General features: G+C 45.3%; 23 protein-coding genes, 4 long non-coding RNA genes, 4 other non-coding genes and 3 pseudogenes across 111 annotated transcripts; 14 read left to right on the top strand and 20 right to left on the bottom strand.

Moving 5' to 3' along the window:
• Positions 1 to 3247: 3247 nt before the first annotated feature.
• On the top strand, positions 3248 to 8443 carry PROCR (protein C receptor). Its single transcript, XM_019458703.2, has 4 exons — positions 3248 to 3537; positions 5685 to 5936; positions 6375 to 6653; positions 6903 to 8443. Exons 1-4 carry the CDS (start codon positions 3459 to 3461, stop codon positions 7016 to 7018), a joined length of 726 nt encoding a protein of 241 aa, XP_019314248.2. The 5' UTR covers positions 3248 to 3458; the 3' UTR covers positions 7019 to 8443.
• Positions 8444 to 36564: 28121 nt separating this feature from the next.
• MMP24 (matrix metallopeptidase 24) lies at positions 36565 to 81727 on the top strand. Of its 2 annotated transcripts, none has more exons than XM_053890319.1 (9): positions 36565 to 36893; positions 55178 to 55326; positions 59351 to 59467; positions 60984 to 61288; positions 70205 to 70366; positions 72150 to 72364; positions 74849 to 74987; positions 76451 to 76717; positions 79068 to 81727. In XM_053890319.1, the coding sequence occupies exons 1-9, from the start codon at positions 36693 to 36695 to the stop codon at positions 79403 to 79405; spliced, it is 1893 nt and encodes a 630-aa protein (XP_053746294.1). In that variant the 5' UTR covers positions 36565 to 36692; the 3' UTR covers positions 79406 to 81727. The 2 variants fall into 2 exon arrangements, with proteins under 2 accessions (XP_053746294.1, XP_019314246.1); XM_019458701.2 differs by lacking the exon at positions 36565 to 36893 and adding an exon at positions 48554 to 49695.
• On the bottom strand, positions 54917 to 77026 carry LOC109272522 (uncharacterized). The gene is made up of 3 exons (XR_002082503.2): positions 76882 to 77026; positions 66640 to 66752; positions 54917 to 56164 (listed from the first exon to the last, which is right to left on the bottom strand). It is a non-coding gene; the product is annotated as an uncharacterized LOC109272522 (long non-coding RNA).
• MMP24OS (MMP24 opposite strand) lies at positions 81676 to 83159 on the bottom strand. Of its 2 annotated transcripts, none has more exons than XM_053890321.1 (2): positions 82726 to 83159; positions 81676 to 82633 (listed from the first exon to the last, which is right to left on the bottom strand). In XM_053890321.1, exon 2 carries the CDS (start codon positions 82630 to 82632, stop codon positions 82465 to 82467), a length of 168 nt encoding a protein of 55 aa, XP_053746296.1. In that variant the 5' UTR covers position 82633; positions 82726 to 83159; the 3' UTR covers positions 81676 to 82464. The 2 variants fall into 2 exon arrangements, with proteins under 2 accessions (XP_053746296.1, XP_053746297.1); XM_053890322.1 differs by having other exon boundaries at positions 81676 to 82635; positions 82720 to 82788.
• Positions 83160 to 83666: 507 nt separating this feature from the next.
• Positions 83667 to 90097, bottom strand: EIF6 (eukaryotic translation initiation factor 6). Its single transcript, XM_019458697.2, has 7 exons — positions 89972 to 90097; positions 89624 to 89742; positions 89421 to 89506; positions 87690 to 87865; positions 86962 to 87138; positions 86582 to 86763; positions 83667 to 83938 (listed from the first exon to the last, which is right to left on the bottom strand). Exons 2-7 carry the CDS (start codon positions 89728 to 89730, stop codon positions 83929 to 83931), a joined length of 738 nt encoding a protein of 245 aa, XP_019314242.1. The 5' UTR covers positions 89731 to 89742; positions 89972 to 90097; the 3' UTR covers positions 83667 to 83928.
• An 856-nt stretch (positions 90098 to 90953) lies between these two features.
• Positions 90954 to 97599, bottom strand: FAM83C (family with sequence similarity 83 member C). The gene is made up of 4 exons (XM_019458695.2): positions 96900 to 97599; positions 94563 to 94730; positions 94228 to 94352; positions 90954 to 93717 (listed from the first exon to the last, which is right to left on the bottom strand). The coding sequence occupies exons 1-4, from the start codon at positions 97410 to 97412 to the stop codon at positions 92277 to 92279; spliced, it is 2247 nt and encodes a 748-aa protein (XP_019314240.2). The 5' UTR covers positions 97413 to 97599; the 3' UTR covers positions 90954 to 92276.
• An 11369-nt stretch (positions 97600 to 108968) lies between these two features.
• Positions 108969 to 210519, bottom strand: LOC109272515 (ubiquinol-cytochrome-c reductase complex assembly factor 1). 6 transcript variants are annotated; one of them, XM_019458687.2, is made up of 11 exons: positions 210454 to 210519; positions 195975 to 196073; positions 186582 to 186677; positions 184996 to 185103; positions 182277 to 182417; positions 177181 to 177253; positions 169068 to 169125; positions 153945 to 154053; positions 119931 to 120008; positions 113327 to 113440; positions 108969 to 110470 (listed from the first exon to the last, which is right to left on the bottom strand). In XM_019458687.2, the coding sequence occupies exons 1-11, from the start codon at positions 210502 to 210504 to the stop codon at positions 110336 to 110338; spliced, it is 1062 nt and encodes a 353-aa protein (XP_019314232.1). In that variant the 5' UTR covers positions 210505 to 210519; the 3' UTR covers positions 108969 to 110335. The 6 variants fall into 6 exon arrangements, with proteins under 6 accessions (XP_019314232.1, XP_019314234.1, XP_019314235.1 ...); XM_019458689.2 differs by lacking the exon at positions 210454 to 210519 and adding an exon at positions 210222 to 210348; XM_019458690.2 differs by lacking the exon at positions 182277 to 182417.
• LOC128773600 (U4 spliceosomal RNA) lies at positions 147428 to 147496 on the top strand (annotated as a pseudogene).
• Positions 210520 to 223204: 12685 nt separating the features above from the next.
• GDF5 (growth differentiation factor 5) lies at positions 223205 to 229325 on the bottom strand. 2 transcript variants are annotated; one of them, XM_053890316.1, is made up of 2 exons: positions 228490 to 229325; positions 223205 to 225673 (listed from the first exon to the last, which is right to left on the bottom strand). In XM_053890316.1, the coding sequence occupies exons 1-2, from the start codon at positions 228872 to 228874 to the stop codon at positions 224799 to 224801; spliced, it is 1260 nt and encodes a 419-aa protein (XP_053746291.1). In that variant the 5' UTR covers positions 228875 to 229325; the 3' UTR covers positions 223205 to 224798. The 2 variants fall into 2 exon arrangements, with proteins under 2 accessions (XP_053746291.1, XP_019314231.1); XM_019458686.2 differs by having other exon boundaries at positions 223210 to 225673; positions 228250 to 229322.
• A 12851-nt stretch (positions 229326 to 242176) lies between these two features.
• CEP250 (centrosomal protein 250) lies at positions 242177 to 293851 on the top strand. 9 transcript variants are annotated; one of them, XM_053890309.1, is made up of 33 exons: positions 242178 to 242310; positions 250501 to 250790; positions 251723 to 251779; positions 252741 to 252823; positions 253055 to 253220; positions 254011 to 254117; positions 254355 to 254606; positions 256233 to 256329; positions 258220 to 258327; positions 258844 to 259005; positions 259778 to 259956; positions 260450 to 260632; positions 262380 to 262524; positions 263352 to 263498; positions 264210 to 264440; positions 265726 to 265919; positions 266142 to 266269; positions 266500 to 266669; positions 273130 to 273297; positions 273696 to 273830; positions 275442 to 275585; positions 276470 to 276603; positions 278395 to 278533; positions 279509 to 279848; positions 281103 to 281224; positions 282169 to 282289; positions 283331 to 283452; positions 283938 to 286547; positions 289046 to 289138; positions 289345 to 289504; positions 290337 to 290419; positions 291389 to 291451; positions 293327 to 293851. In XM_053890309.1, exons 2-33 carry the CDS (start codon positions 250605 to 250607, stop codon positions 293582 to 293584), a joined length of 7287 nt encoding a protein of 2428 aa, XP_053746284.1. In that variant the 5' UTR covers positions 242178 to 242310; positions 250501 to 250604; the 3' UTR covers positions 293585 to 293851. The 9 variants fall into 9 exon arrangements, with proteins under 9 accessions (XP_019314223.2, XP_053746284.1, XP_053746286.1 ...); XM_053890311.1 differs by having other exon boundaries at positions 242178 to 242315; positions 252758 to 252823; positions 253050 to 253220; XM_053890310.1 differs by having other exon boundaries at positions 242178 to 242315; positions 258220 to 258321.
• A 1621-nt stretch (positions 293852 to 295472) lies between these two features.
• On the bottom strand, positions 295473 to 325800 carry CUNH20orf173 (chromosome unknown C20orf173 homolog). 7 transcript variants are annotated; one of them, XR_002082497.2, is made up of 8 exons: positions 325681 to 325800; positions 320684 to 320862; positions 320424 to 320604; positions 319332 to 319539; positions 306729 to 306953; positions 302124 to 302318; positions 301704 to 301823; positions 295473 to 296140 (listed from the first exon to the last, which is right to left on the bottom strand). XR_002082497.2 is itself a non-coding variant. In XM_019458685.2 (8 exons), exons 1-4 carry the CDS (start codon positions 321639 to 321641, stop codon positions 319483 to 319485), a joined length of 729 nt encoding a protein of 242 aa, XP_019314230.2. In that variant the 5' UTR covers positions 321642 to 321763; the 3' UTR covers positions 295473 to 296140; positions 301704 to 301823; positions 302124 to 302318; positions 306729 to 306953; positions 319332 to 319482. The 7 variants fall into 7 exon arrangements, 1 of the variants encoding a protein (XP_019314230.2); XR_002082495.2 differs by lacking the exon at positions 325681 to 325800 and adding an exon at positions 322082 to 322377; XM_019458685.2 differs by lacking the exon at positions 325681 to 325800 and adding an exon at positions 321330 to 321763.
• Positions 309792 to 310334, bottom strand: LOC128773475 (alpha-ketoglutarate dehydrogenase component 4-like). Its single transcript, XM_053890317.1, has one exon. It carries the CDS (start codon positions 310332 to 310334, stop codon positions 310023 to 310025), a length of 312 nt encoding a protein of 103 aa, XP_053746292.1. The 3' UTR covers positions 309792 to 310022.
• Positions 325801 to 325870: 70 nt separating the features above from the next.
• ERGIC3 (ERGIC and golgi 3) lies at positions 325871 to 340175 on the top strand. 3 transcript variants are annotated; one of them, XM_019458680.2, is made up of 14 exons: positions 325871 to 326022; positions 326161 to 326231; positions 326343 to 326430; positions 326641 to 326760; positions 331709 to 331802; positions 332627 to 332792; positions 332914 to 332971; positions 337062 to 337076; positions 337701 to 337732; positions 338542 to 338638; positions 338716 to 338780; positions 339382 to 339518; positions 339599 to 339654; positions 339856 to 340088. In XM_019458680.2, exons 1-14 carry the CDS (start codon positions 325935 to 325937, stop codon positions 339933 to 339935), a joined length of 1167 nt encoding a protein of 388 aa, XP_019314225.1. In that variant the 5' UTR covers positions 325871 to 325934; the 3' UTR covers positions 339936 to 340088. The 3 variants fall into 3 exon arrangements, with proteins under 3 accessions (XP_019314225.1, XP_019314227.1, XP_019314226.1); XM_019458682.2 differs by lacking the exon at positions 326161 to 326231 and having other exon boundaries at positions 339856 to 340175; XM_019458681.2 differs by lacking the exon at positions 337062 to 337076 and having other exon boundaries at positions 325873 to 326022; positions 339856 to 340079.
• Positions 340176 to 341671: 1496 nt separating this feature from the next.
• On the bottom strand, positions 341672 to 375562 carry LOC109272512 (fer-1-like protein 4). The gene is made up of 45 exons (XM_019458684.2): positions 375045 to 375562; positions 374725 to 374780; positions 374267 to 374355; positions 374067 to 374166; positions 372833 to 372924; positions 372596 to 372637; positions 372135 to 372299; positions 371570 to 371630; positions 371312 to 371443; positions 370988 to 371050; positions 370823 to 370907; positions 370452 to 370611; positions 370142 to 370325; positions 369878 to 370064; positions 368913 to 369271; positions 368491 to 368599; positions 368125 to 368299; positions 367866 to 367986; positions 367340 to 367440; positions 362672 to 362759; positions 362482 to 362598; positions 361966 to 362118; positions 360934 to 361087; positions 360684 to 360808; positions 360134 to 360268; positions 359834 to 360007; positions 359266 to 359382; positions 358995 to 359156; positions 352696 to 352894; positions 352495 to 352553; positions 352287 to 352418; positions 351646 to 351688; positions 351446 to 351552; positions 351232 to 351369; positions 351020 to 351136; positions 347077 to 347204; positions 346707 to 346877; positions 346132 to 346286; positions 345395 to 345555; positions 344750 to 344835; positions 343486 to 343584; positions 343003 to 343244; positions 342283 to 342560; positions 342086 to 342186; positions 341672 to 341989 (listed from the first exon to the last, which is right to left on the bottom strand). The coding sequence occupies exons 1-45, from the start codon at positions 375121 to 375123 to the stop codon at positions 341785 to 341787; spliced, it is 6006 nt and encodes a 2001-aa protein (XP_019314229.2). The 5' UTR covers positions 375124 to 375562; the 3' UTR covers positions 341672 to 341784.
• Positions 369612 to 382735, top strand: SPAG4 (sperm associated antigen 4). Of its 5 annotated transcripts, XM_019458669.2 has the most exons (13): positions 369612 to 369735; positions 378399 to 378624; positions 379149 to 379253; positions 379541 to 379607; positions 379825 to 379886; positions 380100 to 380143; positions 380462 to 380487; positions 380610 to 380718; positions 380975 to 381050; positions 381222 to 381337; positions 381675 to 381842; positions 382367 to 382456; positions 382569 to 382735. In XM_019458669.2, the coding sequence occupies exons 2-13, from the start codon at positions 378552 to 378554 to the stop codon at positions 382716 to 382718; spliced, it is 1086 nt and encodes a 361-aa protein (XP_019314214.1). In that variant the 5' UTR covers positions 369612 to 369735; positions 378399 to 378551; the 3' UTR covers positions 382719 to 382735. The 5 variants fall into 5 exon arrangements, with proteins under 5 accessions (XP_019314214.1, XP_019314213.1, XP_019314210.1 ...); XM_019458668.2 differs by having other exon boundaries at positions 369613 to 369735; positions 379825 to 380143; XM_019458667.2 differs by lacking the exon at positions 369612 to 369735 and having other exon boundaries at positions 378038 to 378643.
• Positions 382736 to 384520: 1785 nt separating this feature from the next.
• LOC109272508 (RNA-binding protein 12) lies at positions 384521 to 419552 on the bottom strand. 14 transcript variants are annotated; one of them, XM_019458663.2, is made up of 18 exons: positions 419327 to 419479; positions 413564 to 413648; positions 407744 to 410585; positions 389551 to 389679; positions 389272 to 389451; positions 389041 to 389115; positions 388888 to 388959; positions 388673 to 388753; positions 388414 to 388503; positions 388220 to 388306; positions 387997 to 388083; positions 387844 to 387903; positions 387631 to 387764; positions 387472 to 387526; positions 387174 to 387225; positions 385440 to 385573; positions 385051 to 385287; positions 384521 to 384852 (listed from the first exon to the last, which is right to left on the bottom strand). In XM_019458663.2, the coding sequence occupies exons 3-18, from the start codon at positions 410561 to 410563 to the stop codon at positions 384712 to 384714; spliced, it is 4434 nt and encodes a 1477-aa protein (XP_019314208.2). In that variant the 5' UTR covers positions 410564 to 410585; positions 413564 to 413648; positions 419327 to 419479; the 3' UTR covers positions 384521 to 384711. The 14 variants fall into 14 exon arrangements, with proteins under 14 accessions (XP_019314208.2, XP_019314201.1, XP_019314203.1 ...); XM_019458656.2 differs by lacking the exon at positions 407744 to 410585 and having other exon boundaries at positions 419327 to 419475; XM_019458658.2 differs by lacking the exon at positions 407744 to 410585 and having other exon boundaries at positions 413564 to 413616; positions 419327 to 419475.
• Positions 419553 to 422090: 2538 nt separating this feature from the next.
• On the bottom strand, positions 422091 to 444282 carry NFS1 (NFS1 cysteine desulfurase). 3 transcript variants are annotated; one of them, XM_019458645.2, is made up of 13 exons: positions 444174 to 444282; positions 443443 to 443552; positions 442601 to 442717; positions 441453 to 441536; positions 436112 to 436264; positions 432413 to 432506; positions 431604 to 431738; positions 427434 to 427591; positions 426903 to 427008; positions 426742 to 426823; positions 426030 to 426113; positions 425410 to 425499; positions 422091 to 422756 (listed from the first exon to the last, which is right to left on the bottom strand). In XM_019458645.2, the coding sequence occupies exons 1-13, from the start codon at positions 444268 to 444270 to the stop codon at positions 422693 to 422695; spliced, it is 1374 nt and encodes a 457-aa protein (XP_019314190.1). In that variant the 5' UTR covers positions 444271 to 444282; the 3' UTR covers positions 422091 to 422692. The 3 variants fall into 3 exon arrangements, with proteins under 3 accessions (XP_019314190.1, XP_053746279.1, XP_019314191.1); XM_053890304.1 differs by having other exon boundaries at positions 443443 to 443546; XM_019458646.2 differs by lacking the exon at positions 436112 to 436264.
• Positions 444283 to 444312: 30 nt separating this feature from the next.
• ROMO1 (reactive oxygen species modulator 1) lies at positions 444313 to 445929 on the top strand. The gene is made up of 3 exons (XM_019458647.2): positions 444313 to 444433; positions 444621 to 444751; positions 445737 to 445929. Exons 2-3 carry the CDS (start codon positions 444621 to 444623, stop codon positions 445843 to 445845), a joined length of 240 nt encoding a protein of 79 aa, XP_019314192.1. The 5' UTR covers positions 444313 to 444433; the 3' UTR covers positions 445846 to 445929.
• A 2027-nt stretch (positions 445930 to 447956) lies between these two features.
• On the bottom strand, positions 447957 to 478311 carry RBM39 (RNA binding motif protein 39). 7 transcript variants are annotated; one of them, XM_053890302.1, is made up of 18 exons: positions 477999 to 478310; positions 477320 to 477383; positions 477022 to 477094; positions 475493 to 475546; positions 470761 to 470952; positions 468355 to 468420; positions 468205 to 468258; positions 466326 to 466443; positions 465073 to 465225; positions 462703 to 462840; positions 461531 to 461596; positions 458839 to 459043; positions 457734 to 457811; positions 454011 to 454061; positions 451617 to 451698; positions 449624 to 449729; positions 449037 to 449115; positions 447957 to 448944 (listed from the first exon to the last, which is right to left on the bottom strand). In XM_053890302.1, the coding sequence occupies exons 4-18, from the start codon at positions 475513 to 475515 to the stop codon at positions 448844 to 448846; spliced, it is 1512 nt and encodes a 503-aa protein (XP_053746277.1). In that variant the 5' UTR covers positions 475516 to 475546; positions 477022 to 477094; positions 477320 to 477383; positions 477999 to 478310; the 3' UTR covers positions 447957 to 448843. The 7 variants fall into 7 exon arrangements, with proteins under 7 accessions (XP_053746277.1, XP_053746276.1, XP_019314185.1 ...); XM_053890301.1 differs by lacking the exon at positions 477022 to 477094; XM_019458640.2 differs by lacking the exon at positions 477022 to 477094 and having other exon boundaries at positions 470761 to 470955; positions 475497 to 475546.
• A 135-nt stretch (positions 478312 to 478446) lies between these two features.
• PHF20 (PHD finger protein 20) lies at positions 478447 to 648402 on the top strand. Of its 6 annotated transcripts, none has more exons than XM_019458627.2 (18): positions 478447 to 478561; positions 524720 to 524834; positions 555534 to 555705; positions 557677 to 557761; positions 567038 to 567117; positions 570983 to 571370; positions 575866 to 575979; positions 577114 to 577302; positions 577830 to 578009; positions 601285 to 601563; positions 618357 to 618455; positions 620043 to 620207; positions 621174 to 621352; positions 628950 to 629049; positions 631958 to 632153; positions 638069 to 638474; positions 640488 to 640668; positions 645838 to 648402. In XM_019458627.2, exons 2-18 carry the CDS (start codon positions 524752 to 524754, stop codon positions 645978 to 645980), a joined length of 3039 nt encoding a protein of 1012 aa, XP_019314172.1. In that variant the 5' UTR covers positions 478447 to 478561; positions 524720 to 524751; the 3' UTR covers positions 645981 to 648402. The 6 variants fall into 6 exon arrangements, with proteins under 6 accessions (XP_019314172.1, XP_019314174.1, XP_019314171.1 ...); XM_019458629.2 differs by having other exon boundaries at positions 478470 to 478557; XM_019458626.2 differs by lacking the exon at positions 478447 to 478561 and adding an exon at positions 502625 to 502738.
• On the bottom strand, positions 501117 to 501229 carry LOC128773557 (U6 spliceosomal RNA; annotated as a pseudogene).
• LOC128773608 (U6 spliceosomal RNA) lies at positions 509217 to 509320 on the bottom strand. Its single transcript, XR_008417961.1, has one exon. It is a non-coding gene; the product is annotated as a U6 spliceosomal RNA (small nuclear RNA).
• LOC128773584 (small Cajal body-specific RNA 20) lies at positions 531981 to 532111 on the bottom strand. Its single transcript, XR_008417947.1, has one exon. It is a non-coding gene; the product is annotated as a small Cajal body-specific RNA 20 (non-coding RNA).
• LOC109272201 (transmembrane protein 256-like) lies at positions 568947 to 570146 on the bottom strand (annotated as a pseudogene).
• LOC128773616 (U6 spliceosomal RNA) lies at positions 629416 to 629522 on the bottom strand. The gene has a single exon (XR_008417968.1). It is a non-coding gene; the product is annotated as a U6 spliceosomal RNA (small nuclear RNA).
• Positions 636926 to 637032, top strand: LOC128773549 (U6 spliceosomal RNA). Its single transcript, XR_008417917.1, has one exon. It is a non-coding gene; the product is annotated as a U6 spliceosomal RNA (small nuclear RNA).
• A 1216-nt stretch (positions 648403 to 649618) lies between the features above and the next one.
• SCAND1 (SCAN domain containing 1) lies at positions 649619 to 650465 on the bottom strand. The gene has a single exon (XM_019458644.2). It carries the CDS (start codon positions 650411 to 650413, stop codon positions 649874 to 649876), a length of 540 nt encoding a protein of 179 aa, XP_019314189.1. The 5' UTR covers positions 650414 to 650465; the 3' UTR covers positions 649619 to 649873.
• A 166-nt stretch (positions 650466 to 650631) lies between these two features.
• On the top strand, positions 650632 to 715763 carry CNBD2 (cyclic nucleotide binding domain containing 2). Of its 8 annotated transcripts, none has more exons than XM_053890296.1 (13): positions 650632 to 650890; positions 653196 to 653249; positions 669334 to 669375; positions 671913 to 671966; positions 676373 to 676536; positions 681906 to 682062; positions 682585 to 682736; positions 685312 to 685450; positions 694140 to 694254; positions 700225 to 700402; positions 702628 to 702748; positions 708791 to 708954; positions 715416 to 715763. In XM_053890296.1, exons 1-13 carry the CDS (start codon positions 650633 to 650635, stop codon positions 715732 to 715734), a joined length of 1917 nt encoding a protein of 638 aa, XP_053746271.1. In that variant the 5' UTR covers position 650632; the 3' UTR covers positions 715735 to 715763. The 8 variants fall into 8 exon arrangements, with proteins under 8 accessions (XP_053746271.1, XP_053746270.1, XP_053746269.1 ...); XM_053890295.1 differs by having other exon boundaries at positions 669334 to 669471; positions 676466 to 676536; XM_053890294.1 differs by having other exon boundaries at positions 669334 to 669471.
• Positions 715764 to 828296: 112533 nt separating this feature from the next.
• On the top strand, positions 828297 to 883883 carry EPB41L1 (erythrocyte membrane protein band 4.1 like 1). 15 transcript variants are annotated; one of them, XM_053890283.1, is made up of 23 exons: positions 828297 to 828487; positions 829740 to 829904; positions 831853 to 831957; positions 832554 to 832596; positions 836129 to 836204; positions 839020 to 839238; positions 841594 to 841681; positions 842166 to 842318; positions 843694 to 843791; positions 844012 to 844187; positions 846878 to 847026; positions 847929 to 847964; positions 850383 to 850565; positions 859318 to 859377; positions 859913 to 860020; positions 861080 to 861490; positions 863325 to 863429; positions 865401 to 865484; positions 871419 to 871505; positions 872309 to 872392; positions 874401 to 874481; positions 874809 to 874925; positions 880423 to 883883. In XM_053890283.1, the coding sequence occupies exons 1-23, from the start codon at positions 828311 to 828313 to the stop codon at positions 880429 to 880431; spliced, it is 2814 nt and encodes a 937-aa protein (XP_053746258.1). In that variant the 5' UTR covers positions 828297 to 828310; the 3' UTR covers positions 880432 to 883883. The 15 variants fall into 15 exon arrangements, with proteins under 15 accessions (XP_053746258.1, XP_053746257.1, XP_053746255.1 ...); XM_053890282.1 differs by having other exon boundaries at positions 859318 to 859401; positions 865404 to 865484; positions 871422 to 871505; XM_053890280.1 differs by having other exon boundaries at positions 859318 to 859401; positions 865404 to 865484.
• Positions 883884 to 886456: 2573 nt separating this feature from the next.
• On the top strand, positions 886457 to 910613 carry AAR2 (AAR2 splicing factor). 5 transcript variants are annotated; one of them, XM_019458598.2, is made up of 4 exons: positions 886457 to 886506; positions 889262 to 890067; positions 893410 to 893639; positions 902735 to 904083. In XM_019458598.2, the coding sequence occupies exons 2-4, from the start codon at positions 889311 to 889313 to the stop codon at positions 902900 to 902902; spliced, it is 1155 nt and encodes a 384-aa protein (XP_019314143.2). In that variant the 5' UTR covers positions 886457 to 886506; positions 889262 to 889310; the 3' UTR covers positions 902903 to 904083. The 5 variants fall into 5 exon arrangements, with proteins under 5 accessions (XP_019314143.2, XP_019314147.2, XP_053746253.1 ...); XM_019458602.2 differs by lacking the exon at positions 886457 to 886506 and adding an exon at positions 886526 to 886736; XM_053890278.1 differs by lacking the exons at positions 886457 to 886506; positions 902735 to 904083 and adding exons at positions 886768 to 886829; positions 910569 to 910613.
• A 13646-nt stretch (positions 910614 to 924259) lies between these two features.
• Positions 924260 to 943521, top strand: LOC109272495 (uncharacterized). The gene is made up of 3 exons (XR_002082492.2): positions 924260 to 927022; positions 927577 to 927750; positions 942359 to 943521. It is a non-coding gene; the product is annotated as an uncharacterized LOC109272495 (long non-coding RNA).
• Positions 943522 to 948074: 4553 nt separating this feature from the next.
• Positions 948075 to 1146185, top strand: DLGAP4 (DLG associated protein 4). The gene is given in 14 exon segments (XM_019458589.2): positions 948075 to 948257; positions 1006103 to 1006320; positions 1061122 to 1062193; positions 1064882 to 1065123; positions 1067433 to 1067547; positions 1070214 to 1070264; positions 1073009 to 1073249; positions 1112557 to 1112918; positions 1115420 to 1115508; positions 1116033 to 1116264; positions 1116266 to 1116446; positions 1142441 to 1142532; positions 1143432 to 1143587; positions 1144367 to 1146185. Coding segments are annotated over 12 exon segments (2979 nt in total). The 5' UTR covers positions 948075 to 948257; positions 1006103 to 1006320; positions 1061122 to 1061194; the 3' UTR covers positions 1144586 to 1146185.
• Positions 1075679 to 1077597, bottom strand: LOC109272492 (uncharacterized). Its single transcript, XR_002082489.2, has 3 exons — positions 1077463 to 1077597; positions 1076623 to 1076750; positions 1075679 to 1075821 (listed from the first exon to the last, which is right to left on the bottom strand). It is a non-coding gene; the product is annotated as an uncharacterized LOC109272492 (long non-coding RNA).
• On the bottom strand, positions 1142786 to 1143432 carry LOC109272493 (uncharacterized). Of its 2 annotated transcripts, none has more exons than XR_008417734.1 (2): positions 1143073 to 1143432; positions 1142786 to 1142987 (listed from the first exon to the last, which is right to left on the bottom strand). It is a non-coding gene; the product is annotated as an uncharacterized LOC109272493 (long non-coding RNA). The 2 variants fall into 2 exon arrangements; XR_002082490.2 differs by having other exon boundaries at positions 1143077 to 1143432.
• Positions 1146186 to 1147661: the final 1476 nt, after the last annotated feature.

Raw genomic sequence — 1147661 nt, 5'->3', positions numbered from 1 at the left:
CCAGCACTTTGTAACAGCAGAAAACTGGAAAAGAAAAAAAAAAAGCTTGAACAGGAGAATGGATAAATTGTGGTATATTCATAAGATGGCATATTATAAAGCAGGGGAAATTAATGGACCTACACATAACAAGGTGAATGAATCTTATCAGTGTGTTAGGGGAAAAAAGTAAGTTGCAGAGGAAGAGATGCACTTCCATACTCTTTATAGAAAGCTTGGAGCACCTGGGTGGCTCAGCAGGTTGAGTTTCCAACTCTTGATTTCAGCTCAGGTCATGATCTCACAGTTGAGCCTTGAGTGGGATTCCATGCTGGGCGTAGAGCTCGCTTAAGATTCTCTCTCTCCCTCTCCCTCTGCCCCTCCCCGCCTCTCAAAAAAATACTACCTATACATAGCTCAAAATATGCAAACCGCCAATACATATCCCTTAGGGATAAGTGCATATGTAGTTATATCTTCAGAAATGAGGAAATGAAAAATAGCAAATTCTGATTAGTGGTTACTTTGGTGATGGGGCAGGGGGAGAAAGACACAATCAGGGAGGAGAAAGGCACAAACAGGGTCTTCAATTATATTGGTAATATTTTATTTCTTACATTGGGTAGTGAGGACAAGTATGTTTGTAATGAAATTCTTCAGGCATGAAAAAATTCTTCAAATGTGGAATACTTCATAATAAGTTTTTATAAAGCCAAGACAGTACAACTGGCAGTGATTTAAGACCTTCCACTCTTCCTAAGTCCCAGTCCAGGAAAACAAGGCTCCCATTCTCCTTCTGACTAGACCATCTTGATGAGCTGGAAAACTGCTGGGTTATTTCTAAGCTAATCTACAACAATTGAGAGGTGAGCATATATTCAGTTCAGAGAATGCGAGCCTGGTAGATGTCTGGGGTTTGCCCTGATTCCACTAGGACATCAACTTTCCCTCCAAGGAATAGTATATAAAATAAAGAAGCTAACACTGCCACTTTAGCCCTTTATCTGATCCCATTTCCCAGAGGTAACCTCTATTGACAGCCGCCTTCTGGCATTCTTCCTATGTATATACAAATATACATATACACACATAATTTTTTTAAATATGAAAATGGAATTATATGTATTACTTGGATAGAAGTAAAAATTTTAACTAAAATTCAATGGAATTATACTGTATGTATTGTTCCACATTTCCCTCTCTCACTTATTAATATCTCATGTCAGTACATCCACTCATATGATCTGCCACCCTCTTCTACCATAATCTATTACTTAAACTTTAAAAAAAAATTTTTTTTTGTTTTATTTTAGAGAGAGAGAGAGCATGAGCAGGGGAGAGGGGCAGAGGGAGAGACAGAAAGAGAGAGAGAGAATCTCAAGCAGGCTCCATGCTCAACACAGAGCCCAATGTGGGGCTGGATTCCACGACCCTGAGATCATGACCTGAGCAGAAATCAAGAGGCAGACACTCAACCAACTGAGCCACCCAGGTGCCCTTTAAACTTTTATTTTTAATTCAACAGAAGATATATGATCACATTTTAGGTGCAAAATTTCCAAACATTACAGATTGATAAAACCCATCACAAAATAGACTGAAAAGGCCTTTCACAAGATTGCCAGCCATTACACACACACACAAACACACACACACCACATACACATGCATACACACATACATTCATATACACACACACGTGCATACACACACACATACACACACACACAAACACACCCCTACACAAAAACACACATATGCTTTTAACCTTAGGCTCCTCCCTGATAATTAAACAATGGAGATGAGTCACTGTTATATTTGATATACATCCTTCTGGATTCATTTATTCCCATAAAAAAAAAATAGGCTGCTTAGATGTCATCTGTGTGGCTGACACAGAAATGGTTCTAAACTGTCCCTAATATTCTGCAACTTACTCTTGGAGATTTGTGCATATCGTAACTATCTTATTCAGTTATCTGTTAGCTAACATTTATTATTTATTATATTATTTATTATGTGCACCATTCCAGGCACAGTAGCAAACAAGATGGACAGCCTCTTGGGGGACATTCAGACAATAAACATGTAAATGAATAAGTAATATAATTTCAGGTAGTGCTAAGTAATATGAAAACAGGGGATTAGGCAGGGGAGGTTTTTTTTTAACTACCACATAGTATTCCACAGTTTGGATTACCATAGTTTGGGGGAGTGACTTCCAAATTTTTCTACTTGCTTCTTACAGTAAGAAATACATTTTATTTATTTTTTTATTAAAAAAATTGTTAATGTTTTTAAAATTTATTTTTGAGAGAGAGAGAGAGAGAGAGAGAGAGAGAGAGAGTATGAGCAGGGGAGGGGCAGAGAGAGCTGGAGACACAGAATCTGAAGCAGGCTCCAGGCTCTGAGCTGTCAGCACAGAGCCCAAGTCGGGGCTCGAACTCACAGACTGCGAGATCATGACGTGAGCTAAAATCGGACACTTACCTGGCTGAGCCACACAGGTGCCCCAAGAAATACATTTTAAACTGCTATTCAAAACCCATCACAGAAACATACTACACAAAACTGAAAGATACACATATACAACTAAACAAATATTTCATAAAATAATGTCTACCCTGACCCAGGAGGATGCACTGAAAATTTTTATTTTGTTCTATTTCATAAAAATAATAACAAAAACAACAAGAAAAAAAAAAAAACTCTGCTAATCATGACTGCTAAATTGTTTTCATTATCCACTAGTAAACTATGACCTCAGTTTGAAAAATATTACTTTAAATGACCAATCCTTTAATGAGATTAGATTGTTCATAAATCTCTCTGGTTAGGAACAGCTGCAGTGAGCTGTTTTATACTCATTTTGTAACCATGTGTTTCTGAGAGCAAGATTCCTGATTGTGTAATTACTATTTACTTAAAATTCTGATAAAATGTAGCCAGTGCATTGGAAAATCAAATTCAAACCCCCAATCTGTTACCCTGATATACAAACTTCTGTTGGGCAAGTCCCTGTACCTCTGTGGGCCTCAATTTCCCCACCAGTAACCTGCTGATCTCTACACCCCAGAGTCTGCTCTAAATTGAAAGCAGAGCCCCACCCCCTGACTCAGCGAGGGCAGAACTTCTCTCTGATCCCAACTCCCCTGTTTCCGCTCCCTGTTTGGAAGAGGCCCAGGGAAAAGGGAAAAGGCAGGTCTGGGCCAGAGGGCCCAATGCAGGGCGGGGCAGGGGAAGGGCAAGAGGGAGGCCAGCCCCCTAGTAGGAAATGAGACAGGGTAGGAATAACACTTAATAAGCCTGAGGCTCTCATCCTCCTCCTATCCCCTGGCCACCTTCCAGCCTCCTCTGTGCAGTCTCCTCTCCTTCCAGACAGTCCTTACTTCTTTTCCCCCTAGGCTGCAGCCAGCTTGAGCCCTCTGCCTGCCAGAGCCAGGAAGGAGCCCAGGTGGGGTAAGAACCTCAGCCCCAGGATGTTGACAACATTGCTGCCACTGCTGTGTCTACTGCTCCTGCCCGGCTGGGCCTTTTGTAGCCATGAAGCCTCAGATGGTGAGTCAGGGGCACATTTGCCCCAGGATGGTTCTGGAGACTCTCAGCCTATCTGGGTACATGGGAGAAACCAGAGGAGACCTTATCCCACAGCGTCTGTGCCTGCAGCGAGCCAGATCTCTCTGTAGGGTAGGCAGGGTGCTGGGGACTGATTTGTGTCCCAAAGCCAAGGTGAGGAAGTACAGTCTGTCCCCAGGGAAGGGGGAGATGGAGGAGGCAGGGGGTGGAGAGTGAGGGATGGGAGGGGGGAGGGGGTGTGAAACACAACTGGAAAAATGGAAAGGGATGGGTAGAAAGGGTAAGGGAATTAGCCCCCGGGAGAGGGGGTGAATCTGGAGGGGGAGAGCTGAGGGTGATCGTGGTTGGGGGTAAGACCAAGGAAGACAGGAAGACGTGAGAGATGGAAGGAATGGGAAGCCACTGGAGAGACTGGGACTGAGATAAGTGAGGCAGAAGAGGAGACTGGAGAAGGTGTAAGATGGATGGAAGCTTGGGGGAAAGTCGGGGGAAGAAGCAGCTGTGGTCATTGGGAAAACTCAGGGGGTCAGGCTGCCTGAAGTGGCTGTTTAAGCAGAGAAGGGTGTTATTGCCCTGCATGGTGACCACACAGGTGCCTCTTCTCCCCTTTCCCACAGTCTCTGTAGCCTCGGTCTCTCTCTGAGGGAGCAAATCACCAGTATTCAAGGAGCACTCACTATGGTTAATACGTGCACTGACACATCTGACTCCCGTAATATCTCTACAAGGCAGGCAATATGATTATCTCTCTTTTACAAGGGAGGAGACTGGGCACAGGGCAGTTAGGAACCTTATCTAGGGCTATCCACACAGATATACCTATTCACACCTACAGACACAGAGCACAGCTTTTCAAATGCAAAGGTGGACAAGACACATCCATGCACAGGAATTTACAACCCCAGACTCATTCCCCCCTCACACATTCTCTGGGCATCAACCCTGTGCCAGGGCCTTAATAGGTGTAGGAGACAGAGATAACCAGACATGATTCTATAGCCTAAGGGAGCCCAGTAGAGTCTGTGTGTTTGGAGACAGTTACGTGGAATCTGGATCATTGAAACAGACCTGCTGTGTCCAGGAGGGTAAAGAGGAGAGGCATCAGGAAAACTTCTCCAAGAGAGCAACAGAGCTGAGTCTTGAAGCATGAATAGAAGTTTGCCTAGAGGCAGAGACACCCCAACATGCTATTCATGTCAGCCAAAAGGCAGCATGAGAAACTCCAAGTAGTTTACTATATATAAGTACTAGAAGAGGTTAAATAAGGCAGTTGGGGCCTGGTCTTTGGCAGCCTTGAATGCCAAGCTAAAGACTTTGGACTTCATTCTGTGGACAGATATCCTATGGGGAGGCAGTATGGCTGGATGGTTAAAAGTGCTGGAATCACACTGCCTGCACTCAAATCTTAGTTCTGCTACGCCATTTTAGGCTGTGTCTCTTATGGACTGAGATTAATCACAGTAGCTACTGCATTTAGCTAATGGGAGGAAGGCGCAAATAAGATAATAATATGTGTAAGGTACAGTGCTTGGGTCATAGTAACAATAATAGCCATTATTATTATTATTATTATTATTATTAATGATTTTGATAGGGGAGTGTGTCACTGGAGGATTTTAAGCAGGAGAGAATAATCTTATTTCTGGGTCAGAGAGAGGTCAGATTAGAAGGAGTGAAACTGAAAAATGAGGGGACGGGGAAGAGGAATGACATTACCACCCGAGTCCAGATGAGAACCGATGAGGCCTAAAGTAGGGCAGTGGCAGGGAACAGGAGATGGAATAGGATTTTACTGGAAGCCAGGATTTGTTGACCAACTGGAAGTGGGGGTAGTTACAGGGTGAGAGGCAGAAAGATGGGAGTGGCTCTTCCACTGACTGGATTACCCTGAGGCAAGTGGCTTCTGCTCTTTCCAGCCTCAGTTTCCTTATCTGTAAAACGAAGTTAATAATCCCTCTCCTGCCCTCCTGACAGGGTTATGGGAGGGAGAGTGGGAGAACACTTTGTAGTTTATGAACGGCCGAGAAGGTGGGCGGCCGGCCTTTAGGTAGGGGGTTATTACCTCCAGCTACACGCCAAGCCCTGCCACGCCGCCGGCCAAGGCCTGACGCGCTGACACTGCCCGGCAGGCCTTCGGAACCTCCACATGCTCCAGATCTCCTACTTTCGCGACCCCTATCAAGTGTGGCACCGGGGCAACGCGTCGCTGGGGGGGCTAACGACGCACGTGCTGGAAGGCCTAGGCAGCAACGTCACGATCCGCCAGTTGCAGCCCTTGCAGGAGCCTGAGAGCTGGATGCACACAGAAGACAGCCTGAAGACCTATCTGCACCAGTTCAACAGCTTGGTACTGCTGGTACACCATGAGCGGCGCTTGACCTGTGCGTGGTGCGCGCGCCCCTACGCGCGGCGGCGGCGGTGGCGCGTCCAGGCGGGAGGCGCGGCCTGTGGGCGGGATTTGATGGGGTGGGCCTGTGGGGGGAACGGGGCGGAGCCGCATGGAGGGACGGCGTTCTTGGAGGGGTCTTGTGGGTGGCTTGGTCTTGTGTGAGCCGGCTGCTCTGAGCAGCCCAGTGGTACCAGGGCACCTGCCTTTGCTGATTGCTGGTTGGGAGCTTGAGCCTGAAGAGGACTGGGTGTCCTAGTTGCGGGCCCTCCGTCAGGCCCTCTTTTTGCTGGCATGACCTCGGGGCTGACCCTGTTGGGATGCCCTGTCCTTGATCCACCCGAAACCCCGAAAGTTCATGTTCCCCCCGGTGGACATTCTCCCACAGCTGGCATCCTCTCCATACAGCCCTCTCACCCTCCCTCATCCACAGTTCCTCTGATCATTCGCTGCTTCCTGGGCTGTGAGCTGCCTCCTGAGGGCTCTACAGCACGTGTCTTCTTCGAAGTGTCTGTGAATGGGAGCTCCTTTGTGCATTTCCAGCCAGAGACAGCTTTATGGGTGGCAGGGCCGCAGGCACCCTCCAGGGTGGTCACCTACACCCTGCAGCAGCTCAACGCCTACAATCGTACTCGGTACGAACTGCGAGAATTCCTGCAGGACACCTGTGTGCAGTATGTGAAAGAACACATCACTGTGAACAACTCGAAAGGTATGATGGGATCGGGGATGGGCCTGTGTGCTGTTGGGTGGGTTCCAGGCAAATGGGGAGACCTGAAGGATGCATACCTTGAGCAACGGAAGGCTCAGGGCTGGGGGGTTGGGACAGACTATATACACAGCTTATGTCACTTGGTGAAGTAGCCCCCTTCCTTTGGGGTAGAAATCCCTTAGTGTTTGATTTAAACCATGGACTTCTTGGAGGTATGTTCTTCAGGCTAATTCTGTGCATGTTCTGCAGGGAGCCAAACAGGCCGCTCCTACACCTCGCTGGTCCTGGGTGTCCTGGTGGGCAGTTTCATCATTGCTGGTGTGGCTGTAGGCATCTTCCTGTACACAGGTGGACGGCGGTGTTGATTGCTCTCCAGACCCCTCTGAAAAAGGGCTGGACTGATGGGGGCTGATGAGGGAAGATCTCAGCTCACTGCAAAACCACACAGATTCCCCATCTGGGACATTATATCCCAGAAGGTTTGGAGTGGCAGCTCCTTTCTTCTCCCTGATCTGCCCACCAAGAGTTTGGGGGAGGGAAAGGGAAGGAGGAAGCTAAGTAGACAGAGTTCTTGGTTTGCTAAGCACCTAAGAACTTGCATGCTTTCCTAAATTGGTCTGAGAAGTGAATGCTTATCTATCTTTGTGGAAAACAGATGATGGAGTTGGGTGGGGGTAGAGGGTGTCTATGGCATGTCCTCCAAGGACAGAATCACCCAAGGCATTCAAAACACCTAACAAATACAAGAAATCCATCAACCAGAATAAACACCACTCGATGCTCCCAAGCACATCAGATTTGGGAAAGGATGCTGATATAGTAGAGGTAGAAAGAAATAATCAGAGAAATGGTGGGAGTATAAACTAAAATATGGGAGCAAAGAGCTATTAGTTAATTAATAATATTATTAATAAATTCCTTACTTATGTAGATGGCATTATTTTTTCCTCTACAAAACTTCTGGAAAAGTAGACTATATCTTTTGTCTTTATTTTATTTTGAGAGAGAGAGACAGAGTGTGAGCAGGGGAGGGGACAGAGAGAGAGGGAGACACAGAATCTGAAGCAGGCTCCAGGCTCTGAGCTGTCAGCACAGATCCCGATGTGGGGCTTGAACCCACGGACTGTGAGATCATGACCCGAACTGAAGTCGGACGCTTAACCGACTGAGCCACCCAGGGATCCCGTAGACTATACCTTTTGCTTCTACTCCCTCCTTTCCCACTCCTAAATCACTGCAGTCTGACTTCCCTATAAACTGCTCTAAGACCATCAATGACCTCTAATTGTGAAATCTCCATTCCACATGATATCTGCAACATTTTCCTTTGTGGACTAGAATTCTCTTTTTACCATAACCCCTGAGATTCCATACTTCTAATTTTTAGAAACTGTTCTGGCCACTCAGTCAATCCCTTTGCCTTTGTCATCTTACTCAACTCACCTTGAAATCATGGCTTTTTTAGACTTCCATGTTTTGGTTTTTTGGTCCCATTTAAACTGTACCCTTTGTGGATGTATTCATATGTCATCTATCTGTGTGGTCTTTTCCATGGGGAAACAATATAATCTTGTCTTTGGAAGCAGGTGTTTTGCCATCAAACAGATTTGAGTTTTACTTCTTTAAGCCAGGCATTTAACTCCTTGAAGTCTCAGTTTCTTCATAAAGAAAGGTATAATAAAATGTACAAAAAGGGTATAATAAAAATAACACCTACCTCATAGAGGCATTATGAGTATTATATAAATATATATATATATGTACACCCAATAAATATAGCACTTACTGCTTACCTCCAGACCCCACATTTGCATTGATTTTTGAAAATCATCTCCACCTTAATATTTTGCAGACACTTCTGAGTCAACATGTTCTAAGTCAAATTCCTTATCTTTCTCCCCAAACCTGTTCTCTCTCCTTTGTTGTTTGCTATCAGTTAAACAGAATTACTATCAAACCACATCAGTGTAGAAACCTAAGTGCTGACCTTATTTACTCCTTCTTCATCCCCCACCTACAAAATATAGTATCTGTAGAATCAAATCCTTCTTTTCCACTCTCTTGCTTTTTTTGTAAGATATGGTAATTCAGCTCTTTCTCTGCGGTAGGTACGAGGTGTGCCGCCCAGTTCTACTGGGTGTTTAGCTACAGGGCGCTTAGGCAGCAGATAGCCACGAGCTGCTTCAGTTCCTTCAGTGTCTGCCTTACCTGTAGAGAACAGTCCTGCATGAGGTCATGTTCCTCTTGGAGCTGTCCTCATCTGGTGACTGAGCAAAGCAGGGGTATAAAGGCTCAGCCAGTCCCCCCTACTGCAGGGCAATTCTGATAAACAGTATTCACTCCAGAGCTCCTTGCCAGGTTGGCTGGGTATCTGTCAGATCTACACTGAAGTTTGACTTCTCCTTCTATTCAATCCCCCTTCCTTTCCCTAGTTAATATCTTCTACCTCAAACTATCTCAGCATCTGCTTCCAGTAAATCCAAACTGTGACTGACAATCTTCCTTTCTTTTCTTCTTCTTTCTTTTTTTTTCTCTCTCCAGATTGAGAAATTTTCTCAATCTTATATCTGGACCATAGCAGTAGCCTCCTCCTAACTATTCTCCTGGTTTCTAATTTCTCTGAGTTCTAATTCATCTACATGGAAATAAAAAATAATAATAATTTAAAAAAGCAAACATAGATCTGATCATGTCATCATTGTTCCACTTTGTAAATTCCCAATACTTACTGAGCTAACTTCAGAATCCTCAAAATGGCATTCAAGGCCTTGTATAATCTGGTCTTATCCTAATTTTCAAATTGTATATCCCACCACTTCTCTTCATCCAACTGTGCTTTAGATTATCAATTTTAAAAACATATATATATTTTAAATGTTTTTATTTATTTTTGAGAGAGAGAGAGAGCGCGCGGGGGTGGGCGGCAGAGAGAGAGACAGAGAGACAGAGACAGAGGATCCAAAGTGGGCTATGTACTGAAAGCAGAGAGCCCCATGTGGGGCTCGAACTCAAGAACCATGAGATCAAGACCCAAGCTGAAGTTGGATGCTCAACCAACTGAGCCACCCAGGCACCCCTAAAAGCATATATTTTAAAAAATGTTTATTTATGTATTTTGAGAGAGAGAGAGAGAGAGAGAGAGAGAGAACAAGCAGGGGAGGGGCAGAAAGAAAGGTTGAGAGAGAATCCCAAGCAAGCTCCACATTGTCAGTATAGAGTGCAACATGTGGCTGGATCTCACAACCATAAGACCATGACCCGAGAGGAAACCAAGAGTCAGATGCTTAACCGACTGAGCCACCCAGGCTCCCCTTAAATGACAGAAGTAATACAACAATACTAGCAACACAGAGATTTACAAAGAAAGTTTGACAAAGAGAAAACTGAAAGACCTCTGTTTTCTCCTTCTCCCCAACCCTTACCTAAATGGTATGCCAAGATTCTTAGTTTCAAGCAACAGAAACCAACTCTCCCAACTTAAGGAGGAAATAAATATATTGGAAGGTCGTCAAGTAATCCTCAGTTTGATAGGAAGGCCAGCTAATTAAGCTCAGAAAATAGAACCAGGAATCTCAACCAAAGTCACAACAGAGGAATGGTCTAGTTAAGTATACCACAGCTGGAACCACTACATCACCATTGCATGCTGCCATCTTAAGTGAATTCTACTCTGTCCCTGTTTGTTTTTGTTTTATTTTGTTTTTACACTATTTGTTCAAGACTCAACGTCCTGGTGGGAATGTCCAAATGATCAAGACTTTGCCTTAGCTGCAAGAGGGGAAAAGGGAAACTTTATGACATGTAGCAACATTAGGGGGACTAGCTGTAAGTGCCTATATTAAAAAGAAGAAATATCTCAAATCAATAACCTATCCTTCCACCTAAAGAAGGTAGAAAAAGAGGAATGATCTAAACCTAAATCAAGAAGGGAAATAATAAGTATTAGAGCAAATAAATAAACTAGAGTCCAGAAAAACAATAAAGAAAATCAACAAAACCTCTTTTGTTGAAAGATCAATAAAATTGGCAAAACTTTAGCTAGACTTACCAATAAAAAAGTGAGAAGATCAAATTACAAAAATATTACAGAAATTACATTAGAGAATAAAAATGATTATAAGGAATACTACAAAAAATTATATGGCAACAAATTAGATAACTTAGATGAAATGGACAAGTTCCTAGAAAGACACAGATGCAGAAGAAATAGAAAATCTAAGTAGATGTGCAACAAATAAAGACACTGAATTAGTAATTTTAGAACTTCTGCAAAGAAAAACCCAGGCCCAAGTTACCTCACTGGTGAATTCCATCACATTTCAAGAAGAATTAACATCAATCTTTGATAAAGTCTTTCAAAAAATAAAAAAAGGAGGGAACACTTTCCAGGACATTCTATGAGGCCAGTATTACCTTGACACCAAACCCTATAGAGACATCAGAAGACAGCCACAAATATCTCATGAACATAGACACAAAAATCCTTAACAAAATGCTAGCAAGTTGAATCCAGCAATAAATAAAAGGTATTAAACACTGTAATCATGTGAGATTTATCCCAGGGAGGCCAAGTTGTTTCAACATATGAAAGTCAATGAATAGAACACACCCTATCAATAAAATAAAGGACAAAACCCATATGATCATCTTAATAGATGCAGAAAAAACATTTGATAAAATTCAATACCCTATCATGATGATAATACTCAACAAACTAGGGATACAGAGGAACTTGTTCAACCTGATAAAGGTTATCTAAAACCCCACAACTAACATCATATTGAAACATTCCCCCTAGAATCAGAAACAAGACAAGGATTTCTGCTCTTTCTACTTGATTTCGACATGTACTATATTAGAGATTGTAGCCTGAGCACTCAGGCAAGAAAAAGAAATAAAAGCCATCTGAATTGGAAAGAAAAATAGTAAAGGTATACCCATTCAGAAATGACATGATTTTGTATATAGAAAATCCTAAAGAATCTACAGAAACAAAAACAAACCAAAAACTGTTAGATCTAATAAAAAAGTTTAGTAAGGTTGCAGGATACAATATCAATACATAAAAATCAATTGTATTTCTATTCATTAGCACTGAACAATCCAATAATGAAATGTAAAAGAATTCCATTTACAATAACATGAAAATATTATAAACTTGAGAATAAATTTAATAAAAGAAGTGTAAGATGTGTACACTGAATACAAATACTTATTGAAAGAAATTAAAGATAAATAAATGGAAAAATATCCTGTATTTATTGACCATAGGCTTAATATGTTAAGACAGCAATTCTTCCCAAACTAATCTACAGATTCATTGCAATTTCTATTAAAATCCCAGCTGCCTTTTTTTGCAGAAATCGATAAGCTGATCCTGAAGTTCATATGGAAGTGCAAGGGATCCAGAATAGATCCCAAAGAAGTCTTGAAGAAAACAAACAAACAAACAAAAAATCTGAGGACTCATACTTATTGATTCTAAAATTTACTACATAGTTACAGTGATCAACACAGTGTTCTACTGGCATAAAGACAAACATATAGATCAATGGAATAGGACTAAGACTCCAGAAATAAACCCTTACATTTGTGGTCAACTGATTTTTCTACAAGATGCTAAGACAATTTGATGGAGAAGGAATCATCTAGGTGTTGCTGGAGCAACTAGTTACCACCATGCAAAAGATGGAAGTTAGAATCCCAATTCAAAATGGATCAAAGACCTAAATATATGATCTAAAGCCATAAAACTCTTGGGACACCTGGCTAGCTCAGCCAGTGGAGCATGCAACTCTTGATCTCGGGGTTGTGAGTTTGAGCTCCATGCTGAGTGTAGAGATTACTTAAAAATAAAATATTTTGGGGGGCACCTGGGTGGCTCAGTCGGTTAAGCATCCGACTTCAGATCAGGTCATGAACTTGTGCTTGGTGAATTCGAGCCCTGCTTCGGATTCTGTGTCTCCCTCTCTGTTCCTCCCCCACTCGCACTCTGTCTCTGTCTCTGCCTTCCTCTCTCTCTCTCTCTCTCTCTCTGTGCATGTCTCTCAAAAAAAAAAATTTAAACATTTTTTAAAAGAAATTTAAAAAATAAAATCTTTTTGAAGAAGAAGGCATAAACTCTTAAAGAAAAACATAGTTGTAAACATTTGTCTTAGATTAAGCAATGGTTTCTTAGCTCTGATACAAATAGCACAAACAACAAAAGAAAAAAATAGATAAATTGGAGTTCACCAAAATAAAAGTACTTTTGTGGTTCACAGAATATACAGAAAAGATATCCCACAGAATAGAAGAAGATATTTGTAAATCATATATCTGATAAAGATCTAATACCCAGAATATATAAAGAACTCTTACAACACAACAATAAAAAGACAAATAACCCAATTTAAAAATAGGCAAAGGATTTGAATTGGCACTTCTCAAGATATACCAGTGACCAATAAGCACATGAAAAGATGCTCAACATCATTACATGCAAATCAAAACTATAATGAGGTACTAATTCACACCATCAAGAATGGCTATAATAAAAAAGATAGACAATAATAAGTGTTGGCAAAAATGTGCAGAAAGTGACCCTCATACATTGCTGGTGGGAATGTAAAATGGTATAGCCATTTTGTTATACATTTGACAGTTCCTAAAAAATTCAACATAGAGCTAGTATAAGACTCAGCAATTCCACTCTTGTTACATACTCAGGAGAATGGAAAACATATGTCTACACAAATACTTGTACGTGAATGTTCATAACAGCATTATTCATAACAGCCAAAATATGGAAACACTGCAAATGTCTATCAGTTGATGAATAGATAAACAAAATGTGGTACATTCATACAGTGGAATATTATGTAGCCCCACAATGAATGAAGTACTGATATATGCTACAACATGGACGAGCCTTGAAAACATTGTAAGTGAAAGAAGAAGCCAGTCACAACAAACTACATCTTGTAAGATTCCACTTACATGAAATGTCCAGAATAGGCAATCCATAGATGTAGAAAGCAGATTAGCGATGCCTCATGCTGGAGGTATGGAGTGATGACAGACACTGTCTGCTAAAGGGCACAGGGTTCCCTTTTGGGGTGATGAAAATATTCTAAACATATTATGATGGATACATGGTTCTGAGTATAGTTTTTAAAATGCTGAATTGCATATTTTAAATGGACAAATTTTACAGTATGTGAATTATATCTCAAAGATGTTACAAGGTGATAACAGTAAAACAATCTTGAATATGAAGAAAGTAAGCAAAGCTGCTGAAATCAGTAGCCATCAAAAAATGTTAATAATTATTAAAAAAAAAAAAAACAGTCTCTGGAGTTAGGTTGGGGTCGGTTAATTCCCTCTTTGTGCTTTCTCAGTCCACAGTCCAATTAATCTTCCACTGTGTCCACAGGGAGAATAAGGAGGTAAACTTATAAGATATTAGACCTGAACACTCTTATACTGATGGTGAAACTGAAGCTGGGAAAGGCTAAGCAGCTTGTCCAAGGTTCCACAGTTAGCTGGTATAAGAACTGGAACTAGAGGGGCACCTGGGTGGCTCAGTCAGTTAAGTGTCCAACTTCGGCTCAGGTCACGATCTCACAGTTCTTGAGTTTGAGCCCCGCAATGAGCTCTGTGCTGACAGCTCAGAGCCTGGAGCCTACCCCAGATTCTGTGCTTCCCTCGCTCTCTGCCCCTCCCGCACTCGCTCTCTCTCTCTCTCTCTCTCTCTCTCTCTTAAAAATAAATAAACATTAAAAAAAAATAACAACTGGAACTGGAGCTTGAGGCTTCTGACTTTTGTTCCTGAGCTATTGCTGCAACACCACACTCTGGGAGGGGGCGAGAGTCATAGGTTGTAGGGGTAACAGGATTACTTGCCAGGATTCTCTGAAAAGTTCATGTCCACATCCAAAAGCAGGAGAGGTAAAGAGTCAGGAAAACGGTGGGATGAGTAACTCCTGACCTTTTAGGGCAAGAGGTGTGATCCTCATTTCCAGGACATTGTACAACCAAATAGAGAGTGAATAGAAAGTTCATCTGCCCGTGCTTATACATATAAATATTGGTTCATAGCTGTGTGACCTTGGATGATAAGTCAGTGCCCCTCTCTGAAATGGAATTTGTAATTTTTTTTAGATTTATTTATTTATTTGGGGGGAGGGGGCAGAGAGAGAGAGGGAGAGAGAGAATCCCGGGCAGGCTCATACTGTCAGCACGGAGCCCAATGTGGGGCTCAATCTCATGGAACTGAGAGATCAGGACCTGAGTCAAAATCAAGACTTGGAAGCTTAACCAACTGAACCTCCCAGGTGCCCCAGGAATTTGTAATTTCTACAATACCTTCCAGCTCTGATAACTAGGATTCTAAGTTCCTAAGTCCAGACAGCTGGCATTTGGGCAACTGTAAGTGTCCTAGAAGTGCCCTTCTTCTTCCTGGAATGACCTCAGAATATTTGGCTTAAGCCTGTCCCCTGACAGACAGACTACTGGAGGTCATGTTGGAGTTTACACAAGAAATAAACAAATCTGGAATAAATCTAAACAAGTGGCTCCCCAGTGTAGTCTCAAAATCTCCTTCTGGGTGGCTTGGCTTACTGTACTCCGCCACCTTTGAATTTAGTTCAATGTGTATCTCTTGATTTTGTACTTCTTGCCAGGTGTCCTGAGGTTTAGGTTTTTGTACCCAATTCGGCCAACTGTTGCTGAGGCCTATGTGATGGATGCAAGACATTGTGCTAACTGCTCTCAGGGATGCAGAAAGGGGTAAAACATGATCCCCGCCCAGGAGCTCATAGTCCAGAGGAAGAGGCATTACAAACCATGTCATTTTAACACAGAAGGAATGAGAAAAGTACAAAGTAGCTATAAGCTATGTACTGAGGAAAAGGGATCAGGGAAAGCTATACAGAGGCCATATATTTCATCTGAGCCTTGAAGAAAGAAAATTTTACTAGGTGAAAAGGGGAAAGATGTTTCTCCCCTCTTAGGCTAAGATCTTTGAGGGAAGAATAATATATATCAACATGTTCCTGACATTGAACATAATACCTAACATAAGGAAAGAGCCCAGTACATATTTGTTCAACAAGTGAATAATGAGTGGATTCTGGACTGATATAACAGCACAAAGGCAAAGGGGTGAAAGTGCACCATATGTTTGGGGATGATAAATGGTCTGATATGGCTGCTCTAAGTTAAGTTTATATAAGGAAATGTGGGAGATAAAATGAGACATTTGGGTACCAGATTAAGAATGGCATGCTAAGAAGTTATACTTAATTCTATAGGCTAACTATATAGGTTAACTATTTCCTGTAGGGAAACACTGCCCTTGTTTATCTTCCTATCCTTAATATCTAGAACGGTGACAGGGATTTAGAAGATAGACAATAAATGCCTGGAAGAATGACTGAACTCAAGATTTTTGGGAAAGGATGCTATTTCACCCAATATCAGTTTACTACTACTATTACTAATCCTTCACTTTATATACAATTTTATAGTTACAGACACACTTTTATTCTATTATCTCATTAAAAAATGTATTGATCCACCCAACACGTTTATTAGGAAAGAAGGCAGATATTATTCTCATTTCCTGGTCCATCTTGTGAAACTGAATGAAACCTCATTTAAAATGGAGCCAGGAAAGCTGTAATCATCAAGGCAGTATGGTATTGGCACAAAAACAGACACATAGACCAATGGGATAGAATAGAGACTCCAGAATTGGACCCACAAATGTATGGCCAACTAATTTTGACAAAGCAGGAAAGAATATCCAATGGAAAAAAGACAGTCTCTTTAACAAATGGTGATGGGACAACTGGACAGCAACATGCGGAAGAACGAAACTAGACCACTTTCTTACACCATTGACAAAAATAAACTCAAAATGGATAAAGGACCTGAATGTGAGACAGGAAACCATCGAAACCCTAGAGGAGAAAACAGAAAAAAAACCTCTCTGATCTCAGCCGCAGAAATTTCTTACTCAACACATCTCCAAAGGCAAGGGAATTAAAAGTGAAAATGAACTATTGGGACCTCATCAAAATAAAAAGCTTCTGCACTGCAAAGGAAACAATCAACAAAACTAAAAGGCAACTGATGGAATGGGAAAAGATATTTGCACATGGCATATCAGATAAAGGGCTAGTATCCAAAATCGATAAAGAACTCACCAAACTCCACACCTGAAAAACAAATAATCCAGTGAAGAAATGGGCAGAAAACATGAATAGACACTTTTCTAAAGAAGACATCCAGATGGCCAACAGACACGTGAAAAGATGCTCAATGCCGCTCCTCATCAGGGAAATACAAATCAAAACCACACTGAGATTCCACCTCACACCAGTCAGAGTGGCTCAAATGAACAAATCAGGAGACTATAGATGCTGGAGAGGATGTGGAGAAACGGGAACCCTCTTGCACTGTTGGTGGGAATGCAAACTGGTACAGCCGCTCTGGAAAACAGTGTGGAGGTTCCTCAAAAAATTAAAAATAGATCTACCATATGACCTAAGGGATATACACTGCTAGGAATTTACCCAAGGGATACAGGAGTGCTGATGCATAGGGGCACTTGTACCCCAATGTTTATAGCAGCACTTTCAACAATAGCCAAATTATGGAAAGAGCCTAAATGTCCATCAACTGATGAATGGATAAAGAAGATGTGGTTTATATATATACAATGGAATACTACTTGGCAATGAGAAAGAATGAAATCTGACCATTTGTAGCAACGTGGATGGAACTGGAGAGTATTATGCTAAGTGAAATAAGTCAGGCAGAGAAAGACAGATACCATATGTTTTCACTCATATGTGGATCCTGAGAAACTTAACAGAAGACTATGGGGAGAAGGGGGAAAAAACAGTTACAGAGAAGGATGGAGGCAAACCATAAGAGACTCTTAAATACTGAGAACAAACTGATGGTTGATGGGGTGTGGGAGAGAAGGGAAAGTGGGTGATGGGCATTGAGGAGGGCACCTGTTTGGATGAGCACTGGGTGTTGTATGGAAACCAATTTGACAATAAATTATATTTAAAAAAATAATGAAATAAAATTTAAAAATAAATAAATAAGGAGCCAGGAGACCAGCAGGGGGAGCTCTCACCCCTTACCAACTCATTGTCAATTGCAGACCTCAACATGAAGAGACATACCATGCATTCCCAGCAGGAGGAAGCCTGCTTTACTACTCCAGCAAGAGGAAGGAAGATTTTCTCCTGGCCCAGCAATAGTTCAGCCAGTGAGAAAGTGCCGCAACTCAGCCAATGAGAAACCATCACCACCCTGAACTCTCATTTTCCTCAAATGGACTTTACTTCAAAGCAATCTCTCACAACTTCATCCTTTTTCTGTATAAAGTAACATTCCCTCCTTTGTTCTCCTGACTTGCCTGTGGTTTTACCCTAGTTTGCTGGCCCCAAATCTGCAACATTCAAAAATCAACGAATGTAATTCACCATATTGACAGACGAAAAGAAGAAAAAAAACTTGATAATTTCAATTGATGAAGAAAATGCATTAACAGAATTCAACGTCTATTCATGATAAAATCTCTCCACAATTAGGAACAGAAGGAAACTTCTCTCACCTCAGGGGCAGAAAAGGGCATTTACAAAAAAGGCATCATACCTAATGGTAAAAGCCTGAATGTTTTCTCCCAAAATTGGGAACACAAAAGGATGTTCACTCTTGCCACTCCTATTCAATATTATCAGAAAGTTCTGACTAATGCAACAAGGCCAGGCAGGGAATGAAAAAGACATATGAATTGGAAAGGAAGAAACAAAATTATCTCCATTAGTAGCCAAAGGAAAAAATAAAATTATTTCTATTAGTAGCCAAAAATGATTGTCTATGTAGAAAATTCTATTTAATCTGCAAAAAAAAAAAAAACAAACAAAAAAAAAAGAAAAAACTCCTAGAGAGGTGCTTGGGTGGCTGTCAGTTGAGCGCCCAGCTCTTGATTTGGTTCAGGTCATGATCTCACGGTTTGTGGGTTTAAGCCCTGAGTTGAGCTCTGCACTGACAGCTTGGGATTCTCTCTGTCCCTCTCTCTCTCTCAAAATAAATAAATAAACTAAAAAAAAAAAAAAAAAAAAAAACCCTCCTAGAACTAGTTAATGAGTTTGGCAAAGTCACAGGATACAAAGTCATAATATAAAAGTCAATTGTGTTTCTGTATCTCGGCAACAAGCAATGGTAAAACAAAATTAAATAAACAATATAGGGGTGCCTGGGTTCAGTTGGTTAAACATCCCACTCTTGATTTCTGCTGGGGTCACCATCTCATGGTTCTTGAATTCGAGCCCCACATCAGGCTCCACGCTGGCAGTGAGGAGCCTGCTTGGAATTCTTTCTCTCTGCTTCTCCCCTGCTCATGCTCGCACTCTCTCTCTATCTTTCTCTCTCAAAAATAAATAAGTAAACATTTGAAAAAAAACACCTAAAATAAACAAACAATATAATTTATGATTGCACCAAAGTAATGAAATATGTAGGGATAAGTAGAACAAAATATATGACAGATCTTTATGCTGCAAACTATAAAATACCAATGAAGGAAATCAAAGAAGACCTAAATAAATGGAGCAACAGATCATGTTCACTGATTAGAAGGCTCAGTTCTGTTAGGGTGTCAATTTTCCCCAAACTGAAACACAGATTCAACATAATCCCAATCAAAATCCCAGCAGGGATTTTTTTTTAATGTTTATTTTTGAGAGAGAGAGACCGACAGACAGACGGAGTGCAAGCGAGGCAGGGGGCAGAGAGAGAGGGAGACACAGAATCTGGAACAGCCTGGCTCCAGGCTCCAAGCTGTCAGCACAGAGCCTGATGCAGGGCTTGAACTCATGAACCATGAGATCATGACCTGAGCCGAAGTCGGACGCTTAACTGACTGAGCCACCCAGGTGCCCCAGCCCGGATTTTTATAGATATCAATAAGTTGATTCTAATATTTATATGGAAAGCCAAAAGGACTGGAGAGCTAAAACAATTTTGGAAAAGTAGAACAATGTTGGAGAACTCACACTATTTGATTTCAAGACTTATTACCATTATATACTAATAAAAGCAGTGTGGTGTTGGCAAAAGGATAGACACATGGATGGATGGAACAGAATAGAGAGTCCAGAAAGAGATTGACACAAATATGCCCAATTGAATTTTTTTACCAACGTGCAATGGGGAAAGATCTTTTCAACTAGAGTAATTGTACAGTTGCAAAAATGTAAACCTCGGCCTATACCTTACACTTCTTATTTTAAAAATTCAGTTGAAATGGATCATAGACCTAAATGGAAACCTATGGAACTTTTAGAAGAAAGCAAAGGAGAAAAATCATTGTCACCTTAGGTTAGAGAGAATTCTTAAACGCAACATTAAAGTGAAATTCATAAAAGGAATACTTGATAAATTTGGTTGTAGGGACAGAGAACACATCAGTGTTGCAGGACTTACCTAAGTGGGGGAGAAGATTTTGACCAGAAAGGGGTACCACATGGACATTTTTAGGGAAGGACAAACTATTCCGTATTTTGATTGTGGTGTTTATATGACTGTGTACTTCTCAAAACTCACCGAACTCTACACTAGAAAGTGAATTTTACTAATGTAAATTACAATTAAGTTACATAAATATCTATCTATCTATATATGAATTTAAAAAAAAAAGTTTTTCATTTTTCTCCTCAAATTAGTATCAAGTCACATCTAACAGATTCTGTATTTGTACAATTATTTTTCTTGGATCCCAAGATTAGGACTGCCATAATCCATGTTAACTTTTCATTTCCTCTTATTCCATAGAACCTGAAATTTCATCATTGTCAATTTATTCTTTTTGACTAGGTTTCTGTCTCAAGAAGGTCCAGCTCCTATTATTGGGAGTGGAAAAATAACACACTACCTGCCATTGGCACTTTAGCAGGGATCCATTCATTGGGCTAACTAGCTGTCATTGTGGATGGCAGTGAGCAGGCCTCTGAGGGGCCAGGACACGGGACAGATGTGTTCTCATAGGAGGAAAGGGAAAGAAAGGTCTGCAGCATAGCACAGCCACAGGGCACTAAAGGCTGCAGCTGGGGGCGGGAGGGTAGCGATCAGGGAGAAGAGATGAGAGCATGCCAGGGACACACTGTGCTGACTTCACAGTTTTGCCTCCGGCTGGCTCTGGACTTAATCCAGTGTCTTCCCTGAGCTTTCATTTTTTCTCTTCTGATCCTGTCAAGTCTCTGCTCACATCTGTCCCATAGTGTAAACAAGATCCTCTTCCTTTGCCTCTTATTCAACAGACAATTATCATAACTGAGTCTGACAACACTCCCTCCTATTTGGCACTAAAGCCCTTTTATAACCACTTATCTCTTTTGATCCAAGAAAAGGGGAATTAGCTCTGATTTCCGAGAAGGAAATAAAGCCTCAGAAAGGTTAAGTGATTTTTACCCAGTTAGTTTTTTCCTACAGAGGCCTGGACTCTCTCCATTATCTATACTCTGCTGCCCCCTACCGTGCACACAGCATTAGATGCTTAAATTGCAAGGACACACAACACACAGTTGTCACAATCTGAGAGTTTACATTTGTTAACTTAACAAATATTTATTGAGATCTTACCATGTGCCAGAAAAAAAGACAGACATGGTTCTTGTGCATGTGGAGCTTATGATATAGACAGGGAGATGGAATTACACAAATAATTACGTAATTACAATTTGGATGAGTACTATGAAGTACAAGGTGCCGTAGCAGCGTATAGCAGTGTGTAGCCTAGTGGGAGGATCAGGGAAATCTTGCATGAAGTGTAATCCGTAGGAGTAGATTATTCATTGGCTACGGAGGAGGTATTGCAGGTGCCTCTCAGGTCTCTGGCACGAGCTGGGCAGATGGCACAAGATGGGCAGTTACTAAGTCGGGGAAGCCTAGAGAAAGGTGGGATTTTGCATGGAAAGGACGTGAACTTGGCTTTGGCCTTTTGCAGTTTGGAAACCCTGTGAGACATTCAGGTATAGATGTGGAATAAGCAAATGGTATTTGAAATTGTGGTAATGGGTGAAAACTCTTGGTAAGAAAAGAACAGAAAGATAAAAGGGCTTATGACTACCGTGACAGACTCGTAGATTTAAAAGTCCTGTTGCTAGGGGAAACTGGGTGGCTCAGTCAGTTAAGCATCTGACTCTTGACCTCAGCTCAGATCTTGATCTCAGGGTCTTGAGTTCAAGCACCTATGGGGCTCCATGCTGGGCGTGAGGCTTACTTAAAAAAATAAAAAATAAAAAAAAAACTACAATAAATATATTGGAGTACCTGGGTGGCTCGGTTGGTTGAGCATCTGACTATTGATTTCGGCTTAGGCTTGTTGGATCGAGCCCTGCATCAGGCTGCACGCTGAGTGTGGAACCTGCTTGGGATTCTCTCTCCCTCTTCCCCATCTCCCCATTCACATACATATGCTCACTCTCTCTCTCTCTCTCTCTCTCTCTCTCTCTCTCTCTCTCAAATTTAAAAAAAAAAATGTTTTTAAGTCCAGTTGGAGGAGATGGAACAAGACCAGGAAACTTGGGATAAAGAGCCAGAGAGGCAGGAAGGAAAAGAAAATCAGGAGAGCGTGATAGTGCCAAAGCAAGGGGAGCGTGTGTTTCAAGAGGGAGACTGTCCACTGTGGTAGAGGTTGTGAAAAAATCAAGCAGAAGTTATTTACCTGTCTGGCCTGGTGAAACTGAGGCCCGGTTTCAGAGGCCTGGGGTCTGAGAGAACCAGGCCAGGTTCTCCTAGAAAATCCTCCAGAGGCCACCGTAGTGTGTTGCTTTAGAGCGGTGGTCCTCATACTCTTTTTTGCACATACCACCCAAAATAATTTTGATAAATGATGTCACCCTGTAATTGAAAGATGTTTTCCCTGAAACTGATATTTTTAATTGTCCCTTTGTCGCCTCCAAGATTCTTTTTATTACCCCAGGCAACGTACATTAGTAAGATTCAGGGTGGGCCAGAGATACAGCTTTCTTATGAAAACTAGCAGAACTACAATTAAGGAGGAAAAGCTGGCTCCGAGCCTCATCCTCAGGAACTTTCTCAGGTAGAGTACATAAGGAAGTTGAGGGTATAGAAATTAATTCCCTTAAAACTATCAACCCAACCTCATTTGTAATTAAAGACAGGCAAATTAGAACAATGAGCTCTTGCTTTCTCACTGACAAGGCTGCATGACTATCTCTTGGGAAATCTTTGTGTATCATAGGGGTATTGCATACCTCCATTTGAAAGCCAGATTTGCAAAGGATTAGGGACAATCTAAAACTACTATCAGGTACTTGGAATCTGGAACTGACTGTTGGAGCCGGCTGGCCCTGATGAAATCAGAACCCTATTTTATTTTATTTTATTTTATTTTATTTCATTTCATTTCATTTCATTTTTTATTTTGCTTATATTTTTGTTTACAGAACCCTATTTTATTTTTAATTTTTTTTAATGTTTATTTATTTTTGAGAGAGACACACACAGAGTACGGGCAGAGGAGGGGCAGAGAGAAAGAAAGAGACACAGAATCTGAAACAGGCTCCAGGCTCTGAGCTGTCAGCACAGAGCTCGAGGTGGGGCTCAAACCCACAAATGGTGAGATCATGACCTGAGCCAAAGTCGGACACTTAACCTACTGTGCCACCCACGTGCCCCTACAGACCTCCATTTTAAATGCCTAAAGTTTATAAGGCATTTATGCTTCAGAGATACATGTGGGCAGTTTGGGGGGAATCCTTCAAGTGCTTTCAGGCTCAGGCATCCACCACTCCAAGGGATCATCTGAAGCTATATCATGGCTCCTAGAAGCAAGAGCCAGCCATCAGGGCCTTCTGGCCTCTGTGCGTTGAGTCCAGCCAGATTTAGCAACACAAAGATAAGGTGTGACCGTGAAGCAATATGACTAATTAGCACACCCACCCAAACTTATCCACTCCAACTCATTCATTCTCTCAAATCACATGTGCTAGGCAATGAGTGAGGCGCTAGTGTTACCAAAAAAAAATCATAAACCACAGGTCAAGCCCTGGAGAAGCTCAGGGAGAGATGCATTATTATTATTATTATTATTATTATTATTATTATTATTTTAAGATTTTAGTTTTTAGGAGCACCTGGGTGGCTCAGTTGGTTAGGTGTGTAACTCTTGATTTGGGCTCAGGTCATGATCTCACACTCTGTGCTGGGCATGGAGTCTGCTTGGGGTCCTCTCTCTCCCTCTCTCTCTGTCCCTCCTCCCTGAAAATAAATCAACATTTTTTAAAAAGATTTTTTTTAATTTTATTTGTTTATTTTGAGAGAGAGAGAGAGAGAGAGAAGAGAGAGAGAGAGAGAGAACAACCAGAGGAGAGGCAGAGAGAGAGAGAGAGAGAATCCCAAGCTGTCAGTACAGAGCCCGATGTGGGGCTCTAACTCACGAACCACAAGACCATGACCTGAGCTAAAACCAAGAGTCAAATGCTTACCCATCTGAGCCACCTAGCCGCCCCCCAAAAAGAGATTTTATTTTTAAATAATCTCTACACCCTATGTGGTGCTCCAACCCACAACCTCACGATCAAGAGTCACTCGCTCCATCTACTGAGCCAGCCAGGCTCCCCTCAGGGTGAGAGACTTGTAAACAAATAGTTGTAATACACTGTAAGGAAGAGTGAATAAGGCTCTGTGCAAGAGCTGGGGGAGCACTGAAGAAAGAATGTCTTGAGTGAGAGCGTTCAAGGAAAATTTCCCAAAGCAGATCACATTTGAGTTATTTCTTGATAGGCATGTAGTGCATCAAGATAGAAAAAGAGGGGCGCCTGGGTGGCTCCATCAGTTGAGCATTTGACTTTGGCTCAGGTCATGATCTCACGGTTTGTGAGTTCGAGCCCCGCGTCAGGCTCTGTGCTGACAGCTCAGAGCCTGGAGCCTGCTTCGGGTTCTGTGTCTCCCTCTCTCTCTGCCCCTCCCTCACTCTCACTATGTCTCACTCTGTCTCTCAAAAATAAATAAATGTAATAAAAAGTTTTTTAAAAAGGAAAGAAAAAGAGATGATGGTGGAAAGGTGGTTCATGTGGAAGGAGCAACATGCCATTCTCAGAGCCAGTGTGAAGGAAGCACTCGACCTCAGCAGTCACCCAGGGACTCGCTCTTAGAAAGGCTCCCACCCATGTTCCAATGCTCTGCTGTCACTATCTTGGGATTCTTAATATTTTTTTAACCAAAGGCCCTGCATTTTCATTTTGCACTGGGTCCCACCAATTATGGGTCCTGCAAGGGGACAAGACGAAAGCAGGGAGACCTGTCGAGAAGCTATTCCTGTCGTCCAAGTAAGAGATAATGAGGGGCTAAATTAAGATCTTGTCACAACAGCAATACAGATCCATGTTGTTCTTTTCAACACCTACCTAGTGTTCCTCTGTTTAGATGTAGCAGTATCTCTGATTAGAAAATATTTAGGTTGATTTTGATCTTTTGTAATTACAAAGACTGCTGGAATGAATAATTTTGTACATCTGTCTTTGTTCGTGTATAAAGATTATCTATCTAGGATAAATTCTCAAAATTAGAATTGATGAGCCAAAGGTATGCTCATTTTCAAGCTTGACAGGCATTGCCAATTTGCGCTCCACAGAAAAGATACCAGTTTATATCCCTTCCAACAGTACTTTTATTATACCTTCATTAACACTCTGTAACATCCAACTTTTTTTTTAAGCATTTTAAGAATTTTATTTTATTTTAATTTTTTTTCAATATATGAAATTTATTGTCAAAATGGTTTCCATACAACACCCAGCGCTCATCCCAAAAGGTGCCCTCCTCAATACCCATCACCCACCCTCCCCTCCCTCCCACCCCCCATCAACCCTCAGTTTGTTCTCAGTTTTTAAGAGTCTCTTATGCTTTGGCTCTCTCCCACTCTAACCTCTTCTTTTTTTTTCTTTTTCCCCTTCCCCTCCCCCATGGGTTTCTGTTAAGTTTCTCAGGATCCACATAAGAGTGAAACCATATGGTATCTGTCTTTCTCTGTATGGCTTATTTCACTTAGCATCACACTCTCCAGTTCCATCCACGTTACTACAAAGGGCCATATTTCGTTCTTTCTCATTGCCCTGTAGTATTCCATTGTGTATATAAACCACAATTTCTTTATCCATTCATCAGTTGATGGACATTTAGGCTCTTTCCATAATTTGGCTATTGTTGAGAGTGCTGCTATAAACATTGGGGTACAAGTGCCCCTATGCATCAGTACTCCTGTATCCCTTGAGTGAATTCCTAGCAGTGCTATTGCTGGGTCATAGGGTAGGTCTATTTTTAATTTTCTGAGGAACCTCCACACTGTTTTCCAGAGTGGCTGCACCAATTTGCATTCCCACCAACAGTGCAAGAGGGTTCCCGTTTCTCCACATCCTCTCCAGCATCTATAGTCTCCTGATTTGTTCATTTTGGCCACTCTGACTGGCGTGAGGTGATATCTGAGTGTGGTTTTGATATGTATTTCCCTGATAAGGAGCGACGTTGAGCATCTTTTCATGTGCCTGTTGGTCATCTGGATGTCTTCTTTAGAGAAGTGTCTATTCATGTTTTCTGCCCATTTCTTCACTGGGTTATTTGTTTTTCGGGTGTGGAGTTTGGTGAGCTCTTTATAGATTTTGGATACTAGCCCTTTGTCCGATATGTCATTTGCAAATATCTTTTCCCATTCCGTTGGTTGCCTTTTAGTTTTGTTGGTTGTTTCCTTTGCTGTGAAGAAGCTTTTTATCTTCATAAGGTCCCAGTAATTCATTTTCGCTTTTAATTCCCTTGCCTTTGGGGATGTGTCGAGTAAGAGATTGCTACGGCTGAAGTCAGAGAGGTCTTTTCCTGCTTTCTCCTCTAGGGTTTTGATGGTTTCCTGTCTCACATTCAGGTCCTTTTTCCATTTTGAGTTTATTTTTGCGAATGGTGTGAAAAGGTGGTCTAGTTTCAACCTTCTGCATGTTGCTGTCCAGCACCATTTGTTAAAGAGACTGTCTTTTTTCCATTGGATGTTCTTTCCTGCTTTGTCAAAGATTAGTTGGCCATACGTTTGTGGGTCTAGTTCTGGGGTTTCTATTCTATTCCATTGGTCTATGTGTCTGTTTTTGTGCCAATACCATGCTGTCTTGATGATGACAGCTTTGTAGTAGAGGCTAAAGTCTGGGATTGTTGTAACATCCAACTTTTTGATATTTGCAGTCTTGTCAGTGAGAAAGCAAGAGCTCATTGTTCTAATTTGCCTTTCTTTAATTACAAATGAGGTTGAGTTGATTATGGGTGCCTGGGTGGCTCAGTCATTAAGCATCTGACTTTGGCTCAGGTCATGATCTCACAGTTCCTGAGCTCCAGTCCCACATCGGGTGAGCTCGAGCCACCTTTCGGGGGAGCTCAAGCCCTGTTTCTGTTGAATGGGTGAATGTGAACCCTGCTTCCGGTAAAACACGAGCCCTGGGTGAGCCCCACTTCTCTCACTCTCTCTCTGCCCCTTGCTCACTTGTGCCCTCTCTCTCTCTCTCAAAGAAAAAATGAGGTTGGTTATTTTTTATACAGTAGATTATAACTCCATTTACATTTCTGTTAACATGAAGCACATTTTGTCCTTTGCCAATTTTGAACTGGGTTATAGGTCCTTTTCTTATTGGTTTCCTTTTTTTTTTTTTAATGTTTATTTATTTTGAGAGAGAGTGTGTGCACATGAGTGGGGGAAGGGCAGAGAAAGAGAGAGAGAGTGAGAGAGAGAGAGAGAGAGAGAGAGAGAGAATCCCAAGCAGATTCTGTGCTCTCAGCACAGAGCCTAACATGGGGCTCAAACTCAGGAACCAAACCTTGAAATCATGACCTGAGCTGAAATTAAGAGTCAGATGTTCAACCAACTGAGCCACCCAGGCACCCCTTCTTATTGGTTTCTAAAAGATGTCTTATGTTAAGAAAATTAACAGTAAATATATTACCTAGTTTATTGTTTATTTATATACTTTATTACTATGTATAGTAATTATATATATAGTTATATTTTTATATATAGTAATACATTATAGTAATTACCATATAGTAACTTTATATATATATATATATATATATATGTATATATATATATATATATATATACATATATATATATATATATATATATAAATTTTTTGCCATACAGATTAAGGCCTGAAGTTTTGAAACTGCCCACCTAAATGAACTGCTTTTCCTTTCTACTATATTACAATATATGCCCTCTTTTCAGGGAAAGGCCTTTGGAGACTATTACACTTAATTTTTAAAAGTTCAACTTGTATTTGCTTATTTTTTAAATAGATAACACATCCACATAGTTAAAAAGTTAAAGGACACTAAAATGTAGGCAGTGGAAAATTTCCCTGTCATCCTGTTCCCCAGCCACATAGTTCCCTTCCTGGAAGACAATTACTGTTATCAGCGTCCTGGGTATCCTTCCATATTTTATGTGTAAACAAGCAAGTGCACATGCACACATACACACACACACACACACACACACACACACACACACATACATTTGTTCCCCACTCTCACACAAATAGTAGCATACTCTAGCCTGTATTCTGAACCTTGCTTTTTTTTTAATTTAACATTGCATTTTGGAAATAATTTCCTATTAGTTCATAAAGTAATTCATTTTTGGGGGTGCCTGGTTGGCTCAGTCAGTTAAGCGTCCAACTTTGGCTCAGATCATGATCTCACAGTTCATGGGTTCAAGCCCCATGTCGGGCTCTGTGCTGGAACCCAGCTCAGAGTTCCAGCTCAGAGCCTGGAACCTACTTCAGATTCTCCCTCTCTCTGCCCATCTCCCGCTAATTCTTTCTCTCTCAAAAATAAATAAAACATTTTTTAAAAACTAAAAAAATAATAATTCACTTTTTAAATAGCCTCATAGGGTTTCATTGGCTGTCATCACTCTGAATACATTCATAAGTGGAAAATACCCCTAAGTCATTTGTTTTGAGGCTGGATGTGAGACAAAGGCGGGGAGTTGAACTGGGCCTCTCCTACATCCTGAACAATCAGAACTTTTCCTTCCTCCATGCTTTCACCTTCCCATCTCTGCCAGTTAAAACTTCACAGTCTTTATTGCTTATGCGTGGTAATGTGCAGCATATATTGCAGATAAAACAATTAGTTTAAAAGACACAATCTGTTTACAGAAGTTCATCTCAAATGCCACTTCCTTTTTGAAGCCTTCCTTGAGCTCTGCAATTTTCCCCAGCCAGAGTGACCTCGCCCCCTTCTGAAATCCTATAGGATGTTGTAAAGTGTCATGGTTATTTGTCACCATCTTTGTGGTTATATGTGCTCAAGTCTCAGCTCTTTTACCTGAACATTATCTCATTCACCACAGTACCTTCCAGAATGGCTGCTTAGTAATGTTTATAGAATTCTTGAGGTAATTAATGAATGGGCAAAGGTATAAGGAGTTAAGGACATAAGCGTTAGTGTCAGACACTTGGGTTTTTGTTTTTTGTTTTTTGGTTTTTTTTTTTTTTGGTTTTGCTCTTTTCTAGTGTGTTATTGGGTAAATCACTCTTCTTCTCACCCTTTCCTTAGAATCTACCTCATAGGATGGTTGTGAGGATTAAGTGAGGTAATGTAGATAAATTGTGTTGCACATATAAGCCCTCATTACGTGTCAGATGCCACAGTGGGAATTCAGAGGAAGGAGAGGGGTCAAGGCGATTTCCTGATCTGGATGGTGCTCTCCAGCCTCCTGTCTCTATTTCCTTTCAGATCCCAAATGAGGACATCACTTTTCTCTATTCCTATATTTTCTTTTTGGCTTTATCTTTTGAGTAAATTTGTCTGGCTTCAGGCGTAGGGCACTCCAGCACCAAGGGCTGTCCAGTGCTGCAGACTTGTGACCACTCAACTGTTACCTGCCTCTAGGAGAAGCAAGTGTCTCTACCCTAGAGATAGAGAGTTGAGCTAGCAGGTCAGTTTCCTCCTAACCTACATTAAGGAAGAAAATATTCAATGATACTTGTTCAATCATGGTAGGGAAGACTTTATTTGTGGAAAGGGGGGTATCACCATAGGTATAGGTTCCACTGCAATGGAATTTTGCAGTGGAGGAGAGAAATTAGACTCTACTCTGAATACAGCATGGGCAAAAGGGGGATATATAGTCAAGGAGCAGGATGAGGGTCAAGTGATGGAAAATTACTAAGAAGAAACATCAGGGGTAAGGGAGATTCTGGTTAAACAGACCTAACAGGATTTTTGCTGAACACAGGCCAGGGTGACCAGACATTATCTGGGAGACAGTGGAGGATGAAAGACCTGATCACATATCAAGGTGATCAGATATCAAAGGGGGAGGAGTTCTGGTTAAATTGACTTAGCAGGGTTCTTGCTAAAACTAGATTTTTACAAGGAAGTGCATAGATGGGCCCAGGAGAAGGTTTAGAACCCTGACTAAAGTCTAGTCAAGCGAAGAATCTTTGTCATTGAACGGAAGGCATTCTGATATTGGTAACAAGAAGCCAATGTGATCTAGAAACAGACAAAGTTCCACAGTGTCTTGGAGCTTCAGGAGTTTTGGTTCCGTTCTTGACTTATGTTGCCTTGTTGCAACAGCCTTATCATTCACCTCCCTCGTACATGAGGACTGTTGTGAGGAAAGCATCCTCCACAAGCTGGACAAAAAGTAAGTAACCAATAATTGCAAATTCCCCTCTAATCTCTTCTCTGCACTGGTACCAACTTTACACTGCTAAAGGCTCGCTTCTTCCCTCTTACCGTGGATGAATTCTCCTAACACATAGTCAACCTCTCCACTTGTGCGCCTGCGTACTCATGGACATCGCTTCTGCCATGTTCTCCTCTCCCCTGCAGCATCAATTTCCCCCTCTCAGGGGATCATTCTCGGTCAGTGTTTCAACATGATTTCTCCCATGATGAAAACAAACAAAAACAACCCTCTTTCAACTCTACTTTCTCCTCCAGCTGCCACATATTCTTCCCTTTGTAGCAAAATTCCTTGGAAAGGGTACATGTACTCAACATTTTCAATTCCTCTACTGCACCACTCTCTTGAATTTACTCCCAATCAGATTTTTGACCCCTACAAGCCACCAAAACTGCTCTTCTCAAGATCACCAACAGCTCCACATTGGTCAATCCAATTACCACTTCTTAATCTTCATATGATTTGATCTGTAAGCAGCATTTAGCACAGTTGGTTACTCCCTTTTCCTTAAAACACTTTCTTCATGGGGCGCCTGGGTGGCTCAGTCGGTTAGGCGTCCGACTTCAGCTCAGGTCACGATCTCGCGGTCCGTGAGTTCGAGCCCCATGTCGGGCTCTGTGCCGACCGCTCAGAGCCTGGAGCCTGTTTTGGATTCTGTGTCTCCCTCTCTCTCTGACCCTCCCCCGTTCATGCTCTGTCTCTCTGTCTCAAAAATAAATAAACGTTAAAAAATAAAAAAAAAAAACCACCACTTTCTTCATTTGGTCTCCAGGATTTCTCACAATCCTGGTTTTCTTCTTCTGCCTGTTCCTTCTCAGTGTCTTTTTGATTCTTCTTCATTTTCCCAACCTTTAAATATTAGATTTCCCCCAGGATTGAGTCATCACAACTCTTCTCTAGCTACACTCATTTCCTGAGTAATTGCTTCTGATCCCTCAGCTTTTAAATATTATCTTTATTCTGAGAAACCCCAAATTCATAATTCCAGTCTAGACCTCCTTTCTGAAGTCAGACCCGCATATGAAACCATCTACTTGCCACATCCGCTTGGGTGTTTAATAGACATCTTCCACTTAATATGTCCAAAACCAAGCTCTCAATAGTTCTCTTCAAACCTGTCCTTCCTGCAGGCTTCTTTGTGTCAGATAGTAACAATCCCATTCTTCTAGTTACTCAAATGTTTGGTGTCACCTGATTCTTCTTTTTTTTCTCATACCTCATATTCATCCATTGTCACATTCTGTCAACTCTACTTTCAAAATCTATCAAGAATCCAACTATATCTCCCATCCCCACTTGGACTCTGGTCCAAGCCACCATCGTCCTGCATCAGGATTATTGCAATGGCCGCCGAGCTAACCTTTCTGCTTTTAGCCTTTCAACCTGCTCTCAGTGCAGCAACCAATGTGGTTCTGTTAAAGGTAAGCCAGAAGATGTCTCTTCTATTCTCAAAATCTTCCATTGGCCTTTTTATCTCAGGTATTGTGCTCCCCTTCCATAACCTTCATCTCCTAATACTCTCACTTTTCTTCCACTCCAACCACACTGGTCTCCATTTTGTTCCTCCAACTTGCCAGGCAGGCTCTTGCTTCAGAACTTTTCCCTTTGCTGTTCCCTCTGCCTGAATTCATTTCTCCCAGAAACCTGCATGGTCCACTCCCTTGTTCCTTCAGGTCTTTACTGAAAACCCACTTTCTTACTGAGATCTTCCCTGTCCACCCTATCCAAAATTACACAATTATACACACATGCACATGCACACACATACCTTTCAGCTTTCATATCCTAGTTCCCTGCTCTTCTCAACAGCTATTCCTATCTAAAATACTATATATATTAATTATTTGTGTTTATTGCCTGTCACATCAGTATAATGTAAGTTCTGTGAAAACAGGGAGTTTGATTTGGTTTGTTCACTGCTCTATCCCAGCACCTCGAATCATGCCAGGCACATCGAGATGTTTAATAAATTAATTGTTGAACAATTTGTTGAAATGTTATCATGTCTCTCCTTGATTCAAAACCCTTCAGTGAGGATCTGCTGTCTATAACAGGGTTCTCAAAGCTTTTAATCTCAGGATCCCCTTTATACTCTTAAAAACTATTGAGGACTCCAAAGAGCTTTTGTTTATGTGGATTATATCTATTGATCATCACCACACCAGAAATCAAAGCTGAGAAATTTTAAAAGATTTACATATTAATTCACTTATAATAACAAACCTGTCAACTTAAGTAATGCTTTTATGAAAAATAGCTATGATTTCCAAAACAAAAAAAAGTTAGTGAGAAGAGTGGGATTGCTTTACATTTTTGAAAACCTGTTTAATGTCTGACTTAATGGAAGATAGTTGTATTCTCACATCTACTTCTGCAATCTGTTATGAAAGCCTCTGAAAGATCACACAGTCCACTCATGAGGAACGAGAGTTAAAAAAGACAAACAATGCTTAGTATTGTTATGAAAATAGGTTTGATATCACAGACCCCCTGAAAGGGTCTCAATCACACTCTGAGAATTGCTGGCCCAGAGCATAAAGTCCAAACTCCTTAGCATGGCATTCGTATATATCTGTGCCTTTGGATATACAGTTCCTTTCGCACTCTATACAGCAAATTCCTGCTGGTCATTCAAGGCCCCTCTCACCTCCTGCCATCTCTGACAGTTAGCTATTCCTTTCTCTCTACTTTCATAATATTTTTCTCTTCTCTTATAGCACATATTATGCTAACTTCTTGCTATGTTTATGTCTATCTCCCCAGATGACTATCTTTCTAAAGGAGGCAACTGGAAGCTAATCTTTGTATCCTCAGACCAGCTAGCACCCAAAAGATAATTAATAAGTATTTGTTGAATAAAGAAATAAGAGAGGAGGTGAAGGGAGAAAGGAATCTAGTTTCCCTATGGTGAGCTCTGGTACAGATACTTCCTGATAAGATTAGCAATATCTAAGTTTCTCCTAATATCTGCTCAGTTGACTATATAGTTTACAAAGTGAATCCGAACCCTTCATGTGGTCTCTCTTCATGAAGCAGAGAGGGCAGGGTCATTAGTTTTACTTTACAAATAAGGAAATGGAGGCTCAAAGAGATGAAATGACTTGCCCAAAGGCGCACTACAAATTAGGGACAGCCAATATTGAACCGTCGTATTTAACTCTAAGTCCTGTGTCTTTTCCATGAAAAAAGGGAAAAGAGAAGTCGGTGCCCTGGTGATTCCATCTGATGGTATTACTCTGAAACCTCCAAACCTCTTCTTGGGCTGGCTTCAGAATGGTCTCCAGACCTTCTCTACTAGGGACCTACTTTAGGGTTATATTTTATAAGCATCCATTCGTTTATACCAATCTCTTCCCTTTTTATCATAAACTACCTACTGTCACCTATGTCTACCATCCCTGGTGTCTGGCTTGAATGTACTATTTCTTCCTTCTGGAATGCACCTTCTCCCAAAGCTTCCAACGTTGAGTAATTTGTTGCTCTTTCCTCAATGTTTCCATAACACTCTGTTCCCTATCTCTGTCATAATTTAGCATGAAACCACATGACTTGTTATGTCTCTATCTTCCTGCAAGACTGTGAGCAGGAAATTCAATGGTGTGCATGCAGTCTTCAATCTCTGTGATCTCCCTGATTCTGCCAACTCCTCCTCCTCTCCTTGAAATGCTCCTCCCTTTTCCCATATACTCCACAACCGTGAGTGCTTAATCTTTTGAGTACTCTTTAGACTGAATATGTATGTCTCAACACAGGGTCCACAGCTTTTTGGTTTTTCTACTCCAATCTTTCAGTTTCTACTATCATACTGACCTTGGGGTTTCTAAAATATCCATTCCCCACTGTCGTCCAAACTCATTCCTATACCCTCTCAGGGATCTGGTGGCTGCCTCAGTCTCTGCATGCCTAAAACCCTTTGGCATCTTTCTCCTTATGACACCTCTATTTCTGTGAAGACACTACCATTCATCTCCCTGGACTTGTCATTACTCCAAACCCCTTTCCTTCGTTTTTGGCCCAATGTCTCTTAACTCTTCCCCCAACCCTATCCTAGGGGAAAAAAAAAGTGTTCTGAGGTCAGACTGCTTCCCCTCTGCCACTTACGATCATACAAAATTGGCAAACTCAAGAAAATAAAATAAAATTGGCAAACTTATTCAGAGCTTCCACTTCCTCATTCTAAGTTGGGGGTAATAATAATAGTGAATAATAAAAATAATGAATAGTGTCTATTTCATAGAATTTATTTATGAGGATTAAATGAGATATAATCTAGTAAAGGGCTTAGCCCAATGTTTAATACATACTAGGCATTTAATAAATGTTAATTATTATTTTCATCATTATTTCTTTATGCCTAGACTAGTGCAGTTGTCCCCAACTAATTTCTCTGCTTCCTCTGGTCATTATTCTGTACACTGGAAGCGGAACTAATATGGACCATTTATTAAGTACCAAGCACATCATCTTCAGAGCAACCTTGTGCAGTAATATCAACATTATTTTATAAAAATGGAAGGGCTGAGATTTGAACATAGGTCTGATTCTAAAGCTTGTTCCCTTTCCACACCTCCAAATTACCACGTAACCATAAAACGCCATTTTCCACACACCATCCTGTTTAAAAAAGCCTTCAATCACCGCCCCCGCCCCCCCATTTCACTTCCCAAATTCATTGTCCTGGGAGTCAGTCTTCTACTTCCCTCACCTCCCTGGCACTTTCCTATAGGAACCCTGTGCTCCAGAGAAAGCATCTACCTCTACCACCCCAACCACATCCTAAACACTTTGATCTTCCTACCTGACATGCCCTCCTCTCCATTCCCCTCCCTTTATTTAAATCCAGCCTTTCCTTCAAGGCTTGGAGTCCCACCCTTCCATAACACCTTTCCTGACTTCTCCTGTCCCCCATCAAGTCTCTCCTGACCCTTGGAGCACCTGCCTGTATCCTTTTTAACACTTGGTGTTTGCTGCCTTTTCTTTGCACTTAGGTTTTCTCACCAGACTGTAAACCTCTACACTTCAGGGAGTCAACCTCTCCTCTCTCTCTCTCTTTAAGTCCCAAGTAGTCCAAAGCCATATATATATACACACACATATATATGTGTATATATATATACACACACACATATATATGTGTGTATATATATACACACACATATACACACATATATATGTGTATGTATATATATACACACACATATATACATATACGTATATACACATATATACACACATACATATATACATACGTACATGTGTACATACATATACATATCACATATATGTATACATATATACATACGTACATGTGTACATACGTACATATATATACATATACCTATATATACATATATATACACACACATATATGTGTGTGTGTATATATACATATACATATGTGTGTGTGTGTATATATATATATATATATGGTGTTCAATACATATAGGTTATTTTGGATGAAAGATGATCTTCTCAACTGGTTGATCTCTCTCCAACTTGGGGCTAGGGCGGATGGGGTGGGGGGAAACGTTGGCAGTGAGGAAATGAACTTCACCTTAATTTCATCTAATGTCTCCCAGGGCTGCTCCCCAAAACACTCCTCAAATCTATTCCTCGGTTTCTCACCCTCCCACCCCTCCCTTCTCCTGGGCCACCCTCTCAGACCTTCTCCTCCAGGGCCACCCCCGCCGTCACCCCAGGCCATCTCCTCAGTCCCCTCCCCCATGGCTGTCTCCCAGACTCCCCTTCTCCAGTGCCACCCCCTCAAACTCTGTCCCTCAGGGTTAGTCTTTTGGCTTCGGACCCCCAACCCAGTTTATCTTCCCCAGAACCATCGCTATCGCGTGGTTCTATCTTTGGGACTATTTATTTAGCCTCTCCCCGCTCCCTCAGAGCTGCCCCTAGACCCCCGCCTTCAGTTCCATCCCTTTGGACCCTCCCTCCAGAGCTGTTCTTCTGGCCGCTGAGACCCCTCCCTGGCGCCGCTCCCCGGCCAGTGCCCCAGGGGTGGCCCGGAGCCGCCGCCCCCGCGGTCCAGCCCGGGTGCTGCCCTGGTGCCCCTGGCCGCCCCCCGCCGGGGCGGGGCGCGCGGAGGCGGGGGCGCGCTGGCGACCGAGGCGGCGGCGGCGGCGGCGGCGAAGACAGGCGGGCCGGGCGCGTGTCCGCGGCGCCGTGACTCGGCGGCTCCGCAGCGGCTGCAGCGGGAGGACCCGGCCGGAGCCGCCGCCGCCGCCGCCGCCGCCATCGCAGCCGGGCGGCCGGGCCCCGCCGCGGGGATGCCGAGGAGCCGGGGCGGCCGCGCCGTGCCGGGGCCGCCGCCGCCGCCGGGCCGGGCCCCGCGCTGGAGCCGCTGGCGGGTCCCCGGGCGGCTGCTGCTGCTGCTGCCCGCGCTCTGCTGCCTCCCCGGCGCCGCGCGGGCGGCGGCGGCGGCGGCGGCGGCGCGGGCGGCCGAGGCGGAGGCGCCCTTCGCCGGGCAGGTGGGGCTGGCGCGCCGGGCCGGGTCGCGGGCTCGGGGCCTCCGGGCAGGGCGGGGGGCGGCGCCGGGGCCGGGCCAGGGTCGGGCGACTCTTGTCGCTGGGGGCGCGGAGGTGGCGCGCGGGGGTCCGCGCCCGAGGCTGGGCCGGGAGTGGGGTAGGGGGGACCCAGTGCAGGGGCCGGGAAGGGCCGCGGGGCCGGGAGGCGCTTCAGCACCGCGGACAGGGGCAGCGGGCGGGGGCGGAGCGGGAGGGTCGGGATTGTTGTGGTGGCGGTGGGGTGTGTGGCCTGCATGACTATGTGTGAGGGAAACCGTACAACGCCTCGGAGTAAATAGTAAGCGCAGCCAGTATGTTGTGGGCTGGGAGAAGAAACCAAGGATGTTCAAGCTGGAGAAGAGAGGATGGGGGGGTGGGGGACGGGAGGGCGGGGGAAAGACTAGATCACTGTCTTCGTATCTGAAGGGCTGTCACGTGGAGGAAGGATAGACTTGCTCTGCGTGGCCCCACAGGGCAGAATTAGGGTCAACAGGGGTGGGGGTAGGGGCTGCAAGAAGACAAATTTCAGCTCAATATTAGAAGAAGTTTGTAACAATCAGAGCTGCTCAACCAGCTTAGGAGGCGGCGAGCCGCTCATCACTGACATGTGCAAGCAAAAGCTCCATGAGGAGATTGGATGGATACATGCATAATAATAATAATGCCAACTAGCATTTACTGAGCACTCACTAGGGGCCAGGCCTGGAGCTATGATTTTTATCCTCATAACTACTCTATAAGATAGTTATAATTATTACACCCCCCCCCCCCCCCGCCGTTTTACAGATGAGGATACTAACTCAGGGAGCTTCAGTAACTTGCCCAAGGTCACACAGCTATCTAGTGATGGTGTTGGAATTCTAACCTAGGCAGGCTGACTCTAGTCCCTACATATTTAACCATGACACTATTCTATATCACAGAGGAGGTGGGGAGCAGTTGGATTAGGTAAATTCTCTGGTATCTTCCAACCTGGAGGTCTGCAGTTCTAATAAGTGATAAGTAATAATTTAAGACAGTAGTTCTTTGCTGAGGAAAATTAGAGTGATTGCCTCATTTAGCCTGAGATATGGAGTGTGTTTGTTGAAGCAAGAAGTCTGTTCAGAAGAATGTGCTGGAACAGGGATTCTTAATTAGGCATAGGACTCAGGGGGCCTGAAATTTTGTGCAATATTGTGTTTGTGCATGCAAATGTATTGTTCTGGGAGAGAATCCCTAGATTTCTTCATACTGTCAAAGGGGTACATGATTCCAAAAAATTAGGGTGTGTAAAAAGTCTCTTTTGCCACAGTTGGTAGTTGTGTTTCAAAGATCTTGTCATTGCTGGTTGACTTTTAGTGGAAACTTTCCCTAGCCTGTTTGTGTTTTCAGCTTTATTACATCTCAAAGTAATGCATTTCATAAATTTGTTTATGCCCTCTAAAAAAGTAGGATTCCCTTAGTCTTCCTGAATCCAAAGGGTGAGGTGGGAAGACCCTGGCCTGGGATTTAGGAGGCCTGTGCTTTAATCTAACCTTGGCCCCTGGTAGCTTCTTACCTTGGGCCATTTCCTTGCCCTCTCTAGGCTTGAATTTTGCCATCTCTAATATAAAGAGATAGGGCTAGATGATCTCAACTCTGAAACTCTTTTATTCCTGTGATATTTCAAGCATTAAGAGGAGACTATTTTCTTAAATATGTCAGGATTTGGAGGAAAGGTTATGTGTACTCACACCTTATCCTTATCAGCTTTATAGGCTTTTATTATTCCACCTCTCTTAGCCTTTGTCTTTTCATGCTTAAGCTTCCCCCTTATGACCAGCCATCCATAGAACAGCCACATTCATCCTCTGGGTCATTGTAGTTGCCTTTTTTTAGATATCCTTGGGCCCTAGTTTTCAATAGATGTGAACCTGACCACTGTCCCAAATGTGGGACTCTTTAGTCTTGCACAAAGGAAGGATGATTTCTTCTTTGGTTTTCAGGTCCATTCCTGCTTCTGCCTATCCATTTGCCAGCCTTCCTGACCTGGACACGTTAGGACAATGCCTTTAGGAAACAATCTGCAGTAGTTCCCTGATCCCTTTCCTGGGTCAGAAGTGATAGCCTGGAACCCAACACCCTGTACGTGGATTATTTTTATCAGAGTGCATTACCTTACATTTCCTCACATTGACGTTTATCTGCCATTTTGCATCCCACTCGGTACCTTCCTTCAGCTCTCTCTCCTTTGGCAGAGCATTTCCCTGCCTGAAAGGGTTTAAGATGATCTGCAGTCTTAAAATTTTCACTTTGCTCTACTTCTGGATCACTTATAAAAAATTTAAAACAGACAAGTCCCAGCATGGTCTCCTGGGGCCCCCTGAACTCTTAATTTCCTTTCATTCCAAGAAGTGACCCTTTATTTCTATCTATTGTTTCCTATCTTTAAGTGACTTCTCAGGCCCTGATTAAAAACAAACAAACACCCACTACCCTTAATTCCATGATGATTCCATTTTCAATGTCTAATATATTGTCCAGAAGTTTCTAAAAGATAGAGGAATTACATCCACTGCTTCTCTCAACAATTTGTACCTAATTATTCCTTCATTGAACACTAGTAGATCACATGATTGAAACCTTACAGAAATACAGTTGCTTTTCACCCAGCATATAATGTTTAACTCCTCTTTCTGTTTTTTAAAGCCTCTGGAGTCTGACCCCACACTACCTCCTCACTAGAAAGCTGCCTTTCCCACTGCTCATCAGTATACATTCTTACTCCAGACAAGCTTGTCTCTCTTTTATCCTAAGACAGACTACCTATGTTTCTCTGCACATCTGCACAAGCTGTTTGCATCTGTATCTCCACTCATCCGTGACCTCTCCTTAAAGTTTCACCCCCCCCCGAAAAAAAACAAAACAAAACAAAACAAAATGCCTGAGTGGCTCAGTTGGTTAAGTACCCAACTTTGGCTCAGGTCATGATCTCGTGGTTCATGAGTTCAAGCCCTGCATCAGGCTCTGTGCTGACAGCTAAGAGCCTGGAGCCCGCTTCAGATTCTGTCTCCACCTCTCTGCCCCTCCCCTACTTGCACGCACTCTCTCAAAAATAAATAAATAAATAATAAATAAATAAATAAATAAATAAAGTTTCAGCAAGCCCTGCTTCTTCAGGAAACTCTCTGACTTCTCTAGTTATTTAGTTCTCTCTTTTCAGGGCAACACCCATTTAAAATTTTTAAAAATATTTAAACATTACTTGGGAGGAAAAGTTGCAGTTCTTAGGCAGGGCCTAAAAATGCTTTATGTTTTTAGATTTAATACACCGCCCAATGGTCATCATTAATTACTCAATTACTCATTCAGTGATTCTACTCTATCCCTTGTGCCAAAAGAGTTACATGGATCTGAAATAGATGCTTATGGACAGGTAGGTCTCAAGGTCCCTTCTAAAATGCTTCTTAGGGACAGGACTCATTGCCCACCTGTCCTTCCTTCATTGGAAATAGAGGTTATTCCTTTTGGCAGGTGGTCCCACAATTTCACCCTTGGGTTCTTTCATAACCTGCTCAGTAGGCTGTCATCTAATGGTAGTGACATACAATAGAGAGGCATGGAAAGGTGGCTGTGACCTTAGACATCACCAAATAAGCACACACTAGTACTTCATGGACACTTATTGAATTGCTCTGAGTTGCCCAAGGACAGACTCTGATAGTAGATGATTCAGAACTCAGAATTTGACCTGGTCTCCTGACTTCTTAGTTGAAAGCATTTTCACTACCTTTGACTTTTGATTTCATATCTCTGATCTTTCATTACCAAAAGACAAAATGAAAAAAAAAAACCCACCTCATTCAGTCTGTTTCCTCCTTTGCATTCTTGAGTTTTTCTTTTGTATTTTGCACATCAGGGGATCCCTCTGATTCTCTAATTGCCTTCCTGTGTTTGGTTTATTTAAAGCATCTCTTTCTTTTATTATTAGCTGAGTAGAATACCCTACAAATAATGTTTTGGCCCTCCTACTTTCCAGTTTGATTCTGAGGAAGGTCAGTGCAGACAGAAAGAGACAAGCTGATCAGCATGGTCCACACAAGTAACAAAGTGTGATGCCTGGATCTAAGGCATAATGGACTTCTGCCCTCTAGACCAGTTTTGAGGGATCCACTCTGGGTGGATGGAAAGCATTCTTTGGTTTACACATATAGTCAATGAATGTCAGAGCCCTGGATGAGGCTAGTGGTGGGGAAGGCCTATTAAGAAGTACTAACACATTCCCAAACCAAAAATTTCTTCCAATATGATCACAGCCTCCCAGTTTATCTTCATTTTTATCTGTAAAAAAAGAATTCTCACTGTTAGGAAGTTCTTCCTTTTACTTAATCTGAATCTAGTCTGCCGAATTTTTTATTCATTTTCTTATTATTACTGTGGCTTTTCCTATTACTTTAACAGTCTCTTATCTGAAAGGTGCTTTGCACTTTCCAGATGCTGTCATGTGTGTGGTCCCACTTGATCCTGGCAACAACACCATGGATGAGTTAGGGAAAATCTTGTCCTCATTTTATAGATGAGCAGAGGGAAACTAAGAGAAATGGTGTGACCTGTACACATCTTGTCGAGGGACCCACATGTAGCTAATAAACAGTAAGGCTAGGACTAGAATTCTGATTTTCTGTCCTTGGTCTGAGTTCTTGTTCTAGATTACCACAATAGCCTTTAAGCCAATCTTTTCCACTTTCAGGCTTGTCCCACTCCAATCCTTGAAAGAGGTTTTGTAGCAAAGGAAAGTAAGTTGATTGATCTTAGGACATGCCTAGCCTTATAATATGGTATAGTTTGACTCAAAATGAGAGGAACCTGATCTTAATAGATTGCAGCCAGTGTCTAGAATAATTCTTGGCACATTCTAAGTATTTTTAAATTGATATTATTGTCTGTGCCCCCCCCCCCCCACCAGCTTCTCAATAATGCTTGGTACACAAAAGTCAGTACCTTTTTTTGAAGAATAAATGAATACATGCCAGAGGAATAAATAAGGGCTGGGGACCACAAAATGGGAAGGAGATGAGGCTCGCAGAGAGAATGTTTTAGAAAGAGGTTGGTATTAAAGATGAACCTTTGAGGGAGGAGAAGGACAGACAACAGTGAGGGGGCAGTCCAGACAGAAGGAAAACCAGGAACTAAGGCTCCACAAAAGCACTTGGCATGTTTGGGAAACAGCAGATAACTAGATGTGCCTGAGGCATCGAGTTACTCGCTATTTCCAGTAAGAGTGTATGAGAAGAGGCTGGACAGAGGGAGGCTGAAAGCAGATTGTGAAACTGGCTTTTGTCCAAAGGCTGAGGGGAGTCATTAAAGGTCTGTGAGCAGAGAAGTGACCTGCTCAGAGCCGGGTTGAGAGGTGGAGGGACTGGGGCCTGTTCCTGAGCCAGCTGGGAGCTGGCTCTAGCCCAGATGCCTTTAGCTTTTTCCTAACATAACTCAGATCTGTGTACCCGTTTTAGGGAATCGTGTGTGGATAAAAGTTGCGAATCCCAGCTCCAGCCCTCCCTGGCTAAGGGATTTTGGAACAAAAGCTTTGGTTTCTCTGGACCTTGAGATTGATTCCATTCACATCCTTTGCTAGTTTTCCTTCATCATTATCTCATGCATTTGTTTTGAAAGGCAACTTTGAACTAGGCTTTAATGACATATAGGAGAATGGCAAAGCCATATATATAAAAGGCAACATTTTCTCTCAAAGATCATACATGTTGTTATAACCAAGTAGGTAGAGAAAAACAAGGTCGATTAACAACTTTTGTTAGCCATAATAATTTTAAAACTCAATTCTATACCACACACACTCATGGGCACACTGTTCTCTGTGCCCCAAAAGTGCTGGGCCACAAAGATGGGGGTCATCTGTCAACTCTTTCTTGCCTCACCTGCCTCAACAGAATCAATCCCCAAGCCCCAGTGATTCCTCCTCCCAAGTAGATCCTCTGTGTGTCCACTGCTCCCCACCTCCACTGCCTCCTTCATGTCTGAACTTCTGTTATACCTCGTCTGGACTTCAGAAATTTCCCACCTGCTCAGCCTCTCTTGCCTGCCTCTAATCCTTCTTCAAATGGCAGCCAGAATGACCTTTTAAAAATAAATCTACACAGGGGTCAGTTCTATCCGAAGCAAATATGGCCAAAGCTAAGATTTAACAAAGCTGGGTGGCGATTATCCATGGTTTGTTTTTATAATTTTATCCCTCTCTGAGTGCTGGAAATATTCAATAATAAAAAAATTTTTAAACAAAAAATCTGATCATGCTCCTCCCACACTCACCTTGCTTCAAATGGCTTTTAGGGTGAAGGGTTTTAAAGTACTATTAGTACTCTACTATCCCTTTTTCCTTTTGATTCTTATTATGGAAAATCTCAAATACATATGAAAGTAGAATGAACAGTATTATGAACCCCCTTGTATCCAGCACCCACCAGGGCTGCTTCATAAGGCCTCTGAGGACCTGCATGACTGAGTCCTTCCCACCTCTCTAGCTTCCTTCTATCTAGACCATCTTCTTACTAAACTCTGGCCACCCTGGCCTTCTTTCTCTTTCTCTAATGTGCAGGCTCCTTCCCATCGCAGGAATTCAGTAAAATATTCTTTCTCTGGGGATGCTCATTCTTCCACCTGCACCCAGTCTTCTTCTACCCAAACACAGATCTCCACAGAGATGCCAGATACTCAGGGAAGAGCCATCCCTGACATCACAGTCTGTATCTCCTGTCAAACACAGCGCCTTCTCCCTTTCCTTCATTCCAGTCAGTGAAACATCTAGTCTTCCTTGTCTGACTCCCCCACCAGGGTGTAAGCTGCAGAGTTCTGGGGTGAATGGGGGGGGGTGACAGGAACATAAAACAGTATTTATAATGTAATGTGAAAGATGCTGTGAGTGAGTGGTACATAGAATGCCATTGGGAGAGCCAGAAGAAGTCCACTCACCCTTGGATAGCCCTCCCCGGTGAAGTGGCATTCAAGTTGCAGTTTGGTGGATATTTAATAGCTCATCATGGACAGGCCATGTGGGAAAGGCATTCTACAGAGGGCAGAGGGAAGGCACAGAGAGAGGAAACTGCAGGATGTATGCAGTCCACACAAGTAGGTCAGTAGCTACAGTAGGTATCCTTGGGGTGGGCAGTAAAAGGGTAGGACATGCCTGACAGAAGAAAAGGGTAGAAAGGTGCATTGGGTCAGATTGTGAAGCATACTGGGTGCCATGCTAAGGAGCTTGGATTTAAAACTGGCAGCAAGGAGCCAGAAGACAGGCTCCCCACTCAATCCAGTCAAGCTAAAATTATTATGTATTTCATACTTTATATAATGACTTAGCGGCAATCTACTTCAGTCATCTACCTGTTACAGCTGAAAAACTGAGGCCTGACCACGCTCTTTATCTTCCCTCTTCCATTTTCTTAACTCATCAGTACGTCAAACCCCAGGGGACAGAAAACTGTGGCAGGCTGGCAGGAAGGCTCTGGAAAAGGTGAGGATGATGAAGCCTCCTCCCTTCTCAGAGAGTGAATAAGAGTGTGGTCCCTGTCCTGGCCTCGGGAGGAGGCCTCTCCAGAATTGGAAAACTTGGATATCCCAGTGCTGACCCAAAACCCCAAATGTGTCATCTCCCTGGGTATGGTGATTGTCTGGCTTGTGGTGGCCTCCTGGGAATGGGCCAAGGACACGGAGCGGAGCGCCAGGGAGTTCCCGCTACTGCACTTACCACCCACTCAAGAGCTGGTGGCAGCCAAGAGGCAACGCACGCCATTAAGGTGTTTGTCAAGAAGCTAAGCTGGGCATTGTGGGCGATCCTGATGGCCCCTTTTAGACTGGCTGTAAGTGAAAAAAAAAAAAAAAAAAAAAAAAGACAGTGCTTGGAAGCAAACCAGAGTTAGTGTGGAGGGTGTAGCATGACAGAGAGAACCTTCCCTAGGAGGCAGGGACTCTAGGCTCCATTTCCTCTATCAACTTGCTCTGTGATTTTGAAGTCATTTCTCCCTTCAGATTTTATTTTTCTCTTCTGCAAAACAAGCATATTAAATCAGATGGTTTCAGAGTATGTTGACCAGTGCATTTTCTAGATACCTGAATGGTTAAACCTTCAATTTTGAAAATTTAAAAAATTAGTCACAACTGAGGTGGGCTCCGCAGCAGGGCTGGGAGCTCAGCAGTGTGGGTGAAGGAGGAAGCAGGGCTCTGGTGAGACAGGAGCTGGGGGGAACTGACGCGATGGTAGGGCTCATCTCTGAGGCATCACCACCCCATGATTTGGGCTGTCAGCAGTGACCAAAGATGGTAGCCAATCTCTTGCAAGAGAGTGTGGGAGCAAGAACACAGACAACACCATTGTGAGGATGCTTACTATCTGCCAGAATCTGCTAAATGCTTCGCAGGCACGTATTAGTTTCCTGTTGCGGCGGGAACAAATTACCACCAAACTTAGTGGTTGACAACAAAGACTTCTCATCTTAGAGTTCTGGAGGTCACAAGTCTGAAACAGGACTTACCAGGACTAAAAGCAAGGTTTCTGTAGGGCTGGCTTCCTTCTGGAGGCTCTAGGGAGAATTCCTACCTGGCCTTTTCCAGCCTCTAGAGACTGCTCACGTTCCTTGGCTTGCAGCCACTTCCAGCATGGCACCACTCTGACACCTGCTTCTGTTGTCACCTCTCCTTCTCTGACTCTGACCCTCCTGCCTCCCTCTTACAAGGAACCCTGTGATTACATTGAGCCCACTTAAATAACCTAGGAGAATCTCCCCACCTGAAGATCCTTAACTTCATTACATCTGTAAAGACTTCTTTGCCATGCCATGTGAGGTCACATAGTCATGAGGTCCAGGGATTAGGATGTAGCCATCTTTGCAGGGCCATTATTTTACCTGCCAGTGTATCATCTCACTGAATCCTCCTCACACACACCCCTTCTTTTATTATCCTCTGTTTAACAAATGAAGAAAATCAACCTTAAGGAAGTTAGGTCATTTGCCCAAGGACAGAGAGAGAGAGAGGATATGTGCGGGAGGGGCAGAGAGAGAGGGAGACAGAGGATCCTAAGCCGGTTCTGTGCTGAGAGAAGAGAGCCCAATGCAGGGCCCAAATCCACAAACCATGAGATTGATCATGACCTGAGCCAAAGTCAGACGCTTAACTGACTGAGCCACCCAGGCACCCTGATCTTAGACCACTCTTGATGCCAATCTACAACAACACAATGGAATCTCAATGCTGAGGTGCTGGTGAACCCTGAAGTTAAGGTTAGCCAACGAGATGGGCAGGTGAAGGACCCAGAGATGATGGCAGCACTGAGGCACAGAGAGCAGCAGCTGGCTATTGAGCTAATTTTAATAGAAGGCTTTTCTAAATGGGTGACATACTTCCTGCCTTATTACACTAGAGGTGATAGTGCACACAGCATACCCATTCTTTCATGGCACAGGCTCATCACTCCTGACAGTGATGGGTCCTTACTGCAGTGGTTCTAAACTTTAGCAGGCAACCGAACCACCCTAAGTGCTCATTTTTCAAAAATTCAGATTCCCAGTTTCCAGCCACACATAGTCTGATTTAGTAGGGTCTAGGTTCAGGTTTGGGAATATGCACTTTTTAAAAATGTTTTTATTTGTTTTTGAGAGACAGAGAGAAAGAATGAGTGGGGGAGGGGCATAGAGAGGGAGACACAGAATCCGAAGCAGGCTCCAGGCTCTGAGCTGTCAGCACAGAGCCCGATGCAGGGCTCGAACTCACAAAGCAGTGAGATCATGACCTGAGCTGAAGTTGGCCACTTAACCAACTGAGCCACCCAGGTGCCCCTATGGGAATCTTTATAATAGTGGTTCTCAATCTGGGGCAATTTTGCCCCCCTCAGGGAGACTTTCAGAAATGTCTGGAGACGTCTTTTGTTTGTCACAGCCAAGGAGGTGGTGCTACTAGTATTCTAGTTGAAGGAACTGGGGATTCTGCTAATCATCCTACAGAGCACAGGACGCCCCCCCCCCCCAACAAAAAAGAATTGTCTGGCCCAAATTATCAACAGTGCTGAGTCTGAGAAATCCTGTTCTACAGCAAGTTCTGACCAGATGACTTTCCCTCTCCCCGAACACTTCCACTCATTTTCATTCAATAAAGATGTCTCCAAACCAGGCCTTGTGCTAGGTGTCAGGGAACAGCAGTGGAGAAGACCGACTATGGGCCCTGCCCTCAGGCACTACATAATCAAGAAAAGGAGACAAGTCACAACATGTGGTTACAACACTGTGTGATAAGAAATGTGATAAGTTCAGAGGTCATGGAAGGCCTCCCCAGAGAGAGGAGCATGATTCAGATAGAAGAAACAACATTTCCAGAGAAGGATCCTTCCAGAGAAGGATCGGAACACACTGGAACACAGAGTGCTAGGTGGGGAATGGTAAAAGAGGTTGCAGAGGTAGTCAGGGGCCAAGTCATGAAAGCTCTTTGTTTTTTAAAACTGCTTTACTGAGGTATAATCGACACCCCAAAGCCGTACGTATTTAATATACGCAGCTTATGAGCTTGGAGATAAATACATACCTGTGAAACCATCACCACAACCTATGCCATAAACAAACCCATCCCCTCCAGAGATTTCCTCCTGCCCTCATTATTTATTATTATTATTTTGTGCTAAGAACACTTAAGATCTGCCCTCTTAGCAAATGTTTAAAGTATACAGTACAGTATTGTTAACTATAGGCACTATACTGTACAGATCTCTAGGATTTATTAATCTTGCGTCTCTGAAACTTTGTCCCCTTTGACAAAGATCTCTGGTTTCCCTGCCCTTGAAAGCTCTTGATGGAAAGTCCTTGAAGCCTTGCGGGGAATGGCACTTTCCATGCCCTCTTCCTGGAACTCCCTCACCTCCTTCAGGTCTCCCGCTCAAATGTCACTTCTACAGGGCCACCTTCCCTTCATCCTTTATAAAACAGTTGTCCCATCCCTCTTAGCTCCTCCACCTGCTTTATTTTTCATAGCACTATTGCCAGATGGTTCTTCCACTAGACTGTAACTAGAAAGGAACAAGAGTGTTTTTGTTTGCTGTCACATCCCAGAGCCTAGTACACAGTGCCTGGTACATAGTAAAATAGGTCCTCAAATACTGAGTGAATGAATGAATGAATGAATGAATGAACAAACAAACAGAAATACTTCTGATGTTTAGGAAGTAGAACCAGTAGTTCTTTGGTAGAAGATGGACGTGGGCTGTGAAGGAGAGGGTGGAGTCATGGGTCATATGAGGCTTCTGTTGGATAACTGGGTACACGGTGGTGTACCCCACGGCATAGGGGTCACGGCAGAAGGGTATGGAGTTCACTACGATGTGAGATAGGGCATCACTTTTTAGGAGTGTGGTGTAGGCCATCCTGGGAGGGGAAAGAAATGCCTCTCTGGTTGTCTGACAATACGGAATGCTCGGTTTCAAACATATCTGCGTCTGAATACTGCCACTTATTAGCTCTGTGATTCTGAACGATTACTTAACTTCTCTGAACCTGTTTCCTCCTCTGCAAATTGGAGGTAGGGGTGGGGAGAGGGGGGCTTCCTCTCTCATGGGGTCACTGCATTCTAGAATGCCTAGCGCAATGCCAGGTACATAGTTGGTGTTCTTATGACAGCATTACTGTTGTTGCTATAATCAGAACATCTCTGTTTAAAAGTTCTTTCCTATAATGAGTCAAGTTCTACATCCTATAATCTCTTGTGCTGGTCTTAGTTTTGCCCTCTGTGTTAGCCAGAATAATTCTCTTTCCATAGCTGTTGGCTTTAGGAAGACTGGCATGTCCCCTGCAGCTCCCCATTCTCCAACCTAAATATCCTCATCTTCCCAAACAGGACATGGTTCATATGAGTGCTTCCTTCATTCTCCCAGCCCTCTCCCTTAGTCGTGTTCCTGTTTGTCACTGTCCCTCTGCAAATACAATGTCCAGAACTGGACTTGGACCTTCTGTAAGTGTGGAGGTCATGCCTTGTTCCTGTTACATCATCACCCTAAATTATGACCTCAGCCGCCCAAACTCTTTGATCAGAGTCTTTTATTCTTTCTTCCTCATTCTAGCCCATGCTTCCAAAGCTGACACCTCTTTCCTGGTCCTTCTTTGTGGACTTCCCCTCTGGCCTTTTTCATAATACCTTCTAGCCCACTGCAGTCCTGATCCGACATCTGATTCTAATCATTCTCCCATTCCTTCTCCAGACCTGGAGACTGGTCGGGGTTGGCCTCACACCCGAACAGGTGCGATGCTCCTGAATCCCCCCAGAAGGCCATGCTGCTTAACAGATCCATCTCTCTCTCCTCCCCCACTGCTATCTGTTTTCCAAGAGTGAACAGCAGCACTGCCAGCTGATCTGCTGCTTGCTGCCTCCAATGCCTCTTCTAATGTCACCACCGCCTCTGCTGTCTGCCGCTCTCTTCCCTCTTCGGGCCACATTTTTTCTCCTTGTTATTTTCTGCTCTCTCCTTTGCCTGCCACTACTGAATATCTCAACTTTGGCTTCTCAGGAACCCAAATCCCGCCTTCTGGCCAGCAAACCAATCACACATATTGTCTGCCATCTCTACATCTTTGGTTCAGCTCAGCTATTTTGGTCCCTGCTCGCACTCTGAGATTTTTCTCACTTTCCTCTGGGTTTACACCTCTTTCAGCACTTAAAGGGTGATAGACATCTTAGAGTTGGTTAACTGAGCTATAAAGGTCAGACTTCTGACACAGCTGGTGATTGGCTAATGGATCTAGGTGTCAAAAGATGGAAGGTAGGTCATTGTATTTAAAACAGAATGGGGCTTTTTTCCTTTTGTGGATTTTATCTTTCTTTTTTTTCAGATAGGACAATGGAGCCCTATTGCCTCATCAAGCAAAGAAGTCAAACCACAATAGACTGAATTTCAGCAAATGTTTTTCTCAGCCTCTAACAGACACCAAGAATTGTGCTTGGTGTTTTCATGTGTATTACTCATTAAGCCTTCCCAGGATGAAATCCCTTCCTTGGTACCCAGGCAATGCCTCCTGGACCCACTGTTTGTTCGTTTGTTGGTTCATTCATTCATCCAGTGATGATCTGTTGTGCCAGGCACTGTTCTAAGTACTGTAGCAAATACAGGAATAAACATGACAGTCTCTGCTCCTCAGGAACTCAGTCTAGTGGGGAAAACATATCAACCAACAGGTAGGTGCACTGTGGTAGCTGCATTTAGAGTGGCAGAGAAGTGAAACAGTGCAGGAGTAAGGATGGTGCCCACTAGTTCTGCAAAGAGCTAAGGAAGGTTTACCAATGGAAGTAACATTTCAGCTAGACTTTGAAGGATGGGTTTGCTAATGTGCATAAAGAGAATGGGTTTTGTAGGCAGCAGGAACAGCTTGCAAGTAGGCAAGGGCAGGGAATGTTTTGGAACTGGTATGACTGGAGTATAGAAGACTTGCATCAACATCAGGGGCTTCTGCCCAGAGAAGCCAGAGGACTTCCTGGGTCACAGAGCAAGTGAGTTCATTGCAAAGACTGGGTTCAGTGGCAGAAGTTCGAATTGTCTGGTCCCTGGCCTCTTAGCCTCTCTCCCATGTACATGCAGGTCCAGTCTCAATGCTCTGTTCCCTGGCTTAGAGCTGTCAATGACCAGCCCCTCCCTCTCCCATTTCCCTTCTTAGTGGTCTGCCCCTGAGCTCTGAGGATTGTTCCCAGTGAACCTGGGAGGGAAGCAGAACTTAGAGAAGGCTGATCCATTCTAGTGTTTGGTCCCGACCCGGACATTTGCCTGGGACCAGAGTCCTTAGATCCCATCTCCTGATGCTGCAGAGCTAAACTCTGTGACCTTCATAGCGCATCCTGTTTGGCTCTGAGCCACTCCTTGCTTGTGTATCCCAGAAAAGGAGCTGGGTAAACCAGGTTGCCCTTTACTGAAGAGAAGCTACTTTCAATTCCCCGAAGTGTTCAAAGGCTTAAGAGTAGGTTTATGCCAAAAGTTTCCTGTTCCTTATCTCTGGCCATAAACAGTAATGAGAGCAGGAGGGGAGAAGATTCTTAATTCCTGTGCTAGTTCAGAGGTGGGTGCTCAAAAAAATCCTCAGTTGGCTGCTTGGTTTCTCAGCAGTATCTGTCCAAAAATTCCCACGCATTTCCCAAATGCCATAATTCATTTTAGTTGGATTTCTAGAGAATAGACTCCACAGATAAGAAGGAATTTGATTTATTTTAGATTTGTACCACACCTCTTTCTGAAAGGGTTTGAGACAGCGTACAGGTTGAAACAAGGTTTTTAAGTAAGACTTTTAAGGACGAAATAAAACTTGTGGTGAAAAAGATTAAGAAAGTAAGTTACTTCCAAGCATAGCCATGTTCCATATTTAAGCCATACTTTTGGTTGAAAGATTCTTTGGGGAAAAGGCCAAGAGGGGAAACCACTGGGTGACGCAGTGTCCACTTTCTGAAACCAGAAAGCATACAGAATCTCCATAGGGAAGGGGCTCCCGGGTGGCTCAGTCGGTTAAGCGTCTGACTTCAGCCTAGGTCATGATCTTGCCATTCCTGAGTTCAAGCCCTGCGTTGGGCTCTGTTTGACAGCTGAGAGCCCGGAGCCTGTTTCAGATTCTGTGTCTCCCTCTCTCTCTGCCCCTCCCCTACTCATACTCTCTCTCTCTCAAAAATAAACATTAAAAAAATTAAAAAAAAAAAAAAGAATCTCCATAGGGAAAACATTTTCCTAAAGCTAAAGCTTGACAGGAAGAGCTGTGTTTGCGCCTAAGAAAGCCAAGTGAGGGTGAAGAGTACACAGTTCATGTCAGCTGTCAGTCCTTTGCCTGCGGTACTCGCGGTGCTCCCGGTGCTGTGTGAGAGATGGTCATATCCATAGGCCACCTAACAGCAAGCAGACTGGACCATGACAGACACACTGCCCTCCATAGGACCATCAGGACTGGCTCTCGGCCCAGGGAGAATGTGGGAGGGTGTAGTGACTAGATTTCAAAAGGCAAAGGAGTCAAAGACCAAGTTTTCTACCTCGATTTTACAAAAGATAATAGAGACACCATCCCCAGCAATAGCAAACAACTTTGCATGATTATGTGTCAAGTGCATTTGTTCATTTTACCTTAATAATAATCCTGTGGAGGAGGAATTATTGTTTACATTTTACAAACAAGGAAATTGATGTTCAATTTACCTGTTCGATCTCAGAACTAGGTGCCTCTTTCCCACTATGTGCCCTATTTATTCAACCCAATAATTCATGTCTTTTTAAGTTTATTTATTTTGGGAGAGAGAGAGAGAGAGAGAGAGAGAGAGAGAATCCCAAGCAGGCTCTGTGCAGCCATGGCAGAACCTGACTTGGGGCTCGATCTCAGGAACCAACCACGAGATCATGACCTGAGCCAAGAGAGTTGGATGCTTAGCCCAATAATACTTAATTGGGGTTTCCATAAAGACGGGGAACATAACATGACATTCTGGCCGGGAGGATGTGGTGCAGGAATGTAATGCTTTGATGACATAATTTAATCTGGGAGTAGAAGCTGAGACCTGGATGATCAATGGGTAACTTAGCTGCCCTGTCATGTCCATTTCTAGATGATTTATTTGAGCTTTTTGGCTGATCCTAGGCCACAGTCAACTCACAAGTGATTCTCTGTAATTTGCCCACTTTATAAACAGATCATTGCATACCGCCTCCCTCCATGTCTCTACTTTCCAGCCCTCTCATCACCACGCTCCCCTCCCCCCAATTCCCGTCATTTGAAACACAAATCAGGATGTGCCGTGCTCCTGACACCTCCTGCCATTGCACATGCTTTATCCCTCAACACTTCTCAGATCCCTCTCCACCCGGAAGCCTTCCCTGAGTTCCCCTCTCTCCCTATCCCCACCCCCTGTGGAGAAGGCACCTCCCCTTTGTTCTCCCATAAAGCCCTGTACATACCTGACTTTTAGAGCTACGTTTTCATGGTGGATTTACTTGCTGGTCTGTGAGCAACTAATGCATCTTTATATCCCCAGAGCCTTGCAAGGTGCGTAGGGTGTAGGAAGTGCCCAACAGTGTTTATTGAACAGACATAATGAGCAGCTACTGTGTGTCACACACTTCTGGGCACTGGATATAGAGAGATGGGTAGAACACAGACCCTTCCCTTGAGGCACTCAGAGTCTGGCACGTGAAGTCATGATTAGAGCCCAACATTGTAAGATCTATACTATCTATAATAGGGGACTTAGGGAGCACAAAAGAGGAAGAAAATAGCTTAGTTTGGAGAGTGATGGAAGTCTTCTAGAAGTGGTCACTTAGGAGCTGAACCTTAAAACAATGAAAAGATTTTTGCCTGAGGAGTATCCCAGGGACAGGGGGAAAACGCACAAAAGCATAAAAGAGATTCAGGGTTTGGAAAAGTGCAAGAAGTACTGATATCCTTTGCCATAATTTGGAGCAAAAAACATGTTCTGGATTTCAATATGAAAGACATTAAGTTGTCGCGCTGTTGTAGATGTTAAGGCTTTAGTGTTGTGTTTTATTTTTAATCAGTCAAATGCATTTCATCACAAGGCAGTAAAGATGTTAGTCACCTTAGATGAAATAAATAATAACTTATTTATAGTTTCTGGTCTACTTCCTTCCCAAAATGGTTTGCTTTGACTTGTAATAACAGACACATCCACAATAAGACTTGTTCATATAGAAACAAGCAAAAATTACAAAGGGAATAATATCGCTTCCTAAGTTCTTTCTCCTTCATTAAATCACTTGGTGTTCGGGATAATCCTCTGAGGATGGGCCACAGCTTCTATGTGGCTCAGAGACCAGCACGTAGGAGTGTTTCTGTAAATGCTTGTGGGTTCAGTAGACCCATGGAGGTTTTCTTCATTTTCCAATTGATGCCACATATATTTCCTCATGCTCTGGTTTCTTCAGGCTTCCCTCATGCTTGTCAGTGGGAATAATCATCTCTACTTTGCTGTCCTTCGGAGCCATTGTCTGTGTGAGCTTTTTCATCCAAACTACTTTCAGATGCTCTTGCCCTTTGAAAATGTTCCTCCCTTTTTTAAATGACTCCATGCGTAAAACTTAGAAAACAGAAATTCTCCCCCATGATACTATAACAGAGGCTATTCATGGTTAATTATTTTTTTATTAAAAAAATATTTTGACGTCACTTCAGACTTTCAGAAAAGTTTTCAAGAATGGGACAAAGAATTCCTGAACACTCCTCACCTGTATTCCCCAATTCCTAACATTTTACTACATTTGTTTCTTCTCTCTCACCTCTCTTCTCTCCCTCTCCATCTCTCTCTCTTTTCTGAATATGTTTAAGAAAAAGTTGCAGGCATTGTGCACCATTACATAGGCCAAAACACCTCAGTGTATATTTTCTAAAAACAAGAAATTCTTTTACATAACCATACTATTATTTTTTTTTAATTTTTATGTGTGCCCTTCTATGCTTTTTTCTATGCATACATTTATGTACTTATATTTATTTTTTTTTTTTCAACGTTTTTTGTTGTTTTTTTTTTATTTTTTATTTTTGGGACAGAGAGAGACAGAGCATGAACGGGGGAGGGGCAGAGAGAGAGGGAGACACAGAATCGGAAACAGGCTCCAGGCTCCGAGCCATCAGCCCAGAGCCTGACGCGGGGCTCGAACTCACAGACCGCGAGATCGTGACCTGGCTGAAGTCGGACGCTTAACCGACCGCCACCCAGGCGCCCCTATGTACTTATATTTAAATTAAGTAATGCATTGTTTATATATACTTATAATGGCTTGCTCTTTTGGAGGAGTTAGCAATAGACTGTATATAATCTCATGCCAGTAAATATTCTACAGCATGATTCCTCAGCAGACTCTGACTTTAGACCCGATGGTTTCTGGGTGGCCCATTTTACCAGGTCACTCTGCTTCAGAGAAGGAACCATTCTTGTGTTCTTGCATGTCTAGTCAAATATCAGTGGAAGCCACTGTATAAATGAGTAAAGAGGCAGGGTCCTGGAAAGCCTTGAATGCAAATTTGATCTTTATTCTGTAGCCAGTAGAGATCCAATGACAGCTTTATAGCAAGGGAGAAAGCCACCAAGAGCTGGGTTTTCTGGAGATTATTTGCCAGTGTGTGCAGGAAGGAATGAAGGGGGAAGCAATCGGAGCATGAGTCCATAGGTCCCTTCGGTAAAATGATCCCAGTTTCAAGGGCAAATCTCCACCTAGGTGGAACAGAGCCTTCTCCAGCATAATGCATCCTTCTCTTTCATGTGTCTTTCAGAACTGGTTAAAGTCATATGGCTATCTGCTTCCCTATGACTCACGGGCACCCGCGCTGCACTCAGGGAAGGTCTTACAGTCAGCAGTCTCCACTATGCAGCAGTTTTATGGGATCCCAGTCACCGGTGTGTTGGATCAGACAACAATCGAGTAAGATTCGCGTAGGGCATTATGCCTTCGAACTTTCCAGACATACATTTGAGTTCACATTTGTCATGGCCCCACGTATGTACCATGCCCATCCTACCTTCCTATCTTTCACTCCTGCAGGATCATCCTGGGAGGGAATACCCCAAGGTGCCCCTTCCTATGTGAGCTGGGGAGGTACTCTGCCCGAAATTTGCTGTGTGATCTTGAACAAGTGTCTTATCCCTGCTGGACCTCAGTTTCCTTTTGAGCACAATAAGAGGTTTGGTTGGAGATGGTCTTAAACCTCCTCTGACTTAATAACTTTTGGCTTTATGAATCACCCCTCTGGCATTCCCTGAGATGTACACATCTCACCTGATACAAAGAGCTCTTGAATGATCATGAGCTGGTGGCTCTTGTTCCACTTTTTCCATTTATCAAATATTTGCTAAATGCCTACGTGTGCCAGGCACTGGACAGGATCCTACGATCTCTCCCCTCCAGAGGCTCACCGCATCGTGAAAAGTACAATCATCTAGCTGCACCAGTCTGGAACTCAGCAGGAAACACTTGTTTTCAGGGAGATACTTAGGAAGTAATAACAAAATGAGCCAGACCATGGGGACGGTCACATTTACTCAGGGGGGAGCACGAAGAAGAGGAAGGGATGGGTGCCGAGAATGGAATCCTCAAGATGCAAGCTGAAGAGGAGCGGCCAGAGCAGTGGAGGAAGCCAGGGGCTATGTGTCAGGGTAGAGAAGCGGGGATGGTGAGCGGGCCGGCTGCTGCAGAGTGATCACTTAGGAGATCCAAAAGTGTCAGCCGAATTTAGCAGCCAGGAAGCCCTTGCAGGGTCAGACTGCAAGGGGCGGAAGGGGAGATGATGAGTAGAGATGGCAAGTGTAGGCAAGACTTTCTAGAAGCCTATCAGTGAAGGACAAATAGAAGGTAGCTGGAGGTGGGTGAATTTTTGTTTGTTTGAAGATCAGAGAGAGTTAAGTATCCTCACATTTGTTTAGGAAATAGCCATAAAAGTCATTAAAGCAGCTGAAGGAAAGCCATTGCCCATTGCTACAGTGAGGGCATGGCAGAGAGCCCGGGGGAGCTTCCCAAGGAGGCGGTGAGCGGTGGGGTCCCGAGCAGAGGTGGAAGCAGGGAGCAGGGCCCCATGAGGGGGTGTGGGGAGGTGGTGGGTGGGGAACAGAGAATCCAGCTGATTGTGGATCCAGGATCAATCCTCCCCCCGCCCCCGGAGGGTGAGTCACTCACTCCTTGAGAGATTCATCTCTCTAGGTCCCAGCTTGTTCAGTTACAAAGGGGGGTGTTGGATTACGACTCTCAGATTCTAGATCCCATTATTCTAAGCTGTTAACATTTGGTGAGTCTGGGGTTTTACGATCCTATAATTCTGTAGGAACATTTTCTATTCCTCGGATTCTCTGACTGCAAGATTGTGAACTTCTGAGACAATATGTTTGACCGCTGCTATGGTATCATGAGGACAGTGGAAGCCTTGGCCCTGTGGCCTCGTGTGGCCTCGTGAGTGAGTTGGTTGAAGACAGCCCGGCCGCCTTTCAAAGTGGAGGTTATTTTGAGGGCTTTGTGCAGGCTTCATGGCAGTGCGTCCTGGGGCAGGAGCACTGATGTCTCTGCTGAGGCACCACCTGGCCTTGGGTTTTACTCTGTTCCAGAAAGCCCCAGGCCTGTTGGACAGGGTTCAGAGAGTGGCAGGTGGACGGAATGATCTGAGGGAGGAGGATGGCATTTCCCACTTGCATTTCTGCCCCCACTTTTTTGTAGGAAGACGGGGGGAATGCTGTTTGGGAGGCACGAGAAGGGAGAAGGCGATCATGCTTAATCCCAGACTTGAGTGGGGAGGCTGTTTGGGGGTAGAGTTTAGAGACCTTAGCTTCCCTTCCAGCTCTGTGACCTTGGGCAGTCACTGCCTTTCTCTGGGCCTCTTTCCTCCCTGGGGGCCCTTTCAGGTCTAGCTCAGCCTTGCTGTAGCAGAGGTAGCTCCCCATTCTTCCCAAGGACTGTCAGTGAAAGAAAGCGAGATTAGCGTTTTAAAGTACTAATTTTTGAGTGCCTACCTTGGGAAATGTTACACATTGTTCACCACTCATTCATTCCTTCATTCAACATATCCTCTAACCCAAACCTGTGCTAAGCACAGGCTTTTGTTTGTTTGCTTTTGTTTGTTAAATTGCATTCATTACTAGTTCATTTATTCATTCAACTAAGTTCCAGTCCTGCCTCAAAGCTATATTTTGCAAGTTACTTGATTTATCTGTGTCTTTTCCCTCATCTGCAAAATTGAGGATAAATAGTTTCTGGCTACCTCACAGAGTTGTTTCAAGAATCAAAACATTTCTTTAAAAGAACACAGACACTGTAACAATTAGAAATGTTTATACAAATACATGATATTGTTATTATTATGTCTTTTATTATTCATTTCTGAGTACAGGCACTCTAGGCAATATGAAGCATGCAAAGATGAGTAAGACCTGGTTAAGTCCCTCAGGGGGCTTTTAAAAAACATTTGGTTAAAATAGTCTCTATATTGCCAATGACAACTGCTTTCAACAACCGTACATGAGGTAGACTGTTTTCCCCTCCAGCAATTTCAAGCTAGAGTTGATCATTGGGCCAGCACAGGGAAATAAAATGCAAGGATGACCTGGGCTCCAATCAGCCATGATCTTTTAAAATATCCTACCCTGGCCTTTTTTTTTTTTTTAACGATGTCCCAGACTTACTATTCCTGAAATGTAACTTAACCTGACAACAAACAGTTATCAGGATTTACTTAGTTCCAGGCACTGGACTAGCTTCTGGGGACACAATGATGAATATAATAACATTCCAGTCCTCAGAGAATTTGCCATTTATTAAAGGTAATGGACTAATAGATTTAAAATCACAATACAACACACTAAATGCTGCAGAGAATTCTAAGTCTTACAGTCCTACAATCCTACACATTTTGAACATCTATAGCAAAAAGGAATTTGCTGTCTTACAAGCTATGCCATGCTACTTTTGGGTAGTTCTGATTCATTCATTCATTCATTCATTCATTCATTCAACAAATCATTATCAAACATCTTCTGTGTCAGCCACTGTACAGGCAAGGTTCCTATCCTCATGGAACTTAGAATCTGCTAAGAGAGACAAAGACTAAACAAAAAAAGTGAATATATTATATCATTTCAGGCAGTGACTAATGCTATGAAGAAAAATGAAGCAGGATAAGCAGATAGCGGCAGGATGGGAGGAGGAAGCTATTTCAGATAGGGTGGGCAGGGAAGTCCTCTCTAAAGGGGAACGTTTGAGCAGAGACCTTAATGAAAAGCAAATCATGTGAAGAAGAAGAAGAGCATTGCAAAGCAGAGGGAACAAAGGCCCTGAAGTGGGAATAATCTTAGCATGTGCAAGACACAGCAAGAAGGCCATTGTGGCTGGAGCAGAGTCTATGAGGGGGAAGGAGGGTGAAGATGTCGTCTGACGTGTAGACAGGAGCTTGATTGTGTGCGTCCCTGTGGACCAATGTGAGGAGTTTGGATCTTATTCTAGGTGTTTGGGGGAAATCATTGAAGGGTTTTAAACCAGGGAGTGATGTGATCTAATTCCATTTACAGAGTATTTCCACATATACCCCCTCCTTTGAGGCTTTCTATAACCTAAGAACAGTGAGAGCTGTGATTCTCGTGTGGCAGAGGAGGAAACTGAAGTTCACAATGATCGTTTGCTTGGGCTCCTACAATTAGTGGTGGAGCTAGAACCATCAAGCCTGTGTCTCTGACTCCCAGGCTCTAATTCAGCCCTGTGTCAGCATAATCAATTGTAAATGAATGAATGAAGTAATCAGTCTATTGTGTTCCTGTGGGGGAACCCCTCAGAGCCAGGGCCCCAGAGTCTAGCATCAGGATGCACACTGCTATTTAGACTGCAATGCCTTCCTAGAGTGTCCAGTGACCACAACACATGTGTGTGTGTGTGTGTGTGTGTGTGTGTGTGTGTGTGTCCTCTCTCTGCCCAGGTGGATGAAGAAACCCCGCTGTGGTGTCCCTGATCACCCCCACTTAAGCCGTAGGCGGAGGAACAAGCGCTATGCCCTGACTGGACAGAAGTGGAGACAAAAACACATCACCTACAGGTGCTTTGACTACCTCTCCTCTTCCGTGGCTTTGGCTCCACCCACACTCAGTTTTGTCCTGGCCTGAATTTCAGAGGCTCACGCTGTAGGTGGGTCTGTGATCGGAGTGAGAGCCAAGTATGCGGGCATCAGGACCAGGTGCTGAAAGCCTATCACTTTGTCCCCCTTGTGGCTTCCAGAGGACGCCGTATCTCAAACTTCAGGTTTATTTGGTCCTTTGGGGGCTCATTAGCTGTGTCCTGTTTAGAGTCCTACAGCTTTGAGAAAGTGGGATAGGGATTGTTCAGCAACTCTCAGCTGTGATAAAGAGCCATGGCTGAACTCACTCTCCCTATCACTGCTTGCCAAACCCCACTTCCTTTTATCTGGATCCCTTCTCCACTTAGCCTGACAGACTTCACCCAAACTTCCCAGCAGAGCTCCAGTTGTTAGCAGACTCACTCCTGAAGTGTCTGGGGAAACCAAGGGCTGAAGAGGATCAGCCTCCAAGTCAGACCGGTGACCAAGGACAGGGATGGCGGAGCCCATCACAGCAGACTCAGACAGCAGAATTCAGAGTAGGGCTGCAGGAAAGGCCAGGCATAGGGCAGGCTCAGCTGGGCTCTGGCTGGCACCTCTCAAGGCTCTGATTCCATCTCAGTGGATGCCTTGGGTTCAGGGGTAGGATCTAAGACAGAGATCCTGAAAGCTGAAGAATGAAGGGCTCTCCTGCTGATGAGCTATAGAAACCAGAACAGGCTTTTTCTAGAATTCTGACAAAAGAAGGAAACCCAAGAAGAATCTGGGTTAGAAACTGGATAGATCTTAAGGTCTCCTGAAGTGGTAAAATGAATCAAGAGAAAAAACTGGCTTCTAACCTTAACTTCTATTACTCAACCTCTCTGGCCTCAGTTTTCTTACCTATAGAATGGGTGAATAATCCTTGCCCAGGTGTTCAGGAGGCAGAGCACCCAGGAGTAATGACATTCTGCTATGGAGAACCATTCAATATGGCTGCTGTAACCTTCAATAGCTAAATCTATAACTGATGAAATCAGATACCACTCTATACCAATTTCCTAGGTAGACAAGCAGTAGACAAGTAGTTGGTGCCAAACATTTTTAAAAGGGATGTTTCACTTAAACCCTCCACTGCTTCAGTATTTCTATAACTTTTTAAATGTTCTATACATACGCTTTGTGTATTGGGAGAAAAACTTAAAACTTAGAAAATGCTATCCACGAGCTTAATTTTTTTTTTTCTGCACGCTCAAGTGGAATTCTGTTTTCAACACAAACTTTGTGAGAGTGCAGATACAAAACATTGATCACAGCAAAGCTGCTCTGACTGAGGCAGGGGTGGGGACCCAGAGCCTTGCCCACCTAGCCTCTTCTTCAACCTCTGGGATACCTCAGTAGAATTCTAGGGTTCAAAATGTGAAGATTACTGGTCCCTGTGGTCCCTGCTGTCCCTTTTAGCTCTGCAAGCCTCTGACTCTGACTGTTCCTCCCTAATGATCCTTTCTTCTCTTACCAGCATTCACAACTATACCCCAAAGGTGGGGGAGCTAGACACACGGAAAGCAATTCGCCAGGCTTTTGATGTGTGGCAGAAGGTGACCCCGCTGACCTTTGAAGAGGTGCCATATCATGAGATCAAAAGTGACCGGAAGGAGGCAGACATCATGATCTTCTTTGCTTCTGGTTTCCATGGCGACAGCTCCCCATTTGATGGAGAAGGGGGATTCCTGGCCCATGCCTACTTTCCTGGCCCAGGGATTGGAGGAGACACTCACTTTGATTCAGATGAGCCGTGGACACTAGGAAATGCCAACCATGATGGTAAGGCCATGAGGGGGACAGGGGGTCAGTCGTGGATTTTCAGGGAAAGAAGTCCTGAGGAAGAACTTGGGATGCCATAGATAAGCTTCCTGCCCTGTAACTTCATGTCCAAGAGCTAAGAACCTAGGAGGGTGGGAACTGAGGTCTCTGGTCCCTCAGGACCAGGGCCCCAGAGTTGAGTCAGATCACTTAGTAAATGGTCTAAGGGGGCTGAGTCAAGAGGGAGGGGTTAGGCCATGAATAAGAAGATAAAGTAATGGATCAGAGGCTTGAGAAAAAGGTAAAAAAGTCATTAAAGCCGAAAGTGGGGTGTGAAAGTGGTAGGCTCTGGCCTGATAGTGGCTTCGAAGGCCATCTTAAGAGATACCATTACTCTCTTTCCCTTATATCAACTTCATGGGTGAATAACAGGCCCCATAATTACTCTAACATCCTTGGTTAACTTGCTCCTCACCACTGTGACTCAATGAGTATTATATGGAACCAGAGTCAGTATTGTACAGGAATAGTAACAATACTCTTCAGGTTGCAAAAGCATTCTCCATCAGTGTTTACTCCTAAAGCACTTGCTTAGTAAGCAGGCAAGTATACATCATTATGCCCATTTTTACATTAAAAAAAATTTTTTTAATGTTTATTTATTTTTGAGAGAGAGAGTACAAGTGGGGGAGGGACAGGGAGAGGGGGACAGAGAATCTGAAGCAGGGTCAGTACTGACAGCAGAGAGCCCAATGTAGGGCTTGAACCCACAAACCGTGAGATCATGACCTGAGCCAAAGTCAGACGCTTAACCAACTGAGCCACCCAGATGCCCCTCATTATGTCCATTTTTAAGATGAAAGGCTTCGGGCTGGAATGGCAAAGCTGGAAGTGGGTAGTTAGGGCTCAAACCACTGCTCAACAACCTGGCTGTGTGACTCCGGGCAAATGATTCACCCTCAATCTCCTCATATAAAAAATGAGGGACTGCGGGCGCCTGGGTGGCTCAGTCGGTTAAGCGTCCAACTCTTGATTTTGGCTCAGGTCATGATCTCGCAGTTCGTGGGTTCAAGCCCCACACCAGGCTCTGCACTCACTGAGCCGAACCTGCTTGGGATTCTCTGTCTCCCTCTCTCTCTGCCCCTTCCTCCACTAGCTCTCTATTTCTCTCCCCCTAAAAATTAATAAACATTAAAAAAAATAACATCTCTCTTTAAAAATAGATAGATAGATAGATAGATAGATAGATAGATAGATAGATAGATAAAAATGAGGGACTGGACTAGATCTCTAAGCTCCCTTCCAACATGATACACAGCCTGGTGGCCTGGGGGTGGGGTGGGGGGGGTGGCTCCAAACATTTTAAAAAAGACATGCTCTCTGCCCTCTAGTAGTCCACAGTTAAGTGGGGGGGGGGGGGGGGGGGGACAGTGTGTATATAAGTAACCCTGTCACAAAGCAGACTGTACTGAAGCTTGTAGCAAAAATACCAAGAAAATGCAGAGATGAGTGTGGAGGAGAAAGGGATAGAGGATTCTGGCTTTTAGATGAGAACAGATAATGATTAGCATGTTGATATTCTAAGATCCATGTCAAGTGCTTTCCACATACTATGTAGTATGTATTTATTATTATGACCTCCATTTTATAGATAGGTAAACTGAAGTATGTAGAAACATTAAGTAGTCTCTCTACAGTCCCATAGTTGGTGAAAGTAAGGCTTTGAACCTGGGTATTATGACTCCGGAACACATACTCTTTTTTTTTTTTTTTGAGTAACCTATGCACCTAACGTGGGGCTCGAACTCCCAATCCTGAGATCAAGAGTTGCATGCTCTACTGACTGAACTAGCCAGACACCCCTGAAGCACATACTCTCAGCTACCAAGCTAAACTTTCATGGTTCTCAAATTGCAGGGCACACCAGAATCACCCAGAAATCTTTTTAGGGGCTCCTGGGTGGCTCAGTTGGTTAAGTGTCCGAATTCTGCTCAGGTCATGATCTCAAGTTTTGTGAGTTCAAGCTCCACATCAGGCTCTGTGCTGAGAGCTCAGAGCCCGGAGCCTGCTTCAGATTCTGTGTCCCTCTCTCTCTCTGCTCCTCCCCTGCTTGCTCTCTCTCTCTCTCTCTCTCTCAAAAATGAATAAACATTTTTAAAAATTAAAAAAAATATATGTTTAAAAAAGCACATTCCAGGTTAGGGGCCAGGTTCTAGGCCCTTAACCTCTTGCTATTCTGATTCTCTGATTCTGGGGTCAGGCCTGGGAATCTGCACTTGGTGTGATAAATTCTCCAGGCACTTCTGATATACGTGTTCCATCCCCCTTGAGAAACACTGTCTTCATCCTCAGAGTTTCCTTAACTTGCCTGATCATAAGAATCACCCGGGTTTCTTGTCATATATATAGATTCCCCAGCCCTACCCCTGGACATTCTGATTCTTAAGCGTAGGCAAGTTTGGGAAACACAGGGCATTCTTTTACTTAGGCTATGCTTCAGGCTGAGAGCACACTCGTATAGGCCTGTCTCCTCAGAGGCTGAGTCTGGTGTCTTTGGATGAGGGCAGCCTCCTTGAGAACATTTCATATCATTGCATGCATGAATCAAGGATCGGCAATCCTTGGCTCATCTGTGAAAGGATGGTTCAGGAAGTGTTTTGGCCAAGGCTCAGCCTCTGCAAAGATATGAAACTGTCACATTTCTCTTTGTCCCTTGCCCTCTTCAAATGTCGGTCCCCTTTCCTATCCAGCTCCATTTCCTCTGCCCTGGTATCCCTTTCCTTATGTCCTGAATGTGTTTCCTGGCTTTCTGAACACCTCTTCTTTCTCCCATGCTTATTCTTGAATCGGTGTCAACGAATGGCTGGCTTTGCTGATAAAGTGCGAGGAAAAGAAACTAACATTTTTGAGCCCTGTTACGTGCCAGGGACTGTTAGCTGGCAAGATTTTAGTTATAGCCCTGATAGAGACAAATGAATTCTTAAAGGAATCTTGGCCAGAGGAGGCACTGGGAAGATACTCTTAACAACACGGCCCTCCCCTTCCCAGCTCTGAGGTTTGTACTGCCTGAAAGCACTCCTTGCTGTTGGAGACCTTGGGCCCAGTCTCAAAGTCCCAAGAACTTCTGGGAGTGCATGTGGGAAGGAGCTGGGACCTGTGGATATGCACAATCCCAGCATCCTCCCAGTCCTATCCCATCCCAATGAACATCTGCCAATTCTGATAGAGAGTCCAAGACGGCCAATGTCTTCTTTGGACAAGAGTTGGGACTTTTCTATGCTCTGGAAAACTAAGCATGAACTGTTCAGATGTAGTTCCTAACTATGGCAATAGACCCCTGATGCAGCAGGTTGCCCTAGGACGGTTTCTGGAAGGAGATGAAAGGAACCAAGATTTATGGAGCACCTGTATATTATCTCGTTTAATTTCCACATAAATTCACTGAGGGAGTGGATGGAGCCTCCTGGGAACTTTGTGTTTATTGGCTCTCTTCTCTCTTCTAAATTTCCATTATGGAAAACTTCAAACTCACAAAAGAAGAGAAAATGATAATATGAACCCCCAGGCACCCATCCCCTTGCTTCAGCAATTACCAACATGATGTCACTGCTATTTCATTTACTCTCCCCCTGCCACTTGTATTTTTTGGCTGATGTATTTTAAAGAAAATCCTTGGCACAATATCATTTCATCTGTAAATACTTTAGGACATAGCCCTAACAGATTATTTTTTTTCTTCCAAATTTTTATCTAAATTCTAGTTAGTTAACATACAGTGTAATATTGGTTTCAGAAGTAGAATTTAGTGATTCATCACTTACACACAACACCCAGTACTCATCACAAGTGCCCTCCATAATGCCCATCACCTATCTAGCCCATCTCCCTCCATCAACCCTTAGTTTGTTCTCTATCATTAAGAGTCTCTTATGGTTTGCTTCTCTCTCTCTCTTTTCCCCTTCCCATATGTTCATCTGTTTTGTTTCCTAAATTATACCTATGAGTGAAAACATGGTATTTGTCTTTCTCTTACTGACTTATTTCGCTTAGCATAATATACTCTAGCTCCATCCACATTGTTGCAAATGGCAAGATTTCATTCTCTTTGATGGCTGAGTAATATTCCACTGCGTGTGTGTGTGTGTGTGTGTATACACACATATATACATACACACATATATACATATATATACACATATATATACATATATATACATACACACATATATACATGTATATACATACATATATACACATACATACATATATGTACACACACACACACATATGTACACACTACATCTTCTTTATCCATTCTTCAGTGGGTGGATACTTAGGCTCTTTCCATAGTTTGGCTATTATTGATAGTGCTGCTATAAACATCAGGGTGCATGTACTCCTTCAAATCTTCTCATAGATTATTTTCTTTCAAAAAATTATTTTTATATATTTTAGAGAGACAGAGAGCACAAGCAGGGGAGAAGGGTAGAAAGAGAGAGAGAGAGAGAGAGAGAGAGAGAGAGAGAGAATCTTAAGCAGGCTCCATGCTCAGCGAGGAGCCTGACACAGGGCTTGATCCCACAACCCTGGGATCATGACCTAAGCCAAAATCAAGAGTTAGACGCTCAGCCAACTGAGTCACCCAGGCACCCCAAATAGATTATTTTTAACACAACCACAAAACCATTATCAAACCCAACAAAATTAACAATAATTTCTTAAAATCCAATTCCTGTTTGTATTCATTTCCCAAAATCGCCTCAAAAATGTCCCTTCCAGCTGTTTGCTTGCATCAGGATCCAGACAATATCCACACATCATGCATGGTTGACATGTTTCTTACGCTGTTTTCACTTACAATAGTCAGCTCGCTTCCCCACCCCCAACCCTGCCAATATTTGTTGAAAAAAACTGTCACTTGTCCACAGTACACTCATTTGGCTTGATGAAATTCAGATTCACTTTTAACACGTCTCCCTTCCTCATATATCCTGAATATTGGTAATTAGTCCTATAGACCTGACTAATTCACATTTTGGCAAGAGCTTCTGGAGCGGTTGGGTCCTCCCTTCTGCATCACGTTAGAAAGCACGTATGATACAGGCTGTCCCACTGTTAGTGATGCTGAGGGTGAGCGCTTGGCTCAGGTGTGTCAGCCTGAGCCAATCACTATAAAATTCACTTGAGGGAACTTAATTTAAAAAACACAAAATGTTGCCTAAGTCCTAACCCAAAACTCCTGAATCAGAAGCTCCTCCACCTATGTGTTTAAAAGGCTCTCCTAGAGAACCACTGCATTATAAGGATGTAAGGGTGATCCTGATTCTCCACGTCATTGGAGTCTGTGTGAAGGGCAGTCTGGCCCACCATACCTTCCAGCTGGTTTCAGGGGCTGCTTCCAGGCACCTTCTGTCCTCATCTCTTTTCAAGGAGTCCAACAGTGATGTCTGAGTTCACTAAGCTCTGATGAGAAGGAAGCCCAGTCCTGAGAAAGGTGACAAGACAGGAAGCGTCATTGAGACCAGCCCTTCACAGAGTAGAGTTCTGCAATCACTTCTGTGACTCTCCCCCGACCCTGGGAGCTAGACCAGGCAGGGATCATAATATCCCTTTAGCAGATGAGGAATGTAAAGTTCCATGTGGTTATAAAAACTCACATAGTAAGTGGCAGAGCCAGGTATGTACCCAGGACTCTGAATTTTTAGTAATCGCCCCAGGTGGTTATGCTGCAGGTGGTCCAAGAACCACACCTGGAAAAATACTGAATGTTTGGCACTGTTCCATCCTGGCTGCACAAAGCTTGCCCTCGAGGAGCTCACACCCCTGGAGCGGAAGAGAGAGTGTGCTGGTGGCTGTAACGTATGGTGGAAAGTGATCAGTGCCATAAAGATGGTTCAGATAAACTGCTGGGAGGGTAGAGGAGGAATCACTCACTGCCAGTGGGGGAAATCAAGGAAGTCTTTCTGGAAAATGTGGCACTGAGCTGAACTCTGAAGGAGTAAGGCTATTCTGGGTAGAGGGGACAGCACTGGCAAAAGAATGGAGGCAAAAGGAAATGTTATAGCCTTTTGGGGGGCTGGAGGGCTTGATGAGATAGGACTGATCAAGTATGGAGGTTCCACGGGAAGGAAATGAAGCAGAGATAGTTGAGTAAGAGTTTTGGGTACCTGCTAGGAGGCCCCTGCTGGGACTTGAGCTCCCAGCCCACAGGAACACTCCCTATTGGGGATGCTGGTCCCCTCACATACCTCAATGTGACCCTGCTAATTAATAGTGATCTGTAGTTCTGTGCCAGGAGGCGGATGTGAGCACTTTGCCTACCTTGCCCCATTAATTTCACCCCCATTCTTAGAATGCAGGTACCGTTATTCCCTGCATTTTACAGAAGAAGAGATTTAAAACGTCCCACTGCTGCAACATGGCAGAGCTGGGATTCATGTCCTTCTGGCTCCCTCAGACCGCACTTCTGACTACTCTGCTTCCTTGTTTCTCACCCTCTTGGAGAGTGAAGACCCTAACAGCCACCCGCCTATTAAGCACTGGGATCTTCTCCATCCTTCTGCCTTCCTAGCATTCTGCCCTCTCTAGCTCCAGGGAGTTCTTCTGCCCTTCCCTGTCCTTCCATCTCCCCAGAGCAGCCCCCACTTAGCAGGTCTCTTGGGCTTCTGTGCAACAGGATGCCAGTTCCCCCAGTTCTTTTCTGCTTTTTGGTCCCTGGAATAAACCCACAGTCCCTTTTCCTTCAAGGGCTTACTCCTATTCTCTGCAGGGACCCAGGCACAGAGGCTACAGAGTAACAGACACAGGCTGAGGACAAAGGTTTAGAGTCTTGCCAAGTACTCAGAGCGCTGCTCCCTGGTTCCCAGTGGAGATCCCTGTGGATGCCCCCTGAGGAAGAGCCTGGTCAGCAGACGAGAGGCCCGAACAGCTTGTGAAGGTGGAAGAATAGGCCAGGAGGCAGAGCTAGGCAGGACCAGCCCCCAGGAAGCGGAGCTGCCTTCCGCTGGCTCTAGCAGCCGCCTTTGTTTGGGATAGAGCTGAGAGATGAGCTCACCCTTCCCCTGTGCCAGAGGAACCAGGACCCGAGGAAGGAACTGGGGGCGGCCTGGCCTCCTCCTGCCAGCTTGCCCTTCCCCAGCAGAAGGCCAGCCCCAGGCTCTTGGCCAACCTTGCACTGATCTTGCCCATCCCCATTTTGCTGAAGACACGGGTGGTGTCAGCAGAGCGGCAGGCATGCTTGCGTCGGGGTCTGCCCCATAAGGCTCTTCTCTCTTCTGAGACCGTAGCCAAAATGGCCAGAGACGATCCTCAGTCCCATCTGACTCTCATGGGTCCCTCCGTTGGGCTGGGCTGGGCAACTTTGCCAGTGACACCAGAGCCAAAGTAGGCACTAGGACTCCTGACCACCTCCTGGGTCCCTGGTAGCCTCCCCTGCGCTCAGAACCGACAGGAATGAGCTGTAACATGCCTTAGGGCAGGGCAATGAGAGGCAGAGCTCAAATGACAAAGGTCAAGGCAAGCAAGAGTTTTCAAATGGACAGACAGGTCAGGACTATCAGTATGACAGCCTGCCCAACTCCCTGTCTCTTGTGTTTCTTTCCCAAAGCTGGGGTTACTTAATCCCCCCAAAGTCAGGCCTTGCTCTGTCCCAGGCCCAATCCAGAGGTTCAGAGGAGTTGGCTTAAGAAAATCTGGTAGCTGGAACCCCACTGGCCTTATGCTTCCTTTCTGGTCGATGGACTTGTTCCAGGCACCAAGCTTCCATCTGATGTCTGGTAACAACAGCTCCTGTGCAGTGCCACACCCTTCACACATATTACCTCATCCAATCCTCACATAACCCTATGAAGGGGGTACGATCTCCCCGTTTTACAAATGAAGATATTGAAGATTAGAAGGTAGACCTTCTGGCCAAGTTCACAAAGCTGGAAACGAAGGAGGTCTATCTGGCTCAGGGGCCCACGCTCATGACCACTGTGCCATGTTGCTGCCTCAGCTTCGCGCTCGGGATCCCGTGTCCCACTTTCGGCACCTGGACTTTGTTGTTTTCACTCGCATTTGAGTCCCTGCCTTGATCTTGGCCGAGGTTCAGTTCTTTCAGAACTAAGGTCTTGCTGGACTGAGAGCCGCCCTCACGATCAGGGCCCTGCCTGCCCCTGGACCTCCTGACACTGACTGCCAGCCTGCCACCCCCAGACCTCCCCTCTGCTCGTCGTACTCCCTGCCCTGGCTTTGCCCTTTTCATCTCTCACCCAGACCCTTCTACCTTCTTCCCAAAAGCGCACGGAAGCCCTGCTTCTGGTCTCCTTCCCCTCTCAGCCCTCCTCAGCGCGGAGCAGCCAGAGTGACTCATCATGTCACCACCCCCACTCCTGCCCTAAACCCCCCACTGGCCAAGAAGCCAATCCAAATTCCTTTGCGTGGCATCACAGAACCCCACTTGCCAGCCTGGCTGACCTCATCTCTCTCTGCCCTCCCCTCCTGCTTTGTTCCAGAGCCAAGTGGAATGAGCCTGCTTGTCCCTGGATCTTGTTTTTAGCGTTCCCTCTGTCAGGAATGCCACCCCCACCCCTCCCTCTCCTACCTTCTGAATCCATTCTCCTGACTAACTTCTTATCTTTCAAGACTTGAGGTAAACTTCACCATTATGAAGCTTTCCCTGCACATCTTCCTTCAAGTTTAAATCACTCCTCCCTTCTCAGAATCCTCACTCCACCCTTACAGACTTCTATTAAAGCACCTGGAACATTAATCTCACTTATTTTGTTTCTCTCTCCAAATCCCCCCACTATACCGAGAGTTCTGAAAGGCAGGACTGTGTATGATTTCTCCAGCACAGGGTCTGGCACAAAGCCTATGCTCAGTGTTGGCTGAAGCAATGGGTCGACTGATACCTAAGTGGGTGCTCTGGGCACCTCCCCACTCCCCTCTCCACAGGGAATGACCTCTTCCTGGTGGCTGTGCACGAGCTGGGCCATGCGCTAGGACTGGAGCACTCCAACGACCCCAGCGCCATCATGGCGCCCTTCTACCAGTACATGGAGACACACAACTTCAAACTGCCTCAGGATGATCTCCAGGGCATCCAGAAGATCTACGGTGTGTGGCAGGGGAGAGGGGGCTGCTGCTCCTTCTTAAGGGCTGGGCTGTGACTAGCTGCCTGAGTGGGTTGTTTTCTTAAGCAAGAAAAAAGGAGAGGCTATGCTGATATTTTGATAAGATATAAAAGGCCTGCTACCATGCCTCCCTCCCAGTTCTCTGTTCACACTGGTAATGCAAAGGTCTTGTTTTGGTCAAGTCAGTTGAGATGGGAAGACCAGTGTGCTTGAGCAAATGTATGTCAGCATAGCCCAGGCCGCCTCAGCCCCTGGGCTATGACGCACAGGAGGAGGGCCCCTTCTGGAGGCCTTGATGACCTCAGAGAGCAGATGGCCCCAACCAGAACCCCGGAGGATGGGCGGGATCTCCATAAGTGAGGCAGTGGAGGACTGGACAGGGGAGGTAGGGACCAAGGTGTTTTGAAAGTAGAATGGACAGGATTTGCTGATAGATCCAACATGGGGGTGAGGGTCAAGGACAACACCAAGATTTCTGGCTTTTCTAATTGTGGGGCAATAGGATTTACCAGTCTGTTGCTCAGAGAGCTGGGCTGGGATATTGATTTGGAATCTTAGGTGTCCAATCTATAGCCACTGGCCACATGTGACTATTGAAATTTGAATTTATATTAATTAGAATTAAATAAAATTAAAATTTCAGTTCCTCTGTCACACTAACAACTAGTCACGCATTTCAAGTGCTCAACAGCCACAAATGGCTGGAGGCTACTGTATTGGACAGTGCTAATATAGAACATTTCTGTCATCACAGAACATCCTACTGGACAGCTCCAACATAGAGGGTCTTTAAAGCCATGAACCTGGGCACCTCCCCACTCCCCTCTCTACAGGGAATCAAGATCACTTAAGGTAGTGATCTGTGACTAGGGGACTCATTGGAATTACCTTGGAATTTCCATTTTAAAAATGCTCTCATTGTCAGAGATTGGCTTCTCTTTGGTCTGGGCTGTCTTCTGAGCATCATGAGTTTTAAAAGCTCTCCCAGTGACCCTAATATGCAACCCAAGGGAGAAAACTGACATAGGGACAAAAATAGAGAGAACACCCAGGAGCACTCCAACCTTTAGGGTAGGGTGGGTGAGGAAAGGCTGCCAGCAAAGGAAGTGGAGAAGGAACAGCCCATAAAGTAGAAGGAAAACCAAGACAGAACAGGGGCCTGGAAAAGTGCTCCTATGATCTTGCTACTCAAAGTGTGGGCCTCAGACCAGGAACACTGGCATCACCTAACAGCCTGAAGAAATGCAGAATCGCAAGCCACCCCCCCACCCCCCGCCCAGACCCTCTGAGTCATAATCCCCATTTTATTAAGATCCCTGGATCTTGATATGCACATCAAAGTTTGAGTCGGTAACCCTGGGGTTTGGCAACATGAAGGTCATTGGAGATCTTGACAGAGCAGCTTCAGTAGGTGACAGGGCAGAGGCTGTCCTGGAGTGGGATAAGGAATGAAGGGGAGAAAGTGAGGCTGGCATGTGTAGAGGGAGCAGAGAATGATGGTATGGGACACTGAGCCCAAGAAAGGACATGTTCTCTCTTATAACAGGAGAGAAGAAGAGAAGATATCAGATTCGGGGGTGGAAAGATGAGAGTTCCCATTTAATGACTATTTTCATCTGTTTTCTCAAAGATTGGGAAGTAAAAAGTGGGAGAGGGAACAGGAGGCTGGAGGGTGACAGACCTCAGCTGCCAGGGTGATGATGAAGCAATGACAGCGGGAGGCAGGGAATGGCTGACCCTGTCTAAGATACAGCCCCTCTCTGCAGGACCCCCAGCTGAGCCCCTGGAGCCCACCAGACCCCTCCCCACGCTCCCCGTCCGCAGGATCCACTCACCAAGTGAGAGGAAACATGAGCGCCAGCCCAGGCCACCTCGGCCGCCCCTCGGGGACCGGCCGTCCACACCGGGCGCCAAACCCAACATCTGTGATGGCAACTTCAACACAGTGGCACTCTTCCGAGGCGAGATGTTTGTGTTTAAGGTAGGGCCAGTCAACTGGTGACACCCAGATGGTCCTCTCCCACTTGCTCCCCCTCTGTGGAGCAGGAGAAGGCTGCTGCTCTGGGATTAGGCCCGCTTTGGGCCTGGACAGGAGTTGGCCCAGTGGCCAGGACTTGGGGTCCCTTTCTGGTGCTGCCGGGTGAATTGACTTGTTTCTAAGAGGAGGTGGGTAGACTGGTGATCTTATACCTTCCCAGGGGTTAATGCTGGGGGAAAGTGCTGGAGACCTGCTGGTCAGCGACTTTGAGCAAGTCATCTCCCTTCTCTGGACCTCAGTTTCTCCATCTGAAAGCGGGGTCATTCCCTTAATGAAGGGTGTATGAAGACTAAATGAGTGCATGGCCATGAAGATAGCAGCTTGGAGTAGGGGCTGACATGGCGATGGCAGAGTCTGTCGCCAGATCCTGCCAGGGCTGAGAAGCTGGGACTGAGGGATGCCTGATAGAAAGCTGGCCAGGCTACATCTTGTCACTTGTCCTGGTCCTATCACATTAGCCACGGGCTGACTGGGTGGCAGCACGTTTGGTTGGTATGCTACAGGTTGGGTTACCAGGGAAGTGGACTCTGAGACAGTGTTGAGAATGCAGGATTTTGATTAAAAAGTACCTTTGGGACCAACATCTGTGGGTAGGAGGGAAGGAAGTAAGACTGGGCAGAAGGAGAATATAAGCAGCAACTAGGACCATTGCAGAGTCGCCTACCCCTACAGGGAGTTCTATAGCTAGCATGGCCCATCAGAGTCATCCCACATGGGGCCCCAAATAGCTAGCACTTTGTACCTCCTGCTTCATTCAGTCATTGGATGAGAAGGGGCATGACCTTGGGGGAGCTTGCTGAAGCCGAGGCCATCCCCAGAGAGGCCTGCAGTTGAAAACAGCCTGCTGACCACATTGCGGGCCGCCAGGGCAACAAGCCCTCCATGGAAAGGGGTCTGGTCAGGGTGTCTCCATCACACTGGGTGGCTGTGCGGGGCTGCTCCATTCCCCTCAGGGAGCTCTCCCAGCAAGCTTTGAGGACTGAGCAAGAATCAGGTGACACGGGTCAGCACTGATCCTGCCTCTCAGAGTGGCTCTAGGAAAGTCACTGGCCTTACTTAAGATTCTGTATATCTTGGGACGCCTGGGTGGCTCAGTTGGTTAAGCATCCAACTTTGGCTCAGGTCATGGTCTTGTGGCTCGTGGGTTCGAGTCCGGCATCAGGCTTATAGCACAGAGCCTGGAGCCTGCTTCGGATTCTGTGTATCCCTCTCTCTCTGTCCCTCCCCTGTTCGTGGTCTGTCTCTGTCTCTCACTTTCAAAAAAAAAAAAAAGACTCTGTATATATCAAATCTACTTCATAGACTTGTGCAAGTCAAACTAAAGTTTTAAAAACAACATGAAAGTGCTTTGTAAAACACCTTGAAAAAAACGTTTCTAGTTTTTGTACCATCTTTTACAAATCACATTCATTCTGATCCCCCCACTCAACGGTTCCTAGGCAAGTCTGGGTTTTATCATCTCCATTTATTTTATTTTAGTTTTTTAATTTGAGAGAGAGAGAGAGAGAGAGAGAGCACATGAGCAGGGGAAAGGGGCAGAGGGAGAGTGAGAACCCCAAGCAGGCTCTACGCTCAGCATGGAGCCCCATGTGGGACTCGGTTCCATGACCCTGGGATCATGACCTAAGTCAAATCAAGAGTCAGATGCTCAAACGACTGAGCCATCCAGGTGCCCCTTTTATCATCCCCATTCACACTGAGGGTCCTGGTAGGTTACAGGCCTTGCAGATTGCCCACCAGCCAAGGGCTGTACTGCCACAAGACACTAGTTTGAAGAAGAGGGCTTTCATCAGATTCTTGACCTACTGAGCTGCCATTTATTTAACATCAACCATGTGCCCTGTGCTGTTCTAGGTACTTTACCTATTACCTCTCCTCTGATCCCCAACATTACCCCCATTTGTAGGTGAGGTGCTTGCAGTACTGTGCCCACGGTCATGCAGTGCTAAGTGAAGGAAATTCACACCCAGGTCTTGAGGGATTCCCACAGCTTGCTTCCCAGGGTCCTCGCCCTGCTGGATGGAGCCAGAGGGTGAGGAGGGCACTCTGCCCAGGCTCAGTGGCCAGCCTTGTGAGTGGCCCACTGATGTCAGTGACTCTCTGCTGCCCTCATGTGGCCACTACAGGCCCCTGGCACCATCCCTTCCAGCTCCTCCCCACCTCATCCCTGCACCAGGCCAGTCTGCTGTCTGTCTCATAGCCCCTTGGACAGCAAGAACCTTCAGGAGGCTTATATGAAGAGAGTTAATGGGCATCCTGTCTTCCTCACAGGGCATTGGAAGCTAGATGTGATAGACAGACATCACGGAGGGTTGCAAGGCTGGGCCCAGGGGAAGCTTTTGGGTTATTTGGGCTTGAGCCCCAAGGCTGAGATCCTAAGTTAAGGCAGGGCCTGCCATGCTTCTCTCTCCTCCCCTTACCCCACAGGATCGCTGGTTCTGGCGCCTGCGCAATAACCGGGTACAAGAGGGCTACCCCATGCAGATTGAGCAGTTCTGGAAGGGCCTGCCTGCCCGCATAGATGCAGCCTATGAAAGGGCTGATGGAAGATTTGTCTTCTTCAAAGGTAATATAGCCTGCGCTAAGAGAACTGTGACAGTTCCCTGCCCTTTCTGGGACCCCCTTTCCCCATCTGTACACTGGAAGAGGCGGGGTGAGAAGCAGATGCCCTCCAAGAGCCCCTCTAGCCCTAACAGAGACACTGACTTCTGACAGGACTAATCCCTGCAGGCAGGCCAAGCACAGTCCAGGGGAATCAAGTCATGAAGTAATTGTTGAGGGTCTGTATGTTCCCAGGTTGGTGGGACAACAAGGCTCACCCGCGTCCAGGCACAGTGCTCCATGGAAGGCCATCCCATCAGTTCTCTAAGAGTTGGTTGGGAGGAGGTCACACTGGCTGGAGAGGTCAGGGAAGGAGCCAGGGGGAGCTAGCATGTATGGCATGCCCACCCAGGGCTGGGTTGCTTCGCTTCAATTATCTTGAGATGGGCCCAGCCTCAGAAGGGTAAGATACAGGTAATTAGTGAGAAGTGAGGAAGGCAGTCCAAGAGGAAGGGACAGCATGGGTAATAGAGTAGTGTGGGGATATGCATGTACATTGGAAAAGCTTAGAAGACCCACTGGACAGCCATGGAGGCCCACCTTGGAGAGCGGTGAGCAGTGGCCTAGAAAGGAGAGTGAGGGAGAGTCCTAAGGAGCCTTGGTTGCCAGGCCAGAATGCAGTCTTGACCCATTAGAGAAACACTGGTGTCCACTGGGTGTTTGTGAGCAGCAGAGAGCCAGAGGGCAGGCAGCAATCCAATAGAGCAGAGGTGGGGAGGCCATTTCTGAGTCGGTCGCTGGAGGGGAGGGAGCAAGTCAACAAGGCCCACACCAGGGAGGACCAGTGAGGCCAGAGATGGACAGCTAAAAGATGCAAAAGGCTTCCTGAGAGGCTGAACATGGAGGGGAGAAGGAAAGAGAGGGTCAAAAGTGATGCCAGGTTTCTTGCTGGGGAACCGGGGGGCAGAAAGGTGAGGAGGGAGGGAGCACACTGTGGAGGTAGTGACGAATTCCAGAAAGCAGACCTGGAAATGCCCAGAGGCTGGTGTACACTGGGTCAGGGCTCCTGGGTCTGGGGCTCAGGTCCAGTGGGAGTGTCTGTGAGCCCTCAGAGTTGGGTGTCACTGGTGGAAGGTGGGGAGTACTAAGGCATGCAAAGCCACAGGAGTGGCTGAGGACGCCTGAGAGAGAGTTGAGGAGCAATTCACATGAACGAACAGAGGGTGCGGCACGGAGGCTGGGCAGCATGGGGCCGGTTGCCCAAGATCTGCAGTGACTGGCTTCTGGCTTCTTGCCCCCATGCTCTGCCAGGGCCAGGGAGCCTCAGTCTCCCTGAGAGGCTGTCAAGCAGGCCTTGCACTGTTTCCCCCGACACTGTGGCTCTGTGAATGACTTCAGTCCTAGCAAAAGATGGACAAGTGGCACCAGCCACAACCTCTGGCATTGAGTGACTGGGAAAGGCTGATCCTGGGTTTCTCTTGGCTACAGGTGACAAGTACTGGGTATTTAAGGAGGTGACGGTGGAGCCTGGGTACCCCCACAGCCTGGGGGAGCTGGGGAGCTGTCTGCCCCGAGAAGGCATTGACACAGCTCTGCGCTGGGAACCTGTGGGCAAGACCTACTTTTTCAAAGGCGAACGGTACTGGCGCTACAGCGAGGAGCGGCGGGCCACGGACCCTGGCTACCCCAAGCCCATCACTGTGTGGAAGGGCATCCCACAGGCTCCCCAGGGGGCCTTCATCAGCAAGGAAGGATGTACGTAAGGGCCTGGCTGGGTGGGGAGTAGCCCAATTTTATGTAGGTCCCAACAGGGCCCATGGGCATACTCTCAGGGTATCCAAGTTTGAGAAACGGTGTCTAATGGTAAGGACAACTGCCTCACATCTACCCATGTTCACACAGTAAATTAATTCTCTTACCAACTACCGAGCCAGGCTCTCATCTGCAGAGATGACTCACATTTGAGAGATGTTTTCATAGACTGACTTCACTCTTTCAGACAGCATTTCTCAAATAGTGGACCTCAGATGTACTCTAGGGCTTCCTCGAGTTATCAAATCTGAAAAGCAATGATGGATACAGGTGCTTTCAAAGGTGCCTTTTTTTTTTTTTTTTTTTTTTTTTTTAAACAAGGCTTGAGGGCAGGAAGATGGAAAGAGAAGCCTTTTTTATTTATGAGACATTTTCTAAGCTCCTCCTGGAGGCCAGGCTGGGAGCTTCCCAGCAGACTAGAAGCTTCTCAAGAAGAGGGGCTGGGTGTTGCCAGGTGCAGGAATCCATGAATGTTTGTTAAATACATTTCCCGTGATCTGGTCAAAAATACAGACTCTGGAGGCTGGCTGACTTCACATCCCGCCTCCACCACTTACTATGAGTTTGAGCAAACCATTTAAGTTTTCTATGTCTTCATCTATCAGATGGGGATAATAATGGTACCTACCTCATTGGGATTTGTAAGAATAAGGTCAATTAAGTACAGCACTTAGACCAATGCCTAGCACATGATCCATGCCATGTGAGACTTAGCTGCTATCATCATCATCATCATCATCATCATCATCATCATCTTGTTGGTGTGTTTTAGTTTATGTAGAATGACAGGTGTCATCCATTCTCTCCACAATAATTACTGAGAGCCAAGTTTTGTGGGAGAGCTGGGGAAGGAGCAGAGAATAAGACTTGCATTGCATCCCTGGCTCCCATTCTAGAGGCAGAAAACAACTAAGGTGGCAGCAAATGCTCTAAGGGAAAGAAATGCAGCCGAAGAGCTATGGTGGGGGTGGGGGTGGGGGTGGGGGGTGCTGGGGAGGGCCTGTTAGAGAGGGTTCGTCAGGAAGGGCTCTCTAAGGAGATGTCACTGGTAAGAAAGCCAAAAGTCTCGGGGGAAGAGCTGCTACTGATGGCTCTCCTGTGTACCTGATGCTTTACACACATGGTCTTGCTTTCTGGGAGCCTCAGAGACAAGTGACATCAAGGACTTTGGCCAATGAAAGTCCCAGAGTGGGGAGCCAACCAATAGGAGAGTCTGAGTTGCTTTGCTGTCTGTACACTGTCTGGGCCATGAAGGCTGTTGCTGGGAGCCTGGTGTGGCTGCCCAGCCCCTCCACCTCCTTTCTCCTTCTCCTTCTCCTCCTCCTCCCCCCCTCCTCCTCCTCCTTCTTTTCCTTCTTCTTCTTCTCCTCCTTCTCCCCCTCCTTCTCCTTCTCTTTCTCCTTCTCCTCCTCCTCCTCCTCCTCCTCCTCCTCCTTCTTCTTCTTCAAGTTTATTTATTTTGAGAGATATAGAGACAGTGTGAGTAGGGGAGGGGCAAAGAGAGAGGGAGAGAGAGAGAATCCCAAGCAGGCTCCAGGCTATCAGCACAGAACCCGATGAGGGGCTCAAACTCATGAATTGTGAGATGATGACCTGAGCCGAAACCAAGAGTCAGATGCTTCACTGACTGAGCCACCCAGGTGCCCCAGTCTCCACCTCCTTTCTTTCTAGCCTCTTCCCCAGCAGTGTCCCCAGCATCACTTCCCCAGCATCTGTGTTGTGATTCAAGCCAAAGAAAAGCCACAACTGTGACAAGGTGGTGTCCGCTGTCAACCAAAGGAGAAACCTGGCTCCCTGCCTCCCTTGCCTCAAGCAGAAGCTAGACTGAGGCTCTAGAGCTATGAAGGCAGTGCTGTCCAAGCCATAGTTGGGAACTTGATCTCACCAATATGGGCAGGGTGGAGGAGAGGGTTATAAGGTAGGGAGGCACAAATTGAACTTATCAATTCTACTTAAAGCCCCTCAGTGGCTTCCTGGCACCTGTGAGATGACAGGCCAGGCTGCTCCAGGTCCCGGGCACACCTCTTTGCAACCGTGCAGGTCACACTCCGAGACCCTGTCACACTGTCGGCAGAGTGTGCTACACACTGCCCTCCCCCCACCTGCAAGCGATCCAACACGCTGCTCCCACCACTTCATATACCCACCCCTCCTTCAAAGCTCCTCTGGGACGCCAGGGTGGGAGAGGCGTCCTTCTTCCACACTGCCACAGCACCCTATGCCCTCTCACTCTGGCCCAGAGCAGGTGCAGGGCAGTACCTGGGAGTAGTGATGCTGGACCATGTTTCTGCAGATTACACCTACTTCTACAAGGGCCGGGACTACTGGAAGTTTGACAACCAGAAACTGAGTGTGGAGCCAGGTTATCCACGCAACATCCTACGTGACTGGATGGGCTGCAACCAGAAGGAGGTGGAACGGCGGAAGGAGCGGCGGCTGCCCCAGGACGATGTGGACATCATGGTGACCATCAATGACGTACCAGGCTCTGTGAATGCCGTGGCTGTGGTCATCCCCTGCATCTTGTCCCTCTGCATCCTGGTGCTGGTCTACACCATCTTCCAGTTCAAGAACAAGGCAGGCCCTCAGCCTGTCACCTACTATAAGCGGCCAGTCCAGGAGTGGGTGTGAGCAGCCCAGAGCCCTCTCTGTCCACTCGGTCTGGCCAGCCAGGCCCTTCCTCATCAGGGTCTCAGGGGCAGCTCTGGCCACTGCCCACCGGGGCCAGAAGGGCCCTAGGCCAGGGGTCGTGCAGCTGAAGTGGTAGGTACATTGGCCTAGGCTGAGCATGAGGCAGGGAGTGATGGTGGCTGTGCCCCAGGGTGGGTGTCTGGCAGCCAGTTGCCAGCCTTCTGTCCTGGGTGAACTGCTCCCTACGCAAGGGAATAGGCCAGGCCCCATCAGGAGGCAGGGACCATGCCAGGAGGAGGCCCTGTGGTCACTGCATCCTGTGGTTATCAATGAGGCACCACAGCTCTGTTCCTGGCTGGACCCAGCACCTTCTGTGGAAGCCAGCACTAGCACTCTCAGCCCCCTCTGGGAGATGCCACCAATCCTGGTCCCCCTTTGCCAACACCTGCTGGTCAGATGTCCCCCTGCCCCCACCCCACTGTCCTCCAAGGCTACAAGACCCCTGCTGCCAACATGGCGGGCAACAAGCCCGGGTTTCCGCTGCTGGCATACAGCAGATCCCTCAGGAAACCTGCTCCACATCAGGGTCTCCTTTGAGATCTAGGATTTAGGGTCACATGTTGCAGGCAGTGCTGTGGCCCAGCGGGGTCTGACAAGGACCCAGCTGTCACGTCGTGAATATTTAAATGTCCTGTTACTACTGTTTTAAAAGTCCCATTCTGCAAAGGCTGTTTGAGGCATTAGGTGAATTAGAGGTGACTGTCTTGGCGATGAGGCCAGCGTGGCCGGCCCTTCCCCAGGAGACAAGGACCAAGGTGCTGCTAAGGCCACTCTAGCGCCTAGACACCCCAGGAGCTGGACCTGCTCATGAGGCTAAAGGTCTGGGGCAGGAGCTGATCCCACCTCTGGAGGCTGATCTGAGTTCTGACTATCCTCCACTTCTCTGTCCCTCTCCCCATTCTCCCAGTCCCCAGCTCTGTTGCTTATGGCCTGGGGCTCAGCCTGACTAGCTAGGTGAGGCAGAAATGGCTCCAGGCCAACATTCTCATGGCTTTGGGGGTAATGGGCCCAGGGCAGCCTTCTCAAGTGTTCAGAGCCCACACCCCCAGTTACCCTGAGGCCAACTCAATCTCTCAGCTTGGAAGCAGTGTTTATACAAGCTTGGCCCTTGCTAACCCTGCTCACTGGGCCCATCTGCCTGCATTGCAGTCCCAATCCTAGGGGCCCATCCTTCACAGTCTCTGGAATTCCTAGGGCTCAGCTTGCCTCACTCCAACCCAGTGGAGGCAGCCCTGTTTGTCACTGAAGAGCCCTAGGCAAGACTGATGGGTTCAGTGATGCCCACTGGCTCTCTGCCAAAGCCAAAAGGTGGTACATCTTCAGGGTGCTGGCAGAGTCTCCGGTGCCACTCTGGCCCTCTGGGCCTGCATGGGCCTCGCCCCTACCCTGTGTCCTCTGGGCTTTGGGTTGGCTTAACCTGTAGCAGACAGGGACTACTATTGCCCTGGGAGCTGTCTTGAGCAAAATCTCTCTTGTCCCAGAGGCACCTATGTGGGTCCACTATGTTCCCAGGCATCATCCTTCTGTCTTTTCTCTTTTTGACCAAGGGCGGGCTCCCTGGGGTGGGTGGGGAACAACTGCAGAGATATTAGTGATTCATAGGTTTGTATAGTGTTTTATACTTTGCAAAGCACTTTATTAGCTCATACCTGTCCACTCACATGAAACTCGTGTAGGCCCTGGGAAGCCTAGGGTAACTCTCACCGTGCCCTCAAATGAAGCACAGAGAGATTGTTTCTTGCCCAGGCCATCGGGTGGGCTGGCTGGGCCTTGGGTCCCCACCTATGGACCCCTCTAGGGTCCAAGATGAGATCAGAAGTGTCTCTTTTATCCATCTTTTCCTGGCCTCCCTTCTCCCCTTCCCGGTCCCTCTCCACTCCTCAGGTTGGTGCTCTCTCTTTTTGAAAGCTCTAGGCTCCCCAGGCTCCCCATTGGCTCCTGGTACTACCAAGGCCAGCTGAGAAAGAGCAGGAGATGGAGGCAGGCAGCTCAGGCTGCAGATGTGAGGGATGCAGGGCCAGGCCCAGAGAGGGCTCAGCCTGGAGGCTTCCAATCTCGGATTCTCCTGTCTTGTGGTCATCTGTTTGCCCATCACCCCAGGACAGGGCAGACAGACAAAGGGGCACTGCACTGGGGACCCCAGAGCCCAGCTTCCCCTCGGCCCGGGGAATATCACAGCATTTCAGTGTCGGTCACATTTTAAACTGATCAGCCTTTGTATAATGTTTTTTAAATCATTTCTAAATAAAACAAAAATACAGAGTGTGTTGTTTTCTTGGGATATAGGAACAAGGATCAGGTTCTGGGAGTGGCCTTAAGAAACTTCTGGGAGGGGGGAACAGGGTGCTTTGGGGTATCTGGGAACTGTCCCATGCATCTCATCTACCAGCCCAGCAATCAAATGTCCCCTCTCTCAAAAAGGCTGGCCCCAGAGGCCTAGTGTTACTGGGGTTCCTGGCACACAACCTGATAATGCCTCACTGGGATCCAGGATTGGCAGAGCAAGCCCCCCTAGGAGAAGTACAGGGAGGGTCACTGTGGCAAGGTCTTCTCCGAAGCCAAGGCACATGGTGCCATAACCAGGGACAAAAGCAACAGCCCGGTTCTTAGCAATAAGGAACAGACGAGAGGAGGTGAGGTCAGCAGTCTTGGGGTCTTACCAGGAGTCCTGGCCTGGTTCTGGAAGCCAGGGCCAGGGAGGGCTGCCCCAGAACCCAGACGGCTGGAGAAGCTGTAGGGTGGGGGTGAGCACGAAGGTTTAAGCTGGTTTGGGTGCAGGCTAAGAAGCGAACAAATTCGGAAGGAACTAGAGGCGAGCCGGTGCCCCATGGCGAGGCTGCCGAAGAGGCCCTGCCGAGACCTCCTTCCAGTCCTCCGTGATCTATCTCCTCGACTCTCCGAGCCTGTCCTGGGCGCCGGGGTTGGAAAAGGACGACAAGAGAGGAACATAACAGCACAACGACAGTTGGCAGCTGGCAGTAACTGCGGAGGGTGTCGAGTCAGTACCAGGAGGTGCAGGTGATGAGGAAGCGCACATCGTCCAGTGGCCCCCAGGGACTGGGTTCAGGCTGGGGCCGCTCAGGGGCCTCGGGCGCCTCGGGTTGGGGCTGGGGCTGGGCCTGCACGGGCTCTGGGGCGCCCTGGCCGCCGCTCAGCCGAGCACCCATCGTCTGCAAAGAGAAGCCGTTAGATGCGGGTCAGCTGCACGCGACCCGGCCGTCCCGCCACGCCCCGGCCCGACCCTCATCTCTCACCGCGAGAGCCAGAGAGCCACGGGTCTCCAAGGTCCCAGAGCCGGCGACTGCACTCCGCTGGCCTGCGTACTTGCGCTGGGAGGAGCCGGCGTCGTGACCTCACCGCACGCAGGCCCCGCCCCCTAGCCGCTGCTGCGGGGTTGCGGACCCGACCCCACCCACCAGTAACTGGCCAATGCTGCTCCAACATCCCGGGGCCCCGCCCCGCACACAGCAGGAGACTGAAGGAGCCGCCCCGGCAAGCCACAAAGGACTCATCCAGACGCTTCCTGGCTCCACAGGCACTGTAGCTAAGGGAGGGCGCCTGCCAGTTTTCTGAGAATCTCCATGGCACCTGGCAGCCAGGCCAGCAATCTCCATCCACCTTGGTCAAAGAAGACACGACTGCCCTGAAGCCAGGTGCTCCAGACCCCTTACAGGTCCTCATTCGGGCCTAGAGGAGAGCTGGAACAGATTCTCATCTCTTAAACCCCAGAAGTAGGAGGCTGAAGTCGCATGGAAAAGGCTAGAACTACAGTAGAGAGTGCTTCCTCCTCTTGCCCTGGGACAATCATCAACCCCCATCCTGATGATCCCAGGACGAGGGTGGAAAATTGTGAGACTGGTGTGTGTGTGTGTGTGTGTGTGTGTGTGTGTGTGTCCTACCCACTTTCCCCCAGAACAATGCTAGGGGAGGGTCAACCCCCATCCTGATGATCCTGGGACGAGGGTGGGAAATTGTGAGACTGGTGGGTGTGTGTGTGTGTGTGTATCCTACCCACTTTCCCCCAGAACAATGCTAGGGAAGGAGGGTCAACCCCCATCCTGATGATCCCGGGACGAGGGTGGGAAATTGTGAGACTGGTGTGTGTGCGTGTGTGTGTGTGTGTGTGTGTGTATCCTACCCACTTTCCCCCAGAACAATGCTAGGGAAGGAGGGTTGCAGGTGGAGGCCCCCAAACAACACATTCAAGAATAGCCAGGCTGCCTTTTAATGGGGGTGGTACAGGAAAGAGAGTGGTCAGTCAGGAGCCATTAAGGCCTGACAGACAGCACAACATGGCAGATTTTTGAAGTAACTGTAGATTCAGGAGATGGGCACAGGTGAAGAGCTGGGCATCCAGCCACTCACTCCCAGTCAGTTCTCTGCCAACTGGCTGCCTGGCTGGGTGGGGCAGAGGGAGCCAAAGTCCAGAGGCAGGAACCCGCAGAACAGCAATGGAAGGTAACTCAGGTGAGGCTAGAGAGAGAAGGAACACTGTCAGTAGGTGCTTCTCAGAGCATACCCCACCCTTTATTCTTAAGATGCTTGCCTCCACCCTCACCCCTTTGTTCCAGCTCAGCCCTGAAGAGCCACATTCAGAGCCCTTTCCAGATTACACTGCTTCCTTGAGTCACAATCCAGTCAGAACTCTCAATGCTTAAAAACTAACAGTAACTCCTTCCCCACTCAACTCAATTTATTCATTGTTGTCAATCACAAACCAGAGCCTCAGAACTCAAGTCCAGCAAACATCAGAGAAGGGAGTAAGGGGATTCACAAGAGAAGGGATGTGCCCAGACCACAAATCCCTCAGTGGCAGGGATGAGGCCAGAACATTCTTCCTGGAGGTAATAAGTACGTATACAGGGGCGCCTCGGTGGCTCAGTCAGTTAAGTGTCGGACTTCAGCTCAGGTCATGTCTCATGGTTTGTGAGTTCATGCCCCGCATAGGGCTCTGGGCTGACAGCTCAGAGCCTGGAGACTGCTTCGGAATCTGTGTGTCCCCCTCTCTCTGCCCCTCCCCTGCTCATGTTCTGTCTCTCACTCTCTCTCAAAAATAAACATTTAACAAAAGAAAAATTACAGGAGAAATAAAATACATGTACAATTATAAAATTAAAGTGCATACTTTAAAAAAAAATTTTTTTTTAACATTTATTTATTTTTGAGACAGAGCATGAATAGGGGAGGGACAGATAGACAGGGAGACACAGAATCGGAAGCAGGCTCCAGGCTCTGAGCCATCAGCCCAGAGCCCGATGTGGGGCTCAAACTCACAGACCGCGAGATTGTGACCTGAATTGAAATCGGACGCTTAACCAACTGAGCCACCCAGGCGCCCCTAAAGTACATACTTCTAATCAACTACCTGACACCTTCATTATCAGCTCTCATGGGCACCTCAAACTCAACAGGTTCAAAACCAAAGGAGGATAATGAGTTTTGGCTCTTCCTTTCCAGTATCCATTTCTGTTCCTTACCTAACTGCATAAGCAAGAACCACCAAAATACTGACCAGTACTGGCCACTGTGGGCAATTCTGCCTGACTTTAAGAGCAGTTTCTGAAGTTTTACCATTAAATACAATATTTGCTGTAGTTTTCTTGGTAGGTACCAATTATCAGATTGCAAAAATTTCTTTCTGTTCTTAGGCTAAAAGGTGTTGTTGTTGTTGTTGTTTTGTCCTTTAATTAAATGATTGTGTATGTACTGCCTTCTTTGTAAGATTCTATGTTCCACAAGGGCAGGGTGGGTATATCTTATTCACCAAATCACGATTTTCTGGCATGTTCAAAAAAAAGTTACTGAACAAATGACAGAACTACTGTACCACTTTCCTGTTGAGACCCTTTCAACTACTCTCTCAATTCTGATTCCCCATCAGAATTACCCAGAGAAACTTATTAAAATAAACCAAACATGGTTGGGTCTCACTCCAGAGTGAATTGGTAATGGGGGGGTGATGCCAGGAATCTACATTAACAAGCATCCCAACATAGACTAAAGATCAAAATCACAGGCCTACAGTCAAAACTTCTTGACATGGGAATTGAGGGTCTTTGACACTCTGACAATATTACCTTGCCCTTTCACACTCTCCATACTTTCCCACCTCTGGGTCTGTCTGAAGTGCTTTCCTACTCCATCTCTGCATATTCAAATATCTACTCATTCCCCTGGGCCCAGACTAAATGATTTGCCCCCGACAAAACCTTCCGGGATACCAGAGTGTTTCACTGGAGCTTCCTGAGCCACCTAAGGCACCTTTTATCTCTTCTTTGAAGGCAGTGAAGAGTTATGTGTGGCCTCTACAACTTCTCGGCGACACTGTGAGCTCCTAGAGGCAGGACACAGGGCTAAGTTGCCTGCCTATCCTACATGGAGCCCTATCGACAGGGCTCAGTGAACATCAGATGAACAAATGAATGAAGAAGGGAGAATGAGGGTAATTTTGCCTGTTGTAAGTAGGGGGTCTGTCACTGGGTACTTGCTCTACTATGGGCATATGAGGTTTCTATCCTCATAAAGATTGCTGGGATACTGGGGTGTGGCATGCCTTGAGAAGAATCCTCAATGGGAAAAGGTGAATATCAGCACCTGCTGCTCCTCCAAAGGAAAAAGAGATTCCAGAGCCTCATACCCCAGAACCTCCAGGGTTAGGCCCAAGATCCCACTTTTTTCTTAAACCCCCAAAAATCCAGACGATTGTGATTTTGATGCAATCCCCACCCCCAACAAGTCCTTTAGGGTCTCCTTAGTTTCTAAGAGCAACTTCCCCTCCTTCCCTCTGCAAACAGCTCTTTTTGGTCTCAGGCTCTGGGCTGCTGGCTGGGGACACCGACACATAAGCACACACAAACTACAAAACAATGTGGTCAGTGAGAAAATAAGACAGACCAGAGGGAAGCTTTGCCCAGAGAGGTGACACTGAGCTGAGTCTTCAAAGATGGGGATGAGCAGATACTCAGGCAATGCTCACTGGCTGTACCTTGTGACTGCTCAGCAATGCACAGGTGTGCCCTCACACACGAGGACCTACCGGTATGAATGCAGTGTGGACCCATCCTAGGTGGCATCTCCCTCCTCTACCCTCCAAAGGCAGAAGAGAGACCCAGATACCTGTCAATGAGGGAATCCCGCATGCTGGTCGCAATGGTGCTAGGCTGGGCTTCGTTCAGCTTGAAGACACTCTCCACCACTGACAGCTCTGTGCTGGTTGTGTCCAGGCCACAGAAGGCACACCAGTCATTCACCACCATCCCAGCGGCAATTACCTCGCTGCCTCGGTTCACAGTGCCTGCCTGCCAAGGGAGAGCTCAGTGTGGATCATGGCACCAAAAGCCACAGTCCTGCCACTCCCTGGCGAGGACTATCCCCAAACCCCGCTCCTTGACCTGCATCCCCAATCGCAAACTGTGACAGATAATAACTCAGATCCTTAACGCTAGGCAAAGGATCTGCCTCAGGAGGAGACAGAGATCAGAGAAAGGAATGCTTACCACAAGGGGGACCTGAAGAAGAGAAGACAGCTCATCTTGGTCTTCAATTGAAGTCTTGGGATGTACCAGTCCTCCCTGATTGCTGAAGACACAGTAGCTTCCTACTAGCACCTGGTCAGCCACTGTCTGTCTGAAGACTTCCACCTTGAGCACATCAGCCAAGATTTCTTCTGTTTCCTGTTAGCCAAAGGCACTGTACTCAGGGCCCAGAACTTCCAGGTCAAGGAACCAGGGGCTCTCCACACCCAAAACCACCCAGGGCTTGGCTCCCTAAGCCCCTCATCCCTCTGCTACCTAGCTGCATATGGAAGCTTCATGCAGAAAAAGCATGAAATACAGGTTGGAGCAGAGTCTAGACCAGCTATGGAGTCCCTAATAGCTGTGCATGCCCTGAGGAGACAGGGGCTGGTCTCCACATCACCCTCTTCCCTCTAACCCACACTCAAGAGCTCAATTGTCAATCATCTCTCCTGGTCCTGGTTACAGGATAGGACGGAGCAGTCTCCCTGATTTTGGAGGATTAATACCCTCCTCAGCTTCTTTCTGGCACTGGTCACACCTCTATTATCACTATTATCACTATTCCAATGAGTGCCTGAAATCTGAGAGCCCAAGTATAAAGAGAAACCACAAGAGACACCCCTAAGTCCTGCCTGACAGGCAAGAACAATGACTAACCACTGACTAGGCGGGTCCTGTGACTCTTGGGCGAAATTGGGCTACCTTACCCTGTCCAGGTCTGGGTGGACCAAGGCCACGTAGTCATTGCAAGTGGTGACGTTGCCCAGGGCTGAGAGCCGCTCCTCCACCCGCCGGATCTGCACTGAGTCTGGGAGGCAGTTGCGAATGTGCTGCAGCTCTTGGTCAGTGGTGTTGTTGGGCACCAGGAGACCATGTCTGTTCCCTAGAGATCCAAATTAGGGGATGGGGCAAGAATGGACCACAAATACACAAGTAGCCTGCTAAGCTCTGGGGGTTTTAGATACAATTCAGCCCAGTCAGTTTCCCCAGGAAAGCTTTAGGCCCAGACCCCAGCCCGCTAACCCATTGATCCATACAACACCCAGGGGACCAGGAGTCCCATTGGGCAGGCCAAAGATAGCCCAGGAATTTGTTCCAACACACCCTGCCCATTTTGCCATCATCCACCAGGAGGGACCAGGACTAACAAGAGGAGCTCTTGGCGTTAGCTGTATATTTTGCTACTTGAAAACTGAGGTAACGCTACACACCTATCAGAATGGCTAAAATTTTTAAAAGAATGCCAATACCAAATGCTGGAAAAGATACATGGAACAACCAATAGGAGTGTAAATTGGTCAACCACTTCAGATTATTATCTGGCATCACCTACTATATAGAATATCCGCATACCCTGTGCCCAACCTGTCCTCTCCTAGGTATTACACATCCAACAGAAACATGTACATGTGTTCACTAAAAGACATAGCAACCCTATTCATGTTAGAACTGAAAACTACCCTAATGCCCACTGTCAACAAAATGGATGAATATAATGTGGTATATTTACACAAAACACAATAAGAATGAACAAACTACAATTATATTGTGACAACAATAACTAAACCTCTGCCTACCTCCACAAGAACACAACTCTTGAACTTCTAAACTCTGAGTTACACCCATTATATATTTAAAACAAAACAAAAAAAAAAAAAAAAACACCAAGCGACAAGTCCAAAGGTCATAGTTAGGGCCAAAGAGTGTTTGGCCTGAATAAGAAAATACTCAGAGGCTAAGGTCATCAGGCTTATGATTTAAAAAAAAAAACAAAAACTCCCATATGACCCCAACGAACAGAACTAGAAATAAGGGGTGACAGTAAAGGGAGACAGATCCAGCTCCAACAAAGGACCAATGGCCAGACTCAACAGTGCTGAGAAGTAGGGGAGTGGGATAGGGATGCCACTCAGAGACATGGTAAAGCCAATTTAAGACTTAAATGGATAATGAACAAGATGACCCAGAATCTTAGCTTGTCATTTTGTAGAGGCAGAACTGGATCCTCAGAAAGAGGAAGCAACTTGCCCAGAGTCAGTGGCAAGGGAGAGAGGACATTTCCATCTTCCCTCCCAGGTGTGGAGGGAAGGTGTGGTACTTGGTGAGTCACTTGGATCCTTGAATCTTGACTTCATCATTAGTCAGATTAGGCCAATAAGGCCTGCCTGCCAGGGTCTTCGTGAAGAAGGATTGAAATCAAGTTTAAGAGTGAAAGCACTTAATGTTATTTGTTTTCCTATGATCCAGAAGCTTTTGCCAGTGATAGTCCCTGATCTGAAAGCACTTAAAAACAGGGTCCGGCACAGGCCAGAGAGATTCTCTTGTTTCTGGAGATAATGGATGAAAGCCGGAAAATCCAAGGGTCACTAGAAGTCCCCTCCAAGGCTACAATTAAAGGCTCTGGGAGGATCCACTCCCTCGTTCAGCGTCTGGCTTACCCACACACATGCGCCCGATGATGCGGCAGCCAGCGATGGACGCGTGCACCACGGGGATGGTATCGGCGAGCTCGCCCTCGAACACACTGTAGGGATGTGGATTCAGTGGTTAAGGAGCTGAGGGGTCTGAGTCCCCGACTCCCAGCACCCTCTCAGCCATCCAGCCACCACACTGCCAGCAGACACCGGAGCTCCCGCCGCACCTGTAGAAGTTCTCCGACCCTCCGATGGCCACCAGGCAGTAGGTGTTGGTGAGTTTGGCAAAGCAGCCGATCTCACAGTTGTTCTCGAAAGACGCTCGGACCGCCATGAGGCCTAAGGGCTGCGGGACCGGGAGTTCAGGGCCAACGAATCCTCTCCCGGCCGTGGGTCCGGGTCTCCCGGCCTCAGCCCTTCACGGCCCGCCGCGACCGCGCCCCTCTTGGCCCCTCAAATCTCAGGTCCCGCCCACTGGACCCCTCTAGACTGTCTAGCCCGGAATCCTCCGACTACCACTCAAGACGCGGGGAGCCCAGAACTGTCCCTTCCGGCGTCCCTCCACACCCGCTCACCAAAAGACAGCAACCCCCGCACGCTTCAACAGCTTCCACTCGGCCCTAGGTAGGTTTCCGTTTCCGCCTCGGCCCAGGGAGACTTCCGGGAGAGCTGAGTGCCCCCGCTTACGCAGGCCGTCACCGTAGCTCCACCCTCTGGGAGGAGTCTATGGTTGCAAGTGTTCCGGTCTGGACCCCACGTGGCCCCGCCCCACGCATGCTCTCATCCAATCATTCCTTCATTCATTTATTCAGGCGCTTTTTAGGAGGTACCATTGACCGAGACCTGTGGCTGGTTGGATGCGAGGCATAAGAGAGGAGGAGCCAGCGATGTCTCGAGTTGATGATGGAAGTATTTACTGAAGTAAAGCCTAAGGAGAAAGAATAGGTGTGGGGAAAGTGACATGCCGAGCGTTAGGTTTGGGACAGACGTCCAGGCCAAATCTGGAGCCCAGGGAAGAGTGAAGGGCTGAGATTTGGGGCTGAAGCCTGGGGTGGATGAGTCACCCACGGAGGCGTCCAGTAGGGAGAAATGAGACCAGGACAAAGGTCGGAGAAGGAGACGTGGCCAAGAAGTAGAAGAAACCAGTCTGAAGAAGGTATTGGAGAGAGGGAAGGATGGATGAAACCGGGTCTTAGGGAGGGTCCAGTTGGGCAGTGGTGTGGATGCTGACTGGCTTCCACTATGCATGTCCTTGGTCACTCACTCAGGAACCACTATGTCCTCGAGATAGATGGTAGCACTCAAGGGACCTGCTCTCATGGATGAGATGAACTTGATCTACATTTTGTAGAGTCTACACAAGCCCCAAGGCCTCTCAGAATGTCACAATGAGGGTAGAGGGGGCTTGGAGCCCTGTCCTCCCCTCAGCCCTTCTGCAAACATCCGTCTCCCTCAGGGAGCCCTCCACAATTGGCCTGAATGGTCAATTGGCTCTTCCCCAGCCCTCAACGTGAAGTTCCACAACTCCACCTTTCTCAGGACACACCAGGCTGCTGCTGGGTCATAGCATGTCTGCCTTTATTGATTTGTATTGTGTAAACTGTCCCAGGCAGGTGGTGAGCTCAGGAAAAGACGAAAAACCTATCAGAGCCTATGCTTCTGTGTGTGTGTGTGTGTGTGTGTGTGTGTGTGTGTGTGTGTGTCAGAGTCTGAGTATCCACACCCTCTCTATCCTCCCCAGTTCATCTCAGACCCACTCATCCTGTCCTGTCCTTGGCCTCTCTTCACCTGCTTCCCTCTACCAGGAATTCCTTTTCTCCTCCATCTGTCCAATCCTCCCCATCCTTCAAGGGCTGACGCAAAGTCTGCCTCCTTTGAAACTTTCCTCACCACTCCACTGTCACCACCCCCTGCCACTGATTCCTTGAGTTACATACAGCTCTGTCTTGCCTGCCATTGGTTTATGTATTTATCCTTATCTCCCAGGGCCTGAGTCTGATTCACTTGTCAGCCCTGTGGTAGGTACACAGCTTAGGCCAAAGAAGATACTGGTTGCTGTGTGCATACCTATGTGTGTGTATATGGTGTGTGTATGTGGTTATGTGCATATTTATTGTCTGTGGATTCTGAGGGGTCTACAGTGTGCACTGAATGCATATATTTTGTTTCGCTACTCATTTAGCCATATTACATTTATTGAGTACCTGTAACTAGAATTCTGAGTGTTTGGGTTTATCACATGGACCTTTGTTTACTTACTGAGTGTCTATGGGTATTCAGTTTGTGGGTATGAACCCTGTCAGGGTGTTGTGTGTGTTATACAGGCATTTGGGGAATCTCTGTGATGTGTGTGTTTTGTGTGCATGGGGACATGTGAACTGTTGATAATGGTGTGTCATGTCTGTGCAAAAACACAATCTTAAGCATTAGGGACACGGGTTTGGGCCCCAGCTCTGCCACTGGTTCCACTTGGACCTGATTCCAAGCAAGTCATCAAACTCTCTGGGCCTCAGCTTCCACATTTATAAAATAGGGAAGATAGTACCTATGATCCTAGAAACGTATACCTGCTAGAGGTCTATCTTGTAGAATGTTGTGAGGATGAAGGATGAGAATTAACCTGTGTAAGGCACCCAGCACAGTGGCAAATGGCAGGTACTGTGGTTTCTGTTTTCGTGTGTGTGTGTGTGTGTGTGTGTGTGTGTGTGTGTGTGTGTGTGTGTGTAAACAAGAATTCTGAACTCAGTGAGTGTCTAACTTGAGCTTCTAGACACCCTCTGCTCCCCATGCAGCCCTGCTGGAGAACCCCAGGGTCTGGAACCTGAGTAAATCTAGAATCCAAGTAGATGGAGGAAGGACATGTCCTTGGTGGGAGCAGGACTAGGACTCAAAGCGGCTTCGGAGAAGTTTGAACTTGGACTTGTTGTACTTAGTGATGAGGTCCAGTTTGCTGTGGCCCAAGGTCAGCCGCTTCTCATCCCCTGACAGGCCATTGCTACTGCCACTGTGATGGCCACCTGTGGGGCCTCCAGGGAGGCCAGGGTCAGGTCCTTGCCTGGTGCCCTGCAATTGATGATACTTGGTAATGAGGTCCAGCTTGCTATGGCCCAGGGTCAGCCTATTCTCATCCCCAGAGCCCACTCCAGCCTTTCGAGCAGGGCTTGGTCTGGGGAGACCACTGGGCCCAGGCCCCTCACCCCGGAATGGGCCAAACTTTGTGATGAGGTCCAGCTGGCTGTGGCCCAGGGTCTGTCGTCGCTCATCAAGACTTTGCTTGTCAGCCCTGGCTGAGGAGTTGGCTTCAGGGGGCACTCTGGAGCCCCCAGCCTTGGGGTACTGTACCAGGAGGTCCAATTGGCTGTGGCTGTGGTTTGAGGACAGCCTCTTGTCCTCTGGAATTTGATTGCCAGGTCTGGGGGAACCTGACTCAGGGGTACCCCCAGCACCCTGGGTCTGAGGCAGGAGATCCAGCTGGTTATATCTCTGGTTTGGGGACAACCGCCTGTCCTCTGGAGCCTGCTCTCCAGGCCAGAAGGAGCCCAAGCTGGGGTCAACCCCAGAATCAGGGCCTCCAGCTTCTCTGGCTCTGGGGAAGGGGACAAGGAGATCCAACTGGCCATGGCTCTGATTCAGAGACACCTTCTTCTCCTCCACTGTCTCCAGGGCTGTGCTAGGTACCCAGCGACTTCGTTGGGGACTAGACTCCTGGCTTCTCAGGAGCCCATTCTCTGGGAGCCGGGATAGGGCTGAAACACCCTGGGGGAAGGGGAGGAGGGGGCGTTGGCGGGCAAGCATAGGTGACCCCACTGCCAGGGTCAAGGGGCTGGCACCATTGTGGTTGAGGGCAGGGGAGGACTGGGACCATGGGGATACCCCCAACTTGCCTAGATTGGACCTGTAGGGCCCTGGCAGGGAGCCATGGTTAGGGTCAGACAGCTGGCGCTTCAGAGAGGGCTGGCCACTGGCCCCGCGGCAGGCAGGGCCCAGGGATGAGGACCCCATACCCGTGTCACTGCAGCCACCGCCTCCTGGTGGACTGAGGTAAGAGGAGTGGTCCATTAGAGGTGAGCGTTTGATGCTGCTAAGGCTGGTGCTGGAGGGTGAGGAGGATGCAGGGCTCAACACACTGGGCCGGAAGCCCAGGGCCACTGTGGGAGGACACAGTGCCCTGGGAGATACGGGACCCTCACCACCGCAGAAGCCCTCCACAGGCCGAGACTCGGCATACAGACAGCGGAACTCCCGGTCAAAGTCTTCCACGATGCGGCCCCTCAGCTGCAGCACCATGCTAGTGTGGGCCTGGCTGCAAAGCCAGGTGAAGCTGGGAACAGAGGGTCAAGGTCAGAAGGCAAAGTGCAGGAGCCTGGGGCTGGGGCGGGGGGAGTCATAACCAGGTGAACATACCAAGACAACTCCACCACCATTAGGACCTACGTGAGGCGACAGAGCTCTGACTTCAGAGTCTGTGCTAGTTCTAACTCAGCTTAGAGGACTTGGGCACATGGTTTCCCATCTCAGGGTCTCAACTCCCCCATCTGTAAAATGGACTGGGGACGAGAGTCCCTGGAGTCCCTCCAGTTCTGAGGTGCAATATGCCAAAGGCATTAAAGTAATCCTTCCACAGAGTGAGCTCCTCCAGGGCCCAGTGGGGGGCTGTCTTTCCCCCCCACTATGCCCTGAGGCCTGCACAGTGCCTGGCACTTGGTAGCTGTCAAGTCCATGTTGCCAGGGTTGGGTGGATGAAGGTAAATTCAAGCTGCCAGATCCCAGGTGCCTCACCAGCCGGTGGCACAGCCCCCCCGCCCCTCTCTCCCCTGTTCCCTGTGCTCACCTGTAGCTGCCTGCCACCACCTGCTCACAGTCGATGATAACAAACTTCTCCAGGGCCTGCCCCGTGAAGCGGCGGCCGGCCTTGCTGCAGTATGTGTCCCCACATGTGCTCCGCACACGCATGTTCTGGGCCAAGGAGGGAGGTAGGTTGGGTGATGACCTTGAGAGAATGGGGCTCAAGCCACATCTAAATCCCTTGCAGTCTCTAACCTTAAGCAGCTAAGGAAAGTCAGGTCGCCCACTCCCATTGACCACCCCCCCACATGCTTACTGACCCTTCTGCCCTCCCTGACTCCCCACCCCACCCCCTGGTTACCGCCCCTGTCCCTCACTGACCGGCAGGTGCCCCCCGTTGAGGTCCATCTTGTAGCACATCTCCAGGAAGTGCCTTAGGTGCTCCTGAGCCAAAAGCAGGTAGACAGGGACACCACGCCGGCTCGAGGCCTCCATGAGGTCACACAGAAGCTCCATGTCCGTGAATATATCCATCACGACAGCTACCACCTGGAGGACGTAGGGAGAATTTCAGCCCTGCCTGGGATATTGCCCAGCCCAGGAAAAGAGAACTGGGCTTAAAAGCAGGAGGCCAGAGCCTTTGAGAACATCTGGACTGGAAGGGCTTTTAGCAACAACCTAGCTCAGAGGTTCTTAACTTAGACTCAGCGGGGGTTCCACTGTCTTGAATGCCCAAAATACGTTTGCAAGCTTCGGTGTGCATATTTCTGGGGACATAGGGTTTATCTGTCATGGGCTTCTCAAAGATGTCTGTGAGGAGACCTAGGCCAAGAGTAGGGAAGGAGTCAGGAGCAGATACTAGACCCCAATTCCCAGTGCAGGCTCTCATGCTCTCCCACTAGCTCCAGCCCTAGCGCTGTCAAAGTTTCCCTCCTCAAGAATTAGAGCTGCAGGCCAGTTATTGGGGGCTTTGAGCCATTGGCCAGACCTGCCTCAGTTTCCCTACAAAGCAACAGAGGTCTAGTGTGGTATCTTATACCCACAGACTCCCTCACTTCCACCCACACCAAGTGAGACCAAGTTTTCTGCTCAGTTGAGGGACTGGGGCTTGTGGTCTCCTCATCTAATGGACTGCCTCACAGAAGCCCTGAAAACCCCCTCACACCATCAAGCCCCCAACTGCCCCTTCTTCCCTTTGCATATATCTGCTGTGAGAACCACCTTTGTCGTCCAGGCTGAGGCAAGAGGTGCAAAGCACTGCAGCTCTGGAGCCGGACAGAACCGGGTTCAAATCTGCACTCTGCTACTTCCTAGTGATACAGCCTTGGGCAAGTTTCTTCACCTCTGTGAGCCTCAATTTCCTCATCTGTTAAATGAAGATAATGATAGCTACATCTCATAGTTATGAGGAATTCAATGTGAAAATACTCAACACACAACAGAAGCTCAATAAATGTTCCTTTCCTGCTGCCTGCTTAACGAACAAGGACATTGGCCCACAGGAAAAGGAAGCCCTTCCCAAGGTCACTCTGAGAGTCAGTGACAGCCCAGAGTGGAAGCCTGGCTCCTGGCCCAGAGGTGGAGGGTCTAGGTGAGGGTGAGGAGGCAAGTGCTGGAGGGTGCCCTAGTCCACGGCACAGGCCTGGCTGAGGGTGGGGGAAACAAGGTCAGGTAAGAAAGATCAAAGGGCCAGGGGTGACAACAGCAGCCACCTCACTAATAACCCCATTCCCAGTGCTAATCAGGCCCGGCCCTCCCCTGCCTCGGGCACAGGCAGGTTTGCCAAGGAGGCTCTGGAGGCACCTGGGAGATTCCAGCTTGCTGGCTCCTGATCTCTGCAGCAGGCTGCTCCCCCAGACAAAGACACTGAGTCTAACCCACCTCAAATCCTTCGTGGGGTCATCTGATCCATTCCCCTGCCTCCTGAGTCGGAGGTCAGGGCTCAGGAATGAAGCTATGTTAGTCTGTGGCTGGAGCCTTCCCAGATACTGACCATGGGACCTGCTCTCCTCCCCCTCTTCTTTCTCCTGAGCCCCAGCTCCCCACCTCTGAGCCCAGAAGCCCCCACCCCTCTTCCCTTTTGGTGCAGAACTATCATCCTGGCCCTCAAATGCCATGCTGAGGCCCGGGCACCAGTGCCTTCTTCCCCGTTTCAGGCCCAGCTGGAGATGCAGTATACGAGGGGTGAGGTGCAGCTGGGGATGTGCACCAGGAGGCAGGGCCAAGCCTGGGTCCAGGGCCTGAGTCAGGGCCCCTTTCTCTCCCCCTGAGCTCTATTTCACCAACTGACTGGACCTTCCTGAGCAAGTGCCAGCCCCTCTCTGGCCTCAGTTTCCTCCTCAATAAGTCAAGGGGGTGACTCAAATGTTCATCAAGGTTGGACTTCTTAGTTTGGGAGCATAAACTCTCCAAGACTCTGATGAAGGCCATGGACTCTCTCCCAAGAAAGATGCAGAAAGGATCCCTCCTAGCAATATGCCCAATTTGCCTGCATTTTTAGGGTGTTTGGTGAGTAATGCTCTTGAGTGTCAAGGGATTACCAAGGTAAATAAAACACATGCCCACCCTCTAGGAGCTGGTGATCTGATAGAGGCCAGAGGTTCTAGTCCCAGTACTGCCCCTAAGCTGCTTTATATGGCCTTGGGTTGGTCCCTTTCCCTCCCTGGGTCTCAGTTTACACATCTGTGGAATGAATGTCTGAAGATATAAGGCCCTTACCGTGCGGGCCTGGCTGATGAGAAAACGCAGAAGGTCCTTGATGTTCTTGGCCTTGTCCCGCTGGAAGTGGACCACAGCCTGGGTGGGGCTGAAGCCTGTGGCCTGCGGAACCTCAGGCCAGCCCAAGTCCAGGTCCGGGGGGTCTATGTCAGAGGCCATGGGGAAGTAAGTGCCTGAGGTGATTTCAGAGAGCAAGCTGAGGCGGTCAGGCCCCGAGGCCTCCAGTCCCTGGGCCTCGCTGAGCTCAGGGCCCCCATGCACATGGCTGGTCATGTAGTCCACGTCCAGAGCACTCAGGAAGGGCAGCTCCCGCTCCTCGGAGATGACCCGCAGGTAGGCGGCCTCGCCCCGCTCCAGGAGGGCGTCGGCTGCCAGCCGGGCAGCCTCACTGTGCTGGAGCACCAGTGGTGAGGCCTCCCGCCACCACGGCCGCTTCAGCTCCTCCACCCGGCCCCGCAGGGGTCCCGCCATGCCCTGGGCCCCCAAGTCCCCAGGCCCTAGGCCTCCGAACATTCCTGCCCACCTGGCTGCCCTCACCCTCCAGCAGGCTCCATGGCCTACACCCTGGGCCGGCTGCAGCAGGAAGAAGATACCAATAGAACCACCTCCTGCCTGCCCGCCCCGTATGTGCCAGGGCCCCCAACACGTTGCCACCCTAAATCAGAGCCATGCTCCGCCCCATTGCCCCTGGCCTCTGGAACCTGTCGGGTCAGCCTCACCTGTCTGCCTGCTGTTGAGACTCGCCCGCTCAGGGAAATGGCAGTGCCAGGCCCTTAGCACGCACTCCTGCCCACCCCCACCCTGGCACCACCCCACCTTCACCTGCCCCAGCCCCACCAGGCTCCCAGCAAGTTTCCTCCAAACCCTGACCTTCCAGAGCCCCCATAGAGGTTGGATTATGGTCCAGAGGGGCCCAGTCCTGTTCAGACACACACATGCACAACACACACACATACACTCGCGCGCACACACACACACCAGGGTGGATAAATGACTCAAGATACCGAGATAAAGACATGAACACACAAGTAGATAGGCTGTCATGTCATATGCAGACCATACGTTTCGATCAAACCCATGTGAACTGACCCAAATGTTAATTCAGAGACAAGCCATAACCCTAAACATACCACGGTGGATATCACAAGCCTTGGCACACCTTGCATACAGGCCCTAAATAACTGAACAGGGTGTCACACAGAGCTGTCAAGGACATCAGCACCTATCTGTCCCCCGTCTGGGCCCATCTGCTCCCATGATGGCTCTGCCGCTCTCTACCTCCCTAAGTGTGACACTCACAGTCCGCTGCCCACCCCCCACCCTGGCTCTGAGTCCATCCTCCAAGGATCTCCAGCAGGGCTTTTACCCTAGTCCCCAGGAACAGCTGGGGAGTGTTAAAATGCAGATCCCCAGGATTCACCCATCTGAGATTCAAATCCAGAAAATCTGAGTAAACCTCTGAAGCCTGCTTTTTTACAAGTACCCCGGTGCACCTGGGACAGTGGACCCAGGCCCATCCCTGAGAAATGCTGTTCCACATGGCTTGGCCTGGCATGGGCCACACCACATTCTTCCTCCCCACCTCAGGGGCTGCGTATTAAATGGCTCAGAAGAAAGGTTGTTTTAGAGGAATGGCGGCACACTGCAAGGTCAGGAGGCAAACAGAGCAGGCAAGTTTCTGTTCTCTGCCCCTAACAAGGGCCACAGTCTCAGAGTCCTCAGTAGCATGAGTAAGAGGCTTTGCTCTGGAGAAGAGGGGTCGGTAGATGGCAGTTAGTTAGGGAGGCAGGCCAGGCAGAAGTGGTCACAGCAGTGCACAGTGCCAACTCACGGTGCTACCCTTCTAAGGTGGGATGAGGTCCAATGAGGATGGCCTGGACAACAGGAGACCTAACATCACGTCTCACAACCCAGTATAATACTGATTTCACTTGCTTTATCTGGTCTGTGATCATGTTCAGACCAGACACGGGTCCTTCTATGTCCACGAGGCTTCACACAGGGCCTAACACATTCATGGCAGGGAGCAGAGGGATCTAGGGGTTCCCATGTCGACCTGGGCCCTGGGACCCAAGATGAATGGGACTGGGGCTTTGTCTTTGAGGATCCTAGAAGTGAGGGGCCCAGGGGTCAGGGTAAGGCCAAGAGGTGAGATGCTGGGCCATTCCATCCCATTCCAGAGGCAGGGGCAGACACTGGAACACCAGATGCGCTAAGGAGGTCCTTCACCCGGGGTGGGGGTGGGGGATTACATGAACAGTAAGAGATTGGGTAAACAGAGCCAGACCGTGGGAGGGTAATGAGCTGTAGGGGTATCCAGGAGGCAGGGCCCTCATTAGGGCCTTATCTCCAGATTTGTTTGCGGGTAGAAGTGGGCCCTTATCTGGGCTGGAGAACTGTTCCTGAGAGGGGAGACAGGGTGTTTCTGTGTTGCTGGGTTCCTGTGTTTATCCCTCAATGTTTACACATCTATCTGATGATACATATTGTTGGCTATTTTTATAAAAACTATTTTTAATTGTGGAAAAAGACTTATAAAGTTTACCATCTTAACCATTTTTAAGTATACAGTTCAGTGGCATTAAGTACATTCATGCTGTTGTGCAACAATCACCACCATCCATCTCCAGAACTTTTTCATCTTCCCCAGTTGAAACTCTGTACCCTTAATTAAACACCAACTCCCCATTCCCTCCTCTCCTCCAGCCTCTGGTAACCACCACTATTTCTTTTCTTTTCCCTTTTTTAATGTTATTTTTGAGAGAGAAAGAGAGAGAGTGAGCAGGGGAGGAGCAGAGAGAGGGGGACTAAAGGATCCCAAGCAGACTCTGTGCTGACAGCAGAGAGCCCAATGTGGGATTCAAACCCACGAACTGTGAAATCATGACCTGAGCCGAAGTTGGACACTTAACTGAGTCACCCAGGTGCCCCACCACCAACCTACTTTCTGACTCAATGAATATGACTACTCTAAGCATCTCATCTCAGTGGAATCAAACAGTATTTGTCCTTTTGTGACTGGCATATTTCACTTAGCATAAAGTCCTCAAGGTTCATCCATGTTGTAGCACATGTCAGAATTTCCTTCCTTTTTAAGGCTAAATAATAGTCCACTGTGTGTATAAACCACGTTGTTTATCCATTCAACCACTGATGGATACTTGGGTTGTTTCCACCTTTTGGCTATTGTGAATAATGCTCTTTAAACACGGGTGTACAAATTTGGCTCTAGAGTTTTGTATATTTCCCTCCATGCTGATGTTTGTGTTAGATTCTTTTTTTTTTTTTAAACCCAGCCCCACTCATCTTGGGTCCCAGGGCCCAGATCAACATGGGAACCCCTAAATCCCTCTGCCCCCTGCCACGAATGTGTTAGGCCCTGTGTGAAGCTTTGTGGACATAGAAGGACCTGTGTCTGGCCTGAACATGATCACAGACCAGATAAAATGAGTGAAATCAGTATGCTCAACATGGGGCTTGATCTCACAACCCTGAGATCAGAAGTAATGTGCTTTATAGACTGAGCCAACAAGGCACGATTCTATTTTTGTAAGTAAAAAACAAAACAAAACAAAAAAAACCCAACAGTGAACATCAGTAATTTCATATGGTTCAACTCAATATATATACACATGCTCATGCATAGCTGTACCTGTGCATGTAATGTACATGTATATGCTATCTGTTAACGTTTGTATGTCTGCTTGGCTGTCTTTAAATATCTAGCCATATGTCAGTGTGCATTTACCTGTGTCTGCATGTGTGTATGTATATTTGTGTGATGTTTGGGTGAAGATCTGTTTGTGTGCATGAGTGACTGTGCAGCGGGGGAGGTCTTTGACCCTAACTCTGCAGTGTGGTACTGGGTGCGTGCACAGGGAGGTCAAGTGAGCGGGGCAGAGACAGGAAGACAATGAATTGAAGTGAAAAGGGCTCCAAGGTATCCCTGACACGCTGATAATGAAAGCGTGTAAGTCAAATCAAATCCCCTAGGTGGCAAGACTAGCCCCTCCCATTGGATTGAATGGGTAGAGGGCAACCAGAGGGTAGACAGGTATATCCTGGCCTCAGGGCTGGGCCTGGGCTGGAGACCCAGAGTGGTAGGAGCCGTATGGATAGCAAAGCCTGGACCCTGGCGGCAGTGTGTTGGCACAGGCCCCTTAATAACCGTTATTAAAGGGAAGAAAAATATTTTCCTGTCCCGGGGACATGTCAGGCGCCTGCCTGGCATCATTCTGCCATCCTGGGGGCCACCTCACCTTGTCTGTGGTCTTTTATAAGCCAGGTGGCGCCTGGGCAGATGACTGTCGTGTGGGGATGGTTGGAGCCCATCAGATGCAGGCTGCTCGGATGCCAGCACTGCCGCGTACCTTTTATGTGGCACTTCTGGGTGGGAGGTGACAGTATTCCTGGGAGGAGCAGAAAGTAGGAGAGCCAGGCTGTGCCCAAATCCCTTGCATCAAGGCAAAGTGACCTAAGAGCTAGAGACACAGGAACAAGCGGTGAAGATATAAAAGGGTGAGAAAGACTCCAAGATGTGCAGAATGACATTCCGGGCTGGAGGGCTAGAGGGGCGCAGGCATGGCTACTGAAGGAAGATGGGAGGCTGTGGTGCAGGGAAAGGGCTGCCAGAAAGGTCTCTGGAGCCACACTCTGAAGAGGGCCTTGCTGAATTGCTGGCTCTCATTGTCCAGACGATGGCGAAAGGTTGGCAAGATTTCTAGAGTGGTATTTTAGGATGACTTACGAAACAGCCCCCCAGGGGAAGAGTGGCCCAAAGCACCAGACTGGCAGAACAACCCACATGGGTGTGGTTCACTGTTCTTGAGCACCACAGGGGCCTTCAGGAGGTCCCACTCGCTCTGGCACTTAATGAGCAAATGGAACAATCACAACTCTGAGCTACAGTGGTTTAATCTGTAAAATGGGACCAACATCACCTCCTTCACCAGGTTTTTGTGAGGAATAAGTGGGCTATTCTTTTATTCTTTTTTTAAGTTTATTTCTTTTAAGAGACAGTGCAAGTGGGGGAGGGGCAGAGAGAGAGGGAGAGAGAGAGAATTCCAAGCAGGTTCCGCACTGCCAGCGCAGAGCCCAATGTGGCGCTCAAACCCATGAAGCTGTGAGATCATGACCTGAGCAAAAACCAAGAGTCAGATGCTTAACCAACTGAGCTACCCAGGCCCCCCATAAATGGGCTATTTTATGGCAAGTGCCTGACCAAGAGGAGGAATAGTTTAGTACATGCTGGATTCTAGAGCTTTCTCAGGCCATGAAAGGGGCAGGGGCTCAAGTAGAGGCCTGAAGACAAAAGAGGCCTGAAGCAGCCACCGGAGGAGCTACTTTGGTCCGTCTCAGACCCGTTCTAGACCAAAGGCTGGTTCTGAATGTGAACATGGCCCTCTGGCCACATCAGTGGAGTGTGGCTCTGAGATTTGGCCTCTTATTCCAGCTCACAGGGGACAAGGTCCTCTCTTCACCCTCCATACACAGATAAGCATTCTGGCAGGCAGATCACAAGAACGAGAATTTGGGCATTCTATTTTGTAAAGGTGGCCGAGTCTGGGGTCTAGACTACAGACACTGTGATGATGGTGTCTCCATTCCCTCAACTTCCCACAACCCACTCATCCACCTTATCCCATCCAGTTGTAGACTTGTTCTGTTTCTGTAAGGGGAGGGAATTCCTACTCTACTTTCCAGGAGGAGAAGTAGGAGAGGACTGCCCCCTCTTTTCTCTTCACTCGCTCTTCCTCTCCAAGGAAGGAATGGCTAGTCTGATTGGTGGCTTAGAAGGAGCTGGACTCCAATCTTTTGCCCTGCCCGCACCCTCCCTCTCTCCCTCCCTCTCTCTCTCTCTCTCTCTTTGGTTCTGCTGTAGGCAAAGGTAGTATATTCTTCATTCACCTGCATAGCAAACTTCCAGAGGAGGTTCTGCCCCTGTAATGGGGAGGAAGAGGTCTGCTCTTTCTGGGGGTAGAGGTGAGTAAGTTTAGTTTTAGGATATTAACAAGCCCATTTGGCCAGAGAGTGAAAGCTACATTCTCCAATCAGCTTTGTCAGAAATACTGGTATAACCACTGTTTTCATATCTCTTAGGTCTTTTCTTTTTTTTTAATTTTATATGTTTGTTTATTTTTGAGAGAGAGAGAGAGAGATAGGGAGCATGAGCAGGTGAGGGGACAGAGGATCTGATGCGGGCTCTGATTGACAACACCGAGTTCGATATGGAGACTGAATTCACAAACCGTGAGATCATGACCTGAGCCAAAGTCGGACGTTTAACCGACTGAGCCACCCAGGTGCCCCTGTCTCTTAGGTCTTATTTCTCAATTCGTTTTGAACTTGGGAGAGGAAGAAAGAGATATTATCTAATGACCTCTTAAGCCCCCAGCATTGTTGGTCTCACCACCTCACCCTCCCTGTCATATCCCATCATCTCCTCTCCTCTGTCCATCCAGTTCACCCAACATGTATTTAATGCATCCTTTAAGCCAGCACTGTGGGCTCAAAGATGAGTAAGACTTGGTCTCTGCCTTGGAGGAATTCATAGTTTAGTGGGGAAGGCAGACTCATAAATAATTATAAGCCACAGGTTAAACCAAGGTATAAATGAAATGCTTTGGGGGTTTACAGCTCATGACCCATTCTGGAACCTTAGAGGAACCGTGTCTCCACCCCCCATCCCCAACTAGGGTACAGCCCTGTGGCAGGCTTTTTCTCACATGGTGACTGGGAGGTTAAGGAGCCATTTCTGGACAGGGGGAGATAAAATTAGGGAAGAAACAAGCCAGCAGAGGCCTATGGTTCTGGTTCCCAATGGCAAAAACTTGAGTTTCTCAGGACCTCAGCCTCCCATGTGTGAAGTAAGAAGGTGGGGTTGGAAGTCTCCAACTCTCTTCTAGCACTTACATATTCCATCACTCCACCCCCCCCCCCCCCCCATCACTGTTTGACATTACAGGTCAGTACTTGAAGACTCCCTTTCTAGAAATTCTCCATTCAGGATCTCTAGGACCTTTTCTCCCCTCAATAGATGGATGGTAGATTTGTGTGTGTGTGTGTGTGTGTGTGTGTGTGTGTGTGTGTGTGTGAGAGGCCCTTGACCTGGGAAGGGTGTAGGTCCTAGGCTCACCAGCATAGCTCAAGGGAAGTCTCCTGGAAGCCACAGATGATTTGTGATGGCTGGTTAACACTGGGACAGGAGTGAGTGGGTAGACGATCATGGTCAGGGCCCCAGGGTCTGGCTTACCCCTGCCTAAGGCCAAACCAGTGGTGCGGTGGACAAGCCATAGTGGGATTCTGTGGGAAGCCTAGAAATAGGCAGAACCAGGGCAACAACTACAGGAGGGCTGCTCCCAAAGGAAGAGTTCAAACACTTCGGACTCTCCAAAAACCCACTAGCTCCCTTTCCTTTCCCCTTCACCCCAATGACCGGTAAACTCCAGGTTCCCTGGAGACCAGCATGAGCTTGCCCTTTCCCTCTCAGCCTCCTCACCTCAGAAATCCCTTGTGCCCCATTTGTACTCCAATCTCTGGCCACAGGAAAAGTTCCCTCCTCCCCTCCAAAGCCAGGCCCTTGTTCTCAAGACCAGGCTTCCACTTTCAGAAGGATCTCATAATTCCTAACACTTATGGGAAGTTTCCTACTCCATCGGGTGCTTTACATTTACTCAGGCTCCTCCTCACCCGCCCATGCACATCTTCATTTTTCTGTGCTTTAAATACCTTAGTTCTTACCGTGCTCTCCTAACTCCTGCCCAATTTTCCTCCGTTTCTTTTCAGCTAGGCACTTATCAAGATACCCTGCCTTCTTAATCCTTTGCAATGTCTGTATTCTTTCAAAAATCTTGTTCCTGGAATAGTCTAAAACCCTTAAGCCTCATTCACTTACTCCCTGGCCCCTACTCTGCAGCATGCACCATTAAAAACCTCCTCCTTCTGGCAGTTCTCTCCCCTGGCTTCTACCCCAGCCTCTACTTCCTATGCTGGTTCTTGCTCTTCCTACCCAACCCCCGCCTTCCCCCCAATGCTTTCTCCCACACTGACCCCACTTCCTGGTCAACCCTCTACATTTTACCTCTGGGAGCTCATCCATTTTCATGATTTCAAGTGTCCTTCTATACCCAAGACAAGTCCAAAGTCCTTAGTCCCTCTATCCTAATCATCTCCCAAGGTTCAGCCCCTCTCTATGCCCTTGCTCTCCCTGGGGCACCTTCCACCAGACCTGCCCCCATACAGACATAACCAACATACACCAAAAGCAATGGGGTAGGGCTCAAAAGACAGGAGACTGTTCAGCTTTGCTACAGAGTCACTTTGCACCAATTAGTGGCTTCTTCTCAGTGAACCTGTTCCCCTACTATACGATGTGGGCAATAATCCCTGCTCTATCCCATAGGATAATGTAATTAGCACTTGGAAAAAACACAATACAGAAGATTCTTCTTTTTTGAGTTTCCCTCTTCTGCCCAACATTGCCATCTCTTGGCTCCCAGGAGAGCTCCAGGCTGCTTTCTTCAGGCTCCAAGAGCAGGGAGGCATCAAGTCCCGATGATTTCTTCAAAAATGTTTCTGGAGTTTGAATTTTCAAGTTTATTAATTTATTTTGAGAGAGAATGAGTGTGAGCAGGAGAGGGCAGAGAGAGAATCCCAAGCAGGCTCTATGCTGTCAGCATGGAGCCGGATATGGGGCTCGATGCCATGAACCGTGAGATCACGACCTGAGCCGAAACCAGGAGTCGGACACTCAACCGACTGAACCACCCAGGAGCCCCTGAACTTCCCTTTGAATTCCTACAATCACCCTCCAGGCCCTCAAACCTAGTTGGCTAGTTCCTGACTGAGCCAATCCACCTTGCACATCACCGAACATCTCCACTCCCATCAGGTCACAGCCCTTACTGAGAATGCCTGCCAGATGCTGTATTACCCAGGCTACCCCCATTTGTGGCCCCACCTGGCTCTCTGCAACCTTTTCTTCCCTTAGCAAACCACTCAGCTGGACCACGTGAGTCTGAAGGGCTTCCTGTTCTGGGCCTTCTCCTGGGCAGCTCATTTCCTGTTCACTTTCCACCTACCTAAACTTTGCCCATCCTTATGTCCCAACTCCCTTCAAGGCTTTTCTGATGTCTAACCCCCTTGTTCTGACATTTCCTGTTAGTATGTGTATGTGTCTACATAAACCCACATGGCTGGATATCGCATGTTTCTTTTTACTTTTTTAAATTGTAGCAATAACTGCTCCTTTCCCCATCTGGTATTCCTTTTCTAAAACCAAACGCATTGGACTCGGGTCACAGAACCACCTGAGTCTGCATGCAGAGTAAATCTGGGTCCCCCTGAGCTTCATGCAGTTTCCCTCAATGGTAACAGGAGTTTAGTAACACTTACCTCACAGATTTGTCACTGAGGATTAAAAGTCGTAACAAGTGAAAATACCAAGCAGTGTCTGAGACAAAAACAGAAATGGAAAAGATACTGGCTGAATTGTGGCCTTGGCTTTAATCTCAGCTTGTTGTAAGAAACAGCAATTATTTATGGTTCTCAAACTTTTAGGCAAAACTGAAATCTTAAGAGGTACTATTCACAACGTTGTTCAGTGTTTCTCATTTATAACCCATACAGTATGTATGTTCTTCTCTGAAAAGAAACAATTTATTTCTTCTGATGAAGAAGTGTACTTCCTTTTATGTGACAATGGGACCTATATAACCTTGACTCCCATTTCTGCTTTTGGCTGCCAGGAATCTCAGAGCACGGTTTTATATTGTTGCAGATTTCTTCGCTAACCTGTGGGAGGCAGTGTGGGATGGAGAAAGAACAAGGACCCAAGGGTTGGAAGATGTGGACCAGGGCACCCTGGGTCCCTTCTTCCTCTGTCTGGATGAGCCTCCAGGTCTCTGTGACCCTTGGTCCCTTCACCTGTGCAAAGGGGATAAGAACGATGAGGATACCTATTTTACAGGACTGCTGTGAGAAAATGCATTAAAACCACTTCATAAATTACCCCAAAAATCCTATGAAAGTTGGTTATTAGCAGCACAGGTTCTTTCTTTTTTATTTAATATTTTTGAGGGGGACGGGCAGAGACAGGGAGACACAGAATCTGAAGCAGGTTCCAGGCTCTGCGCTGTCAGCACAGAGCCTGACACGGGGCTCAAACTCACAGACCGCCAGATCATGACCTGAGCCGAAGTTGGATGTCTAACCGAGTAAGCCACCCAGCCACCCCATTCTTTTTCTTTTTTTTTTTTTAACTTTTAAAATTTATTTTTTATTATTTTTATTTTTTAGATGTTTCTTTTGGAGACAGAGCATAAGCGAGGGAGAGGCAGAGAGGGAGACACAGAATCTGAAGCAGGCACCAGGCCCCAAGCTGTCAGCACAGAGCCCGATGCAGGGCTCGAACTCATGAACCACAAGATCATGACCTAAGTCAAAGTCGAACACTTAACCAACTGAGCCCCCCAGGCGCCCCATTAATTTTTATTTTAGAGAGAGAGTCAGCGTTGAGTGAGGGGAGAGAGGCAGAGAGGGAGAGAGAATCTTAAACTGGCTCCACATTCAGGGTGGAGCCAGACTCAGGGGTCAATCCCCCAGCCCCAGGATCAAGGCCTGAGCCAAAATCAAGAGACTGATGCTCAACCGACTGAGCCACCCAGGTGCCCTTAGCAGCACAGGTTTTCTAACATGATTATTTCCCTTCCCCGCCTCCCAATATTTGCACCTTATCTTTTAAACTTTGTTCTAATCATTTTGCAGTTTTGTTGAACCGTGTCTCTGTGATCCTTTCAGGAAGTATACAGAGTACAAATAAATGACAAAATTATTTCTAGAGAGTATTCTCCCTGAGGGCAAGAAACATCCTTCATTTGTTTTGTATAATAACAATTTACAGTAGAAAAACATGTAGCTAGGGGTGCCTGGCTGGCCCAGTCCATAGAGTGTTGACTCTTGGTCTTGGGGGGTCATGAATTCGAGCCCCACATTGTAGAGATCACTTAAAAAAGAAAGAAAGAAAGAAAAACATGTAGCTACAGAAAGAACATTTAGCTCTCATTCCTATGCAAAAGCCAACGGAGGTACTTTGTACTGAATTGTTAAAATAAGCTGAACTGTGGGTCAGAGAATGATCCAGAAAGGGACTTTTTTTTTGTTGGGCTTGTACTAATAATGACTGATGATCTAGTCATTCATTCCTTCTGTCATTTAGCAAAGCTTATTCTGATGCCTACCATGAGTCAGGCACTCCTGGGACACTAGAAAATCAAAGGTGACTGACTTCACAGTGCCCATTCTGAGGGAGCTAATGGTGCAGGATGAAGGGTGTGTATGTAAAAACTAGTTTCCACCTGGGACAGACCAGGTAGGATGGGGGGTGGGTATTTGAGGACACACAGGATTTCTCTAGTCTGAAGAGGAAACAAGGATTCCAGGTAGAGGAAACATACAGGGTGGTCTCTTCAGGTAACCCCAAATGGTCCAGTTTCCTCGGAGAAGAAATGAGTTAGAGACTCAGAAACAAGCACAGGTCAAATTAAGAAGAGCCTTGCAGCCTCGAGGAGCCTCGATTTTATCTTGAAGGGGAGGGGGTCGTGTACTTGGTGAAAGATGCCGGCAGGCAGGAAGTGAGGGCTTTGGGACATCCCCAACATGACAGATTCAATTTGGCTCTTTAAAACGCAGCTCCGTATTACAAGTTGCAGTGTTTGATGATTACTCATCTTATGGAGACAGGACTTGGCTCTGCAGGCAGGACCATCTGCTGCTGGAGACATTCATAAACGGCCTGTATGAACATAGGCCAACTGGGATGCTGAGAAAGGGAGTCAAGTTCTGGACCAGGGTTGGACTAAGAGACCTCTAAAGTTTCTTCTAAATCTGCAATTCCGTGATTCTCATGCAAGCCCAGTAGCTGAACTGGTGCTGTGGGCTGGGATCTGCGGCTGGGGAGCTGCCCTGGGCAGCAAATGGGTTAAGGCTCAAGTAACTTTTATATATGAATTAATGTGTGGAGTTGGGAGCCAAAATCTGTTCCATTAATTTTTCCATCCATTCCAGGAGCAGTTAGGTACACACAGTAAAGTTTATTTTGGTGCATGGTATACTTCACTCCATTAAAAATAAATTAATCAGCAAATTCCTGCCTGGCTCAGCTCTGGTTTATGTAAATAGTGCCCAGCTGTAATGAGTTACAAGGTGTTATTATCTCACACACACAGAGGAGGCTTCACTCTAGAACTCCGCTTGCAACAAAAGCATCTTAAATAAACTCAGAGAAGGCGGTCTGATTTGTAATGTTTTCACAGAAGTGGGATATACCTCACCCATATAGAATTTCTTTATATGACTCATTTTATAGCAAGTTAAATGAAGGAAGTTTGATGGGGGAAGGAGGGGCAATATGGTTCCCCGCCCCCTTCCTTCAATGCAAAGAAAATCCCCCAAGAGATGACCCATACTCAGGGAGGAGGCAACTGACCCTCAAGAGCACAGACCAAGGTGGCTCTGTAGCACACGCTCTAGAAGTTAGGAAGGAGCTAGAAAGCTGGGCATGGGGTTGGGCCCTGGGATAAGCCAGAAAAAAATATTCTCTTTGCCCCAGTATCTCACATAAAGGAGTCAAGAGAGGAAAAGACAGCATGTCCCTCACCCCATTCAATAGGGAAGTGACAAAAAGGCCTATGTTCTTGGGTCTTCTTTCCAAACAACTCAGGATGTGACAAGCCCCTTGGCCATCAGAAGCCTCCTGGGTCCCAGAGGATGGAGCCTGGCAGGCTATGCCTTGGCCACAACAGTGACATCTCCATGAACTGGAGGCAAGAACAGCAGCAGAGATCCTCTTGACCCTCTCCCCATCCTGTCTCTGAGCTGGGTGATGCTCCTCAGCTTATGGCAAATGCCATCTCAGATAAGTTTCTAAAAAACCCTGGAATAAAGAGTCATTGCAGAGATATGTCTCTGTGTCTTTTAATGGCCAACTCAACCCCATGGCTCAAAACCAGAGGACAGAGTGTGGTTACCCGTCTTGACTCAGCAGCATTCCAAACTGCTCCTTTGCCATGGTGGGCCCTTGGTGGAAGTGTACCGTTTCTAACTTACCACCATCCCTCTGCAGCCTTTGGGAAAAGCTGTCAATCACATAGTTACTGGAAGGGATCAGGGGAGTGTGTGCTGGGGAGCTCTTGCTCAGGGCTTCTCTTGGGGGAGAGGATATCTCAGAAGAACTAAGGGTTCTCCCAGCACTGTACCCCACCAGATCAGGCTCCTGGGCATATTAAAAGGAAAATCAACACAAATGGGGCCAGGTATTTGACAGATGCTGTTCAAAGGTCAGTTCAGGCCACTTTCTGCAGGGTTCTGGGCCAAACAAGCACCTCTCTCCTGGCAGTTCTTCAAAGCCAGCTGGCCAGCTGTTCAGAGGGACCAGTCCATCAAAGACCCTCGTCGTTATAAGTTGGGGAATGGGGCTTCAGGACACTCTGAGGATTCTTCTCCACTAGAGGGCGCCAGCTCACCTCCCCTGTCAGAAGCAGATCCTCCCCATTCATGGAGTCCAGGTACTGCATCTGCAACAGGGACAGCAAGAAACAGAGGGCAGGGACAAGGGCAGGACAGACATGAGACGGCAGAAGGAATCAGTCTTCCAATGGAGAGGACGGGGAGGGAGTTCGTGGGGGGTTCTGACCATACCAGCTCCCAGTCAGCAGGTGTCTGATCTTCCAGATTATTTCCTTAGAGAGGGTTGGGAGAAACTAATCACTGGGGAAGCTCACTGGGAAGGCTTTAGAGAATTCCCCATCATACCTCTAATAACCAAAACAGACACACAAACCCTGACTTCCTGGACTGCAAGAACTTTTCAGGGAGGATGTATTGGGGGAGACATGTCCTTGGGATGTGTGCATGTGTGTGTAAGTTTATCTGTCCACTCAGGGTAGTGATGTTACTCAAAGTGAGCCAATTCCCTTCTCTGAGGTTTAAGTCTCCTTGTGTGAAAACGGAATAGTAACATGTACCCCCACAGGACTCATGAAAAGATTAAATGCTTGTAACTGCTAGTCGCTGGAACTTTTTCTGGGGCCTTGACCACACGATTAGTGGGCCGCCATGCTTGCCAGTGGGCCCAGCTTCAGGGAAGGTGAGGTTGGGCACAAGTTCCACAAGAAGCAAGTGATCTAATGAGAGGCCAAGTCTCAGGAGGTAAAAGTGGTCTCTGGGAGAATTCCCTTCGCTGCTGCTAGTAAGGAGAAGAGAGGAATGAGAAATGCTATCAAGGGGACAGGCAAAATTTACAGTGGGAGCTGGATCACATCAGGAGTGAGCATTGTATTCAGAAAGCTGAGGCTCCACTGTGGGGTGAGAAGGCATTTGGGAGAAAAGGAGAAGGGATGGAAGTCCAGAGGCCTCATCTTAGGCTTTGGATCATCCTCCTCTTCCAAGAATTCCTCCATTCCTGTTGTTTCACCATCAGGCTGCTGACCCTGAAACCTAACCTCAGTCTCTCACATATACCTCAGGTCTAGATTTCTATACATCATGCTGTCTTCCGGTGCAAGGAGAGCAACTGACCCATTATCTCCCCTAAAATACTCTCCTCTTTCCAACAACTCCATGTCTATGCCTAATGCAGCCACTCTGCCCATCTTCAGCATTGAAAATCTCAACATAACCTCTGACTGGGTCTTGGGCTACCCACCAGACGAACCAGGATCATGGCACAGGACTAATCTGTTCAGGGCCCCTCCTGGTCTTTCCCGAGCTGCTAACTTATACTGAGTCTTGCCTGTCTTTGGCCTTTCACAGCCTTTGTTTCTACCCTGTATCACATCACAGGCTGATTTATTCCAGGGTTAGCTTGTGCCTGACTGGCTTCCTCACCAAACCATAAGTTGGCTCGCGGGTAGGTCTGGGTCCTGTGAATCTCTGCTTTCTCAGGAGAGTGCCTGGCACAGCAGGTACTCAGAAGTTTTGCTGATACCACCGGGTCCCATGAAAGCTCCCTGCTTCCCTAAGTGCCCTATCACTGTTTTTCTATTGCCTGCCTCTCACTAGACAATATAGGATTTTTTCTAGAGGCACTGGTGTGGTAACTCCTTCTTTTAGGGCCCTCAGAGAGGTCCCAGCTGTGCCCTTGTTGTGGCCTCTGCCACAAGCCCACCATGGCAGATGGAAAAGCTGGGCTGGTCTCTCAAAAAACACAGCATTTGCTTTGCCAGTTGCTACTTCTGTCTGACAGTGAGTCCAGTCAACAGTGAGTCTCAAGAGTTCTGTGTGGGTGGAGCCCTCTGGCCACAGTGCCTTCTTCCAGCTCTAGCAGATTTGAAGAATGGTCAAACAGAAGTCCTGGCTTCTGGGGTTCTCTACCCTCTGGGTCTGAAAAGCCCCACTGTGTGGTTTTTCCAGCCATCAACAAGCTGTTCCTGCTGGCTTCTACCCAAGAGCCAGGGCCTGGCCTTCCCATCCCTGGCTGTTGAAGGCTTAAAGGCTATGGACACAGGTGAATAAGAGAATAACTGTGGGGTGAGGCCCCTTCAGCTCCAGAGGCCAAGCCCATGAAGCAGAGATGTGACTCATGGGACAGCCTGAGCTGATGAGCTGTCTGGAGCAGCCAAGGCTTCTAGTGGCTACATGAATCACCAGCTTGGGGTTCTAGGCCAGCTGTGCAGGCTGACTCACTGGGAGACCCTGGAAAAGCCTCTATGTTCCTCTTCCTTGCCATTCAGCTCACTCGTCTATAAAGTATGGATTTCCCATCAATACAGGATCAAGGAGCAGAGAGATCAAGAGGTGAAGTAGCCATGGTTTCAAGAAAAACTATGTAGTGAAGCAGTCCTCACTCTGGAGTTTTCTCTTAGAAGCTCTGGTGTTAGGGAGCCCTGGGGGACCAGGGGGATGGTAAATGAAGTAGGAGGACGCTGTTTGATTGTGGATAGCATTCAGTGGGCAGAGGCTTGAGGGTTTTTTATGGAATTCTGCCTGGAGCCCAGTCCTGCTAGAAATCAGGAACAGGAAACATGAACCTTGGAGCTTCAATGTGAGCAGAGAGGGCTACTGTGGGCAACTGCACTGTACCCCATTCCCATATCCTACAGGACTATGCACACCCAGGGTCTCCCACTGCACTGGGCATACAACAGACAATCAAATGTGTAGTGAATGAACGCCTAAAAGTGTTTGAAAGCAGGAGATTACTCAGCGCCTCTTCTTCTTCTATCCCATACCCCACCCCCTGCCTAGCTCATGGCTGGATACAGAGAGGCTGTTCTCTATCAGTGCCTGGTGTGGACATGATGTGGTCAGAATTCCCTCAGACTGGCCTCTGGGAACTCAACCTCTCATGATCCTCTGAAAGTCCAGCATCTACAGACCTCAGGAAGGACCTGCTTTCCATGAGCCTCTGGAAGAGGTGTAGGGCTGCTCACCTGTTTCCTCACATACTCCACCAATAATTCAAGCTGTCGAGGATCTTCACATTTCTGGTTGAAGAAGGTTCTCCAGAGCGCAGCAGCTAGCCCATGGTCATCTGAAAGGATTCCCTGGAACACAGAAGACAACTGGTCTCCTGGGGACCATGGCAGAGCCACAATACAAAAGCTGGGACTATTGTAAACATAATGGCAAGCACCGCATTGGCTTGGAAGGACCTTACAGATACCACAAAAAGGCCTTGTGGACCTTATATACACCACAAGAACGAACGGGGCGGCTACACAATAGAACTGGAAGAGGTCTTCAGAGAGCATCTGATCCAACCCTTTCATTTCATACAGAGGAAGGACACGGAATCCAGAGGGGCCAAGTGCCTGGCTAAGATTGATGCAGAGATGGGGTTCATGTCTGGTCGCCTTCCCAGGCTACAGTTCCCTCTACTCTCCTGTACTGTACTCGACCCAGCGATACCTGTGAAGCGAAGAAGAGAAACAGTGGCACATTGCTCCCACCACCGTCCACAAGGAACAGGCACAGAGTATTCTGAGGGGGTATTTCCCCCCAGAAACAGAGGTGGGAATACACTGCACCTTCTCTCCTAGTGTATGGACACATATGCAAGGCAGCCGGCTCTCCGGGGAAGGAAACCAGGCACCATGACCTCACTGTCACCCATCTCTGGGTTGGCCATGGCTTGTCCTGCCTCTCCTCAAGTAGAGGAACAGGCTCACTGTCATGGGCCACAGAGGGCATGCTCAGACACTGTGTGCATGTGTGCCTAACATTGTCCTTCCCAGCAGAGACAGGGGCTCCGTTGGGAAGTCCAAATATCAGAGACTAATCGGCACTTGGGCCATGGACTAGGGCCATTTACTAGTTTGGATCTCTAAGGGAAGGAGAGGGGAGGTTCCTGCTTCCTGGGGTGAGGGTGACTGAAGGAAAAGGCCCCAAGAAGTTGCTCTGTCCAGGTGCCAAGGTAATGTGGAACCAGACAAAGCACTGGCTGAGATTTACAAGTCATAAGGCTGGATCAAGTCCTGGCTCTGCTACTACGAAGCTCAGAGATGGTGGGCAATTCAATACACCTGAGTCTCAACTTGCTCCTCTATTATAAACAGAGATGAAAATGCTTTCCCTACATCTTTGCATTATGAAAGTGAGATCATGTAAAGGTACTCTGTTAAGTGTAGTACAGTCAGATACAAAGACCAGGAGCTTGCTTTGGCAGGCAGCTGTGGATATAGTTGAAACAACAGTGAGATCTAGGGATCAGGCCACCTAGGTTCAAACAGCAGCTCTGTCACTTGATAGTTGTGTGGCCCTTCGAAAGCCAGCCCTTCCTGAGTCTCAGCTTCTCATGAGCTGAACAAACACAGTTAAGACCAAGCCCACAGCATTGTTGTGAGAATTTGGAGATAATGGCCATGAAAGGCTCTGTAAATGGCAAATCACTGCACAAAGACCCCAGATCGTGTATTCAATGTGATGTTGTGGACTGGTCTCTGGGACATGGCAGCATATGAGGTCTGACTTCAGGCCTGCTGCCAGGAAGGGCCAAGTCTAGGATGGGGTGCTGACAGTTTGGTGGAAAAACATTCTGCCTGTTCCAAATGCTCCCTGCTAAACACCCCTACAATTCCACAGCTAAAGAGACTGTGCTGGCACAATGGCTGAGTCAGGAGAACCAGCTTCTTCTGGCAGATGGGGACAGGGCCCAAGGACAAGCTCAGGCACATCACCATTCTCCAAGTTATTTGCTAACCCAACAGCCTGCCTGTGTCCACAGTGCCCTGGGCACATGCCAGAGTGCTGCTGGAAGCGACCTACATGTGCTACATGGGAAGGAACAGGCGTGAGAACAGGTGTCGTGAGGACTTAAGAGTATGAGCACAGAGCACAGGACAGTGAAAGCCCTGGGAGCCATGGCCTGCTGCAAACAGGCACCCTTGGCAATGGGTGAGATGGTTGGGAAGGGGCAAGTCCATAATCAGTCAGAAAGAAAAGGATGACTCAGGACTCAGATTAACAGTGATAACAACCTGACTATTCCACTCTGTCAGAGTACCTTCACATACCTGGCTCCTAATGCCTATGTACATTGAGAGGAACAGATTCTATTATCCCCATTTGAAAGGTAAGTACACAGAGGCTTAGAGGTTATCTAGCTAAATGGTGGTAGACTTAGGACCAGAACACACTTGTGAAGTCAAGGGATGGTGCCTGACTAACTCTGGTTAGGACGCAGTACCTGCACAGAGTGGGAGTGCGATAAAATTGGCTGAATAAATCAATAAACCCAACTTTAGCCTTCTTTCCACCAAACCAGCGTAAGTCAGAGAGAAAACAGGAAAGGAAAAAGGGTACTTGGCAGCCAAATATTAGTTTGCAGAGTAAACTTCCCACAATCTACTAGGGGCCTACTTATTTTGCCTCGCAACACAAAAAAGCAGCATCCTTCAGAGATTAAGAGACCTAGGCCTAGAGTAATTGAGAGGAAGCCTGTGGCTCGAAGGCCCTGGTTATGATTAAGGGTTTGGAATGGCAGTCTCACTCAGAGAAGACTGACTTGTGACACCACTATGTGCTTAGCATGATGCTGAGAACACAGAATCACAGCAAAATGGTCTCAGCCTGCAGGCAGCTTGCAATCTAGTTGAAGGGACAAAGCTAGTGCACATTAAACAGAAGCACAGGATCAAATCCTGGAGAATGAACAACTGCCAATCTGTATAGGGTGACTCCAATGTATACTCTGTACGTGGTTGGCTCCTCATTATTCAGTCTTAGCTTCTAGGACACTCTATTTGAAATTAGATATTTATTTGCTTGTTTACTTGTTTACTACCTGTCTCCCCATTAGAAGGTAAGCTCCAGTGGGAAAGAACCAGACCATGTTTGTTTTATTCACCAATACATTCCCAGTGCATCCCACATGGTAGGCATTTAATATATACCTGTTAATGGATGGATGGATAGATGATATTGAAATTCAGAGTAAACAAATACAGATCTAGAGAGGTCAGGGAAAGCTTTGTGGAGAAGGAGGCCTTAGAGAATAGAGAATATTTGGAGAGCTACAGGATATTCTAAGCAAGAGAGAATATATTAATTCACTGAACATTTACAGAAAGAGTATCTACAAGGCCTGATTCAGGCCTTGAATCAGGTCCTCAGGCCCAAAGCTGACAGACTTGGCTACTGCCCTCCATACCTAGTTGTCCAGGAGAGTCTCAGTCAGGCACAGACAGTCACAGCATGTCTGTGGGGCAGTGGGGCAAATGGCCTCACTTTGGAAAGGTTACACACTAGGAAACAATGGGAGATACCAGTGGACAGGTCACACTAGGGACCACTGACAGAAGGCTTGGAAATTCCATGGAGGAATTTGAACTTAACGGAGTAGCAAACAGGAAAGTTCCAAAAGTGGCCATTGTCAGGGCACAACCCAAGCAACATTCTAGGAAAAGGTTGCTGTAGAACAGCACTGTCCAATGGAACTTTCTGTAATGATGGAAATGTTCTGTCCAGTAGAGCAGCCACCAGCCACATAAAGTTATTGAGCACCTGAAATGTAGCCAGTGGGACTGAATTTTCAATTTTATTTAAGGAATTTAAATCAAAATAGCTGCATGTGACTAGTCTTAGGACAGCTCTCGAACCCATGACTCGCAGTGTGGTCTGCAGATGGCTGCACCATGTCACCTGCGGCTTGTCTGCCACGCAGAATCTCAGGTCTCACTCCAGACTTGCTGAGTCAGAATCTGTGTTTTACCTAGGTGATTTGTATGCACATTAAAATTACCTGGGCAACTTTCACAACAGATGCCCACCTAGAGCAGTTAAATTAGAACTTTTGGGAGATAGGGCCCAAACAATGGTATTTCTAAAAAGTGTCCCAGGTAATGAGTATATTTCCCAAACTTTCCCACTCTAAACAGTCACCTGGGGTGCTTGCTAAAATACCAGGCCTCACTCCTATTGAACTGGAACCTTCAGGGAGGTGCTCAAGAATTTGATTTGAAGAGCTCCCCGGGTGACTCCTGTGATCAGGCATGTCTATAAGATGGCTCTGCCAGGATGGACTGGGATAGGAGGGACAGAAAAGAGACACAATTCAGAACACCTTTATTAATATTGGTGAAAGGAATCAACTGAGCCATATGCAATAAAGAACTCAAAAAAATGCTAACTAGTAGTTATATTTCTTCAATTCTAAGTCTCATTCTTCTATACACTGTAAGCTTTCTGAAGTCAGAATGCAACTAATTTAACAATTAACGTGTAGGGGTGCCTGGATGGCTCAGTCACTTAAGCGTCTTACTTTAGCTCAGGTCATGATCTCATAATTTGTGGGTTTGAGCCCTGTGTTGGGCTCTGTGCTGACAGCTCGGAGCCTGGAACTTGCTTCGGATTCTGTGTCTCCCTCTCTTTCTGCACCTCTCCCACTCACACGCTTTCTCTCTCAAAAAATAAATAAACATTAAAAAAAACAAAAACAAAAACAATGTGTAGATCTAAGCAGTTTTTCTCAACTCCCATCCCACTCCTGCAAGGCTCATGTTCAATCAATGTTATGTGTGGTAGGCTATGGTTCAATGTGTGGTATGCAATCTAAATTGCTCTCTGATAACTGAAGATATCTGGCAGACTGAGAATCAAGATCCTAACCAAATCCCTTAATTTTTTTGTAAGCTTATCTCCTGGCTTTAATTATTACCTTCAGGCTGATGACACTTCCCCCAGCCTGAACTCCAGTTTCCTATTTTCATCCTTTATGCATTTTCTCCCTTCCTCATTCTTCCCCTACCACACGCCAAGTATCATGCTACTAGGCAGTAGAAATGCAAACACAGTAGAGACTGCCACTACCCAGAAGGAGTCCCCACCCAGCCAGGATGACAGTTAACACTAATGTAGCAAGTGGAGTCCAGGGAAGGCGGAAGGAACTGAGCCTAGGACGGTTCCAGGCCTGTTTCCCAGAAGGGGTGATGCTTGCATTCAATCTGGAGGTCACCACAAAATGAGCATAAAAGCACATGTTTTGTTAAATAGATGAGGTATGATGAATACTGGCAGTGCACGTATAGGTGTTCATTACACCATTCTTTCATCTTTTCGATGTGTTTGAAATTTCTGTAGTAACAGCTAGGGGCAAAAGATGAGACACATGCTCTAACATGGATGAAGCTTGACGACATTACACTAAGTGAAGTAAGCCAGGAGCAAAAGAATAAAACCTGTATGATTCCACTAACATGAGGTACTCAAGAGTATTCAAATTCATGGAGACAGAAAGTAGGTGGTGGTGGTTACTAGGGCCTGGGAGGAGGCTGAGGGAAGAGTAAGGGTTTTAAGGGGGACAGAGCTTCAGTTTGGGAAGATGGAAAAGTTCTGGAAACACATGGTGGTGACTGTTGCTCAACAATGTGAATGTACTTAAGGCCACTGACATGTGCACTTAAAAATGGTAAATTTGAAGGGCATCTGGGTGGTTCAGTCAGTTAAGCATCCGACTTCGGCTCAGGTCATGATCTCATAGGTTGTGGGTTCAAGCGCCACATCAGGCTCTATGCTGACAGTTCAGAGCCTAGAGCCTGCTTCGGATTCTGTGTCTCCTTCTCCCTCTCTCTCAAAAATAAATAAACATTAAAAATTTTTTTTAAATGGTAAATTGGATGAGACAGATCTAAATGTTCTGACATGGATGGATGTCAAAGATACATTGTTCACTGAAAAAGGCAAGGTACAGGATAGTGTATGCAGTGTAACTTCCATTTGTGTAAAGAAAATAAATATCTAAGTGCTTGTGCATGCAAAGGTAACGTCTGGCAGGACACCCAGTAAACTGTTAACAAAGTTTTCCTCTGGGGCAGGGAATCGGGCAGGAGAGAAAGGGGCCTTCTATTTTCTACTTCAACCACTTATGTACAGTGTTACGAGTTTCTGATGAGTATATATTGCTTTTATTTCATTTTTAAAATTATTTAAATGTATTATTTACTTTTGAGAGACAGAAAGAACGTGAGTGGGAGTGAAAGAGGGAGTGAAAGAGAGGTAGACATAGAATCCAAAGCAGGTTCCAGGCTCTAAGCTGTCAGCACAGAGCCCAATGCAGGGCTCGAACTCATTAGCCGTGAGATCATGGCCCGAGCCAAAGTCGGTCGCTTTACCGACTGAGCCACCCAGGCACCCCTACAGATTGCTTTTACAATTAAAGTTAAAGGACTGTGTGATTTGTCTGGCAGACCATGCTGTTTACATGTGTATGTCTTCCTGTCTCTGGTGGCACCTGGGGCCAAGAGAATGACTGATTTGCCTTTGTCGCTACATCCAGCACCTGACAAGGACTCAAGAAATGCTTCTAGTTGAATGATTTGACCATATTCTATAGTGCTTTCTTTCCCAAGCACTAGGCAAACTTCTGAGCAGAGTCATTCCTGTTGCCAAGTCAATGAAGATGAGGAAATAAATACCAAGCCATAATAGTGGGTAGTGAGTGATGATGTCTCCTTGAAGGTTTCCTCAGAGTTTCTCATCAAAAAAGTCTTTTGTTGGGGGAAGCCCATGTTCTGCTTAAGGCTTGGCAAATGACCTTACCTCATCATATCCCAAGATGGCTGCATAGAAATTGTTTGTCATAAGGATCATATTCTTCTTCAGGATATAAGAATTAACCTACAGAAACAAAATGACAAAAACAAAACTATGAAAAAAGGGGAAAGAAACAAAAAATATGATTTTTGCCTCTTAACTATCATAGACTCTTAGTAGAACCAAGAGAGAAGGCCCCTAACAGAGCGAACTGCTAGTCCACCCTCATTTCCCTGATCTGTCTGGATTCTCCCCCTCCCCCATTTGACAGTTTCTTTTAGATTTTGATCCTAAATGACACAAATCAGTAAGTCACTTTAGTGAACTGAGCCACAGGTATGTGTCAGGCTTTTTGCTAGACCCTATGAACACAAAGTGTAAGAAATGTTTCTCAGCTGAAGGAGCAAACCGTCTAGTATGGGAAAACAGGTATGTAAAAAACAATTAAACTGCAGTATGTTACCTCAAATTCTATTCCAGAAGTGGTGAGCAATAGAGGAATTTTAGTATAAACGATCTCTGCTCTGGGAGCAGGGAAAGAGTTCTCCCGGAGGTAAGACTTACGTGGACCATGAAGGAGAGAGGATATTCTAGACAGAGGGAACATGGTGTCCCAAGGTGCAGAGGCAGGGAAGAAAATATTTGGGAAGTGCCAGGCAAGGCAAATGGGAAGAAACTGGAAAGGTATGGTGGAACCAGGTTAGGAAATGTCGAAGGGCTACTGAAAGGAGCCTGTGGTGGTGAAAGACAGAAGGAAGTTGTCAGAGGTGCAAAGAGGAGGGAGAGAGGCAGGACCAGGAGACAGGAGGAGAAAGGAGAGCCCCTGAGGCTATGCAGAGGAGAAGAGAACAAGGTGGGCTGAAGCAGTAAGGCTGTTAATCTTGAGAGACTGCTTTCAAATACAATTGCAGTGAGACCACTGACACCATGGAGGAACTCCTCTCAGAGGACGGCCAGGTGGGCCCTCACCAAATGTCTTCAGTAGGGTCAAAACTCTGACCTCCAGACCTCTAGGAATATGCTTGAGCAGGGTCTCTGTTTCATTCCTCGCTGGGGCAGAGGAGAAAGCCTGGTGTAATGTGCAATAAGCACTGAGTATTTAAACTGACAGGTTTTAGAAACAGCCAAAAGTTATATGGAACTTTACATGGAGAGTAAGATTTGTGGTTAACAATCCTGACCATTTACTGAGCAGCTGGTATGGGCCACGTGCTTTATGGACATCATCTCCTCTAACTGACACTGGAACTCAGGTGGTAGATGTGCTATAGTCACATGTTTATGGACAAAGAAAACTGGGCCTAAAGCAGGTAAAGTGACTGGCCCAAGGTGCCACAGCAAATTAATGATAAAGCTGAGATGAGTATCCAGTCAGTTTGAATCCAAAGTCCATGTGCTTATATTTCATCAGGTTCCTGCCTTCAGGAAGATGATTTTATTTTGGATCAAAAATCAAAGACTGATTGATTTAATCCTGTGGTTCATAACTGGTCTCTGAAGAAGAGCAGAAGGAAGTAGTGAAAGGACCTGGATTTAGTCAGAAAACCTGGGTTGAAGTTCTAATTCCGCTATATTCACAGGATGCGATGATCTTGGGCAAATCCAATAACCTTTCTGAGTCTATTTCCTTGCCTTTCGAATGCCCTGCACACATCACTGGTTTAAATAGCAAGTGAATTAGCACGTATTCATTCATTAATTCAACAATGTATGCCGAAAGCCTCAGTAAGCTGTAAAGTTCTCTGCCAATGCAACGAATTATGAGTAATACCTTCTGGTTTGTTTACGAAAACTAAAACCAGTTCCATAGTCAGGGATAATTTTCAAAAGGAAGAGAGAATGGTGACACTCAAGACTGGAAACTGTGAGACTGGATGCAGCTGGTAGTACAATCCATGATCCTTCCCTCCTACATTCAACCCAAGCCAAATCAGACCTCCAGCCTTCATGTTCCCAGAGCTCTGTCCACACTCTTCCTCTGGATGCACAATATGGTTTAGAGTTGCTTATGTACCTGTTTCTCCCACTAGTCTGTGAGCTACTCAAGGGTCATAACAAACTCTGTCTGATTAACCTTGGCACCCTTGACACCTAGTCCAGGGCCTGGCCCAGAGCAGGGTTTAAGACTGGCAGGTGGATGACTGCATCCTTACAAGGGTCTGAGCGCCAAGCATAGCATGTTTTGTCCAATGACACCCTTTTGTTTCCCCTTTTTTGCTGCTTGAGTACCCTGCATGTTTCTGAAATTTCAAAAATATATACTGCCTAACTTCTTACACCATCTTCCAGAATGGGCTGAGGCGAAAGGAAGAGTCCAGAAACAAGCCAGAGCTAGAGTTCGTTCCTACTGAAATATGAGGATGGGACTACAACCCACACCTGCTGATACCCATTTTGGAGCTCTCCCTACTCCCATACAAGTTATTCTCCTAATCGTGCAAGAAAAATCAGAGCCACTGACAGACGTCAGAGATGTCAAACACAAAGGCATCTCTCTGAGGCAAACATTCACTGAACCTGCTCAGCAGAACTGGTTTATGTGTTGCATCTAACTAGTGAGCTGTAGAGCTGGAAGGCCCTTCAGAGATCACCTAGCTCGATTCCTCTGAGGAAATAGTGAACTGGCACCCAAAAAGGGGTAGGCACTTGTCTGAGGTCACACATAAAGTTAATGTCAGAGCCAGGATGAGAACCTGATTTCTAGATGAATGCTTTATCTATTTCACCATCTGTAGGGCATTTCCAGAGATCACCAACACATTAATCTGCAAACCTCAGTTTTCAGCAAGGTCCAGTTACATACATACATACACACTTTCTCCTCTTGGGATGCACCTGCATTCTGGCTGCCTATGACCCAGGAAGAATGGACAGCGGGACAAGAATTCCCTATTAGCAAGGCTCCAGCTACCTCCAGTCCCATATTCTAACTCCAGTGACCTGTATGTATGGGACCTCCAGTCCCATATTCTAACTCCAGTTGCCTCTCCCTCTCCCCTCTAACTGAGATGGCAGGCAGCCACAGCTAGGAATGGCTTTCAGATATCATCACCCAGGCTAGATTAGATCATGAAAAGGGCCCTTCCTGGAAGAGGGTGGAAGCTCGATCAGTGCAGACACATGATCTGCAGGCAACAGGTGAGGGTGAGTGAGAACAGCTTCCTGAACTACTGGACTCATCCCAAAGGGGCCTTTCTAGCCAGTCCAGCAGCTACAGGCAGGGAGCTGGATATTCCCTCCGGTGAACCTCTGTTGGGATTTTATTTCCTCACTGAAGCTTTTGTTTGTTGGTGTGCAGGTTCTGTGTCCCCACTGCCAGATGATTCTGTAGGGAGCGCCCTGCCCATGAATACACAGATGGGACACACCAAATGAGAAACTCCTCCCAGATAGCATTGGGCTGTTCTCCTAGTAAACTCTTATCCTTTTCATAATGCTTTGCTTTTCATAAAAAAACCCATACATACAGTACCACCACAAGGAAAAGGTTCCTTTTATATCAGTTACTCATATTTTCCCATTTATTTAAGCTATTAAAATTCATGCAGATATTTTATAAGCCATCAGGATTTGGTGACTGGTATTACTGAATGTTTAATAATAAACTAAACAGAAGAAATCAGAGGGTTAAATGATGACTGCAATTCCTGTAATGACTTAATTAAATTTTTATTGAGTACATAAACTATGATGTCATTTCTAGCCAACCATGGGTCTGCTTTCCCAGCATGTCACAGGGTGGGAGCACTCAATAGGAGGCGAGGCTAAATGAGCAGCAAGTCTCAGCTGAAATGGGGAGGGGAGCAAGGCTCATGTAACACACTCAATAAATTATCCGTTCATTTTTAAACAAAGTCCATGAGTTATAATATATTTGCCATGCACTTTTTATGACATAATAAAAATGTTACCTTAAGGATTACTTAACACATACTACAAATGTTATAGCAGAGGCAGGCACAAGGGGCAAAGAAAACAAACACGAGCAGGCCAGGGACGGGTCCTGGAGTTTACGTCCCAGGGGGAACAGCATAGTATATTAAAAAGGGAATGCCAAAAAGGGGGTGGGGAGATGCAAGAGTTCAGGGTTACTAATCAGCAGATTAATGAATGAGACAACCAACAGGGAACACAAGCAAAACAATAATGAATCTTGCAAGGCACATGTTTAATTAATATCGTATTTGCAAGGAGGAGTATTAGCTTTAAAGACACGCCAGTTCATTTGAGGCCAATTCGCTGCCCTCTTTCCCCTTTTTGCTGTTGCTGCTCTTAAAGACGTTTATGTGACTGCTTAACAGAGGAACCAGATTATGTGGATGGAGGGAATGACAGAGGAATCAGGTTTAAACTCCTCCATGAGTTCTACAAGGTTCTTTGTGATCTGGTTCTTGGTCATCTTTCCTGCCTCACCTCCTCCCACCTCCCCACTTTCGGCTGACTCTTCAGTCAGAGCAAACTATGTGCTACTTCCACAAATACGCCTTGCTCTCTTAAGTAATTGTTGCTGGCAATCTTTCTGCCTTCGTTATCTACTGGGATGCTAACTCCTTCTTATCCTCTAAGACATAGTTTATAAATTATACCTTCTGCAAAGCCTCCTCTCTCCTCAGTCTATGGTGCCACAAAAATTCCAGAAACAGGTCCCATTGCTCACTGTTTACCATGTGCCAAGAACCATGCAAAAAGCTCTAAGCATGCGAGCTCACTTAATCCTTCCCAATGACTAACTCTGTGAGACAGGTACTGTTACTATCCCCACTTTAGAGAAGAGGAAACTGACATTTGAGAAGCTAGGAAATAGTGGGTCAAAATCAGAACACAGAGCAGTCTGACTCCAATGCTATCTATGGTGAAACAAACACAATAAATAATGTGGCCACCCTTCATGTACCTACAACTTAGGTGATCTGTAGAGGCAGGACTAAGAACAGCTAATAGAGTCTTGGGTAAACACAACTCAGAGATTCCCAATTCCAATGGTGGCTAGAGATGGGTCACCCGATGGGTCATCAGTGGCCGATTACTGATATCCATCAGACATCGCCAGTAAGCTAAGCCTCACTTCTGGGAAAACTGGGCCAGGGGTGGAGGTGTAGGGGAGGGAGCAATGGTGTGACTGTGATGTGAGAGGACAGAATGGAAGAAGGCTGGTATGGACAACACAACTGATGCACATGAAAGGTAAGAAGAAGCTTTGCAGCTACTGGCTTGAGGCAAAGTTGCTAACAGTAATAAGTTAATAAGAATTAGTTGGAATCCGGGCACCTGGCTGGTGGAGCATGGCGGAGCATGTGACTCCTGATCTTGGGGGTTGTGAGTTCGAGATCCACACTGGGTGTAGAGGTTACTTAAAAAACAAAATCTTTGGGGCACCTGGGTGGCTCAGTCGGTTGAGCGGCCGACTTCGGCTCAGGTCACGATCTTGCGGTCTGTGAGTTCGAGCCCCACGTCGGGCTCTGTGCTGACAGCCGGGAGCCTGTTTCGGATTCTGTGTCTCCCTCTCTCTGACCCTCCCCCGTTCATGCTCTGTCTCTCTCTGTCTCAAAAATAAATAAACGTTAAAAAAAAAAATTAAAAAAAAAATCTTTAAAAAACAAAAACAAAAACAGAATTTGTTGAAATGAACGAATGATAAAATGGGGCTAGAGTTGCTGACTAAAGCATAAGGAATATACCAAATTCATCATAAAGCTACAACACAGTACAAAAGATTGCAGGTCAGGTCTTTCTAGCAGTCAGAAATGGCATCAGCAATGCTTTCCAGCGTCAACACCATGGGCCACACTGATTGCATGGCAATAGGCTAATGTGCATTGATCATCAACCAGTCTATTAAATTCAATTTTAGAAATGAGCTCACTGTAGAATATTATGTGAAACACACAGAAACGGGTGAGAGGAGAAAGAAAGAGAGAAAGGGTATATGGAGAGACCAAACACATGGGTGCAGATAACTCACTTACTTGCATTATGACTAAATGATTTACCGAGGCTCTTTTAGCAATGACCACAAAATACAACGAATAAAATTCTGTGTGTCTGCTGTGTGTATGTGTGTGTTAGGCAGATCCAGAGGAAACTGTATTAATACCAAGAAGAAATGGAAAAATAATAAAACATGAAAAGATGGACAGTTTCAATGTCTTCCTCCCTCTTTAGAAAATGATGTGAACATCTGAGTAAAGCATATTTCAGCTGTGATGAAAAGCCAACCTAAAACAGGAGATAATCCTTACATCTCATTTTAATAAATGATTTCCAACTTTTAATGGCACAGAGAAGCTTACTACACTGAAATGCCTTTTTTCAATTATTTATTTATTGGGACACCTGGGTGGCTCAGTTGGCTGAGCAGTCGACTATTGATTTCAGCTCAGGTCATGATCCCAAAGTCATGGGATCAAGCCCCTTATTAGGATCAAGCCCCGTGTTGGGCTCCGTGCTGAGTGTGGAGCCTGCTTAAGATTCTCTCTCCCTCTCTGCCCCTTCCCCGTTCTCACACGCTCTGTCTCCAAATACATATATACATCCATACATTATTTATTTACTTATTTATTTAAAAAATTCCAGCCTTGCAGCTTGGAATCTGCATATTCAAAATTTGTATAGCCTGATCATGTCATAAAAAATGAGGTACGTGGTTTGGCAGGCATACCTGCTGAACCACTGGCTTTAATTTCTGATGGTTATAAAGTACAGGAGCCTTTTCCTCAGGCTTGGAAAACAGCAAAGCAAGAGCCAGCCATCCTTGAAAATTACAGTCATTTACTCACTTGACAAGGCATTCAGTAAGTCTGTAACTATGTTGAAAAGAGCTGATGAGGGACCTTATGGTCCTGGGAAGATCAAACTACCCACACCAATTGAATTTGCTTCTATGTCAGAACATACAGATAAGAGGAGGGTAACAGCTATAATCTACTCTGATTTCTGAAATTTTTGATTGCATCCCACATGACAAGTCTCATGCATACTCCAGTTATAGGGGTTATATTAACATAGACTTCAAAGAGTCACCTTTACCAACAGCACTGACAGCACAGCACCAAATTCTAAAGGAAATAATTCTGGGGTCTCCACTGAAAATGTGTGCTGATAATAATTACGATAGTGGTAGTGGTAACATGAACACATATCACATATCACATTTGATTTGATAATGAGTTCATATATACAATCTTATTTGTGCCTCACAATCATAACCTTGCCCTTCTAGGAGTTCACAGCCTAACTGCTACTGTTGTCCTGATTCTATAAACAAGAAAACAAGGGGTGCCTGGGTGGCACAGTCGGTTAAGCATCCGACTTCAGCCAGGTCACGATCTCGCGGTCCGTGAGTTCGAGCCCCGCGTCGGGCTCTGGGCTGATGGCTCGGAGCCTGGAGCCTGTTTCCGATTCTGTGTCTCCCTCTCTCTCTGCCCCTCCCCCGTTCATGCTTTGTCTCTCTCTGTCCCAAAAATAAATAAATTAAAAAAAAAAAAAAAAGTTGAAAAAAAAAACAAAAACAAGAAAACAAAAGTTCAAAAATGTTAAATGACTTTCCCCAAAGTCACACCCTGTTTTTGACAGTGCTAGGACTTTTATCTCAGACAGCTGGACCCTAAATCTAGTGTCTTCCCTAAAATGTCATACATTTCTGCTTCTGATGAATCATATCAGAAATGGAGAAATCACACAAGCAAAAAAGTTAAAACTGCTAATTTTGGTACTTTGAAAAACAAGAGTAAAATGCAAAGAACTATGAATTATTGAAAAGTTATCCTAGAAACAAGATGAGATTCAACAAGGTCAAATACACAGTGGCATGTCTAGGCCAAAATAATAATAAATAACAGGATGAAGGAAGGGTTTGACTACATATGTAGTTATAATAAAGTCCCAGAGCAGATCTCTGATCATGAACTGACAAATGAGAAATTTTTAAAGTAACATAGACATATGAAAAGAAATTCCATGTACAAAGGTCAAAAACTTTTCTTTCCTCTATCACTGTAATAGTCAAGAGTCTTTGTTTTAGCTACCATACTTAAGAATAAACAAGGAGAAACCTGAGAAATTTCAATGAAGCGTATCAGACAGGTATGGTCACACTGGGTTACCATTGGTCACAAGCCAGGACATTCATGATTCTACAGATGAAAGAAACACCCAGAGGCTGTGCCATGACTTGGCCTGTTTGCTTCCATCATCAGTCTCAATGGATCAGCAGATCTTGGAAGTACTACTCTAATACTGCCTGAGGTGAGTATCACTCACTCTGGGCATCCCTTCCTTAGGGCCCAGATCTACCCCTCCCCAACTTCATAAGAGTCGGCAGGCTGCTGACCCTGGAAACCTGTCCCTTCATCACAGAGATGGGCAGAGGAGTCCCAGCTAACCTAATCTCTTCTTTCTGAGCAGAGATAACCAAAGATAAAAGGCAGCTAAAGTTGGATCATCCCAAAGAGACCGTACTAAGTTCCTGTCAGTTAATACTACAATCCCTGAGCTTCCCGAGGCCTGTTGTTAAACTCTCCTTTCCATTCTGTGAGCACTAGTTAGCCTCCAATAAATGCCTTTGTTTGCTTAAATTAGCTGAAGTCAGTTTCTGTTGCTTGCAATCAATGGATATATTGTCATTCATCAATTCAATATAACCTCTCCATAATAATAACAACATTAGCTAACATTTGTTGAATGCCAACCATGTGCCAGCAACTGTATTAAAAGCTTTTAATCGTAAAAGAGGGTACAATTGTCCTCATTTTACACAAGAGGCATTACCTTATTTTCTGTGAAGCCTTTCAAGTTCCCTAAAGCTTGTTGCTATTTCATTCACGTGGTTTTTAATATTTCCACCAGGAAGGCATATTGTACTATTTTCCTAATCTGTTTATAGTTTGCCCCCCACACTCCCTCACTGCATTAGACTGTGAGCTCCTTGATGGCAAAGATGGTGCACTGTTCAGCACACGTCTGCAGAATGAATCAATATAGTATTTCCTCTTAATTACCTCTTGTATTTCCTCATAATTCCTCCATAATTACACAATATGGTAATTCCTCATAATTACCTCTTGTATTAGTGACGTCCATCCACCTTTACAAATTTCAGGAAAGCTCCCTTGAATACAAAGATTGAGTACAAGGGTTTGGGGAAGGGTTGAGCAGATTTGTGTACTTGCTGCTGCTGTTTTCATGGTTTCCAAACACTACTGTAGCCTGAAGAGGCCCAACTCCCATCCTTTCAGTGTGTTCCTCACATGGCCTCTAAAAACCCACACCTCTCTCAGAGCAGTCTCTTCCACTGGAATATTTCAAGACCACCTCTAGTTCCATGACTCCCATCTGCTAGCATTCTAGACTTGAAGTCAAAATACTTATATAGAAGTTTGAAGTAAGGAGGAGAGCTTCTGATTGAACAGAGAAAGAACTTCATGATCGTCAGGGTAAGAAAACACAAAGTGGGCAATTGAGTTTTTCCTCTCTCGCTGATCATTCTTTTTTTTTTTTTTTAAATGTGTATTTATTTGTGAGAGAGAGAGAGAGAGAGAGAGAGAGCGCGAGCAGGTGAGGGGCAAAGAGAGAGGGGATGAGAGGATCTGAAGCAGGCCCAGTGCTGACAGCAGAGAGCCCAATGCGGGTTCGAACTCACCAACTGTGAGATTATGACCTGAGCTGAAGCCAGACGCTTTACTGACTGAGCTACCCACGTGCCCCTCTCACTGAACATTCTAACGAGATAATAGTGTCTCTCAGGTGAACAGGCTAAACTTTACCAGACCTTTGATCCCTGCCTGCTCTATAACAAGCGCTATGGAAGACTAACTAGGAAACTTTCTAAGAAGTGCCCTTCTGCTATACTTCCAAGTTTAAGAAAGGGCTTATGCTCTGCTAACAAGTGCCAGTGCATGAAAGTTTTGATCAGGCTTTGGTTTCCTGTTGTTAAATACAAGATTTGGGAAGTGAAAACAGTTTAATTTATTAATGGTCATTTATGACCCAAATCAAGGTAGAACCAATCTGTAAGACAATTACCTGAAATATAAGCAAAGGACAATTCCATTCACACCTACTAGTATGGCTATAATTTTAAAAAAAGGAAAATAGCATGTGTTAGGGAGGATGTAGAAAAACTGGAACTCTCATGCATTGCTGGTGAGAATGTAACATAGTACAGTGTTGTGAAAAATAGTTTGATGATTTTTCATAAAGTTAAACACAGAATGACCCTATGACCTAGCAATTCCACTCCTAAGTATATATCCCAAAGAATCGAGGCTGAGACTGAAACAGATATTTGTACACCAATGTTCATAACGGCATAATTTACAATAGCCAAAGGGTGGAAACAACCTACGCATACATCAACAGATGAACAGATACACAAAATGTGGTATCTACATGCAATGGAATACTATTCAGCCCTAAAAAGGAATGGAATGGATATATGCTACAACATAGATGTACCTTGAAAATATTACACTTGAGGGGCGCCTGGGTGGCTCAGTCGGTTAGGCGTCCGACTTCAACTCAGGTCGCGATCTCGCGGCCCATGAGTTCGAGCCCCGCGTCGGGCTCTGGGCTGATGGCTCAGAGCCTGGAGCCTGCTTCCGATTCTGTGTCTCCCTCTCTCTCTGTCCCTCCCCCGTTCATGCTCTGTCTCTCTGTCTCAAAAATAAATAAAAGTTAAAAAAGAATTTTTTAAAAAAAGAAAGAAAGAAAGAAAGAAAGAAAGAAAGAAAGAAAGAAAGAAAGAAAGAAAATATTACACTTGATGAAATAACTCAGACAGAGAAGGACAAATGTATGATTTCCCCTTATATGAAGTACCTAGGATAGGCATAGAGGCTACAAGGCGTTGGCGGAAGTGGAAATGAGGGAATTTTTGTTGGGGATGATAAAAAAAATTGGGATAGACAGGTGATGGCTACATAATATTGTGAATACATTTAATGCCACCAAATTGTACACTTATGAATGGTTAAAATGACAAATACTATGTCATGTATATTTTACTACAATAAGAAAAAAGAAAATTCCAATTACAAATGATTCTTCTCACACAAGAATTTCAATCTGTGACTTAACCATGTACAAACATTAAAGCCTCTCTTACAATACCTATCCCATTCTGAGCAGTAGTTTCATGAAGTAACTTATATTCCTTGCTAGACTGTAAGCTGTCTGGGTGCAGAATTCTACACTGCCTTGTACATGTTCAATAAGGATATACTGAGTGCCTACTATATTCAAGGGATTACGGTATGCAGTAGACATGAAGGATGAATGAAACATAGTACCTATCCTGAGGAAGTCTGTGGTCTCACGTGAAAGAGATTCCACACACAAATGATTATAACACCTAGCACACTGTAAAAAATGGCAATGGTGAGTCTCAGGGCTAAGAGGCTTCAGAGATGAAGCAACATTTATTATATAAAGGGTGAACAGGGATTATTACTTTTCAGACTGAAAGAATGGTATGTGCAAAGCCACAGAGAGGTGAACAAATACTGCATTTTCAGAGAAAAATCTGTAACAGAGATGCCATGATGGGAAGAAGCAGAAGGCAGAACTGGAGAAAGGCAGTCAGTATATGTTTGACTGGAAATTACCCTGAATGCCACATGAAGAGGTCTAAGCACAGGGAAGTTGCATCGACGGATTTGTTCCTGAAAATTAACCGTAGAAGTATAAAGTACAGACCACAAAGTTGGGGGAAAGACCAGAGGCAGGAACATCAGAAGAGATAGGGTGCCTGGGTGATTCAGTTGAGCATATGACTCTTGATTTCGGCTTCAGTCATGATCCCAGGGTTGTGGGATTGAGCCCCATGTCGGGCTCCACACTGAGCATGGAGCCTGCTGAGAGCCTGCTTGAGATTCTCTCTCCTTCTGCCCCTCTCCCCCTGCTCACGTGCACTCTCGTGCACATGCACGTGCTCTCTCTCTCTCTCTCTCTCTCTCTCTCAAAAAAAAGGAATACTAGAGGAGGCTGCAGCAATGGTGTAAGTGAGAGTTGGTAAGGAACTGAATTAGCATAAATGGCAACGGGAATAAAGAGGAAGGAATGCTTTTAAGAGAAATGTCTATAGCAGGATCAGCAGTGGGTGTGGAGGGGAAAAGGTGAGGAGGCCATGACTTGCACATAATCAGACCTCACTAAATGCTAGCTGAAAAAAGAATATAACAGTTATATGTAATCATAAGCTGATGACTTTCTGACCCTGGTAGCACTAAGGGCAGACAACCAGTCTTGTAGGGTTTTAGCAATCACAGTGCCCTCAATGTCTCCTGTGTTGTGGTAATGGAAAATCTTACTTGAACAAGATGTAATATGAGCAAGATGTGTACTTAGCTAGAGCCCGGCAGGCGTCTCCAGCGGAGCAGGAGTACAGAACATCAGGGCCTAGAGCTGATCCCCGTTCCCAGTAATCTGTTCACTACCAGTCAAGGGATATCATCCCTCTGGGGCCTCTGCATTCTACCTGCAGTCATGAGGTCTGATTACTGTCAGCAGGATGCTGACACACCTTAGGTTTCCAGAGACACTTGCGGGCTCCCAAATGCACCATGGACCTCATGACTGCACTTACGAGTGCAGAAAAGCTGCAGGCATGATGTTGCTTTTTAAATGATTTTTTTTTAAAAAGTTTTAATGTTTATTCATTTTTTTTTATTTTTTTTTTAACGTTTATTTATTTTTGAGACAGAGAGAGACAGAGCATGAACGGGGGAGGGGCAGAGAGAGAGGGACACACAGAATCGGAAACAGGCTCCAGGCTCTGAGCCATCAGCCCAGAGCCCGACGCGGGGCTCAAACTCACGGACCGCGAGATCGTGACCTGAGCTGAAGTCGGACGCTTAACCGACTGAGCCACCCAGGCGCCCCTAATGTTTATTCATTTTTGAGACAGAAAGAGAGAGAGAGAGAGAGAGAGAGACAAAGCATGAGTGGGAAGGGGCAAAGTTAGAGGGAGACTCAGAATCTGAAGCAGCTCCAGGCTGAGCTGAGATGCCTGCACAGAGCCCAACGTGGGGCTTGAACCCCGGACCGGACCGCGAGATCATGATCTGAGCCGAAGTCCAGACAGAGCCGCCCAGGCACCCCTAAATGACTTTTTATTAAATTTAGGCAGACTGGGGACTGTAGAACACTACAGGATGCTTGTTCCCCATCAATAACCAGCTATCTCAAAAGCACAGACTTATAAACAAAACAGATGAAAATGGATAATTAACAAATTAGTAAGTTCTTTGCTAATGGAGCCTGGGCACTGTCACTTGTCCTGTGTACTGAAGATCTAAATATCCCAGAAGACCTGGAGGCAACACTGAGCTCACTGACTCCAGCCACAATCCTTTCCCACTCAGCAATTCCAAGACAGACATCATGTTGCCTGGAAAACATTTCCTGAGGATCTATGCCCTTCCCAATCTTGAGATTTCTAGCATTTTTTACAAAACAGTCCTGTCTTCTCCTTCTCTGCAGTAATGGGGAGCAAAAGAGATGGGCCACCCTAATCAACTGAATCACACATGTTAACTAGTGACTCCAGCTGAGGAGAGGAGGTCAGACCAAAGTCTACAGCCCCAAACAGGTCAGACCAAGTCTACATACAGCTCCAAACAGTAAGGTGGACATTTCCATTGTTCTCTACAGGTCATAAAGAATGCTGGTCTTTCACTACTGTTTCCTTACTGTTTATTGCTCAGAACCATACAATTTCCAAAACACTGATCCTGTGGTAACCTGAGAAAGAGGCTGTTCCCTGCTGTAGAAATGTAGAAATGCATATGAGCAGGGGGAGAGAGTAGAGGGAGAGAAATGAGTCAGAAAGGTGACTTACCAATTATCACCCAGCTCATAGATGGTCAAGATGTTCAGAGAAACAATGTCATCTGATTCCTAGTCCAACATTCTTTTTGTCTTAAGGCTCAAACAGAACTGCCATCCACCTGATAGAATCCTGCTGAAGTATCCTGGGAATGGCTAAGCCTGAATTCTAGTAGAGGTACTCTTGCGCAAGTAATGAGGCGGTCAATGGTGAGACAAACAGTAACGTTCAGATTCCCAGGAAATGGAATGGACACTTGTCTCTATAGGCTAATTCTTTTTGGCCTCTTTTTTCAGTAAAAGGTTACTAAAAGGGTAAACATTTTATCCAAAGAAAAAAGAAAGCCTCAGTTGGAATGCTGTATCTGTTAAAAAGTTGCTCTCTCTAGTGATTTGTCTTCAACAAGTCCCACTCAGACCTTAGAAATGCTTTGAAATCTAAGTAAATTCTGGGCTCAGTCAGCTCCATTTTGCCACCTTGTGACTCTCAAAGACAAATCTCTGAAACTCAGTTTTTCCATCTAAATTATGCAAAACTGCCTTTATTTTTTCTTTCTACATTACCATGTGACATGAAAATACTTAACAATAAGTAACAAAATGAGTATCTGCAAACATCTGCCTAGCCCCCAGGCACTGTTCAAAAATTCTCACACGTGATAACTCTCTTAAACCTCCATAAGGTTAAACTCTCTTAAACCTCTAAGGTGAGGTAGGTACTATAGCTATCCCTATTTTACAGAGGAAAAAAAATGGAGGCACAGAGACTAAGGACCTTACCCAAGGTCACACGGCTGGGATGGCATCTGAGCCCAGTCTGGCTTTGGTGCCCGAGGGCTCTCAACCACTGTGATTCTGCCTTAGAAAGCAAGTTACAAACCCAACCCACTCCTCCACTGGAGCCAGGGCTGCCAGTCTCCATCCCTCTCTTCAGCCTCTGGGGGCTGCCTAGTTTCCAGTACCATCCCGCCATCACACTCAGCCCTGGGCTGGGCCAGCTTCTCCAGAAGGCTGCAGCAAAAATACAACAAAACAAGCAAAAAAACAGGTGAACTCAAATCTTACTTGTTTATCTATTTAGTTTAGAACCTAACCCAGGAAAAATTCAACTTCATTTCTCTTTTTGGTATAGGCTAGAGACTGTAAGCCCTGTAAGATCTCTCTGGTGCACTCTCTACCAACAGCATTTGCAGATTAGCACACAGTGAGGATGTTCCCTAAATGTTCCCTATATATGGGGCACCTGGGCGGTTCAGTCAGTTGGGCGTCCGACTTCAGCTCAGGTCGTGATCTCGCGGTTCGTGGATTCGAGCCTCGCATCAGGCTCTGTGCTGACAGCTCAGAGCCTGGAGCCTGCTTCGGATTCTGTGTCTCCCTCTTTCTCTCTGTCCCTCCCCGACTCGCGCTCTGCCTCTCTCCTCAAAAATAAATAAACATTAAAAAAAATTGAAAAAAAATGTTCCCTAAATAAGTGAATAAAAAAATCCTTAATAGAGCCATAAAATTAATAATGATGCTGAGCCTGAAGGGAAAAAGAAATTCAATAGTGCCTTCATCATCAACAAATGTATATTCAGTGTTAACCATCCCCCAAACACTGTTCTAGGAGTTGAAGCTACAGCAATAAATATGAGACAATACAGGGCTGCTCGGCAGGCTCAGTCTGTAGAGCGTGCAACTCTTGATCTCGGGGTTGTGAGTTCAAGCCCCACAATGGGTGTAGAGATTACTTAAAAATAAAATCTTAAGGGGCGCCTAGGTGGCTCTGTCAGCTAAGTGTCCGACTTCGGCTCAGGTCATGATCTCACGGTTTGTGGGTTCAAGCCCTGGATCGGGCTCTGTGCTAACACTGGAGCCTGGAGCCTGGAGCCTGGAGCCTGGAGCCTGGAGCCTGGAGCCTGCTTCGGATCTCGTGTCTCCCTTTCTCTCTGCCCCTCCCCTGCTCGCACTCTGTCTCTGTCTCTCTCTCTCAAAAATAAATAAACATTAAAAAGAAATTTTTTTTAATCTTAAAAAAAAGAGAGAGAGAGAGAGAGAGAGAGAGACAATACTTGAACTCCTGGAGCTTGCATTCTAGGAAGTAGAATGTACTTGCCTATTGTGAAATAGGCAATAGGCAAAATAAAATACATAGAATGTTAAATAATAATTTTAGTGCTATTGCCCTAATCCTGTCATTCAAGGCTCATAATATGAATACTGCCCAGTGCTGTGTATGGTGTCCTGATGTGGGGATAGGATGGGAGCCCACTGATTCTCATTCTGATAATGAGTTAGGAATAGACTCTGTGATTTCACTCACTCAACCACTAACACTTGATAAAGGCCTATTATGTACTAAACACTGTGCTAGACACTAGAACACTGACCTAAAGAGAAAAGGATCAAAAGAGATCTGTATCACAGAAGGTAAATGGAGGGTATGTATGGGAGCTCCAGGGAATGGCAAAGGTAATAATATGATGTAATGAAAAGAATAGAGTTGGGGCTGACTCGGTGGCTCAGTCAGTTAAGTGTCTGACTCTAGATTTTGGCTTAGGTCATAATCTCATGGTCTATAGGTTTGAGCACTGCGTCGGGCTCTGCACTGGCAGTGCAGAGCCTACTTGGGAATCTCTCTCCCTCTCTCTCTGCCCCTCCCTCGCTTGCAGGCTGTTTCTCTCTCTCAAAATAAATAAATAAACTTAAAATAAGAAAAGAAAAGAAAAGAAAAGAAAAGAAAAGAAAAGAAAAGAAAAGAAAAGAAAAGAAAAGAAAAGAAAAGAAAAGAGAAAAGAAAAGAAGAAAAGAAAAGAAAAAAGAAAAGAAAAGAAAAAAGAATCAATCAGCGGTAAGTTTTAATCTCTGCTCTACTACTAATATAGGACTCCAAACAAGCCATTTTTTCTTGCCAGGACTAAGTGTCCTCAATTGAAAAGATTAAATGAGGATCATCTTTGTGCCTATCAAACTTCTAGGAGATTGCCGGCCATTGAAGTGACACAAAATATAAACTGACTGCTTTGCAATTCTGACCAGTGAGGGCTAGCCCTGAATGGGGCTTCCTGTCATCAGCCAGAGCAGTCTGGACTTCCTTTACACAGTTCCTGGCCGTCACCACCAAGCGGAATTCTTCTGCCATCCATGTCTACCCATGGCTTCAGACCACAACTCCAGCATGTTACAAACCCCAAATTGGTCCCCAAATCCACTCAAGTCTCTTCTGGGCCTCTGAGCTGAGGATAATAGGAAAAGGGCCAGTTCTTTCAGGGCTAGAGCAAAAGAAGCTTACAGAATAAGTAGGAAGTCTGGTAAACTGCTGTTCCCCTACTTTGAATACTACCCTGGACTGGAAAACTCTTAACTCAGATTTTTTTCAAGTTGGAAGGGCTCTTAGAAATAATCTGGTCTAGTCTCTTCAACTTGAAGCTGCTGGTTAATGGTGGAACTAAGTTTAATTCCCTACTCTTTTGACTCCAAGACTAGTGAGTGGTTTTTCAACTCTCCCATCCTCTCCTTCCTCCAGAAGGAGGATCCTCTTCGGCAGGCAACTCAGCTTGGGACCCAAAGCACAGCAGATGATAAACACCTTCTGTCTTTGAAAGAGAAGAAGCATAGTCATAAATTATCTGTACTCAAAATACCATAGACACTAGAATTCATTTGAAATCCAAAGAATCTCAGCAAAAGGGCATAGGACAGGGATGAAAGGAGTAGTGTGGGAGACACAGAGAATGCCACGGAGTGCTTAATGGGAACCGTCTCCTACTTCCCCCATAACCAGGCACAAACCACAAGCCTGCTGATTCTTAACCCTAGCAGCTGAACTACCCAAGGCCCACAAAAGGGGCAACACACACAGTTTACACCTTTTATTATTCTGATAGAAATTTCTCTCCTGGGAGCAGAAAGAGGTCAAAAGTCCAAAACCAAAAATATAGATCTTTGTAAGTCAGAGCAAAAGAAGCAGTACAGCAGACAGTTATTTAAAAAAAAAAAAAAAAAAAAAGCAGAGTAGGAGGTGTTAGAAAACTCACTCCAAGTAATTTATTCACTAGGAACCACAAAGGGCTTTCCCAAGAAAAGCAAAAACACCATTAATTTCCCCAGTACCCTCCTTTCAAAGGGCTCCAAACACTTCACACATATCGTTTTAAATTGTCCTCAAAGGCTCCAAAATAAGGAGTTACTATTTCCCCAAGTTCAGATGGAGAAACTAAAATATTCATGCCCACCCTGCTCTGTCCAAGTCATCCTAACAGATTTAGCCAACTTCGACTGAGTGCCTGCAAGGCACATGACCTATGCCAGGCAGAATAAGCAAGACAAAGATGAAAGATATGATCTCTGTCCTCCAGAAAGTCAGAATCCAGTGAGGCATAACAGATGTATACATAAATCTTCAAATAAGGCAGCCTACGCTAGGTGCCATAGAAAGGTTCCAAACAGTGCCTATTTTATCAAGTGACTAAAATGTGCCAAGCACTGTACTAAGTCATTACTAGCATCATATTTTTTAAGTCACATGCTATGTGTGACTTATAGAGAAAGAAATGTAGACAATGAAAGGTAAAGAGAGTTGCCTAGGGTCTCAAGGTTGTGGCACAGCATGGATTAGAACCCAGGTCTGTCTGGCTCCAAAGCCCATGTGATGAGAGGTAAGTGCTTGGGAAGTTACACACATACATATATGATAGCAGAGCATCCTTTTCTCAGAGCCAGATAGAACTCCTATAGGGGAAGGAGCCCCCTGCTAGAGATCCCTGGCTAGAGAAGGGCCTGGCTTGGTGATACCTCTACAGAGCTCACAGAGCTCACCTGGTGGGGGTAACCTCTGCCTCTTTTGCCAAGGCTCCACTTTGGAGGCCAAGGAAGAAAGATCTGGAGGAAGAAGAGCTTATGAGGCCACTGTTCACAGACCAGATAGGTTAGAGAGAGCATGATCACCCTTGGGGAATCCCTGGATCTGAGCAAGGCTAGGTTAATATAAATAGCTCTATTTTAAGACCTCAGGACATGAAACAGATGGGGGAAAAGAGAAGATCCTCCAAATTCTAGGAGCAAAGTTGAGCCTGGAACTATGGATGCCCAATCACCATGCCAGTATTCTTCCCATTTAATAATGGGATCCTTCTGTAATTATTTTCAAATCTTAATTTCAACCTAACAAAACAACATCAACAATAACAACAGCCCTTTGATGGAGCCAGGTACTTCTGTCTATTACTATCTCAATCAACACAACTGACTTTACTCCTATCAATGGATAGGTTAGTCATTAGTTCATTCACTTGTTCTTATATTCTACCTACTTCCAAAAAAGGTTCAAGTTGGCTTATAACAAAAGGTATGTGGTATGGCCAAAAGAGCAAAAGTTTGAAAGTCAGTCAGATCTGGGCTTGTGACTTCTTGTGGTGGCCACAGCCAAGTTCTTCAACTTTTCTGCCCCTCAGTTCTCCTCAGCTACAAAATGGGTACACTCACCTCTCTAACCAGGCAATTTGTGATTGAGATGGTATCTGTAAAATGTCTGCCAGAATCTGGCCCACAGTATACATCTCAACCAAAAGAAGAAAAGAAAAAAAAAAGTAAGAGAAAAGGGTTAAGTAATAAACTGTCTGTGTGAGAGAGAGAGAGGATAATGAAAAATTATATCAAATACCTAAATAAGGGAAGCTCTGTACTTTCTGGCAGCCCTGGCAACAGGAAAACAGGATTGTTCTACTACTCTCATTGTTAAATAAAGGTATGCATATAAGTTCATCAAGACAGAGAAAGTTCTTGTTTCTAAATGCAAAAAGGTTCATGTATACTTGAGTGAACGTGTATGTGCACACACATACACACACACGCACGCTTACACCGTTTTTCTCTCCAACAGGAACAGGGCAAATGGCTCTCCAGAGCCCTGCTGCCCCTCTGACACCACACTACTGCTGCTTGCAATGAAGTACTTCAACAGTTAAAACATTTTTGTGCCAATATTTTAAGAGTGCAGAAGGTTCCAAATTACATGTAAAATAAACAATGCCAGACTGTGAAAACTCTTGGCTGCAACGTTCTCTGATGTTAACAAGAGTTTCTTTATTACTGTAACCTTTCAGAAGTGAATAAAAATTATTTCTCTGCCCTAGTTTTGCCCTCCAGTAAAAGGGAAGAGAACAGTGACCATGGAAAGAGCTGTACAATGACCTCTCATGAAGGCTAGGAGGCTGGGAAGGGGGCAGTTTAAAACACAAAGCCTTCCATATATGTTTCTAGTCAAAGGTTAGAAATTTAGTTTGTGCTGTGCTGATCATATTGTAAAATTTTATGTTCCTAATATTTTTATGTAACTAAAACCCTCAGGGAGACCAGAGGGCATTTGCAAGAGCCCAAACTAAGCTTAAGTTAAGAAAAAACCCAAATCTTGATCAAGGCTCCTTAGCCACTTAGGGAACTTCATTACTCTGAAATTGAGTCTGAAGTGCCCTTAAAAAGAGCGGGGGGGGGGGGGGGGGGGAGAAATTCTATAGGTGGCCAGGACTTAGACAAAATATGTTATTTTGCAGACCTTTGAGTCAAGGAGTCTCTGAATACTGGACACCCAAAATGATCTCAAAATGGAGCTAGTCTGAATAAAGAGAGTCTGATTTCAGCACTGCAGGAAAAGGACAAAAGTCACCATACAAAGGCAAACATGCTTTGTCCTCACACAATCCTGCCTCTACCTACACTATTCCTCTGCCTGGAAGGTTCCTCTCATCTGTCAAACACTTATCTGAAAAGATACAACCCAAATGTCATCTCCTCCAAGCTTCTCTCCTCTGGGCCTTCTCAGCAATTTTTAAATATCACAATCTCTTAATACTGTAATCACCTGCTTATATGTTTGTCTTTTCCTACTAGACCGGGGAGCCAGGGACAGTATCTTCATCATCTGTGTATCTCCAGTGCCTAGCAGAGTACATGGAAGCTAGCAGGCCACAATAAAATGGATGGATAGATGGGTAAAACCTTGTTTGTGTCTGGGAACAGAAATCAGACAGAGAATGATGAACTGCTAAAAAAACAGAACACAAGCTCTGGGATTTAACACAAGGCTAGCTTTTCAGACTCTCACAGAGTTGCGGAATGTTAAGTCTGGAAGAGAATTTAGAAATCATCTAGCTCTCCTCCCCAGAGAGGTGAGGTGATTTGACTTACTTGAGCTCACCCAGAGAGTGGTCATGCTGGCCAGAACTCCCTCCGTTATACCATACCGTCCATTCTCTCTACTGTAAATAGTTACAGGTATAAAAATCTTTTGGCAGTAAGATGAGAAATATGATTAAGACTACATATTATGAGAATGCTATTTGTTACAAACAAGTAACAATAGATGTCACACTGAAATTCAAATAACTTGATACAAAATGCAATACCGGAGTTGCTCAAAAAGTTAAACATAGCATCACTGTATGTCCCAGCAATTCCACCCCTAAGTAATATACCCAAGAGAACTGAAAACCTATGTTCAGACAAAAACCTGTACGTGAATTTCACAGCAGCATTATTCATAAAAGCCAAAAAATGGAAAACTACCCAAATGTCCATCAATTGATAAATGGATAATCAAATGTGGCATATCCATACAATAGACTACCCCATAGAAAGGAATGAAGAACTGGGGCGCCTAGGTGGCTCAGTCAGTTGAGGGTCTGACTCTTGATTTCGGCTCAGGTCATGATCTCAAGGTTCGTGAGACTGAGTCCCAAGGCAGGTTCTGCACTGTCAGCTTGGGATTCTCTCTCTCCCTCTCTCTCTGCCCCTCCCCGGCTTGCCTTGTACACTCATACACTCACTCTCTCTCTCTCTCTCTCTCTCTCAAAATAAATAAACATTAAAAAAAAAAAAAAAAGGAATGGCGTACTGACACACACCACAACATGGATACACCTTGAAAACATTATGCTAGGTGAAAGACAGATAGAAAAGGCCACATATTATATGGTTCCATTTATATGAAATGCCTCATTATAGGTAAATCTATGGAGACAGAAAGTAGAGTAGGGGTTGTCAGGGGCTGAGGGAAGAAAGGAATGGGAAGTGGCTGCTAATGGGCACAGAGTTTCTTTTTGAGATGATGAAAATGTTCTGGAATTAGACAGTGATGGTTGCATAACACTGTGAATTTACTTAAAAAATTAAATTAAAAAAATATATATATACTAAAAATGGTGGATTTTATGGTAGATGAATTATAACTCCATTTTTTTAAATGGAAGAAAAAAAGATACAATCTCTACCCTCTAGGAGCTAACAATTTAACTGAAGGAGTCCAGACCAACATACAGGCATACTTCAGTGTTATGTGACAAGTAATGTTATACAAGATAGAGGAAGAAGGAAACAACACTTGGGTTAAAAATCTCAATGCTTATGTTAGAGCCATAGTTCCTAGTAATGATGACCTTTTCAGGCAGTACAGGGTAGTGATTAAGAGCATGGTCTCTTGAGTCTGGCAGATTTGGGTTCCAATCCAGGCTCATATTTACTATGTAAGACTGGTTAAGTTACCTTACTGGTAGGTGGAATAATGGTCTCCCAAGAGATCTACATTCTAATTCCTGGAACCTGGGAATGTACCTTATATGGGGGAAAAGGACTTTGTTGTTATGATTAGATTAAGGGTCTTCAGATACGGAGGTTACCCTGAATTATTCAGGTGGGCCCTGAATATAATTACATGTACCCATATAAGAGGGAGGCAGAAGTCCCCTAGACCCAGATAGCAGAGGAGAAGGCAACATGACCACAGAGGGAGTGATGTGGCCATAAGCCAAAGAATGCCAGCAGCCACCAGAAGCTGGAGAGGGCAAAGAACAGAGTCTCCCCTAAAGCCTCCAGAAGGAGCACAGCCCTGCTAATACCTTGATTTTGGCCCAGTGAAGCTGATTTCTGGCCTCTAGAACTATGGAGAATAAATTTGTGTTGTTTTAAGCCACCAAGTTTGTGGTAAGTTGTTACAGCAGCTACAGGAAACTAATAACTAACCTCTGATTCTAGTGTCTTCATCTATAAAACAAGGATAGATATATGACCTCAAAGGAAAGATTGTGGTTAATGTAAAACTCATATGGTATTTATAAAGTGCACATCAAAGAGAAAGTTCTAGGTAAACGTTAGCTACTACGTTTCTGTATTATGCTGAAATCCTCTTTCACAGGGCACCTGCCCATGCCCAGACCCTGCTCCCCTCAGCAGGGAGAACAGTAAGAGCTGGCACTCAGGAGACTTGAGTTCCTCTCTTTAGTTGACTTCTAACTTAAATTTATCCAGCTCTCCTTGAGCCAGTTTCTCCATCAGTTAAATGACAGGATGAGACTAGAGCAGTGGCCCTCTAACTGGGGAGTCTGTTAAAACAGACTGCTGGTGGGACCCCTGGGTGGCTCAGTCGTTTAAGTGTCTGACTCTTGATTTCGGCTCAGGTCATGATCTCACAATTTGTGAGATTGAGCCCTGTGTCAGGCTCAACATGACAGCGCAGAGCCTGCTTGGAATTCTCTCTCTCCCTCTTTCTCTGCCCCTCCCCTGTGTGCGTGCTCTCTGTCTCTCTCAAAATAAACGTTTAAAAAAAACCCAAAAAACAGATTGCTGGGCCCTACCACCGGAGTTTCTGATTCAGCAGATCCAGGGTGGAGCCCTAAACTTGCATTTTTAACAAGTTCCTAAATGATGTTGAGACTGCTGGTCTGAGGACCACACTTTGAAACTCTCTGGACTAGCTTATTTCAGGTTCCTTTCCAGTTTCAATAGTCTAAGACATCCAATAGATGTAGCATTCAAACAATAAACACTGCTGTATCAGACTGAAATAGTTTTACAACTAAATTCTTTTCTGATGTTAAGAAAGTGGGGGATGGGAGAGTATGAAGTACATGGTTAAAGACTAGTTTTAACTTTTGAACTAAACAGAATGAAAAATCTTAAGCAACAGTGGGAACAGGAAGAGGCTGTCCCCTTATCCAGCATGCTGGCCCCATTTTAATTTATTTTAATCCCACCTTTCTGCCTTTTCACCAGACCCCTCCCCCTCACGCCCTCCACGAGAAACACATCTAGGTGTCTCCTGAATTCATTTATTGGGTCGGCAGCGCACAGTATAATACCGCCTTTGTTAGTCTCCTAGCCCAGCTTCTCCTAGCACAGTGTTCAGTCTCTGTGTTCCTCTACTCTTAAAAAAACACAACCAAGGAGTCTCTGAAAAATAATTGTAAAATCAACTAAGGCAAATTCAGACTATGTGGAGACGTTCAGACTCTAAATGCTGGAAAAAGAAACAAATTCAGAACATTGTTAGCATTCTCACCTGTCCTTTTTTCCCCTTAATCTCTATTAGTCCTATTGAGTAGGAAACCTCTGCCGTATTGGATTAGAAAGTCTGAATAAAAGGGGCCTCAGCCTGGGGACTGTGCTGAAGAAATGGAATGCCTCGAGATTCGAGAAAAGCTGTCCTCTTGGCCTTTGGAAGTCCTTGGTAAGAAGACCAGGGAGAAGGAAACTGCCATGAAACTGATCCCCCCCCCCCCCCCCCCCCCCCGTGAGGGATCACAGTATAATAAAGTGGATACTGGACTGGGAACCAGCATCCCCTAGTTTGGGTACTCATTCTGCTATTTTCTAGCTGCATGACCTCGGGCAAATCAATTAACTTCTCTGGGACCGCATTTTCTCACCACATAAATTAAAACAGTGGGACCAGATCTATAGTCCTCACCCTGAGATGTACATCAGAAATTTTCTGGGGATATGTTTCAAAATTAACACATCTGAGCCCCTTCAGATTGAGAACCATTGAATGAGAGATATCTGAGGCACTCCATCTAACATCCTAAGGTTCATTTATCCCATAAAGTGAATTAGAAATATAAATGATGAGAGAGCCAAGGAACCCAGGAGGAAGGTCAGGGAGAGAAAAATGAAACTCTTTTCGGGGAGAGGGTGGTCAGAGAAATTGAATCCAGGTGTGATAAGAGACCATTCATTAAGTCAGTATTTGAAAGATAGTGCTGCCCAGTCACTAATAATAGAAGCAAGGACGTGTGTTCACTCAACAGGTATCTGAGGGGTGACTGTGTCAGGCACTCTGTGTAAGACACCAGGAATCCTAGGATCCTCATCCCATCTAATGGGCATGACCTACACAAACCCACAATTACAGTAGAGCATGGTAAGCCCTCTCTCAGAAGTTTGTGCAAAGTGCTACAGCAATAGAGAGAAGGGAGTGGCCAAATATACCAATTATTATGGTGGGGGAGGGAATGCTGGGAAAAGCTGCGTGTAAGAGGTACTATCCAGATGCATACTATAGCATCAGTGACAATCTGGCATGTATGTGTGCGTATAGACGCGCTTGAGCATGAACATTTGTGTATTAGAGGTTTGTTGGCAATCAGACTAAAGAGGTAGGCGGGGTCTAGAATATGAAGATTTCTTCCCCCCCCCCGCCCCATTTTTCACTTTGAAAATCAAACTTAAAAAATGTAAGAGTAGTAAAACAAAAATTTGTATGATTTTTAGATTCACAATTGTTAATATTTTGTAATATTTGCTTCATGTCTCTCTCTGCGCACGCACACACACACACACAATCCTTTTTTCTTTTGCTAAACTATGTGAAAATATCAAAACATTTCAATCCTAAATACTGTATCTTCTAAGAACATTCTCCTATATAACTATGAAGAGTTCTACATACCATTGCTAAGATGTTTGAATTTTGTTCCTCAGATTTCTAGACAGAGGAGGGATCCAATCAGATGTAGAAATTGGAAAAACCTCTGGTGGTTTATGTGGTGACAGGGTTCACTAGAGTAGAGAAAGTCCAGGAACTAGTTAGGAGGCCGTGTGCAATAAAGGAGAGATGATGAGGGTGGATATAAGCAATGGAACAGAAGGGAGGATAAAATCCAAAGATATTTTCGGCAGAAAAGTGACAGGACAATTTGGGTACAGAGGATGAGGCAGGGGTTGAGGAAGACTAAGAATTCCAGCGGGTGGAGGGGGTGCTGGATTGATAGAGATGACAGCAGAAGCAAGACAAGAAACCTAGGAAGAACAGGTTCATGGAGCTATTTATCCCATCTCCTGAGGGAGATGTGTTTATTTATTTTTAATGTTTTGTTTTTCTTTTTGAGAGACAGAGAGAGAAGACCACGAGCAGGGGAGGGGCAGAGTGAGAGGGAGACACAGAATCTGAAGCAGGCTCCAGGCTCCGAGCAGTCAGCACAGAGCCCAATGCTGGGCTTGAACCCATGAACCGTGAGATCATGACCTGAATTAAAGTCAAATGCTTAACCGACTGAGCCACCCAGGAGCTCCCAGAGATTTATTTAGAAGAACCATTAACCCCTGAAAGGGAGATGTGGAAAATGGCGGGGTGCTCAGTACACACAGGTCTAAGCAGTATTAGAATCTATGGTACAAAAGATGTCAAAGGGAACTGGGCACTTAGAGAGACTGGAGGCAATAAATGAATGAATGAATGAATGAATATATATATACACATATATATATATATACATACATATATATATATATCATGTATATATATATCGTGTATATATATATACATAATATATATATATATATTATGTATATATATATATACACGATAGGTTGGAGAGGTAAACAGTTCTGAAATGATGAACTGAATTAGGAGTATGAAGAGTATTTAAGAAGTGTATCTTAGGTGTCTATGCACCAAGGCAGCCAGGGCTTTCAAAATGGTTCAAAATGGTTCACTGAATGGTTTCAAAAAGTTCACTGTCTTTCTCCTACAGAAATTCCATGAGGGAAACTGAAGATAACAAAGGGGATCATATTCACTTACCGATTTACTCAGTCAAGAAACATTTACTTAATGCCTACTGAGTATAAAGCTCCATTTTAGGTACCATAGGAATACAAAGATAAACAAATATGAATCAGACCTCAGTTAATTCACAATCTATAACTGGGATGTAAAAACAGCCATGAGAGAGATAAATGATCGTGTGCATAGATAGAATTAGATTCAATTTAAATTCAATTCAGAAAGGTTTATAACTTCTTTTTCAGGGACAATCCCTGAAATAAAGTGAGTCCAATATGCAACCCAGAAGGACAGGCCAACCAAGCCATCAGACTAGCATTCCGAATGTGTGCTCCCAGGGATCTGATCAGTGACAAAACTGCCTAAAGCATGTACTCCAAGCGCTCTTGCTACTTCTTAAGACCTGAGATTAGGAAACTTGTGTGAAGAATGCATCTACTAAAGATACATCTCAGTTGGACCCTGCTAAAGTTCATGAGCCAATCCCAAAATGAAATTGCTCTGCCTTCTAAGAATTTAGGCTTCTCTCACCTAATAAACAAATATCCACTCCAACAGCTTAGGACATTTAATTTTTTTTTTTTTTTTTTTTTTTTTGAGAGAGAGAGAGTGCGTGCACATGAGTGTCCATGCACATGTGAGCGGGGGGACAGAGGGAGAGAGAGAGAATACCAAGCAGGCTCCACACCCAGCGCAAAGCGTTATGGACTCTGGGATCATGATCTGAGCAGAAATCAAGAATCCAACACCTAAAAGACTAGCCACCCAGGTATCCCCCAGCTTAGGATATTTAAAAACAAAAACAAAAACTTCCCAAAAGAAGGACTGATTTCTGAGAACATGTCTTATTTTAAAAGAGAGGTTAGAAGCTTTTGCGCAGTGGCAGTATCATAGCCAATGAGGTTTATCCGAGGTGCGATTATTGCTAATTAAAAGAGAGGTTAGAGTGGGAGAGAACCAAAGCATAAGAGACTCTTAAAAACTGAGAACAAACTGAGGGCTGATGGAGGGTGGGAGGGAGGGGAGGGTGGGTGATGGGTATTGAAGAGGGCATCTTTTGGGATGAGCACTGGGTGTTGTATGGAAACGATTTTGACAATAAATTTCATATATTTAAATTAATTAATTAAAAATAAAATTTTTTTATTTTTTATTTAAAAAAAAATTTTTTTAACGTTTATTTATTTTTGAGACAGGGAGAGACAGAGCATGAACGGGGGAGGGTCAGAGAGAGGGAGACACAGAATCCGAAACAGGCTCCAGGCTCTGAGCTGTCAGCACAGAGCCCGACGCAGGGCTCGAACTCACGGACCACGAAATCATGACCCGAGCGAAGTCGGCCGCCCAACCGACTGAGCCACCCAGGCGCCCCTACATTTTTTTTTTTTTTTAATGTTCATTTATTTTTGAGAGAGAGAGACAGAGCACAAGCGGCGGAGGGGCAGAGACAGAGAGTGACACAGAATCCGATGCAGGCTCCAGGCTCTGAGTTGTCAGCACAGACGCAGAGCTCGAACTCACAAACTGTGAGATCATGTCCTGAGCCAAAGTCGGACGCTTCAACGACTGAGTCGCCCAGGCGCCCCAAACATGTCTTATTTTAAAGGCCTCAAGCCCAAAGAATTGCTCTGTATTTACACTCCACTATTCATATCATTGGCAGCAAAACTATACCCTTAAAGTGGTCCTTGCCTTTTAAACAATACCTTTGGCAGCGAGTTTTAATTCTGACCTAGAGATGCAAAGGATAGCAAAATTTTTACCTCCTGGTACTAAAACAGAAGTTTGAAGATTTTTGTGGGGAGGTAGGAAGGAGAAGGGAATGGAATTACAGCAGCCTGGAAGAAAATTTCCAGAAAAACTAAAGTATGTGTAATTCTTATTTTTACCATCCTTTATAGATTTAAAATCTTTTAGTTTAAAAACATAAAATGCCTCATGTATAAATTGTTTTTTAAGTCAAATCTATTAGAAGATCAGAAAGCATGGAAAAAGAAAAAAAAAAACTGAGGGTAAAGGAAACAATTTCTCATTTCTTTTTCTTCCAATATTTAAGACTAACAGAGCAAACACATATGTTCAAAATGAAAAAGGATACCTCTCCACCACACTTTTTCCAATACATCCAGTGGGCTTCCAGAATGGTCTTCTGTTATCAGTTATTTACTGGGCAAGCATTCAGCCAAGGGGCAATGACAAGCACTTTGGAGAATACAAAGGATACAACTGATGCAGCCCCCAGGCAATTCACCTGGATGATAGTCAATACACACTAGTAACAATGATACAAAATAGTAAGAGCCAGAAGAAGGGCACATATAAATTACTAAGGTACTTCCAGCTAGGGACAACTGGGATTGTCTTCTAGTATGGGGTGGAGGGATGTAAAGGAATTGGGGCTATGGTGTTTAGGCAACCTAGAGTGGTATCTCACGGGGAAAGACACAAGACAGGAAGATCAAGGCATTCAGCTTGGCTGGGGTGAAGAGTATGTGAAGCAAGGATGGAATGTGATGTTCATTGAGTGCTTCCTATGTGCCAGGCACATGTGCTAGAAGGTTTCACATATTTACAGTTCACAAAGAGCTAGAGGAAATGAGTTTGGAAAGGTAGTCTGGAGTATGATCACAGAGGACCTTGCAAAGCAAAATGCTGGTTCTAAAAAGCAAAGTAGAATTTTACAAAGGAGTCCAGTTCAGCCCACAGCTCCTCCACCTCTTTCTAGGCCCTTTGCACCACCCCATGAAGCAGCTCTGTTACAGAAGAGAACAGAAGACCTTGAGGTGATGAGAGGTTCATCCTTATTCTGGAAAGGTGCTAGCAAGAAATCATCTGAAGTCCAGAGGAGACACCTGGCATGCCAGGGACCACTGATAAGGATAAACTTGGAATTTCTTACCTACTCCTTCCCACCCGTCTTCCAAAGCTTGGAAAGCTTAAACCTGCTCATTGTAAGCCACAAGGTGGAGATGTCTGGCAGGGCAGAACTGAGAGGAAGTCGTTTAGCCAGCCTAAGGTTACCATTAACACTTTGAGCCACTGCCTTGAGCTAATTTTTATGTTTGTTTTTTAAGTTTGGTTGAAATGTCACAAATGGAAAAATTAACTAAAGCGCCCCGGTTAGCCACAAGACTGGACACACCTGGCTGCAAACCCAGCAAAAGAAACTTACTTCATTAGTAGGAGAGGCAGAAAGTGAAATTTACATCTGAAATGTGCCTGCACCAGGAGAAAGTGCTGAGGCCAAAGGCGCTGTCTGTTTTTACAGCTGCGTCAAGTCTTAGTTCTCTACTCTTACCAACACTCAGGAGTGAGGCAAGGGCCCAAGGAAAAATGGTCTCCAACCTCTTCAGCTGCAACTCAGCTCACAAAGGTTTTTAAGAACCAGTTAATGAAATAAAACAAGACCAGATGAGGTGATATAATGAACTTTATTTCCACAGCTAATTTATATGTTTAAATCCCAAATAATTTTTTTTTAGTTAGAACGCTCTAAATTATTGATGTGATTTTTGTAACCTCAAATTTAACACTTATATTTTATACCGACTTCACTAATGATATGAGTCTGCCTTGTTTTTCACAATAGTTGGGCTCCTAAAAGCCGATAAAAAGCAAAAATGTTTTAAATGAAAATGTCCTCACCAAATGAGACTGCAATTCTAAGTTCAAGGGAGTTCTTGATTCAAATTTCTGATTCATCATTAATTGCAAATGGCTCCACTCAAAGTAATAGCCTCTAAGAATTCTTTGGCATGTAAAAAATCACCACTTCGTTGATCAGTCTTATGAATTCTACTTTTTATATGAGTTTTCTTAAAGATGTACACCTGGGATGGCAAATTACACAGAGAAAGATTTACAAATTACCACCTTCAAATCACAGATTTTCAAAGCACCCCAATAATCCACATTTTTTTAAAGGAAATTGAAGCACAGAGGAGGAAAGACTTGGCAGCCAGGGTCAGAACAAAGCCACACTGGCTCCCTACTACTTTCTCCAGCCACATGTCCCTAACTTTCCCACTTCTGTAGGCTGTACGCACACGGAAGTCTGGGACCCCCTCTATACATACAATCACACTCACAACAGAGAAGTAGTTAACAATTTTCTTGCCTGCATAAAGGGTGTCTGCCTGTTTATACCATGAGTTGGGTGGGGGAGGATCAAGTCAATTATAACAGAAAAGCAATAATAGTAATTTCCCAACTCTTCCAAACCTCTGTTATTTTTAAACCACCATTTTTTATTTATAGTCTTTGTAACTAAACTGGGGCTTGGCATTTCTCTTCATGCAGGTGAACTCACAAGTCTGTAACTTGTGAGAGTGTTATGGATCATCGAAAACTTGACTATTCAAAGTGTGGTTGCCCCATTCTCACCCTGCTCCACCTGTGGCACTGGCATCACTTGAAGCTCTCTAGAAATGTAGACTCTCTGTCTCTGGCTCCACCCCAACCTACAGAATCAGAATCTGTATTTTAACAAGATCCCCAGGTGGACTACAGGCACATAAAAAGTGAGACACTGATCTAACACTTCTCTGTAGGGCAACACCATATCTAGAACAATTCAGAAAGAAGAATGGTTGGATAAAATGGGAAGGGGGGTGCGGAGGAAAAACTAATTCCTGCAGGACTGCACTGATGTATATGTGGACTAGAAACAAATCAAGTATCATCTATCTGATAAACTGGCTTTAAAATAGAATTCCAGAGGCTTAAGTTCAATTCATTCATTCAACAAGTATTTATTCATCTGATGTTTACTATGTAAGCAAAAAAGCATTAAGACAGGTCTCCTGCCTTCATTAAGCATGCAGTCAAGTAAAAGTGACATTATAAAGTAACACAGAAGAAGGTTCAAAGTGTTGGAGATTGTGATGGAGATATATATGGAGGTCCAAAGGAAATTCATGGTGGAAGGTTAATAACTAAGAGGTTTCTGTAGTTCAAGAGTCAGTACCTATGGTTCATGAAGCTATTCACGTTGTAGACAGCTGTGGCCCACATGGCTCCAGCAGTCCAATGTCCAGCAGGGTTTAGTCAATAGTGATAAGAAAAACAAGCTAACTAATAGAAGAGCTACTGTGTCACTGCACGTCAGACAGCCAAGGCTTTGGCTGGCCAGGGGTGTCACTGGTTACCATTAAGTGATCTGAAACTAGCAGCACCACCCATGTCCACTGTGTGCTGCCACAGCGTTGGACAGTAAGTACTTGAGGGCATGCAGAACGCCAAGCTGCACATATAGCTTAAAGGCTGACGAGCCATTCTGGGCAGCAAAGACAGCAGAAAGTTTAGTCACATGAACAAGGAACCAAAGAACACAATTACAAAGGCAGTCAATCCACACTATCTCCAAAACAAATGATGATGATGATAGCAGCTAAAACTCTGACATATGCTATCATCTTAGAATGAACATAAATGCCAACATTCTATTGTCCCAGAGAAAGGCATGTAAATGTTATTGAAGACATCTAAAAACAAACCCATGTCCACTGTGCTTCCTATATATGCAGTTCCTCCAAAGACATGAGAATTTGGAAATACGCTCTCAATGGGCAACCATCATTTCCATGATTTAGTCTCAAAGACCACAATTTTACAAAGAGTAAGCACATGATACCATCAGACAATAACATACGAGTGTGTGAAAATAATTACAATAAATAAAACATGGGGGACAACCTCCCTATGCAACATAGGTTAACTCCTATGCAACATAGGTTAACTCCTATGCAACATGGAAAAACCTCCAAGACATATTGTTGAGTGAAAAAACTAAGTACATATTTATTACACATTAGCACATAGAGGATGATATCATGTATAATAAAATATATAAACACAAAACCAATACTACATATTTTCTGTAAGAAGTTACACGGAAAAAAGCCTTAAAAGATATATACTAAAATGGATCAGTAACTACTTCTTGAAAGGAGATAACTGGCCAGGAATGAGATTGAGGAGTATGGAGATTTCAATCTCAGTTAAAATATTTTGAATTTTAAAAATAATTGTAAAGTAAAAACATATCTAATATATATTAAGTTAAAAAGCCAAGATGCAAAACTGTGTGTAGTAGAAGCCCATCTGTGTTGTGTTAAAAGAATATACATTTACACATTTGCATTTGTATAGAAAACAACCAGAAGGGGGCGCCTGGGTGGCTCGGTCGGTTAAGCGTCCGACTTCAGCTCAGGTCATGATCTCGCGGTCCGTGAGTTCGAGCCCCGCATCGGGCTCTGTGCTGACAGCTCAGAGCCTGGAGCCTGTTTCAGATTCTGTGTCTCCCTCTCTCTGACCCTCCCCCGTTCATGCTCTGTCTCTCTCTGTCTCAAAAATAAATAAATGTTAAAAAAAAAAAAAAAAAAAAAAAGAAAAGAAAACAACCAGAAGGATACACATCAACTATTAACAAAGGTTACTCTGGGGGAGCTTGCCTGGGTAAGAGACACTTGTTTCTACATTAAACGCTTGTTACTCTTTGATTTTTATTCTATGAATATGTATGAGTTTTATAATACATACATAAACTTTGTTTACTCCTCAGTCCATAGGGAGAACTTTGTAATGAAAAAAAAAACAAAAACAAAAACAAAAAATAAATTAACCCATTTCATGACCCCTTCTGATGGTTCTGCTTTAGATGGTCCCAACTGGGAGGCAATGAAATGGGAAAAAAACAAGGATTACAATCTATTAAAATATGGTCTAGACACAAAAACACATAATATACAAAGGAAAAGATTACTCTTTGTATAACCAACTGTATTCTAATGTTTTGGTGTCATGTTTCTATTATCATTACCTTCTATGTTATATATATGCTATATATTCTCCTTTCTTAGGTTAATTATTAAATGTACTAATGTACATTTTCAGCAGATATGATGCTGAATTAGTCTAGGTTAAGCGATCAAGGACTTGTTTTTCATTTTCAGTTCCTGAGGACAGTGTAGGCCCAATGCCAGGGTATTTCCATCAAAACTAATTTAGAGGAGAACTGGTTCAAACACTGAATTGGTGTCAAAGGCATAGTGTCCTAAAATTCAATTATTATCTGATTTCCTCCATTCAACAAACCCATCCCTTCCCTCCTACCACCATTATTTGGGCTTAACAATTTCATTTCCATGCACAGGATGTCCTCACATTGACAAAACATAATAATGTGTGCAAACACATAAAGTGTCCACGGCATGTCAGTCTCCACAGAAGCAGAAGCAACTCTAGCTGAATTACCACTTGACATTAGGCAGCATTACACAGAAATCTAAAAGCAAAGCCCTTCTAGCACAGATAAAACTTCAACTCAAGTCAGGCAATCCCTCATTGGAGTTGTCCAGGATCAGAATCTGATAGCATTTACTTACCCCCATGACTCTGCCACGCTGCTCAACATCCTCCCACATGAAATGAACTATGATACGACACATGTATTTCCCACTCCGGCCTTCCTGTTTCATTCGGACTAGACACATCCTGGATGGGAAAAAGACATAAAGAGTAACTGGTTGTTTGCATTTTTTATATCACACGTGTGTAATGGGTAATTTCAGCAAAGAACACACAGAATCAAAAAAACTGGAAATGATCTTATTAAAAAAAACAACAACACTTTTACTGAGGTATAACATAGATACTGTAAAGCACACAAATCTTAAGTATATAGCTTGATGGATGTTTACATGTTATATATAGCCATGTAAGCAACACCCAGATCAACAGAGAGATTATTTACAGTACCTCAGAAGGCACTCTCATACATGAAAAGGACACACATTTAATTGTTAGAAGATAAGCAAGTCAAAATCCGTCATTTTACTGAATGAAAACAGGAGTCCTAAAGATGGAAAGTAATTTGCCCAATACCATAGAGTAGTCTGTAAAGATGGGTATAATGCTGTGCTGTCCAACACAGAAGCTACTAGCTACGTGTGGCTATTAGGCACTTTAAATGTGACCGGTTCCAACTAACATGTGGTATAAGTTTAAGATTTGAAGATCTAGTTCAACAAAAAGACTACAAATATCTCAAATTTTTTTATACTGCTTACATGCTTACATATTATTTCAGATATAAGTGGAGTTAAATATAACTGAGTTAAATAAAACCTTCTATTAAAATTAATTTCAGAATATTTTCTTTTTACTTTTTAAAATGGAGCTACTAGAAGTGTTTAAATTAAATATATGACTTGTGTTGTTTGTCATACACAATACACACAAGGTGTGTGTCTAGGCATGGCACCTACCTAGAACACAGATCACAGAAAGTATGATGATTTTACCTATGTAATTATCAAATCATTTCCCCCATGAGAATATAAGTTCCACTGAAGGCAAAGATGAAGCCTGAATTTTTTTTTATTTTTAACCATTCTATATCCAGGGCTTAAGTATAGTAGGCACTTAGTAATTATTTGCTAAATAAGTAAGTGAATAAAACATCTCAGGGCAAAGTTTAGGGCTTCTCCTATACCACATTGCCTCTAATTAGCCCATAAAGCTTTCTTCTTAAGACCTTCCATAAGAATATAAGAATTATATTTTATTTTATTAATTAGTAAATATAATATTATACTTAATTATATATAAGAATATAAACAGGGTCATCAACTTTCCAAACTAGTCCCTAATCTCAATGAACATCCCTATTTCTATTATCTCTTATTTAAATTAAAAAAAAATTTTTTTAATCTTTATTTTTGAGGGAGAGAGAGAGATAGTGCGAGCAAGGGAAGGGCAGAGAGAGAGGGAGACACAGAATCTGAAGCAGGCTCCAGGCTCTGAGCCATCAGCACAGAGCCCAATGTAGGGCACGAACCCACGAACTGTGAGATCATGACCTGAGCCGAAGTCAGACACTAAACCAACTGAACCACCCGGGCGCCCCATATTATCTCTTATTTAAATTTTTAAGCAGCTACAACTGGGCTACTCACCAAAAGATAATTCCTGCTATAGTTATGGAATAGTCATTCTAAACTGACAATCCTGCCCGTTAAAATCTACTAGCAATCGTATGGTACAATGGAATGATTCCAGCCTGGCCTGTGTCAACATCTCTGTTAACAACTAAAGATGTAGAAAAGAAAACATACTTACCAAATTTGCAGATGACAAGGGGCTGGGCAGGAAGACAAATATGCTGGATGACCCTACCATGAACCAAAAATACTCCAAGAGACCGTTTCAATGGGCTGAATCTAACAGAATGAATTTGAACAGGGATAAACCTAAGGTCCTGCCCTTGGGTCTAAACGAACTGTAGGTACAAGATAGGTGAGTCATGCCCATTTACATGTGAAAAAGCCTTATAGGCTTAAGTTGACAACTGACTTCAAAGGATGTCAAGGTAATGATGAGGTTACCCCCCAAATAAATGTGATTTTAGATACAATAATGGAAATACAGTATCTTCGATGTGCAAAGTGACATTTTTGTTCCATTCAGCACAGGTCAGACTCTGCTTGAAATACTGTCCATAGTTTTGAATATCATCTTATATATACATATCTATTTTTTAATATTTACTTATTTTGGGTGGGAGAGTGTAAGCAGGTAGGGGCAGAGAGAGGGGAACAGAGGATCTGAAGCAGGCTCTGCACTGATAGGCTGACAGCAGTGAGCCTGATGTGGGGCTTGAACCCATGAACTGCGAGATCATGACCTGAGCCAAAGTTGGACGCTCTACTGACTGAGCTACCTAGGTGCCCCTGAATATTATATTTTAAGAGACAAAAGGAAGAGATGAAAGATCAGAAGATCTATAACCTGGAGAAAAACAGGTGAGTTGCCTTAAATATTGTAGGAAAGCAATTAGACTATTTGTCCAAGAGTTAAGAGTCAGAATCAATGGGTAAGCCACAGGGGAAGAAAGAATCACTCAACACTGAACACTGAAAACAATAACTTTCTAGCAGAAGTTTCTGAAGATTTGAATGATGGAATGAATAAGCCCAAGACACAGAATGTGCCTACTTCTGAAGAGTGAACAAATGCTTTGTGAGAACTCAGCTATCTGACAAGTTCACTACATGATCTTTAATATCCCTTCCAACCAGGAGATTGGCTTATGCTGTGATTTTAAATTTGTAACCTCTGAACCCAGTTAGTGCCTAAGAAATAATACTTTATAACAATAAAAACAGGTCATGGAAAAAGACTTGGCTTCTTCACATGATACAGAATGTATTCCAAAGCAGCAACAAACCAGGGAAAGTTCAATAGTCCTTTTCCATAAAATTTTCTTAATCAAATCACTCATGTCAGCCTCTCACCTGAAAAGACACTGTGTGTTTTGATGCTTAAGTGTCGTCAGAGGCTAATTCATCAACAGCAATAGTGAGGTAATGGAATTCTTCATTTATTTGAAAATTCTGTAGTTTGTTAATACACCTGCCTTCTGAGGTTTAAAAGGCACAGATTTTCTCAGACCATAAAGTATACATTATGCTATGTTCACAAGTGTAGCTACCATCTGTCACTATCCAACCCTATTACGATACCATTTTGACTATGTTCTCTATGATGTATCCTTTATCTCCATGACTTATTCATTCCATAAACTGGAAACTCCCTCAGCCATTTTGCCCATCCCCCAACCTCTCTCCCCTCTGGCAACCATCAGTTTGTTCAGTGTACTTATGAAGCTATTTCTGCTTTTTATTTGTTTATTCATTTGTTTTTTTTAGATATTCCATACATAAGTGAAGTCATACGGTGTTTGTATTTTTCTGACTTATTTCACTTAGCATATACCCTCTAGGTCCATCCTTGTTGTGAAAACTGGCAAGATCTCATCCTTTTTATGGCTGAGTAATATTCCATTATATACATATATATATATATATATATATATACACACACACACACACACACACACACACACCACATCTTCTTTATCCATTCATCTACGAATGGACACTTCAGCTGCTTCCATATATTGGCTATTGTAGATAATACTGCAATAAACACAGAGGTGCATATATATTTTCAAATTTGTGTTTTCATTTTTTGGGTAAATACCCAGTAGTGGAATTCCTGGACCATATGGGATTTCTGTTTTCAATTTTTTGAGGAACCTCCATACTGTTTTCCACAGTGGCTATACCAATTTACATTCCTGCCAACAGTACATGAGAGTTCCTTTTTCTCCACAGCCTCGCCAACACTTGTTATTTCTTGTCTTTTTGATGCTAGCCATTCTCACAGCTGTAAAGTGTTATCTCACTGTAGTTTTGATTTGCACTGCCCTGACGATGAGTGAGGCTGAACATCTCTCCATGTGTCTGTTGGCCATCTACATGTCTTTTTTGGCAAAATGTCTATTTGGGTCCTCTGCCCATTTTTAATTGGATTATTTATTTGTGGTGGAATGCTGGGTCATAGAAGTTCTTTATAGACTTTGGACATTAACCTCTTATCATATAGATCATTTATCAATATCTTCTCCTTCCCATTCAGTAGGTTGCCTTTTTATTTTGTTAATGGTTTCCTTCACTATGAAAAGATTTTTCTTTTGGTGTAGTCCAAGGCTGGTCTTCCTACTGTCCCGACTTTTTAAATGAGGAAACTGAGTCTTTGAGAAGTAACTTGTCCAGAGTTACAAACCACTAGATTTATAGGTGAGATCTGAACCCTGATAATCTTGTCCCAGAGTTGTACTGTTTTTCTGCTGCCTCTAATGACTAGTACATATCTTAGAATCCATTTACTCTCTTTTTCTTTCATTTAATCTTCACAAGGGCAGTAATAGTTTCAAAACTAGCATCACATTAGAAATAGCCTATCAGGGGCGCGTGGGTGGCTCAGTCGGTTGGGCGGCCGACTTCGGCTCAGGTCATGATCTCGCGGTCCGTGAGTTCGAGCCCCCCGTGGGGCTCTGTGCTGACAGCTCAGAGCCTGGAGCCTGTTTCGAATTCTGTGTCTCCCTCTTTCTGACCCTCCCCCATTCATGCTCTGTCTCTCTCTCTATCTCAAAAATAAATAAACGTTTAAAAAAAAAAAAAAAGAAATAGCCTATCAGAAGAGGAAGACTGGCTAACTTGAGGCAAGAATACCTACAACAACAAAAAGTAACTATTGGCAGCCTAACAGGAAAGAAAGAAACTAAAAATATATTGAAAACAAACACACACACACACAAACAATAGCACAGCAACTGAGGTTCAACAACGCAGCGCAACTCAAAGACAGTCTGGCAAATTACAGTTAAGCATTACCAGGACCCCCCCAAATCATCCAGAAAAGGTTAAAGTACACTGGCAGGTGAAAAGACAATGAATGAAGCAAATCCAAAATGGTAAACAAACACGAAAAAGACATGATGACCCTGGTGCCCACCACAAAACAAAGCCAGCACCCGTCACAGGCTCTGACTGTACAACAGTTAAGTCTGAGTCACTAAGGAAACTACATTCCACAACAACTGAGAACACTAGGTTTAAGTAACAGAACAGGACAGCTCTATTTCAATTTCCATCGTGGATACATTCCTCATAATAAATGTTTAAATTAAATGTTGAGAAGCCAAATTACATTTTACTACTGATTCAACTTCATAATTTCAGAGCTCTGTTCTAGGGAAAGTGGAGAAGAAAGTGGGGCGGGGGGGGGGGGGGGAAACACCTCCCTGCTAAATAAAACATAATAAAAATTGCTCTTAAGAATGCAAAATAAACTTTAAAAAGAGATAACCTTCTGCTCAAACCTAAAACTCCTCAAAAAAGAAATTATTTTTAGGGGCAGCTGGGTGGCTGAGTTGGTTAAGCATCCAACTTCAGCTCAGGTCATGATCTCATGGCTCGTGGGTTAGAGTCCAGAGCCTCCTTCAGATTCTGTCTCTGTCTCTCTCTGCCCCTCCCCAGCTCACGAGTGCGTGCGTGCATTCTCTCTCTCTCTCTGAAATATAAATAAACATTAAAAAAATTAAAGAATAGATTTTTTTTATTTTTACCTTTTATAAACTTTTTTTTTTTTATGTTTCTGAAAAAGAAAGAGCTCACACACACAGGGGAGGGGGAGAGAGGGCGGGGACAGAGGATCCAAAGCAGGCTCTGCGCTGACAGCAGAGAAACCAATGCGGGGCTCAAACTCATGTACCCATGAGATCATGAGCTGAGCCAAAGTCAGATGCTTAATCAATTCTACCACCCAGGTGACCAAAAATAGATTACTTTTAAAAATCTTTTTACAAAGAGAGACTCTAGTAATAAAAACATTCCTGTTATTAAATAAATAATTTAATCATTTATTTAACAAGTATCTACTAAGTACCTACCCTGAGTGTGGACTTAGTCTGTATATAAACTACTCTCTGTTTAGGAGCAATTCCAGTTACCCCTCCCAAGTTTGATGATGCTCTTAAACCCACAACTTATTATTGAGGTTTTGAGCTTCACAGTACATCCTTGTCGCTCAGTGATCCCAGTGGCTCATAAATAATACTGATATCTTTTACACATAAGGAAAGCAAATAACTCAGCTAGCAAGGTAAAGAAAAAAAGGAGTGGTCAAGCCCTAGTCCTGACTCCCAACTATCACTGAAAGGTAAGCACAGCGACAGGGGAAAAGGGAAAAAGACTCACTCACTAGGAGTTTCAAAAGACAAAGGGCTAAGATAAAAATTTTACCGTAAGGCAAATAATAATAATGATTACTGTCACTGATGGCGCCCTCTAATATCAGACTTGTCACTCAAAAATGCATTTGCATTCACTCTTTAAACCTAGTTTAACTGTTCTCATTTCACAAAAAAGAACACTCATGCTCTGAGGAAAGCAGAGAAGGAAGTAAAAAGGCTTCTTCCTTGGGGTGCCTGGGTGGTTCAGTCAGTTAAGTGTTCGACTTCGGCTCAGGTCATGATCTCATGGTTTGTGGGTTCAAGCCCCACATCGGGGTCTGTGCTGACAGCTCAGAGCCTGGAGCCTGCTCCGGATTGTGTCCCCCTCTCTCTCTACTCCTCTCCTACTCGTTTTCTCTCCCTCTCTCTCTCTAAAGTGAATAAACACCAAAAAACATTTTTTAAATAAAATTTTTTTAAAAAGGCTTCTACCTCTAGACTTATAAAATGTTTCAGTGTTTCCCTATCTTAAAATAAAAAATTTTTAGAAAGTTTCCCTTCCATCCTGTTTCTCCCTTTAGTGATCACCTTTCTTAATCACTTGGAAAGTCTTAAAATGTATTTTATAATTACTTAAGTAACTTAAAAGAGCAGAGCTAGAATGAAGCCTGAACTTCTGCTTTCCCCTAAGCCACAGTGTCTCCCAGGTCAGTGTCCCTATCAGCTATTTCCCCCATTCTGTGACAGCACAGTTCCAAGAGCCTCTCCCTGCTAGATCAGACAAGGAAGAAGACAGCGACACTGCCTGCAGAGTTCCAAGGAACAACAGTCCTAGCCATGCTTTCCTCCTCTCTACCTAAATCTGGGAGGGAAGAATTCTTGTTATTCTTGACGCTGACCTCCTGCCATGTATTGGCAGCTCCGAGTATCCTGTACCACTCGCTCTGTTTGGGCCTTCTGACAATACCAGTTGTGTTTTGGCCTTCTTTCTCCCTCATGGTAGTTTATAAGCTGCTCAGAGTGGATCTGATTTGGAATTCAATGAAGACTGGTGGGCATTCAAGACAGGTCTGTCACTCTGGCTGCTAATGAAGGAATCCCAAAGGGGACTTTCACATAGCTTGTTTCCCTTATTCTGCCATCAGCCGAGGCCAAGGAAGCAGAGCCTACATGCCCACACTCAAGCCTCAGCAGTGTGCTAATGAATGAGTTTATTTATTTGTGAGCTGGCATGCTTACCCTTTCCTGGGGCTGTGTACATGGCTATCTCCACCTGGTTTCCTAAACTCCCTCCCGATGAAGCTTAACCTTTATGTGGGGAGCATGGGGGCCACAGGACCGTCTGTGGGCAAACAGACAAGTGGGGTGAGGCACTTCCTGAAGCCATCTCACCTGACAGTGAGCCTCCTCCAAGAACTACACCCGGCCTATGGCCTGCCTGTCGGACCCAAGAGACCAAGCTCCTGGGTAGCAGGTACCAGTGCTTTTAGTTTATGCGGTGTTGACAAAATGATGCTGCATAGGCCTCTGGTTTGGGCAAAAACTACTTGTGTGTTTGAACAGAATGACTGGCTGGGGGAGGGAGAGAAAGGATGTGCACATGGCCAGGGCTCACCATATATAGCAGATCTGAAGTTGCTGGAATCCAGCATGAGCTTGAAAGCCCTACAGCTGCATCAAAACTGCTGTGGCGATTTTGAAGAGCCCTCTTGCAAAGGCCGGGAGTGTCTGCCAAGGCAGTTCTCTGGCTGGACTGAGACTGGGACCAGTCTGTTTTCCAACCCTTTCCCACCTGCACAATTTATTTCCTTGTCTTCTTTGTCAGAGGCTTCTTCCCCCAGACTTATAAAAATGTTCCAGTATTTCCCCATCTTAAAATTAAAAAATAAAAACAGGGACACCTACGTGGCTCAGTCAGTTGAGTGTCCAACTCTTGATTTCAGCTCAGGTCATGATCTCACAGTTGAGGGATCGAGCCCCAAGTTGGGCTCCTCGCTGGGCATGGAGTCTGCTTAAAATTCTCTCTCTCTTTCTCTCTCTCTCTCTGCTCCACCATTATCCTTCCCCCACTTATGCTCTCTCTCTCTCTCAAACAAAATAAAAGTAAAAAACAAATAACAAAATGTTTCCCTTCTGTCCTGTTTCTGATTATCAATCAGTGATTATCAATCTTAATCACTTGGAGTATCTTAAAAAGTAGCTTACAATTACTTCTTAATCTCCTAATAACTCCTTAAGATCCCATGTCCTCTGGTTCTAGACCCCAGGAGGCCAATGCAACTGCTTGTCTTGACAATCCCCAGGCAGTCCTCCTTCCCCTGTGTTCCCATAAGATCTGTGGGTCTGCTATACACAGAGCTTATCACCCTGAACTGTTCTCAGGTCTACTTTACTTGTGGCCTCTCCCAGGACAAAGACAGGGAGTACCAAGAAACAATTTCATATCATTGGCGATCAGTGCCATGCTGTTCATATTCATGGGAAGAAACCCCCATCTCCATGACCACCAAAGGGGAACACTCAAGCAGGAAGCCAAGTATTGAATGGAGAAGGAGCAGTTAGCTTCAGATTTGGATCTCAGGTCCTCCATTACAGATGAAGAGGCCTGTGAACAAATTCCTTAAAATTGCCAAAATCGTCTCCCCATTGTAATCATGAGAGGGTTGAACTGGATCTGTGGTTTTTAAACTGTGGTCTGAGTTTCCACAGAGCTACATAAGAGTCCCTTACCAGTGCATACATTGTGAAGACCTGAGTGAACAGGTCATTCTCACTTCCTCAACCCAAACAGCAATTCTTTATCTATGCATATATGGTGACTGGGTATAAAATTTCATATTTAAAAAGGGCCCAGCTGGTAAAAGGATTGAACCACTAGATCTCTTCACTTGCAATGCTTTTCATGCACCTTTTGACTTGCTAACTTCTACTCATCAGTTTAGACGTCATTTCTTCAGTGAAGCCCTCCCTGAATGACCCATCCCCCCATCTAAATTATGTACCCCTCTTCTCCCTGCCATTTCCTCTCATCATGCTATTTCAGCTGTATTCTATTAATAATTTAATATCTCTCTCCCACACTCTGGCCCTGTGAGGACAGGTTCAATTGGAGAACAGATGTAATAATTTTATGGATTTAAGATGTTTTTAATGTTTATTTATTTATTTTGAGAGAGAAAGTGCAAGCTTGTGTGACGGAGGAAGGACAGAGAGGGAGAGAGAATCCCAAGCAGGCTCCACATTGTCAGTGCAGAGCCCAATTCAGGACTTGAACTCATGAACCATGGGATCATGACCTGAGATGAAATCTAGAGTTGGACGCTTAACCAACTGAGCCACCCAGGCAGCATCCCCCTCCTCCCTTTATAAAGTATTCTCTACACCCTATGGAGGACTAGAACCCACAACCCTGAGATCAAGAGTTGCATGCTCCAGAGACTGAGCCAGCCAGGTGCCCCTAAAATTTTATGGATTTATGTTTAATAATGAGCTGGTACTGGGGCGCCAGTCAGTTAAGCATCAAACTCTTGATTTCGGCTCAGGTCATGATCTCAAGATTCGTGAATTCAAGACAGTTTGGAGCCTGCTTGGAATTCTCTCTCTCCCTGTCTTTCTGCCCCTGTCCCACTTGCTCACTCTCTCTCTAAATAAACTTTAAAAAAAAGAATAAGCAGGTACTTTAAATAATAAATAGTATTAATAAATATTAAATAGTATTAGTATCAATCAGCAATTCTTTAATTACTTTGGTAGTTTTAATTACCAATGAGGAAAGCAACTTAACACTGTTGAGTTAGCCAGATCCACACTTAGAATTTTCTCTCCACCATGTACTAACTAGTTCTTTGGACAAGTTCTTTGACTTCTCTAAACCTCTGATCCCTCATATATAAAACCTCTGATCCCTCATATAAAACAAGAATAAAGTAGTTGTAACAATGAGTGAGATAATACATGTAAATAAATAAAAGATAACATTTTTGTAAAGGGCTTGGTAATTATATTTATGACACACCTGACTTTAAAATAATTTTTTTAAGATTTTTTTAAAAATGTTTATCTATATATGAGAGAGACAGACAGACAGACAGTGTGTGAGCAGAGGGGCGGGTAGAGAGAGACAGAGACAGAATCTGAAGCAGGCTCCAGGCTCTGAGCTGACAGCACAGAGCCCGATGAGGGGCCCGAACTCACAAGCCGTGAGATCATGACCTGAGCTGAAGTTGGATGCTTAACTGATGAGCTACCCAGTCGCCCCTAAAATAATTTTTAAAAATCCAAACTGCAGGACGCCTGGGTGGCTCAGTCGGTTAATTGTCTGACTTCAGCTCAGGTCATGATCTCATGGTTTGTGAGTTTGAGCCCCACATCGGGCTCTGTGCTGACACCTTGGAGCCTGGAGCCTGCTTTGGACTCTCCCTCTCTCTCTCTGCCCCTCGCCCACTCACACTCTCTCTATTAAAAATAAACATTAAAAATTTTTTTTAATTTAAAAAATAAAAAATTAAAATTAAAATACAAACTGCATTTTACTCCCTCCCCATTCCATCTCCATCATAGGCATACTCTAATTTTATTTATCCCATTCCATCTTCTAAAATTAGCTTCTGCATTTAGAAGGTACTAGCGTTCCATGACAAATTTTGAGAGGAGTCTCTACAAATCTATTAACACTTGTAACGCCAACATAAATTCCAGCTACATACATGTAACAACCCAGAGAAACTTAAGCAGGAGCAGAGCTTCGCCACTCTCACCCAACCAAAAGACAGTGCCAGGACCCTTCCAAATGCCGTGCGAGTCAAGTTAGATCTGAGAACATCAATTACTTGATGAACACTTATTGATACAAATTAAGAGTAATACACAGAACTGTGAGAAGTAATATCTCATTTTCATATCTTTCCAAAAAGATAAAAATAATTCTTGCTTTCAATAAAGTCACCATCCACAAAGAAGACTGATACGATAAAACATAAAAATGTTACGTGATGAGTGCTATGATAGAGGTCCCTAAAATACTAAGTAAACACAGAAGAGGAACTAACTCTTGCTTTCAAAGGAAAGGGAAGGTTTCAAACAGAAATGATACCTGAGTTAGATACTGAATGAAAAAACAGGAGTTTTGTCAGGTAAAGAGGAGAGAGAAGGGCTTTCTGGACAGAAGAAAACTTGGTATTTCTATTATATAATATTGTTTTATCTTGCAGAGGAGGGAGTGGTGGTGATAGCAGTACCTAGAATAGTACCATATGAGAGTAGCAGGGGTGGCATAGTTGGTGGAATCTGAATGCCATGCTAAGAAATATACTTTGTCCTGAGAATAATGGAGAACATTAGGGAGAGTGTGTGTGTGGGCACGTGCATGCATGCTGATTTAATTTGTATTGAGAAGATCAATGGCATGTGAAGATGGAAGTTGGAGGCCAAAGACCAGTTTTCAAGTACTGTTTCTTATAATCCAGTAAAATCAATTTAACAGGTGACATGTTAAATTTTTTCTTTAAAATGAATTCAAAAGGAATAGAAAATATCAGAGATTATCTGACATTTTAAGGACAAGTTTTACGAAACCGTAGTATCAGAGACATGTGTGTTCTGGGTTGCAAAGTAAAATTCATTTGTTACTGTGGGTCATGGGCAAAAAAGTTTGAAGGGGTGACTGGTGACTGACCAGATGAGGGGGGTAAGGGAAGAGTCAGGGAGGTCTCCCCAGTTTCTGGTGTGGACACCTGAATGGATTGCAGTGCCACTGCCCAAGACAGTAAACAGAGGAGGAGGCCTGCTTTTATCAAGTACACATTTGGATGCAGGAAAGCCTAGACAGCAACCTCTCTCAACAATTTTTCAGCAGCCACATTCAATACTAACCTTGTTCAGCAAAGACAAAGGACACACAGTCATTGCAGCTGCTACAAGTTCACGTGAATACACAACTGATAAGGCCCCTCTAGAAACTGGACATACACAGAAAAACTTGGGAACTAGAGAAGGCAGATAGGATAAGGGAATCATCAACACCTCCTCCAGGGGAACTAAAAGGATGTGAGAAATCCTGTCCCTATTCTAAAGGCCAACAGGGAGCCATCACCCTTGGGAACCCAAGCAAGCTTTCTGAAAAGTCCACTGCCAGGGTATTCTGTTTAGTAGGGGTTTTTTTCCCCCCTTTGGGGGATGGGGCAGATTCTTTCTACTTTTATGACTGCTTTCTAAGCCTCCCAACCTCTCCCTCATACTACCACCTTCAGGAGGTATTTCAACCCTATACATCTCTAGGAAGTCCACTGGGCCCTGTAATACTGGACTTGGCTATCCTTCAGTTACCCTCTTGGAGCTTCAGGCTAAGAGAACAGGGCTGGAAGAACATAGCTTCTCCACAGACTTGGGTGGAATGATTATCCCTTAGAAGAGAAAGTCTCCCCAATTCTTCTTGGAGGATAACAGCACAAGTGGGCCCCAAAACAGCACAAGTTTTACAAAACTGTAGTTCAGGCAGGAAGTACAGTTGCCTATAATGGATGACGGTGAAAGAAGTGCCGTGCCCAAGGCACAAGCAGATACTCTGGAAGTACAAGGAAGTATAACTAAATCCAAATTTGGTGGTGGTTGCAGCGTAGGGGGCAGTATTGGATAAAGAGTGCTCTGTGGCAGAGATGACATTGAGATGTACCATGAAAGGTGAGGAGAATTTCTATCAGAGAAAACATGAGCATTTTAGGTTTAGGGAATATCAGGAACAACACCCAGGACATATGAGCAAAGACATGGGAGTATTTGAGGACAGCCAGTTGTCTGAAGTGTCTGGGTCAGGTTTGTAGAGGAATTCAGTGGGAAAGGTTGCCATAAAGTATACTTCCTGCCTGTTATCTGCTAGACAATGCACATCATGTCATACCCATCTCTCCAAAGCCCCACAGTCCTTAACACACAGTAGGTCCCCAATAAAAGTTTGTTGATTCAAACTGGAAAGATACTGATTCATTCCACTGAAGACTGCAGATGGTGAGAACTAAAGAGAAAGGGTGGAGGTAAGACCAAATGTAGATTTGAAGCAGACAGCTTCCCTCCCGCTACTTAACTGGTAATAGTAGTACTCCCCATTCCTCTGAGAAATGAAACCAACCTCAGCAAGGAAGACACAGCAAGCATGTCTGGAAACGGTGGCTATCTTGAGAGAACTGTAAGTAGTTTCAAGGTTCTCCTGGCTACTATTAGGGATTGACCTTGGGATGTGGTCACAGGGATTATATATTTGATTTTGCCATCCACTCCCTCTAACACTCTGATACCTCTAGTTATATAGGCAATAAAGAGCCTTTCATACAAGCTCTGAATATTATCTTTGAGCTCCTCTGGGAATAGCCTCGCCTCTTCTGAACCCTCCCACCTTTCCAGTGAGTAATTCTACAGTGCAACTTCTGCAGTCCTCTCCTCTTGAAAAAGTAGTTTTCCTCTCAGTATACCCAGCTGCCCTCCCTAAGCCTTTTCCTAACCTTCACCATTCAGACAGAAGGTAGTTTGGCTTCACAGCTATGTGACTAAAAGACATGGTACATTTCAAAGAAGAGGCAGAACTAGTAATGGTTTTGATAGTTGCAGGTTCCTCTATGATCCCATGGGCACTACTTACTCAGATTTATTACAGAACTTAGCCATTCTCCGATTTGTCACTGACTATTTTAAATATCTTCTCTCCTGAGGCTCCTGGATGGCTCAGTCAGTTGAACATCTGACTCTTGATTTCAGCTCGGGTCATGATCTCATGGTGCATGGGATTGAGCCCCACGTCAGGCTCTGTGCTCAAAGTGCAAAGCCTGCTTGGAATTCTCTCTCTCCTTCTTTCTCTGCCCCTCCCCGTGCTTGCATGCGTGCGCGCGCTCTCTCTCTCTCTCAAAATAAATAAATAAAATTTTGAAAAAGAAAAAACTTAAATGTCTTATCTCCCTCACTCGACTGTGAGCTTCTTGAGAACCACAGCTAGTTCCCAGCAAACTGCCCGGGACATAGTGTGCACTCAATGAAGTACTCGCTTAGAAAAAAAATAACATAAAATAAATTGCCACCTTATGCCCCTTAGCCAATCTCAGTGACTATGTGAGTTCAGGAGAAATATTTCAGAGGTGATCAAAACCAAAAAGTCTTTATATAGTAGTCACTTCTGTGATGCAAAGCTCAGCTGAAGGCAGTCTCAAACAAGGGTCCTTTTGACAGGGCAACCATTCCCCACGTTCCTCAGATACTCACTATGGTCAAAGTAGTAAACTTAGTTCTCCAGAATTTACTTTCCTGAGATCTGGCAGTTCAATAAATGCATTCCCCAGCCCCCACTTCAACGTCTCTCCTATATCCTTCTGACCTTTAATACTGTGTAACATTAGATGAAAAATTGATTTTTTTGGCTACTTAATTTGCAGCTGAAGAAAAAATATACTGTTTAAGGTGTTAAATATTTTTACACGCAACAAACCTGGCACGAATCTAACCTGTATGCACATTTTAGAGGTACAGGCGTAAATGTCAGTGCTATAATTTGTTATAAGTTTCTGATGACCAGCAATGAAAATGACCACGGATTCTCACAATTCAAACCACTTTTACGTAAATGTGAACTTTCCTAAAACAGCCAAGGGAGAGAACTTTCCATCCAAGCTCATAGAGTCTCTAAGAGATACTGATAGCATTGTTCACTGGGGTAGGTGTTCTTTGAGAAAAGCCTACAAATATTAGGTTCTTTCTGGGACTATGCTTTGACCTTTAGTAAAAATGTGCTTTAAGACATTAGTTATTAAAATGAAAGGAACAGTTTTTAATGCCTGAACAACTGCCATTTCATATATTCAGCCCTGCTGAAGGCTATACCTTACAAGTCAGCAGTGTTTAAAAAAAAAAAAAAAAAAATTTGGTGACTTCACTTAAATTGCTCACTTACCAGACGTGAAGCAGAGTTATAAGAAACCATGAATTGAATGTATCAGGCATCTGACACCCTAGAAAATAATAATAAAGTATAAATATGTGAGGGTTCAGAGGAAAAATATCGCCTATATTTTAAATATTGGTAGGAATCTGCTCAACTAAATATATGGCAGTTATAGTGCTCTCTGATTATACTACCATAGAGAGGGCCAGTAGAACCACAGAATAAGACTACGAGTTGAAAGAGTATTGAATGCAGTCAGACAACCAGCCCTCTAGTTCCAGCCCTGTTACCACTTTGCTGTGTGGCCTTGGGCAAATCACTTTTCTTCTCAGAGGCTGTTTTCTCACTTTGTATAATGTGGCCTAGATGATCTCTATGGTTCCTTCCAACTAACATGTTATTTTCCCTTCCTGGTCTCAAATTCTTCTGGAAAGCTAGGAAGACACTACTTTGCCTACCCGAATTAAGTACAGATTTTTTTTACTTGAGCCCTGCTAAGTCTAAGTTCTAGTTTCTTTTTCCTGTCTTCCTTAAGGTGACCCAGTGTGCTAGGAACATGGGAATGCTGAATGACTCGTCCAAAATAAATGACCAGGAGAAAGAAATGGGGCTGTAGGGAGCTGTAGTTGAATAAAAAAGCAGATTATATCTAATGAAAGGCCATTCATCAACCTGTAGGAATGATAAAACTGGGCTTTAAGTTACCAAAACTCAGGTCAGTGCTTAGCCATCCAAACCTCTCAATTCTCAGATCTCTAGGAAATGCCCCTGGCTAGATGAGGGGTCCTCCACTGAATGCTGAATGTGCCCATCCTGTTACATGACAGGGAGAAAAGCAAAAGCAAGAGGACAAAGAAAATGAGTAACAGTGGGAAATGCAGGCCCTTCGGGTACAATCAGTCCTTTGGAGAAATGACTCAAGATAAAAGGGATATATACTGCCTTGCAGCAAACAATGAAGTATACAACGTACTAAATGATAACACAAAGGGGCCATTCGGAGAGAAAACACAGGGTAGGACCTCTGTGAGGGACACTAACACCGCCAGTAATAATAAAGAGCAGTAATTCCTTATAGGCTTACTACGTGTGACATTATAATTGGTGCTTACAGGCATAAGCTCAATGAATCCTACCAGGCCTATGAGGTGGGTATTAATATTACCCTCATTTGACAGGTGAGAAAATGGACTCCTAGAGAGATCATGACAACTGCCTAAGGTCACACAGCCATGAAATGAAACACCTGGGATCAAACTCAGATCTGCTTGATTCCAGGCATCATGTTCTTAATCACTAACTGCTTCTCTAACACTATAATCAGAACCTAACATTCGCTAAGGGCCCATACTTCCTGCCAGGTCCACTGCTAGTCATGTCAATAATTTTCTCACTTAATCCTCACTTTAACCCTGAAGGGAGGTATTATAACACTCATTTAGAGGCTCAAAAAGGCTAAGTAACTTGAGGGCAGCCACAATATTAACAAGCTCGCGGTTGGGCAGGAGTTTAAGTCCAAGTCCGTCACAAAGTGACACCAAAATACTCTGGTGAGTGTACTGGGAGGTGCCCAGCAGTTGTCAAGTGGACTTCCTCTTGGAACCCAGCAGGAGGGAGGTGAAGGCAGGCCTGGCCAACCATACAGCTATTAAGATACATGCCATCTGAGAGTGGGCCAACCACCCTCCACCTAGAACAAGAATAGCCATGAGAAACTCTCAAGCCCAGATCTGAAGTTGGGTCTTTTTTGGATGCTAGAACAAAACATTAAAAAGAAAAGTTTTCTTGGAAGTCTGTCTTTCAATCTGGAAAATGAAATTTGGCTGCTTCTAAAGGACAATCTGTTCAATTGCTACCTCTACATCAAAGTTTCTCAGCAGCCTCCAGGAGCCTTTCCAATTTTCTCAGAGAGGGAATCAGTTCTTGGGCTGGAAAGCAAAGACAGGCCAGCAGCTGGACTTGGGTCACAATTTTCCATTCTGGGGGTCGGCTCAGGGCTGAGGATGGGAAAAGAGCTGCATATTGACTCCCTGTATCCACTGGGGTCAGAACAGAAACCCAGAGTAAAGCCCTAAAAAACAAGACCACTAAATGTCTGAGCATGAGCAACACAAAAGCACAGCAGATCTTTAGCTCAATGAACTATGTTTAAACACTTCAAAGCTAAAATCTGTTACTGTCTTCTGCCATGATCACACTCTTACAACAATATACACTCAGTGCATTATTTTCTGAGGCTATGTACTTTCTTCCTCACTACCAAGTTGGATAAAATTAAATAATTCATTGCTGTTATGGAGTGGCAGTATTAACACAGTTGTTTGTTTAATGCAGGTTTTAGGGTCAGACCTCCTGATTCAAAACCTTGACTCTACCTCTTACTTGCTATTTGACTCTGGGTAAAGTTATTTAGCCTTCTCTGTGCCTCAGCTGTCTTCTCTGTAAAAATGGGGAGAACAAGAGAACCTACCTTATAGGGATTTGTGAGGACTAAATGAGATAAGGCCTGTAAAACGTTTAGCAAAATGGTTAATAGTTAATACGTACTCAATAAATATTCACTATGGTTGTTTCTCAGTGAATTATTTAAACACTAGGGTTTAAAATATCTTAAATAGGTCACTATTTAAGACTGTGTCAATAAAATGATGAACCTCAATCACTGACTCAGAACTTACTCATTAAGGAGCCTCCTCTCCAAGGTAGTAAGTCTTTTAAGAGCTAAAAACAAAGCAGTTTTCAGGCAGTATGGAATTAAACTTTACTGATCGGCCCCCTCTGCTCCAAAGTGCTCTTCATAACAGTACTGATCTCCAGAAGACCAGTTAGCAAACCACTGTATGCTCACAGAGGGTATGCTCATTTATGTCACAAATGATATACACCATCAGAACATCTTGAAAACAACAGGTGGCTGGCTGTTAAGGTTATCTCACCAGTCAGAATCCCCAATGTGTAGGCCTCTGGATCAAGACCTTTGAACACCTTGGCTCTGAGATGACAGAGAGTCTATAACTTGGGGCCTACCCACTAGGCTATTATAGGCCTATTGTTTATTCACAAGCACACTGTTAGTGAACAACTCATTCTTATTCAATCTTCATGAATTAACACTGGCTTCGCTTTTGTTGGAAGAGTGAGGATGATAGTGTTGAGCTACCTAAGCCTCTCTATCCTTTTAAAAAATTACTGAATGCTCAGGACTCTAAAAAGTCAAGTCCTTGGGGCGCCTGGGTGGCTCAGTCGGTTGAGTGTCCGACTTCAGCTCAGGTCACGATCTCGCGGTCCGTGGGTTCGAGCCCCGCGTCGGGCTCTGGGCTGATGGCTCAGAGCCTGGAGCCTGCTTCCGATTCTGTGTCTCCCTCTCTCTCTGCCCCTTCCCCGTTCATGCTCTGTCTCTCTCTGTCTCAAAAATAAATAAACGTTAAAAAAAAAAAAAAAATTTAAAAAGTCAAGTCCTTAAATACCAAAAGTCCAAGAGAGCAACAGCCATTTTAAAGGTGTAATCTTGGAGGTGGCTGGGTGGCTCAGTCCATTGAGCGTCCGACTTCGGCTCAGGTCGGGATTTCACAGTTCGTGAGTTCGAGCCCTGCATCGGGCTCTGTGCTGACAGCTCAGAGCCTGGAGCCTGTTTCAGATTCTGTGTCTCCCTCTCTGCCCCTTCCCCATTCATGCTCTGTCTCTCTGTGTCTCTCAAAAATAAATAATGTTATAAATAAATAAATAAATAAATAAATAAATAAATAAAAAATAATAATACAGGTGTAATCTTGGAACCAATATATATATTCTCTTCCTTTACCCCAAACCTATCTGGCCTACTCTTTAGAATCTTTCTTTAGAAGATGCAAGGGTGGGAGCACCTGGGTGGCTCAGTCGGTTAAGCGTCCGACTTCGGCTCAGGTCATGATCTCACGGTTTGTGAGTTCGAGCCCCGCTTCAGGCTCTGTGCTGACAGCTCAGAGCCTGGAGCCTGCTTTGGATTCTGTGTCTCCCTCTCTCTCTGCCCCTCCCTGCTCATGTTCTATCTCTCTCTCTCTCTCTCTCAAAACTAAACATTAAAAAAAATTAAAAATAAAAGATGCAAGGGGCACCTGGGCGGCTCAGTCAGTTAAGCATCCGACTTTGGCTCAGGCCATAATCTCATGGTTTGTGAGTTCGAGTCCCACATCAGGCTCTGTGCTGACAGCTTGGAGCCTGGATCCTGCTTCAGATTCTGTGTCTCCGTCTCTCTCTGCCCCTCCCCTGCTGGTGCTCTATCTCTCTCACTCTCTCTCTCAAAAATAAATAAACATTAAAAAAAAATTTTTTTTTTTTAAAAAGAAGATGCAAGAAAGTCAGTCTCATTGTTTCATAGATATTTATCTGCCTCCAAATAGATTGGATCCCTTTTTTATTCACTTGCCACAGTTTGGAACCACTATGGTTTGATTTTAAAATTTAACCTACCCATAAATTACAAAGGTGGACCACAATGGAGCATAATACAAATGAACAAGCTGTAAGTCTAAAAGGCAACTCTCAGGGCACCTGGGTGGCTCAGTCTGTTAAGTGTCTGACTTCAGCTCACATCATGATCTCACAGTTCATAAGTTTGAGCCCCACATCAGGGGTTGTGCTGTGCTGTGCTGTGCTGTGCTGTGCTGTGCTGACAGCTGGGAGCCTGGAACCTGCTTCAGATTCTGGGCCTCCCTCTCTCTCCACCCCTCACTTCCCTCCACCCTCAAAAATACATAAAACATTAAAAATAATAATGAATGGGTGCCTGGGTGGCTCAGTCAGTTTAAGTGTCCGACTTTGGCTCAGGTCATGATCTTGCAGTCCATGAGTTTGAGCTCCACATCGGGCTTTGTTGCTGACAGCTCAGAGCCTGGAGCCTGCTTCAGATTCTGCATCTCCTGCTCCTCCCCCATTCACACTCTGTCTCTGTCTCTCACTCTCAAAAGTAAATAAACATTAAAAAAAATTTTTTTAATAATAATAATGAAAAAAAATAAAAAGCAATTCTCAAACTGAGTCCCAAAAAACCTTAAGCAAGGGGCACCTGGCTGGCTCAGTCAGTAGAACATCTGACTCTTGATCCAGGGTCATGAATTCAAGCCCCACATTGGGCAGGGAGCCTACTTAAAAAAAAAAACAAAAATAAAAAATAAAACAAAAAAACCCAAAAACAAACAAACAAAAAACTTAAGTAAGTGGGGTGTCACTGAAAAAATGTACTGCCTCCCCAGGTAACATTCAAAAGGCAAAGCTAGAACAAAGCTCAATGAAGCGTTTGTCCTCTAATACATATAAACATCAGTTTACAATATTAATAGAATATCTCCTAGAGGAGTTCTCATTTAAAAACAATAAAATACAAAAATATTAAGATGGATTACAGTTTATAATTTACAATTACATTTATTCATAGGCAGTATGTTACAGTGGAAAAATTTCTGGCCTTTAACCTAGACAACACAGGATCGAGCCTTAGCTAGGCAATTTTGGGAAATCATGTAGTCTCTTTAAGTTTCAACTGTTTCTGAAAAGAAAATAAAAATGAAAATAATACAAGTCTTTCCTATCCTACAAGGCTTTGTAACTTCTAAACGAGACAAATGTAAAAGTATATCATGTAAATGTGAATTATTAACATATAAACTTTTATTTTTATAGTTTACAACAGATTATAAATTGAAACATAATATGTTACCTTAAATATCTAATAATAATCTCATTATGCAATCTATAATATTAACTCAAGGATCTTCAATAATGAAGACTGGCTAAGACAGATAGCAAGTAAACATCCCTTCAAAATAATTATAAATAATTTATGAGTTACTTATGAAATCAAATATTAAATAGATATCTGAAGATGAGGTTTTAAAAAGATCTGATGAGGGGTGTTTGGGTGGCTCAGTTGGTTCAGTGTCTGACTCTTGGTTTTGCCTCAGGTCATGTTTCACAGTTCATGGGATGAAGCCCCATGTTGGGCTCTGTGCTAACAGCATCGGGCCTGCTTGGGATTCTCTCCTTCTCTCTCTCTACCCCTCCGTTTGTGCATGCACGTTCTCTCTAAAACTAAACAGTTATAAATAAATAAATAGAAAGAAAGAAAGAAAGAAAGAAAGAAAGAAAGAAAGAAAGAAAGAAAGAAAGAAAGAAAGAAAGAAAGAAAGAAAGAAAAAGATCTGATGAGTGGCGCCTGGGTGGCTGTTGGTTAACCATCCGACTTTGGCTCAGGTCATGTTCTCAGTTTGTGGGTTCTACCTCCACGTCAGGCTCTGTGCCCTGAAGCCTGCTTCAGATTCTGTGTCTCCCTCTCTCTCTGCCCCTTTTCTGCTCAGGCTCTTGTCTCTCTGTCTCTGTCTCTCTCTCTCTCAAAAATAAACAAACATTAAAAAAAAAAAGATCTGGTGAAAAATAATTGGGGACAGGTATTCCAAAAACCACTTAAGAAAAATCCAGGGACACCTGGGTGTCTCAGTTGGTTAAGCATCCAACTCAGTTTTGGCTCAGGTCATGATCTCACAGTTTCGTGAGTTCAAGCCCTGTATCAGGCTCTGTGTTGACAGTGCAGAGCCTACTTGGGATTCTTTCTCTCTCCCCAACTCTCTCTGCCCCTCCCCCACTTGTACTATCTCTTTCAAAATAAATAAACTTTAAAAAAGTATTGAAAAATCCAACTTCTAGTATCAACAGTTTCTTCATCAAGCAGAGAAAATATTTTCTCCTTTCAGACTAAACTCTCCCCAAATGAGAAATTTTTAGAGATTAAAAAGAAGCAGGGAAGTTTTGTCACTATAATAAATAAGAAATAGAAGGTAGACACTAAATCAGGATTACAACTCAGTAGGGTATTTTAAGTTTCTAATATTAACATCAATCTGCTGAAATTGTAAAAATCACCAAAACAACTTGCATTTGGTTTTAAAAATCCAAAATAGTTATTAAATAATCAAAACTGCATCTACCTATCTTCCTTGTTATTAACATAATTATATATGAACAATTGCTGTCTGTGAAAAATATCAAGTAGGTGTTTGTGGCTTGCAGGATAATGGTGGTTATGTACACAGCACATACACATTTCTTTCCAAAATCTGTAGGACTAGAAACAGCTTAAACTTTCCCAATTACTTTATAAGTACCTGCTTTAACTAAACTTAATAACTAAACAGTTTACAGCATCAAAATGAATACTGTATTGATATAATCAACTGCTAATGGTGGTCTAAACCAGTAAAACTCTTTGGGAAAGCAAGTTTTCTTTTTTTTTTTTTTTATTTTAAGACAGAGAGTGCAAGCAGGGGAGAAGGGCAGAGGGAGAGAGAGAGAGAGAGAGAAAGAAAAGCGAAAGAGATCGAGAGAGAGAGAGAGGAGAGAGAATCTCATGCAGGCTCCACACTCAGCATGGAGCCCAACACGGGGCTTGATCCCACAATCCTGGGATCATGACCTGAGCCAAAATCAAGAGTTAGATGCTTAACTGACTGAGCCACCCAGGTGCCCTGGAAAGCAATTTATCAATGGGATATAAATAATAAAATTATATGTACCTTTTGACCTAATCATCCTTCAACAGAAAGAAAAAAAAAATCATTAGGCATATGCCAGGATTAACCAAAACAATTAAAAACTAGAAATAAAAGAGCAATGATTGGCAGAAAGCTCATTTCATGTCAAAATGCTAAGTAAAACATCCAGAACGTAGAACAGGATTTGTTTTACTATGACTACTCATACGTAAAAAGATACATGTGTAGAAAAATGTCAAAGTAGTGGACAAATTTTTAGGTTTCTTTTTTTTTCAAACTTGTTAAAATGTCTAATCTATAGGGTTCTTTTGGCCTTTGTTTATTCTATTAAAAGAGAAAAATAAACAGCTTTTATTATATACTTTATGCAGAAAAAACTGCTTCACCAATGACTCAAAACCTATTCCACGAAGATATTAACAGTCATAAAAATGAAAAGTAGAATCTTTTTTTTTTAAAGATTTTATTTTTAAGTAATCTCTACACCCAATTTGGGGCTCATGACCAAAAGTCACATGCTCTACCAACTGAGCCAGCCAGGCACCCCATGAAAAGTAGATTCATTTTCCTTTTCAGAACTATCAAAAACAGTAACTTACTTAGAAAGAATTCCTCGAAGTCAGTTTTCTCCACACAGCTAGTATACATGCGCAGGGCCGCAATCTTAATCTTCTAGACAAAAAAAAATAAAACCAAACTCAAGATATGACCAAGTGGATATTCTAATGCTATTAGATGTAGGTCACAATATCTTATATTTGTCTAACTAGAATGATGAGTCCAAACCTGTCACTAGGCAGATTTAACAGCTTAACCAACATCAATTATTTCTTTTTCTTAAAGCCAACCATTCACAGACTTCAAACAATTTTTATATTTATGATTTAGCATCAAAATGTCAAAAAGATTTTTCCAATATTTAAATGAAATCTTTCCTTTAATTCAACTCATTTCATCACATTTGAGCCTCTATACCACTGTTCAGCATCATTCACATTAACTCTTTATAATCTGAAACCCTTTACTTTAAAAAATTACCCATTCTTCTGACCAAAACCAAACAAGCCAAACAAATAAACAAACAAAAACAAAAACAAAAACTCTTAATCTTTCAATCTTTCCTCAGAAGCACTACTATCCATTCTGTAAAAGTTTTTTTTTTTTTTTTTATGCCTTGGGGAAGGGGTCATTTTTTTCTATATTTTCCCTAGTTTTATAGTTTGCTGATTAAGAAGACTGTGCTTACAAATAAGGGTTTTTAATGAATGTAAAATAAAATACAGTAAAAGGATCAACTGTTTACTATTCCCCAAAGCACTAAGAACTCTCTTAGTACCCTTAAAAAAAATTTTTTTTAATGTTTATTTATTTTTGAGAGACAAAGAGAGCACAAGCAGCACAAGCAGGAGAGGGGCAGAGAGAGAGAGAGGACAGAGGATCTGAAGCAAGCTCCGAGCTGACAGCAGACAGCCGGATGAAGAGCTTGACCTCACAAACCACGAGATCATGACTTGAGCTGAAATCAAGAGTCATGCTTAACCAACTCAGCTACACAGGTGCCCCAAATTCTCTTAGAATCTTGATCTGAGTGGTGGTTTTAATTTAGTCACTGAATTATATACTTAAGATTTGTATATTTTACTGTATGTACATTATGCCTTCATAAAAATAAATCTAAAAGTGAAAAATAAATTCTTTTATGAGGTGAATTGTAGGCCTGAAGACCAACTCAGTGCTCAAGTAAGGAAGTATTTCTAAGGACTGTGAATTAAATAAATTAGCCCATCCACAAAAGGCTTACAGAAGCTTATTTTTTCTTAAAATGACAGAGAATTACAAACGCAAATATGCAGACTAAAATAATCTACACAAACTGAGAATGAAATAGCAAATGAAGACAAAACAATCTAGAATTTTAGTAAAGCTATGTTTTTAAGGTTCAAAGTCACCAAAAATATACTATACCCAATACTATATAATGGTCATATTTCTCTATACAATCTAGAGTCAAAACAACAATGTCTCTGATGGGCAGAAATACCTCGAAAAAATTAAAGAAGGATTATGTCTCAAATTATAATTAAGATTTTTTTTCTTTGCTAATTTGGTATCTGTCATGTTTTTAAGGCTTTCAGAGTAAAGCTCAAATAGGGGGAAACAGAATAAACATATAACAACTGGAAAACAGACATACCTACATGGGGAATAAATCAGCATTAGAAGCCAATTTAAACAAACCCATGGTAAGAAACTAAAAAAGAAAAGCAAATTAAACCTAAAAGCAAGCAAAAAGAAAGATATAATAAAGATCAGAGACCAATAAAATTGGAAACAGAAAAATAGCACAGAAAATCAAAGAAGCCAAAGCTGGTTCCTTGAAAATATCAATAAAATTGACAAAACATTAGTAGAACCGATCAAGACAAGAAAAAACAGAAAAGATAAAAATTAGCAGTATCAAGAATCAGAAAGGAGGGGCACCTGGGTGGCTCAGTCGGTTAAGCGTCCAACTTCAGCTCAGGTCATGATTTCCAGGTTCCCAAGAGTTCGAGCCCCACAACAGAGCCCAGAGCCTGCTTCAGATTCTGTGTCTCCCTCTCTCTCTCTGCCCTCCCCTGCTTGCACTCTGTCTCTCTCTCCAAATAAATAAACATTAAAAAAAATTTTTTTTTTTTTTTTTTAAGAGGGGTGCCTGGGTGGCTCAGTTGGTTGGGCGTCTGACTTCGGCTCAGGTCATGATCTCACAGTTTGTGAGTTCGAGCGCCATGTCAGGCTCTGTGCTAACAGCTCACAGCCTGGAGTCTGCTTCAGATTCTGTGTCTCCCTCTCTCTCTGCCCCTCCACTGCTCACACTCTGTCTCTCTCTCTCTCTCAAAAATAAACATTAAAAAAAAAAAAAAAACTAAATCTACATAAACTCTTCCAGAAAACAGGAGGGAAGAATACTTTCTAGCTCTTCTATAACGCCAAGATTACCCTGAAATCAAAACCAAAGTCATCAGAAGAAAATAAAATTATAGAACCATAGCCTTCATGAACATAGATGTAAAAATCCTTGGCAAAATATTAACAAATCAAATCCAGCAATATTTTCTTAAGATTTCTTATTTTTAAGTATCTCTACACCCAACATGGGGTTCAAACTCAACCCCAAAATCAAGAGGTGCATGCTCTACCAACTTAGCCAGCCAGGTACCCCAAATCCAGCAATATATTTTTTTGAGAGAAAGAGAGAGAGAGGCAGAGAGAGAGAGAGAGAGAGAGTATGAACAGGGGAGAGGGGCAGAGGAAAAGAGAGAATCTTAAGTAGGCTCCACGTTCAATGCAGAGCCCAATGCAGGGCTCGATCCCACAACCTTGGGATCATGACCTGAGCTGAAATCTAGTATAGGACACTCAACCAGCTGAGCCACCCAGGCACCCTAATCCAGCAATATTGCAAAAGGGCAATAAATCATGACCAGCTGGGATGTATCCCTGGAATGCAAAGCTGATCCAACATTCACAAAGCAATCAATGTAATTCACCATATCAGCAGGCTAAAAAAGAAGCCTATTCACCTTTGCTAACATCTGCAGCTCTTGGGAGTATTTGACACAACACATTTTGGGAAGTACTAGTCTATACCATCATTAAACTAATGATATACTAATATGATCATCCTAATCCTTTGGCTTTGAAGGGCCTATTTCCATTCTCAAGACAGAGCATTTAAGATATCTGTTAGCTCTTCACTTCAGTCAACAAATAATTTATTGAGTACCCAACTCAGTGCCTGACATGGATTTGGATATTGGGAATACAGCACTGAACAAAGAAGTCAAAAACTCCTGCTTTCATGAAACTTATGGCCTACTTCGACTACAGACACATTTATAATTTTTTTTTTTTTTTTTGCCTATAAACATAAGAGAAGACATACAACTTTACTGGTAACCAAAGGAATGCAAATTAAATTAAAATATACCATTTCACACCATCTAATTTGTAAACATTAAACAGCTTGACTGTATCAAGCGATGGAAATGGTATCGAACATTTAAATCCTACTTACAGATATATAAACTGATATAACAACTGATAAGTATAATTTAACAGCTGATAAATATAAGTTAATGGCGCACCTAGCTGGCTAAATTGATGCAGCATGTGAACTCTTGATCTTGGGGTTGTGAGTTGGGTGTACAGATTACTTAAAAATAAAATCTTAAAAAAAAAAATACTGTTAAAAATGTTCATACACTGGTACCCAATAATTCTATTTCTCTTTCTCAAGAAACTCCTGAACAATTTAAATGGTACTATTATTATGAAAAGCCTAAAACAAGTGTCTTTAGTAGAGGAGTAGTTAAGCTGTAATTTCATTATACAGGGTGAAGCTAATCAGCAGTTGAAATGACAAAAATCAGGTCTCCACTCAAAAACATGTTTACTAATAAAAACAGGTTGAAAAGATACCACTTATATAGTTTACATATGAACACAAAATAATAGTATATATGTTGTTTATGGGTAATATATGAGTGGCAAAAGAACAGAATTTTACAAGAGGATGACAAAAACCAACTTTAGAACAGTAGTTATCTCGGTGGAGAAAGAAGGGAAGAAATGGAAGGGAAGAAAGGAGAAATGGGCTGGAGTTTTTTCTGTAAAATTTTATCTTGGAAAAAACAAAACTAAGGCAAATATGGTAAAAATTAATATCTGTCAAATATGGGTACTGGTATATAAATATCAACACATTTACAATTTTAAGTAAAATTCCTAATGGTCTATTTCTTGATTTTTAACTCCGCATTTTCCTTCAGATTCTTACACAGAAAGTCCTCTAAGTTCATAATTAATTATTCTGCCTGAGGAAAGGCAGATTTGCCACCAAGACCCAAGTCATCCCTTGAGAAGATTTTCTCACATGTTCATGAAGAAAGCCTTCATCACAAATAATGAAGACCTCAGCAGATTGGCCAGTGCATTTACACAGCGCTCATAATATGGCAATCAGGAGCATTTTATAGTTCCTCGCTTTTCCTGCAGTGAAGCCAAACCTTTATACTTGGGTGAGCCATTAGCCTGGACAAATGTCTAAAGCAAGTCCCCTAAGAGCATCACAGAGGGACTGGAAATAACTTGGGGAAAGGATTTCTTCAAGATTCACATAGTAATTTAAGTTAAAGAGGTAGGTCAGACTAAATTCCATCCTGTTAATACAGATTGTTCTGGTTCTCAGATGACTTCATGTTTATTTCATTCTAACTTTGGAAGACCTCATCAGTGTATCTGATGAAAACACAAGCACCTAAGACAGCTTTAAGAAATGCAGATCAGCTCTCCCACTGACTGAGGCATCTCATACCATCTTACAAGATGAAAAATGAATGTAGTAAAAAGTTTGCACTAACAGCTGTGTGAGTTGGAGGGGCTTTGAAGTCATTTGAACCTTCTATTTCATACTGGAATTCCTTCTACAACATTCTTGATTCACAGTCAACCATCTGGGCCACTGTTAAAACAAGTCCAATGACCTTGTGAGGTTACCTATCCCCCGAAAGGACAATTCTTGTTGTTAGATTTTTGTTTTGTTGAATGTAAATCTGCTTCATGTAACATTCATGAAACATCCACTGCCCACTGGAATACCTTAGTTAGATTAAGTCTCTCTCTCTAAGTCTCTCTCTCTCTCTCTTTTTACAAATACCTGAGAAGAACCATCATCATGTCTTCTCTTTTCCAGGTTAAGCATTCCTATTTCTTTCAACCACTCTTCATTCAACACACTTTCTGAAGCATTCACAAAACTCACTGCCCACTTCTGAGTACATTCCAGTTTGTCAGTGTCCTTCTGAACAGAAAGAATTTTTTGGTTTTATGTTAATCTGGAAACTGCCTATTCTATGGCATGTGGCTGAACATGATAAACATTGTCCTTGTTTTATCTGATACTGCCACATAAAGATAATGGGAAAGAATGTTTATTTTAGGACAAATAGGTAAGGAAAAGCTACATTTAAATTCCTAAATATGAATCTAGAAGAAAAATGAAACTACACATGAAAATGTTACGGAAAAAAAAAATGGAGGAAAGACAGTTGATATTGCCGTCAAGCAGATATTTTTCTCCCTAATGAAAGACATACGAAAACACAAAACTCAAAGAATCTTTCCAGGGCAATCCAATCCAAGGGTCTAGCCATAGATTTCTGAGTCAACATTTGCTGAAAAGGGCTTGCAATCTCTCAAAATGGAAAGTTATACCTATGTTTTCCCACCTATATTTTACTAGAATGTTATACTTTGATGTTTCTATCACAAACTAAAAAAAATAAAGGTTACAGAAAGTAGACACTACCACATCACAAAAGACTTTAAAATGCAAATATTAAGCACTTTGTTGAGGTCACAAAGGAACCAACAAAAATCAAAGGCTAACTTAAACTACAACAGTGAAGAAATTTTCCTGATGATTTAGTAATCCTTCAAATGGTAGCCAACTTTCCCTCTGGAATCATAAAAAAACAGACTAGACAAAGCAATGGTAGCAACCAAGTGGAACTCAACCATCAAGAAATAAATAAAACAGTAAATTTTTCCCTTTTTTTCTTTCTTTCTGCTCTCATTTCCCTTCTCTTTTAATTAATTTCTAACTTTCAAACAAAATACACTAGTTTTTAAATCCAAATGCCATAATCACAAACATTTTTTAATAAGGGAAAAGATTCTTATTAAAAACATTACCAAATATACCAATGATTATCATTTGCCAAAAAATTAAGATGTAAAAAAGATAACTTTAATGAATATAATATTTCACTGATGATTAAGAAGGCACTTCATAGTCTTAGGGTCTCAAGAACATCATCATTACCTAGGATAGGTGTTATCTTTTTTTCTAATTTTTTTTGATGTTTATTTATTTTTGAGGGAGACAGGGAGAGGCAAGAGCACGAGTAGGAGAGGGCAGAGAGAGGGAGACACAGAATCCGAAGCAGGCTCTGGGCTCTGAGCTGTCTGTACAGAGCCCGGGGGGGGGGGGGGGGGGGGGGGGCTCAAACTCACGAACCACAAGATCATGACCTGAGCCGAGGTTGGACACTTAACCGACTGAGCTACCTAGGTGCCTGATGTGTGTTATCTTCTATACTTTTCAAAGCCCCTTAAAAACAAAATGCTTGAGGCACTGGTTGAGCATCTGACTCTTGGTTTCAGCTCAGGTCATAATCTCGTGGTTTCATGGGTTCGAGACCCACACTGGGCTCTGCACTGGCAATGCACAGCCTGCCTGGGGTTCCCTCTTTCCCTCTCTATCTGCCCTTCCCCACCTGTGCTGTCTCTGCCTCTCTCAAAAATAAATAAATAAACTTAAAAAAAATTTTTTTTTAATATGCTTGTGGAATCACGATTTGCTTTTCAGAATTTATGTAAAAAGGAGATACAGAGAGAAGCCTGTACTTGCTGTAATGAGAACTGTTAGGAAGAGAACCGACATTCCAAGAAGAAACTACAAGTAAAGTCTGTAATAAAATTCAAATTCTAATTTGAATTCACCCTGTTAAAATGGTATAACTGTCATCATTTGATCATTTAGGGCAAAGCTATGTTTTCTAGAAAAGCCCTCCTTACTGCTTTGCATTGATTTGCTTTTGATTAATACAGAACTTATGACTGATTAGGCTTATCCAACATTCTAACAACCTTGAAAAGCATTAAAAGGCATTCTGCTATAAAAATAGAGAGAAATGCCAGCATCAGGAGATAACTGGGCTGAGAAAAACTCAATGATTAATGTTTTATTATTTTAATTAGTTAGAGGCACTGTTATAAAAACCCACGGGCAATATGCACCTGATGCAGAGAAGATATTCACTCATATATAGCAATTACTATAAAACAGATAACGTGCTAGGCCAAGGCTTGACTAGGAATGATACAGCTAGCAAATAACCCTCCATAATAAGAATTACAATAAATTGCAGAATTGACTAGTTAATTTAAAACATGCTTATTAATAAAATTTTAACAAAAATCACTACAATGACCTAGTGAAAAAATGATTTATGAATATGGATTCATCAGAGAGTAATATTTTCTTAAGAATGCTGCCCTTCAGAACATTTGGCCCATCTACTTCCTTAGAACTCATTTGTATGGCATATCATGTAACAAGATCCTGGAAAGCCCAGTCTTAGCTTGCACTGAGATACTTCTAAGGAATCAGGCTAAAGGAATGAGGGAGTAGTTCAGCCCCACATGTTACATAGATTTAGAATGGGAAGGTGGAGGGAGACAACACATTTTCAAGTTCTCAAAATAATATATGAATTTCACAAAAGCAAAACAGAAGCTTTAAAAAATCTTCTATGAGGAGCAGAAAGCACAAAGCCCAAAAAGAAAATGAGAAGAACTTAAAAAGAGTTTACCCATTTACTGTATTTCAAAGGTCCTGTAAATCCCATGGCTTCTATTATTTTTGTGAAGGTACCAACTTTCTCCTCAACAGGCTGTGGGGAATCCTTGGTAGTAAAAAGCTATTTAATCAAAAAGAAGGGGACAAAATTAGTTGCAAAATAATTTTTTAAAAAGAATGCTTTTGTTTCTCATTAGGCCTAAGCGCATTTTTATTGCTTAGATTTTTTTTTTCACCTAGAATTTTTAATTCTCATTTTTCTGGGCATCTTATCACTCAGTACAAACACATCTGGAATTCTATCTGATATGTGTCCTCGAAATTTCAGAGCCATCTCACTGACCATATGCCTATGAACCTATGTCTAGAAAATGATAGATTTGGGCTATCAGAATAAAAATTCTATGGAAAAGAATACTTTTAAAAGGATATCTTGACCCTCATCTCCCAAAGAATTCTGAGAAGAATGTTGTATGTTTTTGATATAACAGGAAAAGGAAAGAGAACTACTGTCTGAAAGCAGTCAAAAGTCATTCAAAATCATAGTCACCCAAAGCAAGCACTGAATAAATGTTTCTAAACTCATATTTTTTTAGCATAACAAATTTTATTAATAACTATAGAAGATATGAGTCTTATAGTTTGCAAATAAACTCCAAGAAAAACTTATTCTAATGCTAAGCCTCTCCAAATGAAAGCAGGCTATATAATCAATAAGAAATTCTCCAGAGGGCACCTGGGTGGTTCGCTCAATTAGTTGAGCATCTGACTCTTTATTTCGGCTCAGGTCATAATCCCAGGGTCACGGGATTGAGCCCCATGTCGGGCTCCACACTGAACATGAAGTCTGCTTGAGATTTTCTTTCTTTCTTTCTTTCTTTCTTCCTTTCTTTCTTCCTTTCTTTCTTTCTTTCTTTCTTTCTTTCTTTCTTTCTCTCTCTTTCTCTCTCTCTCCCTCCCTCCCCCTCTACCTTCTTCTCTGCTTGTGAACATTTGCTCTCTCTAAAAATAAATAAATTAAAATTCTAAAAAAAAAATAAGAAAGAAATTCTGCAAAAGTTAAAGATTATTTTATTTTTAGCATAAAAAATCCACAACAACTTTCTTCTCTAAAGTGTTTTCCAGGGGCACCTGAGAGGCTCAGTCGGTTAAGCATCTGACTTTGGCTCAGGTCATGATCTCATGGTTTTTTGAGTTTAAGCCCCACCGTGGGCTCTGGGCTGACAGCTCAGAGGCTGGAGCCTGCTTTGTATTCTGTGTCTCCCTCTCTCTTTGCGCCTCTCCCACACTCTCTCTCTCTCTCTCTCAAAAATAAGTAAACATTTTTTAAAAATTAAAAAAATAATAGTGTTTTCCAAGCAAGATACTACAGTGGAAGAAATACAGGACACTGGATCAGAAGTCTTAGGTTCAATCAAATATTCAGTTGGTCTGTCACTTATCCTTGTGACCTTGGCAAGTCAGTTCACTTCCTTGAGCCTCACTTTCTGCATTCAATAAAATTCCTTTCCTCATCCAGCTAACAATTTTACTGAGATTCAGACAAGAACACCTGTGTGAAAACAATCTATAAATGTAGAAAGCACTAATAATTCTCACCTTATTTGTGGTATGATACTTCCTATTCCACTGTACATCTATCCCAGGAATCTGTTCTGATCCACCACACGCTAGGGACTGGCTTATCTGAGGCCACTAGGGATTAAAAAAAAAAACAGATGTAAGCAACAGAGAGTATTCACTTAGTTAATCTGAGTAGAGCTACTTCAAAGTAAAGACCATAGAATCTTTCCAACCTTGTTTAACCTAGCTCCTGGTCATGTGATCACCAAACGAATCCAAGATGGGCACTAAAATGGTATCTGATACATGGTAGATATTCAATAAATATCTCCTAGATACATGAATAAATAAAAGGATTCTGTCCTGGAAACCTGGAACTAAATAAATCTGAGTCAATTCTAGGAACCAGAATTGCAATAAATACCTATCTAAACATTAGTAGCAGTGTGGAATATGGGGGCGGGGAAAGACTCTTAACAGTCCATTTTAAGTTTAAAACCTGCTTCTGCCACTTACAAGCTGGGTGGCCATGAGCAACTTACTGAACCTCAGTTGTAGGGAGGATTAAAGAAGATAACACATGTAAAGTACCTTTCACAAAATAATAAATAGTGGAAACTTCCATCATCACCATCATCACCAACATTACTGTTGTTCAGATCAGAATTGCCTCCCTTTTATGTTCACGTTGCATTTGAATGCACTTTGGCAATAAAATAACCATTATTTTCAACTATCATGTGCCAGGTACTATGCTAAGCGCCTTACATGTATTACCTTATTTAATTCTCACCATAACACTATTAGGTTGGTATTAAAATCAAGACTAATAGGGGCGTCTGGGTGGCTCAGTCGGTTGAGTGGCCGACTTCGGCTCAGGTCACAATCTCACGGCTTGTGAGTTCAAGCCCCGCGTCAGGCTCTGTGCTGACAGCTCAGAGCCTGGAGCCTGCTTCATATTCTGGGTCTCCCTCTCTCTCTCTCTGCCCTCTCCTGCTCATGCTGTCTCTCTCTGTCTCTCAAAAATAAATAAAATAAACATTAAAAAAAAATTTTAAAAAAATCAAGACTAATAAACATAGCTTTGAAAATAAATTCCTAAGGGAAAAAATTTTCAAGTAAGAGAGCCTCACTGTAGCATTTTTCACAAAAGTGAAAACTCGGGGGGAAAAAAGTCCAATAAGATTTCCAATAAGATGGTTAATTAAATTACAGTAAAATTATTCAATGGAAAAATCAGGTAGTCCCTGAGATTTTTTAATAGACTTTATTTTTTCAAACAGCTTTAGCTTCACAGCAAAATTGAGGAGGAAATACAGAGAGCTCCCATAAACCCCTTCTCTATACACTTATCTGCCACTATCACCATCTCCCAGCAGTGGTGCATTTGTTACAACAGATGAACCTACCCTGACACATCATTATCACCCAAAGTCCATAGTTTACATTAAAGCTCATTATTTCTGACAACATGGAAACACTTATATGTATAAAATTATAGGTAAAAACAAGAACGTATATGGGCATCTCTAGAAAGAAACATACAGAAATGAAAGAGTTATGTTGTTAAATTAGAATTATGGATGAATTTAGGAATATAGTTTCCAAAATCTCAATACTATTATATTACCTTTACCAAAGAAGGGGTGAGAGGAAGCAGAAGGAGGGTCACCCCTTTAATTCTGGTTTATTCCAAGAAGAGAGGAGACACATGAAATGAAAATGATTTTTTTCTTTAATCCTAATGAGGGAAAGATGGAATTTCTAATCAAGAATTACCATTTACTTTTCTTTCCAAATAAAGATATTAAAAAACTAGTTAGGATTCTTCTGGTCAGTCCCAGGAATACTTATGCTTTAACTCATAGGTACTAAGTAGGCTTTGTAAAACAGACTAAATACAGACTACCTCCCATTACATCACATACATCAACGTAATGGTCCACCTAGAACACAAAGCACTTAAAACAGGTTCAAAGAACACAATTGACAACAATTGCAACTAGCAAGTTCTCTTCTACTAGATTACATGATCCTATACATAGATTATATAGCTCCAGGAGTAACCAATGGATTCCCTATGTGACTGTCTCAACTGCTGTATTTCTGTCTGACCATTATTCATGAGCTAACATTTAACACTATTTGAACTACTGAAGTACCCAGGTACCTAACAGCAAGGACACCACCTAGTTTCCCCATACCTACACATATATATAAATACACACATTTACTTACTTGCCCCTCAAAAAAGACTCCCTTGACCTTTAAAGACATCAATTTTTTCCTTTATTTAAATTGAAAAGATACCAATAAATGACTTTTGTAAAAAAAAAAAAAAAAAAAAAAAAAAAAAAACTACTCTGAAATATTCAAATGTCACTTTTTCAAAGAGGCCTTCTCTGACCATTTTATCTAAAAACAGTTTTGGTAGAAACTAGGTATATTACCAGAATCAAGTATAGCATGTTAGATATGGGAAACACTCAAGCATGTGTTGAATGAACAAACTCAACCACTTACATGGTTATTTCTTATTTCCTTCTTGTCCTTATCTACATACATCCCATGCATACATGCTGCACTCACCCAACCTTTATTAAATGCACACAATATGCCAGTCTTTATGTCCAGTTTTAGAATACAGACAATCCCTATCCTCGAAGAATTCATAGTCTTGTGGAGAAAAGAAAGAAGACTCACTACACAAGAAACAGAACCAAGTATCATATTTTAAAATGGTTAAAGATCATACACAAACACACACACACACACACACACACACACACACACACACACATACACACACACAAAGTGTTAGCAAAGCTGCAGAGCAACCAGAACTCTCACACACTTCTGGTGGAAGTGTAAAATGGTACAATCACTCTGAAAAATTATTTGGCTGTATCCAAAGAAGCTGAATGTATACACATTCTATAAAACTCAGCAATTCAACTTCTAAGTATACAGCCCAACAGAAATGTGTTTACAAAAAAAAACATATACAAGAATGTTCATAGCAGCACTATTAATAATAGCCCAAACTGGAAATAATCCAAGTACCCATCAATGGATAAATGGATAAATGAATCATGGTATATTTATATAATAGTATACTACACAATAATGAGAATGAATAAATTATAACTACACAGAACAATATTGATGAATTTCTAAAACAAAGTTGAATGAAAGCAGACAAACACAAGAGAGTATATACCGTATGTTTAAAAGATAAAATTATTTTATGATATTCAAAGTGAAGACTGGTTAAACTTGGTTATGGGTGGTGACTGGGGGGATCAAGGAGCTTCTTGGGTTCTATTTCTTGATCTGGGTGCTGGTTAGCTCACTTTGTAATGATTAATTCAGCTGTACACTTATGATTTATGCCTTTTTCTGTATTTTTATTATACTTCAATAAAATGTACAAAAATGCTTAAAGGTATATAATGAACAGTGTAAACAACAGAAATTTGGTGGGAGAAAAGAATTACCTAGAGTCATCCAAAAAGACTTCACAAAGAAGCCTTAAGAAGTGGGCAGGATATGGGGGCACCTGGGTGGCTCAGTAGGTTGGGTGTCCGACTTCGACTCAGGTCATGATCTCATGGTTTGTGGGTTTGAGCCCCGCATCGGGCTCTGTGCTGACAGCTCAGAGCCTGGAGCCTGCTTCAGATTTTGTGTCTCCCTCTCTCTCTGCCCCTCCCCCCCTCATGCTCTCTCTCTCTCTCTCTCTCTCTCTCTCTCTCTCTCTCTCTCTGTCTAAAATAAACAAACATTAAAAAGTAATTAAGAAAAAAAAAGAAGTGGGCAGGATAGAGAAGGTGAGTGAGAATACAAAGTTGAGAAAGCACAGTATGGTAGAAGAGAAAACACTGAGTCAGAAGCCCCAGCTCTGCCTATCATAAATTTGTTTTGAGAACCAAATAAAACAATGTGAAAAAGATAAGCAAACTACAATGCATAACATAAATGCAAAGACCTGCTCCAGACAACTCCAATGATACTCTTTTGCAGACAGCCCCTCATTAAAATGAATATAAGATTTCACTTTTATTTTTTGTTTTCAAAAAATTCTAAAAGTAGAGACCTCCCTGATCTGAAAGAGGAAGGGAGGGGGGAAGGGGAAGGGGAAGGGGAGGAGGAGAAGGAGGGCAAGGAGAAGGGAAGGGAAGGGGGAAAAGAAGGGAAAGAGGAAGAGAAGGGAAGGAGGAAGGGGATAGGGTAGAGGAGGGAGGGGAAGGGGAGAGAAGGAGAAAGGAAAGAAAGAAGGGAAGGGGAAAGGGGAGAGAAAGGGAAAGGTAAGAGAAGGAAAGGGGGAAAGGAAGGGGCAAGGGGAGAGAAGGGGAGAGGGAAGGGTAGGAAAGGCGGACAGGAAGGGTAGGAAAGGGGGAAGGGAAGGGGAAAGGAGGAAAGGAAGAGGAAGGGGGAAGGGAAGGGAAGAGGAAGGGGAAAAAAGAAAAAAGGAAGGAAAGGAGGGAAGGACTCAAGCAATTATTGAATATTGTGGATGTATGTATCTGTTCTTTTAAAAAGCTCTACCAAGGCACAGTCTACCTTACACCTCTTTTATTTTCTGTCCCATTGCTCAATATCATTCTGGGCATAGAGTCGGCACTCAATAAAACTTAGGTAGACTTTTTTTTCTTTTTTCTTTTTTTTTTAAACAGAAGGACTATCTGGAGAAGGTCCAGAAAATAACCACAGGAGTGATCAAAGAGATGAATAAAAGGTCCTAGTGGAAAGGTTAAAAGGAATTAAAATGAAAGGCTAAAATGTTTAGCTTGGAGAAAAAGCAACTGAAGAACTAAGGAGTAACTCAGAATAACAACACTTGAGCTGAAAGAAATCTGAGATCTAAGTCCAAACTTTTCGTTTCACAGATGAGGAAACTAAGAACTAGGGAGAGTTTGCAACTTGCTTAAGGTAGTTTTAGGACAATATTTTTGTTTGTTTGTTTCAGTATATACAGTGAGGATGAAATTTACCCAAGTAGCAATGAACATACAAATAGCAACAAAACAGCAGTTACAATTTATTGAAGATCTCCTATATGCCCAGGACGTATATGCTTGATGTTTTACTTGCATCATCTCACAACAATTTTGCAAGGTTGGTAGTATTTTTTCCTATTTTGGAAATGAGGACACTTAAGCCCAAAGAAGTAAAGTTCATTAAGGGATTAAACATATATTCAGAGCTATCTTTTTTCCCCTATATCAAGCTGCTTTCAAAAACCTAAATAGGGGTCAATAACATATGCTCATGCACACCTAGCACAAAGATGTGGATTTCTAAACATTCCAAATATCATTCTCCAATTAAAGGAATCAGGGCTCCTTAGGAGAAACTGTTGAATCTAGGACTAAAGCAAAGAAAATACAAGATAAACCTGAAACATCTTGTGGTGCTAGGAAATAAAGAACGTTCAAAAATATAATGAAAGCATGTAGAAAAGGAACTTGAAGGAGTTCCTAACAGCCAAACCTGGGACAATCTGATCAACAAAATAAATAATAGGCATAATAAATTATAACTCACAGAAGGAAATAAATATCTATGAGCTCATACTCATATAAATAGTTGAATAAATAAATGGAGAAGTGACACCTCTTCCTTACAGTACAATTCCAAGCAATAAATATAGTAGTAATGATGGAAATAGAAAATGATCATTATACAAACACCAGAGTAATGATTACTGCAGTCAAGAACCATCAACAGAATTACCACATGATGCAGCAATCTCACTTCTGGGTATATATCCAAAAGAATTCAAAGCAGGCTCTTGAAGAGATATTTGCACACTATATTAATACAGCATTATGCACAATAGCCCAGATGTGGAAGCAACCCAAATATCCATCAAAATGGACAAAGCAAATGTGGTATATACATATAATGAAATATGTAGCCTTAAAAAGGAAGGAAATCCTGTCACATACTACAACATGGATGAATCTTAAGGACATTATGCTAAGCAACATAAGTCACAAAAAGGACAAATAATATATGATTCCACCCATATGTAATATCTAAAATAGTCAAAATCATAGAAACAGAAAGTAGAATGTGGTTGCCAAGGGTAGGGTGGGGTAGAATTAGTGTGTAACAGGTATAGAATTTCAGTTCAGCAAGATGAAAAAATTCAAGAGATCTATTATATGACAATGTGAATATACTTCACACTACTAAACTATATACTTCAAATGGTTAACATAGTAAATTTAATGTTATGTGGGTTTTTTTAAACTACAACTTTCAAAATAATTAATTAATGTTATGTACCTTAACAACAACAAAAAAAGAACTATTGATGGATGCCTAAAAGTAGTGAGCAAAAGTATGATGAGAAACAAGATATCTGCATAGTCTCTAAGTATCTGCTCACATGGTACTTACTAATTACAAAAGGGAAAATAGTAACTTCATAGTAGGGAAACCTGACAGGCACCAATTTAATAATCAAGTGATTAAAATCAATGTCACCAGTAATAAGACACACTGGCATTATATATCCCCGGATATTATACACTAAGAAGGGAATATCACTTTTGCCAAAAATGTATGACCTAATTATAAGAAACCCAATTGAAGAAACAAAAAAAGGACATTAGTAGAAAAGACTGGTAAAATTGGACTGAGTTGCATAGATTAGTTAATAGCATTATATCAATGTTAATTTCCTGGTTTCAATAACTACACTATAATTATATAAGACACTTAACATTAGAGAAAGCTAGACAAAGGGTATTTGGGAACCCTACTGTTTTTACAACTTTTCTGTAGGTGTAAATTATTTCCAAATAAAAAAATTTTAAGTACACTCACCAAAATATGACAGAAATTTAAAATGTTTTTGTAAGTTTATTTATTTATTTTGAGAGAGAGAGAGAGAGAGAGAGAGAGAGAGAGAGAGAGAGAGAAACAGCAAGGGAGGAGCAGAGAGAGAGGCAGGGGGAGAAAGGATCCAAAGTGGGCTCTGTGCTGACAGCAGCAAGCCCAATTTGGGACCCAAACTCATGAACTCCAAGATCACGACCTGAGCCAAAGTCAGACGCTTAATCAACCAAGCCACTCAGGCGCCCCAAAATATGACACAATGTTAAGTTTATGTAGGAAAGACAGACATGATGGGGTGCCTGGTGGCTCAGCTGGTTAAGTGTTGGGACACTTGATTTCAGCTCAGGTCATAATCTCACGGTTTGTGGGGTCAAGACCTGCATTGGACTCCACACTGACTCCAGCGGGGAGAGCCTGCTTAAGATTCTCTCTCTCTCTGTCCCTCCCTCTCTAAATAAATAAATAAATAAATAAATAAATAAATACTTAAAAAAAAAAAAGAGATGAGAATACAACGTCCCTCGCTTTTTGAAAATGGTTAACAGGATTATAGCATAGGACATTATCTTAGAGATCATGTGATACTATTACTCAACAAATGAAGGTTTCTTTTATGTCATGCCCTTAGTATACACTCTTCGAACTATTGCCTGAATATTTCCAGTAACAGGAAATTTACTATGTAAAAATTTAGCCCACCCATTCCATGACACCACAATTCTAATTAACATAAAGCTCTTCTTAATTCTGAACTAAATACACCTCCTAGTCAGACATGTACCTGAGGAAAATCAGAGTTTTCCAACCAGGGGTCCTCGAAGTGGGAAGATGTGCCAATAAAGCACATGTCTAGTTTATTTACCCTGGCTAAAATTACATCCTGTCAGCATGAGATAAACCACTCTAAGTTATTTACATGGATGTTTTGCTATAATGATGTCTCAGAACCTAATATAGTACCTGATACATATTAGGTAGTCAATAAATGTTTATTGATTCAAAGAATGAGGCACAAGTCAGAGATTGACACAATGAGTTCCGCCTCCACCAACTATATACACACAAAAACAAATGACTTAGAACTCTATGATAATTCTATTAAAATTTTCCATGCACAAAAAGTAACAGAATGTTGCCCACTCTGAAAAGAAATACCTGCATGCCTACACAAAGTAGATGCCTCTTCTGTATAGGCATATTCTTCATTCATTCAACATACATTCAATGCCTACTCCGTGCCAGGGTTAGTGAGCTCAGGAAATACAGGCACAAACAATACATGTCCTCAGAAGGGCAAGGTTTACACACTAATTAGGGGGAATTACACTATATTTTAAATAGTTGTAATATATTTATATGAATAAATTATATAATATATCAAAAATAATTTTAATCACATCACATATGAAAAAGAAGTTAATGGCTACAGAAGGAATTCATATAAATTGGTAAGAGTTTATATGAATAAATTCCCATAGATAAATGTAGAAAAGATATAAGCATATATGATTTTACAAACTGGAATACAACTGGTAAACAGAAAAATGTTTAACCTTGACAGATAAAGAAATACAAAGCAAAACAAGATAACATTTTCTACCCTGTTAAAATTTTTTTTAAACACCGAATTTAGAGGAAGTTAATGAAAAACTAGTTATATATACATTGCTGATGGCAATATAAACTAAAACCACCTTTTGGAGAGAGAAACTGCCCATACTCATTGACCCAGGGTATACCCTCCTAGGAATTCATCTTTAATAAAGTAAAAATTTTTTAAACTATCAAGAAATAGTAACTACACTAAAGCCTACGACAAAAAAAAATTTTTTTGCAAATAATTTTAGTATCAAACAAAGTCTAAGTAAATAGAATAACATGTAGCCATCAAAAAATATAATTATGCAATCTATCTAACATGAATAATGTCTGCTCCAATAAGTGAAAAGGCACCAGAAAATAAAATTCTGTGGATATTTGTTAAGGTATCTACGGAAAAAATTAGTATGCACACACTGGAGTCCTACATAAGGACTGGAAAAAAACCAGCAGATGTTTTCACGTTTGAGGTCATGGGTGACTTTTATTTCCTTTATTACTAAATTATTTGTATAATTAACAAAAATCAGGAGAAAAAACTCTCAAAGAGGGTCCAAAGTAATGAATCATGTGGTCAATGATAAACAAAGGCCTCAAATAATTGTTCCTTGGATTCTGTGTTCATAAAAAGAAAAAAAAAAGAAAGGAAGAAACATTTCTTACCCCAAATAAAAGTGGCACAATGTGGTTACAAAAAGAAACCTGCAGTTAACTCTGAGATGAATATCTGGAAACATTCCCAACAGTAAAAATCATCAGACTGTAGCATGGTATCCTAGGCTAAGTTCCACTGCTGGGGTATTTAGAAGCAACGCCCTAGACACCATACTGTAGGAATCAGTCCTGAGCTGGCACCACAGAGACCCAGAAGTGGTCTCATGAGGTTTTTCCATCACACAATTTGTTTGGCTAATCTATAAATATATGACATTTGAAAATAAACACTAAGGTTTTCATACCAAGCAAAGGAACAACAAACCTTACCTGGAAAGTGCCAGACAGAGCCCTGCCCCACTGTGCCTGTGTAGAGGACACAGGTACCAATAGGCTGCATACTGGAACCCACTGGGAAATCCGGTTTCTCTAGAGAAAGAAAAAAGGCTGTCAAGAATCTATATCCAACTCCATGAGTAGAAGTTTAGAAATTCTGCCAGAACAGGGTACATGAAAAGAGAACTTCCAAACCAGGGCCAGGAACAAGCTTCCTCCTGCTCATCTCTCCAAGGATAAAATGTACCCCTACCTATTCCTGATTCATGGACTAAAACAACTCTAGTAAAGGCTGACTCAAGCAGGGGGACATGGGCTCCCTCTCAGGAGAGTAACAAAATAAGTAGACTTCAGGCATTTTACAATTAGATTATCATTTAAATTGAGAGTCTGCAATGCCTTTTCATAAACACTGATTTATCTGATCTTCATAGAATCCCTTTATAGTAAGCAGTGTCATCCCCAAAAGGATGAAGAAACTAGGGCTGACATTTTTAGGGTAGGAAAACACTAAGCCAATTTGATTTCCAAAACAAAAGAGAGAGATTAAATGGCTGTTAGAGTTAATGACTGAAGTTCAGTTTCCCCCTAGGGTATTAACCAACCTCAAAAGGGTCTTTGGGCCAAAGTGAAAGGCTGGGCTGGGGAAAGGAAGAGCTATCTTGCTACATGAGAAGCCTACTCTATTTTATGAACCTGAAATACATTACACTGTATAAATGGCATTAGTGTACACAGGACTGGAGATGTCTATTCTAGGAACCAACTCTGAGGGATCCAAGGGTCTCTTTCATTTGACCTATATAAAACTTATAGGGCCACAATGAGGGCTGAATATAAAATTATTTAAAAACACTTTGCCAAACATAAACTACAATACTAGGAGTCAAAGATCTGGATTCCAGTTTTAACTCAGCTATTCTAATATGATCTTTACAAGTAATTTAACTTCTACAATGCACAGGTTCCTTATAGCAATTATTAGTAATACTTATGAGCATTTGTTCTGTGACAGGTACTTTCCTAGGTACTTTACATATATAAACTCACTTAAAACTCACAATCATCACCGAATGACCTAGGAATATTGCCATTATCCCACTTATATGGATAAAGAAACTGAGGTATACATAGGATAAGGAATTTCCCAAGGCCACACAGTTAATACAATGGCAGGGTTAAGATCTGAACCCAGACAGCCCAACTTCAGGATCCATGCTCATTTACGGGATGAAAGGGTAAAAGGAATATCTCCAAAGTATCTTCTAACACTCTATGAACTAGTCTTGAAACAACTAAAACACAGTATAGTATTGTGGCAAGAGCCACATACTTGGAATCAGAAAACACTGATTTGACTCTTGGCTCCACTGAAAGCTACAAGCCGTTGTTGTCTCTTCTATAAAATAAAGGAAAAAATCCCTACTTCTCAGGACTTAAGAAAAATCAACAAATGTACCTTGTAACATGTCCAACTCAATAAATATTAAGTTGAATCTGAATCTCCATTTCCTCATGAGTAGGCAACAAGTGATAGGGATAAAGTACATGGAGAAAGGTGCAGGAATTTTAAACGTAGAGAGGCCTTCTAAAGTGTCTCACAGTTTTAAAATTGTGTAAATGTTTTTCATAGGCTACTCACAACACCTTATGTTTCAAATGAAAAGTAAAGTTTCAAAATATTTTATTTCAGCTGAGGTTCGATCTGTTGGGATAATGTTCAAATAAGAGACCATTACTGGCTTTTTGTTTACTAATGCTGAATCATTTGCCAGAATCATTCAATGTTAGATGTTCCTTTCCTAAAAATGTAAATATGGGATAAGATGAAACTTCTGCAGATTCAAGCCAAGGGAGGAGGGGGAAGTAAGAGGAAATTACAAGTGGGAACAATGCAAACTTTTGGAAGATCTTCTGAAGAATTTCATCATATTTTTCCCCACGTCAACAAAATTTTTCTCTGTAATTTTGGTTCTACTTGGTTTTATGCCAATACATTAAATCAGTTCTTATTAGAAGAAAGAAGCAATCAGCTCTGTTCTTTCCTTCTCCAATCCTACAACAACAACTCTTGTTCAAACCCTTAATTGAAACTGAGCAGAAAGTGTATATAGCAGAAAGGGTATTTGAATCCCAAGATTCTTATTGAATAGCTGTGTGACCCTGAACTAGCTACTCAACATTCTGGACCTCCATTTCCCTTATGTAAAGTGGGAATAATAAAAGCTACCTCACAGGAGTGTTCCAAGGATCATATGTAAAAGCACCTTGAGAATACTAAAATATACACAAAAGCATCATTACTGTTATTAACAACTGTTACTGAATTATGTAAATAAGCTTCTCTTTCACCAGCAAACTGTCATAGAAGCAAGAACTATTTTCTTAAAATATTGTTTTTAACCTGGAATTCCCTTTCTCAAAAGCTTGCAGTGCCTCCAAGTGCCTCTTTAATCAAATGTCAACACCTGATCTTTACCAACTAGACCCCTCTAGACTCATCTTTATATTTACATACCCTGCCTTGTATTCTCCATTCAGCAGTTCCAAAACCTGACTCAGATTCTCTGGTTTGGGAATTACTACTCCTCTCCACACAAGCTAATTCCCTTCTAGTCAGTTCCTCTGGGACTCTCTTCTTCCCTCCTACCCAACCCATGAGTTAATTAGCTTCAAAAAGTCTCCTCAGGGGCACGTGGGTGGCTCAGAACGTTAAGCAACCAACTCTTGGTTTCAGTTCAGGTCATGATCTCAGTTTGTGAATTCAAGCCCTGCATTGGGCTCTGCTCTGACAGTGCGGAGTCTGCTTGGGATTCTCTTTCTCCCTCTCTCTCTGCCCCTTCCCACCTTGCACTCTCTCTCTCTCTCAAAATAAATCAATAATCTTTAAAAAAAAAAAAAAAAAAAAAGGTCTCCCCAGACTCCAGGTACTGGTTCTACTGACTCTACTTGGTCCATATTCCTTCCCACTTCTCCCAGTACTTCATTTATAAATATAAATCTGTGGGGGGGGGCTGGGTGGCTCAGTCAGTTAAGCGTCTGACTTAGGCTCACTCAGGTCATGATCTCGTAGTTTGTGGGTTCGGTCCTGTGTCGGGCTCTGTGCTAACAGCTTAAAGCCCGGAGCCTGCTTCGGATTCTGTCTCCCTCTCTCTCTGCCCCTCCCCTGCTTGCTTGCTCTCTCTCTCTCTTTCAACCTCCCTCTCAAAAATAAATTTTAAAAATTTCTAAATAAGAAAGAAAGAAAGAAAGAAAGGAAGGAAGGAAGAAAAGAAAAGGAAAGAAAGAAAAGAAAAAAAAAGAAAACAAAAAAGAAAAGAAAAGAGAAAAGAAAAGAAAAGAAAAGAAAAGAAAAGAAAAGAAAAGAAAAGAAAAGAAATTTTTAAAAATCTGTGGAAGTACTTAGCTCCCTCTTACAGGTACTAACATATCAGGCCTATAACAATTAGCAAACCTCAACTTCCAAGTTCAGGAAAACATTTACAGCCATTTCCAATGGTTAGAATTACTGCCTTAACTTAGGCTAATATACACACCATTATTAAGTGGGAAGAGGTTTTATTGTCTTTTTACCTCACCAACACTTCAAAACCAAAATCTTAAAGACAGGTTTCATGTTTTTACTTTCTGTACATATTGTTAACTGCAGGTGATTTTACATTTGTATTTCAAAATATTCTGACAGACCAGTTTTTCAACTACAGCTTTAATCAGTCCATTGACCAGCCTGTTGCTGCATGTGTTTTTTAAGATACTGTACATAGTATTTTCCTTGGCTTACTCATGAATTGGAAAAGGCTTTACAGGTAGTCCATTCTCCTATTCTCCGTAGTTTTGCTTTATAAAGTGACTATAAACACTGAGTCAGCAAATACTGAACCATTGCTCCTAGAGAAAATACAGGGTTAGGTTCCTGCAAGCCTCTGGTCACAACATTTTCATAAACCAATCAATACATAACCTTGTGTGTTTCTCTTTAAAGACATCTTATTATTTATAAATATACAATTAACTCATTAACATTGAACTCATGGACAATAGCACTGTAACTCACTCCTGAACGAAACTTATCTAACACATAAGTTTTCTCTATAAGGAATATCACAGCCTTCTTGCACTTAGTAACACTAGATAACTACATTTAGGGGCCATATTAAACAGGGAAATCACCAACAAGGCACAAAAATACAGAAACTTTAGCATTAAATAGACTGTGAAAACAATACTTATTTACAGTATAAGAGCTGAAATAAGTCAGCATATCGATCTCAGCAAGGACTTGCATGTTGCAGCTCAAATTTTTCACTCCTCTGCACATACCCGTAAATGACCATTGAAAGTGCCATGAATATTGATTTGGGAATTACAAATAAATCTTGGCAAGTATAATGAATTCAAAAATACAGAATCTTGAATAATGAAGATCAACCATAGTCACCAAATCTACTCTGTAAATGTTCACTGGTTCCTGTAGTCTGAATGCCATGGATACTAATTTAATTCCATAATCCAGAGGATAAACACTATTGTAGCAAACTATCCTGCAAGTTATGAAGTGGCATGCTACAAAAGGATACTTAGACATACCAGAGGAGCAGAGAATGTTCAACAATTCCTTCCATCATTACTGAATCCTCTGCCTCCTCCCACTTTGTTGGGGGTTCCAATCTGAGCTTTAAAAGATTGATTACGGGGTGCCTGGGTGGCTCAGTCAGTTGAGCGTCCGACTTCGGCTCAGGTCATGATCTCACGTGAGTTCCAGTCCCGCGCCGGGCTCTGTGCTGACAGCTCAGAACCTGGAGCCTGCTTTGGATTCTGTGCCTCCCTCTCTCTCTGCCCCAACCCACTCGCATTCCATCTCTGTCTCTCTCAAAAATAAACATTAAAAAAATGTGTATATAAAAAAAAAAAAAAGATTGATTACATCCGGGAAAGATTTGAGCAAATCATTAAATATATTAAGATTGGGCATATCAGTAAATATATGTATTAATTATTATGTACATTAAAATTTCTATTATAGAAAGGCAGAAAGGTACAATAAACCCCAAGGTACTAGTATGAATTTAGAGTTATTGGTATGGGTTATTAATATGTATAGACAAATACAGAAATAGATGTGTGTTTATGTAAATATATACACATACATGTGTTTCCTATTCCTGTCCTGATAGGTCCTGGAAGCAATGACCACATCCAGCATCCAGACTTGGTTTCTAAATAGTACTAGTCACTAAAAAGAACTAGTCGTCTCTGGAAAAAAGTTGACTTCAGAATGGGGTTGATGCTCCTTAAAGCCTTACTTGCAAAGAAATGGCATTATTTGATCTGTTTAGTAGCTCTTTAGAAGACTCCATCCAATGTAAAGCTCATTCAACATGAAAAAACTGAAAAAAACGTTTCTGCAGGAGCACTCGTTGAAAACAATTGTTTAACTTCATGACTGCCTGAGGCAATGGATAATACATGGAGAAAACAATAGGCTAACAAAAGAAGCTTAAAAGGAAAAGCAAGAGAATGAGCTTTGAAAAGGTATGACATATTCCTGGGAATCTGAAGGCCATGCATATGCACAGGGCTGTGCACAAGAACAGGAAAGACCTGAGACCTCTGGTTAACCTTGAGGCTCTGCACAAGCAGGAAGTAAAGTTTAAGGCAGAGATGTTAAATGATTGTAAGACTGTTGATGGTGTACCGCAACATGTGCACAGAGCCCCTCAGCAAAAAACAGAAGACTTACTGGTTCCAGGTATTTAAGAACTCTCCAATCGTTACCTGACCACTAAGCTAACTGAGCTGAGACCATACAACAAAGAATATAGACTTTACAGGGTTAATTCAGAAATATCACTAAACAGAAAAACAATAACAAACTCTGGGAAAGGACAGACCTGACTTCCAGAGTTGCCACATATTATTTAAAATGTCCAGTTTTCAACCAAAAAAAAAAAAGTATGAAACATGTAAAGAAACATAAAAGCATGGTCCATACACAGAAGGGGAAAAAAAATCTACAGAAACTGTCCCTGAAGAAGCTCACGTGTTAGATAAACTAGACAAAGACTGTGAAACTATTTAAAGTTTATTTATTTTGAGTGGAAGCACAAGCAGGAGAGGGACAGAGAATCCCAAGCAGGCTCCACGCTGTCAATGCACAGCTTGACGCAGGGCACAATCCCATGAACCATGAGATCATGACCAGAGTCAAAATCAGGAGTCAGACACTTAACCTACTGAGCCACCCAGGCACCCCTAAATATGTTTAAAATCTAAAGGAAACCATTCTAAAGAACTATAGCAAAGTATAAGAATGCTATCTCACAAAATAGAGAATATCAACAGAGAAATTATTTTTAAAAAAAAACAAATTCTTGTGTTGAAAAGAACAATAAATAAAATGAACATTTCCCTAAAGGGGTTAAACCGCAGATTTGAGCAGAAGAGAAAATCAGTGACCATGAAAATAGATCAACCAAGATTATCCAAACTAAGGAACAGAAAGAAAAAAGAATGAAAAAATTTTAACAGAGCTTCAGAGATCTACGAGATACCATCAAATGTACCAACTTATGTATAAGGGGAGTCTCAGAAGGACAAGAGGAAATAAAGGGAAACAAAAAATATTTGAAGAAATACTGGCAGAAAATATCCCAAATTTGATGAAAAACATCAATCTATAAATCCAAGAAATTCAACTAACTCCAACAGCATAAATGCAGAGAAATCTATAAATAGATATATCTTGGGTGCCTCAGTGGCTCAGTCGGTTAAGCATCCAACTTCAGCTCAGGTCATGATCTCACAGTTCGGTTCGTGAGTTGAAGCCCCACATCAGGCCCTCTGCTATCAGCACAGAGACTGCTTCAGATCCTCTGTCTCCCTCTCTCTGCCCCTCCCCAGCTCACGTGGTACACACACAAGTGTTCTCTCTCAATCTCTCTCTCTCTCTCTCTCTCTCAAAAATAAGATAAAACAGGGGCCCATCAGTGGCTCAGTTGGTTAAACATCCAACTCTTGGTTTCAGCTCAGGTCATAATCTCACAGTTCATGAATTCAAGCCCTGCATCTGCTGTCAGCACAGAGCCTGCTTGAGATTCTGTCTCTCCCACTCTCTCTCTGCCCCTCCCTGCCTCTCCCTGTCTTGCTCTCAAAATAAATAAACTTAAAAAAAATTTTTAAATAAATAATATATTATAATAAAATAAATACAGTGTTAAAAAAAGACATCATAATCAAGCTGTTGAAAAACAAAGACACAGAATCTTGAAAGCAGCAAGAGAAGCTATTCAACATGTACAAGAGATCTTTGATAACATTAATAGCTGATTTCTCCTCAGAAACCATGGAAGACAGAAGGCAATGGGATGAAAAATTAGGACTTTCTAGATAAACAAAAACTGAGAAAACCAACAGCAGACCTGCTCTACAGCAAACACTAAAAGGAGAACTTCAGGCTGAAATGAGACCTCTGACAGTACAGTAACTCAAATCCACATGAAAAAATAAAGTACACTGATAAAAGCAACTACTTGGATAAATTTTAAAAATACAGCATAAGTATATTTTTTGTTTTTAATTATTTTTATTTTTTTAATTTTTTTTAATGTTTTATTTATGAGAGAGAGGCAGAGTGTGAGAGGAGGAGGGGCAGAGAGGGAGGGAGACACAGAATCCGAAGCAGGCTCCAGGCTCTGAGCTGTCAGCACAGAGCCCCACACAGGGCTCAAACCCACAAACAGTGAGATCATGACCTGAGATGAAGTCAGAGCTCAACCAGTTGAGCCACCCAGGCACTCCTCTATTTTTATTTTTAACTTAAAAGGCAACAGCATAAAGCAAAAATTGTAAATCTATGCTGATGGGCACACAATGTTTAAATATATAATTTGAATGACATTAATGGCACAAGGGAGCCAGGAAGGAATGGAGCTAAATGGAATCACAGGTTGTTTTTTTTTTTAATGTTTATTTATTTATTTTTGAAAGAGTGTGCGCGTGTGTGCGCGCGCACATGCGCACACAAGCATGGAGGCAAGAGGAAGGAGGGAGGGGCAGAGATAATCCCAATCAGGCTCCATCTGTGCTGTCAGCGCAGAGCCCAACGTGGGGCTTGAACCACAAGATCATGACCTGAGCTGAAGTTAGACACTTAACCAACTGAGCCACCCAGGACCCCGAAAGTTTTTATATATTACTGAAATTAAGTTGATATTAATTCAAACTGGATTGTTATAAATCAAGATGTTAATTGTAATCACCACAGCAAACACAAGGAAAATAATAAAAAATACAATAAAACCTTATTCCATATACAAAAATTAATTCAAAATGGATCAAAGATCTAAACATAAGACCTAAAACTATGAAACTCCTAGAAGGAAACATAAGGGAAAAGCTTCATGACATCAGATTGGGCGATGATTTCTTGGCTATGACACCAAAGCCCAGACAACAAAAGAAAAAATAGTTAAGTTGGACTTCATCAAAATTAAAAACTTTTGTGCATCAAAGACTATCAACAAAATAAAAAGATAACCCATGGAATGGGACAGAGTATTTGCAAATCATAGATGTGATAAGGCACTGATTCCACAATATAAAAAAAAATTCCTACAGCTCAACAACAAACAACTCAATTAAAAAATGGGCAAAGGACTCAAATAGACATTTGTCCAAAGATATACAAACGGCCAACTTGCATATAAGATATGCTCAACATCATTAATCATTAGAGAAATGCAAATCAAAACTACAATGAGATATCACCTCACACCTATTAAGATGGCCACTATGAAGGAAAAAAAAGAAAGAAAGAATATAATAAGCATTAACAAAGATGTACAGAAACTGGAGCCCTTATGCTTTCCTGGTGGGAATGTAAACTGGTGCAACCACTGTGGAAAATAAAACGGCAAATGCTCAAAAAATTAAATATAGAATTACCATATGATCCATATGATCTACTTCTGAATATATACCCAAACGAAGTAAAAACAGGGACTTGAAAAGATATAAATAGTGGCAGCACTATTTCATAATAGCCAAAAGATGGAAGCAACCCAAGTGTCTATCCTCAAAAGAATGGGTAAACAAAATGTGGTTTATACATACAATGGAATATTATTCAGCCTTAAAAAGGAAGGAAACTCTGACACATGCTACAACATGGAAGAACCTTGAAGACATTATGCTGAGTGAAATACACCAGTCACAAAAGGACAAATACCCTATGATTCCACTTATATGAGTACCTACAGTAGTCAAAATCATAAAGACAGAAAGAATGATAGCTGCTTGGGACTAAGTAGAGGGGGGCATAATGATTTATCATTTAATAGGCAGAATTTCAGTTTTGCAAGATAAAAAGAGTTCTGTGAATGACGGTGTGATGGCAGCATAACAATGTGAATACATTTAATACCATTCTGAACTGTATAGTTAAAAACTATTAAAATGGTACATTTTATATTATCTATATTTTACTACAATTTTTTTTAAAAAGCACAAGAGTGGGGGCACTTGGGTGGCTCAGTCAGTTGACCGACTGCTTCGGCTCAGGTCATGATCTCACGGTTTGTGAGTTCAAGCCCCGCATCAGGCCCTGTGCTGACAGCTCAGAGCCTGGAGCCTGCTTCAGATTGTGTCTCCCTCTCTCTCTGCCTCTCCCCCACTCACACTTCGTCTCTGTCTCTCAAAAATGAATAAACAGTAAAAAAAATTTTTTTTAAATAATAAATAAATAAATAGCTAGCACAAGAGTGGCTTTCTGCGGTTTCTAATACTGTCAAAATAAAGCAAAAATGACCACCAATGCCCAGGACAGCTCATAAACCATAAACAAGTCCCACTGTATTACTCAAATATCCAGTTCCTCTGCTGGAGCTACTTAGCAATAGCAATGTTTTAGCTTCCTCTTCCTTCTTAAACCCATTATTGGAAAAGGGAAAAAAGAGTAAAAAATAAGGGGAAACTAATGAGAATGTTTCAGGAATATTACTTCTCTGTGGTTCAAATTTCTTATCTTAAAATGGGGGAAATAATAGTGCCTACCTTGTCAAAGGGCTAGTGTAAGGATTAAGTAAGTTCACATATATACAGTATACAAGAGTGCTTACCACATGGTAAGTGCCCTATAAATGTTAGCTATCCATATTACTCCCCAGGAAAACTCAACATCTGATTTCAACTACAACCTATATCTCTGCTTGTTTAGTCTCTCCTGAACACCAACTCACCAGCTGCTTAAAAAAAAAAAAAAAAAAAAAAAAAAAAAAAACACACTTAGGGCACCTGGATGGCTCAGTCAGTTAAGCCTCCAACTCTTGATCTGAGTTCAGGTCTTGATCTCAGGGTGGTTACTTAAAGCACCACGCTGGGTGTGAAGCCTACTTAAAAACAAACAATAAAACACCACCATCTCCAACTGGATATTCTCAGTGAAGGACACTGCTATATTAACTCAGTCATCCAAGGCAGACCTAGGACTCACTGTTAGACACCCCTCTCCCTCACCCTCAATATCTAACCTTCCACCAAACCCTGTAGACTCTGTTTCCTCAATACTTGTTGAAATCATCCCTTCCTCTATAACCACACTTTCCCTGCCTCCTCTTAGTACAGGCCTTCTACTTCTTCCAGGATTACGTGAGTAGTTCTGGCTGGACTTTGGGACCCGAACCTCAGCCCACTCTGACTGATCCTTCCACAACTGCTACAGGGATATATTAAAGCAAAAATCTCCTAGTGGATATAAGTGTTTATATGGGTTTTTTTTTTTTTTACTTTTTTTACACTTTCAAAATGAAAATTGTAAATTTCAATTTAAAAATGATAAAAGAAACTAGGGGCAACTGGGTGGCTCAGTTGGTTAAGTGTCCAACTTTGCCTCAGGTCATGATCTCATGGTTCATGAGTTTGAGCCCTGTGTTGGGCTCTGTGCTGAAAGCTCAGAGCCTAGAGCCCATTTCAGATTCTGTGTCTCCCTCTCTCTCTGCACTTCCCCCCTCACACTCTGCCTCTCTCTCGAAAATAAATAAATATTTTAAATTTTTTTTTAATAAAAAAAAAGAAAGAAAGAAACTAAAGTGTTCCCCTCATCAGTGGTGGTGCAGGAGAGAAGAGGAGAAAAGGACTGCAAAAGAGTACAAAGAAATTTTGGAGACTGACAGATATGTTCATTATTTTTATTGTGGTGATAGCTTTTCAAGTGTATACCTATGTTAACAGTTATCAGGGGTTAAGCGTCCGACTTCGGTTCAGGTCATGCTCTGAGTTTGAGCCCTGCATTTGGCTCCGTGCTGACAGTTCAGACCCTGGAGCCTGCTTCGGATTCTGTGTCTCCCTCTCTCTCTGCCCCTCCCCTGCTTGCACTCTGTCTCTCTCTCTCTCTCTCTCTCTCTCTCTCAAAAATAAAATAAAACATTAAAAAAATTTTTTTAAACAGTTATCAAATTATATAATTAAATAAGTGCAACACTGTACATCAATTATTCTTTAACTTTAAAAATTTAAATGAAAAAAGAGTAAATATCAAAAAACCCTTTAAAAACAAAGTCTTTTGCATTAAAAACAGAAGCTTTGACATAGATGCCATCTACAGCATGATAGATGACACCAAGTAATATGTATACATCGCCATCAAGGACTACCTGTCTGTATCCAGCACAAGTACCAAAAGGTCAGGGAGTGCATAACCTTGTCCTAGAACCCAGTCTCCAGGGCCAGGCGCAAACTGGCAACCACAGGAAACCAGCCTAGACACTGAGCTGCTATCAGCTCAAAGCTGATGGCACTATTCAAAGCTCCTCAGTGTGCATTTGTAGTTTACCCATGATGCAACTCCTCAACCCATTTGAAGGACTCAGGGTCTCAGCCTATAGAAGTACCCCAGTGGTTTATACTATAGGCAGGAGAGAAGCTTTAAAATGAAGATTGGGTTGGTTTCAACTTGAAAATTATTTGAAAAATAAAATCCAAAAATGAAAATTATTTGAAAAAAAAAAAAAAAAACTTTAAAAATAAATCTTCCCTTGCTTAAAACATTTCAAAGGGTCCCCTGTGCCTCAGGATAAACCTCTAATCCTAACCATGAGACACAAGGCCCTGAATCCTGCCATTTCACCATAAGTGCCCAAGTCAAGCCAAACAGAGTCACATACAGTTCTTGGTTATCTGGCATTAGTAGCATATGCTCTCTTTCCCCTTCTCTAATGCTCTCATTTAGTTCAGGCATCACTCCCTGATGGATGCTTATCCTCAAGCTGGTTTAGTATGTCTCTACTCTGCTCCTAAAGCACCTGGTACAAACTTCTATCACAGCATTTCAAGTATTGTATTAGGAGTTCTCTTTTCTGTCTCTCCTGTTAGACTATAAACTTCAGACAGAGGTCTATGATTTTCATCCTCAGTTCCTTGGATAGTTCCCAGAATGCAGTACTCTCAAAACAGGTGCTGAACTAAAAGGAAGAGCAGAAAAGCACTTAAATGTCACCTGTATCAACTGATTTTCTGATCAATCCTATCAAACTTACTGTTAAGGAAATCTGAGGCTCAGAGAAGTTAGGGGACTGGCTCCAGGTAACACATAATAAGTAATAGAGCCACACTTTCAACCAAGGCTCTTCAGACTCCTAGAAGGTAGATTCCCGATATTTGTGAATTCCTCAGCACCTAACCCAAATGCCTCTTCAGAATAGGTAATCAATAAATATCTGCTGCTTTCATGTTTACTGTCACTTTCAACTAGTATTAGGGGAGATTCCATTGCTTTGTCACACAGCACATTATATCATATAATAAGAAACTTTTAAAGATTCATAGTATAAAGTAAAAGTGACTCTTCCTTATCTAAACTTGCTTTTTATATAAAAGGATGAGCAGAAAGAAATAAATAGCAAAAAATATGACAAACAGAGGGCAGTTAGGTGGTGTCTATGGATGCTACCACCTAAGAAGAAATAAACCTCCAACGGTCCACACACTCAGGGGCAAGAATAGTTAATATATCAGGCAGGCCCTAACTTCCAAGATAAATCAAGGTGTTCATTTCAGGTATATAGCCCAATAAACTTTTCATCTTTTTCCTGACATATCCATCTTAAAAGTGTAATAATTTAGGACATCCTACTTGCCATTTCTCCTGCAGTTCTCAGATCTGAATCAATTTCTGCCCTGGCATCAACAATTACTTCACTAAGTGAATCTTTCTGTAGGTTATATGAGCTATTCTTCAAACAATTACTGAGCAGGAACAGAGAGTACCGCACTTTGCTAGGCTGACAAGAAATACAAGACATAAAATTGCAGTTCTTATAAACCATATATAAAAAGATTAGAAACATAAGTGTAAATAACTCACACTATAGCCAGAGGCAGGAATGGGCAGTGTCTGCTACGAAAAACAATGTCCTTGACCCAATTTCTGAAAGACTAGCTAAAATGATAAACCCTCCCATCACTCAATGATTAGTAACTAGGTTCTGTATCATCCTAACCTTTTCCTGCCGCCACTTTCTTTCTCCTTGAATTCCCAGATGTCAGAGTATGCTAGAAGGATAGGGGCTGAATCACAAGGGCCGTAGTTTCTCCCAAGAGTGCTAAGAAGTCAAGTAATTCCTTCCTCACTTCGTTAATTCCTTCAACATTTATTGAACACCTACGGTGTGCCATACACTGTGCTCGGCAGAGTATGAGCTCGGTTTGCGTGCAGCTTTCAATCTCATAACCTGAAACAGTATTCCACTTAACTGTACAGTTAAGAATCGTCTTACTGATTGGCCTCGGAAACAAACCCAGAGAATCTCGGAAACCGAAGGAACTGCAGATTAACGTCCTCATTTTTCCCGTCGGGACACTGAGACCCGAAAGTGATTTGCCCAAGGTCACACTGGGAATCAGTGACAGAACAGAAACAGGAACCCAGGCCTCCCGAAAACTCCAATCAGTGCCCCCACGTGCTGCCTCTCCCTGAGGGAGAGCGGTCGCAAGAGGTAAGTGAGGAAAAGCAAACTTCGCCAGATTTAGGTCCGATGTCACTCCCTCCCTCCTCTAAAAACGGGGAAGCCACCATCAAACCGAGGGTAGGGGAAAGTGGGCAGCTGCCTCAGTTTCCCCGCAGAAAGGCGACCGCGCAGCCTCGCTGCCACCCAAGCTCCCCTCCTGCACTCTCCTGCAGCTTCTCCCGCCCTGCCCTTTCCGACTCCAACCCTGGGGGCGACCGCAGAAAATTATTCCCTCACTCACAAGGACTCGCACCAGCAACGCCATGTTCCTCTGCAACCACTTCCGGGTAAAGAGTGGCCTTCCGGAGTCCCCGCTGCCCCCTCCCCTTGTTGTTGTCCTTTCGCCGGCGGTACCTGGCAACGGCGGCGCAGGCGCACAGAGGCGCCTGCGCTCAAGAGCGCGCACTTTCCCCGACCTGGCGCGCGCCTCCCGTTCTCCCGTCTTACCCCTGTGACACGTCACAGAGACTCACGTCTTCCCCGCTGCACCTGTCCTCCTTGACCAATAGCCTTGCGCTTTTCATAGCTCTCTCCTTAACCACTTACGTCTCCTTCACCCAGCCTCACTCCTCAGCGCCCCGTTGTCAGAATTCTTCTTTCCCAGACTCTTCCCCCACGGGAATACCTCCCCTTTTCACTGGGGGGTGAAAAAAAACAGGACTTTGGGGGATCCCAATATTGAAGAGCTCCCAAAAAACGAGTCTGAGAAGTTGTTGTAGAGGAACACAGGAGAGTGTTCAGCTGAGTCCTGAAAGTCAAGAGGGCAGTCACGTGCTGACCCGAGGCCTGAAGAGGAAGGAACTTTTGGGGTTTCTGGCCGGTTGGTTGTTTAATGTGAACATCTTTGAGTTTTGATAGGAAATAATTGTGAAGGTGAAGGCACAGAAGAAGGAATCAAGGATACAAGGAGTTTCTTGAGGAGGTGGGAGAGAATCACCTTGGCTGGTGGACCTCTTCCACTGTATCCCAAGAGCAGTAGATGCTCCTGGGGTTGACTGGGAGCAGATGGGGAGGATGTTAAAAGACTTCCTCTCCATTCAGTCAACAAAGACCCAGTGAATGTTCACTATGTGCTGGTCACAAGACAGGTGTATAATGGCTTTGTGGAGCTCTAGACTGGTGAAGGGGGCACACAAAATCTAGTAAACCAAGGAAAAAATAAAATAATTAAAAATCGTGGGAAGTGCTTTGAAGGAAACAAAGAGCTAAACTTGAGAATAATATGGGAAACTACACTTTAGATAACATGGCCAGGTAAGGCCTGTCTGAGGAGGTGACATGTAAGTTGAGACCCAAAGGATGAGAAGGAGCTAGCCATGGGAAGTGACTTTGAACATGCTATTTTATCAGCAAATGTTGGGTGATGAGAGAGGGAAGAAAGATTCCAGGACAAGAGTCCCAAGATAGGAAAGAATAAGGGTTTATTTCAAGAAGCGAAAGAATTGGGTATTTACCAGAAAGAAAAACACTGTAAATTTCATATATTAAAAAATAAAAAAATAAAAAAAAAAGAAAGAAAAACACTAATGCAAAAAGATATATGCACCCCTATGTTTATTGCAACATTATTTACAATAGTCAAGATATGGAAGCAACCTAAGTGTCTATCCACAAAGGAATAAAGAAGATGTAGGGTATATGCAATGAAATGTTACTCAGCCATAAAAAAGACTGAGATCTTACCATCTTCAACAACATGAATAAAGCTAGGGGGTATTATGTTAAGTGAAATAGTATGACAGAGAAAAACAAATACCATAGGATTTCACTTGTATGTGGAATCTAAAAACAAAACAAGTACGAAAGCAGAAACAGAGTCATAAATACAGAAAACTGGTAGCTGCCAGTGGGGGCGGGGGGATGGGTAAAATAGGTGAAGGGAATTAAGAGGTTAAAAAAATCCCAGTTATGGGCCCAGTTGAGTGTCTGACTTCGGCTCAGAACACGTACAAGCCCAGCATCGGGCTCACTGCTGTCAGGCTTGCTGCTATCAGCATAGAGCCCACTTCAAATCCTCTGTCCTCCTTTCTCTCTGCTCCTCCCTTGCTCATTCTCTCTCTCTCTCTCTCTCTCTCTCTCTCTCTCTTTCAAAAATAAACATTTAAACAAATTCCAGGTATGAAATAAGTCACAGAGATGAAAAGTACAACATATTAATCAATAATATTGTGGGGTGCCTGGTGGCTCAGTCAGTTAAAGCACCCAACTCTTGAATTTGGCTCAGGTCATGATCTCACAGTGAGTTTGAGCCCCATGTCAGGCTCTGCACTGACAGCATGGAACCTGCTTGGGATTCTCTCTCTGCTTCGCACTCTCTCTCTCTCTCTCTCTCTCTCTCAAAATAAATAAACTTAAAAAAAACAATATTGTAACTTTGTATGGTGACAGATGGTGACTGCACTTACCATGGTAAGCATCGAGTAACGTGTACAGTTGTGAAATCACTATGTTGTACATTTATGTACATTATGTTGTACATTATGTACATTATGTACATTTATGTACATTATGTTGAAGTATATGTCAACTATACTTCAATTTTTAAAAACAGGGGTGTCTTGGTGGCTCAGTCCTGAGTGTCTGACTGTTGATTTTGGCTCAGGTCATGATCTCACAGTGAGTTTGAGCCCCATGTCAGGCTCTGCACTGACAGTCAGATCCTGCTTCAGATTCTCTATCCCTCTCCCTCTGCCCTTCTCCCTTGCTCATGCGTGTGCTCTCTCTGTCTCTCTCTCTCTCTCTCTGTCTCTCTCACTCTCTCTCTAATAAAAAATATTAAAAAGTTTTTTAAAAGAATCCAAAGAAGGGGCGCCTGGGTGGTTCTGGCTCAGTCAGTTGAGCATTCCACTCTTGATTTAAGCTCAGATCATGATCCCAGGGTCATGGGATTGAGCCCCATGTTGGGCTCCAAACTAGGTATGGAACCTGCTTAAGATTTTCTCCCTCCATCTCTCTGCCCCTCCCCTGCTCTCTCTCTCTCTCTCTCTCTCTCTCTCAAAATAAATAAACATTTAAAAAAAGAATCCAAAGAAAACCAGTGTGGCATTAAAATTAATCTGAATTAATTTAAAGAGATAAGATAGGCAGAGACTAAATTCTGCAAGGACTTCTAGATGAAGTCTGTATTTTATTCTAAGTATAGTTGGAACCATTGGAGGATAATAAGCAGGGGAGGGCTAACTGGCTCACATTTAAGAAGCTGACGTTGACTACTATATAGAGATGGATCAGAGAGGGGTAAATGTGAAAAGAGAAGATCTATTAGCAGACTAATAGTCTCCAAATACTAATAATTTTTATTTTGTAAATAAATTTAGCTTTGTTTTTATATAAAATGGAAGATTTCCCTCATCAATCTTCCATATGAAGGATTTTATAAGCCAAAATAAAGATGCTTCCTGCATTCAAATCAGTAGCTTATGTGTAGCATTACAATGGTGTAATGCTTCTACACATACATTAGGACAAGTGGCATCATATATTAAAAGGAGATAAGAGAGGGGCACCTGAGTGGCTCAGTGGGTTGAGTGTCTGACTCTTGATTTTGGCTCAGGTCATGATCTCACCATTTGTGAGATCTCTCTCTCTCTCTCTCTCTCGCTCAAAATAAATAAATAAATATTTTAAAAGGAAGAAGAACAAAAGAAAAAGGGGCCAGTGGAACATGGAGGATCTAGTGAAGTTGATAATTCTTCATTTTTTAAATTTTATTAATTAATTTTAAATTAAAAGGTGATGTATGATTACATTCTTTTCTATAAAAATTAGCCTGCTGGGGCGCCTGGGTGGCTCAGTCGGTTGAGCGTCCGACTTTGGCTCAGGTCATGATCTCGCTATCCGTGAGTTCGAGCCCCGCGTCGGGCTCTGTGCTGACAGCTCGGAGCCTGGATCCTGCTTCGGATTCTGTGTCTCCCTCTCTCTCTGACCCTCCCCCATTCATGCTCTGTCTCTCTCTGTCTCAAAAATAAATAAACATTAAAAAAAATTTTTTTTTTAAATTAGCCTGCTAAAGTTCCTTATATGACCATCTTGCATCCCAGTCCTTTCCACCCTCTCTAAAATTTAATTTCCTTCCAGATATTTTTAAAATTTTTTTAACATTTATTTATTTTTGAGAGACAGAGTTGGGGGGGGGGCACAGAGAGGGAGACACAGAATCTGAAGCAGGCTCCAGGCTCCGAGCTGTCAGCACAGAGCCCGACACTGGGCTCAAACCCACAGACCACAAGATCATGACCTGAGCCGAAGTCAGACGCCTAGCCAACTGAGCCACCCAGGTGCTCCTCCAGATATTTTTTTTAAGTTTATTTTTATTTATTCTGAGCAAGCAGGGGAAGGGCAGAGAAAGAGCAGACAGAATCCCAAGCAGGTTCTGTGCTGCCAGAGCAGAGCCCGAGGCGGGCTCTAAATCACAAACCATTAGATCATGATCTGAGCCAAAGTCAAGAGCCGGACACTCAACATACTGAGCTACCTAGGCACCTCACCTTCCAGATATTTTTTAATGCTTTCACATACATATATGTATTTCCTTGGAAAATATGTCATTCTGGCTGGTGTGGATTTTCTTTCTTTTTTTTTTTTAAACTTAACTGACAGCATTCTTATGTTGTTTTTTTTTTTTAATTTTTTTTTAACGTTTATTTATTTTTGAGATAGAGAGAGAGACAGAACATGAATGGGGGAGGAGCAGAGAGAGAGGGAGACACAGAATCGGAAGCAGCCTCCAGGCTCTGAGCCATCAGCCCAGAGCCCTACGCGGGGCTCGAACTTACGGACCGCGAGATCGCGAGATCGTGACCTGAGCTGAAGTCGGATGCTCAACCGACTGAGCCACCCAGGCACCCCAGCATTCTTATGTTTTATTTTGCTGTTTCCTTTTTTTCACTCAACAGTTGTTTTTTTATTCTATATATGTTGCTCTATATATATCCAGTTCATTTCCTTTTATTAGCTGTTCTATCATATGATAGAGTTGACAGGTATTTGTTTCCTTTTTGTTGTTGTTGTTCTTATGAATGTTCTGTGAATATTCTTGTACATTTAAGAGCAAAAATTTTAATAGCACCAACCTACCTCTGTGTGATTTTTCTTCAAAATCATGTGCCAGCCTGGGAATAGCAGAGGAGAGAGCTGATAGTTGGATTCAATAAAGGATTAAGGTTTTTCCAGGTCATGGAATGGATATCATCAGCACAAAGAAAATAATGATATTGTCAAGAAAAACGTTCAGGTGATAGGCCAGGAAATCTGTATAGTGAAGGATTTATAGGGACAAAGAAGCTGTTAGGAAAGAAGAGGAGACAAATGAGTAAAAGAAAAATGTAATGAGAAAACTCAGTGAGAGGTTAAAGGATAAGAAGTTGCAGCAGTGAGATTATTTATTTATTTATTTATTTTTAGAGAAACAGAGAGCACACGTGAGCAGGGTAGGGGACACAGAGAGAGGGAGAGAGAGTCTCAAGCTGGCTCCATGCTTAGCAGGCAGCCCATTGTGGAGCTCAGTCCCACAACTCTGGGGTCATGACCTGAACCAAAATCAAAAATCAGACACTCACTGACTGAGCCACCCAGGCACCTGGAAATTTTTTTAATTTAAAGTTTTAGGGTAAGAATTGTTCTGAGTGATGACCAAATGCAGGGGGTGACTGTGGAAGAAAGTGGCTAAAGTAAAGGAGAGGTTAAAATCCCTGGGGTGGAGGCCTGCAAAGAATCGAGGTCCTACGTTTTAGGCGTCATCCATACAGACATTGAGGTTACCTAGGATGATGCTTGGATTTGGAATGAAGAGGCATATTCTATGTCTGAAGCCAAAGTCTACGATAAACAGAGAGTGTCCATGAGTGTGGAAGTAGTGTGAACATATAGCACGAGCCATGAAGGAGCAGCAGGTAGAGGGGTAATGGATTGAAGGTAGTATTGGAAAGCAAGTGGTTGAAAACTCAACTGTCAGTCTTAACACACACAGGGTATAGAATAATGACAAGCACCCTCCCAGAGAAGGAAAGCTACAGGGGAAATAATATTCAAAGAGGAAGGCCAAGTTTCAGTTAGGACAGAAAGTAGAAGGAACTTTCTGGGAACAGGCTGAGGGTATGGACAAGTTTATCTAACTTGGAACCCATGGAGATTGCAGGGTTCCATAAGGCCCTTCACAGCACTCCACCCCCTGCTCCTTGGTCTCAACTCCCCAGGGCTGCTTAGCTGCTTTCCACTGCCAGCGCTTGCCAGCAACTTGCATCCTAAACCCTCGGGCTGAAGCCTCAGCAATCTCCATTGTTCTGCCAAAGCTCCCTCTCCCTCTCTATGTTTCATCTTCCTCTGTACTGCTTCCACCCCTCAGGATCCCCATGATTGCCCTTAGAGGCTCCACATTGAAGTTCAGACATTTGAGGCACCTCGGTGGCTCAATTGGTTAAGCATCTGACTGTTGATTTCGGCTCAGGTCATAATCTCACAGTTCTGCCGTGACAGCACTGGGCCTGCTTGGGATTCTGTCTCTCCCTCTCTCTCTGTCTCTGCTCCTCCCCCACTGGTGTGTATGTGCTCTCTCACTCACTCTCTCTCTCAAAATAAACATTTAAAAAATAATAAAAGAAAAAAGAAAAGAAAAGAAGAGAAAAGAAAATAGAAATAAAAACATTCATGCCACTCTCACAATTGTATTCCACAAAAAAAAATTTACTCATTGGTTTTATGGACAGTGCAAAGAACTATGGGGCACCCGGGTGACTCAGTCAGTTAAGCAACCAACTTCTGATTTCAGCTCGGGTCATGATCGCATGGTTCATGAGTTCAAGCCCTCAAGCCCCACGTTGTGCTCCATGCTGACAGTGTGGAACCTGCTTGGGATTCTCTCTCTCCCTCTCTCTCTGCCCCTCCCCCACTGACATATGGGCACTGTCACACACACACTCTCTCTCTCTTTCTCTCTCAAAATAAATAGTTTAATTTTAAAAAAAAGAAAATACAAGGAACTAGAACTTGGCCCTTGCCCTCAAGGATATTATAGTTGGGGGAGGGGTGTAATACATATTTGCAATTTAATTTTTTTTTAACATTTTATTTATTTTTGAGACAGAGAGAGACAGAGCATGAACAGGGGAGGGTCAGAGAGAGAGGGAGACACAGAATCCGAAACAGGCTCCAGGCTCTGAGCTGTCAGCACAGAGCCCGACGCGGGGCTCGAACTCACGGACCGCGAGATCACGACCTGAGCTGAAGTCGGATGCTTAACCGACTGAGCCACCCAGGCGCCCCTACATATTTGCAATTTAAAAAAAAACAACGCAAAAGAATGAAGTTGGACTCCTATCCCACACCATATGGAAAGTTAACTCAAAATGGATCATAGACCTAAATGTAAAAGCTAAACTATAAAACTCTTAGAAAATACAACATTAAAGTAAATTTTCGTGATCTTGTGCTCAATAAAACCTTCTCAAATACAGTATCAAAAACATGGATAACAAAAGAAAAATAAATTGGACTGCATAAAAATTTTAAATTTTGTGTTACAAAATACCATCAAGAGGGGCGCCTGGGTGGCTCAGTCAGTTAAGCGTCCGACTTCGGCTCAGGTCATGATCTCATAGCCCGTGAGTTCGAGCCCCGCCTCGGGCTCTGTGCTGACAGCTCAGAGCCTGGAGCCTGTTTCGGATTCTGTGTCTCCCTCTCTCTCTGACCCTCCTCTGTTCATGCTCTGTCTCTGTCTCAAAAATAAATAAATGTTAAAAAAAAAAAAAAAAAAAAAAAAAAAAAATATATATATATATATATATATATATATATATATATATAAAATACCATCAAGAAAGTAAAGGGGCACCTGGGTGGCTCAATCAGTTAAGCCTCTGACTCTTGATTTCAGCTTCGGTCATGATCTCATGATTCGTGAATTAGAGCCCTGCTTAGGCTTCACACTATCAGCATGGAGCCTGCTTGGGATTCTCTCTCTCTGCCCCTCCCCAACAGCCACGCTCGCACACACACACTCTGTCTCTGAAAATAAAAAATAAACTTTAAAAAAAAACGAAGAGGGGCACCTGGGTGGCTCTGTTGGTTAAGCGTTTGGCTCAGGTCATGATCTCCCAGTTTGTGAGTTTGAGCCCCACATTGAGCTTCTCTCAAGCTTGCTTGGGATACTCTCTCTCTCCCTCTCTCTATCTCTCTCTGTCTCTCTCTGTCTCTCTCTTTCTCTGTCTCTGCCTCTCCCCCATTTGTGCTCTCTATCAAAATAACTTTTTTTTAAGTTTATTTATTTGAGAGAGAGAGAGAGAAAGAGAGGGAGAAAAGCAGAAAGAGAGGGAGAGAGAGACTCCTAAGCAGACTCCAAACCATCAGTACAGAGTCTGATGTGGGGCTTGAACTCATGAACCACCATGAGATCATGACCTGAGACAAAACCAAGAGTCAGACGCTTAACCAACTGAGGTGCCCCAATAAATAAACTTTAAAAAAAAAAAAAGAAAAAAGAAAGTAAAAAGATACAGAATGGGAGAAAATATTTGCAAATCAAATATCAGATAAGGGATTTGTACCTAGAATATATAAAGAACTCTACAACTCGATAAAAAATAAATAAACACTCAATTAAAAATGGGCAAAGGATTTGAATGGACATTTCTCCAAAGAAGGTATACAAATGGTCAATAAGCTAATGAAAAGATGATCATCAGCAGTCATTAGGGAAATATAAACAATATACATACACATACACACACACACACACACACACACACACACATGCAATGAGATATCACTTCTCATATCCACTAGATGCCTTATAACCAAGCAGACATATAATACAAATTGCTAGCAAGGATGTGGAAAAACTTGATCCCTCGTACATTACTGATGGAAACGTAAAATGGTACAGCTGTTCTGGAAAAGTCTGGTTGGCTGTTCTTTGGAATGAAAACACAGAATTACCATATAAGCCACTAATTCAATTCCTAGGTCAAAATTAAAACATATGTCCACACAAAAACTTGTACATGAATGTTCATCACTGCATTATTCATAATAGCCAAAAACTGGAAACAACCTAAATATTCATTAACTGATGAATAGATAAATAAAATGTGGCATATTCAGAAAATGGATTGTTATTCAGCAATAAAAAGGAATGAAATACTGATAAGTGCTACAATATGGATGACCCTGGAAAACATGCTAAATGAAAAAGTCAATCACAAGAGGCTACATATTATATGATTATAGTTCCATTTTTATGAAGTGTCCAGCCACCCACTCCCATGGACGATTCCTGGACTTTATCACTGGAATCATTTTAATTCTGAAATTTTTAATTTATGCCATTCTGTGTTCTCACCATCCTATTCTTTCAGTTTTCAGTTATTACTGCCAATAAACTGTCATTTTACCCCAATGAGACCTCCAGGCTTTATCTTCTTTCTTTATAATCTGTCAACCTTCTCCTCTCTATACTTCTATCTAGCTCAGACCCTATGGTCTATCACTTTAATTGTTCTCTTATCAATATCGACTCCCTTGCTCAAACATCCTTCTATCCTGTTCATCTAGAAAGACTCCAACCCTGTAATTGTTCATTTATTCCATGCCTGCATCCAAATTATTGACTACTATTGAAGAAAATCATGCAAAGGGCTTATTAGTACCACCAAATATGGTATCCAACCTCTGTTATGTTCAACTAGGCTTGCTATCTCCAGAACTGCTATTTATAACTATATTAGTTTCCTGGGGCTACCATGGCAACAATAACAACAACAACAACAACAACAACAACAACAACAACAACACAAACCAGGTGGTTTAAAACAATGGAAACGTATTGTTTCACAGTTCTGGAGCCTGGAAATCCAAAATCAAGGTATTGGCAAGACCATGCTCTATCTGAAGGCTCTAGGGGAGGATCTCTCCTTGGTTTTTCCTAGCTTCTGGCAATTGCCTGCAATCCTTGATGTTTCTTAGTTTACAGTTGCATAACTCCAATCTCTTCATCTGTCATCACATGATCTTCTCCCTATCTGTCAGTCTCTGTGTCTCTTCTCTTCTAAGAACTCCAGTCATATTGGGCCCAGCCTAACGACCTCACCTTAACTTGATTACAACTGCAAAGACCCTTTTGCCAAATAAGGTCATAGTCACAAGTATGAGGGTTAGGGCTTTAACATACCTTTTTGAACGATACAATTAAACCCATAATAGGAAACTTTTCTACATTCTACATTCTTCAAACCTTGACTCTGACCTCTCTGAACAGATGGCCTGATCTCTTATTTCACAGAGAAAATAGAAATTAGAAGCCATCAGGGGCACCTGGGTGGCTCAGTCAGTTGAGCGTCTGACTTTGGCTCAGGTCATGATCTCATAGTCTGTGAGTTTGAGCCCCACATCGGACTCTGTGCTGACAGCCCAGAGCCTAGAGCCTGCTTCAGATTCTGTCTCTCTGCCCCTTCCCCGCTTGTGCTCTGTCTCTGTCTCTGTCTCTTTCTTTCTCAAAAATAAATAAACATTTAAAAATTAAAAAAAAAAGAAATTAGAAGCCATCAGAATGAAACTTGACTTCCCACCACACAACCAACAAACCTGCTTTTATCCTGTGCATGTATCCTTTCTTCCTTTTATCATTTCATGAAAGAATTCTGCCTTTCCTATTTAAAGTTAATGTCTTAAGAGTTCTTAAAACCTGACATGTCCAAAACTGACCTCATCATCTTCCTCTCAAAATCTGTTCCTCCTTCTGTGTTCTTTTTTGTTGTTGTTATATGGCACACCTTCTACCCAGTTGCCCAAGCAAAACAACCATAGGATTCATCCTTGACTTTGCTTCTCCCTTACTCTCTCCATCCCGACACTTCCCAAGTCCTGCCTCACAGAGCAGAACCAAAACTTCCTTGGGTTTGTATATTACATGTTTATTAATGAAGCCCACACTTATATTTTCACTGAAGCATCCACATTATATTCAGTTGATTCAACTCCGTTCAGAGCTACCTGTAACACTATCTCTTTCCCATCTGAAGTTGTGAAATCACATTTTTTTTTTTTTACATCCTGTACTTGTATGCTGGGTTTCATGCATTCTGATGGGTAATTTTATATGTTTACATTATATATATTAATAAATACACAAATATTAAATAATTTTAATTCTCATTTTATTTCATCTCCTTTGATTCAGCCTATTATGTTATCACCCTAGCATCCTTCAAGATCTTTATTTTCTCTTTCATTCTTGCATGGAACTTGAGGACATGGTCATGGAAAGATAAGAGAATCCAGATAAAGTGCTAAGCACAGTACCTGGCACATAATAAGCCCTTGATAAACATTTACAGTTGTGGTTGTTATTATTATCCCAACGCTCAGCACAGCATCTGGGTCATAGTAGACCCTCAATAAATATTTACTCATTAAGGAATGAATGAATGGATCAAAGGTTGATGGAATGAATAAATAACCCCTCTCCCAAATCCCAAGCCCATTAAATTTGATATTATTATCCCTCTTTTACAGACAGAGAGATCAAGAGAGGGTCAGCCGGCAAGTGTTAAAACTGGAACTGAAACCCAGATCCACTCGACTCCCAAGCGTATGTGACTAAGACTTTCTTACTCTGTTTCCTTATGTGTGTATACAGATGCAAAGAACTAGTTGTGGAGTCAAAATGAAGTCTGAGAGCCTTCCCAAAGTTGTGTGTTCCAAGCCCTAGAAAAGCAGATTCTCCTGCTTATGGGCCTGGGACATAGAGAGGTGGAAAGGACTAAGAGGTGGCATCAGAGCACTAGGAGCCTCACCTCTTTCCACCCCTATGGGCCTCTCATCTTTCCTGCCCTAACCTATATGCTTAGCTATTTCTCCCCAGAAACTAACATACCGTGTGCCTCCAAGGAGAAGCTTTTAGGAACAGGAAGGTAAGCTCTAGGCAGGTAATTTGACTACTTGCCAGGACTGGAGTCAGTGGAATTGGGGGGTCAGAGAAGTAGCAAGAATGGTACAAAGAATACTGAGACATGCAGGAGGCCTGCAGTCGCCTCTCTGGGTTTCAGCTTCCTCGTCTATAAAAATGGAGAGTAATAGTCCTTGCCCTGCTTGCTTCACAGGACTGTTGGAGGCACAATAATGATAACAGTTAATATTTATCGAGTGCTACCTCTGTGCTGGCCATTGTGTTGAGTGTCCTTCATATCCTCCCCAGTTAGCCTTATGAAATAGGCATATTGTCTACCCCTTCCCCCTCTCCCACCCTCCCCCCCACCCCGACAAATGAGGAAACCAAGGTTCATGGAATTAAGTTACTTGCCCAAGGCCTCTAACTCTAAGTGACAGATCTGAAATTTGAAACTGGGCTGCCTTTTGAGCCCTTCAGAGCCGTGAGCATGTTTGTGAACCTCAGCTGAGAGCCTGTTTGTGAACCCTGAAGAATGATACAAACCTTGTGCCCTTCTGCACAGAAGTGTCCTATACAAGTATGCAACTTGTTCTGACTGGCACTGGAGGTGGATGCCTGGTGAAAATAATTGTCCAAAGAGGGAGCTGATGGGATGGCTAGCATGGAAGGGCTTGTACCCCACACTGATCTGATTGGATCCCCATAGTCTGGGGAGGAAAGGGGGAGGGTACACAGTCTGAGTGGCTCTTTTGTGAAAGCAAGTTCTAGAGCAGGTTGAGGTGGGAAAGGAAGCTCCTAGGTACCAAGCCAGACCACAACAGTCGATTCAGTGCCCGGGCCTTCAGCAGGAAGAACACAGAGGCTGAGATGACAGGAAGCTCTCTGACAGGGCTCAGGCAGGGTGCCACTCCAGTCTGTCAGACTTTCCAAGAAAGTAGGGACACACAGCCCAGAAAATCAGTGCGTGTAGGAGCCAGCCCCACCTGTGACCCCTCCGTCCTCTGCCTCTCTGCCCTTGGTTTTCCAGCCACCCTGCTTCTACACTGCTCTCCCTGTGTCCACAACCTACGGGTTGGCCTCCCCGGCACTGCCTCCAGGCTCACTCTCCTCTTTCACACCAGAACTCTGTCTGCTGTGGCAGCTCCTTTGTTTACTGCCAGAGCTCGAAGGCCTGCCACCAGCCAAACACAACGAAGCCTGGCCAGGGAGGGCTAGGTTCCAGGTTCAAACCGGCCCCTCAGGGACAGGTAATGGCCTCCAAGCCAGGGAGGCAGCTCAAAGGTAGGCTGCCCCCTGCACCGGGCTCTTGTTTCAGGTCCTGACAACACAGGTTTTGGGCCTAGAGGGAAGGGACACAAGATCTGCCCATAGCTGGGCAGGAATCCTTACTGTTGAAACAGCTTTGGCTAGGAGCCCTGGGAATCAAAGACCCAGCTGGAGAGAGATGGGGAAAATGTTGGGGCCCCCTGGGTGGGAAGGGGAGGCCTAGACTCCCTTCTCTTAGTCTTCCCTCTCTTTGGCCAGGCAGAGCCTGGTCCTAAGCCCTTAGAAAGAGGACTTAGGTGCCCAAATTCCCCTACCAGAGGGCTGTGTTCCCCTCCCAAGCATTCATGCCTCATGCCCCCAACTAAGAATTCTAGTGGATACAGAGAAGTGGGCATTTACTCTGGGCCAAGCCCCAAGCAGGAAACGTCAGGATGTGTCTGGCGTTGGTCTGCCTAAAGTTAGTGGGGAGGTTGCTTATCAAATGTATAATTATGTACTTGTATAACATAAAATGTAAAGGGAAGGACTCCAGCTCTGTTTCTGGAGCTGGGGTGATGGGTAGTAAGTGATGGATGAGCGGGGAGGAGTGATAAAGGTGCTAAGCTGGAGGGTAGTGGAGCTACAGAAGATCATTCAAGAAACAGTGGTCAGTGGCAAAAAGAAGATGCCTCAACAGGGGAGGAGATCTCTGGCAGCCCATGTTCCCCACGGAAAGGTAGAGGGCCCTCTAAATGGTGGCCAGTGGATTCTGTGAGTATATGGGGAGGGGGGCAGGTAGTGAATGAGGTGGGGATGATGTTAGAGGAAATGAAACCCCCAATTTCCCTCCCATGTAGGGTTCCATTTAGGAGACAATAAGCTTGATTGAGGAATGTCAAAAAGAAAACCTAAGTCTGTTGCCAGACCCCAGAGAAGCAGATGGAGATCCAGACCAAAAGGCCTTTGGAAGGAACGGGAGTGGGGTTAGAGGTAGCATTGGCCCTACTCAGCTTGTACTGTCTGTCCTGATTTGCTTCAGGCAACCCACCTCCCCTCCGTGGGTCAGTCATGCTTTGAAGAGGTCCCTGGGTCCCCTGGAGTAAACAAGAAATTTGCCACCGTTTTAGTAACAGTTTTGCTTTTTATCTCATCAATGTACATTTTAATCTAACAGTCTAACAGCCTCACACTCCTCACCCCTGCCCGAGCCCTCTCCCCGTCTTGCCCACCCCTGCCCAATCAGCATCTCATCTGCCCCAGGGGCAGAAAGTCACCAGGCACAATGGTGATTCAAGGCGGGGATGGCAGGTGTGGCTTTCCCGAGAGGAGCCCTCCCTGGAGAGTCCAGAAGCCAACAAGGCCCAAGTAAGGAGAAGTTGTGGGCTGGGTCTCAGGGAAAACAAGATCTCCTGGGTCTCAGTCCCATTCAGTCTGTCTCCCTGGGTCTGTCCCGGCAGTCAGAGCAGCAGAAGGGCAGAAATCCTCAGACAAGGGGACTTGTGGCTAGAAAGGAATCTCTAACCCAGTCCCACTCAGAGAGTAAGAGCAAGGCTGTCGGAATCCCCTTTCGTGCAGGCTGTATAGACGTCCCGGCTGTATTTTCCCGACTTCTCTGATTCTGGGAGTGCAGGGAGGGGCTCTTGTGACCAGCATCCTGGATGTGCCAGCCAGGAAGACAGAAGGCTAGTGCTGCTACCTGCAGCCACAAGACTCCACAACCATGTCCTCATACTGCTTATAGACCACGTTGTTGGCAGAGTCAATGAAGAGGATGCTGATGGGACTCAGTCGTGTGGGCACACAGCAGGTCGGTGGCGTGGACTCAGGGTCCATGGAGTTCATCAGGGTCTGGATGACTGCATGGTTCGTGGGCTCCAGATGGGAGCGCAAGGGGAACTCACATAGCCCTTCACAGTGGAAGGCCTCATACTCAAGGGGCGCGATGATCCAGTCATCCCAGCCCATGTCCTTGAAGTTGACATGCAGTGCCTTCCGACTGCAGCGGGCCTTGGGGTTCTTGCTGGGCCGTTTGCCCTGGCCCGTGGCCAGTGGGGCCCGCCTTTTTCGCCGCTGGCTGAACAGGTACTCATACACAGTCTTATCATCCTGGCCGGAGCGGGCCTTAATCTCATTAAAGAACAGGTCCCGTTTCTTGGTGCGGCCAAACACCAGGAACAGGGCCTTCTCGTGGACCTGCCTGGCAGCCCGGTCGAAGCCCAGGCCACGGAGGTCCATGGCCCGGCCCCGTTCCCAGGCCTCCAGCTCCAGGCACAGCTGGGCTGAGTTCTTAAAGTTTCGGAAGAGCTTCCAGATGTCGAACACCTCCCAGCCAGATCCGTCCAGGCCTGGCACGGAGCGCACATCCAGCAAGGCTGCCGGCTGCCGGCCGCTGGGGCAGCTGGACAGCTTCAGCTGGGCAGCCCGCCTGATGCCGGGGGCCACTGGCTTGGCCGCGTCTGAGGGCTTCTTCCGCAAGATCCGCAGCTCGGCCCCTAGCAGCCCATCCTTCTCCAGGGCACTAATGTCAAACACGTACCTCTGCTTTCTGACCACAGGACCTCGGTCATCTAGAGAGAACACCCAGAAGTCATTCCCTGCAACCTCACCAAGGGAGCCAGTCACCTCGAGGCCTCAGGGAAGGGCCACAGCTCTCTCCCCTCTGGAGATAGCTTTCTTTGACCTCTCCCCGACTCTGACAGAGGCCAAGACCCAAACCGCGAGAGGCTTTTTCAAAATAAGGGAGCTTCTGAAACAGCCTACCAAAATAAACAAGGGTTGTTCATCTGTAACTGTGGCTGTGGTGATTTGAAAGATTCTGGGTGTTTGTGTCAAAGACAATGCGTATCAGAGATGCCTCTAGCTGTCCCTCTCCCATCTATTATTTTATATGATATCTCATTGGAGAGATAGGTGGGGTGGGTATTATAATTAGCCCTATTTTCCAGAGAAGGAACCTGAGGCTCAGAGAAATTAGGTGACTTGCCCAAGATCACCCAGCTAGGAAAAAGCAGAGCTGGAACTCTAGAACTTTTTTTTTCTTAATGCTTATTTTTATTTTTGAGAGACAGAGAGACAGAGCATGAGCAGGGGAGGGCAGAGAAAGAGGGAAACACAGAATCTAAAGCAGGCTCCAGGCTCCAGTCTCCGAGCTGTCAGCACAGAGCCTGATGCAGGGCTTGAACTCATGAACTGTGAGATCATGACCTGAGCTGAAGTCGGACGCTTAACCGACTGAGCCACCCGGGTGCCCCTAGTCTAGAACTTTTTATACTGAATCCTGAACTGCTTCCACTATACCTTAAAGAAGATCTTGGTGTTCTCATTTTACAGATGAGGCACAGAGAGGGAAAAGTGACTTGTGTAAATTTGCAGGTAGTTAATGATAAAGTTACAATCCAATTTCCCTTGCTTCCTAGTCCAATGATTTTGGTGTGTACATGTCTTACCACGCTGGGTATATGAGCATGTGTGTAAGTGACAGTTTGTGCATGTGTGTGTGTGTGTGTGTGTGTATGATTGGGTTTATATGTGAATATGAAAGGTAAAGTATACGTGAGTGACATGTGCACGTGATTGTGCTTGCATATATATGTGTATCTGTAAGAAGGTTCCGTGTGTACGTGTAAGAAGGTGTGTGTTCACATGCATACATGTGTGTGTGATTCAGCATATATGTATAAACATACGGCTGTGTACGAGAAACTCTGCCGTGTGTCTGAATCAGCATACTCTCTTTCCTAAATACCAATTTGCCATTGGGAAGCATTCATACATTGCTCTAGAAGGTGACTAATTAGGCCTTTAAACTCCCCATCTCCCCCTCTGCAAGTTCCCTTAGAGCTGGGGGGCACAAGGACTTATTTTATGAGCCCCCAAGGGGTCACAGCTTTCCCCGGCTGGGCAGGCGGCCAGGCCACCTCCCCCACCCCAGCCAGACCTGCTGCCTCCTGCTTCCTCCCACCCTGTCATTCCCCCACTGGCCCGGCCGGCTGGCTCTAATGAGGAGCCTCTCCCAATATCTGACCCCTCCCCCACCCTGCCAGCAAAGTCTTAAGACTCACAGAACCAGAGCATATGAACTGCAAGCAACCATGGCAATAAGTAATCCATCTCTCTTTTCACACTTACAGAGAAACTGAGGCCCTGAGAGGGGAAGGGACTTGCTGAGATCACACAGCAAGTAGAGAGGGAAACGCCAAAACAGTAATGCTAACCAAGCATAAGGAGAAGTGAAGGGAACAGATACCCTCCTGGGCTGATGATAAAAATGATGTGTTTAGGACAGGACACAAAGTGTTCATATTTGAATGGCTCTCAGAAATCACCCAGTCTTGGGGTGCCTGAGTGGCTCAGACGGTTAAGCATCCAACTCTCGGTTTCAGCTCAGAGGGTCATGATCTCACGGTTTGTGAGTTCGAGCCCCGCATCAGGCTCTGCACTAGCCGTGCAGAGCCTGCTTGGGATTCTCTCTCTCACCTTTTCTCTCTGCTCCCCACCCCCTGTAAATAAACTTTAAAAAAAAAAAAAAAGAAAGGAAGAAATCACCCAGTCCAATACCCATATAGTTGTGCAGATGGGGAAACTGAGACACCAAAGAGAAAAGGGACTCCCTCAAGGTCACATTGTGAGTTAAGACCCTAAGTCTGTTGCACCCCCCACATCATACATTTAAATGTCGTTCCATGACTCCCAGATGCCTCATTTGCTGTCTTCACCTATCCTGCCTCCTCTGCCCCCTAGCTTGAAGGCAGATTTGCTGAACCACGGGTTTCTAGAGATTAATCTCTCTCTCTGCCATCTGAGAAAACCTACAAACCTCTGGAGACTGGAAAGTCTGGCTAGCCCACATAGGAACAGAGCATGGCCTGGTAAGAGTCTTAGAGTGTGGTCCCTGACTCTGCCACCAACTGGCAGTTCTTGTCCCCTCTCTGGGCTTCAGTAACCCCCTCTGCACCTTGCAGGGATTGGCTCTGACTTGCCAGCAGCCTCAGACCCGGTACGTGGGGGGTCAGTTCCAGATACTACCCCAGGCCGATGCATGTGCTATCTCCCACCGGTGCAGTGTCAGGGCTCTGAAAGGCCCCTCCACGCATGCAGATGCCCCTCCCTCTCAGCCGTGCCCCTGCCCCCCCCACCCCCTCACCTTGCCCTTTGTCAATAAAGCTGGTGATGGTGTTGGCCAGGCCAGCCTCCAACTTCACGCTGCTGTTGCCTCCCTTTCTGTCAGCATCGGACAGCGTCCTGTACAGCGAGAGCATGTACTCGTGGGGTGTGATGGGGGGCGGGCGGAACGGCTCCTTGGGCTCTTGAGGGGGCCCAGTCTCCCTGGCCTTCTTCAGCAGGAAGGGGCTGGGGACAGATCCTGCCTTTGGGGGTGACTTACCCCCAGGAAGCTGTCCTTTTGGGGTCACAGTCCGCGTTGCAGCCTGCCTTGTCTGGGAAGGGTGTCCTGGCTTGGGTTCAGGGCCACCCGATCTGGGGGGCAGCTTTTTGGGTTCATCCTTCTTGGGCTGTGTCAGGCCTGCTGTCTGCCCGGTGCCTCCCTTTGCCCTGGCATTGGTGGCCCCCCCACCATAGCTGTGACCCCCTGGCCTAAAGATGCTCCGGGCCAGAGGGGGCCTCTCCTTGGCTTCTGCTTTGGCCAATCCTGGCCTGGCCCCCTGGGGTCTCTGGCCCAAGTCAGGGGCACCCAACACAGTGCAGATGAATTCCAGGTCCAGCCAAGCCAGGTGCCAAAGCAAGAAAGTGAGGAGTTTGGGGAGTCTCATCCTCTGGCCAGCCGCTGAATGACACCAAAGAGAACGGCGGCAGGAGCGAAGGTGCCTCTGGTTTGGCAGGAAAAACCATGAAAGGAGTGGACCCTCAAAAGCAGCGGCAGCAGCAGTAGCAGCAGAAGGAAAGGCTTTCTCCTCAGTCTGAGACTCTTTAAGTCTGCCGGGTGTGTGTTTGTATCCAATCCCATAGTGGAAATGCTCTCGTATCCAGACGTGCACCGTCTCCAGTCAGCAGCTGAAAATAACTCGTTCTTGAAAGGAGAAAGCCGACCGCCCCCTTTCTCCTGCACAACTGACTGAGGGCTTGAAGGAGGCTTGTATAAGGCTGAGGGATTTTTCCAAGAAGGAAGAATGGCGTAATGCTGCCTGTGTGCTCCAGTTTTTTTTTTTTTTTTTTTTAAGTTTTGAATCCTTTCCAGTGAAAATACTTCACACACACACACACACACACACACACACACACATACGCCTGCAGGTGCTCAGAAAAATCTTTTACAAACCTGAACTCAGGAATTGGAAACGGAATTCCAACCCAAACCAATTTAATTACTCTCTGATGTCATGCTGTCTAAACTCATTTAAGTGCGATATATTTATGTGAAAAAAATCACCGCTGCCCTTTCGAGGCCATGGCTCACGGGGGCTCTTGGCACAGAGCCCCGCAGCAGGGCTCTAGGCTTAGGGGGCCTCTCAGTCTGTGGAGCAGACTCAGGGGTCTTCACCTCCACCTCACGGGGCAGCCCACCCCACCTTCCTGAGGAGAGATACTGAGGAATGAGCTCAAGATCTTAAGCCCCAGAAGCATGGGGAGTGTGGGTTTTCAGTTAAGTCCTTGGGGTGTTTTAAAGCAGCTTCAACCCCTGCGTCTAGTCTGGGGCCTTATTTGTTGGGGGGGGGGGGCAGCACAGATGGCAGCATTTACCCACAGTTGCTTTTATTTTAATAAACTTGTGGTGACCCAGAGACAGAAAAATATCTGTACCTACTACACCCCTCCCCCCAAGTGCCATTGACAGAGCTCAGATGATTTCTTCAGGCTTCAGGGGGGACTGCTACCCCTGAGCCCACTCCTTCGATGGAAGCAGGTCCAGAGTGTACCTCACTACTACCCCAGCAAAGACAGACTCTGAGTTCTGTTGGAAAGAACTGGGGCAGTCGAGAGGTGGCAGCTTCAGCCTGGGGCAGCAGCGACCCCTGCAGGACACTGGAAAAATTATTTCCCGCATGATGTTTTTTTGGTAGCTCTGGGAGAAGTCTGAATTCCAGCCGGACTCATGGGGGAGAGCTGTTCCCTTCACCTGAAATATCAACTCCCACAACTGAAGGAGGTCCTCCTCAATCTGAAAGCTTCAGCTGAAAATTCACCTCCTCGGGGAAGCCTTCCCTGATCCCCAGACAGAGCCAACTACCCCTTCCTGTATGTTTCTCTATAACACTTTGTCACACTGTAAGAAGCAGTGTAGAAGTAGTAATCAGGAAAGCTTCTTTTTTTTTTTAAATCATTTTGAGAGAGACAGAGAGAGAGAGAGAATCCCAAGCAGGCTCCGTGCTGCCGGTGTGGAACCTGACTCCTGGCTCAATCTCACAAACCGTGAGACCACTACCTGAGTTGAAATCAAGAGTCAGATGCTTAACAGACTGACCCATCCAGAGGCCCCAGGAAATCCTCCTTCTTAATCTGAGATTTTTTGAGCCTGCCTAATGGAGATCTGTTTGACCGTAAGGTCACCCAGATTGGTTTCCCAGCACCACCTGGCACAGAGTAGAAGCACATGGAGTGTTTGATGAAGGAAAGATGAAACTGGGCTGGGTGTGCAGGTGCCCGACCAGCCTTTTCATGGTGATGCTCCCAGGTCCTCTATGATCTTCAGAGCACAGCAGCATGACTTGGCCATTTCAAGCTTCATGAGGTGGTCCTGGGTCAGAACACCCAGCAGAGCTCTACCTCCCCATCTCAGAAGGCCAAGGCACCATCACCCTTTTGCGGGAGCTTTCAGGAAGAGCTGGATTCATTACTATCCCTCTAATTACCCAGATTCACAACACTTCGCTCCCCCTTTGACTTGTCCCCATTTAAGCAGTTATCCTTAACACTCCTCCCTCCTCTCCATCCCCCAATTACCTCACTATCTCTGTTCTCCTCGCCGCCTGTCCTACTATAATTACCTGATAACTGGCTTCTAGGTCTCCAGGATATCTCTGTTCTAACTCTTCCCCTCTAAAACTTACCTGTTGAAAAGTGCCAGCTCATGTGCCCTCTCCTCCATGAAGCCTTCCCTCATCCACCAGAAAATACATGCTCCTGAATTGTCATCACACATTTTCTGTGCTCCTTTCTGCTTTGGTGGCTCAGAGGTTACCCAGTTCTGCCTCTGTCCCCTGTCTCGAACACAACTCATTTCTTCTACTCTATTTATGTACTTTTTGCACATTTCTTAAAGTTTATTTATTTATTTTGAGAGAGATAGAGAGAGCATGAGTGGGGTGAAGGGCAGAGAGAGAGGGAGAATCCCAAGCAGGCTCCCATGGCCAGCACAGAGCCCAACACGGGGCTTGAACTCATAAAACTGTGAGATCATGACTTGAGCCAAAATCAAGAGTCAGACACTTAACTGACTGAGATACCCAGGTGCCCATTTACTTTTTTCCTACTTTTAAAATCACAACTTAATTCCTTACAACTGTAATAACGTATTTAAATTTCTGTCTACCCCATTAGATTATGATTAGATTGTGCCATATTTATCTTTCACTTATTCCCAGTGCTGGGCGTAGTGTTCAGTACATAGCAGATTCTCAGTGTGTGTTATATAGATGAATAAATCTCCACTGGCCCTTATATACAAAAGCCATAATTTTCTACTTCCAGGTGTGGTTACTTGTGGACATATCACACCTTCCCTGCTGGACTCTGAGTTCCTTAGAGGGAGGGATTCTATCTTGCTACTTATTAGGCACTTTGTAAACTTGATTGAGTGAATAAATGAACGGATGAATGAATCAAACCACTAAGATGTCCCTGTACACAGTTTGATAAAGAGTAAGGGCCCTGGAGGCAAACACACCTGGTTTAGAATTCTGGTTCTGCAAAATGGCTTAGTGTGCTGTGCGATTTTTGGAAGCTTCCAAACCTCTCTGAAACTCTAAATGAGGATCATTACAGTACTTACCTCATAGGGTTTTTGTGGGGATACGATTAAATTAATCATAAAAAGTGATTAGCTTAGCACCTGACAAATAATAATAGCTAGTATTAATTGAGCAGGTACTCAAGTAAGCTAGACTCTAGGCTTTTTTTTTTTTTTTTTTTTAAAGTAGACTTCATGCCCAGTGCGGAGCCCAACACGGGGCTTGAACTCATGACCCTGAGATCAAGACCTGACCTGAGATCAAGAGTTGGTTGCTTAAACAACTGAGCCACCCAGGCACCCCTAGACTCTAGCCTTGGTATTTTTACCTTGTTTATCTTCACAATAATCCTGTGATGAAGGTGCTCCTGGTAGCCACATTTTGCAGATGAAGAAATTGAAGTTCAGGAGGGTTAAATTACTTTTTAAGCCTAATTCCTGCTTTGATACATTTTGTACCCAAGAATCCTAACCTGGCCTCTAGAAACACAAGAAATAAAAAGTGTTGGGGGCAATTCTGGTATTCTTGGCTTTCAGTCAAGGTCTCATCCAATGCACTGGGACTTTGGGGACATGGGGGAGTCCCAGAGCAGAGCTGGGACTTTGGGGACACGAAGGAGTCTCAGAGCAGGGGCTATTGTTTGAGGATCAGGGAACTCCAGAAATGGGGTGGGAGCAGGAAAAGGGGACTCTGAGCTTGCTGAGAAGGCTCTCTCCAGGGAGAAACCCAGGGGACCGACCTGGCTCTCACTATAAAGGTGACTAATCACTTCAGTCCCCTCTGGTAATTACAACCAGATGCTGCCGCTGGCAATGCTTCAGTCCCAACATGTTTAATTATTGGGACGCAGAGTCCCTTGGTCCCTCATGTCCCCCTACTTCCCCCACTCCTGTCAGCAATATTAATGTCAAACTCTAGGTAGAGGATGGGAGCCTTGGGAAGCCACTGGCATGGAAATAATCTGTACAGTCCCTTCTACCATGTAAAGCCTTTAACTTTTATATGTTTCCCCATCCATTATCTCATTGGCACTCCACAAAACATCATCTTAAAGTTGGCAGGCCAGAGTATTATCCCCATTTCACAGATGAGTAAGCAGTGAACTGAGTAATAATAATAATAGTAATAATAATCTTTACCTTTTTTTTCAGGCACTTAGCAATTTTCAAAGTGGTTTCACATTCATTATACTATCTGAACCTCCCAGCATCTCTCAGAGCCAGTCTAGCACAGCACAATGGCTAACAGCATAGCCTCCAGGACCAGACAACTCAGTTTGTTGTCCTGCCTTTGCCTCTAACCAATTGTGTGACCTTGGGGGAACCTGGGTGGCTCAGTCAGTTAAGCATCTGACTTCAGCTCAGGTCATGATCTCACAGTTCATGAGTTCGAGCCCTGCATCAGGCTCTGTGCTGACAGCTTGGAGCCTGGAGCCTGCTTCAGATTCTACGTCTCCCTCTCTCTCTGCCTCTTTCCTGTTCGTGCTTTGTCTCTCCCTCTCTCAAAAATAAATAAACATTTTTTAAAAAATTTAAAATTGTGTCACCTTGGATATTCATTCATTTATGTACCTAATTATTCAGCAACTATATATTGGGTGCCTATCGTGTGGTGGGTCCCACACCTGAGCACTGAATATCTAGCAGTGGACAAGACAACCAAGTCTGTGCTTGCATTCTGGTGGAAGAGACAAATAAGCAAACAAACACATAATTTCAGAGAATTCTAAGTGCTGTGAAGAAAGATTAAGCAGGATTAAAGGAATGTTTATTTTAGATAGGAATATCTCTTTGAGGGGGATGAAGTTTGAGTAGAGATCTGGATGTAGTGAGAGAATGAGCCATGCAAGGTCTGGGGGATGATCATTCCAGGCGGAAGGAACAGTGAATGCCAAGGTCCTGAGGCAGGAATGTGCTCCACAAATCTAGGAACCAAGAGAAGTTGGTGCTGCTGAAGCAGAGTGAACAAGGGGGAGAATGATAGGACATGAGGTCAGATCATGCCTGAACCACTTTGAGTATGCCCTTGCAAACCAGAGAAAAGGAAGTTAGATTTTATTTTTAGTGAGGTGAGAAACCCAGTGGAGAGTTTTATGAAGGAAAGATTGACATGTAACATGATTAAGAGCCAGGCTACCTACCTTCAATTTCTGGCTCCTCAATTCACCATCTGTGGAATCTTAGGCTAGTTTAATCTCTCCATCCCTCAGTTTCCTCCCATATAAAATGAGAATAATGTTAATATACCTACCTTATAGAGTTGTTATCAATTGTTGTAACTTCTCAGAACAGTGTCTCATGCTGGGGCGCCTGGGTGGCTCAGCTGGCTGGGCATCTGACTTTGGCTCTGGTCATGATCTCGCAGCTTGCGGGTTTGAGCCCCGTGATGGGCTGTGTGCTGACAGCTCAGAGCCTGGAGCATGCTTCGGATTCTGTGTCTCCCTCTCTCTCTGTTCCTCCCCCATTCATGCTCTGTCTCTGTCTTTCTCAGATATAAAGCTTAAAAAGTTAAAAAAAAAAAAAGAATAGTGTTTCATGCATAGTAAGTAGTACATAAATGTTACCTATCATCTATAGTTGTTTTTTTAAATTTTTTTTAACGTTTATTTATTTTTGAGACAGAGAGAGACAGAGCATGAATGGGGAGGGTCAGAGAGAGGGAGACACAGAATCTGAAACAGGCTCCAGGCTCTGGGCTGTCAGCACAGAGCCCGACGCGGGGCTCAAACTCACAGACCGCGAGATCATGACCTAAGCCGAAGTCGGCCGCTTAACCGACTGAGCCACCCAAGCGCCCCTATCATCTATACTTTTTTAAAAAATCACTTCTCGGGGCACCTGGCTAGCTGAGTCAGCAGAGCATGTGAGTCTTGATCTTGGGGTTGTGAGTTCAAGCCCCATAATGAGGAGAGCAATTACTTAAAAATAATCACTTCTCTGAATCTGTTTCTTTATGTCTAAAATTACGATAAAAATACCTTCTTTTAAGAACTAAATTATATTTACATACATATAAAGCACCTTTCTTTCAGTGACCAGCATACAGAAGTTCCAAAAATTATAGTTTGAAAAAAAGGATTCAGTTATTAATATGCTATCTTTGTTCACAAATGAGGACATTGAGTTTCAGAAAAGTTAAGTGACCAACAGTAGGTCACATAGTTAGAAATGATAGAGGCAGGACTCAACCCATACACATGACTCTGAATCCATAGCGCGTCCCACAATGAGGAAGGATTGATCTTTCCTGGTATCATCACTCTGCATATTAAGGATAGTTGGGAAGAGGGCCCAGAGCCCCTGACCCTCCCCCTGTGTTTCTTCTGATTTGTGGGGCCTACGCTGTTCCCATCTAGGGTGCCCAGAGAGCCCTCCCACTCCCAAGAACACAGCCACCTAATCCTTCCTCTAAATATCATTCTGTTTTTTTTTTTCAACGTTTAGTTATTTTTGAGAGACAGAAGGAGACAGCACTAGCAGGGGAGGGGCAGAGAGAGAGGGGCAGAGAGAGAGGGACACACAGAATCTGAAGCAGGTCCCAGGCTCTGAGCTGTCAGCACAGAGCCCGACGCAGGGCCGAACTTACCAACTGTGAGATCATGACCTGAGCCGAAGTTGGATGCTCAACTGGGTGAGCCACCCAGGTGCTCTCTGTTTGTATTGTTCAGACTTCCCAAGAGCTGCCACTCCTAGGGGCTCTTCTGCAGTGAGCTCTCAATGGCTCCCCCACCTGATCTTCTCGGGAACTGCACCTTTCCATAGGGAGGGCCTAGGTCAATCCGTACCATTCCCTGAGATACTATAATCTGGAAACTGTGTGCAGGTGTATGTGTGTTTCTGTCCGTTCCAGGTGTGGGGCATGAGTAAAGTAACCATACATTTTTCACTTTTATTCTCTAAATTTTTTTTTAATATTTTTATTTTAAAAGTAACTTTGGGGCGCCTGAGTGACTCAGTCAGTTGAGTGCCAGACTTCTACTCAGGTCATGATCTCACAGTTCCAGCCCCTCTGTCAGGCTCTATGCTGACAGCTCAGAGCCTGAACCCTGCTTTGGATTCTGTGTCTCTCTCTGCCCCTCGCCTGCTTGTGCACGTGCTCTCTCTCCCTCAAAAATAAATAAAACTTAAAAAAATAAAAGTAATTTAAAAACCCTTTTAAAATTATACATATTAGCGAAATAATAGAAATTTATGATAAAAAAAATTCAAAGAGTACAAAAGAATACACAGAAAGGCCTAGTTCTTCCAGTCTTTCCCAGAAGCAAATGCTCTTATCAGTCTCCTGGATGACTTTCTATGCAATATTTTTAAAAACTTTTTATTGAAGTATGATATCCATACTGAATATTTTTTTTTATTTTTATTTATTTTTTTTTTTTAATTTTTTTTTTTTAACATTTATTTATTTTTGAGACAGAGAGAGACAGAGCATGAACAGGGGAGGGGCAGAGAGAGAGAGACACAGAATCTGAAATAGGCTCCAGGCTCTGAGCCGTCAGCACAGAGCCCGACGCCGGGCTCGAACCCACGGACAGTGAGATCGTGACCTGAGCTGAAATCGGACGCCTAGCCGACTGAGCCACCCAGGTGCCCCTTTTTTTATTTTTTTTAACGTTTATTTATTTTTGAGACAGAGAGAGACAGGCATGGACGGGGGAGGGTCAGAGAGAGGGAGACACAGAATCTGAAACAGGCTCCAGGCTCTGAGCTGTCAGCACAGAGTCCGACGCGGGGCTCGAACTCACGGACAGCGAGATCATGACCTGAGCCGAAGTCGGCCACTTAACCGACTGAGCCACCCAGGTGCCCCATACTGAATATATTTTAATTACAAAATAAAGTCATGCTCGTTGTAAAAAAAAAAAAAATCAAACAATAGCAAAGCTTTTTAATTAAAAGAGCAAGTCCCCTCCACAGTGCTCCCTAGTGTCTCTCCCTAGAGGTCATCACTGTTAATATTTGGGACCTGAAAACCTTATTGTCATTCTTTTTTTTTTTTCTTCTTATTGTCATTCTCGAACTCAGAAAGTTCAGATTCTTGCTAGACTTCTACTCCTCCCTCCCTTCATCTAATTTTATCTCTCATTTTGCATATAAAATCCTAATGGGTGAGTATTATTACCCTTATTTTGCACTTAGGGATTTGAGGCTCAGAGATGGGAGGTTGATTGCTTAAAGACATAAAGCAGGACCAGTTCAAACCCAGGCGAGTGTGTCTGCCTCCAAGCCTAATGCTCTTTTGACTATGTTCTTCCATCTGATTCCTGTTTGGAATATCTTATTTTATTATTTTATTTTATTTTATTTTATTTTAATTTTATTTTATTTTATTTTATATAGAGAGAGAGCCAGGGAGAAGTCCAGAGGAAGAGAGAGAATCCCAAGCAAGCTCCATGCTCAGCACAGAACCCGATGTGGGGCTCAATCCCGTAACCCTAGGATCCTGACCTGAGCCGAAATCAAGAGTCAGATGCTCAACTGACTGAGCCACTCAGGCGCCCCTCCTGCCTGGAATCTTAGAGCTTAGTTGTTGTGTCACATGAGGCAGCAGATAAAGTCTCGGGTTAAAATATAACTAAGGGCTCATTTTTTGAGGAAGGAGAGGACCTGGTCCTGTGGGAGCTGTCAACAAACATCCTTTGCTGCCCAAGTCCTGAATGGTGGTACAAAGATGCCACCCACTTCAAGAAATGTCAGGCTTGGATGAGTCAGTTACTTAGAGCTTGACTTTGTCAAGCTGAGGCAGGGTGGGGCCAGGGGGGAAAATATCCAGCAGATGAAAGGGACTGTATTATTATCTAATAATCCAGTCCAAGAAAATTCATACAATCCAACCAAGTGGTAGAATCAGCAAGAGGAGTGCCCAGAGAAAATCCCCACATTCCCCAAACATGCTATGCCCTTGCACACCATTCTGCTGTGCACATTGCTTGGAATGCCCTCCCTGCCTTTCTCTGCTCAGCAGATTTACCCTTCACAATCAGGTTGTAGTATCACCACCTCTATGAAGCCAGCAACTCCCTCTTTATAAGAGTTAGTGTGTTTGTGTGTGCAGTATGCATGTATTTTGCCTGCCTCCCATGTGAGTCCGTGAACTGAAGCAGGGTCCACGTGTTTATTGTTCTTTGGGTCTCTTCCAGGGTCTGGCTCAGGATTTGGCACATAGTAGGTACTCAATCAATATTTGTTTAATGAGGAATGAATAGACTCAGATGGACAGGAGCAAGTTGCTCACAATCTACTTCAAGATACTATATTCTTTTTGTGTCTCTAGCTCTGCTTCAGACTGTTAGCTTGTAGTGAGAAAGAGGGGAATGGTCAGGATTTTTCCTCAGTTTTTTCCCCTCCTTGCTTCCGTCACTCAAGGTGTTGATATGGAGTGGGAAAAGTCTTCTTTGAACTAGTAATGTCATTGGCTTTATGCTTTCTGGGTCTGGCAGATGTTTATAGCTGTTCCTTTCCATCATCAAAGCTTCATGGGATACTTTTCCAGGCTCTTTAGGGGTTCCCTGCTGGGCCCCTCTCCTAAATTTCCCTTAGCAAAGGCTTCTCTATTGCCAGTGGTCATTTGTCTTCTGACTTCTGGGGTCTCTTTACCCCTCTAGGAGGCCCTACTGAACAGGACCCAGGACAGGCCTAGGCAGGCTTTCTCTTACTGAGCCCACATCTGGCCTACAGAAAACATTTCTTGACAAATTCTGGGAGAGCATGCCAATCCCAACACAGCAGCACTCTCCTTAGCCTGCTACCAAAGCAGTTATCAGGCTTGTCCCTTGTTGCTAGATTTCCCAGGCAGGAGGTAGATCCAGTCACTATGTTCTCTAACTGCAATGGGGACGGATTTGGTACCTCAAACCCTCTGGAAGTCCCCTCTTCCAGTCACCTGGCTTGAGCCATTAAATCTTCTCCAAGAAGGGTGGAGACTCACAGCCAGAAATAGCTCCACAAAAATTTTCTATCCTCCACTCTCTTGACCCCATAGATAAGGGATTTAAGAACTTTAAAATAGATTTTAGGTCATTAGAAAAAAATACATATGGTGTTTTATCACCTCCCTTTGAAATTTCACATATATAATTTTAAAAAGAAAAAAAAGTCAGTCACTCCAGGCAGCCTCTTGGCATGGGGGGGGGGGGGTGGGAGGGGAGGAAATATCTATAAATAATGAACAAGGCTGGGGTGCAGGATCCATATGATAGCCCTGGGAGAGGGTTAGGATATAAAGCATGTTCCCAGAGATGGAATTTGGAGCATAGAGGAAGAAGCCTGGAGGGGACTCATGTTGGTTTTCTTCCCACCAATCTACTGTCTTTCCCTCCAATCCAGCCTCCTTTGAGAACTTCTTCCCACTCTGGTTCATCAGACAGATTTGAACATGGCCAGACTCTAATTGTGTCTGGATTAAGTCTTTTCTCAGAGGGCACTTGGGCCTCAAGCAATTCAAGTGACGTGTATGATTACTAGTTTGTTTGTCCCAAAAGTTCCTGGCACTTTGAAGAGCACTTGAAGGCTGATGTACTTTCAAAGTCTAGAGAACAGACGCTAGGGGATAATGTTACTCACGTTCACACATCAGTTAACTCTACGTTCTGCTCTGGCCCACACAAAATACCCAGTTGTACTACTTTTTTTTTTTAATGTTTATTTATTTTTGAGAGAGAAGAAGAGACAAAGCGCAAGCAGGGGAGGGGCAGAGAGAGAGGGAGACACAGAATCTGAAGCAGGCTCCAGGCTCCTAGCTGTTAGCACAGAGCCCGACGCTGGGCTCGAACCCACAGACCACGAGATCATGACCTGAGCTGGAGCTGGATGCTTAACCAACTGATTTACCCAAGTGCCCCCCAGTTGTACTACTTTATGTTTTAACACAATTTCCAATGTATTCTGTTAATACATTGTATTAATATCCAATATGAGTACATAATAGATGTTCAGTAAATGTTTGCAGGGTGAATGAATAAACAAACGAGGGAAAGAGTGAACAAATCTCCTTTACAAAGATTGAAGATCTGTTTGGTGTTAATGCCCGTCTACTCTTTACCCTTCGTAGGTAGTCTGAAAGCTATATTTACTTCTCATGGTCTTAAAACATATTGTGTAGTTTTCTGATGGATTCTATGCTATTAACCTTCATAACACTAACGCTGACTTGATTCATTCATTGAATGGATGCTTATTTAGCACCTACAATGTATCAGGCTCTGTGCTAAATGCTGGGAATAAGTCAGATATAGTCTCCTGTCCTCATGAAACTTAAGTTTTAGAGGGGGAGAAAGACAATAAGTAAACAAAAAATGTTAGTAAGTGGAAAATACTATGAAAGAGGGTACTATGATAGAAAATGATAGGATATTATTTTAATTTTTTTTATATTTATTTTTGAGACAGAGAGAAAGCATGAGTCAGGGAAGGGCAGAGGGAGGAGACAGGATTTGAAGCAGGCTCCACGCTGACAGCAGAGAGCCCAATGTGGGTGGGGCTCAAACTCACAAACTGCGAGATCATGACCTGAGTTGAAGTCAGATGCTTAGCCAACTGAGCCACCCAGGAGCCCTGATAGGATATTATTTTAGATAGCATGGTCAGGGAAGACCTACCTGAGGAAGTATCATTTAGCTGAGGACTGAAGGAGGGGAAAGTATCAGTTAAGCCTAGAGCTAGGGGAAAACAGTCTAAGTAGAAGGCCTAGTATATGCAAAGGCCCTGAGGCAAAGAAATTGTTTCTTTTCTCTTTATTCCAAATATGGTTGTATTGAACATTCTTGCACAGTACTTGTTGCAGGAGTATTTCCCTGGGGGTGGATTCCCACACCACTGATTCTTTGCATCTTTTTCTCTGTCCAGTGTCTGTGATGTTTCTTCCTTTCTCCCTAATTTGCCTTTCACTTTGGGGTCCTCTTCTCCCCCATTTACTTTCTCTTTTTCTCAAAGTAACCATTAAGAACTTTTTGTTGTTGTTCTTGTAGGAGAAAAGAAACAATATAGCTCTTATCAAAGTGTTCCCTTCTCAGGTTCCTTTGGCTGCAGATTGTCTGTTTCACTCCAACTGTCCATTCATCGATCCATCTATTCACCCAGTACTTACTGAGGACCTATTTTTGTAGGCCTTGTGATGGGTGCTAGAAATACACAGTCTTATGCAATGCTTCTCAATCACCTAAGGTATTTGCCAAAATGCAGATTCCTGGGCTCCACTCTTGGTTTACTCACTCCCTATGGGTGGAACCTAAGACTTTGCATTTTAAGAATTTCCTTTTTTTGAGAGAGAGAGAGAGAGAGAGAGAGCACAGAGGGAGAGGGAGAGAATTTCAAGCAGGCTCCATGCCCAGCAAAAAACTCTCATCTCACCACCTTGAGATCACGACCTGAGCCGAAATCAAGAGTCTGACGTCCAACAACTGAGCCACTCAGGCGCCCCTGTTTTTGTTTTGCTTTTTAATCCCAACTAAATATTTAGAACCACTGAGTGGAAAAGAGGCAGGTAAATTAAATTTATAACTCTAAGAAAACGTTTTGGTTGATAATGCATTGATAATTTGAGCACAAAATGCTATGGGAATAACACTTGGGCCATAGAGGTAAGAAAGAGTCCTCTAGAGGAAGTCAGGCTTACACAGAAAATTAGACCAACTGAGGTTCTCCGAATGGATATAAGACATTCAGGCAGAGATCACCTTGTGCAAAGACGTGAGTGAACACAGTGCTGCGTGTTCAAACGACACTAAATTGTGTTGCCTGAGTCGGCTTGGAACTACGAGGTCTGAATACGAGAAACCCCGTAACTCTTCACCCTACAGGTTTTATCCAGATCCAGAGGCCGGTTCCCTCTTTACTCGTTAATTGCATTCGGATTTGTGGGTGGAGCAGTGAGCAGACGCACGTAGAACTAAGCCCCATACACATGCGCAATGTGTAACCCCGAAGCCAAAAGGGGGATTTTTGAGGGCAAGATTTTTCTGTTACCAAGACTTCCCTTGCTCGAATCTAGCAACCCTGGCTGTCCTCATTTCTGCCCAGGGAATCTTACACCTCTTAATGTAATCCCCCCTTTCCATCTGGGCCACTCCAGTAAATCGGGTGCCAGTACTCAACATGGCGGCAGGCGCCGAGGTGGCGCAATCCGCTTAGGGGCACGCTACTTGGCGTGGGGGGTGGGGGGAGGGCTCTGCCAGGGCGGGAGTCTGGGGGGCGGGGTCTGGGCCTGGGCCCGGTGCCGGGCCCCCGCCCCCCGCCGGGCCCTAGTGGCTGCATCTCCCGCTCCGGCGCTGAGGATCACGCTGGAAATCGCGGGAGCCGAGCGTGGTGAGGTGGGGCCTCAAGGGCAGGCGGGAGGTGCCTGGGTTAACGGTCTGAGGCCCAGAGACCGGCCAGCCTCGGGCGCCTTAGGGAATCCCGTTGGAGCAGCGGCCTCCCGTTTCGGGAGGAACCCGAGGCCCAGAGGGGGGCTGGGACCGGTCCCAGGGATTCGGGCCCCTTGCCTCCGCATCCGGCTGCAGCCACCACTCGGGGCTCCAATCCGTGCAGAAAAGGATCTTCCCGATCCTCGTGTCCAATAACTGACGAGCCCGCTGCGCTCTGCTGCGCGTCTTGTTCCCAGTTCCCAGAATTTTGCTGCTCCCTCTGCCCTTGGGGATTTGCACGTGATTTGCCCCAAAGCCCAGTCCCACTCCCGCCCTACTCCGGAACTTTGGTTCTCCGCGACCCAACTCAAGTATCACTTCCTTGGAAACCATTCCCAACCGCTTTCTGCAGGCAATGTTAATCTCACTGCTTGGTTTTTGCACTCGTTGCACGGAGTTAGTTTTCCTGCCCTTCTTTCCACACGTGCACTTGGGCGTTTATGCCTTGCCTTTTTCATCCCTATATTCCAGAGTCTAGTGCTTGATGATAGTAATACTAATATTTTGCTAAATAGTCATAAGTGTCAAGTGCTACTAAATGCATTACATGTGAAGGCCCATTTAATCCTCAGCAATTTCATGAAGTGGATTCTGTATCTTCACATTTTATGCATGTGGAAACTGAGGCATTCGTAGATCATTTTGCGTAGTTTCACAGCTAATAAGTGAGTGGGGCTGGGAAATGAATTCTAGGCTGTCTGTCCCTAGAGCATGTGATGATTTCACTAGATTGCCTTTGGGTTTGATAAATGTCTGTTGAATTGGTCTTTACATTAACCCTGTGAGTTGTGGAGGCCATCATTATGATGCACATTTGACTGAGAAGGCTTGGAAAGGAGAATTGATATTCCCAAATGTACAGAGTGAGTTCATGACAAAACCAGGGGTAGAACCTACTGCCAGCACTCTGTTCCTTCACACTCTACCTTTCTTTGCCCCAGAGCTGCAGACCTAGGACTCATCATTTCACACCCTTTAGGAGGTGCCCCTCACAGAACTGTGATTTACTATTTCATTATTTGGGAGGCAGCTTAATGTAATGGAGAGGGCCAAGAGTTTGGAAGCAGATTGGGGTTTCATGCTTGTCTGCTACCGATCAGTTATATCCCTTCCATTTTTTGAGCCTAGTTTTCTCGTCTGCAAAATGAAGACAATATCTTATCTCAAAGGGTTTTTTTTTTTTTAAGTTTATTTATTTTGAGAGAGTGTGAGACAGAGCACGTGAGTGGGGGAGGGGCAGAGAGGAGAGAGAGAATCTCAAGCAGGTCTGTCTGCGCTGTCAGCGCAGAGCCCAATGCGGGGCTCCAACTCACGAACTTCAAGATCACGTCCTGAAACCAAGAGTCGAACACTTAACTGACTGAGCCACCCAGGTGCCCCTTATCTCAAAGGTTTTTTTGTGAAGATTGCAAATAATTGTTTTGAGAGAGTAAAGTGCTATATGATCAGTTTTTTACCTTTTAGAAGGTTACAGAGCTGTCAGCGTTTTGTAAGACCATTGGTAATATGGGTCGTGTTACCTAATGCTCTCATATTCTTTCATTCATTCAGCCAAATAGTTAATGAGTACCTGCTGTATACCAAGCACTGTTTTAGGAGCTGGGTATATAATGGTCAATAAAACTGTTCTTGCACTTGGGAAATTTATATTCTGATAAGTATATTACATGTAATAAGCAGATAAGGACAGATAACACACGATAAGGTAAATAGAAATACCAGTGTGTGTGGAGGAGTGGTGGCATTTTATATAGGGTTAAGGAACAGTTTTAACTGAGACAGTGACACTTGAACAGAGGCCTGAAGGTGGTAAGGGTGAGCAAGCGAATCAAGAAGATACCTGGAGGAAGAGGCCAGGGGTGGGTGGGTGGCTTGGTGTGTTCCAATAAGAGAAGCAAGGAGGGCTGTGTGGCTGGAGAGGAGTAGGAAATGGAATTAAAATGATTAGAGGCTGGGATCAAATAATTAGGAGCCTGGAGGCCATGATGATGATTTTGGTTTTTACTCTGAGTAGCCACTGGAGGGTTCTGAGTTGCATAATCTGTCACTGTTTTGAAAGGATCACTCAGATTACTCTGTTGAGAAGAAACAAATTCTAGAAGCAAGTGTGGAAGCATTGCTACCGTCTAGGAAGCTTTTGCAGTAATCCAGATGTATTAATTCTCTATCTCTGGGCAAGGAATCACTCCCAAATTTAGCAGCTTGAAATAGCTTTTTGGTTTCCGATCTCCCAGGAGACTGCAGTCAGGCTGATGGCTGCACTGCTCCCAGGATGGTTCCTTACTGCTGCTGGGCCTTCTCACAGGGCTGCCTGAGTGTCCTCAGGACATAGGGGAGAGAGTGAAAGAGAGGTCGTAGTGCCTTTTATGACCTTGTCTTGGCAGCCATTTCTACTTTATTCAGCTTCATTAACTTTATTGCGGTTCATACTCAAGGGGAGAGAATTAGGCTCCACCTCCTGAAAGAAGGTGAGTCAAAGAATTGGTGGGCATACCTTATTCCACCCCACTCGGGCTTCGCCCGGGATCGTGGTGGTTAGGGGTTGAAATGTGATAGGATCTAGTAGAGCCAACAGAGTTTGCCGATAGATTGGTTGCAGGGTGTGGGAGAATGGAATAAGTATGACTTTAGGCTTTTGGTTTGAGCATTCAGAATGATGGCATTGCGATGAACTGAAATGGGAAAGATTGGAGGAGCAGAAGTTCACTTTTGGACAAGTTAGCTTTGAGGTGCCTTTTAGACACCGATGTGGAGAGGTTATAAGTGTTTGGACTTAGTCTGAGAGTGTGAAATCCCAGAGGGAAGTGTGGGCTGGAGATGTAACATGGCGAGTCATGCGTGTCTAGGTGCTATTTTACGTTATGAAACTGGATGAGGGTGCCTAGGAAATGAATGTAAATGGAGACGAGGCCTGAAGCCTGATCCCTGGGACCTCCAACCTTCAGATGTTGGGGAGATGAGAAGCCAACAAAGGAGAAAAAAGGAGAGGCCAGAGAGGTGAGGAGGAGAACAGAAAGGGGCCCCACATAGGAGATTTATGTAAGGGGGCCACATGCTAAATTTTTTTGTGTGGAATAAGAAACAGATCATTTCTGCAGACAAATGTATATAGTTTCTTCACTCAGAAAGTAGACTGTTTGTGCTCTTAAGTGGTTTTCCTTTTTTGCTTTAAGTGACAAATTCTATTTAATAAGACCAGTCCCCATCATAGTCCTTGCAGTATGTACACTTCCAAGTCTAGGTGGTAATGCTTCTGTTTGAATCTTTATTTAGGGGCACCTGGTTGGCTCAGTAGGTTAAGCATCCTCCTTTGGCCCAGGTCATGATCTTGCAGTCCATGGGTTCGAACCCCGTTCATGGGTTCGAGCCCCACATGGAGCTGTCTGCTGTCAGCACAGAGCCTGCTTTGGATCCTCTGTCCCCCTCTCTCTCTGCCCCTCCCCTGCTCGCTCTCTCTTTCTCTCTCAAAAAAAAATAAACATTAAAATAAAAAGATTTTTGAAACTTTATTTAAATACTGCTTTTGGAGTATTTCGAATGAGGGGAACTAAATACATAATGTAGATCACTCTTCTGTCACTCTCCACCTTAGGTTCAGAGGTCACTGCCCTTCCATTCTGGTTCCTAGTAAGAGGAGGAAGTCAGCCTTGCTCATGTCTGTATCACTGGGGCAGACTGCTAGGAACTGAGCTGAAATTCATGAGCATTTATGAGATACATTAATGCATGAAAGAAGTGGGTCTTTTTCCTTTTCCTGCAGAAATGACTGTCTATTCAGTGCTTTACAATTTCCAAAGCACACTGACATCCATTATCTTATGTGAATGTAATTCAGTCTGTCACCATTTGCCAACTACTGACCTTTTCCTTTTCTGGGGGACACTGAAACCCACCTTTCTTTTGACACTGCTAGTTTCTTCTCTGACAGATCTTTCCTCTGTTCCCTCCCTCTTTTTATTCTAGTTTTAATGAATTTCAGTTTTATGGGGATTTTTTATTTTTTGGTTTTAATCATAAAACACTTCAAATCATTTTTAAAATAAACTTTTTTAGAACAATTTTAGATTTATAGAAAAATTGCACAATACAGAGAGTTCCCATATACTTTGCATTCCATTTCCCCTATTAGTAATGTCTTACATTCATGTGGTCTATTTGCTACAATTCCAAATCATTTTTTGAGATAAATGGGGCATATAAATAAAATGAACAAAATGAAGTTACTGCCTTTCTGGAGGCCTCAGTTTCCTTATCTGTAAAATGAGAGGAGGGTTGGACTAAATTTTTAAATAGCTCTAAAGATTTTTAATTATCTGCTAAAGTAAAATAATCATATAATTCTGATATAATCCCGCTCCTTTTTAAAATTATTTTTTACAGAGAGAGAGCGAGTAGGGGAGAGGGGCAGGGGGAGAGACATGGAGAATCCCAAGCAGGCTCCACACTCAGCACAGAGCTTGACATGGGGCTCGATCTCAGGATCCTGGGATCATGACCTGAGCTGAAATCAAGTCAGATGCTCCACTGACTGAGCTGCCCAGATGCCCCTAGTTCCACTTCTTTACTGAAGCATCACTATCACCTTCCCAAATAATGTGTATGTGTTAACAGCAGCCTTAGCCTTAGCCTTATCCTAAGAGATGGTTTAGTAGGAGAATTCTGGGGAGTGTAGCAGAGCTGCTTATAGAGATAGTAGGTTGAACTATACGACATTACCATTTTTATAGGTTAAAAAATGGGCACCAAACATTGGGGGGTAGGGGTTCCCAGGAGGGAGGGGAGCCCTTGGGGCCTCTGAGACTCCTACTTCATGCAAAAGCCCAGCCCAGCCCTCACACTATTAGGGGAGAAAAGGCTCATCAGGTCCCGTGGAGCAGTTCAGAGCTACTCTTGCTGGCACTGTTGGCCCCAAGAGTGGTTTCCTGGCAGGTTTTTGCCTCCAACTAGCACAGAGAGACTGAGCCAGCATTTCACAGAGCCACGGTGAGCTGGTTGACACAGCCCTGGTATAAAGGAAAGGCAGAAAGAGAGGATGTTTGGAGTGTGAGGGAAGACTGTATTCACCCGGGTTCTAGGTTAGGAGAGGCAGCCTGGGTATTGGTGCCACTCTATTCTTCCTGCTTTGTGCACTTTCCTTACTGTCTACTACAGGCTTTGCAAACTCTGCTATCTTCTGTTGCCCAGGAGGTGATGTGAATTAGGAAACTGAGTTTTCCGCTGTAACTCTGTTATAAAAAAAACAACAGCACGGGGGCATCTGGGTGGCTCAGTCAGTTAAGCGTCCTACTCTTGGTTTTGGCTCAGGTCATGATCTCACGGTTCGTGAGATCAAGTCCCTGTGCTGACAGGGAGAGATTCTCTCTCTTCCTCTCTCTCTGCCTCTCTCTCTCAAAATAAATAAACATTAAAAAAAAAAAAAGAAAGAAAGAAAAACAACGGCACAAGTGCAAGGATAAATGGCAATTAGAATCTGCTATCAGTGTGAGGAAGAGGATAGGCTGGGGAGCGGGGTGGAGACTGGTGAGCTGGAAAACATATGCCTTGTCTCAGGGAGTAGATATTTATTTATTTATTTATTTATTTATTTATTTATTTATTTATTTATGAGAGACAAGAGCGTGAGTGGGGGAGGGCAGAGAAAGAGGGAGACACAGGATCGGTGAGCTGGAAAACATATGCCTTGTCTCAGGGAGTAGATATTTATTTATTTATTTATTTATTTATTTATTTATTTATTTATTTATTTATGAGAGACAAGAGTGTGAGTGGGGGAGGGCAGAGAAAGAGGGAGACACAGGATCCAAAGCAGGCTCCAGGCTCTGAGCTGTCAGCACAGAGCCCGATGCAGGGCTCGAACTCTTGAACTGTGAGATCATGACCTGAGCTGAAGTCGGATTTTTAACCAACTGAGCCACTCAGGTGCCCCAGACACTCTTCACTGCAGCTGGTTGTTGCCTTATAGGAATGTGAGTCCTGGGTCACTAGATATTCTGATTTTCCAAAGGAGCCAGAGGTAAGAATTTTTAAAAATAACTTAAATTATTATTATTTTTTATTTGAGAGAGAGAGCAGGGGAGGCAACAGGCAAAGGGGAGAGAGAGAGAGAGAAAGAAAATCCTAAGCAGGTTCCATGTCCAGCAAGGAGCCTGATGCAGGTCTTGATCCCACAACCTTGGGATCATGACCTGAGCCAAAATTAAAAGTCAGACACTCAACCGACTGAGCCACCCAGGCACCCCTAGAAATAAGATTTTTTATATGTGTTCTCCCAATGGTAAATGTTGATACCTAATTTTAACTCTTAAAAGCATGATATAGGCCACATAATGGTTGAAAAGAACCAGCAGGCCACATTTGTAACCTCTGCTAAGGGTTTAGATCTGCCTGGAGTGAGGCCCACATGCATTTCTTCAACCTACTAATGACCAAAATGAATTAGACAGCTTCTGCTTTTAAGGAATTCACAGATTAGTAGAGAAGATAGATAATAATGATAAAATGTAATATAGACATTAGACTCTCTCTCTGTATTATATATAGTTATATACAAATGTCTTCTGTATAACAGTGTCATATATGTGCAAGTACATATATACATATATTTATGTATATATAGCTATAAAAGTGATTAACTCTTCCTGTGTACATCTGGCCTGACATGATAAGAGGTGGCATTTGAGCCAGGATGTAGATCAACAGTTTGGTGCATGAAAGGGATTTGGGGCCCCTGAAATTCCCACTGTATATGCAAATGTTAGATTTCCATTTGCTGTATATACTACTTTCTTCAGATGTTTACACTGATGGTCTGCTGGCTAGACCAAGAGGGCAGCTCTAATATTCCGTTTTCTTGATAGGTAATTGGAAAATCAGATATTCCTTAACCCTTCTGGTGGGTGTCTCATGTCTCAGGGTTAATAAAACGAGAACTCTAACCCACCCGCCTCCTCCCATGTTATCATGTGCTTTAGAGGCCTCAGAAACTCAGAGGTCACATAGCTGGGAGCCCTAATTTTTGGATGAGGAGACTGGAAGGAAAGTAGTATGTCCAAGGTCACTGAGCCCATTAGAGGCAGAGCTTAATCCCAAACTCTTCCTGACCACTGTGCCTCTCTCTCTCCTGAATATCTCTCAAGGTCACTGGTTAGGCTGGTCCCCCTCCCTCTCAGCCAGTCTCCCCTCCTCCCCCACAGGTGGCCCATTGCCCTGTTTGGCCCAGCTCCTGGTGGGTGAGGAGGGTTTGCTATCCTACTGAGGCTGATTTTCCCTCCCTCTCTTAATGGATCCCCTGTCTGAAATGCCTGCTACTCCATTTCTTTGTCAGAGAGTCAGGCTGCTTGTATTCAAATCCCTAATCAACCAAATGCCAACTGTATGAACTTGGACAAATTGTTTAAGCTTTCTAATTTTTTAACTGAAGCTTAACCTTGTAAGCCTCAATTTTATCATCCATGTACAAAGAGTTATAACATGATCTACCCTGAAGTGTAATAGAAAGGTTTCGAGATTCTCATGGTGACAAAAATGACATAGTATGTGTAAAGCACTTAACAGTGTGACTGACCTGCAGACATACTTAACATGTATTAACTATGATGATGTTGAGTCCCATAGCTCACAGACCCCCAGAATGGGTTAAATGCCCTTCCACTGTTTTCCCATACTATCCTATAATGTCTCTGTTATTATTACACACACTACGTTGTCTCATGATTGTGTCTTTCTCCCCTACTAGACTAGAAACACCTTCAGTGATTCATTCAACAAATGTTTATTAAGCACTGTGCCAAGCACTAGGGACGCAATGGTAAACCAGGAACTCTTGGTCTAGTGCAGAGTTCCAGAAGACATGCCAGGAAACACTGGTCCTGTGAGCTTGTCTCATGGTCCAATACATTTGGCAAATGATGCTTATCATAGCCTCCCTGCTCCTAATCCTAGAGATTAGGGCCCATGTTAGTATTTTAAAGGCACTGATGGGTCCTATAGTAAAGGAACCCACTTATCCAGCTTTGCCGGATAAGTGAGCATTTGATGAGTAAATTTGAACCACCTAGACATTCCTTTCAACTCTGTGTGTTTTGGTCCCCAGCTCAAGAGGAGGTCCAAGTGGCACAACAATGACCAGAGACCTTACTGGGCGTGAACAGCCTCTGGCTGAATAGGGGCCTGAGGGCTTACCTGTCTGGTGCCCCCATGGAGACAGGAGGCCCTGGGTCGAACAATATGAAGCCCCAGTCACTGCAGCTGGTGCTGGAGAAGCAAGTACTGGCACTACAGCAGCAGATGGCAGAGAACCAAGCCATCTCCTGGCGGAAGCTGAAAAGCTCCCAGGAGGCCCAGCAGAGGCAAGCAGCCCTCGTGAGGAAGCTGCAGGCCAAGGTGAGGCAGCTGCCCTTCCAGGGAGGCGGAGAGAACACCTCTGGGCACTGGGTGCTGAGGTGGAACAAGGGTTACAGGAGACAGGACAGCCTCTCCCATGATGCTCACGACTTCACAAGAGATACATCCTGTCCCTTTATTTTTTTATTTTTTTATTTTTTTATTATTATTATTTTTTTTAACGTTTATTTATTTTTGAGACAGAGAGACACAGAGCATGAACGGGGGAGGGGCAGAGAGAGAGGGAGACACAGAATCGGAAGCAGGCTCCAGGCTCTGAGCCATCAGCCCAGAGCCCGACGCGGGGCTCGAACTCACGGACCACGAGATCGTGACCTGAGCTGAAGTCGGACACCCAACCGACTGAGCCACCCAGGCGCCCCCATCCTGTCCCTTTAAAAAAAAAATTTTTTTTAATGTTTATTTATTTTTGAGAGAGACAGAGACAGAATGTGAGCAGGGGAGGGGCAGAGAGAGAAGGAGACGCAGAATCTGAAGCAGGCTCCAGGCTCTGAGCTGTCAGCACAGAACCCGACTCGGGGCTTGAACTCACAGACTGCAAGATCATGACCTGAGCTGAAGTCGAACGCTTAACCAACTGAGCCACCCAGGCGCCCCTATCCTGCCCCTTTTAAAGATGGTGGCCACAAGGGCTAAATTAGTTGTCTATGTTTGCTCTCCTAGGATAGAGCTAGGACCTGAGCCTGTGTTTTCTGGTTCCAAAGTCCATAATCTTACCTCTCCAATATGAGAGGCATAGAGAAAGTATTATTAACGGACCAGATAGAAGCAACAAGATGTTCTGGCCCTACCTCACTGTTATCACTCGGACCCTGTTCACAGCAGGTTTGCCCAAGATCCTCCAGGGCCTTTGTTTTGGGCTGTTTGTACCAGGCTTGCCCATTGCCCACATCCTGCTCTGTTTGCCTCAGGTGTTACAGTACCGGACCTGGTGCCAAGAGCTGGAGAAGCGGCTGGAAGCCTCTGGGGTGAGTGAGGCTGTTTTGGGTTCCCCCTGAGCCCTCAGTGAGTATGCTTGTAAGGAAGGCCTTGTTTGCTGGCTAAGGGAGGTTGGGGTGTGATAAGGCAGTGTTTGGTGGAAGTCTCTTTCTGTGTTCAGCCCCTGAGAGCTTTATCACACAGATACTTTCATTGGACTAGCTATTCCGGGCCTGTCAGACGCCAACCCTTGGCTCTCTAAGGACAAAATGCAGCTTCGGGAGACTTAATCAGATTGGAAAGGATGTGGAATCAGAAGGAAGAAATGCATTTTTCCTCCAGAAGGTGTCAGTGTTTATCTGTCTTAGCAGTGGGCCTTTGCAGGCCTAAAAAGCATGTTTGTGGCAGAGGGATTTATTTGTGCTGTTGGCTGGGTTGACCTGGCTTTGAAAGACCCATTTGCCTTTGTTCCAGCTCTCTCTCGGCACCTTCTCACATTACTCTCAGGAAAGTTCTCTCAGAGGAGGGAAAGAACCAAAACTTACTGAGCACCATTCTATGTAGGCCAGGCACCATTCAGCATTGTCATGTTATGATGTCACTTAACCTGCAAGGCAGCTTTCTGAGAGGAATGGTAACTCCTTCATTTTGTAGTGAAGACTTTGTGGCTCAGAGAAGTTGAATAACTTCCTGAGGTCCAAAATGTAATGTTATAGAAGTCAAGGCCATTAGTGAAAGATATGTCTTATGCTTCTTAGGTTGAAAACTCTTTTCATTACCAAATGCCACCTTTGAGGAGAGGTTACTGGTTCACTTTTAGAAAAGGGGATGCAATGGATTTACCTTCAGGATGTAGTGATCGAGAAAAGAGACATATTGCTAACAGAGGAGAGAAAGAATCAAAAGAATAAAAAGAAGGAATAAAAAGGTTGTGCAGAAGGGGGCATCAGGGAATTGATCTGAGTGGTCTTCTCTTTGGAGGTAAATAAGACTTGTTTCTATCTGGCTAAGGGACCAATCTCTCCAAGGTGGGAAAGTGTGGAGGAGCCAAGCCTGGAACAGCTGCTGGTCCGATTGGAAGAGGAGCAACAGAGGTGATGAACCCCATGTTCTCTGGCTGGGGGTGATGCTGGTAGCCAGTGGGTTCTGAAGGCTGAGAGGAAACCTCTGCCCTGAGGGCTAACATGGATAAAACCATGCACCTCAGCCTTAGCCCTCCAGTTCCGGGCAGTGGAAAATTCCAATGTTTGTCATCTTACTCCAAGAGGTCCGAGGGTTGGATCAAGCCTTTATTTTGCACTTGTTCCCGCCCCTCCCCAGTGCAGGTGTGAGAGTCTAGCAGAGGTGAACACCCAGCTTCGACTGCACATGGAAAAAGCTGACATGGTGAATAAAGCACTTCGGGAAGATGTGGAAAAACTGACAGTGGACTGGAGCCGAGCCCGGGATGAGCTAATGAGGAAGGAGAGCCAGTGGCAGATGGAGCAGGAGGTAGGAGGAATAAGGGGCTGTAACCACGAGGCTGGGGGGGCTTATGCTTGGGGCACCACCATCCCCGTCAGTGCTGGGAAAGGTTAACTTAGGAACCTGGATGGAAGCTGAACTGTTGCTAAAGTCCCTAAGCCTCCTCCCTACTCGGGCCGGCCGCTTTGCCCTGCTGCGGCTCTTGGCTGACTACTGTCCTTATCTACCTAGTCGAGGTTTTGCTGGCAAGTGAAATGACACTCAGGGCAGCTCTGTCCCTGCATAAGTGGCCAGCTTTGGTTTTAGACAGAGCTGAAATCTCGCTGACTCCCCTCTTCCGGAGGCGTGTATATTTAGATGCTCAAAAGGTAGCTAGTAAACGTGAATGGAGAAGAAAAAACGGATACAGACCTTGAGGAATTTTCAGATCCCAGCTAATGAAACTAATGTCTCCTAAGCCTTTGCTGCATGACAGGTATTTCGTTAGGCGATTTGCATGTGGTATGCCCTTGGATCTTTATTCTAAGTCGGTGGTAATAATGGCAATGGTTCCCGTTTGTTGAGGAACTACTGTTTATCTTTTTATGATCAGCTCAAAGGAAGGTCATATACCGTCTCAGGCCCTTTGACCTCCTGAATACCACTGATAACTTTATTAAACTCTTAAGCGTGACCTGAATATAGGTACCCAGTCGTAAGCTGTCTCCCGTGAGTCCGTCTTTCCCTACCCCGGGGAGCCAGGAGGAGTCCTAGACTCCTGCGCTGGCAAAAGACAGACTTCTGCCCTTTGATATGACCTGGATTTCTGAATATGCAGTTCTTCAAGGGCTACCTGAAAGGGGAGCACGGTCGCCTTCTTGGTCTGTGGCGGGAGGTGGTGACCTTCCGACGCCACTTCCTGGAAATGAAGTCAGCCACTGACAGGTTAGTGTGGGGATAAGAGGGGAGGTTTCCCCTACTGATTCTAGACTTAATGAGAGTGGGCTGCTGTAGAAGTGGGGGACAGGGGAAGGGGGGGTAGAAGAGTGGGTGGGGAGGGATGATATTGTTGGATTCAGATGACTTTCCCCAGAACCTGCTCCTCAGGCTTCCCTGGGCCTGATCTCCATGCTCCCTTCCTCGGTCCCTACTGGAGTCTGCTCTTTCCTTGCTTGTACTCAGAGACCTGACGGAGCTCAAGGCTGAGCATGTGAGGCTTTCAGGGTCCCTGTTGACCTGTTGTCTCCGCTTGACTGTGGGTGCCCGGTCTGGAGAACCTGATGGATCTGGGAGACTGGATGGGAGTGAGCCAACTCAGCTGCTGCTTCTACTAACCAAGACCCAGAAGCTGGAGAAGGAAGTCCATGAAAGGAGCCAGGAGTTAATACAGCTGAAGAGTCAAGGGGATCTGGAGAAGGCTGGGCTGCAGGATCGGTGAGATGGGCTAGGGTCCTAGGAAGGGGTTGTTGAGGGTGTTGACTCCTTTAGAGAGATAGAGATGGGTGGTGGGGGGTGGAAGGTGTGAAGAGCATTCCTCCCACAAGAAGGAAGTTGCGGAGGGAGTTTAGTTTGGAACCCGGTGCCCCAGTTGAGGCCATGTGACTGTCCTCTGCCCTCACACCATCCTGCAGCTCAGTGTCTCTCATGTTGATTTATAGAGCTAGCTACGACTGTCTTCAGTCAACACTAAACTACTCACCATTCCCAGAACAGCCAAGCTCTTCCACACCCCCCTGCCTTTGTACATGCTGACCTTAGCCTGGAAGGCCTCTTTCCCTTCTCCCTCTGCCTCATCCCTTAAGGCAAATGTCACCTCTTCTGTGAAGCTTTCCCTGACCTCAGTAGCCTGTTGAATTACTATGCCTTGGTGTGGTCTTTTGACCTGCTGGTTATAATATTGATCTCACTGTTTCTCACTGATTATTAACCTTTTTTTTGTTGTTAGGTTCTTCTGTTTTTTGGATTTTGATAAAATAGGCTTTTTAAAAATAATGTAAGAAGGGCAGAGACATAAGCAAAGAGCCCCATTTGAATTTCAGTGCAGAGTTGGGTTTATACCCCATGGCTAGGGTTGTGTCACCACCTATTGGTGATGTATGTAAATAGCAGTCTGTTTTGTTCTGGGTTGTGAAGCGCTGGGAGGCGCCAAGGACAGAGACCACGTCTTAGTACGTTTATGTCTCTAGTGCTTTGCACTTCGTCTGCCATACACTAACATTCAATGGATGTTTGTTTAAAGATACAATCATTAAATTAATGGCCATACGGTGAATAGAGGCTCTTAGAGATGATACAGAATATAATTATTAAGACTAAAAAAAAAAAAAAAAAAGAAAGAAAAGAAATTTAACTCCCGGATAGCATTCATTCAAGAAATATTTATTTAGGGGCGCCTGGCCGGCTCAGCTAATAGAGCATACGACTCTTGATCTTGGGGTTGTGAGTTTGAGCCCCATGTTGGGTGTAGAGGTTACTTAAAAAAATAAAATCTTAAAAACGAAAAAAAGAAATGTTTATTTAGCTACCCATATAATACCAGATACTGAACTCCAGGATATAGCATAAAGTGATAAAAATGTATGATGATTTCCCTGAACCTTAAGGTTAATATCACAGAGGTTGACCATAATCTTCCTGAATGGCCCCTCCTCTTTCCTTATCAGAGTCAGACCCTTGGGCTGGAGGGACCTTGGGACTGTCCAATGTGGCAATTCTGATGTTCTTATTGGCTTCAGGGTGCTTGACTTCAAGATCAAGCGGGGCCTGGAAGGGCCCGGGCCAGGGCTTTCCTTCAGCTCTCGGGCCCCCAAACACGTGTTCCAGCCTTGAGATGTGGTAAATCCCTGCATGTGTCTGAGTGGCTTTTGACTACCCCCCCAACCCCCCCAGTTCAAGACTGTAGTATCATATGGTCTTCAGGGAGTGCAGGGGCCAGGGGCACCCAAGTGACTCTGGGGAGGCTGTAGTGGGAATGTCTGGGTTGGGGCTGGGGCGTGCTGCATAGTAACTCTGTCACCACAGTGCACTGCCCAAATGACAGTGCTGTGCTCTTCTCTTCAGGGTGACCGAGCTCTCTGTTCTACTGACCCAGGCTCAGAAGCAAAATGAAGATTATGAGAAGATGTTAAAGGCTCTGAGAGAGGCAATGGAGATCCTGGTACATGATCCTTTGTTCGGGAAAGGAGTTGGGAGTGGGCCTATAGGTTCCTTGTCCTTTATGGATAGATAATGCAAGATACCAGTTAAATGTTCCTTGACAAAATGCTAAAAAATAAATTTTGGCTGAATCTGAATACTTATTCATTTTTGCATTCACCAGTAAATACTGGTATATTCCTGGGGAAACTACAACGATGTATGCATGTGGTGTGTCCTCATCGGAGAGAGTGGGACATACATTAAGAGGCACCTGGCAAAGGATGGGGATGTGTGATTCAAAACCTAGTCATATGGGAAACAACTGAGGAATATAGCAATGGTTAGCTTGGAGCAAAAAGGGCTTGAGGAAGATATGATGGCTGCCATCACAAATCTGAAGGACTGACATTGGGGAAAAGAGTTGACTTGTTTGATGTTTTCCAGGTGGGCACAAGCAATGTTGATGACTAGAAGTCACAGGGTAGTAGAGTTTGTCTAACAGCTAAAGCTGCTCAGTAGGTGAACAGTCTTCCCTGTGGAAGAGTGAGGTTTGTGTCTCTGGCTTCACGTTTGCCAGAGATATTATCAAAGGGACTCTCTAAAGTTGGACGTGAGAACCTCTGGCTTGATTCCACATTTCCTTTCGTTTCTAAGAATTTTGATCTCTTTTATTAGGCGGGTCCTGTATGCCTATCCTCATGCAAACCCCTGGTATTATCTGAGCTGGCATCTACAGGGATTCAGAGTTGTTTATGCCTTTTTGGTTCCTTTTGATCAGGAATTTGCAAATTCAAATGTCCATAGTACCCAGATAATGCCAAAGAGTGAAGTGGGTTCCCTTGTAAGGATTTGGGTTTTCTAGCGCTATCGTAGTTAGTTTTGAGTACTACAGGGGACACTTGATTTCAATATTGAGAAAATGACGAGGCATAGTAGGGACTCCAGACCCTAAAGAATACATGCCTCATCTGGAGGAGACACCCACTGTTCAACTTCAGGAAATTATTGCCATGTAGGAATGGGGGCTGGTCTGGCCCATCTGTTAACTTTTTATTTTTTATTTGTATTTGTATTTCTTTCTTTTTTTTTTTTTTTAAGTAGGCTTCACACCCAGCATGGAGCCCAATTCATTGCCCAAACTCACGACCCTGAGATTAAGACCTGAGCTGAGATCAAGAGTCGGATGCTTAACCAACTGAGCCACCCAGGCATCTGTTAACTTTTTGAGAAAAGCCAGAAAGTCAGAATTTCTCAATTCATAAAATCTCTCAATGTATAAACGATGGTTCAAATTTTGTGTAGGCCAAAGAAAACACAGCTGCAGGTCTGTGTCTTGAGGTCTTCGCTAACAATATGATCAGAAGGAACTGAGGAAATCTTGAGTCTTCAAGTTTACTGCTAGCTCTGAGGCTTAGGGGTTTCTCTTGTCTAGCCTTAGATCTCAAGCATCTGTTTGCTGTACAGAGGCAGCTGCCATTCTCCCTCCAATGATAGCTGATATTCATTGAGCATTTCTTTTGTGCCAGGCACTATGTTGAGTAATTTATATGCATCTTTTTCATTCAAGCCTCAACAAAAATGTGTGAAGTGGTTGCTGTTAATTATTCCTATGTTAAAGAGAATGAAGCTCATAGAAGCAGTTGCCTAAGGTTACCAATCTTAGGAAGGTGATAGAGCAAGAACTCTAATCCAGGCCGTCTAATTTGGACCTCTGACTCACTCAATCTGAACTCTTAATCACCACATCACACTGTCTTCAGAGTCCTGGGACATTAGTAGCACTCACGTGTGGTCAGAGAAAAAGTGGGGTTGACAGAAGAGACAGAATGAGATTCTGGCTGATTTGGAGGGTGGAATGATAGATTCTTCTGAGAGGTTGGCTCACACCTCTATCTTGTTCCCTGTTCAGGAGAAAAATCATGCAGAATTAATGGACCACGAGGCATCACTTAGTAGGAATGCCCAAGAGGAGAAGCTGTCTTTACAGCAGGTGATCAGGGATATAACCCAGGTACTGGTAAGCCTTCTGTTTGTGGTAACTGGGCTATGGCTCACTCTTCCCCAGGCCTCCATGTCCTCTTAGTCATGCTTAGATATTCACTCTCTGAGGTACTTGGGCTTAGGGACTTTGGGTAACGAGTTCTCTGAATGTATTTGAAGACCAGCACCCTAAGGGGTAGCTAAGCATTCGTGTGCTAGCACTGCCTGCTGGAACAGGCCCTCTTAGTGCCGGCTGCAGTTCTCAGGCCGGTGGCTAGATTCTGGTCTTTGTTATGTCGGTATCCCCTTTCTTCATTTCTTCATTTATTATTACCTCAGAAAGTGCTCTTGTTGCTAGTCCTAGGTTTGGGTGACCAAAGGTGAGGAGTTGGAGAAATCAATCCTTTTTGCTCCTAGATACCCTCCTCCCAGCCCTCTGGGAGAGGAGCTGAGAAGGAAAACATCAGGTTGGCCCAGCCTGTAGTATCACGTCTTCTGTGTGGACTCTAGGCCTTGGTCGGCAGGGTGGTGACTGTGCTGTGGTGGGTTTCAGGTCATGGTGGAAGAAGGGGACGGTATGACCCCAGGCTGTGGTCACGAGAGCTCCTTGGAATTGGACCCTAGTGGCGACTCTTCCCAGTTTGATTCCCAGGACCCAGGCAAGGCTCTTACTCTGGTGCGTTCAGTGGTGACTCGAAGACGCCAGGCTGTGCAGGTGAGAGCCCCACCATTCCTCCTCAGCCACGGGACTGGGTGTCTAAATTGATTTGTGCCCCAGGCACCCTCCTGGCCTGGACTGGCCCTTTCACTATGTTGACTAGTCATGAGGTGTTTGGTCAATACCCCCAAAGTGCTCTTTAGAAGCTCTCAGTGTGTGTCCAGTTGTACTTGTGGGTAACGGGCACCATTTTCTGTGCGTTTCACTTTGCACGCAACTTTTGTATAGCATTACACAAAGGTACACAACTGGAGCCCTGGGAGACCGTGGGTAAGTGTTCCCCAGCTCTGATGGTCCCAGCCACACTAAACTATCTCCATGACTGCCCCCACTCCCCCAATTCACATGTGAAGATGATGGACTCTGAGACTCTGGGAACCACAGAAGCCCAGTAATCTTTGATCCTCTGTCTTCTCGACTGGCTAAAACTGGCCACATCTCTTTTTTCTTTTTTTAAATGTGTATTTATTTTTGAGAGTGAGAGCAGGAGCAGAGGGGGGCGGAGAGAGGGAGACAGAAAATCCAAAGCGGACTCTGTACTGACAGCAGCGAGCTTGATGCGGGGCTCGAACTCATGAACCGTGAGATCATGACCTGAGCCAACCGACTGAGCCACCCAGGCACCCCTTGACCAGCCAGATCTCTATTCTTAGCTTACCCCTGTACCACCCTCAGCCCCCTCGCCCAGCCCCACTCTCAGGCCCCTGACGCCCCTCCTTTGCTCTTTCCTCTTGCTCACCATCTCACTTCTGTCACTCTCCCTCCCCAGGACCTGAGGCAGCAGCTTTCTGGCTGTCAGGAAGCTGTGAGCTCCTTGCGGAGGCAGCATGATCAGTGGGAGGAGGAGGTCAAGGCCTTGAGACAGAGGCTGCAGAAACTCACCGGGGAACGTGACACTCTGGCAGGGCAGACCACGGACCTCCAGGGAGAGGTGGAGTCTCTCAGCAAGTAAGCAGGGGGCTGTTCATCCCGCCCCTCCCCCCGAAGTGACTCTGTGGTCACACAGTTCTGGGCTGTCTTGCTTTGTGTTCTGCTTATTCCTGCTCACTCAGTTTTGGATCTTTGTGATGACAAAAACAAACAAACAACAGTTTCCCGCCTAAAAGGAAAGATGAGGGGTTTTTTTTTAATGTTTATTTATTGTTGAGAGAGAGAGAGAGAGAATGTGAGTGAGGGAGGAGCAGAGAGAGAGGGAATCAAAGAATCCGAAGCAGGCTCCGCGCCATTAGTGCAAAGCCTGACGTGCGGCTCGAACCCACGAACCGTGATATCATGACCTGAGCTGAAGTCGGACGCTTAACCGACTGAGCCACCCAGGTGCCCTGGAAGATGAGGTTTTTAAAGGAAACAGACACCTCTGTCCTTTGACCCTGTGACGTCTGCTTCCGGGAAGGATTTGAGGTTCCAAGGTTTCTGCTCATCTCTGGACTCCATGTTCTAGGGAGCGAGAGCTCCTGCAGAAGACCAGGGAGGAGCTGCAGCAGCAGCTGGAGGTACTGGAGCAGGAGGCGTGGCGACTGCGAAGGACCAACATGGAGCTTCAGCTGCAGGGGGACTCTGCTCAGGGCGAGAAGGAGGAACAGCAGGAAGAGCTGCACCTGGCTGTCCGTGAAAGGAAGCGCCTGTGAGTGACCGGTCCCCTCCTTCCTAGGGCTTGATTTTCCCTTCGGTTCCACACCCTCCTCCACCCCACCCCCATCTCTTAGGAAGTGGAGTGAATCACAGCCTGGCGTGCAGTGGGCTCACATTAGCTTCCCGCTCCTTCTTTTGCAGAAAGATGAATACAGAAAGTTCACCCAGGCTTTTCTGAGCACCCATAAGGGCTGCGGGGGATACAGAAGGAAATAAGACACAAGCACTGATCTCAAGCAGTTTGTGGTCTACTGGGGGAAAACAGACAAGTAAATAGCAAACTGTGCATGAGGCCAGATGAAGTATGAATGAGATAGAGCTTCAGGCTGGGTCCTCTGGGAGCATGGGAGTGAGAGTTAACAATTGAAAGTTTCATGGAGGAGATGGTGGCCTTTGAGCTGGGCCTTGACATGTTTTGATTGTGGAGAGTGGGAGAGGGGCGAAAGGGACAGATCAGCAAAGATGTTCAAGGTGGGCTGGGCTGGGTGAGGGGTAGGACTTAATTCTGGGAAGTCATGGGAAATGAGTTGGTCTAGGAAGGGAATTCCAGAGTCAAGAGACCAGCTAATCTGTAAATTCCCCTATATAACGTCATAGAGAAAGCAAGGACTTTCGAGCTGGCAAAAGTGTGGTTTAAATTATGGTCCTGCCACTTGGGCAGATTAGTTTATTTGTAAGATGGAGATGATAGCATTTACCTTGAAGGATCGCAGGGAGATTAGAATGCTGTTTTGCAAAATGCTGGCATAGAGCCTGGCATGTGGTATGTCTTCAGTAACTGGTGCCAGTTACAGGTACAGGTACAGTTACACTTTTGGCATATGTATCCCCCTCCTCTCCTGTGCCCTAGCTCCTTGCAGCCAGTAGGCATGAAAGGACTTCTGTAAGGGTCATGACTCGTGCAAGTAATGGTCTCCCCTGTATCAAGGAGGAGAAAAGACAACCCACAAAGATGATTGTTTTTAAATTTAATTAGTGTGAATCGATAATACGTTTATCAATATTTATAACGATCTGGGGGCGCCTGGGTGGCTCAGTTGGTTAAGCAGCCAACTTCAGCTCAGGTCATGATCTCACAGTCTGTGGGTTCAAGCTCCGTATCAGGCTCTGTGCTGACAGCTCAGAGCCTGGACCCTGCTTTGGATTCTGTGTCTCCCTCTCTCTCTCTGCCCTTCCCCACTCATTCTTCTCTCTCTCTCTTTCAAAAATGAATAAACATTAAAAAATTTTAAAAAAATATTTATAACGATCTGAAAGTCAAAGCTACTTAAAAAGACAAACAGAGATACACCTCTCTGCTTCATCCATCCCATTTCCCTTCCTTCCCATTTAGATTGCTCTCTTGGGGTGCCTGGGTGGCTCAGTTGGTTAAGCATCCTCTTGATTTCACCTTAAGTCATGATCTCACGGTTTGTGGGTTAGAGCCCCACATCAGGCTCTGCGCTGGGCATGGTGTCTGCTTAAGATTCTCTCTCCCTCCCCCTGTGCCCCTTCTCCCTTCAAAAAAAAAAAATAATTAATTGCTTTCTCTTTATCTTTCCAGCTACTTTATGCAAATATATGTATATATTCTTATTTCTCCCAATTTCTTGCCTTTTTCACTGTATATGTCATGGAGGTCATATCAGTTTTTAGAGAGCTTCATTCTTTTGCTTGGCAAAGGTAATTACACTCCTGTTCCCTTCTGGGGTGTGACCACTCCCTGAGATGGCCCCCAGCCTCCTCTCTTTCCATTGTAGTCAGGAGACGCTGGCAGGCCTGGAAGCCAAACAGTCCGAATCACTCAGTGAGCTGATCACACTTCGGGAAGCCTTGGAGTCCAGTCACCTGGAAAGGGAGCTGCTGAGGCAAGAGCAAACAGAAGTGACCGCGGCACTGGCCAGGGTGCGTGGGCCTCCACCCCTCACTTGCTGGGTGGTGTGGGTGGCTTGGAAAGTTATGTTTCTAGGCAAAGGCCATACGGCCTGCCTCATTGTTCACCCTTCAAGCCTCAACCCTTCATATTTCCTGCATCACTTACTAGTCTCTGCTTTTGGGTTCTGTCCCTCCCAGTGTACTCTACACTGGAGTTAGAATGCTTTTCAAAAGTATAAATCTGGTTACATCAGTCTCCTTCCTGTAACCATTCAGTGGCTTCCCAGCTGCTTGGTGCCACATTCAAAGCCCTTTGCCTTCTGGCTTCCTCCTCTGTCTATAACCTGTCCTGACTCCCCATATACCTGGAGTCCTGCCACATCTTCAGTTTCGCCATGCATTTTCATGACTCTGCTGCTTCCCACGTACTCTTCACTTCCCACGGACTGCTTCTTTCCTCTCTCTCTCACCACAAACCGCTTCTCGCCTCTCAATACCCAACTTAATCGCCAGCTCTCCTACCAAGCACTTTTGGCTCCCCCAACCTCAATGAATGCCTTTTTTTTTTTTTGAGTTTCCAGAGCACTTTGTGCTGACATTGTGTATGAAGTCATCACAGCGATAGTTGTTTCTGCATCCTGATGTCTGTGCCTCTGTACTATGAGCTCCTCTCTCACTTCTCAATGAATGAACAAAGGAGTGAATGAATGAAGGGAAAACTTGTTTCAAATGTAAGGGAAGGATTGGAGCGTTAACTGATCTCTGTACAAGGACGGCAGCAATTGTTGGGGATGTGAGCTGTTCACCGTGGTGGGAAAACGTGAACACGGAAACCCTTTAACTCTCTTTGTTTTTAGGCAGAACGGTGTGTTGCGGAGCTGTCTGGTTCTGAGAACAGCCTGAAGGCAGAGGTCGCCGACCTTCGGGCTGCAGCTGCAAAGCTCAGTGCCTTAAATGAGGCTTTGGCCTTAGATAAAGTTGGACTGAACCAGCAGCTTCTCCAGGTGAGCACAGATTTCTCTGATCCACAGAGTAAGGGCTGGGCCCTGACAGAAGGCAAGCCAGTGACTGGTAAAGCTCATGCCCATGACAGGGAAGAGTCCTTAATGGATCAGTGCAAGATGGATCAGTTCCCAAATGTGGTCCTAAAATGAGCAAAAGGAACATTGACGGAACAGAGGGCAGCAAAGACTATAAGGCCTGGGCTTAGCCGTTAAAAATAATCTGCTCCCACACCTACAGCAGAACCACCTTTGGGCTGGAGGGTAAAATCTCCAGGGCTGGGAAGAAGGCCTGTGTCCTCTGGAAGGAAGACTCAGTTTTTAATCCCATTGTGTGAGATAATAGCAATCTCGAGAAAAGGATCTGCTGAAGAGCCTGCATCTCAAAGAGTGTGTTTCTTATAGGTTGCAAAGTTAACATGTCTCTTCACTGCTCCTATTCCCTTGAGCCCTAGAAATGTTCCAGATGCCCTTTATTCTGAATTCTTTAAGAGTAGGGTTTTGCCTTTTTAATCTCCATCCCCAGCATCAACCCATCTAGTACCTGGAAAACAGGCACCAGACCAAATGAATGCATAGTCCCCCTCTCTTACAAGCCCTCCTGTGTTTCTCCTATGAGTCATAGATTCATGTCTTACTTGGACTTCCGTCTTAGCACTTGGTCTATAAACTGTAACCATTTGTCTTTGATGCCTTTCCCCTTTTGACCAGTAGTTGGAACAGGAGAACCAATCTATGTGCAGCAGAATGGAAGCAGCTGAGCAGGCAAGAAGCACTTTGCAGTTGGGCCTGGCAGAAGCCGAGAGGAGTAGGGACGCCCTGCAGGAGAAGAACACTCACCTGGAGGTTCAGCTGCAGAAAGCAGAGGAGACTGGGGCTGAGCTGCGGGCAGATCTCAGGGGCATCCAGGAAGAGAAGGAAGAAATTCAAGAGAAATTAAGCGAGGTGAGAACACAAAACTGATACATCCCATTAAGATACCACACGTACTCAATGTAGAAAATGAAAACTCGACAGAAATGATTCAGGAAGTGAAAAGGTCTTACTTCCTAAAAGTGACCAGTGTTACTGGTTTCAGGTACATCTTCCCTTTTTTTTTTTTTAATCTTTTATTTTTATTACTTTTGAGACAGAGAGAGACAGAGCATGAACAGGGGAGGGTGAGAGAGAGAGAGAGGGAGACACAGAATCTGAAACACACTCCAGGCTCTGAACTGTCAGCACAGAGCCCGATGCGGGGCTCGAACTCACGGACTGCGAGATCATGACCTGAGCCGAAGTCGGACGCTTAACCGACTGAGCCACCCAGGCACCCCATACCTTCCTTTTTTTTAAAACAATTCCCAGGGGTGCCTGGGTGGCTCAGTTGGTTAGGCGACTGACTTCGGCTCAGATAGTGATCGCACAGTTCATGAATTCAAGCCCCGCGTCAGGCTCTGTGCTGACAGCTCAGAGCCTGGAACCTACTTCAGATTCTGTGTCTTCCCTCTCTCTACCCCTCCCCTGCTCACACTCTGTGTCTCTTTGTCTCTCAATAATAAATAAACGTTAAAAAAGATTTTTTTTTAAACAATTCCCATAAGAATCCTTCAGATTCCTTACTACTTCACACTTTCCAGTTTGAATTAGATGCCTTTTCCTGGATGCTCTAACAGTACCTCCTGCATGTTCCAGCCGCCACAGCCTCCTCACTGTATTATAATTATCCGTTTACAGTCTCCAGCATTAGACCAAAAGCTCCTTGAAGGCAAGGCTGTGTCTTAGTTGTTTTTATTCCTCCATCTTTTAGCACAATGTCCAGCACATAGCAGCGGCTCAGTAAATTTTTTCTGAACCAATGACACAGCTCAAAGATCATCTTTTGCCTCTACCAAACTTCTCACTGCCCTAAAATGATACAAATTTTCCTTCCCAGAATCCCTTTCTCAGAGACTGATTGCTTTCTTCCTGATGATATACATGTTTTAATTCTAAAGACTAAAAGCTCCTTAGAGGTAGTTCTCTTGCAGCCCTAACCCCGGGTCTTGCACAAAGGAGAACATGCTTCCTGGGCTGGGAGTTCTACAGGTTGATGAGGGAAGTAGATAAATGCCACTTATATGAGTGGGCAATGCTCAGGACTCACAGAGCTGGGTCCAGAGTCTCTGAAGGGCCAATGCCCCAACCTGGTGATAGCAGCCCCAGGGGATCCTGCCTCTGCCCTGTAATCTCCCGGATTTCTCCCTCTCAGGCTCACCATCAGCAGGAGGCAGCCTTCGCTCAGCTGGAGCAGCTGCATCAGGAGATGAAGCGACAGGACGAAGTGCTTGCTCGGGAAGTGCAGGAGAAGGAGGCCCTAGTACGGGAGAGAGCAGGCCTAGAGGTGCGGCTGCAGGCTGTGGAGCGAGACCGGCAGGACCTCTCTGAACAACTACTAGGGCTCAGGTAGGGCCCACACGCAGTTCAGCCAAGGACAGAGAGAGTTCTGCAAGGCAAGGAGTAGCCAACCTAAGCTCCCTGCCCAAAGTAAACGGGTCCTAAATGAGTTATGAATTTGTAATTGCCGCCTAATTTCTCTGGGTAGTCAGTACTTAGAATCCAACTCCTCTTAAGGAAGGTTAAGGGGCTGGATGGGTAAGAACTCTTCCTTATTCCTGAACCTGACAGCTCAGCCAAGGAGCAACTGGAGAGCAATCTGTTCGAGGCCCAACAACAAAATTCTCTGATAGAGGTCACCAAGGGACAGCTGGAGGTCCAGATTCAAACTGTCACTCGAGCCAAGGAAGTAATTCAAGGTGAGACCCCTCCTCTCCTCCCCCCCACCCTACCCCAGTCCCCGCAGCTGGGATGGGGACTCTTCATTCCATGGAGATCTTGAAAGCCTGGAAGCAAATGGGAAGCTCAGAGGTCCTCCTCCAGCCAGGCTCAGGGCTTCCTGGACGGAAGTTGTTTATGAGATCTGGGGAGAAGGGAGAGGGGAAGAGGGCAGAGGCCCAGTGAGAGATACCTGTCCCTGGTATCTTAGGGGAAGTGAGGTGCCTGAAGCTGGAACTGGACACTGAACGGAGCCGGACAGAGCAGGAGCGGGAGAACGCAGCCAGACAGCTGGCCCAGGCTGAGCAAGAGGGGCACACTGCCCTGCAGCAGCAGAAGTCAGCCCATGAGGAGGAGGTGAACCGGCTCCAGGAGAAATGGGTAGGTCATGGATGTGGCTGGGGACAGGAGAGGCAGATGTGGCCTCCCTTCAGTGAGTGCTCCACCCACTGACTCTTGGGACAGATATTGCTGCTTATAAGAGTGAAATCTGAGCAGGACTAGCCTGGTCCCATGGTGTAAAATCCAGCTTCTAGCTAGTAATTGAGCAATATATGAAAAACACTAAGAACAATTCTTGACATGTATGTAGTAAGCTCTATATTTGTGTTAACTATTATTGTTGTTGTTTGAGTATGTACAGAGAATTAAACATGGATCCTGGGATTTAGGATTGTTATACTGGCCCCAGGATGTAAAGGGAGCAGAGGAATGCCTTGGACCCCTTCTTGTCTAATTCAGAACTGTATTTCTTTTATCTTTTAATTATATAACTTAGTCTATTTGCTTTTATTGTGACTATAGGTATATTTGGATTTATTTCTACTATCTGATGCTATTTTTCCTGCCTTTTATACCTTTTGGGGCAGGGAGGTCACCTTTCTTAACTTCTTTTAGGGAGTTCAATTGGATGATTAAGTTGTATTCTTTTCTGGGTTCTTTTTCTCTCTCTACTACTTTGGGTGGTCTGTTCTCTATTTTTAAAAAAATTTTAGTTGTTTCCTTTAATATTTAAAAATACGTACTTAATAGGGGCGCCTGGGTGGGTCAGTCGGTTAAGCAGCTGACTTTGGCTCAGGTCATAATCTTGTGGTTCACGAATTCGAGCCCCACATCGGGCTCTGTGCTGACAGCTCAGAGCCTGGAGCCTACTTCAGATTCTGTGTTTCTGTCTCTCTCTCTGCCTCTCCCCTGCTCATGCTCTCTCTCTTTGTCAAAAATAAATTAAAAAACAAAAACATTAAAAAATTTTTAAAAAATACATACTTAATAAAATCATAAGTTAATCAGTATGGACTGCATTCACTCCTCCCGACCTATGTACTGTTTTATTCAATGTGTTTTGTTTTAACTAGTTTGTTAACACCACAAATTATTTTGACTTGTTTTCAACCATGAATATTTGTTTAGATACACTGAAAAAATTACAAATGATTTTCACTCATCATCCCTTCTTGCATATCAGACATTCTATTTGGATTTATTTTCCTCCTTGAAATAGAATTTCTTTGGTGAGGGTCTGTTGGTAATTAATTGTCTGAAAATATTTCTATTTTACTTTTATTCTTGAAAGATAGTTTCATTGGGTATAAAATTCTAGGATGATAGTTATTTTCTCTCAGCATATGCATTATTCTATTGTTTGTGTCGAGAAGACCCTGATTAGTTGTTTGTCAGACCTTCTTACTGTATTTTCCATGTATCTTGACTATTACATTTTCTACATTCATTTTTCTTTTTCTATACTGTATTGTAGATGATTTTTCAGATCTGTCTTCTACTCACTAACTCCCTTTCAGCTGTGTCTAATCTGCTATGTAGTCTATTCACCAAGTTTTATATTTCACTTATTAAATTTTTTTATTTCTAGACATTCTATTCAGTTTTTTTTTTTTCAAATCTTCTTGGTCATATTTTAGTTTCTTTCCTTAATTTATATTTTCATCCACTCTTTTATTCTTTAAACACATGAAACATATTTTTATGCTATTTAATAACACCAATAACTAAAGTCATTTCGGGCAGGGGCTCCTGAGTGACTCATTCGGTTAAGCGCCCAACTCCTGATTTCAGCTCGGGTCATGATTTCATGGTTAGTGGGATCAAGCTCCACATCAAGTTCTGCACTGATAGTGTGGAGTCTTCTTGGGATTCTCTCTCTCTCTCTGCTCCTCCCCTGCTCATGCACTTGCTCTCTCTCTCTCAAAATTAAATAAAATAAATTAATTAAAAAAAATTAAAAATAAAATAAAAATAAAATCTTTTCGAGCCTGACTCTGCTACATGTTTTTTCCATTGGTTCTCACTCCTGTGTTTTATGATTCTTGACTCTGAGCTCACATTCTTTAGAAATTTTTCTGTGGGAATCCTTTTGGCCTAAGGCGGAAGAGTTTTTCTTCAGAGAATTTGCTTTTGCTTCTGTTAGGAATTTCCTAGCAGAAGAGGAGGACACTGTTGTTATCCCCATTTTTATAGATGAGGAAACTGAGGCACAGAAATATGATAGAAATTAACTGAGGTCACTTGTACTAATAGTGTTGGATTAAAGGTTCTATCATCCCAGAACCATCTCAAAATAAAATTTTAAAATGAAGTGAAATAAAATTTCGGTTGAAAGTATTTGGGGTCACATTCAAGCCCTATGCCCACATGAAGACCAGGTTGTGGTTGACTTCTCAATGGAGATTTTTTTTTTTTAATCCTGTGTAAAAGTTGAAGCAAATAAATGTTCTTGCTATTTCCTTCTGTGGGATTTTGTTTTGTTTTGTTTTCTCTCCCCCTACTTTCTGTCCCTTTCTCTTCCCCATTTCTCTCTTTCCTTCTTCTCTCTCTCAAGTTTATCCTTCTACTGAGAGTACTATAGCCCAGGGATAGGCAAGGTTTTTTTGTAAAGGGCCACATATTAGGTTTTGTGGACCTTATGGTCTCTGTCATAATTATTCACCTCTGCTATTGTAGTACAAAAGTAGCCAGAGATACCATGTAAACAAATGAGCATGTCTGTGTTCAGATAAAACTTTAAGTGTGGACACTGAAATTTTAATTTCACATAATTTTCACATGTCACAAAAATCTCTCTCTCGGGGCGCCTGGGTGGCTCAGTCGGTTGAGCGGCCGACTTCGGCTCAGGTCACGATCTCGAGGTCCGTGAGTTCGAGCCCCGCGTCGGGCTCTGTGCTGCCAGCTCAGAGCCTGGAGCCTGTTTCAGATTCTGTGTCTCCCTCTCTCTGATCCTCCCCCGTTCATGCTCTGTCTCTGTCTCAAAAATAAATAAATGTTAAAAAAAAATTAAAAAAAAAAAAAAATCTCTCTCTCTCTCTCTCTCTCTTTTTTTTTTTTCTTTCTCCTTTTCAACCATTAAAAGTATTAAAACCACTGTTAGTTCACAGGCCATACAGCAACAGGAGGCTGGCCAGATTTTGCTCACGTGCCATAGTTTATTGACCCCTGATTAGCCCTTTGGAGGTCCAGTTTTATGTGGGAGTCTTCTATTGGACTCCCCACCCCGTCTTCTGTTTTCTTTTTCCCACGTAGCCTTAAAATGTATTTCAGTTATTAGATATAGCAGATACCTCCAGTGGAAAGCCAGTCTGTACTCATTTACCATTTATAAAGCACAAGTCTTGCTTTGATTTTGACTCCTGTGAAATTTTCATTATTTTCCTGCTGGCTCACTTATACATTAAAACATACACTGGGGCATCTGGGTGACTCAGTCAGTTAAGTGTCTGACTCTTGGTTTCAACTCGGGTCATGATGTCATGGTTCCTGAGATCAAGCCCTGCATTGGGCTCTATGCTGATGGCCAAGGCCTGCTTGGGATTCTCTCTCCCTCTCTCTCTGCCCTTTCCCTGTTTGCACTGTCTCTGTCTCTCTCAAAATAAATAAATAAACATTGCAAAAAAACCCACAACATATATTTAATATTTTATCAGTATTTTTTGCCATTTTGCAGCTGGAAGGTTCAGAAATCTTGTTTTTCAGGTCTCTGAAAATAGAAGTTGATTTGTGCTTTGTGTGTATTTGTGATTTGACTGTTATTACAAGGCAGACTTGTTGGTAAAATGGTAGCTAGAAGTTTGCTTGTTTTGAAATTATATGCCTAAAGTAAGTAATTTAATTATTCATTGAACAGTGTCCAGAAGGCACTTTCCCCAGCAAGAATTAGGCATATCACCCCGGGAAAATCCTCCAAGTGAAAGATGCAATAAAGTTCCAAAATAATGAGTAACCACCTGACATAATCTAGGCTTCTCTGGAAGGATTGACCATCTCATGGCCATACCTGAGTCATGGGAGGGCGTGTTCCATTTTTTCCTTTCCTCACATTCAGACAATCCCCCTGAATTCTGATCATCTGACTTTATGATCTCCCTACTGATTGAAAAGGTTGACTACTCTCATAACTCTTGGGGTCTGTTAGTTTGATTGATTGATTGATTGATTGATTGATTGTAAGCTCTACACCTAATGTGGGGGGTTGAACTCACAACCCCGAGATCAAGAGTCACATGCTCTACCAACTCAGCCAGCCAGGCACCCCTGAGAGTCTGTTAGTTTTAACTATGACTGCCTTCTCCTGGAATCCTAACAATTGGAAAAACTCTTAGGGGCTCTAGTCTTCATTCTTTCACCTAGTGCATGTACCCCCTTTAATTGTAGTGATAGTGGACACTCATCAACCACTTCCCCATGCCACATGCCTTGCTAAATGCTATTTACATTATTTCAGATAGCCTACCTACTACTAGCTAGTGAGGAAATTGAGATGTAGAGAAATCACTCAAGGTCACATGGCTAATAAGCAGTAGAACAGGAATTAACCATCTCTTAACCATTTATGCTGTGGTCATTCCTGCAATATCCCTTTCATATGGTCACTTAGCTTCTGTTGTATTCCACCAATGGCTGCCCATTCATTTCTAGGTAGATCTAGTTATTGAAAAATTATTCCTTATGTCAAGCCAAAATCTATTACGTGAAACAAATCACATCTTAGGTTTGCTTGAAATACCTCACCAACATGCTTGCTTTCCTCTAGACATGTTACACGTTACTCATGACCCAATGTGCAGAATATTCTGATCCACAACCTAACTGGCAACCCTAGCCTGTTACTTCCTGGACATCATGGAATTGGCTCTTTTGGTAGCTATAACACACTTCTAATCAAATTGAGTGAATAGGCCAGTTTTTTTTTTTTAAACACTTACTACTATTAAAATTCATCTTTCTCATATTTTCACAGCTGGCTTTTTAAATCAGAGGGAATGATTTGATGTTCGTAGCTGTTTGACAACTGTGGCTTTATGGATTGCTATTCTTAGGCATCTTAACAGTCCAGCAACTGACATGTGATTCATTCGTGCAATGTTGAGTGTTTACTGTGTGGGGGGTGTTGAGGAGACGGTGGAGAGCAAAGTAGACGTGGTTCTCCTTATGGAGCTTAAAACCTCAAAGGAGAAGACAAGTATTAAACAAGTTAATATGTGAGCGTGTAAGTTATTATGGAAGATCCGTGAAGAATAAGAACTGGGTGTTATAAGAGCAACAGCAAGGGGGCAACAGCAAGAGCAACAGCAAGAGCAATAGCAACTTAAAACAGCAAGTTGTAAGAGCAACAGAACTGTTTTGAGTGTGTGGTCTGGGAAGGCCTCTCCAGGGAAGCATTAGTTAAGCTGTGAGGAACAATGGTGTGGGAGGCAGGCAGGGGTGTTCTAAGGAGCAGGAAAGCATGAGGAAAGAAGGGCCTTAAAGGTATGAGAGTGTGTAGTGTGCTCAAGGTCCTGAAAGGAGGTCAGTGTGGCCAATGAGGGGGAAGCTGTACAAGATGATGTTGGAAAGGGGTGAAACCCTAGAGGCATTCCCATTAAATGAATGCATAATTCGAGCAAAAATTTGTAAATATTTTTATTAATTTATTTTTAGTAGGCTACATGCCCAACATGGGGCTTGAACTCACGACCCTGAGGTTGAGAGTTGCATGCTCTACCAATTGAGCCAGCCAGCACCTTGAGAGCTTGTAAATATTTTAAAGGAAAGGTGCAGGGAACTTCTCTCTTAATGCTAATGATAAAAGGTGTTAAGTAAGGTGATAAAAGGTGATAAAAGATGGCTTTCCACCATCTAAAGTGCTGTACATGACTTATCTCAGTCCTTAAAGCAACCCAAATTGTTATGCCCATTTTTATAGATGAGGAAACTGAGTAACAGAGATTAGATTGAAATTAACCCAGGTCACTCACTAGTGGTGTTGGATTAAATAAAGACTGTAACCCAGGCAGCCTGGCTCTAGAGCCCTTCACCAACTATCCTGAGAAGCTAAGAGAGGGTGCCGGGTTAGTCTGGGGGATTGGGGAAGGCTTTGGTCACTGGCTGACCTCCGGCAGGACCAGGATGCTCTGTCCTCATGCCCTTGTATAACAGGAGACATCCTAGCTAGGCTCAGCCTGACTTTTTGGGAGGCTAACTCTACCACCTTGGACAGGGCAGAGTGGGCAGCAGAGAACCAATCTGCCACTCAGTTCATTGTTACAACTGTCAACCATAAGTGGTGTGGTTGCTTGAAAATAACATATCTGTAACCTATGTTAGGGACAATTGCACTTTAGAAAATGCTTTCTTGGGTATTTTATCATTTGATTTTTTACAACTCTTATTTGGTTCTCATAAAATTTGGTGAGACAGATAAGCCAAGAGTTAGCAACCTCACTTTGTCGATTGGGAGACAGGCTGAGAGAGGTACCAAGGACACCCAGCTGAGACCTTCTCTGCTCCAGCCCTCCTTTTGCCTCCTGTCCTTACCCACTGGGTTCTAACCGTGAGTCCTTCACACGACCAGGAGAAAGAGCGCTCCCGGCACCAGCAGGAACTGGGAAAGGCTCTGGAGAGCCTAGAGAGGGAGAAAATGGAGCTGGAAATGAGGCTGACGGAACAGCAGGCAGAAACCGAGGCCATCCGGACACAGAGGGAGGAAGAGAGGGCGGAGGCAGAGAGCGCCCTCTGCCAGGTGGGAAGCTGGGGAGATGGGAGCTGTGATCCCCCTACCTCCGACCACTTCCTTTTCCACTCCCAGGAGTATTGCTGCAGGGGGGCTTCCAGAAGAGACGTACATGCCCACTTTGCTGCTTAGTGAGAAGGGGTGACCGGCGCTATTAGCTGTGGGGCCGACAGTATGCCACACTTCCTGAGGGAGGGCTGATGTTCACCACATCCTGTCAGCTTGCAAACCAGTGACAATCTTTGTACTTCCTGGTTCTTAACCAGTGGGTCCAGATCTTCTTTGGCCCTCAGCCCCCACCCCACATTCTGGAAGAACCCTTGAGCAGCTGGGCTGTGTCTGTGGCCTAGAGGGTGAGCATGGTCACCCCTGATGCAGCAAGCCCTTGCCCTCCTGCCTATCCACAGATGCAGCTTGAAACTGAGAAGGAGAGGGTGTCCCTCCTGGAGACACTGCTGCAGACGCAGAAGGAGCTGGCAGAAGCCAGCCAACAACTGGAACGGCTGAGGCAGGACATGAAGGTTCAGAAGTTAAAGGAGCAGGTATGGAGGGTGGTCCTGGGCAGAGAGGAAAGGCGGTATTGATGTGCTCCTTCAACATTGGCCAGTTCTCTGTTGCCTCTTTGCACCAGGTCCTGGGCTAGGTGCTGTCACATGACAAACATAAAGGTGAAGCACAGCACTGAAATGACAGACACGGTCCCTGCCCTCAACGAGCTCACATTCACTCGCATAGAGTGGATGAAAACAAGCAGACACAGAATAAAGGAGACAATTACAGATTATGATAAGTGCCGTAAAGGAAATGGATAGGGTGAAATCATTGAGAGTGAGTCAAAGGAGGCCACTTTGCACAAGGTAGTCGGGGTGTTCACTGAGAAAGCGACATTCGAGCTGAGACATGAAGGTTAGAAAGAGCCAATGACATGTAACAGTAGGGATGAATCCTGAAAGCATTGTGCTTCATGTAAGAAGCCAGTCATAAGAGGCCACACAGTGTATGATTCCATTTGTAGGAAGTGTCCAGGATAAGCAAGTGTACAGAGTCAGAGAGCAGATGAGTGGTTGGAAGTAGGGATGGGGTTAGGGAGGGTACAGTCTTGCTTTCTGGGATGATAAAAATGTTCTAAAATGGATTGTGGTGATAGTTGTACAACTCTGTGAATATACTGAAAACCATCGAATTGCAGGCTTAAATGGGTGAATTGTACGGTATATGACCTATATCTTAGTAAAGTCCTTTATTTTTTTAAAATTTTTTAACGTTTACTTATTTTTGAGAGAGAGAGAGAGACAGAGCATGAGCAAGCGAGGGTCAGAGAGAGAGGGAGACACAGAATCCGAAGCACGCTCCAGGCTCCGAGTTGTCAGCACAGAGCCCGACGCGGGGCTCGAACTCACAGACTGTGAGATCATGACCTGAGCAAAGTTGGGCGCTTAACCGACTGAGCCACCCAGGTGGTCCTCAGTAAAGCCCTTTAAAAAAAGAGAGAAGCCAGCTATTTGAAGAACTGTTTAAGCAGAGGAAATAGCCACCATAAGGGCTGTGGCACAGACAGAAAAGGGCTCGGGGAAGGGCCAGGGCAGAAAGGAGGCCCTGTGGCTCCAGCTCAACAGACTCAGGGGCCAGTGGAGAGGTAAGCGGGAGCCCTTGGTCAGCCATGGTAGGAGCTTAGAATTTGTTCTAAGGGCAGTGGGAAACTGTTGGATGGTATTTAAAAAGAAGAGTAGGACATGATTTATTATATATATTTTAAGAAATACTTTAGCTGCTGAGTGGAGAAGTGTGTGTGTGTGTGTGTGTGTGTGTGTGTGTGTGTGTGCGTGCGCACACACATGCTCACATGTAGGGGGTGGTGGCCTGAAGTGGAAGTAGGGATATGCGACAGGAGGCCACTGCAATGGTCTGGGTGAGGGACTGCTACCAACTGAGGGTCCCCGACCAAGAAAGCCTGGGTGAGCCAGCAGGCTTTGTGGGGGAGGGGAGGGAACGGGAGGTGAGGGTTGAGGTGACATTGTGGAAACAGCGTGGATTGTGGCATCCTGCCTCAGCTTTTGCCAACCCAGTTGAAAAACCAGTGTTAATGTGACACGGGTTTCAAGACGCAGGCCCCATCGTTTCCCTCTGCTCACCACGGTCTTCTCTTTTTGCAGGAGACCACCGAGCTGCTGCAGACCCAGCTCCGGGATGCTCGGCAGGAACTGGAGCAGGCAGCCCAACGGGACAGGGGTGACCTTGCTGGTCTCCGAGAAGAGTGCAGGGCCCTGCTGCAGGCCAAGACAGACCTGCAGGAGCAGGTGCCCCCTCCTGTCTCCCAGCCCTGCAGCCCTTCCCCAGCGTAGCCAGCCTCTCCTGTGACTCCAGTAGGAAAGGGGAACCCTGGCCTGCTGCCTGAGCTCGGGAAGGAGGGAAAACAGAGGGGGGCTGAGAGCTGCACATGTGTCCTCAGAGCCCCAGGATAGTCCTCTCTCCCTGTGTTAACCACAGAACTTAGATTTTCTCCGGTGCCCATCGTTCTTCCCACCCTCCCCAGAGATCCAGTATTTTTTTTCCAAAACTTTTTAATGTTTATTTATTTTTGAGAGACAGAGAGAGAGAGAGAGAGAGACAGAGCATGAACAGAGGAGGGGCAGAGAGAGAGAGAGGGAGACACAGAATCCAAAGCAGGCTCCAGGCCGAGCTGTCAGCACAGAGCCTGATATTGGACTCAAACTCATGAGAACCCTGAAAGCATGACCTAGGCCAAAGTTGGATGCTTAACTGACTGAGCCACGCAGGCACCCTGAGATACGGTGTTTTTTATACCAGGTTGCTTTTCCTACTCTGATTGCTTTTCCTTCTCAGAATCCTGTATCAGCTGGTGTTCTGACTGTTTATTTTTTAAAAATACAATCACAATACACTTGCCCATCACTTTGCCTTTGGGTAGTTACATTCAGGCAAGATTTTAATTTGCACCTGCCTTTACACAGCAGGTGTGGGGCTAGGGGATGAGGGTGAGGCTGAACGGTACTGGGGGAGGGGCAGTAAGAATAGTGTGTAAGGGTTGGAGAAGCCCCAGAGCAAGGGACATGGGCCAGTAACTAAGGTAAACCTTGAAGGACCCCAGAGCCCCAGGCGGAGTGAGAAGCCTCCTCCTGCTGGCCACCCGCCCTTTGTCCTCATGCCTTTATCATCCCAGGTGGAGGACTTGAAGTCTCAGCTGGCTTCCAAGGATGACTCCCAGAGGCTGGTGGAGCAGGAGATTAAGGAGAAGCTGAGAGAGGCCCAGGAGTATAGCCAAATCCAGAAGGAGCTGGAGAGCGAGAAAGCCAGGTAGGCTTGACGGGCTGTGGAGTGGGCTTTAGCCTGTCTCGCTGCTGTGGTCACGTTGAGGTGGACAGTTCTTTGCTCAGGTAACCTAGCCTCTTGTGTCTCCAGCCCTGGACTATACAGGTAGCCATGTGGAGAGGATGTGGTCCCTGTCTTCAAGCTTACACTTCATTCACTTAGTATATATGCTTGTGTGAATACCAGATGCTGTGCCAGGGGTGGGGGATGCAGGGATAAACAAGACAGCATGGTCCCTGCCCCAGTAGAATTATAGTTTTGTGGGGGAAGACATCAATAAAATAATCCCCCAGATAAATCATTGCAGATTATGTTACCTGGTATGGAGGGAAGAAATAGGATGCTGAAGTAGAAATGGGAGTTGAGGATATATATTTTAGATAAGATTTTAGGGAAGGGAAGGTCTTCCTCAAGGAGATTGCCTTTAATTTTGTTTTTTATGTTTATTTATTTATTTTTGAGAGAGACAGAGACAGTGTGAGGGGGGGAGGGGCAGAGAGAGAGAATCCCAAGCAGGCTTTGCGCCGTCAGCACAGAGCCCGATGCGGGGCTTGAACTCATGAATCTGAGATCATGACCCGAGCCAAAACCAAGAGTTGTTTAACTGACTGATAACCCAGGTGCCCCAGAGGTTGTATTAAAACTGATCACCAAGGGGGCGCCTGGGTGGCTCAGTCAGTTGGGCATCTGACTCTCAATTTCAGCTCAGGTCATGATCTCACAGGTTATGAGATCGAGCCATGTTGGGCTCTGTGTGTTGGGTGTGGAGCCTGGTTGGGATTCTCTCTCTCTCTCTCTCTCTCTCTCTCTCTCTTGCTCTGCCCCTTCCCTGCTTGCACATGTGTGCATGTGCTCTCTCTCTCCCTCAATAAATAAATAAATAAATAAATAAACAAATAAATAAACAAACAAACAAACAAACAAACTGATCGCTGAAGATGAACTGGAACCAGCCATGCAAAGGAGTGGGAGAGCTCTATGGTGGGAGTAGAAATCTCACAATGGCCCGGAGGTGGATCAGAACTCGGGGTATTTGGTTGGGGACTCTGGAAGCACTGTATGACCAGAGCCCAGTGAATGACGAGAGGGTGTGTGACCTGGAAAGTCTGTGTCACTCAAGACTTATGGGCCATGGCCAGAAGTTTGCATTTTATTTTAGGTTTAGTAGTAAACCACTGAAGGGTTTTAAGCAGAGAAATGGACACGATCCAGTTTACGACATATCAGAAGGGGTAGTGATGGCAGAAAACATCAGGAGTGAGATACGGCCATTCAGGCGAAGTGCAGCGTGTCTCAGTGATGCAGAAGTTTGAAAAAGAGCAGATCCTCTTGTTGATGAAACTATAGGCAGCAAGATAGTTTAAGAGGTGGGTATGGTTGTCTGGGTGAGAGATACTAAGGCTGCACCAGGGTAGAGTAGTGGAGAAGAGGAGGGAAGGGGCTCAAGGGACGTTAAGGGAGTTGGACTCCATTATATGTTATCATAGATTGGACATAGGTGGGAGGTGCAGAGGGGATGGACAGAATTGGACACGTTGAATCTGAGGTATTGCATAGGTATTTCCGGAATCTACCAGAGAAGAATAAACTGTGCAGCTGAAGGCAAGTATCATATGCGTGAAGTATGTAGGAGTACTCAGTCGGTGCTCAGTAAATGCTAGCTTTTATTGTTTCACTATAATTATTGTTAGTTTTTCTAATTATGAATGCTGTGTTTAGCACAGTCAGTTCTTCATTCCCTGAGAGAATGACCTTAGACCTCTGACCTCTCTTTAGCCTGATTCAGTCGCTGGTGGAAAAGGAGCAGAGACTCCTTGTTTTACAAGAAGCGGACTCTGTTCGACAACAAGAGCTGAGCTCCCTGCGCCAGGACTTGCAGGAGGCCCAGGGAGGGCAGAAGGAGCTCAGCGCCCAGGTACTTCCCACGCTGGTGATGGGCCCCTTTCCTTGGTGGAAGCCCACTCCTGGAGTAGAGAGGGCGACTGTTTAGGATCCTCTCATAAAGAGGGCCGTTCTCTTTTTCCATATTACAGGGTGTGCTGGGACTTCAGCCACCCTGGCAGGAGAGGCAAGTCAGAACTGGGCAGGGTGGGGGCTTGGGAACCTGGCCCAGAGTTGAGAATGGCCCCTGTGAGGAATCTGACAGCCCAAAACGTGGCGCCCAAAGGAGCAGAGCCACACAGGCCCGGTTCAAGCATGGCCACGTCTAAGTGCGCTTGGTCAGCCTGGCAAGACACAGCAGCGGAATAGGTTATTATGCAGATCAAGTAGGCAGCAGCAAGAAAACTTTGGGACTTGGTCTGCTCACTGCAGGACCCCAGACCTCGGATGCCAAGGAAAGCCAGAACCGGGATGGGAAGGGTGAGCCAGGAAGAGCTAGATGGTAGACTGGGGCAGAGAAGGACCAGGTCTGGTCATTAGTGCTGGATTTGGCTCCCAGCTCTACTGCTTCCAGGTTGTGTGAGCATCAGTTTCTTCATCCATAAAACAAGGATGATAATTCTTAACTATTATAAGAATGTATAAAGTGTCAGGAACACAGTAAGCCCTCTATAAGTGGTAGCCATTATTATTGTGACTGGTCTTATTTAGGCTCAGTGTCAGGGTTTCAGGAAGAGCTCTGATCATAGCAGGGATCTGGCATCACTGCCTGGTGGACCAGGCCACAACCCATTTGCGTTGCCCAGGCCCGTGGGTCAGGAGTCAGTAGGTGGACATGCAGGTCAGATCGAGGGTAACACTCATTCCAGAGCTCTCCTTGCCTGCTGGGGAGCTGAGCCTCCCAGCGCCAATCAAGATGTGCATAGGGATTGAGTGGGGTCAGGCCGGGAGGGTCTGACGAGAGGGTGTCCGCTCCCTGCTCAGAGTGACAACACTTCCTTCCTGGCAGGTGGAATTACTAAAGCAGGAGGTGAAGGAAAAGGAGGCTGACTTTCTGGCCCAGGAAGCACAACTGCTAGAGGAGCTGGAGGCATCTCGAGTAACAGAGCAGCAGCTGCGGGCTTCCTTGTGGGCCCTGGAAACCAAGGCAGCCCAAGTCCAGCTCCGGCTGCGCAGCACAGAGAACCAGCTGGCGGCCCTGACAGCAGAGCAGCAGCCCGGGCAGCAGGCGCAAGCCCAGCTGGCCAGCCTCTGTTCTGTCCTGCAGCAGGCCCTGGGGTCTGCCTGTGAGAACAGGCCTGAGCTGCATGGCGGGGGGGACTCTGCTTCCGTCGGGGGCCCAGAGCCAGGTAAGACCACCCAAGAACTCAGGCCTGGCTCCCTGGATAAGGAAGGGGCATGTGGTTTCTTAGGCAATATTGCAGCAAGGCTAAGGTCACAGACTCCGGAATTAATTCAATCAGAGTTTGAATCACCACTCTGCCGTTTGATAGACATGTGTGCCTGGGCAAGTCGCCTATCCTTTGGGCTTGATTTTCTTTAAACTTTAAAATGAGGATGAGGAAAAATAATTAATAAATAAATAAATAAATACATAAATAAATAAATAAATAAATAAATAAATAAAATGAGGATGAGGTCACAGTGCCTGGGTAGCTCAGTCGGTTAAGTGTCCGACTTCGGCTCAGGTCATGATCTTGCAATTCATGGGTTCAAGCCTCACATCGGGCTCTGTGCTGACAGCTGGGAGCCTGCAGCCTGCTTCGGATTCTGTGTCTCCCTTTCTGCCCCTCCCCCACTCACACTCTGTCTTCCTCTCTCTCAAAAATAAACAAACATTAAAATGAGGATGGGGCATCTGGGTGGCTCAGTTGGTTGAGCACCTGACTGTTGATTTCAGCTCTGGTCATGATCTCATGGTTCGTGAGATTGTGCAGAGCCTGCTTGGGATTCTGTCTCCCTCCCTCTCTCTGCTCCTCCCCCGCTCACACTCTATCTCTCAAAATAAATAAACTTATAAAATAAAATAAAATGAAATAAAATGAGGATGTTCAAAGTACATACCTCTGGGGATTTTTCTAAGGAGTTAATGAGATTATGTAGTAAAATAGGCATTTACTAAATGCTTACTTAACAAATGATAGCTAGCATTATCTAGTGCCTGCCATAGCTCCTGGCACATAGGAATGCAGAAAGTGGATGATGTAAGCACCTGCGTGTCTCAGTCAGTTAAGCATCTGACTCTTGGCTTTGGCTCAGGTCATGGTCTCACGGTTAGTGGGATTGAGCACGGTTAGTGGGATTGAGCACGGCATGGCGCTGTGGGCTGATTTGTAGGAGAAACCTCTCTGTCTCTTCCTCTCTCAGCAGGAATTCTCTCTCCCCGCCTCTCTGCCCCTCCCCCACTTGCACACGTGCGCGTGCTCTCTCTCTCTCTCTCAAAATAAATACACTTAAAAAAAAGTGCATGATAAATGAACTGCTCAGAAGGGGTTCTTTGGGGGAAAGGAGGGATGGGGGAAGGCCAAGGCCGTACCAGGGGAGGTTTGGCTGTTTCCTTTCATAGTGCCGCCAAGTCAGGAGGTGTTTCCTCATTTTTTCAGACCAGAATGGAGCCAGGATTCTCTTTAAGAGAGGGCCCCTCCTGACAGCTCTGTCAGCTGAGGCCGTGGCATCTGCCCTCCACAAGCTTCACCAAGACCTGTGGAAGACCCAGCAGGCTCGGGTACGATTCTCTGCTCTTCTTCCTTGAACTCTTCCCTCCCCAGAGACTCGGTTTGAACTGTTTTATTCCCCAGATCAAGTTGCGATGAGTTCCACTTCCATCACTTACTGCCTGGCAAGCACGAGCACAGAATGTGGTTTCCTGGGCCTGGGCTTCACTAGTTAACTGGGGCAAATCATGTCTGCCCCCCAGGGGTGTGAGGATTAAGTGAGTGAGGGATTTGAGTGGGCTCTGTGAGCTTGAAAAGCCTGCGCAGATGAGGGATATTGTTTGTATCATTTTCCTCTCAGCCATGAATTATTTATTCTTGGTGCCAAGATGTCCAAGGAAAACCCAACAAATTGGGGACTGCTGAAATTTGAGGTTGCCATTTATAGGAACATTGTGGGCCTAAGACTGAACCAAAAGTCCCGTAAATTCCACCCCTTGGTGACCCTATCATTCAATAAAAAGTGAGTATGCCAGCCACTGTGAGCTGATGGTACAGAAAGGAGAACGACCAACTCTCCACCCTCAAGGAGGCCAAGGAAGCAAACTGCATTCTAAGATAGAACTGATAGAATTGATCGGATCAATAACAGATACAAATGATGATAATGGGAGGAAGGGACAGTTCATTCCAGCTTGGAGAGGGACACAGGGAGGGAAGAAGTGACACTTGAACTGATCTTTGAAGTAGGAGTTTGGGGAAAGGAGAGGGGACCCCAGGCTAAGACATCAGCAAGTTGTATTTCAAAAGGCACACAGAGGGTCACAGGGTGATTCTAGGCTCCAGCCAGTTGGAGCAGAGTCTGTCGTCACTCCCAGGAGCTATCAGGGACTAGATCCGCAGTGGCAGACCCCACAAGGGCTGAGAGGAAGGAGGGGGCAGCTTGGGTATGGGGCTGGGATAGCTTTGTGGAAGAAGAGGCACTTGGGGGTCAGCTTCGCCCTTCCTTTCCCAGGATGACCTGAGGGAGCAGGCCCAGAAGCTGGAACAGCGTCTTACTGATACCGAGGCAGAGAAAAGTCAGGTCTGCACAGAATTACAGCATCTGCAGAGAAAGCTCTCCCAGAACCAGGAAGGTGAGAAGCTCAAGGCAGGGAGATTTGGAGGGAAGAGAGAGGAAACACCAGAAGCCCAGAACAGGCAGCCACTCTTCACTGCTCGCTAACAAGTGTGAGAAAAGATACCTAGAGACATCTCCAAAGGAGTGATGACCCTGTGAACTAGTTTTCTGCTTTGTTTGGCCTTTGTGGGCCATCCTAGAAGAAGGGATTCAGGAGGACAGATTGGATGAACTGAGAGGAGTTCCTGGCTAGGCTTCCACTTTCTCTGTCTGTGTTTAAAAACTGGCAACCTAGGGCCAGGGCTATTTGAGAACATTATAAAATTATGTATCTTTTGCCATTTATCCATATTATTTATTTTTATCATCTCCAACTGTGTCCTCAAAATTATTAAACTTTGACAACAGAAGGATTATGGGCTTGTTTGAGAGACAGCGAAGTGGGGCGATCTGGGGAGAACGTACCCCTGCCACAGCCAAGGGCTGGAAAGGGTGGGGACTACTCGGAAAGGAAAGGAAACGGAGGGTCTCGAGGGCCAAGCTCCATTGTAGAAGAGAAGAGGACAACTTAGGGAGGGAGTCTGGGTCTTGAAAGTGTCCGCAAAGGGCTTCCTGAGAGCCACACACATAGAGCTGGGTTCTGGTATCTTTTGCAGAAATGGGGGACAGCCAGCAGAGCGAGCCTAGTTTCTAGCAACCTCTCCAAACCATAGAACTGGAGACCAGCGATGATTTCCAACATCATTGAGCTCCACCCTGTTGGGAGCCCAGGGGTGGAGAGCTGTGTGTGATCAGGATGAGGTGTATTGGGAGGGCAGTCAGGCAAGTGCTCGCACTGGGCAGCAGATCCCGACGTGAGTCCGGAAGCAGCAGGGAGCCTAGACCACCAGGAGCAGCTGGAAGATGGGTGATGTCTCTATGAAACTGGATGTAATTCTCTCCTTCTTGGCCTTCTCCCCCTTTGATTCTGTGCCTCACCTTCCATCTGCCCCTCTATCCCTCTTTTCCTCCACCCTCAATCATGGGCCTCGCTCTACCACCTCCCCTCTTCCCAAAGAGAAATCCAGGTGGGAAGGAAAACAGAACTCCCTTGAATGTGAGCTGACGGAACTGCATGAGACTGTGGCATCATTACAGAGCCGTCTATGGCAAGCAGAGCTGCAGGGAATAGAGGCCCAGGTGAGGCAGCCCTGGTTTGGGGTAGGGGATTTCTTTCGGGCTACTCCTCGGGGGCCAGGTCTGCAGCCCCAGACTCACCTTGGCCGGTGGCCATACCTCATCCATATGTAGTGCCCAACTTCCTTGAGCAAGGCTCTCTGTGTTTCCCTGGCTGTCTCTGTGGCTCTGAGGGCCATTATTAAGGCCCCAGTGAATCCTCCTCCAATGAGTTTTTCCGAATTAAGGTAGAAATTTTTGACCCTTGCCCTGAAGGACCAGAGTCTGAGATGGCTCATTTGCCTCTAGCTTTCCCCTCTGGGCCTAGCAGAGCCCTGGAATGTGGTAGGGATGATCGTTTACAGTATCAGCTTAAGGGGAATGCACAGGTTCTTTTTGTCACTCCTTGACATTGCTGGTGCTGCAGAGGTAAGGCGAGGAAGGGCCTGTGCAGGGGTGACCGCGTCGGGGAAGTGTAGTCTAAGGTGGTTTTGCATCTTGTTTTCTAGAATGAGCGAGAGCTACTTCAGGCAGCCAAGGAGAACCTGATGGCCCAGGTGGAAAGGCTGCAGGCATCTGTGGCAGAAGCCAGGGCTCAGGCCAGTGCCGCCGGGGCCCTGGAGGAGGACTTGAGAAATGCTCGTTCGGCCCTGAAACTCAAGAGTGAGGAAGCGGAGACCGCGCGTGAGCGAGCCCAGGCTCTGCAGGAGCAGGGTGAGCTGAAGGTGGCCCATGACAAGGCTCTGCAGGAGAATTTAGCTATCCTGGCCCAGACCCTATCCGAAAGAGAAGGGGAGGTAGAGACTTTGCGGGGAAATATCCAGGAACTGGAGAAACAACGGGAAATGCAAAAGGCCGCCTTGGAAGTCCTATCTCTGGACCTGAAGAAGAGGAACCAAGAGGTGGATGTGCAACAAGAACAGATCCAGGAGCTGGAGAAGTGCAGGTCTGTTTTAGAGCATCTGCCCATGGCCGTCCAGGAGCGGGAACAGAAGCTGGCTGTGCAGAGGGAGCAGATCAAAGAGCTCGAGAAGGATCGAGAGACACAGAGGAACATCTTGGAGCATCAGCTTCTCGAACTTGAGAAGAAGGCCCAGGTGATCGAGTCCCAGAAGGGACAGATTCAGGATCTGAAGAAGCAGCTGGTTACACTGGAATGCCTGGCCCTGGAACTAGAAGAAAACCACCACAAAATGGAGTGCCAGCAAAAGGCAATCGAGGAGCTGGAGGACCAGAGGGAGGTGCAGAGGCTGGCTCTGACCCACCTTACACTGGACCTGGAGGAAAGGAGCCAGGAGCTGCAGGCACAGAGCAGCCAGATCCACGAGCTGGAGAGCCGCAGCACCCTTCTGGCCAGAGAGCTCCAGGACAAGGACCAGGAGCTGCAGTCCCAGCGAGAACAGATCGAGGAGCTGCAGAGGCAGAAGGAGCACCTGACTCAGGACCTTGAAAGGAGGGACCAGGACATGGTGCTGCAGAGAGAAAGGATTCAGGTCCTAGAGGATCAGAGGACGCTGCAGACCAAGATCCTAGAGGAGGACCTGGGACAGATCAAACTATCCTTGAGAGAGCGGGGCCGGGAGCTGGCCTCCCAGAGGCCACTGATGCAGGAGCGGGCAGAGGAAGGGAAGGGCCAGAGTAAAGCACAGCGCGGGAGCCTGGAGCACATGAAACTGATCCTGCGTGATAAGGAGAAGGAGGTGGAATGCCAGCAGGAACGTATCCAAGAACTGAAGGAGCACAAGGGCCATCTGGAGCAGCAGCTCCAGGGCCTACACAGGAAGGTGGGTGAGACCAGCCTCCTCCTGACCCAACGGGAGCAGGAGATCGTGGTCCTGCAGCGGCACCTGCAGGAAGCCAGGGAACAGGGGCAGCTGAAAGAGCAGTCACTTCAGGGTCACCTGGAAGAGACCCAGAGAGCCCTGGCTCAGAGGGACCAGGAGCTCGAGGCCCTGCAGCAGCAGCAGCAGCAGGCGCAGGGACAGGAGGAGAGCATGAAGGAAAAGGCAAGCACGCTGCAGAGAGCCCTGGAGCAAGCCCACGCAGCACTGAAAGAGCGCCAGGGGGAGCTTGAGGACCACAAGGAGCATGTGCGAAGGCTCCGGGAAGAGCTGGTGGTGGAGGGACAGAGGGTGCAGGCCCTGGAGGAGGTGCTGGGGGACCTCAGGGCTGAGTCTCGGGAACAGGAGGAGGCTCTGCTGACGCTCCGGCAGCAGTGTGCGGAGCGTGCACAGGAGCACGAGGTAGAGATCCGGGGCCTGCAGGACAGCCTACTGCAGGCAGAGGCCATGCTCAAGGAACGGAGCCGGGAGCTGGAGGCCGTGCAAGCAGATGGCCGGTCCTCCCAGCATCGGGAAGAGACGGCCCGGGCCCGGGCTGAGGCTCTGCAGGAGGCCCTCAGCGAGGCTCAGGCTACCCTGCAGGAGAAGGAGCAGCGTCTCCTTGGCCAGGCAGAATTGAGCCGCAACCTGGAGGCCAGCACAGCCACCTTGCAGGCTGCCCTGGACTCCTGCCAGGCACAAGCCCGGCAGCTGGAGGAGGCCCTGAGAAGGCGGGAAGGGGAGATCCGGGACCGGGATCTCCGACATCAGGAGGCTGTGCAGCAGCTCCAGCGGGCGCTTGCCCAGAGGGATGATGAGCTGAGTCATCAGAAGAGACAGGGGCAGCTGCTAGAGCAGTCTCTGGCCCAGAGGGACCGAGAAGATCAAGGGAAGCAAGGTGCAGGGCGGGAGAGAGAAGAGGAAGAGATGAGGGGCCTCCGGGAAAGCCTAAGGGAATTGCAGCTGACTCTAGCCCAAAAGGAAGAGGAGATTCTGGGGCTGAGGGAGGCCCAGCAAAGGAAGAATCTGGAGGACTCACCGCACAGCCACACAGCCTCCCCAGCGCAGGAGCCCTCTACACAATTTGATGCTTTAGGGCCCCGGCTTCAGCAAGAGCTGGAGCGACTCCAGGCAGCCCTGAGGCAGACAGAGGCCAGGGAGATTGAGTGGAGGGAGAAGGCCCAGGATTTGGCACTGTCCCTGGCCCAGAGCAAGGCTAGCGTCAGCAATCTGCAGGAGGTGGCCATGCTCCTACAAGCCTCTGTTCTGGAGCGGGACTCAGAACGCCAGAGGTTGCAGGTGAGTTCCTCCCCAGCAGTAACGGCCGGTCTGACTGAGCCCAGGGGGGCTGTCTGGCACCCTGGGCTTGTGGCACCTCAGGGTGCAAGAGACCTAAGTGGGATCCAGATTATCGTGCTGGTCTGGGGGGATATGGAGAGAATAAGCCACCCAGAGTTCCTGCCCTGAGTCTAGAAGATAAGCAATTAGAATGCAATGTCTAGTTATATTTAGTGCCTCATTAGAGAAGTTTAGTATGCTCTGAGCACAATAGAGGGACACTCAGCCTTTCCCTAGTGGAAAGCTTTCCTGAAAGGCTTCCCAGTAAAAGTGGGGTTTAAGATTAGATCTGAAGGGACCAGTAAGGAATTAGCCAAGCACAGGTTGGGGGAGGAGCTTTTTGGGGAAGAAGAAAGAGGAAGGAGGGTGTGGAGTATCTGTGCAGGGACTTCAGGCTGACTGGGACACAGAGGGACAGTTGGCAACAGAAGACAAGGTGACAGGGGCCCCTCGTTCCATGCTTCTAAGTTATGTTAAGGACCTGGGTGACCAGTGGAACTTGGATGAAGTGTTTGGCGCGGATGAGGTGTGTGTGTGTGTGTGTGTGTGTGTGTGTGTGTGTGTATAGGACACAATCCGATGTACAGTTCAGAGAATCGTTCAGGCTGCCATGTGGAGCAACAAATCTAAGGAGACCAATGAGGAGGCTGTCATCCAAGTCCGGAGACAGATGATGGCCTAAGATAGTAAGGGTGGATGGTGACATGAGGGTGGACCTAGGGGCTCATGGGACTTCTGGCAGTTGACTAAGAGACAGGGGAGTGAAGAATGGGAAGAAGGAAACCAAACCCCCAGATCTCTGCTCAGAGGCAGGTTTCAGGAACGCTATGGAATGGCAGTGGAGTGAGGTGCCTGTGGGACATGCATGGGGTGATGTCCAGTGGGCAGGTCTGTAAAGTGATCTGAGGTTGAAGGATGAGACTGGAGACAGAGACTCAAAGTCCTCCACAGTTAGGGATAAGTGCACTAGTCTAGGTGGAATGTTGAGTGAGAGAAGTGGACCTTAGGGTATAGCATTCAACCTCAAGGTCAGGGGCCATGTCTTTGTCCCCTTCACACCCCCAGCACTGAGCACCAGCCCTGTACAGAGTAAGCAGTCAGGAGAGCAAGGTTGACTTGGCCATAGAGAAGCATTATCTCTTTTGCCAAGAGCAACCCAGCTCATTTTTCCCAGGAAATTGACTCTACATCCTGGTGCCTTGACCAGGGCTGAGCCCCAGAGAACCCCACTCAGACACCCAACACTGCTGGGACTTGCCTTCTGGAAGCAATATGCAGAGAAGGGGATACATTTGTGAATTTTGGAGTCAAGTTCCTGGGTTTGCAATATAGTCCTGCAGTTTATGGGCTGTGTGACCCTAGATAAGTGCCTTCATTTCTCTGACTCATGGTTTTCTCTTCGATAAAATAGGGAATGACAGTAACCAGCCCTGTAGGGCCGTCTTGAGTATGAAGTGAGATAATACATAGAAAGTGCATAGGAAAGAAGCATTCACCATGTAGAATTCCTTTCCTATTTCTAGGCTTATACGTATAGGCACAGAAAAAGTAAAGTGCTTAGCTGGGCAGGACGGTCACTAAGCAGTATTGTAGCTCAGGTCAGGCTCCCCCTGCACCCTCCTCCAAACACTCAAGAACATTTCTTAGATGCTGCCCTTCATTGCAGTGCTACCATTTTTTTTTATTTTAAGCATTTTCCATGCCGGGCACTGTTACTCTCACTTCCTTCCACAACAACTCTGAGAACTAGGAATTGTTAGCTTCAGTTTATAGTTCAGAGAGGCTAAGCAACTTGTCCAAGGTCATATGGCCAGTCAGTGGCAGAACTAGCTCTAAGGAGTCTGACTCTAGAACGCAGCCTGTTTACTGCTAGGCTCTTCCTGTCTCCCAGACACTTTCCACCCGCACACATACATTCATTTCCTCTTACCTGTCTCTCTTCTTGATCGTTACCATTTGTGTGACATATGGCACCTAGAAAATATCTAGCACTGGGGTCACCATTTATCAAGAGGGATTTAATGCCAAAGGCTCAATCTATGCTTCGTGGAGCATATAGTCATTTTACAAGTGAGGAAACTGGGTTTTGGAGACTGCTTGTTTCTTGACCCAAGTCACATAGCCAGTAAGTGGTGACATAATGCCCAGCTCTACTGAGTCCATGCTCTCGTGTCTACAACACCTCAGTGCTCCAAGTTGTTGCTTAGCTTGTGGGAGATCTCAGATGAGCCAGGTTTTAGTCGTAGCCCACCATGTATCCTTGAAGAGACCCCTCTCTGCTTCTTTGCTTTGTCCATCTGTAAAATAAAGATTCTGCACTAGAATAGCTCAGAGTCTCCAGGAACAATAAGACTATAACCTGATGAGAAAATTAACTGGCTTTCATGAGGATGGAAGGTAGGGTGGGTCTGGATATGAGGTTGCCATGGTGTAATTTGCTCCACATCTTGATATCCCAGGATGAGTTGGAGCTCACCAGGCAGGCTCTAGAGAAGGAGCGACTCCTCAGCCCCAGCTCGACCAGCAGAGCAGAACGGGGGCCCAGAGAAGAGGTAGGTGTACAGCTGGAAGAGGTGAGCTGGAGGCCCAGTGGGAAGAAATGGCCAGGAGGAAGCTCCTTTACAGGGGGCTTGTCCCTCCCTCTTTTGGGAATTGGGTCCCTGAAGCTCAGACCTGTCAGATTGGTCCCTTTACCTGCTATCTATTCCCCATCTGTCTATGGGGCTGCCCAGGTGAGAGTCACAGGTCTCTCCTGCAGGTCTCTGGAGTGGAGGCTGAACCGAGTCCTGGGATGGAGGAGAAGCAGCTGTGGGGACAAAGGCTGGAACAACTCCAGCAAGCAGTGGCACAGCTAGAGATTGACCGGAGCAAGCTGCAGCGCCACAATGTCCAGCTGCGGGCCACCTTGGAGCAGGTAGGTCGTTTCTCCTGTCCTCAGCTCCCTCGTCTAGGGTCCGATGGGCAGGCATCTCCACTTCTTGTGTGGCCCCCAGAGCCGAGTGGTAAACCCTAGCCCAAGGGCCACATTCGGCTTGCTGCCCACTGCTGAGAAGAAAGTTTCATGGGAACACCACAGTAGTGGAGTTGAATAGTTGTGACAGAGATCTAAAGGCCCGCAAAGCCAAAATGCTACAGAAAATGTTTGCTAAGCCTACTCTGAAAGCCTGAGAGGCCAGCCCTACCTCCTCTGCCCCATCAGCACATCTCTGCTCTCAGGGCTGCCCTGGCATGTGCTCTCCTCAACCCAGGAGCTTACCTTCTCGTGGTTGCTGTCCCTGTGCTCACACCCACCCCCACACCAGCTTTCTCTCGAAAAAGGCACTTCTGGGGCACCTGGGTGGCTCAGTCGGTTAAATGTCTCGCCCTGTTTTGTTTGTTTGTTTGTTTGTTTGTTTTTTGAGAGAGAGCACAAGTAGGGGAGGGGCAGAGAGAGAAGAGGGCTCTGCGCTGACAGCGGTGAGCCCGATGTGGGGCTCGAACTCACGAACCATGAAATCATGACCTGAGCCGAAGTTGGACACTCAACCCACTGAGCCACCCAAGGGCCCCAGGTATCTGACTCTTGATCTCAGCTCAGGTCATGATCTCAGGGTCGTGAGTTCAAGTCCTGAGTTGGTCTCCACTCTGGCAGGGGACCTTCTTAAAAAAGAGAGAGAGAGAGAGAGAGAGAGAGAGAGAGAGAAAGGCAGTTCTGCTCCAGCCCCATAGCCAAGCCAAGCCCTGACTTCTCACCTGCATCTCGGCAGGTAGAGCGAGAGCGCAGGAGGCTGAAGAGGGACTCCATGCGTGCATTGCGGACGGGCATCCTGGAGGTCAGCGAAGCCACACAGCAGGTTTGCTTCTTTTTATTGACTGCAGCCTCCAGAGGATCAGAAACAGCTGCCTGCAGAGCATATCTCAGGCTACCCTCGCAAGGGGAGACGCCCACGTTAGCTGATCCAAGATAGCCCCTCCTGGCTTGGTTCTGGCCAGCCTAGCACAGCTCAGTGTGTCCCGGACCCAGGAAGGGGTGGGGATGGAGTCATGGATGGCAGCCCTGCATTATCAGAAACTCAGTAAGCCTTCACTGACGTATAACCTTCCTGCTCCCAGACCAGGGTCTCAGGCTTACCCAGGAGTGGGGCTCATCGGGCTTCTGGTCGGAATCCCTGGCATATGTGTGATGGGTGATGCTGGCCAGACCCTGAGGTGCCTTGGAAGCTTGATAGCAACTTTGTGGGCCTCTTGGATCTCCTCTCTTGTAGTACTGAATTTACAAGATTAGGGTCCATGGTACTCCCTTTTTCGGGTAAGGAATTGGGGGAAGACTCCCCAAACCAGCACTCTTTTAGCTGAGTTATGCCCATCAGTCAACAGCGCTGCAGCCTGTCAGGGAGAGACTGCTTCTGGTGGCTGAGCATCCCTCAGGCTCTCTGTCTCTCCCCCTTTATGAAAGCTTCCCAAAGGCAGGTACCCTGTCTTCCTTTCTGCATCCCTAGCTCACAGCCCAGGGCTAGCACAAACCAGATGTGTGGTGTACTTCTATAAATGAAAAGGTGACTCAAGCCAGTGCCATTCAAGCCTTCTGGATGTTCAGCATCAGGTCTCCATGGGTGTCCATTAAGCTGGCTTGGGCCCTCCTGGGCTTCCTTGCCCCAGGGTCATGGTGCCACCTGGAGTCCGGTCTGGGTTCAGACACTTCTGAACTGGGACCATAGCCCTTGCCTTGGTCCCCAGGACTGGGATGAGCTGGCTGAGGTTGCCTAGAGAACCCACAGGGTGGGAAGGCTTGTTCCAACAGGAATGGCATTTATCTTCCATAGGATGCAAGAGGAGGACAGAAGGGCGCCTCAGATGCTAAGCACATGGCTGAATTGCAGAAAGAGGTATGTTCTGGAAGGATCAGCTTTCTAAGTCCCCTTTCCCTCTGCTGCAGACAGGCAACAAGGCGTTAGTGTCTGCTGTGTGCTTGACCCTTTGTGCGCCTCCAGCAGGGGGAGGGGAAATGGTTTCTCCCTCACAGAACTTCAGTCTATGTGGAAGGCAAGAAGGGCCCAGTCCTGACTCAACCTCCCATCTGCTTAGGGCAAGAGTGGGAAAGGAAGCATGTTCCAGACCCCAGACTTCCAGGTTCCTCCTTAGGAAGGGAAAGGAGAAGGAAGAGGGCTGAGGGGCACACAGAAGATTCTAGGAGGAAAGACAAAAGCAAACAGAAGCATCCTGGCCTCCTGTGCCCTCAAATGCACCTTTGCAGGCAGAACTGTTGCCAGCACAGCAGGCAAAGTAGTCTGGGACCAGTGCCAAGATCCATACCTCAGCTCAAGCTGCCATGCTCAGGGAAACCAGTATTGAGTGACTTCTTGCCTCTTTGGCCTCACCTAGAGGTTCACCCTGTCTTTCAAGACCCAGGAGTAATAAGAACTGTGGAATTTTTATTTCTAAGCCTCTTTCAGGAATTAATAGTCACTACTGGCAGAACCTATCTCTACAGCTAGACTTAGCTATCACTCTGAATTCAGACAAAGCAGTCCTGAGATGGAGCCCGGACTAGGGTGAGGCAAGGGAAGCACGTTGGGTGGAGAATTTAAGGAGGTGCTCACTATCAACCTGGAGTCCCTCATTAAATTTTGTACCCCAGGAGCCTCTCTGCCTCACCCTAGTCCTGGACCTGCCCTGAGCTCCCAGTAACCACTTCCTGGTAGTTTCAGTGTACTCAGAGAAATGGAAGGGTTAATTAAGCAGGGATTCTCATCCCTGGCTGCACATTAGAACCACCTGGGGAGCTTTGAAAAAAAATGCTGATGCCCAGGCCTCACTGCAGTCTAATTAAGTGAGAGTATTTTTTTTTTAATTTTTTTTTTAAGGTTTATTTATTTTGAGAGACAGAGAGAGAGAGAGAGAGAGCATGAGCAGGGGAGGGGCAGAGAGAGAGATAGAGTGAGACTCCCAAGCAGGCTCTGCACTGTCAGCTCAGAGCCCTGCATGGGGCTTCAACTCACAAACTTCGAGATCATGACCTGAGCTGAAACCAAGAGTCGGATGCTTAACTGACTGAGCCACCCAGGTGCCCCAAGTCAGAGTATTTCTTAAAAGCTTCCAAAAGGGCACAGAAATACTTTCTGCAGTGATTAAAATATTCTGTATCTTGATCGGGATGGTGGTTATACACGCGTATGTACATTATGAAACTCATCAAAATTTACACTTAAAATCTGGGCATTTTATTACATATAAATGAGCCCTCAATAAAGTTGATGAATAGTTTTGTTGCTGTTGTTTTTAAAGTCCCTATTTGAGCCCCCTGTGCAGCCACGGTTGAGAATCATTGGATTTTTCCATGATTCCCAGGGGCCCTTGCCCTAAACACTAAAGCCTGATCCTGAGATCTGTGTGTGGTAGTTGCTTCAAATGCACTGTCACAGGGGCGCCTGGGTGGCTCAGTCGGTTAAGCGTCCGACTTCAGCTCAGGTCACGATCTTGCAGTCCGTGAGTTCGAGCCCTGCGTCGGGCTCTGGGCTGATGGCTCAGGGCCTGGAGCCTGCTTCTGGTTCTGTGTCTCCCTCTCTCTCTGCCCCTCCCCCGTTCATGCTCTGTCTCTCTCTGTCTCAAAAATAAATAAACGTTAATAAAAAAAAAATGCGCTGTCACAAAAGACACAGGAGCAGAGCGGGAAGGCGTGGGGCAGCCTCGAGGCACTTAATTACTCTTTCCCTCTCGATTTTCCTGCCCCCTCCCCCCCCCCCCCCCCCCCCCCCCCGCAGGTGGCCCTGCTGCGCGCCCAGCTGGCCTTGGAGCGGAAGCAGAGGCAGGACTACATCGCTCGCTCGACGCAGACGAGCCGTGAGCTGGCAGGCCTGCACCACAGCCTGTCCCACTCACTTCTGGCCGTGGCCCAGACCCCTGAGGCCACTGTCCTGGAGGCTGAGACCCGCAAGCTAGATGAGTCCCTGACTCAAAGTCTGACATCCCCAGGGCCAGTCCTGCTATGCCCCAGCCCTACCCAAGCCACCTCCAGGTAGCAGCCACAGCCAGGGCAGGATACGGACCGGCCAGGGAACACACACACAGATGGCTGCTATGGCCCAGGAAGAGGGAAGGAAGTCTGCAAGGCTGGAAACAAGGCAAGTTACACCTGCCTGTAGCCCATGGAGTCACCCTAGAGGAGTGCTTTGCTCTGGCCAAGGGACCTTTACTGCCTCTTGTCTAGAATGTATTATCCCAGCACTTCACCCAATCTTTCTCCTCCCCGTCAACAATAAACCCCAGGTCTCTGTGTTTGTTCTCTGCTGCTGTCTCCACTTGTGTCACTGGGCGGCAACAGCATGTCAGGGTTTCTGTTAAAGAAGAATTTCCTGAAGATTCCGGTCAGATGGCATGAATTTGTTGTCTGCCTGCATTCTGATAGAGAAGACTTATAGCAGATGCAACAAGTCAAAGCCCCTGTCCACAGGGAGCTGGAGTCCAATGGACAAGAACAGATGAGCACTCGTCAATGAGTCACAGACAGTACTGTGTACTGACTAGAAGTACGTAGGGGACTGGGGACTGAGGCAAGAAGGCATGAGCTGGCCCTTGAAGGATGGAGGAGTTGGCATGCTGGTGAGATTGGTCGGCCTGTGGCAGAGTGTGCTGGGGCCAAGGTTGGATGGGAAGGGAGGGAGATTATGGAGGGCCTTGGGATCCAGATTCGAACTCATGGATAATAAGGAACTATCATATGTTCTTGACTTAAAACCACTTCTGGGGCTTCAAAAACACTGAGGTGACCTTTGGCTAAAGTCAGTCTGTAGAGTTCAGACATTCCACGGAGCCTCATTCTCCTGCTCTGGGTGAATGCCCTTGGCATCCCTTCCTGGACACACCAGCTGGAACCAACTCTGGTCCTCTGCAGTCCAACCACGTGTCAAGCCAGTAAAGAGGATAGACTATGGCAGAATTCGTCACTAATAGACTCACCCTGGTGGAGGCACCCTGGACTGAACCCAGTTCACAGACTTAAGAGTTAACTGTTGGCAACTTCCTTGAAGCCTAAGAGAACAGCTTCTCTAAAACAGCAGGGCATGGCCTTTCTCTGGCCCTTCAAATGATTTCCTTATGGAATTCCTTTTCCTAAGCCTGAGGATGGAGCTAAGGCCGGTTAAGAATGCAGGGGTTTGAGGGCAGCACCGCACTCCCCCAACCTGTTTACTCAGGGCTCAGGCCCCATCTGTTTCATCACATCACACAGTAGACAGGGTGCTGTTCACCACTGCTGAAGTTTTGTTCTAAAAATTCATGGCATGGGACTCAGCAACAGATACTTAGTAAAAAGTTACAGCTTAGAGCTCCCCAGAATTGTATCTGGAGCCCCAGAGATGCTGGCCTGGACCCTGCCTCTATTCAGATTCCCTGTGGCTCAGAATCCTCACCTGGCCTTTCCTATGCTAGGAGTTCTCAAGGACAAACACGACCTCTCTTGGTTCCTTACTTTTTGGTCCTTCACCTCTGGTTCTCTAGCTTAGAGAAGAGTGTGGATCTTCTAGGCAGGACCCAACCTTGCCTAAAGGCATCAGGCCAGACCTTCCTTTCCTTCTCCACCCCACATGCCACAGCGCATCTGGTGGTTGGGAAATGTCTCTGACCAGCAAGGTCTCGTGGATGCACTTGAGGATGGTGACATTGGTCACCAGAATCTGGGGGGAAAGGTCAGAGCTGAGGTCAGAGGCCTCCTTTCACAAAACTTTTCTCCTCTGTTCCAGCCTCTCCTTGTCTCCTTTGCTAGAGGCTGGTACAGAACAGAAAGTCTTGAGAGTCGAAGAGGACAAGAGCTGAGTCAGAGTCTGGGCAATGTTCCTAGGGAGTGCCTGGGTCTGCCGGGTGCGGCACCCCATTCTCTCAGCCTCCACAGTTTGCATGTTACAGCAACGATCACCAGAGCACAATTCAATTACCTTGACTCATATGCTTCCCTACACGGGACTAGTAGAAGCGTGAAGGCAGAAAAGCATGAAGTAGAGAAGGAAAAACTGGTTGTAGGTTAGGGAGGTGGGGAGTATACAGTCACACACTGCAGAGTGACGACAAGATCAACATTTACACCAAAAAGCCAGGGCTGTCTGCTCCAGGCCTGGGGCCTCCACCCTCACACCACCTGGTAAAAGATGCCCTTTTCCACCTTGGCTCAAGACCACTACAGTCCACCCTATATCTGGTGGCTGCGACAACACCAGCAGTGTGTGGATATTCTCTCCAGGTCATGGGCATTCTCAGGTGCATTATGTGCAGGTAGATTCTGTTTGTTGCCTTTGTTGTTCTCTGGACCTAAAACTGGGGCCTGGTTCATTCTGCAGAGATAGGAAAGGAAGTCAGGAAGGCTTTGGGGCTCACAGGCTGGCACTGCTCACCACCCTCACCCTCTGAGCACAGGTGGTGCTCCTCAGTGGATACTCCATATTGTGAAGACTTCAGATTCCCCGAGTTCCACGTTGCATAGCACAGGACTGGCATGGGTGGGTCTCAGGGCTTCGCTGTGGGGATCAGCTGAAAAGTTCCTCCTTGGCCAGCTGGAATGGGGTTAGGTCTCCTAGCATCAGTGCCTACAAAGAAGAGCACAGACCAGTTACCACTTCACCCCCATGTTCTAACACAGAGGAGGCTGGGCCCCATCAGAGTAGAGAAAGGAGTCAGGGGAGGGGATACAGCCCAGAGCCCAGGAACTCTGGAAATCGTGGTCTCCGACTCCACAAGGAGCTTCGGGGCTCATCTGGAAGCGCTGGTCAAACTAGGCAGACACTGCTGGTGGAATCAGGCCATCCAGACGAGCAACCTCAGGGCCTCTGCAGCTCTGGGGCCAGTAGTAGAACTTCCAGAAGTACCAGTGGAGGGGGGGATACCTCACCTACAAAAGCAGCAAGGCAATCTGCACCCTAAGACTTGGCATGCAGGCCTCATCTCAGCCCATGGAACAGGTCCCTTTTCAGCCAGATGGTTGGTTAGTTGTCTGGTCTTAGGACAGATGACACCTTCAGCTGCCTGCCCCCCACCCCTGCAATACCTCACCTCCTCCCTCTGGCCCACTAAACACCTATTCACTCCCCAGGGCTGAGGATGGAGCAGCCGAGCTCTGTGCAAACACTAGGCCCTGCAGAGCGGGTGCAGTGGTGTGCGGAGGCAGGGAGCAGAAAGAAGCAGGGGCTGTCGGTGTGCTGCAAGCAGTGATCCCTCAGGCGCAGTGGGGAAGACATGCAGACTCGGCTCTGCTCACCACACTTAGAAAGTAGGCAAGGGAGGAGGAAGTCCAAGAACATGGGGTCTCAACTTGGGGCCCTAGAATTTACTCCCTCTACCCTGCTGAGACCAGGGGTTGTCCAGACCCCGATGGAGGTGAGGATGAGAAGAGAGGCTCCTCCAGAGAAAGTAGGGCTGTGCTCCCACTTCATTTACATCAGTCGCCTGTCACAGTATGCACATTTTGACCTCTTTTCTCTTGGTCCTTTGTTAACCAATGCTACCAGCTCTTTATAGCCTCCATAGGCCCTGAAACCTGACACAGGTGGGATGGCTTGGAGGTAAAAAGGTGAATGGGTCAGTGATCAAAGAGAAATGAGCCTCTCTACTAGGGCTGTGCGATATGCTCCTCAGAGTGGGTGCTCTCTGTTCCCAGCACATGGCCATATGTGTGGATGTAGGGAGGGAGAGAAGAATAAGCATTCAAATCTGGTTCTTTTTAATGTCTACAAGTCCTTGAGGTGAGGGAATCTGGGAAGGCTTATACCAGTGCCTGATAATCCACACATCTCTCCTGGACTTCCTGTCTTAGTTTCCTGTTATGTCTCCTAGATCTGAGGATTCCAGCCCTACCAGTCAGATCCAAGGGTCTAAGGCTTGTTGCTGGCCAAGAATAGCCTCACATTCGAGTTGGCCAATTCCCTTGCCTTCTGCTGTTGCATTGTGGCTCGACATGTCAGGCTGCAGCCTTTAGAAGTAACTGCCTTCCCTGTATAAGGGCCCACTTCTTGTCTGCCCAACTCCAGATGCAGAATCCTTACGGATAAAATGGCTGGTTGCTGCCCCTTGCCCTGAATCCAACTGTCCATTCACTTGGAAATACTCATTAAACCTGTGTGTCATGAAGCACCGTAAAGAGGAGCTCTTCTCCAGGGGGGACAGAGTCTGCACCTAAACAAACACTTGCAGAATGACCTGGATGTCCAGAAGAGACTCACTGGCCACTCAAATGAAGCCAGAGGAAGTGTCACAGAATATCCTGGAGGCAGAGAGGCCTGGAGAGCCCTTTCAGAGTGTTTTTAAGCTGATCGGATAGATAACACTGCGTTTATGGGGTCCAGAGGTGTGCCTGTGGGTCCCAAGAGCGATAACAGGCTCTTGGAGCTATACCAGCTAGCCTGTTCAGTTTAGATCTTTCCTACTAGAGCTGAAGCATCAGCCACAGGTGAACTTGATGTTCAGCCCACAAGCCTAAAACCCACCATTAAGGCCTCATTCTTTTCCCGTGGGGCAATGCATAGGACGAGTGGCTGGCTGACTCAGACACCAAACACTGGGAAAAGTAGGAAGCTATAGTCACAGACTTCAGCACCACATAGCCCTGGTGGCCTCCATCACAGCTCCATAGTCACCTGCTAAGCCCTACAGGGTGCTCCACTAGAGGCTGAGTGGAGGGAGGGGAGAGGCAACATTTAGTGTATCCTGTGGCCTCCTGGAGAAGGGGTTGATGCTCAATGGGGTTCTTCATGCCAGCCCAGTATCAGGACCCCACCACACAAGTCACATTGTGAATTCCTGCATGGAGGCCTTGTGGGTAACCGCCTTCACCTTGGCATTCACCTCAGGGTCCAGCTGGCAAGGGTGGGCTTGGCAATCAAGCATAATGGGGACAGGAATAAAGAGTGAGAATATGTGCCAAGACTAATGTGGTGCATCTCTTAGAGATGGACGCCATCTATTGCCAGTGTGGGGTTGTTAAGCATAAGGCAGAAAAGGTAAAGGAAGAGACTTTGGCCCCTCTTTTTAAAAAAAAATTTTTTTCTAATGTTTATTTTTGAGAGAGAGAACGAGCTGGGGAGAGGCAGAGAGAGAGAAGAAGCCAGGATCTGAAGCAGGCTCTGCACTGTCGGCGCAGAGCCCGATGCAGAGCTCAAACCCACAAACTGTGAGATCATGACCTGAACCCAAGTCGAACACTTGACTGACTGCGCCACCCAGGTGTCCCTTTTTGACCCCTCTTGAGGAAAGAATCTACAGGAAAACTTTTTGATGTGGTTAAAAGTAAATTTCTATCTAACCAAACTTTTTTTTGTTTGCTTCTTTTATTTAAAATGAAACCAATGCATGTACATGGTTATAAAATGAAGTAGAAAAGAAGGTAGCAGTTTCCCATCCAGTTTTTTTCAACCTCTCTCCAGGGGCGACCAATTTTTTAAGACTCTATTTATAGGGTGCCTGGGTGGCTCAGCCAGATGAGCATCTGACTCTTGATTTTGGCTCAGGTCATGGTCCCAGGGTCACAGGATCAAGCCCACATCGGGCTCCACAGTGAGCTTGGAGCCTGCTTGAGATTCTCTCTCTTTCTCCCTCTGCCCCTCTCCCGAACACTCTCTCACTCTCTCTCTAAAATAAAAAAATTTTAAAGACTCTATTTTTACACTTGACCTTATCCAAAAGGCTGAGAAGCGATAAAGACTCTATTTTTAGAGTGGCCAACTTTATTCCTCTAAAGACCTGTAATATGTTTTATGATGTCATAATAGGTCCAGTATCCAGATTTACATGGTAATAGGTAGTAGCACTGCTCACACCTTTGGGGATTCTTGGGCTCTGGCTGCAAACTAGACATCTCATACACCTCAGTGCCCTTGGGGAGGCGGGTACGTGTGCTCTTGGCTGTATGAGGGATATTTGCATTATGTTAGTGTGTGTATGTGCTTTGGGGGCAGCCAAGGAGGTAGAACATAGTGGATATTTGCTTTGTATACCCAGCAACCAAACACCCTCATTAGCGGAGGCTATTTGGTTACCCTGAACTACTGTTTCTATAAAAACAGCAGGATAAATGCTCCCTCTCCCCCGAGTTGATGGTTTCCTCTAACGAATTGTTTTTATTTCTAAGTATCATTATGGACTCAAGGATTCTTTGTATATTCACTGTGATTCCATCATGACAATGGCTGTTTTTAATGTTGAAATCTTCCCAACTATGATGTCTAGATTTTCCTGGTACTTTTCCTCTACAGATCTAGAATCGTTTCATGGGAAAGAAGTATTTAGAAAACAAAATCTGAGTTCCAGGATTGATCATTTCTACAGATATGTTATGGCTTTTAGACCATTCAGATAACAGAGCAGAAAATGTATTTGGAAAATCGTGAGTTTATGGTGATGTGGGTTGCACAGCAATGTGAATGTACTTAGTGCCACTGAACTATACACTTTAGAATGATAAAAATGTAAATCTTACGTATATTTTGCCACAATAAAAAATAATTTAAAAATTGAGTTTATAATATTTCCAGTTTGAATTTAATGTCACAGAGTTTTTACTATACCTGTTTGACTTTGTATTTGGTTCCTAATAATATTAATATAATTACTTATTTACTTTATTCCATGATACCCATTATATAGTTTCAAAAATAATACTAATATTATAATAAATCTGCTAAGTGAAGTGAAAATTTTTTTCAATGCTTACTTATTTTTGAGAGAGAGAGAGAGAGACAGAGCACGAGTGGGGGAGGAGCAGAGAGAGAGGGAGACACAGAATCTGAAGCAGGCTCCAGTCTCTGAGTTGTCAGCACAGAGCCCAACATGGGGCTCGAACTCACCAGCCATGAGATCATGACCTAAGCTGAAGTTGGACACCCAACCGACTGAGCCACCCAGGTGCCCCGCTAAGTGAAGTTTAAATTTTCTTTATAGTTCTTTTTGTCTACAGAATATATCCTGTAAAGGATACATAGTGTATTGAGTTCCAAAGGAACTTGAAATAATTCTTTTCCCTGGTGCTTATATTACCAATCTGATAGGCAGTTAGGTCCATTTGATTTGTTCTCAACTTTAGGGTTTGCTTTCTCCTCTTTTTCATTTGATTATATTTTTTGGTTATACACACACACACACATATACACATATAATGTGACATATGTATATAAATGTCATATGGGGACATGTTTGCTGTATATATATATATATATATATATATACACACACACATACACACACACACACATATACACACATACACACATATAATGTGACATATGCATATAAATGTCATATGGGGACATATTTGCTGTTAGAATGCAGCCTTTAATACCACCAGGAATCCATTGGGAGGAATAAGCTACAGTTTTATTTAGCAGCAGAGTGATTTATATCCAGGGTCAACTGAAACCCTAGTCCCTCTCTGATACTCCATGGTCCCCTTGACTACCTGTCAGCCTCCTGGGGCTTCCAATGGGCTGAACAGGCTGGAAAACATCTCAGTTGTAGACAACAACTTTCCCCTCACACTCCAGCTTAAAGATGACCTTTTGCTCTTCTTTGAAACTGTGCATGTTACTCTTGAGCCAATATTTATCATCCCAGTAATGGGACAACCTCATGAGCTTCTCTGTCCCAAAAACCAAATAAGGATACCTGGGAAATAGGATATGACAGGAGAGGGGCACAGGGTTGCAGCCTGGATCCTGTCCTGCCTCCATGCCCACCAATCATCCTTTAGCGAATATTCATTTAACATCTAGTGTGATAGTCTTCCTTTTGGACCTCAGAGGAGAACAGAGCTCACCTTCTCCAGGGAAGACACACTCTGAACACACAGTATGACCCCGGAGCCCAGTAAAGAGAGTGTCAATGAGTTGTTCCTGATTATATTGGAGGAAAAGAGGATTCCCCAGGGAAACAAGAGAAGGGCATTCCAGGCAGAGGCAGCAGTGTGTGAGAAGGCAGGAGGGATCTAGTGTGTTTGGGGAATGCCAGGAAGCACAGTGTGTGTTTAGGGAGAGAAGGCAGTGGTGGTTAGATCATGAAGGGTCTTAAAAGCCAGGCAAAGAACTTTAGACTCAACCTGAAGTCGCTGGGAAAATGGACATTTTTGGCAGAAGGATGAAGGACAGTGAGTTGAAGAAGTTGTCTTACCTGGTCACATGTGTGCAGGGCATACAACAAACCCACAAACCCCAAGGATGGAAACCAACTGTGTTTCCCCAGCCAACAATGCTGGACATACTGGAGAAAGTTGAGGCTGATCACCAAGACCTAGAGAATATAAGGGAGAGTGCTGACCTGAAGGGCATCCGGTGGCTGCCCACAGCCACATCATCCTGCTCCTCCCCCTTTACCCTCCTGGATCCCTCACCTTGTCTTTGCTCTTGTTACTTCCACCGGGGACCTGGACTATCTGAAATCTAAAAAGGGATTGGGATGTGGGAATTTTAGAGTCATTTGACACAGAAGCCCCCAAGCTTAGGTAAGCCTTGAGGGTGCCCCAAAATTCAGCAAGGGTCCCTCTGGAGCCCCCACTGTCACCCTCTGCAATGGCTCCACTCACTGCCATACCCAGGGTTTACTGGGCTTCTGAAGCTCTGTTCCCGCAGCACTTCCATAAACCACTTTAGACCGGATGAATTCAGAGGAAGCAGCAGCAGTTGGGTGCCAGGATCCTGTGTGCTAGCCATCTCAGGGTACATAATGCGCATGGTGGTTTTGTTCCCCACATTCATCTCAAAGCCTTGGACAGGAGCCTGGTTCATCCTAGAAAGGAGAGCAGAGTGGAGATTTGGGGGAAGAAGGGGATTTGGTCTGACCTTCCTGGTCTCCACCTCCTACTCTGCACCCACCTGAGGACCATGCCATGTTGGTTAATCCTGAATCCATGGCCAGAGCCCCATAGGAACCTTGAGTTTCCAACCACTGCACAGGTCCGGCAGCTGGGCCCTGCATAGCCCTGTGCATGTCTGGGAGACTTTTCTACTGGCTGCTGGTCCTGACCCTCAAACTCTTTCTTTGACTTGACACCCTGAAGTTCAGAAAAGCATAGGAGGGAGGAATAGGGGCTCATCTCAGACTCACTATCTTTGGAAGAAGATTAGAGCTTGGGACCGTGAAGGGAGAGATGGGCAGAGCATGGTGTTGGGAGCAGGGACTGGACAGAGACAAATACTGTGTACTGACCAACCGCAATATCAGAGCATCAGAGGACATGGGCTCTTCTGACTTCTGCACAGGCTCAACGGCCCTTTCGAAGCATTCATCAAACCAGTCAGATCCTCCACGTGTGTGGAGGCAGGCAGGGCACTCGAAGATCTCAGATGAACACATACACTTTCTGAAAGATCTGAAGCATTGGCAGGATTCTGGCCTTGACTGTATTCTGGCCTTTTCATGGAGGTCATTCTGGCTGAATTCCTGGCTCAGGAAGGAGGCTATCAGCCACAATGTAAGCATACAGGCAGCTACCAGACTCCTCTTCAAGTATCGAACCCTCATCTCTGGCATCCACGATGGTGCCCCAGCAGACAGTAGTTTAGCTCTGACACCTGGTACTGGGAAGGAGGAGGGGCTGGGGCCAATAGACCAGTGCCCCCTGTCCTGATGGCTTCCGTTCCTCCCCTAACCCTTCACACCACATCTCAGTCCCAACACCTCACCTCTTGCTTCCTCAGCCACCTGCTAAATGCTAAAAGGAAATCTGCTAAGGCCTGGGGTGGAGGTTGAGAAGAAGGGAGAGGTGACACCTGTGTTCTGTGGTCTCCCAGAGGAGATTGATACCCAGAGAGGTCTTTCATGCCAACCCAGTTATAACAGGGACCTCATCACAGACACCACATTGTGACCTCCACTATGAAGGGTTATTGGCAAGTCCCCCTTCTTCACTTTGGCATTCAGCCCAGAGCCCAGCTGACAAGGGAGGCTTGGAAGTCAAGTGTCAAGGGAACAAGAGGGTGAGGAGGGAATGGATATGTGCGAAGTCTGATGTAGACGAGCAGGAGACAGAGAAGGGAAAGGAAGGGCCATTTGGAACCATCTGGGTCAGAGAAAATTTATCATATTGACGAATTCATGATAGATGAATACTTGGTCTATTTAACCCTTTTTTAAAACTTTTTAATGTTTATTTATTTTTGAGAGAGAGAGAATGAGTTGGGGAAGGGCAGAGGGAGAGAGAGACACAGAATCTAAAGCAGGCTCCAGGCTCTGAGCTGTCAGCACAGAGCCCGACGCAGAGCTCAAATTCACGAACAGTGAGATCATGACCTGAACCTAAGTCAGGTGCTTAACCGACTGAGCCACCCAGGTGCCCCTGGTCTCTTCTACTCTTAAAACCTCTCAAGCATTGAATTCATTTTCTTTTTGACAATTATCACCAAGGTAAATACCCGCAAATTATTTTTTCAAAACAAAACCAAAACAAATCACATTGTCCACAAAGGCTTTTAACATGAAGCAACTGCCCTTATTCCTCTTTACCTGAGGCCTCTCCTCAGAGGCATCCTCTTTTTTTTTTTTAATTTTTTTTAATGTTTTATTTATTTTTGAGACAGAGAGAGACAGAGCGTAAACAGGGGAGGGGCAGAGAGAAAGTGAGACACAGAATCCGAAGCAGGCTCCAGGCTCTGAGCTGTCAGCACAGAGCCAGATGCAGGGCTCGAACTCCAACTCACAGACAGTGAGATCATGACCTGAGCTGAAGTCGGACATTTAACCGACTGAGCCACTCAGGCGCCCCAGAGACATCCTCTTCTAACTGTTCTTCAACATTTGCTTCCGTATCTCTAAATGATTTAAAAAAAAAAAAAATTGAGGGAGGGCACCTGGGTGGTTCAGTCGGTTGAGTGTCTGACTTCGGCTCAGGTCATGATCTCAAGGTTTGTGAGTTCGAGCCCTGCGTCGGGCTCTGTGCTGTCAGCTCAGAGCCTGGAGCCTGCTTGGGATTTTGTGTCACCTCCTCTCTCTGCCCCTCCCCCACTTGTGATCTGTCTGTCTCTCAAAAATAAATGTAAAAAAAAATGATATGCTCATACCACTGTATCATGATACTATGTGTACTCTACCTGCTATATACATCATATCATTATGTTTAGTAGTACCCTCTTGGTTACTTTGTAATTTTATATAATGGACCCTAACATCTATTTCTCATTCTGTAGCTACAAGACAAGATTTCTTGAAGCCCTTCTCTTTGAGAATGTTGTGCCATACACTTCTATTTGTCAATTATCTTCCCTTTACACGTCCCAACATTGGTATTTTGAACTTCTACATCAAGGATAATATTTACATTCTGTTGTGTCATTAAGCTTCATGTGCTTTGTCTCTAGCGGTGCTATCCCAAAGAAATATGTGAACCAATATTTAATGTCTAAATATTGTCATTTCAACATGTATGCAATATAAAAATATTATTGAGATATTTTGCATTCTCCTTGCTTGAAACTTAAGTCTCCTTTTTAAAAAAATATATTTATTTTGGGGAGAGTGCAAGCGGGGCAAGAGGCAGAGAGAGGGGGACAGAGAATCCCAAGCAGGCTCTGCACTGACAGGCTGACAGCAGCGAGCCCAAAGTGAGGCTTGAATTCATGAACTGCAAGATCATGACCTGATCTGAAGTCAGACACTCAACCGACTGAGCCACCCAGGCACTCTGAAACAAAGTCTTCTAAATCCAAATTGTATTTTACACTCACGATAAAGCTAAATTTGAGTACTCAGTTTTCATCAAATACATGATCTATACATTTTATAAAATTTTATAATATAAAAAGTAGATTTACATATCCAAGTTATAACAAGTATACTTAAAGGTATACTTAACTGAATTGTGTTCACTTTTAAATTCAGACTAATGAAAATTTTTATTTCTTACTTGCACTAGCTACATTTCACATGCTCATCCACCATATTGGATGGCAGAGAACTATAGTCCCTAACTATATAGAACTATATAGTCCATAACTATAGATTCTAAAAGTCCAAATTCTATTATCATGTTCACATTATTGTGACTAGACAAATATTGTTTCCTATAGAGTCTAGTAGTGAACTAGGACTACTTTCCTTTTATTTTTTTTTTATTTTTTTTAAATGTTTTTTATTTATTTTTGAGACAGAGAGAGACAGAGCATGAACAGGGGAGGGGCAGAGAGAGAGGGGGAGACAGAATCCGAAGCAGGCTCCAGGCTCTGAGCTGTCAGCACAGAGCCCGACACGGGGCTCAAACTCATGAACCGTGAGATCATGACCTGAGCCGAAGTCGGACGCTTAACCGACTGAGCCACCCAGGTGCCCCAAGGACTACTTTCCTTTTACTGTTCATTATAATTTCCTAAGAAAGGCTATATAGAAGATAAACGTTTTGAATCCTTGCATGTCTAGAAAAGCCATTATTCTGCTTACAGTGGGTAGAATTGTGTCCCTGAAAAAAATATGTTCAGGTCCTGGCCCCTGGTACCTGTAAATGTGACCTTATTTGGAAATAGGGTATTTGCAAATGTAATTGAGCTAGAAAAAAATTCATGCTGGATTAGGATTGGCCTTAATCCAATGACTGGTGTCCTTATAAAATGAGGAAAATTTGGGAACCAAAGACACAGGGGAGAGTTCCATAGAAGAGATTCCCCCTCAGAACCTCCAGAAGGGACCAACCTGAATTTTGGACTTCTAGCTTCCAGAACTATGAGAGAATATAAATTCCTGTTGTTTTAAGCTACCTAGGGGTACCTGGGTGGCTCAGTCGGTTAAGCATCCGACTTCAGCTCAGGTCACGAACTCACTGTGAGTTCAAGTCCCATATAAGGCTCTGCATTGACAACTTGGAGCCTGCTTGGGATTCTTTCTCTTCCCTCTCTCTACCCCTCCCCTGATTAAGCTCACACATGCTCTCTCTCAAAATTAATTAATTAAAATAAAATAAAATAAAATAAAATAAAATAAAGGATAAAAGAGAGGATTTGTGGGGACCTAGGTGGCTCAGTCAATTAGGCATCAAGTCTTGGTTTCGGTTCAGGTCATGATCTTGCTGTTCGTGAGTTCAAGCCCCACACTGGGCTCAGTGCAGAGCCTACTTGGGATTCTCTCTCTCTCTCTCTCTCTCTCTCTCTCTCTCTCTTTCTTTCTTCCCCCCTACCTCTCAAAATAAATAAATGAACTTAAAAACAAAGTTACCTATTTTGTGCTAATTTGTTATGGGAGCCCTGGAGACCACAATGTCCTTAGGCTTGATTGATAGTTTGGCTGGGTGTAAAAGATCCTAGGTTGCAAAAGTAGCTCCAGAGCCTGATGGCATGTTCCATCATTTCTAGACTCCAGTGCTGTTGGCAGAAGTGTGATGTTTGATCCTTGCTATCTGTGTTAGTTGGAATTCTTGGTCTCAGAAACAGAAACAAACTGCTAAAAATTTAAGCAGAAAAACAACTCATTGGTTAAACATCTAACAGTTTACAGAATAGTTATGAAATCTAGAGAATCAGTCTGAGGCAAGACATAGCCAAAGACGACCCCAGGAATGACCAACCTGGAATGTCACAACTATTGCCACCACAACCAGATTCTCGATGTTGTGGGACACTATAGTAGTTTTAACATGGTGACAAATTCTTTTCAGGTCCTTCCATGAGGAAGAGGAGTCCATTTCTCCATTTCTTGAACCTGAGGTCATGTTATGACTTCATCTAACTAATACCATGCTGCAGAAGTGACATTGTGTGACTTCATAGCCTCAGCCTTAACAGGCCTTGCATCTCCTAATCTCAATCTCTGGTAATGCCTCCACCAAGAATTCCAGGATCAAAAATTATGTTGAGAGGGAAGCCCAGCAACCTAGCAATCCCAGCCATCCCGGCTAGGGCACAGACATGCAAGTGAGGCCATCGGAGACCATGCAGCCTCAACTAAGCCACAAGCTATCAGCACCTGCATAAGGGACCACTAGAAAAACTGCCCCATTGATCCATATCATTGCAATAAATAATAATTGTTGTGTTAAGTCACTACATCTTCAGGGAAGTTTCCTATGAAATAATACATAATGGATACAGACATTCTGCCCAGTTCAGACTAGCTATAGAGAATAATCTCTTACCCTGTACTTTCACATCATGACATCAAGTTTCAAAGTTCATGAAAGAACCATATGACTGAACCCACGTAGGTCACATGCCCATGTTCTCACTTCGATGAGGCAGGAAGGGAAACTACAGGACCCATTTTGCATTCATTGGTGGGAGGCAGAACCCTGACTCCACTTATCTTGGGTTAGTCTCCAGTAGAAAGAGGCATTGTTTCTCTCTCTCTCATCATAGTGTGTGTTGGAATAGCTATCCTTCTGCCTCTAATTTTTTCTCCCCTCTTTTTGTTGATAGTATGACAAGAGTACTTTTCTGTCATGGATAGCAAGTTACAAATGGCTAAACAGAAATTTATTTCTTATTCATACAAATTCAAAATAGATAGGAATAGGGTAGTGCCTCTATTTCATGAAGTATCCAGGCACTCAATAAAACAGTAACCAAGTCTCCGTCATCTTCAACACAGTGATTCTGAGATTTTCATGGGCATCCACATACAGCTGGGTGTTAGGAGAAGAGGAAGAAAATGGTAAGTGGGAGGGAGACTATTTAGACCAGGCACAGAAGTAGCACACAAGATATATGTATGCATACACTGAACAGAAATCAATTACATTGCCATACTAAGTACAAGACAACAGGGAAAACATAGTCTTGTGTTTTCTCGGGAATAACAGATGAGTTTGCTTAACATCAAGCCTGTCTCTGCTGCATTACTATCTCTGTTTCCACATTCACCTTACTGTATGTCTACTCTCAGCATCAGTTCTTGTTCAGAATACCAGATCAAACTTGCTACCTGGTGACTTCTGAGTGTTTCTCCAAGATTTGTTTGTTTTTTAACCTCCAGTTGAATTAGTTTCACCAAATTTAAGGTTTTGTTTTGTTTTGTTTTTTTAAGGCCCCAGCACAGGGGCCTGACGTGCGTCCTGACACAGGTCCCGATGCAGGGCCCAAACTCATGACCCTGAGATCAAGACCTGAGCAGAGATCAAGAGTCAGGTGCCTAACTGAATGAACCACCCAGGAGCCCTCAAATTTAAGCATTTGACACATGAGGATATTGTTACATTTTTCTGAAAAATTAACCATTCTAAGGGTTGTTTTTTTCAGTCTCTGCCTGATTTTCCTTCAAAAACATTAGGCTGCTTTTTAAAATCTTAATGCTTATCTGTAAGATTAAAACTACTTTGAGGGTGCCCTGCTGGCTCAGTCAGTGGAGCATGTGACTCGATCTTGGGGGTGTGAGTTCAAGTCCTACATTGTGTGTGGAGATTAGTTAAAAAATTTAAAAATCTATAAAAAGACCCTACTCTGTATATGAAGATATTCTGCTTTTTATCTCAATGAAATTTTTTCTATTTCATCTTTTTCCAGTTTCATTGATATAATTGTCATATAATGTTGTATTAGCTTAAGGTATTCAACAAAATGATTTAATATATGTTTATGTTGTGAAATAGTTGCCACAATAAGTTTAGTTAACATCCATCACCTCACATAGTTAGAATTTTTTTTCTTGGGATGAAGACTTTCAAGATCTACTTTCTTAGATTCAAATATACAATATCATACTGTTAACTATAGTTACCATGAGGTACATTACATCCCCAGAATTTATAACTGGAAGTTTGTGCCTTTTGACCACCTTTACCCATTTCCCCCACCCCCATCACTCACTTCTGAAAACCACCAATCTGCTCTCTATTTCTATGAGTTTGGTGTTTTTAGTCTCATGTATAAGTGAGATCATGTGATATTTATCTTTCTCTGTCTGAATTATTTCACTTAGGATAATGCCCTCAAAGTCTATCCATGTTGTTGCAAATGGCAGGATTTCCTTCTTTTGTGGCTAAATTTTAGATAGATAGTAATAGTTAGATATAGTTAGATAGATATAGTTAGATATAGATATACAGATATACAGATATGTACAGATATACATATATATATTATATATATATACATATATAATATTTTCTTTATTCATCCATTGATGGACTCTTAGGTTGTCTCAATGTCTTAGCAATTGTAAATAATGCTGCAGTAAATGTGGAGGTGCAGATATCTCTTTGAGGTCCTGTTTTTCCTCTGGATATATACCCATAGTGGAATTTCTAGATTATAAGGTAGTTCTATTTTCAACTTTTTTTTTTTTACATTTAAAAATGTATACTTTAATAAGTATATAAACAATTAGGTAAGCTTGTGGAGAAGCTGACCAACATACATATATTAGGAGATACAAGTGTCCATCTAAATTTTCTATTTCATTTTTTTTAACAGAATATTTATTCAAGTTGTTTAATGTAGCTTCTCATGTGCCACTTTGGAAGTCCTTTATTGTAAAGACTATTCCTTTGATGGCAAACAGCAGCCACACGGTCAGTGATTATTCCGGACCTCCACGTTGGATAAATTCCATTTCTTCTTGAGACACAAGCTTCCTTCTGTATTTCTGAGGTAATGTTTTTATTATTTCTGCAGTGTCTGGAGGACCCTGATGCATCAGCAAATCTGGTGATTTACTTCCCTTAGAATGCTGTGAAATTGAAGAAGAGTGAGGTGGTAGTCCTGCTGATCTCAAAACTTCTGATACATTGGGTTTAGGATTGTCTCTTCTGTCAGGGAACCTTATTAATGGAGTATGTGGCTTGACTACCTGAACGACCCTGCTGGCAGACGCCATCTTGCTGCCCATCATCTATTTTCAACTTTTGAGGAAACCCCATACTGTTTTCCACAGCAGCTGCACCAATTTACATTGCTACCAACAGTGTACAAGAGTTCTCTTCTCTCTGTAGCCTCGCCAACACTTGTTATCTTGTCTTTTTTATGATAACCATTCTCTTTAAGTCCTCCTCCCTTTCATTTAATTTTTTTTTTTTTTTTTTTTTTTGACAGAGCGGAAGCAGGAGAGAGGGGCAGAGGGCAGAGAGCGAGGGAGAGAGAACCTCTCCATGCCCAGCATGGAGCCCAACATGAGGCTGGATCCCACGACCCTGGGATCATGACCTGAGCCAAAATCAAGAGTCAGACGCCCAACTGACTGAGCCACCTGGGCGCCCCAAAGAGTTATTCTGACAGGTGTGAGGTGATATCTTGCTGTGTGTGTATTTTTTATTTAAGATTTTATTTATTTAATTTTTAAGTAGGCTCCATGCCCATCATGGAAATCATACTCACAGCCTGAGATCAAGAGTCCCATGCTCTACTGACTGAGTCAGTCAGGCACCCTGTTCACTATAGTTTTGATTTGCATTTCCCTGATGATGAGTGATGCTGAGCATTTTTATGTACCTGTTGGCAATTTGTAGGTCTTCTTTAGAAAACTGTCTATTTAGTTTCTATGCCTATTTTTCAATTGGATCGTTCATTTTTTTTGCTATTGAGTTGTAGGAGTTCTTTATATATTTTGGATATTAACACCTTATCAGATACATGATTTGCAAATATTTTCTCCTATTCTGTAGTTTCCCTTTTCATTTTGTTGATTTCCTTTGCTGTGCAGAAGCTTTTTAGTTTGATGTGGTCCCACTTGTTTCTATTTGCCTGTATTGCCTTTGACAAAAGGCTAATATTATAGCTAGAAAGCTATTAGCCTCGCATGCAACTTTCCTTAGGTGAGTTCATGCATATCTGAACTTGTCAGCAGTTCTTCCACACATCTAAAATTAAATTCTAATTACTGGGGCACCTGGGTGGCTCAGTTGGTTGAGCGCCCGACTTCGGCTCAGGTCATGATCTCACCGCTCGTGAGATCGAGCCCTGCGTTAGGCTTTGTGCTGACAGCTCGGAGCCTGCGGCCTGCTTCAGATTCTGTGCCTTGCTCTCTCTCTGCCCCAACCCACTCACATTCCGTCTCTGTCTCTCTCAAAAATAAACATTAAAAAAAATTCTAATTACTATAATTTTTTTGTTATGGTAAAAACTATATAACATAAAATTTACCATCTAAACCATTTTTAAGTGTGCAGTTCAGTATATTTACATTTTGAAAGAGATCTCCAGAACTTTTTCATCTTGCAAAATTGAACAATAATTTCCCATTCCCACCTCCCCCACCAGCCCCTGGAAACCACCATTATACTTTCTGTTCCTATGAATTTAACTACTCTAGATACTTCATGTAAGAGGAATCATACAGTATTTGTCTTTTTGTGTGTGCTTTATTTCACTTAGTATGTCTTCAAATTGTATTAAAATATTAAATACATATAAAAGAATATAACAAGAAAAAATACCCATGTACATATCTTTTTTTTAATTTTTATATTTTTTAGCGTTTTTCATTTTTGAGAGACAGAGAGAGACAGAGCATCTGGGCAAGGGGCAGAGAGGCAAAGAGGGAGACACAGATATCTAAGCAAGCTCCAGGCCCTGAGGCCTGAAGCAGAGCTTGAACTCATAGACCCCAAGATCATGACCTGAGCTGAAGTCAGACCCTTAACCGACTAAGCTATGCCCCTCCCACGTACCTATCTTAATGAATATAAAATCATAAATATCATTGAAGGCCCTTGGTGTTCCTTCTTCCTTGCCAGATGTTAACACTATGGAGAATTTTGTATTTATCATTCCCTTGGCTTTTTCTTTTTACAATATCTATGTGTATCTAAACATTATTTAATTTTGTATGTTTTTGAACATTGTATATGCAATCACACTATATGCACTTTTGTGCAACTGCTTTTTTTGTTGAGGTGAAAGTCACATAACATACAATGAACATACATAACACAATGAACCATTTAAGAGTACAATTCAGTGGCATTTAGTTATTCACAATGTTACGTAGCCACCAGCTCTCTCTACTTACAAGACTTTTTCAACACTCCATACAAACACTCTGTACCCATTAAATAATCACTTACTAGTCTCTCCTGTCCCCAGCCCCTGGTTACCATTGATTTTTCTGTTTCTATGGATTTTCCTGTTCCAGATATATCATATAAAAGGGATCATACAAAATGTGATCTTTTGCGTATGGCTTCTTTCACTTAGCTCAATGTTTTTGAGGTTCTTCTAAGATGTAGCACGTATTAATACTTTACCGCTTTTTAAGTTTATTTATTTTGAAAGAGAGCGAGTGTGCGCATACACATCAGAGAGAGGCAGAGACAAAGGGAGAGAGAGAATCCCAGACTGACAGCGTGGAGTCCAACGTGGGGCTCAGTCCCATGAACCGTGAGATCATGACCTGAGCTGAAATCAAGAGTCAGACGCTTAACTGACTTAAGCCACCCAGGAGTCCCAGTACTTGGCTCCTTTTGATGGCTGAATAATATCACATTGTATGCACATACATTCGTTTATCCATTCACCCACCAATAGTCATTTGGGTTGTTTCCACCTTTTTTAACTATTTTAAATAATGCTGCTGATAAACATTTGTGTACACGTGTCTGTGTGAACATATGTTTCTGTTTCTCTTGGGTATCCGTGGAAAAGTAGAACTGCTGGTGAATATGGTAATTCTATGTTCAACTTTCTGAGGAACTGCCAAACTGTTTTCCACAGCAGGAAGGCAATGAGCTGCTGCTCAGGAGCTTGCTGGCCTTATCACATACTCACCACGCTCATGGCACTGCAGGACAGCGATGAAGACTTAGTTTGGGCTCCAGTTCTAGCAAAACATAACCTGAAAGCTCTCCTGCTACAGAAATCCAGAACTGCTGGTCAAAATACAGTATTACATTTTTTTAGTTGTATTCATTTTTTAATGTGTAAGATGGGTCTGTGGTATATAGTCCAAAAGGTACAGAAAGTAAGTGAAAGGAAAGACTCCATCCCCACCTTATTCCCCGCTTATTCTCCAGAGATAACTTCTATCCCCAGACACAACCACCATTCCTAATTAGTCTTGTGTATCCTTCCTGAATTCGTTGAAATTTTATGAACATACATATTGTTTTAATAAAAACTTTTTTGTTTTCTAAATTTTTTATGTTTTATTTATTTTGGAGAGAGAGACAGAGACAGTATGAGTTGGAGAGGGGCAGAGAGAGAAGGAGATAGAAACTGAAGCAGGCTCCAAGCTCTGAGCTGTCAGCACAGAGCCAGACGCTGGGCTCAAACTCATGAACCATAAGATCATGACCTGGGCCGAAGTTGGGTGCTTAACTGACTAGGCCACCCAGATGCCCCTAGTAAAAACTATTTTAAATGCAGAGCAGAGGTCAAACAAAAAACATTTGGAAGTCTCCAGATGAAAAAAGAACTGAAAAACAGTACAGAGAGTGCTTGCGCTGCCTGAGGGGCCCAGGAATTTAGGAGGTAAATGCCTGTGTGGGCAGAGGACCTTGAGCCCAGGGGAGGCAGAGAAGGAATGGGGCCCCTACAAAACATTGGGAGCCACATGGAGCTGAACCTTCAGCAAAAAGCTAAGCTAGAAACCACCCCCCCCACCCCAACTTGGGAATGCAAGTTGGTGCAGCCACTGTGGAAAACAGTATGGAGGTTCCTCAAAAAACTAAAAATAGAGCTACCCTACGACCCAGCAATTGTACTACTAGGCATTTATCCACGGGATACAGGTGTGCTGTTTCGAAGGGACACATGCACCCCCATGTTTATAGCAGCACTATCAACAATGGCCAAAGTATGGAAAGAGCCCAAATGTTCATCGATGGATAAATGGGTAAAGAAGATGTGGTATAGAAAGAGGAGGAGCCAAGATGGCGGAACAGCATGGAAATTTTTTGTGTGTCTCACGTCCATGAAATACAGCCAGACCAACACTAAACCATCCTACACACCTAGAAAACTGATTGGAGAATTAACACAACAATCTGCACAACCTGAGCCACAGAATTCAGCAGGTATGCGGCGCGGAATGGTAAATTTGGGGAGCGAGAAGCAGCGGAGGGTAGGGAACCACTTTTGTGGGCGGAGAGACGACGGAGACTGGGGAGCAGGGTGGAGAACACGGGGAAAGCACCCCTCCCCAAAAGCAGCTGGAGACAAAGTGGAAAATTGGAAATAGCCACGGGGACTAAACAAAAAAGGGTTAAAGGAGAAAGGGGAGGGTTTAAATTCCATTAAGACTGTAAACAAGGGGAGCACAAAGGCTGCAACCCCGCAGCTCGATACCTGGCGGTGCTCTGGTGGGAAGGGCGAATCCCCAGGAGCAGAGTGGGGTCCAGGAGGTTCTTGAGCCACACTGGGAAAAGTGGTTCCACTGCTGGAAGGACATTTGATAAAGACTGTTGAAGCCACCTGGTCCCAGCAGACCCCGGAAGGCGGCCACATTTGCTGGTGCTCGGGCAAGGTTGGTAAGGGTGAAGCCAGGTACCAGATGTGTGTTGTGATTTTCCATAATCCCTGAAATGCTGCTGCTACACTGTCTCACGAGCTGCTTCTGGGGCGGGCTGGCACCTGGCCGCAGTCTCCGGGCACCGGCAGCAGCAGGGTCCAGCAAGCGTTCTTGGGTGCAGCCAACATTCCGCCATTGCTCATTCGGCCATTGCTTGGTGAGACCCTCCCACAGAGGGGCGGAACAGGTCAAAGCCGCAGTCCTTCAGAAATAAGGGGCCAGGAAAAACAGCCGCATCTGAGACAAAACTCGTTAGAGAAGTACTGCCTGGGGCCTGGTCACAGTGAAAAAGCAGGGAGTGGACGAGAGCTGAATACAGAGGATGGGTGTCCAGGGCACATGGACCATTCTCCAGAATAGACCATATACTAGGACACAAAGCCCTAAGTAAGTACAAAAAGATCGAGATCATACCGTGCATATTTTCAGACCACAACGCTATGAAACTCGAAATCAGCCACAAGAAAAATTGTGGAAAGGTAACAAATACTTGGAGACTGAAGAACATCCTACTAAAGAACGAATGGGCTAACCAAGCAGTTAAAGAGGAAATTAAAAAGTATATGGAAATCAATGAAAATGATACCACCACCACCCAAAACCTCTGGGACGCAGCAAAGGCAGTCATAAGAGGAAAGTATATAGCAATCCAGGCCTTCCTAAAGAAGGAAGAAAGATCTCAGATATACAACCTAACCTGACACCTTAAGGAGCTGGAAAAAGAACAGCAAATAAAACCCAAAACCAGCAGAAGACAGGAAATAATAAAGATTAGAGCAGAAATTAATGCTATCAAAACCAAAAAAAAAAAAAAAAAAAAAAAACCAAAAAAAAAAAACAGTAGAAGAGATCAATGAAACCAGAAGCTGGTTCTTTGAAAGAATTAACCAAATTGATAAACCACTAGCCAGTTTGATCAAAAAGAAAAAGGAAAGAACCCAAGTAAATAAAATCAAGAATGAAAGAGGAGAGGTCACAACCAACACAACAGAAATAAAAACAATAAGAAGAGAATATTATGAGCAATTATATGCCAATAAAATGGGTAATCTGGAAGAAATGGACAAATTTCTAGAAACATATACACTACCAAACCTGAAACAGAAAGAAATAGAAAATTTGAACAGACCCATAACCAGTAAGGAAATTGAATTAGTAATCAAAAATCTGCCAAAAAACAAGAGTCCAGGGTCAGATGGCTTTCTAGGGGAATTCTACCAAACATTTAAGGAAGAGTTAACACCTATTCTCTTAAAACTGTTCCAAAAAATAGAAACAGAAGGAAAACTTCCAAACTCTTTCTATGAAGCCAGCACTACCTTGATTCCAAAACCAGACAGAGATCCCACTAAAAAGGAGAACTATGGACCAATTTCCCTGATGAACATGGATGCAAAATTCCTCAACAAGATATTAGCCAACCGGATCCAACAATACATTAAAAAAATTATTCACCACGACAAAGTGGGATTTATACCTGGGATGCAGGGCTGGTTCAATATCCACAAAACAATTAATGTGATTCATCACATCAATAAAAGAAAGGACAAAAACTATATGATCCTCTCAATAGATGCAGAGAAAGCATTTGACAAAATACAGCATCCTTTCTTGATAAAAAAAAAAAAAAAACTCAAGAAAGTAGGGATAGAAGGAGCATACCTCGAGAATATAAAAGCCATATATGAACAACCCAATGCTAATATCATCCTCAATGGGGAAAAACTGAGAGCTTTCCTGCTAAGGTCAGGAACAAGACAGGGATGTCCACTCGCCACTGTTACTCAACATAGTATTGGAAGTCTTAGCCTCTGTAATCAGACAACACAAAGAAATAAAAGGCATCCAAATCAGCCAGGAGGAAGTCAAACTTTCACTCTTCGCAGGTGACATGATACTCTACATGGAAAACCCAAAAGATTCCACCAAAAAACTGCTAGAATTGATTCATGAATTCAGCAAAGTTGTAGGATATAAAATCAATGCACAGAAATCGGTTGCATTCCTATACATCAACAATGAAGTGACAGAAAGAGAAATCAAGGAATCGATCCCATTTACAGTTGCACAAAAAACCATAAAATACCTAGGAATAAATCTAACCAAAGAGGTGAAAAATCTATACACTGAAAACTATAGAAAGCTTATGAAAGAAATTGAAGAAAAAGATGGAAAAAGATTCCATGCTTCTGGGTAGGAAGAACAAATATTGTTAAAATTTTGATACTACCCAAAGCAATCTACATATTCAATGCAATCCCTATCAAAGTAACACCAGCATTCTTCACAGAGCTAGAACAAATAATCCTAAAATTTGTATGGAACCAGAAAAGACCCCGAATAGCCAAAGCGATCTTGAAAAAGAAAACCAAAGCAGGAGGCATCACAATCCCAGACTTCAAGCCATACTACAAAGCTGTAATCATCAAGACAGTATGGTACTGGCACAAGAACAGACACTCAGATCAATGGAACAGAATAGAGAACCCAGAAATGGACCCACAAACGTATGACCAACTAATCTTTGACAAAGCAGGAAAGAATATCCAATGAAATAAAGACAGTCTCTTCAGCAAGTGGTGCTGGGAAAACTGGACAGCGACATGCAGAAGAATGAACCTGGACCACTTTCTTATACCATACACAAAAATAAACCCAAAATGAATGAAAGACCTAAATGTAATACAGGAAGCCATCAAAATCCTCGAGGAGAAAGCAGGCAAAAACCTCTTTGATCTTGGCTGCAGCAACTTACTCAACACGTCTCCGGAGGCAAGGGAAACAAAAGCAAAAACGAACTACTGGGACCTCATCAAAATAAAAAGCTTCTGCACGGTGAAGGAAACAATCAGCAAAACTAAAAGGCAACCGACAGAATGGGAGAAGATATTTGCAAATGACATATCAGATAAAGGGTTAGTATCCAAAATCTATAAAGAACTTATCAAACTCAACACCCAAAAAAACCAAATAATCCAGTGAAGAAATGGGCAAAAGACATGAATAGACACTTCTCCAAAGAAGACATCCAGATGGCCAACCGACACATGAAAAAATGCTCAACATCACTCATCATCAGGGAAATACAAATCAAAACCACAATGAGATACCACCTCACACCTGTCAGAATGGCTCACATTAACAACTCAGGCAACAACAGATGTTGGTGAGGATGCGGAGAAAAAGGATCTCTTTTGCATTGTTGGTGAGAATGCACGCTGGTGCAGCCACTCTGGAAAACAGTATGGAGGTTCCTCAAAAAACTAAAAATAGAACTACCCTACAACCCAGCAATTGCACTACTAGGCATTTATCCACGGGATACAGGTGTGCTGTTTCAAAGGGACACATGTACCCCCATGTTTATAGCAGCACTATCAACAATAGTCAAAGTATGGAAAGAGCCCAAATGTCCATCGATGGATGAATGGATAAAGAAGATGTGGTATATATATATATATATATATATATATATATATATATATATACATATATACATATACATATATGTATACATATATATACATGTATATATATATACATATATATATATGTATATATATATACACAAGAGAAGGGTATCCCAGGAAATATATATATATATATCCCAGCCATATATATACATGTATATATATGTATACATATATGTATATGTATATATGTATATATATATATATACACACACAATGGAGTATTACTCGGCAATCAAAAAGAATGAAATCTTGCCATTTGCAACTACGTGGATGGAACTGGAGGGTATTATGCTAAGTGAAATTAGAGAAAGACAAATATCATATGACTTCACTCATATCAGGACTTTAAGAGACAAAACAGATGAACATAAGGGAAGGGAAACAAAAATAATATAAAAACAGGGAGGGGGACAAAACAGAAGAGACTCATAAATATGGTGGGTTACTGGAGGGGTTGTGGGAGGGGGGATGGGCTAAATGGGTAAGGGTCACTAAGGAATCTACTCCTGAAATCATTGTTGCTCTATATGCTAACTAATTTGGATATAAATTTTAAAAAATAAAAAATAAAATTTAAAAAAAAAAAGAAAAAAGAAAAAACCCACCCCCAGCATAGGATGAAACACGAAGCTTTATCTCTTCATCAGGTAGGAAAAGAGCTTCCCCCAAGAACTCAGTCTGGCCTCGCACTTTGTGTGAGCTTCGGTCTAAATGTACACCACCTCGCATGACCTGGGATCAGACAAAAATTAACGAAAATATTGCCCCTGAGATCTGGATATCAAGATATTCTCCCCTGACATTGTCCTTGTAGGCAACAGATACGACCAGAATTTTATTCAGCACCAGACTGGTCTCCATATAATTTCTTTTTGCCTGTTACCCCCGCTGCTGCTGCTGTCATCCCAACAACCTGCTTTGTTGAGGTCCAAAGGACTAGGACTTGCATGAACTCTGCAGGGTGTCACGTGTGGACAGTGAGCTTGCCCAACACACTGTAGCTGACTTCCATTTCTGCTTCCATCCTCTGCATGGACAAAATCTTCTTGTAATCATTGGTCTGATTAACAGTCATTGCACCCCTTTCTTTGATTTTCTGATCCAAATCCAAAGCAGGCATCCTGGTGAATGAGAGAGGAATGTATGTGTCAGTAAGCTGAATCCTGTCTTTGTCCCAGCTCCCCTCATTCAACATCAAGTGTGACAGACTGCCTCCTGGAGCTGGGAGAACAGAGCTCATATTCTCCAGGGAAGACACACTCTGAACACACAGAGGGGTCCCCTGAGCCCAGAAAACAGAGTATCAACTAGCTGCTCTTCATCATATTAGAGGAAGAGAGGATTCCCCAGGGACACAAGAGAAGGGTATCCCAGGAAAAGGCAGCAGTGTGTGAAAAGGCAGAAGGCAGCTGGTATTTGGGGAACACCAAGAAGCCCATTGTGTGAGCCTGGGAGAGAAGAAGGGAGGGGAGGGGTCAGATTATACACAATCTTGAAAGCCAGATAGAAATTTTTAGACTCTATGCTGAAGGTATGGAGGAGAGAAGTCTTGTGTGAGAAATGGACAAGACGCTTTCCTAACCTGGTCACAGATGCGCAAGGCACAGACAGAGCCATGAGCCCCAGGAAGGCATACTAGCCCTGGTCATCCAGCCAGCTGCCTTTGTTATACCTAAGGAAGGTGGGGCTGATCACCAGGAGGTGGGGAAAAAGGGAGAGGGGGCTGATCTGGACCCCTTCCCACAGCACCCCACAGCCACATCTTACTCCCTCCCATACCCTTACTGGGTCTTTGCTGTCTTCCATTCCACTAGGAAACTGGACCACCTTCCAAAATCTAAGAGAATTGGGAAGTGGGGGAAGGTTCAGCAGGCTGAGACCTGGGGAGATTCTGCAGATGTCCCTAATTAGCCAGCAGAGGGTGTCCCTGGAGTTCCTCTGTCCTCCCCTGCAATGACCTCCCCTCATCCCCAAACTAAGAACATCTGGGGTCCCAGACCATGACCTCCTCACTTGGAGCATCTGAAGTGCACGCCAGACCAGAAAGCTTCAGCAGCAGCAGCAGCAGCAGCAGCAGCAGCAGCTGTCTCCAAGAGCCCTGGCTGCTGGCATTCCCAGGATAGATGAAGCATCCTATGGTTTGGTTCCCCACCTTTTCAAGGCTCTGGACAGGGCCCTGGTTCATCCTGGAAAGAGAGCAGGAACTGCCAGAACTCTGAGGGCACCCTTGACCTTCCCATGTCCTGCCCTCTCCCCAGCACACACCCGAAGGCTAGGGTCCACTGGTTGATATTGTTGCCAAGGCCAGAGGCCCACAGGATCTTGGAGTTCCCCACCAAAGTACAAGTCCCACAGTAGAAATGGAAATGGCTCACTGAGAGTCTGAGAATCCCCTTGAACACCTTTTTCCACATTTTGCCAAAACCACTTGCTGAGTTCATGCCCTGGAAACAGCCGAAGGGAAGAGATTGGAGGTTGGGACCTGGGTATCAGCTCTAGTGGAAGGAAAGCAAATCCGGAGGGTGAGATCCCAGACCTGGTGGTCAGGGGTTGAGGTTGTGAAGATGAGAGGTGTGGGGCATCTGGGTGGCTCAGTCGGTTAAGCGTCTGGCTCTTGATTTTGGCTCAGGTCATGATCTCATGGTTTGTAGGTTTGAGCCCCACATCAGACTCTGTACTGTCAGTGCAGAGCTTTCTTGGGATTCTTTCTCTCCTCTCTCTCTACCCCTCACCCACTCAAGCTTGTGCTCTCTCTCAAAATAAATAAATAAACTTAAAAAAAAAAAAAAAAAAAAAAAGATTAGAGGTGCACTAAGCCAGGACTGAGGGCAGGGGTTTGGTGGGAATGTGGGATATAGGCTAGGCTTTGGAAGGACAAGGCAAGGGACCAGGCCCAGGGTTGACCACTAGCCAGCCACCAGAGCACAGCATGAGGAGTCCTGGACTCTGTTGCCCTCTTCAGGTACTCCATCATCTTCCCATAGCATTCAGCATACCAGCCCCATTCTCCAACTCTGTGGTAGCAGAGGGAGGAGTTTAGTGTTTCAGATGGGCAGCCACTCTTCCTGAATTTGAACCAAGGGCAGTTGCAATGTCCCAGTACCAAGACCAGCAGTTTTCCCTGCGGTGCCGATTCAGGTTTTGGATCCAGGCAGGGGGCCATCAGCCACAAGATGAGCACCCAGAAGCCCCACAGGACAAAAATCTGCCACAAGTGCTTCATGTTCAGCCCAGATGACGAGTCTCGTGGCAGGCAGCAGACTGACTTCTCTACCCGGGACTGAGAAGAAGGAGGAACTGAGGCTCCAGCATCTATCTCTCTGTTCCATTGGCCCCCGTGGCTCCTCAACCGTCCACACCACACCTCCTCCCAGTCTTTTTTTTTTTTTAATTTTTTTTTTTAACGTTTATTTATTTTTGAGATAGAGAGAGAGACAGAGCATGAACGGGGGAGGAGCAGAGAGAGAGGGAGACACAGAATCGGAAGCAGGCTCCAGGCTCTGAGCCATCAACCCGGAGCCCCATGCGGGACTCGAACTCACGGACCGCGAGATCGCGAGATCGTGACCTGAGCTGAAGTCGGACGCTCAACCGACTGAGCCACCCAGGCGCCCCAACCTCCTCCCAGTCTATCATCTCCCGCCTCCATATCCATTTGCTCACCTCCAAAGAGGACTCTGGCTGGCCCTAGGATGGCAGGTGCAGGGACAGAGAGATAACTTATGGCGGGTCCCGTATCCTCCCCACAGGAGGAAGGCTTAGCTCTCCGTGGGGTTCTCCATGCCACCAGTTACTCCATAGATGTCATCACGAAGTACACATTGTGACCTCCCTCTTGTCGCCTACCTGGGCAAAGCTGCCACTCTATCCTGTCTGGAATACACCAGCGACCTACACTAAACATAAGATCTGTGAGAATGGGGACTTAGAATCATTTAAAAAATATTTATGGGATACATGAACGGAGTTGAGAGGGAACTAAAATACTGAGCCACCCAGGTGACCCTGCTTTCTTTAACTCTTTCAATCTTAGCCCCTGGGAATTTCCCTTACTTTTTCATGAGTCAGCTATATGTTCAAAGAGATCATTGTTATTTAGCATTTCAAGATGTTTTTCGCCAGGAAGGTTTCCAGGATTAAGTCTACGTATTACTGAAACTAGAACCTTTATTTTTGCATTTTTTGAAAAATGTTTATTGATTTATTTTTAAAGAGACAGAGAACATGGGAGGGGGAGGGACAGAAAAAGAGGGAGAGGGAGGATCCCAAACAGGCTTTGCACTGTCAGTGCAGATCTCACGAACCGTGAGATCATGACCTGAGCTGAAATCAAGAGTTGGACACTTAACCAACTGTGCCAACCAGGTGCTCTGAACTAGAACCTTTATAATTAGCTTTCACACTGGTTATAAAAACACAGAATGCTGAGCCTCATCCCCACAGTCTCTGATTTGGTTTTTCTGGGGTGTGCCTGAGAATTTGCATTTCTAACAAATTCTCAGGTAATGACAATGCTGCTAGTCCAGGGACCACACTTTAAGAACCACTGTCTTAGCTTAATAGATCGATCTAGCCAGAAAAGTATTTTACAGGAAAAAAAAAAAAAAAAAAAAACCCAATTCCTTTATTAAAATGGAAGATCACTTTCTAATTATATTTTTGTTTTCTAAAGAAAAGCTTGTGTTTTCCTGCTACAACCTGCAATAGCATCCTAACTGGTATATCTGCTTCTGTTCTATCCATCCCTCACCCATTCTTCAGCTAGCAACTGACATGATCTTAAATTAATTTCCTGCTTAAATCCTTAAAATGGTATCAGAATAAAATCCATACAGAATAAAAACCAAAATTCTCACTCATCTCACAGTTTTCAGCCATTCTGGCTTTTTCTTGTTTCTAGAACTTTCCAAGTTCTATCTCACCCCAGGACCTTTGCACTTGCAACTCCTCTTCCTGGAACACATTTCTCCCTCCCACTCAGTACTTCACCTGTCTGGTTTCTTCCCTTTCAAGTCTCATTTTAAATGGCATTCATCTTAGGGTTCATTCCCTGACCTCAGTATTATTAAAGTCTATAAGAACCTCTACTAATTGGACTCTGAGACCCACTGACACAGCTATATTATGATTCTTCCTTCTCAGGGTAAGTAGTGGGATTTCTACACTGTGATTATTATTTTCAATCCAGATACACCAAGGTCCCCGTATTTCTCCCAAGAGAAAATTGGTCCATTTGCACTGGGAAAGAAGAACATGTAACATCTGCAAATATATTTATTTCTTTAACAATTAGGGAAAGTTTATCAGTGTGGATATAAGGTAAAAGAAGACTGTGACAGGGCAGAAGGAACTAACGAAAGGGCCTGAAAACTTCCTCTTCTCTGGCTGGGCTTGTAGGCTGTAGCTGCAGGGGACCAGTGCAGCCCCATGTGCAGTGAATGAGTCCAGTATAGGCCCCACTTGCTCCAAAGGTTGAAGGATCCCACTTGACGGAGAAGGTTGAAGCATCAGTATAAAGCCTGACATTATGAAGAGTGAAGTCTCTAGTCAGTGTCTTGGTCTCCTTGGCCACCTAAAAGAATTCCAAAAAGGGAAGGACCATCTAATTCTGGAATTCCTAAAACAGAAGGTTCCCCCACCCCTGTTGTCCCTGTTGTCCCTGTTACAGTGCCCTGTTTATTTGCTTCAGAGTACAAGGCACATTATGCTTTTTAATTATTATTTACTTTTTCCAATTGTTTATGTGGTAAAATACACATAACAAAATTTACCATCTTAATCATTTCTAAGTGGTATGTATACACATTTTTTTGTCTGCCTCTTTCTACCCCATACTGAAAGTTTCTTGAGGGAGACATGAGCCCTATCTTATTTACCATGGTATTCCCATAACCCAGGGGAGATCTGGGAAATAGGAAGAGCTCAATAAATATGTGTTGAAGAAGTGAATGAGGGTCATTAAGCCTGGAGCCCCACTGAGGAGAGAGGGTTAGGAAGTTAAACGTGGAAGAGCACCAAATGGGCACAAGCCAGAGAATAAAGGATAATTCCTGCTAACATCCTTGGTCATTCATCCAAGAATGATGCCACTCGCACTTGGTGGTGGTAACTAATGTGTGGAAAGGACCCAGACTCTGGAGCCAGAAAAAACAGGCCTTGAACCCCAGCTGTCCCGTTAACCTTAGGCAAAGTCAACTCACTTCTTGGCTTCCTCGTCTATAAATGGGGTTTGAAACAGTGCCTACCTCCCAGGGTTGTTCTGAGGGTAAAACAGATTAGAGCGGTTGGCATACTGTCAGTTTCCAGTTCCCATGAGCTAGTTCGTTCTTTTCCCCCCTTCCCTAGAAAACTGCAGCCTGAGGGCAGAAGGCGGACTCTGACATTGCTCTGCTTCTCCTGAGTCAGGCTGCCAAAAAGCAACCAGCTCTGGTGTCCCTTCTCCTCTTCCTGGAAGCCTTCCCTAACCCAGTGCGTCAGTTTCTCCTACAGACTACCACAGTCTCCTGTGCCACCTTTTATCAAAGTTCTGGTCTTACATCACTAAAATGACCTGAGCCAAGCACCTTCATGCGCCATGTTCAGAAGCACGGAGAGGCTGTTTGAGTAAAATCAACCCAATAGGTCCTGGCTCCCAGGGTACTTCGAGGTCCAGAAGAATGGGCTGTGATATAGGGCAAGTTACTCACCTTCTCCAGGGCAGTATCTCTTTCAGAAAATGGATGTAAACATCACACCTTTCTTTTTTTTTCTTTTCTTTCTCTTTTTCTCTCTCCCTCTCTCCCTCCCTCCCTTTTTTTTTCTTCCTTTCTCTCTTTTTTTTTTTGAGAGAGAGAACAGGAGAGGAGCAGAGAGAGAGGAGAGGAGCAGAGAGAGAGGAGAGGGAGAATCCCACGCGAGGCTGAATCTAAACTGTGAGACCATGACCTGAGCCAAAAATCAAGAGGGTCAACCAACTGAGCCACCCAGGCGCCTCCACACCTACTTTCTGTAGCAGTGATTCTCAAACTTAACTGCAGGAAATCACCTGGGAGCCACTCCTAGAGTTTCTGATTCAGCAAGTCTGTGGTGGGGCCCCATAACACGCATTTTTAACCAGTGCCCAGGTGATGAGGTTGCTGGTTGGGGACGCTTTGAAAGTCACTGTTCTAGGAGGTTCCAAGTTGTTCCAAGAATCTCATGTGAGGTTCTTGGCGCAGTTCTTCGGTCAACATAAGCAAATGGGGCTCTTACTGTTTCTGCGGGGCAACCACGCCTCCAGGTACCTGGTCCACGGAAGACCACCCACAGGGTGGGAGTGGCTCCCACCCCCCCAACAACTGCGTTTATACTCCGCAGCCCTCAGCACCCGACCGCTGGAGGGGAGGGTGGGGCCTGAGTGAGAACACCGGCGAGGGGTGGGGCCAGGCGTGCGCGTTGCTGCGCCTGCGTGCGGAGAGGGGGCGTGGCTCAAGCTCCGGGCCGGAAGCAGGAGGCTGTAGGGGCGGGCCGGCTGGCGTCCCCTTTCCGGCTGGTCCCCATGGAGGCGCTAGGGAAGCTCAAGCAGTTCGATGCCTACCCCAAGACTCTGGAGGACTTCCGGGTCAAGACCTGCGGGGGCGCCACAGGTAGGCCGCAGCGGGGCCGGGGTTGCAGGGACAGGGGTGTCGAAGAGCTTGGCCGGGCGCCTGGACCCTGCCTGGCCTATGGGGGAGCTTGAGAGAGTGGAGCAGAGGCCATTCTGACCCTCGCTCCCTTCCCCGCAGTGACCATTGTCAGTGGCCTTCTCATGCTGCTACTGTTTCTGTCCGAGCTTCAGTATTACCTCACCACTGAGGTAAGGGCGGGGGGGGGGGGGGCTACTACGTGGGCGGGGCTCGGTATTCTAGGGATGGGAGTGGGAAGGAGAGGTAGGGGGTCGAATCTTACTGAGGTAGTGCTGCTCCAGGTGCATCCTGAACTCTACGTGGACAAGTCACGGGGAGACAAACTGAAGATCAACATCGACGTATTTTTTCCGCACATGCCTTGTGCCTGTGAGTACCCACCAGGCGTGGGAGTTACAAGTTCTGAGGTGGGCTTACAGATTCACACCTCCAGCCTTAGATTCTGGACGGGACCCCAGGACAACCTTCTTTCCTTAACCGCTGCAGCCCCAAGATAGTCCCAGCATCCCCTTTCCCTCCAAAACCCAGATTCCTTTGCTCCTAGGATCCAAGTACCTTACCCTGACTTCCTGCTTCCAGATCTGAGCATTGATGCCATGGATGTGGCTGGGGAGCAGCAGCTGGATGTGGAACACAACCTGTTCAAGCAACGGCTGGATAAGGATGGCATCCCCGTGAGCTCAGAGGCAGAGCGTCATGGTAACTGTGAGGAGGAGGCCAGATCTCAGATCCCTGAGCTGGACATGCCCAACCCCTTCCTTCTGACAAGTGGGATGTGGTTGGCCAAGTGACAGATGAAGCAACTAAGACCCAGAGAAGTCAAATGGCTTGCTTAGGGTCCCCCAGCTATTAAGGATCAGAGTGGACTGAAATCCAGGCTTCTAGCCTCTGTACATTGAGTAGAGTACTCTACCTGGCTATCACTCTCAGAGGTCTCCAATCTCTGCCTATCACTGTTGAGTGACAGAAGTTTGAGGATGGGTCTTATGTGCTCTCGTCGTGGCAGAACTCCTCTAGATGGATCCAAGCTTCTCTAGGTGTTTTCTTCCCCATCCCGTTAGCTGAATTCAGCCCTTAATGCTCTTCCCCTTTGGAATGCAGGGTGGCTTATGGTTAAGAGTTTACGTTCTTGACTTAGATTGCCTAAATTCAGATGTAACTTTGTCTCTTGCAGTCTGTGACCTCAGCTATAAAGTGGTGATATACAGTAGTACCCACCACATGGAATTATAGGATCAAATGAAGTCATGTGTATGATGCCTGGCACAAAGTAGCTGTTCACCCTAGCTTCCTTTCCTGTCTCTAGGCAGCCTCCCAGTGCCTACATTAACTCAGTTTCCCACCATAACAAAACCCTCCTCAAAGCTGTGATTTCTCACACCTTAGGGATGGCTGTGTTGTGAGTTTTATCAGTTGTTCATTCAACAGATATATGTTGAACACCAGTAAAACCAGAGAATTTGCTGTAGGATTGGATGTAGGGTATAAGACAGCAGAGTCAAGGTTCATTCCAAGGCTTGTGGCCTGAGCAAATGAATGACTTGAAATAGGGATGACCAGGGAGGAGGAGGAGGATTTTGTGTGGGTGTGTGAGAGAGGTGGGGGAATATTCTATATCTGCTATTATGTAACAAATTACCCCCAAAATTAGTGGCTTAGAGCAAAAACATTTGTTTTTATCAGTTGCTATGGGTTAGGAATTCAAGAGTGGTGTGGTTGGCTTACAGTCTCTCAGGAGATTGCAGTCAAGCTGTTGGCTGGGGCTGCAGTCATCTGAAGGCTTGACTGGGGTTGGAGGATCCGCTTCTAAGAGGGCTCACATGTATGGCTGTTGGCAAGATGCCTCAGGGCTTTCACCACATAGGCCTCTCAGTGAATATCCTCATAGCATGGCATCTGGCTTCTCCCTGTGCATGTGATCTGGGAGAACACAAGGTGGAAATCATCACAACTTCTTTTATAACCAAACCTCAGAAGTTACACACCATCATTTCTGCAATATGCAAGTGGTTACCCAGATCAGCCTTATTCACTGGGGGAGGTGGAGGCTACATAAAGATGTGAATACCAGGAGGTGATGATTGTTGGAGACTTCTTGGGGACTGGTCCCCCAGGAAAGGATGAGGATTTGGGGGTAGATTTCAGGTTTGAGTCATGTTAAATTTGGGAAATGCTTTTTTTTTTTTTTTTTTAATTTGAGAGAGAGAGCATGAGTGGGGGAAAGCAGAGGGAGAGAGAAAATCTTAAGCAGGCTCCACACTGAGCACAGAGGCCATGACCTGGGATCTCATGACCTGAGCCAAAATCAAGAGTCTCACGCTCAACTGACTGAGCCACCCAGGCACCACCTGGAATGTCCATTTTATACCCTAGTTTTATGCCAAGTTAGATATACCAGTATAGATGTTAGAGAAGGGATGGAGAAACAAATGTAGTTATCAGCATAGAGATGGCATTCAAAGCTATTGGACTAGAGGAGAAAACCTAGGGAGTAAATATAGGTAGAGGAGAGGTCTAGGGACTGTACCCTGAGCCCCGCCAATATTTAGAAGTCAGAAAATGAGGATCTAGGAAGGAAGATTAAGCCATTAAAGTAGAAGAGAACCAAAGATGTTGCAAAAGCCAAGTGGAAGAAGAGTTTTAAGGAGAGTGAACAACTGTCAAAAGCCCCTGAGAGTCCAGTAAAATGTAAGATCTGACCATTGCAGTTGGCAACATGGAGGCCACTGGAGGCTTTAAAAAGAATAGTTTCGATAGTGTTGAGGATGAAAATCTGACCAAAGGACAAAAAAGGAAATAGAGACATTGACTAAAAACAATACTTTCAGGAGTTTTGTCAGAAGAGAAAGCAGAGAAGTAGGGGAGGCTGGCGGAGAATGCAGGTGACGTGGTGGATTTGGTGGTGAGATTAATCCGCATGGTGGATTCTGTTGCTTCTCTGTTCTTCGTGGAAATCGAAAGCAAGGTCATTAGCTAAGAGTGAAGAAAGGGAAAGGAATTATGGAAGCCAAAGATGAGAGGCAGAAATAAATTTAGTCATCTCAGATAAATGGAAAGTGAGCTGATTAGTGAAATGAGGCAGGATTGCCAGGCAGCCTTTTTTTTTTTTTTTTTTTTTTAATGTTTATTTATTTTTGAGAGAGAGCACAAGCAAGGGAGGGGCAGAGAGAGAGAGAGAGGAAGACACAGAATCCGAAGCAGGCTCCTGGCTCTGAGCTGTCAGAACGAGCCAGACATGGGGTCAAACTCACGAACCGTGAGATCATGACCTGAGCCAAAGTCAGACACTTAACTGACTGAGCCACCCAGGTGCCCCTGTCAGGCAGTCTTAAAGGAGGCACAAGCAAGAAGTAGGCACAGAGAGTTGAATTTAACTAGGGTTTGGGTTTTGCGAGGCTGGTACAACAAAGAGAGAGAGGAACAGATGGGTTCTGGCTATGTGCAAGACAATAGTTATAGCAGTGGACCATGGCATTTATTTCCCACCTTTGTCAAGATATAATTGAAATACATTGTGTAAAATTAGGGTGTACAGTGTGATGATTTGATTACATATATGAGACAATTAACACAATACGGTTAGCTAATTATCCATCACTTCACATAGTTACATTTTGTGTGTGTGTGTGTGTGTGGTGAGAACATTTAAGATCTACTCTCTTAGCAGATTTCAAGTATACAATATAGTATTGTTAACTGTAGTCACCATTCTGTACATGAGATCCCAGAATTTATTCATCTTCTAACTGGAAGTTTGTACCCTTTGACCAACATTTCCCCATTTCTCCCACCCCAGCTTCTGGCAACCACCATTCTACTCTGTTTCTATAGTTAGGCTTTTTTAGATTGCACTGTGAGTTCATGAAGTTGTCTTTCTTTATCTGACTTACTTTACTTAGTGTAATGTCCTCAAGGTTTATCCATGTTGTTGCAAATAATAGAATTCCCTTTTAATGGCTGAATAATACTCCATTAAATATATTTACCACATTTTCTTTATCCATTCCTCTGTTAACAGACACTTAGATTGTTTCCATATCTTAGCTGTTGTAAATAATGCTGCAATGAACATGGGGCTGCAGATAACTCTTCAAGATAAAATTTCTTTTTTCTTTTCTTTCCTTTTTTTTTTTTTTTTGGATATACCCAGAAGTGGGATTGGTAGAACATATGGTAGTTCTCTTTTTAATTTTTCAAGGAACTTCCATACTGTTTTCCATAGTAGTTGTACCAATTTACATTCCCGCCAACAGTGCACAAGTGTTCCCTTTTCTCCACATCTTCTTCAATACTGGTTTTTCCTTGTTTTCATTTATTTTTTATTTTTTGGATTCAAACAGGTGTGAGGTGTATCTTATGGTTTTATTCTGCCTTCCCTGATGATTAATGATGTTGAGCTCTTTTCCACGTATCTATTGGCCATTTGTATGTTTTCTTTTGAAATAATGTCTATTCAGGTTCTTTGCCCATTTTTAATTGTATTGTGTGTTTGTTTTGCTGTTGAGTTGTATGAGTTCCTTATATATTTTGGATATTAACACCTTATCAGATATATCTTTTGTGAATATTTTATTTTACTCCATTCTGTTAATTGTTTCTTCTGTGCAGATTTTTATTTTGATGTAATCCCACGTGTTTATTTTTGCTGTTGTTATCTGTACTTTTGGTATCATAACCAAAAAATTATTGCCAAGACCAGTATCAGGGAGTTCTTTACCTATTTTCTTTGAGGAGTTTTACAGTGTCAAGTCTTACATTTAAGTCTTTATTTCAAGTTGATTTTTGTGAGTTGTGTAAGATAGGGGTCTAGTTTCATTTTTGGCATGTGAATATGCAGTTTTCCCAGCAGCGTTTATTAAAGACACTGTCCATTCCCCATTTGGACCATGGAATTTAGATAAGGAGGGAAGTAAGGGCATGAAGGGGTCATGGTGTTAGTGGTGTCAAAAAATTGGTGGATTCTGGGTACCAGAGATAGTGAACTGGGAAAATAAGGATAAGTAGTTGAAGATTGGGATACTTGAAATTGAATTTGGGAAGGTTTGCAGTAATTGGTCAAAACAAGGTGTAGGTATGTGTGTGGAAATGAAGTGGAATCAGGCTGAGATGAGATGACAAAATAAAAAGATTGTTGGAAGATAGGAGGTCAAGATATTAACTATTGAAATCACCAGTTATGATGAGGCAGGGAGTCAGGTGCAGGGAGAGAGGCCTGAGGAGAAGCACCACGGTGAAGTGGTTAAAGGCTTGGGAACTGGGGCTGAAGTCTACCACTTACTGTGTTGCGTTGGGCAAAGTCACTCCTCGTCTCTGAGCCTCAGCGCCTTTGCAGGTACAATGGGGATAATAACCCCCACCTTCCTGAAGTCCTTGTGGGGGTGACAAGAGACATTCTGTGTATGATGACCTGTACTCAGCTAACATTTAGTATTTGCTGTTATTATTTTTATTACTGTTACTTTTATTTAAAGAAATACGTGTGGAAGTGTTTAGTGCCTGGCACATAGTATGTGCCATATAAATATTAGCTATTAGTATAATTTTTATTATTCCTAAGCCACAGGTCAGAGGGCCTGTGCAGGGGTCAGGGGTGGAGATTTCATGATGTCTGCTCCCAGCTGATGCCCCGCCTCTGCCCTTCCCGTAGAGCTTGGGAAAGTCGAGGTAAAGGTGTTTGACCCTGACTCCCTGGACCCTGATCGCTGTGAGAGCTGCTATGGTGCCGAGACTGAAGACATCAAGTGAGCTGGACCCCGGGGACCCAGGGTTATGGGAGCTCCCACCAGGTGCTGTGTGCCGGCCATCCTCAGCCTGTGTCAGACTCCCACAGGTGGAGGAAGTTGGACCAAGAATTTAGCGGAGATGGAGTGGGTGCCTCAGTCACTCATCCTGGTGCAAGTGACTGAGGCTCTGTGGCCAGGCCCTGCCTGGGCCACAGCTGCGCACGAGGCTGAAGCGGCCCCTGCTCTGGTTCAGAAGTGGTCTCAGAATCCAACTGCCTGGGTTCCACCCTTGCATCCTTGGGCAAAGCCACATAACCTCTCTTGTGAAGGGGGGGGTGATGATAACCTTTCCCATAATAGTCACATGAAGATTAAATGTATACTGTATGTAAAGCACTGAGGTTGAAGGCCCAACCCAGGTAATTAGGCCCTTGATATGTGGCAACTGCTGTTATATTCCTCAGGCCCTGGCCCCTGAGAAGCTGATTCAGAGGGTCTAGGGTAGGGGCTGGGAATATGTATTTAAAATTTTTTGTATTGTAAAATATATGACTTATAAAACTTACCACATTCACGTGTACAATTCATTGGTATTAACTACATTCATAGTGTCGTGCAACCAGCATGACTTTGTTGTAAAACTTTTCATCACCCCAAACAGAATGGGAATATACATTTTTAACAGTCCTGATGCCTCTGAGGAAACATACTTTGAGAACATCAGTGGTCAAAGGATGAGGCTGGCAGAGGCTTTGTTAGTGGACAGAACTGCTTTATTTCCCAAGGTATCAGCTCTGTTTTCGTGCTTCTTTGACACTCACCCTGCACCCCCTCTCCTGCAGGTGCTGTAACACCTGTGAGGATGTTCGGGAGGCTTATCGCCGTCGGGGCTGGGCCTTCAAGAACCCAGACACTATCGAGCAGTGCCGGCGAGAAGGCTTCAGCCAGAAGATGCAGGAGCAGAAGAATGAAGGCTGCCAGGTGTATGGCTTCTTAGAGGTCAACAAGGTACAGGAGGGACTCAGGCGGGAAAGGGCCAGCCGAGCTTCGGGTTGGCCCCACTTGGGCCCTCAGGAGACCAAGAGAAGGGGGAAAATGGCTGGAGAATGAGAGGGAATATCCCCTACAGGTGGCTGGAAACTTCCACTTTGCTCCTGGGAAAAGCTTCCAGCAGTCCCATGTGCACGGTGAGTGACACCACCTCCACTGGGGAGTTTTAGACCCTGGATACCCCTGCACTTGCCTGATGTTCTGTGTCTTTGGCCCAGAAGAGACCCTCATCTCGGGCAGCAGTTTGGCACACAGTTAAGAGCACAGGCTGAGGAGCAAGACTGCCTGGGTTCAGACATCAGTCTCACACTAACAGCTGTGTGGAACTTTGAGGAACTTCCTTAACCTTTTTGAACTTGTTTCCTACTGTATAAAATGGAGACGATAGTACTTATTTCCTAGGGTGTTTGTGCAGGTTAAAGATTGCAGCACATGGGGCTCCTAGGTGGCTCAGTCACTTAAGCATCTGACTTCAGCTCAGGTCATGATCTCTAGTTCGTAGGTTTGGGATTCTCTCTCTCCTCCTCACTCTCTGCCCCTCTCCCTCCCTCCCTCCCTCCCTCCCTCTCTCTCTCTCTCTCTCTCAAAATAAATAAACTTAAAAAAAAAAAAAAAAAGATTGCAGCACAGAGCCCAGCTTGTGGTAGGCACTTGTTCAAAATGTAGACCCCAATATCGGATGACCCATGTGTGAGGCTTTGGGATCAGCAGACCTGGGTTGGAACACTGGTTCTGCCACTCCTGAGTTATATCAGATTTGGGAAATACTGAGCCCTACTCAGTTTTTCCTCCTGTAAAATGGGGCTGAAGATACTGATACCACCCTCACAGGGTTGTTCACAGGGATGAATAAATGGGATTTATTTTCATTCATTTATTCACCCGTACATTCACTAGATACTTAGTAGTCACCTACCGTGTGCCCCATTGTAGTGGGGGTGCTAACAATACAGCAACGAACAAAACAAAGTCCCTGTCCTCAGAACATTATATAGTAAAGAAACACCATGAACAAGTTGTAAAATATATGGACTATCAGATGCTATTAAGTACCATGAAGCAAAGAAAGGCAGGACAAAGATGACAGGCGAGGGGCTCTGGTGAGATGGTGCGTGTGCGCTGCTGTGTATTGGGGGCAGAGAGACTCTAAGGGGGTGGCATTTGAGTAAAGACCTGAAGAAAGTGAAGGAGCTGGCCATAAGGATGTCTGGGCGAAGGATTTGAAGCAGAGAGAAGAGCAAATGCAAATCTCTGAGGAGAGAGTGTGCTTGGCAAGTTCAAGGTGCAGTAAGAAAGCTGGGGGCTGGAGCAGGCTGGTGTGGTTAGTGATAAGGTGAACCAGGTAACAGGGCCATGGCGGGCAGGGCGTGGAAGGACACCACAGGGACAAGGGCTCTTACTCTCCATGAGATACAAGGCCATCCGAGGGATCTGAGGAGATGCTTCATGATGTGACTTGACTTTCAGAAGTAGGCGGCACTCTGCTGTGTGGATAATATGGGGAAGAGGGGCAGGACAGAACCAGAGAGGCCAATGGGAGGCCATTGCGATGGTCCATCCCAGCACAGGATGATGGGGGCCAGGCCAGGCTGGTAGTGGAGGGCCAAGCAGTAATTACTTACGTTTGAGGGTAATGCCAAGAGGAGTGGCTGATGGGTGTGAAGGGTGAGGGAAGGGGAGCAGTCAAGGATGAGTCTGAAGTTTTGTGCCTGAGTAGTGAGGATGAAGCTGCCATTTAGGGGGAGGGGAAGATTCAGAGGAACAAGTTTAGATGGCTGGACGAGTAAAGTGAAATTCAGCTTTGTACGTGTTCAGAGCAGTGGGATTTGGGCATCCTTTTAGACCACCCAGATGCAAGTCAGTCAGTTGGCTGTTCAATGTGGAGGTCAGGGGAGAGGTCTGGCACAGAGATACAGATGTGGGAGTCCTCAGGCATGTAAAACCATGGAAGTGGGTGAGGGCCCCTTGGAGGTGAGGGTAGGTGGAGAGGAGGACTCAAAGGACTGAGCATGGCACCTCCACTATCAGAGTGTGGGCAGGGGGAGAAGGGGGGGGAACGTGGAGAGGTGGGGTATACGGGGTGGGGGGGTGGGGGGTGGGAGCAGGGGAAGACACGGCAAGAAGACCAGTAAGAAACACTTGTGAGGCGCCTGGGTGGCTTGGTCGGTTAATCGTCCGACTTCGGCTCAGGTCATGACCTCACGGTCCGTGAGTTCGAGCCCCGTGTCGGGCTCTGTGCTGACAGCTCAGAGCCTGGAGCCTGTTTCAGATTCTGTGTCTCCCTCTCTCTCTGCTCCTCCCCTGTTCATGCTCTGTCTCTCTCTGTCTCAAAAATAAATAAACGTTAAAAAAATATTAAAAAAAAAAAAGAAACACTTGTGAGAGGAGAATGCCCTCCAGGAGGTGGTATCCTGAAAGCCTGGGGATGGAGGTGTTTCCAAAACCGTATCAGATGCTTCCGGACATCAAGTACAAGTTGCCCATTGGGTGTATGACATGGTGGTAGTCATTGTGACCTTGACAGTAGTTTTTGTGGAGTGATAGGGAGCACCCATTGCGTGGGCTCTGGAGAGAATGGGAGAGGAGTTGAGCCGGTGAGTAAGGACAGCTCTTTTGGAGAGTTTGCTGTAAAGGGAGGAGAGTGTGCTGATGCTGGAGGGAAATGTGGGCTCAACAGCGTGGTTTTGCCAGAGGTGCGACATGTGACGTAGGTTAACATGCTGTGGGAAACAGTCTGCTGAATAGTTAGCAGAAGTCATGCTCCATGGGTGGGAGGGACAGTTGTCAGAGTGAAGTCCTTGAGAAGGAAAAAGACAGAATCTAGTACCTCAGAAGTGTAGAATAAAGCCCAAATTCGGCAACAGGAGGAAAGGCAGACTACGTCTGGACAGGTAGGATGGCAGCCGGGTGATGGGGACACCATCGGGCAGTGTGACAGGGTTGTGAGGAGTGAGTTGTGGCCAGAGGCTAGAACCACTGAGAAGAGGCATGGAAGGGCTGACCTGCTGTTCTGGGTGGATCTGATAGTGATTAAAATAAGTAGGGATAGTTGGGATAGTTTGCCACGAGCTGCAAAGCTAGGAATTTTAGGGCAGCTCGAGGGTCAGTGATCTGGAAGTGGCATTAAGGAGCAAGGAGGGCCTCACTTCATGCCACAAAGGAGGATAAATGTGGGGAAGAAACTGTCGCCACTAAGAGGGCTACAGGGCGCCTTCGAGGGAGAGCCAGGCTGCGGTTGGAGCAAGAAGGTGAGTGGAATGTGTAGAGGTTGAAGATGTAGGGGTTTCGCTGATGAGTGATGGAGCCCCCTGGGAGGGATGGGAGTCGGGGTCATATTGGGGGATGTACAGAGCCACGGTGTGACAGGAGTCCAGGGGATGAGAGATGAGTTGGTGGTCCTGAGATGCCTCATCACTACGGGAAGCAGGAGTAAAGGGCCTGCTGGAGATAGCCCTGCTGGTCTTGAAGGGGGGTGGGGGGGCGGGGGGGCTGAGTGTTGGGGAGGGGCAGGAGGTGGGTCTGGAGCCCCCTCTCTATTCTGGAGGGGGTTGGGGGAAAGGTGGTCTCACTGGGATGGGGGGAAGACCACCAGTGTCGAGCTGTTGGCACAGGGTCTGGAGGCATTCAGTAGGAGGCGGTCTGGCAGGCAGCAGCCTCTCTTCTCCACCTAGGCTGCCTTAGAGTCAGGGAACCCAGGGCAAAGGGTATTCCATATCCTGGGAGGATATTTAAAACACAAAGCTACAATTGCCTGAGGCCAGAGATCTGACCGAATTGAAGGTCAGGAAGCTAGTTTCTGACACCCTTGTTGCTTTGGGTGGGGGAGGGGGGAAGATTATAAAGTTCACTTAGTGCTTTTCCATCTTAGATCCTACCTGGTCCTCAGGACAGCCCTTTGTAAAGATCACTGAGGTCCAGCGAGGGCAAGTGACTTGCCCAAGGTCACACAGCTAGGAAAGTGGCTTATTGGGCTCTAGGTCTTTTGTTCTTCCTAGGCCACCATACTTCTGCCCCAAGACCCCTCGTATTTTTCCCTGGCTGGGGAGGAGTTACCCTGGAGACTAGTGCAGGAGGAGACTTGTTAGCTAGGTCCAGACCCTACTGCCAAGGCAGGAATATTCCAGTCTTCCTTTCTACCACGTTATTTTGCTCCATGGTTCTCATTGTGAAGCTCTCAATCTTTTTTCTCTTCCTCCCTTCTCTCTCCTTCCCTCCCCCATGCTGCAGTACATGCTGTGGAGAGTAAGTGGCCCTGCCCCCCCAGGAAGGCCAAGCCCCCACTTCTGGGGCAGCCTACCCTCCCAGGAAGGGGGGAGGTTTGGATGGGCCTGGTATAGGGGTCTTATTTTTCAGGTAGGGTTTCTTGAAGCAGGAGGGATCAGGGCCAGAGGGCAGGAAGTACTTGTTCTGGAATAGATGGTATGGACTATCCATGGCATTTCCTTTGGGGGCTGTAGGGGGGTAGGGGCAGGGGGGCAGGGAAAGTGCTTGGATGGCATTCTCTGGTCTCGCCTCACCTTGGGGTTCAGCAGTTGTCCATCAGCTCTATTTAGTGGGAGATAGAGTCAGTGGGGTTTGTTTCCTGAGGTGCAAGCAGGGACTTGGTGGGAATGAAAACCTGGTGTGATGCCTGTAAAGGGCTCCCTGTATATGTCAGGGAAGATATGGGGTCTGTTCTTAAGGCCCAGGAGGGTGTGTACTTGCACACAGGCTCCAGCAGAGCCAGGCTGAGGGGAATGAAGGGTCAAAGAGGAGCTGGGCAGTCGCACTCCAGAAGGAGGGGTGAGGAGGCCTGAGCAAGGATGCTGAGGGAGCCAGGAGGCCAGTCCTACTCCACCTGGTGACACCTTCTCCCTTCTCTCCTAGTCCATGACTTGCAGAGCTTTGGCCTGGACAATGTAAGTACCAGAGACCATGCAGGGCGGATGAGGGTGGGAGATGGATGCTGCCTTCATTTCTCCACAGGGATGTCCTGGGATGGGGGAGCAGATAAAAATACACCATATTCGGCCAGGGAATCAGTCTGAGGGTCAAGAACTGAGATCTGTGCAGGCTGGAGATAGGGGATGGGGTTGGACAGGAGCATCCTGGGCAGAGGGAGCCTCCAGCAAAGTCAGGAGGGAGCGGGGCACTTCTCAGCAACTGTAGGGGCTGGTGTGGCTGGAGAGGTTGGCGGGGACCAGACCACATAGGACTCAGGCAGAGCTGCAGTCTGGTCTTCCTCCTGAGAGCCTCCTGGAGGCTGTTGGCCCTTTAACCAGTGTCATGATGTAATCAAGTTTGCACGTTTTTAAAGATCCCTCTAATAGCTGAGGTTGATAAAGACCGAATCAGGACAGGAGTCGGAGCTGGGAAATCTGGGGCCCCTCCAGCCTAGGCTTCCCTGGCTCAAGACTTGCAGGCAAATCTGGCACCTGCCACAACGGGTCCATGCCCGGTCTTTATTTGCCGTATGTTTGGATGCAGCCAGAACCTCAGACTGTGGAGGTCCAGAGGCCATAGACTCTGTTCCCTGGTGGGGCATGGGGGTTCTGCCTGTCTTGATCAGATTCTCCCAGGCAGGACCCTGCCCTCCCTCCTGCCTCACCACACATCCATTCCCCAAGCCAAAGCATCCCTGTCTGCCATTGTACCACGGAACCTTTGATGGGGTGAGGCCTGTTGGGGCCTTGAGCGCTCGAGGCTCAGGTGCTGGTATTGCTTGCAGATCAACATGACCCACTACATCCGGCACCTGTCATTCGGGGAAGACTACCCAGGCATTGTGAACCCCCTAGACCGCACCAACGTCACCGCACCCCAAGGTACCAGCCTGGGAGGTAGCCCCCAGTTAGGAGAGCCCTACCCAGCACCCATGCCCAGTGCTCTCTTCTCCCTGCAGCCTCCATGATGTTCCAGTACTTTGTGAAGGTGGTACCTACAGTGTACATGAAGGTAGACGGGGAGGTAAGTCGGCAGGAGCTCAGGTATCAGGGTCCCTCTTGGTGAGAAGCAGAGGCTCAGAGAGGGTAGGTGATTTACTCTCACAGCGAGAGTGCAGGGCCCACACTGTCGGACTTCAAAGCGCTTGCACTTTCTACTTGTTCAAACTGCCTCCATCCATTCCATGGGTGCTCACTGTCCCCGAGGTCTCCCCTGGGTTGGGGGCTAACCCTTCCTGGGTCCCCTCCTCCCCTTTCTGCTGTCACCAGTGGAGCAACAGCTCGGCAGATAGGAAGTCCGGCCCGGCCTTGCCAGGAGCTCGTGATGCAGCCTTGGAGAGTTCCTTCCCATCCCTAAACCCCCACTGAGAGAATCCACCAGATGTAGTTGGGATTGGTGAACTGTAAAGAGCCAGTGACTGAGGGGCAACTGGGGTGGTGAGGCCAAGGGAGGGTGCCTAGGTGGTCCCCGGGCCTTGCAGTGTTCATAAGTGAGCTGGGGCCTTGTTTTCTCCTCTGCACAGTCAAGGCACTACAGACAAGGGGTGGGAGCAGGGGTAGGGCTGAGGGGGATTGGGAGCCAGGTTATAGAGTCGGCCCTGGCCCAGACTCCCTTCCTGTCCCAGGTGCTGAGGACAAATCAGTTCTCTGTGACCAGACACGAGAAGGTTGCCAATGGGCTGATGGGTGACCAGGGACTTCCCGGAGTCTTTGTGCTCTATGAGCTCTCGCCCATGATGGTGAAGCTGACGGAGAAGCACAGGTGAGGGTGGGGAAAGGGAGGGGCCTGGGCCTGCAGGGAGCAGGGGTACCTGCTGATCCCCTGCCCTGTCCCTCTACCAGGTCCTTCACCCACTTCCTGACTGGTGTGTGCGCTATCATTGGGGGCATGTTCACAGGTTAGAAGCTCGAGGGCGTGTTTGGGGTTGGGGCATGGCAGGGAATGTAAAGCCTGGGCTCCCTGCGGATTTTGGGTTGGGGGGAGGAGGAGCACCTCCATGGTGAAGGGGACTTGCTGGCCTAGCCAGTCAGGTGACACGGCTCTGGGGTTCAGCCAAGGGCCCAACTAGGCCCGTGTCAGCCCTTGTCTCTGTCCCCAGTGGCTGGACTCATCGATTCACTCATCTACCACTCGGCTCGAGCCATCCAGAAGAAAATTGATCTCGGGAAAACAACGTAGCTGTCTCCTTCCCCTCCGTTGTTCCCTTTCTCTTTGGCCTTGTGGTCATTTCCCAGCCTTCTCCCCACCCCTCCGACCCCCTCAGAGCGTCGGTCTCAGCACAGGTTGATAAATCTATTGATTGTGATAGTACTTGCTGGTCTTCATGTGCTTCTTGTGTGGCCAGGGCCTGGAAACAAACCCTTTGCACAGCCATGAACTGAAGGCAATCAGAACTGACGGATCGGGCCAGATGCCCTCTGGGAGCCCCATGTGGACATCCCCTGACTAATTGGGCTTTATTCACACAAAACTGATATCCACCCCAATGCCCCATCCTCAGTCCCTCCTCTGCTGTGGTCTTTGGGCCTTTTGGGTTCAGCTCCAGGGTTGAGATGGACCTTTCCAGTATGAGCTTCCTGGGGCCACCATGGCCCACAGGCTCATGAGTGTCTGACCCCCGTGGTGCTAGGGCCGTGGGTGCAGGCTGGGGCTTGCCACCTCTTCAGTGATGGCTAAAGCTAGGGCTTCTCCCTGCCACCCTGGGTTCAATCACCTGATCCCTCATCCTCACTGACCATGCTCTATGCCAAGCCCCTGCTGACTCCGAGCACTAAGAGGGGTCCAGGCACATCCCGTACAGTCTTCTAGGAGGAGGCAGAACTGAAAAATGGAGGGAAGGTAGCAGTGGCCATTCTGGAGCAAGGCTGGCTTCAGACCCCCAGCTCTGGACCTCATCAGGGCTTCCCAGTATAGCCCTTAGTAAGTGTGGAGGACCAGGCCCAACACCACACCATGCTGCAGCCCAGGGAAGCAGGGACATTTGACAGCTGGTCAGTTCATCCGATTGTTTCTCAGGGAGTGTGCGGGTAAGACAGTAGTAGGGGTTCGAGTAGAAAGGACAGGAAGCCAACTAGGGTGATGATAGCAAAATCTCTAGAGGCAGACCTGAGATCCAGCTCTGATGTGATCACCCACGAGCTGTGTGACCTTGGACATGTCTCATTTATAAGTTGCAGATGATACTGCCGGCTGTAGTGAGCCTTGTTTTTTTTTTTTTTAGGTTAGCCAGAAACCATTCCTGCTTGTTAATAGTATCCTGAATTTCCTCTAGGAACCTCCCTACTTTCTCAGCATATGTGTTTGGGAGAAGGTTTGACCTCCCAGGACTAGGAAAGCTTTCTTCTAGGTGTGAACATGGGGAGATACAAGGCTGGTGCTGCCATCCTGCAGCTCCCAGGGGGAACTCTATGTGCAAATGAGCTGGCCCCAGAGGACAGCAGAGCTGAGTCCAGAGGCAGAAAACCGGTCCTAGTGACATCATTTGAGCCCTGTGACAAGCTGCCAGCTAAACACTGGGAATTGCAGCTATGCAAGACACACACACACACACACACACACACACACACCGCCCCCCGCCAAGCCCTTTTTGTTTAATCCAGTAGGGTTGGGATTTCTGTTACTTGCAACCAAAAATGTTCTGGCTGATATGCCTACTCTTCAGGGCTGAAGAATAAGCTAATGAAGTATGTAAAGTGCTTAGCTGTCACTAAGTGACCCTGCCATTATCAGGAGCAGGAGCAACAGGTGGGCTACTCGGCATGACAGCTTGGCGGCCAGGGTCCTCGGCCTGAGCCCTGAGCTTCCTGCCAGGTCCCATTCTTCCTAGTGGCAGCCACCCATCCCCAGCACCTGTTACCCAAGGGCAGCTCTGTTTTCTGCCCCTTGTATCATCATGCACAGCCTATGTTCAGGTGTCAGAGTGGAGGCACAGTCAAGTTCATTCGAAGAAAGCAGTGAACTCAAACATTCGTGTTGGTGAGAAGGACCCCCAGAGGTTATACGGTTGGTAGGGGAAGAGTGTGCAGGGTCAATTAGGGTCAGGGGGCTGGTGGAGGGGGCGGAAGATGACCTGGCTGATCTGGCCGGGCATGGTGTAGAAGACCAGGAGAAGGAAGATGGTGACCAATGCTAGCAGCAGCAGCAGCACCAGGATGCGCCAGTACCGGCGCCAGATGAAGAAGACAAAGGTCTTCAGCGGGTTCACAAACCAGTTGAAGGAGGTTTTAGGGCGGCTGTGGGGACAGAGGTAGTGTCAGAATGACGAGGAAGCTCCTGGGCCGCCCCCACCTACCTCAGGCTCTGGCCCAGCCTCCTGTGTCGCCCCTCACTTGGGCTTCTCCAAGGGCTCAGGCTCCTTCCGCCCCTTCCCCACTGGCCGCTTCTCTGCTTCCTCCACGGTCAGCAGCTCAAACTCTGCCTCCACCTTCCCCTAGAGAAAGGAGGGAACAGAGGCTGAGCTCTTAGGTGGTCTCAGACCCCACCTCATACCCCCACCCACCCGGGGCCCTGCCCCGGCCACACCCACCGTGAGGATGTAGACGCTGCCTCCAGGGTCTGTGAACGCTAGGTCTTCTGGCCGGCCCTTCCTCCTCTTCTTCTGCCTCTTGCCAGCTCGCACCTCCCGCTGCTCCCGATCCTCATCCTCTGGCTCCCGCAGCTTCACTACTGGCCACCAGCCCCGCAGGCGGCGGCAGCGAAACAGGTTGCACCTCGGCCCTGCCCCATCGCGGGCCAGGCGCACAGAGCAGAGCTCGGGGCCCCGGGCCCCCCGCACCATGTCTGGCAGCTGCAGCTCCAAGGATCCTGCGAGTGCAGAGCTCTCTGGGTTAGGTAGGAGATCAAGGTCTGTCTGGGCCTGGGGTGGTGGGGAGCCACAGCAGGACTGTGCCTCAGGGCATCAGGAACTAAGACGTGGTGCGCCACAGCTGGGGGCCACACAAGCACAGCCACATGTCAGCAGGTTGTCAGACCCTGGTGAAACGACCAAGGATGGGACCAGACTGCCAAAGTGGGGCCATGGTTTCAGAGTCCAAAGTGACCTGAGTTCGGGTCATGTCAGAAGATTGAGTCAGGGACTTTGGGTGGGAACGGAGGTCAGTAATGAGGCCAGAAAGGTTAGTGACCTAGGGTCTGAAACCCAGGACTCAGGGTTGGGTTACAATAGGGAACCAAGGGCCAGGGGGCACTGGCAATGAGGACAGAAAGTAGGGCCAGGGTTTGAGGCAGGAGGGAGGCAAAGCCCTACCAAGGAAGTCGTTGGCAGAGATGCGGTCATAGTCCCAGACCTGCAGGACCAGCACGGCTGGCTGCCGGAACTCGGCCTCCTCCAGGGCGAAGGGTCCAGGCCGGCGCCTGACGCTCACCTCCCGTTCCGTGGGCAGGTAGTCGAAGCGGAACACAAAGCGCCAGTTAAAATTCCCCTCCCCAGTCAGAGAGTTGAAGTGAACGTCTGTCTCCTGCTTGTCATGCTCCAGTCCCTTCACCCAGCTGGAGCCAGGAGAGAGGTACAGGCAGAAGAGTAGGCTTCAGCACTGGGGCCAAACCCAGAACCCAGCTCGCCAACCCCCCCCCAACCCCTGACCACCAGAGGTGGGGGGGGCCCTCCACCAACTTCAGGTGCCAGAGAAGGCCCAGAAGACAGGGCTGTGGCTCAGCCTGAAGCCCATGCCCCTGACTGCAGTCTCACCTTGGTTCTCAGCCATTTGCCCAGCCTAGCCCACAGGCTCACCTTTTCACGTAGATGTCACTTGACATCTCTCCAGTGAGTGGGTTCACATCATCCAGAACCACATCCTCCGTGTTCCAGATGATGACTCTGAGCTCATAGCTGGGGGAAGTATCAGAAGAGAGTTTTCAGACTCTTGGGGTCTTGATAGGGGCTGCAGGAAGCACCTAGGCCATAGCTGTGACATTCATTGAGCACCTCCATGTGCCCAGCTGGGTGATCAGGATGTCTGTGGTACCTACATGGGCAGTCCCAGCTATCACTGACCACCCCCACCACAGCAGATGGCACCAGGAATGGTCTATTGACCAAAGCTGGGCCAAGTTTCCCCCATAAATTTTGAAATCAGGATGCTGAAAGGCTGAGTAACGTCAGATGCCACCACATTTGGAGTTGGAGCCACCACGAGCCAGGGTGATGTGCAAGCTGAAGTCTTAGGGCACAGGGGAGAGAAAGCCAGTTTGCAGTGACAAGTGAGAGGGAGAGCTACAGAGTGGGGATGAGAGCACGCAGCCCCTGAGTGGCAGAAGGAGGGGCGGCAGCTTTCCTGATTCTACCCCAGATAGCCATGGATTTTTCTGGGTATCTGTTGTTTTCTCTTACCCAGCATCAGTTTCCTCTCATTTGCTGACGGCACCATGATTTTGTGTTGGTGAGCACCCACTACCCTCACCCCTATGCTGTCAATCTGTGTGATTCTGGTGGGGAAGACTCACCTCTACCTGGCTCCAGAGGTGGGTACATCACCTAGGACATCACCCAGGGTTAGCCAATGAGCGGATTACAGCCCCCTACCCACAAGGGTTGGTTAAGAGACCAGGATTTGACGCATGCTGATCCAATGAGAGTCAGCCCTGAGACTTCTGCTTTTACTGGCAAACAGGTGTTTGTTTTTCTGCTCAAGTAGTCTAGTTGATGAGATATAAGCCTTGTACCATTAGCAGCCATCTTGCCCCCAGACTGCAGAAGCCTCCCTGAGAGTGACGCCAAGGGAAGCAGAGCCCAGAGGTGGAAAGTGTAGATTGCTGACAATATCTGAAGTACATAGAGCCTACGCAGAACTCCACTCAGACCAGCTCCAGTTGGAAGGGGGCAGACACCCAACTCACAATGGCTTAAGAAAAGAAAGGGAACTTAATAGCTCACCTAGTTGAAAAGGCTGGCTCAGCAGCCTCTGGCTGCTTCACTGGAGGCCCAGGTTTTCAGAGAGCCCTGGTACTGGCAGTCCAAATGTGCCTGCCCCAGGGGAGGCAGGGCCAGAACTCACCTGATGGGCTGCCGAGGCTTGATGTCAACTGGGGGTGGGGCAGGCACATCGCGGGGGAAGATGTCAATCCACATGTGAAGGGATCCCTGGGAACACAGGACCAGGCTGAAGGGGTTTGCTGAGGTCCCCACCTCCTGTGATAGCCTTGTGGCCAGAGGCTGTGCCTTGCCCCAGGTGGAGAGGAGCTGGAGTCAAGAGGGCACAGTCAGGTAGATCCTGGAGGATGAGGTCGAAGGTGGGGTCTGAAGTGGGGGTTCCAGGTCTAAGGTTAGGTTAAGGATAAGGCCCTGGGAGTGGAAGGTTGGGATCAAAAGTAAGATCTGGTGTTCCCAAAGTCCAGAGCCTAGGGACCTGGGGTTGAGGTCAGATCGAGAGTGCCAGGTCTGACCCCTTGGTGGCCAGGGGTGGGGATCCTGCAGGACCAAAGTCAAGGTGGAGGTATGGAGTCCAGGGTGGGGGTCTAAGACTGGAGTGGGGATGCTGGGAACCAGGATCAGGAGCCAGAATCAGAAGTGGGAGTGCAGTGCCCAGTTAAAGGTGTTGGGGAAGGTGCATCCTGAGGGCCCAGGGTCCAGGAGCAGGTGGGAGTCCTGGGATTCTGGGAACCCCGGGGGTTCTGGGGTTGGGTGCTGAGCCCTCCCTCACCTGCAGCAGCCCTGGGCTGCGGGGATGGTAGAGGGGCCGAGTTTCTACGTGCTCGGGCACCAGCTGGATCCCAAGCTCCGGCATCTCTTGCCAGCGCTGCAGCACCAGCAATGCCTGTACCTCCTCGGGGACCTCGCTTGCCACTTTGGGGCCCCCCCTACCTGCGAGAAGAGGTGTATGAGCTTGGGTCCCTCACAGGTCCCGAATCTCCCACTTTCCACTCCCACCCCTCAACAGAAGTGCAAAGCTGAGGCAGCTTTGTTGGACAAAGCCCATGGTCCGGGAGGTCAAGTCCACAAGGCACAGAAAGTGGGGAGATGCTTCTCTAACAACTTTTGCCTGTAAAAATCCAGCAGTGGAAGGACAGTGGGATTGGAGGGGCTATGACTTTGCACAGACTCTGTTTAGAGAAAGACCGCCAGCCACTTATGAGGTGTGAGCTCAATTCTGCAGCTACATTTTGTCATGTGGGACCCCTATGTGGGCCACCCTATGTTCTGGAAACTTGATTAGCTATGGCTCTGAGGGGTCCACTTTGACTCTTTGGGGATCATGCTCACCAACAAAGACCATTTTCTCCCCACCATCCAAGAATCTCATCCTTAGCCAAACTCACCACCTCTGCTTGCAGAAGGAGGCAAGTTCTTTTGGGGGACACACTAGAGTGGGCACCAGGGGGCCCCTGTACCTTAACAATCTTGCTCCCTATGGAGTGTTCGTCAGAGAGGGGCTGGTACCTGGGGGCAGGGTCTCAGGCGATGTCAGAAAGACTTTGCTGCCCACCTTGACAGCCCCGGCTCGGTATTCAGGGCCAGGGAGGCCACAGCGTTGGCACAGCCCCGCCAGGATCTGGGAAGGCTGGAGCGCATCACGCCAGGCATTGTACCCGTCCCTGCGGGCAGAAAGGGAAAATGCTTCAGTTGGAGTCAGCATATGGACACAGGTGGGCACAGGGGCAGGGATGGGGACCCTTGAAGACATAGGATCCAGGTTCATAATTCCAGTACAAGACAGATTAGACCTTGCTTATGGTAACCAAGAAAATCAAAGATGTATTGCCCATGCTCCAATGGCGGAGATAACTGATATTATCTCCATTTTGCAGATGAGGAAACTGAGGCTCAGAGAGATCAAATGACTTATTATAGGATACCAAATCCCAAGCCCAGGTATTGACCACTATGCTATAAGGTCCTGGTCATAGGGAGGTCCCCTTCTATGAAATCAAAGGATCTGGGGACATCAACAAGAATGTGACCTTAAATGTCTTTGGTCAGACTCAGAATGGCTCCTGAGGGTCTGTGGGACTCACGTGTCATATTGGGAGGCCAGCCCACAGTTCGCCCTGTGATGGCTATAGAATCGGTTTTCCAGATCAATGTGGGTCTCCCCAATGAGGTCATCAGAACCCACAAGGTCGTGATCAAACACAGCCACAGTCAGCTCTGGCTCGGCAGGAAGAGAGATGCTGAGCTCCAGCACCCTGGCCAGGAGAGAGAATGGCTGAGGACACCTCCATCCCCTAGGAGATGGTCTTGTTGGGGGACAGGGGTTCCAGGGGGCTCAGCAGCCTTTGTCCATTCCCTCACCATCACCATGCCAGCTGCCTGAATGGGATGCCTTGGGCCACAGGGTCAGATGGTAAAGGTGCTCCCACTCCCAAGCCCAGGGCCCAGCCTCACTCTCCAAAGATGGGGTTCAGCTGCTTGGGGATGTAGCGCTCCTTGGTGTCCTGCCGCTCCCGGCCAGCACTCACCACCACGTAAGGGTCTGCCTTGCCATTGGGGTCCGCAGGAGCCAGGTTGGTAGCCTAGGGGGACAATGTGGGTGGGGCTGAGAGAAGTATCACTGTCATAACCCAAGGTTACCCTTGCTGGACCAAATCTCAGGTTATGTGTAAGCAAGAAGTTACCGAGGAGGTATCTCGCACCACGAGGAATCAACTGAAAGGTTGCACAAGATGACTTTTTTCTTCTTTTAAGTTAATTATGAAATATTTAAGACATGCAAATAGGTATAATGAAAAATATAATGAGGGGAGCCTGGGTGGCTCAGTCGGTTAAGCATCAGACTTAGGCTCAGGTCATGATCTTGCAGTCTGTGGGTTCAGGCCCTGCACCAGGCTCTGTGCTGACAGCTCGGAGCCTGGAGCTTGTTTGAGATTCTGTGTCTCCCTCTCTCTGCCCTTGTCCCACTCATGCTCTGTCTCACTCTGTCTCTCAAAAATAAATGTTAAAAAAATTTTTTTAATATAAAATGAAACAAAATATGTGGAAAGATGTATAGGATTTTGATGTTCAAATCATAACTTTCTATGTTCACTTTTATTTTTTACAATGATAAAGATATTTTAACTAATATAAAAAGAATAATACAATGAACATGTGTATGCCCAGCTTAATAAATAAAACACTACCAACAAATGGAAACTCCCTGAATCCCCTTACCTGATTTAATTTCCTTTTCATCACTGAAGTTGCCAGAACCCTTTACTTGAGGTTTAAGACTCACACAAAAAAAGTAAAAATACTTTTACTACATATGCATGCATCCTGAAGCAATATATAGCACCATTTTGCATGTTTTTTAACTATATGTATTAAACTTTTCTGTTTTGGTAACTACATAATGTAGTAAATATATAACCTATGCATAAATTATTGAAGTATAATTTATATACACGAATATATTTTTAGTGTTTTTTTACCCTCCTGTCTACAGTGAATGAGCATTCCGGTTGCTCCACATCTTTATAAACACTTGGTATTGTCAATCTTTTTTATTTTAGCCATTCTAGCATAGGCAAAACTGTAGCTCATCGTGGTTGTAATTTGCATTTCCCTGATAACTAGGCGTGTTGAGCATCTTTGGATGTGGTTATTCACCTCGTGTATTTTCTTTGGTGAGGTGTCTGTTCATATCTTTTGCTCCACCACTGAGTTTTTAATTTTAAATATTAGACTTTTGGGGCGCCTAGGTGGCTCAGTCAGTTGGGCGTCCGACTTCAGCTCAGGTCATGATCTCACGGTTCATGAGTTCGAGCCCCGCATCCAGCTCTGTGCTGACAGTTCAGAGCCTGGAGCCTGCTTCAGATTCTGACTCCTTCTTTCTCTGCCCCTCCCCTGCTCATTCTTTTTTTCTCTCTCTCTCTCTTTCAAAAATAAATAAAAATTAAAAGAAAAATGTGTCTGGTTTTTTTTAATTAAGAAAAAATTTTTAAGTGTTTATGTTTTGAGGGAGAGAGAGACAGAGCACAAGTGGGGGAGGGGCAGAGAGAGGGAGACACAGAATCTGTGTCCGAAGCAGGCTCCAGACTCTGAGCTGTCAGCACAGAGCCCGATGCGGGGCTTGAACTCATGAACAGATAGATCATGACCTGAGCTGAAGTTGGATGACCAACTGACTGAACCATCCTGGCGCCCCTCCCCGCCCCAAATTTTTTAAATTATACTTTTAATTTCTAAAAATTCTTGGGGCACCTGGGTGGCTCAGGTGGTTAAGCAACCAACTTGGGCTCAGGTCATGATCTCATGGTTTGTGGGTTCGAGCTCCCACATCAGGCTCTATGCTGACAGTTCAGAGCCTGGAGCCTGCTTCGGATTCTGTGTCTCCCTCTCTCTCTGCCCCTCCCCTGCTCATGCTCGCTCTCTCTCAAAAATAAATATTAAAAAATCTAATTTCTAAAAATTCTATCTACTCCTTCAATTGGCTGTTTATTTTTAATTTAATCTCTTGTTCCTTATGTATTTTAATATATTCTTTATTTCTTTAAACATTCTCTATATAGTTATTTATATTTTCTATCTGGTCATTCCAATATCACTGACCCCGGGAGTCTGAATCTGTTGTTATTTTTGCTATTCTTATTCATTGTGGCTTGTTTCTTTGTATATTGGCACTTTTTACCATGACTCATGTTTGGTTTAACTCATCCTGAGGGCCCAAATTGCATGTGCTCTCTGCCAGAGACGGCTTGCTTTTGCTTCTAACAGTTTCCTGGGCAAACTACCAACCTGCAGCCACTTTATTATTTTTTTTTAATGTTTATTTATTTTGAGAGAGAGAGAGAGCACACGTGCACACACAAGTGGGGGAGGGGCAGAGAGAAAGAGAATAAATCCCAAGCAGGCTCCATGCTCAGTGCAGAGCACATGAAGTGCTCGATCTCACAACTGAAGGATCATGACCTGAGCCAAAATCAAGAGTCGGACGCCCAACCGACTGAGTCACCCAGGTGCCCCTAATTTTATTATTTTCAAAACTTCCAGTCACTCTTGAAAGCCTCTTGTTCTCCATTTGGGAAATATATTAGATGGTTGTTTTACATTTTAATATTTGAAAATTCTAACATCCAAAACCCTTAAAAGTTTCATTCTCCTTTGTGTTGTTTTTTTCTAGCATTTTTTTCTCATAGGTTTTTTTTTTTTTTTTTTCTTTTTAAATTTGGGATTGTGAGCCCAAACTTAGCTGTCTAAATCTATGAAACCAGGGGAAACTTGGGACCATTTTAAGCCAATTTCTCAGCTTTGAGTTTTCTGGAGTGAGCAGATAATATAAATTCAAGTCTTAAATCAATGTGAGAGCAAAACTCTAATTATAAATTCTCAGGGAAGACATTGTTTTCTACTTCCCCCAGTTGGAGAAGAGGCTGAAACAGACCATTTACTTAACAAGCTCCTTTTCCAGTGAGTAGAATTCCTCTCGCCCACCTTTCACTAAGAGCAGAGCCCTCACTGGATGCTGCTTCACGTGAGGGTCTTGGCTGTGGCTCCCATCTTAGACAGGCTATTAGAACCTAAGCCTCTGGGTCCAGGTATAGACAAACCTCTCAAGACAACCTGTGTTTCAGGGCTTCCACGTGGGATTCCTTCTGCCTCTTCATCTTAGATCCACTGGGGATTCCCTTTCTTATGAGCTTAGCATTCATTTAAGATTGTTTATCTAGCATTTCTAGATGAATTACATCAGGAAGTTATTTCCAACCATCTAGTCTGTGATACTGCGAGAAGCAGAAGATCAAGATGACTCCTACTATCGAATTATGCACTAGGATGTGCCACAGAACATTTATTTAAATTATGTCTTAGTCATAATCCTTATATTTAAACCAGATAGAAACACAGAATCTATTCCGGTGCTGAGATCGAAGTAGGCAGAGAAACCCACTCATTCCTCTCATTCCCTGAGATGCCTTTTGGGAAACTTCAGGACCCTGCTGAGTGCTGTGTGAAATCCACAGCAAGGCAAGAACCTGTGTGAAGGTTTGTTTTTTATTTTGTTTTGTTTTTTACCCCTCTCCCCTGTGTGAAGGTATTTGATGACAAGCCGTTGTGAAACTTGAGGTTAAGAGCTCTGCTCTCCCTGGAGTTATATTCCACGTTCTATAAACTAAGGGTTTAGAACTATGAATAAGGAGTCCGAAGACTTAAGCTCTAAAGTCTGGTTCTACCATGTGTGAGCTTTGTAACCCTGGGGAATCTTTTAACTTGTGCCTAAGATTTCCCACCTGAAAAATGAAGAAGGTGGACTCTAATCCCTGAGATTCCTTCCAAATCCTCAGTCTGTAGCTTTCATGTACATTACCTTCACTGGAATTGGAGGCATGCTGGGGCGACGGATGCTCACCTTTACCACATATACTCTGACCAGGAGCTTAATGGGCCGGTTCTGCGGGACCCCTCGGGAGATCTGGGGCTCAGAGAACGACACTGCCTCTGATTCAGGGTAAATAAGGAACGAGCCCTGGTTGGGGGAAGACAGAAAAGTCTCTGGGAAGAGAGTCTTCCTCCTGCCTCCCCACCTGTACTCCTTGGCCACCCTTCCTTCCCCAAACATACCTTGAACTTGCCCACAAGGTGTCCAGACCTTTCTTCCTCTGCATCTCCATCCTGGCCCCCTTGCCCTCGGTACAGGGGAAATACATTCAGCCAGTCTTCAAAGTTGTTAAACTCTTCTTCCAGGGTGCTGTTGTAGATCTGAAAGGCAAGGGCCTCAGTGATAGACCAATGTCCGGAATCCTAGCAGAATCCCCTTTCTCTGACCCCCACTCACCTTCAGGGTGGCTATTGCTTTCTTCTGGGACACAGAGCCTTTAACTTCAGCCTCACCCTGACCCTGGTCTTGGACCTCCCCATCCACAGAAATGAGGTTGACCCCATCTGGGAACAGCAGAAATGCCACAATTTGAAATACTGGTGTCATGGGAGGGAGAGAGACACACAGAGTAGGAACAAGAAAGCCAAATCTCCTACCTGACTCCCCAGGATCATCCATCTCATCCTCATCAAAGTTGGTCTGAAATCAAAGGGCAAGTCAGAGATTCCTCCCTACCTTCACCTCCTTAATCTACCCCTTTTCCAGGATAGGGAGTTGGGAAACCTTAGTCCCAGTTCAGCCATGTGAACCACTTGCATTTGGCTAGCAGTTTGGCTAGTCCTGCACTGCCCAAGACAGTAACCCCAGCTCCATGTGTCTAGTGAGCACTTGAAATTGAAAATTGAGATGTGCCGTAAGTGTAAAATACCAAATTTTAAAGACTTAGTATAAAATAAGAATGTCAAATGTTCCATTGTTTTTTATAAAGGTTACTTGTTGGAATATTTTAGATATATTAGGTTAAACAAAATATATTATTAAAGTCCATTTCACCTCTTTCCTTTTACTTTTTTTTTTTAATTTGTCCACTTTAAAAGTTAGAACTACGTATGTGGTTCACATGATATTTCTGACAGCACAGCTGTAATTCTCAGCTTCCAGAACTGTTATGAAGGTGAGAAAAGACATGCAATGAAGAGCTCTGAAAAGCTGTGGAGCTCCACATCTGATGAGATCCTTCTTGCCATTTATACTCCTGGGCCTCCAGCTGCAGTCTGGGACCCACCTCTGCACCCACCTGCCCCTGGAGCTCCTGCAGCGAGGCATAGTACTTGGACCACCAGTCAAGCTCTTCAGGATCTGGGATGTCTTCCTCCAGCTCGGGGCCTTGGTTCAGGAGGCTTCCCAAAGGGAGCTTCTTCAGAGGAGCCTGAGGAAGAGAGAACTGAGCACCCCTAACCCAGCATCACCCAGTCCCTTCTCCACCCATCTCCATACCCCATCACCTTGAGAAGCCGTCTGGGCATCCCCACTTCAGCCAAGAAGGGATCCAGAGACCTCTGTCCTGGGAGAGAGGAAATGACACCAGGAGGAGGTCAGGTGAAATCAGACTCCATGCCCCATGGGAGGGTCCCCCGGAGCCATCTCAACCGGGGAACTGAGGGGCTTCTGTCTGGTGGCCCTTAAGGGGAAGGAGGGCCCCTTACCTTTTGGTCCCTTAGGCACTAGGTCCGCTGTCTCTTCCTCTTCTCCTTCCTCCTTGGGGGGATCCTCATGAGCCCGGAGTATGAATCGCAGCATGTGGGAGACAACATGGGAACCCACAAGCACGGTGCGGCCAAAGGCCCGGCGCTCGATCACCAGGATGCTGAGTGGGGGCTGTAGGTAAGGCTGCTCAGGCAGGTCCTAGGGGTGGGGAGAGAGAAACTGGGTCTCTGAAGACCTGGGGAGGAGGGAGAGGCAGCAGCACAGGCAGACAGAAGAGTGGAGCTAAAGCTGCTTTCCCAGCTCAGCTCTGCCACAGCCTCATTGTGTCATGTCTGGTAAGTCACCGAGCCTGTTTCCCTGGCCAAAAAGGGATACGATCCTGCACTCAAAAGACTGTTGTAAATATCAAAAGACATAATAGATACAAAACTACTTTGGAGCCAACAAAGTGCTATCAGAAACATGTGGTGGTGGTGGTTGTTATTATATAAAGGATCAATGCTCAGTTTGCTAATGTAGATTTAAAGCCTTAACAATATGTATGCCCTTTAATATGGGAATTCTATATCTATCAATGGATCCTAAGGGGGAGGGAAAAATTAAAATACTGTATTGTTGGGTTTATTTTATATGTATGTGACAATTATCACACAAAGGAGGGAAGAAGGAATGGCCCTATAGTAGAGAAAAATTTTACTGTAATTGAATTAGTATTAATCTGAAGTAGATTGTGAAAAATCAGCACACATACTGCGATCCCTAGAGCAACTACTAAGCAAAGATCAACAAAGGAATTAAAGTAGTACGCTAATAAATATCTATTTAATACAAAAGAAAGCGGTAAAGGGGGAACAAAAAATATATGAGACATATAGAAAACAAATACCAGGGGGGCCTAGGTGGCTCAGTCAGTTGAAAGTCTGATTCTTGGTTTAGGCTCAGGTCATGATCTCACAGTTTGTGGGATCAAGCCCCACTGTCAGGCTCTGCGCTGGCTGGCATGGAGTCTACTTGGGATTCTCTCTCTCCCTCTCTCTCTCTGCCCCTCCCCTGCTTGTGGAGTTATTTTTAGAGAGTGTATCGTAAGCCCCGGGAAAGTAAACGGGGTAATTGCTGAAATGTCAGCAATGTTCTGGTCTCAAGGCTGTCGAATGCGATAGCACTACAAGATCCAGAGCCCCACGATCTCCCAGGAGCCAGTTAGGAAACAGACCCACTGCAATTGCCTAGCAGTCCTTGAAACTGCACATCTTCCCTGCATGCTTTCACGTAAACACCAGATGTGTCTTTGGTCTATGTGTGGAGGCTCTTTGTGTTTTCCTCCCATGCTTTGACATTCTTTGATGTTTATATCTGGCGAACATGAAATAAAGACCAAGTGCAGTTTGCTGCTGTTTCACTGGCAGAGGCAGCCCTGCATATCTGCTCTAAGAGTCTGAGAACTTTTTCTTCAGTGTGTGGCTACACCTGCAAGTGCTCTGTATCTCTCTCTCTCTCTCTCTCAATATAAATAAACATTAAAAAAAAGAAAAAAGAAAAAGAAAACAAATAGCAAAATGGCAGATGTAAATCCCAACCATGTCAATAATTACATCAAATGTGACTTTGATTTGTAAAACAAAGACAAAAGAAATGCAGAAAAAAATTAAATTTCTTTTGCCTTGGCAAAGTGCTTAAGACAGGCAGGGTGACCTTTCTTCAGGAACTCAACTGCCTCTATTGCTAGAGGCAAAAGGCAACCTTAGCTTGACATTAGCCTTACCTGTAAAAATCCCTTTGGAAACTTCCTTTATTCTACCCCACCCCCCAAAGATATATGTTAGCAGTCATCCTCCAAGCAAATGGCCCACTGATATCATCTGAGGGGTCTCATGACCAAGGTTTTACCAGACAGTAGTAAATGACAGCAGCTAGCCCCTCAAGGTCCTGGAAACTTGGCTTCCAAATTCCTCAGAGATTTACACTATTCCTAACCCTCTTCCAACCTGAAGGTATATAATCAGTCACTCCTCACAACCCCAGTGCAGCTCTTTCTGCCCACAATTCCTGTCCCTGTGCTTTAATAAAACCACCTGTTTTGCACCAAAGATGTCTCAAGAATTCTTTCTTGACCATTAGCTCCAGGACCCCAACACTTCACATTAACTTTATTAAACACTGTAAGCAAAAGGCAGAGATTGTCAATGGATTTTTTTTTTAATATGCAACTACGTGCTAAAAGATACTCTTTAAAAAAACACATATGGGTTGAAAGGAAAAGGATGGGGAAAGATACATCATGCATCCAGTAGTCATAGAGAGCTGGAATGGCTTTACTATCAGACAAAATGAACTTTAAGACACAAAATTTTACTAGAGGCAAAGACAGACATTTTATGATGATAAACAGATCAACTCATAGGAAGCTATAGCAATTGTAAACATATATGTACCTAACAACAGAACCTCAAAATACAAGTAGACTGTGACAAAATTGAAGGGAAAAAAAACGATTCAACAATAATAGCTGGAGACTTCAATATCATATTCTCAATAACGGATGGAACAACTAGTTAGAAAATCACCAAGAAGGCTTTTTTTTCATTGTTTATTTACTTATTTTGAGAGAGAGAGAGAGAGAGTGAGAGAGGGAGAGGGAATGAAGCCCAAGCAGGTCCCATGCTGTCAGCATGGAGTCCGACTCGCTCAGTCTCACTAACCATGAGATCATGACCTTGAGTCAAAATCAAGATCCAATGCTCAACTGACTGAGCCACTAAGGCACCCCAAGAAGGCTTTTTTTTTTTTTAATTTTTTTTAAATGTTTGTTTATTTTTGAGAGAGAGAGTGTGTGAGCAGGGGAGGGGCAGAGAGAGGGAGCCACAGAATCTGAAGCAGGCTTCAGGCTCTCAGCTGTCAGCACAGAGCCTGATGTGGGGTTCAAACCCACGAACTGTGAGATCATGACCTGAACTGAAGTCAGATGCTCAACTGACTGAGCCACACAGGCGCCCCTAAAGAAGGCTTTTTTTAAGAAGGCTTGCATAACACTACTAACCCAGCCTGACCTAACTGACATCTATAGGTCACTCTACCTGAACAACAGAAGAATACTTAGTCATTCTTTTCAAGTGCACAATGGAGAGAGGTGGAGACAGGGATATGATTTCCTCAATTTGCACTGTGAAATAAGAAATGAAAGGAAACATTCCCTAGAAGTTCAATGAGCAAACTGCTTCCAGCTTCACCATCTTATAGCACAATGAAGTTTCCAAACTGAAAACTCCTGCAGGTGAAACAGAGTCAAGAATGTGTTAGGGTTTTTGTTGTTTTTGTTTTTTGTTTGTTTGTTCTTGTGGGGTTTTACCCCCTTGCAGTCTGGAACCACTATGCTTTGTCCCGGTCTCCCCCTCACATAGGCACAGCACTTTTCAGTTTACAAAGCCCTTTCACCAAGATCCTTTCTCTCACTGGCTCCCTACAGCACTCCTGCAAGAAGCATTTGATGTATTTCCTTCAATCTTCAATATTTCTTCAAATCAGAAATAGGTTTTTCTTTTATACAAACAAATAGGGACGCCTGGGTGGCTCAGTTAAGTGTCTGACTCTGGGTTTCAGTTCAGGTCATGATCTCATGGTTCATGAGTTTGAGCCCTGCATCATCAGGCTCTGCACTGTCAGCACGAAGCCTGCTTGAGCTTCTCTCTCTCTTCCTCCTCTGCCTCTCCCCCACTGTGCTAGCACTCTCTCTCTCTCAAAATAAATAAATAAGCTTTAAAAACATCATTAAACAAACAAAGCACTAAAGCTCAACTAAGACAAGTGATTTGACAAGCTCCTAAGTGGCACTGCCAGAATTTGAATCCAAAGTCCATACTACAGAAATTACAAATTACACAAAGAATGCATTTCTTTGCCCCTGGTGTCTCAGACACTAGATAGATTCTTTGTGACCTATATTGCATGACACTTACCTAAGCCACTCATTCAACAGAGCCAAGAGAGTACCACCAGTTCATGGATTAATACAGAGATCAGCAAACTATAACCTGTAAGCCAAATCTGGCCCACTGCCTGTTTTTATAAATAAAGTTCTATTGGAACACAGTCATACTTATTCATTTACTTGCTGTTTATGTCTGTTTTCATGCTACTATTACAGAGTTGAGTAATTGCAACTGAAACTATTTGGCCCACAAAGCCTAAAATATTTACTATCTGTCTTTTTATGGAAAATTTGCTCCAGACTTCAAGCTGTATTACAAAGCTGTAATCATCAAGACAGTATGGTACTGGCACAAAACCAGACACATAGGGGCACCTGGGTGGCTCAGTCAGTTGAGCGTTCGGCTTCAGCTCAGGTCATGATCTCGTGGTTCTTGGGTTTAAGCTCTACATCGGGCTCTGTGCTGACAGCTTAGAGCCTGCAGCCTGCTTTGGATTCTGTGTCTCCCTCCCTCTCTGCCCCTCCTCTGCTTGTGCTCTGACTCACACTCTCTCTCTCTCTCAAAAAATAAACATTAAAAAAAAATTTTAATTAAAAAAAAAGACACATAGATCAATAGAACAGAATAGAGAACCAGAAATGGACCCATAAATGTACGGCCAACTAATCTTTGACAAACCAGGAAAGAATGCAATGGAAAAAAGACAGTCTCTTCAGCAAATGGTGTTGGGAAACCTGGACAACAACATGCAGAAGAATGAACCTGGACCACTTGCTTACACCATACACAAAAATAAACTCAAAATGGATGAAAGACCTAAATGTAAGACAAGAAGCCATCAAAATCCTAGAGGAGAAAACAGTCAACAACCTCTGTGACCTGGGCTGCAGCAACTTCTTACTTGACATGTCTCCAGAGGCAAGAGAAACAAAAGCAAAAATGAACTACTGGGACCTCATCAAAATAAAAACCTTCTGCACAGCGAAGGAAACAATCAGCAAAACTAAAAGGCAACTGACAGAATGGGAGAAGATATTTGCAAATGACATATCAGATAAAGGGTTATATCTTTATAAAGAACTGATCAAACTCAACACCCAAAAAACAAATAATCCAGTGAAGAAACGGGCAAAAGACATGAATAGATGCTTTTCCAAAGAAGACATCCAGATGGCTAACAGACACATGAAAAAATGCTCAACATCACTCATCATCAGGGAAATATAAATCCAAACCACAATGAGATACCACCTCATACCTGTCAGAATGGCAACATTAACAGCTCAGGCAACAACAGATGTTGACAAGGCTGTAGAGAAAGAGGAACCCTTTTGCACTGCTGGTGGGAATGCAAACTGGTACAGCCACTCTGGAAAATAGTATGGAGGTTCCTCAAAAAGTTAAAAATAGAACTATCCTACGACCCAGCAATTGCACTACTAAGTATTTATCCAAAGGATACAGAAGAGCTGATTCAAAGGGGCACATGCACCCCAATGCTTATAGTAGCACTATCAACAATAGTCAAAGTATGGAAAGAGCCCAGATGTCCATCGAATAATGAATGAATAAAGATGAATGATGCCTGGGTGGCTCAGTCGGTTAAGTGTCTGACTTTGGCTCGGGTCATGATCTCGCAGTTCATGAGTTTGAGCCCTGCATCAGGCTCTGTGCTGACAGCTTGGAGTCCGGAGCCTGCTTCAGATTCTGTGTCTTCCTCTCTCTCTCTGCCCCTCTCCCACTCATGTTCTGTCTCTCTCTCTCTCAAAAATAAGCATTAAAAAAGAAGAAGAAGAAGATGTGGTATATACAATGGAGTATTACTTGGAAATCAAAAAGAATGCAATCTTGCCATTTGCAACAACATGGATGGAACTAGAATGTATTACTCTAGCAATAAGTGAAATAAGTCAGTCAGAGAGAGACAAATATGATTTCAGTCTTATGTGGAATTTAAGATATAAAATAGATGAATGTAAGGGAAGGGAAGCAAAAACAGTGTAAAAACAGGAAGGGAGACAAACCATAAGAGACTTAAATACAGAGGGCGAACTGAGGGTTGCTGGAGGGGTTTGGGGTGGGGGGATGGGCTAAATGGGCAAGGGACATTAAGGAGGACATTTGTTGGGATGAGCACTGGGTGTTATATGTAAGTGATGAATCACTAAATTCTATTCCTGAAGTTATCATTATACTATATGTTAACTAATTTGGATGTAAATTAAAAATAATAATAATTATTAATTTAAAAATAAATTTAAAAATATTTGCTGATCCCTTGATTAACCTAAGATGACTGGCTAGGAATTCACCATCCCACTGCCCTTTCACTTCTTAACCCAGCATTTCTTGCTCCCAGCGCATGTCCTCACCACTGTCAGATGCCTGACAAGCTCAGTGAAATTGGGGTTCTCACGGTAACTGGCCAGGACCTCCGACTCCACACGTCGCCCAGCCACCTCCAGCACAACCTGGGGCTGCTCCACTTCAAACAGATGCACACGGCCGAGACCCCTCAGACCCCAGAACAGCACCTGGGGTCAGGAAGTGAGAAATTCAGGGGCCTGCACTTGACAGAAGGCACCCAGGTGTGTGTGTGTGTGGTGTGTGGTGGGGGTGGGAGGGATGTGTGACTGACGATACCTCAACACGGAACTCCCTGAGTACTGGACGCACGTTAGGTGGCAGGGACAGGCGCCCGGAGAGGGGCTCGGCCAGTGGTGTCAGATCCTGGGGCTCTACATCACTGGGCACTGAGGGCTGCAGGGGGCAAGAGATCAGAGGTCAAGGAGGAATCAGGCCAAAGGAGGGAAATGTGGGCTTGGGGAAGGGATATTGAGAGCTGCCAGTGAAATATAAATCCAGAGGAACTAGAAAGGCTGGATGGGCAGGAGGGGTATATCTCAGGAAGCAGTCACGCACAGGAAGGTGGGTGTCTGAGGCATGAGGATCAAGCTGCAGCCTAGGGTCTGTCTCTAGGGTGGAAGCCCTGGCAAAAGGAACCCACGATATGTGTACTTCTAATGTTCCCTGAAGTTGGGAAGTCCAATGAGGTGACTGCAAGACAGATCTGCAGCCTGCATTTTCTGGGGGTAAAATACTTGGAGGGGTAATCCCAGGACATGCCCATGTTCCATATTCTCTGGAGGCAGACAACCTGACAGAATATAAGAGTCCACAGCCTGTGCCGGCTAGGCCAGGGTACTCTGACCTCAAACCGGCCACTGTAGTCCAGTTCAATGAGTTCAAAGGTGGCAATGAGCTCTCCAGCTGCCCGGGGCCCCTTTCTTAGGGGGAAGAACTGTAGCTCAGGGCGTTGGTAAGGGTCCTCTGTCAGCTTCACCCTCGGGGTGGCCAGTGCCCTTCCCAGGAACACAGGGGGGCCCTGCAGAGAGCAGGGCAGTTAAGACAAAACTAGAAGATGCTCCAGAGCCAGGGGAAGGGAGCATCAAGATGAGGAGTGGGGGGCACTCGGGGGTGGGAACACAGATGGGGCCCAGGCCACACTCACAAACTTATTGTGGTCAAAGACATTGACGACCACTAATGGAGGCTCCTCCTGCAGATGCTCCCTCCTCCCGTCTACAATCAGCTGATCAAACACCAAGAGCTCATCCCACAGGGGACTCAGCGTCTGCTCCAGGACCTTGGGGGCCATGCAGAGAGGGAGTCAAAGGCAGGCATCAAAGGAATCTCCAACATACATCCCACATGAGCACTCTTGCCCTGAAGTGATACTTTAAGCAGCTGTTTATCACAAAAGGAGGGAGAGTGTGGTGAAGATGAAACAGCCCGCCAGAGTGGGGTTGGAGCCTGGTCCCCCTAACTGTAAACTGCCACCCTTGGGGCTAGTCCTACAGTCAACCCCTCAAAACAATTCCTCATCCGGAAGGCCCTCTAGTTCTACACCACCCTCTAAACCAGGGCGGCTCAATCCAGTATCCTGTCCTGAAAATCCAGAGCAGGAAAAGAGACTTAGGGGCTGAGGAAAAGCTCAGCCCTCGCCCCACTCTGTCTCCCAGAGCCCCCTGCTTCCCACAACATCCCAGTGCAGCCCTCACCCGTGTGGTCTGGCACTGGGTAGAGATGAGGACTCGAGCAAATGGGTCCGAAAGCCCACTGTCATCTGCTGCCAACACCCCTCGGGCCTGGTACAAGTGGGCCCGGAGCTGGAAGTAGCTGAAGTCTGCGGTCGGGGCAAGAAAGAGATGTTTGTTCAGGGGACCACCGGAGTCCCTGACCCCAGACCCCTCCAAGCCCCCAGCTGAGCATCTAGCCCCACACGTGAGGCAAGTGTCGAGCTGTACTCACCATCCCGGCACAGGTGGTGGGGCAGCCCCGCAGAGGGCTCAGGCAGCAGGTCCTGGGGGAGCTCTGAGGTGCAGGCCTTGGCTTGTTTGCCAAGCCCTAGCCACAGGAAGAGCTCCAGCTTGGCACAGACTTCGCCTGGAGCTGCCCCAGGTGCCTATTGCAGGGAGGTGGCATGTTAGGGCCCACCTCTTACCACCCCCCTAGACCTGTCCCTGCACCCCCAGGGTGTGCCCATACTCTCTGTATCACTAGACCACTTCCCAGTGCCGAAGCCAAAGAGTACTCCCTGTACCCTATCCCTACACCCCACTCCATGCCGTCTATCCAGTACCCATTACCCTGAACACTCCCATAACCTAGTCCTCTGGCCCCAACACCGTCACTTCCTATATCAAACCCCATTCCCCCAAAATGCACTCTAAGCTCTTCACTGCCACACCCCACGCTTACCCCCTCTGTCCTCTGAGCCCCAACACATTTAGATGCCCTGTTCCCTACCCCAAAAGTCACTGCTTCTTAGCACTAGGGACCTTTGCTGGCATCTATTCCAGGGACACCTTGATTAGAAGCATTTTGCCCCCAAACCAGCTGTACTTATAAGGAACAGACTCATCACTCTCCCATTCTGGTCACCTGACGGTCTATCAGAGCCTGGTCAGCAAAAGGGCCAGTGCAGGCCCAGAGCTGACAAAACTTGGTGTTTTTCTCACATCAAAGTGGACCTAGGTAAAGGTACAATCTCCTTTTGGCTTTTAGGATAATTGAAAAGAGTTCACATATACTTTTAAAAAGAATAATAATCTTTAAGTAAATATTAAATGTAAAAAATTTAAAAATTAAAATAAGACATTTTATAACTTAAAATTTTTTTAATTGAAAAAAAGTTTTAAATAAGAAAATTTTAAGTGTTTTTAAATACAACAAAGAGTTTGGGGACACCCTGATGGGAACCACAGCCTTCCACCTCATGCCCCCTGCCCCCACCCTAGAAGCCTCACCCCACTCCAGTCTCCAGCAACCCACACCCCTCACCGAGAGCAGCAGACTCTGGATCTTCCCGCAGTCCCGGCCTCGCTCCTCCTCAACCACAGAGAACAGCACATCCTGGGCAGGGATCCGGGCCCAGGCCACTCGGCGCCGCCCACTGAGCATCCAGACTAGCACATCTGGGAGGGGTGGCTGGGGCTGCAGGCAGAGAACTGGGTCATGGATGGAGCTGAGACCACCTGTGCTGCAGCTTCCACTGGTCCGATGGACAAAGCATCCATCTTAGCCCTGACACATACCCTTAAACCCCAGATCCATATAGCCACCTGCCTCCTAGACATATCTCTCTTGGATGCCCCACAGGCAACCTCAAAGTCCAACCTGACTTCTTTTTTTTTCCTGTTTTTTTTTAATTGTGGTAAAATACACATTGCATAAAACTTACCTCTGCAACCATTTTTAAGTGTACAGTTCAGTAGTACATTGTTGTGCATCAACCAGTGTTGTGCAACCATCACCACCAGGGTATGCAGGGTAGGGAAATAGGTGGCCAGGTGTTACCTCCTGGGCCAGGAAGCGCAGTTTGGCCAAGAGCTTCTTGGACAAGGCCACCTTCTCTTGCACGTTGCCCTGCCTCAGACCCCGTAGAAGCCGCAGTCCTTGCTTTGCCAACAGGTTCTGGAAGGGCAGGAAGAAACATGAGTGAAGGGCCCCAGCTAGGTGCCCCTGATCCCACTTCCCCAGACCGTACCAGGCTGTGCACGAGCAGTTTCCCTCGGCATCGATCCAGGGCATTGGGCCGGGTCATTGTCCTGCGCTCAGCACCGTGGCAAAACTGTCTGCAGTGAGCAGGAGCGGGCATGGCAGGTGGGAGTCAGAGGAGGGAACGCTGACCCCTAGGGGACCACCTCCCTCAGAGCAGGCCTCCCACCACCTCCCAGACTCCCTCACAGCTCCTGTCAGTCATGTTCTCAAAGACCTCCCTTTCCTAAGCCAAGGATGGCTTCTGTACATGGACCACTCCCAACTTCATAGAGGCCAGCCTCACTTTGGAGCCCCAGAAGGCACTACTATGTAACTATCTACTGCCCTGGCTACTCAAAGCTGGCCCAGGACCAACAGCAGTGGTATCACCTAGTTAGAAATGCAGAATCTCCGCCCTGCCCCAGACCTGCTGCTAGAATCTGCATGCTGGTTCTGGGGGATTCCAATGAACATTAAAGGCTCAGATGGGCTTTATAGTCCCAACATTAACTAATGGTAGCTCAAACATTACATGCCCATACCAAGTGCATAATTTCCAATTACCGCCCCCCACACACACCTCTCCCCTGCCAAAATCTGTTTTACTTTAAAGCTTCAGAGACATCCTTCACTACTCTTTCTTTCATTCCTATTCCACATCAATCCACCAGCATATTGTTCAGGCTCCATCTTCAAAATATGTTCAGCATCTGACCACTTTTCTCCTTTTCCAGGACCATCCTAGTCCAAGCCTAGAACTATTGCAGCAGCTTCCTAGCTGGTCTTACTATGCTCCTTCCCTACTCTCCCCATGAATGTTCTCAATATGGCATCCAGAGAGATATTTTCAATGCTTTTCCAGACCATTTCACTCCTCTCCAGAGGTTTCTCATCTCAAACAACAGAATTTTTAAGAAAGCCCTACATAATCAGGCTCCCTTTATCTCCCCTATCCTCATCAAACATTCCTCTCCCCTCGTGCACAATCCAACCATCAATATCACACTGGCCTTTCTGCTCCTCCGTGAATACACCCAGCCCATCACCACCTCAAGGCCTTTGTATTAGCTGCTCCCTCTGCTAGAATGTTCGGTCCCTAGATCTTCGCATGGCTCGCTTCCCTTCTTCATTCAGGTCTCTACTCAAATGTTACCTCCTCTCAGATCTTCCCTGGTCATCCCTTCTAAACAGCCCCTGCCACTTTCTCCATTCTCATATTCTGCTTTATCTGTGTCTCAAAATAAAAAGTATTAGAAAGTCCCTAAGGCAGGGACTTCATTTTGATTACCACTTGTACCCCCAGGCCCTGGCACCTAATCGATGCTGAAAAAATATTTTCTGGGTAAATTAAAATGATTTTTGAGACATAATATTTTGGGCCCTTTATGACCTATGGTTATTTCTTAAGCTTTTATTATGCAAATTTTCAAAAAGATAGAAAATAAATGACTCCAAGGATTTTTCATCTAATACTGCTTCCAGAGGTTACACTTTTGGCTTAGTAATTGCTCTTTGCCCCAAGGCTTCTATGGGTAGAAATAAGCAACATAAAATAAAAATGAATCAAATCTTCTTGATAAGATTTAGGTCCACAAGATGAGATTTAGGGAAATGGGATCTGGTAGAATAATAGCCAAAAAAGAAAACCATACTGGCCAAAACTATACATAGCAAAATATGACACAGACAAATCTTTCATTGAAATTTCCCTGCCAAAGGATAATTTCAGTAATAAAATCATTTCAGTAAAGTGAAAAGAAAAACAGTTTAATGGCACTATATAGAAAGTCAAACAAGGAATTAAACTGGATTAAGGGTGGTAGCTCTTGTGGAACAAATGTAGAGAATGTAGACAGAGAAAAGAGCTTTAGAATGAAGCGCTGGAACATAATCACATGAACCTTTAGACTATGTAGAGGTCAAGAAGAGACAAGGAGCAGCAAGAGAAAGAACAGCAAGGGAAGCAGAAGGAAAACCAGGGGCATAGAAGTCAACAGCAGAGTCTTTCAAGAAGGAGTGTGGGGTCAAGTGCATCTGCTCACACTGAGAGGCTGAAATATGGGGACAGAAAAGTGACCACTTACAAGCAGTCCCTTGCCTGAGTCCTCCTCTCATCCGACCTCCACATGCTGGAGCTCTCCAGATCCTCGGTTTCTCTCTCTCTTTTTTTTTAATATATATTTTTTTAACGTTTATTTATTTTTGAGAGACAGAGAGGGAAACAGAAAACGAGCAGGGGAGGGGCAGAGAGAGAAGGAGACACAGAATCCGAAACAGGCTCCAGGCTCTGAGCTGTCAGCACAGAGCCTAACACAGGGCTGGAACCCACGAACCATGAAATCATGACCTGAACCAAAGTTGGATGCTTAACCGACTGAGCCACTCAGGCTCCCCTCAGTTTCTCTTTTCTCTGCTTCCTAGACAGTCATATCCAGCTCCATCTATGTATTTACAGCTCCCAGTTTTTCATTTCCAGTCTAGAAGTCTCCCCACACCTCAACTCATACAGCTAACAGCCTAACAGACACATCTGCTTATAAGTCTAATAGAAATCTCAAAGTTAACATACCCCAAAATGAGCTTCTGATATTCCCTTCGCTGCCATCAGACCTCCTCCTTCTCTTGCTTTCCATAGCTCAGTAAATAGCACCATCTACACAGTTGTGCAAGCCAAGATCTTGAGGGTCATTCATGACTCCTTCCTGTACATTTTTCCTCATCCCCTATATCTTCTATTCACAAGTACTGAGGTGTCACCTTCAAAGTCCAAATTGCTCTTGAATCCATTCATGTCATTCTATGTCCACTGCAACCACCCTAAATTAGATTCATCAATATTGGTCACCTGGATTATTACAATGTTCTATTTAGTAATCTCTTTGCTTCCTCTCTTATATCATCCCTTCCCCACTGACCTTTTTAAAGGATAAGTCAGACCATATCCCTTCCCTTCTCCTTTCAAAACCTTCAGTGGCTCTTCAAGTAAATCAGAGAAGAAGCCACGGACAGTCATTACAATGGCGATTGAGGCTTCCACATGCCTCTCCCCACCATTATCTTCCTTTCCCCACACACACTGCAGCCTCATCTACTCTCCTCACTGTGCTAGAGTCACACCGGTTCCCTTCCTCCTCCTCAAACACACCAGGAATATTTCACCACAGTGCCTTTGCACATCCTATACCTTCTGTCTGGAACACCCTTACAGATACAGCTTGCTCCTTCAACTTCTTCATATCAACTTCATAGTGGCCCCTCTTTGCCACCCTTTCTAAAATTGCAACACCTCTCTCTAATATTTCCTAGCTTTATTTTCTCCCTAACACTATCCTTATCATAATTCTTATATTTCTTCTTTATTGTTTATATGTTTATTACTTGTTTCTATCCAACCTCCACACTATCCCCCACCAGAATATAAGTTTCAGGAATTTTTGTGGGCAAGAATGCTTTTTCACTGGGCACCTGGGAGCTCAGTCAATTAAGCATCTGGCTCTTGGTTTCAGATCAGGTCATGATCTCACAGTTTGTTATTTGAGCCCCGCATTGGGCTCTGTGCTGACAGCGTGGAGCCTGCTTGGGATTCTCCCCCACTTTCTCTGCCCCTCCTTTGCTTGCTCTGTCTCTGTCAAAATAAATAAATAAACTTAAAAAAAAAAAAAGAATGCTTTTTCACTGTTATTTCTGCACCTAAAACAGTGTCTGGCATAGTAAGTGCCATAAATATTATTGAATAAATGGATTAATAACTCTTTTGAGAAGAGGATCAGAAAAACACTTATGGGGTGCCTGGGTGACTCGGTTAAGCATCCAACTCTTGGTTTCGGCTCAGGTCATGATCTCACAGTTTGTGGGATCAAGCCCTGCGTGGGGCTCTGTGCTGACAGCATGGAGCCTACTTGGAATTCTCTCTCTCTCCCTTTCTCTCTGTCCCTCCCCAGAGCACTCGCATGATCTCTTGCTCTCTCTCTCTCTCTTTCTCTCTCTCTCAGAATAAATAAACATGAAAGAAAGAAGGAAAGAGAGAAAGAGAGAAAGAGAGAAAGAGAGAAAGAGAGAAAGAGAGAAAGAAAGAAAGAAAGAAAGAAAGAAAGAAAGAAAGAAAGAAAGAAAGAAAGAAAGAAAGAAAGAAAAAGACTTGGAGCAGGGAGCATGTTATGGAATTCAGGGCAGTGAAGGTCAAAGATGGAAGTCATTAGAACAAGTTTACATGGTTACAGTAATGACCTGGTAACTAGGGACCAGTTGATGCTGCAGGAGAGAAAGTGGACAATTGCAGAGCTAGTTCCTCCGTAGATGAGAGATGAAATCAAGATCACAGCCATGACTGTGGAAGCAGGGACCCTTCCTCCACTATAGCAAGAGGGAAGGTGAGCAGATGGGTGCAGAAGCTGGCAAGGTGGTAGACTTGCTGAAGGAAGGTGAAGCTTCTATGTTCTCCATGAAGTAGGGGGGGAGATTAGCTGGAAGGGAGTTTACTGGAGGGGAGTGGCCTAACCCCCAATAGTTTCTATGACGCTCCCTTGATGGGGATCGTCATCTCCTTATTCTCCTGTGAAGAGCGGAGCAAATGCAGCCTCCAGCCACCCTGGCTCCAAACAGCCACCACGAGTTTCCCTCACCCTGGAGTTTGACGCGAAGCCCCGCAGCAGTGAGGCTGAGGCTCCCAGCTCACCTGCTCCCTGCCACCAACTCTTCCAGCGCCTGCTTGAGCCGTGTGCAGGCAACAGGCCCCGGCCTGCGCTGCAGAGTCTCAACCTCCTGCAGCCCCTGGTCCTGCGCGACAGGGCCAGAGGGTCAGAGTCAAAGGGTTGCAGACTCCCTCTTTTAGACCACATCCCCACTCCAGAGCCTCTCCCACTCACTGCCGCACTTCCATGCCCAGGGCTTCTTCACCTCCATCCAGGTCATGGTTCCATTTTTTTCTCTACCAGCTCCACGGCAGTGGGGCTGGGCCCCCAGTAGCTCTACCCATGGCCTTCACCTGGCCCCTTTCTGGGTGTATCAATTCTGAAGCCCTGTCTTCCCACAATTTCTGGTCTCCTCTGTTCCACCGGAGCTCTTTGGCTCTTTAGCCCTGCACCTAGGGCATGCTGGCTCCCAGGTGCTCTACCTATTAGCCTCGCTCCAGAGCTCCTTTCAAAGGCCACAGTCTTCCCGACATCCCAGCCTCTCCCTGTGGGCACCCGCCTCGCTCTCACCAGCCTCTCGGCCACTTTCTGCACACAGTTAGTGCTCTGCAGGCGCCACGTGTGATCTTCCCAGCGGCTCCACACGTGCACACATGGCTTTCGGTGACGCAGGGGCAAGCAGAAATACGGCCTGTACCAGAGGGGTGGGGGTGGGGGGGGGAGGGGAGGAGGGGGGGTGGGGAGGGTAGAAGAGCAGAGGCTGCGAGGGGCAGTCCTGGGCCACTGAAGATCTCCCAACACCCTCCTTCCAGACACCAGGAGTACTCACCCATTGCCATCCATGGGCTCAGGCCGCTGAGCAGGGGTCCCTAGCTCCTCCTCCAACACTAGCCCGGCTCCCATTTCCGTCTCCAGCAGAGGCTGTGCCTCCTCGGCCTTGCCCTCCGCTCCCTCCCCAGCCCTGGCCCTTGGGCCCAATTGCTCCTCCAGGCGGCCTGCACGACCTGCCCAGAGCAGCAAGGGTCAGGGGGAACCCAGCTTAGGGTCTGACCCCTCCTTCAAACTAACTCTGCCTCAATAAAAGCCAGAGCCCACCCCTTACTGAAGGTCAATTTCCCTTCCAGGGGCCTAAGTCTGGAACAAGAATCCCCACCCTTAAACCCATGACCCTCAGGGGTTCAGCTAGGCCACACACCGATAGATATCTCAAAGCTGATGGGCTGGGAGGCCAAGGCAGGGTCAATCATGGTGGCCTCAAAAAGCACACCGAAGAGCAGGAAATCTTGCAAGGGCGCCAGGGCATTCTGAGGAAGGAGGGTCAGACGGCAGTCAGCCCCCACCCACCCAGGTTGCAATCCGAACTTTGCTTGGCCACAATGCTGATAGAAAGACTGCAACCAAGACCTAGAAATACCACTACAAGTATCCTACCTCTCAGTGCTCAGCCCCCACCCCCCCCCCCCACATATGTATATGCACAAGAGCACATGTATACACACATTGCATTCTTTATCCAGGCCCAGAAATTCAGACTCCACCCCTGTGTTTAACGCCAGGGAGCCAGTTACTCCAGAGCTGAGAGTGACCCCCTCCCTTTGCTAAAACCCCAGCTCCCACCTCTGGCAGAGGCAGCAAGTCCTCCACCTCCACCTCCATGGCACCAGGAATCTCAGGACCATCACCACTGGGACTGGCATCCAGGTGCTGTGGGATCCCGGTTGGGGTCTGGCCCCCCCTGGCTTTCTTCTTCTTTCTCATGAGCCTGGACAATCTGGGTCCCCGTGGGGCCTGGGGAGGCTCAGGTTCAGCTCTCCCTTCCGATACTTCCATGGACACAGCAACCAGCAGGCGGCCGCGGAACCAAATGCCTTGGCCAAGTCCTTCATTGAGACTTTGAAGACCATCCCGGAGTCCCCCACTGGGGGGAGAGCCATAGAGAGGCACCCATGCCGGGCCGAAAGTGGGGTTAAACCCCGCTGTGGGGGACAAGAACAGCGTTTTGGAGGAAAGCACGGGGCAGATGGGTACTAGGTCAGTCTATGCAGCATACTCTTATCTCCTGCAAGTCCAAGGGGGCAGGGAGTCGGATTGGGCTTTGGCAGCTCTGAGAGGGAAGTCTGAGAACAGCTGCGGACCGACAGCTACGGACCAAAACCCGAGAGCACATCTAATCTACCCCAGCTCCCAAAGGCCCTTGGGACAAACAACCCGTAGCTCTACTGCGGAAGCCCGAGTTCTGGGGGTGGAGTCACGATTGGGGCGGAGCTATAGGTGATCCCGTGAGGGGCGGGGTGAACGCAAGATGTGAGTGGGTTTATTTTCTCTGCGTGCAAATCTTCAGGGAGAGCACAGCTGGCGCGGCTACTGGATATGCGGCTGTCCTTAGGTTTTTGTCAACAGAGGCAAACCGAGAGTGGGGTTTGTAGTCTGGGGACCACAGGTGAGGCCCCGAAGGGCGGGGACGGCTTGGTGCTGGGTGGAGGGGCGGAGCGGGATAGCAGGGCTGGAGTTTGCGGCCAGGGGAGGGACCCAGGGCGGGCAGGACCAGGCGGAGGCAGCAAACGCTGGCCGCAGGCGCTCACCCGTGCGGCCCGGGTGTGAGATCTGCCTCAGGTCTAGCACGTGCGTGGCGACGGCCATATCGACCAAGGGTGCGTCGTCCCGCAGCTGCAGACGGAGGCCGCGCGTCAGCGGCGGGAAGAGCTCCACGAAGCTCAGCTGCTCGTTCCACTCGGGCGCCGCCGCCTCGCCGCGCACAGACGTCTCGCCCTGGGGGCCGCGGCGGAGTGGGGTCAGCACGGCACCGGGGCCCGCGCCTCGGCCGAGTGGGGACGGGAGGGACTTACCTGCTGCCCCAGGAAAGACACCCGCACGTACGGGTCCATGAGGACGCGCTGGTCCTGCAGGGCGCGGGCCAGACTGCCTAGCAGCCCCGGGCGCAGCGCGGGCAGCCCCTCGGCCCGGTACACGCGCACGCGCAGCCGCGCCCACGGCCTCGCGGCCGGCACCCCGCGTGGCAGGAGCAGGTTCCTAAGGGAGTGGGGCGCTGAGGCCGCGGAACGCCGCGGTGTCGGGCTTCACCACCCCCACCCCCCCTACGGCGTCCCGGAGGCCACGCCCGGTCTTATTCTTACCCCCACCCTCACCCCAGCTCACTTCTCGATGTCGGAACTGTGACCTGGGCCCGGGGCTGGTAGCGGAGGAGGCAGGTCCCCGCGCGCCCGCACGGACAAAGTGACTTTGACGAAGCCTTTGGTCCCAGCACGGGTGTCCCGAGGGTCGTGCAGCGGAGCCCATTTCTGGTAGAAGTGGCCATCTGGGGGCGGAGGGGCAGGCCACGGGTCAGAGGAGACCGGCGGGCTGCACTGACCCGCATTCGTGTCGGACTCGGTAGGGAGGAGAGGCAGTACATGGAAGTCCACCTTCCCAAGAGGCTTCTCTCTCCGAAGTTAGTATCTAGGGATCAGTGTCCGGAGGGTCAGTTCCCCTTGGTGCAGATGAGTCTAAAGCAGGAGAGGGTTCGCTACCTGGCTGGTCGAAGATAATGCCCAGGTCCATCCTGAAGGTGCCTATCTGGGAGGCCATAAAGGGGAGGGCCTGCGAATGGAAAGCCTGGGGGAAAATGGTGTTAGTTTTGGAGCTTCGGTATCCTCCGTTCTCTGGCGGAAACCCCTCATCCCTACCCGCCTTACCGTGATCTCCAGCAGTAAGTCTTGGAGGTGAAGCCGGGTCTCATGAAATTCGAACAAGAAGTACTAGGTTGAAGTGGGGAAACAAGAGAGGCGAAAGAACATTGGTTATATGCGAAGGGTTCACGCCAGCTGGCCCCTGCCTCTTGCAAAAAGAACGCCCTCCTTCCCCTGCTGGCGCCTCTTTGTACCCTCTCCTTCATCAAGCCCCTCTTGACCGCAGGCACTTGCTCAATTCCACCTAGGCCGCGTCCCCTCCGCGGACTGGGTACATGCTGGGTCTTTCCCATTCTCTTGTCAAGCCCATTCTTCCTTGGTCGCACACACCTCGTTGTAGAAGGGGCAATTAGTCCCGCGTTGCGTGGCGGTCACTCGGCGCTGGTCCCCCACACGCACTGCCACATAGGGGTTAATGTTGACTCCAACCAGCTTCTGGGCCTCCAGCACTGTAACCCCTACCTGAAGGGTGCAGAAGGAGGAGAAAAGGAAGCCATCCCTGCCAAGTAAGGAGGAGGGCGGGGGAACCACGTGTGTGGAGAGTGAGTGGTATTCACCAACGGCTAGGGTCTAGAGGAAGAGTGGTACCTGGAAGTCCTGAGCTCTGGACATCTGGAAAGGATCCCCTCGAGCCAGGCCCCGGGTGCGACTGCCAGAAGTACAAGGTAAGCTCTCACTTCACTTCCTCTCCCCTATCACCTACGTACTTTTGCTCAGTGCTAGGGATAAGATCTCCTCTCTTCTGGATTCTGAATCCTTCCAGTCTGTCTTGCATCCATCTCAACCCTACACCCAGAATGTGACTCATTCCTGGAGCCCTGAAACCATTCATTCATTCAACAAAGATTTGTTGGGCACCTACTATGTACCAACAAACACTATTCTAGGTCCTGGGACACTGCAGTGAACAAAAGAGACAAAATTCCCTACCCTCCTCAAGCTTTCATCCCCTACATGGGCTCCAGAAGCTCCTATGTGTGCCAGTGTAACTGTGTGTGTGAATGTGGCAGTGTCTATGCCTTAACTCCAGGACATCCACTCCTCACCCATACCCTGGGGCTGTTTGTGAGTGTGGATGAGCATGGGCCTACACGAATAAGCGCCTGAGGTTGACACACTGGTGGGTATGGGAGCAGGTGTGGGTACAAGTTACCTCCTGAGGTGGCTGAACACAACTCCAGAAAGCTCCACATCAGGCTCATCCTCCAGCTCCAGCTCCAGCTCCAGCTCACCATCTTCATTGTCCTGCTGAGCTAGGCCTCGAACTAGCCTGTGGCCCAATGCCACTGCCTGCCGCTCCAGCCGGGCCTCCCCAGGCCTGATAGGAAAGGCCTTCAAGGGACATGTCTGGAACCTGTCCCTCATCTCTGGGCACCCTTGATTTCCCTGACCCTAGGACTGACCTCTGACCCTTAGGCTGACCCCACTATTTCCAGGACTGACCCCTAATCTGGGATCCCTAATTCCGGAATTGACCCCTGATTCTAGGACTGACTTCTCACCCTGGAATTGATCCAATACTGATCCCAGACGGTGGGACTGACCCCATATCACTGACTCCTAAATCCCAACCAAGACTGACTTGGTAACCCCAGACCATCCCCACATACTTACTCCAGCTCCTGGAAGCCCACGTTGGGGATGATCAGCTCTGAGCTAGAAGGAGGATAAATGAAAGGAGTGAGGGGCCAGCCTTGACTACAGAGCTGCAACCCAGGCAGCACAGGGCCAAGGGTCACCACATCCAGCAGATCCAGAGAGGAATTAGGTACCACTTCTGCCTTCCCAAGGCCTACCTGGGCTGGGACAATCAGGCCTTGCTTAGATTGCAGGGGGCAAGAGGTGGGGTACCTGTCCCGGATGGATGCTCCAAAGTCCTCCTCTGCCCAGGCTCCAGCTGCACCCTCTGGGGGCTGATACTTCAGGTCAAGTTCCACCTGGATCTGAAAACAGACACACAATGTGCCCTAGAGCCCCCCGAACTGTCTCGGGCTAAGAGAAGTCCAAGGACAATGCCTTTTACTCCACCTATAAACAGAGACCCTCCTGGCCTGCATCCGTGGTGACTTTGTGGTTCCTCTCTGGTCATTAATAATATTGACTAACTACAACCTATGAAAAACTTAGCATGAGCAAGTTACCTCTTGAAGAGGCCAAACATGACTCCAAAATTCTCTCGTTGCTTTTGGAAATTCATTACTGTGGCCCTCATAGCTCTGCATGGTCTGACTCCTGCCAACCCTTCCAGTCCTATCTAATATGGGGTCTGCTCCTGCCCTGCACCCCAGTTATGCTCTCTCAGAGCACTGGGATTTTGCATATGCCAGTTCTTCTGCCTGAAACCTTCTCTGCTCCCACTTAGTTAACTCCTGTCATCCTTCCATTCCAAGTTCAACCAGTACTTCCTCAGGGAATTTTTGCTGACCCCCATATAGGTTACATCCCTTGGTTATACCCTTTCCCAGGGTCCTACCAGCTCTTTTGTAACACACATCTGTGACAATTTTGCATTTATTTGTGTGAATATTTGTTTAATATTTGCCTCTCTCTTTAGATACAGAACTCTAAGAGGGCAAATCCTTATCTGGTTTTGCTCACCATTCAATCCTTATTGCCCAACACAACACACACACGGCACAGCTTATAATCAGAGCTCAACAAACAACAGACTGATTGAAAAGTTCAACATTTCCTATGACTCCATATAAGGTAAATGAGGAAACAGTTTGGTGAAGCTAAATAGCTTGTTCAGGTTATCAGTAGGGAAATGGTGGATCTGAGATTTGAACCCAGGTCCATTCCTACCAGGTTAGATGACCCTCCATGAAACACTAGGAAAATTCAGTCAGGTTCATCTCTGCCTCCCACAAGAACGGAGTCTATACCGGGTAGGGAGCAGCACAGAATGGCTCTTGGCCCATGTGGGACTAAGGCAGGGGGCTACAATGAAAGGAGCCCTGGCTGGGAGGCATTGTTACCACTCCTGTCTGGATCTGGGTTTTCCTCTCTGAAAAAATGGAACTCTCTATCTAGAAGGGACACTCAAGCTTGAGGGTGGCAGGCTGAGGACTGGTGAGGACCTCACCGGGGATACCCGCAGATTCTCATCCACTAGGGCCTCCCGTAGCACCAAATGCCCAGTATGCTGTAGCTGCTGCAGGGAGATCACCAGGGTCCCCAGAGACCTGGGGATGTGGCATGGGGGTAAAAGAATGACCTAGGGGAATATCCCCTCTTACTATGTCCAGCCCCACCTGCATCCTTGGCTTCCCCAGGCCTACTCACCTGGGGCTGAACACACGGCTGCAGTTAACCACCTGCACAGACAGACATTCCGCAGCCAGCGGAGCCCCGTAGTGTGGCCAGTGGAACAGCTGGAGATAAGAGGAATCTTGTGACACACAATGCTGGACTTACCCTGACCCCCCAATCCAGAGCCTATCCTAGCCAGGAGATAGGATCCAGCCCTCCAAAGTTGGAGCTTACTTGATGACCAATGTCCCAAACCTGGAACAAACCCCTCCCCCCAACACAGGATTGACTGCAAACTAGGGCTGATCTGAGGGTAACTACCAATCAAGAACTAATCCCCCCAGTCTTGGCTTCTCAAGCCTGAGAGACTAACCCCACTTCCTGAGAGCACAGCCCCCCAAAACCAGGAATATGCCCCCCAACTCATCTGAGGAGGGACTTACATGAGCACAGATCAATGTCTCCCTATCCCAGGAACCAACCCCACTCACCTCACCAATATCTGCTTCTTGACCACAGTGAATTTTCCTTGTTTTCTGGGTGAAGCCTGCTCAGAATCAAAAACTAGTCAGTTATCAGCCCCTTCCCACAAATCACACACATACACACCCAGCACAGGGTCCAGTCCCCCTGGGCTGGGCTTACCCATGGAGAAAGGTAGTAGATGGAGGGGAGAGAGGCAGAGAAATGGGCTAGAGGAGAGAAGAGACAGGCTGGAGAGATGCCTAGGCACTGGATTGGGGGACCTAAGGAGGAGGAATGGGAAACCCTCCAGTTGCAAAAATCCTTAGAGCACCCCTACAAGCCTCACCCCGAAAGCTGAGCCTCACTTGTCGGTCATGGCTGCCTGGCAGCCCCATCAGTCGCCGCACACGCACAATCAGAGCCATTGTCCCAGGGCCACTGGCTCTCCCTCTGCCCGTCTGCCCTCCTGCCAACCTGCCTGTTCACCTGAATCACCTCTGACTCACTGGACTCACCCAGCAAGTTCAGCAATCCCTGCCCTTTAGTCAAAACACACAGGCAGGCTTGGGGGGGTCATGGGTGAAGAGAGAGCTGAAGGACTGAGAGAAGGAGGTAAGGTTGCTGTGGTCTGCTCTGTCCTCCCTGCCTCTTCCAGCTTCAGCCTCCCACCCTGCATCCACCCTTGTGAAGTGGGAGCTGGGATAGGGTGGGGATGGAACCAAGGGGAAAGACAGGACCCTAGTTTGTCCCCACTAGCCAATGAGGCCTCAAGGGCAACGGGTCTCATGGTGCTCCTTTTTCATCTCTCTGTCCTCAATGCCAAGCTCAGGGTCTGGTGCATGGTAGACCCTCAAAAAGCTTTTTAAATAAATGGGCGGATTGATAAATGAATCCCCGAGCCCCCAGCATTAGTACTACAGGCATTCAACACATTTGAAATAATGAGTGGTTGAATGTGTGTCCCTAGCTTGCACATAGCAGGTATTCAAAACACTTCCTAACCAGAAAACAGAGGTCCTTAACTTGGGGTCTTACATAGATAGGCTGCAGGGAGTCTGCAAACTCTTGAACTTGCCTATAAAATATTGAGTAATTGTGCATGCTGCGCATTAAGCTCCTCCCATATCCTTAAACAGATGCGCAATATTTTTACTGAATGAAGGAATGAATGTATCTGATAGTTTGAACCCATGTGTGATTGTAACTATGTGTTGAGTGTGTATCCTGGCCATCTATTTAGTTATTCTATTTAATGACACCTCCTATATGTAGGACTTGTGCTATGCTACCCTGTGGGGGAAGGGGTGCAGCCACAGCAGTGAATTGGACATGTTCTCTGTCTTCCAGTAGCTTCATGGACTCCAACATCAAACAAGGCCTAGAAAGACTGTAATTCCCATCAGAGCAGGAAAGGGTCAGGACTCAGGAGCTCAAGAAGAGGGAGGCCAGGGGTGCTTAAAATGGGCTTTGAGGGGACACCTGTTTGGCTCAGTCAGTACAGCATACGACTCTTGATCCAGGGTGATGAGTTCAAGCCCCATACTGGGCATGGAGCGTACTTTAAAAAAGAGATAATAAAAGAAATAAAATGGACTTTAAGGACAGGAGTTGAGCAGAGAAGGACATCCAGGCAGTGGGAAGGAATGCAGGGTGTGTTTTGGGACCTGTGATTTGTCATTTTGACCTGTGTACGAGAAATGTATTAGGTGGCAGCAGACATAAAATTTAGACCATCAGAGGAGCTAGACCATCTTGTTGTGTGGCCTTAAGCCAGACATGATGCCTCCTTGTGCTTCAGCTTCTTCAACTCAATAGTGGGGTTGGAAAGCCCTGTTCTGTGTCCCAGGTGTTAGCTGCTCAATTGAGTTTTGAGGTCTATAAAACACCAAACAGGCATAGGTTGTTCTGTTTCTAAGCAAGGTCCAGGTTAGACCTCAAGATTCCAGATGTTGGGGGAGGGCTTCCCCTCCTCCGCTGATGTATGGGGGCACTGAGATCCAAAGGGGGACCAGAATTCTTAGTTCACAGTGCCCTGGCCTTTCCCTCCCTTTACCCCTGAACTCTGTGACATCTAATCAAGCAAGGTATTGAAGCCACCCCTTCTGGAAACTAATGCAGGCACCTCCCCTTCTGGGCAGGAACACAACCTGGCAAGTTCTCGCTCCCCCCCCCCCCCCCCAAGAACTGACACTTCACTTCCTAACATTCCAAAGAAGATGGGATGTGGCAGAAAGAGTACTAGGCTCTAGGGCAGGATTTTGGAATTCTAATCTCTATCATGCACTGTGTGGTGTCTGGAAAGTCCTTTCCCCTTTCTGGACCTATTTGCCTAGCTATAAATGTGCATATGCACTGCATTACTTTCCCTCCCTCCTTCCTTCCTTCCTTCCTTCCTTCCTTCCTTCCTTCCTTCCTTCCTTCCTTCCTTCCTTCTTCCTTTCTCTCTCTTTCTTTCTGCATTGCTTTTCAAAGTGTGGTCCTTAATGAGGATCACACATGTGGTTGTTAAAAATGCACATTCCTGCACCCACTCAAGAAATGCTAAAGTAGATTCTTAAATTGTACCTGCAAACCTGAATTTCTGTTCTGTTGCAGGAGTTCTGGGAACTCTGGTCTCCTGTCTGTGACTTTCTGTGATTCCTCATTGCATTTTCAGTATCTCAGATGGTTGGTTTGAGTGTGGGTATGGTGTTTGGTGCATACTGAATGAAGTCTTAGCCCACAGACCTTTGGTGAATATGGGTCTGGGAGAGGGAACCACGGATCCTAAGGTCAGAGTTTCCTAGCCTGATGACAAGGATGAAAAGAGGGGCCTGAAGGGTTTGCAGAGCAAAAGAAACTGAGTATTTTCTTAGATGTGCCCTGGGTGACATTCATTCATTAGGCCTATCTAGGTCCTGGGTATACACTAGTGAACAAAACAAAAATACCTGCCTTCATAAGTTTTTATGTTCTAGTGAGTGTGATAGGCAATGAAGAAATATATAAGTAAAATATATAGCATGTTGGTGATATGAGCTGAGGAGAAAAACAAAGCAGGAAGGGGGATAGAAATTCTTTCACGCCAAGTGCAGAAGATAGAAAGTTCTGGGAAGTGATGTGATGTCATCACTTGCTTTTTTTTTTTTTTTAATTTTCTTTTTTTTAACGTTTATTTATTTTTGAGACAGAGAGAGACAGAGCGTGAACAGGGGAGGGTCAGAGAGAGGGAGACACAGAATCTGAAACAGGCTCCAGGCTCTGAGCTGTCAGCACAGAACCCGATGCGGGGCTTGAACCCACGGACCGCGAGATCATGACCTGAGCCAAAGTCGGACGCTCAACCGACTGAGCCACCCAGGCGCCCCTGTCATCACTTGCTTTAACATGGGAAAGAATGAGACTGCCAGGCTCCCAGGGACGTCACGACTAGCTCTGTGACGCATCGTCAGGGAGTTCCGTAGAGATCACGGCTCCTTTATGACGTCAGCAGCTGGGCCCAGATAACAGAGGAGGTTAGATCCCGCCGGGGGGCCCGCCGGCTGCACGCAGGGTCCGTGAGGTCTCCGCGGCGCACATTAGCTGAAGGAGGGCCGAGAGCCTTGGCAGCTGCGGCGGCGACTTTGGTGTCCGTGACAGGGTGCCCCGGGGTCAGGATGCGGCGGAGCCCCCGCCCGGGCTCGGCGGCGTCCCCGCATAAGCGCACGCCCAACTTCTACAGCGACAACAGCAACAGCTCAGTGAGCGTCACCTCGGGGGACAGCAGCGGGCACCGGTCAGCTGGGCCGGGGCCCGGGGAGCCCGAGGGCAGAAGAGCCCGGGGCTCGAGCTGCGGTGAGCCCGTCTTGAGCGCAGGAGTGCCCGGAGGAACCACATGGGCTGGAAGCCCTCGGCAGAAGCCTGCGCCTCGGAGCTACAAAGGGCCGACCGCCTGTGGCGCGGCAACCGTGAGGGGCGGGGCCTCGGGTGCGGGCGGGGTCGAACCCGGGAGAGCTGAGGGAGGGGGCAGGGCATAAGGGGCGGGGCTTGGCACGGAATGGGGATAAATATCTGGGCACCTCCTAAGGGGCGGGGCCTATGGGGTGAAGAGGGGAGACACCAAATAAAATTCTCTAAGGGGCGGGATCTAGGTGTGATGGACGGTCCTGGGAAGGGGCGGGGAAAGTTTTGATTGGACAACACTGAGAAAGCGCGGCCTTGGTGTTAACATAAGTGGCTACCAGAGAAATGGGGCAGCACCAACACTTGTCTGGGGGCGGGGCCTCCGTTTGGCCGGGGGACTGATGTCTTGACCGAGCATCCCAGAGGGGCGGGCTCAGAGTGCTGAGCACCTGGGATGTGCATGCAGTGGGACCAATGCCGGTTGGGGGGTACTGCCCCGCTTCTGGGCTGGGGAACCTGCGGCCTGGTCCCGCGGAAAGAGTGGACCTGCCTTGCGCAAGGCCCCAATGGCGCCCTTGGGCTCCCGCAGAACCGGCTGGCTCTCCCGTAGTCTCTGAGGAGCAGTTCGACCTTCTCCCGACCCTGGATCTGAGGCAGGAGATGCCTCCACCGCGCGTGTCCAAGAGCTTCTTGAGTACGGGCCAGATCAGCCCGGAAACCCTCTGACCTTCCAGCTCCCCTCTCTGAACTCCGGTTCTCATTTCTGAGACCCTGTTCGTTTTGAGTCCTTGGCCCATGTCAGTCTCCAGCCCCTTCCCTGAGCCCGATCCACCTTCTCTGAGCCTGAACTCATTCTCCGTGCCCCCATCTAATGCTCCTAGCCCACTCCCCTCTTCCTGAGCCTCTTCTGAACCTCGAACCCCACGCTTACCGAGCCCTTCTTCACCTCTTCCCCCTCTGAGGCCCCTCTCCTCTCCCCAGGCCTGCTGCTTCGGGTGCTGAGCGTGTTGTTGTCCCTGGTAGGAGACGTGCTGGTCATTGTGTACAGGTCAGAGGGAGGGAATGGGGAGCTCCAGGGACTGCTTTTTGGAGGGGATAGGGAGCAGAGCCGGGCCAGCAAAGGCTTGACCCTGACTCAGATCTGGCTGTTGAGTCTGACTCAGATCTGGCTGAGTCCTGTCGGCGGGAGCTGGGTCTAGTACCTTGGCGTGAGGGCTGTGGGGTTCACGAGGGTCTGGGTCCTCAGCTTCCCTCCGGTTCTTCAGGGAGGTCTGTTCCATCCGCTTCCTGCTCACGGCCCTGTCACTGCTGAGCCTCTTTCTGGCAGGTGAGGGGGTGGCGAATCCCCTGGGGCCCCCGCCCTGGATGCTTTGGAGCCAAACCCGGCACATTTTCTCCTGTATCCCTCAACACCCTGAGCACCTTCAACTGCTCACGGTCCCCTTCAGAGCCCCCTCAAGGCTTTTCTCTCCTCACTGTCCCTTTATGCCAAGGAAACCCTCTCCCTTGGCTCCCCCTGAGACTACCCCTCTTTCCCCAGCACTCTGGTGGGGGCTGCTGTATCTGGTCCCTCCTTTGGAGAATGTGAGTCAGGGCGTCTGTATCCTAGGGTGGGTGCGTGGCAGGGTGCGTGAACCTGGAGGTTTTGTGGGTCCCCTGGCCTGGTGGGAGGGGGACAAGTGCTGGAGGGTCGAATCCTAAGGAAGGGCTGGATATAGACAGATCCCTGAGGGATTGTGCCCAGAGGCAGCTGGGGGTCTCTGAGGGGTCCTGGCAGGTCGGGGGGTGGGGACAGTCCTCAAAAAGAAGGCCCTTTGAGTCCGGCTGCTCCCAGGCTGAAGTGGGAGAAGGGAGTGGGTGGGACTGAGCTGTGCTGTCTTTTGTGCCTCCCTCCCTCCATAGGAACCTAAGGAGATGCTGACTCTAAGGTGAAAGTGGGCACCTGGGGTGGGGAATTAGGGGGCGCAAAGGTGTTTCTGTGCGGGGCCTTACGGGAAGCGCCCAGGGGGACCGGGAGCCAACCCCACCCGTGCCGACCTCCCGCCTGCAGCGAGTATCACGAGCGCGTGCGCTCCCAGGGGCAGCAGCTGCAGCAGCTCCAGGCCCAGCTGGATAAACTACACAAGGAGGTGTCCAGCGTTCGCGCAGCCAACAGCGAGGTGAGCCCCGCAGCCCGCGGCTGTCCAGCGCACCGCCCCGTGTCTCGGCCCGCCGCTCAGTCCACCTCGGAAGCCCCCTGCGGAGCGCCGCTCCCTGGGTCGCAAGCCGTAAACCCCGCCGCCCCGGAGTCCCTACTTCGGAGTTTCTCCCAGGACCCACAAAGTCTATAGCAGACAACCTAGCCCCAGAACTTTGCCTCCCTGTAAACCTGCCCGCTAGCTCCGTCCCTCCAGGCCCTGTCCTCCCTCTTTTCAGAGAGTGGCCAAGCTCGTATTCCAGAGGTTGAATGAAGACTTTGTGAGGAAACCTGACTATGCGCTGAGCTCTGTGGGTAAGACCCAGAGACACTGCGAGACTGAGACTCAGAGACACCGGAAGAGACGGAGACCTTGACACAGACAGACCTACGCACATGACCGGTCCGAAGAGACCGACCTCAGAGACCCTGCCCCACCTGTCGGTCAGGCCTGGGAGCCTGAATGATTGCTTCTCCCTGCTCCAGGGGCCTCCATCGACCTAGAGAAGACATCACACGACTATGAGGATGCGAACACTGCCTACTTCTGGAATCGCTTCAGCTTCTGGAACTACGCTCGGCCGCCAACAGTTATCCTGGAGGTGGGCCTGGAACTTGGATCCCAGAACGGGGCAAGGGACGGGTTGCTGGGGAAAGGACTCAACAGCTCGCTGGAGGTGGGACCCGGCTGAGCTGGGGGCGTGGCGATGGGCGGGGCCCTGCCTGAGGGAGGATGGGCCCGGCTGGAGGCGGGGCCTGGCGGTGCGAGGGACTGGACACCGGACAGGATCTGGCTGCATATAGACCCGGGTGGAGGACTGGGCGGGGCCGATGGAGGGGTTGAGCTGAGGGCGGGGCCTATCAGAACCAATGGCCAGGCTGGGAAGGGCCGCAGTCGCTCGGTACGTGGGTTCTGAAGGTCTACCTGCTCGCCTGCAGCCAGATGTGTTCCCTGGGAATTGCTGGGCTTTTGAGGGCGACCAGGGTCAGGTGGTAATCCGGCTACCGGGTCGCGTGCAACTGAGTGACATCACCCTGCAGCACCCACCGCCCAGTGTGGCACACACCGGGGGAGCCAACAGCGCCCCCCGCGACTTCGCAGTCTATGTGAGTGAGGCTAGGGCTACGGGAGGTGGGGCGGATTTTGCCTAGTAAGCACCAGTCATGAAAATTGGTGTCACTGAGTCTTCGGTTGCTCATCTACATAATGGAGATACTACCACTCGCCTCTCAGGCCTACAGGTTATAAATAATTATAACCATATCCAAACTTTAGTTATGGCTTTATTGAGCCCTTAGTCTGTACTGAGTACTTTACATGGATCATCTTGCATCCACTCAACAACCTATGAAGTGCCCTCATCTCCCCCATCACTGATGAGAAGAGTAATGATCAGAAAGGCAATCTTATTTGCCAAGGTCACACAGCTAACAATTGGCCAGACTAAACTTTGCAACCTGGTTTCTTGGAGCCCACATTCCACACTACACTATCCTAAAACCAAAAAATAAAGGAGAGAGTGCAGCTATTGCACACCATAGTAGGTCCTCAATAAAGTTGCTTTCTCCCTCTTCCACCTGTGCCTCACTGTCCCCCCCCCCCGCCCCCCCGCTTACTCTTCACCTACCAGGGCCTCCAGGCTGATGATGAGACTGAAGTTTTCTTGGGGAAATTCACCTTCGATGTGGAGAAATCAGAGATTCAGACTTTCCACCTACAGGTGTGTGTCTCTGGGGGTGAGGGTGCTAAAGGAATAGGACAGTGAGGGAAGATTGGGGAGGAAGGCAGCCCTTGGGACAGCAGGCCTTGGCATGATCCATTTGTCTCCCCAGAATGACCCCCCAACTGCCTTTCCCAAGGTGAAGATCCAGATTCTAAGCAACTGGGGCCACCCCCGTTTCACATGCTTGTATCGAGTCCGAGCCCATGGCATGCGAACTTCAGAGGGAGCAGGGGACAGTGCCACGGGGGAACCCCATTAAACATGCTGATTGTTGGAGTAGAGTGCAGGTCTGTGCTGAAAGAAGCTGGAATCATACTGAGGTGTTTCTTGGGGGAAATCTGATTGCCTTTGGCCTATTGGTTGGGGGAGTCTACTTTCCAATGCGCTCTCTTATTGGAGAAGTTCAGATCAATACAGTAGCAGCAGCTCATGTTTATGGAGTACTTACCACATGCAAGAGATGGTGCTCTGGATATTTTACACATCGTCTAACTAATCCTCACAACCGTGGAAGGGGAAACCACTCGGGTCAGGGAATGCTCAAGAACATACAGTTAGTGAGGAACAGTGGCACAGGATTCAAATCTACCTTCCCCCAGAGGCCACCCTCTTTAACTCAGAGCTGCCAGTCAGCCTGAAGCCATGTTTGTACAGCTCAATTCCTACCCCCAACCTCTGGGAAAGTCCCCTCAACTCCTGCTAGGTGCAGGTGGAGAGGTTAACTACTTTTTTTAGGTTAACACTCAAAAACTAAGGAGACCTGAGAACCTCTAGGAAGCATCTGAGAGTAGATGCAGGCCTGGTACCCCTACTCAGGTTGTCTTTACTGCTAGGCACAGGCAGTCTAGTGTTCAATCTGTCCCTGCCCTCAGGGAGCCCGGTAGGGGAGAGTGTTAACCTAAAAAAAGCCTATAAACAGGCTATTCAGAAGAAATATAACCATAAACACATGAATGATATCTAGCCTTCAAAATTAAATAGATCCAAGCTAAAAATGACAAATTTTTTTTTGCCTGTCAGATTAACAGAAAAGGGGTAAAAAAATTAAAAAAACCTGTTATGGAGAGCATTTTACAATATCTATTAAAATTTTAAATATTCTTATCCTTTGATCTAGCATTTCTACTTCCAGGAACCAATCCTTCAGAAATATTGCTGCACAGATAACTGTACAAGGATATTCATTACAGCACTTTGTAGTAGAACAAAATCGGATGGGACCCAAATCTCAATAATGGACTGGCTAAATAAGCTACAATACGCTCATACAAATAATACATAGGCATTAAAAAGAATAAGGTCACCAAAAGTTCTAATGGGCAAGACACCCAATATAACAAAAACAAGGTACAAAGAGTATGTATAATATCCTACTTAGAAAAAAAACGTCAGACTTAGGAAACACATGAACCTTCACCTCTCATTATCTATTTTTATATTTCAAATAATTTTGTAGTAACTAGCATACATTTTAAAGCATGTTAAAATAGTATACACAATATGATCCCATTTTTGTAAAATAAAAAACATGTATACATTATAAATCTGCATTATGGACTAAAAAATCTGTACCAAATACTTTATTGGCACATTGGAGTTTAGATGATAATATTTTTTGTGTATTTTTTCTCTTACAATGAATACACATATTAATTTTCTAGTAAGAAAAAAATAGCTGTTAAAAATTTCAGGCTTGTGGTCTATCTTTAGGATTAGAACCACCACTGCTCTCTCCTGCAGGAAGTCTAGCATGATCCATGCACCATCATAAAACTCCTCCCTCCCCTCGCACTTTCCACCTTGTCTTCGTTCCCAGCTCAGCTCTGTCCTAAGGCAGTGCAGGCTGGGTGTTTGGCTTACACTTGATCCTTGTATTTTTTAAAAACAGAGTCAGTGTCTCTACACATCTAGCGAGGAATATCCAATTTCTTTGATTGGGGCTATGCTGTCAGAGGTATCCTTCATTCAACAACCCCTAAGGTGGACAAACTGAGGCTCAGGAGAAATAAACATGGTTAACAGCAGATTTCCACTTAAAAACACAGAGTGGTGGCAAAGCAGTGATCTTCATTGATTTTTATTGAATAAAGGACTCCAGGGGCAAGCAGGAGAGATCAAAAGCAACAATAGCAGGAACAAATATAAAAATATAAAATGTAAAGTGCAAGCACTGGGGAATGTGTGCAGGGTTGAGTTGTGTCCTTGGGGGACACAAGGCTGAGGACTAGCCACAGCCTACCCCCTAAAGGAATCTAGGTCTGAGCGGCCTGTGCAGGGCCCTTGGCTGGGGGTGGAAGTGGCTTGAATGGGGCCCAACCTTGGGCCTTGAAGTAGGAGACCAGTTGTATAGGTACCTCTGCGAGCACAGTCTGTGCCAGTGCCTCCCGAGGGGCCTGCCAGGAGAAGAAGGGCAAGGTCAGTGGTGGCCCCCTAAAAGCATCCCATAGTTTACATTTCATAGCAAAGAAAGGATACAAATCCCAACACCCAAACTTGCCCAGACTTAGATGAAAGGGTAAGTATCCCCACTCAGACAGAGGTGGAGGGGTAAGCTCCCAGATCTGATCTGCCCCCAAACTTGCCCCACTCACATTCTGGAAGCGACGGTAGGGCACAAACTGCACTATATCACGGGCAGCTGCCTCCCCGGAGCGCGTATGCAGGGGTCCACCATCAGCATCCAGCTGCTCCATGGCCTCAAAGTCAGCACCACCCACACCCACGATGATCACCGACATGGGAAGGTGTGAGGCACGCACCACAGCCTCACGTGTAGCCTCCACATCTGTCACAGCACCGTCGGTCAGCAGCAGCAGCACAAAGTATTGCTGGGGATAAGCCCATTCATAAACTGAGGCAGACCCTCCAAACACCCCAGCTACACATCCCCACATTGACAAGAAGTCCCTTGTTACATAGTCCTAAAGGGAGCCCTTGACCAAGACTGCCCACCACTACCTCTACCTCTCATGATCCTCACCGAGGCAGTCCTCTGATGTGCAGCCTGGGTTGCAAACCTGGCCACATGGTTGATAATGGGTGCAAAGTTGGTGGGGCCATAGAGGCGAACTTGGGGCAGGGCTTGGCGATAGGCATCCACAATGCCCTGGATGCCTAGAAAAGGAGGGCAAAAAAAAAAACCACACTAAAATACTGAGCCTCTTCAGGGTTGAGTCAGTCCTGACATCACCCCATCCTGGCCAAGGAGATTTGAGAACCTGGGTGCATTTCGTTTGGCCACCCCTATAACCCAAGGTACTTAACCTTATCCTACAGATGGAAAAATTAAGACCAAAGAGAAAAAGAGCACTTGCCCTAAATCACAACTTGAGTTAACACTAATTAAGGGGTCTCCTAAACAAATCTAGGACAGTTGAGCATCAGATTACAACCCACTTAATAATGAATTATAATCTAATTACTAAAATAAGAATCTATGTATATTAAATAATTACCGGGAAGGAAGAAGCTCTTAATTTTTTTTTCCAACCTCCCTCCTCCCCCCATAACTCAGTCTAAGAAGCTCTTAATAAATGTAGGAGGAATTACAAAATCATTTGGCAATCTTAGAGATAACTGATTCACGCAAAGATCAATATGAGCTAAACCCAGAGAATCCTAGTTAATGAGTAACTGGATATTTATATAGCCTCAAAGTATCTTCCCAAAAGATATTTATTAATCACAAATAGTGGAGAAACCTGGTAGTAGACTCTACCTTAACCAAGTGATCAAAGTTAACATGATTGGTAGTAGGATAAATCAACATCATGGGCCTTCTGACATGGTGCACTGAGAAGAACACCCACCACAAGTACATAATTTGGATCTATCATAAGGAAATACCAGGTAAACCCAAACTGTGAGACATTCTACAAATTACCTAGCCTATAATCTTAAAAAATTTCAATTATCATGACAGACATGAAGAATTCTGGAAGACAAAACAAGTGAATGCATTACACGATCTGAGATTTTCTTTATGCTGTAAAAGACAACTGGCAAAACATGAATAAATTCTAGACTTGATAATAGTATTGATGTTAACTTGCTGATTTTGGGAGTTGTACTGTAGTTACATAAGAGAATATCTTTGACTTTAGGAAACACACACTTAACTATTTAGGGATAAAGGGAGCAAAGTTGGTGGGGTCTCAGAGGCAAACTTGGGATAGGACTTATTCACTATAATTCTCAAAACATTTCAGGAAAAAAAATATGTGTGTGTTTATATATACAGACCACTTTAGTTTGTTGTCCATGTTGGGGGAGCCACGAGGTTTGGAACCTCTCTAGACAAAAGAGTTTGGGTAAAAGTATCCTAAAAAGAGCTGAACGAAGGCTTCCACTGATGCCCAGATAAGTACCAGTGAGCTTCCAGGCAAAGATGATAATAGAGAGCACTTGGTATTTGCCGAGGCTTACTTCTTCAAACTTGACATATATCGTCTCCTTAAATATTCAATATCTTATAGTATTTATCCTTTTTATGAAGCCAAAGCACACTGGCCCCAAGTCACATGGTTTTAGCAAGACGCAAGATAAAGATTTGAGACCTAGATTTGAGTCTCTTAGAGACCTAGCTCTAAAATCCACTCCTCTGGACAACAGGATCAGATACCTGCCTCTATTACCCCACACTCCCTTGTCTGCACAGGCTTGGCCCTCTAGGTGTGGACAGATCTGCCTTATGTTGGAGGTTGGAGGAACTTACCTGTGCAGTAGGGGTTATTGGGGTTGAAGTTCAAGGCAAATTCATGGGAGACCTGAAGGCAAGAATGAAAATGAGGTTCTTTCTCTATGGTCATATTTGTGTAAAGAAACAGGACATTATGGTATATGCCAAGCATTGTATAGGAACTATTTAGTCCTGAGTACTTGTTGTGCATATGCCTATAGGGATATATCCCTGCATCTCCACATAAAGCTGGGTGCCAGACAGCAAATCTACGTCATCCCCCCAAATCAGGACCCTGACACTGAAAATAGAGGAGTTGGGGAGCAGTGCTCACCTGCCAATCAGGGGGCACCTGGGCCCCAAATCCAAATGCTGGGAAAAGCTTGTCCCTGTGGAAAGACAGTGAGTTGGAGAAGAGGCAGAGAGGGGACTGTGACCCTAGAGGCTGAAACATCTGCAGGGAGGAGGGCGGGCAAGAGAACAAGTTACTCACGAATCATAGTCCTGAATCACGCTGCCCACACTCCACAGTGCTGTCAGGTACTCGTTGACCCCTGTTGGGCTCAGGTAGTGCAGGGAGTCCGGGGAGGAAGGGTCTCCATTGGAGCCTGTGAAGTCTATACCAACCTGGGAGGAAGGGAGGAGGGGAGCTGAAGGCCACTTTGAGCTCCAGATCTGTTCTGTTGCCCCTGATAAAGCAACTTACAGTGAAGTTGATTTGACAGCCTCCCATCACATAGTCCAGGAAGGAATACTGTGTTTCTACCTGTAGATGAAACCAGGGTCACAGCTGAGGTGAGGAAATTGGGGCTATGGAGCACAGGGGTCAGAGCCTGGGTCACACGGGCTAGTGTCTCACCTGGCAAATCTTGACACAGACAGTCCCAGAGTTCTTGTAGCTTTTCTTTTTCTGCTGTTTCTCAGGGTGGATGCATTCAAAATTGGCCTGGTGAGGAAAGAAAAACTAGGGTAGGAAACTCCCAGAGCATCAGCCAGAACTAGAGCTGCTCTGCCCTCCCTCCCTCCCTCCCTGGGGCTGCAGTCCTTTAGGCCCACCTCAACACCCTTGAGCTGGGACTCACCGGGACTGCTTGCAGCTGGGCCAAGCTGGTGTAGAAGGTACCAATGAGATCATGTGAACCATCACTGTCATAGTCTGAGCATCGCACCTGAGGCAGGGGGAGGAGGGGGAGGTGAGTATGTATATATAGTGAGAATAAATCCCTCCCCAGGCTCTCTGCCCCTGGTCGGTCCATTCAGGAGGCAAACTCCTCACCTGGATGGGTGTGCTGGGGTCTCCCCCACAGAAATGCTGAAGGGGAACAGAGAAGCGCTTCCATGTAGGGTTCAAGTTGTTCTTGATTACCTGAAGGTGGAGGGCAAAGCCTCTAGTAAGTTCTGGGCTGGCATATGGGGAGCTGTCATCCTTCCTTATCCATGTACAGTCTTGCTCTCCCTATGTTCCAAACCTTGATAATCACAAGCCCCAGGGATTCTCTCATAACCCACTCAGTCCAACACCAGGGGTCTCACACCTCAGATCTGTATACCAGGTGCCATTTCCCATCACTCTGACGGAAGAACTCCAAGAATGGATCCGATTTTCCCAGGAAGTCCTGTCAATGCCACAGAGACCCCAGTGTAAGACTAAGGGAGAGACAACTATACCAGTCCTCACCCCTGCCCCCCAACATACCATCCCTGTCCCCTTAATTCTTAAATCCCCAAGGCTGCCTCCTTCCAGACACACCTTCTTATCTAGGTTTCTGGCCTCCACCTCCATGGTCACTACACGACTATCCTTCATCTCCTGAGCTGATACCTAGGAAAGGGAGGCAGGAGACTGTATCACCTCATGAATTCCTCTTTGACGTAACCCCCTTCCCCCAGAGTTCTTCCTTACCGTGATGGTCCCCCGTCCAGCAGGTTTTCCAGGCTTCAGCATCAAGGGCAGAGTTATTATCTGGCTGGACACAATCTGGGGCAGAGCAGGGGTGGGTGAGAGAGCAAAATCTCAGACAGGGTTAGGTCTTGCTTGACCCCCACCTCCTCCATGTTCCAGACAGTCTGGGTGGTCTGTTAGGGCTCTTACTGAACATGTGTCTGAAAGATTTTAATCCCTAGCCCTACATACCTGTCCTAGGGAACACTCAGCCCCTCCTAGGAAGTCATCATCCCCCAGCTCAGGTGTCTTGTTGTCTATGTCATAGATGCCAAATCGGAGCTTCTGAACTGTTTCAAAGTGGTACTCAAGCTGCAGAGTCTTGGAGAACTCGGGGCTCGAGCAGTTCCGTACTCGCTCAGTTCGGCCAAGCTGTGGGCAGAGGCCAATTAGCGTAACAGTCATACACTCTTCAACCCCCAAAATAGTTCTAGCCTCCCTCCACAACCTTAAACCCACAGTCCTTCTCACCTCAGCCCAGTTGCCCCCTCCCACATCCTGTAAAAGGACGCAGAGTGGGTCAGACTTAGAGCCGATGTCCTTGTCAATGAGATGGTCACAGGAAATGGACAGCTGAACCAAGGTCACACAGTGGGCCATCTGGGAAGAAAGGACCTAAGTCAAGCACTGAGGGCCCTTTCCACCCTTCCCTGACTACAGGTCCCAGTTTAGGAAGGCCAGCAGGCTTCACCCAGGCAGGGCTGAGCCTGTATCCAGCTCCATGACACCCAAGGAAGAGAAGATCCTAGAGCCTCCATACTCCTCTAATTCCTTAGGTGAACTCCACGGGACAGGACATGGTGGGTACAACCAACCCTGGTATGATGGGAAGATGCAGAAAAAGTATACTGGCCTCCATCAACAACTTTGACCCCAAACTTGTCCTCACCCTAAAATCACTATAATGCTCCTAAGACCCAGAATCCAACCCTGATCTTCTCAGAGACCAATGAATCTCACTCTGACCCTCTTACTGGCCCCAGATCAGATCCTAATCCAAGTTCCAGTCCCAACATTGTCTCAAACATGACCATGATCCAGATACTACTCCCCAAAAAGTTTCTTCCTCCAATGATTTCTCACGAACTGTGGGGCCCTGCATCTTGCGATGGTGTTAGGATCCCCCCCAACTCAATCTCCTAGCCTAAAATCAGCTGCTCATGTCCAACTCCTCACTACTCTCACTGCCGCTACCCAGTCCAAGCCATCATTTGTCACCAGGCTTATCGCATTAGCCTCTTTAACTTGTCTCCCTTATCCTATGCCATCCCCACCTCCACCTCCATCCTCACGTTAACAGACTATTCCCAATACGGCAACCAGGGTGATTCTGTTAAGTCAGGTCATGTCACACCTCTGCCCAAACCCTCTAATGATTTCCTATTATTTAGAAAACATCCAAACTCTACCATGGTCTACAAGGTCTTGAAAGATCTAGATCTCTCTAACCTAATTTCCTAACATCTCTCTTGCTCATTCCATTCTGTTCACACAGGTCTGCTTGCCTGCTATTCCTCAAATAAGCTTGTTTCTTCCCTCATATTATCCACATGACTTGTTTCCTCACTCCCTCTAGGTCTTCATTCAAAATCATCATCTCCATTATGAAGAAAAAGGCTCTCCTTTTCTAGGTACTTAAAATTTTAACCCTACTAATACTGACATTGCATACCCTTTTCCTGCTTTTTCTCTTTAGCATTTATCAGTGTCTAATATACTATATATAATGTTTTCCCAACTAGAATGGAAACTGAGGGAATATAAACATGAGGGAAGGGATATTTGTTTGTTCTGTTCACTGCTGTATCCCAAGCACCTGGATAATAAATATTTGCTGAATGAAATCCAAAAGGCTATCTCCAGCCTCAGCTCCCAGCCCAGCCACCTCCAAACTGACTGGCAATCAAGGACCAAGTTTCTCCAATCCATCCATTTCCTCAGCTGAAACATTATCTTCTTGCATGGATCACCATGACTCCCAAGGAACCCCCTCCTCCTACAGTCCCCATAATAATTACCCTCAGACTTGTTACTACCTCTGTGTCCTTGCTGACCCATACACCTGCAGACCATCTGTACCAGCACTATACCCCAGGATGCCTCCAGCCTTAGCCTCCCCTAAACTGACCCTCAGTCAATTCTTCCCCCAACCTAGTTCACAGATAGTGCTGTTCCCATCTTGGTGCCCTGTGTTCTCCATCTGGAGTGCTATTATCAACTGATGTTGGAACAATTATTACACTTTAGCTTGCGTCACAAAGTGCCTGCCTATTCATAACATCTCAGTCCCTACTTAGAAGCATCCAATGATGGAAAACCCACCACTTTCCTAATCTATTTTTAAAAAATATTTTAGAGAAAGAGGCAGGGGCGGGGGGCGGGGGGAGAAAATCTTAAGTAGGCTCTAAGCTCAGTGCAGAGCCCAGTGTGGGGCTCAATCCCACGACCCTGGTATCATGACCTGAGCTGAACTCAAGACTCATATGCTCAACTGACTGAGCCACCCAGGCGCTCCTCTCTTAATCCATTTAGATAGTTCCATAAAGTCCCACCCAAACCAACTCAAGTCTGCTGAATCCTCATTTCTACATATTTGTCCTGTATCTCCCCAGTCTAAATTTCCACAGGAAAGCCTTATTCCATCTCTCTCTGAGAACCCATCTGACCTGGAAGCAGTGAAACCCCCAGCTAATATCTGGAAAAAGAGCCCCAGTTCTTTTGAATGTTGCCCCTAGAATGTGGCTTGTAGACTCTGAGCAACCTGATCTTCCCTTTGAAAGTTCCCCAAGGAAAAGACACAGAGAACACATTCTCCCAAAGGAGTGGGACCACAACTTCCCCAAATCACAGTCTGACTCCATGCTTCTCACTTTACATGTTCTCTGCAGAGCAGAAACAAATGAAGGATGTTCATTTCACTATTGCTGAGAATAGTAAAACACCTGAGACAGCTTAAAGGTCTATTATGTACTAAGTAAACTATGATACATTAAAACAATGGAATGTTGAGCAGCAGCGGGTAAAATATAAGGCAGAACTATATTATATTGGTATTATATGAAAAAATGGTAAGAAAAGTAGGACTCCATGTTAAACTTCAATTGTATGTGTATATACAATAGATTTGAATATGTTGATAAAATACACACACACACACACACACACACACATACACACACACGGAAAAGTGGACAACACACCAAAGAAATGCAACTTTTAGGTGTACCTCAGAGAAGTGGGATGAAGGTAAGGATTTTACATGATCCTTACACTTCTGTAATACACTTCTGTATTGTTTCCATATTTTAGTTTATTTTGTAATTTTTAAAGGGCTTCATTATTTTTTTTCCCCAAACCACAACTCAAGTCCTCTTCACTATTCAAAGCCCAAAGCCTCTACCTCCGGTTCAACAACTTGTACCTAAATCCAGAGTTCTCTTGCCTCCTCTCTGGCTTCTCCTAAAGCACTGCCTCAGCTAGTCTTCCTTGATGTCAGCTTCCAGAGTCTCCACCTTAATTAGAAGCCTTGCATAGCTGCCCACAGCCCTTAGATTCAGAGCCAAAATTCCTAGCAAGGTCACCTTAAGGCACAACTCCAGAGGGCACATCTACACAGAATGCAGTAGTTGTAACAATATGGTGCCCCTGCATCCCTAAAAATTCAACCTTCAAACCCCTTCCCAGTCTGCTCTACCTCCTACCATTCTACCACCCAACCAAATAGTAATCCAAAGCTATTTCTGGTTCCTCAAACACACGCACAAGCTGATACCTCTGAGTTTCTGCCTAAAAAAATGTATTGTCATCCAAAGTTCTGCTATGACATCATTGCTTTATGAAGCCTCACCCACAATCCCAAAGTAAAATTTATCATCTCTCCTCTGGATGATTACATGGCTTCATCATCTTCCTGCAAGCAAACACACACACACACACACACACACACACACACACACACACACACAGTGTTTTATTAACCAAACAGAAACTAGGTCATACCACTTCTCTGCTCAAAACTCTGGAATGGCATCACAAAACACTCAAAGTCCAAAGTTCTTACAATGGTCTATAAGGCTCTCCCTGCAAGACCTGACCCTTATCTAACTAATCATCTAGCCACATAAGTATGTTCCAATCAGGTTTCACTTCTGACACACATACACATCAATCTCATTCCCTGTATCAAAGCTTTTGCATGGTCTTCATCCATATACAGAAAATAAGAAAGTAAGCTGTATTAGAGTAGGAACCACATCTGGTTTGCCTATTTCCAGTACCTACAACAGGACCTACCCTATGGTGGGTATTCAGTAAATTAAATATTAGTGATTTAACACTGAAACTGCCACCAAAATTTCGATTTTTGTCTGTCTACCCTCATAATCTATGGGCTCCTTGGAACTAGGACTGGGTATTATTTCTGTATCCCTAATATCAGTGGCTTAGTACATGGTACTTATAACCATTTGTTGAATAAATGGTAACATGCTTTTGCTCAACTCAAACTTTCAGGCCTTTTCCATTTGAACTACTGTCCAGCAGTAAATCTTCTCTATTCTTATCTTGTACAACTGAGCTTTAAAATTTAAATGCAGGACCCCTGGAACTCAAAACTAAGTGACAATTTAAAAATGGGCAAAGAATTTGATCAGATATTTCGTAAAAGAAAATATATGGATTGGAAATATACAAAGGAAGAGTGATCGACAGCACTAGTCATCAGGGGAATGCAAATTAAAACCACAATGAGATACTATCACATATCCACCACAACAGTTAAAAGTAGAAAAACTGACAATACCAAATGTTGTCAAGGATGTGGAGATCTCATACATCGCTAGTGAAAGCATTAAATATACCACTTTGGAAACAGTTTGGCAGCTTATTAGAAAACCAAATACACATCTAGTCAAACAGCAATTCCACTCCCAGATTTTTATCCAAAAGAAAACGTTATGTCCACAAAAAGATTTATACAAGAATGTTCATAGCTGCTTTATTTATAATAGCCAAAATTTTGAAACAGCCCAAGTGTCCATCAATATGAGAATGAATAAACCTTAATATTTATACATGTAAGAGAAAACTACGCAATAACAAAAAGAAACTATTAATATCTGTAACATGGATGAATCTGAAGCATAAAATACATAGACTCCACTTACAAAGTTTTAAGGCAAGCGAAACTAATCTATAATGAAAAAATTCAGAATAGTGGTTATTCTTCCCATGTCCCCCAGGGGAGGGGCAGGTATTAACTGAAGAGAGAACTCTAGAGGGAATCGAAAAGTTCCTCATCTTGATAGGAATGTGAACCACAAATGCATTTTTCATTGCCATCTAATGATACACTTAAGATGTATACATCTTACTGTATGTAAATGTTACCACCCCCCCAAAAAAAACCTATAAGAAATGATGAACTCAAGACATGTTGAAATATTTATGGATGAAGTGTGCTGATACTTGCAATTTCTTTTAAATCCACAATAAATAAATAAATAAATAAATAAATAAATAAATAAATAAATAAATGGTATGTTGAATGGATATGTGGTAAAACAAATATAGAAACATTTAAATTGTAGAACTTAAATAGTAGATATATGGATATTTACTGTATAATTTTTTCAACTTTTCTGTATACTCAATGTTTTCACAATAAAATGTTGAGGAAAAGTTTAAGTGGAGGACTTATATTGGAGAACTACGGGTTTATCCCTGATACTTTGTTGAGAACTACAAAGTATTAGCAGTAATTATCTGTGGTGGTGAAGTTACAGGCAACTGGAGCTGCGGCCTTTTCCCTCCCTCCAGGGCTTCTCTAAGATCCCAGAGACAAAGAGGCTTTGGGGAAGACACTTTGGCAGTGGGACAGGCGCTTCTTCTTGTGCTAGGCCTCAATTTCTGGCAGATTAGAGCATTCTTTCCTAGTCTATTACCATTTGCACCCCTTCCCCACAGCTAGTCCTATTCTATCTTTTCTTAAGTTTCTTCTCTGACCAGACTAAAACCCCAATCAGAATTCTGTGGACCTACATGTGCAAATGGGATGGGATTCCATTTCTGAGAGTCAGAGCTTCCTGTGCTACCACAGTTGTTTTTCACAAATCTGCCCCCTTGGCTTCTCGTTGGAATAAGCAAATCCTTATAATGTGCCGTTTTCTATCCTTTGAATCACATTCCCTTTACATTATCTAATGCCTGGGAGTAGTATTCTCTCCCAAATCCTGTTGATCTCCTTTAAAATCTAGCTCCAAGCCTACCTGTTTGGAAATCTTACATAATTAAAACTCCTAGTTCATGTCACTCTTCTATTCCATATCCTTTGAACAGCTACATCCTTAAGCCAGACTCCTTTACTTTTCATCTGGTGCCATTATAATTAATCCCATAGGACTTTCAGCATCCTTTATAGGACTGAAATTTTATAAAACCATATTAAATATCACATTTAAGTGAGTCAATAAAAGCCTCTAAAACTTTCTCATTTATTTTTTAAAAGAGGTCTAATATTTGCCAATATTCTGAACCAGCATATCTTGCCTGGATGTCTATAAGAGTCTGCATTTCTTAACTGGTCTCATTTCCACTCTCAGTTCAACAAAGTCAGAGACCTTCCCTGACTCCAACCCAACAATACCCAGCTTCTCATAAACCTATCAAAATGTGTAACTTGTTTATTTACTTGCTTATTATCTATTACCTCTAGTAGACTATAAATTCAACATGGGAAGAAACCAAATCTGTCTTGTTCCTATTCTAGTGACTCACACATAGCAGGTACTTTGTAAATATCTGTTGAATTAATACTAGGAAAGGAGTGATAATCCAGGGATCCTCAGAAACGACCCAAATCTAGTCCTAGCCTACTGCTTGAAACCATCAAGAAGAAATGAGCTTTCTAGAACACTCAACACAAGACTAGCTTATTTCTATGTGCCCCCAGCACCCCCAAGCCTTCCATTCTGTGCTAGTCAGGAACTGCAAACAGAAACAACTAAGTATATATAGCACCAATCTTTTCTTCCTTTGTCTTCTACCACTTGAAGCCTCCTTCTCTTGTGCTCTCCCCTGTAGGCTGCTTTCTTCTATTGACAGAAATAAAAAAGAACTGAGTGAGCATCTAATCCAAGTCCCTCAATTCAAGGCGGAGAGGTAAAATGTGATTTAGATAAGGCCACACACATCAGGTTCAACAAAATGAGGACCAAACTCAAATATTCTGACTTCTACATCGTCTAGAACTTTGATTTTTTTTTTAACATTTATTTATTTTTGAGACAGAGTGCGAGCGGGGGAGGTGCAGAGAGGGAGACATAGAATCCGAAGCAGGCTCCAGGCTCTGAGCTGTCAGCACAGAGCCGGATGCAGGGCTCAAACCCACAGATCATGAGATCATGACATGAGCCGAAGTCGGATGCTTAACCAACTGAGCCACCCCGGTGCTCCTCTCCTCTAGAACTTTGGACTATAGTCATATCCTTCTCTTCTGAAGAACTTTCCTTCTTGTATCCAACAGCAACATGATGTAGTGGGCAAGAGTATGGGTTCTGCAGTCAAGAGACCAGGCTCCAAATACTGGCCTTACTCCTCTCCCTGGCCACAATGAGGTACTACTAATGCACCCACCAGAACAATGTCCTACCTATGTAATTTGGGCAAAATACTCTCTAAGGCTCAGGTTCTTCGAGAGTAAAGTGGGGGGTATAATCTTTTTCTAAAGCTGTATATAATGTATGCAACGTGCTTATCACATCCTGCAACTATTATTACCAATAACTATTAGCTATTATTTATCCTTCAAGTCTACCTCTTATATGTTCTCTTTTTCACAATATTTCGATCACTCAACAACTTCTCACCCTGGACTACTATACTCAATCTACACCATAACTGTCAATGTTTCCAGCTCCTTGACTGTCCATAAAATAACAAACATCTGTAGAACAAACACTGCTTCAGCATCTCCTATTTCACACAGCACAGACCTAAGCACAGGACAGCAATTCAAAACACCTTGAGGGAGGCTTGTAGCAGTGTGCTGGAGCAGGCCTGTATGGTTTGCAAGAGACGAGTGGTACATATGACATAATTTTGTAAGTGAATTTGGTAAAGGTTTAGGTTTAAGCCACAGAGATGGGGCAAATCTTAAAAATCAGGGCTTCCCTTCCCGCAGCTAGCCAGTTTATTATTGTTGATAGGGAATCCCACTTTGCCAATAGGGAGTAACTTGTCCTTTGTTTTCTATGGCATCCCCTGCCCTGCCTTGGAGATTCTAACTCTGCCCTTCAAAATTCCAAGAACAGATCTGTTCTCCTGGATCCACCTGGATCCATTCAGTGCCAGTTGAGCACTCCTTCATGTTTAGGAACTACACTGCCCTCTTCCCTTCCCAAAGTCCTAACAAAGAAAAAAAAAAAAAAAAACAGATTTCAATCCCATTTTCGGGCTTCGAAGAGGAGAATAGAGCACCAAAATGTATGGGTGGCAGGATCACTCCAACAAACCAAAGCCATGCTCACACTCCTGTTGCCTACCTTGGCATGCTGGAGCAGCTCAGATGCTAGATCAAGTCCTGAAAGCCAATCAGGAAATTCTCCACAGGCTCCCAATGGGCAGAACACCACGGATGGAATACTCCTTTCCCTTCAGATTAAAAAGACAAACTATGCCCACCACCACTGTTCCTTTCCTTCTCTGCCTCATCAAGAGACATGGATACAGTAGACAAGTTTTTCTTTAACCCCTGCTTCTCCTTCTGTATAACACAGAGATTTCCCAAATTTAAATTAGCAGCCCCAAAGACAGCCTCACAGGTCACAAACTGAACAAAATATGTAAATCCTTACTTAAAAATCCTTACTATAAAACTACACAGTCTTTATTAATACATATGACCATAGGCTACTCAAATTGTGTTTAAAACTAAAATGTTAAGCAATAATTTGGTTTAGATCCATATGATACTTAGAAGTCTGGTTGCCACTGTATTTGGCAATACTATAAAGCTTAAAATGTGAATGTCACACAAAAAGTGAAAAGGCGGGAAAATATGGTACAACAAACAGTCACAGGGTTTCTCCTGTGACTATATTCTGTGACAGTCAAAAAAGTTTTAAAGTCAAACTACATCAATATCCCCAAAAGACTTATCAAAAGTTGAACAAATACAACTGGTGTCCAACTATTCAAAAAGAACCTAGCTTGAGGAGTGAATTTGATAGGGGGAAAAGAAGCAAACTGAGGAAGAACACGTAGCCTTCAAGCAAAATAGGACTGTACTGGTGGGAGTTCTGTGCCCTAGGACTCTGATGTGTTTACACAAAGCCTCCAACTGCCTACTTCAAAATAAAGAGTATTGGAGCAAGGTCAGAGTCCCTTCCCCAGCAAGCTCAAGACCCCTGACAGAAGGGTGCTGCCAGTGGCCCTTCACATCTCCCAAAAGTAAGGGACAGGCACTAGTTAAAGGAGGAGCTCTGTCTCTGGAGTCATGCAGACAGCTTATGATTGAATATTATCTGCTTATCCTTACTATTAATGAAACTGAGCAAGTCACTTTGCTTCTTTTCCCCTGGATTTCCCCCAATTGTAAGGTGGGGATAATAACAATAGTGCCAACTTTACAGGGTTATTTTGAGGATTAAATGAGGCCAACGATGGAAAAGTATGCCCTGCCTGACACTAATACAGTAAGTGCCCAATAATGTGTTAACTGATCCTATTCTCAGTACTCATAAATGGATCCTTTTGTGGCATCATCATCAAACTTGTCGGTTCATGGGACAACCAAGAAAAATGTTGCTGGTCCACCTGCCCCAGAGGACCTAACTGGCAGGAATGAAGGCCCTCCCTACTTTTCTCTCCTAATGAAATTCTCAAGCTGCAGTGTGAGACTGCTGTCACACTCAGAAAAAGCAGCAGAGCCATCACCAGACCAAAATTTTGAGTTCCACTGGCCTTTCTTTAGTTTTAAGGTTCAAACTACCTACAAACTTCCAGAAACAGAAAGGCTGGGTACACAGGCTCACAGAAGCTTGAAACTGGGTATAATCAGATTATCTAGCTTAATCTAATTTTCTAAAACACTAAGACCAGAGAAAGGAAATGATTAGCCCTGGGACACACGATAACTAATGAACCACAACCAAACTGCCTAAAAATGTGTTCTTTTCCATCCATTTTAGCAACAGCTCACACCTTGCAATCCAGTCCAATCTGAAATCCACCTGGCCACTCCACATGAGCAGTGAGCCTCATGTGGTCTCTTCCCATGACCTGTACCAACTAGACTTATACACTGATGGAAAATAATTCTGCATCTACCACATGTTCTATTTGTCCGTCAGGGCAGGAATACAGGAACTGCTAGACTCCACGTTTATAGGACTTATCAAAGAAATAAACTTTAAATAACAAGCACAAATTCTGCAAGGTAGAACTCAGGAAAATGTGATTTATACCAAAATTTACATAGAACACCTACTAGGCCGCCAATTCTGCCCACCAGCCTGCCCTGCTGGAATCTACATTCTTTTAATCTACCTTCTTTTAACGAGACTCCTGCCTATTGCCTGCATAGTGTAGAAGACAACAGTACTGGACCACCTTCCTGAGCAACTCCAGGAAAAGGGTATTGGTAAGAGCGAGTGCATTTCCAGTGTGCAATGTGAGGTATGGTATAAAGAAGCCGAGTGAACAGCAGCAGACCAGAGCCTTAGAAAAAGAAACCTACCTACTGTTCATAATGCAAGCACCCCTTACTGGAATAAATCCACTTGGGATACACAGGAGGTCTTAAAATGGGTTATTCTTCAGAATTTGTATGTTAGAGAAGTTGGGAAATAAAAGAGAGGACTTGAACAATAAGGAAACCACATTACAGACACACACTGATCTGCCCACTTGCCACTGTAGATGGGGTGTAGGATGGGGTGGGGTGGGGAGAAGGGAAAAGATTCTACTTCTGCTGCTGGATTCTGATGCAGGATTAATAAGTTTATAATGTAAGACCTAGTTAGTCAGTGAAAAAGGTAACTGTAGCCCATAAAAATGTTAACTGAGGCAAATAAACTGCCTCAAAAAAACATGCCAACATAAGAGGAAGGGGAAAGGTTAGGAGGAACACAACAAAATTCAAATACTCAAAAGTAAACACACAGCTGAAAGAGGCAGCACAGCTAAGAGAAATGACAGGGGATAACTTTTCTTATATTCTAAATCTGTACTGTCCAAAAGGATGGCCTCCTACCCACAAGCGGATATTGAGCACCTGAAATATGCTTAGTTCAAATCACAATATGCTATAAAATACACATTAAAAATTTGGTAAAAAAACTCAATAATTTTTAGAGTATATACTGAAATGGTAACATTTCAGGATATACTGAGTTAAATAAAATGTATTATTAACTTGTTTTTTTTGTTTTGTTTTACCTTTTTCGTGGCTACTAGAAAAATTTAAATAGTGTAAGTGACTCTTATTTCTATTGGACAGTGTTGCCTAACATGGGGAATCTCCAAAGATCAGACATGGAAAAGCAAATTTTCTGTTGTTCTGTGAACGTAGAACTGTGCTGTTTGATACAGTAGCCACTAGCCACATGTGGCTTATTAAATTTAATACTAGCTACTACAGGGGCACCTGGGTGGCTCAGTCAGTTAAGTGGTCCAACTCTTGATTTCAGCTCAGGTCATAATCTCATGGTTGGTGGGATGGAGCCCCATGTCTCGCTCTGCACTGTCAGTGGAGCCTACTTGGAATTCACTCTCCCTCTCTCTCAAAATAAATAAACTTTTTAAAAAAATAGTAGCTACTACAGTGGCTAATAATCAGCATATGAATGCAGATGAGAACACTTCCATTGGACAAAACTCTACTGGACAGTGCTGATCTGGAATAACAAGAACAAAGTAGTGGACATCTCATTCAGAAAAGCTAAAAATATCAAATCAATGTAAAACTAGAAAAGAATGAATTTCAGATAGTCAACTATATACAACTGGTTAAATTGATGGAGGAATTCACTTAATTCTGGACCATTTATGAATGTCTTATTAGGCCATTTGTTTATAAGAAGTGGTATACAGCAGCTAGTCAAAAGGTCATTAAAAAGATAAAAGATTCTATCCCTCTGCTAGGTAAGGACACTCCTAGTACCAACCCTTACCTGCCTGCCTTACTCACCATTCAGCTCAGTCACACCACTCAGGCTACACTGTTATGGAACAATTTTAAGAGCCTCCAGAACAAATACCATTTTAGGTAGTGCCACTGTGTTCCCGCACACAATTAATCATTTCATTTTACTAAATTAATATTACGTCCCCAAGAACCTTGGTTAGAGATCATGCCTTCCCTCAGCTTACACACAAGGCTTCCATTACACTTGTTCTGTCTGACCATTTAGCAACTGGCCAGGAAACCCTTTATCCATTTCCTGTGGGACATGAGTGTACCCTGTACATGCACAAGTACAATGGAGCACTTACTTGTATAATTTAAGACCTTAGGTCTTTAAGAACAGGCATCTTATTTTGTTTCCTTTTCTACCACAGCATGGAAGTACTGGGCGCATAACACTGCTCAAAAAATTTAGTTAGCATGGGTTACTGCTAGGGCTAAGCTGATTATCCATGTGAAACGGTCTTAAAAGCTTAGAGGCAAAAGACATTTCCAATTCCAACCTGTCAATTCAATGATCATCAAAGCAAGGTAACTGGAAGCATCTACTTCAGAAAGAGCTGCATTAGTCTTTCCACTTTAGCCAGATTTATAGCAGAGGGACCCTGATGGTCCCATAGGCCCACACCACAGAAAGCGAGTTCTGTATAAAGGACATGACCATCTCTGTACAGCAACACTGTATGTGGGGGAGTGTAGTGGAGGATGGCATTAACTCACTTCCAAGTGGAACAAAAGGAAAATGAAATCAGCAACAGCACCAGTTAGTATGATTTAAGATCCCTTAATAAAGTAGCTGAATTTCTTTACCCTTAAACCTTCCCCACTCTGCAAGGACTAACAGGTGACTTATGGTAGCACAATGTGGTTGTTACATTTGGTATGTAGCACAAATGCTTAAATGACAAATCTTATTTATGAAGAATGGTGAGTGAGGTCACATCTCCCCCCCCCCCAGCCCCCCACCATTAAGAGTCTAGACTACAGAGATAGCAGTGAGAAACTCATGGCCCTGGTTACCAGCAGATTTAGTATTGTAAGCAGGTAAAAGGCGGGAAACAGGCAGTATCAGAATGTAGAGAGAATCAAACACTAAGGGCAGCCTGTTTGAATATAGCACAACTTACTCCTGGGACTGTTACAATTCTTCAACATCTGACTCTGTCCATATTGAATTATGTTCCACTGCTGGTCATACCTCTATTTTCCCCAAATAGTCACCTCCTCCTTCTCTCAACATGAAACAGCCTTTGGCTGACTGGGAAAAATGACTTGAAATATTAAGTTACTAAAATCAGAATCCAGATGTCTGGTTCAGCTGGGATGCCAATTCCAATGTCTGTTGTGTCATTTAGCCACTTCTCTACAACTTTTCTTAGTATCTATGATTTAACTATCAACATTTTCACTAGGGAAAGGTTCCTGGGCCTCTTAAAAGAATTCAAAGATAACAGCTAATGAGATTTGCCTCAGCACTATTTCCTGCCACCAGATTTCTGCCCCTGGGGCTAGAATGCTTTCATCAAGTGGCTTTATTTTTTTTGCCCCTTCTGTACTCTTCAGTAGTAGAGCAATATGTAGAAAAGCAGTGCCACCTTAGTTGCTCATTGTTAGTTATGCTGATCCAGAAAAGGAGCCATATTCTAAGAAGCTTCTGAGATCATCTGGCATAAAGTAGCTCAAGGCAACAAGAATAAATCCAGGAAGCACAGTAAAGAATTAACATTTACATGAACAGGTACAAACAGAAGGGGTTTTCCAGAAAAGTCACTATAGCATCAAAGAATTGTGCCACCACCAGAGTATACTCTTTCCAGAACATTTTAGATAAGTCAATGCAATCTATCAGATTTTATACTAAAAAGACAAAACTGACACCAAACAATTTTTTAATTAAAAAGCATATTCTTAGATTCGGATTCTCATATCCCATAAAAGCTCTACTTTTGGGGGGTAAGGAGAATGGTGGCGATGCACAAACTGATAAACCACTTCTTGCTGTAAAACACTGGAAAGCAGACAACAATGAGTCAAAGTGAGGGCTCTCTCCTGAACAAGAAAACGAAATGTATTATTAGCATACGGTCTATCCCTTTAAGATGGTAAGGGCCATTCTGGGTATCTGTAGGCAGCTGATTTCACCCTGTGATTTTTCAAATGCTTAGTCAAACCGTCATAATTTTAGAACAGTTCAGCAACCACCTGGAATTAAGTATGTTTAAGTCTAAACCCCTCTAAAACAACTTCAGTATTGAAACTCAAAACAGACTAAAAACTTTCGTGATAAAGGTAAAAGTTATATTATTCAAGAGCTTTGGTTAAAAGAAATAGCCCACTAGTTTATCTGCACCTCCAATCCAGATTTTTTTAAGGCCTCTGGAGTTTATGGAAACTTTTCATTTGCTAATTTTTTTTAGCAGTTGAACAAATGTGGAAGGGACAAAACCAGAGCATCAATGTCAGAAAGCAGCAGTATTTTTGATTCCTCTCCCACACCTCAAAACACCTCACATACTCATACAAGAATAAGTAAACAAAAAAGAAAAAGCTTTAGAAGTATGTGCAACTGACAATGCATTCTGAAGATTTCTTTTTCCATTTCTTAATCAGTTTTTTAAAAAGACAATTCACAGCCCCCTTTAAGACTCCCTCTGTAAAAAGATCTGGTTTCTCATACTTTCTGAGTCCACATAACGAAGTGGCTTGCTAGCAAAGCACACAAGATAAAAGTCTGAAAAGGTGGATACCACAGATTTGACCTAGAATCAAGTTTCCTCCCTGCCGTTCCAGGTATCTTCTTTCCACACTTCAGCATTAGCAGACAAGGATAAGCAACAATGGTTACCTCCAAGATCACCAAATCCATCTTTCCAAAGGCACAAAGTATTTGTAGGAGTTAAAAACAAAACAAAACAAATAAACAAAAAACCCTGATGGTATAGCTCAATAGAGTACTCTTGTGTAAAGCATTAAAAGCATCAGCCTCTTTTATTTTGTGACAAGTTTATTGAACAGTATTCAAGACTTCATCTTTATAAACAAAAACCTCTGCTGAATGATGCCAAGGCAGTATTTGCTGGCAATGTTGTGGCCATACTGGCAATGAATCGTTTTATTGTGTTTGGTTTCTAAAGCTTGGACTACTGTAGAACTGCCGGTAAAACTACTTAAATGTGGTAATTTTGCAAGAGTGGGAAAGTTTTAAAAGTGATCACTGCCAGGAATTCTTACAGAAGATTTAACTAGCAGCAACTTTACAGTTTCTTTACTCATTTTTAAATGTTCTTGAAATTGATGAGTGGATTTATTTTTAAACACTTGACCCACGCCTGTACACAATGACAGAATCCAATAAAAAGGACTTTGAGTTTGATTAAGGCTTTCATGGATCCTTATTTTATCCAAGGTATGTTTGCTTACGTACATACACGGCCCTAGATTTTCATCCAGTGTGTTAAGACTGACCTAATTACACTGAACATTACTCTCTGAAATTGTGAATAAAAAGTTTCCTAATGCAATTTTCACGGTTGATGCTTTGACAACTTGGAGCACAAAGCTAGGAACTACATTTCACTTAACAGTGTTGCGTTAAAAAAAAAAAACAAAAAAAAAAAAACACCACTAATAATTATACATCCAAACTACAGTATTAAACACAGAATACACCTCCAAATTTTGCTTGTGAACTAAACGTTTCACCCGAGTTCAGAAAAAGTTTACAAAATTGCTTATTTATAAAATACATTTTGTAGATTTCTCTAATCCTTTAAACTAAAAAAACCAAAACACCCCAGCAAGGGGGTGGGGAGGGAATTAATCCTAAAGGAAAAGATTCTCTTCCGTTCATGTCACCAAAAACAGACAAAATTTACACAGAAAATTGAAAATATCATGATAGTGTTTACAAATGCACACAACTTTAAGCAAAGCTTTACAAATCCTTCATACCATACAAAGCAAATGAGAAAGAAATTCATTTTTACCCCAAACCTAGTTATAAGAAAATTTGCAGGAAGAGAGGTATGAATAATTTCACAGAGCATATTTTCAAGAATTTTTTAAAACTCAAACTCCAATGCCCAGAACAAGATGAACAGTATGCTTAGCAGTTAGCACTATATTAATAAGTCTCAGATACACAAAAATCAAGTTCCAGAGGGCAAAGCATTTAATTACATTTCACAACGAGAAGCACTGTTGTGACTCAACCAAATATGAAACACAGTTCTCTCCAATTTCTACACAAACCACTATTTTCTTAATTTATTTAATTTGATGAACAATGAAATCAAGTTTTCCTTTTCAGCATTTATCTGAGATGTAGAAATAACAAAGTAGTTGCAATAAAGTATATGAAATATTTAATAAGATTGTACGAACATATAACCAAAATAAACTGTGGAAAAAAGATAAAAGGCTTTCATCTTCAAACAACCCATTTTTCTAAAATGAAAATAGTCAGCTCTCCAATGGGGAAAATAAACTGCAGTTGAAATAAGACTCCCAAGCAGCGCTGAAGTTTTCTGCACTTGGTCTTTGGAATGAGAAATGATTACTTAATAGAAAACTTAAATTGAACAGCATATATAAACATCATATTGCTTTTTTAGTTGAGGAGGCAGTATCTAGTGATCTGTCAAAGCGAATATGCATTCATGAATTGTCAAAAGACCCACAACACAGCCATGTCTTCTTTGAAAGTCTAAATAATCCTCTCCCTAAACAAAAAATCCTGTACTGTCAATCCTCTAAGATTGTAGTGATGAAAAGTCTCTCCAAATCTTATCACACAAATGAAACTGTTACCACTCTTAACTCTAAATTATACGAGACTCTGTATTTCAGTGTTCCACTGACTTGCAACACCAAAAAGGCACTATTTTTTTTTTTTAACAGGAAATACTTCTTTTAAAAGGCTGACCCCTTTGTAAGTACATTGATTTGCAAGAAATGTTGGGAATGTTTCAAACCAAGACAGAGGCCCAAGTAAGACAAAATTTGTTTTTCATGATATCTCACCAATCTCCCATTCCATATGTTTATAATATAATGTGACACATCTTTAGAGCATTTTAACTAAGAAGGAAAGTAACCATAAGTAGAGCCTTTTGTATCAGTGAGCAGGATGTTGTAAGGCAAATGTTTTCATGACAAGGACACTTACCAACCAGAACCCATGTGGTCCTCCTGCCTTAGTGTCCTGAATGCCAAAGAAAAGAGTATGAAAGGGCAAAGAGTCTCAATTCTCTCCCCTCTGGCAGCTGCACTTGTACTCTGCACTTGTACTCCTTATGAAGAATTTTTATAAATAGGCTCCTGATCAAACAACTAGACCAAAAAGCCCCCAAAGTAACAGGATTAAATGCACATCTATGGAACCACTTATGGATCTTTTATTCTATAACACTATTGCTAACAAAGCTAACAATTTCAACTTCAGTTAAAAAAAAAACAAAACTAGATATAATAATGCTCTTTCTTATAAATGGACCCTCTTTGTTTAGTTACAGGCCAAAATTTCACACAAATTTGGGACAGAACAAAATTGCCAGAATATCAGTCCATCATGGAAAGGACTTCAAATCCAGCATCTTAAGCAATGATTATTACAAGTGGTTTCGGGTTTTTGATGCCATCCAAACAACATGAACAATTTTTAAACTGACTAAACTAAAACGTGGCGGTCAAACCAAAAAGGCTCTGGTAGGTAGAGGACTCCATATTTTATTTTTGTGGCAAAAGTACTTATTTCACACAGTTTTAAGTGTGACATTAGAAATCAAAGTTCAAGGTTATAGCACAAACCAAGTGTGGAATTTTATATTAAAACAACAACAACAAGAACAGTTCTGCTCATTTACAAATGAGTCAATTAGGCAAACAAAAAAGCAGCAACTTCAGAAGCAGGACTGTCTATACAGCAAGAACCCTCAAGAAGCAATAAAGGTACATACAGTGAATCTGTATACAGAGATTTTATTCAATTTTAAAAGAAAATGAGGACTTTAGACAAAGCTTTGACCCTATAACAAAGCAAATCTGTCCAGCTTTAAACCAAATTCCAAGAGTAGCCAACTTCTATTTTTCAGCAGCTGGCAAGAGCACCCTTAATGAGCTCTATTGACATTTCTATTTTCTTCATCTCATATGATATAAAACAAAACCAATCTAGAGACTCCTTGATAAGCTTTATATGGTCATTTGTGTTTTACAAATGGTTTCTCTAATGGTATGCCAAAATCATTTTTGTGTTCTCTCCAGATAGCTTTACTGTAACATACAGCAATATTTATACTGGTAGTGAATCTTCTGTAAACAGTCAACCAATGCTCTATGTTATAGAAACCAATCTATATGCAATTGAAACAATCCACAGGTTCTAACCTGGAAATACTAGGAAAACAATCTGGATGCATTAATCACAGCACTATGAAGATCTACCCTATAAAGAATTGATGTGAACAGCTACCCTAAGACAAGTTTTACTTTCCTTGAGCCTATAGGTCTGTCATTTAAGTCAATGACAGCGGCTGTGGCTTCATCCCGAGATTCAAAGGCCACCATGGCTTCGCCTGTGGGCATACCTTTTTCATTGTATTTTAAACACACTGAGCCTGGGATCACTTGATAGCCATAAAAGAAATCTAAAATCTCATCAATAGACACAGTAAAGGGCATATTCTGCACTTTAATTACTGTTGGTCCTGGTTTTCCAGAACTAGATCCAAAGCCAGGGGGTCCACCAATGTGAATTGGGCCAGGCCCAGGCCCAGGGCCAGGCCCAAAGGCTGGCGGCCCACTCAAATGCCCAGGTGCACTTCCAAGACCAGGAGGGCCACTTCCAAAACCTGGGGGGCCACCTAAACTACCAGGGCCATTTCCAAAATTCTGAGGGCCTCCTGCAAATCCTGGCCCACTTAAATTATTTGGTCCACCTCCAAAACCTGGAACATCCAGTCCTAGACCAGGCAAACCACTATTTCCAACTGAAGGCATACCAGGCCTAGCATCACCAAAGGCCCCTCCTAATCCTGGAGGAGGGAGTGGTGGCCCAAAGGCATTCGACCCGCCAAAATTACCAGGAAAGTTAAATGGAGGCCCATTGTTGGCCTCCTTAGATCCTACAGTCAGGAAGGCATGTTCTTCACCTCCTGCACCAGGCATTCCTCCACCGGGCATTCCCGCACCAGGCATTCCGGCACCGGGCATTCCGGCACCAGGCATTCCAGCACCGGGCATTCCTGTACCAGGCATTCCCGCACCGGGCATTCCCGTACTGGGCATTCCTGTACTGGGCATTCCCGCATTGGGCATTCCCGCATTGGGCATTCCCACACTGGGCACTCCTGGAACTGCAGGATTACCTGGCACAGGTATCTTTAACCCTTTTTTTCCTTGGGCAGGGGGATTTTTCTCAATTTCTCTCATATCTTCTAGAGTAACTACATGAACAAAAGCTTCTCTCCCGTTAAGTTTTTTACGGTGTAAGCGTTCAGACTTACGTGCATCATCTTCATTTTTAAACTGAACCAATGCCTGTCCTAGACCTTGCCCATTGTTATCAACAAGAACATGTACAGCATTTTCATCCACTGGGATTCCTTCTAGGAACTGAAGAACATCCATCTTGGTAATGCTGAATGGAATATTTGTTATGTGAGCACAGACTTTGGCAGAGCTGACATCCCCCTCCGGATTTAACATCATTTCCCTCTGGTCATAGCTGAAGTTCTGCAGTCTTTTACGAATCATATCTATCTTTTCTAGCATACCTTTCTTAGTAATTGGATGAACTTGAATAAAGCGATTGCCCATGTATTGTTTATGACGACACAGAGCAGCCTTATAGTCAGCCTCATTTCTGAATTCTACGAAGCCTTCACCAGTTGCTTTCCCATTGGGTCCATAAGCGATATAAATACTATCTTCCACAATATCCAACTTTTTAAAAAAATCAATGACATGTTTGTTTTCTGCTTCAAATGGTAGCCCTTTCAAGTAAACACAAAAACCAGCCTCATGTGGTGATCTTGACCTCGACCTTTTCTGCCCACTGGGCGATTTTGACCTGGGAAGTGTCTGAGGTGGGGGATGGGTTTGTCCAGAAGGTCCTATACTTTGCTTAAAAGTGATATGGCCTCCAGCAGCTACCCACTGTCTCTCTGTGGCAGGACTAACTTCCACATAGCGTTGAATCATCAGCATTCTGTTTCTTTTCAAAGCTTCAAATGTATCTTGAGGGGAGAGAAATTTAACCAATCCGTTCCCATTATTTCGACCTACATGATCTTTCAACAAATGCACTGCATCAACACGGAGCCCATGGAAAAAATCTCTGACATCATTTTCCATTGCAGAAAAGGGCATACCATGTACACTGACATACAGATCATCGGGGTTGATGGGAAGTGGTTTCACACTGCTTTGAGAGTTCATCTGGATAGGGTTAACAGGATTCAATGGACCCAGAAACACAGGGTTCAGGTTATTGTTCAGATTCATAGGTGCTCCAGAGCCATTCATTCCAGCAGGTAGAGGGGCCACAGGTGGCGGGTTCAAGGGTGGCATGCCTGACATGGGTGGCAGTGGGGTCATGGGTGGCACAGAAGGGACTGGGGGTATTGGGGGCACAGGAGGCACAGGAGGCAATGTAGGTACCGGAGGAGGAACTGGTATTGGGGGAATGGACGGCATTGGTGGCAAAGATGGCATCGCTGGGATTGGAGGAATTGGTGGTGGTGGGACTGTGTTCATTGGAGACGCTGTGCTTGGAATGGTTGAGCTAAACGTTGGGCTCCCAAAAGAAGCCCCCATATTTGGAGGAGCCGTTCCTATGCTGGCTGTGGAAAATGTCTGTATGTTTTTGTTGCTTTCATGAACCGATGTAGCGGCAGTAACTACACTGGGTGAAGGATTATTAAAGTTAGGTACTGTTGTAGGCAAGTTTACCCTGCCACCCATTCCTGAGCTAGGTGGCGGTCCTGATCTACTAGCATTTGCTGGTGGTATATCTAAGTTGGCAGTTTCAAAACGCCTACGACTCAGTTCAATCATATTCTGCATTTCCGTTTTACTACTCAACAAAAGTGTTACTTTTGACCCTTTAATTGTACCACCTGTGCGCATCATACCAAGCCTTGCATCTTCATCAGTGGCAAAAACGATGAAAGCCTCACCCAGTTCACCCCCTACAATATGCACGCCCCCATCAGGGATGGTCAATCCAGAGAAGAAGTGGCGAATGTCCATGGTCCCCGCCACAATTGGGAGACCTTGCAAACGGATGACCACAGCCATGCTGCGCTGAAACCACACACACCTGCAGATGAGAAAAGGCAACGGCCAGGTCAGACTCCTGTTCATCACACCAAGTTTTTAGCTACAAGAATGACCAGCTACCTTATTAGGCCCTCAAACTATCTCAAGCAATGTAGGGTTTGTTTTTTTTTTAATTTGAATATTCTAAAAACTGAATATTATGTGCCGTTTACAATGTAAAACCTAGACAATTTCAACTTCCAAAAGACATTAATTCTGTAAACAGTTAGAAGTTCAGTCCTATGACTCAAAAGTTTCAGGAAAAAAAACCACCATAATGAAAGTAAAATCACCAATTATATCACTCAGACCACTAATTATTCAGTAAGATTTAAAAGAAATGCATAAGTCAGATCAGGACACAAAGTTTAACAGTCTGCAGGGGGAAAGCATGCAAAGGATGTATCAAAGTTAATATTTAAAAGTGACTTAGCATTTTCCTTTATAAACTTGACAACTTTGTAGAATTATCAGTGTCATTTTATATGACTCAATCTCAAAATGCAAAAGAGAAACAGAAAACTGGAATACTAATGAATTACAAATAATTAACACTAAAGTAGATTCAAGTCTCAAATGAGAACTGATTCCATATTTCATCCTAAAACTCTTCAATCTGCATTACAGCTCTATTTATTAAAGAAAACTACATATGGAATTAGTTACTACAAACAAGGTTAATACATACTAAGAATCCAAAGAACTACTGAATAAAATAGCCAAAATCTTAGTTATCCATAGTCGTCACTCCAAAAAATAGAACCTAGTTACAGTGCCATTCACCAAAGCTATTTTAATTAAAACTCAGATCCAATGACTCATTCCCAAACCTACCAATACACACACACACACATTCATTTTTCTCACAGAAGGCTGATAATTTAAAAAAAAAAAAAAAAGGGTATTTTTTTGTTTTAAAAAGAACTAGGGTATATAAACTTTATTCAGTGATTGTTATAGTCTCCTACCCAATGTAATTACTGTGGAATTTCTGGGAGCTCACTGATCTCCTTAGATGTCTCATGTTTAACTAGTCGAAAAGAAAAGTTTCTCCCAGATTTAAGTAAAATTTCACTATTTCAGTTCTTACGGCTTTCAAGTGTAAATGCAAGGGCAGCCCTTTGTAAACTGATACAAAACAAATTCTTCGGACTAGAAAAAAATATTAATTTGAAATTTATGTGGTCAATAACATAGGGTATTTTCCAATCCATCTTAAATATCAACTTTTAAATATAAACCTATTAGAGGCACCTGGGTGGCTCTGTCAGTTGGTTAAGGGTCTGACTTTTACTCAGGTCATGATCTCACAGTTTGTAAATTTGAGCCCCATGATCAGTCTTCGCGCTGACAACATGGCGCCTGTTTAGGATTCTCTCTCTCTGGTCCTCCCCGACTCTCTCTCAAAATAAATAACTTTAAAAAACATATACATATATAACTAGCTCTGTGACCTCAGGAAAATTATAAATGACTTGAGTTTGGTTTTTTTTTTTGTTTTTTTAAAGGGAGGGAAGGAGAGGGAAAAACAAAAACTAAAAACAAAACAAAAACAAACCGACTTGAGTTTGGTTTTAACACTTTTCAAACAGGAACATTAAAAGACCAAAGTTTCCTGCTGCAAGCTCTAAGAATCCTGTAAACCTCATGAAAAGAGTTTTTCATGTCAAATATTATGTGAATATCAATTTGATGAAATAAAATCTGTAATTATATTTCAACCATTATGACTGCTGTACACAAAACAGAAATATACTGTTTGGCTTTGACAGTTTTCTCACACACATACACAAAAATAAAAGCTACTTTCAAATTTAATCCAGAAAGATGGACTGGCAAACAGAAAATGCTCTTATGAGACCATTATAAAACACTAGAAATCTGGGTGAGGAGGGAAGCCTTTTGTTTTTTGTTTGCAAGAGTCAGCAAGAAAAATTAATACTAAAAAAATTAATCACACCAACAAACTCTTTTCTCTTATTTACTACTTCGCAATCTATATGAAAGCTCATCAAGACAACTCCAAGTCATTAAATTCTCATTCCTTACTATCTCTAGCATATTAGCTATATGCAAAATTAAGACAGTATTCCCGTTCAACTTTAAAAAAAGCTTTATCATTTAATCACTATATGGGGGAAACATCATGGATAAGTAGTCTAGGCACCCAAAAAGACTTGAGAGAGAGAGATGTTAGTTTACACTGGGACAGTAAAATGGGAATTTGATATGGTCCCAAGAACAGAAAAATTAAACACAGGGCTAAAGTGACACACACAGCAACTCTTCAAAAGCCATCTGCTACTAAGAGAAGGGATGTAGTGAAAGTCTGCGCAAAGTACATACGAAAACATGACACTGAAAATCTGCCCAGATTACCAGCTAGAAAAAGGGTTGAGGATTAAACCAAAGTAGAGCATAAGACTTACTCATAAAGCCATCTAAAGTGAAAAACAGTTTCCAGGTTCCAAAAAAATATGAAGATCTGCTATTCTGCTACTAAGCGCCTGTTTGACAGGTAAGTCATTTCAACTACCTTGAGCCTACCTTTGTTATTTAACAAGAGGGTTAGATTCCAATCACTAAAGTTCCATCTAAAGTCAAAATATGTATTCTAAAACATATGACCCATTATCTATACCTATACCTCAAAGGAATATTAAAAAGCCATACCAATAACAAGCACCTATATTTGTAATTAGTCTAGAATGCTACAATGAGGGAAAAAAACAGCTACTTACTGCCTAATAATCAGGAATTCAGCAGGAGAAATGCATCTAAATAAGACTGACCCCCAAAGAAAGCAACAACTGTTCAAAGCACCCAGTCCACCCCACCCCCATCCCTCAGATAAGACTGTTAAAAAAAAGCAAAAGAAAATCCCCCACAATTCAGCTGCTACACAAATTTTCATGTTACTAAATAAGCTATCTCATTTTAATTTGTATAAAAACAAACCCTCTATTCAAAATCTCTTACCTGATAAAACAAGAGATGTATTTTCTTAACAAGAAGTAGAGGCCAAGTCAATCCTGTGGGCAACCAATTAAAACCAACTTTTAGACTGCAATAGAGAATAAATGGAGGCAAAAATCAATGCAGGAAACACAAAACAACACGCACAGGCCACACTGAACTGTACATTATGAAGGCGAGTCTGAAACCACCAGAGTACTTCATTAGAATGCATATAAAAAAAAAAAAAGAAGAAAGAAAGAAACACATGTACCAAAATCCCACACATGCTTCTTACTTGGTATTGCTTTCAAATTTGAGTATCTCTCAAAACATAATATATTTACATACATTAAGAATGTGCCATAAATTAGTCCAAGAATGAATCAATTAAAAACGAAAACAATCATAAAGCTCAGATTCACAGTTGATAATTACTTTTATTACTTGATGATTAAACCAGTCCAGAAAATTCCATCAACACAAGTCCAACTACGACCTATTTCCTTAGGTCCCACCAAATGTTTGATGAAGAAGCACAAGTTTGCACAATAACAGTTCCAAGACAAATGACAGTCATCAATTCAAGTGTACTTATAGAAATTCTTGGAATTACTTTCAAAATATTTTCCTTTGCACCAAAATAGCATCAAGAACCAAGAAATATAAATGAAGAGAAAGTTCAGGCTCTAAGGACTAATTCCTATTTAAAACCAGTGGGGTTCAAAATCTTAAAAGTGCTTTTTCCTTCTAACACCAAAACTGTTCCAAGAAACTCATAAAAACAAAAAACAAACAAAAAAACTAAACTAAAAATGTCTGGCATATTAAGAATACCTCCCAAAGTAAAAACGAGTCACTCATGTCTTACTGGAATTTCTCCCAAACCATGAAGTTATAAACAATTCACAAGCAACACAGAAGACCAAATGATCAATTACTTTCAAAAGATCATTTTTTAATTTAGAGAAACAGAGAAAAAAATTGTCACTGTTAAGTATTAAGATTACCAATAGAACACTACTTAGAATGATGCACATTTTTAACTATCTTTCAAGATACCACCAGTGCTTAATATTCATCACCAAAAAGTAAAACTTTAAAAACTTTTAGTGTTACTCTAAACTTTTTCTAAAGGACGAGCTAAACATCTTGTAAACAATTACTCAAATTACTTAAGAATGAGATTTTTTTTTTGCCACAAAAGCTATGCAAATGTCATTAACAATGCTTTCAAAAGCCCAGAGCACTGTACCATTCTTTTATATGTTGTACAAATCAGTTCTAATTATGTTTAAAGAGTTTTAAAACTCTTTATTTAAAAGCCACACCTAAAAGTTTATCTAACAGGTCACAAAGGGAAGCATGAAATAGAAAAAAGCCTGCTTTAGGTAAAGGCTGTGCTCAATGAGAAGAGCAAGAATTTCTGCAATATTATTTTCTAAATGTACTAGTTGGACTCTATGACCAACAGAACCAGAGTAATTTTCTAGTTAAGCATTTGTGATTAACAGATGATCTCCTACTGGAGATTCCAATTCAAAATGTCTGGTATGGGGCCAGGACATGTGCCCTGAAGATAATAAGGGAAACAGGTTCCCCAGCTTCTTCCCTTCCAGACCCAACAAGGTTCCATATGTCCATCTGGAGAGGAACAAGATCAGAGTCAGCCAGTTAAGCCCAAAGGAACACACCAGGCCTACATTCAAAAAATTTCTAAAGGGTTGCCAGAAATTACTATAACAAGGAAATGTCTCATTCCACAAGAAAAAGTTGAAAGGCCCAGGTGAATTTGGCAGATGCCTCGTTCAAATTTTACATTGTTCAATTTAAATTCCAAAATCAGGGGGGCGCCTGGGTGGCTCAGCTGATTAAGCATCCAACTCCAGCTCAGGTCACGATCTCATGGCTTGTGGGTTTCAAGGCTTGTGGGTTTGAGCCCCGTTTGGATCCTCTGTACCCCCCTCTCTCTGCCCCTCCCTTGCTTGAGCTCTCTCTCTCAAAATAAATAAACATTTAAAAATAAATAATAAAATAAAATACAAAATCAATCTAGGCATAAATTTGTGAATCTTTTCTATTTAAGCAAAGGGGAAGGCCCATATCCATATCAATCCATACCAAGGAAACGTATGCAGAAAAGTTCAGGCTAGAAGCTAGAAGCTCACAACTCTTGGTGTTCCACCTCTTCCTTCAAATGGACAAAGTAAATCAAAACTGAGAACTGAGTGCTTTTGTTTTCAACACCTCACTTTGTAAAGAGCACAACAATTTAAGAGGCACCACTGTTTTCCAAGAACCTACTCATCCCTGGGTTCTAAATTATCAGCTAGCAATGGAATGAAGGATCCCAACATGAAAAATCCACTCCAACCAGCTTAAGCTTTCATGAATTTTAGAAGGGTAAGACTGAAAACAATTCTATGAAACAAAACATCTAAAGCACATATTTTTTTAACCTATTCATAAAGCATAAAGATAGGAAGGAGAAAATGGGCCCAAAGTGCCATTAAATTCACTTGTATCAGAAGATCTAAAACAAGAAGATTGCTCTAGTATATTTTTCTGCTTTATGTTAGGAATTAATCCTAACATAGTGGCTTTACTTCAGCTTTACAAATACCAGAAACATGAACAAATTACAAATACTTGCTATGAACATTTAGCATATTATGACACGACATATTTTCTTATTTACTAGCCATTTCAACCATTTGAGATTTCAGAATAAAATGACAACAATCCTCTTTATCAGGAAGTCAAGGTACAAACCAGAACTTAACCATTTCCACTCTTCATCTGGTGATAAACATCAAAAAGTGAATTTTAACTTTGTTCAGTAATCAGATCCAGAAGAGCCAAAGTTCTTTAGATTCAAAAAATACAAAAAGCAGCACCCCTCAAATGTCACCTCAGACATGAGCAACAGAGAACCAATCATAATGGGTACAATGCCATAAGCCGAATAATCACAGTATGGTAGGCATTACAGAAAAAAAAAAACAAAAAAAAAAAACAAACCCAACAGCTTCATCCACTTGATTGTGTTCCCAACCCCAAATGGATCACACTTCAGATTCTGGAATCATTCTTAACGAAACAATTCTTCTGACACTGAGGGACATGAATCCTTTAGATAGCTCGTTACTCAACTTTCCCATTAGCCTGCAGTCAGTTATCAAAAGCAGCAAACCAAAAGACATTTCTAAATAAGAGATATATTCCTCCTGCCAAAACGACTATATTATTTTTCAGTCCCCCCCCCATGCCAATAAATATGTCCATCATCTTACTTGATTTAAACTTAAAAGCAACAATATTACTTCTAACCTAGCCAACCATGTAAACCCTCCCTATCGGTCTTAAGACTTGAAAGGTGGCTTGAAATTTAATAAACTCTTTGCAAACCAGAAGGTATATGAGCGATGGTAGTAAAGTGTGTTAAACTATCAATTAGGTGAAGTTATTTTTCTGTTTAGCTGACCTAAAATATTTAACATTCATTTATATCACGAACATTTATTAAGCACTTGTGGCCGGGGCAGAAGATACAGAAATGGACGACAGTCTCTAGATTTTAGGGATAGATATCTAAAAAGCATCTTTTGTGCAACCATTACTGACTCTTAGAAGTTCTTTCTACAACATCTACGGAGGGAAACATTCATTCAAGCTGAAAGATGAAGTGGCTCTCTACAAAATGGAATAAAAACAGTATGAACATGGTCACCAAATTCCAGGAACACACTGGCTGACAAAATCAAGTTTCACATCTAAAAATTGTATCAATAACCCCCAAACTCTCAATATGCAACCACTGAAACATATGGCATGTCACAAGAAAGTGAAAGAAGCCAGAAGTATACTGATATTAGCACATAACAATATGTCCCAAGTAATCACCACAATGGTTTCTCAACCTTCACATTTTTCACCTAACAGATATCATAAGAAAAATACAAATGATGCATTACAATCCATAAAATACTTAATTGAGCATATAAAGATAATATAAATGCATTCCCTGTTACGTTAAAAAAAATTTCCAGTAATAATACTGAGCACATCCCTCAACCTTTATACAAACAGGGCAAACATTTCATTTTCTTAAAAAATTACCATAAAATTATTATTAACCACCTGTAACAGTTCTTTCAACTTTTTATAATCTTGGAAGATGCCTGAACACAATTACTTCCCACAAAGTCCAGAAATCCTCCTTTCGTTCAAAACCACCAAATTTCAAAAACAAGTACAACCCAGTCTTGTATATTTCTGTAATTAAACAAACAAACACGAAACAATAAGCCTGTATGTGCAGACTTGTAGGACACTTTTCAACTGCAAACGCTCTGAAATACATTAACAATAGAAACTAGATTACAAAGTCCAAGGCAATACATGTTACTAACACTGCATTTTACAAAAATCACACCATTTTAAACCATTCAATCAAGAAGCTGTAAGAGAAATACTCCAGTCATAAGTCTCTCCTTCAACAGTCCTTCGGTTGCAATTACTTTTTCTCTCGGGTTATATTGAGCGGAATTACACTATTCTTGAATAATACAGAATGGTTCCGAACAACTACCACAATTTACATTAGGTCACCTCTGGAAATCCAGGGTTTTAGGACGGTTCTAGGGTCCAGAAACCTCTCCTACGGAGCCTGCAACACAGTATACAAAACTCCCAGCATGTTTTGTGCTGAATAACCCAAAGTAACCTTCACCGTAGCCGCTTAGATTTTTCACTATAAAGCACACATTACAGGCACACATAAAGTCCATGCATTTGCAATCTGGCAGCTAAGCCTCCTGCACTGGAATCCAACCCCAACACTAACCTGTAGATCCTCAAAGCCCCTCCCACCTATTTCACGTGGCTGCCAACTAGCACCTCCAGCTTCCGCTAGACAAACTCAACTCACTCATCAAAAGCACCCAACCTCCATTCTATTGCACCTCCTCCTCTTTCAGGGCGGGAGGCTCTCTCCCAGGGGATATGTAAAGGTGGTCCTCACTGCAGCCCCTTCCCTATTTGGGGACCAAAGATCTGGTACCTCACTACAATTCTCAGAGGCCTGGGAGGCGTACTCACCCCCACTTTTCTCGCTACAGAGGCCGGCTTCTCAAATTGCCGACACCCTCGAGGGTAAGCCCCGCCCAGCGCTGAGCCTGGGAAGCATTTCCCTGCAACCCCCTCCACCTTCAGGCCACGAAGGCGACCAGTTTTGACTTCCTTCCTAGACTCAGAGGAGTGTAACGACTACAGCTTCCTCTCCATACATGTGTCCTGACTGTAGTCCCCTTTTCCTGTTAGGCCACCGGGGCCTCCTTTCCACTTCGGAAGAAGGGAGTGTCCTCACTACGTTTATCTCCTCAGTTCGGGACACAGAGATGGAGTTACAATCTCTGTCTCTTTTGGGAGGCGCAGAAAATCTGGCTAATTCGGGATGTAGGTGTGTTTTCACTGCAATCCCCGTTAGTTCGCAGGCCGCTGGGCCACCCAGCTGTGGCCTCCTCCCTCAGACCACGGGGGCGTCCTCACTATGGCCTCGTCCCCACTTCGGTATGCAGGCTTATCCTCTCTTGCGTCCTTCCTGCATCCTCTCAGGCTTCAAAGGCGCACACGGCGCCCCAAGCCCCCCGCAGCCATGCCGCGACCCTTTTGTGTGGGGCGCTCGCTGCGGCGGGCTCGGAGGCCTCCGAAGGCCCCGCCCCGGGCCACCAAGGGGCGGCTCGAGCCCCGCACAGCCCCGCCCGTTCCGGGCTGCGGGAGTCTTACCGGGGAGAGCTGCGCGGCACCCGAACCCAGACCCGAGTTACCCCCCGCGCGAGTGCCTCCGCCCCGCGGCCGACAGCCCCAGCCCGAACGGCTTCCCGGAGCCCACAGCAGCCACCACCTCTCTCGCCGCTTCACAAAATGGCCGACAGCCCGCTCGGCAGCTCCGCGTTCCAGCAGGGGCGGGACGGAGTGGTGACATCACGGGGCGGCGCGGCGCAAGCGCCGGGAGGTTCTTGAGCAATCTCCCGGAAGTTACAGGTATTTGTGGCGAGAGGAGCTTTGAGTCCGTACGTCCGACGTTTGCGCACTAGCCCCGCCTTAGGAGAAAGGCGCTGCTTGGTGAGATAGGGAAGAGTACCTGGGTGGCCCGTTCACTGCGGAACGTTGTGCAAACTGCTTCACTTCTTCGAGCTCTACGAAAGGGAAGAAATAATGCCTTCTTCGCGCAGTGTGTCGAGGATGAAATGGACCACAAAGTAGTGCCCGGTTCTGTTGGCGATGCCCTAACAAAAGAACCAAAACCTAATTTTTTTTTTCCCAGTTAAAAATGTAAATCCAGGGAGCCTTACCCACTAGTGTTCATTAACGGACTGCATCTTAGTATTCAGTATTGTATTTAGTATTTAGTATTACTATATTATAGAAAAAATTATTCTCATGCTGTGCACTCCCCCTGCCTATACTCAATTATCGTGATTGAAACCATTATAGAAATGTAACGATGGATAGAAATTAAGATGGATACATTCATGCTTCAGCAAGGCTTGACTTTGAACAATATTTTCCCTCTCTTCCTCATTCTTAAAGCTTCTGCCTACCCTCTTTTTGTTTTGTTTTTGTTTTTGTTTTTTTGTTTTGGTAGAATCATTTGTTCCAGGAACTCCGCATCAATGTTGACCTCTCGCTTACCTCAATGTATGTCTAGTAATGAGACTCAGATGGCCATTGCCAGCGCTAGTCATGAGACCACGATGAAGACCTAACCAATACGGCTCGAGTGCTACCAGGTTCCTATCCAAACCACCCAGATCCTGTATTTTCCTATAAAACTCCTTAGCCTTTTATCCAGAGCGGGTCTGCAGTTTTGAAGGCATTAAGTCTGCTGCAGCCTCCTTTGCCTGGAAGTAATAAAACTACCTTTCCTCTTTATCCCCAAACTCTGTCTTCCTGTTATATTACAGCTCTGGAGTACAGAGGCTAGTTTTCAACATGATGACTATTACCAAAATTGAACTAATCTTCCAAATCAGCAAGTGAGAAGTCAACTGAGTAAAAAAATCAGGGACTAAATTTCCACAGCTCCAACAAGCTTTTGGGAAGATTTGCGTGGCAAACTTGCCTGGTGCTAGCTCAGTATGCCAAAAACACAAATTAGAAAACCCTGTCTCACTTTTAAACCAAACCTATTCTTCATTATATATCCTCTTTGTAGCTATAATATAGTGCATTAAAAACGAAACCTACTAAATGCAATTTGGTATCCAGGATTGGTTTCTGGAATAGAAATAGGGCATTAGTGGGAAAGTTGGTGAAATCTGAATAAAATCTGAAGTTTAGTTAATACTAATGTACAGATGTTAATAATCCCTTAGTTTTGACAAATATGCCAAGTTTTATACTAGATGTTAAAATTAGAGGATATTGGGTAATGGACATCTAACTGTACTATCTTTGCAAACTTTCTCTAAATCTAAAACTATTCAAAATGGTGTCTCCTGGGTAGCTCAATCACTTAAGCACCAGACTCTTCATTTTGGCCTGGGTCAAGATCTCACAGTTTGTGAGATTGAGCCACGTGTCAGGCTTTGTGCTGACAGTGTGAAGCCTGCTTGGGATTCTCTCTCTCTCTGCCTCTCCTTCGTTTGAGTGCTCTCTCTCAAAATAAATAAACTTTAAAGAAATTATTCATAGTGAAAAATTTATTTAAAATTTTCCTCCTCCTGTCTACCTGTATTTACCATACTTCTAGCTAGTAGCTTTCAAACTTTTTTGACCATCACTCACATAATACATTTGCAACCAGGTATACACATTCAAATATATAATACAAATAAAATACTTAAGGGTTACCAGGCTGGCTCAGTCATGAGCATGAGACTATTGATCTCCAGGTTGTATTTCTAGCCCCACATGGGTGTAGAGATTACTTAAAAATAAATAAACTTTTTTTAAAAAGTAAAAAACAAAAAAATACTTAAAATATGCCAATGTAATCTATTTTTTCTCTTGATTTTTTAGTGCTGGTAACTATCCACCTACAGTGTCAGACCCACAAATGGAAACTGCATTTGCCCTCTACAGGTTTCTCAAACACATCATGCTTTTTCATACCTCAGGCCCTTTGCTCTTCCAGTTGCTTCTAATTTCTCATTCATCTCTAGTTCATGGCTGGAAATCAGGTTTTTGCTTAAGTAACATTCCTTAGAAAAGGTTTCCTAGCATACCTAGCATAGTAGTTTCTCCCTGTTATTTCCTCTTACCATTATATTTCTTCTATAGCACCCATCACAATCAATAATAGCTTTATTTGTTTATTTATTTTTTGTTTCTCTACTAGAATGAAAGCTCAATGAGGGCAGGGTCTTTTGGTCCAATACTCAGAAGAATGTTAGGCTCCTGACAGCCACTCAAATAACTGATGAATGAAGAGCTATACAAGCAGACAGTCATCTATGGAAATCAAGTGGAGTGGTAGTCTGCTCCATGATTCCCAAGCACGGCATGGAATTTTCCCTGAGACTTTCATAAAGTCACAAATTAAATGGAGGAAGGTTATTTTATTTCTCTAATCTGCAAATTAACAATTTTTAAAAAAGAAACATAAATTATTAGAAGAGTAGATGGAGGCATATAGATATTTTTAGCTTCATTAGGTCAAAAGAAATGAAGGACAAGAACAGGAGACAAGCCTTCTAAGAAACTTGCTGTTCAGTCTACAACATGAAGAGGTGGCCTTTGGGACCAAAAAAGAAATTAAATAGTTGATTATGCTTGCTCCTGAAGGAATCAGTCTTGCTGAGCAGTAGTAAGCAACATTCAAAAGTCCACATAGATCACTGAGGCCCCTGAACAAAGAAACTTCTTCTAGTTCCTCGGGCTCTCCCCACCAAGAATATCCATTCACTGTAAGACCAGAGAAGGACTCCTGAAGAGAAATGTTGAGTGTTCTCCAACAAAGGAGCTGAGGCTCAGGAAAGATAGTTTTCTTGTTGTTTCTATCTTGGAGGTGGACAAATGCTGAAGTCAACTGGGCTACACCAATTGTGGTTTGAACATGAAGCGCCCACTGGGTGTAACAAGATACCCAGGTGAGCATGGGTTGGTGAGGCAGAAGCCAGGTCAGCACAGAGTCAGAGGCCTACTCTTCTAGTGTTGTGTCCACTTGATGCTCTTGAGGTCAATGCCATCCTGTACCATCTCCCAGAGAGGGCTGCCAAAGAAAAGAGAAACTGAGTGAGTTAGGGCTTAGATAGGAATAGCCAACATTGGTCTCTGACCCCTGAGCCCTGACTTGTCTCCATCTCTTCTTGTCTCTCCACTTCCTTGCCCTGACAGACCCAAGGTTAGCAAGTGTTTCCCAGCTCTCTCTAAATCCTTGTCAGCTCTAACATCTCCACAGCTGCCAGCAAACAATAACTGGGTACCCTAGGCTCAGCTCCAGTGGGGCCAAGCCAATGGCATCAGGTTGTGGTCACATTCAAGAAGCTCTCATCCCATTCATGAGAGACTATGGACACAGTCTCCCTGTGGAACCAAGACCCTTAGGACCTGTGTAAGCAAGTTTCAGCCTCTCTATTCATCCCCACCACACATGGATCACTTTTCAATACTTCTTTCTGGGTTTTACTCTATTTCTCAGGTGGGGCTAGAGCTTAGCCTTAATTTATCTGGGTATATAGCACTCTTATCCAATTCCTACCAGCCTCATCGTCCCAGAGTTTGACTGTGATTCCAATTCAAAAGTAACTCTTGGATCTTAGACCTGAGCATTCCATCTCATACAAGAACTACTGCTGAGAAATAACTACTAAGCTCTGATTCCCTTCAGCTTGAATGCCTTAGACAATATTCCCAGACCAGATATTACTTCAATGTATTTTGACCATGGAATGTGTGGTTTGTATTTCCCCAGTTACTTTTTTTCTATGCAATTTCATTCTATTCTTGACTTATCCCTCTCCTTTACACCATGCATTCCCAGCATACCTTTCTATGTATGACATTTTTCATGGCTCCTTAAAGTTAGCAACCTCCTTCCTGTCTTTTTTTTTTTTTTAATGTTTATTTATTTTTGAGAGAGAGAGAGAGAGAGAGAGAGAGAGAGAGAGAGAGAGAGAGAGAGAAAGAGCACAAGTGGGGGAAGGGCAGAGAGAGAAGGAGACACAGAATCTGAAGCAGGCTCCAGGCTCTGAGCTGTCAGCACAGAGTCCGATGCGGGGCTTGAACTCATGAACCATGAGATCATGACCTGAGCCAAAGTCCGACGCTTAACCGACTGAGCCACCCAAATGCCCCTGTCTTTTCTTTTTAGAGGTCTCTTATTGTCATAGACTCACAAAATAAAGCTTTAGGGGTGCTTGGGTGTCTCAGCTGGTTAAGTGTCCGACTTGATTTTGGTTCAGGTCATGATCTCACAGTTGTGAGATTGAGCCCTACATAGGCTCCGCACTGAGCACGGAGCTGCTTGAGATTCTCTCCCTCTCTCCCTTTGCCCCTCTCCCCTCCTCGTGCTCTCTATCTCTAAAATAAAATAAATTAAAACAAAATAAAGCTTTAGCTGAGGGCTAATGAAACTAGGTTCAATTCAGTTTGTAAAGGTCACAAGGAATAGGGGGAAGATGCTGAAGCCACACAGATAAGAAGAATAAGGCTTTGCAGCATGGTCTAGTAGAAATGCCCTTTGAGTGTGCCAGAGTACCAAAAAATCAAGCCAAGGAGGAATCTTGAGCCTAAGAAAATTAAGGAAGCAGTAGATATTTAAGCAATACAACTAGACCCTGGGAAGGAAAATTGAGAGCCCAGAAAGGCCTCAGAAAGTTTGTCAAAGGAAGAAGAGTATATATATATGAACTTTTTCACTCTCAATAACTAGACCAAGAGAATCTTGAAAGTTGAATTTAACCAGGACAGAGCTCTGAAAAAATCCAGAGGCCTCAATGTCTCCAGGAAGAAGTGGAGCTCTATGGCTACTAAGGGAAGCCCTAGTGGCAGCTGGCTGACAAAGCATCTCTTGACCTTACTTATAAAGACTTTTACAAAGAACACTCTGAGTAGTAGTTCTTAATCTTTGAGAATTTGATGAAAACTATGGACTTTCTTTCAAAGAAAATGCACAACAAAACAACACTTAGCATACAATTTCAGGGCTATCATATACCTCCTGAAGTCTAGTCGCAGAACCCAAAGTAAGAATCTCTATCTTAAAGGGAGATTTTTCTCTAGTTAGTCTACAAATCCCTAATTTTGTATTGATATTGCTGCAATGACAACTATTAATACTATAATAATGAAAAACATCTGAATTTATGTAGTTGTTTAGTTTTTTTTTAAATGTTTATTCATTTTGATAGAGAAAGTGCACACACAGGAGTAGGGGCAGAAAGAGAGGGAGAGAGAGAATCCCAAGGAGGCTCCACACTAATAGTGCAAAGCCTGATGCAGGGCTCGATTCTCATGAACCACAAGATCATGACCTGAGCCTCAATCAAGATTCGGATGCTTAACCAACTGAGCCATGCAGGCACCCCAGTTCTTTAGTTTTTAAAAGTACTTTGTCATATTCTGAAAACAAGTAGCCAAGGAGATTCACCTTCTTGCTTTGTGGAACTTTTTTTTTTTGTTTTGTTTTGTTTTTAAGTAAGCTCTACACCCAACATGGGGCTTGAACTCATAACCCCAAGATCAAGAGTCACATGTTCTACCAACTGAGCCAGCCAGCAGCCCCAATTTTGTGGAACTTCTAAATCCTAAGATCCATGTGTTCTCAAAGGCTGGTTTCTGTCAGTGTGAACACATAGCCTGAGAGCAAGAGAAGGGTCAGCCCTTCAATTTCTTCCACAGGGTCTCTGGGGCATACTGCATACCTCATTTCTCGAAGACGCTTCACATGGTGAATGCACTTTTCCACTGTATAGTCTACTTCCTCCTCTGTAGTGAAACGGCCAATGCCAAACCTGAAAAAAGGCGTAAGAGAAGAGCTCCACATCTGAACTCTGGCACCAGGGTAAATTCATTCAGCAAATACTCAATGAAAATCTATTCCACAAAAAACATGGGAAAAGAACATGGTCAGAGTTTCTCAGAACATGGGTTTGTGGATCACCTATATTAGAGTCACCGAGAGGTTTCCTATTTCTCTTCCAGTCCTAGTGAGTCAGAATCTCTGAGTGTGAGACTCAGAAATCTTCAACTTTCCTATATGCTAACTAACTTGGATGTAAATTAAAAAAATAAATAAAAGTCAAAAAATAAATAAATAAAAATAAATTATTACAAACTGAAATAAATAAATAAATAAATAAAAGAAATCTTCAACTTGCACAAACTTCCAGAGGATACTCAATAAGGTCTGAGAATTGCTGCTCTAGGAACTTTCAAGAAGAATCAAGAAGGGATAAGAAAAACAAGTATGAGGAGACTATAACAGGAAGTGAAGAATACAAAAGAGGATGCTTTCATAAATGTTGCAGCTCAACCGACTGACCTGATAGAAGAGTGAGCTAAATCCTCATCAGTGCCAATTGCTCGAAGGACATAAGAGGGCTCCAGGGATGCAGACGTGCAGGCACTGAGAAGAAAGACAAGGAGTCTTGCTCAATTCGTCATCAGCATCTGCTTTTAGCCACAAATCTCTCATCTTGCTCCCACCCCAGGTCCCTGAAGTCATTATATGGAGATATAAGAGACATTCTAATCTGGTAGAACTAAAGGGCCCAATGCTGCCTGCATTTTCTGGGATGCGACCCTAGCTCCTCTGACCCTTCAGCAAGGACACTGCCAAAGCATGACAGAGCACGATACCACATAAACTGGGACTGACAACCACAGGCAGCAGAGAACCAGGTGCTCACTCTCCTATTGTTGAACACACCATCAGTACCAGCCTAGATGGCAGCTAAACCCTTGGTGGCCTTTGGAGTATCCTTCAATTCTGGGGTTCTGCAACAGAACTGCTAGTATAACATTAGAGCAGATGCATGCATCTCCTGGGACCACAAAAGGCACAAAGTCCTACCCCAGGAAGCCCTCCTAAGATCACCAACTTCAGCGAGTGCCAAGCCAGCTAAAAAACAGGCACTTACAAGATGACCAGGAGCTCTTGTGCCTGACATCTCCACACTAGGAAGCCTAATAATGTCTTATACCACTTAGAGGCCAGGCTGATGAGCCCTTCCTGTCTATCCAGTCCAACTCACCTCCCCGAGGATAAGGCAACATCCTTGAGTGCCATCAGCAGACTCTCCCCTTCCACGTATGCAAAGGAGAGGTTGATACAGCCTGGAGAGAGAATCACTGTGAGAGGAGTTGCAAAGTCTCAGGCTCTTCCAGAATGGAGATAGAAAGGGCATGTCCATACCTGGGTAATGGTGCTCAGGGTCCCCATTCATCACCACATCGGGAAGGCTATTCATTATTTTCTTTGTCAGTCGCTCTGCTAACTTTGAGATCCACTTATGGTCATACTGAGGAGCAGGCAAGGGAGGACTAAGCATAGTGACCATTAGCAGCTCAGAAATACACAAGACAAGGAGTCCTATTCCAGTGCCCAGAAGTGACTATGCATCAGACCCACCTATCATCCTGTGTTACTCATGGAGACCACTGTATCCCCAGCACTGGGCACAGCACCTGGCATGCAAAGGTGCTCAATAACTGGACACATGGTTCCAATAAGCTACCAATAAGTGAGCCAATAATTTCTGAAAAGGCCTGGATTTTGGAGCCCATAACACCTCCCTCCGAACAAGATGTCAGCAGCACTGGGACAAGGAAGGATTTCTTAAACCTCCTCTTCCGGCAGAAGTCTGACTCAGTTGTGCTGAGAACCCTCTAAGTGGAGACCCAGCACAGGGGAAGAAGTTGAGGAAGGGAACTGCTCTCCCCATACCTCCATCTCTTGCTGTGCCACCTCACATGCGGCCCCCAGCCCCACCACCAAGGGTGTGGGCACTGTCCCAGACCGCATACCCCGCTCCTGCCCCCCTCCACTCTGCAGGGCCTCCACACGTACACGGGGTCGGCGGCGAATGTAGATGGCACCAACCCCTGGGAAACAAAGTTTGTTACAAAAGAGAAAAAAAGAAAAAGGCAGATGAAACAAAATCTCACTTTCAAAAGCGGTCAAAATATTCTTTCAACTTTTCCGTAAGCTTGAAATTTTTCAAAATAAAAAAAGTTAGAGGAAAAGGAGAAATAGAAGTAAAAGCATGATATTTATCAAAATTATTTAACATCATGAGGTAACTACCAGGAGTCATGACCGAATGGTTTAAAGTAGCTTCCTATGCATGTCTGAAATAACATGAAATACAGCATTAGTCATAATAGCAAAATACCAGAAACAACTCACATATTCATCATCAAGGCAATGGGCAAATAAATTATGATACCGTCAACACAATGGATTACAAAGTTGGTATATAAAACAAAAAGGAAGCTCCTTTTGTATTGCCACTTTAAAATCTCCAAGATACACTGTTGGAAAACTGGTGAAATCTGAATAAAATTTGTACTTTACTTAAAAAAAGGCGGGGGTTGGTGCCTGGGTGGCTCAGTTGATTAAGCGTCTGACTCATGATTTTGGCTCAGGTCATGATCTCAGGGTTCATGAGTTCGAGCCCCATGTTGGGCTCCACATTGACAGCACAGAGCCTGCTTGGAATTCTCTCTCTCACTCTCTCTGCCCCTCCCTAGCATGCTTGCTCGTTCGCTCTCTCACTCTCTTTCAAAACAAATAAGTAAATAAACATTTAAAAAATAATTAGGTGGAAAAAAAGGAAGAAATAGAACAATGAGTATAATAAGCTATTTTCTGAGTAAAAACAGAGGAGGAGGAGGGGGAAAAATACATATATATATATATATATATATATATATATATATATATATATATATATATATATATATCTCCTTGTAAATGCATAGAATAATCCTAGAAAAATATTCAAAAAATAGCTTCCCCAGAGGAGAACTACATGAGTGGTAGACAGAAGTGAGAGACTTTCTGGCCTTGTACTTTTTTGTAGCTTTTGAATTTAGAACTTTGTAAATATACTACCTTGTCTAAATAGAATAAAATTGTTAAAAAGCGGGTGGGGGCATGGCTGGCTCAGTCAGTGGAGCATGCGAGTCTCGATCTAGGGGATGTTCAAATTTGAGCCCACGCTGGGTATACAGAGTACTTAAAAATAAAATCTTAAAAAAAAGAAAAAAAACTTTGAGGCAAATACAGGGATAGATCAGAATAGAATTAAAAATTAGTACAATCTCCCAGTGTATCAAAGTTTAAAAATGTATGTAACTTAAGGGGCACCTGGGTAGCTCAGTTGGTTAAACATCCAACTTTGGCTCAAGTCATGATCTCCTGGTTCGTGGGTTTGAGCCCTGCATCAGGCTCTCTGCTGTCAGCATAGAGCCCACTTTGGATCTCCTGTTACCCTCTCTCTCTGCCCCTCCCCTGCGCGTGCATGCTCTCTCTCTCAAAAATAAATAGACATTAAAAAAATGTATATAACTTAATAGCCATCAAACCCACTTACAGGAATTTCATGCCAAATATGAGCATGAATGTGCAAAGATACTCACAAAGTAGTCAAAGGTTTTAAACAGTGTGGCCACTCGGTAAAGTTCATCTTCTTCCACAAAGAACAATTCCTTAGGCAGAGATTGTAGGTACTATCAAAACTAAGGCAGTACTTCCCAAATTTATTACCAAGGACCCCAGTTTTGAAATAATTTATGTAACAAATGATACTTAATCAAGAAATATTTCATTTCCTCATCAAATTCAAATATCCTTACTATGTGAATCTCTGTGGTTCCCAAGTTCAGAGAGCATATGCACAGACCCCTGTCTGCATAGTGAAGGACATAATGTTATCTAAATCAACTGAGTCCCCTTCTTTCTGAAAGCATAAGTTTGGGTAGTGAGAGACCTCTACACATTTAATTGCTGATCAGAGCTTCTGCTCAATTGGTTTTGTCAAAATAGATACATCTACAATAAAAGCCAATAAAGGCAACATTTTAATAAAAGATAGAATGCCTGTTATACTTTTTATTACTTTTTATAATGTTTATTTCTTTTTGAGAGAGAGAGAGAGAGAGAGAGAGTGAGTGTGCACATATGCACAAGCAGGGGAGGGGGAGAGAAAGGGGAAGTGGACACAGGGTCTGAAGCAGGCTCTGCGCTGACAGCAGTGAGCCCCATGCAGGGCTAGAACTCACAAACCGTGAAATCACGGCCTGAGCCAAAGCTGGACGCTCAACGTGCCCCAACCTGTTGTGCTTTTAAAATAATAGCTCATAAGGCGACTGGGTGGCTCAGTCGGTTGAGCGCCCAACTCTTGATTTCCTCACAAGTCATGACCTCATGAGATCATGATCTCAGGAGCCCACTAAGGCTGGGTGCTGACAGAAGGGAGCCTGCTTGGGATTCTCTATCTGCCCCTCTCCCACTCCTGTGCAAGCTCATTCACAAGCTCTCTCTCTCTCTCAAAATAAATAAACTTAAAAAATAAATAAATAATAGCTCACAAGGGATGCCCGGGTGGCTCAGTTGGTTAAGTGTCCGACTTCGGCTTAGGTCATGATCTCAGTTTGTGAGTTTGAGCCCCACGTCGGGCTCTGTGCTGACAACTCAGAGCCTGGAGCCTGCTTCGGATTCTGTGTCTCCCTCTCGCTCTGCCCCTCCCCCGCTCATGCTCTCTCAAAAAATAAATAAACGTTAAAAAAAATTTTTTTTTCAATAATAGCTCACAAAAACATTCTTTATAACCTCTGGGAACCTTGAAAAGAAGGTATCTTACATACTTCCAGGAGCTATCACAGCTTTTTCCTCAGGGTGTGCAGCTCAGGGTGTACACAGAATGTGTACCAGCATTATCAACCCCATAGGCCCTCACCCCAGAGACAGAGGAGTTGTTGTTTGTTTTTATGGCTACCTCCATAAAATAGAAAACAAAAGTCTCTTCCCAAAGACTGGAGTGACAAGACAGAATTCTAGCTAGGAAACATTCCTAGGCCAATAGGACCAAAGGAAACACACTCTTGAGAGGCTAACAGGAATACAGACTATTAAATCTAGGAATAAACACCAAGAGGGGCGCCTGGGTGGCTCAGTCAGCTGAGTGTCCGACTTTGGCTCAGGTCATGATCTTGTGGTTTGTGAGTTTGAGCCCAGTGTCAGGCTCTGTGCTGACAGCTCAGAGCCTGGAGCCTACTTCAGATTTTGTGTCTTCCTCTCTCTCTGCCCCTCCCCGGCTCGCTCTCTCCCGCTCTCTCTTAAAAATAAACAAACATTAAAAAAAATAAAAAATAAAAGAAGTAATAAATACTAAGAGATATAAAAGTGCAATCTTCCTCAGGCTACAGAAACACATAGGGAATAAAGGACTCAAAGAACATTGCTATCACAGTGGGGAAGACAAGACAGCTGGACTTATTTAGCTTAATTTGATATGACAAAACCCTTTGTTCCTCAACCAAATTAAACTACTTGCCTTCTAAGGATTTTCTAAAGAGACCATGCAACAATAGACTGCTATACACAGTTAGCTGCAAGAGTCTACAAATAGGCAAGCATTCTTGGTTATTGTTAAAGGACACTTGCATTAGCAATTCTGCATTCTGCAAAGCACTATGAATGTACAGCTTCCTCTGACAGCAATGGTAATTCCAAATGAGTTCAAGGAACATCTATCTAGGGTTTTTTTTTGTTTGTTTTTTGTTTTTTTTTTTCAACGTTTTATTTTATTTTTGGGACAGAGAGAGACAGAGCATGAACGGGGGAGGGACAGAGAGAGAGGGAGACACAGAATCGGAAACAGGCTCCAGGCTCCGAGCCATCAGCCCAGAGCCCGACGCGGGGCTCGAACTCACGGACCGTGAGATCGTGACCTGGCTGAAGTCGGACGCTTAACCGACTGCGCCACCCAGGCGCCCCTTTTCTTGTTTTTTTTTGTTTTTTTTTTTTTTTTTCAACGTTTTATTTTATTTTTGGGATATCTAGGGTTTTAATAGGAGGTCTGAGAAAAGGAACTCAAGGAGGGGCTGGTACCTTTGGGACCATAGATTTTATGACCACTGATGCTCATGAGATCAATTTTCATGTCATTGACGTCAAGTGGGATTTTTCCAACAGCCTGGGCTGCATCGGTATGGAAATATACCCTTCTGGAACTGCAAATCTGTCCTGAGGAAACAACAAAGGGGAAATCATAGCACAATGCTGGAAAGTCACCTGGCAGTGATCCTACAATGTACCATGAGTTCTAAAGCAAAACTGCATCTGGCATTAGCCTCTAGCCATATAGTAAATAACTTCTCTCTTTCTCTTCCTCTCTCTTTCCCTCTCTCCCTCTCACTCTGTCATTCTCAGCTAGCTTCCTTGATTAAATAAGGGCAAATACAAATCACCAAATCAAAACATGCCTGATATCCTGATGCATAAAACTCTTCCTACCTTGTTAACACTGGTCTTTCAATACATCAAATTGACTTTTACATCCTTTTTAATTTCCAGGAAGCAAAGATTAGCAGATCTTTTCCTAATGTGTCCTAGGAGTTACAGTGAGTCTCTGACTCTAAGTGAGCACAATAACAAGATGTTCTAAAGTAACAAAGGTGAAAGAGGAAGAGAAAAAAACGGTAGTGTTTTGTTTCGGCACCAACTGCAGTTAAATGAAAAGAACATAAAGGATACTAGACCTGGATTCAAATACTGGCTATGCCATATACAATAGGTCTTTAAACAAGGAACTGAAACTCCCTTTCCCTTGATCTCCCTCCCACTCCCAGGAGACCACTCCTGCTCCTCAGATGGATCCCAGAGGTGGGCAAGCATCAAGGTCCACCCAAGATACTCACCTATTTCTGCAATGGGCTGCTTCACTCCAATCTCATTGTTCACAGTCATGACTGAGACCAGGCTGGTATCTGGCTGGATGGCAGCCTCTAGTTCCTAAGAGTATCAGCAGCAAGAAGACTATATAGTACCAACAAAATCCTCCCTAACTCAGAACACGGGCAAGCTCAGTCTTAAAACGGGGCCTTTTACTAAACACCTATCAGAGTGGTTAAAAAAAAAATAGTGACAACACAATGCTGGCAAGGATTCAAAGAAACTACATCATTGAAACACTTGGTTATTACTACTAATACAAACGTAAAATGATACAGCCATACCGGAAAACAGTCTGGCAGTTTTTGCTTCTTATAAAACTAAACATGAGATTACCTATGATGTAGTAATTGCACTGTTGCGCATTTATCTCAGGGAAATGAAAACAGATTCACACAAAAAACCTATACATAAATGTTCATACCAGCTTTCGGCATAACAGCCAAAACCCAGAAACAACCTAGATGTCCTTCAATGGGTGACTGGCTAAACAAACTGGTGCCTCCATACCACGGAATACGACTAACTGATAGAAAGGAACAAACTACTGAGACACGTAACAAACTAAATGGCTTGCCAGACTTACCCTAAGTGAAAAAAGCCAGTCCCGAAAGGTTACATACTTTATGATTCCATTTATGTAACATTATTGAAATGACAAATTAAAGAAATGGAGATCAAATTAGTGGTTTTAACAGAACATGAAGCATCACTGCAGTGAGGAAACTATAATTTGACAGTGATGGTAGTTACACAAACCTACACATGACGAATAAGCACAAGTGAAACTGGGGAAATGAGAACAAGATTGGCAGACTCTATCCAAGTCATTACCCTGTGTGAGAAATAAGGGAGATGATTCATTTTCAGAAATACCAAATAAAAGTTCTGCTATCTAATTAACAATAGGATTACAACACACTGGAAATATATGAAACCCACCCCTCCACAATGGAGTCCCAAACCTTTAGACACTTCACTTTCTGGTTCTTCTTCCCCTCTCTGTTTCGTGGGCTTATTTTTGCGGGCTTTGCAATGAGTATGCACCAAAGAACAAAGGGAGGAGGGACTGAAAGTCTCTGCGTCACCTCAGGGAATGTACATTTGTTGCAACCAGACTACTTTTTGCCTTACGTGTGCATTGGCAATGTCCAGATAAGGCAGTAACCTCTGTAGTATTCAGCCAATGAGGAACCAGGGGAGGGACTTGCATGCTACGAGATAAATTGTCTGCTGTAACTCCCCTAAGTATGACTGTCCATCAGATACCCACTCTTGGAAGAACACTGATAAAAGCCTCACATCACTGTGCTCTGAGTCTCTGCATCCCTCCTTTGATAGAGTCGATGGGCTTATTTTTAACACCTGGTTGGATACTGGATTATACTTTTGCAAGATATTATCATGGGGGAAACTGGGTAAAGGGTACATGAGATCTCATTGTATTATTTCTTAAAACCACATGTGAATCTACAATTATTTAAAAAGTTTAGGGGCAAAACCCGTGTCCTCCCCTACCCCGGGAGTGGAGCCTGCTTAAGATTCTCTCTCTCCCCTTCCTTCTGTCATTACCTTCCACCCCTCTCTCTCTCAAAAAAAAAATAAAATAAAACAAATAAATAAAAACAGCCTGGGTGGCTCAGCCAGCTGAGCATCTGGCTCTGTATTTCAGCTGAGGTCATGATCCCAGAATTGTGGGATCGAGCCCCACATCAGACTCTGTGCTGAGGGTGGAACCTACTTGAGATTCTCTCTCTCCCTTTGCCCCTCTCCCCCATTTGTGCTCTCTCTCTCTAAAATAAAAAAAAAAATAATAATAAAAACTATCTTTATTAAAAATTACAAGTTTAATTAAAAAAGGGACAGCCTTTCCTATGTAAGGTGGTCAGAGTAAGCTGCAAACAACAAAGTAAGTAGCAAAAAACAAGGTTACTGGCAACAGCACTGAGGCAGGGACCTCATCTGACTAAAATGTTATCTTAAAGGAATTATTAATCAGCCTAGCAACATCCTGCTTTCCCTGACACTGGTCTAATAGAGGTTCTCAATGTCATGTTTCTCTCAGTTTCTTGTTTGCTTCCTTCATAGCAGTTATCCCAATTTGTAATTATTTCATTTGTTTCTATGTTAACTGTCCTCTTCACTAGAATGTAAGCTCCCTGAAGGCAGGGACTGAGCTTGTCTTGTTAATCCTTGTGTCCCTAGTGCCAGACTCTAAGGCATAATAAATACTATGAGGTGGAAAAAGACACATGTGAAGTATTATGAGAAATAAAAAGGCAGAAAAAAAGTGCTCCTAGCATTCAAGAGACTTAATCTAGTGGAGAGATAGGCATAAACATACAACAGAGCACAGAAGTAAAAAGCCATTAAGGAATTTAAGGAATTTGGAAAAAAAAAACAACCCAAAAACCAACGTATTTAAAGGGGTTGGAGCATCCAAAAAGACTTCAGCAAAGAAGTGAGCCTGAGCTAACTTTTTTAAAAGAGGGAGAAAATTAAGGTATGTGCAAAGAAAAGGACAACAGATCAAAGGTGAGGGGATATGTGAGACAGGCCCACAGCAGGACTGACCAGGGCATATCAAGGAGTTGTGCAGGCAGTGTGGCTGAAATGGAGGGTTGTATGAAGGGTGCAGTGGTCATCAATACTGAAACAGTAGGTTAGAACCAACATGTCTATTCTGAGAACAGTATTACCCTGATATCAAAACCAGACAAAGATATCACACAACTACAGATCAATATCCCTAATGAATATAGATATACAAAAATCTTTTAACAAAATACTAGGAAACCAAATCCAGCAACCTATCAATGTATACACCATATTAATAGAGAAAAAAAAACATATGACTACCTCAATAAGCACCAAAAAAAATTCATAAAACCAAAATGCTTTCATGATAACAACACCAACAATAACAAAATCAAAAAACTTGGAAGAGAACTTCTTCAGTCTAACAAAGGACATTTATGCAAGAGCAACTATGAAAAATCCAGTTAACATCATATTTATGGGGAAAGCTTTCATCCAAGATCAGGAGCAAAACAGGGTGTCTATTCTCACCACTTCTATTCAACTTTGTACTAGTAGGTTTCGCCAGGGCAACTGGGCAAGAAGAAAAAAAGGCATCCAGGTTGGCAACAAAGAAATGAAACTATCTCTACTTGCATATGACAGGACTCTGTCCACAAACTGTATCTTAGGATTTGACTAGGGATGCTGGTATCCAAAATCTGGTGGACAAGATGCATGAACTCACTACCCAAAATGTACATATAAGGATATGGGCCACAAAGGGAAATATTCTTCACAAAAACTACAGCTCTTCTTTAGAGGGATGAGAAACTAAGTACAGGGAAGGAGGAGGCCAGAGCTTTGCCATGGTGAGTGTTGAGTCCCTGGCATCCTGCACAGACACCCAGTGGTCCTCATATAAACCAGGAAGCACTGACCAAGCTGAGAAATCCTCCAGAGAAAAGGAAGACAATACACACTCAAGGGGAAACATATGCTCAGTTTCTCTCCCAGGCCTATTGTTCTAAGTTCCCCCTCACCATTAGGTCTAGTCCTTCAAGCTCTGACTGAGGCTAAAAACACAAATTTACAGGCTGAAACCAAGCCCCTCCTATGTTGCCCCTTCTGCCAGTAGCCACTCCTACCTTCAGGTCGATGATCCCACTCTTCTTCACCGGGAGGTATGTGACCTGAAAGCCCTCAGCTTCCAGTGAACGGCAGGAGTCCAAGACACATTTGTGCTCTGTCTGAGTGGTGATCAAGTGTTTTTTCCGTGACCTATAGAACCTGGCCACCCCCTAGAGATTGGTGGTGGTGAAAGGAAGGAGAATATGCTCAGAGAGACAGCAAGCACTTCAATCCCACTTGAAAGAAAAAGTAGGCAAGGGTTCTGTGCTCCAACATTAACTCTGTGACACCAAGTATATATCCTACAATTCAACTTAATTCTGACACTAACTACCCTAAGTTAGTGCAAACCCCACAGATGAAGGGACTCACGTCCACAAGACTAACCCCACTTCAGATGTCAGCCACAAGGCCCAGGTGTCACAAGCCACTCCCCAGGACTTTTGCCTAGCTGGCTACAAATTCAGGACTTCCCACAGCCCCCTAAGGTTCAATAATTCAGCAGAATGACTCCCAGAACTCACTGAAAGCACTACACTATTAGAGTTTTATTATAAAGGATATAATTCAGGAACAGACAAGTGGAAGAGATGCATAGGCGAGGTCTGAGGAGGGGAAGGGCACAAAGTTTCCATGCCCTGTCTTTGTAAATCCAGGCATGCCACCTACCCAGCACATCCATGAGTTCACCAACCTGGAAGATCCTCCGAGCCTTATTGTCCAGAGTTTTTATGGGGGTTTTGTTACAGAGACATGACTGATTAAATCACTGGCCACAGGACTGAACTCAATCTCGAGTCCCCCTCTCTTGCCCTGAGGGAAGTAGAGCTGAAAGTTCCAATCCTCTAATCACATGCTTTGTCCTTCTGGAGCGGCAGCCTGTCCTTTGCAACTAAGGGGCCACCATGAGTCACTTCGTTACTATAACGTTAGATTATGGTCCAAAGGGGTTTGTAATAAATAACAAAAGACATTTCTATTATTCAGGAAACTCCAAGGATTTTTGAGGCTCTGTGCCAGGAACAGAAGAAAGACCAAATATATTTTATTATACCACAGGTAGAAAATATCCCACAGGTTGGGGCACCTGGGTGGCTCAGTCAGTTAAGCGTCCAACTTCGGCTCACGTCATGATCTCATGGTCCGTGAGTTCGAGCCCCGTGTTGGGCTCTGTGCTGTCAGTTCAGAGCCTGGAGCTTGCTTGGGATTATGTGTCTCCCTCTCTCTCTGCCCCTCCCCCACTCATGCTCTATCAAAAAATGAATAAACGTCAAAAAAAATTAAAAAAAGAAAATATACCCCTGGTAGATTTCCTCGCATCCCAGGAAAAAGCCCCTCTCTTTATTTCTACTTAAATAGCAAAACATGCAAATATGTTGACACTGATACCCAAAGCTGTCAGTGTAAAAGTGAAACTCATGAACTCAATCCTTGCTAATGGCAGTATTTATGCTACAATCTTTTCAGAAAATCATTTAGAAAGATGTCTTAAAAGCTGTATTCACACTGTTTAACTGTGATTCCTCTTTTGGAAGTTTACCTTAGGGGAATATTTCAAAAGACAGATCAAGCCATAAAGATGAAATATGTTCTCGTATTTACAATCTTTAAAAAAATGGAAAAATTAAACACATCCAACAATAAAGTAGTGAATAGTAAACTATGATAACACAACTCCATGAAAAAGAATGTAGTTATATCAAAAATTATGGAGTTTGAAATGGAAGAACATAGGGTATGTTATCAATAGTTACAAAAGAATAGGGGTGCTTGGGAGGCTCAGTTGGTTGAGTGTCAGACTCCTGACTTTGGTTCAGGTCATGATCTCATGGTTCATTAGATGGAGCCCCACATCGGGCTCTGCACTGAGATTCTCTCTCCCTCTTTCTCTCTCTCTGCCCCTCACCCACTTGCACATGCTCACTCTCTCTCACAAAATAAATATTTTTTAAAAATGGTTACAGAAGAGGGCACCTGGGTGGCTTAGTCGGTTAAGCATCTGATTTTGGCTCAGGTCATGATCTCACAGTCCATAAGTTCACACCCCACATCAGGTTCTATGCTGACAGCTTGGGGCCTGGAGCGTGCTTCAAATTCTGCGTCTCCTTCTCTCTCTGCCCCTCCCCCGCTTGCACTCTGTCTTTCAAAAATAAATAAACATTAAAAAATAAATTTTTAAAAGAGCATAAAAGCTCAATTTGTAAAAAAAAAAAAAAAAAAAAGCTCAATTTGTTTTAAAAAAATGGTTACAGGGGTGCCTGGGTGGCTCAGTTGGTTAAGCGGCCGACTTCGGCTCAGGTCATCATCTCGCGGTCCGTGAGTTCGAGCCCCGAGTCGGGCTCTGTGCTGACAGCTCAGAGCCTGGAGCCTGTTTCAGATTCTGTGTCTCCCTCTCTCTGACCCTCCCCCGTTCATGCTCTGTCTCTCTCTATCGCAAAAATAAATAAACGTTAAAAAAAAATTAAAAAAAAAAATGGTTACAGAAGAATAAATATGGCATGCTACAGTTTGTGAAAATATTAAAGTTACATATGTATGGATAATGATTAAATTATTAAATATTAAAATACAATATATGTATGTATAATTCTTTTTCTTGGAACAATACTAAACAGAATTAGTTTAGAATTAACTTTGCAGAACAGGATTCAGGGCCAGAATAAGAGGGAAAGAAGAGGAAGACTTACACTTTTTTTTAATTATTATTTCTTTTTAAATTATTTTCTAATGTTTATTTATTTTTCAGACACAGAGAGAGAGAATCCTAAGCAGGCTCCGTGCTCAGCACAGAACCCAACAGGCGCTCAATCCCAATCTAAGCTGAAATCAAGAGTTGCAGATGCTTAAGTGACTGAGCCGCCCAGGCTCTAGATACTTTATGTTAAACTTTTCTATAGGGTTAAAAAAATCTCATCACATATACACTGATTATCTTTATTTTTTTATTTTTATTTTTTTAAGATGTATTTATTTACTTATTTTACCTCCACATCCAATGTGGGGCTTGAACTCATGACCCCACAATCAAGAGTTGCATGCTCTAAGGACTGAGCCAGCCAGGAGCATCCCTGCACAGATTACCTTTAAAAGTTAAGGAGAGGCCCCTGGGTGGTTCAGTCAGTTGAGTGTCCATCTGACTTTGGCTCAGGTCATGATTTCACAGGTCATGGATTCGAGCTCTGTGTCAGGCTCTATGCTGACAGTTTGGAGCCTGGAGCCTGGAGCCTGCTTCAGATTCCGGGTCTCCCTCTCCCTCTCTCTGTCCCTCCCCAGCTTGTGCTCTCTCTCAAAAATAAATAAACAAACACTGAAAAAAAAGTGAAAGGAGGGGTGCCTAGTGGCTCAGTCGGTTAAGCGTCCGACTTTGGCTCAGGTCATGATCTCACATTTCATGAGTTCAAATCCCGCATTGGGCTCTGTGCGGACAGCCCAGAGCCGGGAGCCTGCTTTGGATTCTGTGTGTGTGTCTCTCTCTCTTTGCCCCTCCCCTGCTCGCTCTCTCTCTCTCTCTCTCTCTCTCTCTCTCAAAAATAAATTAAAAAAACACTTAAAAATTTTAAAAAAGGAGTTAAAGGAAATAAAATGTGCCACCCCATTACCCCCACAAGCTTATAGAATACTACCTTAAAAGCAGAATATAAAACTAATTAGGCCAAAATTATAACTACATGAAAACTATGTTCTTGAGGATAAGGAACATAAAAAGGAAACATTTAAAAGTTCCCCACCTCCTTCCACTCTCTCCTATCTGTTACCCACAGTGTCAAATCCTCTGTCTAAACAGACAGACAGAATAGTCTCCTATTCAGGAGACTAAGGGGAAAACTCACAACTATTCTTAGCAATCCCTCACCTCTAGGTTTGGGAACAGCAGAGACTTTCAAAGCAAACATTTTCAAAGTTTTAAAAAATATTCCCCATTCCAGAAATCATCCCCATTTTTGGAAGGATCTCCACTTTGGGTCTGGTTTCTGCATTCCAAAGGAAGGACACCTTCCTGCTAACAGAATCAGGCAGAGTACTGATGACTCTGGAGCCTGTCCCAGGCCTCCTACATCCAATCTAAGCTCAGAAAAACCAATACTGGCAGCACAGTTGAGAGATAAAGGTGAGAAGTGAGGGAGACAGTTGAACCTACAGTAGCCCACACTTTCTCAGAGCCTTGGTATTTACACAAGTGGTCCTGGCAACCAAGCCCAGTCCAATATGATTAAGTTATATGAAACACCAGCATGACTATTGAGAGTTGAATTTTACTTTTGTTAGCACCACAAACCCAAGGATAGAGTGACTGATCTCAGAATGGGTGATGAATGAAGAGACCTCTTTTAGACAACAGGCTTGAGCAATAGAAACCTGATCCAGGCAAAAGGACCCACCATGACCACCTGGCTGAATACAGACAGGCCCATTAGGCGACCCACCTCGAAATATCCATAGGCCCTAACTAACAAAAGGGCTACTTCCAACAACGCATAGTTACCAAAAAAGGGAAAACTGCATAAGCGCCCCTAGCTCCTCACCTTCCCCCTTTAAAAACAGCCCCCACCCACTGCCTCCTTCTATCTCCTTTGTTCTGACTTGGGTGAATCCTTTCACTGCCTATGCCACCAGCTTCCATGGATTGGTTCCCCATCACCACATGTTGGGGGACCCATCTGATTGGGAGAGACACCACAATGAAGTGAATGCCTGCAGAGGCATAGTAACCAGTACTTCAAGATGGGAGCATCTAAATAAACAGGAGGGACACCTGGCTGGCTCAGTCAGTGGAGCATGCAATTTTTGATCTCAGGGTTGTAAGTTCGAGCCCCACATTGGGTGTAGAGATTATTTAAAAATAAAATCTAAGAAAGGTAGGAAGGGAGGGAGGGAAGAGAACTGTTGCAAACAGATCTCATTAGAAAAAAAAGGGAAGGCTGAGAGGAAGGCAGCCCTCAAATCACATATGTAAGGGTGTAGCTGGTAACCAGAAGCAGAGAAGCACTCCCAACTGCAAGTGGATGCTGGACTTCTCTGTGACTAAATCAGAAGGATGGGGAAAAAGTCTGAGTCACCATTATCTACTCCCCGAAATAGCTGCCATCCAAAACACCAGTGGTCAATGGCTAAAGAGCCACCTCCTTTCATGCCCAACTATCTCAATGAACTCAGTTCAACAGAAGCAAAGACTTAGATGGAGTAGATCACAAAGGGTTGAAGGAAGCAACAAATCAGAAAGAGCACATGTTTGTCTGTGTCTTTTATTCACAATAAGGTAGGCATGGGTGGCTGGGAAATACATATACGAGTCCAGATGATGGAGGGACACCATCTCCCAAGTCAGGAAAGCCCAGATATGCCCTCTGGTTCTCTTACCTTAACTGCTATGTTGTTAGATTCAGTAGCGCCACTGGTGAAAATGATCTCACGAGGATCAGCCCCAATCAGAGATGCTACTTGCTGCAAACCAAGAAACAGAGATAAATAACACCAGTTTCCCAGGCAAGAATGCAACTGCAGACACAGCTGGGACAGAGCTCTGGATCAAAAAGTATGCCACTACATTCTATCAACTGTCCAAGAAGCTCTGCACCCTCTAGGGTCAGAAAAGGGGTAGATTCGGGGCGCCTGGGTGGCTCAGTCGGTTAAGCGTCCGACTTCAGCTCAGGTCATGATCTGGCGGTCCATGAGTTCGAGCCCCGCGTCGAGCTCTGGGCTGATGGCTCAGAGCCTGGAGCCTGCTTCCGATTCTGTCTCCTCTCTCTCTGCCCTTCCCCCATTCATGCTCTGTCTCCCTCTGTCTCAAAAATAAATAAACGTTAAAAAAAAAAAATTAAAAAAAAAGAAAAGGGGTAGATTCAGTTACATCCCAGATCTGAGGCTCTTTTCACATCTGATAAAAAATGATAATAGGGGTGCCTGGGTGGCTTAGTGGGTTAAGCTTCCAACTCTTGACTTCAGCTCAGATCCTGATCTTGTGGTTGTGGGATCAAGGCCCGAGTCGGGCTCCACACTGAGCAGGGAGCCTGCTTTGGATTCTCTCTCTCTTTCTCTGCCCCTCCTCCACTCATGCACAGGCTCTCTTTCTCTCTCTCAAAGATAAATAAATAAACTTAAAAAAAACACAAAATAATAATAATATTGATTTCTTAAAAATCACTTGTTGAGCTCCTAGTATGTATAAGCCTTGTGGCATTGTGTTAATAAACACATCACCAGCAAGATCTCATTTAACCACACAATAATCCTAACAAGCAGGAACTATTACAATCTCCACTTCGACGTGAGGAAATTGAGGTTTAGAGAAATTAGATAAAATTCCAAAGATCATTTAGTTAGGAAAAATAAAAACTAATAAAATGCTTTCAGGGGGACTCCAAGGACTAAAGGACTAAAGGAGGACTAAATCTCCTCCAGAAAGAGCCCCAAACCACTTCCACCTCCACCCAGAGTTACCAAGGAAATGCCTCCCACAGTCCACTGAACCTCTGACATCAGAATCTCTTAGAGTCTTCTATACCAACCTGGCGAGCACGTTCCATGGCTGCCTCACTCTCCCAGCCATAAGCATGTGTCCGGGAGTGTGGGTTTCCATAGTAGTTGACCAGGTAAGGGAGCATGGCATCCAACACCCGAGGGTCCTGAGCACGACAGAATATATCAGTGTCTTTGAGTCCATAGGTAACTCAAGCCCCACTCCATCCCCTCAGACTTGCCCAACCTACCTCAACACACTCCCAACCCTTCAGACACTGCTTAGACAAAGCCTCATTCTTCTATCCCCTTAGGTACTAAACAAACATCAGCCTAACATACTCCCACTCTCAACCCATCTTAAATCATTCTACCAGATGATTCTTCTACCATCTCCTCAGGTAATCTACAAACATTGCCTTGTCCTGATAGATATTTCTGCATGTTTCCATTCCTGCCAGGCTATGTGATCTACAAGGGCCAGGACATGACAAGAGTCCACATGTTGATGAAACCTTCCATTAATATCGAAGTGCTTATCATGTGCCAGGCTCTGTTTAAAGGGCTGCTTTATGTCTTTTAACCCACGTAATACTTGCCCAAATTCACACAGTTATTAGTAAGTGGCAATCCAGCTAATTCCAGAGCCTATGCATTTAACTACTACCAAAGTGCCTACATTGAAGTGATCTCACCAAGGTCAACAGCTGGTAAGTAGCAGAGCCATTTTTAGTGGATTACAAATTAAGCCTCCTGACTCCTGGCTCATTGCTTTTCCCAACACACACTTCTCAATGTCTCTCTCTTCTGCAGGATCCAGTCATTTATGTGCATTGTCACTTCTGCAACATGTTATAAATAGCCTTGGGGAAAGCTGCCCCTCTATCCTTACCAGAGGAGTTGTAGCTTGGACGTCCATATACAGAGGTCGCAGCACTGACTCCACGTCCGGAGCAGTGGCTGTATCTGAGGGAACAGCGGACTGGGGGGCATTATCTACAACTGACAAAAAAAAAAAAAAAAAAAGGTATGAAGTGGCCAAGCGTGGAAGAACGCAACTATGGCCACAGGGTATCCAAAACAGCAGGTGAACGTTGGATGTAGGTGAGATAAGCTAAAAGGATGCTGGGGTTGAATCTCAATGGAAAAGGAAACAAAACATCAGCGAACTTAAACAAACTGAAAAAGGAGGGAAGGGAGAGAGACCATGTTTTTGGAAGGGGATGCTGGGTCAATATTCGAATTGCCTGGTTGGGAGGGGGGAGGGTTCGAAAAGGGCAAAGCCATTTAGAAGGGGTGTGGAGACGGCGTAGCTAGGATCCCCTTCAAAGATGACTGGCTGGACGACTAGCATCTCCAAAAGTGCAGGAGAGATCTGAAGGCCGACGGAGCCTCCAAGCCTCCGAGGGCCTGTGGGGCAGAATCTGAAGGGTGACGCGGAGAAGTCAACCGTACTGAGGGCCGGCCTGAGAAAGTTTGAGGGGTGCAGCGAGGAAGCAGGGTCAGGGGGTCCGGGCAGCGGACGGAAGACGGAGACTCGGTAATATTCCGGTGCGTCGCCACGCCAAGGGGGAAGGTCCGCGCTAGTAGGGAGGGTGGCGGTGAGTGGGGCCCGGAGCGTACCGCGCAGGCGCAGCCCCCGAGCGGGCGCCTCGGACCTGGGTCCCGGAGCGGCCCGCACAGCCGCGGCCGCCCGCCTCCAAGCGGTTCGCAGCAGCATGGTCCCGCTAGCAGAGCCCCCCGCCCGAAGCAGCGGCACTACTCTGCTACACGCTCCCGGAAGTTCTGCCTCGCGCCCCGGAAGCAATTCCTCAGGCCGCGGGCGTGCTCCGCCTCGCGTTTGGTGTGAGACGTAGAACTGAGCGACCGAAGCCGCGAACGAGGTGAGGTGGGGGCACAGCGGCGCGGGGACCCGAACGCTAAGAGGGTGATGGAGTCGGGTTACGCGCTTATTTTCCTCCCTGGACTTCCCCGAACCCTTGGATCCGCTCCCCACCCCGCCTCCTCCAGCCCCCGCTCGACTCGGGCTGGCGGCTAGGCCCACACTCCCTTAACCCTCGAACCCCGCAGATGCCGGTGGCCGTGGGGCCCTACGGACAGTCCCAGCCGAGCTGCTTCGACCGCGTGAAGATGGGCTTTGTGATGGGCTGCGCAGTGGGCATGGCGGCTGGGGCGCTCTTCGGCACCTTTTCCTGTCTCAGGTGAGGGGCGAGGGCGGTGATCTCTGGGCGGAACTACCGGACCTTTTCGTCCCGCGCCACTTGGCCTGCAGCCTGGATAGAACCTACTTCATTTCAGTTACCTCGCTTTTAATGAGTGAGACTGATTTCCTGTCCACCTTCAGTCTGGATGGAAAGGTTGGAAGCCTTGGCGCTAGAGAATATGAGCTCTCACTCAAACTGAAAGTCTCTTTACTCCTTCTGTAACCTTAAGCAAATTGGAGTCTGGGTACCTAAGTGTAGAATGAGGTCAGTAACATCTACTTCATGGAGTTGTAAGGATCAAATCAGAGCACACTTCGCACAGAATGTAGCACATATTAAGTGCCCAATAAATGGTTGTTACTACTGTTGCTGCCGTTATTTCTAGTTCTGCATAGTGAAACTTATTGAGAGCAATTTTACTGTACTGGAAACAGGATATAGATACGAAGTAGATAAACTCTACACCCTGAATGTCATTTTCACATGTAATAGAGACTATTATTTCCATTTTTCCATATTGTAAATTACCATTTACTGAGCACTGTTCTAAATGTTGAATGTGTTATCAACAATCCTATGAACCTTTTGATCCCCATCTTACAGTTGACATAGCCTGTAAATTGCAGAGCTGGGACATAAACACGTCTGACCCCACATTCATTGCTTTAATGCCAGGAAACCATCAGAGGGTCAAATGTCTTTATATATACCAGAAAAAAACTAGTTTCTCTAGGTACTTTGCCTCAGCTGCCTCCCCCAAACTGAAGTCTGGTCATAATACTATTCCTCAGAAAAGCCCCAGAGACCAAGATGCATGCTTTTTTTGCTAGTCATTACCCATCTCAGGTGGAAAGAGATAACGTCCTGCCAGACTTCAAGAGGGCTTGATTTACTACTCAAGTAATTTGGGAAAGGGCAGTTAATGCCATTTCTTGTATTTTTTGTTCCCGGTTTGCCGCATCTTGGTTTCTTCTTCTCTTAGGATTGGAATGCGGGGCCGGGAGCTGATGGGCGGCATCGGGAAAACCATGATGCAGAGTGGAGGCACCTTTGGCACGTTCATGGCCATTGGGATGGGCATCCGATGTTAATCAGGGCAATGGTTGTCCACTACAGCTACTCCTTCCCATCAGTGCCAGCTCATGTACTATAATAAAAGAAATCTTTGAGTAGTCTGTTTTTTCTGCCTATATTCAGCTTAGAGCTTCTAAGGTGGGCCAATGAGTAGGTTGCATGTTTTTCAAATCCTGTTAATCCAAAATTACAAAAATTTTCCATACATGAACTGTCCATAGATTCTAGTAAACTCTTGTTATTCAGCCTCATAAGGTTGATGTTACTGTCACCATTTTAAAGGTTAAAAACTAAGTCCAGATTTCCTCAAGGTCACACTGCAAAAGGTAGTGTTAACCCAAGTCTCATTTCCAAAGCTATGTTCATTCAAAAATTGTCCTTCAGGGCACCTGGGTGGCTCAGTCTGAGTGTCCCGACTTCAGCTCATGATCTCACAGCTTGTGAGTTCGAGCCCCACGTTGGGCTCTGTGCTGACAGCTCAGAGCCTGGAGCCTGCTTCGGATTCTGTGTCTCCCTCTCTCTCTGCCCCTAACCCAGTTGCATTCTGTCTCGGTCTCTCAAAAATAAACCTTAAAAAAAAAAAAAAATTGCCCTTCAAGGTTTGACTTAAGAAAAGGATAAATCATCCATGGGGAAACAAACTCAAACTATCAGACATTTCTGTAGCTTAACAGCACAAAATTCACATAATTTCCTAACCAGCCATCTGTGAGGATATCAATTGTGTAACACTGACCCCCGCCCCCAACACTGGTAATTGGTTTCATAAAATAGGTTCCTTGTAATAAGGCCAAGTGTCCCTCACCTACTCCTGCCACACAACCCTTGACAAACTGTGCTTTAAAACCGCACTGCCCCTTGGGGCACCTGAGCGGCTCAGTCGGTTAAATGTCTTGATCTCAAGTTCAAATCCTGCATTGGGCTCAACTCTGAACATGGAACCTACTTTAAAAAAGAATCATTACCCCTCAACGAAAACGGTAAGGTTATGACAGACATAAATTATTTTGGGGAGTATTTGGGTGTCATAAGGACACTCCTGCAGCTGCAACCAAGACACTACACTAACCAGAGTAACTACAGCAGCTAGATTTCCCAGAGTGGGATGCTGTCTCAGGAATGGATTACCTGAAGGATCTCACTTGAATTCATTGGACTATTTTCTGTCCCTCACACTATTCCAATTACTTGTACATTTCCCTTAACATCGTTTACAACATCTCATTCTGCAGCAGTGGGCAAATTTTTGCCACCTCTATCACCTATGAGGTTAATTAAATGCCTAAGTTGGCCTAGCTCCCAGAAAGGAATGATAGAACAAACCTGATAGGACATGAATCTAGAATAGAAATTATGAAGATACTAGATTTCAAATGAACATTGACAGAAGTCTGCCCCAAGGAACACTGCTGCCTAGAGTTGAAAAATAATTGAATCTTGAAAATTTCCTTTGGGTTAAGTAACTGAAGCAATCAAGGGAAGAAATTCTAAGTATCCATCAAAAGGACTGGTAGAAAATCATACCTCCAAACTGATTACTTGGATATCCAACTAAACCTATTAAAACTTGGGCCTTAACACTAACGAATCAATATAGTAGAAAGAAATAAGCAGGTGAAGAAATTGGTACTGGAAAGTAATCATTCCATTTGGGGCAACAACTCAAAGGTTCAAGGTAGATAAACTTGAAACAGAGTTCAGAATATAATGGTGATAGCTCATTCCAAGCTCAAATTCCTTTATAAAGTAACAAATTCAGTTAAACTGGGAAATCACTTAAATCTGTTTGAACTTAACACCATTTTGTTCAGTGTTCAAATACAGAAACATTTCTCACAAAGACGCCCAGACACAAGAAAGAATTAAGACTACCCAGGTTTAAGGTGTGGGCAGATGTGGTTTTCTTGATGGAAAATCCCTAAAGTTTTGATGCATTACCCTAAGGAAGTACAGTGCTAAGATGGAGATATGGAGCAATGTAGAGACAACTTGAGGACAACAGTTTCCCCAGACTCTGCACACTAAGTATTTTCCCAAAGAAGCAAGTCTTCATTAACTACCAAAAGTCAAAGAAACTACTATGCTATTTTGAAGTTTCTATGACTTTAAAACATTTCAAAAATGAAGATTTCTTGTGGCCTTTTTAAGAGAATTTTATTTGAGTGGTTCTTACAAAGGTTGTTGCAATATGAAAGTCATTTGTTTGATAGAAATATCAAGCTGTCTTGTCAAACACACTGAAGTAACCCAAAAATATATTTCAGAGCTCACAGAGCTTAAAAAGAGCAAAGATTATATGCAACCAGACAAAACCTATTTCTGCATTTCCTATTTCTTGCTCAGACTGCTTTGCTTACCAGACTGCCACTAAACATTTTGAGGAAATGCAGGGATCATTTTGTTTGGAATCTTAAGACACACCAGAACACATAATATTTACAAAGAAACTTTTACAGATACATTAAATTGAAAAGATACCATCTGGAAATGTAATCTTGAAATCTCCTTTTCTTGCCAATTGATCATGATGCAAGATGAGATGTTAATCATACAGCCCTTTAGCTGTCTTGAATTCCCATACACTAAAAGTGTACTCCAGAAACCTCTGCCAAACCATTAGCCAAATATCAACATTAGTGAAACGTGAAATGTAACTGCTGTGTAAAAAGTTAGGCTTCTGAAACATTAAAAACATAATTACATCCCTGTCTGCCTTTTTACATTAAGCACATTTGTTCCCCCCTAGAGCTATTCCTATAGATCCTTAATGTAATTTTCTACATGTACATTTAAAAGGCAGAACAAGAGAACAGCTTTGTATACAGTGGGATTTGCTAGTTAGGGATAATGAGCACACTGCATTCCTGTTAACATTTTTATTTTTTCAAGGTAACAGGAATTGTATACAAATGACAGTAGACCCTTGCCTCTTTATTTTTATCTAAATAAAAGATAACTCAAGATGAATTCTCAAGAAAGAAAAAAAGCTATGTACATAAGGGACTATATCTTCCTTCATCGTCTACTTGGAACCAGTAGTTGCGTTGCTGTCATAGAATCAGGGAAGAGGTTGTGATAAGTTGGAAGAGGTACATATGCTGCTGTTATCATTTTACCTGTTGAAAGAAACAGATAGGGTTTAAGCATGTTCACTTAAATTACATCCTTCATCATAATAATCAAGCAGAAAAAAACACATCAAACTCACCAGCAAACCACCGGCCATGCAATGCATTGACAGCAGCGATGGCTGCAGCAATTGATGGGCACTTCACATACACATTGCCCTGAAAGACAACAAAAAAGGTTAAGGGCACGTAGGAAATAACATGAATTTGAATAGGTTTACTCAAATTGCCTGTAAAAATAACTGCTCTTCAAATAATTGTTTCATTAGCTAGTATGTACACCTAGAGTTGCGTTGAAATCATTTTAGCCTCCAAAAGACTTGTTCTACACTTTTTCTCTATCATTTCAAAGCAATTAAAGAATGAATCAAGAGGCCAGGATTTCATGGCAAGCTTTCAACACTAACCAGCAACACAGCTATAAAATGGCCTAGTCTACTCTTCAATTATTACAAACACACCCATATTTTGAAGGGTGTATATTTAGTATGTTAAAGTTTCTTTCAGAATTAAACAAAAACTTAAGACTGGGAATATGCCCCGAGTATATGTGAAGGCTAAGTCACAAAATATTAACAACATCTTATATTTATTAAGATCAAAATACCGGAGGCACTTAAAGGGCAGATTAAACTTCTTTCGCTCTAGGGAATAAAGAAAAAAATACCTGAGCTGAATTTTTGTCAACGTAAATATGAATAACTCCTCCATGTTTATTACATTCTTCAATCACATCATCCTTAATCTCTGTATCCCATCCAACTTCTTCTTCTCTGTAAGAAATTATTAAGCTCTATCAGACACCAACCTTGTAAAATGTTACATATGTAGGCTCACCTGTATAAAAATATTTGAAATATGAATTCTTTTATTTAAAAATCATTCATATTTAGCAGTGTAGTACACTGGAGAAAATAAAAACCAAGATATAAAGAACTGTTTGCAACAAAGCTTATGAATTTAACTCTATCTTTTACATTATTTATTGATATATATCAATTTATACTTATACCAAATATATACCAAAAATAGAATATACTTATACCAAATGTCTATAATCATTTCACAGATAAAGCTAAAATAAAGAATTTGATGTTACCAAAAGAACACAAGAATGAAGGGCTCCTTCTATGGTAAACCATGATTATAAACAATGCAAACAGCATGATACAAATTACTACTGTATAAAACAATGCTTCATAAAATAGGGTTATTAAATCAATTGAACAGGATATCCACATTTACCTTGGAGTGTATTATAAATGATTTATAAAACAAACAAGAGTTTGGACTGATAAATGAAATTCTAATCATTACCTAGGCATTAGGAAAGAGAAATTCCCTTTTTCTATTTCCCCGCCCCAAGATCAAGTCACATGCTCTACCAACTGAGCCACCAAGGCACCTCAGGAAAGAGAAATTCCTAATTTCCAGCCTGCACTTATCTTTAGGAAGAAAATTTTTGAAGATCCTCTTCTCCTATGTAAGATTAAAATTTCAAAACCAGTAACTGATAAAAGTAAACTAGCAATAGAAATAAACACAAATACACATATGAACAACCAAAAAAAAGTACAAACAGACCCATAAATACAGAGAACAAACAAGGTGATTGACAGAGGTGAGCAGGGTCCGGGGATGGGTGAAACAGATGAAGGGGAGTGGGAAGTACAGGTTTTCAGTTATGGAATAAGTCAACAGGGACGAAAAGTACAGGATAGGAAATATAGTCAACGGTACTGTAATAGAAGTGTATGTTGACAGATCTACACCTTTGGTGAACATAAGGTACAGAGCTGAAGAACTATCTTATGAGCCTGTAACTAATGTAACACATTATGTATAAACTACAATTAAAAAATAAACACTGATACAAAATATCATATAAAATTACTTAGATGTAATTGGAAAATAAAACCTACATACCTTTCAATTCAATTCCAATCTTACAAACACACCCAAAGGAATTAGTAATATAAAAGTTAGCATTAAAATACCCCAAAAGGATCAAAATCATTTTATTATTTCAACTATGAAACATACTGAAACATCATAAAAGTTAACTTAGGAAAACGGAATATTGGGGTGCCTTGGAGGCTCAGTTGGTTAAACATCTGACTCTTGGTTTTGGCTTAAGTCATGATCTTGGCACTTTATGATTTCGAGCCCCATGTCGGGCTCTGCGCCTACAGCCAGAAGCCTGCTTGGGATTCTCTTTCTCCTCTCTCTGCCCCTCTCCTGTGTACGCACTATTTGGTCTCTCAAAATAAAAACTTTTTTTAAAAGCTGAATACTAAACATTTCACAGTACAGCTGACCACCGAACAACAGTTTGAACTGCATGGGTCCACTTATACATGAATTTTTCTGAGAAAATACAATACAGTACTATAAATGTAGTTTCTCTTCCTTAGGCTTTTCTTTTCTCTAGCTTATTGTAAGAATGCACGATATAAGACTTATACAAAACATGTGTTATCAACTTTGGGTTACTATAAGGCTTTTAGTCAACATTAGGCTGTTAGTAAACTTTTGGCAGATTCAGAAGTTACACCTGGATTTCGACTGTGCGGGCAGTTATCAGTGCCTTCTAATCCTTGCAACTGTTGAGTTGTCAATTGTATATACCATTTTCAATTTGACCAAAGTATATTACTTACGTTTGAGGGTTAAACATGTTAGAGAGTTGAAAACACTGTGTTGCAAGAGGCTGGACAGAGGCAGCTGCAGCTAAAGCTGAAGCTAAAAAAAAAAAAACCAAAAAAACAAAAAAAAAAAAAAAAAAAAAAAAAAGAGAGAGAGAGAAATAAATTAGTTTCTTGGAAAATGCATGAGAATATCCCTAATGAATAAAACAAAACCAGGAAACGCCAACTTTGAAACTAGGATAGTCAGTCACTTCACTAATTTACTTAATAATACTATCAAAGTGTGGAACAGTACCCAATTTGAGTTGCCAGAATCGGGGGCAACCTAACATTTGAAATACCCAATCTTGAGTTGGAAAATTTTTTATTTTTAGAACGGAAACTTTACGTGTAATCAAAATCCGTTCACTTAGACAAATACCAATAGAAACCAATCCAGAAAGGTAAAGGATAATAAAACAGATTGATTCTGTAGAACTGCTGCTGGAGTTTATTCCCCAAGAAGCAGGGGATGATGAAAATGCAGCCTTTAAAATGCCAAATAAATCTATACCCTTTTGTATTCCTTAGGTTTCTGCCCATGATAATAGTTATATATTTTCTTTCAAATAAAACATTATAAAAGGATTGTTTAAAAATAAGATGCACAAAACAATCCAACCATTTAAAATCTAATATCCCAGAAATATAAACCCTATTACGAAATTAAATGAGGGTTTTAGTAGGCTCCATGCCCAATGTGGGGCTTAAACTCACAACCCTTAGCTCAAGGCCAGAGATCAAGAGTCGTACAACTTCACCAACTGAGCCACCCAGTCACCCCTCAAATGAGAATTTTTTAATGATTAGGTGTGTTATAGCACAGTAAACACTAAAAGTAGCATATTACCTATAATATTCACTATTAAAAATGAAAAACTACTGGACACTAATATCCAGGAAGAACATTTAAAACTCACACTGGTTTGAAGTTTCAAGTGAGCACTGTCAAGACAGGTGCCCCACTGCTTTTATGATATTCACAAACATTACCAGTAGCTGTTACAGAACTCACCGTAATCATTATATTTGACCAAATTTCATTCCAATATATAACAACAAACAAAGCTAAGGATAAAACAGCGCATTAGAAATTAGGGTAATTAAAACGAACAATCACCTGAGAAGTATGAGAAATTATTTCACTGAATAGAACTTAGGGCCATGCATGAAATGCATCATTAAAGATTATTATTTTTGATAATTACAAGTGCTCTTTGCTCCTTTATTACTTATTTTTCTTTCAAGAAGCTTCATATTAAAATAAATAAGCTAAAACAGCTTACAAATGTCAAACTCTATTCAGAAAAGTTACAGATGTAACCATGCTTATATGACAATGAAGATAGAAATGAGGCCCACTGTGTACCTGTACCATAAACAAATGGAAGTACTCTTGGAAATAAACACTAGGTCATTTATAAAACTGAAGAGTACTTTGTTTTCCATTTTCTCAAATGAAGTATATTATGAATACTGAAAAATATTTAGAAAATATATGATAGAAACATTCCAGCTCAATCTAGATGAATGCAAACACAATGAATTCAGCATAGAAATCTAATAGAAAAATTCACTAGTTCTACTTTTTAAAATCTGTAAACTCCTGAAACCAATATTGCACTGTATATTAAATAATATTTAAATTTAAAAATAGTAATAGAATCTGTTAAAAAAAAAAGGGTGAGTGCAAATGTCTCACTTGCTGGAAAAGAATTAAAATATACATTTAATTCCTATCAAGGAACATGGTAGACCTTTTTCCATAAAGAATCATTCTCCGAAATAACTCGTAAATACAACCTATTAAAGATGGATACCGATTTTGCTCAGAAGTGAAATGCTCTAACAAATAGCAGAGATTTACTTGGTAATCAAAACAAGAAAAAATACCCTACTTTAGAAATAATTTCAGCTCTTTGAAATATGCATGCAATTTAGTTCTGGGTAATTGTCTCATTGCTTGGCACTATTAATACAAATCATTAACATTAGAGTCCTTGACCTTATGTTAAGTTCAGACTCCTTAAAGATTTGTGTACTGAAACAATAAATTCTGTTTTCCAACTTTTAATTATACAAAACTATTAACAGGAACACAAAGATAAGCATATAAGGCTAAAAATAATTCTAAGCAGACTAAAGCAAAAAATACAGACATTTTCATTTTCTTTATCCATGGAATTGTAATGATTCGGATTAGCCCAACTGAAATACACATTAAACAGATGGGAATTTTATGTCATTCTCTAAAAACTGAATCCAAAATACAAAATGTAACAAATGATATATTAAATATAAACAAACAACTATGTCTGGCTACTACATTAACATCTATTTCAAAGACAAATAAAAAGCTCAACTCACCTTCAGTCTGTTGAGAAAGTCTTGTTTGCAAATCTATAACAAAAGAGAATTCTACAGCTCAGTGCAGGAACAATGAAGAGCCTCAACTAACAGGGTAAATGTCAGGAAAGTATTAATAAAAGAGGACTACAGTAGCAGGGTTTATCAAAATAAACTTATAGTAAAACCTGGCAGCCAAACCTCCTTCCCCATTCCTCATTGACAAGGCTTTGGGGCCTTTTTCTTTCCTCCTATGCTGGGAAACTTACTTATGCCTCTTTCTTCCTACTCCTACACTACTCTACCAAATCTCCAATGAATTCCACTATACTACTCTTCGTATGGGAATAATGGGAAATGGGGAAAGGGAAGCACACCAGTCAGAAAATACATGAAAACCCTGATCTTGAGAATTCAATTCCAAGTACTTGGGATATTTAGCCCAGAAGGTGACAGTTTAATTATGTCTGGTTTTCTGGCTTAGTCTGCAAACTTAATGAAGCAGGAATAAATTCTAACCAAGTTTACTATCATCTATGAAATACAAGACAAATTTAATCATCTAGTCACTATTAAAAATAAACAGAATGGGGATTTTTACCAGTGTATTTTCTCATATAATCATTAAATTCTCCATTGGAAGGCAAGTTATTAGAAAGCTGCTAGACAGTAAATCTAAATAATCTAAATAACAAAGAAAATGGCATTGTGTTGTAAAGCTATCTTGAAGCTTAAAAGTTTTAATACACAACATAAGAACTGTTCAGATACAGCAACCTAATTTTCATTAACATGTGATTCAATTGCAACACTTCATCTGGGTTTCTTGCTGAGTACAGAAAAACTTAAAAATGGACAAAAATGGGTGGGGGGGTTGGGTGGCTCGTTAAGCCCCCAATTAGGCTCTGAACTGGCAGCAGGGAGCCTGCTTGAAGGATTCTCTCTCTATGCCCCTCCCCACTCGCACTCTCTCTCAAAATAGGGGGAAAAATGGGCAAAAATGGGGGGGCCTAGCTGGCTCAATCAGTGGAGTGGGTGACTCTTGAACTCAGGGTTGAGTTTGTGGCCCACACTAGGTATAATGATTACTTGGAAGTAAAAATTTAAAAAGCTGGGGCGGGGGGGGGGTGGGGGGTGGGATGAGAAAGAATCTACAGCCCAAGTTATACTGGGATCTTAAAAATACCTGGGTCCTAGGTGCTCAAAATTGGGACCTCAAGGAGTTTAAGTATCTGGTTTATACTGAAGGAACTTGAAGACAGGACCATAGGAACAGTGTCCAACAAAACACACAATGTCTTTTTCCCCCCTAAAATGGGAAAAAATATGTAATCACAAATCCATGCTATGGGGTGCCTGGCTGCTCTGTCAGAAGACCATGTAACTCTTGATCTCTGGGACGTAAGTTCAAGGCCCACACTGGGTATAGATTACTTAAGTATTTGAAAAAGAGGGGAGCCTGGGTGGCTCAGTTGGTTGAGCATCCGACTTCAGCTCAGGTAATGATCTCCCAGTTCATGAGTCTGACCCTGCACAGGCCTTTGTGCTGACAGCTCAGAGCCTGGAGGCTCCTTAGGATTCTGTCTCTGCCTCTCTCTCAAAAATAAGCAAAGGTTAAAAGATAAATACATACATACACACACATACACAAAGAAGCCCATGCTATTTTAAGTGTATGTAAATCCCTATCAAAATGTCAAAAATCACTTTTAAGATCATTTGTGTTAGTCAGTTAGTAAACAAGGCATGGGTTTCATAAAGTTAAGGATTCCCATCTTAGAAACAACTAATTGTTAAACTTTCAAATAAGATCCTGGATAGAGTGCTGACTCACCCTTGGTTTCAAAGAGCAGTTCTAAAGAGCTTAGGGGAAAGGGCTTTAGACACATTAACACTCAGCAATTTATTTCATTTCAACAAGAAATGTGTAAGGTTTTAATGATGACTATCTGGAGAAAAATATACCAAGTTATGTAAACATTTACCTAAAACTTGAGTGTTAATTACTAATTTGGTAGCAATAGCATTTTATATGTAGTTAAAGACAGAATCAAACTTGATAATCATCTCAATCAACAAAAAGGGGGAGGGTAACAAATACAGCTAAGTGGCTTTTTTAACCAATCCATATGGACATTTATAGTTTTAATTAATCACAATCAGCCCACCTTAAAATAAATCGCACAGTAAGTGTGCTCATACTTCCATGTATCGAGAAATAATGGCAAAGAATAGCAATGATGTCTAACTTTTGAAAATCTTCAATTAGGTTGCAATATTATTTATGAAAAACATAGAATCAACATATTTGATACTGCATCCAGATTATTACATAAGAATGTTTAGAAATGAATCCTATGCATCAAATCCCGGAAGACAACGTATAAACCTTCACTAGCCTCTAATGAAACACTTAGAATATGGTGAACAATCAAGCATTTTCTAAATTAATAAAGAATGACCTGAACAATGAGAAGCAATATAAAAGTAGTTTTCAGATTAAATAGTAATTTTCAAACCATAGACTGGGTTACATTTCTAGAAGGGATGGGTTCTCCTTTAATGTCTCTGATTACACCAAGTGGCATGCTAGGCCTCTTTCATCACTCAAGAAATTTAAAGTCTAATACTTGTTTATAAAGTCTAAACAACTTAGTGATCCCTGAGGGAGTTAACCAGTGACTCAAAATACAGAAATGTGTTAATGGTTGTAATTTTTCTTCACATAAGGACAACGTTGGTAGGGTTTGATCAGAAATTTTATAGAGCACCTATCAGATTTCAAAATAAGTAACAATCTGGCAGGAGATACACAAAAGGCAGACTTTCTAAAGGTAGTTCAACTTGTGAACATCTACTAAACAGGAAAACACTGAAAAATCCCTTCTCTCTTAATACCAAGTATAATAGAAAAGCAAAAATAATCCTCTCCTTTAATTAATGATCTTTTGATTTAAACGGAAATCATGAATCAACTACATGGACTTTTAAGTGTATTTAGATGCAGTACTGTGGTCTTACTCTTACCTCTTACTTCACAGGGGAGATCAAAGGACCAATTCATAATACAAAGTGCTATACCTTCTTAGGATATAAATTTGTTCTTTTTAGATGCCCTAAGATAGCAAGGTCTTCCAACACTTCAAAATTAAATGCTATCCTAGCTCATGGATTTGGGTTAGCATCAAGGTTTATAAAAGCAAATCTGAGGTACTTAAGCCATAAAGAAAGAAAAAGAAGGTTTCATAACCTGAACTCTTTGTCACATAACTGTAATAAAACCACTCTTCTTTTCCTGCCCTCTTCGGAAGCTATTACCCTAACTCATTATCTCAAAATTGTATGTACTTTTTAAAGGAAAGCAGTTTTCTTTGCACTCTTGATACTGAAATTATTTTACATACAGCTTGATTTAAAGGCCTCTGACAGTTTTCTAAACTCAAACATTACAAAGAAACTTTTTTGAAACAATATAAACTTGCTGGTGTTCAAGAAAAGTCACATTTTAAAAAGTCTAATTTCTAGGCAATTTCAAACTAAAAATTGGTAGGTAAGGTACAAAAAAATGCCCTAACAGCCTGTTATGATTACTGAATAATTCTCTCCATTTCCTTGAAATTTATAGGCTAAAAGTACTTGATGAATTGAATTCTCAGTAAGTCCTTTTAAATGCAAAAATTTGGCAAATTTTCGAATTAGGTGAAAAAAACAATGATTTCAAATTAGAAAAGATTCAATTCCTACCTGCCACAGCACCAAATGCCAAAGAGCCACTCATTTGTAGAGCCTGCTGTGCTGCTGGTGGGATCTGCAAACCTGTACCTGTGTAAAAGAACAGATCTTGAAGTCCTTATGTTAAGGGAAGAAAAACAGTTTTCCAGGTGCTCACTACTACCAAAGTCACTTCACTAAAAGTATTTACAAGCAGGGGTAACTGGGTGGCTCAGTGGGTAAGTGACTGGATTCAATTCATGATCTCAAGGTTCTTGAGTTCAAGCCCTACATCTGGCTCCACACTGGCAGTGTGCAACCCTGCTTAGGATTCTTGCTCTCTCCTCTCTCTGTCCCTTCCCTGCTCATGCTTTTTTTGCTCCTTCAAAAGCAAAATTTGGAAGGGGTGGGGGGAAGCCTGGGTGGCTCAGTCGGTTAAGCGTCTAAGTTTGACTCAGGTCATGATCTCACAGCTTGGGAGTTCAAGCACTGCACTGGGCTCTGTGCTGACAGCTCAGGGCCTGGAGCCTGCCTGATTGTGTCTCCCTCTCTCTGTCTCAAAAATAAACCAACATTAAAAAATATTTTTAATTAAAAAAAAAAAAGCATTTACAAGAAAAACATAGTATGATAGCTGGCACTACATTTATTAAGTATGAGGATATGATAATCATACGAAAGCAAAAGGATGGGGCGCCTGGGTGGCTCAGATGGTTGAACATCTGACTTCGGTTAGGTCATATCTCACAGCTTATGGGTTTGGGCCCTGTGTTGAGCTCTGTGCTGATAGCTCAGAGCCTGGAGCCTGTTTCTGATTCTGTGTCTCCCTCTCTCTCTCTGCCCTTCCCCTATGTGTACTCTCTCTCTCTCAAAAAAAAAAAAAAAAAAAAAGCAGCAGCAAGCAAAAAAAATCATACAATGTATGCTATGGTTCTCAAAAGGCACCACCATAAAGTAGATTCCATTAGAACTTTTAAGGCAATAACTTCACCTATAAAACTATATACACCACTCAAGAATAGATAATAAGCTTGACTCCAAAATAAGAAAAATATTTTTTCACTTATCAGTCTGTGTGGGTTACCTTTTTCATTACTATCCCAACAATAAATCATTCACAACACTAGGAAAAACTTACCCTCTGCGAGTCTTGCCATTAATTGGAGACGACCAGTTGTTCCCAAGTCAATTCCAGTCCTTTCCAGTTCATCACTGTCCAAAAATGAGCTAGCACTGGAAGCATCAGTACGTTCAGTAACATGACCAACTTTCATTGGTCTCCCTGCTAGTTCAAATCCATTGAGTTGTTCCAGAGCCTTCTTGGCACATTCTGAATCGGAAAACTGTATAATTGAGAGGGGGATTAAAAAGTCCTGTATGTAAGTTCGCATATATACCAAAGGTAAAGAAATGCTTATTAAATCTAGTATATTTGATAATCACAGAACTGAATAGACAATAAAGCATAAATTTCTAACTTTAAGTAACATAATCTATATGATCAAACCACAAGCTCATGCGAATCAGTTTTGTTGATGTGATGGTTTCGACTCCAAGAAATTACCATGTAATGGCACCTATCCTTGGAAATAAGGAATCTTAGTAACAAAACGTGTGAAGTTATTTTTCAAACTTCAAATTTTAATGTGCCGAGATAAACACGGTGCTATCTTCTCTTTATAAAAAGAACTATTTAGAAAAATTAAAACATCACTCAAATGTTATTTTTAAAAAAAAATCCTGGGTCATTTTATTGCCAATAACATCATAAAAACTGTTAATTCCCAGGATGCAAACACAAACTGATTTGCACTCTGTATTTCACTTAATGGAAGAAAAATATACTCTCATGAATTCCATACCTTAATATTTTACCAGTATGTTGCAAAATAATTTTTTTTCTCTTTTATCAAGACAGGAAGAAATAATGGAGAGTCACAAAACAGAAAACATTTACCAATACACAGCACCATATAGAGTTACATAATCTAGCTTTGTACCAGATCTTAGTAAATAGCGTATGTGTAGTTGATAATTAAAAATTTTTTGAGGAGCACTTGGGTGGCTCAGTTGGTTAAGCATCAGACTTCAGCTCAGGTCAAGATGTCATGGCTTGAAGTTTGAGCCCTGCATTGGGCTGTGTGTGGACAGCTCAGAGCCTGGAGCTGCCTCAGACTCTGTGTCTCCCTCTCTCTCTCTCTGCCCACCACCCCACAACTGGCATTTGGTCTCTGTCTCAAATATAAACATTAAAAAAAATTGTTTTAATAATAACAGGCCTGCATGTTTTATCTGACATTTAGTAAGATTTCTATGAAAAACGTGCCTGGCCACTAACCAAATATTCAAGCACCAAACCTATCACATAAAAAAAATATTTTAGGGAACACATGATGAAATACTCAATTTAATAGAAGTGACACGTAAAATGTCTTGACCACACACAGAGGAAAATAACCACACTAATGTTATTAGAAGCAAAATAAAAAATTAGTTTAAAAAAAGTGACTTGGGGCGCCTGGGTGGCTCGGTCAGTTAAGCGTCCAACTTCGGCTCAGGTCATGATCTCACGGTCCGTGAGTTTGAGCCCCGAGTTGGGCTCTGTGCTGACAGCTCAGAGCCTGGAGCCTGTTTCAGATTCTGTGTTTCCCTCTCTCTCTGCCCCTCCCCTGTTCATGCTCTGTCTCAAAAATAAATAAACGTTAAAAAAAAAAATTTTTTTAAAGTGACTTAACAGCTATAATTTATAAATAACTTTTCTCCTTTCACTAATACATATTGAGAAAGATAAAATCCCAATTACCAATAAAACTTTATCACTAAAAAACATTTAAATTTTACTGAAATTTGAACACAATACAATTATAATTTCTTGATTAGAATTCAGACCTATTTGTATTTTAAAAATTTTTTTCAGGGTGCCTGGGTGGCTCAGTCAGTTAAGCATCCAACCTCAGCTCCGGTCTTGATCTCACTCACAGTCCATGTGTTTGAGCCCTGCATCAGGCTTTGTGCCTCCCTCTCTCTGCCCCTCCCCTGTGCTCAAGCTCTGTCTGTCTCTCTTTCAAAAACAAATAAGCCTTGGGGCGCCTGGGTGGCGCAGTCGGTTAAGCGTCCGACTTCAGCCAGGTCACGATCTCGCGGTCCGTGAGTTCGAGCCCCGCGTCGGGCTCTGGGCTGATGGCTCAGAGCCTGGAGCCTGTTTCCGATTCTGTGTCTCCCTCTCTCTCTGCCCCTCCCCCGTTCATGCTCTGTCTCTCTCTGTCCCAAAAATAAATTAAAAAAAAAAAAAAAAAAAAAAAAAAAAACAAATAAGCCTTAAAAAAACTTTTTCTTTCTTTCTTTCTTTTTTTGCAATAGCAGCTATGGTGCCAATTCACATTTGCTCTAGAAATAGTTTCCAGAACCTCCTGAAGATATATGATGATGTAATTGAATTACATTGGGAAATACAGAGAGAATTTACTTTTAAAGGGGCCCCTCCATTCAATTATCCCAAGTGCCACATCAAAACTCTATTCTCATCAGGGAATGGGCTATGCTGGTTAACCACAAACCCTTATAATAAAACAATTCTGACCATGGTTTTGAGGTGATGACACACAAAAAGAATTTTAAGTAAAACAGAATTTCAAGAGACTTTTCATTCAACTCACAAAAACACGTAATAAAACGTACTAAGAAACTGAAGAACTCATAATGGAATCATAGACTTCAATGACACAGAGATTTAGCTATGGAAATTGGAAATTAATGACCACATACAGAATAGGAAACTGGCTAAACATCAACATTTGGTAAACATGATGTTAATCATGGTAATTGCTTACCGTAATAAAACCATATCCCTTAGATCGACCTGTTTCACTATCCATCATGAGTTGGATACTTTCAATCTAAAAATGAAAATCATGATTATTATTGAAGCAAAAAGGAGGAAACAAAAGCATTTTATTCCTTGAAACATGATTTTTTAAAAAAATCTCATCCGGGGCGCCTGGGTGGCTCAGTCGGTTAAGTGTCTGACTTCCGCTCATATCATGATCTCGCAGTTTGTGGGTTAAGAGTCCCGCGTCAGGCTTTATGCTGACAGCGCAGAGCCGGGAGCCCATTTAGGATTCTGTGTCTCCCTCTCTGCCCCTCCCACACTCACGCTCTGTCTCTACTTCAAAACTAAACAAACGTTAAAAAAAATTCCTCTTTAATAAAAAAAAACTCATCCAGGGGCGCCTGGATGGCTCATTCAGTTAATCATCCGACTCTTGGTTTCAGCTCAGATTATGACCTTACAATTTCATGAGTTTGAGCCCATCAGGCTCTGCACTACTAGTGGAGAGCCTGCTCTGAGACTCACTCTCTCCTTCTCCTTTTCTGTCCCTCCCTCCCTCACTCTCTCAAATTAAATAAACTTAAAAAAAAAAAAAGTCATCCCCACCCCCGAACTGAGGGGCTCCTGGGTGGCTCAGTCTGTTGAACAACTATTGATTTTGCCTTAGGCCGTCATCCCAGGTCAAGGGATTGAGCCCTGTGTCAGGCTCAAAGCTGGGTGCGAAGCCTGCTTAAGATTTTCTCTCTCTCCCTGTTCTGTTTGTGCGCTCTCAGATTTAGGAAAGAAAAAAAAACACTTTTTTTTGAAAATACATCACAACCCTCATTTCCAAAATATCTTCTAAAAGCCTAGAAACGTCCCAAACAAGAAGTTATGCACTGTGGAACAAGGGGGGGAAAAAAAAAGTATGATCTTATTCTTTTGCCTCAAAAACAAACCACTAAAAACCAAAGTTCCTTTGTAAACCTACAATCAGGTATTAGAAATAATTAACAATTTGCTTCCTTTCCACCATTATGCTAAAAACACCAAACATTAATTCTCAGTAACACCACACATGATAAATTGCCCAAGATGCTGGAATAACTGAACTCAACGCTGAATGTAGTTGATCACTGCACAACTGTGAATACATGAAAAGGCAATGAATTGTATGAAGATACTGGGACTTACCCTTCCAAAAGGCTCAAAGATCCCCCGAAGCATATCTTCAGTTATGTTAAAGTGTAACGAGCCCACATAAAGCCTCATAGGTCCAGCACTTCCCTTTTGTAGATTGTTTGCCATTGCTGCAGCTCTGTTTTTTTCTGCCTACAAGTTGGACAGGACAAAATGCACATCACGCAGCACTAATTCAAATCATTTCAATCAAAGTAAAATCCCATTCACTTTAGATTTGCTTAATGACAAGTGATGTCAAAGGATAGTGATGACATCATGATAAGGTGAGTCACACACAGAAGTATAAATATTGTATGATTCCACTTACCTGCCACTGTGATTAACAGCGCAGAGTTCAAATTAATTTTAAGAATATGGTTCAAATGCCCAATTTCTGAACAAAAACTGTAATATTTCATTCAAGAAGTTTTAAAACAAGTTTTAAGCCCCTATACAAGACATATACAAACCAACTATATGCTGTATTTCCTATGTAAGTTGAAATCAGTTCTAAAAGTACACTCTATCATCTAAATTAGATGCATGCTGACACCAAACATGCTAAATGTGGGAAATAAGACTTTCCTAGAATTTAGGTAAATACATTCATTATTCATTAAAATTGATGCACTCTCAAAATCACTGTTACTCAAAGTACAGTACACCAACTGGCTGGCTGTCATAAAGAGCATTTGTCAATATAAAATCCAATCAAGCAAACCATTCAGTTTAGCTGTCATTTTTTCTAAAGGTAGTCTTTCTCAAAGGTAACGATTATCAATTTATACTCTAACACATGTTCCTTTTCTTATTAATAAACTGGGGCACCATGAGCAGTAAATATCCCAAAGGAAGCTTAAAAGTTAAATGAATTCAAAACCTCATTTAATTTGAGGATTCTCAGCCCTCTGTCTACATGCTATTAAGTTTGTCCTTCATTACGGGAAATCAAGGAATTACTTTTACCCATTTCCCAATAATTGCCTATTTTTTTAAACAGACATTCAAGTGATAAATACCCACTATCAAGTTACTTCTAAAACATTAAATAGGATCTATTATTGCCTTTTAGATATGACGTAAGTGAGTAACTTAGTTACAAACAACTTATTAGCAGTGAAACTGGATGGAATTTCATGTCAGATCTGGTTCCAAGGCTGGTGCCTTTTTTACTTATTTTATAAATAAAATCACTGAAGTTGATGAAGTAACTATATTATTTAGGAATTCCAGAGTATTAACTTCAGTGGTTCGAAAAGCAACCAACAGGACTTATTTTTTTTTAACACAACTTTTATATTGCTCAAAGTATTTAATTTTTTTTCAGTGTTTATTTTTGAGAGACAGGGACAGAGGGTGAGCAGGGGAGGGGCAGAGAAAGAGGGAGACAGAATCTGAAGCAGGCTCTATGTTCTGAGCTGTCAGCACAGAGCCCAACACAGGGCTCGAACTCACGAACCGTGAGATCATGACTTGAACAATCCAGATGCCCCTCAAAAATATTCTTTGAATTCTATATTCTCCATTAAAAAGAAAAAACTGAGCTACCAGTGACAGATATGTTTCTTAATAAAAGTAAGTATGGATACAGAATCCTAGAAATACTTTCATAATAGAATGATACATACCAATTTTTTCACATTTACTGTATTGCTAATGCTAATTTCATTTCCCAAAGGCATTACTCACTATAAAGTACCAGCAAAAAGGAACAGAAGACATTTTAACCAGAAGACTTTCTGAAAATTAGTTTGAAACATCTTACCTTCAAGAAATGCTAGTAACTGATAGTTATTCAAACTACTCTTAACATTTTATAAAATCTTATACATTATACATCGTAAGATGCATTATAAAACAATAAAAATATTAAAATTTATTAGAAGTGTCAAAATCACTCCATTTAAAAAAGCAGCAGTAAACATGCTCTTCAATGCTTCTATACTCAATGAATCACCACAAATCAATAAAATTATAGACCACGGTCTCAAGTCTTTTTCATGAAATAGATATTCAAGACTTATATTAGAACAAGATGGGGGTGCCTGGATAGCTCAGTAAGTTAAGCATCTGATTCGGCTCAGGTCATGATTTCACGGTTTGTGAGTTCAAGCCCCACATTGGGCACTGTGCTGACAGAGCAGTCTGCTTGGGAATCTCTCTCTGCCCCTCTCTCAAAATTACATAAACAAAAAAAAACCACGAACAGAATATTGTTAAAATTATACTTTTTATCAAAGTAATGAAGACAAAAAAGAAACAAACCTGTTCTGAGAACATCTAACTCAATAATTCATGATTATATAAGGTACTACAGCATAACATTAAGAGCAGGTTTCTTGTACTATCGCTAATCAAATTCCTAACCAAGAAAAAAATTACCTGTGATGCTTGTACTATGATTGGCACTCCTAAAACACGTTGGCCAGTTAATCCTATTGCTAGAGGCACCGAGCTAACATCAACAAACTCCACATATGCAATTCCTTTGGAACGTCTTGAATTTCTATCAGAAATCATTCTCACATCTCGAACCTAAAAAGAAAACAAACACTTAATACAAGGTTCTCTTTATGCAACCATCCACTATAAACCATTATTTTTTATTTTACTGACAATGTGGTTTTATTTGCTTACTTTTAAATAATCTCTACGCCCAATGTGGGGCAAGAATTGATGACCCTGCAATTAAGAGTCATATATCTTCTAGACTAAGTCAGCCAGGCACCCTCCCCTCCCCAACAATGGTTTAAAATAAGTAAAATTGTCAGTCCACTTCTACTTCTCATGAATGTGTGATAATGGTTATTATTTCCAATACTATTAACTTCCAAGTGAAGTAAAACAGAAATGCTGCGCAAAAAAAATTCCCTAACTGAATTTCAAACAAATCAAAAGATTTGATGTTTAAATATTCTCTAGTTCAACCTAACATATTAACGTTATTATTAAAATGTTTTTTTGGGGCGCCTGGGTGGCTCAGTCGGTTAAGCGTCCGACTTCGGCTCAGGTCAGGATCTCGCAGTCCGTGGGTTCGAGCCCTGTGTCGGGCTCTGTGCTGACAGCTCGGAGCCTGGAGCCTGTTTAGGATTCTGTGTCTCCCTCTTTCTCTGACCCTCCCCTGTTCATGCTGTCTCAAAAATAAATAAACGTTAAAAAAAAAATTTGGGGGGGCGCCTGGGTGGCTCAGTTGGTTAAGCGTCCAACTTCGGCTCAGGTCATGATCTCACAGTCTGTCAGTTCAAGCCCCGCGTTGGGTTCTGTGCTGACAGCTCGGAGCCTGGAGCCTGTTTCAGATTCTGTGTCTCCCTCTCTCTCTCTGACTCTCCCCTGTTCGTGCTCTGTCTCAATAAATAAACGTTTTAATTTTTTTTTTAATAAATAAATAAAATTTTTAAAAAAATGTTTTTTTGTTGGGACACCTGGGTGGCTCAGTTGGTTGTGTCTGACTCTTGATTTTGGCTCAGGACATGATCCCAGGGTTGTGGGATCGAGCCCTGCATTGGAGATCAGAACTGAGTGTGCACCCTACGTAAGATTCTCTCTACCTCACCAGTGCTCTCTAAAAAGAAGTAATAAAAATATTGTTTGCACTTCTCACATACTTGATCTCCCCGAATAAACTAAAAACTTACCTTTCCTACTGTAGAGAAAAACTCTTCCAAATCCCTTGGGCGAATTCTTGCTGCCAGCTGCATGCAGAAAACTGTCCTTGCATCTCTTTCCTCAGGAGTTAGATTATCAATAGGTTCCCTAACAGGAATAAAAATTAATTTTATAACTTACGCTCTTATTTTTACTTTTTAAAATTCATTTTCAATAAATAGAATAAACTTTAACAAAAGTAGTTTGTCGCTATTCAAAAAATGAATATTTCACTAAGATTTATACAAAACATCCATAAAATAATTCACTGTGACTCAATTCCTTCAACAAGACGACAGTTACTAGATGTTTCTTCTGATAATACCTCACATGGTACCAGGACAGAAGTCCATTGGCCTGGCAATTTTACAAACAGTAATTTATACAGAATAATAAAAAAAACTATCAGAAACCCGAGTTTAATAAGAGTCACTAAAAATAACTAACTACAAGTATCAGACAGTGGAAGGAATGATTTCCCAAAACAAAATCATACAGTGAAATAGTCTGACAATCACAAATGCTGAACTCCAAGTTATGAGAACTATTTTATTCTGAAATTTTTTCCTGATTTTTTTATTTAACAAACTGAGATAAATATATGGAATAACGAGCTGGTTGTTTATTAGATCAGTCTCGTAAGACTCTACAAATTTAGTATCCAAAAGAATGTTTCTTGACGGTTATAAAATACAGAAACAGTACCCATAAGCAAATCAAAAATGAAAAGCAGGAAATTATATAGACAAATTATCAGCAGTGGAATTCAACTTAATTATTTTTACATATAGCCTTGATAACTGACAGCATTTCTGATTATATGGAGGGAACTAAAGTGCCTGAGTTAAGTAAAAAAGCACAAGAGATGAAACTTAATTTCATGAATTTTGAGGAAGAAACACAAGCATCTATTAACATTATTTATTAGAAAACATCACTAAGGTTAAGGTTCTAAGTGAATCCTTAGAGACATAAGCACAAATATGCTCTTATCCGCATTCTAAGCATTGTCAGGAAGTACTTTTGAAGTATTCTACCTACAAAATTCTGGCACATTTCCTTGAGGAATCAGCTAATTTTAAACATATAAAACAGAGGTACAAAGCTAGACTGCATCCATAAAATGAAAACTAAAGGGGATTTTCTTAGGAAAGTAAATATTAAAGAGTGAAAAGCTCCGTGTTACAAAAAAGAGCTTTTAAAAATATTAAGGTTTTCATCAAATCTTAGGATTACAATATATCAAACAAATATAACAAGTAATAACCTCTAAGTTAAAAGGTGCCCTTTAAGGGAAGCCAGAATATCAGTAAAGAATAATGCTGCCATATACCAAAGTGTTCCTTGAGCCAAAATAAATAGGTGTGATAGGGAGGTCTTATATTTAAGAGGAAAATTAACTCAAAGATTCGAGAACATTAAGATTACTACTTAGAAACAAACAAACCTGGCTAAAACTTTGGAAATGGAAGTACTTTATCTCAGTAAAGACAGCCAAATGATAAAACTTGTGATAGTTACAACCACTTTCCCATGAAGCTACATTAGTAAAATTTATTAATTCCAAAGATAAGCAAAGTCTACTTAAAATTTTCTATAGCTACCATTAAAAAAATTTACTTACAAGTGATTTAAGAACACATGTAAGATCTACACATTAATTACTGCTCCATTCTTAGTAATACGAAATTAAAATGAAAACTTACAAATCCACACTGATTTAACAGTATCCCAGTACTACCCACAGAAGATATAGTACAAATACTGTCCAAATTACAAAATGTTAATTAATAGTAACATACACTGTAAAAGCTTTATAAAAGCTTATAGTGCTAAAGGAAAAAAAAAAAAAATAGGGACAACAGCTACCTCACAGGGCTCTTGTCTTTTCTGAATGGACTTTTGCTTCGGGAGCGTCGTCTGCTGCAAAGTTAAAAAGTTTCAGAAATTACCCAAACAAGTACACCACATCAGTTCCTTGAAAAACAATTTAAACAATTCAGAAGTATGTTTAAAAACCTTAATTTGATGCTATGAGGCAACCCAATCTTTCCTCGGATGGCACTGTTAAATTTTGGTCCGGAGCTAAAAAGGAAACACAAAATTACACTAGTTACAGGGTTAGGGTCTTGCTAAGATCGCGTTCATGCGCTCTCCAGCAAGTTTAACATTGTTCAGGCTGATTCTTTTCCACCTCAATTATGAAGAGAAAATAGAGACTTTTTCTCTTAATTATCCCAGGCAAACTGCTCTTATATTTATCCATCCTGGACCACTGAGAGGTGCCGAGACCAAAGGTTACAGCCTCAAGATTGTTAAGAATCTAAAAAATCTCACCCTCATTTTCAGTCTATAATTCTTTTTACACTATGAATACATTCCTGAGAAGAAAAAAAAAAACAAGCAGAAGTGAAAATAAGTCACCCTGAACTTCCCTCACACCAGAATAACTGCAGTTAACAATTTGGTGTGTATTTTTGCAGATCCTTTCTCAGGAATACATTTGTATGCACGTACATATACAATATTCATACGTGTTTTCTTGTTTGAGGAATGTTTAAAAACAAGGAACTAATTCTTTAACATGAAAACTTCTTTTCCATATAACAGTTAAGTCTCAGAGACTGCATGAAAGAAGTTTATGTGTCATACTTTTGTGGCAAAATATTCCATAGTAAAGATGTGAAGAAAATTATTATTTCAAAAAATGTTTTATGAACTTGACATAATAAAAGCATGTTTTTGAAAATATTATAAAGGTAACTGTTATAACACAATTTTATTCTGAATCTTAAAAAGGCCCAATAGTTTCTGGATCTTTTATTCTGAAAGACCAAACTAACTTAAAGGGACAGGTCAGATGTCCTTTAGTGCTCATCCTACTATCCTTTTCAGGAAGGGTAACAAAACAAAACAGTGGTATGTGATCCACATTTGGACTCGTTTTCATGGACTCTATGCACACCTGCAACATCCAAGCAGTTCCAAATAAAGTTATATGTTAAATGGGTCCTTTGCCATTCAGACTAATAACCAGAATTAAGAGTATACATTTAATGGATAAATTAAAGATCACATGAAAACAAATGTGAGAACTAAATCACTTTGAAGTCAGACTAGGATTACAGGCTGACTTCAAGCTTTCATTACTCTAGATAAACCATATTCAGAATTTATTAAAGTAATCCTCCCCCATTTAATTCATTCTGGTAAAAATGAATATGGTAATTTTTGATAAATTGGACAAAAAAACAAAGTACTTTTTAATACAGCATCTGGAATTAAAGCAACATTGTGTCCTCTTTCAGCTCTTAAATTGTTTATGAGATAAGCAGCTAGGAAGAAAGTAGAAAACAAGGAGTTCAATCCTTTTTACTTTAAAGGTTAAAGACCCAGAATCAGGATCCAAAGTGTTAATAACTTTAATGGCTTCAAATAATACTAAAACATTTCATGAATAGCAGTTAATGTGGGTGCTTTATTTTCATTCTCTTCTCAATTCAACTCATTAAATTTATCTGTCAGTTATTACCTTCTTCTTAAAAGATGAGAAAGCTCAAGCTTGGAGTGTTAACTTGCACAAGTGAAAGAGCCAAATGTCTTATTGAGGTCTGTTTGTCTTTGAATTCCATCTCCAACCATTCAAGAGTGTTAATTTTAAAATAACTCCCACAGTTTACAACAGTATGTTCATTAAGAGGAAAGAACATCTTAAAGCACTAAGAATTGCTAGCTAGAAGCAATCCTTAAGAGTTGTAGGTAGGTTCCTTCCAAACTTTATTAATACAGTTTTTAAAATGACCGTAATAAAATATATTTCCAACTTGTTACATAACCACATTCAAATTTCCAGAGTAATTTCAAAGCATTTTTATCAGCGTCTTACTATTTTTAAAAACCTTAAATATAAATGTGATGAGCCCCAAGTTGATCATTATCAAGGAGCATACACCAAATTCACAAATGGTCTGTCATTTCAGCTGAAAACAGCCAGACAAGATTAACTACATATTTGACTAATTACATTTATAACTTATCTATTTGAGCTTTAAAATTTTTAATTTATGTTCAGTAAAGAAAATTTAAATAGCTCACACACCTTTAAGCTTTCAAATATTTGGTACTACAATATCAAGTTTTTTAAGCACTGCAGTGCTTTGGTCTAGTTTACATGGCATACAGTTAAAATATTTTAGATGGAGTAACAGAAAATCTGTATGCTTAGTAATACAAATGTTATGTACTGGTCCACATGCTATATTTCTACTTTGCTAGACTTTTCAATGCCAATACCTCATCTAATGCTTTTTAACTAGTCGTAATGAAAAACAAAATTTTACAATGCAAATTTTCCAGGTTAAATTGTTTTATGTACACCCAGAGAATGACTCTAAAACCAAAATCACTGTAACTATAGTTACATACTAAGGACTTCTGTAGCGGCCTCTGAATCTGCGATCTCGACTTCTTGAGCGGCTTCGTCTCCTTTCTTTGCTTCTACTTCGCTTCCTTTCACGGCTTTTACTCTTTTTCCTTTCTCTATCTCTACTTCGTTTCCGTTCCTTACTTTTGCTTCTTTTACGTTCATGACTACGACTTCTGCTCTTGCTTTTTTTCCTCCTGAGAAGAAAAAAATTACTATTATCTTGCTAGCTTAAGATTACTTCCTTTTATGGTCAGAAATCTTTTTAAAAATTTATCTTGCTATTTTTACTACTATGATACATAATCATACTTATGGAAAAATAATTCCTAGGTAAGGTAAATAGCACCCCACCTTTGCCTTCTTTCTACTACTTAAAATCAGCAGACAGTGACAATCATTTGAGAGAGCAGGGACTATTAATGATCTCTCTTGAGTCAGTTACAGCTTTAACAAGGAAATGATTTATTGGGAGGAAGAAGATCAAAACTTGAACTCTTAAAGTGTGACCAACATAACTGGCCAACAAAGAGATTTACTGTAATCTACAAGATACAGTAATAAAATCAAATTTATAATAGAATGTTAACATTGAAGAAACAGTGGGTCATACACAAAAATTTACATAAAAATAAACTTAATTTCCCTTACATGAGCCAAATTTGACCCAATTTACATGTATGAATACGAGTATTTTATACTCTCAAAGGGCCATACAAGCATCAATATTTTGGTTTTCCTGGGAAAATTACAAGTAATGACAAAGGACGATAGAACTAATGCAATAAAACGCATTCTGATACATCTAGACTTTAATGTGATCTTTCTCAGATTTTTTTAAAAAATATAATTTATTGTCAAATTGGTTTCCATACAACACCCAGTGCTCATCCCAACAAGTGCCCTCCTCCCTGTTTTTCAGATATTTTCTATTAAAAGTTATAACGAGTACACCAGAAAATGGGGAGGATGTCATTTTACACAAGCCTGTGGGGTGCAATCAAAAACAAGGATCAACACCTTTATCAGTCTTTATAAAATCTCAAACTCTGAAAGGTAAAAAAGCCAGTCAGTCATATCTGTCATTTCTGTGTTCTTCACAGTATACCAACCATTCGTTTCATAATTAAATCTTACCATCTGTACCTCTGTGTCATCACCCAAATTTTAGAGGTGCCTTCAGATATTTCAATATAAACCGAAAGACATTTCAAAATAAACTTATTCCGCTAAAATGTCAATTTGTAGTGGCTAAAAGATCATTAAAACATTTTGACAACTCTACATCATTTGGAAAATTTAATTAAACTGTTTAGTCCTTATCAAAGCAAAGTTAGCACAAGAGCAATTGAAGTCTGCCTCAGAGAACCTGTAAGCAGGTCATCTTAGAGTGCATTGAAAATAGAAAATGAAGACACCCACCTTCTGGAATCTTGAAACCCACACTCCAATCACAAGGAGATGTAGAGCTTTCCAAGGAGGCAGAAACTTTGTCTAAAATTTCAAGATAATCCACCTGACTGTCAGAAATGTATATGCTAGGTAGCACATGACAGAAAATTAGGCTACACTCATTATTTATATAGAAGTCATCAAAGCAATGCCCAGAAGGGCAACAGATAACATTCCAACTCTGTTGCCTGAAACACCTGACCCTATGTCTTAGCCTTAAGAATTCTGTGAGATAGCTATAATCAGAAGTCCTACATATAATCCATCAGGGGACAAAGTAAAAAGTAACTCCATCCCCCACAAAAAGGACAAATAAAGTTTTGCTCTGCTCCTAGATGGCCCATAACAGAGAGGCAGCCAACCTCCCAATCTACCTCTTTTTTTAGGCCCCAAACTTCCTCTGCCAAAGGAAAGGACTGGTAAATTGGAGAGCTAACTTCAACTAAAAGTCTTCCTAGAACTTTTTACAGATGAGTTCCCACCCACATCTGAAGGCAACCCCAGACAGGTAAAAAGACAACAACATACTAAGACATTCAGAAGCACGATCCTCTTCATAAAAGCCCAGACAAAAATTTAAGAAAGCAGTATACTTCTCCATAACAAACTGCAGCTTGAAAGAACATTAAGTTAACTAAAGAAGGGTTATCATAATCCACACTAATAGTCAAATCCTGTTACAACTTAAAAGGGACTTTCCAAAGTCTTTAGTGGCAGTGGAATTTTGTACTGAACATCATTGAAGTAAATGGTCCACTGGGCTGGGCCTTTGGACTTTTTGGTTATATGGCCTCTGCTGTAAAGGTGTTTTGCTATAACTGGATTTGACCTCTTCCATGTAAGAAGATCTAAAATTTAAATGCAAAGTACTCTGGAAAATAAGAAAAAAAATAGAAAAGTCATTTATTCCAAAATTTATAGATAATCCACACACAGTAGCCAATATATTTCAACTGTGTCATTTTATTGTTATCCTTTGAGTAATTCCTAAAGAGCTTAACTGAATGGACACTGGTTCAGACTTTCCAAAAATGATTACACTAGTAATATTCCCACGAAGGCAAGCTCAGGCATACTTTGAGATCTTGCCAAACTCAGGGGTATAGTTCTTCAGAAGGTAGGCTAATTGATAACCAGTTTGTGTTAAACTTAGTTCTTTTTACTACTACCAGAATACAACTGAGTGTTTTTAAAAGAAAACATTTACTAGTTATTAGTCAAGTCTCACTTTCTCAAAAAGTGCATTTTCTTACTACCTTAAAATTGCATCCCAATACTCAATTGCTTTTAAGACAACGAAGTTTTAGGATGAAAAATGCAACATGGCACTTTCCTTTGATTAACAGAACTTACACATAACACTAAAGCACAGAACACTGTACTTGTTCTATATCTCATCTAACCTTACATAGAAAATTTTTTTTCTAAATAACTTCCAAATTAATTTGAAAGATTAATTCCCTTTAGAAAAATGGGTGCAAAGTCTCTGATTGAACAAAAAAGCCATTTATTTAAGCAGCTTAAACGGAGACTGAGAAGTCTGACAGAAATAACTTCTACATTTAAAAAAATACTAGATGGTAGTTGGGCTATTTTAAGAAGACATTCCCTTAAATTGGCTATCCTATAGCCAATGAAAGAAAATTACCCATTTTTCTATTCAGTGTCAGAAAACTCTTTAGATAAAGGTCATAAACCATTAGTCATGGAGAGCTTAATACTAAATGTCCTGTGTAAGCTTGGTAGCCTTAATGAGCTTAGATGCAGGATAAAAATAAGTATAAACTGCAGACTGAGTTAGAAGCAAGGAGTGACAGCTGAGAATGGTTGAACAAAGAAAGTCTGTGCCCTAAAGTACATTGTTCTCATCCTGCTGGCACTCAGGATGAGATCCTTACCCACACCTAGATTAGATAATTTAAATTTACATGGATACTCCTTCCTAGTTTTCATTATGAATTGAAGAACTGTGAATTAGAGTCATTAATTAGGAAACTGACTTTAGTAAAAGGTCTAAAAGTAGGCAACATTAAACCACACAAAGGTTGGTTGATTGCCTCAAACTATAAAAATTCAAGACTAAACCCAGTATGATTAATTCCCAAAATCTGTTGTGATTAGTGAGGAACTATAACAGATCCTCCACCTAACTTTGTACCAAAATAAAATATAAGACATTTTCCACAAATTGCATTTTAATTCAATGCATTACTATATTACTTTAGAGGAAGTGTAAGAATAAAAAAAAAAAAAAAAAAAAGAACAAAGCCTGCATAATCCAAACTAAGAATTTTCTCATCTATTTTGCGAAACTCTATCAACCTACCAAATAAGAATTGTTGTGAGGATGTTAAGGTAGTGTACTATGAAGCACTCTGAGCTCTTACTAGGATGAGAGCCAAAAAAATCAAATAAACAGCTATGTTATCACTTTTTCTTTACGTATTATGAGGTCATGTACGTTCACAAAATAGGCTACTAAAACAATTTAATGCTTGTAACATGACCAAGTGATGTTAAGAATGATTAATTTTAAAGCTGAAAGAAAACTCCAAAAACAGGATCAAACCTCATAAACTGGTTCTGCTTACAATTTTATTGAAACTTATCCTATACTATATTCTGCACTATGGAGCACTGAGTTCCTGTTATGGGTTACTCATTTAACCTAGTAACTTGTATAAACAAATAAAACTTTAAAAAAACTCTATTCTATTTAAGGCTTAAAGTTTAAAAAGCTTAACAAAAACCAGTTAAGAAGCACCTAAGAAGTACTTAACTATGCTATAACGTTACTATAAAAAGGGCCTTTAAGCAGCAAGGAGCATAAATAATTCACAGCTCTGATTCCTTCAGTGGTGATTTAGAGCAAATATTTTCCATGACCTGGTTATTTATTACCTTTTCTTCTTCCTAACCCATCTTCAGTAGATTGTAACAGTTTTATTGATAACACACACCAAAATATTAAGCCAAAGTTAATAAATTTAAGACAGAAGACAAGCTGTAATACAGGAACTCTTATCCAGATTGTCATGGACAGACTTGGAAGGGAAGGTGTCCAAAAGGTCCCTGACACTATATCCTGAAATCTAGGGAAAGAGTCCATAGTTTCATATCCTCAAATAGTTTCTTGTCCCAGAAGGTAAAGAACAACTTTTCTAAAAGAGACAAAAGCTTTTGAAGAGAACTTTTAGTTTGATGCTATAGCCACAGGAACACAACTTAAGATCTCAATCACATAAAGGTCCCCCCCCCCCACCCCAGGTCCCTTGTTATAACTTACTTTTTGCTACGTTCTTCATGGCCGTTAGCACTGCTCAACTTGTTCTCATCCTAAGCAGGGTTGATAGAAGAACATCATGAGGACGAAGTGGTAACATTTCAAGTTGTCAAAGGGTAAAGGGAATAGGAATAAGAAAATACAAAACAATTTTAAAACTAATTACTTGCTTATAATTTAACATGGAAGGCTATAAAAAAATTTAGATGGGTATGTGTTTAACCACTTTGTTGCTTACAATTAAGTCATCGTGATACAAAAATAAAAATGCATATTAACATGTTAAATTTTACTTTCTTATATAGTTAGATATTAAGTTATCCAGATTTACAGTGTTCAAGTGGTTAAATAGAATTTCTATAAAACATGAATGAAGTCCTGTTTTGAGTTTTATTCCATGTGCTATGGTCCCTTTGGTCAGTACCATGGCTCTATTTCTGCCTAAGCCCCAAGTGGCCATGCTAGCAGCCAGCCACTATCGATTTCCTGTGACCGATGCCATTCCTGAGATCTTCGCCCATTTCCGTTGGAGGGTTGGGACTGTAAGAGCTTGATGCCACCTCTGTCACACATCTCGCCCTGAAGCAAACAGGGATTCACACTGCTTTAGTAATGTTGACTCCCAAGAACCCAAGAAAGTCAATTAATAATCCACCAGTCCAGCCTAAACATTTCCTACTTCCATACCTGTTTACATGGAACTACATCCATGTTAAACTAAGACACAAGAATCTTAACATTAAAATAGAAAGTAGTTCTTCAAGAGTCTAAGCATTATAAAACTACATACACCATTTAAAGCTAGAAAGAATTCATCCATATTGGTACCACATGGTCGTGCTATACAATCCAAAACAGACGTATTATTTTTAAAAGGTTTAGTGCAATGTTTATTTTCAAAGTTTGATCACATCAGTTATAGAAGTATAAGTCCTAACTTACAAAGCTTACAGTTTGTGACACCAGTGATAATGCATGCATACTGCTATTTTCACCACCAACTGGTGAAAGAATGAAAAGACACTTTACTTTTACTGTGATACTGAAATGGGTCAAAGACTATACTATTATCCAAAATAATTCCTCTGTAGCTTTTAGTGTGAAATATTATGGCAGGGACTAATTAAAAATAAAATATGGAGAACAGTAAAAACAGTCATCAAGTGACTTTAAGTTTGTGATACTGCCTCCTTTGCTTTAAAAAAAAATTTCTATTCAGGGATCCAAGAATTTTAGTAATTTTTAACTGAGCAGATCATCACCTGCCTGTTTCAATATTTACTATCACCAGTCATATATATATGTATATATATAGAAGAAAATTTAAATCTCACCCATTTCTTCTTGTAAAACTTATTTAAAGATTTGCTTGCCACAGACTGGTTATGCTTTGTTATTCTTGGACCCCTGCTATTTTCCCAAACCACTACATTCACCTTTTTGCTATACCAAACTGGAGCTGGTAATTCTTAGTTGAGTCATTTTACCTAGGGGACCACGGTACAGCGATAAGTCACTCAATTACTACCTTATGATTGACAGTTCACACTGGAATCAAAGGTGAATTCATGGGAGTAGAGGTGAGATATCGTTAGGCAAGTCTACAAAGAGAGATAGATGGGCATTTATTCATCACGCTGAAGTGAAACTACTGCACAATATTATTACATCAATAGCATATATTTACTTTTGTAAGTTACACGTAATGCATCTCTGATAAGGTAAATCAAGAGGGCTCCGGGGAGGTTAGTTTACATTTCAGCAGTAGTTTCGTGATAATGCTAAATTAAGAAATAAATAAACCTCACCGACATGTTTTTTCTCACCTTCTTGTAAGGAGCCTCAAGCATTGCTTCAATATCAATATCGTCTGCCATTTTCTCTAAACGCCTAGAAAATAAAGGTAATTCAGTGAGTAAACATTTTTCAATTCTGCCCTATTTCCTTCTTACACGACAAACTCCGAAACTTCAGAAAATACTTCAAAAACCCTGGAATAACCAAAGGGGATGCACTTTACCAGTCTTGGTAACTAAATCTGAAATGCCTCCAAGACTGAACAGACAGAAATACATTAAACGTACATTCAAAAAGCAGCCTACAATTAACTCCAAAAACAACGCGCGCGACTCGAGCGAGAGCGCCTCTTTCCGCGCAAAACCCGCGCTGCCATTTTAGGGGCAAAGGGAAACTCCCTCGGTTGGGAGGGGTTGTGTGCCATGGTAGCGTTCGGCTGGCGCCATGTTGGGAGGTCGCGGCCGCCCCAGGCCTCTAAGGGACCAGTCTCTATCCGCCCTAGGCCTCTCTGGGGTCCCTGCCACCCAAAAACCCTGAAATCTACACGACCGGAAAATAAGGGCGCGGTCGCCGAAATGGAGCCGATTTCTCGAGAACCTGCCCCCCCACCAAGTCGTTAAACACCGACTAAGGAGTGCCCCTCAACCCAGACGAAAACTAAACCTCTGAAAAGCTCTGACAATACTCAGGCCCGCGACACCTCCTTACCTGTGCGGGCTTTCGGGCCCCTGGGGTGCTTGTATTCGGAAAGACGGGAGCTGCTGCTGTTGCTGCCGCCGCTGTTGCTACTGTTAAGCCGCTAGGCCCAGGCCGCGGTACCACCCAGCCCGAATTTCGGGCTCCGAGGGCGGATAGGCCCGAGCGAATCTAAAAGAAACAATGGGATTAGAGGAGCCCGCGCGGAAGTGCAGGACGGCGGCTTCGGCAGCTCAGGATCCACCCCTGCGACAGCTTCGACAAGCTCTCTGAAATGGCGGCCGCTGCTTCCTCGTACTCACATCCACCAACACACATACACACACACAAACACACGGGGTCTCACAGAGCCCTCAGCACGGGCTCTCGCGAGAAGTTGCCCGTAGTTCCAGACCGTACCGGCCGAAATATCGCGAGATGTAAGCATGGCCCGAGCGACCATGGCCCAATCTCGCGCAATGATTGCGCCACAGATATTCCCATCCCCCACTCAGAGAGGAGCCTTTGACAAACCCCCTCTACACGGACGTACGTATCTCGCGAGACCGCGCAAGTAGCTAGAGCAAAGACAGTTGGTACACTTCCTGTCAATCTTTTTAAAAATTGAACGCTAAGTGGAGCTCTGTGGTTTCCTCCTCCCGGTGGCGTCTCCTCAACAGTTATCTGAAGGTTTTTCTCTCAGAGCTGACTGCCTCTCCCCTCCCCCGGGCTTCCCACCCTGGTGTCTGTCAAGGTCGCCATAAGGCAATCTAGTCCATATGGCGATAGAATAAAACAAAAAGCGTCATGTATAGATCATCCGCCAAAGGTGAAGAAGTGAAAGGCACGTGAGAAGAAAGGCAAGAAGAGACCGTACAGGGGTAGGGGCTAGAGAGATATGGGTGTAGAATAAAAACTAGGTTTTTCCGGCATTTTGGAGTCAGTGGGCTAGACACTGCTAACAAAACACGCTTGGAAATAGTGGAGAAAGGCAATGAGGAGGTGAAAAAAATAAACTTCCTTTGGCAATGAATCAGCTTTCTGCTCGGGATTTTACAGTCTGGCCTTGTGTTGGGGTTGCTATTTCTTCAAAAAAAAAAAAAAAAAAAAAGGTCCCCCATTCCCCTGGGACTCGACTCCTCGCCCCTCAAGCTCCCCAGATACCTGGCAGTTACAGTGTAAAAGCACCACTTGCTCTTTGGTCAACGCTGTGAAAAAGAAGGCAGCAGAGAGGTCGTTGGCTCTAAGGCTGCCTCCTCTAAGATAAAAATGTTTGAAAAAAATCGAGGCATTAGAAGCAAAAAATCTTACAGATAAGTCTATTAATAGCTTAATAATCGAGGGTAAGATTTGACATGAGATAATTTGGTTCGTGTAGCTGCTCCAACACTGCATGACCTTGGACTTGGACAAGTAAGTTAATCTCTTAGAGCCTATCCTCCCATCTCCTCTTGTGAAGAAGGGGGTAGTAATAATTACTAGGCTAAGCTTCTTGAGACTGCCCTAGGCTGATAATGCTCACTAACTGAATTCCCCCAGGGGGACCCTCGATAAATGAGTGCAGACCTAGTGGGGCTATAGTGAGGATTACATGAGATAATGTCTATAATGTGCCTGGCAAATATTTCATCCTCAGAAAAGTGAACTTCTGTTACTGCTAAACAATTATTTGAAGGAAATGTAGGTGTAAAGGGGCTTTACATTTCTGGTTAACCTCCCACACAGGTGTTTCTCTTAGAGGATTAGTAGATTTTACATAGTAATATTCCCTTACTCCTTTTCCTGGTAATTCATATCCTCTTAATTTTTTGTGTTGAAAATCCCAAAACACTGAATCATAATATGTTCAAGCTAACAAACAAAGTTAACTTTTGCTTTCTCTTTTCCCGTTTGGTTTTCATTATTGTGACTTGTTAATTGTGCAAATATCAAAGTATAAAGGTGGCTGGCCCCTTATTAATTTGTTCGTTTAGGAACATGACAGCACAAAATTTGACTTGAACCTCTAGACTTATTTGGGAATAGGAAGGCTGTAAGCCTTCAGTCACTTGATTATTGAATGTTTCTTAAATTGTTTTCTGTTCAAGGATGACCAGAGAGAACCTGGAAATTTAGAGCACAAACACCAGCTGGAAAACTCAGTCTCTAAAACAAATATATTTTTTATGTTTTGAAAGAAGATATTCGAAACAAAATATGCTTTTCATGCATTTTGCAAAACCTTTCTCTGTCTGGCTCACTGACTTTCTGTGTAAATTAATTCCCCTTTCATCATTTTTCCCCCTTTCATCATTTTATTCTCGAGTCATTTGAAGCAGAAGGTCATTGGTTTAAATCATCACCACCATCGAGAATATTATTATGTTCTATAATGTACAAAGAGGAGTACACAATAGCCAAAAGCTTGGGATACAGGATGTAATAGATACTAATCTTAGAGAATTTTAAAATTCAAAAAATTATTTTGCTGATGTCAGATGTCAGGGTGCCTGGCTGGCTCAGTCTGTGGAGCATGTGACTCTTTTTTTTTTTTTTTTTTAATGTTTATTTATATTTGAGAAAGAGAGAAAGAGAGACAGAGCATGAGTGGGGAAGGGGCAGAGAGCAGGAAAGAGACACAGAATTTGAAACAGACTCCAGGCTCTTAGCTGTCAGCACACAGCCCAACTTGGGGCCCGAACTTGGGACTAGCAAAATCATGACCTGAGCCTTAGTCGGATGCTCAACCAACAGCCACCTAGGCTCCCTCGACTGACCATGCGACTCTTGATCTCAGGATTGTGAGATCAAGCCCCATACTGGATATAGAGATTACTTGAAAGTAAAATCTTTTGGGTGCGTGGGAGATAGGCTAGATGGGTGAGGGGTAACTAAAGAGAGCACTTTTTATGATGAGCACTGAGCGTTGAATATAAGGGATGAATCATTGAATTCTACTCCTGAAACCAATATTGCACTATATGTTAACCAAAATTTAAATAAATAAATGAATACTAAAATATTTTTGTATTACATAAAATCTTTTAAAAAATATATTTTGCCTGGACACCTGGCAGTTAAGCATTTGACTCTTGGTTTCAGCTCAGGTAATGATCTCATGGTTTGTGAGTTCTAGCTCCAAGTCAGGCTCCATGATGACAGTGCAGGTGCCGCTTGGGATTCTCTCTCTCTCTCTTTCTCTGCCCCTCCCACACGCATGTGCCTGAGCAGCGCAGTCTCTCTCCCTCTCTCAAAAGTAAATAAACATTAAAAGTATATATATTTTGCAATGTGAGTTTTTTGATGTCAGTGTATGACTTTTATGGACAGAAAATGCTATTTTTAGGGCGCCTGGGTGGCTCAGTCAGTTAAGTGTCCAACTTCAGCTCAGGGCATAATCTCACAGTTTGTGGGTGCAAGCCCCGCGTCCGGCTCTGTGCTGACAGCTCAGAGCCTGGAACCATGCTTCAGACTCTGTGTCTCCTTCTCTCTCTGCCCCTCCCCAACTCACACTCTGTCTTTCTCTTTCTAAAAAATAAATAAATTTTTAATGCTATTTTTGATATTTGCATTTTTTAAGTAAATAAAATCTTTTTTTTTTTGTAAATAAAATCTTTTTAAAAAAATAACAAGTATAAGAGCGCCTGGGTGGCTCAGTCAGTTAAGCATCTGACTTTAGCTCAGATCATGATCTCAAGGTTCGTGAGTTCAAGCCCCGCATTGGGCTCTGTGATGACAGCTCAGAGCCTAGAGCCTGCTTTGGATTCGATGTCTCCCTCTCTCTGTTCCTCCCCCGCTTGCACTCTGTCTCTCTCTCAAAAATAAATAAAGATTAAAAAAAATTTTTTTTTGATAACAAGTATAGTCAGTCTTAGTTTCTTAAAATTTTCTGGCATTAGGGAATCTACACCTGAAATCATTGTTGCACTATGTGCTAACTAATTTGGATGTAAATTTAAAAAATAAGATTAAAAATAGTATCCAAGAAAATTTTCTTTTTCTTAAAATTTTCTAATGTAGTCTCCTATACCTTTCCAATTAAAATCATAAGTCTCAACTCAATTACTCAATTACACATATTTAATTAGAATCTTAAATATGCAAAATTCTCTTAAACATTACAACTTAATTATACATACAAAGTATCCCTGGGGTGCCTGGGTGGCTCAGTCTGTTCAGCATTTGATTTTGGCTCAGGTCATGATCTCACTGTTCGTGGGATCAAGCCCCATGTTGAGCCCCAAATCCGGCTCCAAGCTGAAAACACAGCCTGCTTGGGATTCTCTCTCTCCCCTCTCTGCCCCACCCCCATCCACACATACACTCTTTCTAAATAAATAAATAAACTTAAAATTTTTAAGAATGGTTCAAAGTATCTCAAAACAACATAAATGTTTTAAGACATTATATATATATTTAAATTTAAACCTCTCTTTGTAAAAACACACCCATAAGAGAAGATTTTATTATCTCAAAAAACTTGAGATTGACATCCCAAAAGAATTCATACACTATCTCAGAAGACCAAGGTTCCTTTTTGGCCAGAGTTTTTGACCTGGACCAAAGACTGTGGTTGCATAACCTGCCTGATAGATTCCGGCAATATTCTTGAGCCACTGACAGGCATAATGAACCTTTTTGTTTTCTTTCCCAAGTCATTATGACATCAAGAATCTCAAGGCTCTTCATATAGATAGAAATAATTTTGCCACCCCTATGATTTTGCCTGATTTGGGTATATGAAACTATCAATCCTTCCCCTTAGTACTTTGTTATCTAATCAATTTACTGATTGAATTTGGCATTTGTTTCAAAGATTTGTCTGTCTACTGGCCATAATGTCAGGGACGTTTTAGTGACATATCCTAAAGGAATGTTCATCAGCTTGAGAATGATTAGTCCTTCAAAGAAGAGATTTTTCAGGGGTACATTACTAACCATGTATTTCAGGTTGATGCCATGTACTCTCATAATAATTTTGCTTGGTATCACCAACAAAGAATCCTGTTCCTCAAACTTAAGATACAGTTTCTTAAGATCCTGTGTAAACTAGATAAGGAAGCAACAATCAATGTTTTTGCCAGAGTTTAATATTTGGTCACAAAAATACAGTGTTTTAAACTCCCATAGTTAAGGAAATCAAGAACATTAAGAGGCACTCATGAATAAGATGACAATACGGCCCATCTGTCCATCCCACGGGCAACAGGATTTCCCAAAACACTATTTTACCTTGAAAATAAAAATGAAAATATTCAATACACTATAACAAAATAGAATTTAGAACATTCTTTTGGAGTTTTATCAGTGAAACATGCCATTTACTGATTGATTCAATAAATATTTAGAACTCCAGTGCCTGGGTGGCTCACTCAGTTAAGTGTCCAACTTCAGCTCAAGTCATGGTCTTACTATTGATGATTTCGAGCCCTGCATCAGGCTCTGTGCTGACACTTCAGAGCCTGGAGCCTGTTTCAGATTCTGTGTCTCCTTCCTGCTCTCTGCCCCTCCCCCACTCACACTCTGTCTCTGTCTCTGTCTCTCTCTCAAAAATAAATAAACCTTAAAAAATTTTTTTTAGGGGCGCCTGGGTGGCGCAGTCGGTTAAGCGTCTGACTTCAGCCAGGTCACGATCTCGCGGTCCGTGAGTTCGAGCCCCGCATCGGGCTCTGGGCTGATGGCTTGGAGCCTGGAGCCTGTTTCCGATTCTGTGTCTCCCTCTCTCTCTGCCCCTCCCCCGTTCATGCTCTGTCTCTCTCTGTCCCAAAAATAAATAAAAAACGTTGAAAAACAAAAATTAAAAAAAAAATTTTTTTAATATATATAAAAAATAAAAATTTAGAGGCTTCAGTATTTTCAGCACTCTGCAGGCTGATTTGTGGGTACAAAATAAAGGCACAGTCTCAAGGCATCGCTGGGTAGTTTAGTTGGTGAAACACCCAACTCTTGATTTCAGCTCAGGTCACAATCTCAGCATCCTGAGATTGAGTCTCGAATAGACCTCCACCCTGAGCATGGAGCCTGCTTAAGATTCTGTCTCCCTGGGGCACATGGATGGCTCAGTCAGTGAAGCTTCTGACTGTGGCTCAGGTCATGATCTCATAGTTTGTGGGTTCAAGCCCTGAGTTAGGCTCTCTGCTGTCAGCTTGGAGTCTGCTCTGGATCCTCTGTCCCTCCTCTCTGCCCCTCCCCATGCTCTCCCTCTCTCTCCCTCTCTCTCTCTCAAAAAAAAAAAAAAAAAGATTCTCTCCCTCTCTCTCTAAAATCAGTTTCCAGTTTAGTTAGGAAACACCTGAAGGAACAAAAATCATGTTCAACATAGTGTTTTGCATTAAAATTTTGCATGAACTCAATACCTTGAACATCATACTATTAATAATAGCATATTTAAATGACAATAGTTTGTAAACTATTTTCTATACATTATCCCATTTATTCCTCTAAATCTGTTTATTTATTTATATCAAATGAAATTAATTGATGGGATCAGACTATGATGCAAGTGGTCACGAATCTTCTGGAAGGAGCTGATTGATGTAGATCATTATAGAGTTAAGGAGTATTTTTTCAACATTTTATTATGAAAATTATCAGTTGAGATCATTGTATATGTGCCTACCACCTATTTTCATTTTTTAAAGTTTATTTATTTATTTTGAGAGAGAGAGAGAGAGAGAGAGAGAACTCACACAGGGAAGGGGCAGAGAGACAGAGAGAGAGAGAGAGAGAGAACTCACACAGGGAAGGGGCAGAGAGAGAGAGAGAGGCTTAATTTTCAATTTTTTTAATTTTTTATTTTTAAGATTTTATCTTTGGGGCACCTGGGCAGCTCAGTTGGTTAAGGATCCAACTTCAGCTGAGGTCATGATCTCAAGGTTCATGAATTTGAGCCCTGCATTGGGCTCTTCAGAACCCACTTGAGATCTTCTGTCCACCTCTCTCTCTGCCCCTCCCTGCCTTTCAAAAATAAACACTGAAAAAAATCTTAACGGGGCGCCTGGGTGGCTCAGTCGGTTAAGCAACTGACTTCAGCTCAGATCATGATCACTGGGTTCGTGGGTTCCTTGGGCTCTGTGCTGACAGTTCGGAGCCTGGATCCTGCTTCAGATTCTGTGTCTCCCTCTCACTCACTCTGCCCCTCCCCCTCCTCCTCCCTCTCTCTCTCTCTCAAAAATAAATATTAAAAAATATATATTTTAAGAAAAAAAGTCTTAAAAACATTTTATCTTTAAGTGATCTCTACACCCATTGTGGAGGTCAAACTCACAACCCCGAGATCAAGAGTTGAGTACTCCACCGACTGAGCCAGCCAAGCACCCCTTTAACACTTTTTGAATAAATTATAGACATCAGTACATTTATCACTAAACACTTCAGCATTGCATATTCTTTTATTTTTTATTTTTTTAATGTTTATTATTTACTTTTGCAGGGGGGAGGGGCAGAGAGAGAGGGAGAAACATCTGAAGCAGGCTCCAGGCTCTGAGCTGTCAACACAGAGCCCGATCCTGGGCTCGAACTCACAGACTGTAAGATCATGACCCAAGCCAAAGTTGGAAACTTAACAGACTGAGCCACCCTGGCGCTCCAGCATTGCCTATTCTTAGCTAGAATTTAGTAGTTATGATTTTTTTAAGGAGGTAAATTTTACAGTGATATGCACAAATCTTAACTGTACTAATAGATGAGTTTGACAAATGCATACAAATCAAGTAATATTTAAAGTGAAGGAATGGTAGAAGCAGGAATAGAGAACCAGACAAAGCAATATATATTTATCCTAAAATATCCTGATTTGACTACCAGAGAACTGAATAAAACATTGCAATTTAGGAGGCAGTGTATTGTTTAAAAATGTCTGCTAATGAGGCTAAAAATGGCTCAGTTGGCTGAGCATCAGACCCTTGATTTTGGCTCAGGTCATGATCTCACAATTTGTAGGTTCAAGCCCCATATCGGGCTCTGTGCTGACAGCATGGTACCTGCTTCAGATTCTCTCTCTCCCCCTCTCTCTCCCTGTTCCTCCCCGTACTCTCTAAATAAATAAATAAATAAATAAGTTTAAATAAATAAACATTTTTTAAAAATGTATTTGTTAATAGGGGGGCACCTGGTAGAGCATGAAATTCTTGATCCCAGGGTTATAGGGTCGAGCCCCACATTGGGTATAGAGATTACTTAAAAGTAATAAACAATCTTGGGACTCTGTCAGTTGAGTGACTGACTTTGGCTCAGGTTATGATCTCACAGTTCATGGGTTCAGGCCCTGCCCCATGTCAGGCTCTGTGCTGACAGCTCAGAGCCTGGAGCCTGCTTCAGATTCTGCATCTCCTTCTCTCTTTGCCCCTCTCCTGCTCACACTCTGTCTCTCTTTCTCTCTCTCAAAAATGAAGAAACAATGATAATAATAAATCTTAAAAAAAGTATCTGCTAACAGGTCACCCTGAAGGGAGGAAAGGAAAGTACAGCAGGTCAGAACCTCCCCCACAGCAGTCCTTGGGTCCAGATAACTTCTCTCCTGAACCTCACTATTTTCTGGGAAATGGGTTTGATGCTCGGATGACCCATTCATTTGGCTGGCAGACATATACGGACACTTGATGTCGGTCCTGCGGCAGAACAGGGCCTCAAGCTGCAGTCACTGTCTAGCCCCCTTCTGTCCCTCCTCTGTAGGGCCCAGTGTAAGGATGCTGTGGGGTTGAAACAGGCTCATGATGGATCCTCAATAAACAGTAGTCAAGTGGAAAAAAAAATCTGTTAACGGAAGCAAAAAGAAATGCAATCAAGCATAACACTGCAAAAGATTTGGGATTTAAGCGAATCTAGCAATAGGAGGATCCTGCTGACGAGGCATCACAAGATGGAGATATACCTTGAAAATCATGGATGAAAAACAAAAGAAGCATCAACACACAATGATTTTGAATGAAAGCATGTGATTACATGATATGAGTGAATGGTCCTGTACAATGAACAGCCCAGAAAAAAAAGGATGTATTTAGTAGGCTCATTCATTCTTTTTTGGAGCCGGAAAAAAATAAGTCCTTAGCAATTATTTTCTGGAGGAAGCCCAAAGAGACATTATACGTCTAAATATCTCTAAATAACCAAGTCCTACATCCTTATATAAGTGAAACATCTGAGTTGGAATCTATGCAGCATGAACATGACTTGTATGCAGTGGTTGCAAAAGAAAATAGAGATGTTAGCAAGAATGTGGAAAAAGTAGAACACTCAGACATCACTGGTGGAAATGTAAAATGGTGCAACTCCTGTGGAAAACAGTTTGGCAAGTTTCTCTAAAGGTGAAATATAGAATTACCACGTGACCCAGTAATTTCACTCTTAGGTATAGACCTGAGCACTGAAGATGTATTTTCAGGGGACCTGTCTGACTCGGTAGACCATGTGACTCTTGATCTTGTTTCAAAAATACTTAATATGTTTTCAAACAAATACTATACACAAATTTTCATAGCACTACTATTTGTTATAACCGAAAAAATGGACACAATCCAAATGTTTATCAACTGATGAATGCATAAACTGTGTTTATATCCAAATAATGGAATATTATTCAGCCATAAAAAGGAAGTACTGATACATGCTACAAAGTAAATGAACCTCAAAAACATTATGCTAAATGAAAGAAGCCAGACACAATGTATTATCATAGGAAATGTATTATCATAGGAAACATTCAGGGACACCTGGGTCGCTCAGTCATTTAAGCATCCAACTCTTGATTTGGGCTCAGGTCATGAACTCACAGTTTGTGAGATTGAGCCCTGCATCATTTTTCGTGCTGACAACCTGCTTAGGATTCTCTCTCCCCCAACATCAACATAAATAAAAAGAAAGAAAGGGAAAAAAGAAAGGAAAAAAGAAAAGGAAAGAAACATTCAGAATACGTAATTCCATAAAGATGGAAAGCTGACCAGTGGTTGCCAGGGAGTGTGGGGAGGGAAGTATGGGGAGTGACTATTTAATGGGTATGAGATTTCCTTTTGGTATGATGAAAATGTTCTGGAACTAGCTAGTGGTTATGGTTGCATAACATTGTGAATGTACTAAATGCCAAAAATTAGACATATTAGCATGGTTAATGATTAATTTTATGTTATATGAATTTTACCTCAGTAAAAAAGAAGGGAAAAAAAGAAAAAGAAAAGGATCCTCTAGAACAATATGCTGGAGGGAGAAAATGGAAATGAAAAGGCCCCAAATCTCTGCTTTCTAATATATATATCTTATCGTGTAATGGCTTCATTCTCCATTTCCAGGATATTGAAATATTTCCTTTAACAAATATATACTGAATTTTTACTATGTGGCAGTCCCAGGCACTGGGAAAACAAAGGAGGACAAAAACAGTCATGGCCCCTGCCCTCCTGGAACTTACAATCTAGTTGGAGGAGGCAGGAGTTAATCAAAAGACTGTAACGAGTAAAAAGATGTACAACTGTGACAAATGCTACAAGAGAAGTTTAAGGTGTTATGAAAACATTTTAAAGGAAGATTTAGTGCAAGGAATAGCATTTAATAGGTAAAGAACAGTTCAGTCAAAGAATAGAATATGCAAAAGGCCTGGTAGCAGGAGGAAGTATGCTGTCTTTAAGGATCTGCCAGAAGGTTATGTGACTGTAGCAAAGAAGCTTATGAAAAGCCAGACCATGCAAAGCCTGCCTATCAGGTGAGTCAGTTATTAGATATTTTTTCAGCTCCAAATCTACCCTCTGCTTTATGATTTTGGGGTTGGGACTCTGCAAATACTTTGCCTTTGCCTACTGGCTCTCTGTTAAGCTCGCCTAATAGAGACTACTAGAAGAACACTGCAAGGCTCACAAGGAACGATGGAAGCCTTCCTGCTTGCTTTCTGTTGCCCTCTGTGGCATCCAGCAAAGCTTCAATTCTAGCAGTGGCAGCTCCTTCCCATTACAGCAGCTCAATCAGTTTGCAGTTTTTACAACACTCATAGAACCAGTCTCATTATTCCCTCTTCAGAGACACTGGCACTGACTGCCCAGTGTCTTCTACTGGCCGGTCTGGGTCCAAACCCCATGGGGCCCTTCCTCTGAATTCACAGACACAAGCACCTGCCAAGCAGCACCTTCTCTTCAGACATCTGAATTTCAGCTCTGTTTGGCCCTTCCTTTATTTGTTTGTTTGTTTATTTATTTATTTGTTTATTTTTAAGTTTTGTGTTTTAATAATTCCAACCTCTTCCCTTTGTTTCCTAAGCCCTAGGAGTGGTAGCTGTTCCTGCAATTACTACCAATGTGATACCTTCGATTTCTCATTTTACTTCCTCAGTTATATAGTTAACAATCCATTATATTAAATTCTCTTTGGTAAAATGTGGTTTCTGCCTCCTTAACATGAATGACGACCAGTATGTAAGGATCTGATATTTAGTCTTCAAGGTCCAGTTCAAATGCTACCTTCTATGTGTGTCTTTCCCCATCACCCTCAATTAAAATTATTCTTTTAGTTAATTCATTTTTCTTCCCTTCAGTTATTTTTTTTTTTTTTACTTTTTTTTAAAGTTTATTTATTTTTGAAAGAGAGAGAGAGCACGCGCGGGGTGGGGGGAGGTGTAGAGAGAGAGGGACAGGGGATCTGAAGTGGCTCTCTGACAGCAGAGAGCCCAATGTGGGGCTCAAACTCACAAACTGTGAGATCATGACCTGAGCTGAAAGTAGGACGCTTAACCGACTGAGCCACACCCAGGTGCCCTCCCTTCAGTTAATTCTTAATGCCTTTCTTAAGGGCTATAGGTTTTTGTTTTTCTAATCATAAGCCAAATCACACCCACATACCTAATAACATCCTTCAGTTGCCCTACAATTACATTGAAACCTCTTCACTCAAATTAACTCTGTGGATCTAAGAAATTCACCTACCAATTCAATCTAGTAGAGAAGGGTAGAGAAGGGTAGGTGTAGAGCAGACAGGAACAGGCATGGCTTCTCATCCATTCTCCTACATATTGTAATTCTGTATAATTTATTTAATCTTTTAGTTAGGTTTCACTTTTCCCAGCCTCACAGACGGCTATGAGGATTAAGTAAAATGATATGAAGAAGACTAAGTAAGATAATGTATGTGAATAACTTAGCACAGTGCTCAACTCACAGTAAACATTCAAAAACATGAGCTATATTATTCAAAAAAAAACAAAAACAATAGCTATTATTTTTGCTATTGTTTCTGATTTATCCAGCTATGAATACCAAGATAAAATGTTTGTTTAGATAAAAAAAACAATGCCTATGTATATTTATCACACTCTTCCTTACAGATTCCCCTTTACTCTCTCTGTTCCAGGCAACTGGCTTCCTTGTTGTTCCTTAAATACCCAACCTACATTTGTACCTATAAGAACCTTGCATTTATGAAGTTTTGCTTAGGACATTCTTCAAGACAGATGCAAGTCTGCCTCCTTACTATTTCCTTAAAGTCACTAATCAGATGTTAACTTATTAAAAAAAAAAATTTTTTTTTTAATTTTAGAGAGAAAGTGTGAACAGGGGAAAGGGGCAGAGGGGATTGGAGAAAGAGAGAGAGACAGAGACAAAAAGAGAGACAGAATCCCAAGCAGGCTCCACACTCAGCTAGGAGCCTGCCTCTGGGCTTGATCCTATAACTGCAGGATCATGACCCAAGGAGCTGAAATCAAGAGTCAGGTGCTCAACCGACTGAGCCACCCAAGGGCCCCTCTGTTTTAAATTCTTTTTCTCTTAGAGAGAAAGAGCATGAGTGCGGGAGAAGGGCAGAGGGAGAGAGAGAATATTCTTTTTAATATTTATTTGGAGAGAGATAGTGAAAATGGGGAGGAGCAGAGAGAGATTTTTTAACGTTTATTTATTTGGAGAGAGAGTGCAAATGGGGAGGGGCAGAGAGACAGGGAGGCAAAGAATCTCAAGCAGGCTTGCACAGGGGTTGCTGCAGGGCTCGATCTCACAAACTGCAAGATCATGACCTGAGTTGAAACCAAATCAGATGCTTAACCAAGTGAGGCACCTAGGCACCTGAGAGAGAAAGACTCTTAAGCAGGCTCCATGCTCAGCACGGAGCTTAAATGTGGGGCTCGATTCCATGACCCTGGATCATGATCAAGAGTTGAAATCTCAACTGACTAAGCCATCCAAGCACGCCTAGATGTTACCTTCTCTGTGAGGCTTTCCCTGACCATCCTCTAACTCTCTCTAACTACTTATTCCCCTTTCCTGTTTTATTTTTCTTCATAACATTTGTCATCATCTAACATACCTTATATTTTACTTATTTGTTCATTGCCCATCTCTTACCATTAGTCTACAAACTCCATGAAGGCAGGTACTTTTGTTCATTTTGTTCATTATTTTGTCTCCAGAGCCTTGAATAATACCCAAGACTACCAATGGTATGCTGATAAATTGTCTCTCTAAAAAAAACAAAAACAAAAACAAAAACAAGAAAGCCTGATGTGTAATATTTGCCATAATGTAAATATTCCCACTATTGCCTATTTTAAGCTCCAACTGAATATTTATCAGCTCTTGCAAGCCAGAAGAGGCTGGCTCCAGCAGGCCACTATATGTCAGTAACACTGAGGGACTCATTTAACTTGTCTTAAGTCTCAGTTTTCCCATCTGTGAAATATCTGTGGGATAATAATAATACCTACTTTATCAAGTTGAGACAAAAGTTAAATAATTTAATACAAGTAAGGCACATAAATCAGTAGCTGTAACATAGTGTTAGTTTCATTATTTTTTATTATTTATATATTTATCACGTTTACTCTTCTCTATTTGCCACCAACACTTATTTGTCATTTCCGATATTTTTTTTTTTGCTACATTTTCCAATGCTTGTATTGATTGAAACAGGGCTATCAAGTTCTATGGTGTTCTTTGATCCATCAACAGAATACCTAGTTTGCTGGCCATGGATTTGATGATAAGCAACAGGTACAAAATTTTGGCAAACATTTCTCAAGATGATGACTTATTTCTTAAAGTTTATTTTTATCTATTTTGAGAAAGAGAAAGAGAGGGTGCAAATGGGGTAGAAAGAGAATCCCAAGCAGGCTCTGCACTGACAGCAGGAAGCCTCATGTGGGGCTCACACTCAGAAACCGTGAGATCATGATCTGAGCTGAAATCAAGACTTGGATGCTTAACCAACTGAGCCACCCAGGTGCCCCTCAAGATGGTGACTTATTATCATATTTCTCCTTGTGTTCATGATTTTTAAAAATATTTTATTATTAAAAATTTTTTTTTAAGTTTTTATTTACTTACTGAGAGAGAGAAAGAGAGAGTAGGGGAGGGGCAGAGAGAGAGGGAGAGAGAAAATCCTTAGTAGGCTCCACACAGCATAGGGCCTGACGCAGGACTCAAACCCATAAACCATGAGATCGTAACCTGTGCTGAAGTCAGACACTTAACCAACTGAGCCACCCAGGTACCCCTTTTAAGATTTTGTTTTTAAGTATTTTCTACACCCAACATGAGACTTGAATCACAGCCCAGAGATCAAGAGTTGCATGCTGTACTGAATGAGCCAGCCAGGCACCCCATTTTTTAAAAGGATTTTGGGGCACCTGGGTCGCTCAGTCAGTTAAGCGTCTGAATCTTAATTTTGGCTCTTGGTTTCAGCTTAGGTCATGATCTCACGGGTTGTGGGTTTGAGCCCTGCATGGGTCTCTGCATTGATAGTTCAGGAACTGCTTGGGATTCTTTCTCTCTCCCTCTCTCTCTGCCTTTCCCCTGCTTGTGCTCTCTCTTTCTCAAAATAAACTTAAAAAAAGATTTTATTTTGAAGTCCTGTGTTCATAATCTATTCATTGATTTTGATCATTTTCCTATTGGAGATTCTCCTATAATGGAGTGCAGTGGTTTCCCACTGACAGTTTGGGGAGCACAGAGGAATCCAGAATGCCCTATCATCTGTTTTACCCCACTTTTTAATCTGTTTGTAAAGTCTCAGATGGCCTGTATCTCCATGCCTAGAAAATATCTGTCCTTAAATACGTTCGTGTTTTATCCTCTAGGAAGTTGGCCATTATCCTGCCTACACTTGTTAGACTCCATCAATCTCTCATTATTGCTCTTGTTGGATTGTAATCCAGCTTACACATTTGCCTTTACTACCAGATTGTGAGCTACTCTGAGAACATGGACTGCTTCTCCTTTATCTCTATCCTTCCCCTCTCCCCTAGCTCCTAGCATCCTGCCTGGAATGTACTGGTTGTTTAACAACTATTTGTTGAATTGGTTGGGGTTGCTTTGGAGATGCATCAATGTAAAGCCGGGATATAAAAAGGAAAGATGAAAGATCTTCTCAGATATAGAGCACGTTGCCCAATGACAATTAAGTATAGACAAGCAGGGCATGTTCTCACACAGACAGGAATTCTGTACAATTCGATTGCGTGGGTGAGTTGAAAAGTCAGAGACGATTTCTTTGGAAAGATACATAAGTACTAATTTGTGAAAGGTCTTCCATGCTCTGCTAGCCAGTGATGTGCTGGAGGGTTTGTACCAGCTCATGAACCAATTATTAAATGTCCAGGAATTTGTGGAGCCAGTTGATCTCACACTGGTAGTTTGAAATCAGCCCCAGTGTGAATATTTACACTACAGATAGATCTACACATGCTTAAAATCGACCTGTTATTTTTTTCTCAGTTGTTCACAGGCCACTGAAAAGTTTGGGACATCACATTTAAAGAGTTGTTAAATCTTATAAGGTTGTTATAAAGATTAGGTGAGAAAATAAATGTGTAAAGAAACTTAGAATAGAGGGCATAATGGAAGTACTCCAAAAACATTGTTTGATATTGCCATCCATGAGAAATTTTAAGTACCTCTTTCATGCTAGACATTATTCCATGCACTGGGGATATAGCAGTAAACAAAACAAAGTCCCCACCCTTATCAATTTTAAATTCTGAGGATATGAAAGATTATTATTTATTCATTTATTTTTATTCGTTTATTTTAATGTTTATTTATTTTACAGAGAGAGAGAGTGCATGAGCAGGGGAGGGACAGGGAGAAAGGGCGACAGAAGATCGGAAGCCAGCTCTGCTGACAGCAGAGAGCCCAATATGGGCCTTGAAGTCACAAACTGTGAGATCATGACCTGAGCTGGAGTTGGGTGCTAAACCGACTGAACCATCCAGGCACACCTGAAACAGATCTTAAATTTTTTTTTTTAATTTTTAAAAATTTTTATTTATTTTAAAGAGAGAGAGAGAGAGAGAGTGCGTGAGCAGGGGAGGAACACAGAGAGGGAGACACAGAATCCTAAGCAGACTCCAGTTTCTGAGCTGTCATCGCAGAGCCTGACACTGGGCTTGAACTCAGGAACTGTGAGATCATGACCTGAGCCGAAGTCAGACACTTAACCAACTGAGCAACCCAGCGCCCCTTAAAAAAAAAAAAAAAAGTTTTATTTGTTTAAGTAATCTCTTCCCCCAACATGGGGCTGGAACTCAAGACCCTGAGATGAAGAGTTGCATGCTCTTCTGACTGAACCAGCCAGGCACCCTAAATAAATACATATTAAAAAAGGGGGGGGGGTAAGATAAAGATTTGAAATACAATAGGAAGGGGACATAGGCAAAGGTGAGTGTGTAGGAGTGAAAGAAAAAATTGAAAATCTATAGGGAATATAAATATAAATTTTATTTCCCCATCTGGCCTTTGAAAAGTCAGAGGTCCTACCCCAAGGCATCTGATGGGAGGACAGAAGACTTCTGGGGCAGGGAGAGTTAAATGTGGGCAGGATCCAACTCTCTTGTAATTGTCAGGTTTTGTCATTTGGGTTTTTATGGCAATTTTCATCTCTACTTTAGCCAAGTATGCAGAGGTTTTTGCCTCTATTTTACCTCTTGCAATGAAAAGCCTCCCCTGAAAATAAAAGGAGGAGGAGGGATGATGATTTAGCAACTAGGATAAATAAACCTTTGACAAGTATAGAGACCCAGAGGTGCCTGGCTGGCTCAGTCAGAGGAGCATGTGACTCTTGATCTTGGGATCATGAGTTTGAGCCCCACTTTGGGTGTAGAGATTGCTTAAACAAATAAGTAAACTTTAAAAAAAAAAGCATGAAGACCTAAAAAGGGTTTATGAAGAAGCAAGGAAAAAAAAAAAGACAATGATATAGTCAAAGAGAGCAGAAAAAGTGGAATAAGGTGTGAGAGTACCTGGGACTACCTGTTTCTCCATAATTATCACCCAGTGACTTTTAGAGTGCTATTTAGAGCCTGGAATTTGGAATTAAGATTGGATGTGAGATATGGTTTTAGTCCCAAGGAAACCGTGGGCTGTGCTGGGTTGGGTGAAGTCACGGAGGTGAGATTTCAAATGCACAAGTGTGGGGCAGCAAGAAGGTGAAGAGAGCTTTTGGGTCTTAGTGAGTCAATAAGCAGGCAAGAAGAAATCCAGTGGGATTTGGGCAGCAGAATGTCAGTTATTAACGTTCTTCACCATCACCACCATCATCATCACTTTTTTTTTTAAACTTCAAATACATGTAATTACACGGATATACTCAGGATATACTCATATTCTTGGTTCACTATTTTCATTAAGCCAGCCCAACTCCACTTTTTCTCTTTTTCTCCTGTATTGAATATACAAGGCTGTTTAATGGAACATTGTTTATAACAATTGGAAACGTTATGAATGATCATCACTAAGAATTAAAAATAATTTTTAATGTTTTATTATTTGTTTTTGGGAGAGAGAGACAGAGACAGAGTGCGAGCAGGGGAGGGGCAGAGAGAGGGAGACACAGAGTCTGAAGTAGTCTCCAGGCTTTGAGTTGTTAGCACAGAGCCCAACTCGGGCTCAAACTCACAAGCTGTGAGATTATGACCTGAGCCAAAGTCGGAAACTTAATGATTGAGCCACCCAGGCACCCCACTAAGAGAATTATTTGTTGCAACATTGTTTCTCTTCCCCCCTTTTTTAAAATAAAATATCTCCCCAAACCATCATTTAAATAATTAAAAAAATTTTTTTTTAACATTTATTTATTTTTGAGACAGAAAGAGACAGAGCATGAATGGGGGAGGGTCAGAGAGAGGGAGACACAGAATCTGAAACAGGCTCCAGGCTCTGGGTGGTCAGCACAGAGCCCTACGCGGGGCTCGAACTCATGGACCCCGAGATCATGACCTGAGCTGAAGTCGGACGCTTAGCTGACTGAGCCATCCAGGCGCCCCTTTTTTTTTAAAAAATAATTTTTTTAAACGTTTATTTATTTTTGAGACAGAAAGAGACAGAGCATGAATTAATTTTTAAAAATATTTATTTATTTTTGACAGAGAGACAGAGCATGATGGGGGGAAGGGCAGAGAGAGAGGGAGACACAGAATCTGAAGCAGGTTCCAGGCTCTGAGCTGTCAGGACAGAGCCCAATGTGGGGCTCAAACCCATGAACCTCAAGATCATGATCTGAGCCAAAGTTGGACGCTCAACCGACTGACCCACCCAGGCACCCTCATCATCAATTTTTTAATCCTCCTGAGACTGGGCTTCATTTTAGCCAAAACCATGTTCTATCTTAAGTAGGTTTTCTTTTTTACCCCCTTTTCACTTTTTCTTAATGCAGCATCGTTTATGAACATTGGAAACAAAGTGAATGGCCCCTCTTTGTTTGAGTTACACTTCCTTAGCCTCCATTCCCAGTCTCATTTCCCTACATACCTGAAACTATCTGTTTATGTATGTTATATTTGTGGATAGAATAGAATTTTTAAATGTTGTTCAATATATAATATTTTCCTTAATGGCTTGTCCTTTCATGCTTAAGTATATTTTATTCTACATCAAAATCATCAAGATAATTTCTGATATATCTCTTTTAATGACACATGGGGGGGTGACATTGACATATATGATACACACAATTGTGCAGTGTGTTATACACATTTGTAAGTAGAAACTAGAACATTACTCATTTCTTTCCTTACCGGGAATGAAAGTAAATGAGACTAAGATAATGGGAATAATTTTGAAACTGCTTCTGTCGCTTAAACTATAAATAAATTGCTGGATTTTAATTATTGCAAGTAACAGATTACTTGCGACACATTTTGCAACTGTGGAGTTATATATCTTTGCGGAATCTATAGAGAGCAAATTGCAATCTCTAACAAAGTTATAAATGCATATATTGCTGTGGCTCATAGCTTCCATTTCTGAGAATTTAGAGTACAGTTTGTCTGTGCACATGTGCTTTACAATTTGTAAATGGAACATTGTTTTTAAACTGCAAAAGATTGGAAGTACCTGGGTGGCTCAGTCAGTTAAGCATCTGATTCTTGATTTCTGCTCAGGTCATGATCTCATGGTTCATGAGATTGAGCCCTGCATCAGGCTCTGCACTGACAGCTCAGAACCTGCTTGGGATTCTCTCTCTCCCTCTTTGCCCCTCTCCCACTCACATGTGCATGCTTTCTCTCTCAAAATAAATAAATAAACATTTAAAAAGAAATAAATTGCAAAAGATTGAAAGCAACCCAAATTTCCTTCAATAAGGGACTGATGAAGCAAATTATAGTACATCCACACAAGGAATACTATGCAGCAATAAAGTAAAACAAGATAATGAGGAAATTATTTTTATGCCATTGTACAAAATGTATTCTAGGGTGTCTAACCTTGTTTAGCAAAAAAAAGTAAGATGGAGGACAACATATATAAATGCTTCCTTTTGGGGGCCCCTGACTAGCTCAGTGAGTAGATCACGTGACTCTTGATCTTGGGATTGTGAGTTGAAGCCCCACATTGGTGTAGAGATTGCTTAGGAAAAAAAATCTTAAAAAAATGCTTCCTTTTGAATAAAAGAGTCAGAATATATTTGAATTTATATACATATATATATATAGAGAGAGAAATCCTGAAAGGGGGCGCCTGGGTGGCTCAGTCAGTTAAGTGTCTGACAGCCTGTTTGGGATTCTCTCTTCTTCTCTCTCTGCCCTCCCCTGCTTATGCTTTCTCTCTCTCTCTCAGAATAATTAAATAAACTTAAAAAAAAAAAACAACCTGTGTGGCATTAAAAAAAAAAAAGAAATCCTTAAAGTCTTCCTAAGAAAGTAAGAATAGTGATTAACCAGTGGAAATAGGACCAATGACAGACAGGAATTTGAGGGAACTTTGTATTGTATACCTTTTATATAGTTTCTGGCATTTGAACCATATGACAAACCATTAACTATTTAAAATTAAATTATAAGACTTTTGGGGAGTGGAGCACCAGGAGATTTAGAGACTGTTCATTTCATCAACTTTTTAAACCTCCATTCCATTCTTTTAGTCCCTAGGGCTAAACTCCTCCCCCCTTTCTCTTTATCTCTGATTGGCATGAGTTTCAACTCACAAGAAATATGCATTAAGTATGCTTAAAGTACAGGGAACAGTGCTAGGTATTGGGGTCCCCAAGGTACAGAGCTGAACAGGACATAGTCCCTTGAAGTGGTCCAGGGGAATTTTATCACTCTTTTTAGTAGCTAGGACAAGAATAAAAAAATGTTCTCTCCTTTTCCTCTTCTCCCTCCCTTCTTATAATCTTGCAAAATGTTGGAAATTCCTACTTAATTCTCCTCCCCCTCACCTGGAGAGCACTAAGGCTCAAGAACTTTCCATCAGGTCCAGACTGGAAGACCTCAGGCCAGGGCCAAGACTCAACTTGCTTCCCTTGGGCCCCTGGCGCCTTGTGAAGGTTCTTGGACCTCTCAGATGCTGCTGTGACTGTGGTTTCCGGCTTCCTGAGTTCTCACACTCAGCTGGGTGCTGCAGATATCATGCCCCAGTTCCTGCTCTGGAGACTGACAGGCTCAAGCTTGGTGATGCTCTGAGTATATGGGGTCTGTTCAGTATGAGTCACAGCTAAGGGGCTTGATTTCTATTTTAGTTTTCCCCTTTACTCTGGACAGACTCATTGTAAATACCTTGGGGTTGCATAAGGACAGAGTGTAAAGGTTTGCTAGCTAGAGGCTGAGAAAGATTAGTTTTCTCTAATTGAATATCCTATCTCACTTAAGGCCTTTAGTTCTGCTTCTCTTTAGTCAAGGACATTTTGAATACTCCAGGTGATGACGAATCTAGGAAGGAAGCAATCAGAAAATCATTTATATAGAGCTTTGCAGTTTATAATACATTTTCTCATATGCTATTTAACCTAAATGTGACAATTTAAGAAGAAAAGTAATGAAGAGTAATGAAGAGTAATGAAGAGATGCTTAGGGAGTGAGAGGACTTTCCGTGTAGCTACTGAATGCCTCTTGTGCTGCTGTATACCTTGGGTGTATGCACAATTTTGTTGTGGAGCTGTCATTTTACAGGCTGAAGCCGGGGTTCTAAATTGGTTAGATACTTAGCAGGAGAGATTCTACTCTGTGGAATTGAGGCTGCTTTACATTCATTCACTTATTCACTAATTACAACTATTAGTTGAATGCCTATTTTGTATGAAGAAAGGATCTAAGAAATAATTGGGAGGTTGAGACCAACTACTAGTGAGATGCTGAAGAGGTTGGTTCTTAAGGCCCAAAGATGGATGCTGCCAGGGAGGCAGTGGTAAGACCAGGCTTTTGATCAGAATTTGGCAAATGGAGTTCTGTGACTAGCAGCCAGTGAACATCCAGTTTAGAAGAAGCTGGCAAACCAGGTTTTGCAGGAATCAGAAAGAGTTTAACTCTCAAGATACTTTATTCATATCTGCATCAAGTTATTTTTGCCTGGCCAGCATCAATTCTCCCCTCCCTCCCCAATTTGCGGGAATATCCTTAGGGGCAGATTGCGCCTCTCCTCTTTCCCTGGCAGCTTGAACTAATTCATGTGACCTGAGATTGACCAATCAACAGCGGCTCCTGGCCAAGATTTTTTTTTTTTTTTTTTTTTTTTTTTTTTTGCCTTTTAAGTGAGTGACTCAAAGACAAAAGGATGTTAGGATTGAATCCCAGCTGTGGTGTGTAGTGCTGCTGGCAGAAGCAGCTGCTTCCTGGTGAAGCTCCTTTTCTGTCTGCTGATTTTCCAAGCCTGCCCTCCTCCATGCTCTAGGCCCTCGATATCCTTTTTTTTTTTTTAAGTTTATTTATTTATTTAGAGAGAGCGAGAACGCATGTGTGAGCAGGGGAGGGGTAGAGAGAGAATCCCAACCAGGCTCCATGCTGTCAGTGTAGAATCCCAGGTGGGGCTCGATCTCACGATTGTGAGGTCATGACCTGAGCCAAAATCAAGAGTCCAGCTGCTTAATGTACTGAGCCACCCAGGTGCCCAGTCCTCAATATTTCTGTAATATAGTTCTCTTCTGCTTGTGTTGGCAACAGTGTCAGTGATTGTACTTGCAACAGCCAAAGAGAATTTTAACTTACAGGGGTGCCTGGGTGGCTCAGCCGGGCAAACATCCGACTTTGGCTCATATTATGATCTCACAGTTTGTGAGTTTGAGCCCTGTGTCGGACTCTGTGCTGACAGCTGGGAGCCTGGAGCCTGCTTCAGATTCTGTGTCTCCCTCTCTGCCCCTTCCCCGCTCACGCTCTGTCAATCTGTCTCTCAAAAATAAACATTAAAAAAATTTTTTTAAAGAATTTTAACTTACAAATTGTGATGATGTTTTTAAACTTTTTTAAAAGTTTATGTATTTATTTCAAGACAGAGAGAGTGAGCAGGGGAGGGCTAAGAGAGAGACAGAGAGAGAGAATCCCAAGCAGGCTCCTCACTCTCAGTGCAGAGCCTGATGTGGGGCTCAAACCCATGAACCGCGAGATCATGACCTGAGCTGAAACCGAGAGTCGGACACTCAACCGACTGAGCCACCCAGGTGCCCCCAAACTGTGATGATTTCTTTTCCAGGCTTTGAGATCCTTGACAGTAGGGCCCAAATGCCATTCTGCCCTGTGTCTTTGGTGCCCAGTTCAAGCGTGGATCTCAATGCATACATGTTGAATAAGTGAAGAAACATGTTGTATTTATGCAGGAGTATTGAGTCTGGGATTCTTGACATTACTATGGTTGTGGGACAATAAATTCTCCATATGCCACAACAGCCACTAACATTTGAATGATTTCGTGTTAAACCAAGAAGATCCTGGGAAGGTCCTTTCTTAGCTGTATTGGAGCACTTAGCTGAGTTTATGCAGGTGGTTCTGGTCCTCAGATTCCTGAAAAAAATTTGTTTACAATGGAATATTTCACTAATTTGCATGCTGTCCTTGGGCAGGGGCCACACTAATCTCAGTATTGTTATAATTTTTGTATATGTGCTGCCAAAGTGAACACAACTGAAGCTTTTGTCCCTGGTTTCCCAGAACCTCTTCCTAAGAGCATTGCCCTCTGCCCCAAAGTAATGCCCTCTTCAAGCCTGATAGGCTTCTCTTTCCCTTTCATTCTTTCCACAGATACACATTGAATATCTATTATTTGTCAGGTTTGACAATTCAGTTAATATAAGACAGCCCCTAATTCTAATTTAGGAAATAGACAAATACAATCAAGAGAACAAATGAAATAATTAAAACTGTGTTAAGTGCTTTGTTGAAAATGAACAGTGATAAGGCAGACAGTAATTGTCATGGGGCAGGCATGTGATGGAGGGAAGCTCTTCTAGATAATGTAGCTGAAGAGAGTTTCACTGAGGAGATGATAAACTGAGACCTGCATGATGAAGAGTCAGCTTTGCAAAAAGCAACAGCTTATTCAATGACCCAGGAGCTGGAAAAGAACTTAGAAAGAGCCATAGAAACTGACAGAAAGTGTGGCCAGGGGATGAGCAAGGGTGAAGGATGCAGATGAATAGACAGATTTGTTGTTTTAAGCAGTACAGTGACATAATCGGACTTACATTTTACAAAGTGCAATCTGGCTGCTTGGTCTTTCCAATGTAAAATAAAGTCCTCATTGGCTCATAAATAACAATTGTTTAGCACCTCTCCTTGGGACTTCCAAATTCCTTTGGGAAAACATATCATACCCTTTTGGTGTGGTTGCAACTCTGATCTCGCTCCCCAGAGGCAAACTACAGGTCCTCTCCACACCAGCAGTTGGAATCCTTTCCTAGGAGTTAATGAGGCGAAGTAGAGAAGGTATTAGTGCAAAGACCCCGAGGCGGCAAGCAACCTGGCTTGAGCAGAGAACGTTTGGAAAGCGGGATGTGAGAAAATGTGAGACAGGTAGGTTAGGTTCAGCCTTTGAAAAGCCTGGTTGATAGGCTACCATGAAGATTAAGATTTCAATCCGAAGAACAGTGAGCAACGGGCTTTGAGCCGGGGATGGCTGTGATTATACTTGAGTTTTGAAAAGCTTCCACCTCTGTATGTGAAGAACAGATTGTAAAGGAAAAGGGTAATGAGATGGAGGGGACCACCATCATCCAAGAGAGAGGTGGTTTAGACTGCAGTGTTGGCAATGGGATGGAGAAAAGTGGGAGGCTTCGAGACGCATTTAGGAGACATTATTCACAGGTGATGCATAGTGTCCAGTCCCAGGCTTCGTGTAACCTCAGTGGTTATGGGCGAGTGGGGACTTCGTGCTGTGGATCCGGGCGCCAGCGTGGTTCCCGCGCGTCAGGGCAGGGGGCGTGGCCCGCCGGAGCCGTCGCCACGGGGATCGGGCGGGGCGGGGCCGAGGGCGGGGCAGCTGGGGCGCTGCGTCACTCGGTGGTGGCGATGGTGCGTGTGTGTGGGGGGCGGGGGATACGCTGGGCGCGTCCCGGGGGTCACGTGGTGCGCAGCACGCAGAGTCCTTCTGTCGGTTGGTCCTGGAGCGGCGCAGCCGGAGCGGGGCTGTGAGGTGAGCTCGCGGCGAGGCGCGGCGAGGAGAAGCCGGCTGGCTGGGGCCGGGTTGGGCCGGGCCCACGCCGTGCGCGCCGTGCTAGCGGGAGCGGTGACGGCCTCCACCGCTGCTCGGGTTCCCTGCCCGGCCTCGCTCCCGTCCCGGCCCCGCTCGCCCAGCCCGGAGGGAGGCCCCGGGACCGCTGTTGAGAGCGTGGCGGGCGTGCGAGCGGCGCCCAATCCCCAGGGCTGCCCTAGGGAATGACGGCGGCCGCGGCCAATCAGCGCCGCCCGAGGGGGCTGGGCCGCGGGGTGCGGGCTTGGGGCGCGGAGCGGGCCGTGTTGGGGGTGGGGGGTAAGGGCTAGGGCTAGAACCTGTGCTGTTGTGGCCCCCGAGAGCTCCACCACCAGCCTCTGCTGTTGCCTTGTGCTTTGGGAACGCGTTTTCTTTTATTGGCTCTTTTATCCTATTCTGGGGAGCACACCCCTTTCTCAAGCCCCTGACTATGGGAGTGTCCCCTTTCTCTATAGTTTAGAAAATGTGGTGCACCCCCTTTCTTAAACTCCAGCCCTGGGGTTTTATCTTAATTTCCAAAGCCCCTCAAACTGAGGATGTACCCCATTTCCCAAGCACCCACCCCCAAACTGGGAGGACACTCCCTTTTCCGAGCCTCAATTCTGAATACGCACTCCATTTCAAATTTTGGGGTTTGCCCCATTATTGAGTCTCAGATCTGGGGTCCAATAGCCAACGTTTTGGGGATATCTATATTCCCATAAATCCAAGGAAGAATCCCGTTCTCCAGGCCCCAGATCTTGCAATATGCTTTCCAAGATTTCTTAAATTTGGGGGCCACTTCATTTCCCCAGCCCTTCAAAGGTGGGGGGTGCACCTCATTTCCAGAGTCTGCGATCCAAATCCTGAAGTTTAAAGATAGATATTTGCAGTTGCACAAATAAAAGAATTCACTGCTTTTTCTAGTCACTGTATTCTTGGGGTTGCACCCATTTTCATGAGTTCCTCAAATTGAACTACCTTATTTCCTGGAGAGATTGGTTTTCATTCTGAAAGTGTATTTATTTCCTGTGCCTTCAAGATGTACAGAGTCCACCCTTTTTGGTTACACAGTTCTCAGGGTGCAGCCACCTTCCTGATGCTTATTAAATCTCAGAGGGCACACATTTTTTCTGTCCTCTCATTTCCCGGCCATGATCCTTGGTTCTTGAGCATGCCTCCTGTTCTTTTTAGCTTTTCTGTTATCCAAGACATTCTCATTCCTCAGTTTCCTTTCTTCTTTGGAACCCCATTTCCCTTTTAGGTGCTCTCCCTGTTGGTCAGGGCACCCATTTCCTCTTCCTTTGGTGAATGCGTATCTTTCTTCAGCACAGCACTTTCTCTGCTTCTGTGGCCTTTTTTCTGAGCACACTTCCTATAGTCACACCTCCTGAATTCCCCTCCCCTAAGGGGAAGATTCCCCCTCCTAAAGGGTGCCTGCATGTGTGTCTACTTTATCTTTTATCTTTCTGTTTTCTACTAACAGAAACTCTTCTGTCTTGGTTCGCCTTATCCCATTTTCTGCATTTTTCTGAATCCTAACTCTCTTTGGACGCCGCTCTGCTTACTGGTGTCTTTAGAGGTTTTCCCTTTTCTACTCATATGGGAGGTGTGGCCTCAGGTCCAGGACTGCCTTACCCCCCAGCATGGGTTTAAACTGGAAAGGAATCCCTTCGCATTTCTTTGGTTGTTCACAGGACTCTTTATTATCTGGGTAGTTTGCTTCCTATAAGATTCTGGTTAGATGGGTACTGTTTTCTTCTTTGCTTTTTTCCCCAGTATTGGGAAAAAAATCTGAAGAGATTCTTCTAGTCTTGCTTCCAGCTCATTAAGCTTCCTCCCTACTTTGGCTTTCTTCCTTCCTTTTATCAAGAAAAGAGGTCATTTGGAGGAATCTCTTCGTCACTCTTTTTGTTCTTGTCTCTGAGGTGCAGGTGGGGGATGGATACTTATCTCCCCCCATCATTTTCTCACATGTCTGCCAAGCCTTGTTCCCAGTCCCCACCTTAAAATCTCTAAGTATCTGGGACCTCTTGTCTCTTAAAAGCCTCTCAGTAGGTTCTTTCTTTTGTATTACCCTCTGCCTTTCCGGATCTTATTCAGGGCTTCTCTGCCTGCACCCCTAACCGGATTAATTTCTCCACAGCTGGAATCCCAAGTGCTTATGGGATAATGATACATCTGACCTTTCTCCCTTTTGGGAAGTGCTTGAGTGTGCAGCTGTATGAGGCCTCAGTGGGGGAGAGAGTTTGGGCCTGAGAAGCTACACTGTCAGGCAATGAAGGTACTGCATTTTCAGGACCAGGTCCTTCTGAATCTCATTTGGAGATTGGATGTTTGCCAAGCACCTGCTTCTTAGGGATGCTGGGGGATTTAATGATACTCCCAGGAACCTGTGGAATTAATGGGGCTTGTGGAGAAGTGCTCTGAACTCAATGTTGGAACTTGAATAAAATTAACCATTATTGTATTTCAGAACAACTAAGCTGTTTCATATTTCATGTTCATGAAGGCCCTAGAGCTAAGGTGTTTTATTTCAGGAAGTGAAATGTATGCCACATTTAGATCATATGGTCGTTAGTAAGTACCAAATTGATTAAAAAACATTGGAGGTCTGTCTCAGCAGTACCCAATAAAATATGATTACAGAAAGTGAGCAGGTATTTTGTCTCTTTATATGCCTGTTTGGTACTTTGTTTGGTACTGCTATATACGGTGCATTTTTAAAGTATTCTATGTCAGTGCTTCTCAAACTTGAACGTGCACATAAATTGTCTATGGGGGGAGGGTCTTACTAACATGCTTATTTTTATCTAGTAGGTTAGGGTGGGACCTTAGTAGCTGCATTTCTAATTCCCAGGTGATGCTAATGTTACTGAACTACACTTGGAGTAGTGGGGTTCTATACACAAAGCCACGGATATCTCTGGAAACAAAAAGGTGGTGGTTAGCCTTTTGCTGGGGTATTATTTTCCACTTTCTCTTTATCCAGACACATCCCTTCAAGTTTGTACAAGGCCATGGTCCCCTTCTGAAGACTAGGGGGTTATACTTAATTACAGTTATTCTAGCATTTAGCTTTTAAAACCATGGTTAAAATTTCTTTGGGAGTTTGAATTTCTATGTATTTTGTCAAATTTAAATGCTTAAATATTTGTTTCTTAATTGTGAATATAATTCTTTTTTTTTTAAGTTTATTTATTTATTTTGAGAGAGAGAGAGAATGAGCAAGGGAGGGGCAGAGAGAGGGGTAGACACAGAATCCCAAGTAGGCTCTGCACTGTCTGTGGGGCTCGATCTTGAGAACCGTGAGATTGTGACTTGAGCCAAAATCAAGAGTCAGACGATTAGCCAACTCAGCTACCCAGCCACCTCTAATTTTTTTTTTTTTTTTAAAGTAAACTTTGTGCCCAACGTGAGGGTCAAATATACAACCCTGAGATCAAGAGGTGAGTGCTCTACTGACTGAGCCAGCCAGGTGCTCTAGTTGTCAACATCATTCTTGACATGAAGTCTTCTAGTAAATAAATACTTCAGAGCCGATATAGTAGTTAGCCATCTTGTGTCTCTAATTCCTCACTTGTCATCCTGCTATGGGTTGGAAAGAAGTCTGAGATACCCCAGGTTATCAGGCTGATAGGTGTTGGAATTTCCAAGGAGTCCTTCTTGGTTTTCTAGGTTCTGGAAATTGGCCTGGGAAAGGCAGGTGCCTGGACCTTGGATAGAAGCTCCTGGCTTATCTCTGTATGAGAACTTCACAAAGGGGAATGCTGGTGGGAAGGTGACATTCTTTGATGGGGATTCTATGCTGGGGATGCTCTCTCTGTTTTTGTACCAACATCTCTATTTCTGAGTTTTAGTGGGTTTTTCCTCCCTAAATGTCTTGAGTCATCTGTACCTATTTCCCTGGCTGTCATCTATCATGGCCTTTTCCAGCATGATCCTGTTCTGGGCCCTAATCAGGACAAACCTGAGTGACTAGACTATTTTGTGTCCTGTGCCTCCCCCTCCCTCTCATCCCTCACATGAATGTCAGATCCTCTTCAGTAACGGATTTGATCTGGATTTGGCTCTAGTCCCAGCTCTTCCACTCACTATGAGACCCGAGGCAAGTCACTTAATGCTAGTGGGCCTCATTTTCCCCGTTTGCAAAATGAGGGGCTGATTATCTCCAAGGTTTACCCTGCTCTGAGTCTTTGTTAGTACCTTGCTTAGAAACCCAGTGTCTGTGGGAGCATGTTGTTAGATCTGATTTCCTTCACGTGCTCTGTTGGGCAGGCTGCCAATCATTCCCTCGTCCGAGTCACTCCTGCCACTGCCTCTTTTCTAGCCTAGGCAGCCAGCTTGTCCTCACACCCAACTTCAGCATACTTCTGCCCCCATGTCCTCTGCCAGTTCTATGCTTTACTTCATTCAAAATTGCCTAACCTTCTCAGTGTTCTTCAGTGTTCATTCAACGTTAGGTACGTCCCTGAATCACTAAGAGGGAGTCTTGTAGTTTACATACAACCATGTTTGTATCTCTTATCTGATATATGTTTAAAAAGTGTTTTCTTCTCCTCCCCACCCCAACTTTCTTTTTTGCTTTCAATTAGCAGGCTAGGCAGAATGAAATTTAAAAGGGAAGCAGGCAGTTTGCTTTTGGCTGGAGTATGAGGAAAGTGAGATGTAATGCTTTTAGTCCTCTTCTCCCAAAGGTCTTGCATATCAGTGGGGAATCAGCTACCTGGTACTTCTTCCGGGACTTGAAAGGTGCTCAGACTCCCTGCCTGTAATTTGAAAGTGTATCCTGAGTCCAAACACTATTTAAAAATGACTTCTAAGTGCTTTTCTTCTTAATGACACACTCAGCCATAAAACCTCAGACAAGAGTTTGCTAAGGGGGATGACAAGTAATCTAGATTTCAAATAATTTCATCAGTGAGTAAAACTAATAGTTCTTTGAGAACACCTGATTATCTTCAAAGGCAGTTGCTGACACTGCCTAGAAATCAGGGCTCAAGGTTGTCTCTAACTCCCCAGTCTCCCTTCCTTTTTAGGAGCTACTGGGGGGAAGTTTACAGTTTTCATGATAAACATTCTTTAACCAAAATGTGTGCTTAGTTAGAGCCTCCTTGGTTGGATTGTAAGCTCAGAGAAAGGGAGGATGTTCCTGTTTTATTCATCTCTCTCGGCAATTGCCCCTTATAGGTTGTTAACTGACTAACCTTAACTTAGGGTAACCTACTGAAAATTGAAACCCCAATTTATAATGCTGTGACAGCTTTGCTAGGTCTTAGGCTAGGTATCCAGCTGTTCTTTGCTTTCTTTGACCAAATAATGGAAGTAACAAGCTTGCAGAAATCCCATAAAATTTTAGGAGCCTGGTGTGAGTCACTGAGCATAAATAGGGCAGTTTGTATGAAAGGGAGGTGGTGGATCCATGGACTTTGGGGAAGGATTTAAAATGATGGTTTGTGGGTGCCTGGCTGGCTCAGTTTGTAGAGCATGTGACTCTTAACCTCGGGGTCGTGAGTTCTAGCCCCACACTAGGCATAGACCTTACATTAAAAAAGAAAAAAATGAGGGCGCCTGGGTGGCTTAGTTAAGCGTCTGACTCTCGGTTTTGGCTTTGGTCATGATCTTGAGGCTTATGGTTTTGAGCCCTAAGTTGGGCTGTGTGCTGGCAATGCGGAGCCTGCTTGGGATTTTCTCTCTTATTCTCTCTCTCTGCCCCTTCCTTGCTCACACTATGTGTCAAAATAAATAAACTTTAAAAAAAAAAAAAAAGATTTGATTTGATGAGAACTTATCCCATGTCAGGAACATAATTCTAGGATTTTAAAGGCTGACTCCCAGGCATCTAAGGTGACAATTTCAAGCTCTTTTCATCTTAGTAGAGACCTGATTTTTTAAAAAAATTTTTTTAATGTTTTACTTTATTTTTTAAGAGACAGAGAAGGACAGAGCATGAGCAGGGGAGGGGCAGAGGGAGAGGGAGACACAGAATCTGAAGCAGGCTCCAGGCTCTGAGCTGTCAGCACAGAGCCCGATGCAGGGCTCGAACTCGTGAACTGCGAGATCATGGCGTGAGCCGAAGTTGGACGCTCACCTGACTGAGCCACCCAGGTGCCCCAATAGAGACATGATTTTTTAAAGGTCTCTTTCCCACATGGAAAAAGTGCACAGCAAGGTGGATTGACATACCTTTGTTGCTTCTACAGGTGGACAGATGTTGGGATTTCTAGATTGTGGAAACCTGGCTTGGAAATAGGGACATTTTACAATAATAATAAACATAGTGTTTTTTTGAGCACTCTGTTGGAGCTTATTGAATCTTTACAATTTATTATCCTCACCTAGTAGATGTGGAAACTGAGAGTAAATAACTTGTCCAAGGTCATTTGGCTAATGGAGTCCAAGTTTCTTTGCCTGCAATCCTGGTGCTCTTTTTTTTTTTTTTTTAAATATGGAACAGTTCACAAATTTGAGTGTCATCCTTGCACAGGGGCCATGCTAATCTCTGTATTGTTCCAATTTTCGTGTATAAGCATGATCCCAGTGCTCTTACATCCTTATTTAAATACCTTACTTTTCTACCCAGAGGTTTGATTAAACTTTAATTATAATATCAAACAGGTGTCAGTCTGGAACCCAGAACTGAAGTACTACTGAGAGAAGAGGTGGCCTTGCCATTTCATCCCAGATTTTGTTCCTGACCATGCAAACATGCCTCAGTTGTAGAAGCCAAACTCTTCTAGCTCAGGCTGCCTTTTTTCCCTTTCTTGAGGCTCCTGGGCATGGCTGAGTTGTGCTGGTTGCTTGTCCCTTGGTCCCATGGAGTGGTGAATGCTGTCCAATGTCTTTTTTTTTTTTATTTTTTATTTTTATTTTTTATTTAAAGAAAAAAAATTTTAACGTTTATTTATTTTTGAGACAGAGACAGAGCATGAATGGGGGAGGGGCAGAGAGAGAGGGAGACACAGAATTGGAAGCAGGCTCCAGGCTCTGAGCCATCAGCCCAGAGCCCGATGTGGGGCTCGAACTCACGGACCGCGAGATTGTGACCTGAGCTGAAGTCGGACGGTTAACCAACTGAGCCACCCAGGCGCCCCTGTCTTTTTTTTTTTTTTTAAAGTAGGCTCCATGCCCATCATGGAGCCCAACATGGGGCTTGAGCTCACGACCCTGAGATCAAGACCTGAACTGAGATTAAGAGTTGCCTGCTCAACCGACTGAGTCACCCTGGTGCCCCCAATGTGCTTGGATGAGTAGGACATTGGTTGTGTTGTGATCTATATAAGAATTGTACCTCTGTAATTCAGAAAGGCAAGATAGTTAAAGAGGCACCTATCTGTATGGCTGTATGGGATGTGGTGGGAAGGACCAGGATTTGGAGGCAAAATGCCCGAGTTTGAGTTCTATCACCTGCCATTATCTTGGGACTACACATAACTTGGGCATGTGGCTTAAACCTCTTGGGCTTCTCACCATGGCATGGGCAGTGGAGGCAGACTTCCAGCATAAGTAGTTACTTAACCTCCCTGGACCTCTGTTTCCTTACTCAAGTATCATCATAACTGCCTCACATTGATCATTGAAGGTATCAGTAAATGTTACCCTTTCCTTCCATTCCCTAATCTTTAAAAATGGGAGTAAGAAAACCTAATGTATAGGGTTATCAAAATTTGGTAAACTGTGAAGAGTTGAGTGTATGTTATTGTTATTCTGTTTTATTTCTCACAAATTATTTTTAAAATCTCTTCATGTTTGCTAGTTGTATTTTATCTGTAACTATATCAGTAGTATCTATAAGAGGGAAAGATACTTAATTTTTTTTTCATTTTTACACAAAACATCTTAATAGTAATCCCTTACTATCATTAGTATGCAGATATCCCAAGGCCTCATTTATTTTTATTTCCAAAGGCCTTACTATTATTATTATTATTATTAATTTTTTTTTATGTTTATTTATTTATTTTTTTTTCGAGAGAGACAGAGCGTGAGCAGGGGAGGGGCAGAGAGAGGGAGACACAGAATCTGAAGCAGGCTCCAGGCTCTGAGCTGTCAGCACAGACCCCTATGCAGGGCTCAAACCCACGAACCATGAGATAATGACCTGAGCTGAAGTCTGTCGCTCAACTGACTGAGCCACCCAGGCGCCCCACTATTATTATTATTTTAAGTTTATTTATTTTGAGAAGAGTGCAAGCACATACACGTGTGTGCACGAGTGGGGTAGGGGCAGAGAGAGGGAGAGAGAGAATCCTAAGCAAGCTCTCTGCTGTCAGGACAGAGTCCAACGTGGGGCTTGAGCTCATGAACTGTGAGATCATGACCTGAGTTGAAATCAGGAGTTGGATGCTTAACTGACTGAGCTACCCAGGTGCCCCACCAAAGGTCTTACTTTTAGAAGTAGTATAAGTATAGGGGGTCTTAGAGGAGGTCCTGGCTCTTAAAGCCCAGCTCTTCTGCCTGGCTAGGTGACCATGGGCAAGTTATTTGCTCTAATTCTCCTATTCTTCTGTAAAATGGGATAATACTGCCAAATAATCTGCATTGTTGAGAATAAGATATTTGTCAAGGATTTAGCCTGTGAAGTAAATGTTAGCCATTTCCTGCTATGAATGAAGGCCACGGGGCACCTGGCTAGCTCAGTTGGTAGAGCATGTGACTCTTGACCTCAGGGTTGTGAGTTTGAGCCCCATATTGGGTGTGGAACTTGCTTAAAAATTTTTTTAAAAACGTTATATATATGTTTATATATTCCATGAATATAAGTTAATATTTAAAGAATAAGGCTAAGTGAAGACTGACACTTAGCCGGCTGAGCCACCCAGGTGCTCCAATGATGTGTTTGTCTTTAAAACCCCATACGCAGCCAAACAGTTGTAATTCAGGAAAATGTCTTTGTATCCCCCATGGAGTAATGGCTCCATATTGTTTGCTTGGGGCACCTGAGTGGCTTAGCTGTTTAAGCGTCCAACTTTTGCTCATGTTATGATCTCCTGGTTCACGAGTTTGAGCCCCGCATCTGGCTCTGTGCTGACAGCTTGGAGCTTGGAGCCTGCTTTGGATTTTGTGTTCCCCTCTCTCTCTGCTTCTCCCCAACTCATGCTCTTTGTCTCTCTCTCAAAAATAAAAACATTAAAAAAATTAAAGTTTTATGATGATACCTCAATTAAGGAGTTATGTAAGAACAGCTTAGTTGGGTATGTTTTTAAACACTCCCTTATCTGAAAGGAAGCCACACTAACCCACTCCACAGTTACCAACATTTATAGATAGACTGGAGCTTCCTGTCACTGAATATAACTTTTCTTAGGCCAGGGAGCAAAATTGTAGTCTTGTCTTCAGGTGCCTCATTCCCTGTGCCTTGCCTTCCTCCCCCTGCCCCTAAAGAGTGGTAATGGTTCCTACATTTGCCCGTGGAGCCTCCGAGTGATGGTTGTCTTGAATCCCTACCTCCGTCTAGGGGAATGATACTTGTCTTTTTTCTTGTTTTTGATACTATTGTGTCAGTGAGGAAGTTGACATTTAACAACCACCTGACCACCACATAAGGACACTGCTTGTTGAATGCTGAGGGTTCCAATGAGGGTGTTTAGGGCCTTGTGAGAGATCATTCAGAGACCTGCAGTTTCAGTGTAGCATGTTGAGTGCTCTGGCCCAGAGAGTGGGCCAGACTGCCATGGGAGAATACCAGAGTGGGCTGCTGGCCCAGCAAGCCCTTCAAGGAGGTGCGGAAGGACTGGGTAGAGGAATCAGCTTGTTTGAGCAAAGGTCCTGGAGGTTGGAACTACAAGGAGTCTGGCTGTGTGGCTGCAAGAGCAGTACTTTGAGAGCCAGGCTGTGTGCTAAGTAATTTCTCTCTTCCCAGCACCCGTATGAAGGCATGAAGTTGGTACTGTACTGTTCCTATTTTACAGATGAGGAGCCGGATGCTCAGAGAGAAAACTTGTGCAAGTTATCTGGAAAATGTTGGAGCTGGGGTCGAAACCCAGGCTGTCCCACTCCCAAGAATTCTGACATCTAGCCATTGTGTGCTACTGCCCCTCTGTTAAGCTTGCCTACTTTCCTATGAAAAAACAGTATTTTATTTATTTATTCTTAAAAGTTTACTTATTTTGAGAGAGAGAGAGAGAGAGAGCACACGAAAGCATGAGCAGGGGAGGGGTAGAGAGAAGAGAAGTCCAAGCCAGCTCTGCACTGGCCACATGGAGCCCTGCTTGAGATTCAAACTCATGAATTGTGAGATCGTGACCTGAGCCGAAATAAAGAGTTGGATCCTTAACCGATTGCCACCTAGGTGCCCTAAGAAAAATTTTAAAAAGTTTTATTTATTTAAGTAATCTCTACACGTCACATGGGACTTGAACTCACAACCCCAAGATCAAGAGTCTCAGCCTACTTTCCTATGTTTTTTAAAGCTTTTTTTAAAAAAAGTTTATATATTTTGAGGGAGGGAGAGTGTGAACCTGTGTGTGGGGGAGGGGCAGAGAGAAAATCCCAAACAGGCTCCACGCTGTTTGCACTGTTAGTGGGGTTCAAACCCATGAACTGTGAGGTCATGGCTTGAGCCAAGATTGGGAGTCAGATGCTCAACTGATTGAGTCACCCAGATGCCCCAACAGCTTAGTTTTTTTATTTAAAAAATGAGAATTGGGGCACCTGGGTGGCCCAGTCGGGTGAGTATCTGACTTTGGTTTAGGTCATGATTTCATGGTCTTTGAGTTCAAAAACCCTGCATTGGTCTCTGTGCTGACAGCTCAGAGCCTGGAGCCTGCTTCAGATTTTGTGTCTCCCTCTTTCTATACCCCTCACCTCTCACCTTCTGTGTCTTTCAAAAATGAATAAAAATTTAAAAAAATAAGAACCGAGAATCATCATCATCATCATTATAAACCTAAAAGACACTAAATGGAATGATGGTTATACACAGCACATAGAAGAGGGTCTGTAATAAAATAGGCAGTCGGAAGATGTCAGTTTATAAGACAATATTGATTTGGATCTGGAGAGGTTGTGGCTAGGGGCTTTGAGCTCCACTGAAAGAAAGCTGTTGTAGTAATTGGATTAGAACTGGTGGGGGCCAGAATTGGAAGAGACTTAGAAGTAGGTGTTACAAAGTGGTGACTGTGAGTTGGAGGCAAGGGTGATGCCTCCGTTTCTAGCTTGGCATGTTGGCCAGTCTCTGTCCTTAAACTGTGATGAAAAAAGAAGGAACTTGTGAGGGTAGGCTGGTTAGTTCGGTGAGGTTGAGTAAGGTGCCAAAGGTCATTGAACAAATATATTCTGGAGCCAGTCCTGGGCGTGAGGCTCTTTACACTGCTTCTGGGAAGATCCACTGATTTGACCAGCTCATTCTCAGTAATTTGGAATGAGTAAACTCAACTTGTGTTTGCTCTCTGAATTTTAATTGTGGAAGGAAAAGCTTGGCTTTTGGAGAAAGCATTTCTAGTATCTGTAAAGAGGGTAGAGAATTTTTGGCTTATTTCTTTTTTTCCCTTCCACCTTTCCTGATTTCCCCCCTGTCCTTTGCTTCCTTCCTTCCTCTTTCAAATAAAAGAGGTTAATTCAGCTCTTAACAGTGTGACCTGGGGAAGGGCCTGAGGAATGGAACTGGTCTTTACTTTAGACTCAGTCTTCCTTCTGTGTCCTTGAGGAAATGAGGGTAGTGGTAGAGGGGCCCTTGCCCCTACTTCAACCAACTTGTCATCTCCCCAGGCTAAAGACATACTTCTTACGTTCCTTAGTATATTGGATATTTTTTGTTAATATTCCATGATAATATTGACTGTAATCCTTTGTGTCTGATGTCCTTTTTGCTAGTACTACTATTACACAACCATAATATCACTAGTACTGGATATTTAGTGTTTACTGTGCTCAGTGTTAGACGTCTATTAACTCACTTATTTCTCACAACAACCCCAGGAGGTAGGGGTTGGGTTATCAATTCCATTTTGTAGATGGGCAAGTAGAGAGAGATTCAGTGATTTTTCTCATCTTAACTCAGCCAACAATAAGTGGAGCCAGGATTGGTCAGAATGTGAGTCTGAAACCTGACTGTGCTCCCATCCTTAAGCACTCCTGACTGTCCTCCAAGACAGAACTTTGGCAAAGAGTCCCCTTGGAAACTTCCTCCTGTGAGATTGCCATGTCACTGGACCTGCTGATACTGTGTATGCTTTTATGGGACAGCACGGTGGGCTGCAGGGTAGTCAGTTTCCACCTCCTAGGGCTGTGAAGGAGAGGGGAGCTCATTCCCACCCGAGGCACCTTGCCTCTAGGACTTCCCTTTGCTGAAAAATTTCCCTTGGATCTTCTCATGGTTGTCTCCTGGTCATTTAGAACTCTGCTAAGACCTCAGCTTCTCAGAGTACTTTGTAACACTTATCTAAAGTGGTCCTCCCATGTCACTGGTTCACATTATTTTGTTGGGTTTTTCCCCACAGTGCTTATCCTGACAGAAGTTATTTTCTTTGTGTAACTTGTTTATTGCCTGCCTTCTCCATTAGAGAACAGGGTTGGGGTAGTCTTCCCTTCCCAGTATCTATCTCCAGAACCTGGCACATAGGCATTCAGTAAATATTTATTGAGTGAAGGAGGCATGAAGATTTAAGCTGGTCTTTCACTTGAAGTGTCCCTCCATTGAAAGGGGGTTGAATTAACTTTCAGAGGCACCATCACCACTAAATGGAGGTTGAATGCAGGCCTGGTGGTAAGCACTGTTGAGTTATCACAAAGCTTGTTCTATAGTTTCTGGTGATTGACATTCTTCCCTTGAGTGTCCCAGGGTTTATTTTTCCTTATATCTCAGCTGACTTGTTGAAAGGTCTTGTTCCATACCCATCTATCACTTTAATTCTTTATTACTTTAAGTCCTTGGTTCCTTCTTGAGCATAATGGGGTTGCTGAGGGCATGACCTCCATTTACCATGGCTGCAGTACTCTTTCACCTCTCCCAAAATGAAACCCAGAGTTTTTGTCAGTACAACATTAACTGTAAATGTATTCTAAGTTTGGAAAATTCTGCTGCCATTTTTTGAGTACCTACTTTGAGTTAGACAAGTAAGGACTTTGCAGATCACTTAATCCTTATAGCACCCAAGACAGAGGCCATTATTAAACCTCATTTGATGAGTGAAGAGAACTCAAAGATGTAGCTCATAAATAAGCATATGTGGTGGTTAAGAATCTGGAGCTGCAGGGTCTAAGGTTCAAATCCTGGCTCAGCCTCTTACCAAATGGGTGTCCTAGGATGTCCCTAATTTTGTTCCTGTTTTCTCATCTTTACAATGAGAATTAATGCCACCTACCTCTGCAGTTGTTTTAAAGATTACATGAGTTAATATATGTAGAGTTAATTAGCTATTGTTATTATAAATGTTTTTCAAGTAGGTCTTGTTAGTCTGCCTAAGGGTATTTTCTATCCTTTTGTAAGGTTAGCTCACATCACCATCATTTTATTTTTTAATTCATTTATTTGGCATCTGTGAGCATTAGTCCTTCCTTTCCCTAATGGAGCTTGTAGTGTAGTCCTACTACATTAGGTTTATTTAAAACTTTTTTTTAATGTTTATTTATATTTGAGAGAGAGAGACAGAGACAGAGCATGAGTGGGGGAGGGGCACAGAGCGACTGAGACTGAATCTGAAGTAGGCTCCGGGTTCTGAGCTTTCAGCACAGAGCCCCATGTGGTGCTTGAACTCAGGAGCTGTGAGATCATGACCTGAGCCAAAGTCAACGCTTAACTGAGCCACCTGGGCGCTCCTACATTAGGTTTTATTTAAACATACTCTTGTTTTTAGGGGCATCTAGGTGGCTCAGTTGGTTAAGCTCCCAATGGTTTCAGCTCTGGTCATGATCTCATAGTTCATGAGTTCGAGCCCCATGTTGGGCTCCATGCTGCCAGCGTGGAGCCTGCTTGGGATTCGATCTCCCTCTCTCAGTGCCCCTTCCCCCACCTCTTGTTTTTAAATTGTTTTTTAATGTTTATTTGATTTTAATGTTGATTATTTTTTTATTTTTAGAGAGAGAGAGAGAGAGAGAGAGAGAGAGAGAGAGAGAGAGAGAGAGAATGAGCAGGGGAGAGGCAGAGAGAGAGGGAGACACAGAATCTAAAGCAGCTCCAGGCTCGAAGCTGTCAGCACAGAGCCCAATGTGGCGCTCGAACTCATGGACCATGAGATCATGACCTGAGCCAAAGTCGGACGCTCAACTGATTGAGCCACCCAGATGCCCCTTAAACATGTGAACTAAATCTACTTTCCCCAGAGTTTTATCTAAAGAGCTATTTTTTTTTTTTCATTTTCACAAATGATTTATTTTTATCCTGGGCTGTATTCTTCACATTAAGGGAACTGAGTCCAAGTGTATAAGCAGTTTTACAGCATGTTCCTTGCTTGCAGATTGAGGTGTAAAAAGACAGCCCTGGTGAGGGCCCTAGGCAATAGTTCAGATGTTCAGTTTCCTCACAGCTGAGCCAGTCTTAGGTTTTGGCCTTTCTGAAAAATTAAATATTCTTGCTTGTTATGTAATGGTGTGATAATTCTGACACAACATCTGGAAAGCAGCCAATTACTTGATCTTCCTGCCTGTATTCAAATTGTGTTTGTATCTAAAGGCATGAATATAAGCATAGCAACAACTTTGGTAAAGGAGAGAGGAAGGCCCTTTTTCTTTTTTCTTTTTTCCTTAAATGTTTCTTTATTTTGATAGAGAGCATGTTCACAGGCAGGGGAAGGTACAGAGAGGGAGAGAGAATCCCAAGGTGACAGTGCAGAGCCTGTTGTGGGGCTCAAACTCATGAACTGTGAGATCATGACCTGAGCTAAAATCAGGAGTCGGATGCTTAACTGATTGAGCCACACAGGAGCCCCTAGAGGAATAGCCTTTGAGAAGTGGTTGGTGTATCTCTGGGAAAATCTTGTTACCTGTTGTAAGTATCTCCTGCTTTGGAGGACCTGCGAAGCTGCTGGCTGCTCTGCACCTCGGTTTTCTGTCTGTGCCACAGCACTATCACATGTAGTCTTAACTAGATCACATGGCAGTTGTGAAGGTCTGGTAAGACAGTATAAGAATGAAAGGACTTTTGTATATTTAAATGTTATGAAGAAATATGAAGAAATAACAAAGAAGGAACCCAAAATTAAAATCTTACTGACTAGATAATCCCTGTTGACAATGAAAAAAAAAGTAAATTCTTGGGACGCCTAGGTGGCTCAGTTGGTTAAGCATCCAACTCTTGATTTCAGCTTGGGTCATAATCTCATGGTTCGTGAGATTCAGCCCCTTGTCAGGCTCTGTCCTGACAGCACAGAGCCTGCTTGGGATTCTCTCTCTCCCTCTCTCTCTCTCTCTCTCTCTCTGTTCCTCCCCTGCTTATGTTCCCCCCACCCCCCATCTCTCATGTGTGCTTTTTCTTTCTCTTTCAAAAAATACATTTAAAAAATTACTTTTTATTTCTATTTATTTATTTATTTATTTATTTATTTAGTAGGCTCCATACCCTGAGTGGAGCCCAATGTGACGCTTGAACTTGTGACCCTGAGATCAAGATCTGAATTGAGATCTCGAGTTGGATGCTTGGGGTGCCTGGGTGGCTCAGTTGGTTGAACTTCTGACTCTTGACTTTGGCTCAGGTCATGATCTCACGGTTCGGTTCATGGGATCGAGCCCTGCATAGGGCTCTGTGCTGAGCATTGAGCCTTCTTAAGAGTCTTTGTCTTTATTTGCCCCTCTCCTGTGTGTTCTTTCTCATAATAAATAAATAAACATTAAAAAAAAAAAAAAGTCAGATGCTTAACTGACTGAGCCATCCAGTTGCCCCTTAATTTTTTAAAGTTATTTTTCATTTTTGTACTTTGAGAGAGAGTGTGCTTGCATGTGCACACCAGCAGAGGATGTGCAGAGAGAGAATCCCAAGCAGGTTCCAAGCTGTCAGTGTGGAGTCCAGTGCTGGGCTCCATCTCACAAACCATGAGATCATGACCTGAGCTGAGATCTAATGTCCTGATGCTTAACCGACTGAGCCACCCAGGCCCCCTACCCTTGCAAATACATTCTTAAGGTTAGAAAATTCTACCAAAATAGTAAGATAAAAAATGAAAGGTTAAATTTTCATGCTCCGTTCCTCTCATTAAGGGAATGTCCTTAAATAGTTTCTTGGTTCCTTCTAAGAAATAATTTTATACATATGCTGTGATAGTTGTGTCTAGGGACGCCTGGGTGGCTCGGTTGGGTGTCCAACTTCAGCTCAGGTCATGATCTCACCATTTGTGAGTTTGAGCCCCACATTGGGCTCTGTGCTGACAGCTCAGAGCCTGGAGCTTGTTTCAGATTCTGTGTCTCCCTCTCTCTCTGCCCCTCCCCCACTTGCACTCTGTCTAAAAAATAAATAAACATAAAAAAATAGTTGTGTCCATATGTCTGTTTGTTTACATTAAAGGGATAGTACCATACACATGCCTCTACATCATGTCCTTTTTACATGACAGTAAGTCTTGCGGATGGTTCCATATCAGCATCTACAGATTGCCATTTTTCCTTTTAATGGCTGTACAATATTCTGTTGTCTGGATGAACCATAATTCACTTAATGAAGCTTCTTTTGATGGATATACTAGCTGTAGAAATTTCAAAGCTATATTAATCATCGTTACAGGTAATTGGGCAGACTTTGGGGGATATATCTGTAGGGTAAGTTACTGGCAGTGGGACAGCTGGGTTGCAAGTAAATGTATTTTTGTAGATAGTGCCAAGTTGCCTTTAGAAAAGCTTTTCCAATTTATGCTTCTACCAACAGTGTATAAGCATGCTTTATTCGCCTCATCCCTGCAAATACTAGTTATCCTACCTTTACATTTTTTGCCTTAGAAGTGAAAAATTGTTATTTTGATTTGCATTTCCTTTAATAAGTTAGTTGTTTGGCATTTTTGTTCTGGTTTGTATGCAGTCTTTGTTAATATGGGAAGTTAGCTCCTTGTCACATGCTCTGCAGTTATTTTCCCCCATGTTGAGAAAGTGCCCTGTAAATAGTATTACAAGGCACACAATTAAAGCTTTCATTTTATTGATACAGGAGCATTGACTGCAAATACTGTATTTAAGGAAATAAGTCTTTCTATCTCCTTTGTGGCAGTGGGTTCCCATTGTAGGGAAATTTGAATGTAAAGGAGTAATTTGAAGTCCTGACAAGGTCTTTAAAATGGAATCCTAGGGGCGTCTGGGTGGCTCAGTTGGATGCTCAACTTATGGTTCCTGAGTTTGAGCCCCACATCAGGCTCTGTGCTGACAGCTCAGGGTCTGGAGTCTGCTTCAGATTCTGTGTCTCCCTCTGTCTCTGCCCCTCCCCTGCTCACTCTGTGTGTGTGTCTCTCTCTTTCAAAAATAAATATTAAAACAATTAAAAAAGTACGGAATCCTATATAAATACAGATTGCGTTAGGTTTTTTTTCTCTCTTAGTTTTTCTCAGTGTCCTTATTGAACATATTCCCTTTAACTCTTAACTTGGAAGTTGGAGCTTTTTGGAAGAAAAAGCTAAGGGCCTGAAGAATGGATAAGTTAAAAACCTTAGAATCTTAGCCTTTTTGAAAATAATTTGTGTTTGAAACTAAATGTGAGAGGTAAAAAAAAAAAGACTTATGTAATTTTTTTTTTTTAAATTTTTTTTTTTTTTAATTTCCTGCTTCTGTCTGGACTTTTTTGTTAGTAGTTGTCAAATTATTTTTTTTTATGTTCGTTTATTTATTTATTGAGAGAGAGAGAGAAAGAGACAGTGTACGCATGTAGGGGAGGGGCAGAGAGAGAGAGAATCCCAAGCAGGCTCTGCGGTGTCAGCCCAGAGTCCAATGCTCGGCTCGATCTCTCACCTGAGATCATCACCTGAGCCAGTTTCAAGAGTTGGATGCTTAACTGACTGAGCCACCCAGGTGCCCTGTTGCCAAATTAAATTGGAATTTTGGGGTACCTGGGTGGCTCAGTCTGTAGAACATATGATTCACGATCTCAGGGTTGTGAGTTCGAGCCCCATGTTAGGCGTAGAGCTTACTTAACAACAACAACAAAATTAAATTGAGGCTTTCAGATGATTTCTTGGGTGGCACTCCCCTTGCCCTTTGTTAGAGCTTGTTCATCTCTTCCAGTGTTTGTCTTTCTGGGTGGACTGGAGCGGGGACTGAGTTGGATTTCTTACTCCTAATTTCCAGCACAATGCCTTACTGATAGTACTAACTAATCATTTATTGAATGATTTAACGTGAAATCGAAAAACAAATGCTGCCACCCCAGAACAGTGGTAGGAAGATTGGAGATGGGACACAAAAGTCAGATTAGTCCTTAGTCTTATTCTTTGTGATACCAGGGAGTGAAACCTCAAACAAGTGGGTCAGAGTCAGAAACAGGTTTTTAGTTCATTTGTAAGGAAGACCTTCTGACAATTCAGCCTCAAGAGTAATTGTTTCCTTCATTTGAGCCACTGGGAATAGTTTGCTCATCTTCATTCATTTACTGCCTCGTTCCCACACTCCTCCTGTATTTTAGTGGGAAGCCTCCTTGGGTACCTGAGGAGAATTTGTGTGGTGAAAGAATTAATTTAGAAATCAAGCAGACTTGAGCTTTTTGTTCTGGGGCTTGTCACTTGGCACCTGAACCTTAGCCAAATTATGCTAAGCCTAATTTTCTCATTTGTGATAATAGAATTATCTATTATCTAGGGGTGCCTGGCTGGCTCAGTTGGTGGAGCATGCAACTCTTGATCTCGAGGTTGTGAATTTGAGCTCCGCATTGGGAGAGATTGCTTAAAAAATAAAATCTTTGGGGTGCCTGGGTAGCTAAGTCGGTTAGGTGTCTGACTCTTTATCTCAGCTTAGGTTGTCATCTCATGGTTTGTGGGATCGAGCCCCGCATCCAGCTCTTCATTAACAGCATGGAGCCTGGTTGGGATTCTCTCTCTTCCTCTCTCTCCCTTCTTTCTCAGCTCGCATGCCTGTGTTCTGTCTTAAAGTAAATAAACGTTAAAAAAATAAAATCTTTAAAAGAAGAATTATTAATAGCTAATAACTCTTTTATAGTCCTTACTTTGTACCAGCCCTGTGCCCCTTACATGGATTATCTCATTTAATCCTCACACCTGCTGCCTGGAGATAGGTACTATTACCACCACTAACCCCTTTTAAGGAGAGGAAACAAATTCAGAGGGGTAATTTACCCAAATTCATTCAGCTAGTAAAGGATGGATCTGGGGATTCAAACCCAAGCATTTAATCCCATTACATTATGTTACATACATGGCGTCTGTAAAAGGGAGCTGTCCCCCTGCATGAAGTCTGACAAATGCTAGTAGCTCAGTGAGTGTTCAGTGCCTCTCTGCCTTTCTTGTTTGGCATCACTTTTTTTTAAAATTTCTTTTATAAGTTTATTTATTTATTTATTTAGAGAGAGGGAGAGTGCGCGCTCATACTTGCACCCTGGAGTGTGTGAGGGAGGGACAGAGGAAGGAGAAAGAATCCCCAGATCAGGAGTTGCATGCTCAGGCATCTGGGTGGCTCAGTTGTTAAGCATCTGACTTCGGTTCAAGTCATGATCTCACAGTTCATGAGTTCCAGTCCCACATCAGGTGAGCTCATGGCCCTGCTTCAGGTGAGCCCCTCTTCTCTCTATCTTTCTGCCCCTCCTGGGATTTTCTCTTTGTCTGCCCCTCACTCACTTGTGTGTATGCTCTCTCTCTCTCCAAAAAAAAAAAAAAAAAGTTGTTTGCTTTACCTACTGAGCCAGCCAGTATCACATTTTCATATAATCTGGGAGGCCAAACTGTTAATCTGTATATTACCTATTGTGCATGAAGTCAGAGGTAAAAAGATAATTTGAGTGGTATTTGGGCCAAGCCAAAATGAAGACTTTTATACTGATTGGATTTACTTATATCAGATTTGATATTTTCCTGGAGAATGTTAGGTAAAGCCAGTCAAACCTCTGACTCTCCCTTTCCTAGGGTCCTTATAGTGGAAACACTCCTTAACATAATAACTTTTCAGTTGATTAGAATGTTTCAGCTTCCTTAAACTGTCAACCATTTCTGCCTTCATTTGACTTGGTTTGCAGCTTTCCCCAGTATCAGCTCATCAGAATTGGTTGTTTAACGCTTAACTCATCCTTCAAATTACATGTTTTGTTTTTTTCTTGGAATATTTCCGTTGTGAAAAATTTTAAATTTATGAAACTGTTTGAAAGGAAAAGAACAGGGACACCTAGTTGCTTCAGTTGGTAGAGCATATGCCTCTTGATCTCAAGGTTGTTAGTTCCAGTCCTATGTTGGGTAGAGCTTACTTAAAAAAGAAATAAAAGGAAAACAATCACCTATAGCCCCCCCCCCCCCTTTTTTTTAAAGCAGGCTCTACGCCCAATTTGGGGCTTGAACTCATGACCCGGAGATCAAGGGTTGTATGCTCTACTGACTGAGCCAGCTAGGCTCCCCTGTACACACATGAGTTTTGTTTGTTTGTTTGTTTGTTTTTTAGAGAGAGATTGTGAGTGTGGGAGAGGGCCAAAAGGAGAGAGAGAGAAAGAGAGAATAAGAATTCTAAGCAGGCTTCACGCTCAGTGCAGAGCCCAAGTGCCCCCAACATGACCCTGGGATCATGACCTGAGCAAAAATCTAGAGTTGGATGCTCAACTGACAGCCACCCAGGTGCCCGCCCCAACACACGAGTTTTAATGTGAGCTCAACGTGCTGTAATTTAGGATTCTGTCTTTTCATGTAATGTATTGCAAACAAATTCTTCCTAGGATGTGGTGGCATTACACATCAGATATGAGGATCCACTTCTGTTATTTTTCCACATTCAGTCCATGGCAAAGATTTTGCTTCTGGTATGAGGCGGATGTTGCCCTTGGCAGTACTCTTACGTTGCTTGGGCAGTGTAGGCTTTTGAGACCCAAAGTTTAGTGGGAGAAGATGTAGCGAGATATAGCCTGCTGTATGGAGGTGGCCTGCTTAAGTGCCCCGAGAGCTCAGAGTGGCTACATCTCATCTCCATTAGAACCGTCATTGGCCCCTAAAGATAAATTTTATTCATATAGAAAATGACCACCAATCCATACCCAAAGGTTTGATAAAGAGTTACTTAGGAAAAATATAAATTGTCAGAATGAACTCAAGAACAGGCAGAAAATATAAATATATCAAAGAAAGTACAAATAGATCTTGTCTAGCCTTCCAGATAGGGCCAGAAGTCAATGTCTCAGCTTTTGTTTACTTCTTATGTAGTACTTAAAATTCATAGAAGTTGCAGATTGCAGTTATTCCATTAATCTATTTTTTTAATAACACTACTTTTTTTTTTTTAAGTGTATTTTGAGAGAGAGCAAAAGAGAAAACGAACGTGAGCGGGGGAGGGGCAGAGAGAGGAGAGAAACAGAATCCCAAGCAGGCTCCACACTGACAGTGTGGAGTCCAACTCGGGGCTCGAAAATCTGAACATTTAACCAACTGAGCCAGCCAGGTGCTTCTGTTTATCTGTTTAGTGGCTATATTTTTGTCTTTCCCTAGTGGACAGAGGCTTCATGTGGGCTTATGTCCCTTTTGGTCTTGGCTGTTTTTTTTAAATAGTCTCTCAGCAGATACTTGTTGAATGCATTAGCAAATGATTGAATTTAACCTGGAGAGTAATTGTTTTGGAGTTCTGAGAGGTGCCCCTTATAGGTGAGTCCTTGGTAAGCAGTGTTGAGTGGGGGTCTCCTCACAGTCCTAGAACTACAGGATGCTGCATAATAGAGGAGGAACCAGTGGAGGACACATCTATGTTAGAATGAGAGCAGGCATGAAAGAAGGCACTGACAGGGTTTCCTGGAGCTTTGTGTTTTGAATAATTCCTGTTTGTCTTTTATGTGTAGTGAGTGATGCTACACTCTGGGCAGACTTTCCCTAAGTTTCATAAATATTTAATTGCCTTTTTCAGGAGAATAAAGGCAGCCCCGCTGATGACTGAAAATGACAAAGCATCCACCTAACAGAAGAGGAATCAGCTTTGAAGTGGGAGCCCAGTTGGAAGCCCGGGACCGATTAAAAAACTGGTACTTTTACATTTTTCTGTTAATTAAATTCCTTCAGTAAAGGATTTTTGCTAGCACTGATAAAGAGGGCTTTTCTTAAGTGTTCTGTAGTTTTTTCCTGCTCCCTGACTCTTGGAAGGTGGAAGGAGACTTAAGCCTAGAGCCGGGGGAATGTCCTTTCTCTTTGGTGCTGGGATCCATCTGTCATGGAGAGCATCCAGTGACTATTTGTTAATACTTGTTTCCCCTTTCTGTGTGTTTGTGTGAAGGAGTTACGGGAAAAAGAAGCATAGATGGCTATAAGGAAGGGACGAATAGTGGCAGCTCTCTTGATCTTGGGTACCTGTCTGGAAGAAGAGAGGAGAGAAAAATCAGGGATGGAAGAATGAAGGAAAGGGATTAGATTGGAATAACTTGTGTGTTGTGAACACCCCATCCTGTTTTCAGAGTATGTGGTATGGTTGAAATTTAACATCACTCTGAAGAGGTGATTAAATTTAGAGACTGAGGGCTTGTAATCCTGACTTGTCATTGGTTTATGACCTCTGACTTGTAATTAGCCTCTTTGAGCATCAGCTTTATCTATAAATGTGTGGGTACTAGTAGTATCAACCTCCAAGTTTTTTTGAGAATCACGTAGTAGAATGTGGGGAAAGACCTTCCTTATCAACTATAAAATGACGGTTGTTGTTGAGGACATCCTAGAATCTGGCCATTTGTTAATGCTTAATGGAAAGGTGGGGGTTTCAGAACTCAAACCTTTCTTAGTTGTTGTTGTTGTTGTTGTTGTTGTTGTTTTAAAGTTTATTTATTTATAATCTGCACCCAAAATGGGACTCGAACTCATGACCCCGAGATCAAGAGTCACATGCTCCACCAGCTGAACCAGTCACATGCTCCCCTTTCTGAGTTTTTATAAGGAAGAGTGTAGCTCTTTTGGGGAGTTTTCTGAAAATAAGCTGACCAGTTCCTGGGGTGTAGGTAGAGAAGACAGGGGAAAGAGAAGCGAGGAAGTGGCTGGGGCAGAAATGTCTCTGCTGCTTTTTGGGGCTGGAAGAATTGGTATATGAATTACAAACACTTTGAACACCTAGTTGTTGTAAGCTGTTTGTATCATCTATAATTATTTCCCTTTTTGGTTTCTCTTAACACTTTTTAAGGCAGCTTAATCAAGGGAGGGAATTCTTTTTAAATGTGGAAAAAAAGTAAAATATAGAAAAAGTAAAAAGTACATCTAGCTGTAAAATAATCTGTGTACTTGTCACTCAGAATAAATATCAATAAAATACACTAATATATAAAATTTAATAATAAAATTTAACAAATTAGTAAATATCACTCAGAATAAATAAAACATTTTTATTATATTTATGTTTTAAAAGATAAAAGACATAAAACATTTCTTATATAATAGAAGTATATTTTATACCCTTACCAGTTCAGTTCCCCTTCTGTATTCCATGGAGGCAACCAGCATCCCAGACTTATCCTTATCCCAGTTGTATCCTTTCTGTCCACGTTTTTACATTTTTACTATGTATATGTATGCATAAATAATAGAAATATTTTAGGTATTAAAAATTAATATAAGTAGTAGTATATTATTTGTTTCTTTATGTTTTTGTGATTTAGCTATACTGATACATAAGATACTTATCCTATATTTATTTATATTTAATTTTTTTGTACTTTATTAAAACATTTTTTTTAACTTTTTTTTAAATGTTTTTATTTATTTTTGAGACAGAGAGAGGCAGAGCATGAGCAGGGGAGGGGCAGAGAGAGAGAGGGAGACACAGAATCTGAAGTAGGCTCCCGGCTCTGTGCTGTCAGCACAGAGCCCGACGCGGGGCTCGAACTCACAGACTATGAGATCATGACCTGAGCCGAAGCCGGCTGCTTAACCGACTGAGCCACCCAGGCGCCCCTAAAACATTTTTTTTAATGTTTACTTTTGAGAGAGAGACGGAGTGTGAGCGGGGGAGGGGCAGAGAGAGAGGGAGACACAGAATCTGAAGCAGACCAGGCTCTGAGCTGTTAGCACAGAGCCTGATGTGGGACTCAAACTCACGAACTGGGAGACCATGACCTGAGCTGAAGTTGGACGCTTAACCAACTGAGCCACCCAGGCACCCCTCATTTTATTTTATTTTATTTTATTTTTATTTATTTATTTCAAGTAAGCTCTAGGCCCATCATGGGGCTTGAACTCATGACCCTGAGATCAAGAGTCTCACACTCTTCTGACTGAGCCAGCCAGGCACCTCAGCAGCACTGTGTTTAAAGTGAAAAACTGGATGCCTCCCTGGCTCAGTCGGTACAGTATGCAGTTCTTGACCTTGGGGCCATGAGTTTGAGCCCTACATTGGGTGTAGAGATTACTAAAAAGAATAAAAAAAAAATAAACACAGTGCTACTGTGAACATCTCTGTAAATGCCTTTTTGTGTCCATTTGCAAGAATATTTATTGGGCAGTGACTTTTCAAACTTGTTTTATGGCAATTTATAGTAAGAAATATATTTTAAATCCAGGGTAGTAACCATCCGTATACACATATAAATTTCAGGGAAGCAAAATTCTTTAGTAACCTTTCTTAACCTTAGTACATGCATTATACTTTGATGTTTTTCTTCTGTGTTGTGTGTTTCCTGACCATATGCACAAATGCTGGTCTAGAATCATTAATTTCATTTTATAATTGAATGGGTCGTGAACTACTGTTTGATAAGTCCTACTCCAGTGAATTCGTTGAGTAATATACACATTTTCAGTTTTATTGGAACTTGCAAAATTTATCTCCAAAATGCTTCTACTAAATTGCTCCCACCAGTAGTACATAAAACTTCTTGTTTTTCTACATCCTTATCAATTTTTGCCTTTGACAGACTTTCTGGTTTGTCAGTCTGTTGGTTATAAAACTTTTATTCTTTGTTCCCTGTACTTCTGGTGAAGTTGAGCATTTTCTAATATCTGTGTTTTGTGGCTTGCTCTTGACTATTTTTCTATTGGATTGTTTGTCTTTTCTTAGTGATTTATCAGTATTTTACTAATATGTTATCGATTCCAATTCTTTGTTAGTTTGTATTGCAGAAATCTTCTAGTCTGTAGCTTGTCTTTTCAGCTTACTTCTGATATCTTTCATGGGATGTAATATTCTCTGAAATTCTTCTAAAAGTTTTAAAGGTTTGCTTTTTACATTTTGATCTTTATCTACCTAGAATTAATTTTATGTATGTGATGAACTTGGTCTAATACTCGTTTTTATTCACCATATAAATAATCAGTTGCCCCAGCATCTTTTATAGGATAGTCTGTCCTTTCCCCACTGATCTGCAATACTACTTCTATATATCAAATCCCATAACATGGGTCTCTTCTTAGCTCTTTATTTTATTAATTTATATTTACTCTGGTGCTACTAGCAACACATAATCCAATAGATATTGCTTTAAAATAAATCTTTTAAAATTAATTAATTGTGAGAGAGAGAGCGAGTGAGCGAGCACGAATGGGGAAGGGGCAGAGAGAGAGGGGGAAAGAGAGAATTGGTCCAACCAAGCTCCACATTGCCAGTGTAGAGCCCGATGCAGGGCTCAAACCTATGAACCGAACTGTGAGATTATGTCCTGAGCCAAAATCAAGAGTTGGATGTTCGACCGACTGAGCCACCCAGGCGCCCCTAAAGTAAGTCTTGATATCTGTTAAGACAGGTTTTGCCTTTTTGTGCTTTATTTTCTTTGTTGTACTCTTAGACCTTTACTCTTATTTTTTAAACAGTTGAAGTATAATTGACAGTCAGTGTTACATTAGTTTCAGGTGTAGACATTTGCTTTTAACATGAATAGCTGTATTTGTGTAGTTTCTTAAAAACTGTTGTAGTTTCACAATAAATTGCATTGGATTTATAATTAATTTGGGGGAATTAACATCTTTATGATAGAGTTTTTACTTATGAAAATATTATTTTTTTGTATTTATTCACATTTTCTTTTATGAACTTGTTTTATAACCTCCATTTTGCATATTATCTGTTAGACTTATTCCTAAGTACCTTCTAGTTTTTGTTGGTTCTGTGAATGGATCTTTTTATATTATATCTTTTCTTTGGTTATTGGTGGTGTGTAGTAATGCTGTTGAGTTTTTATTGTTGTTGACCAAATTCAGTGTGTGGACTTTACTGAGATAGCTCAAAAACAATTGCTAAAAAAAAGATTTATGACATTTATGATATTGTTGGATATTTGAACATTGATTAATGATATTAAAGGATCATTGTTAACTTTTGTAGGTATGGAAATGATATAGCTATGTTTTTAAAAAGTCCTCATTTTTTAGAGATTATATACTGGCATATTAATGACTACAATGAGGTGTTGTCTGGGACTTGCTTCAAAGGAAATAGGAAATGAGGAAAAGATGGAGAATGGGGAAAGCAAAAGTGGCAGTGAGTGATGGGTATGTGAGGGTTTATTGCTGTTGAGTTTTATATACTAACCTTGTATCTAGAAACCTTGCTGCATTTTCGTATTTGTCCTACTAGTTCTTTTAAATTTTATTATTATTTAAAAAATATTTATTTTGAGAGAGAGAAAGAGAGAGACATTCCCAAGCAGGTTCTGCGCTGTCAGTGCTGAGTTTGACATGGGGCTCAATCTCAGGTACCTGAGAGGTCGTGATCTTATGACCTGAGCTGAAATCAAGAGTCAGATGCTTAACCAACTGGGCCACCCAGGCGCCCCTTGACCATATGCATTTTTGTCTCTTCAGTCTGTTAGTATGGTATATGACATTAGTAGAGTTTCTAAGCTTGAACGATTCTTTTTTTTTCCTTCCAAGATTTTATTTAAATTCAAGGTAGTTAACGAATAGTGTAGTATTGGTTTTAGGAGTAGAATTTAGTGATTCATTACTTAATATAATACCCAGTGCTCATCACAAGTGCCCTCCTTAATGTCCATTGCATTTAGCCCATTCCCCCACCCACCTCCCCTCCAGCAACCCTCAGTTTGTTCTCTATAGTTAAGAGTCTGTTAGGTTTGTCTCCTTCTCTGTTTTTATCTTACTTTATTTTTCCTTCCCTTCTCATATGTTCATCTATTTTGTTTCTTAAATTCCACATATGAGTGAAATCATATATTTATCTTTCTCTGACTGACTTTTTTTGCTTAGTATGATATACTCTAGTTTCATCCATGTCGTTGCAAATGGCAAAATTTCATTCTTTTTGATGGCTGAGTAATATTCAATTGTATACATGTATGTGTGTAAATATATATACATGTATATATTATGTGTGTGTATAATCTATATACATACACACCACATCTTCATTATCTGTTCATCAGTTGATGGACATTTGGGCTCTTTCCATAATTTGGCTATTGTTGATAGTGTAATGTTGAATAAGTCTTGACTATGTTCCTGGATAAATCCTATTAGATCATTTATATAATAAATTATATAAACGTTTGCTAATATTTTATTTGAGATTTTCATATCCATGTTCACTAGTACTTTTAGTTTTGATCTTTTCTTGCCCTATCCTTGTCTGGTTTCAGTGTGTTATAGAAATCTTAGAAAATGAGGTAGTTTTTTATTTATTTCCTCTGGAAAAGTCTCTTGAAGCTCTGCTAAATCTTGCTAATACCCTTTTTTGCAAAAATAAAAAAAAAATTTTTTTGAGAGAGAGAGAAAGAGTGGGCAAGAGTGCAGGGAAAGGGGAGAGGGAGAGATCGAATCTTAAGCGGGTTCCTCGCTCAGCACGCAGCTCAATCTCATGACCTTGAGATTATGACCTGAGCCGAAATCAGGAGTCAGACACTTAACCAACTGAGTGAGCTTTACAGGTGCCCTTGAAAATAAATTTTAGACTCTCAAATCAAATACTTTAATAGTTACTGTTCTGCTGTGTTCTTTTTCTTGAGTAAATTATGTCAATTTTATTTATGCTTATGTCATATCTTTTTCAAGTATGTTAGCAATATAACACTATTTATATAATAAATAGTGAGTAACATAGGAGAAAGTTACTTGTAAATCTACCATCCTAACTACTTAGTCTTTTCTGTAATTGCTTATGTATGAAATAGGTATGACCACGGGGTGCCTGGCTGGCTTAGTTGGTAGAGCATACAACTCTTGATCTCGTGGTCATGAGTTCAAGTCCCATGGTGGGTGTAGTGATTACTTAAAAAAAATTCTGTTAAAATAAAATAGGCATGATCAGTGTGTACATAAGACTTCTGTACTTTTACTTTTTTAGTCATTATGAAAGCATAATACAGTAGATACTTGTTCTCTTAAGTGGGTAAACAATATTTCAGATTGTTATTCTACCTGTGTAGAACTTTTTGTTTCCAATTTTTTTTCACATTTCCACAGAAAGTGGTGTATTGCCTTTAGAACAAAATAAGATACTTTCAGAACTTTTTTTAGTGGGGGCACCTGGGTGGCTTAGTCGGTTGAGTGTCCGACTTCAGCTCAGGTCATGATCTTGCGGTTTGTGAGGTTGAGCCCCGTGTCGGGCTCTGTGCTGACAGCTCACAGCCTGGAGCCTGCTTCAGATTCTGCGTCTCCCTGTCTCTCTGCCCCTCCCATGCTCATGCTCTGTCTCTCTCTGTCTCTCAATAATAAATAAACATTAAAAAAAATTAAAAAAAAAAAGCTTTTGTTAGTGAAGAAAAACCGTTAGAAATTGAAAACTTTTCTAAAATATTATTTGGCAGCTGATCAAGTAGGCCCTTTAACTTAGCAAACTTACTACCTGCAACTGTGTGGAGCCCAAGCTGTCCGATTAGATACAGCTAACTGCTTAGAAGTGTGGCTTGCGCTTGTGGCCAGAGTACCAGCTATCACGTTTGACCTCCTTGGCCTTGACACCAGCAGTACTTTTTCTCCAGCACCCACTCACAGCTCTTCCTCACCACCCCCTGCCTCGCAGCCCTGTACAGGACCCTGTTGAGGTGTGTTTGTTAGGTGTTGCCTATGGGGCAGGCAGGGGGCCAGGCTACTTTGGGGGCAACAGAGGCCAGGATCAGCTCCTGAGAGCCTGGCACTATCCAAGGAGAGCCAGAGGCCCCACTGCCAGTGCTGCCACTTCAAACCTTCGTCTGGCTGTGGGGCCACCATGCCTGGTGTAGAGCAGGTGGGGGGCTCCCAGCAACTACAGATGTCTGAGGTAGGAAAACAAGGCTGCCAGCTTGTGGCAGCCCCAACAGTGATCCTCAAGGGCTGATCTTGGCCTCCAACCCTGGCTGAGGAGAAAAGGGACCACCCATTGTCCCATAGGAGAGAGGCCCTCCAACTTTTTTTACTTATTTACTCACTTCTGTGGTAATTTAGCAAACTATCTCAGGCAGTGAATAGAATGCTGTCCTACCCACTTTTACTCTAGTTAGGGGAACAGGATCTTGTCAAGGGGATAGAGGGACCTCCTTGTGGCTAGAGTGGTCTGTTTTTAGAGTGGAATGTGGATGGGGCTAAGGGAAGGGATGTGTATAGGCCCAGGGGAGGATGAGCTATGCTCTGCCTGGGGAGTTGGGAAAGCCTTCTCGGAAAAGGTGAGAGTGGAGCCATAAATAAAGCTGCAGTGAACATTTGGGCAAAAGCAGAGTTTTTTCAGAGGGGTAGGATATCCGGTCATAGAATCAGTTCTAAGGATTGAATGGTTAGGTCCCTTTGAGTGCAGGTCACTGTACCAAGAAATCCAGTTGTCCTTGAGTCACATTCAGGTAAATTTGCTACCTCGAATGCCTTTTTCAAACAAATATAGCAAATCAACAGCCCAGCCTGTGAACTTAAAGTTGTAAGCATTTCTACAAATGTTTTTAAGCTCTTATCTGGTGTACTGACAAATGATTATAACTGAGGGTGAAGAGATGTGGATTAGAGTCTCATATACTCTAATTACTTGGGTTTACTCGGTCAAGTTACTTTACCTCTCCGAGTCTCAGTTTCCATGTAGGCAAAATGGGGAATTATAATTGGATTATGTGGATTAGATAGGATTATTCCTGTGGGAGCATTTTGTATTCATTGCCAGGAAAATACAGCTACTAGTTTTCTTCTTAATCATGTCTACTATAAAAATGAAAACATTATGGCCAGTTTGTAAGAAGTTTTAGGACCAAAAGTATATAAACTTAACATTTATAGTCCTGTATCCACTTCATGGATTATCTAGTTTAATTTTCCAGTTAACAGTACCATGAGGTATGGGTGCTGTCATTTACCTTATTTTAAAAGTAAGACAAAGGGGGCTCAGAGAGGTAATGTTATTTGCTTAAGGTCACACAGGATTAGGACTGGGATTTGAACCCAGATAGACTGAGTTCATGGCTTCTCTGAAAAACCCAAATTCTCTGGAGTGTTTAATGTTAGACTCCTAAATTCTATTTATTTATTTATTTATTTATTCATTCATTCATTCATTCATTCAGTCTCCTGACTCCTGTTTCCATTATCAGAAACAAATTCTGATAATGTTCATTTGAATTCCTAATGCAGAGGACTGGACATTTGTTTGGCTCTGAATGCTTTGAGAAATAATGGAGGAGGAACGCCTGGATGGCTCAGTGGTTAAAATGTCTGACTCTTGATTTCTGCTCAGGTCATGATCTCAGGGTTCCTGAGATTGAGCCCTGAGTTGGGCTCAGTGCTGACAGTGCGGCACCTGCTTGGATTCTCTCTCTCCCTCTCTCTCTGTCCCTCCCCTGCTCACACTGTCTCTCTTTCTCTCCAAATGAATAAATAAACCTTAAAAAAAAATAACAGAGGATTTGTGGCCCCTGGTGGCTGGTTCAGTTGGTAGAGCATGCGATTTTTCTTCATCTTGGGGTTGTTTGACCCCCATTATGGGTGTAGAGATCATTTAAAAAGAAATAAAGAGGCAGTGACTTAAAAAATAATAATGGAGGATTTGTTTTATTATCTTTATTATTTATTATCTTTGTTATTTATTTATCTTTAGAAGTGGTGGTGTTTTTACCCTGATAAATGATTTGTTTATATTACAATAAGTAGTATATCTGCAGGGCAGAGCCACATGTTGAATGTGTGTTTTTAGTACATTGGGATAAGATGCGGTAGTGGGATTAGGGTCTAACTCTTCATCACTTACTTCCTTTTGATTTTTAACTTCTGAATCCTTGGATTTTTTGTTCTTATTTTGAAGAGACTAAAGTAAATGAGTGTCAGCTTTTTTATTATGAAAATTTTCAAACATAATGAAAAATTGAAAGAACAGTGAGATAAGCACTATACCTTCCACTTGTATTTACTAATTGTTAACATGTAGCCAATTTGATTCATACACTTTTTATAATTTTATTAATCATGATTAGTAATAATTCCATAATATTTAGTGTCTAGACCATATTCAGATTTTCCTGTTGTCCCAAGAATGTCATTTTTCAAGGTTTCTTTATTTTAGAGAAAGAGAGCATGAGTTGGGGAAAGGGGCAGGGGGGACAGAGAGAGAGAGAATCCCAAGCAGGCTCCACGCTCAGCTCAGAGCCTGACACAGGGCTCAATCCCACAACCCTGGAATCAGAACCTGAGCCGAAATCAAGAGTTGGATGCTCAACTGACTGAGCCACCCAGACACCAAGAATTTTTTTTTTAATTTTTTTTTAATGTTTACTTATTTTTGAGACAGAGAGAGACAGAGCGTGAACAGGGGAGGGGCAGAGAGAGAGGGAGACACAGAATCTGAAACAGGCTCCAGGCTCTGAGCTGTCAGCACAGAGCCCGATGCGGGGCTCGAACTCACAGACCGTGAGATCATGACCTGAGCTGAAGTCGGACGCTTAACCGACCGAGCCACCCAGGCACCCCAAGAATGTTGTTTTTAGAAATCGAGGTTTACTCAATCAAGATTGGCACATTACATTTTTTTAACATTTTAAAAAAAGTTTATTAATTTTAGGAGAGAGAGAGAGAGAGAGAGAGTGTGTGTGTGTGTGTGTGTGTGTGTGTGTGTGTGTGTGTGTGTGAGAGGTGGGGAGAAGCAGAGAGAGAGAGGGAGAATCCCAAGCAGGATCTGTATTGTCAGGGCAGAGCCTGATGTGGGGCTTGACCTCATGAACTGTGAGATCATGACCTGAGCTGAAGTCAAGAGTTGAACGTTTAACAGACTGAGCCATCCAGGTACCCCCATTTTTTTTTAAAGATTTTATTTTTAAGTAATCTCTGCACCCAGTGTGGGGCTCAAACTTACACCCTGAGATCAAGAGTTGCATGCTCTTGGGGCGCCTGGGTGGCGCAGTCGGTTAAGCGTCCGACTTCAGCCAGGTCACGATCTCGCGGTCCGTGAGTTCGAGCCCCGCGTCAGGCTCTGGGCTGATGGCTCGGAGCCTGGAGCCGGTTTCCGATTCTGTGTCTCCCTCTCTCTCTGCCCCTCCCCCGTTCATGCTCTGTCTCTCTCTGTCCCAAAAATAAATAAAAAACGTTGAAAAAAAAAAAAAAATTTAAAAAGAGTTGCATGCTCTTCCGACCGAGCTAGCCAGGCACCCCTACGTTTTTGGTTTTATGTCTCTTTAGTTGCTTTTATTCCATAATAATCCTTCACCCCTTTCCTAATCCCTCCCCCACCATGGCATTATTTATTTATTTTTAAGAGACCTGAACAGTTTCGTAGAATATTCCATATGTGGGGTTGGTCACATTGTTTTCTCATGTTGAATTCAGCTTGATTCATGTATTCTCTTATACTTCCTGTAAACTGGAAGTTAGATCTAGACAAAAGAGTAAACATTTTTTTGCAGTGTTTTAGTGGTAATGATGTGTGTTTCATATTGTATCACATCAGGGGACACACAAAACTGGGTTGTCCCACTGTTCCATGTGGTGACTGCCATCCCTCACCATTTTAAAGGTACATGTTTCTCTGTGAAAGTAGTAAGCAATTTGTGGGGATGCTTTGGTATGTTTCAATATCCTGTTACCCCACACCCTTTACCTAATGATTTCAGCATCCATTGATAATCCTTACCTGAGTAAGTTATTACACTGGCAGTGGAAGAATAATGATTTTCTACCTCTGTCATTCCCTTTATGTTTTGTGTTTTATTGGTTGACATTCTCCTGCAGGAAGAACTTTTCTTTTTTCTTTTTTCATTGTTAAGAATCACCAAGACTGAGATTATTTAGTGTGGTGTTGTAGTCAGTTACATTCATTATTCTCTTTGGTGCTAAAATTATCCGAGAGTTAGCCAGTGGGAGGCCTTTTAACTGGGTTCTTTGTACTTTCGACACACTCCTATTAGTCCTCGAAGTATTTTCTTATTTTCTGGTACTGCTAGAAGCCCCAGATTTATCTTGCACATGCCCCGATCCAGACCCTGGACTCTACCATTTCTCCAAGGAGTCCTAATTCCTTTCAGTTGGAAGTAGTATTTAGAAATTAAGCTTTGGACATTGGGTGTGTTTATTCCCGCTACAATGTTACTGCTTTTTGGCCTTTTCAGTGGATGAAGCTAAGAAATAAAATTTTTGAAAAATTGTGAGTTCATTTTGGTATTTCCAATTTAAATTTAATATTTGGTAATTTATATTTTGATTTTTCTTTTTGCCTTTTTTCTCTTACATTGAAAATTTTTATTTCTTTTTTTTTAAGGTTTTATTTTTTAAGTAATCTCTATGCCCAGTGTGGGGCTTGAACTCACAAGCCCGAGATCCGAAGTCACATGCTCATAAGGAACACCTAACGAATTCTCTTATGCTACGCTTTTGCCAGTCTATAATTATTTGATTTGATTATTTTTTATTTTTTATTTTTGTTCTTTTAAAAGTTTTTTACAAATTTATTTTGAGGAGGGGAGGGGCAGAGAGAAAGAGGGAGAGAGGGAGAATCCCAAGCAGGGTCTGTACCATGGCCAGTGTGCAGAGCCCAACTTGGGGCTCAAACCCATGAAACCACGAGATCATGACCTGAGCTGAAATCAAGAGCTGGATGCTCAACCAGTTGAGCCACCCAGGCACCCTTCTTTAAGACTTTATTTTATTTTTACTTATTTATTTTAAAAAAACTTTAATATTTATTTATTTTGAGAGAGACAGAGAAAATGTATGCACACATGCGAGTGGGTGAGTGGCAGAGAGAAAGGAGAGAGAGAATCCCAAGCAGGTTCCTCACTGATAGCATGGAGCCCAATATGGGGCTCGATCTCATGAACTGTGAGATTATGACCTGAGCCCAAACCAAGAGTTGGATGCTTAACTGGCTGAGCCACCCAGGCGCCTCAGAGAAATTATTTATTTAATTAAAAAAATCATTTTTTTAATGTTTATTTTTGAGAGAGAGAGAGAGAGAGAGAGAGAGACTGAGCGTGAGTCGGGGAGGAGCAGAGAGAGGGAGACACAGAAGCTGAAACAGGCTCCAGGCTCTGAGCTGTCAGCACAGAGCCCGATGCAGGGCTTGAACCCACAGACCGTGAGATCATGACCTGAGCCAAAGTTGGACGCTTAACTGACTGAGCCACCCAGGTGCCCCTAATTTTTTTTATTTTTAATTAGTTTTGAGAGAGAGAGAGAGCATGAATGGGTGATGGGGGGAAAGAGAGAGGGAACCCCGGGCACCCCGAGAAATTTTTTTAATATTGTAGAATTAGATAGTTATGTGAAGGACTGACCATGCCAGGCTCTCCATATGCAGCTTCTCCATTAAATCTCAGGAAGCTATGTTGTTATGTTGTTTATTGTTTCAATTTTATAAATGAAGGAAGAAACCAAGGCTCACAGAGGTAAGTCCTTTGTTCCTAATTTCACAGCTGGTGACTGGTGGAGCTAGGATTGAACCCCTGTTGATCTGACTCCAAAGCCTGGGTATGCCTCCTAGGTGATTCCTTTCCCTAGTGATATTTTCCTGAGTGCTCTTCCATGTTTTCTGAATTTGCTGCTAGGTTGCCAAAAAACAAAAAAGACATGAAAAGGGTTAAAGTATTTTTCGAACCTCATGTGACAGTAGATGTGTAGGGAGATACAAATGTGATCCAGAGTGGGTGAGAGGTCTTTCTTGATTAATACTGTGATATTTTTAATAGGTCTGTATCTTTGATTTATTTGATCTGAAATGCTTATACAGAAGCCTAGTTTCTCTCTTGTCTACTACACATATTATACTTCTGTTAAACAACAGTAGTAATGGCAGCTAACATTTGTCAGAGATTTGCTTTGTGTCAGGTATGATGCTAATTGCCTTAATTGCTTAGGCAAGCCCATTTAGAACTGAAGCTCAGAAGTAAAATGACTTGCCCAAGATCACAGATTAATCACTGATGAATCTGAGACTTAACCTGTTTTTTAAAAAAATGTTTATTTATTGGGGTGCCTGGGTGGCTCAGTTTAAGTGTCTGACTTTGGCTCAGGTCAGGATCTCACAGTCTGTGGGTTTGAGCCACATGTCCGGCTCTGTGCTGACAGCTCAGAGCCTAGAGCCTGGTTCAGATTCTGTCTCCATCTCTCTCTGCCCCTCTGCCACTTGCGCGCTCTCTCTCTCAATAATAAATAAGAGAGAGAGAGAGAGGTAGAGGGGCAGAGAGAGGGAGAGAAAAAGAATCCCAAGCAGGCTCCACACTGTCAGCACAGAGCCGGACGCGGGGCTTGATCCCACAAACTGTGAGATTATGACCTGAGCCTAAATCAAGAGTTGGATACCCAACCTACTGAGCTACCCAAGCGCCCCTAACTTGGTTGTGTTAGACAACTGTTTTATGTATCTTACCAGAAATCATTTGTAAATCATCTAAGCCAGTTTTTCTTAAATTCTAGGGTCCCAAAGAAATCATAGATTTAGGATTTTTATTATTTAGGGAGGGGAATTTGTAAAATAAAGATTTAGATTTTCCATGGAGGTTGTTACTTCTTAAAAAAGTTTATCTCACCAAACAGGCTGTGGAGTACTGATAAGAATTCATCTTCTAATTTTGGACCTACCACTTTGGGACACACTTTCCAGATATCCATTTCCTACTCTCTGGATGGCATAATCCTGCCTGCCTCTTTACCTTGTGCAGATGAACTGACTTAAGATGTGAGAGGCTTCAGTCTCCTAGCAGTGATGTTTGGTGGATAGAACAGAAACTGCTAGTTCTGCCACCCTCCGCCTTTTTCCTATCATCTATCAGGAGCACACCATCTGCCTTGAACAGTAGGCCTCGCCTTCTCTGTTCTACCCAGAACATGGTGAAAAACTCCTTCTGTCTGTTGCTTTCCTAACTCTTTGGCACGTTTCCACTGCTTTGTTTCCACTTAAGTTGATCATGGTCTCTTTCCATTTTTTTGTACAAAGGATTTTAAAATCTGAGTTTCATTGTGTCATTAGCTCTTGTCTCACTTTTTTTTTTAAATTATATTTAAGCACTGGGGTGCTTGGGTGGCTTACTTGGTTAAGCATCTGACTCTTGATTTTGGCTCAGGTCATGATCTTACGGTTTGTGGGATCGAGCCCCACATCAGCACAGATCCCATTTGAAATTTTCTGTCTTCCTTTCTTCTCTGCCTCTCCCCTGCTCTCTTTCAAAATAAATAAATAAAAAAGATTATATTAGAATTATTTGCACTGATCAAGTCTGAGTTTCTGGTTCTTATCTCTTCACTTCTTGTACCATCTTTTTTTTTTTTTTTTGGTACATCCTTTTTTTAAATGTTTATTAATTTTGAGAGAGAGGCACATGCAGGGGAAGGGCAGAGAGAGAGGAGAGAGAGTGAATCCCAAGCAGGCTCCACACTGTCAGCAGAAAGCCCAATGGCAGGGTTTGAACTCTGGAACCATGAGATCATGACCTGAGCCGAAAGAGTCAGTTGCTTAACCAACCGAGCCACCCAGGCGTCCCATGGTAATTCTATTTTTAACTTTTTGAGGAACCTCCACACTGTTTTCCAGAGTGGCTGCACCAGTTTGCATTCCCACCAACAGTGCAAGAGGGTTCCCCTTTCTCCGCATCTTCGCCAACACCTGTTGTTTGTTGTGTTGTTAATTTTAGACAAGAGTTGTTTTAGTGGAGCACTGGGGACAAAATCCTGATGGGCATGAGTTCAAGAAAAATGGGAGAGAGAGCTGGTGTGGTGCACAAATGGAGGAATTGGCCATTTATAGGAGCAGATAGTTCATTTATTATAAAGGGAAGAGGAAGACTGGGTGTACAGATGGAAATGAAGGTTGACTTGTGGGATTGATGATGGGAGCATGTGTTTTTTCTTTTTCTTGTGTGTGTTTTCTATTTTAAAATTGAGTTATAATTTATATACTGTACAGTTATATGAGTCTTGCCAAACTCATAGTCATGCATGCACCACCACAAAATGTAGAGCGCTTTTATTACCCCACAAAATTTCCTTGGATGCCTTTCTACTCCTTCTGCCATTTCCAGCATCTGTTACCCACTGATCCTGTCCTTGTCCATGTAGTTTTACTTTCTCCAGAATGTCATATAAATGGAATTGGACAGTGTGTAGCCTTTTAAATTTGTGTTATCATATTCACTTACCATAATGCATTTGAAATTCATCCACACCTTTGCATGAATCAGTAATTTCTTCATTTTATTGCTGAGTAGAATTCCATTATATGGATGTACCACAATTTATCCATTTACCTGTTCAAAGATATGAATTGTTTCCAGGTTTTACTAAATAGGAATACACTTTTGCTTACAGATTTTGTGAGAACATAAGTTCTCATTGTCTTGGGCAAATGCCAAGGAGTGTAATTGCTGGGTTATAGGTTAAATGTATGTTTAACTTGTTGAAAAACTGCCAAACTGTTTTCCAGTGTGGCTATTCCATGTTTGCATTTCCACTGGCAATGCATGTGAGTCCCAGTTGCTCTATGTCTTTGCCAGCACTTGGTGGGATTCTTTTGTTTCCCTCCTTTTTTATTTTTCTAAATTGAGTTATAATTTATATACCATAGATTTACTCTTTTAAACCATACAAATCAGCGGTTTGTAGCATATTCACAAAGTTGTACAATTGTTGCTACTCTAATTTCAGAATATTTTTGTCACCCCGAAAAGAAGCCCTGCATGCATTAGCAGTCATTCCTTTTTCCCCTCAGCTTGCCCCAGCCCTAGGCAATTACTAATATACTTTCTGTCTCTATAGATTTGTCTGTTCTGGGCATTTGCTCAGAAACTGAATCATACAGTGTTTTTCTTTGTGACTGGCTTCTTTCACTTAATATATATATATTTTTTTTCTGGGCATTTGCTCAGAAACTGAATCATACAGTGTTTTTCTTTGTGACTGGCTTCTTTCACTTAATATATATATTTTTTTTAATTAAAATTTTTTTTCAAGAATCATTTTTGTCGTAGAATATATCAACATTTTTTTTAAGTTTATTTGAGAGAGAGATAGGAGAGCAGATGGGGGAGGGGGCAGAGAGAGAGGGAGACTCTGAGGTCTGAGGTGTCAGTGCAGAGCCTTATGTAGGGCTCGAACTCACGAATTGTGAGATCATGACCTGAGCTGAAATTAAGAGTTGGATGGTTAACACACTGAGCCACCCAGGTGCCCCAATAAACATTCTTTTTGATGGGCGAGTAACAATATTCCATTATAGGGATATACTATATTTTGTTTATCCATTTATCAGTTGATGAGTGTTTGTGTTGTTTTCACTATTTGGTTATTAGGAATAATGCTGCTATGAACATTTGTGTATGAGTTTGTATGTAGACATATATTTTCATATTTCTTGTGTATCTACCTAAGAATAGAATGGCTGGGTCATATGCTAATTATCCTGTTTAATCTTTTGAGGAATTGCCAAATTTTCCCCTACAGCAGTTGCGCTGTTTTACATTCCCACCAGCAGTGGGATTCTTTTTTTGATTGATTTTATTTTTTAAATGAAATAAGGAAATCCTCAGCTAAGGTTGAAAATCAAAAGGAGGAGGGCTTGGGTTTGAGGAAAGAAGATATTAGGTATGAAATGTCATTTAGGAGAGTGAAGAGGGATTGGATATGAGAAATGTGGTAGGATTGCTGATGCCATCAAATGCCACTAAAGTCCCACTGGAGGTTGGTGGTCATGGAGTTTTTCAGTAAGCTTTTTATGTTATTTTATTTTTTTAAGACTTTATTTTTAAGCAGTCTCCATGCCTAACATGGAGCCCACACTCAACCCTGAGATCTAGAGTTGTATGTTCCACCGACTCAGCCAGTCAGCGTCCCAGCTTTTTATTTTAGAATAGTTTTAGATTTACAGAAAAATTCCGAAGATAATACAGAGTGTTCCCATATATGACACACCCAGTATTCACCACTCTTAACTTTGTACATTAATAATACAGAAATGTAAGGTACATTTGTTACAATTTATGAACCAATATTGGTATATTATAATTGACTAAAGTCCATACTTTATTCATACTTCCTTAGTTTTCCCCTAATGTCCTTTTTCTGTTCTAAGAACTCATCCTGGATACAACATTGCATTTAGTAGTCCTGTCTCCTTAGGCTGCTTTTGGCTGTGTCAGTTTCTAGATTTTACTTGTTTTTGATGACCTTTTATTTATATCAATGTGGACTCCTACTTCTTTTACACTTTGTGTTGTAATCCAATACTGCTTTATTTTGTTGCTCTTGTTGTATTGGGAGCTCTTTCAGTTGGCTCTTGTGTCCTTTTTGTTTGTTTTTTTTTTTTTTTAAGATTTTATTTTGAAGTAATCTCTGTACCTAATGTGGAGCTTGAACTTTACAACCCTGAGATCAAGAGTGGCATGCTCTATGGACTGAGCCATCCAGGTGCCCCTCTTGTATTCTTTTGACATACTCCAATGATCACTCTGTGTGTGTTTGTGTGTGTGTGTGTGTGTGTGTGTGTGTGTGTGTGTAACACTTCCTTCTTTCTGTCACTACAAAATATTCTAGGCTCATCTTGTATATTTCCTGTCCCAATCCTAGAATCAGCTAAGACCTCTGGTACCTTTTATTGGAAAATGGTATTAGACACAGAGATTTGGGTGCTAGGTATGCTCATTGCTACTGAGGAATTGTTGGTTCTAGTCTCTGGATTATTATTCTTAGAGTAAAAGACAATATCTGTATTTTTTTATTTTTGAGAGAGAGAGCTCAAGTAGGGGAGAGGGGCAGGGCGGGGAGAGAGAGTGAGAGAGAGAGAGAGAGAGAGAGAGAGAGAGAATGAGGATCTTAAGCAGGTTCCATGCTCAGTGTGGAACCCTGTATAGGGCTCGATCCCACAACCGTGAGATCAAGACTTGAGCTGAGATCGAGTTGGATGCTTAACTCACTGGGCCACCCAGATGCCCGCTCCCTTTTTTAAACAGTCAAGTTCAAACAGTTTTAAACAAGTTTTAAACAGCTCAACAAGCTAGAATGTCTAGAACCCCCTTGGAGTTTCCCTAACTCTTTTCTTCACCCCATCATCTACTCCATCAGCTAATCCTGTCAGATTCACCTGCAGAATCTGTCCTGACTTTTACACTGGCTGCCACCTCCACCCTCCTGCTCTGGCCTCAAGCTTCCATCATGGATCTTCTAGACCTTGGCACTAGCCACCTAACAGGTCTCCTGCATCCTTCTGTACTGAGCTTCCTCCTGAGGCTCTTTTCCACTCAGCAGCCAGTGGTAGGCCCTGGATTTTTATTTTTTATTTTTTTTTCCTTCCCACTCCCTCCTTTTATTTTTACTTCTATTTTTTCTTCCCTTCAACCCTGAATTTCTATTTCTATTTATTTTTTATTTTTTTTGAGAGAGAGAGCATGAGTGAGCTAGGCACAGAGAGAGAGGGAGAAAGAGAGAGAATCCCACAAGGGGCAGAGGGAGAGGGAGAGAGAGAGAGAGAGAGAGAGAGAGAATGAGAATGAGAATCCTGAATCCTGAAGTGGGGCTTGAGCTCACCCAGTGTGGGGCTTGCAGTCACAAACTGTGAGACCATGACCTAAGCCACAGTCGGATGCTTAACTGACTGAGCCATCCAAGTGCCAAACTCCTGAATTAAAAAAAAACAACACTTTGAAAAAAAAAAAACTTCTCAACGTTTATTTATTTTTGAGAGACAGAGAGAGAGGATAAATGGGGGAGAGGCAGAGAGAGAGAGGGAAACACAGAATCTGAAGCAGGTTCCAGGCTCTGAGCTGTCAGCACAGAGCCTGATACGGGGCTTGAACCCACAAACAGTGAGATCATAACCTGTGCTGAAGTTGGACGCTTAACTGACTGAACCACCCAGGCGCCCCCAAAAAACTTCTTTGATACTAATTTTCATGGTCGTTTACAGTTGTAAGACTTTGATTGAATTAATAAAAGAGCAAAGATGCTACTCTTTTTAAAATTTAAAAAAAAAAATTTTTTTTTTAAGTAATCTCTGTACCCAACATGGGGCTCAAACTCACAACCCCGAAATCAAGAGTTGCACACTCCAGAGGCACCTGGGTGGCTCAAGTCGGTTAAGCGTCTGACTCTAGATTTCAGCTCAGGATTGATCTCACAGTTTGTACGTCCGAGCCCTGTGGTTCATGGGTTCGATCCCTGCATCGGGCTCTGCACTGTCCGCATGGAGCCTGCTTGGGATTCTCTCTCTCCCTCTCTCTGCCGCTCCCCTGTGTTCTCTCTGTCTCAAAATAAATAAATAAACATTAAAAAAAAAAAAAAAAGAGTTGCACACTCAACTGACTGAGCCAACCAGGCACTCCATTTAAAAAAACTTTTTATTGAAGTATAATTTATATTAGAGTGCACAGATCTTAAGTGTGTAGCTTGATGAACTTTTATACATGGATACACATGTATAACCACCACCCAGATCAAGATACAGACCTGTTGGGCACCTTAGAAGACGCTTTTTCCCCACACTGAGTCATACTGCCTGCTCCGTATCCAAGGAGACCACCTTTGGTGGTCTTGCATTTCAAATGAGACCCATTAGCATGTTGAGTACGTTCTCTAGCCCTAATCAGCTGCCTGGGTGGAGAATGTGGAGAATCTGATTTACCTAGGTTTAGGGTTTATCCAGGCAGGTCTGATGGAGGGGGAGAAGAGGCCAGGGAGTTGGAAGGAAGTGACATCAAAGGATAGGATTTCCAGGGTGAGAGTGAAGGTGACAGTAGGCAGAAGGAACGATGTGAGCAAAAGTATTCAGGGCTCAAGAAATATGTGTTCTCAGAATCTGGCCAGGGAACACATCAGGAGTGCTCGGAGATTGGGCGAAGAAAGGAAAATGTTAAGCAAGAGAGAGAGACATAGATTCTTCTTAGGAACAGAAAAATAGTGATGTTTATTCAGTTACCAAATATTTACCGAGTGTCGCTGTATCAGGCCCTTTGCCAGTGCTGATAGAGGGGCATAGGTTGCTTGGACGCACTGACTGTTCAACTGTTGCTGGTGAGGAATGATTCGGATGGAGAGGGGAGATGAATTCAAGACACTTCCGGAGTTAGAAGTGTCAGATGTTGATTAATGGAAGTAATGAAGGAGTAGGGAAAGAGTTAAGGCATCCAAAACAGTACAGTTTTTCTGCAGCTTAATAGTCAGCCTTTTGTTTTTCACTAAATACAACTTCCATTTCCATCCTCTCTCCAGCAAAGGCTGGGGATGGCTTAGAATGTTACTTTTGTGCATAGAACTCTTTTGCTTCTGGTGTCGTGCACAGAGCCAAGAATAAAGGCACACTCTGATTCTTGAAGTAAATGTGTGCTGTATATTTGCAGAAAGGGTGATTATTTATTTATTTTAATTAATTAATTAATTAATTTTTTTTAACGTTTATTTTTGAGACAGAGAGAGACAGAGCATGAATGGGGGAGGGTCAGAGAGAGAGAGGGAGACACAGAATCTGAAACAGGCTCCAGGCTCTGAGCGGTCAGCACAGAGCCCGACGCGGGGCTCGAACTCACGGACCGCAAGATCATGACCTGAGCTGAAGTCGGCCGCTTATCCGACTGAGCCACCCAGGCGCCCCAATTTTTTTTTAAATGCTTATTTATTTTTGGGAGAAAGTGCACATGCATGCCAGTGAGGGAGGGGCAGAGAGGGAGGCGGACAGAGCATATGAAGTGGGCTCTGTGCTGACAGTAGGGAGCCCTATGGGAGGCTTGAACTCACAAACCACAAGATCATGACCTGAGCCAAAGTTGGATGCTTAACTAACTGAGCCATCTAAAGCACCTCAGAAAGCTGTTTATATATATAGTAAGAATATGGAAGCAGCCTGAATGCCCAACCCCTGCAGGAAAGTTTAGGCAAATTTTGAGCTAACCATCAGGTAGATTATTGGATGGCCAAGACAAAAGACATTTTTATGGACCTGTGTCACTGCAAGGATATTTACACGTGAAGTCAAATTAAGAGAAGTCCTCACTGACTTAGTCGGAAGATCTGGATACTGATCTTGGTTACACCTCTTCCTAGTCCCTCTTTTTTTTCCCTTTTTTTAAAAGTTTACTTACTTATTTTGAAAGAGAGGGAGAGAGCGAGCGAGTGAGCAGGGGAGGGGAAGAGAGAGGGAGAGACAGAATTCCAAGCAGGCTCTGCACTGTCAGCACAGACCAACTCGGGGCTTGAACTCACAAACTGTGACATCATGACCTGAGCTGAGATCAAGAGGGGGATGCTGGGGCGCCTGGGTGGCTCGGGTGGTTAAGCATCTGACCTCAGCTCAGGTCATGATCTCTCAGTTTGTGAGTTGAAGCGTCATGTTGGGCTCTGTGCTGACAGCTCAAAGCCTGGAGGCTGCCTTGGATTCTGTGTTTCCCTCTCTCTCTGCCCCTCCCCCATTCATGCTCGCGCTCTCTCTCTCTCTCTCTCTCTCTCAAAAATAAATAAACATTTATTGGCTTAACCAACTAAGCCACCCAGGCGCCCCTCCTAGTCACTGTTTTGAGTCTTAATTTCCATATATGTAAAATGCGTGCAGTGATAATGACAACTGCTTAAGTGCTCATGAAATTGTGGTAAAGATCCAGTGAGATACCTTATGTAATAGCAGTTATAACCCCCACAGTAAGTGACACACATCTGTTATTAATAGCCATGTTAGTGAGTGCTGACCAGTTGGAGTGGGAACTCAGAGGGAAATTTTTATCCTTTCTGGTCCTCTCCCCTACCCCCACACCCTGTAATGTTTCTTCAGTTTGTATTTCTGGTGTGTGTGTGGGGGGACCAAATAGATTCCTGCCAAGCACTGTCTAGCTGCTCTAATTTAAGCATGTGCACAGTGTGTAGGGTTGGGCAGCTTAATTTCACTCATAGGACTGAGCAGCAGGCCTTCTGGGATTTGAAGTCATTTACTGTGGACAAACCAAATATTGTCTGTGTTAGATCTGCACTGTTCTCTGCCTTTCTGGACATGTACATGGCATTATTCTCTCTCATTTGGTGTGAGCCTCACTCTCCCAGAGTCCTCTCCTTACCTTGGTGGAGCTCTAGAGTAGGTTGACTTATCTGTTAGCTTAGAGCAGTGTTTCTCAAACTCAAAAATAGGACTGGTGCCTCTGACCTGTATACTATTTATGGATCCCACTTTTGGTAGCATTGGAGCAAAATGCTACTACATTAGCTCTGATAAAGATGGTCTAGATTATGGAAAAGCACAGCAAAACATTCTTCATGGAGACTTTGTGGACCACTAACTCTGTTCACCAGCACCCTGTGGTCTGTGGGCTGCTATTGGGAAACAGTCACTTACGGCCCAGCTGCCCGTCCTTTCAAGAGCTATGGAATCCATATGGTTCCTGTGCAGCTCTCTGCATAGTTTTCTGTTTCCTTTGTCACTTTCAGTTTTCTGCACTACTTTGTCCTCTTTTGTGCTTCCATTCCTCTGTACCTATGCTGATTTACTCATACTATACCCAGAAATACTCGCTAGCCTCACTGCCTCCTTGATCACCTGGAAAATGCCTCTTCATCTTTCAGAATTGAAATCGAGTGTCTCCTCTTCACTAGCATTGTCTTGACCTCTCTCCTTCTTCCTTGGCCTCTTAATTTCCCTCTGGTCCTAGAACTGGTCTTTTGCTCCTCTGCACCATGCTTAACCTTAAGTAGTCTTCTGTTGTTGCACTTCATTATAATTACTTCGGCGTATAGACAGGTTTATTCCCCTGAGGATACTGTAGTGACTACGAAACAGATACTTTATGGTTTTCTGTAGTCTCTTAGGGAATTAGACCATAAACATAAGCAAGTAAATGGAGAAACACATGAAATAATTATACATTGGGGTAAATGCTATGAAGGAAGCAAATGGGAAACTGACATAGACTGGAAGGAGATGGGAGCTACTTGAGATATGGTAGTTAGGGACTCCAATGCTGTAGGAATGTTAGGCTGTCGCCTAGGAAGAGTAAGTAGGCAGGGAGAAATGTTTCAAGTAAAAGGAGCACACTGGGTATGGGAAGGTATGTGGTATGTCTGAGGAAATGAAAGGCCCAGTGTTTTATAACATAGAGTCTGTCTTCCTTTGCCAGCTGCTATGATCACACATCTTCATAGATTTGACTCTGTATTTCCAAACCCTGGCATACTTCCTGGCCCAGAGTAGGTATTCAGAAAATGTCTGTTGAATTGATGAATTTCCGTCCCCCCCTCCCCTTTTTTTTGGTCAATTTTCCTTGTCCCTTTATATTTGTTTGGCTACACTGGTGTTCTGTGGCTTGGTTGACTTAGTGAATAGTTATGTCCCTTGCCTAAAATAAAGTCACTATAGTAACCTAATTTACTATGAAACTTATGTTATCTGTCTTTTCTAAGTTGAATTCTAGGTAAGTATGAGTTTTCAGTATTTGTTTGGCTTTGGTAGAGAGCTATTTTGTAACTAATTTTGTCATGGTGATCATAGCACTTGTGCATAAATCCCCTCCAATTTGACAGTTGTTATGCTGGGGTCTGTTTGTCTTTTTGACATTTGCAACATGGATATCATTGGTTTATTTTGATGATTCACCTTGCTTTGTGTATATATTCCTTTTTTAAAAAATGTTTATTAATTTTTGAGAGAGAGACAGAGTCAGAAACAGAGAGAGACAGAGAGAGAGAGAGAGCAGGGGAAGGGAGACACAGAATCCAAAGCAGGCTCCAGGCGGAGCTGTCAACAGAGCCCGATGCAGGGCTCAAACCCACGGACTGGAAGATCATGACCTGCGCAGAAGTCGGATGTCCAACTGACTGAGTCACCCAGGTGCCCCTGTGTATATATTCCTATTGCTGTTTTGTGGCTCTAGGTATTCATGTTCAAATCTTTTTAAAAAGTACATTTGGGGGCACCTGGCTGGCTCAGTTGGTGGAGCATGTGACTTTTGATCTTGGGGCTGTGAGTTCGAGCCCTGTGTTGAGTGTGGATTGTTCAAAAATAAAATATTTTTAAAAAGTACATTTGATGAACATTTATTGAATGCATAGGCATTGGGTGTAGATTACATAAAAGTAAAAAATCCTTACAAGAAAAGAAAAATAAAAAAAGAAGGGTCCACTCAGGTGCTTTAGAAGAGGGGTAGGGGAGAGCATGTAGAAACTCAGTCTCCAGCCCAGGTATGCTATAAGAAATACTGTCTTTCTTCTGTCTGGTTCTGGTTATAGGGTATAGGTATAGGTAGGCCAGATAATTCTAGGCTTATTACTACTTTACTCTTTTCCTTCCAGAGATCAAGAATATTCTTGGTCTCTTTGTAGGGAGGCAGAGGAGCCCACCATACTTCTTTTTGGGCCCTTGGCACTATAGAAGCCCTAATGCTTGGTCATCTATTTTGTATCTCCACAACCTAGCTGTTTGTCTCAGAATACAAATTTAGGAATGTATGTTGAATAATGGAATTGATAGGGCATAATTTCTGCCTTATAAAGTGCTTAGCATCTAGTGTTCGTATTTGCCATTTAAAAATCCTGTTTGTGGGGCGCCTGAGTGGCTCAGTCAGTTGAGAGTCCGACTTCGGCTCAGGTCATGGTCTCATGGTTCGTGAGTTCGAGCCCCACGTCGGGCTCTGGGCTGATAGCTCAGAGCCTGGAGCCCGCTTCAGATTCTGTGTCTGCCCCTCTGCTGCTTGCACTCTGTCTCTCGCATTGTCTCAAAAGTAAATAAACATTAAAAAAAAAAAATTAAAAATCCTGTTTGTGACTTGAGTCTGAAATGTTTTTATTGAGTCTTCTGAGCCTTTTCTTTAAAGGAAAACTATTGAACAATTAAATTATATCCGATGATCATTTCAAACTCTCTTAGGCAAAATTAACTCAAGAAGAGGTAGAAAGCATGACCGGATTAATAATCATAGAAGTGATGGAAAAGGTCGATAAAGAATTGTCTTGTGAAAAAGTCTCAGACTAGGCAGTTTCATAGAAAATGAAATCAAGCTTTCAAGTCCTTTCTTTGAGCTTAGCATAGCCTAATCCTGAAATTGGGCAGGAAGGACATAATACAAGGAAACTTGGACAAGTCCTACTTATAAAAGAGACACAAAACTTGTCAGTAAAATACTAGAACTCCCAATAGACACTTACTAAATGAATGGCACACACAACCAAATATGATTTATTTTATAGGGTAATGATAACTTAAACTTAGGAAATCTGTTATTTCATTTTATTCATAGAGTAAAAGAGAAAAGTTGTACAATCATCTTGACAAAGACTGAGAAGTCTCAAAATTTATTCTTTTTTAAAAAATGTATTTTTTAAATTTACATCCAAGTTAGTGAGCATATAGTGCAACAGTGATTTCAGGAGTAGATTCCTTAATGCCCCTTACGCATTTAGCCCACCCCCTTCCCACAACCCCTCCAGTAACCTTCTGTTCTCCATATTTAAGAGTCTCTTATGTTTTGTCCCCCTCCCTGTTTTTATATTATTTTTGCTTCACTTCTCTTATGTTTATCTGTTTTGTATCTTAAAGTCCTCTTATGAGTGAAGTCATATGATATTTGTCTTCCTCTGACTAATTTCTCTTAGCATAATACTCTAGTTTCGTCAATGCAGTTGCAAATGGCAAGATTTCATTCTTTTTGATTGCCGAGTAATACTGCGTTTTGTGTGTGTGTGTGTGTGTACACATACATACATACCACATCTTTATCCATTCATCCATTGATGGACATTTGGTCAAAATTTATTCTTGAATCCTTGGTAAGTAAGTATGAGGAAAACTTCACATTAAAGGCATTAATTAGAAAACTCTACAGACTTCACACTTAATGATGAAACATTGGAGATATTTTCATTAAAAGAGAAGGATGCCAACTATCTGCTAATTTTCAACATCATCTTAGAAGCACTAATCAGTGTCATAATGCAAGAAAAATAAATGGTAGTATCAGTATTATACTGATAATACAAATTATTATAATCATAATTTGGATAGGATATGGTAGTCTACCTGTGAAATGCAAGGCAATTAATTGATAATCCATTAGTGAGAGTTTGAGTAGGTTCAGAAATCAAAACAGAATAAGAAAGTATACAGTGAGAGTGCTGCTTCTACTTCTTCATCCTATACCTGCTCTGTTCTCTATAGGTAACCAGTTTATTAGTTTCTGTCCATCCTACCAGTGTTTCTTTATTTAAATACACAACGTAACACAGAAAGTATTATAAGATATGCACTATTCAGTAGCTTGCCTTTTTTTTTTTTTTTTTTTAATTTGATTTTGAGAGCCAGAGAGTGCATGTACATTTGAGCAGGAGAGGGACAGATAGAGGGGAAGAGAGAGAATCCCAAGCAGGCTCTGTGCTGCCATCAGCATGCAGTGTGCCATCAGCATGCAGGCTCTGTGGGGCTAGATCCCATGAGCCATGAAATCACGACCTGGGCTGAAATCAAGAGTTGGAGGCTTAACCGATTGAGCCACCCAGGTCCCCCTGTAGCTTGCCTTTTTTAAAGTTAATATGTCTTGGAAATCTTTCTGTATCAATTCATAGGGTATGGTTTCTCACTTTCTGTCTTTTGTTTTATAGCTGCATCATATTCTATTTTGTGGATGTGCCAAGCAGCATACATATAAATCCAATAACCACAAAGCTGTTGGTTGATAATCTGCCCATTAAATACTCAAAACTTTTAATTTAAAGGTATTTATTTTTATATGCACAAGTATTATGTAACTAAATCTTTGTAAAAATTCAAACTACAGGCAAAAGTCTCTTGACCATTTCTAATACCTGTTCGACCTTCCCTAGAGCTAACTTTTGTTATCAGTTTAGTGTTCAATATCTGTTCCTTTCTGGCTAATATTTCCATTAGAAATGTGACTCCCAGCTGCAGTGTTACTTTGTAAACTAGAGTCTCATCAGTGACTGTTAGTTACATGTTGAAGCAGGAAATTCTTGCTCCTCTTTCCTGTCTATACACAGTCTGTTCACAACTTCTCTTTTGTTAACCTTGTCACATCTTCTCTAGCTCCCCCTGTGGTTATCCAGATATTTAGGTTGCACTAGTACAATTACTGTTTTGTAGGTAAAAAGTAGTTGATTATCAGTAATTTCATGTAGTTTCACTTAATAGTGTTAAAACTTAATTGGTTCATGTGTCTGATTCTCCTCAAGGACAGGAGCCAGAACACTTACGTCTTATAATCCCTTTCAAGACCTGGAATTGACTGGGCAGGTCAAAGTCACTTAATAAAGTTCTGTTGACTGATGAAGCTGAGCTGTTTCCAAGGCAACCAGCAATTTTGATCCACCAAGTCTTCTCTGTTCTTTGAAATGCAGTTGGGTTTCCCCATTCTCAGTGAGTGCCTCTTATCCTTGTCACACTTTAGAAAAGTAGGGGAAAACTGCCTTCTCCTTAGGAAACCTTGTTGACCCCGTTGTTACTATTGATCCTCTTGGTGAGGTTTATGTAGTTTATGTACTGCAGACAGTAGGATGCCTGTGCCCTGTAAAGTTTTTTGAGCAAGGAAGGGCTTTAGAGTAGCCAAGGGCCTAGAAGACCTTCTTCAGGCTCCCGAGCATGTGCATTGGAGTTGCTAGCCTAGGAATTTGGAGTTGATCTGTGGATCTGGACTTACCAGACTTTTAGAAGGTACTGACCAAATTCAAAATAATTTGGGATTTGTCCTGAGGTTACACTTTTTATTTTGCCAAATAAGGATATTTAAAATAAGTATTTAGTTATATACTCTTTATAGTTGGTACATGCTCATGGTACAACACTCAAAACATACAAAAAGATATATATTGAATAAAATAAGTCTCATACTTCCTCTCCAGTTCCTTAACTATCCAGTTCCCTTCCCAAGAGGCAAACCGGGTTGCTTGATCATCCTTCCAGAGATAGCCCACGCATTTAAAAACAGGTATGAATGTATTGGCTCTCTCTCCTCTCCCAAATAAATGGTAGTGCATTCAGTACACTTTGCACCTTTAGTTGTTGGGTTTTTTCCCCACTTTTCTTAGAGATCTCTTAAAATCAGTACATAGAAGGCTGACATACTCTTTTAAATGGCTACATAATATTAGTAAGAGACCAACAGTTACCACTGTTTTAATTTAAAAAGTATATTTACACACCAAAAATTTAGAAAGAATGTGATTTTAGTATAAAGAAAAGTTCTGCAAATTAAATAAATTTAGTTCTGTGAGAAATTAATTCCATGCATTGGTCCAAAGCCTTGTGTTTGAAAACTACTGCTAGAGATAGTAAACCATTAAAGCAAGAGCTTTTGAATAGGAGTGCGTTAGGCCAGCTTGTGTTATTTTAGGGAGGCTCCCTAGTCTCTGGTAGGCTGTACAGATGAGAGGGCAAAAGGAATATGATTGAGATGTCCATGTCCTTCTCTCTGCTTTATGGAGAGGAATAGATTTAGGGAATCCTTTTATTTTCTACAGTTGTATTTCACAGTTCATCACATTGTATAGTTAGCTAGTCTGCTGTCAAGATATCTTCTGTTTGTAGCAGCTGTATGTCAGTTGTATCAGAGTAGGGAGACTAGGTTCAGGGCTGTTTATTCTGTTAACATTTTTTGGGGAATTGATGTATGTTTAGTACCATTCAGAATTTTATCAGTCCTGTGTGAAAAATACCCACATGAAGTGATGGGAGCCTGAACTTGGAGAGTGACTGAAATTGGAATGGGTAGCTGGAGTCTGGAGCTTTGGGACTGAAGAATTGACAGGACACTTGACCTTTGGGAAGACTAGGGAGAGCAGAATTCATTTGCTGAACATTTATTGAATGCCCAGTGTCTGCAACCTACTGTGATAGGTTAACGGCAAACAAACTGCCTTAGAGGTTACTGGTGTAGGATTGAAGAGGACATAGTATTCAGACAGAAGGAAGCAGGCCTGTTTATTTAGGTAGCACATGTTTGTTAGGATAGCGGGGTACTAGGTGCTGGATATAAGGCAGGCAGGTAGAATCTAAACTTTCTCAATCTAGAATAGCAATCTGATTAATACAAGTGTATTTAAGGAACAATATTATTTATTTTTAACCATTTATTTTTGGAATGAGCAGTATAATAATATGGTTGAAAAAAAAATATTAAAAGGCATGCTACAAAAATTCTGTCTCCCACTTTTGTCCCTCCCCTCCCCCAATACTCAGTTCCCCTGTTGTGTCAGTTAGGTTTCAGTGCTGGAAACAAAACCACTTTGGATACTTTAACCACAAAAGGATTTAACACAAGAAATTGGGTACTTAGAAAATTGTTGGAAGGGTTGGAGGAGTGGGACTCAAGGTTGCTGCCCTTAAGTATCAATTTGAAGGACCCAGCCCGGAGCTGTGTTCTGGAGGTCAGGAGGTTACTGCTGCCACTGGCCCACTGCCACCACCACCCTCAACACTGCTGCTTGATACTTAAGAAGCTGGTAACTAGACATTAGATCCTTGGTTATGCAGACCAGTACATCAGTATCACCAGATTGTTTAAAGCTCTTAGGCCCTAACTTCATCTGCTGAATCAAAATCTACATTTCAACAGGATCCTCTGATGATTTGCATTCCATGAAAGTTTGAGAGGTCCTTCACTGGAGCCCTGGGGTTTCGCCACTACAGTTGCCTCTAAACCCATAGGTCTCCATGACCTTGACTGCCAATTGTTGGGGAGTCAGGGAAATGCAGTTGGTTTTTCCAACTCTCAGTCTAGAAGAAATGGAGATTGAAAGAGCCCATCTTTTGAAGTGACCGTACTTCTTTATGTAACCATTGTTAGTTTCTTATGTAAGATATTTTTATGCATAGTTAAACATATATGAATATACTTTTTCATCTTAAAGAAAATAAACAGTTGTTTACACAATGTCCTGCACCTTGTTCTTTTCATTTAATAGTTCATCTTGAGAGAGCTTTCCGTATCATAACATAGGATTTTTTTTTTTTAACAGCTGCATGGTATGCTACTATATGGATTACAAAATTCTTAAATTGAAGCTATCTAATACAATCTGGGTTGCATGGTCATTCTAATTTATTGGCATATGTAAAGTGTAATCAAGTTAAATGTTTGCTTCCTGCCTCCTTTGTGTTTTGGTCTTGTGTGTATGTCAACTTGTTTAACTTGCCTTATAACCCACTGTGCTGGGTATCCTTCCTCCACTCTACATGACAGAACTCAGGTCTGAAAGGTCAGGTTAATAGTTCATAAACTAAGGAATATCCAGGTTGGGATTTGAACCCCAAGTCTGTTAGCCTCCATAATTTGTGATTTAACACAATTGCACGAGCCTTTACATGGTAGGCTTTGGTAATCTAGTCCTTTGGGAAGAGGTTTGGAAGAGTACTGTTTTGGATATTTTGGGTGGGTATTAAAGGCATTTGACTTTTTTTTCTGACTCAGGTATCCAGCTCACATAGAAGACATTGACTACGAAGAAGGAAAAGTACTCATCCATTTCAAGCGTTGGAACCATCGTTATGATGAGTGGTTCTGCTGGGACAGTCCTTATTTACGCCCTTTAGAGAAAATACAGCTGAGGAAAGAGGGCTTACATGAAGAGGAAGGATCTTCTGTGAGTATCAGATCTGTAATGAGCTGGGTCAGCCATTGGGTATTTTATGTTCCAGCCTTTGATGTTCAGTGTGAAAGTCAGTAGCAGCTGGGGACCAATCCTTATTTAGGTCTGTAGTTACAACTCTGAGATCTCCATGGCACCTGGGGTTCTTGAAGAATCCTAGTTGTCAGTTGTCTCCATGATGTGATTGATGTGACAGGTCATTGAGAGAAACATTGAGGATGCATGGGGACCTTATCTCTTTCTTTTATACCACTGTATCCCTTTAGATTGATTATTTATTTATTTATAAATATCTCTAAATTTTTTTTTAATGTTTATTTATTTTTGAGAGAGAGAGAGAGAGAGGGAGGGAGACACAGAATCCAAAGCAGGCTCCAGGCTCTGAGCTGTCAGCACAGAGCCCAACGCGTGGCTTGACCTCACGGACTGTGAGATCATGACCTGAGCTAAAGTTGGATGCTTAACTGACTGAGTCACCCAGATGCCCTTATAAATATCTTTTATTTTTTATTTATTTTTTAAAATTATTATTATATTTTAATGTTTATTCATTTTGAGAGAGAGAGAGAGAGAGCGTGTGCACCCCCCCCACACACACATGTGCAAGTGGGGGAGGGGCAGAGAGAGAGGGAGACACAGAATCTGAAGCAGGCTCCAGGTTCTGAGCTGTTAGCACAGAGCTCGACACAGGGCTCCAACCCACGAACTGTGAGATTATGACCTCAGTTGAAGTTGGACGCTTAACCGACTGAGCCACCTAGGTGCCCCATAAATATCTTTTTTTAAACGTTTGTTTATTTCTAAGAGAGGTGTGAGCAGGAGAGAGGCAGAGAGGAAAGGAGAGAGAGAATCCCAAGCGGCTCCGTGCTGTCAGTGCGGAGCCCAATGGGGGGCTCAGTCTCATGAAATGGAGATCATAACCTGAGCTGAAATCAAGAGTCAGACGCTTAGCCAACTGAGCCACCCAGGCGCCCCCCATTTTAGATCATTTATTAAACTGGTTTGTTGTATGACCATTTATTAAGCAATCATTCCCTGTGGAGCCTCATTTCAAGGTCTTTTAAAGGTCTTAAACACTTGGAATTGGACTATATTCCTTTTTCCTATTATCACTATACCTGGAGCTTTTACTGATTTCAGAATGAAGGATGAAGTATTCGTTTTGAGGTTTTAATTTTTTAAATATTTATAAGAATTTTTTAAAGATTTTATTTTAGTTTTTTAAGTAATCCCTCTACCCAATATGGGGATTGAACTCACAACCCTGAGATCAGGAGTCACATGTTCCACCGACTAAGCCAGCCAGGCGCCCTAAGTTTTGAGTTTTTTAAACAAGCATTGAGACATCTGTAGAACTCATGCTGCCTTTGGATCTGCCTCAGCCCTGGATTCTGTTTTTCATTTTAGCCCTGGCCAGGAAACTTGAACTCTTGTTTTCTGTGTGTGTTGTTCTACCACTCCTCTCCCCTCCTCCCTGCCCCTGCCATTTATTGTTTTGTGTTGTTCAGTTTGATTGCTCAGTATTCATTCTATAAACTGTATTAATGCAAACTGTTTGCTGGAAAAACAGTATGAAATGTTAAAGTTGAATGGGTTCTTCCTTTGGCAAAAGATCCTTTAAAAGTGTGGTTGGCATGAATGCTGCTCCCCTAAAGATGAGGTGGCTTCCCTCCTTCTAACTTGTATACTGGGTGTGTTTTTAGTGGTCCTGGGCTCAGGGACAGAGCAGGGACTATCATCAGTGCTGTGCTATGCTTGCCCAGACCTCCTAGGATAGGAAAAGTCTTGTGTCTAACCCTTTTGTTGTGACTCCCAGTGCCTCTGTCTCAGTAGCCATCTCCCCTTCCCACTATTGTCAATCCAGCTTCTCTTATGAAATCTGGTACTGTGTGTGTCCTATGAAATTGGATTGGTAACAGGTTTTTTTTTGTTTTTTGTTTTTTTGTCTTTTTTAATGTTTTTTAGGAATTTCAAATAAACGAGCAGGTCCTTGCTTGCTGGTCTGATTGTCGTTTTTACCCAGCCAAAGTCACTGCTGTTAACAAGGATGGTAAGGCATTTGAGTTGTAATTATTTTTACTCATGAAGTAGGGGGGAGTTTGTAATATTAGAGTCTGATAGTATATTTTGAGTATGTATTTATTGCCTAGGAATCCTCTCTCTTCAAGTTAACCACTATGTCAGGAATTAGGAAGAAATTATAAATGGAGACAAATCTGGGTTAAAAAGAGGAATTTGATTCTTTGCCTCCTAAATTCTAGTAATTGTTTTCTAAAACAGTTATGGTTCTAAAAAAACAGTAAAATAATTATGGGTCATCTGTCCCTCTGCTGGTAAGTGTGCAGGTTCTTGTCCAGGAGTTCCTAAGAGATGAAAAATAAGCTTTAATATGCCTTTTACTTATTTGTAAATAGCCTAGAAATGAAGTGAACATTACTAAACATTTCTTAAAAATATGCTTTGTGAGGGGCACCTGGCTGGCTCAGTCAGTAGAGCATGTGACTCTTCAACTCAGTCATGAGTTCAGGCCCCACATTGGGCATGGAGCCTACTTAAAAAAAAATGCTTTGTGGATGCAAGGTGATTGAAGGTGGTCTGTAGCATCAAAGTTGCTAGTTGAAACTGGGGCCCTGGGATTTAGAGCACCGAGTTGGATGCCTTTGCCAAGTTGAGGAGTCAAGACTGGGAACATGACCCAGAGAGGCTGTTTTTGCTAGTACAAAGGCGGGAGGATGGTTAAGAAAATAATATGTATGGTCAGCATCCTGACACTGAGAGAACAGACTCTGGATCTGAGTGATACATTTTTTTTGTAGTATTTTCTATCAGGTTGTTTGTGGTATGTCCCATGACCTCTTAGTACTGCTGTTTGTGGTGGCTGTGTGGCCAGATTGACTTTTTATTCAGTGAAGTTTTTCAGGTATTCATTCAGCACTCTTGTTAAATGCTGGACCTGGGGCTGATCAAGTTTTGTTTGAGAATGGGTTGAAATGGTAAAAAAACGAACATGTATTTGCATGTAGCAGAAATTTCTGTTTCTCTTTTGCTCTATTCACTCCCTCCCCATGCTGCCCCCCCCCCCCCCCCCCCCCCCCCCCCCGTCCCCCAGCTGTTAGGCCAGTGTGGGTTAATTCTGCTACCAGATGTAGGTTATCCTGAAAGCACAGTCCTCTTGCCTCAGGCTTCCAAAACAAGGTTGTATCTTTTAAGATGTCTGAGCAGTTACTGACTACTCCAGTTCATGGTTGATTCAGCCTTTTTGAATAGTTCTTGTTTCCCTAAATTTCTTTCTTTCTTTTTTTAATGTTTATTTATTTTTGGGAGAGAGAGAGAGAGAGCACAGGCAGGGGAGGAGCAGAGAGAGAGAGGGAGACAGAATCTGAAGCAGGCTACAGATGGTGAGGTCATGACCTGAGCCCAAAGTCTGATGCTTAACCAACTGAGCCACCCAGGCACCCGTTCCCTAAATTTCTTTTTTTTTCTATAATTTATTCATTAAAAAAAAATTTTTTTTATTTAAAAAAAAAATTTTTTTTTAACATTTATTTATTTTTGAGACAGAGCATGAACGGGGGAGGGTCAGAGAGAGGGAGACACAGAATCTGAAACAGGCTCCAGGCTCCGAGCTGTCAGCACAGAGCCCGATGCGGGGCTCGAGCCCATGGACCGTGAGATCATGACCTGTGCCGAAGTTGGCCGCTCAACCGACTGAGCCACCCGGGCGCCCCATAATTTATTCATTTTTTATAATTTACATCGAAGTTAGCGCATGGTGCACAACAATGATTTCAGGAGTAGATTCCTTAAGCCCCTTACCCATTTAGCCAGTCACTCTCCCACAACCCCTCCGGCAACCCTCTGTTCTCTATATTTAAGAGTCTCTTATGTTTTGTCCCCCCCCCCCTTTTTATATTACTTTTCCTTCCCTTATGTGCATCTGTTTTATCCTAAAGTCCTCATATGAGTGAAGTCTTATGATATCTGTCTTCCTCTGATTAATTTCGCTTAGCATAATACCCTCTAGTTTTTCTAAATTTCTTTTATAAGTTTGTGTTCAAAATAGAATTCTCTGTTATTATTTTTCATATGTATCACTTTAATCTAAAAATGTATTTTAAAGGAGAGCTCACATGTTATTAAACTGCTTTTTAGTAAAGGACAGTTTACTTTTTAAGTCTTATTTTCAAGATTAAAATTTTTTCTGCTCTTACTACATTTAAATCATATGATATGAAATGTAGGTGTTCTATGTGTACATAGATGTGTTCCTGAAGGTCTATTAGGTTGATTTATGCTGATCAATTGAGTGTATTCCCCCTGAATGATATCCATTGGAGGTGTGCTCCCTTGGGGAAATGGCTGTCCCTTAGATCACATAAAAGTTGTGAGTAGTAACATGGGTAACTCTGTAGATAAGGGAGGTTGTAGAAAGGAAGCAACATGTGTCTTTTGATCCAGTGATGTCTCAGAGTCACATGGAGCACAGAAATGGGGCCAAGGGGGTTGGATGAGGGAGTATCAAAGGAGAAAAGGCAGATTGAAGAAGAACGGTTTGGGGAGCCCGGGAGCAGTCTCTTAGAGGGGTAGGATGGGGTCTTGGTGGAAGGAGGCTGTTTGCATCTATGCAGATCCTAGATCTGGGTATCATGGATTTAAAAAAAAGAAAAAAAGAGAAAAGACCTAGTTCAAGGCTGCATGAAGTGGGTGTTGATATAGAGCAACCAGGAGGAGGCAGTACAGGAATAGAATGGTGCAGATAAATCATGAGGGGAGCGGGGAAGGACCCCTGTCTGTAGTTACTGTTGTTTTTGTTTTTGTTTTTTTATGTGTGGATGAGTCTGGAATATTTTGAAATAATCATTTAAGGACTAAAAATCATTTGCCACATTATTAGGCATAGTTAAGATTTTTAAATGTCTCTTAAACTCTTTTGAACTGGGGCAACCAGAGCTTTGCAGGTTGTTTTAAAAAATATTTTCTGTTTATTTCCTCTATGTGCTAAAATTATAGGAGGGGGAGTCTTCAGATAATGATTGTCCCTAAAATAGCCATTTGCCACCCTAATAATATTGGTTCTGTAAGCTCTGAATTCTGTCCAGTAAATTTTAGTTATTTGAAAGACATTGAAAATGAGTGGAGGGGCACCTGGGTGGCTCAGTTGGTTAAGTGTCCAACTTTGGCTCAGGTCATGATCTCCTGATTTGTGAGTTTGAGCCCTGAATGGGGCTCTCTGTTGTCAGCACAGTGGCTACTTTGGATCTTGTTTTGGATCCTCTGTCTCCCTCTCTTTCTGCCCTCCACTGCTGGTTCTCTCTCTCTCTCTCTCTCTCTCAAAATAATAAATAAACTTGAAAGAAAAAAAAAATGAGTGGAGATTTCTGCCAGAATCAGTTTTCCCCAGAGTTTTTGGTCTGAAGTCCTTACTGGTTCTTGAGACTAATTGGAAGGGAGAGAAGAGGAAGGTCACGGGGCAGGGGAAATCCTGAAAGGTAGTGGAATCGGCTGGGTGGTATTATGGTCACATTGTGGATTGTGAAGGAAAGCTAGCCTTTGTGGGAGTTCAGATCTGTGCCTGATTTTGAAGAGATAATGACTCTTTGGTGCTGCCTTTGGGTTAGATTTTATCCATGGGAGCTGGTGGGCAGTTTCTAATTCAGTGTGACTGTAGTCCTTGCAGGATGTGGGGAGGACAATGCTGGACTCTTTTTTCATTCTTTCCCTGGTATTTTCTGCTTGCTCTGCCTCATTTCCATCTGCAGCAGAGGCTATCACAGTTTCATGGCTCTGTGAGGAGGAGCTCTGCTGGCAAGGTGCCCCCTTTATTTCCTGTAAAAGTCATTTTGTCTTGTTGGTGCTGCTAGAAGCTGGGCATATAGTGAAATCACACCTTGTAGATTCATCTTTGGGAGGCTTGGTCTCATTTTCTTGCCACTCTCAACCTCCTTGGTGGTTTTCCTGAGACTGAGCATTGAGGTTGCTGGCATTGGGAGTCTGGTGTGAAACACAACTAAATGGTAACTTTAGAGTTTCTTAAGGGAGTTATTTAGCACTTAGAAACTGGGGAGGGCAGTGCAATGTTATTTAGCCCTTTTCACCTGGAATAGTTCTTTGGCAGTGGTAATTAAGCATCATTTCATGTGAAGGTAGCCACACCTGGTTAGCTTTGTTAGCCCCTTTGTCTGTGTTTGGAGTAAAGGACAGGATTCTGCTTCCAGGGAATCTTTGTTCAGAAGCCATCTCTGGTGAGTTGACCTCAGCTCTTTGCTGCGGCTGCTCAGCTTCCCTTTTTCACACTGGGTATGGCAGAGCCACAAGTGTCAGGGCTTTGTGTCCCCATCATGGACTAAGACCACGCTGCTCTGCAAGGCATTCTCTGGCGGAAACGGAAAGTAGGTTTGCATTTACAACAAAATGAGGAATTGTTCCTTCCTGTTGATCTGTGGTTCTTTAACTTGAGTGAACAGGCAAATCAGGCCCCTCTTCCTTAAAATTATACGTATTCTTAGGTTATGTGTTCTCTGTTCCCTCAGTTCAGCCTTTGGTCTAGTGCCTGAAGTCTGCATTTGTAAGAGGAGATTCTTTGGAAATGCTTTTATTTCTAGAGTCTCTTGTTGAAGCAGTTACTATTTTTTGTCTTCATGCTGTAACTGATCCTATATTTGAAATGTGGGGATGTTGGGACTGTGTGAAGAGCTTTGCACAGAGATAAAAGGAAGATTTAGGCCCACACACGCAGGTGCTAGCTTGGCTCTTACCTTCTAAGTGGGGAAGGGGTTCGTGCTTCCCTTTTAAAGTGATTGGTGGATAGTAGTAATTGGAACCACTTATTGATCCCTTGCTCTGTAAGGGTTACTTTGCTAAGCAGTTTCCATATCTGATCTGATTTAGTAGTATTCAGACAGACATGGAAAGGTTGTTGCCATCAACCCTATCATTTTACAGATGAGCAGCTAAGCTAACAGCAGAAGCTGCTTGAGGTTACAGAGCAGGTACATAAATGACAGAACTGCGACCTGGATGTAGGTCTGGGGGGGCTCCAAAGTTCCTGAACTGCAGTTCCTAAAGTCCTAGACTATCTCTCTGAGGCAGAGTTTTCCTAAAGGGCAAAAGTTGTCAGGGGCAGGTGTTTATTGGGAGTGTGTACACACATGCCTGATACGATGGTAGGGTGGGTGTAGATGGTCAGTATTTTCTGGAGCATGGTGGTATCTTGAGGGCCCTGACTAGGACTCTGGATCTGGTCCCAGTCCCTGCTCCTTGATTACTGGCAGTTTACTACCCTTTCTCTGGACGCTTGTGCAGTTAGAACTCGAAGAAGGAATTGGAACAGATGAGCATTTTTAGAAATTGTTGGCTACAGAACCTAAGCCCATTATGTAAAATTGGCTAAGAAGAAATGATGGGGGAGGGGAAGATATACTTGCAAACTTGTGTGTATTTCTCTGCCCACCCCAGAAGGCACATCTGTGAGCACATCAGGACTTTGAGAATCCATGTTTGAAAACTTTGAGTTTCCTATCCTTGGCATTCTGGAATTCTCTGACTCTCGGAGAATGAGTGGGATAGAGAAAAGGCCTTCAAGTCATAGTTATGTTAGATTTCAAGAGCAACAGAAATCTATCCAGAGTCACTTGTGCCATCCCGTTTCCTTGGCCCTAGAGATCAGTTTGCTATGCATCTCTAGTTTTTTTTCTTACATCCCTTCTGTACTTAACTGACTGCTATAAGGTTGTCCAGTATACTGAGTTTTTAACCCCCAGAGGCCCATGTTTATTTATTTATTTTGAGGGGGAGAGAGAGGGAGAGAGAGAGAGAGAGCTCGAGGCATGAGTGGGTAGGGGCAGAGAGAGAGAGAGGGAGAGAATCCCAAGCAGGCTCCGTACTGTCAGTGTGGCCCAGCTTGGGGCTCGAACTCACTAACCATGAGATCATGACCTGAGCCGAAATCAAGAGTTGGACGCTTAACTGACTGAGCCACCTAGGTGTCCCAGGACAGGGGCTTCTTAAAGGAGACTGAGGCAGGGGGATGCACTTATTTTTTTCTGTAATTTACATGTTATTTGTTAGATATTATTTGTGGCTGTGGGAGAACTCTATTGTCAGCCACCTGCGGGAGGATTCCAGGGGAAGACATTCTTTTAGTTGTACAGGAACCATTAAAGTAGATTTGGGGCCTCTCTCCAGAAGTGGGCCTAGGCCACTATTGTCTATGGGATGTATTGTTCTTTTCCTTCTGATTTATTGAAGCCCAGGTTAGGCTGTGTACATGATCAAGGAAACAAGTTTTGAGATGATCCCTTGTAGTTCTTTGGAAGTAAAAAGGGTCAGGGCCAGGATATTGCTGTCTAAGTAAGGATGGTGATCCATGAGTACCTTACCATAGTGCAAGTCATTTCAGAGTGGTCATTGATGCTCTGGGTCGGTATTTTGGACTAACGGCTGAGGGACTTGGGAAATAGGCAGTTTGGGGTGGTGGAAGAAGAATTGGTCAGAGGTCAGCAGAGAGGCTTAGATGTTTGTTGTTGTTGTTGTTATTGTTTTTAGAGAGGCTTAGGTTCTAATCCTACCTCTATTTAGCTCTGTTTTAGCTCTTTTTGGAACTCAGTGCACACCTCTTCATTTAAGGCCTCCTTTTTGAACGTGCCATCAAGAGTAAGCTTCAGAATTGACCTCAAATAGCTGAAAATGTTGGACTGTTGGGTAACATTACTAAATGTTATCCTTCTGGATGTTTGAAATGTCTGTAAAAGTGAACAGTTTTCATTTTGATGTAATTGGTGCTAACTTTCTTGGTAAGATAGATGAAGGGGTGTAGGCTTGGGTGGCTTGTTGGCATACTTGATCTTTTAAGATTTCATGAGAGGTGGGTTCTTAATGCCCCCATCCCCAGGCTGGCCAGAACTGTGTCATGGTTGCTTGGAAAGGGTATGTTTAGAGTCCATAGCATTACTTAGCATTGCTTCTGGGCTTGCCAGTGCTCTCACAATAGAGGCAGGAAGACAGGATCCCAGGCCTTTGTTGTAAGAACTCATCAATCATTGGTGAGCTGTCTTATGTAGAATCCTTTAACCAACCCAGCATAACGATATATCCTTGTATCTAGTTTTCTAGCCACTTTGTTCTGTTTGGTGACACTTGTGACAAATAATCAACTTTATTTTGTAATTACTGGGAATACAGTTTAGTACGTAATTACTAATTGTCTATAGCAGTGGTTCTCAGACTTTAGTGTGTACCAGAATTACCAGAGACACTTGTTAAAATTTATTTCTGTGACGCACTCTCAGAGTTTTTGATTCAGTTTATCAGGTGTGGTGCTGGTAACTTACATTTCTAACAAGTTCTCAAGAGTTGCTGATATTCCTGGTCTGGGCACCATACTTTGAGAAGCCCTGGTCTACGGTTAACCAGGTATTGTGTGAGAGAGACTGGTGTGGGATGTGGTCCCTGGCCTTGGAGAGCCTGCCTTTGATTTGGGATCTGCCTTCTACATGAAGGTAGGCCTAAGTTGAGACTCTGCAGGCAAGGGGACAAAATGAGTCTTTGAGAAGTTCAGAGCAGGGAAAAGTCTCTCTAAGTAGGAAGTCAGGAAGCTTTTACAGAGCATATTGTGGTCATATGAACTGAGCACATTCCAGGCAGAAAATACTTTCATAAAGATGTGGAGGTGAAAATATCACAAGGCAGTTTCATTGGGTGGCAAGTAGCTCATTACTTTGAGTTGGTGGTTTTTGTATGGTGGTAATGAGAAACAAAGTTTGGAAAATAATTGGGCTCAGATTGCATTGGACTTTGAACACTACAGAATGAGGCTTTCATTAGAGGTGGCTAGCCATTGACAGGGCCCTGTTTAGGACTGGAGGAGAGGTGGCGTGGGGTGGAGAGAGAATGTATAAGAAGAAAGTAACTAGCCAGAAGGTCTTAGACTTCCTTGTTGCATTCTTTTGCTCCCAGCCCTTGGGATTTTTTTCCCCCCTTCCTGTTTGGTGGGAAATTGATCCTGAAAGCTGACTGATCATGTTTACGGGTAGTAAACCATTGCATGATTACCAGAAGTTCACCGATAATCTTGACAAGGTTAACGGATTATTTTTTTTTTTTTTTTTTTTTTTTAAATTTTTTTTTTCAACGTTTTTTATTTTTATTTTTGGGACAGAGAGAGACAGAGCATGAACGGGGGAGGGGCAGAGAGAGAGGGAGACACAGAATCTGAAACAGGCTCCAGGCTCCAAGCCATCAGCCCAGAGCCTGACGCGGGGCTCGAACTCACAGACCGTGAGATCGTGACCTGGCTGAAGTCGGACGCTTAACCGACTGCGCCACCCAGGCGCCCCGGATTATTTTTTTTTTATCTCTGGGGCAAAAAAAAAAAGGGGGGGGAGGTGGGTTCTAAGATGTAAAAGTTTGAAAATGTTGGTTTGAGTGCAACTAATGAGAAGTTTTGTATTATAGTTGGATGCCTCATTTGGGGAGAAGATTATTTGGATTTTCAGCTTCAGTCTTATAGCAGTGATTTTTGTTAGATTTTTTTTTTCCTAATGGAATAACTGACAATGTAGTGGCCCCATTAAGTGTTTTGGCCAAGTCTCTATTTTTTAAATATTGTAACATGAAGGTCATTCATATAGATTATGAGATTAATGTTACCTCCAAAAACATGATACGTTTAGTTAGCAGTCATGTTTCTTTTGAAGTTTAACAGTTACTACCACTCTGAAGCCTAGAACATATTGATAAAAATTAATAATTCACCAAACAATAAATAAATCTGCATTTTCCTCACATTTTTAATTGTTTTATTGCTCTTTGTTCTTGGCCTAAATTCAGTGCATTTTTTTTCTTTTAATGAAACATCATAAAAATGAGCTGTTTTTTTTTCTTAAGTTTATTTATTTTGAGAAAGAGAGAGAGAGAGAGAGAACATGAGCAGAGAGGGAGGGGCAGAGAGAGAGAATCCCTAAGCAGGCTCTGGTCAGTGTGGAGCCCAACGTGAGGCTCAAACTCACGAACTGAGAGATCATGACCTGAACCAAAACCAAGAGTCAGGATGCCCAACCAACTGAGCCACCCAGCCATCCCCCAAATGAGCTGTTTTTGATGGATTTTGATTTGTATAGATTAAGAGAAAACTTACTATGTAATGTTGACTAAGAAATGAAGGCATGCATATTAGTTATTATCTTGGACATAAATAAGACTGATTCCTAATATTGTAATTCTCATGCATTTATTGTTGTGGTTGGAGCTCCCTTGTATTTATGCTTTGAAAAGTTTTGTTGCTTTCATGAAACTGCAACTTAAATCATGGTATCTCCTTGAATTTTAGGTACTTACACTGTGAAATTTTATGATGGAGTAGTTCAGACTGTCAAACATATTCATGTCAAAGCTTTTTCCAAAGATCAGGTGAGAAATGTGGTTTTGTGCTTTGTGGTATGAATAATACTGACATTGTAATTTTGTTTCTCAAATAAAGGCATTATATTTGTTTATGATGGCAAAGTCTTTATTTCCTTTACCTGACACAATTTCACTAGAAAGCAATATGCAGGTTTTCAGAAATTGTTAATATTTTTCCCTCTCTGCCATTTCCTGTTATCTGTTTTCCTCATCTTTTCTCAAAAGTGTCTCCTTATTACTCTTTTTTTTCCTCTCTCCCTGTGCCCTGTCCCCAGAGCTGTTCCTCATCATAGGGAACGTGCTGAAATGCTTGAGGAAACCTAGAGTGTATTTTCTCCTCATCTAACTTAGTCCCTTCAGCTCAGGATCATGACTTGGTGGTTTCAAAACTGCAGTTTGGTGTGTATTTGGCAATCATTTGTGCTACATATGCCTGGTTTGAAAATTTTGTTTCCTTTTGTGCTGGTCACCATGCACTTGTTTGCTTGAGCATGGGACAAGAGTTTTGATACTAGAAATGTGGTCCATCTAGACATGACCATCTAGAAATTGTTGCCTACTCTTTTCATTTTTTCCCCTTTAGTCTTTTTTTCATGTGTATGCCCTAATGAAATAGTTGAGGGGAAAGCAAGATCAAAATTTGGATATTAATGTTTTAACAATTCTGATCATTAATAATTGTTACTCACCTCTTTGGGTAGTTTTTGATGTGACAGTATTTGTTGATGCTGGGACCTGTCTTTTCTTATGATCAAATGCTTATCACAAGTTTTAGTAAATTCTTCTGTACCTATATTTAACATTTTCAAAGGATTATGATACTTGGTATCTTTAAAGGTAGCCTTAAGAATGTTTTTGCCTTTTGCTGGTTTTCCTTTTCAGAAAATTGAAACAGTTATAAAGCTTTAGCCTTGAGGTTTTTTCTCTTCCATCGTTTGCTGCTTAGGCATCTAAGGAAGTGCTATACAGTACACTAAAATCGAATTTTGTGTGCTGCTTGGATGGCTCAGCCAGAGCATGTGACTCTTGATCACAGGGTTGTGAATTTGAGCCCCATGTGTGGCGTAGAGTTTATTTAAAATTTAAAAAGTGATTTTGGCCTTAAATTTGACAAAAGTTTTTAAAAGTTTAAAAGTTTTTATTTGTTTCTTTTGAGAGAGACAGAGACAGAGTGAGTGGGGGAGGGACAGAGAGAGAGAAAGAGAATCCCAAGCAGGCTCCATGCTGTTAGCACGGAGCCTGATGCAGGGCGCGAACTCATGAAACCGTGAGATCATGACCTGAGCTCAAAACAAGAGTTGGCTGGACTCTTAACCAACTGAGCCACTCAGGCGCCCCTTTGGCAGTTTTTGTGTTGAGTTTGTGGAGTAAGTTAATAATAGAGGACCGTATTAAGAATTTGTTCAGAATTGTCAGATTGTACCCAGAATCTCCCCAAATGGAAATGTAGGGCTCCAGATAACATTCAACTGTTTACTTTGCTGTACTGAATAAATTGATTGATAGCACTTGAGATGCTTTGGGTTGGAGATAAGCACCTTACCTACTGTGGATTTGTGGGTGCTTCATTTCCCAATTCCCAGCTGTACCTGAGTGTCTCACTTCATCTCAGACCTGGTGGGTAGTCAGGTGCAGGCCCATGGCTCCTGCTTGTATTTGTTTTTTCAACGAGGGCATCATATTTAGTTAAAAGACTTCTCAGGTCTCTTCAGCCCTAAGAATGTAGGGTTCCATAAGGCTATATACAGAGCTTAACTTTCAATTTGCCTTTCTCTTTTAATCCTCTCCCTGCTCCAACTCTCAAAAAAGTACCCAGAAATTAAATACAAGGAAGCTCAAAGAGCTAAGGCAAGCCAGCCCAAGATTATCAGGCTCCCTCCCATAGGGACCAAAGTCTGGACGCTGGGGTTTCTACTCACAACTTGGTATCAAAAGCTGGTACAGAATAAGGTGGTTTCAAAGGCTAGCAGTAACTTGGCTCCAAGGGCCTTTCTGCAGTGGAGCACACCTAACAGGGCCAGGCTGGGTAAGAAGCGGTGTTTGTTGGCCTTGTTAAAAAGCTTCTTCCCTTAGGCATCTGGAAACTGAGTGCCCTGCACCCCCATAGGAGACCAGCCCTAAGGCCCTAGCTCCAGACAAGGCACCCAAGCGTTGGAGAGCAGCCCCTGGCCTGCAGCCATGGCAGTGGATGGTTATGTACCTCCAAAGCTTAACTCATTAAAAGTATCTGTCACAGACAATTTCTAAAGGTATTTTCATATATTACTAGAATAGATTGAGGTTTTTTTCTGTATGACCATACTGTTCTAAATGTTTTGATAATTTATGTGTTAGGGATATTTATCTTTTTTGAAGTTATAAAAATGACACATTAACTGTAGAAAATTTGGAAACTATAGAAAAGCACAACGAAAGTAAAAATGATGTAATTCTATTATCTAAATACAATTGCTCTTAACAGATTGGCATATATCCTTCTGTGTTTTTTGTAAATATTAATATATATTTTCAAAATTGGGGTCATATGGTTATATTAGTATTCTATATCTTGCTCTTTTTTTAATATGGGGGTTATATCTTGCTCTTTTAACAAAATAACATTTTCCTAAGTTCTTAATAGTATATGATAATATGGCTTTTCCTGGCTATTTAGTATTGTGTAATATGTATATAACTCTGCTTTGTGTAATTAATTCCCTAATGGTCATTTATAAGGATATTTGTAAATTTGAATATATAAGTCTGATTATTCTGTCAGAAAATTTAATTTCTGTGAATTCATTCTAGTTCTAATTCTTTGACACAGATTGCCAACATGCTGCCCCACCCCCTAAGGTGGTTGTCATTTATGATTCTGCCAGCAGTTACTGAGGAGTGCTTGCTCTCAAACCTGACTGCTTTCAGAAAATTTTGGGGATCTGAAAAATTTTCTTCCAGGGTCTAACCTTGTTTATTATTTATCCTTATGGGACAAATTAAACTTTCACTTACTGAATATTTAGGTACTCCTTCCAGCTTTTGTGAGAGATCTGCATGCCTAGTGCGTGCTTGGTGCTGGGAATTCCATATGCACTTGATATGGTGGTCCCTGCTGTTCTCTTGAGGTCTTGGAAGAGAGATACACATACAAATTTAATTGTAGTTTTGCAAACTCTAGAGCTTTCAGAGCTGACTTTATTAGGAGCAGTCGTATTAGGACACACGATTTTTAGGATGCTTTAAAAAGTCATTTAGGAGGAAAGTAACCAAGAAGTAATACTTCTGTCCAGTGGACAAAAACTCAGTAGCTCAGGAGCACAGTAGGTGATTTATTGGCTTGGGCATAGCCTTTACCTGATTAAGGAAGCAAAGACCCTGCTTCTGGGTTAGACAGTCTTTACAGCTTTCCTGTTCAGCTTCCATTTATCAGTTTGTGTTCTTCTCTACACAGGGCATCAGCATCCACTGGCAAACTGAGCCAGGCCTCTGAAAGGCCCTGGGTCTGTGTAGTCATGCTTGGGACGAGAAGGATGTAGCTTGGAGACATTTTCTTAGAATACCTCTGTCAGAAAGATTGCTTTGCAGAAGAGGTCCCTGGGGTATTTGTCCCTTTAATTATCCAGTGACTTAATCAAAATATAGATCATTCTGTCTCAGAAGGAATTGACCACGACTTTTTTTTTTTTTTTTTTTTTTTTTTAAATTTAGGATTGGTTCTCAAGCCTCAGAGTATGGAAGGGTATTTTCAGTGGTTCTTTCCATTTTGTGACATAGCGTATGTCCTGTTTTAATTTGTTTGTCTTCATATGTTTGCAAAAAAAAAAAAATCCACCTGATTTTATATTTGCAAGTAATTACAAAGTGTGTTTCATCGCTATTTTGCTCATTTTAGAATATTGTGGGTAATGCTAGGCCTAAAGAAACAGACCACAAAAGTCTTCCATCATCTCCTGATAAACGAGAGAAGTTTAAAGAACAAAGAAAAGCCACTGTCAACGTGAAGAAAGACAAAGAGGACAAAGCCTTAAAGACAGAAAAGCGACCCAAGCAGCCTGATAAAGAAGGAAAGTTAATCTGTTCTGAAAAGGGGAAGGTGTCAGAGAAAAGCCTCCCCAAGAACGAGAAGGAAGATAAGGAGAACATTTCAGAAAATGACAGGGAGTACTCTGGAGATGCTCAAGTGGATAAGAAACCTGAAAATGACATTGTGAAGAGTCCACAAGAAAACTTGAGGGAGCCAAAAAGAAAACGAGGCAGGCCTCCTTCCATAGCTCCTGCTGGTGAGTTTCCCATGTGGGGTCTGCAGTGGCAATGCCAGAGTGTTGTTCTGTGGCTCTTTGTGGTTCTCTGTCACTTCCATACTTCAATCCTTAATTTTTGTGCCTGACTTTGAATCGTTCTGTGATCTGTGGAGCAGAATTTAAGGGAGGTGTGTAGCCAGATGAATGTAAGTTGGGACACATGTCCTTTACTGAGCTTCTGGAGTGGTGTGTAACTGTCCACTAGATGCTTCAGCTTATGTGGTAAAACCTAACAAGCTAAGGCCTTTTGCCTGTGCCTATTCAACTGATCTCAATATAAGGAAGCTTAAAAGAACCTGGGATTAGGAAATAATAGTTTTCTTGAGAGACATGAAGGAGGAAAGGAGAAGTAAATACATGTGGGCATCAGATAGAGGCAGGGCCAAAGAACACTGGACCTAGGAAGGCATATGTACATTTTGAAGTTGAGCTCTCTGGAGAGTGATTATTGATTGGACATTTTCACAGTCTAAGTAAAAAGCTGAGTTGGGTACTTGGTAAGAGTTAAGGTTAAAGGTACAGATTTAGGGAAGAATGTATAGTTATTCTAAAAAGTTGAAATTTGGAATTCTTTAGAATAACCAAGAATGAAGCACATCCTGAATTTCTTCTTAGGCCAAACACTCCTTCTCTAGTCAATGCAGTGGCATGAAGAACACTTAGAATGTCTAGACTAAATGCTGGCTGTGATCATCTGGCAGTGGTCTTCAGACATTCTTGCTTGCATATTTCCTACATGAATATTGAAAAATTATGAATCCCCTAGTATGTTTTAGAGGGTATCTATTTTTATCACACGTTTAAATAGGTGCAAATGATATATTTAAAATACAAAATAAGACACAAAATGTATTTTCATCATAACTGCACAACTATAGAGTTAGCTCATTCATTGGACAAGTTTAAATAGGTGCAAATGGGGGCGCCTGGGTGGCTCAGTCGGTTAAGCGTCTGACTTCGGCTCAGGTCACGATCTCGCTGTCCTGTGAGTTCGAGCCCCACGTCGGGCTCTGGGCTGATGGCTCGGAGCCTGGAGCCTGCTTCCGGTTCTGTGTCTCCCTCTCTCTGTGTCTGCCCCTCCCCCGTTCATGCTCTGTCTCTCTCTGTCCCAAAAATAAACAAACGTTAAATAGGTGCAAATGATATATTTAAAATACAAAATAAGACACAAAATGTATTTTCATCATAACTGCACAACTATAGAGTTAGCTCATTCATTGGACAAGTTTAAATAGGTGCAAATGATATATTTAAAATATAAAATATGACATAAAATGTATTTTCATCACAACTGCGCAACTATAGAGTTAGCTTATTCATTGGTCCTGCGTGATGTGGAATGCAAAGCCAGTCCTGTTGATCCAGGCAGCTACATCAGACTTCATTTCTGTGGGAAAAAAAAGTCTGTCTGAATTTACTTCAAATAAATGTATTAATACTCATTCCCAGTAGACAACCTTTTCACATCTGAGTTCTAATTCTAAGATAGGAAATTAGATATAAAAGGATTTCTTCCCAGATGAATGAAGGCACCACGTCCTTCAGAGGATGTTTAACTGAATTTTGCTCTCAAAAGCTAAAACATGCTGGCATTGTCCCTAGGCCCAATGATGGCCTAGACCTGTACTGTCCAGTATGGTAGCCACTGGCCACAGGTGGTTATTGAGCACTTGAAATGTGGCTAGTCTGAATTGAGATGTACTGTGAGTGTAAAATATACTCTGGAATTCAAATACTGGGTGCAAAAAAACAAAAGGAATGTAAAATATCTCATTAATCATTTTTTTATGTTAAAATGATATTTTTAGATGTGTTGGGTTAAGTAAAATTATAAATTCACTTTTTTGAACTAAAAAATTGAAAATTACACGTATAGCTTGCATTTGTGGCTCTCCTATTTCTATTAGTACTCGTATAAATTCACTACTTCCTCTGCATGGTTCTGGGAGAGAATTAAACCCCACTGCCCAAGGCATCCGTAATGAATTGACATCTCCATGCATTGAGAATGCTACTAGTTATAAACCATCCTTGGGAGAATTGAGAAAATTATCTCTGTGTTCTGTGTTCAGATGAGTAATCCCAGTTGAGAAAGTCTGGAGGTTTTTAAACCTCTGGGCAGTGTACCGTGTTAAGATGTAGGATGTGTGTTATGCAGGCCTTTTTATTTAAGTAGGAGAAGGGCACTTGTGCAAGAAGAGGTGGAAAATGAGAACTAGTGGAAATCTTATGTGTCCTCATCTCAGCTTAGGAAAGCATGTCTATGAGAAGTGAGTGCTCTGAAACTGATTCCCCTTCAGCTGTTCATGCTCTGGCTTATACCCTCCCGAAAGTATATACTGGGGTGGTTGCACTCAACGTTGCTGACTGCGCTTTGAAGCCACTTGGCTTCACTCAGATTAAAAAAGGTGGGGAGGCATTCAGTTTATTGCTTTTATTTTGTAAGTGTAAGATCTCATATCAAATAGGATCGATTTGATAGAGAAATGGTGTTTTCCAAGTTTGCCTCAGGCATTTCTCTCCAGTCAGAATCTCTGAAATTGTTAATAGCCTTCCCAGAGGATTCTTATTGTAAGAAGAGTTTGGAAAACACTACTGTTCTATGTAGTCAGCCCTGGATTGTATGTGGTATCAAAGTAAAAATGTTTGTCAAATATGTCCTATGTAGTTCAAATCTCCTTTAAAAATTAATTAGCACAAGTTCATTGACCCAGTGAAGCATTGAGCTCTCTAAATTTTACAGACTTAATTGGAACAGGATCTGAGCTATTTAAGGAGGGTTGTTTGTAGTTGTGTTTAATTTGGAATGTTTGTGATTCCAAGTTCTAACCACTTGGAACAAAATAATGTTGGCATATTGGGAAGATTGAACACAGGAAGAGCCAAGAAGTTTAGCACACTCAGGTTTGCCTCCTCAGACCTCAGCCCTGTCTCTTGTTTGGTTTTTCGACACGGCCAATCTGAAGCTACTGGTCTTCAAGGAGTCTTCTTCTTGCGCGCGCCCCCCCCCCCCCCCCCACTCCCCTTATTCCTTTTCCCTTTCTTCCTTTCTCCTTTCAGCCTTCATCAGACACCGCGCCCCGCCCTTCCCCCCCTCCCCCCCCCCAAACTCTATCTTCCCCACAAGCTTCCTGGTTTCATTTCTTTTTGTTTTTTCTTCTGCCTGTTTTGGATTCTCATCTTTTGTGATTGGGGAGAGCTTCTTAAGTGTTGGGTTTAAAAATAAAGAGTGGGTACTATCCAAGGGTTTAGAGTCTGCACTGCTAAATTGTGTCAGAGCTGGATTTGTTGGGGATCAGCAGCCTTGCCTGGAACACTGACTATCAAATAGTGTAGTCTCCTGAGATTTTTCTGGAATTGTTTTTAAGAGGTTATAAATGTTGACATTCTTTTTGGTCCCTCACAACTAGGACCAATGCCAACCTAACTAATTTAGCAAGTAGAGATTGAAAACAATACTCAGGCTGTAGTCCCAGGTATATATCTTAGGAATTAGCCTGCATGGTGAATTTCCTGAGTATTGGATAAATCAAGTTTTGTTTTATTTTAATGTTTGTTTATTTTTGAGAGAGTGCAAGGGGGGGGAGGGGCAGATAGAGGGGGACAGAGGATCCAAAATGGGCACTGTGCTAACGGCAGCGAGCCTGATGTGGGTCTTGAACTCACGAACCATGAGATCATGACCTGAGCCAAAGTTGGATGTTCAACTGACTGAGCCATCCAGGTGCCACAGATAAGTCAAGTTTTGGTGAGGAGATTTGATGGTGGTAAAAATGACTTTTTTATTGCCCTTGCACTGTCATGTTTTTTTTTTAATTTTTTATTTTTTTAACGTTTATTTATTTTTGAGACAGAGAGGGACAGAGCATGAACAGGGGAGGGGCAGAGAGAGAGGGAGAAACAGAATCTGAAACAGGCTCCAGGCTCTGAGCAGTCAGCACAGAGCCCGATGCGGGGCTCGAACTCACGGACCATGAGATCATGACCTGAGCCGAAGTCGGACACTTAACCGACCGAGCCACCCAGGCGCCCCTGCACTGTCATGTTTTAAAGTAGTCATGTTGGGGTGTAGGGTTTTAAAGAGAGGATTTTAGGAGAGAAGTGTACGTAGAGCTGAGTCATAGGAGAAACCAAAAAAAGAGATGAAGGAAGGGGCGTTTGGCTGGCTCAGTCAGTAGAGCATGCGACTCTTGATTTCGGGGCCTTGTGTTTGAACCCCACATTGGGTGTAGAGATTACTTAAATGAAGAAATAAATCTTTAAAAAAGAGATGAAGGATGTCAGTCTACAGGTATCAGCATCTCATGTTAAGGAAGTAGTGTCTTACCCATTACACTTTTGTTTTTTTATTAGCCCTTTGAGGGTCTGTTTATTATGTGAGTGTGTGTGTGCATGTGTTTTATTTATATATAATCATGAGGACTGAGCACTAAGAAATTGCATAATTTTTTTGTGTGTTTTATATACACTGTAGCTGTGGATTCAAACTCTCAAACTTTGCAACCAATAACATTGGAATTGAGAAGACGGAAAATATCAAAAGGAAGTGACGTCCCATTAAAACGTTCTCGGCTTGACAAAAATTCATGTGAGTCTCCAGTTTGTGTATGTGTGGCTAGAACTTGATGTTGATTGGGTTAGTTTCCCCTGTACTCCTGTTGTTTCCTATTTTCAATATATAGACTCTAATGCTGTTTTTGATCACAGGAGCTGATGTGGATGATTTGGGTTGGATCAGAAGGAGTTTTGCCTGAAGAAAAATAAATCCCAAAGCACAAACTATATTAATGTTGGGCTTAGTGGTGTCATCTTCATGCCCATAAACTACATTTCCATTGGAAATTTAATGGTTTAGGAAGGGACGGATTTCATATGCTAAGTGAAACTTTAAAAATGCTATTTATGGGGCACCTGAGTGGCTCAGTTGGTTAAACATCCGACTTCGGCTCAGGTCATGATCTCGTGATTCGTGAGTTTGAGCCCCGTATTGGACTGTCTTGTCAGCATGGAGCCCACTTCAGATCCTCTGTACCCCTCTCTCTCTGCCCCTCCCCTTTGCATGCATGCTGTCTCTTTCTCTCTCAAAAATAAACATTAAAAAATCTTATTTATTGATTAAAAAGTGCTTTGGCTCTGAAAAGGATTTGTAATGGTTCTAAGGCTTTATAAACTTTATTGACTTTGAAAATTAGTACACAAACTTTTAAGTTGGGATGCCCTAAAATAGAACTTAGTTGTCAAGATAGGTGTGACCTTGGGGCACCTGGGTGGCTTAGTTGGTTAAGCATCCGACTTCAGCTCAGGTCATGATCTCACAGCTCGTGAGTTCAAGCCCTGCATCGGACTCCGTGCTGACAGCTCAGAGCCTGGAGCCTGCTTCAGATTCTGTGTCTCCCTCTCTCTCTGCCCATCCCCAGCTTGTGCTGTATCTCTTGAAAATAAATAAACGCTAAAAAAAATTTGAAAAAAAATGGATTAAAAGATAGGGCGTGATCTCAAAAACAAATTTTCAAACCATGAACAAGGATAATTCTATCCTGGCAGAGAGACTGTGCCTTTACTTAAAACTACAAATTAAGAAAGGATATTTCCTTTTATTACTGGCCTAATATTCCAGAAGTCTCTTTAAGCCCTTGTAGGGGTAACCAGCCCAGAAATTTGGAATAGCAGAGTTGTTTCTTCTTCTTGGGTTCTTGACTATGCCTCTCTTAATGGTTTATAGCCCAGGAAAAGTCAAAAACCTACTCGGAAACCACTGACAAAGACTTATCGAGGAGACGGTCCTCCAGGCTGTCCACTAATGGGACGCATGAAATCCTAGATCCTGACTTGGTTGTATCAGATTTGGTTGATACGGTTAATACTGATCCTTTGCAAAACACATCATCCATTAACAAGGAATCTGAAGAAGGTGAGTCAGAATCTGTTCTGGAATTGTCTTACCAGCTTGCCTGTCTAGGAAGAACCCATCTAAATCATTGTATACTACCTTCCACAAGTTTTAGATGGTGTTGAAATCAAATTTTTGAATGAGTTGCAGTGTTTATTATACTATTCTTCACTGATGATTCAGTAGACAAACTTTCTGTACACGTTTGTGATTGGTTTTACTTGTATGTGTCTGAATGTTTCGTTGGAGGTACAGTGCTTGAAGAGTCCTGTCCCTCTGTCTGTCTTTCTGGTGCTATCTCTCTTCAGTGCTTCTGCCTTTTTGCTAACACTTCAAGAAAAATATATTCACTTTGGTCTCTTATTAGCCTTTTTCTTTGAGATGCTCACAACTCTGGCTCTATGTGCTGGAACCTGTGAATGAATTCTTGTATGCTGCGATGTGAATGGCTTCTTATCAAAAGTCCCTGGATTTCTTAGTCTGCTATGGGACTTTTGGTTGATTATATAAATGTGTATGTTCCCTAGGCTTTCTTTTTTTTCTTCTAGGTCAGTTGAAATCTCCTTTGGAAGCTGACCAGGTCTCATCTGCATTGACTTGCCACTCCTTTGGTGATGGATTGGGGGCTGCAGGCTTGGAGTTGAACTGCAAGTCAATGGGAGAAAACAGCATGAAGACAGAATCGGCTTCTCCTCTTGCTGAGTTACAAGAGATTTCTACTGTGGCAGGTTCCTATTTAGTGTTAAGATAATTCTCTTCTCTATATGCTTTTGCTTCTGCTTTGTGAACTAAAAAAAAAGACAAGACGTTTCTAATGATGTTTTTTCACCTTTTATTAATAACTTTTCCTTATTTTAATGCTATATCCTTTTCATTTCTGATATTGCTAATTTGTGTTCCATCTCTTTTGATTAGTATACTTAGGGATTTATCAATTTTGTTGATAGTTTCAAAGAACCAACCTTTTATCTTAATTTTCTCTATTTGTCTTTTTAAATGGTCATTGATTTCTATTGCGATCTTATTTTCTTCCCTTACATTTTTCTAGAAACTTAGGTCATTGATTTTAGATTTTCTTTTCCAGTATTAACATTTAAAATTACAAACAAAATAAAATTACAAATTTCCCATTAAGCACTACTTTAGCTACATCCTACAGATTTTGATACGTTGTTGTATTTTCAGTTTCTTTCAATTTAAGATATCTTGTGATTTATTTGCTGATAATGGCTTACTTTGAAGCATGTTGTTTCATTTCCTAATATTGGACTTTTTAGAGATACCTTATTGGTACTGATTTCTAATGTAATTCCATTGTAGTCAGAGAACATACTTTGTAGGATTTCAGTCTTCTAATATTTGTTGGGATTTATTTTATGGCCAAGCATATGATCTGTCTTGGTGAATGTTCCATATATATTTGAAAAAAAAAATGTGTGTGCTGCCATTTTATATCTGTTCTATCAGTTACCAAGAGAGGGGTGTTAAAAATCTCTAACCGTGATTGTGGATTTGTCTATTTCTCCAAAGAATTCTGTCAGTTTTGCTTCATGTATTTTGAAGTTTTGTTATTAGGTGCATATGTATTTATAATTGTTATGTCCTCATGATGAATTGTCCTCTTTGTAATGTGAAATATCATGCTATTTTTGGTAATGATCTTTGACTTAAAGTCTACTTTACCTGCTATTAGTACAGGTACTTTTGCTTTCTGTATGCACGGTGTATCTATTTCTATCACTTTTCTTTCAACATAACAGTGTCTTTAAATTCAAATTGTGTCTTTTATAGGTGGCATATACCTATTTTGATTTTAAACTGCAGTGTGTAGTCTGTTTACATTAAATATGAGTATTGATATTATTGCTTTTAGGTTTACTACCATTTTGCTTTTTGTTTCCTGTTTATCCTGTGTTTTGTTCTTTTCCTCCCTTCCTGTTTTTTTAGGTTAATTGAGTTTTTTTCAAATTTCATTTTAATTTTTTCTATTAGCTTCTAGGTATACTTCTTAGAATTTGTTTTAGAGGTTAGTGTAGGAATTATGATATATATCCTAAGCTTTTTGCAGTTTACTTTTAATATTGAACCACTTTATCTAAAACGTGTAGTCATTGAATCCTTCCCTCTTTTGTGCTCTAGTTGCCTCTTGGAAGCTGTAAAATCCACAGAACAGTATTATAATTTTTGCTCTTAATAATTCTGTATTACAAAGGTGATGAAGACACAAGAGTCTTATTTATGCACATATTTACCATTCCCACTTCTTCATATCTTCCTGAAGATTACATTTCAGCCTGAAAACTTTCCTGTACTTCTTTCTTGTAGCGTAGGTTTCCTGGTGACAAATTCTTTTGGTTTTTGTTTATCTGGACATGACTTTATTTAACTTTCAATCTTGAAGGATATTTTCTTCACTGGGTATAGAATTTGGGGTTTACAATTTTGTTTTGTTTTTCTTTTTAAGTACTGTAAAGGTGTTGTTCATGGTCCTCTGGCCTCGTTTGTTTGTTTGTTTCTTTTTTTTTTTTTTTTGAGACAGAGAGAGACAGAGTATGAGCAGGGGAGGGGCAGAGAGAGAGGGAGACACAGAATCTGAAGCAGGCTCCAGTCTCTGAGCTGTCAGCACAGAGCTCAACGCGGGGCTCAAATTCACAGACTGTGAGATCATGACCTGAGCTGAAGTCAGACGCTTAGCCGACTGAGCCACCCAGGCGCCCCTGGCCTCTGTTGTTTCTGAAGAGAAGTTAGTAATCATTCATATCATTGTTTCTGTTTGTAATGTGTTATTTTCTTTTTGGTTTCTTTTAAGATTTCTCTCTCTGCTTTTTAGCAGTTTGACTATAATGTATTTAGCTTTTGTGTTTTTTTTTTAAACCTACTTGAGAGTGAGTTTGAATTTGAAAATTAGTGGTTTTTGTCAAGTTTCAACCATTATTTCTGTGAATATTGTGTCCCATTCTCTCTGTCTTCTTTGGTGATTCACATTATGCTTATGTTAGACCTTTTGATATTGTGCCACAGGTCCTTGGGATTTGTTGATTTTTTCTTTTCTTTTTCACTCTTTTCCTCCTCTTTTTCCCCTCTTTTTCAGATTGAATAATTTCTGTTTTCAAATTCTTTCTTCTCTTGATTCCAATCTGCTCTTAACCCCATCCTGTGAACTTTTTTATTTTTGATGCTTTTTTAGTTCTAGAATTCCCTTTTTTCTCACTAGACTCTCTGCTGAGATCTTGGGAGTCTGTATGTTCATTATGAGCGTAGTTTTTATAGTTGCATTAAAGTCCCTGATAATCTGCCACCTAGATTATCTTGAAGCTAATCTCCATTGATCTTTCTCTTGACTGTAGGTCACATTTTCCCTTTTCTTCATGTGTCTAATGTTTTGGATTGCATCCTGCACATGGTGTCTGATATGTTGTAGAGCCTGGCTTATGTTTATTTCCTCTGAAGAATGCTGATCTCTTTGTTTGAAAGGGCAATTAATTTGGCTGAACTCACATTCCAAATTCTTTTTCTCTGCAGGGGACAGTAGCCGAAACTTTTGCTCAGTTCTTTTAGCTTTAATTGGGCTGCTTGAAACTGTTCATTCAAAGATCAGCCAGAGATTTAGGCAGAGTTTATGTGTAGAAATTGTAGCCACCCTTTTGTGACTCTCTTCTTTTTTAGGACTTTCTCCCTCATTTGCCAGCTGTTGTAGTTGCACTGAAGTTTGCCTTTTGTTTCTTGAACCAGTAAGTCTAAAGATGTCTTACTTGAGTTTTAGCTGCCCAGTGTTACTGACTGGAGCCTGCCTTTAGGTGAAAAGACTTAAGAGATGGGAAAGTTACCTAGTGCCCTTCTCTTATTCCAAATATACAACTCCTGTTTCTGCCTGCTTTTTGTTGCTCTTTATTGCCTTTTCATATTTGTTTTTAAATATTTTTTCCAGTTTAAAGTGGTTGCATGCAAAAGGGATGTTCTAGTATGAGCTATTCTATCATTACTGAAGGAGAAAACTTTACGTTATGGTAATAGACAGCTTAGGAAGTTGTACACGTTTATGTCTACACAGAGATTTTTTTTTTTTAAAGTAGTGATTGCTTGTTGCATTAATAGCTACTTGGATGTTACATTTCTATAATGTTATGTTTGTGGTAAATGTTCAGAGTCCGGGATGGTGCTGACCATGAATAAATCTTGATCTTTGCCTTTTAAAGTGAAGAACATCTAAACCACTTTTTTGTGTGTATGTGTATTTATTTTTTATTTTCCTTTTAAAAAAGCAGTAAAAAAATAATATATACTGTTTATAAAAATGTCAATATAGAGGTATTAGGAGTTAAAGTGAGAAGTGTCTTCTATCTTGCTCCTTTTCTCCTTGGATAACCCTCTTGTTATTAGTTTGTTATTTTTCTAGATCCTTTTCTATATGTTTATAGGTAGGGAGGCAATTCAGATTTTATTATTTAATTTAAATTAAATTTAATTTAAATGTAATTGGGTTAATTCTAGGCTTATTGTTTTCTGACTTATTTTCAGTTTTCTTGAGATCTATCTTTGTAAGTACACTTGTTTCATTCTTTTTAATGATAGAGTAATGGTGTCTTGTAAGAATGTTCCATCATATATTTAGCCATTTCCCTTTTGACAGACATTTAGAGTGTTTCTGAGCAGTTGATATTTCAAACAATGATGGCAATGGTATTCCTTGAACATACATAAATATATATCTGCACTGTATATACACATATATTTTAAATTTATTTTGAGAGAGAGAGAGTGCACAAGTAGGAGAGGGGCAGAGGGAGAAGGAGAGAGAGAATACCATACAGGTTCTGCGTTGCCAGCACAGAGCCCCATCTGAGGCTCGAACTCAGGAATCATGAGAACGACCTGAGCCGAAATCAAGAGTTGGATGCCTAACCGACTGAGCCACTGAGGTGCCCCACCTTGAACATGTATTTTTGACCACTTGGTGAATAGCCCTTAAGGATAACTTGCTGAGTGTAATTGCTGGGTTTGAGAGAATGTACATTTTCAATTGCTTTAACAAATTACCCTCCAAAGACCATTCTACTTAATATTTTGACCAAGAGTATGATAGAGTACATTTTCCCTTACATCTTTGCTTTCTATGGATATTATACATCTTTTAAATTTTCTTTATGTTAATATTGGAAATAAGACTTTGTCTTTTAAGCTCTGTGTTTTTTTTAAATGGGAGTAAACAGTTTTTCATGGGTTTATTGAATATTTTAATCTTTTTCTGCAAATTGTCTTTATTGCATTTTATTTGCCCATTTCCTGTTGGGTTGTTTGTTTTTATTATGGATTTGCCAGGTTTCCTTTGTATAGTTTTGATGTTGATATTTTGTCTTTTCTGTACATTATACTTTAATTTCTCTTGGTCATTTGTCTTTTATATATTATAACTTACAACACTGAAATTAAAAAAAAATTAAATGTTTATTTATTTTGAAAGAGAGAACGTGTGTGTGAGCAGGGGAAGGGCAGAGAGACAGGGGGAGAGAGAATCGCAACCAGGCTCTGTGCTGTCAGCGCAGAGCTGGATGTGGGGCTCAGTTTCCTGAACCATGAGATCATGACCTGAGCCAAAATCAAGAGTCAAATGCTTAACCTACTAAGCGACCCAGGTGCCCCTAAAATTAAAATTTTAAATGTACTGTATTTTCCTTCAGTATTTAGAAAAAATAGTTATGATCATAATATGTGTATAATATTATTACATATGTATTTTATCATATTAAAAAAAAATCACTGGAGCACCTGGGTGGTTCAGTCGGTTAAGCGTCCTACTCTTTTTTTTTTTTTTTTTTTTTTAATGTTTATTTATTTTTTGAAGGAGATAGGAGGGGCAGTGAGAGAGGGAGACAGAATCCGAAGCAGGCTCCAGGCTCTGAGCTGTGAGCACAGAGCCCGATGTGGGGGACTCAAACCCACGGACTGTGAGATCATGACCTGAGCTGAAGTTGGATTCTGAACCTACTGAGCCACCCAGGTGCCCCTACTCTTTTTTTTTTTTTTTTTTTAACATTTATTTATTTATTTATTTATTTAAAAAAATTTTTAATGTTTGTTTATTTTTGACAGAGACAGCACGAGTGGGGTAGGGGCAGAGAGAGAGGGAGACACAGAATCCGGAGCAGGCTCCAGGCTCTGAGCTGTCAGCACAGAGCCCGATGCGGGGCTCGAACCCATAGACTGTGAGATCATGACCTGAGCTGAAGGAGGATGCTCAACCTACTGAGCCACCCAGGCGCCCCTTATTTATTTATTTTTGAGAGAGAGAGAGAAAGCACAAGCTGAGGTGGGGCAGAGAGAGAGGGAGACGCAGAATCCGAAGCAGGCTCCAGGCTCTGACCTGTCAGCACAGAGCCGGACACGGGGCTTGAACTCATAAACTGTGAGATCATGATCTGAGCTGAAGTCGGATGTTTAACCATCTGAGCCACCAGGTGCCCCAAATACCCTACTCTTTTTTTTTTTTTTTTTAATTTTTTTAATGTTTATTTATTTTTGAGAGAGACCTGAGCCACCAGGTGCCCCAAATACCCTACTCTTTTTTCTTTTTTCTTTTTTTTAAATTTTTTTAATGTTTGTTTATTTTTGAGAGACAGTGAGAGAGAGTGTGAGTGGAGGAGGGGCAGAGAGAGAGGGAGATACAGAATCTGAAGCAGGCTCCAGGGTCTGAACTGTCAGCACAGAGCCTGACACGGGGTTCGAACTCACAAACCGCAAGATCATGACCTGAGCTGGAGTCGGAAGCTTAACTGACTGAGCCACCCAGGTGCCCCCCAAGCATCTTACTCTTGATCTTGGCTTAGGATCAAACCCTGTGTTAAGCTCTCTGCTGACAGGACGAAGCTTGCTTGTGATTCTCTTTTCCCCTCTCTGTCTGCCCCTTCCCTGCTTGTGCTCTCTCTCTCTCAAGGTAAATGAATAAAGACATTAAAAAGGTCACTTTAATTATTGTATAAGTCACCATTTAAAAATTTTTATGAAATAAAAAATTTTTCCTACCCATAGCTCATACCCCAAAGTTCTTGATCAGCATTCATCTTTAAAACATTCTTCTCTAACCTCTTTTTTTTTTCTTCCCCTCCCCCATGGACTTCTGTTAAGTTTCTCAAAAAAAAGAAGTTAGAGAGGGAGGGAGCCAAAGCATAAGAGACTCTTAAAAACTGAGAACAACCTGAGGGTTGATGAGGGGTGGGAAGGTGGGGAAGGTGGGTGATGGGTATTGAAGAGGGCATCTTTTGGGATGAGCACTGGGTGTTGTATGGAAACCAGTTTGACAATAAATTTCATATTAAAAAAAAATTCTTTATTTTGGGGGCGCATGTTGGTTAAGTGTCCAGCTTCGGCGCAGGTCATGATCTCATGGTTTCTGGGTTTGAGTCCTGCGTTTGGCTCTGTGCTGACAGTGTGGAGCCTGCTTGGGATTCTCTCTTGCTCTCTTTCTGCTCCTGTCCGTTCTCTCCCTCCCCTCCATTCTCTTTCTCTCTAAATAAATAAATTTTAAAAATTTGTTTATTTTGTAAAATTTGACTTACCATGAATTGAAATGGGTAGAGTAAGGGAGAAGGGAATTAAGTGTAGGTAAAATTTGGCATTTCCTAGATGTCTGTGAAGGTCTAAGTACTTATGGGGTAGCTCTCTTCTAGACTCAACTGTATCCTGAACTAGGGCAGACTTAATGAGGGGAAGACATGGCCCTTTGGTGAATTTAGCCAGAAATGAGCTGTGGAATCAGATCTCGTGAGTTTTTATTGATGACATGGTTCTGGACCTGGAAAGTGTTCTTTTGGCAAATATAGATGGTCTGTAACCTTCTCCCTTTCCAGTGTGTGGAGAGTATGGGCTCTATAGTTCCCAGAGCAGAGCTTATGTATGTATGAGCCCAGAGAAAGAATGAAGAAGCTTGTGGAGGTTTGCGGGTTGCCCATTGTTCCTTGGAGAAGAATATGCTGAGAAGTTCTTTTAGTGAGAGCCTTGGGGAAATGGTAAATGTTAAATGAAGTGGTCTTCCTGCACTTAGGGCAGAAAAGGTGAGAAGAGATTCTGCAGACATGGGTGTGGAAGCTCCGGTTGCACATCTTTTCTTGCCCAGTTGGAATATCCTGTGAACCTGCTAGATACCATGCACTGTGCTGAAATAAGTAACACTGACACAAGATTAGTATGACTTAGTGCCTGCCTGAAGACCATCTCAACCTGGGAGATATTACATTTAAGCTGAATCTCGATGGGTAAATAGTACTGTCCTGTGAGAAATAGATGGGGGCTAGGTATTCCAGCAGAGTAAACAGTATGAGCAAAGGTGTAGCCCATTTCCTAGTGTGTTATTTTACTGGAGAGAAGGAGGGTAGTTGGATATTTGGTGATTCTGTATTTTGACGCTACATACTTGTGACTTCATTTAGTTTTAGCTGTCATGAAATCTGCACATCTGTACCCTCATTTGTGTTACACTAAATATGTCTATAATTTATATGTTTAACAATGAATATAAGATTTGAAATTCTTTGCTTTTCTTTAGAAGGGCATATTCCAAATATTAGGAGTAGTATAAATTACAAATAGAAAAATTTTACTTTGTTAAAAGGTGAGTGACATTTAAATAGTTTTGTTTTTAATGGGGTCATTTATAAAACTGACACCACAATGACTGTATGTCTTCAGAATTGCATACTTTTATTTGGATAATTTCAATTGGGGTGGGTCTTGCTGTATTGTACAGGGGTCTTGATAGCATGCCGTGTGGTTAACATAAATGCTATAGCAGAGGAGCTTTCTGAAAATAGTAAAGTGAGAGTACTCACATATTCACTCCTGGCTCATCCGTGGTGCCTTTAGGTTGGTCTTTTGTCCTGCTGGGTCCAGAGTGTTATACTTCAGCCTTGTGGGCTCTTGGGTGTGAGCGATCTCCCTTTTCTGGCTGAGCCTTCTGTCAGTGGCAGGGCTTCTCTCCTCCCAAGCTACTTTTCTGTCATGTGGGGGAAAGGGACTTGATGTACAAATGAGGTGGAAATTTAATCTCAGAACTTGGTGTGGAGAGCTCTAGATGACAGCCATGTTCCTTATAATTCAGCAGACTAAGCTCTTAAATTATATTGTCTTGAAGGTGGGGTTATATTAGACATCAGTGGAAATTAGTAATGAATTGTTCCTACATCACCAAGAAATATGCTGTGCAGAGGAGAGGAGTGAGGAGGTTAGGTTAGAGGCTAAATTCAATGCCTGTTTTAAGGTTAATTCATTTTGTGGGGCTTGGGGCTCTTTCCAAAACACACACATGTACAGTTTCTGTTGTGTCAGTTAATTTAGCTGTGTTTCTGGTTTGTGGGGGGATGGAAATAAGATCAAGTGAGAGTAGGACAGATGAGCTTTGGGAATCGATGATGGTAAGATTTGATGTCTTCTTCTGCCTCAGGTTGCACAGGGCATTTTCTGGGGAATAATTTTGCAACCAGTGTAAATAACTGAAGCACTTGCCCATTTTCTAAGCGTTTATAGTAATGGTAGAGGTCAGATTACCTTGAGTTTGAGCTAGGAGGAATAAGTGCTCTGAGCTATTTGCTTTGATGACTTAGAAGTCAGAGGAAAATGCAGTTGAAATTCTGCTACTTGGGTAGGCATTTGTTTAAGTTGTAAAATAGAATAGATGCCCTTCGAAGTTCAGAGATCTCAGATTATTCTCTAAATCTGGGCTTAGCCTGTTTGGTCATACTCAGGTTACCAGGGCCTTTTGAAAATGGGCTGCGGTCCATTCATTTTAGTCAAGAGTATTTATTGTCTATGAAGTGCCAGACTATTCTAAGCTCTCTCATTTGTGAATATTCTACATGAACCACAAAGTAAATAGGGGAGAAGACCTAATAGAAGTTATAGGCTTATTCAGCTTTTTTTTTTTTAAACTATGTACCTGTTAGAAATGGGATATTTGCTGCATGGTTTAGGTCAGTGATTCTAACCCCCGGAGTCTTGATATGTTGTCAGTTATAAAATGAGTAGGAAGTTATTTGTCACTAAAATACTGAATGTTTACAAATGATTTACTTGTAAGTTAACCAGGTAAGTTTTAGAGTAATGCCTGTAGTAGTTTTTGCAGATGATTTATTTTTAAATTAACCAGGTTTAATTTAGTTAATGCCTACAATAGTTTAGCTTTTGTGCACTTGTGTTCTCTTATGTTTTCTTGAGTAAAAGAGTCATAGGGTAATAGCCATTGTAGTTTGGAAAGTTGTGTCTGTGGTTTGCCATCAGGCATGTTTTGGTGGAGAATTGGTTGAGAATTCATTGTTTTGAGGTTAGAGAAATGAATGAGACATCTGGTCAGTGCCCTAGGTCTTTCTGTGCAGGGGCATTGATAAGGCTCCAGGTGCCTGTAATACAGGAAGTAAGGTGGCATCGTAAGAAATACCTAAAACTATGGGAGAGAAAACTGGCAGTAATAATGTGTGCTTGCCACATGAAAATTGAACTCAGGACTCAACTTGAGTCCTTACTGTATGCCCAAGGAGCTCTGCTAACTGTTGAGTATACAGAGATGAATGGGGCACTTGTGGTCTTAGTGTTCATTAAATGTTATTTGGATCTGACTCTGGGGGAGAGGTGAAATTTAGGTTGGTGGTTTGGGGGCAGGGGTGGAAGAAGGTGGTACTTTCACAGGGCCTTGAAGGATGAGTAGCAATTAGGCATTTGGAGATGGAGGCAGAGCAACATCAACAGTGTAATCATAGAGCCTTTTCTGAAACTGTTAGGTGTGCTTTCTGACTTAATTGCAGGCTTCCTGAACTGGGTTAAGGCTGAGCTGATTAGTTGCTGCTAAAGTGAGGTCAGTTGCTTTGAGGAGTTGATGGAACTACTGACAGTGCCTTGTTCTCAGAGAGGGGGCTAGCCCTCAAGTGTTCACCTGGATCTCTGTATTGGTAAGGTTGCTTTCCTCCTACTTAGCTAGTATTCTTTGGCCTTATCTTATTTCCAAGTATTTTTTCTGAATTGTTTTAAAATAAGTTGCAGAATTCTGCTCCTAAATACTTTGGTGTGTATTTATTACAATACCATGATACAATTCTCAAAATCAGGACCTTATTCGAACTTCACCAAGGATTTTGTTGGTATCTTTTACCTTATTTATGGAAGTGATCTTGTCTTCATTCAGTATACTCTTTTTGGGAACTTGGTTTTTTTATATTCATAAATTAGAAAAGAAATCCAGAAGAGAATAAGAATAATAAAGCTAGCACTCATGTCTTGCACTGTCCAGAAATGTTGGTATTTGTTCATGCATGCCACAAGTCCTTACATTGGCCTGTAGTGACCCTGCTTCTTCTGGTCACCTGTTACCTCTCTTCACTCTCTCCTTTCTGCTGACTTTGCTGCAGCCACATGGCTTTCTTGCTGTCCTGCAAGCACAGCAGGTATGCTCTTATCTGTCGGCTTTCGTTTTGCACACTTTTAGTGAACATCTTTTTTTTTTTTTAATTTTTTTAAATGTTTGTTTATTTTTGAGAGGGAGACAGAGACAGAGCGCAAACTGGGGGAGGGGCAGAGAGAGAAGGAGACACAGAATCCAAAGCAGGCTCTGTGCTGACAGAAGAGAGCCAGATGCAGGGCTCGAACCCCAACCGTGAGATCATGACCTGGGCTGAAACCAAGATTTGGATGCTTAACCGACTGAGCCACCTAGGCACCCCTCACTTTTGTTTTCTTTTACTTGGTTTTAATTTCTCCTGGCATGTATTATTTTTGAAATTTATGGGGGGAAAATCTGCAAAATGACTCTTTATAAAATAATTTTTTATTAAAAAATTTTTTATTTTAGAGAGTAAGAGCATGCACACGTGGGGGAGAGAGACAGAGGGAAGGAGAGGAGGCGGGGAGACAGAGGGATATAGAGAGAGAAGGAGAGAGAGAAGGAGAGAGGAAGAGAGAGAGAGAGAGAGAGAGAGAGAGAGAATATATATCCCAAGCAGGCTCCACGCTAAGCGTGGTGCCCGACATGGGGCTCGATCCCATGACCCTGGGGTCCCTACCTGAGCCAAGATCAAGAGTTAGACACTCAACCGACTGAGTCACCCAGGCACCCCTAAAATAATTTTTTAAAAGAGTCCCAGCTGCCTTAATTCAGAGTAGTTATAAAAATTCATCAAGAACTAATACTCATAAAGAATTAGTGTTCTGATTGTAAGAAATCACATTTCATTTTAAAAATCAACATTAAGAAAAACTTGCTGTCTCCTCATTACTCAAAAGTGATGGTTATACTAAGTCCACACAGTCTGGGATGACCTTTTGTTCTTGCTATGTTATGTTTTTCAATGAAAAAAATTAATAAATAACTGAAGTGATTTAGTTAAATACATTAGAAAACAAAATAAAATGCCTTTTCACATTAATTTTCAAAACAGATTCTTTCTCTGTTCATATATGTTGATTTTTTTCATCCCCGTATCCAACAGGAATCTTTAAAAAAAAGAACCACTACATCAAAAATTAGGACTTACTTGGGGCATTTGGGTGACCCAGTCAGTTAAGCATTCAATTTCGGTTCAGTAATGATCTCGCAGTTCGTGAGTTTGAGCCCCGCATCGGGCTCTCTGCTGTCAGCACAGAGCCTGCTTCAGGCTCTCTCCCTGCCCCTCCCCCACTCATGTGCACAAGAGAAAAGAATCTTTAAAAAAAAAAAGGACTTACTTGAAATTTTGTTTTGAAAAAGAGTTTTCAACATTATGGCAGATCTAGAAATATTTAAGCTGGGCAGTCAATCAATAATGCTATTCATCATTTATCAACTGGGAGTATCGAGGACAATCCATTCCTAGAAGTGCCTCCCTGAGGTCAAAGAAATCTGTTATGTAACTTTCTGTGTTTTCCTAACCTCCTGCAGCTTTCCTTTCTTCCTCTCAAAGTTTTGGTACCTAAGAAATGCTCAAGTAATTGACTTGAATTACTTGAGGTAATGGAATGAATGATCCAATTAATTAAATATTACTACTTAACTGAAGAAATAAGTCTTCCAGTGGATCTGTTTGCTCTGGTCAAGTATAAAAGGTATTCAGTAGGGGCGCCTGGGTGACTCAGTTGGCTGGGTGTCCAACTTTGGCTCAGGTCATGATCTCATGGCTTGTGAGTTCAAGCCCTGCATCGGGCTCTGTGCTGACAGAAGAGATCCTCTGTCTCCTCCCCCTGCTTCCCCCGCACTCGCGCGCGCTCTCTCTCTCTCTCTCTCTCTCTCTCTCTCTCTCTCCAAAAAAAAAAAAAAAAAAAAAGAAAAGAAAACAAGTGAAATGTCCTCCTTTATATGGATAGCATTCTCACTCTTGAAGGAGCCATGGTACAATTTGGTGTATGGCCGGCCTTCCATCCTTCCAGACATGGTTCTGGTGCATATACAAACATACATGTATAAGGATAAGTTTTAAAAAACACAATAATGGAATCATATTCTTATACTATTTGATGGCTTGCCATTTTCATTTATGGTATTTTTCCACATCAGTTCTTATCTCCTTTCACAATTACATATAATTTATTTTATTGTATGGGTATTCCATGATTTATTTAACTATCCCCTCCTGAAAAATATTTAAACTCTTTCTAATTTTTCACTACTAATTCTGTTTTATGGGCAAAGAGCCTAATAGTTGGCAAAAGGAGTGACTTAGCCACAGTTGCACATTTTCTACTTGCTGGTGATACAGTCTGTGACTCCCATTTTCCAACTGAGTGCCTAAAGCCCTCTGATGAAATGCTGGGTGCTATATAAATTGAGAAGTGAACATAGTCCCTGTCTTTAGAGAAGTTGCATAGTATGTGACACAAGATTCCCACAGCTCTTGAAGGTACTTGTTAAAGTAGTGTGTATACTTTAAGAGGCGTAGTAGGGTGGCCAGGTTTGAAGAGTGTGTGGTACAAGTGATGACAGTACTCCAGACAGGATGGTGCTTTTGGAATTCTTTAATTTGAGGGAGGAAGATGTGTTGATCTGGAAATGGAATGATGTTTCTGGTGTTTCTTTTGGAACATGGACTTAGTGGTGAGTACAGGATGATCTAGAAGATGGCTGGGAGAGAGAGTTTTGTTGAGGACTCATTCATCAGGAATGTATTATGTAAGTAAGCAGGAAGGAGGGCGGTATCATCGTCAGAAACATCCAACAGGGTCCCTTGAGGTCAGGATGCTGTCACATTAGTCACTATTTAGTGATCGTGTCCTGAGCTGGTGCCAGTGTTAGAATTTCTAGCCTGGGACGGAGTCACAATCTAGGAAATCTGTGTGAAGGAAGCTCTTGAACAGCAGGAGGAGGAGCCAAGGAAGGCAGCACACCTCTAGTCCAGAGAGGCATTATCAGCTCCAAACACAGCTCTGGCATTTGGGGCAACTCTGCCATCTTGTGGAATAAATGCTCAGTGATTTTTGTGAGCACTGAGTGCAGAGGTTTGCACCTAGGGGATAGCCTTGGTGGGGTGGTTTTCCTCCCACACTTAGCTATTCTGTGGCCTCAGAGTAGTTTTCCTGCGTATATAGATTTTTTCTGCATATATTATTATTTTTTTAATTAAATAAACTCTGTCTCTAACATGGGGCTTGAACTCACAACTCCAAGATCGAGAGTTCCAACTGAGCCAGCCAGGTGCCCATCTGTAGGTATATATTTGTTTATTTTTGAGAGAGAATGAGAAACAGAGCAAGTGGGAGAGGAACAGAGAGAGAGAGGGAGAAGGAAGATCCAAAGCAGGCTTTTTTGTGCTGACAGCAGAGAGCCCAATGTGGGGCTCGAACTGATGAACTGTGAGGTTATGACCTGAGCTGAAGTTGGACGCTTAACTGACTGAGCCACTCAGGCGCCCCTCTGCATATATTTTTAGCAAGTTTTTACTTTGAAATAATTTCAAATTATTTCAACTTGTAAAAAAGTTGGAGGGGCACCTGGGTGGTTCAGTTGGTTAAGCGTCCAACTCTTGATTTCGGCTCAGGTCATGATCTCACTGTTCGTGGGGTTGAGCCCCGTATCAGGCTCTTCACTGACAGCGGTGAGCCTGCTTGGGATTCTCTCTCTCTCCTTCTCTCTCTGTCCCTCCCCAACTCTCTCTCTCAAAATAAATAAAGAAACTTAAAAAAAAGGTTGGAAAATTAGTACAAAAAATTCCTATATGTCTTCAACCTGATTCCCCACTAGTTAGCAATTTGCTGTGTTTGCTTTATTATTTTTTAAAAGTATTTTTTTCTGAGTTGTCTTGCCATAAGTTGCAGAATTTTACCCCTAAATACTCCAGTGCATATTTCCTAAAAACAAGGACATTCTCCTGTATTACTGCAGTGTGATTATCAAAATAAGGACCTTATTCAGACTTCCTCAGTTCCAATAATGTCCATTATGGCAAAAGTGGGAAAAACTTTTTTCTGACCAGGATCCAATCCAGGATGATACATTGGATTTCATCATCATGTTTCTTTAGTCCCCTTTCATCTGAAATAATTCTTCAGTCTTTCTTCTTCTTATTTTTTTCTAATGTTTATTTATTTTTGAGAGAGACAGAGACAGGATGCGAGTGGGTTAGGGGCAGAGAGAGAGGGAGACACAGAATTGAATCAGGCTCCAGGCTCCGAGCTGTCCGCACAGAGCCCAATGTGGGGCTCGAACTCAACGAGCTGTGAGATCATGACCTGAGCCCAATTCTTCAGTCTTTCTTTGTCTTTCATGAACTTGACATTTCTAAAGGATATGATGTCCCTTAATTTGGTGTTTTCTGCTCTATCCTCAGGATTAGCTTTAGGTTATTGACTTTTAGAAGAAATACCATGTAAGTGATATGTTCTTTTTAAGTGCATTCTATCAAGAGGCACATGATACCTGTTTGTCCCATTTATTGGTGATGTCAACTTTGATCACTTGGCTAGGGTTTTATCTGTTCTGTAAAGCTATTATTTTTCCCTTTATAATTAATAAATTTCTTGTGAGAGGTTATTTTGAGGCTATATAAATATTTTGTTTCTCCATGAAACATTCACCTATTATTTTAGCATCTGTTAGTATTTTTTATTTTCTTAATTTTTTTTAAATTTTTTTTTTTTTTTTTTTTTTTTTTTTTTAATTTTTGAGAGAGAGAGAGACAGAGTACAAGCAGGGGAGGGGCAGAGAGAGAGGGAGATACAGAATCTGAAACAGGCTCCAGGCTCCGAGCTGTCAGCACAAAGCCTGATGCAGAGCTTGAACTCACGGACTGCGAGATCATGACCTGAAGTCAGATGCTTAACCTACTGAGCCACCCAGGCATCCTGGTATTTCTTGTCTGAAACAAATGAAAAAAAATTTTTTTATAATGTTTATTTATTTTTGGAGAGAGAGAGACAGAGACAGAGACAGACAGAGTGTGAGTGGGGGAGGGGCAGAGACAGACAGAATCTGAAGCAGGCCCCAGGCTCCGAGCTGTTAGCACAGAACCTGATGTGGGGCTGGAACCCACGAACCATGAGATCATGACTTGAGCCACCCAGGTGCCCCTGTCTGAAATAATTTTTACTGTAATGGCTGCCAACTGGTGATTTCTAACTTTAATAATTTCTTCTACATTTTATTGGTTGTATTTTTTATTATGAAGAGCTTTTCCCTCTTTCCTTATTTGTATCTACATGGACTCATGGATTCTTACTTTCTTCTGTGGGTTATAATCTGTGTCTGTCATTATTTTAATACCCACCACTGTTCCAGATTTGGCCAGTGGGAGCCTTTCAAACTGGGTCCTGTATCTTCTTCATTCTGTGACACTTTTTAAAAAATGATTTTATTTTTATTTTTTAAAAATATTTTATTTTTAAGTAATCTCTATACCCCATGTGGGGCTCAAACTCAGAACCTTGATATCAAGAGTTGCATGCTCCCCCGATTGAGCCAGCCAGGCAACCCCCTGCATTTTTATATATGCATTTTTATAATATCTTTTTTCCCCACTTGTCACCATACGTAGGGTCATACACTATGGTATGGACTGGGCAACTTTTTTTTTTTTTAATCCTTAGGGATAAGTTGTTTTGTTTTTTTTTTTAAATGTTTAGTTTTGAGAGAGACAGAGTGTGAGTGGGGGAGGGACAAAGAAAGACAGAGACACAGAATCTGAAGCAGGCTTCAGGCTCTGAGCTATCAGCACAGAGCCTGATGCAGGGCTCAAATTCATGAGCTATGAGATTATGACCTGAGCCAAATCAGACCCTTAACCGACTGAGCCACCCAGATGCCCCTGGACTAGGCAACTTTCTGTTTTCACTTAGTATATCTTGAAATTATCTATATCAGTAAATACAGAGCTGCCTCATTCTTTTAAATAGCTGATTAGAATTACATAATGCAGACTTCCCATAATTTATTTAACTGTTTTTCTAATTAAGGACATTTTTGTTTTTTTTATTTGATGCATTTGGACTTGCTGTGAATATTTAAATCTGTTCATGTTTCTTTTTGATTGCCTTTTGTTGCTTCAGAGCTGATAAAATTATTCCTTCACAGACCTGAAAAATGTTTTACCTATTATAGTATTTGAAGTACATGTCAAAAAATTATTAAACTATTGGGATCACATGGTGTCATTGCTAGTAAAAATACCAACTGTATTGGGGCATGGTGCTGAGGGTACATATACAAGACAATGAGAAATGGCCCTTATTCTTTGGCTGGAGAAGTCATAAAGGATAGGATATAGGAACAGATCTGAAGTGCCAAAGATGGGGTGCATCAGGTAGTCATTTGTGCCAGGAGTTGATGGCATGTGGTCCCTGAGAGCCAGGGCCATCTGGACACCTTCCTGCTCATGGAGTGAGCTGAGTTTGGATAGAACTGAGTACTTGGCCAAGCCTGCAAGGGATGGCAGGGAGAGGGCAAAGCCTGAGTGGAGGTATGAGCCATGAGAGCATGAAGCAGTTGTTGGGGCCAGCAGTTGGCTGGGCAGCTACTAAGGCCTCATGGTGGATTATTAATGGGAGATGAATTTGGAAAGCAAGATGGTATTTAGATTGACATGGGCTTGGAATGCCAGATTGAGTATGGTCAACAAGACTAAATATCACCATCATAATCTTCTAAATGTGAGGATTGAGGAACTAGCAATGGGGGTGTTTAAAAAAGGGTCAAACAGGATATTATTTCTAAGCCATGTTTCAGAAAACATAGTTTAAAAACTTTTTTAAGTTTAAGATTAATGTATGCTTATCATAAAAGGGAAAGTATAAAGCTTTACTCAAGTATATAGAAAATGAGAGGGCTTCTGATCCTATTCTGGATTATCTGTCACTGTGTAACCATGTTACCACATACATAGTGGTTTAAAACAACACATTTATTTTCTCATAGTTTCTGTGGATGAGGAGTCCAGGCAGAATTTACCTGTGTCCTCTGCAAGACTGAAGTCAAGGGGTTGACCAGGGCTGCATTCTCATCTGAAAACTCTACTGGAGAAAGATTTGCTTCCAGGCTTACATGGTTGTTGGCAGCATTCAGTTCGTTGTGGGCTGTCATTGTGGGCTGTCATTCAAGGCCACGTTCTTGCTGGCACTCTCAGTTACAAGTTACTTGTCTTCTCTGGAGAGTAGCTCACAACATAGCAGCTTGTTTCATCAGGACTTCAAAGGAGAATACCTGCTAGTAAAGTACATGTTAAATATTACATAATATAATCACAAAAGTGACTTTACTTATTCTGTTAGAGGCAAGTTACAGGTTCTGCCCACACTCAAGGGAAAAGGATTACACTTGGATGTGAATACTTGGAGGCAGGGATTATTAGGATAAATTTTGTAATTTATTTTCCTCCCAAAAGTAAAGGAAATAGTCCTTAAGAGTTACCATTCTTAAAAGCAAATTCAAATTCTGTGGACCATTTTTCTCTGCATAGCAATGTATAGAAGTAATTTTGAGAGAGGCAAGAGGCAAGAGCCAAGAGTGACTCTTGAGATTTTTGAGGCTGGGAGCCCAGGGGAGAGTTCTGTGCTTTGCCTTGATTTCTTCAAACAGAAATCTATTAAACATGAGGAAGAGCACAGACCATTTAAACGATAATACCGGTAACTACTTGGAAATACTGATTTCCATACCATTTCCTTAAAAAACTGGAGTAACTTGGTTCCAGTGATTTACCCACTACCCAGAGGGTAGCTTTTGAATCCGGCTCCTTGGAGGATTTAATTTACATATTTTCTGCTTTTTGTCTCCTGGTAACTGCTCCCAATGTTGACAAAAAACTCTAGTTTCCCAGAGTGGATGATGTCACTTAGCTGGCTGGTGCCATCAGTGACATATGTTACAGATAAAGTCCTATTGGGACCCAAGTTACACACCTGTGTGAGACATGGGATCCGTGCAGATTGTGGCCCAGTGGGCCCTTAGGGCAGCCAGCTGCTCTCCTGGTTCTTGACCATGCTTCCAGCACCATGTTTCTTTGGTTACAGGAACACTGTTCTGGGGAGTAGTATGATACAGAAATATGAAAACATTGTGTTATTCTTTCTATTGTGAGGACAGTAATGGCTATTATACCTTATTAGCAAGCATGGAAAAGTAGAAAACAGTTCTTTTTACTTGAAGTCTCATAAGCAAATGTTGCCATTACTTATATTATTATATTGTATATCATATTTCTGTGCATAATGTTTTGTTTTGATCGTATTTCTCTTGTGGGTTTTCTTTAGCATAGTCATACTGTGCATATTCTAATATTAAATTCTTTGAAAATGTAAAACATTTTGCTGGGTGTATCATTTTACTATCTCTTTTGTGCTTTTATTAGCATTAACACTTCAGTGTTTGATTAATAAAGGGCAGTTGGATGTTAAAATTTCTCAGGTTGTGCCACTGATACATGGCTTCCTGGCTGGGATCCTTGTGTACACACCACTGGTAACTTTGATTGTTTTAAACAGACAGCTATAAGGTTAGTGATAACCATGATGACAACTAATGTTCAAGTAACTTGCTGTAGTTAATAATGGGTTTTCAGGGAAACATGTAGGGGCCTTGTGAAATAAGTATTTTTCTTCCCATTTGGTGAGGAAATGGTCTTAAAAGAGGCCAGCTCTCTTGTTTAATGTTGTGATACACTAAGGTAAGTATCATAGGAGAAGTAAAGAATGGGACCTGTCCCCCATTTCAACACTTTAGAATAAAGAAGGCAGAACCACCTGTAATAGAGATAGAAAGGGATAGATACCACAAGATTTATTTTCCATAAAGTACTTACGGGAATTCAGAGAAAGCAGGATAAAATCTTTTCTGCTGAGAGGCCAAGGCAAAAGCTTTATGTAAGTAGGTGGCAATTGAAGGATGAGCAGGGCTTGGTTTGCATGGGAGAAAGGTGTGCCAAACAGAGAACCATGTGACCTATCCTGGCTGAACTGGCAACTTTCATTGTGCATACAGAGGGCTTGTGTTGCCTGTCCTATGCAAAAACTAGGATATAGCACCTGGATCGTTCAGTCAGTTGAGCATCTGACTCCTGACTTTTGCTCAGGTCATGATCCTGGGGTAGTGAGATTGAGCCCCATGTTGGACTCCATTCTGAGCATGGAGCCTGCGTAAGATACTGTCTCTCTCTCCCTCTGCCCCTCACTTCCACTCATGCTCGCTCTCTCTCTCAAAAAAAAAATTAAAGACCTAAATGTATAGAATTACAGCATCAAGAGTTACAAAATTCTTGGATTAAAATAACCTGATGGAGTTTGTTCGGGATAAGTGTGTAACTTCCAACATGTAGTTTGACAAAACTATTTGAGGAAAATGGAAATGCACTTCAATTAGTGTTTTAAAAAGGCAGACAAAACAGGGATGCCTGATAGGTCAATTGGTTAAGTGGCTGACTCTTCGTCTCGGCTCAGGTCATGATTTCATGGTTCGTGGGATTGAGCCCCATGTTGGGCTTTGTGCTGGCAGTGGAGCCTGGTTGGGATTCTCGCTCTCCCTCTCTCTCTCTGCCCCTTCCCCACTAGTGTACTCTTTCTCTCTCAAAATAAACTTAAAAAAAAAAAAAAAAGGCAGACAGCACATAGTTCAGGATTTTGGTGGACTAAGCTGGCACTTTCCAGCACCATGTAATGTGACTATTTAAAAAAACAAAACCAAAAACCCTTTGTCTATGTTTGTAAAAGTAAGATGTTCTGAAAGGTGGGGGTAATAATCCTACTGAGTGGCCAGACTAGGAATCTTGTGGTTCATTTGGATTTCACATTTGTAGAAGGATGCAGAAAAATGGGAGTGCTTACAGAGTGATATGTCCTCAGCCAGAGCTTATGAGGGCTGTTTTCACTTTGGTTGATAATTATAATTGCTGTCTCTAGCCTCATTCCATAAATGACATAAGCCTGTTTACCAAGATGTATTTAATATTTGAAATGAACTGCTTTGTGCCAAGCACATATATATATGTTATAGCCTTCTCTCATCTCTTTGAAATAGGTGGTATATGTTCCCTTTCATAGATGAGAAACCAAATCCGAAATAGTTTGAAAAATATCTACAATTTATTTATACAGCTAATGAAAGAGCTGGAATTTAAAGTTGAGCTGATTCCATTATGCCATATTGCCGCTAGCATGAGTGTTCAGTGAGACTGAGAATGGTGTGGACTTCTGTCCTGCTTATGAGCAGGTTAATTCCTGAAAAGCTGTTCATAAGTCCCATTTGTTTATAAGTCTAAAGTTATACTATATAATAGTAAGGACCAATATTTATTGAGCACTTAGTATATGCCAGACATTTTTCTAGGATCTTTGCATGTAATTCATTTAAGTCTCACAGCTCTGTGAAGGAGTTACCCTTAATCTTGCCACCCTGCACTAGAAGAAGCAGAGGCAGGAGGAGTAAGTAAAGGAGTCAGGATTTGAACCAGGCTGTCCAGCTGCAGAGCCCACACTTTTAGCCACTGTCCTGTCTTTTCCTTATGCAAATGTCCAGTGGTGTGTACACAAAGGTCCAGTGTGTTTGAATAGAGAGAATGGTAATTTTTCATGGAATTGGTTTGGAGTTCTCATTATTTTCAACCCTTAATATATTTTTTTTTAACTCAAAGATGTTTGTATTTTGGCATTGTTCTTTTCCATTATAAGTCAACTTATCACAATAACCACAGCTTACAAACACAAGCCAAAGGATGCATGAGTTTACTATAGCTGAGCTTGACTGCTGTAGTTCTCAGATGGCAGGTGGTGTTGATGCTCTCTGACGTTGGACCTTACCTTATTCATATGATGGTTAGTGGGGTTGTCTGCAGTGATTTTGGAGACCGTCAAAATGGAAAAGGAATTATTAGGTTGAACCATATGAAATAGCCAATATTTAACTTTATTAATCTATAAAAATGGCAAATTCATATGGTTCAGCTTAATAGGCTCAAGAGGAGGAAATTCCAGAGAAACCACTTGTAATTTAAGAAATAATTTTAGGATGTATTGGAGGTTTGAGGTGGTTTTGGTTGTTGTTGTTTTTAAAATGAGTGTGTGTGAGCGGTGGGAGGGGCAGAGGGAGAGGGAGAGAGAATCTTAGGCTCCTTGTTTAGTGTGGAGCCCAATGTGGGGCTCAATCTCACCACCCTGAGATCATGACCTGAGCTGAAATCAAGAGTCAGACCTTAACCAACTGAGCTACTCAGGTGCCCCTGGAGGTTTGAGTTTTGAATTTCTCCACTGACATGCTTTTTCAGTACACCCATGTTTCTAAGTATGTATTCCATTTGGTTTCATGTTAGTTTTCTTCTCTTAACTGCATCTTATTGATTTGAACCTCTTTCTTTTATCTCTTGTCATAGATAGAAAGTGATTTTAAGGCATTCTGCTTTAGGATGTGTGTGTGTATGTGTATTTTTTTTTTTTTTAACTTGTTTAAAATGCCCATATAGTGGCATCCATCAGATCATCAAACGTACCAGTTTTGTAATCTTACCCTAGTGCTGATTTGGAAATGTTGACTTGATTTAGATTGAGTTTAAGAATTTTATTTCTTCTGATTGTGGAATGGTATTTGAAAATGTAATCCTAATATTTACCAAAGGTTCAGTATGCTATCTGCTTCTAATGGAAATTGTATCATTGTATTTGGGAAATACTTGATTCACCCAAGAAAAGTCTTTTTAGGATATTCTTGGGTGACCTAATCAAGAGTGTAGGAAAATTTGAATTTAAGGGGATTACTCTCATTGGGGTGAGGGCATTATGAAAGGAGTCTTCAATAAACTGTTTCCAACACACATGAATTTCTTGTTACAGCTTTATTTTTTGTCATTGATACATGGCAAATTGTTGCCTTCTGTTTGTTTTTTGGGGCAGAGGGCGCATTTCAAACTGTTTTTGCCTCTTTAAATTTGATCATGGAGTCCTCCTGAGTTCTCCTCATGCCTTTCAGCTCCACTCATTTGGTTATCTTTTTTTTTTCTTACTGAGTCCTTTGTTCAAACAAAGTACATAGTAGCAAAATATCAAAAACTTTTGTAACAGTTACACTCTCTTTGTACAAAAATCATTGTGAGATCCCTTTGGTTTTATAAAAAGATCCCCCCAGAATATTCCCTAGTTTTGGCCACACACACAAGTATTAGGATCGTAGTAAGTTTGAATCTGTTCTAAGTCAAGAGTATTAAGTACTGGGTTGGGTTTCTGATTTTTTTTTTTTTTAAGGATTTTTCCTGTTCTTTCCCTATAGTCTACAACCTTGAGAAGTTGTGTGGCTGCCTAATAAGCAAACACTTTATCTTAGCCAAAAGGCCGAGAAGCGATCTAATAAGCAAACAAAAACATGTTGATCTTCTCATTCAGAAGATGAATCTTGGTTGAGTGTCTGTTATTTATCCTGAAGTTGTATCCTTTCTTTCCAAACAGTAATCTGGGGAGGTGATGGCTGCCTGATGTCTCTGTCTCCATATGCTTTCTGCTCTTTCACTTTTTGTTGCCGTGTGTAATGCATGTATTGTCATAAGTAGGATAAGCACGAGGAATCTTTGTTTTTGTTTCTGTTCTGTTTTTCAGTAACAAATACTTTTAAGAAAACAGATGATTTTGTGACATGTAAAGCCCCAGCTGTCGACCTAGATCACAAGTTCAGGTGCAAGGTTGTGGATTGTTTAAAATTTTTCCGCAAGGCCAAACTGTTGCACTATCACATGAAGTATTTCCACGGGATGGAGAAGTCACCAGAGCCAGATGAGAACCCAGGAAAGAGGCAGGTCCAAACGAGGGGCTCTTCAGCTTCAGACAAGGCCAGCCAGGAGAGCCTGACCAGGAAGCGGGTCTCTGCCAGTTCCCCAAGTAAGTATTTTGGTTCTATGTTGTATCTATATTATAGAGTACTCTCTGTTGCTCAGGTCACACTGCTTGCATTTCTGACACAGAAGAAGGTGTTAAGTTGGTTTGGTCCAATTGAATCTTAAAAGATGAAAACGGACAAGTGATCCTCAGGAATTACATCGAAGGGCTGTGACCCTCCTGGAGGAACGAGAACTATAGTAGTGGGGGCACCTGGGGGGCTCGGTCATCGAGCACCTGACTTGGACTCAGGTCATGATCTCACGGTTCGTGAGTTTGAGTCCCACATTGGGTGAGCTTGTGCCCCGCTTCAGGTATGGCCCTCTTCTCTCTCTCTCTCTGCCCCTTGTGGGATTCTCTCTCTCTCTCTCTCTCTCTCTCTCTGCCCCTCGCTCACTTGCACGTGTGTGCTCTCTCTTTCTCAAAAAAAAAAAAAACAAAACAAAAAACCCAAAACAAAAAAAATTGTAATGGAGGTAGTAAGGATTACCACAAAGTCTCGTCTTCATGTCTTAGTACAAAGAACCTTTTTGGTGGCCTTTCCTTCCTTCCTGCCTTCCTCCCTTCTTCCCTTCCTTCCTTCTTCCCTTCCTTCCTTTCCTTCCTTCCTCCTTCCTTCCTCACTCCCTCCCTCCTTCCTTTCCCTCCCTCCTTCCTTTCCCTCCCTCCTTCCTTTCCCTCCCTCCTTTCCTTCCTTCCTTCCTTCCTTCCTTCCTTCCTTCCTCCCTCCCTTCCCTTCCTTTCTTTCCTTCCTCCTCCCTCTCTCCCTCCCTCCTCTCTTTCCCTCCCTCCTTTCCTTCCTTCCTTCCTTCCTTCCTTCCTTCCTTCCTTCCTTCCTTCCTTCCCTTTCATCTAAGTAATCTCTAGCCAGTATGGGTTTCAAACTCACAACCCTGAGATTGACAGTTGCATGCTCCACCATATGCCAACCAGGTGCCCCTGGAGATTTTTTCTAAAACTTAAGAGATTGAAAAATTACAAATTTCTGGGGGAATTTCGGAAGACTTTTTAAAATTTTTAAATTTTGTTTAATGTTTATTTTTGAGAGACAGAGTGCGAGTGGGGACGGGGGGGTGGGGGGGGGGGGGCAGAGAGAGAGGGAGACACAGAATCCGAAGCAGGCTCCAGGCTCTGAGCTGTCAGCACAGCCCAATGTGGGGCTCGAACTCACCGCGAGGTCATGACCTGAGCCTAAGTCGGACGGTTAACCGACTGAGCCAGCCAGCACCACCCCCCTCACCTTTTATTTCTTAAAAAAAATTTTTTTAATGTTTTTTATTTATTTTTGAGAGAGAGAGGAGGTGGGGAGGGGCAGAGAGAGAGGGAGACACAGAATCCAAAGCAGGTTCCAGGCTCTGAGCTGTCAGCACAGAGCCCGATGCGGGGCTCGAACTCACAAACTGCAAGATCATGACCTGAGCCGAAGTCAGATGCTTAACCGGCTGAGCTACCCAGATGCCCCATTTTTTTTTAAAGTAATCTCTTGGGGCGCCTGGGTGGCTCAGTTGGTTAAGCGTCCCACTTCAGCTCAGGTCATGATCTCGCGGTCCACGAGTTCGAGCCCCGCATCGGGCTCTGGGCTGATGGCTCAGAGCCTGAAGCCTCCTTCCGATTCTGTGTCTTCCTCTCTCTCTGCCCCTCCCCCGTTCATGCTGTGTCTCTCTCTGTCTCAAAAATAAATAAACGTTAAAAAAAAAAAAATTAAAGTAATCTCTATGCCCAACGTGGGGCTCAGACTCATGCCCCTAGATCAATAGTCACATGCTCTACTGACTGAGCCACATGCCTGCAGAAGCCTTTTTAATGAATTTCCAGTAAATTCTACAAGCCCTCCAGCTTCTTTTTACCTGAAATTGTAACATCATTATATATTACTGGCTGATATAATACCTAGGTATTAAATGATATGTGGAACTCCTAGGACATGTGACAGTATTCCCAAGAAAGTATGAAATCAGGTTTCAGGACAATGGGGCAGGGCTGTGTCAACTAAGGTGATCTCTGACCCTGTGAGAGATCAGTCCTCAGTCATGTTTTGAAGATTTAGTGAGTGAAGGTCAAGGTAGAATCTTTTAGTCATATATGATGCATTATTTATTAAAAGTATAATGTGAACCACATGTAACTTTTTCTAATAGCCACATTTTATTTTATTATTTAATTTTTAATTTTTATTTTTTTTAAATGTTTATTTTTGAGAGAGAGAGTGAGCATGGGGGAGGGGCAGAGAGACAGGGGGACAGAGGATCTGAAATGGGCTCCACACTGACAGCAATGAGCCCATTGTGGGGCTCAAACTCTCAGACTGCAAGATCAAATGCTCAACTGACTGAGCCACCCAGGTGCTCCTAATAGCCACATTTTAAAATGTCAAAGGAAACAGATGAAATCATTCTTAATGTATTTTATTAATTTACTATATCCAAAATGCTATCATTTCAGCATTAAGTTGGTATAGAAATGTCTTTTTTTTGAAGTTTATTTATTTATTTTTTTAATTTCTTTATTTGAGGTGGGGAGGGGCAGCGAGAGAAGGAGAGAGAATCCCAAGCAGGCTCTGCAGTCTCACCACAGAGTCTGCTGTGGGGATCGATCTCATGAACCATGAGATCATGACCTGAGCCCAAATCAAGAGTTAGAGGCTTAACTGACTGAGGCACCCCAGTATAAAAGTTTCTAGTGAGCTGTTTTATATTCTTTTTCTTATACTAAGCCTTTACAGTTTAGTGTGTATTTTATGTTTACTGAACATTTCACTTCAGACTAGCCACATTTCAGGTGCTCAGTAGCTGCATATGGCTATTGGGCTCTATTACCCTCTGTTGTAGGTAGTCTAGCTGTGCACTTGGCGAGCCTGAGCATTGAGCTAACAGGAGCTGCCTGAGGAAGGCCAGCTGGCCAGTAGTCACCCAGGAGGAGACTCCCCATGAAGGCCGCAGGGCATGGCAGCACTCACCACCTTAGTGACTTCACCAGAGTGTTGCTCGGGTACCCATCAGTGGTTAGATGTCTCTCAGAGCAGGCTCGTATGAACCAAATGGCAGTAGACTGATGCTCAAGGCCACGTGCCAGTTATTTATTTGAGACGAAGCCCACAGCTGTCAAAACTCCTTTCCTTTGTAGGAACAGTTTGCTTATTGAGCATTGGATCAGAGCACTGGAGTTAGAAGTGCTTCATACTAAAATAGATTGACTTGTCCATTCAGTACCTCTTTATTGAGTGCTTATTAAGTGCCAGGCTCTGTTCTGGGCATTTCAGAAGAGACCTGAGTCCTGTTTTGCTTGAGATCTTGGTTGTGAGTATTCCTGGCACAAGGAAGAAAAGACTGGCTCAGTCCTCAGACCAGAGCATTCTCTTGCCTGGGCATTGCTTGTTTCATTTAGGGCCAAACATTGATTCCTTAGGGATGTTAATGTCTATTCCTGGCCAGTCCTACTGGCTTTGGTGGCCACTCTGTATCTTTCAGGTGAGTATATCTCTCTGTCATTGAATACATGGTTAATTATGGGGGCAAGCTTATTTCCTAGGACATAAGATACCTGTCACTGAGATCTTCTGCTTCCCCAAAATGCCACCTGGCCCACGTCTCACCTAGAGCAGTGGCTAACTAACCCAGCTGCCTGGGAGTCACACTTGGTGACTTGTTAAAATATGGATTTATTGGGCCCTGCTTTCCAGACACATTCCAATTCAGTGGTTCTAAGTTTAGAATCTGTAACATTTTTACAACCCATCCCCAAGTACAAAAGTGACATATGATTGCTGTATAAATCAGTACAACAGAGTTAAGGGAAAAGGTATCCCTCCCCTTGGCATTCCCACCCTCTTTGCAAATGTAACTATTTTTATTTAACAAACTCTTTTCAGATATTTTCTGTGCATATCCAAACACGTCTACATAGAAAATATCTTTTACACAGTATCACCTGTCACTTGTTTTTTTTTTTTTTTTTTTTTTTTTATTTCATTAAAGATATCTTGGACATCATTTCATATCAGTGTTGATATGTGGTTCTACCGATTTTGACAGTTGTCATTTTTCATTGTATGAGTGTACTGTACTATAAACATTCTTCCTATAAAAAGTTTATATTTTGCCATTTTTTTTCACTCTATCAAGTGCTAAAATAAAGTAAACCTCCCAAAGGTTAATTTACCCTTGTGTACAAATAAACCCATGGGATAAATTCCTGGAGGTGGTTGGCTTCAGCAAAGGGTATGTGCATATCTAAACTTCTGATAGATGATACCAAATCACCTTTTGAAAACTTTGTTTCAGTTTATAATCTCTCTCCAACTAGTCATGTGTGTCAGTTTTTTAATATTATCAATATTACCAAATTTTAAATTATTGTGAGTCTGATAGGTAAACATATTTCAGTGATTTTAGTATTTTATTTTTAAATTTCTGAAGTATTTTTGGGGCGCCTGGGTGGCTCAGTCGGTTAAGCGTCTGACTTTGGCTCGGATCATGATATCACTGCTTGTGAGTTTGAGCCACAAGTTGGGCTCTATGCTAACAGCTCAGAGCCTGGATCCTGTTTTGCATTCTGTGTCTCCCTCTGTGCCCCTCCCCTGCTCACACTCTGTGTGTGTGTCTCTCTCTCAAAAATAAACAAACATTAAAAAAATTAAAATTCTGAAATATTTAAAATATACAGTTCATAACTTATGCCCATTTTTAAATTGGATTATTTGGGGGTTTTTTGAGTTTTGAGGTTTAGAAGTTCTTTACATATTTTGGATACTAACCCTTTATCGGATCCCTCCCCTGTCATTTGCATGTCATTTGCAAATACTTTCTCCCATTCAATAGGTTACTTTTTAGTTCTGTTGATTGTTTCCTTTGCTGCTCAGAAGCTTTTTATTTTGATCTAGTCTCAATAGTTTATTTTTCTTTTATTTACCTTGCCTGAGGAGATATATGTAGAAAAATGTTGCTATGGCTGATGTCAGAGATACTACTTCCTGTTCTTTATTCTAGGATTTTTATGGTTTCAGGTCTCACATTTAGGCCTGTAATCCATTTTGAGTTTTTTTTTTTGGGGGGGGGGTGTGAGGAGAGTGCATGCAAATGGGACAGGCATGGGGGAGAGTGAGAGAATCCCAAGCAGGCTCCATGCCCATCTTGTAGCATGATGTAGGGCTTGAATTCTTGACCTGGGAGATCATGACCTTAGCTGAAATCAGCAGTCAGATCAGACTCTTAGCCAACTGAGCCACCCAGGCGCCCCTGAGTTTATTTTTGTGTATGGTGAAAGAAAGTGGTCCTTTTTCATTCTTTTACATGTTGCTGTCCAGTTTTCCCAGTACCATTTATTGAAGAGCCTTTTTCCCATTGCATATTCTTGCCTCCTTTGCTGAAGATTAATTGACCATATAATTGTGGGTGTATTTCTGAGTTATCTGTTCTGTTCCATTGACCTATGTGTCTATTCAAACTTTTTTCAATATTATTGTATCTGTTATGGTGATGTGTGATCAGTGATTATGACTCACTGAAAACTCAGATGATGGTTAGCATTTTTTTTACCAATAAAATATTAAAAAACTTTTTTTACAATATTCATTTATTTTTGAGACAGCGTGAGTGTGGGAGGGGCACACAGAGAGGGGGGTACAGAGGCTCCAGTGTGGGCTCTGTGCTGACAGCAGAGAGTTCAGTGTGGGGCTCGAACTCACAAACCATGAGCTCATGACCTGAGCCTAATTTGGAGGCTCCAATAAAGTGTTTCTTGTTTGAATGTTTATTTATTTTCAGAGAGAGAACAGAGGAGGGGCAGAGAGAGAGGAGGTAGAGAATCCCAAGCAGGCTCTGAGTGGCCAGCACAGAGCCTAATATGGGGCTTGAACTTACAAACTGTGACATCATGACCTGAACTGAAATTAAGAGTCCGACACTTAACAGACCGAGCCACCCAGGTGCCCCCAATTGAGTATTTTTTAATTTAGGTGTGTACTTTGTTTTTTTTCTTTTAAAGACATAATGCTATTGCATACTTAATAGACTATAGTATAGTGTAAACATAACTTTTATATGCGCTGGGAAACCAAAAAATACATTCAACTCACTTTATTGCGACCTTTGTTTCGTTGTGGTAATCTGGAACCACGCCCGCAGTATCTCTGAGGTATATCTGTAAATGTGTGAATAGAGTAAATAAATTGTGATATCTTGATCCAGTGGAATACCACACAGCAGTGAGTGAGTGGACCACAGCCCTCCCACCAACTTTGGTACATGTCACAAATACAGTGTTGAGCTAGTGTAAACTCATAATCTATGTGATACGGTTTTATATAAAGTTCAAAACCAGATAAAAATGAATCTGTGCTGTTTGAGGGTATGACAGTGGTTAGTTACCCTTGTGGGGTGGTAGGTGGATGAATGAATGGTGGGGGCAGGAGGGAGACTTTTGGCCTGCTTGTATCAATCATATATTTATTATGTGTGTAGTTTTCTCTGTATGTTTTAGGCCTCAATAAAAGGCCTACATAAAACAGACACTTCGAAAATATTAAAATTGCTATAAGAATGTAAGAAAATAAAGTACAAGGAGATGCTGAGATAAAAGATCAGTCTTTTCACTTGAAATAATGGTAACTGAGGAGCTTTTAATTTTTTGTTTATTTACATCTGCTTTATCCCCAAATGGATCCCTTTTTTCTCTGTCCCCCAGCAGTAATCCAGGTTTTCCTGTCTTGCCTTGATTGTTGTAATAGTTTCTCAACCAGTTTTCTTCTCTCCGTCCTTTACTCACTATGGTTTATCTTTTATTTTGCTGTAAGGGAACTTGGAGAATACAAACCTGATCATATCACTCATCTGCTAAGAAATATTTAAGGATGGAATGATGGTTTTTGCAGAGCATAATGTTGGTGCTGGGCATGTGGGTTGTGAATCCTATCCAATTCTTATAACTGTTGTTGGACTTTTTGTAGGTTTCCCCACTTCTCTGTCTCTGTGTAAACTGGATGAGTTCTTGGGATGAGTCTGTGAGCTAATGTATTTAATGAGCCTGTTATATAGGGTCCCATATGTGGGAGGTGCATTTCCTTCTTCCCCTTGACTATGATTTTATTTGTCTCATCCAGCCATGTATGACTGAAGTTAGTGCATTGATATGAGCTTTTCAGCTGGACTGTAACTACTGTTGGAGAGGAATGAATGTTGTTGCTGCAGTATCCCGTGGGCTCTCCTCAGAGCTGTGAACACGGCCGGCGCTCAGGGATTGGTGATTGTGCATATTGATGTGTTGGGACCTAGTAGAAATGGATCCGGTGATGGAGTGACATCTGGGCAGGCAGAACTAGGGAGCAACTGGAGGTGGATTCAGCCTATCACAGTGACACAGAGTGTCTAGAACCAAGTTATTCCAGAGGCTGAGTCTTGACAGACAGGAGGCCATAAGGGGACTGAGGAAAGATGTGTTTGCTTGGCTACCATGGTGTGTGCCCTCTGAGCTAGGCATAGTTCTCCTTGTCCCTGGTCATGGTAATTGTCTGAGGAGGGACCTTGCCCAGTGTAACACACCTGAGTTCAGGATGGGCATTCTTGGCCATGTGTAGATTGCTTGTCTGGTTTGGCGATTCCTGATTAACTATACTTGAGGTTCGTGATTTGTGTTGAGTAATATGTGCAGGCTCAGAGTCAGCCCATCTGAATTTGAACCCCACCCCCCCCCCCCTCCCCAGCCTTCCCTACTTGCTTTGCTATATGACTTTGGGCAAAGAACTTGCTGAACTTCAGTTTTCCCATCTGTGAAATGGAAATAATACTACTACTTACCTTGGAGCTTTGTTACATTAAATATAATGTAATGTAAAATGCTTAACACAATATCTGGCCTACAGTAAACTCTTAATAAGCAGTAGCTCTTTGTTTCAGTGAAAACATTATCCCAGGTAGTCAGAGATCTAGTTCTAAATTCAGCTGACCGCTAATGAGCTGCAAAATCAATAGACAGGTTGTTGCCATTTTGGTATAAGAAACCTCAGTGATTGATTTTCTACTTTTGTGTACTGCTTTTGGATCTCATACCAATATAGCCACCTGGGATTTGATTCTCTCTCTTAACTAAAAGATCCGTTTCATTGTGATTTGGAAATTTGATGAACTTGGGAATTTTTGCCTGCCAGTTTTCTTTTTAATAACATGATCTGCTGAGGTGCCTGGGTGGCTCAGTCTTTTAAACCATCTGATTCTTGATCTCAGGTCAGGTCTTGATCTCAGGGTCATGAGTTCAAGCCTTGCATTGGGCTCTGCGATGGGCATGAATACTACTTAAACAAACAGGGGTGTCTGGGTGGCTCAGTCAGTTAAGGGTCCAACTTGATTTCGTGGGATTGAGCTCTGTGTCAGGCTCTGCACTGAGAGTGCAGAGCCTGCTTGGGATTCTGTCTCTCCCTCTCTCTTTACCCCTTTCCCACTTGTGCACGTGTACTCTCTCTCTCACAAAATAAATAAACATTTAGAAACCAAAAAACAAAAAAACACAAGACTGACAGGGGTGAACGATATAAAATGCTTTAGGGGGTGCCTGGCTGGCACCATTGGGAGAGTGTGCAACTCTTGGTCTTAGGATCATGAGTCTGAGCCCTATGTTGGGTGTAGAGGTTACTAAAAATAAAATAAATAAGATAATAAAAAATAAAAATAAAATAAAAGCTTTAGGGTGAACAGATGGGTGTTTTAAATCACTATGCTTTATCTTGTTACTCCCCTGCTGGTCCTTTGTAAAACTGGTCAGTTTGGTGGCAGAATGGGCCACATAGGCCACTCACCCACTGTCTGGGGTATAGCCTGGTCATTCCCGTACCCTCTTAGATGGTAGAGCGGTTTTGCGCAGCCAGGAAGGAACACACAACTCTGTCCTCCTGTCAAGTGGACACAGACCTCATGGATGATTTCACAATTCTCATGTGCGTGGTTGCTGAGATGGCCAGCAGTTATCAGGCTGAAAGAAACCAGCTGGTTTACCTTGCTATATTCTAGGTGGGAAATGAAAACCCTGGCCCCTAGTCCTGCCTGTGCCAGTAACCAGAAGGACCCTAAGTTATCATCATCAGTGAACTGGGGTCAGGAAACATGTTCATCCTTCACCATGATGCTGGCTGTCAATGAGAGCAAACATAGGAGGGTATTTAGAAGATTCCATAGACCTCCAGAGGGCACCCCCTGTTCCAGGCATCTCCCCTCACTGTCTCCCGTCAAAGTCTCCTTCTGTTTCCTCATGGTTTTGCTGGTTACTTGACTAATCCAGTAACTAAATTTCTCAAGATTTGAAAGATTAAAACCAGCATATGTCACCTATTCTCAACATACCTAGGTTTCACTCAGGCTTCTAAGAAATTCTGGTATTCAGGGGTGGCATTTCAGACGGGGTGGGTTCAGGTGGAGAGATGTTTCAAGGTGAGACTCTGACACCAGGCAACCTGTGTCCTAGTTCATAGGCATTGCGAACTTGACATTATGCATAAGTGAAAAACACATAGAATATTACAGAAATTATGCTGTTTGGTGAAAATTATTGTAAAGAAGTACTCTCTTTATGCTGAGTGCTCTGGTTGTGGCAAATGGGACCTTGAGATCTAATGGAGTTCTCACATGGAGATTCCTGGTGCTTCTGTTCCATGAGAACCAGAAAATGCTCTGCAGAGATTATTTTTCAATCCTCTCAATTTCCCTGTTGGGTTGGTTGACCAGAAGAAACAGTTCTGGTCTGAGAGTCCATAGACTGAATCTTAGTAGCAGTCCTGCTACTGTTCACTTGTGATCTGAGCTCTTTACAGATGTGATTTCCTCATTTTTAAAGTGATGATGTACGATCAGGTATGAATGAGACAAGGCCCTTTCACGTGAGGAGAAAAGCCCATAATCAGATGCAGGGAAAAGAGCTAAGTTTTATATTAGGAACATATAAAGTGCTGTGGAAACAAAGTCAAATTTTGTTTGTAGAGCAGGAGCTGGGACGTTAAGAGGACAAGGTGACATTCGAGTTAAACCTTAAAGTGTGAGGGTAGAGGGTTTGGACCAAGGCCAGGGAATAGGAAAGGTATTCCCATGCTGGGACCAAGCAGGGTAGAGGTTCAAAGGCATCGAGGAGAATAAATGGCTATGATCGTTTGTCCCTGAGATGCCTCTTCTGACTCTGGTCTCCAGATGTTTCCCTTTCCCTCAGCCAAGCCTTTCATCACATAAGTGAATTTGGAAGGTCAGTTTAGGTTTGCATTTCCAAATTAGGTTTCTCAGAATACCAGAATCCATTTAATGAATTCTCTTCCAGTGGCAAGTTCAGGCTTCTTTGGTATCTGGATTTGTTTCTACATAAATGAGTTCAGTTGTGAGTAGCAGTTCGTACCAGAAAGAATACTCTAGAATCAAAGGGGACCTCACTTGTGCTTACTACCTGTTGTTACATCCATTTGGTTCTCACTCTGGGTAACCCTTGTCTGTAGGCCGAAATGAGTCTTGGGGCACTGGAGTGGGCCCTTCTTTGTTGCCATCTATACCTTGTGGCTTTAGACTGGCCTTCTTACAAGGGCATGCTCTCTCTCTCTCCTTAAAGGGAAGAGAGCCCTCTGAGCTTAATTAGATTATGGTGTCTGAAAGAGAGAACCAAGGTGGCCTGCTTCAACAAGACAGAGGTTTATTTCCCTCTCAGGTCAAACTGGAAGCAGTTGTCTGATGTCCTTCTGCTCTCATAGCTTAGTGGTGATCTGGTGGAGAAATAGGGAGCAGGCTGTTCAGAGGGAAAAAAGAAGGGCTGTAGTACTTTTTTTTGGTGGAAGATGCAGGCATCAAGTGCTCTAATACTTATGGACACGTGCAGCCTGAGGAGACGACAAGTGGCCGTCCTAGAAGAGCCTCACCCTCCTCAGGTGACAAGCTGCTCTCTGATCCAGAGCCTTGCAGGAAGTTGCTCTTTGTGCAGCCAAGCCTGAGCATTTGGGAAGTAGCTCTGTAGTCAGGCCATACTGTGTGGCTCATGGAACAATTGGCCAAGCTGTCTAAGAGAGCTCAACAGCAGACCACCATCACCCTCCAGGGAGAGAGTATCGCAAGCAAGATAACAACAGCTAACATGTGAGAACTTGCCATGTGCTAGGCACTGTTCCAAGTTCTTTCTTGTATTGTTTTATTTAATCCTCAAAACAAATCCTATGAGGTGGGGGTACTGTTGTGCCCAGTTGATTAATTATAAACTGGGATACAGGTGAGATGAATTAACTTGAACTGATACCTATACATCTAGCAGGTGGTGGAGCCACAATTTGAATCTAGTTGCAGAGCCTATACCCTCACTCTAGGCTCTGTGTCTGCTGTCTTTTAGGATTCTAGGGAAGGATACCCTGCTCCTGGGTCCTGAAGTGGGCAGTGGGAGTGCCTGTCTACAGGAGACCTCTGTGCACATGGGTAATCTGAATTAGTTCGGCCTCTGGTCTCCTTGACGGCCCCTTTACCTCAGGGAATCACCAGCATTAGCTTAGTACCTGCTGGACAGTTCTCTCTGTGAGCTCTGCCATTTTAGGCCACATTTGACTTCCCAGTTTTCAGCTGGAAGTCAGCGTGAGCCTCTGAAGGCTTTCTCTCTTACCCCTGCTCTCAGAGAACACAGGCCTCTTTATAGAACAACTTCCTACGGTATCTCTTCTTTGTATCTTCATTGTTTACCCCTCTAATTGAAGCCTCAGGAAGGACTCTTTAAAGCTTAAAGTGACCATATTTCTGACCAGCTGCGACACTTGGGATCCTTTTAGTTACAAGTAACAGGAAACTCTATTTCAATTGACTCTACAATAAAGAGGGTGTGTTGGTTCACATAGTGGGGAAGTCCAGGGGATGTATGGCTCTGGGACTATCTTATCATGTTGCCTGTCAGTGCTATTTTCAGGTTGGATACCCTTGTATCATTTGGATAGCCAAGTATCATTTAAGCCTCCATACTGCTTCATTCAAATCTAACGAGAATAAGAGTATATATCCTTTTTATGAATGTTGGACCAGAGTCCTACCTTTGGGTCACATCAGTCCATTCCGATCCCTGCGTTGAACCAACTGGTCAGGCTCAGGTTATCTAAGCCTAAGACTGCAACCAGGGAATTACTGGTTAACTGAATGTGGAGTTAGTCCTGTTCAAAGCCCTTACATGCTGCACAGTGAAGGAGGGATAGAAGAAACTCTGGGAGATACCCACAATGTCTCCTACGTGCAGCAGATACAAAGTGAGAAAGAAAACAGCATAACCTGGGAGCGAGTGAGTGGTGGTGCTGTTGAACTACAGAGCAGATCTGTGCCTTGGGCTGGTTTCCTATTTCAAGGACAATGCTCAGTACCCAAGACTTGGAGGCCCAAGTCCTCTCACAGGTTTGAGTTCACCCTTTCTGTTTAGTAATGTATGTGATCTTGTAGCTTCTCTGAATTTCACTTCCTCCTCTGTTGAAGGGTAATGTTATTAAGGTATAGCTACATTTTATGCACAATTACCAGTTTGAAGTTATATGATAGAAAATCTTATACGCAAAATTTGAATTAAAGCAAATCCTAAAAAGTTGGGAAAATTCATTAATCACGTGATGTCACAGTTGGTAGGCCAGTGAGAGTGTTCATTATGTCTTCATTTTTTGGGAATGTTAGTCATGAATTAACCTGAGTTTGAGTAACGTGGGAACTTCAGGAATCCCTGGTATGGAATGAAGTACCCCATCCTTCTCTTATTGCTTATTGGGTTCCCTAGAGGATGTGATTCTGTTTTATGAAATGTGAAATGAGAAACTACTGTTGTTAGAGAAGCCCAAAGGAACTCCCATACTTAGATGATAACCGGGTATGCCCTGGCATTTTGCAGTTTATACCCTATATTCAGATCTTTCTCGAGGATGCAGGACCAAGGTGGTCTCCTCTTCAGCCGCTTCTGCTACTGATGGGATTAATGCTGTTAGCTTTCCAATAAATTAATGGCTATAGTTACTTTAGTTTGGAGGTCATTAAAACTTGAATTTACAAATAAAAAACTGGATCGGGCAACAGTTTCTATATGTGTGTGGGTGAAGATACATCAGCTTAAATCACACCTTTGCTCAGATGTTTCCAGTGGCCAACTTTTTTATAAGGTCTTATACGATCTGCTTCTAGCCACATCATCTTCTCTCCCTCAACCTAATTCTAATTTCACTTCCAGCGAAGACATACAAGCTTCCTTGCTATTTATTGACTTCAAATTCCAATTGTTCATTGCTAACATATGAGAAAGCAGTGGGCTTTTGTATATTAACCTGGTTTCTTTATGACCTTGCTGTAATCACTATTAGTTCCAGTGTTTTTGTTTTTTGTTTTTTGTTCTTGGTCAGTTCTTTGAGATTTTCTACATAGTCATGTCTATGCAAACAAAGATAGTTTTATTTCTTCTTTTCCAACCTGTGTAATATTTTCTTCTCTTATTGTACTAAGGATGTCTAGCACAATGCTGAATGGAAATGTTGAGAGAGGACATCCTTGCCTTGTTTCTGATCTTAAGGAGAAAGCTTTCAGTTCTTACCATTAAACATAAAGTTAGCCATAGACTTTTTGTAGATGTCCTTTGTTAAGGAAGATACCCTCTTCTTAATTTTCTGAGGGTTTTTATCATGAGGAGTGTTGGATTTTGTCAAATGCTTTTTTTGCATCTTTGTCACAGGATTTTTCTTCTTTGGCCTGGTATAGTGGATTACATTAATTGATTTTTGAATGTTGAGCCAGCCTTGTGTACCTGGAATAAATCCCACTTGGTCGTAGTATATCATTTTTTCATACATTGGTGGGTTCAGTTTGCCAATATTTTTGCACCTGGGTTCATGAGAGATACTGATCTGCAGTTTTCCTTTCTTGTAATGTCTTTGTCTGATTAGAGTAATGCTGGCTGCATAAAAAGACTTAGGAAGTAGTCCCTGTGCCTGTTTCTTCAACACCAAAAGCCAACCCTTTGAGTCATCCACTTGCTGGCCCCCTGCCTGGAAAAGTCTTCTCCCCAGATTTCCATATGTTTCATGCTCTCCTTTCAAGTCTGTGCTCAGATATCCTTTTCTCAGTGAGGCGATCTCTGATTACATACTATTAAAATTGCAAATCTCCTCTTCTCTCATCTCTACTATTCCCCTTCCCTCCTTTATTTTTTCCATAGCACTGATCATCTTCTAAAATACTATATAACTTACTTGTTTTCTGCTGCCACCCACTAAGTATAGCTCTGTGAGGGTAGAGGTTTTGTCTTTTTTGTTGTTGTTGTTCATTGTTGTATTCTTCCTCCCTAGAATACCGCCTGGAACATAGTAGATGCTCAAATATTTGTTGAGTAAATGGATTTAAGCCATGACTAATACTGTAGTTATAGCCAAGAGGATCTGCAAAAATGAGTTATGTGTTTATATCTGAGGAGGAATGTTCCCAGGATCAGAGGAAAGTAAATATTGTTGATAGCTTTTATAAAATTTGGGAGGCATTTGACTACGTTTTGCTAATGAACTGTATCAACTTGGCCAAGTCAACTTATTTCTCTGGGCTTTGGTTTCTTTTATTTTTTATTTATTTATTTAAAAAAAATTTTGTTTTTAAGTTTATTTTTGAGACAGAGAGAGACAAAGCATGAATGGGGGAGGGTCAGAGAGAGGGAGACACGGAATCTGAAACAGGCTCCAGGCTCTGAGCTGTCAGCACAGAGCCCGACGCGGGGCTTGAACTCACAGACCGCGAGATCATGACCTGGGCCGAAGTTGGTCGCTTAACCGACTGAGCCACCCAGGCGCCCCTATTTTTTATTTTTTAAATGTTTATTTATTTTTGAGAAAGAGACAGAGCATGAGTGGGGGAGGAGCAGAGACTGAGGGAGACACAGAATTCGAAGCAGACTCCAGGCTCTGAGCTGTCAGCACAGAGCCCGATACAGGGCTCAAACTCACAAACCAAACTCACAAACTGTGAGATCATGACCTGAGCTGAAGTCAGACGCTTAACCAACTGAGCCATCCAGGCGCCCCTGGGCCTTGGTTTCTTAATCTTAAATTGTATTTTTGTAAACTAGATTTAAGGTCTTTTCTAAAGTTCTTGTTTGTTGAACTTAGTTTCTCAGTTGCAGAGTATTTTAACAAGGAGGGAATTTAGAGACCCTTAATTCCTGTGTTCTTTAGCCAGCAGATTAACTTCTGCCTGGAGAGCCCAGGCTTAACAGCTAGTATGGCAGCCCGATATCCTCTCTGATGGTTCTTGGGTGCCCCTTTGGGAGAGAGGCCTGGGTTGCAGTGCTGACATGGTGCTGAAGAGCTAGATGAACCTGCTGATAAGTATTCCATTGTATGGACACAGCACAAATGATTCATTCACCTGCTGATGGAGGTTTGGGTAGTTTCCACTTTGGGGGATTACAACTACAGCTTCAGTGGGCTTTCATGTACAAGTCTTAGTATGGACACATTATCCCTTCTCTTGAGTACATATCTAGGGGTAGAGTGGTGAGGTCACAGAATATGTGTGCTTAAACACTTCTTAATATCTACAGAGTAAGGCGTGATCAATTATTAGCTTATACATTGGATAAGCTAAACAACTGGATTTTTGCAATAGTAAGGCTGTTGTTAACTTTGAAAACTGAAAACAGTCTCAGTAGAGTGGTAGGTGGGAAGTTTTTAGAATGGAGTTAGGAAAAATTGTGAAGTGAGAAGTTTGGACAAGGGAGTGTTGATGACTTGAGTTTACTTACTGTGAAGATTAGCAGAGAATGAAGTTGTGGTATTTGGAAGGTGCAAATTGTTCATTTTTTTCCTAAGATTTTAAAAAATGTTTATTTTTGAGAGAGCGAGTTCACACAAGCAGGGGAGAGGGATAGGGTGGGGGACAGAGGATGTGAAGCGGGTTCTGAACTGACAGCTGCGAGCCCCATGTGGAGCTTGAACTCACAAACCCATGAGATCATTACCTGAGCTGAAGTTGGACGCTTAACTGACTGAGCCACCCAGGTGCCCTGTGAATTGTTCATTTTTAAATGGGTTATTTCATGTTATGTGAATTGTACTGCAATTATTTAAAAAAAAAAAAAAAAAGAAAGAACAAATTCCTGACACGCTGGTCACGCCTCAAGCCAATTAAATCTGAATCTCTGGGGGTGGGACCTGGGCTTTCACTTTTTTTTTTTTTTTTAAGTTTGTTTATCCTGAGAGAGGGAAAGTGCACATGCATGAGTGCGAGCAGGGGAGGGGCAGAGAGAGAGAATCCGCACTTGGAGCTCAAACCCATGAACCGTGAAATCATGACCTAAACTGAAATCAAGAGTTGGACGCTTAACCAACTGAGCCATCCTGGCATTCCTGGGCATTCATTTTTTAAAAACCTCTCCCGGTGATTGCATATGTAGCCACTGAGGATCCGTGATCTAAGTAGGGTTGGCAAACTTAATCTGTAAAGGGCCAGATAAATATTTTCAGCATTGAGAGCCATAAAGTCTCCATCTTCACTCTTTACCTCTGCTGTTGAAGCATGAAAGCACCCATCATCAACAAATGCTCATCAACAAATGAGCATAGTGTGTTTCAATAAAACTTAAAATAACAGGCAATGGGCCAGAGTTTGCCCACCATTGATCTAAAGGCTAGATGATGGGAGAAGGGTTTCTAGAGCCTTGAGGGGTTGGAAGGTGACCTAGGCAGAACCAGATCCAGAACTCTGTTTTGTTGCCAATTTTAATTCTTCACATTGGACATACACTTGAGAATAAACATCTCAGTGTTAAAAACAAAATGTTAAGCCAATACTTGTATTTAATTCCAGCTGCAAAAGACAAGGAAAAGAATAAAGAGAAGAAATTCAAAGAATTTGTGAGAGTGAAGCCAAAGAAAAAAAAGAAAAAGAAAAAGAAAACCAAACCTGGTAATTTTCCCCTTCACTTGGGTTTCCTACCATGGGATTAGGAGGGGTTACTTTCTCCCCATTCCTGGCCTCTGAGCCTGCACTGAGGAGAAGAGGGGCCAGTGGGCCTTTACTGGAGTTTGTGGGATCAGCTTAGCATGAACCCTGGCAGGGCAGGAGTCTGCTCAACCTGGGTGTTACAAGGGCACATTGACATTTAGGAAGGCCTTCTTTCTTGGCTGCGTTGGCCACCGTGCCCTGTCATAGGATAGTGCACATGAAAGCATTATAATAGGAGAGGATATGCAGATTAATGGCTATTTGCATACGCAACTCTTTTTTGTTTATTTTAAAGATTTTATTTTATTTTATTTATTTATTTTTTTTTTTTTTTAATTTTTTTTTTTTTCAACGTTTTTTATTTATTTTTGGGACAGAGAGAGACAGAGCATGAACGGGGGAGGGTCAGAGAGAGAGGGAGACACAGAATCGGAAACAGGCTCCAGGCTCCGAGCCATCAGCCCAGAGCCCGACGCGGGGCTCGAACTCACATACCGCGAGATCGTGACCTGGCTGAAGTCGGACGCTTAACCGACTGCGCCACCCAGGCGCCCCTATTTTATTTTATTTTTATTTTTTAAGTAGGCTTCATGCCCAATGCAGGGCATGAACTCATGACCCTGAGATCAAGATTTGCATGCTTCACCAACTGAGCCAGCCATGCACCCTTAAAGATTTTATTTATTTTTATTTATTTTTTAATGTTTATTTATTTTTGAGAAAGAGAGAGCCCAAGTCAGGGAAGGGCAGAGAAAGGGAGACACAGAATCCAAAGCGGGCTCCAGGCTCTGACCTGTCAGCACAGAGCCCTACTCAGGGCTTGAACTCACAAGCCGTGAGATCATGACCTGAGCCGAAGTTGGACACTTAACCAATTGAATCAACTAGGTACCCATAAAGATTTTGTTTTTAAGTAATCTACACCTAACATGGGGCTTGAACTCATGATTCTGAGATTGAGTCGCATGCTCCACTGACTCAACCAGCCAGGCTCCCCTTTTAAAATTTGTTCTGTTTGTTTTGTTTTTGTTTTTGTTTAAATAATCTCTATACCCAGCACAACATGGGGCTTGAACTCACAACCCCGAGATTAAGAATCACAGGTTCTAGAGACTAAGCCAGGCAGGCACCCCTTACATACACAACTCTTAAACACATACCTCTAAATCTTTCAAGAAAGGATTACTTCTTGAAAATTGTGTGTCTAGCTCCCACAAAAATGTTGATTAAGAAAATCAGGGTTCCAACCTTGGGAGCTAAAGGGATGCCATGTTTTATTTTCAGTGTTATCTTCTGGCTTAGAAAACCAATCTTACCAGGAAAAGAGGGAGAAGGGTGATGGTGAGGAGGAAGCTTTTGGTTTTGAGGTTTTTCAAGATAGCTGGAAGTATTAATCCCTAAATCTGTCCTCCACACCCCTTTGTCGTTGACTGGCTCCTCAGACTTTGAGTTGTTTGAACAGCAGTGCTGTTGGTTGGATGGGATTGATTCTGGAATGCCTTGATGATGTGTTGGGGTACTAATTCCTTCCTGATCCTGTTCTTTCAGAATGCCCTTGCAGTGAGGAAATCAGTGATACATCTCAGGAACCTTCTCCACCCAAGGCATTTGCTGTCACCAGGTGTGGGTCCTCACATAAGCCTGGGGTCCATATGAGCCCGCAGCTCCATAGCTCAGAATCTGGAAACCATAAAGGGAAAGTGAAAGTAACTGGTAAGGAGGCTGTCTGCTGGCTTCATCATTTGAATAGGACCACAGTCTGAGAAGGCTGGATTTATATTGATACTGTAACTTACTTCCCAGGTCCTCTGCAAGTACAGTGGGTTATATTTTCAAAATAAAAAACTACATCAAATAAAAGAAAGGCTATTAGCTGTGCCTTTCCTAAACTTCCCTTTTCTCTAACTTTGGTCTATTTTGGTCTTGGTTGAATGCCATTCCAGTGTGTCTATAACCAAATCCATTATACCCCATCCTCTTGCACACTTGCCCTTCTCAAGCCTTCATTTCTTATTGATGGACTCTGCATTTAACCTGGTTGCTTGTGGAAATCTGAGTCAACCTTGAAACCTCCTCTTCTGTAGCAATTTAGAGGGTGATTGTGAGTTTGGAAGGGATTAATAAGTATATGGAAACTACTTCGAACAGTATCTGGTACAAAATAAGTGGTCAGTAAAGCTTAGCTGTAATTATAACTTATGAGGCACCAAGATCTAGTGATTCTAGTTCTGATTATCCCTGGAATCTACCCACTTCATTTCCCACTGTCTACAGAGTTTTTAAGGTGGATCTGGATATAGACTTGATGGTAAGTCAGTTCCTGGCTGGAGGGGATGAGATGGAGGAACATATTTGAGTCATTAGGATGATCTGTGTAGTTGATGGGGAGTTGGACCTTCTCTGCTGTTGTGCTCTGTGACCTTGAGTAGCCACTTACCTTGGGCCTCACTCAGTAAAATGAGGAAATGGAGTTCAGTTCATTGCCAGGTAGCATACATCATTTAGGCTGTCATTAGATGACAGGCCCAAGGAATAGATTGGAGTTCCCATTTCTGAGTTCTGTGAAAGTTCATAGAGGAGTGGGGCTGTAAGGTCATTTCCACTCTTGACATCCTAAGTTTTTAGAAAGATTATAACTATAATTTAAAATAGTGACTGTTGTTTTCCTTTTCCTCTCAGAGGAGGATAATCTGAGTGAGTCCTCTTCTGAGAGCTTTCTTTGGAGTGACGAGGAGTATGGCCAAGATGTTGATGTGACTACCAACCCAGACGAGGAACTCGATGGGGACGACCGCTATGATTTTGAAGTGGTCCGCTGCATCTGTGAGGTTCAGGAAGAAAATGACTTCATGATTCAGGTAGGTAGAGCTTCCAGGAGACAGACGTTGAGAAACACAAACTAGTCCTTAGAGGGAATTTTGAGCGACTGCAGTTTGAGGCCAATAAACACAATAGGTCATGTTAGAAGCCTCAGCCAGATAGGCAGTAATAGCAGAAGCACTTGAGCTTTACTTTGTAGTGCAGCTTCCTCTGAATCTCAGACTGGTGTAAATAGCCCATTAGTAGAGTAAGAGAAGACTTGAGATACCACTGAGTCTGAAAGTCTCCTGCTCTGCTTGGGGCAGTTGGGACCCACCAATGGAAGAGGCTTGCCTGTGGTCACACAGTAAGGAGTTGAATAACAGGGATCCAAATCTCTGGAGTGGCAGCTGAATCTTCCTATGGTCCCTTACTTTCTCTCTGATACAAAATTTCTGTATGGCCTAAAGAAATGGAGGCCAGTTTTATAACTTGTCTGTTTCTTATTATTTTCCTAACATTTGTATCTGTCATCTCCATCCCTGGATTTGCCTATGGGGTAGGCCTCCTCTGCTGCTTGGGGAGACCATCACTGGCCAGAGCCTGCTTGCCTCTGGCCCTTCTCTTGCTCTTAATGACAGTTCTGGTGAAGGTGGCTGCTGTCTGGCTGACTCTAAAGGCTGTTGTAAATACCCTGCGTGTCTTGGCAGCTGCCTGGACTGTCCAAGGAACCTGAGTTTTTAAAGTAAGTCATGGTTATATTGGTTAGGATTCTTTGGGTATTTGTTTTTGAATAGCCTTCATGGTAATCTCTGGGAATTCAGAGTACATGAATGGTTTCAAATAGTACCTTGTATTTATGACCTTTAGTAAGCCTCAGGTCACTGGTTTTCAGACCTTTTCAACATCAGAACCCCTTTTCCTATGAATTCTTTCATAGAATCACAAAATGTCTAACAAGTTAAATGCAGTAGTTTTGAAAATTCAGAATAAGTCGTCTTCACTTTTGAGTTCAGAAATGTGAATGTTATGCTTTTCCTTTTTTTTTTTTTTTTTAATGGCATGCTTTTCCCTATGAAGTCTCATATGCCATCAGGGTTCTGAGTGACAGTTGCCAACTTGGAGCATTTCAGTGATTCAGTAGGTTTTCTCTTTTTGTGACATGGCCATTTGTATAGGTGACTCTTCCTAAACAGCAGGCTGTGTGGTCATTTTGGTTAAACAGAGATGGGAGGGAAAGCTTTGTTCCGAGTATAGCACAATAGTGAGCAAGCCTAGCAGTACAGAATTATATGTACTGGTGGGTTGTGTTGTCTTAGTCTTGACTTCAAGTTTGGAATACATTTGAATGTGCATTTTTTGTTTTAGTTTTGAAAAATAGACCTATTTTTAAAAAGACACCCATTTGCAGAAGCTCAGTAGACTAGAACTTGAAAACTAATACAACATGGAAACTATTGTTTTAGTAGAATATTTTTTTAAGTTTGGTTTTTAAAAGGATGTCGAGGGGTGCCTGGGTGGCTTGGTCGGTTAAGTGTCCGACTTCGGCTCAGGTCATGATCTCACGGTCTGTGAGTTCAAGCCCCGCGTCGGGCTCTGTGCTGACGGCTCAGAGCCTGGAGCCTGTTTCAGATTCTGTGTCTCCCTCTCTCTCTGCCCCTCTCCTGTTCATGCTCTGTCTCTCTCTGTCTCAAAAATAAATAAACGTTAAAAAAAAATAATAAATTAAAAAAATAATAATAAAAGGATGTTGATTGGGAAACCTGGGTGGCTCAGTTGGTTAAGCGTCTGACTTCGGCTCAGCTCATGATCTCACCAGCTCATGAGTTCAAGCCCCACGTCGAGCTCTGTGCTCACAGCTCAGAGCCTGGAGCCCACTTTGGATTCTGTGTCTCCCCCTCTCTCTGCTCCTCCCCCACTCATGCTCTGTCTCTCTCACTCACTCTCTCCTTCAAAAATAAACAAACATTAAAAAAAATTAAAAAAAAAAAAGGATGTTGATTGTTAGTTTTTATATTTACTCTGTGGGCGTGTGCTCAGTTCTGGGCTTTGGAAGCCTGGTTTGGTCTTCATTTGTCCATAGGAATCTTTAGTGGGTGAGTAATGAAGGGTCTTCCTGGCAAGACTATTCTAGTTAATTAGTATAAGAGACCTGCTTCTGATTCACTGTACTTTTTCCATTGATTTTCCTATAAGTAGCAAGGATTAGAGGGGGTTTGGGCAGGGGGAGAACTTTGTGTGTCATTATGTGCTAAATGAAGAAACTTACTTAGGTTTGGAGCTGTTGAGGCCATACCAGCTGTTACAAGGCAGAGTCTGGAAGTGACTTCCATCTCCAACTTCCTAGGCTCTACATGGTCATCTCCTAGCTCAGCTCAGCTCAGCTCTATGCTTGTGACTTCCTGTCTGGTATTGTGGTGATGATGAGCTCACTTCGGAACACCTTGGATTTTGCTGTGGAAGACTTTTCTGTGCTGTCTGCTTGCTGTCCAGCTGGTTTTATGGCATAGAAGGACAGTTTTGACTTCCTGTCATGAGCAATATACCTTTTCCACTCAGTAACTTTAGCAAAAGGCATACATTTGGAGGGAGCTAACTGGAACAAATATAATTTAAACTTCATAAATGTATTCATTTACATGTGTTCATCACCTAGGAAGATGCAATAATTATTTTTTAAATAAATTTTTAACTTACATTGATAATTTGCACCACCCTAGAATACATTTAGAGTTAGTTATGTAGAAGAGGCATACCTTAAAGGAATAATTTTCTCTAATCATTTTAATTACTTTATTGGTATTAGATTTTATTTGCCAGTGCTAATAATTTATATCATTGGAGGTTAATAATCATGAATATTTGATAAATCTTTGTGCCGCATAAAAAATGAACATCAGGAAATCCATTTGATACTCAAATTATTTTAATTGCTTTAGGGCAGGTTTGGGCAAACTTTTTCTTAAAGGGCTAGGTGATAAATTTTGTAGGCTTTGAGGGCCATGTGGTCTTTGTTGCAACTACTCAGCTCTGCCTCAATCATGTGTAGGCATTATGTAATGAATGAACATGGCTGTGTTCATATGAGACTTTATTTACAAAAACAGGACTTGAACTGAATTTAGCCTCTGGGCAGTAGTTTGCCCTAGACTAATAATATTTGTTAGGTTATGTGCCAAACCCAGTAAAAATTGTGTAGCAGTTTTAAACAGAAGCCCATTTTAAAAGCTTTGTTTGTTTTAAAATTTATATTGTTTATTTGTTGCTGGCTGATGCATTCACATAGTTCAAAGTCCAAAAGGTATATACATAGATATACAGGGGAAATCTGACCCCCCACTTCTCCTTCCCTCAAAGCAGCCCTTATCAACTTCTCATGTAGCATTCTGGAAACACTCTGTGACTAATCAAGCAATAACAAATATATTCTCTACATTTTTTTCCTTTTTTTTTTGGTGTAAAATAACAAAATTTACCATTTTAAACCATTTTTAAGTGTATGTGGCATTAGGTGAATTGGCATTGAGTACATTCACATTGCTGTGCAACTATCTTTTTTTTTTTTTAAACACAAATGTTGTTTTATATGTAGTATTTTCAGTATCTTCTCATTTAACAATAGTTGAAGACTATTCCATTTTCAAACATAAAAAAGCTTTTTCATTTTTTTAAATGTTTTATTTTTTGAGAGAGAGTACAGGTGGGGGAGGGGCACAGAGAGAGAGGAGGACAGAGGATCCGAAGCAGGTTCTGCACTGACAGGCTTACAGCAGCGAGCCCAATGCAGGGCTCAAACCCATGAACTGTGAGATCATGGCCTGAGCCGAAGTTGGATGCTTAACTGACTGAACCACCCAGGAGCCCCTTCATTTTTTTTTTTTTTTTTTTTTATGGCTGCATAATGAATGGATAGATCATCATTTATTTAACCCTTCCCCTGTTGATGACATATAGATTGTTTCTAACCTTAACAGTAATGTAATGAATAATTTTGTGTAGGTGTATCTATGAGACCAAGTTTTGGAAGTAGAATTCCTGGGCCACAGGTTATGTGCATGTCTAAATTTGACAAATGTTATTTTTCTCATAGCAATATTATATAAACCCTCCCTGAAGGTTGTACCAAAGAAAAGTCTTAGGAGCACCTTGTTCAGTACCGAGTATTATCAGACTTTATCTTTGCTTTTCAGATAAGTGAAAAAATAGTCTTATTGGTATAACCATTTTGTAATTTATTTTTAAATACACTTAAAAAAAAGTTTCGTACTTGTAGCATTTGGAAAATGCAGAAAATCACGAAGAAGAAAACAATTACCCGTATTATTTTTACCCCAGGGATAACTGCTGTTAATATTTTGGAACACACATATACATGTGTATATAAATGAAAATTATGCTCTATAAATAGTTTTTTATGAGACTAACACATTTATAAAAGTAGCAAATGTTTATTATAAAAACTTCAGACAGTGCATAAATGTATAAAGAATTAGTTGATATTTATAGGGGCATCTGACTGGCTTAGTCAGTAGAGCATTTGACTCTTGATCTTGGGGTCATCAGTTTGAGCCCCATGTTGGGTATAGATATCACTGAAATAAACTAAAAAAAAAAGGATTACTTGATATTTTTATGTAATCCCCAAACCTAGAAATGCTAATGTGTATTGCATATTATTAGTTGGGTTTATTTGAACATCTTTTTATTTAAGAATTAGATTTTTTTTTTAAATATTCATTTAGTTTTGAGAGAGAGAGTACAAGTGGGGCAGGGGCACAGAGGTAGACAGAAGATCTGAAGATAGCTGTTCACAGACAGCAGACAGCCCAATGTGGGGCTCAAACCCACGAGCCACGAGATTATGATTTAAGCCAAAGTCAGACACTTAACCGAATGAGCCACCCAGGTGCCCCCAAAGAATCTAATTCTTGGGGCGCCTGGGTAGCTCAGTTGGTTGAGCATCTGACTTCAGCTCAGGTCATGATCTTACCACTTGTGTGTTCATACCCTGCATCGGGCTTTGTGCTGACAGCTCAGAGCCTAGAGTCTGCTTTGGATTCTGTGTCTCCCTCTCTCTCTGTCCCTCCCCCACTCGCACATTGTCTTTCTCTCTCTCTCAAAAATAAATAGACATTTTAAGAAAAAGATTTTTTTCCTTTGACTTGTCTGTTCATGTCCTTTATCCATCTTTCTGTGTATGGTTGGTTGTTTTCCTACTTGTTTGTATAGCCTTTTTGTAGACACATTCTTGTATCAGTTGTGAGAAGAGTTAAAAATATTTGAATATTTGTATCTGCTTTGTCATCTTTTGACTTCCAGATTTTTTGAATCAACTATATCAAACTTTTCTTTGATGGCTTCTGAGATTTGAATAACAATTGTTTCCTCATTAGAAGTTCATAAAAATTTATAACAGAATTCTCTCATGGTTGATTCTGATACTTTTGAAGTTTCACTTATTTTTCTTAAAGCTGTATAAATATTTGAACCACCTGGAATTTTTCTTGGTATAAGGTGTGAGAGCTATGGCTACCCAGTTGTCCCAACACATGCCTCATTATTGAGATGTTACCTTTTCTTACTTTATTTCCATATGTATTTGGATTGCTTTTTTGGATTCTCCTTTTCCATTGATCCATCTGTTTATATATTGCTTGGACAATTCTATTTTACTTATTTTATCTTTGTAATATTTTTTAAATATCTGATAGGGCTAGTACCCCCTTTTATTCTTTTTTTAACAAATTTCCTGGCTGTTAATTTTAGGATCAGCTTCTATCCAGTTCCACAGCTATTCACTTATTGCTTATTTTTATTATTTTTTAAATTTTTATTATTTTCATAAATTTAACCTAAGGACAAAAGACATCATTATGATGACTCTTGCTATCCAGGAATAAGATATACCTTACCGTTGAATTAAGTCTTTGTGTCCTTTAAATAGTATTTTAGAATTTTCTTCATGAGATTTTGCATGTTTTATTCTTAGATATTCTTGGATATCTTATCTTAGATATTCTGTTCTTAGATAGTCTTAGGTTTATTCTTAGATATTTTACCCTTTCTGTTATTATTCTTGTTCATTTCTAAATTTAAACTTCTAAAAATGAATGCCAAACCCATATGTAAAAAGTTATTTTAAAGTTTTCAACTTAGCTATATTTGATTGAATTTTAGTGAACCCTAGTTCTCAAGACACTTAAAAACTCATTGGTGAGACAGACTTTCATTCTTAATTCTCTTTTCTGCTACTAACTCCCTGTGTTATTGTGCACTCTTTACTTTCCCTCTCAGCCCTAGTTCCCTCATCTGTCAGTTGAAGAATTTGGATCGGTTCTGCATCTGTCTTCCAGCTTTGCTTCCAGCTATTGATTCTGATGCAGTTAGCCTTCTAGAGGATTCATATTTGCCCACGAAAGCCCTCTTGATGCCAGGGCCTGTCTGACTCCAAATAGATGAGGACTTTAGTTCCTTGTGGCTAGGCTGGTGGCCCACCCTCAAGGCCATGCTGGGAAGGAAGGAAGCTCATTGTCCACCTTCCAGAGCTGTCCACTTGGTTGGGTAAAGGCTTAGGGTCCTGATTTGAGATTGTATGAAGTGTCCTAGTATCTGATTTGGTATCACTTTTCCTTTCCATTCCCTCCTCTGGACCCTTAGCCCTCAGGCTTACTATCCTCAGGCCATCCACACAACTCCCAGTGCTGCCCTCATTCATTGTCTTCTTCTTTCTTTCCCCCTTTGGCTCCTCCCCCTTCTTCTCCCCACTTTCCCTATAGCCCCTTACCCAAATAAGGCAGTGGAGCCTCAGGGAAAAAGAACTAGCTTTGCCATTAGCCAGGCCTGTGTTCGGACAGGCTTCTCTTCACCATTGCTTCTCTTCAGCTGTGTGACCTTTGGTAAGATTTAGAGAGAATAAACTTGAAGTGCTAACATGTGATTACTCCAGGAGCTAGCAAAGTAAATTAGGTTGTCCATTAGTAGTAGTAATAGGTGCCTAATACATAAAGGCTATGTGCTGGACTCTGTGATGGGAACTTTTATATATATGACTGGTGGTTCCTCACAAACAGCCCCACATGGTCAGTAGGAATAGTACCCGATTTTGTAAATGGAGAAAACTGAAGCCCCAGGAGGAGAAGTGACCTATGCAAGGTCATACAGCTAATGAATGTCTGAGCTAGAATTCAAACTTGGGTTTTGTCATTCCAAGTTAAATCTTCCTCTGAGGACTTGAACAGTTTTTCCTCTGTTCTCATAAAGCGATCAGAAAAGTGAAGCCTCTAGAAATGGAGAGAAAACAGTCATTTTTGTAAGATCACACTATTTTATAGATCTAAAAATGATCTTCATCTGTGCTGTCCGGTGCAAAAGCCACCAACCTCATGTGGCTGTTGAGCACTTAGGATGTGGCTAATAGGACCAAGGAACTGAATTTTAACTTAATTTGTTAAATGTAAAGAGCCACAGGTGGCCAGTGGCTGCCATGGTGGCAGGCACAGTTGTAGATGAGGGGTTGCAGCTCAGCTCCTGAGTAGGTCAATTGGGAGTGCTCTCCCTCCCTGATCCTTCTCCTGCCCCTCCCCTTATAGTGGGTCTTGTTTTTGGATAGAGGATACCTTCTGAGTTTAATTTTTATTGCTTCTTTAATTCTAACAGTGTGAAGAGTGCCAGTGCTGGCAGCATGGGGTCTGCATGGGATTACTGGAAGAAAATGTGCCAGAGAAATACACCTGTTATGTTTGCCAAGACCCTCCAGGTAGAGATTTCTGGAGTCAGGGATGTTAACAAATGTAGCCTTTTCCACAGCTGGCCGTGAAGCAGCCTGTCTGTGGTCTTGAGACTCATTTCTTCGACATTGGCTAGACTGACTCCTCCTTGCCCCTGCTGCTAGCTCACTTGGCCTGCTGTCCTGAACTTAGCAGTGAGAGAGTATGTGTAAAGCCTGTGGAAGGCCTGGCCTGGAGCTAGAATTATTTTTTTATTGTTATGAAAATGGTATAAGATAAGATCTATCCTCTTAACAAATTTTTAAGTATACAATACACTATTGTTTATAAAGTGTAAACACAGCATTGTACAGCAGGTCTCTAGAACTTTTTCATCTTGCATGACTGAAACTCTAAAAATTGTGTAATGCCTTACAGATATGCGTGTCATCCTTGCTTAGGGGCCATGCCAGTCTTGTCTGTATTGTGCCAGTTTTAGAATATGTGCTGCTGGAGCAAGCACCTTTTCCTTTTATTGAGGGTTCATGAAGAGGTGGGCTCTGTCTTTGGCTTTTTGGGGCTGTTGGAGGTTAGGAATATGCCTCTGCTCCCTCTGGTGGCACCTGCCCTCCATTGCATCACCTGGAAGAGAGATCTGCCCTTGAGGAGAAGGGGAAAGGTATATATAGTTGGTAGAGCTTGACTGCTACCCAAAGCAGTGAATTAATTCCTTAGCAGAATCAGTTAAGTTTCATTGTTCATGGCCTCATGGGTGGCCTGTGGCTCTTAGGTGCCCCTTTCCAGAAGTCTTAAATCTGTGGTTCTTGTCTTGCTGTCAGTGGAGTGGTTACATCTTCTCCCTTCACCACCGGTAAAGTTTCTCCCCTTGGCTCCAGTCCCATGATCCCCTTACAAGGCTAGACAGTGTTCAAGAGCCTCTACTTCTGTTGATTCTTTTAGTCCTATGAGGTGGGTCTGGTAGGAGCTCCTATTCCTGTTTTTACTTATGAGGAAGAAATTGGTGCCTAGGGACATGAATGACTTTCCCAATCTCATAAAGAAAATTGGAATTAGAACTGGCTTGTGGGGCCAAATCTTGATTTTGTTGGTTGTGTAGGGAGGGTCTAGTCACCATAGTTTGTTTTCTAGCAAGTGTGTCCCTTTGGGACCTGATGACCTCAGTCATGGTACTGTATCTCCTTGTGCTGGATGAGTCTATAGATGGAGAGGAATCTGCCCACTTGCTGCTTTTTCCCGAGGAAAGAATATGGTCAGAAGATTAGTCTGTGAATCATAGAATACTATCCATGGGCAGGATCTCAGAGACCACTCAGTTTAGCCCTGATATTTGATAGGTGAGCAAATATAGGCCCAGAAGGAACATGAAGGGGCCAAGGTCAGTCAGCCAGATAATGCTAGATAGGAGAGGAGAACCACTGCCTTGACCTTTGTCTTGTAAAACAGGTGTTACTGCTCTGAATCCTGCTGCTCAGGCCCCTCCTGCAGCAGCTGCCTCTGAGAGTCCACACATAATCCCTGGGGCGCCTTGGCACTGTTTACAAATCTGTTTATTATCTCTCACTCCTTCCCTCCATTTCCCCCTTTTTACAAATCATACACACCATCTTCATCAACTCCTCTGCACTCCTTTGAACTTTTACAACTCTAATTGCCAACACTGCAAATAGACTCCTCCTTGAATTGAGTGCTGTCTTTTACATTTAAAGGCAGTGTTTGACTCTGCAGTGTCTTGGGCCAGGAGTTTAACCTAACACTTATTCTTTAAAGGTTACTTATAGATGTTTTTAACAGAATCGAGGTGCATCCCTACCATGTGTTTTAGTAAAGCCAGAAAGAGCCCAAGAACCTTGATAGATATTACATGGGTTATTTAAGGGTTTTTATAGATAGTGGGAGGTAAAAATGCCTGTCTGGTTGAAATCTGTTCTCTAGGCTTTTGGAGCAGGAAACACCACCAAGTCATGTATGGTTGTGTTTTCAGTTCTTCCTAAGGATCCCTGTAATGAGTAAGATCACTGAAACCGTCCAATTCATATGTCACTTTAACAGATGGGGAATGGAGGTTCAGAGAAGGGAGAGTGCCTGACTATTTAGTAAGGTGGTATGTGACAGTTGGAAGGAGGACTTGGACCTTGTTTTCATTTGATAAATCCATTTCAGATGTATTTTGCTAAATGCTGGGGTTACAACTATGAATAAGGTGCTTCCTATTATTCTTGCTCTTAGTGGAGTTGGCGCCAGAAACAGATGTCAGAATAAGTAAAATAAGCAAGAAGATGTTAGATAGGGATGAATGCTTTGGGGTGGGGGGGGGGGGAGGGGGTGGGGAGGAGGAAGCAACCAGATAGGGAATGAGTAGGAGACTTTTGAAGAGGCTTTCTTACTTTGGAAGATAACAAAAGGCCTCTCTGAGGAGGTGGAAAGATGCCAGTTCTGTGGCTTGGGGAATGGTACTCCAGACAGACAGGATGTTAGGATAGAGATCCTAAGACTGAAAAGTGGGATATGTTCCAGAAACTGAAAGGAGGCCACTGTAAGGGTAAGGCAAGGAGGGCAGGAAGGAGCTGGGTGCTGTTGGCCTCATTAGGCCAGTGTTAGGGCTTTGGCTTTTCTTTTTTATGTAGTAGGAAGTCATTGAAGGTTTTAAATAGGAGAGGTAATGATGTGATTTAAATTTAAGGAGGTACCCAGGTTCCCACTCCACCTCTGGCCAGTTCTAGGAGTTCAGGAAATTTACATCTTACTGCTTTATCCCCAACCCCTATTAGGGAGCCCGGCATGTAGTAAATGTATATTGGTGCCAAGTAAATGTATATTGGATGAATGAATAAAATGAACACACCAATCCATCCTTCCAATAATTTATGTGATGATTGTACAATGATGCAGTGGTTTCCATCAGGCCATGTATTAACTCTCTTATTGTCACTGCTTTAGGTCAGAGGCCTGGCTTCAAGTACTGGTATGACAAGGAGTGGTTGAGCAGGGGACATATGCGTGGCCTGGCATTCTTAGAAGAGAACTACTCCCACCAGAATGCCAAGAAGATTGTGGCCACCCACCAGCTTCTTGGAGATGTACAGAGAGTGATCGAGGTTCTGCATGGCCTGCAGCTCAAGATGAGCATCTTACAGTAAGTGCGGCACCTACAGCTTTGGGGAGGAGTCACATCTGACATCGTGGTGGGGGAGGGCAGGATAAATTTGAAAAATTGGAAAGACACAAAATCAGTGATAAGACAAATGAGTTTGAGACCTTTACTAAAAATTCTCAGTTACACGATAAACATTTTTTTGAAAAAAAAATCAACCATATACAGGTATAATTTACATATAATTAAGTTTGCTAATCTTAAAGGTTCATTTAGGGTTCTTTTTTTAATTATGTTTTGATGTTTGTTTATTTTTGAGAGAAAGAGACAGAATGGGAACAGGGGAGGGGCAGAGAGAGAGAGGGAGACACAGAATCTGAAGCAGGCTCCAGGCTCTGAACCGTCAGCACAGAGCCAGACACAGGGCTCAAACCCACAAACTGTGGGATCATGACCTGAGCTGAAGTTGGATGCTTAACCGACTGAGCCACCCAGGCAGCCCTAGGGATTTTTTTTTAATGTTTATTCATTTTTGAGAGAGAGAGAGAGAGAGTGTGTGTGCATGCATGCCTGTGGGGCAGGGGCAGGGAGAGAGGGGGACAGAGGATCCAAAGTGGGCTATGTGCTGACAGCAGAGAGCCCAAGTCAGACTTGAACTCATGAACCATGAGATTGTGACCTGAGCCGAAGTAACCGATTGAGCCACTCAGGCACCCCAAGGGTTCATTGAGTTTTGACAAATGTATAGACCCTTGTAACCACCACCATTATCAAAATATGGTGTGTATATATATATATAGTTTAGTTTGTTTACTATTTTGCTGTACAGTTCTGAATTTTCTTTTTTAGTTTTTTTTTTTTTTTTTTTTTAATGTTTGTTTTTGAGAGAGAGAGCATGAGCAGGAGAGGGGCAGAGAGAGAGGGAGACACAGAATCTGAAGCAGGCTCCGGCTCCGAGCTGTCAGCACAGAGCCTGATGTGGGGCTTGAACTCATGAACTGCGAGATCATGACCTGAGCTGAAGTTGAACGCTCAACCAACTGAGCCACCAGGCGCCCCCTGAATTTTTTTTATTGTGGTAAAATATACATAATATAAAATTTACCATCTTAACTTTTTAATATACCGTTCAGTAGTGTTAAGTACATTCACCTGTTGAAACCAATCTCCATAACTCTTCATTTTGCAAAAATGAAACTTTGTATCTGTTAAACAACTTCTTACGCATTTTCCCTCCTCCCAGCCCCTGATGACTGTCATTCTACTTTGTGTGTCTCTGAATATGACTAGGTACTTCATATAAATAGGATCCTATAGTATTTGTCCTTTGTGAGTAGCTCATTTCACTTTGCACAGTGTCTTCAAAAGTTCACCTGGGGGTGCCTGGGTGGCTCAGTTAGGTGTCCGACTTTAGCTCAGGTCATGATCTCGCGGTTTGTGAGTTCGAGCCCCACATTGGGTTCTGTGCTGACAGCTCAGAGCCTGGAGCCTCCTTCAGATTCTGTGTCTCCCTCTCTCTGCCCTCCCCCACTCGCACTCTGTCTTTCTCTTTCTCTCTCTCAAAAATAAATAAACATTAAAAAAAATTTAAAAAAGAAAAGTTCATCTGTATTACAGCCTGTATCAGAATTTCCTTCCTTTTTAAAGGCTGAATGATATTCTATTGTATGTAATACTGCATTTTGTTTATCCAGTCATCCTAAACACCCTTGACTGGTAAACAAAGTGAAATTGAAAGCTGCTGGAAAAGACCATGTTGGCAGGCCTGCTCTCCAGCATAGTGGTTGCTCAGTAAGTATTTTCTCTTCATGGTTTGCTCATGCAAAGAAGTTTTAGGTGTTCTGGTACTACGCTTCTGGCTTTTAGTAGCCAGAAGTTTGAGGAGCGAAACTAAGTGTGAATTCCCTTCTGTGGTTGCACTCTATGTGTTAGATGACCCAAGTTCATGTAAGCTCTGAGAAAGACCTATCACTCTTACTCGGTCTGTTGGCTTTTATAACTTACCCCCACTTTACCAAATAGGACATCTGGGGCCTTGCATGGCACAGCTGCTCTCCCATGACTTCCAGGGTTAGAGTCCCGTCTAGAACTCCAGGCCTAGCTCCTGTCAAGTACTTGTCCTAACCTTTCTAACTGTCTCTCAGTGGTTTCATGCATTTTCTTCTAGTGTCAGCACAGTCTGTGTAAGGGATCGATTCTCTTGTCAAGAACTTTCTCAGGTTCTCCCATGAGCCTTTCCACAGGGGACCATCAACAATGACAAGCTAGTGCCATGAGTTAGACATGACAGGCCACTCCCCAACAAGGTTTCCTTTGTGCAGATTAGTCCTAGAGGCCCTCAGCATCAGGTAGAGTGTCAGAGCCCTGGGATGGTAGAACTTTCTCTTGTATTCTGGTGATTCTGGTGCACAGAGGCCTAGCTTCAAGAACTGGAATGACAGACGAGCGGTTGAGCAAGGGCACATTCAGACCTGATATATACTGATTTGGGTAAAAGCAAAGGTTCTATAACAGGAATCCCCCAAATAGAGGCTAAAACAAAATGGAATCTTCTTTTTCCATAATGAACGGTCCAAGAGTAGGCAAGGTTCCAGATCAGGTAGATGGCCTTTTTCCAGGATTCCATCTGTGGGCCTGGGGACTTGGGTTCCTTCTGTCTTATTGCTCTGGCATTCCATTGGGGTTCTTCTCATCTGCATGTTTGAAACAGCCTCACCTGTACCTCAACTGTTCCAGCCCCCAGAGGAAAAGGAAGACAGGAGAGAGCAGGCAGTTTTCATGGATGCACCTAACTGCGGGGAAGGCTAGCTATGTGCTCTGTTTGAACCCTGGAGTGAGGATGGAGGTGGGGTTAAGAGAATGGGGAGGTAGTTGCTGGAGGAAGTTAGCTGTCACTGTAATAGTATCTGTTGAGGTGAACTGAATCAAGTAACAGCCCTGGATTAAGATGTCAGCGACAAGCTTTTCCCTCACATTTTATAAAACCAGAAAGCTTTACCCCATATATACCAAATTAATTTCTTCTTAATGAGATGCCAGAAATCGAGGCAGGTAGAAGGTGGTCCATGTGCGGTCCTGGAAAGCCTCAGGTTATGTTCATGATTATAAACTTTGTTGTATTTCTTTTCATTTGAGGTTTCAATCAGATGGTGTTCTCTTTCTTCTTACTAAATGCCATTGCTCCTTACCCTAACCCATATTCCGGAACTTTCTCTCTTCCGAATCTCTGATCCCTGAATCATCTTTTTAAAAAAAAAATTTTAAGTAATCTCTATACACAACATGGGGTTTGAACTCACCCCTGAGATAAGGAGTCGCGTGTTCCACTGACTGAACCAGCCAGGCGCCCCCTAGATCCTTCATCTTTATAGCAGTGACTTTGTACTGGAATTAAATCTGACTTCTCCTAGCAATTCAGAAGAGGGTATAGGGTGATCTTGTTCATCATTATATGTGGAGAAAAGATCCTGGGGGCGGGGAGGGAGGTGATCCCAGTATGTGTACACATGGATAGTCTCTGTTGTCACAAGCTCTAGGTCTTCATTCTCAGAAATACTGTTCCTAAGTGGCCTGGCAGGTTTATTATTTTCAAATGCAAAACTCAGTAACTTCAGAGCATTTGTTGTCATTTAAAAAGTGACATGAGGCTATACGTACCATCTTCATGATTGACGGGGTGCATAAAGAAAGGCCAGGGTTATCTTTGTGTGGAGTAGTAGCTGGGGTTTTAGGTCTTACCTGGGAGGGCAAAAATTCTAGGGAGGAGGAAGCAAAGACTTGTGATTTTCATGCAAGAGAAGGTCTATATTGTGGCTTATATGCTCCAGTTAACAGATTTCAGACTAAGTACACCTGAAAGTTAGTTAACAGTGATCCTCATTTTTTCTGATGCAGTTAGGATTTCAGAGGTGTGTCTGGTATCTTGGATTCCTGGTACAGGCTGTGATACCCCCTTGGGGGTGATCCAGGGACCTAGGCTGCCTTGATACTCTCGTCATTTCCTCTCCTTCCCCAGTGGATAGAAGGGGTGTTGGTGATTGCTGGACTGAGAGAGGTTAGTTGTAGCTCCTTGGGAACAGAATGTTAGGTTCTGTAAGATCACTCTGGTCTATTCCATTTGTGCAGGAAGGCTTCAGTCAAGTAGGTGTGGAGGGGTACCCATATATGGAGTTGCTGATGAGTTAAGTTTGTGATTTTCTGCTGATCTGGTTTCAGTGTTTTTCAGTTGGGGGCTGGGAAGACACTGTTGACTATATCGTGGGATGATTCTTCTTTATCCCAATCATGTAGGATTGTTCGAAGCATTATAGAATGTTAGGCATTCTCGGATTCAGTGAACTAAATGTCAGTAGTACCTGTCAGTCATTGTGGCAATTAGAAAGGTCACTTCACATATCTGTCCATCTCTGAACCAAATAGGAGTAGGTAGCACCTGTCTGTGTCTTTGTTTCCAAACACTCCCTAGAGGGCACTGCCTTCCCAGCCAGGAACTCTGGGAACTGATGGGTCTTATTCAAGAAATCCACTGTTGTGTTTTCCTTCTCTCCCTCCCTCCCTTCCTTTTTTCCTTCTTTTCATTTAATGATCAAAGGTAATTATAGAAGTTTGGGGTAGTAAAGAAGAGGTAAAAGGTGAAGTTTATCTAGGGTAGTGGCTTTTAAACTTAAAATGTGTATCCCGCAGTAAGAAATACATTTTAAATTACTCACATGTATAGAATTGAAACTAAAATTTCACAGGACAGTGACTCTTTCTTAGAATGGTACACTCTGATATTTTATATTCTGTTTTTCTTTTTTCTACGATTGATTATGATGCTCACTTCGGCAGTATGTAGACTAAAATTGGAACCATATGGAGAAGATTAGTCTGGCCCCTACACAAGGATAATGCATAAATTCGTGAAGCGCTGCAACTGATTATGATCCAATAGATTAATTTAATGACCCTCTATTGGGTCAAAACTAAAACAGTGAATGATTCTGGAAGACTAAAGTGATAACACAGAGTTTTAGGTGCACATACATGTAGGCAGGGCTTTCAACAGATTCTCAAAGGGACGTGTGGTTCAAGAAAGGATCAGAATCCCCTGTTCGTTTGTTCTTTCTTTCTTATTTTTTTAAAACATTTACTTATTTTTGAGAGAGAGACAGAGTGCGAGTGGGGGAGAGGTTAGAGAGAGAGGGAGACACAGAATCCGAAGCAGCCTCCAGGCTCTGAGCTGTCAGCACAGAGCCTGATGTAGGGCTTGAACCCATGAACTGCGAGATCATGACCTGAGCTGAAGTTGGACGCTTAACCGACTGAGCCACCCAGGCACCCCAGAATCTCTGTTCTTTAACAATAAGGTTTGCTCCTTGGAATGGTGAGAATAAAAGATTTTAGAAAAATTAAAAAAAAATTATTAACAGCTTTTATGTAGATGACTTTGATTCCTACCCCCTTACCCCGTCATCAGTGCATTTTTGTAACCGAGTGCTATTGCACACCAGGGTTATCATGCCTACTTATTAATAAGTTAAGGTTATTTTTAATAACTCATATTTGAAGAGTACTTTGCTGCTAACAGAGTACTTTTATTTGAATTAATTCACTTAATCTGTATTAAATTCAGTGGCTAATGGCAGATAGAGGGTTAGTCTAGTTCTGCAGAGGAAGGAATGGGAATGAGTCTGGCTGAGTGACTCATCCCAGCTGCACTGCTAATCAGTGGTTGAACTGAAATCTAGTCAGGTCTTCTGACTCCAAGTCCAGTCTTACTCACTGTGAGTGAGTCCACAGTGGGAGCTTGCCTGCAAGTGGTCTCCTCAGAGACCATGGATTTATGTTCCTTTTTGCTTGGCAAATGGTGGCTCGTGGCCAAATGGCCCAAGTGGGAACTCCTGGGCCATTACAGGAGAAACCCCTGTAATGGTCCCAGGTACTCTAGAGCCCTTTCTATGTTTCCCTCCCAACAGAAGCAGACAGCATCCTGATCTGCAGCTGTGGTGTCAGCCTTGGAAACAGCACTCAGGGGAGGGGAGACCTCATTCCAAACACATCCACGTTACTGAAGCCAGGAGCAAGGAGGAAGTCCCAAGCTATAGAACTTTGAATGGGGCAGTGGAGAAGCCCTTGCCCCTGCCCCTACCCCGGTCTGTGGAGGAGTCCTATATCACCAGCGAGCACTGCTATCAGAAGCCCCGCGCCTATTACCCTGCTGTGGAGCAGAAGCTGGTGGTGGAAACACGGGGCTCTGCCCTCGACGATGCAGTCAACCCCCTCCGTGAGAACGGTGATGATTCTCTTTCTCCGCGTCTGGGCTGGCCTCTAGACCAAGACAGGAGTAGGGGGGACAGTGACTCCAAATCTAGCTCCCTAAAGGTATGTGGTTCACATGTATTTGTTCTTTTTTTTTTTTTTTTTTAATGTTTATTTATTTTTGAGAGAGACAGAGACAGAATGTGAATGGATTAGGGACAGAGAGAGAGGGAGACACAGAATCTGAAGCAGGCTCCAGGCTCCAAGCTGTCAGCACAGAGCCCGACGCGGGGCTCAAACTCACAAGCGATGAGATCATGATCTGAGCCGAAGTTGGACATTTAACCGACTGAGCCACCCAGGCGCCCCCACATGTATTATTTGTTCTTAATTTAGTGTATGAATGCTTGAGTTCCCCTCCTAGGGTTCTTTGGGAGATGTTTGTTGTAAAATTGTTTTTAGTCTAAGATTGTATTTAAATGTGCTTATCGTAGGTATGTTTTTGGTCTGTAAAAATGGGTGCAAAGGCAGGAGAGACCAGGTAAACCAGAGACCATTGATTGCAGGAAATGTCCACAAAACCACATAATCACTAGGGTTTGGGGGTGGAGGTGGGAAGAAGCAAGGAGAAAAGGGTTGATTGGCACTTGATAAATGGAAGTAAGTTAGGAAAATGAGTTTTTTCCTTAACAGGGTTTACATTGTAATTCCACCTTGCTGCTGATTCTTAGCATGAGCAAAGGATGAGCCAAGTGTTTTGTTAAAAATAAGGTTTTCAGTACAATTTTGTGATAGCTTTACTTTGACATTTAACTTTGTAGCCTTGACATAAGAACAGTCCATTTCATCAGAATATTTGCTGCTTTCATCACCTTTCCCAAGAATACCTCTCAATTTTTTGTTATTTAAGTCATGCTCTTCTAGAGCCTTTTTGTGTTGTTGTCCTGCTTGTGTTATCATCTTTAACTATTCACTGGTGTTATTCTGCCCTGTCCTCGGTTGGTCAGTAGGGCTTTGTGTAATTGGAGAGCTTCTCCATCCTTGTTATCCTTCCTTTCAGACTTTACCCTGTGGTTGGCATCACCAGCTTTAGATGTGTTAGTACATACTGCCAAGTGGGGCATCCTAGATTATAAGCCCCTCAAAGGCGGGCATTGTACCTCATTCAGCCTGTGCCCTTGCCAGTGTCTAAACAGTGCTGGGCAAGGCTCGTGAGACCCAGTTTCAAGTCTGAGCTTAGACGCGTACTGTGTGATACATGAGCAGGTCACTTTACCTCCTTGGATATGTCTCTTCACCTACCTGTGGGAGAGGCCAGTGACTGTGTCCTCTCCATTATTGTGCAGTGTATCTGTGAAAAGCTCTCAGCACAAAGCTTTGCATAGTCAGCTCTAAATAAATATTAGCTAGGCCGTATTTCATTTCAAATGAATGAATGAATGTATGAATGAATGAATGAATGAATGAATGAATGAATGGTTGAGATCACAAACCCCAGAGAAAGTTTGTGATCCTGAAGACTAGACAGATTTCCTAGAGATAGCTGCCCCATAATAAAAAAATGAGAAAATACTGGGCCTAAGCAAGACAACTATGATTAAAAATCTCTTTCGTTGATGGGAAGCTGACCTTAAGCCAGCACTGTGTTTTATAAACCTTATCCTGTTTCATTCTCATGAACCTTTAAAATAGGTTTTACTATTTCCATCTTTCCTGTAAGGTAGCAGAGGCTCAGAGAGGCAGAAGAACTAATCCAGGCTCACACATTCAGCAGGACATGGAACGAGGACTTAACACTGCTTTGATTCCTGCCAACTAACATACTAACCCCTGTCTGCACCCACCCTGCTCTACTCTAACCTCAGGGCTCTAGAGCCATTCCGTGAGGCCTGTTTCAGACTGGGGCATTGGGCCAGTCACTGGGAAGCAGCTATGAGGCCTTGAGGCCTGTGCTGCCTTATGGTGTTTGCGATTGGTACATACTTCTGCCTGGTGTGCAAGACAGGAGGAGAAGGAGATAGAGGTTTGGAATATTCAAGCTGCAACTGGTTTTTCATATGGTTGCAAACACTGGCTGTTTGAGAAGGGACTGGGAACTGTCTCCACTCAGTAACTTAAATGCCATTGCATTCCTAGGTGAGGGAATATGTCTCCAAAAAGGTCCTACCTGAGGAAGCCCCGGCTCGGAAGCTGCTGGACAGAGGAGAGGGGCTGCTGAGCTCCCAGCACCAGTGGCAGTTTAACTTGCTGACCCATGTGGAATCTCTTCAGGATGAAGTCACACATAGGATGGACTCCATCGAGAAGGAGCTGGATGGTAGGACTCCTCTGGCTCTCCACAGATAGCTGTATCCTTGCCTCCTTTCTTTTCGGTCTCATCCACCCCCATCCTTCTCTCAAGATGGGCAAGCTTTACTTTTAGTATTTACCAGGCACTGCTAAGGTCTGTGTGATATCAGGAGGCCTCCTTCACTTACCCAGTGCCTTCCGCAAAGCAGAGTGTGAAAGAGTGCCTGGACTCTCTGCAGGCCATGTGCGATCTGAGCAAACCTTTGCCAACCAAGTTCTGTGAGGAATTTCAACTTTGACTTAGTAGAGGTTTTGGATGTCTTTGAGGATTAATCTGAAGAAACCTTTTATTTCAGCCTTTCATAAAATCTAAAATGAGGCCTTTCTTCTTTATCAGTAGAGATTTAAGAACTTGACTGAGTCATTTGGGTAGCCCCTGGGTATTTCTCCCAGGTGTTAGTGGTAACAGATGGGCCTTGTCATGATAAACTTGATCAAGTTTAGACTTTTGATCCCTAGAATGTCACCAGCTTGGTTTTTGAAGATAGAATTCCTTCTTGATAGTTCACTTATTTCTTAATTTTTTTGTTTCAATCTTAAAATGGAGCCAAATTTAAAAATAAATATTCCGTTTGAGGATTCTGAATATATTGTCTACTGTTACTATATTGGGGACATAAAACTACTTTCATGAAATAACTCAGAAAAATACCATATGTTATGTGAGCTAGAGTCATGAGGGCCCATAGGTCAGGGCACGTGTATGGCTGAGGCCCTGCCAAAGAAGTGTGTGAGGGGAAACAGGAAGGCTTTCTGGAAGTCTTGGGTGTGAAGTGGAGCCTTGAAGAGAGTGAGGTTTTCTGCTGGAGAGGGGGTGACTCGGTGGGTGATGAAAGGACTGGCTTGACTGGGAAAGGGTTCCCCTGTTGGAGGAAAGTGAGAACTCTATGCCTTTATGCTTCTTTCCTGCCTCTGAGGCACTCCTGAGGAACTAGGAATGGGAGACTAATTCAGGGTCCCTTCTGAGGGCATTTCTGAAGGGGGAGTGTTTCTGTCTCTTTTACTCCTAAAAGGTTTTCTTGGGTTCCTTAGAATTGTAACTGATGCCACTGTCTGAAAACCTTGCTATTTGCTAGTTAAAAGAGGATTAAATGCCAGACTAGAAATTATGGCTTTTGAGAGAATGGCAGTAGGAGTGGTTCTGGGTCCCTGGATTAGCACTGTGGAAACAGGGAGAATGTTCTGTTGCCAGAGGAGCCTGGCCTTAGAGCAGACATCAGAGTTTACCCACTTCTTTTTTTTTCTTTTTTAAAAAAATTTTTTAAGATTTTTATATTTTTGAGAGAGAGTGTGATCAGGGATGGGGAGAGAGAGAGGGAGACACAGAATCCAAAGCAGGCTCCAGGCTCTGAGCTGTCAACACAGAGCCTGATGTGGGGCTCCAACCCATGAGCAGCAAGATGACCTGATCCAAAGTCAGACGCTCAACTGACGGAGCCACCCAGGTGTCCCAGATTTTACCCACTTCTTACTCACTGACTTGCTGCTCCCACCCAGTCTCATGGCCACTGTGGTGAGGAGGATAAGCCTGGACTCCCTTCTCTGACCTGCTTGAGGGCCTCTTGTGTGTCCTGCTGATCTGGGGTCACATAGTCTGTTCTTGTTCTGAAACTCCAGGCTCTGAAGTGTGAAAATCAATTATAATTCTTAAAGACTTTATTCAGACAGACTTTTCTATTGTATTTTTATCAGAATCCTATTTTATTTCAGCTACAGTAGAGACAACTCTTCAGTTCATCCAAATACCATTAAGATAAACTGAGCTTTTATAAGAATTTGGATACAGTATTCCTTTTAAGAAGTAGCCTTGTAAGCTATTATATTGACTAATTTATACTTTAAAAAAGTTATTGGGGCACCTGGGTGGCTCAGTCGGTTAAGCGTCCGACTTCAGCTCAGGTCATGATCTTACAGTCCGTGAGTGTGAGCCCCGCGTCCGGGCTCTGTGCTGACACCTCAGAGCCTGGAGGCTGCTTCAGATTCTGTGTTTTGCTGTCTCTCTGCCCCTCCCCTGCTCATGCTCTGTCTCTCTCTGTCTCAAAAATAAATAAAAACATTAAAAAAAAAAAGTTATTGTTTCAGTATTAACCATAGCTTAATAATTTAGTAGTGTAAACAGTTGTAAACAAAAGATTTTTAATGATCATGAAAATATTGAATCTTTTAGGATGAGCAATACTTTTTTTTTTTATTTTTTTTTAATGTTTATTTCTGAGAGAGAGACAGAACATGAGTGGGGGAGGGGCAGAGAGAGAGGGAGACCCAGAATCCAAAGCAGGCTCCAGGCTCCAAGCTGTCAGCACGGAGCCTGATGCGGGGCACGAACCCACGAACCACGAGATCATGACCTGAGCCGGAGTCGGACGCTCAACTGACTGAGCCACCCAGGCACCCCAACATGAGCAATACTATTTTAAGAAAAAAATGTTACCTTAAGGGGCATTGGCCTCTATCTAGATGGTCTGAGAGAGTGTATTTGAAATGAAACTTTACCTGTGTGACCTCCTGCATTGCTTAGAATCATTACATTGCTGAGAAGCTGTTGAGCTTCCTTAAAAGAGAAATGGGGTGATGGTCCAGAACACAGTACAGAAAGAAGACTGGCCTGCTGGATGTTGGGCTCCAGAGAAGATACTAGTGGCTACTAATACATACAGTTCTGGGTCTGGTCTTTAGTCCTGCAGATCTAGAGAGAAGGCTTCCACCTTAGGGTCTCTAAACCCTCCTCTTCACTAAGCTCAGAGAATACTGAGTAGCCTAGACTCTTCTAGTCTGGTGTTCTTTCTCCCTGTGCATGCCTCCCAGGTCACCATAGTGTTGGGGTATGTCTTTGGTGAACCTGGTACCAGATCTGAAGTAGTTACAAGACCATAAGAGGGGTCTCTCAGCAGTTGTAGGATCATCTTGTCAAGGACAGATGGACTGACTGACATTCTGTCGGAGTTGACGCAGCGAATCCTGACTGCCTTTTTTCTACACTCATCTAGATGGGCTCTTCTGGCATTGACTTTTGGCCTCTTTCTCCATTTATTCTGTTTATTCTCATGCCCTTTTGCTAAGCAGTCCCCTGTCTCCTAGTTTTTTGTTTGTTTGTTTGTTGTTGTTGTTGTTGTTTATGTTTGAGGGATGCAGAGAGAGAGCACAAGCAAGGGAGGTGCAGGGAGAACAGAGGATCCGAAGCAGGCTCAGATGCTGACAGCAAATAAGCCCAGTGTGGGTTTTGAACCCACAAACCATAATATCATGATCTGAGCTGAAGTTGGACACTCAACTGACTGAGCCATCCAGGTGCCCCCTTCTAGTTTTTTTCCTTAAAGACTTACTGATGTATTGAAATTGGTCACCATGGAGTTTTTCTTGCTCAGCAGGTCACTAGTACTCTCACATGACTTTGATCCTTTACTCTTGGCTTTCAAGTTCATGTCTGAGAAGGCAGTCTTATTTTTCTTATTTTCAAGTCCTTGTACTTGTTGGGATGAAGGGGAGGGACCGTTTCTCCTTCTTGGAATCCCCAAATACCAACAAGAAATCAGAGGGTGGTAGGTGAGCTCTGTGAAGCCCAAGCAGTCAGTGGGGCGCTTTGCTAGGCCGTTCCCACTGCCTTTGTTGAGTGCCTACTATGTTTCAGGCATAATTGAGTGTTAGGGATATCGTGGTGAGCAAGGCAGACTTGGCCTCTGCCCTCATGGAGCTTGATCTTGTGGTAGAGGTAGGTATTAATTAAATTATCCTATTACATATAATTATAAACCATGGTAAGTGCTCCAGAGGAGGAGAACATGTGATCGCACAGCATTCTTAACCCAGCGACCAGATTCAGGGGGTAGAGTTGGGGAAGATTTCTTTGAGAAGTAACTTATAGGGAACAAAGAATTTTGAAAGGTGGGAAGAAAGGAGGAGGGCCAAATCTGAGGATGGAAAAGGATTATGTGTGAGGCTGTAAGCTACATGAGGAACAGGCACTGGGTGCATCTTGCTCTTTCTGTACCTTTGGCTCAAGGGTCCAGAAAATGCTCAGTACAGGTTGATTTATGAACTAGAAAGGCTCCAGGCAGGCTAGGGTGAGCACAGGGCCTCCCTGGAGGGGCTGGCTTCATGTCAAAGATGTATGGTTCCAATGTGGTCTCTCCCCCAAATGCCTGAGGTTCAGGGAATGGCTTGGGGAAGAATAAACGTCTTCTATAGAGAAATCCCTGCTCTCAGAGGCAAGGCAGCTTTTTAGGTATTGAACCAATACAATCAAGATCATTAGTAATTGGACATCTTACATTAAATACTTAGAAAATAAAACCAGAGTATTCTGTGCTACTGATGATAAGAATATGAAGCAAATCAGAGCTTATAGTGATAAAAATAGACCTTTTCAAATCCCTTTAGATCTTCATTTTTCTTTTTTCTTTAAATTTTCTTTTAAAGTTTATGTATTTAGAGAGAGAGCACATGTGCTAGTACACACAAGCAGAGGAGGGACAGAGAGAGAGGGAGAGAGGATCCCAAGGAGGCTCCATGTTGTCTAGCACAGAACCTGATGCGGGGCTTGATCTCCCAAACCTCAAGATCGTGACCTGAGCCAAAACCAAGTAGGATGCTTAACTAAGCCACCCAGGCGTCCCCTAGATTCTTATTTTTCTTAACGGGAACATTAGGCTCTAAAACATTAGGCTCTCTGATGTCCAATGAGGGAAAGCCTTATAAAGAATGGGGAGTAACACTGAGAAAGGTGGGTTCTTTAAAGCCTTCTAGACTCCAGAGCTACACTAATATAGTAGTCACTAGCTATATGTGGCTATTGAATTAATTAAAATTGAATAAAATTTGAATTTAGTTACACAGTTGTACCAGCCAGGTTTTAAGTGCTCAGTTAGCTACATGTGGCTAGTGGTTACTGTATAGACAACACAGACATCAACCATTTCCACTGCAGAAAGTTCTATTAGACTGTGCTGCTCTGAAGCATTTGAACCTTGTCCTAGGGGTAATACTTTGTAGAGAGGGTGTAGAGTCAGTGTCACCTGAGTGGTCCTCCCTCCTTGCCCCCTATGAGTAGTAGATGGGAGAGGGTGCTGAGATTCTTGCTGATGTTCTTACAGATGAAGTGTTGGGAACTCACTGGGTCTTCTCTCTCTTCTGCCTACAGTGTTGGAGAGCTGGCTGGACTACACTGGGGAATTGGAGCCCCCAGAGCCGCTGGCCAGGCTTCCGCAGCTCAAACATTGCATCAAGCAGCTGCTGATGGACCTGGGCAAGGTGCAGCAGATCGCACTCTGCTGCTCAACATGAAACTGGGCACCCAGAACTAGTGGGGGCACAGTCCTGGGGCACCTGCAGGAGGAGCTTTGCATATTTAAATAAATAAACCTAGCATGCCGAATGCACGTGACACCGACTGACTTCAGGGATCTGGGCAGGGGTGTGATGGACATTGGACAAAGGGGCCATTTTGGCTGCTGGAGGGCAGGGCACTCTGATCTTGAAGCCTACCAAGAAGGTGGCAAATAGACTCTTGGGATTCCCTTCTGTGCACATCGTTGAATGGAGAGTGAGTGAGTCTTTTTGCACAAACTTCACTTGAAATCGTGCCACTGATAAATGGAATGAGAGCCAAAAAAGTTTAGTCGGAAACAGTTGTAAATTCAACTTGCAGCTTATTTAATTGACTTTTTTGTCAGGGTGGGGCACATGCCAAACCTTCTGGTTTCTACCTGGCATGGATTTAGGCAGCAGGCATCATTTACATTGTTCCAGCTTCATGAGAATGTCGTGACTTCACATTCTGTGGAGGTTGGGAGGGAGCGGAGGCCTTGGCTGCCCTGCCTTCTCCTTAGGACTCTTCTTCACTTTTCTCACCACATGTCTTGCATGACTTCATGGTACCGGGGACAAGTTTTGTATGCTTTTACCCCAGAGTTGGCTGGGTTGTGTCTTTTGTATCAGAGCCCATACAGCCTGTGGAGGAACTAGAATCTCGCTGTAATAATCTAGGAGGAATTCCAAACTGAAGCAGGCAGGGTCTGGAACCCGAAGGACAGTGTTTTCTACCCACTTCTTAATATTGACAGCTTCCCAGTTCTATTTAATGTCCAAAAAATGGTTCCCAAAATTTTGAACACTTTTCACTGTAAAGATTTGTTACAAAGGATGTGGTTTGGGGAATTACCTTATTTTATATTGTTGTAAACAAACTTCAGATTCTACATGTGCCGCTTTTCTCCTTCCCAGAAGGGTGTATGTTCAGTAGTTGACGTTTTCAGAATTGTTTTAATATACTTTAACACTTTAGATTTCCTGTTTATATTTTTTTGTGAGGTCAAGGTGATTATGCTGCTTAAGGTCCAGGTACAGTTTGTACCTTTTGAGACAATATTTGTTAGTCTTGCAGGTTACTGTTCCACCTGTAATTGCTATATTGTTTTTCCTTGCTAGACAAAGTTAAAGAAAACGTTCCATGCTTTGAGGAAATGACCCCTTTCACCATTTAGTTTACTTATCACTAAAGGCAAAAATCAAAGCACAGTTGTCCATTAACACTCACAAGTTAATTATGGGTTTATGAATCTGTAATGTTATATGCTGCAAATATTTACTATGTAAACGTGAAGTAGCCATTATCTCTATAGCAATGACAGTATCTCCAGCGACCTTCGGAATGATTAGGCCTTTAAGGCACATAGGTCATTGTGGTCTTGAAGGCCTCTGTACCAAAATCTGTTTCAGGGAATGCTCTGTCCAGTGATTTCTTCACCATTTGATATAAAATGAATTTAGGACCAGTTGACCTGCTGTAGCTTATCCATCAGAGGGAATACGTGTGGCTGTGACATCTGTAGTAAAGCTGACGTGATTCCTCTACAAGAGGCTCTTTCCCATTGCTAACATTGGCGTTTCTGGTGGGGGAAGAAATGTTCAAGGAGTGTGCATGACATCTATATTTTGCATAATTTATCAGACAGCCACATTATAGAATTGTGTGTCTGAAAAGGGATGAAACAGGATGATTTTCTGTAGCCACAACTGTGAGGTATGATGACTGTTGTATTATTAGATTACTGATTTTTGTTTTCTGAAAATACATTTGAGCATCACATCTGGAGAAGCTACAACTTTAAGGGAGTCAATCTCATGTCTTTCTCAAAAATGGAAGCAGAAACTGAATTACCCTAATTTTGCCAAGTGGCTGTTACTGGGTCTATTGTTTAAATTTTGTAAAGGAAATAATCCCATTTCACTCATCATGACTTTTGTCCTTAGGAAAGCAGGGATGACTCCCAAGTTCTGATAACCTCAATGTGCTTCTCTAACTTAAAGCCATGTTGAGGGGCTCCATCCCCAATTCCTGGGTCAAGGTGAATTAACCCCAAGTTGGAGCACTGGAAACTGTTATTTGCAAAGATTACTGTTACCGTTTAGAAATATGTACACTACCTAAGTTTTCTTTTGAGAAAAACTATCCACCTATAAAAAATTGCCTTGACAAAAACAGTTCTGGTTTGACTAATCATTTTGTTTCTTTAAATGGTGTTATGCAAGGTGGACCCTTGATGAGCCAACATTGCACTGTGGATACATATCTATGTTTACGCGCTATTAGAACAGAAGGCGCTGTATATAGAAATGTTGCTTTGAAGCAATATTTGCAAAACATGCAAACTTCTGTATCTGTATTTGGAAAAAAATAAAACAGGTTTTTGTTGCTATGTTTCAATCATGTTACTATAAAGTTCTGTACCCTTTTAATGTGCATTACATAATTTTCTATAAACCTTACTTTTTAAAGGAAGTCTGCTTTTACACTGTAAACAGATTTATCTTCTGCAGGGAGGCAAATGCAAGCTTAAGATCCTAAATTCCAAGAAAGCATGCAAAAGAATTTTGAATTCATCTAAGGGTCTGTAATAATTTCAAAAGTAAAATGCCCCTACACCAGCCTCTAACCCAGTCTGGCTCATGCTTTGTGGTGTGAGCTGCAGGCTTATTAAATTACAATTGTTGAGAGCAGTGAAGGGAAGATAGGTCTGGCCTTCCTCATATTAAGAGATGGCACCCATTGCAATTGGGACCTTTCTGAGGCCAATCCAAACTGCCTACAGACCCCAATTAGTTCCTTCCTGGGTGGGCACAAGACTTTTCACAACAGAGCTTGTGAATTACAATGTTGCCAAATTCTTCTCTAAGCAATTGCTCATTAAAAAAAAATAAAGGGGGGCGCCTGGGTGGCGCAGTCGGTTAAGCGTCCGACTTCGGCCAGGTCACGATCTCGCGGTCCGTGAGTTCGAGCCCCGCGTCGGGCTCTGGGCTGATGGCTCGGAGCCTGGAGCCTGTTTCCGATTCTGTGTCTCCCTTTCTCTCTCTGCCCCTCCCCCGTTCATGCTCTGTCTCTCTCTGTCCCAAAAATAAATAAAAAACGTTGAAAAAAAAAATCAAAAAAAAAATAAAAAAAAAATAAAGGGAGGCAGTTGGAGAGACATTAAAATGAGTAGAACCGGCAATAAAATAATTTGTTAGTTCACACCAGTTGTTAAATCTTAGGGGCCTAAAATATGGCAGGAATCACTTTGGAGACTTAAACCAAAGCTCGCAAGGAGATCTCCAAAAGGACCTGCATTAAACACTAAAATAGCCCTCTGGCTTGGGTCTTTTGGGAAGCCCGTGCCCCAAGGGCAGGTTGATGGCCGAATTGCTCTTTGCCTGCCACAACCACTTTCCACTACCTTTTTAGGTAGGAAAACAAATTTCATATTCTAGTGTGACATCGGGGCGAATACGGAACCCAGAATGTTAAAACCCTCTTTCCGTAGACTCCCAACTAAACAAAGGAATCCCAAGTGGGGTCCTGTGAGGCGAGGAGAAAAATTTTCCAGATGCGGAGGCCCAGGCCTAGCCAACACGTTAATGATCCCACAAAACGAGCAAATGCCAAGTGGACAGAAAACAAAGGCTTTATTCTCATGGGCTCCCAACTTGGCCTCGCCACCAGCCAAAACGGAGGTCGCAAGTAAATAGGCTCGGGAAAACAAACCTAGTAAAGGACGAACGAAAGGGACATATCTGACGACTGGAGCTGCCCAAAAGTCATTTCTCAGGAACGCGTAACGGAGAGCCAGGTTCAGCCCCCGGACTCGATAGTGGCCCCAGTCCAGAGAACTCCCGAGCCCGGCCGCCCGAAGCTCCGCCGCTCAGCCCGTGATGCGCACATCGGAGCGGCGGCGAAGCCGCCGAGCCCGCGCCGCCTCGGGCAGGATGGCGAGCAGCTGCTCCTGCACCAGCATCTCCACGATCTGCTCCTTCGTGCGAATGTCGGGTCGCAGCCATTGGCGCGAGAGCTCCCGCAGCTGCCGGAACGCCTCCCGCGGGCCTGCGGCATCCTGGTAGCGGAACTGCCGGAAACGCTGGCGGAACGTCTCGGGGCCGGGTCGGGAGCCGCCAGGCTGTGGAGGGGAGCGCGGAGCGGCTTCGGCAAGCGGCGGGGAGTCCAAGGCTGCGGGCCTCAGAGGCAGCTCGAGGGCCGCGGAGGCAGCCGCGGGAGGCGTAGGAATCCCTTCAGACACCGCGGCGCTGGGACTGGAGGGTTCGGGGGCAGACGGTAGGGCCTTAGGGCTCGACGAGGACGCCGCAAAGTTACGCTCCGGACCTGAGCTCAGGCCGGCTCCTTCTTCCTCCTCTGGCGGCGACTTGAGGCCCGCAGCAGCCGCCAAGCTCGGCTCCGTCGCAGCCATGACTCCTAACTCCGGACCTCACCCTTTGTTCCGCAGGCGTGGGCTCAGCACTGCGTCTGCGCGGGAGCTGGCTGAGGAGGGAGACGTTTCGCGCGTCAAGGCCCATCCCACAAGGCCTCCAGGCAGGCGGGCGGGGGAGGGCCGACAGCGCGCCCAGCTCACCAACTCCCCAAAAAGACTCGAGGCTGCCGGAAGCGGAAGTCTCCATTAGCTTCTAGGATGAGTTCGGCGCCAGAGGGCCCGGAAGCCGAGTCCCAGCTCCCGGAAGCGGCGCCCCCTAGCGTCAGCGAGTCGAGTCAGGAGGTGGATGTGACGGGGGAGCGGCGGCGTTCCCAGCTAGGCGTGCGCTGGGCTTTTCTTCACGAGGGCTCCTCCCAGCACCAGTTAAAGGAGTCGGAGTCTGAGGAGGAGAGGGAGGAAGACGAGCCGGAGGAGGAGGAGGAGCTCCGAGGGGTCTTTATCCACTTCGGCCCGCAGGTGATCCGCACCTACCGCTGCTTGCACGCCTCCTTACTTGACCCTGACTAGGATGATAGCGAGCCACGGTTTCGCTGGGGCCGGCGTCCGACCGGTGGCGGGAGCGGGTTGGCGGGACGGAGGTCGGGCACTAGGGAAGGTCTCGACCCGGGGAAGTCCTCTCTCCCTCAAAAGAGGAGGGTAGTGGCACTTGCCTTATTGACAGGATGACAAAATACAAGGGTGTGTGAAGATCCCCAACACACATAGTAAGACTTGCCCCTGCCATGGCACAAAATGTATGCTCAAGAACTGTGCCATAATTATTTTTTGCGTGTCCTTTGAAACCAGGGGACAAGTGCCTCTGTTCTGCTTTTAACATTAAGATTAGTAAATAGACTGTAGATGCCTTGCCCCATATGGTGGCCACTAGCCGCATGGGCTTACTGAGTCCTTGAAATGTGGCTAGTCGGAATTGAGATGTGTTGTAATGTAAAATACACACAAGAAGATATAGTACCAAAAAAAAAAAAAAGGTAAAATATCTCAGTATTTTTTACATTGATAACATGTTAGGTTGATAATATTTTGCGTATGTTGGGTCAAATAAAGTGTATTATTAAAATTAACCTGTGTCATTTTACTTTTTAAATGTGACTACTAGAAAATTTTAAATTATGTGTATGGTTTGCACTGCGGCTGCCTTGGTGGTGTCCCCCACTTCAGACTTGTTGAGAGGATTAAATCATTAAAGCCCTTGGAAAGAAAGGGCTTTTTAAATGTTTGTTACCGACTTCATTAGGTAGATTGCTATTTCTGAGCTACAGTTCTTTTATCTTTAAGATGTGGAGGTAATAAAATTTACCTCAGAAATCATGAGAATTCAGCGAGACAGTGCATATAAAAGCATGTAGCTCTGACAACCCTTCAGTAAGTGATATATTCTATTTGACGGCTGACTCACAATTATGTTTTGTATTGCCATTTCACAGGGAGGGAAACTAAGGCCCAGAGACAGAAGCCTCACGTGAAGGGTTTTGTATCTGCTTTGTGCAGAAGGAGTGGGCCTGTTTACTGTAACTTGCAATACACCAGCAGCCCTGATAGAAAATTTGCCTCCCCCATAGGATGTGCTCTCTTGGATAGGTAGAAGTGGATCCTCACAGAACAGTTTTCACAGCCTAAACACCTTGAAAGTCATGTAGTGGGTCTTGAATATTTTTTAGTTATTGACGTTTAAAATTGGGAGATTTCACATGCAAATCTGATCTCTGGCTTTTGTGAGAAAGTGGATGAGCTGAACACATTGGTCCCACCCACATTCCTGCCAATCAACAATTACTTAGAGCTGAGTAGCATTCTTTTAGACAAAGATGCTCAGTCCTGTCCTGAGGATGGCCTCAATCCCCACCACTCCTTTTTGTCTCTGAAACAGAATGCTGTTTATATTTACTATTGCTTTCATGTTGTTTTCCTTAAAGGTGATATTTTTCTTTATTTCCAGAGGTGGGAAAACAGAGGCGTAGAGTTTGTTAGGCCTACTAGCTTCAAACCTTTACTTCTGCCTCGTCCCTTGGCATTTTGATTCACTGCCCTGAGTGAACCAACCAACAGTCCTATTCCCTGGGTGGTAACAGGCAGTCAGTATCCAGGGCTAAGAGAGCACATCAAACCTTGCTGCAAGGATGAAGAGTCATGGAAGACTTTACTGGGGAGGAGAACTTTAAATTGAGATTCAAGAAAAAGGGTGGATTTAGGGGCATTCTAGGTAGAAGGCATTGCCAGTGCTGAGGCACAGAGTGAATGGGAGCAAAACTTTGTGGAAACTTTAGACTACAGGAGGGAGTGGCCAGGGTCTGGGAAAGGGATAAAAGCTGAGGTTGGAAGGTCATTTGGAAGTTAAATCATAGAGAGCCTAGAGTTCCATGTTGAAAAATTGAATCCTTGAACTCTCAGGAAAGGGAGTGAACTCTGTGGTCCGTGAAATCACAGAATGTTAGATCTCTAGTCCATTCCTTGCATCCCTATTAGAATAATGAAATATTAGAAATGGAGAGATCTTGGAGATCTGCTAGAATTATGGAATGTTAGAATGGAAAGGACCTTAGACATCAAATCCAAAAATTAGATTCAGTTATTCTGAACTGTATGGGTGAGTAAGCCCCCAGAATCTGAAAAAAAAAAAAAAGTTACAGTATCTCTTCTGGAATTTTCGTACATCTGCATATAATTTCAGGTGGTTTCCAGATATCCTTGAACCCACCCACAGGGCCCAGGTTAAGTTTAAAATATATTTATATGTGTTCCATTCTCCTGAATTTTCCAGGTTAAGAAGTCAGTGCACCACAAGGAAATGGATTGGTCCAAACTAAAAAAACTAGTAAGTGTTTCCATGAGAACAGAATTCTTTTGACTTGTAGTACAATGTTCTTACCATATTAGGCCTTTTCATTAGCACTGGTTTGGAAGCTCACTTGGGAAGGGATCCTAAATGATGCATCTCCTATCACTTAGCTTTCAACACAAGGCCGAATTCCCAGTTGACTCTCAGGAAATGTTGAATCAAGGAAAGAGGCAAGCAGTTGGTTTCATCTCTGCAGGGGAGCTCTAATATGACTCCCATACTCTTTCAGACACTGGTGTCTTTTGATGGTGTACTGTTGACGGTTGTGGTATAGAAGCCTGGATACATTTTTTTTATATGGAAATAACCATAGATTCATAGAAAGTTGCAAAAATAGAACAGAGAGGTCTCATGCACACTTCACCCAATTTCCCCCAGTGGTAATGCCCTACATAACCATAATACAATGTCAAAGCCAGGAAATTGACAATGATAGAAGCCACAGAGTTTATTCAGATTTCACCAATTTTATAAGTACTCATTTGTATATGTATGCAGGCTTATGCAGTTTTATCATGCAGCTGTACCACAATCAATATCTAGAAACATTTGATGAGCACTAAAATCCTGTAACCAAACTAAAGTGAGTTTGACTTTTAATGAATCACAGAGACCACACCACGTAGAGTAGTCTCACAAAGTAAACTTTATTTGCAGCAACTAAGGAGATCATGGGTAATAACTTCTGAAGCTGTGACTCCCTAAGCAAAGATGAATGGATTCCTTTTATTTGGGGTTAGGATGAATATTTAGATAAGGAGGGCCTTGTCATCACATGTTAGAGGTGGGCATAAGATTGTGCATGCACCTTAAGGATCCACGCCTATACATGCAGTGTATATTATGTAAATGAGGCTTGTGCTCCTCCTTGAGTGGAGATTTTAGTATTATCATGTTTGTTTGTTTATTTATTTTTTTTAATTTTACTTTTTATTTTTTAAAATTTCATTCAAATTAGCATATAGTGCAACAATGATTTCAAGAGTAGATTCCTTAGTGCCCCTTACCCATTTAGCCCATCCCCCTTCCCACAACCCCTCCAGTAACCCTCAGTTTGTTCTCCATATTTATGAGTCTCTTCTGTTTTGTCCCCTCCCTGTTTTTATATTATTTTTGTTTCCCTTCCCTTATGTTCATCTGTTTTGTCTCTTAAAGTCCTCATATGAGTGAAGTCATACGATTTTTGTCTTTCTCTGATTGACTAATTTCACTTAGCACAATACCCTCCAATTCCATCCATGTAGTTGCAGATGGCAAGATTTCATTCTTTTTGATTGCTGAGTAATACCCCATTGTATATATATACCACATCTTCTTTATCCATTCATCCATTGATGGACATTTGGGCCCTTTCCATACTTTGGCTATTGTTGATAGTGCTGCTATAAACATGGGGTTGCATGTGTCCCTTCGAAACAACACACCTGTATCCCGTGGATAAATGCCTAGTAGTGCAATTGCTGGGTCGTAGGGTAGTTCTATTTTTAGTCTTTTGAGGAACCTCCATACTGTTTTCCAGACTGGCTGCACCAGCTGGCATTCCCACCAACAATGCAAAAGAGATCCTCTTTTTCCGCATCCTTGCCAACATCTGTTGTTGCCTGAGTTGTTAATGTTAGCCATTCTGACAGGTGTAAGGTAGTATCTCATTGTGGTTTTGATTTGTATTTCCCTGATGATGAGTGATGTTAAGCATTTTTTTCATGTGTCAGTTGGCCATCTGCATGTCTTCTTTGGAGAAGTGTCTATTCATGTCTTTTGCCCATTTCTTCACTGGATTATTTGTTTTTTGGGTGTTGAGTTTAGTAAGTTCTTTATAGATTTTGGATACTAACCCTTTATCTGATATGTCATTTGCAAATATCTTCTCCCATTATGTCGGCTTGCCTTTAGTTTTGCTGATTGTTTCCTGTTTGTTTATTTTTTGAGAGAGACACAGAGTGCGAGCTGGGGAGGGGCAGAGAGAGAGAGGGAGATAGAGAATCTGAAGCAGGCTCCAGGCTCTGCACTGTCAGCACAGAGCTTCACGTGGGGCTCGAACTTATGAACTGTGAGGTCATGATTTGAGCCAACATCAGACGCTTAACCAGCTGAGCCATCCAGGTGCCCCAAGATTTTAGTATTATAGTGAGGTGAAGGTAACAGTTGGTCACCCCATGGTCCATCTGCACAGGTGTGAGTCAGGATTGTGTTCAGACTGGTCTGGGTGATCTGGGCCTGCTGCAACTCTTTGTCCAGGAAGTTGTTATTGCTTGAGGGTTAGTTTTTGTTCCCACCACAGGGATGTTATGCCCCTTGGGGTCTTTTGCCTGAATTAAAGATAAGCTGGAAAGAAGAACTTACGGAAAAATGTGGGACAAAGGTTGGTGAGTACAAGCAGGTAGGCAGTAAAAGTCGGGTCTTCGGGTCTGGCTCTGACAATCCCTTTATAATTGCTACCACTTTATAGTTACACCCATTCCTCTCCGCTAACAGCCCCCCTATCCTTAGCTGCAGGCAACCACTAATCTGTTCTCCATCTCTATGATTTTGTCACTTCAAAAAATGTTATGTAAATGGAATCATACAGTAAGTAGCCATTTGGTACTGGCTTTTTTCATTCAGAATAAATCCCTGGAGATTCATCTAATTCATCTAGGTTGTTTCGTATGTCAGTAGTTTGTTCATTTTTATTGCTGAGTAATAATCCATAGTGGGGATGTACACCATGGCTTGCTTATCCTGGCACTGGTTGAAAGACATTTGCATTATTTCCAATTTGGGGCTATTCCAAATAAAGCTGCTATGAATTATTTTATAATATGGCTCAGATAAATCAGACTCTTTCTGAGCTTGGGGGTAGTAACTACCTCACAGAATGGCTCTGAGGAATCAATGAGGAAATATATGCAAAGGAACTGGTACCAGGTTTGGTATTATTTAGGTGTTCTTTAATTTCTTACATCAATGTTTCATTGTTTTCATCATACAGAATCTGCACATTTTATGTTATATTTATACCTAAGTATTTTGTGTTTTTAGTGCTACTACAAGTGGTATTGTTTAAAAATTTTTAGTTTCTAATTGTTTGATAGTATATAAAAATACAATTGATTTTTGTCTAGTTACTTATATCCTGTTACTTCATTAAACCTGGAAACTCACCCCCAATGGGATTTGTTTGGTTGGTTGGTTGTTTTTTTTTGTTTGTTTTGTTTTTTAAAATTTATTTTTGAGAGAGAGAGAGAGAGTGCAAGCAAGGGAGGGGCAGAGAGAGGGGGACAGGAGATCCGAAGCAGGCTCTGTGCTGGCAGTAGCGAGCCCAATATGGGGCTCAAACCCTCGAACTGTGAGATCATGACCTGAGCCGAAGTTGGACTTTCAACCAACTAAGCCACCCAGGAGCCCCTGTTTCTTCTTTTTTACTACCAACCCCCCAGTACAATTGCCATTATTTACTTGTAAGAGTCCCAAGTTAGTTGCTGTTTGTGTTTTGTCCAAAGTTTTTAGTTGTAAGAGACGAGGGAGAGAGGCTGTAATGGGATTACTGCATCTTGCTTACCACTGGAATTCATTATTCATTCTGATGCTCAAATTATCCTGGATTTGACCAGTGGGAACCTGCTCATGTCCTTTTGTATCCTTTTGACATATGCCATCATTTTTTGAAATTTTCCTTAGTTTTAAGCACATCGTACCTTCCCCATCCCAGCTCTGGAATCAGCCATTTCTCCAAGAAACCTTTATTCTTTTAGTGGAGAATGGTGTTTAGAAACCAGGATTTGGACACTGGGTTTGTTCGTTGCTGTTGGAATAATTGCTGCTCCCAGGCTCCCTCATGAACAAAGCTAGGGTGTATGTATGTATGCATGCATGCGTATATGTATGACTCCCTCATGAACAGAGCTAGGGTGTATGTATGTGTATATGTAAGCATGCATGTATATACCCCGAAAGTTAGTAAAGGAAACCTCAACTAAAATTGGAGTTGGAAAGGCCAGTAGGGGGAGCTCTCACCCAACCACTTGTGGCCAGTTACCCCAAACTGGAGGACAAGTATCTTCCATCTCCCATAGGGAAGGTGTTACTACTTCACTACCTGGGCAAAAGGAAAGGAGATAATTCTGGCCCAGCAACAAACCCAGCCAATGGGAAGTGCTGTGGCTCAGCCAATGAGAAGCGATCATCTTGAACTCTTACTTTCCTCCCAGGAACTCTCACCTTTCTTTTGCTAATGACTTCCTTGCCCCACCTCTTCTCTGTGAAACCCTTCCATTTTGCATAACTCTTCAAAGCATCTCTGTTTGCTAGAGGAGGTACTGCATGATTTATGAATTGTTTGATAAAGCCAATTAGATCTTCAAATTTACTCAGTTGAATTTTTGTGTTTTTACCAGTGTGTATCTCTCTCTCTCTCTCTCTCTCTCTCTCTATATATATATATATATAGATACACACACGTATATTTATATCTCTGTTTCTGCATCTGTCTCTCTCTCTCTGTAGAAATCCATGAGTTCACACCAACAACTTTACCTCAAGTTTAACGCCAGGGGGTTTATTCCAGTTTTCTCCCTTTCCATACACTTAATTCCCTTCTTCAACAGAGAGAAACTTGGCTCTCAAGGTCTTCTTTGACCTATCCTCTTACAAGTAGCTAGTCTTCTGTAGTTGCTTCCATTCCCCCAACCCTGCCCAAGGCTTCAGTGCTACTTGCTATCCCACCACAGCCTCCCTTCACCCCCCAGGCAGATGCCCACCATGGCTGGCCCCACCTATGGCTTCTAGACAATCATTTAGGAATGGAGAGAAAAGGGGAACATTATTATTTTTAACTTAAAGAAAAATTGTGGTATAATCTACAAAACAAAATTTACCATTTTAACTATCTTTAAGTGTATAGTTCAGTGGCATTAAGTACATTCACATTGTCATGTAGCCATCACTACTATCTGTCTTCAGCAAATTTTCATCTTCCCCAGCTGAAATTCTATACCCATTAAATAATAACTCCCCATTCACCCCTCCTAGCCCCCGAGACCACCATTCTATTTTCTGTCTCTGTGAATTTGACTCTTGTAGGAACCTCATATAAATGAAATCCTACAATATTTGTCCTTTTGTGTCTGGCTTCTTAGCATAATGTTTTCAAGGTTCATCAAAGTTATAGCATGTATCAGAATTTCCTTCCTTTTTTTAAAAAAAAATTTTTTTTTTAACGTTTTATTTATTTTTGAGACAGAGACAGAGCATGAATGGGGGAGGGGCAGAGAGAGAGGGAGACACAGAATCGGAAGCAGGCTCCAGTCTCTGAGCCATCAGCCCAGAGCCGGACTCGGGGCTCGAACTCACGGACTGCGAGATTGTGACCTGAGCTGAAGTCGGCCGCTTAACCGACTGAGCCACCCAGGCGCCCCAGAATTTCCTTCCTTTTTGAGGAATATTCCATTATATGTATGTTGTGCATTTTGCTATTCATTTGTCAACGGACATTGGGTTTTTCTACCTTTTCACTATTGTAAATAATGCTGCCATGAACATTGGTATGCAGATATCTTTTTGAGTTTCTGCTGTTAATTCCTCTGAGTATATACCCAGAAGTAGAATTGTTGAATCATGGTAATGCTATGGTTAATTTTGAGCAGCTGCCGTACTGTTTTCCACAGTGGCTCTACCGTTGTACATTCCCACCATCAGTGCACTTTGGTTCTAGTTTTTCCCCATCCTTGCCAACAGTTGTTATTTTGCATTATTTTCTTAATGTGAGGTGTTAAATAGAAATTTTTAAGGTAAGTTACAAGTAGACAGGACATTCATATTTTCAAAAGATTTAGTAATCTAATCATTTCATTTACACTCACCACACACTACATACATCATTTCAGAAGGCCAGCTGTGATCATGGTGAAGAGAAAGCAGGTTCAGCTAATGAGGTGGTTTGGATAAAAGGCCCCCAGGATGTTCCTGTGTGTGTGTGTGTGTGTGTGTGTGTTTTATTTTTTATTATGAAGTCTAGGAAGCTTGCCCTAATCTCTCTACTGACTTTATTAATTTCTTTTTGATAACCTTTTTTATCAAATGTGTTTGATCTTTGGGTAAAGATCTTTTGATGTTTTGATGAACTGGAGGTAACTGGTCTAGGGTGCTTAATCTGGCTGGATTATGTTTGCAGTTAACTCAGCAATTAGTAATTATTGTTTGTGATAAACCAATGTAAATTGAGAAACCTGGATACTTTATAATCCTTTCCCTATCTTCTCCTTTCATTTATTTTTATTCAATTGCAACCCTCCCAGTTTCTAGTTTTCACTGAACCTGTTTATAGTGTGGTGCTTTACTAGGAGCTGTGTTGTACTGCATTGATTTTGTTTTATTACTTAAAAATTGATATATTCACAGGTGCCTGGCTGGCTCAGTCAGTAGAGCATGCGACTCTTGATCTTGGGGCCATGAGTTCCAGCCCCATATTGGGGCTAGAGTTTACTTAATAAAAAAATTTGAGGGGGGGATGCCTGGGTGTCTCAGTTAAGCATCAGATTCTTGGTTTCAGCTCAGGTCATGATCTTACAGTTCATGGGTTCAAGCCTCACACTGGGCTCTGCGCGGACAGCATGGAGCCTGCTTGGGATTCTTTCTCCTTCTCTCTCTGTCTCTGTCTCTGTCTCTCTCTCTCAAAATAAATAAATTAAAAAATTTTTAAATTGATGCATTCATTTTAATAGGTGAGATATATATACACCCAGTATAAAATTCAAGTCACAAAAGAATAATTGTTATACTTCTTTTTCTCATTCTTTCCCATCCACTTTTAATTATTGTTGTTAGTTCCCTTTATATCTTTAAATATGCTTATACATCTGTTTCGTGGTTTATCAGGTTTAAAAGGCGTCTTAAGATTTACAGCTATAGGGGGGCCTGGCTGGCTCAGTCGGTGCACTCTTGATCTCGAGGTTGTAGGTTTGAGCCTCATGTTGGCATATAGAGATTACTTAAAATCTTAAAAAACAGAGATTTACAGCTATAAAAGTAGAAGAAACCCATGTACTTAACCCTTCCACTCTCTCTGCGTATCTCCATACCTGTTAGCTCTGCTATTTCTTGGTTCCATTTTAATTGTTCATTGACAACTCCTTCACTTGCTTTATGCAATCCTGACCTCTGCAAGGCTAGCGTCCTTTTTTGATGTTTCTGAAATTATCTTCAATTCTGAGGTGGGTTTTTTTAAAAAACAAAACAAAACAACACTTCTTTCCTGACCTTTGCCAATGCCATCTCCTCCAGTAGCTTCATCATCTCTTTGAACTCTCTGCACCTTTGCTTTAAACTCTTGTTTTTAAAATGTATTAAGCCCTTTGAGTTCTTTGTTGTTCATGATTATCATCTGTTTCATGTTAATTTTTTTTCTGATGCATGCCTTTTATCTGCCATTTGTTTTTCTTGCTCCCTGCCTCCTTCTCCCACTTTTCTGTAATATATAGGTCTGGTGCTATTTATTTATTTTAATTATAAATCCCCTTTAAATGAAGTGAGTTCTTTCTGAACCAGCCATTTGCTGGAGGTAAGCGTGGAGAAGGGACTGAAGTAGAATTCCAGACTGGCAGAAAGTGTCTTAGGGTCATTAGCAAAGCTCCTTCTGACAGGTTTTGTGTGAGTGAATGGGTTTAGTTCTTTCCTCTTCCGGCAGATAGAGCTTGGCAGCTGCAGGGCTGCAAAATGGCCTGTGTGCATTTCCCTGTCAGCCCACATGCCCTGCTCTCCTTGCCACATGCCAGTGGCACCAGGGAAGCTCGCAGAGCCCAGCCCTCACCATACCAGCGTTCTACAGAAGATGCTGTTGGGTCTGTCTTCAAGTGTTCTGACCTTTTTGGGAGAATTTGGAACTCTGCCAGCTCTCCCAGGGGCCTGCAGCCCCAGGCATTTTCTGTTGGCTCTAACCCCCTGACTTGCCATTTTTGCACAGGCCAACAAGATAGCTTTCTACTCTAAGCAGCTTCGCTGAGGGTTTTCTCTGGCCATGGGTTGCTCGGTCCAGAAAAGCTAGCGAGTGAATGCCACCAGGGTAGCCCTTAACCAATGGGACAGCTCTGAAGCATGCTCTGTGCAGTTTTACTAAGGTCCTGGCACATTGGAGCCCTATTTGTCTACAAGAGAGACCTGTTCATTAGTGTGGCCCTCTCAAAAATTAAAAAAAAATTTTTTTTTAAGTTTGTTTGTTTAAGTAATCTCTACACCCAGTGTGGGGCTCAAACTCACCACCCTGAGATCAAGAGTCCCATACTTTTCCCACTGAGCCAGCCAGGCACCCCAAAATTCTTTCTTTTTTAAAAAAATATTTTTTCTTTTATTTTTAAGTAATCTCTACAGCCAACAATGGGGCTTGAACTCTGAGATTAAGAGTTGCAGACTCCACCCACTGAGCCAGTCAGACACCTCTTCAAAAAGTTTTTAAATATATGAAGAAGATAAGATGATTTTTCTCCTTAGCCACGTTAACAGATTATGGATTCTCTATTGACCATCTTTGCATTTCTGAATGATGTTATTTTTAGTAATCTCTACACCCAATCTGGGGCTTGAACTCATGACCTTGAGATCAAGAGTTGCATGTTCTACTGACAGAGCCAGCCAGGCACCCAAACTAATTCAAAATTTTTCAAAACTATCAAAACAAGCCAGCAGGCTAGTTATGGCCTGTGGACCACAATTTTGCAACCACTGGTTATATAGTCAAAGGACTTTAGGCCTGAAAGAGGCCATATAGATCCTATATTAGGGGTTGCAAATAGGTAACGTGCCTGGCAGTTAACACGATTTTGTGAGGTGAGGACTTTGGTGAATTAGAGAGCCCATTCCCCAACTAAAGATAACCAAGTTAAGTTTTAATGATATTTTAACCAGAATACCATGTGAGTCAAATAAAGCAGTCTGCAAGCCCAATTTGGCCCATGGGTGGCTGGTTTGTGACCTCTGCCTGCTCAGCCTTACTTCCTGCCAGGACTCTGGGGCATCTCACATTCCAGCTACATCTCATGCTCCCTGATCAGGCCCTGCCCTTTCTTCAATTTATCTTTATAGCTTTATTGTAGTCCAGCTTTCTCTTATGGTTTCCATTTCCACCATATTGTGAACTCCTTGTGAACAGAGACCATGTCTTATTCACCTTTTCAGGCTTTGTATGTAGTTGGAGCTCTATAAATGTTTGTTGCATAATTCTTACAATTAGCAAAACAAGGACCTTAAAAAGAAATTATTTGTAGAACTGACTCTAACTCAGTTTTTGAAAAAAATTTTTAAATGTTTATTTATTTTTGAGAGAGAGACAGAGTACAAATGGGAGAAGGGAAGAGAGAGACACAGAATCCAAAGCAGGCTCCAGGCTCTGAGCTGTCAGCACAGAACCCAACGTGGGGCTCAAACTCATGAGCTGTGAGATCATGACCTGAGCCAAAGTTGGACACTTAACCAATTGAGCCACCCAGGGGGCCCTCTGATTCAGTTTTAAAAGGAGGATGGGGTGCCTGGGTGGCTCAGTCTGTCAAGCGCCGGACTCTTGGTTTCGGCTCAGGTCACGATCTCATGGTTTGTGAGTTCAAGTGCCACATCAGGCTCTGTGCTGACAGTGCAGAACCTGCTTGGGATTCTCTCTCCCTTCTGTCTCTGCCCCTACCCCACTTGCATGTGTGTTCTCTCTCTCAAAATAAATAAACTTACAAAAAATTTTTTTAAATAAAAGGAGGAAAGTGAGGCCCAATGTGGTTAAGTGATTTACCCAAGATCACAGTAGAATAGGACCAATGCCCTTTCTGACATTCTATTCTGCAACAGTTCAATTATAAGATTAGAAACTTGGACAAAAATGACACTTTTTTTAATTTCTAGAGCTGACTTTAATGTCTGAGTCTCCAGCCTGCCTCCTTATAGACAACTTAATTTAGATGTCTTCAGGTAAATTGAGATCCAGTCCAGTAATTTTGAGGGAATGTAATTTCATGCTGATTGATTCATCTTAGGCCAGTTCAAGGTTCTCCAAACTTCCTGCCTCTTTCTCCCCAATACTGATCCAATTCCCAGGGAAATTATACAACCACTGCTGGCAAGAGGTGAAGTAGGGAATGTCTACTTTCAGGGTCTCATCAGGTTCTTGGTCCTACTTACCAGTATCCTCCAATGCCCCCTTTGTGAGTCTGTCCTCGCCACATCACTTGCCTGTCAGGCAGCTCCCAGGACCCATCAGATACCTCCCTGTCCAGAGCCACCTCCCACCATTTCTCTTGCCTTCCCCATCCCCAGTGGTTTGTTTGAGAAATCCCCTAAACTTTTGTATTTCCTTCCTTAAGACCAGGTCTGTGGAAGGGGAGGCAAAAGCCCCACACTGCTCTTCTCTCTTTTTGTCTGAAACTTTCACGTACTCTGTTTTCCCTGAGTACTTTGCATCTTTTCTCCAGGTAAGGGGGAAAAAAACCAATTTGATCTCTTCTCATCTTTGTAAGTGGTTAGTGGCTCACCCTAGGAGTGGTGACCTTTGAATTGAGTAATTCAGAGCTTGGGTCTTATTCACCATCAGACTGTCTTCACCATGTTGTGTCCTTCCATTTGGCAGTCAGTGGGTAGAGGGTTGGCAGATAGGTGTAGCTGGTTAGGAATGGCAAATCATGCAGTACTTGAAGTCATCAGGGTTTTTTGTTCGTTTTGTTTCAAGTTTATGTATTTATTGAGAGAGAGAGAGAGAGGACAGGGAAGGGGCAGAGAGAGAGGGATAGAGAGAATCCCAAGCAGGCTCCATGCTGTCAGTGTGAAGCTCGACACTGGACTTAAACCCATGAACTGCAAGATCATGACCTGAGCCGAAATCAAGAGTCAGACGCTTAACTGCCACGCAGCACCCAGAGTCGTCGTTTTTTATTGAAGATTCTTGTATGAGAGCAAATTGGGATGATCAACTGCCATCTTTAATCTAGTAGATGGCAGTACCTATATTCTTCTCTACCTTTGGAAGGACCTCAGAGTCATTGAGTTCTAGCCACCAAATTCCTTTCAACATTTTAACCTCATTTAGCCAAGGACTTCTGATTTTTTTTTTCTTTTTAATGTTTATTTATTTTTGAGAGAGAAAGAGACAGAGTGTGAGTGGGGGAGGGGCAGAGAGAGAGAAGGAGACACAGAATCTGAAGCAGGCTCCAGGCTCTGAGCTGTCAGCACAGAGCCCGATGTGGGGCTCGAACTCATGAAACATGAGATCATGACCTGAACTGGTCAGACGTTTAACCGACTGAGCCACCTAGGCGTCTCTGGAGGACTTCTGATTTTCTGAGTGTTCCTGATTTGCTGATTTAACAAGATTTGTAGGACAGTGCCATACAACAACACTTCAGGGTCTGCCAAGTTCTAAGCCTCGGAGTGCCCCCTAGGCTGAGGTGTTGGGTGCTCCTCCTCCCAGCCCAGAAACCTCCTACTTCCTTTAAGACGGCCCCATGATTGGCAGTCAGTTAGCTACTTGGAGCCTCAGTCTTATGTAGGGACTGGGTAGGAGGCCCCTCACCTTGTGGTTGTTGTGAGGATAAATAAGATAATGCCTGTTGGTGCTCAATAAATATTAGACTCCCAGATTCCAATTCCTTCCCACTGCCTTCTCTTCCAGAACCCTCCATTGTGACGTAAGGAGATTCTGAGAATGAGATTTTCTCAGAACTCAACGCTTTCAGAAGCTGTTGGTAGGGTATGAGGAGTGGAGAGGAGCTTCTACCTTGCCACTGCAGGAAGCTATTTGTTTCTAATATAAGTGGATTCTTTGGGAAGGATTTGTGGTCCTACCCTTGAAAGGCAAAGGGGCTCGTTATGCCATTTGCCAGCTCAGGAACCATGAGGAGATATAGAGTGTCTTATTCATGGCAGATCCTGAAGAAGGAACTGGTGAGGAGTGTCAGGGGTCCTGGGAGGGGAGAGTGGGAGGTTGCACAGACAGGTATTTTGAGGAAGGGAGAGGCAGGTGTAGGAGGGGGCCCACCCTGCACCTTTTGGGGTTACAGCGTGGCACAAAGGGTAGACTTCCATGTTAGGCTTCAGAAAGACTGAATCCTGACCCCTTCCTTTCCTCTTGACAATGGGCTTACCACAGGCTACACTCCAAGCCCCTAAGAACGGCTCTGTATCCACCTTTCCTGCTATTGTGAAATCCAGAGAGAATAAGGCCTGGCAGCAGGACAGAGTGATAGGTTAAATTTATGGACCCTGGAGCCAGACTGCTGGGTTCAAATCCCTATCACCTGTTAGTCCTATGACTAATATTAGTATTAGGCAAGTTACTTGATTTGCTGTGCCTGTTTTTGCCTCTGTAAAGGTGATGATAGTATCTACTGAATTGATTTATTGTTGAGGGCTAAATGAGCCAATACATATAGAGGGCTTAGAATAGTGCCTGACAATGGAAAATTGGTATGTGATGAGTATTAATTTTATTTATAAAAACTTTCTCCATATTTCCTGCAGATATATATTTTTCAAAGAAAACATTACAGTTACAGGTGAACCTTCTTACCATCCCATTCTGTTCCTCCTCACTGGTGACCACTTTCCTGAGGATGTGTACCCTTCCTATCTAGATTTAAAAATTTTATTACATTTGTATGTATTTGTAAGCAACATAGCATGTAGCACATTTTTTTAAGTGGTATCAAAAATGGCATCATTTTTCAACCTTTTTTTCACTCAAAATTTTGTGTGAGCTTTACCCACATAGACATACATGTACAAACAACTCTAGTGCTATGTTCACTCCTCTTACTGTCTTATAATGTGTTGATACATTCAGTTGTTTTCAGCTTTTCCCATGGGAAATGCCTTCCATTCCCCAAATCTGGTAAGCATAAAATGGTATCGTTGTCACTTTAACTTACTTTCTGTTATCTCTAGTAATGTTCCTCCCCTCCCCTTCCCACCCCCTTCCTTCCCTCCCCCCATTCCTTCCTTCCTTCCTTCCTTCCTTCCTTCCTTCCTTCCTTCCTTCCTTCCTTCCTTTTCTTTCTTTCTAATTTAAGGTTTTATTTTTAAGTACTCTCTACACTCAACATAGGGCTCAAACTCACAACCCTGAGATCAAGATTTGCATGCTCCACTGACTGAGCCAGTCAGGTGCCCCCAGAGTCTTTCCTTCTTTCCTTTTTTTTTTTTTTTTTTTTTAATTTTTAAGTGTATTTATTTTGAGGTGGGGGGCAGGGAGAGAAGGAGACAGAGAAACCCAATGTGGGGCTCGAACTTACAAATGGTGAGATCATGACCTGAGCTGAAGTCAGATGCTTAACCAGCTGAGCCATTCAGGCACCCCTTTCCTTCCCTCCCTCCCTTCCTTGCTTCCTTCCTTGCTTCTTTCCTTCCTTCCTCTCTTTCCCTCCCTCTCTCTCTCTCCTTCCCTCCCTCCCTTACTTCTTTCCTCCCTCCCTCCCTTCCTTCCTTCCTTCCTTCCTTCCTTCCTTCCTTCCTTCCTTCCATGTATATTTTTAAAAGTTTATTTATTTTTAGAGAGAGAGAGAGAGTGAGCAAGCATGAGAGGGGCAGAGAGAGAGGGAGAGAGAATCCCAAGCAAGCTTCACACTTTGAGCGTGGAGCCCAATGTGGGGCTCAATCTCATGAACCTGAGCCAAAATCAAGAGTTGGATGCTTAACTGATTGAGCCATCCAGGCACCCGTTTCTTACCCCCCCCCCCCCACAGCCCTCCTTCCCTTCTTCCCTCCTTTCTTTCTTTCTTCTTCTTCATCTTCTTTTTTTAAAATTTTTATCTAAGTAATCTCCACACCCAATGTGGGGCTCAAATTCACAGTCTCGAGATTAAGACTAGCATGCTGCTCTGACTGAACCTGCCAGGTGCCCCTCTTTTTTAAAAAAAAAATTTTTTTTAATGTATATTTATTTTTGTATATATATATTTTTTAATGTATATATATTTTAATGTATATTTATATACATTATTTTATAATGTATATATATTATATATATAATGTATACATATATACATATATATGTATATATATTTTATTTTATATTATATAAATATAATAATGTATATTTATTTATATATATTTATATAATGTATATATATATTTAAATATATTTATTTATGTATATTTAAAGAGAGAGAGAGAGAGAGACAGAGCATGAAGCAGGGGAGGGGGAGAGAGAGAGGGAGACAGAATCTAAAGCAGGCTCCAGGTCCCAAGCTGTCAGCACAGAGCCTGACGCAGGGCCCACAAGCAGCGAGATCATGACCTGAGCCGAAGTGAGATGCTTAACCAACTGAGCCACCCAGGCACCCCCGGGTGCCCCCTCTTTTCATTACTTACAGGTAATCTGAGTTTTCCTTTTGCATTACCTATTCATATCCTTTGTTCATTTTTCTTTTGGGTTATATGTATTTTTCCTTTGATTTATAGAATTCTTTAAAATTAAAAAACAGTTTGGGATAGTAATTTTTTGTAATAGCTATTCTTTGTAATTTTGGATAGTAATCCTTTGTTGATTATGTGCATGGCCAATATATTCCAGTCTTCAGTTTGTCTTTTCATTTTATTTATTATGTCCTTATTAACAGAAGTTAATAAAAGTTTTTAGCTTTTGAATTTGTTTAATTATAGAAATTTTCAAGCACAGAAGTTGCAGTATATGTAATGATCACCCCTTAGATATAACAGTCAGCATTTTACCACATTGACTGTACATATTTGTGTTTGTGTTTGTGCATAGGTGTGTGTTTGCTGAATCATTTGAGAGGAAGATGCATTTTTTATGACACTTCTTAAAAATAAAGACATAATTACAATGTCACTATAATATTAAGAAAATTAACACTAATTCCCTAATATCATCTAATCTCTCGTCATATTCAATTTCCTTATTTGTCCCTAAATAATGGCTTTTATAGCTTGTTATTATGAATCAGGGTCCAATCAAGGTTCATGCTTTACATTTATTTGTATGTCTCTTAAGAAACTGGGTTAGTTGACTTGTAGATTGCCTCACATTCTGGATTTGTCTCTGTGGTGTTGAACTTGTTTCCCTATGCCCTGTATTTTTACTTGGCAGGCAGAGGGTGACTGCCCTTACTCCCAAATTCATACTGGGATAAAGAGTCTGATTTGTTCTCAGTTCCAATTCCAAATTCCCAGGTTCAAGGAATGCGTGGAATCGATGACCCAGCTTGGATGAGTGATTATATTAGTTTCCTATCACTTCTGTTAACTAAAATATCACACAATTTAGGGGTGCCTGGGCGTCTCCATCAGTTAAACGTCCAACTCTTGGTTTTGGGTCACATCATGATCTCGCGGTTTCATGAGTTTGAACCCTGAGTTGGGCTCTATACCAGCAGCACAAAGCCTGCTTGGGATTCTCTCTCTTTCCCTCTCTCTCTGCCCCTCCTCCACTTGGGCTGTCTTTGTCTTTTTCAAAATAAATAAATAAACTTAAAAAAAAACATATCGCACAGTTTAGTGGCTTAATACAGATTATATTATTTTACATTGGCTGGAAGTCTGGCATGGGTCTCCCTGGGCTAAAATCCATGTATCAACAGGGATGCATTCCTTTCTTGAGAGTCTAGGGAAGAATGCATTTCCTGGACTTTCTAGCTTCTAGAGACTACTTACATCCCTTGGCTCACGGCCCCCTTCCTCTGTCTTCAAAGCCAGCAGTGTTGCATCTGCTTGACTGTTCTTTCCTCAGATCCATCTAATTCCAAAATACAAGCTCTTTGCATCACTGTACCCTACTGTTATTTGTGCTGTTTTCTGGACCAAAGTGAAGGACTTGGTATATAACTAGAGCTGGGTTGGTGAATATTTTACATGACCAGCTCTTGGGGAGGGAGGTGCTCCCATTTGTAGTAGTTATCTGTTTCTGCGGCATAAATACTCCCCGCTGTGGTCATTTTTGGGCTACCAACATGATTTGAACAGGCTTGAAAACTTTCCGAAAACATAACCATGGCTCTGGCACACCACTCTTCCATCTCACCTTGTTAGCAATGTCCAGCGTGCTGGTGGCTGTTAAAAACAAATGGTTTCTATGATCTTGTTTGTTTTGTTTCCACAGGGGCTGTACCGGCTCACCAAGGATATCATTGTGATGATCCGAGTGTGTAAAATGTTCCGCCAAGGCCTTGGGGGATTTCGGGAATATCAGATCATTGAGACTCCTCACAGAAAGCACCCTATCTTTTCCTTCTGGGATGTAAGCAGCTGGCCTTGGCAGGATTATGAGGGCTTAAGGGGGGGGGTCCAATAAATAGCACCCCACTTCCTAGTCCATATTCTGAACCAACAGGAGACAAAGGGAAAGACAGATAGGAGACCCATCTGTCACTTTTGTTAACAATGGGACTTCTATTGGAGAAGTGACTTATATCATCAAGTGAGAGGATGACCTAGAACTACATCCCCAAATTAGACAACCTTATGTGCCCAGAGACAGTGCTGGACCAAGGCAGGCCTCCACTGTGGACCAGGACTTCCTGCCCCACATTCACAACAGAGGAGGACAGAGCAGAATGTGGGCTCAGAGGGACAGAGAAGGAATGATCACACCCAGTTTTTCTTTCCAGAATTCACCAAGGAGTTTAAGTCGCTCCTTCTCAATGTGCAAGAAAGGGGCCGGTAGTGTTCTACCAGTGCAACTACCTCCATGTAGAAAGAAACATCCGGAGTGGGGAAGAAGCTATCTCCATATCAGTGGGAATCAAAGGAGCCAGAGAAATCCAGAAGTCTCATTAGAGTCCGGGTTTTCTGAATGCCTACCACTGTTCATCTTCTCTATCTTCTTTCCTGTCCCCCCCATTTAAAAAAGGGAACACATGCATGGCCCTGCTCACTCTGGAGACCATGCTGTCTAGATTTTCTAGAAGGTTGCAGTTTATGCCAGTGATAGCTCATGTGCCCTTTTTAGCTCAGAAAAGTTGATCACCTTCTGTTAACCTGTTCTGGATCCCCAAAGGTGTCTTCATTACCATCCAGGACTCCAAAGTTTTTCCCAATCCCTGGATGAACTCTGCCCATTTTCCTTTTGTGCCTAGAGTGACTAGATTCAGCCCTGCTTCCTAACTCCACCCAGTGATTCAGTCCAAGAATTTGCCCCAAATGGTTTCTGAAGGAGAGGGATATGGGCAGTGCTGATGAGTGAAAGAAAGGCAGTCTTAGATTGGTCTTGAAGGGGCCAGCAGGTATGTGGGGCTGAGTTTAAGATGTAGCAGGGAGTTGGGGCCTCTGGGTCTGCAGAAAGGAAGAGAATGCCGTATCTAAAGACATTCAAATTCATATATTAAATTTTTTTTAATATTTATTTTTGAGGGCGGGGAGGGGAGGGACAACCCACAAACTGTGAGATCATGACCTGAGCTGGAGTTGGAAGCTCAACCAACTGAGCCACCCAGGTGCCCCTCAAACTCATATATTTTAAAGACATTATTCTGGCCAAACCAACTGAGTCTGCAGCCAGATTCTGCCCTGTGGTTGGGCCATAAGTTGGGAGGGGATGAAGTGGAAGAATTGGAACCTGAGAGACTGAGGTTTGCTGTCAGCAAGGACATTCTGACTCAGGGTGTCATCATGCAGTGGTAACGGGAGTCTTTGTTTACCAGAAGACTTGAGCTGGTGCCTGGGCATTTGGAAGTTGAAGACCCAAATCAGTCTTGTCATTGGGGAAGTGTGAGGCCAAACAACATTGCCTAGGCAGGGTGGCCTTGAGCAGAGCAGAAGCCTCTCAACGGCAGCCTATGGGAGTCATATGTGCAATGGGCAGAGAGCTGGGGGGCCGGAGTGTAGGGTTGGGTAGAGAGACCAGTTTTCATCAGAGCATGTGAATTCATATCTTTCTGAGTACCACTGCTTTCCTTCACTGGCCTTCTTGAGAAGCACCATACAGGTACACAAGCTATATATGGGGCAGTTCGGTGGGGAGGACCTGAGGTATGCCTACCTAGACAGATGGGTGGGGGTCCTGGCTTGGCTCAGATGGTGGTCAGGGCCTTGTTTGTCCCTTTCCTTCTCCCCAGCTGCTCCTAACATATCCTCCCCCTTCTCTCTGCCTCTTCCTCTACCTTTCCACAACTCCCCTGCATCCATTAGGAGATAGAGTTGGGTTGGTTCATGCCTAAGATCTCTTACACCTCCTCCTCCTGGCCATATTCTAGAAGAAGACTGTATACTCAGTGTGTGATCCTTGGGAAGGTTCCTTCACTCACCTCGAGTTCAAAATGGAGCTCAGTAATACCTGCTTTGTCCTAATGATGAAATGGAATAAATAAGGAAGAAGCACATGCTTGGCTCCTTATAGGCACTTGGTGAAGATTGGCTTCATCGGTGCCTCCATTTATCCCTTTTTGTCCCTCTCCACTTTCCCATTTGCTTCTTTCCCCCTCTTTCTTTTCTCTTTCCATCCTTCCTCTCTTTATCCTCCCCCAGCCCATATTTACAATGACACATTGTCAATTCTGGGCCTAAGTCTGGGTCTGAATTTGGGCCTTTGAGGTAGATATGAGAGGGCCAGCTGGTAGAAGGGTTCCTGTGGCTTCCTGACCACCATGGGGATGGGGACGCCGGAGGGTTTAAGTGCAAGATTTTAGGAGCACTCTTGCTGATTCTCTTTCTTCTTCCTCATTCCTTTTTGTTCCCCCCCAGAAAAGGAAGCAAGGCCGAATCACATTTGATACCATGGACTTTGTTGCAGAGGAGGTATGTATAACTCTGACCTTGCTGGCTGGGAATTTTCTTTCTGCATGATGGCCTGGAAGTAGCATTGGGCTGAGTATCAGGACAGCTGGGTTTAGTCCAGGTTCTGCCACGAAGCCAGTGTGTCATCCTGAGCTAGCCTCTTAGTTTCCTCATCTATAAACTAGCTGATCTCAGTGATCCCAAGATCCCAGTCCTGACTTTCCAAGGCTGTGAACCCCGCCCCTCCCCTGAACCTGTTGTTGCCTTAGAAGCTGAGCAGAACCAGCAGGGAAGAGCTCCTGTACTTGGACCTGTGGACACACAGCCAAAGGCAAAGCAGAGGCTGTGAGAGCTCCAGGCAGAGGAGAAATAATCAGGGTGGTGGGAAAAGCCCAGGCTTATGTGTGAATTCTGACTCTTTCAAGTTTTCTTTTTTTAACAATTTTTTTTTAACGTTTATTTATTTTTGAGACAGGGAGAGACAGCATGAACGGGGGAGGGTCAGAGAGAGAGGGAGACACAGAATTTGAAACAGGCTCCAGGCTCTGAGCTGTCAGCACAGAGCCTGATGCGGGGCTTGAACTCACGGACCGCGAGATCATGACCTGAGCCGAAGTCGGCCACTTAACCGACTGAGCCACCCAGGCGCCCCTCTTTCAAGTTTTCTGAGAGACACTGGGTACACCTGTCTCCCACATGGGTATCAGATGGCCATTCTGGGGAGTGAACGACTCATATCTGGGTGAGGCTTTGGACATGTGACTTGTTCTCTGAATTTCAAGAATTGTTATCTTCCCAGTTTCTTCCCACCAAATCTTGGATATTAAATTAAAATTTTAAATTTAATTTAAATTTTAAAGGGGTCTACCTATTTATAGGAAGGATTTGAAGTTCTTACCAGTGAGACCTGACTTGACCCTGGCCTGGGGTAGCCATGTTGGTGTTTCTCTCAGGGATGGGAGGACAATAGTTTTGTAACTGGTATCAGGACCACCTGGGCCACTCTCTCCCCCTCTCCCTCCTTGGAGCCAGGGTACGGCTTCTGTTGCCTGTTTCTCCTGGGCATGATCTACTTTCTCATGCCCCATGATGTTAAGTCAACCAAATTCTGGGTTTGTTTGTTTTTTTCCAACTTTCCAGACTGGCCGGTGTCTGACACTGGACATTGATGGTTATCCAAGCTTTACTCTTGAGGCAGGAGAAACTCTGAGAGCCACAAAATTCCAAAGATGGAGGCAGTTCTGTGCAGGGCAGCAGAGAGAGAGAAGAGGGCACAAAGGAAAACATCCATTGTATAGGCAGGGCCTCTCAGCTTCCTCTAGGAGTTATCTAACTCTGGCTCTGATTACATAAACCTGCCCTTTGAGTGACTGACTGCTAATGGGCACTTGTTTTCTTTATGGAGTGATGAACTGGTTCTGAAATCAATTGCGATGATGGTTACATAACTCATAGAGCCTTAAAATCATAGACTTGTTTGTTATAGCAGTTGTGAGACATTGGAAACAATGGGTACATTTCAAAAACATAGTGAAAAAAATTGGGGGAAAAAGCAAGTTGCAGAAACCATATCTGAAGTCTGACATTCATGTAAATAAAAAATAAAACAACCATCTATACTGTAACCCTCTATACTGTGGCTGTATGTATATGCATGAGTATATATTAATACATAAAAAGGGCAAACCCTGGTGGTGGAGAGCAGATTTGAATTGGAGGTGGTACGGTAAAAGGAGATTGTAAGCATGTATATTGTTCTGATTTTTAATGGAAAACTAGTGTTATTTTCAAAATTTTTATTTATATATAAGAAAAAGGCCAGAAATGAGTATGCCAGATGTTAATGGCTAAATCTGGGTGGTAGGATTATGGGCAGTCCCTCTTTTTTTCCCTTAATCCTTCCTGTATGCTAGTGGAACACAATGAGGTGTAGCTGGCCTGAAGCAAGGGAGGCTATGAACCCCTAGAAGCAGGTAGGACCCAAGTCTCCCCAGCCCTGTTTGAATTATACTCCCTTTTCCCCAGACTTTTTTTCTTCTCTTCTCTTCTCTTCTCTTCTCTTCTCTTCTCTTCTCTTCGCTTTTCTGTGCTTTTCTTTTTTTTTTTTTGAGGTCTAAGCTTAGATCTGTGTTTGGTTGTGGGGATACTAGGTGGTGTAACATCCCCACCGATCCTCAAGGAGCTAAGTAGAAATTAAGGTGAGGTAACTTACCTGGCAAGTTAAATAACAGAATAAGTTTTATAGGAATCCAGAGAAGGGAGTCTCTGAAGACTGGGTGTGGCAAGAGAGATTTCCTAAAAGAATTAGGGCCCCTCGTGGACCCAAAGAATCAGTTCTGTTCATAGAAAGCAGAGGGATCTGTGTTTTGTCATAAATCAACCCTGTAGAGGAATCTCAGTGGGTTATTGATAGCAAGAGAGGGTTAGGAAGGAAGAAGATTGGATTCAGACCTTAAAAATGGCCAACACTTCCATAGTCCTCACTGGGAGCTGGGCCTATTGTAAGCCCTTTACATGTATTAGCTCTGCTATTTATACAGTTAGGTTCTGCTGTTCTCAGATAGGGAAGGCTCAGAGAGAAGTGACTTGTCCCAGGACACACAGCTAGGAAGGAGCAGGCCAAGGTTCAAACCCAGGTACCTGGCACCAGAGCCTGTGCATTATTAATCACTGAGAAACACTGCCCTTGTGTGTGAACACGCAAGGCTTCAGATCTATGGTCCAGAACTCATCATGTCCCACTTTCTTTTGGCTTCTGTGACAACTACTTTTATGTAAGTCTTCTTACATTCATTCTTTCCATAAATTTTTATTTTTATTTTGTTGAGTGCCTACTACCTGTGAGGCATTATTCTAGAGTGGGGTAAATAAGATAGATGAAGCCACTATCGTGTTTATATTGGGGCTTGTATTCTAGAACACCTATATCCAATGGAACTTTCTGAGATAATGGAAGCATTCAGTTGTCTGTGTTGTCCTGTATAGTAGCTAACAGACACATATAGCCCTTGTGGCTAGTGTGACTGAGGAACTTTTTTTTTTTTAAGTTTATTTTTTTTTAAGTTTATTTTTAGAGAGACAGAGACAATGTGAGTGGAGGCGGGGCAGAGAGAGACGGAGATAGAGAATCCCAAGCAGGCTCTGTGCTGCTAGTGCAGAGCTCGACATGGGGCTTGAACCCACTAAACCACAAGACCATGACCTGAGCTGAAACCAAGAGTTGGACAGTTAATAAACTGAGCCATTCAGGTGTCCCCTGAGGAACTTATTTTTTTAATCTAATTTAGTTTAAATTTAAATAGCCACACATGTGGCTAATGGCCACCATATTGGATAGTGCAGTTCTAGAGTGAGTGAGGCAGGGTGTGTGTGTGTGTGTGTGTGTGTGTGTGTGTGTGTGTGTGTGTGTAGGAAGGGGAAATGACAGATAATAAACACATTAACAAAAAGGAATAAGGTCATTTCACAAAGTATTAATTGCTTTGAAAGAAATGATTCAGAGACTAGAGACTGCTGGGAAGGGGGCCTACTATTCTAGGTCAAATGATCCATTAGGGACTCCCTGAGGATGTGGTAACATAGGAGCTGAGAACTGAATAAAAAGGAGGAAGCAGCCATGTGAAAATCCAGGAGAAGGACATTCCAGACAGAGGAAACAACCCAAGCAAGGACCACAGGACAGAAGTGAGCTTGGCACCTGCAGGAGATGGGTAGAAAGCTAGAGACTGGAGAACACAGGAGAGAGGCAGGAGGTGAGTTTGTGAGGAGTAGGGAGGGTAGGGAGTCAGACCATGTGGGGCCCCTCGGCTAGGGTATGGAGTTAAGATTTTATGCTAAGTGCAATGGACAACCAGAAGGGGTGTTAACAATTCAAGTACCACTTTCCCAGCAGGTGGGAGTGGTGGGTGAATGGGTAGATCTGTCCGCCCTCTGGTCCATGAATCCTGGTTCACCAGCGTTAGTTTCTGTGGGTTCTCTTTATTCCTTAGTCTCCTATAGCATGCTAGGATATAGGCTGAGGCGAGGGAGGTCTCCCCTGACTGCAGTATGCATATGCTAGAGGCCTCTGGAGCCCAGGAGCCCCATATTGACTCGGAGTGGTCACTGAACGGCACAGGCAGTATAGTTGGAGTTGCAGATACGGGCATGGGCATGTAGCAGATCTAGCTTATGATCCTGCCCGAGTGTCTTTATCTGTCAAATGGGAATAGTAATTGTGCCTCATTTCTTGGGCTGGGCAAAGGTGCAGTTAGATGGTGCATGTAAGATGCATACCCTGATGCTGGGCACACAAAGCACTCATTACGTGTCAGCCACTATTGTATCGGGGGTGGGAAAGCATAAAAAGCAGGAGTGTGGGGAGTTGCCCACTGGCCCTTGGGGCATTCTGCTAGGTCTTGTGTGTCACTCTGGCCCTCTCTTCCCAGGGTCACCTTCCTCCAAGGGCCATTCAGATCATGCAGAAGCTGCCTTCCTGGAGGACAGAGCCTGAGATCCAGGCCCTCTATAACCTCCTGCAGGTTCTGAACAGCTACCGCAACTACTCAGAGCCCCTGCAGCTGCTCCTGGCCAGAGTCATGCGCTTTGAACGGTTAGTGAGGGGCACACCCCTTGGCACCTGTGCCGGGCTGGGCAGGAAGAGCCTTCCTGACAAGGCCATGGCAGGTCTCTTAGCGTCTCCATGGCATTTCAGCCGTGTCTGTCAGTTCAGTGCTGTCTGCCAGTTCACCTTAGTGCTCCTTGGTATTCTTGTGGCACAGTTGATCTCCTTCATTTACTGAGAGTCTACGAGAATTAAGGAGCCACTGAATCTGGCAAGGGTTTGATAGGAACCTCAGAAAGGATCTGGCCCAATTCCCTCCTTTTTCAGATGAGGAAACAGGTTCAGGTAGTAAGAATGACTCATGCTCTGTCACCCACGTATTAGGGAGTAGAGCTGAGACTCAAATCCAAGCCCTAAAAGCCACAATGGATCACAGGTGATTGTCCTATGTCCAGATAGGAACCTAAGGTAAGAGTGTGTGAACTTGGATAAGAAAAAAACTTGTATCTGTTTTCATTAATCCCTAACTAAAATGTATCATTTCCTTCAGTCATGGATGTATGTAATGAACCACTACAGTATTACCTATTCCCATGACTTTTTCTCCAAAAGAAATCACCAATATTACACATTCATGTTGCTGCAGGTTTCTCAAAAAATAATTTATATTCCTCACCTCTTTGAAATTACGGTAGTAATTAGATCTGCTGCTAGATCTGGTTATTCAGTGCCTTAACATGGCACTGAATATGTGGAATGGTTGCTATACCATTCCACAATTTGGATTTTAAAAGGTAATTTTTAATTGTAATTCTGCTGTATTTTATTTTATATATTTAAAACATTATTCTGTGAAGGCTTCACCAGATTGTCAAAGGATGCATGGCACAAAAAAGCACTATGTAAATATCTGGTACTAGAAAAGTCTAAGAGGTGTGTGTGTGGAAACATTGTCTTTCTCAGGCATTTCAATGGCTTAAGAGGGGAAGCACAGCAGAATATTTGAGGTAAGGCCTGTCTTAAAAATCTAGGATGTGAAGACACTTGAGGTCTTTGCCCTGGTATCTTCCTTTGTGGAGGTCACAGGTCACATAATCACATGTGACTATGACCCACGCAGGATTTGTTTCACAGGTAATCAGCCCAGGAGAGGAGGGGACGCTCCAGCTGGCTTGGCCAAAGCAGATTCAGAGAAGAGGTGTCATTTGAGTAGGTATATTTGACAAGTAGAGGTGTAAGACAAGAACGTTCAGGCAGAAGGAACCATCTGCTTTGTTCTAGCTCAGTGAAGAAGAGCAAGTCACCACTGTCTTAAAGTAAGATTCCATAGCAGGCAGAACATGTCATGCAAAGAAAAAGAATCATGGAGGTGGAGGTAGAAGCTCTGTAATTTAATGCTGCAGCTGCCACTCTGAGGTGCGACCTCAGGCAAGCTGCTTAACCTTTCCGAGCCTCAGTATCCTCATCAGTGCAATGATCAGTGCAATGTTAAAGTTGTCTTTGGCTACTTGATATTTTCTTTTCTTTTCTTATTTTTTTTTATTCTCAAGTTAGTTAACATACAGTGTAGTCTTAGCTTCAGGAGTAGAACCCAGTGATTCATCTCTTACATATGACACCCAGTGCTCATCCTGAAAGTGCCCTCCTTAATGCCCGTCAACCATTTAACCCCCCCATCAACCCTCATTTTGTTCTCTGTATTTGTCTCTTACGGTTTGCCTCCCTCTCTGTTTTTATCTTATTTTTCCTTCCCTTCCCCTATGTTCATCTGTTAAGTTTCTCAAATTCCACATGAGTGAAATCAATTGGCAAAGAAGATGTCAAACTTTCACTCTTTGCAGATGACGTGACACCCCACATGGAAACACGAAAGACTCCATCAAAAAACTGCTAGAGCTGATACATGAATTCATAGGAGATAAAATCAATGCACAGAAACTGGCTGCATTTCTATATACCAATAATTGAAGCAACAGAGAGAGATATCAAGGAATCAATCCCATTTACAATTGCACCAAAAACTATAAAATACCTAGGAGTAAACCTAACCAACAAGGTAAAAGACCTATACACTGAAAACTATAGAAAGCTTAGGAAATAAATTGAAGAAGACACAAAGAAATGGAAAAATATTCCATGCTCATAGATTGGAGGAAGAAATATCGTTAAAATGTCAATACTACCCAAAGCAATCGACACATTCAGTGCAATCCATTTCAAAATAACACCAGCATTCTTCACAGAGCTAGAACAAACAATCCTAAAATTTGTATGGAAACATGAAAGATCCCAAATAGCCAAAGTGATGTTGAAAAAGAAAAACAAAACTTGGGCATCACAGTCCCGGACTTTAGCCTATATTACAAAACTGTAATCATCAAGACAGTATGGTATTGGCACAAAAACAGACACACAGATCAATGGAACAGAATAGAGAACCCAGAAACGGACCCACAAATATATATGGCCAACTAATCTTCAACAAAGCAGGAAAGAGTATCCAATGGAAAAAACACAGTCTCTTTAGCAAATGGTGCTGGGAGAACTGGAACATGAGAAGAATGAAACTGGACCACTTTCTTATACCATACACAAAAATAAATTCAAAATGGATGAAAGACATAGATATAAGACAGGAAACCATCAAAATCCTACAGGAGAAAACAGGCAGCAACCTCTTTGACCTCGGCCACAGCAACTTCTTACTTGATATGTCTCTGGAGGCAAGGGAAATAAAAAATGAACTATTGGGACCTCATCAAGATGAAAAGCTGCTGCACAGCAGAGGAAACAATCAACAAAACTAAAAGGCAACCAACAGAACGGGAGAAGATATTTTCAAATGGCATGTTAGATAAAGGGTTAGTATCCAAAATCTATAAGAACTTACCAAACTCAACACCCAGAAAACAAATAATCCAGTAAAGAAATGGGGAGAAGACATGAATAGACACTTTTCCAGAGAAGACATCCAGATGGCCAACTGATACATGAAATGATGCTCAACATCACTCATCATCAGGGAAATATGAATCAAAACCAATGAGATACCACCTCACACCTGTCAGAATGGCTAAAATTAACAACTCCGGAAACAACAGATGTTGGCAAGGATGTGAAGGGGGAACCCCACTGCATTGTTGGTGGGAATGCAAACACTTGCAGCCACTCTGGAAAACAGTGTGGAGGTTCCTCAAAAAATCAAAAATAGAACTACCTTATGACCCAGCAATTGCACTACTGGGAATTTATTCAAAGGATACAAAAATGCTGATTCGAAGGGGCACATGCACCCCAGTGATTATTTTCAGGACTGGAAATTAGCAGATCAGACAGAATTCTTTCAGTTGCAAGTCACAGAAAACCCAGCCCTAGGGAATGCATCAGTGACTCATGTATCTGAAAAGTGCTGGGATAGCTCTCTAGCTTCCGACTCAGCTGAATCCAGGGGCCTAGTGTCACCAGGACCCAGTGTCTGTCTGTCTCTCTCCACCTCACATGGCATTCTCATAAACCACTTTCTCAGCTAGACTCTCCTTTACAGCAGCAAGATGGCTGCTATTACCATGGCTCCAAATTTTCCTCTTTCCAGTCTCAGTCCTTTGGGAAAGAGAATATTTCTTCCTGGTCTTTCAAGTCACAGCCTTGGGGTTTGTTCATTCATTCTTTCTTTTTTTTAAGTTTATTTATTTTGAGGGAGGGAGGGAAGGAATGAGAGAGAGAGAGACAGAAAAAGGATGAGTGGGGGAGGGGCAGAGAGAAGGAGAGAGAAAATCTCAAACAGGTTCTGCACTATCGCAGAGCCTGATGTAGGGCTTGAACTCGTGAACCATGAGATCATGACCCGAGCCAAGATCAAGAGTTGGACGCTTAACCGACTGAGCCACCCAGATGCCCTGATTTGTTCTTTCTGAACCAGATTGGCTACATTTGAATCATCCATGGGTCAGACACTCTGATTGTCCAAGAGTCAAGAAGAAGTTTCCCCCAAAATAAAATCAGGGTACAGTTGGGGGAAAAGGTGACCTGATGCTTGGCTGCAAAAGCAATAGATGTCTGCTTCTGGAGACTTGGGTTCTAGCGCTGACTCAAGTGTGACTCACTGTGTGCCTTCAGCAAGCCTGGGGTTCCTTGGGCCCCACTTCCCTCATCCGCATAATGTAGGTTGAGCTAGACAGTTTCTGAGGGTTTTTCTGCTCCGGCTCCAGGAGTCTGTTCTTGGAAGAACACTGGCCATGCTCTCTCATCCACAAAGTCATTTCCTAGCTGAATGTGCCTGCCTTCTCCCATCTAGTCTTTGTTGTCTGGGCCACCTCCTCTTTAATGTTCCCCATTACCTTCTGGGTAAAATCCAAAGTTAGCCTAATTTTTGTACTCTCTTATGATTGGACCCAGCCAAATTTCTCTCCCACTATTCCCCTGACCTCCCTGTTTTCCACTGTCCTTTCTAATGGAGCTTACTGTTATTCCTTTGAACACGCCTTGCTTCCAGCCACCTCTGTGCCTTTGGACATGGTCATCCCTCTGCCTGGAACACTCTCTCATCTCTCTGTCTACCTGGAAGACTCTAGACACTGTTCTGGAGCCTGCCATGGCTTTCCTAAGCTGGGTTAAATGCCCTTTCTCCATGCTTCTGAATTAGTCTGTGCTTACCTCTCTTAAAGCATTTTTAAACTTTAGTCCCTGTGCGTGACCATAATTTTCAGAACAAAATCTGTCCTTTTTCGCTGTGTCTGATAGACACAGTTGGTATTTATTTAATTTATTGAATGAATGAAGGAAATGAATGAATCTTGAAAGAAGTGAAATTTGAACTTACATTTGAAATACAGAAAATTTCCTCCTCTAAGCTTAGGAGCAAACTCCCAGTTTGCTCTGGACCTGGGCACCTCTACCCTAATGGTTTCCAATTGTGTAGTGAGCTCTTAGGGGTTATAACAAGACCCATCTGTCTATCCTTTTCTAGGTATGTTCAGCTGTATTTTACAGACGAGAAACTGAGGCTCAGAGAGAGAATATGAGTGCCCAGTGTCACACAGCTAGTGGCAGAATCAGGACTTGGATCCAGGTCTGACTTGAAAGCCATTGCTCTTCAGCATTTAGCTACTCATTCATTACTTTCAGTATTTGCTCATTTATTCATTCAACTGCTGTTCACTGAGCATTTACTGTATGTCTAAGCAGTCTGACAAAGGCTCTGCTCTCAGGAAGCTGCGGTCTGATGGAGGCAGGCGACTAGGTGAGCATTAGTGAAGAGGTCAAGGTTGATGGGGCTGGGCCTGGGCTGCTATGAGGTCCCTTCTAGTCCAGTCTGTGCCTTCATGCTCCAAAGCAAAGAGCACAAGCAGGCCAGAGCTCCTCCCAGGGGGCCAGGCTCCCTGCTGCTACTAGATCTACTGGCTTTGGGCTTTTCTCAGGTTTGGTCGCAGACGTGTGATGGTCAAGAAGGGGCAGAGGGGCAACAGCTTTTATTTCATCTACATGGGCACAGTCGCAGTGACTGAGGATGAGGATGGCAGCAGTGCCTTCCTGGACCCCCACCCAACGTTGTTGCACAAGGGCGACTGTTTTGGGGTGAGTACAGGGAAAGGTCTGTTTTCCTGGGGCAGGGTTGGGGGCTTGACGGGACTCTTGGTAGAACAGCCAGGCCCAGTCCTGCCCTCTCCTCTGTGTGAGTCATGCCCTGTTGTGGGTCCCAGTGCCCTTAACCTGTCACCAGCCCATTGACTAGACCAGGTGATGTCCAAGCCTGGCTCCTTCGCCTGTGATGTTTAAAAAGAAATATGTTTCCTGTATAACAACACAGGGATGCAGTGACCCCTTAGTCAGGCTCCTCCAGCTTCCTCTCTCTGGTCTGGTCAAGCCTGTTGCCTCTTTTTCCATAGGCAGCATATTAAGAGGGAGGGGATGGGCCTCTAGAGGTGGGAAGTGAGCACCTAGAGGTGGGAAGTGAGGTGGGAAGGGCCAGCCAGGAATCTGCAGTCTGGGGAATAGAGATTTCTGGGGGCTGATGGAAGCAGGAAAGCGGTGGGCAAGGCTGTGAGTAGAAAGCCAGAGGTAGCCTCTCAGTTGCCTTTGCCTGTGTTCACCCAACAGGAATTGGACCTTATGAGTCCTTCAGTAAGGAGGGCCACCGTGGTCTGTATGGAAGAAACAGAGTTCCTGGTTGTCGACAGAGAAGATTTCTTTGCTAATAAGCTGGATCAGGAATTCCAAAAGGATGCTCAGCATCGGTTTGAATTTTTTAGGTACTCCCATCATCAGCCAACATCTTCCCCCTGGGTGTTTATTAGGTGCCTGACTTTGCCCTAGGCCCAGTGGGAAATAGTGGGTGCTTTTCTTTGTGTCTGGAATGCTCTTGAGACAGGAGACACCTCCCACCCAACTTCTCCATCTAGCAAACTGCTACTATACCTTCAGGTCTCAGCTCAAACATCCCTTCCTTGTGGGATGGTACTAATAGAATAGATAACGTACGGAGCACTTGCTCGGCCAGGCAGGGTGCTAAGCCCTTTGTATCAAGGCTTTTTACCTGTGACATTGTTTCTCTTGTTCTCTCTGGTTTATAGCTAAGAAAAGCAAGGCTTGGGATGTTCAATTCGCAAGTCCCTGGGCTTCACTGCCCCACCTCACTAACCAACCCCATCTACGCTCACCCAAGAATAGAGAGAGTGCCCCACAGTGCTTCTATCACACCCTGTGTTTCTTTAAAGCCCCAGCCAAACTGTAATTCTTTTTTTTTTTTTTTAGAGAGAGAGAGAGAGCGCGTGCAAGCGAGCACACTTGGGGGGAGGGGCAGAGAGAAGGAGAGAGAGAATCTCAAACAGGTTCTGCACTATCGCAGATCCTGATGCAGGGCTTGAACTCATGAACCATGAGATCATGACCCGAGCCAAAATCAAGAGTTGGACACTTAACTGACTGAGTTACCCAGGGGCCCTGATTTGTTCTTTCTGAACCAGATTGTCTTCATTTGACTCATCCGTGGGTCAGTGACATTCTGATTGTCTGAGAGTCAAGAAGAAGTTTCCCCCAAAATAAAATCAGGGTACAGTTGGGGGAAAGGGTGACCTGATGCTTGGCTGCAAAAGCAATAGATGTCTGCTTCTGGAGACTTGGGTTCTAGCGCTGACTCAAGTGTGACTCACTGTGTGCTTTCAGCAAGCCTGAGGTTCCTTGGGGTTCCTTCATGCTTAGCGCAGAGCCCAACATGGAGCGCAATCTCACAACTGATAGTGAGACAATGACCTGAGCCCAAATCAAGAGTCAGACGCTTAACCGACTGAGTAACCCAGGAGCCCTCAAACTGTATTTCTTTATAATTTTTAAAAAATGTTTATTATTTTTGAGAGAGAGAGAGAGAAGAGCACAAATGGGGGAAGGGCAGAGAGAGAGGGAGACACAGAATCCAAAGTAGGCTCCAGGCTTTGAGCTGTCCACATGGAGCCCGATGTGAGACTCAAACTCATGAACCATGCGATCATGACCTGAGCTGAAGTTAGACGCCTAACCGACTGAGCCACCCAGGCACCCTCAAACTGTACTTCTTGATCATATAGTACCACCTTTACAATTTATATACCCCTCAGGAAGCACTATGGCAGTGAGGGCAGATTGGCACCTTTACCATGGTAACCCTCGTGTTGTCATTGCGCCAAGCACAGGCAGGTGCTCACTTAATCATTTCTAGTTACTTGTCTTTAGGAGAAGACTGAAAATCAAATGAAGTATCTGCACTGGCCCTGAAAATACAGTCTGTAGGGTTGTGCGCCTCTAGAGCAGTGTGGTGAGCAGAGGGCTGCCCCGTGGGGTGGAGTGGAGTGGGAGAGCAGGGGCTGTAAGAGGGGCTGGGGCCTGCGAAGGGAGGACTTGGTCCTGCAGAGAGGAACATTTCCTGTCTTCACACAGTTGAAGAATAGGGCTGAGTGGCAATCTCAGCTCTTGGGCTTATTAACCATGTAACCCAAGATGGGTCACTTCCCTTCTCTGAGTTTAGTCTCCTGCTCTGCAAAGTGAGGATAATGATTCATCTCTGCCACATCATCATAAGGATTGAATGAGATGATTATGGAAAGTGTGTGGCCCCATAGGTGTTCCCTCTGTGGTGACCCTGCTTTCCTTCCTGTGTCTCCAGACCCTTCCTCTTTGGACATGGCACCGTCCCTGTTCCCCCTTAGTGTTGTGGATGGAACTCAGTGCCCTTGATGAGGCCTGAGCCATCCGAGTTCTGGCCTCATAATTTGTTGGAGCTGAGAAAATATGAGATGATTGTTAGCAGCCCCTGTGGTGCTGTGTGTGAGGGAAGGCAAGCCCCTGACTGGTGGTGTAGGAGCTCAGGGGAAGGCGGGGCACTGTGGAGTGGGCCTTCAGTCATAGAAAAAAAAAAAAAAGAGGGGAGTCCAGAAGTTTCCCATTCACTGGCCACAGCCTGGAATATTTGAAGCTAATAGGCTGGAGGAAGCTGGAGTGAGCTGCCCAAACCAAAGGTAAGGTCAGGACTGCTGGGCTGGGGGCAGAATAGTAGGTGAGCTGGAGTGAGGAACTCTCAGTTGCTTGGAATGAGACTAGCCTAGTGAGTACAAGGTTAGGCGATGGAGCCAGGAAGAAGCCCCTGGAGGGAAGAGTGGAAGGAAGAGAAGCAGAGCAGAGGAGAGAACCCCAGGGCGCTGCCACAGGCCAGGGGAGGCAACAGGAGGGCAAGTAAAATCCTCCACCTCAGGCACTTGCAAGAGCAAGACAATGTGTTCCCTTTCTGGAAACTGCTGAGAGCAGGGCACATTCTGTGATGAGGGCCAATGAATTCTAACAGGATTTTCCCCTCAGGAAGATGGATCTGTTTGAGTCGTGGTCTGATGAAAAGCTCTGGAAGCTCGTAACCCTGGGGAAGGTGGAGAAGTTCTCGTATGGCCAGCTGGTCTTAAAAGACTTCATAGAATCACCCTCCATCATGTTTGTCTGCAAGGTGAGAGGTCTAGGATGGGGGAGGGTGGAAGCTGGGAAGGCATGCCTAGTATAATGTCCTGTGGCCACACAGGCAGGGTCTGACCGCTGTTCTGCAACACCTCCTTCTCTGAGCTTCTATGTGTTAGCTGCAAAAGGCATACCACACTGTTTGGGCTCCCTCCTTCCGAGGGTTGCTGTGAACTTTGGGACACACAGCTGTTATATTAGAAAGAGGGCCACAGGGGTACCTGCTCCTTAAGTTCATATACATGCTTATTTATATACAGATACATACTTAAATTATGCATTTTGGCCCTTGAATCTTAGTGATGCCAGGCGAGTTTTAAAAATTATAATTTTTACTGATTTGAAGGGACACATGTACCCCAATGTTTATAGCAGTGCTATCAACAATAGCTAAATTATGGAAAGAGCCCAGCTGTCCATCCACTGATGAATGGATAAAGAAGATGTGGTATATATATGCAATGGAATACTACTCAGCAATGAAAAAGAATGAAATCTTGCCATTTGCAACAATGTGAATGAAATTGGAGGGTATTTTGCTAAGCGAAATTAGTCAGTCAGAGAAAGACAAATATACGATTTCACTGATGTGGATTTTGAGAAACTTAACAGATGAACATAGGGGAAGGGAAGGAAAAATAAGATAAAAACAGAGAGGGAGGTAAACCATAAGAGACTCTTAAATACAGACAACAAACTGAGGATTGCTGGGGGTAAGGGGGTGGGTTAAATGGGTGACAGGCATTAAGCAGGGCACTCTTTGGGATGACCACTAGGTGTCATATGTAAGAGATGAATTACTGGGTTCTACTCCTGAAGCCAAGACTACACTGTATGTTGACTAACTTGAGAATAAAAAAATAAATACATAAAATCATAATTTTTAAATTATAGAAGTGATATGACCACAGCATAAAACAGAGTTCTGGAAAGAGGGAAGAAATCACGCATGAGCTCATCACCTCAGAGTAGATTTTCAGAAGCAGAATTGCATGGTATCATCATTTTTATGAATCTTGGAACAAGTTACTCTCCAAAAAGATCCACTTTATCTAACTTCCAGCTGTGCACACCTTTGCCAGTGCCACACACCTCTGCCAAACTTGCCAGGCATTCTTTCAAAAGTCTTTTTTTTTTTTTTTTAAAGTGTGCCCAGCGTGGAGCCCAGTGTGGAACTTGAACTCACGACTCTGAGATCAAGACCTGGGCCTAGATCAAGAGTTGGACACTTAAATGACTGAGCCACCCAGGTGCCCCTCAACATTTTTCTTTTACATTTTTTTTAACGTTTTATTTATTTTTGAGAGAGACAGAGACAGAGTGCGAGCGGGGGAGGGGTAGAGAGAGAGGGAGTCACAGAATCTGAAGCAGGTTCCAGGCTCCAAGCTGTCGGCACAGAGCCTGATGCAGGGCTCGAACTCACGAACCGAACCATGAGATCATGACCTGAGCCAAAGTTGGACGCTTAACCGACAGAGCCACCTACGCGCCCCATCAATTTTATAATGCCACCTTATTGAGGATTTAATTTACATTTTTCCTGATTCCTAGTGAGATTACTCATGTTTGTTTACTGTCTGAATTTTGTCTTTTGTGAATTGCTTTTTGTCTTGTGCCAACTTCTGTGTTGGTTGATAATAAAAAGAAAATCTAACATTTATTGAGTGCATACTATGTCCCAGGTTGTGTGCTTCGAATGCTTTATTTCATTTTGGCCTCACAGCAGCCCAATGGAGGTTGGTAGTGTTGCTATTCCCATCGTACAGAGGTGGAAACTGAGGCATAGGAAGGTGAAGTGGCTCCTCCAAGATCACATAGTCGATGAGGGGCAGAAGCCAGGTTCAATACAGATCTGTCTGACTATCCAAAGCTCTTCTCAGGAGCTGGGATTTGCAATTTGAGTCGATCTTTCTGTCAGTTGTTGACTCTGCTCAACCCCTCAGTAGTTTTCATGATCACCATGAGAACTACCATTTTTTTGAGGCCCTTTGCTCCTGTGCCACGGGTTCTACTAGTATTGTTAATTTTTGTTTGTTTGTTTATTTTGGAACAGGTAATACATGCATATGGTTTGAAATTCAAAAGGTTTAAAAGAGTAATGTTTCCCTCTCACCTCTTTCCCCCTGCCACCTAGTATTCCTCCCCAGAGACAGTCATTGTCACTGCTTTCTCATGTGTCTGTCCTGCATCTATTCTTTGTGTATAGAGGCAAATGCATGTGTATATTTTTTCCTTGTTTTCATAAATGACGTCGAATTATGCAGGCTGTTCTTCACTTTGCTGTTTCAAGAGTGTTTCTGTAGATTGTTCCATATCAGTACATAAAGAACCCACTTGTTCTTTTTTACCACTTGTGCAGGGTTTCACTGTATGCTTGTACTTGAATTTATCTAACCAGTTCCTTATTGATGGATATTTAGGTTGCCCCAATCTTTTGCTATTTCAAACAGTGTTTTGATGAATAACTGTGTACATAGTACCATTTCACTATAGCTCTATCAGGAAGATATTTATTATAATAATAATTATTATTATTAATTTGGGAGAGAGAGTCCACAAGTAGGGGAGAGGGGCAGAGAGAGAGAGAGGGAGGATGTTAAGCGGGTCCATGCTCAGTGTGGAGCCCAATGCAGGGGTTGATTCCACGACCCTGGGATCATGGCCTGAGCCAAAATCAAGAGTTGGATGCTCAACTGACTGAGCCACCCAGGCGCTCCTGAGGAAGATATTATTATTCCAAGTTTACAAATGAGGAAGTTGAGGTTAAGATACCTTAAGAAAGGCCATCCAAACTTTTAGTATCTCCCATATATCTGTTGCTCATATTAAGCTAGCAGACATTTGTTGAGTTTGTGCAAAGGTTGATTCATGCTCTGGAGGGATATGAAGATGGAAAAGACTGTTTCTCTCTGTTTATATGTCTCTTCCATTAGGTTCTGAGCAGAGACAAAATTGTCTATGCCAACTACCAAGTGATTAGCACAAACTTTTTGAGTTCTAGGGACTCAAGAGGGGGAATCTCTCTTAAGGCTGGAGGTTGTAAGGAAGGCTTCCTGAAGGAGGTGAGGCAGGAGTTGAGCCTTGAAGTATTGGGCAGTTAAAAGAAGGGGGCAAGATTGGTTGTGTGCTGGAGCTGGCTCTTACTGGGCTGTGAGAGCTGATTAAGTTTTCAGGAATTTTCCAAGATAATAAATACAATAGTTATTAAAAATGAAATTACATAGGGGTGCCTGGGTGGTTTAGTCAGTTAAGCATCTGACTCTTAGTTTCGGCTGAGGTCATGATCTTACGGTTTGTGAGAGTGAGCCCCACGGTGGGCTCTGCACAGACAGTGTGGAGCCTACATGGGATTCTCTCCTTCCCTATCTCTACCCTCCTCTGCTCACACACACACTCTCTCTCTCCGAATAAATAAATAAACTTTAAAAAATTAAAATAAACTATTCATCATAGATTCATCAGAGAAGTTACATTGTTGATGAACAAGCAACATTCTGGTATGTGTAGCACTAAAACTAAAGAAGGTTTCCATTTAATGAACATAATTTATACAAAGGTGAGAAGTAGTTTGCCAGTAGATTACAAACTATTCTTAATAATATTAAATATATCGGGGGGCTGGTTCAGTTGGTTAAGCATCTGACTTCTGCTCAGGTCATGATCTTGTGGTTTGTGCGTTCCAGCCCTGCATCAGACTCTGTGCTGACAGCTCAGAGCCTGGAGCCTGCTTCGGATTCTGTGTCTCCCTCTCTCTCTGTGCCCCTCCCCCACTTGCACTCTGTCTCTCTCTGTCTCTTAAAAATAGACACTAAAAAAGACTTTTTAAAAATGTATTGGGAGAAGTGTGGATTGGATGCAACTTAACTTGTCAAATCACAGTTGACTTGTGACTATAGATTGGCCCTGGTTACAAGAATTCAGCCAGAGCCCACAACAGTCTTCTGTGAGAATCCATTGGCTATATGCAACCTCTTTAATAAATTTTTATTTTAAGCAGGCTCCACACCCAATGTGGGGCTCGAACTCAGGACCCTGAGATCTAGAGCCGCATGCTCTACCAACTGAGCCAGTCAGGCACCCTTATATATAGGAACTTTCAATAAGAGTACAGTATATTTTATTATTTCTAAATTGTGTGTAACACACCCTTTATAAGAGTAAGATTTATAGACATGCATACATTTTTCCAGAGAGCCGATTATTAAACTTATCACTAGGGGTGTGTTTGTGTTGTTAATTTTGGGTTCAGTCCCAGAGTAGGGAGTCAAGACTAGCTTAACATAAGCAGAAGGGGAGTTATTGCAGGATGTTGAATGGCTAACAGATTTACTGGTGAGGGGGAGGCCTGAAGGAACAGAACTTCAACTGAACATGACCCCCACGTGACCCCAAGTCAGAGTCCAGAACTGGACAGTCACAGGTGCTGCTGCTCCTGCCACATTCAGGAAGCCACGTCCGTAGCCACTGCCTCCACAAACACAGTAGATATCCTGCAGTCCAAAACCAAGCCTTGCCCAAGTGCATCTGGGCAGTGGAACCCAAATAACTTCTTAGGTGCGAGGGGGCTTCAGAGATGTTTGGGAGTGTTTGGCTTGCAGCCTCTACACTATAAGGGATTGGATGCACAGGATCTGACCCAAAGGATGGTCATGTGAGGAGAGCAGGAAGAACCTAGAAGAGAGAATGGTAGTGCCAAACCCTGAAGGCCAGCCTGAATATTTTGCAATTCCTCCTCCTCCCTGACATCTGCAAGACTTGCTCTAATCAAATGATTACATCTTGACCGGCAGAAAGTTCTTAGTCTGTGTTAGCCTCCATTTCTTTGTCCATAAGACAGAATGAACTACTTACCTCATAAAGTCTGTTATAAGGATGAGAGTTAGTCTAGCCCAGATTTACTCGGTTCACATTCATCCTCGAGTTCAGTGGTTCTAAGTATTGTCACTGAATCAGCAGCATCTGTATCACCTGGGAAGTTACTAACAATGCAGATTCTCAGGACTACCCAAGAGCTGTTCAATCCAAAACTCAGAGGTGGTGGCTCAGTAATCTGTCTTGACAAGCCTTCCAGGTGATTCTGATGCACATTAAACGTGGAGAACTCTGACTTAAGGAAAGAGTTTTTCCAGATTTGAGTAAGCATGAAGAACACTTAGGGGGCTTCCTAAAAAGGCAAATTTCTGCCAGACCCCAGAGATTCTTATTCATTAACCTGGCCATCTGCATTTGAATAAGCGTAGAGGGTGAATCTAATGCAGGCGCTCTTGAACTTCATTCTGAGAAAAATAATGCAGATGTTACAAAGTGACAGCAAGGAGGGAGCATCTTGGCTGGTAGGTGAGTTTGATCTGTCCTTTACAGTGTTTTATTGAAAGTTGATTTAATCGTTATTGTGATGATTGTAAATAAAATTTCGGATTTCTGGCTTCTTTTGAATATTCAGAAGATCAGGCAACACCAGGCTGTATTGTGATGTGGCCCCCTCTGGCTGGAGTTGAAAAGCACCTGCCCTTTCTAAAGGGATTGCTCTTTTGTCCCATTTTCATTTCCTGCCAGGCCAGCTGCTAGAACATTCATTCATCTGAGACTGGGAGGTCCCGACCCCTGTAGTTCACGAATATGGCCACTGGAGGGTGATAGCAGGGAGGGGCCTGGGTGTCCTGGGGACCTGGGAAAGTTAGGGAAGGTGATTTCCTATTGGCTTAGAAAACATAGTTAATGCCCATAACCAATTCATTTGGAACAATTTATCATTTGGGGACACATGGTGAAATTGTTTTCTACACAGGTACAGATGGGGTTAAACACCCACGAGAGCCTGAGAAGAAAATGTTCACCTGTGTTTCTCTGGCACCTGTAGTCCTTGTTGATAAATGTTGAGTAAATGTTCACTAAGCCTCCAAGACCAACACCTGGCATATCATAAGGGCTTAATAAATGTCTTATCCCTTCTCTTTCCTCTTCAACAGTAGTTGAGCTTGAACCTTAAGTATAATGTGTCTCTTACAGTTCCTACTAAAAAAAGGTAATGTTTTATAAAGATATGAAATAAAAAAGAAAATGACATATCTTTTCTACCAGATTAGAAAAAATAAAAAAGATTGTGAAAACCCAGCTTTCAATGTAATACAAAGACACAACAGGCTCTTTATACACTGTTGGAGAGAGTGTAAACTAACATTTCTGCAAGGCAGTTTGGCAATGTGTGTCAACATTTAAAACATACATGCTTGTAGGAAACAATCCCAAAGGATAATCAAACATGCACATTATATTAGGATAAACAAGGTTTTGTTGCAATTCTAAGCAATCCTCAAATCTCAGTGGATTAACTAACAAAGATGCATTCCTTCGTCCCCACTGCTTGATCAGCAGGAGGTCTTGCTTTCTATGGTCACTCAGGGACCCAGGCCACTGGCGACTATCTTCACCTATGCTTCCATGGTCCATAGGACAGGGGAAGGTAATGTTGAGAATCAAGCATGGGCTGTTAACGTTTCCACTCACATTATCAGAGTCACTTTGCTTAGGAAAGTGGCCAATGCAAGTAAGAAGGCCATATCTGATTAAAAAAAAAAACAATCCTGACTTATGCTTAGGGGGAGAACTTGAGATTTGTGAACTAAATGACCACTCTAGGCATTAAGATGTGTGTACAAGATTATCAGTTACAGTTGCTGTCACAGAAACCCAACTGCAGTGGCTTAGTGAATAGTAATTTCCTTTTGTCTTGCAGTAGAGAGGCTAGAATTAAGCAATCCAGGGCTAGAACAGCTGTTTGGGGAAATCTTCAAGACCCCAGTTCCCTTCTAGCATCTCCCCTCATCGTCCACAGCATATAGCTTTCATCCTAATGGTCACGATGTGACTATTTCACCTCCAGCCATCACATATGAGTTTTATGCAGAGGTAAGGGGGAAGGACAACCACAGGTTTCCAGGGAGTTTTATCCATCAGCCTTCCACTTATATGTCAGTAGCCAGAATGGGGTCACTGCTACCCCCAGTGCAGGAGAGTTTGGAAAGGCGGTGAGTTTTGTAAACTGGAGATTTTACTGTCCTGAACAAGATAAGAATTATATATATAATACTGACAGAAAGAACTGAATATTAATCTTCAAAAATATTTCCTTGAGGTGTAACATGTGTGCGATAAAGAAATCTAAACTTTACAGCTTAGTGAATTGTTATATATGTATATATCTGTGTAAGCATCACCCAAATCAAGATAGAGATCATTTCTAGTACCCTAGAAAGCTCCCTTGTACACTTTCCCAGGCAAACTCCCACCCCCCCAACCAAAGATAACCACAAAGTCAGAAGATTACTTTTGACTGTTCTTTTTAAAAAAAATTTTTTAACATTTATTTATTTTTGAGAGACAGAGACAGAGCATGAGCAGGGGAGGGGCAGAGAGAGAGAGGCACAGAATCTAAAGCAGGCTCCAGGCTCTGAGCTGTCAGCACAGAGCCCAACGCGGGGCTCAAACCCACGAACTGCAAGATCATGACCTGAGCTGAAGTCGGACACTTAACTGACTGAGCCACCCAGGCGCCCTTTTACCTATTCTTGAACTTCATATAAATGAAATCATACAGAATGTGTTCTTTGTGTCTGACTTCTTTTGCTCAACTAGTTCCTATTTTAAATTGTATGTAAGTTATGGCATACATAGAATGATATGCAGTCACTAAAAATAATAATGTTACCATATTACTTGGCATGAAATGATGTCCTTGATATATTATTGAGTTCTTAAAAAAGGTTACAATGATCTATTTACATAAAGAGACTCATTTATGAAAAAAAATACTAATGTATTATGTTTACAGAGAAAAGTTTGAAACAATATTCACCAAAATGCTACTTGTTATTTCTGGGTGTTAGGATGAAAATAGTTTTGACTTTCTTTATGCTCTTCTGTTTGGTTTGAATATTTTTAAAACTTAATTTTGGAATGGTTTTAAATTTATAGAAAATTTGCAGGAACAGTGCAAAGAATTCCTGTATAAACTTCATCCAGATTCACCAATTGCTAACATTTTGCCACATTTGCTTCTTTCTCTCTCTCTCTCTCTCTCTCTCTCTCTCTCTCTCTCTATTTCTCTGCCTGAATCATTTGAGAGTTAAATATCATTTGTTATACTCACTTACCCCTATATACTTAAGGGATTATTTTCTTTAAAAAATTTTTTTAATGTTTATTTATTTTTGAGAGAGAGTGACAGAGCATGAGTGGGAGAGGGTCAGAGAGAGGGGGACACAGAATCGAAAACAGGCTCCAGGCTCTGAGCTGTCAGCACAGAGCCTGACATGGGGCTCAAAATCACAAACTATGAGATCATGACCTGAGCCGAAGTCGGACACTCAACCAACTGAACCACCCCTTAAGTGATTATTTTCACCCAACTGTCCCAATCATATTCTCTATGGTGATTTTTCTCCCAATGCCAACATTTATTTAGTTCTTATGCCTATTTAGCTATTTGAACTTGTGATGAGTACATAACATTTTCATTAAAAAAAAGAAGGAAAGAAAAAAAGAAAAAGGAACCCGAAACCACTTGCATTAAGCCAAGTAAACTGGGGGTAAGATGCAATAGAGAGAGCTTATCTTCAAAGCCTGGCCTGCCTGGAGCCTCAGGAGTTAGCCCCATTGTTAGTGTCCCTTGATGTTTCCAGGGCAGCTGTGAAGTCCTGCGTCTGATAGACCTTGGGACCTCGCCTTTCTACTACAAGTGGATCTGGCAGCATCTGGAGCTGATAGACGACACATCTCTGAAGACCCACCTCAATGGTAACTGGCAGCTGCGCACAGCAGGGGGCGCCTGGGCCCTTCTGCTTCCAGTTCTCAGCCCATAGAATCTTAGACCTCTAGAGCTAGAAAGGCCCTGCAGGATGTCTGGTTTGATCCCCTCTTCTCCCAGCTGTGCAAACGTGGCCCACATGGCCCTGCCAGGAGAGGCTCCTGCCCCCCCTCCAGCTCCTCCTTTTTAGGCTTTCCCTTTGAGGGAGAGGGGTGGAAAGGAGCCTGGAGCTTGACTGAGCTGGGTTTGAATCTCACTGATTAGCTGAGTGACTCTGATGAGTACTTAAAGGGTCTAGGCCTGGTTTCTTCATATCTGTCATGGTAGTGTCATGGTTAGGAGCATAGACCCGGGAGCCAAACTGCTTGTGTTTGAATCCAGGGTCCTCCTCTTATGGGCTGTGTGATACTGGGCAAGTGACTGTGTCCCTGTGGATCAGTTCCCTCAGACTCTATAAAACAAGTTCATAGGCTTGTTATGAAATTAAGCAAATGGATATATAAAGCTCTTAGAACACTGCCTGCATTAGTGTATAGTAGATGTTTGTTATCTTTATCACAGGGGTTACTAGGGAAGCTGAATCAGATTGTGTATGGACAGGGCCTGTTAGTGCTCAGGAAATGTCATTTCTCTTCTCATGTCAGTTTTTTCCCCTCTCTTTTCCACTGCCAATCCACCAGAGAAAAAGCTGCATCCCATAACATTTTTTACCCAAAATTTATTTTTTGTGGCAAAATACACATAGCATAAAATTTTCTGAACCATTTTTAAACATACAATTCAATGGTATTAAATATCTTCATAATATTGTACAGCCACCACCACCATCCATTTCTTTAACTTTTTTCATTTTGTAAAACTGAAACTATACCTACTAAACAATAACTGATCGTTTCCTCCTCCCCCTAGCCTCTGGCAACCACCATTCTACTGTCTATCTTTATGCTTTCGACTACTCTAAGTGCCTCATATAAGTGGAAGCATACAGTTTTTGTCTTTTTGTGATTAGCTTATTTCACTTAGCATAATGCCCTCAAGCTTCATCTATATTGTAGTGTGTCAGAATTTCCTTCCTTTTTAAGCCTGAATAATATTCAACTGTATATATATATATCACATTTTGTTTATCCATTCATCCATCGATGGACACTTGAGTTACGTCCACATTTTAGCGAATAGTGAATAATGAGCATGAGTGTACAGTTATCTGAGACCATTTTCTTTTGAATATACATCCGGAAGTGGAATTGCTGGGTCATATGGTAATTCCATTTTTAATCTTTTTAAGGAATCTCCATTCTGTGTTCCATAGTGGCTGCACCATTTTACATTCCTGCCAACAATGCACAAGTGTTCCAATTTCTCCACATCTTCAGCAGCACTTGTTTTTTTCTGGGTTTTTTTAATGTTTATTTTTGAGAGAGAGAGAGAGAGAGAGAGAGAGTGCACATGCATGCACACAGGGAAGGGGCAGAGAAAGAAGGAGAGAGAGAATTCCAAGCAGGCTCTGTACTGTCAGCACAGAGCCTTACACAGGGCTGGAACTCACAAACCATGAGATCATGACCTGAACTGAAATCGAGAGTTGAATGCTTAACCAACTGAGCCACCCAGGTGCCCCTCTTTGTTGTTGTTGTTTTTTTAAATGATATTGATCCTAATGGATATGAGATAGTATCTTGGTAGTTTTGATTTGTATTTCCCTACTAATTATTATTATCATTTTTTAATGTGTTTATTGTCCATTCATATATCTTCTTTGTAGAAAAGTCTATGCAAGTTCTCTGCCCATTTTAAAATCTGCTTGTCTGTTTTTTTGTTAAGTTTTAGGAATTTCCTGTATATTCTGGATATCAATCCCTTATCAGTTATGTGGTTTACAAATATTTTATCTCATTCCATGGACTGCCTTTTTACTCTGCTGATATTGTCTTTTGCACAAATTTTTTACATTTTCATAAAGTCCAATTTGTCCATTTTTTTCTTTTATTGCCAGTGCCTTTAGTATGTATCCAAGAAATCACTGCCAAATCCAATGTTGTGATGCTTTTGCCCTATGTTTTCTTTTGAGAGTTTTATAGTTTTAGGCCTTACATTTAGGTTTTTGATCCATTTTGAGTTAATTTTTATATGTGGTATGAGGTAAGCGTCTAAATTCATTCTTGTGCATGTGGATATTCAATTTTCCCAGCACCATTTATTGAAAAGACTGTTCTTTCCCCCATTGAATAGTCTTGGCACCCTTGGCTAAAATCATTTGACCATATATCTGAGGGTTTATCTCTGGGCCTTTATTTCATTCTTTTGGCTTATATGTCTGTCTTTATGCCAATACTACACTGCTTTGATTACTGTAGTTTTGTAGTAAGTTTTGAAATCAGGAAGTGTGAGCCCTTCTGCTTTGTTCTTTTTCAAAATTGTTTTGGCCATCTGGGGTCCCTTGAGATTTCATATGAATTTTAGGATGAGTTTTTTATTTCTGCAAAAAAGTCATTGGGATTTTTTTTAAAAAAATTGAGAGAGAGAGAAAGCACAAGCAGGAGAGGTGCAGAGAAAGAGGGGGACAGAGGATCTGAAGTGGGCTCTGTGCTGACAGCAGAAAGCCTGATGCAGGGCTCGAACTCATGAACCATGAGATCATGACCTGAACCAAAGTTGGATGCTTAACCGACTGAGCCACCCAGGTGCCGTGTCATTTGGGTCATTGGCGTTTCAATAGGGATTGCATTGAATCTGTACCTCCATCTGAGTGGTATTGAAATCTTAACAGTACTCAGTCTTCCAACCCATAAACATGCATTGTGTTTCCATTTATTATACCTTGATCTTCAGAGTTCTTTCTTTGTGCATCTCTGTGCTCTCTGGTACTCTGCTTTGTGAACTCTTGCTGTCTTGTCCTCCCTAGATTCTCAGTTCTGTCTCATCAATTCAGGGAAACTTATGGGATCCACCTGGGTTCCCCTTCCCTGCAACATGGCCCAGAAAACCTCCAAAAGCTCTAGGCAGTAAACTAGGGCAATAGTAGGGCTCACCCCATTTGTTTTCTATCTTACAGGGATGATTGTTCTTCATGGCCTGATGCCCAATATCTTGAAAGCCATTTTTTTCATACATTTATGCTGGTTTTTTAAAGTAGTTTCAGGTGGGAGAGTAAGTCTAGTCCTTGTTAATTCATTTGGCTGGAAGCAGAAGTCTAGATCTGTGTTTCTTTCTTTCTCTTTTTTTTTTTTTAGATCTGTGTTTCTTAATAGCTGAGTTTTATCCTACTGTATGTATATACCACAATTATTAAAGCAATGACCTTTTACAGATATTTTGAGTTATTTCCAATTTTTCACTATTACCCTAATGTGGTGAATTTCATCGTGTATTTATCTTTGCATATGTGTACAAGGCAACATTGTATAAAATCTTAGAATTACTGAATCGAGTAATTGATCCAGTGCATGCTGGCCATGCACACTTAAAATATTGATAGATATTGACAAAAAAGCCTTGTAAAAAGGTTTATTCAGGGCTTTTTGTATGTTCTCTGCTAATCTAGGCCTATTCTTTATAGATTTTGGAATTATTTCTATTAACATTAATTTTAATAGTTGACTCTAACACTGAAGATCTGTTTTTATTTTGTTATTAAAATTTTTTAAAATGTTTATTTACTTTTGAGAGAGCACGCATTCGAGAGCATACAGAGAAGGAGACAGAGGATCTGAAGTGGGCTCTGTACTGACAGCAGAGAGCCCCATGCCGGGGTTGAACCCATAAACCAACTGTGAGATCATGACCTGAGCTGAAAGTCAGCTGCTTAACTGACGGAGCCACCTAGGCACCCTTAATATATATATATGTTTATTTTAAAAGTTTTTAATGTTTATTTTTATTTTATTTTTCAGAGAGAGAGAGAGAGAGAGAGAGAGAGAGAGAGAGAGAGAGGTGGGGTGGGGGGAGGGGCAGAGCCCAAGCAGGGGAGGGGCAGAGAGAGAGGGAGGGAGATACAGAATCCAAAGCAGGCTCCAGACTCTGAGCTGTCACCAGAGACCCTGACGTGGGGCTTGAACTCACAGACTGCGAGATCATGACCTAAGCTCAAGTCAGATGCTTAACCGACTGAGCCACCCAGGCGCTCCTCATGTTTATTTATTTTTGAGAGAGGGATAGAGTGCACACACATGCGAGTGCACATGTGTGCAAGTTGGGGAGGGGCAGGGAGAGAGGGGGACAGAGGATCCCAAGTGGGCTTCATGCTGACAGCGGAGAACCTGATGTGGGACTTGAACTCACCAGCTGTGAGATTATGACCTGATCCAAAGTCAGAGGCTTAATCGACTGAGCCACTCAGGTGCCCTAGGAGATCTATCTTTAAAATCAAAGTTACAGATATTTAATTTTCAAACAATAAAATGCACACATTTTAAATGTGTAGTTCAATGAATTTTGACAAATTTATATTTGTGGTAATTGCGACAGTCAAGTTACAGAACATTTCCATCCCCCCAAAATTTCCCTTGTGTCCTTTCCCAGTAAATTCCTACCCTTCATCTCGACCCTAGGTGACCACTGATCTGCTTTCTATTGCAATAGGTTAGATCTATCTTTCCTAGGGTTTCATATAAATGGAACCATACAATATGTACTCTTTTGTGCCTAGCTTCTTTTCATTCAGCATTGTGTTCTGAGTAGTTGGTTTCCTCCTTTTTATTTCTGAGTAGTATTCTCTTGGTGATCTTGTTAACTCTCATAGAGGGGATATTAAGTGCACTGTGCAGGGTGTAGCACATACTTTATCTAATTCTTTTTTTTTTAATTGTTTTAAATGTTTATTTTTGAGAGTGAGAGAGACAGAGTGTGAGTGGGGAGGGGCAGAGAGACAGAGACAGAATCTGAAGCAGGCTCCAGGCTCTGAGTTGTCAGCACAGAGCCTGACGTTGGGCTTGAATCATATGGGCACGTATGGGCATGACCATAAGACCATGACCTGAGCTGAAGTCGGATACTTCACCGACTGAGCCACCCAGGCGCTCCTATCTGTAATTCTTATAATAATCCTATGAGGGTGCTGGAAAATTACCTCATCCAAGATTCTATGGCTCGTCATTTATTTATCTTTTATTGCTGCCTCTGTCCCCAGTCCCAGATAAATACGATCATATGATCTGTTAGTGGAAAGACAGAAGCTGTTCTTTTTTTTTTTTTTTTTTAAGAGAAAGAGAGCACAAGTGAGCAAGGGGAAGAGAGAATCAGTCCCACAAGAGGCAGAGTGGGAGAGAGAAAGAGAAGGAGAAGAAGGGCTTGCATTTACCCAATGTGGAACTCATGTTCACCTGATGTGGAGCTCCAACTCTTGAACCATGAGATCATGACCTCAGCCAAAGTCAGATGCTTAATGGACCGAGCCACCCAGGCCCCCTTGTAAAGACATGAGATTTAAATCAGGTAGATTTGAGTTCAGTTCTAAGCTTCAGCTTTCCTGGGTGACCTCAACTCTCTGCTGTTCATTTTTTTTTAAAGTTCATTTATTTATTTTTGAGAGAGAGTGTGCACGTGCATGAGTGAGCAGGGCAGGAGCAGAGAGAGGGCAAGAATCCCAAGCAAGCTCTGCTGATAGCATGGAGCCAGACGTGGAGCTCGATCCCATGAAGTGTGAGATCATGACCTGAGCCAAAAATCATGAGTCAGATGCTCAACCGACTGAGCCACCCAGGTGCCCCATCTCTGCTGATAATTTTATTTCTTAAATGGAGCCAGTGACAGTTGTCTGGATGTAATGTATGTGCAGGCTCTGCTAAGGGCCTGGCACAAAGGGACAATACATGGAGACCACAGTATTTTCTATTTTCCTTAATTTCCCCATGTACCAGGCGAGCCAGGCAGGTGAGGATGGTATACCTTTCACCATCATCAGCAAAGCCCTCCTATATGCAAAGACCCATTAATGTGTTTTTCTGTGCTTTCTCTAACAGAACCTTCTCCTGTGGAGAGATTTAAGGAATTCCAGATAAAATCATATCCTGTACAGGACTTTAGTACTCTGAAACTTAAGCACCTCCAGAAAGCCTGGGAGCCACAGGGGTCCAGCTTCAGTAGGAGGATTAAAACCTCAGGAAATACTCTTCCAAAGACCTTGGGCCCGAAGATCAAGTAAGCTTAGCACTTGGCAGATAGAAGGACCCAGATTCTGGTTGCAAAGGAAGATAGAACTTGAAAGGACAGAATGTCAGGGATACTGAAGAGGGGCTGGCGGTAGCAGGCATAGCTCGAGCACAAAGATTGGGGTATATACGGAAGGAAGCCTATAGAAGTGCTTGATTGGAGACCCAGGAGCTGCATTCTCTGCCTGTAACCCATAGGGCCATTTTAGGTGGTCAGCTACTTCCTTTCTCAGGGAACCTATTTGAGGAAGAAGGGGCAGGACAGATCTGGCTCTGATATTCTGTCTGCGTGTCACTGGATCTTTTTGTTTTATTGTGTTTTTGTTTTGTTTGGTTTTGTTTTTGAGAGAGAGAACGCTCCAGAGTGAGTGTGGGCATGTGCACGCAAGATGGGGAGGGAGAGAGGGAGAGAGAGAATCCCAAGCAGGCTCTGCACTGACAGCCTGACTCAGGGCTCAATCTCACAAACTGTGAGATCATGACCTGAACCGATATCAAGAGTTGGATGCTTAACCAACTGAGCCAACCAGGCATCCCTTATTGGCTCTTTTTGACTCTGAGCCTCTTCAGAAAATTCTACCCATCTAAGGGAGGCAGTAGATAAGAGCCTGGGCTTTGGAGTCAGTTCAACCCAGGCTCAAGTCCTGGCTTGGCCACTTATTTTATCTCTGTGTACTTGGGCAAGGGACTTGACCTCTCTAAGCCATAGTTTCCTTTTCTGTAGATAATAGGATTCAAGTCTTGGCGTTGTTGTAAGCCAGCAATTAAATGAGATAATAATAATTATAGCTGACACTTGTAGAATACTCTGTGCCTGGTACTGGATTATCTAATTTAATCCTGACAATAGTTCTATGAATTAAGTGCTGTTATCCATCTCATTTGTCAGGTGAGAAAACCAAGCTACAGGGAGAGATTAAGCTACTTGGTTTGAGGTCATACAGGTAGGAAGTGGCAGAGCCAGGATTCAAACCTGAGCAGCTTATTAGTGCTCAGCCTTGTTTTTTGGTACAACTGTCATGACTGGAATGAGGATGCACGATGAGGGCTGCACTTATGCCTTAACCCAGAGAGGCTGAGGAACAGGAAAGGACACTCAGTGGTACCTGCCTAGAAGCAGCTCAGTGCTGGACCCAGAGCAATATCATATCTCTTCTCCTTCATTAAATATAAAATTAAACCATCACAATTATACTAATAGGAACATCACAACCTCCATGTTGTCCCAAGTACCACTTCACTCAAGTCCTTTGCCTATTAGCATTTCCAGCCCATCTGTCTCCATAAGGAGCATCCCATGACTTCTGAGTTGTTATTCCCTCTGATGGATATTCTTTCTGAGGGAGTCCCAATCCTAATTCTTCGGAAAGTAGGGATTGAACGACCCAGTTCCTCTGCTGTAAATCAGTAAGGGAGAACAGACAGGTTGGACCCAGAAGTGAAAAATAAAGGGCATGCTGGGCATGTCCTACTCATGTATGCATCCTGGGGAGTGAGAACTGTAGGCTGCCTTGTTTATGTGTTGGGTGAGTTTATGAGTTGGGTGACTATATCGGCTATATTCTCAGCCGATAAATAATTATTTTTCCCTGCCTGTAATCCAGATAGCATAGCCTGTCTCTTCCGTCTACCTTGCCCAAGACCAAAGAAAGCACAACAGGATTGCCTGTGTAAAATTAATTCCAGCATGAACAAAATACAGTATCTACAGGCTTCCCAAGGAAACCTGTTAAATAAACAAACAAACAAAGCCATCTCTTTTTGCTTTTCTGCCAAGAAGGACAGCCCCAACCTGTGCTGTGTCCCCAGGGACATAGAGCTTACCCTGTGTCAAAGCAGTCTATTCTATACTGGACACCTCTGACTTAGAAATTTCTTCCTCATGTTGAGCACACGTCAGCCAGCCTGTAATTCTCACCCATCAGGTCTGGCTCAGCTGTATAAGATCAGCAGCCCCTTCTTCCACATAACAGCTTTCAAGTGTTTAAAGGGGTTCTATTTCTTCATCTAAGTCTCCCCACTATTCAGCTTCTCCGGTTCTTGACATAAACTCTTCCAGGGCTTGATTTTGACTTTTCTCACTTTCTGAGGTGGTGTGAATTCTCCAGGAAGGGGAGGTTCTTAAAATGCAGCAGAGTGGGAGCTCACTGTCCAGGACCTCATGAACTGGCTGTGTTACAAATGAATCCTCTTTAACAAGTTGTCAAATTTCAGATCTAGGCATCCACATTCCCTCAAATGTCCCATGATCAATACTGAGTATGGTGAACTCCCTGAGGAGGCTGCAGTGGGCACCTACATCAAGATCCACACTGTAGAGGAAGGAGAAACTGTGGTAAGTGTGCAGAGAGCCTCATTCATGTGGGCTGGAGTGTTAAGTAATAGCAGTAAAGGTTTAAAAACATTCCACTCTATATTTGGTGATGTTAAGGAGTATTTTTGACTTTTTTAGAGATGATAATGGTATTATGGTTATGTTTTTTTAAGACTCCTTGTTTTTAGGAGATATGTACCAAAATACTTACAGATAAAATGATATGACATCTGTGACTTGTTTTAAAATAATCCAGGAACAAGCCAAGTAGTACTCTCTTACCACTCCTGTTCAACATTGTACTGGAAGTTCTAGCTAGAGCATTAAGACAAGAAAAGGAAATCAAACATATTTGGGGAGGAAGAAATAAAACTGTCTTTGTTTGCAGGTGTTTGATTGTCTATGTAGACAATTCCAAGGAATCAAAAAACAAAATGAAAAAGTCCTCCTGAAGTGAATAAATGATTATAGCAAGATCACAAGGTGTAAGTCAATGAACATTGAAATTTGAAATTAAAAACACAATACCATTTATAGTAACACCAAAAATGAAATACTTAGGTATAAATCTAACAAAATATGTTGAGGGTTCATATGCAAAAAAAAAAAAAACCCTTTATTGATTATAATGAAAAAATTCAAAGAAGATTTAAATAAATGGAGGAATATTCTATGTTCATGGATTGGAAGATTCTATTGTTAACATGTTAGTTCTTCCCAACTTGATGTATAGATTCAATACAATCCAGGCCAAAACCACAGCAAGTTATTTTGTGGACATTGACAAACTCATTATAAAATTTGTATGTTAATATACAAGTTAATATAAGCAAACTGATAGGTCCATACAATGAAATATTGTTCATAGATAAAAATAAATGAACTATCAAGCTATGAAAAGACATGGAGGAAATCTAAATGGCTATTTTAAGTGAAATAAGTCCTGTATGAAAAGATTAAGTATTCTATATTCCAATTGTATGACATGCTGGAAAAGGGATAACTATACAGATAGTGATCAGTGGTTGCCAGAGGTTTGGAGTTCAGGGAGAGGGATGAATAGGTAAAGCACAGAGGATTGTTAGGACAGTAAAATTATTCTGTATGAAACCATAATGTTGGGTACAAAACCTTAAGCATTTGACGAGATCCATAGAACTTTACAGCACAGAGCGTGAAGCTTAATGTATACAGTTTGTGAAAACAACAGCAAAAAAGTTATTTAGGAGGCAGAGGATCCCATGAGGGAATGCAGACTATGACCAGAGAATCTAATGGTATTACAAACATGTGAAAAAACCTCAGGAAGAGGGTGGGAGAAAAAGGTGCTGACCTATGTAACGTTGGAGGTGACTGGGTTCTGTGAGATGGAAAGCTGAAGAAATCGCACATGAGCACTGTACTCTAGTTGATAAAGTTATTACCCATGGGTGGATGCTTAACAGTTCTGATACTGTGTACTGAAATGGATCAATTCAGTAAGTGAATGGCAGATCATGGCAGCCAGATTTCTCACCACTGGAGTAGAAATTTACAGATAAACAAGGAGGAGGCTAGAATGATCCATGTGGTAATGGATTAGTTGAAGACATTAGTATGAACCCCTATGTAGCTGAATATAAATACAGATGGTTACAGTGGAAATATTTATAGATATGTGTATCAATATGTATCTTTTGGTCTGTCAGCTGACAGGGCCTAAAAGAAATGATACTCCAGTAGCCGTGAGCACTCCTAGCACCCTGATCTTGGTTTCTAATACCATTCTTTATTAAGAGGAACAAAGTTTTGGGGCACCTGGGTGACTCAGTCAGTTAAGCATCTGACTTTGGCTCAGGTCATGATCTCATGGTTTGAGGATTTGAGCCCAGCATAGGGCAATAGTGCAGAGCCTGCTTTGGATTCTGTGTCTCCCTCCCTCCCCAACACCCCACCCCACCCAACCCCCTCTCTCTCTTAAAAAAAATTATAAGTAAATAAATAGATAAATAAAAAAGAGGAACAGGCTTCTTGGAAAATGATTGATTCTAGGACTAGGGCAGGAAATAGACTAGATGGGCCTGGAGCATTTTGTAGTGCCAGGGAGTAAGGAAGTATTGGGCAAAAACACTACATTGATTGTGGCAGGCCTATCAAAGGGACACAGGTATCAACTGAAAGAGCTCCCAGTGGTCAAAGCTGGAACAATTTGAGCAACAAAATAAAATAGTATTGGGTTATAACCCAAAGTATACAGTAAATATCCCTGAGTACATACTGGTATAATGAATAAATTAATAAAGACTTAGACTTAGACTTTAGACTTAGAAGAATTGAGAAGATAATACAGAGTTCCCATATGCCCTCTACCCAGTTTCCTCTATTATTAATGTCTTACACTAGTAAAATATCTTTGTTATAGTTAATGAACCAATATCGCTGCATTATTATTATTAACTCAGGTCAAGGAGTTATTTGGATTTCCTTTTTTTACCCAATCTCCCATTCAGAAGAATTCCAAATGATTTACATAGATACTTGGCTGTAAAGCAGAGGATGGATAACTCCCGTTCCTTGGGTGTGGGCTGCACATAGTGACTTCCTTCTAAGGAGTACAGTATGGAAAGGGAGAGGGGGAAGAGTAACTTTACAGTGGAGGAACCTGAGAAACACAACCTTAGCCAACCTCCACAGTTAAATTGTGTTGATAGTATGTCCCTTAATATGATGAAACGGGAATGTGATGTGATGAGGATGGCACTTTATGTCCATGGTCCTCTTCCCAACAAGCCGCAATCCCCATCTAATAATGGGAACTAATCAGACAAATTCAAAAAGCTGGGTATCATACAAAATACTTGACCGGTACTCCTCAATAGCTGTCAAGGTCATCATAAATCAGATAAGTCTGAGAAACTGCCCCAGCCAAGAGGAGCCTAAGGAGAAGAGAATAAATGGAGTATGTGTCTTGCATAGGATCCTGGAACAGGAAAAGGATTGGGTAAAAAAATGAAATCCAAATAACTCCTTGACCTGAGTTAATAATAATGCAGCGATATTGGTTCATTAACCATAACAAAGGTATTTTACTAATGTAAGACATTAATAATAGAGGAAACTGGGTAGAGGTTATATGGGAACTCTGTACTATCTTCTCAATTCTTCTAAGTTTAAATTGTTCTAAAAAATAAAGTCTATTAAAAATATAACTACCCAATAGTTGAGGGAGTGGGGAGCATATGGATGAAACACGTTTGGCCACGAGTTAATCATTGTGGGAGCTGGGCAGCAGGTGAACAGCCAAGAGAGGGCACGAGGGCTTTCTGGTGAGTAGTAATGGGCCTCCGTGTGCTGGGGGAGGGGCTGTCTTCTGAAGCCCCATGTGTGGTCATCATCCTGTGTGTGGTCATCATAGTCTAGAGAGCTGATCTCTCGACATGCCCTTACTGCTGTTCCTCAGTTAACAGTATCTCCAGGGTCCTCTTCATGCCCTTGTCACCCCATGTTGTAGTAGGCTCTTAATGCTCCTGCCCACTGGACTGTGAGTCTTTGGATGCAGGAAGGCCAGCCACTGCTGGGTGGGAGCCCTAGTCCCTAACATGGCCCTCCCTCAAGGCTGATGGAATATTTCCAAGCTCCTCCTTTTGTTCTGCAAAACTCTGCCTTGTGCAGTTTTTAACTAGCTCCTCCCCCAACCTTTCCCCACCCCCCGCAACCCCAAGAACAAACAGAAGAAATCAGCTTCCTTGCCACATGATGTACCCTTAGATATTTAAAGAATGCCATTTTGTTTTTCATTCAACATTTCTGGAGCCAGGCACAATACCAATGCCCCATTAATTATTTTCTTATTCAGTCAAAACATCCTCCATCCCTTCAGACAGTTTTCATGTGATGTGGTTTCCAGCCCTCTTGTGGTTTACTACACTGCGGTGCATTCACGTTTCTGAATAAGGCACTGAGGACTGAACACCGGGCTCCTGAGGCCAGCACCTGGCCTGTGAGTGCAGCCTTGCATATCTCCAGGCAGAGCAGCTGGGGATGCTGGTCACCCTGAGCCTAATGGAGGCACCAAAGGGCAGAAAGGGGGTGCCCGGTTGGGTAGATGGTGACAGCAGTGGAGGCTATGTAAGATGGAACAAGAAGGGCACAGTCTGTGTTGTCAAGGGCCTGCAATCCTGTAATAGGGACCTTGGCTTTGATTCTCTTGGAAGTCCTAGAAGGCTTTGGGTGGGACTCCGAGCAAAGACCCAACACAGGGCTCAGCACATAGAAGCCTCCCCACATATGTGTTACATGACTTTTGTGGTGAAAATGCCTGATGTGTCTTCGGTAAGACTCTGTTCTCCCGGCTTTCAAGGCCCTGGCTTCATTTGTAGGAGAATGAATAGTGATAGCTGTGCCTGTGTATTCACCTAGGAGATCATGTTTGTCTAAGCTGGGAAGCAGGAATATAAAACTGGTTCAGTCCTGGAAACAGTGGAAGTTGGGGCCTGCTCTGTTTTGAGCCAAGAGGTGTAGGGGAGCCAGATTCTCCAGAACAGACAGACTGAGGCCTCAGATTGGGCAGAAAGGATATGCCAGATTGGGGTGAAGGGCAGGGGGTCCTTATCTTCATTTTGCTTCTAATTAGCCAGCTTGAGCAAATCACTTTACCTCTCTGAATGTGTGTCCTCATCAGAAAATGAGGAAACTCACCTGGGTGAGCTGCTAACTGAAATGTTCTGTGACCCCATTTGAGCATTAATTCAGCAGATAGTTCTTAAGCATCTACCGTACACTAACCATGGCCCAAAGTGCTGGTGTGGGCAAGTAAACTGACATCCTTCCTGCCCTCATGGGGCTCATGATCTAGTCTGGGGACAGACAATAAAAGATAAATTAGCAAACATAAAATGTTGTAAATTGCTGCTAGGAATGGAATAGAAAGTTGGGCTGGGGGGCGGTGGGTGGGTTTCTTAAATGGAGTGATCAAGGAAGCCCACTCAGGAAGTGATGTGTAAGCTGAGACCTGAATGGTGAAAAGGACAAGCTGTAGACAGCCTGGGGTAAGAATGTTCCAGAATGAGAATAGTAAGCTCAAAGCCTGAGGCCAGAAGCAGTTTGGTGTCTCAAGGGGACCAGAAGGGAGGGCAGCACAGCTGGAACAGAGTAAACAAGGCAGGGTGGCATGAGGCCAAGCTGGAGAGCGGGGCAAGGGTGAGATAGGCCAGGTCTTGGGGGTCACAATGAGGAGTTTTACTTTATCCTGGGTGCCCTGGGAAGATATTTGAAAGGTGTAGGCAGAAAAGAAACCTAACTGGCTGGTGTGTGTGGGATGGGTTGAGGGTGGATGAGAGTACTCGCCGACAATGCTGCCTTCAGTAGGTCCCTGAACAGATCACTGGGTTCAAATCCTGCCTCCACGTCTTTCTGTCCTTGGGCAAGTTACTTAGCCTCTTTGTGCCTCAGTTTCCTCAGAGTATAGTGGTTAGAAGCATGGACTCTGAAAACGGACCCCTTGAGTTCCAATCCTAGCTTTATTGCCTCCATGCTGTGGGATGTTGGACATGTTTCTTAACCTCACAGCATCCTCTGTAAAATGAGGATAACAATAGGACCCACCTCATGGGGTGATTGTGAGAGTTTCATATGAGTTACTACACACGGAGGCCTGCAGAAAAGACAGGGGAGGGTGTGGTGGCTGCAAAAGGGAAGATTTAGAAGGGGAAGACTTGCTGTTTGAATTCTGTCATTGTCCCAAGGAAGAGAAAATGCCTTCACTTGACACAAGAGTTGAGATTGGACATTGGGGAAACCTTGTGAAATGCTATGCCCTGAAGAGGGACTGCCTGAGTGTGATTCTTAGAAAGACTGCATGGAGGTAGGACACTGACAAAGCGCCTACAGACTCTTCTAACCTGATCAGCCAGCGGACTTTGATGTCATGTAGCAAAAGGAACCCTGGACTTTCCCTGTCACTTGCAGAATGGTCCCCAGATGGATTCGTCTGCTTTGTGGGGCCTCGTTTTTCCCATCTAGAAAATCTGCTGGTAGAAGTGGACGGTCTCTGAGGTTGAGCTTTCTGGGACTTCTGTTCTCCAGGGCCTTCACCAGATCCTCCTGCCGGAGAACCAGCGTGACATGCGGCCCCTGGTCCTTGTGAGCCTGGGAGCCGAGGTGATACGGATAAGGAGAGAAAAATTTTGGGAACTGATTGACAGCGAGGTAAAAGAGAAGTTGTACAGATTCCAGATCAAGTACCCCAGGTCAGTGCTGGAAATGTGCATACATCCCATTAGATTGAATAAACAAGTTTTTGCCTATTATTTTAGTAAAAGTAAGAAAAAAGTGCTAATATCTAGTGCTGAAAAGGGGGGAACGAGACTGGTGGTTATTAGTACCCCCTAAATTGTCTCAATCCTTTTGATAATAATTTTAGCATTATGTTTCCAGGACCATACCCTTTGAAGTAAAGGTCTACCTGTGAATTTATCTTCATATAATTAAATTATGTGAAAAGCTACCTGTGCTAACATGTTTATGGCAGCCATATTCATAATAGAAAAACCACTACCACCACCACACATGTCATACTATGGGGATAGTTTAGAAATTGTGGTGCATTTCTTTTATAGAGCATAACCATTTTATTGAAAAAATTGTTAAGTTTAGGGGCACCTAAGTGGCTCAGTCAATTTAGTGTCAGACTTCAGCTCAGGTCATGATCTCATGGTTTGTGGATTCGAGCCTTGCGTTGGGCTCTGTGCTGACAGCTGGGAGCCTGGAGCCTGCTTCAGATTCTGTGTTTCCCTCTCTCTCTGACCCTTCCCTGCTCATGCTCTGTCTCTCTCTGTCTCTCAAAAATAAATAAATGCTTAGAAATTTTTTTTTAAATGTAAGTTTAGGTTGCCTGGGTGGCTCAGTCAGTTGAGCATCTAACTTCGGCTCAGGTCATGATCTTGTGATTCGTGGGTTCAAGCCCTACATTGGGCTCACTGCTGTCAGCCCAGAACCCACTTTGGATCCTCAGTCCCCCTCTCTCTGCCCCTCCCCCCCTTGTGCTCTCTCAAAAATAAATAAACTTTAAAAAAATGTTTTTATTTGTAAATTTAATGGCTCTGTTGCAGGAAGGTAAATAGATGATATAATGATACATGAAAAGGACAAGGTGCAAACTTGTATATATACTATGGCTATGTCTTTGTAAAACACAAGAGAAAAATCTAGAAGGAAATAGCAAAAATGGTAACCTCTGTAATATTGCCACATTTGTAAGAGTCATTCTGTCTGGAAGGTGAGACTAAAAGGTACTTCCTAGTTATTGTTACATATTCTTCTCATATTTGTTTTTGCAATGCATATGCATTGCTTTTATAATGAGGGAAGAAAATAAATATTTTTTAAAAGTTGTTGTCAGGATACTGGCATTCCAAGTGAGGTTTTTCTCTTTATTCTCCAAATGTTTGGTAATGATGATATATTACTTTTAAAATTAAAAAAATTAATATCTATCTTGAAAGATTTGATAAAAAGATTTATTTTTTACTTTTCCCTTGTTTTCAAATTTTCCAGAGTGAACACTTATATAACACGAAAAAAAACCTTTATTTTTTTATGTAAAAATTAACTGGACCAGTAGTTGCAAAACTATTTTGAATTTTTTTTTTTAACGTTTATTTATTTTTGAGACAGAGAGAGACAGAACATGAACAGGGGAGGGGCAGAGAGAGAGGGAGACACAGAATCTGAAACAGGCTCCAGGCTCTGAGCTGTCAGCACAGAGCCTGACGCGGGGCTCGAATTCACGGACCGTGAGATCATGACCTGAGCCGAAGTCGGACACTTAACTGACCAAGCCACCCAGGCGCCCTGCAAAACTATTTTGATCTCACACTGTTATTACTAAAAAGTGTTTGAGTATATACCCCCTAGAACATATATGTGAATATGAATAACATGTATTAATTAATTATTATTGTTATATACATATATTGCTGTACTAATATATACATTATTGACATACCGAAATAGATCTTTAAGAAATAAGACAAAAGTAAATATGAATGAGGTCCTACTATTTTTTTCACACAACCCAGTGGATCTTGTTCACCTCCCTGGGTGACATGCTCTGTATCCCCACTTTGGGGCCCCCAGCTTAGACTCCTGGTCTTACCACTGGGCCCCCTCCTTCCACCTCCTCCCCACTACATCCTTTCTGCATACTGTGCTCTTGCGAAAACCCAAATCTGGCCATGTTAAACTCCTTAAGACCTTTCAGTGGCATCTCACTGCTTATGGATAAAATGCAGACTCAGTGCCGGGTATGTGACCCTTCATGGTGTGACCCTTCACCTCCCCTGAAGCACTTCTGGCCACCTGTAACCCACTCTGGCAGCTCAGGTAGATTGCCTCCTGGACCCTGTATATATTTGACTTTGCCAATGCTGCCCCTTCTGCCTGAAATGCCATCCCCTAGTCTTGCCACTCTTTTTTTTTTTTTTTTCTGATAAATTCCTGCTCATTCTTTAAGATTCATCTCCTCCAGGAAGGCTTCCCTGACTAACCCAGGTTGGCGTAAATACCCCTTCCTGATACTCTCTACAGGGCTCTGCCATTGACCATTGTATTGAACTATAACTGCTTAGAGCTGGGTAGTTTGTACAGTTCTTTCCCCATCACTTGATTAATTGCTTCATGAAGGCGTGGACTGGGCTTTCCCTGCCCTTCATGTCTGACTTCTACCTATGCAATACCCAGTACAGGGTAGGTATACAATAAATGAATGAATGAATGAATGAATGAATGAGTGTATGAATAAAGCATTCTCACTGCAGAAAACTGGAAAATGCTGAGTGTTTTAAAAATGAAAACTAGAACCATTTGCATTCCTCCAACAACCCCATGTTAGCATTTTGTGTATTTCCTTTTACTGTATGTATTTTTTTTTTTTTTTGCTACATGGATATGTGCCAAATATGCATTTATCATTCAGGTGCACAAAGTTTCATAATGGAGATTATACCGATTATGCAATTTCGCATCCTCCCCCTTTTCTCTTTTCTTGCGGTCAGACATGGTTTTGCTGACAGGTGTGGAAGCAGGTGGTTCCTAGTGGTAAGGAAAAAGGAGGTGTGAAGGCAAGCAGATCTGTAGAGTTACTGCAGCCATGTCCAATAAGCATGTGAAAGAATTCGATGTGGGATCTGTATGACTTTGGATAGGTCATTTCTCCTCTCCTCAGAGTCAGACTTCATTCTGCAAAACAAGAAAATGAGACTAGACCAGTGTCTCTTCCCAAGTATGGAACGTATGCACAGAAGATTTACAAGACGATTTTAGCTGGTATACTAATTGACATTTTTAGCTTTCACAGCTATGTACTTATTCTAGTATGAATTAGAAAAACAACATGATGGGTCACCTGGGTGGCTCAGCTGGTTGGGTGTCCAACTCTTGATTTCGGCTCAGGTCATGACCTCGCAATTTCATGGGTTCAAGCTCCATGTCGGGCTCCTTACTGATGGTATGGAGCTTGCTTGGGATTCTCTGTGTCCCTCTCTGTCTGTCCCTCCCCAACTTGTACTGTGTCTCTCTCAAAATAAATAAATAAACAAAAATTTTTTAAAAAGAAAAAGAAAAACAACATGACTAGTTCACTAAACTCATGGTTTGACAGATCTTGTTGCTGAGAATAAGGCCAAAGTAAATATTTAAGTAAAAGAAACATGGCAGATTTAAGAAAAGTTATTAATAAATTAAAGAACAGGTGATATGTAGATATGGCCCAAACTGGGGCAGTTTTGTGCGAAAAACAAGTTGAGAAGCACTGGTTGTCCCTTGCAGTTCAAAGATGCCACAATTCTCCAATTCCTGTGGACAACCAATAGTTAGAGCCACCTACTCAAAAAAAAGGATTTAAGGAGAACTAGATCCTCAAGTGATGCCTGGCATATGATGGGTATCAGTTAATGCCTATAGAATTGAAATTCAGAAAAGGTTTCCGTGGACTTGAGAGGGTGGCAGATGTTTGAGCACTCAGCATCTGTGCTGTCCAGTCAGCACTCCGCTGCAGTGATCTGCAATGCTGACAGACGGAATTCTGGCTTATTCATTCAGTGTTTGAACTCCTGGTTTCTAGACTGCTAAAGCAGGCAGAAAACATATCCATTATCTAGCTCAAATCCTCCATGTTGTAATTGAGGACTGTGAAGCCCCGGAAAGGGGACGTGACATCCTGAAGATGACAGTCAGTGCCCGTGGGATACCTGTCCTGTGAATGCCACAGGCTAGATAACCTGACACATCTCCCCCTGCAAGGCGTAGGGAGGGCTGTGGGGAATGTGATGAGTATATAGCTGAGTTCCCAAGACGGAAGGGAAACCTCCAAGGGCCAAAAGGAAGTAGAGCCTAAAAGCCACAGCACAGAGTGTGTGATCTAGTGTGGGATTGCCCGGCGGGAGTGGGCTGGACTCGGGGTTAAGGGCATCAGGGGCTGGAATTTTACACCTGCAGGGACACATGAAACTAAATCCCCTGCACAAAGCTGAGGCTTTTAGAAGAGCTACCCTGTTTTGTGAAAAACTAAACTAGAAATCAACATGACCCATCAGCATCAAGGAATCTTGTCTGTCTTAACTTGGACTCTGGGTCCCCCCCACCCCGCAAAAAAAGAGACCCCTCCCCCTAAGAATCTATAATCACATGCTTGCCCCTCATAGGTTTTGGTGAGTCCTGTAGCATCTTTGAACCCCAGTTTCCATGTTTCTGAAATGTGGTGGTTGTGAGGATTACACGAGTTAGCGAGTAAAGTGCTTGGCCTGTGAGACGTGCTAAGTCAGAGTTGGACATTGTTGTTTTTATTATGGAAGAAATCAGGAGTTAGTGGAACTTTTTAAGTGGAGACTATCCAGTGCTGTGCTGGTGAATGTTTAACAACTGACTCTCTGGGAGGTGGGTGGGAAGTAAGCCTGATTTGAAGTGTTTACTGATTTCTGTGGTGTGTATACTCCCACTATGGCCAATTTTGAGCTCCTAACCCTGTGTCACTGAACATGGGCTTGAGGAGAGATGCATGTCATTAGCACTCTGAGCTGAGAGGGGCTGACTTTGGCACACCACTGAGACCAGCAGACCTAGCTAGTAGCCCATTCTGACCTCTGGGTTTTTTATTGAGTTGGTGTCTATGGATCAAAGTTGACTCTCTTCTGGTCAATAAAATGTAGCTGGAAGAATGTTCTAATTTGTTAGTGACTTATTAGGCTTGCTTCCGAGGTGAGAGTGTAGGCAAGTCAACAGAAATAGAACATGCCCTTGCCTTGCTGTGGTCTCAGAAGGAAATAAACCAATGAGTGCTGAGCCCACTCCCCTTCCCCCACTCTTTTCCGCCTCCCATGCTATGAGGGAAGGGGATGGAGTAGAGCCAGGGCACCAAGACCAGTCCAAGGCAGCTACCAACCTACTTTCTGTCTCTATAGATTTGCCTGTTCAGGACATTTTGTGTAAATGGGATCGTTCAATGTATGGTCTTTTGTAACTAGCTTCTTAGCATTATGTTTTCAGGTTTCATCCATGTTGTAGCATATACTGTTAATTATCATTCCTTTTTGTTGTCAAATAATATTCCATAGCATGTACCTATCACATTTTATCCACTCCTCAGTGGATGGATGTTGGGTTGTTTCCACTTTTTGGCCATGATGAATAATGCTGCTGTGAACATTCTTGTGCAAGGTTTTACATGGACAAAGGTTTTCATTTTTCTTGGGTTTATACCAGAAGTGAAATTGCTGGGTAAGTTAACTCTGTTTAACCTTTGAGGAACTGCCAGACTCTTATCCAAAGTGGCTGCACCAGTTTACCTTCCCATCAGCAATGTACCAGAACCCTTGTTTTGATATCTCTACCTTATTACACATTTTTATCTATTTTTTAACTTTATTTATTTTGAGAGAGAGATAGAGTATATATGCATGTGTATGCATGCATTCAAGAGCAGGAGAGGGACTGAGAGAGAGGGAGAGAGAGACAATCCCAAGCAGGCTCCACACTGTCAGTGCAGAGACCAGTGTGGGGCTCCATCTCATGAACTGAGAGATCGTGACAAGAGCCAAAATCAAGAGTTGGATGCTTAACTGACTGGGCCACCCAGGCACCCCTGTCCAGTTTTTGTTTGTTTGTTTGTTTGTTTTGTTTTTTAAATTATAGCCATCCTAGTGGGCATAAGTGGTATCTCATTGTGGCTTTGATTTACATTTCTTTGATGGAAAATGGTTACCTATATAATTTAAATTTTTAGTAGCCACTTTATAAGAAGTGTAATTAACTTTTAAGATATATTTTATTGAATTCAGTGTATCTCAAATATTACCATTTCAACACGTAATCAACATAAATATTTTTAATGAGATTCTCTACATTTGTTTTTGTTCTAAGTCTTTGAAATCTGGTGTGTAGTTTACACTCACAACACATCCCTCATTCAGATTGGCCACATATCACATACTTAGTAGCCACATGTGGCTCATGGCCACTGCACGGGACAGTGCAGGTCTAGGGGAAGAAAGTGTGGAAAGGTAGAGAAGGCAGAGAGGAGTCTGGAAGAGGCACACAGGTGGGATGGAGCACACTGTGTTTAGGAATTGAAAGAATGGCAGGAGGCAAGGCTGGAGGGGCAGGGGGGACAGGAGGAGCAGGTGTGGGAATGTCAGCATCTGTGTCTTACCTTCAGTGATGAAGATATGTGCCAGAAGTTCCTCCAGGAGAACAGCTGGAATATCTTTCGGAAGGACCTGATGCGGCTGCTGCTGAAGCCTCGCCAGCGTCCACCATTCATTCCAATCCGGCCCAAGAAGAAAGGGATCTACAACCCCAAGAGTTTGGTGCTGGATTTGTGTAGCCTCGACAAGGAGACTAAACCTTGTTATCCCATTTTTATGGCACCCCAGAAATACCTCCCCCCATTGAGGATTGTCCAAGCCATCACAGCCCCCCGGTACAAAATCCAAGAACTCCTGCCTCAGTATAAGAATGCAGGAGTCCTTGTTTAGACCCAATAAAAGATGGGTTGGTCACCATGTTTCCTGAGTGACCACCACGGGGCTTGTGGGGCTTAGAGTGGGGGGCTCCTGGGGGCTGTGGGTCCAGAGAGATGTGTGGGGGCAGCAGCTCAGGCACTGTCTCCCTTGACACTTTTGGGGCTTAGTGGATGGTCAGGAGGCTGGGTGTGGATGGGGTAAGCACTGGGGATGGTCTCAGGGTGGGAGGGTCTTACTGGGTGAGATGGACGGGAGGCACCGAGGGTCTCAGATCAAAGTGAGCAAGACCAGACCATTTGCAAACTCAAATGCCTTGCAGAGGCCACACAGGTCATCTAAAGGAGCGCAGCAGAAGGACTGGGCAGGCAACAGGCAATGGTGGGGACTGGTGTGCACATTCCCCATCCAGATGGAACAGCTGCTCCCTCTCCTCAATTGATGCCATGCCAGGAAATAATGCAGGCCCCTGACTGACAGTCCTTAGATTTTTTAAGAGAACCAAGAAACCCAATATTTTAGATGATTCCTACTGGTTTTTAAATGTGAGCAACTAATTCAAATTGTTTTTGAAATACCATGTTAGGCAAACAAAACACGTATGTGGGCTGTGTTGGACCTACAAGCTGCTGGTTTGCCAGTGCTCATCAAGCCCCTCTGACAGGGCGTTGCCAGAGACTGGAGGAGGCGTGACTGGGGGTGGGGTGGGGGTGGGAGGTATAAGGAGCGAGAGACACAGATGGGCAGCATGACAAGAGCAGGCATTCTGGGTGTTGAGGATGGGGAGCCAGCAGCCTGAGAGAGAAGAGGCAGCCAGAGATAAGAAGGTGGTAGGTCGGACTTACAGAGGGCTCCTTGGCCCCTCTGAGGGGTCCCAAACCTGTGGCTACCTGTTAGTGACCTGGGCCGGCTCTCTTTGTTGGTAACACTGGGTCAAATCACCCCTCTCCCTTGGGAAGCTCCATAGTTTAGCTGTGAGAGCACTGGGGGCCTGGTAGAGGTCACGGCAGCACATGAGCCTGACCTGGGGCCACAGGGAGAGACAGGAACCCTCTTCCACCCATCCCTCCCCACCCCACATGCTCACCTACTCCATGTGGCAAGGAGCAGGTTAGGAAGAACACCTGAGAACAGAGCCTGGCTCTGTTTCTATGTCACTGGACCCCTTTGAGCACCTTGAGTCCTTCACCTGCACCTGTTTCCCCAGTGGCAAAGTGAGCGAGTTGGACAAGATCAATGATTTTCACAAGAGGTGAGTATAGTTTGAAAAGCATATTCAACATTATAATTTTGTTTGTTGTATTTAAAAGAAAACTTCTCATGTTGCATAGCAAAGAAGGGGTATGGAATTTTTCTTTCAGAAGAGGGTGTGGATGTAAAAGAATAGAGAAGTAGTGGACTCATCATCTCTGGCTTCTCTGATAGCTTCAGATGGTCAAGGAGACTGTGATGCCTGCAGCATTTCTGAAAAGGCTGTCTGTGACCTACAAGGATGAGGTGGCACTGTTTGGGGACCAGGTAAATTGGGGTGTCTGACTATATTTAGGGCTGTCTTTGCATTTAGGGCTGTGGCTCCAAGATGTAGGTATGGACACCTTATTCATTCATTTGAAGTTTATTTACTTTTGTTTATACTTGCTTTGTTATACTATACTTTGTATACTATACAAATATATACTATACTATACTATACTATACTATACTATACTATACTATACTATACTTTGTTTATATAGCAGATCCAAAAGAGATTAAGAGGCAGTCTCTGTCCTCTCTTATTCTCTAGGCTAGGAGTCAGCAAGCTCTATAAAGGGCTAAATAATAACTATTTTAGATTTTTAGGCCATACAGTTTCTTTAGTGTTTCAATAAAACTTTATTTATAAAAACAAATGGCCTGCGGGCCATAGTTTGCTGATCCCTACAGCCCTTGAAGGTTCTTGAGCAGACATGACATGACATGACCAGAGAAGGAGTGAGAAACTTATTATTGAGTGCTTATTCTGTGACGGCCATCTTGCTAAGCATCTGACTACAGAGTCTGATGACCTTGGGTTAAGATCCCAGCTCTGCCATTTAATGGCTGTTGAGGATTAAAAGAAGTGGTGCATGAACTAGACAAATGGTTAAAAAAAAAGAAGAAGAAAAAGAAAAAAGAGGTGGTACATGTGTAGCAAGATATAGGATTTTATTCACTCAGACCCCAGGGCCCTGCTTCCTGGGAAGTGAGAGAAAAAACTTGCAGAATAGGAGGTAGAACATGTTTTCCAGGGGAGTGGCGGGTGAGAAAATGGACTAGAAGGGCAACCCTGGAGTGAGGGTGCTGGAGGGAGAACATGGGGGCTGGGCTTCATGAAATCTTGAGGGGAGCAGAGCAAAAGCAGAGCTTTTTGTGAAGCCATCACTTAGCAGACAGAAGAGTTTGAGAATGAGAAATGTCTAAAGAGGTTTTCAAAGACCTTTTCTGTGCATTGAGAATATGTTTCTCCTTTGGTATTTTCTTCAAGAAGCCAAGTAAACATTTGCGTAGCTCTTAATTATGGTTTTATGTGGTACTGCTGTTTCTTTGAATTCAGTAACCAAGCAGAGAATGGGTCTCCAGTTATTTTTGGGTTACACTTGTGAAGTCCCTGGTACACAGTAAGTGATCAATACATGTTAGATGTTATTAGCACCTTTTTTGACCGAGATCAATTTGGCCATCCAGAGACTCTCTTTCCCTTAGAGTGAAATATGAAACCGAATCTTTGGAAGTCTAAGTCTTCATAATCAGTGCAAAAGGCCATCCTGAGTGATGTGCGTGTGTGTGTGTGTGGGGGGGGCATCCTGGTTGACATCCTGCCCAAACTCTACACTCTTCTGAAATGGTTAATGTCAACATGTAAGGGCAGGTTGGAGGGAGAGAGCAGAGCAGGTCAACAAAAGCACTAACATGTGCTGTGGGTGAGGGTGCTGTTTGGAAGAATGAGTGGGGGCAGTATGGGGAGGCTTGTGGCTGCTTTAAGTGTGTGAAAGCCTCCTAGCTTCTAGGCCGTGAGCTTCAGAATGAGCAGTGGTTCTTAAGGCTGCCTCACATACACTCTGCAACATGGAACAGGGATCAGAATCAGGCAGGGGAGGACAAATCATGATTTGGGAGAGAAGCTCGTGCAAAAGGAGCAAACATGACACCCCTTGGTATAGTGTTAGCAACAAACTGCTTTCAGTGCCACAGAGGTCCTTACTGCCCACCTGGGCCCAGATCCAAGGTTCAGGAAACCCACAGTGACCTGCCACCAGGTAGAAGGGCCTGGGCCCAGGTATTGAGCACCCGCTGTGTGCCAGGCACTGCATGAGGCACACTAGAGAGACTATGGCTTGTCCTGAAAGCATTTCCTGGCATTATCCTCATTTGACAGATGAGGAGCCTGAGGCCTAGAGTGGCACAAGCCTTGTCAAACCTCACTCAGCTACCAGGTGGTTGTTCCAGGAAATGCATGTACTCTCTCTGCACCCAGTGCCCTTCCAGGCAGAGTTGCAGCGTGTGCTGCCACACCATCGTTGCTCATCTATACCAAATGAGCCACCTGTTTTCACCATTCAGTACACACAACCCTGCAACTGTGTCTGAGAGAATATAATCACCCTCTGGGATGATTTTCCATATGTAAATAAGCATAGTCATACTTGGAGAGGCACACCCAGGCCACTTGAGCCGAAAATATAGCCCTAGCATGAACAGCTTCCACTGTTTGGGGGAAAATGAAAAAAAACCCATTTGAAAAATGAACACAAGGAGATATTGCCAGAGTTTGTTATAGGAAGTGTTTAAGACCACATCTTGGGATTGGAAGCAAAAACATTCTTTAAATTCTTCATTCCTTTTATACAACTCCTGGAAAAATTGTACCTTCCAGTTGTGGAAAGTCTCAGGGGTGAGACAGGTCACTTGACAACTCCCATGATACCACCAGAGGCCGTTTTGCCACGAGGCCTTTTTATTTGGGGATTTAAGGGGCTTAACCACAGGGGTGCTGAGTTGCAGAATTTGTAACCACTGGTTCAGAGCTGACAATGAGGGTGAGTAGTTTCTAGGTGGTTGGGAAGCAGCATCAAAGCTAGAACAAGGGTTTTTCATGGCTGCTGGAGGCTGTGGGCTTTAGCCCTGTGGACATAGCTGTGGAAAAGTGGTGCATCTGGACGTGTGCTGTGTAGCCTTCAGCCAGGCTCCTCCTCTTTCTGGAGCTTCACTGCTGTCATTTGTAAAATTGTTGGGGTCTGGTGTGTGTTCTTCACACACTATTGTCTTGCCCTACCTATCCTTCAGCTTCTAAAACCTCCCCACCCCCAAGAGAAAATTCAGAATCAAGAAGAAAATGGATTATTAAGACACTTTGGAAGATTATATAGACCAGTTACTTTATAGAATGTCTTCTGATTTGGGTTGGTTTTATATTTTCTCATGATTAGATCTAGATTATACATCTTTGGCAGGAACCACAGAAGTGGCTCTGTCTCCTTTTCATCGGATGCTATCAAGTGGTGTGAGATTTCAGTGTGTCCCATTACTGGTGATAACTTTGATTATTGGATTGAAATGATGTCTCTATTGTAAAATCACTTTTGATACATATTCCCTTTTTATTTCAAAAATCATATATACTGTATATGTATGTATGTTGTGGTAAAAAAAAAAAGTAAAATTTACCATCTTGTTTTTAGCTGAGTAGTTCAGTAGTGTTAAGCATATTTACATTGTTGTGAAACAGATCTTCAGATCCATATCATCTTGCAAATTTGAACTGAATACCCATTAAACTATTCCTCTTGCCACTTCCCACCATTCTACTTTCTGTCTCTGAATCTGACTATTTAGATATACCCCATATGAGTGGAATTGTACAGTATTTGTCATTTTGCAACTGCCTTATTTCACTTAGCACAATGTCCTCAAGGCTCATCCATATTGTGATAAGATTTCCTTCTCTTTTAAGGCTGAAAAACATTCATAGCATGCATATTCCACATTTTACTTATCCATTCATCTATTCATGGAAATTTGAGTTGCTTTCACCTCTTGACTTTTGTGAATAATGCAGCTATGAACATGAGTGTGCAGACAGCTCTTTAAGATCTTGCTCTCAGTGTTCTTGGATATATACCCAGAAGTGGGATTGCTGGACTCACGTGGTGGTCCTAGTTTTGATTTTTTGAGACACTGTCATCCTGTCTTGCATAGCAGCTGCACCATTTCACAGTTCCACCAATAGTACACAAGGGCTCCAATTTCTGCACGTCAATGTTTGTTACTGTTTTTTGTTAGTAGCCATCCTAATGGCTGTGAGGTGATATCTCATTGTGGTTTTGATTTGCATTTCCCTAATGATAAATGAAGCTGAGCATTTTTCATGTGCCTTTTGTACATCTTTGGAAAAATGTCTATTCAAGTCCTTTGTCCATTTTTAAAAATGTTTTTTTAAATTATTTTTGAGAGAGAGAGAGCACAAGCTGGGGAGGGGCAGAGAGATGGGGGGACAGAGGGTCTGAAGCAGGCTCTGCAGTGACAGCAGTGAGCTCATGTGGGGCTTGATCTCAAGAACCATGAGATCATGACCTGAGCTGAAGTTGGATGCTCAACCGACTGAGCCACCCAGGTGCTCCCCCTTTGTCCATTTTTTTTTAAATTTTTAATGTTTTATTTATTTTTGACAGCGAGAGAGATAGAGCATGAGTGGAGGAGGGGCAGAGAGAGAGAGCCACAGAATCTGAAGCAGGCTCCAGGCTCTGAGCTGTCGGCACAGAGCCCGACGCGGGGCTCGAACTCACGAACTGTGAGATCATTAACCTGTGCTGAAGTCAGTTGCTCAACCGACTGAGCCACCCAGGCGCCCCCCTTTGTCCATTTTTTAATCGGGTTGATTTTTTGTTGTTAGAGTTTCTGATATATTCTAGATATTAACCCCTTTTCAGATACATGATTTGCAAATATGTTCTTCATTCCACAGATTGCCTTTTCATTCTGTTGATTATGTCATATTGTTTTGATAGGGATTTTGTGAGGACATATGGAACTATGTAAATATCCCCTTCCTTATTATACTTTTCATTTATTCACTCATTTATTTATATCAGTATTGGACTCATGGCTTCCTATATTATGCAATGTGTTAAAACCTGTTACTATATCATTCTGTGTTTTGATACAATCTTTTTGACACATTCTCTGAACACTTATTTTTGCCACAATAGGATATTCCAGGATGATCTTGTACTTCCCTCAATGTAATCCTGGAATTAGCCATTTCTCTAAGGACCCTGGTTCCTTTTAGTAGAGAATAGTATTTGGCAGAGAATGGCCCTGACTCTGGCACTGAATAAATCTATGGTTTTGAAAGGCCCAGTAATTGATCTGGAGAGGCATACCTCCTCAACCAGCCAGAACCCTCATTTACAGATGAGGAGACTGAGACCTAAATGGGATCAACTGGCCAGTATCCCCCAGTTAGTGAGAGAGCTTGGAAAAGAACAGAGGCCTCTGACTCCCTATGTAGTGCTCCTCCCTTGGCAATACATATTGCTAACTATGAGGTGTGAGTGGGGCTTGTCCCCTCTGGACTTTCCTTTTTCTGTCCACTGAGGGTAGCTTCACCCTGGAGGTTCAGGACTGCCTGAGACCTAACCTCGTCTCAGCTTTTTATGAGCCTTCCCTCTCTGGAAACCTTTATGGGTGAATCCACATTAAATGGCAGAGGAAAGCCACAGCTTTTAGCGTTAGCTCTGGTGGATTTGGGGCTGGCAGACTTGGATTAGTCCAAGTGCACCTGGGTCTCCTAGGCCAGGCCAGGCATTTGAGACATGTGTCTTCCTGAATCCCATCTCAGTCAGCTAACACCTGTCTCACAGGGACATCAACAGAGGATGGGGTCCGGGCCTGATCCTGAGAAAGCAACGGGAAGGGTCTCTTCTACCTGCCCCCTTCTGGTTCCAAGCCCACTTGGGTTATACCAACAAGGAAACACTAGAAACACTCCTTCCCACATTTGGAGACCCATCTCTTGAGCCCCACTTCAAAGTTGGGAGTAAGATTCCTTCGGGTATTCCATTAGGAATGTTTTCTGTGCCTGATTTGGGGGTGGTGCTACATCTGACCAGCACTGTCCGGTTTGGTCAGCTATGGCCTGGGGAGGCCCGACTACTCAACCAGTGCCTATTAGCAGGGACACCACGCTAGTCTGAAAAGCTGAGTTTTGGTCCCCTTTATATTCAGCAGTCATTTCCTAAGCCCCCACCATGTGTCAGGCATTACGTAAGCTCAATCCAGTGGACTTTCATGTAACAGTGAAGGTACAAGTGGGTTCCACATATGAGGCACAAGTAACGGCTGCAAGGGCAATGGCCTAACTTCTGACATTTGGTTCTGGCACTTTAATTCTGGGGTGTCAGGTCCTTGTAGAAAGACTGAGCATATAAATTAAAAATTGAGTTTGGGGGCCCAATTCAATTGGCTGGCTCAGTTGGTTGAGCGTCTGACTCTTGATATTGGCACAGGTCATGATCCCAGGGTCATGGGATCAAGCCCAGCATCGAGCTCTGCGTTGAGCATGAAACCTGCTTAAGATTTTCTCTCTCCCTCTGTCCCTCTCCTCCGCTCACACACTCTAAAATAATTGCTTAGTTGTTAAAAAATATTGGGTTGGGCAATGAATGATTTTGCTAAGTGAAAAATGTGGAAAGGGTACTTACTAGAGGCAGAATAAACAGTTTGAGCAAAGTGGGAACCACCGAAGTGTGAGGTTACCTGGAAGAACAGCAGGGCACCGAGGTGGGCTACTGTCTGAGTGATGGAGGAAGTTGTCATAAGACATGAAACTTCAGTTACCTCAGAGCCTAGGCCTGAAAGGTGCAAACACTGTACCCTCCGGCAGTGTGCTGACTTTACAAGCAATGGAGACTCCATGTAGGTTTTAAAAACTTTTATTTTTTTAAAGTTAACATGTGCATAAAAGGAAACTGAATAACACAAGAAGCAAAGAACAAAGTCATCCATAATCACAAGCAGTTTACAGTTTGACTTCTAGGTCCCATGTATCTACACAACTAAGCATTTTAATGTAATTAAGATCGTAGTTATGTATCATGCTTTTTTTACACACCACGAATTTTACCATTTCAAAGTCCCAAAACTATGAGTATTTTGATAACCAAGAATACACTACACCAACACCATCTGAAAGAAAAAAATGTAATCCTGCCTTTCTTGGTGACAAAAATGTTAACAGGCCTCTAGATAAAGATATTGGCAGAGCTACAATTAAAATACTGCATTCCCTTAATGTTCAATTAAAAATGAGACATAAAGTAACAGAGTACACAAAGTATAATGCTTCTAAAAGAATTCATTATCCAATCTATACTATTCAAATACTAGCAAGGAGGTATGTTTCCACTGAATCACTTAATGTATTCCTATAGTACAGCCAAAGAGATGCACACACATTAACAGTTATCACTAGAATATAGATATGAACACATCCACATGCATCTCTCCCACTATACTTCCTTCTGCCCCTCTGCTGCCAGTCTAATGAGTAAGTCCTGACATACATTTCTCAGAGACAGCCTAACACTTCCATGCCCAAGATGCTTCCTTCCTATCAATTACAACAACAAAAACTTAGAAATTGGCTAATTCAGTAGCTGTACATTGTATCATACATTGTCATCTCAGGACATCCAAAAAGCTTAGATGTTACAAAATAATGAACTTGTCCACAACAAACACAGGTACTTTATAAAAATGCACATATAGACTTATGTTTATAACCTAAAACTGTCTTCTAGATGTGGAGATACTAGCAAAAAGCCCTTCCCTTCACCCCTCCTCTGCTCCCTCCACCATTTCAATGACTAAGTATAGGACTACATCTAGCTCCAAGAGGCAGATTAACAGACACTCCCAGAACAGTCCTTCCTAAAAACTAACAAAAGGGCACTTATAAAGGGACTATTTTACTACTTCTACTTTTAATACACTTTGGGCATTAGGACTTGTTTTATCCTTTAACACACAGCAATATTAACTAAAATGCACATACAGAATAATGGTTAGACAATCTGAATTTGTCTTAAAGACTTGTGGGCACAGAACCCTTCTCTCATTTCCCCCCACCCCCCCCACTCCCCACAGTGAATACTCTCCAAGACATCAAGTTTAACACTTCTATTCCCCAAATACAACCATTCCTGTAAATTAACAGAACTTAAAGGGTGTTGTTACTTTAATTCTCTACTTCTAACATATTGTTCACTTTCAAACATCTAGAAGACTAGATGTTTCAAAATTTGCCCACTACATACATAGTAGGACTGAAGGAACATTCTGGCTTAGACCTTCCTCTTTTCACCTCTTATCAACCCAGTGGAGAGTATAAGCATCTGTAATGCTTAGAGGGGATTTTAACAATTTCACTTCCTCTAGTTGTTTTCAGAAGTCTTTCCTACTAATTTAAACACAAAGTGTATACAATGTATTTATTTACTAACTACTTTTGTCATACACTGGCAACCTCTTTTAACATCTAGGAAGACTAGATGTTGTAAATTAGGACTCCTTTGTCCTTTATATACACTATATACATAGCTAAGTAAAACCCAATGCGAATGCAGACATAGGGGACAATGGTTTAATCCTGCCTAACTATAAACATACTGGTATACAGCCCTTTGCGCTTTCTTCTTCCTCCCTGAACCAGCACAACTATTATATAATGTGTACTGCTGAGAGGTGGTTTGATCATTTTGATCATTCCATTTTCAAAAAGACAATATTTCACATGAATTTTAACAAGGATATCTACAAAATGTGTTATTTTTCTACCTCTACTTTTAACATACTTTGTGCACTTCTAAACATCTAGAAAGGCTAGATGTTTCAAATAAGGACTTAAGTTTGTCCACTATATACACAGTAGTGTTGAATAAACTACACACATGTAACAATGGGTTATATCTGAAAGTGTCTTCTGCGTAGGAACATTCTAGTCTAGAACCCTTTATTTCTCACAGCTCCTCTCCACCACCAACCCACTGGGTGGGTACAGATAGGCACATGTGTCACTTAGATGTGACTACAATGTCATCTCTAAAAGTTCTTTTCAGAAGACAGCCTTTCAATGAATTTTAACACAAAGTGTACAAAATGTGTTAGTTTACTAACTCTACTTTTGTCATACATTGGCAACCTCTTTAATATCTAGAGACTAGATATTATAAAATTAGGACCCATTTGTCCAGTATATTTACAATATATACAGTCAAGTTAAATGCACATAACATATAGGGCAATGGATAAGCTGAAATTTCCTAGCACACACTAGCAAAACATCTTTTGCAATTTCTTCCCTCCCACCTCCCACAAACCAATGAACAAGTAAGCATACTGTTCAGAGAGGTGAGTTAGCAATTCCATTTCCAAAAATAGTATTTCCCATCAGTTTGTAAAAGCTATTTACAAGAAGCATTACTCTACTTCTACTTTTAAGTACATCAAGCATTTCTAAATATCTAGAAAGACTAGATATTTCATATAAGGACTTAGTTGTTCACTATGTACAAAGCACTGTTAAATAAAATTGCACACACCTAACAATGGGTATAATCTGAGGTATCTTCTAAATCTGACCATTCTGGCCTAAACTATTCCCTCCCTCACTTCCTTCTCTCCACCACTAATCCAGTGGACAAATATAGGCATGTGTAATGCTTAGAGGTGGTTGAAAAAATTCATATTCAAAAATCATTTACAGAAGAAAAGCTTTCCTTTGAGTTTCAACACGTGTACAAAATGTGCTAATTTTACTACTTTGTCATACACTAGCAACTTCTTTAACATCTAGAGACTAGAAGTTGCAAAACTAGGACTTATTTGTCCATTATATACACTATATACACAGCAAAACAAAATGCATGTTAACATACAAAAAAATGATTTTGTCTGAAAATGTCCAAGTATTAACACACCAGCATATTACCTTTTGCAATTCTTTCCCTTCCACCTCCTCCAACCACTGAAGAGTGCTCAGAAGTGGTTTAACAATTCCATCCCCAAGACAATCTCCTATGAATTTTAGCAAAAAGATATTTACAAAGTGACATTTTACTACCTCTACATTTAACATACGTTGGGCACTTCTAAACATCTAGACAGGACTAGATGTTTCAAATAAGGACTTAATTTGTCCACTATATACATAGCAGTCTTGAATAAACTGCATACATGTAACAGTTATAATGTGAAAGTGTCTTCAAAATAGGAACATTCTAGCCGAAGACAAACCCTTCTCTTCTCTCCCTCCATCAACTCAATGGGCTATAATGCTCAAATTTGCAGAAGACAATCTTTCTAGGAATTTTAACACAAAATATACAAAATGTATTAGTTTACTAACTCTATTTTTGTCATACACTGGCAACCTCTTTAACATCTAGAAAGACTAGATGCGGAAAATCAGGACTCACTTGTCCAGTATATACACTATATACACTTAAGTAATACAAAATGCAGGAACACAAAGGACAATGGTGAATCTTGCCTCACTATGAACTCACTGGCAGAGCTCTTGGTACTTCCTTCTCCTCTCTCCTCCTCTGAACCAGTGCACAAACACAATGCCTACTGCTCAATGAGGTGGTTTGGCCATTCCCCAAAATTAAACAGTATTTCATTATGAATTTTAACAAAAAGGTATTTACAGAATGTCTTTTTACTACCTCTATTTTTAACATACCAGGCACTTAAGAACATCTAGAAAGACTAGAGATTTCAAAAAAGTACTTAGCATTGTTAACTATACAGTAGCTGAGGAATAAAAAGCACACACAAAAAAATGGTTATAATATGAAAATGTCTTCTAAATATGACCAGTCTGGCACAGAACCTTCTTTTCTTCCTCAAGGTCTTCTACTTCATGTCCTCTTACCCACTGAACAGACGTGGACGTGTGTCGCTCGCTCCTGATGTCGCTTCTAGAGGTGGTCTGACAATTCCATTTCAAAAAAGTCATTTCCAAAAGACATTTCTTTTCTATGATTTTTAAAAAACCAAATAGGCATTTACAAGACATGTGATTTTCTAACTCTACTTTATCATATGTCGGCAACCTCTTTACATGTAGAAAGCCCAGACTTAGCAACAGTTTTCTTTTGAAAGGTTGGGGGGTAAGTTGAGAGCAGCTTTTTCATATTATATACACAGGCCTTCTATAAACGGCCAGTAAAATCTTCCCAAAGGGTGGCCTTCCTATTGGTCAAATGCGGTGCGGAATTCTCCCATTTCTATCTTCCAATATCAACGTCTGGTAGAACGAAGACCAACCGCCTTAGGGCCAGTTAACCGTTCCACCCGTCGTGGACTGGGGCTTCGCTCACCTTCCGGGCCCGTTAGGGCCTCTGTCCACTGTCCGGCGGTGAGGTTTCGTCCGACTGGGACGAAGCGGTCATCCCACGGCCCGCATCTGTGGGGCTCCGAGGCCCAAGGGTGGCAGAGCTCGCGTCCACGTAGACCCGCCTTCTCGGGCCCTCGAAGGCCCCAACGGCCCTCCCGCGCGGCATCCGAGTGGCCTCCATTCTTCTCGCCCCGCCACGCCCAACGTCCAAAGGCGCCGCGTCCCCGCTGGCTGGGCGGGTGTTTCGCGTAGGCCCCGCAGAGTTGGGCCACGAAAGTGGGCGGCCGGCGAGGTCTGGGCTCCTCCAAGAGGCCGCCGCCATCGGCGCCGAAGTGGGGGTGGGGGTGGGGAGAGGTTCGCGGCTGCTTCAAGGCCTGGGCCCAGCCAGTGGACAGCCGCGGCGACGGCGCTGGGTCTCTTCAGGTCAGGACAGCGACCTGTCCCTGGGCCCCCCAGTTCACCTGCCGGCCCGAGGCCGGAGGGCCTGGAGGGCCCCGGGACAGACGGCCTCGCTGCGTTTCTCACCTCGCTCTCTGCCGGAACTGACTTGGCAGTTCTCTTCACTGGCGAGAGAAGAGCGGCACCGGAAGTGCCCTCGCGCCGGGACCCGCGAACCGAGGTTCCGGGACTGAAACGTTCCGGTGTGGGGAAGGGCGAGGAAGGCGTCACGTGGGGTCGGGCCGCCCTCCTGGCTTACCTTCGGCAACGGTAACGGTTACCCGCCTCAGAATTCTGTGGGCTGGCGAGCATGCGTATTTCTCGATTCCCTCATATCCCCACTGTTGGGTAAGGAGGCTCTTTACGATTTTTCAGTCATTTGCCATCTATTTATTGAGCACCTACTGTGTGTCACATAAACACTGGGAATGCTGCAGTGAAGGAAAAAAACCACGAAAATGTCTGCGCTCTTGAAATGTGCATTCTAGTAGGGGAAACAGATAGTCCTTAAAATGCGTGAAAAAGATAACGAAAGTGCTGTGGAGAAATAAAAAGGTGAGAAGGGGCATATGAAATGTGAGTGTGGAATGTTTTTGGTGGTGGTCAGGAGACTTTTGAGAGAGGTGAAGGAATGAGCCATACACGGGGAAGATCTTTCCTGGCAGCGGGGGCAGGGGTGCACAGTCAGTGCGCAGCCATTGTCCGCGCAGCCATTGCACGGACAGAGGTTAGGCCAAGTCATGTATTGTGAAGGAGGCAAAAAGTAATTTGGTGCTTTCTTTCTGAATGAAATGGGAGCCATTGGGGGGTTTGAACAGCAGCATGGGGGAGAGCTGAAGTGGAGCCAGAGGTAGAAGCAGGGAGTCCTAGCAGGCTATTGCTGTCAACCACGTGAAATAGGCTAGTGCTTGTCCCAGGTTGATGGCAGCAAAGGTGGTAAAGAAAAAAAAAAAGCGTTGAATTTAAGATAAATATAATTGAACCTGCAGGATTTGCTGATAGACCAGATAAGAAGTATGAAAGAGAGGAATTAAGGAAGACTCCAAAACTTTTGGCCTGAGCAAATGAAGGAAGGAATTGCCATTAGTCGTGATGGGAGAGGCCATAGGAGGAGCAAGTTTTGGGGAGAATTTCAGGAATTCACATTTAGACATGGCAAATTTGAGATGCCTGTTTGACATTCAAGTGGAGATGTCAAGTGGAAAGTTGGATTTTTGAGTCTGGCATTTAGGGGAGAGTCTGGGCTGGACATATGCATTTGGGAGTTATCAGTATATAGATGTCTTTAAAGATATGAGGCTGCATGAGAGAAAGAAAGAAGCCACTGGGCTCAATATCTGGGGAGAAGAGGGAGGAGGAGGAGGAGCTAGAGATCACATAGGGGTTTCAAACTCTAGGGAAGTCTGGCTAGGTGGATGGTTGACACATTGACCAAGACAAGGTGAAGGAAATTCTCAGTGTAGAGTTCCTAGCCCTCTTTCTGAGCTCCCTACCTCCTAAGTAGCCAACAGGCTAGTATCCCTGGAACCTAAAGATGATGATGATGATGATGATGATGACGACGATGACAAACATTTGTACATCCTGCTTTCTACTTGATATCTCTTCTTGAATGTTCCAACAGTAGTTCCAACAAATTCCTCTTGTGCAAAACAAAACTCTTGACATCTCCCCAGAGCCTTCTCTTCCCCAAATCAGTAAATGGTAGTTCCACCCAGTTCCCAAATAGTACTGTAGGGCATCTTCCTTAATTCAACTCTTTCTTTCACTCTCCATCCCCCAACCATCACAAGTCCTTTCTTGCTCCTAAATATATTTAACATACTGTTCATTTCCTGTACTATCCAATATGGTAGCCACCAGCTGCACAAGGCTATGTATATTTTAATTAAAATAACATGAAATTAAAAGTTCAGTTCCTCAGCTGCACTAGCCACATTCCAAGAGCCATAGGTTGTTAGTGGCTACCGTATGAGCATAGATGTAGAACATTTCCATCATCCCAGGAAGTCACAGGACACTGCTGATATATAACCTAGTTCAAAGCAGCAGCATCTCTGGTCTGGATGACTCTCACAGCCTCTTAATTGTTGTTCTGACTGTTTCTCCTACTCTTCCCTTTTCATCTATTCTCTCTACAGAAGCCAGAGTTAACTTTTAATCAGAAATCAGATTTTGTTACTGTCTTGTTTAAGCTCTCAGTGGCTTTTCATCACACTGAATAAAATCCTAACTTCTGAGCATAGCCTACTGCCCTGTCATTATGCCCTATCCACACTGGACTCCTTGCTTTTCCTTCTACTCTCCAAGCTCTTCTCAAGCTCAGGGTCTTTATACAAGCTGTTCCTGCTAACTGGAAGGGTCTGCAGCTGACTCTTGGAAAGACTGAGTATCTGTTCATCTCATAAGTCTCAGTTCCAATATCATTTCTTTAGAGGACCTTTCCTGACCTACCTGTCTCAGGGGCTTTCTTTCAGTTATTGTTACATTACCCTACTTATTTCCTTTACTCATTCATCATAATATATCATTATTTTATGATTAATAATGAACATTTCAGGGTGCCTGGGTGGCTCAGTCAGTTAAGCATCCAACTCTTTATCTCAGGGTTGTGAGTTCGAGTCCCACATTGGGCTCTGCGCTGGGTGAAGCCTATTTAAAAAATAATAATTATGAACATTTCTCTGTACTTCTTATGTGCAAGTACTGTACAAAGGACTTGACTTTATATACTTCACCTTATTTATTTTCTAGTTTCTTTTTTTCTTGTTTTCCCTGATGTCCCTGGCACCCAGTACAGTGCCTGGCATACAGTAGACATTAATAATTGTTAAACAAATGAACAAGTTAATTGAGCACTTACTCTGGGCCAGGCACTGTGCTAAAGCACTTTACATACATTGTCTCATTTAATTTGCATTAATTAAGTCTGTGACATAGGGTACTGTTACGATCTTCCTTTTATAGATGAGAGGCTATGCCACTTGTCTGTTATCAGGAAGAATTAGGATTCTAACCCACTTCATCTGACTTTAGAGCTCCCTGGGAAGGCACTATAGAGGATTTAGAGGCCTGAGCACACACCAGCCTTCAGCCACCCACAGTTTAGACTAGAAGGTGGGAAATGAAAAGACTTCTTTTTTGAAGGGCTTCCTATTTCAGATCAGACCAGAGTTTCTAGGTTTTCACTGCTCAGCCAGGTGGCAGATTCAGGGCATGGGTCAGGACTCAGGATTATGCAGAGTGGGGCAAGCCAAATGCTCCAATTTCATTCTGAGCATCCTCGGTGGGGCCGGGGGACTGGCCCGGAGACCCCAGACAAGACTCTGAGCTAGACCGCATTCTGACCGCTGACTCCATCATGTCTTTCTACCTGTCTCAAATCAAGGATGAGACAAGGAGAAAAAGTAAAAATAATGAGCCTTCCTGGCACTTCTCCTTGGGAAACATCACATGTCAGGCCTGTGACACAGAACATGTTTGTTAGGCCAAAGGCTCCAAGCTCATTAGTGGGGAATGGTGCTGAGCAGCAAGCCACCCACACAACTCGCTCAGGAAACAAACACAGTGCAGTACCCATCCCTCCCGGGCCTGGGCATGCACAGTTCCACCATTATCAACATCAGCACACATCTGCACTGAAGGTCGGGTTGGCCGCAGGGCCCCAGGAAATGGATTGTGTGTAGGTGTGTCCCAGAGAGGCTGCTCATAATCCTCATAGTTACCATCCTTTACTTGCATTTGAGGTTTGCTTCTGCCCTAGTACAGAGTTCTCTAACTTGAGTCATTCCCTAATCAGTTTAACAACTTCCTCCATACCCCTGTACCATCAATACCAGTTTTGACTTAATACCTCTCTGTGAATTGACACACTTAATACAATCATCACTACATTAGCCTTGTCCTCAGTGCTATTTGTGAAATCACCAATTTGACATGCTGGTTATATGTTTTCCGAAGTCTGATAATGTAAACCTACAACTCTTCAACTTGAAATCATCTCGGTACAACCAAGATGCAAGACAATTAGTTTCAAAGAGACTCAAGAGACAACCTGAAAGAGCCCCCAATGGCCAAAGCTAGAACAATTTGAGGAAGAAAAGAAATAACATAGTACTGGATTTTAGCCCAAAATATAAACTAAATATCCACGAGTCCATACTGATGTAAATAAATGACTGAATAAATAAATAAATTGGGGAGAATAGATAAATCTTCCTTAGGGGCGCCTGGGTGGCGCAGTTGGTTAAGCGTCCGACTTCAGCCAGGTCACGATCTCGCGGTCCGTGAGTTCGAGCCCCGCGTCAGGCTCTGGGCTGATGGCTCGGAGCCTGGAGCCTGCTTCCGATTCTGTGTCTCCCTCTCTCTCTGCTCCTCCACCGTTCATGCTCTGCCTCTCTCTGTCCCAAAAATAAAAAAAAAAAAAACGTTGAAAAAAAATTTTTTTAAATCTTCCTTATAGAAGAATTCCAAATAATTTATCCCTTCCAGGCTGTGAACCTTAATTCCTCCCTTGAGTGTGGGCTGCACTTAGTGACTTGCTCCCAAAGAGTAGAAAGAGAGGAAAACCAAGTAACTTCACAAGGGAGAAATTTGCTAAACACTACCTTGGCCAGGTACTAAAGGTGATCAAGTCATGTTGACAGCATGTATCCCTCACATGTCACGAGAAGTACATTACCTCGGTGGTATCCTTCACCAAAACCTATAACCCCAGGTGAACCAGAGAAGTCCAAATTGAGGGGAAGTCTATAAAACATCTCACCAGTACTCCTCTGACAAAACCGACAAGGTCATCAAAAAGAAGGAAAGTCTGAGAAGCTGTTCTAGGTCAGAGAAGACCCAGAAGACATATCGACTAAATGTAGTATCTTGGATGGGACCCTGGAACAAACATGGATGTTAGTGGAAAAGCTAGTGACATCCAAGGAAAGTGTAGAGTTTAGTTCATAGGAAGGTACCAAGGTTGGTTTCTTAGCTGTGACAAATGCACCACAGTCATTTAAGATGTTAACAATATGGGAGACTGAGGGAGGGGTATATGGAAACTCTGTGCTCTGGGAAATCTCTGTAGTCTGTAAATCAAAGATTTACATTTATTTTCTGTAAATATAAAGGTTTGTTTAAAATAATAAGTTTCTTTAACAAAAGAGATGGGTGAACTAGTTTGGAGCATGAATTTTAAGTCATGCAGATCTGTGTATTTTTTTTCCTGTGTCTGCTAGAACTAATTTCACCAAGCAAGTAGCTTAAAACAATAGAAATGTATTCTCTCATCATTCTAGAGGCCAGAAGTTCAACATTAGTCTTACTGGGCTAAAATTAAGGTGTTGAGAGGGCCATGCTCCCTCCATAGGCTCTTCTACCTTCTGGTGGCTGTATCACTTCAGTCTCTGCCTCCACAGTTGCACTGGCTTGTCATGTTCTCTGTGTGTCTGTCTAATCTCCTTCTGCTATTTGTGATGGTATCTAGTGCCCACTAGGATAATCTTGGATGACCTCCTCATCTCAACATCCTTAATCACATCTGCAAAGATCTTTGTCCCAAATAAGGTAACATCTATAGGTTCTAGGGATTAGGTCCCTATATCTTTGGGTGGCCATTATTCAGCCTACTACAGCCTGGCTGTGTGAGATTTAGAACTTCTGTAGTATCAATAAGCCTCCTCAAAAATGTAAAATAACAAACTATATAATTATTTTTAAAATGTTCATCTGGGATCCACCTGAAATCATCTTAGTGATGGTTGGCTTGGGACCCAAGCCACACTTTGTCAAATTGGCGCAAGAGACTGGTCTCAGAAGTCAGAGAGACCTAAATTCTAAATCTGGCTCCATCATGTACAAGCTTGTGACCTCGGGTAAGTCAGCACACTCCTTGAAGGGCATTCTCATCTCCTGTACAAGAGGGATGCTAAGCCCTGCCTCAGAGGAAAGCTGTCAGAATTCATAGATCATGGAGCAGATGTACATTAGATGTTCAGTCAACCTCCTGTTTGTTCTCCCTCCACCTTATAACGTTACAGCTCACAAAATACTTTCTACATACGTGTTTGATCTCCACAAAATTTCACCCTGTGAAATAAAGCCAAAATTTCCTTCCTGTTATACAGACGGAGAAACTGAGACTTGATGTGAAATGACTTAGCCAATGGCACCCAACTAGAAGACTAGAGACAGCAGGTGTCTGAGAACACAAAGGGCAGGAGCCAAGAGGCAGTGCCTCTTTTAGATGGGGCTGATTTGCCAACTTGTTCACTTGACTTGTTTTCATGACTTTCATTACCTTTCTAGCCCTGGTATGCATTTGAATTTATGACCCATGATGTATTTCTAACTCCTGGCCCACGCTGCTGGAATTTGATAAAATCTATGGACTTGAAGCTTTGAAGCGATGCTCACAGCCCCTTGGTCTGGACTTCTCTGACTAAAAGGCTTTCTCTTCTCAGGACTGGATGAGACAGACTCATAGTTTGTCCCCTGGTTTGGCCAGGTTCCTGGTTTTGATAGCTCCTTATTCTGAGTCCTTGAAGCAGAGACTCAAGCAGGACCTTCATGCTGCAGGGCCCAGCATAGGGTTGGGTGTCCTGTAGGGGACCAGGGGGGGCTGCTGAAGGGAACTCATGCTCTGCCATGCGAGATCACACAGAGGGGGCCAGAGGATGTGTTGAGGGTCTAGGAGGTAAGACTGCCTGGGTTTCTATCCTGGTTCCCCCACCTGGTTCCGCCACAGCCTGCTTACCCTGGTCACCAAACGCACTCGCTGCCCCCAACCGGCCTGGGAGCTCCACCTCAGGGGCACAGGGGCTCCGGGGGCTGGGGCAGAGAGCCGCATCTTGTCCGCGGCTGCCATGGCAACGCCTGGAGGCTGAGAGGTGGAGGAGGGGCGGGTCCACGGCCCGGCCGGGAACGAGGCCCCGCCCCCACCCTGAACAGGGCTCGGGGCCTCGGGTCCGGTGATTCCGCGGCAGTTGTGGCGTTCTGGTTGATTCCAACAGCCTGACAAGCCGCATTGGACTGACCGACTGTGTCACACTAACCACAGACGCCATCACTGCCTGATAATCCGTCTGTCTGGCTGTGTCTGACTGAACGCAGATTCCGTGGGTGCCTGACGGACCGAGGCCGTGTGATCTGTCCGCCTGACCACAGCTGACTGACTGACTGCCCTACCTGGCTGATGGCATCTGGGCCCGACAGGGCGTGTCTCACTGAGTCCATCTAACTGCGTTTGGCTGCCCAGCCCCCATCTGTGCTCAACAAGCTGTATCTGACTGACCGAGGCCCTCTGTGTCTGACTGACCCGCTTTCCGACTGATCTGTCTGCTGGGTGGTTTGACCACATCTCTGCTAAGCCTCCTGAGAGCGGCCGGCCGAGTGTGACTAGGCCTGGGCCTGACGCTCCTGCCGGGGCCCCTTCCCTGGCTGGCTGCAGGAGACTCGCTGACCACCCTGACCGCGTGGGGCCTCACTACAGCCTTGTGTGTGGCGGAGCCCGCCTGGCTGGGCACCGGGAAGGTTGGTTCAGTCCGCCTGATGTGTGGGCTGACCGCATCTGTCAGGCTGTGCGGCTGAGTTTGCATGGCTGGCTGGCTGGCTCTGGCTGACCGTCTGTGCCTCAGGGGCTGGGGCTCTGGGTGATGGAGTCTGCCAGACTGTCCCTCCCTGTCCGTCTGTCTGACTTGGCTTGACTGAGAGTGGCTGTGTCTGACTCCACCTGCCCGCTGCCGGGCTGGCTGACCTCCCTGGCATTCAACAAGAGTTGGGTTACACGGCCTGCCCGCTGTGCAACTGACCAGCCCACTCTGACTGCCTTGGCCCCTGAGATGCTCTCCCTAATGGCCACCTTCACTCCAGCTGTCCAATCAGTGGCTTCGGACATGTTGCTTGTCCAGGGGCCTGGGACCTAGACATTTTCAGCCACAAGTCTGGGCTTTGGGGATGGGTGGGAAGGTCTAAAGCAGGGGCACTGCTGGGGGATTGGATCCCAGGACAGAGGCCCGGCGGGGGAGCCAGGCAGCAGAAGCAGGACTCAAGGCCAGGTAGAGAGGCAGGTGGAAGAAACTATGGGGGTCCTCAAGGCCCCTGAGCTCAGGCATCTAATTCTGTAACAGAGTCAGCACCTTGAGGAGTCCTTCTGGTGTTTGGGTGTCTCCGGGCAACAACGCGTGACCCTGAAAACTTTGTCTATGTTTGTGAGGTATCTCTGTCTGTGCTTCACTGCTCTGCAGAAGGGGACTCTCGCAGACCTTAGACTTCCTCCTGACTTTAAATCTTTCTCATAGTTTGTGTGTGTGTGTGTGTGTGTGTGTGTGTGTGTGTGTGTGTGTGTGTGTGTATGGACCAGCCACATCAACCACATGGGATGGAAAGAGAGGCTGTGTACCAGAATAAAGGGGAAGGAAACATAGGGGATTAGATTAGAGGGAATGATATATTTTTTTAAAAAAGTAAGCATGTCAATTGCATGGGTGTGCTATGATTTATAGTTATTGTTATTAATAATAATAAATGAGAGCATTGGGCTAGCTTATCTTGATGGAGCTCTAGCATTCTAAGATGCTGCCTTTCCATTAATAACAAAGGCCTGGCTGCCTCATTGATTTCATTATAAGCAAAATGAGGAATGGGAGGAAATAAACGGCGCCATTCCCAAGGGCTCTGTCTTAGTCAGCTTGGGCTGCTATAGCAAAATGCCGTAGACTGGGGGGTTAAAAAACTTTTATTTCTCAAAGTTTTGGAAGCTGGAAAGTCCAAGATCAAGGTACAGGCTGACTTTGCTCCTGGTGAGGCCCTTTTCCTGGCCTGCAGACAGCTGTCTTTTTGCATTGTCGTCACATAGTAGAGAAAAAGAGAGCTATGGTCTCTTCTATGTGAATTCTCTTCTTCTTATAAGGACACCAATCCTATCATGGGGGGGCTCCACCCTCATAACGTCCTTCAAACCTAATTACCTCCCAAAGGCTCCACCTCCAAATACCGTCACCTTGCTAGTTAGGTCATCTAGAGGACTGGGGCTCTGTGTAGGGACTCTTTCATAATACCATAGGCCTAAGCTTTCTGATGTTCTGCTTTCACCCCATCCCTGCTCTGCTCAGAAAATGTCATGACTTCTCAACCTGGCTGTTAAGACTCATTGTGGTTTAGCTTTCAACCAAACTTCCTGACTTTATTTCCCACCTTCTCCTATGTGAATTCTCTACCCTTGCTGGATAGGTCTCTTCATTGACCCCAATATATGAATTTGGGGAGGACATTCAGTTCCTTGCAGACTCTCACAACATGAAGTTGGCTCTCAGCCAGTGTGGGCAGTGGGGCTTCCCCAGGCAGGGGCTGCAACAAGTGGCATGGAGCATTTGTACATCATTTATTTACTCGTTCATTTGACAAGTATTTATTGAGTACAAGTGAGTGCCAGACATTGTGCTGGGCTCTCACCCTCCTCTCATGGAACTTAGATTTATGCCTCTCAACTCTGATCCTGTCAAGGCCAAGTGCTGGGTTCCAACTGCATTCTTTTTGGACAACCTGAACAGCTGAAGGTGAGAGAGCTGGTATAGTGTGGTGGTTCTTAAAGAGTGATCCCCCTGGAACTTGTTAGAAATGCAAATTCCTGGGTCCCACCATAGATGAACTGAATCAGAAACTCTCACGGTGAGGTACAGTGATCTGTGATCTATGTTTTAGCAAACCCCCAGATGATGGTAATGTGTGATAAAGTTTGAGAAGCACTAATGGAACAATTGAGTTTATTGGCTCTGGTGTCAAACTGACCATGTTGGAATCTCAATTCTCCTGCATAAGAGCTGTGTGATTTTGAGCAAGTCAATGAATCTTTCTGTGCCTCGCTTTTCTCATTTGCATGATCAATATAATTATAATTGCTTTAAATTATTGTTGTGAGTATAAAGTCATATAAAGAGCTTAGCACATAATGTATGTTCAGGATATTCACTGATGCATTGTTTAGAATAGAAAAGAAACATATATCCATAGGGGGCTAATTTAGTAAATCATGATCTGCCATACAAAGAATGAGGCAGCTCTTTATATACTCGTATGAAAAGATCTTCAGAATTTCCAAGTTAAAAAAAACAAGGTACAGAAGTATGTCCAGTATGCTCCCATCTGTGTAAAAAAAAAGAATCTTCACAGAATCTTTATCTATGTATAGATTATTTCTGAAAGAAGACTCAGGAAACTGGTGACAGTGGGAAAAGAGATGGATGGCTGAAAATAGGGGAAGGAGGGAAATTTATTTTTACTATGCATGTATCTTTTTATGACTTAAAATTTGCAATATGTATATGCACGTCCTATTCACAAAAATGAAGTTTAAAAAAGAGTGGGGTGTACTCAGCATAGTGCCTGGCAGCGGCGGTAGTGATGATGGCCATTCCACAGCTCTGTGCAGATGATTCATTGCGGAAATGCAGCCCAGAGATAGCTGGCATGTGGCCACAGCCTCTCCTCTCCTCTCCTCTCCTCCTTTAATTGTATGTAGCCCCTGTCGCCCTGTCAGGGAATCTTTGCATTTAGAGATGCAAAGCATCTTCAGGATTCTCTGGTGTAACCCTTTTATTTTAAGATGAGGAAACCAAGGCCCAGAGAGAGGCCATAACCAGCCCAAGGTCATCTAGAGGACTGGAGCTCGATGTAGGGACTCTTTCATAATACCATAAGCCTAAGCTTTCTGATACTCTGCTTTCACCCCATCCCTGCTCTGCTCAGAAACTTCCATGACTCCTCACCTGGCTGTTAAGATTCATCATGGTTTAACTTTCAACCAAACTTTCCGACTTTATTTCCCACCTTCTCCTATGTGAATTCTCTCCCCTTGCTGGATAGGTCTCTTCATAGACCCCAAATGCTCCTGATTTCCAGACACCACAACTGTCAGTGCTGTGCTGCCTGCCTGAAATGCATTTCTCCTTCCCGTTTGTGGAGATCCTACCTACGCATGAAGGCAGAATCCCACCTAAATTGCACTTCCTTTAGGAAGTCTTCCCTGATTACCCAAGCTCAAAGAGCTCTCACCTTCTCCTGGACTAATTTAAAAATTTCTTGTAAAACTTGTGCTTCTTTTTTTTTTATTAAAAAAAATTTAATGTATATTTATTTTTGAGAGAGGGAGAGAGAGAGAGAGAGAGAGAAAGAGACCAAGTGTGAATGGGAGAGGGGCAGAGAGAGAGGGAGACACAGAATCCAAAGCAGGCTCCAGGCTCTGAGCTGTCAGCACAGAGCCTGATGTGGGGCTTGAACCCACAAACCTTGAGATCATGACCTGAGCCGAAAATGGAGATTTAACTGACTGAGCCACCCAGGCGCCCCAAACTTGGGCTTCTTAAGAGGGGGAATAGGATGCTCCTTGAGCAATGGGAAGTGGACTAGGATAGAGCCAGTTTCTCATCCTGACTCTCCATTTCTGGAGAAAATTGGGCAAATGACCTTGACCCTCGTTGTCTCAGGGAAGCATTGGGTGAGGACACCACTGAGCCCTCATGAAACCAGAATCCTGTCTGCAGGAATGAACTGCTAGGCCTGTTTCTACCCTGATGTTTACTTGGCCTAGAGGCCCAGCATGATGAAACACGGCCCTGTTGCCGAGCACCTTGGGAGGCCTTCCCTCCAGGGTCCCTCTGTGCTCAGACAGTGGCCCTTTGTGGAGCAGAGGAGCAGGACTGAAAGTGGAGCCTCTGCAACACACCCTCCCCATCCCCCCACCTCCAGCCACCTCCACTGGCAGCCATGGACCATCCTGTGTCTGGGTGGCCTCTGTTTGAAATCCATGGCTGGCGGCTGGCAGAGTGAGGTAGAGTCTCTAGGAGGCCAGCTAGGCTGGGAGGGTGAGAAAGGGTCTTGTCTAAGGGATCATCTCTTAACTCACTAGAGGCTGCTTATAATGGAGCTCCCCAAAGAGGAGACTGGTCACACTACAGGCCAGATTGACACTTTCAGCATCCTGCCACCGCCAAATATGCTCCTAGTAGAATTAGGGCTGGACCCTCTGATGTGGTCTGTTAGGGGTCTCTGGTTGGGGGCAGAGTGGGAAGGGGAGATTGGGAATCCTTAGATGTAATCCCAAACCTGGTGGGGTAGAGATGGGTGGGAGGGACTAGTGACTACAGGGAGGAAGGTAGTGTAGTATGTGTGAAAGGGTCCCCACCATTCTGGGGGTGTGGGATGGGAGGCCTAGGACTCCAGTTCCTGCTGAGCCACTAACTTGTTGGATGAAATTGGCTAGTGCTTCCCTTTTCTGTGCCTCTGTTTCCCTAGCTGTGCCTCATTTTCCCAGCTGCAAAAATTATGGAGGCAGAGTAGATGGATGTCAAGAGTTTTTGTAGTTCTGACTTTTCATAATTCTGTAATCACAGGGAGGAAAGGGAAGATCTGGGGGTGGGTTGGAGGTGGGTAACTGACACAATGCTCTCCATTGATTCACCAGCAGTCGCTAGGCAGCCTTTTCTCTGCCTCCAGGAACCCCTCCACCCTGTTTCCCCTCTCTCCTTTCCACCTGACTTTGAGGCCTTCTTGTAATGAGATCTAGAAACTGTTTGATTTAAATTTGTCTTATTCCATCTTATCCCCAGAGGAGGGGACCGTGCACAGAGCAGGAAGGGGGTCAGGAAACAAAAGGGAGAGGAGAATTAAGAGGTAAGAGTAGGGGGTACCTGAGTGGCTCAGTTGATTGAGTGTCCAATTCTTGATCTCAGCTCTGGTCTTGATTTCAGATTCGTGAGTTCAAGCCCATGTTGCACGCCACGCTGGGTGTGAAGCCTACTTAAAAAAAAAAAAAAAAAGGTAAGAGTGGGATGGAGGGAAGTATCAGAAGAGAGCTCAGCAATTGCTGAGTGGAAGAAAAAGGGAAGGGAGAGATGGTGAAAGAGGGGGAGTAGAAAGGAAAGAGATAAAAGAGAGAGAGAAAAAGGAGGCTGATGTGAGATGGGGAAAGGGAAGGTATGAATGGAAGAGAAAAACAGGAAGAGACCATGAGAGAAGACCACAGCCTGGGCCAACACACACACATGGGGACATCTCTGGACAACAAACAGTTCAGTCTGGCTGGAGCTAAGAGTGTGTGGGTAGCAGGGGCACAACATTAGAACTGGATTGAGAAGGTCTTGAATGCCAGGCTAATGACTTTGGTCTTTATATTTACTATTTTCTGTTGCCCAAATCCCCTGTAATAGACTAGGTGAGGCCCAAGGATGTTTTTCATTCATCCGTCCATTCAATAAGGGACGATGTCTTATCCAGCTCTATATCCCCAGAGCATAGAACTATGTCTGCATAGAAGAGGTAGTCAGGGAATGCCTGTTAAAATTGAGCACTTGAAAAGAAGTGGAGCACTTGGAGAAAGCGGGGCTGAGGCAATCTTGCAGAAAATATAAGAATAACCATAGTACAATCTAGAAAGTGCTAGGCAGCCCAGAAGAGTTCAGATAAGAGTTATGACAGATCAGAGGAGAGTGAGACAGCCTGCCTGCTATCCACAGCAAAAGAATCCCAGAGAAGATTGTTTGGGGGCTCAGCTTTGGTCACATACCTAGCCTGGAATTAATCCATGTGGTCAGGTAGATAGATTCTATTGGAGGATACAGGGTTCTATGAATGAGGGGAAAAGCAGAATTCTCCAAAGGAAGGTGGGCGGGGTGGGGGGTGGGGGGAGGGGAGTGATTATTACCCGATGAAAGGAATTTAGAACTGGGCACAGCTGCCACAGTCCGATGTTGTGGGGAAAGGTGAGGCATGAACAGGGAGCAGTGAGTAGGGTAAAGTTTGCCGTAAGATTGGCAGGAGCTGGAAGTAGAAATAGAGGCATACCACGGAGGGCCTCAGATACCAAGCTGAGGAGTTTGGACTTGTCTCTTGAGCTGGAGAGGGCCCTTGCTGGAACTGTGCTTTGGGAGAATTAACCAGACCACTGAGGTATAGAATGGACTGGAGGCCAGGAGAACAGCCACTAATGGGAAATTATTACAGTACATTCTCTGATAAAACCCATGTGCAAGATCCTTCACTCACATTGGTGTGCTATACATTGTAACTTGGTTTCAGGTTTTTGTTCTGCCCATTTTAAGTCAGAGAGCTGCAAAAGCCAGAAGTCATACCTCTGCCAAAAGGGACTGTCCTTTCCTTCTCCCAGGGCCGCAACCAGTTCACCTGGGGGAAAGATGCTCCAGAGATTTACAAAGGCAAGTGAACGTTTGTAACATGTTCAATCTTTGCAAATCGGTGGACAGTTTCTAGCCAGATTTCTGTAGTATGGTGGGACCTGTAGCCCCTGTCTTCGGACCTGGCATTTGATGAGAGTAGCACCTCCAAGCAATCTTAACAAGTGGCTTCATGCTCCTGTTTTTGAGCTGGGGGTGGCCCATGCCTGTAGCCCAGAGTGAAATATCTTTCCCAAGTATCTCTACAAAAGAGGATGCCATAACATGGCCTAGTGTGGAGCATATGACTTTGGAGTCAGACATCCTTGGCCTTGGGTCTTGGCTGTTCCACGTCTTAGCTCTAGAACTTTGAGTGAATTATGTAAGTGACCTGGACCCTTCTTTCCTTGTATGTAAAATGGGGGTAGTAATACCACCCATACAGAGTCACTAAAAAAGTACTTGGCACAATGCCATACAAGCCTCACGCACTGGGCAAGTGTGAATTCCTGTTCATTTTTTTAGTAACAGAGCTAGGTACTGTTAGAGCTGGAGGGGTCTCAGAAATTACTGGTCCCATCCTCTTACCTCACAGTGGTGAGAGAATTCCTGATTTTTAATCTAGGTCTGTCCTGTTGCAATGTCTGCTGATTCTGTCTTCATTAGAAGCAGGAACTGACATCCCTCCCTGCCCTTCACTACATAAATCCTTTATGAGTTCTATACCTGCCCATAAAATGATATTTTGACCCCTGCATTTTTTTCCAAGAACATTTACCCATCGTTTGCTTCTTGATCTGCCAAAGGTATGATCAATTAGTGTACCATACTCAAAGTGATAGAAATATGTGGGAGGATTATATTAGCAACACAGTAGGCAAATCCTAAACGAATCCAGCAATCCTGGAATATCTGAATAAAATTGATCATAATTGTTACTGGATAAGTTAAAAAAATAAATACAGTTATCCATATTTTTTTACTCTGCTTTTTATTATTTTTTTGGAATACAGATTGTTATTTTTACTGTGACAAAATATATGGACCCTAAAATTTACTATTTTAACTGATTTAGGACACTGTTCTGTGACATTTAAGTACATTCACAATGTTGTATAACCATCACCACTATTTCCAGTACTTTTTCATCAACCCAAACAGAAATTCTGTACCCATTAAATAATAACTACTTCCCTCTCAGTCCCTGGTAACCTCTATTATACTTTTTGTCTCTGTTAATTTGCCCATTCTAGATATTTCATACAAGTGGAATCACGTAATATTTATCCTGTTGTACGTATCTGGCTTCTTTCTCTTAGCACAATGTTTTCTGGGGTCATCCATGTTGTAACATGTATCAGAATTTCATTCTTTTTAATGGCTGAATAATAATCCCTTGTATGGATACACCGCATGTTGTTTGTCCATTTGTCTATTGATGGTCACTTGGGTTGTTTCCACCTTTTGCCTACTGTGAGTAATGCTGCAAGAACATTAGCTTACAAGTAACTATCCATGGGATGCCTTGGTGGCTCAGTTGGTTAAGTGCCTGACTCTGGATTTCAGCTCAGGTCATGATCTCACAGTTCGTGAGTTCAAGCCCTGCATTGGGCTCTGTAATGACAGTGCAGAGCCTGCTTGGGATTCTCTCTTTCCCTTTCTCTCTGCCCCTCCCTTCTTGTGCTCTCTCTCTCTTCTCTATAAATGAATAAATAAATAAATAAATAAATAAATAAATAAATAACCCCCACAAGTAACTATTAGTATTTTATCCAATCTATAATGAATGGAACTGTAGTAGGCTGGATAATGCCCCCCGCCCCCCAAGTCTCCCTCCAAGATATCAGCTTCTAATCTCTGGAACCTGTTTATTTACATGGCAAAGATTTTGCAGATGTGATTAAGTTAAGGGTCTTGAGATGGGGAGATTGTCCTGAATTATGAGGGTGGGCCCTGAATGAAATCCTTATAAGAGATAGACACAGGGAGACTTGACTGTCACTGCAAAGGAAAAGGAAATGTGACCACAGAGGCAGAGTTTTCAATGATGCAGTCACAAGCCAAGGAGTGCTCACAGCCACCAGGAACTGGCAGAGGCAGGGACAGATCCTCCTCTGTATCCTCTGATGGAGCTGGGCCCAATGCTACTGATTTAGGATTTCAGGCTTCCAGAAATGTGGGAGAATAAATATGTGTTGTTTTAAGCCACTAAGATTGTGGTGATTTGTTACAACAGCCATAGGAAACTGATACAAGAACTGATAGAAATAATGGGTATATACTAAAATATCACAAGGCTAAAAATTGTCAGAAGAATCAAACGTTTTTTGGACAGAATTTAGATCTGTGGGATCTAACCTGAGAAAATTAGACTCTCAAAGTGGCAGAAACCATAACCAAGAAATATTTCATATGGATGAAGAATTGACCAATTTACCTCTCTAGTCAAGTTTTGATGGAAAATAAATGATCTCAGTGAAAATAATTTCATTAAAATAAAAATGGGAAAATGTTGGAAACAGTTTGTGTCACAATCGGTCAAGGAATTAAATTGGCTTAATGGAATTTACCTCAGGAGAACAAAATTGCCTTGAACATTCATTGATGTTGATATAATCCTAAATACAATGTTTGTATTCATAAATAGAGTCAAACATCCTTGGGGTCAAAATATTTTATGTTCCTTTTCCTCGTATCTCTGAGCTTGACTGATTTTCAGAAAATAAAAGCCAGAATATTTCTTCTATGTAAGATGGGCCTATGGTTATAGAATCTAGCATGTCCTAGAGGCGAGAAACTCTAGAGATGGCTCTTGAGTAGAATCATTTCACATCCTAGGAAACGTAGGTCAGAAAAACAAAGGATGGTCTAAAATCATGTAGCAAATAAGATTTTCCCTTCAACTATCAAGCTCCTCCCTCCAATGTCAATTTCTGACAGCTTCTCAATAGCAATTTGGCTTTTGTGTGAGGGAGAAGATTTGGAAGTCCACTGAAAACCTTCCATATTTCAGAGCTGCTTTGGGCTGACACCATGAACTGATTGAGTCCACTCTGAGATTTGTGTTGGCCTCTAAGTGGGACCCGAGCATGTCCTCCATGACCTCTGCCATGACCCTCTAAGACAGGTCTAATCTTTCTGGGAAACATCTGCAGCACACCCCTACTGGTCTTCTGTTTCGTATATGTGCTGCCGAAGCGAGCACTACTGGTCTTCTGTTTCTACTCCTACCAGTCCATCCTCCACACAAGGCATTAAATGGTCTTTCTTTATTAAATACTAAATTTAACAGTTGTTACAAAATAATTCGGATACACCAAAAAGCATGGTGCATATCATTTCATACCCATTAAGTTGGCTATAATAAAAAAGAAAGACAATAACAAGTGTCGGTGAGGATGTGGAGAAATTGAACCTTCAAATATTGCTGGTAGGTTGTAAAATCATGAAGCTGCTTTGGAAGTTCTTCAATAAGTTAAGTATAGTTACCACATGACCCAGCAATTGCACTCCCAGCTATATATCCAAGAGAAATGAAAGCGTAAGTTCATACACAAACTTGCACATAAAAGTTCATAGTATCATTATTCATAACAGCCAAGTGGAAACAACCCAAATGTACATCACCTGATAAATCAATAAACAAAAATGTAGTATCTACATACAATGGACTATAATTCAGCCATAAAAGGAATAACATACTGGTTCATGCTACAACATGGGTAAATCTTGAAAACATTATGCTAAGTGAAAGAAGCCAGCCACAAAAGACCACATGCTGAATGATCCATTTATATGAATGCATAAAAAGAGAAAGTGGATTAGTAGTTGCCAGGCTAGTAGGAGGGGGGAATGGGGAGTGACTGCTAATGGACATGAGGTTTCTTTGGAGTGATGAAAATGTACTGGAATTACAGGAGTGATTGTTGCATAATCTTGTGAATAAACAAAAACCCAGTAAATTATACACTTAAAAATGATGAATTTTATGGTATGTTAATTATATCTTGAGACAAATTATAGTGCATGGTAGTGTACACTCATGTGCATACTACCCAGCTTAAGAAATGAACTGTTACAGACAAAATTGCAGCTTCCTGTGTACCTCTCCTAGAGCCCATTCCCTCCCTTTCTACCCAGAGGTATCCACTATCCTACAGTTTATCCTGGTGTTTATCATGGTAATAAACACCTTTATTTTTAAAAATTTTTTTTAATGTTTATTTCTGAGACAGAGAGAGACAGAGCACGAGTGGGGGAAGGGCAGAGAGAGAGGAAGACACAGAATCCGACGCAGACTCCAGGCTCCGAGCTGTCAGCACAGAGTCGGGCACGGGGCTTGAACTCACAAAGTGTGAGCTCGTGACCTGAGCTGATGTCGGTCACTCAACCAACTGAGCCACCCAGGTGCCCCAATAAATGTCTTTAAAAGTTTTACTACAAGTATCCCTAAACAATATATATCATTGCTTTGTATATTTTAAAGCTTTATATAAGTTGTATCCTTTACAATATGCTTTTTTTTCTACCAACATTATGTTTTTGAGAATTATCCATATTAATTTTATGTGTCAATTTGACTGGGCCACAGAGTGCCCAGATATTTAGTTAAATATTATTCTAGGTGTGTCTATGAGAATGTTTCTGGATGAGATTAACATTTGAATCAGTAGACTGAGTAAAGCAGATTGCCCTCCCCAGTGTGAGCAGGCTTCATCCAGTCCATTGAAGACCTGAATGGAACAAAAAGGCAGAGTAAGGGAGAATTTGTTCTGTCTGCCTGGATGTCTTCTGGCTGGGACACTGTTCTTCTCCAGACTGGAACTTAACACCACTGGCTCTCGTGGGTTTCCAGCTTGCCACCTGCAGATCTTGGGACTTCTCAGCCCAACCATGTGAGCCAATTTCTTATTATCTATCTATCTATCTATCTATCTATCTATCCCCTATTGGTTCTGTTTCTGTGAGAACACAGACTAATATAATTTGTGGTTTTTGTGTCTTGTTTAAGAAAGCCTTCCCCACCCTGAGGTCCTAAGAATGGTCTTTTGTTACTTCTAAAGATTTAAAAGTTTTGCTTTTCAAATTTAGGTCTTTAATCCAACAGATAGTTATTTTTGTGTATGCCATGAGGTAGGAATCCAATTTTATTTTTTTCCAAACGAATAACCAATTGTTCAGTATCATTTTTAAAGTAATCCATCTGTATTAGTTTCCTAGGGCTGTCATAACAAATTACCACAAACCGGTGGCTTAAAACAACAGGAATTTATTCTCTCGCAGTTTGGGAGGCTGGAGTCCAAATCAAGATGTCAGCAGGGTGGGCATCCATCTTTCTGCTGGAGACTTTAAGGGAGCAAACACCCCATGCCTTTATCCTAGCTTCTGGCGATTGCCTGCAGTCCTCGGAGGTTCTCTGACTCATAGACATATCACTGTATTCTCTGCGTCCACCTGCACGTTGCCACCTCCTCTGTGCGTCTGTATATCTTCTCTTCTTATAAGGACACCAGTCATTGGATTTGGGGCCCATTATAAATCCAGGATGAGTTAATCTTTAGATCCCTAACTAATCACATCTACAGCTACCCTATATCCAAAAAAAAAAAAAAAAAAAGGTCATATTCTGAGGTTCTGGGTGCATGAATTTGGGGAGGGGGAACACTTTTCAACCCACCACAACATCCTCTGCTCTTCTTTTGTAAATGTCATGTCTGTCCTCTATCAAATTTCTATATCTGTGTGGGCGGAGTGATCATTTTATAATGCCATTTCAAGTCCTTGATGAAATGGTTATACACTTTGCCTGAAATAATCCTCACAATAGTCCACAAGGTAGATACTACTAAAATCACCCATGTTGTAGGGAGCGTACTAGGTAGCATTTGCTACATCATGCTGTGATAGCAAACAGTCCCCAAATCTCAGTGTCTTACACAACAACAAAGTTTCTTCCCTCGCATTAAACATCAGTAGCTGTAGTGTGGCTGTAGGTGGTTGGAACTTTGTCCTATGGGTCTTTTCACTTTCAAATTTGGGCTGAGGGCACAGACCCTATCCAGGACATGCCATTCCAATGGCAGAGATAAAATAGTATGATTTTATTTTTTATTTATTTATTTTTTATTTATTTTTTTCCAACTTTTTTTTTTTTTTAATTTTTATTTTTGGGACAGAGAGAGACAGAGCATGAACGGGGGAGGGGCAGAGAGAGAGAGGGAGACACAGAATCGGAAACAAGCTCCAGGCTCCGAGCCATCAGCCCAGAGCTTGACACGGGGCTCGAACTCACGGACCGCGAGATCGTGACCTGGCTGAAGTCGGACGCTTAACCGACTGCGCCACCCAGGCGCCCCAAAATAGTATGATTTTAGAATGAAACATCCAATGGCTCTTCAAATTTCTACTTAGAACTGGCATATAATCTCTCCCACCCATATTTCACTGGCCAAAGTAGGTCATGTGGTCAAGCCTGGCATGGAAATGTACTCCTTCCTCTGGAGGGTACTCAAGTCACAAATCAACTGGCTAGAATGCATAATCTTACAAGAAGGGGGAAAGCAAATAATGGGAATAATAATATCTCTACCAAAGGTATTAAGTAAACTTGTCCAAGGTCAAACAGCTGAGAAGGGACAAAGGCAGATTCAAACCCAGATTGTCTTTCTCCAAAGCCATAGTGCACTCTGTGGCTCCCTATTGCCTGCTAGATGGAGTCCAAATGTATCTAAGCATTAGGGCTTCTGCATATGCATTCCTGCAGCCTGGAGTTCCCCTCTGCCACTTCTGCATGTTCAACTCACTCTTTAAGACTCCACTCTAACCTCAACTCCTTTGCTAGTTTCTCTCCTTGGAATTAATCACCATGTGCCCCCCATCACTCTTTATAAGTATATATTACTTTGTACTCACATTTGTACTCACTCTGAAGCATGGGGATGCACTCTTATTTGTCCTGTGTCCCCACTGCCCCCTCTGCCCCCTGGGGGCAGAGCCTTACCCCCTCTGCCCCCTGGGGCTTGTGTGGTGTTTCCTAAATGTTTGCAGCATTCAGAGAGGAGATGAGTTGGGGGCACAGCCTGCAACTGGGCTGTCCTCCTGGGGATGAGAGCACTTGGCCTACTTTTCCACCCCTGTAAACTAAGCTTAGCACCTGGTGCTCCGGTGACTGGCAATTCAGCTCCGTGTGACTCACCCTGTAAGCCTTCACCCTGTCACCTCAAGGCCCTGGGCTGGGGTGTGTGTGCTGGTGGTGTGTGTGTGGAGGGAGGAGGTGGAATTAACTTTTGCCTTTCAAAAATGCTTCCCTTTCCCTGCCCCAGAAAAAGGACCAGTAAAAGTCCTTCTCTTAAGTGGGCTGGGCAAGTCCCTACCCATCAGACCTAGGAAGATTGGGGAGGCCCTGCAAGGTACAGAAGAAGGAGGGAAGTGCTGCTGGGTCAGAGGAGAGGAACAGAGAAGTGGAAAGAACATTGAACTGCACATTGAAAGATTTTACTAACTTGTCAGAGTGATTTAACTTAACCTCTCTGAGCTTCAGTTTTCCCTGCCCTAAACTGGAGACCATACTGATTTTGCCCTCCTCCCCAGGTTGTTACAAAATTATATAGTAAAATGCTGGAAGCTTTTGAGAACGCAGCCTTGGATGCACACACTTGTATTGGAATCCTCCTCATAAGCTGTGCGACTGTGGGGAAATCATTTCTTTCCACGAGCCATAGTATCCCTGCCTATAAAATGGGGATAATAATTATAGCTTCCTTCCAAGGTGAGAAAATTCTGTAACATGCTCGGCATATAGTGCCCAATATTACTGGCTGTTTTCATAAGAGATGATTTAAGGAAAAGACCACATCAGGTGTTTGCAAACATTAAAAGAAGGGAGACAGAGTCTAACTTTTCCTAGAACTGGCTGCTTCCTTTAGCCAAGTATGGGGTGTGGCTCAAAGGAATGAGGAAATAGTTCATAAGGTGACAACACAGAGACCTGTTTGTCTTCACAGAACTTAGGGGAGGGGTAGAGTTGTTAGCTGGCCCTCCCCAAAGACTGGAGGACCTTGTCTCCAACTCCCACCCCTACAGATGCAGGCCTTTGACTTCTTGTCCTCTCCTACCAATCTCTTCACTGGGGAAGCTGCCTTTGTAATAATAATAACAATAGTAATGAGAACAATGGTATTGTTACTTTGAAGCTTGTAAAGGCTGATACATTATCCCAGTTATCTTTCGTAATCTCTGTCCCATAAAAAGAATCCAGAATTAGAAGGGACTTGGGGATTTTTCTGCATTTCAGAGATAGGAAAACAAATCCAGAGAAGGGAAGGGATTTACCCCAGAGCACACAATAAGTTAAAGGCAGAGGGAGGACTAGAACCTGCAGTGCCTGACTCCCAGTAGAGGGTCAATGCTCCTTTCGTGACATAGCTGTCCTTGGTTTTCCGTTCTGACAGCCCCCTTGTCTCCTCTCGTATCTCCTGGACCACTGCAGTGGTTCCTAACTGGTCCTCCCAGCCTCTGGTCCCTCCATGTTGGTTTGTTCTGTACATACAGCCCAATAGCTGTCTGGAAGCACAGCCTTGATCTTGTTTTTTCCCTCCTAATAGAACTTGCCCATTTTTCAGCTTGAGTGGTCGGTCACCTGGTTCCTAGTTCAGCTTCCAAATGAAGACCCAGTCTCTTTTCTGACAGAAAGTAAATAAATTTTTGCTGATTAGATTGAGAATGAGGGCTGGCTTTGCTACTTACATTATGTGTTGGCATTTTCTCTTCTTTTCCAAAAAGTTTTTATTTAGGGGCACCTGGGTGGCTCAGTCGGTTAAGCATCTGATTCTGGATTTCAGCTTAGGTCATGGTCTCAAGATTGTGAGATGGAACCCCGAATCAGGTTCCACGCTGAGTGTAAAGTCTGCTTTGGATTCTCTCTCTCCCTCTCTCTCTGCCCCTTCTCCTGGTCATGCTTGCCTGCTCTCTCTCTCTCTCTCTTTCAAAATAAATAAACATTAAACAAAATACACAGATCTCTTTTTTAAAAAGTTTTTATTTATGGGGCACCTGGGTGGCTCAGTCGGTTAAGCATCTGACTTCGGCTCAGGTCATGGTCTCGGGGTTCATGGGTTTGAGCCCCGTGTCGGGCTCTGTACTGACAGCTCAGAGCCTAGAGCCTGCTTCGGGTTCTGTGTCTCCCTCTCGCTCTCTGCCCCTCCCCCACTTGCGCTCTGTCTCCCTCTTTCTCTTTCTCAAAAATAAACATTAAAAAAATTTCAAAAAAGTATTTAAATTCCAGTTGGTTAGCATACTGTATAATATTAGGTTCAGGTGTACAATATAGTAATTCAACACCTCTGTACATCACCTGGTGCTCATCACAAGTGCACTCCTTAATCACCATCACCTGTTTTACTCATCCCTTCACCCACCTCCCCTCTGGTAACCATTACTTTTTGTTCTCTATAGTTATGAGTCTGTTTCTTGTTTTGCTTCTCTCTCCCTCTCTTTTTTCCCCTTTGCTCGTTTATTTTGTTTCTTAAATTCCACCTATGAGTGAAATCACATGGTATTTATCTTTCTCTGACTTATTTCTCTTAGTGTAATACTGTCTATAGCTCCATCTGTGTCGTTGCAGATGACAAGATTTCATTCATTTTTATGGCTGAGTAATATTCCATTGTGTATACATGCCACATCTTCTATCCATTCATTCTATTGATGGCACTTGGGCTGCTTCCATAATTTGGCTATTGTAGGTAGTGCGGCTATAAACATTGGGGTGCACGTATCCTTCAAACTAGTATTTTTGTATTCTTTGGGTAAATACCTAGTTGTGTGATTTCTGGTTCATGGGGGTAGTTTTATTTTTAACTTTTTGAGGAAACTCCATACTGTTTTTCACAGTGGCTGCACCAGTTTACATTCCCACCAACAGTGCAAGAAAGAGGACTCCCTTTTCTCCACATCCTAGCCAGCACCTGCTGTTTTTTGTGTCATTGATTTTAACCATTCTGACAGCTGTGAGGTGATAGCTCATTGTACTTTTGATTTGCCTTTCCCTGATAAGTGATATTGAGCATCTTTTCATGTGTCTGGTGGCCACGTGGATGTGAAGACCCAATCTCTTTTAATACATTTATTGTTACGGAGTCAATAAATGATTTCCAAGGTCATTGGGTCCCAGTGACTCCCAAGGTCATTGTTTCATTCTCGGATAGCTGTGATGGTTAGTGCATTCTTTATAGTGAGCTGAAATTGTCCTCCCTGATGTCTACCCACTAGAGCTGAGTGGGATTCTTTCACATCCATTCAGTCAGCAAATTTGTAGTCAGTGTGTAATATGGGCCAGGTTCTCGGTAGACTGGATGCCCAGAGGAACAGAAAGAGAAATTAGACATAGATCCTTCCCTCAGATAATGTGGCCTAGGGGTTTGCAGAATTTTTTTTGTTTATTAGACCTGAATAATAGGAAATTATTATTCCCCTTTCTGTGTGACAACCCTTCAGAGGCTTGGAGATAGCCACTATATCCACCCTATGCTTTCCCTTCTCAAGGCTATTGTAAGTCAGTCATCACACAACATGGGATCCAGGTCCTCAGCATTCTTGTCTCCTCCTCTAGACATGTTCTCATGTGACAGTGTTGCCCTCAGAATGTGGGTCCCAGAGCTGAGCCCCATGGCCCAGACGTGATCTGCCCAGGGCAGCACCTGGCTGGTCTGACCTCTGGTTTCTGTTGATACAGTATTATCATGTTCACTTTCCCCCTCTTCCTTCTTTTCTTCCCTCCTTCTCTCCCTTCCTCCCTTCCTTTCTTTTTTACAGCTACATTGCACTGTTGAACTTGAGGTCAACTCAAACCTTTAAGTCATTTTCACTGGAACTCTTCTTTTGGTTTTTTTTTTTTTTTTTTTTTTTTAATTTTTTTTTTTTTTTTTTTGGGACAGAGAGAGACAGAGCATGAACGGGGGAGGGGCAGAGAGAGAGGGAGACACAGAATCGGAAACAGGCTCCAGGCTCCGAGCCATCAGCCCAGAGCCTGACGCGGGGCTCGAACTCACGGACCGCGAGATCGTGACCTGGCTGAAGTCGGACGCTTAACCGACTGCGCCACCCAGGCGCCCCTCTTCTTTTGTTTTTTTAATGTTTATTTATTTTGAGAGAGAGAGAGACAGAGAGAGGGGGGAGAGAGCACAGAGTGGGGGAGGGCAGAGATAGAGGGAGAGAGAGATTTTCAAGCAGGCTTTGAGCTCTCAGAGCAGAGCCCTACGTGAGGCTCAGTCTCACAAACTGTGAGATCATGCCCTGAGTTGAAATCAAGAGTCGGTCTCTCCACTGACAGAACCACCCAGGTGCCACTCACTGGAACTCTTCTTAATCTAGATTCTTTATATCTTGTACTTTGGGCACTTGATCATTTGGAACTGTACAGTCCAATATGGCAGTCACTAACCCCATGTGGCTAGTTAAATTTTAAGTACTAAAAATTAAATATTAAAATTTCAGTTTCTCAGTTGTACTAGCCATATTTCAAGTGCTCTACAGCCACTGGTAGCTACAGATTTAGGACATTTCCATCATCGCAGAAAGTTCTGTGGGACTGCTTTGGCTTGAACCAAAGGGCAGGAATTTACATTTGTTCTGTGCGGCACCTCATCTTGTTGGTTCCAGCACAGCCCCAAGGCTGCTGAGATCTTCTGGAAACTAATTTTGGTTTACAGAGTGTTTGCCCTTCCAGCTTCATGCCAGCAGCAGATCTGATAAGCATTTCATCCCTTCCTTTGCTTCATCTGAAGCCACTGATAAAAATGCCAGCAGAGCAGAGAGGGCTGCAAGTGAGCCCCGCACGTGGCACTCAGCACTCTGGCCCCATGTGGCAGTCGTGCAGTAGTTTAACAGATGAGGCCTCCATACCAGGCTTTGCGTGCTGTGCCCTGAGTACACACAGGGAGACGGACGGCAGCAAGTTAAAGAGGGTTCTGCTGTGGTGGGCGCTCTAGTAGTTCACATGCCTTTGTCTCACAACTGGGACTGCTTCTGTCTGGTGTACGGTGGTTAAAAACGCAGGCTTGGGAATCAGCTTCCTGGATTTGAATCCTGGCTCTGCCACTTCATCAAACTATGTACTGTCTTTGTGTTTCAGTTTCCTACTGTAGAAAGAGGGGATAAGAAGAGCCTCTTTCTCACAGTGTTATTGCGTGATTAAATGAGTTAGTGCAAGCAAAGCTCTTAAAACAGTGCCTGGAACGTAGTAAGTGCTCCAAACATGCCGGTTATCATTAGTTCTTATTATTAATTATAATTTTCTCCTCCTGGACAAGACGTGCTTGGTCTTGCTTTGGGGCCTTGGCTCCCTCAGTTCTGCTCTTAGTTTGTGGAAATTCTTTGGAGTGCAAACTAAGCCCCCCTCCTTGATTTTTTAGGTTCTCAGCTGCTTGTTTGGCATTTAGTTTCCTATGCTGGAGGAAAGGACCATAGTGAAGAACTTGAATAATGGTTGGGCTTTATCTTAGCTGTGCTGCCTGGTGGAGAGACCTAGGACAGGCCGCTCATCTGCAAAATGGGGATAATCACAGCTGCCACATAGGACTATAGGCTAAGGGAGACAAAGGAGGTGAAAGCTTCTGCACATAATAGGCCTTTACCTTCGTTTTGACTTTCAGTAAAACCCACGAAATACATAACACTTGCTTCTTTCCCCTGGCTCTGCTTTATTTAGTATCTAACAAAGGAGGACAGGCTCATTACTCCTTGTACTTCTGGAGGGCCTGGCCTTGTCCCAGGAGCCCTCAGTTTCTTCATCTGTGGAACGGACCCCCCATCTTCTCCCCGCTGCTATCTTGCTGAACTTGCGTTAATTCCTCCCTCCCCAAACCTCAGTCTATACTCCAAGTAGGACCTGAAGGAGCGCCTATAAGGGCTAGAGGTTATAATCCTAATTTAGAAAAGCTCCTTACTCTGGTCGTGCCAGAGCCTGTGGAGGGTGAGCGTTGGGGTCAGGGGCCAGTTTTTGGGAGGGCCCCAGAGAGTCCAGAGGTAATGCCACCTGGGAGAGGGCTGGAAGGCGCTGCGCGATCTTCCGCAAGCTCCGGCGGCGGAAACAATGGACGGGTGGTGGGAAGGCTGGTGGGCGTCGGCCAGGTCCCGGCTGGAGGTAGAGGAGGCCGGCGAGCGGGACGCCGGGCCGTGGGGTTAGCCCGGGGCACCGGGCCGGGAGCCGAGGCGTCTTAGCTACGGAAAACCCAGGCCGGCGTTGCCGAGGCCCAGGGAGGAGGTGGGGGCGGGGCGCGAGCCCACCGGGCCGGGACGGGGAGGGCGAAGAGGCCCGGGTGGGGTCGGTCTCCTCTCCGTCGCCCCGCCGCTCGGCCCCGGCCTCTGAGCTCCGCGGCGGCTCAGGTAGACGCCGGGCGCAGGGCCCACGTGGGGAAGCGGGCGGCGGGCTACGGACGCCAGGAGGGCTCGCGGGGCTCAGCCCCCTCCCCTCCCCTCCCCGGGGGCCGGCGCGGCTCCTCCCGACGCGCGGCCCCGGCTCCGGCGGCTGCGGCGCTCCCCGGCTGCTCGCCGTTCGGCGCCGCTGCTCGCTAGCTCGTGGGCGGCTGCTGGGGAGGCCGGGATCGCCGCCGCCGCCTCCTCGGGGGCAGCCGGCCGGGGCGGGGCGGAGGGGGAGCCGGGGTGTGGGGGGAGGGCGGGGAGGGGGCTGGGCGCCGTGGGAGGGAGAGAGCGAGCGAGCGAGCGGGGCATTTCTGCGCAGCTCGAGTGCGCCTCGGAGCCCGCCCGGGCGGCCGCCGGACGCACGGACTGAGGACAGACAGCGCCCGGAAGCCGCGCCGCCCCTGCCAGGTTAGCCGCCCGCACCACCGTCGTCCGGGCCCCGGGGACCCCGCCGCGTCTGCTCTCGTGTGTGTCTGTGTGTGGCGAGGGCTCCGGGCTCGGTCTCCCGTCCTCGAGCACTGACAGGCCGGCTCCCGGGGGCTGGACACCCGCGGGGCGGAGGGCGGGCGTCCCAGCCAGGAGCCCCGGGCCTTGGTCCGTGAGTCCCAGTACTGGCGCCGGTATGTGTGGCGGGGTCCACATCTCCGGGTGCTGGGTGTGAGCGCGCGTGTGCCCGTGGGTCTGGGCAAGTGGTTGCTGTGTGTGTGCGCGCGTGCGTGTGCTCGGGGTGTGCATCTGCGTGGGAGGGGGGGTGTGCGCTGTATGTCTCCGCGTGTCTGGACTGGATGGCGTGTGTGTATCTGGGTGAGGGTGTGTGTGTCTGCGTGTGTCCGTGAATGTGTCTATTAGAGGGTGTGTCCCAATATGTAGCTGAGTGTGTGTACATCTGGATGAGGGTGTGTGCCAGTGGCCTCGCTTGTGGCTGGACCCCGTGGCTGTGTGTGTGTGTGTGTGTGTGTGTCGCCGTGTGAGCGCCAGTGTGACTCCCCGGGTGTGCGCGTGTGAGGGCGGGTGTGCACCCGCGTAGCCCCCGTGTGCGTGTGCGCGGCTTTGTCTCCGCACTGCCGGGAGGAAGGGGTGGGGGTGGGGGGGGGGCGGCGGCCGACGCGCTCTAGTCCCCGGGAGCCAGCCACTTGGCCGGGGCGGTGGGTGGCGGCGGCGGCGGGAGTGTCCCCGCCGGGCGGAGACTCTCTGCCGGCAGGTGGGCGGCCACACCCCAGGGTCCAGAAAGAGCTGGGCTGACGGCGGAGCCCGCGCACCCGGGCGAGCTGGAGCGGAGGGCGTGTCCTGCCTGAAGCCCGGGTGTGTGTTTGTGTGTGCGCGCGCGTGTGCGTGTGTGTGCGCGTATGTGTGTGTGTGTGGAGGGGTGGGCGTGTGTGTGTGGGGGGGGGTGGTGGCAGCAACAGCGGTCCTCAGGCTGGTGACCAAGTCGGTTCAAGGATCCATTTCCTGTGGCGGCCTGGGGACAGTGGCCCAGACCGGGCCTGATCGGGTCAGCCACACTCCCACCCTCACCCTTACAGCTCTCAGGGGTAGAGCTGCACCTTAGGTGCCCTGAAAGGAGGGAAAACCGCTCTCTTAAAGGGCCAGAGCCCATATGGGAATACGACCCCCCCCCCCCCCCCCTCAGGAGACCTCTACTCTGAGAGTGGTCTCTGGGTGTGTCTGTACCCCTTTCCCCACGTACTGGTGTAGCGCATGCATGTCTAGATTTGTAGTCTGTCTGCATGTGTGTCTCTCTGTGTTTTTCTTCTGCATTTGGGTGCCAAGGTATGTTTTATCAGTGAACAATGAATACTGTATCTTTATGTACATGTGTATGTGTTTTTATAAGTTCTGGTATATTTGTTTTTATGTACATGTATAGCTGTTTGTATATTAAGTGAGTCTATGTGTGTGGGTTTGCAAGAGACATGCCATTTTGCTGCCAGCTAGGATAGGATAGAAAAATTCTGTCCAGGGCCACTCTAATATAGAAAAACTGGGTGAAAAGCTGGTTTAGAAATTTAAAACCCTTGGTTTTGTGGGTTTCAGATGCTGGTACTGAAATGTGGGTAGATTGGGGGTAGCCTGGATACAAGGATAGAGGGAAGCTGAGACTCTTATGGAAGAAAGGATTTGTTCCAGAGGAAGGACATCCAAGTGCAAGAATTCTTCCTCCACTTCCAGTTTTTCTTCCCTGTTACTTCACCTCCCCTCTCCGCTGCTCTGCTTGCCAGGATAAAGTGCACAGGATTTGGAGTGTAAAAGGGAGGGAGCTGAGAGTGTAAAAGGAAGGAGGGTGGATGGGTGATAGGATTGGGGGCCAAGAGCAGATTTCTGCAATTCTTAAAATGTTTCTGGCAGCAGAATCTGGGGAAAGCTGAGCTTGCTGTCCCCTTTCCTGAATCCCTTTCCTGGGACAGGAAAGACTCTGGCTTGGAGCTCAGGAGCCCTGGAGTCTGGTGCAGGGGTCTTCTTTGGACTTTGGTCAAACCCTTTTGTGTTTATCTGTTCACTCAGCACATTTGTATTGCACTTCTCTTACGTAAGAGTCTAAACCCCCTAAGCCTCAGTTTCCCTGGCTGAGCAGGTAGTAAGATAAATTCTGGGACTCAGAGCTCCCTTAGGTGTCTCAGAGTGATGGAGTTTGTCTCATTGCTACCCAGATTTAGAAATCTACCTTTCTAGCCCCCAAGGATCCTGGCTGTGGTCCCCACTCACTATGCCCCCATATCCTTTGCCCCCATATCCTTTAGAGCAGTAGCTCTCAAAGTATGGTCACTCCACTAGCAGCAGCAGGGTCACCTGGGATCTTGTTAGAAATGCAAATCTGAGGGGCTCCCATCGGACAAACTGAATAACTCATGGAGCCCAGCAGTCTATGTTTTCACAAACACAGGTGATTGTCTTGCCCTAGAACTTAAGAGAGGTACAGAGAGGCAACTGGAACCTCCTATAGGTTGAAACACCGGGAAAGCATCCCTTGTCTTCTCCCACATACGTACTGAAGTGGCCCTGCAGCCCTAGCCTGGCAGGTGGGGGTTCTGGTTTCAAGTCCCAGGTCTTCCCTGAGATCTTGGACAAATTACCCCTTCACCGAATAATGTAATAACTCGTTGTCTGCTCTGGGCTTGGCTTTGAACAAGGGGTGTCATTGCTCTGCTCAGTTCTCTGCTCCTTACCTTGACCTCTAAGACCTTCAGGATCAAGTCCCTGCCCACCTCTCTGGAAACCAGCTACTCTAGCCTTCTTTTAGTTCATCTAGGCACCATGAACTCTCTGGCCTCTGGGATTTTGCACATTCTGTTCCTTCTGTCTAGCATACTCTTCCCTTGATTCTTACCTTGTTTAACTCCCATTCTTCAGATTTCAGCCCAAGAGTGATTTTCTCAGGGGGGCTTCTGCCAACTCCCTGGAATGTCAGTTTTTCTTGTTACACGTTCTTAGAGCTCCCTGTAGTTCATAGTGTTCATGAGAGTTTGTAATTATACATAAACTTGCTAGTTGTTTGTCTCCCCTCACTAAGGTGCAAATGTCACCTGGGTAGAAATTTGCTTGTCATTCTTCCCAGTGTCCCCACACAGTGCCCAGCTTATGATTGGTATTTGATAAATTTGTTGAAGTGGATGACTTTATATAATGGGTGATGGTACTAAGTGATTCCCAAAGTGTTCCCTCAAGCCCTGACATTGTAATATCTAAGCAGGCCTCAGACTTCTTAGAGGTAGATTTATCTGTCTTTTTTACTACTATATCTCTTGGCCATAGATGGACGCCAGCTACGTGCTTGGGCCCATCCATGCTGGACTCTGCTCTAGGGGAGGCAGGAGAAAGCTCTCCAGGAAATACAGCCTTGCTAGTGTCTGTGTCCTCCTGGAATAGGGTTCTGTAGAATGAGAAGAGGAAGAGCATTGAATAAGGAATCTAAAGATCTGGGTCCATGCCTTGTATGCGGGCAAGTTGCTTTTCCTTTTTTGTTTCCTTTTCTGTAAAATGATGGTATTAGGATGGATGGTGTACCTAATATTGGTTACAAGCACTGGCTTGAGAGTCATTCAGGCTTGGCCACATACCAGTTGGGTAGACTTGGGCAAGGCACTTCATTTCTTCCTTCATTTCCTAAAACAGAACCAATAATAGTATCTGTTCCATACGGTTGTGTGGTAACGTACATGGGATGCTGTACATAGTTCTGAGCTGGTAGTAAACACTTGGTAAGTATTAGCAATTGTTACTGTTCAATTCAACACTTTTTAAAAATGTTTTTATTTATTTTTGAGAGAGAGAGAGAGAGAGAGACAGAGAGCGAGCACGAGCTGGGGAGGGGCAGAGAGAGAGGGAGACACAGAATCTGAAGCAGGTTCCAGGCTCTGAGCTGTCAGCACAGAGCCCGACGCGGGGCTCGAACTTGTGAACCATGAATCGTGACCACGTGAGACAGACGCTCAACTGACTGAGCCACCCAGGCGCCCCAGTTCAACATTCTTGAATGCCTTTGTGCTGGGCCCTAGGGCTCCAGGAACGGAGATGAATCCAGCAGTCCTCACAGGCGGGGTAAACGGGCAGACGTGTAAAGATGTACAGTTTACAAGGTATCAGGGTGAGGTTGTTCACTAAGGAAAAGTCTTCACAAAGAAGAGATGTGGTGTTTGGGCTGGATTTATCTTCCAAGTAGAGCAGCATGTGCAAAGGCACCAGGGCTTGTTAGGGGGAACTCCAAATAGTTCCATCTGTTGGAGCAGATGGTGGTGAGTGGTGGGGACAGGTGGGGCACGACTGGCCTGGAGTAAGGCCGGAGAGGAAGTCTGGGGTCCCATCTGGCTCAGGCTGAAGAGCTGGAGTTCTACAGGTGGTAGGGAGCTAGGGAAGAGGATTAAGCTAGCCTCTGAAAGAATCAGATTTGCATTTCAAAAACACAGCTCTCCAGGTGGTGGTAGAGGGTGGGCCAGATAGAGAGCCAGGTGGGGGCAGGAGTGCTGTTGACCTGGAGACTGGTCTCAGAGGATGCTTGTTTGTGTGATAGAAGGTCCCTGTGGGGTGTATAGAGACTAGGATGGGAAGGAGCACAGGTGGTGGACTTCAGGCCAGCTTGGGTCAGGGAGGTGAAGGAGAGGCAAGACTGACCTCTCACGGGCCTTCACACCCCTTAACCTCCAAGGCTGCTTAGTGAGTAGGAATCTGAAAATAAGAGTCCCAGGTCTGCTGCTCAGTGGATTCACAGTATATTAATTTCCTAGGGCTGCTCAATGGAGTACCACAATCTGGGTGGCTTAAAAAAGCAGACATTTATTCTCTCACAGTTCTGGAGACGGAAGTCAGAAATCAAGGTGTCAGCAAGGTTCCTTCTGAAGATTCCGTGGGGGGAGTCTCTCTCGAGCCTCTCTCCTAGCTTCTGGTGGTTGCCTTGGTGTTCCTTGGCCCTCAACTCCCTCTGCCTCTGTTGTCACATGGTTTTCTCCCCTTTCTCCCTGTGTCTGTGTCACCTCCTCTTTTTAAAAGGACACCAGTCATATTGGATTTAGAATCCACCCTAATCCAGTATGACCTCATTTTATTTTAACTAATTACATCTGCAAAGACTATTTCCAAATAAGGTCACATTCTGAAGTTCTGGGTAGACATGAACCTGGGGGACACTATTCAACCCAGTACATACAGGAAGATGGAAAAGAGTGCAAATCCTGGAGCCCCACAAACCTGGGTGCAAATCCAAGCTTTGCAAGGGAGCATGAGCTTTTGAGCAAATCAATTACTTTTCCTCAGCCGCAGTTTCGTCTCCTGTGAAATGGAGACGGTAGCCCCTGCAATGGCATGCTGTGCTGTGGAGGTCAGCCCTGGTCTGCATAGCCTGGTGAGGTGGCACACAGTAGGAGCCCGGTAATGATTACTTCCTCTTTGGCACCCCCTGCCCTGCACTTAGTAGCTGGGACGCATCACTTAAATCTTGCTGCACTTCCTCATCTGCCTAATATGAATTAGCATCATCCAGCTCTACTTACCTCACCAGATTGTGAATCCCAGGGGAAAATGAGAAAGCTCTTTGTAAATTGCTTAAGAGTCTGCTGCTGGGATTTTCAATTATAATCATCATCATCATAATAACCCTCGGCCATCGCCACGTCCACTGCATTCTCAGCGGGGCCCTGCCCAGCCCCCTCCTCTCCTGAGGCAAGTCTTCTTTGCCCCTGTGTGCCCTGAGATCTCCTACAAAGCATAGCCACTGTCAGTTAGGAGAACCTTAGAGATGGTCCTTACCCTCCATTGCCCTCATTAGCCAGAGAAGGGAAACACACTCTGTGAGAAAGTGACATCCCGAAGGTCACACAGCTGGTCAGTGGCAATTGGAACACCTTGTCTGTGGCTTCTTTTGAAGGTCTGAACAGTGGTTTTCCCCTATTGCAATGTTGGCCAAGGAGCAGGATCGTGGGGCCGGTGGAAGCCTTCAAAGGTACTGTGCAGCACAGAGATGGGGAGCCAACGGGAAGAGTGCTGCTGAACCAGGGTCAGAATCCCAAGCAAGGGGGTCCCTGAGTCCCTTGAGTGAGCAGGCAGTGCCTGTGCAGGCTGAATGGGCAGGTTGTTTGTTCTCAGCCTGGCTTGGCCACCTCTGCCTGCTCCAACTGGAAGAAGCCACCACAGGCGGGCAGTGGCAACGTGGGGAGCCAGAACCTGGAGGTAACCCAAGGCTTCAATGTCCCTATTGACACCCAAGGTTGTGCATCTCAGCAGGCTGTGTCACTCTAAGCCTTGCCTTGGCGGGCGTAGGGAAGGCTCTGGAAAGGAGAGAAGGCTTATCCTGCCTTGACAACTGCCCTGAAGTCCTCTTCCTTTTCCCTCAGCTGGAGGAGCCAGACCCCTCTTCACCCCTTGATTTTCCTTACCTACCTCCCTCCTCTTAGTTTTCTCTTCACTCCCTTGTCCTGCCTTCCCCTCTTCATCTCCCCATCTTCTCTCCAGATTGGAAATCTAAAGATAAAGGCTCCAGACCCAGTTCGAGTGGGTGGTTCTGGGGTTGCTTGGGGCCACTTATGAATCAGAAAGCCTAGAGTCTTCCTCGTCAGAGGCCCACTCTGGTGACTGATAAACAGCTGCTTACGTTATTGGCTTACCATGTGCCAGGCCCCATGCTAAGCGCTTTACATGCCTTATGTCTTTTAATCCTTGCAGCTACCCAGCAAGGCAGAGATTAGATCCCCATTTTATTAAAGGAGGCTAAATAACTTACCCAAGGCCTACTCAGCCCTCCACCAGCAAGTGGCACACTGGGATTTAAACATAGATCTATCGAAAGCCCATGGGTACTCTTGAATCTTTCCTATACTGCCCTGGATGGGACATTCAGGAGTGTTCAGGGGTTCACAGAGGGATGTGCACTCACTCAAATTCAGAGAGCAGATTCTCAGCTCAGAGAGCGGGGTCTCCAATCCAGTTCACCTGCTTCCCAGCCTGTGCTGTCACCTCACTCAGGGATTGGCCTTCCTACAGTGTTGGCCCCAGGGCTGGCCACAGCTCTGAGCCCATCTGAGTCTAGGCAGCAGCCCACCTGCATCACGGACAGGTGACAGGGCAGGTCTGAGGGTATTTGGCTTTTTCCCTAGATATTGTTTGGTCATTGGTCACCTTAGTTTTTCACAGATTATCCTGAGTCTTCTAGTTAAATAAGCTTGTCATTTACAAAGCATGATAGCTTTATCTCTTTGGGAGGGCACTTGGGGGCTTGGAGATCTTCTATCAGGCTCAGTGATGGGGAGGGGAGGGAAGCAGGGGAGCAGAGGCTAGAACCAGGGAACTCACGTTTAGGAGGACACTCATGCCAGAAAGGAAAAGGAAGGAAGCCAGAGCTGGCTAAGGGCCAGAGAAAGTCCAGAGAGAAGAAAGGAATCTGCAGGCTGGAGCTGATAGGGAACCTGTCACTCCAAGTTCAACCCTGGAGTTCAGACTCCCTCACAGGCAGGGCTGCTAATCTCAGAATGTCACTTCTAAATCTGGGGAGCTTCTTCAGTCAGCTTGCTGGGACTCCTTCCACCCCCATCGAGACCATGACCATGGTCAGCTTGAGCAGGTGATTCAACCAGAAAGAACTTTGATTAATGAGCAGTGGCTTTAAGCCTTCAAGACACAGAACCCTCTCTTCATAGGCAAGGAAACAGAAGTGCAATATGTGACATAGCTAAAAGGAGAGTGGTTCAGCATCTCACCCCTTACTCCCTCCTCTGAGGGTTCTTTAAGGCAGGCTGCCTCAAAATTTGCTCCTCCAAGAGTAGCAAAGGGGAACTTGCTAAAAATAGACTCTTTTCTAAGACTCATCTAGAGATTCAAACTCAGCTGCCTCCTGGGAGGGTGGGATCCATGGTGGGGCCTTGGAATCAGCCTGTTTTGACAGATTCCTTGTCAAGGTGATTGTGACACCAAGGGTTCTCAGATCACCCTTGGAGAATGTTGATATCAAATGTTCATGAACTTCTGAAATGGCATGAATAATTTTGAGAGTGTGCCTTGTTCTTGGGAAAGGATCCATAGGCACTATCAGAGTCTTTGAATCACGACCCATCTTTAGGGTTGTTTTGTAAGAGTGGGAGCCTAATGACTGGAAAAGGGTCACTGGGGAGCTAACAGCAGAATCATGCATTGAAGGCAGATCTCTCCTGACTCTCAGCACATTGCTGGTTTTAAGTGAAGATGCTGAGGGACTGTAGGCCAGTTCCTTCCCCGACCTGGGCCTCAGTGTTTCCAGCTATAAAATGGGGGTTGGACAGGATAAGCCCAAATTCCCATGTAACTTTGCTCAGTGGCTCTAGAAGCCAGGTTTCCTGCTGCCCAGTTCACATTCTTTGCCCTTTTCCTTGCTGTCTCCTCAGCTTCCCCCACTTTGAAGGCAGTGCCCCTCCCTTTAGCATCTCTCATCTTCAAAGATTCCATCCAGAGCCTGGATTCTAATCCCTTGAGTCCCTCCAGTCAAACCACATGCCCAGGTGCCCAGCTATTTCTCTCTTTCTGTGCCCATTCACAGTAAGTGATCCAGATGCCTGTGAGTCTAGGGATGCTCAAGGTGGCACCTCTTTAGGGCTGGACACTGGGGCCAGTGTCAGGGAGAGGGGCTTGGAGAATGTGTTTCCTTTGGCTCCTGGGACATGCCCAGCCCCTACCTGCGTCTTTGTCCCAGGTCCCTGGGTTCTTCCTGCCAAGAATGCCATCCCCCCTTCTTTAATCACTGTTGAAATCCTGTCTACCTTTTTAAGGCTCAGCTCAGATGCGAACCTCTCTCTCACAAAGCCTGTGGACCCTCCCACCCTTACTCCTATAATGAAAATCTGTCTTTGCTCTGCATTCTCTTAGCGCCTTGTCTGTTCCCCTCTGGGGACGACTTCTCCCTGGTCTTAGCTTTACCGTGGGACATGGGCTTGCCTCTCTTGCAGGATTGTGAGCACTAGGATGTCTCATGTATCATTCTTTGCTCCCCAGCACCTAGCATAAGGCTTTGCACAGAGCAGGTGCTTAATAGAAGGTTATTGAGTTTTATTTGCAAAATCTGCCTCTGACCTTGGGCTGGGCTGGGTTCTCTAGAGGCCCCATGGCCCCATCCCTGGTACAACTTCACACACGTCCCCTTTTTTCTTTGTGGATTGGAGGGAGGCCAAGTAGGGCAGTGGGTAAGAACTTCAACTCCAGTCTTGACTCTGCCATTTCTTGGCTGTGTGACCTTGGATAAGTCACTTCACCTCTCTAAGCCTCAGTTTTCTCAGCTTAAACCAAAGGGCTAAAGATAACAAGTCTGTTGGGGGTTTGGGAGGATTAACTGAAATGATATGTGTAAAATGCTGAGATATGAGCATTGTACAGAATAAATGGTCAATATATGATTATAATTCATTATTTCTCAGTTAATGGTTATTATCATTGTTGTTTTGGCAGACACCTATCATGGTTGGAGCATCATATACTGGGGGGAGAGAGTGAGACACAGAAAAATCATTCCAAGAGCCTCTTGGTCTCCATGGTTCTAAGGTCAAGTAGGGGCAGTAAGAGTCTTCTATAAGGAGTAGCATCTGGAAAAAATATGGCAGACTGAGCTGAAGAGGGAGAGATCAGGGTGGACTCCATAATCGGCGTAGACAGGTATTCCCTGTGGAGATAAAGGAGAGGAGCTCCAGGCTGGAGATGAGAAAGTGGGGGCACACACTTGAAGAGTTGCCCAAAGGACACAGGAAAGAACAGAGTGGAAGCAGAGGCAGCTCCAGAATCTCCACATAGAAGGGGCTTAGGGAGGGGCGGCATCAAGCTTTGTTTTGCCAAGAAGAATTTGGGGGCTTGATGGCTCACAATGCCACTATGGAGAATGAGAGAGAAAAGACTAGAAGAATAGGGCTTTGTTGTGGGGGTATTGGCGGGGGGAGCTTTGTCTATCTGGGCTTGAGCTGAGAATGGTCAGGGGTGGGCTGTGGTCCCAGGCCTCTGCAGGCCTGCCTTGGAGTCTGTCTCGTAATAACAGGGCCGGCTGTCTACCTGGTCGAGGTAGAGATCCAAACTCTGGTCTATCTGAAGGTAAAGCACAAACTGATCCCAGAAGTGTCAGAATCTCTGACAATCAGAGCTGGCTAGCAGGAGAAGCCATCTCTTGATCCACCCTCCTCATCCCCACATACACAGATGGGAAGCAGAGGCCCAGAAGGGGGAGCCCCCACCCAAGAACTGGCCAGTTCACTGGCCACGGTTAGTTCAGTGCCAGCCCCAGGTGGGCTGTGGACCTAGGCCTGCTCTGGGGTTGGGGGAAGAGGGTGAGGAGGGAGACAAAGAACCCGAGGAAGGGTGTAAATGACAAGCAAATGCCATATTGGTAACAATCTGTTGCCAGGGTGTGTGTGTGATCCTAGGCGAGTGGGATGTGAGTGGGCTGGAGCGTCATTATTCTGGGCTTTCCTTCCCGGAAAGGAAAAAGGACCACATAGGTGGGAGTCAGGGGAATATTGGGGGGTGGAGGAATTCAGGGGGTGGTCTAAGAAGAGAAAAGGCTGTTGCCAAGCAGCAGGAGACACGATTGTATTACAGTGGCACAGAGCACCCCATCATCTGTGGGCATGGCCCTGTACAGCCCTATATGTGATACTCTGCCAGTATCACTCCCATTTTATGGGGGAAGAAGTGAGGCCTCCAAAGGTCACAGGTAGGAAGAACAGGGCCAAGGATGGGGGACATTCCTTCAAAGCCACACCCGTGGCATGCCCTAGGTGGCTGTGGTCCCAGTCCTCAGACCTGGGTCTCAGTGAGGACCTGGGGTCAAAGGGGTCAGGGAGGTGCCAGCCCAGGGCAAGCCACTTTTTGTCTCCTGTATTTCTCCATCAGTCTGCCCATCTATCTGGCCTGTTTTAGTCTAGTTCACCCTGTTCCTTTGCTTGTTAATTGAAAATATTTAGTGAGCACCTACTATATACCAGATCACTGCCCCTGACCCTATGGAACTTCTGCCTTGGTGTGAAGGCTGTCCCACATTGGTAGGATGGGATGGGAAGGAGGAAGTGAGGGGGGTCACTAACCACTCCTTTCTCCCTTCACGCCTACCCCTTCCTCTTCTCTCCCCTTCCAAGTCTCATTAGCCCCCAAGGGACTTTTTTGCCTGATCTGCCCCCTGCTGAAATGGAAAAGAATCAAAGTTAATGGTTAAACGTAATAATAGCCACTGAGACTTTCACCCTGTGGGGCCGGTGGGAGGGGGCTGAACGTTAGCTGTGTGCTCCTGGAGAGGGGTGGAGACCACCAGGGTTTTCTGGCCTGTACCTGCCACCTTTTTCCCTGACTCTGGAATCTGCCTCCAGGGTCTGTTCCTCCCTCCCCTCCTTCCAGGGGGCAGGCTGCTTCTTGGACCCTTTCCCTGGACTCCAGCTGAGGTGACCCTGGGAGGTGAGTAATGGCTCTGGCCAGGATCCTAGAGCCTCTGAGCGAGTGCTCTTGGGGGAGGTGCAAGACAGGGCTTGGCGCCTACCTCCGGGGACCTACCCAGAGAGCTGGCAGCCAGTGGACCTTTGCTGATTTTGCCTCCTGCCTTGTAGGGGTGGGAGGTGGTAGGGATGGCGTCACAAGTGGCCTAAGGTCTGTGTACAGGATTGCTACCTAAGGCAGGCCATGCCATGCCTTTCTCCTGCTCTCCTTCCCTTTTATCCTCTTCATCGGGTGTCCTGTTCTGGGTTATGCTCTGCTGCTGGACTAGGGAATAGGGTTCATGAGAATAGTGGCAAAGGCTTATTTCTTTCTCTAGAAGACTGAACCCCAGACCTGTCCCCTGTCAAGTTTTAGGGACAGAGCTCAGGCTTCCAAGTCAGACAGGCCTGGGGTCTAAGCTGGGTGACCTTGGGAGGTGGCCCACCTCTCTGAGCCACACTGTCATTCTCTGAACAGTTGGTACTCTGATCTCTTTGTCACTATCACTGTGAAGGTAACAGGCACCGGAGGTGGATATTAATATTAGGCTCCGTAGGCGTTCACTGAATGAGTGGACACCATTCTCTTCAGATTCAACTGACTTTGGGAGGCCTAGCTCTGGCTGTGGGCCATGGAGGCCACCATCCCTGCCGTCTAGGACTTGATTGTCTAGAGATACAGTACATACAGTGGCCACTTGGTCACATGTGGCTATAGAGCACTTGAAATGTGGCTAGTGCTACTGAGGAACTGAATTTTTAATCTTATTTGGTTTGAATTACTTTAAAATTAAAAAAAAATCTTTTTAATGTTTATTTATTTTTGAGAGAGAGAGAGAGAACAAGTAGGGGAGGGGCAGAGAAAGAGGGAGACACAGAATCAAAGCAGGCTCCAAGCTCAGAGCTGTCAGCACAGAGCCTGATGTGGGGCTTGAACCCATGAGCCGTGAGATTATGACCTGAGCCGAAGTCAGATGTTTAACCGACTAAGCCACCCAGACACCCCTGAATTAATTTAAAATGTAAAAAGCATACTCCAGGGCACCTGGGTGGCTCAGCTGGTTAAACCTCTGACTCTTGATTTTGGCCCAGGTCATGATCTCATGGTTCTTGAAATCAAGCCCTGTGTCAGGCTCTGTGCTGCTTGGGATTCTCTCCCTCTCTCTCTGCCTCTTTCCCCCCATGCAGTCTCTCTCTCAAAATAAATACATAAACATTAAAAAAAATTTCTCATCACAAGAAAAAAGAGATAAAAAAAACAAATAAAAAAAATTAAAAAAAAACAAAATAGAAAAAAACAGTTATCAAAAAACTTCTACAAAAATTAGATTATTAGATTTGTGAATTTACTTTCAGTTGTAAAGGCTAAGGGAATCTTCGTATCCTCTGAAAATTTAGCATCAGAATTGGGATGTGCTCTAAATGTAAGATACATGCCAGATTTGGAAGCCTTAGTATGAAAAAAAGAATGTAAAATATCTCAATATTTTGTATATTGATTACATGTTGAAATGGATATATTGGGCTAAAGAAATATACTGTTAAAATTAATTTCACCCATTATTTGGTACTTCTTAAAATGCAGCTCCTGAAGATTTTATTTTTTTTAACATTTATTTACTTTTGAGAGAGACCATGAGAGAGCGTGTGTGTGTGTGTACATGAGCGAGGTAGGGGTAGAGAGAAAGGGAGACAGAGGATCCGAAGTGGGCTCTGTGCCGAGAGCAGAGCCCGATGTGGGGCTTGAACTCATGAGGAACTTGAACTCATGAACCATGAGATCATGACCTGAGCCAGAATCAGATGCTCAACTGACTGAGCCACCTAGGTGCCCCAGCTTCTGAAAATTAAAAAAAAAATTTTTTTTAATATTTATTTTTGAGAGAGAGAGAGAGAGAGAGAGGGAGAGAGAGACAGCAATAGAGATAGAGACACAGATAGAGCATGAGCAGGGGAGAAGCAGAGAGAGACACACACACAGAATCCAAAGCAGGCTCCAGGCTCTGAGCTGTCAGCATAGACCCCAACGCGGGGCTCAAACCCACAAACTGTGAGATCATGGCCTGAGCTGAAGTTGGATGCTTAACTGACTGAGCCACCCAGGTGCCCCTGAAAATTTTAAATTACATATATAGCTTGCATTATATTGGTATTGGACAGTGCTGTTCTAGCCAGAGTTGAGTTGAACATATTTGAATAAAAATAATACAAGACTATAAAGACTAGTTATTTGGGGTAGCTGTGTTGGGGGGTGAAAATCAGATATTACTCACCTCCCCCACCCCCACTGCCTATATCTGGGCCATGCCCGGTGGTGGAATGTTACCCTGGATAACCCCAAAGCCTCAATGATAAGATTAAGACTTCTGAGGTCAAATGAAAAGCCTGCATCTATCTGGGTGGCCACACCATTCACTTGCTCTGGGTATGACCTTGGGCAAGTCACTTGACTGCTGAAATTTAGTCTGTCATCTGTCAATCTAGATTAACAGTGGGCTTCACCTCATTGACTGAGAGGATTACCTGAGATATAATCCAAGTGTAGGATTTAGCACTGTGCCTGGCATGTGTCAGTAGTCTGGTATCAGCTGTGGTTGTGGTTACTCGTTGTGGGGGTTGTTGATACTGCTGTGGTATCCATCAGCTTGAATTCTCTTGTTCTGTTTTTCTGAAGGGGACATGGGCCAGAGGGAAAGGAGAAGTTAAAAGACCTTGACAGTGGATTTGGGTTGAGGACTGGGGTGAGGGTTGCTTTGTTGGTTACCTCAGGGAATTTCTTGCCTCTGAGGTAGCTCCTTGGATCTTCCCATTCTGTAAGTGATCAGGCAAAGATATGTGTTCATTTTTATTTTATTTTTTTTAATTAAAAAATTTTTTTTAATGTTTATTTTTGAGAGAGAGAAAGAGAGAGAGAGAGTGCAAACGAATGAGAATAAGCAGGGGAAGGAGCAAAGAGAGAGGGAGACACAGAATCCAAAGCAGTCTCAGGATCTGAGCTATCAGCACAGAGCTCCACATGGGGCTCTAACTCACAAACCGTGAGGTCGTGACCTGAGCCAAAGTCAGACGTTTAACCAACTGAGCCACCCAGGTGCCCCCTATGTTCATTTTAAATGTTTATTTATTTATTTTGAGAGAGAGAGAGCAAGCAGGGGAGGGGCAGAGAGAAGGGGAGAGAGAATCCCAAGCAGGCTCCGTGCTGTCAGTGGGGCTCAATCTCATGAACTGTGAGACCATGACCTAAGCCGAAATCAAGAGTCAGATGCTTAACCAACTGGACCACCCAGACACCCCAATATATGCTCATTTTACAGATGAGGATGCCGAAGCCTATTGAAGGGAAATGACCTGGCTAACTGGCCAGAGCCCAAATGCAGGACTTCTCAACCCTATTGTGCTAATAGTGGAGCCAGCGTTAAGAGGCCACCTTTTGGGGTTTAGGAGCAGGGACTGATCTGGAGTCTGGAGCTTATGAGGAATGGTTATTATTAGTCTCTTATAAGTGGGGATCTCCATGCCATTCAGTACAACCACCTCATTTTGAGTTGAAGGAACAGAGAACTGAGTGTGTGTAGATGTGTGTGTGACCTGCCTAGGATCACACAGCAGGTTGGTAGCCAAGCTGGATCTGTTTCTGTTTGTTTAGATCCAGCCCTCAGCTCAGCCTTGGCAGGATGATGGCCCTGCTTGTCAGCCCCCTCCTCTCCTTGCCCAGTCCCCAGAGAGGGCTTCTGAGAAAGAGGCTTTTGTTTTACCAGCTCCTTCTGGTTTCCTCTCAAGGTAGCTTCCCCACCCCCATCCCCCTCCTTCTGCCCAGATTTGCATTTGTCCCTGTTCCAGGTTTAAAGGGCTCTGAAATCTGAAGCTTCTCTATACACATCTACTCTCTAGATATCCACAGGGAAGGACATGGGCTTTTTCATCAAGGAGGCCTGAGTTCACATACCTCTTCTACTGTTAATTTTCTCTGTGGCCTTGGTCAAGTCACTTGTAATATTTTAGTCTCAACCTTCTCATCTGAGAAGCAGGAATCAAAATGGTGCACACACGACCCAGTGGTTAAGAACGCGGGCTCTGGGTCTCACCCCTGCACTGGTTCTCTGTAGGGTCTTCAGTGAATCATTCCACCTTTCTGGGTCTCAGCTTCCACATCTGTAAGTGGAGGCTGCTACGTCCGTGATCCTTGTGATACGGCACTGTGCTGAGCTTTTCACACATCTCACTGAACCCTCCTGTTAGCCCTGGAAGCAGACACTATCTTGTTTCCCGAATGAGGAAACCAAGACTCAGAGAAGTGAAGCGACTGGCCCCAGGCCTCAGAACCAGAGAGAGGTGGAGCTGGAGTTCAAACCAGGTCTGTGTGACTGCAGAGCCCCGAGCTTCTACCCACTGTACCGCACTTTTCCCCAGGCACCCTTGCTACCTGGCCTCCTGTAGTTCACCCCAGTGAGTAGGAAAGCGGGTTGTCAGCTGCTGGGAGACTGATGTCACACCTGGAGTGAATGGTGTCCTGAGCCCCATGCTGGCCTCCAGAGCTGGATCAGAGAGCAGACAGTAGGGATCACAGCTTTTGTTCCTGTTGGTCCACCCTCAACCTTCCTAGTCACCTGATTTTCGTGTTCTGTGTGAAGTGGAGCTATCTCATCCCACCTGGAGATTTACTGTTTTGAATCCAGTCCCTCCAACATTCCTGCCCCATTGGGTATGAGGCCGGGCCTGCAGTTGAGCCTTAAATAGTCTGTGAGCAAATTAGACCAGAACAGAATATTAATGCTAAAAGGAATGTAGGGACCATTGAGTCAAACCATATTTATTTTACAGCTGAGGAGACTGAGGCAAGGAGAGGCCAGGTTGAGAGAGCAATGGGTATATTTTTTTCCTGGGTGCTGGAGACCATCAGGACTGACATAGAAGGAAGTGTCTGAGGGGTAGGCAGGCCTTTGCTCTCCCTTATCTCCCATGTCCAGTCCATCACCAAATTCTTTGGGTACCATCTCTTTTACTATTTTTTAATTAAAAAACTTTTTCAATGTTTATATATTTTTGAGAGACAGAGCACGAGTTGGGGAGGGGCAAAGAGAGAGGGGGAGATACAGAATCCAAAACAGGCTTTAGGCTCCCAGCTGTCAGCACAGAGCCTGACGTGGGGCTCAAACTCCCAAATCATGAGATCATGACCTGAGTGGAAGTCGGATACTTAACCGACTGAGCCACCCAGGCTCCCCTTTTTATTTATTTTTTTATTATTTATTTATTTATTTTTTTATTAAAAAAATTTTTTTTTAACATTTATTTATTTTTGAGACAGAGAGAAACAGAGCATGAATGTGGGAGGGTCAGAGAGAGAGGGAGACACAGAATCTGAAACAGGTTCCAGGCTCTGAGCTGTCAGCACAGAGCCCGACGCGGGGCTCGAACTCACGGACCGCGAGATCATGACCTGAGCCGAAGCCGGCCGCTTAACCGACTGAGCCACCCAGGCGCCCCAAGGCTCCCCTTTTTAAAAATTGTTTAATGTTTATTTATTTTTGAGAGAGAGAGAGAGAGCACACAGCGGGCAAAGGGCAGAGGGAGAGAGGGAGACACAGAATCTGAAGCAGGCTCTAGGTTCTGAGCTCTCAACACAGAGCCTGATGCGGGGCTAGAACTCATGAACTGCGAGATCATGACCTGGGCCACAGTTGGATGCTCAACTGACTGAGCTACCCGGACACCCCTGGGTAGCACCTCTTAAGGATCTCTTGAATCCATCTACTTCTTTCTAGCTCTACTGTGACCACCCCAGTCTGGGCCCTTGTCATAAGCTCCCTGGACAACCACAAGAACCCCTAATGCGTACACTGAGAGCTGCTCTTGCCTGTTTCCAGTCTGTTCTCTACCCTATGAATCAGTGATTTCCCACTGCTGTTACAATTAAGACTGAACTCTTTACCTCAGCCTCGGAGGCCCTTCATGGCGAGGCCCCTGCTGGCCGCTTCCACTTCAAAAGTGTTACTTTCCCTTTAGCTCTGCTGTGTAGTCACATAGGCCTTTCTGTTTAACAGGTTCAGCAACTTCCCTAAGGTTCCTCAGAGAGCTAAATGACAGCCTCTCAGTTTCCAGCTCCTTGCTGGGTCTATGAACTTCATTCGATTTCGGAGGAGCTAACGCTGTTTCCTCCTTCCAGGTGCCTGACTGACATCCTTCCCCTGGGGGAGCTGGTGTGGACGGAGGAGGGGTGAGTGTTACAAAGGCACAGCCTAATTCTCCTTCTTGCATTTAGGTTGGACAGATTGGACTTCCAGGCCCTCAAGCTCTCTATTTTGATATGTTTAACTGCTGGGTTGTCATGAAGGTTTGTTTAGGCCACAGATTTTTGGTGGGTTTAAAAAGTGGGGCGGTGCTGTGGGTCCTCTGGTTTTGGCTTATTTTGAGGTAGGGACTAAAATGCATACTCATCAAACACCTCTGTGTTAGACAGTGTGTTTTGCCTATAGTGCCTATTTGCCTATATCTGTGATGGATGGCCTTGGACCTGGAAGTTGGATCTCCTGACCCTGCAGCCCTTGCTTTCTTTTGCATAACCACTCCCAGGTGTATACTAGATTCAGGACAGGTTGTTTTCATTCTGGTTATGCCACTGACTACTGAGTGACCGTGGGCAGCTACCTTTCTTTGTGTTGGCCTCAGGATCATATATATACTGTCAGGACATGGAGTGGAGGAAAACAACAAATGAGTTGTTTTCAAACTGTCCAGTAGGAACATCCTTTTTCAAATGAACCCCAAAGACTCTCAATGTGCAAAATAGCCAGAGGGGTTGTGGCGTGGTTGAAGTGGGGGTAGGTGTGGGGGACTCTAATTGGCTGATTCCTCAGCCCCCAGCAGCCTCCAGATAATGACAGGGAACCCTTCCTTGGCGCTGCACGAGATGCTTTGCAAACCGCTGGCATGGGGTGTGTCGAAACCCCTTTCCAGCTCAGAGGTTCTGTGGCTCTGGCAGGGTGAGGGCATAGAGAGGGAGCTGAGCCAATGAAGTTATACTGACTGGGAAATTGTGAAGTAATATGCAAATGTCATTGTGGGTTATTAGTAAGGCACATCTGCTAGCTCTGTGATGTTGTCATTCCAGAATCGTCTGGTTTTTGTTTTCGACTAGATCGGAGGCACTTCTGTACCCCTAGGGGACTCTCCACATGAGCGTGTTTGTGTGTGTGTGTGTGTGTGTGTGTGTGTGTGTGTGTGTCTAGGGAGTAAGGGCTATGGGGACAAGGTGGGACTGAGCCAGCTGAGGCAGGTAGAATAAATGCCAAGCAGAGCTGGGAGCATGTTGCTCTGGGGGGTGGCGGGGGTGAGGGGTGGCTTTAGCTCTAGCTAAAAGGAGTGATTTGGCTCTTTCCTGCCAGCACATGGGCCCCACGGAGATTTCTGGGCAGGAAGCACTGGGAACAAGGAATCCTCTGTCCACAGTCACAGCACAGCCAGGACAGAGGAGGTGGATTAGGAGTTCCCAGGAGGGGGCCTGCTGGTCTTTCCTGGACATTTGGGCAAATGGGTAGGGAGAGGGGGAACTAAGGTATGTGTGTCGCGGGAGGTGTGGGCTTGGTAGCGGTTGGTTCATACATTTATTCTACAAGTTCCTTGAGCTTCCTGTAAGCCCTCTGAGGAGCCAGACTCAGAAGCAGGCAACCCTGTAGGGGTTAGAGCCAAGAAAGATGACACTCTAGGTATTAACCATCATCAGTTTACTGGAGGAGACAGGAAATGTGAGAAATGATAGATTTTCACAGGGAGTCTGATGCAGTGGAAATCATTTGGCCTGCAATCTGGAACTGGGCCTCAGTTTTCTCTTCTGTTAGAATGCGGATGGACACATCCGCCCTGGCTACTTATTAATGCTCTTCTGGGAATCAGAAGAGGGTATTTCAAACCTTTTGGGGCAGCAGAATCCCAGTATGTAAGCTTTTGTAGCAGAGCTGCTGAGGTTGGCTTGGCAGCAGTTTATCCAGAATCTTGCTGCCCTCCTTACTGCCCTTTGTTCCCTGGGTGTTTGGGAAGGTGCAGTTTCCCTTTGCAGATTCCTAAGGCTCTAGGAAGCAATGTCTAAAGACCCCTGGGTCAGGATGATTCTTGAGAACAAGCTTTGTAGACCGTCCCTTGCAGCCCAAATGATAGAGATTGTGCCAGGATGCACAGGAACAGTTGCAGTACTGCCTTATGCCTTGCCCTGCCCATGGCCAGCATAGACCTTATCTAGGTTATGGCCTGTATAATTGGGCATGGCTTTTTCATAAATAAAGTGACAAAAACTCAACTTAAAGTGGTTTGAACCAGAGAAGGACTTTAATGGATCCTGGGGTTGTCCATAGAATTGAAGGATGAGGAATCGAGTGGACTCTCCATCTGTATCCTATCACTGCTATCTCTCCTCTTTGCCCTCATTAGGAACTATCCGTCCACTACCCCAGCTTTGCAACCCAAACAGAAAAAAAGAACTATTTTTCTTCTAGGGTCTATATATTGGTCCAAGGGAAGGACTCTGATTGGGTCAGTCCTTGTTGTGGGGGGATAGGGACATTCTCAGTGCCCAGGCCTTTGTCATATGGCTACCCATGTAGCTAATGGAGAAGCAGGGCCGTAACTAGAAGGGAGTGAAGCCTGCAGGACAGACAGAGCTGTGAGAGTGCTGTGGGATGTTAGTGGAGTCCCGGGTTATAGGAGAGCAAACAGTTTGTAGGCCTGCCAGGGGTTTTAACTCTTCTCTTCAGTGATAATAATACAAATACCAATAATGATAATAATAGGTAATGTTTGTTGAATTTTTCTCCCTGTGCTGAGCATGTTTTATTGCTTTATGGGTATTATTTCTTTTTTTTTAAAAAATTTTTAATGTTTATTTATTTGAGGGAGACAGAGCATGAGCAAGGGAGGGGCAGACAGAGAGGGAGACACAGAATCCCAAGCAGGCTTCAGGCTCCGAGCTGTCAGCACAGAGCCTGATGCGGGGCTTGAACTCACAGACCGCAAGTTCATGACCTGAGCTGAAGTCAGACGCTTAACTCACTGAACCACCCAGATGCCCCAGTATTATTTCATTTAATCCTCACAATAGTCTTTTGGGTAGGTACTGTTACTATCCCCATTTTATAGATGGGGAACTGAGGCACAGTTAGTGAAGGTCACACATTGAGTAGGAGGAGGCCAGGAGTCTGGCTTCAGAGCCCATCTCCATTACCACATCTGTTGCCTCTCATTGGTAGTTCAAGTGGCTGGCCGTCCTATGTCTGCTGCTCCGTGACACAGAGCTCATGACATGTAGAGGCAGCCCCTCCCCAGGTTACACTGCTCTGCCTGTGGGAAAGGGCTTCCTTGTGTTGCATGCAGACTTGCCTCTATATAAACCCATCCGTCCAATGTGTGGCTCTGTGGCAGATGGAAAGAAGAATCATCTATGAAGCTCCTAAAAGGTCACCGTAACAAATAAGTCGCATTAACCGAGTTCTTGCCTTGTGCCAGGCTCTGTGCTGAATACTTAGTGTGCATTATCTCATGTAATTGCAACAACAACCTTATGGAGTAGGTACCATTATTGCACCCATTTTCCAGAGGAAACTGAGGCTCGGAGAGGTTAGCAACTTTCCTATGATCAGATGGCTCATAAATGATAGAGCTCGTGCTTGAGTTCAAGTCTGCCTAGCTCCGAAGGCTGTGCTAGGGACCACTACAGTCATCTGTCCCCCAGAGGGGAAATAAATGTGTGTAGGTGTGGCTGTGACACAGTCCATGGTGCACATTGCCATGGGAGAGGGATAGGAACAGTACAACTGAGGCTCAGAGGAGAGAATTCAGGGAAAGGGGAACAGCAAGGGCACAGCAGTCAAAATGTGCTTCCTGGAGGAGGGGACATTTTTGTCTGGGCTCCTCAAAGGGTCTGGATTTGGAGGGGAAGGCTCTCCAGGAGGAGGGAGCTGCCTGGGGAGAGGCATGGAGGGGAAACGCTGGAGCACTTCAGTTTGGCCAGAATTAATGAGTGGAGGGAGGAGGGTGGCCAGCTGTCTCTCAGGCTTCTCAGAGGGAGCCCCTCCTTCCATATTCTTCTCTTCAGTCGTGTGAAGAGGTTTGATTGCCTCCAGCTGCACACAGGTGCCCTGTTCCTTCACCTTTTCTCCCAGATATAAGGAGGGCAGGCCCCAGGTGGATGGTGGGTGCCAACAGGGGTCAGTCCTTTATTCACTTCCTCCCAGTGGTGAATGGTGGGAAAAACGTCCCCTTGTGGTCCACCCCCTCCCCCTCCCACCCCCTTCCCGCCGCCAGGAGTCAGCATTTCCTCCAAACAACACAAAGCTCACAGAAGCAGGATGGTTTCTAACAGCTTTGGCAAGTGGTGGGGTTTCCCATCCCCTCCCCAGGAAGCAGGCTGAAGCATGTACCTCTAAGCCGCGGAGAGGCCCCCTTCTCTTCCTTACTTCCCCCTGCCCCTCCTTGCACAGCTAATCTCATGCACCTTGTCAGAAGATGGACAGTGCCCTCAGAGCCAGGGCTCTGTCCTGGAAGTGCCTTCAGATTTTTCTTCAAACAACTCCAAATTGGGGGAAGAGTGTAATGTTAGCCCTGGGAGCCTCCTTGGTTTCAAAGGATGGAAGGATGGTAGTCATATTTATTGAACTGGACTCAGTGTATCAGAGGCTTTATCAACCCATTTTACAGATGAGGAAGCCGAGGCTCAGAGAAGGAAAATTACGTAGGTGCAGTTGTCACACGAAGGTGCCTGTGTCATTATCTCTTGCAGGAGGGATGAAAGCGTGGGTCACTCAACAAGGAGAATGCCCCCTCCCCCCTCCCCTCCCCCTCCTTCCTCTTGCCTACCCACTCCTCCTCCCATAGCAGGGCTCTGAAATGCTGACTCTGGTTCCCCTGGCTGCTCCTCAGACTCTCCCCCACGTGGGTACAGATCATTCCCCCATGGCTTGCTGCCTGTCTGAGAGCTGGAGTGGGCTGTCTCTGGTGGGGGGTGGGCAGGCTTAACGAATGTCATCCAGACAGGGCCCAGATGTCCAGCATTCCTTCTGTGACCCCTGTTTTCTCTGAGATCTCTGGACTTTTCCAACCCTTCTTGGAGGGATTCCAGCATTTCTATAGCAGGAAAAGAGGTACGGAAGGGCAGAGGAGTTCTTTCACTGGAGCGTGTTTTATCCCCATGGCCCCTATCATCTGGCTCACACCTGGACTAGAATCAAAGCCCCTTGTATTTTTCCTGCGAAGCACTTTTCTATTTATCATCCCATCAGATTTTCACCATAATCCTGAGAGGTAAAGCAGGGAAGGTATAATTATTCCACTTTTGTGGGTGGGTTAATGGAGGCTCAGAGAAGATAAGTGACTTCTCCAAGCCCACATAGCTAATGAGTAGCAGAGCGTCGTAGAAGAGAGAAGCCGATGTCCAGGAAGCCTGATTCTTCATTGCCCAGTGCTAATGGCTATATGGACAGCCACTGAGACTCCCTCTTTGATTCAGCCGGGTATGTGGGGGTTATGTCCCCAGTTCAAACCTTCCCAAGCTTCCTAAGGCCTATGGAATGAAGTGTCACCAGTTCTGAATCTGAGAGTTCCCCAGCCAGTCTCAACCTCCTGCTCTGGCCAGTCTTGACTGACCTAACAGGCTGGACTTTTTCTTCCCACAAGGTGGATGAGATTAACCATTTGTTGGGGAGGACCCCTCTGTGGGACATTGGAAACATGTGTTTCAGTCTGTTGCCCAGGGAGTGGATGGGGAAACTGAGGCCAGCGTCAGCATAATGGTTGCATTCAGGACAGCTAGAGTGGCAAGATGGGGGTGAGGGGCAGGCTTGCACTGGGTGGATGTTTTACACCCCTTTCCCAGAAAATCCACACCTTTGTTTCACTAAGTGGAACACAGTGTCCACTGAATGTTTACGTATTGCTCCATTTCTGCCCCAGAGAAATTTTTGTTAGGGGCACTCTGGGCTTTCCTAGAAAAGTGAAATCTAGCCCAAAGCAGGGAGAGCCCTGGGTTCCTAAGGAACTGAGCTTCAGCTCAGTATTTGGTAAGGATAACTGGGATTCTGGACTTGGGTAGTGGTGATAGTTGCACAACTCTGTGAATATAGTGCTAGCACGTTCTTTACCTCTAGACCTCCCAGGAGTTGGGGACAGCAGAGAGTAAAGGCTCTGAGACTGGCCTCCTGGGCCTTATGGAAGTGGTGATGGCCTCCAGAACTTGTTGCTGGTTAGTTTCTCCTTTCCTGCTTGGGGAGGCCAAGACTCAGACTAGGAAAGTAATTGGCATCAGTCGCCAGTTGCGGCCAGCCCTGGATGCACACAGGGGAGCTAGCAGCGGAGTAGGGGCAGCATTATAAAACTAGAAGAGCAGGGGCGCCTGGGTGGCTCATTCGGTCCAACTTCAGTTCAGGTCATGATCTCGTGGTGTGTGAATTTGAGCCCTGCGTTGGGCTCTGTGCTAACAGCTCGGAGCCTGGAGCCTGCTTGGGATTCTGTGTCTCCCTCTCTCTCTGCCCCTCCCCTGTTCACACTCTGTCTCTCTCTGTCTCTCAAAAATAAATACGCATTAACAAATTAAAAAAAAAACAAAACTAGAATAGCAGACACTGCCTTCTTCATATGTGCGTTCCTGAGAAGGACTCAGGAAAGGTCTGAACAAATGACCTGGGAAGGTCCCTTTCCCTCTCTGGGCCTCAGTTTCCCCATCTGGATCCACTCTCTCCAGTCATTTGTGTCCTGTTATTCTGTGATCAAGGAGTTGAGTCAGTGGTTGCAGAGTTTTCCTGGGGGCTCAGCTGCCTCATTTGTCAAACAAGGACGATGAAATTAGCCAGTCCTATCCACCTCAGGCTTACTACTACAAAGGTCAGTGAGGTGACCACATCACTTCAGGGCCATCACAGGCTTTGGCAGATGGGGAGTCGCTTTAACAAGGTGACATGCTCCCACATAGGCAGCCAGATGAAACTGAGAAAGGCTCGAGCTCCAGACCCAGACACACTTGAGGATATACCCCTGCTCTGCCCCCTCCTGTGTGAATTTGAGTGAGATGATTCACTTCTCTCTGCCTTAGTTTTACCACCTATACAGTGGAGACGGCAATAGCGCTTACTTAGGAGGTAATGGAGCCCAAATGAGAGAATGCAGGCCATGTGGGTAGCACTGTGCCTGGACACAGTCGAGCGCTCCAGAGCTGTGTTGTTGGTGACTATAGCGGTGATGGTAATTGATATTTAGAGACTGGGGCTCTGTGGGGCCAGCTAGGCTAGGGATGGCAGTATTACTGTTACCAATAACCTCTTCTATCTTTTTTGGCACTTTACAGTTTGCAAAGCGTGTTCACCTCCATGACTGTATGCCATCTTTAGAGTACTCTTTAACAGAGGCAGGAAGGCAGTCACCGTCTCCACTTTACAAACGCAGCTGTGGGTCTTAGGGGAGGCAAGTGACTTGCCACGATTTCAGCCTGGGTCTTCAGGAAGCTCTGCTCTGGGCCAGAGGTGCAGCGGGGATCAGCCTCTGGCTTTGGCAGCACGGACAGGGCAGTGGATGATTGTTACTCACCCTGATTGTCACTCCATAACTTTTGGAGAGTACGTGAGTGACTGAATAAATGACAGAGTGACTGGTTCAGTGGCCTCGTCAAGTCACAGAAACACACACACACAGGTCTTGAAGTACATTTGGTGTGATTGGGTGCAACATGTTTCACACCGCTGGGCCCAGGATTTCTAGAGCTCTGTGCCAACGGTGCCCCTGCCGTTTCCATACAGCCTGTATGCGTCCTGAGCCCCAAAAAGCCAGATGCGTATTTTCTCTCTGCCGTTTCGTGCTCCCCCCAGCCCCCACCCCAGTGACTTGGGCCTAGAGGTGGATTTTGCCTCCAGTCGCTCCTCCAGTGAGTCTTGATTTAGTCAACCAATATTCACTGAGTTCCTGCCATTCATTCGCTGGGCGCTGTCTCACGTGCCAGGATGCAGAGGTGAACACAGCAGGCAAACACACGATCCGTGCTGAACAGCAGACTTCTTGCCGGTCTCTGGCAGTTCCCAAGGGGTGATGAGGATGTGGGATGCATGCTTTTGAATGTGGAAAAATGTCTGTGCCGTGGGGGGTGGCGTGTGCTGGGAGGCTTGGGGGCGGGGTGAGGCCTGGGCTGTTGTTCACCTCTGCAGCGCCTTGCTGAGTGACCTCGGGGCAGTTCCTGCCTCTCCCTGGGGCTCCTCCTTGTCTACCAAAGGAGGGGATTGGTTGAGATATGAGGATAGTCCCTGATGTTTGTGGAGCACCTGTCTGGCCCACGTGTCCTGTGCTCACAGCCTCACTAGGCTGATGCCAACGTTCCTGCCTGCCCAGCAATTGGCTCCTGGGGCTTGCAGGCCTTGGGAATGGTTTCTGAATGGGGATCTGGGCACCAGGAAAATGTTGGTAGGATCATCATCTCCCACATAGTCTGACCCGAGAGTTTGCCCGCTGGCCCGTGGGCCCAGCTTCCCCAGGCTGGCACTAGGGCTGACAGAACACATTCCAGCAAGGCAGCCCCTGACACAGAGGCCAGCCCCGTCTAGCAGGGGCTGTCCATGCTGGTGGCTGTAAACTCTTATGCTTTCCTTTGGGTAGGAGGTGTCGAGAGATGGGGTGGAGATGGGGTGAGAGCAAAACTTCGAGACTTTCTGAAACTACGGAGCTGACCTAGCCCTTCCACAGAAAGGCTAGTGAAACTGAAACCTGAAAAGGGCAGGCTTTCCCAAGTCTACACTGAGTGTCATCGAGCTGTGTGAGAACTGATCCCCTCCCCCAACTATCGCATCTTGTGCTCAAATGTTTCCTCCTGGGCCTTGGTCATTGTGGTTGGGGGAAGACAAAGGATACAGCATGTGTATACCTAGCAAGTCATAGGGTGGTGGGACCTCATACTGGTGGCTGTGGTTCGGAAGGGAGGAGTGTCTACGTGTCATTTCTGTCACATATCCCTGCCTCCTGCTGTGTTTCTCATTTAAGTCCTGGATCTCTTGCCATAGTGGCACTGACAACTGACATGTTGAGTTTCCAGAGGAGGAAGGGAAGCAGAGGGCAGGGCCTTGTGCCAGACGGGGACAGGAGACCTGGTGAGTCCTGGCTGTGCCTGATTCCAGGTGATGGAGTGGTTCAGCTGTGAGCACCCATGCTGGCCCCAGGGCAGTGCTCATGTGGTCTGGCTGGCAGGCTGGGGAGGAGCCTGTCTGTGTCCTCCCTGCCCCCCAGCTGCCTGTCTCTGCAGCCTACCCACCAGCCTGCAGCTCTGGGCTGTGACGCTTGGCCCAGGCATGGGGACTGGTTTGGCAGGTTTCGCCACACCCTTGAGCTGTGGGAAGGCTGGGAGCCAGGGCGGGGCAGGCCTGAGGAGACAGTGCTGCCCTGTCCTTGACCCCCCCCCCCCCCCCCCCCCCCAGTTCCAGCCTCCCTTCTGCCCTCTCTCCCACCTTTCTCAGGGAAGCTGCATGGGGAGCTGGAAAGCAGAAGCCTTGGAACTCCTAGTCAGCATGTGACCATGGGCAAATCCTTTATTGGACCTCAGTGTCGTCATCTGTATGATGGGGCTTTGGGCTCTGTAATCCTCAAGCAGCCACATACTATGATTCTAGTTATAGCTTTGCCTTTTTTTTTTTTTAGTTTTTAAAAAAATGTTTATTTTAATTTTTGAGAGAGAGAGAGAGACAGAGCACAAGTGAGGGAAGGCAGAGAGAGGGAGTCACAGAATCTGAAGCAGGCTCCAGGCTGTGAGTTGTCAGCATAGAGCCTGATGTGGGGCTGGAAGTCATGGACTGCGAGATCATGACCTGACCAAAATCAGAAGCTTAACCAACTGAGCCACCCAGGCGCTCCTGACCTCTGCCATTTTCTCTTCATCCCTGGGCAAGTTTTTTTTTTAATTGTTATTTATATTTACTTTTTGAGAGAGAGAGAGCACAAGCTGGAGAGAGAGAGCAAGCTGAAGGGGCAGAGAGAGAGAGAGAGAGAGAGAGAGAGAGAGAATCCCAAGCAGGCTCCACACTTGGAGCTGCATGCGCTGAAAGCACAGATCCTGATGTGGGGCTTGAACTCATGAACTGTGAGATCATGACTTGAGCCAAAACCAAGAGTCGGACGCTTAACTGACTGAGCCAGCCAGTCAGTTGGACTGAGCCATCCATCCCTGGGCAAGTTATAGCACACCAAGTACCTTAGGTTCTGAATGGGAAAATGAGGGTCACGACCCTTGCTTGTTTCCTGGGGGTGGTGGGGGGATCAGCTAATATCCTGGCAAGTATCCAGTCTCCATTAGAAGGGTTTTCTGTCTATATTCTGGCCTGCCCTTATCTGGGTCAAGCAGAAAGAGTGTGCCTAGAGGTGGCGCTTACTCTAGTTCCCTCCCCCTTATCCTGAGCATGGAATTACCTGAGAAGCAGGCTTTCTGAGCTTCTCCATGATAAAGCGGGGAGAACAAGAATCCAGGGGTAAGCCTCAACATTTGCTGCTTCCACTTCCTCCTGACCTTCCGATCCACCCAGGGTCTAGTTCAGGAGAAAGAGGGAAGGCACTCTGCCTTCTGCTGCCACAGCCCCACCATATGACCCCCGGGCAAATTGTATCCTCTCGCTGGACCACATCTAACAGTTAAGAGTATACAGATCATTTTTCCTCAGAAAATTCAAATTCTGACAATGTATAGATCAGGGGAAGGAACAGGAGCTAATGAGCACATTCCCAGCCTTGGATAGGGGTAGAGAGAGAAGGAAAGGGAATTAACATTTATTGAGCCAGCCCAATGCCAGTTACTTTGCATAAATTACATACATTGTCTGTATTCCCAAGTTTCTTTTCCAAGTGGCAGCCAAAGTGATGTTCATAAAACACAAATCAGATCTTGTCACTCTGTGTCTTTCCTCTGCCCTTACCGTGACCTGCAGGGCCCTCAATGAGCTGGTCCCTGTCTCCCCCTCTACTCATGTAGCTCCCCACTGGTCATTTGGTTCAGCTGTAGGAATCTTCTCTCTGCTTAACAAATTCTTCCCTACCATAGGTCATCTACACCTGCTGTTCCCTATTCTTAGAATTCTCTTTTCCTGGCTCTTGGCAGCCTTGGGTCCTTCTTCTCCTTTACAACTCAGCTTTCTTAGACACTTCCTTCCCCTGCATCACTGCACTGCTTTCTGCCTTTGCCTCTTGGCTCCCCATAACACTTATCACAATTTATAACCATTTGTCTTTTATTTTTAATGTCATGTTCATTCTTGACTCCGCATTGCATAACACATAGCAGGTATTCAAGAAGGATTTGTTGGATGAATGAATGAATGAGTTGTAGAGACACGAGAGTGCTAGTTGAGTGCCTGGCTTAGGGCATGGCCCTTAATAGGTGCTCAATAAATAGCAGCTTTTAGTGAGAACCAACGTGGATGGTGAATACTCACCAATGTGTTGTGGCTAGAGCATGTGTGTGTGGGGCAAGGGATACAGTGGGCGAGGTTGAGACGGTAAACTGAACTGGTACTGGATTCTGGAAGCTCCTGATGCTAGGGCAAGAGTTTAGACTTCCTGAAAGACGTTGCCTGGAGTCCTTGCTGGGCCACTGATTGTAACTATAGAGCTGTACTTCTGCCATGTGAGCTCAGACACTGTGTGCGCTTGCAGAGCTCATGCTGTGTAGCTGCAGGGAGTGCAGGTTGGGGACACACTTGGGGACACAGGAATAGGCTAGGGCCTCTCTGGAGGCATTATGTGAGGCAGACTATTCCTAAAGGCCCATAAAGAGGCAGTGCTGTTGGGAACATGCTGTCTTTTGATTCCACATTGCCTGCCACTGCCCTGTCCCTTGGGGGCAAAGGATCAGGCCACCTCAGGGTCAGATGCTTGGATTGCTATCCTGGCTCCTCCCCTTATCAACCATGTGACTTCTGCCTTGCCCATTCACGTGTTTAATTCTGTTTCTTAGGCTGTAAACAGGCTGCATTGAGTGCCTGTCTCATAGGGTCTTGATGACAATCAAGTAGGGAATGCAAAGGGCTTTGCAAAGGCCTGGCACCTACTCAGCACTCAGTGAGGGGAGCTGTTATCTTCATCCTATAGCCTAGGCTTCAGAAAGGGCATTCGAGGCAGTGGGAGTCACAAGTGCAAAAGAAAAGGTTCAGAGGCATGAAACAGGAGGGTGTCCTGGAGTGGCCAGAGTTTGCTGTCCCTTTTGGGACAGCAGGAAAGGAAAGTGGAGGCCAGGCAGGCCCAGCTCCTCAGCACCTGTGTATTGGGCCAGGAGCTGGAACGTTATCAGGGGGACGATGAGGGCCACTGCAGGGTGTTAGGTTGAGAATGAGGTGATCTGATTTCTGGCAGTGGGAGGATGGGTTGGAGGGGCAAGGCTGGAGGCCCGGAAACCCAATGGGCAGGCTGTAGGTATGGAGATGGTGAGAAGTGAGGGGCCTAAACTCTGGCAGGTCGGCATGTTGAGGTGAAGAGGGACCAGATCAGGATGTGGGGGATGAGGAGTGTGGGAGGGGAGGGAAGCCGGCAGCATCCTGATGGCTGCAGGCTTTCTCCACAGGGTGGCTGGGGGATTACAGAGCTGAAAGCATGGCGAATGCACATGGGTTTTGATGTCAGTAATTTGATTTTTCTGGGAATTGAGAAGCTTCCTGAGAAACTACTTTTTTGGTTCTGACTCTCTGTGTGGAAAATCCTTCTGAAATCTCTGAGTGATTGACTTCTCCCCTAGTGATGAGAGAGCTCACCAGGGAAGCTGTGCACATCTCCTGCCTGTGCACACTTCCTATCTGCGGGGCTAGGGACTGGGTGAGGGAAGGGGCGGCTGGGCCTGTGGGCGGCTGAAGCTGGGGGTGTTGTTTGGAAGCTGTTTTCCAGGGTCCATCAGTTCTCCTGTGATTTTCTTCCTTTTCCTCAAAGCGTGTGGAAAGAGGCAATTACAGTTAGTGGAATGTATCGTGTATTCCAAGGCTCTTGGCAGGGGGCTAGGCAGCCTTTCAAAAGGTAAGCTCCTATTTGTCCCCTCTACCTATTATTTTTTGATGAGTGTGGACAGGGGGCTGTTGTTCCAGAGAACCCTAGGTCTTAGATCTTGTACTTTCATAGATGGGGAAAATGAGACCCATGGGAAAGCAGATGAGACTTGCTGGGGTCCAGTTGTGATTTAATGCCAGAGCTGGGCCTGGGTCAAGGGACCTGCCCTTCTGCTCCAGGCTCTTCTGTGCTTCTTCAGCTGGCACTGCCTCTCAGAGGAGTGTAGGGGTGATGACCTGACGAACATTCACAAAGGCCCCCGTCCCAGCTCAGGTCACACACCTGGTGACAGAAGGTACTCACAGACTGTGCAGGACTTGACTACTGCCTTAAGCCCCTAACTCTGAAGCCCATGCACACCCCTCCTTCCAATCTGAGATAGGCCCATAATGTAGCTGGAGGTTGGGAACGAAAACCAGAAGGATTGGGTCCATTCCTTCCTTATGAGGAAAGGAGAGGAGAACCCTATCTGGTTGGGGTGGAAGGCAGTCTACATCCCTACTTCAGCTGATTGCAGTGCTGAGGAGAGGCCTTTGTCTGCGTTGCCAGGGGAACCAAAGTTTCTGCCTTCTTCCAGGGCTGTGATTGGCTCCTGGTGGAGCTTCAGCTTTGGTGAATGGAAGGGCTTTCCTCCTGCCTGCATCTTTCATGGGGTGAGAAACCAGAGGGAGGCTGGGGTCCCCATGGAAGCACCACATAGGTTTCTGTGCTCCACCCCCTCAGCTGTAGAGGTGATGGGTCCCCTTGTTTATTCACTCATTCATTTATCCCAGGCAACATCTGCTCCAGGCCCTTCATTCTTTAGGTCTGGGAAAGGTAACTTAAGAGTCAGAAGACCCGCATTTGAATCCTAGCACAGCCACACACTCACTCTTGGCCTTGGATGGGTCCCTACCCCTCCTTGGGCCTCAGTTTCCCACCTGTAAAATCAAAGGCATTGGGCTGAACTCTCTGGCCCTTCCAGCTCTGTATTCCCTGACCACACAGCCCACATCCTGCTCTTTTTGACCTTCTGTACTCCTCTAGCCTTTGACCATGTCTCTTGTAGGTGCCCAGGTTAAATGCATGGCAGAATAGGGAGTTGTGAACAGCTCTTAGCATTGTTTTGTTTCATTTTTTTTTTCCCTAGGAAATTTGTGTTCTCTAAAGTTTCTCCTAGAAACCCCAAATCCTGCAGCCCCTCTTATGTCATCCCTTCTACCTGGACCCAGGCTCAGGGTAACAGGTCAAGTATAGCCAGTGATGGATGCCCCAACTTGGGGTGGGGCTGGGCAGTGTGCAGAACAGGGCATGCTGGGGTGGGTGGAGCCATTGGGAGAGCCCTGGAGCTCAGTAATCCTGAGTTCCAGGCCTAACTCAGCCACGTGCCAGCTGGGTGACCTTGGCAGGGCCGCCGAGCCTCATTTTTGGCATCTGTGACACAGGAATCATAATGCCACCTCAGGGGGTTGTTACAGAGGTTGAAGAAAATGACATGTCTGCCATACAGGAAGCACCGAATCCCCTTCACCGATCTCTCCCAGGAAAATGGCAGAGAGCTGGGGCAGGCCTGGATTGGAGGGCTTGAAGTGGCAAGACCTGTGGTGCCATGTGGCGGACTGTAGAAGCTGTTCGTTCCTGGCAGTGCCAAAAAGCAGGAGAGAAAAGTGTTGCCTGGGGCGGGTGATGTCTGAGTGGGGGAGGCCATGTGTCAGAGCTAATGTTTGAATAACACTTTTAAGATCCTCCAGAGACCTCAAATGAGGGTTTTTCAGATGAGCCGAAATTGGAGCAAAGTAAAGAGGCTGAGCTCACTGGCAGGAAAGGGGGTGGCCTAATTGATACTGGCCTCGTCTTGGCCCAGCCACGCTCATTACCACAGGCTGACTGGGAGGATGGCCCATACATTTGGGCTGTGGGCTGAAGGAAGGGACGCCAGTTTCCTTAGAATGGGGGAGTAACGGGGGACATCTGGTAGTGACTCAGCTCTGCTTCTTGTTGGCTCACTAGATTGAGAGAGTCAGAGGTGGCTTCTTAGGTCATTGGCCTTCAGATCCTGGTTTAGCTTTTAGCTCTGTGCCCCAGCCTCCCTCCACCTTGGCCACTGTCTGCTATGAGTATGGTGGTAGATAGGGATGGGACAGTGATGTCGGGCATGAATTGCTGGGGGAACTTCCCTCCTGTGCTCAAGTTGGCCTGAGGTCTGTGATGAAGTGAGTGGAGAGAGGGAGGAAGGGGGCTTTCTGGAGAAGAAAGCAGGCTGATGGGTTTTGTGTGTGTGTGTGTGTGTGTGTGTGTGTGTGTGTGTGAGGGGGAATATGTGTGAACAGGTATGTATGTGACTCAGGCATGCTTGTGCATCTGCTTGTACCCAGGAGGCACAGGCTCTAAGGGACATGTCTCAAAGAGGCTGAGAAAGGGCCTAAGGAGTGAGTGAGTGTGTGTGTGTGTGTGTGTGTGTGTGTGTGTGTGTGGTGTGTGTGTGTATGCATGTGTGCATGTGTGGACTGTGGGTCCCTGTGGAAACACTGGTGGTAGAATTAGTGAGGGGTTATGGACCAGGAAAGTCCTGACCAGGTTCTTCTACATGAGGCCTCTTCTGTTCCCCTTGGGCTGGGATGGGAGTGGATGGCCATGGGTGCTGTGCACCAATTGCTTCTCTTGGTGCTTGGTTTGCCTTGGAATTGCTGTTCCTGGGGACATTGGTCACAGTGGGAGCACTCTGAGACTCCTCAGTGGAGAACATGAGGGAGTCAGTGACAAGAGCCTTCTTGGCACCTGGCTTGCCTTGTGAATGTGGTTGGGGCTTAGGGACAAGCATTGGGCACCAGAGCCTCACAGGCCATACTGACCCCAGGGATCTCCTCTTCCTTCTCTTTCCTTGGTCTCCACAACACCTTGGTCTTGATCTTTCCTTGGTCTCCACAACACCACACCCTTCTTTCCAGCTTTCCCACTACGTCTCTGGCCACCCTCATCTGCCTGTTTCCCCTTCTCTCCTCGACTTCTCAGTTTGTGGGTTCCTCGGGGCTTTGTTGCAGTTACTGTTGTTTTTTAAAATAAAACTTTCTTTTTTTAATTATGTAAGTAACAACACAGTACAAGATTTTAAAAAACAAGGAGAGGGAAAAAGTGATTCCTTAGTATTATTGGGGATTTGGTGTGTTTCAACTTTTCCCCTTTGCCCTTTTCTTACGTAAGTATAGTCCTCTCTGGTGCATCTCTAAGGCTCTCCTGCATGTTTCGCTTAATGGTGTATTCAAAGCTGCCTTCTGTGTCGTTACAGAGAATTCCATTAAATACGTGATCAATTCACCCCTTTTCCTGTTGATGGACATTCAGGTTGTTTCCAGTCTTTGCTCTTATGAACAACACAGCAATGAACATCACATAAAATGCTTTTTCTGTCTTTTAGATGATGTCTGTTAGGGTGGGGTACCAGGAGGGGAATTCTAGGTCAAGGGCTGTGGTTACCTTTTAGACTGTCAGTAAATCTTGCCCAACTGCTGTGCCACTTTAAAGCCCAGCATCCAGAGTGGAAGGGCAGGCTGTTTTTGACCCCTCTCAGGTCTGTAGAGCCTGTTCCTTATATGTAGGGGCTTCTTCAGCCTCTTCAGCCTCATTCATGCTAAGAGGGGGCTAAGGTAGGGCTGTGGAGTAAGGCTGCCTAGGTTCAAACTAGGCTTTCCTCTCCACTGGCTTGAGTCCATTTCTTCAGCTGTAAAATGGGCATGATGAGAGTGATCACCTCACAAGGCATGGTGACAATGCTGAGGCCCATAAGGAGGAAGCCACCTGGGATTTGGGCCAAGCTGGGGCAAGAACCCAGGCTTCTGGCCTTCTGGGTAGTCTCTTTCCCTGATGCCCACCTACTCCTGGGAATGGTCTGGTTTATGGAGGCCAGTGTCCCTATGTTGGAGAGTGTGTCAGAGAGGCCAAGTCCCTGGAGTGGAGCTGTAAAATGGGGCCTCTCCCTTTCCTTCCAGAACTATCCCCCTTTCTCCATTTTGGGGGTGCCATTTCCCCCAAAGATATCCCTCTGGGTTAGAGTTTGAGCCTCCTGTACAAGCCTAATCCCTAGAGGTGCATTCAGGGTACATGCTGGCCCCAGGAACCCCCCTGGCTGGCCCTTGGGGAGAGAGTTTTGTCAGGGGCTTCAATCCTGGAGGGAAAGGTGGGCTCCCAGGATCCCTCCTTAGGTGGCTGTATTAGTTTCTTTCCTACTGCTCTTGTAACAAATTACCACATACTTCATGGCTTAAAATAGCCCAAATGTATTATTTTATAGTCCTAGAGGTCAGAAGTCTGGAACTGGGCCTTATGGGGCCAAAATCAAGGTGTTTACAGGGCTGCATTCCTTCTAGAGACTCCAGGGGAAACTGTACCTTGAACTTTCCCACTTCTAGAGGGCCCACATTCCTTGGCTCATGGTCCCTTCCATCAATGGCATCACTCCAAACTCTGGCTCCATCGTCACACCTCCTTCTGTGACTTTCAGTGTCCTGCTTCCCTCTTTCACTTATAAGGACCTTATGACTGATTACATCGGGACCACTTGGATAATTCAGGAGAATCTCCTCATCTCAAAATTCTTAACCTAATCACACATGCAAAGTCCCTTCTGCCATTCGAGGTAACATACTCACAGATTCTAGGGATTAGAACATGGACATCACTGGGGAGCCATTATTCTGCCTAACACAGTGGCCAGTACCAGGGGTCTCACTGGATTGGTGGTCCCTCAGATACTGTGGTAACTGTACCACCAGCCTCTCTACGATGGAGGGAGGGCCAGGGGAGCCCAGATCTAATTATACCATGGTTGGGAGAGGCATAAGGGACCAGATTCTCTGGGATGGGGGCTCTGAGAGGAGGCAGTGTACCCTGTGACAGCGTGACAAAAGTGTTCCATGAAGCACACACATCAGAGAGTGTAGTCCCGGCCGTCAGGGTTAGGACTGGTAGGTGAGGCACTGCCGCAGGAAGCCAAGCAGTCCTGTTCATCTGCTGCCATCACCGCTATGTGTGTATGTGTTTGTGTGTATGTTCACTCATCTGCACCTCTACAGCAATACTCTTGGGAGGGGCTGAGGAACAACTCTTTAAAAAGGCCCTTTCTCTTCTTGTTCTGAGCGAAATAATTACACAAGTGACTAATTTTATCCCTAATCCCATAATTACTTTATTATGTAGCTGATGAGCGGGTCCCGAGCTGTGCCTATAGTACCACTTTGGCAGCTGGCCCAGCTGGCCTGGTCTGCCAGCATGGAGCCCCACCCTACTTCTGACTTGGGTCTGCCATGATGGCAAGGTTGATTAATTCCATTCTCGCTGAAGCCAGCTACACTTTGGTATTTGGGGTCTCTTCCCCCCAAATCTACATGCAAGCACAGCTGCCTGGACAGTAAGAGCTTGTGCTTGTAGAATTAAGTCAGTAGGAGTCCAGAGATCTGGGTTCTGGTTCAACTCTCTCATTAACTTGCTCCATGACCTTGACCAAGTCATTTACCTCTGGGTCTCAATTCTATTGTCTGTAAAATGGGGCCCTTGCCAGCTTTAACACCTCATAATTCCATGAGAGGAGCTGAGAGAGCTAGAGCCGTCAGACTGAGGTATCTTTTGATGGCATGATGGCAGCATGCTCCAATCTTGGCGTTAGAGATAATAGTACTAAGAGTAGATATCATTTATTGAGTGCTTACTCCATAGCAAGCACTGTGCCTGGTCCTTTATTTATATTTTTCTCATTTGTGCTCATGACCACACGAGGCCGGCTTTATAGAAGAGGACCCTGAAGTAGTGATTGGTAGAAGGACTTGCCTGCCAGGAAGAGGCAGAGCTAGCTATCCTACCCTCTTCACTGCTGCCCTCCAGTGTCTTCTAATATATAAATAATTGAAGGGCCATTCAGCCAGGAAGTGGTGGAGGTGGAGCTAGGATTTGAATCCAGGCCTCTGTCCCCAAAGATCTTGCCTTTCCCGTAAGGCCAACCTCCCAGAGTTAAGTTTATAGGGGTGACTAAACCTCTTGAAATTTGAATATGTAAACTTCAATTTGACACAATAAAATGTAGGAATGTCAAAATAAATTGGAAAAACCAGTGAGTTAGGTGGCCCAGGGTTGTGTTCTAGTTTTGCCATTGGCTCACAATGTGACCTTAAGTAGCTTCTCACTTATCTCCAGGCCTCGGTGTTTGATCTGTATGGTGAGGGGTGGAATCAGATGGTCTCTGAAGGTCTTCCTGGTGTTGATGCTCTGTGATTGTAGGCCACCTCATCCCAGAAGGTGTCGAGGGGCAAGGGTCAGCCCATGGTGGAGGCCAACAGGTAGGTAACTTGGCAGCCTAGCCTGTTTCTATTATGTTCACCCCATGAGAATGGAGACTACTTAGATCACATCCCACTGAGCATCTGCAGAACAACTTAGGCCACAGAGTCAAGAGCAGAGAGTGGAGGAGGTCATTTCCAGGATGTTCCTGCTGCTCCTGAGAGGTCATTATCTAATCGTGCTGTTAATGATCTCAGGGATCTGGGTCTGGCCTCTGCCTTGCTCTAAAGATTGCACTGGTCTCATCCAGGGACAAGCAATGGTGGCAGGTCTGTCTGCGGGGGTCTGTGGCAGCGGAGGTGGGTGGGGGGAGGTTTCCTAGGGGCCTAGGCATAATGAATTATAAAAGAGACTTTCTGTTTCTCAGCATCACCACATGCAGTGCACTCTTCTTGCAATATTATTCATCGAATTCTCTTAAAACCATATGATGAAGGTGCTACGGTCATTCCCACTCTTCAGATAAGGAAACTGACACCCAGAAGGTTAAGTAATTTTCTCTAGATCATACAGCTAGTGAGGGGATAGCATGGGATTTGGGATTCTGAGTCCAGAGCCCATGGTCTTGGCCTTTTGCACGGATATCCCGTAAGCAGAAGAAATAAGCACAAGGTTAGGAGTCAGCTGGTTTTTGAATCCCTACTCTCTGCTTACCATTTGGTTTTCCTGGGACAAGTTATTTTATCTGTCTGAATTTTCATCTTTCTCCATAAAGTGGGTACATGAACTCCTGCCTCTTAGGATTACTAAAATGAAGATGTGGGGCGGTGTCCGGCGTGTGGTAGGCGGTCAGTAAAGGCCTTTCATATTTGCCCCCCACCCCATTCCTGCTTCCCTTGATAAACCTGAGCCTCCTGCCACCCTGGAGTGCTCCCCACACGTGGTTCATAGCTCAGGCCCTTTTCACATGCTGCTCTGCCACCTGGCACTTGCTGTCTCTACCTGTTATTCCTTCCTTCACTTCCTTCTGGTCCTCCATCCTTCCCTCTTTCCCTGAGGATTCCAGGAAGATGGAGAAGAGTGAGGCTATAGGCCTACGCTTTGTGGATTGTCAGAACATCCCCTGAGTGGGGGCAGAATTCAGGGTAGAAAGCAGGCCCTGAGTATCCTGGAAGTGCAAATCCTTGCTGGAAAGTCCTCCGTTTGTGTTCCATGGCTTTGAAAGGGTGTGCATGTGAAGTGTGTTTCTCTTCTTCTTTTTAAAAAAATTTTTATACAGGGGCACCCGAGTGGCTTAGTTGGCTGGTGTCCAACTCTTGATTTCCACAAAGGTCATGGTCTCGCGGTTCGTGAGTTCAAGCCCTACAAGGGCTCTGTGTCGACAGTGCGGAGCCTACTTGGGATTTGCTCTCTCCCTCTCTCTCTGCCCCTCTCCCACTTGCTCTCTCTCTTTCAAAATAAATAAAATTAAACTTTAAAAGATAAAAATAAAAAATAAAAATGTTTATTTATTTTGAGAGAGAGAGAGAGAGAGAGAGAGAGAGAGAGAGAGAGAGAGGGAGAGAATATGAATAAATGAATGAATCCCAAGTAGGTTCCATGCTGTCAGTGCAGACCCTGACATGGGGCTTGATCCCATGAAGCGTGAGATCATGACCTGAGCTGAAATCAAGAGTTAGACGCTTAATCCACTGAGCCACCCAGGCATCCCTGTTTCTCCTCTTTGGATCACCCCATTTCTGCATACTTTTCCAGTTCTTCCTATTTCCTTAGCTTTGTCTCTTAGTCTTTTACTCAGTTTTTTGTTTTCTGCCTGGTAATTTCTTTTTTATTAACTTTTTTTTTTTATTGTGGTAAAATACACATAGCATAAATTTATTATCTTAACCATTTTTAAGAGTACAGTTCAGCAGTGTTGAGTACATTCACACTGCTGTGTAATCATCACCACATCCATCTCCAGAACTTCTTTCTTGCAAAACTGAAACTCCGTACCCGCTAAACAATAACTCTCCATTCCTCTCTCCCCCTAGCACCTGGCAACCACCACTTTGCTTTCTGTCTCTGTGAATTTGACTACTGTATATACTTCATACAAATGGAATCAAACAGTATTTGTCTTTTTGTGTCTGGCTTATTTCACTTAGCATAATGTCTCCAAGGTCTGCCCGGGTTCTAGCATGTGTCAGAATTTCCTTCCTTTTTAAGACTGAAAAATATTTCATTGTATGTATATAACACATTTTGTTTACCCCTTCATCTGTTGTTGGATTCTTGTGTTGCTTCTACTTCTTGGTGGTTTTGAATAATGCTGTTATGAACACAGATGTACAAATATCTCTTCAAGAACGTGCTTTCAAGTCTTTTGTGTATCCTTGGAATTGCTGGATCATGTGGTTAGCACTTTTTTAAGCCACTATTTATTGTGTACCAGGAACTGGGTTAAACACTTGACCTATATTGCCTCATTTAATCCCTATGTCTAGTCTGTATCATAGGTAGAATGATCCCCCATTTGCAACTGAGAAAAATGAAGGCTCAGAGAGGTGAATCTTGTACTCGAAGTCTCCCAGCTCTGAAGCCTTGGAGACGCCGATTAGGTGCCGACCTGCTGCCAGAGTCCTTGACCATTATGCTGTACTGCCTCCCAGTGGCCTCTCTCTCTCCACCTGCCACATTTTCTGCTTCTGTTATGTAGCTCCTCTCATTCATAATCACACTGTCAGTCTCCCGCCTTGGATGTGTTCGCCCTCTCCGGAGACTTTGGGCAACCTGACTGAATAAAAGCCCTCCGACTGCTAGGAAGTTTTTGTGAGTTGGGGACCTGCAGAGAGAGACCTGTAATTTGCTTTCTAATCATAGTTCTCTGGACTTATACTTGCCTCTCTCCCAGTGGCGGACAGGGTCTCAGTCTGCATCACGTGGCTTGTGGACCCACGGAGAACTGCCCAGTGGATAGGGTCAGGTCTGGGGGCAGGGGCATTGTACTCCACCCCTACCTGAGGGACAGTGTGGGAGGGGAGAGGGCACAGCCAGCCAGACTGGGATTCTCCTGGCTCACCAGTTTCCTAGCAACAACACAGAGGCAGACAATTGTATAGAAAGATGGAGACAGAGAGGCCTCTAAGTGGGTTCCAGTATGCTTGATTTTCCTGACCTTCAAAACTGTCAGAGCAAAATATTTCTAAGTTTGGGTGGTTTTACTGGTTTTCTAAGTTCAAGCCAGACTTAGAATTTGCATGCTCATGAGCCATCTTTCTGTTATCCTTTTTTCTTTAACTTTTTTTATTATGGAAAATTTCAAACATGCAGAAAAGTTTGGAGAATAGTATAATGAACCTCCACGAACCCACTGCTCAGTTTTGACAATTACAGTCATAACCCAACTATCCACGAACGTGGAAGCTGAAACTTTTCGTCATTCACAGCACTAGCTCAGTGCATCATACATAGTAGTTGCTCAGTAAATAAATAGATGTTCTGGCTGATTACAAATCCTTTTCCCTCTCTGGGTCTCAGATTCCTCTTCTCCATGGTAAAGGGGTAAAGGGGTCGGACCAGGTGATTTATTCCTAAGAGATGCAGTGTGGTGCAGGGGTCAGGGTATACATTTTGGTGTCAGACATACTTGTGCAAATCCTTATGCTGCCATTCCTTAGCTAGGTGTCTTTAGGCAAGTTACATCTCAGTTTCCCCATCTGTAAAATGGGGATACTAGGTCCTGCTTCTCAGGGGTGGTTTTGATCACTGGATGAAGATAAAATAGCTGTTTTGTTGCTGGTACTTTTTTGATTGCTATTTTTTATATTCTGGTGGGAAGATTCCATGTACACACTTCAAAAGTACTAAAGTAAATTGGAATTGACTAGAATTCAAGGCCTAGGATGCAGCTTCTTCTTCTTCTTTTTTTTTTTTTTTTTTTTTTTTGTCCCAGTCAGCAGATAGTCAGAAGCTTTAGAAAAGGACAGTGCAGCCAAAGCCAGTGCCCCAAATGTGGAGCCGGAGCAGGCCTAGAGTGGGCACCATGCAGCCTGATTCCATCAGCCACACAGGGGGTGCCAAAACCCCTGTGAGAGGAGCCTGCCAGCTGCCACCATCCTCAATGAAACGGGCCTGAGCTGAGAGCCCAGAGGTGGAGAGAGTGCATGACAGGATGTCTTGTTGCTAGGAGACCTGAGGAGGCAGCAAGGACCCACTGCCAGAGCTGGGAGGGAGCGAAGGGCTGGTGTGGAGATGCAGGACATGTGGCTCTAGATAGGCTTTTGTGGGGTCCTGGGCAGGGGATGGCGGTGCAGCAACTATGGGCTCGGCTGGAAGGAAGGGCTCTGTAGAATATGGCTCCTTAGAATTCAGACTCAGGATATCCTGTTTAATTCTTCCATTTTACTCCTTCTATGTGGAAGCCAGACCTGTGTCTGAATCCTAACTCACCATGTGACCTTTGGTGAGTGTTGTGCTGCTACGCTTGCTGGGCCTCGGTTTCCTCATCTGTGTAATGGGTGTAGTAACACCCACCTTGTAAGCCATCGTGGGGGCTAAGTGAAATGTGTATAATAAAGTGCTCTGTAAAAAGGAAAACAAAATATAGTGAATGTTCACTACCACTCTTTAAATTTTTTTTTAATTCAAGTATAGTCGACACACAATGTTACATTAGTTTCAGGTATACAACATAGTCATTCAACTTCTCTATACCTTATGCTATGCTCACCACAAGTGGAACTAGCATCTGTCACCATAGGCTATTACAGTATCATTGACTGTATCCCCTATGCTGTGCCTTTTATTCCTGTGACTTAATTCATTCCATAACTGGAAATCTATATCTCCCACTGGCCTTCACACATTTTGCACATCTCTCTCCCCTCTGGTGACTGTCAGTTTGTTCTCGTGTTTATAGGTGTGATTCTCCTTTTTGTTTGTTTATTCATTTTTTTTTAGATTCCACATTTGAGTGAAATCATATGATATTTGTCTTTCTCACTCTGACTTATTTCACTTAGCATGATGCCCTCTAGATCCATCCATATTGTTACAAACAGCACAATTTCATCCCTTTTTATGGCTGTGTAATATTCCATACATGCCACATCTTTTTTGGTTCATCTGTTGATGGACACTTAGGTTGCTTCCATATCTTGGCTTTTGTCAATCATGCTGAAATAAATGTAGGGATGCATGTATATTTTTGAATTAGTGTTTTCATTATCAGTGGGTAAATACCCTGCAGTGGAATTACTGCATCATATGGTATTTCCATTTTTAACTTTTTGAAGAAATCTCTATGCTGTTTTCCACAGTGGCTGCAGCAGTGTATGTTCCCACTAACAGATTCACTACCACTCTTATCTTTATTGTAATACTTATTTCCCTATTGTAAAATGAGATGCGCTCTGTCTGTCTGGATGATATTCATGGACAGGGGTTCCTGGAGGAGGAGACTTTCACTTGTGGAGGCCTATGTCAGGACACCGTGGGGGATGGCTGGATGGGGCCCTCAATTAGCGACACTCCAGGGGCCAGATGGGGAGGGCATGGAAATTCAAAGCCAGAGGGAACCCATATGAGTGGTTGGCTAAAGCGGTGGGGGCTCTAGCGAGATTCCAGAAAGGGCTGTAAATGGTTCAGGCCAGAACCTGTGAGTCAGGTGAGGGTAACAGGCCTTTCTCATTACATTTCTTATATAAATAATATATGTTCTCTCTCTCTCTCTCTCTCTCTCTCACACACACACACACACAAACACACACACACACACACACACACACACACACACACACACACACGCACGCACAAACACCAGAAAATAAGCAAGGAAGTAAAACAAAACCCAAATAAGCACAAAAGAAATAATTCCACTGTCATAAAACAACATCTGGGAACATTATTCTTTGTATGTTTCCTCCAGTTTTTTTTCTATGCACACACATTTTATAGAAATTGGATCATATATTACACACTATTTTGTACCTGCTTGTTAAAATTTTGTATTATGTTATGAATGTTTTGAATGTTATTACATACAATCATGTAGATCCATGACCTTGTGTTTTAACAACTGCATGGTATTTCAGGATAAGTATGTATCACTGTTTATATAAGGTAGCCACTCTTTTTGGACATTTCTTTTTTTTTAATTTTTTAATGTTTATTTTTGAGAGAAAGAGACAGACAGAGTGTGAGCAGGGGAGGGGCAGAGAGAGAGGAAAACACAGAATCTGAAGCAGTCTCCAGACTCTGAGCTGTCAGCACAGAGCCTGATGTGGGGCTTGAACTCATGAACTGCAAGATCATGACCTGAGCTGAAGTTGTATGCTTAAACAACTGAGCCACCCAGGTGCCCCTTTGGGCATTTCTATTAATTAGAATTCCTTCATTACTCTGGTATACAAGACAAGACTCTTGTGTACATAAAACATACATAAAAAATATACATAAAACCAAAAGCCAAAACCAAAAAATATACATAAATATAAATATACATAAAAACATACATAAAACATACATAAAAATATATATACATATATATATAAAATGTTTTTATAGCTACATTTTCGTGTATATCCATTGTTCCCACAAGATAAATTTGTAGAAGGGGAATTTCTGGCTTAAAGTTATGTGCATTTTTAAAAATGTTATGTACACTTATCAGGCTTATCATGCACTTTCCCAAAGTGTCCTCTAGAAACCGGTCGACAGCTGCATTGATACTGTTCAAGTCTGTCTGATTTACTGGGTGCTCATTGCCTTAATACCCCGACTGCAGTGGTGTGGGAGGTGGGAGGCTCACTCAGATGGACTGAGGAAGGGGAGAGGTATCAGTTGGCACTCTGAAGGGACTTTTACAGAGAGAGGCACCTTCATGGCCTCTTGGCCTGGTGCAGGCTGTCTGGTGCAGGCTATGTTGGTCAGGGGAGGCTGTGCTGGTCTGGGTTATTGGTCTGGCTCAGCTGCACTGGCTCAGGCTGGGCAGTCTTACCCCTGGTGTGATCCTGGGCTCAGCCTGGTGTGATCAGTGTGGTCACCAATCCAAGACATTCATCTAGAAGGTGGCGCAGCCTCTCTGGCCATGCTGACAGCCGTGTTACATTCACATAGTGGGTAGTGATTCGTCAGAGGCGGTGGTGGCAGCAGTAGCTCTGACAGAGTGGAACTGCTCTCACCCATCCTGTCACTTGGCCTCTAAAAATAACTCTTGCCTGTTCTGAGTGGAGTGACCGCACCAACGAGTGTCTGGAGGTGCAGCCACTTGGCTGTGGCTATGTGAGGGAGGGTACATGCATGCGTGTGTGTGTGTGTGTGTGTGTGTGTGTGTGTGTGTGTGTGTGTGTGTGTGTGTGTGTTGGGGGTGGGGGTGGCATCTGGGAGCCTCTTTAGTGGTTGGCATCTGAGCTGCGAGTTTGGGGTGGGGGAACGAGAGGCAGACGAGGCTCCTCCTTGTCTACCTTCTCCAGGCTAAGGACAATCTGTCTACTCTTTGGGAAGTGGCAGAGACAGCGGTGGGGGCAGGGGTTGTCTCTCAGGACTGTGTGCTCATTCCCTGCTGAATGGGGGGAGCAGGAAGGGGAAGGAGACTGGAGGCAATATGACGGGGTGGGGGGGAGGCAGGCTCTGGGACGGATGCATAGCATTTAGCCCATCAACAATTGAATCCTATGAGATCCATTTCAAATTTCATCATTTTGGTGAAGTTTTTTAACATAAGATTCCTTTAAATTAGATGCAAATACAGCTGACTTCTTATCATGGATGATTAGAGACCATCTAGCCAACATTTCTTAATCAAGTATCCATGAATACAGGGGGTAATCAATGCATGGGCTTCATGAGGTCCCTTGATGCCTGAAGTAATAATTGTGTGTGTGTGTGTGTGTGTGTGTGTGTGTGTGATGCGTGTGCTTGCATGTTCATGTGCATAATGTGTGTGTGTTTAGATGTGTATCCATGTGCATTTTTCTGGGGAGAAGCTCTACAATATTCATTGCATTTTCAAAGAAAACCATGACCCATAAAAGGTTAGGAACCATGATAGGCTGACCACCACCCGCGCCCCCCCCCCCCCCCATTATAGGTGAAGAAATTGAATCTAGAGAGGAAAATGGCTGCCTGAGATTCACTGCCAAGATCAGAATCCAGGTTTGTTGACATTATCTACACCTGGCTGGTTCCCTGAGTTAGGATTCAGCTACCTGCAGTAGGCAGAACCCCAGGTACCGTTTCCCATGCCCTTTTGGCTGCACTGCACTGGATCAACTGAACAGGCTTGAAGCTTTCAGTGGCAGTGGGCAGCTGGGCGCTCACCTCCAGACATTCCTACTCCAGGTAGTCTTGGAGGAGGGGAAGACTCACGGGGCATCTTCTGACTTGCTCCCTTCTACGGCATCTTGGCTCAAGACGTTAAATCTTCCTCTTATGCCTTGACACAGGCAGGGCTTTTGCCTTCTGAGAGAGGAATTGACACTTTTGGCCTGGAGAAAAGTAACTGGTGCTATGGGGGAGTGGGCCTAGTAATATTATATGACAGACAGGCAGGAGGTCATAGCTCATGGTAGGAAACAGATGCTGTTCCATTGTATATGGGAAGAATTCAACTTTGTGCTATAGGAGTTTAGATGAAGTGGCACATGAGGATTAAAAATGATAATTAACATTCATTGACCACTTACTATGTGCCAATCACGCTTCTAAGAAATGTGCATGTATTAACTTCTTTGATCTTTGTAAAAACCGCATAGGGTTACTATAAGTAAACTGAGGCCAGAGAGATTAAGCACAGCTAGTAAATGTCCAAGATAGGACATGGAGTCACATCTTCTGACTCCAGAGTGTAGAGTCACTTTGGAACCAGCATGGGCCCCTAGCCTCTTTTCTGGCAGATCTGACACCTGAGTGTACATCAGAACCATAAAGGGATGGTCAAAATGCAGGTTGCTGCTCTGAGACCCCCAAGTTTCTGACTCAGGGGTGGGGCCTGAGGATTTGCACACTAAGGAATTCTCAGATGATGATGCTATTCCAGAGACCATGCTTTGAGGACCACTGCTCTCTGCTTTCCTGACTACTGAGAGGAAGAGGTGCATAGAGGGAAGGGAAGTGGTCATTGATCTTGCCCCTTAGCCCACCACCAGACCCAGGCCTCTCCTACTCTCCAGTCACCTACTCCTCACCTAGGACAAATTTATCTCCCTAAAGCCCAGCTCTGATCATGTCATGCCTCCACTCAAAGTCTTCTGGATTCTTCTCTGCCATGTGTACCATCACCATCCAGTAGAACTATCTACAGGGGTGGAAATGGTCTACATCTGCATTGTCCAATATGGTAACCACTAACCACATGTGGCTATGAATTTTATATTTTTTCCATTTTAATTAATTTAAATTTAAATAGTCACATGTAGCTAGTTGCTGGACAGTTCAGGAACCCACTTAGTATGTCATTCAAGGCTTTCACTGGTACCACATGCCTTTCCAGCCCCAGCCTCAGCCTTCAACATCCCCAGCTCAGGGCCATTCGAGGCCCGTTTCTTGGGTCTATCCTGTACTCCCCAGCCCCATGCCTTGTTTTATGCTATCTTCTCTGTTTAGACTGCCCTTATGCCCTGCTTTTAATGCTCAGCCCAAATGCTACCTTTGCCTTGAAACCTTTTTTAAAAAATGTTTATTTATTTATGTATTTTTGAGAGAGAGAGAGAGAGACAGAGACACAGAGAGAGAACGAGCATGGGAGGGGCAGAGAGAGAGAGAGAGAGGAGAGAGAGAATCCCCAGCAGGCTCTGCACTATTAGCGCAGATCCCAACATGGGACTCAGACTTATAAACCTTGAGATCATGACCTGACCTGAGCTGAAATCAAGAGGTGGACACTTAAGGGGCTTCTGGGTGGCTGAGTTGGTTAAACGTCCGACTTCGGCTCAGGTCATGATCTCACTGTTCATGAGTTCTAGCCCCACGTCAGGCTCTGTGCTGACAGCTCAGAGCCTGGAGCCTGCTTCGGATTCTGTGTCTCCCTCTCTCTCTGTCCTTTCCCCACTCATACTGTCTCTCTCTGCCTCTCAAAAAATGAATAAATGCTTAAAAAAAAAAATCTTAAAAAAAAAAAGAGTTGGACATTTAACCAACTGAGCCACTCAGGTGCCCCTGCCTCAAAACCTTTGACACTGCCCATCCCCCAATCTTTCTCCTCTTAACTCCAAACACTTCATCCTTTTCCTACAGCCCTTAGTACTTTTTGCCTTCTATCGCATTTGGCTGGTGTAGGTGTTTTCTGTCTCTTTTGAAACCATGAGTTTTCCAAGAGCATGACTGTTTGCTAGTGAGCTCTCATTGCCTAGCTCAGATACCTCTAGGCACAGAGAGGAGCTCACTAAATCCCACAAACCTTTGTCCTGGTGCACTGGGGAAACAGAGATGGATAACGTGCCCTTCCTGTCCTCCAGCTGCTCATAGGCTCTCACGAGAATCTGATTCATGCCCAGAGAACCATTGAAGCCAATGGTTATTTTGGGCAGGAAGATAAAAGCCACAGAGGGCCGAGTTGGCGAGGGGAGTCCGGCAGGAGCCACCTAAGCAGAAGGCTGTGTTTATACACACAGAAGGCTTCTCTGCCTAGCCTGGACTGGTACAAGGAGATGGGAACATCCAAACATCATTGCCTGGCTGCCTTATGAAGCTGGGGATTAACCAGTGATGCAGTGTGACTGGTGTAGTTGTCTGATCCCTGCATATGGGTGGATGAGGAGAAGATGGCAAAGACTACAGAGCAGTGCCAACCAGCTTCTCGAAGTACAATGGTGGCTGGGTGGCACCTGGGCCAGGAATATGAGCACAAGAAAATGTCCATTGTGGTCTGAGCAATGGGTGGCAGGTGAAATTCTGCTTGGCCTGGTGTGGTGGTTTAGAGATCTTCAGAAGAGTCCCAGTTGAAATCAAAAGATGGTTGAAAATTAAGAAGAGAGAGAGAGAGAGAGAGAGAGAATCTTTCTAGCTTCAGAATCTAGTACTAAGAGTATTCTACATCCTGAAAATCTCTAGCATATATTCATCTCTGTGACAAAAACCTTTTTTTTTTAGTTTATTTATTTATTTTGAGAGGGAGAGCACAAGCAAGGGAGGGGCAGAAAGAGAGGGAGAGAACCCCAGGTAGGCTCTGCACTGTCAGGGCCTGACATGGGGCTCAAACTCACTAACTGTGAGATCATGACCTAAGCAAGCTGAAACCATGAGTCCAACACTTAACCGACTGAGCTACCCAGGTGCCCGGACAAAAACCTTTTTTTATTTTTATTTTTATTTTTTATTTTATTTTATTTTATTTTAATTTTTTAAAATGTTTATCTATTTTTGAGAGAGAGTGAGACAGAGAGACAGAGCGCAAGCAGGGAAGAGGCAGAGAGAGAGGGAGATACAGAATCTGAAGCAGGGCTCCAGGCTCTGAGCTGTCAGCACAAAGCCCAATGTGGGGCTCAAACCCATGGACCATGAGATCATGACCTGAGCCGAAGTCGGACCCCCTGCCCAGGCGCCCCAGGACAAAAACCTTTTTTAAGAGTAAAACTTTATTGAAGTTATAATATAAATGCAGAAAAGTACACCGATTGTAAGTTTACACATACTTGTGTAACTATAGTCTAGACAAGAACTAAAATATGGCCAGCATCTCCACAGTGAATTTGTGATAAACCAAATGTATGCAGGATTAGTGATGGAAAAACACAGGCTTTGGAGTCAGGCATGCCTGGGATTGAATCCTGCCCCCCGCCCCCTACGCACTAGCAGTGTGACCTTGGTTCAGTGACTTCATTGCTCTGAGCTTCAGTTTCCTCCCCCTGTAAAATCAAGGAGCATATATAACCTCTGCCTTACAGGGCAGTAAGAGATTAAAAACTGAAAATGTACCCAAATTGCTAGGCACAGTGCCAGTAAGTAGTGGGGACTCAGCTGCTCTCCGTGATGATGATGTTGATTGATGGTGTCACTGCAGCATCTTCTGGCACATGGGACCGCAGACACATTTTCACTTTCCTCCCTTTGCCTCTCTCTGTTCCCAGCCTCTGTACGATACTCTCCAAGGTCTCTTCTGACTGTGAGGAATCTGTGATGCTCTGATGATGCAAACCTCAGCTGACACCTCAGGCACCTGATGGGAGGCTGGGTGGACAGATATCTATATCCAGTGGGACCATAGCCAGATCTTTCATGTTTAGGCCCCTGGAGTGTGGCTTTCAGACTCCTGGTCAAAGGCTGATTTCCCAGAGGTGGTTGGAGTCTGGGGCTCCACTAATGGAGCTGAGGTGGCATTGGGGTCAGCAGAACTCAGCTTCAAGAGTGTCTGTCCTGGCATCCTGGTGAATTCTTACTCCTAGCCTCTGGCTCTGGGAGTGAGGATGGCCCAAAGGACACACAGCATACACATATTAAGAGCTGGGCCCTCATGGGATGAAGGTTGAAAGTGACCCTGCCACCAGGTTCAATGGCAGTTGCAGGGACCCCTGCAGACAGGCATTAAGACCCTTCACTTTATGAGACCCAGGGCTGGAGGCAGAGTGTGGGAGGGAGCAGCCCAGAAGTTCCTTCCAGTTGGAAGGGGTTGTTGCCAAGAGGAGGCAACCAGGAAGGACTTCCTGGAGGATGCCTGGATGAATGACCATGGGAAAAGGAGGAAGGGTCTCCCCGGTGGAGGAAAGAACGTGTGCAGAAGCAGAGAGGCAGGGCTGGCTGCCATGCCCTGGGAGCCTGGGACCATTCATTTTGACAGCTCCCGAGGATGAGGCTGAAGAGCCAGGTGAGATCAGGCTGTGAACAGTCTGGAGAGTCAGACTGAGGTGTTTGACTTGCTTTATCAGAGAATGGGGGACCACCGAAGTTTCCTCCATTGAGGAAGCAGAGCAGGACAGCTCCTAGAGATTTGCTCGGTGGAGACTAGCATGTGCACATTTGTCCAGACCTGCATTGTTTTGGGCCAATGGTGGCAGCCAAATGTCCAAGCCACTTGAGTGGGCTATGAGGGCCCCTAGGATGCCCAGACCTGTGCAGAGGCCTGGCTGTGGGTTCAGAAGAGGGAGAGGAGGGGAAAAAGGAGGAGAAGGCAAAGGGGGAAAGGGAGAGGTAAGACTCCCACCTTTGCCAAACTGCAGTCTTGTTGGAGAAGCCAGAAAGCCTCATGGCAACTGAGCTCTGAATTCAGAAGTGGAGACAAGAGATGTGGGGTCTAGCAGACCAGAGGAGGAGCAGACTGGGTAGAGCACAGGTGGAGGAAGCAGGCAGGGTGAACTTCCTGGAGGGGAGGCAACCTTTGGAGGCTTTGGAGAGGCTGAGGGTACCGCAGGGCACGCTCAGCCCTTTGTGGGTATTCTCTCATGTCTTCCTAGGAGCTCTAAGAGGTGGTACCAGTATTATCTCCATTCTACAGAGGTGGGAACTAAGGCTCAGGGAGATTAAGGCCTTGCTCAGGGCCACACAGCTCCTGTACAAATTAATGAACCTCCCCCATCCCTGCCTCCGGCCCCCTCCCCAAAGGTAGCTATTGCCCTCACACTCTTCAGCAACACCACACTAGGTATAGAAAAATGCTTTGTACTGTGTGACCCCCCCCCCCCCCCCCCCCGAAGCAGCTTGGTCATCGTTCCACGCTAGAGTATGTCCTAATGTGGGAGTGTGAGGCTCCCACGGTCTGGGCTGGGAGGTTCCAGGGGAGGGGATCCCTAGGGACTGCAGTGCTTCTGGAGACTTCCTGGAGGAGACTGAAGGGGCATCTGGGAGGGAGAAGTCCCTGCCAGGTGAGTGCTGCTGCCTGTCCACGCTGCCTGTTCTCTACACCCAGATGCAGCCACCCCTCAGTGCCTTCCAGAGAGTTCTAAGGACCAGTGAGAACAGCCTTCTCAGGGAGATTGTCCCAGGCCTGTGGGTCACGCTGCTCTGGGAAGTTTGGCTCTGGTAGCTTCCTCCTGAGACCAAGACCAGCCTAGCTCTCAACTGCCTGGGGCTGCAGCTCAGCCTACCCAGGCCCTCCAGCTCTCTGGGACCAAAGCCAGATGCCCTGCAGCATTCTTGCCCTGGAATACCCTCCTAGCCAGGACCTTGCCCTTAACCTCTCTCAGTTTAGGCATCCCCTTCTCCAGGAAGCCTTTTCTGAGCCCCACAGGCTGGGTTAGGACTTCAGATTATCTATACCCTTGCTGACTAAAGGAAATGTAATGTGAGCCACATGGGATTTACAATTTCCTACTGGCCACATGGAAAAAAAAAAGCAAAAAGAAACCAATGAAATATTCAAATAATATATTTCATTAACTCAATACATCTAAGATATCATCACTTCAATACAGAAATTATGAGATATATTACACTCTTTTTAAATTAAATTTTCGATGTCCAGTATGTACTTTACAACACATCTCAATCTGGTATCAGTCACATTTCAAGTACTCAAGAGCCACATGTGGCTAGTGGCTACCATAGTGGCCAACACAGTTGTAGAGGCGGGGAAAGGGCATAAGGAGTGACACTCAGGGTTTGGCATCAGACAGACGTGGCTCTGCCATTTATTAGCTGGGTGAGCTTTGGAAAGTCATTAACCCCTTTGGGCCTCACTTTAGCTGTGAAAGGAGTTAATAGTTTTGATGTTGGAGAATTATTGGGAGCATTAAATAAATGAATGTATGTCTGGTGTCAGGGACAGAGTAAGTGCTCAGAAAATGGTCGTGATTCATCTTACAGTACCCTCTGATGTACGGGCTTATGTGCCATTCTCTGCCACTGGACTGACTGTAAAGCCAAGGACAGAGCCTACCCAATTCCTCTAGCCTGCCCTGAGCCCAAGGCCCAGCTCATTATGAACAGCACTGCTTGCTGAGTGAAAGATTAAATCCTTGGGCGAGGAGTCCTCACCACCCACCCTGCCCACCCAGGAACTAAGGGGCCCCCCGGTGGCTGGGAATCACAAGACCATGGACTGCCTGGGGTGACCTTGGCAGAGGCCACTGAAGATAAAAGGGGGAGTGGGAGGGGCCCTGCTTGAAGGGTTTTGTTTCTTCTCTGCCCCACCAGTGGCCTTGGGGGGCTGTGGCTGACCCGTGTGCTTTGCCTTCTCAGCCAATGGAGCCAGTCACTTCTATCCTTCTCCTGGATTTCCTGTATCCTGGCACTTTTACATCAAGTTCCCCTGAGTTAAAATTTAAGAGAAAAGAATTTCTTCTGCCTTCTAGGCAGACCAGAGAGGGGTTGAGTGGTCCTTCTTTCTCTTCTGCCAGCATTTGCTGATCTCCCATCACAGCAACCCAGTAACAGAGATAGGACAGGAATAATTCCTCCCATTTTACAGATGAGAAAACAAGCTCAGAGAGGTCAAATAATCTCCCCAAGTGGTAGATAGTGGTAGAATCAGGGCTGGAAGCAGAATTCAGAGCTATGGGAACTGAAAAGACCCTCTTCACTGAGTGGATTCCTCTTTATCCACTTAGGCTCCTAGCATTTCTCTATGGGTGCTTTCATGAGATGTAGTCATGTTGGGTCCTGTTCCTGTGCCTCAGTTTCCCTGCCTAGGGAATGAAGGCAGCAAAGTAACTGAAGTATTAATTTCAACTGATGCCTGTAAAGGGCCATGTGTTCTTCAGAATGCCCCCAGCCCACCCCCCAGCCAGATTTCTCTGGAAAATGCTATTATGGGTAAAGTGAAAAGTGGTCTAGAGAGCTAGTATGACTGAGCAACTATAACCTTGGACAGGTCGCTCACCACTCTGGACCTCAGCCTGCCTATTTATAAAATGGGGATGATATTATCTCACAAGATGTTGTGAAGATTGCACACAAAAGTACTTTGCAAACTGGAATGTCCTAATAGAAATGTCGGTCAACAATAATAATAGAAGTAGAAATAATGATAATAATGAAGATGCGCACCTTTCTGTGTGGTCCCACTGACCTGGAAGGAATTGGGCCTTTTGGGTATAAATCCAGAATGATGTCTGGGAATGGCCTGTCTTGGCCTTTGGAATGTAGCTTGGATTCTTCTGGGAAAGTGAGAAGCTCCCATCTAGCTGAGGAGGGTGGGAAAGTGGCTCTGACCCAGGGGGGAGGGGGTGGGGAGGAAGGGAGGGGAGGAGGGGGGTCCCGAGAAGGAGAGTGAACTAGGAGGCTCTGTGCTCTGTCCTGCCCACAGGGGCCCAGGGTTGGGAAGGTCAGTGAACAGAAGAGGCTCAGAGTCAATCCAGAACGAAAGTACTAGCCTGCAGGAGCCAAGGATCTTTAGCAGATGTGCCTAAAAAACAGTAAGTTCATCTGGTGTAATTCCTAAGTTTTACTGATCCTCTCACTCATTCATTTGAATAAATGCATAGTGAACTGAACTGAAACAAAGCATCCCCAGTGGCAAAGTAACTTGCCCAAGGCCATGCCCCTGAAGCCCAGGGGAGTTCCTGGGAGGAATTTGGGAAGCTGGGGGAATGAAAAGTCCAAAGGCAAAAGAGGACATCTGAAAGGAAGTCTGCTCAGTGGGGCTCCGGTCCTTCTGTGAATTGGCCCTGGCCTGATTTGTCCATCTTCCCGGCGCCTGTCTAGAGCAGGGGCACGTTCTCTAGGACTGGGAGGAACTGGCTTCCTTCTGTCTGCTCTCTGCCCACTCCTAAGCCTAGTGGGCAGCAGGGAGAGCGAAGGGACAGGAAGCTGTGTCTTGGGAATATCTAGTGAAGGAGTTTGTCATGTTTAAAGTTTGTTTTTGGTGTTTTTTTTTTTTAACATTTATTTTTGAGAGACAGAGACTGAGTGTGAGCGGGGGAGGGGGCAGAGTGAGAGGGAGACAGAGAATCTGAAGCAGGCTCCAGGCTCTGAGCTGTCAGCACAGAGCCTGATGTGGGGCTCGAACTCATGAACTCTGAGATCATGACCTGAGCTGAAGTCGGACACTTAACCGACTGAGCCACCTAGGCGCCCCAGGAGTTTGTCATGTTTAAGTTGGAGAAGAAAAGACTTGGTGTGGGGGTAGAAAAAAAGGGACACAATTGCTATCTTGAGTTCTCTGAAAGGTGCTGGGCAGAAGGCATGGCTTCATTCTGTGGAGGCCCTAGGGGTGATTAGGACCTAGGGTGGAAGGTCACCATGATGGAGCAGCCACTTCTGGTGGGAGAAGTGGAAGGAGGAAGTTGCTTGTCCCTGAGTGTGCAAGTAGAGGCTGATGCTGGTGAGTTGACACTGGAGGACACAATCCACTGGTGAAGCTGACACTGAGGGAACTGCAGCTTAGGGGGACAGATGGCTTGGCTGCATGTCTGGGCTGTCTCCCAGCTTTGGGCCTCTGTAGTTTCCAGTGTGATGGAGTCTGGGGTGACTAGAATACTGGCTGGCACACACTAGGCACTCAGGAATTATTTGAAGAAGGAAAAATAGATATGTATGCCTGGGGGGCGGTTAGGGAGTAGGGGTCATGTGGGCTGCAAATGTGGACCATGGGCAGAAGTCTTTGGAGATCATGTTGGGAATCACCCACCATCTTCCCTGGGGCTTCCCCCATGAGATGGGACCCTAGAGATGAGTACTTCCAACTTTCTTTGATTGTTTGCAAACTGGGGCCCAGAGTGGGAGAACAACTTGCCCAAAACTACTGGTCAAGACAGTGGCAGAGTGACCTCCCTCTGCCATTTGAGGTCCTGGCCTATGGACCAAAGGAGTTGGGCGGTGTGGTAGTTGGGACCAGCTTTTTGAGTTAGTGCTGCTGGAGAGGAGGAACAGGGTTTCACTTGGTTTTGAGTTATCTCAGTGCCACAGACCCCTTGGCCACCCTCACCACTTTCCTGGAGCCTCACACAAATCCAGAAAAAAAAACCCCACATTTTTACACGGGCCCAGCCCCCAGTTATACTTAGGGTCACTGCCACCAAACCACATATGGACAAATGCACACATACACACACTCAGAGACACACAGGATCCCAGGAGACTGCACATACCTCCTCCCGGATGGGGGAGGAGCCCTGTGTCCCACGGAGGTTGTGCTGCTGGGGAGGTGAGGGTATCCGGCTCTGCTTGGTGGGCTGGGAGGCCCACTGAGGCTGAGTCACCCCTTCTGAGTCAGGGATCCTCCCTCCTTCTCCCCTCCCCCTCCCTCTGTCCCTGCTAGGCTCCCAAGAGGGGTTGGCCCAGAGAGGAGGGCCCAGGCTGGTGGGGGGAGGGGGGGGCGGGGACGCAAGAGTTGGCTCCGTGGCTCCACCGCGGTCCCGCAGTGGTCTGGGAACTGCCGGTGGCAGCGCCAGAGAGGAGGTGGCCTGGGAGCCTGAGAGAGAGACAGAAGGGAGAAGGAGAAGGAGGCTGGCAGAGAGGAGGCGGAGGCAGGGGCAGGGCCGCCGGAGGGAGCAGGCAGGCGCGCGCGGCGGCCGCCCCTGGACTGGGCGCGGAGGCCGGGCGGGGGCGGGGGCTGGCCGCGCGTCGGGCGCCAGGCCCGGGGCTGTGGGCACAGTGCCCAGCCCCCGGCGCACGCCGAGCCGCCGCCGCCGCCGCCGCTGCTGCAGTCGGCATCCATCAGCGGGCGGGGGTGTCGCGGAACAGGCTGCTCCGCAGAGCCCGCCGTGGCCCCGCGCGCCCGCCCCGCCCCGCGGCCTGCCGGCCCCGCAGGAGCCGACGGGGCGCCCCCCGCCCAGCCTGCTCGAGATGGGGACCCCTGGGCTCAGGTAGGCATGAGGGGGGATCAGGTGGCACGGCAGGCTGGGGACTCAGTGCATGTAGGCCCAGCCTGCAGCCCTAGGGAGGACTGGGGGCGAGACCGGGAGGAACTGAGTTTGCAGGCTGTTGGCCCCCTGGCCAGTGTGGGGGAGGTTCTTGCTGTTTCTCCTTACCTCCGGGTCTGCAGCCTCCCGAAGGCCTGGAGAGAGAGGTGGGCAGGCTGTGGGTTGGTGGTTACTGTTGGGATGCAGGGCTGGTGGGTGCTAGGCTCCCTAGCTGGGCCACTCTGTTCTCGGAGACCATTCTTGCCGCTTCTGTGGAGGCCCCGGGGCTACTGGGTCTCTGCGTCCCAGCCTCAGATGCTGCAGGCCAGTCTCTTGGTTGGAGGCTGAGGTACTGGGCAGCTGCTGCCCTCTTCCTCACCTTCTGGTTATAGACCTTTCTCCACTCTGGGCTCACTTCCCACCCCATCTCCCCTCCAAGTCTCCCAAAACTGGGCAGATGGATCTTAGTCCTGGACCTCTGTGGTTCTGGCTTGGTATTGTTCTGGCCAGAGTCTGCCCCCACCAATTAGAGGGAGAGGACTTGTGGGTCCCAGTTGTGTCTTGCACCTTTGTGCTTAGGAATGTCCAAGGGCCTAAGAAACCAGGGTCTTGGGGACAGGTATGAGGTGGGGGTGGGGGGAGGAGGATGAGTGACTACAGCCGCCAGGGTACTTACCAGGTGCTGAGGCCACTGCTTGGCAGAGCTATGGCCCCAGGATGGTCCTTGGGGACCTTGAGGGGCTGGACAAGGACTAGGAAGGAGTTCTGAAGATACTGGTCTCCTTGTCAGCTGCGGGCCTTGGTCCTTGCTCCCTCCCCCCAGCTCTGAGATGGCATTGGTGGGGGAGAGGCACTACCACGTGTTCCCGCCTTCACTTCTGGATCTGCATATCATCTCCACTGCAAAGGTGGGAGTGTAAGAGGGCTGGATTTAGGGCCTCTCTGGGGCTGTGTGGGGTCTGGCGGCTCCAATTCTCCCCCACCTCCCAGCATTAGGAGTTTTCCAGAATCAGGGGCCAGGTTGAGAGTTGGGGACAGGAACCATGCCCCCAGAAGCTCCTGGAAGACAGTGCTGCCTGACCTGGGCAAGGGTGAGGAGAATAGAGGCGGCTATGTGCCCGCCTGCCCACCCATTCCTCCAGATGGAGCCTGCGGCAGAGGCAGCCTGTGCCAGCCTCCTCTCTGAGCCACCGTGGCCCAGGGAGGCGCTGCCAGCTCCGTGCAGCGATGAAGCTGGCTTCTGCTGGCCAGCCTGAGGTCATGCCTGCCCGGCAACCCAATGTACAGCCTTTGTGGTGTACAGAACGTGGTCCCTTGGGGGGCACCTCAAGGCGGTCCTGGAAATCAGTGCAGGGGGTGTTGTTCCTATTAAAACCCTTCCTGGGCCACACAGCAGTTCCCTGGGCTCAGCTCTGTGAGCTTCATGGAGCTTTCATAGAACCTGCATGAGAATGATGCTTGTCCATGTAGTCCTCACTTAGTAAATACTGAAAGCTTGAATGAGGCCTAGAGACGAAGAATGACTTGTCCAAGGTCATGTAGCAGGTGAGTGGGAGGGATAGCACTAATGTATCCAGGTCTTCTAGCTCTTGGTTTGAGGTTCTTGCAGCCCAATCTGCTTTCCTTTTGCCATGGCTGTTCCATACACAGGGCTCTGGCAGGGGCTGGACATTATAACCTGGAGCCTGAGGCTATCCCTTAGGAGGGGTCTTGCATTGGCCTCCCAGCCAGTGTCCCCAGAAGGTGAAGAGGAAAGGTCAGGCTGCCTCACAGATAATGGGTCAGGGCTGAGGCAACGGGCAGCTGGTAGCCCTTGACCTTCCTGGTTATAAATGGAGACAAGAGGATGTTGGATGCCCAGGGATGTTCTGGGCCTGAGCCTCCAGAGGCAGTAGATGGGTCTCCTGACTGGACTGGCTGAGGTGGGAAATACCTCTGTGTTAGCTCCAACATGGATTTCTCTGTGGGCCTCTCTGGGCTTCTGTGTCCCCATTTATTAAAAGGTGATAATAATCTCTATCTGTAGTAGTAACAGTGATTATACAATCGGGGTGACGGCATTTATTTTTATTTTTATTTTTATTTTTAAAATTTATTTATTTATTTTGTGTGTGTGTGAGAGAGAGAGAGAGGAAGAGAGAATCTCAAGCAGGCTCTGCACTGTCAGCACAGAGCCCGATGCGGAGCTCGAAACCCACGAACCATGAGATCGTGACCTGAGCTGAAGTCGGACACTTAACTGACTGAGCCACCCAGGCACCCCAGGGTGATGGGATTTATTGAGCACCTACTGTGTGCCAGTGCTTTGCATATCTCACAGCAATCCTGTCAGGTATTATCCACTTTTTACAAATGAGAAACTGAGGCTCAGAGAGGTTGTGTCACCTGCCTGAGGCTACACAGCTGGAAAGTGTGGGACTGTGTGTGTCCAGAGCCCCTCTCTCTTACCATGACATTATACCTGGGGCAGTGTCTGGGAGTACCAGGTTGGTGTCTAGCAGAGCCAGACGACTGATTTGCCAGGGCCAGTCCAGGTAGAGAGGTCTGTGTTGGGTGAGGCAAAGGTGGTTCTGTGGCCCAAGTGCTCCAGAGGGGTAGAGGTAGAGGCAGAGAGGCACTAGCTAGGAGCCCTGAGAGAGGGCTCACCTTGGCCTTTTGCTTCCTGGCCAGGATCCCCTAGAAGTGGGGCTGTTCACTGGCTGTCAGGGAAGTCTAGTTAGCCCCCACACTCATCCACCCCCACCCCCACCCCCACCTCATTCGATAGGACCCTAAAGACCTGAAAACACAGGATGAGAATGCAGGGGGATCAGCTGGGACTGTGACGAAGAGGCCCTATAGGGAGAGGACGTGCATCTGGGTAGATGAGTAAGGTGGGAGAAGGCTGGCACTGCTTCCTTTGTGGGTAGGAGGCTTGTGGATAAGAATAGTAACAGCCGGCATTTATTGAGCACCTATTACATGCGGGCATTGTTTTAAGGGCTTACGTGTACAACTCAAATAATCTTCACAAACCCCTGTGAGGTAGGATTCTTCTCATTTCACAGATTGAGGGAGCTGAGGCTTGCAGGCGGGGGAAAGACAGTTGCTCAGGGTCCCATGGCTAGCTCATAGGGGATCCCTGATCTAAATCCAGGTGGTGTGGACCAGAGCCGTGTTCCTCATGGCATGTCATCAGCCTGCAGTTTCTTCTCAGAGGTCATATTCGGTTTTGTTCAATTTGAAGAATATTCTCTGAGTACCTCCTGCAGGCCCCGTGTCGCCTCTGAGGAGCTCACAGTCTAGCCAGAGAGGCACAGACGGGACACAGGGAAGGTAAAGGGCAGTGTGTTCCATATGCTGAGCATGGATTCCTATTTTGGTGATCAGGAGCTTTTGTGCTGGGCATGAAAGGTCAAGTGGAATTTCAGTAGCTGTGAGGGAAGGGCACCTTCAGGTCAGAGGGGAAGGAAGTAGGGACGCCTTTGATGAAGAGTGGGTAGTCTGCTATGCATGGGGCAGCTGGCACAGGGGGCTGGGGGCACTGGGAGGTGACAAAGTCAGCTCGGGTTTGGGTGTTCGCCAAGGCTCTGGAATCCACCAGACCTGAGCTCTCGTCACAGCTCCACTGTGTACCAGCCACGTACCCTCGGGCACATCACTTAGCTGGCCTGAGCCTCAGTTTCCTCATCTGTAAAATATGGATAAACACACCTATCGTGTAGAGCCCACGTGTGGTTGCTGTTATATAAAGGACCTAGCTTGCACATCCCAGGGACTCACTAAACATTACTTCTCTCTCCCTTCAGTCCCTCTTGAACATCAAGCTAAGGTGTTTCCACTTGACAGGAGCCTGGAGGCTCTTTGGTCTGCATGGGGCATGCGTGCACTGAGGCATGACAGAACTGTTTGGGAAGGTCCCTTTGTTGACTGTAAGAACCACAGGAGGGGGTGGACTGCAGCCTTGCCTGAGAAGCATCAGCCCTGTGGACTTGGAGGGCTGGGGGAGGGAGGACGTCTACCACGTGGTGGGTGGCTTAGCTGGTTGGGGTGGGGAAGACCACAGGGGCCATTAATTCGGTTTGAGGCCTTGTGAGTTTAGGATGAAGAACTGTCTCCCTTCAGTCATTCTGAAGGTTGCATGGCATCTTTGTGCATCTGGGTTTTTTTTTTCCCCCTTTTGAATAATTTCCTTTGGATGAATCCCCATCAGAGCTTCCTGTATAATAGCAGCAAATTGGGACTAAGTGCCCAACAATAGGAAGATGATTGAGAACGTTTTGGAACATCCAGTGGATAAAGTAATATACAGCCATGAACAGCCACAGAAATACTTATTTTTGCAGCGTAGGGAGTTGTGTACTTGCAAAGCTCCTTTGCATCCTTTATTCATTTCATGTTCCCTGTGACAGAGGTGGGACAGGGGTTAGATTCCTCTGGGGCCCTGAAGAGATGCAAGTTGGGTTCTCATCCCCTTAGGGGCAGGGCTCATGTTTTATTCATTGCTCTCTCCTCAGCTTATAGCTCAGTGGTTTGCAAATGCTTGTCTGGTTGAAAGAATTGATTGAAAGAACAAAGCAGAGGGGAATTGACTTGTCCAAGGTCATCCAAGCTATAAGACCCAGGACCTGGTCTCCTCATCCTTACCTGCCACATTCTAACCACTGAGTAGCTGTGCAGAGGAGTAGGATGGAGGGGTTCCCAGCCAAGAACTTGGGATGCACACAGACCAGGGCTTAAGTCTACTTTCTGTCCTTATGAGCTGCCACGCTTTGGCAAATTGATCTTTTAAGCTTCGCTTTCCCTATGTGTAATGTAGACAGTCCAAGTACCTGCTTTTAGGGTAGTTGTCAAGATTAAGTGATGTAAGGCATGTAAAACTCTTAGCTTGGTAACTAGCACATAGTAAAGTACCCATGAATATGAACTGTGATGATAATGATACAATAATGGGGAAATATATCTGATACAATTAATGTTCAATGGAAAAAAAAACCCATTAACTTATAAGCACTCAGATTATATTGGTGTAAAATTAGATATGACCATGGATAACATTGGAAGAGAACAGGCAGAAAGGGAGCTACTGCAGGTGCGATAGGAGGTCAATAAGACTGATCAGAACAACTATTTATTTATTTATTTATTTATTTAATATATGAAATTTATTGTCAAATTGGTTTCCATACAATACCCAGTGCTCATCCCAAAAGATGCCCTTTTCAATGCCCATCACCTACCCTCCACTCCCTCCCACCCCCCATCAACCCTCAGTTTGCTCTCAGTAGAACAACTCTTTTAAAAAAGACTTGATTTCTGGAGCACCTGGGTGACTCAGTTGGTTAAGCATCCGACTTCAGCTCAGGTCATGATCTCACTGTCCATGAGTTCGATCCCCGTATCAGGCTCTGTGCTGGCAACTCAAAGCCTGGAGCCTGCTTCAGATTCTGTGTCTCCCTCTCTCTCTGCCCCTCCCCTGCTTGCACTCTGTCTCTCTTACTCTCAAAAATGAATAAATGTTAAAAAAAAATTAAAAATACTTTATTTCTTCTTTAGTTTTAATTTAAAAAGACATATATGAAAATCTTAATAATTCGGATGTGTATTCTCCCCTTGTCTCCCTAACCAAAATCCTCTCCAGAAGTAGCCAATGATAATAATATGTTTGTTGTGGGTCCTGCCAGGGTATTTTCTTTTTTTTTTTTTTTTTAAGTTTATTTATTTAGTTTGAGAGAGAGAGAGTGTGCACATAAGCAGGGGAAGGACAGAGAGAGAAAGGGAGAGAGAGAGAATCAGGCTCTGTGCTGTCAGCGTGGAACCCAACATGGGGCTTGATCCCACCAACCATAAGATCATGACCTGTGCTGAAATCAAGAGTCAGACACTTAACCACCCAGGCGCCCCCTGCCAGGGTATTTTCTATGCCTACATAAGCATACAAACCAGAATGGGGCCATAAATTATATCATTGTTTTACAATTTGCATTTTTTTCATTTACATTTTGACATCTTTTTATGTCGGTATAAAATCCATCGCAAAATTTTTCACAAGTACGTAACACTTTTGTAACTCATTTAAAGACATTTTTTTTTACATTTATTCATTTTTGAGAGACAGAGAGAGACAGAGCACAAGTGGGGGAGGGGCAGAGAGAGGGAGACACAGCATCCGAAGCAGGCTCCAGGCTCCGAGCTGTCAGCACAGAGCTCGACACGGGGCTTGAACCCATGAGCTGTGAGATCATGACCTGAGCCGAAGTCGGATGCCTAACCGACTAAGCCACCCAGGTGCCCCTGTAACTCATTTTTTAAAAATGGGTGTATCCTAGTTACTTTGGCCAGTGCCCTGTTGATGGACATTTAAAGTTATTCCCAATTTTACTCTATTCTAAATAATGCTGACAATGAACTCTAAGAGTATTTGAACAATTAGAGAAAATGAAGTGAAAGAAGGAGTCAGAAACTGTGAGGCCATGAGGGCTGCCTGGGGAGGTCTACAGGTCTGCATCCACCCCACCACCCCTGCTTCTCAGCAGAGCCTGGGGGACAAGGATACTGAGGACTGGCCTGCTCAAAGGGTGGGGATATCCCAGGGAAACCCCCTTCTGTCACTGACCCACTATGAAGCTCACTTGTGGAACTTCCAAATTCTCTTTGGATGCTACAAGCTGCTGCCTGGGTCATGCTGTCACTCATACCTTGAGTGTCCTTGGACAAGTTCTTTGCCTTCTTTGGACCTCACTTTGCCCATCGATGTGGTAGTGACAACCTTACTGACGAGAGCCACTGTTGCCACTTACTGAGTGCTGTGTGACAACATGGTGCCAGGGCGAGCTTCATATGCATTCTCTCATTTCTTTCACACTAAATGCTTTTGAGGCATCGGGGGTGTTATTCTCATTTTGCATGCTCAAACTGGCTCTCAGTGAGGTTAAGTAACTTGCCCAAGGTCCTCAAGCCAGGATTCAAACTCTGGTCCAAAGCCTGCTCATAACTGCTGTTCCATGTTCCCTCTCACCAGCTGCTGATCGGTGAGGTCCAAGTGAAATGATGATTATAAAGGGATTCTTTAAATTGTAAACCACCCCACGTGTGGGAGGGGTTGGTACTGCTGTTATTATTTCTACATCCAGAGCAACGGTAGCTTTGGTTACATGGTTGACAGTAAGTTGGAGGTTGTGGGATGTGGCAGGATTGAGGGGGAAGAGCACGGGACCGTCAGCCAGCAGATCTGGGTCCTAGTGCTGGCTCTACTTGAACTGACTAGGTTTGTGACCTTGGCCGGCCAACGCAGCCTGGGGAATGAGCCCATCTGCCCTGTGTGGCCCTTGTGCAGCTCAAAATGAGACAAAGCCTGGAAGGCGGCCAGCTCATCGCCTGGCTTTCAGAGGAAGACCCACTACGGGGAGGTCTCTGTCTGCCTCTGCAGTCATCAGTGTGGTCCAGGCAGGAGGCATTTCTCTTTTCTGATGCCGTTACTCTGCAGTCCTGGGCATATCATGCGGTCCCCAGCCCACAACTGCACATTCAGCCTGTGGCTCCGCGGTGGCACATGAACCCTTTGGGCAAGAAGCCAGTGCTGACGGGTGGCAGCCTCTTCACGTTGCTTGGTTTTGTTTAATGCGGTGCCCACGGGCACCGCAAGCCTCTGACAGACTGCCATCTCCCCGCTACCGAATGAACGACTGCAGGCCCAGCTCCTGTTTTAACCCCACAGCCTCTGTCGGGGGCTCCTGAGCCTTGGCTGGGAGGCTACACAGGGCCCCAGAGGCAGCTGTCTCAGCCTGCGCCCTCCTCCCTCGCGGCAGGGAGGCATTTCGTTCACGTCCACCCAGAGGTTGTCACTCTGGGAAGTGAATGCTCTGTGCTGGGGAAATCCCTGTAGGAAGGAACATCATCTCTAGAGGGGAAAGAGTAAGTCTTAATAGGCTCGTACTCCCTGTCTCTTTTCTTTTAATTCTTTTCTTTTTCTCTTCTGACTCCAAAAGTAATACATGTTCATAGGGGAAAAATTGTGAGACCCAGAAAAACCCCCTAAAAAGCCGAAAGAGAGAAGTGTGTAATTCCTTCTCTAAGGGAGTGCTATTGTTCACACTTTAGCCTTCTGGCTTAATGCTCAAGGTGAGAATATCTACTATTTCTTGAGTACTAACTGTGGGTTTTGGCATGTGTTGAGTGCTTTATGGGCATGATCTGGTTCAATTTTCATAGTAACCGTGTGAAATAGGCATCATCATGAATTTTACAGATGAAGACACTGAGGCACAGAGAGGTTAAGAGACCTGTTTAGGTTCTTGTCTCCCATTTTATCCCTGACCACTAGATGATTCTGCCTTTTCCCGATTTCTCCTCCCCTCCCTCTCTAATTCATGTGTTTGTTTAGTGTCAGGAAGTGTTGTCAGTCAGCTTCTGGCAGAAAACAGAATTCCACTCAGATGCTTACACTAAGGAGTTGTGAATAAAGGTGTGGGCAGGGTTAAGGGAATCCACAAGGGTACCCACAAAATAACAGTGGCAGAAGCTGTTTTCACCATTCTGCCTGAATGAGCAGAGGAAGGGAACAGTATTACCAGAAATCAGTGATGGCTGGACCTGTACAAGTTGCTGACACAGAGGGCTCAGCCACTGCCAGAACCACAGGGAGGGAAATTGGGAAGATGTTCCCCAACTTCCCATTGGCCTTTAACTCATGTCTCCCACTGGCCAAACCCAACCAGAAGTCAGCAGGCAAGGAAGCTCAGTCCTAGGTGTCAGCCTCCCGCTTCTTTGAGCAAGGCATAGACCTGGAGGTGCAACAGCTCAGGAGACATGGTTGGAAGGGGATGGGAGAGATGTGCCCCCTGAGTTCCCCAGAAGAAAGAAGTTATCTCGGTAACTGTGATTTTTGAAAACATCATTCAAAACAGAAGTCTCACTTGCTGCCTGGCATTCTCTTGATGTTTTGGTGTCTTTCACACCCTGTCCATCTCTCCCTCTTTCTCTTTCTTCTTTCTCCTTCCTTCCATTAGTTCCTACCTGGTTCGGAATTCCCAAGAATGCCTGGGCAAAAGTCACAGGTGTGCAAGATTTAGAAGAGAGCCTTACTGGCTAGGGAGTAATTGTCGTGACCATAGACACACATGGCTGTATGTACCCTCATGATGTTCCACTGCTGTGCACATGCATGCAAAGGCATCCTTCTGGTATATATCATCAGCATCTATAATATACTCTTCCTAAAATATATGACTTTAACTTTTGTATCTGAAAGTCCTTGGTTGTCTGTGATGTCCTTTGTCTACATGGCTGTACTCTGAAGTGCGGGGACAGGGGTTCTCATCCCTGTTCGGCAGATGAGGAAGCTGATGTTTACAAGGGGGAAGTGACTTGCCCAAGACCCTTCAGATAGGAAGTGGCAGAACTGAAGCAAGACACAGTGGTCCTGACTCTGAACTCAGCTCTTCCCAGTGTATTTGTCTTTCACTCTTGGGAAGTTTTTCCTTAGCCAGCCTCACCCTTTGGAGAAATTAGTACAGGCCTCCTGAGGCTGCTAAAATGCCATGGAGTGGGAGGGACTTGGGAGTCAGAGAGACTTGGCACAGTCATATGACCTTGGGCAAATCAGCATACCTCTTTGGGTCTGTGTGTCCTCATCAGTAAAATAAGGATGATAGTATCAGGAGTTTGGATGGAAAAGTCAGGTGCTTAACGTCTGATAAGTCATCAGGACAGGCTGGCTGGCTGGTAGCCATAAAGACTCCCGAGGTGAATGCAACCCAGGTCTCTGTCCTCAGTTGAGTAGACTTAAAACTTGTCTTGTTGGTGTTTTACCCACCCATCACCCACTTGTCCATCTACCCATCCTTCTGACACCAGACCCCCTGGGTTTCACTTCTGGTTCTGCCATGCACTAGTGTATGATCTTGGGCAAGTTTCTTAACTTCTCAGTGCTCTGGTTTCTTCTTTTATAAAATAGAGATAATAAAAGTACCTATTATAGGTTATTGTGAAGGTTAAAAGAGTTCAATTGATATAAAGTGTTTAGGCTGGTGCCTGGAAAATGGCAAACTCTGTAAATGTTAGCTTTGTTGGTATTTACCAAGAATTACACTCAGTCCTGGGGATAATGGCAAATGAGTCAGATAAAGTTTTGTTTTTATGGAGTTCATGTTCTAGAGGAATAGAAACAAGTAAAAAGAAATACGTTTCATTTGTGATAGTTGCTGTGGAAAAAAAAAATACCAAAACCACCCAACTGGCATGGTTGCTTAATCAGCCCAGCGTTTCTGTTTGGGGTAATGAAAAATTTTGGAAACAGATAGTGGCAATTGATTGTTGCACAAGGTTGTGACTAATTCACATCATGGAATAGTTAGACTTAAAAATGGTAAAAATGGCAAAACCAACATAAAATAAAACCAAGCCCCATATCCAGCATGCTCTCACCAAAAAAAAAAAAAAAAAAAAAAGGGTGGGGGGAAAGACCTACTTAGAGAGGTCAAGAGGTGCATGGATTGAGGTCTTAAGGATGAGAGCTGCCATGCCAAGAGATGGGACAAGCCCACTGTCTGTGTGGGCAAAGCCCCACAGCAGGCGCTAGCCTCTTGTGGTTGAGGAGCAGACAGAAAGTATGACAGGCTCATAGTGATGGTGGAGCTGATGCAGCGGCCATAAGCAGGGCCTTGTATTTTATTGATAAGAAGCTTGTATTTTATTTTGATAGTAACTCATTGAAGGTTTTAAGGAGGGTCTCCAAGAAAATGGACAGCATAGGAAATACAGTCAATGGTGTCTTAATAGTGTTGTATGATGCCTGATGGTAGCTACACCTGTGGGGAGCATAGTGACATATAGTTGTCCATTCACTATATTGGGAAATGAAGGTAATGTGGTGTGTCAACTATAACTTGAATTTTTAAAAAATGAGGACGCCATCCAGATGGAGTTTACAAAAGATTCCTGTGGCTGTTCTGAAGAGAATAAACCCTAGAGGGGCCCAAGTGGCCACAGAGAGTCCGTGAAGGAGGCTAGGCAGCCATGGGTTGCCAGTGGCTTGGGCCTGTGCTATGCCTGTGGGGATTGGAAAAAAAGAACAAATCCAAGTTACTGGATTCAGAGATGCTGATTCACTCTAACCTTGGCTGTAGGGTCTGATGTATAAACTGGCTGGTTCATTTTTAATGAGTTGGTACAATTACAGGCCAAGTGGATATTGCCTTGCCTGGGCTAGGATGTCCTCTCCTAGCAGGCCACCCAGATGGAAAGCCATAGTGCCCCTGGAGGGGGAGCCAGGGGAGCCAGCCATTGGCAGCAACGTTAAAGAGTATCAAATGCTGCCAGCCTTCTGGACTTGCCTCAGATTGGGCTGTGCCCCTTTCCTCCAGACGGGACTGGTGTGGGTACCATCAGCATTTACTTCTCTGGCTGGCCTTTCTCCCTTCAAATGCTGTGCATTGATTGGGTTTTCATATGTTAGTGCCATCAGTCTGGCCTTTCTGGCCCCTGTTTGTTCCTTCCTTCCTTCCTTCCTTCCTTCCTTCCTTCCTTCCTTCCTTTCTTTCTTTCTTTCTTTCTTTCTTTCTTTCTTTCTTTCTTTTCTTTTCTTTTCTTTTCTTTTCTTTCTTTCTTTCATGTTTATTTAATTTTGAGAGAGAGAGGCACAGAATCCAAAGCAGGCTCCAGGCTCTGAGCTGTCAGCACAGAGCCCGATGCGGGGCTCGATCCCACGAGCCGTGAGGTCATGACCTGAACCGAAGTGGAATGCTTAGCTGACTGAGCCACCCAGGCGCACCTGTTCTCTGTTTCTTACAACATCTCTTTCTCTATCCGTTCTGGGGTGGCACTTCTTTCTCTCTTTTTTTTTTTTTTTTTTTTAATGTTTGTTTATTTTTGAGAGAAATAGCATGAGTGGGGAAGGGGCAGAAAGAGAGGGAAACACAGAATCCAAAGCCGGCTCCAGGCTCGGAGCTGTCAGCACAGAGCCAGACGTGGGGCTCAAACCCATGGACTGTAAGATCATGAACTGAGCCTAAGTCAGACCCTTAACCGACTGAACGACCCAGGTACCCCTGGGCTGGTACTTCTGAACTCCTGGTTCTCAGACTACTCCCTGTTTCTCATTACTGTTGGTGATTATAGACCCTCTCAGGGTTGTTTTATTGGGGACACACCATGCTCATTGCTCTGTCTTGGTTAGTTTCCTGAATCTCTACCACCACTCTCAGAGGGAGGGAGGAGTATCTCCATTTTACGGATGAGGCGACTGAGGCTCAGAGCATTGAAGTCACTTGCCCATGGTCACAGAGTGAGCCAGTGGTGGAGCCAGGCTTCAGGTCTGATCTAAGTCTGCCCCCTGCGCTGGTATCCTGTGGGGTGTCCATGAGATGATGGTGTGTTGAATCCCTGACCCTGGGCCTGGCCTGCAGCGGTGCTTAGTGATGGGAGTCTTGCCCTTTCCATCAGAGTAATGCTTACGACTCTTGCAAGGCTGCTTGCCGCACCCCCCAGTTCCCTCACTTCTCCCCATCTCCAACCTGTTCCACCTGCCAGGCTGTTTGGAGCTCACCTTTTGTAGGCTTCCTGTTCTGAGGTGTCAGGATGTCAAAGCCTCCTCTCTGTCCTCCGCACAGCCCTCCTTGTTCCCCATCTCTGGACATTTGCCCACTTGGTGACTCAGCCCAAGTGCCCTCCCTGCCATACCCATAGTTCTCCCTTTTTGCAAAACCTAACTCCACTCCCTACCCTGTAAGCCTTTTTTTGGGTACTCTAGGTCATACTCCCAATTGCCAACTCCCCAGAATCTTCTAGAGGCTGACACATACACCAATAAATCTAAATCACATCCTGCCTGGGTGTTTAGCCATTTTCTGGGTGAGCATCACACTCCCGTGTTGCAGTGAGATCCAAGGAACCAGCACGTGCTTCCCCTGGGGCCCCCCGCAGTGCCCAGAGGGCTCCCGTAGTCTCTGCTGGCCTGGGTCTGGGCAGAACTGTGCCCACGTGACTGGCCCTGGCAGAAGCCAAGGCCAGGTTCCTGGCTTGCTTTCTGTGGCCTAGTGAGAGAACCATGCTGTTATCCTTGGACTTGTCAAATAAAGAAGGATCTCATCATAGGCTTAAATAATAATAATAATAATAATAATAATAATAATAATAATGTTACTTTTCTTTTAAATTCATAAAAATTTTAAGTTTAAGCAGACTTTGTCTTCTTCTCATCTTGTCATACCAAGCCCCATGCATTGGAATATTTTATTTTTTAACCTCTAATTTTTTTTTTTAAATCAAGAAATATCCAAGTGTAATAGGAAAATTGAGAATCACAGTTAAACAGAAAGAAGGAAAAATAATCTGTATTCCTGGCATCTAGAAACAACTATAATTAATACTTTGTTGAATATTCTGCATCTATATAGATGTATTCATCAAAATAGGGTCAATCTGTACAAGCTGCTGTGGATCAAGCTTGTCATTCAGACATTTCCATGATCTTTTACATCATCTTTTTTTTACTCTGTAGAAAGCATGAGCCATCATTTATCTAACCAGGCCTAGGCTGTGGGGTTGTTGTTGGGGCTCATGCCACCTGTTTGGCTCCCAGCCTGGGCTAGAGTGCTTTCTCCTTCCAGTTGATTCTGTTCAAGTTTGCTTGAGGCAGCAGAGTGAGGTGGGAAGAATAATGGCCGCAGCGCTCGGATCTGGAGAGACAGGAGGCTGGATGGGAAGGAGAGTGGGTGGGAGGGACCAGGGAAGATCTGTCTGCCTGTCAGTCATTCAAGTCTCTTTTTTCTGTCTGAATCTCACCTGGAAAAGAAGAGATTGAAAGACTTCCCCCTCCTCTCATGTGTGGTGCTGTTAGCACCAGGCATTCCCAGCCAGCAGGTCGTGCTGGAGAGCTGGGCAGGGGAAGAGCTCAGATATTTATCTAAGACTGCTGTCCTGGCTGTTTGATGCACGTCCCGAGAAGGTTCAGGGAGTACAGTCTGAAACCAGACTGAAGTGGAGGGGAGGAGTAGATGCGCCAGAGCCTCTGGGCTGCCTGGGCCTATGAAGGTCATGTGGAATCTGCTTCTCACAGCAGAAAGCCTACAGCTTAGTCTGTAGATTTTTTAAAAATCTTTACTTACTTTTGAGAGAGAGAGAGAGAGAGAGAGAGAGAGAGAGAGAGAGAGAGAGAGGCGGAGTGCCAGCGGGAGAGGAACAGAGAGAGAAGGAGACACAGAGTCCGAAGCAGGCTCCAGGCTCTGAGCTGTCAGCACAGAGCCTGACACAGGGCTCGAACTCTCGAACTGTGGGATCATGACCTGAGCCAAAGTCAGACACTTGACTGACTGAGCCACCCAGGAACCCTTGTAGATTTTTTTTAATGCAAAATTAAGTAGTAAATTTATTTTAAGGGTTCTTCTTACAGACCTTACCTAGCATAATGGCTGATATCCTCAAGTGCAGGTCTAGAAGAGATCTAGACCCAAGCAGACAAGTCTTATTCTGACCCTATGATGCCATGAGCTCTCCTGGAGCTGCTTCTATTACTTTGTGTCCTGACACAGAGTTGACACTCGGTGTCACATAAGTGACAGAGAGCCTTTATTTAACTGTGGCTTTAAGGTGAGCCACAAAGCCCAGGGTAATGACATGAGTGGAAAGCATTTCTGGGTGGGGATGAGACAGTGTGACCAAGGTCTTCCCTTCCTCCTCATCTTACTTCTTAATAGCAGCATCAGTAACAACAAACCCTTTCATTTGTGCTACTAGTTATAGCTTATAAAGTGTGACCTGTTCAGGGCCCTAGAGCTCTTGTCTGGCCTAGTGGGGCACGCAGGGCCCCTGGCTTTCTGTCCAATACCCTTTGCTTTGGGCTGGGCTGATGCTTTCTGAATGTTGGGAGAGAAGCTGAAGGAGAAGAAGGGAGTGTGGAGTAAGGGCTTAGAGCATGTGCATAGCACAAGGTAGGGCCAATGTCCGTCTGTCTCTCTGCTCATTGGAGCCCTCCCATGGTGGATGGGTTTGGGAAGAGACCTGCCAGGTGTAATCTGAATCTTTCTCATTTAATATAATGGAATTAGAGGGAGGCTCTAGACTCAAGGGTGAGGGTTACTGCCCATTTCTCTGTTCCTCGGGTTTTGGCTCAAACTTTTTTTTTTTTGAGGATCCACTCTGGGGTCAGGAATAGGTGCTTTTGCCACATTAAAAAAAAACCCAATTTGTGAGTTAAAAATATATGTATGTTTAAAATTATACAAGAATTCCAAAGCACATAAAGTAAAAAATGAAGTTCTCTTTTCTATCCCACCCTGTGGAACTCCCACTTTTTCCTTTATCCATTTCTCAATTATTAACCTGTCTTAACATTTTGGTCAGTATCCTTTCAGATCTTTCACTACATGTATATAAACAAAAAGAGGTATTGTTGAGGTTATTGTTGTTGTTGTTTTTTTTTAATATAAAAATGGGACCATGCCATTCTTTCTCTTTTCCTCTCCTTGCAGTTTGCTTTTTCTAACAGAATAGCTGGGCAATAGGTCCCTGATTCTCTGAAATCTCATTTCCTGCTCCAAGGGGAAAAGGGTAAGAGTAGCCTTGCCTCAGAGATAATTTCTTTAAGTCCTTTGCTTTTTGGGTGAGTCCTAGTAAGATGAAATGACTGCCCCGTTTGTGGCAGACCTGGGGCCTGTGCTCAGTTCTCCTGACTTTTACATCATCAGGGCTATGTGTTTTTGTAATAGTGCCCTCCTATCTTATCCTTGAGATCCATTCTGTCAACATCCCTGTGGAGAGAGTGGTGTAGGAATTATTGAGGCTTGGGGCATGAAGAGCCTTGCTCAGAGTCCGTGCTGGAAGGGCCTGGAGCCCAGGGCTCTTTTGGTTGAGTTCAGTTTATCCACCGTTTATTGAGAGGCTACTGTGTGCCAGGTGCTCCCGTTGGAGAGACAGCCTGGCCGAGGGCCTGCCTGGAGGGGGTCACTGACTAGCCTTTGTGCTCTTGGCAGAGCGGGGTTCCCTGGAGAGACTCTTCATTGCCCTGAAGAAGGGCCCCCTTCCAGAACTGGGCCAAGAGACAGGAGGAGTCCCTGAGGAGCTATATGGTCGCTAGAGTGGGAGGGGGTCTGTGACCTCAGCTGCGGCCAGTAACCCCTGACTTCTGCTCTCTTCCCATCCCCACTTCCTCTGTCTCTTCCTGCCTCCCTCCTTCCTTCTCTCTGTGGCTCTTTGTCCATTTGTCTCCATCTGTCTTTCTCTGCATGTGGTTCCTGTCCCCCTCTCTCTATTCTGTCACACCATCGCTGCCCCTTTCCCCTGTCATGTGCTCTCCTTCATGCAAATGCAGGTGTGCTGGTCACCATGACAACAGAGACAGGCCCGGATTCTGAGGTGAAGAAGGCTCAGGAGGAGACCCCACAGCAGCCTGAGGCAGCCGCTGCGGCGACCACCCCTGTGACCCCTGCAGGCCACGGCCACCCCGAGGCCAACTCCAATGAGAAGCACCCGCCCCAGCAGGACACTCGGCCTGCTGAACAGGTGTGTGCCTGAGAGCATGGGTATCCCTCTTCCTGCCCAACAGGAATCCAGAGCCAGTTCTTAGTGGGGAGGGAAGAAGGAAACTGAGATTTATTACTGACCCGCTACGTTCCAAGCACTGTGCTAGGGGCATCGTGTTCACTTTTATATTTAATTCTCCCAAACCTACAGAGAGTGTATATATATATATATATATATATATATATATATATATATATACACACACATATACATATACATATACATATACATACACACACATACATATATATATTCACATATATATATATATATATACACACACACAGATATATATATATACACACACATACATATACATATATATACATACATATATATATACACACATACATATATACACACACACATATAATACATATATTTTAATTAAGTTAGCACTACACCCAACATGGGGCTTGAACTCATGACTCTGAGATCAAGAGTCATATGCTCTACCGATTGAGCCAGCCAGACACCCCTAAGAGAATAATATTAATTGCCATATTTTACACTTGGGGAAATGGTGGTTCAGCAGATGATGTGAGTTACTCAAGGTCATGTAGCTGGGTGACGGGTGGACGTAAAACCTAGATCTGATTTCCAAAACTTGTGTTCTTTCAACCTTATTTTCCTATTCTCTGAATCTGTCCATTCTAGCCTGGCAAGCCCAGTATAACCCCAGAGCAAAATCCATTACCCTGAAGGGACAGGGGACCTACTGAATCACCTAGCTGTCGAATTCACACCCCCCTTCATTCACAACAGGCCAAGAGGGTAGGAACTTGGCCAAGGTCATTGAGGGCATTGGTGGCAGTTAGGCCTGGCTGGCAGGCCCTTCCCTCCATTAGGTCAGTCCACAAGCTCTCAGCCTCATGCTAGACCAGTGACAGTCTGATAAGGAGGAGGCCAGATGGTTGCTCTGATAACTCACATGCTATTTTAGGGAGATAGGGCAGCCCTGGTCACCGGCTTTGGTTCTGTGGGATGCCTCCCTCCACCCGAAGAAGTGGACCCTTTCCATGAGCCTACTCTGTTGCATATAGTAGCTCTGGCTCTCCTCCTGCGTATACCTGCCATAGCTACTGGCCACCCTGGGGGTCTTGGAGGGCAGTGGCTCTCATTTTGGGGGCCATCTTAGCCCCAGCTGCTGCATTGTTATTGTGTCTCTTTTGGATGAAAGGCTGTGGTCTCAAGCTCACTGACCAGACTTTTCCCCTGGTTGGACCTACAGAGCCTAGACATGGAGGAGAAGGGCTATGGGGAGGCTGATGGCCTGTCAGAGAGGACCACGCCCAGCAGAGCCCAGAAATCACCCCAGAAGATTGCCAAGAAGTACAAGAGTGCCATCTGCCGAGTCACCCTGCTTGATGCCTCTGAGTACGAGTGTGAGGTGGAGGTAGGGAGCACACACCACATGCCCTACCCCAGCCGACTGGCCCCAGAGCCAGGGCGAGCTTCTGTGTGCCCTCAGCCTGGGCCAAGCCACAGAGCATCCATTCTTCATGGAGTCCTGGACCGACTGCAGCATCCTGGAGAGATGACCTGGCCAGCCCTCCTTTGTACAGATGGTGGCACCGAGGCCCAGAGAGGACCGTTACAATTGCAAATAGAATTAGACGAGGCACAGGGCTGGCGCCAGAAAACAGCTCTGTGGGTGGCGGGGAGGGGCTGTACTTTGGCAAGGAGTCCCCATCCAAGGGCCAGTAGGCCTGTGGACTGGGCTCTTCAGTCTCACCTAGCAGACACTGGTGTTTCAACTAGAGTCATTTTTATGTTTTTATTGGGTGGAGGGAGGGGTCTTCCTTTGTGAATGCCCTTCTCCAGGGCACCAGGACAGACTGGTCACTTGAAGGTTCCGTGGTATAGGTGTCCCCCAGACATGGAGAGGCTGCCCATAGAAGGACTTCCTCACCTAGGCCATGTAGAAACTGTGTGGCATGATCCTGTCCCACAGTGGGTGGGTGGGGCAGACACCTCCTGTCTGGGATCAGCCTTCCTGGCCCCACATTTGTCATCTCCCTTTCCTGTATAGGCTAGGACTCCCATCCTAATTCTGAGCTCTCACTCATCCCCTTAGAGGGTCCACCCCAGTCTGGGCACCATTCCTTGCTCTCTCCATGTGTATGAAAGAGTCCAGAGAGTGGCCTTACTGCTGAGAGTTACAGGAACCACCTCCCTTTCTGTCCAGTGCCCCCGGTCTTAAGGGACATGGCTTATTTCTGGGCCCTGGTAGACTGGGTCCCTCTTCTCTGCAGGGTTGTTTTGTATTTATTTGTTTGTTTGTTTAATGTTTATTTCTTCTATAGAAGGATTACAAGGTGAACATCTTGCCTATTCCTGGGCAAAAGAAAGGGATATATTCCGCCTGTTCTCTCCTACCCACACTGGCCCAAGATGCAGTTTCAGCTTGTCCCAGGAGGGCATGGAGGGTTTGGCTGAGGCCAGGTCCATTCTATCTGAAGGACTCTTCCAGACTCAGGAATCCCTTAGCTTCCCCAAACTACTCTCCAGAGTTAGGCCCAGTCCCAGTCCCCTGGTGACCTAGCCAGACAGTTCAGGGACCTCACCCTCTCTCTGGAGTCCCCTCCCTCTTTGAATAGTGACTGATTCATGTTCTCCCAGCCTGTAATCCTTTTATTGGTGCTCATCCGTGGGTTTGGAGTACCCAGCCAGGTTCTGGGCTTTGTCCTGCTGAATCCTCAGGCCCGGCGACAGTGGTTCAGCGAGGTACTGAGCCTGGCTGTGTGGGAGTGCGGGAGAAGGTGGCTCTAATCTTGCTGCTCCCAGCTGAGGCTGCTGTAGGCCCCAGGAGCCCCTATAAAAACCTTACTTGCTGCCTGGGTAGAGGGTGGCATTCCAGGCTGGGCTGCCCTGGATGTCACTCAGACTTAGTGTAAGGGGAGGGTCAGGGAAGGAGAGTCACACTGTGACCCTGAGTCCTAGACCCTTCCCTTCTCCCCTGCCTGTGTCCCTTGTATTTCAGGTGGTTTTTCTCTTCCTCTTACAACCACAGCTTGGACTTTTGGCTTTTCTGTTCCTTGGGTCAAAGTTAGCCTCCTTCTCTTAATCTCAGAGGAAGAGGAATCAGTCACCCCCACCCCCACTCCCCAAAGCCAGCCTAAGGTCTAGGAGAAACCCAGCAGGGCTTGGAAGAAGGCAGTTGGTGAGCTGGGCATTAGTGTCACAGGATCCAGTAGGACTCGGGGAGCAGAGTCAAATGGGTGGTGGGAGTGCTGAGATCGTCTTCAGATGCCGGAAGGCTCTTGGGGTTTCTATGCCTGCCCTGGTGGGACCCCCCCTTGAGGTGTGTCCTGGCCTCGTGGCGACTCTGCTCTCTTCTTCAGAAACATGGCCGGGGCCAGGTGCTGTTTGACCTGGTCTGTGAGCACCTCAACCTCCTGGAGAAGGACTACTTTGGCCTGACCTTCTGTGATGCTGATAGCCAGAAGGTACCTGTGCTGGCAAGCAGGGTGCTATGCGGGGGTGGGGGTGGGGACCTCTTCTTTTAGGCCCCCATAGTCCTGCCTGCATCCCACTCCTTCCATCAGTCCTTAGCTTCTCATTAAGTGCCTTCCGTTTGCATGCACCCAAGGTTCAGCCAGCCCTTTCTGCCTCAGTTCTCTGTCTCTACCCCTCCCACCAAGTCCTTTCTTGGGGACCTGCAAGTGACCCCCCAGATGCATACCTGGAGAGCCATGGCCTGGCTTCCTGGGGGACCTGAGACACTTACCCCAGCACCTCTTCCCCACCTTGGGAGGCTCCTATCTGAGTTTTCTTCCTTTCCACCTGTCCCACTGCAGCTGCAGGGACCTGCCCACCCTGCTGCCTCAGAGCAACGCCAGCCATGGATCCAGGGTCCCAAGCCCGGTGGTGAATGGAGATCTCGTTCCCTCACTTTCCAGCTCCAAAGGGCCCAGACTGCTCAGTCCGGGAAGGGTGTTCCCCACCAGGGTGCTAACAGGCTATTTCGGGATGTCTCTCTTTCCTAGCCCTGTCTGGCCCTCTCCCCCATCTTCTCTCTAAAGAACCCTATCTTCTCTTTCAGAACTGGCTGGACCCCTCCAAGGAAATCAAAAAGCAGATTCGGAGTGAGTGGCTTATCATGGTTGGGGATGTTGTGGAAGGGCGGGTGGGGTCTCCAGGCAGCAGGGACTCCAGCTGTGCTGCTCTCTCCTACTTGGGGAAAAGGATCCGGAACCATGAGTTCATTTGTGCTGCACAGCACATCTTGGGAAGGCCCGGCATTGCCTTATAAATGAAAACCCGAGGCAGGCACAAGAGAAATGACCATCTAGAGTTGCACAGCAGGTTAGCAGAGGAATCATAGATGCATTCAGGGTGATAGGCCTAGAAGGGACCTGCAGAATCATCTAGGATAAGGGGACACACTGATGGCCTGAAAACAGCTTCCCTCCTGTCCAAGGCTGGTGTAAACTTCTATGATTGGTGACCCTTGACTCAGCTCAGAATCCTCAATCCTCATCCACACAACACTGCAGACCACGGCCAACTGATGGGAGTTAACATGTTAGGGAAAAGCTAGGCCTGCCCTGGTCTGGGCCATCTTCTGTATTTAATGATAGATGACTGAGGCCCAGAGAGAGGCAGTTGCTTACCTAAGGTCGCAGAGTGAACTATTGGCCAATCCAGGTCTTTAGCCCTGGCCTCCCAACACCATCCTGCTCTCTTTTCAAGGCCTGGGGCGAAGAGACAACCTGTCCTTTCTGGCTCAGAGAGGAAGGGCATATTGGGAGGGGTGGAGCAACCTTATAATGGCAGAAGGGAGGAAGTAGGTGCTCAGCCAGGGGGCACGCAGTAGGTGGAGACCTGGAGCCTAGAAGCAGAGATGCCTCCACTGGGAGCTCCTCCCCCTTGGCTGTGCTTGGACTCCCTGGTCCCCGGGGCTGGAAAGCAGAGCCTGTTGCCATGACAGCAGGCAGCTGGGCCCAGGGATGCCAGCTGACTCTCCGGGAGGGGCTGGAGGGATTCTTCCTGTAAGCTCCTGTCAGTTGAAGACAAAGAGGCAGGCACACAGACGAAGCATGCTCCTCTGGGGCTGACAGGGTTCTAGGCCTGGGCTTCGGGCTGTCCCTAGGAGTCCCAACCCAGCTGGGAGGCCTGCCTCTCATGCCTGCAAGAATTGGAACACGTACATGCAGCCAAGTGTGCAGTGTTTGAGGAGGACCGGGAGCTTGGAAAGGAGAGGCAGAAGACAGAATCGTTGGAGCTCAGCATCTTTCCCCAGAGCAGGGAGTCAGTCGGTCCCCTGTCTCTGCAGCCCCGGCCAGCACGGCCCAGGCCTCGTGAATGGCTGCTACTTGTGACCATCTCAGGTCATGGAGGAGCAGTTCTGCCTCCTTCAGTAGAGCCAGAGTCTCCATCCCTACCCCTGGGACTTCTACCCATTCATCTTTGTTCTGCCTTCTGGGGCCCTCATAGAACAATTTTTTTTTAAGATTTTTAAGTAATCCCTACACCCAATGTGGGATTTGAACCCACAAACCTGAGATCGAGAGTCTCATGTTCCACTGACCGAGCCAGTGAGGTGCCCCACCATTTTCTTGCTCAGCCCCTCAGCCTCCTGAAGGCAGCACCGTGGGTCCTTGTGTCTTGGGCTTCAGAGCTGGGTATATTTCCTCCTAAAATCTCTCTGGGTACCTCTCTGGGCTTCTGTCTCTCCTTGGCAAGTGGATTAGGGTTCATGCCTCACAAGGCGAGGTGTCGGTTACATGTGGACAGCACCTAGCACATAGTAGGTGCTTCCCTGAGGTAGTTTGGTGTGATGGTTGAAAGACAGACACTGGAAGCCAGACTGACTGGATTTGAATCCTGACTTCAACACTACTTCTTGTGTTATTCAGTTGTTCTGTGCCTCAGTCTCCTCACCTGTAAAGCGGGGATAATGATAGGACTTATCTTTAGGGTTGTTGTGCAGGGTAAATGAGCTATCATGTGTACAACACCTGGAATGGTGCCTGCACCTAGAAGCATCTAGTACATATTATCTGTCGTTATTACTATTATTACTACTACTGCTACTACTATTATTCCTGAGACGGGGATTGTTCTCCTTGAGGCCGCTTTAGCTGTGGGTTCCAGGGTCAGGTGACTAGAGCTTACATCCCAGTTCTGTACCACTGACTAGCTCAGTGACCCTAGGAGAGTGACTTACTCTCTTAGAATCTTCATCTATAAAAACAAAAGTTTAGGGCGCCTGGGTGGCTCAGTCGGTTAAGCGTCCGACTTTGGTTCAGGTCACGATCTCACGGTTCATGGGTTAGAGCCCTGCATCAGGCTCTGTGCTGACAGCTCAGAGCCTGGAGCCTGGCTCAGATTCTGTATCTCTCTCTTTCTGCCCTTCCCCCCGTCCCCCTTTCTGCCCCTCCTCCCTCCCCCTCCATTTGTCTCTTTCTTTCAAAAATAAATAAAACATTAAAAAATTTAAAAAAAAATTTACCTCAGGATCATTATGAAGCTCGAACTCCTATATGTGCATGGACAAGCAAGCAAAGTGACCGGCACTTAGTAAGCGCTGGAGACATTACAGCTTTTTGGGGAAGATGGTGAGGATCACAGGGACAAGGATGGTGGTAATGGCATGGCCTCCAGTCCTTTGTGACCATGGTCCTACCTTGGATGGGCCTTGCTTTCTCACATTGTCCCAGGAGTGAGCTGCCCATTGTTCTAGATAGTAGCCTTCCTCCAAGGCCTCCTCTCTCTTAAGTGGTCATCCCTTTTCCTGGCTTCGGGAGCTTGTTTCCAGCTAAAACCTCAGCCTTTATTTCTCTCTCTGCCTATTTGTGTACCACTGATTGGTTGTATCTCAGTGTGGAGTTTAACATTTATCCCGTGAAAAGCCCTTTGCTACTTTCTGCTCGTTATGCTTGCCTTTTAGGTCTTGCTAACGACCCCGTTCTGCCATCTGATGTGGAGCCAACCTGGCACAGGGCAGTCTTATGAAGGGGGTTCCTAGGAACAGTAATCTGGCAGGATGCCCTATGAGAAATGGACACAGCAGGTCAAATAAGTTTGGGAAACCCCTAAATGCATGTCCTCTTGAGGGGTGCAATTGACAACAGCAGAGTGAGGGCTCTGAGAAGTCCACAGTGAGGGAACCCATTTGATATGATTTGTTTTATTCCCATTAACATCCAATGGTATAGACTTTGATGTGGAGGAGGGAGCATGGGCTCTGGAGCTAGGAGGATTGGGTCTGAGCCCTAGCATTGCTGTTTCTTAGCTGAGTGACCTTGGGCTGGCCACTTTACTGACTGGGCCTCAGTGTCCTCATTTGCAAAATGGAGATAATCATAAGACTTTCTCATAGGAGTTGCTGCAAGGTTTCCTGAAGTGATGTTTGTGATTCCCAGTAGGATTGACATGCACCACTGCTCTTCTTTCTTTCTACCTTCCTTCCCATTGCTGTTTCACGAGTCTTTCAACCTGAGCTTCAGTCTCCTCATCTTTCAAGTGGGAATAATATTCCAGTCTTCCTGATTAGATTGTCCTGAAGTTATAGATATGAGAAAATTTTGAGAAATTGCCCATAGTATGATGCATCTGGGGCACCCACTGGGGTGATGGGGCCTCTCTGATTGTTCCCCTATCTTCTCCTCTTAGGCAGCCCCTGGAGTTTTGCCTTCACGGTCAAGTTCTACCCCCCTGATCCTGCCCAGCTGACAGAAGACATCACAAGGTGAGGGCAGCAGAGAGGGGGTGGGTGTGCTGGCCATGTGATTAGGAACAAAGGCACCCGGCCCTGGTAGACATGGGGCAGTGATGATGTGGCACTTGAAAACTGAGATGCCTGTAGCAAGTCCAGGCAGACAGCATCAACAAAAGAAGCTGACTCAGTGCAAGAAAAAGTGATGCAAACACAGTAGGCAGTGGTAGCGCACCCTCAGCTTTAGAGAGGGAAGCATCCCAAGCAGCATTGGGACCCATTTCACTGATTGAAATTGAAATTCAAGAGGGCACACACCATCTAAAACAATTGCTGTTAGCCCCAGAAATCAGTGCCATGTGGGAACTGTTGAAGTGAAGCTAGAGATTTGAGAGTGAAAATCCACAAATTTCAAATGTTAGCAGCTAATTCAAACTTCTAAAAATCATGATAGAGTCCATCTCTGGATGGGACAAGCCAAACACATCTGAAGGCTGATGTTCTGGGTGGACCATCATTTTTGACTTTGGAGATAAGGCAGGAGTAGAGCACAGGTGCCTTTGCCCATAGGGATTTGGTCCCATGTGCTGCCCTGTGCACATGTCAGGCATGTAAGGGTCAAATGAGACATGATCCCCCTGCCCCATGGAGGCAAGCCTGGGCTGCTGGAGTGAACATGGATTGTATGTACAATCTCATTGTGCCTCAGGGCCAGTAGATCACGTGGCTTAAAGATTAGAAGTGGGGTACAAAGCATTTTTCAGAATGAGAACTTCTATGGGGGTTCATCCCACCTCTGGAATCAGAACAGGTAGAGACCCTTCTCTTTATCTAAGCCCTTTCCAAAGAGGAACTCATGATATCTCACTTCATGATATCCTGGGGTTGTGTTATCCATGTGCTGGGCCCCATACTCCCAACAATAATAAGATGATGGCTTGGAGTTATTCTTAGAGCAGAGGAGGGGCTACTAAGCCAGCCTCTCTCTCCCATTGGGTCTCTTCTTAATATTGGCTGCCTGTTTGCCAAGTAATGGGCCACAGGCACAATACCAACTGTGGCCTTGGGAGATAATACAGATGTCCCTGGGATAGATCAGACCTGAAGTCTTGGCCTCATTAGCCCTGCTCTAAGCCCTGAGGTCATCTTGGGACCAAGATTCAGCAACAAGGTCTCAATTCCATTTCCAAGAGGGCTGAGGGTTGTACACCAGCTTAGTCCCCATTCCTCTGGTCTTACCCGCTAATATCTCTCCTCTTCGTGCCAGACCCCGGGCATTGGGCTTCTAGGGACACCAGGAGAGAAACTAGCCCTGCTTGGCATGGAAGACCTCAGGGAATGGGATAGTAGTAGCAGCTGGTTTAGTAAAAAATATTCCGGCTCAAAATAAACTGGTCAGAATGACAAAATGAAATGAAATATTGGTCAGAGTGGCAGTGATTTTCTAATTTTTAGACTTGAACAAAAATGCCTTTAGGCCCACACTTGGTGCCCGTGATGTTTGAGCTACTACTGATTCTGAGCCGATGCCTTGGCCCTGAGTGCACACTGAGGCCGCACATACTTTGTGTCAGAGCTTCAGTTCAGACTGCAAAATAATGTCATGGAGCAGTAAAAATTATACGAGTAAAAGCCACTTAAAAGGAAAAGCAATAGATGATTGCAAACAATGGTGAAACATGGCAAAATGGGCAAGGAGGCATCACTGCCTGAGAATGAACTGAAACATTTTTTTAATGCAATAACTGAAAAAGCAATAAAAAAATTGTTTAAAATGGATCTAAAAACTGTAAAATCATCCAAGTGTGCATAAAGTTATAAAAAACCATAGCCTTATGGTTGGAAATGTTTCTTTTAAAACAATTTGTTTTTAGACAATTCACTTACAGCTGGAGGCAAAATAAAAAGTTTTGAGAAAACATTGGCAAACAGGTTTGTCCTGGCTGTGGAATGCGATGCAGAAGTTAAAATGAATGAGGTCAGGTCGTTTGTGCTGATCTGGGAAGGGCCCTGGGCACGTAGTTGGGTTTGAAAAAGCAAGCTGTAGAATTAGATGTATCATTTGATACCATGTACATGTTAAAAAGACCCATGAATCAAAACACATGGATTTCTGTATGTCCACGGAGGAAGAAAATCTAGAGCACCACACAGATAATAGGGGTGATCTCTGGGGGAGGGGATTAGGGCTGAGAATAGACATCAAGAAGAGATTTAGAATTATCTTGAAAGTGTACATCTGCAGGGGCACCTGGGTGGCTCAGTCGGTTAAGCATCTGACTCTTGGTTTCGGCTCAGGTCATGATCTCACGGTTTGTGAGATCACACCCCGTGTTGGGCTCAGTGCTGGCAGCATGGAGCCTGCTTAAGATTCTCTCTCTCCTGGATCTCTGCCCCTCCCCCCACTTGCACATACACGTGCATTCTCTCCCCTCTCTCAAAATAAATTTAAAAAAAACATTGACAAAACAACAAGAAAGTTTACATCTGTTCCACAATAAGAATATATTAATTGCAGGATTAAAAATAGGTAAAATTTAAAAAATGGTCAACCAGCAGAGTATTTAGCTTCAAAATAAGTTAGAAATTTAATGTTCCCACAGTAGGGAAAAGTCCCTCAAAGTTAGAAATTAACAAAATATTTAAAGGCACGCAAAATGGTACAAAACCATCCTTTTAGGACACACCCAAAGTATCAGCGCCTGAAATGCCAGTGTCTAGGAGCATCCCTTTTCTGTTGAACCGAGTGTTGATCATTTTGGTTCTGATGGGCAGGTGGGCCTCTGTGCTGAGGGTGTCTAGGGAGGGGGTGGGCCCCATGCCCATGGCCACTCTCCCCTATCTCCAGATACTACCTGTGCCTGCAGCTGCGGGCGGACATCATCACGGGCCGGCTGCCCTGCTCCTTCGTCACACATGCCCTGCTGGGCTCCTACGCTGTGCAGGCTGAGCTGGGTGACTATGATGCTGAGGAGCACGTAGGCAACTATGTCAGTGAGCTCCGTTTTGCCCCCAACCAGACCCGGGAGCTGGAGGAGAGGATCATGGAGCTGCACAAGACATACAGGTGAGGGGTCTCCCCTGGCTCCTCAGCCGTTAGCTAGGGCCCCAGATGCTGCGCTGTAAGTACCCCGCCTGGCTCTGCCCCTGACTCGAGGTGTATCCGAGAGCAAATCATCTCATCCCACTGGGACTTTATCAAATGGGAATGGTAGGAACTAGCAGTGTGACCATAAATGACCTCTTGGGACCTCAAGTTCATAAGCTTTTCTTGTGGGTATGATAATTCCCTGTCTGTGGCCTCGGAGGATCAGTCTCTTTATCTTCCAGCTGGAGATAAGCAAAACTTTCCTGTGTCCTGATGTCTCAGTCTTGGTGTAAAGTTCAAAAGTTTGCACTCCGAAGCTGGACTGCCTGGGTTCATGTTCTCGCTGTGCCACTTTCTAGCCAGGGGATCTGGACAGGTCACTTCACTTCCCTATGCTTTAGTTTCCTCATCTGTTCAGTTTGAGTGCTAATAGAAGCTGCCTTGTGGTGTTGTTGGGGGACTAAATGGCACACATTACAGACATGCCACATACTTAACTGTTGCTCTCTGTGATTTTAGGGGTTGAATAGTTGTGCAATGGAAAGCACCTTGTTCTAGGAGTTAGATGATGGTGAACTAGATGGGTCATTGTGCAGTTGGCTGTTTAACTTAGCAGCCCCATCTTTCACTTGCACATGTATGGATTTAGATTATCTGTGTGTCTCAACTGTTGGTATTTGGGGCAGGAGAATTCATTGTGCAGGATGTTTGGCATCCCTGGGCTACAGGCATCAAATGCCCATAACACCTTCTTAGTCATCTAACAACCAAATGCCCCCTCCCCCATTTCCAAATGCTGCTGTGAGGTTGGTACCACCCCTGGGGGGAATCACCTAGAACTAAATGGCCTCTAGGGTCCTTTAAGCTGGAAGTGCTTTGAGCTCCAAGTCCAGGGTTGTTATGGGAACCTAATTTGATAAATTATGTGAAGCGCATTATAAGCCATGAAGTGCTGTGTATGTGTGTGTGTGTGGGGAGGGGGGCGGGGTATGGTGATATTACCTTATTGCTAAGGAGGATGGGAGGAATCAGGTGAATTGTCTCCAGGGGGCTGCATCTGGAGAGGAGGCCTAGGACCGGATGTGGAGGGAATGTGTACAGGGGGAGGAAAGGCCATTGGAGTGTGATGGAGTGCTAGGTCCAGAGTGGCAAGTGCGTCTCTCAGAGACTTGCACACCAACTCTGGGTAGTAGTGGCTGCTACTGTATTATGTTCAGCAGGATACTGAAACCGCATTGGTTAGCGGTGTCTGCCTGGGCTCAGGAATAGGGAGCGACGGACGGCCTGCCTGCCCCCACCGTCTGTCATTCCTGTCATAGGTAACAAGATGTGTTAGGGATTTGTGAAAGTCCTAATGATTCAGAGAAAGAAGCTCAAATATAGGCTGGAGAAATGCTAATAGCCACCCCTTCAGCTTTTACAGCTCTTTTGACTTAAAGCACCTGGACATCTAGTGTCCAGGCATCTCACACAGCAGTTCACTGAGGTAGACAGAGCAGAGGAAACTGAGGCCCAGGGGATAGGAGACAGATGTAAGTGAAGGATTCAGAAGGAGCACAGACTCTGGAGCCACATTGTCTGGACTCAGATCCTGACTTTGCTGCTTAATAGTTTGTGTGGCCTGAGGCGAGTTATTTGAGTTCTCTGTGCTGGGTTCTCTATAAAGTGGGAATAATGGTAAGACATACCTTACAGAATTGTTACGAGGGTTCAGTGAGTTCATACACGTGAAGCGTTTGGAACATTAACCAGCATGTAGTGCTCAATAAATGTTAGCCGTGACTAAATAGAAAATGTAGTTTCCTGGCAGCCAAAGCAAAGAAGGAACTTGATGGATTACATAACTTTCTTTTCCGAAAGGAGAACGTGCACCTGCTTCTCAGGGGAGATGAAGTGGTTGCTGATACAAAGTTCAGAGAGAAATATCTTATGGGGGTGATAATTTAGGAGCCCCTGGGTGATTATAATGAACAATGTCTTCCACAATGGCTCTTCAGTCAAGGAGAAGCAGAATTTATGGCTCACATTTAACTCAGTGGCAGATTAAAGCAGAAATCCCGACTCCTACCTCATCCCTTGAATACTTCCCAGAGGAGACAAGACTAGACCTGAGCTTTGGCAACAGGAAGGGATTGGGTGGCTGAAGCCGGGGCTGGGGGTGCACCATCTTGCACTGAGAGCAGAGGGGAGGGACTGGGCGAGGCCTAGTCATATGCGCACTCCAGCACATTTGTTTTCCTAGAATCACAGGTTCTGATCACAGCCACCTTCAGCCAGCAGGACTTAGGCCTGGGCCTTTTCCATGGCTGTCTGTGATCATGTTCTTTCTCTTAGGGGCATGACTCCAGGAGAAGCAGAAATCCACTTCTTAGAGAACGCCAAGAAGCTTTCCATGTATGGAGTAGACCTGCACCATGCCAAGGTACTGCTGGGTCCCAGGGTCCGCCTAGCATCTGGGGTGTGTGTGTGTGTGTGTTGGTGTCCCTGGTGCTTCCAGAGGGCTTGGTGTGCCAGACCCTGTGTTCCCTCCAGCCTGAATCCTTTTATATTCTTATTTCTCATTCCTCAAAGTTCCATAATCCTTTCTCATATTATATTTACTTATGAACCTGTTTGTACCACGTAGAGCTTGGCCTGGTACCACATATGTATCACTCCATGTTTTCTGGTGAATGAATGATTAAGTAAGTGACAGAGAGAATGATCAAAAAAGCAACTGGGTGTATAAATGACAGAATGAATGAATGAATGGAGTGAATAACTGTGTGGGGTGGGTCAGGGGCTCCAGCATGTAGGCTCTAACCCTGATCCCGGAGTCTCTTAGAAGCAGAGCTCAGGAAGGGGTTTCAGGCCGGATGGCAGGTGTGGACTCCAGGCCTGCCATTTGATGGTGTCTACTCACGCAGGACTCCGAGGGCATTGACATCATGTTGGGAGTCTGTGCCAATGGCCTGCTTATCTACCGGGACCGGCTGAGAATCAACCGCTTCGCCTGGCCCAAGATTCTCAAGATCTCCTATAAGAGGAGTAACTTCTATATCAAGATCCGGCCTGGGGAGGTGAGCCTGCCTTGGGAACCCCTTCTTCTCACTGGAATTGGCTAGAATGGAGAGAAGACCCTGACATCTGAGCCTGGGTTTTTCCTACTTAGTATACATGGGTCCTGAGTAAGGAAAGAACACTCTTCTTCTGGGATTCTCTACATAGACTTCATACCTTGGGTGGCTCAGTCAGTAGAGCATCCGACTCTTGATCTCAGGGTCGAGAGTTCAAGTCCCATATTGGGCATGAAGCCTACTTTAAACAAAAGACTTCATGCCTTATGTATGTGCCTACATGCAAACATCATTTACACACAGACATAACACACAAACACGGGAGCACACATAAAGATAACCACATATATTCAAGTTACACAGATCAATGAGTACCTGGCCATCCATATCCATGTATTTGCTTATATGAAATATTCAAGTATGTACACATACCAAAATACGTTACCACACACACACACACACATACACACACAAACGTGTATATGTTCAACCTCTATACCTCACCCATCAAAAAAGTCCATTTGTTTCTACCTCTCGAATAAATGCAAACCCATCTGCTTCTGTCTTTCTCCACTGTACCAGTCACCAACAGCCACCATCTCTCACCTACATTTCTACAAGGTACTTCTCACTGGTCCCCCTGCCTCCATTGTGCCTTCAGGCCATTTTTCTCATAACTGCCAAAAAGAGCTCAAAAGTCCCTTTCATCAGGTCATGTCTGATGCAATGAGATTACTACTACCCCCCTCCCTCCCCGCTCACTCTCCCACCTTAAATCTTTCAAGAGCTCTCTGGCTCATGGGCTACTTTCTGAACTCCAGGTGTGGCCACTTACCTCTCCCATGTATCTCTGTCTCATGTGCACTGTGCTCCAGCCCCTTTGGCCTTACCTGACATCCTAGAATGAGCCAAGATCTTTCCTGCCTCCAGCCTTTTGTTTTTGATGTTCTCTCTACCTGAAATTCTCTCTCACATAGTGGGTTCCTTTCCCATCCTTCAGATGTCTGCTCAAAGATCGCTTGTTTAGAGGGCATTCCCAGATCACCCTTTCTAGGACAGATCCTGATCCCCACACCTGCCCAGGTATTCTGTCACATCACACATCTCTGTTCATTCCCTCATCAGCGTCTAAAGTGGTTTTGTTTACTAATTTGTTATCAGAGCATCCCCCTTCCTTGTCCCCAAGAATCTTCTGCCTTGGTCACCATGCTGTCTCTGTTGCTTAGGACTTGTCACAGAGTAAGGGTTCAGTCCACTTTATTGAGTAAATGAATGAACAGGCTAGAGTTGCACACGCCTGAGAAGAGGTTCAGAAAGGACGGACCAGCAGCACGAGAGCCCAGGCCTTGCTTCTAACCCACTCTCTTTGGTTTCGTAGTACGAGCAGTTTGAGAGCACAATTGGCTTTAAACTCCCAAACCACCGGTCAGCCAAGAGGCTGTGGAAGGTCTGCATCGAGCACCACACATTCTTCCGGTGAGCCTGACCCTGGGGTCGTATGCTCTGTGAGTGGGGGGGAAGCAGGAGAAGGAACTAGGAGGGACTCTGTGAAAGCCCCTTTACCCAAGTCTCTCCCGTTATGGACCACCTTGACTTGTAGCTTGTGGGACAGTGGGATGAAAGGCCAGCTGTGGTCTAGCCTTGGGCCTGACAGCATAGGTCCGATCCCCCTCCTCACCTCCTCACTCCACTGCAGGCTGGTGTCACCTGAGCCCCCACCCAAGGGCTTCCTGGTGATGGGCTCCAAGTTCCGGTATAGTGGGAGGACCCAGGCACAGACCCGCCAGGCCAGCGCCCTCATTGATCGGCCCGCGCCCTTCTTTGAGCGTTCCTCCAGCAAACGGTACACCATGTCCCGCAGCCTTGATGGAGGTATGCCCCAAATGGGAGATGGGAGAGGGGTGGCATTTAGTGGGAAGTGGGGGCACACTGGCTTTTGCAGAATGAACAGTGACAGTGGTGGACACCTCACACATTGATTTGCAGCAGGCCTGGTGGCCCGAGACCCCGCTGCATGCACCTGGGCAGCTCCTGGTGGTTTCGCCTAGGCTACAGCATCACTCTCACTGGAATATGATGTTGTCACTCTCTGGACTTCCCGCAACTTCCCGGAGTCGTGGCCTTTTGGGGATGCAGGTTCAGCCATATGGTTTTCTGGCCCCCCACCCATGATGCTTAGTGATTCACAGACTGTCAGCCGAGGAGAATGGTATATTGTGACTGCAATGTGCAATGTGACTGGTGATGCCTTACCTGATGGGAGGCTGAGGGGTTGGTTGTTCTCGGTCATTCTTTTGGTTCCAGTGAACTGATCGACATCTAACCACATGGTGCTCTCCACTGCCCTATTCCTGTTGGGCTGACAGGTGCCCTTAATATCAGTGAGAATTGGCCCTACATTGTCCTGTATCCAGCCGACCAGGGCTTCTCAAAACATGGCCCACAGACCACCTGCAAGAGAATCACCTGTAAGCTGGTTAAACATGAAGATTCCTGGGCCTTGGCCAAGGACTCTCCCCAGGATATGCACACTGAAGTTTGTAGGAGAGGTTCAGAGGCCACATGGGCATTGGGGAGATTCAGTTAGGCAGATCTGAGTTCAAATCTCAGCCTTCATACTCACCAGCTGCTCTGCAGGCCAGGAAGTGGTCATAAATATCCATACATGAATGGCTGGAAGGTCTAGAGCAACTTAACTGCCCTGTGCCTATTTCATCTTCTTCAAAATAAGTAATACATACTTAGTTGTGTTATAGAGAGAACTAAATATGGTCATGCCTCTACATCCCCTCAAAAAGTTCCTGGCACATAGAAGGACCTAATAATTTATACCCAATAATGGTTTATTGTTTGTTGTAGCAATAATAAATTATTATTGCTTTTAGGTTTGCAGAGGATAGGTTAAGGTAAGGGGTGGGGACTTGCCTGGGGAACAGTGGTTATTCCCAGGACACACTGGGGTAGTTAGTTCTGCTCTAGGCAAGCCAGTTCTGCTCAACAAATATTTTGCAAGTGTTAGAATAAGTATGACCCTTTCCTTGGAGGAGCCCATAGAACACTAGGTTTGTAGGCATATAATGTGATTCAAGCCATGGGAGAAGTATATACAGAATACAGAGCACAAAACAGAATATAGGAGAGAGGGATTAATTCTGTCTAGGAGGGGCAGAAAGGGCTTTGCAGGGAGGGTGACAACTGGGCAGGGTTTTGAAGGATACCTAGGAGTTTTCCAGGTGATCAGGAGAGTCTGATACTTTTCCTGCAGTATGAAGTGAGACCTTTCCCAGGACTCCCTGACCATGTTCAGAGGACATGAAGTTTTTCAAAGGTCCATTTGAGGCTGAGGAAGCTCCTCCTTCTCCTTGAGTGGGAGGAAAGCTAAGGGTTGAGAGCTAACATTTATGCAAAGGGAAAGTACAGTCCCTTTATTTTCCCCTGCAGCTTCCTACATGAAGCCCAGATTGTGCAGGGCAGCAAAGATTGGTCTAGAGCTGGTGAGGCTCATCCTCTCCTACATCCCTCTGGAGGTCCAGAAGGCTGAACTCTAAACCAGGAGACCTAGGTCTTTGTCCTGATTCACTGAAAGGTCACCAGTGGGAACTTTCCCCTCTCGGAGTCTCAATTTATCTTTTGTAAAATGAGGAAAGTGATTCCCATTCTAGCCATCAACACAGAGGATTGTGCAGATCAGATGAGATGGTGTGCATAAAAGGGCACTTTGCGAAGTGAGTATATATGAATAGAAAGAATAATTATTCTCTTTAATTTAGGCCAGCCCCAAGGATAATCCGTGCCATGGTCATTTCAATTCAGTGTTTTCCAGGCATTGTTTCCCACCAAGACATAATCCATGGGCATAGTCTGGATTATGTCCAGTGCCTAGTGTAAAGCCTCTAATTCCATCCCTTTCTTTCCTATTCAGAAAAGTACTTTGGAATGCCAGTGAGTAAGAAAGATGTTATTGCAGGGATCCCTCTGAACTTTCCCTAATTTATAAAGAGGCTACATTATTTGCAAATCTCAGGACTTTAGCTTTCAGTAGTAAAAGCTAGTCTCACAATATCTATGTATTGCCAAATAATGGTCGAGTATTCTGTCACAACCGCCACAACAAAAACATCAACATCTGTGGTCCAACATTGGTTGAATTGGCTCACTCTGTGCCAGTCTGTCTTCTAAGTATTTACACACATTAGTTTATTCATTCCTCCCCTCAGCTGTCTGAAATAAGTATTGTTTATAGATGAGGAAACTGAGGCCCAGAGAGGTTGTATAACTTACCCAAGGTCACACAGCCAAGAAGAGATGGATTTGAGAATTAAACCTGGGCTCTAGTGCCATAGAAGTCAGGAGGGGGTCTGGGGCTGGGAGGCAGCTCTGCTTCGTACCATCCTCATGACTGGACAAGGCTACCTCCCTGTACTTATTATCCCTGACCTGTTGGAGATGTGGATGTCTGTGCTCCACTCCAACCATGGTTGGACGGTTGGCAGGGCTGGCTCCCTGTCCGTCCCCCTGGGAGAGGTCTCACAAGGCCACCTGGCCATCTCTGCCCATTTTAGCGGAGTTCTCCCGCCCAGCCTCGGTTAGTGAGAACCATGACGCAGGACCCGATGGTGACAAGCAAGAGGAGGATGGCGAGTCTGGGGGTAGGCGGTCAGAGGCCGAGGAGGGAGAGGTCAGGACTCCCACCAAGATCAAGGAACTAAAGGTAGGAGCCTGACTTTCTCATACCCTCTGACCTGGGGATCAGGAGGCTGATTCTGGGTCTAGCCTCGGTCTTGGCCTTGAGGTATTTCCAGCTGTGGCCGAGCACCCTCATTTTGGGATGCACCATGGACAGGGCCTTGCCCACTACCTTGACATCCCCTGGTGTTGGGTGGTAGGCACGCTGCCCCCTTCCCCTCCTTTTGTCCTGCTTCCCCACAGGGGCACTCTGTCCCCTAGAGGACTTCACCCTCCCCTTGCCCACTCCTAATTTGCCCCTTTGACTCTGATTTGGGTTTGCATGGCCCCTTCCTCCCCAGAGCATGATGGGGTGTCCCTGTAGGCCTTCACAAGGATGAGGTTCAATTATGTCCCCTCCTGCTGCCCCATGCATTTCCCACACACTTGTGCACACACTCCTGCAGGCACGCATGGCCTCCGGTGGGCATGCATTCACTCACAGTTTTTTACCCCTCTCACAGTAGGGTCATGCACCGAGACATGCAAGAAGCATGCACACGGGCATGTGCACACATGGGTATAGCGTATTTCCGTCATGCAGTTGTAGCTTGGAGCACAGGCCCCTGAACATACATGCTGACGGCAAGAAGCATGAATGCCCAGAGCCCTCATGTCCTGTTTACTGAGTGTGACTGCCTGCTTTGTCCCCAGTCCTCCCACCCCCTTCTTCATCTCCCCGGGCCAGCACCCTGCCTCACACCCCACACCTTTGGCTACCTCGCTGCCCCTTGGGTGGCCCACCAGCTTCCCTGGCCCCTGCTCCTCAGGAAAGAACCCTCTGGGCTACCTGCTGCACCAGACCTGGCCAGGGGCCATTGCGGTGCCTCTAATCCATTTGCTTTACTGACCCTGCCGGTTCCTTCTCCTTCTCCCGCCTCTCGCTAGCCGGAGCAGGAAACCACGCCAAGACACAAGCAGGAGGTACTGCATGGGACCTGTCACTACTCACCCAGCCATTCGTATCCCCAGCTCATTTGTCACCATCCCATAGTCCACCCCAGGCTTATGTCCTGGTACCATCGCAGCTTCAGCTTTGCCTCTGTTCCTCGGCCATACTCCTCCCCCCACTACAGCTCCTCCCTCCTCCTGCCCCCTCTCCCTCCCCAACCACCCTTCCTTCTCTCCCTCCACAATCCAGCTCCTTGCTCAGACTACCCCCTAACCAACTGCTTCCCCCCTCCCTCCTTCTACCTAGCCTCACACTCTGCCTCTTCCTACCACCCCATGCTTGCTTCTCAACTGCTGATCATCCGGCCTGTGTCCGCCAGCTCTTCCAGTCCATTCCATGCTTTCGTTGGTCTCATCTCCCCCACCCGAACCCTTCCTTAGACTCATCTCCATACCACTGTTTGGTCATGCCTCCACCTCCTCTGTGTCCTCCCCCCAAGCTTCTTTTTGTATCTGTTGACAACCAGATGTGGGAATGTGGGTGGGGTGGGGAGGGAGGAGCCTCAGGATGCTTCTGGCCTTCTCACACTCCAGCTTCCCTCCCTCTGGGTGGAGCTTGCTGCTCCAGCTCTGTGGAGAGCCTCTTCTTTTCTCTTCTCTCTCCTCTTCCTTCTCCCTTCCGTTGCTTCTTTGGACTTACTCCTCTGTGTTAAGGACTTCACCTTTCCTTTCACACAGTCCCCAACTCTTCATCTGAAACTGTACTACTCTAGAAGCCAGTCTGTTGTAGGCCCTGAGGGAGAGGACAGGGGCTGGGGTGTAAGAGCCTGGCTTTGGTGTCCCACAAACTGGGTTTCAGCCTGACTCTCTGAGGGTCATGGGTAAGCCGCTGGAGGCCCCAGTCCCCCATCTGCACAGCAAGACATGTGGACTAGGTTTCCCCAAAGCCCTTAACCCTAATCAAGGATCGCAGGGTTCCACTGCTCCCTCTCTCTCGTCTTCAGGAATGCTATGTGCCCACAGAGCCAGTGTGGCAGGTTCAGGATAGGTCACAAGCCACATCTTGGGTCCATTGCAGCTCATAGCCCACTGCTTTGTGCAAAAGTCGGGTTTGACTTCTCAAACATTGTTCTGAGACAGTTCAGCTCAGGAAGGGATAGTACAGACAGAGGGTTCTTTCCTTACAGACAGATGTCTGGAGGGAAAACAGAAGCCTCAGTGGCATCAATTTCCTTCCTGAGATAACTCATGAGTCAATCATAGTGGATCCTTGGATGCCAGAGATAAGCCCAGGGGAAGATTTTAGCCTTGTCCAAGGGCAAGCTTGCCTTCCAGGTAATTCTTCCAGAATCAGCTGATCTGACTTTATAATAAGCTGAGATTGTTCATCTCTTGTCCTGAATTGAGTTGACATGAATCCTAAAACAGCCTTGCAGATAAAGATGCTTGAGCTAACAGCCCACCCCTAAAAGTAGGCCTACTGGCTCCTGTGCAAAGGCTGATCCTCACTTGACCTTGAGGTGGATTACTCTGTCATGCTGCACTGGCTTGAGCTCAAACTTGGCAGTTTAATGGGGGACACGTCTAAAACTCCAGGTATACCCAGATCAGTTCTTGTGCCCAGCCTTACCTCTCTTCTTCCTGGTCTCCATTTCTCCTAATCTCTTGAATACCCACAGCACCCTACTTTGTCTATCTAGCCATATCTTACCCTGTCTGCTCTTGAGGAGTTGGTATCCACCAGGTATCCAGAAAATCCTGGGTGATTAGGAAAAGTAGTGGCTCACAGTAGAGAATGCTGAACACAATCTTTTCCTGGCTCCTATGGCTCATTTTTTCTGGGTATCCCTGGCTTAAGGAGTATCTGCATGCTAAGCCCCCTAGGGCCTGAGCAACTCACCTGTTGGGCTAAGAGGGGCCTAGACTGAGGGTCCTGCTAAGCACAATGGTCCAAGTCTTGGCCGGAAGGGACCAGGTGCCCCAGAGGCCAGGGAGTGGACCAGAGCAGCCCAGTGAACAGGGTTGGCCAGTTCTTACTGTGCCTTGGTTGTAACCAGAAGAAAGTCACCTCCATGCCCAGTTGAGACTTGGTGCACAGCACCAGTGGAAACTCACCCCATCTTATGGGATTTGAGTTACCTTGCTGGTTCTGAGGCCAGGAACCAGGCAAAGGGAAAGAAAAGGTGGTGCTTGGCCAGAAGCCTCCTCTTCTTAATCTTAAGTGCCTTTTGATCCTCTTTTTAATCTTAAGTGCTTTGTGCACCTGTCAGGGCTAATCATGTCTGCCCCGCTTGGTTCATGGGGTTCAGTGAGGGTGAGACGGAGTCCTGGATGGGAATCACCTTGCTGATGTAGGGCAGCGACCACCATGGTTACCATTTGCACCGTGCCCTGCATCCCCTGCTTGGAGCTGTTCCTCTAACACCCACTGCCCTCTCCATCCACCCCTAGTTCTTAGACAAGCCAGAAGATGTCTTGCTCAAGCACCAGGCCAGCATAAACGAGCTCAAGAGGACCCTGAAGGAACCCAACAGCAAACTGATCCACCGGGATCGAGACTGGGAACGGGAGCGCAGGCTGCCCTCCTCGCCCGCCTCCCCCTCCCCCAAGGGCACTCCTGAGAAAGCCAATGAGGTAGGTCTCACCCTGAACCCCTCAACAGGGGCTTTGGGTAAAGAGGGTTGGGAAGGTTGTTCTGCACTGACTTACACTCATCCTTCTCACCTGTATGCCTCCTCGAGTTGCTGCACAAGGTGCTGATGGGGATGGGGGTGGGGGTAGGCTGGGAAAGACAAATTCACTATATCTTGGAATCCTTGGGCCCCAGGGACCACCTTGAAAAACTCAGAAGACGCTGTGGCTTGGTGTATTCCCCTTCCATCAGCCGGAGTACAATGGAGAGGGGTGTTTATTAGGAATGTAGGTTCTGGGGCTCCATGTCAGACCGACAGAATCAGAATATTTGGAGATAGAGCCTTGGAATCAGCATTTTAAACAAGTGCCCCAGGTGATTTTCATGCACACTAAACTTTGAGAATCCCAGTAGTTGTATCCAGTAACCAGATCCTTTAGCGCCTGTTGTGAAAACACAGATGGGCTGTGTGTGTGTGGGGTGTGTGTGTATGTGTGGGGGGGTGTTCCCTCCTGGAAGGATCCTTGGAGCCCACTAGAGGGAACGAATCCTCCAAAAAAATCAGACCTGCGCCTCTTGCTTCAGAAAAGGATCCCACACCCACCTGTCTTTCAGAGTGGAAAACATGGGATGTTTTCTCAAATGAAAAAGAGATAAAGATAGGACCTTGAGAATTCCTGTATTTATAATCCCAGCTATTATTTTTAGCACTGCAAAATCTTGGCAATATTTAACCCCCATTTATACTTAGGTGTTTTCTCTCTAGCACTGCTGCTTACTTGTCTCAAACCCAACAGATCTAGACTTATACCACCTGGGTTTGAATTCTGACTCTGATTTCCTGCTAGCTAGATGACTCTGGGCTTGTTACTTAACCTCTCTGAGCTTCCATTAGGTAGAGATAATAAAAGTACCTACTTCAGAGGAATGTTGTGAGGAGCCAGGAAAATCAACCATGGAGGTACTGGTAGAGTCCCTAGATGCTCAGTAGGAGTTACTTACTATTTCATTTTGAGAGTCCTGGGGCTAATTTCAAATCAGAACCCCTTTTAAAGTTGGAAGGACTCTCAACCTACTTGCGGTCATCTCTTTACAGATGGGGCACTGAGGCCCAGAATGGAAGTACTTGTTCAGTGTCATAGCTGATAGAAGAGGGACCAGACCCTGATTTTCTTGTGTCCCAGGCCATTGTATCTGCTATTAAATCAAAGCTGCCTGAGAGCAAGACCAAATCTTGTGAAGACCAGGATAGAGTCCACTGTGAATGTACTGCTCTCTAATGCTTTGAAAATTGGTGATGCAGTCATGATCTAATAAGTAAACATTTGATTGAATTAGCACTCCCCATATGGCCTTGACATGCCAGATAACAGAGGGCCTCGTCCAGTGAGGCTGCTGGCCTGTAGTTTCCTGGCTGGTGATTCACAATATTAGGGATGCTTTGAGGGTCTTTAAGTTCAGTGCTATGGAAGGAGGGCAAATCTGCATCTACTGAGGACCTCTGTGATCATCCCTGGCACAAATGAGACCCTGAAGACTCTGGCCCCAGGCCATGGGAGCTGGTCTGGTGATCCAGTTACATGCCCCACTCCTCTTGCCCTGAGAGACTTGACCAGAGTGGTCTGGCTGTGGGTGAGGATAGATGGCTTTGAAAGGGTGGGACTCCAGCAGAGGAGGGCCCCATGAGCCCTGGGGATCTGGGCTATGGAGCTTCCAAGTGCCTCAGAGCAGCCTGGCTTGGGAGTGTGCCCCACCTGCTGGTAATAGCTGGAACTGCTAGAGATGGGTCTTCCTAAAAGGTGGAATCTGTTCCAACCCTTGCCCCTCACTGTTGCTCCAAGAAGTGTAGTCCACCTGCTGGAAGGGATTCTGTTCCAGGAGCTCAGCTTGGAGCTATAAACCATTTAGCAGGCCCCACTGGCATTTAGAGGCCCTTGAAGATTTGGGACATGGGGAGAAGCTGTAGGCAAGGACCGGACTGGGTTGTTGGGTGGGTGACAATACCTCTCTGAGCCTCACAGCCTAGTCAGCCCATCTAAAGTGGGACCAAAATTGCCATTCCATAGGGTTGCTAGGAAGGCTGAGTGAAATAGTGGGTATAAAAGCACTTTAGAAACTGCAAAGTGCTGTATGGTTATGGGGCCATTGCTGATGGTGACTGGAATCCCTGATCCAAATACAGACTTTGTGGGGGCTCTCCTGCAGGAGTGTGTCATCAGAGAGGTCCTAGTAGCTTCCTCATATGTTGTTGGGCCTCATCTGGACCAAGGGGAAGACAGGGGGAACTTAAATCAAAATAGGGGCTCCAAATTTTAAGAAGAGTTCCCATTTCCCAAACCCAGGTTTTCATTTCAAAGATAACTTTATGAAGGGCTAAGACCCAAACTGCAGGATTGAACCATTGCTTAAGCCAAAGACACCCGGGGCAGATTTGGGATCAGAGTCTGAGCGGTATGGCTCCCCAGCCTCTCGATTAAGAGTCTCTGGAGTGAGAGTGGTATGGTTCCACATCCTCTTGAATGAGAGCGGTGAGAAAAAGGCCCAAAGCCAAGGTGCTGGCTGGCCGCTGACTGTGGGCCTTCCTCCCTTAAAGGGCCACAAGGGGCAGCTCCTCTCTCTCCTGCCCTGCTGGCTCCTTCCTGATCTAAGCCACAAACCCTGAGGGTGTGGGATTTACAAAGCTGGGCTATTTACAGGCTCTGTGTGTGTATCTCTCCTGCTTCCTCTCTCTCCCACTTTTCCTATCTCTGTCTCTCCTTCCCTTCCTCCCTCTTTCCCTTTCCTCCGGCCCTGGGCCTCCCCTGCAGTCCCGGAGGACCCAGGACACCTCTCCGCAGGACTTGGCACCTGAGCCTGGGACGGCCACAGGCTGGGAAGTGTTCACTCAGAAAAGCCTCGCAGCGTCTCCTGAGGTTACTGTCGGCACTTCCCCGCCCACACACAGCCACTCTAATGGTCTCAAGAAAACCCTGTCTCTGGGGTGAGGGGGGTGGACCAGGCTCTGCCATGCAGGTGGAAGCAATGGGTAGCCCTTGTATTCCCATGCTGTGACAAGTGATTGTCCCCATCCCAGGGATCCATAAAGGGCCAGCCCCTCCCTCATCCATTGTTTTTTCAGGAATCAGGACTGAGACCATATTCTGAGAAGACAGGACAGTCTGAGTCTGGCTCTGGCTTCAAAGGAGAGGCTGAAATGATCTCCTTCTCTTGGGCCCTCCTGACTTTACAGGCAGGCTCTGATGTCTAAGCTTGGGATCAGGGGTCATGGCACCTAAATGCCTTCTGCCCTGAAGTCTTTTCTCTGTTCAGAAGCCCGAATAAGGTCTAACAGTGGCTGTTTAGGGGATGGCTTCTCATTCATCCTCCGCCTTCGTCTTCTCTAAACTCTTGGCAGGCGGACAAAAGTGGGCATCTGGCTCCAAGGAGATTCCTTGGGGTTGAAGAGATGTTGGCCAGGCAAGTGTTCTAATGAGGAGAGCATCACTTCTGTGCCCAGGATGGCAGCGGGGGGGTTGGGAGGGCACCTAAGTCCCGCTAGGCATGGCATCCAGGCCCAGGGAGTGGGGGGTGGCACTGTATCTTCCTCCCTGCCAAGAGCCCATAGACCATGAGGATTGGGAGGTACTGACCAATCATCTGGGTGGAACTTCCTTCTCCCTGATATCTGGCCCCCCCTTTTGGCATCTCCCAAAAAGTACGTATGAGGGCATCTCCCTTTTTAAATTCCCATGGAAAAAACTTCTAGCTGCTGAAAAATGTGCTGAAACTCTAAAAGAGACAGAAGTCAGCACATAGGTGGTAAAACAGAAATCACAGTTCCTGTCTGAAGTTTTCTTCAATGTGAAACTAAAATAACTACCAGAAGTTGGACAGGAGTCAGTAGCATCCCAAGGTTAGGGAAAAAGCGATGCCCTGGAGCACAGAGCTGCTCCTAGAGCCAAGGACAGGTGCCCATACTCCGGAGCAGGGGTGGTGGGCAACACGCGCCCTTCATCAGCATCCCTGCAAATCGTCCATTCCAGCTCCTTCCACAGAGGGGGCTCTTATCATTCCGACCATACCATATCATATCAGCAGACCATTTTGTCTTCAGTCATCTATTGAGAAGTGTTCATGTTGAATTAAAATCTGCCCTTCTGCATTACCTGTCTGTGGGCCTTGCTCTGCCCCTGCTGCCCTTAGATCTGCTCTGCATCCTTCTCCAGGACAGTCCTTCAGAGTTAAGTACCCCTCTCCCCCTGAACACTCCTCCTTTCTTCAAAGGTTTCTCCCGGTCGTGATTTCTAGAGGGCTTCTTGTCCTGCATCCCCTCTTCTGGGTGTCTTCTGTAAAGAGCAGGGCCCAGAATGTGACCCAAGGCCCCAGGTGGGGACTCAACAGCCCAGAGACCACAGAACTGCCTGGTGGGAGATTTTCTCCCTGTCATGGCTTGGGTGGGAACAGAACGGGCTCCGTTTCCTTCTACAGCTTCAGCTCCTTGCCGCAGTACTCCCAGCTGATAGCAGGGGGCGCTCTGAACAGGCACTGCAGGTCCCCTGGCTCTGTGGAAAGAATGGCGACAGGGCTACCAGACGTCCCATCTACCTTGTGTAGTAGGGTCAGAACAGCTTTCAGACAGGTGCAGTCCTACCGGTGCCTTCATGCCAGTGAACTTCTCTCTTTTTTGCTCTCAAGTCTTTTTTTTTCTTTTCAGGATTTTCACTTGTTAAAAGCAGAGCCTCTTTTTCCCTCACTGCTCACTCTATGATCTGTGTAAGTCACTTCCCCTCTGGGGAACCTCAGTTTCCCCTTCTGAAATAAGGGTAACAGTATCTGCTTTCCACATCACCATTTGGATTAAATTTAATCTGACATTGCCTGGCACAGATTAACTAAATATAAGTATGTGTTTCCTTTTTCCTTTCTGCAGAATTTTTCTTTCTATACTGTGCTAGTTCCCACCCCACTCAGCTTAATTTCTAGGCTTCTAGTTTCTAGAAACTAGTTTTTGGTTAGACTTGGGGCAAGAATGTTCCAGAAGGGGTCTCATTGACCATCTGTGGCCACCATTGCCAGGCTGATGATGTCACTACACGCTGAAATGGGGGCCACTGAGTGTGCCTCCTTCCTCAGTAGAAGAGAAAAGAGACCTGGCTTCTATAGGCTCTTGAAGCACTTTTCTTTGGGATGGTTCACATGGTATTGTCCTGAGACTTAGCAACCTGCAGTAAAATCCCAGAAATCTACACATGGGCCTTCTACCTTCCGCTTGTCTCTCTTACCTGTTGGCAGGATCCACAGATGGGACAGGACTCTTTCAATGAAGTTTCATTCCCTGAGAACCATGGAGATTTTGCTAGCATGGATTGAGGGAGTGGAGGTGAGAGTTTACAGCGCTCCCTGATCTTTCAGAATCCTTCAGATCTAATGGGGTCTGACAGACTCCTCACCAGGCCGTAACCTGAGTCAGAGCCCAGTCATATAAATCTCTCCCCTCCTGTTGGGAGCAGCTTCTGGCACATCTTACCATGGAGGCACTTCCCAGAACTTGGAGTCAGAGACTGGATTCTAGGCCTGCCTTTTCCCCTAGCTCACTCTCTGACCTTGGACATGGTACTCACCTTTTCTAGGCCTCAGTTTCCACATCTGTACCATAAGAGGCTTGAGTCAGAGCAGTGGTTTCAAAGGAGGGTGATACCTTGACACTAGGGCAGCCGAGGCCTCCCCCTTAAACATGGCAGCCTGTATTTGGGTTACATATTGGACTTCCATTGAGATGTTATGTGAAGAACGTATTCTTTGGCTGCAACATTAGAATTCCAGTGGCCTTCTTGCTTTTTTTAATGATTCTGAAGTCCATCATTCCCTCCTAAGTATTGTTTGAAGGACTGTAGGAAGGATGTTGAAAGCTGTTTTGTCGACAGTTTGACAGTGCTACCCTCTTGTTGGTGCTTTTGACAGGTGATTGATACTTGGGTCTTTAGATCTTTTCCTTCCATGATGTCTTCTGTTCAGCCCTTTTCTACTCTATCTGTGGATTTTGTGTAGAATTCTCCAAGAATAGGCTTTGGTATTCTTTTCCCTGGGAATGAACCCTACAAAATTCAAGCTGTTCAAGCCATTGTGGTGACTGGCACTGACTTGAGCTGCACATTTGGCATTTTCCATTCTAATCTCTTTCCTTCCCAGGAACTCTTGCAGAAAAGTCAGATTTTAGGCTGTAGCTGTGGAACTTAATTCAGTGCTTTCCCTCTTGACATTAGATCACAACTGGGATCCGTATTCTGTAGGTTGTGAGATAAGTCAGCAAGGATCTTAGGAATCAAAAATCAGGCACTCTTTTCTTGACTCTACCATGAACTAAATGTGACCTTGGGTAAGTCACTGACATTCTCTAGGCCTCAGTTTATACATTTGCACAATGAGGAAATTGGACTAGAAGATTTCTTAGGAGTTCTTTTTGTTCTAACCTTCAAAGACTCCATGTGATGTAAGTTACTTTCTCCTCTGACAGTGGCAATTGTATTATTAAAAAAGGAAGAGGAAGAGTCCTGGCCCATCTGTGGATCTCCATTGTCCCATGATTAAACATGGGGAGGGCATGAGACCCCATCCCATTTTACCAAGTTGGGGTAGTGGTTGAGGGGAGTTGGTAAATAATTTGTTGGGTGCCTTGACGGGAAGGGTAGCCTTAATGAGGCTGACTAGCATTGTCACGCCTTTCTCCCCCCAGCCAGTTCTGGGGACATGTTAACTTTTGGTGGTAGGTTGGTCCCTTCTTGCACAGGAAACAGTGACCTGTTTTTCATGTGCCTATATTTCATGTTAACTCTTCTTGCTCCAATTGAAACACAGGGTTCAGAGCATTGGGTATTTATAGAAAGAGAGTACACTAGGCCAGAAGAACTCAGTCTCCTAAAAGCGGCCACCACGCAGCAGGAAGAAAGTAAGGCAGGCCTCACAAATATCCTTGCTGATGGCAAACTCTCCAAGGTAAACATCCTGGTGGACAAGTTCAAAGTTGAAGTGGCCACAGAAGAAATGGTGGGAGTCAGAAGAGCAAAGACCCAGCAACAAGGAAGGATGATTGCAAGCCCTGAAGACTTCGAGTCAGTGTGGGAGGAAGGCCCCTGGGTCAGGGAAGGCCCAGGAGGGCCTTCTCTGGCTGCAGGCTGCACACTGGCAGAAAATCTCCTTGAGGGCTCCCAGTTGAGGGTGGGCACTGGGGAGGCGACCATCAAGAAGCGCTGGATCTCAGGTGGTCAGCTGGAGGGCCAGATGGAACTGAGGAAGGAGCTGGAGGAGATCCCGATTTGTGGAAGACCTGCTGCGTCAGGGGCCAGGCCAGCAGAGGCCGAGATCCCCTCTCCAGCCTCCGACAAGGGAGGACTCCAGTCGTTTCTACTGGACCCAGCCCAGTCAGAAGCCAGAGCCGACTCGAGTGATGAAACCGAACCTTCCTTTGCAGAGCGGAGCTTCTACTTAAACTATGGAGGGAAAGATTCTGAAGACCAAGTCCCCCCTCCACCTCTGGATGCCCTTCCTGTTGACGAGACCAGGATAGAGCTCCCAGAGAAGCTCCTAGAGAGCTCTGAGTGGAATTCCTCAGGCCTACAGGGCTTTGCTGCAGCTTCCAGCAAGAATAAGAATGAAGAGAGTGAAGCCCACACAGCATCCTTAGAGGAAGGGGCAGGGATCCCTGGGAGCCACAGAAGACCAGATGGCCTGGAGGTCTTTGTTGAGCAGCTTGGTAAGGGACCTTCTCCAGGGCAGACATTTGCTGAGGACTGGGAAGAAGCTGGGCGGGGGGTGGAAAGAGAATTTAGCCACCCAGCATCCAACATAGGCACAGAGGAAGAGACCCCCAAGAGTGGAGATTTGACGGAAGAGGCTGAGAAAAATATCCCAGCAGGATGGAAGAACCACTCACCTCACAGAGGAGGAGGCATGCGCCCAGACCTCCCAGCCTGCATCGTTCCGCGGTCCATCCCTCCTAATGATGTCAGGAAGCCAGCCAAACTGGACAGAGGCAGCTTCCTGCCCCAAGACAGGGGACTGGTTCACACACAAACAGGAGACCCTGCGACGGAGGACAGCAAGGCCTCAGCGTTTCTTCAGATGGAGGTGATCACCCCCATCCCAGCCTTCCCTGGTCCCTTTCAGGCTCAGGCAGCTCCAGAGGAAACTTCTCCAAGCCCAGTCCCTCGTGGATCAGGGGAGCCTCCACACCTTGGGGATCCTTTTGGAGAACAGTCCCCTGCTTTTCTCAAACATGCCCATCCTTTTAAAGAGAGCCCGGAGCCTAAGGACCACGTAGGACTGTTCGTGACCCTGGACAGAGGAGAGCGCAGGGCACCTCCCGTTGCCAGCAGAAAGCCCAGAGTTGTCTCTGAAGAAGCTGAGGGAGCTGTACCCCTGGCGTTGGTGTTCCCTCCAGGGAAGCAAAGGGAGATGACCTCTTTCCAGGCTGGGGGCCGAGAGGGCTCCCTGGAAGATATTAGCAAGACCTCAGTGGCCAATAAAATTCGGATCTTTGAGACCCATGGAGCTGAAACTCGCCGAGCGAGTCAAGGCGAAACCAGGGCCCTAATAAATGAGTTGTCTCCAGAGACCTCCATGAGTCAGGTAGAGCAACAGCGGAATAAGCTTTTGGATCTGGGCTTCGTCCAACTCCAGCCCCCAGGGGACTTTGCTGGCCCCAAAGCCAGCCATTCCTCAGTGATGCCACTGGCTGCCAGACACTTCAGGGAGGGCATTTCTACCACATCCCAACAGGAAGGATGCACAGAACTCGAGCTCGTGTCCCCTGATTCAGGCTGTGAAACTGCGCTGGAGGTAGCCACTGGGGGAACTGGCCACGTGAGCCCCTGCCCCCACCACTGCCCCCGAGCTGGGGGAGTAGACCGCATGCTGCGTAGCTCCGTAGTAGCATGTTTCAGTGGCCCCTCATCATTACTGCGATCAGAGGCTGCTTGTCCATTCCTATGAGTTCTTTCCCCTAAACCAGCCTGAGGGTAGCCCAGGCGGAATGATGGGTTCATCTGGTTGGCCTGTGTTAGCTTAGCCACAGAGACCCTCGGCTTGTGGTGTGACCTGGTGCCCAGAGGGTCACACAGCCCCAGTGGAGAAGGTTGGCACCACCGCCAGCAAACTACACACTTGCTTTGCCTTGCTGCCCCCACCTGCTGGGCTCCTACCTGTTTTGCTTGGCTTGTCCAACGATCTTCCTTCACCCTTTCCCTTCCCTGGCTCTCCTGCCTTGGGGAAGCTGACAGTCCAGAGGTTTCCATCCTTCGCTTCTGGTTCCCTCTTGGTCCCACTGCCAAGTTCCTTTCTGCCTCCTTAAGACTAACTATCTTCTCTAATCCAGAACACATCCGGAGATGCGGTCAGGGAAGAGAAGCACATCACCAGCTTAGCAGCAAACCCCCCTGGAAAAGGGGGGCGCCTGAGATTCGCCAGCCCCTCGGGCCCTCAGGTCTCTGCAGCCCCTTGGTGCCCTGATGACCCAGTCATCTTCACCTGGCCGGGGTGCATCGCTGCCTTAGATTCCCACCTGCTCGGGCAGTGCCTCTTGTGGCAGCTCAACTCTCGCTTGTCTGGAATGTGTCCTCACACCTCTCAACCTTCCAGAAACTAAAATGGAAGTTAAGTTTAGCAAGTGAATCTCTAAGTGCACTGAATCTCTAGAACCTGAAGCCAACTACTTTAAAAAATATTTGGTGGGTGTTAGATTGGGCTTTAAAAAGAACGTCATGAAACAGCCAAAAATGTGAATGTGGTGTTTAATCCCTGACAGGCCAGTTGAGAGGTATGTATGTCGGACAAGAGTTGCTGGTTCCCCTCCAGCGTTTCCTTGGCCTGCTGTTGTCAATTACACTGATGGGACTAGAACCTCCACTCCATGGCCTGCCCACCGGCCCCTCATGGAGCTCAGGGTTGAACTGATGCAGCACCCAGCTCCCAGGAATTAACCCCTGTTGTTCCTCCCCCCTAGACGATGCTGACCCCTCCCACAGAGACTCAGTGGAATTGACAAACCATGTTGGCTTCCTCTTTGTTTCTCAAAGCTCTTGGCTCCAGCCTCCCTGCCTCCCCGTCCCGGGTTTCCCTAAATCCCTGGGTCTCCCTCCTTGGTTTCTGTCTCTTGATGTCCACCTGCACGGATGGGCCTGGATCCAGGCTCCCATCCCTGCCTTGCGCACAATGCCGCTTCTAATCAGCTCCCAGATCCAGACCCTGGATGGGGCTTCCTGTCCAGAACGAACTGGCAGGATGTTTGCTTTGTACTCGCTTTGGCCATCAGCGGGAGACCCTCGGAAAGGAGCGTTCCCCACTCTTGAGAACTTTGCGGTTTTTTAAAGCTTGTTGTCATGCCAAGGAATCTTTCCGGGAACGTTTTTCGTTTCCTGACCTGCTCTTCTATTTGAGACATTGAAATGGCCCCAGGGTTTCTTCTGTCATTCACCATCTTGATTTCTCTCTCTCTTTCTTCCCACCCCACACCCCTGTTCCTTTGATTTTTATCTGGCCATAGAGAGCAGGGCTAAGGGAGGGCTCAGAGGAGAAGGTCAAACCGCCCCGTCCCAAGGCCCCAGAGAGTGACACGGGAGACGAGGACCAGGACCAGGAGAGGGACGCGGTGTTCCTGAAAGACAACCACCTGGCCATTGAGCGTAAGTGCTCCAGCATCACGGTCAGCTCCACATCCAGCCTGGAGGCTGAGGTTGACTTCACGGTCATTGGTGACTACCACGGCAGCGCCTTTGAAGACTTCTCCCGCAGCCTGCCTGAGCTCGACCGAGACAAAAGCGACTCCGAAACTGAGGGCCTGGTGTTCTCCCGGGATCTCAGCAAGGGGGGCCCCAGCCAGGAAGACGAGTCTGGGGGCATCGAGGATAGCCCAGATCGAGGGGCCTGCGCCACCCCAGATATGCCCCAGTTTGAGGTACAGTGGAGCATCCTGGAGACCTGGGCCTGGCGGGCACTGCATGTTCAGAGGGCCCCGGGCCATCTGTGAGAAGACTGAGCCACCAGCCTGCAGCCCAGAGCCCCTCAGCCTGAAGCTCTGTCTCGTGTTGCATGACTGTCCCTCCGCAGAACAGCATGGTTCTGTGCTCGCATGTTTGCCATCTTGGTTTACCCCTAACATGCACTCCTTGGCGTTTTAACCCTGTGACCCCATTGCTTGCCTGAGGTCAAGCGATGCCAGACAGTCTGGTCTTACTCGACTCCTCCTCTCCCTGCCTGTGTTGCATGGCACCTGCAGAGAGCATGGGCTTGTGGACTCGTGGGGCTCCTGCAGCCTCGTTTGGAAGTTGGTGGCTTTTCCTGATCCTGGCCCAGGCTCCTCTCCCTGGGGCCTGGGCTTCCTGGGGAAGGGGCAGCAGTTTAAATTCATCTGGCCCTGGGGTCTTGGGGTAGCAGTGGAAACTCCTAGAGAAGAGGAAATGTCCGCATGGAGGGGGACACGGGGATAGACTGTGTCTGGGTCTCTCTGCTTTGTGTCCTTCCTTCAGAGGATCTTTGTCACGTGATTCCTCTGCCCCCTCATCTCTTACAGTCCCAGTCTACCTCCTACTACACTCTCCTCTCCCCCGTGTTCCAGGCATTGAAATATGAGCTCATCTACTCTGGACTTTCACTCCATGGTGTACTCTCTGGGTAGAAGGTTTTCCCTCCCTTTCTCTGCCTTGCAAACCTGTCACGTTCCAGGACCAAGTTCAGATATCACTTCCCTAGCAAATGCTTTCCTAACCACCCTGGGCAGAAGTGTTGGACCTGCTGCAGCCCCCTTGCTCTGTAATGTTTCTGTTCCCGGCATTGTCCCAGATAGTCAGGTTAGTGGCAGCCAGGTCTGCTTTCCTACTGGGTGGCAGCTGCTCTAAGCCTGCCTATAGCAGGCACTGATAGATGACTAACTGGATAAATGGCTAGATCTCAGGGTGACAGTAATCTGTGAGAATCCTCTCACTGCCTTCCCAGCCAGATGACAAGCTATTTCATTCATTCGTTCAGCTCACATATGTTAATATGCTAATAGTCATGTGAACTAGCCTGGATGGAGGACTCTGAAGAAACTGATCATTTAACTGAAGCCTTTTAGAGTAGAGGTTGAAAACTGGTGGCTCCAGGCCAGATCTGGCTAGCAGATGTGTTTTCTTGGACCTTGATTTAAAAATAAGGATGTTGAATATAAAATCCACAGTGTTGTTTTGTTTTTTTTTAATATCATTAAGAAAATCCGATGATCCAGTCACTCAGAGGCCATGGCCACAATTGGTCCCTACATGTTCTCCAGTTCACTCCAGTCCTTCGTAGGCCCACTTCACCCATTTCCATCTCCTGCCTGGCCTCTGTAGGCATCCAGTTGTATGACTCCTGCTCTCAAGAACAGTTCAGATGAAGCAGCTGGGAGGTGATGGCATAATCATCGAAGTCATTCAGGATGTATATAAGGAAAATACTTAGTGTGGGGCCTGACACAGAACATATTAATTGAATAGTAGATGTTCTTTTAATGGTAGCCTAAAACACAACTTATGGCCACCATGAGGTTATGTGGCTGCAGGGCCATGAGCAGGCCTGTCTGGGTACTGCTGATAGTTCTGGCTCTCCCCTTGGCTATTTGTCTATGACATCTCACCGTGCCTCTTTGCCCTGACCTGCATGCCCTTCCAGAGACTTGGCTGGCTGCAGGGATGGGGGCTACACTGCATTTGGCTGTGAGCAGGAGCCATGCAGGGGCTTGGGTTATGGAGTTCTCTCTCATCTCCTTACAGCCTGTGAAAACAGAAACCATGACTGTCAGCAGCCTGGCCATCAGAAAGAAGATTGAGCCAGAGGCTGTACTGCAGACCAGAGTCACCACTGTGGACAGCACCCAGGTAACCCGTGCCTTTCATTGCACCCTGATCGTAAGCATTGGACATTTAAGGATGGGGTCCCCACCAAGGCCAAGCCCCTTGGCCAACCCTTGCCACATTGTTTTCCCAGAGCCCCCATTTTAACCCCGATGCTCTTCTAAGCTTCATTGTCCTCCCTGAGCTCTAGAATTGGGTAGTGGAATGATTTTCTGTCCTGGACAGACCACGCCTCTTAAAAGCCTCAATTTCCCATCTCTCAAATGGGAATGAGCATGTCTCCCTTGTCTTTCTGGGAGGGCTGTAAGGGCTAGTGGCTAGTGGACTAGACTGTGGCTTTCAGATTGTTTGAAGGAGTTCGAGAGGTTTCTTGACGTATCCCTGGGAGAGAAGAGGGAGACATCTCAATCCAGCTTTTGTTAGAATGGCTCACATTGGATCATTTTTTGACATATGCGGATTCCATATCAGATTGGCAATGTGAACAAAGTGAGAAAAAGATAGAAGATCATTTGTCTTAGCAAGATGAAATGTACTTGGTCCCCTGGAGAAAGTGGTCCTAAATAGACACAGGTGAACTGCAGGTGCATGGTACATTTCCTAAGTTTCTTTTGTGGTTTTTAAACTTTGAATCTTGAGATTGTAGGTCTGATACCCTCTAGGTTCCTTGCGGCCAGAGGGGCTACAGTGCAGGGAGAGGAGACTAGTCTGTGTTTTAAGAACTAAAGTAAGGTGTAAACCAACACAATGTGGGCAACTCTGTCATTTCCAGAATACCCCCCCCCCACTTTTTATCACTTGCATTATGGTCTACATGGTAGCTAGTGCAATGGTCAAGATGCTCAAGTTCTGACGAGCTGTGTGATTGCAGGCAATGTGCTCCCTCTCTGTCCTATTTTGTTTCAGTAACACATGTTTTATTTTGCTTTCGTATAGAGAAATGTAAATAAAACTAAAAAAGGCCCCAAATTCAACAGCCCAGTAATTCTCACTGACATCAAAACAACAGCATGGGGTGCCTGGGTGGCTCAGTCGGTTGAGCATCCGACTTCGGCTCAGGTCATGATCTCACGGTTCGTGGGTTCAAGCCCCGCATCGGGCTCTGTGCTGACAGCTCAGAGCCTGGAGCCTGCTTCGGATCCTGTGTCTCCCTCTCTCTCTGCCCTTCCCCCATTCGTGCTCTGTCTTGCTGTCTCTCAAAAATGAATAAATGTTAAGAAAATTTTAAAAAACCAGCAAAGTGTTCCATTATGAAATTCAAATAGAACAAATTGAAATTTGTCTTGTGATTCTTCCTAGGAAAAAAATATGCATATTCCAACCTATACACTCACATCTCTGGATATTTTAGAATTTTGCATGAAAGAGATGCTCTTTTACACCTGACCTTTTTTTCTTGATAACTGTCTTGGAGATCACTCCTCATTTGCCATATGTGGGCCCACCTTGCTCTTCTCAGTCCCACTTGGGAGTGAGTCCTGACTTATTCTCCCATCAGTGGACTTGTGGCTGTTTGTGTCCTTGGCAGTTAATGGTGAATGCTTCAGTGAACTTTTTTGTCATACTTCTTGGCAAAGTTTTCAAAGTTTACATGCAAAGGATGAATTCCCAGCAATGGAATCAAAGAACACATGTGTTGAAATTTGCCTAGACTTGTCAGGCTATCTGATTTGTTGTCCTTTGTCAAATAAGATGGTTCAAATGATCAGGAGGACTTGTGAGCATCCCCCTCCCACCTGTGATTCACTCCCTGTGTAGACAGATTCCCCTCCCCACCAGTGCATGTTCACTCACACAGCCCATCACTCTGTAACCGGGAATGCCACCCACCCAAGTAACAGAAGCTTCAGGTGCATCTGGTGTGCTTTTCTCTCTCTCTCTCTCTCTCTCTCTCTCTCTCTCTCTCTCTCTATCTCTATCTCTATCTCTATCTCTATCTCTATCTCTATCTCTATCTCTATCTCTATCTCTATCTCTCATGACTCTTCTGGCCAGCAGGTTGATGGGACTGCCCTAGGGGGAAAGGAGTCCATAACAACTGCTCCCTCCATCACCACGGAGACCATATCAACCACCATGGTAAGTAGGACCTGAGAGATTTCCCTCTCTGACCAGCCCCCTTGCACTAAAACAGCCAGGTAACAATATCACAGCCTTGGCCATCTGGGGAAGTCCTCATCTGCCCTCACTGCAGCAGGCATGGGACGTAGAATCTGGGACCATTATTACCACAGGACATCCAGTTTTCCAAATTGAATAACGCGAGAGGTGGAATCCCTGAGTGTCAGTTATCTGGACCATCTCAGCCACAGCAGGGGTAAAGGGAGGATGGTACCATCTGGTTATTTGATTATTGGCAACACATGAAGATCCCTGGCAGCTAGCTCCTGGCAGCTGTGCATTTTCTCATGTCTCGGGCCACTTCCTTACCTTGGTCAGTAGATGGCATGCAGTGAACGTAAGTTGGAAGCTCAGGACTCTGGTTCTGCTACCTATTTGTGGTCTGACATGTGAAGGAAGGTCCTTGGCCTCAGGTGTCTTCATCTGTAAAGTGGGAATAGTTCCCATTCTGCCTTGTTCACAGGTTCTTAAGAGAGTCCGGTAACGTCAGATCCTTTAATGGTGACACAGACCAGATAGCATTAGGCACCCAGGCTGTGTTCCCATGCAAAGTGCCAAGAACCATGAATGGGTGATCTCACTGAGTCCTCACAAAAACTAAAGGGGATTCTCTGTTTTCTCCACCTTTTACAGATGAGGAATCTGAAGTACAGAGAGGTTAAGTGACTTCCTAAGGTCACACACCCAGTAAGTGGTAGAACCAGGTCAAACTCAGGCATTCTGACCCCAGAAGCCTCACTATACACATCACCGACTCTGCACCCTCATCCCGACCATTGTGAACCGTGGCTGCTGGGGCCGGGGCTGGGGCTGGGGCTGACGCTAATGTCTGGGCTGGATCTGTCTTGAGTCAGTGGAAAGTTGTTTTCAAATGCTTTCTCTTGCTGAAACCCTGATATACACATAGGAAGAGAATTGCCTTTAGACTACCCAGCAGGTAGGTTTTGAGCAAAGACAAATAAATCCCAACCAGTTACCAGTGCGCACCCTCTTTCCTGGTCACTCAGTTCCTCTTCTCCCTTAGTTCTCTCCATGTGGCATCAGGATGCTTATAGGGCTAAATTTAAGTTCATACCATAGTGAGTAGGGAGCTACATTGTTCATTTACCCACCCACCCACCCACCCATCCATCCATTTATTTGTTCCAAAAACATTTATTATTCTCTATTGTCTGCCTGGTACAGAATACAGAGTTGAAGAAAATATGCTACCTGCTAGAAGTCATTTGTTCAAATAATGATCACAGGTACATATAATTGTTTAGGTCCTGGGCACACAGTGGTGAACAAGGCCCAGCTCTTCCACTTCCTGGCAGGATGACCCTGAGCAAGTTATCTGAGCCTCTCCAAGCCTCAGTTTCCACTTCTATAAAATGGGGTGATGGGGGCAATAATAGTACATCCCTCAAAGGGTTGACCTGAGGATGGACCAAGGTAATCTGTGCAGAGGCTTGCCTGGCACCTGGGAAGGGGTCTGTAAATGTGAACTGCTGTTATTTTCTCCTGCCTTCATGGAACAGTGCAATAATGCTTTCCTGGGGCGGGGCAGGGGTGGGGGGGGGCTCAGGGAGGATAGGTATGGGGTGATACCCCTACCAGGAAGAGTGAGAAGGCTTTACCTAGGCATTGACATTTGAGCTATACGTAAAGGATAAGTGAAGGGTCAGCCCCAGCAGAAGGCATTGTAGGCAGTGGGAGTATAGCAGGTGCAAAAACAAGGATGGGAAGGAACGTCACATTTGGGGAAAGGCAGGTGGTCCGTAAAGCAAGATGTCAGGTGTGTGGAAGAGGAGTGGGGTAGGAAGGGGAAAGATCTGGACAGGTAGGCTGGGCCAGGGCTTGAAGGGCCTCAAATGTCATATAAGAGGCTCACACTTTATCCTGGAGATAGTGGGGCATCACTCCCAACTTTTGAAGTAGGGGCATGATGTCATCAAGTATGTGTTTCTCTGTGTTTTAGAAAGATTACTCTAGCAACCGTGTGGAACATCACAAGAGGGAAAATTCCCTGATGTCCTCCCTTTCTCCTTCCATCCTTCCTTTGGCAAATATTTGTTGAACACCCACACTATGTGATGCACTGTGCCAGGCGCTGTGAATCTAGCACTGAGGGAGACAGACAGCATCCCGAGACCACATTGGGAGACCAGACATTGGGAGAAACCAAAAGAGAAGGCAGAGAGCTAGTCTGGGGACTGGGGCAGGGCCCGTGTGTGAGGAGGTGGGTGTAAAGAAGGGGAGCGGGGTTAAGGGATAACCGGAGAGAGGAAAACGCAGGATTTGGTCATTGACAGAATGTTCAGTTAACAGAGGGAAAGTGGGCTGGTGACTTTGCACACTAACCCAGACATTCCTCCCCCTTCCCCCAATGTTTATTTATTTATTTTCAGAGAGAGCATGCACAAGCATGGGAGGGGCAGAAAGAGAGGGAGAGAGAGAGAATCCTAAACAGGCTCCACACTATCAGCATGGGGCCTGATGTAGGGCTTGAACTCACAAACCGTGAGTTCATGACCTGAGCCAAAACCAATAGTTAGATGCTTAACTGACTGAGCCACCCAGGTGTCCCTAATCTAGCCCCTCCTCCTCCTCCTCCTCCTCCTCCTCCTCCTCTTCTTCTTCTTCTTCTTCTTCTTCTTCTTCTTCTTCTTCTTCTTTAATGTTTATTTATTTTTGAGAGAAAGAGAGCACAAGTGGGGGTGGGACAGGGAGATAGAGACACAGAGTCTGAAGCAGGCTCCAGGCTCCAAGCTGTCAGTGCAGAGCCTGACACAGGGCTCGAACTTGTGAACCTGAGCCAAAGTCAGATGCTTAACCGACTGAGCCACCCAGGCACCCCTAACCTAGCCATTCTTGAAGTGCAGTCCTGGGAACCTTTAGAAAGGCAAATCTTTGGGCCCCACCCCAGACCTATTGACTCAGAAACCTTGGGGCAGGGCCCAGAAGTCTGTGACACCCCTCAAGTCTGAGAAGCACTGATGTAAACAGAGAGCACTCGAGGGGATTGCTCTTTAGTGGTAGGCATGTGTCAGGGGCGGGGAGGCAGTGAATTCGACGTTGGATCTGATGAGTGCTAGGAACCTGTGGGACATTTCCAGGGGAAAATGTCTAGGAAACAATTGATTTTAAAGGTCTAAGTTTCAAGAAAGATCTGGGCTATAGATAAAGAGATATGAGACAGTGGCCTTGTGAGAAGGCCTTGAGTGGCTGAGGCAGTGCAGACAGGGTGGTGAGGAGGAGAACCCTCAGTCTGAGGGAGGAAGGGTCCAGAACCAAGATGGTGGCATTGCCCTGGCCAGGGAGAGGAAGGAGCCGCACCTCTTTGAGGCGGGAGAAAACACTGGCTGAAGATAAAGGAGAGACAGAACAGATGGTGCCTTGTTTTGAATGACCTGTGTCCCCATTAGTGAGTGGCCTGTATTTTCAATGTGTCAGTGGAGGTGAAGCCTTGTCCGGGAAAGAGGGAGCAGTGGGCAAAGAAGAGGCTTTAGGGGAGAATTTCCCGGAGTGACGGTAGGATTCAAAGGGGCTAGTGACTGTTTCCTAAGCTGACGGAAAGGAAGCATTGAACCCAGGAGGCTGCCCCCACCCTTTTTTTTAATTGAAGTATAGTTGACACACAATGTTACAATGGTTTCAGGTGTGCAACATAGTGATTTGACAAGTGCATACGTTATGTTATGCTCACCATAAGCGTAGCTACCATCTGTCACTGTGCAGCACTATTACAATACTGCTGACTATATTCTCTATGCTTTTATCCCCCCGAACTCTTCACTCTGTAACTGGAAGCCTGTATCTCCCACTCCCCTTCACCCCTGGTTGCCCATCCTCCACCCCCACCCCTCCAACTGCCAGTTATCTGTATTTGTGGATATGTTTCTGCTTTTTTCTCTGGTTTGTTTGTTTTGTTTTTTAGATTCCACATAGAAGTGAAATCATATTGTATTTGTCTGACTTATTTCATTTAGCATTATACCCACTAAGTGCATCTATGTTGTTGCAAATTGTAAGATCTCATTTTTTTTTATGGCAAAGTAACATTTCATTACATACATACATACACACACACACCACGTCTTCCTTATCCATTCCTCTATCGATAGACTTGGGCTGCTTCCATAGCTTGGCTATTGTAAATAATACTGCTGTAAACATAGGGGTGCATATGTCTTTTCATTTAATGTTTTTGTCTTCTTTGGGTAAATACCCAGTAGTGGAATTACTGGATCATATGGTATTTCTATTTTTAATTTTTTTGAGGAACTTCCACACTCTTTTCCACAGTGCCTGAACCAACTTACATTCCCACCAATAGTGCAGGAGGGTTTCCTTTTCTCCACATTCTTGCCAACACTTGTTATTTCTTGTCTATTTGATGCTAGCCTTTCTGACAGGTGGAAGGTGATATCTCATTGTGGTTTTGATTTGCATTTGATGATTAGTGAGGCTGAGCATCTTTTCATGTCTGTTGGCAAGGCTGCCCTTTTAAAGGCTTGCTGCTGGGCCACGTTCTGGGAATCCATCTGAAAAGGTTGCTCATTGGTGGCGTGCCAGGTAACCAGGTCACTGTCTCAGCTGGAGGCAGGCATGGGGTGGGAGGTAGGCAGGGCAAAGGCAGATGGCTTCTGTCCTCACCTGTCCCCTGGCAGGCAGAGATCCAGATCTAGTACCATGCACAGACAAGGACAAAGGTTCAGCCTGCTCGGCAGCTGCAGAACAGACACAGCTCTGGGCTGCGGGATGGAGGGGACTGAGCCTGAGATGGCATAGAAAGTGGGAGGTGAAGGCAGGCGGCCGGACCCGCTGCCAGATGTGGGGCAGTACATCCAGCCAATCCAGGAGTATCTAGCAGTTAGAATCCACCACAGGACCAGAAGAGCTGCTCCAGGGTAACAGTTCCGAGGGCAGAGTAGTGTTACCGAAGGAGCATGTTGGACTTGGAGACTGACAAACATGGGTCTAAATCCAGGCTCCGTCACTAACTTGCTGGTGGACTTGAACAAGCCTCTTGACATTCTCTGGCCTTCTAATTTCTCAACTGTGAAACGGGAATATTAAAATAATTTCCTGTGGTTGTTCTGAGGATTAAATGAGATAGTGCATCCTTAGCATAATACCCAGCACATACAAGTACTCAGCAAATATTGGTTATCATTATGTTGTTAGGAGCCAGCCTGTATTCCTATGTTTATCCTAAAACTGGCATTTGCAAAGCCCTTTCTCCTCTGCTAGCCTCATAATGTCTCTGTGAGAGTTGGGCAGGGATGTCTTTTTTAAAAAATAACTTTAAGACTTCATATTTTCAGAGCAGTTTCAAGAGCAGCTTATGTATTAGAACAGTTGTATAGCAAAGTTGAGAGGAAGGTACCCGCATGCCCCATGTATAGGAATATGTAGGTTTCCCATATACCCCTTGCCCTCACACATGCATTGTCTCCCCCATTATCAACATTCCCTACCAAAGTGAGACATTTGTTACCATTGATGAACCTACATTGCAGGACTCCCATTTTATAGGTAAATCCATGAGGCCCATAGAACGGAAGTGGCTCTGCCCCAGCCCATGTGGCTGGAACATGGCAGGGCCAGGACAGAAACCTGAATGTCTCTGCTCCTTTGTCAGTGCTTCCTGAGAGCAATGCCGTGTCTTGTTCACCAATGTCCCTAACCCCAGGCACTCTTAATGTTGAATGAGTGAGCAAGTGTCTTAAGTGTGTGAGTGAGTAAGAGAGTAAGTGTGAGAGCAGGCCCATGTGTGAGCACGCGAATGCATGACAAAAGTCATTCCTCAACCTTGTGGCCATGAGAGCTACATGGCTACATACTCTGGCCATCCTGGGGGCCCGCCCACGTGAGATCTGGCCATCTGAGCACTATTGTTTCCCCCAGGAGAACAGTCTCAAGTCCGGGAAGGGGGCAGCTGCCATGATCCCAGGCCCACAGACGGTGGCCACGGAAATCCGTTCTCTTTCTCCGGTAAGTGGCTAGGGCCAGCTCAGGCTAGGGTACTCTGTGCTGAGAATGTGGACACAGGTCCCCAGGTGGCCCACAGCAAGTACAGCATAGAGCCCAGTAGGCTGCCCTCTTAAGTACAGCGCCAGGAAACTGGCTCCTTTTCAGGTGCCCACAGGGCTCCCTTGTACCCACCGGAGTCTCATCTGTTGCCTCCACCCCCCACCCCCCCCCCACATATGCACACCAGAGGGCACTGCAGCTTGAGGGTGAAGCAGCCCCTCTCCTTGGTGGCGCCTGTGATGTGACAGCTCTTTTGCATCTGCTCTCCTTACTGGCCAGGGGAAAGAGGGACTAGGAGCGCAGAGGCTTGCACTCTGGATGTGGCTGCCAGTGACTGAGTCTGTCACCATGAGGTCTCTCGCATCTCCTGCATTCTCAAGTCTGTCCTTCTCATTGTCTAGCCCCTGAGACTGCGTGTTCCTGGCTGTGACAGGGTGGGAGCTTGGGAGGGCTCTGTCTCCAGCCTGGATCCCCCGTTCATTCTTTTAAGATACCAGGATTCTTGAATTCTGGGGTCTTGTTAGGATTCTGGGCCTCAGGAATCTCAGGTTCTAGGAATCTGAGATTCAGTGGTTGCAAGTTTCATGGATCTAGCATTCTAAAGATTCCAGTGTTCCTGAATTCTTAAAGTCAGTGGTTTGAAGCATCTTGGCTTCCAAACTTCACCTTTGTGGGGCCCCCTTGATTCACTCCCCCCACCCCCACCCTGCAGAGCCCAGTATCCTTACCTGAACCCTGGGGTGGGGGGTGGTTATATTCTGCAGATCATCGGGAAAGATGTCCTCACCAGCACCTACGGCGCCACCGCGGAAACCCTCTCCACCTCCACCACCACCCATGTTACCAAAGTGAGTAGCAGCAGGGTGCCATATGCCCCCGGCCTGGCTGTGGGGCTGGGGAAGGTCATTGCCATTGCTGTGCCTTGTAATGTGGACAGAGAAGACCTGTAGCGTTCCTAGTTTCTGGAATGCTCTGTGCTTTGTTCTGTACTATGGGTTGTCCTAGGCACAGACCCTGCCCTTCAACATCGACAGCCAGGCTGGGTTGGGGGGCAAGACCATCTCACTGGAAGTAATTCTGAGCCATGGCATTTGCACCTTATAGAACTTAAGTGCTGGCAGGATTTAGAAGAGGCGACGTAAGGAAGCCTCAAAGAGTGAAGAGGAGTCTTCTGGAAAGAGTAGGGTTTGTGCAGGGTCTTAGAAGGCCAGGTAGGACTTGTGAGGGAGGAGAAGACAGATGCAGACATTTCTAAACAGTGCAGAAAATGGGAGCAGAGACTGCGCATTTGCTTATTTGTTCACTGAGCAGATGTTAGTGAGCATTAGCTGTACACCAGCCTCTTGCTAGGGTGCAAGTGGTGCACGACTGTGGGAACAGCGGAAGTGATCTCTATCAGGGAGTAGTAGCACGTAGGGGGCATCACTGTGAGGAACTGGGGGGGGGGGGACTCGAAGCAGGTGAAGCACAATGGAGACAAATGAGACAAATCCCAGGACAAATGTGACTGTGAAGGGTCTGAGGCTAAGAGCCATTGGAACACTGTCAAGGTTTTTTAACTGGGGAGTGACCCAGGGCAAAGGGGTTTAAGGGGAGGAGATTAGATCCAGCAGGATGTATAGGTAGACAGGGGAGAGAAGAGAGAGAGGCATGGAGAGACTAGGGATGGGGAGCCTGGACCAGGGTATGAGTTGCAATGGGGAAAGGAAGAGGCAAGGGCCACAGGAGGGAGTCATTCCCCATGTGTCAGCTGTGACTCAGCCACCGAGCTGAGGCTGAAGACAGGCAGGCCAGCATATCCGTGCCCAAGCAGCCGGGAGGAAGGTAGGAGGGGGCCCGGGCCAGAGATGGAGGCCTGGAGGAGAGAGGCCAGGGAGCCAGGTTGAGGTGGAGGTTCTGCTGAGTCATCCAAAGGAGAAGTCTGATGGGTCCCACTGGCCCTCCTGCACACACACTGTCCTGGCCCTGCTTGCTCCTGTGCAGGAAGGACTCAACACTTTTGCATGTTCCCCAGAAAATATCCACTCTCACTGAGAGTATTTGTGAGTGATGTTGACTTTCCCTGAAAGTTTTGTGGGAAGGTTTTCCGTCACCTACCCCACTGCATACTGCTCAGAAAACTCTTCTTCCCCAAGTTCCTCCTGGTCCTGCCAGTTAGGGAGCCCCCTTCTTTCTGTCTGCTCCTGGCTCTTGCTGGGATTTCCCTCCACTACCACCCTCTTTAATATGCCAGGCAATTTTGTCCTTCCCCATCTTCTACTTCAAAACTTGCACCCAAACCCCGCCCTTTCAGGAAACAGTGGAGGTTGTAAGTATCACCCACACAGTTTTCTCTTGGAGTACTGTTCGAAGTCATTCAAGATAGAACCTTGTCACCATTCACATTTCATTCATGTGTTCATTCAACCAGTCTGCATTTAGCACCTGCCTTGGTCAGATTGGACAGGGGAGTGGGGGAGGAGGGGACACAGAATTGAACAAAATACAGCCCCTGCCCTCAAGGCCAGGTCACACACACAAGGTCACCCCAAGGTAGAGAGCCCCAGAACCACAAGAGAGATACAGACTTGGTGCTCAGGGAGTACCAAGGTGGGAGGGTGGCAGGGTCACCAGCCAGGGTCAGGGAGACGGCACTTGAGCTGGGCTTGGAAGACCTAGAGAGGGCGGTTTGGTAGTTAGGGGAGTGTGGTGGCAGGGGGCAAGACGTGCAGCCTAAAGTCCCAAAACCAGAAGAGGGAGCCAGGAGAGAAGGTGACTGCTGGTTCCAGCCTTGCCTTTGAGGGATGCCTTGGATGGGCCTCCTGTCATGCCCAGCAGGCCCCAGGGCTGACCTTGCCGCCCTCTCCCACTCTGCAGACTGTGAAAGGGGGGTTTTCTGAGACGAGGATCGAGAAGCGAATCATCATCACTGGGGATGAAGATGTTGATCAAGACCAGGTATGGGGACGGGGGACATTGTTCCCTGTGGCTCTGCCCAGCGCCCAGTCCCTCCCATATTGGGTTACCCACGGGCAGCTGCCCTTGTGGGCAGAGATGATGTCCACTTCGGGCTGGCCCTATTCAGACAAGAAGCCCTAAAGGAATGGATGTAGAATGAGGGCCAGAAGGAGCCAGAAGACCTGAGCTCTGGTCTCTAACTATTCAACCACTGCCCTCCCTGAGCCTCCATTTCCATGACTGTACACTAAGGGGCTTGTTGGTCTTCATGGTCTGTCTCGTATTCGATATCCTATGGTTCCTCACTTTGTCGCTCTTTTCTCCCAGGCCCTGGCTTTGGCCATCAAGGAGGCCAAACTGCAGCATCCTGACATGCTGGTAACCAAAGCTGTCGTATACAGAGAAACAGACCCGTCCCCGGAGGAGAGGGACAGGAAGCCACAGGTAAGCCTTCTGAGGCTCCGCAGCCATGAGAGGGAGGAGGAAACAATGTCCAGATCTTCTGAGGGTCATTTCCATCTGAGAGCCCATCAGGTGGCTTGGTCCCTAACACAGCTTTCATGCCCCGTGTTCCTGGTCTGTGGCTCAAAGGAGAGACGTGGCTCCCCCAAATGCCACAAATCAGTGGGGGACAAGGGGGGGGATTGCTGGTTCCTTGGTTTCTTGGGTGTTTCAGGCCCCAGACCCAGAAAAGTAAATCCAGAAGCAGTAAAAACAGGGAGATGGGGGTTGATGGCAGGTACTGAGGTGGGACAGCTGGAAGCAAGCATAGCCTCACTGGCCATTACCTAGAAATTTGAAGCCAGAAAAAGTCCCCTCAGGCCCAGTACCGCCGCCTTGTCCCTGAGTCTCTGCGTCCATCACAGGTCACTGGATGTTGCTAAGGGGGATATGATGACCAGAGTCCTCGATCCCATCTGTTTTGCTCGATTGCAAACCCCTGACTTCTCAGGCCACCTTGGGCCAGAAATTTACTTTTCTGTTTCCTTATGGGCGGACCTTCATCAGTGCCTTGCTGAACAAGAGAAATGTACTTTTCTGTTTCCTTATGGACGGACCTTCACCAGTGCCTTGCTGAACAAGAGGAAGGAGATGGGCACTGCAGCAGATAGGGCTTTTATCAGCCTACATTGGGTTGGGGGAGGGGGGTTCAGGTCCCACTGGAAATCCACTGAATGTTATCAGACCCATAAAACAAAATCTCACAGACATTGAGTTGAGTGGTATGTAATATGATTCTATTCACAAGAAGTCCAGAAGTGATAAAAAATCAGAATAGTGGTCAGTTCTGGGACTGACAGTTCTGGTATTGACAGGGAGGAGTCACAAGGGAATCTTTGGGGGTGCTAGAAATGTCAGCACCCTCTTCCCTGATGAATGAAACTGTGTTTTCTAGAAAAATACAAGAATGTGGATCACCACCCCCTTCATGTCAGAAGAAAAAGCACTGAAACATTTTCCTGCCACTTTGAAAGGCTGCCAAACCATGGTCTAGACCGTGCTGTCCAACAGAACTCTCTGCAATGATGGATATGTTTTCCTTGTACTATTCAACACACATGGCTGTGAGCACTTGAAATTGGCTAATCTGAAATCAGATGTGCTTTAAGGGTAAAATGCATATAGGATTTTGAAGATTTAATGAGAAAAAAAGAATGCAGAATAGCTCAATAATGTTTCTATTGATTACCTGTTCAAATGATAATGTTTGGATATATTGGGTTAAGTAAAATATATTATGAAAATTAATTCCCCCTGTTTCTTTTCCTCTTTTTAGGGTAATTTAAAATTTAGAATTTTAATTTAGAAATTAAAAAATTTCTATCTAGAAGATTTTAGGAAACTAGAAACATCTAGAAAATTTAGAAACTATAGTCTAGAAAATTTTAAATTCCATTCAGGGCTCTCATTCTATTTCTGTTGGACAGCACTGCTCTAGAAGTGTAAGCTGGTCATGGGCGGAGCCTACCTCCCAGCCTTCCTCAGACTTTCATGCAAATTGTCACTCTTATCCCCTCGGTTGTCCAATTATTCTTGCTCTTCATCCCCCACATCTCAGGGTGGTAGCGTAGGACACTTGCCACGCTGGTCCTGAGCTGACAGCGTCACCTGGGGAATACAGGTGCTAGAGAACTGTTGTCTCGGTACCTGGGTGGCTCAGTCAGTTAAGGCGTCTGACTCTTGATCTCAGCTCAGGTCTTGATCTCAGGGTCGTGACTTCAAGCCCCATGTTGGGCTCCATGCTGGACATGGAACCTGCTTAAAAAAGAAAAAAGAAGAGAAGAGAAGAGAAAAGAAAAGAAAAGAAAAAAAGAACTGTTGCCATAAAGTCTGATTTAGAAGGGCTGGACCGGACCTGGGAATCTTTATTTATACCCTGGTCTTTAGGAAGTCCATGAGCAGCCACTAATGCAAAGAATTCTGTGCTGGGAATCCAGCGACCTGGCTCCAATCCCAGCCATCCCCTCGTGGGCACTCACTTTCCTCACTTGCAAAATGAAGAGATGGGGCTAGCCCTTTCCCATCAGGGTCTTCTGCTGGTTTGTATGCTTTCCTAGAGTATCTGTCGTGCGTTTCTCATACTTTTTCCTTTCCCTGTCTGTTCCTTCCCATCTTTCCCAGCGCCTTTCCAGCGGGTCGCCCAGGCTCCTGCCTTCCCATTTGCCTGGGCCACTCAGAGCTCTGGTCCCTGCCTCCATGTCCTGACCACCTCCCGCCCCCCCCCCCACCCCACTATGGAACTTTTGATGTCTGCCCACTTGGCGGTCTCGTTTGTCCTCCTCACCTCTCTTGTAGTTCTTCCTTTGATGCCATTGTCCATGCACCACCATTCTCTGTCTCTCCTTCTGTCTCTCTCCCCGCTTTTCTCTCCTTTCACTCTCTTCCTCTCTCTCTTCCTCTCTCTCTCCTCCTTTTTCTTCCTCTCTCTCCCTCCCTCTGTCCCCCCCAAACCTTCTCTCACCTCTCCTTCTTGGATCCTTCTGTAAAGGTCACCTTGTTCATGTTGCTCTGAAGGAGACAGAAGTTTCTCCCTTGTCTTTTCGCCCACATGCTTTACCACTAGTTACTGCCAAGTAGGAACCACCTTTGACCCCTAATATAGTCAGACTCATTCTGGGGGAGAGGTCTTCTCTGAATTTGAAAACTCTTTTTAAGGTGTTTGAACTATATTGGTTTGATGGATGGATGCATCTTGGTATCCCAAGGAAAGATCTGGAATCCTGCAAACCTGGATTCAGATCTCAGCCCTGCCTGGTATTAGCCATTTGACTTTCAGCAAATTATTTATCTCAGCAGTTCCCTCATCATCTAGTTGTCAGCAACAATAAGCACAATAATAACAGTTGCTAAAATTTATGGAGCGCTTGTGCTGTTCTAGGCACCAGGCTGTGCCCCTGATATAAGTATTGTCAGCTGCTCATTCATCTCACAAATGAGAAAATGGAGGCTCTCAGATGTTAGGTGACCTGCTCACAGCCATGGGGCATGATTACAGAGTCAAACTTCGTCTGTAAGACTCCAGAGCCCCCTGTGGTCTTAACCTCCTTAACCTCCTTCTCAGGGTATCTGTCTCATAGGGTTAGTGACATCATACATATACATTAGTTAGTACCGTGCCTGGCACATAGTAAGTGCTCAGGAAAAGCTAATTATGACTATTATTACTATTAACTCAAAGTAAGCCAACAAAATGCTGTATATTTGGATTCTGATGTAATAAACCGAGAAGAATAAATTATAATATCGCATTGTTCAGATGTCCCTGCCACTTCTGAAGTGTCTGGGCTTTTGAAGACATCTCACATCGTGTTTACACTGAGCTGTGGGACTTAAATCACAGCCTACCACTATAAAAAATAAAAATTTCCTCAGGTAGTTAGCAGAATTGAGTAGAAAGAACACACCCAGGCTTTGGAGGCAGAAACTCCTGGCTAGCAGTGGTTCCAGAGGAACCTCCCTGGTGTCCCTCCCTCAGTTTCGTTATCTACAAAATGAAGTTAATCTATAAATTGGAGCTGCTGTAATAATTAAACAACATCTGTGAGTGTCTTAGTTCAGGCTGCTGTAACACAATACCATATACTGGGTGGCTTAAACAAAACAATACACATTTATTTCTCCCAATTATGGGGGCTGGGAAGCCCAAGGTCAAGCCCAAGGTGCTGGCCACTTCAGTTCCTGGGGCGAACGCTTTTCCTGGTTTACAGATGGCTATCTTCTCTATATACCTTCACATGGTGGAGAGCAGAGAGAGAGGGAGAGAGGATCTCTCGTGTGCATCTTTTTATAAGATAGCATGTGAGGGCTCCACCCTTATGACCTAATTACCTCCCAGAGACCTCCACTTCCAAATCCTTACACTGAAAAGTAAGGCTTCAACATCTGAATTTTGGTGGGGAGAGGACACACAAATATCCAGTCCATAGCAGTGACACACAAGGACAGTGTCTCACACACAGAAGGTGCTCAGCAGTGTGAACCTGCATCCTTATATTTTGCCACATTCAGGGATTGATGAGCCCCGAGAAAGTCAGACCATAAGCTTTTGCTAGCAGCCTGGTGCACAAGGCCCTATCTCCACACAGGCATCCATCTTGCTGGTCTTCAGCCTCTCTTCCCTCCCTGAACCCTCCAGAAACATTTGTTCAGACTCCAGTGGACTCTTGGCCTTCCTGTTCCTCCTCTTTAAAGTTCTTGCTGTGAGTGTGGGAAGCACACCCGTCTCACACAGGGTCTTTTCTCTCCCTGCAACTCACAGTCCTGATGTGAGGCTTCTGCTCCATCTTCTACTGGCCCACCTCCTTCAGACAGGGCCTGTCTCCTCAACACTGCCAGCAAGAGGGCAGCCTCCACCCAGCGTCCTTACCTTTAAGATTTTGATTAAATGGGAGAAAAAAATTGACCTATTTCAAAGCAGGAGTCTTGTGTTCTAGTCTCATTTCTGCCACCAACTCACTAAGACATTGAACCCTCTGGGTCTCAATTTTCCCATACGTCACATAAGCCGCAAAGGATTTTGTTTATATGGCTGCATTAGCACGTGACCATACATGAGTGGCGAAGGGCAGGAATGATACTCCACCTGTTAAACGGTTTTGGGTAGTTGCTGTGTGCCACGCACAGTGCTGAGCATTGAAAGACAAAGATAAGTAAAAGGCAGCCATTGCCCTCAAGGAGATCAAAATAGAGTGTGGCTAAGTTAGCAACAACAATAGAAATAATAAGAACAGTCAGTGTTTGTTCAGCACTTCCTATTTGCTAACGCTTGTTTCGAATCCTCCCTATAACTGCATGAGGAAGCACCCGTTTTGCAGGGGAGCACCTGAGGCCTAAAGAAGTTAAGAAACTCACCCAAGATTGCAGAGCTCATAGGCCATGGAATGGGATTTGAACTCAGGCAGTCTGATTGCAGAGCCCACGCCCTTCACCACAAAATTTTGGAGTCAAACTTGAGTTGGAATCCAGACTCCAATTTCTTTATTTAAATACTTCTCCCTGGGGTTTAATCCTCAGGACACACAGGCCCATGGAGACCAGAGAGGAAAACCAAAGAACATCTACAATCGCAACTAAATATTTCTTAGAATGGGAGAAGGTAGGAAGAAAAGGTGAATCGCGTGTGATCTGAGCTTCTTAGTGTTAAAGGAAACTTGGACAGATTTCCAGACGGAAGAGAAAGATACCACCTTCCCGGAAACAAACAAGCAAACACACATGGGCTCCGGAGTCAGACAGATGTGGGTGCAGGTCTCAGCTGCCACTTACAAGCTGTGTGGCCTTGGACAAGTCACTGTATCTTCCTGAGCCATAATAAAGGGCATACAGGAAAGGCAGCTAAAACAACCCCTTGCCACATATCTAAAGATGAGTGACCAAAAGTAACTAATATTTTTTTATCCTCCTCCTCTGTGTCCCCTTCCCTCCCTCCCTCTGGCTGTAGGAATCCTGACCTCTGTGAAGAGATGCTGGCGTTTCTGGTCCAACCCAAGCCAGAGAACCGTCAAGAAGGGGCCTTCATTCTGGATTCTCCGACTCAACACCGAAGTCCCAGCTGTGACGTGCTGTCACCGAAGAGGGACTGGGAAAGGAAAAGCATATATATATAGATATATATAGATATAGATATATATACAGGAAACACCGCGTCCTTGCACTGCTGCTGGGGCTGGCCGAGCAGTCGGCCAACAGCAACAACCAACATCTGAACGCCTACATTTCCTTTGCAGACACATTGAAGAATTGGTGGGACTTTTCAGGAAAAAAAAAAAAAAAATTATGACAATAATCTCTTGCTCCCCCTGTCAAAGCCCCATGGAACGCCAGAAGCAAGCCAGACCACAATGATTGTAGGAGTCCAACACGACCCTGGTTCTGCACGTTACACTGAGCGGACAAGCATTCCATTTGTCCTGCGGCGTGTTGCCCACTCCAATGCAAAGGAAACACTTCTGCAGCAAAGCAAGAGAAGTCGCAGCAGCAAGACAGCCACCGTCAACCATTTGCCGAGAAAGAAAGAAACCCACCCCCCCCCCCAACCCCCACTCGGAAAGGAGGAAGAACACTGGATTGTTATTTTTTGGGTCTTGACACTGGGCTGCAAAATCCACCTTCCTTTCTTCCACCTTCCCTCCCCCTGACTCACGCGTCTTATGGTCATTTCTGTCTCGGCTGTCTCCTCCCCCTCCCCCCCCTGCGTCCCCGCCCTCCCCCCCCCCCCCCCCCACTTCCCTCTGTCTCCTGGTCCTGCTAAGGGCCACTGCAGATGACTCTGGTTTGAAACAAGAAAAAGAAAAGAAAGCAAGAACAGAAAACCCAGCCACAGGAAGGGGAAGTAGACATTTTATGTTTATGGGTTCTCATTGAAGGTGCAGCTTGTAGGAAATGTGTATGGATGTGCTTTTAAGTTATGTATATTACATATAACAGGAAACAAATATTAAAATAAACAGTGCTGGTAAGTATGAAGCTGACATTTTAAAATTATAATTATCCGACTGTGATTGATGTATCCCAAGGTTCTTAGATCTCCCTGAACCGGCCCAGCCAAGGAGACCAGGACTCTGGCTGTGGGTTGCTCACAGTAGGAGCTGACGGTTCGGTGTAGTAATACAGTGTGTGGTATTTGTAATTGGTCGATTGGTGGGGAGGGGTGGGGTCCCCAGATGGAGGGGCAGGGGTTTGGCAAGAAGGAAGAAACACAGATGTAGTCCAAGATGCCTTCTCCCCTCGGGCAGTAGCCACCAGGGCCTGGTCTATGCTCAGGTGTGGGGTCCAGAGTTAGGATTCTGCTACCTCCCTAGGGAAATTGCTTCAGTTTTCAGTCTTCTCTCTTTTTTTTTTTTTTTTTGGCCACATGTCTTTTCCCTGACCACATTGTGACATCTGACTCCCCATCCAGAGGGAGGTGATGCCCCTGGCCGCTGCAGAGGATGGTGGCTTTAATTTGGCTGTCTGGAGAGTCTCAGCTCACTCGTATCCTCTGCCCTTCCACATTCATTCTCTTCCTTCTGGGCCAAAGCAGCCATAGAGACCATGAACACAGGGCAGGCCCTGATAGGTCAAAACTGCATTTCCAAAGGCTTTGCCTGCCCCGGAATAAGCTGAGTGTGAAAGGTGTTGTTGCTCAAAGGCTCCATCCATGTATAAGACGCTGGCTTCAGAAACCTCCCCTTCAGCCAGCATCTGAGCTCTGAGCCTGTATCCTCGGAGTCCCCCAAATTGCCTCCAGATCACAGAAGCTCTTGGAGAAAGTCCCATCAAAAGCTTGGCATTGACCTCTGGCACACATGGTCTTTCCCACGCTTGCCTGCCATGAGCTGCTTCTCTGAGCTCACGGAGTCTTCTTTGGAGGAAATGTGTCCCCACTACACTCTAATTTCTCAGTCCCATCTTATCTCCTCAGTCCCACCACTAAAGCAGTCATTAAATTCATTCAACAAATATTTTATTTATTGAGTACCTACATGTGCCAGGCAGTATCCTTGGGCTGAAGGAGAGAATATGGGGGAGGGGAGGGACCCGGAAGTCCTCTGAGCCAGCCTTACATCTTCAATCATGGCTTGCCCCTCTGAGATTCCCACATTCTCTCCGAGTATTGGCCATTGCCCAGCGATACCCCCCAGAGGGCCCAGGCTTACTTACCAGTTACCCCAGTGACTTATGTGCTTAGTTTGCTAAGCTGGTGCTGACCTGAGGCAGGACAGGAAACCAGAACAGCGTTTGTCTCTGTGGGCAAAAATGGGACAGAGAGCAGGCAGGGAGAGTCCTGCACCTGGGGCTCAGTTGGCAGATTCAGCCACATCCTGCCAGGAGCAAGGCTGGTGGCCCGCTCCAACTTCCCCTGAGTGCGACAGCTCACTTTCCACGCACCAGGTTCTTTTTACCATCCTGGTGGAGAAGCCACAGAACCTTCCCTCCCCGCACCGCCCCCCCCCCCCCACACACACACACCTTGAGAGCTCCCATTCTTTCTGGGCCATGAGCCAGAGTGGCTCCACCCTCCCTGGGCCACCTGGAATTTGGCTCAGGCACCCCTGCCAGGCGTCATGACCACACTGGTCACACCATGGAGGGAGAATATTGTTCTGGGTTCTACACCTCATTATAAGCCCCTGAATGTGTGGTTTCAGGGCAGGGATGAAGTGACCAGATTTAGCTTGTGGGCCGGCCAGGGTTTGTGGAGATCTCCATCCCATGGATGATGTGACCTTCCTTCCATGGAGAGGCAGGCAGTGCCACCAGGGAGGAGGGGAGCTGCAAAGCTAAAATCTAGGGCACTGTTTCCTCCCCATCCTCCTCTTCATAGGGAATATAGATGTTTGTCTTGTCTGCCTTCAACCTACTTTTCTTTTTTTCCTTTTTACATTTCTCATCGTTTCTGTGCTGCCTTTCCACCCAGGAGACCATGTAGCAGAGTGGAAAATGTCCTGGAGGGTATCCTGGCTCAGCCATGTGACATTGGACTAGTCCCATCCCACCCCCATCCCCTTTTGGGCCTCAGTTTCCCCACTTACAAATGAGCAGGATAAACCAGAGGCTCTCCAGGGGCTTTTCCCAGTCTGCTGTCATACAGATCTTCATTTTCTCTTATTTTGCTTTCTCGGGATCTTTTCCATCTGAGGGTACAGGAAGTGCCAGGACCTGTTTTCAGTTTTTGAATCCTGCAAGCACATTCCAAGACTGGCCTGCAATTGCATGAGCAACATCACTCTAAATAATTTTTTTTTTCAAAAGCACCTTACCAACCAACTGCGATGCTGTCCTGTTCCTTTTTACTCACACCCCTCCCACCCTTCTCGTCCCGCGCTCCCCCACCTCAGTGCTCTGTGCTGTATGCGTGTGCTCTCTGTTCTTGTATACTCAATAAAAGTGAAATAAATGTGTTTGATGCTGAACCACAAACTGTCTTGGCATCTCTCTCTCCCTCTCTCTTTCTCTCTCTCTCTCTCTCTCTCTCTCTCTTTCTGTCTCTGACCTTGGCTACAGGTACAAGTTGGCATTGTGGGAAGGGCTAAAACTAGGATGGAGAAATCCCAACCTTGAACACTTTCATTCAACACATTTGCCGTTTCCAGTGTGGCCCATGTCTTGGGTTAAGCTCTGCAGGCACAACAGCAAATAAGACAACATTCCTGCCCTCCAGGAACTCTCATGCTAGTAGAGTGCAGGAAACAGATAACACAACAGTCAAGCAGTCAGAGACAATTCCAGAGTGATTAGCACCGGGAAGGAAATGCACAGAGGAAGGAGATGGTTGCTGAGGGAGACCACTTTAAGTAAGGTGGCCAGTTATGGCCCCCCTGCAGAAGAGCTGCATGAAGAGAAACGTCCAGTAAGGTGAGGACCTTGGGCGAGAACATGCTAAGCAGAAGGAAAAAGCACGTGGGCCCCAGGATGAAGAGGGGCTTGGTGTGTGGAGGAACAGCATGACCCATCCTCTTTCAAAAGAAGACCACCTGCATTGGGATCTCTTTCTATAATCCTTCTCCGTGGGAGCCTAGCAGATAACATATACACCAGTCCTGAGCTTCAGCCTTTGCCCACTGCCATATATGTTGCCATATCCCTATATGTGCCACCATCCCATTATCGACTTCTTTCTTTAAACTGACTCTATAAATGTGTATGTAAAGGAAATGATATTACTTCATAAATGGAAAACTAGCGTCACTTGCCAAAGAAATGAGGTCTTCATAAAAATAAATGCAAAAATATAAAATTAAAAACCCGTAATTTATGTAAAACTTAAACTCACTCCTTGGACTGCCTGAGTTGCATGTACCACACTTTCCTTTTTACTCTACTAGGTGACTCACCCCAGACCACCTTTCTTTATTGCCCAAAATCTTACAAGTGAGAACCACTGATAATAATTGGATGCATTTTGCATGGTGCCATTTTGCCCCCACCCCCACCCCAGGGAACATTTAGCAATGTCTGAAGACATTTCTGGTTGACACAACTGAGGGGGGTTACTGGCATCTAGTGGGTAGAGAATAGCGATGCTCTTAAACATCCTACAATGCACAGGACAGCTCCCACAACAAAGAATTATCTGGTCTGAAATGTCAATAGTACCAAAGTTGAAAACCCTGATTTGGATGGAGATGTGACCCACAAGGTGGGATTCCAGGGCCACCGTCTGTAGCTTCCATGCCCATAATTCAGTGCCCTGGAGTGTCTGAGAAAACAGTGAGCTCAGCTGGAATGGGGAGTTCTGAGACCAGACTGTGGAGCTCAGCACCTAACACTGAGAATAAGGAAGCTCAGAGAGGGAGCTGAGCTTCTTCGTGCAGGAAATGGAACTGACACAACAGGCTGAGATTGACATGCATGACTGTGACTGATGAAGGCCATCTCTGGTTAATCCTGTAGCATCTTACTGTGATTAACCATGACCTCAAGGCCCAGTCTAGTCTGTAACTCACTAAGAGATGAGTTTCGACTGAGACAGATTGACGTGTCCAGCTGTCACTGAGGAAGTATGACAGGCTAGCTAAGCAGCAGCAGCAGCACAGGGACAAGAATAGCCAGTCAGACCTTGGTTTGCATCCTAGCTCTGCCACTCTCCAGCTGTGTAACCTCTCTGAGCCTCAGTTTTCTCTTCTGTAAGTTGGGAATACTAATACCTACTTACTAGGGTTAATGTAAGGCTTAGAAGTCACATAAGAATGGCCTGCCCTATGGATTTTGGACTTACCTAGCCAGCCCGCACAAGCATATAAGCCAATTCTTTGCAATCAGTCTCTTAATATATATCTCCTATTGGTTCTGCCTCTTTGGTTGAACCCTGATACAACCACGCAGCACAGAGCTAGGCCCCCAAATAGAATCCATTTATTAATACTATAGTTAATTAAACTTGATCTATATCTACATCTTCATCTGTATGTATATCTAGTTATATATCCAGCTGAGACTTTGTGCCTGGCGCTTCCTACTCCGTTCCAGGGAAACAACAGAGACTAAGACTGTCGTTGCCTGCACCGCCTGAGGATACTGGGCGATTATGGCTGGAGGGATCCATGTGGTGGCTACTGTGGCTGAGACTGGTTCCTCTCCACGCTGGGGGCTGGATTTCTGACAATCTGACAATCTCCTCTAGGGCCGAGTGTGGTTGGAAGCTGAAACTGGGTGATAATGGGCCAGAGGTGATACTCAGGTAGATACTGGCTGACCTGGACCATTCCTGAGCATCAGATTGTGGCTACTAGGCAGTCATAATCTTGACCCCAGCTTCAGCAACAATGACTGAGACCAAAGGACCAGTGCTGGTGGATGTGTTTCTGGAGCAGGATATGCATAGTTTGGTGAAAGTTGTTACCCATGGCTCAGGAGCTGAAACGTGTAACTGAAAGTGGCAAAAGACGACATTTGATGGGGCGGAACCTGCAGCCACGGACCGTTCTTCCCGAGACCAAGAGCTCTGCCGGGCCGCTTTCCCCGTCGCTCCCGTCCCGCGCCAAAGCGCGAGAACTTCCGGTGAGTTTCCCCGGTGTCTCAGAGTGGGGAGAGTCCGAAGCTGGTGAGTGCGGCGTCCTGGCCTGTTTTAACTCCTCTGCTTTCGTTGTCTGTGTGGCCCGGGCTCCCTCATCCCGGCTCCGGATCGCGGAGTGCCCTGAAGTGGGATACCTCGCCGGGACGTACGCGTCCTGGTCTCTGGCCGGTGGTGGGACCCTGGTGGCTCTGCAGGCCTTTCTCCCTAAGAAACCGTCACCAGAGACACCGTCGCCACTACTTCCTGGGGCACCCGGGGTAACTTCGCGCTTTTTTCCCCTAACTTTAGAACTTGGGGGCCGGAGACTGTGGCCGCGTCCGACATGGTTATGTCCGACTCTGTAATTTTGGGTAAGGTATTTGCCCAAACCATCCCTTCGTTTCTCATCTACAAAATGGATATCATGTTTTCATTAAATAAATGCTTATCAAGCATCTTTTATGTGCTCGAGGTACAAAAAGGCTCAAGTCTCACGGAGCTGACAGCCGTCTATTAAACATAGGCAAATTTGCAGCCTGATAAATGAAATGGAAAGGTACAAGGTGCCTTGAGAGTGTATCACTGGATACCTGATCTAGCCCCGGGACATGGACTCAAGGAAGCTGGACTGAGGAAATGACAGTTGTGCTGAGATCAGAAAAATGATTTGAGGAATAGGGGAGGGAAGAGTTTTCTATGCAGAGCAGACTTCTGCTTGAGGGTCTAAAAGAGGCCAGTGTGGCTGATACAGAGAGCTTGCAGGGGTGGGGTGCGTGGTGTGAAACAGTCTGGAGGAGTTGCCAGGGACCAGGCAGCACAGACCTTGTAGGGTTTGTAGGTCACGGTAGGAATTCTGGTTTTCCAGGAGCCACATGAGAAGCCACTCAGATGGCATTAAGTGTGGGTGGTGACATGCTTAGATTGGCACTTCAAAAAGTTCATTCTGGCTGTTGGATGGAGAGCGGATTGGAGGGGCAGGCACTCTTTGGGTGAGGGACAGGTAACTTGGAGTAAGGATGCGGTAGAGAGAAGCAGATGGATGTGACTTTCTGCATTCCAGGGCATTTTCTCTGTGCCAGGCCACGTGCCAGCTGCTGATGATACAGTGAGGAGAATTATGGGCTGGTGGAATTGGAATAAAGGAATGTCATTATGAAGGAGGAGCACACAGATGCCCCAAGGGAAAATGGCTAATTGATGAACAATTATTCTGAATGCAGTAGCTCTTAATTTAGCAAGTATTTATTAAGTACCTTCTGAATTCAGGGTTAGGAATAAGAAGGTGATGATGCAAATTAGTTAGCAGTGGCTTTCAGACTTTTGACTGTGACCTACAGTAACAAATGCATTTTACCTTATGACCAAAAGTACATACAAACACAAAAAAACTTCAGAAAACAGTTATTATCTTTGTTACTCATGATGCACTCTGATTTTTTTTTTTTGATTCTGTTCCTTTCATTTAAAAAAAATTAATGTTGGTTGAAACTCTACATTGCTTTCTTGACCCATTAATGAGTTGTGATTTGCAGTTTGAGAAAAAAGTGCTGATTCAGAGTGAGAGTCCTTTGTAGTGGTTTTGGGTTAAGATGATAAAATATGCCCTTAACATTTTTGGAAACTGGTTGGTCTTCCTTTCCTCCCAGTTTAGTTTTAACATAAGAGTAAGAAAAATTAAACAGGCAGCTGGTTCTTCTGTTTGTGAAATTTGGGGGTCTTGTTTGTATATCTGGCTGGGTTAGAAGTGCCTAGAGGGCAGTGACTGTCCTACTCTGTGGATGTTTCACAGATTATTGTTTCAGGCAAAGATCCTGGCATAGTGCAGGCGCTCAGTGATTACTTGCTGAATTGAATAGGTAAGTATCTTGGGACTAGAAGGTTAGGTAATTGTTTGGATTAAATTAGTTCATGTTGAAACCATTCCTTATAAATACCACCCAGTCAGTATCTGCCTGCATACATGTTTTATCAGTATGGCCTCATGGATAGTTCAGAGGTGGGTAAAATAAGTATTCTAAGCTCTTTCTCTTCTAAATACTGATCTTGGGCCAGCCACGCCACCTGAATCCATTCTGGGCAAGTGGTCCAGAGTTTCTGCTGACTGTGCACCCTTTGGGAAGTTGTTTAACTCCTTGGACATTAGGGTTTTTATGTGTAAAATGGGAAGAGGAGGTTTGTGGCTGAAAAGCTCTCCACTTCCCAAACCTTTTGTGAATTTTAGATACTGAGCACTCACTTTCCACCTTTTGTCCATATCTGGGCCTTCCTTGTGGCTTATGAGAAATTGGGTATATCCTTCTCAAGTCCTTGGGACTCTTTAGCAATCGAGTTTAGGCAGAGGTGTAGTGTAAGACAATTTAGGCACAGTTATAGTTTCGAATAGACCACCCAGGCTTTCCCCACCTTCAGCCTCTGTTGTGTGTGTGTGTGTGTGTGTGTGTGTGTGTGTGTGTGTGAGAGAGAGAGAGAGAGAGAGAGAGAGAGAGAGAGAGAGAGATGTGAGAGCAGATCCTGAGTGGACAGTGGGAAGAATGCTGGCCTGGAGGACAGGGTACCTAAGTTCTAATTTGTGAGACCTTGAGCATGTCACTTCTCCTTGATGTCTTTCTAGCTGTGAAGTGAGTGTTCTCGCTCATTAAAACACAAAATCCTCTTTCTCTGTGAGTCTTATTTTCCTCATTGGTAAAACTGATTAAGGTTTGTGGTGAAGATTAAAGGAGATAATTATGTCAAGGGTCTGATTCAATCTGGCACATGGAGAATCCTCAGCAAATGATGAACTCTGATTTCTTTCTTTTTTCAGTTCTGTAAGACAAGAAGGGTTGTTCTTTTGGTCACATACCACTGGTCTCATGGCTGCCATGCAGATGGATCCTGAGCTTGCCAAGCGCCTCTTCTTTGAAGGGGCCACCGTGGTCATCCTGAATATGCCCAAGGGGACAGAGTTTGGCATCGACTACAACTCCTGGGAGGTGGGGCCCAAGTTCCGGGGCGTGAAGATGATCCCACCAGGCATCCACTTCCTCCACTATAGCTCTGTGGACAAGGCCAATCCCAGGGAGGTGGGGCCTCGTATGGGCTTTTTCCTTAGTCTGCAGCAGCGGGGGCTGATGGTCCTACGCTGGAATGCAATTCGAGAAGAGGTAGACCTGTCCCCAGCCCCAGAGGCTGAGGTGGAGGCCATGAGGGCCAACCTCCAGGAGCTGGACCAATTCCTGGGACCTTACCCATATGCCACACTCAAGAAGTGGATCTCACTCACCAACTTCATCAGTGAGGCCACAATGGAGAAGCTGCAGCCTGAGAGCCGACAGATCTGTGCCTTCTCAGAGGTGCTTCCTGTGCTGTCCATGAAGCACACTAAGGACCGGATAAAGCAGAATCTACCTCGCTGCGGCACTGAGTGCAAAAGCTACCAGGAGGGCCTGGCCCGGCTGCCAGAGATGAAGCCCAGAGCCGGCACGGAGATCCGCTTCTCAGAGCTGCCCACACAGACATACCCGGCAGGTGCCACACCAGCAGAGATAACCAGGCACAGCATGGACTTGAGTTATGCCTTGGAGACTGTGCTCAACAAGCAATTCCCCAGCAGCCCCCAGGATGTGCTCGGTGAGGAGGGACAAGACTCTTTGGGAGTGGGCCAGGGGACAAGTGTGTGGTAGAGGGCTTTAGAGTAAGGGCTGCATCTTGGACTATCTAGTCCAATGGTTCCTAAACTTGGCTAAGGAAGCAGTCTCACCCAGTCCCGCTGGGGACTGATTCAAGAGATCTGGAGTGGAGCAATACCTGTCTGTCTGTCTGTCTATATAGTAAGCAAGCACCATAGGTGAACCTGATGCAGCCAATCCTGTGTTTGGGAGCCACTGATGTGGCCCAGCCCCTCATTTTACAGATTGAGGTTCACAGATGGAAAGGATTTGGCCAACTATGTGGTTGAAATGAGACCAGAGCCCAGGGCTCTGGGTTCCCATCTGCCTCCTCAGTTCGCTCCTGATTCTCTCAAGGTGTTGGTCTCTCCACTGGCTTAGACCAGGATGGCGATTTAAAAAAAAAATTTTTTTTAATGTTTATTTATTTTTGAGACAGAGAGAGATAGAGTGTGAGTGGGGAAGGGGCAGAGAGAGGGGGAGACACAGAATCTGAAGGAGGCTCCAGGCTCCAAGCTGTCAGCACAGAGCCCGACGTGGGGCTTGAACTCACGAACTGTGAGATCATGACCTGAGCCTAAACCGGGCACCCAACCGACTGAGCCACCCAGGGGCCCCCAGGATGGCGATTTTTAAAAAATTTTCATTGCTTTTCTCCCTTAGTGCAAAAATAACATATGGTCATCAGAGAAGCAAAACAAAAATTCACTCCCAATTCCCACCATCTAGAAATAACCTTTTTTACATTTTGGTGTATTAACTTTTTGTCTTTTATATATGTATGTATCTATGTGCAGTATTTCATTTGAGTCTCTGTATATTTCTATGAATTTCCTTTTAGTTTTTTTTTTCTTCTACTTAATTATATGTGTTTGTGTGTATATATGATTTTTTACAAAAACAAGATTACAGTATTTTATTTTGTTATTTTATAATCTGCTTTAATATAAACATTTTTCTATGTCATTGAAACAGTCCCTCTAATGTGGCTGCTTATGTGCCATAGTTATTGAACTAACCCTCTGTTGATGGACCTTTAAGATGTTCCTATTTTCTCTATTGTGTCATCTAGTGAACATCCTTGTGTGTACTTAGACATACATTTAGGGTTGAAATTGTTCAAAAAACTTTCTTTAACGGTTATTTTTGAGAGAGAGAGAGAGAGCGAGCGAGCATGAGTGGGGAAGAGGCAGAGAGAGAGGGAGACACAGAATCCGAAGCAGTCTCCAGGCTCCGAGCTGTCAGCAGAGCCCAACACGGGGCTCAAACTCACGAACCATGAGCCAAAGTCGGATTCACAACTGACTGAGCCACCCAGGCGCCCCCAGGGCTGAAATTGTTGATCAGTGGGAGCATGTTGCCAGCTGGGGTGAGGCTGTTGTGTATCACCTCTGAAATGGCAATTTAGCAAAGACTGCATGGTTGGAGAATGATGTCTTGTTTCAATTTATATTTCTTTGATTGCTAGTGACAACAAACATTTGTCACACCTTTAACAGCTATTTATATTTTTTCTTTTACAAATTGTCCAGGTATTTGCCTATTTTTCTGTTGGAAGATCAATGAGAAATTTGAATATAGGGCCCTCTATATCATTGGCTCGCTGATGAAAGGGCATGTTTTAATGGGTGCATCTTAATGCATTACACAGTATTATTGTTTAATAAGTAACAGTTGAAATTCTGGCTTAGAAATGAACAGAAATCCTGTTTTCTACCTCTTAAACATTTTAGTTCTTCAAAGTAATCTTGTGAAAGGTCTGTTGCAGGGATAACTTTATATCTTCCTGACAGCTCCTTGAAATTATTTCTGATCTCATAATTTAATTTTAGACTAGGCCAGAAATGCATGAATTCAAGTAAGTGCCCTAAATTCAGAGAATAAGCTCCTATTTCCACAACTAACCAGGTAAAGCCAACTGTAGAAGCAAATCATTAACCTCAATGGTACAAAGAAAATTTGTGTCTTGAAAATATCAGTCAACATCTAATATCTGGACCAGGCAGCTAGTCAAACTTAGTTCCACGAGCCTAGGAATAGGGTACTAGTTTTTCAGGTCTCTGGAGGGAACAGAGATCAAACAGCATGCATTTAAAGAGGTACTTGGTGTTGAGTGCATCTGTTCTTTTTATGGCCCACATGTAGGTATAACACCACAGAAGCCCTCATTAAATTTGAAGCCAGAGAGAATGTCTCTCATCAGCAACAGTATATCTTGGCAACGAGAGACCCAGTTGCTTGCCCAAGGACAGTGGCTTCTGGATCATCAGGTCTCTTTGTTTGAGACAGGCATCTGGTGGAAATGTGGGAATAATAATAACTGATATTTCTTGAGTGCTCCTTTGTGCCAGGCATTATTCTAAATGCTTTACATGTACTATACTGATTCATTTAATCTTCACCACAGCCTTCAATTAAGGAAATTGAGGTATAAACAGATTGAGTAACTTGCCCAAGGTCAGACAGCTGTGAAGGGTAGAGCTGAGATTTGAACTCAGGTAGTTTGGTTCCAGAGCTGGTGCTATTTAGCCACAAAGCTGTTCATAGAGATCCAATTACAGAGCCCTGTGGGTAAGCAAATGCAAGTGATTTCGGCTGGCAGGCTAAGCCTGGAACAAATACTCACGAATTTTCCTCTTCTGGGGGGCTCTGGAACTGTTGTCACCTGATAGGAAATCTGTTTTTCTGTTGTTCCCACTGGCAAGCATTGGATGTGTGACCTTGGGCAAGTCCCTTGACTTCATCTGCAAAATGAGACAAGTACCACTTTCCCTGAACACCTTCTGGAGTTTCACTGAGGATTACATGGTGTAGTACAGCATTTCCCCGGTGCTGGAACAGACCATCTGCATCAGAATCACCCAGGGAGCTTTTTCGAGCTACAGATAGTGATGCTTCATCATCTCTCCTCAACCAGGATCTCCGTGGGTGCAGCTTGGGCAGCTTCATCTTTAATCAGCTCTCCTAGTAATTCTGCTGGGCAGTCAAGTTTGGGATCTGCCTGGCATAATATGCATGAACACATTTGGTAAACTTCTTAAGTGCCAGGCAAATATTAGGTGTACTTCTTTTGTAGTCTGATTTTACAGAACCACAGTTTGGTTTTTCGTGGCTTGAGTTTATAGCAGTTCAGTAAACTTTTACTGAGCATCTGCTCAGTGCAAAACCCCGCCTAGTAGGAGTGCTCTGCGGGGGTGCCAGGATACAAGGCCACCACCCATGGCTGAGGTCCAGTAGACTTGGCGGCCTTGTACAGTCAGCCGGCACTCCACCGTCTCAGGATCATTCTCTGTGTGCCTTTCAGGTGAACTCCAGTTTGCATTTGTATGCTTCCTCTTGGGGAATGTGTATGAGGCATTTGAGCACTGGAAGCGGCTCCTGAATCTCCTGTGCCGGTCCGAAGAAGCCATGGTGAAGCACCACACCCTCTACATCAACCTCATCTCCATCCTGTACCACCAGCTCGGCGAGATCCCCGCTGACTTCTTTGTGGACATTGTCTCCCAGAACAACTTTCTCACCAGCACCTTACAGGTGAGCCATCTTTTGGCTGACACCCATGGGGGTCAGAATTAAGGCTAGGATGGGTGAAAGCACCCTGGGAAGGTTACTCTTTTGTTTCAGTTACCTAACCTCGGGCTGTTTCCTGGTTCTCTCCTCTACTCAGTTGTGAGTTCCTTGATGCCAGAGACCCTCTCTCTGTACCACCATTTCCCTGACTTGCTCCTAGAGTGCCACGCAGTGGGGTACTTGGCATTTGAATAACTTCCACCTCTATGAGTTATTCAGCTCAAAACTGTAGCCATAAGTTGGTACAACCCAGTAGGACAGAGTTTTGAAGCTTGTTATTTCCAGGGAAACATCTGCAGCTCCTTAGATCTCATTTAAGCATTAAAGTAACTTTGATTTCCTGTTCAAACAAAACGTGCCAGTTTCTGCAGAGATTCTCTGACCGAAAAAGTGAAATTTGCTTTTAACTTGGCAATTAAATTTTCATTATGAGTGATAATTAGGGAAGAAGCTTCAAACAACTTACAATCTTCATCCTGTGCTATTTCCTCCCTTTGCAAATAGATTAGCTTCCTTTATGTTCTTGGGACAGCCTCTGTCATTCACATTTTGTAAGTTTCTCAAGGGTAGAAGATGCAGAAGCTGTCAATTTCCATACTTTTGTTCCCTGAGCTGCTTTTTTCTCCCTGTGTGTGATACCACTATGAGGCCCACTCCTTACAAGGTGGCTATTCACTAACCTCCCACACCCACCCAGGGTGAAAGAAGGAATGAACTTTCAGGGAATGCCTGTTGAGTATCAGGCATCATGGTTATCATGCTTCTTGGATTCCCTCATTTAATCTCTCCGAAGCCCTTCAAGGAAGGGAGGGTTATTTCCTGTTTACAAATGAGAACATTGAGACTCGAAAGATTAAGTCATTTATATAAGGTCACAGAGCTGGTAAGTGGCAGAGTCGGGATACTGCATATGATGTAGGTACTGCATATGACGTAGATCCCCCCAGTAAGGATTCTTGATTGACATTAGTGGAAATACCACCAGGGGCTTGTTTCTCAGGTAGTGGACACTTTTTGAGAAAAAAACATACTGTTGGAAGAATCCCTGTGAGCAGGCAGCTGACAAAACTCTGGCGGTTGGAAGACTTGTGCAGACGATGGGGACAAGTTGGTCAAGCTGATGGTTTGAGCCTGGCGTATTCTACTTCAGAAGAGTTCTAAAACTGCTCTTTTACTGGCTATTGATATAACAGAGGAATTAAATCCCTTCATCTTTCCTCCTAAGGGGAAATTCCGCCCCCCCCACCACCAAAGTTATTGGGTTGTGTGAGCCAGTAACTGATGAGGGGTGAGAGGGGGCATCCGCTTGCTAACTTGCCTCTGGCAGTGGCCCATGGGAATGACGTGCTACCCTTGTGATGTGCGTTAATGCTGTCACACAAACATAGGAGGGCCACACTGTGTCATTGGCTGTCCTGACCATTGTCAGCACAACCGACAGCTGAGCTCTAATGACTGACGCTGTGTTGCCAACAATGATTTATGAAGCAGAGAGGACCCAGATGGGTTGCTAGATGCCCAAGTGGAGTGTGCAAAGCTGATGGAAGAATTCTGTCTTTGGACTTTTCACCAAGAACATTTGATGTCATTTTTTAGAAAAATCCAGGACAGATGCCTTTAAAAAAATATATCAACACATATTTTTGAGCATCCTGCCTTTATATACAACACTCTGCTGAAGGTGTTGAGGGTTACATATATTAGTTAGTCAGGGTTCCTGCCCTTGAGGGATTTATTCATTGATTTAGCAGGTATTTGCTGAGCATGTGCTATATTCAAGGCCCTGTTGTAGAACTGGGAATAGAACTTTGAACAAGACAGAGTCCCTGACGTGGGAAAGTAAACAAATGAATTGACTCAAGTCCCTCCAGACAGCATTGTTTAGAAGGCTGTCATGCCCTAGTACCATTTTCCTGAGGCAGGCCTTGAGACCTGTGTGGTCTCATCTAGACTGCATCAGTCTGTCAGCTCCCATGCCAACCCTGGTCAGTCCACCCATGTCTCATGCTGCATCCTGAGTTGCTCCTCTGACATGCGGACATGATCCTACTTCTCTGCATCTCCTTGTTTCCTAGAAAGTTCAAAGCCCAAGCATAGGTCACAAGGCCCATTCTGATCTGGCTCCTGACCTGTTCTCCAGCTTCTCCTTCCTCTCCCTACTTCCCCCATGTCAACTCTAGCAATAGTGGTCTCCCTGCACATTCCCACATATGCCATGCTATTTCAGGCCTTTTTTTTTCCCCCCGATGGCACAAAACACATAACATGAGATCTACCCTTTTAACACATTTTTAAGTTTACAGTACAGTATTGGTAACTATAAGCATAGCAGATCTCTAGAATTTTTCATTTGGCACGACTGAAACTTTATGCCCATGTTTCATGCCTTCTTAACTGAACATGATTTTTGTTCTACCCGATGTGGACTTGTTCATCCTACAAGATGCCCTCAAGGCATTTCTCTGTGAAGCCATCCCCGATCTCTCTCCTTTACATATTATTAGCCTACTTTGGACGTGTTGCTATTATATTGCACAGGCCGTGCATGCTGAAATGTGTACGTTGTCCGCCTGACTTCCCCACTAAGCTGTGAACTTTTATCCAAAGCCTGTTTGTTGTTCATCTCGTTATTTTCAACACCTAGTCAAGGCCTAGCATTTCTCTCACTTTGTGTAATTGGATGTTTTTAGATGGATGGAATGCATCGATCACGTGGTAGTGTAAATAGATGCCTCTAATATGATGAGTATAAACAGTGCAGTGGGATCAAAGGGCATTATAAGCATCATAAAGGAATTGGTTGATTAAGACTGGGGTTGCAATATGAGGAGGTAGAGGATCAGCAGTGGCTGTTTGTGAAAGGAGGCATTTAACCGTGTATTGGAAGGATGAGTGAGATTTCAACAGGCACGCTGTAGAAAAGGATATTATAATACCTTTTTTTTTTTTTTTTTAATTTTTAACGTTTATTTATTTTTGAGACCGAGAGAGACAGAGCATGAATGGGGGAGGGTCAGAGAGAGAGGGAGACACAGAATCCGAAGTAGGCTCCAGGCTCTGAGCGGTCAGCACAGAGCCCGATGTGGGGCTCGAACCCACAAACCATGAGATCATGACCTGAGCTGAAGTCGGATGCTTAACCGACTGAGCCACCCAGGCGCCCCCCCCTTTTTTTTTTTTAAATGGAGAGTTAACGTTGGTACCATCTTGGCAGTGAGAATCCAGTCCCCCCACACAGACGCACTCACTCAGGGTGTGTATGAGTGAATGAATCAGTCCATGAAAGCCTTCCTCAGCCAGCTGCCTGCTCTGCCCCCAGGTAGTCAAGTAAGTGGAACTGGCTTTCTTACTTAGGAACTTAAATGCTACTACCCACAGAGAGGGACTGGTGTTTGTATGTGTAAGCACTTAAAGGCTGCCACATTAGCTGGTATAAAATTAGCCACGTAATGGCCTCTGTCATTAGAGGCCCTTTTGAATAGATGCCACTGATTTTTATAAATCCCATGGATTTAGCTTGAATAAAAATTATTTGTTTTACAAAAATAGATGCAGTTTTTTTCTTTTATTAAAAGCAACTTGAGTCACCATAATTTGTTTAAAACCAATGAAAGGATAATCTGAATTTAATAGTGTGTTAGAAAGTGAGTTATGTACAAAATAAGGATTCTCGTTGCTGATTGCATAGCATTTGGGCATATAGTCACGTAACCTGTTTTTTAAAATACTTTTAGTCACAGTAGGCCACCTATGCTTTCCAGCTTCATTTCTTGCCAATATTCTAAATGCCAGTGTCCATCTTTAACTCTTGATGGAAAACACTGGCTCTGACAATGATGTCTATAGTATTTTTATCACAGCACCAGCCATGATCAATTTCATCTACCTGCTCATACACCTCCTGCCACCAGCTATCCCTTTGTCACATTTATTGTGTGCATTATCTCATTTAGCCTTCACAACAATGTTCAGAGTTAAGTGTATCATTTCACTTTATGGTGAGGAAACGGGATCAGAGAGGTCACATCATCTTGCCCAAGATCACCAGAGCTAGTGGATAGCAAGGCTGCGTTTTGATTCTGAAGCCTGTGGTGGGTTCCCATTTATTAGCCCCAGATGAAACATCCCAAAGTCTTTAAAGTGACGTCAGAAGACATGATTCCTGCTGCTTTTTACTCCTGGTAATCATTGTGAAATGATTGATAGTTTTGCTTTTAAGACCACTCTCTTCTTCTGCAGGTAGAAAGAGAATGTTCTACCTCTGGCTAGTTTCATTCTAAGTTGAATAGTCATTTGGGAATTGAAAAAATTAGGAAATTTCATCTTTTTTGTCTGTCCAAAAAATAGGATAAGATAGTGACTCAGCTACCCACCTTGATATTTTGAATTTCTCAAGGTGACCTGACTGAACTCAATTTATTTAACTTGGGTTTAAAAGGAGGCTCTCACATTTCTGATTAAAGTTATTTACCATTTTAGAATATATAGACTTAATGATGAAAATATGAATACCTTTTTCTATATTTAAAGAAAAATACCCAAGGGCTGTGCTTTTATTGTATTTTATTTTATTTTTGTTGGGGTTTGCTTTTAGTTTTAGATAAATGCAGTTTTTTGTCAAGTGTTATTATCCTTTTTCAGAAATATTTTTTAAATATCCAGGTTTAATCTTCCGATATTAAGATGATTCATTTCTCAGTGATGTTAAGTGTTTATTTGATTTCACTTTAATTAAAGTAAAACAAATAGATCATTATTACATTTTCTGAGGAAACCATAAAATTAATCTAAAAACAAGAGAATCAAAGTAAATTCTTACTTGAAAACTAGGTACTGTCTATACATCTCCTTTTCTGAATCACGGGTTTTTTAAATATTAAGTTTGTTAACTACATGGGCAAAAATAGACCATTGGATGCCAGGGGCTTGGGTAGGGGGAGGGTTTGACCACTAAAGAGCAGCACAAGGGAGTTCCTTGGAGTGACAAGACTATTCAGTATTCTGATTATGATGGTGTGTGGGCCTCAGACTCGTAACACTGAATACCGAAAGAGAAAAACTAATACTTACCTTGATTATATTATACAGTGGTTGCATGGGTGTACACATTTGTCAAAACTAATTGAACACTTAAAATGGGTGAATTTAGTTGTATGTAAATTATACCTCAGTAAAGTTGCTTTTTAAAAAAAGTCCCTGGCTCCCCATAGGGCAGTGCTGAAAATACTACTAATATATTAAGTCTGTGTCGAGACAAAAAGAAGGTCTCGGTAGGGAGAAAGGATTGAGGTTTCTCTACTTGGATTGGATTTCGCTCAACATTTATTAACTTGCTCAGTGTTTATCACCATTCTCATCTGTACAGTGGGAATAACAATTTCCTGGCCTCCTACCTCCCAGGTTTGTAGTGTCCAGGCTTGTAAAGATTAAATTGACAAGTTCTTTAAAAAGGACAAAGCACTTTTTAAATTAGAAGCCTTATTTTTCAGACAGAAGCCTTCTCTTATACCTGCCTCTGGTTGATTTTACTCCCCGGCATCGTTTGAGAGATGGTTGGGAAGGATGAATGATGAGTATGAGCCCAGACTGTTTGGACCTGTCCCTCTTGGCCATTGCCAAATGCAGGGCAGCCCCTGCATCTCATTCATATCTGTTCAGTGAACATCCTGTGGGCCCTAACTCTATGCCAGGCCCTGGGCGATACGCTGTGTGGAACACATTGAGAATAAAGACTCATCCTCTACCCATAAGGAGCACAGATCACTGTGATACAAGCACAGTTTGAGAAATGCTATAAGGAAGGCTCAGGCCCAGTGTGAGGGGAACAGAAGCTGGAGCAGTTCATTTCAGCTTGGGCTTTTATAAGAGGCATGTCACAAGGAGGTAGCTTGTGAGCTGGTGGCATTCAGGGGCCACTTCCTCCCCAGGACGAGTCCTTTATGTTGTGCAGCACCATCACATAATTATTGAGCAATTAGTTGGTGCCAAGGACTGCAAAAGTGAACCAAAAATGGATTTCCATAGAACCTGTGGTCTTCATTTTTTTGCTCATTAAACACCGTTATGTCAGACTCTGTGCCAGGAGTGTGGTATGCAGTAGCCGAGAGTCACTGCTTTGGAGTGGCTCCTTGTCTCTTGGGAGAGCTCAACAGCAAATGGACTGTTACCTAACTGAAATTGAGGCTATGTTCGTGGTAACCCTGGGCCCTGGAGGAGCATAAAGGAGCACCTGTTCCATCCTTGTTCTGGGAAGACATACTAAAGGAGGTGATGTCTGAGCTGAACCTGAGTCACTAGTGGAAATTAGTAGGTGAAGAAGGTGAAAGTTGGGATGGAAGGGTAGTCTAAGCAGAGAAAAAAGCATGTGTGTGTAGAGAGGCACAGAAGAGGCAATAGAGCATGTTTGGCAGCTGCTCAATGTGGCTGGAGAGGCAGGGCTGTGTGGAGAGGGGTACAGTTTACTGTGTAAGAAGAGGAACAGGAAGAGGCTTTAGCAAATTCAGCCAGCAGCCTCCCCAGGACCTTGGGGCACACCCAAGGGTATGCAGGGCCTCCAGAGCTAATGCTGCTTGAAATGAGGCTTCTCTGCTTCCCGTACAGGGGCCCCTCCCCAGAGTTCAGCCGGGCTCCACATTCAGCACTCCAGGGCAAGCTCCATTAGCTGCCTATAGACAGGCGGCCGGTTTCCCTGCTGCCCTCCCACCACCAAGCTCACACAACCCCTCTAATTAGTTATTGATCTGTTTTGTTGTGGCTTTGCTTCCCGCTCCTGTGTTTAGTCGATTCCCAAGTTAATGAAACCAAATTCTGTAACCCCCACGCATTCTTCTGCACATACTCCCCTCCGCCCTAACCTCAGTCACTTCTGTCCTTGCTACCACTTCAACAAAATGGATCCAAACAGAGACCACTAAAATGAGCTTCACTCCTGCTAATAGGCAGTGGAGAAGCAGGTGTCCCTGGAATCAGCTGTATAGTACACCTGTTAATTTTATCAGGTCAAGGCTCCTGGAGATGAGATTCCTTCCATGGTGGAATGTGGGCTGGCCACAGCACTAGACTGATGTGGAACAAAGAGCTTCTCCCACCTTCATGCTCCTGTGTCTGTAGGGTAGTCTGGAAAAAACTACCCTTTCCCTTCTGCGTGGTTTTTATCCAGTCATTTAACTCCTCTTTGCCTCCATTTCCATAAAATAGGCATTCTGGTGTGTCTTTCCAGGGCATTGTGAGGGTCTGTTGGGATATTCTAAAACTTCTTTGAAAACAGTAAAATAATATGAGAAAGAGTAATGAGTTTGCTGTTACTCTTAGAAGTAATTGGGATCCAGGAAAATCACATGTAGAGAAAATTACTGTTCTGCCCCCTGCCCATGGTTATATCAGATGAAACCGAATTAAAAAGAACATCAAAACAAGGGATTAATATCCAGAATATATAAAGAACTACAGTAACTCAACAATAACAAAAACCTGACTAAAACTGGACAAAGGACTTAAGTAGACATTTCTCCAAAGAAGACATACAGATGGCCAGTACATCTACATGAAAAGGTGCTTAACATCACTGCCCATTAGGGAAATGCAGATCAAGACCGCAGTGAGATAGCACTTCATACCCATTACGGTGGCTATTACTAAAAAATAATGGGGGCACTTGGGTGGCTCAGTCGGTTGAGTGCCCGACTTGGGCTCAGGTCATGATCTCACAGCTCATGAGTTCGAGCCCCGTGTCGGGCTCTGTGCTGACAGCTCAGAACCTGGAGCCTGCTTCAGATTCTGTGTCTCGCTCTCTCTCTGCCCCTCTCCCACTCTGTCTCTCTTTCAAAATAAATAAAAATTTTTTTTAATAAATAAGAAAAAATAACAGATCTTGGCAATGACGTGAAGAAATTAGAACCCTTGTTCATTGCTAATGGTAATGTGAACCGGTGCAGCCCTTGTAGAAAACATATGGTGGTTCTTCAAAACATTAAGCAGAATTACCTCATGATCCAGAAATTCCACTTCTAGGTTTAAACCCCCCAAAATTAAAAGCAGGGACTCCTGTCATGTCACAGCAGCATTATTTATAATAGCCAGAAAGTAGAAACAACCCACATGGTCATTGACAGGTGAATGGGAAGCATAATGTATATGCATACAGTGGAGTATCAGCCTTATAAAGGGAGAAAATTTGGATGCGTGCTACAACATGAAAGAACTTTGAGGACATTTCATGCTAAGTGAAATAAGCCAGGCACAAGAGGACAAGTACTGTATGATTCCACTTGTACAAGGTACCTAGAGCAGACAAGTTCATGGAGACAGAAGGCAAAGGGTGACTTCCAGGGGCTGGGGGAGGGGCAATGGGGAGTTAGTGTTTAATGGGTACAGAGTATCATTTGAGGGAGGGATGAACAAATTCTGAAGATGGATGGTGGTGATGGTTATATAGCAATGTGAACGTAGTTAATGCCACTAAATTGTACACTTAAAAATGGTCAAAATGGTAAATATCATGTGTATTAGTTTTTCAAATGATAATGTAAAAAATGGTTAAATTGGTAGGTTTTGTGTTACGTGTGTGTTACCACAGTTTCAAGAGAAGAACCTCAAAGACAACTTTCAAAGGGAATAGAAACCCCAGTCTGGCAGCCTGTGGCCCATGTAGATTAGAGCAGCGGTTCCACCTCGTTGGCGTAGGGCCTGTGACTTTATGGGACACAGGGGCTTGCTTATAAGCCCTTCAAGCCTTTCTTGATACCAGCTGGTGTAGTTATTGCCCAGGTGCCCAGGAGAGCACCTCAGGGGACCAGGCCTGGGTGATGGCCCCACTGGCCTTACTCTCAATGGGGCATCTCTGCCCAAGATAGTAATTTTCCATTCTAGTCCTGCCCCAGCTTCTCAGCTGGGTTTGGACCTTCTTTCTTGGTTTGGGGGGAGCACAGCAGGTGGCCTGGACCTGTGCCAGCAGCAGCTGATCCACCCGCCCCAGAGAGCTGAACACCATGAGGAAATTTCCACAGCTTTCTCGGCCCCCACTGTGTTCTCAGGAGTGACTTATCCTCTGTTCTCTGTAGGTTTTCTTTTCCTCCGCCTGCAGCGTTGCCGTGGATGCCACCCTGAGGCAGAAAGCTGAAAAGTTCCAAGCTCACCTGACCAAGAAGTTTCGGTGGGACTTTGAGGCAGAGCCAGAGGACTGTGCCCCAGTGGTGGTGGAGCTCCCCGAGGGTGTGGAGACTGGCTAACTGGGAATACTGTCAGCCAGGGGAGGCCCCTTCCCACACAGCTGCAGTCCTGGCCTCTCCATTCATCCCTTCCTACTGGGACCTGTAGGGGTAGTGGCCCCACCAGGTTCTACAAAGTTAGAGCCAGAATTCCCTCTTTTACCAGTAAATAAGTTTCTTCAGTACCAAAGAGGCTATGTGCATCCTGAGGGCACATTCATGGGCTCCCATCAGCCTGGCCATGGGACTAACTTAACTGAATTCTAAATGGGCTCTTATAGAAGCTCTCGGGAGAGACCTGCCTCAGCAGCACCCTACTTCATTCTGAATGAGAAGAATGTGAGCCAAAAACCCAAGAGAACTGATAGCTCATTCCATAGGATGGTTAGAAAAGACACCCTGGACTGCACAGGGTCTGAGATATCCGTTGGTGACTTTAAAAGTTAACTAGAAGTTCCTAAGGAAATGAGCTAGAATTTCTGTCTGTCCCTTGTTGAATGGGAACACATCACAGAAAACACAGGCCTGTGACCACTCAGGAGCTCCAGATTGGGAAGGGGGAACCCAGAAGACAGGTGGGTTGAGTCTGACGAGTGGTCAGCTTTTGCTTTCTCCGTCAACATCCCTTCCTCCTGTCCAGAGGTCCCAGTGGGTAATCATCCAAGACTGTTGTGGCCCCTGACCTCAGGGGCCTTGCTGATGCCACGTTCCTCTCATCCATTCCACTCTGAGGCCTCAGTCCCAGAAGTGGGACTTGGCAGCCCCTCTGTACATCCCTATTCCTCACCAGAGCCACCATGACTACTTCTGATGACCTGGAGATTCATCAACAAAGAGGAAGGTTCTTGCTCAGAATAGGCTTCTTTGGCCCTGCTGAAGTTCTCTGTGTTCAGAGTTCTGGAGATGACCTGACCCACCTGGATCTTCCCAGTCCTGCTGTGGAGCTGTCAGCCACAGGAGTAATGATGCGCCCATTCCCTTGGAGTCCTGAGGGTGTACCCACATACATGGGTCCTGCCACCCTGACCTCAAACCGTTGTACTACGATCAGAATCCCTGCGCCATTCTTTTCCAAGGCTGCGACTCATACCAGGTTTCTGAATGAGAATCCGTGCTGGTTAAGACTTTTGGTTCCATTTGTTTCCTTGGAGATGTTTTTCCAAGAGCATAACATACATTAAAGTCTTTGAGTTGAGATTAAATCCCCTTGTGTGAGTCTCTCTTGCAGTTAATTTGCCCAGTTCTCAGCTGCCAGGCCACTGTCCATAGACCCACATCTCCCTACTGAGCACCAGGAGACTCTGCCCAACATCTTCAGTCTCTGGAGGAGGCAAGCAGCCAGATTTGCCTGCTGTGACCAGTGGGGCTTCCGAGATAGGCATACCTGAAAGGATCGAGGCCCTGTAGCTTTATAATAACCAGAAGTTCCTCCTTGTGTGAGTTTGCTATTCTCTTCCACCCAAAGCCCACTCATCAGAACTACCTGGGGAGCTTGTTAAAAGTACGCATTCCAAAGGAATGAATTACTAGTCCATGCTACAACATGGATGAACCCTGAAAACATTGTGCTGAATGAATAGAGCCAGACAAAGGCCACCCATTACATGACGGCATTCATATGAGTTGTCCAGGATAGATCCACAGAGAGAGAAGTTAGTGGTTGCCAGGGACTGGGAGAGTGGGGAAGGGGGTTGACTGTCAATAGCTCTGGGGTTTCTTAGGTGATAGAAAGGTTCTGGAATTAGCGAGTGGTGATGGCTGTACCACCTTATGAATATACCCAAAAAAAAAACCCCACTGGAAGTGCACACCTAAAAATGGTGAATTTTATGCCATGTAAATTATATCTCAATAATAACTTTTTAAAGTACATATTTCCAAGTCCCACCCCACAGGGATTCAGAGGCTGTGAATCTGGATATGGCCTGGGTCCTGCGGCACACTCAGTTTTGAGTAACTACCCGGAAGTAACAGCATTGCAATTTAGTACTTAGAGTTCCATTGGGACAGAATTTGTGTCCTCCTGGCATTGTCAGAACAGCATCTGGAAGTTGGGTCATGTGACTATGTTCTTCAAGCTGTTGGTCTGCTATCTACACAGACCCACTACCCCCTACAACCCACACAAACAGGGATTAAGAAAAAGTAACCACTATTTGCTAAGTGTTCTGTTAGTTCACTTAATCCTCACAAAAATATGGGCTAGGTGCTACTATTATCCTCATTTTACTGTAAGAAAATGGGCTCAGAGAGCTTCAGTCATTCTGCCGGCGTCCCACAGCTAGTAAGGATTGAGCACAAGAGTCAAGCCCGAGCCCCTTGGTGGCCAGAGCCCACACTCAGCTGCTGTGTTCACTGCTGTGATGTACTCTCTCCCTGCCCTTGCAGGTCTAGGACAGCCTTCCCTTCTCCCTGCTTTCCGGATCTAGGCCTGGCCCTGTTGCCAGCCAGCTGTGTGAACTCGGACAAGTCACTTCCTTGGGCCTCGGTCTACTTACATATAAAGTAAGAGAGTTTGCTTAGATTTGGGGTTTCTGATGTAGATTCTCCAGGCTCCCTCAAGAATTTAAAAGTGGACCATTGTGTTATTTTAAATGTTTTCAAAAGGGAAACTACATTTGCACAGGATAATGTGTCTGGACTGACAAAAAACCAATAGGTCTCTTGTTTGGGGCCGGAGTGACATCGACTCTGTCTCCTGCTGGTCCCAGCTGGCAGTCCTCTATGTGTCTTTGATGAATAAAAAATGTGAAAACAAATTAATTATTACTTAATACTTGCAATATTTCTGGAAGGCAGAAACCTTGCAAATGGAGAGCCAGTGGCCTTGCTGATCTGTAAGCTCCTTCCACTTCTAACACATCTAAAAGTGAAGCTGTTGGCAGGACCTGGCCTGATTTCCAAATCCCCTCAAATGCAGGCCTCCTGAGGCCTGGCTCTTATTTGCAAGGCTGCTTTATCCTATTAACAGAATCAGCAGAGGTAGCAAGTCTCCAACCACTCCCGCTGTCCCCACGACAACCCTCGCTGATCTGAGCCCATCCGTCTAATTTGTCACTGCTTGAGCGGTGGGGGAGTTCCCCGCCGCTGACTGCCTCTCACCATCGATAATTACTTTCCCAACGTCATCCCCTTGTAAATATTATTTAATATTCTCAGGGCACCGTGACATGTCAGTTTCTCCAACTAATCAGACTCTGGCTTGGCCAAAATGCCCTGCTGCAACGGGGGCTGGAAATGCACGGTGAATGTCTGGGCAAAGCCGTCACTGAGTCACATCCCCGTGACATCCACCAGATCCAAAGCAGAATGGAGTGGGACGCTCACCTGAGCTACCTGCTGATAACTGGGGGCGGTGTGGTCCTGTGATTCCGCAGGTCCGCTCCTCTCCTCAGTCCCCAGTAGACCAGGGCACCTCTATGCCTCAGAGTCCCATACCTCTGGCCCAGGCAGGCTTTGTTTTCACTAGAACATTCTACCTCTGGAATATCCAGCGTCTCCTTGCTGGCTCATGCTGGCTCATTCTCCCCCAATGCTGGGCTCCTGCCCTGAACTGGCCTCCCTGCTGAGATGGGGGCTGGGGGTGATGAGAGCCAGAAATAGTGTCGGCTGTTCCCTGCTGGGGGGAGGGATGTGTCCCCAACCTGCCAGGCCTTCTGTCCTGCGTCCTCAATCTGGTGCTCACTGGGATAACAGGGTTATCTCCAGGTTTCTCTGGAGAACAGGAATCTTGGGGGTTATTGGTTAAAATGCTTGGTGGGAAGAAGGTAGCAGAAGTAGGGGGCTTCTCAGATGGCCTGTGTGAAAGAAACTCCACAGGTCTTTCCTCCTTGGTTCTTTGTCTATCTTCTCCCCTCCCCAGATTTCTCTATTTTTCCTGTGTCTCCTCCAGACATTTTTACCTGGCTCAGGTCAGGACTCTACTTCTAAAGGGATCCTGACAGATAGGTTACATTTTGGGGAGAGGGAGCTCTTACGTGAGAAGCAGTTGGAGAAACATGTGGGGCCTCACCCATGAGCAGAGAGGCTGGGGGAGCTATCTTGACGGAGGAGGTCTCTGCGTCCTTCAGAGTGCAGAGCTGGGAACCATGGGAGAAGTTACAGGGAGGCTGCCGTGGGCTCTGTTCCTTCTTCATCCAAACAGTACTTTCTGAGTGCCTGCCCCGGTGAGCTTACGCTCATTTGGAGGGGAGGGGCAGACAACAAGCATAAGAAGTAGGTTACAGAGATTGTTAGTTGTAAGAAATGCTCTGGCAAAAACTAGAGCAGGATAAGGGACATTGAGAGTGCTGGGAGGGTAAGAGGAGATGTTGCAATTTAAATGGGGTGACATTTGAGCACAGATTTGAAGGTGAGCAAGGAGCCATGTGGGCATCTATGGGAAGAGTGTTCCAGGCAGAATGAACAGGGAATGCAAAAGCCCTGGAGCAGGAGCATGCCTGGTGGGTTACAGGAACACCGGGGGTCAATATGGTGAGAGCACAGGGAATAGCTGGAGAGGAAATCTGGGCAGCCACAAGGGATCAAATTATCCAGGGCTTACGGGCTGTAAGCATTTCACTCAGTGAAATGGGGACCCATTAGAGGGTTTTTAGCAGAAGAGTGACGTGGTCTGACTTTTGTTTTAACAGGATCACAAGCGGCTGCGTTGGCCGCAGGCTGCCAGGGGAGAGGGGTGGGAGTGGGGACAGCGGTAAGGAAGCTAGAGTGGTAACCCAGGTGACAGAGGGTACTGACTTGGGCCAGATTGCTGTCAGGTGTACATATTGGACTGCATTCCTGCCTCAGATAAAGGATGCACTAGAGGCCTTTCGAGGACTCTTCTAGCCTGATAAGCCCTTACTTCTCTGCAGTCTCAGAATCTAGGCACAATACTGACTCGTGGGGTCCCCAACCCCACACAAATGCCCTCTCTCCTGTCCCATCAGGGATCTGTCAGCCCTTCCCATTCCCGTATGTCTGTGGTATATCTGGGCCGGTGGGGCATGAGGAAGGATTGGGGGGAGGGGGTAGCTGCCACAGGAATTCTGAGCCAGGGGGTGGAGGCAGGGGACTGGAAATGGCTCTGTTGAGAAGCAGTGAATCAGGGGGTATGATAGGCTGTGGTGGCTCTGCGTCCCCCCCCCCTCCACCGTGGGTGTTCTTGCTGCCAGTGGGCAGTGAGGAGGGTCTGCTTGCTGTTAGGGTTCTCTTGTGGCTAACAGAGAACTGGGGGTGTGTGCAGCCACTGTTGGTACTGATTTGTCCTGCTCAAGAATCACCCCTGCACCCACTCCCACCCTCAGCATTTCCGTGGGCTTCATGATTAATATGACCTAGCGTGTGGTGGGGGCCTCCTCCCAGCTGCTGGGCACTGAGCTGGGTCCTTACCTTATTCGGGCGGAGCACCAGCTCTTCAAGGAAGTCCTTATTCCTCATCGTGCAGACGAGGAAACCAAGGCATCGAGAGGTGAGGCTCAGGCCAGCGAGTCTCAGAGCCAGAATTCTAGCCCACCTGTATAAATGCAGCAGTGTTGGCCACCTCCAAGCCCTCCTCAGGAAAGACAGTTATATCATCTGTGAGAGTTACCCGTGGATCCAAGGTTGCCAGCCCGACAACTTACTGGCCCCTCGGTTTGCAAGAGCTGCCTCATGTTTCCATGCAGAACTTCTGTGTCATATCTGGCCTGTGGGCACACTGGACCGACCCGGCTCCGGGGAGGTGGGGAGGAGCAACATCTGGTCCAGAAGGAGGCTGCTTCTGCCCCTTACAGACCACTGGGGCTGCTGAGGGGCTGCTTAGTCCGGGGTGCACCTGAGCCTGAGAGCAGAGGCCCCTCTCACTTGGTCCTACCAGAGTTGCAATGAAGTCTGCAAAAGACATTTGCTTTAGAGAAAGATGCTGCCAGATGTGGGGCCTCTGAGAGGCTGGTTTCATGCCCAGGCATCTGCGCAGGTATTTTCCCCTGCTATCCCCTCTGTGGATCAATAAACTGTTTAATTTGGAGCCTAGCAGCCTGAAGGTAGAGAGTGGGATGTGAGAGGTTGGGGGGTCTTCGTGGTACATTTCGAATGAAGAAACCTACACCATTAGGCATTTCCCTTTCGGAAAGTGTTTATGTCCTCTGCTCATTTTCTGTCGGATCTTCTTTTTTTAAAAAATATGCATTTATCTTATCGTAATGTACCTAAATGTTAGAAATATTTCCCCCGATTTGCCTTTCGATTTTATGTTTTGAACTGTATGCTTTACTCTTTTACATGTCAAATACGTCAAGCTTGTTCTTTTTGATTTGATTTTTCCCACTGCTTTAATGCTTAAAAGTCTATTCATCCATCAGGATGAAGTATATATGGGCCCATATTTTGTTCTAGTTTTTCCCAGTGTTATGCTTTTTTATTTTGTATTTTGCAACAGTCAAAACCATGTTTCCTCAGCCCCACTTAATCCATCCCCTTCCTACCTTTCGTGATTCACGTCTACTCTGATTTTCCCTGTCCAGATTTGAAGTCCTAACGCCCGACTCACGCCTCCACCCTTGTCCTTTCCTCAGCCACCAAGGGCTTCTCGCAAGCCTTCCTGACCCCCTCATGGCATTTACAGCCAGAGCCGCATACATAGCTGGCCCTTGCTATCACAGTCTGGTGATGTGCGGTAGTTTCTTGTGGCTTTTCAGGGCTAGAATCATCTGTTCATGATTCTGTGACGCCTTGCTCCAAGCATGGGGCTAAGTGCGTAAATGCTCCCTCTCTGAGAAGGCTCTGTCCCTGCACTAAAGGGGCCCCTAGAATGGCCAGTAGATTGTACAACTCATTTCTATTCACCTCTCTTCTAGCGTCAAGCCTCCTTTGCTTTGAGGAAAACTTTATGTATTCTGTCATCCTTGGGAGGAGTGCCAATTACAGTAATTCAGCCATCCTTCCATCTGCAGGAATAGACACAACTTTAGCTAGGCCACTTGGCCTAGCATCCCTGGGATGCTTCTCATAGGCGCAGAAGGGTGCCTTCTATTTTTGGAGTTCTGGAGTAGAGGATTCTCAGTTGGACCTAATAGGGCTTATTATACCCAAAAGCCCTTGCACCAGAAATGAGGATGAGGCCAACACAGAAGGAAGCTAAGCTGAGAGATGAGAAAGAGCTGATAAATCACCGCAGCACCTGGATCAATCCCTACCTGTAGCACACAATCCTCAGGCTTCCTCCTTCATGAGCGAATACAATACCTTTTTATTGACTAATTTTATTTGATTGTGGTAAGAACCTTTAACATGTGATCTACCCCCTTAACAAATTTTTAAGTGCACAAAACAGTATTGTTGACTGTAGGTGCAATGTAATACAGCAGATCTCTAGAACTTACTCATCTTGCTTAACTAGAACTTTATATCCATTGACTTGCAACTCCTCATTTCCCCATCGTTCCAGCTCCTGGCAACCACCATTCCATTCTTTGATTCTATGAATCTGACTGTTTTAGATATCTCACAATAGCCAAGATGCGGAAATAACCTAAATGTCCATCCACAGATAAATGGATAATGAAAATGTGATATATACATGCAATGGAATATTATTTGGCCTTAATAAAGAAGGAAATTCTGCAATATGTGACAATGTGGAGACAAGCCCTGAGGACATTCTGTTATGGGAAATAAGCCATCACAGAAAGACAGATACAATATCTTTTTCTTACGCCCCTTTTGATAGGTTTCTGCTCTTGCAGCCAAAGAATCCTGACTAATTCATTCCTGCATCATGAGGCTTTGGCCTGCCTATCTGCCAGACTCCCAAGATGTCACAGTTCAAAGGCCACCGCTCATGCTGCCGTTGGTGAAACCAGGGTCCCAGGAGGGAAAAAGAACTCGTCCAAGGTCACTTGGTGAGTTGTTTCCTGCCCAAAGGGAAGAAGAGTTTGGGCTCACTGGCCAGCAGCATGGAGGGTGCCATGGGCCTCAGCGATGGCACTGGAGCACTAAGTGGCTGCTGACCTGCTGATTGGGGATGTACCTCCCAGACAGGATTGCCGCTGCCCCACCAGCATGTGTGCTGGTAAGGGGGCGCTCCAGGATGGTCCAGAGCCCAGCTGGGGAGGGCATCAAGTGCTGCTGTTGCTGCTGCTCCTGACCTCCCTGCCCTTGTCCAGAGAGGGTGGTGGTGGTCAAGACCATGACTGCCATTTACCAAGTGTTCACTATGTGCCCGGCAGCAGGTGAAACCCCAGCAGTAGCTTTATATACATTCACTCTTTGCAGCCTGGCAGCCTCCATATGAAGGAAGTACTATAAGGACTCCCCATTTTGCCAGCATGGAAGCTGGCCCCCTGAGAAGTTAGGGAGCTCTCTGATAGTCAACTGCGATTGAACCCCGCGCTTGGACAAACCCAGGCCGGCCTGAATCCAGAGCCTGAGCTCCTAGCCCTTGCATCATGGGACACAAACTTGGGGATGCCAACAGGGGTCGGGCAGGCCACAGGACACAGAGCATGCCTCTGCTCCCCAGTTCCAGCCCCTCCGGGCCAATTCAAGGCAGACTTGTCAAAGCTTCCAGTTTTTTAAGAGAAGACGGAAATCTGGATTTTTAAGTGCAACTTCTCTATTTTTAAGTGTTGGCAGCAAATCCAGATTTAAAAAAAATACTGCACAAGCCAACCAAAATCAAATTCGCAAGCCCGTGGATTGCAACTTTTCTGCTTTACTATCCTCTTGTGTGGCTGCAGGACCATGTTCTAATCCATGGAGGGCTCTGTCCATCCCCTGGCAGGAGAACTGACCCGTCTGGATTAGAGGCGCGGTGTTGTTAGATCCTGACCCTGCCCTGCCCTCGTTCTGGGGAGACACCAGAAGCAGGGGCAGGGGGTGAAGGGATGCCAAGACAGCAGAGACTTGCTGCTCAGTTTTACAGGTGAGGACATTGAGAGCAAGTGAGGCGATGTAAATGGTCAAGATCCTGCAGAAGCTCAATGAAGATGCTGGTTGGGGCTAGACCTGGGGTCGTTCTGAGCCCCAGTTGTGGTGTTCTTCTCATCACTGGCTGGCTGGTGGCCACTTGGTTAGGAAGAGGAAACACCTGGATTCTGGAGCATGCCAGAATCCCAGCCTTGCCCATGATCACGATAATACTAGGGAAGTCACTGAACCTTTCTGAGACTCAGTTTCCTCCTCTGTAAAATGGGGGTAGTAACCACCTCTCAGGATAAGCGTGAAGGCTGTAGGTCACATCGTAGGTCAGCAATGCCTTCTTTTCCTTCCCCATCTATCCAGGATGAGGCCAAGCACCAGGAGGGGCAGCGGGGAAAGGCCTTGCTCATGCACTTCACTCAGACTCTTTCTTCGTATTCGGTCCACACTGGCTTGATTGTCTGTTGGAGTTGATGAGAGGGGGAGGGAGGACAGGGAGCTGGTCAGGCCACAGGGCTGTGTAGCTGTGAAGCCAGGTCAAGATCTCAAGCCAGCTGGGCTTGGTGGCCTGTGAGGACAGCACTGGACACAGCACACAATGCCCTGGGTGCTCCTTAGAAAGAGTCTCAACATGTTTCTTGCCTCCCATGGGGCACGGTGGACCCCGAGGAAGCTCTCAGGCTCTTGGGCACACGGGACACCGGTGCCAGGGGAGAGATGGGAGTAGTGTCCTAGCAATTCTCCGATCCAGGCAGGGCGTGTCCCGGCACACATAGTGCCACTCCAGTCCCTCACCCACAAGAGATGTGATGAAGTGATCGTGACACCCTTTCTTTCTCAATGCGGTGCCCCAGGTAGCCTCAGCCAACTGCAGGAAGCTGGCACATGAGAGAAACCTGTTTGACTTTCCTGATGTAGTTCAAGTGCCCTCTTCTTAGAGTAGTGGGGAGGGAGGCCCAGAGAAGGCAAGGGCTTTATCTCGGCCACCTAGCATGCTGTGTCAGGGCCGGTGTCCAAGCTACCCTGTGTCCAGCCCGGAGTGTGGGCTCTGCAGAGATGAGGCTACTCCGTTGGAGAGGTGTCCCTGGGGTCTCATCCACCTGCCCCAAGCTCAAGAACTGTGTGCTGGGCCTAAATACCCCACCAGACAGCTGCAGCTCTTTGAGTATATCGGGAGCCTTGACACTGCTATAACCCTTGGACAAGTCCTTTAGCTGCTCTGGAACTCAAGTTTTCTCCTCTGTAAAACAGCTGTATTGGCCCTACCTGTATGGGCCCTCCTGTGGAAGCCCAGTACCTAGTTCCTGAAGCGCAGGGGGCTGTGTGCTCCCCATCTCCAAGAGCAAGGGACCAAGCCAAAGATACTTGCAGCCCCCTCTGTGAGCTGCATCTGGAGCCAGGACCTGGGTGCTGGGCATGCACCCAGTTAGTTACAATGACATGCCAGAGCTGCATCTGCCCCCCTGTTCCTGATCATCCCCCAGGCTAGGGGGTAGGGCTGTGCCTGTTTCATCTTCGGCCCTCTGGGCTTGGCCCAGAGGAGGAGAGTAAATGAATGAACGGCTGGGTGGATGAATAATAGCCTAAAAGCAGTACTTGTCCAGCCCCCCATGTGCCAAGCTCCCTGCACATGTCGTCATTCATCCCGGCAGCAGTCTTGTGCTGTGGAGGGAGCCACACCCCCTCCCTGTCATCTGTTCACTATGCATGCACACCCTTCTCTCCAGGCTGTGGTTCCCAGATCTCCCCAGAGCCCAAAGCTGTTTCTGAGATCCTGACCCAGGTCCAGCCAGGGCAGCTATCCCCAAGCTCTCTTCAGGCATTCTGGGCCTCACCCTGTATCCGTGGCTTGGCAGGACTGGACTCTCGTTGGCTTCAGAGGGCAGGGCTGAGACCAGTGGAGTGAAGTTATGGGAGGCAGATCTAAAACCTCAGTATGAGGCAGAGCTCATAGTCAAAGCTGCCCAGAATGGAGTGGGCTCTTTTGAAGTAGTGAGCTCTCCATTCTCAGGAACATTCAAGTAAAACCTAGGAAGCTTAATGGGGCTAACACAGACATCTACCAGGAGAGTAGTTTTACTAGGTGGCTGTGAAGTTTCCTTCCAGTTCTGAGACCACACATCATTTTTCTAGGACTCTATCCCAAAGTCACTTGGTATTAGCAGACTTGATCCAGGGCAGAGGAAAGGGGAGACTGAAGGCAAGTTGTTTGTGAACACACAGCTGGGCTCAGGACCAGGGACCCTGGAACCCAGCTGCCTTTTTGCATGAGTTTCACTGGTCCTCCGTGGATCAAGGCCAAGGTTCATCTAGCCCAAGAGGTTCCCACAATGGTGCTGGGTGGTGGGTCCAGTCACCAGGTGGGTGTAGGAGCCAACAAAAGCAATAGTGTAGCATCTGGGGCTCCAACCTCAAATTGGCAAAATGCAGAGATACCCAGGGGACAAGCAGCTTTTCAGGGTCCCAAGGTCATGGAACTCTGAAGGCCTTTACACTCAGCCCTCTGAGGAAGGCAGAACTCTCCCGCACTGCTTCCCTCTCATGGGCTCGACAGAGCTCGCACTCATCTGTTTCTAACACGCTCTAGGATAGACACAGCAGCCCCCACATCCAAACTGCTCACACACATCAGATGGGCGCACACATTGTGCACAGGGACACCCACACAGAGACACGGAGACACTCTCCTGGGGCCACACAGACACCCACATGCATGCAAGCTGAACACGTGCCCCGCTCATTTGTGAAACATTGCCCCCCCACCCACCTCCACACACACCTCAGCCACCCTGGCTGGGGAGGGTGGGCAGGGCCAGGTGTATGTTCTGGGTCCTTGTCTTAGAAGCCTGATTGTGTGGAAGTCATTTGCTGTCTCTCCCCATGGCTGACTGCCCACTGGGGGTCAGCAGGGCTGGTGTCTGCAGGGAGGCAGCAGAGCAGTTCAGCAGGGTTCTCGAGTCAGCTAATACGGGTTCAGGTTTAGCTCTGCCACCTTCCAGTTCTGTGACCCTGGCAAGTCTTTAGACCTGTGTGAGCTTCAGCATCCTCATCTGGAAAGTGGGCATAAATGTAGTGTCTCTCAGATCCAGTAATTTCTGTAGCCCCCAGACCTGGCACGCGGTGGGTGTTGAATAAACAGAGACAGTAACTGTTGGCTCAGGGCAGAGGCTCAGCTGACAAACGGCCAATCCCTCATTGCAGCCTGGCACACGGTGAGGGCATCGTATTCCCGAACTACCATTTCCACGTCTACTTCAGGAGGCTACCTGGGGTCTGAAGCCATGTGTGTTGCTTGCAGGGACCCAAGACTGCGGGTGTCTCTGCCCAGGCTGGGGAAAGCGGCCCCCGATGCTCTGGCGAAGGCCAGGCTCAGTCTGGTGGGAGTGAGGGTGAGACATCCCCAGATACAGTCTTCAATACGGAACAGGGAGCAGCGCCTTGGCTAGAACCTAGACTTAGAGTCTTAGCAATTTAATACCGTTACGTTCTAGAATCATGGACTGCAAAATCCAGCTCTTGCCAGCATATTTTAGACTCTCAGGGATCTCAAAGCACAAAGCTCAGATTCTCTGAGCTGTAAAGAGTCTCTGGAGACATCAGGTCCAGAAGCCTCTCTTCTGAGATGGAAGCATGGACCTAAAGAGTGGGAGGAGAACGTTGAGTCCCTTCCAGTGCAATGTGATAGAAAAGGAAACTGAGGCCCAGGGAGGATGAGCAAGGTTGCACAGGGAGTTAGTGGAAGCACTGGTCCCCACTTTAGGCTTAGATTTGGCCCCTATATGGAGGCCTGGGGGAAATGGAAGAGGAGGAAGCATTTCGACCAAAGCAAGGATTTTCCAGAGAATTGTTTTTGAAAAATCAGACCAAAAAGAAAAATAGGAAAGAGCACCGGCTTCCCTTTGTTTTCTGTCTTGTCTTCCTCTGGGCACTCACTCTCCGCAGCTCTCAGCCGGCCTCCAGCTCTGCTCACAAGCTGCTTCCAACCGCCCACGGGCTTCCTAAAACGGTCTCTGCAAGCTAATTCCAGAGGGTGAATGGCAGAGAGCAGGCCTGGGAGGAGGGGGCGGGGGGTGGAGGGGGGGGGGTGAGCTTCCTCAGCTGGCGCAGGCGCAGGGCGTCTCCTGGGGCCGGCGCAGAGCGGGCGGCCCCCAATCCTAGCCCTCTCAGCAGGTGCTGTGGCTCCTCCCAGTCCCTCCCTGTGGGACGAAGGGGTCCCGCTCCCAATGCTCGCCGCCTCCCTCTCACTACGTGACTTCTCAGAATAGATTGTTTATTTTTTCCTTCTTTAAAAAATTAGTTCTTAAAATGATACAATAAAACATATTGATAAAATAATCAGGAAAGTGTAACGAAGAAAATTAAGATCACCTGTAATCAACCCGTCTAAATGAAACACCATTCACATCTACACATACATCCTTCCAGACTTTGGACCAAGCACACATTATAGAAAGAGGGGCTGATTCAGTACATACTGTTCTAAAACCTGGGTTTTTTTCCCTTCCAATCATCTATTCACAAACATCTGTCCCAGTCAACAACTGCCCTTCTGCCACATGGTTTTTAGTGGCCGCGTGGCTCACGCTCCTGCATGTGAGCGCACCACATCGCGCTGTATTCAACCCACCAATCCCTGCAGAAAACTTTAGTTTGTGTCTATCTTTCCCCCCACGAGAAGCAAGTCATTTATTTCTGTACTTAAATCTTTGTGCTTATCCTAATGATTGATTTCTTTAGGAAACTAACTGGAATTAGAATTACTGGTCAAAGGGTTTACACTTGTTAAAAAAAGATAAATGCACAATGATAACTATACTCTTTCTACAATGAACACGTAATAAAGAAAAATGAGAAAATGCAGATAAGGGAAAACAACTCCTTAAGTTCCCCTAATTCTTTTTTTAAGTGAAGTTAACCTACAGTGTCATATTAGTTTCAGGTGTACAATGTAGTGATTTGACAATTCTATACATTCCTCAGTGCTCACCATGGTATGTGCCCTCCTAATCCCCCTACCCACCTCCCCTCTCGCAACCACCAGTTCCATGTATTTTAGGGGTTCAGTTTTTTATCCCCTTTTTTCTTCATTTGTTTGTTTTATTTCTTAAATTCTATGCATGAGTGAAACCATATAGCATTTGTCTTTCTCTGACTGACCTATTTCACTTAACATAATACTCTCTAGCTCCATCCAGGTTGTTGCAGATGGCAAGATTTCATTCTTTTTTATGGCTGAGTAATATTCCATTGTACGTAGATACCACATCTTCTTATCTATTCATCTATCAGTGGATACAGGTTACTTCCACATCATGGTTACTGTAAATAGTATATATTTATAATATTATTGTAAGTAATATATATAGTATCTTTTCAAGTTAGTGTTTTTGTTTTCTTTGGGTTAAAACCCAGTAGTGGAAATACTGGATCATAAGTTCCCCTAATTCTTACTGCTGAGTTGCAGTTAAGAATTTTTCTACAAAGCACCTAGGTTTTCTCATGTATACATTTGTGTGTGTGTATATATACACACATACACATACAATGGGATTCCACTGACATGCTATTTTGTAAAGTTTATTTGTTAAGGTTTTTAACTTTAGTTCCAGTATGGTTAACATCCAGTGTTATATTAGTTTCAGGGGTACAATGTAGTGGTTCAACAATTCTAATATTACTCAGTGCTCATCATAAGTGCACGGTTTAATCCCCATCACCTATTTCTCTCGTCCTCCACCCACCTCCCCTCTAGTAACGATCAGTTTGTTCTCTATAGTTAAGAATCTGTTTCTTGGTTTCTCTCTTGCCCTCTCTCTCTCTCACTCATGTAAGGTCATGTCAGCATATTTACCTCCACAACCTCACTTTTATCAGCCACCCAGTGTTTCACTGTCCATATGTACCTGGGCGTAACCACTCTCCACTGTTGGGGAACAGATTTCTGATTTTGCTCAAGTAGGAACACTTCTGCAGTGAACCTGCTTGGAGAAGCATCTTTGCTTAGGCTTGATAGCAATGGAATTGCTGGGTCAGAGTGCTTTCTGTTGTTCAAACTGCATCACTTCTGATAGTAAGTCTAAACACCAGGCTGACACAGAGGCTCAACCTCGCTCTGGTGGTATCTACAGGGAAGGAGCCAAGATCTGCAGAAGTAGGCAGAGTACTCGTGCTGTGTCTCCTGCTCTTCGAGCTGATTGCTTAGAGAAAGGCCTAGGCCCAGGTAGGCTCACCTGTGCTTGTAGCTCCTCCCAGGAAGCGAGGCTCAAAACTGTGCTCTCAGAGTCCTGAGCTCAAAAGCCAGCTGTTGCTGGCTCGCCCCACAGCCCTCTTCCTGAATACCCTGGACACAGTATGCCCTCTCTGTGCCTCGAAATCCCCACTGGTCTGAGACCATGGACAGCTGGAGAACGAATGTGACACGTCACCAAAGTCTTCATTGCTCTGAGGAGAGGAAAGCAGTCAAGATACTGCCAGGTCAGCATGCGTAGGGACTGCCGGGCCTGGAGAGCCTTGGCTGCTGGCCAGAGGTGCACGAAGGGGGCTGAGCTCCAAAGCAGCTGAATGGTCAGCCTGGGCAGAGGAGAGAATGGGGGCAGCCAATGCAGAAGAGGGGTGATATCGCATAACTGAGGTGCTCAGAGCAGGAAGGGCCGGGAGCCCACACTGGACAACAGGGAGAACAAGCAGAGATGGGATGGGGCTTCTTCCAGGAGCTTCCTAGGTGCTGGTGGCCAGGCCAGCTCAGGACCGTCTCTCTGTGTCCAGTGTCTCTCCATCCATCAAGGCACTGCTCTGTTCTCCAGGGTCTTGCTCCACTCTGACTCAGGAGATGAAAAAACCATGTGAGAGAAAGGCAAGCTTGAACTCACCAGAAAGGGAGAGAGAAAGAGAGAGAGGAAGGGGAGGAAGACAGGAGATGCAGCCACCCAAGAGACGAGGCCATGCCATCCAGTCCTCTTGAATGGCCAGCATAAGGGTTTACACAAAGCCCTCCCGGAGGTCAACTTGGAAGCAGCTGTCAGAACTTCAAGCTGGGAGATGGAGTCTTCAGGCAGCTCCAAATCATCCCTCTGGATTATACAGCCCTTTGCAATTTTCCAAGTGCCCTCTCGTTCCTGTTTTCAAAGCTCAGCTCCCTGAGCAGAGAGAGATCAGGGACAACCCCGACTCTCAAAAGGCATGGCGGGTGCATTTGACAATGCGGAAGCCAAGCAGATCGGGACACCAGCTAGAGACGAGGCTCCTGAGTTAGGCTCACGCATTTCTGTTTCTTTTAACTCTTGCTCCTCATTGTATTCCTGGGTTTAGGAATTCCTTCTAGAACGCGATGGAGCCAGTCTGTGTTGTGCAACACATTACTGCTGCGCTATAAGACCACAGTGAAAGGCAGGAGATCAGCAATGTGCCCAACGCCCTGGGAGCTGCTGGCCAGGGAGACGTTTCTTTGAGCAGAGATACTCTGCTCGATGTCCCTGCCCAGTCAGGTCCCTTTTTGCCACATGATTCAGGTAGGTCCACCTCTCAGTAGCCTCCTTCCTTCTCTGGCTTTGTGCCGGGACTGTTGGGAGCAGAGAGTGGGCAATGGTGTGTTTCTCTCACAAACACCCACCTGTGCTCAGGCCAAGTGGGCAATGACCTGTGAGCCTGTCAGCCACCCCTCTTCCACCCAGGGAGCCAGCTCCCAGGAGACTAGAGTGAGAGGGGCTTAGAGAAAGGACAGAAGCACACCTTTAGCTTGGGGTGGGGACATGGGAGAGCAGGCTCTTGCCTGAATGGTCTAATAATAAAAAACATCAAGAGCTAACATTTGAGAGCACTCAGTATGCCTGGCACCATCCTAAGTGTTTAAATGTGGTACCTCGCCAGGCACAACAGTTAAGTCCCATTATCATCCCCATTTTATAGGTGGAGAAAGTGAGGAACAGAGAGGGTAAGTAACTGGCCCAAGATCTCATAGCCAGCAGGTGGCAGAGCTGGATTTAGAGCCTGCATTTGTTACACAGAGCCAACCAAACAAGAACCTGGCTTTATATCATCTGAGCTCTGTGAAGCCCTCAAGTCTAGCCTAGACCTTGGACCCCAGCCCTTGTGTGGGCCAGAGTGTGGAAGTCTGTAAGCCACCCATCTCTGTCCAATAAAGTACACTTCCTGAAGGCAGCAGCTCTGTCTGGCCTGCTCCCTGCTGCATCCCCAGTGCCTAGAATAAGTGCTTAAAACAGAGTAGCTGCCCAATGAATCTTCGCTGAATGAATGATTTACCCTGTGAAGGAGGTGCTGTTACAATGGAATGGTGCCACAGCAGGCATGCAGTGCAGTGAAGAGAGATTCCTGGTGCCAGGCTGCCTGGCCCATTCCCACCTGTGGGACGTGGGACAAGTCGCTTTACACCTCTGAGCTTCCCTTTCCCCACCTGTAAGAGAGATGTCACAGGCCTTCCTCTCATTGTGGGGCAAGGCACAAATGCCCTGTGGCTGTTCAGCTGCTGTTATGATTATGTTATTACCCAAAGGCACCACCCGTGTTTGGCCCTGATTTGGCCAAAAGTGCTTCTCTCACGACACTGCATCTCTGGATGCTGCCAAGGGGCCTTTGGGGGTGCTGGGCTAGACCAGGCCCTTCTGGAACTTCACCCTATGTCAGGAAAGAGACCCTGTCCACCCCTGTCCCCAGTCCCAGCTGCTATTCTGAGTCCCTCCCCATATCGCTCATAGCTAGGCATTTCCCCTCCTAAATGCTCTGCTTTGCGTTTCCATAGGAACCAGGGGAGGGTAGAAATAGGGGGAGGGTCCTCCCCCACGGAAGGGAACTTCATCTGGGGCTGTACGGGAGCGGGAGCGGCTGGCAGCACCTGGCCTTCTCCTGCTGCTCCTTTCCCACCTCCCCAGACCCCTCCCTGAACAGCATGTTCCTCTGACCGTGATTTTTAATGCATTTATCCTGCCGCTTCATTTATCCCACATTGTGATCAGATTTAGCCCAGAGCGCTGAGCACAAGGGGCCTGCCTGCATGTTCATGAGGTGGTTCATTCATGACAACCCAGAGGATGCCAGCCGCAGTAGGTACCAGCCTAGGCCCACGGATCCCACCATGCAAGGGTGACCCAGGGTCAGGGGTCAAGGGCCCCAGCTGGCATAGGGTACAGCATGTGTGGGGTGTCACTGGGCTAAACTGAGTTTAAGCCTTCTCTGCCATTACTAATGAAGTTGCTCCGTTTCTAGTTTACCCATCTGCAAAAGGGGCCAAGAAGGGCCACTGCCCTGAGTCACTTAAATGAGGTAATGTACATAATGATCATGGGGTGGGGGGTGGGGGTGTTGTAAGGGATCAACACTTTTCTCTGTCCTCACTACAGTCACTGCTGAGCAGTGGGTCATCTGGTCCGGTTCATGGGGAAGAAATAAGGCAGCCGGATGGTCATAGGTCTGTTCTGGCAGAAAGGCAAGGACTCGGGGCTTATTTCTCTCTGGCCTGTGCCATCTGTGGATACGAGCTCCCCATAAGTGAGCTTCAGGAGGCCAGTCCCCAGGCAGGTGGGAGAAGCCCAAGGAGGCCATCTAACCTCTGAGAAGGGCCACAGGGATCACCTGGATGTGTGAGCCCTACCAGGCAGGCACAGCAGTCCTCGGGGGGACTGGGAGACTGGAAGAAGGCTGGGCTCTTGACTCTAGGTTCTTTGGGCCCATGGGAATTTCTGTGTAGATTTACTCCATTCATTATTCAGTCAGTTTACCGATGCCAACCCCAGGCTGGGCGCTGGGGACACACTTGTCTTCAAGGAGATACCATCCCAGGAGGGAGGTGAGCTCAGAGTGGGTAGTGGTCAGGGCCTCCGGATGAAGCCAGGTCAACCTCTCTGGAAGTTCAGAAGAGGAAGAAGTCATCCAACCTGGGGGCATCAGGGAAGGCTTCCTGTGGAAGGTGATATTTAGGCTGAGCCTTGAAAACATGACTGTGAAGAGATAGGATGGGATAAAAAGGGCATTCGGTGTCTAAGGAACAGCAAAGGCCTGGTCATGGGAACTCAGCTTGGGAGGTGTTGGTCAGAGGCAGGCAGAGGGGTCTGGACTCACTGTAGCTATCCCCTGAGCCAGGGAGCCACCTCTGTCCCTCACATGCATGTGCACATGTAGGGGTCACGTTCCAGCTTGCTGGGGACAAGAGGAGAGCTCCTGCCCTGGCTCTCCTGATTAATCTATAATTAAATCAGCACAGACGCCACAGAACTGTGCTGTCATTAGAGAGTTCGTAAGGGCAAACAGTGATTTCTCCACTAACCAAGAGCCCTGCCAGGGGGCTGCAGCTCTGGTCATGCACGGACAGCCATCAGGGGCAAGATGCAAGCACAGGAGGCCAGAGCTTCAGGCAAGAATAAGAAAACCAGCAGCTCACACTTTGGCCATTTATACAGTGTTCCCATCACTGCCTTGGTTAAGCCTGACAATGACACGATGGCCATGGGTGGGGCTTGGGGGGACTATTATTTATTTGCTCCCATTTTACAGATACAGAAACTGAGGTGCAGAAAGCACAAGGGTGAAACAGCCTGGTTGGTTTCAGAATTGCCAGATGTGCCTCTTGCCAGCTGTGTGGTCTCAAGCAGATTGCTTACCCTCTCTGTCCCTCAGTTTCTTGGTCTGTGTAATGAGGCCGAAACACTGTCACTTCAAAATATTGGTTGTAAGGACTGAATGAAGCAATCCATGCAAAGAATTTAGCAGCGTTTGATGCTTATCAAATGCTACTACTTATGATCATGCTTTGTTATAATTGCTTGTTTCTTGTCCACCTTTCCCACGAGAATGCAGGCTCCATGAGGATAGGGACTGTGTCCATCTTGTTCATTGCTGTGACTCCAGCAGTTGTCGCTTGGTAGTGTTCAGTAAGTTGTTAGTATCCGAGGCAGCATTTATGTGATAAGCCCACAAAATGCTAAACAAATATGAGGTACCATTTTCTCCACGTTCTGCCTGTCTCTAAAAAGGATTCAAGGGACAAGTACAGATCTGCCTTGACTCACGATGGAGTTAATGTCCTGATAAGTGGAAAATACAGTAAGTCGAAAATTTAATACACCTAACCTACCAAACGTCTGAGCTCAGCCCAGCCTATCTTCAGTGTGCTCATAACACTTACATTAGCCTGCCCTGGGCAAAGTCATCTCCCACGAGTCACGTTTTATAATAAAGTACTGAATATCTCACTTTAGGAGTTGACTGAATACTGCACTGGAAGGGACAAACAGAAGGGCTGGGTGCAGAGCGGTTGCCAAGTGTATCAGCTGTTTACTCCCGTACCCTGGGAGCCCTGCTTGCTGCCGCTGCCCCAGCACCACGGGAAAGCATCCTCCTGTGCGTGCCTAGCCGGGGAAAAGATCAAAATGCAAATTGGGAAGTGTGGTTTCTACTGAATGTGTATCGTTTTCACACCATTGTAAAGTCAAAAACTCTAAGTCGAACCGTGGGAAGTTGGGGGCCACCTATACCATCGTCATTATTATTGTTGCTGCTGCTGCTGTTGTCTTTGTTATGATCACTGTTGTGTCCCAAGTCTGCTATTCAGAGCTGGTCCTTCCTGAAATGGGTTCAGGAAAAGTCTAGAAATAAGCAGGAAGCCTCAATTCACCTGCTAAGAGGTAAGGAGCAGACTGGAGGTGACTGGCTTCCGAAGGGATGTCTGGGCAGAGGTGCAGAAAACTTTGGGGGCCCTGGAAGAGTCCCTTCCTCTTGTCATCTAGGGTCTTCGGACCTGCAGAGAGGTCAGAGGGGCTGGAGTCTGCAGCCCACTGGACACAGAAGGGATCAGAGGGAATCTGCCTGTGGCGGTTCAGAGGATCGTTACCGTCTCTGTGCTGCAGTTTCCAACCTCTCCACTGGGATCTGAGGTTTGTCACACAAATAACTTAAAGTCCTAGATTCTCCAAATGATTTACTTTAAATATGATCAATTTGAGTGGATTCAGAGTTATCCCTGTAATGGTGTCACCCGCACTCACTTGCATTCTTGAGTGGCAGGTAAAGGGACAGACTTAACCCAGAACTCCTAGAACTAAGAGCCTCTCACCTGCACCTCCAGCCGTGAGTGACTGCTGTATGTTAAGTCACTCCCCTGTGACACAAATGCTCACATGAATACTGTGCTGTGTTCCCAGAGGTGTCTGCTCATGGCCTCTCTGTTCTCTGCTGAGGGAGCACACTCAACCAAAAGTTCTGGGGGGGGGCCTTAAAACCCCAGGAGCCACCCTTGACCAAGGGGATGAGGGGGTGTGGAGAAAGACTTCCTCACCCCTCAGTGCGACGATCGCCCACGGCAATAACTTGAGTATCAGCACCCATCTTGGCTTCCCTCCCTTTCCTGACTCATTCCCTGCATCCCAACTAAACTGCACCCTGATCCTCATCCAGGATTTGCATTTGGGGCACCTAGCCTAACACACCCTCCAGAATTGTGCAGCTTTTCTGACCTACAAAAATTGTTGAGAGGTGTCTAAGTCCTGCATACAGCCTTGGGAGTGCATCTACCGTGTGGGCTGTGATGACCAAAATACAGCGGGCTGAGGCTCTAGGTAGGGAAGCGCTGGTCAGCAGATGGTTCTGGTAAGTAGAGGCTGATGGTAGATGGAAACCAGGTGGCAGAGAGCTCTGCCTTGTGGCAGCTTCACCTCAACCCTCGTCAGGAACCCGATGCAAATCCTGAACTGAGGACTCTGCTGAACCAAGGGGGCACTTATTTGTTTTAGTAGTCACTGACTAAGCACCTGCTGTATGCTGAGGAGGCAAAAGGATAAAGAAAGGTGAATAAGAATGGGTGTCCTTGCCCTTGCCCTAAGGGGGTCAGTGTCTATTGGGAAAGAGAAATGTGTCAACGCGTGGGTAGAGGTTAGAGATGAGCCGAGAAATTCATCCATTCATTTAGGATATATTTATTGAGCACTTTGGGTATACAAGCCTCTGTGTTAGGCCTGGTGGATGAAAGAGAGCCACATTCCCCTCAGAAATGAGGAAAGGCAACTGGCATTTATTGGGCTCCTGCTGTGTGCCAGGCACTGAGTAGGGCGCTCCCGTAGTTCAGCTCATCTCCTCTCATAACAAACCCGGGAGGTGGCAGCTGTTCTTATCCCCACTACACAGACAATGCCCAGAAAGGTGATGTAATTTACCAGACCACACGGCTGGCAAGTGGCAGAGCTGGGGTTCAGCCTAGGTCTGTCAGATTCCCGGACCCCAATACTATTTTTTCCCCTTAAATCAGACCAAGGTCTGTGGTTTTTGTCTTAAATACCCACTGAGTGAACCAGTTTTTAAAAGAACAAAACCTGGAAGCAAACCAGGCCAGGCTCAGATGGAGCCAGAACAAGCTTTTGCTGGGGTCAAGCTCCTGCGCCGAGGCCCTGCCTCATCAGCAGGGGCCCCAGCCTGGTCTTGACCCCTGTCTGCAGGGAATCCGGGACACCTGGAAGCTGACCTCATTCCACCCTGAAGAGTCGGGGGAGGAGAGCTTGGTAGAGGCCTGCTCCCCGTGCCCACAGGCCTCGGAGGCAGCTGACACAGGATTCAGTTGCAGCCCGGGGCTCAGGCGCCACCCCCCCCCCCAACCTTCCCTAGGAATGTCAAGGCAGGGCCTGGCTGGTGCAGGGATGGGGGAGGATGTTCAGGTTACTATTACTGCAAAACAAACCACCCCAGAACTTAGTGGCACAAACTAACCATTTTATTTTGCTCACAGTCTGTAGGTCAAGAATATAGACAGGGCACAGTGGGTATGCCAGCTTTGTGATGTCTAGGGTCTTCACCTCCGTAACTAGAGGTGACTCAACAGCCGGCGGCTGGAATCATCTGGAGTGTCTTCACTCACATGTCTGGCAGTTGATGCTGGCTATCAGCTGGGACCTCAGTGGGGCTCTCAGCCAGAACAACTACACATGGCTTTTCTGTGCCCTCTCTCCCTGCACTAGATTGGGCTTCCTCACAGCATGGTGGCTGGGTTCTGAGAGCAAGCATCCCAGGAGGGCCAGGTGGATGTTGTGTCACCCTTTATGACCTACCCTTGGAAATTAGCCTTGCCTCACTTCTGCAATAGTCCCAGGCCCACCCAGGTTCAAGGGGAAGGAACACAGACCTCACCTCTCGATGGGACAGCATGGGGAATTGCAGACCCTGTTGTGGCCATCTTTGCCACATAATCTGCTCTATGTATAATCTGCTCCTGAAAGGAGTAGATGGGTTTGGCTGTCTAAACTAGTAGACCATTGGGTGAGAGGCTGTGCTAAGTGGAGGCAAAGGCAGCATTGTGAACGCAGGATGGGGGGTCGTAGTCTGAGGGGGTCAGAGAACAAAGAGCTTAGATTGAGGTTGACCTTTGAGGTCCAGGCACCAAGGCTGGAGATAGCAAGGCAGGGCTCAATCTGGCACAAAAGAACAGGTATTATTTTATTTGTTTGTCTACTACCCCTCCATCAGTCCAGCCACCTTACACATCCATCCATCCATCCACCTCTATATCTCATTCACTTTCACTATGACTCAATTTCCTCACCTGTAAAATTAGGGTGATAGTATAAACTTCATAGGGTTGTTTGAAGATTCAATGGATTAATAAACATAAAGTGTCTAGGGGAGTGCCCAGCACATATTAAGTGCACAATAAATATCACCTATTATGATTGGCATTAGTGCTATTGTTATTGTTATTCAGCCATGCACTCACAAATTGACCCCCCTACCCCCTCTTTCATCTGTCTGTCCTTTCATTTATTCAGCTGTGTAGGTGAATTATGTGCACATTTATCTTACATGAATTCAACCATATTCTGAGCAAGATAGAGGGAGAGAAAACTAATTTTAAAAGCACAGTTGACTCCACCTGCCATTCCAGGCAGTGGGTGTGTGTCCCTCAGGGAGTATGAGCTGAGCCATGTGACTTTCCAAATCATTCTATAGGAACATGTTACTAAATAGGTTGGTGAATGCAAAACCACGAATGCTGCATTTCAGGGACAATATATTGGATCTCGTGGGGCAATTGTTTTTTGAGGGAGAGAATGAGAGTGGGGGGCTGGGGGTATAGGGGCAGTGAGAGGGAGACATTGAATCCCAATCAGGTTCTGTGCTGTCAGCACAGAGCCAGACTCTGAGTTCGAACTCACGAATCATAGGTCAGGTTTAGCTATGCATGTTTCACCTTTCATGCTCACTTTTCTACCTTCTGCATGGGATGGGATCCACCCCACTATGAGGCCCTGGCAGATTCCTGGTGACACAGATATGGTAAGACCTGGTCCCTGACCTCAATATGCTTACAGCGTATGGCAAGTGCAACAGGACAGACACGTAAACAACAGATCATTACAGTGTAATATGAAAAATACCATGACTTTATTAAAATAAAATTCAGTAATAAAAATATTTTATTCTATTAAAATAAAATAAAATTGCAGAAGCATCCCACTGGTGTTGGGATAGGAAGAACATCAGGGAGGTCTTTGTGACTGTATGACATTTAAACAAAATCTAAAAGGATGAGCTTAAAATTTCAAGACACTCAAGAGGGAGAGGGGCCTGCCAGGCAGAGGGAAGAAACAGCACATTATTCAGAGATATTAAAGAACACAGGGCCTTGAGAAAAGGCAGAGTAGGGTGGGTAGGCAGAAGTGGAGGGAGGTAGATGAGTCTAGAAACTTCATCAGGGCTGGATCCTAAGGGCCTCGACTGCCAGTTAAGGAAGCTTGGACTTCATTCTGCAGGTGCAGGGTGTTGGGGGAGGTGGGTGTGCATTGAAGAAAGGCAAACAAGTGTAAGAATCAGAGTTGTGTTTTGAATAGATCACTCTGGCCCCTACATGAAGAATGGACAGGAAAGGAAGAGTCTAGAAGCATGGAGACGAGTGGGAAGGCTGAGTGCCACTCAGCCTCCAGTGATTTCTAGAAGGTGTGGCTGCCAAGGAAAAGTCTTTATAGAAAATAGCCCTGGAGAGAGTGAACACCTTTCCCCACCAGGTGAGGGCCCAGTTATTGGGCACATTTCCACTTTGGGTTTGAAATCTATTGTTCGGTTAGAGCCTCACAAAGGCTCTAAGTCAAAGTGACAAATGACCCCTCTCAGGTGTTAGCTGGAAGGGTAGCTTCTGGGTCCTATGAAGCATACCTGGTACTGGAAAGGTCTCCTCATTGGACACATAGTTGTTAAGATCTTCTCTTTGTCATAGGTGGCTGCAGTTGGACTATGGGACATCTAGGCTGGTTTTTTGTGTGTTTGTGTTTCTATCCATCCTGGACTTATCATGACTCCTAAATCTGAAGACTCATGCCTTTCATCAGGCCTGGAAAATTCTTCAAATACTTTTTCTCCCTCCCTTCTTCTATTTTCTCTTCTTGGAACTCTATTCATTTGTTATACCTTCTCAGTGTGTCCTCTGTGCCTCATATTTTCCCTCTTCCCTCTGCCTCTCTCTCTCCTCTCTCTGCTATATTCTGGATAATTTCTTCAGGTTCTAGGTCATATTTTTTTTTCTCTTCATCTGAGGCTAAACTGCTATTGAAACTTTCCAAAAATTTTTGAATTTCAATTTTATTACATTTTCATTTCTGGAAGTTTGACTTCATTGTCTTTCAAATCTACCTGTTCTTTTTGGAGAGTCTCTTGTTCCTTATTTGTGTTTTCAACTTCCTCTGTATTTCTCTAAACATCAGAAGTGTATTTATTTTATAATTTCAATCTGATAATACAAATATTTGAAATCTTTGGGGATCTGATTCTGTTATCTGATGTTTCTTCTGTCTTGCTCCAGGTGGCATGTTTTTTGAATGCTTTGAAATTTTTTAGTTGTCAGTTGGACTGTATCCGTGAAAATTCACTGATGGCTAGAATAAGAATGTTTTCTTCCAAGGAGGGTTTGGTTTTGCTTCTGTTGAGCATCCGGAGTACCACAGAATTTATTTTGTATTTTTTATACTTTCAAAAATTGAACTATTTCCTATGAAAAGTAAAGTCTACAACACTTTTGAGGGAAACAATATTCTGATTAGTTGTGAGACTTTATACAGTGGAATAATGCAGGATTCCTTATCTGGATGTAACATGTGATTCATTTATGTTATTGTATATGGTGATAATTTGTATAGTTTTCCATTATATTAATATACCACAATTCATTTATCCATTCTCCTATTTATGGACATTTGGGTTGTTTCCAGTTTGGTGCCATTATGAGTGAAGCTATGAACATTCTTGTATATTACTTTTGCTAAGCATAAACACTTATTTTTATTGGGTAAATATCCAGGAGTAAAATTCTCAGGTGATGGAGTATGTGGATGTTTAGCTTTAGGAGATACTAAATTTACCAATTTACTCTCCCACAAGCCAGATATGAGAGTTCCAGGTGCTGTACACCCTCACCAGCACTTAGCATTGTGTGTGGTTTTTTTGCTATTTTTGCTATTTTGGTGGGGATGTAGTGGTGTTTCACTGTGCCTTAATTTGTATTTTCATGATGATTAATGATGTAGAACACCTATTATGTTTACTGGCTATCTTGATATCCTGTTTGGTCCATGTTCACATCTGTTGCCCCCCTTTTTTGGAACTTAGAATTAATTGGAATTTACTGGAAAAATAAAGTGGTATGTACTCCACATTATGTAACACCTCCTGCAGAGTGTAGGGCAGTGGTGCTCTGGTAAACTGATGCTCAGAAAGTTTTTCTAAGCCTGATTTGTGGCATTTTCTGATTTCCATGGTGTAAATACTCCAGCCACATCTCATTTCAAGCTACCACCTGGATGGCTTACAAAATTCCCAAATATTTAACAAACAGCTCCCATGAGTCAGTATGTACCAACTCTGGGACACTACTGAGTCCGGAGTAGTATCTCTAATGAAACTAATTGATATATCTGCAGCAAAATATGTAAATAATCACACTTATTGGTATACAACAGCCTCACGTCAGTTGAGGTCAGATTTTTTGCCTGCAAATGAGCCAACCAGCAATTAACCGTGAAAGAACTTTCAGTTTACAGAGCTCTTTGGATCCTCACATTCCACTTAAATGATGTGCATCTGTATCTGCTTCTAGTCCACTACTTGCAGATACGTTGATGCTGTTGGGGGGACATCAGGAAATCCTCTTGAACTTGTGTGCACAGCAGTAAACAGTGGTCTGAGCTAACTGACCCCCAAGATCTCTTTTAGTCCTGGGAGTCTGCAGCTCAAAATTCAAGAAATTTCCCACTACTTGTCCACTTTCCTTTATTTTTATTTTAGCACTGCTATGGAATAGAATCTTTGAAAGTTTTTTTTTTTTTTAACGTTTATTCATTTTTGAGAGACAGAGAGACAGAGCATGAGCGGGGGAGGGGCAGAGAGAGGGAGACACAGAGTCTGAAGCAGGCTCCAGGCTCTCAGCTGTCAGCACAGAGCCCGACGCAGGCTCGAACTCACGAACCGTGAGATCACGATCTGAGCCAGTCAGATGCTTAACCAACTGAGCCACCCAGGTGCCCCAGGAAATAGAATCTTTCAAAGCATGACTTCTAGAGTTAGTGAACTCAGAGATCACATTGTTCATTCCATAGAAGGCTCTGGAGTCAGGTTGCTTAGATTAGATTCTTGGCTCTGCCACTTACTTTCTCTTCGATTTGGGACAAGTCATCTTAAATCCCTCTGTGCTTCAGTTTCCTCATATGATCATGAAAACTGAGGTTACAAACAATGGAATTCCTGGGAATTGTCTCTGAAGTGCTGGAACCCCCAATTGCATCAAGTGTCTGGGATCAGTCAGTGTTGGTGGGTGTAGGGCAGACAGTCTGTAGTGGCAACAAGAGGAACTAACATTGCCCACACTTGGTTCCCCGGGGGTGTTCTCTCATCTTTCCACCTTGATAGTCTGTGCCCACAGTGGCTGGTTAGGGAAGTTGCTTGGCCAGTGGCGCTCAGGCCCAAGATCAATCCCCTCCTTCAGGAAATCCTGCACCTTCCTGAGAAATATCCAATCCCAGACCTCCCCCAATCCTGACAATAATTTGAAATCCACCACTGTGAGCTATCTCAGACCCAGTTTCTTCAGTCTTTTTTCCTCTAGAGCCTGTTTGGAGCACCATGATTTAAATCCATTTTCTCTTGCTGAGGGCAGGGGAAGCTGTGATGGAGCTCAGGCCCTGTGCTGCCCAGAACCAAGGGGAGTCCTCCTGCCCAGGGGGTTTGGGGTCCTGGGTGAGCCTTTGAGGTGTGAACAGGCCAGTGGCCCCTCTTGCGAGGCCTTCATCATTCAACTGTTCTGATATGTTTTATTTTTTAACTTGGGGTGTCTATTTCTTATTGATTCTTAGGAACTCTTTGTATGTTCTGGATATGAACCCTTAGTTGTATGCATATATTCAAAATGTACCTTCTCCCAATCTGAGGCCTACCTTTCACATCTCCTAAATGAAGAATGCCCCCCCCCTTTTTTTAGAGAGAGAGAGAGAAAGAAAGTGAGAGAGAAGGTATGCATGAGCAGGGGAGGTGCAGAGGGAGAGGGAGAGAATCCCAAGTAGGCTCCACACTTAGTGCAGAGCCTGACATGGGACTTGATCTCACCACCCTGGGATCAGGATCTCACGACCTGAGCTGGAATCAAGAGTTGGGTGCTCAACAGACTGAACCACCCAGGCTCCCTGAAGAGTTTACTTTTAATGAAATCTAATTTATCGTTCTTCTAAGAAGTTTTTAAGAAATGAACATATTTATTAATATTTTCTTTAGAACTTTTATTGTTTTTAGTTTCCATGTACAGATATATGATCTTCTATCTTGAATTAATTTTTGTGAATGATGTGAGATAAGGATCAACATTCTTTTTCTTCATGTGGATATCCAGTTTTGACTGCACTATTTATTGAAAATAGAAAAATACAAAATAAATACCTTTTAAATACACTTTTTATTTAAAACTACAAAAATATGTATTCTTTCCCTGAATTTCAAGAGCATATCATTAGCTAGGTGATCAAATATGCATAGATCTGTTTTTGGATTCTCTGTTCTGTACTCCTGATCTATTTGTTTATCAGTGCACTGATCCCACACTGTCTCAATTATTATTTTTTAGGGGCGCCTGGGTGGCTCAGTTGGTTAAGCTTCTGACTGCAGCTCAGGTAATGATCTCACGATTTGTGGGTTTAAGCCCTGAGTCAGGCACTGTTCTTCACAGCTCAGAGCCTGGATCCTGCTTCGGAGTCTGTGTCTCCCTCTCTTGCTGCCCCTTCCCCACTTGCACTCTGTCTCTCAAAAGAATGAATAAACATTAAAATTTTTTTAATTACTATTTTTTTAAATTAGCTGATTCTATTAATTAAGGTTTTTTAATTCACCCTTTAATTGAGATATAATCATATTAGTTTCAGGTGTACAACATAATGATTTGACATTTGTGTGTACTGTGAAGTAATTAAACTTTTAATTTTGAGATAATTGTAGATTCCCATACAGTTGTAAGAAATAACAGAGAGCCCATGTGCTCTTTACCCTGTTTTTCCCAATGATAACATCTTGCAAAACTAGAGTGCAATATCACAACCAGGATATTGATATAGATACAATCTACCAATCTTATTTAGAATTCCCCAGTTTTACTTGTACTCATTTGTGTGTATGTGCGTGTGTGTGTGTGTTTAGTTCTGTTCAATTTTGTCACACAGGTAGGTTCATGTATCCACCACGAGTCAAGATACAGAACAGTTTCATTACCACAAGAATCCCCTGTGTTTCCCTTTTGTAGCCATACCCACCTCCATCCCACATTTTCTCCCCCACCACGTGGATCATCCCTAACCCCTGGCTAATCTGTCCTCCATGTCTATAATTTCGTCATTTCAAAAAAAATTATATAACAGAATTGCATACTATGTAACTTTTTAGGATTGGCTTCTTTCTTTCTGCATAAATTCCCTTGAGATTCACCCAAGTTGCCATGATATCAATATTTCCTTCCTTCTTATTACTGAGGTGTATATTCCATAGTGTGGATGTACATAGTTTGTTTGACAATCTACCCAGTGAAGATCTGAGTTGCTTCCAGCATTCAGCTACTATTGGCACAGTTGCTGTGGACATTCATGTATAAGTTTTTGTGTGAACTTAAGTTTTTGTATCTCTTGGATAAATGACCAAGAGTGCAATTTCTGGATTATATGGTAATAGTGTGTTTAGATTTGTTTTAAGTAAAGACTTTAGTTTTTAGAGCAGTTTTAGATTCACAGCAAGATTGAGTGAAAAGTACAGAGAGTTTCTATATACCTGCTGCCCCAACATTTAGACAGCCTTCCCTACTATCAAAATTCTCCAGCAGAGTGGTGTAATTATACAGAATGGCTTGTTAAAATCTATGAATCTGTCTTGACACATCATCATTGCCTAAAGCCCATAGTTTACATTAGGATTTACTCCTGGTGTTGTACGTTCTGTGGGTTTGGACAGATGTATGGCATGCACCCACCATTATAGCATCATGCAGAATGGCTTAACTGCTATAAAAACCCTCTCTACTCTGCCTGTTCATCTCTTCCTCCCCCCAACCCCTGGCAACCACTGATCCTTTTTACTGTCTCCCTAGTTTTGCCTTTTCCAGAATGTCACCAGTTGGAATTATACACTATGAAGTCCTTTTAGATTGGCTTCTATCACTTAGTAATATTCACTTAAGTTTCAATCATGCCTTTTCATGGCTTGACAGCTCATTTCCTTTTTGCACTGAAAAATATTCCACTGCCTGAAGGACCACGGTTTATCTATCCATTCACCTACTGAAGGACATCTTGGTTGTTTCCCAGTTTGGGCAATTATGAATAAAGCTGCCATGAACATCCATATACAAGTGTTTGTGTGGACCTAAGTTTTCAGTTTATTTAAGTAAATGCCAAGGAGCATAATTGCTGGATCATACAGTTTAAGAGTATGCTTAGTTTAGTAAGAAACTGTCTTCCAAAGTGGCTGTACCATTTTGCATTCCCGCTAGCAATGAAACGAGAAGTGCCTGTTGCCCTGTGTTCTCACCAGCGTTTGGTGATTTCCATGTTTGGGGTTGTGGCCATTTTAATCAGTGGGTAGAGATACCTTGTTCTAATTAGCAATTCCCTAGTGACAAATGATGCTGAACATCTTTTCAAATGCTTACTTTCTATCTGTCTATCTTCTTTGGTCTTTTGACCATTTTTTTAAAATTTTTTTTTTTCAACGTTTTTTATTTATTTTTGGGACAGAGAGAGACAGAGCATGAACGGGGAGGGGCAGAGAGAGAGGGAGACACAGAATCGGAAACAGGCTCCAGGCTCCGAGCCATCAGCCCAGAGCCCGACGCGGGGCTCGAACTCACGGACCGCGAGATCGTGACCTGGCTGAAGTCGGATGCTTAACCGACTGCGCCACCCAGGCGCCCCGGTCTTTTGACCATTTTTTAATTAGGCTGTTCATTTTCATACTGTTGAGTTTTAAGAGTTTTTGTATATTTTAGATAATAGTCCTTCATCATATGTGTCTTTTGAAAGTTAATTTTTGTGAAAGGTTTAAGGACCATGCCTAGATTCTTTTTTTTTTTTTTTTTTTTTGCATATGGATGTGCAGTTGTTCCAGCACCATTTGTTGAAAATACTATCTTCACTTCATTGTATTGCCTTTGCTCCTTTTTCAAAGATTAGTTGACTCTATTTATGTGGGTTTATTTCTGATTGAATATTTTTTGCTGTTGAGTTTTGAGAGTTCTTTGTACATTCTAGGTCCTAGTCCTCTGAGCTATAGTTTTCAATATACCCTAAAATCTAGTATTGTTAGTCCTACAGCTTTATTTTTAAATATTTATTTGTTTGTTTATTCATTCATTCATTCACTCATTCATTCATTTTTTTGTGAGAGAGAGACTGCGAGCATAAGCAGGGGAGAGGGGCAGAGGGAGAAAAAGAGAATCTTAAGCAGGCTGCATGCTCAGTGCAGAGCCCAATGAGGGGCTTGATCCCACAACCCTGGAACCATAACCTGAGCTTGAAATCAAGAGTCAGATACTCAACCCACTGAGCCACCCAGGCACCCCAGTGCTACATCTTTATTATCCTTTAATATAACCTCGACAATTGAAAGTCCTTTGAATTTTCATGTAAGTTTCAGAATGAGATTATCAAATTGTCCAGAGGATTTTGATTGGGATTGGGATCTATAGATCTACGTGGGGAGAACTGACACCTCTCAAATAGTGAGTCTTCCAATCTAAGAACATAGTATATCTCTCCATTTGTTAAGGTCTAATTTAATTTTTGTCTACAAGGTTTTGTCGTTTTCAGTGTAGAAGACTTGCCCATTTTGTTAAATGTTTTTATTTATTTTTGAGACAGAGAGACAGAGCATGAGCAGGGGAGGGGCAGAGAGAGGGGGAGACACGGAATCCAAAGCAGGCTCCAGGCTCTGAGCTGTCAGCACACAGCCTGATGCAGGACTTGAACTCTTGGACTGTGAGATCATGACCTGAGCTGAAGTCCTACACTTAACCGACTGAGCTACCCAGGTGCCCCACCCATTTTTTATTAGAGTTATTCCTCAGTATTTAATGAGTTTTGGTGTTATTGCAATGGTATTATTAAATTTTTATTTTATTTTATTTATTTTTTAAATGTTTATTTATTTTTGAGAGAGAGAGACAGACAGACAGACAGACAGACAGACCCCGAGTGGGGAAGGGACAGAGAAAGAGGGAAACACGGAATCTGAAGCAAGCTCCAGACTCTAAGCTGTCAGCACAGAGCCCAACATGGGGCTCAAACTTACAACTGTGAGATCATGACCTGAGCCAAAGTTGGACGCTTAACTGACTGAGCCACCTAGGCACCCCATTAAAATTTTATTTTTAATTGTTGCTCATATATGCAAATATAATTAATTTTTGAACATTGATTTTGTATATACAGACCTTGCTAAATTCACTTATTAATTCTAATAGTTTGTAGATTCTTTTGGATTTTCTACATGTACAATATGTCATCTGTAAATAATGACATTTTTACTTTTCTGTTTCAATTTCGTACATTTCCCCCTTGCCTTGTAGCTCTGGCTAGCTTGTGATGTTGAATAAACAATAATGATAGTGGACGGTTAATCTAAATAAGAAAGCATTCAAATTTTCACCGGTAAGTATGATGTTAGCTATGGTGCTTTCCAGATGCCCTTGATAAGATTAATGAAGATATCCTCTATTCCTAGTTGACCGAGAGTTTTTATTATGAATGGTTGTTGACTTTGAAATATATTTTCCACATCTTTTGAGATGATCATTTTTTAAAAACCTGTTAAAGAGAGTTATATTGATAGATTTTTGAATCAAACCAACTTTGTGTTTGTAGAATAAGTTGCGTTGGGTCATGATGTTCTATGCTATATACCACCAGGTAGTATTTAGTATTAATATTATAGCATTTAGTATTATTATTACAGTATTTAGTATTTTTACATTCATGGAGGTATTGGCTTACAACTTTCCTTCTTAGAATTTGGTAACAGGTTTAGGCTGAAATCACAAGTTGGGACATATTCCCTCCTTTCCTAATTTCTAGAATAATTTGTAGGATTGATGTTTTTATTCTCTAAACATTTAAAAGGATTCACCAGTGAAATCACTTGGGCTTAGAGTTTCCTTTATGGGAAGGTTTTAAGTTACAGATTAAATTTCTTTAATATATATAGGATTATTTAAAACTTTCATTTCTTCTTGTATCTGTTTTGATAAGTAATGTTTTTCAAGGAATTTGTCCATTTCAATGAAATTATCCAATTTTTGACATGGAAGTGTTATATTCTCTTGTTACCTTTTAAACGTCTGTAGCATCTGTCCTTTATTCCTTTATTCACTCCTGATGTTGGTAACTTGTGTTATCTGCTTCGTGTTACCTTTCTATTTCTCTTCTTGATCTTTTTTCAGAGAACTAACTTTTGGATTTGTTAATTTTGGAATCCACTTTTTAAAAAATTTATATTTATTTATTTATGTAAATGTTTTATTTATTTATTTGAGAGAGAGAGAGCACATGCAAGCGGGGGAGGGGTAGAGAGAGATAGGGACAGAAGATCCAAAGCAGGATCTGCACTGACAGTGGTGAGCCCAATGTGGGGCTCAAAGTCACAAACTGTGAGATCATGACTTGAGCTGAAGTCTGGTGCTCAGCTGACTGAGCCACCCAGGTTCCACCCAGGGTCCACTTTAATTTTTATTAAAAAAATTTTTTTTAATGTTTATTTATTTTTGAGAGAGAGAGAGAGAGAACAAGTGGAGAAAGGGCAGAAAGAGAGGGAGACACAGAATCTGAAACAGGCTCCAGGCTCTGAGCTGTCAGCATAGAGCCTGACGCAGGGCTTGAACCCACGAACCACGAGATCATGACCTGAGCTGAAGTCCAATGCTCAACCGACTGAGCCATCCAGGTGCCCTTCTTGGAGTCCACCTTAAATTGAAGTTCTCAGCTTGAATTTTTTCGGTACCTCATCAATACTTACAATTCAGGCCTAAAACCCATGTGGGGGCCAGTCAATGACCATACCTTCTCAGGGGAGATTTTTCTGTAAAATGCCAGGCTGAAACAGACAATTTTCTTTGCTGCCTGCTTCTATGAAGTAGGATTTTTTTTTTTAATTCACCCTTTTTTTCAGTGTTATAGCCCTTCCCAAATCTATAATTTTTGCAGAATGACCCCTGCCTGTTTTGGCTCTCAGTCTTACATGGGTCATAGACTGTGTTACCTGAGCTGTACGTGTCCGCACAGCACCCACAGCTTCCGGGCAGGTTTATCTTCTTGCTTTCACATTCTTAATTTGTTTCTGGCCTGTAAGACTTGTGCATTTCCATATATATATTTTTAATCCAACATTTTTGGATGTTTTATAGTGGGAACATCTTAGCGTCTCTCACGTTAGAACCTTTGCACTGGCTGCTCCCTCCGCTGGAATGCTTTCCCCCAGGTATCTGCAGGGGTGTCATGTCTCCTTCACTCTCTTCCTCATATATTACCTTCTCGGTGCTATCTGGCTGCCCTATTTTAAAATTAATAATCTGGGGCGCCTAGGTGGCTCAGTTGGTTAAGCGTCTGACTTTGGCACAAGTCATGATCTCACGGTTTGTGGGTTCGAGCCCCGTGTCAGGCTCAGTGCTGACAGCTCAGAGCCTGGAGCCTGCTTCAGATTCTCTCTCTCTCTCTCTCTCTCTCTCTCTGCCTCTCCCCTGCTCACCCTCTCTCTCTCTTTCTCTCAAAAATAAATAAACATTAAAAGACTTTAAAATTGATAATCTGCACCAACTTTAGCAACCCCCTACTCTTCTTACCCTGATCCAACTTTTCCCTTTTTTTCATAGAACTTATAACCACCTAACGAATTGTGTCATTTACTTTTTTATTGTGTGTAAGGGTTTTTTTGTTGTTGTTGTTTTTTGGTTAATTGACCAGTTCCCTCTGCTAGCTGAAAGCTCTTGGAGGGCTGGATCTTTATCTATGTTGTTTACTGAAGTCTCCCAAATTCCTAGAACGTGTCTGGCACATAGCAGTTTCTCAGTAAATATTTCTTGAACTAATAGAATGGATAAAGGAATGCTTCCAGAGCTGGAAACCTCTTATTGGACAGGGGGAGAAACAGGGGTCTAGAGAGGGAAAGGAATTTGTCCAAGGTCACCTGGAGGAGATGGTGGCAGAGTCAGGACCAGAACAATTACCCTTGGCCTGTGTCCAGTGCTCGACAGCTTCGAAGTGCCTTCATTGTCTCCTTGGAGCCTTGCCATAGGCCCCGGGTACGAGCAGCTCAGGAAAAACAGTCATTTCCTAACACTGTCGGCCACATTCTTCTTCTGGAAGCATGGTCTTCCCCAGCTCTGCCGCCTGCACCCTCTTGGTTTTCCTTCTGTTTCTCTGCTTACATCCTTTTAGACTCAACTCGAAGCCTGCTGATTCTTGAGGTTCTGCTCAGGTGATTGTCCCATCTCCCGATGTCATCTCTATGAATGACCTTGTCTAATCCCTGCCTTTAATCGTTCTGTCTCCGGCTTCAGCCTCTCTCCTGGTTGCCCATTTTCCTGGACGTCTTCTTACAAGCCTCTGTGTGACCAGGAGTCTCCTTGAGTGCACGAGAAGAGTGTTGGTCTTGAAGAAAACCTAGCTCCGTCCCTCACTCCGTGAGCCCTTGGATCAGTCACCGTCAGTCTCTGAGCCTTGAACCTGCACTCTGAGAATAATGGTGTTGACCTCACAGGATCGTTCAGAGGTTCAATGGAGTCTGCGGATGGACACCTCTGAAAACTGTGGGCCATGGAGCCCACATGAGGGGCAGCACCATGTGTCCTGTAGATACCTCATATGACTCAGATCCCCAGGCGGACCCTCCTCTCCTTTGTCCTTTGCCCAGATCTGCCATCACAAGGGCGGCCCTACCAGCCACCCACACTAGAAACCAGAGTCTCATTTTTCCTTTTCCCCTTACCTTGCCCCCATCCGGATCGGTTAGCAACTCCTGTGTCTGCCTCTTTGACTTCTCTCCCAACTATCCCCTTCCTCTCCCTTTCCATATCTCCAGCCTAGCCCAGGCTCATCATCTCTCCTCTGGACAGTGGCAGTGGCCTCCTCCCATCTCACACCCCCTTGAAAGCCATCTTCCACACTGGCCACCATGAAACAATACACAATCACATCTTCCCTGTGTCCTAAACCCTGTGATAGCACCGCTCTGCCTCCCAGATGAAGGCTGAGCTGTTCACCTGCCACTCAAGGTCTTTCCTGATTGGACCCCTGCTCCAGACTCTGCTCTGCTGCTGTCCCCATGCACCTGCACTCAGCTGTTTGCTTTTCTCTGAAGCCCTTGTGTTCCCTTCATTTTGTTCATGCAGGTCCCTCTACCTGGAATTCCCTCTTTCTCTGTCTGCTGCGGGGTTGCCACAGTCCCTGAAGAAAGACCTGCACTGCAGAGTGGAAAATGAGAGGCAGGGTGTAATCTATGTAGCACGTAGCACACAGGCGTTGTGTTGATGGTGATCCCACACTTCTGCCCGAAATCTTTGGAAATATGCTCTCCTGTTCTAGGCTTAGCCATGAGATGTGAAAGTTGCCTCTACACCCAAGATTTGGACTAGTGTAGTCAGCCAGACGGGCTACTTGGGTAGGGGACACAAGTGCTTGGGGTTGACCAGATGCCCACTGGATGAGGCATGTTTGTGAGATGCTTTGAGTGGGATTCACTAGATATTAAAGCAGGTGGGGTTTGTCTCTCTGCTTGGGCTGGCGGTATCCAGAAACCCTGGTAGTATCAGCCTCAGAGCTGGCTCAAGAAGGCTGAGGCCAAAAAGAGGCTGAGACCCATGAGTCCACATCCTTCTGTTTTCTCCTCTTCACTTGAGGGTCCTTGGGATCCCAGCCATCACACCCTTCCATATCCCACAGCAGCGCTCTGTCTAGGTCTGTGGGGGCAATTCCAGCAAGTTATCTTCTGTGTCTGGGACTTTATCCTGGTTCCACCGCTTGCTCCCTATGTATCCTGAGAGAAGTGAATTTGCTTTTTTGGGCCTCAATTTCCTCTCTGAAAATGGGGCTCTTAAATCATACAAGCTGGAGTATTTGGAGGATCCACTGAAATGGTCCCTCTGGAGTCTTTGGTGTATGCACAGGAAATAAGTAGGCAAGTGGTCATTTTTTGGGGTCCTTCTGCCCCTCGCATTTCCCCCACACTCTGTGTCAAGGGAAAAGAGTTTTTCCTGTTTGCATCTGAGACACTCTTTCAGCCCCATGTCTGGCCTGAGGCCTAACATACAACAGGTATCCATAAGCGTTTTCTAAATTGATCAATAAGGGAGGATGACTTGGGGGGATGGGCAGTGTCCTGGACACTTGGACATGGGGCAAGGGCCATACGAAATGCACCTCTCCCTCACGTCACACAGGCTTTAGCTTTTGGGCCCTACAGGGCCAGGTTCGAATCCTGACTCAGCTCTTACTCCCTCTGAGATCTAGGGCACGTGATGTCATGTCTCCAAGCCTCAGTACCTCACCCAAAAAGGGAAGAAGGGATCCCCATGTCAAAGGAGTGGGATGAGGGTCAGGCCTGACACACAGTAGGTACTCAGGAAATGGGACCCAACCTGTCCTCCTCCCTTCCTCCCTCTCTCCCTTCCTTTCTTCCATGTGAGAGATGTCTCCAAGGAAACAAGAAGAATTATTTTAAGAAAAGAGCTGAGGGCTCGGGTGGGAGCAGATGGTGGCTCGGGCATCTGGGAGGCAGAGGCAGGCGGTTCTGGCCCTTCACGGAGACAATGGAACCCACACACCTCCCCATCCCAGGAAGCACCAGGGCAGGGCCTGGAGGCACATCCATATTGCGGGCCAGAGAAAAGACATTTCTGGCATCACAGAGCAAGGACAGAGCACTGGACCTGTCTGTGCAGTTAACTCACTTCATGACCCTAGAACTAGTCCCAGCCCTCTAGTCTGTTGGCCTGTGGGTGAATAGGAGGCCCTACTGCAAGGGGCAGGGCAGGGAAACGGTAGGATTAGAGGGTGGGGGGCATTTCCAAGTTGTCCTGTGCTTGGGAAGAACAAGCTCTTGTGACTTCAGAAAAGACAGAAAAGACGGTCCCTCACCCGTGTCTGGGAGCTGTCCACCAGTTTAGGATAGCGTGAGTGAAGGTACCAGGATGCTCCTGATCCTGGCAGAAACTTATTTATTCATTCACTCACTCATTCATTCATTTAATTCATATCCACTGAACACCTTCCACTGCCAGGCAACGAGCATACTTCAAGTCCTCCTCAGAGCATCCCTATTGTGGTATTTATGCGCCCATTGTACAGCTGAGGACACTGGAGCTCTGAGAGGCAAAATGAATTGTCCTGGTTCACAAAGAAAGTCGAAGATTCTTTCCCACTCTTGTCTTCATTTTCCATAGATCTCCATCACCTTCAACTGAAAAGCTTGACGCCTCAGAGGACTTCAAGGTCACGATGATCCAGCACCTGCTGACCTTTCTGGCTTTACCTTTGAACTCTCGAGGCTTTAGCTCCAGTGAGCTGCACATAGTGGCTTGTGTGGGCCCAGTCTGGCCTTCAGACCTTGGTGCACTGTCCCCTCATGCTGGAATGCCCCTTCTGTCTTCCCCTTGCTCATCAGGTTAAGTCCTGCACAGCTCGGGCATTACCTCTCCCCAGAAGCCTTCCCATACTTCCTCGATACTCAGTCAGCAACCCCCCAAGCCCCCAGAATGGTGGGTTTTCTTGGATCTCCCCTGAAGACAGCAAGTCACCTGAGGCCAGAGATGTTCTTTCTGCAACTGTGCACCCTCGGTGCCCAGCACAGGGCTTGGCCCAAGTGGGTCCTGAACACTGAATGAATGAACAAGCAAATGAATGGGATAAGGAACACCCTGGGGTTTCCACTACCAGCTTCACTCATTTTGTTCTCCAAACATTTTCCAGGCACCTCCTCCAGGCCAGGCCTGATGCCAGCCCCAGGGATGACAATAACTCGGGCTCTCAATTCACTGTGCAGTTTACAAAAAGCTTCCATCACAGAAGTCACAACCATTTTGCAAAGTAGGTATTCATTCTTGTGTCCATTTTCCAGATGTGGAAACTGAGGCCCCGTGAGGTTGGGTGACTTTCCCAGTCACAGCCAGTGTGTAACAGAGCCAAGATCTGAACCCACGCCTGCTCACTCTGGAGCCCACACTCCTTCCACACTGTGAAGGAATACATGAACACTCAAAAAATTTGGAAAACACAGGAAAGAAGGAAGAGGGAAAAGTCCTACATAGCTCCCTCTCCCCAACCTTGGGATATATCTCATTAACAGCCTGGGAATCTCCTACTTCTTTTGGCTGAGCCTGTGGGTACAAGCGAGTGACTGACCTGGCCAAGGTCACACAGATCAGCACAGTCAGGATTTGAATTCAGACTGTTGGACGCCAGAATTTGAGGTGAACTCAATGTGGCTCAGGCCTCAGGGAGCCATTTCCAGTCTTATGGGAGAAATGGAAGCAAACAGGTGTGGCTTAGTTTGGCCTCCCCCAGAAGCAGACCTCGAGACAGTGAGGAGCACAGGGGGTTTCTTTGGGAGGTGATCCCAGTAAGTAGGAGGCAGAGCAGGTGGAGAGTGAGACGGGGCAGGAGGGAATGTCAATAAAACGTGCATTAGTGAGCGGCTACTAGAACTCATCCTGCTGGGGACCTTCTGAGAAATGGTGGAGAGGACACCTCAGAACCTTCTCCCTGAAGGAGGCTGGGCATTCACCTATTGGTTCCCGACCACCATGACCGAAGGTTGCTCCTGGGGGCATTCACTCTTCTGCCTTTCCAAGTTGTCCTGTGCTTGGGCAGAGCAAACTCTTGTGGCTTCAGAAAATGCCATCATCAGGCAGAAAAGTGGAAGGACCGGTGTCTGGGAGCTGACCGGTGTCCATGGCTGAAGCCGGAGTCCCAGGTGGACACCAACAACAGTTGCTATGAGGTGTTTGAGACATAGAGTGTTTTGGTCATCATAAAGCACTTGGGGAGTCTAGAGTTAACAATACTGTATTGCATACTTGAAATTTGCGAAGAGGGTAAACCTTCAGTGTTCTCACTACAAGAAAAAAAGGGAACTATGTGGGGGTGATGGGCATGTTAATAAACTTGATTGCGGTGATCATTCCACAACGTACACATATATCAAAACACCAGGATGTACCCTGTACATGTATATAATTTTTGTTTGTCGATTATACCTTAATAAAGCTGACGGAAAAAATAAACAAATAAATGCTTGGTAATACTAAAGGGAAACAAATTAAGTATTTGGAAGTGACAAACTGGGAACGGAGAGTAGGGTGCAGAAGTCAGGGAAGGTTTCCCCAGAGTGAGAGACATCGAGCTGGATTTAGAGAGGTGAGCAGTGGGGGAAGAGGCATCCCAGGTAGTAGGGCCTGCACACAGCTTGTCCTCCGGAGAGACTGCAGAGCCTGGACCTGAGCCCTGGGGTCTGACCAGAATTGAATTAGGAAATGGTGCAAAGACCAAACGGTGAAGGGTTTTAAAGACCAGGCTGAGGGGTTCAAACTTCCTTCCCGAGTGTTAGGGAGCCCATGCAGGGTTCTGAGCACAGGGGTGACACCAGATCCGTGTCCTAGAAAGGTCTGTCTTTCTAGACAGACAGGGCTGGGGTGGAGGGTGGTTTGGGAGGGGGTAGACTGGAGCAGGAGCCATGGAAAGAGGCTGGAGTAGCAGTGGAGTCAGGAGATGTGGAGGCTGAGCCGGCTGAGATGGAGCAATGGGGAGGAGGCATCAGACCCCAAGGCTGTTTAGGAGAAGGTTTGGGATGTAGGGTGGGGTGAGGAGGAGGCCAACCCTCCCTGGCTTCGGGGGCCCTGGGAGGCCCGTCCCTCTCCCTTTTCCCCAAGGGGCTGTCCAGATGCCCCACTGCCTTGGAGAATGGCGCTAGGGCCAGGCCTCCCCAGATCTGGTCGTGATGGATCTGGACATTATCTGCTTTGGTCACAAGCCGAGTCTTATCATTAGCTAGCTGTGGTCGCTGTCTGGATCTAGTCATTACCAGAGCTGGTCATTACCCAGGGCTGGAGGTTACCTGCTGCCAAATGGACTCTATTTGGTTTGAGTCATTCCATCCTCTTCCAGGGTCCTTCCCGAAGCCCCGGCTCTCTGCCTGAGGACACTAATATTCTGAATTCTGAGGATATATTTTCCCAGTTTCTTTGTTCTCATTTTATTACATGTACAAATGCTTACACAATGTATTTTTTAACTTATCAATTTTACTTTAAAATAAGAACAGCGTCTAGCCTTTTTAAAAAGCGAAATGTTGTATTGATGAGAATTCACCTATGTTGTTGTTAAAAAGTGTAGTTGTGACTCACTCGTTTTGAGGGCCGTGTGTGACTGTACCACAATTCATTTATCTATTCATTCTCTTGCCCATTGATAACTGGATTGTTGTCAGGATTTCTGCTATTACAAACAACGCTGCTATGGATATTCTTGTGCATTTTTCCTGATGCTCCACAAAATGTGGTCCGAGGATCAACAGCCTTAGCATCACCTGGAAACATGTTAGAAATGCAGAATCTTTGGCCCTGCCCTAGATTCGCTGGATCAGAATCTGCCTTTTTGCAAGATCCCTGGGTGATTTCCACGGACATTAAAGTTTGAGAAGCCCTGGCTCCGCATACATGTGCATGGGTGTCTCTGGGCAGACGTATCCAGGAATGGATTCACCGGGTGACAGTGGTATATTGGCACGCCCTCCCCTCAGCAGACAGAAGAGCCGGACCCATCTACATCTTCACTGACACTTAGTATTGTCAGACTTTCTTTGTTTCTGCCAGTTGAATGGGTGTGAAGTGGCATCTCATCATAGTCTTGATTTACATTTCCCTGATGACTAATGAGGTCAGGCACCTCCCTGTGTATTTACTGGCCACGCATTCCCCTTCTGTGAGACATCGTGGTGGTGTTTTTTTGCTTTTGTTTTTCTTTCAGACTCACTCAACTCAGCCCCTGCTTTTATATTTGCTGTTCTGTCAGCCTGAAATACCTTCTGCGTTCCCTGTTCGGTGTCATTTCTTCCAGGAAGCCCTCCCTGACTGCTGCTTGGGCTGTGAGCTGCTTCAGCCTCACAGGCAGGAAAACATGGTGCCACGGCCCCTTCATTTCATTTCCTTATTGAAGAGACTGCAAACCAGTATGACTTGGTTCCTACAGAATTAATTCTTTTTTCAATTTAGTTGCCATAATTTAAATTTAGGAGATTTTGCATTAAAAAATATGAATTGCTGATTTCTTAAAAAAAGAGCGGGGGGGGGAGATGTGGCCCACTGAGCCTCCTTTCCCACATGGCAACAATCAGCTGGCACTGGGGCTGCCCCTACCTACCAGTCCCTAGGACTTCATCCTCATACCCTGCTTCAGTGACCTGCCCGGGCCCTGCGGACTTTAAAGTTTATGACCGTAGCCTAAGCACATCAGTTGTTTACTCCTCTAAATCTCTCCCATCCTTCCCTGCCTCCCTATAATTCTGTTCCTGTCCTTGTTCAGACCTTTATACCTCTCTCCTAGACTGTTACACAAGACTCCCTCCGCCTTCCTTCTCTAGTCTTGCCATTTCTGGTCCACTGACCCCACTCAAGAATCAGCAATGTCTCCCAATTACTTTCCCAGTCACCACCTGACTTTCTTTAAAAAAAAAAAAAAAAAAAGTATTAATACATTATGGATGTTTCATGATCACAAAAAAAGTCTAGAGAACAGTATAACAAACGCCTGGGTACCCACCACCCAACTTAAGAAATAAACCATTTCAAGTGTATTTGAAGCCCCTGTTACATTCCCTTCTCCCTCTCTCTCAGGGTCACTACCCTTTTTAATTTGCTATTTATCACTCCTGTATGTAGTTTGTATGTATGACATATGTATGTGTCCCTAAACAATACACAGTGTTGTGTTGCATGCTTTCAAACTTTATATATCTGACAAAAACTGTTTATCCACCTGCAACTTGTTTTTTTCATCCAACAATATATATTTTTTTATTTAAAAAAATTGTATTGAAGTATAAAGTTCAACAAAGATACACAAATAATAAGGGTACAATTCTGACTTTCCACAGACTGAATCAACAAGTGTGTTTCTGAGATTTATCCTCATAGACATGTGTGGCTTGCATTCACCTATTTTGAAGATCGTGGCGTGGAGAATTTTCCATTGTTTGAATCTGTCGCTATTTATCCAGTCTCCTGATGATGGACAGTTAGTGTCCAGCTTTCCACTATTACAAATGATGCTGCTTGAATATCCTTGTACAAGTCTCCTGGGACCCCTGTGTGAGGTGTCCTCCAACGCAAAGCCTGCTCATCTTTGACCTGATCACGTATTGCCAGGTTGCTGTCTGGCTCCGGGCTCTGAATGGCTCCCAGCTCAGACAATAAGGTCTTCCTAACCCCCCCCCCCCCCCCCCGCAGCCAGTTCTCCTCCCCACTGACACCCTGCCCAAACATACAGTCACCTTCTTGCTGGCTACATGCTTTCTCTCCTCTCCCTAGAACTCTAAACCCACATTTCCTTCCAGACCCTGTGGAGCCACACCTCCTCCAGGGAGCCCTCTTAGGCAACATTGGTCCTCATGGTGTCATCTCCTCTGAGTGACATCTCTAACCACAGTTGTCAAGGTCCACAAAAACAGAGACCAAAAAACAGAGACCTACACCAGACACTGGGAATGGTGAAGGGAGTCATGGATGGACTGGCAGGGAGGGTGAGTAGCTGGGGTATACAACTGATTACTCTAGGCTTTGATGGGTGAATAGGAGTTTGTAGGTGGAGATGGTGGGAAGGCAGTGCTGGCACAGGGAGAGGCAGGTGTTTCTGGGATGGGAATGTGGGCAGAGTGGGCAAATGGGGAACGAGGCTAGAAAAATGGGCTTCGTCGGATTTTGAACACCACCCTTTAACAATCACTGTTCTGACTCTATTTGCATTCAACTAGCATTCTTGGGAGATGTGAGAACCAGGGAGGGTGAGCACATTCATCTGATACCTACTGAATGTCGGGCACCGTCAAGGAGCTTAGACCTATCATCTCTTTGGATCCTCAACCCAAGTTGTAGATACTATACTAATGTTGTCCCCATTTTACAGGTGGCGAACCTGGGGCTCAAAAGGGGCGGTCTCTTATCTACGATCACAGAGCCCCAGAAGTAGTAGGAGTACACAGTCCAGGTCCATCCAGGGATTGTTTTAATCCTGTGCTGCCACAGGCGAGAAGGCACCTGCAGGAAATGGGTCACCAGGACGGGGCACGTGTTCCCAGGCTCAGTAGTCCCAAGTTCAAATCCCAGGAGCCTCCGGACTTGCACGGTGTGGACCTGGCCAGTCTCGTCCACCGTGAGCTTCAGTTTCCCTCCTCCACCCGGCCGACGCCGGGTCCACATAGGTTCCTACTGCCCAGCTCTGTAGCCTGGGGTTCCAGGTTCCCGCGCTACCGCAGCCCACGCTGTGTGACCTTGTGCCAGTAGCCTGCACTCTCTGGGCGGCCGACCGCGGATCTCCAAGCGCCCTTCCGGCTCGCGACAGAGCGTCGCTGGCCGCGGAGACCCTCCCCCTCCCACCCCGGGTTGCGGGGGCGTGGGTGGGGGTGGGCGCTGGCATCGGCGCGCCCCCCCACCCCACCCCCCCCCCAGCCCCGGGCCGGTGGCCGGATCCGCGCCTGGTTTTGGGCGCAGCCGCGCGGCCCCCTCCCCCGCGCGCATCTCCCCGCCCCCCGCCCCCTCCCCGCCGCTCTCGGGGAGCCGGGGCCGCGCGGCTCCTCCTCCCGCAGCCGCATCTGGGGCGCCGCGCCGGCCAGAGGAGAGGCATGGGGCGCCCGCGGGCCGGGGCCCGGGCCGGGGCCTAGGCGGCGGACCTGCCAGCGGACCCGAACGGCGGCGGCGCAGCGCAGCGGCCGAGCGGGCCGGAGGCGGCCGAGGCGCCCGGCGCAGGTGAGGGCGCGGGGGTGGCGCGCAGTGGCCAGACCCCCTTTCCGGGGCCGGTGCGCCCCGTCCCTCGGCGAGACCCCCGATCCGAGTCTCCTCCCGGACAGACCTCCCTAAACCGACGGGCGGCGCTGGCGCAGGAAAGCCCCCTCCCCCTGCCAGTTCCGTCTTCTGAGCCCCCAATCCGAGGGGGCGGTTCTGCGGCTGGCAAGCCCCCTTCTCTGGGTGGGATCCTCCAGTCTAGGTTTTCTTGGACCCCCAAAGCGGGCGGGGGTGGGGGTGGCGTGCCTGGGGCCCGGAACCCCCTAGCCAGGGCTGGACCCCCATTCCACCTCTTTTTCCCGCGGACTCTCCGATGTCAAGAGGCTGCCAAAGCTGGGAAGCCCCTCCTCGGGCCCGACCCTCAATCCGCAGGGCGGCCAGGGGGTCAGGGAGACCCCTCCCCTCCCCACCAACCTTGGGAGCTATGGAGAGGGAGGGCTCTGCCAGCCGGCCGGGGCATTTCTCCATTCAGCCCAGCTGCCTCCATCCCGACTCAGTAGCCTCGGGAGCCTGCCCAGCCAGCACCCCCATTCCGGAGCTCTTTTCCCGGACCCGGCATCTGGGGAGGGGGCGGGGGCAACCCCACCTCCCAGCGCTGCATGGCGCCCCCTCCCTGTTTGCGTACCCGGGAGGGGCTGGGCTGACCTGGGCACCTGGGCTGGGGGGGCGCTCACATGGCCACGGGAGGCCCCCACGTGCGGCGCCCCGCGGTGAAAGGGGTTCGCGTTCAGAGCCCGTGGCAGGTGGACCCGCTGGCCGGAGAGGCCAGCTGGGTCCAGATGTGCGGGGCCTGCTGGGAGGGGACATGTGCTACCTGGACATGTGATGACTGCCCCTGGCCTCTTTCGGCCGAACCTACCGGCTCCAACCCCCCTCCATCGTTCCATTCCTTGGTGTTCTCATCCCTCTCCCTTCTCCCCTTCTTCCTCAGAGCTGCCGGTGTTGCAGAGGGGCGGGCAGCCAGGGACTGTTGATGTTGTGGGAGAGAATGAAATGAGGAAAGGGGCTATGGATTGGCGAAGGCCAGTTGTGGGGAGGTGGGTGAGGGGGTGGATGAGGTGCCCTGAGGATGTAAGCCTCAAGCTTGGGGGGCAGTGCTAATTGTGGGGGGGGGGGAGGGTTCCTGCACCCCCACCTGCCTGGAAGTGGAAATGACAGGGTGGGGGGGCAGGCTGCAGTCCCCAGCCCCAGGAGGCTGCACCGGCCTGCCTCTACCCCTGGTGCACCTTCAGTCTCAGCCTAGCTCCGCAGGGTCCTGGTTCTGGCTGTCTCTGCTCTTGTGCCTTCACTTGTGGGAGGGGGCTGTGTTTTCCTGAAGGCTCAAGGTGGTGGAGGCTGGAGGTTGTACAGGATCATCTCCGAGAGTGGCTGTTGGAGGAGCCCAGTTTCTGTCCCACAGAGGGAACTGTGGGCTGTCTGGTCCCAGGGTGGCCTGAGGGGCCTAAGCCAGACTCCCATGGGCAGCAGGGCTGGGTGGGGCTGCAGAGCTGGGTGACCAATTGGTGGCTGGAGTGCTGGGAGCCACCGCCAGGCCCTGGAACTGGCTGTTGGAGGCCAGTCAGCAGCAGATGCAGAGTGTGTTCCCAGCAGCTCTTGGAGACACTGGCTGTGCACGTGGGGCAGGCGTGTGTGCGTGTGCCTGTGCTGTGGCAGGGGTGCGCCAGGACTCCTGAGTCCTCCTGGAGCCCAGATAACAGCAGCTCAACTTCTGTGAGTGTGCCTCTGTGTGATGTCCATGGCACCCTTCCTTCATTCATCCATCAGAGACTGGACTGGGCCTGTGCTGGATGCTAGAGACATGTAATGATCTGATGTGGTCCCCACCCTCAAGGAGCCCCTGTTTTGTCTGGGGGCAGAGGAGAGACAGTCTGTGCCAGGCTCTGGGGGCAGAGGGCAAGGCCCAGACTAGAGAGAAAGTGTGGGGCAGAGCAGGCCTGATGGCTGGGTTATGTGGGACCCAGGGCAGCATCCGGCTGGTTTCCGCCTTGAAACAGAGCTGCAGGTTCGAGGGCTGTGCCCTGGGTGTAAGGCTGCCTGGCAGCTGAATTGGTGTTTTTTGAAAGGAGGCTGAACAGCACTCGGAGCTAAGGATAGATTGTGTACTTTAGAGCTTTTGTAAGACTTGGTGACGAATTGGACGTACCAGGGGCACCCACTGGCATCTCGTTAATTCTTGTGCAGTTTATGGGGCCACTAGCTTCATAAATGCCAGTGTTTCTACATGATGGGGAGGCTCTGAGGAATTGTTACTGGGCACTCTGTGGGACAGGAGCAGGTGGTCTCTATGCTCCCATATATCTGTGATTAATTGGTAGATTCACTCATTCAGAAAAGCATTAAAAATAGCACTATCTGACTATAGTGCATTTAAACACTTCCACTTATACATTCTATAATGTGAATAAAATCTTGAATGCAGATTTTTTTTTTTTTTTAAAGCACACCATGGGTACTCAATATATGCCCACTACTCCTAGAATGAAGCCTAGCCTCCTCCCCAGACTAGCTACCTTTCTAGCCACATCTTACAGCTCCTCCCTTCCCTCTTTGGCTTGGGTCCCCCTGGCCTGCTTTCAGTTCCTGGAACAGGCCTCATTGCCTCCAGCCTCAGGGTCTTTGCACACGCTGGTTCCTCTACCTGAACACCGCCCCCTTCCCATTTGCCTACTTAATTACTACTTCTCATCCAGACTCAACTTAGGTGTATCACTTGCAGAAGAAAGCCTTCCCTGACACCCAGGCCAGATTGTATCCCTGTCACCACTTCCCAGCCCCCACGGGCCTCTGCCTTCACTACCAGCCACTGTTCCTTATTACTGGATGCCTCTTGATGTAGTTGTGTGGAGCAGAGCAGGGTCATGCCTGCCTCTTTATGCCATCCCACTGGTGCTGAGAACAGGTCTTGGTTCATTCTGGACCCTCGGTCCATTTCTTTGGCTGAATGAATGGACAAGTGTCATTTGGGCCATTCTAAGTCAAGGGCTGGGTGGCAGAACATGGTGGGAGCCTTGACCAGGTCTGGTTGCCAATACAACTGTCCATATGGGCTTCTGGTCTCCAGCTGGGCCTGCAAACTCAAAAGCATTTGGTCAGGCTCTGTGGGGTTAGAGGCCCATAGCCTGTACAATCCCAGTGTGTCTGTAGGACCTCAAAGACTCTATGAGAGAGTGAGGAGCCATGCTTGGGCAGGAGCCTGTGTCTTCAGGGGTATATGGTCTGATATTTACGTCTGCCAATTCATTACACACATCATCACTTCCTTACTTTCATTCAGTAGGTCACTAACTTGTCCACTAGCTTGTCTGCCATTTCCTAATGCTCCATTCTGTCTTCGGGCCACCAGGGCTTCCTGAGGCCTGCTCAGTGTCCCCTAGGGATGGGGACAGAGTCAAACCCACAGGGCTCTGCTCTGTGAACTGTAGTCACCCTGCCAGGCCCTTCCTGGAGGTGAGGGCTGGTGCTGTCCGGTGCTGGGAAGAGTTTGGGCCTGTGGGAAGTGCTTCCTGGAGGACATGTACTAGATCTGGGGTGGATTTGGGAGGATTAGAGGATTTGGGTAGATGGAGAATGGCCGGAAGGGCACTGCTGGCTGAGAGAACTACACTGATGAGAGCTGGGAGGCAGCCACGTGCTGGGCAGGCCTGGGGAAGGGGGCAGCCCACAGGAGGCTTGTCATGGAGGGGGGCAGCGTGCCGGCATGGGGAGTGTCCCGTCTGTGCCCGGAGCCCTGTTGCTGCCTTGCTGTGTGCCTTGAATGCAGCGTGTCCCCTCTCTGGGTTCCCTTGATAAAGTGCAAGCTTGGACCTTGTGATCTCAGAGAATTTCCACCGTCTCAGTGTGGAGTCTGTGATCCTGACAGCCCAGGAGGGGAATTCTCAAGGCCCCTGCCTCTTCTTTGAGCATGTGGAGAGCTGGGATGGGGCTGGGTTTGCTCTAGTGGCTTTGGAGGCCAGTGTGTATTAGCGCTTGGGGCGGGGGTCAACGGGGAGCTGATGAGGCTCAGCAGCTTCTTCTGACAGATGACCTGTCAGTTAAGGGAGTGCGGGGGCTGGCTCTGGTGGGAAAGGCACCCCATTATGCACACTCTCACTGCACCCTTTTTGGAAAAGGCTGTCACTGATGAGAGGCCTCCTGTGTGTTGGACCAAAGACAAGCCCACCCTTGACTTCATCAGACTCCTGTGGGGGGCCCACTAAGACTTATGTGACCAGACTTTTGTCATGGCCCATGGTGGGGGGAAGTGTGTGTTCTGTTCTTACACCCTGTCCACAGTCTGCTGGTGGATGCCCCTGGCCAGGACAGAGGCCTTCAGGCCAGGTACAACAGTTTGCAGAAGATATTTAATCTCCACATCTTTCCACCCCGCCCCCTACCCCCAGAGGTAGGCATGTCTCCATTTAACAGATGAGGAAACTGAGGCTCAGAGAGTTTGGGTAGCTTCCCAAGGTCACCCAGAGGGTGGCAGGAGGTGAACCCACAGCCCAGGAGCCCTTGGGGTGCCCGAGCACAGGAGCCTATTGCTAGCTGATGGCACATCATTTCCTGAGCCGAGGAGTGGGGCTCTGGATCCCTCTGTGCTGGGTTTCGCAACGCCGCCTCCTCCCCGCCAAGCTGTCTGACGTGGCCTTTTCAAAAACCCAAAATGAATGGAAGCAAATTTTGTTTGGAGAATTTTGCTACACCCTTCACCAGGGCTGGTTGCAAAACCAGGCTTGGGGATCCCTGCTGCTGTTGGTGATGATAATGATAATGGCAGTGGTGTCAGTGGCTAACACCCACTCACTGAGCCAACTACCAGTGACCAACTCCCGGGAGCCAAGTGCAGTGCTGGGCCCTCTGTTTAATGAGCACCAGCTGAAAGCCCCTTAAATTCAGCCTCTCCTTTAGTCCCATGACCCCTATTATTATCCCCATTTTACAGATGAGGAGACAGGCGCAGAGAGCTGTAGCTGCCCAAGGCCCCAGAGCTGGCAAAGTGGAGAGTGCCAGGATTTGAATCCAAACCGGTTAGAGTGTAGAATCTAGTCTTCGCCCACATTCTGGAGATGTGTTCGCCAGCAGTGATGGGTGAGGGGGTGTGTGTGTATAGAGGTGCACGTTGGGCGGTGGGAATTGAATGTGGCAGACCCAGACCCTGGCTTGTGGGAACCTGGCCACTCGCTAGAGGTAGGACTTGGCCTGAGCCCACAGCAGCTCAGGAGCGCCCCTAGATGTCAGTGGTCCCTTCCTGGCCCCACCAGTGGCCTGGTGGGTCGCATGGCTGTTAGCAAGAGAAAAATGGCCCCTCCCCGTGACTTTGCTCTTCACTAACTCACAGTTCTGGGAGGTGGCCCATCTATAGGGCTCCAGGGGCATTGGGTGGTGACACGGGTGTGGAGGAGGGACCATAGATGTGGCACGAGACGCTGGATTCCTGGGATCACTCGATGAAGGGGCAGATCCCTCACATACAGCAGCCTCCAGGGCCTAGCACAGGGGTACAGAGGCTTGTGAGAAGGCAGCAGAACAAACGTGGCATTTGCATTCCTTCCTTCGGCCTAAGAAGGCCTGTACAGGTGACCCATCCCCCGGAGTTTGCTTCAAAAATGGCTCTAGCCACATTTGGTACATGAGGGGGTCATCTTTAGAAAGCATATGATGTGGGCAGGTTCTGTCTTTGATAATGGAGAAATGGGGCAGGCATCCTGGCATATAAATGGAGTACAAGACCACTTATTGAGTACCTGCTGTGTACCTTCGCACTGTGCTGGGCCCCATGACAGGGGCTGAGAACCAGACCCTGATGAAGTATTTGTGATTGTGCAGGAGGGGGTCTCGTGCCCCCAGATATCGGGCTGAGGAGTGAAAACTAGGCCTCTGGGTTCACATATTTTTCTCTCTACTGTGACAGATGAGCCTGCGGTGACAGGGGTGGGTCCAGGAGGCTTTTGCTTTGCAGCTCCCAGGAGATGGGGGTTTGGAATGACTGGGGACCTGGTTTGCTGCTGGGACTCCCCTACGGAATCCCAGCACCTCTCTGGGCCTCATGATCTCCATCTGTTTGTTGAAGTTCCGGGGGTTAGGTCTCCAAGGCTTGCCTAGCTCAGCCCTCTGTGACTCCAGGGGTGAACGGAGCTGAGATTCCCTCTGGGAGGTGTCAGGGAGCCCTCCCTGTCCTTACCCCTGACCCTCTGCCTGGCTTCCCACCTATCCCTGTCCCCTAAGCTCAAGCCAGAGGGAGGGAGCCTCTCCTTCCGCCCACTGCGGGCTGACTGCGCGCAGTGACGCAGCAATCAAGGGCTCTGGAGCGCAGCTTGGAGACGGGGATCCGGGTTTGCTAAAGACAGGGGAGAAAAGGCTCTTCCCACCACCCCCAGCTGCCTGCCTGCCTCCCTCCCTCCCCTGGCTGCCGACAAGCCCTGGCACCTCCTCGGCTCTGCCAGATCCACTTGTAGGGTGGGAGGCTCTGCTGTACAGGGCCCAGTTCGAGTCCCAGTGTGTTGGGGCCTTGCTGTGTGACCCTGGCGTGGTTGCCTGCCTTTTCTGGGCAGTGTGCACTGTGAAGGCTGGGCTTTGGGATTCTGAGGCTGACTGGGCAGCTTGTGTTGATGGCTCTGAGGGGTCCCCTGTGACTCAGGAGGAGCTCCTGGAGGGACAGGGCCCTCTGCCACATGTGTTTTCCATATGTGTCCCCCACAGTGGAGGGAGCAAGGTGCTCTGATCATGTCCATCTTACGTCCGAGGAAACTGAGGCTGTACAGCAGGTGAATGCTAGATCTAAGATTTAAACCCAGGTCCGTGTGAGCCAGGCATCCAGGCCAGAAGACAGACCCCAGGCAGGAAGCCGGCTGGGTCACTGTGAGCCTCCTGTTCCCTTCTCTAGGTTTCAGTTTCTCCATCTGTGTGGTAAGGGTGGGGTGGGGTAGGGGGTTGGAGCTGCCCCAGCCCATCTCTGGACCCCTACCTGGCTGCCACTTCTGGGAATTTTCTGAGCTTCCTCATCGACCTCCAACACCCACCCTTGAAGCCAAGGTGTGATGACAGGCAAGGAAGTGTCAGCATCTCGCACTTCTTCTCCAGGGAAACCTGCCACCTTTGGGGTGTGAGAGATTCCTGGAGGACTGGGCATGTGTGAGGCCTTCCAGGGACAACGTGGGTGGGGACAGAGGTCTGGGCAGAGGTCTTGGCTCCCCACTGGGCCAGGCCCGCCTCTGCCGATCTGTAGATCTGACTCTCTCTTTTTTTTTTTTTTAGTTTTTTTTTTTAAATGTTTATTTATTTTTGAGAGAGAGACAGAGTGTGAGCTGGGGAGGGGCAGAGAGAGAGGGAGAGAGAGAATCTAAAGCAGGCTCCAGGCTCTGGGCTGACAGCACAGAGACCAATGCGGGGCTTGAACCCATGAACTATGAGATCATGACCTAAGCTAAAGTCAGACGCTTAACCGACTGAACCACCCAGGTACCCCGTGATCTGACTCTCTTATATCTGGTTTATCAGGGGGCTCTGGGTGAATGTGGGTGTGGACAGGGAGGTGAGGCTACCCTCAGGCCCCTTCTTCGCTCCCCTGCACGCATGGGGGGCGGGTATGTGTGTGTGTGTGAAGTATGTGTGAACGTTTTATGTGGTATGTGTGTATATGTGTGTGGGGAGTGTGTGAGAGATGTGTGTGTACACGTGCGTGTGAGTGACGTCGCCCCCCACTCAAGCCAGGCCTTTTGTGTATTGTCAGGTGCTCTCGACCCTAGGAGGTAGATATTATCATCCCTCCTGACCTCCCTTTCTTTCCTCCCTTTCTTCTAAGTATTCATTCAGCAAACACATGCAAAGTGTCTACTCTGTGCCCAGAGCAGGTGTTGGGCCTATATCAGCCAGTGGAACTCCTGGTCCCTGGCCTGGGGAGCCCGCGATCCTCTTGGGAGGCCAACAGTCATGATAACTTCCCAGACGAATATAAACTCACATCAGTGACCTGTGCTGCTGCCACGGAGTATAAGGAAACCTAGTCTGGTGGGGTCAGGGAGGGCTGCCCCAAGGAGGTGACAGACCTGATGCCTGGGAGGAGAAGGAGTTAACCCTGTGGTGGGCAGCAGGGGCAGTATGAAGTTCCAAAGCCTGGAGAGCAAGGGGCTTCATGTGAGGTGGAATCAGGGCCTGGTGGGATACAGGGTGCACTGCTGACACATGAGGAAACTGAGGCCCGGAAAGGTGAAGCAGCCTGCCCCAGTGGGGCTGGAAACTTTCCAGATGTGAATCAGATCCCCGAGGGGTTCCTGAAGGGACTGCCCTGGTTGTAGTTAGCAGAACTCTTGACTCTCACTGAGGTCCCACAGCAGGTTAGCGTGGAGAGGGGACTCCTCTCCTCAGTACCACCCCTTGCATGGATGCTTCCCACTGAAAGAAACTGAGGAGCCACAGAAGGTTCCGGAGCAGGGCAGACCCACAGTGCTCTCCTGGCTGGCCACACCCCAGGCCTTCCCGGCACTGGCATGGAGTGTTGGCCATCTGCCTGCCTGCTGAGGCTGAGGCCAGAGCCAACTGACCTCTGCTGACCTGGTGTCACCATCCTCTGCTGATGCTGGACGGGGCAGGGGCACAGGCAGTGGGCAGTGGTGGGCAGAGAGGACCCATGGCCAGCAGCCCCGAGGCCTCCAGGAACCATTTGCCAGGCTGGGTTTGATAAATGACAAGGCCATTTCTCTCCTGGCGGGGAGGCAGCCTTGCACCTGAAGCCCTTGGGACGGGTCTGGGAGTTCAGCCACAGAGCAGAGGCTGGGCTCCTTCCCTGCCCCATGTCCCCTTCTCAAGCGTCTTTTGGCTCTGGCCTCCATGGCCTCTGGCCAAGATGACTCTCCCATCCCCCTCCCCGGTCTCCTGCCCATAGACCATCTACATGCAGGCAAAGTGATCCGGAAGCCACACCCAGCCCCTCACACCTCATTGTAGCCCAGAGCTCTGAGTGGCCTCTGTCACCTGCCCCTGTGCACTCCTGCAGCCCCCTCCGGCATGCTCTCACTTACAGCTCAGCTGAGTGAATTGGGACTTACAGAACATTCCATGTCTTCTGGCCCCCAGCCTTCACATTTACTGTTCCCTCTGCCCAGAATACCCTTCCCCAAAGTCTTTGCTTGGTAACTCCTATTTGTTATTTACCACTCAGCCTAGGCCTTGCCCTTTCAGGAGACTTTCTCTCTCATTCACGTGAGCCACTCCTGCCTGGACTCCAGAGGCCTGAGCACTATGAGGTCCACTTATATGTCTGCCTCCCCTACCCCTCCAGGCAGGGGCCAGGCTGATGCTTCTTGGTGCTTCCAGCGGTGCCCAGCCTGGGGCCTGGAGCATAGTGGGTGCATGGCTCATGAGTGTGAGCCGAGCACTTTTGAGTCCGGTGGCCAGAGTACAGCCGGTGCCCCCTCAGGCTCCTTTCCTGCACAGGGGCCAGGTCATGTGGCAGGTGCCTCAGACAAGAGCTCAGCCTACATGTCCCCTCGCTCCTTTCCTCCCGTACTGGGAGTAGGAGCGATGACTGCATGAGCCCATCTGGGGCAATGTGGGGGTGCCTGGTGTCGAGCAATCGGGAAGTTGGTTGTTCGGTTGACTGCTTTTAGTTTATGGACCCACCAGGGCTGTTTTTTGCCAACCTGGGGAGAAGCCCAACTGCTTGAAAGGAATATGTTTCTCATTCTGTAAGCCCCTGAAATTTGGGGGTCTATTGTCAGTGCAGCCTAGTCCACACTAACTATTACAAATATCTACTGTGCCAGACATTATTCTAGGCCATGGGGATAATAATATTCAGCTCCAGAGGCTGTTGTGAGAATTTAATGAAAACCAATGTGGAAGCCTTAACTCTGTGCTGGCACATAGTAGGCTCCGTGGGTTAGATGAGCTGTTTCAGATCTGTTCTGGCATCTGTAAACAGTTGTAAGAAGCAGCCACCCAGGGAAGGCTGAGGTTGGGAGGGAGGCATCTCTGGACAGACTGGGGCCACTAGAGGGGAGCCCCTGCATACCCAGCATGAGAGCAGGGTAAACCACACCTTCTGGAAGCAGCTTCTGGCTTCTCTCCCCTCTCTTCCACTCCATCTCAAGGCTCACCGTCTGCCTTAGTTATCTACCTCTGAGTAACAAATTACCCTAAAAGTTAGTGGCTTAAAACGATCATAAACATTTATTACCTCTCTTTCACATATATACAGTGCAGGAGCCACTTTGAGGGAATCTGGTGTAGACTCATCATCCATATGCTAAATAGGAGTGATGCTGACTGTTTCCAGTAAGACCTGGGCCAGATCTTGAATTATCTTTCTCTCTAATACACCCAAGGACTCTGGGTGGGAGGGATGACTGTCCCCTCTCTACACATGGGGAAACAAGTCACAGAGAGGGAGAATGACACTCCTAAGGTCGAGCAGCAGCTAACAGAGCTGGGATTTGAACGCAGACTGCCCGTCCTCATGGCCTATGCTCTTAGCCACTGTATCATCCTGTCTAGGGTGAGCTTGAGTGAGGGTGGGGCCGGAGACTCTGGGAGTTTAAAGGGAGACTTATTGCCCTTTAAAAATGAGGTGTTAATAGCGGCAAGTATTAATGTCCAGCTGTTTTAATGAGCAGGTTTTTTTTTTCCTGGTCTTGTTTTTAATTGAAAGCACAAAATTGAATGGAAAGTGACAACTGCCTCAGCCGTGAGGATTCTGGGAAGGCTTTTCAGAGCCATAGGCTGACCACCCTGGGGTGGCAGCCAGCAAGCTTGTCCACCCACAGGAGGAAGTGAGCTGACTGAGGGTTTGGCCTGAGTTGGGTTCTGGCTCAGCTCACCAGCTATGTGACCTTCGGCAGGTTACAGAAATCTCTTTGAGCCTCGGTTTTTCCATCTGTTCCCCATGGGATAATGGTGTCACTGCCTGCCTGGAGGCTTGATGTCAGGGCGAAGTGAGTTCTGTGTGTTAAGGTACCTAGGGCAGGGCCCAGCACATAGTAGGTGCTCAAGAAAAAACAGCTGATGTTATGCTCTCTTCTGACCTGCTCTCTCTCCATGTGTACATGCACACTGGACCCTCTGGCATTCCTTCCTCACGCTCCAGTCCAGATCAGTTCACAGGTCAGCCTGGGCCTCCCAGCACACAGAGGGAGATGTGCTTATCTCCATTTTATGGATGGGGAAGTGGAGGCCCAGACATGACTCGCCTGAGGGCCTCAGTGGTGGACATGGGACTGAATCAGAGGCTTGGACTTGGGATCTAGTGCTCTTTCTGCTATCCTACTCTGAAGGATCCTTGAGAGAACCTCAGGAAGCTGAAGAGAATTCCAGGAACTCTCAGGGTGCCTGGGAGCCAGGGTGCTTGGATCCTCTGGCCCTCACTGCCCCCAGGCTCCGATATGACCCTGTTGAGTTGTCTCCCTGTCTGTGCCTTTGTTGCAAGAAGGTTGTGAGCAGAGGCTGGACTCTGGACTGCCTAGACCAAGGTCCCCTCTCCCAAGCCCCCTCCCTGTGTCCCCCTCCCTCAGGCTCACTTCTGTGTCCTCTCCCTCAGCCCCACCTCTGGGTCTCCCTCCCCCAGGCCCCACCCCTGGGTCACCTCCCCCAGGCCCTGCGCCTGTGTCCCCTCCCTCCTCTGCTGTCCTGATTTGTGCTTGGCCCATATTCAAAGCAGCAGCTTTTAGGTGGGAGGTCAGGCAATGGGAATCCTGCCTGGAGAGGCCCACCCAGGTTCACCTCTTTCCCTGGGGTCCAGAGTGGACCCTTTCTGCCAGGGCAGGGGGCTGTGGGCCTGTGAGCAAGTGCCTGTGGGCAAGCAAAGGTCTTTCCAGCACTGCAGGCCCACCGTGGCCCCCCCCACCCCCCGCTCCCTCCCTGTGTATCCTTCACTGGGGAGCAGATATATTTAGACAAAATGCTCCATTCTGTGCAGATTCTGTATCCACTGCTCTTGTCGGGGCTGGGGGAGGCAGGGCCTCTGAGCAGCCACACCTGGCACCTGGCACCTGTGCTGCTTGGAGCTCCGGGCTGGGCTGGCTGGACCAGGACTCTCCCCTACTGACTGTGGATGGGTCTTCCTCTCCACCTCCCTGTCCCCTAGAGCCACATCTCTCTGACTCTTGGCCTCCAAGGCCCAGCCAAATTCAGTCATTTGCTCCCCTCCTGTTCCCCTGACCCCCCCCTTCCCCCCCCCCTACTTCCTGAGCCTCTCTGCCTTCTGGTCCCTCTCAACACTCAGAGCACCTTCTCCCTTGTGTAGCCAGTGGGTTACGTGGATTTGTGTCTGCTGCGGGCCAGGCCCTCGTTGGATGCCCGGGACGTGGAGGTGACTAATAAGGGTCCCTCAAAGTGGCCACATTACAGTCTGGGAGGCGGATCACAGGCCACTAAGACAGCATCAAGATACCTGTTGCGGCAGCAGGAAGCCCTAGGACAGGGACAGGGCTCCCTGGAGGACCAGTGGTCTGAGCTGAGACTTCTAAGTTCAGAGGAAGGAGCCAACAATTGCAGACAGAGCAGGCGTTCCTGGCGGAGGAAATGATGGGACATGCAAAGGCCGGGAGTTAAGGGAGAGCCTGGTTGCGCTGGGGAGAGCGGAGGGCAGGAAGAGGGGTGGGAACTTGGTCTTGCTGAGCCTCAGCTGCCAATCTGAGGGTCTTGTGCCCCCAAACACTGGAAGACTGTGGGTGAATTTTCAGCGGGGCAGTGGTGGGTCTGGTTGTGAGCACGGCCCGGTGGCTGGTCTGTGGATCCCCCCGCTGCCCGCCAGGCTGGCCCTGGCTCCCATGGCAGATGTGCTGTGCCCGGCTGGGTGGGAATCAGAAATAGCTCACACGTGCTCGGCGCTTGGTGAACAGCTCCCCCGCCTCAGCGCATTTCATCTGCACCCGAGTCAAGGACAGCTCAGTGCTTGCAAGCTGGGTGACCTTCTCCCTCCGTTTATTAATACACCGCCCACTTGGGGCTGCAGGCAGAGCTGGGAGAGTGTGTGCAGGGGCGGAGGTGGAGGGGAGGGTGGTAGCAGGGGTGCCCTAGACAGGGGAAATGCTGAAGGGCTGGAAAAAGATATCTACCCACCAGAACACTGTCCATCCAGATAAACCCCAAAGTACAAAAATGAGTGTAAAAATTCCCTGGAACCCACCTCCCTGTGGTGACCATCATTAACATTTTGATGTCAGCCTTCCAGATGTCTCTCCAAGTTGATCTTCCCTGGCAGATGGATTCATTCATTCACTCACTCATCAAATATTTGTTAAGTGCTCACTCACTGCAGTGAACAGAGGAGGCAGGACTCTGAGGGACACTTCTGCACTCTTAGGGAACTCAAAAAAAGCAGATAAAACAGGGGTGAGGTCCACAGGGAAGGGTGATTGGAACTATGAGGTCTCAGCCCAGGCTGGGTTTTTAGGAAGGCGCCTTGGAGGAGGTGACGCTTGGACTGAGGCCTAAGAGGTAAAGAGAAGTCCCCTTAGCAAAGAGGAGCTGAGGAAGATCATTCCTGTCCAAGAGAATGGCAGAGGTGTAAACCCTGTGGTGTGAGGGCAGTGGTGTTTTCAGCGAAGAGAAAGGAAGATGGGAGGCTGCGTGTTGGGGAAAGAGAGGATGAGGTGAAGCATGAGGGGGTGGCAGGGACCAGACCACGTGGGGCCTCAGGGGCTGTGGGCAGGGTTTGGGGGTTTACGTAAGAGTGTGGACTCTGGTGCTGTAAGACCCACGTTCATATCCAACTCTGCCACTTAGCTGGTTGACTTCAAGCAAATTACCTAACCTCTGTGCCTCAGTCCTCTTGTCTGTGAAGTGGAGCCAGCAATGACTAGTGATAGTCTGTACCTCAAAGACTGGTGTAAGGATGAAATGATGGAATGAAGTGCTTAGGACAGCACTTGGCATACAGAAATTGCTCATAAATGGTGGCTCATACAATGTTGAAGTCATCCGTAGGTAAAGTCCATGTGTGTAGATGATTTTGCATAACTAGGGTCATATTAATCCTGTTTGTGGCTTTTTCCCTTGATGCTGGCCATCCTTCTGAGTTCATTATATTATTGTATTATTATATTTAATAATATAATATTATTATATTTAATATAAATATATTAAATATTTAATATAATAATATATTACATTTTTAAAATAATATATTAAATTTATAATATATATTAATATATTAAATATATTAATATAAATAAATATTAAATATTTAATATATTATTAAATATAATTTAGTAATTATTATATTTAAACTGCAGAGTATTATTATATTTAAACTGTATGTATTTGAAACATTTGAGCAGGTATAACATGTTGTAGAGTGCACTAATCTTACGTGTATAGTATAGCTTGACTCGTGTGTATGTGTCATATATATGTTACATGTATCATATGACATATATATGATATATGTGTGTAACTACCCTGTAACCACCACTCAGATCAAGATATTGGATATTTCCAGCTCCCCCAGAAGACTCCATTATGCTTTTTCGCAGTTAATTCCCCACCCCTGACCCCTAGCGGCAACCATTATTCTGACTTTCAAAACCATAGTTTAGTTCTGACTGTTCTAAACCTTCATATAAATGGGATCGTGCAGGATGTTTCTTTTGCGTCTGGCTTCTTTTGCTCATCATTTTCTCTGGGAGATTCATCTATGTTGTGTGGATCGGTAGTTCATTCTTTTCTATCTCTGCCTAGTGTTTCACTCAGTGAATATTTCATACTTTATCCATCCTATTGTTGAGAGACATTTAAATTATTTCCAGTTTTTAGCTATGTGGATAGAGCTGCTTTGGACTTATTTATAGATATATTTCTGGGGAACTTACAAGGTTATTTCTGTTGGGTACATAGCCAGGAGTGGTTTCTGGGTCATAGAAGATGAAAATGTTCAGCATTAGTGGATACTCCCAGTCTTCCAAAGTGGTTGAACCAATTTTCATTCCCACCAGCACAGTGTGAGAGTTCCAGTTGCTCCACACCCTCACCAACACACCTACTAAAGATAATTTATTTTTTTTAACATTGATTCATTTTTTTGAGATACAGAGAGTGAGTGGGGGAGGGGCAGAGAGAGAGGGAGACACAGAATCCGATGCAAGCTCCAGGCTCTGAACTGACAGCACAGAGCCCGACACGGGGCTCGAACTCACGGACCGCGAGATCATGACCTGAGCTGAAGTCAGACACTTAACCGACTGAGCCACCCAGGTGCCCCTAAAGATAATTTCTGATAGCTGCAGGGACCTCTGCTACAAAGTCAGACCCCCTTGAACCAGCTCCCAAATGATGGACATTTAGTTTAGGTTGTTGCCAACATGTACATGATTTTTTAAAATAATGAAAAACAGAGATAAATCATTAAGACAAATATTTAAAAATAAGATAATGGAAGCATCCAAAATGTCCTTCAATACATGAATGCATAAATAAATTGTGGTACATCCGTTTAATGGAATATTATTCAGTGATAAAAAGAAACGAGGTATCAAGCTACAAAAATACATGGAGGAGTTTTAAATGCAAAAGAAGCCAGTCTGAAAAGATGACATACTGTCTGCTTCTGACTATATGGCGTTCTGGAAAAGGTAAAACCGTAGAGACAGTAAAAAGATGAGTTGTTGCCAGGGATTTGGGGGACGGGAGGGAGGGATGAGTAGGTGGAACACAGTGGATTTTAGGGCGGAGGTACGGTACTGAATGATACTGAATGATTCTGTATCTCTATGATACTAAAATGGTGGATACATGACATTATACATTTGTCTAAACCCGTGGATCTTTACAATACAAACAGTGAACCCTAATGTAAATTACCAACTTTAGTTAATAATAATGTATCAATATTGGCTCATCGATTGTAACAATCGAGGGATGTACTTTCCCCTCAAGTTTTCTGTAAACCTAAAATTACTCTGAAAAATAAAGCCCCTTGACTTAAAAATAAATAAAAGAAAAATTAAAATGTAAAAATATTACAAAGGAAGAAGACAAAAAGAAAATTCACTAGAGGTGTCCACTGTAGTGTTAGACATACGTGCCATTGGTCATTCTCCCTGGGGATGTTTTTCTTTTGCACAGTGGGGATGACACTCCAGAACACTTTTGTGTTTCACTTCTGTTCCATCCCTCCCTGCTTGTTCTCAAGGTGGAAGCACATCCCCATATTACTTAAAACTGTTTCTAAATATCACGTTTAGTCTCTAAAGCAGGAGGAGATTTAAATTCTGAGCCATTGCTTGGAGGAAAAAAATGGAGGTTGATGAAATGATGGAGTCATGGGATCTTAGATTATGGGTGTTACATTTAGGAGAAATGATTAGAATTATAGCATCTTACTTGGTACCTACCAGTACATCTCAGAACCTCAGGACAGTTATCTTTAAATGACAGAATGAGGTGTGTTTACATTCTGGAAATAAATGATTATGGATCTTCAAATAGATGAAACTTAGTATTTCAAAACTCAAAGAATTTTAGAACCTCTAAATTGAAAAAAAAAAGTCAAGGTATTTTAATCTCTTTTTTTCTCCCAGTGTAAATTTGATTTATTTTCCTTTTTAAAACACAACTCTTACTGAAGTATATAATTGAATATAATAAATCACATATCTAAAGTGTTCAAATTGGTAGGTTTTGACAAATGTATACATACCCCTCTGAAACCATCACCACAATCAAGATAACGGACATATCCATCACTCCCCAAAGTTTCCTTGTGGCCCTTGATAATCCTCCCCTTTGCCCTTCTACCCCTTCCCAGCCTCCCTTTCCTACTCTCTATTCTTGACCCTCCCAGGCAAGCATTCTTTTGTGTTTCCTAGAATTCTAAATGGAATCATACATATTCTTTTTGTTTGGCTTCTTTCACTCAATATAATGATTTGGAGATCCATCCATGTTGTAATGTATATTAGTACTTCATTCCTTTTTATTGCTGAGTAGTATTCCATTGGGTGGATATGCCACAGTTTACATTTACTTGTTGGTAGATGCTGGGTATGTTTCCAGTTTGGGCTATTACAAATTAAGCTTCAATGAATATGTGATTATGTCTTTATATGAACAAATGCTTTCATTTCTCTTGGGTAAATACCTAGGAGAGTTATAACTGGCCAACATGGTAGGTGTATGTTTAATTTTTTAAGAAACTAGTGTTTTCCAAAGTGGGTGTACCATTTTAAATTCCCACTAGCAGTGTATGGAAGTTCCAGTTCCTCTACACCCTCACCAACACTTGGCATGGTCAATCTTACTAATTTCAAGCAGGCTAATAGCTGTGATATTTCCTTCAGGTGATAATTTGCAATTCCTTAATGGCCAGGGATGTTGAGCTTCTCATGTGTTTATTTGCCATCTGTATTTCTTCTTTTTTTTAATTTTTAAAAATCTTTTATTTATTTTTGAGGGGGGGGGGGAGGAACAGAGAGAGAGGGAGACACAGAATCCAAAGCAGGCTCCAGGCTCTGAGCTGTCAGCCCAGAGTCCAATACAGGACTCAAACCCAAGAACCATGAGATCATGACCTGAGCTGAAGTTGTACACTAAACCAACTGAGCCACCCAGGCGCCCCTGTGTATCTTCTTTACTGAAGTGTCTCTTCAAATCGTTTGTCTACTTTTAAATTGGGTTGTTTACTTTCTTATTATTGAGTTTTAAGGGATCTTTTTGTACTCTGGATACAAGTCCTATAGAGGATATATGTTTTGCAAACATTCTCCCAGTCTGTGGTTTTTCATTTCCTTAAGAGTGTCTTTCAGAGTACAGGCATTTTTGATGAAGTACAAATCTTTCTGGATTGCGTTTGGTGTTGTCATATGTAAGAAGTCTTTGCCTAACCCAGTATCATAAAGGTTTATTCTATGTTTTCTTCTTGAAAGAAATTTTAGGTTTCATATTTTGAACTATGATCCATTTTGAGTTAGTTTTTTTTTTTTTTTGCATGTGTTAATTTTTGAGAGACAGAAAGACAGAGCATGAGCGGGGGAGGGGCAGAGAGAGAGGGAGACACAGAATCCGAAGCAGGCTCCAGGCTCTGAGCTGTCAGCACAGAGCCCGGCACGGGGCTCGAACTCACAAACCACGAGATCATTACCTGAGCCGAAGTTGGACGTTTAACTGACTGAACCACCCAAGGCGCCCCTAGTTAGTTTTTATATAGTGTGAGATACCGATTAAATTTCACTTTTTGTTTATAAATACCCATTCATTCCAGCACCATTTGCTCAAAAAACTCTCCTGGTTCTACTGCATTGTCTGTGCTCCTGCATCAAAAATCAGTTTTCCAGGGCATCTGGCTGGCTCAGTACATAGAGCATGCAAATCTTGATCTCAGGGTAGTGAATTTGAGCCCCATGTTGGGTGTAGATATTACTTTTTTTAAAAAAATCAGTGGTCCATGTATCTGTGTGGGTCTATTTCTAGACTCTCTCTTCTGTTCACTAAGTTATTTATCTTTATACTAGCATCACACTGTTTTGAAACTAGCCCTCCAACTTTCCTCTTCTTTTTCAATGTTGTTTTGGCTATTCTAGGGCCTTTGTATTTCCACATGAGTTTGAGAATTAGCTTATCAGTCTCTACCTGTTGAAGTTTTGATTGAGATCGATTTTAATATATGTGTCAATTTAGGGAGAATAAACATCTTAACAGTATTGAGTGTTCCAGCCCATTAGCAAAATATCTTATTTAGGTAAGTTTCTTTTTAATTTTTTAAATGTTTTTATTTATTTTTGAGAGAGAGAGAGACAGAGAGAGACAGAACAAGTGGGGAGGGGCAGAGAGCGTGAGGGAGACACAGAATCTGAAGCAAGCTCCAGGCTCTGAGCTGTCAGCACAGGGCCCAACGCAGGGCTTGAACTCATCAGCTGTGAGATCATGACCTGAGCCGAAGTCAGGCGCTTAACTTACTGAGCCACCCAGGTGCCCCTAGGGAGGTTTTTTTTTTTTTTTTAACTTATTATCTCAGCAGTAGTTTCCCATATCAAGGTCTTTCACATCTTTTGTCCTGTTTATTACTAAGTATTTCACATTTTTGATGCTATTATAAAAGGTATTTTTTAATGTGTATTTATTTTAAGAGCAAGAGAGTTCCCCCATGAATGGGGGAGGGGCAGAGAGACAGGGGGAGAAAGAGGCGGACAGAGAGAGAGAGAGAGAATGAGGGAGAGAGAGGGGAATCCCAAGCAGGCTCCACACTGACAGTGCAGAACCCAACTCAGGGCAAACCTGAGCCAAAATCAAGTTGGATGCTTAACCAACTGAGCCACCCAAGCGCCCCTATAAAAGGTATTTTTAAATTTCAATTTCTGTTTGTCTGTAGCTAGTATATAGAAATACAATTTGATTTTTGTATATCGATCTTGTATCCTGCACCTTGGTAAACCTACTTATTAGTTATAATAGCTCTTTTGGTATGTGGATTCTGTGGAATTTTCTACATAGGTGAGAATATCATCTGCACGTAAAGATAGTTTTATTTTTTTCTTTATATCTGGATGACTTTTGTTTCATTTTCTTGCCTAATCCCCTGGCTGGAACCTCCAATGGAATGTTGATTAGAAGTGGTCCAAGTGGACGTCCTTGCCTTGTTGGTGATCTTAGATGGTGAAGCTTCCCCATCTCTTACCATTGAGTGTGATGCTAGCTGTGAGATCAAGTTGAGGAAGTTCCCTTCTATTCTTAGTTCACTGAGAAGGTCTTAAATTGGGAATGGATGTCGGATTTTGTCAAATGCTTTTTCTGTGTTTTTTGAGATGATCACATGGTTTTTCTCTTTTATTCTGTTAATACAGTTAATTACATTGCCTTATTTTCAAATGTCAACTAGCCCTGAACTCTTAAGATGAGCCCCATTGGCCTTTTAATATACTGTCGAATTAGATCTGCTGAAATTTTGTTTAGGATTTTGGTATCTGTGTTCAGGAGGGATACTGGTCTGTAGTTTCATTTATTGTTTTGAATTTATCTGGTTTTGGTATCAGGGCCCCCAAAGTGAGGTGAGAAGTATTTCCTTCTCTTCAATCTTTTACAAGAGTTTGTACAGAATTATTATTATTTCTTCTAAATGTTTGGTAGAATCACCAGTGAAGCTATCTGAGCTGTGAGTGTTCTTGGCGGGAAACTTTTACCTGCCAATTCAATTTCTTTAATAAATATAGGACTACTCAGGTTATCTCTATCTTTTTGCATGAGCTTTGACAATTTGTAATCTTCAAGGAATTTGTCCATTTCATCTAAATTGTCAAAATTTATTGACATAAAGTTGTTCATAATATTCCTTTGTTATCCTTTTTAAAAAAATATGACAGCTTCATTGAGATATAATTTACATACTGTACAATTCACCTATTTTTCTATTTTTTAAAAATATTTGAGAGAGAGAGAGAGAGAGAGTGGGGTGGGGGCACAGAGAGAGAGAGAGAGAGAGAGAGAGAGAGAGAGAGAGAAGTCCAAGCAGGCTCCACACTGTCAGTACAGAGCCCAATGTGGGGCTTGATCTTACGAACCGTGAGGTCATAACCTGAGGGGAAATGAAGAGTCAGACACTTAACCATCTGATCCACCCAGACGCCCCCAATTTGCCTATTTAAAGTGTACAGAATGATGACTTCTTATTCCATTGTACACAGAGTTTTACAACCATCATCAATAAATTTTAGAATATTTTAATCACCGCCCCCAGAAAAACCCTCCATTCTTATTAGCAGCTACTCCCCTTTCCCCCCTACCCACTCCCCTACCCTCAGCCCTAGGCAACCATTAATCTACTTTCTATCTCTGTAGATTTGCTTATTCTGGACACTTCATATAATTGGAATCGTATAATATGTGATCTTTTGTGACCAGCTTTTCTCACTGAGCTTCACGTTTCCAGGTTCATACAAGCTGTAGCATGTAAGCATGTCATGTTCATTCCTTTTCATTGATAAATGGTATTCCATTGTATTTATCCACATTTTATCCACTCATCAATTTATAGACATTTGGCATTTGGTATCCAATTTGTGGTGTCCTCTTTTTGGCTGTTACAAATAAAGCTGCTATGGACATTGTGTACAAGTTAGGTTTTCATTTTTCTTGGGTATCTACCTAGCAGTGGAATTGCTAGTTCATACGGGCCTATGTTTAACCTTTAAAAAAACTACCAGGCTGTTTTCCAAAGTGCCTACACCATTCTACATTTCCGTAACAGGATAGGAGGTTCCAGTTTTTCAGACACTCACCATTGTTTTTGTCTTTGTATTTTTAAGTTCATTTATTTATTTCGAAAGAGACAGAGACAGCATGAGTTGGGGAGGGGCAGAGAGAGAGGGAGAGAGAGAATCCCAAGCAGGCTCCCTGCTGCCAGCACAAAACCTGATGCGGGGCTTAAACTCATGAACTGTGAGATCATGACCTGAGCCGAAACCAAGAGTCAGATGCTTAACCGACTGAGCTACCCAGGCCACTCCTGTTATTGTCTTTTTTAAAATGAAGTTTTAAATTTTAATTCTAGTATGGTTAACATACAGTGTTATATTAGTTTCATGTGTATAATATAGTGATTCAATAGTTCTGTACATGACTCAGTGTTCCTCATGATAAGTGTACTCTTAATCCCCATCACATATTTCACCCATTCCCCCACCCACCTCCGCTCTGGTAACCATCAGTTTGTTCTCTGTAGTTAAGAGTCTGTTTCTTGGTTTGTCTCTCTCTCCCTTTTTTTCCCTTGATTTGTTTGTTTTGTTTCTTAAATTCCACCTATGAGTGAAATCATATGGTATTTGTCTTTCTCTGACTTATTTATTTCACTTATTACACTTTCTAGCTCCATCCATGTCATTGCAAATGGCAAGATTTCATTCCTTTAATGGCTGCATAATATTCCATTGTGTGTATGTGTGTGTGTGCACGCGCACCTGTGTGTGTGTGCGTGCATATACACCACATCTTCTTTATCCATTCATCTATCAATGGACACTTGGGCAGCTTCCATAATTTGGCTATCATAAATAAAGCTGTAACAAACATAGGGGTGCATGTATCCCTCTGAATTAATGTTTTTGTATTTTGGGGGTACATCCCAGTAGTGTGATTACTGGATCATAAGGTAGTTCTATTTTTGACTTTTTGAGGAACCTCCATACTGTTTTCTACAGTGGCTGCACCAGTTTGCATTCCCACCAACAATACAAGAATATTCCCCTTTTTCCACATCCTTTCCAACACCTGTTGTTTCTTGCGTAGTTGATTTTAGCCATTCTGACAGGGGTGAGGTGATATCTCATTGTAGTTTTGATTTACCATCCGTGATGTTGAGCATCTTTTCATGTGTCTGTTTGCCATCTGTATGTCTTCTTTACGGTAGTGTCCGTTCATGTCTTCTTTCCATTAAAAAAAATTTTTTTTAATGTTTATTTATTTTTGAGACAGAGAGAGACAGAGCATGAATGGGGGAGGGGCAGAGAGAGAGGGAGACACAGAATCTGAAACAGGCTCCAGGCTCTGAGCTGTCAGCACAGAGCCTGATGCGGGGCTCGAACTCACGGACCGTGAGATCATGACCTGAGCCGAAGTCGAACGCTCAACCAACTGAGCCACCCAGGCGCCCCTCTTTCCATTTTTTTAATTGGATTTTTTTGTATTTTTGGTTTTGAGTTTGATAAGTTCTTTATATATTTTGGGTACTAACCCTTTATCTGATATGTCATTTGCAAATGTCTTCTCCCATTCTGTAGGTTGCCTTTTAGTTTTGTTGATTGTTTCCTTCACTGTGCAGAAGCTTTTTATTTTGATGCAGTCCCAATAGTTTATTTTTCTTTTATATCCCTCGCCTCAGGAATGTTATTGTCTGTCTTTTTAACTGTAGTCATCCTAGCGGATGTGAGGTAGTATCTCATTTTGGCTTTGATTTGCATTACCCTGATGGCTAATGATGTTGAGCATCTTTTCATGTGTTTATTGACCATTTATATATCTTCTTTGGAGACATTCATTCAAATTCATTCAAATCCTTTGCCAATTTTTAAATTGGGCTATTTGTCTCTTTATTACTGAGTTGTAAGAGTTCTTTATATATTTTAAACACAAATCTGTTACTGGATATGTGATTGCAGATATTACTCCATTCTGTGAGTTGTCTTTGCACATTTTTGATAGTGTCCTTTATAGCACAAAAATAGTGTCCTTTTATATTCTAATTTTGATGAAGCTCAACTTCTCTATTTTTTTTTCTTTTGGTGCACATGCTTTTTGTTTCATATCTAAGAAACCATTGCCTAATTTAAGTCTTTAAGATTTATACCTATGTTTTAATCTAGAGGTTTATAGTTTCAGCTCTTACATTTAGGTCACTGACCCATTTTGAGTTCATTTTTTGCACATGAGGTGAAGTAAGTAGTGGTCCATCTTTATTCTTTTGCATGTGGGTATTCAGTTGTGCTATCACCATTTGCTGAAAAGGCAGTTCTTTCCTCATTGAATGGTCTTGGCATCCATGCTGAAAATCAACTGACCATAAATGTAAGGGTTATTCTTCTGAACTCCCAATTCTGTTCTATTGAGCTATCCTTATGACAATACCACACTGACTTGATTACTGTACCTTCTCAGTGAATTTTATTCTTCTTCTATTATCTGTATAATCTGTAGTGATGTCACCTCTTTCATTCCTGATATTGGTAATTTTTGCCTTCTCTTTTTTTATTTAAAAAATTTGCGGGGTGGGGGGGTGCCTGGGTGGCTCAGTCGGTTGGGTGTCCAACTTTGGCTCAGGTCATGATCTCACAGTCCATGAATTTGAGCCCTGCGTCAGGCTCTGTGCTGACAGCTCAGAGCCTGGAGCCTGCTTCAGATTCTGTATCTCCCTCTCTCTCTGCCCCTCCCCTGCTTGTGCTCTGTCTCTCCTCTCAAAGATAAAGACATTTAAAAAATAAATAAAAATAAAAAATAAAAAAATTCACTAATATGGGCATTTGGGGACTAAATACTGCTTTAGCAGCAAATTTTATGTTGTCATGTTTTCATTTTTTTTTCAGTTCAAAATATTTTCTGACTTCCCTTTTGATTTTCCTTTGGCCAATGAATTATTTAGAAGTATGTTATTTCACTTCCAAATATTTGGGGATTTTCCTCAGATTTTTCTGTTATTGATTTTTATTTTAATTTCATTGTGATCGTAGAGCATATTTTTTATGAATTAAATCTTTTATAATGTATTGAGACTTATTTAATGGCCCCAGAATATGGTCTGTCATGGTAAATATTCCATAAAAGAGTATGTATTTTGCTATTATTGCATAAAGTGTTCTATAAATGTCAGTTAGGTCAAGTTGGTCAATAGTGTTTAAATCTTCTGTGGCCTTATTTATATTCTGTTTACTTGTTCTATCAATTATTAAGAGAGGAGTATAGAAATCTCTGACTATAATTGGAGATTTGTCTATTTCTCCTTGCATTTTTATCGCTTTTGGTTTCATGTATTTTGAAGCTTTAATATTAAATGCATAAATATTTGAGTTTTTTATCTCTCATGATGATTGACCTCTTTATCATTATGAAATGACTTTCTTTATTGTCCCAAACCTACTTTTTCTGATGTTACTCCAGTTTTCTTTTGATCAGTATCAAAATGATATATATTTTTCTATTCTTTTACTTTTTTTTTTTTACTTTTTTTTTTAATGTTTATTTATTTTTGAGACAGAGAGAGACAGAGCATGAACGGGGGAGGGGCAGAGAGAGAGGAAGACACAGAATCGGAAGCAGGCTCCAGGCTCTGAGCCATCAGCCCAGAGCCCGACGCGGGGCTTGAACTCACGGACCGCGAGATGGTGACCTGAGCTGAAGTCGGACGCTTAACCGACTGAGCCACCCAGGCGCCCCTCTATTCTTTTACTTTTAACTCATTTGTGTTTTTATATTTGAAGTGCATTTTTTATAGGCAACATATAATTCGGTCTGTTTTTCAAACCAGTCTGAAAATCTCTGTCTTTTAGTTGGGATGTTTAGACTATTTATATTTAATGTGATTGTTTATGTAATTAAGTTTAAATCTTTTATCTTGCCATTTGTTTTCTCTTTGTCCTGTCTGCCCTTTTCTTCTTTTTCTGCTTTCTTTAGGACTAGGTAAATGTTTTTATGATTCTCTTTCTTCCTTGTTGATTATTAGCTATAACTTTTTATTTTTGCTTTAGCAACTGTTGTATGGTTTATAGTATATATCTTTAACTTATCACAGTCTATTTTTAAATGATATACATCATTTCATGTATAGCATAATGTTACATTTTGTGCTATTATTATTATGCATTTTACTTTTACATATGCTATAAACTCAACATTATTTTTGCCTAAATAGTTATCTTTTAAAGAGATTTAATGGTGAGAAAAATAATCCTATATATTTACCCATGTCGTTACCATTTCCAGTGGTCTTCATTCCATTTTGTAGATCTGTATTTCTCTCTGATATCATTTTCCTTTAGCCTGAAGAACTTTAACATTTCTTGTAGTGTGGGTCTACTGGTGGTGAGTTCTTTCAGCTTTTCTATGTTTGGGAAAGTCTTTATTTTAACCTTCATTTTTGAAAGTTATGTTTGTTGGACATAGAATTATAAGTTGATGGATTTTTGTTTTCAGTACTTCAAAGATGTTGTCTTCTTGCTTACATTGTTTTTGACAAGAAATCTGCTGTCATTCTTATCTTTGTCCCTCAGTATGTAACATCTTTTTTTTTTTTAAATGGACCGCTTTTAAGATTTTCTTTTTATCACTGGTTTGAACAACTTGGTTATGATTTACCTTAGTGTAGTTTTCTTCGTATTTCTTGTCCTTGGATTCATTGAATTTCTTGAATCTTAAGGTTTATAATTCAAAATTTTTACACAGCAGAGTGAAACTCAGGGACAGAGGAACTGTCAGGGCCAAAAGCTTGGTGGAGGCCACTCCTGACTCAGTTTTCCTATCTGTCAAGTAGGCCAAGGGATACCTACATTCCAGGACATTCTATTTTCCAGGTAAGACTTTCTTCTAAGGGCAAAGTACGCAGTGACCAAGGTGTCAGGTGACTGGGTATGACCCTTAACTTGATGGCTCAGCTTCTCCTAGGTGCCTCGTTCTGTGCTGAGACATGGGGCTGCAGGCTCTGGGCAGCTGGGTCCTAGATACACACAAAGACACACACAGTGAAATTAAAAAAATCAAAAACAGTGACGGTACATCTTGTTTGTGTATCAAACTTACAGGTTTTAAAAAATAAAATTCAGTATGGACAAGTGTATGGGGAAATAGACCTCCTTAGACTCTTTGGTGAGGATGTAAACTGGCACTCCCCCTCCTTTTTAGGGCAGCTTGGTACAGAATTATGCCAAAGCTTAGAATTTTGCATATGCTTGATGTGGCAATTCCAGCTCTAGGAGGTTATCATAAGAAAACAGTTCAGATTATTGGAGTCAAAACATGTGAGTTTGAACTTGGCTGTACCAGTGACCAGCTCTGTGACCTCAGACAAGAAACTTTGCCTCTCTGAACCTCTGTTTGCTTATCTGAAAATATAAATTTTTATCTATCTATCTATCTGTCTATCTACCTATCATAGTGAGGGTGAAATGAGATAATTGCACGAGATAATTTGTGCAAGATACTCAGCACAGGGCCAAGCACAGAGCAAGTCTTATGCTGCTGGCGGATGTCTTGATGGTGATTATATATACAAAATAGAGACTACAGGACATGCAGCAAAATATCAAAAGTGGCCATCTCTGGGAAAAGAATAATTTTTACTTCCAAATGCCTATTTCCTTCCTGTTTCCTACAGTGAACATATATTGTTTTGTAATAAAGAACAAATGATGACAGTTAAAACACAGTGTGTGTTGGGGCGCCTGGGTGGCTCAGTCAGTTAAGTGTCCTACTCTGGATTTTGGCTCAGGTTGTGATCTCACAGTTTGTGGTTTCAAGCCCTGCGTCAGGCTCTGTGCTCTCACTATGCTGAGAGCACAGAGCCTGCGTGGGATTCCCTCTCTCCCTCTCTCCGTCTGCCCCTCTCGCGCTTGCACACTCGTGTGCACGTGCACGCTCTCTCTCTCTCTCTCTGAGGATAAACTTTTTAAAAATGCCCTTAAAGACACACACACAGTGTGTGTTATTCTTGCAAAGCCCACCTTTGAAGGCAGTGAGAGCCCAGTGGGCCAGGCCAGAGGTGGGGGCAGCAGTCAGGAGAAGGTGACCTGGTGACCAGTCCCCCACCCCTAAGGCCAGAACCTGGGTTGGAATCCAAATGGAGACCATGGAGGAAGGTGGTGGAGAATATAGATCAGAAGGCCGGACCCACTTACTCGCCATGTGATCTCAGCCAAGCATCTTCACCTCTGTGCTTCACATTCTTCATCTGTATAATGGGCATGTAGTGTGCTCTACTTCATAGGTCTGTTTAGGCTTTAGTGACTTCTTAGTTTTTAGTACAATGTCCAGCAGACAGTAAATGTTATCTGTTATTACTGCTATTATTACTAGTATTATTGTATTATAATATATATTATTATATTATTATTATGTTACATTATTATTATTACCGCCTCCAGTGCAGGTGGTGAGGAGAGGGGACTGGCCAGTCTAAAGCAGGCTCCATCCCCCTCACAAGTTGGGGCATGATGTGAGAGAGACATCTCAACCCTGCTGGGGTCTCTTGGGCAGACCACTCCATCTCTCTGGGCCTCACACACCTCTCTTCACCAGTAAAGACAGTAATTCATTCTTCTACCTTGTGAAGAATAAATGGGTCCCCATGTCCAGTGCCCACAACACCAAAGGCACCTAATATTTGTTCCCTTCTCTTTGTGGATGACCTGTGGCATCAGGGAGCAAGGAAAAGAGTGAGAGAGCCCACATGGCCAGGCTGGGTGGGGATCAGGCACCTCGGCCACCCAAAGGCATCCCCCAAAGCTCCAACTGCCTCTCCTCCAGCTTCCTGATGGTTGTGGAAGGAACAGGAATGACATGAGAACATTAATCTGCCTCATTAACTCACTTTGTTCCAGAGTTGTAGCAATTAGACCTGCAGTCTGGGCAGCATTAGGAGCTGGGCAGGGGTCGCCCAGACTGCTGGCCCCCTGCCTGCCCAACCACTGCCAGCACTCGCTCTGTCCCTGGGGAGAGGGGCCAGAGAAGGGGGTTTCTCTGGCAGCAGATCTCCTTGGCTTCTATTCACTTATTCACTCACACTCATTCAATGGATGTTTACTGAGAACCTGCTATGTGTCAAGGAGACTGTCTGCAGTGTTTAGATGTGGCTAGAAGAGTAGGGGACAAGCAGCAGGAGATTAGGTCATAGAAATAAGAGGGGCATGCAGCTGTAGGAAGGACTTGCCCTTGGAGAGTCACTGGAGAACTTGGAGTGAGAAGGTGATGTGATCATATTTGCATTTCATGAGACTTTCCGTATGGAAAGGGGCACCATGAGGAGGCTGGGCTGGTCATTGTCGTGAGGCATTGAGGAGTGTGGTTGGCTTGGGGATGAGGCATGAATCAGGGGTTGGACAAGGCAAAGGGTTCATACCTTTCTTCCCTCATCTTCTTCAATAAGGAGATGACTTCAAGAAGCTGGCTGTCTCTCCTGACAGCCTGCAGGCTTTCCCCTGACCGCGCCTTCCCCACCGCCTCCTCTCCACTCAGCCAGGCCTGGGCTACAGGGAGGGGCCAAAGCTGACATAATCATGAAACTCAAGAACTAAAATTTGCTTTATGTATTAGTATTGATGAAAGGTTTATATCTTAGCTTATTACATCCACATAGTACCCATGATAGGTAAACAATTCTTTCTATTTTACTGATGAGGAAACTGAGGCACAAAGAGGTGATATTTATTTTTTATTTTATTTTATTTTTTATTTTTCTTTTTTTTTACCCAAGGACACAGAGCTAGTGGCAGACAGAGCAAGAATTTGGACCCAGGTCATTTAGATTGCCAAACCCATATTTCTCTACTACTAACTGCCCCACAGTCCCTTCCAGCCCTGGGGTTCCATGAAAAAAGCACCAGTAAGTATTGGGTTGACTACTGTGTACCAGGTACCATGTTGGATGCATCACTTCGCATCATCTGTCCCTGGCAGCCCCAGGAGGTAGTGGCCCCATTTCACAGGTGAGAAAATAAAGGCTCAGAGGAGAATGGAATTGCCCAAGGTCAGAGCTGGGTTGCCTGGGTTCCAGTCTCTCCAGCAAGTCCTCTCCCACCCCAGCCCCCCACCAGTCAAGGCCCCTTAGTGACCTCAATTTCCCAAGGTAAAGCAGCTTGTTAGCATCTCAAAGAGCCCTCTCTGCCTGCTATGTATATTCATGGAGCTTCAAAAAGGAAGCTCCAGACAGGAGACTCTTTCTTCCCTTCCAAGAGCAAATTCTCACCCTCTCAGATGCAGGAAATGTAGTCTGGCTGGAAAAAGACTTAATTTCTTTTTCTTTTTCACTGGTTAGTAAAAGAAAGCTGCTACCTCCAGCTCTGACTGAACATGGCTGGTTCAGACTGCCTGGTTGGTTGGGGAAGGTGGGGGCTTCCGAGCTGCTGGCCTTGCCGCACCCTCCGAGGCCATCTGGCCTCACTTTGGAGCCAGAGAGAGCAGGAGATGAGTTCAGAGAGGGCCTGGGCATCAGGCACCCTACTCACCCTGTTTCAAATGCCCCCTGTAAATGCACCTCTTCTTGCATTTGTATAGGTTTGACATTTTTAATAATAGGGAGTTAATAAAGGAGTTTCTAAAAAACACTAAAAAAAAAAAAAAAAACCAAACAAACAAACAAACAAAAAACCACTGTACTGGCTGGTGTCTTTGGAGTGAGAGCCATCCCCTTCAGATCATGGCATCCCAAACCTTCACAGTCAGGCTTCTCTGGTGCTGTGGCCACAGGGAATGTCTGTTCTCTGCTCCCCAAGTTCCTCACTCCACCCTTAGCAGGTGCTTTCTCTTCAGGCCTCCTGGATTCCTGCTCATTACTCAGAAGTTAGGTCCAGTGTCACCTCCTCCTGGAAGCCTTCCCTGATTCCTTCAGGTAGTCACCCCTGCCTCTCTCAGAGCCCCTTGTCCACCAGTGCACAAACAATGCTTTAGGTACTATGCTCTGTCCTTTACCCAGGGTGTGGCTTTGATTCCTTGTGGTCCCATGGAAGGCGGGCTTATCCCCTATGTTCATGAGGAAACTGAGGCTCAGAGAGGTGAGGTCACTTGGCCAAGGTGGACAGCGGGATGAGGATTAGAATGAGTATATGGCTATGTTTTCCAGCCCCCAAAACTGCTCCCCATCTCTGCCCTGCACATCACGTGGCACTTTGTAGCACAGGTCTTTCTGACAGGGTCTTCCCTGATGGCCTGGAACCCCCCCCCCCCCCCCCACCAAGGATGGATCCTGTGTACCCAGCTCAGGGGTTGACACTGAGGGGCCGCTGACAGGCGTTTGTCAAATGGGAGAAACCTAGATCTAAAATCTTGGAGACCATTTCCCCCCACCTGCATTCCACCCCCCCCCCTTGGGGTCCCTGCCATTATGAAGTGAAGACAAAGTCTTGGAAGTGTCACAGAACCTGCCTGCAGAGGCCTTGGGAGCAGGAAACCCAGGGAGGCCAGAAAGCCACTGCCCTCATCTGCCCACAGAGATGAGCAGATATTTGGGGAGCAATGGCTCCATGGACTACAGGGAGGCAGGGCAGGGCTCCACGGACAACAGAGAGGTTATGTTTGCTGGATGGTTCAAGAAGCATTGGTTGAGCACTTACTGTGTTCCAGGTACAGTGCTAGGTACTGAGGACACAGCTGTGAGCAAGCCAGACCCCGTGGGTGCTTTCACAGCACTCTCATAAGAGGAGCAGAGGGTGAGCAAACATGAAAGTGATAAAAATGCTACATGTGGCAAAGAATGGAGGGGCCTGGGGGGCGAGTATCAGAGGCTTTGGGAAGTGTTATTGAGGCTGAGCTGTACCCCATCTGGGAGGTGTGGGCTGCAGGGTCTCTCTGGCAGATGGCAAAGGCCCTGAGCTGGAGAAAGTCTGGGCTCACCAGGGAACAAATGAGATGGGGGTGTCACCCAAGGGCCAGGGGGAGGGGAGCATGCCAGAGGGGGTGGGGAGCCATTGGCAAGATCTGAGAGGGGTGGCAGATTTGCAGAGCATTTTGCAGGAACCTAGATGAACGTGGAGACTGGTGTAGGAGGCTGGTGCAATTCTCAAGGGAGACGGGGGAAGACCCAGTCAGGACAGGCGCTGGGGACGTGGAGGTGACAGGCCAATTAGGTTTTAGCAGGCAGGGCCCTTTGGCTTTTATGCCAGGCTGAGTGAGGGAGAGGAGGAAGGTCTGGCTGAGCCTTGGAGGTGGGGGGACACTGGCTCTGAGACTGGGGCCGGGCGGGGGGAAAGCAGGAGGAGGTGGGAGAGGGGCCTGGGGCGCATAGCCAAAGCCCTCCTTGTGAGGATCACCACAGTGGCCCAGGGGAGGCTGGGTCTCTGGCACAGGGTAGTCCGTTTCTCTGAAGCCAGTTCCTCTCAGCCAGTGTCTGGGACTGACGTGTCTATTGGAGGTGAAAATCATGCCTCTTGCCTGCACCCCAAATCGCCCCCTGGGGGTGGCAGAACGCCAGGTGCCCATTTGAATTCTCCGACAGTCGTACTGTTTTATTGTTCCTATTTGGGGTTTTATTATTATTGCTGCTAATGGTTTGAAAAGGCCTTTTAATTAAAGCTGCAGGTTGAAGCTGGTGCCAGAGCCCCTGGGGTGGGTGGGAGGAAGCCTTGCTGTGTGCTTACTCCATTCCTTACAGAACTGGGGGCTTCTGCGCTGGGGCCTGGGGCCCCTTCCGCAGGGAGACTAAGGCAGGAGGCCCTGCCATTGAGATGGTGGCAGCGTCTGTTGTTGGGCCTCAGCCCTCCTCTTGTGATGCAACCAGAGGATGTTTCCAGAACAGGTCACATGGCATTAGTTTCCCGTTTAAAACCTTCCATGGCTCCCCAGTGCCCTTTCCTTGCAGGAGGTTATGGGCCCGGTGGTGGAGAGCTTATGGGACACATCTGGGTTTGAGTCCTGTTTTTGCCGTTTACTCGCATCAGGGCCTTGGGCAAGTTGCTTAATGGCCCATAACCTCAGTTTGCTCATCTGTAAAATGGGAAGGCTGAGTCCTTGCCTCATAGGGTTGTGAAGAGGAATAAAGAGAAGATCCAAGCATCTGGCCCATATTGAACACTCACTCCATAAACGGAGGTAATGTTGTTGTGGCTACCAAGATTGTGAGGATCCAGGGAGGATCACACAGCAGGTGCTCTGTGAACATTAGCTTCCCTTCTCACCATTATCACTGCTCCCTCCCCTCTTCTTCTCTTGTCCCAGAACATGCTGGAGACTTGACCCACTCTTTACCTTTGCACATGCTGATTCTCCATCTGTGGTGCCTCCCTTCACCCTTGCCCACCTGGACGTCCTTCCAGATCCAGGTGTGGAGATGCTTCCCCTGGGAAGCCTGCTCTACCTCCTCCCTGGGACCTGGGTTCGCACATCTCTCGAGCATTCCCTCCTGCTTTTAATTGCTGATTGACTCCCAGAGGTTGCAAACTCAGGCACCTGCAGGACCCAGCAAATCAGGTCAAAGAGGAATGCTGCAGAGGGAAGGCCTGTAGCCCTTTTGTAAGACTCTTGTTCCTGACAGCTGCTCTCATCCTGTGGCCAGGCTCCCCCCTGCCAGTTCTTTTTGGAGGGTTTGCCCATCCAGTCCATGTTTATTGAACATCTGTTGTGTGTTTGCCCTGAGCTACAGGGCACTGCCTCCGTTTTCATCTTAATAACCACCTATGACATCTTTCTGTGCCCATCTGACTGATAAAAGACAAAGGCCACAGAGCTGAAGCTTCTCATCCCCAAGGTCACCAGGCTGACAACTGTTGGTGCCCCATACTATGCTCGCTCCCTTGACCGATGTTGGCAGCTCCATCAATATCACATTTCTTCCCCAGGGCCTTTGCGCTTGCTGTTCCTTCTACCTGGAACTTTCTGTCCCCAAATTCTTGCTGAATTTCCCCCCTCACTTCATTCAGGCCTGAGTTCACATGTCACCTCCTCAAAGAGCCCCCGTCCCACCTGAGGCAAAACAAAGCCTCATGACAGTAGTCATACCCTGACATACTGTTCATATGTTTGCTTAATCTCCATCTCTCCCACTTGCCTCCAGGATCAGCAACCACATTCATTGTGCTCACCTCTTATCTCCAGTCCCTAAAATGGTAGCTGGCATATAGTTAGTACCCACAGGTGTTGTGGCTGAGTGACTCCCTGGTTTGCAGACTTTCCTGACATGTGGCATATAGGTGGGACTGGGGAAAAGGAGTACTGGGGTCCAGCAGTCCCAGGGACAGGGTAACTAGAGGACCCTGTCTGTGCTGAAGGAGCCTCTGTCTGCCATCAGCATCTCCTGTTCCTCTGGTTTCTTTTGCTTCCTTGATGTGCTCTGACTTGACTGTGGCCTTGAGTCCAACCATAACATCAGTCCATCTTTGCTTCTGCCTGATGCAGAGACACCCCCTTCTTCCTGGGGCTGCTAGAGCCAAGCAGTCCCCCACATGGGCCCCCCACCAGCACCTCATCTCTGTCTCTTCCCTCTCCCTGCTGTGCCCACACTGCTGCCTCCTCCTAACGGTTAATCCATTAGAAGCTTTTGGACTTGGGGGAGGTAGGGGAGCTGGGAAAATGGGGGAGAGAAGGAGGATAAGGCTCAAGCAGCAGCAGCATCTCCCTGCTTCTAGATAGGGATGGCTAAACCCATTTTGCAAGTTAGAAACTGAGACTCAGAAAGGTTTAATTGCTTGCCCAGGAATAGAGCCCAGATCCAACCCCAGCATTATTCACGTACCCCTGAGAGGTCACGCTTGTTCCAGGGCTGAGGGCAAAGCTAGAGCCCACAAAGCTTCAGGGCTACTGCCCACTTGCCCAGGAATTCATTCAAGTGACACGATTATGTGCAGGCACCACACTGTGTGTGGGATAGGCAGGGGGCTGGGGCTGCTGGGGGTGGGCCCTGAGAAGGCAGTCGAGATTTGGGGCTTAAAGGACGAGCAGGCATCCTCCAGAAGTTGAGAAAGGAGGAAAGGAAGTCAGGGTAAAAATGAGGCTTTAGCCACTTAGCACTGAACAGACTCAACAGTGGGGAAGGTGGGTCAAAAGCCTCCTTCCGGAGGGTGGGTTTTGGGCCTAGATGGGATGTGAGGACACTACTTCTCTGGCATTTCCTGGCTCTGGGGTCCTAAGCAGTGAACAGAGTTGTAATGAGTATACCTCCTCTCTGAAGGAGGAGCTTCCACACCCAGGCAGTTATCTTCTGCACCCAGACTTCTCTTCCCCACTGTGTCCTTGGGAGGGCCCACAGGTAGCACCCACTCATCTACCTTCTGTGCCTTTTCAGCCTCTCCCAGTGGAAGAAGGCCTAGGCTGGTTGTTGCCCGTTGCCTGAGCTGGTAGGGGTAGCCAGTGACCCTATCTATCAGACATCCAGAGGCCCTTACCTTGCTCAGTCTCTCTTCATCCTCACCACTAGGCCAAGTGGGAATTAGGATTTGCTTTTCCAGGGTGAGGAAGCAGAGGCCGCAAGAGGGAGGGGCTTGGCAGACCTAAGTTCCTGCCCTGGCTCTGTGGCCCGCACAGCACCACCATATGGAGCTCATCCTCTTTGGCTGTCCAGGAAGCAGGGGGCGGGTCAGAGGAACAAGGAGGTAGCTTCTTAAATTGTGATGTGCTGGACACAAGTGGGAAGCATTGTCTGGTCAGAACTGGGTGCTGGTGGGGAATCAGCCTTGAATGCAAGGAAGGGGGGCAGAGAGGTCCATCTGGAGTCTGCCGGAACAATAGTCAAAAACACAAATCATTCATTTAGTAAACATGTATAGAGCACTGCCTGTGCGCAAAGCCCTGTCCAGACCAACTCTGCCTTCAGGGAGACAGTCCAGTGGGGGAGACAGTCATCAAATGACAAAAAAAAAAAAATAATAATAATAAGTAAATGCAACCATGCAATAAAGTGGAGACTCCCAACCTAGTGGGGGTTTGGGAGGTCATCCCTGAGGAAGTATCACTTAAGCTAAGCTCTGAAGAATGAGTTACAGTTGCCCAGGTGAGGAGGGAGGGAAGGGAATCGTGGCAGCAGGAGCAGCATGGCAATGGTGCTGAGGCAGGAGGGAGCAGGGCTAGTCTGAAGGCCTGGGAGAAGCCTGGGAGTCTGGCCCAAGGTGAGCCAGAGAGAAGGGGGGCAGGGGTGGGGTGGGAGGGGGCAGCCTGTGGCAGCAGCAGAGCTGGAGGCTAGAGCAGGGCAGACAGAGGAACCAGTAGTAGCCAGTGGTACCTTATTAGCGTATTCATAGTCGTGGCAACCTTCATGAATATGCTAATCTTCTCCGGGAGGGGTGGTGTCTTCACTTGGTAGAGGGAGGCCTAGATTCCCAACATCCTCTCTCTCCTTCTGGGAATGGAACCCCAAGTAGGAGTGGGGTGGGGTGTCCCTCATGTCCCCAATGTCAGCTCCTCCCTCCTCCTGGCTGCCCGCCAGTCCCTGCACACCCTCCCTCTCTCAGGAAATTCTGGCTGTTCGGGAAGTGGGGATGGTATAGAAGAGGGGTGTCCTACCACACCCACACACACATTGAGGGCTGGGCCCCATCTTGCGATTCTCCTGCATGTGGCTGGCTTCACAGGAGCAGAGGCATCGTGAGCAGGACATCAGTGACTCACCCTTCCAGGAGCACATGGTGGGGATGGGGAGACTCAGAGAGGAAGCCACCAGGGGTTCCCTACAATCTCTAGCCCCATGTCCAGAGCCCTTGGACATGCGCCTCCAGCTTTGGTCAGGGGTCTCCACTAGTCTCAGGACACTGTGGTCTCTGTGGACAATAAAGTGGCCACACCAGATCAGAGGTGTTGGCTGTGCCTGCATCCCACCTGGCATTGGGGGCTGTGCCTGGCATCCCACCTGCATCCCATTGGTGAGTCCCCAGGGGGGCAGGGCTGAGAAATGTGAGAAGTGGCAGGGGGAAGCGTCTTCCCAGGTGGTCTTCCCAGCTAGGCCTAGCCCCTCAGGGTGCTGTCAGGAGGCTGGATCCATGAGGGGGGTCAGGAGCCAAAGTGCTTCATGCAGGTGCTGAGATTTAGCGGGCGGGAGGGGGTGGCATAATTAGCTGTCACAGAAGTAGTGAGTCAGGCACCACTGGTAGCTTTGAGTCAGCTCTAGGGGGTGAAGGGGAAGGGGACAAGGCCAAGGTCACATGTGAGCAGTTTGGGCCAAGCCATCCTGAGCACCATCCCCCCCCCCCCACTGCTCCCCCAGGCTCCTCCTGGAGCAAAGAGGCCTGTACTAGTGGTAGCTCTGGGGAGCCTGGAAGCCCTTCCATGCCCTTGTGCATAGAGAGTGAAACTGAGGCCCAGAGAGGGAACACACTCACCCTGCTTAGTCCTCTCTTTCCACACAGCTCTTTTTTCAGGTCCTTAAATACTATACAAAGCTGCTCCCTACCTTGGGGGTCATGCTTGACTATCCCCTTTGCCCACAACATTTCCCCAGTTCTTATCTATCGAGGCTGTCACCTTGCTGTCCTTTTTAGAGGGGGACTTTCTGTGACGCTGTCTTGGCCCAACTTTTCTTAGTCCCAGGTCCTTGGGATATTTATCACGACTTACAATTATTTTACCAGTTTGTCTCTCATCTTTGCTAGAAAGTAAGCTCTGTGAGCTGAGAGTCTACATCTGTCTTGTTCAGTGCTCTAACCCAGCACCTGGCATAGACCAACGACGACAATAAAACACCTGGCACTAACTGAGCATGTACTATGTGCCAGGCACGATGCAACCACCTTCATAAGCCTTTGATCCTTCAGTAGCCCTTGGAGAGCATCATAGTTTCCATCACTCCTGTTTTAGAGAAGAGGAAACAGAAGGCTCCTGCAGGGAGGAGGCGGATTTGATGGGGACATTCTGCCTAGAGCCTGCATGCATAGGCCACTTGGTCTCTCCCCTCACTTGTTCTACTCTGATGCACACAGTAGGTGCACACAGTAGGCACTTGGTAAATATTGGTTGGGTGGATAAATGGAAAGTCAGGCTTCTCCCATAGTCACTCAGACATTGAGTGGCTGTCACCCTGACTTTTATCTTCGGGTATTTTAGATGCTGCTGGGGCATTGTCCTCAGCACCCAGTGGGCACCATGACAGCCTCCTGCCTTTCTGCCAGCTAGCAGTACAGTTTCAGATCCCCAGGGACACTTCATTCAGTTTTCTCATTTCTTTGAGCAGATTGAAGAGAGGGAACAGAGGCAGCCTGTTGGACCCAGGACGTCGGGGATGAGAGGTTTAATTTCCCAGGAGCCCATGGCAGCTGGAGCAGACCCCTTCGGTCAGGAGAGGGGGCTGAGAATACAGGCACAACAGGCAGCTGGGGTCTTCCAGGCTGGGTGGAGGCTCAGTGTGCCACCCCATGTCCTCTCCCTGGGCTGGGGTCTCCTCAATGACAGGGGCAAAGATCAGAAGCTTCAGATCAAAAGGCCTCCACACACTTGCTGTGTGATCTTGGCTAAGTCACTCCTCTTCTCAGACTCCTCTTTGATAAAGTGGGGTACAGGATGGCTTCTGTCTGTTTGCACACTATGAGAGCCTGGGAAGCTGAGGAGTAGCTCCAGAGGGAGTAATGGGAGTACCTGTTGGCGGAATGCAGAGTGGGAAAGGCAGGGGAGGCAGGTGGGTAGGGACCTGTCAGGATAAGGGGAATCTGTTAGGGGCTGGCCATTTCAGCCTGGCAGGTACCCCAGCCTTGAAGACCAGACCCAGACCCTGCAAAGCTGCCTTGCAGCAGCCTTGGTACCGCCAATGTTGATTAATGACCACAAAATGCCTGGGCGCCAGCAGCCGCCCTGCTCCATGAAATCAGTTGTGATTTATGGGATTGGGGCCCTCAGAGAGCAACTGTCTGGGCTCGGAGAAGCCTCAGAAAAATGGGTCAATGCAAGGCGGGGCCTGGAAGGAGGCAACCACTGCCAACTGGAAGGGTCTCAGACTGCTTCATCTGCCCCATGGTCCTGGTGGGGAAACTGAGGTTCATGGAGGTAAGATGATATGCCCAAGGCCACTCAGCTGAGGGATCCCTCAATGTCAGGACTTGTCACTCTGGCACTTGCAGCTGGAGAGAGGCATACCCCAAGCTACCTGGTGCACACACCTTATTCTGTTGCTTGCCAGCAGAGGTTTCTTCCTCTAACTGGCAGCAGAAACCCAAGGCCGGAGCCATTGTGTGGTGCTGGGAAGTACTTTAGACTTCAGGGTGGCCAGGGAAGGCCTCTTGGAAGAGGTGACATGTTAAGCCCTGAGGGAGGAGAGAAACCAGTCAAGTGAATGCTAGGACAGACCCAGCCAGGTGGAGGGGACCGCAGGGCCATGAGCTTGGAGGTGAGGCAGAGGCTGGTTTGTTCAGAGAAGAGTAAGCCCCAGAGTGACTGCTGGGGCTGAGTGACAGGGCAAAGAGGGGGAAGTGATGCTGGTGAAGGAAACAGGAGCTGATTGGACTCCATAAGGTTTTATGGGTCCCAGCCAGGAGTTTGGCCCTTACCTAAGTGCACTGGGACAGCTCTGAAAGTGTGCCAGCAGCTTTGCTTTATGTTTTCCAAAGGTACCCCCCACCTCTATGTGAAAGAGAATAGGAGGGGCATATGGGAAAAGGGAGCCTGGGAAGGCAGCTGGTACAGACTTTGGGGCAAAAGTGGCTATGGAGGACCCAATTCTGGGGCTGCTATTTGTCCCTGGGATTTCTCCTTTAAGCTTCTCACACCACAGTAGGCAGTGACCAATTCTAATGTCTCAAAACCCATCTCAATCCATGATCTGCTTGATGCCCTACACCAAGGCCCAGAAACCCCATTTCATAAACGTAATACCACATCAGACCAACTTTCTCACTTGCTCAAGATCACCCAGCTTAGAAGGAGTAGAGCTGGGATAGGAAGCTAGTTTCTGGGTTCCACCACTCTTTAATGCCTCACTTGCCCCTTATCCCCACCAGAGATCAAGGCTGCACCTCTGCAAGGGAAAAAATTGGGGTTTTGAGACTGCCAGGAGCCCCCTGTTGGATGGATTTGAACTATATCTGTGAGTGCATGTGTGCGTGCATGCACTCCACACAGCAGGAAATTTGGGACGGGAGCAGCTTGGGTGCATGTCTGGGTCTTCTCTTTGCTAGGAAACCAGGCCATAGCTAGAGGGGCCCCAGCAGCGCTGCCCTGGCCCTGCCCTCTCCCCTGCACTCTAATTCTGCCTGCTAGCAAGGGCACTGGAAGGCACTGAGTGGCTGCTAGCCTATGGCTGCAGCTGACACACATTGTCTCTGGGCCACTTCACATCTCTGCCTTTGACAGAGGACCCTCCAGCAGGGCAGAGGGATCACCATGGAGGGAGCTGCCTGCCTGCAGTTCTAGCTGCCGTGGCCATGACGGAGTCCTGTTCACCTTGCTGGGGGGAGCCTGGCTCAGAGCAGTAGGAAGAGATCTGCACTGGGAAGTGTGACCCTGGGTTTTCTGGGGATAGTGGTAAGTCAGGACTCTCTCTGATCCTGGTCCATAGTTTTCCCATCTGGATAGTGGTAGTGGAATGGGATAGATTCAGTGGTTTGGAAGACTAACTGGTCTAAATCCCTGCTCCCCACATCACTAACTGTGTGATTTAGGGCTACTGAATTCACCTTTTTGTGCCTCAGAATGTTCGTGTGTATTCTTATCCCCATTTTAGTACAATTTTATAGGACTTCTGTGAGTAGAAGCAGGTAAAATTCTTGGAAGACCAGGCACACAGCAGGCACCCCAATCACAGTTAGCCTCTCAAAATAACAAGTACACAATCTAACAGTAATAGCTAGCATTCATACCTAGCATTCATTGGGCCTTTCCATGTACCATGTGCTGCATCTGCATTCACTACAGACTCATGAGGTCAGTATGGTTACTGTCCCCATTTTACATTGAGAGAACTGAGGCACAGAGAGGCAAAGGCAAAAGGCTGGCCTGAAATCACACTGCTGGGACATGTGGAACCCAACTGGCCATAGTTCTCTGTCTATCCCTAGGTACGCATCTTCCTTCCTGAATTCCCAACCCCCAGCAAAAGTGGCTCCTAGAAGTGTTTGCCAAGGGGGATCCAGTCTCAGGAGCCTTGCTGAGGTTTCAGCACCATGGACAGCACACTCAGTTTGTTGCCTGGCTGATAGGCTGACAGAGGAGACTGGGCCTTGGCTGTGCCTGGGGCCCTGGATGGCAGGTCCTTTTCAGGGCGGTGGGACCCTCCACCTCATCCTAACCATGTGAAGGCAGCAGAGCTCTGGATGAGTTATCAAAGCCAAGTATCCCTTCTACTGGCTCCGTGAGTCTGCTGGACCCAGAGGCCATTCCTTCTGGGAGAGGAGGAGCCAAGGCACCACTTCCAGGTTCCAGCATCACTATAGCCCCATCCTTGGTTGGGGCATCACCATGACAATGGGTGGCAGATGCACTCCCAAGGACACTGCTCTAAGAACTCCAGGCTGACTTGGTCGTGGGAAGCCCAGGGACTGAGTTCGAAGGGTCCTGGGATCACAACTGACTCTGCTCTCCTTCCAGTCCACTGTACAGAAGGGGAAATAAAGGTCCAGAGAAAGGAAGCCTGAATTCCTAGAATGTGCCAGCAGGAAAGTTGTTAGGGATCGGCTGGCCCCACTCTTCCATTACATAGGTAGGAAAACTGAGGCAAAGGGACCATCCTCAGGGAGATCTGCAGTGGGTCCCCTTTCCCCCCAGCAGTTGTCTTCTGGAAGAATCACTTCTTTTCCTTTCTCATGTGTGCCATAATTTGAAAGTATGTGTTGTTTGTGTGTTTGGTGTCTCTTCCCTGCTGGCAGATAAACTGGGGACAGGTCATTTGCCTACGGTCATATCCCAGGGGTGGTGCACACTGAGGTGGTTAGAGTGTGGACTCTAGGGCCAGCTAACCTGGGTTCAAATCCCAGCTCTTCCACTTACTGGCTGTGAGACCTCAGGCAGCTCACTTCTCCCCTCTGAACCTCTGTTTCTTCATCTGTGAGATGGGGAGAATGATGGCACCTGCCCCATAGGGTTGGGTGGGGGTTTGTTTGAAGATTTACTCAGATGGTATGAGCACTGAGCCTTGAACATGATGAGTACCAGACAATGTCAGTTGTTGTCTTTGTTACTGGTTGGTGGGTGCTTAATAAATGGCTGGCTCAGTCAGTAGAGTATGCAACTCTTGATCTCAGGGTCATGAATTCGAGCCCAATGTTGGGTATAGAGCTTTCTTTAAAAAAAATAATATATGGTGAATGAATGAGCAGAATCTACATGCCAGCCCCCACCATAAGTGCTTTCCTTCAGGATATCAGGGGCAGCTGCTTCCTGATTCTATTACATTATTTTCTAGTGGACATTCACTGCTCACCTGCTTTGTCAGGGAACCTTGAAATTTAGCATGCAATGGAATTCCTTGGAGAGACTTGACAATCCAAATTCCTGGCCCAGTCAAGACCCCCTGGATCTGGACCTCTCTGGACAAAGTCCAGGGCCTGTGTTGTTATGGGCACCTCATGCTTGCCATCAGTGGTGGGAAACTGTTGTGGCTGCCTTGAGGAGTTCAGTGATGAACTGCCCAGTAGCCATGGGGCCGGCAGGCTGATGAGACTTCAGGCTTCACTCCACAGGCACTGGAAGCCTGAGCAAGGTGCTGGGCCCAGAGGAGGGAGGGGCAAACCCCAGAGAGGAGCTATCAGGGAAGGCCTCCTGGAGGTAGTGGTGTTTCAACCAGTCCTTGAAGGGGGTGGGGGAATGTTGCCCAGCTGAGACTGGCAGATGGCATCATGGATGTGGGAGAACAGCACACACAAAGTGATGGAGGCAGGAAAAACAGGTTGTGCCTGGTGTGTGGTGTGGGATGAGCTAGTAGATGGTATATTCAAAAGAGTAGGTGGAGTTTATCTGGATTGCCAAGGGCCTTGAATGGTATGTCTTATACAAGCCCCTTTACTCCCTTTCTCTGTTTTCCTTCCATGACCCCAACATCTGAGGACCCACTTGTTTCACCCCCGACCCCAGTTATCCCTCTCTTCAGCCCCATTCACACCCTGACCTTGAAATCTATTCCTTATGAAATGAGTCCATGCTGAAGTCATAGTGGCTGAAAATGGGTTGGTTATTGTAGGGATGGGGTCCAGGAGGTGAGGGGTTATGTCTTGTAAAAGGGGCTTTCAGTACCTTAGCCCAAGGCAGAGACTCCAGTGGTGAAAACTCAGGCTTGACAGAGAAACAGGGAAGAGGCTAGGGTGGCTGCCGTAGCTTTTCACGGGTCACTGTGAGGAGAGAAAGTGATGGTGAACTATCCAGTATTCATCCTGCCACATAGTAAGTGTTCAATAAATAATGTGCCCATGTCATGATTTTCCCAGGCCAGCTTTGGAATAATTATTAACAGCTTCCTTTTCAATCTTGTAAGTGTCCTGATTTGGATAATAAAGTATATGGTCAATAAATAATAGGTATTTCTTGATAACTAAATTCTCCAACATGTTTTGGGAAAGCAGCATCCCCAGCATCCCCAGGAGATGGATTGCTTCCCCACACCAACATCCTCCCCACCCTAGCCCCACTTCCCTGTCCCCGGAGGAGCAACACCACTGGGCGCAGTCGTGCTCACACCAGCCTTTCATTCCCATGAGTTACCAACCAAGTCAGTGCACCAGCAACTCACAGTTATCCCGTTTTCAGCCTGTAGGTCCCAGGTGGCTGCTTGGAGGAGGTGCCTGGGGACAGGAAAGCAATCTGCACAGAGAGGCAGGAAGCTGGCACATACCAAGCCTGGTTTGTCCCCCTCCCTCAGCTTGCCCTTGGGCCTGACTGGCCCCATTTCACTCTTGATACTGGTTTCTTGTGCACTAGAAAGGCAGTCCCCTCATGGATGTGGGGGCACAAATGAGATAGTGGATGAGTATCTCTAGGGGTTTTGGGAGGTGGGAGCAAGTGCCTGGGTCATGGTGAGGACAGTCCCTTCTGGGAAGGGTAGCTGGGATGGCCCCCTGTGATCTCATCCATCTTCCTGGCCCTAGGGACATTTCCTCACCAAGCCAGCACCTACACCATCCTGACCCTCCTGAGACTCAGAATGCAGCTTCCTCAGATAACTGGATTTACAGGTGCCAGATAAAAATGTGTACCCCACTTTCATGGTCTGTAAAATGGGCCTGATATTACTTATCTGTTATGTATGTAGGGAGAATTCGATGACTTGATGGCTGGCAAGGGGCTTACCCACTGTACCAGCAAGCGGGAAGGGGCTGCATGGTGACATCTCTTAGTTCCCACAAACATCAGCACAGTCCTCTTCATACAGTAGGTGATAACTAAGTGTTTCCCAAAAGTGGATGACAAGAGAGGTATGTGTGCTGAGAGCTTTTATCTTCCCTTTGCAGAGGCCAGAGGGGGACATATTCACTCACTGTCTGACCCCTCCCACTTTGGATGCGAGGCCTCTGCTGCCCCCAGAGGCCAGTCATGAGTATGTGGGGGGGATGGGGAGGGGGAAAGCACTGTGTCTGCCAACAAGGTGCCACTCTGCCTGTCACCTGGCAGCACCATGAGCCCCTAACCAGAACCTCTGAGGGCCTGAAGGGTCAGATGCCAGGCCAGGGCAGCTAGATTTGGGGGTGGGGCTCTGTGGACCCAACAGATCTGTTTTAATCTCACCTCTATTGCATGTCAGGCTGGCTGTCTAATCTTGGGCAAGTCATTCTACCGCTTGGAGCTTCTGGTTCCTCCTCTGTAAAATGGGGATAACAGAAGAGAGCCCCCAGAGTTGGGTGGACCTGCTGGCCTGGCACAGAGGAGGGGGGTAGCAGCTGCCACTGCTGCTGGGATTACCCCTCTGCATCCTGAGCCCATCGGTTGGCAGGACCTGGCCGGTCACAGTAATGGTGCTGGAAATGGCAGTCACCCCTCACAGCAGTGCTGCCAGGTACTATTCTTTCATTTGTTCAATACTTATTGAGCACCTACTGTGTCCCAGTCCCTGGGCTGGGGGCTGCGGATATATCAGTAGGGAAAAGATATAGTGTCTTCCTTCCTGGGCTTACTTCAGGGACAGGCTCATCCAAGCCTGCCAGTAAGTATGATGTACTGCAGTGGGGGGGGGGGGGGTGGGGGGAGGGAGCAGGGTTATACATTCTATAAAGCAGGGTGAAGGGTTGGAGAATGATGGTAGGGTCAGATGGGGGGTTGGGGTTCAGGTCTAGGATAGCTTCTCTAAGGAGGTGACATTTGACAGAGACCCCAAGGAAATGAGGAGGACGCAAGCCATGTGGATATCTAGGGAGCGGAAACAGCAAGTGCAAAGGGCCTGGGATGCAAGTGGGTTGCGAGGTAAGAACAGCTGGGAGGCCAGTGTGCTTGACCAGGAGAGTAGTGGGAGGTGAGGTCAGAGGGCCTGGAGGAGAGACGTGTAGGTCCCTGTAAGCCAAGGCAAGGCCTTTGGCTTTCACTCTGAGTGAGATGAGAGCCCCCAAGGGCTTTGAGCAGAGACTTGTATCTTAAGAGGACCCTCTGGCTGCTTTGTGAAGACCAGGCTGAAGGGATCAAGAGTGGAGGCAGGGAGGCCATGGGAGGCTGGGACCAGGTTGCAGAGGTGGAGGTGGCAAGGACTGGTTGGATTCTGGAGATACTTTGAATATAGAGACAACCTGATGGGTTGAATATGGGGAGAGAGAGTAGGAAGAAGGGAGGGGTGAAGGGAGGGGAAAAGAAAGAGAAGGAGAAGGAGGGAGTAATTGGTGTTAAAATCCACAAGACTGAATGAGGTCACCTGTGTTGGCAGAAAGGGGACTGAGCCAGGGTCCCTCATGGTCACTTCAGAGAGCAATATCTGGGTGACTGGAAATGTGTCTGGTGAACTGAGAATCAGGATGTGGGTCTGAGTTATAAATTTAACATAAGGACATGAAGAAGAATAAAATCTTTTCTGTCATAAAAACCATTGGGAGGGGCCACAAAAATAAAGTGGGGAGTCAGGAGGCTCAGGTTCTGTGCTGGCCCCCCATGTCTGTTGTGTGGCCTTGCTTAGGCACCTACCCTCTCCGGCCTCTGATTCCTTTCCAAAGATCTTGACTCTGACTAATGAGTTGTCCTTCAGCCATCTCCCATGGAGGTGCTGGGGCAGCCATGAGGCTCCAGGGGGTCTGCAGTTGTGGAGGATGGAGAGGAAGGGTGAGCTCAGAGCTGAGGGTGGGAAGAAAGCTGGCCCAAACAGCTGCTTTTCCGGAGGGGTCTGCAACAGGGCAGCCACAGCTGAGAAAGAGGAGGGATTTGTGCAGAGCTCCCCACCCCCAACCCATGGCAGGTCCTGCTGGGATGACTGTGAAGGGGGTGGCTCCTGGAAGCCACACTGTGACCTCAGGCTGAGTCTTTGTTCCAGCAAAGTGGCTGAGCCAGCATCTGGGCTGGGCTGGGCTGGGCTATATTCCCCCGGTGCAGCTCCTCCAGGGCCCAGAATGATAGAAGAGGCCCCTTCTTCCTTCTCCCCAACACCATGGCCTTTCTCTGCTGCTGACCTTTCTGGGGACATTTTTTTTTGTTTCCACCATAGAAAGCAGAAGTGTCTCCAATAAGCACCTGGTCAGAACTCAGTGTGGCAGCCACAAGGGGTCTAAGAGCTCTTCGTACAGCTGGAGAAACTGAGGCCCTGTGTGGGAGAGTGACCTGCCCTGGCCACAAGAGCTGGGGCAGACCTGAGGCTGAAACCTAGGTTCACCACTTGGCTATTCAGAATGCTGCCCCCCCACTTCCTCATCCCTACCCTCCTCCTTTTTTGTTTTCCACACCCATTTGCCAAGTGTCTGTGGGACAAAAGGGCAGCCTTTTGAGGCAGGCTGACCTGGGTGCCAGCCCCACTTCTGCCACTCATTTGCTGTGTGACCTTAGGTGAGCCACTCAACCTCTCTGAGTCTCATTCTTTTTGTGAGCCAGATGGATGTAATGATGACAACCTGTCAGGACTGTGGGGAAGAACAACCTGAACACTGTTTGTGGAATTGGAAAAATAGGAGGCCCTTGACAGGTACCAGTCTCATGCCCTCTGGGCTGATGGGCATCTGGGCTATCCAGTGGGAGGAGGAGATGCCCAGAGCTTAAGTGCAGGTAATGCCAAGAGCATTCCCAATGGTATTTCACTCAAAGATATCACACAAAGCACACACAGATTTTGTCTCAGATGGCCAGGAGAAAAGACCAGAGCACCAACACCTAGAAGACTAAGAGCCATTTCCCCAGCGTGAGCAGCGGTTGTCTGGGGCACAGCGGCATGGGCATCAGGCAGACTACCAGGTTCCAGGCGTGTGTGATGGAGCTTGGAATGGCTGCATGTGCCGCCACACTGACGTGTCTCCTCCTCTTCCCAGATACACCACCTATCGGGAGTGTAGACCAGGTCCTCGGCGTCTGTGTACTCCTTAACCCACTGCTTTTGCCCCTTGTTTCCACAATGCCCCAACCACCCTGCTCCCTCCCTCAGCTGAGCTTCTCAGGGGTTTTGATGATGCTCAGCCTGTGCAGCCAGGATCACATCACACCCCTTTGTGGTCCTTGTTCTCACCAAAGCCACTGGGACCTCCTGTGGTTGACCTGGTGGCCACTGCTCATGTGCATTGCGCCACCCCTCCCCCGCCCCAGGCTCTGGGCAGCAGCGCTCTCCGTGGCACACTGAACCTGTCACAGACCTGCCTCCTTGGCTGCTGCATCGAGAGCCTTTGCCACCTCTCTTCCTCCACTGCTCCCCAAAATGTCTCTTTCTTGGGGCTCTGTCCCAGGGCCTTCTCTTCTCAGGCCACACCCTCTCCAAGAGATTCAACTGCTGCTGCTTCCGTGTCCCTCTGAACACCCACAGCTCTGCTCCTGGCCTTTCCCCAGAGCTCTCCCTGGACATCTCTGCAATGCCCCAGAATCACCTTCTGCTCAACTTGTCCAGAGTGACCTTAGCGCTTGCCCTCAGGCCTGCCTGTGCCACTCTGTCCCCTGACAAGTGAGTGGCACCATTGTCCTCTGGGGGATCCTGGTAGCTATGCCGCAGCCTGCCCTTTGTCCCCATCAGCCTTTTAAAAAAACTTTACTGAGGTATAGTTTATATACCATAAGTTATAACCTTATAACCTTATAACCTTATAACCATATAAGTTATATACCATAAAGCTTGCTTAAGTATATTCTTTTTGAGTTTTAATAACTTTATACAGTATGCAGCCATTACCACAATCCAAAGTTTCCTTGTGCGCATTTGCAGTCAGTCAATCCCCACTCCCATTCCAGGCCCTAGGCAACCACTGATCTGCTTTCTGTCTCTTTGACTCTGCCTTTTCCAGAAAGTTTATTTAAATGGAAACATATGCGTAGTCTTTTTGTCTAGCTTCTTCCACTCAGCATATTGGTTTTTATGTCCATCTCTGTCATTGCACATATCAGTGTTTCATTCCTTCTTAATGCTGAGTAATAGTCCATGTTTATGAAGATATACACACACACACACACACACACACACAAACACATAATACATATATAACATAATATCTATATATAATTCAGTGGTTAATGGGCATTTGAAATTTTGGCTATTAGGAATGATGCTGTTACGAGCATTTGCCTATAAGTCTTTATGTAGAGTGTTAACCTTAAAAATAAAAGTCATTTACCAGCAAAAATGGGTTTATTCAGGAAGAGCAGAGGATTGCAATTCGGATATGCAAGCTATGGCAAAACCATAGGCAAGTCCAACAAAAGACAGGAACATTATTTTATGGAGAAGGAGGAGGAAGTTTGGAGGGGTTGTTCTGAGTGAAAACCCATTGGAGAAAAGCAGGAGTTCGGGGTGATGATGGTTTCTCATGGGATGACTTGCAGGGGCGGTGAATTTCTTGTAGGAGATTCTATGTACATCTTTTCCTGTTAGGAAAATGTCATTGAACATTCTTTCCTGTTGATGATTCTTCTGTTGGGGTCTATAATTGACCATTTTCCCTTAAATTCAAATGGAGTGGTATAGATCCTCCTTCTCACCTCCCAACTCCACCTTAGTCAGGTTTCTTTCCCTTTATGAATTTTCACAGGGGACATAGGCTTACGTTTTTCTTGCATTCCTTTACTCCACCATCCCATCAGACCCCAGTTTTCACTGAGGAGCTATGTAGTTTAAGGGAAACTGATTCTATCTCCCCCCTTGGGAATAGAGCATGTGACCCAGGCTAAGCCAATCAGTATGTTCCATATCTCAGACACGGTGATTGGTTCCTGCATGGGCATGTGACCTAAGTAAGACAGTACAATCAGAGTAACTCTTAGGACTTGGGTTGGAAGAGCAATCCTTCCTCATGCTCCTGGTGGTGTGATTTGTCTGGAACAACTGTAGCCATTTTGTGTGCATGGGGGAAGCCAGCCTTAAGATGGAGCTGACACATGGCAAAGGACTGGATTGAGAAAATATCAATGAAACAGAGCTGGATCCCTGACTGAACTGTGCCTGAAGTCCACCAAAATTCTAGACTTTTTCAATTCTATGGGTTAATCCATTTTATTGTTAAAACCAGCTTAAGGTGGCTTTTGTTGTTGTTGTTGTTGTTGTTTGTAGTTCAGAGGTTGGCAAACTCTGGCCATGGCCGACCTATTCTTGTAAAAAAAAAAAATTGTTGTTGTAACACAGAGATGCCCATTTGTCTTTGACAGCTTTGGTGCACCAAATGGCCCACAAGCCCAAAATATTTACAGTGTTGCAGCCAGAAGCTTAGTATTCAATATATCCCCACAGTCACTCAGGACAGAAACCTAGAAGTCATCCCTGACTCCTCTCTCTATCTCATCTTCCACATCTAGTCAGCCCCAAGTCTGAATGATTTTTTTTAAGTTTTATTTATTTAAGTAATCTCTACACCCCACACGGGGCTTGAACTCACAACTCCAAGATCAAGAGTCATATGATCTTCTAACTGAGCCAGCCAGGTGCCTCAAATCTGATAGGTTTTATAATCTAAATATCTCCTGCCTCTGTCTGCTGGCCCCCAGCCCCAGTGCCCCTGCCCTAGGTAGACCACTATCAGCAATCACCTGGACCACATCAGCCACCTCTAGGCCGCCCCACATAGCTTCTGGGTGATCTTTCTCCCACTCAAACTTGCCAAGCCCTGGGGTGCCCCACTGCTCCCAGGGTAAAGGCCACACTCCACAGACTGGCATTGCAGGACCCTCGTGATCGGGCCCCAACCTGCGTTTCCAGCCCTGGCTCCCCTCCCCTCCTCCTGTTCTCCCCCAGAGCACATGGACCAGCCCACCACCTGTACAGAGTTCCTCACAGTCCCCCCGAAACCATATGCTCTGTCCCTCTTCCTCTTGCCACCAGTGCCCTTCCCCACTTTGTCCACCTAGTAAACGCCTGTGCATCCTCCAAGGCCCCACCTGAATCTCACCTCCGTTTTGATATTTTTCTAGTCAGGCTGGTGAAGACCCCTAGGAGCCCCTGGGCCTCCTTCCAGGGCCGATCCTGTCATATTGGACTGCTGTGCTGTTTACATATTTGCAGCTTCCACTGACTCATTCACCTCCTTACTCTCAGCTTGGCTCAGCTTGGGGACACACACAAACTAGGGGCTCAAGAAGTGTTTGTGGGGCACAGTGTCCCCTGCCTTCTGCTTCAAAGGTGCTGCGAGGAATCCAAGGGGCTCCATGCCAGTTGAGGCTTTGCATGAGGGACCATCTGGGCTCAGTGTTAACAAGGGGGCATGGCAGGGCTGGAACTGCCTGGGCCCCCATAGGCAGGAGTGTCTGCAGGGAGTGCAGAGAAACTCCTCCTAAGAAGCACAAAATGAACCAACCCTGAGATTGGAGAAGGAATCAGAGAAAGGAAAAGTAGGGCAGGTGCACATGGGCCCTGAGGGTGCTAAATAGAAAGGAAGGGATTACAGGGAAATGTCATTAAAATGAAGATCTTTATGGCCTCCAGAAGTTCGAGGGCCAAGGAGAGGCCAGATGGCCAGCGAGGGGGCTTCTGGGTCCCATCAGAGCTGCTAGAAAGTTTGGGGGTTCACGAAACTGGACTTTCAGAGGATTTGGGGAATATCTGATTTCAATTCCTTGACTGAATCCAACCTTACCTGGTCTGGAGGGCCCCTGCAGAGCCAGCTGGCTGGGTCGTGGGTGGACCCTCTGGAGAAGCAACGGTGGAAGAATCAGGGGCACAGTGGCCTGGGAGTCTGAATCAGCTCTGCTGTCACTCATTGTGGGGGTCTTGGCTTCCACCTCTCAGGGCTTAGGGCTGTAGCCCACACTCAGTGCCCATCCCAGAAGTGTGTGCGGATGTGAATCAAGTGCGCAGAAAAGCAGAATCCAGGCCAGGCCCAATTGCCTCTTGGGGCTCTAGTGAGGCACAAATGAGACCATGGATATGAAAGTACCTTACAACTGTAAAGTGTCAGGACACCAGGTCAATGTCCCCTCCTCCCAGGGACTCCTTCCCAGACTCCTCCACTAAGTCAGTAGCTCTGTCCTCATGTCTCTCCAGATTATGTGTAAACCTTGTCCTTGCATCTATCCGCTCTGTCACAGACCCTAATGTAGGACAGGTCCCCCAACTAGACTGAGCTCCTTGGGGAGAGGGACAAATGTGTCAGTCTTCCACATCTGGCTTGGTGCCTGGCCCAGAGCAGGAGTTCGGCAACTAGTTCTTGATTGACCTTGAATTGTAAAGAAGCAATTAATTTGTGGATGCTGGATAGCCTCAGTTTGTAAAAGCAGGGACTATGTGGTACACGGTAGAAATCTTTCTAACGAAGTGACAAAATGGTTTGTGAGCTCTGGCTCAAGAAGTGTGTGCGTCTGGAAATGTAGTCTCAGGGCGAGGATGCTAATAGCTGTCTTGTGCTAGCCAATAGGGCAGCCACAAGGGACATGTGGCTATTAAAGTTAAATTAAAAATTCAGTTCTTTAGCTGTGCTAGTCACATTTGAGGTGCTCAGTAGCCACATGTAGTTTGGGGCTACTGTTGGCCAGTGCACATGAGAACATCTCTATCGTTACACAGTTCTACTGGACACACTCCTTGGTACCTTAAAAGTTCATGTCCGTGCATTATCTTGGGCCTTGATGATTTGGGGGGGGGGCGGGGGCTTCCAAGATTTTAGGGAGAGAGCTGGGGCTCTGGAAACTGGCAAAGCAGAGTTTGGATCCCTGCTCGGCCATTTACTTGTGCAGACTGAAGCAAAGGCAAGGAGTGGTCCCCGAGAGCTGCCAGAGAGAGCGGACAGGCTGCACGTGTCAGAAAGCTCTCAGCAGGGAAGCCCCCCAGGCCCTTAGAGGTTAGAGTTCAACCACCCATGCTCCTCAAAGCGAGGAGCAAGGCATGTTGAGGTTCATCAGCGCACGGGGAGCCGGTCTGGGGCAATGACAGGCATGGTTGACTGGAGGTGGTCCAAAGAGCAAGGCAAGGTGAGAGCTGGTGACGCTGTGGCTGGCGGGAACTTGGGAAACCCTGGGCAGGGGCAATTCATTCCAGAACCTCCAGCTGCTGAGGAGGAGGCTTTGCAGTCTACATTAGCATGTACTTTCTCTCTGTAGAACACTCCTTTGTCCACCAGCTGGCTGGAGGATATTAATTAGTAATAATATGAGCAATAATAGAAATGATATTTGCTAAGCCTTTTCTATATACCAGGCACTATGCTAAGAGACATGTGTATGCATTAACTGATTTACTCCTCATTGAGTCCTTTGTAATAGGTATATCATTATTCCCATATTACAGATGAGGAACACTGAGGTTATTTGTTCAAGTTCACAGCTACTACTGCGTGATAGAGCTGGCTAAGGTCTGACCAGGCTGTGTATCTCAAGTCTGTGCTTTGGATAAAGTACAGACTCCTTACCTGGTCTGGAAGGCCCTTGCAGAGCCAGCCTCAGTTGGCCCTTCTGCCTCCACCTCTGTTGTTCCCCACCTGTCTGGTCAAATTTCTCAGATACCCTAGCTGTCTCCTTCCTCTGTCTATGCCTTTGTTTATCCCTCGACCTAGATGCCCTCTCCACCTTCCCTCTACCCTCTACAGAGTCATGTTCCCCCTTCAAGACCCCATTCTGATGTGAGCATCCGGAGGCCAAGGACTGAGTCTAAGTCATCCTTGGGTCACAGTGCCCACCCACCTTCAAGCTTGTGGCTTGAAGCACTGGAGGGCTCAGTAAATTATGGATGGTGGATGGGTGGGTGGGTGAATGAGTAGATGGAGGGATGGCTAGAATGGATGGATGGTGAGTCAGGGGCAGGTAGATAGATGAATGGTTGGGAAAGTGGGTGGCATGAATGGGTGTGTGGGTGGATGAGTGGCTTGTACTCAGATGCCCTGATGGGGGATGGGGCCTGAATATAGTACAGAGCAGTGGGCATGGAGAGAAGCAGTGGTTTAACAGACATTTTGGGGCAGAATCAACAAGGTTTGGGAGGCCTGAGGGGCAGGGAAGGGTCCAGAGTGATGTCCAAGTTTCTAGCTTGGGGGCTTGGAAAGATCCTGCCATCATCAGGGAGGAATGGTTTAGAAGAAAAGGTGATGAGGTCCATTTTGGACACGAGGGCATGAGGAGTCTATGGAGAGAAGGTTCTGGAAACAGCTGGGGAGATGAGCCCTGGTCAGGTTCAGGGGCAAAGTCAGGCTGCACAGAAAGACTGGGGAAGTCAGTGTGGACTCAGGACTGAGGATTGGAGGTCAAGCTGTCTGAGGAAGCAGAGGAACCATGGTCCCTGGCGGTGGAAGAGCCAGGAGGGACACATGTGCTGCCATGTTGGAAACGTCCACAAATCATTGCAGGTGATGTGTTCAGGGCAGCCGATGAGGAGGGAGTGCAAGCAGGAGATTCAGTGCTGGAAGTGGACTGTGAAGGGTGGCAAGCTGGTTTTGACTGGCTGGGGGAGTGGTTACCCTGAGCAGGGAAACCACTCAGGCAAAGGCAGGGAGCAGGAAATGAACAAGTAATGATCATGTGCTCTGAGGGCCTCAGAGCCTGTGGCAGTCAGATAGAGAACACGGGGGTCAGCACCTTTTCTCTAGCCTGGCCAACACGCCCGCCTCTCTGGCCCAGTTGGCCCAGCTGAGGCCTGGGAGGACTTGGGCGGGGGGGGCGGTTGGAACCTGGGAACTGTGTTACTTTGGGCAAGTAACCTCCATTCTTGGACCTCAGTTGCCTCATCTGGAAACTGGAATCAGTAAGACCTGCCTGGTTTGCTGAGAGCAGAAAATAAGACATGGGAGTGTGGAAAGCCCCCAGTGCATGTGGGACTTTATAAATGCTTTTTTTAAACTTTTTTTTTTATTTCAATTCAACTCTACAAATATGTATTGAGCTAAAAGGTTCCTTGCAAATCCATTTGGTAAATTAAATTTTTGTACAACAAATGCCATTTTACCTGGGCCTGGGGTGGCAAGGTTGAGGGAGGCCTTTCATTATTTGAGGAACCCTGAGGTGAATTCTTTTGAAAAGTCCCGGTGGGTTTGTTTTTTGAGTCAATGAGGATTTTGGCTTCTCAGGCTTGCAGAGCAGGCTTTCATTTGTTTCCACGTGTGGTTTGAAAAGATCCTCGTGGCTGCAGCACAGAAGATGAATTGAGGTGCAGCGGGCTGAACCAGATATCATGGTGGCCAGGACAGGCAGTGACTCGGGATAAAGGGAAGGGGATTTGAGAGATGTTTAGGAGGTTTCCAAAACAAATAGGACATGGTCTAGTGTTTTACATACAAGGAGGTGAGAGAGAAGGAGGAAGAGGTGTGGGAAGAGGGTTAGCTGGTTCCAGGTACCAAGTTAGATAATGCTGGAAGAGAGCAAGGTTCCCAGGGAAGGTCACAAACAGGGCCATGGACCCATACACTGAGGTCCACACAAGGCAGCAGGCTGAGCTGCTGGTAGGAATTTGCCTGTGTCGACCTGGAGCTCTGACGGACAGGCTGGGTTGGAGACAGAAATGTCTGTGACAGGGAAACCCAGAGCTTGCGACACTTGGTCAATACATATTTATTCAGCCTTGAAAATATTTGTTGAGTGAAGTCTTCAATGAGCAACCCCACACAAGGTGCTGGGCTAGGCACTGGGGACCTGGCAATAAACCGAATCTGCAAAACTCTCTGCCCCGTGGGGGCCAGCATTTTAGTGGCAGGGGCAGGCAGTAATCAGGGTAGCTTACTTGTTCACATCCCCCGTTACATAGTGACGCATGCAAGGAGAACAACAGAGCAGGTGGGCCAGGCACTGGGCATGTTAGGTGGAGCAGATGGGGGTGATGATAGCACACAAGCAGTCTGCGCTCACCGAATTCATGGAAGCCTCACAGCAGCCTTATGAGGAAGGTGTAATTACCCCCATTTTGGAAATGAGCAACTGAGTCTCAGAGAAGCTAAGAAACTTGCCCAAGGTCTCTCAATGGTGCACCTGGCAGAGCCTGGATTTTTACCTCAAGCCCATGCTCTTCAGTTAAAAGTCTTACCCACTCTGCTGAACTGCATCTCATTGACAAGGTCAGGTCTCAGTAAAGACCTGAAGGAAGTGAGGGGGTAAGACTCGCAGACATCTGGGCAACCAACATTCCAGGCAGAGAAAGAACAGGTGCAAAGACCCTGAGGCAGGAATATGTCTGATATATCTGGGGAACAGCCTAGTGGCCAGCGTAGCTGGGGCAAGGGGAGTGGGCAGGGAGGAAAGGGGAGAATTGGAGGTGGTGGAGGGGTCATCTGTGGCATCTGTGGCCGTCATCTTTTACTTGAGGTAAAGTAAGGCCGTGGAGGGCTTAGAGCAGAGGAGGGGCAGGGTCTGACTTGTGTTTTAACTGGATTCCTCTGGCTTCTGTGTCAGGAGCAAGGGCAGAAACAAGAGACAAGAGAGGGCATGAATAATCCAGTCAAGAGATGATGATGGCTCTGTCCACAGTGGTGGGAGCAGAGCAACTGGTGCGTCAGCTTCCTGATATATTGTGCAGGGAGATCCAGTAGGAGTTGCTGATGGCTTGGATGCGGGGGGTAAGGGAAGGAGAGGTGTTCAGAGAGGCTCGGGCCTGAGTGGGTTCCTTCAACTGAAATAGGGGCAGCTGTGGGAGGAGCCACTTCATAAAGTACTTTCCATGTCCATTATCCCTTTATGCCGTCACACATTCTCTCTGAAAGAGGCATTGAGACTCTTGGAAGTTACATGACTTGCCCAAGATCATTCAGCCAGAATGTGGTGGTCCCAGGACTGGAAGCCGGGCGTGCTTCATAGGATCTGGAATGTTGAGTCATTCAGTCAGCAAACATTTCTGGAGCACCCACTGTATGCCAGGCATTGCCCTCTTGATAGTGATGACCAATGATGATGGCCCTGCCCTCATGGAGCTCCCAGTCTGATGGAGGAGGCAGTGTTAGCCAGCAATCGTGGAAGTGTTTTTCTCATATCAGCCTAAGTGGTGAGAAGGAGAAGCCCAGGGAACCCTAGGAGCCAGTAACCAGGGACCTGACATAGCTGGGAGGTCAAGGAGGGCTTCCCGGAGAAAGTGGATGTGAAGTGCAAAGGCCTCTGGGATAGAGGGTCTGGAGGGTTCTGGGGGGCTTCTTGGGAAAATACTCCCTGGTTTCCCAGGCCATAGTGGAAGAACCCTGAGGGGCCTGCAGGTTCCCAGAGGACAGCTGCCCATTTGGAAGTTGCCGAATCTGTTAGTGTTGGATTGTTGTAACAGCTTTATTGAGATGGACTTTACATACCATACAATCTACCCAATTAGAGTGAACAAGTCGATGGTTTTCAGTATATTCATAGAGCTATGCAGCTATCACCACAATCCATTTTAGAACATTTTCATCATTCCAAAAAAGAAACCATGAACCACTTAGCCCTCACCCCCTCCCAAGCCCCACACTGGCAACCACTAATCTACTTTCTGTCCCTACAGAATTGCCTGTTCTGGACATTTCGTATAAGTGAAGTCATATGCTATGTGGTCTTTTGTGACTGCCTTCTTTCACTTAACATGATGTTCTCGAAGTTCAGCCCCGTTGGAAGTCCCAATCTTGAATACCATCAGAGCTGGCAGGGACCTGAGACACTGTCCTGTGTGTTTCTCCTAGCTGTTGTGAATGGGGAATCTGTGAGGAGACTTGCTCTGGTCCTGCAGCAAAGAAGTGGGGGGAACCCCCAGATTGGGGTCCCTGCCCCGCTGCCCTCCACAGGACACCTTCCTCTGCTATCACTTCTTTTCCTTCTGCTTTGGCTCTGGCTGATTTTGGCTAAAAGTGACAACGTGGTCCGTAAGGCATCCTCCCAAACACTGCATTTCCATGCATTGGCAATTTTCACGCCCCATGGCATGTCTTGAAATCTTTTATGCATCTTTAAGAATTTGTATCCACTAATTCAGAATTTTTTTGGAGTTTGGTATTTTCTTTTTCTACTACTTAAACATTTTTCATCCAGTTACGCCTGTTTTTCTTGATTGGTGATTTTTCCACTGGGGGAGGCAGGGCAGCACTGAGGTTGAGTGCTGCGTCTTAGAATTGGATGCCCTGCCTCTTCCTCAGTGTGTGCCCATGGGTAATTCCTGAAGCTCTCTGAGCCTCAGTTTCTCCCTTTGAAAACCAGGGATAACACCATAGGGCTGTAGTGAGGAACAAAGGAGATCAAGCATGTTATGGGTTTGGCACAGAGTGGATGCAGATACAGGGAGGTTATGAGGACTTTCCAGGTCCTTAGGGTCACCAGGAGAGAAAGGTGACCCTTCGCCACCATCAGCTGGCCCTATCTCTGTATTCCTACTCTGTATTCCTACTGTGAATTGACCCGTGCATCTCCCCTCTTAGGGCTGAGGTGGAAAGCTTGGGTTCAGATCCCAGCCCCACTTGGATTCTGTGCCCCCACATCAGCCCAATTTCCTCTGTCTCAGTTTCTCCGCCTGTAGAAAGAGAGGGCCGAGGGCAAAAGCTTCCACGGAGGCCTCCAAGGTAGCCAAGAGGTTCTGGGGGCGGGGGGGTGGGGGTGAGTGGGGATGGAGGTGCCTTCTCCTTCTCTCAAGAGGGCTTGGTTCCTGCTGATTTTAAGTTCCAAGCAGGAGCAGGAGCACCTGTTCGGGAGAGGTGGGTGGAGAGGGACACCTGGCTTCCCTTTGCCTCTTGCATAAGACGTGTTATGTGGGAGGTGGTGGGCAGTGATGTCATGAAGGGCCTCCTGCTCTGAGTGCCGGGGACAGGGACAAAGCCTCTATGAAATCTCCATCAGGCACATATGCCAGGCCAGGTGTTCTCTCTGCAGTTACCTTCCTAATCCTCATAGCAGCCTTCAGAGGAGGCACTCTTATTCCCACTTGACAAGTGGGGAAACTGAGGCTCAGAAAGGGGCACCTGCCTCCCAGTGTTGCCCAGTGAGTGAGGGGCTGAGCTGGGATTCAAACTCAGGACTGTGTGACTCCAGCCCCTTTCCCCTCTACCCCCACCCAGGGAAAAGGAGGGAGAAGCAAGACGGTGGTGGGGAAGATTGGAGCCTTTGGAACCCCGGCTTCCTGGCTGCTGTGAGGATTCTGTGGGTGGTGGGAAAGGCATCGTAAATATGCATGACATGTAAATATGCCTCTGAAAAACAATGTGGGGGCCCGCATGAGCTGGGATGCCAGAGTGCTTTGGAAAATGTAGTGTTGTGCAAACACTTGGGTTTCTGTGATGATTGTTCCATGGTGTCTCCCTCTCCAGAGATCCCAAGGCCAGTCCAGGGGTTTCAGGGTGGAGGGATTATCCTGGGCGCCTCCTCATTGACATTCTCCCCCATTCCTACAGACGCTGGTGCCTCTCCCTCTGCCAGGTGCTGAGTGGCCAGAACCTGGTCTCTCTGGGTGCCAGGGAGCCCCTGTCCCACGCTGCTTCCCGCCAACACCTCTGATTGAGTGCCCAGAGGGATGTGTGTGCCAGCCATTGGTCCAGTGCCTGCTCCCGAGGTGACGCCTGCTGGTTCCCGACTGGTTCCCATTTTCCCTCTGCACGTAGCTCCCTGGTTGGTAAGTAACTGCGTCCGCAGGCTGGGCACACAGAATCAGGGCTGCTCACCCGCCCACCCACGCTCTGCACAGTTGGGAGATGCCCAGCCTTCTACCCAGTGGCGCCCACATGCTGGCGAAGGGACCTCAGTGAGAGCTTTTATATGTCTGGGCTCAATTTATAGTTTAACTGCTTGTCTTATTCAGTCCTCCCAACACCCCAGCAGGTGGGCACAGTGATTGTGCCTGTTTTACAGAGGAAACAGCCTCGGAGAAGGGAACCTTTTTGCCTGAGGATGCACAGCAAGCCCAGCTCTGTCCACATCAAAGGCCAGCGCTTACCACACCTAAGAGGCTAGGGCAGTTGGTGACATGGGCTCAGGAAGGGAAAGGGAGCAGTGAGCCATTCTGGAAGCCACGGAAGTTCTAGGGCTTGCAGAGGGGCTGAGGTGAGGCCATCAGAGTTCCTGAGTCTTGGGGAGCCCCATTGTTCTCGCCCCTCTAACCTGTTCCACCCATACCCCTCCAGTCCCCACTTTGCCTGACCCCAAAATGGGATGAGTGCAGCACCCTGCATCATCTCTGACCATCCATCCGAGGACGCCACAGCCTGTCCACACCTGGTCCCATCGTCCTTCACACAAAGACGATCCCAACAGCATGCCCCCACTCAGTGCCGGCCACAGCGCCTGACACTCGCCGCGTTCTTGCATCTCATCCTCCCTCCGCCTCCCAAGGCTGTTCACATATGAGGGAACTGAGGCTCATAGGCGCTCAAGGGGCTTGCCTGGGGTTGCCCACCACCACTCAGCATGGGCCCGTTGGTTTATGATCTGCCTCCTTGTCTGGCCTAAGCTCCTCCAACTTGAGATAGAACTGCTTCAGTCCCCAGTGGACAGCCAGCAGCTGGCACAATGCCTGGCACATAATGGTTACAGAGTGAGCAGTTGTGGAAAGAAGAAAGAGGGAGAGGAGGGAAGGTACTCTCCCCTCCCTCCACCCAGGAGCCCACTGGCCTTTTGGCCAGCTGCTGGTCCCTGCCGATCCCAGAGAGCTTGCAGTCCACTGGGGTCAGCGGGACAGCCGACCCCTCTGGTCTCAATTCTCTTTATCTGCCAATAGCTGCCCAGCCTCCCTGATGGGATGGTTGCGAGAAGGAAAAAGACTCGTAAATATGTATAATATGCAAATGTCATAGGATAATAAAAAACCCATGAAGTTTGCTGTATATAATGTATGTAGAATTGCTTCTTCTTCGAGAACAAGGAACCGCACACTCGTGCGGTGCCAGCCTCATTATTAATAACTGTGCAATGCCCCTATTAAGTAGCTGCTCCCCAGCTCCCCTAGCCTGGCCTCCACCTGTTGTAGTGACCACAGACAGCTAGCTATTGCTTTTGGCTGAGAAGCTGTTGCAGAAAAAGAAACGATAAGGGTATCTCGATCTGAGAGTTCTGCGTATCTGTGGGATTTAATCATTTGCAAACACTCCTGGTCATGCCCTAAGCCCTGCATGTCCTCCCCAGCGACTAAATATATAACAGGAGCAACTGGAACCACAGCAAGAATTTCCTTGAGCAATTACTATGTGCCTGGCCTAGCACTAGGTGCTTTGTTTTCTTCTGATCTCGGCTAAACTACCAATGACCTTGTGGGGGGCTGAGGCATGGGGAGACTGAGGCATGGACCTGGGGGGCAGAGGGCCCATCTGTCAACATTCTAGTCCTTCCTGAAAATGATTGCCATTCAGTGCCCAGGCCAGGCGTGGCCAGAGGGGCAGGACTGTGGCCACTGAGAAAAGAACGTAGCCAGCAGCCCCTGGTGTGTGTGGCCCAGTGACGGAGAACGGGATTCCTTGGCACGAGTTGGGAGAGCAGCCGTCAGCATCGTAGGAAAGATGAAGGCTCGGGTGGCAGCGAGGGAGGTGTTACTTGCTGCTATTTTGCTAACAAGCTGGTTATTTAAAGAAGAGCTGGAGCCACAGTCAGGAAATTGGATGGGGAGTCCCCACGCCTAGGGCAGAGGCGGCCAGGGGTCTGGGAGCCCGGTTGGGTCGGGGCAGAGTAGCCACACATTTTTTTATGTGCTTATTATTATCGATAATAGCGACAGCGCCATAAGAGTCTGGAAAAGGATCAGCTTTATGGAGAAATGGGATTGGGAGTGGGGCAGGATGGGGGCAGGAGGGATTGGGGGTTAAGGATTGGGAGTGGGGCAGGAGGAGTTTCTGAGGAGCAGACAGTATTCTATTCATTGACCCAGGCGGTGGTAACACAACTCTTTATTTTGTGACAATTTATTGCAGTCAACATTTTTGTTTTGTGCACTTTCCCTATGTATTATGTTTCATTGTCAAAAGGTTAAAAAGCAATTATAACAATAATTGTTAATATTCATTGAGCACTTACTAAAGGCCAGGCTCTTTGCTAATAAACATTTTACCTCATCTCCTTGAATCCTCACAGATTTTGTTATTGTGGCCATTTTACAGACAAGGAAGTCGAGGCTTAGAGAGGTAAAGTTACTTGCTATGGGGTCAAAGAACACTTGGGTGGGGGAGATGGGATGAGAAATCTGACAGGCTGATTCGGGCATCACTACCCCAAGTTCTCCCAAAAGGGCAGGGGGTTCCTCCACCTTTCCTCAGACATGTGTCAGTGCCTCTTGCATTTTTAAGGCTTGGAGGGCAGGCAGATGTCCATGGCCGTAGGCAACAGGTATGTCTGGGAGACTGACGTGGGGTCAGAGCAGAGCATTTAGCCATTTAACAAATGTTGAGGGACAGGAATGGGACATCCCTAGGGATAGGCCAGGGCATACCCAGGAATCATTCAAGGTAAAAAGGGGTCATCTGAGTGAAACAGGGTCAGACCCAGCCTCTGAACTAACTGCGTGGGGCCAAACTGCCATTTCCTGAAGACTGACTATGTGCTAAGCACATCCATTATCTTTCTTAATCTTCAGAACAACCCTGCTAGGGTCCTGGCACGTCAGGCACCTGGCATGGAAGCTCCAAGCAGCCCATGACTGGAATCAAGTTCTGAGGCAGATCTGTGGGTCCCTGAACTGATACTGGGGATGTGGCCTGGAGGGTGGCATGGCAGAAGGCGTCTCCAAACCCTGAAGCAGGTGTAGCTGCTCTGCAGACAGGGCACCAGCCCCAGAGGCATTCCTGCATTCCCAGGACATTTACTGAGTGCTAGTCCCTGCTAGTCTGTGCCCTTAGAGAGCACACCGCCTTGGGGAGAGACAGATATTACACAATCACCAAACAAGTGAACAAGAAGAGACTCCATCAGTGCAGGGAAGGAAATTAGCATGGTGACATTGTAAATATTAACAAAGGAGGGGGCATGAATGACATGGAATAGTCTAAGACAGCCTCTCTAGGGATGTGGCCTCTCAGCTGGGATCTGAAGTATAACAGGGATCCAGACATGCTGGAGAGTGTTCACTGTAACATTGTTGACAGTGGAAGGACAGTTGGCAATAACCCATTTGTCCATCACCAGGAGACGAGTTAAATCCGTTTACTGAAGTCATACAGTGGCGCCCACTGCAGCTGTTAGAAATGGGGCTGTGGCCCTAGATTCCCGGCTGCAGGAAGAACTTCATAGTTGTTGTAGAGTTGAAGAAAAATAAAAAAGAGGTTATAAAACAGCATGGGCAGCATGATATCATTTTTGTAAGAACTACATGTGTTTCTGAAACTGTTCACAGTGGGGACATGGGAGATCTTTGCTGTCTTCTTTATACTTTTCTAGATTTGGAGTCTTTCCTGAGTGTTAGGACTTGGTGGGGAGGAACAAGGGGGTTAGGGCCCCCACTGTCCTGCCTGAGGCAGTTCTCCTCTCCTGCCACCTATTGCAGTAAAATGGGATAAGACGTGGGCTGGGGAATCAGCAGATCTGGGCCATACCTTGGCTCTACTCTTTCTTGGCTGTATGACCTTGGACAAGTCACTCACCCTCTCTGAGGCCAAGCTTTCCCTTCTGTGAAACAGAGACAAGAATAGCATCAGTGGGTGGCTCTGGGGCTTTAGTGAATTAAAACATGTAGAGGACTATGGGGCACCTGGGTGGCTCATTTGGCTAAGCATATGACTTGAGCTCAGGTCATGATCTCAGTTTGTGGGTTTGAGCCCTGCTTCAGGCTCTGTGCTGACAGCTCAGAGCCTGGAGCCTGCTTCGGATTCTGTGTCTCTTTCTCTCTCTCTCTCTGCCTCTCTCTCTCAAAAATAAGTAAACATTTAAAAAAATGTTTTTTAAACCAAACATGTAGAGGACTAGAACAATCCCAGTGTTGCATCCCTGGTGGCTGCTGCTGTTACCACCGTGACTGCCAGAGGTGACATATACTGTGTGCTCATTACATCCTGCATGGACTCTCAGTGTTGACTCGTCCCCTAGGCATGTGTCTTCCCATGGTCACTGAGAGTCAGACCAAGCTGGCAGATGAGGCACAGAGAGGTCGGGAGCTTAGCTGGGTGCACACAGCTGGCTGGACCTCAGGCCGGTACCCCCGCCCCCCCCAAGCCCTGGCTACCTTCCCACCAACTCACTTGCATGTCTGTTAATGAGTGTTCTTCCCAGAGATGCTGTTATGGGGCACCCTAGCCCTGGATTTGCTTTTTTGGTAGCCACTAAACCTGCCAGAAAGATAGTCACTACCTTTATAGATACTCAGAGAAACTTAAATCTCAGGTAGAGAAACTTCCAGTTGTGAAGTCAAACTCTTGGAATCACAGAATCTTACTCATAAATAATCCAGCAAGAGCAAACATGAGCATTTTGCAAGTAACTATACTGAACCTCTCCTGATGATGGTAATAAATTAGAAACTACCCAATTATCTATCAGCAAGATATGGTTAAATAAATTACAGTCCAGCCAGACAATGGCATTCTCAGTGGCTGTAGAGACAGTGCTGCAGATCTATAGTTGTTGACATGGAAACATGTCCGTGGTGCATTGTTGAGGGAAAAATAGGTTACAAAATGGTGTATATTGTATGATCTCATTTTTGTTAGAAAAAATTTATAGAAATACATGCATACTTCTGCCCAGAGAAACCCCTGTTCGAATGACAGCAATCAAACTGTTCACAGCAGCTTCCTCTGGATGGTGAGATATGAAAGAGCTCTATTAATATTTTTGCTTGCATCATTCAGGTACTTTTCAGGTACAAGTGACAGGAAACCCAGCCCAAACTGATTTAAACAAAAGTGGAATTTATTGGCTTGAGATTGTAAAGTCCAGAGTTAAGTCAGGCTCAGCAGCATGCAGGGGCTCAGACACTGTCACCAGGACTCGATTTTTCTCGCCATTTTTCACTCTGCTTCCTCTGGGTTGTTCCTGTGTTCTTATAGAGCTCTCTCATACAGGTGATAAGATGCCTGTCCAGAGGAATATGCAAGACTTCTTCCTAGAGAGCTCAAACACAAGTCCCAAGGACTGAGTGTTGGCCTTGATAAGTCAAATTTATCAAATTGATAAATTTATCAAATTGATAAGTTGATAAATCAAATTGATGTGCCCACCCCCATCAATTGTTCTGATTGGCCGCTGGGGCCTATGCACCACCCCCAGCTGGAAGGGACTCAGTACCACCAGAACTTTACCAGTGGAAGGTGAATGAGTGTAGCTAACCCAAACAAAAAAGTGGGCTGTGGCCTAAAGGAGGCCAAACAGTGGCCAAACGCAGCAAATTCCCCCTCCTATCCTTACCTGAATTTCCCAAGATGCATAACTTTCATCATCAGAAGAAATAATATAATTATTGAACAATCCTGAGCCCAAATCTTGTAGTCAGAAGTTCACTGGGGCAGCTCTAGACTCTCTCAGAATCAGAACATCGGAATCTCTATAAAGTGTCAGTTCAGCTGAGGGGACATTGGCCCTCTGGGTGAAAGCCTGCTCTGGACCATTGAGGGTCTTGCAGTCTTTGAGGGAGAGAGACGAGCCAACAGATGATTTATCTGGAAGGTGGGTGTGCATGCTGGAGCTGAGGGAACACAAAAGCCAGCTTGAGAGTAAGGAAGGCTTTCCACAAAAGGAGACGCTAAGCTGAGTAGCCAAGAAGACTACAGGAAAAATGTTGGCAGGAGAAACAATGTGTCAGGGGCTCCTAGGCATGTGGTGAGGGAACAACCAGTGACAGGCACGGAACACAGGGGCCTTGAATGCCATGGTAAGAGCTTGGACTTGACCCTGAAGGCAGCGGGGAGCCTTTGTGAGGTGTTGTGGGAGGGGGTAAGTGTCAGCAAACTCAATCTGGCTGGTACTGAGAGCATAACCTTGGAGGAGTCAGGTTGATATTTACTGGTCTAAATTCCTTGCCACTTTGGGTCGGAATTCCTGTCCTGAGGTGTTCAGTCATGGCTTGAATACCCCTAGGGATGGGGAGCTCACTCTCCATTCCTTCTACCTCTGGTTAGAAGGCTCCTTTGCAGGATCCAATACACAGTCCTGCCACACCTGGGGGCACACCTGGAACACTTTCCTCCCATCTGCCACTGAGGTCTCTCTGTCTCTCAAACGACCTGACAGAGGGCTGGCAGGGGCCTGTATTTTCAGGCTAGAGGATTCCAAGACAACAGGCCCTGGGGGTCTGCACCCCCTGCTGGGACCCTGAACGGAGAAACTCACATCAACCTGACTGCAGAGGCAGTGTTTAGACTTTTCAACACGCATCTGCTTCAATCAATTCTCCAAATTTCCTTTGTATTTTACAAACAAGAAATCAAAAGTCAGAGAAGCCAAACCACCTTTACAACAACACACAGCAAGCTAGAAGCGGGCCTGGGACATGGACTCAGTCTCTTATACCCCTACACCCTCCATGGCCCTCCTCATCATCTCCTCCCACCCTGTCTGTAGGTAAGCCCTGGTCACTTCATCTATTGAGGCTTGGACAACTTTTATCCTGGAACCTCCAACCATCCCAGATCATCCCCTGATATCTTCCTACATTTGGAGGCAGCCAGCAAAATCTTCATTAATCACATGTTTATGACTGTTTATTTTGACAGCAGCATTTTTTGTTTGTCAAACAATCAGAGCTGTGACGTGCACAAGCCATGTTTTATGGGTCATCTCTAAGACTTCCTTGTTCCCCACAGCCCCCATTTGTTCATTCACTCTCACACTCCACAAACACTGATTAGCGCCTACCATGTGCCAGGCGCTGTGCTAGACAGCAGGCTCCAAAGCTGCATTAGAGCAGCCCCTGCCCAGGGCAGCTCAGCCAAGGAGTGGCATCTCCATCAGCGAGGGCAGGTGATACATGTCAGATCAGAGGGAGGTGTCCATCAGTCAGGGATCTCCTGGGACAGAGAAATTGATTCTACCCCTCTAAGCAGAGTCTTGAGGGGTGAATAGGAGTTCTTCAGGAGAAACAGCTCAGAGGGTGAGCCAGGTAGGGGAATGGGCTATGCCAAGATCTCACCTGCCTCCTGCTAAGCTCTTAGGCCACAGGTGTTGCGGATGGGGTGAGGGGGAGAGGCTGGAGAGGTCAGTTGAATCAGAGTTTGGAAGGCCTCAACTATTGGGCCAGGAAGTTTACATGAGATCTTTGGATTGGAAGGGAGCCAAAGACAGGACAGGTCTTGGTGTTAGAAAGGTCCTTCTATTGGGCTGGTGACAGTTGGGGCTGACAGTGGGCAGGGGAGGACCATGCAGATGGTATAGAAAGGCATGTTGGCAGGGAGATTTACCAGGGCTTAGCAAGGTGCTGAGTGGGAACTTGGTGGGGTGCTTAGTGGGGACTTAGCAGGTACTATAGAAGGGGAAAGGGAGGGTTGTTTTATCCTGGGATGGGGTGACGTGGGCTTAGGGGCCCTGTGGACAAGTATTGAGGTGAATCCTGGCAAAGCCTGGGTTAGTATCAGTGAGAGAGTCCCCAAGGAGGCCTGCAGCGAACTTGTCAGCTTTCATGAGACCTAAAGCAGCAGCCCAGTGGGGTCTCCAGTGTCCCCATCCCCCTGCTGAATGACCAGCAAGCGGCTTCCCCTCATGGAGCCTCAATTTGCCCCTCTGTAAAATGGGGTTGATGACAATACCTCCCCAGGGATTGTGAGGAAGTTCAGAAGAGGGTATGTGTTGGGGAGGCTCTGCACGCCACCTAGCACACAGTAAGTAAGTACCAGTGTGGGGGCTGATCTGACTACCATGGTGAGGGATGCAGGGGTAAACAAGGAAATGGGTGTGTCACCTGAAGAGAGAAATCGGAGACCTGGAGGGGCCTTGCCCCCTGCCTTTCTGTGTCTGTTGGGGGAGACAGAGTCTGAGTCTGGCACCCACAGGAAAAGCTCTAGGGAAGGAGATTTCAGCTTAGACTAGGAAACCCTTTTGGATACAAAAAGCTCTCTGCAGATGGGCTAACTTGGATGGTAATGAGCTCCCCATCACTGGGAATATTCAAGTAGCTGCTGCACCACACCTTGATGGAAAAGTCTGTAGAGTATATGTGATTCAGCTGGGGATCTGGAAGTTCCCTTCTAGCCCAAAGGTTCTTTGATTTCATGTTTTTCCTTCTCCGATCCTGTTTCCTTATCTGTAATATAGGGAAAACAGCAGCCGCTATCTTAGAGTTGGTTGCAAAGTTTAAGTGAAATCATCCAAATAAAGTGCTTAACCCAGATTTGGCACACAGCAAGTGCTCCTGTCCCCTTGGTGGCTGTTATCACTGTTGTTGATGTTATGCTAAATTCTTGGGTGTGTTGCTTCCATTTGAAGGGCCTTAGATTGCTGTCTATCAGTCAGGTGTTTCTGCCTACCTGCACTTCAGGGCCTGCTCTGGGCTCTTCTCATTGCCACTCTCCCTGTCTCCAGCTCCTCCCCCACCCCAGGAGGTGGTAGGAATTCCAGACCCTTCTGGGCCCCTTTTAGCTCCTGCTTGAGTGAGAGTTGGCAGGTTGGGGCGGCTGGTGCCATCCGCCTCCCATATGCTTCCTGCTATTTAGAGGAAAACTCTCCCTGTGTTCCTCCAACCACACGGGCTGACATTTCCAGACAGACGCTGGAATCAGCTCTTCGGGGGATTGGCAGATAAATTTGGCCCTGGCTGTTGGGAAAATCTTCAGCCTTAACCACGGAAGCGGAGCCCAGGCTCACTGACTTCCGTCCACCCCAAGACTCCTCGGACCTGGTCCTCCTGGGGGCTGGAGCACTGTTCTACAGCCTTGCAGATGAGGGTAAGTTTACCAGCCCAGTCTTACCGCAGGACAGCCCCTGGTCAGGAAGTCGTGGCTTTCAGCTTTGCATTCATTCAGCAGGAGTTTGCAGTGCCTCCTCCCCCTACTCCCAGACACCCGGGTGTTGCCCAGCTCAACCTGGCAGAGGAGCAAGTTTTAGATTGAGAGACCTGAGTTCAAGACTGCTTATTGTCTCTGTGACCTTGGACAAGTGGCTCCAACCCTCTGAGCCTCTTTTTCTTCATCTGTAGAGTGGGGATAATAGGGTCTATCCAATTAAAAGTCCTTAGGATGATGTCAGGCACATGCTAAGTGCTCAGTAAATACTAGGGCTATCATCATTATCGTCATCATTATTATTTGGCCTAGAACAATGTCTGGCACATAGTAGGAGCTCAGTAAATATTAGTGTTTTTCTTTTCTTCTTTCTTACAACTGTAGCTATGTAGAGAATACTGGGGCATTTCAAAATTAGCTCAAATAGGAGTAACCAGAGGCAGAAATGGATGAATAAGGACATTTAGAGGCTGCCACATCCAGAGTAAAGTATAGGTGGCCACTTTCCCAGTGTGTACACACACACACACACACACACACACACACGCACACACACACACACACACTCTGTCCGAAAGTTTCATTCACCCCTGCTGGAATCTGGAATGCCCATCTGCTTGAATCCTGAGGCCATGCAACATAGAACAATTTGGTCTGGATGGACGGGAGGGAGAGGTAGGCCCAGCTGGAGGCAGAGCTGGGAGGGAGACTCTGGGCATCAAGTGCAGTAGGAGGGTTCAGAGAAGCTTTAGTAGTTCTATTTGGCTAGAGTAGAAAGTGGGTGGCAGAAAGGTGTGGGAAGCAAGTTTGAGCTTCATTCAGCACTTCCTGATTGAATTTGAGTACTGGGCCTCATGCCAGGAACTGGGAAAACTGATGGAAAATATGGGCATGTTTCCTGCCCTCAAGAAGCTCTGGTTCTTTTTGGGGGAAGGGGTATAGATGACAAACATATACAAACAGTAAATTAACAAGATTCTAGGTTGTGCTCAAGTAGAGCCAGGAACTGAGAGAGGGGGTGGTAGGGGACGGTGGTGGTTGGTACCTGCTTAAGGCAGGATGGTCAGAGCGGGCCTCTCTGTGGTCTGAGGAATCCCTGCAAGTGCTAGTCAGAGTAAAGGGGTTGGGGGGCAGAGGGAACAGCAAGAGCAAATGTTGGGAAGGTGGCAGGAGTTAAATCCTAGAGGCCTTGAATGCTGGGTCCAGAGCTGCCCTTAAGGAATGGTGGTGGGTGCAGGACCCTGGTGGAGAAGAGATGAGAACCAGGGGACCTGTCTGCAAAGATTGACCAAGAACCTTCTGTGCACTCTGTTGGAGGCCATCAGTGGAGGAATTCTGGACCAGATAGAAGTGGATGAACAGGGATGAGGGAGAGAGCATTTAACAGGGGTCAGGATCTGAGAGAACCCTAGGACTTGAGACAGGTACATACTGAAGGGAGGATCTGGACCTGTGTGGAGCTGGAGGTGGAGTCAGGTAAGAGAGGAGTCATCAGGGGAACTTAGAACCAGAACCCAGAGTGGTCAGGAAGGGTCTTATTGGAGAGCCAATTGTGGGGTGCACGGAGTGGCTTCCTCGCAGCCTAGGACTGCAGGTGGGAATGCCAGCAGGGTGGTGGAGTGAGCACAGGACTGATGTGCTTACCTGCATTAGACCCAGAGGCCAATTCTAGATCTGTTTAACTGCTGTGTGACTTTGGGAAAATCACTTGATCTCTCTGAGCCTCACCTGATATAATAATACTGAATTAGTTGGAATTGCATTCGGCTGCATGTAATAGAAGGGGGGAGAGTAACAGTGATATAAACACCCAGGAAGCTATTCTCATATAACAAGGATCCCAGAAGCAGGCAGTCCAGAGCCAGTACAGCAATTCAAGTGAGTGATCAAAGGCTCAGGCCTCTGCCACCCTTAGCATGTATCTTTCATTCTCATGGGTATGAAATGGCTGCTCCACCTCCACATATTGTGTCTGAATTCCAGGCAAGACAAAGGTAGTAAAGACCGCATACTTTCTGAATCTGCTATTCTTAGCAGGAAAACAATAGATTTCCTGGGAGCCTCATTCAGTGGACTTTTACCTACATCTCATTTGCCAGATGTGGTCACATGGCCACTCTAGCTGCAAGAGAAGCTGCTGAAGTAAATATTTCTAACTGGGTGCTTCTAGTAATTAGGCAAAAGAAAAGAATGACAAGCAGAATAGCTGGCAGGATCCACTTTAAAGTGCCTACCTCACAGGGGCTGTTGGGAAGATTCTATGGCATTCACAGTGAGTAGGGAAACAGACAAGGCAAAAGGTAGATTCATTCCATTCTAGTCAGTGTCATCACAGGATTGGCATGTCCATTTATTTATGTCTGTGTTTTCTTACTGCTGTGTGGTGGAGTGAGCACCCACATAGAACAGTGCATGGCATACATTAAGCACTCAATAAATAGTTACTAAATGAATGAAATGACTTAAGAAATACTCATTAAGGGCCTACTGTATACAAAGTTCTTTGGACTGGATAGAGACAGTAGGTAACACATTGCCCCTCCCCACAGACGTGGGAAAGAAAATTCTATAGACCAGACCTATAGATGGGTGCTGGAGACCTTGCAGTGAACAAGTGGTGGTGGTGGCTCCTGCCTCTCATTGAGGCCACAGTCTGGGGAGCACTGGAGAAGGAGTCTGGAGTCCTGAGGTCACATATGTTTATGTATCCTGGGTTAAGTCCCATCCCCTCCCCTGGCCTGTGTCCTCACCTGTATGACAGGTATGATGGGTCCTGTGCGGAATATCAGTGATGGCTGGGGGATGATGGTGGGTGCTTCCTGAGCCCTACTTCTCTGTGTGTGGGGACTATGCAGAGGCAATTGGGGTGGACACCAGCTTAGCTGAGGAGGCAACTGCTGCAGGGGTGAGAGAGGACTGCTTCTGAGCCCTCAGATATCCCTGGGGTCCCAGAAGGGTGAGGAGTCTGGACTCTGCTTCCATCCTCACACATTTCAGTCAGTATCTGTGCCAACCAGCTTGGCATGGACCTCACAGAAATGGATGTGGGCAGGCAGCAAATGGGCTGTGCTGGGTCCCCCAGGTGACAAGTAAGGGTGACTGTAGCTATCTAAGACCTCCTGGAAGTGGGGAAGCAGCGTGGAATTTGAGGGTAGAGATCTGGTTCTGTCGCTTGCCTGGCTATGCGACCTTTGGCAGACTTCTTGACCCCTCTGAGCTTTGATCTCCTTATTAACAAAAGGGGTATAACAATCCTTGCCTTTCCAATCCCTGAAGACTTTGACCCATTACCTGGCACATAGTGGGCACCCAGTATTGGTAGAGACCATCATCATCATCATCATCATCATCATTATATTTGCCTTGTTGGGAAGGGAAAACAGACATTAACTAAGCCCTATTGTATACCAGACTGGGTGCTGGACATACCACCTCATTTTTTCACACCTCTGTGGCGGTGGCCTTCTTCCTATTTATAAGAGATGGACACTGGTATTCTTTTGTGCCTCATTTTCCCTCCTGCTGTCTCAGACAGACTGAGTTGCTGGCTTTGCTGTGATCCCTGCTGACCTGAAGCCCTGGAAGTCCTTGAGGAAGGGTCCAAGGCAGTTCAAGATGTTTTCTATGAGACCATTACAGCGACCAGCGAGGTCAGAGATAGAGGTGGTCAGGGCAGGAATCCAGCCCTCATCAAATGGGCAAGGAGCCAATAAAAGATGGCCCTAGGGATGAGTGATGGAGTGGGACAGGCTGAAGGATCATAAATGCTCTTCCTCTTTTTTCAGTGGGCAGTGAGCCCAGCCCTTGAGATGAGGTGGCAGCCAGCCTGGCCCTTGCTGCCACTCTTGGCCATGACACTCTGCCCAGTGGTCATCACTGCTTGTGTCTGAAATGAGGCCAGGAGGAAGAGAAGAAGGCTTGGTAGATTTTCGAGGTCCAAGGAGGTGAATTTTCCCAATTGAATACCCCCAGGAAGCCTCCGTGAGGCACCCCAACCACTGGGTGAGAAATAGGAAAACAGGCCTCTAGAATAAAACACTGCAAATGGAAATAGAAATACAAGTAGCCCATTCTGGGCCTTACAAATAGCAGAGAAGGTAACTGGCTGGAGAACAGAGGCTTTCAGTGTCACCCTGGCATGGGCCAGGGGTTTGACACTGACCTTGGCTCTGGGCTGTTTGGGGTGCACAGGATGCATTTGCCAGATCCCTGGTGTTGATGGCAGGGGTGTTGTCCGTGGTGCTGAAGAGAACACTTGGCCTTCATCTGGGGATGCTGTCCATGGTTGTGTCTTCAGATAATTCTCATTAATCAATTCCAAGACTGGTTTTTGGGGGATCCAGCTAGGAGGTCAGAGGCTTTGGTCCTGGCATTGAACAAATTGGAGCAGAAATATCTGAGCTGGATTTTTGCTGATATTATTGTCTACCAGGCACCCTTTTAATAACTTTTTATGTATTATGCCATTTATTCCTAAACACCAGTCTGCAGGGGAGGTACTCCTATGTATCCCCATTTTAGATGTGAGCAAACAGAAGCATAGAGAATTTAAGTGACACAAGGACTGACTCTCATTCCCTCTCTCTCTCTCTCTCTCTCTCACCTCAGCTTCCTCATAGTAATAGTAAGGTCGTTAGTAGCATTTCACAAACTGATGGTTGGGGCTGAGCTTTGTAAACTGAAGCATGGATACAATGATGTTAGTCTTACACACAGAGGAAGGCATGAGGAGACTACTAAACACATACACTCTTAGAAACACATGGGGTTTTCTGGAAGGCATGATATTTGAGCCAGATCTGAAAAGGACGTGAGGCTCAGGGATTATATAGAAAAGACAGGAACGCCCATTTATTGAGCACCCTCTATGTGCCAGACCCCATGCTGGGCACTCGACAAGTCTGATCACTCTATCCTCACAGCCACACTGGGGAAGAGTGCCTGGTTCCATTTAATAAATTTGGAAGCAGAGAGGAGAGACTTCCCAAGCTTATTTAGCTAGAAAGTGATGGAGTTGAGAAGTCTTGAGGACTAAAAGCCTTGAGAATATTCACAGACTCGAATATCAAAGCTAGAAAAGATCCTGTGTGTCATCTGTCCAGCCCAGAGAAGGGGTGTGACCTGCTGGGGGCATACAGAGTCGGAAGCAGGACTCAGACTAGGTTTGGCTTCCTTCAGTGTATTTCCTTCCCCAAGACTACAGTCCCACCACTCTCCCATCACCGTCTCCAGAGAGATGAGAATTGGCATTGTGTCACAAACTGGGACCAGGTATCAAAGAGGCTCAAATTCAAGTCCTAGATCTGCCATCTGGGAGCTGTGTGGCTTTGGATAAGTCACTTAACCTCTCTGGGCCTGTTTCCCCATCTCTAGCAGAGCATAAAGGTGCTATAATCACTTCCCTACAGGGTGGTTTAGAGAATCAGAAGAGACAGCACATGTGAAAGGGCCGACAAATCCATTGTTAGAAATAAGACCCAGAGAAGGGGGGAAGCCCCCCTCAAGGTGGCACACAGTAAGTATCAGAAGATACTGGCAGAGAAGGGCCTAGAACTGCCACTCCGAGCCACCAGTGTCGCTTCCCATTGGGACTGGCAGCCAGGCTGGAGCAGCACCTGGCAGCCCCAGCTGACAGACATCCCTTCAGGCAGGCAGACTCAGGCCCCAGAGCCAAGTGCCCCTGTGGGAGTCAGTGGCCGGGCCAGCTCTGGCTGTTCCTCCACCAGGCACCCTAACAGCTCCAAGCTTAATATGCCTCACAGGGCTGTCGTCATGCCCAATTAGGCTGTCCTTAGCCACCCTGTCTCCAGGACCCTGTTGTGACCATCTGAGGCCCTGGATCATGGCTACTGCCCTTGGCAGCTGTTTGGCTTTTTAGAGGAAGTGGTTACCTGCTCTTATGATCACCTATGGCCTTAGAGATCTGACTTCTCAGCCCAACCCAAGTGGCCTTAGCTCCTGGTCCCAGAGATTTGGCTGCACCTTCCTCCCCCTTCCCTGGCTCCAAGGCCTGGCACTAAAGCAAAGTGAAGATGGAAAGGAGGGAAAGATGGGAGAAATGACAGAGGAGAACAGGGGAAAAAGAAGGCAGGGAGCTTAGCACCACCAGCCAACCTCCTCTGCTGCGGCTGGTGTCAGCCATAGTACCCACCCCTCCCACATACACTTTACGAGACACAAGCCACCTCACCCACACTCTCCTGTGAAGCTGTCAACAGCCTGTGCAGCCAGCAGGATGCAGGATCGTTCTCATGTGTCAGACCCTGAGAGACAATGTGACATGGGGTCTGAGGGGAGGACTTGTCTGCAGCCAGGGTCAGGGGTCATTTGGGGGTTCTGTTGTAGTGGAGGACTTTTCATGACAAGGATACAACTTCAGGCCTCATCTCCAGCACCCTTCAGTACAGAGCAAGCATGTTTGAGAAGGGAAGAAAGGAGAGGAGGGAGGGAGGGAGGAAGGAAGGAAGGAAGGAAGGAAGGAAGGAAGGAAGGAAAGAAAGAAGGAAGGAAGGAAAATAGATACTGAAAGACATTCCAGGTAGGAGGGACTTTCACAAACCCAAACTCAGGGGTATTATTTGAGTGGTTTTCTTACATAAATTACATCATAATCAAATTATCTTCGCATTTTGCTTCTTTCACTCATTTTTTTGACATCTATCCAAGTCTAAGTGCAGCTGTGGTTCATCCATTTCTTCTGCTTAGGAGTATTCCACTGCATGGTAACACCACACTTTGTCCATCCACCTGCTGGCGAATGTTTTGGTGTTTCCATTTCTTCCCCATAAATAGTACTGCTGTGAACTTCCTCATGGACATGCGTTAGTGTTTCTCTGGAAGCAGGCATTTCTGTTTTAATAAACACAGCCAAATTGCCCTCCGAGGTACTTAGGCCACTTTAGTTAGTGATACATCTGACTTCCCATTTGCTCAGTGCCTCACCATCAGTGGATTCATCCATCTTGAATTTTGCCAATCTGCGGGGAGAAAAATGCCTTGTTTTCATTAGCATCACCTGGCTACTGGAAAGGCTGACCTTCATTATCTGATTAACAGTCATCTGAATTTCCTTGTCTGCAAAATGCCCATTCATATATACTTTGCCCAGTTTTTAATGGGTCACTCACCTTTCTCTTATTAATTTGTTAAAGAGATTTATATATGTGGCTTATGAGTCCTCGTTATGCTTGTTGCAAATATCTTCTCTCAGTCTGTTGCTTCCTTTTAATTTTGTTTTTGTCTCCTTTCTTCAGATGTTTAAAATTTTGGTGTGATAAAGCATCACTTTTACCTTTATTTGCTTTTATTTATGACTTAAGAAGGCCTTCCCCACCTAGGGTCAAAAATATATGCTAATTATTCCTTCTAATAATTTTGAAGTTTTCTTTTCTTTTCATGGTCCACATTTAGGTCTTTAATCCACCTGGAATTTTATCTTGGCATGTGGTATGGAGTAGGGATCTAACTTCATTTTTACATGGATAGCCTCTTGTCCCAGCAGATTTATCAAATACTCTGTCCTATTCTCACTGTTTTGAAATACTCTGTTTTATGTTTAAATGCCCATGTATTTATAGATCTGTTTCTGGGAACTCTGTGCTGTTTCATTGATCCCTTTGTGTATTCCAATTCTATACCAATTACTATCTCATTGTTTTTTCAACAGAGGCTAATTAGCACTTGGGATAAGACAATTCTTTCTTGAGCTGGACTGTCCTGCTCATTATAGGCTCTTTATTATCCCTGATCCAATTCTTGGCACTCAATGCCAGGAGAAACTCCCCATACACACGCTTCTCAGTCATTGTTACAACCCCAAATGCCCTGATCATTTCCAAAGATGCTGTAGGAAGGAAGTCCCACCTGCTGCTGAGAACTGCTACAAATAGCTGTCTAATGTGGTTTGATATATGATAGGACAAGCCCCTCCCCCCATTCTTGATTCTTTTTTCATGAACTCTTTCCACTCTGCTTTGCTGCCAGGAATGGAATCCATAACAGGATGCTCTATCAGGTATCTCTGGAGCTGGGTCTCCCTTCAACCAAGGCAACTAACTCCTTTGGGAAGAAGAGGGGCTCTGATTGTTAGAAATTACTGTCTTACTTGTGACCCACTTCTTCCCTGGATCCTGGAGCCCACAAAACACAAATCCCTCCTCCTTGGCCCATCCTTCATTGACCTCAGAGAGCAGACAGAGATTTCCCTTCCATGTCAGCAACTCTCTCCAGACTTCAACTCAATAACTCCAGTTCCCTCCAATGTGCCTGAAGGACTTGGTTTCACTGGCATGTTTAGTTTGATTTGGACACACTGGGTTAGAAGTCCTGCTGTCCTACATATTAGCTGTGTGACTCTGGGAAAGTCAGTTAACCTCTCTGGGCCTCATTTGTTAAATGGATATGATAGGTTCTCCACCTCACAGAGTCAATGAGAGAGGTAAATGATTTGGAGCATGTTAAGTCCTGGGCCTGGAGGGGTTGCTCAAGAAACAATACCTGTTTGTTTGTTTGTTTGTTTGTTTGTTTGTTTGTTTGTTCTGAGAGAGAGAGAGGGAGGGAGAGCATGAGCTAGGAGAGGGGAAGAGGGAGAGAGAGAGAGACAGAGAGAGAGAGAGAGAGAAACTTAAGCAGGCTCCATACTCAGCATGGAGCCCAATGAGGGGCTCCATCCCACACCCCTGGGATCATAACCTCAATCAAGAGTTGGACACTCAACTGACGGAACCACCCAGACACCCCAAGAAGTAATAGATGTTAACATCATTCCTGTGATTATTACTTCTCCATGACTTTCATAGTGGTCACTATCCCATGCCCACTCATTAGGTGAGGTGCCCAGGGCTGAATGGAGCACCCAGGTAGGTTCTGGTCAGGACTAAGACCACCACTGCCTCCTCTTTCTGAGAAGCTGAGATGGCAGAGTTAGCTGCTGGGCTGGATTTGGGGATGACAAAAAGGAGTCAAGCCTCAATCCACAATTTTGTTCTGATCAGTTAGCAGGGTGGGCCTACCATCAGTTGGGCTGGGGAGACTGGGAAGAACAGGTTTGTGGGGTCAGGAGTGCAGGCTTGGACATGTCAAATTAGGGGTGCCTGTCAGACATCCAAGTGGACATCTGAGTGGAAAACTGGATACATGAATTTGGGGTGCAGGAGAGGGATCCAGGCTAGAGCTGTAAGTGTGGGGGTCATCAGACTTTCCCATATCTTTTCCTCTGCAATTGTATAGGTGTTGTTTTATTTCGTGTGTTTTTCCCATGAATAGAGCCATATTCTGATCTTCAGCCTGCTTTTATTATGTATCCTATAATTTGGAGATTTTTTTCCTCAGGTCTGTACATAGAGGTGGACCTCATTCTTTTTCACAGCTACATAATATTCCACAGTGTGCCTAGATGGAAATTATGTCCCTGGTGTCCTACTGTGGGACGCTGGCTGTTTCTTGCTTTCCTTTCTGACTGTAATGAGCAGCCATGCAGAGAGGCCTGCATGTGCAGATGGGTGGAATTGCTCTGCCTGGCCTCAGGACTGGAGTTGCTGGTGGCAGCCCCAGGCTAACCCCCACTTTTTTTTATATTTAACCTCTGCACCGGGGCTTGTTTAAAAATTTATTTGGAAAGTTTGAAAACAAATATGTATTGAGCCAGGCCCCTAACTGGGACTGACTTCACAGCTGTGGACAAACCTGTGGACCTTTCTAACCTGGGGATGCCAGCATTCTGTGGCTGGAGAGATGAGAAAGCACGGTGGTTAGCAGGCTGGCCTGGGAGTCAGACGGTTGAAGTCCCAGCCCCGGCTCTTTCTCATCCTGTGTCCTGGGCAAATTACTTCCTTTCTTTATGCCTCTGCTTTCTCACCCACAATGCAGAGACAACAAGAATGCCCACTCCTCCCTTACAGGGATTGCAACAAATAATGGATGCCAAGTCATGAGCTTGCCTAAGGTCTGTTATAGCTTAGCTAAGTGTTTAGGGCTCAGCACTCTATGTGAACTCTAACATTTACCATTTATAGCTAAGAGTCTAAGTTATCAAGATTTCCTGCTTCATTCCATTGTTCCTTTTCTTTTTTGTATTCCTTTTTATAAATAAGAAAAAGGAATAAATAAGAGATCAGGAGAAGAGAATATGTTAGAAATGAGATAATTCCAGGTTATACTTTGCTAAAGGGAGGTAAACAACTTGCCTCTGAGCTTCTTACCAGACAAAGGAAAAAGGGAAATATGAGAAGCAGCAGGACTCACAGTGCCCTTGAAAGGAAAAGAGGCAATTAATGGCTCAAGTGTGTGCAGAGTGACCGTGTCATCAGTGCCATTTATGCAGTAAGTACAGTAACAGTGGGGCCTACTACAACTCTGTTCTCCAAAGGATCTGAGGTTCAGAGGGGCCATGGCTGTGGGACCCTGAAGCCCAGAATACCAAGGGGTGGGTGATGGAGCTTGACCTCTTGGCCTCCCAGTCTGGTGGGAAAGATAGTCAGGACCACATCTACTCTTCTGCATTGCAGAGTGGGTACCATGCTGAATTGGGGGCTCAAAAGTGGGCAAACTAGATGAAGGGACAGTGAATTTCAGTAAGAAGCAGCTTCATGGAGGAAGTGATATCCGCCCTGAGCCTCCAAAGCCAAGTAAGAATTTGACCACTGGAGGTGAATGTGGAAGTCATGAGATCCCCTCCAGGTTCTGCCCTGGGAAGGAGTATCTGTTCATGGCCTCTCACAGATAAAGGGAAGTTAGAAACTTGAGTTCAACTGTCCTCCCTGTGATGGGAAAACTGCAGCTGGAGAAGGCAGGGATGAACCTGAAATCACACAGAGAGGCAGGGACATAGCGGGCCTCAAATCCAACCCTTCTGCTTCCCTAACCAAAACCAGTTCTACCCCACCCCCACCCCTACTCACCATGGCTCCTGCTCTGGGTTCTGACTCGCCTCCTGCAGGGTCATTAACTACCTACTGCCTACCATGTGGTGTCCCCTTATATTGAACTCCTACATTGTGACTTACAAAGGCCCGGAACAGCAGTCCTAGCTGGGGGCCGGGGGGCACACCTCTGCTGTTTTCTTCTTTGGTCTAACTGAACCTCTTGTTGTCACAGCTCCTCTCCCAAGATAAGGCAGAGTCCTGGCTCCTAGGCCTCGGTGTCATTGCAAAAGAACAGGCTTGTCCCTGAGTAAGACTCCAGCATCAGAGGGAAGTACCTGCCTGGGGAGTCCTGGATGCACACTGAGCCCCAACTTTGACCCCAGTCTAACTCTTGACCCTGGCCCCAGACTGGGCCCTGACTTTGATCCAAGACTAAACCCTCACCCCTTCCCCAAGCTAAGCCCTGACCCTGGCCCCAGACTGAGTTGTAACCTTGGCCGTTGGGAACATGAATATTTGGGGTCAGCTCTTCTTCCCCATAAGTGCTGGAAACTCATCTGAGAAACCCGCAGTAAAGGCCAGTCTTGAGTCTTGACTCAAATTGTACCTTGAGGGTTCTAGCTCAAGGACCTTCCCCCTACACCCTGGCCTTGGCCTCAAGGGCCTGGGGACCAGTAGCCATGGGTGATAGACAAGCCATTTAATCCCATCCACTCTGACCATGAGCTCTGCATCCCCAAGCAGGCTGCCAGCACAGCTGAAACCCTCCCTCCCCCTCCTCCTAATTTGCCTCCTAATTCCCCGTGCCATGTGATCCAAGTGAGGGCTGAGATATTTATAAAACCTGTGTCCTTCATGATAAAGCCAGCCCCAGGGACCAGGGCCAGAGCAGATCTATTTAGCCTCCAAAGCCCCCAAAACTTCAAACCATGTCCACTGCTGAGGGCCCTCATCACAATCCGCCTGCAGTTACAGCCTCCTGCACTTCACCCAACCCAGAACACTGTTCCCGGCAGCCACCAACCCTGGCCGAGTGGAAGGGGCCAGGTGCTGGAGGCCGGCAGCAACTACCCTGCTCTAAGCGCCAGTCTCTCTGTCTGGCAAATGGGAACAGTGGCCCCCGAGTGTTCGGAATGGGGTGTGGGAGTCAGTGAGGGGCAGAGTGCTCAGCACAGGGCCTGGCAGAGAGGAGCTGCTCAGTGTTAGCACCATCCCACCACAACCAGTGCATGTGAGCAAGTGGGCAGGACCCACTCTCACTTTCCCACAGCCTGCCTCAAGGTGCAGAATTTGGGGTGTCTCTGGAAATCTCGGTTAAAATACAGATCAGTCTGGAAGGGTGGGAGCTTAAGGCTGCCCTTTCGAGGAGATGCAGAGGCTCCTGACATCTGACTTCACGTGGTGGGTGTCAGGGCTGGGAGATGGGCAGGGAGTGGCTTGGGGTTGTGTCTCTGAGCAGTCTCAGTACCAACACCACCTTCATCAATAAATCAGGGACCCCAGGGGTCTTCCAGGCCACCCCTGCCCAGGGCAGAACCCCCTTCTCACATTCTGCCAGCATTCCTGGGGCCTCTGCTTGCATTCAACTTAACCCTATCTTAGGCAGCTCCTTGCGCCACTGGGATTTTTCTTAGATTGTACTGAAATCTTTCTCCCTATAATTTCTGCCCTCTCACCCAGATGCTTCCTCTGGGAATATTTATTGTTGAGCCCAGCTGTGTGCACTGGGCTCTGAAGACCCAGGAGAAGAAAGCCTGACATGTTCCCTGCTGTCAAGGAGTTCACAATCCACTTTTAGAGCCAGATGGACCTTGGTGGGTTCTAATCTTAAGTCCACTTGTTACTTATGTGACCTTGCGCAGGTCACTGAACCTCTGTGACCTCATCTGTAAAACGGGTTGCCATGCAGATGATATGAGGTGATGCATGAGAGGCTCCTAGGACAAGGCCTGACATGTGTTTGGAACCTGATAAATGACTGGGTTAGGCGATGCAGGCTTAGGTGGTAGCAGGGCCTCGGCAGGAATAGACACTTGCCCAGAGAAGAGGGAAGCAGCCCATGCCTGAGCAGGGGCATGGCTCTCAGAAGGCAGTGCAAAACTGAGATGTGATCAGACAGACAGACAGAGAGGGAAGGCTCTCTTGGCAGTGGGAACCACCAAATAGAGGTCTGGAGGCTTAATGCCGACAGGCTATCATGGTGGCAGAAGCCTGGGTATGTAGTGGCAGTTAAGGCCACAGAAGCCTTAGTCATGTCACAAAAGACCCTTGTCATTGGGCTATGGAGTTTGGGTTGCAGCCTATGGTCACAGTGGAGGCAGTGAGGTGTTAAGAGGCATGGCCAGATGACGTGGAGGGCTGGTCTGACCCTCCTGATGGATGATGGTGGCCGGGTCCAGACTGATGCAGCAGGGATGGAAAGAAAGGGGCAGATTTGAGAGTTGACCCAGAGGTGGAATTGCCAGAACTGACTGGCCCCTGGGCTAGAAGGGGATGGGAGCTGTTGAAGCAAGAGAGGAGGAGCGGGGCGACCTCAGCATCCAACCCAGGTGCCTGGGTGGCTACTAGGATGTGGACATAGAAGGAGCAGGTCTTCCAGAGGAGATCCAGAATTCAAATGTGTTGAGTCTTGGGTGCCTGTTTGACATGAAGGGGAGGTGGCCAGGAGGTGATGGATCCTCAGGGTTACTGGCCATTCATTCACTCATTCATTTATGCATTCTTCCACTCAACGTACATTTATTAAGTACTACCTGTGTTTTAGGCACTGTATCAAGTCCCAGGATGTTGCAATGGACAGGACCCAGCCCCGGCTTTTGTGGGATTCACAATCTAGAGGAAGAGACAGAAAACAAAATTTATTGTCTGAAGAAAATGTGAGTGACTTGAGAGTGAAGGAGGGGCATGTTCTAGATGGGGAGAGAAGTCAGGGAGGCCTCTCTGAAGAGGTAATATTTGGGCTGACAGAGGGAGCAACCACATGAGGATGTGGGGCAGAGCACTCCTGGTAGAGAGAACCCCCAAGTGCAAAGGCCCTGAGGCAGGAAAGAGTTCCCCTATCCCATGAAGGAAAAGGAGGCCAAGTGGGCTAAGGGTTGTGAAAGTGAGGAAGGGGGTTAGGAAGGAGCATGTGGCCTCCGTGAGGAATTTGGTTTTGGTCAAGAACTCAGGGGCAAGGTTGGGGTAGGACTGGAGAGCTGGGGGTTGTCGAGGCAGAATGAGGGAGGGAATGAGGTGCACCAGGGAGAGGGGGTTGAATGGAGGAACCAGTAGCCTAGCCAGGAGCCTGAAGAGGCCTGCAAGTGCCCCCGGGGCCTAGGTGTCAGAGAGGCCTAAGTTAGAATGCTGATCCCTCCCCTCACCTATCTGTGTCTGGGCAGGTGTCCTCTTCACTGAGTTTCCTCTTCTGTTAAATAATGACACTGATACTGTTCACCAGTGGATGCTGACAGCAGAGAAAGGGGCTGTTGAAGTGTGAAGTGCTATATATGTGGGGGGTGCTGTGATGAACTGGAAGTCTAGCCCCTCTTGGTGAGCTGGGGAGGGCAGGGCTGGCTTGGATTTCTGGACTTGTTTCCCCCAAGGTCTCCAAAGGCGGGGCCCCTGGAGAGGGAGCCCACCTTGTTGTGACTGGTGGGGCAAGTCTGGGTGGGCTAGCTGTTGTGTGGAGCTTGTCCCAGTCCCAGCCTGGAGTTGCGCCCCCAGCCCCTTAAAGGAGCTAGTGAGCAAAGTGACAAACCGAGGCAGAAGCTAGCACATGAGAGAGAAGGAAAGGGAGGGAGGCTTTATCTAGTAGCTACTATGTGCTGTACCTTCTGTGGCACTTTATTTATTTTTTTTATTTTTTTTAACGTTTATTTATTTTTGAGACAGAGAGAGACAGAGCGTGAATGGGGGAGGGTCAGAGAGAGAGGGAGACACAGAATCCGAAACAGGCTCCAAGCTCTGAGCGGTCAGCACAGAGCCCGACGTGGGGCTCGAACTCACGGAGTGCGAGATCATGACCTGAGCCAAAGTCAGAGGCTTAACCGACTGAGCCACCCAGGCGCCCCTTCTGTGGCACTTTACATACGTGATCTTGAAATTAGGCATGAGTTGGGGTCTCCATTGTTCAGATGAAGAACCAAGACCAGAGAAGGAAAATCACACAGGGAATGAGTGCATTCCAACCCTAGCCTGTCTCTTGGCTAGCCCCAAGGTGGCTGGGGAGGAGACTCAGGGACCCCTCTCCTCACCAGTCCACAGTCTTGGCCCTGGGCCCTACTGTACACACAGGGAAGATTGACTTTGGTGGCTCACCTTCATCCTACATGCCATACTGGCCTTTTCTATTTCCCTGAACCTGTGAATCTCAGGGTCTTTGCACACACTGCCTGAAACACACACACACACACACACACACACACACACACACACACACACCCCTCATCCTGTCAATTCCTACTTATCCTTCAGACCTCAGAGTAAACCTCACTTTCTCTAGAAAGCTTTGCCTTTCTTTCCTTAAATGATCTCCTTGACCCACCTACCCCATCTCCTGAGGAGCTCTGGTCTCTGCTGCCGCTTTCATCCATCTGGGTGGTTTTGTTTATGATCTCTTTCCTCAGGGCAGGGGCCACATTTCTCATGGTTTCCACGGGGCCTAATGCAGAATTGGTCTGCAGGAACTCTGGTTGGGGGGTGTTGCTCTGTACCTTTGCCCTGTGGGGGTATGAGGCTGCAGGGGGTACAGAGGAGTCCTGGCCCTGCCGGTCTTCCTGGATGCCTGCCCCCACCCTCCTCCCGAGGCAGACTCCATGGCTCCCATCTCCTCCGGGGTGTGACGTCAACCATTAAGTGACTTCTGAGCGGAGCAAGGATTGTGTGGGCCCTGTGGTGCGTGCCTGTGCACGTGGCCCTAGGTGCACGCACGTGTGCACACGGGCCTCTGTGAGTAATTCCAGCGGTGCTTCCAAGTGCTGTCTCCATGGAGAGGCCGCCCGCACCCGCCCCAGCCCCACATGGTTCGCCTCTGCCACCCTTTCCGGCTCCCCTCCCGGCTTCTCCGTGACCCAGATTTGACCCACCTCGCCTCCCACATCCGCGGGGCTCTGGCTTCTGAAAGCCTGGGGTTCAGGGGCCTTTCCCCAGACACACCTCTCATTCAGGATCAGCTCCAGGTTCAAGCAATGCTCGCCAAGGCCGCGTGGAACCAGCAGGCGCGGATGCAACCGCCTGAGTTGGAACCGGGTTCCTCCGCCCTGGTTGTGCTGCCTGAGGATGAGGATGGCCCACTCGGGGGCTCGTCTTTACTATGGCCTGTGGACCCTCCGCTGCCCCTCCTCTGACACACTCCCCCTCCTCACTCCTTCTGCTCCAGCCACGCGGGGCCCCCCAGTGAAGCCCCTCACCCAATGCATACTGGCACACTCACAACTCACACTGTCACGCACACGGACATGCTCTCACACTCTGACACGCACACTGACACACACTCAGCCACATACACTAACACACTCCACACACTCACACAATCTCCCCCACTCCCTCTGCTGCAGCCACACAGGACCCCTTGGCTAAGCTGCTCACCCAATACACACTGACACACTCACACTGTCACTCTGACACGCTGACACACTCCACTCGCTCAGACACACTCGGACACACACACCAACGTGCTCACTCCAACACACTTACACTTGGACACATGTTTTCACACTCTGACACACTCAGAAACTCTCACACCAGCTGCACCCTCACTTTTGCACCTGCTGTTCCTCTACCTGGAGCGTCCTTTCCTCGCGTATCCCCAGGGCTCCCCCCTCACTTCTGCCCAAATACTGCCTTTCCAGAAAGCCTTTCCTGACCACTCATCACCCATCTTTTCACGTGCTCTAATCTGCTTCCAAGAAGGTATTGTTGCCTGAGGTTACGTCATGTACATCTGTCTGTTGTCTGTCTCCCGCCCAGAATGTAAGCTCTATGGGGGCAGGAACTTAGTCTTTGCTGCTATATCCAGAGCCTCGATTGCCTGGCACATAGCGGGTACTTAGCAAATGTCTTATTAAGTGAGTGTACCTAACGCACCCAGCCCAGAGCCTGGCCCTCAGGGGTTGGTAATGTGGCGCAGTTCCTGCCACCATCCTTAACCCTGCGGCACAGCAGGAGCTCAGCACCTGCGCACATCTTATCGCTTGGGACCCTCACAATAAGTTCCGTGCTATAGGCGCAAGTAGTATTATTCCCACTTTCTGGAGGAGAGTATGAGGCTTTGGAGGTGCCAGGCGTCCCCGAGATTGGGCGGGCCGATAGGGTTAGAGACCAGGCCTGCCCAGTCCCAGCCTTCCAGCCCAGCGTTTGCCACCAGTGCCATGGCCACCACCTGCAAACACGGTAGTCATGGAAGCCCATTCAAATAGTACGGCAGCGGGCACTCCGGTCTACTGTGCCAAGGAGAGAGGCCAGGCGACAGAGGCTGGAGGCCCAAGTTCCAGTCCCAGGTAGACCTGCTCCTTGCTGGGTGAGCCTGGGCTGGCGTCTACCCTCAGCAACCTGGGAATGCAGTGAGTGCGGTCACTCAGCCATCTCAAGACCTCTTCCAGGTGTAACATTCCCAAGTCTAAGAGAATGACCAGAGAGCATGGGGCCAGGGATCTCCCAGCCCTAAGCCCCTCTCCCAGCTCACACACACACACACACACACACGCATACCAGAACCCTATCCCACGAGGGATAGGGATGAGGAGGTTTGACCTCCTTCTGTGATAATCCTAGGGGCCTGTTGAGGACTTGGCATCTCAGAGGCAGCCTTAATCATCCTCAGTTTCTTCATCTGTAAAACAGGGATCCTAAAAGTGCTGCCATCCCAGGGCTGTTGTATTCAAATGATTCAGAGGAAGGAGAATGTGGCCTTTGCGAGCTGGGCCCTTTGAGGAAAAACTCACCAGCGATGACACCCCCTGTAATAGGAAATTGACCTTTGCCCTAGAGAGGAATTGCAGGAAAGAAAAATCCTGGGGCTCTAGACGTACTGAGGAATAACCCATATTTATTCCCATATTTCAGGCAAGTAAACTGAGGCTTGGACTTGGGATGTGATTTCTCTAAAGTGGAATGGAGCAGGTTATGAAAACATCAGTGGTGAAGAGAGTCCCTAAGGGAAGGGTGACAGACACACCTGACCTTTCCCTAGGGCTTCCCTGCTCTCCTTCACCTTGAGGCTCAAGTTCTGTGCATATGGAATTGCTCAAGAGCTTGTTAGAAAATGTAGGTTCTGGGGTTTCATCCTATTTAGACTCAGGTGGGCCCAAGAGATCTGATACAGGTGGTCCGGGCACCCAACCCGAGAAACACCAACACAGAAAATGCAATAGCAAGAAACCAAAACTCTGTACCCACAGCATTCAACTGGCACTACAACCCTCCAGCACCCTGAGCCCTGGGCCAGTCTATTTTGGGGACCCAGGGACACCCCCGTGCAATTCCATCAGAGAGGCAGATGTAGAAGTCGGCAAGGATTCCACCCTGGATTTATTCTGGTGTTCTTTTTCTAATTTCTTTTTGTGTGTGCATGTGTGTTATTTATTTTTGAGAGAGAGAGAGAGAGAGAGACAGTGTGAGTGGGGGAGGGGCAGAGAGAGAGGGAGACAGAATCTGAAGCAGGCTCCAGGCTCTGAACTGTCAGCACAGAGCCCAACACGGGGCTCAAACTCATGAACTGTGAGATCATGACCTGAGCCAAAGTCAGACGCTTAACTGACTGAGCCACCCAGGCACCCCTTTCTCTAATTTCTTAAGTCGTGTACTTATCATACTATTTTTTAGTTTAGTTTTCTAATATAAGTACTTAAGGTTATAGCTGTCTCTCTAGGTACAAATGTTGGTATATTATATTTTCATTATCATTCAGTTCTAAATATTTTCTTATTTCCCTTTTGGTTTCTTCCTCACCCCATGAGTTATTTAGAAGTATGTATTTTTAAATTTTCAAACATATGGATGACTTCAGCTATCTTTTGTTATTGCTTTGTGGTTTTAACAAATGTACATGTGTGGGGCGCCTGGGTGGCTCAGTAGGTTGAGCATCTGACTTTGGCTCAGGTTATGATCTCGTGATTCATGAGTTTGAGCCCCACATCAGGCTGTGTGCTGACAGCTCGGAGCCTGGAGCCCGTTTCAGATTCTGCTTCTCCTTCTCTCTCTGCCTCTCCCCTGCTAGGGTCTATCTCTTTTTCTCTCCTAAAAAATAAACATTAAAAAAAATGTACATATGATGAGGGTGCCTGGGTGGCTCAGTCAGTTAAGTGTCTGACTCTTGATTTTGGTTCAGGTCATGATCTCGTGGTTTGCGAGTTCAAGCCCCACATTGGGCTCTGTGCTGACAGCATGGAGCCTGCTTGCGATTCTCTCCCCTCCATCTCTCTGCCCCTCCCCTGCTCACATACTGTCGCTCTCAAAATAAATAAATAAAAAAATTTTAATGTACATATGATACTATTTCTTTTTTATTTGTTGAGACTAATGGTCTGTCTAACATGACCTAACACATGATCGGTTTTTATAAATGTTGCATACATGTTTGAAAAGAACATATATTTTCTAATTATTGGAGTCCGGATTTTCTATGTATCCCTAACGGTCAGTGTTAATTCTGGTGTGAGCCAAGAGGGAACTCCAGGCCCAGCCTGGTTGTCTCAGGGAAGGCTTCCTGGAGGAGGTGCTGTTTAAAGATATAAGTGGTAGCCTTGTAGGCAATGCAGAAAGAGCATTCCACTGAGAGGGAATGGGCAAAGATGTGCAGGGAGGGAGTAACTGGCAGAAAGAAATGGACTCACTGACAGAACTTGCTAGGAATCCAGGGAAGGTAAGATGAATCTTGTTGAGGTGGCAGGGTCAGGGAGTGATGTTTGTTGGAGTATATATTGATCCTAGGCTGGTGGGATGAGACCAATTTCAACTAACATAGCCACACAAGGGCAAGTCAGGTGGTGGGAACTGTCAGGTTAATAATTCTGATTCCAGCTAATATCTGTTGAGCTCTTAAATGTTTGCCCTGTGCTACATGGATCGACTCAACAGCCCCGTGAGATAGATACCATTATCATTTCCATTTTACAGATGAGAAAACAGAAGCCAGAGAGGTTATACAGCTCAGGTCACACAGCTCCAAGTGGTGGAGCCAAGATTTGAAGCCAGCCATATGCAGTCCAACTCTAGCTCTCATGCTCTGAGCCACTACACTGCTCTTTCCTAGATATGTTAGAAGGTTGTCGGGGAATGACATGTGTCTGGGCTTGGATTACCTGAAACAGGATGGGGCTGAAAAGCACAGGCTCGACAAGATGAGGGTTTTATTCTCAGGAGAACTGGGTTCCATTGCTAACTACTTCCCAACTCTCTGACCTTGGGCAAGACACTTCTGCTCAAAGAGGCTTGGCTTCCTTGTCTGTGCAATGGGCCTGCTACCCCCTCCTCTGCCTGCCTCACAGAGCCATGTAGGGATCAAATAAGATCGTGCATGCTTTGCAGTCTCTGAAGTGTTCTGCATACGTGTGTCATTGCTATCAGGGAGGGCTCAGAATGTCAGGCCAAGAGAGCAGGGCTGCCTTCTGTCAGCAGTGGGGAGCCCTGGGTGGGCTTGGAGCTGGGGAGGGACAGGGAATCCTGAGCCTGAAGCTGAAAATAACCTTGCAGATCCTTCATTCAGCTCTGTCAAATTCAATAAATATTTGTAAGAGTTGAATGAGTTTTGATGCTGAGCCAAATTTCAGCTTATGAGTCAATTCCAGAGGGTTGCATAGAATGCCAGTTTGAGGATTCCAGACTTCATCCATTCCTCCATTCAGTGAGGAAGTGAGCTTTCGATTAGCCATGTCTGCCACAGGTACAGGAAACAGCACTGGCGGCAAGCTCTTTATCTGCCATTCAGGCTCTAGTCCAGAGGCTCTCATAGAGACAGCGCTGCCCCCTCAGTTTGTTACCTCAGGGGTTGGGCAGGCACTACTAGCATTTAGAGGACAGAGGACTGGGGCTCTGGCCAGCCCCTCACAATGCAGAATTGTCCCACCTGCATCCCACACGACTCTCAAATGTCCTGCTGGCTATTCCAGCAGGCCAAACAAAACAAAACAAAACAAAACAAAATGTTTCAAATTCCCTGAGCCTGTCCCCTCACTGTATTTCATTTACATGCATAAAGTATTTTCTGTGCTCTTTCAATATCTCCAGGAATGTGAAACTATTACGTATGCCAAGGGAAAGATACACTTTGCCAGTTTGTCCAGAACTTTACCAAGAATTGGTCACCATTTTAGAAAAATCACACCCCCTCCAGCTCGTGGTGCCTGCAGGATTTGAGTAGCTGATTCAACAGCACATCTTTCTCTGTCTGCATTCAGAACTGTCACCGATTCTGCGTGTAGGTGCCAGCATCTGATTCCTTCGTGATGGTGGAGTAGTGTCCCAGCATTCGTGATTTATGATGTGCTAGCTCATAAATTCCTTTCCTTTCACCTTTCTTTTATATTTCAGTTAGGGCATTGTAGTTTTTAAATTATGTGTGAGATAGCTCATGTGATCTATGAATGTCATTTCAGGATAGTAAAGGGGGACGTTACCAAGCATTTGCTATAAAAATGAGACTTGGGGTCTGATATGTTTGGATGGGGCTGAACACTACTTCTGTAGCCCAACGCCCTCCATTCAGGGGAAACTGAGGTCCAGGGAGGGGAGAGGCTTGCCCTTGTTCCTATGGCAAGTGGGAGGCAGAACTGGAAGCTTATACCTGAGGATATGTCTCACTTTGGAGTTGAGGGAACATGGAGGCAAGAGACCAGCGAAGTGCCTGGGGCAGAGGAATGGTGGGGACAGGAGGGGTTGGCTGCAGCAAAGGGGGTCAAAAAGATGGTGCAGAGGGGCGTGGTGATTTGGAGGCCAGGCAGGTGTGTGTCATAGGGCACTAGGTGGGGGGTGGGGGGGCTGCTGTTAGATCTTCTTGAGGAATTCCTTCCTTTGTCTGAAGAGCTGGCCATCTCTGGCTGGGAACCTCCGATGAAATCAGGCCACCCCACAGAGAGGTGGGACACAGCTCCTTCTGCCACCTGCCCTGAGAGCAACCAGAGACCCAAACTGGGCCCAGCCAATCAGGCAGCATCAAGCCAAATCAGTTCCCGCGCCATCCTGGGTGGCAGAGGCTTCCGTTCCCTGGGAAAATGATGTGTCTGTTCCAAGAAACCAAATATCCTACAATGAATCCAATTAGATTTCATAGGCACATGAAAACGCGATCCATCTCAAATGTCCTCTGCAAACCTCCAGCCACAGATAAATATTTTATTCCGTTCCAAGCAGTGCCAGGCAGAATATCAAGCAGGATCCAGCCGTCTCCCTGGTGGGTCCAGACAATCGTGGCCAAGGAGGGGTTTCTGAGCAGAGAGACTGTGCTGCTTTAGCCCTCATGTGACCTTGAGCGGGTCACTTTTCCTTCTTGACAATTTCATGGCCTCACTTGCAAAATGGGTTTGCGACAACCCCCATCCTAGACGTCTCCTTCCCCCACAGTGATGAGCAAGGTGCTGGGCACACCGGAAGCTACTGTTCATTCATCTGACAAATAGCCACTGACGCAGCTGTGAACAAGACAAGCCAATCCCCACCCTTGCAGGGCTGGTGATCTGGGAGGAAGGGGCAGAAATCAACTCATAAGCAAAAGACCACTTTTGCCAGAGATGAGTTTTGCAAAGGATGCAGTCTGCTGTGTTGGAGAAAAACAGGAGGTACCTGGCTTTTATTTTTTTTAATTTTTTAATGTTTATTTATTTTTGAGAGAGAGCGAGAGACAGAGTGCGAACTGGGGAGGGGCAGAGAGAGAGAGAGACACAGAATCCAAAGCAGGCTCCAGGCTCTGAACTGTCAGGACAGAGCCCAACATTGGGCTCAAATTCACACTGTGAGACCTGAGGTGAAGTCCGACTCTTAACCAACTGAGCCACCCAGGTGCCTCCGTACCTGTTTTTCTGAAGCATCAGGGCAGACCTCCCAGAAGCCTAGGTCTGAACTGGGAAAAGTATTCCCAACAGAGGCTCAGAAAGCAAAAAGTCTCAAAGGTAGGACAGTACTTGGGGAGTTTGAGGATCAGGAAAACCAGTGTGGCTGGAGCTGAGTGAGCAACGGGTGGAGAGGCGTGGAGGAAGCTGGAGACGGTGGCAGGCCTGATCAGGTTGTCGGGTTCACGATACATTTCTGTTCAACAGACGAACTGTGAAACTGTTCACAACTGCAAATGAGCGAGGCCAGGAAGACACACGTCACCCCAGTGGGAAAGCACCAAGTCCAGGTTCCCTGCTGGAGCTCTGCTGATGAGAACAGACTGGCAGAAAGGAACTGCCCCTCCTCTAGGATATCTCTTGACCCAGGTGCTGTCACTTGGTGTTCAAATCTTAGCTCCACCACCTACCAGCTGGGCAGGTCACTTCATTTCTCTGGGTCGTGTCCTCATGAGGCATAACCTGGCTTCCCCCGCAGGACTGTTAAATGAGCTAGTGTATGTCACATGTCTGGTGGATTACATGCACCAAGTGAATGAAATAGTTGCTGTTACTGTGCTGTCACCATTATTACATTAACCCATTTACTCCTCCCAGTGACCCTCTATTACTACCCATATGTTATACTGGCTCAGAGAGAAGCAATTTACTCAAGGTCACACACATGAAGGAACTGGGATTCAAACCTGGGTCTGCCAGATTCTGTAGGAGGTATTACTTCCTCTTGGCCACTCGGGTGTGTGGTAATCTGGACCATGGCTTGAAGAGAGAGCAGAGTGGGTAGGAACCTGGAGCCTCATCCTCTGAGAAAGGAGGTCAGAGAGTGGGGTGGCTGTGCTCAGAGCTATACAGCTGGCAAGGAAGAGGCCAGAGGGGAGTCAGTCCCTATATGGCCAGCCCAGGGCAGAGGGGTTTGTATATTCTGTAATCCCAGGGGGCAAAGCTTCAGCCAAGGAGGAAAACCCAGAGGCTGATAGTCTGAACTCTTCAGATGGAGAAGATGGGTTTGTTAAGCAGTGAGCTGCCCACCTCTGGAAGCATGCAAGCCAAAGTCAACATGTTTCCAAAGCAGATTTGTGTTGGTTATCTATTGCTACATAACAAAGTACCCCAAAATGTAGTAGCCTAAAACAACAATAAACATTTATCATCACATGGTTTCTGTGGGTCAGAAAATGTGGGAACAGCTTAGCTGGGTGGTTGCGGCTCAGGGATCCCTCATGAGGTTGCAGTCATGATTCTGCTAAGGGTTCAGTCATCTGAAGGCTCAACTGGGGCTGGAGGATTTGCAGTTCACCCACAGGGCTGTTGATAGGAGACCTCAGCTCCTTGCCACATGGTCCACTCTATGGGGCTGCTTGAGGACCTTTCCAATATGGCAGCTGGCTTCCCCCAGAGCAAGAGATCCAAGAGAGCAAAATGGAAATGGCAGTGTCTTTTATAACCCAGCTCTGGAAGTCACATACTGTCATTTCCACAATGTCCTATTGATTACTCAGGTCAGCCCTAGTCAGTATGGGAGGGGACTAGCTTGGAGGGTATCAGTACCAAGAGATGAAACTCTTTGAGGGCCAGCTAGGAGGCTGGCTATGACAAGATTGGCCTATAAAACCGAAATGGTACTGTTCAAGCATCATATGGCCCCTCCAAGCCTCAGTTTCCCCACATGTATAATGGGGGTTGGATTTGGTGATCCAAACTGTAGGCCTGCCTACAGGTCTGTGTAGAGCAAACCCAAGGTCAGTAGTCCCAAGCAGTGAAGTCAGGAGCCGGGCGTGCAAGAGGGGACAGTGAGGCCCATGGTCACCCCAGAGTCCTCAAGGGGCACCAAGGTAGGCTGCAAGATGTTCCCCCAGAAGGCACCGTCTCTAGGCACCAGGCCACCTCTGATGTGGCAAAGGCAGTGTCTCGGGGCTGGTGGGCTGTAATTGCTGTATCCCTGCACTTCTGAAAAGATGGATTCTGTTTCATCCATCTCCCCTTCCAGAGAGATTTTTCTGAAAGCTTCTCTAGAGAGACTGTGTGAGGGGGTGGAGTGGAGTAAGGGGAGCAGAGGGAAGGGCATGCAGAGATGGCGTTTTTGTGTGTTATGTTGGTCTCCCCCACAACACAGCTCTGCTGGTGAGCACTGGCCTGGCTTATGGGAGGTGTTTACAAATATTTGTTGAAGGAAAGAATGAAGGAAGCAAACAGGAAAATGAGTAAGCTGCCATCTCCACTTGTGGGGAGCTCCCAGTCCAGTGGGGACACTGACAGCTCATTCCAGCACAGCGAGAGAGGTGCTCTAGCAGGCTTTGCAAGGCATAGGGGCTCCCTGGAGGAAGGGACGGCCGTCAGAGTCACAGGCCAGAGGGGTAGTCGCAGGTCAGGAAGCGCCTCTGAAGCAGGTGGTGTGTGAGCCAGGCATTGTTCCAGACTCAGGGAGGAGAAGGGCATTCAAGGCAGAGGGAATGGCACCAACAATGGCCTAGAGGGAGTGTGGCCTGGGAAGAGCGAACACTGGCGTGGGGTGGAGATCCTGCCCCAGGAGTGGGGGGGGGGGGGGGTGCGCAGGATTGCAAAGAGCTCTGACAGTTGGGGGAGCAAGGCAGCCAAGGTAGGCTCTTTAGTAAAGGAGGAGGTGATTGGAGTCAAGAAGATGTTAGAGTGGTTTAAGAGCATGGACTCTGGACTTAGAAAGGCCTGGGTTCAAATCCCAGCTCTGGCATTGGGGCAATTTGCTCATCGTGGGCGCCTTAGTCTCCTCACGTGTGAAGTGGATGTGTCGATGGTAGTTTAACTACATCATGGGGCTGCCGGAGGTTGAAATGAGTTAATGTTTGTGCTTAAAGTGCTTGGAACAGAGTCTGACACATAGTGAGGCTGCGTGAGTGTTAGTTATTGTAAGTATTGTATACACATGCGAGGGAGGCATGGACCATTTCTGGAAGACCACAGGAGAAATTCCCATGGTGGGGGCCTAGGTGGGAGGGAGACTTGCTATTTTTTTTTTAACACATTCTGGGCATGTGCTATTTTAATAATGATGGTGAATGGGCCAGGGAGGCTGTGGGGGGACTGGGGACTCGTTGGATCAGAGCTGATGGGGGTCCGCTCGTGCAGAGAATATGGGGTGGGAGGCAAGGACTGGATTAGGGTGTCCTTAGGACTGCCTGGTGACCTGTCAAGTGTGGGAGAGAGGGAGAGGGTGGAGTGAGGGCACCCCAAAGTTGGCAAACCTATACTGGGACATCAAGACTCAAATGGGACCCAGAAACTGTGCCAGGCTGGTCCCTGGGAGAAGGGCCCAAGGGAGGAACAGCTTGTGGAGCCCAGGGATGCTTCCTTGAAGGTGCTGAGGCAATGACCAAAGCAAATTATTGACATCCATGAAGAGGCTGGGGCCACTGGCTCAGACTGTGAAGTTCCTGAAGGTTGCTGTTAGGAGCTGGGGCCACACAGTGGGGTGCTCTACCCTTTGTCCCTCCATTCAGCCCCTCGCCTTGGCAAGGGGTTGGGTGGAGGTTAAGTGTTCACCCTTGAAGTCACACCAGATGATTCACCTCTACTCTACAAGGCACAGATGTCCTGCTTGTCTTGGTCTCAGGACTGGGAAGGGGTGACAGGGCAGCTGTTGGGGGGAACTGGGGGATAGCCCTCATTGACTCTCCTCTTTAAAGTGGGGAGCATGGCTCATAGCAGGATGTTTGGATATCATGGATGGTTCTTGACCTTGAACAAGCTTTGAAATTACCACATACTATGCCTGACCCCGTTTCCCATCCCTAAGAGAGAGGGTAACAGGACTAGGTCCCCTTTACCTAGGGCAATCAGCTAGCAGACCCTGGAATCCCAAACTGTGTGAACTGTAAGAGACCTTGAAGACTTCCTATTCCAGCCAACCCCACATTGTGCAGATGGGGAAACTGAGGCTCAGAGGTAGCAGGGGTCAGCCTGAGCTCATATTGTAGGTTAGGGGCCCAGCCAGGCTCTGTGCTCCAGTTTGGGCCGGGGGGGGTGGTGGCGGTCAGGCAGGGGTACGCATGTGACAGTGGAAAGCCTGTAGGAATCTGATAGACCTGCGTTCGAATCCTAGTCCCGCTACTTACCAGACAAGTCCCTCACCTCTGAGCCTCAGTTTCCTCATCTTTCATTCAGAATGACTGATAACTCAGACTCAGAGGTGTGGGAGCATCAAATGATACCACGTCTTAAAGGGGCTAGTGCAATAGGCCCTCAGTGAGTGGTGTTCCCTTTCAAATGGTCCTAAATGGTTGTTCACATCTTCCTGCATTCTTTCATTCATTCATTTGTGTGTTCGTTTGTTTGTTCACCAGCCTGCTGTGTAAGCACCTGCAGTATACCAGGCTCTGTGAGGTGTATCAGACTCAGGAGCATCTTTGCCCTCAAGATGCTCACAGGAGAGAGGATTCCAGGTTTGCTGGAGGGGTGACTAATTCACTATGTGTCCCCCGAGGGTCAGAGAAATACAGAGGAGATGGCGTTCGGGCTGGGCTGCTGGGATGAGCAGGAGTCCCTAGGCAACCAAGGAGAGAGGCCATTTCACACAGTGGGAACGGCATGTGCAAAGTCATAGGCACCTGAAGCTGTTGTATTCGGGGAGCCCCAGAGGGCCCTGTGTGTGTGGCTTCCAGGTGGGAAGCTGCTGGGGTGGAAGTGGGGTGAGGCAGGGGTCTGAGCACTGACAGTCTAGGGATCGGGTTGGGGGGGTTGGAGTTTTCCTGAAGACCCAGAGACAGAGATTTCTGAGAGATCTTTTGGAAGGTGATCCCAGGAAGGCCTTGTTAGGGAGGGGGGAAGGGAAGGAAAGGGAACGGGTAAAGGATTATTTAGGCAGGTACTTCTGTGCACAACTGGGGACCCTGGGAGACAGAGTGGAATGCAACTCAGGGTTACCAGCACCCAAGGGGTAAGGAGGCCAGGTGTTTATGCACCAGCTCCCCATCTGTCAAGGGTTGAGGGCTACTCTTAAGGGCATCAGCTCCCCCATATTTCCTGTTTGCCTTGTGCATAGGCTGAGCTCTCCTTTGGACAGAGTCACAGGTGCTTGTGGGAGGTGGCCTTGCAGATAGAGGTGAGTGCCCAGGGGATATGGGCAGTACCCCCACAGCCTCTGCTACAGGCTTCATCCTTCCCTTGTCTTTGGGGAAAAGGGACCAGCCAGCACCAGGGAGCTGTGTGCTGCTTGCACAGCCCAGGCTCACCTCTCCGCTGGCATCCAGTGACCTCGGGCCAGGTCACACCTGCTCAGAAGCCTTTGATGACTCCTACCTGCAGTTTATTATTTTTAATAAATTTTTAGAATAGATAATATATCCACGTGGATCAAAATTCTGAAGACTAAATGCAATGTGGTTTCCTGGATTGGATCCTGAAACAGAGAAAGGATGTTAATGGAATTGGTGAACTCCAAATAAAGTCTGGAGTTTAGTTAATGGTAATGTACCAACATTAATTTCTTAGTTATAACAGTTACCATTGTTACATAAAATGTTAACATTAGGTGAAACTGGGTGAAGGTTACATGGGGAACATTCTGTACTCTTTGCAACCTGGAATAATCCAAAATTATTTGAAAATAAAAGGCTTATGTTTTTTATTCTAAAAAAAAAACATAGTAAAAAGTTCCTCTCCCACCCTTTCTTCCATCCACCCTGTTTCTGGTGTTCTGGGTGCTCTTCCACAGATAAGCAGATTGGTACCAGACAGACAATTGGTACATTCCATGGCAGATGCTGTGGAGGCCCACTCCTACCACCTCCCCTCACTGTCTGGTTGGTGCTGACTGCTTGCTTCTGGAAACACCTGTAGCTCTCCAGCTGAGGGCTTTCTTTCAGTCCACATGGGGAGGGCGAAGTGCCAGGGAGTTAGTGCCCCCAGGGCAGCCCTCAGAGGTGCAGAAGGAGGAGAGGAATACACACACCCCAGCTCCGTTGGCCCTCAGCAGGGAAACTGAGCTGCGTGTTCTCCTGTCAAACAGGGTTCCCGGGGGGGATGGAGCTCACTTGCCTATAGTTTAGGAATGCACCCTTTATTGCCTTGTTTAGCTTCCTGCTCCCTCCCCGTGCTTCCTAGAATCACCTCCCAAAAAGACTCAAATCCTTGGCTATTGGTCTGCTTCTGAGAGAGCCCAAACTGAGACAGATACCATAACCCTGTTCTGCCCCCTGCTGTTTTTACTTAGCAGTGTATTTTGGAGAGCTTTTCATGTCAGTACTTAGAGCAACCTTATCTTTTTTTTTTCACAGCTGCATAGTATTCCATAGTGTACTGGATCATAATTTGCTTATCCAGTCTCCTCCTGGACATTTGAGTTGTTTTCAGACTTTTGCTAGTACAAACTATTTTTCTTCCAAGATTTCAAAATATCTTCTTTCAGGAAGAACTCTTTGCACCCCCATTTCCCACGGGCATAAGGCAAGGCTGCTGGATAATTCTTGGAAGTGGGATTGCTGGTGCTAGTGGCCTCAGAGGCCCTGCTCTATTTCGATGGCAGGTGGCCTATAGTTTAAATCTAGAGTCCCTGGGGTCCACCAAAGCCCTCCATGATCTGAACTCCAACATCTGCTTCTCCCTCCCTCTCAAAGCCCACCCTTGCCACATGAACAACTTGATATTTTTCCAGCACTGCCCCAGCTCTCACCTCTGACCTTGATTTGTCAATGCCTTCCTCTTTTATGAAATGTTCTTCCCTATACCTTTATCTGTTGAACCTGTCTTCAGAGAACTTGCTAAAATGCCACCTCCTCTAGGGAGCCTTCCTGGTGCTCCAGCAAGTATCGATCCTTCCTTTCACTGGGTTGCTCACCCTGTCTTTGGCATTTCCTGGAATTTATTTTTATGTGTTTTCTAATTGCTATGTGTATTTCTGCCTCCTGCACTTGGCCGCCTGATCTTTAAGGGCTGGAACCGTCTGAGTCACAAAGCAGGCCCATAAATGTTGGAGGAATTGAATTAAATGTGCTGGTGGCATTCTGACCATTTTGTTCTGCTGTTTGCCAATACAACCTTCCAGGATGGTCCCTAAGTGAGGGCCAGAATGAAACAGGCCAGGGCAGGTGTCCTCCAGAGCCTGCCTGCCCCACATTCAGAGTTGTGAGGCCAGAGAGTAGGGCAGTGTGTCCCCTGGACAACCTTCCCTTAATACTTCTCTCCTAGGAAGGTGGTGGTGAGCAGGCGGTTAGAGGTTGTGTCCCCTGACCGCAGCCCAGGGTTCTGGGAGTTGGTGACAGATGGGACGTTGTTACCTGAAAGCTAAGAAGTAGCTCAGGGAGGTGACTGGAGGCACGGACTCTGGAGCCAAACTGCCTGGGTTCAAATCCTGCCTGTGTGACCTTGAGCAAGTCACTTCCTTCAGTGCCTCAACTCTCCCTCTATAAAATGGGGCCAATGGGAGGATGCACTTCACAGGGCTGATTTGAGGATTCAACAAGACAATTAATAGAAAGTGCTAACGTATACATAGGAAGCACTGGACAAATAAGCTTCAGAAAGGTCTTAAAAGGCTTTTGGGAATTCATGTAACAACCACAGCTCCTCTTTATAGAGCACTGACCAGGGGCGCCTGGGTGGCGCAGTCGGTTAAGCGTCCGACTTCAGCCAGGTCACGATCTCGCGGTCCGTGAGTTCGAGCCCCGCGTCAGGCTCTGGGATGATGGCTCGGAGCCTGGAGCCTGTTTCAGATTCTGTGTCTCCCTCTCTCTCTGCCCCTCCCCCGTTCATGCTCTGTCTCTCTCTGTCCCAAAAATAAATAAAAAACGTTGAAAAAAAAAAATTATAGAGCACTGACCAGAAATTTTACTAGGTGCTCTACAGACTCCTGCTGAATCTTACAAATATCCTACAAGTTAACTATCTTAATTTTTTTAGTTGTGGTAGGAAACACACATTTTAACCAAATTGACCATTCTTACCACTTAAAAATGTACAATTCGGTGGCATTAAATACATCCACAATGTTGTCAACTGTCACCAATGTCTCTTTCTAGAACTCTTTTATCACCCCCAACAATGATCTAGTACCTACTTAAGTCATTCCTCACTCCCCCTCCTCCTAGCCCCCAGCAACCACTAACCCACTTTCTGTCCTATTATTTTACCTATTCTGGACATTTCCTATAAAGGAACCATACAGTGGCTGTACCATGCATCAGCACCTCATTCTTTTTTATGGCTAATAGTCCATTGTATAGCAAGTGACTTAGCTCGTCCATTCTTCTCAGGTGAAGAAACTGAGGCTAAGAGAAGCCTACTAACCTGCACGAGGTCACATGCCTGGGAAGGGGTGGAGCTGGATTCCAGCCCAAGTCAGATGAAATCCAACACCTGCTCGCTTCCTCCGTTAGCACTTCCTGGTGGACAAACACCCTTCCATTCAACTAGTCCCATTTGTCCCCTCACAGGGACCCCACACAGTTGGGATAATCATGTCCACTTTCCAAATGAGAAATCCGAGGAAGGGAAGGTGACCTGCCTGGGACCACACAGTGAGTCAGCCAGGGTCTCAGCCCCCATGAGCACAACAGCAAATATTGCTTTGAATGGCAGCCAAACACCCTAGGTTATTCCAATGTGCAGCCAGGACTGAGGAATCCCTGCCCTGGGGAGCCATGAACATGTAAATTACAGGGCTTTCTTGGTGAGGGCTCCCAGTTTCTATAGGGAACATAGAGATTTGAGGCTCACTTTATTGCAGTCTGTTAGTAAACCATTTACTAAGGTTTGTGTTAGGGAGGTGGCTAGGTGGGGAGTGCTTAGGCTGCGTCTCATGATATACCTAGCATACCAGAGCTCTCAAAACAGGATAGAGTCACTGTACGGGTAACTGACTCTTCAGCACTACTGGATAGTCAAGGCAAAGCTTCTCTACTGTGCCACCACAACAATTGTTATTGTTACGGGCTAACAGCTAGTTAATAAAGCTAAAGTACTGACAAAAAAAAAAAAAATGAATGGCAGCCAAGGGGATTATTGAGGTCCTTCGAGATCTTACTAGAATGGGAAAGGGAGAAGATGGATGAGCCTCGCCTCTGTCCCCTTCCCAGCCCTATAATCATCCAGCATGACCTGGGGAGCTATGCATGGGGCTGATGGGCAACTCTCTCTGAGGCTGTGGCCAGCTGTCCCCCACAATCATCCCAGGGCAGTATTTTTCTTTTTTTTCATCAGCAAAAACTCATTCCTGTTGACCAGCATCTCTGCCAAACGTGGCCTGACTACTGATTCTTCAGCCTGAGCAGTGGGGTGCTAGGGCACCGCAAGCACAGAGTCAGGAGACCTGAGCCCCTTGCAGCCTCCACCTGCTATGTGACCTTGGGTGAGTCCCAGGCCCTGCTGGAGCCTAGTCAGCAAAGTGCAGCATGAGAAGCATGGACAAGATACTACAGGTTTGGTGCTGAACATTCCACAATTCATAGGCTTGAGAGAGGCTCTTTGGGGACTGCAGAGTGTAAGACCCCGTTGCTATCCCCACCAGTCCCATGTAAGCTTCACGGGCAACACCATGTGCAGCGATCAAGTTCTAGGCCAGTACTGTCCCATAGTGCTATCTGTGCCAATGGAAATGGTCTGTATTGCACTCTGCATATGGTAGCCACTGGCCAGATGTGGCCATTGAGCAGTGGAAATGTGGCTAGTGGCACTGAGAAACTAAATTTAGTTTTCACTTACTTGTATTTAGGCTGTTTTTTTTAATGTTTATTTATTTTGAGAGAGAGAGAGAGAGAGAGAGAGAGAGAGAGAAAGAGAGAGCAGGGGAGGGGCACAGAGAGAGGGAGATACAAAATCCAAAGCAGGCTCCAGGCTCTGAGCTGTCAGCACAGAGCCCAACACGGGGCTTGAACCCACAAACTGTGAGCTCATGACCTGAGCTGAATTTAGACGCTTAACAGACTGAGCTACCCAAGCGCCCCTAAGTTTAATTAAATAGCTAGAGCAGGTTTAGACGGTTAGGCTCTGGGGACATGAGGAAATGTGAGGGCCACTTAGAAAGTGCCCACAGCCCAGAACACACCCACCCCTTATTTGTTTGACACCTCCAGAGAACACTGGCCTAGGAGTCCAGAAGCCTGGCTTCAGATCCCAGTTGCAGCCAACATGCTGTGTGATCCAGGCCAAGCTCCATCCCCTCTCTGAACTTCCAAGTGGCTGAACAAGGATGGAGCCCAGCCCTGTTGCCCATGGTGGGTTCTTTTGATAAGGATAGCAACAGAGAATACTTGTAGAATACTCACTGTGTGACAGGTACTGTGCGAAGCCATCTGTCTGTATTAACTCATTTATCTCAGCCGACAGCCTCTGGAGGACACTGGACTCGGGGAGGTTCAGTAACTGGCTCAGGCACACACAGCACCAGGATTCAGACTTGAGGAGGCTTGTTCCAGAGCCCATATTCATAGTCTCCATACTGCACTGCCTGGGGGTGGGGGGAGGTCTGTCCTCAGCCCTTCCTGGGGCCACTGCAGGGAGTGACTGGAACAAGGCATTGAGGCCCGGAGTGTCTGGTGGTGGCCCCCGGGTGAGGTCTGGAGGTAGAGGGGAGGGAGGCAGTTGTGATCATCACCCTCTCATCTCCCCCAGTCAGTTTTTTCCTACCTAGGTGAGGGCAGGGTGACTGTGATTCCTATGGATTGAGATTGAGGCAGTCTTGGCTTGGAAATCCAGAGAAGAATCTCAGACCAGACTCATTTACTCCATCTCAGCAACAGACCCATGTTCCTTCTTGCATGGGTGAGCATATAATTCGTCATCTAAATCATGACATTTTTGAGAATGAAACAGGGCACTAGCCATCAGGGACTGCAGGGCAACAGGCAGAACCTGGGCAAACCAGGATGTATGTCATCGTCTTCATGCATGAACATTATGAGTGTCAGCTCTGTGCAGGGTCCTGATTCTGGTACAGAGACAGTTGGGGCCATCTGTGAGTCCTTAGGGTGGTAGCTCCCATCAGAGGGGAACTCAGAGAAGGCCTTACCCCACCCCCATCTGCAAGATCAAGGAAGACTTCTTGGAGGAAGGGATATCTCTTCTGAGCTTCAAAGGTATTAAGCAGGGGAAGAGGCTAGGGACAGAGCATTTTTCAAGAAGGTTCTGGGGAACAGAAACACAAACACCAGACCAGCCCATTTGGGCCCCAGACATGGAGAAGAAGCAAGAAAGGGGTGTGGGGCAGCCTGACAGTCAACAACCTTCTCTTCCATTGGGCAGCTCCAGTTCTCTCCAGTGCCTCTGCCTCTGAGGCTCTGACTACCCCATTCATTTAGCAGCTGCTGTGGTGCGCCTCCTTGGTGATGGCTCTGTCCTTAGTACCAGCGATAGCATGGAAAATGAAACAGACCTGGTGTCCCCACCCTTCCCGTCAATCTCAGAGCCCACAGACCATGAAGAGATGGATATTAATCAAGTGCACAAGGAACCAAGCAGAATAAGTAGAGATCCTGAGAAGTGCCTTGAAGGAAATCAAGAAGGGGGTCAAGAGAGAAAGTAGGGTGGGATGGGGGAACCATCTTAGACACAAGAGTCAGGGAAAGAGCCCTTGGAGGTGATGTTTGAGCGGAAACTCAAATCAACAGAAGCAGCCAGATATGTGAAGAGTTGAAAGGAAAAAATGTTCAGGCAGAGGGAACAGCATGTGTAAAAACCCTGTGGCAGGAAAGAGCTGGGGATGCTGGAGAAATAACAAATGAGGAGGCCAAGGGTGGCTGAGTCAGTAAGAGGAGGCTGGCGTTTTGCCTGAGGGCAAGGGGAGACCTTGAAGGAGTTTAAGGGAACTGGGTAAAGTGATTCTATGGGTTTTGACTCTGTGGTTCTGCCTCTATCGTCCCTTTGTTCTGTGGGTCTAGGCCTGTGTCCTTCTGTTTTTTCCATATCTACCACACAAAGATGAGCACTGGGGGCAGGGCTGGGGCAAGGTTGGTCTGTGACCTCTGGAGCCTCAGCTGAGCCTAGGCAGGTTTAAATGGGGTGTGGTGTCAGAGAGGCCTGGAAGCAGCCTGTCACCACAGAACCCCTCAGCCCCAAATCTGTGCCCCTCGGAGTTCACCGTCAGGATGGGCAGCACAGGAATTCAGCTTCAAGCAGAGGAGGAAGCCCTTGCTCTGAGGACAGTGGCGACAATGTCGGCCACATGTCCTGAGCAGCTGGAGCCATTGCCTGCCATCTTATTGACCAACAACCAGTTGATTGAATGTTACGCTTTTCAAACAGTTGCTATGGACACAGACTTAGGCTGGGAGCAATATGGACCTTGAATTCATCAGCATAACAGAGCTGTCATAGATGAAAAGGATCCTGGAACCTCAGCCTTGTGGGCAAAGCCATGGAATGTGGCCTCAGGAGTCAGATTGATTCACACCAGGGCCCACCCTCCCCCCTTCAGCTAAGGGGCCTAGGGCAATTGACTTTAGCCATTTGAGGTGCTTTTTCTCGTGGGCTTATTACTTATTTCTGCATTAAAAATTATACAAACACTTGCCAGTGGCTGAAAACAATAAATGTGTATTATCTCACATAGTTTCTAAGAGTCGGGGACCCAGGAGCAGCCTCAGTGGGTGGTTCTAGCCCAGCGACTCTCGTGAGGTTCCAGTCAAGTTGTTGGCCTGGGCTGTTCTCATCCCAGGTCCTAACTGGGGGCTTAGGATTTGCTTCCAAGATGGCTTGTCACAAGGCTCTGCAGTTAGTGCTGGCTGTCGGCAGGCCTCAGTTCCTCCCCATGTGGACCTCTCCTTAGGGCTGCTTAGTGTCCTTACAACATGGTGGCTGGCTTCCCCCAAGGCTGGTGATCCAAGAGAGCAAGGCAGTGTCCATTCTGACCTACCTCAGAAGTCATACTCGGTCATTTTCACAATATCCTACTGGTTATCTAGTCAACCCTGACTCGTCTTGCGGCAGGGGAGTGGCAAGGGATGCATACACAGGAACATGACTTCCAGGAGATGGGGATCATTGGGGTGCATTTGGAGCCTGACTACCAGAGCGTACTGCTCATCCCCACCAGGAGAGCTGCAGTGAGGATTAAATGAGTTCACATATGGGAAGCACCTAGTATACAGTAAGCACTCAGTAAATGATCGCTATGATTAGCTGGAGCTGAAGACTCGCCATCCTGGAGCTGCCTCACTGTCTTCATCATTTCAAGGCATATCTCAAGACCTTCTGCCAGTTTTTGATTTAGCAAAAGCTGCATAAGCCTCTCCTGTGTCCAGACCCAATGCTGGGTGCTAGTGACACAACAGTGACAAAGACCCTGTCCCTACTGTTCCAAACTCTGTCACACCTAAATCTGGGTGATGCAGCAGAGGGCTGGCAGGTGAGGTGCTGCTCCTGATGGAGGTCAGGGCTGGCCTCTCTGCAGAGGTAGCCTGTGCACTGAGACTTGATGAAGCAAAGGACTAGTCATGTGGTGTTAAGGGGGACAGAGCATTTCTGACACACAGGCAGGGCAAGAGCCCCAAGATGGGAGTTAATGACCTGTGTTCAAGGAACAGGATGGAGGCCCGAGGGAGTAGGGCAGGAAATGAGGTTGGAAAAGCAAGAAGAAACAAGATGAGTAAGAAGATTGGCTTTTAGTCTAAGGGCCATGGGAGTCTTGTCGTCTGGGTGAGAGACGATGGGGGCCTGACCCTAGGCAGGGCTGCGAGGGTGGGACTCTGGAATATCTTGAAGGTGGAGTGTTTTGAAGCGTTTGCTGTTTGATGGGGTATAGGGGTAGGAGAAAGTGGAGTCAAGGATGATCCTGAGGTTTCTGACCTGAGTGAGCAGGAGGATGGTGTTGTCATGAGCAGAATTGGGATAGACTGTGGGAGGAACAGGTTGGGGTGGGTGGGAGATCAAGCATTCGATTTTGGACCTGTCAGACATCCAGGGCAAGATGTCAGGGAGGCAGAGATAGGTGTCTGGTGTTTGAGAGAGACTGGCGGAAGAAGTAAATTTAGGAGTTGTCAGATATAGGTGGTGTTTAAAGCCATGAGTCTGGATGAGATCAGCAGGAGAGAGAGGGTAGAGAGAAGCAAAGAGCACCCAGTTCCTCTAGCACTCAGAGGTCAGAGGAGGAGAAGCCAGCAAGAGATAGTGCAGGTGTGGCAAGGAATAGAGGAGGAGAATGGGAGGGGCACCCAGAGATGAAGTCACAGTGTAACACAGCCTACCTCCACCTCCATCCCTGCCCCAGGCAATACCAAGGCCCTGGAGACTCCATAGAACCATTCTTCCTTCTCCTTCCACACTTCCCTTCATGCCTATGGCAGTGGCTATGTCCTCCGTGGACTGCTGTGAACATCCCCAGAATGTTCTACCATTCCACCCACATCATTTCCAGCCTTTCATCACTTGGCTCACCCTCCCATGCCCTGCTCTAGTTCTCTATCTCTTAACCACAGGGTTCAGCATTGAAGAGAACTATCCCCTCCCTTCATTTCGACTGTCGATCTCTGTTAACTCAATCTTAGACAAAACCAGCCTTGCTGGTACCACCAAATACAGAAGATATAAGTAGGAAATAGCAAGGGATTTGGGCTGGTTAAGGGGAGGCTCTGTCAAGAGGGGAAGTGGGCTTGTTAATGTGGGGGTTTGGGGTTACATCAGCAAGGGTCTTGACTGCCTCACCAAGGAATTTGAACTGAGGAGAGAAGAGGATCCACAGAAGGTCCTAGATTAGGGAAATGATGCAATCAGGTGAGTTTTGCTTCAGGAAGAGTCATGCTGGGTTCCATTCCTGGCCTCGTCCCTAATTAAGCTCACAGGCCAACTCAGGCTCCAGAATGAGCTGGGGTAGGGCAGGGAGCCCCCACTGTGTGCAGATGAGGGTAGTGACAGCAGACACGGTTGCACCACAGAGCAGGGAGTGTTCCCAGGGAGGCAGCAGCTCCGCTGGTTCCTTCATGTTTCCGTGAGGGCAATGAGGCTTATATTAATGAGAGATAATTATGGGCACCCGGATGGGCCTAAGTATAGCTCAGAGACAAAGGCAGCGTGAGGCAGCCAGCTGCTTCCCCGGCAAGGCCGAGGCCTGCCTATTTTAAGACCTCCCCAAGGTGAGGCTCCTGCCACCCCTGGGCGTTGGGTGGCTGATGGGCTGGTACCCAGTGTCCCAGGAACTCTGACCAAGAGTGTTCAAAGGGAATCAGCATGACCAGATGCCCACATAACCCTCACTCAAACCCCCGCTGCCTAGAGGTGGAAACTGAGGCCCGGAGTGACCAGTCCAAGGTTGCAGCAAGAGCAGAGCCAGGATTTGAATGCAGGTACAGGTGCCTGCACTTGCCATGATGCTATGTAGCGTCTCTGTACTGGAAGCATTGGCCTGTCCCCAGGAAGTGCAATGAGGTGAGGAGGGGAGTATGACTGATGTTTATTGAGCCCTAAGTGCCAGATGCTTCCCATATGATATCACAATTAATCCTCATGCTATTCTTGAAAAGTAAGGATCCTCTTCCCCATGTTATTGAAGAGGAAACCGAGGCCTAGGGGGAGTGATTAAATTGCCGAATGTCCCTCGGAGAGGAGGGAAAGCAGTAGAACCCAGTTACGTCCTGTCTTAGGGTCAGGTTCCCCAGGAAACTGACTCTGAGGTGAGGAGCACAGGATTGGGCAGAGGGAGGAGTTGAATGGAGATGTAGTTACAACAAAGGCCTCTGCTGATCCCATGGGCAGCTCTGGAGCTGGGGTGGCCCTTCAGGGTTGTTCTGAATTGGGCAAGAGGGTCAAGCTTTGGTGCCTGCACATCAACCAGTTACTGGCTGCTGGCTGCTCTGAGAAGGAGTGTAACCTTGGGTAAGGCATCTCCCTTTAGCTGAGAGCAAGTGCTAGTAGGTACCAGGTACCCCGTGTGAACTGTAAGCAGCCAGTTCTCTTGGCAGCTGGAGATGTAAGTGCCTCAATCGTGGGCAGCCATCATAGTTTCCACTACGTGTCCATCTCCAGATTGTTTCTCGTTCCTCTGTCCCCCAGATGAGTAGAACCAGTCCTTGCCCACAAGGAGGTTGTGGGAACATGGACTCATTATAGAACTGACAGGCCAGGGGATGCTGGGGGGAAGGGAGGACATCAGTGCTAATGAGCAAGGAAAGGGTGAGTGGCTAGCCTAGGGAAAGTTGAAAAATACTACCTATTTAAAAGCTGTAGGGAGGGGCACCTGGGTGGCTCAGTTGGTTAAACGTCCCACTCTTGATTTCCACTCAGGTCATGATCTCACGGTTTGTGAGTACGAGTCCTGCCTCAAGCTCTGTGCTGACAGCATGGAGCCTGCTTGGGATTCTCTCTCTACCCCTCCCCTGCACCTGCGCACACACACACACACACACACACACTCTCTCTCTCTCTCTCTCTCTCTCTCTCTCTCTGCTCTCTCTTACTCAAAATAAATAAATATTTAAAAACACACACACAAAAACTTAAACCTATAGGGACAGAACGGGAGAAGACAGTTGCAAATCATATATCTGATAAGGGTTTAATATCCAGAATATATAAAGAACTCCTACAACTCAACCACAAAAGTGACAAATCATCCAATTTTAAAATGAGTGAAAGTCTTAAATAGACATTTCTCCAAAGAAGATATGCAAATTGCCAATAAACACATGAAAAAATGCTCAACATCATTAGTCATCAGGGAAATGCAAATCAAGACCACAATGAGATACCAATTCATACCTACTAAGATGGGTATAATTTAAAAAAAAAAAAAAAGCAAAATAACTTGGTGAGGAGGTAGAGAAATTGGAACCCATACATTACTGTTAGGAATGTAAAATGGTGGGGCCACTGTGGGAAACAGTTTGGGATTTCCTCAAAAAGTTAAACAGAATTTTAAAACATGTTTTTAAAGGTGGGGGGTGCCTGGGTGGCTCAGCTGCCAGGGGCCAGGAGAAGGATGGAGCAGGGACTGCTCATTGGGGACTGGATTTTCTTTTGGGTTACGAAAATATTTTGGAACTATATGGAGGTAGTGGTTACACAGCACTGTGAATGTACTGAATGTCACTGAATTATACACTTTAAAATGACTAATATTATGTTATGTGATTTTCACGTCAGTTTTTTTAAAAAGAGGAGAAAAAAAACCTGTGGGGAAATAAAATCTGTGAGATGCAGCCAAATAGGTACTCAGGGGGAAATGTCTAGCCTTTCCAATGACACATTTATTAGAATATAAAAGATCATAAAATCAGTGAATTAAGTTTCCAACTAAAAAATGTGGGCAAGACATTAGAAGAGAGTATCTTGGACCCCAGCTTTAATAGGGGGAGATGGAGGAGATTTCTTCCTGGAGGTGCATTTGAAGTTCTAGAACTATACTGTCCAATACGGTAGCCACTTGCCACATGTGGTATTTAAATTTAAGTTAATTAAAATTAAAAATTCAGCTCCTCAGTTGCACTAGCTCCATTTCAAGTGCTCTATAGCCCATGTGGCTTAGTGGCCACCATTTTGGACAGAACAGATCCAGGGGACAATGTATCATAAATTAGCAAGCAAGGAACATGTGAGAGTTTCCAAGAGCAATGAGAACTATGAAGAAAATCCAGGAAGGCAATGACATTGGTTGGCATGGGGAGAAGGGGACAGGGACGAAGCTGGAGAAACCGGCAGAAACTAGACCATGCTGGGCCTTTGCGACCTCCACTCTGCTGAGGCACCTCCTCATGCTGTCCCACCCTCCTCACACTCTGTTTCTCAGCTGGCAATCTTGGCCTCTTCCACTGTAGACCAGGAGGGTCAGGGGGCTGGGGCCTGGGTTGAGTCAAGAAATCCAGATAACAGGCCTGGAGTGGCCTTGCTGTGAGAACTTAAGTTGTCCCTTCCCCAGGCTGACACTCTTTAGCACCAGTAAGCCACGTGGCTGGAGCTGAGGGTTAGAGGTCTCCAGAGACTATCTCTCCAACGGCCTTGAATGCCAAGCTCAGGAGTCAAGCATTTGTCCCAAGAGCCAAGAGGAGCCACTGAAGAGGAAGAACACTATTGCTTTGACATTTTAGCAATATCATTCCAGCCGCAGTTTGGAACCTGAATAGTAGGAGTTTTAGAGTGGACACAGAGAGACCAGGGAGAAGGCTGTACAGATTTCCAGGTGAGGGGTGGGAGTGACATAGGCAGAGGATACAGAGAGGAGACGGCATCAGGGTACATAACTGAGGCAGAATCACTGTGACTCAGTGATTATCATAGCTGGGGTTTCCCAGAAGCATGCCCGAGACAAAGATTCAAGTGCAAGTACTTCATTTGGAAACAGGCAGCACAGCGTGGAAGGGAAGAGGTAAGTCAGGGAAGGGGAGGTAGCCAATGAAGAGAGTGACCACTGCAAGCAACTGGAGCTCAGTGCCACTGGGCAGCTCCAGGAGTCAGTGTAGAGCCCATTCCTCTGTTGTCCCACCTGAGGAGTAGAGGAGCTGGGGTATTTATACACCAGCTCTCCAACACTGGTTGAGAGTTGTAGCTAGATTGGGGGAGGGGAGGTTGTTAAGACTGTGGCAATTCCTGCCAGCCACATGTGGGCAGAACAGGCTCCAGCTGCTAGAGAAAGCTCCCCTGCTTCCCACAGGGATGCAGATGTTGCTGGTTGGGATTCAGTCTGTTGGGCACCACAGTGATGAGTCCATGGGAGATATGGGCAAGCACCCACAGCCACTGCTATAGTGATCAGTTGGATGGGAGGCCAGTATCTGTCAGGCTCTTTGTTGAAAGATACAGAAACCCAACTCAGACTAAGCAAAAAGTCTCTTGACTCCAATATCTGAGACTTAAGCAAGATTTTTTGACAAAAGACTCCAGGCTGACATCTGACAAGCACAGCAGCCCTCTTTCTGAAGAGTAAGATACATCTTCCTGAATAATCCAGCCATAATCCCAGGACCAACTCTCATTGGCTAGCAAAGATCCCGTTTCCATCTCTGAGCCAATCAGTACTCAAGGATGAAGGGCTGATAGGTTAGACCTGGGTCATGTGTCTACTCCTGGGGTTCTGGGACAGGGCTGGTTCCACCTAGACTGTAGGAAGTGAGACAGGGGTGGAACCATTTTCAGGCACAGCAGAGATTGTTACTAGGGGAAGGACATAGAAAGTCAGAAGAGGGAAGAATTTAAGGAGATGCCCAGGTGTGTGTCATGAGCCCCCATTGGGTTATGTCAAAGCATTTTACTGATGTGGGGACACTATGTGCCCATCCAGAGCCCTGGGAGGCACTGGCATTTAAGGTGGAGTAGAAGGACAGACATGCGGGCCCAGAAGTCAGAGAAAGAGACTCTTTTTTTTTTAATTTTTAAAAAAATTTTTATATTTATTTTTGAGACAGAGAGAGACAGCATGAATAGGGGAGGGACAGAGAGAGAGAGACACAGAATCTGAAGCAGGCTCCAGGCTCTGAGCTGTCAGCACAGAGCCCAACGCGGGGCTCAAACCCACAAAATGTGAGATCACGACCTGAGCCGAAGTCAGATGCTCAACCAACTGAGCCACCCAGGCATCCCAGAAAGAGACTCTTTTAACATGAGGGCCTAGTCACAGGAAGGAAAGAAGTTTAGAGGTCACTTGTGATCATTAAATTGTCTATCTGGTCTCTAGAGGTCTCCCTGAGGGTGGCAGCCCCCACTCTCTCTTCTGTAACCCTAGTGGCACCTCCAAGGCAGGGACCCAACCACCCCAAATAGCCAGGTGAGGAGCCTCATCAGTCAAGACCACCACCAGTCTTGGGCCAGGGTTTGTGCCCCAGGGAATGAGCACACGCCAGCACTTCACAATTCACCAAGCACTTGCCCACACCTTCCTTCACCTCTTCGTCTTGACCCCACTTGACAAACACACAGTCTGAGGCTTAGGGAGGTAGGCATGGTTCTGGGCTCATATGGTCCTGTTGGGGCAACTCAGGATTGTGAAATTGAAGCCAACTTCTCCCTGGGAGGGCTGGAGAAGATGCACTGGGCTAAGAGAACTAAGTGTTGTGTGCACTTCTGGGGCAGTGCTCTGCCACTGTCTTCTGCTCCTGATGACCAGCCCTCTCCACCTCCAACATTTCTGGGGCATCAGGCCCCTGCCAAGCCAGCGAGCCAGCAGGGCTGTGTTTGCAAATAGCACTCTCAGTTTTCAGTATCATTGTCCTTAGCTGAGTGGGCATCAAGGACATATTGCTACACAGTTCTCCAGCTGGAGAGCCAAGGAGGCTGGCCCCTGAGCCCAGGGATCACTATGGCCCTCAGGGGATGCAAGGAAGCCAAGAAAAGGCTGGGGGGCAGGAGGGATATAGGGGTGGTTTTGCCTGAAATTGTCTTCAAGAGGAGGTTTGCCCGGAGGGAGCCACTGCTGCCTAGAGTGGAGGGGGACCCTTGACTGTCTGGAACACTGACAGGTGGCTGGCATCCAAGTTACCTCTTTTGCCTTGGCGAGAACAGCCTCTCCTAGCTTTGGTTTCCCCATGTGTAAAATGGAGATCATGGTCCCTCACCTCATGTGGCCATTGTGAAGATATGGTGAAGATAATGAAGATAAAGATGTCAGTCTGAGGACTTCCTCTCCAGCTTGGGGATAAATGTTCTCACCAACCACCTGGTGGAAGCAGAGATGTTTCCAAGGGGCTACTCAGCCACAAGGACTGTCATGACAGTGCTCTGGCCTCCAGGGTGGGGTCCATCAGGCTCCTAGAGGCAAGGAGGGTCTCTGGCAGGAAGGGGGAGATTCTGAGCCAGGAGGACCCTGCAAAAGTCTCGGGGCTTAGGAAAGCTTAGGGCATAGTTGGTCATAAAATGGCTAGGTCCAAGAAAATAATCCTCAGATTCTCGAGGGCTGGGGGCCAGCCAGCTCCAGGTGACAGTTGCAAGACAGCTCTGCAGAGGAATAGGAAGAGCTGTGGGTCCCACACTGCCCCAGACGCTGGATCCACTGTGTGATCTTGGGGAACTTCTTGCCCTCTAAGGGTCCCAGTTTCCCCATCTATATGATGGAGGTTTCACCTAGGCCAGTGTTTTTCATGCAGTGTTTGGTGGGATCTGGAATTTGCCTTAAGAGCTGCTCTGAGGGGTGAGAGGGAGTCTCAGACACCAGAACCCATGCTTGGTGTATTAGTTTCTATGGCTGCTGTAACAAATTTCTAAAACCTAGTGGCTTAAAACAACACAGATTTATTATCTTACAGTCCTAGAGGTCATAAGTCTAAAATGGGTCACAGGGCTGCCTTCCTTCTGGAGGCTGTAGAGGAGAATCTGACTCCTTGCCTCTTCTGTCTTCTATAGGCTGCCCATATTCCCTGGCTCGTGACCCCACATCACTCTGACCTCTGCTTCCATCATGATACTTTCTTGCTCCCCTCTTAAAAAGACCCATGTGATTAGGCTATATCCCTCCAGATAATCCAGGATAACCTCCCCATCTCAAGATTGTTAATCATATCTGCAAAGGGCCTTTTAACATGTAAAATAACATAATCATAGGTATGGGGGATTAGGACGTGGGCAACTTTGGGAGCGATCATTCTGCCTACCACTCTTGGCTTCAGCCAGAGCCTGGCCACTCTGACCTGGCCCACCCCTCCAAGAGCTCTATCCCCACTGCCCTTGTCCTCACTTGCTCTGTTCCAGCCACACTGATTACTTTCAGATACTCCGCACGCCGAGCACACAGTCCACGGCAAGCCTTGGGACTCCTCTGAGTAGAGCTGGTGGTGGGGCCAGGGCTCAGAAACCTCACTAACTCCCCTCCGGGAAGACTGAGGCCCAGAAAGGAAAGGTACTTGCCTAAGTTTGAGACTGGTATTTCCTGCATGGTCCTGGATGGAAGATCTAACCAGTCCAACTGCCCTGTTTTACAAATGGGGAAACTGGGTCATAGTGGTTCCACTTAAATGCCACCCTCAACCAAGGCCTTGTCCTGTCCACCCAGTCCTGAGGGCCAGCCAGGCTGACCATCATTGATTCATCCCAGTTGGAAATGATGTGCTAATGGGCTTATTGGCTTCTGTGATGTTGGAGCCTCTAGCACCTAGCGCAGAAGTCACACTTGGTAGACATCTGTTGAGGGACAGAGCAGGTTTTTATAGAGGGTCTATTTTTGATGTAAGAATCCTCTGCTAAAGTAAGAGTTGGACAGTACTGCCCTCAGACCCAGGTGAGACAGGCCCTATCCTGGACCCCACTCTTTAGAAGGCTCCTCCTGGGGGGGGGGGGGGCGCGGGTGGCTCAATGGGTTGAATGTCCGACTTCAGCTCAGGTCATGATCTTGAGGTCTATGAGTTCAAGCCCCACATCAGGCTCGCTGCTGTCAGTGCAGAGCCCATTTTGGATCCTCTGTTCCCTTCTCTCTGCCCCTCCCCTGCTCACTCTCTCCCTCTCTCTCTCTCTCTCTCAAAAATAAATAAACATTAAAAAAAACAGAAGGCTTCTCTGGCCCTCTTACAGCTGTGTTCTTCCTTATAGGCAAGAATGTTCAGGGGCCAAGGGGACATGCTCACTCAGAGCCATACTCTGGATACTGGGGACCCTGGAATTCCCTACCCAAATGAGCTCAGGCCTGCTTCCAGGGCCAGCATGGGATCTTGTGGGCCTCCATTTGTATTCTTGTCCTCCACCCCAAAATGTTAAGGGTAGGCCAAGAGTCTTCAGTAATCCTCCCAGTCCTGATATCTGTGGGGGTCTGGAGGACACTCCTGGAACCCTGTCCCCTCCAGATTCAGCTGATTATTCTCTGTCTTCTCTCCCTCAGGACAGCTGCCGCCCGGGAGAGGCAACCCGGGCGCCCCACTAGGGCGACGGCCCCTGCCCCGAGGGCTGGGATCATGAAAGGCCTCGGTGACAGCCGCCCCCGCCACCTCTCCGACAGCCTGGACCCACCACATGAGCCCCTGTTTGCAGGGCCTGACCGCAACCCCTATCTGCTATCGCCCACGGAGGCCTTTGCCCGCGAGGCTCGCTTCCCTGGCCAGAACGCTTTGCCTGGGGATGGTCTCTTCCCACTCAACAACCAGCTGCCGCCTCCAAGCAGCACCTTTCCCCGCATCCACTATAACTCCCACTTCGAGGTGCCGGAGGAGAGCCCCTTTCCCAGCCATGCCCAGGCCACCAAGATCAACCGGCTGCCCGCCAACCTCCTGGACCAGTTTGAGAAGCAGCTGCCCATCCACCGCGATGGCTTTAGTACGCTCCAGTTCCCCCGTGGTGAGGCCAAGGCCCGTGGTGAGAGTCCTGGCCGCATCCGCCACCTGGTCCACTCAGTCCAGCGGCTCTTCTTCACCAAGGCACCCTCACTGGAGGGCACGGCAGGCAAGATTGGTGGCAATGGCAGCAAGAAAGGTGGCCTGGAGGACGGCAAGGGCCGGAGGGCCAAGAGCAAGGAGCGGGCCAAGGCTGGGGAGCCCAAAAGGCGTAGCCGCTCCAACATCTCGGGCTGGTGGAGCTCTGATGACAACTTGGACGGCGAGAGTGGCGCCTTCCGCAGCAGTGGCCCAGCCTCTGGGCTGATGACGCTAGGGCGACAGGCGGAACGCAGCCAGCCACGCTACTTCATGCACGCCTACAACACCATCAGTGGGCACATGCTCAAAGCAGCCAAAAACACCACCACCGAGCTGACTGCCCCACCACCCCCTCCTGCACCCCCAGCTGCCTGTCCCAGCCTCGGGGTGGGCACTGACACCAACTATGTCAAGCGGGGCTCCTGGTCCACTCTGACCCTCAGCCACGCCCACGAGGTCTGCCAGAAGACCTCAGCCACCTTGGATAAGAGCCTGCTAAAGTCCAAATCCTGCCACCAGGGTCTAGCCTACCATTACCTGCAGGTGGGTCCCTGCCTGGGTTAGGGGTGGGGTGAGGACTGTGGGGAAGGCACCAGTTCTGAGAGCCAGCTGTACCACAGATTTACTTGGAAAGTCGCTTCACTCTGGGCCTCTGTGAGTAAACACTGTGAAATGGGTGTCTGGCAGTACCTGCTTAATAAGAGGATTCCTTCCACTGGTCACGCTTTCAGCAGACATTGATTAGGGTTCTTCTGAGCCCAGCCCAGAGTAGGAACGAAAACATGCACCTGCCCTCTAGAGGACAAATCTGGAAGCTGTGCCATCCATCCTCCTCACAGGACCAATTGCATAGCGTTCTAATCGCCAACTTCCTGCCTGCTGTCCGCACCAGACCATGGGCTCCTTGAAGACAGGGACCACATCTGATGCAGCTGTGTGTCCCTAAGGCCCAGGACAGGGTCTGGCAGAGAAGTAGTGCTCAGGAAATGTGAGAAGAGAGAAGGGTAGAGGAACAGATGGACATTTAAGTGAACAGAGCTAGAAATAGATGAGACAGAGCCCCGATTATCAGAATGCTGGGAGAGAATGATGCATAAACAGATAGTCATGTCAGTGTGAACAGAGTGTAATGGAGATCAGCATGGAGGGCTTCAGGAGGCCCTAACCCAGCTTCAGCTCAGGACTAACTTGCTTCTTTCAAATGTTAATGTTTATTCAGGCACTTATGCATCAACGGCACACTCCTGGAAAGTGGCAGAAGGCTCAGAGACATCTTTGTTGCTACACATCCCCTGGGGCTGTCAAGAGCAGGGCCAGTGGCTATGAACTGGGCACAGTTCCTGGGGGCAAAGCCCAAGCTTGGGTGGAGGTTACAGAAGCAGATTTCAATACCCACCAAGATGGAAGGGGCTGCTTCTGTAGGTAGTGAGTGCTTCATCCTGGGGGGTATGCCAGCACAGACCTGGTCCGCCTTTGGGAACACATTAGATGCATTTTGAAGCAGATGAACATCAAAGTCTGACAAAGCCCTGAGTTCTTGTCATTCTATATAAAAATTCCAAAGACAGAGACTATGGGGGGAAAAGCTATTTTTTTTCAATAGCAGGAAAATGAAATCTAGGCAGTATTTTATATATTTAAGGCTTTTGTGGTTTTCAATCCACTTCCTTAGTTTAGAAACATCAGAAAGGATGGTGTGTGACCTGGCTCTCTCTCAAAATGGTGTGGTTTGGTCTGATCATGTGAAAAGGCTTCAGAAACATCATGAAAGGATGGCCCTGCAGGCCCTGGGGTTTGTGCTGCCTGCTTGGGTCATGGGAAGTGGGTGGGGGGGATGCTGGGATAGCAACAGGTTTTAAGCAGGAATATAGAATGTCACCTTCCCAAGGGACAGATGGAGGTAGGGAAGATGGGAGATAGAATGTGCAGGCCCTAGTAACTGGCTGGGCAGTTAACTGGGGGTCAAATGGGACAGGGGAGAGTCCTGGGGTGGGAGTCCCAGACAGGAACTGTCCCTTAGCTGAGAATTGGCCACTGGCAGTACAGGCATCTAGAAGGATGTGGTGTCTGCGTAGGTGTGGTGATGCTGGGAGTGTGCATTTGTGCATGAGGTAAAGAATGGGTATGGTGTGGACACTGAGAAATGTTTCTTACCCGGACATCTGTGGTGAAGCGTATAGAGCCTAGAGAGGTTGTGCACTCTGTACATGTTGAGGCCAAGACACAGTGAAGTAGGGTCATGTTGCAGTGTGTCCACGGTGTAGTGGTTGCTTACTGTGTTTGTGAGGACGGGTGTGAGTATGCTCTGTGTTCACGCCGTGTACTTGTTTAGGGGCGGGCACGTGGCGAAGTGGAGGCTGTGGGGTGTGTCCTTGGTGAGATGGGTGTGTGGGGGAAGGTATGCTTGCTTGCTCTCTGAGATATGTGGACATGGCAGGGTGGGTGCACTCTGTGCTTGGGCTGAGGCTCTGCAGGCACTAAGATGTGTGTACTCTTTGATCATGAAGTGCACGTCCACTGTGTATACATGTCAGATGGGAAAACAGCCCTTTTTCCAGGTCACCACCTGGCTGCCAGACTCCCACAAGCCTCTCTGCACCCTGTGCCTTGGCTTACCCATCAGTGAGATACAGGATGTTGACTGGCTCCAAGAACCCTGCCTCCCTACTGATGTGCTGGTGTCATCTGAGCAGTCCTCCCTGCCCCCATCATAGGACAGGCTCTTGGTGCCAGGTCTGAGGACCTCTTTCTGGCCTGATGTTCTCATCCTTGTAGTGGGATCATAAACTATCCTCTGAGATAACAGAGTGAAGTGATAGGAACACAGTGGGTGCTCAGAATCGGGGAGCTGCAGTGGATACCATTGTGATCTTATAGGCTGGGCCGTTTGGCCGGGGCTCACCCAGCCTGGGATCCATGGAGAGAGAAATCTGAGGCCCGATAGGGGCAAGGATTTGCTTAAGGCCACACAGTGAAGCTGTGGCAGAGCTGTCTCTGGAACTTAAGTATCCTTCCCAGCCTGGGGCTCTGCCCTGCTGCCAGGTGGCTTCAAAGGCAGTACCCAGCATGGAAGGCCAAAACCCTCCGAGGTGGAGAGCCGGGGAGCTTCAGGGTCCGGAGCACCATTACCCAGGTGATGTGCCCGAGGCTGGGCGGCCGGCGGCGCGCTGAGGGTGTGCGCTGCCCCCCACCCCTCGCCACCCTCGCTGAGGCCTGTCCGCCCATCCTCAGGTGCCCGGCGGCGGCGGCGAGTGGAGCACCGCGCTGCTGTCCCCGCGCGAGGCGGACTCCGCGGCCGAGGGCCCCATACCCTGCAGGCGCATGCGCAGCGGCAGCTACATCAAGGCCATGGGTGACGAGGACAGCGACGAGTCCGGCGGCAGCCCCAAGCCCTCACCCAAGACGGCAGCGCGGCGCCAGAGCTACCTGAGGGCCACGCAGCAGTCGCTGGGAGAGCAGAGCAACCCCCGCAGGTGAGCGCTTTGCCCCGCCTCCTAGAGCCCCGCCCACAGGCAAGCGCCGCCCCCCGGAACGCCGAGTACCAGCCCCAGGACGTCTCCAAAGTCCTGCCTCCGGGGAGCCCCGCCCACAGGCTAACTTGCCCTTTTGGGAGCCCCTACCGCTCGTGAGCTCTTCCTTCCCTGGGAAAGCGTCCTTCGCTCTCACGGGCTCCGCACACGGGCAAGGCTAGTCCCTAGATGAGCTCCTCACAAGTACGTCCCACTCTTGGGAACCTCGCTTTCCTCCGCTACGGGCCCCTAGGAAAGTCCCACCCCATAGGCGAATCCTGCCGTACAGCCAAAGATCCGGGTGAACCCGGGCTCCCAAAGATCCAGGCCCCCTGGGTTAGCCCTCTCCCAGAGATCGTCATCCTTAGGTTAGCCCTGCATTTGATAAGGTGACTCTGGAGAACGCTGTCATTTGTTGAACCACCCCATAAGCCCCCAACAGTTAAGTCCCGACCACAGGTGAGCCTCATCCTTTGGTAAACAATAAGGAGAATCTCTCTAGAGTGGCCCAGGTAAACCCTGCCCACAGGAGTCACATGCCCAGGTGAGTTACACTCCCACAGGAGAACTGTGCTAGGGAACCCTCTTCTTCAGGTTAGGAGAACCCTGCCCTTAGTGGGCCCACCACTTGTACCGGCAAGACTGACCAGGGAAGGCCAGAGACCCCTCTGCCCTTGCCCCTGTAATTCATGCATGTGGTGAGCTCCAAGACTGAGGAGGTGGATATATCCCTAAGTCAAAGGGAGATAGATAACCTTCACCTGTCCCATCACCCTGCCTAGAATTCCACCATTTGAGCTCCATCCTGTTGCTTTAAGACTTGGAAGAATTAATGAAAGTGTGAACAAATGAGATGCATGCACACAGAAAGCAACAATTAAAATGTTAGATGTGAGGCCTTCACATGCAGAAGTTACCATGGGAATCAGAACAGAAAAGGGGGGGGGGGAGTTACAGAAAAGCCCATCACTAAGTGCAAACCAGGTAAAACTTAGTAGAGCAGTTTTAGAGTCCTTTGAGGAAAAGAGACTAAAGCAAGTCAGAAACAAAAAGAAGAGTTAAAGGAAACAAGCTTAGTTCTTCAACTACTAGGGGCGTGAGCCAAGGCTTCTGGGAAGACTTTGACAGAGGGAAGAAAGCAGTAACGTAGCACTGATGCAGGGAGGGGCAGTGGCCTCAGAGAAGCCAAGTCTCCTTGGGACAGGGATTTGCTTAAGGGGTGCACAGTGGGACAGAAGGCAAGGAATGGTCTCCAGGTGGGAATTCAGGACACCATTGTCCAGTCCCAGGTCTGTCCCTCTCTGAGTCTCAGTTTCCCCATCTTTAAGTGAGGGGGTTAAGCTGGATGATCTCTGAGACACTTTCTAGTACTGAGATCCCACAGCTCCGTGAATGACCAATGGGCACTGAGGTGGGAGAGGTGGACAGGACCCAGGTAGAGACCTTGAATGAGAGGGAATTAAATAATACAATAGTAGCAATAGTTACGGGCACCATCTGTTAGCACTTGCTGTACTCTGGGCTCTTTACCTGCCCCAGTGCACTTTAATCTGCATTACTGAATCCTCAAGCAGGCAGGCACATTGTCATCCCCACTTTATAGGTAAGGAAACTGAGACATAGGCAAGGGGTTATGATTGCCCACGGTCACCCAGTGAGGAAGTTGGATTCCAATCCAAGCTCATCTGTGTTAAGGCCTGAGCTGTTGGGTGCTTGAATCTTCACCCCAGAGCAGTGGTGAAGGAGGAACCCAGGGTCAGATAGATGTGAGAAAAATTGAAGAGCCAGGGCCATGGGAAGTGGTGAGTCTTTGGGAGGCTGGTGGAAGCCATCTGGATATCATGTGGAAACTGATATCTGGAACCATCTGGAAACTGATGCCCTTTGGGCAGTTCTAGCCTGAAATCAAGGCTCTGAGCCTTGACCTACCTACTCCATCCAGCCACTGAACTGGGCTGGTATGCTCTGCCTTGGGTTTGAGATGGTCAAAAGTGAGCTTGTGCTGCCACCTTGCGGCTGCAGCAGACATGACAGGTGGGGACCACCTGCACACTCCAGATGCAAGCCTCCAAAAGCTGGGAGCTCTTCCCATGCTCCTTGACCCTGACACCCACCTACTGTCCTTCACTCACCAACACTACACAGGCTGGCAGTGACTTCCATTTTTCCCTCTGCCACTGGATGACCTTGGCCAGTCTTTTCCCCTTTGGGCCTCAGTTTCCCAGGCTGAACAATGGGTGTGCTGAGCCCTGTCTGCCCCCCACCCTCACCAGGAGTCTGGACCGCCTGGATTCAGTGGACATGCTGCTGCCCTCCAAGTGTCCGAGCTGGGAGGAGGACTACAATCCCGTCAGCGACAGCCTCAACGACTCCAGCTGCATCAGCCAGGTGAGGGTAGTGGGTAGCCAGATGGTCAGTGGGTGTGAGAGCTCTCACCCAAGAGGACAGACATCCAGGATCAGCCCCTGTTGAGCAGTCCCCAGATGTCCGCACTGTGCTTCTGTTTGGTCTTTGTTCCTGAAGCTGCCTGTGTATGTATGTCTGCCCCACTGACTGTCCTGTGCCTGGAGAGCAGTCACAGGGCCTGGCATTGCATGAACTAAGCTGAGAGCCCTGAGGGAGGGACCACACCACTGCTATAGACCCAGGAGCCCTGAAGAGAGGTAACTGGAAACGTGGGTTTGAGTCCCAGTCTTGTCACTGATAGTATGAACCCAGGACAAGTCACTCCCTCCCTGAACCTCAGTTTCCTGATTTACCACAGAAGGGTGACAATTCCTATCTCAAAGGTTGTGAGGAATTAATGAGATAATGAATGTAGTGTTCTCAGAAAAGGGTGCCTAACTTTATGGTTATTATTGTTATTTTGCTGTGTGACCTTGAGTAAGTTGCTTCTCTACTCTGGACCTCCAAGGCCCACCGGCTCAGTGGAAAGTTGGACTTCCAGGGTCCAGACACCTCTGCCACTAACAGCAATAAGCATACTGTGCTGTACTTTTTCATTCTCATAACCACCAACTCCTTGAACCCTCACAGCCACCTCCGGGGGTGGATGTGCTTATTACTTATATCCCCATTTCACAGATGAGGAAACTGAGGCTCAGATAAGTGAGGCCACACAGCAAGGAGAAGGCAAAGCTGGGCAGGGATCCGGGGCTGTCAGACCTAGACCCGGACCCCAGCCTCTGACATATGCACAGCACTTTAGGGTTTCCAAAGGGAGGATCAGCTAAGTTTCAAGGGCTCCCCGCATGGTGTGGATGGGGAGGTGAGGCCTAGAGAAGGCAACACCTGCTGGTAGTAGCAGAGTGAGGCAATGGAGGCGCCAGGTGCAGACCCAGCCTCCTCTCTGGGCAGGAACAGGCCGCAGGTCTCACTGTGTGTAGCCCCATGGCCCAAGCTTGCACTGCTTAGACCTGGAAGGCTTTTGGACCCCAGCTCCTCACCACTCCATTGTTCCTCGCCTGGCCAAAGCCACCCCCCCACCCCACTCCAACCCCAGCCCCCTGCCCACAGCACTGTCGTTCCCAAACCAAGGAGGCTGACCTCAGACATGGGGAGGAATGGAGCACCCCGGACTCTCTGTCCCTGCCGTCCTCATCCAGGCCCCACCAAATTTCACATGAACAGTTGCCCTGGCCTCTAGGCCTGTCAACTGCACTCTGTTCCCAGTGGCCAGAGGGAGCTTGTGAAGGATGTAAGGCAGATCACACCACATTCCTGTTCCACACCCTCCATGGTTCCCACCTGCCCTCAATGAAAGCCAGACTCCTCACTCAGACTTGTACGGCCCGCCTCTCTCTCACACAGGATCTCAGACTTGCTCTGTCAGCCACCCTGTTCCAGCCACACTGGCCTCCTTTCTGCTCCTCACACACACACCCAATTCCTGTCCTGATTTCTGCATTTGCTGTTCCCTCTCCCAGGAGCACCCCTCTCTCAGATATTTGCTCAGCTGGTTCTTCTCCGTGTTTCTGGTCTTGGCTCAAATGTCACTTCAGGGGAACCTGCCCTATGGTTTTCTAAAGGAGCCCCGAGGGCACTGTTCCCTTACCCTGCTTCATTTTCTTGACAGCACTATCCTATCTGGAATTATATCTGTTTATTTACTTGGTGTCTGTCTCACTCTTAAGACTGGGAGCCCCCTGCAAGTGGGGCCTTGCTGTGTGGTTCCCCATGGCGTCCTTGACCTCAGCACGAGGCACAGGGCACATAGGTGTTTGCTGAATGGGTGGCTTCCCTCCCTGTGTCTCCCATCCTACCATGTTCTCTTGTCCCTCAGTCTTCCTCTTTGTATCTGTCTCCCTCTGTTTTTCTCTCTCCTCATACACATTTTTCTCCGACTCCCTCTGGTAGGTCCCACATCCATGTTTCTCTCTGAGTCTTCCTCTCTCAGACAACTCATCTTCACCTCTGCCTGGCCCTGGCATCTGGAAGGAACACTTTTGTCCTTTGGCTACACAAAAGAGCACATGGAATCAGCCAGGCTGGGGATGCCACCAGGTCTCTGCCACTGCCCTCTGTCCAGCCCAGCCCTCTCCTAGGCCAGGGCCCTCTGAGCTCTCAAACCCTTACCCCTAGAAGATTGAGTGATCCAAGCCACATATGTGCCCCTAAAGTCAGAGATATCCCTCTGGCTGTGTCTCTGAGGCCTTGACTCCTGCCAGAAGGAGCCCCCTTCCCACCAGGCACTAGGATATGTAGGCCCTGACCAGGGAAGAGAAGTCTCTGGGTTCTGGGCCTAATCTGTAGATCTGGGGGTGGGGGAGCCACCTGCCTAGGTGAGAGGCAGCAGACAGGGCATCTCCCAGGGGCCAGACCAAAAGAAACATGTGTAAACAGCAGATTACAAATCGTCAGTAGCACCCAGCCCCAGAAGAAGTGAGCCTCCCATCCCTGAAGGAAGCTAAGTGAGACCTCCTAGCACCTAGGCCTCAGCCAGTCTGGGGAGGTTAGACCAGCCATCCACTAGTTCTCTTGCAGCTGAGCCTGAATCCCCTACCCCAGTTCCCACCTTTGGTCTCCCCATAACCCTCCCCCTCTCTTTCCTGCAGATTTTTGGACAGGCCTCCCTGATCCCCCAGTTGTTTGGCCATGAGCAGCAGGTCAGTATGCTTGCCATTCTCTTGTACCCTGATCCCAGAGTCCAGGGCTAGGCCTGACACCTGGCATCTGAGTGGTCTTAGCCCCTGCCCAGGCCAGAACGAGGAAACAGAGCCAGCACCAGGAAAGTCATGTCCAGTGAGACCCACACTCTGCCCTGACCTTCCATTCACTGGCCCTTTCACTTCATTGTTCTGTGCCTCAGTTTCCTCTTCTTAAAAATGGGAAAGAATGGGCTAGTCCTATGGATGGGGGAAGAAATAATCCTGGGATAAGAGAAAGCATACCCTGAGAGTCTTCTAGCTAGGAGACTTTTATTTGGACAAGTTGATGGCCGTGGGCTGGTGGTATTGGCCACCTTTCTTGGGCTCCAGCAAGACCTTTAAGTATGTTGGGGTGTTGGCATGAATGCAGAGACTTTTCAATTTTACAAAACTTGGTGGAGGTGGTGCCAGTCCTGGCACTGTCTGGTTGCCCTAACGGTGCCCCCTTCCCATGCACACCCATCCTGCCCCTGGAAGTGGCCCTCTCCTCCTTCCCAGGCCCCAGCCCCAAGGCCATAAAGACAGACAGGAAAGGTGCTCCAAGCTCACCCCCTCATTGCAGCCAGCAGTGAACAAGGGACCTGTCCAAGGGGAAAATCTGGGCCTGGCCCCTCATCTCCTGACTCCAGCTATGGATGCCTCGTGTGCCTCCACCCTCATGTCATGGTTCTTGTCAAACGCATTATTCCAGAAGGTCTTTGGGGAGCCCACAGTGAGCCAAGTGACCTCCTTCTCCCCTAACTTCCACAGGCTCGTGGTAAGGATGTGATGTGTTAACATACAAAATTCCAGGGCATTCCCTGCACACAGTATATCCTCAGCGATATACATACCAACAGCCCTGACCCATTGGCCTGCCCTCCAGAGCTTGTGAGCATCTTAGCCAATATTTACAAATCCTTGTACTCACCTCACAGAGCTGCCTATAATAATAGGGATAGGTCACCAGGTGCTCACTCTCCTGACACTGTTCTAAGCATGTGATATGAATTATCTCATTTAATCTTGACAACAATCCTATGAAATCTGGTCTATAATTAGTCCCTATTTTATAGATGCGGAAACTGAGGCACAGAGCAGTTAAGTGACTTGCCTACATTCATATTACAAGGAAATGATGGACCCAGGGTTGAAACTCTGGCAGCCTAGTTCCAGAGCTATGCCATGACTGCAGTCCCTAAGCAAGACCTCATTGCCCTTGGCAATCACGAGGGCCTTTCAGTGTACTTCAGGTTATACCTGTGGAGGATAAACACCTATCTCTTGAATACCCACTCTAGATGAGTTTTGGGTATGCCACATGGCCTGCATTTCAGTTTATCAGTATTGTCCGATAGAACTTTCTGTGAAGGTGGGAATGTTGTGTACTACACGCTGTCCAGTAAGATAGCATGAGCAAGTGAAATGTAGCCAGTGTAGCTAAGGAACTGAATTTTTAATTTAAATTAATTTACACCTAAATAGCCACACATGGTTAGCCGCTACCATATTGGACAGCACAAATTTAGAGCTTTCCAAACATATGCTGCAGATTAGGTGATGATCCATCTAGTCGTTTTACCTGATGCAGTGCCAGACAAGTACACGAGCATCCCATTTCATTTAGATAGGAGACACTGACCCAGAGGATAGTGATACTTGGAGGTCACACAGCCAGGTCCAAGGCAGAGCTGGTCCCAGGCCCAGCTCCATCTTTCCTCCACATGGTGCTCAGTCAACTTCTGCCCTCTCCCTTCTTGCGTAGGCCTCCCCCAGGACTTCCATTCAGTATCCATCCTTTGCCAGCTGACTCCTCAGATTATACTGTGTGGTCTCCAGTTACCATCATGCCCTGAGACCTGGGTCAGACATACCCTTCCAGGACCCTTGGAGAGTATATGGATGGTGGGCCCCTGTATGCCCACACTCTCAACTGCAGATCTGTAGGACCTTGGATGGCCATCTCTAGAGAGACACTTAGAAACCACCTAAACAAGGCTGAACTGGATGTGAGATGGCACATAGCATACACGTCCCCATTCTCCATACTGCCCATGGCAGACATCACTAATCAATCCTCACTGCCACTACCCTTATTCCAGTTTTATCTTCTCTCACCAGACTATTGGATCAGCTTCATCTCTGGCCTCTGCCTCCATTCCAGACTCCCTTCCCAACATTCATTCTGTACCACAGGGCTACATTAATCTTCCTTAAATTCACATTTAGAGTATTGATTCAGCCACTTCTTCATTGGGTACACCTGGCAAGTATCTTCCCCTCACTGGCCCTCAGTTTCCTTGTGAAAATAAAGGGATTGTACCATACGATGGTAAATATCTAGCACATCTGCCACTTTCCATTCCAACATTCAAGGTAGACATTACTAATTGATTATAGCCTTCTTTCTGGCTGAATTCAGATGTGACCTCAAAACCTATCAATTGATCAGTATGGACACACAAGATCTATTAAGTTATCCTTAACATTTTGTCCTGCATTGTAGACATGGGAAAATTGAGGTCCAGAGAAGTGACAGGGGCTGTATATATTTCTTAAGGGTTCCATCTGCCCACCCAGTACCTTGAGTGACATGGGAGGAAAGGGTGGGCTCACTTGAGGCCCCACAGACTCTCCAGCCCTGAAGCTGAGTCACCCACCAAGTGCCCAGTCCCTCCAGAATGGGCACTGCTGACCCCTGACGCCCACCTTTGCCCGGATAGGTACGGGAGGCAGATCTGAGCGACCAGTATGAGGCAGCCTGCGAGTCGGCCTGCAGTGAAGCAGAGTCTGCAGCAGCGGAGGCACTGGACTTGCCGCTGCCCAGCTACTTTCGCTCCCGCAGCCACAGCTACCTGCGGGCCATCCAGGCGGGCTGCTCGCAGGAGGAGGACAGTGTCTCCCTGCAGTCCCTCTCCCCCCCGCCCAGCACTGGCAGCCTCAGCAACAGTCGCACGCTTCCGAGTGAGTACTGAGATGAGGGGGTTCTTTTTGTTTCTCACACGGGGACCTGAGGACAATTCCTGGTAGATCAGATGCGGGGAATGCCTGGGAAGAATCTATGGTGGGCTAGCCAGGGCTGGAGGGATGGTTAGGAGCAAAAGCAAGAGGCGTTGAGACTGAACTTCCCACAAGCTGGCAAATTGGAGGTCAAATGGAGGTCACAGAGGCAGATGTCATCACCAGCAGTAGGGTGAGGGAGTCACAGACTGCTTTGGGATACTTGGATGTTAGGGACTGTCCAGACCCTGGCTCAGAGCAGCCACCTGCTGGTGGGCAGGGCTTACTGCAGCCCTGCCTCCCTGTTGGATTAGCTCAGGTAGACAATAGGTGAACCTATCTGGAAGGTTAGAACCTACAGGCAAGAGGATGGCATCTGCATGGAGCCTTCTCAGAGGGGTGAGTTTGTAAGTTTCTCTCATAGTCACAGAGACAACCTGTCCTTCCTGATACCTGTTCTAAGTCCTCTGGAGACAGTCTATGCCTGATCAGAGAAAAAGGGAACTCTGTGTCACAGAGCAAGCCGTGAAAATCAAGACCAAAGAAAATCATAAACAATTTCTGGTTTAGTATAGAGAGCTTTGATCCCACTCTGGCTAGCTAGTTTTCCTTCCACAGTCTCAGGTTCCTCATCTATAAATTGAAGCATAAGCCAGACCCCAGAGAGCTCCTGGGGAGATGAAATAAGACTGTATGTAGGGAGTGTTCAGGCAGCCTTGCACATGGTGGGAGCTATTATTGCTGGTTCTCAGGCTTGACTCTGACTTTCTTGGCAATCAAAAGCAGTTGGGACTGGATTGTTGTAGGAAAAGAGACATGTTTCGAGTGCTCAATTGGTATTTGATATAAATAAATGAACTTGAATCCTATGGCTGTTCTATGTACAGAAAATTAGTTTACTGAGTGAATGAACTGGTCTTTGCAGGGGGCAGAGCCAGAAACTACTTTGTTTCACTATTGCCTTTCAAACCCTGGGTGATATCTGGGCAGATCCCTGAGATTTTCTCAGTCACTTTTAGACTTTAAGGAATAGTCTCATCTTTAGGTATTAAGAGTCCAGTCTGGACTCACTGCAAGCCTTCAGTCTTATCAACCTCGGATCTCATGCTTCTGCAGGTAGATCCTAACTCAGGCTACGAAGCCCATGGTAGGGAGCTGGGTATGGTGGTTAGTGTCTTCTCTGTTCCTTGTTCACTAGTGGCTGTTTCTGGTCCCTCCAGGCGGGACAGGAAGGTAGCTAAGTGCGGGTGTTGTCTGGTGTCAGGACTTTCTATATAACAGATGCGATATGCTGGCTCTTTCTGCTAAGTCGTGCTTCTGGAGTTTCTTCTGTCCTGCAGGGCCCTCATGGTGCCTCCTTTCCTGACATGGGCAGTCCCCCTCCAGCCCACTGCTGCTTATTCCTCCTTAGTGTCTCCAGCTGCTGGTCCCCCTCCGCCTCACTCAACTTCTCTTTGTTAGGGTACCTGGCCCTGCCAGGCAGTCATCTTGGGCAAAGTCCTCTGATGACAACTCCAGCCGTACTTTCTTCCTTGACTCCCACTTTACCTGTGTGAAAATAAGGCTCTTGCCATGTGGGACTCGGAAAGTATGGGCTTATCTGCTACGGCCTTTCTTCTAGACCTGCTGTCATTGGTAACCATACCAGTCTCTCCATTTCAGAGGTCTCCTAGCAGATGCTGAGGCCCACGTTCTAGAGCCTCCAAATCCAAGGGATCCCTGCCACGCTCTCCCAGGTACTCTGCTACAGTCCCATAGGAACCTCAGGTAAGGGGTCAGATTCCCCATATCATCAGGCCCATGAGAAGTTCTCTAAGCATCAGGTGGGCCTGGGGAGACACATAGCACACCGGCAATTTTTTTCAAATAGACCCTCAGTCCCAAATCTTCTGCAAACCCAATGTCTCACGAATGGACTAAGGATGGGTCATGGACTACATGTCCCAGAACTGTTTGGGTCCCTGCATTGAGCAGCTATTTCTACAATAGTTCTGCATAACAAACAACCACAAAATTAGTGTAATGCAACAATTAACACTTGTTTCTTGCTCCCAAATTTGTGGGTCAGCTGGAACAGACCTATTCCACATCTCTCTCATACTCCTCGTAGAACCAAAGGGATCCTCCTGGCATTGGTGGCCCAGCCAGGGCATGTTCTTCTCATAGTGATGGCAGAAGCATAAGAGAGCAAGCTTAACTAATTAGCACATTTCAAGGCCCCTGTTGGTGTGCTATCTACTGAAATTCTGTTGGCTAAAGGTAGTCATATGACTAAGCTCAAAGGAGACAGCGAGGTACCCTCCTACTTTTATGTAAGGAACTGTATTTTTATGGCAATGGTGTGGATACAGGGAGGGGTGAAAAATTAGGGTCAATAATTGAATCTACTGTAGTCCACTCTCTTGACTACATTTATTCACGTCCCTCTCACATAGAAAATACACTTATCCCCAAGACTCCCAAAGTCTCATCCAGTCATAACAGCAGGATCTCATGATCTATGTCAGGTCTGGATGTGGATTGTTTAACCTAGAATCTAAAAAGAAAAAGAGGGGGGTGCCTGGGTGGCTTAGTCAGTTAAGCGTCTGACTTTGGCTCAGATCGTTATCTTGTGGTGTGTGAGTTCGAGCCCCACATTAGGCTCTGTGCTGACAGCTCAGAACCTGGAGCCTGCTTCATATCCTGTGTCTCCCTCTCTCTGTCCCTCCCCTGCTCATGCTCTCTGGCTGTCTCTCTCTCAAAAATAAATAAACATTTAAAAAATGTTTAAAAGAGGCCAAAAATTCAATCAGCCACAGCTCCCCCGACCCTCCCACCAGTCTATCTTGTATGGTTGATCCAACACCTGGCACATCTGGCTTTAAATGTAGGGATGTGAACCTCCAATTATTCCTAGTTTGGGGGCTTTAGTCCAAACCAAGACACTTAAGAAAGTATCACGTAGCAACATCTCACACCTACCCAGACCTATGTGCCCACGTGAACCTCCTTTTGTAGACGTACAGGAAGTTGTATACCCTCAGAGCTATATAGGATTTTAAAAAATTATAAAAACACATGCACACTGATACTCTCAGATGTATCTGAGATCAAGCATATATACACTTGATCTCTACATATACCTGCATACGCACTCACAGACATGTGTGTCTGCAAGACTCATACCACCTCCACACCTGTGAGGAAGTCGTGCTTCTAGCAGATTGGAGCCATAAGAAAAATTCACCCCTGACATATCCCTGGTCAGCCCTCCCTCAGGTCTCTACAGTGACCACTATATACTTGCTCGTCTCTCCTCCACCCTCTGATCCCCCTTATGCTCAGCAGGTAAACCCACCTGCCTCACAGGGAAAACCAAAGCCACCAGATTTTCAAGCCTGTGCCCAGAGCTGCAGCTGGTCCATATGGTATCTTTGTGCTGGGTTAGGAAAAGGCACTCCCCTCCAGACACTTAATTGCCGTATGCTGAAAAATTGTCATGATGCACAATTTTTACTAGAATAAGGTCTTTTACTGCCATCTGCCACAATTTTGTCATAATAAGTATATAATTCAATTATGTCTGTGTTGTAAACAGCACCGCCCTTATATATGTGGCATCCTTAATCAGTAGACCTTGGCAATCTTGCCCATAATGCCCTTCCTCCACATAGACCCACACTAACACCAACACACAGGCCCACCCTCATTCAGCCATTGTTTCCCCACAGGGGTCACCCCTGCTCAGAAGGCTGCCTCCTCCCAGGAAGTGAGAATTCTGGGTCATGCGCACCCCCCCCCACCACGGCTGTGCTGAGCCCCCAAGTTGCTGAGGGGTTGAAAGTTCTTTGTCACTCTCTCATGGGCATGTATGTACTCAGGCCATATGCAAGAAAGTAGGAGGATATGGGTGAGGAGTGGTTATTGAGGCAGTGAGAGCCTGGAAGGGGAGGACTGGCCTTAGGCAGAACATGGAGCTGCCCACCCACCCACCCACTTAGAGCTCGCCAGCTTCCCAGCTGCCAGTACCGCTGCCACCACCCCCTCTCACCCTCCCTCCCCCTTTCTGACCCAGATTCCACATTCCAGAAATAGCTCTGGCAGGTGACTGGCAGGCAGGGTCAACTCCAGCTAGGATGGGAGGGGAAGCAGCAGCTTGACTATATATACACGTGCCCCTCTCAGCCAAAGGACCTACCTGGAAGGGGCCACAGGGGTGCCATCACCCCCTCAGTCATGGCCCCTCTTGCCTCCTCTCACCCTCTGGGAAAGAGAAGAAAGAACAAAGAAAATTCTTCCTCCTACTTCCTCTCTTCTCTTCCTCTGCCCAGCTTCCATTAGTGCTCATTCTCCTCTCCTCCCTCCCTTTCTCCATCCCTTTCTTCCTGTTTCCCCTGCTCTCCACCCCCTTCTTCTCATCTTAGCCTTTGGTTTGCCTCCTTCAGCCCTGTTCCCTCCCTATGGCCCCCACTTCCTCCCCTCCCAGTTTCTGGCCCTCTTCCCTCCCTAGCCTCCCCTTCTGTGTCTCTCCCACTCCCTCTGAACCACAAAGGAGGCTTGGCATCACCCAGGCACCCCCCCCCACCTCCACCCCACCACCCTACCCCCAGCTCCTACCAACTGCATTCTCTGCACCTGCACATTTCCACATGCATGTGTACACACGTACACACACACACACACACACACACACACACACACACACCAGATACACATGCTTGGAGGTACTTCCTGTCAGCACTTGAAGCTCTCGGCTGAATTGGATAGTTTCCTAGCCTGGAATATACCCTTGCTCCTTGCTCAGAGCCCTGAGTTCTAGTTTCCTCTCTCCTGTGTCACTCTGGGTGGGTTCTGGCCCCTCCCTGTGCCTCAAATTCTCCATCAATGTTGTGGGTCTTGGGTTTGGAGACCCCTCTCCCTGCCTGAATATCTCCCATCCAAGTCATCCTCTGACACCCTTCTTTGTCCCCTGCTGTCTCCCCTAGAACGTTCCCAGTTTCTCCTCTGATTCACTCCCTCCTCCACAGATAGAGGAAGGGAGGCTGACAAAATTCCAGTAAGCAGTCAACCCTCCAGTCAGCCTTGTCCCCCTGAAGCCATCTGCCAGGCCTAGCCCTCCACAATCTCTGGTTATTATACTACATGCTCCTGTCAGATTGGACACTCCTGTTCCCAGAGTGTCAAGGCTGAGAGGAACCTCAAAGACCATCATGTCCAGAGATTGCAAACAGACTTCAACTGCTGTGTCATCTCTGATCCCTGGAGCCCAGGACTGAGATTTAGTTAAGCAGAGAAGAGTGGCACCACCATCAATTGGTGATGTCTGCTGTGGCCAGAATAGTTACACATATCTGACATTCCTAAGTTAACCCAGTTTGACCTCACATACATATACACATGTGCAGACCTCTTTCAAAGAAACTGCAGCCTAGAGAAGGTGAGTCAAGTCAAGGTCACCCACTTAGTAGGTCAAGGAGCTATTTCTCACCTGGGTCTGCCTGACTCCTAAGCCTTGAGTTTCCCATTATCCTGTGGGTGGGTGAGCCATCCAGGGGGCCTGGTAAAGAGATGTGGCATAGTTACAAGAGTTTCAGGGAGAATTATGTGGCAAGCTGCGCAGGATGGTTTGGAGGTCCAGGCAAGGCAGTGAGGCCTGGGCAGGGGCCATAGGGTGAGAGAATAATAAGAGGATCCAGGAGGCTTTCCTGGAGTGGTGATAAGAGGTCAGAATTCCCTGTTGCTGTACCTCTGCACGGGAGACACTGAGCAGAAGGCAGGCTTCTTCCCAGGGCTCTACCAAGCCTTGGTCCAGGACAGTCCTGGTTAACCAAGTACCTACTGTGTGTTCAGTGCACAGATCATCACCCTTCTAAATCCCGTTTTTAGGCAGACCCATTGAGCCTTCTGGGGGGAAATAGTGACTGGGATTAAGGACTGGTCGACAGGCCATAAAGCCCAGGATTGAGATTCTTGAACAAGGGGCATTTCTTACACCCTTGGGGGTAGAGAGGTCATTCCAGAGGAAGAAAGACTAAGGTGCTTAAATGGAACCTTAGAGCCCCTACTAAGTAGTGGTTAAGGGCATGAGCCTTGCAATCAAGCCACTTTTTCTTTGGATAGATGTTTATTGATCACCTACAGTGGGCCAGGCTGTGCTCTAGCCACCAGGGACACCACAGTAAACAAAACAGAAACCCCTGCTTTCTAGGAGAGTACATTATGTTGGGGTGGGGGAAGCAGATAAAATAATAAACATAAGTAATGCAAATGTATGGTTTATTGGAAAATAGCCTGGGGGAGGGCATTGTTGCAGCAGAAACAGGATAGCTAGGGTAGACCCCGTTGAGAAACAAATGTTTAAACAAAGACTTGGATGAAGCTGAGGAAGTATGCCAGGCAGGGAGAAGAGGTCCTGAGGCAGGAGGGTGCCTGGTGAGTTGGAGCAGGAGCAGGAGCAGGTTCCCTATGGCCAGGGTAGAGCAAGACTGATCCTGGCTCTTCCTCAGGGGCTTCTAGAAATTTTCTAAGTAAATCAATTTGAAAATGAACGCTAAGTGAATAGCACAGGTGTAGCATAGCAACTGTGAGTAGGACAAAGTAAGCTAATACTTTCAAAGTGCTTACTTAGCACAGTGTTTGGCATCCAGGTGGCTCCATAACCCTCATTTTCTTTTGTTGTTATTATGCCTCTGTACAAAAATCGCTACAGTGGTATCAGAAACACTGTTTCATCTTATTCAGTAAGATTCTTTTCTCAATTTACATTTATTAAAGAGATGCACAGAGAGGGTAAGGCCTTGCCTAAGTCACCCAGCAAGGCAGGTCAGGGAACAGGAGTTAGGTCTGTGGATGGCAGACCTTCTACGGGTACAGCCTAGAAGGGTGAGGCTGTAAGGAAACGACTCAAGACCAGGACTAAACAAGGAGTGGGGGCCTCGCAGGAGAGAATGGGGAACTGGGAGGGCCATGAGACGGGAAGGGAGTGATTTAGGGATTCGGGCAGCCCCTACTGTGCTTTGCCCTTCAGGAAACAGTGTGCTGGTTTTATTTTGCCGAGGACGACTCAAAGGCTCAGGGAGACTGAAAGAGCATCTCATACAAGGTCACAGAACCCTCCAAAGGGTGAGTAGGGATTCGAACCCAATCTAGAGGACTCCGTATGAGGGCAGCAAAGGGAGGATGAGGGGAGGGGACAACTAGAAACACTTAGGGCGTAGAGTCCATAGTACTTGAGGTCTAATTTGACCATGCAGGGTTAAGAAGACCAGCTTAGGCTGCTTGCTGTGACCCTCAGTTTCCCCCGGTGACAGCGAGGTGTCGCCACAGTGACCTAGTGCGAACTCACACGGCTCTTCCCCCGGCACAGAGCATGCGTCCCGTTCCAGCTGGAACCGGTTTGGCGGGGCGGCTCGAGGGGCGGAGCCCCCGGTGCTCAGGCATGCGCGTGCCGACGTGGGCGCGCGCTCGCTCTCACGGTCCGTGGGCCTGGGCGTGGGCTGGCTGAGCGCGCCGCGCGCTTGCGCGCCGGGCCACGTGCCGAGGGGGCTGCGCGCGTCCCCGCCCGCCCCTGGAGTCCCGGGAGGCGCGCGCGCGCGCGGCTGACGCGTGGGGCGGGGCGGGGCGGGGCTGGCGCGGGGCTTTAACCCGGAGGCCCCGCCCCTCGGGCGTACAAAACCGGAGCCTCGGGCCGGGCCGCGTGAGGGAGGAGGGTGAGTGCCCGCCGCTGGCCGCAGCTGCCGCCAGCCTCGTCCGTCACTCCGTCCGTCTGTCCGGTCCACGTCGTCGCCGCTGCCTCCTCAGCCCGGACGCCCGGGGCCCGCCCAGCGCCGCCCGGAGCAGCCGCGGCCCCGCGAGGAGACGGGCGCCGCCCCCGCCCGGCCCTGCCCCCGCCCTCCTCCCCGTTTGTCCGTCCGTTCGTCCACCCGCCCGCTCGCGCTTCCGTCCTTTTGTCCGGCTGCCAGCCTTCGGGCTCGTCTCCCCGCTCCGCCCGCTTTGTCTCTCCCCGGCTCGCTGTCTCTTTGTCTCTGCCCTCGCGGTGCCTCACAGCCCCTCCCTCGCGCCCGGATCTCGGGTCCCCCTCAAAGCTCTCCGCTCATCCCTCGGAGCCTCCCTTTCTGAGCGTCCCGTTCCTCGGGACTCCCCCTCACGGTGTCCCCACATCTTTGGGGGCCTTTCCTTCAGAACACCCCCCTCATTCCCCCACGCCTCCCCTCTGAGATTCCCGCACATCCTTTGGAGGGGTCCTCCCCTCTGTCTGTACCCTCAAATCCCTGTGGTCTTGCCCTCCTCTTAGCCCTCCTTTCCGCGGGGTTTTCCCTCTTGGTGCCCCCCCAAACACGCTGGGACCTCCGACATCCCTTAGGTGCTCCTTTGGACCCCCCAAAAGCTCCCCAGCTCCCAGACTTCACCCCTTCCTGCTATCCCTTGGTTTGTCTCCGTGTCTGTCTCTCCTTGTTCTCTCTCAGGACTCTGTGGCCCCCAATTCTGGGGATTGGGGTCCTCCGCTTTGCTCTCCCTGCCTCTGCCCCCGCATCTGTCTTGGTGGCCTCGCCACTCAGTGGCTCTTGTGCTGAAGGCCCCCTTTTGAGCCCGCTCCTTTGCCCAGGGCTCTTGACCCCTTTGCTTTCTCTGCCCCTTGTCTCCCTGCTTTCTGCTCCCTTGTCTCTCCCTCTCCCCTTTTCTGTCTTTGCCGGGTCTCTGGGTCTCTGACCCCCCTCCGGCCCTCATGGCTTTGTGTCTGGAGCTCTTGAAGCAATGTGAGTGGTGGGGTGTCCGGGTCGGGCCGGAGTCCGCCCGCAGGCTGGCCGCGGCGAGGCTCCATGGGGTTGGTGCTGGGGCTAGGGCTGGCGCTGGGGCAGGAGGCTCTGGGGCCTCCCAAGAAAGGGGCAAGGAGGGAGGGGCCAGGCCTCCTGGCAGAGGTGGGAGTGGGGGGCCTTCTGCTCTGAGGCTTCTGCTTTGAGTTGCTTGAGTGTGTGGAGGGTGCCATGGGCTGGACGTCCTACTGGCTTGGTCCTGCATGGCCTGGCACTTTGTGATCGCTTGTGGGCAGGCCTGGGCTATTTTGGAGCTGGCAGGATGTGATATCACTTGGGCGTTTATTTAGACCCGGCTGGGGGGGTGGGGGCTGCGTTCTTGCCAACTTGAGTAATGAAATTTTGCAGGGGGGTGCGGTCTTCTAGGCAGCTGGGCTGTAGGGTTTGTGGCCAGAACTTTGCAGGCCACCAGACTGGGCAGGTGAACAAGGGACTGTGCTGCCTTAGTCTTGCTGAGACTCTCAGGATGACGGGAGAGCGGAGTTGTTCTTGATCTGACCACCCTTGAGTATTTCTTTTGGTGATCTAAGAACTCTGGGCCTTGATTCTGCCGACTTCATGCTGTGAGACCTTTGATCACTCCAAGCCTCAGTTTCTCTATCTGTAGAAAGGGAATAACTGTGCTAGCCCCACTGAGTTGTCGTGAAGATCAATGAAACATCTGTAGACATGATTTGTGAAGTGTCACTGTGTCTTTAAACTGAGCCCCCCCAGAGGGAAAACAGCTTGCCTAGGGTACACAGCTAGTTCGTGGCAGAGCTAGGACAGGGATCCAGCCCCAGACTCCTTACCCAGAGTTCTTTACCCTTCGTTCCATTACCACCTGATTATTCAGGATTACGCCTGCCTTTCCAATAGGGCAGGGAGCAAGCCGTCCCTTATTTATGCTCTGATTCCTGGTTGCTCTTTGTCAGTTTGCAAAGGTAGGCATGTGTGCATAGCTGGATGTCTGTGCTGGGAGACAGTTTGATTTTCCATATTCCATCCCATTGTTTTTTGAGGGTGGGCCCTGTTTGGCCAGTGGCACTTGGGAATAAAGTGAGTCAGTTTGTAGTTGTGAGACTTTGCTGCTTTTCCTGCTTCTCTGCAGAGTGGGGGAACAAAGGCCCCAAGTGGGAGCGGCCCCACAGACACCAAGAGTCTGCTGTCAAGGAGCCTAGGATGTCTTAGAACTTTGGAGCAGATGAGATCAGCTGTTGTAACACTCTTGTCTTAGAGACCTATAGGGACCTATAGAGGGTTGAGCAAGGACTCCTGGTCCTCTTCTATGACACTGCCTCTCAAGAGGTCACTGTCAGGCTGGTGTCCCTTGCCCACTGGTGTATAATTACCATTTCCAACATCCATTGATCTTTTTACTCTGGGCCCTGTGCTTGACACACTATACAGACTACTTGTGATGGGGAGGAAGAAGGGCTTGGTGTTTGGCCTGGAAGTAGGGGATCTGGATTCTGGTCTCCATATCTTACTCTCAGGGAGGCCACTTTCCCCTATGCTTCAGTTTCCTTGTCTGTAAAATGGGAATAATAGTCTTTTGTCCTAAGGCTGATTCTGAAATCACAGAATCCCTAAAGAAATTCTGTGAGGCAGGATGCCAAGGTTCTGTTCCTGGCTGCGGTAAGATGCTGTGCGACTTCAGACAAGTGTCTCTCTCTCTATTTTTCTTTCTGAAAAATGAGGGGGTTGGATGGCATGGGCTTTTTGGTGCTTCCACCTCCAGCATTTGAGGATTCTAAGGTAACTCAAAGGCCACCTATTTGCACCTGCATCTCATCTTACCTGTTAAAGGTGTGCTTGGTCACAGAACTAGAGGGAGAAGGTGTCGAATGCTGCAAGATGTGTGCTGACCATGTGCTGTGGGGTTTCATAGAAGAGAGCTCCTGTCTGGGCAAAACGTTCAGAAGAGCTTCCAGGAGGAGGCAGTGCTTGAGTTGGGCCTCTATACCAGGCATGTTCTGCCTTTAATACAGATTGTTTCAGAGAGTAGAATTAATGTGGGTTTTAGAGTCATAAACACCTGGTTTTAATTGGTCTCCATCACTCATTCACTGTAATCTTGGGCAGGTTACTTTCTTTGAGCTTCAAGTTTCCTCATCTGGACTCAAGATATTTACACTACAGCATTGTGGTGAGGATTAAGTGAGATTATATGTTTAAAAAACACCTAGTACACCATAGGCACTTAATAAATGTGAACTTTTATCTCCCAATAATATCTGGGTCACTGTTTTCTTTGAGGAAACAAGACAGAGACCCAGCCTCTCCCCACCCACCCCAGGCCTCCCCCTTCCCCCTGGTGTTCAGGTTGAGGTAACAAGGAAAGCACCTGACTGTTGTAATAAATAATAGGAGTAATCCTTTAATCTCTCACTTGCTTTGCGAGGCATTGTGTAATCTGTCAGGTTCTTTCCTGGCCATTGTTTCTCACAACAGTCCTGGGAGGAAGTCAGAAGCCATTGGAGTTCTCTCTGCTTCACAGGTGAATGAAGAATAGGGGGCCCAGAGAGGGACAGGAACCTGCTCAGGGTCCCACAGCATGGCAGTGTCAGAGTGGGCTTGAGCCTAGCCCTCTTGACTTTTCTTCTTCCGCAGCTTTGCTCCATATTTATCGCTTCTGCCTCGTAGCCTGTCCCTCAGGCCTCCTTCTCTGGGTCTGATATCTGTTCTGCAAGGAGGGTTTGCTTGACTTTTCCTCAGCCCCTGAGCTCTTCTCAAACTTAAACAGGACTAGCTTTAGGCTGGGTGGAGACTGAGTCACCATCTTCCCTGGCTGTGTCATCCTGAGCAGCAAGTAGACACACCCAGAGGGCCAGAGACTTGCTGGTTGTAGACAACAGCATGGCAGGCTTTCCTCCCAGAAGTTCAGATTGGCTCAGGAACGTCTCTCTTTGGGCTTTTAGGGAACGGCTGCAGCGGTGGCTCCCAGGGATCTGGAAGCATGAGCAGCATTGAACAGTTGTTGCCTGGCCTACCTTCCCCAAGCCTTTATTTTTGCTGTACCCTCCCTGTGGTGCCCTCTCTTCCCGTAGAGGCCCACATTGTCAAATGCTGCCACCTCCTCCAGGAAGTCTCTGAAACAGACTGTGAATTCTGTCCCAGGTCCATACTTGTAGAAAAGTGGCCGTTGCTGAAAAGTGGTCACTTCACCTCTCTGCACCTCAGTTTCCTTATATATAAAATTTAGGTCTCTTAGCTTTATAAAGTTTGGGTTCCCCAGAGAGTCTCCTTTGGCAGGTGTAGGGGCAGGAGTCAGCTGTTCAAACCTGATGCTGTTCTGATGCTGAGAGCCTGTGGGCTGCACTCTGGGAAAAGCTGAACTGAGCGTTTCCTGGGTTTGTATCACAGCTTGGCTTGTCCCCCACTGCGTGACCTTGGATTGATCAAGTTTTTGTACCTCAGTTTTCTTCTGTCATGTTGGGATGGAAACCCCTTCCTCACAGGTTGCTGTGAGGATAAGAACTTCTGTGATAAAGGCCCCTTGAGAATAAGGAACTTGATGCTACAGTGCCATTTACCAGGTGCCAGGGACTGTGTTAAATGGTTTGTGGCATCATCTCACCGTATTATTGCAGCAATCCTATGACGCAGATACCATTATTATCCTCATTTTACAGGTGAGGAAACTGGCTCCTCCTCATCTTTGTTTTGGGCAGGATTTGTTGTTTCCAGAAGCAAGTTACCCTTCCCTTGCTTAGCCCTGGCAGCAGACACTGTCAGACCTGGCCAGGGTGAGGGCTGTGGAATTGAACACTTAGACAGGAACGCAATCCTGTCATCAACAGGAATTTAATGAGGTTGATGAGGTGTGCAGTCTCATCACCTCTCAGATTCCTGGATTTCCCAGTCCTGGCTGTGGCTGCCTCTCCTCCCTCCACCTGTGTTGGAATCAGCTGGTTCCTCACCCACCCACTCCTGGGAACCAAGGCTATCTTAAAGACAAATAATATCCGTATTCTACAGCTAAAAGATTGTTTCTTGTTTCTCAGCGAAGAAGCAGGCCCAGGTAAGGGTAAGGACAGGGATGTGCCTAGGATCCCAAAATAAGACCATGCCGGGGCTGGACAAGAACCATGGCCCTGCCTGCCCACCTAGGTCACCATTTCTGTGTATTGCTGGCCTAGGTCACCCGGTGGAGAGTGGGAACACTGAGGTTTGGTTTGGGCAGTTAAGTTTCCTCATAGGACAAAAGGGGGAGAAATGGTCCCAAGTGGAGCTAGACTTGGCTCAGCCTGGAGCCAGATGGGCTTGGAAAGCACTTTCTGACCAGGGCCCTGTCCTCCCAGCCCTGGGCTGGGCTCTGAGAGGCTGGGAAAGAACAGACAGGGCCTCTGCACTTGGGAACTTATGGTCTGACAAGGGAGACAAGGCCTACAATTATGAGAGACTGTGTGACAGTCTGTAATTAAGCGTCTGCTGAAGAAAAGCATTGTTTGGGAAGGAAGAAGTGAGTGTGTGCCAGAGGAAACAAGAGCCCTCTTGAAGGGGGCTGGATTTGCAGAGACAGAGGGTGGGGCTGACATTCTAGCGAATGGTTTGTGCAAAGGCAGAGGTGCGGAGGCTGGAAGGTAAGCATGTATTTAGGGAAAGGGTGAGTAGACCAGTTTTGCTGATGCATCAGGGCTCTGGATGAAAAATCTGGAAGGGGCCAGGAAGTTGTAGGCAACATTGGAAATCAGCTGAAAAGCAGAGGCTTTGGGGAGCCATGGAAGATTTTAGAACAGGGGTAGCACAACTTCTCCCCCCCCCCGCCAAGAAGGTGAATCAGGCTGAATGAATTGGAATGAATGAAAATGATGACAGGGAGGAAGCATTGCAAGCATTCAGCTGAAAGAAGAGGGTGAGGTTTGGGTGGAGCCCATGGGATGGGAAAGGACATATAGGGTAGCAGGGGGTGTCGTGCTCTCTCAAGAGAGCCTGTCTGGGGGTTTGATGGCCCAGGGGGAAAGATGTTGGGTGTTGCTGCTTTGGGGGAGGAAATAACAATCTGAGCAAATTGCTTATATAGCTGCAGTGTGCCAGGCTCTGTGCCAGGGCCTCCATGGGTGCTGTCGAAAATCCTTACACCAAGCTGGAGGCAAAGGGACTTACTGACCTCCTTTTACAGATAAGGAAAATGGGGCTCAGACAGGGCTGACTGCATATTCTGACTCTTACCACAGTTCAGCTCTGCTTCTTGGAAAAGAGACTCTTACCATCAGGGTTCCAGGAATCTGAGTCTTCTTGCCTGTTGAATTGGGGGCACACAAATACATCCCCTAAAGCCTACAAGCCCTTACTCTCTAAAGATCTGGAAAGTCGGGGCTGGTGCCAGTTTAGAATTTCTTCAAGGTAGGAGAGTCAGGGAAGTGAGGGGCCTTCACATCATCAGTTTTACTCACCAGGCTGTGAGCAGCCTCCAGAGTTGGACTTCATATGTGTCTAGTCCAACGGTGGCTCGTCCATGACTGGGTTCATTGGGATTCTCAGCCAGCTGCCACTAGAGAGGGTGTTCCCTGGCCCAGCCAGAGGAATCAGCCACCCACAAAGACAGGAGGGGACTTGTCCCAAGTTGCTCTTGACACTGGAGAGCCAGGTGATGGAGCCCAGTTCCCATTTCGCAGGCTGCAGCCAAGGATACTTCCTGGGCAGAGAGAAGGAGAAGGGAACTGGTACTTACCGAGCGGCTTCCATGGGAGGCAGCAACGGGTTGGCCCCACTGCACAGCTAGGAAACTGATGGCTTGGCCAATCATTCTCCTCCTCTGTGTGTCCCCCTGAGCTGGACCTTGGGTCATGAGGCAGAGCAACATCCTCTGTGCTCTGCTCACTCCCCTTCTTCTTTGCCTCCCTGGGAGGTAAACACCCCCAGGACCCATATGCCAGTCTACTTTGGCAAATGTTCTCTGAGCCCAACTATATGCAAGATATGATTGTAACTGCACCCATCTTTTTCATACCAAAATCTAGACAAAGGTTTTGATGAGGGATTTTTGTTCTGCTTCTGAATAGACACAGCCTCTTGTGAGAAAATACTCAGACATTGGAACAGTGGACTAGAGCAAGCAGCCTGTACTGTCGCTTTCAATTGTAGTAATTCATTTGATTAATGCTTTACCATTTGCCCCATGGTTTCTCACAAATTTGACCATCCATACATATATTCATTCTTTTTATTTTGTTTTCCACGTGTTGGTTCTGGATCCTTAATATTTGTTTAGCCTATTTTTGATTTGCAAAGTACTTTCATCCACTTTATCTCAGTAGATCTTATACACCTCTGGGAGGTCATTACTATTCTTGTTCTCCTTGTTTTCCAGAAAGTGACTTGACCAAGGTTACTCTGGGATTCACTGGCTGAGCTGTTCATTCATTCAACAAATATTTAAGTGCCTGCTGAGTGCCAGGCAGTGAGCTGGCCTTGTCACTACAGTGGCAAGCAGAGCAGTCTTAAGAGACTTAGTCACTCACCTCCCAGAGTGCACAGTATCACTGAGGTCTAGCCAGGATTTACCCCAGCACTGACCCGCACCCTGGACTCTTTCCATTGCAGACCCCTGTAATTTGGGCTTGTGGCTTAGATCTAGATTGTTGTAGTCTGTGAGCCCTGAGCCTAGAGCATTGTGGAAAAGCAAGCCAAGGCAGCACATTTCTGCAAACTGAACTTCAAAAGTGACAAAAGAGGTCTTGTCATGACTTAATTAACAAGAAGGTGAGGAAGGGCATCTCAGCAGAAGGCCATCTGCTCCTTCACCTGGGGGACAAGGGGTGGGGGAGTTGCCCGAGGGCTGCTATACTCAACATCCTGGCCTGAATTTTCTCCAGCTTCCAAATATTTGATTACAGTCTGCACAGGTGTGGAGCCCTATGGCCATGTGCTGAGCTGGGGACCCTCCCTTGCCTCCTTTAATATTAAATGAGATGAAATAAAGGCAGATCCTAGAATTTCATGCCTAGAAAGGACTCTGGCCCAGCCCCCTCAGGTCTCATGAGTGGGAACCAAGCATTAGAGAGGAAGGGACTTGCTAGGATCCCATTTTGAAAGAAATAATCCTTCCTCTTCCCATCTTACCAGCCTTACATAATAATTTCCCTATTGCTCCCTGTAGGAGCTCTCTCTTAGCTGAACCTGTTCCACAGTCAAGCCATATTCACATCTTCCCTATGCCTTAAGACCAAGTTTTTTATGAGTCTGACATTTTCCCCCTGCCCAGAGCCCTATGATGTCCAGGCTGCCTCCATCTACTGTCAGGCTGACCACCTGTTCTACAAGGCTAGACCAGTAGAGGCTAGGCCTCAAAATCCAGATGCCTGGGCCCTGAGACATACAAGAGGTTTCTTTGGGTGCATTTTGCTAGAGTTATTTTTATGTGTAGAAATTACATTTTTATTGAAAAAGCAATTTGTGTATGTGGCTAAACTTTCAAACTTTGTAGAAAAAAGTGCCCAATGAAAAATTAGGGTCTCTCCCACCTCCACTCCTCAGTGATCACTGGGAACAGTCTTGATGTTTCCTTCCAGAAATACTCTTCATATATGGGCAGCTATGTCAATAGCATCCTTTTTTATTACACAAATGGTGGCATATTCTCTGCCTACAGCCTGCTGTTTTGTGCTTTGTCTTCACGCAAGTCTAACTATGTTGTAGATGTACACAGGTCCATGGCCTCCTTTTCCATGACCATGTGACAGTCTGTCAGTGGATGGACCACCAGCTGTTTGTCCAGTCCTCTGCTCAAGGACATTTAGGTTGTTTCCAGTGTTGCTGCTGTGAGCATTGCTGCAGCGAGCACCCTTCCCCACACGTATGTATGCCTGCATGTATGCCTGTGGAGCTGTGGGAACCATTCCTGCAAGTGAAATTGTTGTTGCAAAGAGTCTATGCACCTAAAATTTTGCTAGATGTTTTTAAAAAAGTTTTTTTAATGTTTATTTACTTTTGAGAGACAGAGAATGCACGAGTGTGAGTGCAGGAGGGGCAGAGAGAGAGGGAGACACAGAATTCAAAGTAGGCTCCAGGCTCTGAGCTGTCAGCACAGAGCCTGATGCAGAGCTTGAACTCATGAACCGTGAGATCATGACCTGAGCTGAAGTTGCACGCTTAGCCAACTGAGCCACACAGGTGCCCCTGCTAGATGTTTTTGAATTACCTTCTTTTGCATTCTGAAAATGTGTATTTTTTAAAAAGCACTCTACCTCCCCTGGATTCAAATTCATTTCTTTGGTTGAGAACAGACTTTTCCAGTTCAGCCCAGACAGGGGAAGGGGGTTGGCCAGTGTCGCCCAGTAGTCCTCAGCCAATGAGGTATTTCCAGAGTAAGGTGCTGATGGAAGGAAGTGAGAAATGAAGGGAAGAAATGGGCTGGAGGGGTGACAAGATGGGGCCAGGATTGGGTGGAGGGAATTCTGTTGTAGGTACCTTGGGACCTGTTTATGACTTGGTCTCCAGGGAGAAGCATCCTCCCTCCCACACTGTATCCTCCTTCCTGTGTTTCTCTGGCTTGGGCTGCACCTGCTTGGCAGCTGCTGGGCCAGTGAACTCATTTATTCAGCAGATATTTACTGAGCTCCCAAATACCGGTGCAGGCTTGGCCACTATGTCCCTGTCCTTCTCTGACCCTCAATTTTCTTCATCTGAAAAATGGGGAGGCTCATCCATACCTTTCTCATGTCACGAGGCTAGTGGGAAAATTTGGTAAACCAGCCAGTGGGGAAACCCCATAAAACAGATTATAGTGGTCTTAGCTAGACACTGTGCCAGGCACCCTGGAGTCACTGAGTCTGATGTTTGGACCAGTCCTGAGTGGGCTACCGTCAGTCTTAATAGATGGCTGGGGCAGCTGTTGGTGGGTGTCTCCAATTGCTATGCCAGGACAGAGTCAGGCTCATGCCTAGGATGAATTTGATTTGCCCCAGGATGCTGGAACTCCAGGGCCTGCTCAGGATGAAGGTGATTGGGTGACAGGTGAGGAAGAGGTAATCAGGGAGACCAGGAGGGTCCCCACGCTGCTGCCAGTTTTGCCTCCTCTGAGCCAACAGGAAGGTCCTTTAGAGTCCCCCACAGGGCATTTCTGCCACTCCCTTTCAGCCTTCAGCAGTGGTAGGATGAAGAAGGGGAAGTTCTATAATTTTTCCAGTTTAAAATGACTAGTTTAAAATCACCAGCCTAGTTCCTTCCTCCCATTTTATCAATGGGAAAACTGAGGCCTGGAGTTGGTCTCCTCCCAGGTGTCCCAGTGAGTGGGCAGCCTTATTGGGATTAGAACCCAGGTGTTCAGCCCTCCCAGGCCTTAACCCTCACCGTCTTTCCCACATCGTCCCAGTCTTTAGTTTCACTTTGGGGTTAAAACCCAAAGTGAAAGAAAAAGGCAAAGCAGGAAGCAGCTGCTTTCATTCAGACCCAGCCCAGGCTGGGACTGGCCCTGGGGGACCCAGGCTGAGCTGGCCTTACAGGAGGAGAGCAGGCCTTTTCTCCCTCTTGCTCTGGAGGCCCTGGGGGCGGGGGGGGGGGGGGGGGGGGGGCAGCAGGGTCCAGCTGGGAGAGGCGCCAGGCTACAGACAGGCAGTGGCGTTCTGGCCTGTGCTGTCTGGGAGACGGCCAGTCCGACGAGTTTCCTGGTGAGAGCCTCACCCGGGTGTGGCCCCAGGTGAGGAGCTACTACCTTTTAAACTCCCGTCCTGGAGCAGGGCTGAGCTGGGCTTATGCTGGCCTAGGAAAGAAATCCTGGCTTCCCAAATCCAGCTTCCACAGAACAGTCCCATTCTCCCTGAAGGTAAGAGCTAGGGCCCTGTCTCTACTGTGAAGACTTTTAAACTTTTGGTCACTTTGGGGCAGGTATTTACCTCAACTCCTGGCAGCTTCTTAAGGACCGAGATGGCCTGAAAGCCTTTCTACCCTGGTTCTAGTCCCAGTCTCTAGAACTTGGAAAGGACAGAGGTTGGGGGAGCAGGAGCCATGGCTTCTCCCGAGTGTTTAGGTAACTTCAGGCAAGATCCTCTCCCCTCTGGGTTTCAGATTCCCCATTTGTTTCTTGGCAGGAGGAGCTCTTTCTAGCTCTGCCGTTCAGTTGAATCAGTTTTGATCCCTTGGAAGCTAGGGAGTATCTTAACACCTGATTTGGTTGGCCTGTATGTTTCAAAGATTAGCTGGGTTCTTAAGTTCCTGTGCTTTTTCTAAGAAAATTCTCAGCCTTGCCAGAGCAGATATGGTATCAATTTTGTTGCTCAACAAATAACAATTTCAGTGTACTTCTCTTCTCTGCACAATCACAGGGTCCCCAGGCACAAAGCCATTTTGGTTCAAGTCCACTCCCTGAGGGCTCACGCCGAGCACATGGTAGGTGATCAGGTAGGCCTAACTGTGTTAAGGCTGAGCCAGGCACTGGGGGAGAAGCCCACACCCCAGAAGTCTCACAGACCTGTAGTTAAGATCCTGGCTCTAGTGACATACTGCTGGAGTTTAGATCCTGGGCTGCCACCAAGAGCTGTGAGACCTTGGGCAAGTTGCTTAACCTTTCTAGACCTCAGTTTTTTCATTTGCAAAATAGAGATGATAATATTACCTGGCATTAGTCTCAGCATGTGGACAAGAGAAAGAATGTGTGTAAAGCACTGAGCACAGTATCTGGTACAGAGGAACCACTTAAAAAATGTTAGCTGCTGCTGTTATTGATACCCAGGGGGAGAGAGAAGACTTGAAATAGCTAAAGACTGTCCATGTCCCGTGCCTGGAAAGATGTAGGTGGACTAGATGTGGTGTTTGGAGGGATATCAAGTTTTGTCTGCCAAGTGCAGCGCTCTGATGGGGACTCTGGAGTGAATTGAGGCAGGCTTTAGAGAGAGGGTGACCTTCAAAACCTCAAAAGCTGGGTAGGATCCAGGTGGTGGAGATTTTGAGAGGAAGATACCCTGGGGTCTGGGGGTGCTGTGGGTAGGGGAGGGGAAGGGAATCAGGGAGGAATGGCAGGGGATCAGGGAGGAATGGCAGGGGTTGGCTGCCCAGGGCCAGGAGAGCTGAGATCAAGCTAGAATGCCTGCTGAGGGCCATCAGAGTCAACTAGGCACTCAGAGCCAGGGTTTGTCTCTGAAGGGTCATCACTCCTTGAACCAGTTTCCTGCTGGGACCTATATTGAGTGTGGTGTGAATAGATATGATAGTTCCAGCTTCTCCTGGAACTTTCTTGCCTTCCCAGGCTTCGTGCGCTTCATGATACGGTGTTGCCCTGCACAGGGGTGTGGTAGCAGTCCACAGGTGTCTGCCTGCCTCGGGACAGTTTGGCCTGGGGTAGCATAGGAAGAGTGGAACTTGGCTGACAGCACCTGTAACAGCAGGCTGCCTCTGCTACTGCTGCCCCAGCAGTTTCCACAAAGGGGGTGCGCATAACAAGTGTATGGAGACACTCATTAGAAGAGGGTTTGGGTTCATCCCAGCCAATTCCTCCCTCCTCACAAGCCAACCTCCAAACAACCACCCCCTCTCTTTCTAAAGAGTCAGCCATTCTTGTGCTCAGAGTGCCAGGGGTGAGCTAGAGGAGGGTAGGGAACAGTTCAGACTTGGTCTCTTTCCTCAAGGAGCTTCCATTCAGCTTGGAGTCCCCATCCAAGAAGGTGACAAATATACAAGATACTCTCTGCTTGTGATAAAGAGCCTTGAAGGAAACAAATAGGTGCTAAGAGGGAACTGAGGATGGGGAGGGCATGTCAGGGAAGGTGAGGTGACCAGTGGGAAAGAGGAAGTCAGGGGCAGATTGGGAACAGCAGGGCTCAGGACCCTCAGGTAGAAAGTGTTTAGCATATTGAGGGAACAGGGAGAGGTTCTGTTATATCTGGAATGGTCTGCAAGGTCAGGCAGGGCCTCATCAGTCTCCGTGACCTTGTTTGCTCTGAAGCAAACAGCTTTCTTGCCCTGTAGGAGCCAGAGTGTCAGTGAATCAAGAGGTGTTGTTGTTTTTGTTTTTTTAAATTAACATCAGAACTCCCAAATACTGACCTTCTGATTGGTTTTCATACTGATCCTAAGTCCTCAAGAAAAGGGTTCTTCAGCACTCCCTATTTATTGCTAATTTCCTTTCACATACCACCTCATGGTTCACAGGTTTTGTCGCTTCTGTTGGCAGCTTGTTGCAGGTTGCAGTTATTGCTGTTTTTAGAGGTAATACAACAGAAAGGTTAAGTGACTTGCCCAAAGTCACACAGCTTAATCAAGATTTGAAGGTTTTTTTAATTTTTTTAATTTATTTTTTAATGTTTTTCTTGATTTTTGAGACAGAGAGAGACAGAGCATGAGCAGGGGAGGGGCAGAGAGAGAGGGAGACACAGTCTGAAGCAGGCTCCAGGCTCTGAGCTGTCATCACAGAGCCTGATGCGGGGCTCGAACTCATGGAGTCTGAGATAATGACCTGAGCGAAGTCGGACGCTCAACCGACTGAGCCACCCAGGCGCCCCAAGATTTGAAGTTTTGGTGCACTGTTCTTTTTATTCTACCACACTACTTCTGTGTGAGAAGGCCAAAGCAGAAGTTTCTATTTTTAGCAAGGTTGCAACTCTAAAATGATCACAGTTAAAAAGTGTCGTATGGGGCTCCTGAGTGGCTCAGTTGGTTGAGCATCCAACTCTTTATTTCAGCTCAGGTCATGATCTCACGGTTCGGTTCATAAGTTCAAGCTCTGCATCTGGCCCTGTGCTGACAGCATGGAGCCTGCTTGGGATTCTCTCTCTCCTTCTCTCTCTACCCTTCATCTGTGTCTACCCACTCTCTCTCTCTCTCAAAATAAATAAACTTGAAAAGTTTTGGTATGGAATGCCATAATAGTAATTGTGTCCAGGTGATGAGATTAGAATGACTTTTTTCCCTTATTTTCTACAATGTTATTTATAGTTCATTCTTTTTTTTTTTTTTTTTTTAAAGAGAGAAGTGTGCATGGGCGCAGGGCAGGAGCAGAGGGAGGGAGGGAGAGAGAGAGAAAGAGAGAGAGAGAGTATCTTAAGCAGCCTCTGTGGCGATGCAGGGCTCCATCCCAGGCTTGTGGGATCGTGACCTGACCCAAAATCAAGAATCGGATGCTCAACCAACTGAAGTGCCCCCCTGAATTCTTTCTTTTTATTTCCCTTTCTTGAATGTCAGGAAGGAGATTGTAGGCAGATTATAGATCAGCCCCTTCTCACAAACACATTTAACTCAAAGTTGAAATTTTAAACATTCATGTTATAAGTTTTTTTAAATTTTTTTTTACATTTATTTATTTATTTTTGAGAGACAGAGACAGAGCACAAGTCGGGGAGGGGCAGAGAGAGAGAGGGAGACACAGAATCCAAAGCAGGCTCCAGACTCTGAGCTGTCAGCACAGAGCCCGACGCAGGGCTTGAACTCACAAACCGTGAGATCATGACCTGAGCCAAAGTCAGACACCCAACCAATGGAGCCACCCAGGTGCCCCTCATGTCATAAGTGTTTTAAATATTTTACTTTGTGACTTTTGGATTTGGGGTGTAAAACAGCAAGTTGATATTTGGGGCTTATTGGTAGAGAATTCCTCAGTAGACTCCTCACTAGCCTCCCCTTTTTAAAAAATTGGGATAAAATGCACATAACAATTTACCATCTTCCCTATTTTTAAGTGTACAGTTCAGTGTCATTAAGTACACTCACATTATTTTACCACCATTCTTCTCCAGAACTCTTTTCATCTTGCAAAACTGAAATTCTTCACGCCTTAAACAACCGCTGTCCATTCCTCCGTCCACCCAGCACCTGGCAGCAACCACCATTCTACTTTGTCTCTGAATTCAACCACTCTGGGGGCCTCATTCACAGGCCCATTTTAAGAGAATGTATTGGAAAGGGGGTAATATCTCTGAATAATTAAGTCTTTGGGTGGTGATTAATTCTCCCAGTTAATGCACACTGCAACTCACAGTTTTATGTGCTCATGTTCTAGCATAGTTGTTAAAAGACTGATCATCTCCTGGGAGGGCTTTCTCCACACAGGTGGCCTTGGTTCCAAAGCCCATGGTGGCTGCATGGAGCCTAGCCACAGCCCCCCTGTGGAGGTGGAATAATAGGACGGGGAAGGCTGTGGATTTAATTAAAGGACCCAGGCACAGTTCCTTAACTACTTACTTGCTGTGGGATTTGGGCCAAGTCTGTCCACCTCTGTCAGCCTCAGCTTCCTCCTCTGAGAAATGGGACAAATACTTCTGTCATGTGGACATCCCAAAATCGGTGAGACAGATAATGGACTTCCTTGTGCAGTCTTGAGGATCCTAGCACCGTGTTCAAATGTGGTTAAAGGCAAGGCAAATCGGGCTCCTGATCCCCATTTTACAGAAGAAGCAGAGACTTAGAAGTGACTGGCCCGAGGTCATTCAGCACTTAAGTGACCACATGGGGCTGAAAACCAGCCACCCTCACAAATTGCAGCTGTTGAGGGTTCCTTATTGGTCAGTCTTTTGAGGGTGAGGAGACTGTGAAACAAATAGTTGCTTTCCTATCTTACTGAATTTTAAACATTGCCCAAGAAACTCTGTTGTTGATGGTCCTACAGGGGAGGATGAGGGGTTAAGGTTTTCAGTGGGGAGTCAAGGACAGTGATTCTGCATCATGGGAATAGAGCATTTCTGTGGTGATCATCTGGCCCAGGGACAACAAATACCTTGCTCTTTGCAGTTACTTCCCATACTAGGCCCATGGCGGTCAGCATCAGTCAATCCCAGTGTTCCCACTGAGCCCGGACACAGCGTCAGAATCCTTCTTAACACAGGCGGGTACTACCAGTCAACGAGAAGTAGCACACTCAGTGCAACCTGTGCCATTTCCAACGTAGTATGCTCCCCAGCTTTTACAGATGTGCAGCAATCCTGGCAGGGGAAGGGACTGTTTCAGGGGCAGGTGATGTCACAGGTCTCTTTGTGAGAGTGGAAAAGGGTCTGGCAGGACAGCGCAAAGCCTGGGGAGGTGTGATGAGTATGCTTGCAAAAACATCGAGGCACAGTAGCTCCCAGAGGGGTAGAAGCTGTCAAGGTAAAGTCCACTTTCTTCAGCCCTTGGGTGCTGGTTTGGGCTTGAGGTCTTTGTGGAGGTGCGCTCTAGTGAGACTCTACCAGCAGCAGGAGAAGACCGAACTTGTGTTTCTACAGCGGCTTCTAAGCTTTGTAGGATTTTGTGTGGCTATCTGGCTTGTCATGAAGTTGTGTTTTTACTACTTGTCATACTGGATGCTGTGAAGTTTGGGTTCTGGAGATTGAAACCTGTAGGGTTTGCACTCACTTAACAGATAACACATGATTTGCCATGTGACGCTGAGCAGGTCCCTCAACCTCTCTGAGCCTCCATTTCTTCAGCAGCACAAGGGGAGATGGTGAGAACATCTCCTCGTTGGGATCAAATATAAGATGCAGGTGTAAGGACCTCGGACAGTGACTGGGCCACTGCAGTAGCCACCGATTCCTGAGCAGACAATAAATACTACTGGTAATTATGAGTATCAGCCACTAATATTCACCTACTTCTTACACTGCCATTGTGGGGGCAGGGTTCTGTGGGCAGGGTGGGTGACCTTCACTTGGGTAGGTGTTCTTTCAAAGAGATCTTCCCAAATGTTACCATATTGTGCCTTCAGAGGTGGTTGGGAGAAAAATCGAGTAGGGAGGGCTGTGGGGGCGTGAGGAGGACTTGTAGTCACGCCGTAGTCACGACTTGTCCCAGCGCCTCTGTCTCCTGCTTGCCAAGTCACTTCTTACAGATTTTTCTCTACTTGCTGTGTCCTCACAGTCTTCTTCCAGGGGGAAGGCCCTGAAGGTCTGTAGTAGTTTTGGGGTAAAGTCAGAAGCAGGGTCCTACCTCCTAAGTGTCAGCAGACATTTGCCTGGGCACCTTTTCTGGGCTGAAGTTGAGGTTACAGGGATGGAAACCACATAGTCACTGCCTTCAGGGGGCTCAGGGTCTAAAGGGAGAAGCAGAAAAGCAAACAGGCCTATAAAACAGTGTGGTGGCGAGGGCCAGTAGCACATCTAAACATGGGACGTTGACCCAGCAAGGGAGCCAGGATGGAGCTGGAGCCCGTCAGGGAAGGCTTCTTGGAGGGAGTAATGCTGGAGCTGAGATCTGGAGGAGGAGGCAGAACGAGGGAGGAGGTAGGGTGTTGCAGGCAGGGAGCAGCCAGTGCAAAGGCCCGGAAGCTGAATAATTAAGCTGTGACCTGTGTTGGCTTAAAGAGGGTGCAGAGAGAGTGGTCACCACCCAAAACTATCAGATGGTGATGCAGGTGTGGCATGGAGAGGGTGGACGGCTGTGGGTCCTCAGGGCACTGAATCTTCCTGCCCCAGCCCTTGGCCTGAGGAGTGCCTTGGTGGGGCTGGGATTGGGCAACAGCTATGTGGGACTCCATCAAGCCCTTTCCCACCTATCTACTCCAGACCCCCTCACAGCCATCCCAGGGCAGTGGGCAGGGCAAGTCCGTGTTGTTGACATTTTATGGATGAGAGAAACTGAGGCCCAGGAGCCTAAGTGGTGCGGTGAGTGAGTGCAGAGCCAGCGCTCACACGCTCAGACTCCTAGTGCACAGCTGCTCTCGTAGCTCAGAAGCAGATATGTCGCGGGGGAGGGGTGGCAAGTGTGGGCCAATCTCCTTTCCTGAGGATGGGTTTATCATCTCAGGTAGGGCCTCTGTGCTGCTAGTTTTCCCAGAGGAAGGCGTTTTAAGCCCCATCTGTGCCAAGGCCCTGGTGTTAGTCCTCACATCATTTCCCTTGTAGCTAGGCTGAATGAACATTCTCCTGTGTCTTTTTTGCTTATTGATAACGATTCTCTGGATGCAAAAAACAAAACAAAACAAAAAAAGTTTGAGGTATGAATGTCACACACACACACACACACACACAAATGCTGTCTGATGTCACATCCAGAACTGGGTGTGAAATAGGAGGGCAAAGAGAGGACAAATATCTCAGGCTTGGATGGAATCTGAAAGGTCACACCCACGAGGGCTTGTGTCTTCTCCCAGCAGCCATCATGCCTGTGTGTAGCCTAGCTGAACCCTCCTGGGCAGCTCTGCCCTTTAGAAAGTGCCTCCTTATAATGCGACATGTTTCCCCTCAACAACCTCACCTTCCTGTCTCCACTCTGCTTGTAGTGTGATAACCTGGAGCACATATATGTGTGACAGTCTTCTAGATATTTGGAGATCGTAGCCACACTTTTCTGAATTGGCTTTCTTTTCCAGACCACTATCCCAGTCTCTCCCAGCTCTCCCTCACGTTGAACTAGACATGACTCATGGTGCACGTGTATCATACCCCACTTGTGGCATATCTTTGACAGACATCACTAATCAGTCACAGCACTCTTGTTCAGTCAGTCCCTGGCTTTCTCACGCAGTGCTCCATGTGGCAGTGTTCCATGTGGCTACGCCCAGGAGGCATTTCTTTGCCACCTCGGCATTTTAGTGCGAGTTTCTTCAGGACAAGGACTTACTCATCCTGGATCCTACTGCCCGGGACCCAATGTGTGGCTTCCCTGCTGTAAAATAACCATTTGTCATAACAGGATGGATTTGTCACAGTGGGAATTCTCCGCACACAGGTTGCCTTTTTCTCATCGGGTTCCATTTGGTCAGTGCCCCTTGTCCAGAATTGCCAACATTACCCACAATGTTATCCGGAGTTCAGTGGGGCTGCACCCCGCCCTGGTCCTTTCTCTGTTAGTGCAGCCTCACACCGTGTCTGTGGTCAGCTGGAGTCGCTAAGGCATTTTTCCACATGTGCTGATTTCTTACGTAAGTGTCTAACTTGGGATCAAAATCTTAATATAAGCTCTGAGGACTAGGCCCTCTCCCTTCTTAGGTCTCTGGCACCAGGGCAGGCAACATTGCCAGTGCTGACCTGACCTGAACTCAAGGTTTTCCCCATTCAGTTCTGTACTGTTTCATCCCATCTCTCAGCTGCCCAGGGTTCCTGGCTCTGATTCTGTCACCTGATATGCCACCTGTCACAGTGAATGAGCCTGTTAACACCTTTTTTCTATTCTGGGATCCTCTTGGTCATTCAGAATGATGAAAGAGGCCAACAATCCAGGTGCGCAGAGCAGCAGTGTCTGGCTCTACACACAGGACACGGGGGCCTGTGACAGCCTGTAAAAAGCCAGGCTTCTGTGACCCATCACCAGGGTTTGACGTCAGCCCTCCAGAAGTGAGGGTGTTTGGTTTTTTTTTTTAAGGCATTTTCTAAGTAGTACTTCCCAGACTGGGCCCCTGAGACCTTGGAAAGGCAACAGTGAGTTTCACATGCTAGAGACCGTATTTGAAAAGCCAAACCTTGGATTCTCCACCCTGGCTCCCCACTCCCCACCAGGCCAGACAAGAGGCTGTTACATCAGGTTTTTACACTGAAGTGGGGCAACAGCAGCCCTGTAACTCTGAATATCATCTACTCAGCAGCACCCTCTACCAACAGTTATAACTTTGAGATACAACAGGAAAGTCATGATTCAATAACTGCAGCTTGGAAACTGGCATCTCTTTAAAGCTCAGACTCCCAGGGGTGGTGGTCATAGGTGTCCTGGGGGGTAGGGCAGGAGCCTCTGAGCATAGCTGTTGGCAGAGCTGACTCTGCAGGCAGGTCTCGGAGGATAAGTAAGACGACAAGATGATGTTTGTGGCAGATTCCAACACAGCATGGACAAGGGGTGGGGCGCCTGACTGGCTCAGTCAGTGGAGCGTGTGACTTTAAGTTTCAGCCCCATGCCAGGTATAGAGCTTTTTTAAAATCTTAAAAAAAAAAAAAAGAATGGCAAAGAGTGAATGTTGCCCGACAGGTTGCTCACTGGATACTGTTGCAGTAATGGTGGAAATGGATTTTGGAAACGGCATGCCATTTGGGGTCCCCTGGTCAGAGGCTGAAGGAGGTATAGGGCTCCACACAGGTGGCTGCCTCCCTGAATGCCTGGAGCGGGTGGTCTCCAGGCTGGGAATGTGAAGGCATCTTCCTTTCTCAGTCTGGGGAGAAGAGGGAACACATCCACACTTAGAGCCCCGGACAGGGGGTCCCTGCTCTACCACTTGATGCTCAGCACATGTGCCTTTCTGATCCTCAGTTTCCTTGTTTGTACTGTGAGGAGGTTGCAGTAGTGGGGTGGGTCTCCAGATACTGTGTGGGAATTCCAGATGGAGAACAAAAAAAGGAAAACGGGAGCTGCTCTGAGGAACCTAGGGTGGGATGAAAGTCCAAAAGCCTTCCTCAGTTCCCCCTTGTGGGCCCTCAGAGCCTGGTTTGAAAATTACTGGCATTACTATCTCCTAGGATGTTGGAGTTTGGAGGCTCCACATCCTCATTTCTAATCCCAGCACCCCTTTGACCGGCTGTGTGATCTGGGAAAGGCGGCCTCACCTCTCTGAGCTTCACTTTGAAACTGTAGGAGCCAAGCTGGGGAAGTCCTAGGTGACTGGGAAGCCCATGTGAAGGTTTCTGGTATCTGTGGTGAGAGGGCCAGAGCATCTGGGACCACACATCTGGAGAAGGGCCTGAGGAAGGGGGCCGCTGGCAGCAGTGGTCACAGGCAGGGGTTGGGGTGTACCTTCTCCTTCCATGTGCTGGGGGTTCTGGTCCAGGGTGCGCCAGGCCTCTGCCCCCCATGGCTAGCAGAGCCAGAGGCTGCCACCTTCTAGCCCACTCAGGAAATCGTCACACCCCGCTTGAGGATCCAGGAAATGGGAGCCTGTCTAGGTCCTGACTGGGGAATTGGCCTGGCCAGGATCTCAGCCAGGCCCTGCTAGGTGGCGCCGAACTCCAGCCCTGGGCTGTGTGGTGAAGTTGTAGCCACGAGCACTGGCTCTGGAATCAAAAAGGCTGAGCACAGATCCTGGCTTTCCCACTCACTGGCCATGTGACCTTGCGCTGCTCACTTCTTCTGAGCTTCCCTTTTTTCCTCTTTGAAACGGGAATGGTAGGCCTGGTGAGGTGATGAGCTGAGAAGTTAAAGTGCCTCATGCTGGGCCAGCTCACGGCCACCCTCAGCCAGGAGAGATGCCCCGGAGCACATGAGGTCTTCCGGCCCAGAGACCCAGCTGACCTGAACTCTGGGTCCATCTGGACGGCACTGGACTGCCTCTAGCCCCTTAACCCTTCCTCCAGCCCCTCAGGCCTGGACATGTCAGGACAGAACCCTCTCACACCCTTGACCTTAGCTGGGGTGCAAACAGTGCTTCTGAGGAGCAGCTGTCTCCGGTGGTAGAGGGAGGGGAGTTGCCACCAAGCAGGTCCCTCCCAGGCAGCCACTCCAGGCCCATGAAGGGGGTTGGCCATCTGTACTCCGGGCAGGGCTCACCCACCACCTGTGCCCTGGTGCCAAGAGCCTGGAACCAGACCCGGTCTGCCCACCAGAAGGGGCTTTCTCTGTTTTCACCGAGCCAGACTGGAGATGCCAGCACAAGTACCTCCTGGCTGCCTTAATTTCAAGGTTCCCAAGGGCCTCCTTCCTTTCCAAGGGGGAGGCCCTCACAGACAGCCTTCCTGAGAGCTGGGGGAGAGGGGCTAGAGCTCCAGAAAAAGCAAGGTCTGAGGACAGCTGCTCCAGCAGTCACAAAGTCCACATAGTCACGTGTGCCACCGGCTACACTAGGTGGCAGGCAGGTACTGTACTGTGTTTTTTAAAACTTTGAATAAACTAACTCCACTTCAACATTTGAAGGTTTTATTATTATTATCTTTTAAGTCCAGATTTCTGACTTCTCTCACCCAGGTCTCCACAAGCAGCTGTGGACCAGAGGAGTTAGATAACCAATCTCCTATAGACATTTGAACTTGTGACCCCCATTCTAGGTCAATCCACTTAGTTGACAGCTGGGGAAACCAAGGCCCGTAAAGGTTCAGGTCCGATGCCCACCACATCCAGTGTTGAGTCTAGAACCTGGTACCTTGGCCTCACAGAGCAGAGCTTTTCTGCACTGCCATTCTTCAAAGTAAGAAGCCTATTCCCTCCTCTATAAAACGTCAGTGATAATTATCTCCCCTCCCAGGCCTATGTCTGGAACAAAGTAGCACCTGGCCAGGACTCATTCAGTAATGATTCTTTTAAATATGTACTTGTAATACGCCCTCACTGGAAAATGTTGCTGGAAGTGCTGCTTGCTTTCTTTCTCTGCCAGCTTTTAGGAATGGTTATTTTCAATTTCTGATACCCATTCCTTAGGGTATATTGAGCTCTTATTACCACGGCCTCATTGCCCAACTTCAAGCAGACTTACTCAAGGCTTTACTTCACAACAGACTGTGTTCCTGTAGTGGGGGAGGGTGGGGGGTGGGGGCGGGGTGGGTGTGGCGGGGCTCACCTAAAAGCCCAAGGCCCTGGTCCTGGGCATTAGATTCCAACTCAGAATCAGGAGTAAATCATTCTTCCTTGAGCCTCAGTGTGCCCAACTGTCAAATAGGGATTTGTTCATTTATTCAGTACATATTTCTAGAACCCAGACATGTACTGGCCTGGTGCTGGGAAAGCATTGTAATTATACAAGATATTTAGGGTCTCTGCCCTTAAGAACCTATGTTAGTCAGGAGCTCTTTCTGGTAGGAGAGAGACAAAAAACAAGTAAATCAGTAAGTTGGTTAACACTTGAATGAAAACAAATGGGGTTCTCAAAGCTGAAAGCTTTAGACAGGGTGGTCAGAGAGGTCCTCAGATCAAATGGGAAGGGGTAGACATGCAAAGATGAGGTGGGGATCATTTCAGGCCAGAAACAGCAGGTTCAAGGGCCCTCAGGTGGGCATGTGCCTGGAGTGTCTGAGGAAGAGCAAAGAGGCTAGTGCAGCAGGAGTAGAATGAGCAAGGGGAAAGTCTAGGAACTGAGGCTAGAGATGGGGGTGGCAGGGGCCAGTTATTGTAGGCCAACGTGAGGAGTGTGCCTTCTATTCTTCATGGAGTGGGGAGCCTTTGAAGGCTTTAGAAAGGGAAGGAAGTAATCCAATTTGTACTTTAAAAAAATTCCTCAGGCTGCTGCTGTTGGGAGAGGGGCTGTGGGTGTGCTGAACCACTGACAAAGCAGGGAGACCAGAGGGCAGAAGATGGAAGCCTAGACCAAGCCGGGGGGATAGAGGGAAGCCAGTCTCTACAAAATGTGTTTTTGTAGGGGAGGGGCAAGGCCTTGCAGATGGAGGTGGGTGGTAAGGGGGGCATTCCAAGGCTTTTGGAGTGTAATCGAGTGCCTGAGGTCCTCTCTGTCAGAGAGCAAGGCCACTGTGGAGGAGGAAAGGATTCAGATTCATTCTGGAGGCTCTCAGCTTGAGATGGCCTTGGCAGTGCACATGGAGCTGCCTGGTGCACTGGGCTATTGAGATAGGAGGTGATACGCCCTTCTGGCTGCTTTCAGGTCTGGTGCTGTGAAACCCTCCAACCATAGTCCAGTTTTGGGGGGACTTTATGAGGGCTGCTGTGGGTAGGAGGAAGATGCCACTGTTCCTATTGTCCAAGCGGCCCCAGGAAGCAGAGGACCCTGTCTGAGAGGAGACAGCCCTCTCTTCAGCCTCCTTGCCTTGGTCCCTGTCTTCCCTTTACCAGTTACATTACCTGAATTCTACTTTACCAAGCTGTGCCCTGCCCACGTCGGTCTTCACATGCCTTGGAGGCTGTCCTACTCCTTTGCTCACAGAGGATGCCTTGATGTGAAGGCATTTCCTTGCCACTCGGTGACTATGGTCCATCCTTCTAGATCCAATCAGTCAATCTTAATGTCTTCCTGACAGGCCCCCAGCTTGTTTCCCCAGGAGGTGATCATTCTCTCCTTAATCCAGAAACATTGGTAACAGTAGTTGCAGGGCCCCAGTTATGATTACAGAGCTTCCTATCTCTCATCTGTTTGACTCCTATTCAGGGCATACTGGATATTGCATCCCATTTTCTGGGTAAAATAACTGATGTGCCCAAGGCTGCTCCTACACATGACCCTTACCCAGTTAGTGCAGTGGGTGGGGGGCATAGGGTAGTAGTCAACCTTCAGGCAGCCTGAGTTTAAGCCCCAGCCCCAGCTCTGCCTAGCTGGGAGGTGAGATAAGGCAAGTCATTTCGCCTCTCTGAGCCTCACCTGTAAAATGGGCAATGACAGAGCTACCTCACGTGTACCCATTTTGAGGCTTCAGTTGGCTAAGGTACCATCCATTCTCATTCATAGTGGTTGTATTCATAAAATCTGACAAACACTGAATTAGTGAATACTGAACCATTGCTCCTATGGGAAATAGAGGCCCTGCACATTTTCACCAACTAATCAGTACGTATATTGTTTTGTGTGTGTCTGTTTAAAGATACCTTATTTAATGTACTGATGATTTATTAACACTGAATTGGCCAATAGCACTATAACTCACACCTGAACAAGGCTTATCTGCCACGCGTTTTCTCCATAGGCATATCACAGCCTTCTTGCACTCAGGAATGCTAGATAGCACTTCAGCACTATACTTGGGGGCATTTTAAATAGAGAATCACCAATAAAAAGTACAAAAATGGAAAAACATAGCACTAAATGGACCAGGAAATGGACACTTGTTTACAGTGTGAGAGCCGAAACAAGAAGGCAGAGAGAGTCACCTGTTCAACCTTAGCCGGGAACCTTGTGCATTGGGTGACTCAACTTTTCCTCTGTGCGTGTCTGAGAGTGACCACAAACCCCCTGTGACTATTGATTTTGGGGTTACAAATAAATTTTATCAAGGAGGTGAATTCATAGTTACAGGAGGATTGACTATATGTGAAGAGTTTGCTCAGGCCAGGCTTAGTCAGTGCTCAGTGTAGGTCTGCTTTTAGTATTGGAACCATTACCCACAGGAGTGCATCCTGGTTTCTGGACAAGACTCCAAGGCAGGGCCAGGGCTCCCTGAGCTATGTGGCTTTGTCTTCCCCAGTGTACCGCCTTTGTGTCCTCTTGGCTCCTATGGGTTTTGGGATTTGAAACAGGTGTAGATTCCAGAGGCCTTGAATGCCCCCACTGAAGGGTTTGTTCCAAGTCCACTCACTGGGACTTGGCACCATGGAAAGGTTTCAAACCAAGTAATGATGTGGCTGGACTTCTCAAATGGCCCGCCAGGGTGGAGGAGGTACTGGAAAGGCAGGACAGGAGGTTGGGGGACCAGGGAGGAGCGGTGTGGGTGGTCCAGGGGAGGCTGGCTCTAGGTCATGGGGAGAGGAACAGATAAGAAAGGCAGTTAGGAAGCACCTGGTTGTGGGGAGTGGTGGGGGGGGGGGTCCCAGGAGGATTTTGGGGGTAAGAGGTGCTGCCAGGCCTTCTTACTGAAGTTTGAAATTAAAGTTTGACATTGCTGACTCTTGGGGCACAGTGAGGGAGGTGGCTTCCAGACTGACACAGTGGGAGAGTGGGGGTCACACGGGTTGTCAACAGGAAAGTGGCTCTGAGAGGGCAGTCTGTCCCTGATCCTGACCCAGCTGCTCAGAATTCCCTTCCAACTTCCCCGGCTTCTGGGGAAGAAACAGGGAAGAAGGGAGGAATTTGAGGCTGGTAAGTGAGAGCTTTGAGTTCTGTTTTTTACCATAGCACACAAAATGAGTGGCCTGATTTAGCTGTGTGGTTTCACAGGTTGCTTTTCGGTGAGAGAGGGAATGGGATCTTCTAGGCCCTCAGCCCTTCCTTTGACGAGCCCTTTCCTAAGCCTGGCAGAGCCAGCAAAGGGAGTTGAGGCGGCTCTGGCTCCAAGGCCAGCTCTGTCCGCTCACGTGGGGCTTAAGAGGGCCCCACTGCCTCTTCTGTGAAGCCTGCTGCCATAGCTCTCATACTATCTGTGGCCCCCCACATCCACTCCTCTTCAGGAGTCTAGGCCTCTTCTTCAGCTCCCCTGCCAAGCTTGAACCCCTGGTTGCCTGCAACACAAGGGTTGTGCCAGGCCTCCAAGGCACTTGCAGTGGGGCTAACTTCCTGGGGTTGCTGCATCTATAACTCTTGGGAGATGGGAGTCACAGCCATTCCACTGTTTGAAGCTCTATTTGGCCATCTTATTACATCTTGATGTTAAAAAACACAATGTAGAAATAAATTCATTCTGACCTGATAAGAGTTTGCTGGATAAAATCTTGAAGCAGAAGGCAGAAATGAGACAAAGGGAGCTTCTTCTTAGAAGAAACAAGGACTTGTGTGCTGTGGGGCAGGAGGCTGGGCTGGATGTCTGGGGCCGGGGGCAGGCTGCACGGAGGAGGCATTGCACAACTGGCTCCTGTCTAAGCCTGAGCTTGAGGGATTGGCATGGCCAAGCTGGGGGCAGGGAAGCACGTGGCCCCCGGGGGCAGTGGCTCAGTGTGCACACATTGCTGTGGCTCAGCAGGTATTTCACTCGGGGTCTTTGAAAATGTGTGTAAGGACCAGCTGGAGGAGATGGTCACACTCAGGGGATGTTCACTCTCTAGCTTCTTGGGCTGAAAAGTTTTCCAGAGTGAGTGGATGAAAAAGTTGGACCTGTGTGCTATGTTATTATAAACTGTGGCATGTGGAATATCTCCCAGGGCCAGGGAGGGCCGCAGTCACATCTTGGAAGAGGCAATGCTGGCCAGGTCCCACATCTTGGGTCTCTGGGGCACTTGCCCCACCTCTAAAATTTAACTGGCAAATGATGACTGTGCACCGTCTGGGCTAGTAACACGCGTGGGACACACTCTCCATCAGGGGCATGGCCACAGCCCTGAGTGCTCCAGCTGACCCACAGAGAGAGGAGGGGGGCAGACCGCCTGGGCCAGCAAGAGCGTTGGATGGAGGGACTGGCTGAAGGACCTGGAAAGGGATTCTGGTAGAATGAGCGCATGTGCAAAGGCTTGGGTGCATGCGGAGTGTGGTGTGTTTGGAAATGGGTACATGTGGCTCTCTGAAGCTGGAGGGGCCATCCTAGGGGGTGGGGGGACAGGAGATGAAGCTACAGAGATGGGTGGTTGGGAGTAGGCTTTAGAAAGGGCTCCAAATTTGGGAGGAGACAAGAACCTTGCATACTCCAGTGTTGGGAGCCTATAAGGGAGCCTTCTCTAAGGCTAAGTAATCTTGATTTGGGGCAGCTGAAGGGTTTTTGTAACAATGATGAGGTTCATTTTCTCATTCAACAAATATTATCGAGAGCTTTCTATAAAGCTTAAGGTGTTGCCCTGGGCCTGAGATATGACCCAATATGCCAAGACAGACAGAGTTCCCCCCAGTCCCAAGCCTGTAACCATCAACAAGTAAATGCCTAAATGAGCTGATGACAGATGTGACAGATGCTCGAATGGAGATGCTGGCCCATCTGAAAGCAGAGGAAAGTCAGAGGAGGCCTCTCTGAAGAAGTGACATTTGAAATGTGAGGAGTGGAAGCTTTCCAGGTAGAAGGAGCAGCATGTGCAAGAGCCCCAAGGTGGGAAGAAGGGCGGTGACGGTGTTGCTAGAAGGGGCAGGGGCAGTTGTTGGCCTGTATTTCATGGCATTTCCCACTTGTGAAATGAGAGCTGTTCCGTACAGTTGGGTCCCATCCCCCTGCCCTGGGGAAAGACTGTGCACAGAGCTGAGGGATGCCTGTCACCCGGGGAGCCCCTGACAACCTGAAATCCTCCCTGTGAGTCACATTACTTATCTGGCTGTGACTTGTGCCCAGGAGACAAAAAAAAAATCCAAGATAAGTTCACCTTTCCTCTTATCACACCTGGCCCGGCCTCTCGCTAGTTCACTTTCCCTCTAATGAGTGGCTGTCTCAGCCAGGGCTCAGGCCTCTGAGTACGTGTCAGCAGGACTCTGGACCTAGACAACCCTGAGCAGGAGGCTGGAGGGTCAGTCCTCTGTCCAAACTCCTGATTGTGGGCACCTCACTGTCTCCTGGTGGGGGTGCCTCTTCCACACAGATCCCTGCACGCACTAACTCCTCCAGGCCAGTGGGAACTCCACCCCACAGATGGGGACAAGGACCCTGACTGGGGTCACACAGCCTTTGTCAGACTTAGAACCTACGGTTCTGGGTCTGCTGGGCACTGTTGGCCATTGGCTTCAACGAGCTGCTCTTAATGTCCGGCTCTTGCAGGAAAACTTTCCCCAGGGTTGTATAGAGAACCAGCCCAGCCTCTCCGACCAGTGACCTGGGGATAGTACCATTTTGGCTCACAACCCCCACCCTAGGCCTGGCTCACTGTGTACCACAAACTAGTAGCCATGCCAGCCCTGGGCTGAGCCTTACCCTCTGTGACGTAGCCTATGTAATCCCTCCCTGTGGCCATCAAATTAGTATATGACAGAGCTGGGATCTGAACTCAGGCTTGTCTGGTTCCTTGCTGCCCTCTGGTTTCTGGCTTCTTATCATCAAGTGAATGGAATGACTCAAATGGTAGGATTTCAGGTAGTAGAGAGAAGGGATTCAGAGCAGGAATCTCTTCTTCATTCAATGATGGGAGGTTCCGCACCTATCCTTGAGTAGGAGAACAAATGGGAAAATGGTTTGAGTTTGTCAAGGGCTGTGTGAATATGGTGTGCTATTTAGAACTCCTCCCCACCCACTGAACAGATGAGAGTACTGAAAAGTCCAGAGTGAGGCAGGCACTTTTGTGAGGAATTGCCAGGGCCTAGAAGCCAGGCTTCTGCCTTCAGTCTAGCCCTTCTTCCCCCAGCAGTCAGATCTCAAATTGGGCATCCCCCTGCAGACAGGCTCCAGGGTCTAGCAGGATACTGTGGGGCACAGTGATCAGTGAAGGCCCTAGACACCTGCAGCCCCAGCCTGGCAGAGAGGGGCCTGAAGACTGGGTAGCAGAATGAGGTAGGCTGTGCAACCAAACAGATGTGGTTGCCACTTACTGTTAGCAACTCTGGGTGTTATCTGACCCTGAACCTCACATGCCCCTACTATAGAGTGGGCATAATCATATCCCCACTTTACAGAGTCACTGTGAGGTTTAAATTACAAAGCCATAAAACTGAGCACAGCTCAGTAAATGACCCACCTTGAGGCTGTGAGCCTGTGTGCACAGCCAGCTGAACACAGGAGCCCATCTTGCTTGAGCAGGCCTTTTCCTTCTCTGGCAGTACAAGAGAGGGTCATGTGCCTGTTGACCAAAGCGCCGCCCCCTGCTTGCTCTGCTGCCCATGTTCTTCTGCCCATGTGCCACATTTCTCAGGTGGGGTAGGCAGAGACTGGGTGTGTCTGGTGGGATCCCCAGGTTTTCTCAACGCCTCAGCAGGACTGGGAAATTCTGAACAGAGTAGGAATTGAGTGCTCCTGGTTCTGAGCTCCCAGAGCCCTTTGTCACCTCCAGACTCAGGCGTGAGGCATGGCTCCCAGCTCCTGGGCTCTTCTGCTGTGGCATCTGTTACTGTTCACTCATTTCATGGCTGTTTCTCTGCTGATGAGGCTCCTAGCTTTCCTGGAGTCTGTATAGGGCCTGGCCTAACACAAGTCTGTCAGATGAACTGACAGATGGAAGGGCTTTTTAAATTAAATTTTTATATTTAAGTAATTGTAATTTACATACAGTTGTAATAAATAATACAGAGGGATCCTATCTACTCTTTACCCAGTTTCCCTCAATGGTAAAGTATTGCAAAATTAATATAATATCATAATATATCAGAATATTGCATAGTATATCACAATATCAGAATACTGACATAGATACCATCCAGCCAACCTTACTGACTTCACCATTTTCCCTTTACTTGCTTTGTGTTTAGTGCTCAGCAGCTTCGTCGTGTGCAAGTTCACGGTCCACCTCCTGTTCTAATTCTTGGCACACAGAGGATCCTTCTTGTCACCCTTTTATAGCCACAACCATGTCCCTCCCTGCCTCTACATCACCCTCTGACCTGCATCTCCCTACCTGCCACTAATCTCCACATCTTTATAATCAGGTCATTTCAAGAATGTTTTGCAAATAGAACCATACAGTATGTAGCTTTTTGAGATTGCTTTTTTCACTTGGTATAATTCACTTGAGATTTGTCCAAGTTGTTGCTTATATCAGTAGCTGGTTCTTTTTTACCGATCAGGGGTATTCCACAGTCTGGATGTACCACAGACTGTTTAACCAGTCACTGAGGGGCATCTAGGTTGTTTCTAGTTTTGGGCTATGACAAATAAAGCTGTCATGAACACTCATGTATAAGTTTTTTTCTTGTGAACATGTTACCATTTCTATGGGATAAATAAATGCCCAAGAGTGCAACTCCTGGTTTGTAGAATAATTGCATATTTAGTTTTAAAGGAAACTGCCAGGGGGAGCAGATTCATGATCTTTGTGATCAAGAATTTGTGAGTTCAAGCCCCACATTGGATGTAGAGATTACTTAAAAATACAGTCTTTTAGAAAAGAAAAGAAACTACCAAACCATTTTCCAGGGTGGTGGTACCATTTCACATTCCCACCAGCAACATATGAGTAATTCAGTTTCCCCACATCCTCACCAGCACTTAGTGTTGTCACTGTTTTTTAATTTAGCCATTCTGATATGGTTGTGTAGTGACATCTCATAGTGGCAGATGGATAGATTCTGCTGTGCCTTGCTCACGGCCCCTGTGGCACTGGGCCTGGTTTTGTGGGTCTCTGTTGGGCCATCACCATGAACAGTAGCACCTTGAAAGCAGAGCTCAAAGTCACTCATCTGACTCCCACTCCCAGTCCCAGTTTGTTTTAGTCCTCATGGGGGAAACAGCATTTAGAGTTAAGATGCTGAGAAAAGCCCCAGGATCTGACCCAGCCCCTCACAGCAAGTAGCTACTGCTGTTTCAACAGCACCTTCTGTTTCAGACAAAAAGTTGAGCATGTAAGAAGCCAGCTGTGGGCCTTTACTGTGGGCCAGTCCCAGGCCAGGCTGGAATGGGATTCAGAGATGACCCCAGCCCCCACCATGGTAGGGCCTGGTTCCCTGAATCACGGTGGAGAACGGGGAATTGGACCAGGTATGGTGGACTCTTGAGGGAGGCAGACTGGTATATGGGGTTTTCACATAATGAGGGGATGGTGGGAATAGCAAGATGGGAGCAGGGTTAGCTGGATCCTAAAGGATGTATTGGTCTTTGACCAGATAGAAAGGGGGCATCCAAGCAAAGGGAAGGTAAAAAAGGAAAAGACCAGCGGGAACAGTAGGTCTGTCTGTGAGCTTGAGGAGGGAGCAAGGTTAACATTCTTCAGCACTCCTGACCTCTGTATCACTGTCACCGCATCCCCTGCCACTGGGTCAGGCTCTTTCACAGGCTGTGGCACCATGAACTTTATCATCTAGTCCATGCTCCAGCTGGATAATATCTTTGTGTGTGACTATGAGGTGGAGGATGTCATTGGTCCATGTTGGCATTCCCAGCTAGACCTGGCCTTGGACTAGTAGAAGAGTGGGCAGGGCCTATGTCTGTCTGTCTTGGTCACTGCTGTGTCAGACCCCCATTCTCCTGCTCCACAAATCCTTCCTGAGGGAATAGCCAAGGCCAGAGCTAGGGCCAGGTCAGGTGGGGCCTCAGACTTGAAAGGGGTTCCAAAGGTTTGGGACCTTACCTTCTCCTTGCCCTCCTCTCTTCTATCTGCAGGTTCATCATGTCTAGTGGCTTATAAGAAGACCCCACCACCGGTCCCTCCACGTACCACGTCAAAACCCTTCATCTCTGTCACAGTCCAGAGCAGCACCGAGTCTGCCCAGGACACCTACTTGGACAGCCAGGACCACAAGAGTGAGGTGACAAGCCAGTCGGGCCTCAGCAACTCGTCAGACAGCCTGGACAGCAGTACCCGACCGCCCAGTGTGACACGGGGTGGAGTCATCCCAGCCCCTGAGGCCCCGGAGCCACCCCCAAAACATGCAGCTCTGAAGAGTGAACAAGGGACGCTGACCAGCTCTGAATCCCACCCCGAGGCCATCCCCAAAAGGAAACTGTCATCTATAGGAATACAAGTAGGGGTCCCTTTCACACTCTTATGTCCTCAGCCCACCCTGTGCACCTGCCTGCGTGTAATTACATCTGGTGGAGGCCCACTAGGTCTCCTGGGCAAAGTGGTTTGTCTCTTTTGGAGGGTTGGCTCCAAGTGGCCGAACCAAATTCCACCCATAGCCATGCCTTCCTTACGTTTGCCCACATGTTGCAATCTGTAGCCGTGGGCATGTGTCCCTGTTTCTCCAGTGGGTCATCCCAGTCAATGTAGTTACACTCAGCCAGCCATCTCCTGTCCACTGTTCACCTGTCTGTCTGTCTGTCCACTCCACCCTTTGCCCTGCCAGCCAACGCGTGGGAGGTGGGACTGGCCTAACAGTTCTCTAATCCAAGGTCAGCTCGGGTGCGGAGGCCGCAGCCCCGCTTGGCAGCGGGAGCAGCATGGAGCCTAGACGTCGATGGGCCTGGGGCCCAGGACCCAGGGCCCTTGAGCCATGGGGGTTGCTTGAGGGGAACTTTACCCAGAGCCTTCTCGGGCCTGGGGGACAGGTAGGTGGTTTGAGGCACCAGGCCCACGTCAAGTTGAGAAGTGTGATGCTGGTCCTGAGGTCTCCCTCCATAGGAAAGGATCCAGGCAGATATTTCCCCAGGACCAAGTGGCCAAAGCCAGCAGACCCTCCTGGAAGCCAAACTCCCTGTCCACCCACAGCAGGACAGGGTGTACCAGCTCCCCTCTACTGCTTCACAGCACCTCCTGTACACATCAGACCACAGTAATCTGTCTTGTCGGCTGAGCTGGGGAAACTTGAGCCCTGCTTTGCAGATTCAAGAGTTGTTCTCAGTCCAGAGTGCAAGGACTCTACCTGCCCTGACTGAGCCTCCAGACTAAAGTGGAACACGCTCAGGGCACAGAAGAAGGAAAGTGGCTACAGTGAGCATTGAGCTTGGGAAAGGTGGAGCCCTCAAGGAGGTCAGGGTGGTGTGCATTGTGGCTTAGGGCTGGAAGGGCTCTCCCATTTCCCCAGCTGCCTCTGATAACTGGATGTGGCTGAGTGGATGGCAGAGGGCTAGAATGCCAAAAGAACTTGGGACACAAGGGAGACTGAATGGGTTCCAACCAGAGAAAAACTCATTAGCCAGTTTCTTGCACTTGCCTGGGCTTCAGTTTCCCCACATGTACAGGAACAGAGTTGTCCGGGAGATTAATGTTTTCTGGGCTCCTTCATAAGGGGTTCAAGTCCCTGCCCTGTGCAGCTGCTCCAGGAGGGATTCTAAGGGACATAGAAAGTAGCCTAGTCTCTTGGTCTTAACCACGCAGGGTCTTTGGGCAGCCCCATCCTCTCCCTGGCCAAACCAGATACTCCAGTCTTTTCAGAAGGTCTTAGTCTCACTGTTGGTTCCTTTCATCCAGAAATTTACCTGGGGATGAACATCCTAGCTCTTGGGCCTTCCCCTTCCCTGGTTTCACCCCCACCTGTTCCAAGCTCTTGTCACAGCTCTTTGAGATTGGTGATGCTGTACTCCCTGAGCTGGCGCCTGCTGAAGGAGAAATGCAGTTGCATCCCCGTGGCGAGGAGGAGCCTGGCGCCCAACCCTCTGCCACTTCTGTGAAGCCAAGAGATTGGGAGTCCCCAATTTCCAAGGATACCCTGACAACCCTTATCCCATCCCTTGGTACCTCAAGCCCTGGGTCAAGTGTGGATTCTCCCTCATCCATGAGCAATGATGGAAGGGCCGGCCTGGCTGCTCCACGTCCATGCAGCTTTGTCCCAAAGAAGAAAGGCAGATTTGGGGTATCACTGCTGCCGTGTTTCCTTCCACTTCACAGGAGTGGAGAAAAAGCACTAGCTTTGCACTTGGCCCTGTCCCTGGCCCTTTCTGCTGCTCCCCAGGCCCACCCACTGCTGAAAGTAACCTCAGCCATCGAGGCCCAGGGACTGCATCCTGTAGCGTCCTGGGACCTTATTGGCTATTGCCTTGGGGCAGTTTTCAAATCCAGAACCGATGTCCAAGGTTTGGCCCTAGTACAGGCACCTCCAGCCTGCCCTTCAGCTGCAGGGTTGGGGAGTGATCTTTGCCTCAAGACAGCCCCCAGCTTCGACTACACCAGATAACGGCTGTGGCTTTGTGTGTGTGTGTGTGTGTTTTCTTTCTCTTTCGTCGTCCTTCTTTTTTTTCTTCTCTTTGATGCGTGTAAAGGAGAGGACTAGAAGGAACGGTTCCCACCTCTCGGAGGACAACGGACCCAAAGCAATCGATGTGATGGCACCCTCCTCAGAGTAGGGAAAGCCAGTCATCTCCACCCCATCCCACCTCCCGCCCACCCACCTGCCCGCTCCGCGCGAATGAGCAGTGCCCGGCTTAACTGGGTCCAGCCTCGGGCCCACGTGCAGTGTCCGCATGCCTCGTGTCTGTCTGTCCTTCTGCGTCGTCCCACTAATGTGAATTTCAGCAGCAAGTGTGGTGTTTGTTTTTTATTTTTGTCTTTGTCTCCGTGCCGTTGCTGTTGTTGTCCTTCAATAAGGTTGACTGCATTCAGCCAGTGCCAAAAGAGGAGCCCAGTCCCGCTACCAAATTCCAGTCCATCGGGGTTCAGGTAGAGGACGACTGGCGGTAAGTCGCATAGAGGCGGTGGCTGCCTCTCCCTCTCCTCCCCTTCCCTCTGCTCTCACCTCTCCTGCTCTCCCTAACCCACTTCTCCTTGCTGGATTTCTGATAACCAAGCTGGGTTTGGGGTTTGGGCAGTGGCCCAGGCATTGGAGGCTGGGCAGGCAGGCGGGCGGGCCCATGAGCGCTTGCTCTGTGAGATCAATTGGCCCACGGGGGGCCGCAGCCGGCAGAGACACGGCCCAGCACCCCAATGTTGGTGGTCTTCTGGCCCCCACTGCAGTAAACAGGCAACCTTATGACCTTGTCCATGTGTGTGTGTGCGCGTGTGGGCGCGGGTGGGGCAAGGGCTGAGCAGAGAATGAGGCAGGGGCTGTGGGACCCGCTTCAGGCGCATGGTGAGCAGACGATGCATCCGTTTCTCTGTCTCCCGTGTGTCCGGGTCGGGGTGGCCTCTGGTCTCTGGCCCTCTTGGTGACTCTCACCCCTTCCTGTCCCCACCCCACTCCACCCCCCTGTCCCCCCCCCAGAAGCAGCGCCCCCTCTCACAGCATGTCCTCCCGACGGGACACCGACTCAGATACCCAGGATGCCAACGACTCAAGCTGTAAGTCATCTGAGAGGAGCCTCCCGGACTGTACCCCACACCCCAACTCCATCAGCATCGATGCCGGCCCTCGGCAGGTCCCCAAGATTGCCCAGATCAAGCGCAACCTCTCCTATGGAGACAACAGCGACCCTGCCCTAGAGGCATCCTCGCTGCCCCCCGCCTGACCCCTGGCTCGAGACCTCCTCCAGCTCCCCGGCAGAGCCAGCACAGCCAGGGGCGTGCCGCCGGGACGGCTACTGGTTCTTGAAACTACTTCAGGCAGAAACAGAGCGGCTGGAGGGCTGGTGCTGCCAGATGGACAAGGAGACCAAAGAGAACAACCTCTCTGAAGAAGGTGAGTGCTGCAGGGATGGGCCCCGGGCTGGAGAGAAAGGTGCACAGCTCGTTCTCCAGCCTCGGAGCCTCCAAGTGGGAAAGGCCTCAGTTTCTCTTCTTGAGTCAGCTGTGAGCTCTCCTCTTATTTCCATTCTTTCCTCCCTTCTGTCTATCTACCTAAGCTGAGCTTTCTCAAGGAAGGGTGTACAGGCTGTGGGCTTGAATCCCAGCCCTTCCCTTCCTAGTGAAGTGACCTTAGTCAAGTGCCTCCGAACCCTCCGTTTCTTCTATGTAATGTAGAGCTACTCCTGCCTTCTCTGGGGCTATTTGTGAGGATTGAAGGTGGCAGTGCATGTAAAGGGCCCGAAGACGTGTGGGAAACAGAAAGTTGGTACCATGCTTATGTCTTAAACAGCTCCTTATTGAGTGCCTACTGTATGCCAGGCACCAAGGATCTAACCATGGGCCTCAGCAGGGTGTGAGGAACTGTGAATGGGTGAAATAGAAGCCATCTACTTCTCTACTTCTGTTTCTCTCTATCCATGCCTCTTTCCAAAAATCCCTCTAGGAAATGAGTTCCGGAAAGAGCTAAAAATATGTAGGGAGCCTAGATTCACAGGTGGTTGTTAGCAGGAGAGAGGTGGCCCCTGGGAAGCTCCAGGCCGTGGCCCCAGCAGCTACACTCTGCCCTGACTTGGTTCAGTCCAAGCTCATCCTCCAAGAGAGCCCCTCTACAGAACATGCAGGAAAGACAGGTCTCCAGAGTATCCAGAAAGGATGAAGTCAGCATCCCACTGACACCTGATGGCGTGGAGCCTGAGGAGGGTACCCTTGGATGGGTCTGTATCCATAGACCTTTAGGCCAGTTCCCAGGTTTAATGTCACACCTGCTGCTGCACAGGCAACTGTTGTGAGCTGTGTACTTAATAACTTTGCACAGTAAGAGTATTTAACAAATCAGAATGGAGCCAAGGACCAGAGAGTGCACTGAAATACTTCTAATAGGAACCATCCAGCCCACTGCCCGACCTCAGACTTCTCTGCTTGCAGCTGTCGGTAGCTGTACATCCTGGTATTTGCCTTCCTATTGCTTTTTTTTCTTTTAAATGTGATTACCTCTTAATTCTTCTCAAATCAGTCATCGTCATGTATTGATTTCCTGCTTATAAGAGGTGAGTAGTTAGCTGTATCACCTCTGCCTCCTGTGCCCCACCCTGCATGTCTTACATCACAGTTTTGGCTTAAGTAACCACCAGTGTATTTGTTTACTGTAAGCATGTAAATATTATTGTTCACTGCAGAGCCTAATACTATATTATGGTTTAATTTCCTTTTCTTACACACTTTATTTTTCCTAGCATAAATGATTGCCCCATCTTTTTTATACGCTTCATTTTCTAAGTTCTTATTTGTAATGTTTTACACACTCCACCAGATCTGCCAGCCTTCATCAGTATTATTTTTCAGATATGCAGACATATCAGATAATCTCATGATTTCATATTTTTCCTGGTGCACGTCTGTCCTCTGTTCTGATCTGGCTAGGTTACTCTGTGGGCCTGCTGCCTCACTGCTGTCCAGAAACTTCCCTTTTCATCACCTGGGACTGCCCTTGGCCGCTGTCCCATGGGGGACACCCTGCTTTCCAGACCACGTGGCCTTCTGCTTTCTTGGCATAATCCCTCATTTTGCTGGAACACACCTTTAGTTCGAGATAAATTTTTGGCAACTGCATGTCTTTATTCAGACCTCACACGGTTTGGCTGAGTATAAAGTTGAAAATAATGAATTATATATGTAATGTATATGTATATGTTTGTATATATAACATATGTACGTATAAAAATGAAGTTGAAACAATTTTCTCTCAGGATCTTTAAGGCTATATTGTGTTTAGCTTCTGTTACTTGTGCTGAAAAGTTTGATGCATTCTAATTTTCAGTCCTTTGTGTGTTTTTACTATGGAAGCTGTTAGGCTCTTTGCTTGACCTCTCTTGTGAAATTTCTCAGTGCTGTGCTGTGGAATGGGACTTTGTACAGGAATGTACTGTGCCCATAGTTGATAGCCCCTTTCTATATGGAGATGCAGGTCTTTTGTTTCTGAGCAACAGCCTTGCATTAATTCTTAAAAATAATTTCCTTGCTTTCATTTGCTCTATTTTCTCCAAAATTTGTGTCACTTAGACGTTGGACCTGCTGGATTGAGCCTCAGTCTCTGATCTTTTCTTCCTCATATCTTTTGGTTATCTTTCTGTAAGGCTCTTTCTTTTTTTCTTTTCCATGCTATAACATCTGTATTGATAAATAATTTGCATGCCATGAAATTCACCCATTCACCCTTTTATTTTTTATTTTTTGAGAGAGCAAGAGAGAGTGCGTGTGCACACACATGAGCGGGAGAAGGGCACAGAGAGAGAATCCCAAGGAGGCTTCATGATCACAGATCCCAACATGGGGCTTGACCCCACAACCCTGGGATCATGACCTGAGCCACAATCAAGAGTTAGACGTTTAACCGACTGAGCCACCTAGGCAGTAACACCCTTTCAAAGTGTACAGTTCAATGGCAGTTAGTACACTCAGTGTTGTACGACCATCACTATTAATTTCAGAACATTTTCGTCACTCCAAAAAGAAACACTGTAACTATTAGTAGTCACTCTTGGTTCCTGCCACTTTCTCAGCTCTTAGCAACCACAATTCTGTCTCGGTGGATTTGCCCATTCTGGACACTTTTATAAACGGAATCATACAGTATCTGGTCTTTTGTGTCTGGCTTATGTTTTGTATAACATTTTTAAGGTTCACTCAAGTTGTAGCAGTATCAGCACTTCATTCCTTATTGCTGAATAATAGTCCATTTTATGGGTATACTTCATTTTTTATACATTTCATCTGTTGATGGACATTTGGGTTTTTTCCACACTTTGGCTAGTATCAGTAATGTTGCTGTCAACACCGTGTCTAAGTTTTTGTGTGGAAGTATGTTCATTTCTTTTAGATATATGCCCAGGAGTAGAATTGCTAGATCATATGGAAACTCCGTGTTTAACTTTCTGAGGAACGTGCCAAATGATTTTCCACAGTGGCTGCACCACTTAACATTCCCACCAATGGTATATGAGGATTCTAATTTATCCATATCCTCACCAACACTTGCAATTATTGGTCTTTTTTTTTCTTTTTTTTAAGTTTATTTATTGAGAGAGAGCACAAGCAGGGAGGGGCAGAGAGACAGGAGAGAGAGAATCCCAGGCAGGCTCTGCACTGTCAGCCTGATGCAGGGCTTGAGCTTGCAAACTGCAAGATCAGGAACTGAGACGAAACCAAGAGTCAGACACTTGACCGACTGAGCCATCCAGGCACCCTGCAACTACTGGTCTTTTTGAATCTAGCCATCCTCGTGAGCGTGAAGTAGTATGTCATTATGGTTTTAATTTGCATCTCCACGATGGCCAATATTGTCCAGCATCTTTGAATATGCCTTGTGGCTATTTGTATATTTTTGTTTGAGAACTGTATGGAGATGGGGACATTTTCCTGACTTGATCTCCAAACTCCGTCCGTCACATGTTTACTGTGGCCATCCATACAACAGGTCATTCTACTGTTCTTTTTCATGATATTTTGTCCTTTTTTTATGCATAGAGTGTCTCCTGCCCCTGCGAGACCTACATATATAAATGTAAGTTTTCCTGGGACCCTGTGCTCTGTCCTTTAGGTTCCGTCTTTGTATTTGTCTTTTTGTTTTGATGTTTCCTGGAACATCCAGTCGTCTTGGTTATTTCTATTTAAAAGTGAGGAACTGATGTAGGAGTAGGAGGTTATGTGCTGGCATGTTAGTAATATATGATAGTAACATCACAGATGAAGAAATAATTATTTAAGCATCAGGATGTAAAGACTCTAACAGAAAGGTAAAAGCCATCACGAATAATGCTGTGTTCAAGTCTTCTGTGTATAGATAGATGTAGGAGTGGAATGGTTGGATCATATTTGTCATTTTTTTATTATGGTAAAATATACATAACAAAAAGTTTGCCATTTTAACCACTTCTTAAAATGTTTATTTATTTATTTTTGAGAGAGAGTGAGGGAGAAGGAGAATCCCAAGCAGACTCTGTGCTGTCAGCACAAAGCCCAACATGGGGCTTGAACTCACCAACCTTGAGATCATGACCTGAGCCAAAATCAAGAGTCGGACGCTTAACCAACTGAACCACCTAGATGGCTTTAACCACTTTTAAGTGTACAATTCAGTGTCATTACTTACATTCACAATGTCGCACATCATCAGTGTTTATTCCCAGAACTTTCTCACCACCCCAAACAGAAATTCTGAACCCATTAAGCAATAACTACCCATTGGGCTCCCCGCAGCCCCTGGTAACCTCTAATCTGATTTCTCTATGAATGTGCCTATTTGAGATATTTCATATAAGTGGGATGTTGCAGTATTTGTCCTTTTGTGTTTGGCATGTTTTCAAAGTTCATCCATGTTGTAGCATATATCAGAACCCTTTTAAAGCTGAGTAAGATTTCCACTGTGTATAAATACCACATTTTGTTTTTCCACTTAACTGTTGATGGACACTTGGGGTTAGTTCCCCCTTTCAGCTACTGAGAATAGTGCTACAGTGAACACTGGCAAGCAAGTATCTGTTTCAGTCAGTCTGCAGTTCTCTCAGGTATATACTTAGGAGTGGGATTGCTGGGTGACCTATGTTTACAGCTTGCTGAGGAACCGCCATACTGATTTCCACAGTGGCTGCACCAATTTACATTCCCACCACCAATGCACGGAGGTTCCAATTTCTCCACATCCTTGCTAACACTTGTTAGTTTTCATCTCTTAAAAAAATAGCCATTCTAGTAGGTATAAAGTAGTAGCTCATTGTCATTTTGATTTGCATTTCTGTAATGATGTTGAGCATCTTTTCATGTTCTTATTGATCATCATTTGGGTATCTTCTTTGGAGAAAAATCTATTCAGTTCCTTTGCCCATTTGTTAATTGGGCAGTCTTTTTCTTGTTGAGTTGCAAGAGTTCTTTATATAATTTTTGAATAATAGGCACTTATTAAATATGTGATTTGCAAATATTTTCTCCCATTCGGTAAGCTGTCTTTTCATTTTCTTGATAGTATCATTTGATACACAATAGTTTTTAATTCTGACCTGGTCCTATTTATTTTTCTTTCATTGCTGTGCTTTTACTTATTTAAAAAAAAATTTTTAATGTTTTTTTTCTTTTTAAAAATTTTTTTAAATTTTAATTTTTTTTTCCTTAATTTTTTAAATTCACATCTAAATTAGCATATGGTGCAACAATGATTTCAGGAGTAGATTCCTTAATGCCCCTTACCCATTTAGCCATCCCCCCCTCCCACAATCCCTCCAGTAACCCTCTGTTTGTTCTCCATATTTAAGAGTCTCTTATGTTTTGTCCCCCTCCCTGTTTTTATATTACTTTTGCTTCCCTTCCCTTGTGTTCATCTGTTCTGTGTCTTAAAGTCCTCATATGAGCGAAGTCATATGATGTTTGTCTTTCTCTGACTGACTAATTTTGCTTAGCATAATACCCTCTAGTTCCATCCACATAGTTGCAAATGGCAAGATTTCATTCTTTTTTTTTTTTTAATTTTTTTTTTTTTTAACATTTATTTATTTTTGAGACAGAGAGAGACAGAGCATGAACGGGGGAGGGTCAGAGAGAGGGAGACACAGAATCCGAAACAGGCTCCAGGCTCTGAGCTGTCAGCACAGAGCCCGATGCGGGGCTCGAACTCACGGACCGCGAGATCGTGACCTGAGCCGAAGTCAGACGCTCAACCGACCGAGCTACCCAGGCGCCCCATGATTTCATTCTTTTTGATTGCCGAGTAATCCTCCATTGTATGTATGTGTATATATAGACATACACCACATCTTCTTTATCCATTCATCCATCGATGGACATTTGGACTCTTTCCATGCTTTGACTATTGTTGATAGTGCTGCTGTAAACATTGGGGTGCATGTGCCCCTTCAAAACAGCATACCTGTATCACTTGGATAAATACCTAGTAGTGCAATTGCTGGGTCATAGGGTAGTTCTGTTTTTAATTTTTTGAGGAACCTCCAGACTTTTCCATGGTGGCTGTACCAGCAGTGCAAAACAGATCCTCTCTCTCCACATCCTCGGCAACATCTATTGTTGCCCGAGTTGTTAATGTTAGCCATTCTGACAGGTGTAAGGTGGTATCTCATTGTGGTTTTGATTTGTATTTCCTGGATGATGAGTGATGTGGAGCATTTTTTCACGTGTCTGTTCGCCATCTGGATGTCATCTTTGGAGAAGTGTCTCTTCATGCCTTTTGCCCATTTCTTCACTGGATTATTTGTTTTTTGGGTGTTGAGTTTGATAAGTTCTTTATAGATTTTTGGATACTAACCCTTTATCTGATATGTTGTTTGCAAGTATCTTTTCCCATTCCGTCGGTTGCCTTTTAGTTTTGCTGATTGTTTCCTTTGCTATGCAGAAGCTTTTTATTTTGATGAGGTCCCAATAGTTCATTTTTGCTTTTGTTTCCCTTTCCTCTGGAGACGTGTTGAGTAACAAGTTGCTGTGGCCAAGATCAAAGAGGTTTTTGCCTGCTTTCTCCTCAAGGATTTTGATGGCTTCCTGTCTTACATTGAGGTCTTTCATCCCTTTTGAGTTTATTTTTGTGTATGGTGTAAGAAAGTGGTCCAGGTTCATTTTTCTACATGTCGTTGTCCAGTCTTCTCAGCACCACTTGCTGAAGAGACTCTTTATTCCGTTGGATACTCTTTCCTGCTTTGTCAAAGATTAGTTGGCCATATGTTTGTGGGTCCATTTCTGGGTTTTCTATTCTGTTCCATTGATCTGAGTGTCTGTTTTTGTGCCAAATGTTTATTTTTGAGAGAGAGAATGACAGAGTGCTAGTGGGGTGGGCACAGGGGACACAGAATCTGAAGCAGGCTCATTCTCTGAGCTGTCAGCACAGAGCCTGATGTGGGGCTTGAACTCACAGACCACGAGATCATGACCTAAGCCAAAGTCAGACCCCTAATGACTGAGCCACCCAGGTATCCCTACTTATTTTTAAAGGTATGAATATATATTAATTTAATAAAAATTAAAATTAGGATAAGAAGATGGAAGCGCTGAGAAACTAACTGGCAGCTCTGCCTGGGCAGGGCTTGTTGAAAGGTAGGCTTCTATGGACACCTAAGAAAATTGGTTTTAAATAACATACAGTAAAAATTACATCAAATAATAAAGGAAGCCAATTACATTAATATAGTCATCAAAATGTGTACTTCTTTCTTAAGGCATTAAATAACAATGTAGCAGTGAGTCTAATTATTAGAGTTTCAAAGTAATGATGACAGGAAACATTATTTCAAGATAACTGTGACAGCTATAATGTGATATGAAATTATCTGTGATTTCTATTGGTGACAAAGTGACAGGTACTGCTTACAATAAAGTGGTCTCATTGTCCATCTGAGTTTAAGGACATTGTGCTGTAGAGGGTGACTGGGTGACCAGCTGGCTCTTTCCTTAGGGGAAGACCTTGAAATGTTAGTACTCTTTCTCTGCAGTCCTTCTTCAGAGACAAATCTGGTTTCTCTAAGAGGCAATATTTTCTTTCATACATATAACATTTACGACCTTAATTGTTTATATTCTTTTATTATTTTTTTCAATGTTTCAAGTTTTTATTTAAATTCTAGTTAGTTAACATGTAGTGTAATATTAGTTTCAGGAATAGAATTTATTTATTCATTAGCCATTTTTATTTTATTTATTTTTTTATGTTTTTAAATGTTTGTTTATTTTTGAGAGAGATGACAATGCACAAGCAGGGGAGGGGAAGAGAAGGAAGGAGACACAGAATCTGAAGCAGGCTCCAGGCTCCAGACAGTCCACAAGAGCCCAATGCGGAGCTCGAACTCATGAACTGTGAGATTATGATCTGAGCTGAAGACGCTTAACCGACTGAGCCACCCAGGCACCCCTCATTAACCATTTTTAAATGTACAGTTCAAGAGCACCTGGCTGGCTCACTTGGTGGAGCAGTGCTGACTTGTGATCTCAGGGTTGTGAGTTTAAACCCTACATTGGGGATGCAGCTTATTTAAAAATAAAATCATAAAAAATAATAATAATAATAAATAGCAGCATCTGGGTGGCTCAGTCGGCTAAGTGTCAAACTCTTGGTTTCTGCTCTGGTCATAATCTCACGGTTCATGAGTTTGAGCCCCACAACAGGCTCTGCACTGATAGTGTGGAGCCTGCTTAGGGTTCTCTCTCTCTCTCTCTCTCTCTCTCTCTCTCTCTCTCTCTCTCTCTCTCTCTTCCCCCCCCCAAAATAAATAATTTTTTAAAAATAAATGCACACTTCAGTGTTATTAAATACATTCATAGTGTTGTACAGCCATCACCACCATCCATCCCTGTAACGCTTTTTATCTTGCAAAACGTTTCAGTTTTTACCCATTGAACGATAATAACTCCTTATTCTCCCTTCCCCCTCAAGTCTCGGGCAACCATTATTATACTTTGTCTTTATGTTCCGAATACTCTAAGCACCTCATAAAAGTGGAATCACACAGTATTTATCTTTTTTGATTGGTTTGTTTCACTTAGCATTAATGTCCCCAGAGTTCATCCATGTTATAGCATATCTCAGAACATCATTCCTTTTTATGACCGAACAATACTCCATTATGCATACGCCACATTTCGCTTATGCATTCATCCATCAGTAGATATTTGGATTGCTTCCATGTTTCAGCTACTGTGAGGAATGAATTCCGCTGTGAACATGGGTGTCCAGATACCTCTTCAAGTCCTTGCCTTTCAGTTCTTTTGAATATATACCCAGAAGTAGAGTTGCTGGATCATATGGTAATTCTATTTTTAATTTTTCATAGTCACTGTATCATTTTACATTCCCACCAGCAGTGCTCAAGTGTTCGAATTTCTCCACATCCTTGCCAACACTTGCTATTTCCTGTTTTTTTTTTATCATAGCCATCCTAATGGGTGTGAGGTGGTATCTTATTATAGTTTTGACTTGCATTTCCCTAATGATTAGTGATTTTGAGCATTTCTTTATGCGCTTATTGGCCATTCACCTATCTTCTTTGGAGAAATGTCCATTGAAGTCCTTTGCCCATTTTTTTTTTTACATTTTTTTAAATGTTTACTTATTATTGAGAGAGAGAAACAGAGAGTGAGCATGGGAGGGGCAGAGAGAGGAGGAGACACAGAATCCGAAGCAGGCTCCAGCCTCTGAGCTGTCAGCACAGATCCTGACTCAGGGCTTGAACTCACAAACCTGATATCATGACCTGAGCCAAAACTGAGAGTCAGATGCTTAACCGACTGAGCCACCCAGGGGCCCCTATATATTCTAAGTATTAATTCTTTACCCAGATGTATCATTTGCAAGTATTTTATCCCGTTCTGTGGGTTCTCTTTTTTTTACTCTATGGATAATGACTTTTAATGCACAAAATTTTAAGTTTTTATGAAATCCAGTTTGTTTTTTCTTTTGTTACATGTGCCTTTCATGTCAGAGCCAAGAAATCACTGCAAATCCAATTTCCTGAAGCTTTTGTGCTGTTTTTTCTTTTAAGAATTTTTCTGTTGAAAAAAGGTCTTACATTTAGTTCCTTGATCCATTTTGAGTTAATTTTTGCATATGGTATTAGGTACTTTTCCATGTGGATAGCCAGTTTTCCCAGCACCATCTGTTGAAAGGACTGTCCTTTCCCCCTTTGTCCTGGTACTCTCGTCGAAAATCTTTTGATCTTATATGCAAGCGTTTATATCAAAGCTGTCTATTTTATTCCATTGACTATAGGTGTGTCTTTATGCCAATACCACTGTTTTAATCTCTGTGGCTTTGTAGTAGGTTTTGAAATCAAGAAGTAGGAGTCCTTCCATTTTGTTCTTTTTCAAGATTGTTTTGCATATTTGGGTCCCCTGAATTCCATATGAATTTTAGGATGGGTTTTTCTGTTCCATCTAAAAAACAAACAAAAAAACATAATTGGGATTTTTGAAAGGGACTGTATTGAATCTGTAAATGGTTTTGGATAGTATTGACATTTTAACAACATTGTCTTCAATCTACCAATAGGGGATGTGTTTTTGTTTATTATGTCTTCTTTGATTTCTTTTAGCAGTGTTTTGTAGTTTCCATTGTACAAGTCTTTCAGCTCGTTGGTCAGTTATTTATTTTATTCTTTTTGATGCTATTGTAAATGGAATTGTTTTTGTAATTTTTCTTTCATCTTATTCGTTGTTAGCATATAGAAATGCAACTGATTTTTTTCGCTTTGTATCCTGCTATTTTGCTGATTTATTACTTCTAGTTGTGTATGTGTGTAATCTTTAGGGTTTTTTACATAGAATATCATTCTGTAAGCAGAGATAATTTTACTTCTTCCTTTCCAATGTAGAGGTCTTTTCATTTTCTTGCCTAACTTCTCTGGCTAGAACTTCGAATACTGTTTTTTGTTGGTTTTCAATTTTAGAGAGAGAGAATGAAAGGGCAAGCAGGGAAGTGGGGCAGAGTGGCGGGGCAGTGGGGGGAGAGGGAGAAAGAGGGAGAGAGAATCTTAAGCAGGCTCCATGCTCAGTGTGGAGCCTGACTCGGAGCTCAATTCCATGACCCTGGGATCAAGACCTGAACTGAAATCAGGAGTCAGACGCTTAACTGACTGAGCGATGCAGGTGCCCCTCCAGTACTGTTGAATAGAAGTGAGCATCCTTGCCTCATCTCTGATCTTAGAGGAAACACTTTCAGTCTTTCATCATTGAGTATGATGTTCACTGTGGGTTTTTCATAGATGGCTTTTATTAGTTAAGGTAGTTTCCTTCTATTCCTAGTTTCTTGAGTTTTTCTTATGGAAAGGTGTTGAATTCTGTCAAGTGCTTTTTCTGCATCAATTGAGATGATCACGTAGTTGTTTTTCTTCATTCTGTTGATGCAGCATAGTAGCACATTGATCAGTTTTCATGTTGAATCATCCTTGCATTCCAGGAATAAACCCCACTTGTTCATGATATATAATCCTTTTAACATGCCACTGAATTGTATTTGCTAGTATTTTGTTAAGGTTTTTTGGTGTTGATGTTCATAAGGGATATTGGTCTATAGTTTTCTTGTAATGTCAGTCTGGCTTTGGATTCAGCATAATGAGGCTTCACAGAATGAGTTAGGAAGTGTTTCCTCCTTTTCTTTGTTGGGAGATTTTGAATACTGATTGAGTACTGATTCAGTCTCCTTACTAGATAAAGATCGACTCAGATTTTCTATTTTGTCAGGATTTAGTCTTGGCAGGTTTTACGTTTGTAGGAATTTGTCCATTTCATGTAGGTTATCAAGTTTGTTGGTGTGTGACTGTTCTAGAACTCTTACAATCTTTTTATTTCCATAGATTTGGTAGTAATGCCTGTACTTCCATTTCTGATTTTAGTATTTGAGTCTTTTTCTCTTAGTCCCTCTAGCTAAACTTTGGTCAGTTTTGTTGATCTTTTTGTTCCTTAATTTTTCTCTATTGTTTTTCTATTCTCTCTCCCCTCTAATCTTTGTTTCCTTCTTTCTGTTGGCTTTGGATTTAATTCTTTTCTAGCTCCTTAAGTTGTAAAGTTAGATTGTTGATTTGAGATCTTTCATGAGTTTTTTTGGTTTGTTTTAGTAATACAGATTTTTAAGTTTATTTACTTTTAAGGAAAGAGAGAGAGCCCACGCATGCAAGGGAGGGGCAGAGAGAGAGAGAAAGAGAGAATCCTAAGCAGGCTCTGCACTGTCAGCAGGGAGCCTAATGCGGGGCTCGATCTCACAAACCATGAGATTATCACATGAGCTGAAATCAAGAGTTGGATGCTTAACCGACTGAGCCACCTAGGCACCCCTGCACCTTTGATTCTTAAGAACACTTTCTGTGTTCCAGGGCGCCTCGGTGGCTCAGTCCATTGAAGTGTCTGACTTCAGCTCAGGTCATGATTTCCTGGTTCGTGAGTTCAAGTCCCACATCTGGCTTGCTGTTGTCAGTGTGGAGCCTGCTTCAGATCCTCTGTCCCACTCTCTCTCTGCCCCTCTCCTGCTCGCACTCTTTCTCAAAAATCAAATAAACATAAAAAAAAAAATACCTTCTGTGTTCCAATGGCGTAGAGATTTTTTCATGGTATCAAATTTTGTGTTTTTCATATTTAGGTGTTTAATCTGTCTGCAGCTTCTATCTGTGTGTTCTATAATTTCATTTTTTTCATATGGAAAGCCAGTTGTCATAACACCATGATTATCGAAATCATTACTTTTTTCACTGATTAGTGATACTTTTCAATCACAACCTCTGTGAAATTTTACCTCAACAGGGGTATGTTTCTGGGCTGTATTCTGTTCTGCTATTTTGTCTATTGTTGCATTAATACAACTGTTAATTGCCATAGCTTTTGAACATTCCTCAGTATCTGGTAGAATGAATCCCTCTTCCTTATTGTGTTTGTTCAGAAATAAAAAATTTACATACCTCTTCATTCTTTCAGTACTAATTTTGGAATGAGTTTATTTCAATAAACTCCGTGGAAAAATTTTGCTGGGGCATTGACTAGAAATAGAATTTATAGATGAATTTGGGAAAACTTGATACCTGTAAAATACTGAGTCTTCTTAGCTATGAATAAAGCTTAATTCTGTTTATTCAGATCTGCCTTTTATATCCTTCTATTCAAGTTTGATGAATTTCTTCATGAAGGTTTTACATATTTTTCTCAGGTTTCTTTCTTGATACTATCTAGTTTGTGTTTTGATAGTAAAATGAATTCTATTTTGCATATTCTGATTACTTATTTGGAGATCTGTACATTGATCTCATGTGCAGCAACCTTGTATAACTCTGTTCTCTTTAGATTTGCATCATAAATAACATTCACTATAATGACAATTTCGTGTCTAATTTTACTGTGCCTCCAGCATCTCTTGTGTAACTGCAGGCATCAGGACACTGTGGAATAGTAGGAAGACAGCAGCACGCCCTCCCCTGGTCCTGACATCCATTCAGTGAATATTTACGGGGGTACCTGCCATATACAAGGCACTCTTCTAGCTTCTGGGGAGAAAGAAGTGAACAAAACAAAGACCCTGCCCTCGTGGAGCTTACATTCCCATGGAGAGAGACAGAAAATAACCAAACAGATAACGGCTCATGAGTTCAAGCCCTGCGTCAGGCTCTGTGTGGACAGCTCAGAGCCTGGAACCTGCTTCGGATCCTGTGTCTCCGTCTCTTTCTGCCCCTCTCCTGCTCATGCTTGGTCTCTCAAAAATAAACATTAAAAAAAAAAAGGGTGGGAGAATTCGAAGGATGTAACCATAACTTAGGTAAGATGAGATGGTGGTTGCCATTGAGCGCTTCTGAGGAAGGGGGCAGATTCTGGATACAGTTGGAAGGTAGAGCAGGATTTCCTGACAGATTGGGTATGGAATAGGAGTGAAACAAGTCAAAACCGGTTCAGGATCTGGGTGACGAAAAGGATGGGAGTTGGGCTAGGGAAGACCGGTGCAAATATCTGGAGTCAGGAGTTCCATCTCGAGCATGTTGAATGCGACGCACGTTACCAGCTATCAGAGTGGGGATGTCAAGCAGGCAGCGGGATGCAGGAGCTGGGAAGGCCGGTCCTGAAGATTACACTGGGAGTCTGCAGCATATAGGCTCAGATCAGAAAAGGGGTAGAGACACGAACACTCTGAATGGTGGGAAAGGAGTGACCAGTAAGTTGGGAGAGAAGGCGACTGGAACCCAACTGAGTGGTTTTCAAGAAGAGAGACTCTGTTGTGTCACATGCTGCTGATGAGCATAGCAGATCAGATCTAGATATGTAAGGTTTTTAAAATTTTTTTTAAGTTTATTTGTGAGAGACAGAGACAGCACGAATGGGGGAGAGGCAAAGAGAGGGGGAGACACAGAATCCAAAGGAGGCTTCAGGCTCTGAGCTGTCAACACAGAGCCCGATGCAGGGCTCGAATCCACAAACCATGAGATCATGATCCAAGGTGAAGTTGGATGCTTAACCGACTGAGCCACCCAGGTGCCCCTAGAAACGTAAGGTTGCTTGCTGGAGGCCTTGAAGAAGGGACCTGTTCTGGTGGAAGGGGGTGGGGGTGAGGGGCAGCCTGACTAGAGAGGGATTAAGAGGAAACAGTAGTAACTGGAGACAGCAAGTAGAGACAAAGAGAGAAAAAGTATTGATGACTTTTTCTGTACAAGAAACAGAAACAGAGGGATATAGGGTCAAGAGAGGGTTGGGGGGGTGGTTTTTCCTTTGTTTTTAAATGGAGTGATGTAAGCCTGTTTATATGTTGTTGAGAATGACCTTGCAGGAAAGAGGAAATACATTATGCAGGAGAGAAAGGGGACAACCGTTGGGGTGATATTCATAGGGAGGTGAGAAAGAACTGAATCAGTGCCCAAGTGGAGAATAGCTAGTTCTAGGGAGGGTTTAAGGGGAGCTGTCACAGGGGAAACTGAGCTTAGAATTGTGATATTCCTGATGAAGGGTTAGGGATCCACTCTTTTTCTAGGTGTATATCGCGTTTTGCCTTAAGGTCTTCTGTATTGTATTGCTATACAGCTTTCCTTTGGTTAGGGCCTGTCTGGTGTAACACCTCTTTCCGTGCTTTTACTTCAACCTTTCTTTCACTGACCTTACAATCATAATCATGTCTCCTATAATCAGCATATGTCTGGATTTTGAGTTTTGTTGTTTGTTAATTTCAGAAGTAGAAAATGTAGTCCATTTACAATGGGATTTCTATATGATTGGGTTATTCCTATCATGTTATATTGTGGATTTATTCTACTTTTTTGAGGTTTCTTTTTATTTCTCTCTTCTCTTGCCTTCTTTTGGATTAACACACCCCTCTCCTGCTTCTCTTTCCTAGTATTTAGGCTGTATTAATTGGTATTAGGTTTGCTTACAGAACATTTAAAAAGAAAAACAAAATGGTTTGAACAAGACTATTTATATCACTCGAGTTCAAGAATGTCTGAGATAGTAGGGGTGCCTGGGTGGCTCAGTCAGTTAAGCTGCCGACTCCATTTTGGCTCAGGTCATGATCTCAGGGTTCATGAGATCAAGCCCCTGCATGGGGCTCTACACTGACAGCATGGAGCCTGCTTGGGATTCTCTCTCTCCTATCTTCGGCTCAGGCCATGATCTCGGGTTCCATGAGTTCGGACCCCGCATCAGACTCTGTGCTGACAACATTCTGGATCTTTCTCTCTCTCTCTCTCTCTCTCTTTCTGCCCCTCCCCCACTCGTACTGTCTCTCTCTCAAAAATAAACAAACATTAAAAAATTATACAATTCAGTAGTTTTTAGTATATTCACAGAGGTGTGCAACCGTCACTGATACCTAATTTTAGAGCATTTCATCGCCAAAAAGAAACCTTGTACCCATTTAGCCATCATTCCTCCCCCCGCCCCTCCCCACCCCAGACCTAGACAAACACTAATCTGCTTTCTTCTCTATGCCTATTCTAGACATTTCATATAAATGGAATCACACAAATTATATGTGGTCTTTGGTGTCTGGCTTCTTTCATTTTGCATATTTTTGAGGTTTATCCATGTTGTAATATGAATTAGTATTTTGTTCCTTTTTTTTAAATGTTTATTTTTGAAAAAGAGAGCACGAGCAGGGGAGGGGCAGAGAGGGAGGGAGACAGAATATGAAGCAGGCTCCTGGCTGTCTGCACAAAGCCCAACTCAAGGCTCAAACCCACAAACTGTGAGATCATGACCTGAGCCAAAGTTGGATGCTCGACCGAGTGCCCCAGGCACCCCAGTATTTTGTTCCTTTTAATTGCGGAGTAAAATTCCATTCTATGGCTATATTTTTCTTACCATTTGTCAGTTTTCTGTACGTTTTGGCTGTTAGGTATTCTTTGAAACTCAAAAGTTTAATTTTAGTGAAGTCCAGTTACTTTTTTTCTTTGGTAGTTTGTGATTTTGGTGTTAGGTCTAAGAAACCATTGCCTAGGGGTGCCTGGGTGGCTCAGTCTATTAAACATCCAACTCTTGGTTTTGGCTCAGGTCATGATCTCACAGTTTGTGAGTTTGATTTGTGAGTTCAAGACCCATGTTGGTGCAGAGTTTGCTTGGGATTCTATCCCTTCCTCTCTCTCTCTCTACCCCTCCCCAACTTGTGTGTTCTCTCTCTCCCTCTCTCTCTCTCTCTCTCCCCCCCTCTCCCCCCTCCCCCCTCAAATAAATAAACTTAAAAAAAAAAAAAAAAGAAACCATTACCCAATCCAGGGTCATGAAGATTTACTTCTATTTCCTTGTAAGAGTTTTATAGTTTTAGCCATTACATTTATGTCTGTGAGTTAAGTTTTGAGTATAGCGTGAGGTGTATGGGTTTACTTTCAATCTTTGACATTTGGATATCCAGTTGTCCTAGTACCATTTGTTAGACTGTTCTTTCCTCATTGAATGGTTCTCGCCACCCTTGTCAAAAATCAACTGACCATAAAGGTAAGAATTTATACCCAAATTCTCACTTCTATCCCATTGCACTGATGCACATGTGTATACTTATGCCAGTACCACACTGTCATGATTACTATAGCTGTGAAATAAGTTTTGAAATTGGGAAGTGTGAGTCTTCCAACTTTGTTCTTCAAATAAAAATACAAATAAAAGAAGTTTATGGCCCACTCTCAGGTTCTCACCAATGGAAGTTCTTTCAAAGTATGTACTTTGATCTTGCATTTCCATGAATTTTAGGGTCAGCTTGTCAATTTCTGCAAAAACAGCTGGGATTTTATTTTGATAGGAATTGTGTTAAATCTGCAATTCAATTTGGGGAGTATTGCCATCTTAATATTAAGTCCTCCCATCCATGAACGTGGGATATCTTATCATTTACTTAGGTTTTTAAAACTTTCTTTCCATAATATTTTGTAGGTCTCAGTATACAAATCTTAAATAACTCTTGCTACACATATTCCTTTTATTCTTTTGACGCTATTGTATTGTTTTCTTAACTTTTCAGATTGTTTATCTTATTAATGTATACAAATACAATAGATTTTTTTTATATTGATCTTGTATGCTACAACCTTACTAAATGTTGGGGGGGATTCCTTAGGATTTCTTATATACAGGATAATTTCATCTGAAAATAGGGATAGTTTTATTTCTTTCCAATCTGGTTTCTTTTATTTTTGTTTATGGCCTAATGGCCCTGGCTTCAATATAAAGTTGAATACAAATGGCAAGAGTGGGGCACCCTTGTTTTTGTCTCATTCCTGATCTTAGTGTGAAATTATTCAGTCTTATACTATTAAGTATGAAGTAAGCTATGGATTATTAGGAACAGTTTTGACCATGTCTCTCGGTATACATAAACAAGAGTTCTCTAGGATATATACTGGATGTACCCGTATGCCAAGTATACCAAGTACCCTTGGTTCATAGCGTACACATGTGTTCAGATTTACAAGAAGTGCTAAATTATATTCCAAAGTGATTATACCAATTTATTATTTCCTCAGCACTGTGTTGAAGTACCCAGTGCTCTACATCTTTGCTTACATTTAGTATATGAGGTTATTTTCCGTCTACAAATATCAATCAAATAGTGGTTATAATTTGCATTTCATTGGTTACTAATGGCATTGAGCCTTTCCACATATTAATCATTCATGGTGTCTTCCTCTATGAAATTCCTGCTCACTTTTTTTCCCTGTTTTCCTATTAAGTTGTCTTTTTCTTACTGCCTCATAGGTGATCTTTATGTATCTGGATTCTGGAACTTTTGTCAGTTTTATATTTGGTAGATATCGTCTCCCAGTTTGTGACCTGTCTTTTCACTTTCTTTATGGTATCTTCTAAGTAAACAGGTATTAATTTTAATGTAAATTTGTTACTCTTTTCTTTTATGGTTTGTGCTTTTTGGTATCTTAAGAAATCCATTCTTCCCCAAAAGTCAAAAAAACATTTTACTGTTTTCTTGGGGTGCCCAGCTGGCTCAGTCGGTGGAGCATGCAACTCTTGATCTCAGGAGTTCAAGCCCCATGTTGGGTATAGAGATTGCTTAAATAAACACTTTAAATGAATGAATGAATGAATGAATGAATGAATGAATGAAGTTGTTAAATTTATTGGAGGGGAGGGGAGGGGCGTAAAGAGGAGGAGAGAGAGAATCTGAAGCAGGCTCTATGCTCAGCACAGAGCCTGACTTGGTGCTCAATCTCACAACCATGAGATCATGACCTGAGCCAATATCAAAAGTCAAACACTTAACTGACTGGCCACCCAGCTGCCCCAATACACACACACACACACACACACACACACACACACACACACACACACACACGTGTGTGTGTGTGTGTGTGTGTGTGTGTATTTTTTTTTAAGTAATCGTTACACCAAACGTGGGGCTTGTACTCACAACCCCGAGATCAAGAGTCACATGCTCCACTTACTAAGCCAGCCAGGCAACCCAAAAAAGATATTTTACTGTTTTCTTGTAACAGTTTTTCCTGTCCCCATTTAAGTCCTTGATCCCTTGGAATGGATTTGTCTGCTTGGAGTGAGATGAGACTCTATGTTAATTTTTTGTTTGGATAATAATATATCAAAATGTTTGTCCAGGGGCACCTGGGTGGCTCAGTTGGTTAAGCAACCAACTCTTCATTTTGGCTCAGGACATGATCTTATGGTTTGAGAGCCCTGAGTAGGGAAGGGCTCCATGCTGACAGCAAAGCCTGCTTTGGATTCTCTCTCTCCTCTCTCTCGCTCTCCCTCTCCCTCTCTCTGCCTCTCCTCACTGCCCACACACACTCTCTCTCTCTCAAAATAAATAAGCGCTTTTTAAAAATAAAATAAATAAAATGTCCTTATCCTGTTAATATGCAGTACAGCTCTGACAAACTTCAGGTTTCCCATATGTGTTGATCTGTTTCTGAGCTTTCTATTCTATTATTTCTAGGCCCAAATCATACTTTCTTCATTGTTGTAACTGTACAAGGAATCTTGATCACTGGAAGGAAAAGCTCCCATTCTTCAAGAGTGTGTTGGCTAATCTAGGCTCTCTGCTCTCCCATATAAATTTTAGAATCAGCTTTTCAAATTCCAGGTTGAGATTTTGATTGCAATTACATTAAATATGTAGATCAATTTGGGGGAAAATTGACATCTTTATGAAGTCTTTGCTATCCAAGAACATGATTATGTGTCTCCATTTATATAGGTCTTTAATGTTTTCAATTAGATTTTGTATTTCCTACATAAGATTTGTTAGATTCGTATTGTCATTTTGCAGGGACATAAGCTGTATTTTTTATTGTTAATGAAATGCTCTTGACCTTTATAGTGATCTTTTATCTAGAAACCTTGTTATGTTTTTATTATTTTAAATAAGGAATTCCTTTTTCAGGGGCTCTTGACTGGCTCCATCTATTAGAGCATGCAGCTCTTGATCTCTCAGGGTGTTGAGTTCAAGCCCCATGTTGGGCGTGGAGCCTACTCAAAGAAAACAAAAAAAGGAATTGCTTTTTCACATTGTACCATTGAGTATGATGTTTACCATAGGTTTGCTGTAAATACTCTTTTTCTGGTTTAAGAAAATTGTTGAATTTAATGGAATTTTTTTACTATATCTTTTATTTCTAAAGTTTTATTTTGAGAGAGAGTAAGCACAAGTAGGGGAGTGGCAGAGAAAGAGGGAGAGAGAGAGAGAATCCCAAGCAGGCTCCGTGCTGTCAGCACACAGCCCAACGTGGGGCTCAAACTTGTGAACTGTGAGATCATGACTTTAGCAGAAATCAAGAGCCGGACACTTAACCGACTGAGCCACCCAGGTGCCTCTGCTATATTTAGATGATCATATCTAAATACGCTTTCTTAATTTAGTAATGTGGTAAATTTTATAGAGATTTTTCTCCTTTCTTGACTTTTTTTGGATTAACTAAGTAGTTCCGCTTTTCTTATGTTAGTCTATTATTCTTTTAGTTCTCTAAAGATTACAACCTGCATCCTTGACTTTGTAAAGACTACTCTTAATTAGTACCTTTACCACTTCACAGATGATACAAGGACCTTAGAACACTTTTATTCCCTTCCTGACTTATGTAATATTGCTGTGAAGTATAATAGTTCTATATATAGTCTTACTGCTGCAAGATTTTGTTTCTGTTTTATACAATCAACATTACGATGAATATTTATTTAGCAGACCCTTTCACTCCTTTATTTCTGTGCTTCTGCTTAGGAGGGTCATTTTCCTTCCTAAAGAACTAAAGCAAAAGCCCAAAGAACTCTGCTCAGTATTTATTTTAATGCAATATTTGTCTTAAAATGTATTGTCCCCCTTTTTTTGAATAGTATTTTTGCTAAGAATTGTAGGTTGGTATTGATCTTCTTTCAGTACTTTTTGTGTCTGATTTTGTTGTGGTTCCCAGCCTTTCTATTAGTCATCTATCAGTCTTCCTGCTACTCCTTTGAAGAATCCTTTGTTTTCTTCTGTCTGCCTTTAAGATTTTCTCCTTATGTTGGGAGTTTTATCAGTTTTACTGTGACACCTAGGTGTGGTTTTCTTTGTGGTCTGTCCAGCTTGGTATTTATAGGGTTTCTTGAATCTTCGGCTTTCAAAACTTGCATTGGTTTCGGAAAAGTCTTGACCATTATTTCCTCAAATTTCTGTTTCATTTTATTTCTTCTGTCCTGTGAGTGCCAGTTACACATCCATTAGACTGCCATGTTTTAGGTTTCTTCATTCTCTTTTCTGTATTTTCCATTTTCCTCCTCAGGGCCTCAGTCTGGATACTTCCTGCTGGATTATAGTTTAGCTGTAACTAATCTATTAAACCCACCTATTTGCAGTCCTAATTTCAGTTACTGTATTTCTTAATTCTAGAATTTCCATTTGATTCTTTGTGATAGGTTCTGGTTCTCTGCCAAAGTTCTTCATCTTGTCACATATTTCCTTGGACACATTTAGTTATTGAAAAGCCCTTGTCCAATAACTCCAGTATGTACATCCCCTGGAGGTCTTTTTCTTTTTTCTGTTTTCTCTTTTGGTATGCATTTGGTCCTTTCTCTGCTATGGGGTGGCAGTGCCAGAAACTGTATATGAAAACAACTTGGCTCAGGATGATTTTCTGTTCTTCCAGAAAGGATTTACTTTTGCTTCTTGAAGGCAGAGTAAAGCCGAACCAACTTAACCCAGTTGAACTGTTTCAGAGCTAGGTGTTTTGAGACAGTCTATTTGTACTTATCCCCATTCTAGTGTGCACTCTCCAGGGAATCCCAGAGAGAGCCTGTGGTATGTTCAAGCCACTCCTTCTTGGCAAACCCTGAACTCCAGTTTTTGTCTCTCTTACACCTTAAGATTGCTGGAAGCATTGTGTACTAGCTTCATGCACCTTCCTTGACCTCAGGTCTTGTCTGCCTTGGTAGTTCTGAATTCCAACTTTGATCTTCCTATCCTCATGAAACTGCTTCAGGCTCTGCTCGGCTTCTCAGCCTCATAACCTCCACTTTCTGCTTGGCTTCTTGGCTTCTTAGCTTCTCAGCTTCGTGCTGCTTATAAATTGGGAGATGCCTTAGGGTGCAAGCAGTATTTTGATACCAGAGTTGCCTGAATATTGTTTCCCTTCTCACTGGGGCGATCTTAACCTCTCGGATTATGGTTGCTTTGGTAATTTTTTAAAGCCTTGAGATTTTCTGGGTTTTGTTTTTTGTTTTTTGTATTTTACGTCATTTTTTTCACTTGTTCTTGGTGGGAGGGTTCAGTTTGTCTGCTACTAACTGGTTTTTCATGGCCAGAATGAGAAGTCATTAGAATTTTCTAATGTTGGGTCAGTCTGTATTACCGGAATAAACTAAGCTGAATAATGATATATTATCATTTTAGTACATTGTTGGACTTGATTTGTTAATATCTGACTTAATAATTTTGCCTTTGTTCATGAAAAGTTGGCTGGTCATTTTCCTTTCTATGCTTGCCCAGTTTTAATGCAAAGGTTATTTAGCTTCATAAAATAAGTTTTAGATATTTGTCTATTCATATGCTTTAAGAACAAAATTATCTTTTATTTCATTGTTTTGTAGAACTTTTTAAAAATATTTTTTCCGGGGGCCGCTGGCTGGGTCAGTTGGTAAAGTGTGCAACTCTTGATCTTGGGCTTGTGAGTTCAAGCCCCATGTTGGGGTTTAGAGATTACTTAAAAATAAAATCTTTTTTAAAAATATGTATCTATTCTATTAGGTTATATTATATAGTTCTTTTTCCATTCCTGATCTTCTTATTTGTACCTATCTCCTTCTTATTTTGATCAATCTGGCAGGGTTTGCTCATTTTATTAAGCCTTTATTATATGTTAGCTTATTATTTTATTAAATTTCTCCTCTCTTTGGGTTCATTGTATTATTCCTTCATTAATGTCTTAAATTGGATATTTAACTCATTTTTTTCCCAGTCCTTTTAAAAAATCTGTTTTGAAGCCTACGGATTTCCCTTTAAGTACGTTAGCCATATCTAACAAGTTAGGATATGTAATATTCCAACTTCCACTGCGATTTCTTTGACCAGTGGGTTACTTAGACATTTATGTTTTTGTTTTTTAAGTAAACTCAGTGCTCATTGTAGGACTTGAACTCACAACCTCAACATCAAGGATCACATGGTCCACCAACTGAGTCAGCCAGGTGTCCCTATTTTATTTGTTTTGAGAGAGAGAGAGAGAGGGAGGGAAGCAAGCAGGGGAGGTGCAGAGAGGGAGAGAGAGGATCCCAGGCAAGCTCCACACCAGTCAGTGCAGAGATCATGACCTGAGCCGAAACCAAGTCGAACGCTCAAATAACTGGGCCACCCACATGCCCCTTTTTGTTTGTCTTTAAACATGAGGTTTATATATCAGAACTTCATTCCTTTTTATGGCTAATATTCCATTGTACAAATATACCATAGTATCCATTCATCTACTTGGGTTGCTTCCACCTCTGACTACTGTGAATAATGCTGTGTGAATACTGGCATACAGGTATCTGTTTAAGGCTGTTTTCAGTTCTTTGGGGTACATACCTACGAGTGGGATTTTTTAGTTATATGGTAATTCGATGTTTAACTTTCTGAGAAACAGCCAGACCACAGCAGCTGCGCTGGTTCACATTCCTACCAGCAATGCACAAGGGTTCCAGTCTCCCCACATCTTTGCCAACATTTGTTTTTTCGGGGTTTTGGTTTTGGTTTTTTGTTTTATAATCGTGGTATCTTACGGTTTTGGTTTGCAGTTCCCTAATAACTGATGATGTTGAGGATGCTAGTGACCATTTGTGTATCTTTGGAGAAAGATACACTGTCTATTCAAGGTCTTGCTCCTTTTTAATTGGATTACTTTTTTGTTGAGTTGTAGGAGTTCTTTATGTTGTCTGGATATTAGCACTTTGTTAGATATGTAATTTGCAAGTAATTTGCCCATTCTTTGGGTTGTCATCACACTTTCTTCATGGCATCCTTTGATGCATAAAAGTTTTTAGTTTTAGTGAAGCCAAATTTATCTTTTGTTGCCTGTGCTTTTGGTGTCTTAAACTACTTCCCAATCCAAGGTCATGAAGATATGCTGTTTTTATCTAAGAGTTTTATAGTTTAGCTCTTAGATTCATTCTTAAGGGTCCAACTTCATTCTTTTGCTTGTGGATAGTTCTCCCAGCACTCTGTGGAAGAGACTGTTCTTTCCCATCCACACTCATTCTGGAATGACAGAATTTCTGCACCCAGAGAAACTCAGTCAATAATTTTCCATTGTTATAGTCAAGAAATTTGCTGTTTAATTCATTTCTTTAGCAGAAAGATTCCTTTGGCTGCTTCCCCCCCCTCCCCCCCCCCCATGTCTTCCATTTTACTATAAATGTGAATTTGCTTGGGATTCATTTGGCTTCCTGACTCTGTCAGGTGTCAGTAGCCATTTCTGGAAAATCCTAAATTACAATCTCTTTGAATGTGTCTTCTCTTCCATTCCATCTGCTCCCTTCTGGCAGAGCTAACAGATGTACACTGTGGCCCTCATTCTTTTCCATGGCTCTTAGTCACTTTGTAAATAGTCTCTTCTTTTTCATATTTAGTTGCTTCTTTTATTTCTTAGAAAATGAAGTACCCAAGTGCAGTCTTATGGTTGGGAATTCTCCGGAGAATCTTTCCCTTTTATTCCTACTCTACTGTAGACCAAACGTCTCTACCACCTGCCTTGAGTGGGAGGTGGGAGTGGCTCAGTTTATTCCCAGCAGCTTAGCTATTCATTTAAAAAGACATCTCGTTTTGTCATCAAGCAATTTGAGTGTTTCGCACCAGGAGCCTTTGGCTCCTGTTCCCTCTCCTAGTCCTGACTGGCTGGCAGCAGGGTTTATTCTTTGTGCTGCTTCCCAAGTGGTCCTTGTTTCTGTGATGGCCTGATTTTTCTCTTGCACTAGTCCAGACCTCAGGTTTTATCTCCTTCCATTGTCTTATATCTCTTTTCAGAGCACCTCCATCCCTGCCTTCAGCTACCGGTTTACATATCAATGGATAAATGTCAAGCTTTTCATCGTTTTCTAGCAAGAACTTTCTGGTGAATGTTCATGTGCCATTTGCTGTTCCTATATCTGTTCAGCTCCTTTTAAATCACTGCTTTCCTAATGAGGCAAAATTCTTCCGTAATGAGCTCCTGTAAGTAGATCACCGTGGGAGAGGGACCACACCAGCAGGAGCTCCGAAGGCACAGGGATGGGTGCCATCTTCAGCCTTGTCTTCTCCCCTGGCAGTGACCGAACTGCTTACAGTGCAGAGCCCCCCACCCCTTGGTGCTGGACCAGGTTCGGGAAAGCTCTTGCCGCAGTCCATACCCCCTTTTTAAATTTCAAATAAGAGATTACTGGCTTCTCAAAACTGCCATCTTTATCTAGACTTGCAATCCTTACAGCCCTCCTCCTGGGGCTACTATCACAGGTGGGGCAGGCAGCCTACTTCACACCCAGCGCTGCTGGATTTCTGTTTGCTCTTTACTCTGTTTTGCATTGCAGTGATTCTGCGGGGGTTGGGAAGTGGTGCTCTCTTTAGGCCACAACTTTATTTTTTTTACTTTTTTTTTTTTTTTTAAGTTTATTTTCAGAGACAGAGTGAGTAGGGGAGGGAGGGGAAAGAATCCCAAGCAGGCTCTGCACTGTCAGTAGAGAGCCCGGTGCGAGGCTCAAACTCACGAACCTGAGCTGAAATCATGAGTCAGACGCTTAACCAACTGAGCTATCCAGGCTCCCCTGTGCCACAACTTTAAAACTAGAAGTCACACTAAAAGATCAATCTTATATTCCTGGGCTGAACACGTCCTGGTTAACTCTCCTGTTAAGATTCTATTTGCTTATATTTTATTCAAGACTTTTACCTTTATGTTCAGAACAAAAGCAGTCTATTTTTGGCATGTCCTGTCTGTTCTTAGGGCTCCTGAAATTAGCGGTGTCGTTTCCTGTGTTTATTTACTCTCTGGAACAGTCTGAATATATAACACCAGGATTATCTGTTCCTTGAAGGTTTTGTAAAATGACACCTGTAAAACTACATAGTTTAGCTTGGTTCGTTTTTCTGGGAAGACTTTTAACTTATTCAGTTTTTTAAAAACAGCTTTGGTGTAATAAGATTTTCTGTTTCTTGATTCTGTGATAATTCATGTTTTCCTGGAAATTTTTTCCATTTAAACTCAGTTTTCAAATTTATTGCCATAAAATATCCTTAGGAACTAGGGGATGGGGTTCGCTTTATCTGTATTGCTTGCATTTTTTTGCCATGAGAGCTTCATGTGTGAATAAAATGAAGACCAGATGGCATTCACCAAATGATGACTGATATCCTAAGGTGGTGGGGAGGGGAGTAAGAGCAACAACCCTGATCCTGCCTTCTACCCCAGCAACCCCTGTGCTCTGCTCAGTCTTTCTCCACCTTCTCTTTCTCAGTTTTAGGGAAAGTCCTCAGTGCTGTGGGCAGTGCCCAGCTACTGATGTCCCAGAAATTCCAGCAGTTCCGGGGCCTCTGTGAGCAAAACCTGGTGAGTGTGGTTCTTCCTCCTCCACTGCAGGGCTGCCAGCCACCGGCTGCCCGCCAGCTGTCCACCTGGATTAGCCCCCCCTCCTCCTCTACCCCCAAGCCTCTGACCTCCTCCCTAATATGGAGAAGGTGCTGGTGACAAGTGTCCATGCCCAGCACAAGGGAAGGGCCAGGGATGGTCCTTCCAAATTTCTACTACTTCTTGAAATAGAAAAGTGAACCCTCTGTGAAAAGAGCCACATGAAACTTAAAAATCTCTTAGCATTGATTTATTTATATTAAACATCCTCTAAGAAGATGGGTAAGAACTAAAGACATACCACCATGAGGCTTGGTGGTTTGCTTTTTCTTTCAATCTTATCTCTCAGGAGGGTAGCTTTTCCTGTGGAAGCCTCTCCAGACGGCCAGGGGTGGTGTGCTCCTAGGGCTGGAGGACAGTGGCGTTTGTCTCCGGACCTGCAAGGGTTTGGGGCTTACTTGGCTGGGGCAATCACCATGAGGAATATGTCCCCAGAGAACCCCACGGATTCTGTAATCATACCCACCTGGCAGTGATCCTGACTTCTCCCTGCCTCACTGTAAGACCAGGGCCAGGAACTTCTTCTTTTGCAGAACAGTTTTCTGCCCGGCACACATTGGGAACACGGAGGCCTCAGTCCCATGTATGTGCCGGGCCTGCTCTCATGATGGGACTCTTTCTCTCAAAGATCTGCACCATCAGATCTGGCAGTGAGCAGGAAATGGCTTCCTTCCCTCATATAGATACTGACCGTGAGAACAGCAGAGCACGACTAGGCCTCAAGAGACCCTAACCAGGGCTGGCAGGGGTGGGGTACTTGGGGTGGGGTGCAGGACAGGCCTCTGCCTCGTTTGCCCCACTGATCCCCACCTCCCCCACAGAACCCTGAAGCCAACCCGCGTCCAACAGCCCAGGACCTGGCAGGGTTCTGGGACCTGCTACAGCTGTCCATCGAGGACATCAGCATGAAGTTTGATGAACTCTACCACCTCAAGGCCAACAGCTGGCAGCTGGTGGAAACCCCCGAGAAGAGGAAGGTGAGCATGGAGCAGTGCGGAGGGGAAGTCCAGGGACAAATTCCTGGTCGGCAATAACGCTGCCCACATCGGTCAGTGCTGCTTGGCTCCCTTCTCCGTGTGTCGTCTTTGAGCTGGGGGCTCACGTCCATCAGTGCGCGGGGTCCATGCTCGGCTCTCGTCCAGCATGCCGCTCGCTCTGTGTAGTGGAAGCCGCCCCCTGAAGCATGCCATCCCACCCTGCATGTTAAGAAATGGGGCTCCTAAGAGACACGTGCCACAGCCCAGAGCGCTAGCATAGACGTGGCTGTTGGAACTTTGGAGGCAGAAAAACAGTCCTCCTGGGGCCAGCCTCTTCCCGGAGGCACAGGCTTCCTTCTGTAAAACTGTGGCACCCAGTGACCCCTGTGGTTATTGGACTGTGGCCCTTGTGAGTTCTGATCCCTAGAAAAGCATGTGAAATGTGGCCTGGGAGTCAGAGGCTCTAAACTTAAAGCCCATCTCCAGCCATGTGACTCAGGCTGTCAATGGTTCAATGCAAGGGTGGGAACAGGTGATCTCTCCATCCCTTCCTGCCAGAACACTGTAGGATTCTAAGCTTGCTTTCTGCTCCTATGCCTTGTGCTATTCCCACTATCATCGCTTCTTGTGGCTTTCTGATTCCAAATGTGTGTTGCTTGTGCCCGATGTGGGGAGGCTGGGGTGGAGACTCCAACTGCCGGCAATATAGCGGGTGGTAGCGCCACACAAAAGGTGCACCTTTATTTTATTTTTCTTCCCTCCTCACTGTCTCACTAAAGGAAGAGAAGAAACCACCCCCTCCAGTCCCAAAGAAGCCAGCTAAATCCAAGCCGGCAGTGAGCCGCGACAAGGCCTCCGATGCCGGGGACAAGCAGCGTCAGGAGGCCCGCAAGAGACTCCTGGCGGCCAAGCGGGCGGCTTCTGTGCGGCAGAACTCAGCCACAGAGAGTGCGGACAGCATCGAGATTTACGTCCCTGAGGCCCAGACCCGACTCTGAGACCAGGAAGCGGGAAGCAAACAATTTTAAGTCATTAAAAAAACAAAAAACACAAACTAAATGTGAATGGAACACAATTTTCTCAACCTTTAGGATGGTTATTCTGTCCAGAGACCCTGAGCCAACTTTCAAATTGACACATACAAGGGCTCACGATTTGGCTTTTTTGGGTCCCTCCCAGCTTTAGGTTTATGAAGACTTCATACAAAAGAAAGTCAACAAAAATACGAAACTATAAAACGTTTTTCCCCCTCTTGCTGGCCGCGGTGGACTAGGTAGACGGACCTCGGCAACTCCCGGCCCAGCCTCCGGACTGCGGTCTTTTTACTTGTTCTATCTAACGGGGACTCGCACTAGCTTGTTTACAAGACGAGGACAGTCCGAGGACAGCCTGGGGCCCCTGCCATGTCCTTCCTTCTCCTCCAGCCACCCTGCTCTGACCTTGCAGTTTTCATTCTTACGTTTTTCTCTCTTCCCTTCAGAGCCCACACAGGGGTCACCGTCCTAGCTGTCGGCTTGCTGGTTCTCAGCCCTGTCTGTGGTTGAGAGCCCAGAGGACAGAGGTGGATACGCACCCCTGCCCAAGTGCTCACACACACTCACGTGCACACGCAGGTACAGGCTCCCCACAGCAGAAGCAGCCAGCCCCAGGCAAGGGGGACGGGGGTCCTCGCCTCTCCGAGAAGGGGAGGAGGGTTGAAGTCTTTGGGGAAAAAATGAGATAAAAGCCACAGTTACCACGCTCCAGACTCCCGCCTTTTTCTTCTCACCAACCCCCTGTTCCTTCAGTAAAATGTTTGATTCAGAGTGACTTGCAGGGGACGCTCGAGAGAGGAACCCCATTTTCCAGGGGCTGTCTGTCCCTGGCCAAGCCTGTGTACAGTACCTGAGGGGCGGGCGGCTGCGTCTGTACGTATGTGTACATATGCACATAGACCTTAGAGTGTATATTTAACAAACGCCCCTCTGCTCACCCATGCCCACCAGCGCCGCCGCTGGCTCTCGGGGCACCTGGCAGGAGGCGGGTGTGTGAATAGCATATATTTTTACATGTACTATATCTAGGTGTGTGTACAAGTGTGTGTAAAAATATATACCTTGTGTGTAAGCGGCCTTTTTTTGGTCTCCCACCTGCCCCCTGCCGTGGGCCCATCTGCCCAGCCTCTTGAGTTTTCTGGGGTTTTGTTTTTTGTTTTTTTGGTTTTTTTACCCCAATATTCCTTCTCTCTCCCTGCCTCCCAGCCCCACTCCCAGGGTGTCATGAGCCCTGAGCTGCAATGGCCCGGGCCTGCAGGGTTGGGGGCAGGCAGGGCGAGGGGGAGGCCCAGCCCTCAGCGAGCTCAGTGCACGAGGAGGGCTGCTCTCTACCATGGAGACAGAGCTGGCATTAGAGACGTCCTCGTGTCTGGCACTTGCTGCAGGGGCCCCGGGTGAACTGAGGGCCTGCTCTGGGGCCCCATTCCAGCTTGGCCGCCGTCTGTGACCTTGGGCAAGTCACTTGACCTCTGTGTGCCTCAACTTCCTCCTCTGTAAAATGGGGACAGTCCCTGCCCCTCCCTACCTCACAGGCATGTTGTGAGAATAAATGAGGTAACGTGTACCAAGGGCTCATGGTGTTCTTGCAGCGGGATGGGCCAGGTTGGGGTGAGGTGGGTGAAGTGGACTCCCAAACTCCCGAAGAGACTGAGCCAGGCCCCCTTCCACATGGCAACTCTCAGAGACAGGCGGACCTGAGCGTAAACCGTAATTCCAACTCTAGCACAACCCAGGTCATGGCCCTGGGCAAGAGAACAGCTCTCCATTCCCTCACCTGAAAAATGCACAGCATCTACTTTAACCTGCTTCCTGTAAGAAACAAGTACTTTAACTCATAGTTTCTACGTGAGAGCCACGATGGGCTGCCCTCACCCACAACACAGTCCCAGCTTGGCTCGCACAGCTCCCAGGACGGGGTGCGTGGCACCCCCAGCCGCTACCTCCCCCTGACAGTTACAGGCACTGATTGCACTTCCTGAGCACCTGCTCTCCCAGGCCAGGGCCTGGCAGTCAGTCACAGAATTCATGCTCTAGTTGGGGAGAGAGAGACACTGAACAAATTCCATGTGAGTTCAAGTCTCCAACAGGTGGCAGAAAAGCAAGGCCAGGAGGCTGTGGGAAGCTGTGACAGCGCCACCAAACTGGGCAGGAGCACTTTGATAGAGCCCAGGAGGACAGTGGCTATTCACTTGCTTTGGGGGATGTCGAACCTGGGGAAAGTGCCTTCTGGGCAGAACAACGTTCAGCACCAACGCCCAGTGGTAAGAACATGCCTTTTAGGAAGTTCTTGGGCCAAGCTGAGCTTCAGACACCTGGCCTCCTCACTTGGCCCCACCCAGCTAAGAGGCAGTGACCCCTGGCTCTGGATGCACAGAACTGCCTTCCCAGGAGCTTTGTTCAGGCTGCCTCTGTGGGGCCCTTCCAGAACTCATCCCACCCTGTGGGCCAGACCCCTGCACTCAGAGCAGCATGCCCTCATCTCTGGATCCTGTTAGTGGTGGCTGAGCACCTGCTGACTGTGGGTGGCTCTCATGACATCCTGGGGCTGGAGCCTCCCTGGCCCTACACTGTTCTGAGACCCGGCTGGGGGGTGACTAGAAGGGTAAGTGAAGAGGTTTCAGGTTGCCCTGGGCACTGAGTCAGACATTCAGAGGTGAGCGAACACAAGAGGTGGCCAGGCTGGACTTGAGGGCCACTGTCCAGCTAGCAGCCCAGCTCTACTCCTGACAGGCCTGAGAGGACGAGCATGGACCTTTACCCTCAGGGCCTGAGTGTTTCTGCTACAGCAGGGGAGAGGCCTTAAGGGTTGGATCAGGGTCTCTGGCAGGGATCCTGCACTCCCTATAGCAGAGCACAGCGAGAGGGAAGCACCTGGGGTGCAGAATCTGGGCCTCCACTCCCAGCCCTGCTGTCACCACAGTGGGGGACCCCCCAACCAGTTGAAAGAATTGTATAACAAACACCCAGTCAACTTTTGCCGTATTTGCATCATCCCTCACAGGTACATACAAACATTCCCCCCCTCCCCTGGAGCCGTTTG

Source organism: Panthera pardus, unplaced genomic scaffold (genome assembly GCF_024362965.1).
Source record: "Panthera pardus isolate Hobbes unplaced genomic scaffold, ASM2436296v1 HiC_scaffold_25, whole genome shotgun sequence".
NCBI classification, from domain to species: domain Eukaryota; kingdom Metazoa; phylum Chordata; class Mammalia; order Carnivora; family Felidae; genus Panthera; species Panthera pardus.
This window is presented reverse-complemented; position numbering and strand designations above follow the sequence as displayed.

Excerpts from the sequence above, each read along its gene's own strand:
- PROCR (XM_019458703.2), top strand. The coding sequence starts at position 3,459 with ATGTTGACAACATTGCTGCCACTGCTGTGTCTACTGCTCCTGCCCGGC. Across the intron at positions 3,538-5,684 it reads TAGCCATGAAGCCTCAGATG|GCCTTCGGAACCTCCACATG; the intron begins GTGAGTCAGGGG and ends ACTGCCCGGCAG. Across the intron at positions 5,937-6,374 it reads CCATGAGCGGCGCTTGACCT|TTCCTCTGATCATTCGCTGC; the intron begins GTGCGTGGTGCG and ends CCTCATCCACAG.
- ROMO1 (XM_019458647.2), top strand. The coding sequence starts at position 444,621 with ATGCCGGTGGCCGTGGGGCCCTACGGACAGTCCCAGCCGAGCTGCTTC. Across the intron at positions 444,752-445,736 it reads GGCACCTTTTCCTGTCTCAG|GATTGGAATGCGGGGCCGGG; the intron begins GTGAGGGGCGAG and ends TTCTTCTCTTAG.
- RBM39 (XM_019458640.2), bottom strand. The coding sequence starts at position 477,370 with ATGGCAGACGATATTGATATTGAAGCAATGCTTGAGGCTCCTTACAAG. Across the intron at positions 466,444-468,204 it reads AAAGACAAGAGCCCTGTGAG|GGAACCTATTGATAATCTAA; the intron begins GTAGCTGTTGTC and ends TATTCCTGTTAG. Across the intron at positions 459,044-461,530 it reads AGGGATATGGTTTTATTACG|TTTTCCGATTCAGAATGTGC; the intron begins GTAAGCAATTAC and ends TCAATTATACAG.
- LOC109272515 (XM_019458687.2), bottom strand. The coding sequence starts at position 210,504 with ATGAAAAGCGCAAGGCTATTGGTCAAGGAGGACAGGTGCAGCGGGGAA. Across the intron at positions 185,104-186,581 it reads AGTATCATACCACAAATAAG|CTTTTTACTACCAAGGATTC; the intron begins GTGAGAATTATT and ends TTGATTAAATAG. Across the intron at positions 177,254-182,276 it reads ATGATGATGGTTCTTCTCAG|AAGATTAAGATTGCGGCCCT; the intron begins GTATTTGTAAAA and ends TTTTTTGTCTAG.
- EPB41L1 (XM_053890279.1), top strand. The coding sequence starts at position 828,311 with ATGACAACAGAGACAGGCCCGGATTCTGAGGTGAAGAAGGCTCAGGAG. Across the intron at positions 847,965-850,382 it reads CGCCAAGACACAAGCAGGAG|TTCTTAGACAAGCCAGAAGA; the intron begins GTACTGCATGGG and ends ATCCACCCCTAG. Across the intron at positions 865,485-871,418 it reads AGACCATATCAACCACCATG|GAGAACAGTCTCAAGTCCGG; the intron begins GTAAGTAGGACC and ends TGTTTCCCCCAG.
- LOC109272512 (XM_019458684.2), bottom strand. The coding sequence starts at position 375,123 with ATGGCTCTGATTGTGCGTGTGCGGCGACTGATGGGGCTGCCAGGCAGC. Across the intron at positions 372,300-372,595 it reads GTGGGCTTCCAGGAGCTGGA|GCCTGGGGAGGCCCGGCTGG; the intron begins GTAAGTATGTGG and ends CTTTCCTATCAG. Across the intron at positions 351,370-351,445 it reads AAGCAATAGCCACCCTGAAG|ATCTACAACAGCACCCTGGA; the intron begins GTGAGTGGGGGT and ends CTTGCCTTTCAG.
- MMP24 (XM_053890319.1), top strand. The coding sequence starts at position 36,693 with ATGCCGAGGAGCCGGGGCGGCCGCGCCGTGCCGGGGCCGCCGCCGCCG. Across the intron at positions 55,327-59,350 it reads TTGGATCAGACAACAATCGA|GTGGATGAAGAAACCCCGCT; the intron begins GTAAGATTCGCG and ends CTCTCTGCCCAG. Across the intron at positions 72,365-74,848 it reads GCGAGATGTTTGTGTTTAAG|GATCGCTGGTTCTGGCGCCT; the intron begins GTAGGGCCAGTC and ends CTTACCCCACAG.
- CUNH20orf173 (XM_019458685.2), bottom strand. The coding sequence starts at position 321,641 with ATGAAGCACTTGTGGCAGATTTTTGTCCTGTGGGGCTTCTGGGTGCTC. Across the intron at positions 320,863-321,329 it reads ATGCTGTGCTCTGGTGGCTG|GGCATGAACTCAGCAAGTGG; the intron begins GCTAGTGGTCAA and ends GGCTGTTTCCAG. Across the intron at positions 319,540-320,423 it reads CAGATGCTCCAAGTGAGGAG|GATGCCTGCTTTGGATTTGG; the intron begins GTCATGGTCTGG and ends CTCATTCACCAG.
- PHF20 (XM_019458627.2), top strand. The coding sequence starts at position 524,752 with ATGACAAAGCATCCACCTAACAGAAGAGGAATCAGCTTTGAAGTGGGA. Across the intron at positions 555,706-557,676 it reads ATGAAGAGGAAGGATCTTCT|GAATTTCAAATAAACGAGCA; the intron begins GTGAGTATCAGA and ends AATGTTTTTTAG. Across the intron at positions 578,010-601,284 it reads AGAGATTTCTACTGTGGCAG|TAACAAATACTTTTAAGAAA; the intron begins GTTCCTATTTAG and ends TCTGTTTTTCAG.
- CNBD2 (XM_053890294.1), top strand. The coding sequence starts at position 650,633 with ATGAGTTCGGCGCCAGAGGGCCCGGAAGCCGAGTCCCAGCTCCCGGAA. Across the intron at positions 694,255-700,224 it reads TCTGAAGACCCACCTCAATG|AACCTTCTCCTGTGGAGAGA; the intron begins GTAACTGGCAGC and ends TTTCTCTAACAG. Across the intron at positions 702,749-708,790 it reads TAGAGGAAGGAGAAACTGTG|GGCCTTCACCAGATCCTCCT; the intron begins GTAAGTGTGCAG and ends TCTGTTCTCCAG.
- NFS1 (XM_019458645.2), bottom strand. The coding sequence starts at position 444,270 with ATGCTGCTGCGAACCGCTTGGAGGCGGGCGGCCGCGGCTGTGCGGGCC. Across the intron at positions 443,553-444,173 it reads TCGGGGGCTGCGCCTGCGCG|TTGTAGATAATGCCCCCCAG; the intron begins GTACGCTCCGGG and ends TTTTTTTGTCAG. Across the intron at positions 431,739-432,412 it reads GCAGCCCATTGCAGAAATAG|GACAGATTTGCAGTTCCAGA; the intron begins GTGAGTATCTTG and ends TTGTTTCCTCAG.
- GDF5 (XM_019458686.2), bottom strand. The coding sequence starts at position 228,874 with ATGAGACTCCCCAAACTCCTCACTTTCTTGCTTTGGCACCTGGCTTGG. Across the intron at positions 225,674-228,249 it reads CTTTATTGACAAAGGGCAAG|ATGACCGAGGTCCTGTGGTC; the intron begins GTGAGGGGGTGG and ends TGTTCTCTCTAG.
- SCAND1 (XM_019458644.2), bottom strand. The coding sequence starts at position 650,413 with ATGGCTGCGACGGAGCCGAGCTTGGCGGCTGCTGCGGGCCTCAAGTCG.
- CEP250 (XM_053890309.1), top strand. The coding sequence starts at position 250,605 with ATGGAGACAGGAGGCCCTGGGTCGAACAATATGAAGCCCCAGTCACTG. Across the intron at positions 260,633-262,379 it reads GTCCGTGAAAGGAAGCGCCT|TCAGGAGACGCTGGCAGGCC; the intron begins GTGAGTGACCGG and ends TTTCCATTGTAG. Across the intron at positions 289,505-290,336 it reads GGCCACCTTGGAGCAGGTAG|AGCGAGAGCGCAGGAGGCTG; the intron begins GTCGTTTCTCCT and ends CTCGGCAGGTAG.
- AAR2 (XM_019458598.2), top strand. The coding sequence starts at position 889,311 with ATGGCTGCCATGCAGATGGATCCTGAGCTTGCCAAGCGCCTCTTCTTT. Across the intron at positions 890,068-893,409 it reads CAGCCCCCAGGATGTGCTCG|GTGAACTCCAGTTTGCATTT; the intron begins GTGAGGAGGGAC and ends TGTGCCTTTCAG. Across the intron at positions 893,640-902,734 it reads TTCTCACCAGCACCTTACAG|GTTTTCTTTTCCTCCGCCTG; the intron begins GTGAGCCATCTT and ends TGTTCTCTGTAG.
- ERGIC3 (XM_019458680.2), top strand. The coding sequence starts at position 325,935 with ATGGAGGCGCTAGGGAAGCTCAAGCAGTTCGATGCCTACCCCAAGACT. Across the intron at positions 338,639-338,715 it reads CAACGTCACCGCACCCCAAG|CCTCCATGATGTTCCAGTAC; the intron begins GTACCAGCCTGG and ends TTCTCCCTGCAG. Across the intron at positions 339,519-339,598 it reads AAGCTGACGGAGAAGCACAG|GTCCTTCACCCACTTCCTGA; the intron begins GTGAGGGTGGGG and ends TCCCTCTACCAG.
- EIF6 (XM_019458697.2), bottom strand. The coding sequence starts at position 89,730 with ATGGCGGTCCGAGCGTCTTTCGAGAACAACTGTGAGATCGGCTGCTTT. Across the intron at positions 89,507-89,623 it reads GGGTCGGAGAACTTCTACAG|TGTGTTCGAGGGCGAGCTCG; the intron begins GTGCGGCGGGAG and ends ACATCCCTACAG. Across the intron at positions 86,764-86,961 it reads TTCTTCAGGTCCCCCTTGTG|GCAGGCACTGTGAACCGAGG; the intron begins GTAAGCATTCCT and ends CTCCCTTGGCAG.
- LOC109272508 (XM_019458663.2), bottom strand. The coding sequence starts at position 410,563 with ATGGCTGTGGTCATCCGTTTGCAAGGTCTCCCAATTGTGGCGGGGACC. Across the intron at positions 389,452-389,550 it reads GAGGGGGCAACTGGGCTGAG|CTTGGCCGAACTGAGCGAGT; the intron begins GTGAGAAGGACT and ends CTCTGCCCACAG. Across the intron at positions 385,288-385,439 it reads CACATCAGAGGACTGCCTCG|CAATACTTTGTGCTGCTGCT; the intron begins GTGAGGATCATG and ends GCTTATCCCCAG.
- FAM83C (XM_019458695.2), bottom strand. The coding sequence starts at position 97,412 with ATGTTCGGAGGCCTAGGGCCTGGGGACTTGGGGGCCCAGGGCATGGCG. Across the intron at positions 94,731-96,899 it reads TCATCAGCCAGGCCCGCACG|GTGGTAGCTGTCGTGATGGA; the intron begins GTAAGGGCCTTA and ends TACGTCCTCCAG. Across the intron at positions 93,718-94,227 it reads GTGGTGGCAGGCAGCTACAG|CTTCACCTGGCTTTGCAGCC; the intron begins GTGAGCACAGGG and ends CTCTGTTCCCAG.
- LOC128773475 (XM_053890317.1), bottom strand. The coding sequence starts at position 310,334 with ATGATGGGCAGCAAGATGGCGTCTGCCAGCAGGGTCGTTCAGGTAGTC.
- MMP24OS (XM_053890321.1), bottom strand. The coding sequence starts at position 82,632 with ATGGGTGCTCGGCTGAGCGGCGGCCAGGGCGCCCCAGAGCCCGTGCAG.
- SPAG4 (XM_019458664.2), top strand. The coding sequence starts at position 378,334 with ATGCGGCGGAGCCCCCGCCCGGGCTCGGCGGCGTCCCCGCATAAGCGC. Across the intron at positions 381,051-381,221 it reads CTATGCGCTGAGCTCTGTGG|GGGCCTCCATCGACCTAGAG; the intron begins GTAAGACCCAGA and ends TCCCTGCTCCAG. Across the intron at positions 381,338-381,674 it reads CGCCAACAGTTATCCTGGAG|CCAGATGTGTTCCCTGGGAA; the intron begins GTGGGCCTGGAA and ends GCTCGCCTGCAG.